Consider the following 1,127,940-nt stretch of genomic DNA (forward strand, 5'->3'; position numbering starts at 1 on the left):
GCAAACGTGGATGAATCTGAAAAGGGTGGTAACATTTTAGGATGGCCTGTTCAAAAGAGTTTGCGGATATTCCTAGATCCTAATGCATGTAATCAAAACCAAACACAAACGATCCAAGGAAACACACATTTTGTAAATTGATTTGCGAGATTGCGATGCCTCAAAACATATGTTCACAAGAAGTTAAGTCTAAAAGAGAGCACGTTCCCAGTGGTTTCCAAAGATCATATACTACCGGGAATGTGATTGATTCAGTAAAGAGTGAATTGGAAAGGTTTGCAAACATAATGTAATAGAACCAGTTGAAGCCACGGAATGGCGCGCATCCATTGTGGAAGCACGTAAGCTGCCAACAAGTCTTGTGAACCTCAGGGCACTTTATAAAGAGGTAGGTGTTGATAGATTTCCCTTACCCCACATTTTTTAAATGTTCACAGTATTTAAATGGACCAATATTTTTTCCACTTTAGGCTTAGCATCAGCCAATTACCAAGTGTGTCTGCAGCCCGAATCACAGGACCTCACTGCCTTTATCACACTCTTAGCTGCCTACAAATTCAAACGCATGCCCTTTGGCTTAGTAGCTGCTGCATCAGTGTTTCAAAGAGCCATGTCCTCCCTGTTAAACAACATTCCAGGAGTCTTCTTCTACCAGGACGATGCAGTGTTATGTGGTGGCACCAAAATGGAACATGATTGTCGTGTAGTTCCTATAAACCTATATAGGATCTGCGCGCTGAGACAACATACACTGTAGGACTGGTGTCCAGACTGATTCTAGATGCCCCTACAGAGTATGTTCACCTGTATACCAGCTAGCTCACAGTGCCACTGTAAACTCCTCTTACCAAGGACAGAATAGTTCTTGACAACTATTGAACATGACAACTCTGTGCCATCAGGGATCGTGGAAACAGTACAGTACTTTTCGCTCAGTCACTCGTGCTCACGTCATCTCAGAGAAATACACAGAATAAACGGTGGGGACGTTTGCCAATGAGCATTTATTGAACTAGCGTCACTCTAATGTAAAATAGGTGTGCTGAAACAACCATGAGACAGAAACCGATATAAATGACTGTAAGCACCAATAAAGTAAAAGGATGGTAGATTCCTACCATAGTGCAAAGACAATGAATACCGGCAAGTATACAAATGCATGACAGTAATAATGCGTACTCCCACGATGCAACCCTAACTAAATGTACCTAAGTGTACCTAGCTTGTATGTAGATAAAGAGCCAAGAATCCCTCTAGGATATAGTCAACCCCATTACCTGAAGGAAGAGACTGTGGGACCCCGTCTAGATCTCGGGATGGACACCCCGCGAGGGTTGTCAGACCACTGCGTATTGGAGTCTCTGCGTGCAGGAACCTCAGCGTCTCGTGTCAGTGTTTCAGCATGGAAGTCATTTTCTCCTCCACTGCCTCAGCAAAGATATGGTGTTTATATACCCAAAGTGGTACCCCCAGGGGATTTACCTTGCTGTGTCAAGTCAGACTAGGATGACGGATGGAATGACCCTTATACATATTTATTATGCAGGAGATGGTAGTCCTGCTGTGATTCCAAGAATCCTCATGCATAATGAATGAGACTCGTTTTGAGAGAAAACCCCATGTCATTTAGGCATTACCGTAACTATGTAAAAGGTCAGTACTAAGAACAGTTATGTAGTGTAATGTCAGAGGAATGTAGGTAAAAGGTCTGGTTGCTACCTGAGCCTATATCGGGCCCCTGTATGAAGCATAACACCCACTCCTCTTCCGACTGGACGACATATTAAAAATACTAAATGTACTTCTAAAATACGCAGTCAATTAATAAGTCCTCCAAAAAATGAGTAAAAATGCTAACATTCTAGTATAAGCTGTAGAAGTCTCTTAAAATGTGTTCAATTATATGGTCCGAACAACTATGAGTGCCTGAAAGCCATGCTGATCAGCAAGAGAAGCATAAAAAGTGGTTTGTTTTAAAATTCCAAGTTTTGGTTGTTTTGAAAAAGGCCATATTTTTTCCCAGCACACGATGAGCCGAATGTTTATGTGTTCTGTATGGGAGACACAACATCACTGTTGCTTGCCATTACAGACGACGATCCCTGCAACACCTCACAGATCAGGTCAATTGAGCACCGATGATCTTCTGCAGTGCCCACAGCCGATGCCGGGTATCCATGACTTGTGTGCCTGTAGAGGAGCCTGTCTCCATCCCAACAGGAGCTGAAGCGACCCGTGGTGGCTCTAAGAATGCCAACATCAACATGGGAATACGCTGAGGACACAGCAATAGATGGGCCTTTAATGGGTCCAGTAAAGCATCCACATCCGGTGGCACAAACCGATGGAAGTGTTAGACATAGATCCAACACGCATTCTTGTCCGCAGAATAGGCAGGGGAGGACAGGCAGAGCACAGTCAATCCAGACTGATCGAAATGATAGGAACAACGGGCCCGATTCACAAAAGTAATCCGAGACAAAATCCTAACTTTAGGACTTTAGGTATTCATAAAAGGCATTTTGGAGTAGTAAAGTTAGGATTCCTAACTTTACTACTCCTAAACTGAGACATAATCCTAACTTTATGACTTTCGGTATTCACCAAAGGCATTGAGGAGTAGTAAAGTTAGGATTCCTAACTTTACTACTCCTAAAATGAGAAAAATCCTAACTTTACGACTTTCAGTATTCACAAAAGGCATTTAGGAGTAGTAAAGTTAGGATTCTTAACTTTACTACTCCTAAACTGAGAAAAGTCCTAACTTTACAACTTTCGGTATTCACAAAATGCATTTAGGAGTAGTAAAGTTAGGAATCATAACTTTACTACACCTAAATGCCTTTTGTGAATACTGAAACTCATAAAGTTAGGATTTTTCTCAGTTTAGGAGTAGTGAAGTTAGGAATCCTAACTTTATAGTAAAGTTAGGAATCCTAACTTTACTACTCCTAAATGCCTTTTGTGAATACCGAAAGTCATAAAGTTAGGATTATGTCTCAGACTACTTTTGTGACTAAGGCCCCAAGACTCGCTCGGTTCCCACAGGCGAGGTGTGCCCAGATAGAGTACCATGTGATCACGGTATTGGCGCTCCAAGAGCGTTTTTTCCATCTCCTTGATGACAGGGACGTCCATTGCGTAGCAGAAAAATTACAGTCAGGATTCCTGCTATTAGGAACAGGATCAGCGGAATTCCTTCAAAAATGCTCCCGAATACGAAGTGCATTAAGGCTGGAATCACTCCAAAGACTGTCTGAAAGGTGCTTAACAGTTCAGAACCTATGGTCTTAAATAGGTGTACTATACCCTTCGTATCAGACATGTTAAAGATATATTGTACCATTTCTGTGAAATGGAAAGGGCAGTTTGTCCTTACTAGTGCCTGTTTCTCAGCTGAGGACCTTGAAACCTGAAGATCAAAGGTCTCTTGTGCGGAGGTTAAGGGCACTGTTTTCTGTAGAAGCATGGCTTTCATTCTGCTCAGAGTATCAAACGGTATAAAGGAAACATTCAATGAAGGCCATAACAGCGCCTCTCTGACTGTGTTGGTCAGGGGAAACAATACTTGCATACAGCCAGTAACCCCGGAGCCCACACTGACAAGATATGTGATGCCTGGAAGCATCCCAAAACAACCTTGATCATTCAGCATCAAGTAACTCCCATTCGAGAGCAACTTGAACACTGGATTAATCACAGCAGCTGGGCAACCTTTCAATTGACAGAATAAGTTTGCAACTGAACCATTACAGGCCCCGTGAAGCATAATTTCCTGTCAAATGAGTGATCCACTGAGGGAGTTTTCACAGTTCGTACCGCTTAGAAACACTTCCATGTCCCCACTCCTGCATCGAAATCTATACGGTAATTCCCAAGATTCCTTGATGAATTCCTTACCCATTTCTTCATATCTGCCTGTTGTTGTTCTAGGCAATACTGAAACTGGAAAATTGTGACCGGTAATGTTATATGGCCATGAATTAACCATTCCGTGGATGGTGACTGCCACAGTAAAAGGTAATTGATTACGTTTTTCAATACGCAGCATTGTATATTTTGCTCCTCTTTGTGCCATTGCTATCTGTTTTGAAGTCAGATTATATGCAGAGAACAGGGATGTACTATTGATAAATCGGCAAGGCACATAACCGGAACACAAGGATTGTAGCGTCCAGCTTAACAACATAATAGAATGTAACTGAGACTGTCCGTACTGTAATATGGACAAATCTTGTTCTAGTATATCTGTAGCAGAAGATACAATGTTGCCCAGTGAATAAATCCTGGTTGTCAATGTGGTCAAACCATTATCAACAACCACTAAGGCTTTTTCTAAGTTAATTCTGTCAATTTCACAAAGCCTCTCTGCACCTTCTTGTTGAGAGATTGTCCAAATTTCATTATAAATAACATATAAGAAACATTTCTGACGTGGCTTACGGGGACCCAATAAAAAATCCTTTAGATCCATGTCTTCTGACAGTAAGGATAAGTGCTGTTTCACCTGGGACAGTGTTGAGGTTTTTAGCCAATCGAGGCATAACTTCCCAACACTGTATGAAGTTACAACTCCCGGATGTTCTCGTGGTACATAGCATGGGTCTGGCCTATGGATACTAAACCCTTCGATGGTACCCTTGACATCTATTTGTGTCCATGGGCCAAACTAACCATCCCTTCCATTCGGGGTCTGATGAATTGTCTTAAACAGTATGTATTATGTAATCTACTGTGTCCCCACCATGTGTAAAGTTCTGCCACCCCTCAAAGTGTGATGGTGAGGGAATCCGAGGTGTGTTCAATTCCTGGTTCTTGGCTAGTTGAAGTCTGTTGCACAGTGTCATTCAGAAAGATGATATGCTGCGGAATGAGACACACTCGAAATAGTGCCCCTGTTCCCTGAACTTGCCATTCCTTTGAACCCCAGAAAGATTTTATGTCTATAGTGTCCTTCCATAAGTCGAAACCCTAGTCAGACAGTTAGGAAAAGAAGGATGCAGAGTGAATCAGTTTGGTGTTTGTTAGCATATTTTTCTGTACAGTTGTTGGTGCAACCTTATAGCAATATGAGGTCGGGTCCAAAGTGTTAAACCCTGCAAAATAGGAAAACTTCTGTGCAAATGTTCGTGAACTACCTTTTGGAGATGTTGGGTAATGTTCCCATAGGTGGTATGTAAAAACATTACGTGGGATACTGGAGTTATGTAAAAAGTGATGACCATAATGTTGGTAACAGTACATACTGTTGAAATCAGTTGTGTCCTCTAACATTTCAATGCTTGAAAATACAGCGGATTGTTCTAAATCAGACAACATGTTATTTACTGTTTCAAAATCCCAATCATCAGAAAATGTACTGGAGTTAATGATATCATTTAAAGAAATTTTAAATGCATGAGGTATTTTTAAGAGCTCTGTAGGACCAAATACATCATAATCAACCTTGTCCCAAACTATACCATCAGGAATTGGAACAGCTGTAATGTTCACGGAGGACAGGTCTCTTTATTGACGGTGAGATGACATATGAGGTTTTAGGACCAAGATCACATTTGAAACTGCAGAGCATTCTGGAGATAGTTTCCATTCATGAGTAAGCAAAAGACAATCACTAGACCAATCCAGAATAGTAAAAACAATATTCCAGTTATTATCCAAAGTTGTAGCCCTGGTGAAACTAGGTAAGTCTTTTTCAGAAAAATTTAGAATTCATGAAGTTGTTGTTTACGGGAAACTGGAGCTGGCAGTGATTCCGGTTCACTGGGATCATGAGAGAAGGTATCAAAATCGATGACGTAGCCAGATGCAGTTCGATCTATCTTTGGTAGCTCAGCAGGTTTTGATGAACTGGCAGATGTCTCTGATAGAGGCATATTGATATAGATAGCAGTGTTCGGTCGAATTGATATTTGTGTTTCATTTGTGTTTTGATGTTCAATTTGAACAGGAATGAGTTGCATTTCATTGTTGGAAAGTCCATTACCTTGTACAGGTGACTCTTCGAAGGTTATGAGTCCTTCTGTCTGAACTTCCTGTATGGTAACAAGAGGAGAGCGGGTGCTACCCAGGAGCCCACGCGGCCTGTTATTCAATATCAGCCACATAGTGTGGTTTGATCAGATCAATGGAGACAAATCTCTTTTCTTTTTTGCCCGCAAGAGGCGGAAGAAGTACTGTTCTTGTTCCTTCGACAGCCAGGACAGGTACAGGCTTTCTGTATGATGGCCCAATTCTTTCTTGTCCACAATCTTTTCTCTGACCAGAACCCTGACTTTTGGGATCCATGCAGGTCTTGCTGTGGCTGATTTGACTTCCCCAGTTGCGGTGCGTTTTACTTGCATGTTGCATTGTAGTGCTCAGAATTCATTGAGATCCTGTAAAACATCCAAACATTTGATCCAGCGGTGCACCAACAACAGATACTCCAACACCATATATTCACCTGGGCCCATCAATGACACATACACTCAAATTCATCTGGTTAGCCGCTGGGGGGTTTGTTTGTTTATTTATTTCGTGAATTGATCAGTACTGCAATAATTCGTATTTCTCCCTAATTATTATCACTGATCAATAAGTTCTTTCCATTTGGTCGATGAACCAAATTAGTTGGAACTAGTTGATGGTGACGATGCACATAACCTATCTTGCAAATAATTCATCTATAATAATAAACACAGACTCAGGAAGTTTTCAAAACCTTTATCTAAAGTTTAAATGTATGTGAACCATTTAAATACACCATGGACACCTTCAATCATTAGGGAGGAAGATTCAATCAATTCAAATACTCATACAAATTCAATGGATCGACGTTGCTCAGAAAGGATAGGATAGAGACAGCAGTACATAAGGAAATATACAAATTTATAGTTATCACAGATGGTGTGAAGACCAACCCCCTGGCCGAAGGGCTGGTAAGGGTCCCCGGGGAAAGATCAGGGACAAAGACTTCAGTACAGGAGTCAGGACAGGACAGTGAACCTCTCTAGACCGCGGAACACGTCGCACCCCTCTCTGACACTCTCTTCCTCCTCGAGATTCTTCCGCGATCTTCTTCTCATCAATTGCTTTAGAATAGGTAATTCTATAATTGAGTCTTCATCAGCATCTCACTCCGACAGCATCTTCCCTCTCAGCATTCTCTCAGGATCACGCACACCCAACTAACTAAACTACCTTAGTTAAACCTTCTGAGATTCATGTACCGCCCCCTAAAGTTGCAATATCGTAAAAATACGAATTCTGATTAGATAGGCAAGGGGCGTTTGGTCATCACATCATGATGGCATAGCACTTTTCTTTGTTCCCAAACCCATCCCCTTATTAATATGCATTTTATTTTATTCCCCTCCGAGTTTATTCACAGATGAAACAATTTTATCAATAATGTTCATATGATTTCAGCCACTGCACTTATGACATCCGAGTTTTCCAGGGATTAGCGGTCGATGGCCTTGGATGTGGTCCAATCATGGGATCATTCTTCCAGGGGAAGTAGCGGTCACACATGCGCAGAAGGCTTTCATTGAATCACTCAGGTTGTGGCAAGAAGGCCCAAAATACGAACTAATAAAAGGTCAAAAGAGAAAATATTAATTCAAGAAATAGATGATTTCAATGTACACCACCTACATCTACTATATTCCACTTTATTTATTTAACACTTTCCCTGCATTAGCTCTTAATAAATAAGGCGTTTTCTAAATAGCAAAGCAGGTGCCATGCATTGGGGTCTTGACGATGCCATGTTACTGCATTCTGCTCATGCGCAAGAAGTTCCCTCCAAAGCTGTTAAACATCACATTACGTAGATGCAATTGACGCATGCGCAGTAAAGCTTTTCCTGCTAGAACTGCGCTTTTAGTCCGCTATCCATATTAATGGTTAGAAAACACATAGGCAAGCTTCTCTGTCTTATATATGTAAATGTAATATGCAAGGATTAATCACAAACACAATTAATAATTCATGTTAATAAATTAAAACCAGTGAATTGAATCCGAGCAAGTCTCACATAAACGAGTACTTGCTCCATCACGTTTATTGATATCAAATGGTTTCTCATCCGCCACTGTGCTTTCATAATCGAGATCAGATACCCACATTCTCATCCCAAATAGGACTTTGTAAGGAGTGACACCTCCTAGGGAACTTATTGGCATATTTTTGAGAGACCTCTGGACCCCATATAAGTGTTTGACTCAACTACCACCCAAACCTAATACCCTCGCTGTTAAAGATTGGTTTAAGTCCCGGTTTTTACTCTCCATGACCAAATTTCCCTCTGGATGGTATGGAGAGGAGTATGCAGAGCTACACCCATACTTCCCATGGCTTCCTTGTAAGCCCTAGAGCTAAACATGGGGCCACGGTCAGAATGTAATGTGCCAACTGCGTATGTCCCTATGAAAACTCGCAAATCTTTTATAACAATTTGAGCGTCAGCCGAGCGCTGAGGCCATACCAATAGGAATCTAGAACATGAATCCACTGCTACCATGATATACTTGTAAGCCCCATCGGATTGTAGGGGGCGGCAGTGGTCCAAATAGACACAAGAGAGTGGTCTGTCTGATATCAAAAATGGTGTCTGCGCTGCACGTGCTATGGTGGAACCCTTCATCTACTGACAGATGTCGCACTTTAAGACAAAATTCTTCATCTGTTTCATTAACCCTGGCCACCAATAACGTTGTTTTAGTAAAGAAACTGTTGCGGTATCTCCTGTGTGTGCAGAACCCAGGCACTCGTGTGTAGCTAGTATTAAGCCTAATCTGCGATCCAGGTTTGGTATTACTCTATGCCCCACTCCTGGAATCTGAGCATACGGAATGTTATTTTCATCTAACTTGCAGGGGTACTTGAGTGGAAATGTCTTTGGTACTGCTGAATTATTGCATGTAGCAATGACAGCTACCATTATGTCTCCATCTATTCTCTTTTAGAACGAGTGATTAAAGCTATGGCAGCAGTTCTTACTGCCCCTTTTGCGGCTTCATCATCAAATGAATCACCTTCAACGTGGACGCCATCACGTTGATGACTCAGCATGTGTATTATGTGAGCTCTTGGTGGTTCGTTTTTCAACTCAGCTACCTTTTCCCATAGCATTTTATGCTTTATTGGGCTACCTTTTGAGTCTTTAAACCCATTCTGACCCCAGTAGTGAAGATATTTGTTGTATGACTGGACACAGTAAAATTAATCGAAAACAATCAGTGTGGAGAATTCTCGATCAGCATTTATTAGTGCCAGTAACAGGGCTTTTAATTCTGCTAGCTGTGCCGTGCAGTCTCCTAGAGACTGTGTCTTCATACTGCTAGGATGGAACTTGCCTTCCTGCATACGACCCTTCACAATCGCACATGCTGCGCTGTATTGTTGTTTACTACCTATGGCCGGCTGAGCAGATCCGTTAGTGTAAATAATATATTCATACTGATCTAGAGGCATTATTTCATGTGTGAGAGGATATTCTTGTTCGTATTGCAGAAATGCTTGCATTTTAAGTGTAGAGTCAAATTTGTAATCTGCATCTGTTGCAGTGAGAGAATTGGCTCATTGTATCCATCTTGGATGTAAAGCTTTAGCATTTGGAATGCAAGCTTTTGTGACAGCCTCTAAGGCTAGTACCGGAGTTAGGACAATTATTTGCTTCCCCTCAGCCAGTGCTCTTTGTCTCACTACAGCAGTCTGTACTGTTGTCAGAATTTTTTCTGCAGAAGCAAAACGCATTTCTGTGTTTGTGTATAGACGTGATTTATATGCTATAGGTACTGTTTTGCCTTCATTGAAGGTTATGTAAGTGTAGCCAGATTGACCCGCTATAACAGGGATCACCAAATTTGTGGTGTTTACATATGTCTGTAGGTGTTTGGAAGCTATCATGTCAGCTTGTAAGGAACAGAGGATATCTGTGTGTTCCTGTGTCCAATGCCTAACTGAAAAATCAGGTCTTATTAGATCGTAGAACGGTTTCACTTTCTCTGAGCAATACAAAATGTAGGTTCTGCCAAAATTTAGGAATCCCAAAATGGATTGTAAATTTTTTAAAGATTTAGGAGGTTGGAGGAGCGCACACCTTTCTAAAAAGATATCAGACAGGCTTTTACCTTCACTTGAAAGCTCGCATCCCAAAAATAGGACGTTGAGGTGGACTATTTTTAATTTTTTCAAGTTGAATTTGTAGTCTCAAAATGATGTTGCTCACCCTGGTCAAGTGATCCTTTAAGTCATCATCCGTCAGATACATTTCATCTACATAGGACAATGCCTCTTCATTCAAATTTTGAAGTAACTCTGTTACCCTAGCTGAGAACAGCCCAGGGCTATTCTTATACCCTTGGGGGAGTCTCAAAAATTGTCGCTAAGAACTTAACACTGAGAATGCTGTCAAATATCTGCTCTCAGATGCTATATTTTTGAAGAAAAATCAATTTGAGATATCTAATGTTGTTTTGTATTTTTTCTGCACAATGTTATTCATGAATGCAGCACTGTGGGCATTCTGTACTGCAAATGTTTTAGTGCAAGTGTTCAGATGTCTGTAGTCTAAAACTAGACGGTATGAATTATTGGGTTTCATCACAGGAAACAAAGGTTTGTTCATTCAAGAGGTGCACCTTTCAATTACACCCTCGTATTCAAGTTGATCTAAGATCTCCCTGACCTGTTTTTTTGCTTCTTGTTTTATTGGATACTGTCTCTGTGGAGTTGGAGTAGTTTGTACTGGGATTACATGGTGAGGTGACTCAGCATCCCACCCAACATGGTTGCGATATAATGCTGGAACGAGTGCTACTGCCCACTCCTGTGCGTATTTCTGTTTTAAGTATATGAGACCGAGGTCAGAAAAAGCCAGTAAAATTACTGTTTCTCCTTTTGGGCAATCCATAACAATTTGAGGTGGCCAATCTTTTTCAGCCAAAAGTATGCCATATCCATAAGTCAGGTTCTCCCAAAAGGGACCTTTAATTTTCCTGGGTTTGTCCCCCTCCATTTGGAGTGTTATTTCATGTAACCTGTGCGGGACACTTACCCTTGTATCAGGTGTCTCCACCGTGATATGTTCATTCAAGTCCGCTGTCACAAGAAATTTGATCAGGTTCTGGTGAGCTATTGTTACTTTTGCTGCACTGTCTAGAATCGTCAGAGCCCATCCCCGTTCAGAAATTGAGTCCTCAGAATTCTGGGCATGTCTAACTTTAAGACCTACTACTTTCTTCTTTTTAAATTGAGGTTTTGATTTTGGCTTTTCTTCTTTTCTCAAAGTATAGTCTGAAGTGCGTTGCGTGTCTCTGGACTTTGTATGCTCTTCTTGTCTGTGTACTGACTCTCCTTCCTTCTCTGAGTTTTTTGGTGAACCCTGAAAGGAACGAGAGGAAGGTGTATCAGTATCCTGATACATGTTAGGTTTTTTAATGTTATCTCTATTCCTAAGGTTGTATCTCCTTTCAGAGGGCTCCTGTTGAGGAGACCCACTCCTTCATTGAGATCTATTCTGCTTATTCTTTAGATTTGTTTTGTTATTATCCCATTATTCTTCGAAGAATCAGGCTGGTGTTATCTTTTTCAGGACCACCCGTCAGTTGAGGTTTTGTTGCTCTATCTCCCAAACTATCTCTACCTAATTCAGCATCGGTGTCTTCGATAATTTTAGGTAATTCACGTTCCTGTTGTACAGGAGTGAAATCCCTCAGGCGTTGGCGTATTGCACTTGCTGCTGCCTCCCCCTTTATATTTGCTAATATAATAGTTGATACCTGGGCAACATTTCCTAACAGTTTCATCCTTAAGTTCAAAGCAGGTTCTGCTCCATACTCATTCTGTATTTGTCTTAATACATCTGGTATTACTGCTATTGAAGGGATACCATGAGTTCTAATATATATGGCAGCAAAAACTGTACCTCAAGTGGTACAATCCTTTATCTGGGGAGCTATTCCCATTGGCAAGCAGATTGTTAGCATTCTGTGTTATTTTCTGAGCTATCCAGAATGGCTTTTGCTCACGTCTAGTGGGCATTTTACCTATAACTGCGTGTAGTGTTTGAGGAGTAATTTTAGTTGCAGATCCCTGAATTTGTCCTGCTGGTGTAGCCCTTGCTGGCTGAAGTGTGCATGTTCTCATCCCAAATTGTGTTAAGTTTCTGTAAAGTTTGATTATTTGTTTTATGTAGTCGACGTAAGTCTGCTACTGGCATTGTGTCAATGTCTGGATGCGGTATGTAAGCCGCTAGGACTGGCCAAGTGACTCCGTCTCTTCCGAGCGGACCGAGTCTTACTTTGTTCCTTGAATGTGGGAGGGCACCTTTAACCCAGTTTATATGCTCCTGGTAGGTGAGTGGAACTTCAATTTCCTCATCCGGACAGTATACTCTTCAAGAAAGGAACTAGGCCCAATAGACATACCTGCGGGGAGCATTGCAAGTCGGCCCCAATTATCGTAGACAATTTTCCAAACACATCGGCCCAAAATGCCAACACCCGCCTGCATTCCCAAGCTGGATGCTAGAAATCCGCACTCAGAGTCCCACACCGTTTGCAAGCATCAGAGTCCTGAAGTCCATACTTGAATAGTTTGTGTGGCATGTAATAAACCTGATGAAGGTATTTAAAATGTATGATACGCAGATTACCATTTGAGGAAAAGCAGAGGAATTTAGACTGACAGAGAAAGCTGACAAGTGCAAGTGTGCATGAAGAAATAACTTAACTGGGTCACAAAATCACCAGCAAAGGCATAGAACCAAGAGAAGAACTTGTAAATTCCACTTTGAACCTAGTATCTCCAAAGAACAAGGATGGCCTTAAGTCTGTCCTCGTGATGATAGAATTCTAAAGCAAATTCAGAAAGAATTTTGCAAGTAGAACATTTCAAGTGAGAACTCTAATAAAAACCAGAGCAGACTTTATCTGGAATGACAAGGGTGAGAAAGAGTTCCAGGATGTGAAACATAGCTTGAGACATGCTCCCAAGCTGAGTATTTTTGTGTCAGACAGAAAAGTGATAATAACCACGGGTGCAAGCAGAAAAGGTCTGGCCGCACAAAACACTGATGATGGGGAAGAAACTGTTGCTTTCTCTTCAAGGTCATTACGGAGAGGAAATGAACTACTCAGTGAGCGTAAAGGAAGCCCTAGCTGTGTTCTGGGCTCTACACAAGTTCAATAATTTCATTTAGGGAAATGTATTCAAGGTCAGATGTGACCACAAAACATTGAAAGAGATCTTTGAGAAAAAGGGGCTCCATGTCCAGCCGTATTAGAAGATGGATTGTCAATCTACAGGAGTATTTTCCGTGGAATACATTCCAGGAATAAAAAACAAAGCAGCCGACTGTCTATCCAGGCTAATTGTCAACTGTGAGGACTTAGGTGAAATACCAAGAGAAGAAGAGGATTTTCCTGCATCCAATGTGTGCACAAAACCTGCCGGTGTAATTGCGAAGAATGAATGGAATCAAAAATTGGAAGAGGATAAAATTCTAAGAAATGTGAGACATCATAGCAACAAGGGGTGGCCTTACAAGAACATGATACGGAGTGAAATCAAACCACATTGATGTGTAAATGATGAGCTGTCAGAAATGGATGGCTGTTTGTTTAGAGGCTCCAAATGATTCCCCCCATCGGAATACAAGAGAAACTCAGGAACATGCCTCATGAAGGTCAATTTGGTGTCTCCATGACAAAAGAAAGGCTGAGAAGGGACTTCTGGTGGCCAGGCACGGACATCCAAATAGAAAGGTCCATAAGAGAATGCATGTTGTGCAAAAAGAGTAACAAAATCCTAATCACAAGGAAGCCACCCATGCATTTGCACCAGCTCCCAGAGAAGCCATGGAATGATCAAGCAATGGACATAATAGGCCCTTTACTGGGAGACATATCCACTCCCTACTTAGTGGTTGTAACTGTTCTCTACTCAAGATGGCCCAGACTTAAGACTGCACCTGACACCAGCTCAAAAAACTTCTGAAAGTTCCTAACAGAAATCTTTGCAACAGAAGGATTACCCTGAACGATCCTGACATACAACGGAGTCCAATTCTATTAGAGAGAAATGCAAGTATTTCTGGAGGAAAGTAACATCACCCACCTACGCTCAGCAATGTCCAACCCAGAAACAAATGGAACTATAGAGTCTTTCAATAAACAAAAAACCTAAAAGAAGGGATCCAACTGGCAAAGGTTAACAATTAGTGCTGGAAAGAGGAAGTGTTTAAAAGAATTAAAGCTTTCCATCTTACACTACACCAAAGCATACTGAAAATTCCATTTGAACTTTCGAAAGGATGGAAATCTCACTCACAACTGGTCCCCGCCTGGATGAAGTGAAAAAAGGTTTGGTTTGGCCAAAGTGTCTGATGTACAAGTGGGAGATTTGGTGAAGATAAGAAGCCCAAGGAAGTGCTTCAAATGGTCGAAATTCTCCAAATCCTTGAGGGTAACAAAGATGCTCTGCAATGCATTTAAAACTGATGATGGCAGTTTTTCAAGAAGTACTTCCTCCAATTGGGTCCTCATTACACGGCGGTGGTGGAGGAGGCTCGAGACTGTGGATTGTTACCTCTGGACTGGAGGCACGCTGAAATCGTGGTGTTTCACAAACCAGGCAGACCCCCGGAGGAGCAAGCCTCGTATCGTCCGATCTCCCTCCTAAATGTGGAGGCAAAAATCCTGGCGAAAGCCCTGGCCAACCGCCTCTTACCATACATTACCTCGTTGGCTCACCCGGATCAGGCGGGGTTTATGCCATCCCGCGCTACGCGGCATAATATTCGGCGGGCCCATGTTGCGATTACTGAGGTACAGCGGTTGGGGGTTCCAGCAGCCCTGTTGTTGGCGGACATGGATCGGGCATTCAACTCCCTCAGCTGGCGATATCTGTTCCTGCTGCTGCAACGCTTGAACTTTGGTCCGCGGTTCATATACTACGTGCGGCTTCTATATACGGTGCTTACGGCCTCAGTCAGGGTAGCGGGGGCAACTGCCCCCTGTCCCCATATCTGTTTGCCCTGGCTATGGAGCCCTTGGCAGCCTGGGTGCGGATAGACACGCAAATCTCCGGTTTTGAGTGGGAGAATGGACTAGTCAATCGCATTGCTCTTAATGCGGACAACGTCCTTTTTTTCTGACGGACCTTGACCGCACGGGGCCCCGGATACTCCGTATCATGCAGATCTTCGGTGAGACTTCGGGTCTCTTCATGAATCCCCGGAAGTCTACTCTGTGGGTATTGGGGGGTCCGACCCAGTTGCGGGAGTGGGCTTCCACGGTGCGGATGTTGGCGAGGGGGACTCAAGTATCTAGGGGTGTTCTTATCAACTACCCCGGCGGTTTCTTGGGAGCGTAATGTGGTGCCCGTGTGGGAGCGCGTTTGCCAAGACATCAAATTGTGGGCCCGTATGCCGCTCACTATATTCGGTCGGTCTGCGATTTTTAAGATGGTGGTCCTTCCCCGTCTTCTGTACCAGCTGCAGAATCATCCGTATACGATTCCACCGGGCTGGTTCCGTCGGGTGAACTCGACCTTGGGTCAGTTCCTGTGGGAGGGTGGGGCAGCTCGGGTGGCCCTGCGGACGTGTTTCCTTTCAACGTATGAAGGGGGACTGGCTACGTCGGATATACTTTCCTACTATCAGGCCTCCCACCTGCTAGTTCTGAATGAGTGGTGGTATGGGGACAGAGGGGATCCGGCCTGCGCGGTGGAGCGGCGACTCATGGTTCCATACACGATACACACCCGGTTATACTCCGCCCGCTCCGGTCACGCTTGCCCTCGGCAACGCAGGTAGTTTTTCAGATTTGGCGCCAGGCGCTGACACGAATTGGGTGGTGGAACGTGCTCACGCGGGAAACCCCCTTGTGGAACAATGGGTGATTACCACAGATGGCGGTCCTGTCCGGGTTTGAGGGGTGGGATCGGATAGGCATCTCCACAATAGGCGATGTGGTACGGGACTGTGCCCTGAAGTCCTTCCAGGATCTACAACAAGAATTCAGCATGCCCCGGACACAGTTCTACAGGTACCTCCAATTCCGTCATGCACTATCCCCTAGCCTAGCGGGCTTGGATTCCATAGCTGAGTTTAGCCCAGTGGAAGCGAAGCTCTTTATGGGGGACCTCCTAGAGCGGAAAATTTCCAAGATATATAGAACACTCGTCATTCACAGTTCCCCCTCGCTCCAGCATCTAAAGGGGAAATGGGAGGGTGATGTTGGGCCCCTCGACGAGACGGACTGGATGGAGGCGCTGGCCTTGCCCCGGGGGACAGCAATAGCTATTTGACTACGCCTCATTCAATTTAAATACTTGCACAGGGCTTATTTTACCCGTAGGAGGCTGTGGCGGGCTGGACTGATCACGTCTCCGGAGTGTCTCCGATGTGGGCGGGAGGAGGGCTCCTTCTACCACACGGTATGGCTCTGTGTGTCATTGTCTCGTTTTTGGAGAGGGGTGTTGTCCTGCCTATCCGAGGTGCTGGGTTGGGATCTCCCCGCAGACCCTAAGTTGACACTTCTGCATGTCATGGACGATATTGGTGGAAACATATATAAGAGACACTTGCTACTGTTGGGCCTTACGCTGGCCAATAGGGATATCGCCCGAGCATGGAAGGCTCCGTTGGCTCCCTCTCTGAACGTGTGGAAGAGGGGTCTGGACTTTAGCGTCGGTTTGGAGCTCCCCATATTCGCTGCCAGGGGGTGTCCCCATAAACATTATAAGATATGGAAGCGTTGGGCAGACTACAGAGGTATCCTCCTGGAGCCAATCCCGGAGGAGCGGGAGGAGGAGTCCCTTTAGTTCCCATGGGGCAGGAGGGCTTACTCTGGGCCCGGGGTCGGAACTGTCTAGCTTATGCTCATACAGGATGCTGTTTATTGGTCATGGTTAGTGCGGTCGGGGGGGATCCGGGAGTTGGAGGGGGGGGTCGGGGTTTATTTTTCAAATGTAGTGCATCTTTAAGTATTCTACTAATGTAAAAGGTCAATGATATCATGGTTGCAATGCTTTGGCAGGTACCTCAGGGACTTCAGGGGCCTGCACTTTATGTGTTTGTTGACGAATAAAATCTATTTAAAAAAAAAAAAAACTGATGATGGCAGAATATGGAACCTAGGGAGAGTAGCAAAGCTCGACCATTCTGCAGTTAAGGATAATACGACCCCACCACTAGGTAATGCAGGCAATAGCAATAATATTAAGCTAAGAAGTCAGACCCACATATTGAACAGAGGAACAGACAAGCATCTCTTGAGTAAAACCCCTTACAGAGTGTGGGAACATCCCACCAGACCACCTGCGTACTTGAAAGACTATGTCATGGGGTGATGTGATAATATCTTTTCCAAAATGCCACACAGTCACTACTGCAAAGTTTTTCTTGTTTATATAACAGATGTGTGGGCATTGCTCATCTTTCCTTTTTTGAGGTTCAATCACGTTCTGTGAATTGGACTGTATGCTCATATGTACTTGTAGCATCGCGCTACAAAGGACCACAGACACTTCGTGTATATATATGTAACGGGAGCTTTATTCCTCACATTCAACCTCGACACTGTCCCTACTCTAACTGCCCCTTCTATTGTGACTCCTCCTCTTCCCCTCCACCCTACTCGCTCCGCCCCCCAACTGCTAGACTGCTAACTTCGTTACATCTCCCCTTTTCTTGATAAAACAAACAAACAAAGCTTCAGTCCATCTCTACAATGAGTCTCTTGGTGGCTGAATATCGCGACGCGGCCGCAACGACGTGTTCCCAGTGGACATGCTCAGCACGGACTCACTCTGCTGACCTCTGCCTCCTGTATCACTAGGATCAGGTTCTTCAAGTGCGGGAGTGTCAGTCAGGCTCACCCCCGGTCCTTTTATGTCTCGCGGACACCTCTAGAAGTGGGAGATGTTCCTGGTGATTCTGCATTGTTCAGATTCCGCCGTCAGCATCGTGCCCTTCTGCTGGATAGTTAATAATGGCTCGTCACAGAATCGGGAATCAGTCTTTCTCTGCGGCTCCTGTTTACTGAAGACATGATCCCCTTCATGCAAAGATGGAGACCTCGCCCTCCTCTTGGCATCGGCATACGATTTCGTTCTGTCCTTGTAATGCTCGTCAGTCACAGCTATTTCCTGGTGCATGTGATTTTGTGATACCGCCTGCAGAGCACCTTCCCCTGTCGGGATACAATTTCTCACTGGCCGCCCTAGCATGAGGATCGCAGGGCATTGTCCGGTGGTTGAGTGGGGAGTTGTCCTGTAGGCTCTTAGAAGCTCATTCAGAGCTGCCTGCAGTTCTCTCTTCTCAGCAGTGACTTGCTGAAATGTCTTTTTAATCGTAGCCATAAATCTCTCAATGGTGCCATTCACTTGTGGCCAGAGGGGTGTAACTTTTCTGTGCTCAAAGTCCATGTGTTTCGCAAAAGCACTGAATTCGTGTCCATTGAATGGGGGCCCATTGTCTGTTTTGACTTCCTTGGGGACACCCCATGTTGCGAATGTCTCATATAGCACTTTGAGAGTGCAGGAGGCGCTTGTAGACGATATTATTTGAGCGATGGGAAATCGTGAATATTCGTCAATTATGGCAACCACATAATTTCCAGACTGCAGTGGTCCATAGAAGTCCATGGCAACTTCTTGCCACGCTCCACTGGGTAGGGTGGTCATCCTGGGTAGGGTGGTCATTTGTAATGGTGCCGGTGGATTGCTTTTGCTGGTCAACTGACAGAGATACTCCTCAGCAATCGATGGTTTGGATTCTGACGACGGTAGAGAGTGGCAGGGCATGTAGTCAGCCGGGTTCTCCGCCTTCCCCGGTTTGGGAAGTAATTTGGGAAACTTGCTGACACAGTTCTTATTGTCGTTGACTGTGAATAAGACTTCCACCAGATGAAGACGCTCCGCAGTGGGGAGGCTAAGTAGGCAGTCGGCGTCAGGCCCCTTGATGACATGTATGACCGCCGGTACAGTGATGTCGTCATGGTTGAGAGTTGTGTGGAATTTACCCAGACAGGGGAGCGGTTTTTGGACATCCACGTAAAGACAGGGACTGGTGCAAAAGCTAGTGGGGGTTTCGGGACCATTTTCTCGTGTTCCGTAACTGAAATATAGTTCAGCGAGGCTCCGCTATCCCATATAAATTTGGTGTCGTGATTCCCCACTCTAATATCTAGACGTGGATACTTTTTTAGTTGATCAGGGTCCGCAATCAGGTTCAAGTGTTCCACAGTGTAGGTCGAGTCTTTGGAGGAAGATGATCTAGAGTCCCGAGATGGGGATCTGCGTCCCCAACGTGACCTGTGTGATTCCCGGCTGGAATGTGATGAACCTGGGGACCACCTGGGCTCTCCTTGAACAGCTCTAATGTGATGTTTTCTTGTGTCAGAACGGGACGATCTCGTTGTCCCACCTCGCCTTTCTTTGTGATAGTCCCCACACATGGCTTCGAAGTGATTGGATCGCCCACATTTCCTGCATCGCTGACCCATGGCCGGACAGGTGTCTGTATGGGGATAGTCATAACCACACCGATAACATCGGCCAGTCCTTTCCGGGTTCTGGTCCCTTCGCCCTGTTTCTCTTCTCCTGTACTCCGGGCGTCGTTGGTTAGACGACGGTCTCTGTCTCCATTTATTCTCCCGCGAATACTTCCTTCTGCTACGTGGTCGGTCTTGAACACGGTGCGCTTGCTCATGACTGACGTTGTGGCCTGTTTCAATGGTGGCAGCGTGTTCCTCCGCTTGGTCATATATGCGGGTCATTTCTTCAATCTCTTCTAATTCGTGGGGTTTCCTCAGTAGCCGTCTCCTGAGTGTTTCTGAATGGCAGCCGGTTATGATTTGCGATTTGATGGCAGCGTCAGGCGAGAAGGTTTCAAACTCGCAGTATCTCGACAGCCGTCGTAACCGGGTGATGAGTGCACTCATTGCTTCCGCTTTCCCTTGGCGTGCTTGGTGGAATGCATGGCGCTCATAATCTACGTTTCTTTTATGAAGGAACTTTTTGTTCAGTGCCTCACGCACTTTGTCATACGTCCCCGTTTCAGCAGGCGAAAGATCGTTGATGATTTTACTTATTTCCCTGTGTTAGATCTGGGAGTCTGTAGTTGGCAGGGTAGGTACCACTGTCCAAGTAGGGACCCTTGCTTCTAGTCAGGGAAGGGGGATACACTGTTAAGATAACCCCTGCTCACCCTCTAGGTAGCTTGGCCTGAGCAGTCTAGGCTATCAAAGGCAATGTGTAAAGTATTTGTACCAACACTCACAGTAACACAGTGAAAACACCACAGATTTACTCCACACCAGTTTTAGAAAAATAAGGTAAACTTCACAAGACCAAATACTTCAGAAAAACCAACATACAATTAAAAAGATTACTTTAAAGATAGTTCAAGAGTTTGCAGGAAGTACTCCAGGATGTAAAAGTCAGTGTCCTGCACAATGCGACTCTCAATGCACAAAATGCGACACTCTCGTGCCCAACAGTACCTGTAGTTGCGATAAGGTTCCCAAAAGCTATAACAAGGAAGATGGCAAAGGCGATGCGATACTCCTGAGATCTTGGGGAGGCTTTGCAGCAGCCCTGCTTCACGCAGCAGAGGTGGATGCGCCGGCTCCGATCTGTAGGGGGAGGATGCGATGACTTTGGCTTTCGTTGCGTAGGTTTCTTAGGGGGAAGCTTCACGCACAGGTGCGATGCGACGATCTTCGGAGTGGCGCGATACGTGGCGCGGTGTTGACTTCTGGCGCCGCAATCCTCGATGCGACGTGGTGCGCGGCGCAGCGTTGACTTCGGGTGCCGCAACCCTCGATGCGTCACGGGACGGGACTCTGCGTCGACACACGCAGCGACTGGATACTTTCACGCACCGGCAGTGGTGCGGCCCGCAAACTGGTTCCGCGACGACCCTCGCAGCGTCAGGAATCTTCTCGCACCGGGACGATGCTCGACGCACTCGGCGATGCGCGGACTCTGGGTGCTGCGATGACACCGCAATGAAATTATCCTCGCACTCCCGTTCTTGCGACATGCAATCGGATGATGCATTGGATACCAGTTACTCTTTTTCACGCTTCTGCTTCCCAGCTCCCAAACACAGCAAAACGACCTCCTGAGGCCCCAAGACTGGGCAAGCACTCCAAGGCCGGTCAGAACTCCTTCAGCAGAGTTCCAGGGGAGCTGGTGGTGAAGACCTTTTGTTCCTGGGACTTCTTAACAGGGAGCCAGCTCTCCTCAGGCCCTTGGAGATCAGAATCAAAATAAGGGGACACAGCAAAGTCCTTCCCCTCTCCTTGGCAGCAAAGCAAAACAGCAAGCAGGCAGTTTTCTCCTCTTCAGTTCTTTTCAGCTTTCTCCTTGGCAGAGGTTTCTTCTTAGTTCCAAAGTGATCTAAAGTTTAGGTGTCTGGGGTCCTCTTCTTATACCCCTCCAAGTCTTTGTCTCTCTGTGTTTCAGTGGGGGGATTCCCCTGCTCAAACCGGTTCCTGGATGTGCTCTGCCCTGGAGCACCTGGTTCCTTTCAGAGTGATGGGAAGGGTCGTTAGACGCTCAGCAGGAGGTGGAGCCTTCTTTGTGCCAGCAGAGGCAGAGTCCTCAGCCTGGCCAGCAGGAGGTGGAGCCAGCATTGTGCTGGCAGGGGCAGCCCTATTCAAACCCAGGGACTACTCCTCCCACCCATCTAAAGCAGATCTCCCTATTCACCCTGCTGCTGACTCATCCAGGCTCCTGGAGCCACCTAGCCCATCACATGACCCAGTCAGCCAACCAGCACACAGGCACACAGGAAGGTTAAACAGGAGAATAGCTACTTTCTAAAAAGTGCTATTCTCACACAGTGAATTTAAAAACCATCTTGCTAAAAAGATGTATAATTAAATTCTGAACACAAAGATACCAAACTTGGATTTTCTATCTTGTCCTTATGGGAAGATAGGCATGTAAACAGCCTCCCCATTCTGTCCTATGGGCAAGATAGCCTCTCAGCAGTGAAAAACGAAAATGGCTGTAATTCACTACCAGGGCATGTTACACACCTCAGTACATGCCCTACCTTTCAGATACACTGCACCCAGCCCAGGGGGGTACCTAGGGCCACCATTGGGATGCCTGACATGTACAGAAAGGCAAGGATAAGGCCTGGTCAGTGGGTGCACTGGCCAGGTCGACATGGCAGTCCTGGACTGCACATAGGCACTGCAAGCAGGCCTAAGACATCATTTTAGGGCTACTCCTGTGGGTGGCACAATCAGTGCTGCAGCCCACTAGTAGCATTTGAATCACCAGCCCTGGCACACTCAGTGCACTTTACTAGGGGCTAACAGGTGAAACAAATATACCAATCATGGATAACCAATCAATATAACAATTTATACAGAGAGCATATGCACTTTAGCACTGATCAGCAGTGGTAAAGTGCCCAGAGTCCTTTTGCCAACAACCACGGGTCAGAAAAAATAAAGGAGGAAGAAGCAAAAAGTTTGGGGCTAACCCTGCAAAAAGGGCCGTTTCCAACACAACCCCCTTCCAGCCTAAAGCCAGGGTAGACCAAGCGATACCTCGATGGGATTCCCTGCTTAGGGCGATAGAACACGGAAACTGGCCCAAACAGCAGGGCACTATTCCTGTTCTACGCCTTCCTGAACCCGGTTGGATCTCTCCATCCATACTCTCAGGGTCCACCAAGCCAACCCATGTGGAACCCTTCTCTTCACCTGTGGACACCACCTGTGCAGCACCTAGCCTTAACTTGCTCACAGGTGTGTCCCAACAGACAGACAGCAGGCCACAGTGACCAGTGACAGTGGTCAGGGATGAGACCCAGGCCTTATGCCTCTCAGGGCTCTCAAACCCCTGTGGCGTCAGAAGGAGGGGGGCAGTAGCCCCAGGTGCTCGGCACCCTTCGTCCACTTCCTTTCCTGTCAGGTCGGGTCTGACAAACTGGCATTGACCCACCAGCCCCGGGCCTGTATCCGGTGGCTGGACAGGAGGCTGGGGTAGGCTTTTCCATACCCGGTCCTCCTCTTGCTTGGGGCTCTGTACCCTCCCACCTGGAGCGGTACCCCCTTCTAGAATAGCCAGGGCACCTGTGGCAGGTGTCCTGCACCATTCGCCCACCAGTTCAGGGGTTCTATCCTGCAACCGGGATTCCAGGTCAGGGGGGACACCCCGGACCTGGCCCTCCAATCTAGGGTCTAAACCCTCCAGGTGAACCGGGGTCAGAGGCGAGGACTCCCTCCCTCTGCACCCCTTTCCAGAATTCTGCACCCTCCCACTCGGAGTGGTGCACCTCAAAGACAAACTGGTAGAGACACTGCTTACAGATGTCCCTCCCTCCAGGTCAGGCAACACCTGCACCTGGCTTCCCAACCCAGGGACCAAACCCTGCGGTTGCACACCTGCCTGGCATGCCAGGACTTCTGGGGACTCACACAGTATCTCCCCGAGGGTGACACATGACTCATGTGACTCGTGACAGTCTGCCTGGCGCAGATCTCCCGGCCCCTGTCCACCTGACAGTGTGCGAAGATCCCCCAGGACAGAAGTGGTGTTACCATGGTCACTCCTAGGGGACTCAGCCCATCTGGCTGGTCCCTGACTCACTGGTTCTCCCACTGGGGAACACATCCCCCTCTCACCCCTCAGTCTGGACTTCTGCACCCTCCCAACTGGAGCGGTACCGCCAGATACCAGAACCACTGGAGCTCTGTTTACAGAGGCTCCAGGTTCTCCTGACACTAGGAGATCCTCCTCAAATGGCCTACTAGTACGGTCTAGGCCCCCAACCTGGTGTTCCCTTAAGGAACCCACCAGGCCCTGAGACTGGGTTTTGGGCACCTTGGGACCCACAGTCCCACACTCACCCCTTCTCCACTGAGACAGGATGTGAGCCCCTACACCCCTCCTTCTACACTGAGACCTAACTGGGCTACACTGAACCTCTTCCACCTCACAGGTCTGGAAGATATCTGGGCCACTCCTTTTGGGATCACTCCCCAATGCCTCTCCAGACCTTCTGGCATCCAACCAAAGGTCTGCCTCCAACGCAAGCTCTCTGGAACCAGAGAACTCACACTCCACCGGGTGTTGGCATAGCTCTGGAAAACAGGGACTTAAAATATGCTCTCCAACAAATGAATCGCACAGCCCCCCACAGTTGTTAACCAAGCTACCGTTTGCCTCACCCTCCAGTGCCTCACACAAGTACCCCACACCACTCTCCTGAGATTGGCAAGACAGTACCTGACTGTCTCTGTCACACAACTCACACTCTTCAGGGCGGTCTTCACACTCACACACCAAGGATTCTACCATGGGGGAACCCCTCTCCCTGTACCTCTCATCTAGGGTCAGTAGAGTGTCCCTCCCACCACTAGGAATATGGTCCCCTGTGCCAGTTCCCCAATCCACTTCAGGGACACTGCACTCCACTGGAACTACATCATAAACCTGAACCCCCTGGTGTATGTCAACCCCCTCCTTCAAGTCAGGTGCCACATCTCTGGGTGTTTGTACCTTTCTCCCAGCACTAGAAACTACAATCTTGCTGCCACCATCTGAGCTGGACTCCACCTCCAACTCAGCAAAGCTCACTTCTTGAGCTACCCATTTTTCTTCTTCAGCTGAGACACTCATGGCCTCAAGCCTCTCGAGCTCCAAATCAAGCTCCCTCATCCTCAACTCATGAGCCAGAAGCAATTTCTTCTCTTCCAAGGCACGGGCATTCTTGCTCTCCTCCGCCGCCTTTTCTACTTCCAATTGCTTCATTTTCATTTTCATTATTTCCAATTCATGGTTTCTCACCCTTTGATTCTCCTCCAACTTCTCTGGAGTGAGCCCCCTACTGGAATGGGAGCTGCCAGCCCTTGAGACTGGTCTGCCCACGGGCAGATCTTGGGGAACAAAACCATTCTCTTCATCTGCATCACCTTCCTCTTGGGCCTCCCACCAGGCCTTCAAGACTCTTTGTAGCACATCCTTTCTAGATCCGCTTTTCACAGGGCAACCAAGGTCTTTGCAGAATTGCTTGAGCTCCTCAACTTTGTACAAATACAGATCCTCAATGGAAAACTCCAATTCTGCCCTCTCACATGTTGCCACCTGAGACATGATGCTCTTGAAGAGTTACTCAAAAATAGAATAAAAAATACAGTATGTGGTTGCGTATTGGTCTGCACTTAAACTAGTGATGTACACCAATTACTGTGGGTCAAGTCCAAATACAAGTTCAATCCTCACCGCTGACCACCAATGTTAGATCTGGGAGTCTCTAGTTGGCAGGGTAGGTACCACTGTCCAAGTAGGGACCCTTGCTTCTAGTCAGGGAAGGGGGATACACTGTTAAGATAACCCCTGCTCACCCTCTAGGTAGCTTGGCCTGAGCAGTCTAGGCTATCAAAGGCAATGTGTAAAGTATTTGTACCAACACTCACAGTAACACAGTGAAAACACCACAGATTTACTCCACACCAGTTTTAGAAAAATAAGGTATCTTTACTAAAAACTTCACAAGACCAAATACTTCAGAAAAACCAACATACAATTAAAAAGATTACTTTAAAGATAGTTCAAGAGTTTGCAGAAAGTACTCCAGGATGTAAAAGTCAGTGTCCTGCACAATGCGACTCTCAATGCACAAAATGCAACACTCTCGTGCCCAACAGTACCTGTAGTTGCGATAAGGTTCCCAAAAGCTATAACAAGGAAGATGGCAAAGGCGATGCGATACTCCTGAGATCTTGGGGAGGCTTTGCAGCAGCCCTGCTTCACGCAGCAGAGGTGGATGCGCCGGCTCCGATCTGTAGGGGGAGGATGCGATGACTTTGGCTTTCGTTGCGTAGGTTTCTTAGGGGGAAGCTTCACGCACAGGTGCGATGCGACGAACTTCGGTGCGGCGCGATGCGTGGCGTTGACTTCTGGTGCCGCAATCCTCGATGCGTCGTGGTGCGCGGCAGAGCGTTGACTTCGGGCGCCGCAACCCTCGATGCGTCACGGGACGGGACTCTGCGTCGACACACGCAGCGACTGGATACTTTCATGCACCGGCAGTGGTGCGGCCCGCAAACTGGTTCTGCGACGACCCTCGCAGCGTCAGGAATCTTCTCGCACCGGGACGATGCTCGACGCACTCGGCGATGCGCGGACTCCGGGTGCTGCGATGACACCGCGATGAAATTCTCCTCGCACTCTCGTTCTTGCGACACGCAATCGGATGATGCGTTGGGTACCAGTTACTCTTTTTCACGCTTCTGTTTCCCAGCTCCCAAACACAGCAAAACGACCTCCTGAGGCCCCAAGACTGGGCAAGCACTCCAAGGCAGGTCAGAACTCCTTCAGCAGAGTTCCAGGGGAGCTGGTGGTGAAGTCCTTTTGTTCCTGGGACTTCTTAACAGGGAGCCAGCTCTCCTCAGGCCCTTGGAGATCAGAATCAAAAGAAGGGGACACAGCAAAGTCCTTCCCCTCTCCTTGGCAGCAAAGCAAAACAGCAAGCAGGCAGTCTTCTCCTCTTCACTTCTTTTCAGCTTTCTCCTTCGCAGAGGTTTCTTCTTAGTTCCAAAGTGATCTAAAGTTTAGGTGTCTGGGGTCCTCTTCTTATACCCCTCCAAGTCTTTGTCTCTCTGTGTTTCAGTGGGGGGATTCCCCTGCTCAAACCGGTTCCTGGATGTGCTCTGCCCTGTAGCACCTGGTTCCTTTCAGAGTGAGGGGCAGGGTCGTTAGACGCTCAGCAGGAGGTGGAGCCTTCTTTGTGCCAGCAGAGGCAGAGTCCTCAGCCTGGCCATTAGGAGGTGGAGCCAGCATTGTGCTGGCAGGGGCAGCCCTATTCAAACCCAGGGACTACTCCTCCCACCCATCTAAAGCAGATCTCCCTATTCACCCTGCTGCTGACTCATCCAGGCTCCTGGAGCCACCTAGCCCATCACATGACACCAGTCAGCCAACCAGCACACAGGCACACAGGAAGGTTAAACAGGAGAATAGCTACTTTCTAAAAAGTGCTATTCCCACACAGTGAATTTAAAAACCATCTTGCTAAAAAGATGTATAATTAAATTCTGAACACAAAGATAACTTGGATTTTCTATCTTGTCCTTATGGGAAGATAGGCATGTAAACAGCCTCCCCATTCTGTCCTATGGGCAAGATAGCCTCTCAGCAGTGAAAAACGAAAATGGCTGTAATTCACTACCAGGGCATGTTACACACCTCAGTACATGCCCTACCTTTCAGATACACTGCACCCAGCCCAGGGGGGTACCTAGGGCCACCATAGGGATGCCTGACATGTACAGAAAGGGAAGGATAAGGCCTGGTCAGTGGGTGCACTGGCCAGGTCGACATGGCAGTCCTGGACTGCACATAGGCACTGCAAGCAGGCCTAAGACATCATTTTAGGGCTACTCCTGTGGGTGGCACAATCAGTGCTGCAGCCCACTAGTAGCATTTGAATCACCAGCCCTGGCACACTCAGTGCACTTTACTAGGGGCTAACAGGTGAAACAAATATACCAATCATGAATAACCAATCAATATAACAATTTATACAGAGAGCATATGCACTTTAGCACTGATCAGCAGTGGTAAAGTGCCCAGAGTCCTTTTGCCAACAACCACGGGTCAGAAAAAATAAAGGCGGAAGAAGCAAAAAGTTTGGGGATAACCCTGCAAAAAGGGCCGTTTCCAACACCCGGCCTGCCTGGTTGCGGAGGGCAATTAACTTCTCTTTGTCTTCCGTCACCTTGGATCCCTCAATATAATCTTCGAACTCCTCCAACCATTCTTGCCACTTGGGGCCCATGCTCCCTCCTGTGGTCACTGTCAGGGGTTCCGGGGCTCGCAGATGTGATCCTCCCACGACAGTAGGAGTCGCCATAATGTCGTTTGATTATTCTCACCCTTATGTAGGTGCCCGTGTCTTTATCTGTTCACGTCAATGCTTGCTTATTTGTACTTGACAATGCTTGTTTATTTGCACTCGACAATGCTTGTTTACTTCTTCTTGCCAATGCTTGTTTATTTGCGCTTTACAATTCTTGTTTGTTTGCACTTAACAATGCTTGTTTGCTTCTTCTGGCCAATGCTTGTTTATTTGCGCTTGACAATGCTTGTTTGTTTGCACTTAACAATGCTTGTTTGACGTCTCCCCGCCAATGCTTGTTTTATTTGCACTTGACAAGGCTTGCTTATTTGCTGGTGCCTGACTTAAAGATGGCCGCTCTGCAACACTCAAGGGGTCTGTCTTGAAAGCCGCCTGACTCCAAGATGGCCGCCATCACTACACACGCACGAGGCTTTCTCTCCTGGCTCATTCAGTCCTTTCCATGCTGGACTCACCGGCGGGCAGCTTCAAGGGTGGCACTCCTCAGGCCCTGCTTTTCCTCAGCGGCAACAGTTATCAGGTGAGGTCGGGGTGGGCTCCCGCCTTATTCTGCAGCTTCCCGCTTTTCCCTCGCGCCAGCATGCCAAAACTCACGCATCGGGCGTGAGATCTGCCGGCATCAACGAGCTTTCCAGCTCGACTTCAACGCGCTCAACGGCGCTCGCTGGTGGACCTTCGGGGACAGCGTCTCCGGGATTGGGGCACTTCTCTCCACTCTTGGGCGCACGGCAGGGTCGGGGTGGGCTCCCAACTTCTGCACTCACCAGCGTCCTCCAAAGCACACGCTTCCAGCGTGAGTCGCGTTTCAGCGAGATCGGCTTCCTCCCTTCAGGCAGGTCCACACTCGTTCCTGTGGCCGCGCTCAGCTCCTCCACAATCTCTGGAGCTCTGTGGTCAGTGGGGCTTGGTCATCCCACCCTCGTCGCCAGTTGTAGCATCGCGCTACAAAGGACCACAGACACTTTGTGTATATATATGTAACAGGAGCTTTATTCCTCACATTCAACCTCGACACTGTCCCTACTCTAACTGCCCCTTCTATCGTGACTCCTCCTCTTCCCCTCCACCCTACTCGCTCCGCCCCCCAACTGCTAGACTGCTAACTTCGTTACAGTACTTATGTTATTTTAATGTTAAATGTACTGTAATTACCATTTGCTGTTCATACTTATTGTCTGTTGAGCCTGGCTGTCAAGTGATCTTCCCCTTCTCCTTTTCCCTTACCTACGTAACCTTTCCCACTCGTCATTTCTGTTTTATGAGGAAAGGGCGGTGTGTGGTATCTTCCATTGTGTTGCCCATTATGCCTCCCCTCCTCCTCCCTATGGCATTGGAATGTTCCGCATCACCGTATTCCTTCAGCTGTCAACTGTCACCTGAGTTAGCCCTTCTGTCAGCTGCGAATGGGATGTTTGCAATAAAGCTTATGTTCCCCTCATGTTGGATTCCTGTGGTATTTGGTTTACTTGTTTTCACAAGGAAGTTATAAGCGTTTGAACACACCAGAGCAGTTGTTCAAACTTTAGTATTTTTCGCTACAATTTCTGATCTTGTATGAGACAGATGGTGTGGTATCTGAAGCCTGTCTTACTTCTGATGTCATGGTGCCTTGGTTATGTTTGATTCCATGTGAGGTCCTGGTATCTCAGGTGATAGAATGTGTTGATTCAAATGTGTTGGAGCTGTTACCTGTGACTGTCTGGGACCGGTATGGGTTTCTTCTTACCCTGAAATGAACTTGAAGTTCTACTCAACTACCTGCCTCCTGCGTGATCCTTTCAGCTGTTTCAAGGATCTTACACTGGCATTGTCGGCAGCTGTAAGGAAAGAAGAACCCAGCAAGCCTCACCTACAGTTTTAAACCTTCAACTCCTACTGGTAGTGAATGGGCACTCCTACCTCAGGTACTGTGCCTTTGTCTCACATGTTACCTTTTGCCAAGACCCTGTGTCGGCTTTAAGCTTAAAATCTCTGGGACTGGGAGCTATCGCCACACACCCTGAGACTGGGAGCTAGCGCCACACTTTTCACCTCTTTGTGCCCCTCAGGTGTTGGATGCCGGTGGTGATGGTCGACCCGGGCTCGTCCTCTGGGTTGTATTGTTCTTCTGACTCTTACTTAAAAGCTCCTTTTACTGTGTCAGTATCTTAAGACTTGTGGTATGTATGGCGCAACATGTGTACAGGCGTTTCAGCGTTTCAAGTTGTGATTTCACTTTGTGTTTCGAGGGCTGTGATTGCCGCTGCCCGCGTCCCACGCAGAGGGACATCAGCAGGGCAGCCTTCTAGTGGCCGCCCGTCGCAGCATCCCCCACCCCCCCCCTGCTCCGCCTCACTAGCGAGGCCGCGCCCAGGGAGGGGAGCTCCCAATAAGTTTGCCTTTAGGAGGCGTGTCGATCGGGGGGCGAGGCTAGACCCCCTTCTTAGGCGCCTCTCTCCCCCAGATCCTCCTCTGCTTCCTGCGCGCCGCTCCCACCTGGCCACGCGTATTGTGGGTCCATTGTCTGGTGTCGTTTTTTTCCGCTGTCGGGTCCTGGCGTCGGCATTTTCCGGTGAGTGCAGGGGTGTTGTTGCCCCCTCCCACGTAGTCTTTTGCCTGGCGGTGTGGGCTATGCGGGGGACGGTCGGGCGCCGTGGCAGTTGTCCCGGGCCCCATTTGGAGTGGGGGTCGGGTTTGTGCAGTGAGCGGTTCCCGGGTTGCCCGTGTGGGGTCCTTCTTCCGAATGCATCCAGGGTCGGCGGGGTTGGGCGTGGCAGCCGGAGCAGAGTTGCGTTGGGGAGTTGGGCAGCAGCGCTGAGGGAGGTTTGCCGGCGGCATCAGTCGAGCGGGTTGTCTGGGTTTGCCGTCGTGGGAGCGGTTGTGCGCGCGGGTGATGTGTGCGAGCACAGCGACCACGTGTGGTGCATGGTGAGAGCAGATGTTGCGGCCGTGTAAAGCGCTACACTGAATGGAGTTACAACTGGCTGTCGGTTTCCCACTTGGCTTTCTGGAACCGGTCGGTCTTCGTGGCTCGTGCTGTTGGCGGCCGTTGTACGACAGGTTTTGGACGACTCCGCTTCCGTTGACCATGGCACGTCCCGTGGTTTGCTCATGGTTTGTTTTCCGCCTGGCTGAGCCACCTTGTCGCTGATGGCCTAGTATACATGTGCGATGAGTACATTGTGTATTTCTGAACTTGCTTTTCATCTTTTCTTACATTGTACCTCATAATGTGGCCACGTGATGCTTTTGAAGCCGCAAGTTTAATAGTTGTTGTTTGTCATCTTGCGGGAGGGGGAGTTTCGCTTGGCAAGGAAGGGCTCGATGTGCAAAGCTGCCGCGGGTTCCGGTTGAGCAGTTGCAGATTTTCGAATTCGTGGCGGTTTCGTGTGCTAGTTTCACTGTTTCGCAGGGGTTTCTAGTGCGGGGTGGCTTCGAACAGAGGTGGCGCGTGTGCTTTTCTCGGGGAAGTGGCTCAACATCACACCCCTTTGCACATAGGGCGAAATGGTTTGATTTTTTGTTTGGGAGCCTGTGGGCTCAGTCAGGCGGTGCTCATATGTTGTATGCTCAGGGGTGTTGTACATGATGGCGGTTTGGGTGCGGCGGGTTGCTGGTACGGGGCGACAGTGGTCATTCTGGTGAGGACCATGGGCCCGCCGTGCGTTTTGGTGGCGACGGTGGTCGTTCCGGTGAGGACCATGGGCCCGCCGTGCGTTTTGATGGCGTAAGTGGTGCCCCCCTTTGTTGGCAGTGTCCTGATGCTGTGGCTGGTGTTTGCGGTGTGGTTGCTCTTCTGGGGTGCGTAGTGGTTACTAACGTTAGGGCGTTTGGTGCGTGCCGGGGCGGTTCGGCGGAGTCGCGCTCTATATATGGCGGTCGGGCCCGTGTATGAATCGGGGAGGGGATGTGGAGCTCCGGCTAGCCTGCCGACTTTGGGGGCTGGGTGCCGGAGTTCGAGTCTCGGGGTCGCTTCCGCTTCCTGTGACTCTGGGGCGGGTCGCCTGGTCTCTCCGTGCCTGCTGGTGTAGTGTGGATGCGGTGCTCGTGTGAGGCGCTCCGCTGCCTTCGGGTCGAGTTCACGCTGTATGGGTGCGCAGCGGTTTCGGCCGTTAAGGCCGATGATGCCTGCTTTCGCCGCGGGCCACTGGGCTTCGGTGTGGTTAGTGCGGAGAGTGGTGTGCCTGCTGCAAAGAACGTGTGCCGAGCGGATTGCAGAGTGCGTATGATGTTAATAGGTCAGCAGGTTCTTATGTTCAAAAGAGGCATCCTTTTGTTACTTGCAAAGTATATCTGAAAGCCCTAATAGTCAACAGTGCGCTCGAACGCTCATCCTAGAGCTGCATAATGAACACCATAATGTGTTGAATTGCTAAATACTTATGAGGTCCAAAGGCGAGACCGGTCGCATTGCAAATACTTGTTTTACTTCTGCCGCTATCCCTTTTCTGTAAGTGCGGTTTCCTCCCCGATGCTGCTCTTCTGCGCGCCTCTGGGTGCACGGTCTGCGCTTCGTCTGTGGGGCTCCTGCACTTGCACCTGCTGCTTTGGGGGAGGGGGCGGTTGCCACGGCTTCCAGAAAGCGCGCATGTGTGGGCGATGCAGTGATCATTCATCGGCGCAAAGTTCACCCGATTCCTAACATCTAATTGCTTCTGCAGCCGACTTAGTTAGTAAGGGCACAAAATAAATGTACTAATTCTCATAGCCGTTACAAGTGACCTTAGAGTGTAATGTTTTCCTTTGCGTGAACCACACGCAGTCCAACAAATCCGATACACAACACGGCTCCCATCATCTGTCGAGGTGGACAGTTGTATTAGGAAAGTAGCAGCGGGTAAAATGGGTGGGAACTGCTGTCAGGCTTCCTAGCTTTCCATACGAAGAGACGAGTGGCCAACAAAACAAACAAACAGGGACGGCAGGCATTTGGAGCCAAGCGGCCATCTTTGCATGATGCAGTTTTGTGCTACAGCAAGGGGTTCCTTGCAGGAAAGTTGAGACATATTACACGTTGCATGACATTTCAAAAAATAAATTACAGATCATGAATTTTTCTGTGGCAAGAGCAAAAAAAAAAAAAAAAAAAAAAAAAAAAAAGCGCATTGCTCGTGTAGCTTTCGATATACAAGAACGTATATTTATTTTCCTTATAATCATTATAAACATGATTAAGGTATGCTACTTTAGTAGTTCTTTTTATGCGTTTTTCTTTTACTTGCTGATGGTGCTTTTCTTAAGACTGTTGTCACTGATTGGCGCTTGTTTCGCACAATGGGTTTAGTTTTACTAATTTCTGGCCAATGGTAGCTTTCGTTAGCGAGTTTCGGAATAGCTGTTATTGCAGGACACTAGAAGCGGTTGTGTGTATGTCCAATTGGGGAAGGTTTTTCTTGTGATACAGGCAAGCTTGCATTGTGGCGCACCAGTGCCAATGGCCTTCGGTATCGGCCCGGCATCATCGTGCATAGGCACGCATTTAATAGGAATAAAAACCCACATTGCTTATGCCCTTATGCAGTGTCTTATGCAGACTCCTGCGCCGCTGGCAATACAGCAGCTTTTCCGTAGGTCCACATGTAGGGCTCCATCTTGTGTTGTCAGTTAAAATAAATTTCGAGGGCCAGCCGTACCTGCGCTACAAGGTCACAAAAGTCGTGAGGCCGCTTCACTCAGCCATGTCCCTGGAACCTTTCAACGCCGTGGCTCATTTTGTATATCCTTGGGCCGGCCACATATTCCTTCATCTCCAGCATGCTTTGCTGATTAATTGATTAAATGAATAAAGTTGCATGTTCTAGCTCGAACAGAGCAACAGTTACTAATCGCAATGACATGGGTTCACACGCACTGGAGAGCCCCCTTTGCATTTATTCCCTGGTATCTTTGTCCCAAAATGCAGCATTTATTAAGATTATCCGGTACTAGGGGGGAATCGCTTTGGCATTAGTTCCATGCCGGTAGGTACGAAGGGACGAAGTTGTGTCCCAAGTGGTGCAACAGGATAAGGGAAGGTATATATATTGATATATGTTCCCTTGGCAGCAGGAGTACAAATATGTCAAGGTCCAGCCTAAAACCCAGTCTCAACCATGATGCAATGGTCAGCTTGTGGAAAGGTGTAACACAGAAATTGAGCTACCAATGTTATTATTGTAAGTTCAACGCTTGAGTCAAGAGATGCTGCTGTCTTTCATCTTTGCCTTGCTATTAGAAAACAGCTGGGGTAAGGTTTCTCTCAAATCAGTCATAGTGGCAGCTTAGTGTATATAGAAAAGTCAGCAGCCTGAGCTGTGTTGAGGCAAGTTGTAGGCCTGGGTTTGTGTGTCATACATAACATCTTGAAGGTATTTTGTGAGTTCCACGCTTAAGTTAAGAGATGCGGCTGCCTTTCATCTTTAGCCTTGCTATTCGGAAACAGCTGGTGTGATATTTTCTGCAACTCAGTCATAGTGGCAGCTTAGTCTATACAGGAAAGGCAGCAGCCTGAGCTGTTTTGAGACATGCGGAAGGCCTGGGTTTGTCTATCAAACTTAACATCTTTGAGGTTATTCTCCCTGTTCCACAGGGAGGCCGGTGAAAGCACAGAGTGACATGGTTTACTGAGACTTAGCCTGGCTTGCCGCTCCTGCGACCTTGTGAGGTTTGTTTATGTATTGTATGAAGGTGACAGAGGCTGTCACTGTTGTTTGATAGGCACCAGGACCAGATGGCATTTAAGTGCATTGTGTGCTGGAAACTAAGGAGCGGGTCCATTTAGTAAGCACAAGGAGCACGGGGGGCGTTTCTAGCTCTAAAAGGAACGTTGAGACAACCCAGTTAAGTTTCAGTGCAAGGCCACATTTGGTGGGGCAATTCCAGGCGTAAAGCATTAAGCCAGACAGCCCTGGGAATTAGGCAGGCGTACGATTAGCTAAGATTTTGTTCAAACTGAGGGAGAGCATATCGACCACAATTAATTGTGGAACCAGAAAAAGCTTTACAAAGCAATGCTGTAGATTTCCGGTAGAATGCTGTATGGATAGGCTTCAGGGATAAGGCCATGACCTTTCTGGAAGGGGCATTCTTCTTTGACCTGTGTCGAACTGGGAAAGGAAGTAAGGCGGGCTGGATAACTACCTCTTGCCAGGAGTGATTGTCAAAGTTTTTTCCTTCAGCCAGCCTAGGTTAACACCCATCCACTCCAAGCTAATTGTTCATGGTGATATTGGGCCGCATTTACACAGCCCAGTAGTTGGCCCCTGGGGTTGTCAGTGTCGTGAATTACTAAATTTCACTGAACTGGAGGTGTGGCCGGGTTTTACACTAGCAGAAGTTTGGGAGTGCAAGCCTCCACCTAGGGGGTGGCTGGCTGAATTTGATGAACTACTTCAAACGTTTCACAGCACTGCACGTGGGAATTAGTGTCGATTACCTGTGCATACTTCAACCAGACACCCGTGAATGGCATGCCCTCATCTACATGGTAATAATTGAGAGAGCAGAGAGCGACCATACCTCTTGAATTTTGCACTTAAACTTTCTAGTAATGGAAAGGGCTTAACACCTTCTGAAATAAGCATGACCAGAGATGTGCTGCTCTCCACTGACATTTGACAGGTTAATGGGCAAGGCTAGCGGAAAAGCCAGATGTATTGTCATCATTTAAGGCGGACGTGACCCAGATATTGGCAAGATAGAGACACTGCCAACTATGAGGATATGAACGAAATCATAACTGGGGCTCACAACAAATTATTTGATAAAATAAGAAGTTTACTTTTCAAGCCACGATGTCGGTGCCACGAATTACCTATAGCACAGCAACACCGGTATAACAAGGACTGTAGGCAAACCTATTAACTCCTTTCAGCAGCAATAAAGTCCAAAAGCTAGCTTCTATTCAACAAGCAAGGAAATTGGATACGCTGTCCCAGTGGAGAGTAAGAAAAGATTGGGACAAACAGCGGGACTAGTATAAGACTATCGTCCAATTTAATGTAACATAATTTGCAAGTAGAAAGGCTAAAACGAGGAGATGTTGCTAAGATATGGGTCAGTTTGTAGTAAACAATAGGATAATACGATGTGAAAGGAAGCAAAGTTAGATACCCGTGATGTCAGCTTGTGTTTATATACGTAGGTAAAGTGGTTAACTCACACGTTACCTTCACCCTGCTTATTGTGCTGTAGCTGTTGGGAACACAATTCCAAGCCAGGTAGGCACCTAATTTGGCCAATTGAAAAATCTTAATAGGATTGCAGGTCCATAAGCGCCTATTTCACCAATGCCTTGTTACCCATGCCATATTTTCCAGCCTGAGAATCAGATTTAGGTGTTGCTCTTCTCGCTCAGCCTTTCCTTGGAGCCAGGGAGGTGGGAAACGTTCACAGATTTGGGTCCTCGAGCTGAGAGATGTATTCTTCGGCAGCTCAGTCAGTCATATTGGCTTTATCCGGAGTCATGATAAAAGAATGCGTCCATTTAGCAGTTACGTTAAAATGTTTTGTCCTGCTAAGAAATCATGCAATCCCCGCAGCAGCAGCAGCAATTCAGGAACCATGACGCTATCTATACATCACCTTTGTAGACAAAGTGGAAATTAAAACCTTTGTGCTAGGATATGAAGGGAATCGATGGATTGACGAATTCAGCTATGGTTCAGTTCTGGCTCCATATGTAGGTGCTAGATCTTCCCATAATTACGTTAGGAAGATCTGCAGTGGCATCGCTAAGAAAGCTAGGAACACCAGTCACGTCTAAGCTGAACGGCAGTGGGGCCAAAAGACATCCTTTGTTAGTCTGCCCTGGGCTTCTGAGTAATGTTGCAAATTAATGCCGTCATTTACGGGTTACAGAACAGGACCCATAATTTAGCCCACTAAAAGCTGGCTCGCAGGGGCAGGGCACCTATAACAGCGAAGGGAGGAAGGGGGGCTCTGGCAGCGACGGAAGCCTCCCCAGAGCTGTGGCGGAGTTACAGGGCGATCTGGAGGCAGAAGGGTACAGTAAGGGTACCTCTGCGACAGGCGGTACAGTAAGGGTACCCCTGTCCGGCACAGTAAGGGTGCCCGAGCCAAGGTCCGGGAGCCGAAGGAGGTTCTGGGAAGACCGCGACGGCGCCCCGTTAGTCCTTCGGGCGGTTGGGGGGCCTGACCAACCGGGGGTGTGCCATAACACGCTCCGCCCCTGTCAAAAGGGGCGGGAGTAGGAGACAGATCACGTGACCCAGTGGATGATCTGAAAATATGTGCCGCACTGCCGGGCATCGACCCACCGTGCGTGCTGGCTCACCAGGCGGGCGGAGCAGCGAGGGGCTGCTTGCCCTGGATCTCCCGTAAGATAACCCATTTATCGTCATACTTATGTTGTATGAAATAAACCTGCAGCAGTTCTTCACCCACAATGAAAGTGTCAGTGTAATCCTTGGGTGACGTCTGTGCATGCGTGTTGAGTGGAGCGGATGACGGTGTGGTCACTATTCACTTTTCCCTAATTTTGTTGCTCTCACCTACTTGGACTATTGAGGTGTTGGTTGCGTTCACAGGCCACGTTGCTGTCTTTTGGATCAAGACTGCGTGTTTGCAGGCCCTATTGTTATCTTTCAAATCTACACTGAAAATAATGCATCCTACCTCGCTTCCCCACCGCGAGCCACGGAAGCTTTGAAGATGACGCTTCGAATTCTGTCTTCTGGTTCGGCTCTCCAGCCTTCACGGAGCTCTTTCTTCACTTCGAACTCCTGGGCCATCCCTTACGTGTCAGGTCTGGAACGCACATCTTTAGCCTACGGCGGCACGCATTTTACGCTGCATAATTCATTGTGGCCGCCATTTTTGGTTTTTCACTGTTACAGTCTCCGCTCTTTTTCTGCGTGCCATGTCTGTGACACGCACACAATTACCTATCGAGTTTGGAGGGGAGTTTTATCTGTTATACTCCTACCCTGCGTGCCACGTCTGTGACACACACACATTAAAAAAAAAAGCGAAACAAGGCAACAAAGCTGCAATCTTTCTACTTTATACAACTGTGACACGCACACAACTCTTTATTCCTGCCTTATTGCTCTTTTCCCCACATCTGTGACACGCACACACATACATTGGATTAAAAGCAGAGTGCCACAATCCTCCTCTAATACTTTTACAGCTTTTAATTTTATGCTCTACTTTGTATTTCCTTTGTCTATTTTAAACAGGCTTTCTCTGTTGAAATTTTCAAGTTTACGTTACAAGTAGTCACTACCCCTCCCTTCTTTCTGATGTCTCCTGGGGAGCCACCCATCAAATGGCAGGAATGAAAAAAGGTTTTTGAACGTTATGCAAGAGTTTGTGGAGTAAGTCTGAGTGCGGAGCGTAGGTCTTCTCTCCTGCTTCACTGCTTAGGGTCAGAAGGGCAGGACGTTTTTGATCACCTTCCTGAACTCAGTGATGCAGAAGGAAGAGACTTAAATGAATTTGAAATCTGCATGAAAAACTTGACATGCACTACTTACCTAAAGTGAGCACTATATGAGAAAGATATCAATTTGCTAACAGGTTGCAAAATGAAGGGGAGACCGTTGAGGGATACATCACTCAACTTAGAAAGCTTGCTTCATCCTGCAAGTTTGCGGAATTGTTGGATGAAAGGATCAGAGACCAGTTTATGCTGTGCTGCAACATTGAAAGGATCCATGAAGAGCTTTGGTTGAGAGATGAACCCTCCTTAGATGAGGTAATCCAAGTAGCGAAAAGGGTCGAGCACTCGTTAAAGTGTATTGACACCATAAAGAAAGACAAGCAGGCAGCTGTTCTAGTTGTCAAAGAAGAAACAACAATTAAGGTGCCGATTCCAATCCTGGAGAAACCCGGTACGAATCGTCGGACGGAGCATTTTCTCCGTCCGACTCGTACCCGGGAAAAAGACCCTACAAACATGCAAGTACGATTCGTACGGAAACACCATTTCCGTACGAATCGGAAAAAACACCGACCGACTGAAAAATACATACGAATGTGATCCGGGACAGTGCATACGCGACATTCGTACGGAGTGAGACAGCCGTTTACGTACCAGCAAGTACGATTCGTACCGACAGCACTCCGGATGGCAATATTTTTACGGCACCCAAAAAGTGCCGGAAAAGCTAAGTACGCCGCGCAGCGTGAGGAAAAGGGGGCCCGGTACGCGCCGAACACCCCCTCCAGCCCCCCATGTACAGTGCATACCCCCACCCGTGTATGTACACCCGTGTATGTACGAGTCGAACCCCCACCCGTGTATGTACGAGTCGAACACCCACCCGTGTATGTACACCCGTGTATGTACGAGTCGAACCCCCACGTGTATGTACGAGTCTCCATGGTTGCTATTGCAGTTCGGTTCGTACGGTGTTTTTTCCTTACGGTTGTAACTTCGGACGCACCGTACGGATCGTACTTGCGCGCTCGGACTTGGGTTATCACATTTGTACGTAAAATCGTCCGGGGACGTGTCGGACACGTTTTCCGACCCGAGAACGTGTGGGGGAATTTTCCCACTGCGATTCATATGGACTTTTTCCCATACGAATCGTACTTGCCAGTTTGTACGGTACTTGTATGATTCGTACGGAAAAAAATCCGGATACGAGTCGTACGGGGAATTTTTTTAACGGATCGGAATCGGCACCTAAGTCTAGGCCTGAAAATGTGAGTAAAAGTAAAAATAAGCCTGTTGTTTGGAAATGCTACAGGTGTGACAAAATTGGTCAACTAGCTAATGACAAGAAATGTCCAGCTTTGAATGTTATTTGTTCTAAATGTAAAAAAAAGGGCCATCTTTCTATTGTTTGCAAAACCCAGGCAAGTTCCTCTTATGTTAAGTGTGTGGAAGCAGAGCTTCCCGAAGAGGATTTTGTCTGTGGCCAAATTGTAGTCCAAGTTAATTCTGGCGTGCAGCATACCATTCGATACCATTCAGGTGGAAGGTGAATCCACCAGTGTTCTCTTTGACTCGGGTGCTAAAATCACCATAGTTTCAAGGGTATTTTACCAAAACAAACTGGCCCACAAGACTTCACTTCTTAAACCCGATATACATCCTTTTGCCTATGATGGGGATACCATACAACTGCGTGGTTACTTCCCAGGACTCATTGAGTACAAAGGCCGTTACTCCTCTGGAAAGATTTATGTGTCGGAGAAAGGGGACAGTATAATCAGCTGGTTCCACCAAGGGGATTTGGGCGTCATACTTGACCCAGGTAGCACGTGTCCCATCAAATTAAAGAAAGAAGTCAATGCCATTCATGAAAACCCTGATTGTAGTATCGAAACTCGAATTAAGAAGAGTTTCCCCAACGTGTTTAAGGATGAACTTGGTTGTCTCAAAGGGTTCAAACTTGAAATACGTTTGCGTCCTGACTCACCACCCTCTAGCGGCAAAGTGAGCAGTGTACCCTTGGTTGTGAGGGAAGAAATGAGAAAAGAATTGGACAAACTATGTTGCTTTGTTGTTTGTAGGTTTTTGTTTCAGCCACCATGGAATGTCACATGGTGCCAGTGGGAGGAAGGGGGGGTCGCCCCGTAATTTCTGTACGCACACACCTCCGCGGGATCCCAAGCACGTTTGTAAACCTTCAACCCCACGCTCCGCGTCGCCATAGACACGCCTACCATGATCGATAACGCTTCCCCTATGGCTTCTCTCCACGTGTTGTCGTGGAATGTCAATGGTCTGCTGGACCGACACAAACGCACAGCGGTCTTACGGTATGCGCAGCGCCTCCATATTGATATCCTGATGCTTCAAGAAACGTACCTTTTGGGTAACTGTTGTCCCTTTTTAGCACGATACGGTTACAATAGGGTATGGCATTCTGGCTTCTCCAGGGGCTCACGAGGGGTTGCCATTCTCCTAAGGCGTACGCTGCCCTTTGTCCTTTCCCAAGTGGTACATGACCTCCAAGGCTCGTCGATGACAGTGTGCGGATCGTTGGCTGGTTCCCCCCTCACGCTCATGTCGGTGTATGCCCCCCCTTCCATGCTTGCGGCCACATTTGCACACACCGCTGCCCTGCTACACAACGTGCCCACCGCCAACATGGTCATTGCAGGAGACTTCAATGCGGTCTTAGCCCCGGCCCTTCACACAACGGGGCCGCTAGCTGCTGCCCGGAAGACAAGTGTGAATCAACTGCAAAACTAGTCTGAGTCCCTGGGGCTTTGTGACGCTTGGCGCATATGGCATCCCCGCAGCATCTAATTTACGCACACCTCCGCGGCTCACCGCACCCATGCGCGCATAGATGCGATCTTTGTCCCTGCGACGGATTGTTCCCTGATTGTTGATGTCCGCAGGAATCAGGAATCAGGAATCAGTTGATGTCAGAGGAATTTCCGATCACTCCCCGGTACTCCTTAGCTCAGGGGCCCCCCCGCTCGCGGCCCGTCAAACATGGAGGATGAACGCCTGGTTTCTTCAGGATAAAGATTTTAAGCAGGCGGTGGGGAAGGAACTCACGCGATACTTTGCCACCAACGAAGGCTCGGCAGCCTCTCCGGGTACCCTATGGGAGGCAGGAAAGGCGACCATACGGGGCTTCACCAAACGGCAGCTTAGGGTCCAGAGGCAGTCGCAACTGCAAGAGATTTCCTCCAAGGAAGTGCAGGCGCTTCGTCTGGAACAACTGTTATCCACGACGGAGGACGCAGCCCAGGCCCGACGCTTGGCACTCACCTGGGATGAGATCAAACAGCTATCTCTGGATGCAGCCAAGCTCCTCTGGAGGTCCTCAGTCGCGGGAGTCTATGGTTGGGGGGACAAGAATGGTGTGATCCTGCATAGGTTGGCCACGTATTGCAGGGCGAATCGTATCATTCCTGAGGTAGCGCACGAGATGGGAGTGGTGCAGCGTGCTCCCGTGGCGATGGCAAACACCTTTGTGGCATATTATCGGAGGCTGTATACAGCGCACACCCCTGAGCTGACCGTTGCAGCCCTCCTTGACCGGGAGGGGGTGCGTCTCCCTGTGCTGGACCCAGCGGCTCGGAAGGACCTGGAGCGTCCCATCTCCCGGAAAGAAATTGAGGATCACCCTGGTTTCTCAGGGTAAAACCCCGGGTCCGGATGGCCTCCCACAGGAATATTATGGGGCCTATCGGGGTACCTTGGCACCCCACCTAGCCAGCTTGTTTAACGAAACCGTGGAAAGAGGTGCCTTTCCACCTGAAACGGATATTGCCACCATTGTAGTTCTCCCGAAATCCGAGCCTCCCTCCCGACTCTGCACAGAGTACCGCCCCATATCCCTCCTTAATACTGAAATTAAACTTTATGCTGCCATCTTGGCCCAACGGCTAAAACCCTATTTGGCCCTATTGGTCCATCCGGATCAATGCGGGTTCATGCCTCAGCGTGGGACACGTCACTGCCTTAGGCGGCTGCAGATGGCCCTGGCACATCGGTATTTGCTTATCCCGTACTTGGCGCTCCTGTCCATAGACTTCGAGAAAGCCTTCGACTCGGTGGACTGGACGTACCTGCAGGACGTGCTGATTGAGATGGGGTTTGGGCCCTACTTCTGTTCCCTGGTCCGGGTCCTATACACTCACCGCAGAGCACGAGTACTGGTCAACGGGGTGTTGTCAGAGGCCTTCCCCATCGCCAGGGGCACTAGGCAGGGGTGTCCCCTCTCCCCATTATTATTCACCCTGGCGATGGAGCCCTTGGCATCCCTGGTGCGGGCATGAGGAGCATCTACATGGATGGGAGTGGCCCCATGCGGCCACGGACAAGATCGCATTGTATGTGGACGACGTCCTTGTCTTCCTGTCCGACCCAGCCTCTTCCGGACCACACTGCCTCCGGATTTTGCAAGCATTCGAGCAGGCCTCTGGGCTGCAGCTAAACCCCTGGAAGTCAGTACTGGTCCCCCTACATCTCTCTAGAGAATGCTTCGATTGGCAGTCTGCCATACCATTACGGAGCCAGTCTTTTAAATATCTGGGGATCTGGGTCGCCCTTCTTCCCCAGCTGGGCTGGCCCCTTAATGTGTCCCCGTTGGTCAAGAAGGCCAAGGTGGACCTTCTCAAATGGAAGACGTTGCCTCTGAACCCCCTGGGGAGGGTGGCCCTGTTTAAAATGATGATCCTTCCCAGGTTTCTTTACGTCCTACAGAACACCCCCTTTTGTTTTTCCAGGGCATGGTTCAGGGAACTGGACAGTCTAATCACCAAGTTTCTATGGAGCGGAGGGCGAGCCCGCGTGGCTCTGTCAACTTGTCAGATTTCCTCTTACGATGGAGGCATGGGGATGACGCACCTGTATTTGTATTTCCTGGCGGTGCGTCTATTGGTCATCCATGACTGGTTCAATGGGGGCTGGTCGGACCCAACATACAGGCTGGAACTGAGTGAACTGGGGTTTGCTGACTTCCTCCATATGGTCTGGTTGTGTCCCCGCTTGGGCCAGTTCTGGGGAGCCATTGAAGTGGAGCTGACGGAGGTATTGGGATGGGAGGTTCCTCATGATCCACGTCACTCCTTGCTGGGGATTACTGATGGGCTGGATGGGTCCAGGAATGATAAGTTGTTTTTTAATACAGCTGTGATGGTGGCCAAGCGGGACATTGCGGCGGCCTGGATAAGCCCTGACCCACCCACCCTGGAAAGGTGGCGATGAGGGGTCGACTGGTGTGTGACCCAAGAGAAAGCCCTTTCTAAAGCTAAGGGGTGCGTTAAGAAATACCGCAGAGTGTGGGGAAAGTGGTTGGGGAATGTGGAGGGTCCTGCTTAACCTGGTTCTAACTTCTGTCTATGTACTTTCATGGGGACAGTGAGCGGGGGATGCAATGAACGTGCGGATGAACTCAAACTTGTGATTTCCGTATATTGGCTGAATTGTTCCTATGTTTTTAAAAGCAATAAAAATGTGCTTATAAAAAAAATTAAGAATTGGACAAACTCAAGCTAGGTGGAATAATTGAAGAGGTCGAAGGGACTGATTGGTTGGCCCCGGTGGTCACAGCTCGCAAGGCCAACGGGTCCCTCCACCTACGTGTGGACTTGAGACAACTAAGCAAATGTATAATAGTTGATCGTTACCCACTCCCGAACATCTCAGAATTGCTGGTCTTGCTAGGGGGAGCCAAGGTGTTCAGCACTATTGACTTGGCTTCAGCCTATCACCAGATTGAGCTGGCTGAGGCTTCAAGGGACTACACAGCATTCATAACTCCATTTGACACACTCCGATTTGTAAGGACGTCTGTTTTTCAGCGTGCCATGGAGAAGACACTTATAGGCTGTAAAAGAGTCTGTGTCTACCAGGATGACATTCTTGTGTTTGGGAAAAATCATAAAGAACAAGAAGACCGTCTGAATGTTGTTTTGGGTAGACTTGAAGAGGACAATCTCACCATTAATTCCGAGGAATGTCAGTTTGGTACATCCTCCATCCACTACTTAGGGCACACTGAGTCAGGTGACGGAATTGCGTCTAAGTCTAATCTGGTGGATACCATATCTCGCATGTCTGCTCCCTGCAGAGAGAAAGGCCCATGAGTAAGGACCCCAACTTTAAGGCTGTAGCTTTCCTTTATCATGATATCAATCCTATGGCAGAACCTTTTTCAGTATATAGAAGGAAGACAATAGAACCCTTGTGTTGTAGGCTCAACTCGGCTCTCCAACACTGGAGCGACAAACCGCGCCACCGCTGCCGCCTTTTCCCTCCCTGGTGCCTCTCTCGCCACACCATCCGACTACTGCAGATAATCGCTGGGAAGTGTAAATCAAACTGGTGCACAGAATATTTGCAATGTTAAAAGTGCTCCATATTCTAATACTGCTCCAGTCTCCCTCTCCAGCTAAAGCCACAGTGTTCAACCTTCAACTCCTACAAATATGCCTTCGCTTTTTAGTCGCTTGAGGGTTTGCTGTTCGACCTGGAACTATGTAGTGGACTAGAGATTCCTGGCTGAGCGCTAACGGGGAAAAGATTTCGCATGAACCCCAGATGTTTTAACATACATTATGTGCTGCTCAAAGAACTTTAAACTTGATTGTTCTAATCCCTGCAAGCAATATAGTGCTTCAGTTCTAGCTCTATAGCACACTATAGCTGCAACCCCCATTTAGGAAACAAACAAGAACTGGCAAAGCCAATAGGTTCCACAGGCAAACCATGTTAGCTTTGCTTATCTAGTGCATGTGCCTCCTTCCACACGCTGTCTTTGGAATGTTTAGAGAGGGGATTTGAGAGAGGGGCGAGCTGTTAATGTTCTTCCGTATCTGTGGCGCTGCTGCATACATTCGATTTAATTGCACTCTCTTATGTGTCACATGGCTCGTGGTAATGAGTGTGGCTCAAAAGGTGATTTGGCAGTTTATTCTCCTAACATAGGGATTCAAGCTTCTGGCAAAACTTGAACATTTTGATAATTCTGCTGGAGCTCAGTCTTGGTAAGTGACCCAACCACTGATGTAGCTGTACCTGGCAAGTCTGTGTTGACTGAGTGGACTCTGTCCATGGAAACACCCAGCTTCACTTCTTCATGTGCAACTGGTATTTTACATACTGGGCTATGAAAGAGTGTGGTTTCAGCGCCTCTGATGGAGCACTCAATTCAAACTGGACACTCAAGCGTGGGAGTTGCTATAGACTGCAGTAGCGGATTAGGTCTGAGTATTTTCCTTAAGTCTGGTCAAGTCTAGGCTCCCACTCATATTGTACATAACAAAATTAGAAGAATCATACTCAAAAACAGCACCACAGCTTAGCAGAATCAAAAGTATAATTTGAATTGTTAAACTAAAGCTGATAGACTACTAAGCCTGCTCTGACAGTGAAGTCCTATCACAATAATAGTCTCGCTATGTAAGAAATACATGGACTATTTTAATTAGGTATCACAAAATGTAAAAAAATACATTCCTGATATTGTTTCATCAATTTGCCCAATTTGTCCCAAGGCTGCAACAATAGTTGAAAAGGTTCAAGAGTCAACTGATTTTGATGTGTGATTGATAGAACAAAGGAGGGATTGGTGCACAAAAAAAAGAGCAAGAGGTTTTGGCTGCCGAGAATGACATATCAGTAGTCAGAGCTATCACGTATTCACTGAATAGTGCTAAGTCTGCTGAAAAACGCTTACATTTTGCAGTCCACCGTGTTTCGGCCACAATCAAGTACTTTGGGAGGCCACCTTCAGAGCAAGTGGTCTGGGACAACCAAATGTAACAACTCTTGTAGTCAATCAAGGACACTATGGTAGGTATGAAGCTTACCTCAACCAAATGACTCTGGATGATCTGAAAATGTCAAGACAAGGATAAAGAAGAGTGGATCAGGTACACCTGTGTGGGTTAATGTAAAGCACCCAAAAATCCCATACCAGTTAGAGCAGCAATTGGTCAAAACAAAGCAATGCACAGCTGCTTACCAGAATGAATCTTGCAAATGTGGGCAGCTTAGTTACAGTGAAACAGAAGAATAAATCTAAGCCAACTAAAGTCAGTAAAAAAAAAATAGGCAAGTTGAATGAGGCTGACTTTTCTTTCAAAGTCACCCAATGTTAGTGTATTTGTATTTTTGATATATAGAGAACATCCATTCCCCGACACTGTCACCTGAAAGACTGACGTGACTGGAAGGTAAGAGAAAATTAGGGGAAAAGTAAGGCCAGAGCTTACATTTACAATCACATCTTGCACCTGTGCAAAAAATTATAACTATTGCATTTGATGTCGGCATCCAATGATGGGTGCTAAGACTAGTTAAACCAGAAAAACAATAGTAATATTGATCAACAAGGAATGGGGCAGATAAATGTAAGAAAAATAATTAAAGAAGTGAAAATGCAAGAGGAGGGTCGGCTACAAAGTTAGGAGCCATAGGCTGTCTGAATGAAAGAAGGGTTGAGTCTGGTATTACTCTCAGCACAGCAGGTGTCATCAGAGTGAAGAAGCAGCAGGATCTGCTGTGGAAAAGGGGAGGCCAAAAAGAAAAGATTGGCAATAGATTAGTCCTGATAGGAAGTGATACTAGAGAAAAGGTCAGATTTGTACACCATTAACCCGCCTAGCATGGGCACATACAAGGTCATGTGAATATAGACTAACAACAGTTTTGAAAAGACATCCACGGAGAATCAATCAGCTATAATAGCATATATTAAAACATTTTCATAGACAATTTCAATTCCATTTAGTTTATAAAAGGATACAAGTTGACAGATTGCACATAAAGTGCCAATTGGAGATACATACTAGTTGACTAGGCGTACACAAATAGGCAATTGAATGTCACTGTTCGGCTGATTAAGAACAGAGGGTCAGATTGCGATTAAGGCAGTCCATAAAATCAGCAAACCCGTGGTGGCGGTCCGACCACAGCCACATCGCGGGCCCACCCGCAATATTCTGAGTGTGGCAGTCGGACTGCCACAGGACCAATGCGACCGCCGGAGATCCAGGATCGCACTGCGGTCTCTCAGCAGTCAGAGGCAGTAATACGCTGGCGGTGCTGCAGTGGCATCAACATGAAAAGGGTGGTGGTGAGGCAACAGGCACCCTTGTGCCTCTGGGTGCATGCAGAGGGTCACATGTTGTGCCCCCTGTAAATATGCACCCCCAGTTTCTGCATGGTGTGGCATGTATGCCACACAGTCCAGGAAGGTGCAGTCGGTGCTCTGAGAGTGGCAGTCGGCCTGTTAGGCTCGTTTATGAGCCTTAAAGAACGCCGCTCTCAGACCACCCGCCAGACCAGAAAAACACTGCTGATCTTGGGGTGGTCTCACCATGGGTTTCGCGGTCCCACAGCGGACGGCGCGTTGGGCTGTTCGCTTATGGGACCACCAAACTCATAATCAGGCCCTAAATCTCCACCGTTGTGGTCATTCTTCATACTCATTCAACTGATGGTGTACTGCACCAAAGTGCTCTATTCATCTGTATTCATGAAGGGACAGTATTAATACTGTGTCCATGCAGATTGGGCATGATTTGTTCTTCCAGCTGCCATCGAATTATATTTGCCACATGTTCTACAAAATATTGTACTAGAGGAGTGTGGTATAGTCTCTCTGCTTCTGTCCATATGTTGCAATATTCGGGATTTAATTTTCAGTGCAGTGTGGCCTATATAAATTTGAATGAAAGTGCACCAAATAGCAGAGATGATTTGACGCCAGCTGCAATTAGTATGTTTAATGAGAGGTGTGAGAAAGGGCTTCGTTTGCATGTTCCCCCCCCTTTTTTGGCTGATGCTTTTGGTTTTGAACTCTGCGCACATCAGTACTGCTAATCACTCCCTTGTGCTTGTGCTCTGACCCCTACAACATGGAAAATTAGCTTATCCCCAATTGACATATTCAATTTTCCAGCATAGTTTATGGTGTAAGCAGAAATACCAATCACATAAATAATTAAATGTCTCCTGTGGACTGTAGCGCCTATTGTGCCACTCCCTAGGCTGACAAGGAAAGCATGACGTCATGCCTAAATGTGTAGCCTGACTCCTGCAACTTTTAAACATGCAGGCAGACCTGTCAAACTATCCCTTTTGTCAGGAGGAGAAACCCTGCTTTCAAATATTAAGTAAGTCACCCCTAAGTAGGCCTTGTAGCCCACGAGGTAGGATGCCTGCTATTTTAAAAGTGGAACGTTCAAGAGACTAATGTTTGCGTGTTCCCACAGTGACTAGCCCCCAGAAGCTATTTTCACTGTTAGGCCTGGAGCTTACTCTATGAAGAAAATCGCTATACAGTAAATGTTAATTTTATATTTTGGTTTGTAATTTGCTAAATAAATTATCTAACCAATATTCTTAATATTTATTAAATATCCAATTCAATGGTGAAGTAGAATTTTTGCTAAATACACAGGAAAGGTAACTTTTGAAAAATTATACTTTCCCTGACTGAAGCCCCATTAGGCTAATTAGCATTTGACTGCCTGCAGCTGGTCTGCAAGTGCTGCTTTGCTGAGGTGTTAAAAACTGCTCTCAGAGCGGAGATAATGGCTTGAGCCTCGCAGGATGGCTTGGGGGAGGAATGTGATCAAGCTTATCCCAAGCACCGAAGTTAGGAGTGTCCAAAAACTTCACTATCTTATAAAGGACTGGGGAGATCTGCACTTCTATGGTTTAGTGTTAATGGAAGCATAGAGGAGAAGGGTCTTTTGATCCCAAAACACACACAAGCTGTAATAGGCCTCTATCCTGGAGCGAAAAGTTACAACTGGACTGGACCTTGCTGATGGCATCTGCTTGAGTGTTTCCTTGGCCGTTAACTGATGTCCTTGTGGTCCTGGGAGCCTTAGAAGTGGATAAAAGGAAATACCCCAGACATTTTTTCAAGTTGGAATTTAGACAAAATCTGGACTTCCAACACCTCCAGAGCTTTTGTGGGACCACATGGCAAAGTGTCTAGTTTTGGAAGGACTTTGTCAGATGCAGTATCAGGCTTGCCTCGCTGGAAAATTCAGAGTTCCAGAACACAAACTAAGTCCAAAGGTAGAAATCTTGACTGGACAAACGCAGAAAAGGTAGCTGCCTGACGTGAGGACTTTGATGACCCAAAAGATGAATTTTCCTACTCAGAGCTTTTCACGCTAAAATCAAAGACTTCAGCAGGACTTCATTAAGCAGGTATCTGGATTCAAAGTGACTTTTTTGGAGACAGCCTTCAACCTTGACCTACTGGAGGATTTTGACTTTCATAAAAAAGACTAAGTCAGAAAGTAAATACTTTGACTAGGGTGGAAACAACAAGGGAACAGCTAACCCATACAAACACCCAAGGTTTGTGATGCCCCTCCCACTAAGTAAGAACAAATATAAGACCTCACAAAATATCCCTCCAAGTTCTAAACAAAAATAGAGCCTTATACTCACTCCATGTGCAACTCCACTGCCCCTACCGTTCCACTGGGGCGGTTAGACTAACCAACAAAACATTTTACCAACTGTAGGTGGCACCACCTAATTACAATGTCCAAACAAAATGATATAATGAATTTCCGTCCAGTATTGAAAGTACTCAAAATTCTTTATTCTTCACCAAATTTGAAAATGTACATCAAGCAGCCAACGCGTTTAGTTCTCTTAGAAGAACTTAGTCAGGGCTGTAAAACACATTTAAAAAACATATATACAATACAATTTAATACATATAAATAAATGTACAAACATTTAATTTAAATGCAAAGACAGGAGAACCGTACTAAAGGATTTTATTTTTGAAAAAAAAAAACAAAGTCCCCCTTGTTTCCTCCCAAGGTAAGGGGGGGGGGGTTTCCTCAGGTGCCAGGAATTGAAAAGAAATGGCTATATGTTTACTCATCTAAATTAGGTGGGAGAACACATAGCCAATTCTCCGAGGGCCCTTATTCCATTGGTCCACCAGGGAAGTTTGACCACGGTTGAGATGCAGTAGTCTCCGACGTCATACTATGGTCCGCCCCAAATCAAATTCGGGTAGGAGAACCATAATGTTTGTGGGGAGGGAACTTCATCCCTGCCAAAACTTAAATCAGGTCCTTAGTTTCTTTTTGGAGTTAGGATTCCTTCAGCAGGACAAGGCTGCAGCTGCATCCAATAATGAGTTACATGAAGATGGCTACCTTCTTGCTGAGGGTCCGCTAAATCAGACTTGCTGCTGCGGAGAAGCTCAGGGCAGGAGAAAGCTGTTTTCTTAGCACAGTTTCCTGGGGTGGCACTGGTCGGCTAGGCACTTCAGAGAAAAGCAGCTTGTTAAGGCCTTCTAGCTACACAGGAGGTCTGCCAACTGACCCACTGTCCTGGCTGCAAGACGGAGGACGTCCATTCCTTCAGGGCTCCTAGCAGGTCACAGACAACAGGCCCGATTCTCTTCTGCCACGGGTCCAGAAAGTATTCTGAAGAGGGTGCATTGAGGTGCCACATTAAGGCTTGCCACCTGCTAGGGAATGGGGTGATTCTTAGACAATAGGATAAAAGTTCCCACTTTTGCAGCAGTTCCTATCCGCCCTACTGTAAGCACTTCTATAATGTCTCACACTCCTAAAATCCAAGATAGGGAAACCCTTCCCCCCTTGTGCAGAGCCTGTGTGCCCACCCAGAGGTGTGGGCAGGATAACGAGCAGTCCCCTCCTTTGTGATCATTCCAAACTAGTTCTGGGAGCAGCTTCCTCCAGTGGGTTTGGTGTCACCCTAACTGGGAGGACAAAATCCGGGCCTTTACAGGTGTCACCTAACATTTGCATGTGACAGGGGAGGCCCCCTTTAAGTAAAATGAATTCCTTGGTACACCCCAGCTAGTCTTCCTGCCATGGGAGCAAAAAGTAAAAACACCTCCACACACCCAAGCCACTGTCTACTTTAGGAACAGTTCTAATACCTCATAAGGGCTAATCACTCACTGGGCCACTGATGGAAGGCTATATGAAATTAGACTCCAGGTGCTTCAGGCAGGTAAAAGTAAACTTTGTAAAAGTTAATTTTCCACAATACTTATGAAACATTCAACTTCAATAGTCTCTAACTAGAGATAGCAGAATATTTAACATTGTTACCCAGTATTTTTCAATAGACTAGCCAGAGCCTTCTTACAGTGAAAATAGCTGCTAGGCCTGTGCCACTGTTGGGACATGGTAGGATTAGTTTTCTAAATGTCTCACTTTTAAATTCCATGTACCCTGCCTTGTAGGCTACAGGGCCTACAAAGTGGTGACTTATCAATATTTAAAACAAAGGATTTCTCCTGTTGAAAAGGGTTATTTTGACAGGTTGCACTGCTGGTGATACCCTGCAACAGCCAGGCTACACAGTGTAAGCCGCCTGAAGTCATGTTAGCACTGCCACTATAGTGGATGACACAAAAGGGTGCTGAAGTCAACAAGTGACATTTAACTTCCAGGCCATGTGTGCAGTTTTCTATACCATAGACTAGTGGCTCATAGGTAAGTTACAGGTACCATCAGGGGTAAGTCAATGGAGCCATGATGTTTAAGGGGGAACAGGCACTGTACTACTGGTTAGTGTGGTAAATTGCACATAGTTTTTAAGCCAGCACAGCACATACGGCAAAGATTTGTGGGCATATCACAAAATATGGTAATTTCCTTCAAGTAGGTATTGAATACTAAGGGCCCATGAATAACTTAGCATCCAATATGCGCCTGGCTATTATTGATTACTATGGCAAGGGAATTAAGTTGAAGTTTTTGCCTAGACCAAAAGGAGTTATTCGCTTCCTAAAAATGTATTTATGTTTTTCTAACAGAGAGGTTCTTAGTCAATTGGCCACTGATATTGGAGTACAATTTGTATCTGCAGACACCACAAAAGTCAGGAAGAGTATAGCATTATGCACAAACTAGGTTCACTATACTATGTGAGTATAAGGAAAGTAAAACGAGCCAAAAGTTTAATCAAACAAACCATTCAATTAATACAGAAAAATTAGGCTTCTGTCAAAGCAGCCCTCAAGACAAGGTTATGGATATATTGTACCCTACATAGTTCCACATGCAAGACAACTTTACAGAGCATTGAGAAATGTGAAGTAAAGTATTATCTTATGAGATTGGATGGACAGTTTAGTGGTTGTTTTAGTGGGAGAGTGATGTTACTGGAGATAATAGTTATTCTAACAAAACATCTCATATGATATTGGGTGTTAGACCTATCAGCCTCAGGGAGGTCTTCCTCCCAACTTTTGCCTTCCTTCTCCATTTTTCTGACCTCGTTTTTGCTGCACTTAGGACTCTGAGCATTTGCCACTGCTAACCAGTGCTAAAATGCATGTGATCTCTCATATAAACATTGTAATATTGACTCATACCCAATTGGCATATTTCATTTACTTATAAGTCCCTAGTAAACTGCACTACCTGTGCCCAGGGACTGTAACTTAAATGCTACTAGTGGGCCTTCAGCATTGATTGTGCCACCTACTTAAGTACCACTTTAAGCATGTCTCAGGCCTGCCACTGCAGAGACTGCATGTACAATTTAAACTGCCATTTCGACCTGGCAAAATAAACCTTTCACCAGGCCCAAAACCTTCCTTTTTAATACATATAAATCACCCCTTGGGTAGGCCCTGGACAGCCCAGAGGGCAAACTGCAATGTATTCAAAACGCACGAAGTGTACTTTAAGGATTACATGTCCTGGTAGAGAAAAACTCTTATGTTCGTTTTTCACCACTGCAAGGACTACAGCTCCCATAGGATAACATTGGTATTACCTTATTATATTTTATAAGTGTCATTTCCACATGGGAAGATATGACTGGTTCAAGTTTGATGTTTCTGGAATCCTAATTTAAAATCCTAACTTATGGTGAAATCAGATTTTAAATGGCAATTCTGAAAAGGCCACTTTTAGAAAGGTAAATCAATAAAACTGGACAGGGTACGGCCCATAATCAGTCCGGCTAGGCGCTAATTATCAATGAAACAACACAAATGCTGATACTGATGTCCTTCCATACATCACTCACTCCTGAGATCTCACACACGTGTTATGATCAACAACAATTTATTACTTTTTCTGATTTTCTTTTTCTTTTGATCTACACTTTTTTTTAAAATATTCAAAAATCAATTTATCAACACAATTTGGACAAACTTAACAATACACACAAAAGAGGACATCGACTACATATAATTAAAAAGGAACACGTAAATCATTATTTTCTCCACAAAAAACTACAATTATACAGAAAAAACACTGATAGAACAGCCTAGGTTCTGTTTTTTTCAAACATAATTTTATACATTGCCCACAAAACTTCTTTTAATTGTATAAAACATACACATTTCTTAGTGGGTTAACACCAAACAGTGCTGATACTGGGCTCCCAGTGAAATCACAAGTCCTTCAAAAAAATAATTTGTTCAGAGCAACAGTATTATTGTACTTGTTTGGATAAAAAACTGTTGATGCGTTTCGGACCCCTTTATATTGATTATTTGGGTTCTCCTCAGGACTCAGAATGCTAGAACACTGAAAGAAATATTAACAAAACCATGTAAAACGTTTTATTAACCCAAGCATTCAACAATCAACCATCCCCACAGTATCATACACTCTTACGCTCTAAATTACCCTTATTATCCGCACTGCCTTAGCTGGTCACAAAACTAATTTATCACCAATGTGACAAACGCCAGACACCGACATTGAACAAAATGAATAGTCATGCTATGTTGAATAGCTGCCATTGGTTTATACCCAAAATGATGTAAAAAGGCACTGACATCTATCTTTTAAAAGGGGGCTTCCCATATTAGGGCCATATCATTCCTGTTTGCGTCTTCAATGACCTAAAACCAAGAACTCAAATTAGCACTAATCTCCAAGTGCCAGCATATTTCAGAGCTGCTTAATTCAATCCGACGGTTAAAGATCGCAAGACATGACCTCGTAAACTTGAACGATAAGTGTGCTTGTCCGAGATTCAGCATTTTACTAGAACAGAAAAATGGATTATACTGACATTTTCATGCTTACAAGTCGGCACTATGCATCGAGAACGAATGGCAAGTGTCTGAATCGTTGTCAGATACGTGCCCTCTCTGTAGCGGAAATCCTATTCTTCACATACCTCTGAGCAAGAGGGGAACAATACAGATTCTTTTTCTAAAAAAACTAAACCAACAATGGATTTCAAGTTAGAAAAGCACCCCGCTGTATATAATAAGCATTTAAATAAGTGGAAACGTAGGTAGACGCGAGTGAAAATAGATAAGACTTTCGATAAAACCATATTGGCACAATATTATTTTTTTTTCAGCACGTAAATTGTAGAATGGTGCCAAGGCTGGCCCATTGGTTTCCGGGAATTGAAGTCATTCAAATTATAAAGCGAGGCATAAGAGAAGATATGCCTTCCTTTATACAATAATATGAATTCTAGATTCAGGTCATCCTATGTTACTGAAATTCAGTCACAAATCTATTACAAATGTTGCAGTTCCGTCATTTCATTCAGCCCATCAATGGCGGTATTAAATTTGACAATTAAGAATGCTTCTTGTTGGATTCAGCGTGTTTCTTGGTCTCCTTGATATTCTGTCTGAATAACTGACAATACTGTCCATTTTAAATCTGATTCCAAGTATTTTGTATCTAGCCAGTGGTTGACTAAAGGGGCAGTAAGGACTTTCGTTCTAATCCTGGATTTATGCTGGGTTATACGTTGACGTACTTCTTTTTTTTTTTTTCATTTCTTTTTTTTTATTATTCTTTTTTTTCATGTTTTTTTCTTTTTTTTTTTTTGTCCTCATACATGCCACCAAATGATGTTTGCTCTAGATGAAACTCTCCGTGCCTTTCACACAAACAAGCTCGATTTCCGTCCCCGGGGTCCGTGTGCGGCAAACAGGGTTCACCCAGAGGTAGGCTGTCTCCTTGTCCAACTCCCATTCCCTTCGATAGACCATAGTAAGTACTAGGGAGGACCGGACCACAAACCTCTGGCATAATCATTGGACCGATATTATTATTTCTTCACCCAGGCCACTAGTGCGGACCAGATCTTATTGGAACTCGCTTCGTCACAGGCCATGTCTGACTGACTAATCATCATGATGTTTTTTAAACAGTCCACAAATCTTGGTGGGGCCTCTGACTTCCATTCTCTACAGATTTCTCTCCTGGCTATAACTACATAAAACACAAATTGTGAAGCGGCGTTCATCCTATACCCCGGTGGAAGACCAAAAAAACCCAGTCTAGGACAACATATGATCAGTGTTGATAGAACCTCCTCTAAAAAGCTACATATAGCCACCCAATAGCTAGAAATCTTTGGGCAGTCCATAAACATATGTTGATCGTCCGCTGCCGGATGTTTACACCTGGGGCAATGATAATTATCTGACGCTACCCTGGATAGTTTAGCCGGTGTCCAATAAACCCTATAGGCTGTAAACAGATGGTTCCTCCTCAGATTAGCAGGTTTAATTACTCTCGGAGACATTGAGAATGCATCCGTCCAAATTTTCTGTACCTCCTCCATGCTCCCCATTAAACGGTTGCCCCAAAGTTTCCCTACCTCAGAATCTAAGCAATCCTTTACCCCAATAAGTATCTTTTACCAGAAGGAGACCTCACGTTTCCAGCCTCCCCCCCCTGCAAATGGAATCTAAGATCGGGATGTCCGCTGAAGACCCCCATGATTGTCTTGCCCACCACGCAGACAGTTGGTAAAACTTAAATCTGGTTAGGGACATGTTGGTTAAATTTACAAGGGACTCCCAATCCATAAGCCTAGAGTCAAGACATAGGTCGCCCCATGTTTTAATCCCTGCTACTTTAAGTGGCTGAGACAATTGATTTAAAAGACATTCGGGAGTGCCAGGGGAGTCCCAGATCGGAGCATATAGGTTATAATAAGGTATCCCCAATGCTTTCCGAATGCATCCCAAATCTTTAAGCGCCGCCTGTAGGATCTTAAGGCGGATCTTTTAAAAGAATTTTTGGTCCCCAAATTTGAAGAGGAAAAACTCCAAACCCTGTGGCTGGTCATGTAACATTGCCTGGAAAAAGCGGCCCTGTGAAGAAAAGTCCAACTTATTGGCCAATATTCTGAAATTTTTAAAATGAAAGGCATGGCAGTATACAAATAAGTCGGGTAAGGCCAAGCCACCTACATTCAATCCTCTCCTCAGTTTCTTCCAGGCAATCCTAGGTGATTTTGTGGCCCATATAAACGATCCAATCTTCCCTTGAAAGCTAGCGATATATTTAGAATTAAATGATAGTGGGATAGAATTAAAAAGAAAAGTTATTTTGGGGAGGATAGTCATATTAACAAGATTTACTCTCCCGTAGATATTGAGTGAAAGGCTTTCCCATCTTGACATTAACTTACATGCTTCCTTCACAACTCTCTGCCTACTAGTTTTTGGGATATCAGCCAATTTTTGGGTTAGATGTATTCCGAGATATCCAATTTTTTGTTTAGCCCCCTCTAAAGGGGTTAAATTGTTCCAGCCCATTATGTCCGTTTTCTCCTTATTGATTTTATATCCAGATACTCTTCCAAATTCCTCTGCCAATTCAAAGATCCGCGGGATTGCCTCTACATGGTTAAAAGTGTACAAGAGGAGGTTGTCCGCATACAGGGCAGTTTTAAGCGCTAACTCTCCAATTTTAAAGGGTGTGATTGTACTATCCCTTCTAAGTGTACAGACAAAAGGCTCTATATAAACGTCGAACAATAAAGGGGACAGGGGGCATCCCTGCCTAGTACCTCTAGAAATGTTAAACCATTCTGATAGGCCACCATTCACTAAAACCTTTGCTCAAGGGTTCTGATATAAGGATTTAACGGCTTCGATAAAAATCGAAGGGAAGCCGAACCTCATCATGGTAGCCCAGAGATACCCCCAGTTAACCTGATCAAACGCTTTGGCTGCGTCGATTGCTATGATAGCAAGAGGCAGCCCCCTGTTGACGTACTTCTTGATTAGTTTTACCAATGTACAGTTTGTTGCATGGGCAGATAACTCCATAAATCATTTGGATTTGCAGTTCGAAAAAGTGTTGTGTTTCCAATGGATGTCTTTATGAGCAAAAAATGTCCCTGCAATGGTTAGGTGACAGATAATGCATGTGGCACACTTGTGATGTCCCTGTATTGGTGGAAGGTTTAAAAACTGTCACATTGTGTATTTTGCAGGTACTCTTGGAGTTGATGCTCTGACTAACAGGTCCCCTAAACTTTTTTCTTTTTTCAGAGCAAACAAAGGTTTCTTGACTGATGGATCCAAATGTACGATAAAATGTAACTTTGGTTGATGATTTTTTTCAACTGATTCGTCTTTGTTCAAAATGTTGATACAAACACTGGGCATTCTACCTTAGGCTGAGTTCTCTTTTGAAGCAATTCTTCATGTGGTTTCCACCATGCTCTTTTCATAGAGTGTTTTAACAATATTTTAGGGTAGCCTCGTTCAGTGACTTTTTCGATTAATTTTGTTCCATGGAAATGATAATCATTTTTGTTGGAGCAGTTTCTTCATATCCGTAAAAACTGCCCGAAGGGTAGATTATCTCTGAGATTGTGGGGGTGGTTACTTGTGTAATGTAAAGCTTTATTTCTATCAGTTGGCCTAGTGTGTAATGTTGTTTTTAGAAAACCATCTGATGCAACTACTTCAACAACAAGGAATGTGATTTTTGATGGATCATGCTGTAAACTGAATTTAATTTCTGGTGTCCTGTCATTCGACCAACTGTGAAATTGGTCGAGTGAATCTTCATGACCTGTCCATACAAAGAATACACCATCAATGTCTTGTACCCATTTTGAAACCTGATCTTGAAAAGGGTTGTAGTTAAAGATACGTTTTTCTTCAAACTATGCCATGTACAAAATCGCTAACTCCGGCACAAAGGGACAACCCATGGCCGTTCCCTTGAACTGAAAAAATAATTCTTCATTAAATCTGAAATAGTTTTTTTCAGTGCAAAACTAGCCAGTTCAATGATAAAGTCAGTTGGAACTTATTGTGGCCTGGGCCTGGTGTCTACAAAAAATTCTATGGCTTCTATGCCATCTTCTTGTGGTATCTGTGTGTATAATGAGACTACGTCAAAAGTGACTAGTCTCTGATTTGTCTCACAGAATTCAACATCTTAAATTTTGTTTATAAAGTCCGTAATACGTATATATGATGGAACTTCTTGCAAGAATGGTTTTAAGAAAAAATCAACATACTTTGATATTGGTTCTAAAACCGAGTCGCAACCGTACACAATTGGGCATCCAGGTGGTGATGTCTCATTTTTGTGCACTTTTGGCAACATATATATTATTGGTATTTGAGGATCTTTTTAGGAGAAAATCATATTCCTTTAAACCAATGAATCCTTAATATCCTTGCTTTTGTATATTTGACAATGCACCCTGAATTTCTCGTGTTGGATCTGCTGGTAGCTTTTTATAAAATTCTGTGTTGTAAATTTGTCTCTCCACTTCTATTTTTTTGTAACCTTCAATAGCCCAAATGACAATTGCCCCGCCCTTATCGGCTTGCTTGATGACATTTACCTGGTCTTCTTTAAGTGCGGTTATTACCTCTCTTTGTGTTTTAGAAATATTATGATGAACAAAGTTATTTTTCTTCTCCATATGTTGGATGGCTGATAACACCGTATGTTTAAAGACTGATATCTCTTTGGGTATTTTATGAGGTGAAGGACTGAAAGTTGATTTGTTTCTAAGTCCAGTGATTTCCTTAGTTAGTGTGTGTTCATTATGCAAACAAGGATTTCTGTGGTGTGTTTTCACTGGGCTACTGTTTGAAGTGCTGCACTTATATTTTATACATTGCCTCTGAATTAAGCCTGACTGCTGTGTGCCAAGCTACCAAGGGGTGAGCACAGGTTAATTTGGGGTTTGCTTTTTGCCCTCCCCTGACAAGGATTGGTTGCTGCTTGAGCAGGGCTTAAACCCCAGTCAACCAACAACCCAATTCCTTAAACTGGCGTTCAGTGGTGAGGACTGGATATGTGTTTGTGCAGTACCATTCCGTAATTTTGTGTAACACTACCACCCCACATAAAGAATTTAGGACCAATTCAGACCAATTCATTTTTTTCAATTCCCTTGATTCCCTTCTGTTGATTTTTCCAAATGTACACTTGTTCCTACTACTGGACTGTCTGAGGCCGTACCAGGAGCAATGGAGTTTGATCTGGCCACAGTGGCTGAGCCTTAACAGTTCTGCCAGGAAAGGTGACTAAAAATGAAGAAGGACACCAAAAGCTTGGAGCTTCAGAAAGCTCTGAGGGCCTGGACAGATGGCCACCAGTTGATGGCAGCCACACACGAGCAAGAGGATAAGGATGATATGGAGGAGCAGGATCAAGACCAGGACGACAGCCCAAGAATGCAGTCTTCAGGGGAGGAGGAAGACTCGCCCCCTGAAATGGATCCCTCTGCCAGAGAAGGAAGCAGTGTTTCATCGCATAGCCTGTCCCCAGAGGAACTGGAGGGCAGGAAGGTAGAGAGGGAGTTTCAGCTGCTAAATTGAAAATGAAAGAGAAGAAGGCTGAAAGGGTCTTGGGGGAGAAAAAGTTGTTACTGGCTCATGAGCTGAGTATTAAGAAGCTAGACCGCAAGGCCAGGCAGGGAGAGTCCATCAGTGATGGTGGCACCAATTCTACAGTGTCTGAAGGAGAAAGAAAGGTTTGCATCCCCAAGGATATGGTACCCTGTTATGTGGTGGGAGATGACATTGACAAATGTTTTTCAGTCTATGAGGTAGCCCTGAAGGTACACAGGATCGCAGGAGAGCATTGGGAAGGTGGTTTGTAGAAACACATGTCTACCGTGGGGTGGTACGCACTTCTTACACTAGAGGTTGCAGACCAAGCCATCTACGCTACACTAGAGGTTGCAGACCAAACCATGTACACTCTCATGAAAGCCATCTTGGTTGCTAAATTTGGACTAACCCCTGAAAAGTACTGCAAAAGGTTCAGGAACAGTCAGAAGCTCGCCAACTAGTCCTGGGTAGATTTTGTTGCTTACTCCAGCAAGACACTGAATGGTTGGGTCTGGGGCAGTAAAGTTAATGATTATAATGTGCCGTAATGTATGATTATAAGAGAGCACATGGTCAGTATTTGTTTTCCAGAGCTGCACCAGCATCCAGTTGAAAGCAAGCTGACTGACCCCAGGAAGCATGCTGAGGATGTGGACCTCTGGGCTAGCAATAGAGGTCTCACCAGAAGAAAGAGGGGGGGGAGAAAATCTTAAAAGTAAGGGGTGCTCTAAAGGCCTTCAAAATAATTCCCATGGGAGTAGTGGTAACCATTCTCAGTCTCAGGTGGGCAGGCACCTGGGCAGGTGAGTGTAGCGCTCGGGGAAGATGTAGTCCCAGTTAGCTTTTGGGAGCAGATAGAGGTGACCCTAGTTTCCGTGGGAGATAAGGAGATGGTGCCAAAAGCCCATATGCCTGCCAATACTTCTAAGTACAAGCAGTGAGTCACCATCAATGGGCAACAGGTGCAGGCTCTGAGAGACACAGGAGCCAGCATGACTACTGTAAAGTGTCAGCTGGTTTCCTCAGAGCAGGTCCTCCCTAACACATTTCACCAAGTCATAGTTGTTGAAAATTATGAGAGCCATCTACCGGTGGTTCTGGTTCCCTTTGAGTAGATGGGTCTCAGGTTCTCTAAAAGTAGCTGTGAGCCCTGCCATGCCTGCAGACTGACGGTTGGGCAACGACCTGGAGCACACTTCGCTCTGCCCAACTTGCCCTGGCCACTGTCCCATGGATCCATAAGACCAGAACCAGAGGAAGATCCTTCTCCTACCTCGCTGCCAAGACCTGGAACACCCTGTCCCTCCACCTCAGGCAATGCCTGTCGCTGACCCAATTCAGGAAAGATCTCAAGACCTGGCTCTTCAACTGAACCTCCATGCCCAGACAGATCAGCAGCCCCTCCTCCCCCTAACGCCATGAGACCCTCACAGGTGAGTAGCCACGCTATACAAACCCTAAATGATTGATTGGTTGACTAACTGGAGGGAGGTGGAGGTCAGGTTTCACTTAGTGATGTTGGGATTGCCTGAATGGGCCTGTATGACCAAAAGGTCAATATATGCCTGGGAAGGGCATCACAGGCACCTGGAGCCTGAAACAATGGCCCAGACAGCTGCCAAGGAGAGGGGCAAGGGGTGCTGCAAATCCCCAAACAGCTGCCAAGGAGAGGGGCAAGGGGTGCTGGAAACCCACGAGGGAAGAATCCTGCAAGGTGCAGTGTCCCACTCTAGAGGGCTTGAAGCTACAAGCTGAGGCCCAGGCAGCAGATGACACCTCTGAAGATCACCTGATCTATTGGGACAATGGCCTCCTATAGAGCGAGCCTATAGTTCCTGGATCTAGGGCAGCCCCTATGCTGGTGGTCCCCCAGTGTTACATGACCTTCCTACTGGATTTGGCTCATGACATACCCCTGGCAGGACATCTGGGCCAAGACAAGACATTTGCAAGGACTGTTGTCCACTTCTATTGCCCCCAGATAAAGATCCTCAGATGCATTCTGTGGGTCCTGTCCCACCTGCCAGGCCAGTGGGAAGTCAGGTAAAAGGCTCCAATAACCCCATTACTTGTTGCTTGCACTCCCTTTGAGAGAGTAGGCATCAACATTACTGGACCCTTAGACCCCAAGATAGCTTTAGGCAACATGTTAGTTCTGGTCTCGGTAGACCATGTCAGTCGCTACCAAGAGGCCATCCCTCTCAGGTTGGTGATTGCAATTGCACTTGCTAGGACCCTGATGAGCATTTTTACCTGTGTGGGTTCCCCAAAGAGGTAATGTCTGACAGAGGCACTAACTTCATGTCAGTGTACATGAGGTCTATGTGGGATGAGTGTGTGGTAACTAATAAATTGTCCACACCGTATTACCCCCAAACCAATGGTCTTGTGGAGACCTTGGAAGGCAAGATAATGGACCTACCTGGGCCCACAAAGCGTACGTGGGATGCCCTCCAACCCACTTTCTTACATCTGGTAACCAGTGCGAGGATGTAAATGACAGAATTGAATGTGGAGTTAAATGAGGCAGATGTAATTATTTTATTGGTTTTAGGACAATGTGCCAGCTGTTTGAATCTATTTTACAGTTCCATACAGTTCATTACAGAGTTTATTACAGCAAAAATATTTTTTTCATATATATATTTATATATATATATATATATCCTCCAATACTTCCGGCACAGACAGTCATCAAGCCAGACTCCAACGCTGCTGTTTCAGTGATAAAGTAAGCTTAATTTAGCAAATATTAGGGCTGTAATGCGTTTCGGCAGGATCCCCTGCCTTGTTCACACAGAGAGCTGATTATCTGCAGTGACTGATAAAGTAATTCTAAAAATGATCAATCACATGATCTAGTGGACGTTAAAAACATACTATCAAGATATGCAGGCTATGTTAAGCAAACATTGTATTTCATTATCGTGTTTTTAATATTCTGCACACCAATAATAAATCAAGAATAAATCATTTACCATCCATGGTCATACACTTAATTTCCAATTTTTTGCTTTTCTATTGTGTGATATTTTTACATTTTTATTTTTAAATGCATTAGTGTAACCAACGTGTAATCGTTTACGAAAATTAATTAAAAGGTGCCTATCCACACGTGTTCAAAGAAACCTCATGTGTGTAAACTATCTTATTAGCCTCACATCGAGATCTGTATTTATTTAAAGAAAGGGACGGTGCACCAGAGAGTGAACTAGTATAGACTGGCACGAAGAGGACGCCACCTGTGATACGGAAGGACGGCCATGATTTTGCCTGATTAATACACAGTTACTTGTTTTGCTGTACTACTATTACTAACTAATTATGGAGGATTGTGGATTGATATTTTATTGAAATTTAATACCATGGACTCATATGCATCAGTTTTTTAAATCATAACTACGTCATTGATTTGATTATTGTTCATCGTTAATGGAGGTCTGTGGACCGGTATTGGATGTTATTGGATACATATCGATTCTTTGGATGGTTGGAATTAGTACCCTTTGTGGATTCAATTTTTGATGAATTTTTTGCCCTGACGAAGTTCCATTGGAACGAAACGCGTTGGCTGTGGTTGGATTTTAAAGACTAAGAACAAGAATAAAGGATAATTTTGGATAAATTGGAAGCAATTTTTTTACTTCACTCTCTGGTGCACCGTCCCTTTCTTTAAAGAATTGTGTATCTGACTCTCAGTGGAGCAAAAGTGTGGCTAGCTCCGGACGCTGTTGCACAGACTAAGGACTGTTATATTTACTTTGAAGTTGAGGTGCTGAACATTGGTCAGCCGCACTGTTCGAGATCTGTATTTATGCTTGCAATACCCATGCTCACGGGTATAGACTGTGCTGGCCACGTTTCTTTGTCTTGGAATGCAAGTAGTCAAATAATCAGTAAAGTTAACAGCACCAACGTTAGCTCATGCTGTGCAAATGTGTCCAGGCTGCGTACTAGGTCGGCAGTGCCAAACACTCTCTCCACTAAGTAGAGGACTTGTTTGTTGCTGGAGTCGGAGCACAGTGTTTATACTATGCGAAGTGCTCTTATTTCATTATTGGCCTCTATAATAAAGTGCTTGTGCTTCCTTGCAATTTGCAAAATAAAGTGCAAGTGCTTTTGCAATGACCTCAATAAAAATGCACATGGACCAACTTATTCCTGCATAGAGCTATTTTTACAAGTGGTGGTCACGTGTGAGATTAAAGTGCCAGTGCTTCCATGCAACTTCACAAATTAAAGTGCAATATATGGGACCATAAGAGTACTGCTAAAACTTAATAAAATGCAAGTGCTTTAGACTAATTATGTAACACTGGGTACCAATCTTATGTACTTTTCATTTCAGTTTGGTGTTTGCATCCTCACACAGATGTTGTGATTGCTTAACTTGCTTGAGGCTAACAACATCGTATGTTCCTAGAGACAATGAGGGATAAAAAACGAGGTTCCACAATTTTACGTTGCCTGCATAAAAAAGATTTTGAGTTACTTACATAAAAGATTTCACATAAAAGATTTTTCCACCACTGTGATCAAATGATTAAAAGACATTAAAACGGGGCGTGGCCAAGATGGCGACCTGAAAGGACGCAGGACTCCGGGGCTCCTCGTACCGAACCCATCGCCGGACCAATTCTGAGCACATAGTTACCAATTGTGTCTCAGATTTGGGCAGAGGACAGGGCAGAGCCGAGGAGCCTGTCTGGAAGGCACTCTTGAGGAGCAGGGCGCTCCCAACCGACCTTGCAGCTACTTGCAGCTCGGGGCTGCGAAATGGTGGCCGGGCCGCTCGGGATCTGAGGAGGACCCTGCAAGGCTAAAACAGCGGGAGGACTCAGCGGTGCCTGCGCTTTGTTCGTCACCGCGCTGCGTAGGAGTGGTGGCGGCTGTGTGACAACGTGGCCGGGGTTCCGAGCGGAGCGCTGGCAGCACCGTGGGACGAACCACTCCCCGACGGGAGCACGAAAATTGAGGCTGAGGCTTCTGGGCCTACGGGGCAGTGCCCGGATGACATCCTCCCCGGCGCTGCTTTGAAGGGTTCGGCGCCGGTCCCCCGAGGATCCCCAGGACCTGTGGCAGCGCGGAGGTGGACCAGTCTCCCGGTGGAACGATCTACAGGTACAGCCGCGCATCTGCAGCGGAGGGGGGCGCGGGAACAAGCGGCAGCGAGACGGCGGAACGCGACCCCCTGCAGAACGAACCGAGGTACCAGAGCGGGAAGTGGACTTGGCGACCCGGGGCATTATTAAGCAGCCAGCCGAGCGTCAATCGTTCTAGGGTGCCCAGGGAGCGGAGGGAAGGAGACCCATTACACATCACCTCGAGGCATAGTGGCGGGGCCACTGAGGGCGCGGTGTCAGAGAGCGGCCCGGCAGCAGGATCTTCCCCTCCCCCTGCATACACACTCGGCGCCGAACACACCTGGGCCCCGACAGGCGCTGCTGAGAGTAGAAGCGCAGCACCAGACCCGACATTACCTGCAGCGCAGTGCTCATGGTGGGCCCAACACTTGGATGTCGACCAAGCGGGCAAAGGACCAGGCCGCCATTACAGGTGCTCGCGACGAGGAGGGCGAGTGCCCCCACCTACCTCAGGAGCAACAAAGGAGGTAGACTTGTGGCCCACGTAGGGGCGGCTGAAGGGGCAGGTTTCCGGTCCTGTTTATCAGAGGGCAAGCGGGGCCTGGCGACGGCAGACAGTAGCTCTTGTGGGTAGGCCTTGACATCAGCACATCTGTGACCTGAGCCCGAAACGCACACGGGGCCTTGCACTACACCAACCGGGGGGAGCCAGGATCAGTGGCTGAAGCCATACATTGACCCGTGCCCATCCAAGCAGCATTCGAAGCAGCGAGTAGGACAAATCTGCACCCCCACAGTAGCACGTCAGCCCCTAGCGATCTGGACACACGGTGGGGGCCCCGAAAGGCCTAAGCAAATAGGGGTCGAAGAGCTCCGGCGGACGATGCCACACTATGGCCAGCATGAGAAAGAAAGGAGAACGTACGCTCACGGACATGCTCCTTAAGGGCCCCCCTAAGGGAGGCAGAGGGCCTCCCTCCCTAACAACACCAATGCAGCAAATGGAACCGGGGGATCGGGAGATGCCTATCACCAGATCTTTCTTGGAAACTTTATTCAACTCCCTGCGTGAGGATTTCCACATGCTCAAACAAGAGGTGGCAGGGGAGGTGAGGGAGATACACCGTGATGTGGACGGCCTAGGCGAGCGTGTGACGTCCCTTGAAGACGCGGACCAAACCAGAAGCGAGGAAGTCGAACACCTTAGAGATCAACAAACGGACTTACAGGCACACGCGGAGGACTTGGAAAACAGGTCCAGACGCAATAACATCCGAGTCAGGGGAGTTCCATCTAAAGCAGAAGGAGCGGACATCACCCAGTATTTACAGGCCTTTTCCGGGAGATATTAGGGGAACCCACAGACTTTGCAATTCGTATTGACCGGGCACACAGTGTAGGTCTAGCGAGGTGCACACCTGCTACCCCCCCCGGATATTCTGGCCTTCCTACCGGACTTTCTGCTGAAAGAGAGGATCCTTCGAGAGGCGCGTCTGAAGCAACCTCTTCACTACCAAGGGCACTCGGTAGCGCTGTTCCAAGATTTGTTAACCATCACGCTCCAAAAAAGGAAAACGTTCAGGGAAGTCACGACGTTCCTGAGAGACAAGGGGATACCATACTCCTGGGGCCACCCTTTCCGCCTGATTTTCAAATGGAATGGAGCATTGCAACAACTGAGATCCCTTCAGGAAACCTGTGCTCTGCTGGGGCTCGAATACAACGAGATGAATACCTCTCCAGATCGCTCCCAGAAACCTTCGAGTGGAGGGTGGCAAAGAGTTAGCCACAGATGCTCACCCATTGCAGAACTGAAACCAGACCAAGCCACCAGGTCGCGGGAACGGGCCTCGGCCCTCACTGCGGTGTCAAGGGACACGTCGCCTACTGAATGATCTGTTTGTGAGAAGGGGACTCAATTGCATTACTACAAAGCTGGTCCAGGGAGGGGGGGGTCGGGGGGCTCGCTGAGGCTACACGCTCAACCAGTTGACTTCACAGCTGGCCTGTGACACGAGTATACAGGCTTGGGACTATGGTAACTTGTTGGGATTGTTTTGTTGGGGTTAGGGTCGCAGGAGGAGGGGTCTGGTTCAAGGGTTCAGCAAATGTTGGGGTTGGGGCCTGGAGACAAGGGGGGGGCTTGGGGCAAAGGAAGGGGGGAGGGAACCAGTGTTGCGAGGGGGAACAGGGCTCGAGTGAGACACCAGGCAGGGGTCTTCCCCCCTAGAACCAAGCTGTCTCCTACTCGACATGCAAAATGACAGGGGCCACCCTAAAAGTCCTCACTCTAAATGTGAAAGGGCTTAATAATCTCATTAATAGACGCACTGTCCTATCCTATCTAGAGAACTCTGGCGCATCCATATGCCTGCTACAGGAAACGCACCTCCTAACCAAAGACTGGCACCGGATGAGATCTTGGGCCTTCCCTCAGCAATTTTACTCCTCTACCACTGACAAGAAGACGGGGTTGGTAATTCTGTTTGCTAAGCACTTTCACGGGCAGGTGGGTGACAGAGTGGGGGAGATCAAGGGCAGGCTCCTAGCTTACAATATCCGAGTGGGCGACATTTCCTTGATGGTGGGGTCCCTGTATGTCCCTAACTCTGGTCAAGAACCTTTTCTTAAAGGGGTCCTCTCAGAGATCGTACGTTCCCAAGAACGATACCTACTCATCAGTGGGGACCTTAATCTGGTCATGGACAGGGAGGCGGATAGATCAGGCGATCGCTTGGGTAACACTGCAGCGCTTTCACCTGACGGAAAGGATTGGATGCATCAAAGGGGGCTGATAGACTTGTGGCGGGACACGCACCCTCGGAACATACACTACACATTCTACTCCCACGTGCACCATACATATGCCAGGCTAGACCATCTTCTAAGCTCCTCGGAGCTCCGCGCGATCGTGGAGGATGTAGATATTACCCCAGCCGCTATCTCGGATCACGACGCCGTGGTGGCAGCCATAGGGGTCCCACCCACCAAGGCGACAGGGCGCAGGTGGAGACTTCGAGAGGCCCTACTACAACGTAAGGAGATAGTCCAACAACTACACAAAAGCATCACTGACTACCTTACACTCAATGACCGTCCAGGTACGCCCGTGACCGTTATTTGGGGAGCCTTAAAGTCTGTAGTGAGGGGAGAACTGATAGCCATCTCAGCGGCGGAAGTCAAAGAGCGTAAAGACAAACGGGACTCTCTAACAGCCAAGGTGACTGAACTTGAGAGGGTACATAGCCGCACGGGGCCCCTAGGATTTGGAAACAGCTGAAGATTGCTAGGGCACAGTTGGCGGGACTGGATATAGATCGCCCCGAATACGCAGCACTAAAACTCCGCCATACATATTATGTGGGAGGCGATAAAACAGGACGGCTCCTCGCAAGTGCGCTTAGAGCCAAAGTCCAATGGTCCAAAATCACAACCTGTATAATGCCCGGGGCGAAAAGCTAGGCGATGACGAGCAAATAGCTGAGGCCTTTAGAGAATATTATGCATCCTTATACAGCGCAGATCATTTTCTTGACAAAAATGGGGAGGCCTACCTGAGCGGTGCAGCCATAACTGCTCTCAATGCAGAAGGCGCAGCCTCGCTAGACGCGCCTATCAGAATAGAAGAGGTGACCAGCGCAATATCCCGCCTTAAGCCCCTAAAATCACCTGGGCCAGACGGCTTCTCCTCTGGTTTTTACAAAGCTTTCTGCCCGTTAATAGCACCGATTCTTACTAGACTTTTCAACTCATTCCAGGGGCCTGGCTCGATCCCCACTGACATGTTAGAGGCTGATATCATTGTACTACCTAAACCGGGTAAGGACACTACTCATTGCGCTGCCTATAGACCAATCTCCCTATTCAACCTCGATCTTCACCGGGGTGCTAGCTTCCAGGCTAGGACCCCGACTCCCTGGCATTATAGAGCCAGACCAATCCGGATTCATCCCCGGCAGACAATGCAGTGATAATACTAAATGCATCCTTCACTTAATAGACAAAACCCACTATGTGTAGTCAGACTCCATGCTCCTGTCTATAAACGCTGAGAAGGCGTTTGACAGAGTGGACTGGGGTTTTTTGGAGAAGACCTTGGTACACTTTGGCATTGGGGAACGCTTTAAAGCATGGATTGCCAGCTGCTATGATACACCGCGAGCAAGGATCCGTGTCAACGGCCTGGGGTCACAACCCTTTGACATTCGGCGAGGCACAAAACAGGGGTGTCCGCTTTCACACCTCCTCTTTGCGCTTTATGTAGAACCACTAGCGCAGAGAATTCGGGACAACCCAAACATCCTTGGCACTACCTTCGGGGGGAACCCTGCCCAATCAGCTTATATGCCGACGATATCTTAGCTGCGCTAGACAATCCCACGCAGTCAGTGTCTGCCTTCCTGGAGGAGGTAGAGGCCTTTGGGAGGGTGTTGGCCTTAAAATGAACAGGGGGAAATCAATGCTCCTACAACTCGGCAGCAATTCACGCACCGCTCCTGAAGTGCCTCTGATTTTCGGGGGCCTGCAGGTCCAAATGGTGCTCCCATACCTAGGGATCGTCCTCACCCCCTCCACAGAGCAAACAGTCATACGGAACTATACCAACATCACCTCCCAGATTCAGGGGGACCTCAGGAGATGGCAGAAACAGCCTTTATCACTGCTGAGGCGCATCGCCGCTGTAAAAATGTCCGCATTCCCCAAACTTTTATTTGTTTTTCAGACCATTCCGGTGATTCCCCCCAGGGGCACCATTAAGAGACTGCAAGATGCATTGCAGCACTTTAAATGGGCTGGGAAAAAGCCAAGGATGCGAAGAAGTTTGTCCTATCGGGCACCAGATGAGGGGGGCCTGGGGATCCCCAACTTACAACAATATTTCCAAGCGACAAAATTGAGATATTTAGTGGAGTGGTACAGGCCCGAGTCAGAGAAGAGATGGCTCTTCCAAGACAGGGCGATGGCGCAAACCTCGCTTTGGAAGATACCTTTCTTAAAACGCGCTAGACCTACATACCTTCAGAAATCCCCCATAACGCGCACGGTGCTACGTGTGTGGGACTCAGTGGCAGCTAAAAGAGGACTCACTACTTTCCCATCGCACTTACGCCACTGTTCGATAACCCTCACTTCTCCCCAGGGATGGACGCGAACGCGTTCAGGCAGTGGTGGAGGTCAGAATGCAGATCTGCGGGTCATCTTTTCAATCTTGAGGGGTTCATACAGTTCACCGAGCTAACACAGTTCTACAACATCACCGCCCCACAACGGTTTCAATACTTTCAAGTCCGACATTGTCTAACACATCCTGAAATACGCCCCCTAGTCGGTAGGATAATGACTACATTTGGAAAATGGCTAGTTACTAAAGAGTCAGACCGCAAACTTATCACAGACTTATATAAGATGACCTGCCCGCCCCCAGATGAACACCGATCAGCAGGCCAGGGGCGCTGGGAGAGGAGCTGGGGAAAGCCCTCACCAACAAGGAATGGCAGACTATATATTACAGGGCCCACCACACAGCCAGGAATACAGCCAGTAGGGAATCAGCGGTGAAACTTGTGACATACTGGTACTTGACTCCGGTACGGTTACATAGAGGAAACCCGAACCGCAGTCCGGCCTGCTGGAGAGGGTGTGACAAAGAAGGCACACTAACGCATCTCCTTTTGGATTGCAGAGAGGTCGCAGCCTACTGGACAACAGTCCTTGACGACATTGACAGCCACTTCGACACCAAAATTCCCCGATTCCCCGCCTACACACTACTGGGGCTTCCTAACGCACTTACATTCCCACTGAAATCAGTCACAGGGTGACAAATGGGTCTGGTCATAAGCGCGGCTGTTCAGCACATCTTATCTCTCTAAGGTACACGTACTCGGCCCACTCACACAGGCTGGCTACATAGATTATGGTACACGCTGGGTATGGAACACATCCAAGCCACTCTTACGCAATCCACCACATCCTTTCATAAGGTTTGGCATCCTATTTTGTCAATCCTATCGATGGAATTTAACTAAATAACCTGCCCAAAGTATCTCCGCCTCTTGCGACTTACTGATGCACAGCCCCCTGAGGCTACTTCTGGAACACAGACACCTAACTGCTCTCACATGTAACCACACATGGACGTAAAGGCTTGGCACACTGGTTGGGGTGGGGGGAGTTTCAAGGGAGGGTTTTGTTCTTGTTGGGGGTTACAGGGAAGCAGGAGCTTCGATCCAGACAGCACCCAAGGATACCCGCTATATAAACAAACTTCTGCGGAATTGCGTTATCAAGCAGGGGACGAGCGGGTACCAAGTCTCCTATTCATTGTATTTCTTGGGGCATATATGGAATATGTATTGTGCTTGCCTGAAGCTAAAATCAATAAAACAAAGTTAAACAAAAAAGACATTAAAACAACAAATTCATGGCTCAGGCAAATTGGTATGAGTCATATAACTCTCATATCATTTGGGTTTCATTTTTTTAGCATTTGAATAATCATCTTTGTGAGGCACTCATTCGAGATGGACATGAAAGTCCTCGTCAGAGTTTAGGCCTCTAGGTATTTTGCAATCAAACATCAAAATATATTGTGATTCTAGCTGCCTAAGCTTGCCTTCACGGTTTCCACCTCTTCTACTTTTTGAGATTGAGTCTACTACAAAATATGTCAATTCTTCTATCCTCCCCGCATGGACATCATTAATGTGACGGGCTACAGAGTATGTTTTGTCACTGTTTTTCACTGCTTGCAAGTGCTGAAGAACCCTCACATGAACCATGTGAATCGTACTCCCGACATAGTATTTGGGGCAGGTGCATTGGAAGACATAAATAACATGATAACTTTTACAGTTATAAAAGTGAGGAATCTTCCATGCTTTGTTAAAAATACTCATATAAAAATATTCAATTTGCTCCTTCCTGACCCCATGCAAGCCCGTTGATAGGTGGTGCACTTCACCAGCGGAGCCCACCAGCTAAATGAATTTTTCCAAAGACCAAGTAGGCGCACACTCAGGATATCTGCAATACCATAGATTTATTGCCAGTTACACATTTCGACTGTCAACACTGGCGAGTTGGATCAGCGCCTGTTTTACATGCAAGTTCATGGACATAAACAGAGGACAATACATTTAATGCACTTTACAACAGTGTTAGAGTGGCATCCATTTTGTAATGGTAAATTTTCTACATGACATGGGTCCTAGCTATTTCTCAGATAAACTTGCAAGATACCTGCCTTACAGGTACCTTCGGTCAGGGTCAAAATCACTTCTTTGCTCTCCGCGATGTGATAAAACTCGTTTGGGCGGTAGAGCCTTTTCCCACCTTGCCCCCCTATACTGGAACAACTCCCCATTCATTTACGACAATGCCTGACTACCTGAAATTTAGAAAATTGCTAAAAACCTCTCTCTTCTGATGTGAGTCTTCTTGGTTGATGGTAGCAGTCACAGCGCGGAGATACCCCTGACGGGGTGATTCAGGCACTTTATAAGCTAATAAATTTCAAATATCATGGTGAGTTATTGTTACTGATGCATTGAACCCCCGTGTACTTGAGCCTTCTCTACAGTGATGGCTTGTTTTGAGATGTTTACTGATGGGCCATGGTTGTTCTGTAAAAAATAGCTTGCTCAATGCCCTCTTAAGCATTGACAGCAACCATTAACATTGGTTCCATGTACTGCATTGCATACATTTTTACATATATATAGAATCTTAGGTGAATCGAACCGCATTAAATTCCATGACTTTCTGCTTCTGTAAGATTAGCTGTCTTGAGTTCGCTAAACAGTGTATTCCCGCACGTTTGAGTTCTACAATGTGTATCGTGGAACGAGGTTGTTCATAATGTTGTGCACTCATTTGTCAATAAAGTTCTCTGTATGTGTAATGTTACGCCTTAGTGGCTACGTACGTGTTCCTTCTACCCTTGAGAAAGAAAGCACGGTATGAGTGTCTGGGTTATAATACACTGTGTATTCTGTTACATTGTTATTCGCCAAGACCTTATCTACTGCAATAGCAGATCGACAAGCTTCAAGGGAAGGTGCAACAAAGGGCCCAACAACTTTTTTAGATGAATAGCATCTCCTGAGAACGGGACGTCAAACACAGAGGACGACACCAGTACCAAAAGACACGAGGCAGAGGACGGGGACAGAGAGGAAGGGGTCAAGGAAGAGGCCAGGACGAAACAAGCGAAGAAGAAAGCGAGACAAACAGAGATACCAGAAGAGGCAAAGGACGTGGAAGAGGACCGTCGGGATACAGGTCGATGGGAAAGAAACAACAATAATGGATGATGAAACGGTACAAAAACCCATTGTTGATCTCTCAAAAAGAACACTCTGTCTAGAGCTCTCCTTCTGCCCTTCAGGCCACTTTAGCTACCCCGAATCCAGCATAGACATTTTTAAATTTATCAGAGAATTAAAGTTGAAAAAAATTGAACTTTCTGAAAAGTTCTAGAACCACTAATTGGAATTAGACAATGGGTAATCCTAGAGAAGAAACTGGTAACGCTGAACTTAGGGTCAAATACATTCCAGCATTGCTAGCTTAGCAAGAACTATTAGTAGAAACTGGAACAGAGGAGAGCACCTTGCTAGATGCCATTGATGTCAACCTTGACCATCCAGCTGCCACTAACTTTAAACCTAAATTCACTTTTATGCCCAACATCAGTCACGATAATATAGACACCTTTCATGATACAGTCATACATGACCTGATCCGAGCCAGGCAACACAGAACCAAAAGCACAATACGCAATAACGTATCCTATGCTCAAAGGCAAATCATAAAATCCTTATCGGAGGATAAAACATTGGTCATAAGCCCTGTATACAAGGACGGGAACATTGTTCTGTGGGACAAAGGGATGTATAGAAAGGAAGCTCTAAGGCAACTGGAAGACAAAAGATTCTACACTAGGATAGATACTCATGAATACAACATGAGTATTCTTAGTTTGTGGAATAACTTGGAACAATGGAAAGATAAAGGTATTCTACTTTGGGAAGAATACTGCTTTCTTAAGCAAGACAATCCTAAGCTGCCCATCTTTTACCTTTCACCTAATATTCACAAAGATGCACATACACCGCCTGGGAGACCAATCGTATCATCAATGGACTGTGTATCGGAGAAAATCTCCAAATATGTGGATCATTTCCTGCGACAATATGTCTGGTCTCTACCATCATACATCAAGGATACCAAAGACTTTCTGTGTAAACTGAACAATATTGTATGGGAAGAGAACTTCCTCCTTATCACTATGGATGGAAACTTATTGTACACAATCATCAACCATAAATCAGGCATTAGTGCCTACTTATGTTTCCTGGAAAACAGACCCATGAGATACCTCGAACATACTAATGTACTTGTGGAGATGACGAGATTCTACCTCCACAATAATATTTTTATGTTTGATGATACACTATACAAGCAAACACTAGGAACGGTAATAGGCACATGTTTTGCAAACCTGTTCCTGGGAGCATGGGAAGAGCAAATCAGAAAAGATTAGACACTTACACCCATGTTTGAAAAAGTGGCAGTATGGCTCTGTTACATAGATTACCTTTTTGTCATCTGGAAGGGTAGTGAGGAAAGTGCAAAGGAGTTAGTGAACAAACTGAACAACAATATGTGCAACCTCACACTTACTTACAACATGAGTAGAACATCCATTGAGTTCCTAGATGTGATGGTTGTAGTGGACAAAGAAGAAAAGAAGCTACAGACTAGGCTACATCGTAAAATTACAGCTGGCAACAGTTTACTCCATGCCCTCAGTAGTCACCCTGATACTCTCAAGTGGAGTATCTTCTTTGGGGTAATACTGAGGGTAAGGAGAAACTGTAGCACCGATGATCTGTATGAGGACGAACAAAGATGCATGATTGAAAGTTTCAAGGAAAGAGGCTATCCAATGTGGGTCTTAAACAAAGCTATCAGGGCAGTTAAAACCACCCAGAGGGAGGAAACACTACAAGAGAGTGACACCAATATTGTACCAGCTGAGGAACAAAACACTATGACGGCGATCCTCATGTATAACTCTGAATCAAATCAAATTCACAAGACTTGCCAAAAACTGGAATATCCTGACACGTTATCCCATTATAGGACGTAATCTACCCTCACGTCCAATGGTAACTTACAAGAGAGGGAGAAACTTGAAGGACCTCCTAGTAAAAGGGGACATAACCAATAGACCACAGGGCATACAACACACTTTGCAAGGCTTCTTCCCATTCGGACACTGCAAAGCCTGCAGCAACAGTCACACGTGGAATTCATACGAAACCCCTAGTGGCAAGAAAAACATAAAACAATTTCTCACATGCAGCACCAACTTTGTTTTTTATGCTCTTGAGTGCCCATGCAATCTGAAATACATAGGAAGCACCACCTTTGCTGCCAAAAAAGAGTGCTCAAGCACATGAGGGATATAAACCACAAGGATATACATTATCCAGTTGCCAGGCATTTTGAGGAATACCATCTCTCAATTAGCTCCCTCCAGAAATACTTTATACTGGAGCAGATCAAATAAAATCCTAGAGGAGGAAATAGAACGCTGCAACTCAGACAACGTGAATCATGGTACATATTAGACCTACAAACTAAGAGCCCTCTGGGCCATAGCCAAGATGAAGAGTTGGGGATCCATCTTCATGAGAACTAGGACATAATATCTCTCTATCTCTCTCTCTTTTTTAGTTCTATCTCAAATGTATTACTGTCTTTCTTACTACCGTCTCTTGGTTACGACTAGTATTACTATTAGTACTACTTTCCCTTTGAATCTTAATCCACAATACACTGCTAAGTGAGAGTCTAGATTTTTGCAAGAACATACTTATAACATCTAACCAACATATAACCTCTAGCTGGATATATGCTTGTTTTTACCCTACAATGAATTTTAAAGCACTATCCGTTTTTTTATTCTCACTGTCAGCTCACTGAGACACAAACACACATTTTCTCTCCTCGGCATCTTAATGAATACTTGCCCTCCAGTGGGCCTCCAGGTGAGTTTTGCCATTTGTGCCTTTTGGGAGTTGTAGTGCATGTTTGAATAATTCCTCACCTTTTGTAGGTTCTGTGACCTGTCAGAAATATATGTTGAATTATTTCCAGCCCTTCAGTGTGCCTCAGATTGCATGTCCGGTTCTTTAATTAATCCTTCTACTGTGCTTCACACCTACTAAAGAAAATAAAAAAAACTGCTAGCACAACTAATCCCAGCATGCTCTGTAATGTTTGAAGCTCACTTGGGATCCCACTAGAGGGCAGCACTGCTAATTAACATGTAGTAGGAGGTGCTGTTGGAATGTTTGTGCAAAGCTGTATTTCTGCCTGTGACCAAGGAAGGTCTGAAACGCGTACGGCTAAAGAAAGGAACTTCAGTGCCAAATGTTGTTTTTAAAAAAAAAATAACTTTTTATTAACAGCGAAATCCGCAGCATTACAGCAGTCATGACACTCAAGTAGCACCTACCTAAACAGAACACATGTGGGCATTAGAGACAATAAGCCGTACATCAAGGGCGTTTAGCACTGAAACAAAACAAGCATTGACACATTATGGAGGTAATTCCCGGAACAGGTTAGGACCAGGGGGGTCCCCACACACGCCCTTTAGGCTAGGTCACTCCAAGAGTTCAGGTCAGCGCACCTACTCCCAAATTGTCCAGTATAGCCTGTCTCTCTCGTCGGAGTTCTATTGTGGGAGAAATGCAGATGTCCCCCCGATATTTGTTCCACCGCCCCCATTTGTGATCCCATTTTTTAGGGCAGCCTCGACCCTTGTAGACCGTTTTCTCCGCCACCATCGACAAATCCATATCATTGGCCCATGCGCGCAACGATGGCACAGCGGCTACCCCTCACTTCTGGGCAATATTCCTTTTAGCTATAACCCAACCTAACGCCACCCACTCCTGCTCCGCTTGGGTGAGGTCCGTGGCATCCTACACATTTAGGAGGCACAGCTGAGGGGAGGGGGCGACTGCTTTACCGAGGGCCCGCGCCATCTGACGGGTGACTTCTATCCAGTAGTGCTGTATGGGGGGGGCAGGCCCACAAAATATGTGTAAATGTACCTACGTGATGACAATTCCGAAGGCAGAGCTCATCTGGACGCCTACCTAGTTTACACAACAGGGTTGCATCAAAATACACACGGTGCAGAACTTTGAGCTGAACCAGGCGGAGCCGCATTGGTATCGCCACTTCCCAAGGGGAGGCCAGCGCGTCCCTCCAGTCTTGGTCAGACAAGTCGCCCACATCCGTTTCCCACCTGGCCCGTACTTTCTGCATTGTGTCAGCGCGGTTATTAATTAACGTTTTATACGTTAAGGAGATAGCCCTGCGGTCCATTGGATCCAGCAGCAATCTGTCTTCCAAAGGCGAGTAATCTGGAAGGGGAGTATCAGCGGGCAGAGCGCGGTCGAAAGCATGGCTTATTTGAAGGTAGCGAAAGTGCTCAGAGGGTGCAAGCTGGTACTTCAGTTGAAGCTCAGTGAAGGACGCCTTCTTGCCGTTAACCCATACGTCCCCCACCGTAGAGATGCCAATAAGATCCCATTTATCGAATCCGGCGCAGGCACTCAGCCGGCCTAGACAATCAGGTTCCCAGAGTGGAGTGGCCTTAGTCAGTCGTCCGCACCACCCCATGCGCCTCTGGAGCAGGTGCCAAATTTCCACCGTTCTGGCCGTGGGGCCAGTCAAGCCTAATTTCTTCGGGTTTGAGTACAACGCTCGGTTATATCCTCCCTTCCCCATGAGCCAACAGTCCGTTCGGAAGCTAGGGTCGTCATGAGACGCGAACACCCATTGGTTGATTGCAATCAATTGCGTTGCTTGGTAATAAAGGCGTAGGTCCGGCAGTCCAATCCCACCGTCATACCAGCCCATCGTTAATTTTTGCATGGCGATGCACGGCGGCCCGGTATCCCACAACAACCCACGCAATGCTGCGTCAATCTTCAAGAAGTAGGACTCTGGGATCGGGATGGGTGTGTTCTGAAGGGCATAGAGAAAACGGGGGAGGGCCAGCATCTTAAAAAGGGCTGCCCTTCCCAGGAGGGTAAGGGGCAGCGTTTTCCAATGGATCACGTCGGATTTAAACCGCTGTAGTGGGCCCCCTAGATTTCGCTCATAGAATAAGGCTGAGTCCACTGTTATGAAAATGCCCAAATATTGGAAACCCTGTAGCGCTACCGGTATATTATAACCCCTAGTTCTAAGTGGCGGGTCACCCCAGAGGGGATACATCTGGGATTTGGACCAGTTGATCTGGTACCCAGAGTGGGCCCCAAATATATGAAAAATATGTAGTACTCGACGGATCAAACGCGCCAGGGAGGCCAGGTACAACAAAATGTCGTCCGCATATAGAGAGATGCGGTCTTCATGGTCCGCCGTCCATTTAAGGCCCCTGATTTCTGGGTCATTCCGAATCCAGACCGCAAGTGGCTCGAGTGCCAAGGCAAAAAGGAGCGGCGACAGGGGGCAGCCCTGTCGCGTGCCGTGGCCGAGGGAGAAGGAGGTCGAACGGTGGTTATTAACTGATACATGAGCCGTGGGCAAGGTATATAGTAGCCGAATCCATCCTATCAACCGAGGACCCAACCCCACACGGGCCAGGACAGCGAAGAGATATTCCCATGCCACCGTATCGAACACCATCTTAGCGTTGAGAGCGAGCAATAGCGTCTCCTCTTGGAGTGTGGCTGCCCGACCCAGGCCCCGTGTACCCTCCGCAGATTACGGGCGGTATTTCGGCCTCGCATAAAACCGGACTGATCCGGGTGGATCAAGGCCGCAAGATATGGAAGTAGTCGGTTGGCCAGCAGCTTAGCCAGGATTTTGGCCTCCACTGCGATCAACGAGATAGGCCTGTAAGATGCACATTCATCTGCTGGCTTGCCGGGTTTGCGTATCACCACTATTGTGGCATTACGGATTTCGTCCGGGAGAGTGCCGGTCTCATAGCATTCCTTATACAAGTTGAGCAGGTGGGGTGCCAGTTTCAGAGTCATAGATTTCATGAATTCTATCGGGATTCCATTAGGTCCCATGGCATTTCCGGAGCGAGTATCCCGGATAGCAGTCTGAAATTCCTCAAGCGAAATGTCTGCCTCCAGAGTCTCTCGGTCTTGCTGGGAGAGACACCGCATTTCTATGGTGGCCAGGAGGTCTGCCGCCCAACCCGCCTGCGAGTTCTGTGGCGGGGTGTAGATTTGCTCATAATACTTTGCAAATACTTCGGCAATGTTTTGAGGGTCCGCGATCAGCACCCCATCCGGCCCTTTGACCGCCCCCACCCATCGCGCAGCCAATTCTTTACACTTCAGCCAGGCCAACAATTTGCCAGTGCGTTCCCCCAGCTCATAAATTCTATGTCGGGTGGCAAGGGCTCAGCGGCTGGCCTCCTCATTGAGCAGTTGTTTATAGTCCCGTCTCTTAATTTCAAGTAAATGTTGGGCCCCGTGGGCTGGGGTGAGCGAAGTCTCTTGCGCGAGATGTAATATCTCCGCCTCCAGTTCTGTCACCCGTCGCCTACGTTCAGTTTTGTGTCCCACCATCAGGGACAAAGCACGTCCCTTGATAACCGCCACGTACGCGCCCCATAATGTTATCGCCGAAGCCACCGACCCCGCATTTTCCTCAAAGTAATAATCAGTGTCTCGTCGCAAGGAGTCTCTAATGTGTGGGATTTTCAGCAGCCACGGCTGAATCCGGATAGGACCAGGTTGACGCATGATACTGGCTCCAAAGAAAGATATTACCAGGGAGTGATCAGAAATCCCCCGTGCCAAGCTGGAGGAATCGGTAAAGCATTGGATATATTGCGCTTGTGTGAACAGATAGTCAAGCCGTGAGTGACTGCCGTGCACTCCCAATTGAAAAGTGTAAAACGTGTCTCGGGGGTGTGACCATCTCCAAATGTCTACCAAGCCGAATGCGTCCGCAAAATTACTCAGTTGCGAGCCCCGCGGGTCGCCCCTACGGGGTGGAGTGTGGTCTATCGTCTCATCCATAGTCAGGTTAAAATCGCCGCCCATAACCACAGCACCCTCCGGAAGGGACAATAGGATTGTCCCTACGTCCGTCAGGGTCTGGCGCTGAAGGCCAGGTGGCGCATATACCGAGATCAAATTGAGGACCCTCCCCTCCCAGCTACCTGAGCAAACCACATATCTACCCTGAGGCTCGGTGTGAGTGGTGTGAATCACGTAGGGGCAGCCCTTTCTCAGGAGGGTCCCCACCCCTCTGGATCCCGAGGTAAAGCCGGAGTGCACAATCATACGATACCCTTTCCGGTCTAGGGCCTGACAGGAGTTACCTATGAGAAGTGTTTCTTGGAGTAGCACCACGTCTAGACGATGTCGGTGTATATATTGTTGCACTATGCTCCGTTTAATTTCATCGCCCAGCCCATTAACGTTCCAGGTCATTAGACTAAGTCGCTGAGCCATAGCCATAAGATCTTGATAGCAACATGCAGAAACGGTCGGGGTGACCAGTGCATAGGGGCCCCATAGCCATCACACTCAATAACGTTACCCGCCGCCCATTGCCCTTCCCAAAGACGACGGAGAAGAGATCAGAGATCCGTAGGCAGCTAGTTCGTGCCCTGCAGTGACAAAAGGTGCCGTGGAGGACTGCTGCAAAAAAACAATAAATAACAACCCCCCCAACAAACTCAATCCAATGAAATACCCCACCCTCCCTGCTTCCCTGCAGAACGGGACTAAATCGCCCGCCTCCCCCAACATGCAGAGTGCCTGTCGCCACCCCATAAACATTGCGAGGAAACGTGCACTGCCCCACTCCCATCATAACAACTGACAACTTACAAAAACCTACCCCTCCCCCCCAACCCTATTCTCGACAAGCCAGAGAATTCCGCATAAGCATTGCCCAGATTGCCAGAGCCCCACTCCAACCCGTAGCTACGTGCTTGGGTTAAACTTCACCACAAAAATCCATCAAACAATTCTATCAACACCCGCCCCGTTAAGGGGAGGCCATCTATGTTTGTGTGGGCTCAGCGCACGCCCCTCCAATGCCTATAGTGGTGGACCCCGTTAGCAATGTAACAAAAGGTGCTATGCACTCCCCTCATGAGTTCCATCTATACAATGAGTAATGTCACCATGAGGATAGTAGTCCGCCTCTTGACATCTACAGGGGGGTTCGGTGCGGCCATGTTAGAGCATATACCTTCTTACCAGCGTCCAGAGTTAATGTTCACCCACAGGGCCAGGGGCCCCAGAATCCGAAAGTGCAGGAGAGCGGCTCCGCTGGCGCCAATCATCGGCCGCTTCCGCAGCCGAAGGTCCCTTTTTCTTCCGTTTGTCTACAGTGCGCCAACCCTCTAGCCAGTCCCAAGCATCCTCTGGGCGCGTGAAGAACCACGATTTGCCCTCAGCCTCCACTCGCAACTTGGCAGGGAACATCATTGCGTACTTGACGTCATGGTCGCGAAGGGCCTTTTTCACCTCCTGGAAGCTGCGTCTTTGTTTCTGGACCCGTAGGGTAAAGTCCAGACAAAACGTAATGTTGGTGTTTTCCACAGTGACGGGTGGAGCCGCCCTCGCCGTTTGAAGGATAATGTCTCGGAAGTTAAACACTCGGGCCAGAATTGGTCTGGGAGGGGCCCCCGGCCTAGGGCGACCCCCCCCCGGCACCCGATGGGCTCTTTCAATGGAAAAACACTTGGAGAGTCCCCTAGGCTGTAAGTGAGTGAGGACCAGGTCTTCAACAAAGAGGTCCACCGCCTGCCCCTCTGCCCGCTCCGGAACACCAATAATACGAACATTATTTTGGCGCATCCTGCCTTCATAGTCGTCCAGCTGCCGGGCAAGTACCTCGTGGGAGGCTCGCAGGTCAGTGACTTCACGCTTCAGGAGGCTGGTATCGTTTGACAGTTCTTTGGTGGCCGTTTCCACTGCCCCCACCCGGTCGGCGATCTTTCTCACATCCTCGCGAATCAGACCAACATCGGCGGCCACAGTGTCGATCCGATGTTCAAGGGACGTCTTGACGGCAGTGATGGCGTCCAGGAGGTCTTTGTTCGTCGGGTCGATCCTACCGGCCGAGGCCGGCGTCTCAGCCCGATCGCCGCCCAGTTGCTGGTGCCATGCGAACTTCTCTAGCTTGGCCTGTGTCGCAGTTTTGTTGTGCCGCCCGGTCGGCATGATCACCCTTCAGTGGGCACTCATCAGCTATGAGGCGCTGCCGCTAATCCCCGCCGCCTGTGGTGGAGACCTAAACCCGGCCTGTCGGTTTTCGCAGGCTGCACCCCAGTCACCAGGGCACCCCACTCGGCTTCAAGCTCCCGCAATGGACCGCGGTTAGGGCCGGTCTCCGTCCACCCCGTCACTGCGTCACCTCAGCAGGATAGTCGCCCTTCAGCCAGGCGCCCCTACCCAGGGAAACCCGGCGTCGAAGTTTGCAGAGCGGCCTCTGGGTCCAACCACTCAATAAGGCCGCACCCCAGCTCTCGCAGCCGGTCGTCGTATGTGAAGCACCAGCGGCCCAATCCCACTCTGCCGCAGAGGTGGGAAACCAATGGCTCCCCGTCCGGTCTCTCACCCCACTCTCCGTTAATTCTGTGTAGGTGGTGGGCGTCCCTCAATCGCTCTCGCCTCTGTCGGGTGTAATCCTTTCACCCCTAGCGGACTACCGGGGCTGGGGAGCACGGGAATCACCCCCTCCCCACGGAGGCAAGCACGTCATCTGCGCCCACACCGCCGTCCTCAGCCCCTCAGGGGGACATCCAACCTCCCGGGCGAGTCTTCACAACACCGTGGCCAGGTCGTTATCAGGTAGCAATCCAGCAGCCAAATCCTCCCCTGGGCCCACGCTGTTGCCACCAGAGTTTTAAGTCCAGGCCGGCGGTGCAGTCGTCCGCAGGCCGCAACACACCCCACGGCAGAAATGGAGGCTCTGAGCCCTCCTCCACTGCCCCTGCTAATGTCCGACCACCTCCACCACCGCCCTCCTGTCACTCCGTTGTGTGGGCGCACCTCTCACCAACAGCGCGGCGGTCCGGTCATCCGGTTCGGAACGCCGCCGATCCCCCGCCTCGATTGTGCCGCAAATCACACCTTGGCTCCTGCAGGGTTGCTGAGGTGCAGGGGGGGGCACTGAGGCACTCGGGACAAGCTGTCATCCCGCTGGAGGCGCCGCGCCCCCAGTTGCCTTTCTCCAGGTAGATTAGGCCACTACCGCGGCCTCGCGTATCCCCGCGCCCGCCTGGGTCACGCTTCTGTCGGACTGGTGATTTTCAGCACTCGGGGCTAGGAGTCAGCAGGCCCCCCGTTCCCACCTCTCAGCGCGGCAATCGTGCACCACAGTACCGCTTCAGTCACCTTCTCCGCCGGGGCTTAGCAACCACGGGCCGCGATCCGACCACACCACCAGGCCCAAAGCTCCGCTGGCTTCTTTCTTTATTTGAGCGCCATGCAGCCTCCACTGGGGCTTCTAATGAGTCAGGCAGATCAGAGGGCCCCTCCGAACCAGCCCTCGAGTCGCCTGGGGCGTCACGCTCCAGCACACTCCGCTCCGGAAGTCCCAGGCCGCAGCCGCGGCCTCACGTAACCGCCGCGACCGGCAGGGCAGCGCCCCTCGACCGCCTGGCAGCACACCAGCTCCCGGGGAGCGGAGCCCCGTCTCGGCCCCACCTCCGATCGCTCCCAAACTTCGCCACTCGGTCAGCGGGGGCTCCAGCACCACCAGCGTCAACTCTCCGCACGGGTCGGGACCTCAGGGCTCATATAATCAGGATAATTCGGGAGTGGCGCTGCAGAGCTTCGCTACTGCGCGGCCATTCCCGTCGGCAGCAAGCCACACCCCCCGTCGTTTTTTAGCCTCATTACACAAAACACCTGCCTGGGAGTGCGTCTTCAAACTTGTGGACAAACTTGGTTTGGATGTTTAAAGCGGCAGTCCTGTCGTGAAGACAGCACCACCACTGCAACTGAAAGGTGGGTCTACATTGACTCTGAATTCTTTGTAGTCAAGCTGCGGAACGGCAGGGTGAGCAAATTTTGTTCGACAAATGACACTGAAATACCCACTACAGGGCAGTGAATTAAGGAAATGATTTTATATGGCAATGCACAACTACTAAAGGAAATAAAAAAACTGCTAGCACTATGAATCCCAGCATGCTCTGTAAAGTATAAAGCTCACTTGGGAGCGCACTAGAGGGCAATACTGCTAATTAACATGCTAATAGGAGGTGTTCAAGGAGTGTTTGTGCAAAGCTGTATTTCTGCCTGTGACCAAGGACCAAAGAACGTCTGAAATGCGTAAGGCTAAAGAAAGGATCTTCAGTGCCAAATGTCGTTTTTTAGCCTCATTACACACAACACCTGCCTGGGAGTGCATATATATATATATATACATATATATATATATATATATATTGTATTTCAATCTTTTTCAATAAGTACGCTCTCAGGAATCACTAGAACCAAAAGGATTTACTATAAACTGCTGTTTCTAGTAAATCCTTTTGGTTCTAGTGATTCCTGAGAGCGTACTTATTGAAAAAGATTGAAATACAATTTATGGATGCCGGTTTTCTCCGCCGACGTGTACGCCACTCTCCGAGGGTCCATTCGAGTACGGAAGGAGGTGTTTGCAATTACGAATATATATATATATATATATATATATATATATATATAGCTTTCCAAACGACCAAGTTTCCAAAGTCTGTGGCCCATAGACAGGTGGCGAGTCAAACCGGGCAGGTCTCCCGGTATAATTATCACACGCTGCAGACTTCTTCAAAGAAGGACTCGCACTCAGGGAAAACCAAGATTTATTCACCACGGTAACGCGTTTCGACAGACAAGCTGTCTTGCTCACACAAAGTCGTGTACATTTCAAAGGAAACTTTATAGGTACAAACATGAAAGAAGGACTACTGTTTGTCAAATGGTCTCGACCTACGAATGTGGCGGCCATGTCTGAATGTCTAAAAAACGAATGATACGTTATGTTTTATACTCAATAGATCAATTGGAATAGACAAAACAGGTATACATTAAATGTAAAATATATACAATGGAATTTCGTTATTGTAGACCCATAATCCTCTAACTGTGATCATATTCTGTCAAAAAGTGAGTCTGGTCGAATCAGTATAATTACTTAAGACGGCCAATAGTGCTTGACAAAATTTAAGATAAACACACAGATCACATATAGTCAGGTGATCAAACTTATATCTAGAGCGGGGAAAAATCAGACTTGATACCTTTGTTTTTGCATCAATATACTGGCGGCTTAGTGCCCCTGATGTATTAGGATGATTACCCACTAAATAGAATATATTGTGCCTGACTTGATAATATATTACAGAGGACAGATCAAAATTGACAACTTGACTAGGGTTGTCAGCAAACATAAGTAGTACACAGTTCTAACCGTTTTAAAGATTCAAGAAATGCAAGGAAGAAACAATGGATATAGTGCACAACACAACAATTCAGAATAAGGAAAAAATAATATATATAGTAATCTTATCTGGGAAAGACCCATGGATTGCGGAAGAAAAGGGTAGGGTAACAGGAACGGAAGAAACAATCCACAACTGGAATAACCCTTCCTTTCTTCCTGTGTAAAAATAGCAAACATGAAAGAAAATATGTAAAATCACATATTAAAATATATCGGCACACACTATTACATCATAGTAAGTACTTCAATATAAAAGCAACAACAGAATGAATGCTAGCAGCTTTATACACAGACAGCTAAAGTGTAATATAGGTCTAATTATCCCGTAAGTGGGTGTTTAATTCTTCATCAAGATTATGCCCCTTAGGGTACTTAGTTTCCAGTTCAATGATCCATCTAGATTCTCTTTTCCGTAACAATAATGTTCTGTTACCTCCCCTGGGACCAGTATGTACTTGGTCGATCACAAAGTAGCTAAGTAATGAGCTATTAGATAGGTGGAACAATTCAAAGTGTCTGGCAATGGGATAGTGAGTATCTTTTTTGTTTATAGCCCGCATGTGTTCTAGCACACGTTTTTTAGCCATCAATGTAGTGCTTCCCACATACCACTTTTGACATGGACAGACCAAGACATAAACACAGTATGTAGAGCTACACGTTAGAAATTGTTTGATACTCTTGGGAGACCTGTGACCTGGAATTTGTATAGTTTTCTTCATGCTACTGTTACGACAGGCTTTGCAGTGCCCGCAAGGGAAAAAACCTTTAAGATTATGTTCACTTGAGGGTTTCCTAGATGTAATGTTGTTGTGTATTAAGATATCTCTGATGTTACGGCCTTTTCTGTAGGTAATTCTAGGTCTACGCTCCATTGTTTTCCCTATGATTGAGTCGCTGGTCAAAATATCCCATTTGTCAACCAGTATTTTGTGTATTTGGTTGGAGTTAGTATTGTAGGTAAGAATTACTCTACCTGTTTCTTGGATGTTGTCATTTTTGTCAGAGCTAGTTTGTGTCTGGGGATTTAATGTCTGGGTGCGATCAATTTCGTCTACTCTTTTGATGGCTCTTTGGATTACCCAGGCAGGGTAGCCTCTGTCTTTGAATCTTTGAATCATGATTTCTTTTTCTTTTTCAAAAGTGTCAACGGTACTACAATTTCTTCGTGCCCTGAGCAGCTCACCAAACGGGATACTCCACTTAAGGGTTTCAGGGTGGCTGCTAAGGGCATGAAGAAGAGTGTTACCGGCTGTAGTTTTGCGAAATAAACTGGTTTGCAGTGTGTTAGCCTGAGGTGTTATTACAAGGTCCAAAAACTCAACTGATTGTCTACTCATATTGCTTGTCAGGACAATATTCTTATTGTTGATATTCAGTTTGTCAATAAATTCGACAGCTTGTTGTTCGGTGTCTGACCAGATGACAAAAAGGTCATCAATATATCGAAGCCATAATTTGACCTTTGAGAGATATTGATGAAGTGTGGTATCTGATTTAATGTCCTCCTCCCATTTGCCCAGAAAAAGGTTGGCAAAACTAGGGGCAAAACATGTCCCCATCGCCGTACCTTTGATTTGTTTGTACATAATACCATTGAACATAAAAATATTACTGGTAAGACAGAGTGACATCATCTCCAGCAACATATTCGTATGTTCAAGGTATTGGATGGGTCTGGTCTTCAGAAAATGATGGCATGACTTAACCCCTTCAGTTTGATCTATGATAGTATAGAGTGAGTTAACGTCTAGCGTTATCATAAGATCATTGGGTTCCCAGACGACATGTCGAAGTTTGGTCAAAAAATCGGTGGTATCCTTAACATGGGAAGGGAGTTCAGTGACGTACTCACGTAAGAAGTGATCCACATACTTGGATACATTCTCAAAGGCACTTCCTATTGAAGAGACAATAGGTCTCCCTGGTGGTACTGTGGGGTTTTTGTGGATCTTAGGCAAAAGATATAGGATGGATAGTTTGGGATAGTCCCGTTTGAGAAAACAGTATTCCTCCCACGTTAGATAACCTTTTTCCTCCCATTCCTTTAGTTTTTCCCAAATATTGCAAATGCTGACATTGTACATTTCCATATTGGCCTTCATATAGAAGTGGTGATCATTCAGTTGCCTTTCCGCCTCCAATATATATTGGTCTTTCTGCCAGAGGACGATGTTGCCACCTTTGTCCGCTGGGCGGATAACAATATTAGTGTCGTTGGCTAGTTCAATAAAAAATTCTCTTTGTTTATTGGAAAGATTAGATTGGATACGGTTGTTTGTTTTGTGTTTCAGTTTCAATAAGGCTTGGGTAACAACCTCCTGAAAAGTGTCGATGTTATCGTGAGGGAGGTTGGGGTAAAAGATCGATTGAGGTTTAAATTTGGTAGAGGCGATAGAGTCAGTGGGAATATCAAGTTCCCATTCCTGGTTGTCCATAGGACATGGGGGGTCAAGTTCAGTTGCAAGATCCTGTATCATGTGCAACGTTTGGGCATCAGCAATAGTTAGATTGGAAAAGGGTTGATTCATAGTGGTGTCTTCGTCTCTGGATAGTGTATTGGAGCTATCCTTTTTGTACAAGGCATGCCATTTTTTTAGTTTATTGATGCAAAAACAAAGGTATCAAGTCTGATTTTTCCCCGCTCTAGATATAAGTTTGATCACCTGACTATATGTGATCTGTGTGTTTATCTTAAATTTTGTCAAGCACTATTGGCCGTCTTAAGTAATTATACTGATTCGACCAGACTCACTTTTTGACAGAATATGATCACAGTTAGAGGATTATGGGTCTACAATAACGAAATTCCATTGTATATATTTTACATTTAATGTATACCTGTTTTGTCTATTCCAATTGATCTATTGAGTATAAAACATAACGTATCATTCGTTTTTTAGACATTCAGACATGGCCGCCACATTCGTAGGTCGAGACCATTTGACAAACAGTAGTCCTTCTTTCATGTTTGTACCTATAAAGTTTCCTTTGAAATGTACACGACTTTGTGTGAGCAAGACAGCTTGTCTGTCGAAACGCGTTACCGTGGTGAATAAATCTTGGTTTTCCCTGAGTGCGAGTCCTTCTTTGAAGAAGTCTGCAGCGTGTGATAATTATACCGGGAGACCTGCCCGGTTTGACTCGCCACCTGTCTACGGGCCACAGACTTTGGAAACTTGGTCGTTTGGAAAGCTACAAAACGGAAAAGTCTACCGGCCGGCCGTCACTCAACACGAGAAGTAATACCTACGGATTTCTCAGGACCAACAGATCTACACACATATCTCACGGTGAGTGTCTCCTATGCCCGGGTTCTGGGGAGCGTGATACGGGGTAACTAACAGGAGGGGCGGGAGTACGTTTGGGAGCAGACGCGCCCGGTCCCCCGCCCGCCTTACTGCTTTTTTAGGAGACACGACCCCTGATTTATGCAGCAGAAAGAATAGGAACTGTGCGCCTATACTGATCGGCAACCTGAGAACTAGCAGAACTATCGGCAACAGGAACCTCCAAGTATGTGGAGGGGGGTCTAACCAAGTAAACAAAGGGAGAGTATCCCTTTATAGTTCACAACGATTTCTTTGGATTTCTCTTGGATCCTATATACGCACATATAAGGATTCATTGATAAACACAGAATGAATGCAGAAGCTGAACGGCGCGCAGCAGCAGCCACGCTGCTTGCACGGGCGCCGGGCACAGGAACCAGTACGAGACAAAACTCAACAGACGTCTCACTCAATGCTAAACTAAGGAGATTGGAAAAGCTTAAAAAATCAGAAACAGCAAAATGGTGGGAAGCAGTCTCACTACAGGACTATGTGGACAAACAAATGGTCCCTAGAGGCCTCCGTATTTATATCATGCCCTCATATGAATCCTTAAATCCTAGGATGTTGCATGATTGGCAAGAGAATTCAGCCAACAGCTCCCGAACCATGTTGAACATCCTGATAAAATATGCTTGGGAAGACAGAGAAACCATTCTGTCTGAAATAAAAACATTGGAAGACGAATTATCAAAAAACAAAGAACAAGACCTAATCAATAAATTCATGAAGGATCTAACAATTAAACTGCAACAACACGAGGAAGATATATATAAAAAACCGGAAGCAACGCAAATTGCACAGAGACTGTGTAGACTATGAGTCTGGTCGCACCTTAACATATAGTCATAAATATGACCATCTATATGAAAATCTACCACAACCAAAGGAAACAACGGAACCCCCATTAACAGAAGTGGAGAACTCCACTGTTGAAACAAGTGGATCAGACAATGACACCTCAATCTCCACAGTGAGCTCGATTTCTGAAAGACCGATCGCCTTAAAAACTGCCACTTTTTTAGACGAATTTCGGGTCTTGAGAAAAGGCCGTCAGACACCGAGAACAACCCCACAAACAACATCAAACAGAGGAAAACAACGTGGCAGAGGCCGGGGAAGAGGAAGAGGCAGAGGGAGGGGAGGAGCAAACAGAGACGGAAGCGACGAAAACAGAGACAAACAAAAGATCAATGCAAGAGAGCCCATGGGAAACGGAATACGTGGCTCCAAAGGCAAACAATAATGGATTACGATACGGTAAATAAAACCATTGTCAATCTGAGTAAGAGAAAATTAACATTCTCTGAAAAAAGTACATTGTGTCTGGGATTGACTTTCTGTCCCTCAGAAACTTTTAATTATGCAGATACACGGATTGATCTGTATAAATTCATTAGAAAAATGAAACTAAAAAAATGGCATGCCTTGTACAAAAAGGATAGCTCCAATACACTATCCAGAGACGAAGACACCACTATGAATCAACCCTTTTCCAATCTAACTATTGCTGATGCCCAAACGTTGCACATGATACAGGATCTTGCAACTGAACTTGACCCCCCATGTCCTATGGACAACCAGGAATGGGAACTTGATATTCCCACTGACTCTATCGCCTCTACCAAATTTAAACCTCGATCGATCTTTTACCCCAACCTCCCTCACGATAACATCGACACTTTTCAGGAGGTTGTTACCCAAGCCTTATTGAAACTGAAACACAAAACAAACAACCGTATCCAATCTAATCTTTCCAATAAACAAAGAGAATTTTTGATTGAACTAGCCAACGACACTAATATTGTTATCCGCCCAGCGGACAAAGGTGGCAACATCGTCCTCTGGCAGAAAGACCAATATATATTGGAGGCAGAAAGGCAACTGAATGATCACCACTTCTATATGAAGGCCAATATGGAAATGTACAATGTCAGCATTTGCAAAATTTGGGAAAAACTAAAGGAATGGGAGGAAAAAGGTTATCTAACGTGGGAGGAATACTGTTTTCTCAAACGGGACTATCCCAAACTATCCATCCTATATCTTTTGCCTAAGATCCACAAAAACCCCACAGTACCACCAGGGAGACCTATTGTCTCTTCAATAGGAAGTGCCTTTGAGAATGTATCCAAGTATGTGGATCACTTCTTACGTGAGTACGTCACTGAACTCCCTTCCCATGTTAAGGATACCACCGATTTTTTGACCAAACTTCGACATGTCGTCTGGGAACCCAATGATCTTATGATAACGCTAGACGTTAACTCACTCTATACTATCATAGATCAAACTGAAGGGGTTAAGTCATGCCATCATTTTCTGAAGACCAGACCCATCCAATACCTTGAACATACGAATATGTTGCTGGAGATGATGTCACTCTGTCTTACCAGTAATATTTTTAAGTTCAATGGTATTATGTACAAACAAATCAAAGGTACGGCGATGGGGACATGTTTTGCCCCTAGTTTTGCCAACCTTTTTCTGGGCAAATGGGAGGAGGACATTAAATCAGATACCACACTTCATCAATATCTCTCAAAGGTCAAATTATGGCTTCGATATATTGATGACCTTTTTGTCATCTGGTCAGACACCGAACAACAAGCTGTCGAATTTATTGACAAACTGAATATCAACAATGAGAATATTGTCCTGACAAGCAATATGAGTAGACAATCAGTTGAGTTTTTGGACCTTGTAATAACACCTCAGGCTAACACACTGCAAACCAGTTTATTTCGCAAAACTACAGCCGGTAACACTCTTCTTCATGCCCTTAGCAGCCACCCTGAAACCCTTAAGTGGAGTATCCCGTTTGGTGAGCTGCTCAGGGCACGAAGAAATTGTAGTACCGTTGCCACTTTTGAAAAAGAAAAAGAAATCATGATTCAAAGATTCAAAGACAGAGGCTACCCTGCCTGGGTAATCCAAAGAGCCATCAAAAGAGTAGACGAAATTGATCGCACCCAGACATTAAATCCCCAGACACAAACTAGCTCTGACAAAAATGACAACATCCAAGAAACAGGTACAGTAATTCTTACCTACAATACTAACTCCAACCAAATATACAAAATACTGGTTGACAAATGGGATATTTTGACCAGCGACTCAATCATAGGGAAAACAATGGAGCGTAGACCTAGAATTACCTACAGAAAAGGCCGTAACATCAGAGATATCTTAATACACAACGACATTACATCTAGGAAACCCTCAAGTGAACATAATCTTAAAGGTTTTTTCCCTTGCGGGCACTGCAAAGCCTGTCGTAACAGTAGCATGAAGAAAACTATACAAATTCTAGGTCACAGGTCTCCCAAGAGTATCAAACAATTTCTAACGTGTAGCTCTACATACTGTGTTTATGTCTTGGTCTGTCCATGTCAAAAGTGGTATGTGGGAAGCACTACATTGATGGCTAAAAAACGTGTGCTAGAACACATGCGGGCTATAAACAAAAAAGATACTCACTATCCCATTGCCAGACACTTTGAATTGTTCCACCTATCTAATAGCTCATTACTTAGCTACTTTGTGATCGACCAAGTACATACTGGTCCCAGGGGAGGTAACAGAACATTATTGTTACGGAAAAGAGAATCTAGATGGATCATTGAACTGGAAACTAAGTACCCTAAGGGGCATAATCTTGATGAAGAATTAAACACCCACTTACGGGATAATTAGACCTATATTACACTTTAGCTGTCTGTGTATAAAGCTGCTAGCATTCATTCTGTTGTTGCTTTTATATTGAAGTACTTACTATGATGTAATAGTGTGTGCCGATATATTTTAATATGTGATTTTACATATTTTCTTTCATGTTTGCTATTTTTACACAGGAAGAAAGGAAGGGTTATTCCAGTTGTGGATTGTTTCTTCCGTTCCTGTTACCCTACCCTTTTCTTCCGCAATCCATGGGTCTTTCCCAGATAAGATTACTATATATATTATTTTTTCCTTATTCTGAATCGTTGTGTTGTGCACTATATCCATTGTTTCTTCCTTGCATTTCTTGAATCTTTAAAACGGTTAGAACTGTGTACTACTTATGTTTGCTGACAACCTTAGTCAAGTTGTCAATTTTGATCTGTCCTCTGTAATATATTATCAAGTCAGGCACAATATATTCTATTTAGTGGGTAATCAGCCTAATACATCAGGGGCACTAAGCCGCCAGTATATTGATGCAAAAACAAAGGTATCAAGTCTGATTTTTCCCCGCTCTAGATATAAGTTTGATCACCTGACTATATGTGATCTGTGTGTTTATCTTAAATTTTGTCAAGCACTATTGGCCGTCTTAAGTAATTATACTGATTCGACCAGACTCACTTTTTGACAGAATATGATCACAGTTAGAGGATTATGGGTCTACAATAACGAAATTCCATTGTATATATTTTACATTTAATGTATACCTGTTTTGTCTATTCCAATTGATCTATTGAGTATAAAACATAACGTATCATTCGTTTTTTAGACATTCAGACATGGCCGCCACATTCGTAGGTCGAGACCATTTGACAAACAGTAGTCCTTCTTTCATGTTTGTACCTATAAATTTTCCTTTGAAATGTACACGACTTTGTGTGAGCAAGACAGCTTGTCTGTCGAAACGCGTTACCGTGGTGAATAAATCTTGGTTTTCCCTGAGTGCGAGTCCTTCTTTGAAGAAGTCTGCAGCGTGTGATATATATATATATATATATATATATATTCACTTAAAAAACCATAGGTTTCACACATGTTATAGTTAGCTGGACATTTCACTCGTGAAAAACCATTGAAATTCCCCCGTTATAGTTAGTGCAGGCAACTATAACTCACGCGACCGCAATCCTCTGCTGATGACGTCAGATATTACATCACTGTATTTAGACACCTATTTACCCATGTCTTCTTCCATTAATCTTTAGCTATACATATATTACAAATATTTTTTTTTCAGAAAGGCACATATGTCATCAGTAATGTAATATCTGACGTCATCAGCAGAGGATTGCGGTCGCGTGAGTTATAGTTGCCTGCACTAACTATAACGGGGGAATTTCCATGGTTTTTCACGAGTGAAATGTCCAGCTAACTATAACATGTGTGAAACCTATGGTTTTTTAAGTGAATTTGCAAGGTTTTTTAAATGCTAATTCCTAACTATAACATGTGTGAAACCTATGGTTTTTTCAGTGAATTTGTACGGTTTTTTAAATGCTAAGTTAGGTATTTTTTTTTTTTAAGGTTTTTCACCGTGCGCGTACCGTACGCGCACCGCGCGCCCACGTTACGAAGTTTGCGGAATTTTTCCGTTTCTACCGTACGCGTACACTACGCGCACTCCGCGATTTTTCGAAAAAAAATTAAAAGAAATTTTGGCCCTTGGTTTCAGGGGTGTTCTAGTTAGCTGGCCATTTCACTCGTACAAAGCCATAGAAATTTCTCCGTTATAGTTAGTTCTGCTAACTATAACTCGCGCGCCCGCAATGCACTGCTGTTGATGTCACATATTGCATCATTCATGACATGGTCAGTGACATCACTGATGACATCACTGATGACATCTCTGATGACATCACTGATGACATCATCCAGTGAATGTGGTTTAGTTTGAAATTTAAATATGTATTATATATATACCAATCTGTATTGAAGATTGAGTGGATATATAACTGTCTGGATGGAGGATTTAGTAGCTGTCTGACTGTCTGTTTAAGTGAGTAATTAAAAGTGTCTCACTTAATACATGGATTAGTAACTAAACTATGTGAATGTGTGCAGCACTGTCTCTGTTGTTGTATAACATGCTGCATCAGTTGGTCACTAACTACATGAGTGTGTATATTAGTTTTTGATTAGTTGGGTGAGTATTTGTATGGGACACTGAGGGCCCGATTCACAGAACTAACTTAAGACAAAATCCTAAACTTACTACCATTTTGGTATTCACAGAAGGCACTTACTCATTTTGGTATTCACAGAAGGCACTTACTCATTTCGGTATTCACAGAAGTTAGGAGTCCTAACTTTAGGACTCCTAAATGCCTTCTGTGAATACCGAAAGTCTTAAAATTAGGATTTTTCTCAGTTTAGTAGTAGTATAGTTAGGACTCCTAACTTTAGGACTACTAAATGCCTTCTGTGAATACCGAAAGTCTTAAAATTAGGATGTTTCTCAATTTAGTAGTCCTAAGTTTAGGACTCCTAACTTTAGGACTCCTAAATGCCTTCTGTGAATACCGAAAGCCTTAAAATTAGGATTTTTCTCAGTTTAGTAGTAGTATAGTTAGGACTCCTAACTTTAGGACTCCTAAATGCCTTCTGTGAATACCGAAAGTCTTAAAATTAGGACTACTAAATTGAGAAAAATCCTAATTTTAAGACTTTCGGTATTCACAGAAGGCATTTAGGAGTCCTAAAGTCAGGAGTCCTGACTATACTACTACTAAACTGAGAAAAATCCTAATTTTAAGACTTTCGGTATTCACAGAAGGCATTTAGGAGTCCTAAAGTTAGGACTCCTAACTTCTGTGAATACCGAAATGAGTAAGTGCCTTCTGTGAATACCAAAATGAGTAAGTGCCTTCTGTGAATACCAAAATGGTAGTAAGTTTAGGATTTTGTCTTAAGTTAGTTCTGTGAATCGGGCCCTGAGTTTGTGTGTGGTTGGATGGGGTGTGTGCAACTCTATGCATAGATGTGTGAATGGTTGATTGACTAGGTGTATAGGTTTAAGAGTGCATGTGGAAACAGTTGTTTGGGTGACTGAGTGTATTTATTTGTGTGTTGGTGAACGAAAATATATGTTTTAGTTGTACATCTTCAACAAAGTAAAAAAATAAAAGGCATTGTATGTGAGAGTTAGTGTATATAAATAAGTATGTGTAAGAGTCAGTGATTGTGAGAGTAACTATATGAATGAGTGTATAATTGTAATGGTGATTTTTGAACATATTAACTATGAGTTACTATGTGTTTGAATAAATTAGGTGCTGTTGAATAATTGTGTGAGTGAGTAAGTGTAAGTGTGATTAATGTTTTTCATGAGTGAATAGGATGACTGCATAACCGACTAAGATGACTGCGGATGTGTCAATGTCTATATATGTGTATAAGTGCATTTGATAGTGTTCTATTACTTAGTGACTGCATGTATAAATGATTCTGTTGTTGAATGGGTAGTTGTGTGTGCAGACTTAGGAATCAGTGAGTGAGTTTGTAGTAACTGGTATTGGTGTGTCAATGGTTTCAAATATGGTACTCTGTATTTTACAGTGAGTGATGAAAGGTTATACTAGTGTATGATGAGGTGTATCAGATTATCACGTGGCTGATGTCATCAGTGATGTCATCTGAGATGTCATCAGTGATGTCATCAGTGATGTCACTAACCATGTCATGAATGATGCAATTTGTGACATCATCAGCAGTGCATTGTGGGCGCGCAAGTTATAGTTAGCAGAACTAACTATAACGGAGGAATTTCTATGGTTTTGTACGAGTGCAATGGCCAGCTAACTATAACACCCCTGAAACCTATGGTTTTTTCTGTGGATTTCTAAGGTTTTTTAATTGCTAATTTCTAACTATAACGTCTCTGAAACCTATGGTTTTTTCAGTGAATTTTAAAGCTTTTTAAAATGCTAATTTCTAACTATAAGGTCTCTGAAACCCATGTTTTTTTCAGTGAATTTCAAAGCTTTTTTAAATGCTACTTTTTAAGTAGTTCTACCTATTTTTTTGTACTGATTTTCTACAGTTTTTTAACTGTTTATTTATAAATATTTTATTCATTAAATAACTATATATTTTTCTGAAAATTGCAAAAAAAAAAATTACAAGACAAATTCAAACTGAAATATTGATTAATTTTCTTGTTTTCATTTAATATATTTATAATATTTTCTTGAAAAAAAAATAAAAAAATTTTTCGGAGTCGCGCACCCAAAGCGTACACATCATGGTGGGTGCGCGCATTCTAGCTGCCATTTTAGAAAAGTCATAAAGGATCCGCGTACGGTGTGCGACGGCTGCGTGTTTTTCAGTTACATCATATACATTTAATATTACGTGATGTGCACGATTGGTATGCGACCAGTCCGCGACTCCTGCTCCCGCGCATTCATGACACATGCGCATTACGGTACGAGATGCTTGCGCGGTTGCGGGTCCCACGTGATGTCATATACGTGTTGGGGCGTGCTGGGTGTGCGATTCCCGCAAAAAAAAGGTATGTTCCAAAATGATATGTATGTGTCTTTAATATACATATTAGGGCAAGAGATTATCTAAGATATTCATAAAAATAATATATTTGTACTTATAATAAACTTATATTATTTTTAAATATATTTTCGCGAAGTCGGGTTCATGCATCACGAGTGCAGAGAACCAGGTCAGCAGAGCTGCTCTAGAGCCTAAGAAGAAGGTCAGCAGAGCTGCTCTAGAACCAGAGAACCAGGTCAGCAGAGCTGCTCTAGAGGCATAGAACCAGGTCAGCAGAGCTGCTCTAGAGGCAGACAACCAGGTCAGCAGAACTGCTTTAGAGCCATATAACCAGGTCAGCAGAGCTGCTTTAGAGCCAGAGAACCAGGTCAGCAGAGCTGCTTTAGAGCCAGAGTACCAGGTCAGCAGAGCTGCTCTAGAGCCAGAGAAACAGGTCAGCAGAGCTGCTTTGGAGCCATAGAACCAAGTCAGCAGAGCTGCTCTCAAGGCAGAGAACCAGGTCAGTAGAGCTGCTTGATAGGGAGAGAACCAGGTCAGCAGAGCTGCTTTAGAGCCAGAGAACCAGGTCAGCAGAGCTGCTCTAGAGCCAGAGAAACCAGGTCGGCAGAGATGCTTTAGAGGGAGAGAACCAAGTCAGCAGAGCTGCTTTAGAGCCAGAGAACCAGGTCAGCAGAGCTGCTCTAGAGCCAGAGAAACAGGTCAGCAGAGCTGCTTTGGAGCCATAGAACCAGGTCAGAAGAGCTGCTCTCAAGGCAGAGAACCAGGTCAGTAGAGCTGATTTAGAGGGAGAGAACCAGGTCAGCAGAGCTGCTTTAGATCCAGAGAACCAGGTCAGCAGAGCTGCTCTAGAGCCTAAGAACCAGGTCAGCAGAGCTGCTCTAGAGCCAGAGAACCAGGTCAGCAGAGCTGCTCTAGAGCCAGAGAAACAGGTCAGCAGAGCTGCTTTAGAGCCATAGAACCAGGTCAGCAGAGCTGCTCTAGAGGCAGACAACCAGGTCAGCAGAACTGCTTTAGAGCCATATAACCAGGTCAGCAGAGCTGCTTTAGAGCCAGAGAACCAGGTCAGCAGAGCTGCTCTAGAGGCAGAGAACCAGGTCAGCAGAGCTGCTTGAGAGGGAGAGAACCAAGTCAGCAGAGCTGCTTTAGAGCCATATAACGAGGTCAGCAGAGCTGCTTTAGAGCCAGAGAACCAGCCAGGTCAGCAGAGCTGCTCTAGAGGCAGAGAACCAGGTCAGCAGAGCTGCTTGAGAGGGAGATAACCAGGTCAGCAGAGCTGCTTTAGATCCAGAGAACCAGGTCAGCAGAGCTGCTCTAGAGCCAGAGAAACCAGGTCGGCAGAGATGCTTTAGAGGGAGAGAACCAAGTCAGCAGAGCTGCTTTAGAGCCAGAGAACTAGGTCAGCAGAGCTGCTCTAGAGCCAGAGAAACAGGCCAGCAGAGCTGCTTTGGAGCCATAGAACCAGGTCAGCAGAGCTGCTCTCGAGGCAGAGAACCAGGTCAGTAGAGCTGATTTAGAGGGAGAGAACCAAGTCAGCAGAGCTGCTTTAGAGCCAGAGAAGCAGGTCAGCAGAGCTGCTTTAGAGCTAGAGAACCAGGTCAGCAGAGCTGCTCTAGAGCCAGAGAACCAAGTCAGCAGAGCTGCTTTAGAGCCATAGAACCAGGTCAGCAGAGCTGCTTTAGAGCCGGAGAACCAGGTCAGCAGAGTTGCTTGGAGCCTAAGAACCAGGTCAGCAGAGCCGCTCTAGAGCCAGAGAAACAGGTCAGAAGAGCTGCTTTGGAGCCATAGAACCACGTCAGCAGAGCTGCTCTCGAGGCAGAGAACCAGGTCAGTAGAGCTGATTTAGAGGGAGAGAACCAGGTCAGCAAAGCTGCTGTAGAGCCAGAGAAACCAGGTCACTAGAGCTGCTTTAGAGGGAGAGAACCAGGTCAGCAGAGCTGCTCTAGAGGGAGAGAACCAGGTCAGCAGAGCTGCTCTAGAGCCAGAGAACCATGTCAGCAGAACTACTTTAGAGCCATAGAACCGGGTCAGCATAGCTGCTCTAGAGCCAGAGAACCAAGTCAGCAGAGCTGCTTTAGAGCCAGAGAACCAGGTCAGCAGAGCTGCTCTAGAGCCAGAGAAATCAGGTCAGCAGAGATGCTTTAGAGGGAGAGAACTAGGTCAGCAGAGCTGCTCTAGAGCCAGAGAACCAGGTCAGCAGAGCTGCTGTAGAGCCAGAGAAACCAGGTCAGCCGAGCTGCTTTAGAGGGAGAGAACCAGGTCAGCAGAGCTACTTTAGAGCCAGAGAACCAGGCCAGCAGAGCTGCTTTATAGACAGAGAACCAGGTCAGCAGAGCTGCTTGAGAGCCAGAGAACCAGGTCAGCAGAGCTGCTGTAGAGCCAGAGATACCAGGTCAGTAGAGCTGCTTTAGAGGGAGAGAACCAGGTCAGCAGAGCTGCTCTAGAGGGAGAGAACCAGGTCAGCAGAGCTGCTCTAGAGCCAGAGAACCATGTCAGCAGAACTACTTTAGAGCCATAGAACCGGGTCAGCAGAGCTGCTTTAGAGCCAGAAAACCAGGTCAGCAGAGCTGTTGTAGAGCCAGAGAACCAGCTCAGCAGAGCCGCTCTGTAGCCTAAGAACTAGGTCAGCAGAGCTGCTCTAGAGCCAGAGAACCATGTCAGCAGACCTGCTGTAGAGCCAGAGAAACCAGGTCAGCAGAGCTGCTTTAGAGAGAGAGAACCAGGTCAGCAGAGCTGCTCTAGCTGACACTGACTGACTGACTGACACTGACTGATTGACTATGACTGACACTGATTGACTGACACTGACACTGACTGACACTGACACTGACTGACACTGATTGACTGAAACTGACTGACTGACAATGACTGACACTGAATGACTGACTGACTGACTGACTGACTGACACTGACTGACACTGATTGACTGACACTGACTGACTGACACTGACTGACACTGATTGACTGACACTGACTGACAATGATTGACTGACACTAACAGACTGACTGACACTGACTGACTGACACTGACACTGACACTGACTGACACTGACTGACTACTCTCTAATACTCTACTACTCACTCTCTACTATTCTCTACTACTCGCTCTCTACTACTCACTCTCTACTACTCACTCTCTACTACTCACTCTCTACTACTTTACTACTCTCTGCTACTCACTCTCTACTACTCACTCTCTACTACTCTCTACTACTCACTCTCTACTGCTCACTCTCTACTACTCACTCTCTACTACTCACTCTCTACTACTCTCTTTCTACTACTCACTCTCTACTACTCTCTACTACTCACTTTACTACTCTCTACTACTCTCTACCACTCACTCTCTACTACTCTGCTACTCAATCTCTACCACTCTCTACTACTCTCTCTCTATTACTTACTCTCTACTACTCTACTACTCTCTACTACTCACTCTCTACTACTCACTACTACTCCCTCACTACTACTCTCTACTGCTCACTATTTACTACTCACTCTCTACTACTCACTCTCTACTACTCTCTCCCTACTACTCTCTACTACTCTCTACTATTCACTCTCTACTACTCACTCTCTACTACTCTCTACCACCCACTCTCTACTACTCTACGACTCACTCTCTACTACTCTCTCTACTACTCACTCTCTACTACTCTCTACTACTCACTCACTATTACTGTCTACTGCTCACTCTCTACTACTCACTCTCTACTACTCACTCTCTACTACTCTCTATTACTCATGCTACTACTCTCTACTACTCTCTACCACTCACTCTCTACTACTCTACTACTCACTCTACTACTCTCTACTACTCGCTCTCTACTGTTCTTTCTCTACTACTCACTCTCTACTATTCACTCTCTACTACTCACTCTCTACTACTCGCTCTCTACCACTCACTCTCCACTACTCACTCTCTACTACTCGCTCTCTACTACTCACTCTCTACTACTCATTCTCTACTACTCTACTAATCTCTACTACTCTCTCTACTACTCACTCTCTACTACTCACTCTCTACTACTCACTCTCTACTACTCTCTTTCTACTACTCACTCTCTACTACTCTCTACTATTCACTCTCTACTACTCACTCTCTACTACTCTCTACTACTCACTTTACTACTCTCTACTACTCTCTACCACTCACTCTCTACTACTCTACTACTCAATCTCTACCACTCTCTACTACTCTCTCTCTATTACTTACTCTCTACTACTCTACTACTCTCTACTACTCACTCTCTACTACTCACTCTCTACTAACCTCTACTACTCACTCACTACTACTCTCTACTGCTCACTATTTACTACTCACTCTCTACTACTCACTCTCTACTACTCTCTCCCTACTACTCTCTACTACTACTCTCTACTATTCACTCTCTACTACTCACTCTCTACCACCCACTCTCTACTACTCTACTACTCACTCTCTACTACTCTCTCTACTACTCACTCCCTACTACTCTACTTCTCTCTACTACTCACTCTCTACTACTCTCTACTACTCACTCACTATTACTGTCTACTGCTCACTCTCTACTACTCACTCTCTACTACTCACTCTCTACTACTCTCTATTACTCACGCTACTACTCTCTACTACTCTCTACCACTCACTCTCTACTACTCTACTACTCACTCTACTACTCTCTACTACTCGCTCTCTACTGTTCTTTCTCTACTACTCACTCTCTACTATTCACTCTCTACTACTCACTCTCTACTACTCGCTCTCTACCACTCACTCTCCACTACTCACTCTCTACTACTCGCTCTCTACTACTCATTCTCTACTACTCATTCTCTACTACTCTACTACTCTCTACTACTCTCTCTACTACTCACTCTCTACTACTCACTCTCTACTACTCTACTACTCTCTACTACTCACTCTCTACTACTCTCTACTACTCACTCTCTACTACACACTCTCCACTACTTGCTCTCTACTACTCGCTCTCTACTACTCTCTAGTACTCACTCTACTACTCACTCTCTACTACTTTCTACTACTCACTCTCCACTACTCCACTACTCTCTACTACTCACTCTCTACTACTCTACTACTCTCTACTACTCTCTCTCTACTACTCTCTCTCTACTACTCATGCTCTACCACTCACTCTCTACTACTCTCTACTACTCACTCTCTACTACTCTCTCTCAACTACTCACTCTCTACTACTCTCTACTACTCAATCTCTACTACTTACTCTACTACTCACTCTACTACTCACTCTCTACTACTCTCTACTTCTCTCTCTCTACTACTCACTCTCTACTACTCACTCTCTACTACTCACTCTACTACTCTCTACTACTCGCTCTCTACTACTCTCTCTCTACTACTCACTCTCTAATACTCTCTACTACTCACTCTCTACTACTCACTCTCTACTACTCTCTACTGCTCACTCTACACTACTCACTCTCTACTACTTGCTCTCAACTACTCTCTACTACTCTCTACTTCTCACTCTCTACTACTCTCTCTACTACTCACTCTCTACTACTCTCTACTACTCACTCTCTACTACACACTCTCCACTACTTGCTCTACACTACTCTCTAGTACTCACTCTAATACTCACTCTCTACTACTCTCTACTACTCACTCTCTACTACTCACTCTCTACTACTCCAAACTCTCTACTACTCACTCTCTACTACACTACTACTCTCTACTACTCTCCCTCTACTAAACTCTCTTTACTACTCACGCTCTACTACTCACTCTCTACTACTCACTCTCTACTACTCACTCTCTACTACTCACTCTCTACTACTCTCTACTACTCACTCTCCACTACTCACTCTCTACTACTCGCTCTCTACTACTCTCTACTACTCACTCTCTACTACTCATTCTCTACTTCTCTACTACTCTCTACTACTCTTTCTACTACACACTCTCTACTACTCACTCTCTACTACTCTCTTTCTACTACTCACTCTCTACTAATCTCTACTACTCACTCTCTACTGCTCACTCTCTACTACTCACTCTCTACTACTCACTATCTACTACTCTCTACTACTCACTTTACTACTCTCTACTACTCTCTACCACTCACTCTCTACTACTCTACTACTCAATCTCTACTACTCTCTCTCTATTACTTACTCTCTACTACTCTACTACTCTCTACTACTCACTCTCTACTACTCACTCTCTACTACTCTCTACTACTCACTCACTACTACTCTCTACTGCTCACTCTCTACTACTCACTCTCTACTACTCTCTCTCTACTACTCTCTACCACTACTCTCTACTATTCACTCTCTACTACTCACTCTCTACTACTCTCTACTACTCACTCTACTACTCTCTACCACTCACTCTCTACTACTCTACTACTCACTCTCTACTACTCTCTCTACTACTCACTCCCTACTACTCTACTTCTCTCTACTACTGACTCTCTACTACGCACTCTCTACTACTCACTCACTACTACTGTCTACTGCTCACTCTCTACTACTCACTCTCTACTACTCAATCTCTACTACTCTCTACTACTCTCTACTACTACTCTCTACTATTCACTCTCTACTACTCACTCTCTACTACTCTCTATTACTCACTCTACTCCTCTCTACTACTCTCTCTCTACTGTTCTTTCTCTACTACTCACTCTCTACTATTCACTCTCTACTACTCACTCTCTACTACTCGCTCTCTACCACTCACTCTCCACTACTCACTCTCGACTACTCGCTCTCTACTACTCTCTACTACTCACTCTCTACTACTCATTCTCTACTACTCTTCTACTCTCTACTACTCTCTCTACTACTCACTCTCTACTACTCACTCTCTACTACTCTACTAATCTCTACTACTCGCTCTCTACTACTCTCTAGTACTCACTCTACTACTCACTCTCTACTACTCTCTACTACTCACTCTCCACTGCTCCACTACTCTCTACTACTCACTCTCTACTACTCTACTACTCTCTCTCTACTACTCTCTCTCTACTACTCATGCTCTACCACTCACTCTCTACTACTCTCTACTACTCACTCTCTACTACTCTCTCTCTACTACTCACTCTCTACTACTCTCTACCACTCACTCTCTACTACTTACTCTACTACTCACTCTACTACTCACTCTCTACTACTCTCTACTACTCTCTCTCTACTACTCACTCTCTACTACTAACTCTCTACTACTCACTCTACTGCTCTCTACTACTCGCTTTCTACTACTCTCTCTCTACTACTCTCTACTGTTCACTCTCCACTACTCACTCTCTACTACTTGCTCTCAACTACTCTCTACTTCTCACTCTCTACTACTCTCTCTACTAGTCACTCTCTACTACTCTGTGCTACTCACTCTCTACTACACACTCTCCACTACTTGCTCTCTACTACTCTCTAGTACTCACTCTACTACTCACTCTCTACTACTCTCTACTACTCACTCTCTACTACTCTCTACTACTCACTCTCTACTACTCCACTACTCTCTACTACTCACTCTCTACTACACTACTACTCTCTACTACTCTCTCTCTACTAATCTCTCTCTACTACTCACGCTTTACTACTCACGCTTTACTACTCACTCTCTACTACTCACTCTCTACTACTCTCTCTACTACTCACTCTCTACTACTCTACTTCTCTCTACTAGTGACTCTCTACTACTCACTCTCTACTACTCTCTACCACTCACTCTCTACTACTCTACTACTCACTCTACTACTCTCTACTACTCGCTCTCTACTGTTCTTTCTCTACTACTCACGCTCTACTATTCACTCTCTACTACTCACTCTCTACTACTCGCTCTCTACTACTCATTCTCCACTACTCACTCTCTACTACTTGCTCTCTACTACTCTCTACTACTCACTCTCTACTACTCTCTACTACTCTACTACTCTCTACTACTCTCTCTACTACTCACTCTCTACTACTCACTCTCTGCTACTCTACTACTCTCTACTACTCACTCTCTACTACTCTCTACTACTCACTCTCTACTACACACTCTCCACTACTTGCTCTCTACTACTCGCTCTCTACTACTCTCTAGTACTCACTCTACCACTCACTCTCTACTACTCTCTACTACTCACTCTCCACTACTCCACTACTCTCTACTACTCACTCTCTACTACTCTACTACTCTCTTCTACTCTCTCTCTACTACTCTCTCTATACTACTCATGCTCTACCACTCACTCTCTACTACTCTCTACCACTCACTCTCTACTACTCTCTCTCTACTACTCACTCTCTACTACTCTCTACTACTCACTCTCTACTACTTACTCTACTACTCACTCTACTACTCACTCTCTACTACTCTCTACTACCAACTCTCTACTACTCACTCTACTACTCTCTACTACTCGCTCTCTACTACTCTCTCTCTACTACTCACTCTCTACTACTCTCTACTACTCACTCTCTACTACTCACTCTCTACTACTCTCTACTGTTCACTCTCCACTACTCACTCTCTACTACTTGCTCTCAACTACTCTCTACTACTCTCTACTTCTCACTCTCTACTACTCTCTCTACTAGTCACTCTCTACTACTCTCTACTACTCACTCTCTACTACACACTCTCCACTACTTGCTCTCTACTACTCTCTAGTACTCACTCTACTACTCACTCTCTACTACTCTCTACTACTCACTCTACTACTCACTCTCTACTACTCTCTACTACTCACTCTCTACTACACACTCTCCACTACTTGCTCTCTACTACTCGCTCTCTACTACTCTCTAGTACTCACTCTACCACTCACTCTCTACTACTCTCTACTACTCACTCTCCACTACTCCACTACTCTCTACTACTCACTCTCTACTACTCTACTACTCTCTTCTACTCTCTCTCTACTACTCTCTCTATACTACTCATGCTCTACCACTCACTCTCTACTACTCTCTACCACTCACTCTCTACTACTCTCTCTCTACTACTCACTCTCTACTACTCTCTACTACTCACTCTCTACTACTTACTCTACTACTCACTCTACTACTCACTCTCTACTACTCTCTACTACCAACTCTCTACTACTCACTCTACTACTCCTACTACTCGCTCTCTACTACTCTCTCTCTACTACTCACTCTCTACTACTCTCTACTACTCACTCTCTACTACTCACTCTCTACTACTCACTCTCTACTACTCACTCTCTACTACTCTCTTTCTACTACTCACTCTCTACTACTCTCTACTATTCACTCTCTACTACTCACTCTCTACTACTCTCTACTACTCACTTTACTACTCTCTACTACTCTCTACCACTCACTCTCTACTACTCTACTACTCAATCTCTACCACTCTCTACTACTCTCTCTCTTTACTTACTCTCTACTACTCTACTACTCTCTACTACTCACTCTCTACTACTCACTCTCTACTAACCTCTACTACTCACTCACTACTACTCTCTACTGCTCACTATTTACTACTCACTCTCTACTACTCACTCTCTACTACTCTCTCCCTACTACTCTCTACTACTACTCTCTACTATTCACTCTCTACTACTCACTCTCTACTACTCTCTACCACCCACTCTCTACTACTCTACTACTCACTCTCTACTACTCTCTCTACTACTCACTCCCTACTACTCTACTTCTCTCTACTACTCACTCTCTACTACTCTCTACTACTCACTCACTATTACTGTCTACTGCTCACTCTCTACTACTCACTCTCTACTACTCACTCTCTACTACTCTCTATTACTCACGCTACTACTCTCTACTACTCTCTACCACTCACTCTCTACTACTCTACTACTCACTCTACTACTCTCTACTACTCGCTCTCTACTGTTCTTTCTCTACTACTCACTCTCTACTATTCACTCTCTACTACTCACTCTCTACTACTCGCTCTCTACCACTCACTCTCCACTACTCACTCTCTACTACTCGCTCTCTACTACTCACTCTCTACTACTCATTCTCTACTACTCTACTACTCTCTACTACTCTCTCTACTACTCACTCTCTACTACTCACTCTCTACTACTCTACTACTCTCTACTACTCACTCTCTACTACTCTCTACTACTCACTCTCTACTACACACTCTCCACTACTTGCTCTCTACTACTCGCTCTCTACTACTCTCTAGTACTCACTCTACTACTCACTCTCTACTACTTTCTACTACTCACTCTCCACTACTCCACTACTCTCTACTACTCACTCTCTACTACTCTACTACTCTCTACTACTCTCTCTCTACTACTCTCTCTCTACTACTCATGCTCTACCACTCACTCTCTACTACTCTCTACTACTCACTCTCTACTACTCTCTCTCAACTACTCACTCTCTACTACTCTCTACTACTCACTCTCTACTACTTACTCTACTACTCACTCTACTACTCACTCTCTACTACTCTCTACTTCTCTCTCTCTACTACTCACTCTCTACTACGCACTCTCTACTACTCACTCTACTACTCTCTACTACTCGCTCTCTACTACTCTCTCTCTACTACTCACTCTCTAATACTCTCTACTACTCACTCTCTACTACTCACTCTCTACTACTCTCTACTGCTCACTCTACACTACTCACTCTCTACTACTTGCTCTCAACTACTCTCTACTACTCTCTACTTCTCACTCTCTACTACTCTCTCTACTACTCACTCTCTACTACTCTCTACTACTCACTCTCTACTACACACTCTCCACTACTTGCTCTACACTACTCTCTAGTACTCACTCTACTACTCACTCTCTACTACTCTCTACTACTCACTCTCTACTACTCACTCTCTACTACTCCACTACTCTCTACTACTCACTCTCTACTATACTACTACTCTCTACTACTCTCCCTCTACTAAACTCTCTTTACTACTCACGCTCTACTACTCACTCTCTACTACTCACTCTCTACTACTCACTCTCTACTACTCACTCTCTACTACTCTCTACTACTCACTCTCCACTACTCACTCTCTACTACTCGCTCTCTACTACTCTCTACTACTCACTCTCTACTACTCATTCTCTACTTCTCTACTACTCTCTACTACTCTTTCTACTACACACTCTCTACTACTCACTCTCTACTACTCTCTTTCTACTACTCACTCTCTACTAATCTCTACTACTCACTCTCTACTGCTCACTCTCTACTACTCACTCTCTACTACTCACTATCTACTACTCTCTACTACTCACTTTACTACTCTCTACTACTCTCTACCACTCACTCTCTACTACTCTACTACTCAATCTCTACTACTCTCTCTCTATTACTTACTCTCTACTACTCTACTACTCTCTACTACTCACTCTCTACTACTCACTCTCTACTACTCTCTACTACTCACTCACTACTACTCTCTACTGCTCACTCTCTACTACTCACTCTCTACTACTCTCTACCACTACTCTCTACTATTCACTCTCTACTACTCACTCTCTACTACTCTCTACTACTCACTCTACTACTCTCTACCACTCACTCTCTACTACTCTACTACTCACTCTCTACTACTCTCTCTACTACTCACTCCCTACTACTCTACTTCTCTCTACTACTGACTCTCTACTACGCACTCTCTACTACTCTCTACTACTCACTCACTACTACTGTCTACTGCTCACTCTCTACTACTCACTCTCTACTACTCAATCTCTACTACTCTCTACTACTCTCTACTACTACTCTCTACTATTCACTCTCTACTACTCACTCTCTACTACTCTCTATTACTCACTCTACTACTCTCTACTACTCTCTCTCTACTGTTCTTTCTCTACTACTCACTCTCTACTATTCACTCTCTACTACTCACTCTCTACTACTCGCTCTCTACCACTCACTCTCCACTACTCACTCTCGACTACTCGCTCTCTACTACTCTCTACTACTCACTCTCTACTACTCATTCTCTACTACTCTTCTACTCTCTACTACTCTCTCTACTACTCACTCTCTACTACTCACTCTCTACTACTCTACTACTCTCTACTACTCGCTCTCTACTACTCTCTAGTACTCACTCTACTACTCACTCTCTACTACTCTCTACTACTCACTCTCCACTGCTCCACTACTCTCTACTACTCACTCTCTACTACTCTACTACTCTCTCTCTACTACTCTCTCTCTACTACTCATGCTCTACCACTCACTCTCTACTACTCTCTACTACTCACTCTCTACTACTCTCTCTCTACTACTCACTCTCTACTACTCTCTACCACTCACTCTCTACTACTTACTCTACTACTCACTCTACTACTCACTCTCTACTACTCTCTACTACTCTCTCTCTACTACTCACTCTCTACTACTAACTCTCTACTACTCACTCTACTGCTCTCTACTACTCGCTTTCTACTACTCTCTCTCTACTACTCTCTACTGTTCACTCTCCACTACTCACTCTCTACTACTTGCTCTCAACTACTCTCTACTACTCTCTACTTCTCACTCTCTACTACTCTCTCTACTAGTCACTCTCTACTACTCTGTGCTACTCACTCTCTACTACACACTCTCCACTACTTGCTCTCTACAACTCTCTAGTACTCACTCTACTACTCACTCTCTACTACTCTCTACTACTCACTCTCTACTACTCTCTACTACTCACTCTCTACTACTCCACTACTCTCTACTACTCACTCTCTACTACACTACTACTCTCTACTACTCTCTCTCTACTAATCTCTCTCTACTACTCACGCTTTACTACTCACGCTTTACTACTCACTCTCTACTACTCACTCTCTACTACTCTCTCTACTACTCACTCTCTACTACTCTACTTCTCTCTACTAGTGACTCTCTACTACTCACTCTCTACTACTCTCTACCACTCACTCTCTACTACTCTACTACTCACTCTACTACTCTCTACTACTCGCTCTCTACTGTTCTTTCTCTACTACTCATGCTCTACTATTCACTCTCTACTACTCACTCTCTACTACTCGCTCTCTACTACTCATTCTCCACTACTCACTCTCTACTACTTGCTCTCTACTACTCTCTACTACTCACTCTCTACTACTCTCTACTACTCTACTACTCTCTACTACTCTCTCTACTACTCACTCTCTACTACTCACTCTCTGCTACTCTATTACTCTCTACTACTCACTCTCTACTACTCTCTACTACTCACTCTCTACTACACACTCTCCACTACTTGCTCTCTACTACTCGCTCTCTACTACTCTCTAGTACTCACTCTACCACTCACTCTCTACTACTCTCTACTACTCACTCTCCACTACTCCACTACTCTCTACTACTCACTCTCTACTACTCTACTACTCTCTTCTACTCTCTCTCTACTACTCTCTCTATACTACTCATGCTCTACCACTCACTCTCTACTACTCTCTACCACTCACTCTCTACTACTCTCTCTCTACTACTCACTCTCTACTACTCTCTACTACTCACTCTCTACTACTTACTCTACTACTCACTCTACTACTCACTCTCTACTACTCTCTACTACCAACTCTCTACTACTCACTCTACTACTCTCTACTACTCGCTCTCTACTACTCTCTCTCTACTACTCACTCTCTACTACTCTCTACTACTCACTCTCTACTACTCACTCTCTACTACTCTCTACTGTTCACTCTCCACTACTCACTCTCTACTACTTGCTCTCAACTACTCTCTACTACTCTCTACTTCTCACTCTCTACTACTCTCTCTACTAGTCACTCTCTACTACTCTCTACTACTCACTCTCTACTACACACTCTCCACTACTTGCTCTCTACTACTCTCTAGTACTCACTCTACTACTCACTCTCTACTACTCTCTACTACTCACTCTACTACTCACTCTCTACTACTCTCTACTACTCACTCTCTACTACACACTCTCCACTACTTGCTCTCTACTACTCGCTCTCTACTACTCTCTAGTACTCACTCTACCACTCACTCTCTACTACTCTCTACTACTCACTCTCCACTACTCCACTACTCTCTACTACTCACTCTCTACTACTCTACTACTCTCTTCTACTCTCTCTCTACTACTCTCTCTATACTACTCATGCTCTACCACTCACTCTCTACTACTCTCTACCACTCACTCTCTACTACTCTCTCTCTACTACTCACTCTCTACTACTCTCTACTACTCACTCTCTACTACTCTCTCTCTACTACTCACTCTCTACTACTCTCTACTACTCACTCTCTACTACTTACTCTACTACTCACTCTACTACTCACTCTCTACTACTCTCTACTACCAACTCTCTACTACTCACTCTACTACTCTCTACTACTCGCTCTCTACTACTCTCTCTCTACTACTCACTCTCTACTACTCTCTACTACTCACTCTCTACTACTCACTCTCTACTACTCTCTACTGTTCACTCTCCACTACTCACTCTCTACTACTTGCTCTCAACTACTCTCTACTACTCTCTACTTCTCACTCTCTACTACTCTCTCTACTAGTCACTCTCTACTACTCTCTACTACTCACTCTCTACTACACACTCTCCACTACTTGCTCTCTACTACTCTCTAGTACTCACTCTACTACTCACTCTCTACTACTCTCTACTACTCACTCTACTACTCACTCTCTACTACTCTCTACTACTCACTCTCTACTACTCCACTACTCTCTACTACTCACTCTCTACTACACTACTACTCTCTACTACTCTCTCTCTACTAATCTCTCTCTACTACTCACGCTCTACTACTCACTCTCTACTACTCACTCTCTACTACTCACTCTCTTCTACTCTCTCTCTACTACTCTCTACTACTCACTCTCCACTACTCACTCTCTACTACTCGCTCTCTACTACTCTCTACTGCTCACTCTCACATACTCATTCTCCACTATTCTACTACTCTCTACTACTCTCTCTACTACACACTCTCTAACTACTCACTCTCTACTACTCCACTACTCTCTACTACTCACTCTCTACTATTCTCTACTACTCACGCTATTACTCTCTACTACTCTCTATCCCTCACTCTCTACTACTCACTCTCTACTACTCGCTCTCAACTACTCTCTACTTCTCACTCTATACTACTCTCTCTACTACTCACTCTCTAATACTCTCTACTACTCATTCTTTACTACACACTCTCCACTACTTGCTCTCTACTACTCGCTCTCTACTACTCTCTATTACTCACTCTACTACTCACTCTCTACTACTCTCTACTACTCTCTCTACTACTTACTCTCTACTACTCTCTACTACTCACTCTCTACTACTCTCTACTACTCACTCTCTACTACTCTCTCTCTACTACTCTCTCTACTACTCTCTACTACTCACTCTATTCTACTTACTCTACTGCTCATTCTACTACTCACTCTCTACTTCTCACTCTACTACTCTCTACTACTCACTCTCTACTGCTCTCTCTCTACTACTCACTCTCTACTACTCACTCTCTACTACTCACTCTACTACTCTCTACTACTCGCTCTCTACTTCTCTCTCTCTACTACTCTCTCTCTACTACTCACTCTCTACTACTCTCTACTACTCTACTACTCTCTACTACTCGCTCTCTACTACTCTCTAGTACTCACTCTACTACTCACTCTCTACTACTCTCTACTACTCACTCTCCACTACTCCACTACTCTCTACTACTCACTCTCTACTACTCTACTACTCTCTCTCTACTACTCTCTCTCTACTACTCATGCTCTACCACTCACTCTCTACTACTCTCTACTACTCACTCTCTACTACTCTCTCTCTACTACTCACTCTCTACTACTCTCTACTACTCACTCTCTACTACTTACTCTACTACTCACTCTACTACTCACTCTCTACTACTCTCTACTACTCTCTCTCTACTACTCACTCTCTACTACTAACTCTCTACTACTCACTCTACTGCTCTCTACTACTCGCTTTCTACTACTCTCTCTCTACTACTCTCTACTGTTCACTCTCCACTACTCACTCTCTACTACTTGCTCTCAACTACTCTCTACTACTCTCTACTTCTCACTCTCTACTACTCTCTCTACTAGTCACTCTCTACTACTCTGTGCTACTCACTCTCTACTACACACTCTCCACTACTTGCTCTCTACTACTCTCTAGTACTCACTCTACTACTCACTCTCTACTACTCTCTACTACTCACTCTCTACTACTCTCTACTACTCACTCTCTACTACTCCACTACTCTCTACTACTCACTCTCTACTACACTACTACTCTCTACTACTCTCTCTCTACTAATCTCTCTCTACTACTCACGCTTTACTACTCACGCTTTACTACTCACTCTCTACTACTCACTCTCTACTACTCTCTCTACTACTCACTCTCTACTACTCTACTTCTCTCTACTAGTGACTCTCTACTACTCACTCTCTACTACTCTCTACCACTCACTCTCTACTACTCTACTACTCACTCTACTACTCTCTACTACTCGCTCTCTACTGTTCTTTCTCTACTACTCACGCTCTACTATTCACTCTCTACTACTCACTCTCTACTACTCGCTCTCTACCACTCATTCTCCACTACTCACTCTCTACTACTTGCTCTCTACTACTCTCTACTACTCACTCTCTACTACTCTCTACTACTCTACTACTCTCTACTACTCTCTCTACTACTCACTGTCTACTACTCACTCTCTGCTACTCTACTACTCTCTACTACTCACTCTCTACTACTCTCTACTACTCACTCTCTACTACACACTCTCCACTACTTGCTCTCTACTACTCGCTCTCTACTACTCTCTAGTACTCACTCTACCACTCACTCTCTACTACTCTCTACTACTCACTCTCCACTACTCCACTACTCTCTACTACTCACTCTCTACTACTCTACTACTCTCTTCTACTCTCTCTCTACTACTCTCTCTATACTACTCATGCTCTACCACTCACTCTCTACTACTCTCTACCACTCACTCTCTACTACTCTCTCTCTACTACTCACTCTCTACTACTCTCTACTACTCACTCTCTACTACTTACTCTACTACTCACTCTACTACTCACTCTCTACTACTCTCTACTACCAACTCTCTACTACTCACTCTACTACTCTCTACTACTCGCTCTCTACTACTCTCTCTCTCTACTACTCACTCTCTACTACTCTCTACTACTCACTCTCTACTACTCACTCTCTACTACTCTCTACTGTTCACTCTCCACTACTCACTCTCTACTACTTGCTCTCAACTACTCTCTACTACTCTCTACTTCTCACTCTCTACTACTCTCTCTACTAGTCACTCTCTACTACTCTCTACTACTCACTCTCTACTACACACTCTCCACTACTTGCTCTCTACTACCCTCTAGTACTCACTCTACTACTCACTCTCTACTACTCTCTACTACTCACTCTACTACTCACTCTCTACTACTCTCTACTACTCACTCTCTACTACTCCACTACTCTCTACTACTCACTCTCTACTACACTACTACTCTCTACTACTCTCTCTCTACTAATCTCTCTCTACTACTCACGCTCTACTACTCACTCTCTACTACTCACTCTCTACTACTCACTCTCTTCTACTCTCTCTCTACTACTCTCTACTACTCACTCTCCACTACTCACTCTCTACTACTCGCTCTCTACTACTCTCTACTGCTCACTCTCACATACTCATTCTCCACTACTCTACTACTCTCTACTACTCTCTCTACTACACACTCTCTAACTACTCACTCTCTACTACTCCACTACTCTCTACTACTCACTCTCTACTATTCTCTACTACTCACGCTATTACTCTCTACTACTCTCTATCCCTCACTCTCTACTACTCACTCTCTACTACTCGCTCTCAACTACTCTCTACTTCTCACTCTATACTACTCTCTCTACTACTCACTCTCTAATACTCTCTACTACTCATTCTTTACTACACACTCTCCACTACTTGCTCTCTACTACTCGCTCTCTACTACTCTCTATTACTCACTCTACTACTCACTCTCTACTACTCTCTACTACTCTCTCTACTACTTACTCTCTACTACTCTCTACTACTCACTCTCTACTACTCTCTACTACTCACTCTCTACTACTCTCTCTCTACTACTCTCTCTACTACTCTCTACTACTCACTCTATTCTACTTACTCTACTGCTCATTCTACTACTCACTCTCTACTTCTCACTCTACTACTCTCTACTACTCACTCTCTACTGCTCTCTCTCTACTACTCACTCTCTACTACTCACTCTCTACTACTCACTCTACTACTCTCTACTACTCGCTCTCTACTTCTCTCTCTCTACTACTCTCTCTCTACTACTCACTCTCTACTACTCTCTACTACTCTCTCTACTACTCTCTCTACTACTCTCTACTACTCACTCTCTTTTACTTACTCTACTACTCACCCTACTACTCACTCTCTACTACTCACTCTACTACTCTCTACTACTCACTCTCTACTAGCCTCTACTACTCTCTCTCTACTACTCACTCTCTACTACTCACTCTCTACTACTCAGTCTCTACTACTCTCTCTTACTTTCTCTACGTCTCACTCTCTACTACTCTCTCTACTACTCACTCTCTACTACTCTCTACTACTCACTCTCTACTGCTCTCTCTCTACTACTCACTCTCTACTACTCACTCTCTACTACTCACTCTACTACTCTCTACTACTCGCTCTCTACTTCTCTCTCTCTACTACTCTCTCTCTACTACTCACTCTCTACTACTCTCTACTACTCTCTCTACTACTCTCTCTACTACTCTCTACTACTCACTCTCTTTTACTTACTCTACTACTCACCCTACTACTCACTCTCTACTGCTCACTCTACTACTCTCTACTACTCACTCTCTACTAGCCTCTACTACTCTCTCTCTACTACTCACTCTCTACTACTCACTCTCTACTACTCAGTCTCTACTACTCTCTCTTACTTTCTCTACGTCTCACTCTCTACTACTCACTCTACTACTCACTCTCTACTACTCTGTACTACTCACTCTCTACTACTCCACTACTCTCTACTACTCAATCTCTACTACTCTACTACTCTCTCCCTACTACTCACTCTCTACTACTCACACTCTACTACTCACTCTCTACTACTCTCTACTACTCACTCTCTACTACTCTCTACTACTCACTCTCTACTACTCTCTCTCTACTACTGTCTACTACTCTCTACTACTCACTCTCTACTACTTACTCTACTACTCACTCTACTACTCACTCTCTACTACTCACTCTCTACTACTCTACTACTCTCTACTACTCACTCTACTACTCACACTCCACTACTCTCTAATACTCTCTCTCTGCTACTCACTCTCTACTACACTTTACTACTCACTCTCTACTACTCACTCTCTACTACTCTCTACTACTCACTACTACTCTCTACTACTCCCTGCTACTCACTCTCTACTACTCACTCTACTACTCAGTACTACTCACTCTCTGCTACTCTCTCTACTACTCTTTACTTCTCTCTCTACTACTCTCTACTACTCTCTACTACCGACTCTCTACTACTCACTCTCTACTACTCTCTACTACACACTCTCTGCTACTCACTCTCTACTACTCACTCTACTACTATCTACTACTCACTCTCTGCTGCTCTCTCTACTGTATGTATTTATTGCTTATTGAGCGCAGCTGTCACCCAAAGGGTATCCTGGCGCTGAGACCTAACCGTGCATCTATTAAACAGCTACATTACTCTGGGGAACAAGTAAGTTTTAAGGCTCTTTTTAAAAGTGAGCAGATCAAGGCAGCTCCTTAATGCTAAGGGGAGAGTGTTCCACAGCGTGGCAGCCGCAAAACTAAAAGCGCGACCACCCATTCTCGTTCTATTAATTTTAGGGACTTTTACCAAGAACGCCGAAGATGATCTTAAAGGTCTGGCTGCCTGATACCAGAGGAAGAGAGTCTGAATAGGTATTGGTCCCAGTCCATGCAGGGCCCTAAAAACAAGGCAGAGAGCCTTAAACGCAATTCTCTGCTGGACTGGGAGCCAGTGTAAATCGGCCAAAGCTGCCGATGAAGAGGCGGACCGTGGTCGAGACAAGGCCAGTTTAGCGGCCATATTCTGTATCCTTTGTAGCTTTAGGACCAGAGTCTTCGGGGCACCCAGAAGTAGTGCGTTGCAGTAGTCAATCCTGCTAAGAATGGAACTACGCACTACCTCAGCTCTGGAGCCCCGTGGGAGAAGTGGCAAGATTTTCCGTAGAGCACGGAGCAAACCCATACATGTTGCTGCCGTTTTGTTTACGGAGGCATCGAGCTGCAAATTGGGTTCGAATAGAACTCCCAGGTTGCGAGCTGAATCTGCCGCCTCCACCGAGCCCGGGATGGACACTGGCCAAAAATCGGCCGGTAGTGTACGGGGAGTTCGGTCCAAGGAGCAGTAGAGTACCTCCGTTTTTGACCCATTGAATTGCAACGCATTGGCTCGCAGCCATGCTGCTGTGGCTGCCATACAACGGTGAAAGGCATCCCTTGAAATGGACTCAGAACCCTCAAATGAAAAGATCAACTGAGTGTCATCGGCATAATTGACAACAGATATGCCGAATGACTTTATCAGTGCTATCAAGGGACGGAGATATATATTAAATAGGATCGGGCTAATTGCCGATCCTTGAGGGACTCCCTGTTTCACCCGCCTAGTGGCTGATCGAAAAGGTGGTAGTGCCACGGCTTGTTGTCGGTTGTCGAGCGGGCTTCCGGCTGCTCGAGCCTCTAACCCCAACCAATATGGCGCCTGAGAATCTCCCAGAGCGTCACTACCTACCCAAGATGGCGGACGAATCACCAGGACCAGGGACCCCACTAACTCAGTCTCGCAAACGCGGCTTGTGGGGGCACAATTTAAATGCAGGTAAGCCTATCTAATCCCCAGGTGACAGCAGTAACAGCGCTCAGAAATAAAACAGCAAAATACAGCTGCGCAATTACAGTGACGCAAATTTTTAAAATATCGAGCTGTGCAAGTTAAAAGCAAGAATCCGAGGTAATGCGCGTGATGGCAGGAAAAGGTCTGCTACTCTCTACTACTCTCTACTACTCACTCTATACTCTCTATTACTCAGTCTCTAGTCTCTACCTCTCTACCTCTCTCTACCTCTCTCTCTACTACTCTCTACCTCTCTACCTCTACCTCTCTACCTCTACCACTACACCTCTACACCTCTACGTCTACACCTCTACCCATCTACCTCTCTCTACCTCTCTCATTCTATTTGGAATAACTTTGGCGCCGATTGACGAATCCTCGCGAAATTTTCAAAATAGGTGGGGCGCTCCGCTCCGCTCCTTCCCTGAAAGTCTCGGGGGGATTCGTCAAGCGGGGGCTGAGAAAAAGGGGGGGGTCCCAAAACACGTTTTCCCCATGCATTTTTCCATAGGACCTTTAGTCCAAGCTACAGCGTGAACGGCTGAACAGAATTACTTGAAATTTGGCAGACAGGTAGTCCTCAGGTCAGGGATGTGCCTTTTGCAGGTCTGGTGTAAATCTGTTCAGTATTTCCTGAGAAAATAGCATTTAAATCAATATATCTATAGGCGCGCTCCGTGCGCGTACGGTAAAATGTACCGTACGCGCACGCTGCCATGCGCGAGCGCGATTCTGATTGGTTGCTAGATCTTAGTAAACATTCGAATCGGTCAAAACCAGGAAGTGTCGACCGCCATTTTGTCTCTCGCACTCTGAGGGGGTGAAAAACAAAGGTGGAGAACATGAAAAGGGGGCAGGGTGGACAGTTCCTGAACCCCTAGCCTTTGTCAGGGGGTCCCAGAAGGACCCCCAAGGGCCAAAATTTCTTTACATTTTTTTTCGAAAAATCGCGGAGTGCGCGTAGCGTGCGCGTACGGTAGAAACGGAAAAATTCCGCGAACTGTGTAACGTGTTCGCGCAGTGCGCGAAGCGCACCGCGCGCCCACAGCGTGCGCACGGTGTGCGAAACGCACCGTGCGTGTACGGTACGCGCATGGTGAAAAACCTTAAAAAAATAAATAAATACATAACTTAGTATTTAAAAAACCGTACAAATTCACTGAAAAAACCATAGGTTTCACACACGTTATAGTTAGGAATTAGCATTTAAAAAACCTTGCAAATTCACTTAAAAAACCATAGGTTTCACACATGTTATGGTTAGCTGGACATTTCACTCGTGAAAAACCATTGAAATTCACCCGTTATAGTTAGTGCAGGCAACTATAACTCACGCGATCGAAATCCTCTGCTGATGACGTCATATATTACATCACTGATGACATATGTGTCTTTCTGAAAAAAATTTTTTTTTAATATATGTATAGCTAAAGATTAATGGAAGAAGACATGGGTAAATAGGTGTCTAAATACAGTGATGTAATATCTGACATCATCAGCAGAGGATTGCGGTCATGTGAGTTATAGTTGCCTGCACTAACTATAACGGGGGAATTTCAATGGTTTTTCACGAGTGAAATGTCCAGCTAACTATAACATGTGTGAAACCTATGGTTTTTTAAGTGAATTTGCAAGGTTTTTAAAATGCTAATTCCTAACTATAACGTGTGTGAAACCTACGGTTTTTTCAGTGAATATATATATGTATATATGCATATGCATTTATATATATGTATGTGTGTGTATATATATATACATACATATATAAATATATATATAATCTGCATGTCTATATACATACAAATATAAATGCATGCATACATATACATATATGCATACATATGCATGTTAGGTACATGAAAGTTTGAAAAACACTAATACAAGCAAAGCTAAAAAGCCACCTATTTACAAACAGAATTGCTTTAACTTAAACGAGGGCGAGGCCTATTGCATTTTCAATGCTTGTTTACTTTGGTTCCATCAAGAAGGCATTCAGATGTGTCACACATTTGCCATAAATTCTGAATGGTAGCACTCTAGTTGCTCATTAGATCACTGTAGTAAAGCTACTGCTCACCAGGGAAGTCTGCTGCTGGTATTCAAATTGCATGTTTCAGTCTGCATGTCAGATTTAATAGAAGAGGATTTGAGAAGTCAAAATGTGCCCTAATTTTTCTTTCTTCAGCACTAATCATAATTTCTATGGCAAAATGAACCCCCTCATTTTGCTTCTTTGCAAAATAAATGTTTTAAGTGTTACCACTTTATTCCAATCAAGATGGCTTCAGGTGTGCCATACTTTTTTCATAAGTAATACTGTTAGCGCTCTAGTTGTTCTTTAAAACACTCTGAGGCATTCTGTCATTGTGCTATACTTGGGCTACATCTGGGTGATATTTGGGCTCTTTTGTCTCTGGTGGCCATCTTGGGAGACTTATTTGTTATGAAGTTTCCTAATTTCCTCATTTACTACAGTCTCCTCAGTAGGAAATACTTTCAGGTTTTTTACTTTGATTCCATCAAGAAGGCATTCAGATGTGTCACACATTTGCCATAAATTCGTAATGTTAGCACTCTAGTTGCTTATTAGATCACTGTAGTAAAGCTACTGCTCACCAGGGAAGTCTGCTGCTGGTATTGAAAGTGCATGTTTCAGTCTGCATGTCAGAATTTTTTAATGAAATAGAAGAGGATTTGAGAAATTACTCAAAATGTGCCCTCATTTTTCTTTTTTCAGCACTAATCATAATTTCTATGGCAAAATGAAACCCCTCATTGTGTTCCTTTTAAATTAATCTACTCACTCTCTACTACTCACTCGCTACTACTCTCTACTACTCACTCTCTACAACTCTCTACTACTCTCTACTACTCTCTACTACTACTCTCTGCTACTCACTCTATACTACATCAAATGGGTAATATCCCTCTACACCTCTATTTCTTTACATATGGCTTATGGTAAGCTCAGGCTTGGGGCGCAAGAAGACACTCAACTGCAAACAGAACTAATTCTTTCTGTTTTTCTCATTTTTATTTCATTTATATCATTTTTTTAATCATTCATGTAATATATTTCTTTTTTACAAATTGTATCATTTATAGCATTTGCAAATGATTACATATAGCATCATAAAAAATGGGCCAACTACAAAAATATACAAATCTTTTTTTTGGATAGACAGAATATATACAGCAATATTACTCAAAATAATGCTTTGTCAATAGAATACAACAAAGAAATATTCACAATAGATGCAAGCTCACCATCCCCAGTATTCATACACACCTCTTCTCATACCACATGTACATCTCTTACACTCAATACACGTATACCATACACCCCATACCCAGACTGCATACACAGTTGAAACCATCAGGGTGAGAAACTCAACCCTCAAATGCTGTGCTGTGTGATGCACACCGCGCGCCCACAGCGTGCGCACGGTGCGTGAAACGCACCGTGCGTGTACGGTACGCGCACGGTGAAAAACCTTAAAAAAATAAATAAATACATAACTTAGCATTTAAAAAACCGTACAAATTCACTGAAAAAACCATAGGTTTCACACACGTTATAGTTAGGAATTAGCATTTAAAAAAGCTTGCAAATTCACTTAAAAAACCATAAGTTTCACACATGTTATAGTTAGCTGGACATTTCACTCGTGAAAAACCATTGAAATTCACCCGTTATAGTTAGGGCAGGCAACTATAACTCACGCGAGCGAAATCCTCTGCTGATGACGTCATATATTACATCACTGATGACATATGTGTCTTTCTGAAAAAAAAATATTTGTAATATATGTATAGCTAAAGATTAATGGAAGAAGACATGGGTAAATAGGTGTCTAAATACAGTGATGTAATATTTGACGTCATCAGCAGAGGATTGCGGTCATGTGAGTTATAGTTGCCTGCACTAACTATAACGGGGGAATTTCAATGGTTTTTCACGAGTGAAATGTCCAGCTAACTATAACATGTGTGAAACCTATGGTTTTTTAAGTGAATATGCAAGGTTTTTAAAATGCTAATTCCTAACTATAACGTGTGTGAAACCTACGTTTTTTTCAGTGAATATATATATATGTATATATGCATATGCATTTATATATATGTATGTGTGTGTATATATATACATACATATATAAAAATATATATAATCTGCATGTCTATATACATACAAATATAAATGCATGCATACATATACATATACATATATGCATACATATGCATGTTAGGTACATGAAAGTTTGAAAAACACTAATACAAGCAAAGCTAAAAAGCCACCTAATTACAAACAGAATTGCTTTAACTTAAACGAGGGCGAGACCTATTGCATTTTCAATGCTTGTTTACTTTGGTTCCATCAAGAAGGCATTCAGATGTGTCACACATTTGTCATAAATTCTGAATGGTAGCACTCTAGTTGCTCATTAGATCACTGTAGTAAAGCTACTGCTCACCAGGGAAGTCTGCTGCTGGTATTCAAATTGCATGTTTCAGTCTGCATGTCAGATTTAATAGAAGAGGATTTGAGAAGTCAAAATGTGCCCTAATTTTTCTTTCTTCAGCACTAATCATAATTTCTATGGCAAAATGAACCCCCTCATTTTGCTTCTTTGCAAAATAAATGTTTTAAGTGTTACCACTTTATTCCAATCAAGATGGCTTCAGGTGTGCCATACTTTTTTCATAAGTAATACTGTTAGCGCTCTAGTTGTTCTTTAAAACACTCTGAGGCATTCTGTCATTGTGCTATACTTGGGCTACATCTGGGTGATATTTGGGCTCTTTTGTCTCTGGTGGCCATCTTGGGAGACTTATTTGTTATGAAGTTTCCTAATTTCCTCATTTACTACAGTCTCCTCAGTAGGAAATACTTTCAGGTTTTTTACTTTGATTCCATCAAGAAGGCATTCAGATGTGTCACACATTTGCCATAAATTCGTAATGTTAGCACTCTAGTTGCTTATTAGATCACTGTAGTAAAGCTACTGCTCACCAGGGAAGTCTGCTGCTGGTATTGAAAGTGCATGTTTCAGTCTGCATGTCAGAATTTTTTAATGAAATAGAAGAGGATTTGAGAAATCACTCAAAATGTGCCCTCATTTTTCTTTTTTCAGCACTAATCATAATTTCTATGGCAAAATGAAACCCCTCATTGTGTTCCTTTTAAATTAATCTACTCACTCTCTACTACTCACTCGCTACTACTCTCTACTACTCACTCTCTACTACTCTCTACTACTCTCTACTACTACTCTCTGCTACTCACTCTATACTACATCAAATGGGTAATATCCCTCTAGACCTCTATTTCTTTACATATGGCTTATGGTAAGCTCAGGCTTGGGGCGCAAGAAGACACTCAACTGCAAACAGAACTAATTCTTTCTGTTTTTCTCATTTTTATTTCATTTATATCATTTTTTGAATCATTCATGTAATATATTTCTTTTTTACAAATTGTATCATTTATAGCATTTGCAAATGATTACATATAGCATCATAAAAAATGGGCCAACTACAAAAATATACAAATCTTTTTTTTGGAGAAACAGAATATATACAGCAATATTACTCAAAATAATGCTTTGTCAATAGAATACAACAAAGAAATATTCACAATAGATGCAAGCTCACTGTTGGACCCGGCCTCGTGGCGTGGTCCTGACTTCCCTGGGGTTGGGCCCGTTCCCCGCCCTGGCCTCCACGGGCCACCCGTTCGAGCCGCACGAGGCCGCATACACCTCGGGGCTCCACCATTTTGTTGCCTGCCACGTGACCCTGCACACCAGTCCACCTGACTCCGCTCAACCCGGCCTCGGCCCCAGCGAGGCCCAGACATTGAGGCACCAAGAACTGGCCAGGGGGTATCACGTGAACACCTCATCGCCCTGGCGGAGGGCGGTATCGATGGGACCCCCAACCGTCCCCACACACCGAGGTGCGATCGGCCCCCATTCTCTCCTGGGCCCGGCGCCTCTCCTGCTGGGCGTCTGGCCGCTCCCACCCGGGCCTCTCCGCCCCTCCGGGCGCAAGGGTCCGGACTTCAAAGGGCTCCAGGCCTATATCTGGGGCGACCCCGCAACAGACCGGCAGTTGTATCCCGGAGTCGAGAGCCCTGCTGATTGAATCGCGGCCGACCCTACGGAGAAGAACTCTTGCTTGAAACCACCACGAGCCCTGCAGACTGCGTCGCGGCTCCTTCTTGCTGAAACCTTGAAGCCCCCCGGAACATCGGGGCCCTGCTGACGCTGTCGCGGCCCAACCTCGCTGAAACCTCCCTCGGAGCCCTGCTGACGACGTCGCGGCTCGAGCTGAGCAGAAACCATCTTGAGAGCCCAGCTGACCTGGTCGCGGCTCTCCACGAACTGAACGCCAGAGCCCTGCTGACGCCGTCGCGGCTCGACCCCTCCGAGGTCCGGAGGCCCTCCAGCTTGAGGATAAGAACTGGGCCCCAGGTACCCTCGTACCAAGCTCCTGCCATAGACTGTCCCGCTACCCCTTCCCTTCTAAAGAGACACTGAGACTTTTGTGGATCCCTTGATCCCTTTTCGTGTAAATATTGATCCCGTAACCTTTAAGTGCTGATAAAGAATTGCTCGTCTTGAGACAACCTCCTTGAGTCCTGTGTGGTGGTGTTACTGTGCTAGTACATAATAGGAGAAGGATCTCCCAGGAGGCTTCTCTGCAGCGCTCAGCTACTTCGTACAGTGTGGGGGCCCCTCTGGGTGGTCTCTCCGACTCCCCGAGGTCCGCCTTCCAACATTTGGTGGCCAGCGACGGGATCCGAGCCGAACGCAGTACGTACAAGCCAGTAACCCACTAGCTACCCATCCAAACAACCGGAAGTCATGAGCAACCAAGAGAACAACACGACCACGGAGTTCCAGCCCGAACGGTTGGAGGAATACACGCACAAAGAGTTGAAACAGTTCTGCAAAGACAAGGGCATTGCAACCACCGGCCTAGGTACCAAAGAAGAGATGCAGAAAGCCCTGAGGACCTGGCTGGAGGCCGGGGCAGGCCCCTCCCAGGACGAAGGTCCACTGCCCCTGACTGTGGCCACATCAACCGCACCGACTCCGGCAACCGGAGGAAGAAACAGCCTAGAAATCGGCCTCTCCGAAGAGGAGATACGAGAACGGGAGAAGGTCCGGAACCACGAACTAGAGCTCGCACGACTACGGCTGGACGGCGAACTCCAGCTAGCAGAAAAGAAACTGGCCCTAGAGCAGCTACGGCTACAAGAGGAGATAGAAGAGAAGAGACGGCACCGAGAGTTGGAGGAAAAAAGACTGACCCTTGAGCACGAGCGAAGTCTCAAAGAGCTCGAAATCAAGGCAAAGAACGGGGGGACCGACACCCCCAGTAATAGAGACACCCTACCGCCTGCTGAAAACAAGGTACATATCCCTAAAGATGTCGTCAAGGAGTACTACAAAAATGACGACATCCAACAATGGTTCAAAGCATACGAGGTGGCCATGACCTCCCATCGGGTGCCCCGAAAGGACTGGGGCGCCGGCCTGTGGGGTCGGTTCCTTAGTGAAGGTCAAGACACACTGCTCCAGCTGCTAGAGGAGGTGATGACCTCCTACGACCACATGAAGGAGGCCCTGCTCACCCGCTACGGGCTAACCGCGGAAATGTACCGCCAGTGGTTCAGAGACTGTAAGAAGATCCCGGGCACTACCTGGGTGGAATATGTGGACTTTTTCAGCCGGGCCCTAGAAGGATGGATCAAGGGTAGCAAGGTCACCACCTACGGGCAGCTGGTCGACCTCATTGTTTGGGAACATCTCTCCAACAATTGCTTCGTGGAGCTAAGGCAACACCTCCTCGACAGCAAGATGACCGACCCACGTAAACTCGCCGTCGAGGCCGATCGATGGGTCAACACCCGCGTCCCCCGGAACTCGATGGGGGAGTACCAGAGGAACCCCACCGGACCTCCACGCCAACGCGGTGGAGGGGGAGGGCCGAATCGGAATCGGGACCCCCCCGCCGGGGCCCCCAGGAGCCCGCCTCGAGGGCCGCCGCCGCAACACCTCTCCCCGAGCCTAGTCCCAAGAGGGGCGACCTCAGCCAGAACCGGACCACGGCCCCCAGTAACCTGCTACGGCTGTCAACAAACCGGACACTATGCCAGCGATCCGGTATGCCCCCTGAACCGAAGAAGCGGGGCCGGCGGGCCCCCGCCCCGACAGCTGGTGGCCGCCGCCCTGGGGGAAGGGGAGGAAGAAGAAGAAATCCTCGACCGAGGAACCACCGAATGGGAGCCGGCGGCCATGTCCCTGGTCTGCCTGGGCAGCCGAGAAATGGTGCCCCGCACACCAATCCCAAGCAACACCCAGAAATACCGGCAGCAGGTCACCATCAATGGCCGACGGACAGAAGCCCTTCGTGACACCGGCGCCAGTGTCACCGCTGTCCGCTGCCACCTGGTGACCCCCGAACAAATCCTACCCGATGTGCTGTGCCCCGTCCGGATGGTCGACAACAGCGAAAGCCTGTGCCAGATGGCCCTGGTCCCCTTCGAGTGGGGAGGAGTGTCAGGCCTACTGAAAGTGACTGTCCGGGACGACGCACCCGTGGACTGCCTCCTGGGGAACGACCTAGAGAGTTCCCCCTGGGCTCAAGTGGAGCGACGAGAGCACCTCCGAATGCTGGGACTATCCGAATGGGCCTGCGCCATCACCCGGTCCATGGCCGCCCAGGCCCCCCGCTCATCCCAGGCCCCCGGTACCGCCCAGCCCGAGGGGCTCGCACCAACCCCCGCCTGCAGCAAGGGGGAGGCGGACACCGACACTGGACCGACTGAACCCTCCAGCGAAGAGATTGCTTCCCTAGGCGCCCTACCAGAACTTACACAATGGCGCCACGAAGGGGGCCCCTCGCGAGAACAGTTCCAGCAAGAACAGCAGTCCTGTCCCTCTCTCGAAGGGGTCCGACGACAAGCGTCCGCCCAAGCCAACGGTGACCAGACCGGCACCCACTGGGTCTACTGGGCCGAGGGCCTATTGTACAGTGAACAGAAAGTGGCAGAACTCGGGGCCAGCCGCGTGTTGGTGGTCCCTCTCCGCTTCCGAGAGTTCCTTCTTAACCTGGCACATGACGTGCCCCTCGCCGGGCACCTGGGACAAGACAAAACTTACAGCCGTCTGGTGACCCACTTCGACTGGCCCCGGATGCGAAAAGACGTGGACAACCACTGCCGGTCCTGTCAGACCTGCCAAGCCAGCGGGAAGACCGGGGGTCGGGTCAAGGCCCCCCTCCAGCCCTTTCCAGCCGTCAGCACCCCGTTCGAACGAGTCGGGATCGACATTGTGGGGCCCCTGGACCCCCGGACCGCCCTGGGCCACCGCTTCATCCTGGTCCTCGTGGACCACGCCACCAGGTACCCGGAGGCTGTCCCGCTAAGAACTGTAACGGCCCCCGTGGTGGGCCGGGCCTTAATGGGAATCTTCTCCCGAGTGGGATTTCCCCGCGAAGTGGTGAGCGACCGGGGCACAAACTTAATTTCCAAATACATGCGGTCCCTGTGGCAGCAGTGCGGGGTCACGTACAAATTCACAACCCCCTATCTCCCCCAGGGGAACGGGCTGGTAGAGCGCTTTAACCGAACCCTAAAGGGGATGATCCAGGGCTTGGAAGAGCCCCTCCGGCGGAGATGGGATGTCCTATTGCCATGCCTCCTGTTCGCCTACCGGGAAGTCCCGCAGAAGTCCCTGGGGTTCAGCCCGTTTGAACTATTGTATGGACATCTGGTCCGCGGGCCCCTCAGCCTGGTCAAGGAGGGCTGGGAGACGAAGCTCCAGGGCGCCCCTCCTGACGTCTACCGATACCTCCTGACCCTACGTAACCAGACCCGCAAGTTCCGAGCCCTGGCCGAAGCCAACCTCGAAGCCAGCCAGGAGGACATGAAGCGGTGGTACGATCGGAACGCCTCGACAATCGAGTTCGAGCCAGGCCAGCGAGTCTGGGTCATGGCCCCTGTTGAGCCCTGCGCCCTCCAGGACAAGTGGACTGGGCCCTTCAAGGTGGTGGAAAAGAAGAGCCCCGTCACCTACCTAGTTGACCTAGAGTCCCCCCGGAACCCCCTCCGGGTTCTACATGCTAACAGGCTCAAACCCTACTTCGCCCGGACCGAACTGAGCCTGCTGCTGGCGACCGACGAGGGGGGCGAGGACGACTCCGAGCCCCTACCCGACCTCTTGCAGAACGACGTCCACGACGGATCCATCAAAGGTGTCCAGCTCGCCTCCTCCCTGACCCCGGAACAGCGCATCGACTGTCAAAAACTGCTGCAGGACTACGCAGCCCTCTTCTCCCTCACCCCGGGGGTGACCCACTGGTGCGTCCACGACGTCGACACCGGGGACAGCCCTCCCGTGCGACACCGAGCCTACAGGGTACCCGACCGAGTACGGGCATGCATCCAGGCCGAAGTAGCGAAGATGTTGGCCCTCAGGGTCATCGAGCCCTCTGACAGCCCGTGGGCCAGCCCTGTCGTCCTGGTACCAAAGGCCGCAGCCCCCGGCCATCCCCCGGAGCTGCGATTTTGTGTAGACTACCGGGCCCTGAATGCTGTGACCAAGACGGACGCCCATCCTATACCCCGGGCCGACGAACTCATCGATCGCTTGAGGTCCGCCCGCTACCTGAGCACGCTGGACCTCACCGCCGGGGACTGGCAGATTCAGCTTACCCCCGGCGCCCGAGAAAGATCCGCCTTTTCTACCCCTGATGGGCATTACCACTTTCGGGTGATGCCCTTCGGCATGAAGAATGCCCCGGCCACTTTTCAGAGACTCGTAAACAAGGTTCTGGCCGGGCTCGAGGCCTTCAGCATGGCCTATTTGGATGACATTGCTGTGTACAGCAACCACTGGGCTGAGCACCTAGTTCACCTCAAAGCCGTCCTGGCCGCCCTCCAAAGGGCTGGGCTCACGATTAAGGCCAGCAAATGCCAGGTCGGCCAAGGATCGGTGACCTACCTGGGCCATCAGGTGGGAAGCGGTCAGGTGGCCCCCCTCCAACCAAAAGTCGATGCCATCCAGGCATGGGAACCTCCCACTACCCAGACCGCTGTGCGGGCCTTCCTTGGCCTCACCGGATACTACCGGCGGTTCATCCGGGACTATGGGAGCATTGTGGGGCCTCTCACGGAGCTCACCTCGAAGAAACAGCCCAAGAAGGTGCACTGGACTCCCCGCTGCCAATCAGCTTTCGAGACTCTCAAGGCCGTGATGTGCACTGCCCCTGTGCTCCAGGCCCCTGACTACAGTAAAGAGTTTATCGTACAGACAGACGCCTCCGAATATGGGATCGGGGCCGTCCTGTCTCAGGTTGATGAGAAGGGACTCGACCGCCCGGTGGCCTTCATCAGCCGACGGCTGCTGCCCCGGGAGCAACGATGGAGCACCATCGAGCGCGAGGCCTTCGCTGTAGTGTGGGCCCTTAAGAAGCTCCGGCCCTATCTCTTCGGTACCCACTTTCGGGTCCAGACCGACCACCGGCCTTTGCGGTGGTTAATGCAAATGAGAGGCGAGAATCCCAAGCTGCTGCGATGGTCCATTGCCCTGCAAGGGATGGACTTTTCGGTTGAGCACCGACCCGGCAATGACCACGCCAACGCTGACGGCCTGTCCCGCTTCTTCCGCCTTGACGAGGAGAATCCCCAAGAAGATGGGTGACTCTCCCTGCCTTCGGCTGGGGGGGACGCCTGTTGGACCCGGCCTCGTGGCGTGGTCCTGACTTCCCTGGGGTTGGGCCCGTTCCCCGCCCTGGCCTCCACGGGCCACCCGTTCGAGCCGCACGAGGCCGCATACACCTCGGGGCTCCACCATTTTGTTGCCTGCCACGTGACCCTGCACACCAGTCCACCTGACTCCGCTCAACCCGGCCTCGGCCCCTGCGAGGCCCAGACATTGAGGCACCAAGAACTGGCCAGGGGGTATCCCGTGAACACCTCATCGCCCTGGCGGAGGGCGGTATCGATGGGACCCCCAACCGTCCCCACACACCGAGGTGCGATCGGCCCCCATTCTCTCCTGGGCCCGGCGCCTCTCCTGCTGGGCGTCTGGCCGCTCCCACCCGGGCCTCTCCGCCCCTCCGGGCGCAAGGGTCCGGACTTCAAAGGGCTCCAGGCCTATATCTGGGGCGACCCCGCAACAGACCGGCAGTTGTATCCCGGAGTCGAGAGCCCTGCTGATTGAATCGCGGCCGACCCTACGGAGAAGAACTCTTGCTTGAAACCACCACGAGCCCTGCAGACTGCGTCGCGGCTCCTTCTTGCTGAAACCTTGAAGCCCCCCGGAACATCGGGGCCCTGCTGACGCTGTCGCGGCCCAACCTCGCTGAAACCTCCCTCGGAGCCCTGCTGACGACGTCGCGGCTCGAGCTGAGCAGAAACCATCTTGAGAGCCCAGCTGACCTGGTCGCGGCTCTCCACGAACTGAACGCCAGAGCCCTGCTGACGCCGTCGCGGCTCGACCCCTCCGAGGTCCGGAGGCCCTCCAGCTTGAGGATAAGAACTGGGCCCCAGGTACCCTCGTACCAAGCTCCTGCCAAAGACTGTCCCGCTACCCCTTCCATTCTAAAGAGACACTGAGACTTTTGTGGATCCCTTGATCCCTTTTCGTGTAAATATTGATCCCGTAACCTTTAAGTGCTGATAAAGAATTGCTCGTCTTGAGACAACCTCCTTGAGTCCTGTGTGGTGGTGTTACTGGGCTAGTACATAATAGGAGAAGGATCTCCCAGGAGGCTTCTCTGCAGCGCTCGGCTACTTCGTACAGTGTGGGGGCCCCTCTGGGTGGTCTCTCCAACTCCCCGAGGTCCGCCTTCCAACACTCACCATCCCCAGTATTCATACACACCTCTTCTCATACCACATGTACATCTCTTACACTCAATACACGCATACCATACACCCCATACCCAGACTGCATACACAGTTGAAACCATCAGGGTGAGAAACTCAACCCTCAAATGCTGTGCTGTGTGATGGGGCGTCACACACAACCTTGATCAACGTACGTTTTGATGGCCTATTTTCCTTTTCTTGCCATCTTCTTCAGGACCTGCTACTTTGAAGATTTGTAACGGGCAGGATGAAGGGGGGGAAATAATTTTTTTCTACTCTTGTGCTTAGTATATATCAGCAACTGCTGCACCTACAATTATTGATGTGTTGCCACCATCTAATATCAGATGCAGTTTGTCCACTTTCAATATTACTGCGATAGTTCTCTTTCTCTTTTATTGTAATCATCCATAGTCTGGCTAGCATCCACTGTACAGCTTAAAGCGCTCCTATATGTTGTTTGTTTCCAATATAGTAAGCCCAATTGGCATATAATAAGTATTATTACTTCATCTCTAATAAGAGGGGTATTGCTGAAATGCACTTGTTTTCTTTAATACACTTGGAGAGCAGAAGTAGCCGTGAAGATGTCCGGTATATTCTTCTTTGGCTGAGATTTGAAGTCATGGAGTAGTGCCGAAGACGCTGCTTTACTGGCAGCGAGCCAGCCAAAGAAGTATATACCGCACATCTTCACGGCTACTTATGCTCTCAAAGTGTTCAAACGAAAAAACGTGCGTTGACCAAGGTTGTGTGTGACGCCCCATCACACAGCACAGCATTTGAGGGTTGAGTTTCTCACCCCGATGGTTTCAACTGTGTATGCAGTCTGGGTATGGGGTGTATGGTATACGTGTATTGACTGTAAGGGATGTACATGTGGTTTGAGAAGAGGTGTGTATGAATACGGGGGATGGTGAGCTTGTATTTCTCCGTGTAGGAAGGTGGATATCTGACTATGGTTACCCCCAAATTTTTGCCTAGTGTCTAGCTGGTCATTCGACTTAGTTGGCCTGAGATCCTGCTATTCAGGATCTCAGCCTGGCTGTTCTCTCTTTAAAATGGACTCCATGTACCCTAGGTACATACCCAATTGGTTGGATCACCCTGTCAGCCCCTGTACCAGTGTACACTAGGTACCCAGGGCATTGGTGTACCCAAGGCCTGCCAGGGGCTGAAGCATGTATTATGCCACCCCAGGCTTGGCCTAACAATTTGACACAACTGGCTGATCACTCAGCTGGGGTAAGTTGGTGTAATCACCTCTTACTAAGGTGTAGTATACCTATACCTAACCTTAAATGGGACACCTGGTAACCTATAAGTCACTCCTATGGCAGGCCTTAACAATCCTGAAGGCAGAGTGCTTGGTTCCATGTGAGATGGTGCTCTGGCATGAGCTGAGCCTGTCTGCAGTGGTCGGAACAACTTCCTTCTACTGTTTCCAGATATCGTCATACCATATACTCTTAAGTGCATTATGAACCTCGCGGTTAAATGCTATCTTTGGTTTGGCTTTATCAAAACATGTCGAGTAAGGTGTCATACGAATTGGAATACTAACCCCTCGCCAATTCTGGTGACGGGGTTAGCATTCCACCCTTCTAGAGGGACACGACATGTACAGTACCTGAAACCCGGGTAAAATCAGACATAGCCTCAGCTCCACAAAATGGATGCTGCCACCACAGACACAAGTCTGCCCTCCTGCTGCTGGGAGTCCTTCCAGCTTGGGAGGTGTGGACAAAGGGTTTCCTGCCAGGGGAGGTGCATGCACCACCCCAGACAGGATTTTGTGTATTGGTCAGGTAGGGCTTGAAAGAAACCAGACATGCCTGTGGCTCACAAGGAGCCTCGGTGCATATGCCAGTTCAAACCGGTCCTGGGGCACACCAGTCCCGGGCCTGGGGCGAGCTGGACAAAGGATTGGGGGTGTAACCACCCCCCTTCCTGGTCCCACCCATTGGGAGGGACCTAGCAGGTAGTCCGGCCCCTAGAATCCGCTTAAAGGTAGGAGCTGTGTCCTAAGACTTCAGACATCCTGGAATCAACTTGAAACTAAGAAGAAGACGGGAACTTCGACATTCTGCTGCACAGAAGACTGAAGGAAATCTCCCCTGTGGTCAGGGAGTGACCACCTTGCTAACGCAAGCACCATCCAGCGAATCAACGTCTGCTTTGCCGCCACCTCCCACCGGAGCCCGAGCCCAGAGACTGACAAGACCTGGACCTCCAGACCTCTCACCGCCCGATCCACAGTCCCTGAAAAGAAGAGACCCGTGGAGGCACCGAGACACGTGGAGCCAGCCATCTTGAAACGACCACGACAAGCTGACAAGTGCAACAACCAAGGCTCCCTCCAAGTTGTGCTTTGGGATCTGAGAAGCCCAACCCTCGAGCAGCATCTGCACCAAAGGTGAGCCCTCCAGCATCTCCACGATCTGCGTGGGGCCCTTCTGCATTTTGCCACTCGACGCGCCTAACCGGTTGCTGGCCCGCTGGCTAGTAGCCATCTTGGCGACGAACTTCACAAAATACACCGCTGGTCTGGTTGCTCCAGACTGGCCCTTGCTCCCCTCCAAAGGAGCAGTCCTTCTGACCTTGCTGGTCAGAACCATCAGCTTATTTCATCTCCTACAACAATTGCTTTTGCCAAGGCTTGTTTGCTTCGATCAAGTCGCCGAAACCGCCGACAGCGAGAACCTGCGTGGGACAGCTCGTGAACCGACTCCTGGACGTCGTCGACCTCCAGGGACCACGTGGCTGCAGAGACAAGCTACACCTTTCTTCCTGTTTGCACCCGACATTGCCTGGTACCCACCTGGTGCCACGCTGGTCACTGGCTAGTGACTGTGAACACTGTCCCCTCTGCTTACAGGTCCTCAACATCTCCGATCCACTCTTGGATCCACCGCATCTCTCCCGGACCGACCACCTGCAGCATCTTTGTCTTCAGGCTCCACGGAACAGATAGAAGAAACCCGACGCACTTCGAGGCCTATGCACCCGCTTCCTGTGGGTGAGGTAAAGCTGGCACACCTGTGCCCAAGTGTAGTATTACATCTCTAGTGCCTGTGTTCCAAATCTTGAGTTCCTAGTCCATCCGGAAGATCCTTTTTGCAGTAACTTTGTACTTTTTACGCACCCATTGAAACCTATGGGAGCACGCGTGTGACTATTTGCTCTGCACACGCCACCCGTGGACCTCCTGGTCACTAACTGAAGTTAGCTCCTTGTAGGCCCAGCGATTCTAGAGGCCCTAGGCCTTTTCCCTTTTCTGTTCGTGGTACTTATACCACTATTTTAGTATATGGTTCGAGCGGCCACCAGGGCCTATCCATATAAAGTGCAACTTCTGTGTATTCTACTGTAATCTTGTTTGACGATTTGTGCTCCTGTGCTCATAAAGAGACTAGGGGTTACTTTGAGAAATAAATACATATATATTTTGAATATATATCTGTGTGGTGTCCTTTCATTGGTATAAAAGGGGGTTGCATTTGGTAAAACAGCTGGCTTAACACACTTCACGAGTTTAGCCTCAAAGACTGCTTAGCCTACGCTACCACTAGGGCAGCTAGTCCGAAAAGGTTGACTTACAACCACACCATAAGGGTTGCTTGGCATGGTACAAGGTGATCACTTTAACTAGTGAGCATCATATACCAGGCCAACTTCTCACATTGGTGAGCAGCGGTGGGATTTGAGCTTGCTGTGTTTTACCATTGTATTCTCTTGGTTACCAATTGAAAGATCACATAGGTACCTGTAGGTACATATAAAACAAGATTAGATATACATAAGTTCTACTGAACTTAGTTGTTGTAGAGCAAAGGGAGTAGCACACCCTGACTACAACTACTAGATAGGTTTAGTAGGTAAACCCAAGTGTAGGTAGATTGCAACACATCCACCCACACTTAAGAGCAATGGCTGGGGCAGAGGGGTCCACTGTACCCATCTCTGTTGAGAGTGACCCCCAGAGGGCACCATCCATCTTTGCTACCCTTAATCAGAATGAGCTCAGGCATTTGGCAAGTCTTAGAGGCCTTAAACAGCCCAAGAACCCTATCTCTGCTGAGCTCAGAGAACTCTTGCAAAATGATGAGAATCAGAGAGAGCTCAAGAAAGCTTCCCAGTTAGCCCCCTTAGGGTCAGGAACAGGAGGCCCCCCTTCTGAAGATGCTACAGAGTTACCCAGTTCCAATAGTCACCCCTTAGATGGCAATAATACCACAGAGGATGAGAGTGATAAAGGTGCTGATACAGAAAGTAGTGATGATGAAGGGAGAACTAGCCCAGTGCCAAGTGTTATACTTGGCCCAGCTAAACTAAGGCTATTGGGGACTGACAATGGGTTTACCCCATTGGATCTCCCCAGTGGACTTAACACAGGGCTTGGGAGGCAAAGGAATCGCTCAGGTGACTCCAATGCTTCTCATGGCTCTAGAGGCTCTCAAGGTCACTCCAGGAAAAGGATGACCACCCCTCAGAGGAGGGAACACGAGGCCAGAATGCAGGAAGCCCAGCTGAGGATCAGGAAGCAGGAGCTAGAAGTAGCCCTGATGGAAGAAAAACTGAGGAAGGCTAGGCAACCTAGAGAGAGTGGGTCTATACCCACTGGTGGCAGCATTGTCCCTAAGGACAAAGATAGGGTCTTTGATAATAGGAACCTGTCTAAGGTTGTGCCCCTCTACAAAAGTGGGGATGACATCCACAAATGGATAACTGCTCTTGAGAGAGCCTGCAAAGTACAGCAGGTTCCTGAAGACCAGTGGGCAGCAATCCTCTGGCTCTCCTTTGAAGGAAGAGGCAGAGACAGACTCCTCACTGTTAGAGAAGAGGATGTCAGAAACTACAGAGTCCTGAAGAGTGTTCTGGTTGATGGGTTAGGCTTAACCACTGAACAGTACAGGTTAATGTTCAGAGACACCCAAAAGACACAGACTCAGGACTGGTCTGAATATGTTGAATGTGCCACTAAGGCTTTGGAGGGTTGGTTGCTGGGAAGTAAGGTATCTGATTATACAGGATTGTACAATTTGATGATGAGAGAACAGATTTTAAGTAACTGTCAAAACCAGCTCCTCCATCAACACCTGGTAGACTCAGATTTGACCTCTCCCCAAGAATTGGGAAAGAGGGCAGATAAATGGGTCAGGACCAGGATCAGGCCTAAGAATCAGGGTGGTGACCAAAAGAAAGATACCACCAAAGCTCAAGAGAAGGGAGGGGATAAGGCAAAAGAGAAATCTTCCTCAGGGCCCCAAAACTCCACACAGGGTGGTGGGTCCCAAGCTCCCTCCTCTACCACAGGTAAAAAGCCTTACTGCCATGAGTGTAAAACTCCTGGGCATTGGAAAACTGACAGCAGTTGCCCAAGGGCTACAAACAAAACTGTTCCTCCAATTACTCCTGTCACACCACCTATTACTGTCAGCAGTAATCCCCCAAGTGGTGGGAGTGCCCCCAAAAATGTGGGTGGGTTTACTTGGGGAACACAGGGGGACCCTGGCTTAGCCAATTCCCCTGCAGCAGATACTCTTGTCTGTGATGGTGGCATGGGGTTTGCCAACTTCACTGTCTGTCCCAACACTTTGGGTAGGTACAGACAGGAGCCCTACATCAATGGTACAAAAGCTGAGGCCTACAGAGACACTGGAGCTAGCATCACAATGGTGGCCCATTGGCTAGTTCCCTCTGAGCAGCTTTTGCCTGGTTTCTCCTACCAGGTGACCAACATTGATGGCAAACAGAACAGTCATCCCATGGCAGAGGTATGTCTCAGCTGGGGAGGTGTCACTGGCCCTAAAAGGGTGGCAGTGTCCCCAACCTTGCCTGTAGACTGCTTACTGGGGAATGACTTAGAACTCTCAGCTTGGGCTGGAGTTGAACAAGACACCCATTCTAAAATGGTAGGCCTTTCACAAAAGGGTAGTGGGGTTGTGCCATTCACAACCCCTGTCCAAATAGATTTCCTCCCTGGAAAGGTTGGAAGGGCAGTGGTAGCCACAGCCCAGGCACAGACAGACTTCCCTGTAGAGACTGGCAGAGCTGTGACAGTCACAGCTCAAACACAAACTGAGTGCCCCCCTGAAAAGGTTGGCAAGGCTGTAATGGTCTCAGCCTATACTCAGACTGACATAGGTGTAGTGAAGCCTGAAACTATGGATCACTCCACACAAACAGAGAGTAGTGGGGAGGAAGAAAAGTCTCCCTCTCCCCAGACATTAGGAAAAAGTCAGCCTCCTCAGGGAGCTGACCTCACCCCTTGTGAAGGAACTGCCCCAGAGGTAGCCAGGCCTGGCCTGGCAGATCCTCTGATGTCAGTGGCCCCTTCCAAGGTGGGACCCAGTCTGGTGCAGGTAGCCTGCCTCTCTCTACCCTGCCTCAGTTAGCCCAGGGCTGCAGAGGTCAGGGAGGCCAGTGGACCCCAAGAGGGCCCCTGTCCACAAGAACCCCCCCATCAAAAGAATGAGGATTGCCTGGCTAGTAGCCCTAGTCAGGTGATGGGTAAAAACATTCCCGAGGGATCTCCTTTACAGGTAGTTAGGGACCTCCCCCAGAGGGATTCTGTTGGGTACAGGCAAACATGGGACCTCAGGGCCCCAGACCTGACCTGTCCCTCCAGTAAGCCCACAAAAGGGACCCAGCCTCCAGCTTTAGGTAGCCAGAGGCTGACCCTGAGAGCACAGTGCAACTCAGTTAAGGAAAGAAAGGCATCCATGGTGGAGGGGGATTGGAGGAAGGTGAGGCCTCACTTTGAGGACACTCACTTCAATACTCCATCTCAACACCAGCCTTTTACTTTGCCAAGACACACCAAAGGTAGAGATTCCCTATGGTGGAGACCCTCTGATACCCTTAGGGTGAGGGATTGCTTAGTGGACCATGAGACAGGGGGTAACCATGCCAGTGCTGGTTCCTCCTTATATGGCCACTTGGGCAATATAGGCTTACCTGGTCAAGGTCAGCCTTATCTCCCTTCGTTTGGGGGGGGGGGTTGTGTAGGAAGGTGGATATCTGACTATGGTTACCCCCAAATTTTTGCCTAGTGTCTAGCTGGTTTTTCGACTTAGTTGGCCTGAGATCCTGCTATTCAGGATCTCAGCCTGGCTGTTCTCTCTTTAAAATGGACTCCATGTACCCTAGGTACATACCCAATTGGTTGGATCACCCTGTCAGCCCCTGTACCAGTGTACACTAGGTACCCAGGGCATTGGTGTACCCAAGGCCTGCCAGGGGCTGAAGCATGTATTATGCCACCCCAGGCTTGGCCTAACAATTTGACACAACTGGCTGATCACTCAGCTGGGGTAAGTTGGTGTAATCACCTCTTACTAAGGTGTAGTATACCTATACCTAACCTTAAATGGGACACCTGGTAACCTATAAGTCACTCCTATGGCAGACCTTAACAATCCTGAAGGCAGAGTGCTTGGTTCCATGTGAGATGGTGCTCTGGCATGAGCTGAGCCTGTCTGCAGTGGTCGGAACAACTTCCTTCTACTGTTTCCAGATATCGTCATACCATATACTCTTAAGTGCATTATGAACCTCGCGGTTAAATGCTATCTTTGGTTTGGCTTTATCAAAACATGTCGAGTAAGGTATGTACCCTAGGTACATACCCAATTGGTTGGATCACCCTGTCAGCCCCTGTACCAGTGTACACTAGGTACCCAGGGCATTGGTGTACCCAAGGCCTGCCAGGGGCTGAAGCATGTATTATGCCACCCCAGGCTTGGCCTAACAATTTGACACAACTGGCTGATCACTCAGCTGGGGTAAGTTGGTGTAATCACCTCTTACTAAGGTGTAGTATACCTATACCTAACCTTAAATGGGACACCTGGTAACCTATAAGTCACTCCTATGGCAGACCTTAACAATCCTGAAGGCAGAGTGCTTGGTTCCATGTGAGATGGTGCTCTGGCATGAGCTGAGCCTGTCTGCAGTGGTCGGAACAACTTCCTTCTACTGTTTCCAGATATCGTCATACCATATACTCTTAAGTGCATTATGAACCTCGCGGTTAAATGCTATCTTTGGTTTGGCTTTATCAAAACATGTCGAGTAAGGTGTCATACGAATTGGAATACTAACCCCTCGCCAATTCTGGCGACGGGGTTAGCATTCCACCCTTCTAGAGGGACACGACATGTACAGTACCTGAAACCCGGGTAAAATCAGACATAGCCTCAGCTCCACAAAATGGATGCTGCCACCACAGACACAAGTCTGCCCTCCTGCTGCTGGGAGTCCTTCCAGCTTGGGAGGTGTGGACAAAGGGTTTCCTGCCAGGGGAGGTGCATGCACCACCCCAGACAGGATTTTGTGTATTGGTCAGGTAGGGCTTGAAAGAAACCAGACATGCCTGTGGCTCACAAGGAGCCTCGGTGCATATGCCAGTTCAAACCGGTCCTGGGGCACACCAGTCCCGGGCCTGGGGCGAGCTGGACAAAGGATTGGGGGTGTAACCACCCCCCTTCCTGGTCCCACCCATAGGGAGGGACCTAGCAGGTAGTCCGGCCCCTAGAATCCGCTTAAAGGTAGGAGCTGTGTCCTAAGACTTCAGACATCCTGGAATCAACTTGAAACTAAGAAGAAGACGGGAACTTCGACATTCTGCTGCACAGAAGACTGAAGGAAATCTCCCCTGTGGTCAGGGAGTGACCACCTTGCTAACGCAAGCACCATCCAGTGAATCAACGTCTGCTTTGCCGCCACCTCCCGCCGGAGCCCGAGCCCAGAGACTGACAAGACCTGGACCTCCAGACCTCTCACCGCCCGATCCACAGTCCCTGAAAAGAGGAGACCCGTGGAGGCACCGAGACACGTGGAGCCAGCCATCTTGAAACGACCACAACAAGCTGACAAGTGCAACAACCGAGGCTCCTTCCAAGTTGTGCTTTGGGATCTGAGAAGCCCAACCCTCGAGCAGCATCTGCACCAAAGGTGAGCCCTCCAGCATTTCCACGATCTGCGTGGGGCCCTTCTGCATTTTGCCACTCGACGCGCCTAACCGGTTGCTGGCCCGCTGGCTAGTAGCCATCTTGGCGACGAACTTCACAAAATACACCGCTGGTCTGGTTGCTCCAGACTGGCCCTTGCTCCCCTCCAAAGGAGCAGTCCTTCTGACCTTGCTGGTCAGAACCATCAGCTTATTTCATCTCCTACAACAATTGCTTTTGCCAAGGCTTGTTTGCTTCGATCAAGTCGCCGACACCGCCGACAGCGAGAACCTGCGTGGGACAGCTCGTGAACCGACTCCTGGACGTCGTCGACCTCCAGGGACCACGTGGCTGCAGAGACAAGCTACACCTTTCTTCCTGTTTGCACCCGACATTGCCTGGTACCCACCTGGTGCCACGCTGGTCACTGGCTAGTGACTGTGAACACTGTCCCCTCTGCTTACAGGTCCTCAACATCTCCGATCCACTCTTGGATCCACCGCATCTCTCCCGGACCGACCACCTGCAGCATCTTTGTCTTCAGGCTCCACGGAACAGATAGAAGAAACCCGACGCACTTCGAGGCCTATGCACCCGCTTCCTGTGGGTGAGGTAAAGCTGGCACACCTGTGCCCAAGTGTAGTATTACATCTCTAGTGCCTGTGTTCCAAATCTTGAGTTCCTAGTCCATCCGGAAGATCCTTTTTGCAGTAACTTTGTACTTTTTACGCACCCATTGAAACCTATGGGAGCACGCGTGTGACTATTTGCTCTGCACACGCCACCCGTGGACCTCCTGGTCACTAACTGAAGTTAGCTCCTTGTAGGCCCAGCGATTCTAGAGGCCCTAGGCCTTTTCCCTTTTCTGTTCGTGGTACTTATACCACTATTTTAGTATATGGTTCGAGCGGCCACCAGGGCCTATCCATATAAAGTGCAACTTCTGTGTATTCTACTGTAATCTTGTTTGACGATTTGTGCTCCTGTGCTCATAAAGAGACTAGGGGTTACTTTGAGAAATAAATACATATATATTTTGAATATATATCTGTGTGGTGTCCTTTCATTGGTATAAAAGGGGGTTGCATTTGGTAAAACAGCTGGCTTAACACGCTTCACGAGTTTAGCCTCAAAGACTGCTTAGCCTACGCTACCACTAGGGCAGCTAGTCCGAAAAGGTTGACTTACAACCACACCATAAGGGTTGCTTGGCATGGTACAAGGTGATCACTTTAACTAGTGAGCATCATATACCAGGCCAACTTCTCACACTCCGTCTATTGTGAATATTTCTTTGTTGTATTCCATTGACAAAAATTTCTTTTGAGTAATATTGCTGTATATATTTGGTCTCTCCAAAAAAAAGATTTGTATATTTTTGTACAGTTGGTCCATTTTTTATGATGCTATATGTAATCATTTGCAAATGCTATAAATTATACCATTTGTAAAAAAGAAATATAGTACATGAATGATTCAAAAAATGATATAAATGAAACAAAAATGAGAAAAACAGAAAAAGTTAGTTCTGTTTGCAGTTGAGTGTCTTCTTGCGCCCCATGCCTGAGCTTACCATAAGCCAAATGTAAAGAAATAGAGGTCTAGAGGGATATTACCCATTTGCTGTTGTTTTTCCCCCTGTTCCCTGACCTTGTAGTTATTTGCTTCTTAGGGGGTTGCCTTTATTCTCCTAACTCACTCTCTACTACTCACTCTCTACTACTCTCTACTATTCACTCTACTACTCTATACTACTCTCTACCACTCACTCTCTACTACTCTACTACTCACTCTCTACTACTCTCTACTACTCTCTCTACTACTCACTCTCTACTACTCACTCTATTACTCTCTACTACTCACTCACTACTACTCTCTCTCTACTACTCACTCTCTACTACTCTCTACTACTCACTCTCTACTACTCTACTACTCTCTACTACTCTCTCTACTACTCACTCTCTACTACTCACTCTCTACTACTCACTCTCTACTACTCTACTACTCTCTCTACTACTCACTCTATGCTACTCTTTACTACTCACTCTACTACTCTCAACTACTCTCTACCACTCACTCTCTACTACTCTACTACTCACTCTCTACTACTCTACTACTCACTCTCTACTACTCTCTCTCTACTACTCTCTCTCTACTACTCTCTCTACTACTCTCTACTACTCACTCTATTCTACTTACTCTACTGCTCATTCTACTACTCACTCTCTACTTCTCACTCTACTACTCTCTACTACTCACTCTCTACTGCTCTCTCTCTACTACTCACTCTCTACTACTCACTCTCTACTACTCACTCTACTACTCTCTACTACTCGCTCTCTACTTCTCTCTCTCTACTACTCTCTCTCTACTACTCACTCTCTACTACTCTCTACTACTCTCTCTACTACTCTCTCTACTACTCTCTACTACTCAATCTCTTCTACTTACTCTACTACTCACCCTACTACTCACTCTCTACTACTCACTCTACTACTCTCTACTACTCACTCTCTACTAGCCTCTACTACTCTCTCTCTACTACTCACTCTCTACTACTCACTCTCTACTACTCACTCTCTACTACTCTCTCTTACTCTCTCTAAGTCTCACTCTCAACTACTCTCTCTACTACTCACTCTCTACTACTCTACTACTCACTCTCTACTACTCTACTACTCACTCTCTACTACTCTCTCTCTACTACTCTCTCTCTACTACTCTCTCTACTACTCTCTACTACTCACTCTATTCTACTTACTCTACTGCTCATTCTACTACTCACTCTCTACTTCTCACTCTACTACTCTCTACTACTCACTCTCTACTGCTCTCTCTCCACTACTCACTCTCTACTACTCACTCTCTACTACTCACTCTACTACACTCTACTACTCGCTCTCTACTTCTCTCTCTCTACTACTCTCTCTCTACTACTCACTCTCTACTACTCTCTACTACTCTATCTACTACTCTCTCTACTACTCTCTACTACTCACTCTCTTCTACTTACTCTACTACTCACCCTACTACTCACTCTCTACTATTCACTCTACTACTCTCTACTACTCACTCTCTACTAGCCTCTACTACTCTCTCTCTACTACTCACTCTCTACTACTCACTCTCTACTACTCACTCTCTACTACTCTCTCTTACTCTCTCTACGTCTCACTCTCTAGTACTCACTCCACTACTCACTCTACTACTCTCTACTACTCACTCTACTACTCACTCTCTACTACTCTCTACTACTCACTCTCTACTACTCCACTACTCTCTACTACTCAATCTCTACTACTCTACTACTCTCTCTCTACTACTCGCTCTCTACTACTCACACTCTACTACTCACTCTCTACTACTCTCTACTACTCACTCTCTACTACTCTCTACTACTCACTCTCTACTACTCTCTCTCTACTACTGTCTACTACTCTCTACTACTCACTCTCTACTACTTACTCTACTACACACTCTACTACTCACTCTCTACTACTCACTCTCTACTACTCTCTACTACTCACTCTCTACTACTCTACTACTCTCTACTACTCGCTCTCTACTACTCTCTAGTACTCACTCTACTACTCACTCTCTACTACTCTCTACTACTCACTCTCCACTACTCCACTACTCTCTACTACTCACTCTCTACTACTCTACTACTCTCTCTCTACTACTCTCTCTCTACTACTCATGCTCTACCACTCACTCTCTACTACTCTCTACTACTCACTCTCTACTACTCTCTCTTTACTACTCACTCTCTACTACTCTCTACTACTCACTCTCTACTACTTACTCTACTACTCACTCTACTACTCACTCTCTACTACTCTCTACTACTCTCTCTCTACTACTCACTCTCTACTACTAACTCTCTACTACTCACTCTACTGCTCTCTACTACTCGCTTTCTACTACTCTCTCTCTACTACTCTCTACTGTTCACTCTCCACTACTCACTCTCTACTACTTGCTCTCAACTACTCTCTACTACTCTCTACTTCTCACTCTCTACTACTCTCTCTACTAGTCACTCTCTACTACTCTGTGCTACTCACTCTCTACTACACACTCTCCACTACTTGCTCTCTACTACTCTCTAGTACTCACTCTACTACTCACTCTCTACTACTCTCTACTACTCACTCTCTACTACTCTCTACTACTCACTCTCTACTACTCCACTACTCTCTACTACTCACTCTCTACTACACTACTACTCTCTACTACTCTCTCTCTACTAATCTCTCTCTACTACTCACGCTTTACTACTCACGCTTTACTACTCACTCTCTACTACTCACTCTCTACTACTCTCTCTACTACTCACTCTCTACTACTCTACTTCTCTCTACTAGTGACTCTCTACTACTCACTCTCTACTACTCTCTACCACTCACTCTCTACTACTCTACTACTCACTCTACTACTCTCTACTACTCGCTCTCTACTGTTCTTTCTCTACTACTCACGCTCTACTATTCACTCTCTACTACTCACTCTCTACTACTCGCTCTCTACCACTCATTCTCCACTACTCACTCTCTACTACTTGCTCTCTACTACTCTCTACTACTCACTCTCTACTACTCTCTACTACTCTACTACTCTCTACTACTCTCTCTACTACTCACTGTCTACTACTCACTCTCTGCTACTCTTCTACTCTCTACTACTCACTCTCTACTACTCTCTACTACTCACTCTCTACTACACACTCTCCACTACTTGCTCTCTACTACTCGCTCTCTACTACTCTCTAGTACTCACTCTACCACTCACTCTCTACTACTCTCTACTACTCACTCTCCACTACTCCACTACTCTCTACTACTCACTCTCTACTACTCTACTACTCTCTTCTACTCTCTCTCTACTACTCTCTCTATACTACTCATGCTCTACCACTCACTCTCTACTACTCTCTACCACTCACTCTCTACTACTCTCTCTCTACTACTCACTCTCTACTACTCTCTACTACTCACTCTCTACTACTTACTCTACTACTCACTCTACTACTCACTCTCTACTACTCTCTACTACCAACTCTCTACTACTCACTCTACTACTCTCTACTACTCGCTCTCTACTACTCTCTCTCTCTACTACTCACTCTCTACTACTCTCTACTACTCACTCTCTACTACTCACTCTCTACTACTCTCTACTGTTCACTCTCCACTACTCACTCTCTACTACTTGCTCTCAACTACTCTCTACTACTCTCTACTTCTCACTCTCTACTACTCTCTCTACTAGTCACTCTCTACTACTCTCTACTACTCACTCTCTACTACACACTCTCCACTACTTGCTCTCTACTACCCTCTAGTACTCACTCTACTACTCACTCTCTACTACTCTCTACTACTCACTCTACTACTCACTCTCTACTACTCTCTACTACTCACTCTCTACTACTCCACTACTCTCTACTACTCACTCTCTACTACACTACTACTCTCTACTACTCTCTCTCTACTAATCTCTCTCTACTACTCACGCTCTACTACTCACTCTCTACTACTCACTCTCTACTACTCACTCTCTTCTACTCTCTCTCTACTACTCTCTACTACTCACTCTCCACTACTCACTCTCTACTACTCGCTCTCTACTACTCTCTACTGCTCACTCTCACATACTCATTCTCCACTACTCTACTACTCTCTACTACTCTCTCTACTACACACTCTCTAACTACTCACTCTCTACTACTCCACTACTCTCTACTACTCACTCTCTACTATTCTCTACTACTCACGCTATTACTCTCTACTACTCTCTATCCCTCACTCTCTACTACTCACTCTCTACTACTCGCTCTCAACTACTCTCTACCTCTCACTCTATACTACTCTCTCTACTACTCACTCTCTAATACTCTCTACTACTCATTCTTTACTACACACTCTCCACTACTTGCTCTCTACTACTCGCTCTCTACTACTCTCTATTACTCACTCTACTACTCACTCTCTACTACTCTCTACTACTCTCTCTACTACTTACTCTCTACTACTCTCTACTACTCACTCTCTACTACTCTCTACTACTCACTCTCTACTACTCTCTCTCTACTACTCTCTCTACTACTCTCTACTACTCACTCTATTCTACTTACTCTACTGCTCATTCTACTACTCACTCTCTACTTCTCACTCTACTACTCTCTACTACTCACTCTCTACTGCTCTCTCTCTACTACTCACTCTCTACTACTCACTCTCTACTACTCACTCTACTACTCTCTACTACTCGCTCTCTACTTCTCTCTCTCTACTACTCTCTCTCTACTACTCACTCTCTACTACTCTCTACTACTCTCTCTACTACTCTCTCTACTACTCTCTACTACTCACTCTCTTTTACTTACTCTACTACTCACCCTACTACTCACTCTCTACTACTCACTCTACTACTCTCTACTACTCACTCTCTACTAGCCTCTACTACTCTCTCTCTACTACTCACTCTCTACTACTCACTCTCTACTACTCAGTCTCTACTACTCTCTCTTACTTTCTCTACGTCTCACTCTCTACTACTCTCTCTACTACTCACTCTCTACTACTCTCTACTACTCACTCTCTACTGCTCTCTCTCTACTACTCACTCTCTACTACTCACTCTCTACTACTCACTCTACTACTCTCTACTACTCGCTCTCTACTTCTCTCTCTCTACTACTCTCTCTCTACTACTCACTCTCTACTACTCTCTACTACTCTCTCTACTACTCTCTCTACTACTCTCTACTACTCACTCTCTTTTACTTACTCTACTACTCACCCTACTACTCACTCTCTACTGCTCACTCTACTACTCTCTACTACTCACTCTCTACTAGCCTCTACTACTCTCTCTCTACTACTCACTCTCTACTACTCACTCTCTACTACTCAGTCTCTACTACTCTCTCTTACTTTCTCTACGTCTCACTCTCTACTACTCACTCTACTACTCACTCTCTACTACTCTGTACTACTCACTCTCTACTACTCCACTACTCTCTACTACTCAATCTCTACTACTCTACTACTCTCTCCCTACTACTCACTCTCTACTACTCACACTCTACTACTCACTCTCTACTACTCTCTACTACTCACTCTCTACTACTCTCTACTACTCACTCTCTACTACTCTCTCTCTACTACTGTCTACTACTCTCTACTACTCACTCTCTACTACTTACTCTACTACTCGCTCTACTACTCACTCTCTACTACTCACTCTCTACTACTCTACTACTCTCTACTACTCACTCTACTACTCACACTCCACTACTCTCTAATACTCTCTCTCTGCTACTCACTCTCTACTACACTTTACTACTCACTCTCTACTACTCACTCTCTACTACTCTCTACTACTCACTACTACTCTCTACTACTCCCTGCTACTCACTCTCTACTACTCACTCTACTACTCAGTACTACTCACTCTCTGCTACTCTCTCTACTACTCTTTACTTCTCTCTCTACTACTCTCTACTACTCTCTACTACCGACTCTCTACTACTCACTCTCTACTACTCTCTACTACACACTCTCTGCTACTCACTCTCTACTACTCACTCTACTACTATCTACTACTCACTCTCTGCTGCTCTCTCTACTGTATGTATTTATTGCTTATTGAGCGCAGCTGTCACCCAAAGGGTATCCTGGCGCTGAGACCTAACCGTGCATCTATTAAACAGCTACATTACTCTGGGGAACAAGTAAGTTTTAAGGCTCTTTTTAAAAGTGAGCAGATCAAGGCAGCTCCTTAATGCTAAGGGGAGAGTGTTCCACAGCGTGGCAGCCGCAAAACTAAAAGCGCGACCACCCATTCTCGTTCTATTAATTTTAGGGACTTTTACCAAGAACGCCGAAGATGATCTTAAAGGTCTGGCTGCCTGATACCAGAGGAAGAGAGTCTGAATAGGTATTGGTCCCAGTCCATGCAGGGCCCTAAAAACAAGGCAGAGAGCCTTAAACGCAATTCTCTGCTGGACTGGGAGCCAGTGTAAATCGGCCAAAGCTGCCGATGAAGAGGCGGACCGTGGTCGAGACAAGGCCAGTTTAGCGGCCATATTCTGTATCCTTTGTAGCTTTAGGACCAGAGTCTTCGGGGCACCCAGAAGTAGTGCGTTGCAGTAGTCAATCCTGCTAAGAATGGAACTACGCACTACCTCAGCTCTGGAGCCCCGTGGGAGAAGTGGCAAGATTTTCCGTAGAGCACGGAGCAAACCCATACATGTTGCTGCCGTTTTGTTTACGGAGGCATCGAGCTGCAAATTGGGTTCGAATAGAACTCCCAGGTTGCGAGCTGAATCTGCCGCCTCCACCGAGCCCGGGATGGACACTGGCCAAAAATCGGCCGGTAGTGTACGGGGAGTTCGGTCCAAGGAGCAGTAGAGTACCTCCGTTTTTGACCCATTGAATTGCAACGCATTGGCTCGCAGCCATGCTGCTGTGGCTGCCATACAACGGTGAAAGGCATCCCTTGAAATGGACTCAGAACCCTCAAATGAAAAGATCAACTGAGTGTCATCGGCATAATTGACAACAGATATGCCGAATGACTTTATCAGTGCTATCAAGGGACGGAGATATATATTAAATAGGATCGGGCTAATTGCCGATCCTTGAGGGACTCCCTGTTTCACCCGCCTAGTGGCTGATCGAAAAGGTGGTAGTGCCACGGCTTGTTGTCGGTTGTCGAGCGGGCTTCCGGCTGCTCGAGCCTCTAACCCCAACCAATATGGCGCCTGAGAATCTCCCAGAGCGTCACTACCTACCCAAGATGGCGGACGAATCACCAGGACCAGGGACCCCACTAACTCAGTCTCGCAAACGCGGCTTGTGGGGGCACAATTTAAATGCAGGTAAGCCTATCTAATCCCCAGGTGACAGCAGTAACAGCGCTCAGAAATAAAACAGCAAAATACAGCTGCGCAATTACAGTGACGCAAATTTTTAAAATATCGAGCTGTGCAAGTTAAAAGCAAGAATCCGAGGTAATGCGCGTGATGGCAGGAAAAGGTCTGCTACTCTCTACTACTCTCTACTACTCACTCTATACTCTCTATTACTCAGTCTCTAGTCTCTACCTCTCTACCTCTCTCTACCTCTCTCTCTACTACTCTCTACCTCTCTACCTCTACCTCTCTACCTCTACCACTACACCTCTACACCTCTACGTCTACACCTCTACCCATCTACCTCTCTCTACCTCTCTCATTCTATTTGGAATAACTTTGGCGCCGATTGACGAATCCTCGCGAAATTTTCAAAATAGGTGGGGCGCTCCGCTCCGCTCCTTCCCTGAAAGTCTCGGGGGGATTCGTCAAGCGGGGGCTGAGAAAAAGGGGGGGGTCCCAAAACACGTTTTCCCCATGCATTTTTCCATAGGACCTTTAGTCCAAGCTACAGCGTGAACGGCTGAACAGAATTACTTGAAATTTGGCAGACAGGTAGTCCTCAGGTCAGGGATGTGCCTTTTGCAGGTCTGGTGTAAATCTGTTCAGTATTTCCTGAGAAAATAGCATTTAAATCAATATATCTATAGGCGCGCTCCGTGCGCGTACGGTAAAATGTACCGTACGCGCACGCTGCCATGCGCGAGCGCGATTCTGATTGGTTGCTAGATCTTAGTAAACATTCGAATCGGTCAAAACCAGGAAGTGTCGACCGCCATTTTGTCTCTCGCACTCTGAGGGGGTGAAAAACAAAGGTGGAGAACATGAAAAGGGGGCAGGGTGGACAGTTCCTGAACCCCTAGCCTTTGTCAGGGGGTCCCAGAAGGACCCCCAAGGGCCAAAATTTCTTTACATTTTTTTTCGAAAAATCGCGGAGTGCGCGTAGCGTGCGCGTACGGTAGAAACGGAAAAATTCCGCGAACTGTGTAACGTGTTCGCGCAGTGCGCGAAGCGCACCGCGCGCCCACAGCGTGCGCACGGTGTGCGAAACGCACCGTGCGTGTACGGTACGCGCATGGTGAAAAACCTTAAAAAAATAAATAAATACATAACTTAGTATTTAAAAAACCGTACAAATTCACTGAAAAAACCATAGGTTTCACACACGTTATAGTTAGGAATTAGCATTTAAAAAACCTTGCAAATTCACTTAAAAAACCATAGGTTTCACACATGTTATGGTTAGCTGGACATTTCACTCGTGAAAAACCATTGAAATTCACCCGTTATAGTTAGTGCAGGCAACTATAACTCACGCGATCGAAATCCTCTGCTGATGACGTCATATATTACATCACTGATGACATATGTGTCTTTCTGAAAAAAATTTTTTTTTAATATATGTATAGCTAAAGATTAATGGAAGAAGACATGGGTAAATAGGTGTCTAAATACAGTGATGTAATATCTGACATCATCAGCAGAGGATTGCGGTCATGTGAGTTATAGTTGCCTGCACTAACTATAACGGGGGAATTTCAATGGTTTTTCACGAGTGAAATGTCCAGCTAACTATAACATGTGTGAAACCTATGGTTTTTTAAGTGAATTTGCAAGGTTTTTAAAATGCTAATTCCTAACTATAACGTGTGTGAAACCTACGGTTTTTTCAGTGAATATATATATGTATATATGCATATGCATTTATATATATGTATGTGTGTGTATATATATATACATACATATATAAATATATATATGATCTGCATGTCTATATACATACAAATATAAATGCATGCATACATATACATATATGCATACATATGCATGTTAGGTACATGAAAGTTTGAAAAACACTAATACAAGCAAAGCTAAAAAGCCACCTATTTACAAACAGAATTGCTTTAACTTAAACGAGGGCGAGGCCTATTGCATTTTCAATGCTTGTTTACTTTGGTTCCATCAAGAAGGCATTCAGATGTGTCACACATTTGCCATAAATTCTGAATGGTAGCACTCTAGTTGCTCATTAGATCACTGTAGTAAAGCTACTGCTCACCAGGGAAGTCTGCTGCTGGTATTCAAATTGCATGTTTCAGTCTGCATGTCAGATTTAATAGAAGAGGATTTGAGAAGTCAAAATGTGCCCTAATTTTTCTTTCTTCAGCACTAATCATAATTTCTATGGCAAAATGAACCCCCTCATTTTGCTTCTTTGCAAAATAAATGTTTTAAGTGTTACCACTTTATTCCAATCAAGATGGCTTCAGGTGTGCCATACTTTTTTCATAAGTAATACTGTTAGCGCTCTAGTTGTTCTTTAAAACACTCTGAGGCATTCTGTCATTGTGCTATACTTGGGCTACATCTGGGTGATATTTGGGCTCTTTTGTCTCTGGTGGCCATCTTGGGAGACTTATTTGTTATGAAGTTTCCTAATTTCCTCATTTACTACAGTCTCCTCAGTAGGAAATACTTTCAGGTTTTTTACTTTGATTCCATCAAGAAGGCATTCAGATGTGTCACACATTTGCCATAAATTCGTAATGTTAGCACTCTAGTTGCTTATTAGATCACTGTAGTAAAGCTACTGCTCACCAGGGAAGTCTGCTGCTGGTATTGAAAGTGCATGTTTCAGTCTGCATGTCAGAATTTTTTAATGAAATAGAAGAGGATTTGAGAAATTACTCAAAATGTGCCCTCATTTTTCTTTTTTCAGCACTAATCATAATTTCTATGGCAAAATGAAACCCCTCATTGTGTTCCTTTTAAATTAATCTACTCACTCTCTACTACTCACTCGCTACTACTCTCTACTACTCACTCTCTACAACTCTCTACTACTCTCTACTACTCTCTACTACTACTCTCTGCTACTCACTCTATACTACATCAAATGGGTAATATCCCTCTACACCTCTATTTCTTTACATATGGCTTATGGTAAGCTCAGGCTTGGGGCGCAAGAAGACACTCAACTGCAAACAGAACTAATTCTTTCTGTTTTTCTCATTTTTATTTCATTTATATCATTTTTTTAATCATTCATGTAATATATTTCTTTTTTACAAATTGTATCATTTATAGCATTTGCAAATGATTACATATAGCATCATAAAAAATGGGCCAACTACAAAAATATACAAATCTTTTTTTTGGATAGACAGAATATATACAGCAATATTACTCAAAATAATGCTTTGTCAATAGAATACAACAAAGAAATATTCACAATAGATGCAAGCTCACCATCCCCAGTATTCATACACACCTCTTCTCATACCACATGTACATCTCTTACACTCAATACACGTATACCATACACCCCATACCCAGACTGCATACACAGTTGAAACCATCAGGGTGAGAAACTCAACCCTCAAATGCTGTGCTGTGTGATGCACACCGCGCGCCCACAGCGTGCGCACGGTGCGTGAAACGCACCGTGCGTGTACGGTACGCGCACGGTGAAAAACCTTAAAAAAATAAATAAATACATAACTTAGCATTTAAAAAACCGTACAAATTCACTGAAAAAACCATAGGTTTCACACACGTTATAGTTAGGAATTAGCATTTAAAAAAGCTTGCAAATTCACTTAAAAAACCATAAGTTTCACACATGTTATAGTTAGCTGGACATTTCACTCGTGAAAAACCATTGAAATTCACCCGTTATAGTTAGGGCAGGCAACTATAACTCACGCGAGCGAAATCCTCTGCTGATGACGTCATATATTACATCACTGATGACATATGTGTCTTTCTGAAAAAAAAATATTTGTAATATATGTATAGCTAAAGATTAATGGAAGAAGACATGGGTAAATAGGTGTCTAAATACAGTGATGTAATATTTGACGTCATCAGCAGAGGATTGCGGTCATGTGAGTTATAGTTGCCTGCACTAACTATAACGGGGGAATTTCAATGGTTTTTCACGAGTGAAATGTCCAGCTAACTATAACATGTGTGAAACCTATGGTTTTTTAAGTGAATATGCAAGGTTTTTAAAATGCTAATTCCTAACTATAACGTGTGTGAAACCTACGTTTTTTTCAGTGAATATATATATATGTATATATGCATATGCATTTATATATATGTATGTGTGTGTATATATATACATACATATATAAAAATATATATAATCTGCATGTCTATATACATACAAATATAAATGCATGCATACATATACATATACATATATGCATACATATGCATGTTAGGTACATGAAAGTTTGAAAAACACTAATACAAGCAAAGCTAAAAAGCCACCTAATTACAAACAGAATTGCTTTAACTTAAACGAGGGCGAGACCTATTGCATTTTCAATGCTTGTTTACTTTGGTTCCATCAAGAAGGCATTCAGATGTGTCACACATTTGTCATAAATTCTGAATGGTAGCACTCTAGTTGCTCATTAGATCACTGTAGTAAAGCTACTGCTCACCAGGGAAGTCTGCTGCTGGTATTCAAATTGCATGTTTCAGTCTGCATGTCAGATTTAATAGAAGAGGATTTGAGAAGTCAAAATGTGCCCTAATTTTTCTTTCTTCAGCACTAATCATAATTTCTATGGCAAAATGAACCCCCTCATTTTGCTTCTTTGCAAAATAAATGTTTTAAGTGTTACCACTTTATTCCAATCAAGATGGCTTCAGGTGTGCCATACTTTTTTCATAAGTAATACTGTTAGCGCTCTAGTTGTTCTTTAAAACACTCTGAGGCATTCTGTCATTGTGCTATACTTGGGCTACATCTGGGTGATATTTGGGCTCTTTTGTCTCTGGTGGCCATCTTGGGAGACTTATTTGTTATGAAGTTTCCTAATTTCCTCATTTACTACAGTCTCCTCAGTAGGAAATACTTTCAGGTTTTTTACTTTGATTCCATCAAGAAGGCATTCAGATGTGTCACACATTTGCCATAAATTCGTAATGTTAGCACTCTAGTTGCTTATTAGATCACTGTAGTAAAGCTACTGCTCACCAGGGAAGTCTGCTGCTGGTATTGAAAGTGCATGTTTCAGTCTGCATGTCAGAATTTTTTAATGAAATAGAAGAGGATTTGAGAAATCACTCAAAATGTGCCCTCATTTTTCTTTTTTCAGCACTAATCATAATTTCTATGGCAAAATGAAACCCCTCATTGTGTTCCTTTTAAATTAATCTACTCACTCTCTACTACTCACTCGCTACTACTCTCTACTACTCACTCTCTACTACTCTCTACTACTCTCTACTACTACTCTCTGCTACTCACTCTATACTACATCAAATGGGTAATATCCCTCTAGACCTCTATTTCTTTACATATGGCTTATGGTAAGCTCAGGCTTGGGGCGCAAGAAGACACTCAACTGCAAACAGAACTAATTCTTTCTGTTTTTCTCATTTTTATTTCATTTATATCATTTTTTGAATCATTCATGTAATATATTTCTTTTTTACAAATTGTATCATTTATAGCATTTGCAAATGATTACATATAGCATCATAAAAAATGGGCCAACTACAAAAATATACAAATCTTTTTTTTGGAGAAACAGAATATATACAGCAATATTACTCAAAATAATGCTTTGTCAATAGAATACAACAAAGAAATATTCACAATAGATGCAAGCTCACTGTTGGACCCGGCCTCGTGGCGTGGTCCTGACTTCCCTGGGGTTGGGCCCGTTCCCCGCCCTGGCCTCCACGGGCCACCCGTTCGAGCCGCACGAGGCCGCATACACCTCGGGGCTCCACCATTTTGTTGCCTGCCACGTGACCCTGCACACCAGTCCACCTGACTCCGCTCAACCCGGCCTCGGCCCCAGCGAGGCCCAGACATTGAGGCACCAAGAACTGGCCAGGGGGTATCACGTGAACACCTCATCGCCCTGGCGGAGGGCGGTATCGATGGGACCCCCAACCGTCCCCACACACCGAGGTGCGATCGGCCCCCATTCTCTCCTGGGCCCGGCGCCTCTCCTGCTGGGCGTCTGGCCGCTCCCACCCGGGCCTCTCCGCCCCTCCGGGCGCAAGGGTCCGGACTTCAAAGGGCTCCAGGCCTATATCTGGGGCGACCCCGCAACAGACCGGCAGTTGTATCCCGGAGTCGAGAGCCCTGCTGATTGAATCGCGGCCGACCCTACGGAGAAGAACTCTTGCTTGAAACCACCACGAGCCCTGCAGACTGCGTCGCGGCTCCTTCTTGCTGAAACCTTGAAGCCCCCCGGAACATCGGGGCCCTGCTGACGCTGTCGCGGCCCAACCTCGCTGAAACCTCCCTCGGAGCCCTGCTGACGACGTCGCGGCTCGAGCTGAGCAGAAACCATCTTGAGAGCCCAGCTGACCTGGTCGCGGCTCTCCACGAACTGAACGCCAGAGCCCTGCTGACGCCGTCGCGGCTCGACCCCTCCGAGGTCCGGAGGCCCTCCAGCTTGAGGATAAGAACTGGGCCCCAGGTACCCTCGTACCAAGCTCCTGCCATAGACTGTCCCGCTACCCCTTCCCTTCTAAAGAGACACTGAGACTTTTGTGGATCCCTTGATCCCTTTTCGTGTAAATATTGATCCCGTAACCTTTAAGTGCTGATAAAGAATTGCTCGTCTTGAGACAACCTCCTTGAGTCCTGTGTGGTGGTGTTACTGTGCTAGTACATAATAGGAGAAGGATCTCCCAGGAGGCTTCTCTGCAGCGCTCAGCTACTTCGTACAGTGTGGGGGCCCCTCTGGGTGGTCTCTCCGACTCCCCGAGGTCCGCCTTCCAACATTTGGTGGCCAGCGACGGGATCCGAGCCGAACGCAGTACGTACAAGCCAGTAACCCACTAGCTACCCATCCAAACAACCGGAAGTCATGAGCAACCAAGAGAACAACACGACCACGGAGTTCCAGCCCGAACGGTTGGAGGAATACACGCACAAAGAGTTGAAACAGTTCTGCAAAGACAAGGGCATTGCAACCACCGGCCTAGGTACCAAAGAAGAGATGCAGAAAGCCCTGAGGACCTGGCTGGAGGCCGGGGCAGGCCCCTCCCAGGACGAAGGTCCACTGCCCCTGACTGTGGCCACATCAACCGCACCGACTCCGGCAACCGGAGGAAGAAACAGCCTAGAAATCGGCCTCTCCGAAGAGGAGATACGAGAACGGGAGAAGGTCCGGAACCACGAACTAGAGCTCGCACGACTACGGCTGGACGGCGAACTCCAGCTAGCAGAAAAGAAACTGGCCCTAGAGCAGCTACGGCTACAAGAGGAGATAGAAGAGAAGAGACGGCACCGAGAGTTGGAGGAAAAAAGACTGACCCTTGAGCACGAGCGAAGTCTCAAAGAGCTCGAAATCAAGGCAAAGAACGGGGGGACCGACACCCCCAGTAATAGAGACACCCTACCGCCTGCCGAAAACAAGGTACATATCCCTAAAGATGTCGTCAAGGAGTACTACAAAAATGACGACATCCAACAATGGTTCAAAGCATACGAGGTGGCCATGACCTCCCATCGGGTGCCCCGAAAGGACTGGGGCGCCGGCCTGTGGGGTCGGTTCCTTAGTGAAGGTCAAGACACACTGCTCCAGCTGCTAGAGGAGGTGATGACCTCCTACGACCACATGAAGGAGGCCCTGCTCACCCGCTACGGGCTAACCGCGGAAATGTACCGCCAGTGGTTCAGAGACTGTAAGAAGATCCCGGGCACTACCTGGGTGGAATATGTGGACTTTTTCAGCCGGGCCCTAGAAGGATGGATCAAGGGTAGCAAGGTCACCACCTACGGGCAGCTGGTCGACCTCATTGTTTGGGAACATCTCTCCAACAATTGCTTCGTGGAGCTAAGGCAACACCTCCTCGACAGCAAGATGACCGACCCACGTAAACTCGCCGTCGAGGCCGATCGATGGGTCAACACCCGCGTCCCCCGGAACTCGATGGGGGAGTACCAGAGGAACCCCACCGGACCTCCACGCCAACGCGGTGGAGGGGGAGGGCCGAATCGGAATCGGGACCCCCCCGCCGGGGCCCCCAGGAGCCCGCCTCGAGGGCCGCCGCCGCAACACCTCTCCCCGAGCCTAGTCCCAAGAGGGGCGACCTCAGCCAGAACCGGACCACGGCCCCCAGTAACCTGCTACGGCTGTCAACAAACCGGACACTATGCCAGCGATCCGGTATGCCCCCTGAACCGAAGAAGCGGGGCCGGCGGGCCCCCGCCCCGACAGCTGGTGGCCGCCGCCCTGGGGGAAGGGGAGGAAGAAGAAGAAATCCTCGACCGAGGAACCACCGAATGGGAGCCGGCGGCCATGTCCCTGGTCTGCCTGGGCAGCCGAGAAATGGTGCCCCGCACACCAATCCCAAGCAACACCCAGAAATACCGGCAGCAGGTCACCATCAATGGCCGACGGACAGAAGCCCTTCGTGACACCGGCGCCAGTGTCACCGCTGTCCGCTGCCACCTGGTGACCCCCGAACAAATCCTACCCGATGTGCTGTGCCCCGTCCGGATGGTCGACAACAGCGAAAGCCTGTGCCAGATGGCCCTGGTCCCCTTCGAGTGGGGAGGAGTGTCAGGCCTACTGAAAGTGACTGTCCGGGACGACGCACCCGTGGACTGCCTCCTGGGGAACGACCTAGAGAGTTCCCCCTGGGCTCAAGTGGAGCGACGAGAGCACCTCCGAATGCTGGGACTATCCGAATGGGCCTGCGCCATCACCCGGTCCATGGCCGCCCAGGCCCCCCGCTCATCCCAGGCCCCCGGTACCGCCCAGCCCGAGGGGCTCGCACCAACCCCCGCCTGCAGCAAGGGGGAGGCGGACACCGACACTGGACCGACTGAACCCTCCAGCGAAGAGATTGCTTCCCTAGGCGCCCTACCAGAACTTACACAATGGCGCCACGAAGGGGGCCCCTCGCGAGAACAGTTCCAGCAAGAACAGCAGTCCTGTCCCTCTCTCGAAGGGGTCCGACGACGAGCGTCCGCCCAAGCCAACGGTGACCAGACCGGCACCCACTGGGTCTACTGGGCCGAGGGCCTATTGTACAGTGAACAGAAAGTGGCAGAACTCGGGGCCAGCCGCGTGTTGGTGGTCCCTCTCCGCTTCCGAGAGTTCCTTCTCAACCTGGCACATGACGTGCCCCTCGCCGGGCACCTGGGACAAGACAAAACTTACAGCCGTCTGGTGACCCACTTCGACTGGCCCCGGATGCGAAAAGACGTGGACAACCACTGCCGGTCCTGTCAGACCTGCCAAGCCAGCGGGAAGACCGGGGGTCGGGTCAAGGCCCCCCTCCAGCCCTTTCCAGCCGTCAGCACCCCGTTCGAACGAGTCGGGATCGACATTGTGGGGCCCCTGGACCCCCGGACCGCCCTGGGCCACCGCTTCATCCTGGTCCTCGTGGACCACGCCACCAGGTACCCGGAGGCTGTCCCGCTAAGAACTGTAACGGCCCCCGTGGTGGGCCGGGCCTTAATGGGAATCTTCTCCCGAGTGGGATTTCCCCGCGAAGTGGTGAGCGACCGGGGCACAAACTTAATTTCCAAATACATGCGGTCCCTGTGGCAGCAGTGCGGGGTCACGTACAAATTCACAACCCCCTATCTCCCCCAGGGGAACGGGCTGGTAGAGCGCTTTAACCGAACCCTAAAGGGGATGATCCAGGGCTTGGAAGAGCCCCTCCGGCGGAGATGGGATGTCCTATTGCCATGCCTCCTGTTCGCCTACCGGGAAGTCCCGCAGAAGTCCCTGGGGTTCAGCCCGTTTGAACTATTGTATGGACATCTGGTCCGCGGGCCCCTCAGCCTGGTCAAGGAGGGCTGGGAGACGAAGCTCCAGGGCGCCCCTCCTGACGTCTACCGATACCTCCTGACCCTACGTAACCAGACCCGCAAGTTCCGAGCCCTGGCCGAAGCCAACCTCGAAGCCAGCCAGGAGGACATGAAGCGGTGGTACGATCGGAACGCCTCGACAATCGAGTTCGAGCCAGGCCAGCGAGTCTGGGTCATGGCCCCTGTTGAGCCCTGCGCCCTCCAGGACAAGTGGACTGGGCCCTTCAAGGTGGTGGAAAAGAAGAGCCCCGTCACCTACCTAGTTGACCTAGAGTCCCCCCGGAACCCCCTCCGGGTTCTACATGCTAACAGGCTCAAACCCTACTTCGCCCGGACCGAACTGAGCCTGCTGCTGGCGACCGACGAGGGGGGCGAGGACGACTCCGAGCCCCTACCCGACCTCTTGCAGAACGACGTCCACGACGGATCCATCAAAGGTGTCCAGCTCGCCTCCTCCCTGACCCCGGAACAGCGCATCGACTGTCAAAAACTGCTGCAGGACTACGCAGCCCTCTTCTCCCTCACCCCGGGGGTGACCCACTGGTGCGTCCACGACGTCGACACCGGGGACAGCCCTCCCGTGCGACACCGAGCCTACAGGGTACCCGACCGAGTACGGGCATGCATCCAGGCCGAAGTAGCGAAGATGTTGGCCCTCAGGGTCATCGAGCCCTCTGACAGCCCGTGGGCCAGCCCTGTCGTCCTGGTACCAAAGGCCGCAGCCCCCGGCCATCCCCCGGAGCTGCGATTTTGTGTAGACTACCGGGCCCTGAATGCTGTGACCAAGACGGACGCCCATCCTATACCCCGGGCCGACGAACTCATCGATCGCTTGAGGTCCGCCCGCTACCTGAGCACGCTGGACCTCACCGCCGGGGACTGGCAGATTCAGCTTACCCCCGGCGCCCGAGAAAGATCCGCCTTTTCTACCCCTGATGGGCATTACCACTTTCGGGTGATGCCCTTCGGCATGAAGAATGCCCCGGCCACTTTTCAGAGACTCGTAAACAAGGTTCTGGCCGGGCTCGAGGCCTTCAGCATGGCCTATTTGGATGACATTGCTGTGTACAGCAACCACTGGGCTGAGCACCTAGTTCACCTCAAAGCCGTCCTGGCCGCCCTCCAAAGGGCTGGGCTCACGATTAAGGCCAGCAAATGCCAGGTCGGCCAAGGATCGGTGACCTACCTGGGCCATCAGGTGGGAAGCGGTCAGGTGGCCCCCCTCCAACCAAAAGTCGATGCCATCCAGGCATGGGAACCTCCCACTACCCAGACCGCTGTGCGGGCCTTCCTTGGCCTCACCGGATACTACCGGCGGTTCATCCGGGACTATGGGAGCATTGTGGGGCCTCTCACGGAGCTCACCTCGAAGAAACAGCCCAAGAAGGTGCACTGGACTCCCCGCTGCCAATCAGCTTTCGAGACTCTCAAGGCCGTGATGTGCACTGCCCCTGTGCTCCAGGCCCCTGACTACAGTAAAGAGTTTATCGTACAGACAGACGCCTCCGAATATGGGATCGGGGCCGTCCTGTCTCAGGTTGATGAGAAGGGACTCGACCGCCCGGTGGCCTTCATCAGCCGACGGCTGCTGCCCCGGGAGCAACGATGGAGCACCATCGAGCGCGAGGCCTTCGCTGTAGTGTGGGCCCTTAAGAAGCTCCGGCCCTATCTCTTCGGTACCCACTTTCGGGTCCAGACCGACCACCGGCCTTTGCGGTGGTTAATGCAAATGAGAGGCGAGAATCCCAAGCTGCTGCGATGGTCCATTGCCCTGCAAGGGATGGACTTTTCGGTTGAGCACCGACCCGGCAATGACCACGCCAACGCTGACGGCCTGTCCCGCTTCTTCCGCCTTGACGAGGAGAATCCCCAAGAAGATGGGTGACTCTCCCTGCCTTCGGCTGGGGGGGACGCCTGTTGGACCCGGCCTCGTGGCGTGGTCCTGACTTCCCTGGGGTTGGGCCCGTTCCCCGCCCTGGCCTCCACGGGCCACCCGTTCGAGCCGCACGAGGCCGCATACACCTCGGGGCTCCACCATTTTGTTGCCTGCCACGTGACCCTGCACACCAGTCCACCTGACTCCGCTCAACCCGGCCTCGGCCCCTGCGAGGCCCAGACATTGAGGCACCAAGAACTGGCCAGGGGGTATCCCGTGAACACCTCATCGCCCTGGCGGAGGGCGGTATCGATGGGACCCCCAACCGTCCCCACACACCGAGGTGCGATCGGCCCCCATTCTCTCCTGGGCCCGGCGCCTCTCCTGCTGGGCGTCTGGCCGCTCCCACCCGGGCCTCTCCGCCCCTCCGGGCGCAAGGGTCCGGACTTCAAAGGGCTCCAGGCCTATATCTGGGGCGACCCCGCAACAGACCGGCAGTTGTATCCCGGAGTCGAGAGCCCTGCTGATTGAATCGCGGCCGACCCTACGGAGAAGAACTCTTGCTTGAAACCACCACGAGCCCTGCAGACTGCGTCGCAGCTCCTTCTTGCTGAAACCTTGAAGCCCCCCGGAACATCGGGGCCCTGCTGACGCTGTCGCGGCCCAACCTCGCTGAAACCTCCCTCGGAGCCCTGCTGACGACGTCGCGGCTCGAGCTGAGCAGAAACCATCTTGAGAGCCCAGCTGACCTGGTCGCGGCTCTCCACGAACTGAACGCCAGAGCCCTGCTGACGCCGTCGCGGCTCGACCCCTCCGAGGTCCGGAGGCCCTCCAGCTTGAGGATAAGAACTGGGCCCCAGGTACCCTCGTACCAAGCTCCTGCCAAAGACTGTCCCGCTACCCCTTCCATTCTAAAGAGACACTGAGACTTTTGTGGATCCCTTGATCCCTTTTCGTGTAAATATTGATCCCGTAACCTTTAAGTGCTGATAAAGAATTGCTCGTCTTGAGACAACCTCCTTGAGTCCTGTGTGGTGGTGTTACTGGGCTAGTACATAATAGGAGAAGGATCTCCCAGGAGGCTTCTCTGCAGCGCTCGGCTACTTCGTACAGTGTGGGGGCCCCTCTGGGTGGTCTCTCCAACTCCCCGAGGTCCGCCTTCCAACACTCACCATCCCCAGTATTCATACACACCTCTTCTCATACCACATGTACATCTCTTACACTCAATACACGCATACCATACACCCCATACCCAGACTGCATACACAGTTGAAACCATCAGGGTGAGAAACTCAACCCTCAAATGCTGTGCTGTGTGATGGGGCGTCACACACAACCTTGATCAACGTACGTTTTGATGGCCTATTTTCCTTTTCTTGCCATCTTCTTCAGGACCTGCTACTTTGAAGATTTGTAACGGGCAGGATGAAGGGGGGGAAATAATTTTTTTCTACTCTTGTGCTTAGTATATATCAGCAACTGCTGCACCTACAATTATTGATGTGTTGCCACCATCTAATATCAGATGCAGTTTGTCCACTTTCAATATTACTGCGATAGTTCTCTTTCTCTTTTATTGTAATCATCCATAGTCTGGCTAGCATCCACTGTACAGCTTAAAGCGCTCCTATATGTTGTTTGTTTCCAATATAGTAAGCCCAATTGGCATATAATAAGTATTATTACTTCATCTCTAATAAGAGGGGTATTGCTGAAATGCACTTGTTTTCTTTAATACACTTGGAGAGCAGAAGTAGCCGTGAAGATGTCCGGTATATTCTTCTTTGGCTGAGATTTGAAGTCATGGAGTAGTGCCGAAGACGCTGCTTTACTGGCAGCGAGCCAGCCAAAGAAGTATATACCGCACATCTTCACGGCTACTTATGCTCTCAAAGTGTTCAAACGAAAAAACGTGCGTTGACCAAGGTTGTGTGTGACGCCCCATCACACAGCACAGCATTTGAGGGTTGAGTTTCTCACCCCGATGGTTTCAACTGTGTATGCAGTCTGGGTATGGGGTGTATGGTATACGTGTATTGACTGTAAGGGATGTACATGTGGTTTGAGAAGAGGTGTGTATGAATACGGGGGATGGTGAGCTTGTATTTCTCCGTGTAGGAAGGTGGATATCTGACTATGGTTACCCCCAAATTTTTGCCTAGTGTCTAGCTGGTCATTCGACTTAGTTGGCCTGAGATCCTGCTATTCAGGATCTCAGCCTGGCTGTTCTCTCTTTAAAATGGACTCCATGTACCCTAGGTACATACCCAATTGGTTGGATCACCCTGTCAGCCCCTGTACCAGTGTACACTAGGTACCCAGGGCATTGGTGTACCCAAGGCCTGCCAGGGGCTGAAGCATGTATTATGCCACCCCAGGCTTGGCCTAACAATTTGACACAACTGGCTGATCACTCAGCTGGGGTAAGTTGGTGTAATCACCTCTTACTAAGGTGTAGTATACCTATACCTAACCTTAAATGGGACACCTGGTAACCTATAAGTCACTCCTATGGCAGGCCTTAACAATCCTGAAGGCAGAGTGCTTGGTTCCATGTGAGATGGTGCTCTGGCATGAGCTGAGCCTGTCTGCAGTGGTCGGAACAACTTCCTTCTACTGTTTCCAGATATCGTCATACCATATACTCTTAAGTGCATTATGAACCTCGCGGTTAAATGCTATCTTTGGTTTGGCTTTATCAAAACATGTCGAGTAAGGTGTCATACGAATTGGAATACTAACCCCTCGCCAATTCTGGTGACGGGGTTAGCATTCCACCCTTCTAGAGGGACACGACATGTACAGTACCTGAAACCCGGGTAAAATCAGACATAGCCTCAGCTCCACAAAATGGATGCTGCCACCACAGACACAAGTCTGCCCTCCTGCTGCTGGGAGTCCTTCCAGCTTGGGAGGTGTGGACAAAGGGTTTCCTGCCAGGGGAGGTGCATGCACCACCCCAGACAGGATTTTGTGTATTGGTCAGGTAGGGCTTGAAAGAAACCAGACATGCCTGTGGCTCACAAGGAGCCTCGGTGCATATGCCAGTTCAAACCGGTCCTGGGGCACACCAGTCCCGGGCCTGGGGCGAGCTGGACAAAGGATTGGGGGTGTAACCACCCCCCTTCCTGGTCCCACCCATTGGGAGGGACCTAGCAGGTAGTCCGGCCCCTAGAATCCGCTTAAAGGTAGGAGCTGTGTCCTAAGACTTCAGACATCCTGGAATCAACTTGAAACTAAGAAGAAGACGGGAACTTCGACATTCTGCTGCACAGAAGACTGAAGGAAATCTCCCCTGTGGTCAGGGAGTGACCACCTTGCTAACGCAAGCACCATCCAGCGAATCAACGTCTGCTTTGCCGCCACCTCCCACCGGAGCCCGAGCCCAGAGACTGACAAGACCTGGACCTCCAGACCTCTCACCGCCCGATCCACAGTCCCTGAAAAGAAGAGACCCGTGGAGGCACCGAGACACGTGGAGCCAGCCATCTTGAAACGACCACGACAAGCTGACAAGTGCAACAACCAAGGCTCCCTCCAAGTTGTGCTTTGGGATCTGAGAAGCCCAACCCTCGAGCAGCATCTGCACCAAAGGTGAGCCCTCCAGCATCTCCACGATCTGCGTGGGGCCCTTCTGCATTTTGCCACTCGACGCGCCTAACCGGTTGCTGGCCCGCTGGCTAGTAGCCATCTTGGCGACGAACTTCACAAAATACACCGCTGGTCTGGTTGCTCCAGACTGGCCCTTGCTCCCCTCCAAAGGAGCAGTCCTTCTGACCTTGCTGGTCAGAACCATCAGCTTATTTCATCTCCTACAACAATTGCTTTTGCCAAGGCTTGTTTGCTTCGATCAAGTCGCCGAAACCGCCGACAGCGAGAACCTGCGTGGGACAGCTCGTGAACCGACTCCTGGACGTCGTCGACCTCCAGGGACCACGTGGCTGCAGAGACAAGCTACACCTTTCTTCCTGTTTGCACCCGACATTGCCTGGTACCCACCTGGTGCCACGCTGGTCACTGGCTAGTGACTGTGAACACTGTCCCCTCTGCTTACAGGTCCTCAACATCTCCGATCCACTCTTGGATCCACCGCATCTCTCCCGGACCGACCACCTGCAGCATCTTTGTCTTCAGGCTCCACGGAACAGATAGAAGAAACCCGACGCACTTCGAGGCCTATGCACCCGCTTCCTGTGGGTGAGGTAAAGCTGGCACACCTGTGCCCAAGTGTAGTATTACATCTCTAGTGCCTGTGTTCCAAATCTTGAGTTCCTAGTCCATCCGGAAGATCCTTTTTGCAGTAACTTTGTACTTTTTACGCACCCATTGAAACCTATGGGAGCACGCGTGTGACTATTTGCTCTGCACACGCCACCCGTGGACCTCCTGGTCACTAACTGAAGTTAGCTCCTTGTAGGCCCAGCGATTCTAGAGGCCCTAGGCCTTTTCCCTTTTCTGTTCGTGGTACTTATACCACTATTTTAGTATATGGTTCGAGCGGCCACCAGGGCCTATCCATATAAAGTGCAACTTCTGTGTATTCTACTGTAATCTTGTTTGACGATTTGTGCTCCTGTGCTCATAAAGAGACTAGGGGTTACTTTGAGAAATAAATACATATATATTTTGAATATATATCTGTGTGGTGTCCTTTCATTGGTATAAAAGGGGGTTGCATTTGGTAAAACAGCTGGCTTAACACACTTCACGAGTTTAGCCTCAAAGACTGCTTAGCCTACGCTACCACTAGGGCAGCTAGTCCGAAAAGGTTGACTTACAACCACACCATAAGGGTTGCTTGGCATGGTACAAGGTGATCACTTTAACTAGTGAGCATCATATACCAGGCCAACTTCTCACATTGGTGAGCAGCGGTGGGATTTGAGCTTGCTGTGTTTTACCATTGTATTCTCTTGGTTACCAATTGAAAGATCACATAGGTACCTGTAGGTACATATAAAACAAGATTAGATATACATAAGTTCTACTGAACTTAGTTGTTGTAGAGCAAAGGGAGTAGCACACCCTGACTACAACTACTAGATAGGTTTAGTAGGTAAACCCAAGTGTAGGTAGATTGCAACACATCCACCCACACTTAAGAGCAATGGCTGGGGCAGAGGGGTCCACTGTACCCATCTCTGTTGAGAGTGACCCCCAGAGGGCACCATCCATCTTTGCTACCCTTAATCAGAATGAGCTCAGGCATTTGGCAAGTCTTAGAGGCCTTAAACAGCCCAAGAACCCTATCTCTGCTGAGCTCAGAGAACTCTTGCAAAATGATGAGAATCAGAGAGAGCTCAAGAAAGCTTCCCAGTTAGCCCCCTTAGGGTCAGGAACAGGAGGCCCCCCTTCTGAAGATGCTACAGAGTTACCCAGTTCCAATAGTCACCCCTTAGATGGCAATAATACCACAGAGGATGAGAGTGATAAAGGTGCTGATACAGAAAGTAGTGATGATGAAGGGAGAACTAGCCCAGTGCCAAGTGTTATACTTGGCCCAGCTAAACTAAGGCTATTGGGGACTGACAATGGGTTTACCCCATTGGATCTCCCCAGTGGACTTAACACAGGGCTTGGGAGGCAAAGGAATCGCTCAGGTGACTCCAATGCTTCTCATGGCTCTAGAGGCTCTCAAGGTCACTCCAGGAAAAGGATGACCACCCCTCAGAGGAGGGAACACGAGGCCAGAATGCAGGAAGCCCAGCTGAGGATCAGGAAGCAGGAGCTAGAAGTAGCCCTGATGGAAGAAAAACTGAGGAAGGCTAGGCAACCTAGAGAGAGTGGGTCTATACCCACTGGTGGCAGCATTGTCCCTAAGGACAAAGATAGGGTCTTTGATAATAGGAACCTGTCTAAGGTTGTGCCCCTCTACAAAAGTGGGGATGACATCCACAAATGGATAACTGCTCTTGAGAGAGCCTGCAAAGTACAGCAGGTTCCTGAAGACCAGTGGGCAGCAATCCTCTGGCTCTCCTTTGAAGGAAGAGGCAGAGACAGACTCCTCACTGTTAGAGAAGAGGATGTCAGAAACTACAGAGTCCTGAAGAGTGTTCTGGTTGATGGGTTAGGCTTAACCACTGAACAGTACAGGTTAATGTTCAGAGACACCCAAAAGACACAGACTCAGGACTGGTCTGAATATGTTGAATGTGCCACTAAGGCTTTGGAGGGTTGGTTGCTGGGAAGTAAGGTATCTGATTATACAGGATTGTACAATTTGATGATGAGAGAACAGATTTTAAGTAACTGTCAAAACCAGCTCCTCCATCAACACCTGGTAGACTCAGATTTGACCTCTCCCCAAGAATTGGGAAAGAGGGCAGATAAATGGGTCAGGACCAGGATCAGGCCTAAGAATCAGGGTGGTGACCAAAAGAAAGATACCACCAAAGCTCAAGAGAAGGGAGGGGATAAGGCAAAAGAGAAATCTTCCTCAGGGCCCCAAAACTCCACACAGGGTGGTGGGTCCCAAGCTCCCTCCTCTACCACAGGTAAAAAGCCTTACTGCCATGAGTGTAAAACTCCTGGGCATTGGAAAACTGACAGCAGTTGCCCAAGGGCTACAAACAAAACTGTTCCTCCAATTACTCCTGTCACACCACCTATTACTGTCAGCAGTAATCCCCCAAGTGGTGGGAGTGCCCCCAAAAATGTGGGTGGGTTTACTTGGGGAACACAGGGGGACCCTGGCTTAGCCAATTCCCCTGCAGCAGATACTCTTGTCTGTGATGGTGGCATGGGGTTTGCCAACTTCACTGTCTGTCCCAACACTTTGGGTAGGTACAGACAGGAGCCCTACATCAATGGTACAAAAGCTGAGGCCTACAGAGACACTGGAGCTAGCATCACAATGGTGGCCCATTGGCTAGTTCCCTCTGAGCAGCTTTTGCCTGGTTTCTCCTACCAGGTGACCAACATTGATGGCAAACAGAACAGTCATCCCATGGCAGAGGTATGTCTCAGCTGGGGAGGTGTCACTGGCCCTAAAAGGGTGGCAGTGTCCCCAACCTTGCCTGTAGACTGCTTACTGGGGAATGACTTAGAACTCTCAGCTTGGGCTGGAGTTGAACAAGACACCCATTCTAAAATGGTAGGCCTTTCACAAAAGGGTAGTGGGGTTGTGCCATTCACAACCCCTGTCCAAATAGATTTCCTCCCTGGAAAGGTTGGAAGGGCAGTGGTAGCCACAGCCCAGGCACAGACAGACTTCCCTGTAGAGACTGGCAGAGCTGTGACAGTCACAGCTCAAACACAAACTGAGTGCCCCCCTGAAAAGGTTGGCAAGGCTGTAATGGTCTCAGCCTATACTCAGACTGACATAGGTGTAGTGAAGCCTGAAACTATGGATCACTCCACACAAACAGAGAGTAGTGGGGAGGAAGAAAAGTCTCCCTCTCCCCAGACATTAGGAAAAAGTCAGCCTCCTCAGGGAGCTGACCTCACCCCTTGTGAAGGAACTGCCCCAGAGGTAGCCAGGCCTGGCCTGGCAGATCCTCTGATGTCAGTGGCCCCTTCCAAGGTGGGACCCAGTCTGGTGCAGGTAGCCTGCCTCTCTCTACCCTGCCTCAGTTAGCCCAGGGCTGCAGAGGTCAGGGAGGCCAGTGGACCCCAAGAGGGCCCCTGTCCACAAGAACCCCCCCATCAAAAGAATGAGGATTGCCTGGCTAGTAGCCCTAGTCAGGTGATGGGTAAAAACATTCCCGAGGGATCTCCTTTACAGGTAGTTAGGGACCTCCCCCAGAGGGATTCTGTTGGGTACAGGCAAACATGGGACCTCAGGGCCCCAGACCTGACCTGTCCCTCCAGTAAGCCCACAAAAGGGACCCAGCCTCCAGCTTTAGGTAGCCAGAGGCTGACCCTGAGAGCACAGTGCAACTCAGTTAAGGAAAGAAAGGCATCCATGGTGGAGGGGGATTGGAGGAAGGTGAGGCCTCACTTTGAGGACACTCACTTCAATACTCCATCTCAACACCAGCCTTTTACTTTGCCAAGACACACCAAAGGTAGAGATTCCCTATGGTGGAGACCCTCTGATACCCTTAGGGTGAGGGATTGCTTAGTGGACCATGAGACAGGGGGTAACCATGCCAGTGCTGGTTCCTCCTTATATGGCCACTTGGGCAATATAGGCTTACCTGGTCAAGGTCAGCCTTATCTCCCTTCGTTTGGGGGGGGGGTTGTGTAGGAAGGTGGATATCTGACTATGGTTACCCCCAAATTTTTGCCTAGTGTCTAGCTGGTTTTTCGACTTAGTTGGCCTGAGATCCTGCTATTCAGGATCTCAGCCTGGCTGTTCTCTCTTTAAAATGGACTCCATGTACCCTAGGTACATACCCAATTGGTTGGATCACCCTGTCAGCCCCTGTACCAGTGTACACTAGGTACCCAGGGCATTGGTGTACCCAAGGCCTGCCAGGGGCTGAAGCATGTATTATGCCACCCCAGGCTTGGCCTAACAATTTGACACAACTGGCTGATCACTCAGCTGGGGTAAGTTGGTGTAATCACCTCTTACTAAGGTGTAGTATACCTATACCTAACCTTAAATGGGACACCTGGTAACCTATAAGTCACTCCTATGGCAGACCTTAACAATCCTGAAGGCAGAGTGCTTGGTTCCATGTGAGATGGTGCTCTGGCATGAGCTGAGCCTGTCTGCAGTGGTCGGAACAACTTCCTTCTACTGTTTCCAGATATCGTCATACCATATACTCTTAAGTGCATTATGAACCTCGCGGTTAAATGCTATCTTTGGTTTGGCTTTATCAAAACATGTCGAGTAAGGTATGTACCCTAGGTACATACCCAATTGGTTGGATCACCCTGTCAGCCCCTGTACCAGTGTACACTAGGTACCCAGGGCATTGGTGTACCCAAGGCCTGCCAGGGGCTGAAGCATGTATTATGCCACCCCAGGCTTGGCCTAACAATTTGACACAACTGGCTGATCACTCAGCTGGGGTAAGTTGGTGTAATCACCTCTTACTAAGGTGTAGTATACCTATACCTAACCTTAAATGGGACACCTGGTAACCTATAAGTCACTCCTATGGCAGACCTTAACAATCCTGAAGGCAGAGTGCTTGGTTCCATGTGAGATGGTGCTCTGGCATGAGCTGAGCCTGTCTGCAGTGGTCGGAACAACTTCCTTCTACTGTTTCCAGATATCGTCATACCATATACTCTTAAGTGCATTATGAACCTCGCGGTTAAATGCTATCTTTGGTTTGGCTTTATCAAAACATGTCGAGTAAGGTGTCATACGAATTGGAATACTAACCCCTCGCCAATTCTGGCGACGGGGTTAGCATTCCACCCTTCTAGAGGGACACGACATGTACAGTACCTGAAACCCGGGTAAAATCAGACATAGCCTCAGCTCCACAAAATGGATGCTGCCACCACAGACACAAGTCTGCCCTCCTGCTGCTGGGAGTCCTTCCAGCTTGGGAGGTGTGGACAAAGGGTTTCCTGCCAGGGGAGGTGCATGCACCACCCCAGACAGGATTTTGTGTATTGGTCAGGTAGGGCTTGAAAGAAACCAGACATGCCTGTGGCTCACAAGGAGCCTCGGTGCATATGCCAGTTCAAACCGGTCCTGGGGCACACCAGTCCCGGGCCTGGGGCGAGCTGGACAAAGGATTGGGGGTGTAACCACCCCCCTTCCTGGTCCCACCCATAGGGAGGGACCTAGCAGGTAGTCCGGCCCCTAGAATCCGCTTAAAGGTAGGAGCTGTGTCCTAAGACTTCAGACATCCTGGAATCAACTTGAAACTAAGAAGAAGACGGGAACTTCGACATTCTGCTGCACAGAAGACTGAAGGAAATCTCCCCTGTGGTCAGGGAGTGACCACCTTGCTAACGCAAGCACCATCCAGTGAATCAACGTCTGCTTTGCCGCCACCTCCCGCCGGAGCCCGAGCCCAGAGACTGACAAGACCTGGACCTCCAGACCTCTCACCGCCCGATCCACAGTCCCTGAAAAGAGGAGACCCGTGGAGGCACCGAGACACGTGGAGCCAGCCATCTTGAAACGACCACAACAAGCTGACAAGTGCAACAACCGAGGCTCCTTCCAAGTTGTGCTTTGGGATCTGAGAAGCCCAACCCTCGAGCAGCATCTGCACCAAAGGTGAGCCCTCCAGCATTTCCACGATCTGCGTGGGGCCCTTCTGCATTTTGCCACTCGACGCGCCTAACCGGTTGCTGGCCCGCTGGCTAGTAGCCATCTTGGCGACGAACTTCACAAAATACACCGCTGGTCTGGTTGCTCCAGACTGGCCCTTGCTCCCCTCCAAAGGAGCAGTCCTTCTGACCTTGCTGGTCAGAACCATCAGCTTATTTCATCTCCTACAACAATTGCTTTTGCCAAGGCTTGTTTGCTTCGATCAAGTCGCCGACACCGCCGACAGCGAGAACCTGCGTGGGACAGCTCGTGAACCGACTCCTGGACGTCGTCGACCTCCAGGGACCACGTGGCTGCAGAGACAAGCTACACCTTTCTTCCTGTTTGCACCCGACATTGCCTGGTACCCACCTGGTGCCACGCTGGTCACTGGCTAGTGACTGTGAACACTGTCCCCTCTGCTTACAGGTCCTCAACATCTCCGATCCACTCTTGGATCCACCGCATCTCTCCCGGACCGACCACCTGCAGCATCTTTGTCTTCAGGCTCCACGGAACAGATAGAAGAAACCCGACGCACTTCGAGGCCTATGCACCCGCTTCCTGTGGGTGAGGTAAAGCTGGCACACCTGTGCCCAAGTGTAGTATTACATCTCTAGTGCCTGTGTTCCAAATCTTGAGTTCCTAGTCCATCCGGAAGATCCTTTTTGCAGTAACTTTGTACTTTTTACGCACCCATTGAAACCTATGGGAGCACGCGTGTGACTATTTGCTCTGCACACGCCACCCGTGGACCTCCTGGTCACTAACTGAAGTTAGCTCCTTGTAGGCCCAGCGATTCTAGAGGCCCTAGGCCTTTTCTCTTTTCTGTTCGTGGTACTTATACCACTATTTTAGTATATGGTTCGAGCGGCCACCAGGGCCTATCCATATAAAGTGCAACTTCTGTGTATTCTACTGTAATCTTGTTTGACGATTTGTGCTCCTGTGCTCATAAAGAGACTAGGGGTTACTTTGAGAAATAAATACATATATATTTTGAATATATATCTGTGTGGTGTCCTTTCATTGGTATAAAAGGGGGTTGCATTTGGTAAAACAGCTGGCTTAACACGCTTCACGAGTTTAGCCTCAAAGACTGCTTAGCCTACGCTACCACTAGGGCAGCTAGTCCGAAAAGGTTGACTTACAACCACACCATAAGGGTTGCTTGGCATGGTACAAGGTGATCACTTTAACTAGTGAGCATCATATACCAGGCCAACTTCTCACACTCCGTCTATTGTGAATATTTCTTTGTTGTATTCTATTGACTAAAATTTCTTTTGAGTAATATTGCTGTATATATTTGGTCTCTCCAAAAAAAAGATTTGTATATTTTTGTACAGTTGGTCCATTTTTTATGATGCTATATGTAATCATTTGCAAATGCTATAAATTATACCATTTGTAAAAAAGAAATATAGTACATGAATGATTCAAAAAATGATATAAATGAAACAAAAATGAGAAAAACAGAAAAAGTTAGTTCTGTTTGCAGTTGAGTGTCTTCTTGCGCCCCATGCCTGAGCTTACCATAAGCCAAATGTAAAGAAATAGAGGTCTAGAGGGATATTACCCATTTGCTGTTGTTTTTCCCCCTGTTCCCTGACCTTGTAGTTATTTGCTTCTTAGGGGGTTGCCTTTATTCTCCTAACTCACTCTCTACTACTCACTCTCTACTACTCTCTACTATTCACTCTACTACTCTATACTACTCTCTACCACTCACTCTCTACTACTCTACTACTCACTCTCTACTACTCTCTACTACTCTCTCTACTACTCACTCTCTACTACTCACTCTATTACTCTCTACTACTCACTCACTACTACTCTCTCTCTACTACTCACTCTCTACTACTCTCTACTACTCACTCTCTACTACTCTACTACTCTCTACTACTCTCTCTACTACTCACTCTCTACTACTCACTCTCTACTACTCACTCTCTACTACTCTACTACTCTCTCTACTACTCACTCTATGCTACTCTTTACTACTCACTCTACTACTCTCAACTACTCTCTACCACTCACTCTCTACTACTCTACTACTCACTCTCTACTACTCTACTACTCACTCTCTACTACTCTCTCTCTACTACTCTCTCTCTACTACTCTCTCTACTACTCTCTACTACTCACTCTATTCTACTTACTCTACTGCTCATTCTACTACTCACTCTCTACTTCTCACTCTACTACTCTCTACTACTCACTCTCTACTGCTCTCTCTCTACTACTCACTCTCTACTACTCACTCTCTACTACTCACTCTACTACTCTCTACTACTCGCTCTCTACTTCTCTCTCTCTACTACTCTCTCTCTACTACTCACTCTCTACTACTCTCTACTACTCTCTCTACTACTCTCTCTACTACTCTCTACTACTCAATCTCTTCTACTTACTCTACTACTCACCCTACTACTCACTCTCTACTACTCACTCTACTACTCTCTACTACTCACTCTCTACTAGCCTCTACTACTCTCTCTCTACTACTCACTCTCTACTACTCACTCTCTACTACTCACTCTCTACTACTCTCTCTTACTCTCTCTACGTCTCACTCTCTACTACTCTCTCTACTACTCACTCTCTACTACTCTACTACTCACTCTCTACTACTCTACTACTCACTCTCTACTACTCTCTCTCTACTACTCTCTCTCTACTACTCTCTCTACTACTCTCTACTACTCACTCTATTCTACTTACTCTACTGCTCATTCTACTACTCACTCTCTACTTCTCACTCTACTACTCTCTACTACTCACTCTCTACTGCTCTCTCTCCACTACTCACTCTCTACTACCCACTCTCTACTACTCACTCTACTACACTCTACTACTCGCTCTCTACTTCTCTCTCTCTACTACTCTCTCTCTACTACTCACTCTCTACTACTCTCTACTACTCTATCTACTACTCTCTCTACTACTCTCTACTACTCACTCTCTTCTACTTACTCTACTACTCACCCTACTACTCACTCTCTACTATTCACTCTACTACTCTCTACTACTCACTCTCTACTAGCCTCTACTACTCTCTCTCTACTACTCACTCTCTACTACTCACTCTCTACTACTCACTCTCTACTACTCTCTCTTACTCTCTCTACGTCTCACTCTCTAGTACTCACTCCACTACTCACTCTACTACTCTCTACTACTCACTCTACTACTCACTCTCTACTACTCTCTACTACTCACTCTCTACTACTCCACTACTCTCTACTACTCAATCTCTACTACTCTACTACTCTCTCTCTACTACTCGCTCTCTACTACTCACACTCTACTACTCACTCTCTACTACTCTCTACTACTCACTCTCTACTACTCTCTACTACTCACTCTCTACTACTCTCTCTCTACTACTGTCTACTACTCTCTACTACTCACTCTCTACTACTTACTCTACTACACACTCTACTACTCACTCTCTACTACTCACTCTCTACTACTCTCTACTACTCACTCTCTACTACTCTACTACTCTCTACTACTCACTCTACTACTCACACTCCACTACTCTCTAATACTCTCTCTCTGCTACTCACTCTCTCCTACAATTTACTACTCACTCTCTACTACTCACTCTCTACTACTCTCTACTACTCACTACTACTCTCTACTACTCCCTGTTACTCACTCTCTACTACTCACTCTACTACTCAGTACTACTCACTCTCTGCTACTCTCTCTACTACTCTTTACTTCTCTCTCTACTACTCTCTACTACTCTCTACTACCGACTCTCTACTACTCACTCTCTACTACTCTCTACTACACACTCTCTGCTACTCACTCTCTACTACTCACTCTACTACTATCTACTACTCACTCTCTGCTACTCTCTCTACTACTCTCTACTACTCTCTACTACTCACTCTATACTCTCTATTACTCAGTCTCTAGTCTCTACCTCTCTACCTCTCTCTACCTCTCTCTCTACTACTCTCTACCTCTCTACCTCTACCTCTCTACCTCTACCACTACACCTCTACACCTCTACCTCTACACCTCTACCCATCTACCTCTCTCTACCTCTCTCTACATGCACACATGGCGGTCGCCAGTAGATAGTTATAGTTAGGATCGTGTTTCCATAGGAAATCCGCAACATTCTATTTGGAATAACTTTGGCGCCGATTGACGAATCCTCGCGAAATTTTCAAAATAGGTGGGGCGCTCCGCTCCGCTCCTTCCCTGAAAGTCTCGGGGGGATTCGTCAAGCGGGGGCTGAGAAAAAGGGGGGGTCCCAAAACGCGTTTTCCCCATGCATTTTTCCATAGGACCTTTAGTCCAAGCTACAGCCTGAACGGCTGAACAGAATTACTTGAAATTTGGCAGACAGGTAGTCCTCAGGTCAGGGATGTGCCTTTTGCAGGTCTGGTGTAAATCTGTTCAGTATTTCCTGAGAAAATAGCATTTAAATCAATATATCTATAGGCGCGCTCCGTGCGCGTACGGTAAAATGTACCGTACGCGCACGCTGCCGTGCGCGAGCGCGATTCTGATTGGTTGTTAGATCTTAGTAAACATTCGAATCGGTCAAATCCAGGAAGTGTCGGCCGCCATTTTGTATCTCGCAGTCTGAGGGGGTGAAAAACAAAGGTGGAGAACGTGAAAAGGGGGCAGGGTGGACAGTTCCTGACCCCCTAGCCTTTGTCAGGGGGTCCCAGAAGGACCCCCAAGGGCCAAAATTTCTTTTAATTTTTTTTCAAAAAATCGCGGAGTGCGCGTAGCATGCGCGTACGGTAGAAACGGAATAATTCCGCAAACTGCGTAACGTGTGCGCGCGGTGCGCGAAGCACACCGCGCGCCCACAGCGTGCGCACGGTGCGCGAAACGCACCGTGCGTGTATGGTACGCGCACGGTGAAAAACCTTAAAAAAATAAATAAATACATAACTTAGCATTTAAAAAACCGTACAAATTCACTGAAAAAACCATAGGTTTCACACACGTTATAGTTAGGAATTAGCATTTAAAAAACCTTGCAAATTCACTTAAAAAACCATAGGTTTCACACATGTTATAGTTAGCTTGACATTTCACTCGTGAAAAACCATTGAAATTCACCCGTTATAGTTAGTGCAGGCAACTATAACTCACGCGACCGAAATCCTCTGCTGATGACGTCATATATTACATCACTGATGACATATGTGTCTTTCTGAAAAAAAAATATTTGTAATATATGTATAGCTAAAGATTAATGGAAGAAGACATGGGTAAATAGGTGTCTAAATACAGTGATGTAATATCTGACGTCATCAGCAGAGGATTGCGGTCATGTGAGTTATAGTTGCCTGCACTAACTATAACGGGGGAATTTCAATGGTTTTTCACGAGTGAAATGTCCAGCTAACTATAACATGTGTGAAACCTATGGTTTTTTAAGTGAATTTGCAAGGTTTTTAAAATGCTAATTCCTAACTATAACGTGTGTGAAACCTACGGTTTTTTCAGTGAATATATATATGTATATATGCATATGCATTTATATATATGTATGTGTGTGTATATATATATACATACATATATAAAAATATATATAATCTGCATGTCTATATACATACAAATATAAATGCATGCATACATATACATATACATATATGCATACATATGCATGTTAGGCACATGAAAGTTTGAAAAACACTAATACAAGCAAAGCTAAAAAGCCACCTAATTACAAACAGAATTGCTTTAACTTAAACGAGGGCGAGACCTATTGCATTTTCAATGCTTGTTTACTTTGGTTCCATCAAGAAGGCATTCAGATGTGTCACACATTTGCCATAAATTCTGAATGGTAGCACCCTAGTTGCTCATTAGAATACTGTAGTAAAGCTACTGCTCACCAGGGAAGTCTGCTGCTGGTATTCAAATTGCATGTTTCAGTCTGCATGTCAGATTTAATAGAAGAGGATTTGAGAAGTCAAAATGTGCCCTAATTTTTCTTTCTTCAGCACTAATCATAATTTCTATGGCAAAATGAACCCCCTCATTTTGCTTCTTTGCAAAATAAATGTTTTAAGTGTTACCACTTTATTCCAATCAAGATGGCTTCAGGTGTGCCATATTTTTTTCATAAGTAATACTGTTAGCGCTCTAGTTGTTCTTTAAAACACTCTGAGGCATTCTGTCATTGTGCTATACTTGGGCTACATCTGGGTGATATTTGGGCTCTTTTGTCTCTGGTGGCCATCTTGGGAGACTTATTTGTTATGAAGTTTCCTAATTTCCTCATTTACTACAGTCTCCTCAGTAGGAAATACTTTCAGGTTTTTTACTTTGATTCCATCAAGAAGGCATTCAGATGTGTCACACATTTGCCATAAATTCGTAATGTTAGCACTCTAGTTGCTTATTAGATCACTGTAGTAAAGCTACTGCTCACCAGGGAAGTCTGCTGCTGGTATTGAAAGTGCATGTTTCAGTCTGCATGTCAGAATTTTTTAATGAAATAGAAGAGGATTTGAGAAATCACTCAAAATGTGCCCTCATTTTTCTTTTTTCAGCACTAATCATAATTTCTATGGCAAAATGAAACCCCTCATTGTGTTCCTTTTAAATTAATCTACTCACTCTCTACTACTCACTCGCTACTACTCTCTACTACTCACTCTCTACAACTCTCTACTACTCTCTACTACTCTCTACTACTACTCTCTGCTACTCACTCTATACTACATCAAATGGGTAATATCCCTCTAGACCTCTATTTCTTTACATATGGCTTATGGTAAGCTCAGGCTTGGGGCGCAAGAAGACACTCAACTGCAAACAGAACTAATTCTTTCTGTTTTTCTCATTTTTATTTCATTTATATCATTTTTTGAATCATTCATGTAATATATTTCTTTTTTACAAATTGTATCATTTATAGCATTTGCAAATGATTACATATAGCATCATAAAAAATGGGCCAACTACAAAAATATACAAATCTTTTTTTTGGAGAGACAGAATATATACAGCAATATTACTCAAAATAATGCTTTGTCAATAGAATACAACAAAGAAATATTCACAATAGATGCAAGCTCACCATCCCCAGTATTCATACACACCTCTTCTCATACCACATGTACATCTCTTACACTCAATACACGCATACCATACACCCCATACCCAGACTGCATACACAGTTGAAACCATCAGGGTGAGAAACTCAACCCTCAAATGCTGTGCTGTGTGATGGGGCGTCACACACAACCTTGATCAACGTACGTTTCGATGGCCTATTTTCCTTTTCTTACCATCTTCTTCAGGACCTGCTACTTTGAAGATTTGTAACAGGCAGGATGAAGGGGGGGTGGAAATAATTTTTTTCTACTCTTGTGCTTAGTGTATATCAGCAACTGCTGCACCTACAATTATTGATGTGTTGCCACCATCTAATATCAGATGCAGTTTGTCCACTTTCAATATTACTGCGATAGTTCTCTTTCTCTTTTATTGTAATCATCCATAGTCTGGCTGGCATCCACTGTACAGCTTAAAGCGCTCATATATGTTGTTTGTTTCCAATATGGTAAGCCCAATTGGCATATAATAAGTATTATTACTTCATCTCTAATAAGAGGGGTATTGCTGAAATGCACTTGTTTTCTTTAATACACTTGGAGAGCAGAAGTAGCCGTGAAGATGTCCGGTATATTCTTCTTTGGCTGAGATTTGAAGTCATGGAGTAGTGCCGAAGACGCTGATTTACTGGCAGCGAGCCAGCCAAAGAAGAATATACCGCACATATTCACGGCTACTTCTGCTCTCAAAGTGTTCAAAGGAAAAAACGTGCGTTGACTAAGGTTGTGTGTGACGCCCCATCACACAGCACAGCATTTGAGGGTTGAGTTTCTCACCCCGATGGTTTCAACTGTGTATGCAGTCTGGGTATGGGGTGTATGGTATACGTGTATTGAGTGTAAGGGATGTACATGTGGTTTGAGAAGAGGTGTGTATGAATACGGGGGATGGTGAGCTTGTATTTCTCCGTCTATTGTGAATATTTCTTTGCTGTATTCTATTGACAAAAATTTCTTTTGAGTAATATTGCTGTATGTATTTGGTCTCTCCAAAAAAAAGATTTGTATATTTTTGTACAGTTGGTCCATTTTTTATGATGCTATATGTAATCATTTGCAAATGCTATAAATTATACCATTTGTAAAAAAGAAATATAGTACATGAATGATTCAAAAAATGATATAAATGAAATAAAAATGAGAAAAACAGAAAAAATTAGTTCTGTTTGCAGTTGAGTGTCTTCTTGCGCCCCATGTCTGAGCTTACCATAAGCCATATGTAAAGAAATAGAGGTCTAGAGGGATATTACCCATTTGCTGTTGTTTTTTCCCCCTGTTCCCTGACCTTGTAGTTATTTGCTTCTTAGGGGGTTGCCTTTATTCTCCTAACTCACTCTCTACTACTCACTCTCTACTACTCTCTTCTATTCACTCTACTACTCTATACTACTCTCTACCACTCACTCTCTACTACTCTACTACTCACTCTCTACTACTCTCCACTACTCTCTCTCTACTACTCACTCTCTACTACTCACTCTATTACTCTCTACTACTCACTCACTACTACTCTCTCTCTACTACTCACTCTCTACTACTCTCTCTACTACTCACTCTCTACTACTCACTCTCTACTACTCACTCTCTACTACTCTACTACTCTCTCTACTACTCACTCTATGCTACTCTTTACTACTCACTCTACTACTCTCTACTACTCTCTACCACTCACTCTCTACTACTCTACTACTCACTCTCTACTACTCTCTACTACTCTCTCTCTACTACTCACTCTACTACTCACTCTACTACTCTCTACTACTCACTCACTACTACTCTCTCTCTACTACTCACTCTCACTCTCTACTACTCTCTACTACTCACTCTCTACTACTCACTCTACTACTCACTCTCTAATACTCTACTACTCTCTACTACTCTCTCTACTACTACTCACTCTCTACTACTCACTCTCTACTACTCACTCTCTACTATTCACTCTCTACTACACACTCTCTACTACTTACTCGCTCTCTACTACTCTCTACTACTCACTCTACTACTCATTCTCTACTACTCCCTACTACTCACTCTACTACACACTCTCTACTACTCTCTACTACTCACTCTCTACTACTCCACTACTCTCTACTACTCACGCTCTGCTACTCCCCACTACTCTCTCTCTCTACTACTCACTCTCTACTACTCTCTCTCTACTACTCACTCTCTACTACTCACTCTCTACTACTCACTCTCTACTACTCACTCTCTACTACTCTCTTTCTACTACTCACTCTCTACTACTCTCTACTACTCACTCTCTACTACTCACTTTCTACTTCTCTCTACTACTCACTCTACTACTCACTCTACTACTCACTCTCTACTACTCTCTACTATACACTCTCTACTACTCCACTACTATCTACTACTCACTCTCTACTACTCACTCTCTACTACTCCCTACTACTCTCTCTCTTCTACTCACTCTCTACTACTCTCCCTCTACTACTCACTCTCTACTACTCTCTACTAGTCACTCTCTACTACTCTCTCTCTACTAATCTCTACTACTCACTCTACTACTCACTCTCTACTACCCACTCTCTACTAATCTCTACTACTCACTCTCTACTACTCACTCTCTACTACTCACTCTACTACTTTCTACTACTCACTCTTTGCTACTCTCTCTACTACTCTCTACTACTCTCTACTACTCTCTACTACTCAATCTCTACTCTCTACTCTCTATTACCCATCCTCTACTCTCTACCTCTCTCTACCTCTCTCTCTACTACTCTCTACCTCTCTACCTCAACCTCTCTACCTCTACACCTCTACCTCTCTACCTCTCTCTACCTCTCTCTACACGCACACATATGCACATATATATATGCATAGATCCAAAGACCACTGGTGCAACAGGAAGACGAAATGCATCGGAATCCAAATTCACAGGCGGACACGGACCTTTGTTAAAGTGCTGAGTTTATTCGGTTAGGTTGTCGTCATAACGTTTCGGCTCAGCAGAGCCTTGATCACATGACAACGTGAGTTTAAAATAAGATCCAATAAATAGCAGCCACCATGGGTTCAAAGTGCAAGATCATAGACACATGACTTCCGGTGTAGAAGACATAGAAAAAACACTGAATGTGTTATGACAGTAAATTGCAATGTAAACAACATGTCTTAAAAAATATATATATATATATACTGATGCCGGGACAATCCCAATACATGTGCAAAATTCGCTGTTTTATAGAAATGTAAAACAATAAATAAATAAATAAGTAAGTTAATAAAAACAAACCATCTATTTACAATATAAATCATTTATACATCAATTCATGGCTTAAATGCCTAGAAATATAATAGTATAGTCCATGGGACATAATTAAGTAAAAGGCCCTCATAGTTCAATATAGCTATTGCAACGAAATATACTAAAACTATATGTATATTAATAATGGCATAAATGCCTGTTGCACCTAACAATCAAACATAAAGATCATCATATTCACATACAAAACAGCAAAAAGTATTAAAAAGGCATGATCCTGGCTTCAATTAATTAAAGACATGTACATCACTTCTGAGGTTCCATGTGTCTGATATAGAATTTATGGTGTATATCTGTGCTAAAGTTGGATCAAAAGATATGTGCCAAATATGTGCAAAGAATAATAAATGAACAAGGAAAAAAGGGGGGAATAGAAACCAAAATGTCCTGCTGCGTCAAGCAACGAGACAAATCAGGACATCAATGGTCTACAGATCATGAAACTACATCATTATTGCCCTTGGAGAAAATAAAGGAGAAAAAACAGGTATAGAGGATGTGATATAACATCAGAAATGGACAAACATAAAAAATGGGATATGGAATCACATGAGGAAGGCAAAAAAAGGGGATACAAAGTGACCCACTGTAAATGAATCCCGGGGGGCAACTATACCTCACTTCTACAAAAAATGGGGAAGTCCATTATGACTAAAATTACAGTTAAGGGTTGGTATTTGCCTACAGCTATGGTAACCTTATACTAGTGTATTTCTAGATCATGGTACCCAATCTCATATCATGGTAAACATGTATACAAATCCTCCGTTAAATTCAAACCTTTCGGATGTTTAGTATCAAGACGTAGGATGTATTGTGTTTCCAGTTTGCGGAGTCTTGTCTCTCTATTGCCCCCTCTTCTACTGGCTAAGACAGCATCAATGACGAAGTAACTGAGTAATCGATTGTCTCTTTGATGGTACTCCCTGAAGTGTCTGGCCACATAGATATAGATATGCATATGCATTTATATATATGTATGTGTATTTATATATATATACATACATATATAAACATATATATAATCTGCATAGCTATATAAATACAAATATAAATGCATGCATACATATGCATATACATATACATATATGCATGCATATGCATGTTATGTACATGAAAGTTTGAAAAACACTAATAAAAGCAAAGCTAAGGAGCGGATGGCGGACGGACAGGACGTCTGAGCTCCCGGCTCCGCAGCCCGTCTGCTGTTTACATGACATCCTGATCTTTAATCCTGCCTACGGCGCGAGCAAATGTAACCACGAATGCGCTGATACTTTCCGCATTCCTCCGATGTTCCCGCCGGCTTTTTTGGTCGAGGATTCATAGAGTTTGCCGACTTTGGACTTTGCCCACGCATTCTGGCCCGACCACCACCGCCGGACACCGCTTATCACGTACGGGGAGACGACCTGGGGCTGGACCGGCGCCGGGGGAAATGTGACCGGACGTGGAGTGGGCGGCCTGGCGGAGCCTTCTTCGCGACGGAGAGAATTCCTGTACGATTGGGTCCGGGCTGGCGAATCTTCCTTTGTCCTCCTACCAGCGGTCAGAGCGGTGACCGTTTGAGAGCGCCCACCACCCGCATTGCAATACAGCCGAGGGCTCTCCCATCGTGTGAGGCCCGTATAGCGAGCAGCAGCTCCTCTTGCCCTCACTACTGTTCCTCCGTCCTATGGAGTCGCCCTCACCCCTCCGAGGTGGGCTGGCGGCGGAAATGGTGTCGGTGCCGGTCTACTTCGCCGGAGAGGCGGAGGCCGCCATGTCCCTGACGCAGGCTTCACTGCCTGCTGTCGAGCTGGAGGGTGTCCCGGTGGCGCCTTTACATACTGTCGGCATGCTGCAGCAGGGAGCAGACCTGACCTATGGTGATATCCTTCTAGCCCTGGGGGACTTGCGGGCGACATGGTGCCAACGCACTCGAGAACTGGAGTGGAAGATCGATGCTGCTATGCCATCCAGGGAACTGCTGCGGTTGTCTGACCCCCCAATGCCTCTCATTCCTTTCGAGGCGGATACAAATTGGCGACAGGGGGATACTGTGGATCGTCCTCTCCCTGGTTACAGTGTCGAGGGTTTTTCTAATGATCAAGTTGCAGATACAAAGCTCCCTTCCACTTCACAAGCTGAGACTCTGCCTCTGCGGGTGTTGCCGTGTCTGCCTCAACATCGCCGGAGTGTGTGCCGTTCGGTGGGGAAAACTGTGTTTGTCACTATCGATGTGGTGATGGTCTATGACTGGGAACTCTCGCTTCTTCTCCCTCTGCGTCTTCTTTGCCGTGAGCGGCCATCTTGCTCCTTTGTTCTGCCTGAGGTACACTCCCAGCGGCGGCCATGTTTGGTGGGGTCTCCGCGTTCAGGCCAGGGTTGATGTTGCCTCCCCTTGATGATCCTGCTTGACCGCCTGGCATGACCCGGACTAGAATATTTGCTTATGTATCGGTTGTGCCGCATGTGTGTAAATTGCTACTGTTTACCGCGGGGGTGGATCTGTGGGGCCGCTCAGGATCGGGCCGGGGCTGGGCGATTTTCTTTAGTTTGCTGTACGTATTGGCGGGCGGGGACTAGGATGCGGCTGCTAATTATCTGCTTTGCTCGCACATTTGGAATGGAGTCTCCCCACCTGCCGCTTTGCTTGCTTCTTCAGTTGTGCTGATGATTTTCAGGGTGGGGGATGCTTAATGGGCTGTGGTGACCGGGAGTATGTAACATTTCCTCCTCCTGCCTTCTCTGGGAGTCGGAGACTGGGAGGTTATTTCCCACTCTCCGGACTCTCTTTCCTACTTGGGGTTCATTTGGGGCGACAGGCATGCCTATTGGGGGGGGGTGGGCCATGGCCTTCCGCTGGTATGCAGGGTGGGGGGATGGGATGTGTTCTATGTCTTCTTCGTCTCTATGGCCCTCTCTCTCTTTCTTTCTCCCTTCCTCTTTGGTTTCTTTTTCTTTCATGTTTCTTTGTTTCTTCGGGGTCGGGGTTCAGTGTTAGTAAGGAGCTTATTGTGTTTTATCATTCTGTGGTATAGTGTATGCTCTTAGTCCCTGGATGGTGGCCACCTGTCTCCTTACCAATGCCTTCCTATATAACGCTTCCTTCTGGGTGCTCCGTGAACGGTGATGTCTCTCCTGGTCAGTGATTAGCTTCGACTCTTTTCGAAGTACACTATGTTGTACTCGACAAAACCATAAAATTAAACCTTTTCTTATCCTGACATTATTGTTCTATGTTCTCCAATGTCATAGCGGCCGGCCCCGAGGGGTTGTAGGCAGACGCTGTGTATTGTGCATCTACCGAAATAAAGGTTTTTATAAAAATAAAAAAAATAAAAATAAAAAAAAAAGCAAAGCTAAAAAGCCACCTAATTACAAACAGAATTGCTTTAACTTAAACGAGGGCGAGACCTATTGCATTTTCAATGCATTTGGGCTCTTTTGGCTCTGGTGGCCATCTTGGGAGATTTATTTGTTATGAAGTTTCCTAATTTCCTCATTTACTACAGTCTCCTCAGTAGGAAATGCTTTCAGTTGTTTACTTTGGTTCCATCAAGAAGGCATTCAGATGTGTCACACATTTGCCAAATATTCTGAATGGTAGCACTCTAGTTGTTCATTAGATCACTTTAGTAAAGCTACTGCTCACCAGGGAAGTCTGCTGCTGGTATTAAAAGTGCATGTTTCAGTCTGCAGGTCATAATTTTTAAATGAAATAGAAGAGGATTTGAGAAGTCAAAATGTGCCCTAATTTTTCTTTCTGCAGCACTAATCATAATTTCTATGGCAAAATGAACCCCCTCATTTTTTTCCATTGCAAATTAAATGTTTTAAGTGTTACCACTTTATTCCAATCAAGATGGCTTCAGGTGTGCCATACTTTTGTCATAAGTAAGACTGATAGTGCTCTAGTTGTTTTTTAGAACACTCTGGGATATTCTGTCATTGGGCTATACCTGGGCTACATCTGGGTGATATGTGTGCTACATTTGGGCTCTTTTGTCTCTGGTGGCCTTTATGGGAGACTTATTTGTTATGAAGTTTCCTAATTTCCTCATTTACTACAGTCTCCTCAGTAGGAATACTTTCAGTTTTTTTACTTTGATTTCATCAAAAAGGCATTCAGATGTGTCATACATTTGCCATAAATTCAGAATGTTAGCACTTTAGTTGCTCATTAGATCACTGTAGTAAAGCTACTGCTCACCAGGGAAGTCTGCTGCTGGTATTGAAAGTGCATGTTTCAGTCTGCATGTCAGAATTTTTTACTGAAATAGAAGAGGATTTGAGAAGTCACTCAAAATGTGCCCTAATTTTTCTTTCTGCAGCACTAATCATACTTTCTATGGCAAAATGAACCCCCTCATTTTGTTCCTTTTTAAATTAAATGTTTTAAGAGTTACCACTTTATTCCAATCAAGATGGCTTCAGTTGTGACATACGTTTGTCATAAGTAGGACTATTAGCGCTCTAGTTGTTCTTTGGAACACTCTGGGAAGCTGCAGTAGAACACAAAGGAATCAACTGACAGTCTCTGCCCTTGTTGGATGTACATGTTTTACTGAGAATGTCAGACTTCATTCTCACATGACTGAGAAAGATAATGTGAATCTACAGAAAGTATGCACTCAGTTTAGCTTATAGATCACCTTCCAAACCTCTGTGGGAAAAGCACGAGAAAATAGTTTTCTCTCAAACATGATTCATGATATCCCAGCAGAAGGCTTTTTCACATGGTAAAATCACCTTAGAACATACCACAATTCCTAAAATGAGTATGGTACCATCAACAAATGATTTATAATGTAACTAAAGTCTTAAAACCTTCTATTAACTACAATGCTTTTTAATGAGGTGCTATCATGTATATTGGTCCCAAGATGGTTGCCAACACTTCTTGGATGAAGTGCTGACAGCCAATCAGATCTCATGATGAGATGTGTGGTTAAACTCCGCCCAGATATATATGTGATTTTACTTTTGATTTTCTCAGGAACTACTGAACGGATTTACACCATTTAAGCAAAAGGCACGACTCTGAACCAAGGTCTACCTTTCTGCCAAATTTGGTGTAATTCCGTTCACCAGTTCGGGCTGTAGCTGCGACTAAAGGTCCCTATGGAAAATTGCATGGGGTAAACACGATTTGAGACCCCCCTTTTTTCTCCACCCCCGCTTGACAAATCACCCCAAGACTTTCAGGATAGGAGCGGACCAGAGCGGGCCACAAGTTTTGAACATTTTGCGAAGATTCGACAACTGGCGCCAAAGTTATTCTAAATAGAATGTTGCGGATTTCCTATGGATAATAGTTCCTATATATATATATATATATATATATATATATATATATATATATTCACTTAAAAAACCATAGGTTTCACACATGTTATTGTTAGGTGGATATTTCACTCGTAAAAAACAGTGAAATTCCCCCGTTATAGTTACTTCAGATAACTATAACTCGCGCGCCCGCAATCCTCTGCTCATGACGTCACATATTACATCACTCATGACATGGTCAGTTGCATCACTCTTGACATCACTGATGATATCATCCTTGTGATAGAGTGGTGGTCGCGCGAGTTATAGTTCCCTTTACTAACTATTATAGTTATCTGAAGTAACTATAACGGGGGAATTTCATTGGTTTTTTACGAGTGAAATATCCACCTAACTATAACATGTGTGAAACCTATGGTTTTTTAAGTGAATTTGCAAGGGTTTTTTTAAATGCTAATTCCTAACTATAACGTGTGTGAAACCTATGGTTTTTTCATTCAATATATATATATATATATATATATACAAAATCCATTGTTCCTATGCCACAAACAATGATCCACGGCACTCCAAAGCTGTAAGCAGACTTTATTTGGCAACAGCACAACTCAAAGCGTTTCGGAAACCGGGTTTCCTTGTTCACGAGTATTGAAGTTGTCTTTGACAATGTTTTAAATAAGCCACACGTGACTTGTGACAGAACAAAAGTAAGTGAAAACAGACTTTTATATAGTTTGCAAACGTTGCAACATCACGTAATAAAACACAGTATTTGAATCCTACTGATATTTACAGTTATTGATGTACTATTGCTATTTAGTGCTTTGGATAATCTACGAGAGGTAGGTACAGAGTAATTGTTTCATGTCACGCGGCAAGCGGGGCAGAGTCAGATCGGTGTTCTTTCATTCACAATATACAAAACTTTATTGTTCCCCAATATTCAAGCACATCTGGTTCAGAAAAAATTAATTAAAGAAATGTACTGGGGCATTTAATTTAATTAAATTGACCAGGTAGCAGCTTGCCCCACTCGGGATTCAGCTGGGGGTTTAATGCCTTAAATAGGGCATCCAAGCCCCAATGTTTCAACGTTATTGCGCAAGTGCGCTGAAACCCGCAATGTAACCTGGTTACAGGGTGTGCTTTGTTTGTCCCAGTGGGCAGCTATAATCGATCAAAATGAACCTTAGTGCAAAAACTCTATATGCAAAGGGGGAACACACATTTCAAAAAGTTAATCTACTCTCGTCCTTCCGCTGTCGTTTCACACCTTGACAACGCTGTTCCACCTTGTTTATCGAACTCCCCAAAGTAGAAAATGTGTAAAAATTACATTAAAAAAATATATCACAAACATGAATTATAGAACAACATTACAAACAACACAAGCGAAGCATCAAGTTAGATTAAAAAGCCTTAAGACCCATAAAAAAGGCATAATGCAGACCCTGACTCTATATTGCACTAGGGGGATTCTCCGATAGATCCCTGACCCAAATGAACTGAAAGTTCTTCATCAATATTGTGCCCTGACGGTTGTACTGTCTGGTTCTCAATTATCATTTTGGACTCAAGGCATCTTAATTCGAGGACTATATTCCCTCCCCTCTCTCTAACTGGAATGGTGTCTAATACACAGAAGGAAAGGAGGCTGGTGTTTTGTTTGTGTGACTGCTTAAAATCCCTTGCTATAGGGTATTGCTTGTCATCTTTGGTGATCGCCCTAAGGTGCTCCAAGACTCTCTTTTTGGTAGGATGGATGGTGCTGCCAATATAATGTTTTTCGCTTGGACATTTCAGGGGGTACATAGCAAAGTCAGTATTGCAAGAGACATGTTCAGTGATCATGAACGTTTTGCTTTTAGCTGACAGTTTAACCAGTTTGCAATTTTTACTATATTTGAAGGCCTTGCATTTATTGCAAGTATAGAATCCGCGCACTGGATCCACCCTGGGTTTGATGCTGGGTCTCACAGTGCTTTGACATATAATATCTTTTAATGCTTTTGCCTTGCGGTAAGTGACCTGTGGATAATGCTCTACCGCTTTTGATAGATCTTTATCTGTTGTGAGGATTCTCCAGAACTTATTGAGACATTCTCCGACTTCATGTGCCTGATAGGAGTAAGTAGTGATGAACCTAATTTTCTCAAGATCGTCATTGGTAGGCTCCACAATTTAAATTTTTGGAAGATCTCTTCTATCTCTTTTTTCTACTTCTACACATTCTTTTGTAATGTCACACTGGCTGTAGCCTCTTTCGAGGAAGCATTGGATCATTATTCTTCTCTCTAACTCATATCCATGGGCAGTACTGCAATTCCTCCTGGCTCGCAACAGCTCACCAAGGAGGATGCTGCATACCAAGTTCTTAGGATGGCAGCTTTCTGCGTGTAGCAGGCTGTTGCCCGCCATTTCCTTTCTGAATAGGTAACTTTCCAAACGCTTCCCTATGACAACCACTTTCAGGTCCAAAAATCCGATCATCTCTTTCTCGATCTTGCTACTGAACTTTAAATTGAAGGTGTTATCGTTAAGTGTGCCTACAAACTGATTCGCTTGTTCAACTGTGCCCTTACATACACAGAAAATGTCATCAATGTATCTTACCCATGTAACAACACACTCGTTGTACATGGGTAATGCGGTGGTTACCTGCTCCTCCCACCAGCCCAGGTACAGACCCGCAAAGCTGGGAGCGAAGCAGGTCCCCATTGCGGTTCCGAGAATTTGGCGACAAATCACTTTGTCAAAAATAAAGAAATTCTGCGTGAGACATTTGTACATCATATCAATGATAATTTCTGTGTGAAACAGATAGGAAACCGATTAACTTTTGAGGAAGTGACGACAAGCCTTGATCCCTGCCTCATGGGGGATACATGTTTAAAGGCTTGTGACTTCGAGGCACATCAATAAGAAATGGTCATCCCACTCAATCTGATCAATAATTCTTAGAAAATCACTAGTGTCCTTAACAAAGGATGGTAGTCTCTGGACTAGTGGTTGCAGGTAGTAGTCAACATATTGTGAGATGCTTTCAAGGCAACTACCTCTCGAGGACACAATAGGCCTGCCTGGGGTATTGACGTCGTCTTTATGCAATTTTGGTAATAGATAAAATGCAGGGAGTTTAGGGCACTCGCATCTCAGGAATTCGTACTCCTCCCTTTCTAAAAGCTCCCTTATGCCACAGAAGATTCTCACTGTCAGAAGAACCGGAGGGACACAACGGGGATTCCAGGTAAGTCGTTTATTTTCATAAGAGCATTGGCATGACGCGTTTCGACATAAAATGTCTTTATCAAATGCCTGCTGACAAATATGTTTCCCGCCAGTTCACTTGTACAATACCCCCATCAGTTCTGCCATTGGTTGCGTCTCCAGGTGGGCCGAATCAGAGTCCCAAGCAACACTGCAGCTGCATTGGCAAACTGCAGATCCCAGCATGCACCTCTCACGGCATGCTAGGTGAGTATCTCCCCTCGGCTCCATATATCCCTTCCTGGGTCCTGGATAGATTGAACGTGGGACAAGCATACTGGCAAACACACACACATGCACGCACACACACACACACACCAGTCATATTTTTGAATTTGCTAAAGTTTTATTGAGTCATAAAGTGAGATTATGACCCAATGCCCATTCACTATTTGGAATGGGCATGTTTTAGGTGTCCCTTTTAATTAGTAAATATGTATGAGATGTATCAATATTTAGTGACGGTAATTCAGTTGCAAAAATTATCAAAGGGAAGGGATACCAACTCTTTGTGAATTTCAGAAAAAAGGTTTTTAGGGAACTATGCACAATGGTCCAGGTGCCCACCACCGATTCTAAAACAAACTTTTACAAAAATATTAATTTTTAAACACAGTACCATCTCCTTTAAAGCCAGCTGCGCCCAATCATAATATGTCACAATTTGCAACCTACCTCATTTACTAAGCGGTCTATGAGTACACAGATGGGTTTGTAAAATTCTTTACTGGTCTGAACTTGCTGCCAGTTTTTTCCAATCAGTATTTCATACATCTGGCCCGATGTTCTAGTTTAACAACTTCATGGGGAAAAAAGTTACATTGATGCCATATTCCACTTTTTGTTAAATTCGTCTTCCCTACTGTTAGAAATGGCCCTTTTTGCAGGGTTATCCCCAAACCTTTTGCTTCTTCCTCCTATTTTTTCCTGACCTGTTGTTGTTGGCTATGGGACTCTGGGCACTCTACCACTGCTGATCAGTGCTAAAGTGCATATGCTCTCTGGGTAAATTATTATTGTGATTGGTTATCTATGATTGGCGTATTTGATTTACCAGTAGCTCCCTTTTAAAGTGCACTGAGTGTGTCAGGGCAGGTAAATCAAATGATACTAGTGGTCCTGCAGCGCTGATTGTGCCACCCACATGAGTAGCTCTGAAAAGGTAACTCAGACCTGCCACTGCAGTGCCTGTGCACAGTTTGTTAGCTGCCATGTCGACTTGGCAAGGGCACCCACTTGCTAGGCCCTAACCTTCCCTTTTCTTACCTATAGGGCACCCCTATGGTAGGCCCAAGGTACCCCCCTGGGCAGGGTGCAGTGTATGTGAAAGGTGGGACATGTACTGGTGTATGTAACATGCCCTGATAGTGAAATACTGCCAATTTCGTATTTCACTATTGAAAGGCTGTCTTGCCCCATAGGACAGAATGGAGAATACTTTGTAATATTTTACAAGCATATCCTCCCATAGGGATAAGATAGAAAATGGAGTTTGGGATCCCTGAACTCAAGATTTAATATCACGTCTTTTAGTAAAGATGGTTTTTAAATTGTGTTTGATAATAGCACTTTTAGAAAGTGGCTATTTTCTTGTTCAACCATCCTGTGTGCCTCTGCTTGTTTGTGACTGTCTGGCTTTGGAGTGACAGGGGCTGAGGTGCAGTGGCTCAAAGAGTCTGGATGAGTTAGCACTAGGCTAAATAGGCCTGATCTGCATTTGGAGTGGTGGGAGGAGTAGCACCTGTACCTGAATTGGGCTGTACCTCCTTCCACAATGCTGGCTCCTCCCCCCTGTGGTGTATCTGGAGCCAAGGCTCACACTGACGATGGATGTTGTGGTGCACTTGCAGCGTGCCCCCCAGAACTGGTTTGAACTGGGCTCAGAGCACCTTGCACAAAGAGAACAAAGACATTTTGGAGTATAAGTATTAGACCCAAAACTCCAGACTTTAGAGCATTCCTGGAATTCAAGAGGAACCTTTGCCAAGGAGAAGAGCAGGAGAGACTGAAGAGAAGTACTGCTCTTGCCGTGTGTCTGGGGTTGGCCTGCAGTAGCTATTTCTGCCAAGGAAAGGACAAGGGCCTGAAGTGAACTGGCCTCCTGTTCTGAAGTCTCAGGGACACAAAGACTTCACCCCCAGCTCCCCTGAACTCTGCTGCTGCGAGTTCTGACCTGCCAAGAGGGGCCTTTGCCAGTTTTGAGCCTCTGGAGGGTTTTGCTGCTGTTTGGGAGCTGGAAGAGACTCAAAGAACTACAGAAATAGACGCGTTGCTCTTCTTGCGGCTGTTTTCCAGAAGCATCTCCCAGGCGCGAGAAGAATTTCCATGCATCGCCGCGCCGCTGCGGAAACCGCCACAGCGCCTGTCGACGCTGCAAGAATTGACACATCGAGGGATCGCCGCTGAAGAGGACTGACGCAGCGCCGCTTGATGCATCCATAGTTTTCTTTGGTACAAGTTCTTGAAACCTTTTTGAAAGTCATATTTTTAACTGTGTATGTCGGATTTTTGTAGTTTTTGTCTTGTTCAGTTTAGATAAAGATATTTTATTTTTCTAAACTGGTGTGGTGTCCATTTGTGGTGTTTTCACTGTGTTACTGTGAGTGTTGGTACAAATACTTTACACATTGCCTTTGGGATAAGTTTGTCTGCTCATGCCAAGCTACCAAGGGGGTGAGCAGGGGTTATCTAAAGTGTGTATCCCCCTTACCCTGACTAGAAGCAAGGGTCCCTATTTAGACAAAGGTACCTACCTCTGCCAATTAGAGACACCCATTTCTAACACCTACTAATCCTTTCTTTTTGGCTCTCTCCACATCTCAGAGAGGAAGAGTGTTTAACAGCATTCAGTGGCACCACTCTGTTAATGTGGCATAGCAGCCAAAATTACTGACTATGGAACTGGAAGAACACGTTTGAGCCCAGGCCTTGGTGCACCGTGTGTGATTCGGGGCAAACCACTTAACCACACTGTGCCTACATTTGTTTTTAAAGGTAACTTCTGGTTTTTAGGTAAAGAGCTCAAATGTCAACTTAAGAGAAACAAACACAAAAGAATAATTAATACAAAGAAATGAAGATTCTAATGCTATACCCTCACTAATCCCTTTATGTATTAGTATTTTCCTAGCATATAGCGACATTTAAAGCGATAATATTCACCTTTAGTATCCAAACAGGAACGCAAACATCACAAAAGCAACATAAATCATGCGATATTTATTACCACATGTACTACTATTAATATGCGATTACCACTCAAAGGTGCATTACGCCACCGAAAGGAGAAACGGACAACTTTTCTTGTGCTGATACTGCCAGCCGCAGTAGCGATTTATTATTTCATCAGTCTGGTGCAAAACTCGAGTAGACGCGTTTCGGCCAACTCGGTGGCCTTGCTCACATGAGCGCGTCGCAAGGAAGTGACAAATATATACACAGTGACTAAAAGCCTCATGATTGGTTGCCCACTGGTAGCACAGAAATAGAAAAAATACTTAGTAACGTAGCACCATTATTGAAACATTAGATTGGTTCCTTAAAATAGTAAAGTAATTGCAAATGTATAATTAACCCACAATGCATTGGTATCATCAATAATAAACAGCAGATAAATAGCAGATAAAGGTAGTCAAGCTCTAGGGATATGCCGCTTTGACCCAATCTCAATGTTATCGGTCAAATAGGGACCCTTGGTGTGGCTTAAGTCATGATGCAAGCTTAATGCTAATCCAAACCTGAACATTATCGTCACCTCTACTAAATAGGGCGTTCAGTGACCTTTAACTCTGCGCGAATGCATCCTGCTGCCACAAGGCCTGAACTACAAAACATAAGAAGTCCGCTCGTCATAGAAAACATTCAATGCACATTAATTAATCCATTCGCATAAGATGTTTTCATATTAGTGCAAATACTATGTCTTGACATAATTGATCCATAACGCATTACTAAAACGAAGAAACTATATCATACAACCTGTGCTCGATCTCTTAAAAAAGATATGTCTAATGCGATCCAGAGGCTAAAAAGTGCATATAGTTACAATAAAGTGCTCAAAGTGCAATACAAAACAGTGTTTCTAATTATAAAATAAAGAAAATACCTATGAGTGAAGGCAGCGGACTTGTCTGTTAGAGGTTGAATATAACCATATAAACCAATCAAAAAAGAGCAAATGCCATAATCAGAGAACATATTGATCATAGTGCAGCATTGAGACATCACAATATAGCCCCTGTAGTGTGAAAAATGTATATATTGAATACATATTGGATACATTAATGAGTCAGCCTGTCTGACGGAATTGAGGGCTAAACAGGAACTACTGGGTTTTGTTCAAATAAATGCAGTTTAAAGATAATGGTGTAAGTCTTCACACAAATTAAGACCCCTAGGTGCCTTGGAGTCAAGCTCAACTATGTATCTTGTTTCCAGTTGCCTAAGAAGTCACAAGTTTTTCGCGGTTACCACCTCGTTTGTTTGCGAGAACATTGTCAATAACAAAGTATTGGAGAACACTTAGTTTGTTATCATGTTCCATCTTGATGTGTCGAGCCACGGGATATGTAGGATCAGAATTTACTGTTGCACGTAAATGTTGCAGGATTCGTACATATACCTGCAGCTTCGTGCTGCCTACATAGCGTAATCCGCAAATACATTGTAGGATATATACTACGTAGTCCGTGCGACAAGTATAATGCCCCCTAATGTTGATGGGGACATCAGAAAAGGGGGTACAGTATGTTTTAGTATTGACTCCAAACTTGCACGCCCGGCACGAACTGCATTTGTAAAAACACCTTTTGGGGGAAAGCCATATACTTTTGGTGTCTAATTAGGGACTAGTTTTAACTAAGTCACTGCGCATTGAATGTGCCTTGTGATAAGTAAAATTAGGCTTTATTGGCAGTGTTTGTGAAAGTACCGCATCAGTCAAGACTATAGGCCACTGGGAATTGATAATAGTTCGTATAGCATTTGCTTGCCTGCTATATGTGGAAACAAATCTACAGGTAGCTTTACCTGCATTGACGTCACTGTCGTCATTGGAAATATGACTCAAGGAAGATATGATATTTGTATTTGTTCCAGATTTTGCTTGTAATAATGCCTGTCTGCCTTTATTGTTAGCCTTCCTTAAGGCTATATCAAGTTTTTTTGCATTGTATCCTCTTTCTAGGAACGTAATCTTTGCTGATTCTTGTGCTATTGTCAATTTTTCACTGGTGCTACAGGGTCTACAAATTCTCAAAAACTCCCCATAGGGAAGACTAGAGATTGTGTGGTGAGGGTGGAAACTGGTGGCATGAAGTAAAGTGTTGCCCGCCGTGGACTTTCTAAAAAGGCATGTATCTATTGAATCATTGTGAATATATATTGTAAGATCTAAAAAATTCACTGTTGAGGGGTCAACATGTGAGGTAAAATTCAAATTTAAATCATTACAATTGATCACATTGATGAAATCATTGGCCTGAGAAGATGTACCGTTCCAGATAATAAATACATCATCCATATATCTCCACATTGTTACCACATGCCTGTCATACAGTTCCTTGTGGTTAACCTTTAGGACATGCTCCTCCCACCAGCCTACATGCAAGCATGCATAGCTGGGAGAGAAGCATGCCCCCATAGCCACGCCCTGCTTCTGTTTGTAGATCTGACCGTCAAACATAAACATGTTATTATAAAGACACCAGTGGATCATTTTCTCTAGAACTGCATTGTGTCGATATATTGAGATGCAACGTTTCTTTAAAAAATGATTGACTGCAGTGAGACCATCACTATGTCTTATGCTTGTATATAAAGACGTGATGTCTAGTGTTAACAACATATACTCACTGGACCACTGAATGGAATTCAATTTGAGCAGAAAGTCTTTAGTGTCTCTGATATATGAAGGTAGTCCAACAACATGTTCCTGTAGAAAATGATCCACATATCGTTATGTATTTTCGAAGATACTAACTTTCGCTGAGATAATGGGACGTCCAGGCACTGGATCAATTTGTTTGTGAACTTTGGGAATAAGATAGAATGTGGGCAAGACCGGAAATTCTTTATGTAAGAAGTTCAGTTTGTCTTTAGAGATCAGCCCTTCCCGTTTCCAACTGTTAAGATCCTCTTTGTATTCCCTATGAATTCTTCTGACATCTGCAGCGTTGGATAGTTCATAACAGTCCTGATCATTGATATGTCTGAAAGCTTCCTCTCTATACTATTCTTTACCCCAAAGGACAATGTTCCCTCCTTTGTCGGAGTTGTTAATCACAACAGAAGCATTAGATTTTAGTTTGTCCATAAGTTGAAAATATTCCTGATTATTCTTTGATTTTGGAATCACCTTAGTTTTTCTGGTTTTTTCAATTCGTCAGTGACACGCTCGTGAAAAATATCAAGCGCATCACGGGGCATAGTAGGAACAAATGAGGAGGGCGCCTTGAACGGACTGTTGCCTGGAGCCGCTATATTGATTCCTTCAGCATTGGCAACCGCTTGTGTACTTGGCGTGCACTCACTTCTCGTCGTCGATTCATTGTGCAGGGCATGTAGCGTAGACAGTAGTGGAAGCTCTTCAATGGTAAGGGCAGAATGAGCCGTACTAGATGGTTTGTCTTGGATAGTCTTGCCATGATTTTTAATTGTAAATAATTTGGTTAGCTTGAGTTTACGGATAAATTTATAAACATCAACCCTTGTTTCCACATAATTAAAATTGCTTTCAGGACAAAAGCTCAGTCCAAGTGCTAGGAGTTGTTTTTCAGCTAGTTAGATATCGGTAAGATTCACAATTGTTTGATCAATTGTTTCTGGGGTCATTACCAGTTTTTCTTTCTCCTCTGCTACCCTCTGCCTTTTGAGTTTGTTGCATTTGCGCCTTTGGCGCCTTTGGTGGTTTCTGTTCTTGCGAATTGTGGATTTGGATTTCTCGGTCGTAATGACATCTTTCTCTGTTCCCTGATAAAATCCATTTCCTCTGCAAAGGTTAGGGCCCCAAGTTGCCTCTGGAGTTTCCTTCCATAGTTCCACTAAGATCTGAATCAGTGTGACTGGGTATATTGCAGATTATCAGAGGTGGAAGACATGATGGTATCCGATGTACTGGGTGTCGCTTGTGTTTGTTTGAAGACTTGAAAAATCCCTTTTTGTTTTTTTACATAATCATACTTCCGAGCAAACGTGAACACTTGACCCTGCTCATAGTCGTTCTTATCTCTAGCGAACTTGAACGCTTTTCTAGCTTTAATCACTTCCTCCTGTTTTTTAATCTGATCAGACATATCCAACATACTTTTCTCAATAGATTCCTTGTTGCTCGGCGTCTTGAGCTTTTCTATTTCTTGTTTGATGCGGGAAATTTCAAGAATGTTAACGTCTCTATCAATTTTAGCATACTTGACTAATAAACATACACGACGCATTGAAGCTTCCAAATTGCTGTCTGCCCACTCTTTTAGAAGTAACGGGTTGGGACTTTCAAAGCTAGGTGCCAGCATAATTCTAAGGCCCCTTGGCACTCGTCCAACCTCATTATACTTTCCTAAAGATTTAATCTCCCACCACTTGGTGAGTTCGCTTCGATTATGTTTTTCCAATGCCTTTAGTAGACTTATCACATCTGAACCTTGTGTATTATCGTTCGTTCTCTGATTGTCATTGATGGTAATTTGGGGTAAATTACTAAACAGCTCATTCGCTGCCTTCTCTCTCGCTTGCAACGCCTCATCCGACATTGCACCAAACAGTTAATTGATGATGATTAAAGCAAAGACGGGGAAAATTTACAGTTCGTAAATATTTTAATTATTAGAGTAAATTTGCGATGCAAAGAGCAATAAGTTCCACGTGTACTGGGTGTATGTAAATGGTTGGTTTAGTATTAACACAGCAAACCGTTAGTAAATTTATAATAAGTAGGTTATGTAGTTAGTATTTTCATGCAAAATAGAGGAGGTATACAACATTTTGCTTTACCTGCTCCATCAATCCCCCCTTTGGTGATTTTTAACATCACCACACTAACCTAAAATTTTATAAAGTTTGTGAATAGAAATGAATTCAGTTCTCTTAATATTTGTTAGATCACATGGCTGTTTCTCCTGTTTCTTCTCTTGTTCTTTTATACATATTCTCTTTCCACTCTTCTAATTCTACTTCAAATTCTCTTTCTTTTCTTTCTTTTTCCCTTATCTTTACAGTTTCTCTTTTTATGTTATTTCGTATTTTCCTTCTTTTCCTATAAAGACATCCTAATCTCAGAATTAATACTAAAATAATCACACGTTACTGGAAATAATATCTTACCAATAAAGGTACTACCTAGTTTTAGTAAAAAGTTTTTAATAGTAGAAAACCTTTTTCCAATCTATTCCCAAATACCTTCAACCTCCAGTGGAACAATCTCCTCATGCAAATCAGTTATATTCTTTATGTATGTCTATAAATCTTGACTTTCGTCAGGAATGTAAGTACAACAATGTTGAACCTTCAGCATTCCACAGACTCCACCCTCTTTTGCCAAAATTATATCAAGGGCAAGTCGATTTTGCATTACCATAGCTCTCATGGCAATCATTTCAGTATTTACCAATAAAAATCCTCCAGCAGTGCTTGTTGACAAGCGATCCACTACTGTTGATAATTTTCTAATTTTATGCGCATTCAGAGATATTCCTACTGCTGGTATCAATGCTCCAAAAATGTCTCCTATAATTTCTGACCAAGACTCTCTTCTCCTACGTGTTAGTTGTCTACCCATCTCATGTGCACCATCTTTTCCTCTTCCCACATGAAATATCTTTGGGAAAACCAGGCCTAGATAACATGTGCTGTACCAATGGTCGGGTAAGCGATAATAAGCTTTGTTCCCACAGATAAAATATAATCCAGGAAAAACTGGATCATTACCTCCTTTAAATCCCCATCCACCAATGATTCTATAAGTATCATGGCAATCACTTGTACCCACAAAATAGTTATCATATGCAGTTAGGTTTCTTCTAATACACAACTTCCCTTTCTGAGGCCAATCTAGAGCCATTGTTGGACTAGCTTCTCCTTTCAAATGTTTTTCTTTTTCAACATCCCATACTGTCTTTTCTTCTTTTCCCTCAGGTACCTTCTTTTGCATTTTTAATCTCCTTTCTTCTACCATATCTAAGAAAGTCTTCTCCTCTCTTTTCAGACTACAAGTTAGATTATTTTTAAATATTGACTCTAATGTTAGTTCTTTAGTTTCTAAGCAGGTTTTACTTTATTCAGTTTATTGACTACAGGTACTTGTGAAAATATGTTATCTACATCTGGAAAATAACATTCTAGTCTCCCTATTTTGTAAATAAACTTGCTAATACACTACATGTTATTCCATATGTCACTGGGAGGTGATGGTACGTCACTCCCCCGGACACTGATGCAGGCAACTGCAATACAGACGTAGCAGTCTCTCACATCCATTGTTTTAACATATTCATACAATAATTTTGAGAAAACATTGTTAGAAAAATCAGTTATGGACCTATCTTTATGTAAATAATTTCTATCTATTTTAGTCGGATTAATCTTTTGAATCTTTTCTACATTAGTCTTATTCTCATTATGACCTTCTATTGTATCTAATGTAACCTTAAATGAGACCATTAAAGCTAACGCACTCCACAGAAGCATTAGTAATCCTGTACAACAACAACACATTTTGTACCATCTTCTAAGGAACACACATGTTGATTTTCTACTTTTGGTGTTTGCCATTTCGAAAAACGGTCAGTGTCTTTTGACTTAGCCTCTTCTACTTCACAACTAGTTTTGTCTAACCCAAGGCTCTAAGCACCTACTTGGTTCTTTTCTATTTATGTCTTTTCCGGTAATTTTCAAATTTCTCCGTCCGGAGCACTTTTGTCTCTTCAATTTGGCATTTGATCGTCTTTCACTTTTCTTTCACAATCTTGATTCAGAATTTCCTGAACATCCGTCTCTTCCCCGATGTCGGACAAGATAACTCTCAGGATTTCCGATTCTTCGTCTTCCTCAACCACTTCTGGTACAGTCATCTCTAGATCTCCTTGGGTGTCTGCCTCTTCTCGTATTCAGGTAGTGCCACATATGACCATTCCGGCGACTTATACTTCTGGTTGGGCTTTCTAGTCCTTTTGCATTCCTCTGAGGGTGTCTGTTCAATGTCTTTTGATTTCTCTTGGCTAGACACCTCATTCACTTGTTCAGCTCTGGATGAATTCACTCGTGTCAATCTGTATCTTAATCTTTTTATCTTGTTTGGCCAAATTTAATCTTTTGCTGGCCTTTTTAGCTTACTTCCTTTTTCATTTCTTTCAGTTCTCCATGCTCTTTTCCTCAGGACTCGACCCTCTGGTATTTCTTCATCACTGTCTTCCGATTCAGTTCCAACTTGACTTTTGCTTTCAGTAGTTTTTCTTTCCACCACTTCCTTTTTCTTACCTACTTCTGTCCCTCCTCGTGGTTCTACCACACAATCTTCCTGCTGACTAACTGTCCCTTCTTCTATCTGGATGTATGGTTTCCCTACATCTCCTCGGGGGTCTTCCGCAACAATTTTTCCCTCACTCTCTATATCTGGTACCTTACCATCTACTTCTGTTATTTCAGGTGGAATTTCTCTGGACTTTTCATACGGAACTTCTTTATCAAAGATTTCTTTAACAGTCTGTTCGCGGTTTTTATTTTCACTCTTATGTGCTTGTACTGGTTCAGTGTCTGATTCTGAGCTGGTGTCAGAAAGCTGCAATTTTCTTCTTAATGGAAGATTTTCTGGTGCTATAGCTGGACTTGGCTCTGACTCCCCCCTTTCAGGAGTTTGTCTTGCCCTTATTTCTTCAATATCTGATTCAGAACTTGTATCTGATTCTTCAAAGTATTCTCCTTCCTTGTTATCCACTGGATTTGGAATTCGCAAGGTGTGACTAGCATGAATCCAGTTCTTCACTCCTGCACTTTTCACAGCTGTCATGGTGGTCAGGATCACCTGACGTGGTTTACCCCACCTTGGGACCAAACAATTTCTTCTTCTATGCACTTTTATTCTTACCCAGTCACCTGGGCTTAGATCATGAGCTGGCTTCTTTTCAAGAGTGGTGGTGTCCGATCCAACCTGATGAAACACAGAATGAACGGAATCAGCCAACCCCTTGCAATAATCCAACACCAAGTCATCAGATATAGGCAAAAGCTTGTTGACTGGTATGAAAACATGTCACATTGCTCTCCCCATCACTATCTTGTGAGGACTCAAACCTGTATTCCTATCTGGAATTGATCTAATAGGCATGAGTACCTGAGGCAAGACATCAGGCCATTTTAATCCTGTGGCTAAACACATTTTTCCCAGTCTGTGTTTAATGGTGCCATTTACTTGTTCCACCACACCAGAAGCCTCTGGGCGATAGGCACAATGTAGTTTCTGTTATACATTCAATGCTTCACAAATTAATTTCATGATTTCATTATGGAAATGTTTTCCTCTATCTGATTCGATCGTATCTGGAAAACCAAATCTAGTTATGAACTCTGTCAACAGTAGCTTGGCTACTGTAATTCCATCACTCCTTCTAGTTGGGTATGCTTCCACCCATCGAGAGAACAGGAAAACCATCACTACAACATACGTCAACCTGTTGCAGGGGGGCATTTCAATGAAGTCAATCTGCATTCTCGTGAAAGGCCCTCCTTCTCGTCCTATCGTTCCCAGACTTACCACTGTTTTTCTTCCAGGATTGAATTGCTGACATATAAGGCATCTTTGGCAAAGGCTTTCAGCTACAAGTCTAAATTTTGCATCGTACCATGTCTGTTTGAAAAGTCTGATTATAGCATCTCTACCTACATGTGCTTGTCCATGGTACATCCATGCCATGGCAGAAACCATGCTATCAAGCATGACTGGTCTTCCATCCCCATAAACCGACACATTATCTGTTTCCCGTGGTGCACATCCTGCTTTTACCCACTGTCTCATTTCCTCATCTCCTGCTTCTTCCTGCAACTGCCTCACTTCTTCCCATGTATTCACAGTGTTAGTAAACAACAAGGGACATGAATTCATTTCTTTTTCTCTCCCACGATTCACGGAGTTCTGATTGCGTGCACAATACTGAGCCATATCGTTGGCAAACTGATTGCCCGCTGAAACATAATCGGCGGATTTAGAATGTGCAGCACACTTCACCACTGATAACTGTTTAGGCAGCTGTATCGCCTCAAGCTACTTTCCAACCACTTCAGCATTCCTTATAGGAGTTCCACTCGATGTCAAAAACCCTCTTTGGGACCAGATTTGCCCAAAGTCATGCACTAAACCGAAGCCGTATTGACTATCGGTTATCACAGTCACTCTCACATTCTTTCCCAACTTGCATGCTCTTGTTAACGCAAAAAGCTCAGCAACCTGGGCTGATTTTACTCCTTTCAGACAAGATGCTTCTAGTACAGCTGCTACCGTACATACTGCATATTCTGCACTCAGAATTCCCTCATCTGTTCTCAAGCATGATCCATCCACAAACATCACATAGTCACTTTTTGTCAAAGGTACGTCTTTTATATCAGGACGTGGTTTGGTACAGAAATCAAGTACTTCCAAACAGTCATGATCCACATCATCTCTAACTTCCACATTCTCAGCATCAGGCAAGAATGTTGATGGGTTCACATTCAGACATCTCACAAGACTCACATTGGTTGCACCTAAGATGACTTTCTCGTATTTAGTCAGACGACTATGCGTCATGAACTGAGTGCGGCTCCTTGTCAAAAGGATTGCCACATCATGGGGTACAAACACTCTCACAGGATATCCCATCACAATTCCTTCGCTCTGTTCCGGACTCTTACAGGTGGCCGCTACAGCTTTCAAACAGCCAGGCAATGCTACAGCTACAGGGTCTAGCATAGCTCAAAAATATGCAATTGGTTTCCTCAATTTTCCATGTTTCTGTATTAACACAGAAAGTGCACATCCATTTCTTTCGCTGCATTAGAGCTCAAATTCTTTCTCATAGTCAGGCATGCCAAGAGCTGGTGCTTCACACAACCCATCTCTCAATTGTTTAAAAGCCTTCAACTCTTCTTTATTTAATTCAGTGGGATCTTTTACATCACGCTTTGTCAAACGTACCAAAGGTTTTGCAATTAAAGAGAAGTTACTAATCCACTGACGACAATATCCAACCATTCCAAGAAACATTCTCACCTCTCTTTCAGTCATTGGGGCTCTCATTCCTTTTATTATCCTGATTCCATTTCAATCTTGTGGCCTAAATATTGTACTTCTTTCTGACAGAATTGCAATTTCGATGGGGATACTTTAAGTCCTTCATCTGCCAACTGATTCAACAATGCAATGGTATCCACTACACAAGCTTCTCGAGTTCTCGATGCCACAAGTAGGTCATCGATATACTGGACCAATACCGAGCTTTCAGGCATTTTTAAATCTTCTAGGGATCTTTTCAAAATCTGATTAAATATCAAGGGACTCTCTGCATACCCCTGTGGGATTCGGCAACATGCCAAAATACGTTCACCAAACCGGAACGCAAAAATCTGTTGGCTGTCAGGGCGCAACGTAATAGAAAAGAAAGCATGACACAAGTCAATGACTGTGTACCATTCTGCATCATGAGGAATCTGATATAAAATCACAGATGGATTTGGTACAATGGGACAACATGATACAACAATTTTATTTATTTTTCTCAGGTCTTGCACTATTCTAAAAGTTCCATTAGGCTTTTTCAGTCCCATAATTGGTGAATTACATGAACTGCTCATTATTTCCCTCAAAATACCTTGCTCAATCATTTTGTCTATTATAGGAGTGACTCCTGCAATTATCTTGGGTGTCAATTTGTACTGCGGAATATTTGGGTAACTTACTCCTTCCTTTACAAAATTTTTTACAGGGTCTACATTTTTCATTAATCCTCCATCTTCTTTTGTGAAATCCCATACCTCAGTTTTTACCGTTTTTTTCAATTCTTGAGGCAATTCTTTGGGGTCAAATACAGCAAATGCCTCAGTAATTTCAGGTTCCATATTAGCTATAGTCATTATGTACAATACATCCTCATCAGGAGTCTCAAAGGCTATGCCATCAGGAGTACAGAATATTGTGCAATTCATTTTGCACAGCAAATCTCTCCCTAACAAATTAACAGGGCTTGAATCACACACGACAAAACGGTGCATTTCAGAAAATTTCCCTATTTTAACTTTAACTGGTTCAGTGAGATATGTTTTTATCTGTCTGTTGGATACTCCAACTACTTGGATTGTTTCATCCGAGAGAGGAAGATTTTTGACATCAGCTGACCTAACAGTTGAACGAGTAGCACCAGTATCTACTAGGAAAGTAATGTTTTCGTAATTTACCTTTCCATCCACAAAAGGGCCTGTCTGGTCTACTTCTAGAGTTGCGCCAAGTACGCACTCCTCTTCCTCCCCTCGGCACCGTCAATAGCTTTCTTCTGATTCACTCTCATCGCGTTGTAGCCAATACTACGAAACAGCACTAGCGCGCGGCAGCTTAGTTACCTGTTCTTCGTTGTAGAATCCTGTCTCATTACTGTATTTCTGAGGATTTACGCTCTATGGAAAAGGCGGTTTTGGCACCTGACACTGTTGGGCAACAACCTGCTGCTGTCACGGTGGTTGACAACTCACCTCATTCTGCACCTGTGGATTCAATGATGCATTATCACCATTAGCACTTGGGGGAAATTTACACTTGGTTCTCCAATGCCCTTTTCTCCCGCAATTATGACATGGCCATTTCTTTTTGGCTTCTTCTAGATTAATCTGTCCTTTCCCTTTCCCAAAGTTGGGTTTTTGTTTCATACCCGTACCATTTGCTTGTTCAATTAATTGAGCTTCCTGTCTTTCTGCTACTTTTACTTGAGCTCACATGGCTTTTTCTTTTAATTTTCGCTGTTTTGCTTCAATTTCATCACTAAAATATTTTGCATGTCTCAGTACTTCGTCTATCTTTTTATTTTGCCAATCCACTGTATGCTGTTTAATCATTTCACTTACTTCAGGTCGCAACCCATATACAAATCGATATACAATATGACTCAAATCCTTCTTACTCAAATTTTCATCACCACTGTATTGTTTATGGTTTAAGTGTTTTTATTAATTTGCAATTCAAAAACATAACCACGTACATACATTTATCATCATATAGCACTGTAATGTTACCACTGGTCCCAGTGACTGTAAGGCGCAACCCCAACAGTGTGTGCCCAGTTGCGAAATAGCACGTACAGGAACTAACAATTAAATGAAGAGAAGAAAAAGAAAAAAAAAAGGGAAAACTCCCCGGATTCCCCCTCCCTTTCCTCCAACCCCTCCCCTTTTCGTGCTCCACGTCCCTCACTCAAGCCCCATCTACCCCATCAGCAGTCCACCCGTCCCGCCTCTGTAAGGCGCAACAACCGAAGATACCGGGGGCATGTGAGCTCTTGAAATTCAGCAGCTAATAGCGACAGAAATGGTTGCCACAACTCATCATATTTGGTTCCCTCTCCCGCCATGGTGAGTGCCAACTTCTCCATACCAAGGACATGCCACAGACGGTGCAGCCAACCCGTAATAGTTGGGGTGTTGGGGGTGCGCCAGTGTATAAGTATGTTTTGTGTCGCTGACCCTAGTGCAATAGCCATCTGTCTACCTCTGCGAGATTTTAGTGGGTATGTCAAAGAATTGGGGAGACCCAGTAGAACATAGGCCGGGAGGCGTGGTATCTCAGTCTCAAAGTGCTTATCCACCTCATCCAGCACCTGGGTCCAGTAAGGTTGAACGTGGTCGCACTCCCAAAGTAAATGTACTAGGTTGCCCACTTGGCCGCAGCCCCTCCAGCACTTCGCCTCTGGGGTGAGGTCCATTGCATGCAAGCGTTCTGGAGTATAGTACCAATATGTCACAATCTTCGTGAGTGTTTCCATGAGTCCCATGTGATAAGCGGAGTGCCTGGCCCTATAATATATTCCCTCCCACTCTTTGTGGTTGAGTGTCCTGCCCAACTCTCGCTCCCACCGCTCTCTACTGGGATTGTGCTTGTATGTGTGGTTAATCTGCAATCTCTTGTAAAGGTCGGAGATGAGTTTTTTATCTGACGTGCGGGTGATGAGCCATCTTTCGTAAGGGGAGAAGCGTCTGTCTGCCTCGGAGCGGACCTGTGGTTGAAGCGCCCAGTGCCTTACTTGTAGGAATCTTAGTCTCTCTGTCTCCGGGAGCCCAAATTCCTGCCTCAACTGAGTGGACGAGTTGACCCCATCAATGCCATAGATGTGGTACAGAAATCGGCAACCAGCCGACCTCCAACCTGCAAAAGCTGCTTTATCCATCCCAGAGTTAAAATCAGTGTTATCAGCCAACGGGGTGAGCGGAGATGGGAAGGTTGTGAGTGCGTGCTTGATGTTAGTTTCATCCCACACTTCCAGGGCGGTGGGGGCGGTCCGCCCCAGGCGGCACTATTTTGGGGGCGGACAAAGGCATTGAGATAAGGCTCGGCTTGCTTTCGTGGACGTTTGGAACGGGCAGGGAATAGGACTCGGGCAATGTCCTATTCTTTTTCGTGCTGGCCGCTGCCCCCCCCCCCCTCTCTTCTATTATTCCCTCTCTTTCGGTCTTGCTTCTCACTTACTGAAAATCGTAACGTTCACAACCTCTTTCCTTCTTTCATTTAGTTGCTTCCCTGTGAAATGGATCCAAAAAAGAAAAACACTCTTGCGGGACATGCCCTTTTTCTGACATTTTTCTATTCCAAAGTGCAGCGGGATGGAGAGAAATAGAAGGTTTTAAATATGAAAAATAAATACATCACTAAATAAAGCAAGTCAGAGTGGTTGCAAAGTGCCCATATTGGTTTTATTCACATCCAAACACATCAGCCTCACTTTACAGACTGTGCAGTGAAGCGCTACTTTTGTTTTCTCGTCTTTCTTTGAACAACATTGTTGTCCCCAGGTGGGGAAGTGCACCATTCCTGGAGGTACTGCAATACCTGGTTGATGGGTGGATTGGAAAACAAAATGTGTATCATGGCTCTGTTTAAGGATGTGGTCTTTTTAAACCATACTGCTTACGTTTATTAGGATATAAGCAATGGACATTGAAACGGTTCCCTCAAGGGCCCTCTAGTCATGTCCTTAACTTTTCAAGTAAAACCACTCGCTGATTTCTGAATAGTGAGAGATCGTTAAGGTAACCATGTTGTTTCTGCTTACATTTCACATGCTTTACTTAATCTTGCATTCCCTATGAGTGTTTGCCTTTACTTTTTTTTTTAGGCAGCATATTACTCTTATAAGTGCATAATTTGAATTGAGCCACATCCAAGTGTTTATAGCAGGCACAATTAGGTTGTAGCTGAAGGCAGTGCGAGTTTCTTTCAGTGGGGCAGTATGGTGTTCAGTGGGGGAGAGGATGTGGCACTATGGCCAGAGCTGTCGAATTTGGAACTGGGGAACTGGGTTCAGTCTTCATGACCAGTCCACCAGGCCACTCTACTGAGGGAGCATATTCCCATGCTAGACCTTACAAGGCCCCACTAGACCTTAGACGGCTTGATGTCTTAGCACAAGCAGGTGTACCCTAGTGGTGTCAGTTGTGAGTTAACCTTGAAGGCCTGTCCACCACAATCCATACTGAAGTTCATCTCCAGTCTTGCGGGCAGGCCTACGAAGCAGCACACCCTAGAGCAACAGTGATCCAGTCAATGTGACTGTCACTGAGGTCACATGAACCTTGAGCAGGTTAGGGCGGTGCGAACGGTGCGACCGCACTGGGTACCTATTTCAGGTGGGTGCGTAGTGTTTGCAAGTATATTACGGTTTAAAAGAAACTTGCTGCCTCCTTCCTGGCCTCCAGCAATTTTCAGAAACAATAAAAATGTCATGATAACTTTGGTGATTAATGTTCTTCCTAGAGAGGGATCCGAGTTTTGTCTAGTGGAAGGGTCGACTCCTAGAAAGGTAGCACAGAGGGTTAAGATGCCTGCTGCAAAGAACATGTACCATGCAGATCACAAAGTGCACTGCTTTAATGGGGGGACCATGATGAAGGGTCATTCAATGTCAGCTGTAGATGATGGATCCCTGAACAGTTTCATGTATGTGCATGTTTGCATTGTGCTGAGGGGATTACCAGGTTGTTCACGCAGCTCTCTAATGGATGTCACATGTGGTTTTTCTGAGTCCCCAGATAGATCATGCAGTCTGTGTGTTCTCTTTAGTACTTCCAGTCACTGCCAGTCACCGGTGTATTCAACTGTGTAGCCTTGGACCGTGTCATGTGTGTGCATGTAACTTGCATGATCGAGGTAATTATTAGCGGCGATACTACGTGTCTCTCTGTCCTCTTTCAAGTGCTTGCCGTCCTTTTTCCCCAGCAACCCCCCCCTAGGGGCGGCAATCTGAGGGATAGCCCCGGGCGCCGCAAGCTCTAGCTACGCCTCTGTTGCTGTGGGAAACTTATAGCAATTAAGTACATACGTGCGGAAACGATCCCCCATCCCCACTCTTTCTAGCACCTGTTCTAAATAGGGCCAGTGCACAAGGTCAAATGCTTTTTCAGCATCGATGGCTAACATCATGTATTCTCCCAGAACTCGGGTAGCTTTCTCGATAAGGTGTAAAATCCATTTAGTATTATCCGACGTTTGCCGTTCAGGGATGAACCCTGCTTGGTCCGGGTCAATGAGGCCAGGCATATGGGGGCCAAGTCGTGTAGCTAGAATCCCCGTGTACAGTTTAAAATCTGTGTTGAGGAGGGATATTGGGCGATATGCTCCGCAACGAGATCTATCCTTCCCGGGTTTGGGGATCACCGCTATAGAGGCCTCTAAGAGATCACTTGGTATCGCGCTCTGGTCAGCAAAGGAGTTAAACAACCGGGTGAGAATCGGGGCGAGCAAGGTGCAAAAGTTCTTGTAAAAAATAGCGGAGAAGCAGTCCGGACCGGGGGTTTCTCCAGCTTGAGACGAGATATAGCGGCTATGACCTCCTCCGTCTGAATGTCCCTGTCAAGGTGGTCTGCCTGGGCCCTAGTCAGAGCTGGCAGGGTAACAGAATCCAGGAAGGCCGTCCCCTTGGAATCCTCCAACGAGGCCCCCGCGTAAAGAGTGGCGCAAAAGTCGCAAAATGTTTCTGCTATAGCGCCGTCTTCAGACACGCAGGTGCCATCCGCTCGGGCAATCTCCTTGACCCTGTGTTGTTGACGGACCTCCCTTAATTTATGAGCGAGGAGGCGTCCGCATCTGTCCCCCCCGGCATAGTATGCATACTTCAATCGCAGCGCTGCAAATTCCGCCCTATCTTGATCAAGCGCTGCTAGCTGGTGGCGCACGGCTTTAAGCTGTCGCCACACCCTCGGAGCTCCCGTCCTCTGGTGCATCTGCTCCAGTTCTCGGGTCTGTTGTGTGAGCTCATCCCGTTTGCGTCCGCGCTCCATATTGTCAGCCACCGAGACGGCAATGAAATTCCCTCTAATGACAGCTTTCAAAGCCGCCCATTGCGTAGCAAGTGTGGTGTCCGGGTTTGCGTTATGTGAAAGGTAGTCGCCAATAGAGTGCTGTATGCGTTTAACATCGTCCTATCGGTGTAGAAGAGTGTCCCTAAGACGCCAAACTCTAGCCGGCCGCGATATGGGCGGAAGGGTGAGGGTGGCGAGCACTGGAGCGTGATCAGACAGAGAGGCCAACCCTATCTCGACAGCTGCCGTGAGCATTTGCACTGAATCAGATGCTAAGAAATGGTCCAGCCTTGCGTAAATCTTGTGTGCATTAGAGTAAAATTAGTATTCCCTGGCAAGAGGGTGAAAGCTACGCCAGAGGTCGCACAGCCACAGGTCATGTAAACATTTAAGCCCCTCGGTTGAGAGTGCCCCCGATTGGTGAGTGCGTTGGCTGGATCTGTCTTTACTGTTATCAAAGACCAGGTTCAGGTCGCCCCCTAGAATGATATTACAATCAGTTGTGGCAGTGGCTTCTACGAGAGCAGAGTGCAAGAACCATTCCTGGCCTTTATTCGGGGCATACAGGGAACCAATAGTGAATGTCAGTCCTCCCAAGGCGAAGTGGTATGACAAGATCCTCCCCTTAATCTCGGCCACTCTATGTAGGACCTCCCCCCAAGACACCAAGATCGCCACCCCAGCAGTCTTAGAAGGGCCAGAAGAGAAGAATTGAGTGGGAAATTTCCGGGACCGAAGACAATGGCAATCTCGGCAGAAGGTGAGTTTCCTGTAGTAGGCAGAGGTCTGCTTGTGAATTTTCTAGATAAGACAAAACTGCTCTGCGCTTCACTGGGTTATTGAGGCCCCGTACATTAAGGGTAAGGACCCTAAGTGTGGTGGGAGGCATGTTTGTGATCTGGTAGGATGTAGTGCGTCAAGGAGGTGCCACATGCGTGCGTGATGGTCAGCCGGCTAGGGTTCGCGCGGGCGCAAGGGGTCATTCTAATGCTAGAGGAAAAGTGGACGTGGAGCAGCGAAGTCCCCCCCAAAACAACTTCCAAAAAACTCAACATAAAAAACAATCCGCAACAATAACTAAGAACCCATAGTCCATCACTGGTCAGTGATCGGTGAGAAAGCATTGGGGTATGTTCACCAATGGTGAAGAGGAAGCCCCCTCCCGCCAATGATCTGGACATTAGTAAAACAGGCAATCAGCTACTGAATAGCAACGAAAGTCAGACGGGGTTGGAGCTAGATAGTTCCGCGGAGACAGCCTCCAGAGCCAACCTCTGGCCTTTCGTGATTTCTGCAGCTGGGGGCTTCCTGGGGCGACACCTGCATCTCTGTTGGCGCCAGCGGGGCCTCGAGTCCTCGGACCCTGCCTTGGGATCCTCCCCTCCACTCTGCTCCTCCGGGAGGTCCACACCCAGTAGCTTGCAACTTCGGACAAAGAGCGTAGTTGGTACAGTTTGTTATCTTTGTGAAACACCAACCGAAATGGATGGCCCCAGCTGTAGGGGATATTGTGTTGCTGGAGGTGCATAGTGATAGGCTTCGAGATTCGCCTTTTTTGCAGCGTGAGAGCGGATAAGTCCTGATACAGCACTGGCGTCTGGTCACTTCAGAGGATGCATTTGACGCGCTTTTTGGAGAATAGCTTCTTTAGTGCGATAGTCCTGGACACACACTGAAATGTCTGATGAGGGAGCCGTTGGTGCTCTAGGAAGCCCCACTCTATGCGCACGATCTACATGCAATTCCGCCTCCGGTGGCCTGCCCAGAATGTGATTAAAGAGCTCCTTCGTGTAGGTGAAAAGGTCTTTCGAGGCGTCATCCACTTTTACACCTCTGATCCTAATATTATGGCGACGGGAGCGGTTTTCCAAGTCTTCAAGGTGGGTTTGAAGGTCAACTTGCTGATCATGGAGCCGGAGAATCTCTTGCTGTAGCGCCGAAATCTCCACGTCCTTCCCGTCGCTCTTGTCCTCCAGGTCGGCGACCCGCTCTCCAATGCAGTCCATGTCATGCCGGACCTCTTTTATCACCGAGGTGAACTCCTGCTTGAGTGTGTGGATGTCTTCCCTCAGCGCGACAAACATAGATTCGAGGAATGCCTTAGTAATGGGCTCCGCGCCCCCGCCTCCCGCCGGTGCCCCCCCGGAGCCACCCGCATCCGCACCGGAAGCCATCTGTCCAGCCGGCGCCTGAGGCAAATAGGTCCTTAAGGGTCTGTCCTGTCATTTCCTGGAGGTGGACATAGCCCACTCCAGATGGGTCCAAGGAACAGTGCGCGGGTTGCGGAGTCGCCGTCTCCAGCTCCTTGACGGAGGATAGCGCCAGCCGGAGACCCCAGCTCAGGGTGAGGGTCGCAGGGCACCCGAGGGGGCCGGAAGGCTGTTTGAGCCACGCAACTCTCTCCACCGCCAGTGCCCCCCGAGGTGCACAACGCTGTCAATCAGCTACTTCGCCAGAGCAGTCGCCCCGGCACGCGGTATCAGTGCCAGCCACCTCCCTGCCTCAAAGTGTTAGGCCCAGCTCCCCATGTTGTGGAATTACTCCGAAGGCCCTGCCAACATACCAGTCCTGTCCTCTCAGGCGGGGCCTACCTCCAGCCTTGCTCAGAAATCCGGGCCAACCAGTCAGCCCCGTTGCTGAGTCCCTACGGGGACCGTCGCGTTGTGCTCCTGCACCGCCCTGCAGTTATTCACTGATCCGGTCCCCCCTCCAAGCAAAGCAGGCACCCCGTCGACAGTCACCCCTCCAGCAGCAGCAGGTCTCATGTGCCAGTTCGCTCCCTGTGCCTGGGGGCTATAAAGTTAAAACTCCTCGGAGCCTCCGCTGCCCCGCAAGCTTCGACTGGCCCAGCTCCTCCGTGTCCGGGCATCCAGCCGCTGCCTCCCCAGCACACCAGACCGTCCAACCCCCCCCCCGAGGCTAATGCTGGCTCCTCAACGAATGTCCTGGTGTGGGAGGAAGGAGGGGGCACGAGGCCCACTCACCGGACCAGCGGCCACCGCTAAAAAAGGCCCCAGCTCCGACACAGCACACTCCTAAGATGGCGGGTCACCTCCTTCCACTGCTCCGCGCCGGGCTTCTGTGGCCATCCGCTCACCCCTTCAGCGGCGGTCGCCATGCCGGCAGTTCTGGGCAGTTCAGGGTCTCGCTGCTTCGCTTGGCGCTCCGTCCCCTCAGCGCGGCACCGCCACTCCAGCGCGTCCGCCATGCACCGCACGGTCTGCAATCAAGCAGCGGCCTGCGCCGGCATCGCCTCCGCCCCAGACGGTCTCCGCTGACACCGGAACCTCTCCCGCTTCCTGAGGTGCACTGCTTATGCTTATATAATCCCACCACCGTGCCACCCGTGGGCCATCCGTGGATTGAGCACAACTGCTTACGCCTAGCGCCAGCACGACGACGCCTCGTACGCTACCACTATACTGAAGACGTATAATTCATACCAGGCAACTTTTGTAATTTATAGTCCTGAGGATGATCCCACTCTATTAGGAGCTAGGGATCGAAACGTCGACTTTCCATAACAGTACCACAATGTATCCACTGTAAAAATGTATTGTGGTTTCTGTTGGTCTGAGCTTACTTGAGTTCTTTATTGTATTGTAAGCCTCCATGGTTGCTCCCAAAGTTTTTGCCTGTTACTTTTCTCTACTTCTCATTTCCTTTTTTTGAAAATTCGGTACAGGATTGTGCCCTTGTTTCATTGCTTTCGTGCTTCTTTATCTTGTTTCAAACCTTGTAATTAAATTTCAAAATAAATGTTCCTTTGTCCGGCTGGACACAGGATGAATGCACATAGGTCTTATTTAAGTCTATGTTGAAATAGTTACATTATTTACGTTTAAGCTAGGGACCTTTGTTCTTTTAAAATACATAATTACCCGAGGTCCAAAAGCTACCTATACCGGGTCCCCTTGTTACTTATAGTGTGGCTTATGCTTATAACAGCCCGCACGCCGGTGCCTTGTCGATCGTGGGCGGGAGCTCAAGAGCAGTACGTCTGCTCACTCCGCCATCTTGGCTCCGCCCCGACCACTGTATTGTTTAAAAGCTAATATCAATCTCTCGTAATATGCGTGTACAGACTCTTTCACTTCTTGGTGAGTTCTATCAATTTTTACCCAATCAGTTTCTTTAGGAGGGACTTTATTTTTCAGAAAGGTAACTACTTGTTCATATTTTCTCATTACTTCTGGATCAGGGGCACCTGTTTTTGGATCTCTAGGGTATTCTTGAGTAGACCAACCTATTGTAATTTTAGGTCTGCTGGTACAATTATGTCAAATAAACTATTCAAATCAATCCACAGTACTTTTGACAATTTTACAAACCTGTCTACCTGCCGGTACCACTCAACCGGCTTCTCACGCAAGCGAGGAAAGTCATTGGTGAATGATAAAATGTCTTGTCTAGTCCAAGGGACATGCACATAGCCTCCCCCTGGGTTCTCCCTCATGGGACATTCAGTTATTACTTTTTCCTTTTCTCTTACCGGGAAAGCTGCAAACGCTTTGTCTGTTGCATTGTCTCGTTTCCGAAACCACCTACTTTTCCATTTATCTACATCGCCCCATTTTCTTAGTAAAATGATTAAATCTTTAATCTGAGTTGTTCATCCTGCAGTATTCAGATTTTCAATGTCCTTTTCAGAGAAGTCTACTCGGTATGGTTTTTGCTACTTCTTCTAATCTTTCATGTAAATTTCTTGCTCTCCATGGTATACTTTTGCATAGAAACAATAACTCTTCATCCTGATATGCTTTTAATTTTTCCGTGGGGATAGTCCCTACTATTAATTCTTCCAAGACAATTTTCAACTTTGCCACATCTAAAGGTTGGGGTTCTGCATCTTTTCGCTGTAAACTCCTCAACCATTCACTTAGTTCTTCTGAAGTAGGACCTACGGGATTTGGTTCATTTCTTGTTTGTTCTAAACTTTTTGGTGACCCTGGTACTGATTCTGTCGTCATTATTACTCTATCCACTAGACTCTGATTTACTGTCAAATTTTTAGGCGTACATTGTTCAGAAATACCTACCGCTTGTCTCCATGACTTCTCGTTTGAACCTTTTCTTTGCATTTCGGTTTGTTTATTACTATTATAAGGAATCGTCAGACAATGCTCACTATCCTTTTGTTTATCAAAAATAGGCATTACAGGTTCTATGGTTACAGGAACAGTTACAGCTTCCAAGTTTTTAGTTAATTCCCTAATCTTCTCTGTCAACTCTAAAGTTGTTTTTGCTAATTCAGCTGGATTTTCATTTGCCATTTTACCAGGTTGTGTATTTTCTGTTTCTCTAAAGGGATTATTTCTTCCTACCTCATGTGGTATTGATTCAAACTTTATATTTTGTGGTGTTTCTTTTACTGGGGCATTCGGTGTCAACAATGTGGAATTTGATTGATACGGGGGTGGATTTTTATAAAACATGTCATCAAGAACATCATCCTCTGACTCATGCACACCATACCCTCCTGATTCTATATTATTTCTTTTTTCCGTACATTTTCTACTACTAATCTCTTCAGCACCTCTCATAGGGAACATCCCATCAGTCATATTTGCGCTTCGCCATCTCCTCATTCTGTCATCATGATTTTCCTGCCCACACGATCTACCAAACATATACTTATACCTTCCGCCACTCCGCTGTCGTTCTCTAGCATACATTTCATCTTCCCATTCTGTTAATGCTTCAAACTGAATAGGTCTAGGTCTCGGTTCTAGTTTCATAATTTTTTCTCTTAAATTCCTCAATACCGCTAAAGTGAATGAGCCATGCTCTGGGAATGCTAAAACTCCATCATCTTTTGTGTACTTCACCCAATTGTCCAACCAAATACATATATGATACCCATATTTTGCAATCATAAAGGATGCGGGTGATTTCGGTGGAGGAAGCAACTGTCCCTCTCTAGTCACAATCGGTTTGTCCTTCTTAAATAAGCTCTTAATTATTCCAAACCAGGAGTTTTTCTCTTTTTCTGGTGTATCGTACTACATCATTTTCTCTATTCTGTGTATCGCTAGATTTCCCCTACGACTATTCTGTTGTCTTATCCAATCGTAGCGCGACTTACACCAACGCACCAATCCGGAGCGTCTATGTCACTTTTGCAATTCTCCAATCCCAGCGCGACTCACACTAATGCACCAATCCGGAGCGTTTACATCACCCTGTAATTCTCCACTCCTAGCGCGGCATACACTAACGCACCAATCCTGTGCGTCCACATCACTCTACAGCTGACCAGTCCCAGCGCGGTCTTTCTGATATCAGCTTTTCTCACTACTCCTGCTTCTGCTGACCCCTCCTTTACAAAATTTATCAGCAAACTTTCTTACATTCACTTTTTACTCAAATTCTGTTAGTAACGACATAAAAACACCACCATTGTCTGTTTCGCTAACAAAAGAGATAGTCTTGACCTTTCTCACATGAATTCCGTCTTTCCCGAGAACAGCGCTTACCTCTGCCCTACTACGGAATTATTACATTCGCCGATAAAGTAGCACTTCCCTCTACCTTACCCTTGTAGCAAGCATTAACTAACCGTTTCTCTGGAGATAAGACACCTGTTGGAGACGCTCTGCTCCTGAGAAATAAAACCAGAGTTTCACAATTGAGTCGAATGCTATTTCATTTACGCACATACATACGGAAAATGTAGTTCATTCACACAGAATCCTGTCTTTCCCGAGAGCAGCGCTACAATCTGCCCTACTACAGAATTATTACACTCGTTAATAAAGTAGCACTTCCCTCTACTTTATCCTTCTAGCAAGCTTAGGGAACAGCTATTACCTTTCCAGTGATAAGCGTAATCAGAGTTCACGTGGACTCCTGGTACTTAAGACCAAATTTTCACAGGTGGCCTTCGCTATCCATTCACCACTTTCACACAGAAACGTCCCTAACGGTAACGCACGACGATGTTACCAAATCGAACCCAGACAAGGCGTCGTGCGACTTCAATTGTCGCACGTTTTCCCCGTGTACCTACAGGGCACAATAATTCCGTCTTTCCCGAAAGCAGCGCTTACCTCTGCCCTACTACGGAATCATTACATGGCATCCGACTTCCTACATCCCAGAAGTCTTCAAAACAACATAGAACGCAAGGCGACTCAACATAGAATGTTAATACATAAATCAATACTCATCCAAACATCGAAAATCAATAACCAATTAATCAAATCTATAAGCAATAATCACCAAACCAATGCAATAAAACCATCATTCTGCTACCAAGAAAAACTGATCCAGCGCAAAACCAAGGGGGGCGAAATTTACAAATCCTCCCTGCGTCGCAGACCCGTCGTCACACTAACTCATTCGCACACACATTGGTGGGGCCCATAACACCAACACTCACACTTCTCTTTCACAGGTCTGCACTCAGGAGGAAGGATGCGCTGGACATGTGGGGGTACCTTATTACCTATAGGGAAGAAAGGTTATTTTACAAAATATACATTAGCATTCACCACCTATAGAATCCTAACCTTAAACATCACGGCACTCCACCACTTGGTCGACGGACCAATTAGTTGGATTAGTTGATGGTGATTTAGAACCAGCTAAAACACATTTAAGACTCAGAATCCTTTACTTTTTTTACATTGAAAAACCACAAACTCGTAATTTCTGTTAATCATTTTTGTTTATCTAAATATTATTTGCAATTAATATCAGCATTAATAATTTATCAATTTTAGAATTTTGTTCACAAAACGCATGACATTTATATTTACCTATTCTTGCTTTTTGGATTTTTCTCTAATTCATTTGGCTCTGCATAACCGATTTTAGCCGCTAATTGTCCAAATAAAGCAGGCCAAAGCTCAAAAGTTCGAAAGTTCTTTGCTCAGCACGTTACAGTCCCAAAGATCTCCAAAGGACCAGAAATCATGCAAGCATCTGTCATCGCCTGTGGAGTCAAAAAGGGTGTGTAGTCATCAAAACCGCAGAATGCCAGCCGCTCGTCAAGAAAAATGGGGAATGCGATGCCCCTCCCTATTCTACTACTCTTTTTATAATAAATGTCAGGATAACATGAAACATTTTTAAGCCAAGAAAAGCTGTGATTGGCTGATTGGAGACGTCCGATTTTACATCAGTGGATGTTCTCATGGATTCTGCCGGAGCATTTCCGAAGTTCATGTCTCCCTTATGCAACAATGTTAAGGTTTGCTTGCATGTCCCAATTGTTCATTTATACCACTTTTTACTGACTAATGTTTGGCAGTCTACCAAGTTCCTATCCTTGACCAGGAACACTGTGCCTTAGGTTATTCCGGAGGTCTTATGGAGCAATCCGAGTCTGCGCAGTAGGCATCGCGCTCACGAGACGGTGGCCACTTCTGAACTCCATTTCGAACGCCATTTTTAGGTAGGCCCAAATGTCAATTTAAGCGAAACAAACACAAATGAATAATTAATACAAAGAAATTAGGATTCTAATGTTATACCCTCACTAATCCCTTTATGTATTAGTATTTTCCTAGCATATAGCGACATTTAAAGCGATAATATTCACCTTTAGGATCCAAACAGGAACGCAAACATCACAAAAGCAACATAAATTATGCGATATTTATTATCACATGTACTACTATTAATATGCGTACATATTTTAATTATTAGAGTTAATTTGCATTGCAGACAGCAATAAGTCCCACGTGTTCTGGGTGTATGTAAATGGTTGGTTTAGTATTAACACAGCAAACCGTTAGTAAATTTATAATAAGTAGGTCATGTAGTTAGTATTTTCATGCAAAAAAGAGGAGGTATACAACATTTTGCTTTACCTGCTCCATCAATACAACACTAATTTGGCGACGAGCGGTTTCGGACACGGACCACAAGATTCATACCCACCGGAGAACACTTATGGTTTTAATTTTAAAGTCAACCAAAGCATCGAATGACATCAGAATCGGAACGCACTCAGCGTATTCAGTGTATTCAGTGATGTGCAGTGGACACGGCATATCCTTTGAGGTACATTTCATTATTTGCCCTCATCTTAAATATTCGTAAATTAACTTACGACAACTGTTGCTTGCTCGCGTGACTCTCTCCACCCTGCACTATCATAACGAACTTTGCATGTTTGCGATTGTCTCTTCACAGCGCGAGGAGCACATCTACTGTGTGCACACACCTCACCTAGTAATAAAAGACTAGAGCGCATCGCACAGTTCTTTCCCGTGTCGATTTTTGGCAAGCCTTGCATTTTAATTACTGCTGCTTTGTTTTCATCATTTTTTACATGTAATAAGGCAGCAAAAAACAGAAATGTTTTCATTTTAAGTTTATCTTAATAGAATATACATTTATTTTACAGCTAATACATTTATTTTACAGCAAATACTTTTATTCCACTTTATTCATGGCTTATCACATACAACTTTACCAAATAAACTAATTTCTACAAAATCCTGAAAGACCAGCAGTAAAATGGCAACAATGGTACAAATCTTTTGAAGGCTATATTATAGCCATTGATGGAAAAGCTTATTCTAATGAACACAAAAAAGCCGTTTTGCATGCATTATTAGGTGATTCTGGTAGAGAAATGTTTGATAATCTTCCAGAAACTGAACCACCACCAGGACAATTTATACCTTGGGATGTTTTCAAATAGTCAAGAAAAAGGTTGACAAAAATATTTATCGAGCAACCTAATATTATGGTAGAAAGACATGGATTTAATAAAAGAAAACAACTTGCTGAAGAAAGCATAGAAGATTACATCTCTAATTTGTGCATTTAATCGGCAAAATGCAAATTTGGGGATATGTTGGACATTTGCGTGATAACCTTGTGTTTAACTGCTATTCTAAAAAGGTCCAAGAATGTTTATTGGCTTGCAGAAGTCCAACATTAACTGAAGTTTTAGATATTGCTATAAGCATTGAGCGTTCATCTGTCTCAAGTAAAGTAATCACATGAACTGACAGTAATTCTGAATCTATCTGTGCAGTTTCCAGTAAATCTAAAATTTCTGAAACTACAAGAGGGAAACCTAATCCTGTTTAACAAAAGAAATGTGTATGCTACCGTTGTGGTTCTAAAACACACATTGGAAATAATCCTAGTTGTCCCTGCTATTGGTCGTAGATGTAATAAGTGTAAGAAGCAAGGGCATTTTGAGACTGTGTGTGTTGTATCCTAGCAACTGTCTACTCATTCTAGCCTTGGTTACCAGCTCCCAGAGGTTCTGGAAGCTGGGCAGGAGAAGAAGACAGTTGCTGCTGTGTGGACCTATCCAGGGGTCGTTCCTTGTATCTTAATAAAGTTCTCTCATCCAACACCCTGCCTGCGCCTCTTAAAAGTGTGCAAATCTAAGGTTAAGAACAGTAGTGCTGTTCCTATGAGGATGAATGCTGTTGAGGAGCTTCAAGATGACATGATTAACAATTTAATGTTAAACGTTAACGTCAATGATTCGGAGGTAGCCTTTAAAGCACCTTTAGGAGAAGCTTGCCTTGGAAATGTTTCACTTGAAGTAATGGCAGATTCAGGTTTGCCAATTACTATACTATCTGATGTTACTTATTATAAAAATGATTTTCCCAAAAATCTTTTTCTTTCAGATGTTAATCCTAAAGCGTTTGCGGACAGGACATAGAAATGGTAGGTTATTTTCATGAAACAAAGAATCTTTTAGGCAGATCAAAAGCTACTGAAGTTTAAGTAGCTAAAAAAAGGACGTGACATTGTTGGATGGCGTGATCTTGAATAGATGGGCATCATGCTCAAATCAGGAAGTGATACTCCCATAATTTTAGGAGATATACCTATTGCTTCGGTTGATGTGTGCGCAAATACCAAATTATATGAATTAGATGAAATTCTTAAGAAGTAAAAAGAAGTTTTTGAGGATAAGATTGGATGTGTCAAGGGAGTGTTACATGATATTAAGCTTAAAAAAGATGCCTTGCCTGTCAAACATAAAGTTAGGAGTGTGCCACTCAGTGTGAAAAAGGATTTAAAGGACCTTTTGGATTGTTTGTGCAAGGACAACATTATCAAGTTCAAGTTCAAAAACACTTTATTCGGATACCGTCATATTGAGAAAAGGACAATAAACATAACAGTTTTAAGATACACAAATAGGGAATCACAATAAAATCCATTGTCAGGTTTGTACAGAAACTCATGTATAGATAGTATAAGATCTCAGGGATTAGACATCATCTGGCATGCTCGCACAGCAATTCTCAAAAAAGTGCCAGTGCTGAAAACCAGCTCTCCGTCAGCCAGGGTAAGTAATCTCAAATAAGTGTTTTCCAGACTAATGAGAGTGAATTTTTTTTAAAACAGGGTTAAAAGCCACTTAGTGGGGGCGTGGCTTCGCGGCGATCCAGCATGGCCGCCTGCTAGAGTGTCTCCGTGACTCCCTCCTTACACCGCCAATCAGCCACGCTAATCCAATCCTCCGATGCCGGATCCACAGTCCGGCGGTATAGCGGTGCTCAACACTCTTGGTCCGGAGTCGAACTGACGTCTGGGGCCGAAGTTGTGGACACCGGCACTTGAGGCCCTCCTGGTCACGAAAGCCGGGGCCTCGCGTAGTGCCTGGACCGCCGTGGAGGCTGTGTTTGCCGGCATGACCCCCCTCCCTCACCTTGGGGGGGCCGAAATTTGCCGCGTCTGAGATCGCTGGTGCCAGGCAAATATCTTAGACTCCGTAGCCCTGACACATCTGCACCCTTCCTTGTATTGCGGACCCTGTACACCGGAGCTGTGCAGAGAGGGCCGTGGCGCAGGAGCAAAAGATCTTGGCTGGGACACCATTTCATGCTGCGGGAGGACTCAGGAAGGCGGATGACCGTGAGTTAAGAGCAAACGCTCTCGGATTGCCGCACTTCCATTATTCTTGACGCCGGGGGCTCCCTCTACCTCCCCTTCCCTCCTGTTGATTCACTCGCAATACTGCTGCCGGCCATTTATTGTGGACTGCTGCACCAGCTCTTGTGGCCCCACGCCCTGAGACAGCTTTACCTGACATTTTTCGCGCTTCGGAGATCGACGGGTGCCCTAGGGTGAAGTGGCCCAGGGTACTCACGGAAAGTGCGCGAAGCAACACAGGGGCTGGTGAACGCGGTAACAACAACATTTACCGATCTAAGCACTAAACTGCTAGCTCTGCCTGACGGGCACCTAGTGCTTGACGGAGACTTCAACTCAGTACTCTCTGGCTCGTTGGACAGACACCCCCCTCGCACGTTGCCTCACACTCCACACTCTTTTTCCGGCTTTCTAGAGGCCATGGGGCTAGTGGATGGATGGAGAACATATAACCCGGACAAAATCTAACACACCTTTCACTCCGGAGTGCATAACAGCCTTTCCCGTCTAGACTACATAATTGTCCCCGCCCCACAGGTCGCAAATTTCCATGAGATCCGCCATCTAGCCAGGGGCATTTCTGATCATTCTCCACTATGGCTTCACATAGTCCTAGACCAAACACAAGTAGGACGAGTTGGCCCTATCAACCCGTGGTATCTTAAAAATCCGAAAATACGCAAAGACCTAGTTAGGTCCATAGACAACTACTTCTCGGAGAACGACAACACCGTTAACTCTCCACAGACCCTGTGGGAAGCCTTCAAAACAGTGCTCCGGGGTCAGGCCCTCTCCCTGATAGCGGGATCCAAAAAAGATAAACTCAAAGGCATCTCCAACACGGAACAAGAGGTTTATCGTCTTGAACAAGGTATGGGTTCTGATATCACGCCTGAAGCCCTTCACACACTCCGTCTCCATCAGGACGAATACAGGGCGTTAGTGACTGACCGTGCGTCTGTTATATTGTCAACCTATGGCTCAAGTAGTCGTAAATAACAAAAAATCGGAGGCCTTTACACTCAGCCGAGGGACTCGACAGGGATGTCCCCTCTCTCCCTTATTATTCGCACTGGCCCTGGAGCCCCTTTCAGCATGGATCCGGAGAGACCCAGTAATTCGTGGAATGCAATGGTCTCCGGACTGGGAGGACCATTTCTCTCTATATGCTGATCATCCCCCAAGAAGTCTCTGATCGCTGTTCTCGATATCTTAGCCATTTTTGGCAGATATTCCGGGTTTGGTATCAATTGTCATAGATCTCTCCTCTATATCCTTTATGGGTGTCCTCCTCCGCTACCCTCAAATGCCTGATACAGGTAGTCACGGAAGGTTTCAAATACCTGGGAATATTCGTCTCCTTTGATCACTCCCTTCGATATGCCTGTAACCTTGTCCCCCCACTACAAAGGCTCAGACGAGACATCGCAAACTGGAAGTCACTCCCACTTTCCCTGTTGGGCAAGGCGGCCCTTTTTAAAATGATGTCCTTACCCCGCTTCTTGTACGCATTACAAAACTCGGCTGACCCTCTCCCAAATTCGTACTTCAAAGAAATAGAAGGGCTCCAACGGGAACTTGTATGGGACAGGAAACCACGTATTGCTTTACAAAAACTCACGCTCAATTGGTGTGATGGAGGGATCGGATTGCCAGACATTAAAAAATATTACTGGGCTGCGCACCTTGCAGCCATACACCACGGTACATACAGCCGCTTTGATGACCCGGGGTTCAATATGGATAGATGGCTTCTCCCCAACGGTGCTTACGGTCGAGCACTTTATTCCAAACCAGGCCGGTACCCCCTTACAGGTCCCACCGTACACGCAGTTGGAATCTGGCATTCAGCGAACAAATCACTCGGTTGGAGCCATAAGCTTACTCTAGCTACGCTCTTGTGGGATTCTTAGGACTTGGGAGACCTGGGGAACTCAAAGGGCTTTGACAAATGGGAATTAATAGGTATATCACATATTAAAGACCTCTGGGACACAGGTGACGTGAAGCCCTTCGACGTCCTCCAGCGTCAATACAAGTTGGCAGAGTCGGAACGTTTCCGATATCTGCAAGTCCGACACCCGTTGCGATCAGTCTTGCCCCGAAACTCCACTCCTCCAGACTCATCCCTACTAGAAGATAGAATACTCGATGGCCACTTGCCTGAAAAAGCCATTTCCCTTACTTATCGGAAGCTCATTAACAATATGGAAGATCCTTTGCGCTCACTACGAGAAAAATGGGCCAGAGATGGTATCGAGCTAGACGACGAAGATTGGCAAGTGGCAGTCTCTTCCCCCAAAACTGTTGCGATCCCTGCACGTCTTCGCTTAGTACAACTGAAGATCCTGCACAGAATCTACATTACGGGTCCCCAATTGTTACACATGGGTGGGCCAACGGATGGGTCATGCAGGCGGGGATGCACCCAACTGAGCACGTTCATGCACATAATATGGCACTGTGAGCCAATCCAAGAGTACTGGCTGAAGATACACAAGGTGATGGGTGAAACTCTGGGGGTTGTGCTTCGACCGGAAGCACGTAGATGCCTCCTTAACATCTGGGAGCCTACTGACCTTACCACTCACACTACACAATGGGTCACACTTGGTTACATGGTTGCCAAAAGGAACATTGCGCAGCTCTGGTGGGCCTCGCATGCACCCAAAGTCACAGGCTGGAAGAAGGACCTCGATTGGTGTATGTTGAGGGAAAAGACGGTGTACATGGCCCAAGGCTGCCCCCGGAAATGGTCCAAGATTTGAGACCCCTGGAATGTCTACCGTGGTAATCTTTGTGTTCCACCCCGTAATTTTGATTGTGATGATGCCCCTTCTCCGTGATTTCCAATTAATTATCCTACTGTATATGTATAGGTAATTGTTTCCACTGTAATTCCACCTGTCATATTTGCAGAACTGTACTTTTATGTCGATTTTTTTTAATAAAAAGATTTATTTAAAAAAAAAACCACTTAGTTTACTTTAAATAATATTTACAGAAAAACAAAAAATGTAAAATAGTTTGGCCACTCTGGCCATCGCAGGGACAAGGTAGGTAGTCAAGATTTGCGTGATGGCCAAGGAGAAAGCACAATGCGACTTTTACAGTACCTGCCCTAAGGCGAAAGTGGAGACTCCTCTCCCAATGACTCATAGGCAGGGTAAGATAGCTGGCCAGGGGATGCACGGTCTGTTCGATGGTCATATAACTAAGGACAGAGGGTTTCTTACATTCCCTTTCAATCCTTTCCGTGCCGCAAAGTGAATAAAATGCGTTCCTAAGGACATTTTTATGCAGGGTCTCAGCTGTAGTAGGACTTAAAAAAAGACTTCATTTTTTAACACTACATAAGCTTCGGTACACTCGTAACAGCCATGGGATATCCTTCCCTTTCTAACACCCAATACAGTCAACCATGATCTCTCTCATTAGAGATGCAGCCGGATTTTTCCATAGGGATAGCCAGAAAAGGGCAGGGCGAGCCCTGATAAAATCCTCTATGAAACTGAAATTAAGTTCCTTGTGGCAAATGTATTGAGCCGTGGAAATTGATAGGCCTAATAGCTTCCTGCAGAATCTATTCTCTTCTTATTGGATACAGTGGCTCTTGGCAATACCCCAGACCTCAGCGCCATACATGGCTGTTGGTACACACTGTGATTTAAAACATTTTAAACGGGATAAAATAGCACCTGTTCTCTTTGGGTGTGGGAGACTAAGAATCGAGTTAGTGGCCTTTGAGAACTTGCTCCTGGAGTGAACAATATGTTCAGTCCAGGAGCCGTTCGCAGCAAAGACCAACCCAAGGTAGGGAAAAGTACTAGTACTTATCAGTTTCTGGTCTCCCAGATATAAAATTAAGATGGCGTTTCCTAGGTCCACACGACATTATATAAGATTTTTTTTAATTAGTTCTTAAATCCACGCTATCCATATGGTCAATAAAACCCTGCACTAGAATGCGTAAAGAATTAGGAGTGCGGCCCATAAGGACCACATCATCCGCATAAAGTAGTGCAGAAAGTGTTGTGCCATTTATTTTAGGGACATCATAGGTCAATGATTTGAGTGTTTTATGCAGTCTGTTGATATAGATAATAAAGAGGAGGGGGGCTAGAACACAACCCTGTCTAACCCCCATGCTTGTTTTATGCAGTCCGTTGATATAGATAATTAAGAGGAGGGGGGCTAGAACACAACCCTGTCTAACCCCCCTGCCTACTTTAATTGCTTTGGTGACCTCACCCCCGCTGCTAATCCTGACCCGGGCCTTAAGATCTTTGTGGAGGTGCGCTAAAAAGTGCACCTATCCATAGGCCAGAAGGACAGACCAAAGTTTTGACCTATTGACAAGGTCAAAGGCAGGGGTCAAATCCATAAAGGCCAAATTAAATTAGTGAAGCCTATGCCTTGGTATATTTGCCCATAATTAGATTAAGATTTAGGCATTGTTCGTGGTGCTTATTTTACTTCGGAAGCCCAATTGACAGGGCTCCAAGATGCTGCTTTCTTCAGTCCACTCTAATATCTTATTGAATAGGACTCTGCCAAAAAGTTTTAGAGTGTTGTCTATTAAGGAGATAGGCCTATAGCAATTCGGTTGGGAGCAATCACCCTTTTTAAAAATCGGAACAATGATACTTGTGGACCAAGTACTAGGCAGCGGGGCATGCGTTAAGATTGTTAAAACATTTAAAAGAAGGGGCGCCCAGAAGTCTGGTTTATATTTAATAAGGTCAATGGGTAACCCATCTGGGCCCGAAGCTTTGTTGCCCACGCTCTGTTGAATGTTTTCCTCCACTTCAGACAGAGTTATCTGTATTCTAGTTAGTGACCCAGCCTCTTGTGCAGGGGCAGCATAAATCTTTGCAAAGTGGTTTTCCCATGACTCGCTCGTGATGGTGCAGCTAATGGGAGTTAGTAGCTGCCCTATGGCTCTCAGGTCCTTCACAGCTGTCCAAAATGTATTACCCTTTTTTATGCTAGTATCTTTGGATAGGGCTTCCCAACAATCTTCTAGGATTTCCCCTTTTCTGCTAGTAGTCGCAGTTTTGTACCTCTGCCTGGACAATTCCACATCTAAGTTACACCTTGGGTTGGATGACAAGGCTCTGCGCAATTGTCTATTTGCCTCAGAGCACTCGTGGTCAAACCATCTAGGTCCACGTTTCACAGGGGGGAATAGGCTTTGATAGTAGGGTTTTAATTGCTTGGCAAAGTTTGGTGAAATCATGAACAGCCTCAGGATGTGGATCCTGGGCTGATAAACATGGGTTTATGAGGTGCTGTTCTGCTCGATTTTCCCGGCCTTCTTGTGAGGCACCATGATGGAATGTGACTTCAGTCTCTTATCATTCAAGTCTAAGGGTTAGAGTAGTGAATGGAGCCTATTTACTAGGCACTTCGACATGATTCTGTGCTCTTCCCCATAGATCAGGGCTTGCACACATAGCCTAGGGGATAGATTCGTTAGTATTAGGGATAATCTGTCCTGTAGTGAGGGTATTTCATGGAGCTGTGTTGAATTCAGGCCTGGTAGGCCTCAAACGGGAGAGACTCCATCTTTCTTTCTGCTCCGGCAGCTTGGGATGCTTCTAGGTCAAATGTAATGTTTTAGTTATGAGGTGTTATTCGCTTGGAGAGAACCGGTTCAGGCCGGCCCTTATCGAAGGATTGTATTTTTCTTCATGCCGAAGACACTACATCAGGCCGGCCGGCTGGGAACGTGTCCTTGGTACGGGGAGGTACAAGAATTTGGTGGGCGGCAGGTTACGGGCCGGAATTTTCCATGAGGAAACGCACCTCTATATTAGTGAAAGTCTGAGGCAGTTACATGTTCAGTCCGTAGGCGGCATCTAGCCGTTAGCAGTAAAGCTACTACTTATTCCAGGGAAGACAGACGCCATCTTGAAGGCGGAGAAGAACCAAGAGACAGATGCTTTCCTAGCAGAATAGCCAGAGAGGAGAGAGTAGCCGATAAGGAAGAGGTCCCAGTGACTCGGAGAAGGGTGATTCCAGGCGAGCCGAGGCACAGACGAGAAGGGAACCTAGATGACTACTGAGTGCAGGCTACATACTACTAAGGTGATGTCGACCCTTTCTTATTAGAGTGTACAACTTAATCTTTCACTTTTCTTTGCAGGTTATGTGTTATATCGTAATGTTATGTGATTGTGTATGTAATGAGTAATAAAGTATCCAGTTTGTAGTGAACCAACATGTGCTGCGTGTTCTTGTATAAGAGGGTAGCCTATTCTTCTAGTCAGCTGCGGCTATATGAACAGATGTTAACCCTGATCAGGTAAGTGGTAACTGAATAAGGGAAAGAGGAGCCCCTCGAACCCTCGAACAGGCTATGCTCGAACTGGCAATCCTTGTGTGATCTGATGAATAGTGAGACTGATTCCCTTTTTGTATGTTATGGTAATCATAGGATGAACTGTCGTATGAGACTGCCGTCTAGGTAGAGAGGTCTGGATTCGTATAGGATCGCGAGGCCGCCACTTGTGATACTGTCGTATGGGCAGAGAGGTCTGGATTCGTAGGGGATCGCGAGGCCGCCGATTGTGCTGAGACTGCCGTCTGGGTAGAGAGGTCTGGGTTCGTATGGGACCGCGAGGCCGCCACTTGTGATACTGTCGTATGGGCAGAGAGGTCTGGATTCGTAGGGGATCGCGAGGCCGCCGATTGTGCTGAGACTGCCGTCTGGGTAGAGAGGTCTGGGTTCGTATGGGACCGCGAGGCCGCCACTTGTGATACTGTCGTATGGGCAGAGAGGTCTGGATCTGGGTGGGATCGCGAGGCCGCCACTTGTGATACTGTCGTATGGGCAGAGAGGTCTGGATCCGTATGGGATCGCGAGGCCGCCGATTGTGCTGAGACTGCCGTCTGGGTAGAGAGGTCTGGGTTCGTATGGGACCGCGAGGCCGCCACTTGTGATACTGTCGTATGGGCAGAGAGGTCTGGATCCGTATGGGATCGCGAGGCCGCCGATTGTGCTGAGACTGCCGTCTGGGTAGAGAGGTCTGGGTTCGTATGGGACCGCGAGGCCGCCACTTGTGATACTGTCGTATGGGCAGAGAGGTCTGGATCCGTATGGGATCGCGAGGCCGCCAATTGTAAGAGGTCTTGGTATGTATAGTAGGAATCCCCTGTCCTTAGGTGATAGATATATGTGGTTGCAGGATTGTAAATAGGTTCTAGGGAGGGGGTAACGTTCTGACTGGGTTAGTGAGGCTCTGATGAGCGGGTTCTATCTGATCCGAAAACCCAAGCAGAACATTTGGCGTCACGAACCGTTTACGAAACCTGTGTGCGTTGTGGTTGTATCGTGTTTGCTTTCGGCGCGTGCGTGGTTTCGTTTGTATATTATTTCTTTATATTTGTGAGTGTAGTTTTTTTTTCTTTTTCTTCTTTCTTCTTTCTCTTTTTCTCTTTTTCTTTCTTTTCCGAGATGTTTTCTAGAAAATCGAAATCTACTTTTAAGTTGCCCGTTGATATTCCCGGCTGGGATTCAACGCCTTATGAAGCCTTAGCCCGTGAGTGGGCTGATTCTACTGGTTTGAGTGAGAATTGGAATTCTTTTTTGGAGCTGGCGGAGCCGGCTAATGTGATTACTTGTTTACAGAAGGCGCCGGTATCTAAGGGTGATGAGCTTCCCGTTTTGGGGCGCAGAGGTTGGATTGTTCTGTCTGCGTACAGAATTCTGCATGAGAGGTTGTTGAAGTTACAGAACTTGCATAAGGATTTGGAAGCGAACTTTGTTGAGATTCAGAATGATCATACTTTGTTGCGGTGTCAAAATAAGTTGCTTGCTGACAAACTTGAGACGTACCAAACTATTGCCGAAAGGGCGGCTGTGCGAATTGCTCGTTATAAATACAAGAATCGGCGTGGTCGGGTTTCGACGCGAAAGGTGCATCTGGTCGTGGCGAAAGCCGGACTGGATTGGAATCCTGATGAATGGGATGGTAATATCTGGAACTCGAGTGATTCTCCTTCCTCGGGTGAGGAGTCTGCCAAGCGCGAGTCCTCTCGCTCCGGCCGTGATTGTAAGTCTGCTTCTTGCGCCTCTGATGGTGCACCCCGTGATTGCGCTCGTTCTTCGAGCGGGGTCGATGCTTCTTCCACTGATTGTTCCTCTACGTGTACTGGTCGAGCTCCTTGTGATGCTCGTCCCGCGGTCTCGGTGCATCCAGTTTTTCGGCGGAAGGTGCAGCAGGCTCCCGGTGCTCCGAATGGTATTGCTTTAGACTCTTTGGAGGATTTTACTCAACAAGAAATTAGTGATATTTTGCAGCGATTTCGGCAGCGAGCTGGTGAGACCTTACTCACATGGATGGTGCGCCTTTATGAACTGGGCGCTGCTGGCATTATGTTGGATGCTGGCGATTGTTTGAAGTTTTGTTCCTTGAGTTCGGATTCTACTGTACAGGATCATTTTCGTAACTTTAATGCTGGTGGTCAAATTTCTTTGCTTCAATTGGCGACTGAGGGTTGTAATCATAAATATCCTACTGAGTCTGACTGGCCTGTGAATGACAAACCGTGGTATACTTTGCGCGATGCTGCACAACGTCTCAAAGAGGAGGTGATGAAAACGGCGATTTTTCTGAATACTGCTGACAGGTTGCTTGATGGTTTCTTGACATCTTCTGTGCGGAATCGTATTATTCGTTCTTCCCCTGTTGATTATAAGCAGGTCATGATGACTTTATTGATTAATCAGACTGGTAACATGTTATCTGTGGTGCTGGAATCGGTACGCCAACTCGGTGAGTTGGGTGAGTGGTTTAAACCTGAACGGCAGTCCCGGCCTGACACTCGTACTCCTGGTGACAATAAACTTACTAGACGTGATATGTTTTTTGGTCTTATGGCCGATGGTGTGCGGAAGGAGGACATTGATGGTGAGACTACTTCTCGTTTGTGGGAAATGTTTCGCAAACGTGGCTTGGATCGAAAGGAGGGTGCCCGGCGTGTTCGGACGACTGAGTGTGATCGTGGTTTTTCTGACGGTAGCGGTGATGACGACCGCCGTGGGCGCTCTGATCGTCGTGATGATCGACGTTATGTACGTGATTTGTCCCCCCGTCGTGAGAGAGACAGGGAGAGAGAGGGGGAAAGAGAGAGGGGGAGAAATGATTATGTTAACAGCAGACGTAGAGATGATAGGGATCAATCCCCTGAGTTGAGAAGGAGAGAGGATCGACACATATTGGCCGATCGAAACCCGCAGTACAATGCAGAGAACAGGAATCCATTTCGTAATGGAGAGGGATATGAACAGGAGGTATCGATACCTGGGAAACGTGAGAGTCTTTATCCTGATTTATCCTGGTACACAGAACGCAGTAAAGATGACTAGGAAATAGGTCAAGCTCCAGTACACAGATGGGCTCACAGAGATAATAGACCCTATGTAGATATTGATATTTATTGGAAACATCGTAATATCCAAAGGGCCCGAGCATTGGTAGATACAGGAGCGGAGGCCACTCTTATTCATGGAAAATCAAAGAAGTTTAAAGGTCAGCCTTTTACAATTACCGGATTAGGTGGAAAGGAAACTCCCGCAGTTCAAACTTTACTTGAAATGAGAATAGGTAGAATTCCTAGAAAAGAATACTCTGTATTAGTGGTGCCACTCTTAGAATTCATAATTGGAATTGATATTTTGAAAGGAATGACTTTGCACTTAGATGATGGATGTTACCAATTTGGAACTAAACATTATATATCGTCCAGGCCTGTACGGGTTGGTCGTTTAAGAATGCCCCCATAAAAGTTCCCCAGGCGACAAAAGTGGTTTGTCAGAAACAGTATCGTATTCCAGGTGGTCATGAAGAGATTAGTACCACTATTCAGGAGTTGGTGGATGCAGGAGTTATAACTCCAGTTACTTCTGCTTGGAATAATCCTGTTTGGCCTGTACGTAAGAGTGATAATTCTTGGCGCATGACTGTTGATTATCGAGAATTGAATAGACACACACCCCCTTTGACTGTTGCAGTACCGGATATTATTACCCTAATTGAAAGAATCCAAAAACATCCAGGTACATGGTATGCGTCCATTGATATTGCTAATGCTTTCTTTTCGATTCCGATTGCCCCTGAGTGTCAGGAACAATTCAGTTTTACGTGGAACGGGCGTCAGATGACGTTTAGAAGTCTTCCCCAGGGCTATGTGCATAGTCCTACGATATGTCACCGGCTGGTGGCAGAGCATTTGACTGAGGTACCGGTTCATCCGCAAATTCAGATATGTCACTATATTGATGATATTTTGATCCAAGGCAAAACACAAGAGGAAGTTCAGACTCAATTGGATAGAGTCATTGAGTGCTTGCGTGAGAAAGGTTGGGAAATCAACCCGGATAAATTACAAGGTCCGTCCCAGGCTGTGAAATTTTTGGGTATTAATTGGCATGAAGGGCACCGAGAAGTGATCCCTCAGGTTAAACAGAAAATTCTTGATTTTGCAGTTCCGAGAAATAGGAAAGAAGCCCAAAGCTTCATTGGTTTATTTGGCTTTTGGCGCCAGCATATTCCTCATTTGAGTCAAATATTGGCCCCTTTGTACCAGGTCACTCGTAAAAAGAATGCATTTGAATGGGGTAAACCACAGCAAGATGCGTTCAGTCTGGCAAAAGAAGCAATTCAGCATGCTCTAGGTGGATTTGAATGTGTCTGTACAAGGCCTTTATGCGAATTGGAGTTTGTGGCAGAAACAAGGCAAGAGTAGAGTACCGTTAGGTTTCTGGACTAAAAAGTTACCTGATGCTGGTGAGCGTTATACACCTTTTGAGAAACAGTTACTTGCATGTTATTGGGCTCTGGTGGATACCGAGCAATTGACTTTGGGACATGATATAGTTTTGCGACCTGAAATTCCTATCATGCAGTGGTTTATGAGTTCGCCGAAAACTCAACGAATTGGACACGCTCAAGAGGCGAGTGTGATTAAATGGAAATGGTATATACAAGACAGGGCACGTGTGGGACAAAAAGGAGTTGCATCTTTGCATGAGCAGGTGGCACGGGCGCCATCAACTGAGACTGAGAGTGAATGTTCCGTACCTTTAGTACAGGAGTCTCCTATTAAGTGGGGTAGACCTTTTGATGATTTGTCCGCAGAGGACAGAAACCATGTCTGGTTTACGGATGGTTCAGCAAGGTTCATAGGGACGAAACGGCATTGGAAGGCGGTGTCCTATAATCCGATCACACAAAAATTGCTGAGTACAACTGGTGAGGGTAAGAGCAGTCAATTTGCTGAACTCTATGCTGTTTATCAAGTTCTGAAACAAGAGTTACCGGGCACATGTCATATTTTTACCGATTCTTGGTCTACTGCCAATGGACTGGCAGTTTGGTTACCGACTTGGCATTCCCATAGTTGGAAAATCCATTCAAAAGAACTGTGGGGAAAAGAATTATGGCAGGAGATTTGGGAAATGCTCCCACAGAGTACTGTTACAATCTTCCATGTGGATGCTCATACCCCGATAGACTCTCTTGACAAATTCTTTCATAATATTGCAGATGAGAAATCTAAAATTGCTGAGGCAGTGGTGGACACGCAAGATTCTGATATTGCGGGATTGGCGAAATGGGCCCACCAGAAAGCAGGACATTTTGGAGAGAAAGCCACTAGCAGGTGGGCTGCTGATCGAGGAATTTATATTCCCCTAGATTTAATCAAAAATGTTATTCTACATTGTCCCATTTGTCAGCATATCAGGCAGCGCAAAGTGCCCCAAATTGTTAAAGGTCATTTACATCGCGGGAAATTGCCCGCTCAAATTTGGCAGATTGATTACATTGGTCCACTTCCTATGAGTAGGAATTGTCAATATGTTTGCACCATTGTTGATACATACAGTGGCCTGTTGGTGGCCCTTCCCTGTAAGCAAGCTACCCAATTGAATACTATTAAAACATTGGAATTGATTATGATGTATTATGGTGTGCCATTCCAAATTCAATCTGATAATGCATCCCATTTTCGTGGAAGATTGGTACAGGAATTCTGTGTGGAAAACAATATTGAATGGGTGTTTCATATACCATATTATCCACAGGCCTCGGGTCTTGTGGAGAGGTTGAATGGCCTGCTGAAAGACCAATTGCGCAAATTAACAGATGACAAGTATAAGAATTGGCGAGACTTTTTGCCTCAAGCGTTATTGATTTTAAATAACCGTCCTTTTCTAAATGCTGAATCCCCACTTATGCGTTTGTTTCCTCCGAATGTTGATGCTAAGCCCAATGAAATCAGAGAGACTGTGATGTACTGGGAGATTACTCCCGGAGCATTGGCTCCATGTAGAGCGACCCCAGGGTCGGCAGGTTTAGACTTGCATGCCATGGATGACACCGTTATAAAAAGTAAGGATCGGGTCATCATTGAAACTGGTGTTGGTGTTCATATACCAAGTGGAAATTTCGGATTAATCGCCCCTAGATCGGGGCTGGCTGTACATTCAGGTGCTTGGAGGAATCATTGATAGTGATTATCAGGGAGAGATTAAGGTGCTCCTGCTGAATAGCAGTGAGGTTGACCTACTGATACATCAAACTGACCGAGTGGCTCAATTGTTAATAATGCCTGTTTTCAGTGGTGAGATGACAAAAGGCACTGCCCCAACGTTGCTAACTGTACGAGGCCAGAAAGGTTTTGGCTCCACAGATAATCCTGGGGCCAGAGTTTGGGTGCAGTCGCCTAAGAATCCCCCTGAACAAGCAGAAGTCATTGCAACCGGTCAAGACAACACCATTTTAGTTATGAGACCAGGGAAAGATAGCTGGGAAGCAGTCCCGGCTGACAAATGTTACTTACGAGAATGAATAATGCCTGTATTTGATTCTCTTTCAGATCACTCTTTGGACTGTTGCTGCAGGATGTGTCGGCGTTGGACTCCTTTTGGGCTGGTACGACGAGAGAGGAGGGATCCCATCAACCCGGGCTGAGTTGAGAACCCGAGTGTCGCGTTCCTTCGCTGCGTGGGATTCGTCGTCGAACTTTTGGATTACATTGGCCAAGAAAGTGACTAAAGCCCCTCATTTCTGCTTGACACCGATGAGATCGGTGACGGATATTCTAGCAACTTGTTTAGTTGCTGTCCCTGCTTCATTGGAGACTTTGACTCATATTTTTTAATGTATCAAATGCTCGCCCCAATGTTCTTCTGGGCGATTTCGCTGCCCATGAGTATTGCCCCTTGTGTACTGTACTGTCAGACCCGATACCCCCCATCCAGTCCCAAATAGTTACCTATAATATCACACAGGGTGATTTATGTTTTTTCCTTACTTGTGATCCTAGTGCGATTTCTGAATGTATGCGTTTAAAATTGAAAGGTGCCACTTCATTCACCGCTCATGAACGAACTTTGTGCCTTCAAAGGACACCGAAAACATGTACTTCTGTTCAGAATAACATGACTTGCAAGAGTATGGTAGTTACCCCCAGTCACTATCGCACGATGTTACTACCTGCCGGATGGCTTTTCTCATGTGGTAATACTTCCTGGCCATATATCCCCGCAAATATTTCTGGAGGCCCTTGTGCCATTACTAGACTGAGTTTGCTACTGTTTTCTCCACATCCGAATGCCAACTCTCGTGTGATTCGAGATACAGTGAGGTTACAGGAGGATTGTGACTCATCTTTGCATTTATATTCCAAGTCTGAATACCTTAGCCTGGCTATTTCAATTGTTGGTGTTCCTGCTTTGGCAGTTTATAATGCCAAATCTATTGGGAAAATGGCCTGCTGGATGGTAAAATCCATCAATCATACTTCTACAGTCCTGTCTGACATGCTATTAGACGCCCAGGGTGAACGTAAGGCTATCTTGCAAAATCGAGCGGCCATTGATTATCTTTTGCTTAAACATGGACACGATTGTTCTGATTTTGAGGGTCTTTGTTGTTTTAACTTGTCGGATCATACGAAATCCATTCAAGCTCACATTGATAAACTACATGACTTGACAGAAGAAGTTAGAAAACACATTGACCAGGGCTGGTTTGACTGGCTCTTTAATTGGTTACCTGATTTGTATATGTTACGTCAAATATTAGGAGGTATTCTGATTACTATCGGCATTTTGATTTCTATCTGTTGCTTTATTCAGTGTATTCCTTCACTACTTCAATTCTGCACACCTGGTACTAGACATAGATCAGTTAGTCTTGTTTCATATTATTCTTCCACAGATATTAGTTCTGTTTAATGAATGTATAATAGACTGAAGTCAAGGGTGAAATGTTCTGCTCGATTTTCACGGCCTTCTTGTGAGGCACCATGATGGAATGTGACTTCAGTCTCTTATCATTCAAGTCTAAGGGTTAGAGTAGTGAATGGAGCCTATTTACTAGGCACTTCGACATGATTCTGTGCTCTTCCCCATAGATCAGGGCTTGCACACATAGCCTAGGGGATAGATTCGTTAGTATTAGGGATAATCTGTCCTGTAGTGAGGGTATTTCATGGAGCTGTGTTGAATTCAGGCCTGGTAGGCCTCAAACGGGAGAGACTCCATCTTTCTTTCTGCTCCGGCAGCTTGGGATGCTTCTAGGTCAAATGTAATGTTTTAGTTATGAGGTGTTATTCGCTTGGAGAGAACCGGTTCAGGCCGGCCCTTATCGAAGGATTGTATTTTTCTTCATGCCGAAGACACTACATCAGGCCGGCCGGCTGGGAACGTGTCCTTGGTACGGGGAGGTACAAGAATTTGGTGGGCGGCAGGTTACGGGCCGGAATTTTCCATGAGGAAACGCACCTCTATATTAGTGAAAGTCTGAGGCAGTTACATGTTCAGTCCGTAGGCGGCATCTAGCCGTTAGCAGTAAAGCTACTACTTATTCCAGGGAAGACAGACGCCATCTTGAAGGCGGAGAAGAACCGAGAGACAGATGCTTTCCTAGCAGAATAGCCAGAGAGGAGAGAGTAGCCGATAAGGAAGAGGTCCCAGTGACTCGGAGAAGGGTGATTCCAGGCGAGCCGAGGCACAGACGAGAAGGGAACCTAGATGACTACTGAGTGCAGGCTACATACTACTAAGGTGATGTCGACCCTTTCTTATTAGAGTGTACAACTTAATCTTTCACTTTTCTTTGCAGGTTATGTGTTATATCGTAATGTTATGTGATTGTGTATGTAATGAGTAATAAAGTATCCAGTTTGTAGTGAACCAACATGTGCTGCGTGTTCTTGTATAAGAGGGTAGCCTATTCTTCTAGTCAGCTGCGGCTATATGAACAGATGTTAACCCTGATCAGGTAAGTGGTAACTGAATAAGGGAAAGAGGAGCCCCTCGAACCTGAGAACAGGCTATGCTCGAACTGGCAATCCTTGTGTGATCTGATGAATAGTGAGACTGATTCCCTTTTTGTATGTTATGGTAATCATAGGATGAACTGTCGTATGAGACTGCCGTCTAGGTAGAGAGGTCTGGATTCGTATAGGATCGCGAGGCCGCCACTTGTGGTACTGTCGTATGGGCAGAGAGGTCTGGATTCGTAGGGGATCGCGAGGCCGCCGATTGTGCTGAGACTGCCGTCTGGGTAGAGAGGTCTGGGTTCGTATGGGACCGCGAGGCCGCCACTTGTGATACTGTCGTATGGGCAGAGAGGTCTGGATCCGGGTGGGATCGCGAGGCCGCCACTTGTGATACTGTCGTATGGGCAGAGAGGTCTGGATCCGTATGGGATCGCGAGGCCGCCGATTGTGCTGAGACTGCCGTCTGGGTAGAGAGGTCTGGGTTCGTATGGGACCGCGAGGCCGCCACTTGTGATACTGTCGTATGGGCAGAGAGGTCTGGATCCGTATGGGATCGCGAGGCCGCCGATTGTGCTGAGACTGCCGTCTGGGTAGAGAGGTCTGGGTTCGTATGGGACCGCGAGGCCGCCACTTGTGATACTGTCGTATGGGCAGAGAGGTCTGGATCCGTATGGGATCGCGAGGCCGCCGATTGTAAGAGGTCTTGGTATGTATAGTAGGAATCCACTGTCCTTAGGTGATAGATATATGTGGTTGTAAATAGGTTCTAGGGAGGGGGTAACGTTCTGACTGGGTTAGTGAGGCTCTGATGAGCGGGTTCTATCTGATCCGAAAACCCAAGCAGAACAGGTGCATATTGGCCTTTGTCAATGACTGAAACAATTCATTATTGTTGATACCCCGCCAAGACAGTCTTAAATTATCGGTGGAGGGCATCAAATTCCTGGCCCCACATACAGAGATGAACGTAGGCCGGGGGGCTAATCTCTATGCTGTTTTAATTGGATTATGGTCCCCATGACTCGCAGCGATGACTTTTGCTTTCATTAAGTAGTCTATGAGAAGAGGGGAAGTGAAGACAAAATCTATGGTGGAAGAGCAGCCCCTCCCTCTGAATGTTGGCTCAGGGTGGTTGTTGGTGTGTGTTACTTCCACAGTTTCCATGACATTGGTGAGGTTGTGTGTGTTCAAAAATGCAGCCAGCTCTGCGCCCCTACAAGAAGTTGGGCCGGGTTTGCGGAGCCCTATGCTATGTGGGATGTCTATTAGTTTCGCATTAAAATCACCAACCAAAAAGCTACCAATGGTTTTAGCTGATTCTTGCTGACAGTCTAAGTTAGAAATAAAATCAAAAAGCTTAATAAAATTCCCATTGGGAATTGAATGAAAGTCATTATTATAAAAATTAATCAAGTAAAAAGAAGCTCTCCTTTTATAGAGTAAGGCTTGGAAGTTACAACTGTTGGTTGGTAGAACCTTAATACTGCCGCCAGAGGCTATATTAATCCAAATAGATAGGCCCCCTAAAGGGCGACCACACTTGGTGTAAGAGCTACAATATTAAAAGATTGGAACCCATTGGTGTGTAGTTCCTGAGTGGCCCAGGTCTCTTGGAACATGACTATGTCCTGTTCGTTTACTAGGCGTAGTCAGTCTGGATCCCCTAGCCTCGACTGAAGGCCTGCTACATTCCAACTCAGAATGCTCAACTCTGTGTCAGCCTGGGCCATGGTTAGTACTTGCTGATCGCCTAGCTTATCAACGATGGGGGGGGGGATACAGAGACCTGGGAATTATCCAGAGGGTGTGGTTGGTGATCCAATATAGATGGCTGTCAGTCCTGAATGTCTAATTCCAATAGGGCCTGAAACCTATTGGATAAAGAGGGGAGGGCAAACTCATTCACAATAGGCCTAAGTATTGGTTTGTAAAAATAACCCAGAGGTAGCGCACAGATGCTAGTGCTTTGGTTAGATGTTTGCTCACAAAGTCTCAATAGGCAACGTACCATGTGGGGCTTACGAAAATTAATCACGATACAGTCACCGTCTATATTCTTAGGGGATGGACCAACCCACCCGCCCAACCCACCCAACTCTACGGGGCATGCAGATCTCATTCATGTTGGATTGGTGAAACCTTTTATGCTTTTTTAGCCAATCCACACTTTCATTACGTAAGTCAACCCAAGACTCCCTCTGGTCCCCTGTAAGGGTAGGGACACCGGCCAAAACTAATACATATGGACAAGTGCCCGGGGGCAAGCTCACAACGTCTGTATTGGGTCTCGGATGGTTGTTCCTTAGGCTATCTGTTGTGCTCCTGCTTGGGTTACTTAGCATGGTACGGGTATGTAAGCGTTCGGGGTAAGTACTACATGATCCTGGGATCTCCGTGTTAGGCTCCTGGGATACGTCCCGTATATTTTCCTGCTCAGAGCTTGATTTTGGCAAAAAGAGTTCTTTTGCTTTATGGCATGATGCACATGAGTTATCAGAAAAAGACTCTCTATGCAGAGTGGGAGTTGGAATTGGTAGGTTGAGGCTCGGATTGGCATCTGTTAGAATTGGCAAGCCCTCCCCCACAGTAACATCAGGCTGTGAACTCACTTTCCTACCACTCAAATTATCCATTACAGTGTCCAGATGTTAAAACGTTCCCAGAGAAGGGTAAAGTTCTTATCTATCGACTCTTTGATACGTGCTAATGCAATTTCCAAAGCAGTCTCCACAGCAGCGACAAGAGCAGCGTCCCCTGTGATACCATCATTCAACATAGAAGATGCAGCATCAGGCTGTGTGCTGAGTTAGTTTGAGTTGCTCGGAGTTGGCAAATCGGGGCCCCTTTATAGCTTTAGTTTTTTGAGAGCCAGCATCCCTCCTTCGCTTCACTGGTGACTCTCTCACCTTATTCTCAGTTAGAGGTTTAGGGACCCGTGCCCTTGTGGCTGTACTTGGCCAATTTGAAACAACCATAGGAAGTGCGTCCGAGGTTGATGCAGGAGGGGTCAAAGACTAACTTTGGGGCATGGTAGACAGGCACGTTTGAGGGGCGTCACCCGGATTGGAGATACCTAGTGACGAGCGTCTCTGTAATATTAAAGGATCTAATGAGAGTCGCCGCTCCGTCATTTCAATCTTGTAGCTGAACAGTGATTCAGCCCTGACGATGAATGCATCCAAAGTGCCCGCTACTCCTTTGCGTTTATTCATTGTAGGACCAGATATCGAAAGCAATCAATAGCCCGGACACAGTGGTGCAATGCTAATGGACAGAGATAGGATTAGGCGCGATAGTACCTAAGAGCTGGGAAGCGTGATCAAAGTCCATTAGCCGGGTGTCAGAGGGGGGACCAGCCCAGCCATTCTGGGCTCCGACGAGTGTGGAAGGCCCGCCTGCGCGCGTCTCGCACTGCGGGAGTGCAGGAACTGCTTTGTGGGCGCCAGGAGGGGGACATCACCTCCCGCGCCGCGCTGACTGAGAAGCCTGCTGGGGGACTCAGTCCCACCACAGCAATGCCTTGTGCTCCCTCGGTGCTGCTGCCTGGGCCCCCCTGGGCAAAACAAGCAGTCGTTGGGGCTCCAAATGCCCTGATAACATTATCAAATCTACTGATTCTTCAGAGTGGGTTTCGGCTGTTGCTTTAGCTAAAAAAAAAAAATGAAATTTGCATCTATGTGCAGACTTACGCTCACTGAACAAAAACAATTTGTAGACTGACATCCTTTGCCACTTATTCAAGAAATGTTAATGTCAATTGGACGGGCAACTCATTTTTCACTTATCAACTTGAAATAAGCATACCATCAGGTTGCTTTGTCAGAAAAGTCACAAGACCTTACTACATTTGTCACTCCTTTTGGCGCTTTCAAATACATGAGGCTGCCCTTTGGATTAGCGTCGGCGGCTAACTTTTTTTCAGAAACTTATGGATGCATTATTTGGAAGCTTCAAAGGAGTGCAAGCGTTTCAAGATGACATCTTGATATTTGGCAAAAGGATTGATGGGCATAACATTGCTTTAGAAAAGGTATTAAAAATCTTACTTGAAAAAGGTGTGACTGGATCTAAGGAAAATGTTGTTTTCTTGTGAAAGAATTTGAGTATCTAGGTCATTCCGTTACCTATAAGGAATTAAGCCAAAACAAATGTATTTATGTTATTGTCAAACCACCAGCACCCGTGGATAAGGATTCACTGAGGTCTTTTTTGGGGCTCAGTGAAAATTATGCACGTTTTATGCATTGATATGCTTTATGTGTTGAGACCCTAAGATGTTTAACTCATAAGAAAGAAAAATTTGTATGGAAGCAGTGTCACGAAGATGCTTTCATTAATGTAAAGGACATGATTAAAAATGCCCCTGCATTACAGCTATTTAGTTGTGGCTTAAGATGTATAGTCACTGTGGATGCAAGTTCCATTGGATTGGGAGCTGTTCTTACTCAGTCACATAAAGGTAAAGAATATACCATTGCCTTTATTTCATGAAATTTGAGTAAAGCTGAATCTAATTACAGCACCATAGAGAGGGAAGCCCTTGATTGTACATGGGCTGCTGAAAAATATAAATGTTATCTCTGGGAAAATTCTTTTGATTTGTTGACGGATCACAAACCTTTCATTTATTTAATGAGTGGATAGTGGAAACGGTACTGGATTGAGATCATCAAGACTAGTTAGGCTCATTTCGAAATAATAAGAATACAATTTTGAGATTAAACATATATCTGGTGGGGCTAATTTTAGAGCAGATTGTTTGTCTCGTTTACCTTTGAAAAAAAGTTTGGATCATACTGAGAATTCTGATGATGAGTGTGTTGTTTCTGCCATTGAAGCACCTGAGTGCACTTTTGGAGCAATTACTGAGAAGGATTGGCTTCAACATTATGAAAAGGATGACCTTCTCAACAAGGTTATAAAATACATTGTCAATGGTTGGCCACCAGTTAGAAATTTAGAAAAGTGTTTAGTACCTTTTCAGCAAGTGTCTTCTGAGTTAAGTGTTGAGAACAACTTAATCACTAGACAAGGTTTGTTTGTACCACCATACAAATTAATTTAATCTTCGGTCAGTGCTGCACATGTTGGTCATCCAGGTATGTCTGGTACAAAGAAATTGTTGCATAAATTTTATTGGTGGCCAGGTATGGATACTTTTGTTGAACAGTTTATTAACAAATGTCCAGAGTGCTTATTATCTGATAAGCATTGGAAAACTAATAAAGTGCCAACTTGTGTTAATAATTTACCTTATGAGCCTTGGGAAAAATTAGCTATAGATTTTCAGGACCTTACAATGTGTTGTGCAATGATATGAAATATCTTATTGTGCTCACTCACTACTACTCAAAATGGGTTACGTATGATTGTTTCTTTTCCTACTACTGATTCTGTGATTGAATTCTTGGAAAAAAACTTTTGCACTGAAGGTTTTCCAAGAAAATTGGTGTCTGACAATGGTACACATTTTACTTCAAAGAAAATGGTAGATTTCTTGAACAAATATTGTATTAATCATGAGAAAACACCTTTGTATTTTCCAGCAGCAAATGGTTTTGTTGAAAGCTCTAACAAGAAGGTATTCAGACAACTTTGGCATCTGGTCTAGATGTACTTAAGTATTTAAGAGAGAAAGTCTAGAATTATCTTAATACTCCGCATACCATTACCGGTTTTTCACCTTTCTTTTTATGGAAAGTTAGAGATGCATAGTCTATTTTGGATTCCAGTTTTGATAACAAAACGGGTTTACGGTCTATGGACATTGGTTTAAAGAATCACAGAGGTGTGGATGAATGTGTTGGAGAGAATTTTGAACGTAGATATAAGTCACTTAATAAGTCTTCTAAAGAGCAGAGAGAATTTTTTGTTGGCGATTTGGTCATTGTCAAAAAAACACAAAAAAACAATAAAGGTGAATTTAAATTTTCTGGACCACAACAAATTGCTAGAGTAGCGTGCTCAGCTGTTTTATTGATTGGGTGGTGGAACAAAAGTGCTGTTGTTAAGATTGAGCCTTATCAAAAGGACATTATTGAAAAGAAAAGGATTGACAAAGGGAATGTTTTGGATTGTTCATCTTGGGGTTTTTGTAAAGATGTTTCTAATCAGAATCACATCATTGAACAACATAATTGTATTTCTGATAATACCATTTCTTCTCCAGTTCTAATTGTTCCAATGAGGAAGTGCTTGATGATTGTTTTGTTTGTGACAATTCTTCCATTTCACGTTCTTCTTCTGCTGTTGGAAAGAGAAATGTTGTTATACCTGCTAAATGTAATGATTATTATTTGTATTGATGTATTAGTTTATTTTCTTGTTTGTATTTTTGCATTTTTGTTGATTTGTTTCTCCATTGCATTTTATCTTCTATTTTGCATTAGAAAGGGAGATGTTGTATCCCTTTAATTACTTGTGTTCCAAGTTCTGTTATACGATTCTATCTCTATGGTGCTGCTGTGGTCCAGTGGGCATTTCTTGCTGGAGACTCGACTGGGCAACAGCTTCACCAAAGACTCCGTGGATTTCTTCTAATGCTGCTCTCCCTTAACCACCAATCCTGATGATTCTCCAACGAAAGCAGCAGAATTCGCTATTTTCGTTGATGAAAAAGTTAAATCACTGGTGGATCAGGTCATTCATCCTACCCCCTAGAGGAGCACAAATCCTTAGTCATTTGGCAGAACTTTGACATCATCTCTGAAGATGCCCTCCTCAAATGTATCCTTGAAACAAAACCCTCTAACCATTCATTTGACCCCATCCCTAGTGACATTGCCATTGATATCTACACCCATACTCTTTCATATTGGACCAGTCTGGCTAACCTCTTACTCAGCCAGGGCTCCCTTCCTGTTGCCCTTAAAACAGGACAGGTTACCCCACTTCTTAAAAAATCTTCTGCTGATGCGAACGACCTCAACAACTTCCGCCCCATCACTAACCTTCATTTTCTTGCGAAAATCACAGAAAGATGTGTAGCAAACAACTTTCCCTACATATTAAGGATCATAATCTTCTTGAAAATTTCCAGTCTGGTTTCATTCAAAACTGCAGCACCAAAACAGCCCTGCTGCAAGCGATCGACTATGCACTGCGTGTACTCGATGTGGGGGAGTCTTGTCTTCTGATTCTTCTAGAACTTTCTGCAACCTTTGACACTGTTAATCACAACATTCTCTTTAACACTCTTCAACAAAGAATGGGCTTGGAAGGCACAATGCTTAATTGGTTTGTCTCATTCTTCTCGGACAGATCCCAAATGATCAAATTAGCGAAGTCTTTCGTCTTCATTGGCAGTAGGTCAAGGCGTCCCTCAAGGTTCTATCCTTGCGCCCACTTTGTTTAATCTTTATTTAGAACCATTGGGAAATATCCTAAGTAAATCTGGGATCCTTTACCATCTCTATGCGGATGACACTCAAATCTACCTTAAGGTGTCTTCCGCACACGATATCTCAATCCTTAACTTTACTCTCAACTCTATTCAAAACTGGATGTTAGCTAATCAACTCATTCTGAATCCTTCCAAAGCTGAATCCCTCCTCCTCTCTACCTCACTCTCTCCTCCTCCTGTTCAATCTTGGATGGATCAGCTGAATTTACTCAACAATAAACCTATCGTTGTCGACAGCGCAAAATTGCGTGGTGTCATACTTGACAAAATGCTCAATCTACTCTCCCACATCAATTCCATTGCAAAGAATGCACAATACTAACTACGCCTTCTCTGGGGGATTCAACGTTTCTTTCCGGAGCAAGACCTATGTAGTAATCGACTCGAGGGTGAGTAGAGTTGAATTCGTGTTTATTCGATAAAGCTGCACAGCAGACGAGAGCAATGGTCAACAACCTCCCACACCAACCGCTCTCCTCGCTTGTCTCAACCCCACAGTTCTATTCTTGGTAGCTAGGCAACATAACATTCCACAGCATATAATACAGTCAATGGCAAACAGCTGTGAACAGGTAATGTGTACAAGTGTGGAGTATAACATATCCTCCTTTCTCAATAATGATAAAATATAACCTTGTACTTTAAAACAAACATTCAAAGTAAAAAGAATAATGTAAATGAAAAGAAAAGAAAACAGAAAAACAGAAACATAAAAATAAAAACAAATAGCATTTTTCCTCCTTCCTTATTAACAATAAAGATATAAACCTATCCATTGAAAGAAGAACAGAAAATTTCAAATCCATCACACAAAAAACAATTGAGTGAACTTCCTAAGAAAGTGATTAAAGGTAAAACATTACACATCAACACGGTATCTCATGGGAATAACTTTAGGCCTTGAACTTTTCCTGAGAACCAATGCAGAAGGAACAGCACTCCCACCATTACCCAACGCAGTAGGAGCAATACTCCCACCACTACTGCACAAATGTGCACCAGTGGTGGAAACATCATGAGCATTCCTAACCTTTACAATTTTGCTGACATTCCACCATTTACCTCCTTCGACTTGCACAGAGTTCCTACCCAACCTAGTGACAGAAATGGGAGAACCAAACTTGCTTTCACCCTTTCTTACGTGCACTGGTGACCTAACTCGAACCAGGTCTCCTACCTTTAGAGGTACAATCTTCACACCTCTTTTATTATCAAACCAAGATTTTTTCTTGGACTGAGAATTGGAAACATTCTCTTTGACTAACAGCATAAGCCTGTCAATATCCGGCACAGTTTTCAACCACTTGTTCATCCAAGCCGGCTTAAAACTTGTATTAGGCTTCCTTCCTCTTAGTAGGTCGAAAGGAGACACTTTAGTTGTGGAATGTGGAGTGGTCCTGTAGAACCACAACATACTATTAAGGGAGTTAACGATATCACAGTTACACGACTTAGCCCACTTGATGCAATCACCCACCACCCTGTTCATTCTCTCAACCAGACCATTCGACTGGGGATGATAAAGTGAGCTTTTGGCATGTTGAATATTACATGAACTAAGAAAAAAATCAAATTCACTGCTAGTAAACTGTGAACCAGATTGTATCAGGAAAACCCTCCCTCAAAAACAGATCTTTCAGAAACACAATAATGTTATTGGTAGAGGCTTCTTTAACAAGTTTTAATTCAGGCCATTTTGATGCATAATCAACAAGGACCAGAATAAAACGACATCCCCCAGGCAGAATCTCTAAAGGTCCCATGACGTCTAAGCCAACTTTGGACCATGGCTCTGATGGACATTCAACAGGCAGAAGAGGAGGAGTGAAAGTTTTTAAACCCTTGTCAGCAGATTTACAAATGTGACAGTGGCTGACAACATTATCAATATCGCTGCCCATAGCGGGCCACCAAAAGAATTCACGAACACGTCTTTTTGTGAGTGTGGAACCTAAATGTCCCTCATGAGCTTTAAGAATGATGTCATTCCTAAGACTTTGAGGAGTGATGAGCTTTTCCCCCCTTAACAAAACACCATCTTCTAGAGAGATTTCTGTTTCAATTTTCCAAAAAGGTTGCAGAGAATAAGGAAGAGCACGTTCCCTTGGCCAACCTGACCTAACAAAACCACACACACGTTGAAGAATGTCATCATCAGAAAGAGCATTAATCCAACATTCAGCAGACTGAAACCCATGTTCAACTAAATCAAGTGAAGCTACTAAACAATCATCGGAATCTTCTTCACCAATTTCGTTAGATGAATTCTCATATTTGTCATCCTTTACAGGAAAACGAGAAAGAAAATCTGCTCTGAGATTTCTTCCTCCAGCGATATGTACCACATCAAAATGGTACTGCATAAGGCGTGAGACCATACGAAGAATCCTAGGGGAACAACATTTGTTACTTCCACCCCCAAGAATAGAAATAAGAGGTTTGTGGTCAGTTTTCAATAAAAACCGCCTTCCCCAAATGTAGGGTCGAAATTTTTCGATTGCCCACAGACAAGCCAAAAGTTCTTTCTCTATGACTGAATACTGGAGCTCACCACCTCTCAACACCCTTGATGCAAAAGCAATTGTGTTCTCCCCTTTTGAACTATCTTGAGAGAGGACAGCGCCTAATCCTACCTGACTGGCGTCAACCGTGATACAAGAGGATAAAATAGGATCAAAAGGCTTTAAAGCGTTGCTCTTAACAAGAGAGTGCTTTACAAACTACAAAGCCATTTCACATTGAGACGACCACTCGAATGAAGAACCTTTGCAAAGTAAGGAACTGATTGGCCTAACAATGGTCGCATAATTTGGTATAAACTTGGAATAAAATTCTAATAAACCAAGAAGCGACTTTACACCACTTTTATCGCACGGCGTTGGAGCATTACTAATAGCCTCAAGTAATCCTTGTCTTGGTTTGATCCCATCATCTGAAATAAGGTGACCTAAATATTCAATTTCCTCAGTAAGGAACATGCATTTTTCTAGTTTAACAACAACACCATGATCTTGGAAAGTCAAGAGTACCTTCTCAAGAATAGAATTGTGAGTTGCACTGTCTTTAGAATGTATCAGAACGTCGTCCTGAAAAACGAGTACATCTGAAATCCCTCCCAACATATTTTTCATGACACGCTGAAAAACTGAAGCCGCAGAGGCGAGACCAAAAGGCATGCGTTTGTACTGAAAAGTACCTAAAGGAGATACAAACGCAGTGAGTGGACGAGATTCAGGTTCCAGTTCGATTTGGTGGTAAGCACTTGCTAGATCCAGTTTTGAAAAGATTCTAGACCCTCTAACACTTGCAAAAAGATCAGAAATCTTAGGTAATGGGTGGGAGTCGACCCAGATTTCCTTATTAAGAGATCTTAAGTCAATGCAAACGCGCAATTTCCCACATTTTTTGCGTGCGACGACCAAAGGTGAAAGCCAGAGAGAGGATTCAGTGGGCTCAATGATTCCTAGATCGCACAATGACTTAAGTTCTCTTTCTAGATCTTCTCGCACACTGAAAGGTACACCTCTCAATTTATGCTTGACAGGGAGTGCTCCATCTTTCACTAGAATCTTGTGTCTGAACCCTTTAATAGTACCTAATCCCTCACTAAAAACCGAAGGAAAACGTTTACTCCATTGACCCAATTGTAGATCATCAGACACCAGGAGCACCTGCACGGCAGTACCGGGTTTAAGCATCATCTTGAAAAGACCTTGATGGTACCACCCCAAAATACTGAGCCCTTTTACTGCCACATACACCTTCCCAGTAATTACCCTGTTTTTGAATTCCAGATCATCCTCAAAGAACCCCAGGAGGTCTATTTCCGTCCCTCATAAGAAACTGAAGAACGGTCTGGAGGTTGAAGGGGTCTTTCTCACCAAGTTTCGAAAAATAGATCTTGAGTAATCATGGTAATTTTTGCACCAGAATCGACTAAAAGATTGAGTGGTTTTCCCCCCACAATAATCTCAGCAATAGGATCAACACATTCACTTGATTCATCAATCGTGCCCACAAATTCATTCGTAACAGATACAACAGATACAACTTCAGGATCAGAGTCTTGATCTGACTCCATAACACAAGCAACAGATCTTCTGTTAAATTTACGCTTCATGCAAACTTTTGCAAAGTGTCCAATCTTCTTGCAATAATTGCAAGTTACATTAGCTCCAGGACACTTAGCACCTTTAATGTGGGGTGGATTTCCACAACGATAGCACATTTGCCTTGAATTTTGATATTCCACAGTACTTTTACCAGGGTTTGAATATTTATGTGCACTGCCCTTGGGCAAAGATAACTTGTTATCACTAGCTTTGACTTTAATATTAGAAGCGATCACATTTACAGTATCAGTGGGTTTATCCTCTAGCTCCTTTAAGGATACTTGTGACGTTTCAATGCTCTTTGCGATTTTCACAGTCTCATCCAGAGAAGGATTGGCTAACGACAGCAGTTTTTGACGGATTTGCTTGTCTCTACAGTGGCAGACAAATTGATCACGAATCAGTTGGTCAGTAAATGCTTCAAATTGGCAAAAAGAAGCAAGTCTATGTAATGCAGAAATGTAAGAGTCAACATCTTCGTTTTCAGATTGGTATCTTTTAAGAAATGTATGACGTAATACCATTAAACTGGGTTGTTTATCAAACCTGGTCTTCAGCTTTAGTATAGTGTCCTGATAAACATCCACTACATCATCAGGCAAATGAACAATTTCTGGCAAGTGTTTGAAAATGGAGCACCCCTCAAAAACAAGTGAATGTAGCAGTAGCCATTTTTTCCGTTCACTGTTGAATCTTGACGCACCTATTGCTCCCAAATACGTTTGAAACGCATCAAACCAAATCTCCCACCTTACAGGTGGTTCTCCTGGAGATTCAAGGAAAGAGGGAGGAGGAGCAACAGATTGCATCGTGAAAACTATGTGAATTTAGATATTGCGTCAACCACGGGAACAAGAGAAAAGTGAACTGGCGAAAAGTCAAAAAAAAAAAACTGTAAAGTTAAAAATTTCAAAATGACCTTGTCACTACTAGAAGAAACACATGGAGCCAATGTGTAAAAGCTCACTTGGAACAGCACGACCAAAATATATGAATAGATGTGGTAATACAAACGCTTACTGAAAAATGAAGTAAAATAGAGTCAGAGCACAATGGTGTGTGAATCACCGTAAATGGAATCACACTTCATGAAAAAAAAACGTAGACTGCAAGAGGCGAGTGTTTAGAACTATCCAGGAAGGTGTGTGAATCACCGTAGAATAAATCACACACAACGTAGTTGATTTAGGGCAGCTAGCAACCTTTCACAGAGAGATCTGAAACGGACTCGCAGCTGAGCGCAGCGTTACCGGGTTGCTAGGATGCAGTGCCCTGACGTAGGAGGTGTTTTCTTTTCCGTGCAGAAAGAACGTTGCCAAGCAACAGACGAGAGCTTTGCTGCGCATGCGCGTGTTGGAGAAACGCTTGAATTTTGACAAAAACGCCAAAAGAAAGAAACAAGAGAAGTCTTGAAATTACACCGAAAGGACTCTGGAGGTTTCCGAAAATCGAAGGGGCATTTTCAAAAGAAAATTGTAACGCCCTTTCGTCGAATAGTGAAACGCCCTTTCCGCCCTCTCGGCACCGTCTTCTCGAGTGCACAACGCGTGGAGCAGCCGATTTCAGATGATAAATTCCAAAATCGAGAAACTGGGACAGTCTTACCGCATGGCAGGGAGAAGACGAGAGTCCATGGCCATCAAAACTTGAAAGTAGTTGCACGCAGGGTAAAGCGTGTTGCTGTGCAGCTGGAAACGATCGTCGCCAAGAATAGAGTTGAATTTGTGTTTATTCGATAAAGCTGCACAGCAGACGAGAGCAATGGTCAACAACCTCCCACACCAACCGCTCTCCTCGCTTGTCTCAACCCCACAGTTCTATTCTTGGTAGCTAGGCAACATAACATTCCACAGCAAATAATACAGTCAATGGCAAACAGCTGTGAACAGGTAATGTGTACAAGTGTGGAGTATAACATAAAAACCTTGGTCCAATCTCTGGTTCTCTCTAGATTGGACTATTGCAATTCTCTTCTTGCTGGCCTCCCAAAATCCCACCTTTCCCCTCTTAAATCCGTTCTGCATTCAGCGGCTCGTTTTGTCTTTGGGCCAAAAGAAGTGACCACACCACACCCATTATGTCTTCTCTTCGATGGCTTCCCATCAAGGCAAAATCAATCTACAAGACTGCCTGTGTCACCCACAAAGCCTTGCACACTTCCTCCCCTCAATACCTGGCGATTAAACTTGAAATCTCTGGAGGCTCTAGACCTTCTCGTAATGCGGAAAATGTACTGCTTGACCCCCCACCTTCAAAAGGGAAAGATAGATGGTTCAATCCTTCTCGGGCAATGCGGTTAGAATCTGGAACTTGCTTCCTCCACTACTCCGTACCACCACCTCTACCCGGACCTTCAAAACTAACCTCAAATCTCTTCTCTTCCAAAGACACTTCCAGAACTAATACATCCCTTTTTCATGTCCCTCAAGGAAGTTCTTTAAATATTGTAAATTTGTAATCTATGCCTCTACGATCTTCATCCTAATGTGTTTTTTGTGTGACTGCCATCTATTGTTTTATGTTACTTTTTCTTCTCTCTCGTTTGTATCTGTAACGTGTAAATATGTAAAATTCTCCTCATGTAACGTACTTGGTTCTATTGTGAAGGGCTCCGACACCTTTGGGTAAAGTCCGCGCTATATAAAAATACATTAAATAAATAAAAATAACGAAATAAATAAATAATGGATTTGTAATAAACAACCTTCTTCAATTCATCTCCTAAGTTTTTATGTCTAATGTTGTCTAACGATACCACATACCCCCAGAGTACCAGTCCATTACTAAGAAGTGAGGGTACTCTTCTATTAAATGTATTGTACAAGTGCTGAGAAGTACAGGTACTCTCCCTTTCAAACTGAAGAAGTGCAGGTGCTCATTTAAAGCACTGTCCTGTGTTGTAATCCTAACTATGTAGATGCTCTCGTGGCATGGAGTGTGGAGCATTATGTGTAGTGCATTCCACGTTCCACCTGGAGCCTTGGGGATTCGGTATTAGACAGTTGGAGAATAGCTGGCTTAGGGTGAGCATCGCTTTATCCACGCAGGTTACTAACTCCAATAAATAAGTACCTAACCTCAACCTTGTGTTCCTCGGATCATTGGGTACCGCCATAACATTGGCGACGAGTTGGCCAGCGTTCCTGCTGTGGTAGCGGCTCAGAATCCACGCTACAAGCGTCCGTGAAGAAAGCAGACATCCAAGTTGAAGCAACGCGATCTCTGTCTGTCAGGACTCCGCCAGTTTCTCTCCGGATGTCGAGTTGGTGCCGGTAGGAGAGGTTTTGTGCTTTTGGAGCAGAGGACGACAGTTGGTCAGTGTTTGTGCTCGAGTCACGACTTGCGCGAGCACTGCAGCGCGTGAAGATTGGTGTGTCTCGAGCTGGATCCTTTGAGCCCAACTTCCTGGCGAAACAAGGACTGAAGATGCTGTAACAAGCTCTATCGCCCATAGAAACCACGTTCAAACGACGTCGGCGGCCATTTTAGTAAAGTACTTCTCGAAGGGTTTCTTCAATCGTTTTACCATCATCGCAATCGCTTTGCTTTTGTTTTTAACGGCGATCGCAAATCGAGATCTCTTCTCTATTTTTGAGGTACTTTTTAACTAAATTGTGTTTGGGTGAATATCTGTTCTTCACAAGTTTGGAAAATATATAGATCGCTTGTGCGTTTTTAGTGATTCTCATGTACTACTGCTGAATATTTTACTTACTAGTAGAGAAGATTCTGCTCATTTCAATTTGATTTTGAGAATCCTTGCTTCACAGTATTTCAGTAATGGAGTCACAGGGCTCAATTATTTCACCGCCTATTTTTCTGGCGTCTTCGGGACCATTACCCATTGAATGGGAAGACTGGTTACCCATGTTTGAGAACTACATTGATGCACTTGATGGGGCTAAGTTCAGTGCTGTAAGGAAGAAGGCACTTTTATTGAACAACCTTGGCAAGGAAGGTCAACGAATTTTTAAATACCTTCCCCTTGCTACCTTACCTAATGGGAATGCTATTGAAGACGTTTATGTTGAAGCAAAGAAACGTCTGGAGATCAGATTTGCTAAGGAAATCAACATAGTTATGAATAGGTATCATTTCTACACGCACAAGCAAGAAGAAAACCAATCTGTAGATGATTTTGTGTCTAAACTTCGTGAACTATCCTTGAAGTGCAACTTTGGTGCAATGACGGATGAGTTAGTCCGTGACCAATTGATTGTACAGTGCAAATGTAAGAAAACACAAGAGCGACTTTGGGCAGCAAAAAATCCGTCTTTAAAAGATGCAATAGATATTGCAAAGGTCCTTGAACAATCCCAATACTGTATGCGAGAATTAACCAAAAGACAAGAAAATATGTCAGACTGCGTATCTATTGTATCTAAAGATGAATCTGAGGTTGCTGCAGTATTTAGATCAGGTAGAGCTTCACAAAAGGGTAGACAACAAATTAGGCAGTGTTACAGATGTGGGAGCTCGTTTCACAATGCAGATTATACCAAATGTCCAGCAGTGGGTAAAATGTGCAAAAAATGTGGTCGTAAAGGGCATTTTTCTAATATGTGCAAACAGTCTTTCAAACAAAGAGTTGCCATTATAGAAGATAATACTATGGCAATGTCTTCTAACACTGATCCATCCTGCGTAGGTAATGTACCCATCCAACATATTGATAAGATCTTAAGTGTTGATGATCCAGCTGACAATATATTGAGCATCAACGAACAAGAAGGTAGAAGGAATAGACCCAAAGCGGATTTTCTTATTAATGGGAAACCGGTACAATTGATGGTGGACTGCGGGTCCATGTACACCATCATTCCAAAGGACACATACAATATGTCCTGGTCGGAAGTTTCTCTGTTACCCAAGGATATTAATCCTGGGGGCTATCAAGGAGAAACAATACACTTGTTAGGTTACATGAATTCTACCATAGAGTTTAGTGGCAGATCCGTACACGGCAAAGTATATGTTGCCACTGAGGGGCCACCCATTCTAGGATGGATGCACCAGTATGATCTCTCAATTGTAGTTGATCCCAGAGCTCCCACTCAAGTAATGGTAATTGAGAACCCATCATTGGAGAAAATCTTAGAAGAAGCGAAAGAGGTCTTCAGGGATGAACTAGGCTGTTTTAAAGGTTATGTACACAAGATAATTCTAAAGTTAAATGCTGTTCCTGTACAACATAAAGTGCGTAGAACACCCCTAGTTGCTAGAGAAGCGGTTAAAGACATGTTACAGGACATGATCACATCTGGTGTTATAGAACCAGTGGAGAGTTCTTTGTGGGTTTCTCCGGTAGTTATCACTGAAAAATCGGATGGAAAATTTAGATTTTGCATTGACCTGAGGTCGCTTAATCAAAATGTGGTAGTTGATACATTTCCTCTACCGAACATTAATGAGTTGATTCTGGCTTTAAGTGGTGGTAAATTCTTTTCCAAATTGGATTTAAAAAATGCGTATCATCAGATTAAGTTACATGATGAATCTAAGCCACTCACAGCCTTTATCACTATGGAAGGCATTTTTCAGTGTACCAGAATGCCATTTGGTCTTTGTTCTGCCGCTAGCATCTTCCAAAGAATGATGAATGTCTTGTTTAAAAATGTTAAAAACATAGTTTACTTTCAGGACGACATCTTAATCTTTGGTGACACTGTAGACCAACATAACTATGCACTTAGAGAAGCGCTATGCAGAATCAATGAATCTGGCTTAACCCTTAGACGTGAGAAATGTAAATTCTTCGTTGACAAAGTTGATTATCTAGGGTATGAGATATCGGATCTGGGTGTAAAACCCAAACAAAACCTATTAGATGCTATTCGCTTAGCTCCCATTCCCTTGGATAAAGACAAACTCAGGTCCTTCCTAGGACTCATTGAATATTATTCAAAGTTTGTCAAGGACTTTTCTACCAAGACAGCCAGTATGAGATCTTTGTTAAAGAAAGGAGTTGTCTTTGTTTGGGGTACAGATCAACAAATAAGCTTTGATGACATAAAGAAAAGGATTTGTGAGGCAGGTATCCTCACACCTTTTGATACTAAGCGTCAATCTGTACTGACAGTAGATGCCAGTGCCACTGGTTTGGGTGCAGTCTTAGCTCAACTGCACAATGGTCATGAGAAGACAGTAGCGTTTGCATCCAGAACACTGACTAATTCTGAGAAAAATTATTCAGTCATAGAACGTGAGACATTGGCAGCTGCTTGGGGCTGTGAGTATTTTAGAACCTATTTGTGGGGCTCCAAATTTACCCTTAAATCGGATCATAAACCTCTCATCAAGGTATTGCTACCGGGAGGTGCTGCCAAGTGCTCAGCGAGATTAGCCAGGTTAGCATCTCGATTACAAGAGTATTGCTACAATATAGAGTATATACAAGGGTGGAGAAATGTGCAAGCCGACTGTTTATCGAGATTGTCTCTTGACTGGGAGACAGTTGATAGAACTGCAGTTCTGAAGAGTCAGAGAGAAGGAGCTGTTGCGTCTGTTCAGGATGTGTTAAGTGTTTTCGATTCTCAAGCCTTAACCAAAGCTGATTGGATCAAGGAGATGTCTACTGATAGTTCCATGTTGGATCTTAAACGATTAATCCTATTAGGTAATAGAAGAGAAAGCTCAGTTTCCCCTTCCATCAGACCATACACCAAGGTTCTGGATGAGTTATCTGTTTGTGGCGATGTCATTATCATGCGAGGGGAGTTATTCATTCCACCTGTAGCTTTAAGACGCAATTTAATCGGTCTAGCGCATGAAGGACACTTAGGTCAAACCAGAACAAAGAAAAGGTTGAGGATGAATTGGTGGTGGCCTGGAATGGACTCTGACGTAGATTCTTGGGTTGTGAATTGTGAAATTTGCAAGGAAAGTGACAAGCGTCTGAAGGTAGGAGCTCAAGCTTCCATGGGCCACATAACTGATCCAGGTCAACCATGGCATACTATTTGCTTAGACTTCATTGGACCTATGAATGGTCTCAGAGAAAGTTTGCGCTTTGCCTTAGTAGTCATAGATGTCCATACTAAGTGGCTAATAGTTAAGTTCTTAAAAGATATTACTTCCTTGACTGCCATCAATGCCTTGAAAGAAATTTGTGGGGAGGAAGGTATACCATCAAAATTAGTTACGGATAATGGTACCCAATTGACATCTGATGAAATGCAAAAAATTTTGGGTTCTTTTGGTATTAAGCACATTTGTACCTCTCTGTATAATCCACAAGGCAATGGCATGGTTGAGAGGGCTAACCGTCTTATCAAAGGTGCCATCCAAATGGCTAGGTCCAGTAGGAGGGAGGTCAGTTGTTTGGTCTCTGAAATGCTATGGGCTTATCGCTCAAGTGTGCATGGAGTGACTGGTAAGACACCTTTTGAAATGATGCGTGGTAGGCTTCCCAAAACTAAATTGGTTCCCACTTGGATGAAGGATATTGTCTTGGGAGATTCTACTTCCATTGACATTCCTGCCCTTGACCTTCCACAAGGTGTGGGTACTGATAAGAAAGCAGAGAAACGTATTACTTCAGGCGATTGGGTGAAAGTACGTAGTGGTAGACTGGGTACACGTTGCTCAAAATTTTTGGGACCTTACAAAGTTAAACACACTTTACCTTATGGGGTCATTCTAGAGAATGGAGACAAATGGAATTATAGACGTGTTGCCCTGTACCAGAAAAGTTGTGCAGGTGCCAAGGTCAGGGATGAGGTACAAAATTCTAGTTCCAGCAATATTTTTTTATCGATGCCAGACAGTGATTTCATGAATAGCTCTTGTGCTAGTGGTTCCACTCTTTTGGGAAGGCAAGGGGGTGGTGGTGACGCTTCTGCCGTTCCATATGAGGTGGAACCAAATGTTCCTGCTGCTAGAGAAGTAAGACATGTTAGAGGTCGTTTTCCTCCAAGCTACTTGAAAGATTATATATGTACTTAACTTAATCTATTATTTGTTAATTCTTCAAGGAAAAAAAATTGTTAAATGTTAACATATGCTTGAAACATTATTTGTACTGTGTAGTTTGGAAAGTGTTGCACTATGTGTTTTATTAGTCTTCCTTTTTGTTTTTATCTCACCATAACTTAAGTACTTTTGCTCCTATTCATTGCTAGGTGTGTTCTTCTTTTCTTTTCATTTTTTGATTGTATAAGAGGGAGGATGTGTTGTAATCCTAACTATGTAGATGCTCTCGTGGCATGGAGTGTGGAGCATTATGTGTAGTGCATTCCACGTTCCACCTGGAGCCTTGGGGATTCGGTATTAGACAGTTGGAGAATAGCTGGCTTAGGGTGAGCATCGCTTTATCCACGCAGGTTACTAACTCCAATAAATAAGTACCTAACCTCAACCTTGTGTTCCTCGGATCATTGGGTACCGTCTTAACATCCTGCACCATTATCTTTGAATGGCGCTCTTGCCCCGAGCTACTACCTACCATCCAGGAAAAAACCCCTGCTGCATCCCTGCCTAGAGCAAGCATCCAAGAAGAGCACCTCCGGTGATGTCACCACCCATGTGACGTCATCGCGCATAACGTGGGGCGTTGCGTCAATGGACTAACAGTGAGCGAGAAGCCAGGCATCGCCCAGGCAGGAGAAACAGTGACGTCACGTCGCATCGTGCGGGGCGTTGCGTCAGCGAGCTGCCAGTGAGGGCGGAGGGGAGGCCCCGCCCAGGCGGGAGCGGAAGTGACGTCCCCAGCTCAGCCGCCTCCTGTCAGCTGCAGACGGTTGGGGCAGCGGCTGGTGTGTCTGCTGCGGATCCCTCAGTGCCCTGAGCCCCCGGGCCATCCGTTCCCTACGTTCCTTCAGTGCAAATCTCACGAGAGCCAGCAAGGCGCCCCGATCAGCACAGCTCGCTGGGTCTCCCTGCCCCCCGGCCCTGTGCGCGCCCCTGTCCGGCCTCGCCCCGCGCGTCCCCGCGCCTCCACCTGCACAGCCGGCGCCATGTCCTCCTCCGGCGGTGGGGAGTTCGGCAACCCGCTCAGGAAGTTCAAGCTGGTGTTCCTGGGGGAGCAGAGCGGTGAGTGTCCGTGGCCGGCCTGGTAGGGCCATTGCTGGGGGTGGAGGGCGGCAGTGGGGGAAGAAGACTATCGTTGGATGGAGATGAGACCAAACGAGCCCCACCTTTAAACGCCCCTCCCTTCATCCTAGTGTTACTGCTGCCTCTTCCCTGCTAACTGCGGCTCTCTGGTCAGCTGCCATCGCACATTGGCTGTCACTGCATCCTGCCTACCCCCTGGCTGTCACTGCACCCTGCCTCTCCTGGCTGTCAGTGCATCCTGCCTACCCCCTGGCTGTCACTGCACCCTGCCTCTCCTGGCTGTCAGTGCATCCTGCCTCCCCCTGGCTGTCAGTGCATCCTGCCTCCCCCTGGCTGTCAGTGCATCCTGCCTCCCCCTGGCTGTCAGTGTGCATCCGCCTTCCCCCTGGCTGTCAGTGTGCATCCTCCTTCCCCCTGGCTGTCAGTGTGCATCCTCCTTCCCCCTGGCTGTCAGTGTGCATCCTCCTGGCTGTCAGTGTGCATCCTCCTTCCCCCTGGCTGTCAGTGTGCATCCTCCTTCCCCCTGGCTGTCAGTGTGCATCCTGCCTCCCCCTGGCTGTCAGTGTGCATCCTGCCTCCCCCTGGCTGTCAGTGTGCATCCTGCCTCCCCCTGGCTGTCAGTGTGCATCCTCCTTCCCCCTGGCTGTCAGTGTGCATCCTCCTTCCCCCTGGCTGTCAGTGTGCATCGTCCCTCCCCCTGGCTGTCAGTGTGCATCGTCCCTCCCCCTGGCTTTCAGTGTGCATCGTCCCTCCCCCTGGCTGTCAGTGTGCATCGTCCCTCCCCCTGGCTGTCAGTGTGCATCGTCCCTCCCCCTGGCTGTCAGTGTGCATCGTCCCTCCCCCTGGCTGTCAGTGTGCATCGTCCCTCCCCCTGGCTGTCAGTGTGCATCGTCCCTCCCCCTGGCTGTCAGTGTGCATCGTCCCTCCCCCTGGCTGTCAATGTGCATCCTCCCTCCCCCTGGCTGTCAGTGTGCATCCTCCCTCCCTCCCCCTGGCTGTCAGTGTGCATCCTCCCTCCCCCTGGCTGTCAGTGTGCATCCTCCCTCCCCCTGGCTGTCAGTGCATCCTCCCGCTGTCACTGCACCCTGTCCCTCAGCAGTCACTGCTCCTCTTCCCGTGGCTGTCACTGTATACTTAATCATTATCCCTGGCTGCCTGCACCCTCCTGCTACCGCCCCGGCATCATTTATTGCTCCCGTGTCGCTGCCCCCACTACCCTTTTTCTTCTTTGCTCACATTATGACACTTTCCTCTTTTTCACACTGGGAGCTTTCCCCTCTGACTGCCTAAAATCCGCACTTGCTGGCTACTGCCCGCTGCAATTTTAGCGTTTCTCTTCTCTTTTTGTCAGCTCCCAGGCCTGGCACTGCTGCCTCTTTACACCACCGACCTGTAGGTGCTCTTGGTCTTCCTTGGCGAACTAGAATTTCCCAGGATAGATCAAGAAGACTAAGTCCTTCTGCTTGGCCCATTCTGGTAATCGGATCCTTCCCCTCCTGTACTGTCTCTCGCTTCGTGTCTGGGCGTAGTCTATTGATGCGCTGTGCCGCTGTCCAGTGCTGAACCAGTATCAAGGCGAAGGCCTGCTGCTCAAACCGCATGCTTGAGGGCGTGAAACGGGCCCTCGGTGACTACACATGTGAAGCTGCCCTTTTGACTAAGCAGTGAGGAGAAGAAACATAATTCATCCTTTCGGAAGCGATTGAGGAAACCCGGTAGTTGTAGGCCAGGGTGGGGCTGAGGCGCTACAAGAAGCGTGCGAGGTAATGCAGGGTGGGTTTGAGATGTTGTGAAGGTTAACCGAAGGTAGATCTGTAGTATTTTGTCAGATCAATACGTTTTTTTAGGTTAAACAAGACCAAAAATTCTTCAACCAAAAGTGGATATTGATTTTGGCCTGCGATTTCAGAGTAATTGATGTTAGCCACATTTTGAAGTTGTGCGGATGCCGTTGACCTGCAAGATTAGCATATATTTTTCCATGTAAATGACCTGCAATATACGTTTTTGTTAAACATTTTATATGGACTTGAGGAATGATTTCTCTCCTATAAGTTTGAAAATTGTAACTGTAACGTGTGTCTGTCAATTCATTTATTCTCCCTTTGTGCAGCAATGAGAGTGACTAGACACCTTTTGTGTCACTAAATGGGGCGTGGTAAGTCACAAATTATGGACAGTGACAGTGCGCCTAGACACATCTATTGTCATTTTAAAGTAAAAACCCTTGTTGGAGGCGTGTGCCCCTTTGCCGGATGGACTCTGAAAGAGCCCTTCGCCTATGCAGGGTCTGTCTGGTGCCAACACTGATTCTTGTCTAGTGCCAGACTTGCATGTGGAAAGCACAGCCTGGTATGATGAGTTTTATCTCATCTGTTATTTATTGAACATAATTAAAATGCGACACTTATTAAGAGTGTGTACGAGGGAGGAGAAGCTTGTAGTTTGAATTCGTGCAGACCGACAGTAGCATGATGCTCCATAGACCATGCCTATCACATCCTTCTTTTCAGACTGGTGTGTTTCCTTTCTGGGTGTTGGGCTTTTGCTAGTTTGTCCTCCGTTTGTGAGATTCTGCTTTTCTGCCCAGCGCCACCAACACCGGATGCACTGACGGTGGTACCCGCATCAGAGGGAAACTGATTCGATTTTTGTGCCCTTGACGTTTAAAAAAGATACAAGTCATCTGCTAGGTTCCATTCCGTTTACATTTTTAACTCCAGTTCAAGAGTATTTTGGTGACATTTGAATATTCCTCAAATAATGTAAAATGGCGATCAAATACCGTAACTGGTTCTTGTGGCCCAATACAATTCAAGCTGTTGCCGCTCCTTTGCACACTCGAAAGTACAAATCTGGCCATAGCTCTCCCGGCCGCCTGAGGCCTCTGCTACAGCTCCACTTCTCTCTAGGCAGGCATGCCTCTGTCCCTGACCTCGCGGTGCCCCCCCTTTTTTTTCGTGTGTGTAATTTCCTTGAGATCATCAAATTGTATTCAGCAGTACCTTCTCTCAAATGATCTCTGGATAGAAGTGCTATTTTTGAGGTACAAAAGGTTTTACTGAACGCTTGCTTCCCAGGACCCTTTTGGAGCTCTAGAAGCAGCGGCCATCTTGATGGATTCCTCCACCTTTCAACTTTATTTTATTATTGTCCAACAATACCAAAAGCATGACTTAAAACATCTTAACCAATGCTGCCCAGCCCGGGACTTCATATTTATATACATCTTCACTGTTACATGCAGTAAACCCTTCCAACGACATTCATGACTTGTGAGCTCTCCTTGCGACTAGAACTAGGGGTCATCCTAGTGTCGCTTATCCAACCACGGGCCCCATATTTTGAAATGCTCACTCGGACAGCCCCATGCCATATAGATTCTTTCTTCCGCCACTGCACAGAACTCCATGACCCTGAACCAGTCTTCCACGGCAGGGACAGCCAGTGTCCATCATGTACAGGCAATTTCCCTTTTAGCAGTTATTAAGCTCGCTGCAACTCATTTCTGTTTAGCCCATCTCACCAAGCCATCCCAAGCAGTGCCATCTTGAGGTCCCTCAGAATGTGGCCACTGGTCATTTGAGTGAGATTATGAATTCTGGGCCAATGTTTATGAAGCACCGGTGACTCTCCAATACTATGTGTAGGATTGCACCTATTTCTCTTTGCCATCTAACACATTTTGGTGTTTGGCTTTTATCCATTTCATGGACGCGTTCTGGTGTGCCTTAAACTCTATGAAAATATTTGAACTGGATGAGACTGCGCCTGGCCGGCATCACCAGCTAATAATAATAATAACTGGCAGATATGCTCGCCCCCACCCATTCCTCCTCCTTTAGGGGGCCCAGGTCTACTTCCCATTCTCCCTAAGGGTTTGCAGTGGATCCGGCGTTCCTGGTGATCTTGAGGTCTGTTTATTGTGTTTATCAGACAAGTTTAGCCTTAGCTGGTCCAGAGTTTTCTTCCGCATCGTGTACATACATGCATGCATACATTGTGGAGCCTTTTTCAAGCGACCCAAGGCAGACTGGATACTGGGTTCAAATATGAACAATTTAAGTCGTTTATCACAGGTGTTTTGGGGCTAATACTCTACTGGTGGATTTGAAACTGAGCACCACATACACCCCTTTAGCACTGGACCATCAGGGTAACAAAATCCAGCAGGTCAGGGTTTACTCAGAGAGGTTGTAGAAACTCCAAACTGAATGAGACACTTAATATCCAATAATAAATAATTGTCCAGCTTAGACTTTTACATGAAAGGAAAAGTACCTTACTTCTATGCAGTCAACACAGAAAGATCAAAACTGTACATCGAAGGTCACAGGGTAAAAACACAACTATCTAGGTAACGCTCACTGTTGAGGAGCTAGCTGGTGCTTAGCGGAAGCTGTTGCTCTTGTGATGGTAGTGTATAATAGTGATTGCAAACTTAGACCCATGTCTTTTTTGAAGAATTGGTGGGCGTGGTTCTTCTGGCCCTTGGGGATCCCATTCAAGCACTTCTCACAGGAAATATGGCTAGGTTCGTGGTAGTGCTTAGTAGTCCCTAGAGACTTATCATGCTGCTCCCTTGCACAGTAATTTGGCCATAGGCTACAATGCCCTTGTAATATGGTGGACCGGATATACACCATGTTTGTTACTGAGTATCCCATCCGCCAGACTCTATATAAGGTTTTTAGTCTGTTGTCTGTAGGTGTTGGGTCACCCCGCTTCTGCCAGCTAAGTGCAGGGCTGCTTTGCTGGTGGGACGTGGGTCTGGATGGTCTACGAGGAACTGTCATGCTAACTGAGTCACAGCTGATGGTACTGCTGTCTCTGGCTTTACTTCTTGTGGAAATGTGGTTTCTAGATAAGGATGTGGGGCAGTGCACACCTGTGAGGAGAAAGCTGTGATCCACCAGCGCCACTCGGGTTGGGGAGGATCTTCTCTTGAGTTTTTCTTGAACCAAAACCCACAACCCAAATAAAGTCAAGAACCCAAACTTGGTTGGGTTGCTGTGATAATACAATGGCGGTTGACATAATCGCCAGCTGAGATAGGTCATCTTGTTGACGCATCAGCCTTCTTGAGTTGCTATCACATGCGATTCGTCTCATTGGAAAACTGTTGGATGCCGTTGCATTTTTCCTGACCGTCAAGCTGTCGTAGTAGTATTTGCTTCTAGCCATGCCAGTGGCATACCAGAGCCTCAAGGCATTACTGCACTGACTGGCAGTGAAGATTCTTCCATGCGTTGCAGCTACCTCACAGAAGGCAGGTCAAAGACAGCTCTTCGTGGCAGACTGCAGAGATTCAAGGTTTGTGTTCCTAGACATGGCAATGGGCTGTTGACAGTCAGCGACTCATCGTTGGAACTCAAACAGCTTCTCAGTTTCTACTGGTGTGCGACCGTAAATTTTATGTATGCTTGCACTAATTGTATACTGCAAACCTAGACAAAAAGGCAGCAAAGTGAGGCAGTTCTTGCCTTTTGTGTCGTACTCCAGCTATAGTCTTTTTCTCACAGTTTTAGCAAGTAGAACGGGTGAAGTTAGGATCTCAAAACAAGGGCATAAAAGAGTAAGAGTTTCCACACTCAAGTATTATTGGGGATAATATGCCAAAGAAAAAAGGAGCAGGAAAGGCTAGGGTTTTTTTCACATCCTAGTCCAGTCCACCACAAAGGACCTCATGAATGCTCTGAAGAAGCCCTGTAATTCACAATGTCTCCAGTTTCCATCTATGTACCCCTCTAGTGCCAAAACTGAAGTAGATTCCTGTGTTTCTACAGTCATAGGAAGGATACTCGCTCTGCACAGATTCGACCCCGCATACGTGAACTACACATATGTCACCCATGTCCCATATGAATAGAACAAAGGACTTTCTTGCAGGGGACCGGCTGTCCAAATAAAATCAATCAATCAATCAAGGAATTTGTATCGCGCACTACTCACCCGGAAGGGTCTCAAGGCGCTTGGGGGAGGGGGTCTGCTACTGCTCGAACAGCCAGGTCTTGAGCTGTTTCCTGAAGGCGAGGTGGTCCTGGGTCAGCCGCAGGTGGACGGGCAGGGAGTTCCATGTCTTAGCCGCCAGGTAGGAGAAGGATCTTCCTCCGGCGGTGGCTCTCTGGATGCGAGGGACGACGGCGAGGGCGAGGTTCGCGGATCGTAGCTGTCGGGTGGGCGTGTAGAAGGTCAGGCGGTCGTTGAGGTACCTTGGGCCCAGGTCGTGGAGGGATTTGTGTGCGTGGGTGAGGAGTCTGAACGTGATCCTCTTGTTGACAGGGAGCCAGTGCAGGTCTCTCAGGTGGCTCGAGATGTGGCTGCGTCGGGGGGCGTCCAGGATGAGACAGGCGGAGGCGTTCTGGATACGCTGGAGTCTTTTCTGAAGCTTGGCTGTTGTACCGGCGTAGAGGGTGTTTCCGTAGTCTAGTCTGCTGGTGACGAGGGCCTGGGTGACAGTCTTCCTGGTCTCGGTCGGGATCCATCTGAAGATCTTGCGGAGCATGCGGAGGTTGTGGAAGCAAGATGAGGAGACGGCGTTGACTTGTCTGGTCATCGATAGGGAGGAGTCCAGGATGACGCCCCAGTTGCGTGCGTGGTCCGTTGGCTTGGGTGCAGTGCCCAGGGCCGGGGGCCACCAGGAGGAATAAAAAAACACACTGGAGAGGCCAGTAGGAAACGCTCCCTGACTGGCAAAACGTTAAACGTCCTGTTCTGCTTGTGTAAGCTGTTGCTGCCGCCTCTGTCCGGTGAGCTGATGGTACTCAGGCTTCTTAAAGGAGGGAACACAAGGTGTGCTCCTCAAGATCACAGAGCTCAGCTCTAGGTTTTACTTTGTGTTAAATGGAGCCCTTAGTGCACTCACCTTTGCTGTGCGCTGAGGCAAACATGAAAATAAAACTCGCTGTGGGGGGGCTCGAGGCAGGAGTCCTTGCTCTGGAGACCAGCAGAGGCCCTTTTCCATCCCTGCAGGCAGACATGCATACAAGCCTGGATCCAGAAAGTTTATTGTTGAACAGTTGAGAGTTGCAGGTCCTTCTGTGGTAGGCCTGCTTGTTTAACAGTGAGCCTGAGTTGATTATGTATATGTTGAACTGCGGTATATTGGTTAGGTAAATGATTCAGCTTTCAAGAATGGGAAGGTTCTTTGAAACCTGTCAAGTATGATTTTGTACCATGACTTGAAGAAGGTGGTGTGTATCTTCTCATTTTTATTAGGTCGAGCATTCGAGACCTCTTGTATACACTTATTATATACTTTTATGTGTATATACTTTGTGGGCTTTGGAGATCAGCCCTAGGACTTGAATGCTTCCGCTCAGGGACTTTTTTTCTGTTCAACTGCCTCTATTTTAACTGTCTTGATGGAAAACGACTAGCAGAGGTCAGTAAAATACCAGAAATGCTTTCTGCTGAGGGACCCTTTTTTTTTTTTTTTTTTTTTTTAATTTTTCTGGCATCTGCCGCTATTTAACTTTCTTGATACAAAGCGACCAGCAGAGGTCAGTAAAATACCAGAATCACTTTAGCATTCTCTAGATTCCAGTCCATAGAAATTGGCTTCCACGAGCACCCGTAGACAATAATATTTTTTTTCAAATCTTGTATTTTTAGTGATATGATTTTTTTAGATTGTAGAAAGTGAAAAAAAAAGTGATGGATAAAATGCTTGAATTAATCTTAGCCATTGGTAATTACATGGGCTGCGTCCCAGTCCATCATGTTTTTGCCCACAATGCTACCTCAGATTAGACCCAGCCATATGCAAATCAACTCTGATCCTGCTCCAGTACTGTCAAGAATTCCTGTCATACAAGGGAAACACGCCCTTATGTAAACAGGAGAGCTGTTATATAACTCAAGGGAAACACGCCCTTATGTAAACAGGAGAGCTGTTACATAACTCAAGGGAAACACGCCCTTATGTAAACAGGAGAGTTGTTACATAACTCAAGGGAAACACGCCCTTATGTAAACAGGAGAGCTGTTACATAACTCAAGGAAAACACGCCCTATAAAGGGAGGAACCGGGAGGTACAAGGCTGTCGGATATTGTGTCTACACCGACGTACCTGCTTCGTGAAGAGCAGTGTTCCGGAGTGGTGCTCCAGTAAGGCAAGAACGGAGGTAGGTCGAGTCGTTACTCCCTGGGCCGTGTCTTGCCCCATCGTCACCTGTGAAGGACCCGGAAGCTCTACCGGTCAACCATTGAGCTTCGCTTTTTGACTCGGCTGAGTCCAAGCGCAGTGGCGCTTTTGCTGGTTGGAGTCGTAACTCCCAGCCCGACCAGAGACACAGGGACTGCCAGCTGTAACGCACACCAGGAGGTGTTTGCCGCGTTACAGACTCGGAAGTCCACAGGATCGATCGAGCGGCTGCTCTCGGTTCAGTCTTCTTGCTTGTGATTGGGGTATCGGTGACGCATCACCAGGAGGTGACTCCGCGTCCCGGTGCAGTCTGAGGAAGAGGTTGAGCGGCTGCTCCCTTCAGGTAGAGACCCCGGCTGGGTGTTTCCCTGACTCCTCGATTCTCCCCAACACTCTTCGTGCCCCTCACAGCCTACCGATTGGCATTGTCGGCCATTTCATTTCTGCCCTCTGTTGGCATACGCCGGGATCGGCGTATATGCAGAGGACGGTTAGGACCATCCGTGCTGTGGGCTGGTAACGTACTTAGCCTGGAGGATTCCAGTGACTATAACTTTTGTTTGTTCTTTGTATTTAATTTGCCTTCATTAAAAGAACTAACCCTTCACAAGTGGTTGCGTCCTCATTGTCGTGTCTGTTAAACGATCCTGAGACGTTCAGGGCGTTACAAAATATCCGACCTTAATAACACTAACTGTCTCCCGGTCGATAACAGACATGGCAACACTTGATGATGTGCTGGCTGCTTTAGCGGCCATGCAAGTTGAAGTGGCTGCCTCTAGGCAAGAAACAGCCGATGTAAAAGCCAGACTGGATGCTATCCAATTGGACCCGCTCACGCCCAGCACCTCCCTCACGAACCAGACCCCTGCGGTAGTAGTGGAAATGCCGGTAGCCATCCCCTTGGCAACACCAGAGAGGTACAGTGGGGATCCTAACACAGTGCAGGTATTCCTCACACAAGTGGCGCTACATTTATCGTGCAAACCAAAGGCGTTCCCCACGAGTCAGGCTCGTGTGGCTTTCCTTATATCCTATTTGGCTGGAAACGCGGCACAATGGGCCGTACCTCTGGTGAGCAGGGACGACCCCCTCTTATGTGATTGGGGTGCTTTTCGCGAGGAATTCCTGAAGGTATTCGACAGAAGGGCTGACTCGTACACGGCGGACCGTGAAATGCTTGAGTTGAGACAGGGATCCAACGACCTGGTGCAGTATCTCAACGCGTTCCGAAGGTTGGTTGCGGAAACCAAGTGGCCTGTTGCTAAACAGACGGCGCTCTTCCATCAAGGGCTGTGCGATGAGCTCAAGGACGCCGTGGCTCATATTGACCCTCAACCCAAGACATGTGAGGGCCTTATCAACCTGGTATTACGGCTGGAACATAGGCTAAGTGAAAGAAAGGGGGATCATGGGAGAAAAGGAAAATCCCTTCCATCCTATGTGACGGTGGGAAGTCCTGAAACTTCCACCGCATCCAAGGGAGAACCCATGGACATCAGCGCAATACGAGCGAGCCTCACAGCCACGGAGAAAGAGTCACGCCGTAAACAAGGATTGTGCCTATATTGTGGCAAAAAAGGCCACTACGTACGTGAATGCCCTGCCAAACCGAAGACGTCACGTTATCGGGCCAACCGGTCGGTAACAGCCGTGGTGGACATACCGGCGGAAAACTAGAGGACTCCAAGACCAGAGAAGGGGCATCTCGGAGTCACTCATCCATCCCTTCACTTTCCAACTCGGTCACTAAGGGACAACGACACCTGTTTATCACGGTGCACGTGGGAGTGCATGACCAGTGGATACCCGTTGTGGCCATGGTGGATTCAGGGGCCACTGGCATGTTTATGGACCACAACGAGGCATGCAGGCTAGGGCTAGTGCTTCTTCCCAAAGCAGTACCCGAAGACGTCTATGCGGTAGACGGAAGGCGATTGGTGACGGGGCCCATCGGACAGCACACGGGGGTCCTTCCGATGAGATATGGGAGGAACCATTTGGAACAAATCGATTTTAACATCATCCGAGCGCCCCAATATGGCGTCATATTGGGATTGCCGTGGCTACAGAAACACAACCCCTTTGTGGATTGGCCAACACATCGCATCGAAATGACGTCACCGTATTGCATCCTGCATTGTGGAATAAGAACGGAATCCCTTGACGCAGATGAGAGCGGGAGTCAGACGGTGGCTACAGCGGCAGAAAAAGATGTGGATCTCCCCCAGGCTTATCACAGTTTTGAGGATGTATTTGATGAGGTGAAGGCGGAAGTGCTACCACCACATAGACAGTTTGACTGCCAGATCGACCTGGTGCCAGGGGCCAGCGTTCCCAGCGGCAGGCTGTATGCCCTGACGGAGCCTGAAAACGTGCATCTCCGGGGGTACCTGGATAAACTCCTCAAGCTAGGATTCATCCGCCCGTCCAAGTCTCCGGCCGCCTCGCCACTCTTCTTCATCCCGAAGGCTAATGGGGAGCTGAGAGCCTGTGTGGACTTTAGGGCATTGAATGCGATAACCATAAAAAATCGGTACCCCTTGCCTCTTATCAGTGTACTTCTGGAACAGGTCAAGAAAGCTCGTATCTACACCAAGTTGGATTTGAAAGGGGCATACCATCTGGTGCGCATGAGGGACGGAGACGAGTGGAAGACCGCCTTTAAGACCAGGTTCGGCCTTTTTGAGTACCTCGTCATGCCGTTCGGTCTGTGCAACGCCCCGGCAGCCTTTCAGTACTTTTTGAATGAGGTATTCAGAGAGGAGTTGGATATCTACGTGGTCGTATATATCGACGACATCCTCATCTATTCGTCCAGTGTGGAGGAGCACGTACACCACGTCAAAGCTGTGCTCCAAAAGCTGAGGGAAAACATGCTGTTTTGTAAACTCAGCAAGTGTGACTTCCACGTCACATCCGTGGAATTCCTCGGAGTGATGCTGAGTCCAGAGGGACAGGAGATGGCAGAACGAAAGATCAAGGCGGTGAAAGAATGGCCGGTGCCCCAAAGCGTGAAGGACGTCCAAAGTTTCATTGGCTTCGCCAACTTTTACAGGCGGTTTATAGATGGATTTTCAGGAGTGGTGGCCCCAATCACACAGCTACTGAGGAAGTCCAAGGAGTTTGTCTGGTCCCCTGAAGCGAACAAAGCCTTTGAGGCCCTGAAAAGCGCCTTTGGTAAGGCGCCGGTGTTGGCTCACCCCGATCCGGATCTACCCTACGTGGTGGAAGCGGACGCGTCGGATGTGGCGCTGGGGGCTATCTTGTCCCAACGCAACCACGACACAGGGGTGCTTCATCCCGTTGCGTACATGTCCCGCAAACTCAACGACGCCGAACGCAACTACCATATTGCGGAGAAGGAGCTTCTCGCAATCAAGGACGCCTTCACCGAATGGAGGCATTGGTTGATGGGGGCAAGACATGTGGTATCGGTGTACACGGACCATCGGAACCTACAGTTCATGACGGCCACTAGACACCTTTCTCCCAGACAGCTGCGGTGGATGATCTTCTTTGCGGGGTTCAACTTCCGCATCACATATCGGCCGGGGACGGAAAACCGGAAGGCGGACGCCCTGTCCCGTCAATCTGCAGTTAAGGAACCATTGCCTGCAACCGAGCGTTCCATCATTTCCCCGAGGATGGTATTGGGGGTTATCCAACCGGATACTTTCCTGAGGGGAATAAAGAGAGGGATCAGGTCATTCGCATGGCGGAGGTGGCTCCTCAGTCACAGAGAATGGCAGCTGAAGGACGGGATACCCCTGAAGGGCAGGTGCCTATTGATACCCACGCCTAGGCTAAGGAAACAAGCATTCATCTGGTGCCATGACTCTCCATGCGCAGGTCATTTGGGCTTTGAAAAAACGGTGGCTAGCATGGGGCGGCATTTCTGGTGGCCAACCATGAGAGTGGATGTCAGGAGGTGGGGACAGGAGTGTCCTACGTGTGCTACCATGAAGGCCGACCATGGCCGAACCCAAGGGCTCTTACATCCACTTCCGACCCCGGATAGACCATGGGATAGCATATCACTCGACTTCGTGGTGGGCCTACCGGTAGACCAGGGGATGACGGCAATACTGGTGGTGGTGGATTACTTGACGAAAATGGGGCACTTCATCCCCTGCAAGAGAGTCCCTACGGCCGGGGAATTGGCGTCACTACTCCTAAAGAATGTGGTACGACTGCATGGATTACCTGGGGTGATCGTGTCGGACCGGGGGTCGCAGTTTACTGCGCAATTCTGGAAGACTTGGTGCACTGCGCTGCATGTTAAGACCGCCCTGTCCACCAGCTATCACCCTCAAACGGACGGCCAAACCGAGCGCCTGAACCAAACGCTCAAACAGTATCTGCGATGTTTTGTGGACCAGGGCAGGGAAGAATGGGTCGACTTGCTATGGGTTGCAGAGATAGCCTATAACAACGCCACTCACAGCTCCACACAGTCATCTCCGTTCTATAGCAACTATGGCCAACATCCCAGGTTCTTGCCATTTCTACATCCGTTCAGAGAGGACAGGATTCCCGCCACAGCGGACAGGGTGGCACACATAAAAGACACGTTGATGCGCTCAAGGGCTGTCCTAATAGAGGCCAAGAGAAGATACAAGGCTGCGGCAGATAGGAAGAGAAGGCCCGGGCCACTGTACCGCACTGGAGACTACGTCTGGATATCCACAAGAAACATGAGGTTTCGAAAGAACAGTGTGTTCCATCCCAAGTACATGGGCCCCTATCGAATTACCAAGTGTATGGGTCCCGTGAACGTGAAGGTGTGCTTGCCCCAGTCATTGCGGATACACCCTGTCTTTCATGTATCATTGCTCAAACCAGCACCCTCCAAGCCGTCTGGGACACCTAGGCCGGTATGCGTGGAGTCGGAGGTGGAGTATGAAGTGTCGGGCATACGGGCGTCCAAATGGCGCAGGGGGAAGCTGTGGTACCTGGTTGCGTGGAAAGGCTATGGCCCGGAGGAGCATTCATGGGAACCGGCTGAAGGGGTTCATGCTCCGCGCTTGGTCTCCTTGTTCCATCGGCGTTTTCCTGCCAGCGCTGGACCCGTGGGGAGCCGCTGAGAGGGAGGATGTACTGTCAAGAATTCCTGTCATACAAGGGAAACACGCCCTTATGTAAACAGGAGAGCTGTTATATAACTCAAGGGAAACACGCCCTTATGTAAACAGGAGAGCTGTTACATAACTCAAGGGAAACACGCCCTTATGTAAACAGGAGAGTTGTTACATAACTCAAGGGAAACACGCCCTTATGTAAACAGGAGAGCTGTTACATAACTCAAGGAAAACACGCCCTATAAAGGGAGGAACCGGGAGGTACAAGGCTGTCGGATATTGTGTCTACACCGACGTACCTGCTTCGTGAAGAGCAGTGTTCCGGAGTGGTGCTCCAGTAAGGCAAGAACGGAGGTAGGTCGAGTCGTTACTCCCTGGGCCGTGTCTTGCCCCATCGTCACCTGTGAAGGACCCGGAAGCTCTACCGGTCAACCATTGAGCTTCGCTTTTTGACTCGGCTGAGTCCAAGCGCAGTGGCGCTTTTGCTGGTTGGAGTCGTAACTCCCAGCCCGACCAGAGACACAGGGACTGCCAGCTGTAACGCACTCCAGGAGGTGTTTGCCGCGTTACAGACTCGGAAGTCCACAGGATCGATCGAGCGGCTGCTCTCGGTTCAGTCTTCTTGCTTGTGATTGGGGTATCGGTGACGCATCACCAGGAGGTGACTCCGCGTCCCGGTGCAGTCTGAGGAAGAGGTTGAGCGGCTGCTCCCTTCAGGTAGAGACCCCGGCTGGGTGTTTCCCTGACTCCTCGATTCTCCCCAACACTCTTCGTGCCCCTCACAGCCTACCGATTGGCATTGTCGGCCATTTCATTTCTGCCCTCTGTTGGCATACGCCGGGATCGGCGTATATGCAGAGGACGGTTAGGACCATCCGTGCTGTGGGCTGGTAACGTACTTAGCCTGGAGGATTCCAGTGACTATAACTTTTGTTTGTTCTTTGTATTTAATTTGCCTTCATTAAAAGAACTAACCCTTCACAAGTGGTTGCGTCCTCATTGTCGTGTCTGTTAAACGATCCTGAGACGTTCAGGGCGTTACAAGTACAAACTGTCCCGCCCTAACAGCCAAGCTAGATCCTCTCAGAACTGGAACACAAGCAACCCAAGACAGAATTTGGCTTATTTGAGCCTCTTCAGTTGAGTGCAGCTTGGCTCCACTCGTACTATGAGCACAAAACCTAAGTCTGAGCATACCCTTTACACTTGGGGCCTAATTATGATGTCAGTCGGACTGTCGGTCCGGCTGACTGACAGTCCTTCGGTCCGACTGCTGCATTATGATGCAGGCAGTCGGGCCCTGTGTGGTCGGGGAAAAGACTGTCACCTCTGACATGATCTGAGATCCCGTCAGGGCTGCGGTCGAAATCATATCCCTTGAATGGCGGTGGTGCCGAGCAGGCACTGCAGTTGGGATTACGATACCCCTTTCTGATGGCTCTCTAATGTTGGATAGACAGCCATGAATGGGCTGTCTGAAAGGGACTTTGGGAGCCCCAAACAGGTACCCCGTCCATCGGGGGCCACTTTAAAGTGGCCCAGGGGACACATGTAGTGCCCCCACATACCTCCATGCACCTTGTGTCATGCACCACATGGTGCATGGCACACAGTGCATGGATGTGCACAAAGTGCTTATTTAAACTGCAGCCTGTGCTGTGGCTCTTTTCCTGGTTCGCAGCACAAGCCAGCGTGTAAATGCGCACTTTCTGGCTGCCAGCCAGCCAGCCAGGCACAACGAAATGCAGTTGTCGGACCACCGACTACTTGTCGGCCCGTCTCCTGACCTCCACGATAGCAGTCACCGGTCTGACCGTCTGCCATCATAATAAGCCCCACAGTGTGTCACAATGAATAATACAAAAAGTGATGAATGAAATACTTGAATTAATGTCCACCAATGGTATTTACTTTTGGCCGCATCCCAGGCCATTGTGTTTCTTGCTCACCCTTCCACTTTGTAGTCATCATTGTGAAGCCCATACAATGTAGATGGTCTCATTGTGCATAGCAATCTTGTGGAGGACTTGAGGGCCTGTTGATAGAGTATGTCAAGTTTGAAATAGTGGTCTGATGTTGTTTTCTCAATGAGATGTTGAAACAAAGAGACATTAGCTGCTGTAAGGCATAACAAGCATTGGCATAGCCAATAGGTCTCGCCTTTGGGACCTTTTAGGTGTTTAGCCATGCAACAGTTGTTGTTGCACCAAGAATATTGTGCTGGATAACTAAATACTTAGAAGGTCCCAAAAGCGAGACCTATTGGCTATGCCAATGCTTGTTTTCTAGTCACATCACACTGAAATGAAGATGCGCTACAAAGACTGGGAGATTTAATTGTAACATTTAAATAGCGGTTTCTACCCCTATGTGGGGAGCTAGAACACTTGTCCTACATATGTAGCACTCTACAACCACAGCCGGGAGAGCAGCAATGAGCAACAATCGACAAGAAACGCGAGTGGTGCGCGCGCGCAAGAAAAGTGAAAGTAGGCTGATGAAATAATAAAATAGAAAAAAACAAGAAACACGCTCGCGAAAAGTGAAAGTAGGCTGCGCGCGCGAAAGTGAGTGAACGCGGCTGTACATATTGCAAAGCTGCCGGCTGCGCGCGTGCAGGCTCGCGGGAACGCAAGCTTGTCGCCAGCCAGCAGCACTTTCAAAACTCACATACTAAATGTCTCTCCGAGCAGCGCATGCGCGCTGACTCAGCGAGACCTAAAAAGGGCCACAGCTCCTTCAGTTCTGGTTTTGGTTGGTGCATTGAATCCCATAAGTTTGAGTTTGGCTAAGGGTTTCCTTTTACTACCTGCGAGCCAGTTTTATGTGGTGGTCTGATAGTACAGATAATCTTATTGATGACAAGCCTCACATTATCAGACTAACATTAATTGCCTGGTGTTGTAATTGTAAGAAGAGCAAACTTCTGCTCTACCTGTCAAATGAGTTAAAGAGCAACAGTATAGGTTAAGCAGACAGATCTGTAACCCAGGGGGGCACTGATAAACAGACTTCGGAACAGTTTAAATCAGTAGTAAGACATTTTGGGTCAAGTTCCCATAATGCCCGGCACACAAATCCTGCCACGTATACCCTTTGTGAAAGGATTATACCATTGACAATTAAAGCTATGCCAAAACTGAAACAGTAGGATTACAACTGACTATATATGATTTCCATTTCATTGAGTCGGAGTGGGTATTCTGAAAATCTAGTGTGGATCTCTGCTGTCTTGGACCTATTATGGATGACCGGATTACATTAATTTCCACCCCTTTATCTCATTTGGAGCCCCTCACTCAAACTCCAGATTCCTTGATCAATATTACTCTTTTTTTCTGCCACTCTCAAAGGGATTTAAGTTGCTGGTGAGTGGCTCTTCGGCCTCTGGTCCATTGAAGCTTGGCATCTGGTTTGAATGATGGCCATGGGGGCTACTACCATATAGCTGGTCATTGCTTTTATTGTGACTTCTATAGAAGGGTTGTATGAGGATATCAATCCATTTAGACCAGGTCAGCCCTTATGCTCTATTTATCTGAGAATTCCCCCCAGTGGATGCATCCAAATGTATCCTTGCTGCTGCTAAGATGTACTGCAGAACCATAGAAGCTGCAGGCACACTGATGGTTTATTGGTGCTTCCAGTACCAAGCATTTACTTAGACAAGCCCTTAGGATTGACTCAGTAAGGATCACGTGGCTTGGTGTCTGTCCTTTGTTCATGCACATAGACATCTGCCTATTATCTTCGATTGGGGGAGTCTCTGTGTTGGAGGTTCTCAACCTTCTGACTTCTCTGAACTCCCTCTGAATCATTAGTGGAAGCCTGTGAACCCACCTTAAGTAATCTGTACAGTTTGAGCTTCAATAATTCACAAAAATACAGAGACAAGAGCATATCAAACACATTTATAGATACTGAAATATATTATTTATTCACAAACAGAAAATATCAAATATTTCCCTTAAATGGGAAGGTTGGCGATTCACACAAATTGGTTTTATTTCTAAATGACGAATTGATATACTGCAGTTTAGTGTCTCACTTTGTCTTTATGCTTCTAACGCTTGTGCTCTTTTTGTCAGTTCCTATCAGTGCTTCACAAAAATACAGAATGGGCAGAGAGCCCAATGAACAGCACCCCCCTTTGTCCCATTTTGCGCTCGCTATAAGCACCCACTGCTCAAGGGTGAGACCTGAGGCCACAGAAGTATGCATTTATTAAAAGTGATTTTTAAACATTATTTTAGAAACCGCCCTGATGACAGTGTAGTTGATGAACCAAGAGGCAACTGAGCTCTCGTGTATCTTATATGTTGCTAGATTTGTATTTTATATGGAGGAAAAGTTTAGTCTGTTAAATCAAACAAAAGTGTTTTTTGTACAGCAGACATGCTGAACTTATGTATTTGAAGGTGCTCTCATGTTCTCAAGAAGAAAATGGCATCTCAGTAACTTAAAATATTTGCCCACGATCCCATAATTTGAACCCAGTTTATGGGTCAAGAGCTCAAGAGCATTATAATTAGATCGAGTAGATTATTTAAGTCCCCAAACCTGCAAGTCTGGAAACTATTTTATGATTTTTCGAGGCCTGTGAAAGTACGGGGTGGCCTAGCCTGATATTAAAAGGATCAAGGGTGTGTAATATAATGGGACCCTGCACTTGTATGGTATATTTCCATATGGTGAACTACCGTTTCACAAGACGCGTATCATTGTATATTGGCTTTACTAAATAAGAACGCCCTGAAGAAGTTCACAGTGGTGAAAGAAACATGTTGGCTGTGTTGTTTTGCTGTAACAATTGAATCCATATCTACTGTACATGCACTATGGAACATTCTGCACTTTAATTTGGACTCTTTCCCATTATTGACTGTTGGTGCACCTCCTATATGTATTTTCCCTACCAGTGCTTCAGTTGGGGCTAATTCCCATCCATATTAGATTATGTTTGCTGTTCTTGTGCTCTTGTGCTCCTCCCATGAATTAATCAAAGGACACCAATTTTTTAGTTTATTTCGAATGCTTTCACAGTTATAAAGCATTTTAAAATTTCCAATTGTACATTCTGGGCCATATTCTCAAGGAACTATCGCTGAGTTAACGGCACTCTAGCGCAGCCAAATTTGCGATACATTTATCACCCCATTCACAAGCTGGTGTCAACAGCCCATAACACCAGTTTATCCGCGATAGCAGCCTCAAAAAACATCGCCACAGATGACCCCGGCAACTATCGCTAATGAGATGCAGAGTAGGCGTTCCCGTGCAAAAAGCCGCAACAACACCACTCCGCAACATTCTAAACGACCAGCCACATATGCGAAAAGACCACGAATCATGCAATAATGCGCAGCAGTAAACTAACACCTGCTCTGACCTGGTGTAAATTTGGACGGCAGCCGGCACCAGAAAAGGGAGCTCAGCCCACAGCCACACCTGAAGAACAGATGCCATGGAGCTACTCATCATGCAGCTCGGAGCTGCAACAGGCCCGCAACACCCACTGCCACCACCCCAGGCCTGCCACCACCCCCGGACCCGCCCCGGACTACCACAGAGGCAGCGCAGACACAGACCGCGGACCTTCTGAAAACGCACCAGCCTCAGCCATGACACCAGAGTATTTCATTGCCCACTACATCCTCTGCATCCTGAATATCATTGCCCACAGGCTGACAGTACCAACACAGCGGTTAACCAACATCCCACCTCAGACAAAGCTGCTGGCTGTGCTGCACCTGTTGGCCTCTGGTACCTTCCAACCAACAACCGCTAGAGTTGGAGGGGTCTCACAGCCAGCCCGATCATAGTTCCTCAAACCAGTCCTGGATGCCTTCATCAGCTTGGTACCCCAGTACCTACACTTCACACTGCACAGGAACATATGGAGACCAAGCAAGGCTTCTACGCCATAGCTGCATTCCCGCATGTGTTGGGGGCAATTGACTGCACACATGTCCTACTTGTACCTCCTGCCGACACTGCACACAACTACCGCAACAGAAAGCACACACATTCCATCAATGTGCAGGCAATAGTGGACCACCAGGGACTCTTCACCAATGTCGTCACCAACTACCCAGGTAGTGTGCATGATTCATACATCTTCCGACAGTCCATCATCAACCGGCGATGTCAGGATGGCACCTACGGAAATGCCCTGCTCGTTGGTAAGTACCAAATGAACACATCACACACCTCAACTCCACAATCATGCAACTCACAACACTGGGAATGCACACGTCACAAACTGACATACAACATGCCCACTTACCAGACACAACAGCACAACTTACTGTGGTAACCTTGGCTAGCCATGTACACAGGCCATCAACGGCATGGCACCAAAGCCACACAACAGCTGATTGTGGGGAGAGGTGGGAACCAGGCATGTGCGCAGGAGGCAAGTGACCCATTAATAAGCATGTACACAATGCCAAGTGTGGCGTGGTTGTGCTGGCCAGACTACAGTATGCAGATCACAGACATATCCATGTCGACACACACCGCTGGTGTATGGAGTGTAGTGGACAGTGGACGCAACCATGTCACCCCAGCCAGTGGGGAAGATCTGGGAAATGTAGCTTGTTACGTCCCCCCTGTAAGTGTGAGTGGAGTGGGCTGGGCCAGCGTACGCCAGGCCAGCGTAGGGGTGTGAATAAAAGGCCCGTAACTCTGGGCGTGGTCCTCTTCCAGAATGCCCAAAATCTCTGCCAGGGTGGCGCCTCTCGCCCCGCTATGAGGCCGATGCCGTCGCCATGAGCGGTGTTGCCTGCGATCCTGTGTGCCTGATGCACCCCAGGGGATCACACATGCCAACTGTTGTGTGTGTGTGCTGCTATTAGCGCAGCATGAGCCAAAGATGTACCCTCAACGGCATGTCGAGTTCAGCCAGGCAGGTGCTCTACATCTGTGTCAGCACTGTCCTTGCAATGGGCCGACACACACATGGCCGGCCATATTCTGCGCAGCATCATCACTGTGTCGGACTCTGGCTTGTAGACATGCGCAGACAGGCATGTCAATGGTGTGCCATAGGGGTGCATGTGATGTACTCGCGCGGCGCACAATAGTGAATGTGCCTGGGAGGGGGGGGGAGGGGCAGCAGGGAGTCTACGTAGTTCACAGTGATGCAGCTCATTTGCAACTCGCAGCACATGTCATACAGGAATCACTAAGTCACACATCACACATTAATGGACCAGTGAGCCTGCCAACACATCATGCAGTATGTAGTCGTGACTCATGTGTCTCTGCACTGTCACAGGTGACCAAGGATATGCACTCTGCGCTTGGATGATGACACCCCTCCGAGCCCCGAACACACAGGCCCAGAGGCAGTACAATTTGGCCCACAAACGCACCAGGGGCATCGTGGAACGAACATTTGGCGTGTTGAAGTCTCGTTTCAGGTGCCTGGACGTCACAGGTGACAGGACAGGTCACAGGTGGTAAGCTCCTGTACAGCCCAGACCTCGTGTGCAAGAAGATCGTTGCATGTTGTGTGTTGCACAACATATGTGTACGCAGCAAAGCCCCATGGATACGAGTGCCAGATGCACCGGAAGATGATGATCGAAGATGAGGCAGGTGGACCACACCCCACTGCAGCAGGAATAGTACGTAGGGACTACATCATTGACAGTTTCTTCTCTGGTTGACGTCACATTGTGTGGGTCCTTTGCAGTAATGGCACAGTACGTTGAGTTTCAAATCTCAAGGGGGGGAGGATGGATCACTTGTCCTGCGGTGCCATGGTCTTATTGGTTGTATCCACTATAAAAAGACCCTCATACATCTACACAGGTCAAAGGCGGTATATTTTCATTCTCCGCCATTTGTGTACTGTTTCAGCAACATCATTGGGTCAGTTTATTGTAAAATGCTGACCTCCACCTGGAGGAAGACCTGCTGGCACTGACAGTAGTGGTCAGAAATGAACGTGAATAAGTGCTCGTGGTGAGGTGAAAAATACTACATTAAAATCCCTATGTCACTTATAACCTCTATAATTTATTCGGGAGGCAGTGAATGGGAATTTAAAAGAAAGATATTGTGCGTATTGAATGAGTTACTAGTCATTCGCACTTCTTAATGGTCAACATGTTTCAGCCCTCTGCATATTCTCGGGGCTTTCGTCAGGACCGAATTTCAATGTGTAGGGCCAATGAGGTTCTACATAGAGTGGTTAATTAACCACTAAATACTAGATGGTCAGATCAGTTGTATCTGTACCTAAAAATAAAAGAAAGTAAAGCAAAAGGGTGGTGCTGTAAATTTAAGAAAACATAATCTTTCGACGTTTTCAAAACAAGAGCTTTCGAAACAGTATTATTTTTCATACACATCCGCAATGGGAGTTACATTTACGCAGCATTGTGCATTAGTCATCACAATTTGTGTGAACATGGAGATTCGGTTAAAGAACACTAAAGGAAAAGCAAAGCTATATCGGAGTGAGTATATAATATTTTGGGTTTGTAGCAGACATCGTATTTTGCGTGTCTTCTAACTCATTCATACATTGCATGCATCAAGGATACATTTTAGATTCTCACATACGCGCGCTTGTGTTTGGAAAAGTACTAGACATGAGAACTATCTTATTTGTGAAATCCAGATTACTCTTGGCAGTGTTCGTAGTGCCTAATAGAAAGCAGGATCTATAGTTGCTCAGAACATTTTTATCGACATAAAATCCAATGTGAGTCAGTCTACAAGATTTAATATTTACATAGGTTTGTGGGTGACATCGTATTGTGGGAAGTCCCTACCGCATCTCCGGTTTCAAGTAAGATACAATAACACTTCTCTTTTCCTCAGAATCAACCTTTTAAAGCCCGTCAGAGACTCCATGAAGCGGAAACTTAGCGCACATAAGGTAAAATTTACCCGCATGACTAACTATTGAGAATATTTACGCTCATTTGAATTTCATGCCGAAAAAATGATTCGAGCAACCACAGATTTTCCTTTTCCTTTTTAATAAGCACTACGAACATTGCCGAGAGCAATCTATTTTTCACAAAGGAGATAGTTTTCATGTTTATCTGCCCAAACAAAAGCGCGCGTATTCTAAGTTGCACCCTCGATTCATGCAACGTATGAATGAGCGAGAAAACGCGCACAATACGATGTCACCCACAAACCTATGTAAATATTAAATCTTGTAGACTGACTCACATTGGATTTTATGTCGATAAAAATGTTCTGAGCAACTATAGATCCTGCTTTCTATTAGGCACTACGAACACTGCCAAGAGTAATCTGGATTTCACAAATAAGATAGTTCTCATGTCTAGTACTTTTCCAAACACAAGCGCGCGTATGTGAGAATCTAAAATGTATCCTTGATTCATGCAATGTATGAATGAGTTAGAAGACACGCAAAATACGATGTCTGCTACAAACCCAAAATATTATATACTCACTCCGATATAGCTTTGCTTTTCCTTTAGTGTTCTTTAACCGAATCTCCATGTTCACACAAATTGTGATGACTAATGCACAATGCTGCGTAAATGTAACTCCCATTGCGGATGTGTATGAAAAATAATACTGTTTCGAAAGCTCTTGTTTTGAAAACGTCGAAAGATTATGTTTTCTTAAATTTACAGCACCACCCTTTTGCTTTACTTTCTTTTATTTTTAGGTACAGATACAACTGATCTGACCATCTAGTATTTAGTGGTTAATTAACCACTCTATGTAGAACCTCATTGGCCCTACACATTGAAATTCGGTCCTGACGAAAGCCCCGAGAATATGCAGAGGGCTGAAACATGTTGACCATTAAGAAGTGCGAATGACTAGTAACTCATTCAATACGCACAATATCTTTCTTTTAAATTCCCATTCACTGCCTCCCGAATAAATTATAGAGGTTATAAGTGACATAGGGATTTTAATGTAGTATTTTTCACCTCACCACGAGCACTTATTCACGTTCATTTCTGACCACTACTGTCAGTGCCAGCAGGTCTTCCTCCAGGTGGAGGTCAGCATTTTACAATAAACTGACCCAATGATGTTGCTGAAACAGTACACAAATGGCGGAGAATGAACATATACCGCCTTTGACCTGTGTAGATGTATGAGGGTCTATTTATAGTGGATACAACCAATAAGACCATGGCACCACAGGACAAGTGATCCATCCTCCCCCCCTTGTGATTTGAAACTAACTTTCGGAAGCTGGATGGACTTATAGCTTCTCTTTCCCCCACTTGATTACAACAGTACGTTGAGTGCCACAGGCACTGCATGTGCTAATAAAAGCATTCCGATACACATTCCCTGCGTGCATGTCACTCATCTGTACAGGCACTTCACTCAGACAAGTGTGGGTGCGACATGTGCTGTCAATTGAGGGATGTGTTGTTGGATGGTGGGTGTGTCACCTCTGTGCAGTGAGGCTGTTTATGGTGTCACGTGTTATAACTGCCAGTTATGTGTGTCACAGTTGTCCAACAGCATTCCATTTTGGCTGTCATTTGTGGCCTACAGGTGACAACAGGGATTTTTTTGTGCTCTGATATGTGCCGCCATGATGCAGGTATGCACACTGTGACTCAAGGCCCACAACATGGGCAACGTGTGTAAGGGGGAGTCAAGGCCCCTGCATTAGTCCGTGCTTTCATTCTTGTTTGGTCATGTACATGGCACGTCGGTGTGCAGGGGGTGTCGTTTGTCCCTCTGCAATGTGAGAGGGAGATGCGGTTTCTCAGTGTGTCCCATGTTTGTTTCCGCATTGGCGCAGGTTACATACTGGATGCATGTCAATGTGCATTGTGGCTGTTTGTGGGGAAATGCCTATCTGATTTGGACAATGGTCATTTGTTCTGCGTCACAGCTGTGGGTTTGTGCTCGCAGGTTGTCATCTCACCATTGTTTACCCTGCTTTTATGTTGCATTTTCCCGCCAGATGCGTGGGATTTGCACACCTGTGGCTGGTTTTCGCAGCTTTTTGCATCGCGCTTGGCCTCATCGCAGATTTTTTTGCCTTGGTGTTTCGCATTTTTGCGGCGTGGCGTTGATTTTATCGCGGCCATTTGACGCGTTATCTGGTGACTATCGCATGGTACCGCCGTGTTAACACGGCGTAATATTCCTGCGATGGACTGCGATGTTGAGGGTTGCGTCAAGTAACTGTTTGCGATGGTTTTCACATGTTCTTGAGAATATACCCCTCTGTGTGTTTATTCATATATCACCCCCACCCCTCAGTCCACCACGACTAGAGGTGTCTCAATTCATGTTTCTAATCGGATGCCACAAGGCGACCGTACATTATCAAGTTACAGAGATACATATCTTTGTGGCGGTCCCCAGTTTTTCCTGCCCCACTATATGATGCAATGGGTAAAAGATGAGAACAGGCTGGAATTAATAGTATAGGAGACATACTTGTTCGTTTTTTAAGTATGCTCAAATCAGGGAGACAATCGGACCCGTTGTGCCACAGATTATAAATAAGGGCAGAATACAGGTGTTAGAGTGTTTGGTATATAAGCAGCCTCTTATTAAGGATCTATATTCCATCTTGACTGCGGCCAGTGTGGATGACATACCTAGAGTCGAAATCGTATGGCCAGACAAACTGGGGAACCCGGATATTGATTTAAGTAGATCATTATTGTTGTCTAAAACGGTGTTTTATCTGCCAGCTTAAAAGCTCAACATTTTAAAACCGTCTTTAGTTTATATTTTGCTTGGGGGGGGAAAAAGGAAAATGACCACTGTCCAAGGTGTGCACAGGGTCCTGCTGATATGGTTCATATGTTCTCAGAGTGTATCAAACTTAATGAATTAAAACAGGGGATTGAAACTTTTCTGTATAAAACTTTATCGCGGTCTGCGCCACTATCTCCGACCATGATGTTACTAGGTTGTGATGAGACTTTACAGTTGGAATCAACGCAAGTTGGCTTTTGCTTTATGGTCACCCCAATAATTTGCATAATGATCGCATCAAAATGGAAGGATGTAGATCCTCTGACATATCAAGCGTGGTTCGCCAGATTGTTTTATGTATTTAACTTTGAGATGGGTTTGTACAAATGTAAAGGCCGTAGGGTGAAGAAAAGGGGCATCCAAGTTTGGAGTCCGCTTATGGAACAATAGAATAAGTGGTCTGTTGTGTACTATATTTATGAATGTCTGTATTACATATCTTCCGATTTCAATTCACTGTATTTACTGCTTTTCTCAGATGATAATATAAGTTTTTTTTTTTTTTTAAATCACCCCCACCCCAAAATAAGGTTGTGTGAAGCTGCACTATTGTTATTAAGGGATGTTGGTATTCTGCAGCCAGAAGAGTCACACCTTGAGGCTCTGCTTCACTGGGTTTCTTTGCAGTGGTCCAGTATGCTTCAAACCAGAGAGGAAGGCCAGAGGACGCCTGTGACTTTTAGCTGTTATTGAATATTTGTGTGGATAAAATATCAAACTACCCATCCCAAATCTTCCTATTTCAGTTGTTATTGCCTTTAAAGAAAGGTCCTGCTCTGCCCAGCATAGCACGTTACTGCAGTGCCCCAGTTTACTTTGATGCATGCTGAACATGTGTGTCAAACTGTGCAACCACAACAGCTCCATGTTTCTTTATTAGCTCGATACCTCGCTTTGTTCTTGAATGACTTGGTGCTTTCGCCCTCACTGCTTTCTATGGATTAATTGTCGACACTAAGGTCTTTCGTTATATTTCTACAGTTTGCTCATCGAACCTCTACCTTTTAATTCACTAGATCAAGATTTTTATCATCTTTCAAAATGTAATAAAAAAATTCAGTTAGTTAATACAATTCATTTGGACAAACAATATTGTGATCTGTATTCACAACATATAGAATTATAGATGAGTTACGGGGATGTTTTTCACCGAGGGGTTCTGAGTGACATGACATAGACCACAAGGGCAAAGCTCATGTTGTCCTGCAGTTCCCTTTTTACCCATCTATAATGTTATATTCTGTATGGCCCCCAAAATCATTTGCCCATGCTTTCAGTTGCTACACAGAGGCAAAGGAGTAGTGAGGGAGCCACGCATAACGACTCACTCATCCAGATGTGAAAAATAAATACCTTACCAAGAACTCAAAGACAAGCAGAGCGACACTGACAGGCTCTCAGAGAGTCCTGTCATCCTGAACTGGAAGGCCTTTAAGATGTAGCAGCAGTGAGTTAGGAGATCGGTAACCCACCGTTCCTACGTCACAGCCACCTTCCTTCCAGCAAAAGCATGCAACCAGTCATGTCAGAAGTGGAGAAAGCTTCCTAGTGCCAGCATGTCCTTTGGAGCCGCATAGTGGTCCTGGGACCCGGCTCCATCATCTGAGAAAAACCAATGAAAGAGCGAGCACTGATCCACAGACTGGTGGTAGACCCTCACCAGTGCACAAAAGGTACACAGGACCCGAGGGGGCTTATACTGGTAGTTATTACCTCCAAAGGACACATTCTGATTGGCTACGATTCAGGGTGCTAAATAAGAGCTATTCATTACCATTGATGGTGCTGCAGATCAGGTCACATAAAAAGGAGGGAGGGGTTTGTGGGGTGGATGCAATTAAAAGGCGTCATTATCCAGTAGGTAAAGACAGTATGTCTATGAACACCTTCTCTCCCGCCACCACAACACAGTATAGGGAGTGCTGCGTGAGTACGAGCAGTCTCTTGCCTTAAAACCAGCATAAAAGGGCTTTATTTTCTCATGGCATTCCCTGAGCCTCTTCAGAGTTAGATAGCTCCTGCTCCAGCAGCGCTTCCTGGGCCCACAGTACACCAGAGAGATGTTGGGATCTGGCAGCACGGAATGCTTCCTTTACGGCTCCGGAGCGTTAAATATAGCCAGCAAAGGAAGCCTTCGATTGGCTGGCCAGCACCCAACGTTCCACTCTGCTAATATGATTGATGTCCTCTGCAAAGCACACTAATGCCTTATGGTGCAGGAGTGCTCCATACCACCATTGTATAAGTACATTTAGCTACAAAATACAGTTGGTTCCTTACACAGCGGATACACAAGTGCTCAAATGGGATATACTGTAGATCATCTGTCCATGTGTAAAATACCTTCTCCACAGTCACCAGTACTCTTCAGTTTTTTTAATGTGAGGTCATTGCTGTGTGCCCTATCTTTCAATGCCAGCGTCGGATTTGTTCTACTAAACCATTGTACCTGTGCTGCTAATGTTGAAGAATGTGCTCTGCATAGAGATCCACATTTTCCACCGAAGCACGGGCAGATAATGAAAGGGAAGGCACATTGGGGTGACCAGAAATCAGTTATGTTCTGAAAGGTAGCCCTTGATCTCATATGACAAGCACGCCGAACCCCACTGCTGCTCCTGATAGCGTAGAGGCCCTATCCCACTGACGCAGTCCTCGAGCTCGCCTTGAACCCACTTTCCGGGTGACTGTTTTCCCTGCATTGTTGTTTTCTGTCATCGTTGACCATTTATTGTGCCCACATTGTGAGTACTGTAGTTTACTCCACATTGTCATTTTGTTGTTCATGCTACCCATATCTGCTGTCTGTGTTTTTTGCCGTTTCCCTCGCCTCTTCCTGCTCCCGCCCAGCGCCTCCCACCTTCCAGGACTACTTATGGAGGCTGCTGCACGGCTCCAGCGAGTAGCCCTTGACCTCCTAGGTCAAGCACGTCATTCCACTGCTGTTGCTCCTGATATCGTAGAGGTACTGTGACGTTGAAACAGTCCTTAAGCTCGCCTTGAACCCGCTGGTCGGGTGAGGGTGTTTCCTGTATTGTTGTTTTCCCACATTGTTGTCAATCTATGGTGCCCACATTGTAAGTTTTGTGATTTACTGTATTTTACTTTGCCCCGGGTTGTCATTTTGTTCTTTATTTTGCCCATATCTGCTCTCTGTGTTTTCACCGTGTCCCACGCTGTCGTGAAGGAATTCTCCAATCCCGCTACCTTTCCTCCCGCCTAGCTCCACCCACAACTACTTATGGAGGCTGCTTTGCGGCCAATCAATGCTGATGCACCAAAGGCACGCCTCTCTGCGCCTGGACTGCACCCAGTGGCAGGTACCCTGGCTCCCTCGCAACTACACCGCCGCTGACCTCCAAGCCCTGGATCCCAGACACCGCAACAACATCTGCTGCCACACATCCCCACAAACTACCAGAGGCCTGTTCTCCTGTCGACACTGCCATTTCACCTGTAGGACCGAAGCAGACAGCAACACCAGAGACTACTATGTTGATCCGAGACCACTTCAGTCAACCTCCAATGCATCGTACTCCATGCACGATCACTCGGCAAACTTGCCATGGAGGTTTAGGGCACAGTCTTATCCCTCACACCGGCCGTCATCTTTCTCACAGAGACCTGGCTGAACCCCATTTCTGCACCAGACATCACCATCGCTACCCCTAAAGGATAAAAATAATACACCGGTACAGAACCAACAAACACGGAGGTGGAATTGCCATCATCTACAAGGACACCATCCGATGCACTTTCTCAGTAGAATACCAAAACCTGATTATGGAACATCTCAACTTTCAACTACACATAGACAGAAAAAGCACCATCCAAGGCACTCTAGCCTACAGTCCACCAGGACCATGCTCCAGTTTCTGCGATGCCATCCTGGACCTCATCACCCCAATCGCCATGGACTGTGATCACCAAATCTTCCTAGCGGATCTCAACTTCCACCTCCGTGTCCCTAGCGACGCCAGAACAGCTGACCTCCTGGAGAGCATGAACAAAATCGGTCTCAAACAACTGGTCATTGACCCTACCCACATCGCAGGACATAAACTCAACCCCACGGCACACAGCTTACCTAGACGACCACTACAGCATCCACTTCGCCATCTCAAGAACCACCAATGGTGGCACCGTGCCCCCCCCCAGCTCCATTCGCAGAGAATGGAAAAGGATATCAGAAGACCAGTGGAACAATGCTCTCTGCTCCCACATCGCAAACTTAACACCCGACTCAGAACAAGCAGCAACAAAGTCTGCCAGTGGATCCCAGAATGCGCCAACACAATCGCCCCCACAAAGGAAGTCCATATCAAAAGACCAACCAAAAGAGACAGCTGGTTCACTGAGGAATTGAAATCCACAAAGTGCATCAGCTGGTAACTAGAAAGAAAGTGGCGCATCAGTCAAAAAACAGAAGACCGCACTGCTTGCAGGCCTGTTTTCAAACAGTACCACCACCGCCTGAAAGAAAGGAAGAACACCACCCTAGCTGACTGTATTGAAACCAGTTCAAACCGCTGCAAGGAACTCTTCGCCATCATGAAGGAATTCTCCAATCCCATTGCCGCCGAGAACAACATCACACCCTCTCAAGAACTGTGCAACACAATTGGAGGATTTCTACCAGTACAAGATTTCGGCCATCTCTAAACTTCTAATCCCCAACCCTTCGCTGCAGACATTATCAACCAGCTCACACATACAAACCCCAAACACACCCAGTAGGACCACCTCACCATGCTAGACACCATCTCCATCATTTACTCCGTGCACTCGGGAGAACCCACAGACCCTTACCCCCACTACGTCTTCAGTCTTGGAATGAACTCCGAAAGGTCCTGAACACCTCCATCACATCAGCATGCTTCCAGTCCTCTGGGAAGGGGGCCGAAGTGAGACCCCTCTTGAAAATACATCTGCAGACGCAGCCTAATTTAAGAATTACAGGCCCATCTCCCTGCTTCCATTTCCAGCAAAGGTCCTCAAGAAAACGATCAATTAACAACTTACCCATTGCCTGGAGCACCACAACCCCCTGTACCCCTCCCAATCCGGATTTCGAGCCAACCACAGTACAGAGATGCCCTGATCTCAGCTTTCGATGACTGACATCAGGGCCCTGCTAGACCGTGGCAAAACAGTGGCCCTCATCCTGTTTTTGACGCGTCTTCCATCAAACACTTATCAACAGACTCAACCGCATTGGAATCCAGGGACTCGCCCTCGAATGGATCGCATGATTCCTCTATGGAAAAACCCAGGGGATCAGTCTCCCACTGTTCACATCGGAGCCCAAGAAGATCTTCTGTGGAATTCCCCAAGGATCGTCCCTCAGCCCCATTACTCTTCAACATCTACATGACTCCCCTGGTACACACCGTCAGATCACACAGACTCAACATCCTCTCTTAAACATAAGACACCATGCTCATCATCTTGCTGACAGAAGACCTCTCCACCACCAGAGGCAACTTCCACACCTGCTTGTTGAACGTCACCGAATGGATGAAAGATAACTGTCTCAAATTCAACACAGACAAGATAGAAGTCCTCATCTTCAGGAACAACACTTCGCCCTGGAACAACGCATGGTGGCCTGCGAAGCTCGGCTCACCACCGGCACCTAAAGACCATGTCTGCAACCTCTGCATTCTGGTCAGCAACCTTTTGATGAATAAACAGGTCCACGCAGTCTCATCCGCATGCTCCACAAGATTTTCAGGTGGCTCCCAGTCAACACCAGTAAGACCGTCAGGCAAACCCTCGTCACCACCAGGCTGGACTACAGAAACACACTCTACGTATGACTCCTGGCACGCCTCCTAAAGAGACTTCAGACAATACAAAACACAGCAGCAAAACTCATCCTCTACCTCTCCAGAAGGACTCACACCACACCACACTCCACCTCGGGAAACTACACTGACTCCCAATACAGAAGAGATGCCAGGTCTAGATGCTGACCTACGCTTACAAAGCCCTACACAGTGAAGGACCAGCATAACTCAACAAACGCCTGACCTTCCATCAACTGACCAGACACCCCCGATCTGCCTCATTCTTCCTCACAGACACTTCCCGGGTCCGCCGAACCAACAGCAGAGGACGCTGTTATATGCACCTGGTGGCCAGGACATGGAACACCCTTCCCCTGCACCTCAGGACCGCCCCACTGCTCCAGCAATTCAGGAAAGGACTCCAAACCTGGATGTTCGATTAAAATCCATCAGGCAGCAGCCAACAACTTCAGCGTCTCGAGACCCTCACATTGGATTTACCACGCTTTTTGAATGATTGATTGCTTGAAAAACAAGAACCAGTTTGTGGATAATCCTATTATGGTCGCCTGTGGAGGTCTCGTAGAAAACTAAAGTTTAAAATATGGGGCGACTGTGGTCTGACATTCAAATCATTTCTTGCCGCTCATCTCCTTTCAAGGAAGGCATATGTGTTTTCTTACTTTCAAACTTTGGTGGAGTCACTGCAAAGGTACCTGATATGTTTTGGGTCAGCCTATTTTACTATTATAGATATTTGTGAAAGCAATTTCCCAGTAATTACTTTTAATTGAGCAGAAGTCCTTAAATGTTTGGTATTTAACTCTCTTGGCCTAACAGCCTTGCTAGAATTGGATTTGACTAAATTGAAGTAATTATGTGGCTTACTCTTAGATGTAGACGATTGAATGAATGCATCTATGAAAATATACTCTTAGAATGATGACAGTAAAGAATGCTTTAATTGATTAGATTGAAATGAAACCCAAAGGAGTTTGAAATGTAACATAAAAATGTTGAATGCAAGTGGGAGGTGGTGGTATTGGAAATCTGCCTCCCTCCAAGAAGGTTAAGTGGACAACAGTTTGTTCTTCGGGTCTGGCTTATTTCTGGGCATGTATTCTTTCGTAGACATTGGGAATCTCTCCCCTGGATGTACTACTGATTTTGAGCTGCTTTTCATGCAGTTTGTATTCTCTATCACCACACTTCCTAAATTCACAACAAACTCCGTTCCTTGTGTTTTGTCAGTGGTTTCCTTTATGTCCAACAAAACAAACGTAGCAGTGCCTCGTTATGAGAAAAACGGATTAGTCCAAAGAATGTATTATTTTTAAAAGTGGGAGATTCCAGACACCTTACGATGGTGATAGGAACCAGAAATGTGAAGCCTTACTAGGTAAAAATGGACTGTCACAGATGCAGGCCTATACCTGGGAACGAGTAGCAGCTCTTTCAGTTTGTGTTTGGGGTCTGAGTAGTGTGTATTCTACTGATAGTATGTCTTTAGATGAGGCTCTTGAAGTAGGGCTGGTTTGGCACAGAAGCATGCTGGTGATACACGTTTAATAAGGGGATGTGGTGAAGGCAATAAAGAATAAACAACACTGTATACAGTGGAAAGGAATGCGTCCATAATTTTGATGGCTTTCTAACTAGGTGCTTTGGATGATGGAATGAAGTTGGCAGGTGAGATAGAGCCCAGGTGAACAGTATAGGTCGTACTATTTGAACATTTCTGGTAACCATTTCAAGTCTGTTACAGAGGGTATGCATGCAGGTACTTGAGGTGAAATGTGTAGGGTTGCTGTGATCAATATTTATAGGTACAGTTTGAGAATTTTGGTGGATACATTGAGCTGGAGATGATATAATGCATTGAGGACTGATGTATTGTACTCCTCTGCTGCCTAGCTACCTGTTTGTTGGACTATCACGTGTTTTTAAGAGTACTACACCGGCCTAAACAAACATTAATTTGTTCATTTTGAGGGAGGTACCCAGAGGATTCCTCAGATCCCAGTGGAGAGTGTCTGGCAGTTGTAATTGCACTTGCTTCACGCTAGTCTGACCATAATCTAAATATGGTAGAAGACCCAATACACCAGATTGTATTGTGCAAATGTTTGTTGTGCTTCCTATTGAGCATCTCCTCCAAAAGATTTGTAGTAACCCAGAGTAGAACTACTATGGCAATGCATTGAAGGCTGCATTGCAGATGCGATGACTGTGCAGCGGTGAATCGTGGAGCTTTTTAGGTCTCGCCTAGGCAGCGCACCTGCGCTGCTCTAGGACAGGGCCTTTAGCAATCGGTCTTCACTTTTCAAGCACTCGTGCGTGTGGCGGCATCCACCTTGCGAGAGCGAGCAGCGGCGCGGCCAAGTTAATTACAAACAGATGGCCCCTGCGCGCTGCTGCTTGCTCCCGCAATGTGGATGCCGCTACAAGCAAGAGTGCTTGAAAAGTGCAGACCGCTTGGATTAAGGCTTTGTTCGTTAAGAGCACTCTGCACTTGCTCGCTCGCCTGTGCGGAGATGTCACTGCCGTATGTCTGCAGCGCATGCTAATGTGTCCAGATGGCTATTTGTGCCTTTTCGACACAACACAATGTTTGCTGGAAACACTTTTAATTGGAAATCTGCTGACTTGCTTTGCAGTTTGGTGTAACAAATATGCCACTTTGTAAAATGCTCTAGCATTCCCGCGTTCAAGCATAGTTACTGCCTCTCATCGCAGTCTTAGATAACACATACTGTCACCTTTCATAAATATGTGTATGTTAAATTAATTATACATGTATGATTGTGAACAGCTGCACTGTCATGACATCTTTTTGGGACAAGCGTCATTTAGTAATCAAGTTTGAATTTATTGTGCCTGACCTGGTTTTGTATAGTTTGTGCGAGTTGCTTCCACAAGTGTAGAAGTGGCAGCTGGATGTTCGCAAAACAACAGTAAAAAGTTGTATTTCGTGCTCCCATGCATTTTTATGGACTTTGCGGCTTGACAGTTTCCAAGGTTTGTCTGATATATATTTTAATTTAAGTATTGATTTAATTCTCATGCCGCATTTTCATTATTGGGCACATTTTGTATTCTTTCAGCTCCTCTGCTCTCAAGCTTCTTGTGAAACCGTACATGCACTGAATCACTTACTATATCAATAATACAATATAATCGGGTAATAGTTAATGTGACAGCAATAACAATACTTTTCTTCATAACCTGCCATGTCTCAAAAATACAGTGAGAAAACTCCATGGGTACTTGGGTCAGTTCCTTTTGTTGTGTAGAAAGGACCTCCCGTGTTGCTTCTTTTCAAAGAACAAAATATGCAGAGCAGCAATAGATTTTTGCCAAAAGCATTCCTGACCTATCGGTTTGGTGGACCACCTATCACACAATATATGAGGGCCACAAACTGGACATTTTACCAAGACATCAATTCCCCATGCACTATAATTACAAGCATTGGCATAGCTAATAGGTCTCGCCTTGGGGCCTTATAAGTGTTAACCCATGCAACAGATGATGTTGTTGCACCAAGGATATTGTGCTGCATAACTAAATACTTATAAGGTCCTAAAGGTGAGACCTATTGGCTATGCCAATGCTTGTTATCAACAGCTGCAGTGCAAAATCCTCCGAAGTATCCAGTCATCTGTAGGCAGCATCAGAATGCGTCTTGCTTTTGATTTGTGGCATCACTCGATCACCAGAAGAACTGTCGGGATCAATGCGAACAGATTCTTCTGATCACTAGTTGAAGACTCTCCCCATCACAGGGAGCCTGTAATGCTCAGAAATGGCCTCTTCAGGCCACTAGCAGTGGCCTCTCTTGACAAGAGAGACTTGTAATGATCATTAAATGACTTCAAATGAGCTGTGTGTCCTGATGTGATCAAGCTTTTCCTAATAAATAATAGCAGCTTCTTCTTTCAGTGGTCTCTCCTGACCAGTGGTAATGCATTTGTTAAACTAAGGACGGTTGCAGCAACAGATGGTGTTGTGGGTATCAACCAGCAAGTGAAAGAGAACCCAAATAGCATTATGTAGTGAGACCAGATGGGTGTATATTTAAAACGTCCCTTTTTGTGTCTTGGAGCAGTTCTTGCACCAAGACCCTAATTGTTTAAAGAAACATCATGGGGCTGTCCCCAGTGAGCACCACCAATTCAGTCTGTCAGAACACTTGAAAGGTTGAAAAAGATGTGCCAATTTCACATTAGGGAATCACTTTTCTGGTGACATGTTCCCAGTACGGCAAAACTGTACAAAACTGATGCAGCAACGTACAAAACAAATGCCTTGGTGTGGTTTGGCCAGGTTTTCTGATTTGGATGATAAGTTGACACAGAATGGTCCTTACCCACTGCATCATACACTCAATCTCTTCTGGTGGTGACATTTACCTATAAATGACCAAGTCCATAGTCCAGAAGATTCAACCATTCACCATGCATAAATCTACTTAATTTACTCCCCAGGCAGTTCTTCTGCTTAAGAATAAGGTATAGTGGGTATTAAGATACTTAAAAAAACTATTCCTGTCTGGTATCACAGGTTAATTGGCACTGTTGATATCTTGGTTGTCACCCATCTTTCCTCCCCACCCATGGCCTGTGCTTGCGGTTTGTGAAGGGCAACTGGGTGAACTCTTAGCGGTCCCTGATTTATCTTTGTAGTTGAAAATAAGTATTCCCTGGCTTGCTGGAGTTAGTCACATGCATTTCTCCCTCCCCCCCTTTCATAGATGTTTTACATGTGTGCATGGTTACTCACCAAGCACAGCTGGCTATTCCGCTTGTTCACCTCCCACTTCCATTTAATTCCATTCCCAAACAGTAAAACACCTGTGCCAAGAGGTGGTAACTTCTGCATTGTGATTATATAAATGACCACGCTCTCTCTCACTTGTGGTCCTGAACCTGTTTGCTTCGGCTCTTGCTTGTCCTACATGCTAGACTTTCTATTACGTTGTTCTTCAAGATTTCCATCATTACTTTGCACAAGAAATGGCCACTGGATTTCCCATCATCGATCTGCACAGGAAATTACTTCACTAGATTTCTAGTGACATTACTCCTCCTCCACCCCCACCCCCACCCCCCCGGCCTACTTAATGGCAGCCGAACTACTGGCATGCCAAGGGCAAGCCTATCTGTGCAATGTCCACGCCTAGACTGCACTCAATGCCAAGAAAGCAGATCCCCTCTCTATTCTGCCCTGCTGCGACCCTCTACCCAACCATGGCTCCACACGCTTCTGTCTCGCTGTACAACACAACACCTGACATCCCCACAGCCATCACCCCCGGCTACAAGATCATCAGGCAAGACAGACTTCACAAGCCCGAAGGCGGTATCGCCATTAGCTGCACCACTTTCACTGACACGTCATCCTTCAACATGGAACACCTGTTATTCAATCTCCACTTCACTGACACCATCATAGACTTTGCACCACTCGCCCTTAAAGCTAGCAGTTGCATCCTACTCACAGCCCTGAACTTCCACCTGAAAGACCACACTGACCCCTACTCAAAAGCATTCATCAAATACCTTGGAATCCTGGTCTTCGCCCAATGAGCATAGGATGCTGAACACCTCCTGGACCCTATTTTGACCACCTTCAACAACATCCGAGTCGATAAACCCACACCAGTCTCCTGGACAGACCACGCCCTCGTCAATGTCAGCATACCTGTCCTGGTCCAATGCATACGAACCACCGCCATACCAGCCTACCAAAACTGAAACAATATCACTGGCAAAGATTGGAACACCGCGTTCAACATCCACTGACCCAATCACAGCAACAGCCTCCCCACAGCCATCATGAATTTCAACAATTGTATCACCTCAAGCACAGACTCCCTGCCCACCTCAAACACAGAATTGCAACTAGATCTAGACCCAAGCCAGTTGGTACACAGAGAAACTCAGACGGATGAAAAGCCAATGCAAATAACTGGAGCGCAAATGGAGAATGAGCCAGGACAATGCAGGAGCATGTTCAAATCCACTCTGAAAACCTACCACCAAATGGTCCGGACGACTAAACATGCCACTCCATCGATGACGGCACAAGCAAAGAAATATTTGCTATTGTGAAGGATTTCACCTCATAAATGGCCGCCTCCTACTCGATCATCACTCCCATCAGAACCTCTGCACCAGTCCCTCTCAAATCTTCAGCTACAAAATCGTCACCATATAGAGCAACTGCAACCAGATCCAACTGATCTTATCCATTAAACCAATGATAACTGCTTGGCCTGTCCGCACCCCAGAAAAAACTGCCACCACCATTAAGTCCATTCACTGGGGGGCCCCAACGGACCTCTTCTCCACCATGCCTACTCTAGAGGAGTACAACCCATCTCAGTCCGGTGGAGAGCTGACAAGACGTACTGAACAACAGATCGCGTAAATGATGCGACTGGCTTAAAATCCCAAATTTATTGAAGACATCATCCTTTCACCTCAAAGATCCTTGAAATCTTCAAGGCCTCCTCCTGATTCACCAGGACTACAACTCTGACTGAGAAAACCTTCACGCCCGCAGATATTAACCAAAATCTGCACCTGGGCTGTATACCCATCTGCACTGTCCTGAGGAAGACTCGCCGTGACGCTTATTATATTTTGCGCAGTACATGGGGTCAAAAAGTCGACGCACCCTTATATGTCTACACAATGCTTCTGATCACAGATTAATTCACATAGGATCTTGTAGCATATGTGAAAAACCATAAAGACATTTCAAGAAATAATGTACCTTTCTATTTTACTTATTCACTTTTGCCGCATTTGAAATATATTGTATATACTATTTATCATCACATGTCACTTTATCACCACAAGTCACCAATATTTTGCTCTTTTGAACTTATGTATTACGACAGCCCATAATACTTTATTCCCTTAAATTACCAAATTGCAAACTTTTTATTGGTGTGTGCTTCTTTCCTCATTTATCTGATATCTGTTGCAGGTAATGACTATTTTTTGAACTTTCTAAAAGAAATTAGAAATTCCCGACAGAACCATAAATAATGGGGACACCGGGTCACCCCACTATTTTTGCTCAATGCTCTCATCGGTTAAGAAAAGAGCATCCGGGGCTTCATCCAGTATCATGTCACAAACATCAGCATGATGCTTAACTAGGGAGTGGCAATTTAAACTCAGCAGTTTTATTTTGGGGCTGGTGCTAAGGGCAGAACCTGGGGGTGCAGAAGCAAAGGACGCCCAGGAATTAAACCCACAATGCAAATTCAAAATGGCCCCTCTAGAGTAGTACATGGGGGATGTCTGCAGGAGCGAGCACCCCTCTGAATAGTGATGATCTACTCCTACCCTTCAGGCCCGCCCTACTCAGTGCCTGGATACCTTAATGGGCGATTAGCTATGCTTTACAAATTCACACAACATTCTTTCTGTCCTTTGCTTTTTTCTTGCCGCCGCCTTAATTTTTTCTTCCCTCTTTTTCTTCTTGCCTGCCTTTCTTTCTTGTCTCCCTCTTTCTTTCTTTGGTTTCTTTCCCTATGCTTTCTTTCTTCCTTTCTGCCCTTTCTTTCTTTGTTTCCGCCCTTTCTTTCTTCCCTCCCTCCCTTTCTTTCTTTCCTTCCCTTTCTTTCCCTTGTTTCCCTCTTTCTGTCTTTCTTTTCTTTCTTATTTCTTTTCTCCCTTCCTTCCTTCCTTTCTTTCTTTCTTTCTTTCCTCCCTCCCTTTCCCTCTTTCCTTCCCTTTCTTTCCTCCCTTCTTTCTTTTTTCCATTTCTTTCTTTCTTTTGCCCCCTTTCTTACTTTCCTTCCCTTTCTTCTATCCTTCCCTTTCTTTCTTACTATCCTCGCTCTTTTTGTCTATCCTTCCCTTTCTTTCCTCCCATTTCTTTCTCTTTCCTCCCATTTCTTCCCTTTTTTCTTTTCCTTTCCTCCCTTTTGTTTCTTTCTTTCCTCCCTTTTGTTCTTTTGTTCTTTTTCTCTTTCTTTTCTTTCTTCTTTTTCCTCCCTATCTTTTGTCTTTCTTTCCACCCCTTTTTAGGTCTCGCGACTAGCGTTGCAGTGCGCAGCACTGTTTGCGCAGCGAGAGACCTCTTGTAGGGGGTTTGAAAACTGACATAGGAATCCCACACGCTCATGTATGTGCTGTTCCTTTTGGGCCATGCTATTGGCCTTTGCGTGCGTCTTTTTTACAAAGACAGCACGAAATTGGCCAAAGGCGGGCGCATTGCTCCCGCCCATGACCTATTGGTGTCGGTTACCCGCACTGCCGCCGTGTGGTTTCAATTATTGTGCCCAGACACGGGCGCGATAATTGAAACCACATGTCTCGCTGTGGCGCGCTCGCGCTCCACTCCTTTCTTTTGTTTCGGCAGGCTGTATGGGGAGTCTCTCTGATCGCACAGCTGCTCCCCCTGTGCAATTAAAAACAGGCCAGTCCATGTTCCCTTCTCCTGTTGCAAGCTCTTCTCCTATCCAAAAATCCTTTTTTTAAATTATACCATCCCGCTTTTATCATTGTCTGCACACGGGGAAATGCGGTGCAACGGATCCCGCAGGTGGCTGAAAAACAACACCAAAACAAACCAGGGAGTGCCTTATCTGCTTCTCCCCAACCCCCACCTCCCCGAGCCTTGGGTCTCTTTCAGCTCTGCTCGTTATGTTTGGGGCGGGTGCTTGGATCCCAAGCAGCAGCTCTACGTTAAGGCCGTATTGCTGTTCCCTCCCCTGTTGTCAATTACCCCCTTTGTCCGTGTTGCCTTTAGCCTCTCCCTCCTGCATATTATGCCTCGTCCTGTCACACTGCTCACTTGTTGTAAATGCCTGCTGCATAGAATCAACAGCTGTGTGAAGGAGGCGGGCTCCGCTGTGACACGCAGCATGCAAGGGTGATTGATGTGATGTGTGATGAGCATACGGGTGGGGGGTTGAGGGTCACTGCCCCACCGCAGGACAGGTTTCATTGGGTGAGGTTTTTTGTCATTCTGGCTGAGGCCCAGCCAATAATGCCCTGGAAGTGTTGTTAATAGACAGGACCAGATGATGATGCCCGGATGAGCCTTCAATAGTCCGAAATTATGCAGTTGTTAATCATTTCACAAAATCCAGTACTGCTCATTGGGCGGCTTTTATGCCACCATGACAGTTAGAGCTTGCCCCGTTCAGATGTATGGGGGGATTTCACCTATTTTCATCACATAGTGGCAGCTACATGTTGCCTGCACTGGTGATACCGGGGTCAAAGATCATTATTTTAAGCACTCGTGTGTGATTTAAAAGAGAACCCTTGCTTCTGTGCGCTAGGCCGATGCACGGGGCGCGTGTCTACAAGTTGAACGTGGCACTTTACATACCTGGTACATTCCGTTTCTAATTTCAAGGGGAAGTAATTAAGTTATTCTGGTCATGGCTCCACACAAGTGTTAATATTAATGACTTCAGTCACGCACAGTTAGTTGGAAATGGGTCCGGAGCACAACAGCGAACATCTACGGTGTTTTTCACCATTGCTCATGTGGTAAAGATGTTAACACAGGCTTTGAATACGGCTGAATTCTGTAGATTTCTATGGGGGGAGAGGTAGATCTAAATTGCACAATAATTCCTCATGTGGACAACATGTTTTGGGTCAAACGCTGACCTTTTGGGTTCCTAATAAAATGACAAAGAAAAAAACGTAGGCGAAAAGTGGCTCCAACAGTTGCCACGAGGCAGTCCTGCGCAGCAGCATTTAAATGCTCTTGGAAGACAAACTAACTATTGTTTACTCCAGTACCTTCCCTCACTGAGGTAAAGTCTATGTCACGGGTACTCATAGTACGGCCCGCGGGCTGCCCACGGCCCGGCAAGCCTTTCTTGGCTGCCTGCGGACCTTGCAGACATCGTACACCGGACCAGCAAACACCGCCGGTTGCAGCAGCGCGGAGCTATGGGGGCCGGGCGATTCTTTTAAAGACCATTCACTTGTTAATGAGGCTTTGTTGTATTTCACCTCTTCTTGGCACCCCTGTATCTCCCCTCTGATTGAGTGGAGATGCAGGGGTGCTAAGAAGAGGTGAAATACATCAAAGCCTCATTAACAAGTGAATGGTCTTTTAAATACCTGTGAAGTACTCGGTGCGGCTGTGTGCGTGCCCGGGAAGCAGTCTCAGCCCAGGGTAACACACGCAGGGTGAGGTGACAGAGGGTGACTAGGACAGCAGGGTGTGAGGACAGCGGGTGAGGTGGGGGTGGAGTGAGGTGACGGAGGGCAGCAGGGAGTGAGAGCAGCGGGTGAGGTGACAGAGGGAGACAGACAGGGAGACTGATGGGGGGGGGGGGGGGGGGGGGGGGGGGGGGAGGGGGGAGAGAGAGAGAGAGAGAGAGAGAGAGAGAGAGAGAGAGAGAGAGAGAGAGAGAGAGAGAGAGAGAGAGAGAGAGAGAGAGAGAGAGAGAGAGAGAGAGAGAGAGAGAGAGAGAGAGAGAGAGAGAGAGAGAGAGAGAGAGAGAGAGAGAGAGAGAGAGAGAGAGAGAGAGAGAGAGAGAGAGACGGAGAGAGACGGAGAGAGACGGAGAGAGACGGAGAGAGACGGAGAGAGACGGAGAGAGAGAGACGGAGAGAGAGAGACGAGAGAGAGAGACGGAGAGAGAGAGACGGAGAGAGAGACGGAGAGAGAGAGACGGAGAGAGAGAGACGGAGAGAGAGACGGAGAGAGAGAGACGGAGAGAGAGAGACGGAGAGAGACGGAGAGAGAGAGACGGAGAGAGACGGAGAGAGAGAGACGGAGAGAGACGGAGAGAGAGAGACGGAGAGAGACGGAGAGAGAGAGACGGAGAGAGAGAGACGGAGAGAGAGAGACGGAGAGAGGGAGGGTGACGGAGGGAGGGAGAGGGAGAGAGAGACGGAGGGAGGGAGAGGGAGAGAGAGACGGAGGGAGGGAGAGGGAGAGAGAGACGGAGGGAGGGAGAGAGAGAGAGAGAGAGAGAGAGATGTGTGTATGTCGAGTCTGGTGGCTCAGTGGACGATGGCATCTGCTTCAGTGGCCTGTGTTCAACCTCAGTACCCATGGTCTATGTAGTAAAAGGTCTCTCACTTATCTCACAAGCACGTTCCATTACGTCCTCTTTCTATGTATTCTTTACCAGTATTTGTTTAACATTTCTGGCTGTTTTGAGGCATTTACATTTTTTTCTCATCTAAACACATGTCCGGTATTCTGTTATTTTTGTGTTTCCTAAACTTGTTTCAATAAAGAATGGAAAAAAAAGTTTTCCCCCTACGTCACTTGAGTTGTGTTAGTCCATCTTCTAGCTCTATGAGCGTCAGATGTTCCGGCTGTCGCTGCTCAGCAACCGATACAGAGAGAGTGGCTTGGTCCAAGGATGTGCTGCTGTATCTGTGCCTGGAGCGTTCCATTGTGCGCCATCGAGGAGGATAGGCTGTGACCCTTCAGCACCCCTCGCGCATAAATGCATGCTGAAGTCACGTAGACTGCAGCACTAGGTTAGGGGGATGCCTTAACTATGGACAAGTACAACCGGGTGGCCAAAAGGGGCTCCTTAGGCACTGCTATCCTATTGACCTCAAGGGAGGACGGGCGTCATGATGTCATCAAAGAGATGCAGCATCGTTCGAGTGAGTGCTGTCCAGTAGTCTATTTGTGCATGTTCTGTAGCTTCCGAGCTGCTTCTAATACACCCTGCACTGAAATTACATGTGGGCCAAGCATTGCTTTAAGAACACCAACTATTGCCATACTGCACCTAGCACAGTGCCCTCTGCACTCACACTGCAGTATTAGTTCTATTGTACTGCACCTGGCATTGCCTCGCTGTCCTCAGTGCGGCTCTTCCTTCACAGGGGCACTGTCCCCTACTTGACACTACTACAGCATCCAGTTTTCCACTCAGAATAGCCTTCATATGTTCACAGCATTATCCCTACTGCACAGCATCGCTTAACTCAGTTCTCTGCGTAACACGCCCAGCCCAAGCTCAGGTATAGGATAGAAATCTATTGGAATAAAATTCTTATGTTATAGAGCTGTCCATTTCGAGATCTGAGGTAATGTGCGTCAGTCAGCTGTTATTATCTTAACACCCAAGACAGGCTACTCAGGAAACGCTGAACTAGAAGATGTCTGAGTAAAATGCGACGAGACATAGTATAATGTAAAACTAACAAGAACATAACAAGCATTTGTAATGCAATAGATCTCACATTTACGCGAGTTTGAGCTATTGCCATTGTAAATGACAATGGCTTTTGATTTATGTTTTGTTTTTTAAAACAGAAATAAAAGGCATTGTTATTTACAATGCTAATAGCTTAAACTTTTGCAAATGGGAGACCTATTGCATTGCAAATGCTTGTTTATTTTCTTTCTTTTTACTCCCTTTCTTTCTTTCCTTTTCCCTCCCTTTTTTGTTTTTTCTCCCTCCCTTTCATTCTTCACATTTTGTTTTTTCTTCCCCTCCTCCCTTTCTTTCTGTCTCTTTCCGCCTGTCTTTCCCTTTCTGCCTGTCTTTCCCTTTCTGCCTGTCTGTCTTTCCCTATGTCTTTCTTCCCCTTTGTCTTTCTTCCCCTTTGTCTTTCTTCCCCTTTGTCTTTCTTCTCCTTTGTCTTTCTTCTCCTTTGTCTTTCTTCTCCTTTGTCTTTTTTCACCTTTCATACTTTCCTCCCTCCAGTTCTGTCTTCCCTCCCTCCAGTTCTGTCTGTCTGTCTGTCTGTCTGTCTTTCTTTCTCTTTCCTCCCTCCCTGTCTTTCTTTCCTCCCTCCCTGTCTTTCTTTCTTCCCTCCCTCCCTCTGTCTTTCTTTTTTCTTTCTTTCCTCTCCTTTCTTTCCTCTCCTTTCTTTCCTCCCATTTCTTTCTTTTTCTTCCTTCCCATTTTTCCTCCCATTTTTCTTTCTTTCCTCCCATTTCTTTTTCTTCTCCCCTTTCCTTCTTTTCTCTTTCTATCCTCCCTTTATTTCTATCCTCCCTTCTTTCTTGTCCCCTTTATTTCTTCCCTGTCTTTCTCTTTCCTCCCCTTTATTTCTATCCTCCCCTTTATTTCTTCTTTTTTCTTTCTATTCTTTCTCTGTCCTCGCTTTCTTTCTTTCCTCCCTTTCTTCCTCCCCTTTCTTTTCTCCCTTTCTTTTCTCCCTTTCTTTTTCCCCTCCTTTCTTCCTTCCCCTTCTTTTTTCTCCCCTCCTTCCTTCCCCTCCTTTCTTCCTTCCCCTTTCTTTCTTTCTTTCCTCCCTTCTTTCTTTCCTCCCCTCCTTTTTTCTTTCTTTCTTTCCTCCCTTTCCTCCCTTTTTTCCTCCCCTTTCTTTCCCCTCCCCTTTCTTCCTTCCCCTTCTTTCTCTTTCCTCCCTCCTTTCATCCCCTCCATTCTTCCCCTCCTTTCTTCGTTCCCCTTTCTTTCTTTCCTCCCTCCCCTCCTTTTTTCTTTCTTTCTTTCTTTCTTCCCTTTCTTTCTTTTTCTTTCCTCCCTTTTTTCCTCCCCTTTATTTTCCCCCTCCTTTCTTCCTTCCCCTTCTTTCTCTTTCCTCCCTCCTTTCTTCCCCTCCTTTGTTCCCCTCCTTTCTTCCTTCCCCTTTCTTTCTTCTCCTTTTTTCTTTCTTTCTTTCCTCCCTTTATTTCATACCTTTCTTTCTTTCTTTCTTTCTTTCTTTCTTTCTTTCTTTCTTTCTTTCTTTCTTTCTTTCTTTCTTCCCCTTTGTTAATAAGGATGAGATAAGATGATTATGTCGAATCACATTTTATGCAAAGTTTAGTCAGAACTACTCAAGCAAAAGTGAACCAATGCGAAAGTTAACAAAAAAAGATATTGATTTAGAATGGAATGATGAGTGTGAAAAGTGTATGCACTTGTGTGTCTTCCATTGTTGCAGAAAATGCAAGGGAAGTCGTGAGTAGTCAAGGAGCTAGTAGTGATCAGGGAGGGCAGCCAAGTGCTACACGTGTGTCTTCCATTGTTGCAGAAAATACAAGGGAAGCCGTGAATAGTGAAGGAGCTAGTAGTGATCAAGGAGCGCAGCCAAGTTTGCATGGTGGGTACTCAAAATGGATCTATTTGCAGACCTAAACGGAATGTAGTCCAAATTCAAGGATGTTGTGATGAAAGGGAGCTGATGCAGTGTCTGATATATGTATATTTATATTTTATGGTGTTCAATTTTAGTGGTCTATGGTTTCTTTCCACCATGTTGGTGAGCGCATGGAACCTCGCGCACCCCGTCGAATGTTGAGGGGAGTTGGGAAGGAAACAGCCATTTTTCATTGTTCAGGAAGCTGAGAGAGAGAATAAACTTGCTTACATCTTCCCCGTGTCCTGTGGTTACTACATCACGCTGCCCAGCCCCAGTGTCATGGTGTGTGCCCGCACCCACATGGGCATCTGAACGCTTCTTTCAATGTGGTCTTAGCAGACTGACAACATACAGTAGGATGGTGGAATCGATGGGAGTGACTGATTGAAATGGACAGGTGTACAATGTTAATGTGAGATCGTCAGCACGAGCTGAACTCTCGAATGGAAAATTCCAGCGGGTCCTCCCTTGGCTGGCATCCGAGATCGGTAGGTATGCCTCATACGGAGAAAGCGCGGGCTCTGACGTCAACACATACATGCATCCGTTTCTTGTGGCTTTTGATGGCCCGAGGAGCCTCGTCATTCAATCAATCAATCAATCACTGCATTTGTTAAACACGCTACATACCCGTGAGGGTCCCAAGTCGCTGGGGTGGGGGTTGGGGGGGCTGCTACTGATCGAAGAGCCAGGTCTTGAGAAGTCTTCTGAAGGCCAGCAGGTCCTGGGTCTGTCGTAGGGTGGTAGGGAGAGCGTTCCAGGTCTTGGCGGCGAGGTAGGAGAAGGATCTGCTGCCGGCTGTGGTTTTCCGGATGCAAGGGACTGTGGCGAGGGTGGCAGAGCTGAGGTTGCGGGAGGGGGTGTGGAAGCTGAGCCGGTTGTTGAGGTATGTTGGTCTGGTGTTGTGTAGTGCTTTGTGTGCGTGGGTGAGGAGTTTGAAGGTGATTCTCTTGTTGACGGGGAGCCAGTGTAGGCTTCTCAGGTAGGGTGTGATGTGGCTGCGTCGGGGGACGTCGAGGATCAGTCGTGCCAAGGCGTTCTGGATTCGTTGTAGTCGTCTCAGGAGCTTGGTTGTTGTTCCTGAGTAGAGGGCGTTCCCGTAGTCGAGTCTGCCGGTGATGACGGCCTGGGTGACGGTTTTTCTCGTGTCGGGAGGGATCATTTGAAGATCCCGCGGAGCATCCGGAGGGTGTTGAAAAAGGACGCGGAGACGGCGTTGACTTGCTTGGTCATGGAGAGGGTGGAGTCGAGGATGACGCCCAGGTTGCGCATGTGGTCGGTGGGTTCCGGAGCTGTGCCTAGCGATGTGGGCCACCAGGAGTTGTCCCAGGCTGATGGGGTGGGTCCGAGGATGAGGACCTCGGTCTTGTCTGAGTTCAGCTTTAGTCTGCTGTCCTTCATCCAGTCGGCGACAGCCTTCATTCCTCTGTGAAGGTTGGCTTTGGCGGTGTGGGGGTCTTCGGTGAGGGATATGATCAGCTGGTTGTCGTCGGCGTATGAGATGATGTTGAGGTTGTGCTGTCGTGCGACGTGGGCGAGAGGTGCCATGTAGATGTTGAACAGCGTCGGGCTAAGGGAGGATCCTTGTGGGACGCCGCAGATGATCTTGGTGATTTTGGAGCGGAAGGGTGGGAGGCGGACGCTTTGGGTTCTGCCGGAGAGGAAGGATGTGGTCCAGGCCAGGGCCTTCTCTTGGATTCCGGTGTCATGGAGGCGTGCTGATAGGGTGCGGTGACAGACCGTGTCGAAGGCAGCTGACAGGTCCAGGAGGATGAGGGTGGCTGTTTCTCCTTTGTCCATAAGGATCCTGATGTTGTCAGTGGCGGCGATGAGGGCGGTCTCGGTGCTGTGGTTGCTGCGGAAGCCGGATTGGGAGGGGTCCAAGATGTTGTTGTCTTCTAGGTAGCGGGTTAGCTGTTTGTTGACAATCTTTGTCACTTTTGCCGGGAACGGAAGCAGGGAGATGGGCCGGAAGTTCTTGAGGTCCTTGGGGTCCCCCTTGGGTTTTTTCAGCAGGGCGTTGATCTCGGCGTGCTTCCAGCTTTCCGGGAAGGAAGCTGACTTGAAGTAGATGTTGATTGTTTTCCGAAGGTGGGGTGCGATGGTTGTGCTGGCAATGTTGAAAATGTGGTGAGGCCACGGGTCGGAAGGGGATCCGCAGTGGATGGAGTTCATGGTTTTGATGGTGTCTTCATCGCTGACTCTGGACCAGGTGGTCAGGCGACTGGTGAGGGTGGAGGTCATGGGGATGGTGGTCTTGGTGGTGGGTGCGGGGGTGTCGCAGTTGAAGCTGTCGTGGATGTCGATGATCTTGCGGTGAAAGAAGGTGGCCAGGGAGTCGCACAATTCTTTTGATGGTGGGATGTCGTTGGTGTTGGAGCTGGGGTTGGAGAGTTCTTTCACGATGCTGAAGAGCTCTTTGGTGTTGTGTGCGTTGTTGTCTAGGTGGTCCTTGAAGGTGGTCCTTGAAGGCGGTCCGGATGAGTTGGTGGTGTCTGCGGGTGGCGTTCTTGTGGGCTGTGAGGCTGTCTGGGGATCGGTCGCGGAGCCATTTCTTCTCAAGCTTCCGACAGGTGTGCTTGGAGGTCCTGAGGTCCTCAGTGAACCATGCGGCTTTCTTGTTGGTGTGGTTGGTTGTGATCTTGAGAGGGGCGTGGGAGTTGGCGCAGTCACTGATCCACAGTTTGAGGTTGGTAGCGGCGGAGTCTGGGTCGCTGGGGTCGGCGGGTGGTCTCAGGGCAAGGGTGGTGGCCAGTTGATCTTTGGTGACCGTGCCCCAGCAGCGGCGTGGCAGCTGTTGGGTGCGGTGGTGTGTGGTGGGTTTCCTGAAGGTGAAGTGGACGCATCTGTGGTCGGTCCAGTGGGAAACGGTGGTGTGGTTGAAGGAGACGTGGGGGCTCTCGGAGAAGATGGGGTCCAGCGTGTGTCCAGCGGCGTGGGTGGGTGTAGTCATGAGCTGTTTGAGTCCGAGGTTGGCGAGGTTGTCGATCAGGGCGGTGGAGTTGGCGTCGTTATTGTTGTTCTCGAGGTGGAAGTTCAGGTCACCGAGGAGGATGTAGTCCGTGGAGGCGAGGGCGTGGGTGCTGACGAGGTCGGTGATGGTGTTGCTGAACTGTGGTTTTGGTGGTCTGTAGACGAGTGTTTCTCTGAGGGTCGTGTTGGGGTCGGTGTGGATCTGGAAGTGCATGTGCTCGGCCGTGGTGAGGGTTTCGACGGTGTTGTTTGAGACTCTGAGGGTGTCTTTGTGGACGATGGCGATTTCCCCTCCAACTCCGTTGGCGCGGTCTCTGCAGGAGATCTTGTAGCCCTGTGGGATGGCAATGGCGATGTCCGGTGCTGAGGTGGTGTTCAACCAGGTCTCCGTCAGGAAGGCCACGTCGGGGGCGATGGAATCTAGGAGGTCCCAGAGTTCGATGGCGTGCTTGCGAGCGGAGCGGGTGTTGAGGAGGATGCAGCGGAGGTGGTTGGGTTCTCAGTTTGGTGGTTTGGTGAGCTGGATGCTGGTGAATCTGCAGTCCTAGCAGGTGAAAGGCCCTTGGGTGTGCTTCGTGATGGCCTGGTAGCAGGGGTGGTATCGTCCGGGGTTGAATGCATGGAGGGTGCTGGAGTCGTAGTGCAGTCTGACGTTGCTGGGGGCGCGGGGGACAGGGGTTCTGGCGCTGGGCGCGGTCCAGGCGTAGACGGGCTTGCCTTTGGCGCGCCTTCTGCGTGCCGGCGGCACGCCCGCTGCGCTTCCGCGCGTCGACCTCCATAAGAGGCAAAGTGGGCGGGAGGAGCAGCTGGGAGGCGGGAGCGGGGCGGCCAATGGGCGAGGGCACGGTACACAGAAGGCAAAAGGGGGCGGGCCGCATGGGAGCAGCGGCGGGAAGCAGGGGGGGCACAGAGGGCACAAAGGAGCGCAAAGGAACGCCTGAGAACGGGAAAAACAAGATACAAATATAAAATGCCATGGTGGAAGGAAACACAAAATTAGCGGTACAGTGCAGAACGCAAAACGCACACAGTCACCAGGGGCGAGCTCCCGGCAGCGGCAGCATTGGTGCAGAGTCGTCACAGGCACCCAGGAGGAGCCATGCGGCGCGTGGAGCGACCTGAGGACAGGTCACAGTCCCTGCCGCACGTCGACCTCTATAAGAGGCCAAATGGGAGAGAGGAGCAGCTGAGAGGCGGGAGCGGGGCGGCCAATGGGCGAGGCCACGGGACACAGAAGGCAAAAGGGGTCGGGCCGCAGGGGAGCAGCGGGGGGTGGCACAGAGGGCAAAAGGAGCGCAAAGGAACGCCTGAGAATGGGGAAAAAACAAGATACAAAAATAATGTGTCATCCATAAGTGCGCGAGGGGCGCCGCGCGTCCAGCCGCACTCAGTGCTGCTTCCTTGTTGCAGGCAGTCGGCCCTCCCTTTGTGCAATCGGTGGGTGCACAGCTGCTGTCAGGCGCTTTGCTTTATAAACGTTCATTATCTTCCACCCTGAAGTGCAGCACATGCGCGGCAAGAGCAGTGCGCAGCAAACCGAAGGCTTTGATCCCTCCATCTCCACGCAGTCTTTTAGAGCATAATCAGCAGGCCACGTACATTTCAAAACCCCATGCGGCACTTTGATTTCCAACAGCAAGTGTTTACGGTCTCTGGAGCTTTGACTGTCCACTAGCCCCTTACTGTATGGTCGCCCTGATAGGTCTGTGCTTATGTTACATAGTTACTGTCCCTTTGGGACACCCTGTACATCCCCGTGTTCATGGGGTACACACGCAGTCCTAGCTAAGCTAGAGTGGACCATCTACTAACGAGTGGTTCTGCTTGGAGTTTTCAGATGGAAAAGAAGTGCAGCAGAGCAACGGGCGTTGTCTTTGGTACATGTGAAAGTGCCTCTTTATTGGCAGTTGTGAGGATGTGTAACAATGAGCCAGTGTTTGTATCACTTACAGTGGTCAGTCACTGTACATATGCATGAATGTTTGATAGAGTATATGGTTGAATGAGATACGTGGCTGGGAGGATGCAAAGGCGTGGATGCATGAATGGGTTAATGGGTAGATCGATGACTGAGTGGTGTGGCAATGCGTGGATGAATTTATTGGTGCGGTGATGTCTGAATGCATGGATGGATAAATTGAACTTGTTAGAACTGCTCCGTAGTCTGGGGATATCCTAATCGGGCAGCATATGAAAAATAAGTTAAACATGAAAGGTGTAGCATCCTGCTAGCCTAGGCCCTCGCCAATTAGTAAGCAAAGACATGGAAAATATTTTGACACGTCTTTATTCCGCTGCCTGTAAGTCAGAACCCGGCTTTCTAAGCCTGCCTTCAACTCCTCTCTCTGCTTGCACCACAGGCCTACGGTATACAGTGGGAACCAGAAGTGTTCTAGCGTTTTTTAGGTCTCGGCTAGCGAAGGCTGCGCTTGCGCAGTTTCGCTCGTGAGATTTAATGACTTGGAGAAGAGGGGCTTGAACCCGCTCCTCTTCTCTCCTCTTCTCCATTGGCTGGCCTCTTAAATGCTGGCCAGCCATTGGAGAAGAGGTTTGTCTCGCAAAACAGGCCCCGTCCTTTTCGGATTCGGGGGCGTTTTTTTTCGATACTTTTCGCTGGGTGTGTTTTTCTCTCCTCCAGCCAAAGGCAAGAGGAGAGAAAAAGAAAAACACGCCCCCGAATACGAAACCGCCGCTGCCTTTCTCCGAGGCATTTCTGCTTGACCTCGGAGAAAGGCAGTTGTCTCTCTCTCTCTCTCGTGTTTCTTTCTCTCCCCCATGGCGGGGGCCTGAGCAGAGTACCCCTTCGTGGCTTACCGAGCGCTTTCCACACGGCAGGCAGGAATCACCGTCAGAACTCCTTGGTTCTCATTGCTGCGTGACGTCAACTGTTGTATGATTTATAAAGAAAAGTGGACATTTTAGGGAAGTTTTGCCACGTTAAATACAAGTTCGAAGCGCATAATTTATCTTCCAATCTATATGTTAGTTTTGAGTTTCGTCTTACTGTTTACTCATCTTATTCAATTACAAGTTGCGCAATATAAAACTGCAAAATAAAAATTAGCGCTTAACTATTTTGTCCAATTTTCAGTCTACGCTTAGAAACAATTCTAAATGTAGGTTTAGTGTTAAACTGGAATTGAATCAGTCACCGCTCTCAGTTCACTACCACACCGCTGCCCGCTATGATTGAGACGTTGACATTCTAAGATGGCCGCCGCCGGATCGATGTCATATCCCCGGCCCGAGTCATTCTTCTGTGTTAACAGCGCCTCACCAGTGACGGCCGTGCCGCTGCTATCCGGGCCGTGCGTGCGGTTGCCAGGGGAGCCAGCTTCCCGCGCAGGAACCGGAAAAAGACCCGCACCGGGAGCGGCGGTACCAGGAAGAGTTGCCATCCCGGCCCCGGTGAGTGCGGGTCATTGGTGGGAGAAATGGTCAGCTTTCATCATTGGTTTCCCTCACACACGATTATACTACATGCACTGTCATTAATGCTGCATTTTAAACAAATAAAAATTAAATGCAAAGTCTTAAATGACTTAAGTCTGGGCTTTAAACATACATCGTGGGCTGCTGGGGAGAGATTTTCATCAAAATAATATTCCCTGAAGTCACTGGTCACAGCAGTCATTTCTCACAGCAGACAGCAAAACATGTATACTGACTGTTGAACACCGGACCCCCTCCCCACAAGACCCCTTCAGGAACTTTAAAACCCCTCAGTGCACAGATCAAACAATAGTAAAACAGAGCGGTTCCGTTCATAATGTGAAATATGCCCCACGCACGAGCTGTAATTTCGGGAGATGCACAATAGGAGTGTCGAGAAGGCACAGCTTTTTTTCACGTCACCTGTCCTGCCCCCCCTCCCGCTGGTCCCACCCCAGGCTCAGAACGAAGGCCCCTTTCAGAAAGCCCCGTCTTCACTTTAGTTTGACTTTTTCCCTGTTGGGATGGGTTCCTTGTCCTAACCCAGTTGTACAGACGCTCACCGTCACTTAGGTCCCGCACTGAAGTTTAGGAAATGCTCCTTCATAGAGCTCCTCCCTCCCAAGTTCAAAGACCCCCCTCCAGGCAGTCCTGCATGCAGAGTGCCCCCACCCTAAGCCAGAGTTCTACCGGGCACACCCGCTGATCACAGTTCAGTAAAACATAAACAAAAATAATGTCATGAGCAATGCCAATAGCTCTAACTTTAACAATGCCGAGACCATTGCATTGTAAATGCTTGTTTTTATTACAAAACACTACAACAGGTGGTCTATTCAGGGATAACTGCTACTAAACCTGAATCAGTCCATCTAACCAAGATGTTGTGACCTGGGACAGTGAATGCAAAGTTATGAGGCTGAGCTGTAGAGACAAAACATATCGCCTGGGATAAAGACACAACATTGTCAGAATTTTCCTCTTGACACCGGAAAATGGACATCTGGATTGAATGTAGCAATGGTCAGAGTCCTGTTACATATTTGATTTGCTGTGTCCTGCATTCTCTGATCACACCTTACTAGCTGGTTTGAGCTGCTCGTAATTATCGTGGGTACAGTCAGTACAGTTCACCAAGGGGCAAACACCGACAGACACCTGTCGCCAGTGTTTGCCACGTGGTGATTTACTTTTTTTTTTCTTAAGTGGGGTGTGACCCCGCTCCCTTCCCACAGACATTTCGCCACCTTCGACTGCACAATTGTGAAATTGAGCACTACAGTGCACACGGCGAAATGTCATCCAGCAAAACAAATAAACGCGGCACATAGTCCGCATACCCATCTAGTTCCAAAATTCAGCCCCATCGCAGCAGTGGCCATCCCCTGTTTACAAGTGCATTGGGTTGGGCAGGCAACTGGTCATGTTATGGGTCTTTATGTGCATGGTTCCTATCCACTTTTGGTCCTGCTGCTTGCTCATTGCTGGCTGCTGATCATCCAGCCCTACCAAACTTACATGAGCTGCAGCCTATCCCAACCTTCTTATCTCACAGGTACCGCACCCGTGTATCACCTGGCCTTCTCTCCACTTTGCTATTATTAGCATGTCTAGTCAGTGAGATTGGGTGGTTGTGAATCTCAAATGTCCAAATACAAAAGCAGTGGGCCTCAGGGTGAAGTGTTGATGTGCCCATGGTTTATGATGGACTGTTCCCTTGAGGAGCATGGTCAGTACTGATATGCATTAGCAGTGGTTCAGTGGGTTAAAACAGAAAGGGTTGAAATGCTACCCCAGGCCATTGTCTTTGGTTGGACTATTTGCCCCATCACCTTTTGGGTGTTTAATTAAGGTGTGCAAAATTTGTATAACTTTTGCATAGTTATGTGATATTTTGGATAAATTGTGCAAACTTGCGCATAATTATTTGAAATGCAAATTCGTCATCCTGCACTACTTTTTAGGGTAAAATGTGTCCCTGCGTAAATTTTTGACACAGAGGTCTTCATGCTGGAAAAATAGTACAAGTACACCAAAGAACAATAAACAACAGCCACTCGCATTTTTATTCGTGACATTTTTACAGCGAATTGCACGTTCTTGGTAAATTTTTACTGCAAATGGTGCGTAAGTGGCATAATTTCAGGAACTTCACTTAACAAGAGTAACACAATATTCCTGAAATTATGGTATTTATGCTGGCATGACCTCAAATTTTACCCACACTTAGTGTTTGATTGGCAGTAGTATGCCTGAATACCCGAGACTGCCACAGCTTTCCAAGACTACTAATAGCAGTGTTTGTAAGTTACAAAAGTAGTACATTTGCACCCATTCAGGTAGTACTTTTATGGGTGCAGATTTCCTACTTACTTGGTAGACTGATTATATGTCTATCTAAATCTAGAAAGATGATGGAGGGAATGCTGAAAATTATCAAACATTCATCCCCAGTCACAGATTAGGGTTAAATCCATAGTTTATTTTGCTCACCATGCTACCCCAGTTTAAACCCAGCCGTATACAAGACAGTCCAGCCTGAACTGCCAGGCCAGGTCCTCCCTGGACCGTAAAACAAGCATCGGAGTTTTCGGAATATCACCCCATATCAGCCACGCTAGTTTGAATCCAGTGGCATAGCGAGCACGGGACCACCGTCTGGGCATACCCTTCCCACTTACGGTAACAGCAAAACACAAAGATTCATGTCTGGGCATACCCTTTCCACTTAAGGTGACAATAGCAAAACACAAACATTCTCCCCCAGTCACAGATCTGGTTTACATCCATAGATTTTTTCCTCACCACGCCATTCCAGTTTGGACCCAGCCATATGCAAATCAATCTTGACCCTGCTCCCCATGGGTATAGTCCAGCCTGAACTGCCAAACCAGACCCTCGATGGACGGGAATACCAGCATCCTGGGACGTGTGTGTGTGTGTCTACGTGCGTGTGTCTGCATGTGTGTGTGTGTGTGTGTGTGTGTGTGTGTATGCGTCTGTATGCTTGTGTATGTGCGAATGTGTATGCTTGTGTATGTATGTGTGAGCGAGTTGTGAGCGACCTGCTGAGGTGTGTGTAAACGCTCGTGCACACAGTGTCTGTGTGTGCAAGCTGCAAAAGTGTGTGCAAGCACCATGTTTGTGCGCCAAGCTGCTGAGAGGTGTGCGAGTAACTGGTGTGTATGTGCAAGCTACATCTTTGTGCAAGCTACGTGTGTGTGTGTGTGTGTGTGTGTGTGTGTATAAAAGCTGCATGTCTGCAAGCTGCAGGTGTGCATGCGAGCTGCTGAGGTGTCTTCAAGCTGCCTTGTGAGTTGTCGTGGCATGTGCAAGCTGCAGGTGCATGTGTAAACTTATGTGTATGAACTGCGGATGTGTGTGCGATCTGCAGAAGTGTGCTCAAATTGCTGAACATGGTGTACATAAAATCGCTGGATTTTGTGTAAAGCTTGATGGAGGTTGTGTGCCACCTGCCAGGGTGTGTGAAATCTGCTGGACAATATACATAATTCTGGAGTCTCCAGGCCACCTGCTCCTGTCGGTGTGTGACCTGCTTCCGTCTATATGCTACATCCTAGGATGGGTGAGTTCCTCAGGTCTCAGTGCAGCCAGAAGGACTGTGTGCACCGCCTCCAGGAACCTGCAGGGGAGTGTGCAACCTGCTCAGGAACACATGCTTGTTTGTTTGGTTTTTTTGCAGTGAATTTGCGAATGTCGCAATTTTTGCCACCAAAAAAATGCTTTTTTTCTTCTTTTTTTGCTCTGGCGGGGTCCCTCTGTGACCCCAGCACTAAGGATATTCATATCCTGCCACCTTTTCCTTTTTATTTTTTACCTTTATTTTGGGACTTGTCCGAGTCCCAAGATGGCTGCCACTGGGTTGAAGTGTTGGCAACAATCAGATCTCTACAGGTTTTCTTTTAATAACCCTAAAACTACAGAACGTATTTACACCAAAGAATAAAAAGCACTCTTTCTGGACCATGAGCTAGTTTTTTTTTTTTTAACCCCCCTCTTTTTCTCAGCCCCCACAAGGCTGGTCACCCAGAAAATGTAAAAAACAAAAAAAAAAACACAGACAGCAGACCCAACTACCAAGCCAAGAATGCATTTATTTGGTGGGGGGATCACAACCCAAACACCCATCCCGAAGCTACAGCGTTGATGGTAGAATTTACAGCCTTCCCACCTGCACCTCACACAGCCCCTCTCAGTTGGCCTAGTATATAGGGGTGGGCTATGGTGGTGTCTGGAGGCTCCTTTACCATATGATGCGTGTGCCTCTCTAGGGCCTCTTGAATGAAATGACTGCATGTTTGTAAGACGGAAAAAAATTCCACACGTCATAACTGATAGTTACAACAACCAATGGCTGAGGGAGCTGGTCGTTTGGTATGTATGGTGTAAAATCTAGATATACCACAAAAGGTCACACTGTTCTTGTTCTAATTTTTTAAACTAGAGCTCCATGCCAGAATTAAGTGAGGAGGCAAACACATGTATGTGAAGACAAACATTATATAAAACTGATCCAATGGAAAGGAAAGTCATGCTTTGTGTAAGAATCAAGCTTATCACTATAACCGCTCTGGTTTGCGTGTCGGTCCATCAAAAAGGAAGATAGGCAGACCAAAAGATAAGTAGTGTACTCTGGCAAGATGGCGGTCCACAAAAAAAGGTTACAAATGCATGGATCCAATTGCAAATATACTTGGACAGAGCGTAAAATAATTAATAGAGTTCAAATCTAGGGATATAAATAACTGAGAATATTTTTTGTAATGAAAACTAGCAATTCAAACCAGGTCAATGGGCACAGACTCCGCCTATCTTCAGATCGAAAACCATGCATGAATCTAATCATAAATGATTTAGCACAAAGCAGATATTTCATCAAGCTCAACTTTATTCGATCGTTAATAAAGAAGATCATAAAATTACATAGTCGCACTAAATTTTAAAACTACATTCTCTTGGATAGCATACAACAATCAATCAATTTGATCAATTATAAAAGGTTATACAAAAAAGGTACATAATTCATTATGAGTTTGTGGATGCATACATAAATCTACCGGATCGAATATAAAAGATAAAATCTATTAAATGAGTAAAAAGAAGAAAACTTCAAAAGAGTTAAGTTCCCAGAGACTTTCTTTTTTTTTTTATACAGGCCCAAAGGAATAAAGCTAACGAATAGCACACTACATGGCCAGGTAATCATTTTAAGAAAAATAGTGCAGACCTACATTGCTCAAACTTGTATCGCCTTAAAATGGATACTAGGTATTTTTTCCTTTCCTTAATCAATGAAGATCTGATTGGGGAGAGATTATATCGCGGGGGCAATTAATCAAATCTGAATGGTTAAATGTTTGATGGGAATCCTAACATTAGTGGTATCAGGTTCAACCGAAACCACAATAATATGAATTTATGTTGCGATATTGAGACCTCCTCTAAGTAAGGATATCCACCTTCTAAGGTAGATAGAAGCTGTTGGTAGGCCAAGATTGACTGCTTTTTGTAGTTGTTTTCCCTATGAATATATTGGGCCTTCCGCATAAAAGTGTCTACCAATCTTTGCTTCGATATCAGCTTACAGGCCGTTGAATCCATGAACAGATCTTTTAACCCCAGCTCAGTCAGTTCTTGCTTGACATAATTTAGCCATCTAATTCTCTTGTAGTTTTCCAATCTAAGGCAGTCTTTTATTACACTCCGAGTTAGAGGAACAGTATTTCTACACCAGATGGAAAACCACAAGAGCAGGGGGGCGAGTCTGATTGAGTCCGTCTGTGATATGAGGTTAACTTAACTCCATATGGAGTAGATGATTAGATGTTGACTGCGGAAGAGAAACCGGGTATTTAAAAAACTTGTCCTCAGTGATTTGAAGAGGTTTTATGTTTGCCTAAAGCCTGCTCCATATGTGGCCGCGGACTTCGTTTGCGCATGGCAGATGTGCTTGACAGCCGCCAAGGGCTTCATGCCCATCCTAGACATAAATGCTCTTAGTGCTGTCAAGCCCCTTTCCATGGCCCTTGCGTGGACCAGAGGTGTCCAAGTTTGGTTCCTATCAAAAAGTACCCCAATATCAGGAAAAGACTCCACCACCTCCATTTTCCCTGTTTCGGTATAAAGATGGGATCTATTACCTCGAGCACCACCCCCAGCAATAATTACAAAAGATTTTGACTGATTGACCTTCATGTTTAGGGAATCCATGAAGGCTGCATAGGTGGTAACTAGACGTTGCAGCCCTATCCCTGTTCTGGCAATAAGGACTGCATCGTCTGCATATGCCAGGATTCGAAGCTGGATGGAGTCAGACACAGGAATATCGGGTGTTGCGCCCAATAGAGCCTTCCCCACTCCGTTCATGTAGATGGAAAATAGGAACTACGCGAGAACACAGCCCTGCCTTACCCCTCTCAAGATCCTAAAAGGGCGGGTGCATTCCCCGTTCTTTCTATATCTGACCGATGCTGAGGCATCCGTATATAATTGTCTATTAAACTCAATTATTGGAGGGTGAATCCCCATCCATTCCATAATATACCAGAGCTGTGGGTGGGAAACGCAGTCGAACGCTGCTGAAAGGTCCATGAAAGCAAGATAGATTTTCCCACCCTTAGCCCTGGTAAATTTATCAATAATCAAAGAGAGGTTCAGGCACTGGTCCACAGTTCCTTTGCCCCGTTGAAACCCATACTGGTACTGCATTAAAATATGATTATCTGCTACTCAAGCCTCTAATCTGGATAAAAGCAGACGACCCATGAGTTTCGCTGTGGTGTCTAAAAGAGAAATAGGTCGGTAGTTTTTTGGGCGACTCTTGTCCCCCTTTTTATGGATATGGACAATTATAAATGTTTTCCATGAGTAGGGAGGTCCTACTATTTCTATATTATTAAATACATTGATAAATAAAGGAACCCAAAAGTCCTAATTGGCCTGGAAGAAGTCGATTGGTCCCCCATCCGGGCCAGGGGCTCTTCCAGGACTATATACCTATAGGGCCTTCCTAACCTCGATGAGCGAGAGTGACAGAAATTCCCTCCTTCCCGACAGAAGAATGGCTGGAAAACCCGCAGGAGTGAGGGTGGGTGAGAAGATGTTACCAAAATACTCCACCCACTCCTCTTCACCAACATTGTTCTCTAACGTGGGATCCCTATGGATAAAATAAGGTGAATTAATTATACCCCAAAACTCTCTGCTGTTCCCTGATGAAGTTGCCTGGGCAAGCCGTTCCCAAATCGCCTCCCTCAGTGTCCTTTCCCTTTGTCTCCTTGCCAGTTTATACTGATTACAGGATAAGGCAATCTGTAACTGATCTTGTGGCCGAGTTTTAAGAGCTGTAGTAAGCGCTTTCCTGGCTTTAGCACAGGGAGAGTCAAACCATCCCTTTTGTTTAGAGCTCTTTCCATTACCTATGGAGGTAAGGGCCTCCTTTATGTGCTCTAAAAGATGCGTAAAGGATGAAACCAAGATGGTAGGTCCAAACACTTATCAATACTTGTTATGGTTATTTTTATTACGTCTGAAATGAATTTAAACCTGTCGATTTGAGCCCATATTCGTTGATAGCAATTTTTTCTGGCCAGTATGGGATGCTCAATAATCAAATGCGAAGTCTTCTCTCTATGATTCAAAGTTATTATACCAGTTAAAATGGCATGATCGCTAAAAGTATTGAATCTGTGTTACTGAGACTACCCTCCACGACGGTTGAGACTAGTATAAAATCAATCGTGGATTCATGAGTCTCTCGGGAAAACGTTTTCATGAGAGAATCCTCTGTTATTCCCAATATTGACAATGACCACGTTTCTAGTAAACAAGGTCCAGTTGAGGGTATTACCCTAATTGCTATAGGAAAAATAGGAGGCTGGTTCGCCCATCAAATCAACTAAACCACATGGTTCGTCTTTTTTTTTAATTTTATTTTTTATATGTTTTTATTGATTTTCTCCCAACCTTAAACATCTGGCAATGTACATTACAGACTTATGATTCAGTACAAAGCATTACAGACTTATGATTCAGTACAAAGCATTACATCGTCATTCGGTACGTCATCTAGCCATTTTATATATACATTCAATTTACCCTCCATTCTGCGCTCTCATGTCCGTCTCCTTTTTCCGTTCTCCATTGTGCATCCAATGTTCATTTCCAGATTTGCTTCCTGCACACCCTCAGCACATGTTTCAGTAATCTAACCAAGTAATGCAGCAATGTAGATATAAGCCAGTCTCTCCCCCTGTCCCTCCCCAACCCTTGCCACCGGCGTGTCCTCCTATAACATAATAATAAAGCAAACCACACTATATAGTAATTACGGTTAATGCAGCACTTCTTCCTCTGGTCAAGTCGGTCCGACCTAACCTGTTCCTAGTACTAAATCGGCGCCATTTGGAACTGTTAGGAGCCCGCTATGAACCACTCGCTCGGGGTGTATCCATCGGCGTTTCCAACACTGAACCTCCATCATACTCTGTGTCCGGCATCTGCAGTGACACCACCAATGCCTCCCACGCCTTTGCTGTTTATAGCGCCCTGTCATTGTTGGACCTCTTAGCATGCTGGAATCGAACCGTACTGTCACTAGTTGCCCATTTAATTAATTCTGCCTTCCAGCGCGGAATACTGGGCCCTCGCCTGGATTTCCAACGCATCGTTGGTGCTCTTTTGGCGAGCAACAACCAACACATGGTTTGTCTTGATTATAAATACATGGGTGTATGTTGAAATCTCCCATCCAAATTATAGTAGATTCCACGTCTCGCTTATTACCTTTTAAAACCTCCTTAATTGGGTTATAAACTTCGTCTACAACTGTGTGCATTTTTGGACCAAAATTATTATAATAAAAATTTAGCAGACTGCAAATGCCTATTTTAGGAAACTTCAAAAACGAGGCTTATCACAAAGTAGATAGTTAATTGTACACTCGGAGTGTAATTTTGAAAAGATTTATGAGATGAATGGTAACCGGTTAACCACGGGCAATAGAGACAGAAGAATTACCTCCATAATTCAGATGGAAGAGGATTACTAAACTCATGCCCTCTGACCATGACATAGAACAAAGTCACGGAGTCCACAATGATTATAATATATGTAATCAACATAGTTTACTAAAAACATTATTGTATGAGGTAGGAATTCGGTTTCAAGGGCAGTTGAATTAGTCGACCAAACACCTAGAGCAATGTAATTTTTAGGTCAATCCTGGGCAGTGCATTCGCTGGCTACTCTGCGAGTCATGCTGTATTGAGGTAGGTACTTGAAGCTCCGTCCACCTTTTTCATTGGCTTGTGTCATTGTCCACTGTAAACTGTGGCTGTTCATTGGCCAAAAGGCTTAGTAGTCCCTCCTTAGTACCGACTTGTCTCATTTTGTATTCTCTCATGGCGATGCGTTGTTGCTCGGTAGGCTTTAATTGCAGCCTCTGAGCACTATTTTTTCAACTATCAGTGTCCTGCCCGCTGTTGCAGGCAGGAAACGCTCTTTCCTAATGCTTTTTTTCTATTTTCATAGCACACATTTGCAATGCAATAGGTCTTGCATTTACGAGAGTTTAAGCTATTGACATTGTAAACAACAATGCCTTTTATTTGTTTAAAAAACAACACATAAAAGGCATTGTCATTTACAATGCCAATAGCTCAAACTCTCATAAATACGAGACCTATTGCATTGCATTGCAAATGCTTGTTTGTAGTTATGATAACTAGAGACTGCCAGTTGAAGATTAGATTCAGTCCAATACTTACAATGCCAAGATAGTAGGTCCCACGGTGCTCTTTAAATATCAGTAATTTGCCTATGTTAAGTTCTGTTTCTGGTATTTTAACCATTGCAACATTGGTAGAATCGCAGTTTGTCATGATTGGCAGGTATGGACTATATATTTGAAGATTTGATGTTATATTTATGTGCGCAGTCTGTGCGTAGAGCCAACTTCCTCTAGAGACAGAAGCGCTCTTATGTGGAAAAGCCCCTACTGTGCACACAGTCAGCGCTTAGTGCACAGACTGTTTGTACAGCCCACTCCCTCTAGAGACCTAAGCACCATCAGGTGGGAAGGCCCCACTATGCACAGTCAGGGCTCGGTGTGTAGAACCCACTCCTTCCAGACATGCAAGCACTATTAGGTGGGGAAGCCCTCTACTATGCACAGTTTGTGCGCAGCGTGCAGATTGTGCATAGAGCCCACTCCCTGCAGAGACTCAAGCCTCTGTTTCGCGCAGCCTATGGTGAGTGGTCAGTCTCAGCATAGAGCCTTCTATCTCCAGGCACACAACCGAGTTTATATGGGTAAGCTCGTACTACGCACAGTCTGCGGTCTCTGGGCTGCTCTTCATGGAGAGCCCTCTCCCTCCAGACACCCAGGCCTAATTCGGTGAGTGAGCCACTAGTTCAGAGAGGATGTGATCTCTGTGTAACTCTTCACAGAGAGATCACTCCCTCCACATACTCAAGCCTCCTTACACAGCGAAAGGGCCTACTACATACAGTTATATATACGTTAGTAATATTTTACTTTGCGTTAAAAAAACTAGAAATTCACTGATAAATATCATTGATGATATTTCAAATGACCGAATTGATAACATCACTGATGACATCATCCATCATACTGATGTTCAATTTACTCTGCAAACGGCCTTAGAAATATGCAAATAAGAACTATATGGCGCAGAATTGTGTTAGGTATAAATTGCATAATGATATGTTCTTATTTAATATAAAAAGACTGTAGTCTGCTTTATCTATGCACTCAAGCCTCATTAGGGGAACAAGCCCCTACTCCGTTCATCCTTTGAGTGTGCACAAATTTTCACTAAGAGTCCACTTACTCCAGACACTCAAGCCCCATTTGTTGTCAAGCCCCTACCGCACATAGCCTTCGTCCTGTGCACAGCTCTTCATAAAGAGCGCACTTCCTCCAGGCACCCAAGTACCCTTATGTGGCCAAGCTACTATTACGCCTAGCCTTTGCCCTGTGTGCAGCTCTTCATGGAGAGCTCACTCCCTCCAGACATCCCTCCCCCATTAGGTCTCTAAGCCCCTACTACACACAGCCTTTGCCCTGTGCACAACGTTTCTTGGAGAGCCCACTATCTACACAGTCTCAAACACTGTTAGGTGGGGAAGGCTCTACAACACACAGCCTTAGCCTGTGCACAAGGTTTCTTGGAGAGCCCACTATCTACACATTCTCAAACACTGTTAGGTGGGGATGGCTGTACTACACACAGCCTTTGCCCTGTGTACAACGTTTCTCGGAGAGCCCACTATCTACACATTCTCAAACACTGTTAAGTGGGGAAGGCTGTACTACACACAGCCTTTGCCCTGTGCACAACGTTTCTTGGAGAGCCCACTATCTACACAGTCTCAAACACTGTTAGGTGGGGAAGGCTCTACTCCACACAGCCTTAGCCTGTGCACAACGTTTCTTGGAGAGCCCACTATCTACACATTCTCAAACACTGTTAGGTGGGGAAGGCTCTACTACACACAGCCTTAGCCTGTGCACAACGTTTCTTGGAGAGCCCAATATCTACACATTCTCAAACACTGTTAGGTGGGAAGGCTCTACAACACACAGCCTTAGCCTGTGCACAACGTTTCTTGGAGAGCCCACTATCTACACATTCTCAAACACTGTTAGGTGGGAAGGCTCTACTACACACAGCCTTAGCCTGTGCACAACGTTTCTTGGAGAGCCCACTATCTACACATTATCAAACACTGCTAGGTGGGGAAGGCTCTACTACACACAGCCTTAGCCTGTGCACAACGTTTCTTGGAGAGCCCACTATCTACACATTATCAAACACTGCTAGGTGGGGAAGGCTCTACTACACACAGCCTTAGCCTGTGCACAACGTTTCTTGGAGAGCCCACTATCTTCACAGTCTCAAACACTGTTAGGTGGGGAAGGCTCTACTACACACAGCCTTAGCCTGTGCACAACGTTTTTGGAGAGCCCACTATCTACACATTCTCAAACACTGTTAAGTGGGGAAGGCTCTACTACACACAGCCTTTGTCCTGTGGACAACTCTTCCCAGAGAATGCTTACCCTCCACACACGCAAGCCTTCTTAGCAGGCTAAGCATTGTACAAAAGCTTACACCCATTAGCTGTCCGGAATCTATAGAAAATGTCCTCAAGATGTAGCTGACTAAATTCTTTCAGTGTCAAGTGTATAGCAAACTGTCGCACCCATTAAATGATGTCATCAGTGATATCATGAAGAATGTTATTTAAGATGTCATGCATGATGTTTTTAAACATTTCATGATTGATGTAATATGTGAGGTCCTACGCAGTGCGTGGCATGGGCACAAGTTATAGTTAGCTCAGTAAACTAGGACTAGTGAACTTCAGGGTGTGTTTTTTTTTTTAGTTTTGAATGGTATTTTTTTAACTGACATTTTCACCTAATTATAGCCTCACTTTTAGCCTTTGTGTTTTCAGTGAATTTTTAAGTATTAATTCACTAAATCTAACTACAGTCACTTTAAACTCTGTTTAGTCAGTGAATATCCATTGGTTTGTTGTGTCAATCGCATTTCTCTTTCAAGCACTGAAGCCTATATCATGGGTACGTGGCCAGCTCACGTCAGCCAGTGGCTTACCATACTGTGAGTGATGGTATCCTGCTCTCGCACAGTCTGCACATACCTAAATTAGATTCCCTTTTTTAGATTTGTTATGTACAGTGTTTGCACCATTCATTGTGAACATATTGTCTAAAGTTATTTTAAGGGCCTCAGACTCATCCTCAATCATCCATTAGATTTGTTTTACTCCGGAGCATTCAACCATTGGCTTGACACCCTGTCAGTCACATCTTTGGTAAGCTCATAAGAATAATCTAGTCTTGCTTTTCTTTCTATTTCCTACCTTGATGTATCGTTGTGGTTCTATTCGAAAGTACTGGGGAATGAGCACTACAGAAAGCAAAGTGAACAAGCATTGGCATAGCCAATAGGTCTCGCCTTTGGGACCTTTATAAGTGTTTAGCCATGCAACAGTTGCATAACTAAACACTTATAAGGTCCCAAAAGCGAGACCTATTGGCTATGCCAATGCTTGTGTTGTTAACTGCTGCAATCTATTGAAGCCTCACGGAGATCGCGATCAACCATCAAAGCGGCTGCACGGCCGCGAAAGTGAAAGTAATTGCGGTAAAGCGCGACGCCCGCGCACATGCACTGTAGCTCTAGGCTGGCCTGGTAGCACTTTTTGGAGCCCTAACAAAATGTCTCGCCAGACCAGCGCATGCGCTGGGTCAGGCGAGACCTAAAAACGGATGCTACAGAAAAGCAACAATATTTTTCAGTGGCATCCATTTTGTTTTTAGATTCTTGGTTTTTATTTTTAGTACAATAGGGTTAACGTTTATATGGTGTGTGGGTCCCCAATATGCACGCCATACAAATGCAAAACCTCTTTACTTTGCTGTTGATTGTTTCCCATTGTTTTGTTGTGTGATTAAACTGTTTGTATGAAGGATTGAAAAAAAACGTCTTGCACAAAAAAGTCTTTATTGAAGCCATTTATGGGGGTGTTCTCTGTTAAATAGTTTTGCCATTGTAAAGGCATTCACTGAATGTAACGCACTGTTTAGCATCTCTGACCATTCGTTGTGCAGATATTTCAACTCCTGCTTTTATTCAGCAGTCATCATCTTAATAATTTTTCCTTTTTTTAAATTCAACAGTTGGAAAGACATCGCTTATTACGAGGTTTATGTATGACAGTTTTGACAACACTTACCAGGTAAGATGTTCACTAAAAATCATACCAAAAGACTATGCTGACATGTAATTGTGATGTCTTGTTTAAAAATAGCTCTTCTCCCCGGGTTGTTGCAGGACCGCAAGGCGCGGCTGGAAATGTGTGCCTCCCTGGACAGGAGAGAAAGAAGGGAGTGAGCCTCAGCCATATCCATAATATTGAAGGTACTCACAGGGGCAATAGTGGTCTGAGGCGCGGAGGGAGAGCTGCAGCGCACCGGGGTCGTTGCAGGGACCAAGGTGATCGGCCGCTAGCGAGAGGCGCGGACTGTAAGTGTGGCAGGAAGATCGGTGGGCCTGGAGTGGCGGTGCGCCCGATGGTCTAGAGCCCTGGGACCAAAGTGGACCGTGCGCAGCCTCCCCTGAACGCCGGTCGGAGAGCGGCGCGGCGAGGGTTCACCCGAGTGTCCCGAAGCCGAGGGCCAACGGACTTGCTTCGGCCTACCGGCAGTACATTTGGAGCTTGAGGGCCCAGAATTAGTGAGTGGGAGACTACTCGGTGCAGAGCTGGTCTCTGGATCAATCCTGGCAGGGGAGGCCCGTTCCAATGGCGACGGGAGGCAGAGGGACCAAAGCACATGCTCAGAAACAACTGGCTCAGTTCGCCTGGTCCAAAGCAGGCGACGTGACTGAACCACTGCCAATGGAGAAGGACCTGTCGCAGACAAGCCCCAAGAAGGGGCCGGAGCCGACACTGCATGATGTTATGGCGGCGATAAATGGAATGCGTGCCTCATTGGACTCGGCAACAGTAGAGGTTTCCTTGATCAGGGCGGATCTTAGGAAGATGGATGAGAAGGTCCAAGAACTAAAGACAGTGACCGGCGCTTTACAAATGGACACATCAGAACTGCAAGCTCAAATGGTCGATATGCAACAGAAGCAGGACCGAATGGCTAGGCAGCTTAATGACTATGAAGGTCGCGCGCGTCGCAACAACATGCGGATCTTGGGGGTCCCGGAGCGGGAGGAGGGGCCGGCGGCGGACCTCTATGTGGAGAAACTAATCACCCAGAAACTTAAACCTAAAGCCCTGTCCAGCTACTTCTCAATTGAAAGAGCGCACACGTTATCCGGGGGCAGGCCCAAGCCTGGGGCTCCTCCGCGACCGATTATCGCCAGAGTATTCAACTTTAGAGATAGACAGTATCCTGCAGGCGGCCAGGGCTGCTCCTCCACTGAAAGTTGGCAACAGTGAAGTGGCCTTTTTCCCGGATTTCACCGCCAAGGTACAAGCCCAACGACGCAGCTTTCAGGCAGTAAAACGGGAACTGCGGGAACGGGAAATCAAGTACGCGATGCTGTTCCCGGTAAAACTGAGGGTGGAATCGGGCGGGACCACCTGGTTCTTTGAGTCCCCGGAGGAGACATGGGACTGGATGGAGGGTAAGGCCAGAACTAGCAACCAGAAACAAGATCGCACTGGCAAATCACAACGACCGACTGGGGGCTGCCCGAAACTGCCGGTGCCCGGGCCTCCGGAGGTGGGGGGCCAGCTGACTGACCCATAGCGACTACTCCAGGAGAGATATGAATGGGGAGGCACCCGCAAGCGAGATGGGGAAGGTAACCGGTGGAACAATACCCATTACGAGACACGATATGGAGATATAGATGCTAGGGGTGGGGGGCGGGGCCCTATGAAAGGGGACTAACCAGAAACTTGATAGTTATCATTCATGGATGGCAAAGCATAACTATTGTGATATGGTCATGCAGGGCTGGAACTGCTGACCTCGCAAATTTTTCGCAACCTAGGGGGGGAGAGAGGCACTCTGCCATGTTGGGAAGTGGGTAGTTTTAAATCCACGGGCAGGGGGGCAGGGAGGGTGGAGGGCAGGGGGGGGGGAGGGAACCAGGAGGGAGTTTGCCATGTTTTGGTTTTATTGATTTGCAAAGGGAAAAGTTTCCGAGCATGGACAGCTTTGGCCATAAGAATTGGCCATTGTACAGTACTGATTTGATAGACCCCGGCATTAGCGGGGGGGACATACCTACAAGCAGGCAGCCACTGTGGTTGGAGGGCTATAGCGGGCCTGACCAAAAAGGGGTTAGGGCTGCTGTCAGTCTACTGCAAAGAGTTGAGAATGAGCGCAGAAGTATAGCAGCACCAAGACACCAGATACCATTCAGGCCGCACACACTACTGTCAATCCGCCACATATTGCTTTACCACCTTTACGATGATTGGGGGGTGACAGGGATGTGTCGCTTTCCGTCCTTACCTGGAATGTCAATGGGATGGGGGACAAAATAAAGCGAGGGATAGTACAACAATATCTAAAGCGCCAATCTCCAGACGTAGTGTTACTACAAGAGATACATCTAGTTGAGAGTAAAAGCAAAGCTCTCACGCGCTGGGGATATAAACTTCTAGTACATGCAGACTACACCACAGGTTCCTGAGTAACAGGTATTCTAGTCAGGAAAAATTTAGCCCTGATCGTACACCGGACATGGACTGACCCTCGGGGTAGGTTTGCTGTTGTGGAGGCTCAATGGGAGGGGAGAGCACTGAATATAATTTCGATATACCTTCCACCGACACTGGGTAAAGACGCCCTAGCGGACTTGGGTAGGATACTAACCGACCTCCCTAGAGGCACCCTGATCCTGGGCGGGGATTATAACCTCACAATCGATGACACCACGGACAGACACCCACAGCGGCCAGGGGTTAAACCAAACGGGCTCAAGCTAGAATTTACAACGGCTATGGGCCTCATAGATATCGGACGCGAAACGCACCTAGCCACACCGCAGTATACTTACTATTCGAATGCACACAAGGGCTCATGCCGTATTCACTACTTCCTGACCTATGCGGCCACACTAGGGGGTTTCTCGCAATCTCGAGTCCTCCCGAGAGGGATTTCCGATCATTCCCCGGTATGGATCGAATACACACATTGGGAACGACATCCCCGAACCACGATCATAATGGACCCATGGTTGTTAAAAATACCTGATATCAAGGAGGACCTGTGCACCAATACCAAAAACTACTTTGACGAAAACTTGGGGTCGGTAGATTCGGCCCTTACTATCTGGGAGGCATTTAAGGTGGTATTGAAGGGGCGGGCCTTGGCATTAAAGACTGGTTATATTCGTAACAAACGCAAAGTGCTACTCCAGCTGGAGGCTGAGCTTCAATATTGGGAAGCTAAATATGCTGCCAGTCCCACGGATGATACTGTACACCGCCTCACGCTTAAGCGAGAGGAATACAAACTGAAGGCGAGGGAGCATATGATGACTAAACACCTAAATATGCAGCATAGACTATATGAGCTGGGAGATAAGGCGGGAAAGACATTAGCGTGGCTAGAGAAAAGGGATCAAGGGGAAAGGTGGGTGCAGAGACTAGCCTTGCCCAGCGGCGAGATGGTTACACACCCCAAGGACATAGCAGAAGCGTTCGTAGAGTACTTTGCGAAAGTGTACTCTCAGTCTACCACATACGACGCAGAAGACTCCTGCCAGCTCCTCGCTGACAGCGACCTGCCCACCCTTTCTGAACAAGAAAGACACACCCTCGATATTGACCTCTCTGATGAGGAAATCCAGAAAGCCATTGCCCAAATTCGCTCGGGCAAGGCGATTGGACATAATGGCACCCCTATCGAGTTTCTAAAAGTGACGAGCTCTCAGATAGCCCCACACCTTCGGGCCATGTACAACGAAAGCTATGAAACAGGTCGACTCCTGCCGGATCAACGTCTAGCTACTATAGTAGTAATTCGTAAACCCGGAAAGCCCGGGGACAAATGTGGGTCGTATAGACCAATTTCCCTGATCAGTGTAGAAGCTAAGATATTGGCGAAAGTACTAGCCGCAAGGTTGGTCACGGTCATCTCTTCCCTGGTACACCCGGACCAATCAGGCTTTATGCCAGGTAGGAATACGATGTTGAACATTCGTCGTCTCCAGAGCGCATTGGCTCGAAAAAACTACCTAGAGGAGGATGCGGCGATCCTATCATTAGATGCCTCCATGGCTTTTGACTCCATAGAATGGCCATATCTATTTGCGGTACTAGCGCGTTTCGGATTTGGTCCCAAGTTTTTTTAAAGTGGGTGCAGTTACTCTATGAGGATATATGGGGTCAAATACGGGTTAATAATCATACATCCCGGGCCTTCCAGCTAAGAAGGGGTACCCGGCAGGGCTGCCCATTGTCGCCACTAATATTCTCCCTTATGCTCGAACCACTGGCGGCATGGATACGGCGGTATGTAATGGTAAGGGGGTTGAAATGGACACTGGAAAAGGAGGATAAAATATCACTGTACGCAGATGATATCCTACTCTATCTTGCCTCCCCCTATCGGTTCATCCGGGCAGTTTTGGATATATTCACCAACTTTGGGAAGTACTCCGGATATGCCATTAACTGGACCAAATCTATACTGTATATGCTCCATGGGCAGGTCCCTCCCCTCCTTGCCACTTCTCCCGAAGCATCTCGAATGTGTCGGGGAGGTTGTTGCACAGCTTGTAATTGCCCGTCTAATAGTCTGTCCTCTAGAGGCGACGAGTCTGGAATGTCATGCAGGTTAGTAAATGCCGTCTGGAGGGCATGTCGAATCTGAAGGTAGCGAAATAGTTCACCTTGCGCCATGTGGTAAGTTCCCTTCAGTTCCTCAAAGCTAAGGATGGAACCTTTTTGTATCAAGTCTCCGACCTTTGAGATGCCAATCAGGTCCCATTTGTCAAACCCCGGCTAAAAACATAGGGTACCAAGTCTTTGGGTCTGCCATAGTGGTGTCGCCTTTGTGAGGGTGTTTGCCCACCCCAGTTGAGAATTTGCTCAACTGGGGTTATATTTCAGTGTCGGTAAAGAAGTTCTTATAATAAGTCTAGGGAGATGGCGGGCGTGAGTTTGTTGGCTAGTGATGTAGTTGTGGATGCTCTGCCTTATTTTGACTTGCGCGTCTCGCACTACATTATCAACCCGCTGCTGCCTTCAATGCGCTTCAAGATCGACGACTAGGAGTTCCACAGTCTGCCGGCGCTGCTCGAGTTCTATCAGATCCAGTGCCTGGAACCACAATACTGACCGCGTCGGCCACCAGGTAACGCCCAGGCTGGGATGAGGTGTGGGCAGGTAGCGTTTGGGTGCTGGAGAGAGCTGACAAAGGTGGTGGGTTCCGTATCATGTGCAGCCAGGGGTGATTGTAATGGTATTAAAATAGTGCTTACTACCGCTGACGAAGCGTTGTTGTTATCAGATGACCCCATGTCAAACCCTGAATGTTGGTTTATTTGGGTCAGTAGAATGAGAGCAGGACTGCTGCTTCTAGAATGCACTGTTGTAAAAAGAGTCCAGGCCAGAAGCAGTGTGTTCTTGGTGTCTCATCTCTTAGCCTTAGCTAAATGGTCGGTGTCAATGGTCTGCGGGGGTGTCACTTAACTGTGTACTTCTTTTAGGTGAAAGGGGGCGGTCTCGGGTACATGTCTGGCTGAAGCATGGCACTCTAATAGTTTGAAGTGGCTTTACTCTCAGCCTTTTAAGTTCGTAAAGAATCCGTCAACGTGTTATGAAGGGTGATCCCAATGATAGCAATTGAGGTAATTTTATCTTTTTTAGTATAATATAAACTTTAGTGTAACTGAATTGGGTGACATTTAGGAAACACTGGAGCTAAACCCAACAGCCAGATGTCAACCAGAACATTGGGAGGGCATTGTTGTCTGGTAAAAACAGAACATCCAGACGTAAACGTGATGCGTGCTAGGGGAGTGGGTCTTCCAATTGTCCTTGGCCCACCAATTAGCATGGCCATGTCAAGGAGAATCTTGCACCCTCATGCTTAAGAAACAGAGCATTCTCAAAAGAACTTGGTTTTAACAGTTCAGGGCAGCCTTGGAAACATAGCTGGATACCACACTTTTCAAGAGGTGCAATTTTTTTCAAAATTTGCTTCATAAAGCAAAAGTTGAGCTTTAGTTTGTGGATAACCGGGGCATAGCACGGGCTCTAGTGCTTTACATCTTTGCCCTTTATGAGATCCCTGATTTAGACTGTAGCCTTTGAATTTCTGTGAGTCGGGAATCTCTGGAAAAGTATCCCCCCCTCCCCTCCTTTCGCCACCGGTGAGGTTCACCCAGTCTCCGAGGTCTTTCGTGTCGCTTCCACTTTGACCCTGCACTACTAACATTTCTGGTTCTTTGCTCGAACCCAGTTGGTTCAGTGACACCATCACTCAATTTATTAGAACGTTGCAGGGCAGCGATGGCTGTTGTCTATGTGCAATCTGCAGGTTTCAAGTTCAGAACCAAAAAAGGCCTACTCAGCCTATCACCCTCTTGGGGATGACAACATGGCTACCATCAGTTGCGGTAACATTTACACTTGTTATCTAAAGTGCTTAGAAATGAGGGCAAAGATGTATGAGCGGCTGGATAAAAATAAAATGCAGTGAGAAGTTATCTATTTGTAGCAGTAGGGCTATCTCCAGCTTATGCCTCCACCAGAAGTTCACTGGTGTTGACGAATTGCCATGAATTAATAAATGACTATAGAGCGCATGGCTACTCTAGTGCCACCACCACGCCACTCACCGCCACGCCACTCACCGCCACGCCACTCCATCCAGGTGCACTCCACACAACTACACTACACTCCACACCACTCCACTCTATGCAAAGCCACTTCACTCTATCCAACTGCACTCCACTACACACCATGCCACTCTATTCAGTGCCACTCTATTCAGCACCACTCTATTCGGCAGCGCACTACGCAACGCCATTCTACGCAACGCCACTCTACGCAACTCCACTCTGCACAACCCCACGCTACACAACATCACGCAGCTCAACGCCACTCTATGCAGCACCTCTCCACAGAACGCCGTACCACGCCTCTCTGCGCCTGTATTCCACGCCCCTCCATTCTGCGCCACACCACACCATTCTACGCCACGCTACTCCAATCTGCACAACGCCACTCTACGCCACTCCACTCTCGCAATCTACTCCACTATAGGCCACTCTGTTCCACAACACTCTAATCTACACAACACTCTTTACGCCACTCAGCTCTGCTCTACACCACTCCACTACAGTATAGCACTCCACAACACTCTACTCCACTCAAATAATCTACTGTAATCAACTTTAGGGAGAGGATGTAGCATTACGGCTAGAGCTGCCGACCTCAGAGCTGGGGAAGTGGGTTTGAGTCTCGGCAACGACACTCAAAATCCTGTGATCCTGGGCAAATCACTTAATCTCCCTGAGCCTAACAAAAATGAATATGTCCTTCTGTAACGACACTTGTGCTAGTGTAAAGCGCTTTGATACCCGATATCTCGGGTCTATTTCATGCTATATTAACTCAAATTTTTTTTTTTTTAATACTCCCTTGCACTATACGACACTGTACATTACACCTCACAACACTACACAGCACTCGATAACGCACCATGCCACTCAACTCCTCTATATGCCTCCATAACACTACACTCTACTCAAGTTTAGAACGCTTCACTCCACGCCCCTTTACACCAATAACTTTTAGCCATACTAAATAGCAGCCACACTAGAGCACAACATGGCTAAAATATACTGGCTAAACCAATGCTTGTTTTTATTATTTCTAGCATTTTCTCCTTACTGTGACTGGTGCTCATTAGAAATTTTCTTTGCCTGCACCATCTACTCGAGGCCTTCCCTTACCTCATAATACAAAGTTGGATAAACATACATACGCAATATGCCTATTTACGTTGACATTCCACCATCATGCTCATGTATGTGCTCCCTACCTTATGTTATTTTCATTCTGTAACCTAGAAAACTTTTCGGCTTGAGCTCTTGTCCATCACCCTGTGTCTGCATGCTGACTAGATCAAGACTGTGTAGCAGTTATTTAGCAACCTTTCACAGACATCTGTTTGTAAGCTTTCCCGTTGCGATTCTAACATAATGCTGGAGTAGGGTTTCAAGATTGATGTTCTGACGTAGATACTAGTCGAAGTTGAAAATAAATCTGTGACATACTGTTCCAACTGCATAATTTCAATAGGCATGCGTAGTAGAATATTCAGAACACTCGTGGCCCCCTGAGCCCCTCTGGGCTCTACAACAAGAAATGCCCCCCTAGAGCCTCCGTGGCTCTGAACAACTCTGTGGGGCAAGGTGGAAGCGGCCCGCTGCCATCTGGGGCCGCTCTATCACTGAAGAAATGCCCCCGTATGTTGGAGCCTTCTCGGGGCTTTTTAACACCCACGGCGCCACGTGGGAGCATTGTGGGCTCACCACACAAAAGAAAATGCCCCTGGACGTTTAGGGCGCCGCGCGCTCTTAGCCGATAATGTCCCCCCACGTTGGAGTCCCTCAGGACTGTGGGCAAAGAAGAGTAATGCCCCCGACGTTGGAGTCCCTCTGGACTCTGGGCAAAGAAGAGTAATGCCCCCGACGTTGGAGCCGTCTCGGCTCTCGAACAATGTGCCCCGTTAAACGTTGGAGTCCCGCTCGGGGGACTCGGCAAAATATCCGGCACTAGCGTGGGAGCAACCCCTCCCCCCCTCCCTCACTCACCGGGGCTTTGTCGGGGCAACCTCCTGCAGGTTCTCTGCTCTGGTCCCTCGCAGCGGGGTGGCGGAGCTTCTTCTCTGCGGGGGAGGCTCCGGCGGCAGTACGTCTTTCCCAGCGGTGGGGGCAGGCACCGGCAATGTGCCTCGGGCCCCCTCCGCCTCTGCTAACCGGCTGGTGCACTTGCGGGGCTCTCCTCAGGGCATGGGAGCCCCGCGATCCCCTGCACGTCCGGAGTTGGCCCCGCCCACATCCGGGCCGGGTCCTTACTATTTCCGGGTTGCCGCGGGCAGCGGCGGTGATTTCTATACGGGGTGGGCACCTGTATTCATACAACAACACCTGCGGGGTGGGCACCCGCGGTTCCGCTATGTGGCGAGCGGGGTGGGCACCCGCATAGGAAATTAAATAATTAAGCGGGGTAGGCTCCTGCGTAGTATGCAGCAACACAAGCGGGGTGGGCTCCCGCTCGGAGGACACACAGCGGGGGAATCCCTACGTCTGGATTCCCTCGGTATCCAACGCAGTTCCGTGCTGCCGGGCCCAACGAAGGCGCTCCTCCGGACAGTCAGGAGCTCTTCAGTCCAGGTGCCGCACTTTCGCCCTTGGAACCACGGCGGTCCCCAGCAGGTAAAGAGACAGCGCTTCCCAGGCGCTTTGAGGGCAAGGTCCAGGAAATAAAGGTGGCAAGGGCTGGGCCCAGGGGCCAGCTCACAGGGCCCTCAAGGCAGGGAGGCAGTCCCTTGTGGCGGTCTCTCCTGGCGCGCAGCAGCAGCAGGCCCCCCCCCCTCCAATTAGGATCAGAAGGAGAACAAATTGTAAGGGGACACAGCCCTTTCTTATACACCTTTTCCCTTTGTTGTTGCTCAGGGTGAGAGGAAAAACCAGTCGCAGCTGGTTGGGGAGCACCCTTGATGTGCTCAGCCCCTCACTCTATTCACTGGCAGGGCTTGGATCATCAGTCGCACCACAGGGGGCGGAGCCAGCATTGTGTGGGGAAAGCCCTGCCCTATTCAGGTCCAAGGTGCACTCCTCCCCAGCCATCCGCATGCTAATCTCACACTCACCACTGGGGCAGACCCACCCAGACTCATGAAGCCAGGCTCACCAGCCAGCTCCAGCCAATCACACGCCAGACACCTTTTACACTAATATGCCAACTCCTAGAAGTGGCACTTCCGCACATGACATAATCACGCATTATACATCATTGCAAAGCATTCGATCACACGAGTCCGCACATACCAAACTCGAGCCTGCACACCCCACGCATCAGGAACTACCAGGGACACATACATTCCCCATGCATTCCTATGGGAGGGCAGGCCTATCTCACCACATGCACTCAGAGTGCGCACGCACTTTACTCTGGGACACAGGGAAAGTCCGCAGAAACCAAAAATCACTACCACCAGGTCACCAGTAAAAGCAAAAAGTTCAGGGGTGAACCTGTCAGAAGGGCCAAGTCCAACACAACCCCCTTCCAGCCAAAACGCAGGGCAGACCAATCACCACCGTGATGGACTTCCCTGCTTGGGGCGATAGAACACGGACGCGGGCCCGCAACTGCAGGGACACCCTCCTGTTCTACGCCACGGTGAACCCATGGGATTCTTCCTAAAACCACTGTCCAGACCAACTGGGCTACCCCACTGGTACTCCCAAGCTGTCCGTGGCCAAGACCAGGCCCTCGGCCACCCAGGTGCCACCGGTCCTTTCCTAACCACAGAGTGGGGGGTAGTAACCCATGGCACATAGCGGCCATTCTCCACTCTTCCTGTCTGCAAGACAGGACTAGACTGCCACTGGTTCTCCAGCCTAGGGTCTACAACCTCGGGCGGACCAGGAGTCTCAGGGAAGGCTCTCCTCCCCCTACCTCTTCTCCTAGGGTTCCTCCTCCTCTGGCGAGGGGTACACCAAGAACTCCATTCCAACCCAGGGTTTAACCCCTTAGGTTGCACCGGGGTCAGAGGTGGGCTCTCCCACCCTCTGCACCCCCTTCCAGAGTCCTGCTCCCTACCAACTGGGGCGGTACCTCTGGAAGAAGAACCGGTCAGGACACTGGTTACAGTCGTCCTACCCTTCAGGTCAGGCTGATCCTGAACCTGGCCTCCCAACCTCCGGTCTAGAACCTTTGGTGGAATAATCGCCTGGCACTCCAGGACTTCTGGAGATTTACACTCCATCCCCCTGAGGCTAACAAACGACACATACGTCGAGTGACTGTCTGTCTGGCGCGGATCTCCCGTCCCCTGTCCACCTGACAGTGCGCAGAGATCCCCCAGAACAGAAGTGGTGTCACCGTGGTCACTACACGGGATCCTAGCCCAACTGGGTAGTCCCTGACCCACTGGCTCTTCCACTGGGGAACTCATCCCCCAATCAGTCCTCACGCTGGACTCCTGTACCATCCCTACCGAAGCGGTACTGCCAGACTCTAGAACCACAGGAGCCCTGTTTACAGGCGCTCCAGGTCCTCTACTCACTAAGAGATCTTCCTCAAGTGGAGTAACAGGACAGCCTAGATCCCCAACTTGGTGTTCCCTCATGAAACCATCCAAGTCCTGAGGCAGGGTTTAGTGCGTCTGGGGACCCTCGGTCACCCTCTCACTCCTGCTCCACTGAGCCAGGCAGTGAGCCCCTACACCCTCCTCACTATCCTGGGACCTAGCTGGGCTACACTGAGCCTCTTCCACCACGCTGGCCTGGAAGATACCTGAACCACTACTTTTGGAGTCACTCCCTAATGACTCTAGAGAACCTCTAGCCCTTTCCCAGCGCTCTGCTTTATCCGCAAGCTCAAATGGCTCAGACAATCCACACCCCAACAGGTGTTGGCGCAACCCCGGCACACAACAACTGAGCAGGTGTTCTTTGAGAACCAGATTACACAGGTTATCAAAATCATTTTCTGTGGGAATCCAATCAAACAGTGCATCCTCACATTTATCCACAAACTCCTCCCAAGACTGGTGAGACAGTTTCCTACTGTCCCTGAATTTCAACCTTAACTCCTCCTCCTGGGAAACAGGTACCAGACTGGGGGAACTGGGACTGGGATTTCCTACACTGAAATCTATATAGCTGCCACCACTGGACTCAACCCTCCCTGGGGAATCCAGCAAATTAGAACTGTGTGCAGGGGATAGTCTACCCTCCAGAGCTACTTTGCCTCTGGTGGAGGCCCTCTCAGCCTCCTCTATCCTCTCCTGCGCCAAGACCCTCTCAGTCTCTAGCTGTTGCTTCTGGACCTCCAGCTGCGCCATAGCCTGGGCATGCTCTAACCTGAGTTTTTCTAACGCCAGCTGGTGCTCCCTTTCTTTCCTCCTATCTTCCCACTCCTCTGGGGACAGGGAAAGGGATGAGACGCTGCCTCCTACGCTGGACCCAGCAAGGGACTCCCTACCTATGGGGTCTTCACTCTCTACTGGCGTCCAGGTACTGTCATCTCCTTCCTCCTCTTCTGAATCTTCAGGGCTCCCCACAGACCCACCACCCTCCAGGTGTGAGGCCCAGGCCCTTTCCGTACTGCACCCAAGATCCCATGGACCCTTTTGCCATAGGACCAGGTGGCCTTGAAGTTCGTACAGAGTGTCTGACTCTCTCACCCTTATACCTCTCTCTCTACAGGACCTTTCCAACTCCTGCCTCTGATGCCAAGCTAGATCACAGGAATCAAAAGCAGGCTCCATTCTGGCGGACCTTTCTGGTGAAAGGATTACACAGGGAACCTAGGGGTCTGAGCTTAACAGGAGCACACAATTCACAAAAAGGGTTCATCAAGCTCTCTATCCCAAAGAACTCGCACTCACTTGCCTAGTGCCACACACCATTCATCCACACACAACCCTCCCCTCGGACTGGCAAGGCAGTTTCTACCACCCCTGATTCCTCAACCTGACCACAAGTGACACAGGTACCAACTCTGGGCGCAGGGCGGGGAACAAATGTACTGGACACTATTATGCTGCCACCACTGGATCCCACCCTTACTGGGGAATCCAGAAACACATTTCCACAGAAATGACACTTAAAAACAAACTTAGCACAATAATCCCTATACCATATGACTATCTAAATGCAGAGTTTTGTGGTGCAGCCAGTTGCTGCTGCGGTACAGCGCAAACGCAAGTCCAAATCCCACCGCTGCCACCAATGTTAGAAATGGGATTTCTGGTTGGCTAGGGCTTGCGCCAAAGCCAGGCAGAAACCACCACTCTAGTCAGGGCTGGGTAGTTACACGCCAAAGATAACCCCTGCTCACCCCCTTGGTAGCTTGGCACGAGCAGTCAGGCTTATCCCGGAGGCGATGTGTAAAGCGTTTGCGCGCGCACCCAGCAACAACACCCAAGGCCCACCACAAAAGAAACTCCACACAAGGTATTATATAAAAATAGCCTTTGTATTATACCAAAACACATTAGATAAAAACACACACTTTACAATGTGCCAACAGGCATGGGCAGAATTTACAAGGGATTATATGTACAGGGGACAGGGCCACATGGACCACTGTCAGGAATTAGCACTTTTAGAACTTAGCACTTAGAACATAGGATATAAAATTACTGTAGCACAAAATACCACATGTAACACACAACCAGTAACTACTGGTAACAGGTAAGTACCACCTACGCAACCCTAACCCCCTTAGGAAAATATTGCGCAGGGAACCAGGACCTCACTAGCACCACCTGTACTAGGAGAGAAACAACCACCTAAGTATTACACTACCTGTAGGGGTATAAGCACATTACACATGACGCATAAAAAAACATTCAGAGGTGTAAACACAAGGCACATGACGCATAAAACACATTCAGAGGTGCAGATTAGGAACAATAGCGCAAAACTTCACATTAGCCACCACCTGTGGCAGTCCCTAGGCCAACTGGCCTCGTAGGGGCTAGGACGCCCTGTGTCCCAGTGTCAGGGGGGGCCTAAACGTGGCAGCTGCCCACTAAGTGCTGGGCAGCTGGGAAGATGCTGGGGCCAACGTTGGAGCCTTCCAGGGCTCTGAATACCCAACACTCGTGGCCCCCTGAGCCCCTCTGGGCTCTACAACAAGAAATGCCCCCCCTAGAGCCTCCGTGGCTCTGAACAACTCTGTGGGGCAAGGTGGGAGCGGCCCGCTGCCATCTGGGGCCGCTCTATCACTGAAGAAATGCCCCCGTATGTTGGAGCCTTCTCAGGGCTTTTTAACACCCACGGCGGCGCGTGGGAGCCTCGTGGGCTCACCACACAAAAGAAAATGCCCATGGACGTTTAGAGCGCCGCGCGCTCTTAGCCGATAATGTCCCCCCACGTTGGAGTCCCTCTGGACTATGGGCAAAGAAGAGTAATGCCCCCGACGTTGGAGTCCCTCTGGACTCTGGGCAAAGAAGAGTAATGCCCCCGACGTTGGAGCCATCTCTGCTCTCGAACAATGTGCCCCGTTAAACGTTGGAGTCCCGCTCGGGGGACTCGGCAAGATATCGGGCACTAGCGTGGGAGCGACCCCCCCCCCCCCCTCACTCACCGGGGCTTTGTCGGGGCAACCTCCTGCAGGTTCTCTGCTCTGGTCCCTCGCAGCGGGGTGGCGGAGCTTCTTCTCTGCGGGGGAGGCTCCGGCGGCAGTACGTCTTTCCCAGCGGTGGGGGCAGGCACCGGCAATGTGCCTCGGGCCCCCTCCGCCTCTGCTAACCGGCTGGTGCACTTGCGGGGCTCTCCTCAGGGCATGGGAGCCCTCGATCCCCTGCATGTCCGGAGTTGGCCCCGCCCACATCCGGGCCGGGTCCTTACTATTTCCGGGTTGCCGCGGGCAGCGGCGGTGATTTCTATACGGGGTGGGCACCTGTATTCAGACAACAACACCTGCGGGGTGGGCACCCGCGGTTCCGCTATGTGGCGAGCGGGGTGGGCACCCGCATAGGAAATTAAATAATTAAGCGGGGTAGGCTCCCGCGTAGTATGCAGCAACACAAGCGGGGTGGGCTCCCGCTCGGAGGACACACAGCGGGGGAATCCTTACGTCGGGATTCCCTCGGTATCCAACGCAGTTCCGTGCTGCCGGGCCCAACGAAGGCGCTCCTCCGTACAGTCAGGCGCTCTTCAGTCCAGGTGCCGCACTTTCGCCCTTGGAACCACGGCGGTCCCCAGCAGGTAAAGAGACAGCGCTTCCCAGGCGCTTTGAGGGTAAGGTCCAGGAAATAAAGGTGGCGGGGGGGCAAGGGCTGGGCCCAGGGGCCAGCTCACAGGGCCCTCCAGGCAGGGAGGCAGTCCCTTGTGGCGGTCTCTCCTGGCGTCCAGCAGCAGGCCTCCCCCCCCCCCTCTCCAATTGGGATCAGAAGGAGAACAAATTGTAAGGGGACACAGCCCCTTCTTATACACCTTTTCCCTTTGTTGTTGCTCAGGGTGAGGGGAAAAACCAGTCGCAGCTGGTTGGGGAGCACCCTTGATGTGCTCAGCCCCTCACTCTATTCACTGGCAGGGCTAGGGTCATCAGTCGCACCACAGGGGGCGGAGCCAGCATTGTGTGGGGAAAGCCCTGCCCTATTCAGGTCCAAGGTGCACTCCTCCCGAGCCATCCGCATGCTAATCTCACACTCACCACTGGGGCAGACCCACCCAGACTCCTGGAGCCCGGCTCACCAGCCAGCTCCAGCCAATCACACGCCAGACACCTTTTACACTAATATGCCAACTCCTAGAAGTGGCACTTCCGCACATGACATAATCACGCATTATACATCATTGCGAAGCATTCGATCACACGAGTCCGCACATACCAAACTCGAGCCTGCAGATCCCACGCATCAGGAACTACCAGGGACACATACATTCCCCATGCATTCCTATGGGAGGGCAGGCCTATCTCACCACATGCACTCAGAGTGCGCACGCACTTTACTCTGGGACACAGAGAAAGTCCGCAGAAACCAAAAATCACTACCACCAGGTCACCAGTAAAAGCAAAAGTTCAGGGGTGAACCTGCCAGAAGGGCCAAGTCCAACAATGTCGAACAAATCTTATTGAGAAAAGGAAATTGTCACTTCTCATTCTCTTTCTTAGTACTGAAGGTCAAGCAGTTTTTGAGAGTTTACCCGAATCTAAAAACTCAGGAGGCAGAAATTCTTAGTGAATATGAAATTTGAATAAGGAAGATGGCTCTGCATTACTTACCAAGAGTCAGTCCTGCTCTAAAAGGATACCTGAAGATGTACTGCTACACATGATAAAGGTTAAGAGATCAATTCATGCTCAAATGCAAATTTGGTGAAGTTCAGTTAAAAGATGATCTTACATTAAGTAAGGTATTGCTACAGCTAAGTGTGTAACATACAGTTGCTTGTGTAATTGAACTAAAGAAAGATTAATTTTCTAAATGTTCTTTACAATTTGATGAAGCTAAAACAAAAGAATGAGCGTTGCAAAATTTAAAGGTTAATTTCTCCACATGTGGTTTGGGAGGTCATAGTGCCAGGTGTAAAAATTGTCCAGCTCTGAAACTAATTAGCATGAATTGCAAAAATAAATTTTGTAGAGTTCAGAAATGTCAGGTGCAAGATAGTGACGTCTCTAATATGAGTAATGAATATCAGGATATTGTTATTTTACAAGTAATGGCAACTGTGGCTTAAACGCCTTTAAAAAATGTATTCATAATAAATGGTGGGAAAGTAGATCTGGGTAATTCTGGAACATGATGAGCACTGATCTTAGATGAGGTTCATGAGGAAAAGATCAAACATTCTGTTCAGTTGGAAGAGCCTGACATTGGTACTGGTGCATGTGAGGGCAAGACTAATGAGTTAAGAGGATACTTTGATTCTTGAATAGTATTAAACCTCACAGCGGATGATAAAGCAGATAGTCCATTAAAGCGTAATCCTGTTTCAGGATGGCCTCATCAAAGGATTTTGAGGATCATTTTGGATCCTATTGCTGATTCTCAAGTGAGAATGATTTTATTAACATAAAATGAAATTGGAGCTTGAGGGGGCAATAAAAGGTACACTGAGCTATGGAGATTCATTTGTTAAAGAATTGACACAAGGTTTTGATAAGTTAGGGTGTTTAAAATCAATCAATCAATCAAAGACATTTATAGAGCGCACTACTTACCCGTAGGGTCTCAAGGCGCTGGGGGAAGGGGGGTGCCGTTACTGCTCGAACAGCCAGGTCTTCAGCTTCTTCCTGAAGGAGAGGTGGTCTTGGGTCAGGCGCAGGTCGGACGGGAGGGAGTTCCAGGTCTTGGCGGCCAGGTAGGAGAAGGACCTTCCTCCTGTCGTCGCTCTTTGGATGCGGGGGACGGCGGCGAGGGCGTGGTTGGCTGATCGGAGGTGGCGTTTGGGAGCGTAGAAGTTGATTCGGTTGTTGAGGTAGCTCGGGCCTTGGTCGTGTAGGGCTTTGTGTGCGTGGGTGAGGAGGCGGAAGGTGATTCTTTTGTTGACGGGGAGCCAATGCAGGTCTCTCAGATGTCCGGAGATGTGGCTGGTTCGTGGGATGTCGAGGATGAGTCTGGCTGAGGCGTTCTGGATCCGCTGGAGTCTCTTCTGCAGCTTGGCGGTGGTACCGGCGTAGAGGGCGTTGCCGTAGTCCAGTCGGCTGGTGACGAGGGCCTGGGTGACGGTCTTCCTGGTCTCGGTGGGGATCCACCAGAAGATCTTTCGTAGCATGCGTAGGATGTTGAAGCATGCCGAGGAGACGTTGTTGACTTGCCTGGTCATGGAGAGGGAGGAGTCCAGGATGAAGCCCAGGTTATGTGTACTAGATAAAACTGAAATCTGTTTGCGTAGCTATAGAGAGTAAAATGAGAAACATTCCAATAGCATTAAGAGGACTTGTCTGAATTAAACTGACAAAATCATGCAAAAAGTCAGTAGTTGGCCAGTAGGGAGGACAGAATGGGTTGCTTTCGTGATAATCATACAAAAGCCAGTAGTGACATCAGTTTGTTCATAGATTTAAGAGCCTTAAATAACTTTTGATCATTTACTTTACCTAATTGTTTCTCTGCTTGCTGGAGCTAATGAATAGACAACACTAAACTCTGCTTCATCATACCATGAAATTGAGTTACATGAAGAGTTGTTGGAGAATTCACTTAGATTCATGTTAGAAGGCTTAACCAGGAGCTTAAACTGCTGGCACCGTCAACACAGTTTCTCACTATATACTGCTAGAACGTCTGTAGGAAATCAGTTTATATGGTAAGCTCTCAAATGTTTTGTTATTTGTAACTTGATTTAGCACACAACTCCTCCCATTAGGGACATCTCTGTGCATAGACTGCAGGTAGCTGTACCAGAGGCATTATTTAGAACAACCAGGTCTTAAGATACTTTTTGAATTCAGCTAGGCTTGGGCACATGCGGATGGTCAGAGGAAGTTTGTTCCAATGGAGAGGTGAAAAGGCACGGCCTCCATATTTAGCTGTGCAGATCTGTCTGAGGCATAGAATAGATTAGCTGCTTGAGCACAGGTTCCTGCTTACAACATAAGGCATGAGCCTGTTTTGTAGATATTTTAGACCTGAGCCTGACAAAGATTTGTATGTTACGCAGAGCAGTTTAAACAGTGCTGTCTTGCGAATCAGGAGCCAATGTAAGGCTCTGGGTGTGGGAGCAGATGGAGTCCTTGGATGCAGATTGTTTACCATATGCGCAGCAGTGTTTTGAATGACTTGTATTTGGGAGAAAAGCGATTCGTTGGAGGCAAGGAACAAGGCATTGCCATAGTCGAGACGGCTAATGACTAGCATCAGGGTGAGTGTTTTGCGTGAGTTCAATGGAAGCCATTTAAAGATCTTTTCAGGAAGGTGCAACGTGCCAAAACAGGTGCCCCATGTGGTGGATATATGGTCTTGCATTGAAAGTTGATCATCTATGAGTATGCCTAGGTTTCTTGCGATTCTGTTGGGCAGAGGGGTGGGGCCCAGTTCTGCTGGCCACTAGTCCTCTGTCCAGGGGCTCTGGGCCTTGCCAAACATAAGATTTCGGTTTTGCTGTTTTGCTCCCATTGAGTTGAAGACAGTTACTGAACATCCAGGAGGAAATCTCCACCATGCTGGTGAAGAATCTCGGTTTGACATTCTCGATGTCATGCCCAAATGAGACGACCAACTGGGCGTAGTCTCCATATGATAACGTCTCAACCCCAAAGGATTAAATCAGTGGGGCCAAGGGGGCTAGGTAAACATTAAAGAGTGTTGGGCTCAGAGAGGATCCCTGGGGAACTCCTTTGTTCTGGGGAAGGGACCCAAATGGTTACAATCCTTCTTAGTGGGCCGGACACAATCTATTCACATCCCACCATTCAGAATAGAACCTTCACCAGTCATATGTAGGGTCCCTCTTGTGTCTTAGAGTGTGTATATATGTATATAATATCTCTGCCATTTATTGTTCGGTCTAAAGGCTTTGACTTTTTTTATGCAGATGGTAGCCAGCTAGTAGGGTCATATTTGCTGAAAAGGTCAAAACCACGAGAATTGACTGAGTGGAATGCCTTACAGAGGTGTCAGCGTGGATGCCAGATCACTGTCTGAAGTTGTACAGAGATAAGATAAGGTGTTTTTATTTTCCTGGAAAGACTCATTCCATCTGGTCTGGCTTGTGGTGGCCCCCAATTCTAGCACTGCTCCAACTCCTAAGTCTTCCGCTAGGAACCTAGGTATGAACATAAATAAGGATTTATCCACAAAAGTGCACGCTACTGTGTTATGTGGCATTTGATATGCTTCTCTGTCTTTTACGTAAGATCCTCAGCTAGCTGCTCATGCATTACCCCCGGACCAATGTCTAGGCTCTTATCAGTCGCCAGGACTATGGCAATGCTTTGTATGTAGGCATAATGAACTCTTATTTTTTTTGCAACTTCAGGTAATGCAGAACATAACAGACAAATTAGTTTGTAATTTGCCTAATAGGTCACTGGTGACTTAAATTAAAAGACGCTTCACTGGTTGCCAGGGCACAAGAGGGCAACCTATAGGCTGCTTTGTCTTGCTCATCGGGCCTACTGTAGGTCCAGATCTGCATATCAAAGCAATAGAATTGTAAGGTATCAGCCAAATGGCCCTAAGATCCTCGAACTACGCTCTCATGAAGGCCCCGCATCTGTACAGTGAGTATAGGAGACTGTTCCTTCTCTTACCTCGCTGCAAGGCTTTGGAATCATTTTCCTCTTAAGATATGTCTCCTTCCCGATCTTCTGTCATTCAGGAAAGCTTAAAAAACTTGGTTGTCCCGCTTCTAATTCCCTTCTCCCTGAGGGATATTGTTGCCTTTCTACCAAATTGTTAGACTGTGTTAGGATATCTCTTCAATGTGGATACGTTTGAGGCAGCAATTACTAACTGGCAATTAAAAGCAAGTAAGACACCTGCCCCTTACAAAGTAAAGCCAGTTGTGAGAGGTGGGATGAGGCATCTGAATGGTTCTCTGCAGAGCTGAAACTAGCAAAGTTTAAAACCCGTCAGGCTGAACGGAAATGGTGGGGAACCTATACACCAGAAACAAGGGAAACATATGTAAAAGCTCTGACAGACTATACAATAGCCATCATAGAGGTAAAAAAAGCATTATTTGCTAACAAAGTCCTTAGTTTGGAAAACAAAACTAAAGATATCTTTAATATAGTTAAAGAATTATCCAACCGTATAACACCTGTCATCACTCCATCTCAGGCTCTATGTGGTGACTTGAATGTTTTTTTTGTGAACAAAATCAAGATAATACAAGATTCCATTATCACGAGTTTACAGGACTGGTCATTACACCAGCAACATACCAATCCAGTTACATTATCCACCTTCCAGAACATAAATTTAGATCGACTCACAGAATTAACAAATAAAATCTGGCTCACCTAAAGACCCATGCCCCCCCTGCAATACAAAAATACATCTTCACCAGCTTCCCTGATACCACCCTTTCACTGCTCAATATGTCACTTGAGCAATGCGTTGTGCCGGGTGCTTTCAAAGAGGCAATCCTAATCCCGCTTCAAAAGAAAGCTGGTGTGGATGCCCGACAATTGAGTAACTACAGACTTATTTCCCTTCTCCTGTATCCAGCAAAAAATCTGGAGGCACATTTAGCCAAACTTCTCTGTGCCTTCATTGAAGATACTAAATTCCTGGACTCCCATCAATCAGGCTTCCGCCCATCTAACTCGATTGAATCAGTTATCCTAAGCGTGGTGGACGACCTGATGGTGGGATCAGACAGGGGGGTCACACAGATGCTGGTCCTACTCGACCTGCCGCAGCATTCGATACCGTAGACGATTGGATATTAACGGATAGAGTGGTGGCGGCAGGTCTGAGAGGAACAGCCGTGGCATGGATAAAATCCTTTCTGAGGGACCGCACTCAATTAATCAGGCTTGTACCCTACAGCTCTGTCAGTGTTACCACCACCTGTAGGTTACCACAGGGCTCATCCCTCTCAGCCCACTTGTTCAACCTCTATATCTGCCCCCTAATCCATTCCCTCCAAACAAAGGAAGGTTAGGATATATAATTATGCCGATGATATGCAGTTGATTTTTCAATTGATGAGGCAGAGGAATCCAAGGCATTCTTTCAAAACGACTGGATGAATCACAATCATCTCAAAATAAACTCTGATAAAACAGAGATAGTCATTTCCAACAATAGACTACATCATTGGACTTCAGCACACTGGCCAGATACACTGGGAACCCCTCCTATCCCTATGAATTCTGTAAAAAGTTTGGGCGTTCAAATCGACGCTTATTTATCGATGCAATCTCAGATTAACTTGGTTATGTCAGTCAAAGAACTTCAAAAAGATCAGGAGATTTTTCACTAGGGAAGCAAGCATAGTTATTATGATGGCTGTGATTCTGTCTAGGTTACACTATGCTAATGCTATCTATTTAGGCCTCCCCGCCAACAAAATCTATAAGCTCCAGCTGATACAGAACCAAGCTGCCAGACTTATTTTCCAACAACCGAGACACTGTCATATAAAGCCACTGATAGCAGCTTCATTGGCTGTCCGTGGCCCAGCGGTCGTTGTTTAAGACAGGCTGTATGATCTTCAAAGGAATACACAACCAGGCCCACAAATTTATCTCCATGAAGATTCACCCATACCTTCCCAAACAGAACCTCAGATTAGCACAAATTAATCTGTTGACAATTCCAAGATTTAAGCGTAAAAGAATGAGTGGCTCACATTTTTCGATGTTGGGCCCCCAATTCTGGAACTCCTTGCCGATTGAGATGAGGTGTATGATGTACTATATGAGCTTCTGAAAAAAAACTAAAAATTTGTCTCTTTACTCAGGCCTATTGCTAGACACCACTCTGGGGTGGCCGTTATCCTAGCGCTAAGAGACCTTTTGGTGTACGTGCGCTCAACAAATTCCTTATAACATATAACATAAATATAAATGATGCCCTGGAACTAACTGTCCATTGGCTAGTTAATAACCAGATCAAACTGAATGCCCAAAAGACGGAGTTTCTGTTCATCTCCACTCCCCAAAAATCTGCTGACATCCTTGAATGGACCAACTCCATCACAGCACTAAACTGCACTCCTACCATTGTGGTTTCCGCCAAATCTCTTGGGATTATTTTGGACCGCAACCTGAATATGATTGAACACATCAACGCGATGGCCAAAACTGCCATATTCCATCTGAGCTACTTGAGAAAGCTAAAACCCTTCCTTGGAACTGCCGACCTAAAAACTGCTGTGCAGGCGTTAGTTATCTCCAGAATCGAATATGGCTGCTCCACACTATCTGGCCTGCCTAAGACTTCGACTGCCCTCCTAAAAGCTTGCCTCAACGCAGCAGCCAGACTCTTATCCGGTTCAAAACAATTTGACCATATTGCTCCACACCTGAAGGCCTTGAACTGGCTTCCCCTTGAAGGCAGAATTCATCTCAAGCTGGCCTGCATCACTCACAAAGCCTTGTACACGAACACCCCGGCATATCTCGCCCAGAAACTCATGTTATCTGGGAGATCCAGATACTCCAGATCCGCCAGAGACCGTGTGCTCCAGCCACCCCGCTTCCGCAAGGCAAAAACATACAATCGAGCATTCTCCGGAGCTGCACCAAGAATCTGGAACTCGCTTCCTTCCTCCATCAGAAGAATACCTTCTCTGGCACTCTTCAAAAAAAGAAGCTAAAACCTTCTTAATGAGCAAATTCCTCCAATAACGCTCCCTTGGTGCACATTCATATGATATACTATTTGTATCAACTCACTCCTTCCAATGCTCCCTGTACCAGTTTTTGTACATATCTTTTTCTTCCTATTATCAAATTGCCCGCCGATCTTGGAACTGTATTGACACTTGTATATATCCATGGCTTTGCCCTACTTTTGTCATTTCCCCAACCCTCATCCCTGTATGCTGCCCACGCCATCCTGTACTTGGATCTGTACCATTTATTATACATATATATATATATATCTTCTCCTTGTGCCCTATGGTACTCAAGTCATCGCTGATTTTGGAACTGTATTGACTCTTGTATATAGCCACGGCTTTGTCCCACTATTTACTTTTTCATATCCCCCCATCCCTGTACTTTGCCCATGCCTCATGTATGTAACGTACCTTTCCTTGTAAAGCGCTCTGATACCCTAACGGGTCATGTTCGCGCTATATAAAACTTCAAATAAATAAAATAACATGAGTTATGCGCATCAATAAATCTGATTAACATAGCGAGGAGAAGGGAATGACACTTAAGTGAAGCAAATGCAAGTTTGCTACAGAAGAAATAAAAAACTTAGGATGTCACATATCAAAAGAAGGTATTGGTCCCAAGCAAAACTTAGTTTAAGCTATATAGTGACATGCTTAGTCCTATGAAGAAAATAGAAGTTATATCTTTCTTAGGAGTGGTGGAAGGTCATTCCAGATTAGTTGCCAACATGGCCAGCAAAAATATAAATACTTCTTTAATTAAAAGAGGTTAGTTAGGCTTTGAATGAAGAATGGACTGTGAAACAAAGTTTGATAATATAAAGTTTCAGTTAACATGTGCAATTAACTAAATTGTTGTGAGCCATTGCCAAATTGCTATATAGAGACAGATCAATGCCATTGTGAAAGTTTTATCTTTACAACAAGATAGTGGAAGTGGTAGATCCATAGCGTATGTGTCCAGATCTCTAAGAGGATCTGGACTCAATTATTCCGTGGTAGAAGGAGAAGCTTTGGCAGCCTTATGGCCAGTAGATGCGTTCCAATGTTTTTTGTGGGCCAAGAGATTTTCCTGATAGAAATGTTAATGAGAAACGGTCTTGTTGCCATTTGAAACATCATTAACAAGTGGATTGGAAGCTTACAAGATCTATGTTTTGAAGTACAGTATGTATCTACAGTAAGTGAAAGGTTGGCAGCTCTGTAACAGCACCTAAAGTATCCAAAATGTTTCCAGTGTCTTTTAGTAGCCCTAGAATGGATGCAATATATGGCCTTCATAACACGGTTGGGATGCAGTCATTTGAAAAATGAATTTCTCATTTTCAAATAATCAATCAAGGGTTTGTTAAGCGTGACTACTCACCCGTAAGGGTCTCAAGGCACTAGGGGTGGGGGGTTTGCAGGATCCGTTCCATCAAGGTGGGGGGTATGTCAAAGTCAGGTTTTGAGGTTCTTTGGGGAGCGATGTCTGTCTGAGGTGGAGCGGAAGGGCGTTCCAGGCTTTTGCTGTGAGGAAGGAGAACGAGCGTCCTCCCGATCTGGTCTTTCTGGTGCGGGGGACCATGGCGTAGGAGAACTGGGCTGATCGTAGGGTCCTTTTGGGGTGCATGGAAATTGAGTCTGCTGTTCAGGTATGCTGGTTCGGTGCAGTGGAGGGCCTTGTGTTTGTGGGTGAGTATCTTGAAGGTGATTCTCGCCTCGACGGGGAGCCAGTAGAGTGCATGCAGATGCTGGGAGATGTGGCAGTGTTTTGGTAGGTTGAGGACCAGTCTTGTGGCGGCGTTCTGGATGTCCTGTAGCTTGTGGGTGAAGTTTTTGTTTATTGCGGCGTAGAGTGTGCTGCCGTAGTCGAGTTTGCTGGTGACCAGGGCGTGGATGACGGTCTTTGTGTTCGAGGGGGATCCATTTGACGGTCTTACGAAAGAGGCGGAGGATGTGGAAGCAGGAGGACGAGACTGAGTTGATCTGGCGGTCTATTTTGAGCTCAGAGTCCAGGATGATTCCTAGGTTGCATGCATGGTCCGTGGGGGTTGGGGGCGGTTTCCGAGGGCGGGGGCCACCAGGTGTCGTTCCAGGCATCGGAGTTTGAGCCCATGATGAGTACTTCCGTCTTGTTGGTGTTTAGTTGTAGGCAGCTGTTTTTCATCCATTTGGTGACTGCTCCCATACCTTCTCGAAAGTGGTGTCTGGCGATGTTGGGTTCGTTGGATAGAGAGGATGAGTTGGGTCTCGTCTGCGTACAACAAACACAATGTTCAGTCCGTAGGTCCTCACGATGGAGGTGAGATGAGCCATGTAGATGTTGAAGAGTGTCGGGCTGAGGAAGGAGCCCTCAGGGACTCTGCAGGCGGTTGGTGTCGGGTCCGAGAGGAAAGGGGGAGGGGGGGGGGGGGGAGTCTGATCCGCATGCGTTCTGTCGGAGAGGAAGGAGCAGATCCAGTTGAGGGCCTTGTTCTGGATTCTTGCGTCGTGGAGTCTGCGTTTTAGGGTGCGGTGGGAGACTGTGTCAAACGCCGCTGAGAGATCGAGGAGGAGGAGGGCTACTGTTTTTCCTTTGTCCAGTAGGGTGCGGATGCCGTTTGTTGCAGCGAGGAGGGCGGTTTCTGTACTGTGGTTCTTTCTGAAGCCAGATTCCGTGGGGTGAAGATGTAGTGCTCTTCAATAAAAGTGGCGAGTTGACTGTTGATGGCTTTCTCGATGACTGTCGCTGGGAACAGGAGCAGTGAAATTGGTCTATAGTTTTTTAGGTCGTGGGGTCCACCGAGGGTTTCTTCAGTAGGGGGTTGACCTCGGCGTGTTTCCAGTCAGGGAACGTGGCGGTTGCCAGAGAGCGGTTGATGATGTGGCGGAGCATGAGTGCGATGGTGTCGGCGGCTCTGTTGAAGATGTGGTGGGGGCTGGGGTCCGTGGGGGCCCCTGAGTGTATTGACTGCATTGTCTTCAGTGTGTCTTCGGGGGTGAGGGCTGTCCACTTGTGAATTGCTGGTTTCCCGGTGTCGGGGGTGGTTGGTGGGGGTCCAGTGTGTTGGCTGTCTTCGTCGAAGTTGTCGTAGATGCTCTTGAGGTGGAAAAAGGTGCTGAGTTTGTCACAGAGGTCTTGTGAGGGCGCGATGTCAGTAGACTCGCTGGTGGGTTGGGCGAACTCCTCGGTGTGCACGTTTTCCACCTCTTGCATCTTAGCTCAGATATGTTTCATAACTTTTATTAATGCAAAGTGTAGAAATTTAATTTCTTGTCACATGTGGTGCAGGATGTGTACGCATTTCAGCAGTTTGTGCCAAGCTTTATTAAAAAGTGTACCACACAAGTATATTTCCAAGAAAACTAGTACGTATGTAAAACATCACATGCAGGGTATTTTGACATTTTTCTAAACCAGGTCTGAACCAGGGGACATCAGGGAGTTATAGGACAGGTTAATGAGAGCACGTTAAATGTTTGCCATTGAGAAAATGGAAAGAGAGGGCTCATCCATTAGAAACATTTCAGTGTAGTGCGATAAACCTTGGTGATTTTCAGTGGTGGTTCCAGCCCAAAGGTAAGGCTGGCATTGGCAGTGCTTAGTACTCTGAACAGTATTTGTTTATGGCTCCTGGCAAAGAGGGCTGACTAGGTACATGGAGCAGGGCTGGAGGAGTGCTGGAGGTAAGTTATTAGGAATCACTCCTGCATGCTTTTACAGGAACAAAGCAACAAAAGCCAACTGCCACAGTCCACAACCATGTCACACCAGCATGCCTAAAATGTTCCCATTCAGCCAGCTGCGCAGAGACAAAACTGGGGTCCAATAACTTGGATTTCCATTCCCCTTTAAGTGGTTGGGGGAGCCCTGCTGCCAATGACTGCACCAGTAGTTTATCGCCCTTGAACTGAGTTTTCCACAATCTCTGTGCGATGTAGGCAAAGACAGGTAGACAAAAAGGGAGAGTGAGCAGGAGCTGCAGTGACAGATTCCACAAAAGCATGATGTGACGCTCATCTGCCTAGAGTCAACTGCATCCAAATGTCAAGGGGACAACTCCCAGCATGCAATAGGAACATAGTGGCCCGCTGCCAGGCTGCGTCATTTTGCTGGCTTCAGTATTTCTGATGGAGATTTTTATTCACAGACTCCTCGCCTTGTCAATTTCCCCAGGCGCCAGACTACTACAATAGTTTCCCACAAAACCGGATAGTTTCAAACCTTGTGGCTCCTTTCACAGACATATGTATGGGATGGACCCACTCCTCGTCTGTCTTTGGTGCCTCAAGAAAGACCATGACTAGAAGGCCTGCAAAGATTGCTACTATATGCACCCTAGGTGCCGAGGGAGCAAGCGCTCCCACAAACATCTCGCTGCCCAACATCGGAACACCCCTCAAAGATCAAGATCAGTCACCTGGAATGTCCCAGGACAGCTTGCAGAGCCGCACCCAAGGGTCGAAGTTGTCATCCGGTTAGTCGCATAAAACAAGACGAGGGTGTGTCAGCACTTCAGGCCCTTGCCTCCATGGAGCCTCAACCAGGACTTGCTCTGCGCTTCCCCACTTTTGCAGAAACAACCTCTGTCCAACTATGTGAGTTCTAGAAGGCCAGGCACCTCAATTTTGGGCGGACTGACCCCTCTGGAGCGCCTTTGGGCCCATAGTTTTGGGAGGGGCCCCTACTGGATTCCCACTGGCAGATACACCCACAGTGCCAGTTGGGCCCCATGGATCCGATGCTGGATCTTTATTGGCACTGCCAGCAAGACAGACCTTTTCCTGCGCCCGCTCCTGTGCTGATGCTGTTGTCACCCATTGTACAACGCCACTCCATTGTCCTGGACTCTGACACGGAGCAGGACCAGCGTCACAGGACATTGATTCTGGCGCCATGCCCTCCAGGTCGGAACCAGGTCTTTTGTTTGAAAGACCTGATACAGGGGATGAACGGGAGGGGTATGTTGATCCTGATGAATAGTGCAAACCATTGGATGATACCGTGGACACCTGGTCTGAAGATCTGGCGATGCCAGTGGGTTACACACCTCACCTGACAATGGCTTGGTCTCCCCTCATAGTATGGCTACAGAGAAGGGGGCCGTCTTAAGCTATGGTTGTGCGTAGGGTGGCTGAGGTCTTGGGCTTGCAGCTGCCCTCAGTGGCAGTCAGGACCTAACATATTGATGGAGGGGCTTCAGCCAGGGACTGCCCCCTTGCTTCCCTTTAATGAAGCCCTCACAGATGTCCTCCTTGGGGCATGGTCCAAGCCCTGTACACGGCCTCCTGTGCAAAGATCGATTGCCCGCCACCACCATCCAGCACCAGGTAACCCACTCCAGATAATTTGGTAGTCCAGACCTCCACTTCCAGAATTAATCCTGCCGCATTCTCTTCAACTCCACAGGATACAGAATCCAAGTGTTTCTTTACCAATTTCGCTGCATCTTGGACTGTATGGATAATGTAGCTTACAAATCATGTATTCGATCATTACTTTGGTAATGGTAGTTTCAGAAATAGGGCTGTCAACTTTCTTAGTTTATTCTTTACACCAGCCTGGTCTGTCTTAATTGTCTTTTGACTGTCTTCAGTGTGTCAGGCTTATTCCAAGGTTTCCTCCTTGTCTTTTCTCTGTTTCCATATATAAAATGTTCCTCGTAGTCTTTCTCTTGATGCACTTTAAAAAAAAAAAACCTTGTAGTTGTTGGGTTGTTTTGTAAACAGCAATTCTTAGTGAGGCGGTGTAGGTGTTTCTACTTCTGGGCCCATAATGGTGCAGTGAAGGGGTCTAAAGCAACATTGATGAAGAAAAATATTCTTTATTCCAATACATAATCAGAGTGTGGTTATGCCTAGCCAACTAGTTCCAACTACCAAACCACTGAACCTCCACACCAATGACACACTTAAAACTTTCCCATTCAATTCTAACATGCTTTAAAAGCATAGCATATCTACTTTTTTACCCAATACACATTCTGTGCGCCCAAAATATAAGACATAACAAAAATATTACACCAAGAAAAACCGGGTACAAAGGCCAAAATATATTAACAGAAATAAAGAACAAGTTTGTAGAAAGACAATGAAGAATGCAAACTATAAAGCAGCCAGTGCAATGGTCCAGATGCAACAAAGATCCAGTAACAAAAGTGAAAAGTCCTATGTTCCATTTAAAGGGAAGCAAAAGACACACAATTGATGGACGGAATGCAGAACAAATCAAAACATTTACCCCCAGTCAAGAGATGGATTTAGGCCCAGATCTCTGTACTGGGGTGAACGGATGACATTTTTCTGCATTCTGTCCATCAATTTTTGTTTTTGCATTTGTCACCCCGAGTGGGACAGGTATGCCCAGACGCGGGTCCCGTGCTCTCCATGCCTCTGGAGTCAAGCTATCATGGCTGATGAGTGCTGAAAGCCTGAAACAGGTCCTAGGATGCTTGTTTCCAGTCCAGGGAAGATCTGGCCTGGCAGTTAGGGCTGGACTATTCCCATTGGGCGCAGAGTCAAGACTGATTTGCGTATGGCTGGTTCCAAACTGTAATGGCATGGTGAGCAAAAAAACGATGGATTTAGACCCAGATCTCTGTGCTGGGGTGAATAGATGACATTGTTCTGCATTCTGTCCATCAATTTTTGTTTTTCCATTTAAAGGGAAAACAGTGAGAACAGTTTCCAAACTCATCCCATGACATACATCTGCAGACCCTGACCATCATTCTTGATCTACCGTCCTTCTCCCTTCTTGCAGCCTCCTGCCCAGGACCACCCGTCTTTCCAGTAAAGTGTCACCATCTTCAGTATATGCTTCACTATCACCCACACTATTCCTTGTCGTCTTGTTAACCTTCATCAAATGAACCTGCGGCATCCTTCCTTCCACTTATCATTTACCAACTTGCTAAACACATTGGCTCTTTAGTATACCACCATTCTCTTTCAATTCTGCTTCTGTCCATTGTTCAAAGCTACACAGTTGTAATATGCCTCTTTGACTATATATGAGCTCCAGCATTTTGTGACACCTTCTCCCGCATGCCTCAACTTCACCTTCATCGAGCCTTCAACTGACACCCAGATTTGTAGCTTGCCTACTCACACATCTTTGTTTCCCACACTGAACAATCCCTCTCATTCTAGACGGCAATGATTTGGTTGTGGGTTCTAAACCTTTCATGATAACAAGCAGGATCTTCCCTGTAATACCATTGACTGTGGTGTGATGAGCCCGGACCAACTTGGACACCAATTCCATCACACATTGCCCACTGCTCAAAGCTAAAGAAATGGCCCTATTCACCTTTTTCACTAAACCAGTGTTTCTGGATTGTATAGATTTTTGCAGTGATGTTTGTTTAGCACCACTCTTATCCAATTATTAATGTTCGAAGCATATGAGCTGTAGAGTCCTATGCTTTTGCATAGATCGCCATCTAGTGTTGGGTCAGGATGTTTGCACTTAGTTTTTCTTCGAAGAAGTCTTTCCAGTCACGAGGTAGGTGACTCTCCTTTCGGTGATAGTGCGCATGGGCATCGACTCCATTGTTAGATTGTTTTTTCCGCCATCAGGTTAGGATGTGAATTGTTGCGCTCCGATCGGCACAGTTTCTTCGGGCCCCCTTCGATGCACAATCCACTACCCTCGACGTTATTGTTTATCGATTGCGTTCCCATTCTCCTCATATCATTTGCTCTTGAAAACCTTCGATCGGAACATTCGTGGAAGGCCGTTGGGCCTACCCGCGCCGGGATCGGTAGCAGCTGATGGAACGGACTCCGTTCAAGTTATGTCCAGGGTGTTGCGCAAAGTTACCGCGCACCGACTTGCACGAGGTGTGCAACCTTTGCCTATCCCCGGAACACGACGAGAAAGACTGCAAAGCGTGTTGGTCAATCCGGTCGAAGAAAACCCTCCGTGGTCGTCGGGCCCGACTTCACGAAATGTACCAACAAAGCGGCTCGGCACTGGACCTCCTCAACGAGTAGTCCGAACATGAAGAAATGCAAGCGCAGGAAGCTGAAATGGAAGAACACATCTCCGTGTCCAAAGCAGACTCCGATGCCGAAGACCTCACACCGGGAAAATGGATCGTGAGTAAAGAGACTTCCTTCCCCTACCATCTCCTTTATAAAAATTCTCCGGTCCCTCCTCTGCCTTCGGGCCAAGGTCAGCACCAAGAATAGGTTCGAGCGCCCCACCTTTGGGCTCGGGCTCTACCCGTCCCTATGCCGGTGCCAACCCGAAACCTTCAGCGTCCAAAACAAAACACATTTTGGTTTCGGTGCCACCCTTGCATAGACCTAAAACCTCGGAGCCGAAACCCTCTGAGCCGAAACAGTAGAGACCAAAACCGGCATCAAAAGAAAGTAATACAACTAAAGAGCCTTGGACCGATAATCCACCTTCGGATCCGAAACAGACAGCAGGTTATTAACCCAGAAACTGGACGTATATATACTAAACTTCCAGAGAAAAGGAAAACCGGCCTACCAGAGGACTACCACATTCCTCTGAAGAAGAAAAATGTGGGCACTAACCCTTCTCCACTATATATCCCACCTTCTTCACCCACTGATCCAAATGTACTGATTACACCTACACATTCACCTACACATCATCACCTGACCCACAAGAAACAGGGGATGAGGATGGGGGCATGGATGATTATGCACCACAGGATCCTGAACCATGGGGTCATTATAATGTCCCTCAACCAGATAATGACCCTGACCTATATCCACCGAGGCCTTCGCCCCCAGATGACAACATTGGGTATATTAAGCTTCTTAATAGGGCCACACACTATCATGGAGTAGAGCTTCATAAAGAAAGTTTAGAGGAGGATTTTTTGTGTGGAGACACTGAGTTCATCTTAAAAGGCTACACAAACATTGCCAATGTTAAAGGCAATGCACAAACATACTAAGGATATCTTTAAAGACCCTGTAAGAGCTAGGATCATCACTCCCAGGGTAGAGAAAAGATACAAAGCTGCACCTAATGACCAAATATCAAATAGTATATCAAATGCCAGTTACCCTTAGGCTCTGTAGTCTTTTCCAATTCTCGTAAAAGAGCTAACTCTCAAACAGGGGATGCTCCTCCTCCTGATAAAGAGTCCAAATTATAAGATGCTTCGGGGAAAAAGATTAGCCTCACAAGCAGCTAATAATTGGCGCATTGTTTCTTTCTATTTTTCTTTTTTCTTTTCACACAAGATGATTCTATTTAATAAACATGACCTGTTAATCAATTATAGCATTTTATCATACTAACATAACATGGCTCAATATTTAAGAACAGAGAGTGATAACAAAAAGACCTATACAAACTTTTTCCATATCCCAAAATAAATCACACATTAATAAACAAGATGACACAAATCAAAAATAGCACCAATCAGTGCTAAACCAGTCCAAAGTTATAAACCAGAGCGACCCCTTTTACGCTCTTGGTGTCGATACTGGGTTCCAAAATCATCAAATATCGAAAATGAAAGAAAAATAATTGCTTTTCATAGAAAGTCCTTAGTCGTCCTCCACATTAGTGTAGTTTGAACATGAAAACCCAAAATTAATAGTCAGTGCGTTTCGAACTATATATATATTAAAGGTTCTCTTCAGGACCAGGGCTGGATGATTTCTTAGGTGTTCAATTATTATTATTTTTTTAAAATTTGTTTATTGGTTTACTTACAGCCATACATATACAATTAGACGACATTTGCAAATTAAGGAAGATAGCATCTGAGCAAACATTAATGTAGATTACACATCACACATTGTCATCGTTTTCAGTACGCCTTCGCAGCTCCAGTTCCACCATAGGGGAAATACAAAGATCTCCACGATACTTATTCCACATTGACCATTTCCGATCCCATTTTTTCGGGCACCCCCTAGCTACAAAGACTTCGGTCTCTGCCAACATGCACCTGTCTAGCTCTTTTTCCCACCCGGTAATGGGTGGCGGGTTTGATCCCCCATCCTCTTGCCAGTTCCTGTTTAACTAACGTGTACCCCAGTGTTGTGAATTGCTGTTCGATTTCCGTGAGATCAGTCGCCTCCCATATGTTAGGCAGTCCCAGTTGTGGCGTCAAGATTACCTCCTTTCTCAAGGCCATCTGCATATGCTCTGAAGCTCCCTCCCAGAGGATACATTTTTTTGGGCAGCTCCACAGAATATGGTAAAAGTTGGCCTGCTGTCCGCATACCCTCAGACATAGATCGTCCAGTCTGGAACTTATTTTTGCCAAGGTCTTCTCTGTCATGTATGATCGGTGAAGTATCCTAAGCTGTATGAGCCTGAATTTAAGTGTGATGGCCGCTTCTGGAGGGGACATAAGAGCCGCCTGCCAGTCCTCGTCACTTATCGGGCCTAGGTCATCCTGCCACTGCTCCCTAAGCTTTGGAAAGGTGTCTGGTAGGTTATTACACAGCTTTTTGTATGTGAGAGATATCGCTTTGGAACTCAGAGGCCCATCTAACAGCCGGTCCTCCAATGGAGACGAGTCCGATATGTCTTTGAGGGACGGAAAAGCCGCCAGGATCGCGTGTCTAATTTGCAAATATCTGTACATTTCTCCCTGAGCCAGGTGATATTAGCTCTGAAGCTCCCCAAATGTAAGTACAGCCCCCTTCTTGACCAGGTCCTTCACTGCTGCGATACCTGCTATGAGGTCCCATTTATCAAACCCAGGCTGATAGCACAGCATGCCCAATTTCTGTATATACCACAGCGGCACTACCTTTGAGAGGACGCCCACCCAACCCAAGCGGGAATGTACTATACGCCAAATTTCTAGTGTATGTTGGGTTGGTCCACAGAATTTCTGTTTGTTCTTCCTATCACTAGTATACAGGGCCCCCAGATAACCGGAGCGATCAGTTTGGTAACGGTCGAGAGCATATGCTGGGTCGTCTGGGGGGTGATATAGCCAATGGTTAACAATCACCAGTTGCGCCGCCCAGTAGTCTAGTTGCAGGTCAGGCAACGCACTGCCTCCATCGTACCAGCCTTTCCTAAGTTTCTTCAGTGCCACCCATGGGGCCTTCCCATCCCACAGCAGCGTGCAGATTTCCCCCTCTACTGCTCTAAAATACAAGTCAGGGACTCTGTGGGCGATTGTGAAGAATGTAGAGGAAATGAGGGAGGTACAACATCTTAAAGACTGCAGCGCGACCCAACAGTGAGAGAGGTAGGGACCTCCAATGCTTCACATCCGTGCGAAGTTGAGCCAATGGGGGGGCTGAATTAGAGCTATAAAAATGAGCTGGATCCGAAGTGACAAAAATCCCCAAATATCGAAACCCCTCCTCTGCCACCGCTATGGTGCAACCAGCCGGAAGTCCGGGAACCTGACCTTGCAACATAAACAACACAGACTTGTGCCAGTTGATCGCATACCCAGAGTATTTACCAAAATTTGTGAAGATGTCGAGTACCACACTAATTGATTTGTACGGGGATGCTAAATGCAGCACTATGTCGTCCGCATATAAAGATATACGATCCTCCACATCGGCTGCCTAGCGCATCCCTCGCACCATCACGTCTCGGCGCACCCAGGCCGCGAGGGGCTCCAGTAAAAGGGAGAATAGCAGTGGGGATAGCGAGCATCCCTGTCTAGTGCCCCTGCGTAGCCCGAATGTCCGGGACGTGTAGCCGTTGACCCTCACCTGCCCCAAGACGTCACTGTATAGCAGCTTTACCCAGGCTACAAATTTAGGGCCCAATCTCACCCTTTCCAGGACTTCGAACAAGTAAGGCCATTCTATGGAATCGAAGGCCATTGAGGCATTTAGAGACAACACCGCAGCATCTTCCTCAATGTATTCCCTTAGAGCCATCACGTTGTGTAGGCGCCGAATAATGAGGGCCATGTTTCTCCCTGGCATAAACCCAGATTGGTCCGGGTGGATCAATGATATGATAACCGTCACTAACCTATTTGCCAGGACCTTTGCCAAAACCTTTGCCTCCATATTAATTAGCGAGATGGGGCTTTAGGAGCTGCAACTATCCACTGGTTTGCCCGGCTTGTGGATTACTAAAATGGTAGCTAACCGTTGATCCACTGGTAGCCGACCCGCCTCCAAGCTTTCCTCGTACATGGCCCATAGATGTAGCACAGTTAGAGAGGCAGTGGCTTTCAGAAACTCAACCGGTATGCCATTGGGCCCCATCGCTTTCCCAGGTTTAATCTGTCCTATGGCCTTGCTTATTTCTTCATTCGAGAAATCACCATCTCAAGTCTCCCTCTCCACGTCTGAGAGGGCAGGTATGTCACTGTCTCGGAGGAGCTGACGTGAATCCTCAGCCGTGTAGTGAGTAGAGGGGGAGTACACCCCTACGAGGTGGTTAGCAAATTCCTCCGCTATTCCCCGCGGATGTGTCACGATATTACCCCCCGGTGTTGTCAATTTATGTACTCATCTCGTTCCCTGTTCTCGCCTCTCCAACCACGCTAGTGTCCTGCCTGCCCTATCTCCCAACTCATATATTCTATGTTGGGTGTTGCGATACTTAGCCAACATGTGTTCCCTAGTTTTTATCTGATATTCGTCTTGCTTCAGTAAAAGCTTATGGCTAGTGTCTGAGGGATCCTGTGCATGCGCCCGCTCCGCTTCAAGGAGGTCCGCCTCCACCTGGACCAGAAGTTCACGCTTCTTGGCAATGTACCCCGTCTTCAAAGATAAAGCTTGTCCTTTCAGAACCACCTTATAAGCTTCCCAAATTGTGTGCGCAGATTCAACCGAGCCCACATTTTCAGTGAAATAGTTCTCTGTTTGTGTGCGGAGTTCCTCCCTAATGTCTGGTGTTGCAGGGATTCTGCTCATGCACAGAACTATGCGCAGGAAACCAGAACCTCAGTGAATTGTGGTGTACCAAAACTCACCTCAGAACCCCGAAGACCCGGAGGTCCCAATGTATGGACAACCCAGAACAAGCGACTTAGAGTACTCTCAGGAATGGTGGGAATCAGAAATACCTGTTCGTAATTATTCTCATATCAGTCCACAACAAGAGTAAACAGAGACACGGTAAAGTTTAAAAGGTTTATTTTATAAACTACGTGTCCTGAGATGCAGTACTTTGGCTAACATAAGCAGACAAATGATTAAAATCAAAACCATCAGCATTGTTACAATACCATAGAAAATGAAAGGAGAAATCATAATATAATGACAGTGCAATACAGCCACCTTCCATTCGCTAGTAAACTAATATTATTAGACTAGTAGAAGGTCTCTAGGCTTGAATGGGGAACCCCATACCGTAAAGATCAGCTTAGTGGAATCACCTCACAGGATCAGGTGTACTCTGCTCCTGGGAAAGCTCTTCTTCCGAATGTGTGTAAAGCATGCAGTCCGCAATATTAAAAGCACTCGACTTTCCGGTATTTGCAACTGCGTGCGTGTTATGGCTAAATAGTGGGCCGATCAACCTGAACTCAAAAACATGCATTGTCTGGCGACCCATACTGTTTCTTTACACAATGTTCAGACCAAGTTCGCAGCGCACGTCTAGGGATGTGAACAACAGACAGTTCTCATGTGAAGAAAAAGGCGAGCAAGCCGTTTTCAAATAATAACATGTATCTGCAGTGTCGTGCGCTTATGCCAACATAGCAATGTATGTATCTAAATCGCAGCCCTCACTACACCCCCCCCTTGATCGGACCACTAGCAAAATAGGGATATAATAAGGGACGCTGAGTTCAAGTTCGATAGAACAGAACTAAGGGCACGAATTGGAAATCCATATAAAAGGCAGTGAAGGTTTGAAGGAAAAAACAAGCATTTGCAATGCAATAGGTCTCGCATTTATAAGAGTTTGAGCTATTGGCATTGTAAAATTACGATGCCTTTTATTTATGTTTTGGTTTTAAAACAAATAAAAGGCATTGTCATTTACAATGTCAGTAGCATAAACTCGCATAAAAGCAGTGTGTGGAGTGCAGCAGTGTGCGGCGTGCAGCAGTGTGCGGCGTGCAGCAGTGTTTCGTGTAGCAGTGTGGGGCATGCAGCACTGTGGCATGCAGCGGCGTGCAGCAGTGTGCTGCGTGCAGCAGTGTGCTGCGTGCAGCAGTGTGCGGCGTGCAGCAGTGTTTCGTGTAGCAGTGTGAGGCATGCAGCACTGTGGCATGCAGCGGCGTGCAGCAGTGTGCTGCGTGCAGAAGTGTCGTGCAGCATGCAGCAGTGAGTAATGCAGCAGTGTGCAGCAGTGTGTGGCGTGCAGCAGTGTGCCGGTTGCATCAGTGTGTGCCGTGCAGCAGTGTGTGGCGTGCAGCAATGTTTCGTGTAGCAGTGTGTGGCGTGTAGCAGTGTGTGGCGTGTAGCAGTGTGTGGCGTGCAGCAGTGTGTGGCGTGCAGCAGTGTGTGGCGTGCAGCAGTGTGTGCGGCGTGCAGCAGTGTGTGCGGCGTGCAGCAGTGTGTGCGGCGTGCAGCAGTGTGCAGCGGCGTGCAGCAGTGTGAGGCGTGCAGCAGTGTGAGGCGTGCAGCAGTGTGAGGCGTGCAGCAGTGTGAGGCGTGCAGCAGTGTGAGGCGTGCAGCAGTGTGAGGCGTGCAGCAGTGTGAGGCGTGCAGCAGTGTGAGGCGTGCAGCAGTGTGAGGCGTGCAGCAGTGTGAGGCGTGCAGCAGTGTGTGGCGTGCAGCAGTGTGTGGCGTGCAGCAGTGTGTGGCGTGCAGCAGTGTGTGGCGTGCAGCAGAGACATGTGGAGGGTGAGGAGAGACATGTGGAGGGTGAGGAGAGACATGTGGAGGGTGAGGAGAGACACGTGGAGGGTGAGGAGAGACACGTGTGGAGGGTGAGGAGGAGACACCTGTGGAGGGTGAGGAGGAGACACCTGTGGAGGGTGAGGAGGAGACACCTGTGGAGGGTGAGGAGGAGACACCTGTGGAGGGTGAGGAGGAGACACCTGTGGAGGGTGAGGAGGAGACACCTGTGGAGGGTGAGGAGGAGACACCTGTGGAAGGTGAGGAGGAGACACCTGTGGAAGGTGAGGAGGAGACACCTGTGGAAGGTGAGGAGGAGACACCTGTGGAGGGTGAGGCGTATGGTGAGGAGACATGTGTGGAGGGTGAGGAGAGACGTGTGGAGGGTGAGGAGAGACGTGTGGAGGGTGAGGAGAGACGTGTGGAGGGTGAGGAGAGACGTGTGGAGGGTGAGGAGAGACACACGTGGAGGGTGAGGAGAGACACACGTGGAGGGTGAGGAGACACGTGGAAGGTGAGGAGGGTGAGGTGGAGGGTGAGGAGAGACACGTGGAGGGTGAGGTGGAGGGTGAGGAGAGACACGTGGAGGGTGAGGTGGAGGGTGAGGAGAGACGGAGGGTGAGGGTGAGGAGAGACGGAGGGTGAGGGTGAGGAGAGACGGAGGGTGAGGGTGAGGAGAGACGGAGGGTGAGGGTGAGGAGAGACGGAGGGTGAGGAGAGACCGAGGTGGAGGGTAAGGAGAGACCGAGGTGGAGGGTAAGGAGAGACCGAGGTGGAGGGTAAGGAGAGACCGAGGTGGAAGGGAATCAGAAGTGGAGGAGAGAGAGAGGTGGAGGGTGAGGTGAGACAGTGGTGGAGTGGGGGGGGAGGGGAGGATATCACTTTTACTTCCTCTCCTAGTGTAAGGTAACGCCCCCACCCCACAGGCCCTGCCGGGGCCGAGAGCAGATCACTGTTCGCATCAGCCGTCACACGAGACCACTCCGTACTTGTTGGTAAATAGAGGTTCACTATCTGTTGATAATGGGATTCACTTGGGGGGCTGACTTACCTCCTCCACCCCCAGGGCCAACACTGAGAAGGCATCGGAGACCTGGTGCTGCCTATGCTGCAGTACTGCGAGAGAGAGGGATGGGGGGGGCGGGCAGAGGAAGAGGAGTGGGGTTAGAGAAGGGACAGATGGGGAGGGAAAGAGGAGAGAAGGGACAGAGACAGAAAAGGAGCCAAAAAATAATTAGAGAGAGTAAAGAGAAGAGTTGGGGAAAATGAAAACATTACGAGAGAACATGTAGCAAAGAGGTGGAGAGAGAAGATGGGAGAGAGTAAGGACGCAGACAAGAGATAGGGCAGAGACAAAAAGAATCGAAACCATACAAAAGTATTTTCCAAACTCGTAAATAACCACGGGCCAAACAACTGATCTGCAATGAAGCATCCGAATCCGGTATATCATGACGTTAACCATGCAATAAAAAAAATGGTTTAAAAAAATTAAAAAGCACCCAAAAACACGTATACACCATGTTGACCCTTTTCCATGCAACGTATTCTAAAACGCCATTCTCATTCATACATTCACAGCAAACCTGTTCACAAGAGTGACAGAAAATGTGGTATTAGTGTTACATTTTTGTTTACATCCATACCCGCTCACTTATGCAATTAAAGGATTCATGACCACACGGTTAAACAAAATGTACTGATTGGCCTTGCCGTGAAGGAGAAACACGTGTTGACACACACTCCCGATCTGTGAAACGTTCACCCCACTTTCTCGAAATTGAAACCAGTGCATGTGTCCGCGAACTTCCTGCCGCTTATCTGAATACACCAGTGGCAGAAGATAGTCACCATCTTGCAACAACACAATTAAAGGGAGGCATGTCTGTCTCTCCCCACCGCCACATGTCTCTGAGTCTTACTGTCTCATGCGAGATCTCCCTCTAGGAGACAGCTGACACCGACTCTTCCCCTGAGACAGTACGGGAGATGCGTGTGTGTGCATAGTGGGTGTGTCTATATGTATATATCTGTGTGTGTATGCATGTGTGTGTGTGTTTGTATGTGTATATGTTTGTGTATGCATGTGTGTGTTGGTGTGCAAGTATGGGTGTGTCATTGTGTTCATTTGTCTTCATGGATGTGTACACATATGTTTGTGTGTATACCTATGTCTGTGTATGCATGTTTGTGTGTATGTATATGTGTTTGAGTATGTTGGTGTGCGTGCTTGTTTATATGTGTATGTGGGGTTGGTGTGTTGGTGTGCATGTATATGCATATGTTTATGCATGTCTGTGTGTGTTTGTATATGTTCATATGTGTGTGTAAATGCATGTGTGTGTTTGTATGTGTGCATAGTTGTGTATGCATGTGATCAGAGGGAAGAGTGCACTTGAGGGCAAAGAGGAAAACATACAGGTAAGAGTATGTGAGGGCAGAGAGAAAAATACAGAGGGAAAAGCACGTGAGGGCAGAGAGAAAAATACGGAGGGAAGAGTCCATGTGAGGGAGGAGACAAAAATAGAGAGGGAAGAGCTCATGTGAGAGCAAAGCGAAAAATACAGAGGGTAGGGCGCATGTTAGACCGGAGATAAAAACATAGAGGGAAGAGAGCATGTGAGAGCAGAGAGAAAAATATAGAGAGAAGAACACATGCGAGGGCAGCGAAAAAAATACAGAGCGAAGAGCACATGTGAGAGCATAGAGAAAAAATGCAGAGGGAAGAGTACATGTGAGGGAAGAGAGACAAATACAGAGGGAATAGCATGTGTGAGGAAAGAGAGAAAAATGGAGAGGGAAAAGCACATGTGAGGGCAGAGTGAAAATACAGAGGGAATAGCACATGTGAGACCAGAGAGAAAAACATAGAGGGAAGAGCATATGTGAGGACAAAGAGTACAGGCTATGCCAAGCGGAAGTGATCGCGTTTGCGATCAAACAACAAAGCGGCGAAAGTGAAAGTAATCGAGCAGAGCATCAAAGGGCTGGGTGAGAAGGGAGGGGGGAATGCAAGGGTCAAAGGAGCAGCTGTGCACGTGCACGCCATCGTGCACTCAAGCCCTAGGCCAGCAAAACCATGTGGGTAGCACTTTTGAAAGCCCACTTACAAAATGTCTCAAAGAGACAGCTTTCGCTGTCTCAGCGAGACCTAATCAAAGAGACAGCTTTCGCTGTCTCAGCGAGACCTAAAAAGTTTGCACTAGGTCCAGTATGATTGGGTATTACTAAAAATATAGCTTTATAAAGTATGTAGGGACAGAATTACTAACAATCTGAACCTGGTAACAAAAGTGATGCACGCCAGTGCAAACTGTTGAACTGGCTGACTATACATTGGAGATTTTTTTTTATTTCTTTAAACTTCTCCAACTTTCCATGTTTTGTGCTGCACTGTACAGCACATGTACAACGTGAGAAAAGTGTTGAATCTATATTTAAGCACAGTTTTATTGCACTGGAAAAATACCCTTCAAGTACAAAACATCAGATTGAACAGCACACACCTCCATGCCCTCTGACGAAAGGGTGTAGGAATTGGCATGTCAACCTAAAGTGTGCCACCTCAGGGAGACAACAGCACCATGTCTAGGCAGATGTGATGTTGTTCCGCTCTCTCCTATTCACTCAACCGAATACAGCAATTTTGGATGCTGGGCTGCCTTGTGTGAAAAGTTAGTAAATCCGACCCTAAGTCTCCTCGCACATTTCTGACCGCCTTTCTTTTACTGCATGTAATACAATTTTAAAAGATGACGTGCATATTCACAGTGCTTTCAGTCACAGGCTGGGACCTCGAGGAACTATAAGTGCACGCCACTATTCTACTGGTGACACAAGCAGAATTCAGTTCTGTGGCAAGTTGCATTCACATACATCTACAGTGACCAAACTGACCAACGAATCTTTCAGAACATAAAAGAGTGCATGTTTTACTCTACATATAGAATATAATGCGCTCACCTTAAATTAAAAAGAATTGTATTATTTTAAAATGTATTCTTCATTTAAAGTGTTTGCATTATATTTTATATGTTTGTACCTCTAGGCGAAAGTCAACAAACTAGTTTCAGAATATTGTGTTCTTTTTTTTAGTCACATCACCAAGACTCCTCTCAGGATCAGAGTTCCATAGGTCTGTTGTTATGCATCTCAACTTCTGGATGACGTAGGAAATACTTTGTAGGAGGCTGCCATTGAGGCCACATGTCCAGGCAGACCAACACACCTTGTATTGTAATTACACGTTTATACCGCTTACTACCTCAGGGGAGGCGTCAAAGCGCTTTTTCACTCCAGCTTCAGAACTGTGTGTGTCCTGGAAGCTACAACTGCCCGAGCTGAGGCACTCGAGGGAGGAGGGGTTGGTGGTGTAGGTGTGGGTACCGAAGCCCTTTCATACCAATGAGCGTTGTGTGCCTACCTCGGTCCACCTGTCTCAGACCAAGGCAACTCCCCTCCCCCCTCCACCTGCCACGCCCTGGCCTGGGAAGCCAACAGGTGGAGAGAGCCAGGTTGGGAGCAAGGCGCGGAGAGGCGAAGGGAGAAACAGGCGAGGGAGAGAGAAAAACCCACTGAGACAAATGAAATATGCAGGGGGAACGGACAACCGAACGCGATTCAAAATGAAAAGACAGTTGTGCCTTGTGAGGAGTGAAACAGTAGAAAAAGCTAAGTGTATTGAGAGCGAGAAGAGAAAAGTAAAGAGCGGAGATGGCGTAGAATAGAGAGAAGACAGACAAAATAGAATGAGCGAGGGAGCTAAAAAGAGGAAAGTCCGAGAAAAAAAAATTGTGAAGAAGTAACAGACATTATTTGAAGGAAGATAGGCAAAGGTAAAACAGCATCGGAGAAGAAGTGGGGACAGAAAGAGTGATAGTAGAGATACGGCAGACAAGTAAAGTTGTAAAGAAAGAGAGAATGGAGTCAAGGTGAGAAAGACGGCAAGAGTAAGAGATGAATTAGGTCAGCTATTGGAAAGAAGAAAATAATGAAGAGGGGAGTTTGAGAGAGATTCGTTTAAGAGAGTGAGGGCGAGAAAGAAACAACCAGACGTGGGTAGATACCGAAGAAACGAAGAGGGGAGAGACAGAAAGAGGGGGGAGGGAGGAGATAACGTAGAAAGGGGAAGAAAAAGGATATCGGAAAAAAGAACAAAACACAATTTAAGAACAGTGAAATAATGCAACAGGGGACGTAGGCTAGAGAGGAAGATACAGCACTAGAAAAAGACCAGCATTGGCCGCACGCGCGCCTCACGCTTGAAGTTAAAAAAAAAAAAGAAAAACAAGACAAGCCCGGCGGAGCGTGGCGCGCGTGCGCGCTTGGGGGCGGGGGAGCGGACCCTTTGAAGTGCTCCCAAAAGGCGGATTGCATGGCGGCACGATGCGCGTGATTGTGCGCGTGCTAGCCATGCAATCCGCTTTTTGGGAGCACTTTTCAAACCCGCTTTCTATAGTCTCGCTTTGCGATCGCTTACGCGATAGCAAAGTCGAGACCGAAAAAAACGAAAAAAGGAAAAAAAAATTGAATGGAAAAATTAACTGCAAGGCTCGGAGAGCCCGAATGTTGAATAAAAAAAACAAAAAGTTTGTGCAAAATAAAGTTGGACGACATCCAAGTTAATCCATCAATGTATAGGCACAGTAAAGTAGCAACAGCTTCCAAGAGGAAGTCATTGGAGTGTCCTGTAAAAGTGTCCGTCATCCAGTTTAGTAAAGCAAATGAACATACATGTTCTTCAACAACTGGGGCCTCTAGTACAATCAGAGGGCAACTGGTGTGTTCTTCAAGATAACTTTGTGCCAGGAAGTCATACGCAGCCGTAACGATGTCCCAATTCCCCAGGACTCCACTGTAGCAGCCGGGTCAGGCTATCGTGTGATACAAACTGTGCAGCCATTGCGTAGTAAGCAGACCAATAACAGCACCCCAGCCACAAGGGCGAGAATCAACGGGAGACCGCCAAAGACGCTGGAAAAAATGGAATGAAAAAATGCCGGTATCACACCAAAAATAGTTTGGAAGGAGGTCATGAGGCTGGAGCCCACAATTTTGAAAAAATGTGCCAAGCCCGTTGTTGACGAGGCATTAAAGATAGTTTGAATCAGGGCACCAAAATGAAGTGGGAGGTCAGTATTCAAAAGCGCTTGCACCTCGGTGCGCGTATTTGCTACATGAAGGACAAATGTTTCCGGGGAAGAAGTCAGTGCGACTTCTTTTTGAGACAATAGAGCCCTTATTCTGCTCATCTTGTTGAACTCCGCTTTCAAGGTTGGAATGGGAGGCCAGATGGATACATCTAGCCGACCATGCGGGGGTGGGAAAAGGACATTCTTACAGCAGACTACTCTCAGTGATACAGTCACTATGTAGGGAATTCCCACTAGCATCCCGCAGCAAGCCTCATTATTTAAAAGCAAATAACTACCGTTAGCTAGCAGCGTGAAAGAGGGTATAATAGCTGGCACTGGAATCCCTTTCAGGACGCAAGCTAAATTAGGAGCGTGCACATTGCATGCGCCATGCAATTGAATGTGCCTACAAACTACAGAGTGATCCGGTGTGGAAGTGCATTCCTCACCTTTCAAATAGACCTCATTACCGTCTCTCATGCGCCTGTATGTAAATGGGAGTGACGAAACTTCATGCAGGAAAGCAGTACCCAGTTGTTCATATCTACCTAGGGCATAATGTTTCCTGCATGAACTGAATTTAAATAAAGGAAACGGCAATGTGATTAACCCGTGGATAAGCCACACAGCAGAATTCAATTCGGCCACAGAGAAAGGCAAAGGTTCTAACTTTTCAATATACAGTAAGGAATATGTCGCATCTTTCATGGACATGAATTGTTGTTTTGCAGTGAGATTAAAGGGAAGGAACAAAGATGATGTATTCATGTAGTCCCAGGGAACTTTCCCAGCCTTTAATGTTTGCAATGTCCATGCAAATTGCATAATGGAACATAATTGATTTTGACCATGATACAAAACAGACATATCATTTTGCACAATATCAACAACAGAAGAAACAATATTATCTAAAGTGTAAATTCTGGAAGAAAGGGTGTTAATGCTATTATCTATAACAGCTAGCACTTTTTCCATATTGGCTTGATTAATAGCCCTCAATCTGGAAGCAGCTTCAATCTGTGACAACTTCCAAACTTCGTTATAAATAGCATACACCCATCTTTTGGACCTGCCACCTATAGGGCCCTTAACAAAATCATTCAAATCTATTTTGTCATGTAATTTAGATAAATAAAGTTTAACAGATGCCAAGGTGGAGTGTTGCAGCCAAGATTGGCATAACTTCCCCACAGAGTAGGTAGTTACAGTATAAGAAGATTCAAAACGAGGGTCCACGCGAACCTGCGTGTACCCAGGTGTTAAATCCAGAAAACGATGTTGACCGGAATCAGAACTTGTCTGCCAAGTCAACCATCCCTCAGAATGCAACTTGGAAATATTTAAGGATGTATTAGTAATGTATGACTGCAACGCATCAAGGGACAGATCTGTATGATTACCCCAATTTGGATAAGCACCCAGATCCGGAGTAGAGGGAGAATTTAGTTTTTTCGAAGTAGCCAATCCAAAGCAGGTGGTCTGGAAGATTGTTGAGTTTAAGAACATGTGGTTCGGGATGAGGCAGGCACGAAGCAAAGCTTTTGTTCCTTGTACCTGCCACGGTTTGGAACCCCAAACCGATTTAAGATCAATAGTAACCTTCCACAGATCATAACCGCTGACTGACAAATCATCCATAAATGACTTGGAATATAACAATTTAGGGTGTTTCAGCCTGACTTTTGAGGGAGACTCAGCCGCCACTTTAAAATAAAAGGAGGCAGGATTTGAAACACTAAAATCTGAAAAATGTGAATTTTTCCACCAACGTGGTGGAGCTACCTAGGATTGGCGTTGGACAATGTTCCCACTGGTTATAATTTACAAAATTTCGAAACTTAATTGCTTTGTGTAGAAAATGATTGACATAATGTTGATAGCAAAACTGTTCACCATAATTAGCAGTGTCTAAATACAAATCCTCAGCATCAAATGCGGCATAATATTTCAAATCAGAAAACAGTGCTTCTATGGCCTGAACGTCCCAATCATCAGAACGGATGTTTTGTTTAACTACATCACCCATAGAAACACGAAATACATTTGGTACATTGATAACCTCAATTGGACCATGAATCTGAAATTTAACAGCATCCCACGCAATCCCATCTAACACTGGCCAGGCAGTAATATTCACAAAAGTCTGGTCCCTTTTCATGATGTGTGATGAGTGGGGGGCCAAAGTTCCATCAATAAGTCTAATTGTAGATCTTTCTTTAAGGTAGTGTCCATTCACAAGACGAAAAAATACCACAACAAATCCAATGGACATGAACAGAAAATACATATGAGCATCAGCCAAATGTAAGTCCAAGGGGGAATTAAAAAATGTCGTTTGAACCAAACAGCAAAAATGGAAACCTTGGACGGGGCATTGGAAGTCATTGAGTTAGTGTCAAAGGAGAAACAGGACTGGGTAACTGTGGTTGATTGTAAAACGGGCAATGTTACATCTGCAGGATAAGCATACTCAGTGTCTTCAGGTGAACCACCAACCGGTGGTAGTAACAAAGGATCAGCAACCGTATGCATCTCGATGGCAATATCAGACAAGGTGGTAGATGCCGGAGCCAAAACAGAATTTATCAGCATCGCAGGGCAAGAAACCGCTGGAGTCATACTAAGAAGAATCGGCCACTCCCTGTAGTTTGACATTGTCAATGGAGATGTACCTGTTATCCTTGCGACGAGGAAGTGGAGCTAAAATGACTGTTCTTGTACCCTGCACGCCGAGCACTGGAACCGGGGCACGATAAGAGGGGCCGAACTCCTTCTTGTTCTCCACCTTCTCACGGACCAGGTCACCAACTCGAGGTAGCCAGCTGACTACCGGAATCTGAAGCCCAGCATCAGATGTGGAGGGCATATGTTCCTTCGCGAGACTGTCTCTGGCTTCTTGTAGAGTCTGCAATACAGCACAGTGATCATCTACGTCAAAGGGTGCGGCAGGCGCCGCCATGTCTAGACCGTCAAGGTCCGGGACAAACATGTTTATGCCAAAGAGCATCATGTATGGGGTCCGCCCACCCAGAGACCTTCTAGGGAGATTATTAAGTGCACGTTGGACGTCATACAAATGAGCTAACCAGTTCCTGCCAGTGCCTAAAACCCTAGCTGTCAAGGATTGCTTTAAGTCATGGTTCATTCGCTCCACCACACTATTACCCTCCGGTCGGTAGGGAGATGAAAATTTTTCATGGCTTCTTTGTACGCCTTAGAGGCGAACGCAGGGCCCTGATCAGAATGAAAGGTACCACACGCAAAACTTCCCACAAAGACACGCAAATCCCTGATGACAGTACGGGCATCAGCACTCCTTTGTGGCCATACCCACAGAAAACGTGTGCACGAATCCACTGCAACTAAGATATACTTGTACGCAGTATCAGAGGAGAAAGGACCGCAGTGATCCAAATAAACACACCCAAGTGGTTTATTGGATATGTACAACTGAGTTTGTGGTGGACGAGCAGCAGTTGAAGGTTTAATCTGCTGGCAAATGTCACAATCAAGAACATAAGTGCAAGCCTGTTTATATAACCCGCGCCACCAGTAACGTTGTTGTAACCGATTAACAGTAGCTGCCACGCCGGAGTGGGCAGAGGCCATACCCTTGTGAGCTGCTATTATCAAGGATAGTCTGCAGTTCGCGTTGGGAATCAATCTGTCACCAACATCGTTAATTCTCACTAATGGGACGTTATCAGGACTTAAGTGATAATGGTAGCGAGAAGGGGAAACCTCTCGGGTAATTACTTCCCTTCTCTGTAGCAGCAATAGCTGCCAAGATGTCATCATCGATCTTACTTTTGGATCTTGTAACTGCTGCTACTAGATATGTCGCCACTGCTGTTTTCGCTGCTTCGTCAGCAAAGCTGTTGCCTACAGCGTGGACACCAACACGTTGGTGCCCAAGAGTGTGAATTACATTCACGAGAGGCAGATGTTCTTTAAGTTCTGCCACTCTAACCCAAAGCATTTTATGCTTAATTGTGCTACCTTTGGAATCACGATATTCATTCTGAGACCAAAAGAATAGATTGTCGTTGAAGGATTGAACACAGTAAAACTAGTCACTGACTATAAGAGTAGTGACTCGAGGATCAGCAAACTCAACTGCAAGCACCAGAGCACGTAGCTCTGCTAACTGTGCGGTACAATCGCCCAATGACTGAGTATGCACGACATCAGATTGGAATTCACCATTTACGAAAGTACCTGCCACAATTGCGCAGGCCGCTGAATTGGCATGCTTCGATCCAGTCGCCGGTTGCGCCGAACCGTCAGTGTAAATGACACAATGGTAATCCTCGAGCGGGCGCAAAGACAGAGGAGCAGGATAAATGAATTCATACTGTAAATACTCCTGAGTCTGTAGTGAGGCATCAAAGATATAGGTGACATCGGGCGATGTCAAGGAAGTGGCCCATTGTATCCAACGTGGATGCAAAGCTTTAGAATTAGGTACACTTGCTTTCGTCACTGCCTCTAGGGCAGGATACGGTGTGACCACCAGCATGCGTTTTCCTTGCGACAGCGCTCGTTCTTTCAGAATTGCTATCTGTACCGCCGTCAAAACTTTCTCGACAGAGGAAAAGCGCAGTTCAGCCGAAGTGTAAAGGTGTGATTTGCATGCAATGGGGACGGTGTCGCCCTCATTGAACGTCAAGTACGTGAAACCCACTGTGCCTGGTACAATTCTTATTACCAGGTTAGTGCGGTTATCACGTACCAGTAAGTATTTTGAAGCAAGAAGATCAGCTTGCAAAGATTGCAAAATTGCTGAATGCTCTGGCAGCCAGCTCGTTTTGGAAAAAGTAGGTTGTACCAAGGCATAAAGCGGCTTGATACGCTGGGCATTATCAGGAATGTACGTATGACCGAAATTCAGAAAGCCCAGCAAAGACTGTAATTTTTTCAATGTTGTTGGAGCACGCAAACATGCGCAAAGTGAGGAGCCAATCCTCGACCTTCATTATTGAGCTCGAAGCCCAAATACAACACTGTATACTCTGCAATGTGAGGCTTCGCAAAGTTGAATTTGTAACCGAAGTCTGCAAACATTACAATAATGCGATCAACGCGACACAGATGCGGCCACAACTCGTCTTCTGTGAGATAGATATCATCAGCATACGAGTACGCATCAGGGTCTATGCTCTCTAGCAGAGAGACAACACGAGCGGCAAAGACGCCAGGGCTGTTTTTATAGCCCATGGCTAATCTTTCAAACTGTTTGTTTGCCGCCTGAAGTAAACGCTGTCCACTGACTACTAATAGAGGACAGGTTGTGGCTGTAAAAGCCATTGGATATGTCAAGTGTGGTTTAAATCGTTTACGCACAAGACTATCAACGAGGGCAGAACTGTGGGTATTCTGTACCGCGCACGTCCGGCAATGAGAGTTTTGGCTTCCAGGGAATCCAAAACTAGGCGGCACGACCCATCAGGCTTCGTTACAGTGAATAAAGGATTATTCATCGGTGACGCACATGTTTCAATAACACCCTGATATTCCAATTGATCAAGGATTTCTGCGACGTGGGGTCTAGCTTCACGACGCATGGGATATTGGGGCTGTGGCTGGGGCATAGACCGTAATGGAATCTCATGGCTGGGGGACAATTTATCCCAGCCTACCTGAGTGTGATACAAAGCCGGAGCAAGCACATGTGTCCACTCCTCAGCAAACTTTTTAGCGTGTTCCTTTGGCACCGTGTGCGCAAAGCAAGGGAGGATTACCTCCTCCCATCTCAGAGCATCTGAAATGAAAGCCGGGGGCAGTCTGCCTCCGCCAAAAGAATTGTCAGATTATCCCAAAAAATCCCTTGAATAGTACGTTGTTTTTCACCTTCAATTAAGAGGACTATATTGTATAGTCTGTCAGGGGGAGCCACTCTAGTGTCAGCAGTTTCTACAGTAATGAACGTGTCAGTTGCTGTCGCCTCCAGATATGGACGTAATGCTTGGCGCACTACTGTAACCTCCGCTGCGCTGTCGAGCAGCGTTAGCGCCCATGTCAGGTTCCAAAGCTGCGTCCGCACTATCTGTGGCATACCTCGCTGTTAGAACAGCAACTTTCTTCTTCTGAAATGGGGGACGTTGACGTGCAAACTCGTCTTGCTTGCCTTTACCGTCAGCCTGACGGGGTTGCTCACGTCCTTGTTGGGCACCCCGACCTTTGCCACGTTCTCCTCCACCGGACTGTGAGGACGATGTCTCCTGTGAAGAACGAGGAGAGCATTCAGTAACCTGAAATCTATCAGGTGACTTAATACTAGTGCGATCGCGCAAATCGTATGTGCGCTCACTAGTCGGCTGTGTGGGAGACGCAGGACGAGACCCCTGTTTCTGTTGCTGCTTTCCCTGTTTCTTTTGTCGCCAATTTTGCTTTGGAAAATTTGGACAATCGTCTTTGACAGACGAGCTCACCTTAGTTTGTTGTATCAAGTCAGGAATGATAATAGTTGGTTTAACCCCTAAACTACCGCGGCCTATAGTTCTATAAGCCTCCGCAATAATTTTAGGCAACTCTTTGGGCTTATCGAGTTCGTCGACGCGGGCCTAAGCCATTAGCCACTTGAAATTGTACCGCATCTCCCTTGAGATTACCAAGGACGAGAGAGGCAACTACGTCGAACACTCCGACAAGCCGCATTCCCAACTCCACAGCCACCTCCGGACCGTGGTTATCTTGAACACGTTTAATGACGGAGGGTAGCACAGCCATAGACGGAGTGCCAAAGCACTTCGAATTGACCGCGGAAAAAACCTTACCCCAGTTGTCACAATCGGACACTTCTGGGACTAAGTCTTTCGGCAAACTAATGGTGAGGATTCTGTGTTTCTCCACAGCGGTAGAGTGTGGAAAAACTGCCTCCAGTTGGTCAAATTTCTCGGCAAGCCAATAAGGTAAATCATCCTTATTCTGGGGGCGCTTGCCCATCACCGAATTAACTATGACGGGCTAATAACAACCGCAGGATGACCACCTGCACGTTGCGTGAGGCGTATTGCACCAAAGCCCTATATACTGAAATGAGGGTTGTATGGAGCATACGCAACTCATCCACCGCACGAGTCAAATATCGGGGGTGAGGCATAAATCTGGCCAGCACCGGCCACGTGGCCCCTGGAATTGACAAAGGGCGGAGTCTAGCCGGTGCAACCACATGGGGAAGGGCGCCATTAAACCAAATGCTATGCTGCCAGGCTGAAAGGGGAATCTCTAGCGTCCTGTATGGCGTATAATTTGCTGGGACCCTCGTGTGAGTAAACGAGTGAAACGTTTTATCATCTGCTTTCACTGCTGGCTGCGTCACCCAAGAGTAAAACAACTCATAAGGGTGGGATCCATCTGCACTCACCACAAAAATAACGGCCATCCCATCGTCCGGCACCCCATACTGCGTCAAATGACGTCGCAGAGGTGCACTGCTATGTGCTGCAATTTCGACGCCATAAAGACACCAAGAAAAACAACAACGGATTTTACAGTAGCACAAGAGTTCAGAAATATAAGAAATCTTTTTAATTAACAAGCTTGAAAGAACCTATTAGGCTACCAATAGGTAGGTAAAATCCGTCACTCCCATTATCCGGAAACAAGAGTGAGGGTGTGGTGAACTAATATAAGCACTACTAAGGCATTTCAAATCAAACGACCAAACGTTAGGGGCGCCATTTTGCAGGGATTCTGCTCATGCACAGAACTATGCGCAGGAAACCAGGACCTCAGTGAATTGTGGTGTACCAAAAACTGGCCTCAGAACCCAGAACCCCTATCCGACCAGCATCAGTGTCCCATTCGTTATCCGTATTATCTCTGAGGTCCCAATGTATAGACAACCCAGAACAAGCGACTTCGAGTACTCTCAGGAATGGTGGGAATCAGAAATACCTGTTCGTAATTATTCTCATATCAGTCCACAACAAGAGTAATCAGAGACACGGTAAAGTTTAAAAGGTTTATTTTATAAACTACGTGTCCTAAGATGCAGTACTTTGGCTAACATAAGCAGACAAATGATTAAAATCAAAACCATCAGCATTGTTACAATACCATAGAAAATGAAAGGCGAAATCTTAATATAATGACAGTGGAATACAGCCACCTTCCTTTCGCTAGTAAACTAATATTATTAGACTAGTAGAAGGTCTCTAGGCTTGAATGGGGAACCCCATACCTTAAAGTGTGTAAGAAAATAGTCAATGCGCGATAAACTTCGGTGCATATTAGAGAAGTATGTTATGTTATGTTATGTTATATAATAAGTTTCCGGTGGGTTGAAGCGCTCGGCCTATGTCAGTTAACCCCATTGCCTTCACAAAGTCATCCACTAGCCCATTAGATTTCGCTTTGGACCTCGGCGGATGACGATCAACTGTGTCATCTAAAGTCCTATTATAGTCCCCACCCATGATTAAAGTGCCTTCCCGGAGTCCCGTCAGCCTACTATCAAGGTCCTCCAACGCTGTTTTACCTAGAGCTGGCGGTAAATAAACTGAAAGTATATTTATATCCCTTCGATCCCATTGGGCTTCAACCCCTGCGAACCTGCCCCCCCGGATCCGCCCATGTCTTGTGAACTATAAGAGGTGTATTCTTCTTTAACAGGATTGCCGTCCCCCTTGATCCCGTGATGTAGTCTACATGTACCAGGATTTTATACCCCCATCTAGTGAGGGCCTTAGTCTTCTGTCCCACCAGGTGCGTTTCTTGCAGCAAAACCACATCAGGTGTGTGTCGTTTCAAATACTGTAGCACTATCCCTCTCTTGATCTTATTGCCCACCCCATTGACATTCCAAGTTAATACAGAAAGTACCTGATCTCTATTCCCCCCCACCCCCCATATCTGTTTGGAACCCCATTCTTCAATATACGGATCAATTCAAACAGAGAAGAAAGTTGCAATATCTCACTCATCTTTGTTCGTCTAAGCTTCAGTATGGCCACTTTGCTCAATAGAATCACAAAACCACATATTGTACCAATAAAACAATGAACAGTTAAACTCCCCCCTCCCTGCCCGTGGATTTAGAACTACCCACTGCCGAACATGGCAGAGTGCCTCTCTCCCCCCCCCTGAAATGCTGAAAATGCGCGGGGTTAGTCGACTCCCGTCCAAGCGTGTACACATCACAATCGTCTTGAATTTTTGCCATCCACTAATACCATTGTTCTAGTACCGTTCAGATCACATCAGTTAAACCCAACAGTCTCGGTCCATTCACTAGGTCCCATCTTGCATATCTCGCACTAATGGGTATCACAAACCATATTTCTCCCCCCCCCCCCATTCTTGCGCTTTCCGTGAGGCCCCATCTCTCTACAACTGTCTCCAAGGTTGTCACTCCCGCTCCTTCGTCTGAGTATCTTCCTCTGCTGAGCCATTGTTTGTGGCCTCTTTATAGGTGCCTTTGTGTAGGCCAGATCTGCCGGAACGTTCTCTTCTGTGGCCTCCCACAGTGCTCCAGTCTTACATCCAGTCCCAAACTGCCTCTGGTGACTCAAAGAACCACGTTTTACCATCCGATTCCACTCTCAGCTTCGCAGGAAAGAGCATTGCATATTTTACCTCACGGTCTAGCAGTTCCCTCTTCACCGCCTGAAAACTGCGACGCTGGGCCTGGACCTTGGCCGTAAAGTCAGGAAAGAAGGCCACCTCGTAGTTATCTATTTTCAGTGGTGGATTAGATATCGCGGTCTGCAGGATAATGTCTCTGTCTCGATAATTGAACACTCTGGCTATAAGGGGCCTCGGGGGTGCTCCCGGCTTCGGTCTCCCTCCTGGCACTCTGTGGGCCCTTTCAATGGAGAAATAGCTGGACAAAGTCTTAGGCTTGAGATGCTTGGTAATGAGATCTTCTACATAGAGGTCAGCCGCCGGCCCCTGAGCCCTTTCGGGAGCTGTTACGTCGTGCCCGGCCTTCATAGTCATCAAGCTGCTGCGACATCCGCTCCTGCTTCTTTTGCAATTTGAGCACCTGCGTTTGAAGTTCTGATGTATCTGTCTGCAGGGCCCTTGTGACTATCTTAAGCTCTTTAACTTTCTCATCCATCTTCCGGAAATCTGCCCTGATAAGAGAGACCTCCACGGTAACTGAGTCCAGCGAGACACACACCCCATTGATCGCCGCCAAAACATCATGCAAGGTTGGCTCCGTTCCTTGCTTGGAGGCAGCGGCCCCCGTCTTTCTCCATCTGCGGCGGTTCGACTTTGTCTCCTGCCTTGGACCAGGCAAATTTGGCTAGCTGCTTTTGAGCATTAGCCTTAGGACCTTTCCCGCCCGTTGCCATGTATGCGAGCCGGCAGGTATCTCGCTAGGTGAGGATACAGGTTAACACTAGGGGTACCTGCAACTCGTTGATAGGAGTGTCAAGACTTCTACGCAATCCCCCTTGAGCTGTCACCTGTCCGTTGCGTCCCTGGTTTCAGGTTCTTCAGGCTAGGCCCCTCCACTAATCGTAGTTCCCCGCTGTCTCAGGGCAGCTCTGATTACAACCCCTTTCAGGTGCCACTCTTGCACTCCGTTCTTGCCACCAAGATTTAGTGCCTCCTCCTGGGTTGGATTACACTTCACCTCCTTATTCACAAATCAGCCCAGGTCCAGTACGTCCTGCAGGCCCCAAATTCAGCTCCAGTTGCAGAAGCCAGACCGTGTCCATTCGCGGAAACCACAGGACTCACGAAGCCCCACTCTGCACTCAATGGATGGAGTCAAGGGTGTCAGCGCTCCGAACACGCGGGATACAGTTGTGACCCACGGAGCCACTCTACTTCACGTGCGTTAGGGTGAAACGCTCCAAGCCCAGATCGTCCCCCGCTGCCCCCGTTCGCTTTATTGCAGTTGAGTGCCTAATATCAACGCACTCACCGGGCCTGCTCACACTCGGCGCTTTCGGCCAGTACTAGACGCCAGGCCATCACTGTAGGGCCCAAACTAGAAGTGGTTGCTAGTCCCGTAACAACCATGTGTGGCCACAGTGCCCGGAGGAGGCCCGGGCTGTTCTCTCCCGTGCCGTGGCTGAGAGTAGAGATGCAGCTAGGTTCGCCATATGGTGTGGGCTGGACACCGCCGACTCGCTAGGCAGGATAATTTCAACGTTGGTAACCCTGAGACGCCAATGCTGGCTGAGGCCCACTGGCCTCTCGGGTGATGTCCAATCGATTCTTTTGGACATACCCTTTGATGGCTGTCGCTTGTTTTGTGACAAAGCGGACTATGTGCTCGAGCTCTTTAAGAATTCCAGAGCTACGTCCAGATCCTTGGGCCTTGCTACCACCTCTCGCCCCACGGAGTCTGATTTTCACCCCTTTCGTAGCTACGGAAGAGGTGCCCCACCACAAGCTACCCAGCCTCTGCGTGGCCGGGGACGTGGGACCCAGCGTCATGGGTCGGGGGCCAGCGGGCGGCCAGTCAAACGGCGCCCTCTCTGCAGCAGCCTCCAAACCTTCCTAGTCTAACTTTTCAGGGCAACCAATCGCCAGTGGGCGGGACGATTCTCCAACACCTCAACAACTGGCACAACAGCATGTCACAGGTGGGTTTTGCAGATAGTCCGAAGGGGCTACTCCCTCCCCTTCGAGACTGCCCCTCCCTCCATGCCACCTGTTTTCCATTGCATGTCGGAGGAATACTTGGCCCATCTCCATCAGGAAGTTGCGGCTCTTTCTCCGCCAAGGGATCCATCGAGCGAGTCCCTGTACCAGAAGTAGGTTGTGGTTGTTATTCCCACTACTTCCTGGTGAACAAGAAGGACAAAGGCCTGCGCCCTATCTTGGATCTCAGGGACGTCAACCGCTTCCTCCAGAAGGAGAAGTTCAAAATGTTGACATTGGCTCAGGTCCTGTCTGCCCTCGACCCCAGAGATGGTAACGTTGGACTTGCAGGACGCCTATTTTCATATCCTGTCCTGCCTGCCCATCGGCGTTACCTACGGTTCGTGGTAGGCCACAAGCTTTTTCAGGTCACCGTGCTACCCTTGGCCTTACCAGCGCCCCTCGGGTGTTCACCAAAGTGATGGTGGTCGTCGCAGCTCATCTGCGCAGATCAGGGGTTCCAGTCTTCCCCTATCTCGACGACTGGCTGTTGAAGGTGGGCTCGCCCCAGGCTGTAGTCTCCCACCTCCAGACTACGGCCGACCTCCTGCATTTGCTCAGGTTCTCCATCAATGTGCCGAAGTCACACCTGATTCCCCCTCAGAAGCTCCTCTTCATCGGAGCGGTTCTGGACACGACGCGGTTTCAGGTCTATTTTCCCGAACAGCGAATCTGAGATATTCAGGCTATGATTCCGATCTTTCAGCCTCTATCCCGGGTTTCAGTCAGAATGACACTGAGGCTGTTGGGCCTCATGGCCTCCTGCATCCTGCTGGTGGATCACGCCAGGTGGCATATGCAGGCTCTGCAGTGGGACCTGAAATTCCAGTGGGCACAGCATCAGGGGAATCTTACCGATTGCGCCCAGATCTCGGACGGCACTGCACACCAATTGCAGTGGGGCCTAATGAACCAGGATTGGGTCAACCGCAGGTCCCTCTACCTTCCCCAACCAGAGTTCACAGTGGTGACAGATGAATCACTTCTGGGGTGGGGTGGCCACATGGGGGGAGGTGGAGATCAGAGGCCTCTGTTCTCAGGCGGAGTCCGGACTCCACATCAACCTTCTGGAGCAGCGGCGATTCATTTTGCAATGAAGTCATGCCTTCCTTCTGTACAGGGAAGAGTAGTGCAGGTGTTCATGGACAACACCACCTCCATGTGGTATTGCAACAAACAGGGTGGGGTGAGGTTGTGGACCCTCTGTCAGGAGACCCTTTGTCTCTGGAAGTGGCTAGAACATCAGGGCATGTCCGTGGTGGTTCAACACCTGGCAGGTTCCCTGAACGCCAGGGCGGACAAACTCAGCCGCCAGTGCGTGATGGATCACAAATGGCGTCTTCACTCGGAGGTGGTGCAGTCTCTTTCGGCAGTGGGGAGAGCCTTGGTTAGATCTATTCGCCACCAAAGAGAACGCAGTGGCGTTATCTGTGTTGGAATTTTTCAAGGCGGCACTCACTAGGCGACACTTTTTGTCGAGAGTGGAGTTGTGGTCTTCTATATGCCTTTCCGCCTATACCACTTCTGCCCAGAGTGCTGAAGAAGATCAAGCGTGACCGGGCCCAAGTCATTCTTGTGGCTCCGGACTGGGCACAAAGAGTCTGGTATCCCGAGCTCTTGAACATGGCCATCGATCCTCAGACCAGATCGCCTCTTCGGGAGGATCTTCTGTCACAGCAGCAGGGGACGGTCCTTCACCCGAACCCGTCCAGCCTCCACCTCCTTGCGTGCAGATGGAGCAGCAACAGTTGACAGCTTTTTACCCTCCTCCTGAAGTCTGTAACGTTATCTTGACAGCCAAGTGTCCCTCCACCAAAACGGTATACGTCTGTAGATGGAACAAATTTGTGGCATGGTGCATTTCAAAGGCTGTGGATCCCCTTTCTACCCCTCTTTCAAAAGGTTCTCCTCTCTATTCATTCTTTGGCCCTGCAGGGCTCTGCTCTGGGCACTCTTAAAGGCTATCTTTCTGTCATTTCGGCCTTTCTTCGCCTTCCTGACCTACCTTCTCTTTTCAAGTTCCCTATTGTAAATAGTTTCCTTAAGGGCATTACTCACCTTTTTCCTCCTATTCCAGTGGGACTTGAACCTTGTTCTGACTTACCTCATGTGCGCTCCCTTCGAGCCGCTACATAATTGCCCTCTCAGACTCTTGACCTTGAAGACTGCTTTTCTGGTTGCCATCATCTCTGCTCGCAGGGTGAGTGAGCTTCAGGCCATTTCCTCTAAACCTCCTTTACTTGCTGTTTATCCGGACAAGGTTGTCCTTCGAACCTAGACCTTCTTTTCTTCCCAAAGTGGTTACCTCTTTCCACATAGGACAGACAATCGCTTTGCCCACCTTCTTCCCACCCGCTGCATCCTTTTAAAAAGGAGAAGAGGCTCCACCGGCTGGATCCAAAACGTGCGCCTTCATTTTATCTGGACCGCACAAAATAATTCCCGGTGGATGATCAGCTCTTTGTTGGCTATGTGGGTGCCAAGAATGGTCGGGCCGTGCAGAAACTAACCATTTCTCGATGGGTCATTCTTTGCATTAAAATTTGCTATTCCTTAGCGAAAAAGGAACCTTCAGTAGGGTTGCGCGCCCATTCCACCAGAACGACTGCAGCCACTACTGCTTTGTGACGTGGAGTCCCCCTTCATGACATCTGCCAGGCATCCACGTGGGCTTCCTTGCACACGTTCACTAAGCATTACTGCCTGGACAGCCAAGTCCGGAGAGACTACTTCTTTGGCCCTTCAGTTCTCTAGGACTTTCTGGTGTGAGCTTAGTTCGCAGACCCACCTCCGGGGTTGGTATTGCTGGGGAATCTTTTCTAAGGTAAGGAATCCATAACTAATGGTCTCTCTCAGATGAACAAGTTACTTACCTTCGGTAACGATATATCTGTAAGAGACATAAATTAGTTATGGATTCCTTACCACCCCACCCATCCTCCCCGTTCTGCGAACTGACTTCTAGGGTAAGGGACTCCTTTTCAGGGCCCTAGTTTTATGCACCAGTGGTCGATGTCTTGCATGGCTCTGCGCTTCTCGCGTGGAATGTTGTGTAAAAAACTGACGTCCCCGCGAAGGGGCGGCGTCTTAGTAGATACCGTGACGTCATTCCGGCGATCACAACGACATACGCGGAGTAGACCGACACCACCTACCAACACGCAGGGGTACTGCTGAGGAAAAAATTCTCCAGTTCCAGTCTGATGCCTGGGGGTAATTCTAAGATGAGGAATCCATAACTAATTTATGTCTCTTACAGATCTATCGATACCGAAGGTAAGTAACTTGTATTGTAAGTATATATACGTTATACTTGAATGTATCTGCTCTGTTTCTACCTCAAGTATTTGAAAACTCAGATTAAACAAAAAAAAAAGAAGGGGGGAACCCTTAAAGCTGAATGGCATGAATTAAGGAAAATTCACAAACCAGTTACTGGTATAACCACTCACTGAACTGCACACGCGTAGGCACGTGAGGCAGAAGGACAGCCGCATTAGTCAGAGTCCATGCATCTGACAGGGACGATCTGGATGTGTGCTAGGAGCTTGCTGACTGTCAGTATGGCGCAGTGCATTACGTGGGTGAGAAGATGAAAGAAATACTGACAATTGAGCCAGCGGGGGCTGCAGAAAGGGGAAAAAGCTGTGATCAAACTGAGGTCAGTAATAAAATTGGTGGAATAGCAAGAAGTAATAAAAAGTATATTTAAACGTTTTTTTCCCTTGGAAAAAAGGTAAATACGCAAGAGGTGATGAAGCGCAGCTTAGGAGAACACAGAGGCCCTGGCCAGCTTAGGAAACAAGTGCCCACTTATAGAGATTGAATAATTACATATATAAAGTGAGGTACCAAAAACAAACGGATGTGCAATTATTTAAAAGCAATCTGCCCGGAACAAACTTTGAATAAATGTAAAACCATAGTTACACACAAAGCAATAAGAGAATAATACAGCAGTAGAGCTCAGTGTCTTCTGTCAGCAATTAACTACACCGATGAATTACTCTTTAATGAAGCAGGCAAAGCATTCTTTGGGAGAATCCACTAAAGTTGTCCTTTGGCTGTGTTGGGAGTGCTGTCCCGGTTGCCTGTTCTTTTCCTGCTGCTAACTCACCGCCTCGCGGCCCCCGCTCCGCGGGTGCCGCTCGCAGGCTCAAGACTGTGTCAGGGTCCTGGTTTTTTTGGTCCCCTGTTGTGCATAGGAGCACCAACGCGTCTACTGCAACCACCTCGCAACACACAAGCTCAGAGGCGGGACTGCGAGGACCAGCCTGCTGAGCGGCGCTGATCGGCCGCAGCTGGTCCTCTTCCCGCCCCCTCCACCTGTTTAAAACCTCACGGAGACTGTGCTGCTTGGGTTTGTCCTTTGGCTGTGTTGGGAGTGCTGTCCCGGTTGCCTGTTCTTTTCCAGCTGCTAACTCACCGCCTCGCGGCCCCCGCTCCGCGGGAGCCGCTCGCAGGCTCAAGACTGTGTCAGGGTCCTGGTTTTTTTGGTCCCCTGTTGTGCATAGGAGCACCAACGCGTCTACTGCAACCACCTCGCAACACACAAGCTCAGAGGCGGGACTGCGAGGACCAGCCTGCTGAGCGGCGCTGATCGGCCGCAGCTGGTCCTCTTCCCGCCCCCTCCTGTCACTCCCCTTGATAATCTGCCAAAGCCACGCGCACGCGGGACGCGCGCGGGGCAAGGGCCGGGGCGAAGACTGGGCAAAGAGCGGGCCGTTTGAGGCCGTTCGAGGACATAGAGGACTGGCCTGGCCCACCCCCCTTGGTTCTTGTTATCTGACTCGTCCCTTTTCTACCAGTAAGTACATTGTGGGTACTGCAATTCAAATATATCATGAGTACACGGGGCAGTCGCAGTAAAACTGCAATGGGGCTGAGTAAGCCCAGCGGGACATTGGATGATTTCCTTGTTAAGACTAATCTAGCAATTGATGCTGAAATCACTAAAATGCAGAAGAGGGTGTCAGTTGAGCTTGACGCGGCACGTAGGCTTTCCCAGACCTTTGCTAACTCTAAAAAATCTTCCCTAGGGAAAATCGCGTCTGTTGCATCTCCACAACATGCTTCTTGCCCTCCCCCACTGATAATCCATGCCGATGTTCACCATGCTCCCCCACCTCTTTCCCTTCCATTAGAGTCTATACCTACCTTAACTACTGTGCCCCCCAAAACTTTCGAGGGAATCGCGCCCACTGGACCAGGAACTGCCATTGTCTTGTCGGATAGCCCTGACCCCCCTGACCTTTCTCCCCCAGTAGCAAAAAATAAAAACAAAGATGGCCCAACTCTAAAAAAGAAAAACAATGCAAGATCTGCTTATGCCCGCAAAAAAGAAAAAATTGCAAGGTTGCAGTTCTTTAATAATAGGCGAACACTACCCACCACTGGGGAGACCATACAAGCGCCAAATTTGGTTAACCATCAGGGAACACAGCAACCTTAACGTAGTCCTTGACCCTATTCAAGGGCCTCTCCCCACATACGGTGAGAAACCCAAAGAGGGAGGGCAAAGTGAGCCAGGGAGGGATAGAGACAAGGGGGGTGATGACGAAGATTTTCTTAAGATAGTCTGGGGTACATTAAAACAATTACTGTCACCTCTGGAACTCAGACTCTCTCGTATCGAGAATAATCTCCTCGAGATGGATAAGACCTTAGTCTCCCTGGCCACCCTTAGCCTAAAACAACTGGAAGCAACTTATCCTCATATTGCTGAGAGTACTCCTCAGGAGAATGACGATGGTATTCACCCGGCTCCAGAAACTAACGTTAGTTCCCTTGCCCCTGAAATGCTACCTCCGGTCTTGTCCCTACCCCCACCAAAGCCAACCCCAATACCCAAACCCCGCTCTAAGCCAATCGTTCCCTTTCCCCTAATACCAAAAATCCCAATACCAGTGGCAAAAGGCCCCGAGAACCAGACCTTACCCAACCCTATCCCTAAGGCCGCCCACAAGCCCAATAAGACTAATATCCCCCCTACTGCGCGCATAACCAACCAGTACCATGGCCGCCAGAACTTTCGTGGGGGCTACATTGATCTTCCTCCTGACGCCGGGCCCTACGTCGTCATACTGGCTGGTGTACCACCACTTGACCCGCTTTCTATGGAGACCCAGTGGTCCCTAAAGAATAAGGTGATTCACTGGCTCAACATCAATAGACAGCTCCCCAATACTGTTAGGACTAGGGTTCTAATGGTTAGGAGAGTGCCATGGGTGGGTCGTACCCATAAATCCATCCCTGGAGACTGCATAGTGGTCTCATTTGCAGACCCTCACACAGCCCAGCATATCACTATATGGGATTCACAGGATACTGACCAATCTATTGTCACCAGACCCCTCACCTTTTTCTATCCTCCAAAACAGACTGTTGAGCCACCTGGGGCTTGGTCAATAGCCCACAATCGCAGATGGAAAGGACATGGGGATGGTTGGCAACCCTTTAACAACTGGTGGGAAGGAGCACCCACTATGAACAGGTTTGAATGTCTGGATCAGGTGGATTGACTGGGAATTAGTGTCGCTCCAATCCTTACCAATGCCCAAAATCCCCTAACGGAAACTGTCCCGAGTGAAAAATTAATGCCCATACCCCAAGTTCCAAGCCACATTGGGATAGACCTAAACCCCCCTGAACAGCACCCTTTTATTGCACAGGTCAAACTACAGGCAGACCTTGCACACCTGCAAGTTCGGATAGGTACAACGGGGAATGCAGGGCATCATCCACAGGAAATTAGAAACCTAATGCACTCTCTCCTTTCTTGGAATGTTGCAGGCCTCGGTAGTAAGATCACCCACAAACCTTGGCTGGAGATTGTGCAGAAGTATGGCATCCTATGCCTACAAGAAACCTGGCTTATAGAGGAAGTGCACATGTTGGGCTACCGAACCTTCCATTCCCCAGCTGTGCCATCAGCCCAGGGTCGCAACAAGGGGGGCTTGTGCACATACATATCTAACGCAGGGGATGTAAAAGTTTGCGATTTCCAATCCAATCAGTACTTCCAAATCATACTACTTAAATGGGGCACTTCGCAAAAGGTGATTCTTGTGAATTTTTATAATAATTTGCCAATTAGTGAGGTGGAATCAAATTTGAATATTATGATCCATCATATTCACAAACTGAGAGATCAAGGTTCGGGGGATCACATAATGTTGTGGGTGGGTGACTTTAATTGTTCCGTCTGTCCGTCTTCTGAGCTAGGTTTGTGCGGCCTGTCAGATCTCGGGGAGGACGGTCCTCTGCACTTCTCCCACACCAACATGGGGTCTCTTCTTAACAATGTCATATTTACCTTTGACCTCACCTTTATTAACCAGGCATGCTCCCCCCCGGTTCCCTTTGCCCCAACGTACAATGGAAGAGGTTGTAAATCCACAATCGATTTTGCCTTGATATCACCCACCTATCCTGACTTTATAACCTTCTGGGAAACGGGGGATGACCCCATGAGCGATCATTATCCCATCACCTTCGGGGTAAATCTCATGGAGGGCAAAGTAAAGGAACCTAGTAGGGTTCTATATCCATTTGAGGTTACCCTATCTAAGACCAATGGGTATGTAATTAAATGGGAGAAAATGAACCCAACATCCTTCTTTCAAAACTTCCTATCCTCTTGCTCCACGGACATACTTGCCTGCTTAGAGGAAGATACTGACCCAAAGAGCATCATGGTTGCTTTTTCTAACATTCAGCGCCATATAAAAAATGCACTGACTAGGAACTGCAAAGACAAGGGGAGGCATACTCGTGGGTGGTTTGACTCTAGATGTACATCTATACTGAAAATCTTAAAGAAAGCTTTGTCTGCCGACCCAAAAGATAGAGTTCAAATTCGTCAAGCGAGATACGATTATAAGCTGGCAATTAAACAGCGGAGGGCGAAACTGAAGCAGGAGGCCTGGGAAGCTTTGGGGGAAGCCGCCAGGAATAAGGACAGCAATGCCTTCTGGAAAGTCATAAGATCTGTTTATAACTCAAAAGACAGAGATAATTCTGTAGAAGTGGCTATAACGGCTGAGCTCTGGGTAGAACATTATGGTAATCTTTATTCCAACAACACACAGGGTAATGCCCCGAACCCATGCAAGGTGAATTCACCCCCAGATAGCATAATTCAGGATAACCACCTAACTGTCTCCCCAGCACCTCCTTACCCTATTGAACTGGTATTTACCACACTAGAAGTGGAAGATGCCCTTAGAGAAAGTCCTTTAGGTAAAGCCCCCGGCCCTGACCACACTCCAGTGGATCTCTATAAATCAGAACCGGACTTCTGGGTTCCCTTGTTAACCAATGTATTAAATATGGGAAATAAATGCGGTTTTATTACCACCTGGTCGGACGCAATCGTAGTCCCCATATTTAAAAAAGGGAATAGGGACGACCCGGCTTGTTACCGTCCAATATCGCTATTGGACGGACTCATGAAAGTTGCTGGCAGGATTGTCCTTAAGAGGATACAACACTGGGAAGAAGAGAAGAAGGTTATCTCGGAGTTCCAATATGGGTTCCGAAAGGGACTAGGGACATTGGAGCAATCCCTAAACTTGTCCCTATTAGCCTCTAAATATACGCAGGCCAAAAAAGGGGACCTATTTGTTACCTTTGTCGACCTCAGCTCCGCATTCGATTGCGTGGACCAGGCGATGCTCTGGTCGACACTGGAAGACATCGGGGTGGACTCAGCTATCCTCACATTTATCAAAGAACTATATAGAGAAGCGGGGGCCAGAGTAAGATTTGGGACCCAGGGGCAATGTTCACAAAAATGTGCCATAAACAGAGGGGTGAGGCAAGGCTGCATACTTGCGCCCTTGCTTTTCACATTTTACATAAACTCTATCGCTGAAAGCTTAATAACTCTGTCAAGCGATTATCCGGCTGTTAATGGTAGGCCTGTACCCATTCTTTTATATGCCGATGACGCGGCAATTATGTCTAGGACAAAAGTAGGTTTGCAGAGAGCAGTAAATGAATTTTCATCCTACATGGGTAAAAGAAATTTAAAGGTGAACATTTCCAAAACTTTCTCCATGCCCTGCTCCCAAAAGAACAACAGACCATCATGCTCAATATATTTAGATCAGCAAAAGATTGCCATCACAGACACTTTTTGCTATTTGGGCATTGTGTTTGACAGGTGGGGAAGGTGGAAACACGCAGTGTCAGCTAGGAAACTCGCCTTTAGCCGTGCCATAGGTGCTTTAAGAACCTTTGCAGCCAAAATTGGGGGTAAACCCATTCAAGAAATGTTACAGATCTACCGGGCAAAGTGTATAGCTACGGCCACATATGGCGCAGGTCTCTGGGGTTTCGAGAATGTGTCCTCATTACAAACTTGCGAGAATATTTTCATCTGTTACTTACTAGGTGTGTCCAAAACCACGTCGACTTTTATGACTCACATTGAGACCGGCGTCAAATACCTTAGCGACATCATAAAAATATCACCTTGTTTGCTCTGGCATAAGATTTGGACCACAGAGGAGTGCAAATTGAATAGAAATCTCATAAAAGACTGCATGGCTTTGTACGGTGTAGCAAAAGTCAAGTGGCTGCGATACGTACAAACTATGTTTTCTAACATTGGACACTCTGAATTTTACGACGAACCAGAGACCCTACAAACCTTGACTAGACCGGCCCTTAAACTATTATCTATACACTTAGAGAGTGCTAGATGGGACACTGAGAAACTTAAAGGCACAACCCTGAGCTATCAGCAAATCACCCCTACTGAAGGCCTACAATCTTACCTTGGGATTGAAAAAGCACCCTATGCTCGCATGCTTTTAACTAGGCTGCGCCTAGGGATTTTCTTCCGCTTGGTCACTTTGCCGAAACAGAATGACTGGGCCTCATTGAAATTAATATGTCCATGCGACGACCATTCAACACAAAGTAACATTCACATCATGTTCTTTTGTAATCTGTATACCAGCCCGAGGAAATTATTTCTTCTACCCTTACTTAAACGCTGGGGGATAAGAACATGTAAACCTGCATATTTAAAATTTTTGCTTTTAGAAGATGTGGATGTCATCTTTGCTGTTTCTCGCTTCTTAATGTCAGTGATGAAATTTAGAAACTCAATGAGTTCACTAACACATGTTAATATTGACTGATTAGTGTAAAACGAGGCCCCTCATCCAAATGACTGCTGTAGATTTTAACTTTTGGAGAAATGTTTTATCCATTTTTGTCACTCTGTTCATATGAAAACTGTTCTTAAATTGTCTGCATAAATTGTATTTGTATGCTTTTATGATTTATTGATAAATTGAATAAAGCTTTAATGATCTGATCACTAAAGTTACAGGAAAAAAGGTCCAGCAGAGTGATGGGCAAAGAACACATCGAATTCAGGCCATTTTCAGTGCTATTGCATTTAAGAAACCAACGGTATTCAGCTTTGTTTAAAATGTCTTGCAAGTCACCACCACATTGTGGTATACCTACAGGTTCAATAACTTGCCAGTGTATGTCATTTTCATTGTGTAGTGTTTTTGCAATAAAATAGACTACCAATGGTGTTGTCAAACTCCACATCTAATCCTGCTGCTGTTATGACACAGGTGTGTTTTGATCTGTGTGGTCTGCCCAACATATATGAGGTTACCGGACACCAAAGCGCATAAACTACTGTTCTTGAGTTGCCGTTGGTAGAGGTTTTAAGGTTGTATTTGACATCCCCATGTTTCAATCATTTGGTATTTATCGTAGAACCTTACATAATGCAGTTATCGTATTTATAGTGGCCAACACTTTTACAGAGACAGAGCCTTGGTAGGCATGTAATTAAGATTATTGTTAGACTTCTCCATAACCGCATGGGCATTGTGATCCCTAAGATTGCATCCTCTGTTGAAGGAGATCAGGGATTCCTTAGTGAGGCAATCACTTGAATTAATGGCCACTGTTTATTGATGATTTTAGTAATCACATTGCTTTGTGTGCAAAGTGTGGCGACACAAAACATGCGGTTACATATTTCTAATTTTTAGGAGTGAGTAGATGTTCACATGGACCATACAAAACCCTTTTGAGAGACCTTTTGTTTGAAATCTCTTATTAATTTTCCCAATCAACAATAGCATAGAACGTTTAAAATGTTAATATAAGTGTTAAGCAAAGAGATTACAAACACTTCAGTCTATGTTGCTACAATAATGCTCATCCATCAGCTTAAGAAACCGCTAAGCACTGTTCAGTCTTGCCCATTAACAGGTAATGACATTATCTAAAAACAGAGAGTTAGACTAATAATACAGCAACATAGATAATATCATACATTTTCCTCCTTGTATATCCGTTCTATAAGTGATAAAAAAAACAATCCCATGTTTAGTCTGCTGTGAGGTATCACTTGGCCTCCGAACCCGCCCGGGGGGGTGGGGACGGGAACACTGTAGACCATTCTGGGCGAAAAGAGGTCCTAGGGCGGGTAGCCCCCGAGGCCAGACTGACGGGTTGGGATTCCGACTGAAGCTGGGATAGCTGCAGAACCTCCTTCCAGGATCTAATAAACCGACGTTTACCCTCCCCTGTAAAATTTAAAGAAAAGGGATGCCCCCACTGATACTTGATTTTAAGATGCCTCAGCTTGTCAGTTACTGATTTGAAGTCCCTGTGTCGTTGCAGAGTGACTGGGGCAGGTCCTGGAAAATTCTTATTGTATAAGAGATCCGCTTTCTCCCTGGACACACGAAGAATTGCCTCATCCTCCGTGAAGACATGCGCTTGAATCAAGATGTGAGGGATTAGATTTGAATTGGCACGAGGGGTAGGTACTCGATGTTTTCTATCTAGTGTATGGGGGAAGCGTCCTCATCAACTCGGATCTCCTAGAGAAGTTCTGCAGTGCAAGTCATTATGTCTTGGCCCTCCGCACCCCTAGGGAACCCTCTAATACGTAGATTATTCCTCCGGCTCCTATTTTCTAAATCCTCCTGTTTGATCTGCAGTTCTTTATGCTGTTCTTTGAGTGTTGCCATGCGGCACCAGAGTTTCTCCTGATTCTCCATCTGTTTATCTAGTGTCTGTTCTATGTCGCCAACTCTGGTTCCGATTTCCGACACCTCGCGCCGAATGTCTTGCAGGCAGGACTTAAACTCAGATTTGAGTGAACCAATTTCCGTCTTTATCTCCTGGAGGAAATTGGTCATGAAGGGTTGTGTGAGGGGGGTTTGCCTCAGTCCCTGCTGGGGCCGCTGCCATCTTGGGGTCTGTTGAGCCGCCGCAGTGGAAGGTGGTTTTGCCCAGAGTGAGGCAACTGTTTCTTTAGGGGCAGAAGGGACTGTGTCTTTTCACCCTTTGGTGCGGGGCATACTTCGACCAGGTTTCCCCTCAATCCTTATGATCCGCTCTCAGTGGGCAGTTCCTGAGGCCAGCAAAGTTCCACTTAAGGGGGAGAGTGCCCCAGCAATCAAGTCTGTCCCAGCTACCCCCTAAAGAAGGTGCAGGCCAAGTGGGGCGCAGAGGGGATGGCAACTATGGACAGGGACCAGTGCAAGGCCAGCAGGGTCCAAATCTGAGGCCCGATCCCGCCTGTGGATGAAGGGGGGGGAAAGATGTGTTCAGGCTGCAACTCGCTGCCCGATTGTGCAGCCGATTTCACCCAATGCTCACCCGAGGTCAAATCGCGGGAGGCTCCCCCATAAAGACGTAGGTCTAGATCTCCTTCGCACCACCAGCAAGTGTCAAAGGCCAGCGAAGGAGTGGAGGGGGACCAGTAAGCTGACCGAATGCACAGCTGATCCTCCACTCACCACAAAGCTCACAGATGCTCCCCCCCGCTCCAACCACGAGTGTCCTCCTCACCTCCATTTACGCCTCCTCGGTGTGAAACTCCCTGCCTCAGGAACGTGCAAATGAGCTCAAAGGTGGTGTCTGCTACCCTCTTCTGATCTGCCGCAGTGCCAAAGCCCTCCGGGGCAGGGGGAGGAATCACGTTGCCTCCATTCCAGGGGGCAGCAGGTCACCGCGGCACAACCCCAGCATCAACAGCGTGACAGGCTCTCCTCCCTTCACGAGGAGAGGGCCCACAAGATGGCGGCTTGATGCGGGGCTCGCCAGCAGCAAGTGCTAGTACTTGCAAGGGAGGAGCCCGGTCCCTAAGGGCTCCCTCCCCGATGTAGAAGAGTGCAAGGCGGCAAGAAAAAGGATCCGACTCACTATGGGTCCCAAACGCCAGTAAAGCAAGTTCTCCCCAGGTTGGCCGCAGGGCCAGAGAGCTGCCTTGATCGCCGCCCGGCACAGATCAATCAAGGGGGCTCACGTGACGGTCTGGGTCTGGTCCGTAACTCCGGTTCCTTAAGAGCGGCCCATAGGCAGTGAATATGCCGCCGGGTCCTGCCCGCTAAGTCCACAGGCCGCAACAATGTTTTCCGGCTCTGTCGTGGCCGGAGCCCAGATGAGGGATAGAGCCGCTCCCTCCGGGCGATCCCTCGCTGCAGCCCTTACACTTGATCGGGAACTTGCGCAGGCGGTCAAGGTGGCGCGGGGGCCTCAATCACCCCAGTACAGGGTCAGGCTGATTCCCAGAGATCTCGCGGCTGCTGCGTATGCTTGGCCGGCAACCGGGATGCGGAGCAGACTCAAAGAGCGTCATACTCCATCGGAGGCTTGGCCATGCCCCCATCGGAGTCTCTGCCACGCCCGAGAGACCTTTTAATGAGCTTGCATAGGTCACCCCTAACCAGTAGGCCTTGTTCCAATATCTCAGATTTCCTGAAGTAGTGATCCTTCCATTTGTAATTTCTGTGAATACACATAAGATGTCCAAACGGGAGGCAATTGCTCAGGCCTTGAGATTGCTGCTGGCATATTGTAGTAAGGTATTGCGATCGATTGGTTTCCAATACAAGTTAGTACCAAGTAGGCCATAATTAACTGACCTAACAAGATCCAGAAACTGAGAAATTAAGTGTAGGTACATGGCTAATTAATTGAGCCATGTAAGGAATTGGTTAAGGGAATCAACATTGCTGTTACTGATGAAGAAATATCAATGTATCTTTTCCATAGACTTATGTTGGAGAAAAACAAGTTTATGGCTGAATCATAGATTAGTTTACATTCAAAGTCATTGACGTCCAGTATTTCAAATTTGGGAGCAAGGCAAGCTCACATCGATGTACCTTTTACCTGTAGGTAATAGATGCTGTCAAATTGAAAGTAGTTGGTGAGGACACAGTAGAGTAAGCTTACGGTGGGTACTGGCATGGGTGCTGGTAGTTTGTGCAAGATTTTAGTAATGACTCTCAGGTCATCTTGTTGAGGGTATATTGATATAAAGAGACTCGATGTCAAGACAAACAAAATGTTTTTCACTGTTGGAGGTTGTGTCTTCAGTTTGATTTATCAAATCCCCACTGTCTCATACATAACTAAGTATAAGGGGTACACATTTCTTAATAAAATAGTCAATGTACTTGCCCAGTGGTTCAAGTACTGAGCCGCGACCAAAGATTATTGGTTATCCGGGTGGTGTAAAAGGATATTTGTGCATCTTGAGCAACATGTATTCGGCTGGTGTACAGGGAGATTTAATGTTAAGGAAATCAAATTCCTGTTTATTTAAAATAGAGGTATTGAGTTAACTCCCTAATGGTAGTCTGTATTTGTTTCGAAGAGTTATCTCTGAGGGTTATGTAATGGTCACAATTGCTTAATTGTCTGTTGATTTCATCAACATAGGCTGTGGTATCCAGCTCCATAATGCATCCACCTTTGTCCTGCGGCTTGATGACAATAGAGTGATTGTTTTTGAGGACCTTTCTTTCCTCAAAGGTAATAATTCATGTAGTGTTTTTAATGCATGTTTTTCAAAGGCCAAGGATTGGGTAAGCAATTTGGAACTGGGGGTATTAAAGGTAGATGGTGATCTCAATCGGTTGGGTAAAAAAATTCCAGGTATGTATTGTCTAGGGAAAAAAAGCTTTTAGGCGAAGTGTCCTAAATAACTGAAAGATTTCTAGTTTGTTGCTGACGGATATCACTCCTTTCTCTGGGGTCACAGGACAAATCACAGCTGAGAAGCTAGATAGCCGTGGCAGAGAGGGCCCGATTAGAGATATTAAAAATGGGAGCTAAACCTTTTCTCTTTTAATTGATTCTCCCCGAATTCCTTTGATTCATTAACAATATTTAATCCTTGTAGTTAACTGTTGACTGACAGTGGCCTCTATTGATGTACTATCCTCTTATTGCTTTGTGTGTAACTGTGGGTCTACATTTATTAAATATGTGTTGTGCGCTAAATTACTATTAATTAATTTTTCCATCTGTTTGTTTTTGGTACCTTTAGATTACTTCAGCTGTTACTTTATATTACTAATTGTTCATACTCTGTAACTGGTCTCTTGTTTCCTAAGCTGACCGGGTGTCTCTGTATGCTGCGCTTCATTTCCTCAGCTTATTTACTCTTCATTCAAAACCTTTTTTTAGTTAATAATTTCAAATAATTCTCGCTATTCCACCGATTGTTTGCCTATTAATGCATCACCGGTGTGGTCCAGTCTTTCTTCTCCCCTTTTTGCAGCTCCAGCTGGCACCATAGTCAGTATTTCTTTCATTTTCTCTCCATCATGACTCGTGGAGCCGTATAGACAGTCAGCGCGCTCCTAGCAGGCATCCAGATCATCAAATGCATTGATGAAGACTAGCGCAGCTGTCCTTCTGTCTTATGTGCTGACACGTGTGCAGCCCAGTAAGTATTTATCGGTCAGAACTTATTTGTGTGTATTTCCATATTTTCGCCTCATCACCAGCCGACTGGACTACGGCAATGCCCTCTACGTAGGAATGGTCGCACACCTTCTACAGACACTTCAGACCATACAGAAAGCCGCCGCCAGCCTCCTTCTCTGCCTTCCCCGCAAACCCATATCACACCCCACCTCCGGAAACTCCACTGGCTCCCCATACAGAAGAGATGCCAATCCAAGTTGCTGACCCACCCACAAGAGGCTCTACACAACCAAGGACCTGCCTACATTAACCACTGCCTGAACCTCTCCCCACCATCGAGAAGACCACCTCCCTTTCACTTGCCCTTACTCCCCGCATCTACCGAAGTAGAAGTGGAGGATGCTCCTTCTCCCACATCGCAGCAAAGACCTGGAACAACTTCCCCATGCACCTCCAGACCATCACGTCACTTCCGAAATTCCAAATGTCCTTCAAGACCTGGCTGTTCGAGGAAGACTCTGGGGCCTGCTAGCGCCTGGATAACCTATCGGGTGATAAGCTGCGCTTTATAACTCCTGATTGATTGATCATCTAATTTTTAAAACATTTCTGTAGTAACACACCCCATGCGTTGTGGCTTTGTCTTGTGTACAAATGTCTGCACAAACGTACCATATTACTCCAAGTCCTGTGAATTACCTCAGTTGGTTTGTGTCCTCTTCTTCCAAGAATTTATATCTTTTTTTCTTCAACGTCAATCCTGCCTCGCTCAAATCAACACTTATTTTAAGACATGGTTGTTCTCCTCCACAGTCTACCCAAAGTCCTGGAGAAATATTACATTATTTATTTATTTTTAAATATTTTTTTATTGTATTTTGACAATGAAAGAACATATAGAACATAATATGAGTACTTGATATGATTAGTTGTAGAGCAATTTCAGTCGGCCAGTGTTCATAATGCATATCCCCTACTGGGCTATACATTGAGGGACACGAGAGATCCAATTGTACATAGATCATGACATCAACCGCGCACATTCCTGCACAACGCCAAATGGGTCATAAGTTAACTCATGCTGAGTTTTTCCCTCCGCCTCCCAGATAATGAACCCTAATTCTCTGCTTCCCCCTCCAACTCTAAGCCATAATATTTCATCCATGGTGTCCATACTTTCTTAAATATCCGCGGGCAGCCCCAAGCTTTGTACGTCACCTGTTCTGCAACCATGTATAGGTCTAAACATGCCCTCCATTCCTTTAGTGTGGGCGTTAGTTGCACTCCCCAATATTTCGCTATGTCGCGCTTGGCCACTACTAATCCCAGGTTAACCAGTAGTAATTTTCATTGAGGGATATCTACCTCTGTGGAAATACCCAAAAGAAGGATCCTCGGCTCCATTTCTATATGGACCTCAAGGATACTATTAAGTTCATTCACAATCTTCCCCCAGTATGACTGAATTTGCCTACATTCCCATATGGTATGTATTAGTCCCATCTATCCCATGACATCTAAGGCAATTTGGACTATCTGCTTTTCCCATTTTGTGAAGGCGGGCTCTGTCAAAATATGTTCTATGTAAAATTTTATACTGAATGAGGCATAAGCGAAGCTTGATTGCCACCTCCCGAGGGTGCATGAGAGCGGCATCCCAATCTGTCTTCCAATGTTCCGGTAGTCTCCTCCCACTTGGTTCGGAGGGGACCAAGATTATCCGGCATATTATTGAGCAGGGTTTTATATGTATAGGAAACCGCTTTAGTCGGGATCTCCTCTTGTAATAGGCGACCCTCCAGTGGGGCATACTCTGGTAGTGCCTCCCCCTCTAACCCCTCCGCCATCCATGCATGTTTTAACCGAAGATATGCATACATTTGTGTAGCATGGAGTTGATATCTGTCTTTGAGTGTCTCAAACGAAGCAAACACCCCCCTTTCCAGAAGGTCCCCTATCTTGGAAATGCCAATTAGGTCCCATTTTTTAAAACCCCCAAGCTTCCCGATTTCGGACAGTCGATTCCCTTCCCATAGCGGGGTCTCCCTGGTGCATTTCTTGTCTCACTGCATTTGCCTCTCCGCGTGTTTAAAAGCTTCCAGTGTCCTCCAGGTTGCCTGAAGTAGTTGGCTACCTTGCCACCATATATATAGTGAAGATATGTACGATTTCTGAATTGTGATCTTTCCAGCCTAAATGTCGAATGGTCTCCTTGTATATGGATCCACTCATTAATAACAATAAGGTGGGATGCCCTGTAATATGTCCTGATGTCTGGAAGAGCCAGACCACCATTATATACACTTCTTTGCAAGGTTTGGAGTGCTACCCGTGGGTATGCCCCATCCCATAGAAGCAAGCGTACCTCACTATCTATTTGATTGAACAATGTGTCTGGTATTTTATGATAAATATTTTGCAGCACATAAAGCAGCTGTGGAAGCGTAATCATTTTATACATGGCGGCCCTGCCCATAGTAGTTAGGGGGAGTTTGCGCCACCTCTTAACGTCTTCTTGAAAATTGTGGATAACCCTCTTAACATTACGTGCCAGGCTTTCCGCGACATCATTGGTAATGTAAAGGCCAAGATATGTGAAGCCTTCCGTTGACCAACGTAAACAATCAGGGAGCCCCTGTGGTTCCACCGCCCCCCCCCCACCCTCCCCCCCCCAATTGGGTATAGTGTGGATTTACTCCAATTGATTTTGTATCCCGCATGCTTCCCGTATACCTCAACAATCGGCAAGATTCGGGGGAGGGTCACATTGGGGGTCGGTCACGTACAATAAAATATCATCCGCATATAAAGATATGCGTTCCTCTTTGAGTGTTGTGTTATCGTCTACGAACCCACCTAATCCAGGGGTAGTTCTGATAACACAGGCAAGAGGTTCCAAAATAAGAGCAAAAAGTAACGGGAAAAGAGGACATCCCTGTCTAGTTCCCCGTTATATTGGCAAGGTTCAGAAAGAGCCCCGTTGACCCGAGCCCTAGCCATGGGTTTCGTATAAAGTAGCGCTATCCAATCTCGGAAACTTGGCCCAAATCCAAATTTCTCCAGGACATACCTCATAAAGGGCCAATGAATGGTGTTGATTGCTTTTTCAGCGTCTAAGGATAGTAGTAAATGTGCAGTGTTCCGATCTCGAACGATGTCCATCCAATTGGCCACCCTGCGTAGATTATAACGAGTGGCACGTTTAGGCATAAAGCCAGATTGATCATCCTCAACCAGTGATGTAATTACCCGTATGAGGCGTGTAGCGAGGATGGTGGCTAGTATTTTAGTTTCAATGTTCAACAATGATATAGGACGGTAGGAGCCACAATCATCTGGGGGTTTCCCAGCCTTGTGAATCACCACTACAATCGCCTCTCTAAGATCAGTAGGGAGCAACCCTTCTTCTTTAGATTCCTGGAACATCTTAAGTAGGTGTGGCGCCTGAAGAGAGAGATGTTTTTTTAAAGAATTCTCCTGGAAGGTCGTTGGGACCCGGGGCTTTCCCCAGTTTCAACCTGTTCATTACTTCTACCACCTCCTCCAATGTGATTTCTAAATCTAGAGTCTCTTTTTCCTCTTCGAGAAATTTGCATAACTGTGCATCGCACACCTGTGTTCGGGCGGTATAAAGTGTGGCATAGAATCGGGCAAAGGCCCCAGCTATATCTTGTGGCGTCGTGTAGGATTTGTCTACCTCCCTAATAGAGGCAACCCACCTAGATTCTTGTTCTTTTCTTCCCAACCATGCCAGTAGTTTACCCGCTCTATCCCCATCTCATACAGTCGATGCTGTGTTGCAAGCTGGTGCGTACGCACTTCCCTGGTGGCCAACGCCTGGTACTCCCGCCAAGTGATGTCGATCTGGCAGAGGATGCATGAGTCTAATGTAGGGGCCCCTTTGCTTTCGAGTTCAAGTAGTTTTATGTTCTAAAGTCAGGAGAATTTGAGTTTCGCGTCTCTTCTGATGCTCAATGATATTTTGTGCTCTATCACGTAACACTGCTTTAAAAGCTTACCAGAGTGTGATATTCGATTGAACCGAGCCAACATTCTCCCGAAAGTAAAGTTCTATTTCTTCTCTGATTTCTTTGGCCACTTGTGGATCTTTCAGGGCCCATGCACTCAGCTTCCAGGAGGTCCTGTGCCCGCCCCTTTGTGTCCCCACCTTCATATAGAGCGGTGAGTGATCAGATATCCCTCTAGCCAAGTATTCCACTTCTTCTACATTGTAAAGTTTTCCAGATGGGGCAAATAAATAGTCCAACCGGGAGAACACCCGATGGGCTCCAGAGAAATATGAATATGCACGTCTACACGGGTGGCGACTTCTCCATAAGTCAGTTTGCCCTAGGGTCAGCTGAAATCTTGCAAGGGCAGTGGCCTCGCCAGACCCAGTCCGGGCCAGCAATCGGTCCAGGGAGAGATCGCTTACATCATTGAAATCACCCCCAATTATATGCGTTGCGGGGCCTGCCTGTAAAAGGATTGCAGTTACCTCATCCAGTGTGCGTTGCTGGAGACGTGGGGGAGCATATACGCTAACCAATAACCATGCAGTATGGTTCCAGACACCCTGAACTGCCACATATGTACCATCTAGGTCTTCCCATTTTCGTACAACCCTGAAGGGAGGTGACTTTCGTGCTAGGATCGCGACTCCTCTTGAACCTCGAGAGAAGCCCGCATGTGCCAGAGTAATGTATTGCCCCCTGTTTAAGAATGAACAGTGTGGACCCATAAGATGTGTTTCTTGTAACAGCACAAAGTTTGGCTTGAGCCTTTTGAGGTAATTCGCAACTAAACCCCGTTTAATCTTACTCCCCAACCCATTGACGTTCCACGTCAAGACTGTGTATTCTTCTGCGACCATAGTATTAGTAAATGTAGTGTGTGCAATCCCCACCGCCTTCCCCGTGGTGGTGTGCACCAATTGTAATACTCTTGATCTAATTGTACCTGCATGGGGTGTGCATTGTCCAACATTTAAGTATTTTCCTACAATGCATACCCTGAACATTACCCACAACCCATCATTTTCATTCCTGTCAGTACTCAAATCATAACACCAAAACAACTTGCCCCCCACCCTCTCCAGTAACCAATTTTCAAAACAGATTGCAGCAGTCTCTGTATCCCCCTCCCCACACTCTGCAGGCCCCCCCACCATCCCCAACTTCGTCAACATGACAATACTGGTGTAGGAAACCACTCCGAGGTCTGTGCCCCCCCCTCTTCCCCTTAATCACACAATTAGAACCACAATCTAAAAATAACAACAACACACTGTATACTTCCCTTCGGTATGGCTAGCCCTCAAAAAGTGCGCCAACTCTCAGGAGTCTTACAGTGTCTTTATGGAGGGCGCCCAGCCCCGAGTCATCCTTCCTCCTCACCACTTCGACAAAGTTGTTGCCTTTGTACGTCAGTCTCCACAAGGCTCAGTCCCGAGGCTTCCAGCCTTTGTATGCTTTCCAACAGAGGGTGATCAGCGTTGGTGTCCTCCACATCTTGTTTCTCCGAATGGTCCGAATCCATGATATCGTTTGATCTCCGGGGGGTACATGATTCACAATCTAGCGCCGTGTCTTCGTCAGGAAATATTACATTATTCAACCCTTTAAATACTGCTTAAATCATCCTTTGAAAGACTCTTGCCACTGACAACAGGCCAAACAGCATTCTAGTTAACTGGAATGCAGCCTTCATAGTAATGAAGGCAGTAAGTTGCGAATGTTGTTCCAATTTGATTTGGTAATGCACTTTCGTTAGATGTACGTTTGAAAAGTATCCCCCCACCTACCCTCTTTATCCCTTTTCAACAGGAGGTAGAATTTGTTGATAAAATGATCAACTATAATATTCTGGTTGAGGCAGCGCAGAACTGAACTTTAGTCTGTTTTCCTTGATGACCTCTGGGGTCATGCCAGCTCTAAGATCCCCTCTTTGACATTTCATTTAACTTAGTTTTCACCTTCTCCTCACAGTGACTGGGCTCTTGCCACTTTATGCTGGATGGCTACTGCATTCCTTATCAGCTCAATCTTCTGGATAGCTGCTGAGCTGTTCAAACGTCTTCTTGTGCATGTAACAAGAGGGAGAGAGAGGACTAGTTAGCTAGTCCGAGTCCCCAAGGGTTTATATGTGATTAAACAAAGAGGACTAGCTTAAGTTGACCAAAGTTTTACAGTACTCAAATTAGTTCTGTCACGGGCACCTTGTTGGTGTATTCATGAAGCCCTCACCCACCAACCTAGTTGGTGGCATGCTTCATCATCTGGCCCACCCAGTGACACCTAGTATGTCCCGGGTGTGCTACGACGCCTGATTACAGCGGAGCTGGTATATTGCTGAGAGTGCAGTGAGGTTGGGTGAGTTGTGATTTAAAACAGCTTGGTGGTGGTCCCAGTACCCGAGGGTAAATAAAATTTTAGGCTACAGGACGCGTGAGGGTGGCGAGTTACTGCCCCCTGCGTCCTTCAGATGGTCGACATGTTTCAGCCAGTGCCTTAGAGTGTTCTGGCTTTCCTCAGGACCGTTTTTTTAAAAAGGTGTGGTGAAATAAAACAGACTTAGTGTTGTGGTACAGACTATGTGATACACACACTAAGGCGTTTTTCTATATGTGAGAGGGGGATTTCCTTCTCATGCATATCTGTACAAACAAACATTAAGAACAAGGACAAAACATTTACAGAGAGAGTCAGTAGTCAATTTAGACATATAGTCAACAATGCTTAGGTGGCCGGATCTATAGTGCAAGGTGAGAGGACTATAGTCGGCTAGGTGTGATGGTACTGGTGGTGCCATCAGAGTGAAAATACGCGACTAATTAGGAGCGTGGTGTGGCTAAAACACGGAAATCACACTGAAAGGAGTTGACTTAGTGTGCCAGGGCGCAAGAAAATTGTTCTTACGCTTTGGGTTATTAGCCAAGGCTTCCTGGAGGGAAGCGGTAAGGGGATGACCCTATGGGAGAAAAAGAGAGAGGCTGTAGGGGTTAGGGACCTGTGAGGAAAGAAGCGCTTACCCAGTTTGTTGTTTGGAGGCTTGTCAGGTTTGTCATACTCACAGACTTTCTGGTCAGTGCCTGCCTTGTACCTGTTGTCCCGCCGTCGTCCTCCGGTAGAATGAGCCTGTCGGCGTGTGGGCTTTTTATACTATGGTTAACAAGGTAATGATGAGCACCTGTGGGTATAGTAAGGGTGGAAAGACTACCCCTTTGTGTTGTTGCTGCTCATGCTTGTGGTTTGCACACTAGTCTCTCGTGCATGCTCAGTATATCAGCGCGATTGCTATGTTGTTGCTCATGCTCATGATTTGCACACTAGTTTCTCGCACATGCTCAGTTTGAAAGCGTGATTATAATGCAGGTGATTTGTACTCTAGTCTTGCGCATATGCTCAGTATGATAGCGCGATTGCATTAAGGTACATGTAGCAACTAAAATATGCCGCCGTTGGTACGGGGAAAGGGGCAACACCCGTGTTAGGTGTGGCGTGGTCTTATCTGCGCAGGCGCGAAGGGATCAGCGTTGGCTATGTATGCGCTAATATTGGGGAAACATGCCTGTGGGACGCGCCGCCTCCCAGAGTGGTTCGGCCCGTTAATCACTGCTTAATGCGCATGCGCTGCTAGGCGCTGCGAGCTAAAGTTGACATGGCAGTATTAGGGGGGAAGCATGTGCCCATGATTATGGCAGCCTAGTGGTACCCACAAGGGGGAGCATGATCTATGTCTATGTACAGAGGGACTATGGCACGGGGGACTGACCACTGTACACAGGCGAGGTAATTGTGACTAGTGTAGGTCTAGGGTGTGACTGAATTCCACGGTATGGCGTCGTTGAGGCCATTGGTTTGGGTGGATAGGCGATATATCCAACGTTGTTCCTTGCTGAGTAATTTCTTCTCATTATCCACTGCCAGTTCCGGTAGTTGTTCGATGATGGTCCAGGTCAGGTCATTGGGAGAGTGTCCCTGGGTGATGAAATGACTGGTCAGTTTACTAATGTTCTTCTTGCACCTGATTGTGCTCCTGTGTTCTGTGACTCTAGTTCTTCTTGCTCACATGGTGAATTATTAGTGAGCAGTTGAGCCCTCCACAAACATAATTAGATTTGGCGCTCTGATTTATGATATGTAAATCGTACTTATGCAATTACCCCAAAATCCGAAGACCATTGTAAAGAACTGGGTCACGCAAGTATGTATTAAGAAATGAGGGTTTATCAAAATATCATCCTACTGACCAAAGAATCCACCGTGCATTCCACTTCCAGAATGGAATTCACTGCAACATTCCTGGCAGAACATACCAGGGTTTAACACTTCATCCTTCCTTAAAAGAAAATGCAATCAACAAATGTCCAATTATCATAAAAATATACAGAGTGCATTCTATAAGATCACAAATGCATACACGGAAATGGAGAAATGGTGATGTGTGTGTGTATATATATATATATATATGTGTGTGTATATATATATATATATATATATATATCTCCTGTTCAGGCACATTGACTAGCTAACATATACACAGTCTAATAAGGCTCATAATCCTCAAACTGTTAAGGAGTTTTAAGTGTTTGTCGGTCCCTAGACCTGTTTGCCTTCAAACTCGTGACCTCCTTCTTCCTGAGTGATTCAGTCAGGCCTTACAACTTTTTTCCAATTCCACATGTTCACATCACTGAATAAACATGTGTTCTTACCACAAGAGGTTGAGAAAACTTAGAAAAACCCTTGTCCACTGTTGGTCCCCTCAACACACACATCTAGTGTCTGATTTTGTAATCACCATCTACAACTCCACGCTTCATTACTTTATTCCTTCTCTGAACACACTTATGACAGCAGCGCTCTCGGCTTGCGACTTTAAATAGAAACTCGTTAGTCATGCAATGAGGTGTGGTATGATAAAACCCAAGACACCTTTTTACCACGTTCTTCATTTCAGCTCTACTACTCAAAGCCAACTGCAGCCTCTCTTTGAGGGTTTTGTTCCACCTTTCAACCAGTCCGTTACTTTGGGGAAAATATACAGATGGATGGATGTGCTCAATCGCATTATCCGCTAAGAACATTTTCATGATGCAAGACACAAACTGAACTCTATTGTCGATTAGAATGGTCTAAATTAGGTCTTCACTGTCCTACAATTCACATACAAAGTCGGTCAACACTCTGCCATGACGTGATCGGTGAATTTGACTTCAGACCAACGTGAAAAATAATTGACCACCACCACGACCTATTTAGGGTACTTTCCCAACACATAAAAAGGCTCATCGATCTCTAGAGCAATCTTTTCCAAGGGGAGACAGACTTTCCAGAAACAACCACGGAATACATCCTCCTCCTCTCAGATCTGTTGCTCCATCTCATGGTATGCAATCCCTGATTCTGCGTTCCACATCGTGGTCAAGACCAGGCAACCAATATTCTGCTTGAATGCGTCATTTTGGTACCAGTATGCCTTTCATAAGTCAACTTCGAAATATTCTCTTTCAATTTCAATTGCAAAAACAACAGTTGATGGACAGAATGCAGAACAATGTCATACATTCACCCCAGTACAGAGATCTGGGCCTAAATCCATCGTCTTTTTGCTCACCATCTCCTTCCAGTTTGAACCCAGCCATATGCAAATCAGTCTTGACCCTGTGACTCATGGGAACAGTCCAGCCCGAACTGCCAAGCCAGGTCCTCCCTGGACTGGAATCCAGCAACCTAGGACCGGTTTCGGGGTTTCACCCCTCATCAGCCTGGATAGCTTGATTCCAGTGGCATGGTGAGCACGGGACCCACATCTGGGCATACCCGTCCAACTCTGGGTGACAAATGCAAAAACAGTTGATGGATAGAATGCAGAACAATGTCATAAATCCACCCCAGTTTAGAGATCTGGGCCTAAATCCATCGTTTTTTCGCTCACCTTGCCATTCCAGAGTCAAGACTGATTTGCATATGGCTCGGTCTGAACTGGGGTGGCATGGTGAACAAAAGAACGATGGATTTAACCCAGATCTGTTGACTGGGGGGAATGTATGATTTATTCAGCATTCCTTCCATCATTTGTTTGCGTAGCACTTTTGACCCGAAGTGGGATGCTTATGCCCAGACGTGGGTCCCTTGCTCACTGTGCCACTGGATTCAAGCTAGCCTGGCTGATGAAGGGTAATACCCAGAAACCGGTCCTAGCATGCTTGTTTCCAGTCCAGGGAAGACCTGGCTTGGCAGTTCGGTCTGCACTGTTCCCATGAGGCACAGGGTCAAGACGGATTTGCATATGGCTCGGTCTGAACTGGGGTGGCATGGTGAGCAAAAGAACGATGGGTTTAGCCCAGATCTGTTGACTGGGGTGAATGTTTGATTTATTCAGCATTCTGTCCATAATTTGTTTGCGTACAACTTTCAACTTCAATGGCACCACCAACAATTTGCCTCTTCACATCACTTCACCCATAACAAGCAGTCCCACATGCACTTTGCAAAATAACTCTGCCACATCTGAAGCTCTGCCCCTCAATGGGCGACCTCCCAAAAGATAATGCCTCACTTCTTGTACCACCACATTTCCCTCATGGCAACTTCCCAAGCCTGAAGAGAAATTCTAACATCCATAATAACATTCAAACTGTCCACTAAAATCTCCTCTGCAATTTCCTTTCTGTTGCCATCACTCACCAGCAACAGAGACTAACAGTTGGCCAACAAATTTTTTTTCAGGAACATGCTCCATCTTCTAGCTTTACTCTAATATCCTCGGGACCAAACGTGTGATCCTAGCTGGTATTCTTTCAGTTCCATTAGTAAAAAAGCACACCCACCAAAAGACGATAATCTGTTCTAATGATAAATTCCATACCCCACATAAATGGTGCACACCCCACCAACACGCTAACACTTCTCTTTAGATTGTTGAGTAGTTTTCTCAGCATTTCTCGGAGACCTTGACCTACTTAATTTTTTTGCATGCTTTTAGCCTTGTCAACAAACATAGGAATAAAGCGTGAATAGTATTCAGAGAGGCCCAATAAGGGCTGTAGTTAATCCTTGAACCCTAGGTGGGGAGGAATGCTTTGTAGCTGTAACTAATTTCATTTTACGAGAAATATCTAGTGTCCGACTTAGTCCTCATCACTCATCCTAATCTTGTTCTTTGCCCTCTAAATAATTCAACCACTCCTGTGCAAAAATCTTTTTTTTTTTTTTTTTTTTTTACTTTGCTTATCATTTTCAATAAATTGTGCACATCACATAAGTTGACCAGTGGAACAGTAGCACTTGTACGTTTATACAATAGGACATAAAATCTTAAAATGCAACATGGTCCAGGTCCTTATATGCTGAGGGATGCCTGTGATTTGGTCTACATGAATCGTATATGAGGCGTCTGGGGGTGGCGTCGGCCACTGTGGGAGGGGGTTTATTACAGCGTAGAGTGTGCAATAGTGGCATTATCGACTATGCGGATACCCATGCCCCGTAGTTGAGTCACAGTCAGTCGTATTGGAGCAGATATGTATGTAAGGGCTGCCAAATGTCTTGAGCGGGATGTTGACGGTTGCATCTGGGCGTATAGTTTGCTGGTCGTATCACAAAAGACCAGACTCATGAGCCAGTCTGTTAGAGTAGGGTGTTGTGTACCTCTCCAATGTATGGCGAGCTCGAGCTTTTCAAATTGGAGTGAGATAGCAATCAATCTTTGGGGTCAGGGATCACCGTCGCGTCTACCATCTGGGAGATGTGTGCGAAAATGTGAGTCCAGTAACTGCCTACATGGGGGCACAGCCATGCCAGGGGCAGAAAATCCACATTGGCAGCATGAGATTTGGGACAGTTCGTGGAGTAGGCAGGATCAATCCTGGTAGGCGGGATCAATCCTGGAGTTTAGGTGCCGTGTATGCGTGCTGTAGGAATTTGAAATGCAGCAGTTTGTGTCTGTGGTTGTGGGAGACTAACTTGCGTGCAACAATAATACCAACTATCGTCTGGTATGGGGTACTGCAGGTCTTCTGACCAAACATCCTGTAGTAGGCAGTCTGCAGTGGGCAACAATTCTGGACGTACGATACAATTTGGAGACCAAATACTCGCCAGTGTCCTCCTCAGTGAGGACAGTAAAAGGAGTGAAGTCGCCAAGAGCCGTGAGGTAGGTTGGGACATGAGCCCTCAGGGCACTCTGTACACAATGCAGACTAAATCTGACCAACTGTGTGGCGCCAGTGAAACAAGTGTCCTCCAACCAAGAGATAGAGAGATCCTCGGCAACAGATCTCCATTGGTGTTCAACGTCTATCTACTGGGTGTGCGCTTGACAGTGGGGCCTACCATCGGAAGTGCAGACTAGTCTCCGCACTCCCCAGACCTTTTATTTTTTGCTCCACCTTGAGTCTCTCTCTGCCTCTATTGATCACCGCACTCGCCAGTCCTCTCTTTATTTTCTACTCTGCCTTGATTTTTTTGCTCAGTCTCTATAGATCACCTCCTTCAGCGGCCCTCCTTTTATTTTTCCCTCCTCCTTGAGTCTCTTGCTCAGTATCTATAGATCACTGCACTCCCCAGTCCTCCTTTTAATTTTTTCTCTGCCTTGAGTCTTTTGCTCAGTCTCTATAGCCCACCACACTCGCCAATCCTCTTTTTATTTTTTCTCTGCCTTAAGTCTTTTGCTCAGTCTCTATAGATCACTGCATTCACCGGTCCTCCTTTTATTTTTCCCTCCGCCTGGAGTCTTTTTCTCATTCCTGAGTCTTTACTTAGTCTCTATAGATCACTGCACTCGCCGGTCCTCCTTTTATTTTTCATTCCACCCTGATTCTTTAGATCAGTCTCTGTAGCTCCCTCACTCGCTGATCCTCCTTCTGTTTTTCACTCCGCCTTAAGTCTCTTGTTCAGTTTCTTAAGATCACCAGGTTTGCCAGTCCTTATGTTTCAGCCACCTCCTTGTCTCCCCAGGTTCCTTCTTCAGGGTTCATGTTTTGAAGACTGGTGACCTGATAGACTCATCCACTCGCAGGTTCTGGCAAGTAGAAGAGGCATTGCTTTCACATGGCGAACCACACTGAGGCTAAACAAATGTTTCACCACATGTAGTGCTTCCTGTTGTTGCCCTATTTGCTTCCCCTTTCAGGGCATTTTATGCTCAACAGCTGATCCCTCACGTGCTGCTTCTTATTTTAACAACAGGCCTCACTCAGTCCTACCACCTCATCAGTAAAGTGTACTGCCAACACTATGGTGAAGTAGCCCTGCACCCACTGAAATGCAGGACAAGTGGGCTCCCACATGGCTGTTGGCACCACTTGATATATTCAGTCCCAGAAGCACTCCAAGTGGGTTACACTGCACAGTGTCATGTGGAGCTAATCTTAACCACCAGAGTTACAGAGACAAGGAAGATACTTTTTTTCCAAGCTACAAACCAAGCATGGTTATCCCTGTTTAGCCCACTTCCAGCTGGAAAACCTCCGAGGCACCACACCAGTGAAGCACTTAAAACGTTCATGTGCAATGAGGCTTACATGCCTTAAATTGCATCCTGCAAAGAAAGATTTATGGCTTCTTTTCCTAAGTTCTTACTGGGTCCGTGACCGACTTGGTGGTCACTCTGGTGTTCAGTCGGGCAGGTGGATGCTGGAACCTGCAAAGTTACATCCATAATCTCACCAGTAAGGGTACCAGGGTGATGACACAGGTAACATGTCGTGTCCTAATGGCGGTAGTATGGAAGGGGAGTCAGAAAACGTAATATATCGCCTGCTCATTTAAAAATTACTTAAACTTATAGCCTTTAGTTCACTTCCTGATTGTCCTCATATCTTGCCTATAATGGTTCATAGTTCTTGTGGGCATTGTTGACTTTGTTAATTATAACTGCTGTCAATTTTGTTTTCTGAATGTCTTGATGGTATTTCAATTCCAAAAAATGTTTCCAAAAAATGAAAGATATCAAGAAAACAATTTAATTATCGAAAAATAAAAAATACATTTAATTGACTTCTAAATCATATTTTATTAATAGAGATACATGAATGTCCACCATCGAAACGAATTGTTCTGATTTTCTCTCTTTAAAAAATTATTAGTTTTCTAACCCCAACTTATTCGGTCTCTTTTCAGGCTACGATTGGAATAGATTTTCTGTCGAAAACAATGTACCTGGAAGATCGTACGGTGAGTGAACAATGCGCACCCTCTGACTGCAGTGGAAGCTGAAAGGGTGTGACAGCCGGGCCAGCATGCTTTACTTGACATCTTTGCCTGCCGTTTTCCTATAAAGAAAAATGAAAATATACCAGTCGTTCTAATCCAGGGGTCTCCATCCTTTTGTGTGTTGAGAGCTACTTTTGATCAGTGAAAATCATTGTGTGCTACTTAAGGCTTAACAACTTGTGCATTGTTTTCAGACAGCCCCATGCCCGCTTTATTGACTTTAAGTCTAATGTCAATAGTCAGATACTATGGTTTGAACAAAATACTTTGACTAGGGGCACTATGACAGGGCTCCCATGTGTCCGTGAGAGCGTGTTCTTTGGGGATGTATGAACATGTGTGCGTATGACTGGGATATATGTGAATGGGTGACTTAGAGCCTGTGTTTTATGTGCTTGTAGCACAGGATATCTTTCACACATCTTTCTGGCACAGTTACATGTATAACAACCTACAACCATTTTTTTAAATGAGAGAAATTCAAAGTGCTAATAAATGTTCTGCAGTAATTTTCAAAATATGGAACATTTTTCCGCACTCTAAAATCCTCCTATTTAAAAAAAAAAAAAAATTACTGTAGTTTTCAGTTATATGTATGGCACAGTGTCTACTGGACACTGGGAGCAAGAGGCCTGCTGTTTGTTAATGTAACACTTAGAACTGGGAGAAAATTAAAATGAAGAGTTCACTTAATCATTAAGATACCTTTTCATTTACCTTTTTTTTTTAATTTGTTGCCATGCTTCAATATTGAGTTGACAAGCACTTTTATTTAAGAGTTAAATACCTCAGTGCTTCAGTTCTTCCCCTCTGTGACCCAACCCCAGTCTGGGTCATAAACCTGACGAGCACTGGTCATTATCAGGCCCTCATATCTACAGCCTGATGATGATAATGTAAAATGGACACAACCTTCCCTTAACTTAAAAAAAAAATGTGACCCTTTGCTTATTTAAAAGTGAATTCAAGGCTTCGAGCTACTCTGAAGGAGTCTGGGAGCCACTGGTAGCTTGCGGTTGACTGGTTGGAAACACCTCTTTTAGGCAGACCGTCCTACTTCTACGGAAAGAACCCGGTGGTAAATGCCAATTTTTTCGATGTACATCTTTCTTCTTCGCCTGTAACTGTCTAAAATATGTGCAATTGCTTTTGGGCTAGTGAGTGATACCAGCTAACAATGGCTTCTCATTCCTTAGGATCCCAAAAATTGCAACACTCAAAATGGAGGTAAAACTATCAGTACGGTGTGTGGCCTCAATGCCCCCAAGTAGAGCAGCACAGTCTGATGTTGTGCTATCTTAAACGATGTCTCTCTACAGTCAACTTCAGCATTGTGCCATGTTGTTATCCCCATCAACACTGCAGTTTTTTGGATGAATAGAAGGGTGGGAGGGGAGTCGACTTAATGCCGAGCATGACCATTGATGTAATTACCTTTCAGAAGCTCAGCTCACTCAACAGCTATCTTATGTTTCTTTATTTTTACAGTGTCAGTACATTCACACTTACTTGGAGCTTAACCTTTTCATAGAATGTTCATCCCAACTTTCTCCTGTTCACTAGTTCTTTTTCCTTTTCAAACGGGTTGAATGGGAACGTTTTCAGTGTTGAAAACTGCATGTTTGTGATATTAAGGTTCTCTTATATATAGTAGCTTTTTATAGCATACGTATGGGAGCAGGTTGAAATTGACTTGTAATCTTTTATTTTGTTATAGGTCTGAAAATAAAGTTATCTTTTGTATTCAAAGTAATTTGATTTTAACATTGATCGTGTGAAAATCACTATTAGTTATTGTGTTGATGGAACTAACAGTTTTCTGTTCACCAAATAATTATTTTTTCTCATGCATCTAATAAAAAAAAAAGGTTTTATGTTTTAATCTTCAATTACGCACAGTAAAGTGTGGACCAACCATAGATAACATCCGAGTAGGACTAGAAAAATCAGATAGTGCCAAAACAAAAGAAAAAGAGAACAAATAGGTTGCAAAGACAGCAATGCAGTAAAGACACTGTATGTCATCCTCAAAACAGTATCCGTGTCCTTTCAGGCCTAGTCCAATCAATATTGCTCACCGGTATCCTGTTCTTGCCAGATCGTGCGTGGGCTCCCCGGGGTCGGGAGCATCCGAACCCTCATCAGAGTTATCCACAGCAGTCTGAGCTAGGTAATTGCGCATGGGGCCCTCTGTTTCTTGGTGTGGGAAGTGGGGGTTGTAGTTTTGCATAGACTTCAGTTTGCGTGTTGCAAAGGGTCATATCCGTAATCCACTCCTGTATACCGGATGAGTAGTGCTTTTCCAACATATGGCAATTCTCCTGCGAGCCAGTAGGAGTGCAAGAGCGGTCATCCTGCATATCCCCCGTGGTATGTCTTTGACATAACTTAGAAGGGCCATCAGAGGTGAGGTGATGGGCGATAATCTAGTATATCTGACAGTGTGTCTACCACCTACTTCTAGAAGGCCTGTATGGCCTGGCTTATCTAGGCTAGATGCATAAAATCTGCTTGGTCATGGCTCCCCCTAGGGCAATTGTGCTGTCGTGGGTTATCACACTTAGTCCGCTCAGCCGAAGTGGAATAGGCACATTGTAAATATTTGAAGTATAAACGTTTGCGACTAAAGTTAATGATACAATATTGGTGTGCATGTAGCAGTAGTGCCACTGTGTCTGTGTGATCATAGCACCAATGTCCCACTCTCAAGCTCACCTAGTCACCTCACTGCCCAGTAGGTCACGGCAAAAGACTTTAATTCCCTGCTGTTGACGGTATACCCTTGGGTAGGAGGGCCCTGAGTGGGACCCCATCCACCTGCGTGTGCTTGGGTTTCAGGAAAGAGGGGCACGTTCAGATTAAATCAGTGGCACTCGTATTGAAACTGTGCAGCCATATAGTATAATTTAAATTCTGGTAATTCCAGTCACCCCATCCCATATGGGAGCATGAGAATACCCCACGAGTCCTAGGCTGTTTGTCAGCCCAAACCTGTATGAGCAATGTACTCCAAATTGTGTGGGAAAAGTGTTGCGCAAGTGGGATTGGTATATTCAAAAACTATATAGAATGCGGAGCACCACCATTTTCAGGAACGCAATCCTCTCAAAGTGATAAGGTAAGTCTGATCCAGAAATCTGTCTGCGTCTCCCATCTCTTCACGAATGGGCTATAGTTAAAACTAAAATTTGTTTCCCTAACTTTCTGGAGCTCCACCCCCAGATATTTAACCGAGTTCATCATCCAACGGATGGGGAATTCGAGATCCACAGGGTAGGTGGACTCCATAAGAGAAAATTGCTCGGATTTGGATCAGCTGATAGATAATCCGGAGTATCCTCCAAATCAAACTATTTCATGGACTATGGGTGATATATATTCTCTGCTAGGTTTTTGACAAATTGTAGAATGTCTTTGGCATACATGGATAACAAAAGCCAGACAGTGAGAAAGTTGAGCCCTTGATGGAGGTGTCGCTTCAACAAAACCCTTGCCAATGGGTCTGCTGCTAGAATAAATAATAAGGGGGTCAGAGGGGCATCCCTGCCTTTTGTCACAATATATAGGGAAAGGGTCTGATGCAAGCCTATTGACCTGCACCTATTCATGGGCTGGGTGTATAACAGCTGGACTAATTTAATAAATCCCTGTGGCAGCCCAATTTTAGGCAGTACCTCCATGAGGAACGGCCATGCCAGCAAATCAAATGCTTTTTCGGCATCAAGTAGCACCGATGTGGATTCAAGTATAGGGTTAGCTGGTGCAGAACCACAAAATGTGTGCAAAGATTAGTGGCAGTCGATCGATGGGACACAAAACCAGACTGGGCCAGGGAAATCAGCTGTTTCATTAAGACGGATAATTTGGTGGCTATTACTTTTGCAAGTATTTTATTATCAACATTCATGAGCGACAACGGTCTGTAAACCGAGCTGGCAGTGGGCTCCTTGCCAGGTTTGGGCAGCAGCATGATTACTGCTTCCCGAAGGGACAGCGGTATGATCCTTTTCTCAAAATCCCCCGCCTACACTTCGTAATTGGGGGCCCAACACCCGTCGGTAGATTTTATAAATTCCTCAGTGAGGCCATTGCCACCCGGAGCTTTACAGCCTGGCAGGCTTTTGATGGCGACCGGAATCTCTTCTTTAAAAAATTGACCGTGGGCATCCTCGAGCCGCAACATTGCATTATCATTGAGATGTGTGCGATTAGCAGGTGCAGCCATCGTCAAACACGTAGTGTATAGCTGGCTATAGTTTCGAACGCATTCAAAGGGGATGTTCTCATTAGTAATCAGTATCTCACTGTCCAGTGTGTGTAGCTAGCAAGGGCAGCTCCTCCGCTGAGGCGGAGGAGCGTCGCCCCACTTCTGGGTTGCACCTCTTTGAACCTCCCTGAGCATATTCCATCATTAGCTGCATGAATACCCATTCGTATGGGTTGCCCTTGCCTCCCAAGGATGGGCTCCCAGGAATACACTATGACTGGTTGTATAGTGATTGCTTCTCTGTTACTTCACATTGCCCATCCTAATGTGTAATGAGGCTGACTGCATAATGTTCATTTGTATTGGTTGGTTTTCTTCCGCTCCCATATCGATTTCTGTGCATGTACTAAAGTCGATAGAAGATTGCACCTCCTATGGGAGCATCCCTCACCTTATGCACTTCCCAGGTTTAATATGCAGTGTGGTTCAAACTGTAAGTTGTTAACTATTCCATAGCAGACTTTTCTCTTACACCCATGTATATGTGCAGCTACACACCTAATGAAATGCAGTTTGAGCAGTGTCCGCCTCACTAGGATGACACCAGAACACTGCCCAAGTCAAACAAACTGCGCTCACACCCTGCACTTCCTCTTCATGGTGCCATAAGGTAGCATCTAATGCTTGAGCTCCCCATCTCTTACTCTTTTTCACTTCAATTTACACCTATGCACAGTGTCAAAACACGCACAACAGCAAAATATTTCCCATATAGGCCCCATTATAGCTGTATACTCTAAAGCATTCCAATCTAGAAGAGTGCTACCCACCTGCAAATGTACTTTGGCTTCTTTTCAGGAGTACGAGGCACTATGTAAAACTAACTGACGAATCTTCACAAAATTTTCAAAACTAGTTTGCCACTCACTTCTGCTGCTGTCTGAAAAGTTTTGCAGTGATTCGTCAAGCAGGGCCGAGAAAAAGGGGAGGGGTCCCAAAACATGTTTCCCCATGCAGTTTCCCATAGGGATTTTGAACACAACTACTGCCCGAACCACTGAACGGAATTACACCGAAATTTGGCCGAAAGCTAGATCTTGGTCCAGAAAGATCTCTTTTTGTAGTGTGTGTAAATCCTTTTAGTAGTTTTGGAGGTATTAAAGAAACAAGATTTATAGATATCTAGGGACTCAAATCCTCCGCAGATCCGACAAATCTCATGGTGAGATTTGATTAGCTGCCAATACTTCAACTAGAAAGTGTTGGCAGCCATCTTGGGGCTCGAGACTCAGCCGGAGTCCCAAAAAAACCCACAAAAAAACCCAAAAGGGGGCAGGGTAGGAATACCCTGAACCCTTAGTTCTGGTGTGTTTTTTTTATTTTTTGTTTGATCAATTTTGCTGCAAATTTGCAGAGGAACTAAAGAAAAAACATGTGCGGTCACCTGTGCTTGTTTTTTAATTCATACCCTGGGCCCTTATGTCTTTTCTTTAGTTTTTTTTTTAAAACCCACAACCGAGTCCTAAGATGGCTGCCACCTCTACCTGTTGAAGGTGATGGTAGCCAATTAGATCCCAGTTTGAGATCTGTCCAGATCCGCGGAGCCTCTGCGTCCCTGGATATACAAAGTTTTTGAGCATTAATTGCTCAAAAACTACTGAACAGATTCACACAAAAAACTCTTTGCGAACCTCGATCTAGCTTTCTGCCAAACTTGGTGTAAATCGTTCAGCAGTTTAGGCTGCACATGTCTAAAATCCTATTAGAAAATTAATGGAAAAATGTGTGTTTGGACCCCCCCTTTTTTCTCGAGCCCCGCATGACTGATCACCCTGAAACGTTCCATGCACAAACTAGGCAAAAAAGAGCACTTTTTTGGATAGTTTTGTGGAGGATAGTCAAATGGAGCCAAAGTTATTAGCAACGCAAAAAATGCATTTTCTATGGAAAAACAATCCTAACTACACCTACCCAGTGGCAACCGCCACTGGGTTATGTATTATAAATGCCAATTGAAAAAGGGCAACAGACAATTGTTCATCAGGCAATACGTGCCAGCAAATTGCAGGCTCTTGAAATTGAGGAAAAAGTTAAACATTGTTTGTGCTGCTGGACATCTTGGGGGGTGGGCTTTTTATAATGTCGCCCTTCAAATTTGTTTGTAATGTATGCAAGAGGTAGCACAGGTGTTCAGCACATTAATAAATTGACTTGTCTTTCATGACTGTAGATACAGTTGCATGGCTAAACACTTATAATGTCCCAAAGGCGAGACCTATTGGCTATGCAAAGAGGCTGCGAAAGTGAAAGTGATCGCGATCAAACATCAAAGCCGCGGCGAAAGTGAAAATAATTGCGGTAAAGCGCGGCGCCCGCACACATGCACTGTAGCTCTAGGCTGGCCTGGTAGCACTTTTTGGAGCCCTCTCAATAAGTCTCGCCAGACCAGCGCATGCGCTGGTTCAGGCGAGACCTAAAAGGGCAACAGACAATTGTTCATCAGGCAATACGTGCCAGCCAATTGCAGGCTCTTGAAATTGAGGAAAAAGTTAAACATTGTTTGTGGTGCTGGACATCTTGGGGGGGGCGCTTTTTATAATGTGGCCCTACAAATTTGTTTTGAATGTGTTCAGCACATTAATAAATTGACTTGTCTTTCATGACTGTAGATGATCCTAGATAATACTCAAATAGTTCAATCTACTTGAGGTTATCTTCACATATGGGTACCCCAAGAATAATTAGGTCTTAATGTAGAGTTAGTCTGTAGGGATAACTTAGTAAAATTAAGGGTCTGTGGTGATAAATGCGATGATGTGAAGGTGGAGTTTGAATCCCAACAGACTAATGCAATCTTCTTTCCTTCCAAGGACAATATATACCATATATTGAGAAATTACTGCTCTTGGAGACTCAGTAGTTGGTCATTTACTTAGATATGGCCATTTGACTCCGTCAGGTGTGTTTCACTTGCTCTTTTAACATTTCCAGATCTCCTAGTCTCTCCTTTTCTGATGAATATATCTTCCGACAGATTCTTCACAATATGGATGTACCTCCAGCTCAAAAGTGGCACCAAAACCACTTTAGCAAAAAAATGTTTGTCATCGCTAAACCGTGGTGCCATTAAGTTTGAACTACAGATCCACCCACCGGATATGATATCAGGTTAAATTAGGAGCCATCAATCATATTGGTATCAGTTCCTATTTTTCCGTGCCTCCTTGACATATACGGGTCTAGAACTGTGTTTGGTGCTTCAATAACAAAATTCCTTCGCGTTTTGACAGTGACTAGATTAAATGTATTCCGGGTTTAACCCCTCTCAGTGATGTTGGAAAAAAGATAAGTCCTTGTCCGATTCACATGACATCTACATGTTATGTCTGTCCTTGGACCATGCGACTGCAGCTTGAGAATCCCAAAGCCATCATGGGCAAGAAGCCAAGCTGGTTTTAGCCCAGGTCTGCAGAGATACGACGAAGTGTTCCCTTCTACCTTCTGGTATGTCTTTGCATAGGAAATTATCTCCCAAAAGCTCTTTCCACAAAAAAACACAAAACGTGCCACAGTAAGGAGAAATCTTATTCCTCAAGGAAACTGTCCCTCTTCTGTGACCTTTTAAAATTAGTGCCATTTCTTGCCACCACACTCTACATGACCTTCAGAGTAGATCTCCACATTGAAGAAGATCAACCCTATTTCATCAGCCGAGGCCATGTCATGTGCAGGTCGAGGCCCCTTGTTGTATTCCACTTTAGGTGTCTGTATATAGGTTTTCCTGAAACATGTCCTTATATAGGCACAGTTCGCATTGCCCTTATATAGGCATAAGATCCCAGTCCTTATTTAGGCATTAGCCATGCTACCCAAATACAGGCATGGTCACCTACATCCATCCACCCCAACATCACAACGAGTTCTTAGAAACCAGACCCTTAAGCTCTTGGGAGTTCCCCTAGCACAGAATTATTGATTTCTCATTTATTATGCATGAACCGCTATTCCTTAAGGGTTTATTCCTGACGTCTTCCTCTGCCCGACTTCACGTCAATGCTAACATTCCAAATCACCTACCAGGTATAAATATCCTTTGCAAAAACAACAGTTGATAGACAGAATGCAGAACAATGTCATACATTCACCCCAGTACAGAGATTTGGGCCTAAATCCATCGTTTTTTTGCTCACCATGCCGTTCCAGTTTGAACCCAGCCATATGCAAATCAGTCTTGACCCTGTGCCTCATGGGTACAGTCCAGCCCGAACTGCCAAGCCAGGTCCTCCCTGGACTGGAATCCAGCATCCTAGGACCGGTTTCGGGGTTTCACCCCTCTTCAGCCAGGCTAGCTTGAATCCAGTGGCATGGAGAGCACGGGACCCACGTCTGGGCATACCCTTCCCACTCGGGGTGACAAATGCAAAAACAACAGTTGATGGACAGAATGCAGAACAATGTCATACATTCACCCCAGTACAGAGATCTGGGCCTAAATCTATTGTACCTTCCCTTGCCCAAGCAAGTAGGAGGAGACCTCGACTTTAGAGGAGCCCGTGTCCCGGCCTGACGCACTGAGAAGAGACGCTGTCATCCCTGCTCACAGAGAATCCAGCTTCCAGTGTTCTGACTTCCTTTGCGGGGTGTTAGAGTTCGAGATCCGGAAAGAGATTCCCACCTCTCTCATTCTCAAGGTATGGAGCTGACTAGAACCTAGAGGGACTCTTGGCCTTCCATACTATAGAATACCATACTATAGAATACATCACCTACTTCTTACCTTGTACTACACTTAGGTTAGGTACACAGGGCTAGAACTAGTCCGACAAGCATCTTATGAGTACTCACATTTTTAGCCTATGTTATTTATGTATATGAATGTATGTTTCGTAGCTAAAAGATAATGCTAGCGCTGTATTATTTCTTCCTACTGCTTACGCTGTACATAATATATCTCGCATACTGTCTTACGATTGTAACAGCTCATATCTCTTACACGAGAAACAAGACTGTTCAATAAATCATTTTATTGAAACGCCCATCTATTCTTTCTGTGTAACTCTGAAGAAACTAAGCATGCACGATTAGCTGAGTGAAACTGTTATCTATTGTTTCCACGATTCTGAGAGTGTTCCGATTCTAAAGGGAAACAAAGTTGTCATGTTTATGCGGTTGCCAGAAACTACTCCCTTCTTGTTTACAAGGAGTTTCTAGTGGCCTCTGAGTTAGCTGGCACAAAGTAATTCAGTTTAATGTACTCAATAGGGGCATACTGACCTCAGTCTTATGCCAAATCTATAGGGTATAATATTCGAATGCGCATAGCCTATTAGGGAAATAGGAACTACACTACATGGCGCCCAACATTTGGTACGGAACTAATTTAACGCTAGATACTGAGTAACTCAGTCGTGCTTTTCTCAGAGATCCCTACTCACATACTCCATAAGACGTCTGGAGCGCGTAGGGTTAAGTATCCACCAAAGCTGAATAGGACAAAAATCCTATATATTAGCTGGTTGGTTTGTTCAACGTTGAAGGATACAGTGTTCCAAAATATTGTGCACCTTATCTTTGTTTCTTTGAAACTTGTTCTACATTCTTTCAAAAACAATGTCCCTTAATGGGAATACCAACACCGAGAACAGTGTAGCTGCGGCTGACCCAGTCTTAACAGCTTTCAATTTTACAGGTTTAAATGAAACCGATGAGGGTGTTATAAACATCCCTCCAAACTTAAGAAGAACCATCACTCTAAACCTTATAAAACATGGCCTAACACCAAGAGGTGGTAGATCAGTTTTCGTGATAGAGGCACACAAATCCTTTCAGACAGAGGTATTCTATTCATGGATTGCATTCCCAGAATCAAATACAGTAACAAAAGTATTTCACTTCTTTAAAGAAGATGAACCACCTTCGGAATCTTTTCCTTTCGAGGATATTGAAATTCCACTCACATACCAGGAGCATAATCTCTGGTTTAAAGGCGCCCTAAAACATCACAAAAACATTACCAGGCTCGCTCCACTAGGTAGACCAGGAGCAACATGGCTGATTTTAGCCGGCTACACACCTCATTCTGACATCGAAGAGATGTCAGACGAGGAATTACTTACTCAACTACAAGAGTTAATAAATATTTACAGACAATTAGTCCAATATGCCATGCGGACTTTCACAGTCCAACCATCAATAACCATTCCAAATCAAACCCCTCAACAAGGGTATACACTAAAAATTACTCCACAGACTTTACACGCAGTCTTGGGTTAAATGCCCACAAAACGTGAACAAATTCCATTCTGGCTAGCTCAAAAAAATTACTGAAATCGAAGCAGTATTTCCAAATACTAGCCCTTATGAGAAACACAGAACACTAACAATCTGGTTTGCTAATGGGGATCACACCACAACTGGAAGACTGCACCACTTGGGGCACAGTCTTTGCTGCCATCTATACTAAAACACATGGTGTTCTGTCAATTGCAGTAATACCAGATGTCCTGAAACAAATTCAAAATGAATACGGAGTAGAGCCTGCTCTGAATTTAGGTATGAAATTACTGAAAAACTTCAACCAGGTCTCAACAATAATATTATGTAATATTAAAGGGGAGGCAGCATCAGTGGCGATCCACCAACGCTTAAGGTAATTTGACATCGACATTCACTACCCAGAATAAAAGAAAAATCTTATGCAGAAGTAGGCAGAGACAGTTTCAGTGGAAAACCTTTGAAGCCAAAACTATCTGAAGGTCCTGAGAAGGACTCTAATAATCAAAATCCTACATCTTCTAAAAAGAAGTGGAAAACTATTAAACAAAATTCAAAAGAGAAACGTTCTCAATCCCAAGGTAGGTCTCCTCAAAAGGAGCCCTCTGAAAGGTGGTATGACCTCAGGAATAGGGATAATTTAAGAAAACCTGACAGGTATCCGGATACTGATACACGTTCCTCTCCTACCTTTCAGATATCGTCACAGACATCAGAAAGAAGAGGACGGTCAAATCACAAAGAAGAACGCGTGAAGGCCAAAGACGATCAACACGTTCAGAAAAATAAATAAAAACCTCAATTCACCAAAACGAAGGTAGCAGGTCTGAAGATCAGACATGCCGAAAATACTGAGACACAGCTCAAGAACGGAGAATGGGCTCAGATAATGCTGGACAGTGCAGCAAAAGTGACAATAGCTCGCGAGAACCTGAAGGAACTTCTGGAGATAGTGGACTTGAATGAGTACATCACAGTAGAGACTGTAGACACCAGGATAAGTACTCCACAAAAGTTATATGAAATAACACTCCGGATGGAGGGAGACATACCAAAAAAAGTGAAAGCACTCTTTTGGGAGAAACTTTCAAGGGGTTATGATATACTTCTAGCAGAGCAGGACTGGCCACCAAAAGTTGTCAGGGAGTGCCAACATGGCGAGGACATCATTATGCCAGCCTTCTCCAACCATATTCCAATTCACCTAAAATATACTTATGCCAGGAAATGGGCAGTTGCCGAGGCCCCAGCATTATACAAAAATCATGTAGGATGGGATGAGGACGCACCTCACCACAAAATACAGCTAAAAAAATCAACCTACTGCACAAAGGCAGTACCCAATAAAGCAAGAAGCTAAAAAACAGGTCAGGGAGATCTTAGATCAACTTGAATACCAAGGGGTGATTGAAACATGCACCTCCTGAATGAACAATCCTTTGTTTCCTGTATCCAAAACAGACAATACATATCGTCTAGTTTTGGATTACAGACACTTGAACAATTGTTCCAAAACATTTGCAGTGCAAAATGCACATAGTACAGCATTAATGAATAACATTGTGCGTAAAAAATGTAAAGCCACATTGGACATTTCAAATGGTTTCTTTTGTTAAAACATAGCACCTGAAAGCAAGTACTTAACAGCTTTCTCAATAATGGGGACTCGGCGTCAATTTTGTTGACTCCCACAAGGGTTCCAAAACAGCCCGGGGTTATTGTCCGCAAGGGTAACAGAGTTACTTCAAATTTATGATGACGAGGCATTGTCATATGTCAATGACATCTATCTGACAGACGATGACCTAGATAGGCACTTGAACAGGGTGAGTACCATTATGCTGGGCTTCGCCTCTGAGGGCTATAATTTCAACTTTAAAAAATCTAGAATTGCCCATTTCAATGTCCTTTTCCTAGGATATGAGCTTTCAAGTGAAGGAAAAAGTCTGGCAGCCAACTAAGTGTGCGCTGCTCCAACCTCCAAAAACACTGAAAAATTTACAATCAATCTTGGGTTTCCTCATATATTTTGGAAGAGCTTACATTCTAAATTACGCAGAAAGGGTTAAACCTCTCTACGAATTAATCAAACCTGGTTTTTCAACAAAACATTGGACACAGGAACACAGACATCCTGCGTTCACTCCAAGCTAACATGTTAGCAACAAATCACTTACAAACACGCATAAATAAACGCAATTTAGTGATCCGAATAATTTCGGGTCAATGCGGTTTCACCTATATAACATTTAATGAGGGTGAAAAAGTACCAATAGCATACAAATCTCATTTGTATACACAAGCAGAAATGCGCTTCACTTCAACAGAAAAGATACTGACAGCAGTTCAAACCTCTGTAGCAAAAGAAGGAGCTCTAGCTCAGGGGAAACAAATTATTGTCGTGACTCCAGTACCAGCCTTGGAGGCGGTTACAAAAGCGAGCATTCCAAATGCAAAAGCTTTACATCGTACATGGATACAATGGGTTAATTCTCTTGCTGCAACAGATGTTGAATATGTTTTTGATCCTGATTTAAAAACACAAGCGTTCCTGCAATATGAACATGAATGTCCTCTGCCCACTGAAATTCTGCCTCTCGATCAGTACGAATTTATAATTTATACTGACGGATCAGCACAACCTGCTACAGGGAGTAAGCAAGCTTACAGTGCAGCGTGTGCAATCGTTAAATGTCGCATGCGCGATGGTAATTTCCGACCAATGGTCACTAAAACTCAATCTCTAGGAGATTGTACAGCTCAGCGAGCTGAACTACAAGCATTCAAACTGGCACTTGAGAATACAAATCGCGAATTCCCCACAATTCTAGTGTGCGATTCCTTTTACTGTGTCCAGTCATATAATGAATATTTACAGAATTGCATCTTTGAATCCGTTTTGAAGCCAAAAGGTAGCACAATAAAGCATAAAACGCTTTGGGAGCAAGTAGTTCAGTTGAGAAACGAACTACCAAAAGCTCACGTGATATACACGCTGAGTCATCAACGTGATGGCGTTCACGTTGCGGGGAATTCATTGGCTGATGAAGCCGTAAAGGGGGCTGTCCAGACGACTTCCGTAGCTGCGATCACTCATTCAAAAACGAGAATAGACAGTGATATTTGTTGGCTGTCAATGCTTCAAGCAAAGGCAGTGGTGCAGCGTTACCAAAGAAATTTCCACTCAAGTACTCTTATGTAATTGATGCGAACAACGTTCCTTTTGCTCTAATTCCTGGAGTGACGGATAGGATAATTCCAAACATGGAACGTAGATTAGGACTGATCCTAGCAGCACATGAAGGGATAGCCTCTGCCCATGCAGGTGTTACTGATTATAGTAACAATGGGGTAACCCAGTATCCCTCAGAACCTGGGCAATCATGTATAAGATAAACAAGTGGTTCTGTCGGGTGTAGATTATCTCTTTAAACCATTAGGACAATCATCGGTTTACTTATATGGAAAACAATTTAATCATAAGCAACACACAAGGAGACCATAACGGGTATTGCAAAAGTTTTATAAATTACGTCATCTATAAATACCCACATTCATTTGCATGGCTGTCAAAATATAAACGGCGCTGTGATTCGTGACAAGGTGAATCTGGTGCTCAGTGCTGTGGTGAAGGTGCGCAATATATACAAAGTGAGATTTCATAAAATTGTCGTTTTTCAAAAGGCCAGTAAGGACCAGATGTTTGAGTAGCTCTGTAAAATAAATGAATTGGACTTTGACACAGAGTCTTTCAACTGGTCCAGCGAATATGTCGACGTTTCAACCCAGGGAGCATTACTATATTAGTCAATGCGGGTCTTCATCAGGACGGGAAAAGTAGGGACAGCCTACGGGATAATAAAGGTATAGGTCACGTGTGTTGTAATGTTATGGGCTAGAATTTATCATAGCTAGAAAGGCGGGAAACTCACCTAAGAAAGCCCATACAACTCAAAAGGGGCGTGTATCTCTTTGAGAATTCGGACAGTAACCAAAGTCTACTGTGCAGCCAGAGTTCTTCCAAACGGGGAACCCTATTAATAAATTAAGCATAATAAGGACCAGAAAGCTAACAAATAAATAACTGGGGGTACATAAGCGCTTAGTAAAACGCTAGACAGGACTCACCCCGTGAAGGAATTCAATTCTGATCATCCACGGTTTCAATCGGTAATGATTACCAGGGAAGTGGGGAACAGACAAACGTCCTGTATCCAGAAGTCGAGTGGATCTAAACGAGAAGTAAGTGAGACTTGGCGTTTTACGTAAAATGCATTGTTAGCTTTGATTAAAAAATTACCTAGTTTACATGCTCACCTCAAATGGAAAGAAAACCGGGAGGAAATAGTCAAGCGGAGCAGGCAAGCGTCCTGTCTCGTCCGTTGCGATCACGGGTATGCCGATTGACTGCCGGTTATGAAGTCAGGGCGCGTGTACGTTACGAAGCCGGTTGCTAGGAAACACGTAACGTGTGTGGCGTGCACCGTCATAGCGGCGTCCATGTGTCGTTGCTAAGCAACACATAGAGCGTCAATACACGAAGTAGACACGAATGCCTACAAACTTCAGCGTGGGACAAGCAAGTTCCCATGGGTCTGGAATAGTACCTGCTTTTGTCAAGATGGTGCAGGGAGCCGGGGGCATTAGGAAGCGGCTCTGATGCGTGATGTAGAGAGGAGATCAACGGGTCCTTTCTATCTAATTGGGTCGTGCATTACTAAATGGGATAATTGGAATTAGCATCACAACATTTGGAAATATTGGCCTTAGATAAGGATTCCGGGAATGAATTCGCATCAAATGAACATGTTGGAACATACAATTAAGGTGGGGAAACACAAATTTCACAAATACTTTACAATGTTAACATCAAAATGTATGAGAAACATATAAAGTATCTTAATACGTACAATCATCATAATATTAATTTAAATTTAAATTGGATGAGAGTAGGACCAGGATGGTTATTGGTGTCATGTTAGTCTAGACGTGAAGTAAGGAAATAACACTCAGAGGGCCCCAATTATCTCAATGGTTGTCAATGTGAGTGTAAAGTAGGCATGAGTGTCTTCCTAGGAAATGCTACAAGGATTAGGACCCAACTGGTAGAGTGTGGGGCCAAGGTCGCTGATGTCAAAATCGTATCATAGTTAAGGAACCCCATATATGAGCCCCAATGTTGTCTCAAGGTAGTAAATGTGAGTGGAAAGGTAGACCTGAGTGTCTAGAGTGGTTAAAGTTGCCCCATTTGCCTTGCAGTCTCTTCAATCTCGTTCAGCCCGTTCTGCACTGAGTTGAGCGAATTAATCCATCTGCATTCCTTATAGTTAAGGGCCACAGACATTGCGCCTCCCCTTGGATTGGGATTGATTTTTTCCATAATCCACCATCTTAAACTGTCCGGAGGGTGGTTATGTGTCTTGAAATGATCAACCATGGGTGCACCTTGTACTTTGCACCTTAATCTGCTCATATGCTGGAGGATTCTGACTTTGGCTTTCTGAGTTGTTTGCCCAACATATATCAAGTCACAGGGGCAGAGGATGGCATATATCACATGGGAGCTATTGCAATTGGTAAAGTGTGGTTGCTTGTACGTTTTGTTGTTATACGTAAAAGTGGCTCCTTCTCTGCTTCGGTCACAGGCTTTGCACTGTCCACATTTGTGATGTCCCCTCAGCGATGGTAGTCCAAAGTAATTTCTTAGGTCTGCTTGCTTGGGTGGTTCTAAGAATGCCCTGACAACAGTGTTCTTGATATTTTTGCCTCTCCTGAAGGCAAAGATCGGATCTTGTTTAGTCATGAGTTCACTCGCCACCAGATTCCAATATTTCTTCACGATTCTTTTAATGTCATTGCTCCTGGTGTTGAATGTCGTGACACAAACGATGTTATCTGATTTGGTATCTTTGGTCTTGACCTCCAACAATTGGTCGCGTGGGCAATACCAGGCGCGTTTTTTGGCTCGTTTCAAAAGTCCATTGGGGTATCCTCTTTCTCTCAGACGACTCACAAGGATATCTGCCTCTTTGAAGAAATCAGTTCGCCTGGTACAATTCCTTCTAAGTCTGAGGAATTGCCCATATGGCAAATTGTCCCTCAGATTGCGAGGATGGTGCGAATTGTACTTCAGCAACGTATTCCTTTCCATCGGTTTTCGGTAGAGGTCGCAGTAAAGGAGGCCATCTTCAACACGGAACGTGAGATCCAGGAAGTCTATGGATTCATTATTGCTTGTCATAGTAAATTGAATGTCACTAGATCTGGCGTTGAGCCAGACATGAAACGCATTCAGCTCCTCCACGTCACCAGTCCATACCATAATGACATCGTCGATGTAGCGTTTCCACACCGCAATTTGGTTTAGATATGGATTCTCAACACTGTACAAAAATTCCTCCTCATAGTGATCCATGAAGATATTGGCCAGACTCGGCGCGTAGGTAGCTCCCATCGCCACGCCCTTGCATTGAAAATAAAATTGTTTCTTAAAAACAAAGTAGTTCTTCTTCATTGCAATCTCCAGGAGCGAGATCAAGAAATCGGTCGGAATCCAGTGGGGTCTCTGTCGCTCATCAAGTGTGGTTCTGATGACTACCAAGGCCTTATCCTGAGGAATCGAGGTATAAAGGGAAGACACATCCAGTGTAACAAGAAGTTGTGTCTGCACATCAAACGCCTGTCCCTCCAGTAGCTGTATAATATGCATAGAGTCCCTGACATAGGATTTAGTTTTGGGGACCCATGGCTGTAAAAAATGATCAATGAACTGGTTTATTGGTTCAAGTATCGAGCCACACCCAGACACGATTGGTCTACCGGGTGGTTTGATTATCCGCTTGTGTACTTTTGGTAGTGTATAGATAGTTGGGATCCGAGGTTCTTTCTTATTAAGGAAATCATATTCATGTTGACTAAGGAATCCAGCGGACATACCTTCGCTCGTTATGTTTCCTATCATGGATTTCAGGCTGGATCAGAACCACACTTGATGAGCGACAGAGACCCCACTGGATTCCGACCGATTTCTTGATCTCGCTCCTGGAGATTGCAATGAAGAAGAACTACTTTGTTTTTAAGAAACAATTTTATTTTCAATGCAAGGGCGTGGCGATGGGAGCTACCTACGCGCCGAGTCTGGCCAATATCTTCATGGATCACTATGAGGAGGAATTTTTGTACAGTGTTGAGAATCCATATCTAAACCAAATTGCGGTGTGGAAACGCTACATCGACGATGTCATTATGGTATGGACTGGTGACGTGGAGGAGCTGATTGCGTTTCATGTCTGGCTCAACGCCAGATCTAGTGACATTCAATTTACTATGACAAGCAATAATGAATCCATAGACTTCCTGGATCTCACGTTCCGTGTTGAAGATGGCCTCCTTTACTGCGACCTCTACCGAAAACCGATGGAAAGGAATACGTTGCTGAAGTACAATTCGCACCATCCTCGCAATCTGAGGGACAATTTGCCATATGGGCAATTCCTCAGACTTAGAAGGAATTGTACCAGGCGAACTGATTTCTTCAAAGAGGCAGATATCCTTGTGAGTCGTCTGAGAGAAAAAGGATACCCCAATGGACTTTTGAAACGAGCCAAAAAACGCGCCTGGTATTGCCCACGCGACCAATTGTTGGAGGTCAAGACCAAAGATACCAAATCAGATAACATCGTTTGTGTCACGACATTCAACACCAGGAGCAATGACATTAAAAGAATCGTGAAGAAATATTGGAATCTGGTGGCGAGTGAACTCATGACTAAACAAGATCCGATCTTTGCCTTCAGGAGAGGCAAAAATATCAAGAACACTGTTGTCAGGGCATTCTTAGAACCACCCAAGCAAGCAGACCTAAGAAATTACTTTGGACTACCATCGCTGAGGGGACATCACAAATGTGGACAGTGCAAAGCCTGTGACCTATGCAGAGAAGGAGCCACTTTTACGTATAACAACAAAACGTACAAGCAACCACACTTTACCAATTGCAATAGCTCCCATGTGATATATGCCATCCTCTGCCCCTGTGACTTGATATATGTTGGGCAAACAACTCAGAAAGCCAAAGTCAGAATCCTCCAGCATATGAGCAGATTAAGGTGCAAAGTACAAGGTGCACCCATGGTTGATCATTTCACGACACATAACCACCCTCCGGACAGTTTAAGATGGTGGATTATGGAAAAAATCAATCCCAATCCAAGGGGAGGCGCAATGTCTGTGGCCCTTAACTATAAGGAATGCAGGTGGATTCATTCGCTCAACTCAGTGCAGAACGGGCTGAACGAGATTGAAGAGACTGCAAGGCAAATGGGGCAACTTTAACCACTCTAGACACTCAGGTCTACCTTTCCACTCACATTTACTACCTTGAGACAAAATTGGGGCTCATATATGGGGTTCCTTACTTAACTATGATACGATTTTGACATCAGCGACCTTGGCCCCACACTCTACCAGTTGGGTCCTAATCCTTGTAGCATTTCCTAGGAAGACACTCATGTCTACTTTACACTCACATTGACAACCATTGAGATAATTGGGGCCCTCTGAGTGTTATTTCCTTACTTCACGTCTAGACTAACATGACACCAATAACCATCCTGGTCCTACTCTCATCCAATTTAAATTTAAATTAATATTATGATGATTGTACGTATTAAGATACTTTATATGTTTCTCATACATTTTGATGTTAACATTGTAAAGTATTTGTGAAATTTGTGTTTCCCCACCTTAATTGTATGTTCCAACATGTTCATTTGATGCGAATTCATTCCCGGAATCCTTATCTAAGGCCAATATTTCCAAATGTTGTGATGCTAATTCCAATTATCCCATTTAGTAACGCACGACCCAATTAGATAGAAAGGACCCGTTGATCTCCTCTCTACATCACGCATCAGAGCCGCTTCCTAATTCCCCCCGGCTCCCTGCACCATCTTGACAAAAGCAGGTACTATTCCAGACCCATGGGAACTTGCTTGTCCCACGCTGAAGTTTGTAGGCATTCGTGTCTACTTCGTGTATTGACGCTCTATGTGTTGCTTAGCAACGACACATGGACGCCGCTATGACGGTGCACGCCACACACGTTACGTGTTTCCTAGCAACCGGCTTTGTAACGTACACGCGCCCTGACTTCATAACCGGCAGTCAATCGGCATACCCGTGATCGCAACGGACGAGACAGGACGCTTGCCTGCTCCGCTTGACTATTTCCTCCCGGTTTTCTTTCCATTTGAGGTGAGCATGTAAACTAGGTAATTTTTTAATCAAAGCTAACAATGCGTTTTACGTAAAACGCTAAGTCTCACTTACTTCTCGTTTAGATCCACTCGACTTCTGGATACAGGACGTTTGTCTGTTCCCCACTTCCCTGGTAATCATTACCGATTGAAACCGTGGATGATCAGAATTGAATTCCTTCACGGGGTGAGTCCTGTCTAGCGTTTTACTAAGCGCTTATGTACCCCCAGTTATTTATTTGTTAGCTTTCTGGTCCTTATTATGCTTAATTTATTAATAGGGTTCCCCGTTTGGAAGAACTCTGGCTGCACAGTAGACTTTGGTTACTGTCCGAATTCTCAAAGAGATACACGCCCCTTTTGAGTTGTATGGGCTTTCTTAGGTGAGTTTCCCGCCTTTCTAGCTATGATAAATTCTAGCCCATAACATTACAACACACGTGACCTATACCTTTATTATCCCGTAAGCTGTCACTACTTTTCCCGTCCTGATGAAGACCCGCATTGACTAATATAGTAATGCTCCCTGGGTTGAAACGTCGACATATTCGCTGGACCAGTTGAAAGACTCTGTGTCAAAGTCCAATTCATTTATTTTACAGAGCTACTCAAACATCTGTTCCTTACTGGCCTTTTGAAAAACGACAATTTTATGAAATCTCACTTTGTATATATTGCGCACCTTCACCACAGCACTGAGCACCAGATTCACCTTGTCACGAATCACAGCGCCGTTTATATTTTGACAGCCATGCAAATGAATGTGGGTATTTATAAATGACGTAATTTATAAAACTTTTGCAATACCCGTTATGGTCTCCTTGTGTGTTGCTTATGATTAAATTGTTTTCCATATAAGTAAACCGATGATTGTCCTAATGGTTTAAAGAGATAATCTACACCCGACAGAACCACTTGTTTATCTTATACATGCAGGTGTTACTGCAACAGTATCTTTACTAAAGCAAAGATATTGGTGGCGTGGCATTAGAAAACAGACCAAAAACTATGTTTTGTAATGTGAAATATGCCAACAGATGAAAGTCTCCACTGTGAAATGTCCTGTGCAGACACCCCTGTTGATTTCAGACAAACCATTAGCTTGTGTTTACCTAGACCACTGCGGTCCCTTGCAAAGGGACGGTAACAATAAAAATTGGTCGCAGTAGATTCGTGTCCAAGGTTCCTATGGATGTAACCTCAGCGCTCGGCTGACGCTCGAACTGTTATGAAAGATTTGCGAGTCCCTCGGCACATACGCAATTGGCACACTACATTCTGACCAGGGCCCTGCGTTTAGCTCTCGGGCTTACAAAGAAGCCATGGCCAGTTTGGGCGTAACATTGCGGTACTCCTCTCTGTTTCATCCTGAGGGAAATTCTGTTGTGGAAAGGAAAAACCGGGACATAAAACAGTCTATAACAGCTAGAGCATTAGGTTCGGGTGATGGGTGGGTCAGACATCTTTATGGGGTCCAACGCTCATTAAATAATTTGTCAAGAAGTTCTCTAGGGGGGGGTCACTTCATATGAGGTCCTATTTGGGACAAGAATGTGGGTTCCTGATCTCGAATGTACAGGCACAGTGGTGGAAAATAAACCCTTTGATATCAAAGATCGTTTGGCTGTTTACAGGATCTAATTGAACCAAGATCGAAACAAAGCAACCTGTTCCTGAAGCCAACCACCACTGGGGAAAAACCGGCAGTCCCAGCAAAGCCTGTCTGGATCCCAAAAGTTGGGGTTCTAGTCGGAAAGAAGATTGCGGACAAGAAGGAATTTGAACCTTCTTACAGAAAACCAATACCTGTCCTAGCCGTCCACAGAACAAGAACAGTTCTTCTGCCGCCCCTTGCTGGAAAAAAGGAGAAAAGACTTGTGTCAATCGACCTCATCAAGCCACACTATGTGGCCGATACTAAATAGTAGGCCTCGTAGCAGACGCCCTCCTCTCGCTACTATCCAAGAGGTTCAGACTGAAAGACTCATAACCATGGAGAATTCAGCAGTAAGAGATAAAGGACTAAGCAACAATTCTATGGAACTCATCCCTCTTGAAACTCAAGTAACAGTTCGTCCAGATACATCTGTCTACACCAACGTAACATGTGATCAACTGGTTCCAGCGATTTCGACGAATCCTGATGCAATTACAACAATTGACCGAACTGCTTCTGGTTACTTCATTAACTTTGATACGTTTTCTTAAGATTCCAAGTGAGCCTGAAACAAGTACAAGACTTTTTTCACTTTCTGAAATAGACTTATCTGGTTTCACCATGGATTGAACTATGGATTATTTTTGGAATATTTTTCTTTCTACTTTGGTTAGCTTTGATTATGACTCTTAGCGTGCTTATGAATGGCAGATACATTAGTTTGGACACTAAAAGTAAAAATATTAACTTACTGTTAAAGCCATACAAATCTTCCCATCGTGAAGCAAGAGACTTGTCAGCAGTGAACATCAGAGCCGTTCGTATACAGGATGGTATAGTTTGGGACAAAACAGATTTCAACATATTTGGACCGACAGAACTTTTGAAGATTCTACATTCATTTAAAATTTCATAAAGTGACTTTATTACCTCCAGTACCTATTCTGATGATTGGGTCTGTGAGACTGTTAATAACATGATGTCTGATCTAGAAAGGTCTACTGCGTTCTCTAACAATGAAAACTTCAAGGGTTCATCAGACTATGAACAGCTTTGTTATAACCACTATGGTCATAATTTCTTGCAAAAATCCGCAACACCTAGAAATGTGTTTGTTTAACCAATGGGAACATTGCCCTACACCACCAAAGGGTAGTTCAAGAACGCTTGCAAATAAGTTTCCATATTTTTCAGGGTACAATACATCTGATCCAGAAACATTTTTCTATAGAAATGTAAACAAAACAGGACAGAAAAATATGTTAACTAATACAAAACAGATTTATTCTGCAGCCTTTATTGCCCAACTGTCTAGACAAGGGTTTGACATTTGGAAAGACATAATCGACACAAAATCTGTCTGGGGATCTAAAGTTTGGCAAGTGCAGGGGATATAAGCTTTGTTTAGAGCCTGTATCATCCCACAGCAAATAATGTTTTTGAATGACACTGTGCAACAAACGTCTTGCCTTGGATTAGCCAAGACCAAAAACATGAACACACCTTCTGTACCAACACCTGCTAGTGATAGCACTACACAGGGAGCGGTCACAATAGACACAATACTACGAAACAACAGATCAGATCCTGATTGGAAGAAATGGTTGCTCTGACCAACAGACACAAACATCTGTCAAGAACAATTCCTGAATAGATTGCAGGGCTTCACTATCCATAGGCCAGACCCACGTTATGTTCTACGACAGAACGAACAGACAGTGTAGGAAAATTGTGCCTCGACTGGCTGCAAAGATCTACACTCGAGGATGTGAAACAACACTTATCTTTACTTAAAGAAGACGCAGACCTTGGGGATTTCTTGCTAGGATCAAGAAAACCGCGTCAAAAATGTTTCATATATCCCGGCATTTATGCTGCTTATAATGAAGTATGGAAGGTTTCACAGGCAGAGGCTGCACAAAGAATACGTGCGCTTGATCGTATTAACTTAGAGAAATCTCTCACTGTGGTCGACAATGGGTTAACAACTTTGTCATCCAGAATATATTCACTGGACAACATTGTATCCTCTGCTATTGACATACTGCAACAAGATTTAGCCATGTTACAGCAAGGCCAATCTCAGTTACGTTCTATTATGTTATTAGGCTGGATGCTGCAACACTTGCGTGCAGGCTATGTGCATTGGCGTTTTATCAACACGTCGTCTCTGTTTTCAGAATACAATCTCACGGATAAACAGATTGAACTGGCACACAGTGGAGCAAAGTATACAGTGCTGAGCATTGAAAAACTGGAAAAATTACCATTTACGGTAGCAGAAAAACGAGCTACAGAATGGCTTATCCATGGCAAAATAACTTTGTCTGTCACTATTTTTCATTTCCAGTATTGCCTCAAACAAATGCAAGCAGGCAAATATGAAAGGTTGGGTAAAGAATACATTAAGACATCCTGGGATTTACCTTACGAATACAGATGTTGGAGTGGGGGTCGTGAAGTGTTTCTAAACGGTACACACTGTGAAAATGCACTGTCCGGTTCACTCATATGTCAGGACATTTCTTTACACAGGGCTTGTAATGGTTCTGTGCCAAACTTGTCCTGCCACCTGCAGGGTACACCAGCCGCTGTGATTAATCAGTTTGGCCAACTTTCTAACAGGAGGTACCTCATGTTGAATGATCAAAGTTGCTGTGGCATGTCGCCGGGAATCCCATATCTGGTAACTGTTCGCTTCAGGGTTACTTGTCGTATGCAAGTATTGTTCCCCCAAATAGACACAGTCAGGGAGTCGCCTCTATGGCCTTCATTGAATGTTTCTGTTGTACTCTGTGATGCTTCAGCTTACTTAATGTACCTTACTGCAACCTATCTGGTGTTGTGATGATCTAGAATGTTTATGGTTGCCTAGTAATAACATGTTGTGGACATTCTTGCTGGAGCTGTTGGCAGAGCAAGACCTGTCTCTGCTGTCCATGTAGCTAATAAACTACCAACTTGCTCAATCTGCATCTGCTTCCTTACTACAAAATTATGGCGACGATTTAGCTACATGGAAGAACCCACGCAGCCACCTGGACCATCTCACTAAGAAAAAGAATCTTCAATCAAAATGTTTTTATACATCCTAATGAAGATTTCCTGTGGTCTACTGGTGCAAGGTATTTAGTTTTGTGCTGCGCTGCGCTGTTGTGACTTGGTATAGTCACATTATTGATTTAACTTTCAATTGACATTCTTGTTTTGGCACAACTCTCTTTCTAAAGAAAAGAACTCTCCAGCCCGTTTTAAACATTTATTGTGGCATCTGTTGACTCTCAAATTGCTTGTGGCCTCTGTTGTTTCTGTATGCCACTCGTAAATCAAGTCAACCTGTTGTTTGCCTAATCGTTCACAACCCTACGAACACTTCTAGTTTTTCTGCGCATGAAAGTTGTTTATCTTGGCAGACATCTACCGTTCCCGTTTTAGCGCTAATGCTATGGTTTACGATAATTTGATGTTTAAAAGAAATTCCTGCAATTTCTTCCACAAGTCAACTGCAATCATCAAATGACTGTTTAAAACACTGTTTTCGTTTAAACTCGCAGCACGCTCACCATTTAGCTCAAGCTGCCGTTTTCTCAAGACTCCGTGTTACGCGTCTCTCCATTGCTCTGTGTGACGTTGTCACGTACGAGAGACCGCATCCTATTGGCTGTCGGTGAAGTCATAGCAACGCATCAATGTTTCATAGCAACGCGTGTCGGTGACATGCACACCTTTCTCGGCGAAAGTTTCTCCTTCAATTGTAAAAACTTAAACCTTCTTAATTTAAAAGAGAAGCGAGCGTGTTTCCTGATCTCGGTGACAAAAACACCTTCACTACAGTTACAGTGCGCTCACCTCAAATTCGGTGACGCGCACACCAGTAGACAACTACACAATTGTTGCTCATCCCTAAAATAGAATTTGCATGTTTCCTGATCTCGGTGACACGCACACCTATTTTAAGTTAAAATGCGCTCAAATTGACCTCTGTGACGCGCACACCATTAAATTGGATCAGAGTGCATTCATTTTTTCCATATAAAGATCATTTTATCTAAAATACTATACCTTATATGTCTTTCAACATACATTTTTATTTGTGTTCACTGCATACTAAATTAGTTGAAACGTAGGTTCTGTACTGTTTAAAAAAAAAAAATGTTTCCTTGTATGGAATTTGGTAAAATTGACTACTAATAACTCAATACTATACAAATCGTTCCAGTTTTTTTTTATTATTGAAGTTCCACCATTGCTCTCTCAATCTTTCCAACTTTGGCAGAGCTGTGCACCATGCAAGCTGTAAATCCGCCACCTTCATTCCTTGAATCACCGGGTGATCCGCCAGTTAGATGGGAAATCTGGTATGATGCTTTCCAAACATATTTGGGAGCGATAGGTGCGTTACGTTTCAGTGCTGAAAGGAGGAAATTTTCCTTCTGCATTCCTTAGGGTTTAAAGGTAGGTCTATTCATAAGCATTTACCACCTCTATCACAAGAAGAGCTTCATGGAATCGACGAATACCAAGAGACTGTTGTCAAATTAAAAACTAGGTTCGACAAACAACCAAGCCTCATGGTTTTTAGGCACAAGTTCTTCAAAAGAAAACAATCAGAAGGAGAGGATGTCGATGCTTACATCTCTGTTTTGCGCAGACTAGCAGCTGAGTGCAAGTTTGAGAACTTTACAGATCAGTTGATCAGTTGATCAGAGATCAGTTTGTGTGTCAGTGCAAGGACAAAAACATTCGTCAAAAGTTGCTAACACTAGGTTATCCGTCACTAGATGAAATTATAAAAATTGCAAAAAGTATTGAGATTTCAATGGTGTCTCTTAAGGAACTTGACGACAAACCTCAAGATGCGATTAATGTTGTGACCACCAATAACAGTACTAATACCAAACAACGTAGCAAATCTGTACATTCAAGTAATCAAATATCTAAACCTAATTCTGATAGCAAGATGGGTCACTTTGCGAAAGTCTGTTTAAAAAAAAAAATATGTGAGCAAACCAGCAGTTTGCTGTGTGGAATCGGAGGGTGAATCAGTTTTAGAAGTGGTTTCTGTTATAAGGTGTGAAAATGAATCGGTGGCTGTTGAGTCTACAGCCTCTTCTGATGTTGCAACTGGAGATCCCTCCTCATGTATTGATCCGATTGTAGATATCAAGGTTGGAAACCACACTGTTAAACTCTTAGTTGACTCAGGAGCGAAGATCACTTTGATCACGCAAAAGTTATTTGAAGAAACTTGGAATGGTTCTCAATCCTTACTCTCCCTTGATCGTTCTCCAGTCTCATATGAGGGGCGTAGGATAGATCTCTAAGGTTGTTTTGAAGATGTGCTAGAATTCAAAGGGAGAAGAATTGAAGGGAAGATATATGTTGCAGTAAAAGGACTTAATATATTAGGTTGGTTTCATCAGGGCCTTTTTGGAATGAAACTCAAGCCTGACCAAAAAGAGCAAGTATTGGTGGTTGGGTGTGAAGATACTAGTTTACAATGGAAGGAGAAATATCCTGAAGTTTTCAGCAACAAGTGTTCCGACACAAAATAATTGTTAAGGAAGGTGCTCTCCCCATCAAACACAAACTCACAGGAGTCCCTTTCAGTGTGAGGGAGGATTTGGAAAAAGAGTTGAAAGAGTTGTGTAGCAGAGGGATCATTGAACCTACAAACTCTTCCTTGTGGCTTCTCCATTGGTCGTGGTGAGGAAAAGGGGGGAGATCTTCGCGTTTGTGTGGATTTGAGGTCCTTAAATAAGGAGATTTGGGTAGATTCCCATCCATTACCCAAAATTAATGACTTATTTTCTTCCACAAAAGGAGCATGCTATTTCTCAAAATTTAGATTTAGCGAGTGCGTATCATCAGGTAGAACTTGATCCGGAGTCACGTCATCTTACTGCATTCGTATCACCTCCGGGAACTTTTCGCTACTGTCGCATGCCTTTTGGACTTGCGTCTGCTGCGGCTGTTTTTCAGAGGATAATGAGTAGTATACTAAAAGATGTTGATGGTGTCCTCGTATTCCAAGATGACATGCTTATTTTTGGAAAGGATGTTACTTCCCATGATATTGCATTAGAAAAAGTCTTGACCATTTTCAAGAAACGTGGTATAGTCTTGAAAGAGGGAAAATGTAAATTTTTGTGCACTAGAGTGGAGTACTTGGGACATGTGATATCCAGAGAAGGGTTAAGTCCACGTCCAGGTCTAATTCAAGCTATAGCAGAATCACCAGGCCCTGTAGATAAAGCAGGAGTTAAGTCATTGCTGGGATTATGTGAGTATTATTCTCAGTTCATTCCTAATTTTGCCACAGTTGTCCGTCCCATCCGTAATTTACTAAAAAAGGCAGTCAGATTCGATTGGTGTCATGTTTGTGTAGTTGCCATTAATTCAGTGAGGTCCGCTTTGTGTGATGGACCTATACTCAAACCGTTTGACCCGAGTATGCCTTGTTGTGTGACTGTGGATGCAAGTCAAGTAGGAGTTGGTGCAACCTTGACGCAAATTGACCACAACAGTGAAAGCACCATATGTTTCGCGCCAAGAGTATTGAGGGCTCCTGAACTTCAGTATTCCGTCATAGAACGGGAATTGCGTGCATGTACGTGGGCCATCGAGAAATTTAGACCCTATATTTGGGGAAAACAGTTCAAACTTTTGACAGATCACAAGCCTTTAGTTAACATCCTCGGCGGTAATGTGAGTAAATGTTGTTCACCTCGGATCATGCGTATGGTTACCAAACTGTTACAATACCAGTTCTCGGTACAGCACATTGCTGGAGGAAAGAATGGGAGGGCAGATTTTTTATCCCGTTTCCCTATTAAGTCAAATGAAATTGATGATGTAAACCTTGAGGAATTTTCCTGCGAGGATTGTGATGATTGCTTAGTGGCAGTGCTTGACGTACCGGTTTTAAGTTTGGGTTCTGAGGATGATTGGAAAAAAGCTCTAGACTCTGACTCTGTGCTGTCTAAAGTAGCTCATTTTGTCAAAAGTGGGTGGCCAAGGGAAAAGATGCTCGCTGTTCCTTTGCAATCTTTCTGGAAAGTTGAGGATGAACTTTCCATCGAAGATGGACTGCTACTTAGGGGAGATATATTTGTTCCACCTCTCTTATTTCGGAAGACTATTATGGAGTGAGCTCATGAGGGTCATTTAGGTACCACGCTCACTAAGCGCCGCATCAGAGATGTCTATTGGTGGCCAGGAATGGATTCCGAGATTGATGCCATGGTATCTGGATGTTGTGTTTGTGGGCTTCTGACAAAAGCCTTAAGGTGTTTGTCCCACCTTTGATGCCCATTGAATGCCCTAAAAATCCATGGTCAAAACTCGGAATTGATGTGATGGGTCCATATGAAGTCCTTCCAGGGGGGGGGGCTCGTTTTATACTAGTTCTAATGGATTACACATCAAAGTGGGCAGAAATTAAGTTGGTGAAAGATGCCAGTTCTCATGCTCTTATTGATTTTCTCAAAAGTGTGTGGTCGAGAGAGGGTTTTCTGGAAACGTTGATTTCAGATAATTGCAGGCAGTTCGTCAGTGCAGAGTTTGAGTCATTTCTAGTAGATTCTGGTGTTAAACACCATACAAGCTCGCTTTATCATCCACAAAGTAATGGCTTACTTGAGAGGATGAATCGAGTTGTGGGTGAATGTATTAGATGGGCAAGAGCTGGTGGTCATGATGTCTGTAAAGTACTTAATGCCATGATATGGTTTTACAGAACTACGCCACATTCTGTTACCAAAATTTCACCTTTTGAATTATTGAGAGGGCGTAAACCCAACACTAGCTTCAGACCTGCTTGGATGAGCAGATGGGTAAGATCAGAGTCTGATGTGGCACATTTGATGTCACTTGTTAGTGGGAATGTCTCTGAATCACAATTTAAACAAAAAAGGTGGTTTGATTCCCGTAAAGGTGTTAAAATGACTCAATTAGAAGTGGGTGACACCGTTAAGATTAAAAGTGGTGTGCACTCTAAGAAAGGTGACAGCAAATTTAGTCCACCTGTTAAAGTTATCAAAATTGTGGGTAATGCTGTTATGGTTGATGGTGGGCACTGGTGGAATCTCAACAGAGTAGTTAAGGTTCGTGATTGTACTACTGTCTCTCTTTCAAGAAGGAGTTCGCCTCCTTGTCTTAATCATCTTCCTTCGAGGAAAAGCTCTGGAAATATTGTTAAACCTGCCAGGTACAGGTCATAAGAATGTTTTGTTCATTGCTCATTGTTTTTTATTTTAGTTATTTAGGTTTATTGTTTTTTTGTATTTTTATTTTATTTGTGAGAAGAGAAGATGTGTTGTACTCTATGTGATGCTTCAGCTTACTTAATGTACCTTACTGCAACCTATCTGGTGTTGTGATGATCTAGAATGTTTATGGTTGCCTAGTAATAACATGTTGTGGACATTCTTGCTGGAGCTGTTGGCAGAACAAGACCTGTCTCTGCTGTCCATGTAGCTAATAAACTACCAACTTACTCAATCTGCATCTGCTTCCTTACTACAGTTTCTTTTATACGTTTTGATACTTTAAGCAGGATGAAAGCCATGCTTTTGCAACAGACCGTGCCTTTGCCCTCAGACAAAGAAACCTATGATCTACAAATTGCAAGGACTTTGGCTGACATACAGGGTCCTATTCGCACAAACTGCCCTATACATTTCGTAGAAATGATGGGATGTATCTTAAACATGTCTGATACGAGCGGGATTGTACATGTATTTAAACCATATGTTCAGGACTGTTAACACCTTTTCAGGCAGTCCTCGCAATCATTCCAAACTTCGTGCATTCGGTGTTTGGTGGTCTGCCATTAATTCTAGCACTCGTTGCAGATATCCTGTTTCTATTCCTACTACTATGCTATGGCAAGCCTCTCCACCGGCGTCACTCCCAGCAACTTGGAGAAAGCTCTCCTAGAACGGGTGTTCCTGTATGCGCATAGTGCAACTTTTGGGCATACCTCGCCTACGGAAACTTAATACAACATGGTTTCTGTCATTTAGACCAATCTGGCAAGATTGCATCTTACCTGTTCTGCACTGCCTGCTTTGCGGTGAAGAATGAGTGCTAGACATCTGTCTACCACTCCTATCAGTCATGCCAACGGATATCGATACTCTACTGGACCCAATTACGGCCCATGCTCTGTGTTGTCCCCAGAGGCTACCGATCCTGATGACGGCATTCGTTGAGATCGCACAGTCGCTTCCTGCTGCTGCTGAGGTACGAGATGGATCAACAGGCACAGAGGTAAAAACGGACGCGAACATTGCTGCGGCATCCCATGCTGAAGGTGATGGTTCACATCTCTGTGCAGTTAAACTTCTAAGCGAGGTGTTCCAACTGTCACCGACCTCTGTAGACGATCTTTTGTCTACAGGAGTAGATGATTTCATGTTTTCACCAGACCCATACACTAACTTTGATTCAGCTCACAGTGTACCGGGGAAGCTATGATTTTGGCCTCCATATTTTCAAAACAGAACAAAACTTGGAACTCTTCCCAAAATTTACTTTTTTCTAAATTTGAAAATTCATGGCAATTCAATCTTCTTACAGTAGAATTATTTATATAGAACGGACTTCTTTGAATACTTCCAGGGACACATTATCACCTTATTTACCACTATTTCATTTAGTACCATGAAATGGCTTTGGTTTATTGAATGATTGTCAACCATTTCGTCATATGTATATATTTTTATTCATTCATATTGCATTTATTTCCGATAAATTCTTAGAATGAAAAACTGCTTTAAAATGTACAGTACCTTTGCATTACATGTTTAGCAAAAGGTTTTTAAACAAACTTCTTTTAGTATGCTTTTACAAACGTTTTTTTAGCAACATGTGGTACTCAGTTTAATGTTTAGCATTTAATGTTCAGCATTTAGTATTATCGTTCATTCGAAAGTGGAGTGGATGTTGTATTCCGCTTTAGGTGTCCGTATATAGTTTTCCTGAAACATGTCCTTATATAGGCACAATTCGCATTGCCCTTTTATATAGGCATAAGATCCCAGTACTTATTTAGGCATTAGCCATGCTACCCAAATACAGGCATGGTCACCTACATCCGTTCACCCCAACGTCACATCGAGTTCTTAGAAACCAGACCATTAAGCTCTTGGGAGTTCCCCTAGCACAGGATTATTGATTTCTCCAAGAACTTGTTTATTATGCATGAACCGCTATTCCTTAAGGGTTCATTCCTGACGTCTTCTTCTGCCTGACTTTACGTCAATGCAAACATTCCAAGGCACCTACCAGGTATAAATATACCTTCCCTTGCCCAGGCAAGTAGGAGGAGACCTCGACTTTAGAGGAGCCCGTGTCCCGGCCTGACGCACTGACAAGAGACACTATCATCCCTGCTCGCAGAGAATCCAGCTTCCAGTGTTCTGACTCCCTTCGTGGGGTGTTAGTTTGAGACCCGGAAAGAGATTCCCACCTCTCTCATTCTCAAGGTATGGAGCTGACTAGAACCTAGAGGGACTCTTGGCATACCAGACTTGGCATACCATCCTATAGAATACATCACCTACTTCTTACCTTGTACTCCACTTAGATTAGGTACACAGGGGTACAAGTAATCAGACAAGCATCTTATGAGTACTCACATTTTTAGCCTATGTTATTTATGTATATGAATATATGTTTCGTAGCTAACAGATAATGCTAGCGCAGTATTATTTCTTCCTATTGCTTACGCTGTACATAATATATCTCGCACACTGTCTTATGATTGTTACAGCTCATATCTCTTACACGAGAAACAAGATTGTTCGATAAATCCTTTTATTGAAACCCCCGTCTATTCTTTCTGTGTAACTCTGAAGAAACTTAGCATGCACGATTAGCTGACTGAAACTGTTATCTATTGTTTCCACGATTCTGAGAGTGTTCCGATTCTAAAGGGAAACAAAGTTGTCATGTTTATGCGGTTGCCAGAAACTGCTCCCTTCTTGTTTACAAGGAGTTTCTAGTGGCCTCTGAGTTATCTGGCACAAAGTAATAAAGGTTAATGTACTCGATAGGGGCATACTGACTTCAGTCCTATGCCAAATCTATAGGGTATATTATTCCAATGCGCATAGGCTATTAGGGAAATAGGAACTACACTACACCCCCACCTTACTTTGCTGTATTTCTTCAGGCTCCAGTACACTCTGGCCTCTCTGTCCTGTGTTTATCCAGACACCCAGCCTCCCCCCACGACTGGGTGCACACCATTGTTGGAACTATTACCCTTTGGAACCATTTTTTCCGGAAACCTATTTATCCTAAGTCATTTATGAATTGACATATGTTGATTATTGTTTTGTTGGATTCTCTGAGTATGTTGTGGGAATGAATGCTAGTATGAATGTTGAGTTAGTATGGGACCTTTGTAGTTTTAGCTGATGAAATAACTGTATCTTATTGATTATTTCCTTGACTTTTTGTACTCCAATAAATTGATATTTTGTACCTTATTCTTCCTTTGTATTATCTTCTCCTTGTTAGTCTCTGTGTGTGTCCACTCTTTGAATCCTGACCCAAACTTTTGGGCTTATCTATATCTGTACTATGTAGACAGGTGGTGTTTAGCTGGTACCAGTGTGTCTCCAGTACACTCTGGGCCACTCCCTAAAGGTGAATCCGATCATGTGTTTGGCAACTCCAGTGGTTTTGACCCTAACACCTCCAGACTACTACATTAGTTTCTACGAAGAAATCTACACCTGCCATGACAGCGGTTTAGTTTGCGCCACCTATGATTCTGCACAGAAGCTGCCCTCTGAGTCACTTTCAGCACCGTCTTTGAAGTTGACTGAAATCATCAGAATGGAAAAGAAAAGGTCAAAGCAAGTTTTATAATGCCCCCTCGGTAGAGCTCCTTCCTACTGCCCAGCAACTTGGATGGATGGAGGAACCATTTATGTCTCACTCCAAGGCCCTTGCCATGCATGATAAAGATCATCGCTCACAGAGAAAGATGACCTCCGAGTCAGATGACCTCCTTCCTGTTAGGGTACTGATGCTGGCTTAGATCTTGATTTAAAAAATGCAAGTGGCTTGGATGAATCAAAGGTAGGGGGTATCTCTTACCCCTCTGGTCCTCCTTTGGAAGCAGTTTCTTCATTTACTAAGGAGGTATGAAAAGCAGCACAAATGTTGTAAGTAACCTTGCTGTCTGCGGAAGCAGCATTTAACATTTTTATAGACCGCTTTCTATAATCCTCCACAGTGGCAGAGCCCTTACTTCACTACAATGAGGTTCAGGCTGTGTGGGAGAAAGGACATAGACTTGCCATCAGATGACGCAATGATTTTGTTCTTGCATCTTTTGCCAGAAAGTTTATTAGTCATAGCTTCCTCCTCACAATTAATTCCAAATGCTTCTTCCACTGTACCTCCAGGTATGGGCAGAAAAGTATTTGCCTCTGGCAACCTTGCCCCTTGTATGATGAAGTACCTGTCTTCTGCCATGCTACGTCCAAAGCCTGTGTAAACTGTCGAAACATAGTCATCGGCCCTTAAGACCAACCTTTTCCCAACTTAGACAATAACCGTTTAGACACATCCAAGCAGATCCTGAAGTATGATCTGGAATGTGGGGACAGTGTGACTCTGTCCATGAGCACAGCATTCATGCTTCTCCACCATGCTTAGTTATGTTCCTCTGGCTTCTTTGAACTTGTCCAGGCAATCCTAATGACATGTCCTTCAATGGCGAGTAGCTATCTTAGATAGAAGGCGGGCTCCTCCCTGAAATGGTTCAGAGACAGCAGAGCTACAGCTCTCTGTCGAGCCTAGCCTCAACAACTAGGCAATTTCACCAGCAATGTAGACGGTTTCAAGGTTACTCCAGTGTACAGCCCCCCCCGGCTGTGTTCACCCTCTCTACTACTCCAAACACTCCTACAGATATATTGTTCCTTTCAGGACATGAATGGGTCTTGAGGATACCATCTGCAGCGGCAACAAATCCAGTCATGGCCGGGCTCTGCGGCTTCAAAACCTCTCTGGCTTCATCCTTTCTCCCCCAGTTTGCACAACCATCTTCTGGTGGATGGGTGGGTGGAAGTCCCGCTTTTCCACTAGTTGGGAGAATATTGTGATGGAGGACTGGGTCATCCATCTAATCCTTACAGTCTAGGTCCTGCTCTTTCTTTCCTTTTCTGAACAACCCTCCCTTCAAGACCTCCTCTGTGGCACATACGTCAAATTTAGAGGTGAAAGGCCTTGCCCTACTGAACAAAAGGGTGCATAGATGTGATGCCTCTGGATGAAAGTGGTACAGGATTTGTGTCCCTTTAATTTCTGGTCTCCAAGAAGGACCGCAGTCTAAGACCCATCCTTAATGTTTGCCTCTTGAACCTGTTCATTTGGTAAGACAAGTTCAAAATGCTAAACCAAGTTCCTGTAAATACCATTTACCAATCCTTCTTGCCCACAGGTTTTTCATGCAATCCCAGTAGAGTTCTGGCATTATCACATCATGGTCTTACTATTTGGACTGACCAGCCACTCCATACGTCTTTATGAAACTGTCAGCAATTGTAGCAGTTTCACTGTGCCACTGGAATCAAGCTATCCTGGCTGAAGAGGGGTGAAACCCCAAAACCGGAACTAGGATGCTTGTTTCCGGTCCAGGGAGGACCTGGCTTGACAGTTCGGGCTCACTGTTCACATTAGGCACAGGGTCAAGACTGATTTGCATATGGCCAGGTCTAAACTGGGGTGGCATGGTGAGCAAAAGAATGATGGATTTAACCCAGATCTCTTGACTGGGGGTGAATGTTTTGATTTGTTCTGCATTCCGTCCATCAATTGTGTGTCTTTTGGTTTCACTGTGACAGTCAGGAATCCTTTTATTTATCTTGTTCGGATAACTGGCTGGTGACAGTGGAATCCCAAGTGGTGATCCAAGAACACCTTCAGTGCACTATCCCCCAAGACCTGGGCTTCACAGCCAACATTCCGAAATCTCATCTTATTCCCATGCACAGGCAAACCTTCATAAAGCAGTGCTGGGCAAGACCTGCATGAAATCTTTGCTTTTCTCAGAGCATCAAAGATATTCAGTAATATATTCAGATGCTCTGACTTTAACACAGATCCCAGTTCTGCGCATTTTGCGTCTGCTAGCCTCATGGCTTTGTGCAACGTGTTTCATGCCACTTAAGGGCCTTCCACTGCTTTCTGAGAAAACAGTTCCTTGCACATCAACGGAGTTGTGCTTTGGGTGTAGATTTTTGAGTCCGTCCACCCAGATCTACACTGTGAGTGGATCCCTCCAATCTTTTGAGGAGATCATCCCTTTAGTTGTGTCCAGGCTACAGTGGTCATGGGCACCTCATTGTGTTGGGTGACCTTTGGGGCCCAAGGTGGCACAAGGCCTTTGGTCTGTGTCAGTGGAGCATCAACAAAGAAACATGCTGGAGAAACAGGCCATCTGCCTTGCCCTGAAGATAGCCTTACCATCTTTCTTGGGAAGCAACATTTTAATTCTGTCACACATCCAACCACTATCCATTATATCAGCGTGTGAGCAGTTGTACTGAAGGACCAAAAGTGAAAATTCTCCAGTATTGAATCTTTCATAGATTCACATGCTTGTATTTTCCCCGTCATCAAGGTGGGAGTCACGGTAAAGGAAATAGATGGCAGTAAAAGAAAAAAACTGCCTAAGTACCATGGATACTATAGACTTTGGTATCCTAGTATCATCATTATGTGGACCAAATATCAGCCAATGAGAAGCCAGCCCTGAGATCACACTCCCCAGCAGAGCCATCCTACCTCGGATTTCTCCTAACCGCCGTCGTGTTAGAAGGAGTCTTCCTGAGCTCTGCTCAGTTTGTTTCTCTGGTTGAACTTTTGACCTGTGCTTTACAGCATTTCCTTCTGGATTTGAGGTATTGACTTTTCAACTTTTCTTCAAGAGTTCTGAGACCCCTAAAAAGAGACTTTTCAGACCATGCAGATCTTGTGGGAAGTCTCAGTTATTCTCTGAGGACCCCACAAGGATGGTTTGTACTGCCTCTGTCCTAAGCGTATCCCTAAAGAAGGCAAACATTGCAGGACATTTTCAGCAAAGACTCTTTAAGGATAGAGAGGCACGCCTTTTATTGTGGCTCCAAAAGAAAAAGGCCACTTCAGAATCTGAATCTAAAGATGATTCTAAGGCTCACTCTGCTTCAAAACGCAAGGGTGGCGCTGCTGAGGAAAAATCTGATTTAAAAAAAATCAGCAAATCTAAGGAAAAAGAGTCATCTCCTCATCTTTGCCTCATACTCCTGTCAAAAAGTCCTCAGAGACGAAGGCTCCGTCATCAGATCCGTCGACGAATAAGAGTTTCCGCGACCATTCCGTTGACGAAACCGCCAACGACAACATCGACGACCGTCACGACGACCTCGTCGACAGCGAATACGAAGACGACTCTGTCGACAATTGGTTCGTCGACGACAAGAACCGAGACGACACCATAGACGACTACTTTTATAACACCGTCGTCAATTTCGGCGACGATCGCTCCGTCGACGCCAACTTTTATGTCTCCAACGAGGAGATCTATGACGATGATTTCTATTAAAAGGTAACCACGTCGACGGTGAGATCTGGAAATTCTGAATTTACTTCTTTGACTAAAATTTCTCCTCTGCCTCCGTCAAATCTTCTGGAGATGCAGGAATCTGAAGAGTCCATATGGGGTTGCATATAGTCCTTCTCAACTGAAAATTAAAAGTCAGGATACTGATGAGGAAGAATATCAAGAGGTACGGGAGGAGTTCTCTTTTAAAGATCGACCTCTAACTTGTTCAGAAAGATATGAGTCTTTCGAACAATCCTATGACTATGAGGAGGAGGAGGAGGAGGATAACGCCTCTAGGGTCAGAGCTGAGTCCGTATCCATGCCATTATCATTGGTATCGGATCGATTACTATTGTCGCTTCCCTGAAGCTAATACCTATTCCGTTTCAGCTCCAAGTAAGCAACAACCAATCGCGCAGATTCCAGTTGTGCAACCTTCGCCTCAGGTGCAGAACGTGTTATCTCCAAGAGTCCTTACGATCAGAGATGACTTTCCTGACAGTGAGGTTGAAGATCAACCCGAGGAAGTCAAGACGGACCTGTGGGCGATGAATGGGATCAATACATTATTCCATCTTCTCCATCACCATCATCTTCTCCAGCAACATCTCCTCCAGAGAATATCATGGGATTCCATGAACTCATGGAAAAAGCTTCTAAGAGGTTTGATCTTCCTATTCCAGTTAAGGAAACAGAATGTTTCCTTATGATTTTAAAGAGTCCTCTAGAAAATCGATAAGGACAATTCCCATGGTAAAACATATATGGGAGGAGGGTTTGAAAATTATGAAGCACCCAGTTTCCGTCGCAGCCTCGGTTCTCACAATTGAGAATAAGTATCAGGCTCCTGAAACCTCTCCGGCAAGTCTAATTGGTCATCCCTGGTCAGACTCTGTGGTGATGCAAGCTGCACAAAGACGATCAAGGAACCCATCGGCTACATGTTCAGCTCCTCCTGACAAGGAAGGAAGGAAGGAAGGAAGGAAACTGGATGGAACAGGCAAACGCTTTGCAGTCATGGCAGCGGCGTCCATTAGAGTGTTAAATGCTCTCGCCATAGATAGCCGTTTCAACAGGCAAATGTGGTCGGCTATAGCTCCTCTTCTATCACATCTTCCAGAAGATAAGAAAGAAGTCACACTAATTCTACAAGACGGAGCTAGAGCAGCTTCAGAATCCATAGACATAGCCATGGAAATTTCAACGGTGGCGTTCAGACAAATGGCAGGAGCCGTAGCGCTTCGGAGAAAGGGATGGCTTAAGGCTACTTCTTTCAGACCGGAAGTGCAGACTAAAATAGTAGACATGCCCTTCGACGGAGAATATCTGTTTGGAAGCTACGTGGATGATGCCCTGCAAGGGATTAAGAAGGACACCGATACGGCGAGAGCATTGGGTTCACTGCAGCAAGTCAGATTTCAGTCCTTTCGTGGCAGAGGATCAAGAGGACACTTTCAGCAAAGATCGTCCTATCAATCCAATAGATACCAGCCGTACCATCAACCGGGGTACCGTCCGTTTACAAATTCTCAATAGTTTCGACCCTCAAATACATCTGCTCAACAACAATCCAGACGAAAGTCTTCGACAAGAGGAAAATTGCAGGACGCCAGTCGAAGGCAGTGACCATTCCAAGGCGCCAACCACCTCGTCATCTCTAAGCCGCCATCAGAATCATTACCTTTCTTCTTATTACCATCAATGGATGTCTATAACATCGGACAGATGGGTGCGGGACACAATTCATCAAGGTCACACCCTAGAGTTCCTCTGCAAACCACCAGATCATCCTCTCATTCACAGTAAACGACATCTCTCCGCCCTCAAGGTGGAAATTCTGTCTCTTTTGGTAAAAGGAGCAATATAGGAGGTCCCTATTCAATAGCAAGGGAAAGGATTCTACTCACATTTTTTCCTCATAAGAAAAAAGCAGTCAAACAAATGGAGACAGGTAATGGATCTCAGAGGATTAAACAAGTTCATCAGAAAACAATCTTTCCGTATGCTGTCTCTTCAAGAAATTCTGATGATGTTGAGACAAGGGGATTATTTGACATCTTTAGATCTATTAGATGCATACTTCCACATTCCAATCCACGTACAACACAGACAGTATCTCAGATTCGAGTTGGCGGGGCGTCACTACTAATTCAGAGTGTTACCCTTCGGTCTCTGATCCACGCCAAGAGTGTTCACAAAATGCATGGCGCCTTTTGCAGCATATCTGAAACAGCAAGGTCATCAGATATATCCATATCTGGACGATTGGTTGATAAAGGGTGCATCGTTTCAGGACGCTCAAGAGTCTTTGGATCGTTGCATAGATCTCGTCCAGTTTCTGGGGTTACGGATAAACATGGAAAAATCCTCTCTCATTCCGTCCCAGTCTCTTCAATTCCTAGGAGCTTTACTGCAAACCAGGGAAGCAAAAGCATACCTTTCAGAAGAACGCATTCAAAAGATTCTGAAGCTATCAACACATCTAAAGAAAAGAAAGTCCACTTCAGTAAGGATATTCAAATCCTTGTTGGGGATGATGTCATCCTGCATCCCCTTAGTGCCAAATTGCCGGCTTCACATGCGGCCTGTACAAGAACTTCTAGACCTGCAATGGGTGCAATATCAAGGTTCCTTCGAGGATCGGATCGTCATCAATCCTCAAATAAGGAAGGTGCTGTCATGGTGGGGAATAAGACAGAACTTAACAGAAGGGTTACTCTTCGAACCTCAATCTCCCAGCTTTATAATGACAACGGATGCTTCATTGCAAGGATGGGGAGCACATCTTCAGGACCTAGAAATACAAGGACACTGGAACAAACCAGAAGCTTAGTTGCTCATCAATTTATTGGAGCTGAAAGCGGTGGTCTTGGGTCTCCAAGCTTTTCTCCCCAGGATTCACAGTTCTCCAGTTCTAGTCAAGACAGACAGTACAACAACGATGTTTTATCTAATAAAATGGGGAAACAAGATCGAAGCCCCTATCCGTGCAAGCTCAGGAAATCAGGAAATGGCTTTTAATGCACAATATCTCTCTGCAAGTTCAACATGTCCCCGGAATACACCCCATAAGAGCAGATTCGCTAAGCAGATCAACAAGTGTTTGCCAAGAGTGGGAGCTCAATCAGGATCAGCTCAATCGAATATTTCGCCAATGGGGCACTCCAGCTCTGGACTTGTTTGCAACTCGAAAAAACAAAAAGTGCAAACAGTTTGTAAGCAGATTCCCTCAGCCAGGATCTTGGGGGAATGCTCTTCATCTACCCTGGACAGGGATGTTCGCTTATGCATTCCCCCCCATTTCTGCTTATCCCAAAGGTGCTCAGGAAAATGAGACGGGAACCGTGTCATTTAATTCTGATAGCCCCGGCATGGCCGAGAAAGTTCTGGTTCTCGGAGCTTCTTCACTTATTAGTGACTCCCAGAGTGCAGTTTCCTCTAATCCAAGATTTGATTTCCGTGAACAAGGGACAAGTTCTTCATCCGCAGTTGGCCTCGCTGAACTTGTCGGCATGGAACCTCATGAGCACGAGTTTCAGTCCTTAAACATTAATGATGAATGCCGAGATATACTCTCTCATTCTCGGGCAATTTCTACAAATAAAACCTATGTAGCTAAATGAAAAGGTTTTGCCAATGGTGTTTGACACAATCTATTCATCCCTTGCATTCTTCTCCGGAGCAGGTTCTCCCTTATTTGTTACATCTAGCCCAAGTCATGTCTTTCTCATGCATCAGTCAAAGTGCATCTTGCTGCCATTTCAAGATATCGCAGGAAACCAAATCATTTATGTCTTTGGTCACAGAGTAATAAAAGAATTCCTGAAAGGATTGTTCAGGGTTTTTCCTCCAATACGACGACCATCCGTTCCATGGCAACTTAACACGGTCTTGGCGCAACTAATGAAACCACCTTTCGAACCGATTCACAAAGCTGAGTTACAGTTCGTATCTTGGAAAATTACTCTCCTTCTGGCTCTGACATCAGCGAGAAGGGTCAGTGAAATTTAGGCTTTCTCCATCACAGAGCCTTTTCTTCAATTCAAATCGGACAAGGTGATATTGTAAACAAACCCTAAATTCATTCCGAAAGTTCCTTCAAACTTTCACCTCAATGAGCCTATTGTTCTACCAACATATTTTAAAGAACCGTTGTCGGCAGCAGAAAAATCTTTGCACACATTAGATGTCAAGAGATGTTTAAAATTTTATATCGACAAAACAAAGCCCTTTAGAAGAACAAGTCAGTTGCTAATAGCATTTGCTGGTCCCAGGAAAGGTTTGGCTTTATCAAGGTCTAGCATTTCCAGATGGATAACGTCAGCTATTACTTTGTGTCACAAGAATGCTGGAATTCCTTTACGCTCGATGATTCGAGCTCACTCAACAAGAAAAATGGCAACTTCAGCTGCTTTGTTTGCGGGAGTATCGCTTCCAGACATTTGTAGAGCAGCAATGTGGAAGAATGTCCACACGTTTAGCAAGCACTAGTGTTTGGACACAGCCTGGAAGGCAGACTCAGTAGTTGGGCAAGCAGTGCTACGTCACTTGTTTCATTAAGGTACTTCTCTTTCAATTCTTGTTGATTATATTTGCTTAAATATTACATTAAATTGCTCTCTCTTTATGTCTTTGATTTTTATCTTATATATTACATTGCGATGCATGCTGATTCAGACATTCTGTTTCTATCTTTTAGAATGTGTATATATTTTGGTTTCTTAAACAGGAAGCAGAGCCTGATGAAGAAGGGTGCTCCCCTGGAAACGCTTCCTTGTGAGAGTACTGCTTTCTATTCTGATACAAGCATGTGAATCTATGAAAGATTCAATACTGGAGAAAAAACAAGTTACCTGTACACTGTGGTTCTCCAGTATTCAGTCAGTCAGTCAAAAAGCTTTATTTCGATAAAAAGTTATCATAAAAGCATACACATACAGACATAAAAGAACAAACAATTCATCGAGAGAGCAGTATATGCAAGAAATCACAATAGTTGTAGGAATGCTCTCAATCTAATGGCTTAGTGACTGGTTGGGTAGAGTCAATATAAAATGTTAAAATTGTTTCAAATAAAGTTAAAAAGACAATAAAAAATGCTATATACAGAATCATCTACTGGAACTAGTGAATTTGCTTCTAATAATCCAGGACCAACCCAAGAATTTGGCCACGGCACAAACAAGCACCAAGCTTGTATCGGATCGTAAAATGCGTAAAGCGACGCGATAGTTTGAGATGCCCAGGAGACGGCAGGCGGGGCCTAACCATCTTCTTCTCGGATTTCTGTACGCTGGGCATTCAAACATAATATGGGCTATACTTTCGACCTTCTCCACACAATTCAGGCAAGTATCAGGTGTCTGGTAGGGAGGCTTCCATTTGTTGGTAAACTCTCGAGTTGGAAGAATCTCTAGTCTGAACTGGAGGTACAATGATCTATCCCTTGGTTTTTGTACAAACTCGAGATAAGGCTCGAAGCTAATAGACTGTTTGTGTATATAAAAAGCTTCGGTTAACCTGCCTACGTTGGAATTGCTGAGGTCCTGATTGTCAATCCAAGCCCAATATGCTCTTTTAAGATCCGCCTTGCTCACGGGCACTCCAAGCTCCCATACATCGTTTAGACCAAGCTGGTTAAGGGATTTTTTTATGTTACGGAGCCAGTTAATTTTATGGGAGCCTGCAGTGTTCATAATTTCTTTCAGGCCCTCAGTATATTTTGCTAACTCCGGGGTGCGCCATAGGCGGGCCCAGAATAACAAAGGGCGCAACCTTGCAATATCTTTAATCGAACGCCTGCCCAGATCACTAAAGAGTGGTTTCAGAGGGGTGCCCCTTGGCATTGAGAGTAATTCTCTCAAGAATTTGTTCTCGGACAACATGATATCTTCAAGATTGTCAAAACCCCATAATTCGGCTCCATATAGGGCCGAGCCAACTGCTTTAGCCTGATAGATCGTTAATACGGGAGTGATTGGCTTGCTCCTCGAGGAGCAATGTTCTTTTGCAATCACTCCCGTGGCTCGTTTGTAATTTAGCAGCATCTTGTTAATATGGGGTCTCCAGTTTAAGGTGTCGGAAATTCTAATTCCTAGATAGTCAAATAATTTGAAATATTCTAGGGGGATTCCGTCAGACGTAATAGATACGCTGGGTGATTTATGTGATTTGAAGGAGAGAAGCTTGGTTTTTGATGTATTAATAGCTAAACCTCTCAGTGAACAGAACAAATGAAATCTATCTAGGAGCTTCTGTAACCCTGCTGGTGTCTTAGAAATCAAAAGGGTGTCGTCCGCGAAGAGGAGGGTGGGGACCTTTTCGCCCGCCAGGGCGGGGACGTCAGCTGGAACATCTTGCAAAAATTTCACCACTCCATTCACAAACAGAGAGAAGAGGGTGGGCGCCAATACGCAGCCCTGGCGGACACCTCTGTTGACTGGGATCTTTTCAGTTCTCTGTGCCTGGGTTCCCCACCGCACCCTTGCAAAGTTGTCCTCCTGGAGCCGGACCAGAAGATCAAGAAGAGGAGACGGGGGACCCATTTCCTGGAGAACAGACCAAAGACGGTCACGAGGGACCAGATCGAAGGCGGACTTCAAATCTATAAAGGCTAAATGGAGGCTGCCCCTATCAATCAAGACAACCTTCCAATGCAACAGAAGCAGCCTGAAGACCTGGTCAATCGTGCTCATATTCGGTCTGAACCCAGCCTGGAAGTGCGACAAGACACTATACTCAGTGGCCCAAGACAGAATGCGCTCCAACAGGACCCTGCCAACCACCTTCTGGCCAACATCAATAAGACTTATTGGTCGGTAGTTGGCAGGGTCCTCTCTGGAACCCTTCTTGTATATCTGTACTACCTCCGCTCCTTTCCATGACTCGGGGATTGGCGACCCCTCAACGAGAGCGTTAAGTAAGATGGTGAAATACACAGCCCAAGATTTAGGATCGGAGCGGAACAGATCACCTGGCAGACCGTCAGGGCCTGGAGCTTTAGCTGGAACCAATCTGTTAATGGCAGTCACGACTTCTGCCTCTGTGAACGGATCGTAATTGGCCAAGGTGGAATCTGTTGGGGCAGTAGAGGGAGATGTACTCGGACTTTGGTTGTCCTCACCGGAGTAAAGATTCGAGAAGTGAACAAACCATTCATGGCTTGTGATGTGGTTAACAATTGCATCAGGGTCAGAGCCTCTTGAATATCTACACAGGTTCCAGAATGTGGTTCCATCCCTGGCTAGACTAGCGGTTGTTAAAGCCAGCCAATGAGATTCCTCCCAGGTACACTTTGCTTGGGTAACAGCCTTCCTGTAGGCAAACCTGGCATATTTGATTAGGGAACAATCCTTAGTTTTAATGGCAGTTGCAAGCTCTTTCCTGCTTGATCTGCACTCAGAATTGAACCAAGAGCCAGGTGATTTATATTTATTAGTTTTATTAGTGGAAGAGGATATGAAAAGTGCCCCGATCATCTCGGTTGTAGCTGCATATATAGATGTGGCCCTTAAACTCTGGTCAGAATCCTCACATGCTTCCCTAAGTTCTGCGGTTTTAGATAGCAATATTTCTTTTATAGAAGTGAGTTTTTGTTCATCTAAGGCGATTTTAGGTCATTTAAGAAACCTTTTGCAATTCGATGGAATAATATCTTTGGTAGGCAGTGTGAGACAGGGATCAGAAATTGGTTGATCTGATGGCCACGGATTCCTTAGTGTAAAGCACAGGGAGTTATGGTCACTATCGGTAGTTGGGACTATGACCAAGTCCTCTGCATAACGCCAGAGTCTGCGATCGATTAGGATATAATCGATTCGGGATGGGCTGGAAACTCTATTAAAAGTAAGTGCTGCTTGAAGATCGGAAGGAAGTCGACCGTTAGCAGCTCTCAGCCCAAATTCCAGAGCCAAGGCATTTAATTGAATTATCACCGGTGTCCATCTCTTCACTGGAGGAACAGTCAGGGAGGGTATCCCCCACCTGGCATCTTCCTCATCGACCTCTAGGATGTCTTCAGAGGCAAGGGGCTCATAAGTACAATTCAGGTCCCCTGCAACCAGGATAAGTGAACTAGATGGACAAGAGGAAAGCTCTTCTTCCAAAGTGGTGACAATAGATGACTTGGATCCTCCTTGGGTACCTCTGAGGTATATGTTAAAGAGCTCGATGATGGGCCCCCCTTTCGGCCCACTCAGAGTTAAATGCATCACATCCGGTGAGGGACTTTGTACTTCACGGACTCTACAGGGAAGGGCAAGTTTTGTCCATATTATGAGGCCTCCAGAGGGACGACCACGGCCAGTGGATAGGGCAGGAACACAATGGCAAGTGTAGCCAGATTTGTACAAAGGTGTTAAGCTCCAAGTCTCTTGGAATATACAAATATCAAAGGTGGCAATAAAATTATTCCAGTCCGGCAATGTGAGTTTGGCTTTCAGACCAGCGATGTTCCATGAGATGATTTTAAAATTCATTTGTGAAGCTGGAGATAGGGAAGCATCGGGGTCCATAGTGTATAGAATTCAAACTATAGGTTGTGTCCCACCTTCCCCCCTGGCCTCACTGGAATTTGCAGGAGGGAGTATTTGGGAAAACAATCTGCAATTGGCAGTCGGGGCTGCATAAGGCACTCCACCAACAATTTGTGGAGTATTTATCACCGGGATTAGTCAGTCAATTTGTTCCAGGGTAGATGCACCCTCAGAACCATGATTTAACAATTCACCCCACCTCCCCGCACAGTCTTGGCTTGATGTAAGAAAGCGTCTAAATTGAATAGAAGACGAGTCCGGGGAGGAGGATCTATACTCAAGTGCTATAAGGCCATCAGCCAAGAAATGATTAGCTAGGGTCAACTCTATTGTGTCTGTAGAGATGTTGTTAGATCTAAGTCTACGGGCCCTCAATAGGTCATCTCTTATGAGGGATCGACAGCCTCTGACATGGCGGATCCAGTGGATGACCTTGATTCTTCGTTCTCATGCCCAACAGTCCTGGGAACACCCACCATGTAAACAGTAGGCTGTGTAATAGCCCTCGGTCTTTGCACTGTGGGAGGTGGGAAGGACAGGGCGTGGGCTATATTTCTTTGGGCAGGATAAGGCTGACTAGTAATAGCATGGGAGTTCGGAATTGAACGAGACTTCATGTTGGTATTAGAAGAATTACTCCCAGCTCTAGTAGGTGATGAAGGGTTTGGTTTATCCTGCAGAAGTGAGGATGACGACTGAGACAATATGAGTACACTAGAATCGGTGTTTGGAATAGAAGGTGTTTGTGGCTTTGGGTAACAAGCAGTAACAGGTAAAGTGGTTGGTGGTTGCAATGGTTGAGTTGGACGTTTTTTGACTATTAGCAGTAATTCCATTACTAATGCTTTTAAGTCACTAATTTCAAGCTTCAGGGCCTTAATAGTTTCCATGATTAGACCTGTTTCTGGGGCGGTTCTTCCTAGTAACTCTTGGTGCAACCTATCCCCATCTGGCACTGACCCAGATCCAGAACCCCGATCTATACATGAGTTAGATATTACAGGTACATCAGAACTGGCAATACTACCAATAGGCTCAACATAGTCATTGACAATATCGGCTAATGGCTCAAAGCGATTTGAACAAACGATGACAGTGGGGTCAAGAGGGACTGGGTTAACAAGAGGGGCACAAGGGCTTGCTTCTTTGATGGCTAGTAAAGAATTGTCAATGTTACTCTGCAAAGCGTCCCGTGCTGTAGATTTTTTACTAAACATTTGGGGAATAACAACAGGGCTTGGGCGATGGTTGGATGGAAGCAGTGGGGGTGGGGGTGTGGCAGATAGATCTGATTCTAAAATGGAAGTGCAATCATCAACTAGAGAGTCAATGCGATCTAATGTAGTAGCAGGCATAGATTTTTTGCTCAGCTTTCTGGCCTTGTTCCTCTTAGCCATGTTGCCAGTAAGGCTAGCAGCAACCCCATTCACATCAGACATTTTTCTTTCGCCCATCGTAGCCCTCACTCAACCACGCGGTAGATGGTGAACTATTATACAGATTCCCCAAATCTGCAGTCAAGCAGGGAGCCCCAAAATAGCAACGCAGTACCTTATGGTAGGGTAGGCGTAGATGATGATGAGTGCCACGTCCGACACGGAGCAAAGACGTTAGGGAGGTAGCCCAGCCCGGCCTCGGCCGGCCCCGGACGGCCACAGACGGTCCCGCCCTTGTCCCGGGCTTCTCCCGGCGCTACCCACGCGCGTCCCGCGACGCGGAGGGAGCCTCTCTGTTTTCAACGCCTCCGGGCGCGACGACGGGCGGAAGTGCCCAGTGCCTCTCAGCAGGCTGGGAAGTGTAGTGCAGCGCTGCCGCTGCCGCCGTGGATGTCAGGTCGGTGGCAGGGCAAGAAAGAGCGTCGGTGGTCCTAGTGCTGCAGCGGGACCCCAGGTACCCCAGGTACGTGCTGGCTCGTGGCTCGCTCTTCACTGCCTGATGTCCGCAATATGACCCCCGCTCCACCGAGGGAGCCTCTCTGTTTTCAACGCCTCCGGGCGCGACGACGGGCGGAAGTGCCCCAGTGCCTCTCAGCAGGCTGGGAAGTGTAGTGCAGCGCTGCCGCCGTGGATGTCAGGTCGGTGGCAGGGCAAGAAAGAGCGTCGGTGGTCCTAGTGCTGCAGCGGGACCCCAGGTACCCCAGGTACGTGCTGGCTCGTGGCTCGCTCTTCACTGCCTGATGTCCGCAATATGCCCCCCAGTATTGATATCTTTCATAGATTCACATGCGACCCGCCCGTTTCTCAGGTAGACCATTTTTGTTTGTCGGATTACTTACTTGGCTCACACGTGGGGCTGTTGGAAATCTGAGGTTGGGTGGCTCTGCTGGGGAGTGTGATCTCAGGGCTGGTGTCTCATTGGTTGATATTTGGTCCACATAATGATGATACTGGGATACCAAAGTCTATAGTATCTATGGTACTAAGGCGTTTTTTTCTTTTACTGCTATCTATTTCCTTTACCGCGAGACTCCCACCATGACGACGGGGAAGATACAAGCATGTGAATTTATAAAAGATAACAATACCGGAGAACCACAGTGTACAGGTAAGTAACTTGTTTTTTATGTCCCTAAGTGATGGAAGTGATATTCCCCCAGTTGGGGTGTCTATGCGTGGATCTGTTTGCAACAGCTAAGAACAGGAAATATCTTTAATTTTGTGCCTTATGCTTTCGTTTGTATGGTTCCTTGGAGCATTCTTTCTGGTTAATTTGGTCTCAGGGCCTTCTGTTTGCATTTCTTCTGAGCACAGTCGATCCTGATGACCCCCGATTGAGCAAAGAGGCTCTGATGTGCAGATCTATTTGCTCTCTGCATTGGCATCCCTTCCTCTCTTACAACAGGATGTTTAATTCCTCCACGGCAGCATATGCTGCATGTGTGTAGATTAAGCAATGCCAGTTAGAGTTTGGTCTTTCTGCTGAAGATTCAGACATCATCTTATCTGCCAATAAACCCACTTAAAAATCCATTAATGCTCTCTGCTGGAAAAAAATGTGTCCACTGGTGCTGATACGATCTGCCTTACCCCCACTTTTCCTTCCCTAGAGCTCTAGAGGTTGGATTTCAAAGCCCTGGCACAAAGACTTACTACTTGCACCACTATGTATTAGAAATCCAATTGGACTGCTACCCATACACAGCCCACTGACCAATACTGTGCAAGAAGTGTTAACCCGTACATATCAATCCCACAAGATGAGTTCTGTGATAGTGTGGAACTCCAAAATCTTTAATAAATGAACACTTATCTTAGTTAAAATCGTAATTTAGTGCTTAAAATAAGAAAGATAACCACACAAAGAAAAAACGAATGCAACTAAGAATATTATGGTCAGCAAAAACAGTAGTAGCATCCTAGCACCCTCGGGCTATTTCAAAGTGCTACCCTAATTCTAGCTAACACAGTAAATTGCAAGTCTTTGTTCGAGTTTCTCAAAATGGATCTCGTAGCATACCAGTGTTTCGAAATGGAAGGCCAGCTATTCTGTCGTGTCCCCAGGAAAGACAAAGGACACAGGTAGGTGTTGTCTCGTTTCTTTATTGTTGGCTGTGGAAGAGCTCCTTGTGCCCACGTCCACCCTCGTTCTCTCTCATCCCCTTTCTGCGCCTCCCCACACCCTTGACCGGATGTGGTGTCCGGTTGCCCTCGGCTCCCCAGTGTCCAGCTGCAGGGTCCTAGTGCCCTGTCCCCAGGTTACTACATCCTCGATCACAGCCGGTGCAGGGCAGAACATTAAGAGCAGCTAGCTGGAGACCACTAATGCTCGCTGTCCCTGATGCCACCTCTGATTAAGGCTAGTTGGTGCTGGAAGCTGGCATGACCTGTAGCATGATGATCCATAGCATGATGATCCTCGCTCAAAGTACCTCTCGGACTAAGGTTACATTCCTGAGTTTTTATAGTATTTGCTTGCCGTTTTTTATAGTATTATATGAAAACAAATGTAGCACTCATAAACACTAAGGGCCTCATGTAGGTAGCCAAATACCGGTCGGTAACGGCCGATTTTCGGTAAATATGCCGTTACCGACCGGTATTCAGACAAGTGAGATGTAGGAGTCCAAAAACCACATTTCGGTAAATATGAGGCGGTAAATACCGATTCATATTTACCGAATTCCAAAATACCGAATCAGATTTACCGAATACATAATTAACGATTCGGTAAACATGAAGTGGTAAATATGAAGTGGTAAAATTTAAAATGACATGTAGGAGCACTCGGTAATTAAGAAATCCAGGAAAATCGGTAAATAAGAGTCGGTAATTAACACGGATTGAAAGCAGGTGGTAACCATCAACAATGCATATAGGCAAACCCAAAATGCAACAGCGTGGACAACATGGCCGCCATGTACGTCATTGCAAGGCGCCTACGTCTACAGGCAGCAGGACTGAGGGTGTGGCGACGGGAGGAACAAATCTACAGACAGCGCATCACACTATTCCAGCTGACTGATGCAGAGATACATGAGAGGTACAGGCTACACCCCGAAACCATCATGGACTTAATCAGGGACCTTCACCCACTCCTGGACCAGCCAATAAGAAGGGCGCACGCCATACCCCCACATGTGCAGGTGCTCTGCAGCCTACATCTGTGGGCATCCGGCAGTTATCAGGTGGTGATAGCTGCGGTGGGTGGGGTATCCCAGAGTTGCCTGTCACGTTTCTTCAGGAAGTTCCTGGATGCCATGATGCAGAGAATGCACCACTACATAAGCTTCCCAAACACACAGGCTGCACTGCAGAAAACAAAAACAGACTTTTATCACATGGCACAGTTCCCCCATGTCATCGGCTGTATTGATGGTACACACATCCCAATCTGTCCACCAGCTGATACAGAGCACATCTACAGGAACAGGAAGTCCACCCACTCCATCAATGTGCAGGTGATCTGTGATGCAGGGAACATCATCACAGATATTGTTGCAAAGTTTCCTGGGAGCACCCACGACTCTTACATCTTCCAGAATAGTGGGATCTACACACGACTGAGTGCCGGAGAATTCGGAGAGGGATACCTGCTAGGTAAGTAACAGTGACGCCCCTTGAAACCTGCAAATCATAGTGTATAGAGGCATGTTACTGATGGTTCCCTTTTACTCATCCAGGCGACAGTGCATATGCATGCCGGTCATTCATCCTCACTCCCTACCTACACCCAGCAACCCAGAGTGAGAGACGATACAACGTGGCACATAAAACAACACGCAATGTGGTGGAGCGCACGTTTGGACTACTGAAGAGCAGGTTCCGCTGCCTGCACAAGAGCGGAGGCGCACGCCAGTACAAACCCATCACCTGCTGCAAGATTATTGCCACTTGTGCAATGCTGCACAACCTTGCCACGAAAAAAGGTACAGATGTGGAACTAACATATTTTGAGGACAACGAGGATGAGTCAGGCCAGCCAGAGGGCAACGCAGCTAGAGTGCCAACTGCAATCGATGGGAGAGAGAGACGGGCAGAGATCACATGCAACTATTTCTGAGTAAGTGAGGGGACACAGCGAGTTGTGAGAAGTCCTGACGTAGTTTAATGTGGCACCACGCCATGAACACATGAACAGGCCAATCAGGCAATATACCATCTATACAAGGAGTATGTCCAGGGTTACGTCACCCAATGGGAAGTGGCTTAGCAGGGCTACATCAATGTTTGCGCATACGCGCTGCAGTGGTGGATTGCACGGCCTGTGCATCCTCACTAGAGCCAACCCCAAGCCGCCTGCTGCTCCTGCGTGCTTCTGGGACGGGGGGTGTGATGCTGCTGCTGGTGTCGATGCTCTCCGCAGCATCCCCTGCAGCAGTTGTCGACGCCTGACTAGTCAATAGCACCCCTAGTGCACTTGTCACCTGCACCATCCCCCGAGACAGGTCGCTGCAGCACTGTGTTAGGCCCTCCTGCATCGTCACAGAGCGCCGGCACAGTAGAGAAGTCGCAGTTGCCAGACGGTTGAGTGCCCTGCTGGTAGTGTCCCTTCTCTGGCGTTCCCGGCGCCGTGCTTCGATGTCAGCATCTAATTTGCTGCACAACTGCTGGATTGACTGGGACATGTCCCGAATGCCCGCAGCCATGCCGCTAATGTTACTGTCCATGTTGACTAATGTTGTCCTCATCACCCGCATGTGCCTCTGGACTGACATGACTGCCTTTGATTGCAGGCGCTGTTGCTTCAACATTTGGCCCTCGAGACCCAAGAAGACACCATGGCCGTCAGTGGGTGCTGGTGGACTCTGGACACGCAACCTGCGGCGCCCTCTTGCTCCCGTCTGTGCTGCCTGTGAGGTGTGGGGCACAGTGGCATGGCTCCCTTCCTGGGGCCCGGTGCGGTCTTCTGGGCCCATGCTGTCGTCTGACGAGGTGTCTAAGGCTCGTAGCCTGGCTGCTGGACGCCTCCTCATTCTCACACCTGCAAGCGGAGATGTGGCCGGTGATTTGAACATGAGTGGCGATGCTGGCTCTGGTTGTGGTGATGCTGGCTCTGGTTGTGGTGATGCTGGCTCTCGGTGAGGTGATGCTGGCTCTGGGTGCGGCGAGGCTGGCTGTGTTGGTGGTGCGGCTGCCAGTGGGCCTGCTCCCTGGTCTGAACTTGTGCTGGCTAGAGGTGATACTTGTGGCCGGTGTGCCGTCTCTCCTGCAGCATGCCCTGTCCTGCATGATGTCACATCTGTGGACAGAAATACAACATTGGCTCAGTGTCCCCGAAGGGCTGCATTGCAAGCGTCACAATAAAACATTTCACATTCCAATATGTCCTCTGTCTCCTTGTGCCTCGAGTGCGTGACATGCCTTGTTGCCCTGTAACATTTACGTCATGGTTAGTGTTGCCCTGACTACATCTCCCGGAATGCATTTCCTGTCTGCACTGACACGTGTGGACTGCAGTGTGATTCTCGTTTCACAATGGGGGATGTGGGATAGGGGTAGGGGGGGCTACATTGCTGTGCTTTCGTCTTACCTTGGTGTGTTGCGGCTCTGGCAGAGCTGTCGGCGTCCCCAAGACCCACGACGCTCTCCTGCTGGATTGTGGCCGCCACCAGCTCCTCCAGTTCGGTGAGGGCAGGTGCCCTGTTGGTTCCACCTCCGGTCTGGCTGGCCTCCTTCTGGATGTCGCCCATCTTCCTCTTGGTTACAATCCTCAGGTCATACCAGCGCTTTTTGAGGACCTCAATGTCCCTGTGGGTCACTCCCACAGCATTGACCTGCGCCTGGATGGCCAGCCATATGTTGCGCTTTTCCGCCTCAGGCACTTGCAGGGATTGCCTTCCAAACAGCTTCTGGTGCTGCTTCACCACCTCCTCCACCAGCACCTGGAGTTCCTTGGGGCTAAATTTCAGCTTCCTCCTCCTTTCCCCTCCGTCTTTCTGTGTTCTCTGGCTGGACATGCTGTTCGTTTACCCGCTCGCACATGCAACGGCTCCCTGCCTCTCCTCTGCACTCCAAGCCTCTCCAGGGTCGGCTAATTATGTACACCTGCCTGGGTGTGGCCACTTCGGCTAATTATGTACACCTGCCTGGGTGTGGGCACTTCCTGGTTGGGTGGGCTGTCGTTGCACAGGATTAGCTGTTTCGTCAAGTCATGTGATTTTATTTACCGAATCCGTACATACAGATTCGGTATTTTCCGATTCGGTAAATACCACCTCGGTATTTTCCGATTCGGTAAATACCACCTCGGTATTTTCCGATTCGGTAAATACCACCTCGGTATTTACCGATTCGGTGAATTCCGAATCGTGATTACCGAATGTTACCGAATCGGTAACTGTTACCGAATTTTTACCTACATATAACTTACCGATTCTAATTTACCGATTCGGTACGGCTCGGTATTTAAGAACCGGTAAAATCTATTTACCTACATGAGGCCCTAAAACATCAAGACTAAACCATCATGGCTACCAATGCGTCATCTCGATTATATCTAACCAGCATTAAAAACAACAAAACATCTCATTTTAGATAGAAGGTAGTTACTATACAAATATTTCCACGCATGTCTTTGAAACTTGACCCTTTCTATGAAGAATCTGAAAATTGGCCCAGTATAGAAACCGTCGAATCTGATGGTCCCAAAGGATGAAAATAGAAAAGCTGGAACGGGGACTGTCCCAGTGCTCACGATAGCACTAGTCTGAAGACCTGAAGCTGGTTCCTTTCCAACGTCCTGCGATTCGTTCTAATATCTGCCCTGCATTGTTTGGCAGTGACTACTGTAGGAAAGTAGGATTTTTCTGGCATAGTTACCACCACGTTTTGCCAGGTGCCAATGTATTTTGACTATAATACACTGGAACCCTGCTAATCAGGACCCCAATGTCTGTGTCCTCTCTCCTCAATTCATTGGCAAGTACTTTGTACACCCCACAGTTGGTATGCTAGTGTACCCCTGTAAGTCCCTAGTATATGGTACTAAGGTACCTGGGGCATTGGTGAGCTAGGGGTCTCCCATGGGCTGCAGCATGTATTGTGCCACCCATGGGAGTTCATGCAAAATGTCTGCAGGTCTTGCTTTGCAGCCTGCATAAAATGGTTTTGGACCTTTCACTTTAGATATAAGGTTTTCCTTATATCCCGGTGACTACACTTTAAACCTTAAAGCCACCCCTAAGGTAGGCCTAACAGCCCACACGCAGAGTGCATGATTCTAAGTGTGAGGGTGCTCCTGCATGAGTAGAAACACCCCTTCAACCCCCTGAGTCCATTCTCTGGCGTTGTAAGTGCGGTAAAGCCATTTTTAGGTATGTAGTGGACACTGACCAAGTCGAGATGTTCAACTACATAATGGCTTCTCCAAACCCTGTCATGTTTGGTGTCAAACATGTTGGAATCATGACACTACACCGATTGTGATGCTAGCTGCATGATCCCATGTACTGGGGGGCTCCTTTGAGGACCCCCCACCTCCCCCCCATGTCTACACTGATAGGAAGACTTCTACTGCAACTTTGTTTTTGTGCTCTTCCAAGTTCTGAAACTTTTGCGGCTGTGCATCCTCCTGAGTCTCCCATGACTCTGTCTGCATTAAGATAGCAAGAAGGAATCTCCTTTGGAGTGAAGGAGTCACTTCCCTGCATCCGCAAGCACCTCGACGGCGATGGCTGGCTTGTGTATCCCGCTGTACCATAGACACTTTCTGGCTCCACAACACAGATGGTGGTTTGTTGGCTCTCTAGAGGCCTGACCAGTCTTCCCTTCAACTTGGGAGACTGTGAACCCTGTATAGCTGACTGGAATCGCATCCCTGTGCGCTGCTTCTGTTTGCTGTTGCCAAGGCTTTCCCGACCAAAGACCTTCAAGTTCTAAGAAACCCCAGCCTCCAGCATCGCACAGCCCTCAGAGGGACGTCCTCCCCGATTCTCCAGCGACGTGGGCATCCACCTTCTGTGTGCTGCCGAGGGCTCCCTGCGACTCCATGTGCCTGCTGCCAGAGGGTCCTCCTGGGGTCTCCTGTCAATTTTTACTGGCTCTCCTGCTTGCTGAGGGCCGTTCCTGACTTACCCTTGCTTGATGATTTCCACAGACCTTGCAGGTCTGCAACTAAGCATTGTTTCCTGCAACTCGTCTGTTGCGTTTGCCAAGACTTGTTGGTGGTCCTGCCAGCCACTGCCCTTCCTGCAGTCTACAATCGGCGAGGGGCAGCTCGTGGACGGCTCTTGTTCTCCTGCATCGTCGCCTGAGTTTCACAGCTACATCTTCAAGATCTCTGTGCTACAGCAAAGTACCTCCGACAAGGGCTAGCATCGTGCTCCTGCTCCTCCTGGACACCTTCAGGTGCTTTGGACTCTGTTTCCTCTTTTTGCAGGTACTCTTCATCCAGAATCCACATCGGGGTTCCATCAATCTGGCCCACGAGACTCTGTAGCATCTAGACAATCAAGATCCTTCCATTGACTTCAACGGGCGGTTCCGACACCACTTCGCACCTATACACCCGGGCTCCCTGGTGTAGGTATCCTGGTTCTCTGGCTATCCACGGGTGGGGGTGTCCTCTAGTCTCCCTTGTTCCAACGGGTTTTCTTTGGGTCCTCTGAGAAGGGTCCTGATTCCGTAAAACTCCAACCACGACTTTGCCATGTTGTTCTATGGACGTTGACCCTGCGTATCACCTCTGCACCCGGGTGCCTTGGAAACCCTAGTACTTACCTTTGGGGTTTCTTGCTTTCCCTAGTCCACGGATTCTTGGGTGGGTTGTCTCATTTGGGTACTCGCTTTGCATTCCATTTTCTTAGTATAGGGTTGTCCTTCCACCACCCCATGGGGCCCACATGTTTTATGAGCTTTCCTTAACTGTTTTTAAGTATATTTCATTGTGTATTGATATCTCCACCAAAGTAGTTTTAGTGTTAGTGTGTAATATATATACAAGGTATTTTCTTACACTGGTGTATTTCTTTCTTATGTGTAAGCTTGACTGAGTAGAAATGTACCTGCTTTACACCCTCCTGAATAAGCCTTGGCTGCTCTCCACAGCTACCCCTTGAGAGCTGTGGTTATCAGGGACCACTACAACTATCACTAAGGGTTGCCTGGACTCAGTGCGGGGTACCTCACCTATACGTGTACACCATATACTGAGCCAAATTACTACATACTACAATTAAAGGTTACGTGATGGCCCTGCCCTGTCCACCTTAATGTTTGTTCATGACTAACCACCCATGTTTAGATCGCCCCCTAGTAGTGTATTTTTAAAAGGCTTTACTTTACTTACTCCCCACACTCCGTTAAGCATGATTTGAAGATTATGAAGACTTTCCTAATGGCAACTCTAGAAGATGGACCTTTCCCAGTTAGACTCCTTAATCTGTAGATGGTATTATTGGTGACAGGAGCTATGGCCCTCAGGTCAGAGAACTTGAAGCCCTCTCAGTTCGTCAACCATTCAGTTTTCTACCCGGATAAATTAGATTGTCATATGGGCCAATTTTTCTTCCCTTCTTTTCTTCCAACCAAGGATTAAGAGGAGTTGTGTAAATTGCATCCCAGGTGTGCTGTTTCTTCCTTCATCGAGCGGACTCAACATGACAGACTTGATAATAAGCTCTTTATGGGCTTCTCCAAAGCTAAGAAGGGTATGGCAGTGACCTAACGCAACACATCATGTTGGGGTCTTCTTCTGCACCAACTTCTGCTGCGCCTTTGCCAAGAATGACCCCTGCAATTTGGGCATGACTGGTTTCACAGCTGTTACCAGAGGCCTTTCAGAAGCTGATGTTTGCCATGTGGCTATGTGGTCAACTCTGCATACTTTTGCCATTACTGTCTCACAGCCTTTGCATGCTGTGAGTGATAGTTTGCTGTGTCACATGACTTCCTTAGTTAATTGGCACTACATTATCTGGAAACCACAAAATATTGATTGGTAAAAGAAAAGATTTTTTAAAATCCTATTCGCTAGCGTCTGACATCTTGGCTTTGCCAGTGATCGTTTGAAATCTGTTATGTATTGGATTCTCTTGCTGTATGTAATCTTCAGCTACTTTAAAGTAGCAGTGTTTTACCATTTCATTAAGAACAGTGTCCGGGTAACCCACCTGGAAGGGTCCGTGTCGGGGACGTGCTGGCAGAGAAGCCATAGGATGTGTGGGGGTACCTAATGAAGTCACAAGGATGACGACATTTAGCTCCTTATGTGTTGAGTGAGAAAATACAGCCTCAAGTGATATGCCTCCTTGAAATCAGTTTGGTGGAAGTATACTTCCTCACAGTATGTAGAAAACTTTGGATGTACTTGAGATTGCACGGCCCTCTTAAAGCAGCCTAAAGAACAAGCATTTGCAATGCAATAGGTCTCGCATTTATGAGAGTTTGAGCTATTGGCATTGCAAATTAAAATGCATTTTATTTATGTGTTGTTAATAAAACTGATAAATAAAAGGCAATGCCAATAGCTTAAACTCTCGCAATGCGAGACCTATTGCATTGCAAATACGTGCTATAATTTTTTTAAAAAGCGTTAGGAGAGAGCGTCTCCTGCCTGGAGCAGCAGACAGGACAACGCTATTTGAGAAAATAGTTCTTGGACGCTGTAATTAAAGCCTACCGAGCAACAACACATAACAGGGAGTGTCGCCATGGGAGGTTACAATATGAGACAAGGAGGTACTAAGGAGGGACTACTAAGCCTATTGACCAATGAACAGCCACAGTTTACAGTGGACATTGACACAAGCCAATGAAAAATGTGGGCAGAACTTCAAGTACCTACTGCCTTAATACAGCATGCCTCGCAGAGCAGCACATGCGCTGCCCAGTCTCGACCCCAAAAGGGAGCACTCCACCAGGGCAAATGTAATGCACCTGGTTTTCCAACATATTTTATAGCATTTAAATTTGGATATATGTAAAATGTTATGGTTCACTTATGTCATGGAGCGGTTGAAAATGTAACGTAAACACACCCATAAATTAAAATATTCCATTATGTTTGGGGAAATAGATTGCTGTTAAAGTTATTGTAAACATTAAACAAAATCCATGATGGTGGAGGAGGCAGGGGAGCGGGTCTTGGTGCAGTAATACATGGTTTAGAGAACTGTGTTGCTGATTTGGCTGCAAGACCACAAATGAATTTAAATGGAGCGCATCAATAGGGCAAGTGTATTTTACCTGCATTGCTAATATAACTTTTATCATTGTAAATGTGATTGATGTAGTGTGTTATGGTGCACTAACATCCTGGAGCGGGTGATAACTTATCTCACGCACGCAGAAAATAAATTCATCCATTATGTTTGTGGAAATAGGTTGCGGTCAAACTTACCGCAAATATAAATCCAAATCCATTATGGTTGGTGAAGCAGAAGAGTGTGTCTTATTGCAATTACACATGGAGATCCATCGCAAACGGGAAAGATCATTTATCACAGTTGGGGAAGTACGAGAGCGTGTTATCTTGCACTAAGACCAAGGCTGCAATCAAAACTTTACAGAAACCCAAAACAAAATGCCCAAGAGTCTGAAAAGCTGCAGAGCCTGTCACGGTGCACTTAGACTCTGTTGCTGATGAAAACATAACACAAAGACCACATAAAATGCATAACGGGGGGGGGAATTTAGATACATTTATGAATGGCACCGGTGGTGCGTGTGAAAACTTACAGGGAAAACAAAAGATAAAAATAGGTTGCTCTAAAACTCATTGAAAAAAAAAAATCAAAATCCATTAAAGTTGAGAGAGCAGGTCATGGTGCTCGAAGAACCTGGGTCAGAGCAAAAGTCAAGCACAACACAAAATTAAATGCATTACACACCCCAAAACAATCTTGTACATTATGTTCATGGAAATAGATTGCTGTAAAGTTTACAGCAAATTCCTTTACTGTTGTGGAAGCAGGAAAGCGGGTCAGTTAAAGATGGTTCAGGGATGTGTGTTGCTGTAATGGCTGCAAAACCACAAAAAATATACAGGGAGTGGCTTGCTAAAGGGAAGTGCCCCATGTGTGATTCATATATTGACTAGCACCGCACTGTTAAACAGTAGAAAGCACGGTAAATACATTGAAAATGTGTGCTCCAATCAGCTAAAAATATTGTGGGTACATTGGCAACATATTTTACACTTTGTTGAATTTAAGAGTCGCTTTGCAGGTAAAACTGCGCCTATAAAGTGCGCCAAAGAAAAGTACCCTACAACAGTGTTCCGCTAAAATACACCAAACAACTAGGATTCCTTTTTGCAGTAGGCAACTGTTTGTGTGTTTACAACTGTAAATTGGAAATAACCAACGTTTTCCAATGGAACTTATTTTGCTTTTTATTCTTTAAATTGTAAAGTGTTTGTATTTCCAACCTTAAAGTAAAAGAACCAGAGAAAGAAAGTAGACAACTGGCTGGGATTTCTCAAGGGAGTGTAAAGGTATGTGGTGAAAGGCTCGTATTGCTTAGTGTCTCGGTGCTGATCCCAGATTGACAAAAGATGGCGACGCAAATAATGATGAAAGGCCTTCCGACGAGAGAAATTCACTGCTTGAGGGGAGGTTATGCAAAGCAAATAATGGCTTGGTCTGCTGTTATCGGTTTTGCCTACCTGATGAACCATTCATAATCACATGTGCGTGTCTTGCTGGAGGAAGTTGCTTGTTGACATCAGGCACCATTTTCTGCAACTCTACCAATCTAACAACTGCCGAGTCATTGGCCTCTGACGGGAGATGCGAGACTAGCCTGATCAGCATCATCGGACTCCCGAGCCTCTGGTGGTAACGGTCTGAGAGCCCGACAGGCCTCTTTGCACATTAGTCTATCGTGAGGTTATGGTCATTTCACTCCAGACACTGGTGAGAACAGACTGGGAGCCCGGTCGACGTAATTGGACCCCTGTCTCCTGCGTCTCTGGTGGGAATTTTCAGGGAGACTGGCGGGCATCTCCGCGCTCATGACCATTTTCCGTCCACATTCGCTCACTGGCAGGAGCATTAATGACCTATGTGAGGGATGAGCTGTGTTGGGCTCAGCAATGATCAGGGAGGTGAAGATGTACAGAGCGAAAATAGTTCAGTGTGCACAGTGCATCATCTTCAACCAGTACAATTTATCATGAATCGTTCCCACACACACATTTTTAAATGTGAAGTGTGTCCCCTCAAAGGTTTCCTTCTCTAAAAACGACATAAATGAGGAATTTTAAATGTGAAAAATGTGTTTCCGGTCTCCTGTTGACAAGTTGGTGAACGCTACAGAACAGAAACACAAAATAAAATAAACAAACATTGCAGTCAGTAAAGCAGGCGTGCGTGTCACGAGGCACTTCGAGCCTATGACTGATCAAAGCCCAGGCTGCTTTGAAAGTGAAAGTGCGCATGGTGCGCTGCACTTAGTGCCTGCAGGACCAGAGACGAATTAAAGAAAATAATGCTTACAGATCAAAATAAACAAACATAGCATGTAACAGCCAAAGTAACCAGCACGGCGTGACCCGAAACAGATGGCACACTGAGCACCGCTGCTAATTAAACGAGGAATGCGAGGAATGCAGCTGGCACCTGGCCGCGCTGCTGCTCGCGCCCCAGCTCCCTATGCCAGGGGAGAGCGAAGATGGGACATGTACCCGCCTTTAGCCAATTGCGTGCTGTCTTTCTCAGAAAGACGCACGCAAAGGCCAATAGCGTGAGCAACAAAAAAAAGCACACGCACGAGCGTGTGCTCAGAGTTCAAAGACCTTACTAGAAGCCCCGCAGAGCAGCGCATGCGCGCTGGCTCAGGCGAGACCTAAAAACTGGGAGTGCTTATAATGTGCCCTTTGAGGGAGCACTGTGTGCCGGGGGTGTACTGCTGAGAACACAGTAATTCTTGGTTATACTGTTTAAAACCCGGTAATTCAGGCAGTATACTTCCTGGGAGAATTCTACATACTCTTCATATAGTGCTGAATACTGGAGTGAAGCCTGTTCAGGAGCACTCCCTGATTTGACAGTGAAAAGGACAGGGGCACTGGGTTATGGAGTGATTTGTTCAGAATTGCATAAATTCCTTAGGCGTGAAAGCCGATAAAAACCCCAGATGCTCAGTTTCCACAGACCATGATGTAGCTGCATCACCACAGCTCCTTAAGTGTGAGAAATATATGGGTGCCTCGGATTTTCTTTGTGAAACACGTTTAGCACCCAGGGCACTGTGCTTATTACTATGCACTGTCTAAGGAAGCACTTTGTGCCATGGGTACCTTTTACACACTGCAGTACATAACTGCCTTGTACCAACTGAGAAATCACTTTGGCTCTAGAAAGTGCAGTGTGTTACAGGAGATCGGCTTGTAATTTCATACATCCTATAATTTGCAGTGAGGGATCTATAGAGCATATACTAATTTGGAATTGTATTCCAATGTGTACTTTGTTTGCCTCACAACCTTTTCTTTAATGATTATGTTGCAGTAGATTTGTTTTTTGTTGCTTAGGTTTTTATTTATTATACATTTCCTTTCTCCCCCACTTCATCCTTTATCTTCCCTCTATTTTATCCAAAAATCTTCCATTTTCCCAGATTCGGCTGCAGCTGTGGGACATAGCTAGCCAGGAGCGCTTCCACAGCCTCCCTCCCAGTTACATCCGGGACTCAGCCTCTGCTATCGTTGCCTTTGACATTACAAGTAGGTATGCGATTTAGGAGGCTATGAAGTTGCTTTTAGTTGAGACTAAGGTAGAGAACATTTGAGGTTTAAAGTAGTTGCACTAGGGGTTCTTTTGCTCTTTACCATTTCTGTCAAATCAACCTTTGTCTTTTGCTTATTTTTGTAGACTAGAATCCTCAATCATTTTTGTACTGTTTGTTATGTTTTTCTTGATCATAAAAAGCATTCACTTCATTGAATGGTTAGCAGCACCTTGCCATATTTTGTGTGTCCTAATGCATCTCGACCAGGTTGATAGACTTATAACTTGGCTTCATCATCTTTTCACTTTGTGGTAGATCATACAAACCCACCCTAAATAAAGGGACTCTATGACAAGAGTCACTGAGGCAAACGTATCTAATAGAGACCTCCACAGAATCAACAAATTCCAGAACTCTGAATGCACGCCTCTTGCTATTGCCAAGCCAAGGATTCTGAAAACAAGCCACATCTCTAAAGCCATAGAAAACAACATCAAGATCACGTCCTTTGAAATATCCCAATGCCTCCGTCTTTCAAATACTCCTCACTTCAGATTGCCATGTAGAGTTTGCTCCTTCATCCGTAAATCCTACGAAGAACTTGCAGTGCTTCCCAAAGCTAGTGAATCTGTTGTCTCCAGGCCAGATTTGTGTTCTGCCTGCTCCTGCTATCACCTCTGCCACACTTAATGTACATTGTGCTCCCTGGTACACCAGCACTCCAGGTCAGAGATATCATAACATACTCTCTTTTCCTGCTTGTTTCCCAGCAATTTAAAGCCTTTCGATATCAAATGCACTCCTGACACAAGGTTTGATCCATCGGACTCCACAAACTTCAGACCGATCACTAAGGGACCTTTCTTAGTCACTCTCACTAGGTGCATGTCCTTCATTTACAGGTCACCAGACAAAATAACATACTTTGCGACTACCAAATTGGATTGGACCCTGATAGCAGCATGCACTTTTCTGTCATTGGCATCTGGGAGAGTCCTCAAATCATCTATTGCTCAGAATGGAGTTGTCATTCTGCCACTGGACAGGCCCAAGGCCATTTTACAGCACATCACTCCACCTTTCTAAAAAGACTGAGCAGCCATGGGTCGAAAGCGACTCAAATGATCTCCCTTTTTCTGCTTGCCCCCTTCGCTTACCCCCTGACGATTCCCTTGAGGGGTTCAGAAATAGTTTCATTAGACTTTAATTGGGATTAGCTTCCCCAGCCAAGCAGTTCCATCAAATTGTTGTCCCTCTATAGGTTAGTCCAGGGTATAATCGTCTCAACAGTGTCACCCCTTCTGGCTGGTTTACTACATATTGCAATAGATCTGCTACTTGTTTCACAGTAGAGGTGGCTTATGGGGTGCCAACACCAGTATGCCCATTTCACTCATCCCCACCCCCAAATCTTCAGCTGGCTCTGCCATTTCAAAACTTCTTTGATTCATCCTTCCACCACCCTCAGCTTTTGGGAAAGGGGGGAAAGGTCTCTGTCAATTGAGAGTCCATTACGAGAGATCGCTGTTTGCTCCAGCTCGTCTGCAAAAGTTGCAGTTTGTATTTCTGGATTTCTGTCCATTGCCCCAGAACACCCACCTTCTTCAAGAAAGTGCGCTTCAGCACATGCCTGAATTCTGGAGGCAGAAGTTCTTGCCCTGTTGAACTGGGGTAGGGGTCATAGAAGTGCTACCCTTGTAGGAAAGGGGCACAAGATTGTATTCCCTTTAACTCTGGACCTCAAACAAGAGAAAGACCTCATTCCCATTCTGGACTGTTGAATTTCGTTGTTTGAGAGAACAAAGTCAGATGGCCTTGACACTGCAGAAGTCCCTGGATTTCAAGGATGCCTATTTCCATCTTCGAATTCCCCTAGCTCACTGGCATTGCCTCCATGTCACAGTAGAGTCCCAGCACTACCATTCCCATTTCTGCTCTTTAGTCTTACGACTGCTCCGCAACTCTTCACCAGAAAGCTAGCGGTGCTGACGGTCTCACTCAAGAGGTCAAGAGTCCATGTTTTTCAGTACTTGGTTGATTGACTGGTAGGAGTGAGTCCCCCTAATTTATTCCCTGGGATTTTCCATCGAGCAGTAAAAATATGCCAAATCAGGGGTTGAGCTTTTTTGGAGCCATCCTGGGCACAATCTGAATTCGAGCCGGATGGATCTCTACATGCATGTTTACCACTTAAATGCAGAGGACTAGGCGTTCACGTCCTCCGCATTAATTCTGGAATGCAGAGGATGTGAACTTCTCGTTCCTTCAGATTTTGGCTCAGGGCATTGGGTGTTTCCAGGTGACTATAAGGGTTTGTTGGACGCAACAGTTTATTACTTTTGAAAAATAAATAACAGGTGAAAATGTTGTCTCCTATTTCTAATTTTTCCTACCTATTTAAATTTGTTTTTTTGTTTCAGCAGTTAGTTTCTTTGGGAAAACCATGAGTGATCTGCAGGGTTTCACATCCTGCCTTGAATACCTTTTGTGTGTATGTAATAGATAAATATACATAGGGAGAGAAGAAAGAGCGGGAGGGAAGGAGTGAGGGATGGATGCATTGCCCCAAACATTATAAAAGGTCTCAGCTGCTGAGGGTTTAAAGATTAACAGTATATATAAAATTCAGCACTTAAAGCAAGAGACCACTTTGTAAAGTCCCCAGACTAATTCAGTCAAAACTAAAAATATTTTATTATTAAAATAGGACTAAGGAGGCAAACGCTGAATCAGCATCCTAAGAGACAGAGTTTCAGAGTAATAGTTCCATTCCACTCTTCTTCTATATTCTACATGAACAGTCCATAAAAGCTCTTGCAAGTTACTCACGAGTGGCCACAGGCTTTCTGCCTCTCCAGGAGCACAGCAGCTCCAGTCTGCCTCTTGCCTTCAGTTAGACTAAAGGTAAAGTGTGGGAGTCGGTTGCCTTGTTCAGGCAGGCACAGTTCATAGTTTCCAAACTTTACAGAGTTCCATCAATGTTTCAGGCTCGAGTCCTAACTGCAGGCAGTCTTTTCTGGTCCTTCCGTGCCTTTGTCTTAGCTTCCCAGTTGCAGGTTCCGATATCCGAGTCCTTCTTTTCCACTGAAGAGTATTCCTTCCGTATACCAACTCCCAATAAATGGGCATAGGTTTTGTCCCTCTTTTCCAAGTTCGATCAAATACTCTGCACACATACAAGTGACAAGCCAGTTACAACTGGTCAACTGTTCCACTTCACAAGGAAAGTCTTTCCAGTTTTCTGTCACATCCCTGGGAAGTACCAGTAGATGTGCACACTGATCTTATTTTCTAATCATGCAGTTCTTGATGGGGGTGGTCACAACCCTTTGCTTCTGTTCAGCAGTCTCCCCTCTTCTTTAAGGTTTTGCTTCACGGGCATTCATGATATAGCTGTCTTCCTGATGTTCTCAGACTTCCAACGGTGTCAGTCTTTTGAGAGCACACACAGGTCATGGCTCAGTAAGACATATTCCTCACACAAACGTCAACTGCTTCTTTCTGGTTGAGATCTGTGCCAAGTCTTTGCCCTGCAGTCAACAAAACAGCTGTCTTCATAACATGAATTTGTCAATGTTATTCAAAACTTCGATTGAACACAATCAGATATAGTGAAACATAGCAGAGATGGGGTTATGCCCCTACTTGGATCTTCCACTCCTTAGTTTCTTCCAGCTAATACTGTACTAAGTGAATGGTTTGTTCAAAGCTTATCGAAATGTATACCCCTAGGAGATGCCAGTGGTGCTTGGTTTCATCTTCTGTGTACCCGACCTCTTTAGAAGACCAGGTCTACACTATGCATTCTTTCTCCTCAGTCAAGTATGATTACCCATTGTATGCTACAAGCAGATGCCAGTCCGTTCATGCCTCCACCCGCATGCTCATTCCTAGCTTGTCTCTGAATCTCAAACACCAGACACAACTCTGCCTTTCCAAATCTCTCTTAATATCAACCAAATACAGAGAATATTCTTGCAACGATAAGCACTCATATGACTCTTTCAGTCTCTCTTTGGAAACACATGCAGTAAGTACTTGAATATTACATTCTCAAAGTTTCAGAATTCCAACAGCCTTTCAAAAGAAGCAGGCAGGGGACCATGCCAACAGGGGTGCATTTTATCACAGGTACTGCATGGTCCTGCAGGTTCCTCCCCCATCTTTCTCCTCCCATTTCGATACAGTACTGACTATCATTAGGTTCCAAGGTTTTTCTCTGTTCTGCTGTTAAGCTCTCATCGGGTCTTCTCTACGTGACTCAGTTGCATTCAGAAAAATGTAAGGAACAGACCCCAGAGCGCCACATACAGCCAATGTGATAGCATCTTGGGCAGATGAAGCCAATTTGAAATTGTGAAATCTGATTTAGCGTAGATGGAAAGGAGATGCTAATGAAAAAGCTTGACAGATCCAGTCTGGCGCCTGGGTATATTCATACTGTTTTAGGTATATGGGGGAAGATAAAGTATCCCCCCGATATTACTGAAGGTAACTAACTGTTCGAGGCATGTGAGCTGTATATCACATGCTTTGCATCCTCCTGCCATCTAGTGTTGGGTCTGGATGTTTGCAAGCTGTTTTTCGCCAAGAAGTCTTTCCAGTCACGAGGTAAGGTGACTCCTTCTTTAGGTGATAGTGCGCATGGGCATCAACTCCAGGTTCGGACATGTATTTTTTTAAATTTATTTAAATAAAAAAAAAATTCAGTCTGACCTTTTTGAAGTATTTGGGGTCAGCGTATTTATGCGTGAAGCCACACTCTCCTCCTTTAACATCTTGGCAAGTAATCTACCTATTTCTGGATTCGCAGGTCTGTCTAGCAGCATTTTCCCGTTTTTCAACAAGAATGCCCAGGAGTAGAATAATAAGTCTGGTAACTCTAGGCCCCCTTTCTCTAACTTTCTTCTCCACTTCTTTCATGTTATACGAGGACCAGATAAAGCCACTAATCTGGCCTTGCAGCTTCCCAACCCACTCCTTCAAAGCTAGGGGGATGGAATCGAATAAGAAACTGAATTTTAGAACGATAATCATTTATTCCAAGTTAACTCTGCCAAATATGGTGAGTGGGAGATGTGCCAATTCCTCATCAAATTACACACTTCCTTCTTGGTTTTTTCATAGTTTTCCTTGGTTAACTCTGTGATCTCTTGGGTTATCTTGATCCCTAAATACCTAATCGCCCCTTTAACCTTTTCCTCACCTTCCTCCATGTTCCAGGCTATTATCTGTCTTTCCTCTATTATTCTCATATCCTGGGACCTTGCCAAAATCAGTTGTTAATGCCATAACCTGCCTCGTGGTCTTCTGTAGGTGAGTCGTATAAATCAAGAGATTATCTGCATTAAGAATTTATTTATTTTCCCAACCTTTAATTCGAAAGGGCATAATCTCCGGTTATTTCTGATTTTCTTGCTAGTGGTTCAATATAAAGATCAAATAATAATGGTGACAGAGGGCATCCTTGCCTCGTTCCTCTGGTTATTTTAATAGGGTTCGTCAAACAGCCATTTACCAATACGCTTGCTACTAGTGAGGCATACAGTCCAGCAAGTGTTTTACAAAACTTCGTTCCCAAATTAAGAGATTTCGTAACTGTTTGTAGGCAGACCCATTTTACCCAGTCACACACTTTTGTAGCGTCTAAAGCAGCTACCGCAAGGGAGAGTTCATATGTAGTCACCAGGTCTATGGAGCAGATGAGAGTATATGTCAACTCCTCTAAAGATCTACCCCATATAAACCCCTTTTGGTCCTTATGTACGAAATCTGCCATAACTCCTTTAAGCCTTTCGGCCAGAATCTTCGCAAAGAATTTATAGTCACAATTTAATTACGACACCGGTCTGTATGAGTTGCAATTATTGGCACATTTCCAAAACTAATGTGATAATGGCCTCCTTCCAAGACTCGGACATGCTAGCTTCTTCCATAGAAACCTCATTAAATCTCTCTGTTAAAATTGGTGTTAGGGTCCCTGCCAGTAGGGTTCGGATGTGTATTGCTGCGCTCCGTTTTGGAATCAGTCCTCGGGTTCCTCTTTGTACGCAATCCACTCTACCCTCAACGGTATTGTTTTCAAACGCGTTTCCTTTTCTCCGCGGTTCGGCTCGACCATCAAGAAATCTCCATTTCGATTGCGGTCTTCACAGGCGACCTTCCGGCTTATCCGCATCAGTCCGGCACCTTGTCGATGGAACGGCCGCCATTCAAATTCTGCCCCCTGTGCCACACGAAGTATCCGCATACGGACCTACATCAAGTGTGTAACTTGTGCTTGTCCCCTGAGCACAAAGAACAAGTCTGTGAAACGTGTTGATTCTTCAGATCAAAGAAAACTCTCTGTGATAATCGGGCTCTACGTCGAGAGCTGCAGCTGCAGCAGTTAGACAACACACCGGATCTCTTCGGCGAAGACTGCGAACAAGAGGAAGTCTCAGCGGCCGAAGAACACGCTTCAGCGGCATCGGACTTTGAGGCAGAGTTGCACATTGTCCTCAAAGACGGCAATGTGCCGTAGGGACAAGGGGACGCGAGTACAGAAGAAACCCACCCTCCCCGCCCCCGCTTCACCCGACCATAGAAAATCTAAGGCTTCGGCACCACCTCTGCCTTCAGGCCAAGGTCGGCACCGAGAAGAGGTTTCTAAAGCTATGCCTTCCAGCTCAGCATCGAAAGACTCTGACAAGCCTTCTGGCTCGGGACCGAGTCAGGCAAAACCCACTTCCGACCCGAAACCTTCGAGCTCTAAGCATAAAATGGGCTCGGATCCAAAACGTTCGACACCAAAACCAAAGAATCATTCCTCAGAGCTGAAACATTCAGCGTTGAAAGGAAATTCCAGCTCTGCAGTGAAAGCTTCAGTGCCGAAAATTAAACAGCTGCTAGTACCACAACCGGATCCAAGCACGGACATTGTCCCACCTAAATCGGATCCGAAACAGAAAAAAACTCTATATTAATCCAGATACTGGGCATATTCATGCTAAACCGCCATCCAAACACAAGCTTACGTACGACGACAGCTCTACAATTCCATTGAAGATAAAACATGTGGGGACTAGTCCTTCCCACACACTACCATCTCCTCGTCCTCCCTCTCCACCACAATTTGAACCCTTACACATTACACCTAGTCAGTATCCTCTACCTCTCCCTGATGCTGGTGACACATATGATGATGACACACATTACTAGAACAGTACACTACCATGGGGTAGAGCTCCATAAGGAGTCCTTAGAGGAGGATTTTCTATTTGAAACTCTAGCAACACATAAATCCTGTGAGACCGCCTATGCTTAAAGGTATGTTAAGGCACACAGACGGCACCTTTAAAGATCCTGTACGTGCTAGGGTCCTCACTCCTAGAGTGAATAAAAAATACAAACCTTCCTCAACAGAACCTACTTTTATTAAGGGTCAGTTACCACTGGACTCTGTAGTGGTATCCAATGCTCGAAAGCGGGTTAATTCTCAAGCGTCTGGGGAGGCTCCTCCCCCATCAGAAAAGCAGTCGAAACTGATTGATGCTTCTGCAAAACGTGTAGCTGCGCAAGCAGCTAATCATTGCCGTATTGCTAACACCCAAGGTCTCCTTGCAAGATATGATGGAGCCCACTGGGACGAAATAGAACAACTTCTACAGTTTCTCCCAGATGAGCATAAGGCCAAAGCACAAGATTTAGTTCTAGAAGGTAAACTAATTTCCAACACTTCCATCAGATGCGCTCTAGATGCGGCCGATACTGCAGCTAAAGGGCTAAATACTATCATCAATTTCTGCCTAAATTAGTTTCAGCCTTTCATATCAATCAGTTGAGTTACCTGTGATCTTTCTTCAACCTCATCCTGTAGCAGAGTGACCTTTACACACACTTGATGTTAGACGAGCTATACTAATATGTTGAAAGAACTAAAGAATTTCGGGGGGAGGGGGGGACTCTTTGTTGCTTTTTCTCAACCACACAAAGGCAATCCCATATCTAAGTCGGGTATTGCAGGATGGATTGTAAAATGTATCCAAACATGTTATGGTAAAGCAAAGAGAACTCTAATAATACCCCCTAGAGAACATTCCACTCGCAAAATAGGGGCTACTATGGCTTTCTTAGAAAATATTCCCCTAGCTAACATCTGTATGGCAGCAACATGGACTGCACCGCCCACATTCACCAAACACTATTGTGTAGATGTGTTTGCAAGACAACAAGCAAATGTAGGCCAAGGAGTACTTAAAACACTTTCAAACAACTACAACCACTACAGGATAGACACCGCTTTGGGAGTATACTGCTATATAGTCTATGCAAAGCATGTGATCTACAGCTCACATGCCTCGAACGGAAAATGTTACTTACCCAGTAAGCATCTGTTCTTGGCATGTAGAGCTGTAGATTCACATGCGCCCACCCGCCTCCCCTGTCTCCTGTGTTTGTTGTAGTTCGCAATTTACATTCATACGCATGGACATCTCTATTCTACACTCATTAACTCCATTCTCACCCTCTGTGGGAAAACAATCTAACAATGGAGTCGATGCCCATGCGCACTATCACCGAAAGGAGGAGTCACCTTACCTCGTGACTGGAAAGACTTCTTCGAGGAAAAACTACTTGTAAACATCCAGACCCAACACTAGATGGCAGGAGTATGCAAACATGTGAATTTACAGCTCTACATGCCGAGAACAGATGCTTACTGGGTATTTCCTTTTTGTAGACATCAAATAATTCAAGCTCCTGCTACCAAGTAATCCTCAAACCAGAAGATCCTTTTGACCTAGACTTGTGCATCCTATTCTCCTGCCTTCCGTGATGGAACACAAACACTTAAAGCTCAGCTTTTCAAACACAAGAGATTTTTGCCAGTGGAAACTGGTCCCTGCACTGCCCAATTAGTCCTGAATCTCTTATCTCCCGACTGCTACAAGCAAGATTAGGAACCTTTGGGTAATTATGGGTTGATTTAGCTCTTTTAACTCAGGTAAACTGTTATCAACTAAGAGTGGGCAGAACCCGTGGAATTTGACTCTGTTGAAATCTGCAGCGTTACATAAAAACTCAGCAGGATTCCGTCAATTCTGCCAATGGACCGGCCACCATTTACCGTAAGCTCATTAACAACATGCCCGACCCCTTGGTATCCTTGCGAGTGAAATGGGAGGGAGATATTGGCGGTCTGGAGGATGAGGACTGGCAGGAGGCCCTGCAGGGCCCCCCGCGAAATTGCCATCCGGATGCGGTTCCGCCTTATCCAACTTAATATCCTGCATAGGGTGTACTACCCGCGTACCCACTTATTCTCCTGGGGTAGAGCGCTGTCCCCCCTGTGTGTGAGGGATTGCCGGGAGGAGGGCACGTTCTTCCACATCCTGTGGGAATGCCCGTACATAGTGCCATACTGGACTAAGGTGACAAACACAATGGCGAAGGTGGTGGGAGCGCCGGTCCCATTAGAGCTCCGGTGGCTGCTTCTACTGATAAAGGGAGCGACGGACTGGTCCAGGTATCATGAGATCTGGCTTGCTACGGCGGCTGGGGTGGCATAACGGAATATTGCGAGCGCATGGGGGTGGCCGCGCCCCCGCAATGGGACTAGTGGCTCAGGGATCTGGACTGGTGTCAGAGGGCGGAGGAGACTGTCTATAAGTCCAGAGGTTGGGTGAAGAAATGGAAGCGGGTGTGGGGCCCATGGTGCAAGTATCGAGCCTCGAGAAGCGGGGTTGACAGTTGTAGCGGGCCCCCTTGGTAACTCCCCTGACCCTAAATGCTGTAACGTCTTACTGTTGATGTCCGAGCCTTTTGTTTACTGCTATGTCATGTCTATGATCTTGAGCGATGTTAATAAAAAAAAAGTTTAAAAAAATATATATATATTCTGTCAATGGACAAAAATGCGCATGTTGTGCTGCTCACACTGTGATTTAGCGCCTGTAGTGCATTCCATGGTGGAAAATCAGCGTGAATAACACCGCGCGGTGCGCCAAAAGATGCAGCTACTCAACTTGATTTTGCTGCTGCTCAAGTAGATTTTGTACTCGAGGGGAAGGCTTCCGACTGTGAAAGGTTTCAACTGCCCGCGTTAGAAAAATCTTGCCAGATGTCCCCCTCTAGTTACCGAAAATCGCTCTACGGAATGCCAAATCTCGCACGCGCTCACCAACTTAATGCGTGGGAGCCTTGCGTGAGATAAAATTCCACCATGCTGTAATTGATGGAATTTAGTAGGATCTGTGCGTTACCAGAGTAATGCGGAGTCGCCAAATTCCACTGAAATTCTTAAGCTAGGATCAAAACTTTGTAACCATGTGGAATATCAACGATACCGGTCTGTTTGCAGCCTACTGACTTAACGCCTCAATTCAAGATGCCTTGCAGAGCAAGCTCCTTTAGTAAGCTGACGAGCAGTAAACTACCAGAAGCCAAGCTGTAGAAGTAGCTCTGGCTTTCTTGAGTGAAGTGTCAGGTTGGTTGTGACTCAACAAGAGCCCTCTTCTGGACCATTATCATGATACTCCATCCCATGTTTATAACATCAAATCTACTATTTAGAGACTGTTCCAACAAAGGGAACCTACAGCCCTCTCAAATCTGCCTTGCTTTCATTCCTAAGTGGAGTGCCACGTCTGCAGTGGCATGGCTGGAGAATCGTGCTAGCCCTCTCATATGTTGCTTGGCCCTTGCTAAGTGAGTCTTACTGCAACCATAAATTCACAACAATGCTTAGCAAGCATGGTTTTCACAAACTTGACAAGTAACGGACAGTGCTTCAGATCTACACTAGTAGTATGAATGTGCTATTTAATGTTTGAAGCCTTTCCATCTTTACCAATCACCTGAGCGCAAAAGGGTGACAAATAGAAAAGGTGCAATAGAAAACCATTATCATGTTTTTTTGTTTGTTTTTTTCTTTCTTTTTTTAGAGTTTTATGTAGTGCAAACTAGACCCGAGACATCGGGTATCAGAGCGCTTTACATAAGCACCAGTTTCGTTACAGGACACTTTAATTTTTGTTAGGCATGGGGAGATTAAGTGATTTGCCCAGAATCACAGGATGTTCATCGTCATTGCCGAGACTCGAACCCAGTTCCCCAGCTTCGTGGTCGACCGCTCTAGTCGTAAGGCTACATCCTCTCCACCTGGTTAAATACAACAACCAAGAAAGCCTTCGAAGGTAGCGATTGAAAGGTGAAAATAAATATAGGCAAAAACATACTTTAAAACTGCACGCAAAAATCAGAGTGTAACGTTAAGAAGAAAATTGTGTAAGTTAAATATTGTATCTGAATTGTATCAAAAAATGGGCGATCATTTGTTTATGGACCCAGATTGTTACTAGTTATTCGAAAAGCAGTACCCAACATTTCAACATGTAATGGTTTCAGCTGGGATGAGAAAAGGCATTAAACTATGCAAAGTGATAATCTGATCTAATGATGTGTAAAATCTAAGTTGTAACAAGTCTGGAATTGAGCCCAATCACTGAAAATTAAGGGTAGATTTAACATGTCCTCCTGGTGTTTAAACACTGCTCTGAATACTTCATTCTGATGGAAGTTTCTAACTGCATATTACTTATATTTTAAATGTCCTGCAGGCTCAAGACTGGATTTGGAAACTTTTCCAGCAGTTGCTCCTGTGTGACTTGACAGGCGGTACCATCTACTCCATGACAGCTCCATCCCATCTCTGAAAATGACCTGGTGGAATTTTATATTAGCACCATACATTTGCGCTTACCTTGGGTTTTTTTCTGCTCCAGTTGAGGCGCATCCATAGCTCCGCTTCTAAACTTTGTTGAATCTTCACCGACTTCAAAAATGTTTTTCGTGTGCTAGGGATATCTCCTCTGAAGGCTAAGCTTTAAAACATGTCGTCCTTCAGGAAGCAGGTGTGAGTCACTGACCTGCGTGACCTCTATCTTGGGTATTTTGAATCCAAGCAAAATTTCCTTCATGTATCCATAAAAATCTCATTTTAGCTACATAGCTTTTTCCTGATTCTAAGGGTTCCCGCCAAAAAGCTTGCCACTCCAAAAGATATCAGTGGGCTAGAGAGCATTTCAGATATTTTAAGGCAGGTTTGGTTTGAACAAATTTGTCCTTTTTTAACGGAGGGACTAAGTACCATTGTCTTAAAATACAGTAGAGGCCACAAAACAGAATGAAGTGTAAACTGTCCTGTGGAAAGAAGTTGTCACACGAACACGGGCCCATCTCCTCTACTCTTAAGTGCCCATGTAACACAGCCAGAAGTCGATGTGTAAGGTTGGAACTAAACTTTGATAGCAAAAACCAATGTTACGAGTTGGTGACCATAACTAAATAGGGCTCTATTGGTATGCAGGTTTTTAACATCATCTAAGCCCGCACTGATGGTTTCACCCTTTTCACTCACTTCTTTCTCCACCAACTCGCTTCTCTCTCCGCCAACTTGTATTGAGGAAGTGTTTTGGGATTTTCAAACAGATCTGGATGTCCCATGGTACATGCTAAGTTCCTAATGTAATCAAACCAGGACCTACAGGTTGCACACTCTAAAGGCTGGCAGTCCTCAATCACTGCCTGGTTAAGCTCTAAATCTGAGCTCACCCATATCCTGATCCATCTCATTAAGGGGACCAAAGCCACAAGGTCAGAAATATGACCCACACCCATATCTTCATGTGACTTGCATGAGGGGACCCCCTGAGGGACACATAACATGTCTTATTTTCATCTATTTGTAGCTCACTAGTGTCCTTATAACCCCATATATATGACCCATATATCGCTATTGGGATACATTTGGCTTGGTATACCTTAATAAAGGCCTGTACTGTTTTAACCCTAGCCTCTTTGAAAAGTCAAAACAGCTCTGGTTAGTATGTTTTTCTTGGCTTTCCTTTGGGAGACCCAAGACCCCTGGTTGTCAAAAAAAGACTCCCAAGTAAGGAAAAGTGGCTACTCTGTTCAGTTCAATGTCACCCAAAGATTTTTTCTGGACTTTTTTCCCCTTGACCCACCACCATAGTGACTTGGAGTAATTAGTGCTTAAATGCCACCCCCTATAAAATCAGTACAGGAGCCTTCTACCCATTGCTCCCACTCCTGGGAGGGAGATCATAGTCTGCATTCAAAAGACTCAATGCCTGGTACGACGGGGGCATCGCGCTTCCCGACATTAGAAGGTACTATTGGGCCTCACAGCTATCGGCCATTAACCATGCCACGTATGCGCCTGGCTTGAACCCGGCGTATGAGATGGATAAATTCCTGCTTCCCGGCGGTGACTATAATAGGGCGCTTTACTCCCGCTCGGCTGGAAGGACCCTTACGGGCCCTACTAAGATTGCGGTAAGGATCTGGAAGGCGGCTAATGTAGCCATGGGCTGGAGTGAGCGCTTAACATGTGCCACTCCTTTATTTGCCTCCGACCGACTGGGAAGCCTCTGGAAAACGAAAGGCTTTGAGCGTTGGGACACGATCGGTATTAGCAGAGTGGGAGACCTATGGATCAAGGGCGCGGTTAAAACCTTCGCGGCGCTCCAGAGTGAATACGAGCTTACTGAAAGGGAGTTCTTCCGTTACGCCCAGGTTCGGCATGCCCTGCTCTCGGTCTTTGGGGTAGGGACCAAGGTCCCGGCTTCTTCGCCCCTCGAGGACCGCATACTCGATGGTCACGTGCCTGACAGCACTATCTCTCTAATTTATAAAAAACTTATTAATAATCGGGCTGACCTCTTGGTGCGTCTTCGGGAGGCATGGACGGGAGATGGGGTGGAGCTGGACGACGAGGACTGGCAGTCCGCACTGTCGTCCCCTAAGGAGGTGGCCATCCCGGCCCGTCTCCGTCTGGTCCAGCTGAAGATTCTCCACCGGGTTTACGTGACGGGTCCCCGTTTGGTTTCGATGGGATTTTCTGACGACGGGCTCTGTAAGCGGGGCTGTGGACTTAGTGCCACCTTTCTCCACATCCTTTGGGAGTGCCGCGAGGTGGCGGAATACTGGCGCCGGGTGCATGTGGTAATGGGACAAGTCACCGGGGTCGCTCTGTTGCCGGAGGTGCGTCGCTGTGTTCTGAATGTGTGGGAGCCCAATGATTATAACGCGGCCCAGGCTCGGTGGGCGGCCCTGGGGAACATGATTGCCAAGAGAGATATAGCGCAGCTTTGGGGTTCCCAGCGGCCGCCCACCGTGTCTGTATGGAAGGAGAACATGGACTGGTGCATGTTCAGGGAGAAGACTGTGTATGTGGCTCGTGGTAAACCGGGGGCATGGGGTAGAATCTGGGGGCAATGGAATCAGTATCGGGGAAATATCTGTGCCCCCCCCCTGGTGGACACTTCCGAGGTTGCCTTGTCCCCCTGACCCTTGATGGTTCCTTGCGTAGTTGGACTATCCGAGTGTAGACCTGGCTCTCCCGTGACCCCCCCCTGACCTCTTAGTCCTCCTTTCCCTTGACCGCCATCTGGTGGTCGGATGTAGGGTCCCCCTGCTGTAGTCTGACGCCCACTTTATGTCACTACGCCTCGCCTTTTGTTTTTAGTTGTTATTTATGGTAAATGTATGTATCCTGATTCCCTTAGGAGTATCCGGAGCTTCTGTAATGGGCTGGGGACCATGGGTCGGTTGATGACTTTAACACTGTGTGATCCGTTTTGATTCTAGCGGCCGGCCCTGGTGGTTGTAGGCCCATGCTTGTATCCTTTTTTCTGTTCAATAAAAACCTTTTAAAAAAAAAAAAAAAAGACTCAATGCCGACCCTACTCCACAGCTGGAATACGCCATGAATTTTCTGGGTCTTCCTAGACTCTGCAGAAGGTAGGCCTACAAGGAGTTGATGCTAGCTCCCTTGGGCCCCCTGGAGTCCCATGTCAGACTTCTGTTCTGCCTGTGGGACCTCCCCTGGTTTTTTACTGACCCCCATTAGGCCTCTTCCTAGTGCCCCTGCCAATTTTGTGACACTGCTTCATTCCCTTGCCAATAACCACGCCGATTCAGTCCGTTCTTGCCCCAGAGGAGTCTGTTCTGGATCCAGTGCCAATCTCTGATCCGGAGCAGAGTTCAGCTAGATTTCAGCCTATGTATTGATTCAAGATTACTAAAGCACAGCCAGTAGAGGGGGTCTACAGCTGTGACTCTGGCTCAACACCAATATCTTCGATGCCTTGAGTCCTTATTCGACTCAGACCGTCCGGTCACATACAGGACCTTCAGAACATTTCACATGACTAGGATAATGATGAGGAGTCACTCAATTTGTTGCTCGCACACTGCAGATGATGTACTGTATTTGGACATCCAAAATGCTAGCGGTCATGAAACCTCGCCAGAGACCGATTTCTCCTCTCCATTGGAGCCAGCCACCAAGAAAAACCCCTCCTTTGCCGTCGTAATACATAGGGCAGCTGAAGTTTTGAAAATGCAGTTGCGAAAACTAAAGCTTATATGCTTACAGAAATTTTGCAATCTAGCCCTTAAGCTTCAAATTCTTTGCTACGTTTCAATGAAGTCCTAGCAGGCTCTATCACTGCTGCTTGGTTGAAGCCTTGCTCTGTACCATAGGCCTGCTCCGCATGTCCCACCATTCTTTCTTCTGCACCCAACACCAAAAGGTCCAGTAGTACATGCTTCAACTAGCAAAGAAAACCTGCATGCCGTCTTTACTGCCTTGCCTGATAATCAGTTGTGGAAAATGTATGCATTTGTCAAGAGGGTGTTATCCTATGCCAGTTTGGCACTGTAATCTTTAAAAGCAGCTACCCTGTTGGACAGATACACTCTAACTTTCTGGGAAATATGGTGAAATCTAGCCTCCCCCACCCCCTCCCCCCTGAGAATTTAATAACCTTTTAGAACAAATAGATCACCCCAGACAGGGCCTGGCAAAATACATTTTGCCAACAGGGCTGTAAACCGCAGACCGTAGGCTATGCTGTGCTGGTTGCACTGGTGTGGTGATTTCCGGTCTTGCCTGGATGTGCTCAGAGTTTCTCCAGGGATGTTCCGGCCTCTCACGGAAATGTCTTTTCAATGTTCCAGGGTCTTTTGTGACAAAGCAGAGTCAGCTTTGTAGCAATTTAAAATTATCCGGGCTTGCACTCTGCCTTGCCAGTTCCATCAATAATACTGGAAGTTTCGTGGTTTCTCCCGGGGCCTTGATTACTGCCAGAGTCAGTTCAGCTGCTCTTCCAGCCCTTTCGAAGCTCAAAGGGAAGTGCTGAGGGCAGACATGGAGCCTTTAACCTGGCCAGTTCTCATCTTCCTCTTCTCCTGCTGCCTCTGCCGCCAAGACATTTGGATCCCTTCTTCAGGAGTCTCCTTGGCAAGTAGGGTAAGGAATATGCTCCTACTTTACCAACTAAAATGCAAGTTTCCTCGAATAGAGTGTCCTGAAGGTTGTCAATCATAGTTGCACCCTTCTCTTCCTGCAAACCCCCGTACAGTTCTGTTTTCACTCGGTATTTGGCAGTTCCATACTTGCAAAAGAGGTTCAGTCATTGTTGGCCCAAGAGGCAGTAGAGGAGGGGAGCATCAGGTGCTACTCCAAAAATCCCAAGAATAAACTGTTCACTGATTTTGAACCGTTGGTTCTTAAATTCCTTCCAGTGGAGAGCAAGTTCAAGATGCTGATTCAGGCCCAGGTTCTCTATAACCTAGATCCTGGGGTTTTGGCAGTGTCCTTGCACTTGCAGTGCATATACTTTTATGCACCACTCTTGCAGTTCCACTGGTGGTCCCTCCGCATCATTTTGGGGAAGGACTCCTTTTTTGGGATTTTTTTTTTTACGGTCCTGCCCTTTGGCCTCTCCTTGCCCCCCTGGATGTTTTTGAAGGTAAGGGCTGCATTGGGGCACATCTTTGCAGGACAAGAGTGCGCATATTCTCATACCTCCACGATTGGCTGTTGAATGCAGCTCATCATATTCAGTTGCGGGCCACCGGCGGCTGACCATTGCACTCCTATCTTACCTAGGGTTCTCCCTCATTGAGAACCCTACTTTGGTCAATGCAGAGGAATACCTTCATAGGGACGGTCTTGCCATGGTGCCATTCAAAGCTTTTCTGCTCCTGCAGCAAATTCTGGACATTCAGGATAGGATCCTGATGTTCCCGGATTGTTCCTGTAGTCTGGCCCGAGTGGTTCTAAGACTTTTTGGTCTCCTGGCCTTGTGGTGTCTGCTGGTGTCTTATGTCAGTTGGCAGGTGCTGTCTCTGCGGTGGAAGCTCAGCCTTCAATGGGCTCAGCACTAAGGTGCCCGATAGACAACATTCATTTGTCAGATGAGACCGCCGGCACGTTCAGTGGTGAATGAAGGATTCCAAACTGATGTCCGTAGGCTGTTCTCCCAATCCCATCCAGAGCTCAGTGTGATAAGGCATGGTTCTTGACCCAAACCTCCACAATCATCGCATTTATGTGTGGAGATTGAGCAGAACCAGCTGAGCGGGTTCGATCTACTCAAGGAAGTGCTGGATGTCAACTTGGCTGCTCAGTGCCCGTCCACTAAGTTAGTTTATTCCAGAAGTAGGGAAATGTAAGTGGCCTGGTGTGCAGACAGTCAGGTTGGTATCCTCTATTCTAAACTCTGGTGATGCACTGCTGTTTGACCAGTTTTCGTCCCAGCAAGGCCTTGTCATAGACTTCTTGATAGGTTGTCAGTTCTCTTCTCTTGGACTTTCTTTCCAGACAGGCTGGTGCTCGGACATCATTTCAGCCAAAGTTCTGTCTACATTCAGTGTTGGGCAGTCCATCACCCTCCCCCCTTTCTTCTCTGTGCCGCATCCCTCTAAGTGTTGAATCACAAGAAAGCCTTTAATTCTTATTTCGATTGGACTACAGAGCACCTGATGGATCACCAAATGTTTGCCGGGGTTTGCTGGTGCTAAGAAGGCAAAGACAGTCCAGAAACCGACCTTGCCCTGATAGATTGCTCTTTGTATAAGGGTGTGCTGTGCATTAGGACCTTCTGGCTCATTCTACTAGTGTTGAGGCTGTCCCCACAGAGTTGGCCAGGGCTTCCTATGGTTGGGTTTATGCCATGTCCTTACATGGGCTTCTGTCCACACCTTAACCAGGCATTACTACCTTTACTCAGTGGTCTGCAGGGAGGGTTCTTCTACTCGCTCAGTCCTGCAAGATTACCTGATGTGAATTCCACTCATACCATCCACCTTTTGGGAGGCACTGCTTTGGTGTATCTCAAAAGGTGAGGAACCTGTCAGAAGAACACGTTTCTGGTGCATACTCAACAGACTCATCACTGCCTGCTCTCTTTCGCATTCTGTGAAGTGTAGGTGTTACTAATGTACCATATTCAGTTCAATTAATCTTTATTCGATCATACATCATAATCAAAAAAGATAAACATATAATCTTTAAAAACCTTATTATACACAATGCAGTTCATTTGAATCCGGTTACACAATCTATAAACATTAAGATACAATTTAGAAATCGCGAAACAGCCTATCATACACAGCATTATATCTTTAGCACACATTATTTTATTCCAATGTACGGCTCCGTTTAAAAACCCAGTCACCTCCATCACCACCACCTGGTCAGGTAAAAGCTGTAAATGTAGAAAGGCAGGTCGAAATTGCATAAAACCCCTTTCTTTTAAAAGTGGTAATCGATCTCTTTTACACAGAAATTCATAACATTTACAAAATAAAACTAGGTTTGGGGGGACAACCATCACAAGAACAGGGTAAAAGGGCTTGGGGTTCAAACTGACCCAGAGGGAAACAGATCATTGTCCGGACAGAACCCAAACAACATTTTGTGAGCAATGATCTGTCTCTAGGCCGTTTTAACCTGTGAGATAAGGTTCAGTGCCAACTATGGATTTCAGGAGCAGATCGGATCTGTACGAGTGTTTCTCCAGCGCCCTAGTTTCCCTCTCATCTTTAAATCTATTTAAAATCAGCTCCTTAAAAAGCCCCTTTCCCCCTTTGTAAGAATATGTGGCCTGTTGAAAATATCTATACGTTCTAAAGCACGTGCAGTGGTTTTAATTTATCCACGGTATTTTTTGACCATAGGTGCACTCCAGACAGTCCTCAATCACGCTCCTGTTGAATCACAGTCTCTCATCAACCCAGACTGAAATCCATAGTAACAGTGGAACCAGTTTGACCTGATCTTACACGTAATCTAAGCCCAGTTCCTCGTGGGTAAAAAAAGAGGCACTATTTGGACCCAGCCCAAATACAGAATCGATCCTCTTCTTGCTGAATCACCCTGCACTTACGGTGCCCCCAAATGGCTACACTATATGTCCAGACTGGGCGACATTTCATTCTGTAGATCAGCAACAGGGGCAAAATAGGCTTGTTACCCTCCGACAGAGAAAATCTAAACCGGGCACAACATGCTTTGGTAAATTCACAACAACGATTGGGAATACAGGGAAGCCAGTTCTGTTGATCAAATAATACACCTAAATGTCCTATTGCATTAGAAAAAGAGGGCATCTTGTAAGTTCTTTTTGCCATTTTGGGGTGAGACGATCCTGGGTTGTCTCAATTCTTTCTTCCCTCCGTTCATTTAGTGTACTTCTCTGGATCAGTATGATTCAGAATACATCCTTGTTTGGGGAAATGCGGAGCCTTTTCTTTTGCTCTTCTATGATCTGTAGTTTATAAATCTTGTTTTTATTCTGTGTGCCTTGAAAAGTGGGATAATGGATATGAGAAGCATGGTGGCGACTCAGGCGCTACAAAGATTATTTTCCTGCCCCATGCACTACTTGGAGCAAAGGTATTTATTAATTTATCTATAACTGGACATAATGCACCTTTGACTGACAACTCTGGTTTTGAGGCAGTTTAGGTTCTACACATTGATGCTTTGGATTCACATGGAGATAGCAGGGTGTGCAGAGAACCATGCACTTACTATTCCTATCTTTCTTCTGAGATAGATTTGTTGCTCCTCCAGAATATGTGAGTAGCTGTCTGCTCCACGGATAAGGTGGAGATGCAATGGGGTAGTGATTTAACTATTCTTGTAACAATGTTATAGGTGTTTCAGTGAGGGTTGGGTTGTCTTAAGCTTGTGTAAAGAAGAGGTCCTGGAACTTGCAGTCTGCAAACTAACTTCTCAGTGGCTGAGAAGTGTTTGGGTTTATCCTTGTGGGTTGTCACAGTGGACATGTGGGTTTTATGCCCTGCTCCAAATTTGGGCCAGTTTTGTGATTGAATCCATAAGCCTGCAATCATGGTGGACCACATATTCTATGGGTTAGTTAGTAGGCTTTACTACATGTCTGTGGGGTGTTTGTGTGGGTTTGCAGGTTGAAACTTGGTTGGCTGATTGCTTGGTAAGCATACTTCTTATTGATCATTTCTTTTACTTGTATATTGATAAACAGCCTTGCGTGTGTCCCCTGTGAACTAGTTGCCCTTTTTCTGTTTTTCTATCTTGTCCCAAATACCAATAGTAGGTGGAGTTTCTGAGCTGTTTGGATTAGTGTAGAGTCGGTTGTTCATTTTTCTAATGTGGATGAAAAGGATCTCTTGTTTGTTCTGAGTTATGCCCTGTCTGTCTTGTTACTTGATTCTGTTAATACTGGCAAGGTGTGTTCCATGCAGAATGTGTGGCAGTTGAAAGTGTTGAATGATTTAGGAAGGACGTTTCCATCCTCGTAGTAAACATTGTTTATGGTGGTATGTTTAGCAGTTGGTATGAATGTGGGATGTAACAAGTAGTTGACTCATTCTGACTAGACCTGAGATAGAACTCTTGCTCCTCCTGTAATTGAGGTAGTGATGGCTGAGACCGGTCTGTGCCACTTCTGTCATTGTTGTGTTAGAATGGACAGGAGGTATGTTTATTCTGGTGGTGTTCAGGAGAGATGTGTTGTGCTTTGGTTCATGACGGCTTGAGTTGATTGTTATTGAGGTGAACCACATGTTGGGTAGTGGTTAATAGCTGTAGTGTTTTGTGGTTGGTGGGTATGGATTTGACGGTTGTAGATGTAAGGCATGTTTGTAAGTTAGCAAAAGAAGCGGATGCAGTAAGGGGTTGGTATAGTGTGGGACTGCAAAGGAAGGGAAGTTGTGGGATGAGTTGCCGTCCTGAGTATGTTTGGTGACTTGAAGAGGGAGGTAGTTGTCAGTAGATAGGTAAGTGAAATGGGATTTAGTTAGGGAGAGGTAAGGGCTGTGTTTTTTAGATGGCAAAGCGGAGTGTGGGTACACCAAAGGAGATCGCGATTTGGAGACAGTTTGATGAAGGTCTGAATGAACTGTGTTTGAGTGTGGAAGGGGGTTTAATATTCGAGGTGTCCAGTAAAGTTGTGGAGGGACAAAACATTGGTGAGGGGTGTGAATGGAGAAAATAGGTTGGGGAAGTATGGAGCTGGAGAGTGAAGGAGAAAGGGTGTGCAGAATGGTTGAGAAGAGAATACCTGCTATGAATGGAGTGTGTCATTGTGTTTAAGAAATGTATTTGTGTTGTGTTTGGAGAAGGGGACTCTCCTGGAGTGATTGCAGAGGAGATTGGGGAGGAGGAAAGGCTCTGAGTATTGCAAGATGCCATGTACATTTGTGTGATGTAAATTGTGCCTTTGATTGGAGGTGTAATGTTTGTGTTTGTGGTTCTACATGGATATGTTTGCTTTAAAGAGTGGTGCAAGGGCGGAATCTGATGTATTCAAAAGATATGGTGGTCTGGGATCAGAAAACTATATATTAGCTGCAATTGTTTTAGTTGTGAATAGTGTTGGTAAGTGGGAGTGTTTACAAAAAGTGAAGAAGTTAAAGGTACAGTTTTGTATTCATTTTCTTAAGGTCTGTTGGTCCTGTGGTAGTCTTAATCCAGTGAGTATGAAGTTCTGTAGGTTCAAAGCAGGTCAGTGGTGTCTGTGCCTCCTACTAGTTACTTATTGCTTGGTATTTTAGTGGTTAGGAGCATGTGCAGGTGATGAACAGCCATTAGTGCGCGGCTGTTTGTACGCATGCCATTACTTCGCAAGCGTTACTACGCATGCGATGTAGCAACGCACTGCCTTTAGTACGCGTGCTGTTACATTGCATGCGTAGTAACGCCGCATGCGTAGGGGGCGGGCGGCGCTCTTGCAGCTCGTCACGGCGGCCATTTGCTCCAGTGAGGGGTATGCTGCTGCTTTTCCAGGTGCCACTCTGCGCCTGCCCTCCAGCCCCCTATCAGCTTTATATCCTGCCTGCCCACGACGGAGGAAGCCGGAAGGGAGAGAAGAAGGGAACCACGCATGGTAAGAGGTAAGTGGGGCTGTGTAAGGTCGTGCAGGGGCTGTGTAGGGTCGTACTTGTGTTAGTGTAGAGTTGTGGGTTGTGTACTTGTTAGTGTAGGGCTAGGGGCAGGGTCGTGCTGGGGTAGTGTTTTAGGGTTAAGGTTTGTGTTGTGGGGTTAGTGTAGTGTAGGGTTTTAGGGTTTAGGGAAGTCAGGGGTTGTGCGGGGTAGTGTTTGGGAGTAGGGACAGGACTGGGGCTAGGGGCAGGGTCGTGCTGGGGGTAGTGTTTTAGGGTTTAGGGTAGTGTTAGTGTAGCATAGTTTACTGTTTAAGGGTTTAGTGTAGTGTCGGGGTTGTGATGGGTAGTGAATGAGTGTAGGGAGCGGAGTAGGGGAATGTGTATGTTAGTGCAGGGGGTAGTGATTTAGGGTAGTGTAGTGGTGTTTTAAGTAGGGTAGTGTAGTGTTTTAGTCTTTTAGATGTGTAGGGTAGTGTATTTTATATAGTGTTGTGTTTTAAACATCTTTTTTAAATATGACATGTTATTCTGCATACCATTTTTATTAATAGGCAAGTTTTTGCTTCGCATACATTAATGCTTTCAATGTAATGGTATGCGAAGTAAAAACATGCGTAGTAACGGTTATTGCTAAGTAATAACCACGTAGTAATAGCATGCGAAATAACATCTCATATTCTGTGCAGGTTGGTATTTGGGTAGTGTTGCTTGAAAGAAATTCTAGGGAATACAATGCAAGGCTGAAGTGTTTTATTCAAGTGTTTTGAACTTCACACGTTTTATTGATAGTCAGTGTGGTATGGAGTAGGTCTTGGAAACCTTGTTTATGATGTGTAGCAATAAACTGGTTCCTGCATTTTGTTCCTTTGCAGTCTTTGAGGTGTCGATGTAGACAATGAAGTGAGGCATTTTCATAATCGAGGCATGAGCAGCATTGCAGCCACGGTTTGTAGCTTTTGATGGTATGCCAAATGAGGAAGAATATGCCATTGTGTATGGGGATGGAAAAAGCCGGTTTGCCCCCCTCTGTTAGGGAGTTGTTCCAGACTGAAGTTACTACTATTGTGAGAAGTTGGCCTGGCATATGCTGTCCTCTAGTTATAGGGAACACCTTGTACCAGTCCAATTCGACTCTTATGGTGATAGGTTAAAGACAACCTTTAAATAAAGCTATCCTAGTGGTAGCTGTGGAGAGCAGCCTTCAGGCTAAGTCTTGAAGGAGTTTTACCATAGATAACCTCTTGAATAACCAAATGAAAGAGTAGTCCACACAGGTATATATATATATAAAATATATGTATTTATTCTAGGAATAACCCCACTAGTCTCTTTATGAGGCTAGAGGTGAAGATACAATTCAAACAAGCATTGATAGTTACAATAAATAGCACTGGAATCACAGGGCCCCAGGGGGGGATCAAACCATTTATCAAAAAAGTGGTATAAGAACCACGACAATTCTACAGACAATGCCTAGGGCATTTAGGGTCGCTGGCCCCTTGTGAAACCACCCAAGGTAGTGAGGAAGGGGACCCACGGGAGACGCGTGCTGTGGCTAAAGCTACTGTCGGGATCTCTATTAAAGCCTATGGAGAATGTCGCGGTTGAATTTTACAAGTTTAAAAACACTTCTAGCAGGAGTTCAAGTTCAATACTTTAGAGTTAAGCTTTTGAAGAGCCCACACCCACGAGAGTACCGAGGTACCACTGTTACCTGCCCCAGGGAAGCCGGGTGCATAGGTCGTTTTCGATGTCGGGTCGCGGGCTGATTTTCAATGGCAAAACGTGAAGAACTGCTGCTAGCAAGAAGCGTCGTCGTGAAGAATGAAAATGTAGATCTTCTAGAGAAGGACCTGAAAGCAGAGGGGACAGAGTCTGGGTCACGGCACAGTGACCAGGGGGCTCAAGAGAAGGAGCCCTTCAATGTCGGGTGCTTCCAGGTGGAAGAGGTGTAGATTGGATCGTCAGCCACGGGGTCCAGGAGGCGTCAAGGAAGGCCAGCTTCTGGAGGGCGACTGTCCCACGAAGGATGAGAGTCCCTGCGGTGTTAGTGTCCGGATTGGATCCACTAAGCCTTGGCAACCGCAACCCACGCAAGAAACACAAAACTGCTACTGGTGCAGACCCACGAGGTCTGAGAGAGGTCTCCAGCGAGGAGACTGAAGAGCAGGCCTGGAGCAACCAGGGGAACTCTTGGAATCGAAGATTGACCTCCGCTAGGGCCCACAAGTCGAGAGACAAGGGACCGCGGGAGGCAGCAATTTGGTGTGCGTAAAGATGCGCCCACGGGTCGCCGGAGCGGGCTAGGGCATCGATCTTTGGCACAGATGATGCTGAGAGTTTGGTTCAAAAATGGGCCAAAGCACAACTTCCCTACTGGTCGGGTGCTGTGCAAGAGGTGGCCGGTGTCCTGGGGTATTGGGGATCTCGGCACCCACGGGGTCCACGGTGCTGAGCTTTGCTGTGCACACTCACTGGCCTCTGAAATGCTTGGAAACCCACCTCAAGGTAGGAAAGAGTCGTCGATGTCCGTAGGAGCAGCGAGGTTCCAACCGGGTCACTTGCAGTGTTTCAGGTGCCTGCCAAGCAGGGGAGGTAACTCCTTTACCCCAAGGGAGATTTCTTCAGGTAGCTGTGCGGCAGCAAGTCGAAGTTCAAGTCTATGAAGTTCAAGAATAATCTGAGGCTCTGGGGACCTAGTATTCACCTTTATCCAAAGATTAGGGGAGTGTCCAGATCAGAGCCCACCAATGAGAGGTCAGGCGGTAAAGGGTGGCTACACCCTCTCCCCATTGTGTGTTTCCCGCCAGGGCAGGGGACAGAATGCCCCTGAACCGGTTCCAGGCGGTGTATGCAGAATGTAGGCACTGGAGAAGCCTACGTGCAACTCTGAAAGGCATCCTATGGTGCACCCACCCAGTTCCAATCCACATAGTCTGTCTGGGGAGGTGGGAACTCCTCCCTGCAACAGGATCCCTATTGTCCAGCTGCCGTGGCTGGAGTTCTGCCCAGCAACGGGCAGCCAGAGTCGTGTGGGTGGCGGTAGCATCCATTTTGTACTATGTGTGCACTTTTAAATTGGTGTCTAAATTCTGCCGCTTTTCCCATATCGCCCCTCTAGCAGGGGGGAATCATGCCCTCAGTCCCATGGCTGGATTGGGGGTATGATTCCTACATGTTTGACACCAAACACGATATGGTTCTGTGTAGCCATTCACAAGTTATCACGCTATCGCGATATACTTATAATGCGGTTAAGAGTATATGGTATGGCTACACTACAAGCAACTCAGCAATGATTTTACGAAGGTTGCAGAGGGGCCCTACTCAGGTAGGGGTCCCCCCTCACACATATCTCAGCACCCTGCCTTGTAGGATTAGCAAGGCCTGCTTTAGGGGGGACCTATGAGGATATATGTGTTGTATTAAGTGGGATACAGGATACCTATATCCCTGTAAGGAGTGCAAGCACCACCTTACCCAGACTACAGTAGTGGTCTGGTGGTGTCATTTGGTATGGCTGTCCCAGGGGTGGCACAATAAGTGCTGCAGCCCCTGGTAGGCCTCTGAGGGACCCATGCCCTGGGTACCTAGGGTACCATCTACAAGGGACTGATGGGGTGTCCTCGGTATCCAATTGGAAGGTACCTAGGGTACTCACATCAGTTTAGAGAAGAAGCAGATAGGCTGGGGTCCTGGATAGCAGGGCCACAGCCTGGCTAGTGTCAAAACATCAGCAAAAAGTTGGGGGCAACTAAATGCCACTCTCCTACAACTATGTTTTAAATTTGTTGTGAAAGCTATTGGCATAGAACCTTGTTAGTGGTGTTTGGGCCTTGCCCAGTCCGTCCAGGTTGAGTTCATGGGGATTTCTAATCTCCAGCTGTTAATCTTGTGGATGCAGTCTTGAAGTCTTGGGGTAGGTGGTTATTGGACAGTGGGGCTTATACATCTTTATAAAAAAAAGTGTGGACCGGGTGAAGTTAGTAAAATGACCTTCCAACGGATTGGATGATTAAATAGTAGGCATTGACCAGTAGTAGGTACAATGCAGAGCCACAATGGTCTCTACTTATTGTTGGTTGCATTTATAGCAGAAGGGCAGCATGGGTGGTGACATATTCTTCTTAAAAAATACACAATTAAACATTGGAACCCACCTTTAATAGGAAAATGTAGTAGGTGTATATGCAAATACAGTTGAATCCCACTTACAACATGCTTGCTGGCTGCTCGCTTCTGCTTGTGCTTAGGTAAGTTGGCTTTTAACCTGGAAATAAGCTTCTTTGACGATGTGGCACATTAACATGAGAAGCCTCTGTCCCTAAAAAAGCCATGTTTAGGTATCCTTAAAAATGAACGCTGTCAGAGTGGTACTGGGGATATCTACTGCTAGGTTCACATTAAGTAGTGAATTCCATTAAATATTGGAAATGCATATTCTTTCAAAGGAGAGCTTAGTCGCGATTCCTGGCACCAAGTGACTATCACTACACCTGTCCTTGACAGCTTAGCCAGCACTCTTATTGGAGCTAATAGTAGAGGAAGGATTGATGTGACTAACCCAGTCACACATAATTGTAATAGAACTGAAAAGTAAGTTTGACACTGAAGGAGTTTTAGGCACTTTTACTAGAGGATCATACAGAGATCAGACCAGCAAATACAGCAACAATATTTTATATCCTAAAACGCCAGGATGATCAAGCACATTCAGCCCAGTAATGGCAGGCGACTCTGAAGGAGAGATCACACTGGTCATGCAGCTTTTCAGATGGATTGCAAATAATAATTTAAAGTTCTGATGGATACATCTTCTCTCAGATTCTTCACCTTGTGCATAGTCCTTCCAGGCTTCAGACTGGTCTGGAAATTTTTTCTTTTTCCCTCGAAGTGGTCCTCCACCACTTCCAGGTGACGCTATGCAGCTACAGCCACAGCTCCACCTACAGTTGTGACCTCACCTGAGTTTATTAGATACCAACCAATGTGTTGCTGTCAGTTCATATTTTCTCATGCTTTAGTGCAGTCTAGATCGCTCTTGCTTGCTACCACACTGATACATTTTCAGCTTCCTAGAGAGACCAGTTGAAATGTCTCCTCAAAGAACCTCAGAATTCCAGCCTTTGCAGACAGGACCATAATATGTAACAAAACAAACAAAGCAGTTGGTGCACCACCTTATGAACAATGTCACAAACATATCAGATCTGTGTCCAAGGTTGTTCTTTAAGTCATCCTTTTTATTTAAATACAATTTAATTTTAACATATAAAAAAAAAAATCAATGTTGAGTAGACCAGCCTAAGCGTTTCGTCCAAAAGCATTGGACTTCTTCAGGGCTGTAGAATAACAGATATATACATTATATATAAATTAAGTGAGTATCACGCAATAGTTTAGATACTCCTATATGCCCTACATTTACATAAGCACATTTTTCAGGAGTATTGAGATATGCTATTCTTTTTCTCTGTTCAATTAGAACTTATACAGAGTGAACCAGTTGTCCAGTTTACAGCCTTTTCCATATGCTTACTATCCACATTTACCATGGAATCTCTGACGCCATATGTTAGAAGCGCCTCACATATGGTGGGTGATATTAATTGCCCCCCCCCCCTTTGTTTTTGGGGCCCCTGTTATTCTTAGGGTTTCCATTCTACTTGCATGTTTATTTGGGGATATGCATGGACAACGTCCATACTCATGCGGCCCCATCTACCTTAAGGACTCTCGCATGCCATAAACCTTTTCTTTGCATTGTTTGCTAATCCCTGTTATATTCTTTTGCTATTTTTGCTGATCCTTGGTGTATAGACGCCTTCCTTTCAAGTCTTAATCTTTTCGCTGTCTCTCTCCTCTCTATCCTTGTAGAATTGCTCACTTGCTCGGGGGCACCTCAACTGCCTCTCAGACTCCTATTCAAATAAACTTATCTGATGGGGAGTGCTATAGTGTCCCATACTCTATGGTAATGATATGTACTTGGATCTAAAGTTTATTGTATTTCATTATATCGGTTTTTTTTGTTGTTGCCTTGGTGGGTTATTTTATATGTTGCGTCATTCATGTATGTTTATATGGAAAAAGGACTCTGTGAAGTACTTTTTTCAACAATGTATATATGTATAGCCAGTCTTGTCACAATGTAATTGTCTATTGGTTATATTGTATAGGTTGTGTCTTTTAAATGTTTTCATTGTACTTGTTTGCGTATATATCTGTTATTCTACAGCCCTGAAGAAGTCCAATGCTTTTCAACGAAACACGTCGGCTGGTCTACTCAACATTGTGTTTTTTTGATATGTTTAAATTGTAATTAATTAAAAAGGATGACTTGAAGAACAACCTTGGACACAGATCTGATATTTTTGTGGCAGTTTTCATAAGGTGGTGCACCAACTGCTTTGTTTTGTTAAACTTTAAGTCCAGTTGTGGACTGCACTGTGACAGTGGGTGCTTACATTGTGTGCTCACGGTTTTTGGGTATTACCCATTGTTTATATAAAATTGGGGATAGCAGGTTAGGCCCTAGCTCCTGTAGGGTTCCACTGTCAACTACTGCATAGGACCATAAAATATCTCTTTTTGATCTCCATGGTGGCAGAAGGGTCGGGAAATGTTTCTTTTGGATAAGGCCTGTGGGGAAACTCCTAAGCATGCTCCCTCTCCCAAAGGTAAGTCACCTTCCCGGGAACGTTTTCCAAAGAGATCTTCCTACAAAAAACAATAACAAGGAAAGTCCTTTTCTTCCTTGAGGAATCAGGCCCTTCTTTTCCCGAAGCTAGATTCTTGCTCGACATTGGGCAAACACACACCACCTCTAAGAAATAGAGGTTCAGTTTCCCTATCCTTCAGCTAATCATGCGCAGGTCAAGGCCTTTCAGGTAGCGATGCCGAATCTTTTCAGAACAGTTCTGCAACTCTCTGAGCAACCCTCCCAGAGGGGGTATGTTCCTGCCGCCAGATAACTCTAGCCCTATAACTCCCAATGCCACGTCTCCGCAGGCTGTGGCACGTAAGGAAGTAGAGTCTAGAGTAGGTGCTGTCTCCTGTTCATTCTGCCCTTCTCAAAGTCTGTAACTCGGTCACCCACATAGCATACAATAGCGCAGGTCTGTAGTGAAAAGTGCAATCCTCGTGATAAGAGAAGGTAAAGATGAATTTTAATGATAAACAATATTGTGAGCACCTCCCGAGATCCAACTTGTCACCCTTTTGGAGATTTTCAGTTCAGGTTCAGATGCTTTGGCAATAGAGGATAAGGACAGGGGCATCATAGACCATCAGGACTCAGAAGCTGATTATCTCCTGTCACTTTACAACACTAATGCCTGCATTTGCTTAAACTTATAAATTGCCAGGTCCAAAAAGGAACATCTTCTACCCCTTTTGGTGCTGCCTTGGAGGAGGTCTCCTCCGAACAGTTGTTTGGAATGGAACAGAGACTTAGAAACTGACTTTGCCTTGTGTAGAAGTGAAGTCTAACATTCTGAAAGAAATCATACAATCTTCCTCCGTTTCTGCACAGCTCTTTATTCCATTCAGTGAGGCTCTCCTGAACCTATTGTGGCAGTCTGGTATAAACTTTTTTTTTGCCCCTAGCAGTCCACAGGCAGAACACCAAAGACATGCCCAGTGTGACCCACAATGATTGTCCTCCCATTGGTCTCACTAATTTGTGAGTTTGGCCACAAATGTTCTCATCAAACAGTTCTGCTCTTCACACGGCTAATATGTCCGTGCATTATAGGAACAGGGAAAACTTGAGTTGTCACTCTGCCAGATTATATGAAGAAATCATTCTCTGACCTAGTGATTAATGGTCTAGATTAATCATAAGAGATTCTGAAGTATGGCTTAGACTCCAAGGCCACAGGCCTGGGTATGGTTGTCATGCTACAAATTTTGGGAGAAGCCCATGCTACACTTACAAACATGTACTTGGACAGTGATCAGCTATTCAGAGAATACTCTGGACTCCTACTTGGAAGGTTTCAGGAACTGCAGGGCTACGGTCGTCATCAAGGCTTGGCACCCCCACCTGGCAACCCACGGATCGTATCAGAACTGTGCCTGATCTAGGGACCTGCAGCATACTTGACTGTAGTGTGTCTGTTGGGCAAAATTCCACAGTATTGTACTGCTGAGACGGGTCAGTTTAGGATTCGTCCCCAGCAGCCGCAGATCCTGTCCCTCGGAATTCCCCTCACATCAACATCTTCTGGTTTCATTTTATCTTTAAGTAGAAATTGATAATGATGACTGTCCACTGATTGAGCCAGCTGATCTGCCAGGACTATGCCTTTAATTTGCCCTCCACCACACCACCCCGTTCTTTCAAAGTGTGCTGACCAGGTGATGCCTTGATCCTGAAGTCCTTGCTTTACTTGAAAAAAGGGGCCATCGAAGTGGTGCCACCAGAATAGTGAGGCACAAGATTTTACTCCATTTGCTGCTTGTTCCCTAATGGCAGAGGTCTGAGGCCTACGCTGATCATTTAGCATGACATGTTCAATATGCTGTCTCTGCGCAAGTCCTGTTGGCCTTGAACTCAGGAGGTTGGTTGGTGTTTCAGAACCTTTAGGATGCCTACTTCAATCTTCCAAGTCTCCCTACCACAGGTCCTGCTTGAGGTTCACAGAGGGATCCTAAAACTTTCAGTGTGCAGTTCTTTTTGGACTGACGGCATCCCAGTGCGCGTTTATGAAGGTGCTCGCAATCTTGACGGCTTCACTGTGGAGGGCATGTATCCCTGTATTTCTGTACTTGGATGACTGTCTGGTGTAAACACAGTCCCCAGTCCAGGACCATCTCCGGTGGACAGTGACTCCATCAACATCCAAAGTCTCACCTCACTCCCACACAGAGACAGACTTCTATTGTAAGCTCTTATTTTTGAGGCAGTGCTCAGTACACCCTTTTTGTAAGCCTTGCCTCCTCAGAGGACGGAGGCTATTTGGGCAATGATTCAAATGTCTGTCTCAAGCTCCTATCCCAGTCCTGTGCCTTTTAGGCCTCATAACTTTGTGCTTCCTGTTGGTGCCTGTTGCCAGATGACAAATTAGAACCCTGCATTGGTGTCTGAGGCAGCAGTGGCTGCAACTCCAAGGAAGTTTCTCTACTCAGTTTCAGGGTTTTCAGTCAGTGAATTAGGATTTTCATTGGTAGATGGATCCATCCAAACTTTTGAGGGGTTGCCCATTCAGACCCCCTGCAGCCACAGATAGTGAACACCTACTCACTGGGATGTAGTGATCACGTGTGCAGTATCATAGCACAGAGTTTGTTGTCCATGTCAAAGCAGCGCCTGCACATACCTGTGCTTCAGCTATAGGCGATCCATCGTGCTTTGAAGTTTTTTCCTTTCCATCTCTGGTGGCAAAACCACCACCGTCCACACCACCATATATCAATTGACAGGGCGGTGTGGGGTTATGCTATTTGTCTGTGGAAGTGACTGCAGCAGCAACAAATGTTCCCAGCTGCTGCACACCCAGCATGTTCCCGCAATGTGAGGGTGTATGCTCTATCTCCTCTCGCTGAAGGACTACAAGTAGCAACTACACCCTGACTCGAGAAGGTAATCTACTCAAGATTGGGTTTTCCATTTGTGGATCCCTTTGCCTCAGCCCAGAACATGCAGTGTCCTCCATTATGTGCCATATACTTAACACTGAATGGTTCTCTGGAATATGCTTTCAGGTTCAGCTGGTCTCAGCCTTATGTACACATTTTCGCTGATCCTGCTTCTGTCCAGAGTATTAAAAGATGATCAGGCACAACTGATTCTGTTCATCATTGCCTGGACAAGGAAGATCTAGTACACCGATCCGCATTCGGACACACCTTCCTCTCCTGTGCAGAGCGGACCTGCTTTTGCATCAGGATGGTCATGACCTCCACCAGTATTATCCCCAAGCCCTACGACAGTTCAGGTGGAGATTGAGTAGTGCCAGTTAGAATCCTTTTGTCTTTCTGGCAAGGTTGTAAATGTCCTCTTGTCAGTCAGGAAGCTGCTACTAAATCAATCTAGAAACTACCTGCTTAGGTATGTTCAGTGGGGCAAGTTGGAAGGCATCAACCCTTTTAAAACTCACCTTCTCAAAGTCTTTGCGGTTTGTGTGGCCATTTGCTGATCAGGACCTGGCAGTGGCTACAATCAAGTACTGTCTAGCAGCCCTGTCTACAATTCATGTATCTGCCTGATCAACCTTCCCTGTTTAGATAACCTATAGTGGTGCATTTTCTGAAAGTTTACTTGTGCCCTTCCACTCAGTTTATTTTTTAACCTTGTTTTGACTTTCTTGATGGTCGCCATTCGACCTGATTCAATTGCCCAATTCTACGACTAACTCTAAATACAGTTCTATTGGTGACAATTACTTCATCCCACAGTCTCAGGAAAAAAAGGGCCCTTTTGTTCTACCCTTCACAAGTTTTCTACCCGGGGAAATTTGTTCTTGGCATCTGCCCTTCCTTTTTACCCAAAGATGGTCTCTCCATTCCATATGGACAAGGCTTTAAAGCTTCCACCTTTCTTCCCTCCATATCTGAAGGAGAAGCTTCTGCACAGATTGGACTCCAGACATGTTATGTCTTATACTTTAACCACACGCTGTAGGTCAGAGTGGATGATCAGCACTTGGTGACTAAGATCACTATTTCGTGATGGATCATTCTCTGTATAAAGATTTGCGATCCCCTGGCCAAGAAAGACATTCTACAGGGCATTCGTACCCAATTCAGTAGAACCCAGACTGTGCCCAAAACGTGCTCAGGTTTCTGATTTCTGACATGCATCTACAAGTGATAATGTTTGCATACTTTTGCCGAGCACTGCTGCCCTGCATCTTAGACACGCAGTGACAAGTACTTTGCCCTAGCTGAGTTGCATGATTTCCTTCATTAGTTGGCAGAGCTCATTTTCTCCTCCTTTGGCACCGACAGCTCAGTTGATGCCAACACCGAAATAGACTTCAAAGACCCCTTTGGGTCCAAAAGCCAGCTCAGCACTGACAAGCCGGAAGTCTCCCTTGATATCCATTCATTCGGCGCCGAAAGCTCTATCATCCGCACGATCCAAGGACGCGGAGCAACCAACACTGCAGCTTTTCCAGGGAAAGCTTGACACTCGGCAGAAGAGACTCTTTATCCACCCACAGACTGGAGTGATCTCTACAACACTGCCTCCTAAGGTTTGAGGAAGAACTCTCATTGGAACCCTTAACACCTCTCATGCACAGGAGACAACTGGAAAGGGGCACTAACTCATTACCAGTTCGTTCCCTTGCTCCTCCTCCCCTACCACCTCTAGTGCAACAACCATATAGGCCACTCTGCTGCCTTCTCCAGAGGGTTCTCCACACTCCTCTTATGCAGGGTCAGCCACTTATACCCTATAGATCCATACAAGGCCCTGTATGATCCAGAACCTAGAGACTACAATGGGGGGGGACTACAATGTCCATTCCCAGGGAGACACCAATCCTGATCTCTACCCAGCCAAATATTCCACTCCAGATGACACCATCCCTTCCTCGGAGGTTATTCATAGGGCCCCCAACTTCCACAAGGTTGACCTATACACCGTTGAAGAAGATGAAGACTTTCTAGTCAAGATGCTGTCCACTGCTCAGCGTAAGTTTCAGTTTCTGCATATGCTGAATGGCATGCTTAAAACTGCCTGACAGTTTCAGGAAGCCCTGAGGTAGTTACACCCAGGGTATGTATGTATGTATGTAAGGAATTTGTAAAGCGCAGGAATCACCCCCACTGGGGTATCTCCGCGCTAACATAGAAAACAGAGCGGACTGGCATAGATTATCCTGACCTAAATAATTCCGTCTTCAGGAGTTTTCTGAAACGTGCAAAGCTAGAGCATTTTCGGAGCTCCTCTGTTAGGGAATTCCAGTATTTTGGGGCCAGGAAAGCAACTGTTTTACCTCCAGTTCGAATTTTCTTAAAGCGCGGGACCACCAGCAGCCCTTTGCTTTCTGATCTAAGACACCGATTCGGGTGGTACAATTTAAACTTATCTGCCATATAACTCTGGCATTTGCCAAAAACCGCTCTATGGGCAAAGCAGCAGAGCTTAAATGTTATTCTTTGACGAATAGGAAGCCAATGAAGCGACTTCAGTAATGGCACTGAGGTGGTACGAGGTGGTTTACTAAGGACTAAGCGTACGGCCACATTTTCAACAATCTGTAATCTGCTAAGAAGGGCCTCATTTGCAGATGCCAGTAGGGCATTACAATAGTCAAGGCGACCAATTATCAGAGCCTGAACTAGGGTTCTACGTACTGCGAGAGGCAGCCAAATGAACACTACGCGGAAGGCTCAGGGTGCGATAGCAGATCCCAACGGTGGCCATTATTTGATCTTTCATTGATAGCTGTGCATCCAAATGACTCCTAGATTTTTTGCCTCCAAGGTAGGAGAGGGAGCGGGGCCTAACACCGTCTGCCACCATGCAGGCGACCAGGAGGTGCGTGCAGGGCCAAACAACAAGATTTCAGTTTTGGTTGCATTTAGCTGCAAGAAATGATCAGTCATCCAGGCCTATTTCCAGCCACAAAAAAAGTTTGTTTCTGAAAGCAGTTGATTGTGTTTCAGGAGTCGCGAGTTCCATCCAAGTGGATCTGGGTCTTGATCCTTCACCGGCGCTTCACCTTGTGATGGTGGCTTCTGTATCACAAGTTCTTTCCAGGAGCTCTTCCTGTGGCCCTTCGTGAGATGCTCTTTTATTTCAAGCACGTTCCAGGGCGCTCGTGTATTATTTTTCTTTGTTTTGACACTTTTTCTGTACGCTGTACAGTACTTAGTCTCCAGATTGCTATCATCTAACGTGGAATGATAAAATGTCTGAACTTCTGTCTTGGTCAGCGTGTTGGTGTTAGGACACATTTCTTTGACTTTAAAATAACTACTTGGTCACTCAAAGCCAACACAGAAATGCAAGGATGCTGCTGCTCCACTCACAGTACACATAAGCACACTGTTCACAATGATTGTTCTTCCCTCTGCATCCGAGGGCGTGGAAAGGCAGGCATGAGAAACTGATGTCTGCATGTAGGAGTGGTGTTTCTATGTGAATCCGCGACATCATTTCCATGGCGTTGGGCTGCAGTGCGGCGTTGCACAACATCAACTGCTGGCGCGTGGGAGCTCCGCTGTTGACGTTCTCTTTCCAGTCTGACGCTTTGAGATATTCTAAAGGTGAGTAATCTGCCATTAGATAGAGGATCCACCAGAAAGAATGTTACTGAAGGGAAGTAAATGCCACATCGTTTTCTGTCAGAAATCCACTGTAACTGTTGCAGGAAGGTTGGTTACCTGTTTGTTTCTTACAAAATTGCTGTTGTGATAAACTGTGCTTTGCAGCCTCCAACACCCTTTGTATCTGAGCTCATGTCTCCTTCCCTTTGCCAAACTACTCTTCTCAAGCGCAGTTCTATGCAGCACTCGTGGAACCTGGTGTGCTCAGCAGATCCAGGCCCTCTAAGACGAACACCAATGCAGTAGTCCTGCATGTGGTTCTCTCAGCTCCTCTGAATCCCCTGCTTGGTTCATACTTGCCTGGCTCTTGTATGTTGTTTTTTTCTTCCTCTATTCTTCTCTGAATCGCTCTGAACTAGTGCATCAACAATCGCTTTTAATCCTGCCCAAGGTTACACAAGATCACGTCATTCCTGCCAGATTAGAATGGGATTCAATTCCCCTTCTGAATATTCAGTGATGCTTGGAAAGCAGATAAGGATGTACTTAATGGAGGCTCTGATGCGAACCATTTCCGCATCACCCTCTATTGGATAAGTGTAACCATGATCAACTGCACCTAGCTGAGGGTACATTCTCATGAATAATCAATCCCACTCTTCTTTGAAACAACGGGTGAGAGCTGAAGGCTTCTCTGTATACGCCAACTGGAGCCCAAGCTAGGAGCCTCCATGGCTCATCAAGATGCAGTGCAGTAGTTTACCTACTTCCTGTATCTAGCGTGTGGCACCACTATTGGTTTCTTAAAATATCTTGCACATGGTATGAGTGCCAATAAAGTCATAGACAACAATTATTCTAACGGCCGGGCCCGCCGGACCGCGGTACACTCTGCTGTGATTTTGAAATGTAAAACCAGTCTAGCAGAAAGTGCCGGCATGCCAGAGGTGCCTTCCCACAGGTCTGGCGGCATTGCCCATCGCAGGGATACCAGCACATCCTCTCCCACAGGCCGCTGTTGACTGCCCCCGAATGCGCGCCTGCTTAATAAAGCAGCAGAGGAGGCTTGTAGTCTGCCTCCTTTCTGTATCTATTATGTGGCACTATTGTTGCTTTCTTTGAGCCCTTGCAATTAATTGTATTGAATACGCGTGTGAATCAGTGTATAGGAAATGTTACCTAAGCCAAAGGACTCAAAGTGTAGGAGTCTCATGTCATCCCTACTGGTAGGCAGTATAGTTTAAGGTTGCTTGGTGTGGAGAAGCACAAGCTCAAAGTCGATTTCTAGCCAAATTAACCCTTTTTGCAACATTAATCAATGTTCTAATAATGTATGCTTTGCGGTGTGCATGCAGTTCTAGATGAACGTTTGTAGCTCACTGTAGAATAGCAGGACTCCAAGTTATAAATTGCAAGTAACAAAAGGATGCCACTTGGAAAAACAGTAACCTGCTGACCTATTTACATCACACGCTCTCTGTAATCTACTTGGTGCACGTTCTTTGCAGCAGGCAAATTAACCCTCTGCACTAACTTCACCGAAGTCAAAACCTCAACTTTACAAAATGCTGATCTCTCTCCAGGAAGATAATTAATCACACGAGTTATCTTGACATTTATGTGAGGCCTGGAAATTGCAGCGGAAAGAAACGCAGCATCAGGTGCTTCAAAAGCATAATAAACTTCCAAACACGGCGTCCCCAAGAAGCCAGCACCCGGTGCTGTGGCCCCGGTCGTACCGCCCTAAATCCAGCCCTGCCGGGGCCTCCTGCACTCAATCCATGAGCTCTACCACTGAGCTACACCCCCTGGCATAATGACGACCGAGCTCCCTACCACATATGCCTTAATGAAAAGCACCGCACAGGGCCCTCCCGGCCACGCAACAACACCAAGCTCATCACCCCGCCGCTCCACAAAGACTCTCGCTCTCAACAACCACCAACACTCACCGGGATAACCGGGATCACGAAACAACCCGCCGCAAGACCCGGAGGAGCGAACGGCGTCAAGGCGAGACGTCGAGGGACAAGAGGGCGAGGATCGCACGGGGACAACCTAAATACCCTTGTCCCCTCCCCCTTTCCCGGAAGTGGGTCTGCTGGACCTCCTCCCTGGCCATGGCCCAGGGACTAGACCGGTGCCTCTAGCGCCTACATGTGGCACTAAGGCTGCCGCCCTTTTCCACGGGCAGCCTTGCAGTGCAGTAGTATACTGTACCTCGGAGTTGCACCATCCAGCAAAGCCAGAGAGACCGCGATAGAGACTGTCTGTTGACACCCAGCGGCAGTATAGTGCATTTTAGCAAAATGTCCTCCGCTGCAGTCGTTACTCACCAATACCTGCCTATGTGCTTGTCTTGCTGCATTCTCTCCATCACATTGTTTACTAGCTGTTCCCTTGTGTTTCTGTATATTGCATTGCGTGAATGAGTACCATTTGCCAACAACACCCTGTTTCTTTTGTTAGTATCTAGGGTGTCAAAGAGGCATATTCTGGGCTGTGACTGTAATAATTCATGGGGAAAATGTCTAAAATACACGAACGACACAAGACAAAATAGGTTTATGTTCTTTGGTTTGTATAATGCTTAGGAGTATTGATCAAATTCAGACGTAGCTGGGCTTATTTCGGATTGCAGCAAACCTACATACTAAGCAGAATCAGACGGCCGATAGCAGACAGTCCACAGTTCTACCAGTGTTCCATGAGCAATGCGTGGAGCATCCCTCTGTTGCTAAATGCAGACACAGTTTATAGGCAGGAGCACTACTAGTTGAGTTTATCTTTTTGAAGCTGTACATTTTATCAGAGCTGGCAGACACGGACTGGGAGTAGGTGTAGCGATTCTGTACCACAATGACTAGAAGGATAAGAAGACAAAGAGCCTTGCACCTTCTGTTCCAGAAAAAGCCTGGTATTAGCCATCTACACAGTGATGACAGACTAACAATGGGAGACACTTCTCCAGCAGGAACGACTAGGGAATGACTGGAACCAACGACCCCAGTAAGACCAAATGCGTTCAGCTGTTGCAAACAGAGCAGAGGATCAGAAGCCCACAACAACACTATCTGGTTCAATACAGAATGTAAAGTTGAAAATTACCTTAAGGAGAACAGCATGCAAGGTCAAGACCTTCAGGTCACATCCATTAGAAGAAAATAGCAAAACACAAAAATAAAGAAACACTCCGCAAACAATATGATGGAATATGATCAGACTTTAAAAGACAAAGACATCGAAGTAGTCTGGAAATTGGTCACGAAGGGCTCAGCGAGATACTCAAACCCAAGGAGTGGTAATACCACCTGAAAATGTCTGAATTACATCAAATAAATTATCAATAGAAACTTGTCAAATAATGCACTGGTGGAAGATGCAAGATTCTAAACAGAGAAGGCGGCTTTATCACTGCTGAATATAGTGTATTTTAATTTGGTTATCCTTAAAACAGATGGCTAAATAGTTTACAATTTTTTTCAAAATTACTGAGTCGCGTACAGCAGAATATAAGTTATTCTTTTGCTGATCTTCAGCATGTGACTTGTCAGCTAGTGAAGATAATCTGAAAGGCTGTTGAAATAGATGCTGAACTTGTGCGGGGTCAGGAGTCACCTGTTCAACCTATTTCTGAAAGACATTTTCCTAACTTATGTCAGTGACCAGGAGAGGGGGATACAAGGAAACTTCTGAAACAGAGCATCCAACTTAATATGCTGAGTGGCAGGAAGCACAGCCAGGTACTTAAGACATACTTTAACCTGGTACCTTCTAACCCAGCCTAGTAGTGCAAACATCTTTTCAGAGGTCTGATGTCTGTTCACTTTGGCCAAAGCCAATCTACTTAAAACAATGACCTGAGACAAGAAATGAGGGTGTGTCTACATTGACACCTTCTTCTGTTCGAATGGTAAAATAGTAACCCTCCGAGTTTCTGCCAGAGCCTCATGGTATAACGTGGAACAGCAAAAGACCGGAACAAATGTGATCATGATCTTGTCCTGCAGAGAATCCAGATTAGATGGCCAGACATCTTCTGGGAGAATAGTGCCCATGCCTGATTTCACAGGACTTGATGAGAAGTTTTCATCATCGAAGGCTCTCCTCTCCATAACATGGATGTATACTTTTCCTACAGGAATAGCCAGTCAAATTGCAACTGTGTTTGTGCTTTGACTTTGGGGTGGACATCCATCCCACGTAACCTTTTTAAAGCTGGAGTGCTTACACAAGCCTACTAATGATGGTGGTGCACCTAGTATCATTGAAGTCGTCAATTGTGAGAAGTTTAAGGTAGTAGTAGGAAGCTTGAAGCTCACACTTCTCCATGATTTAAAGAAAAAAATCTGCTTTTGATTGGTGTTACTTTTAGGACCAGTTGGGATGTGTGGGAGGTGGAAGCCAAGGCTTACCATCACCTTGAAATGGTCAAGAGTGAATCCTACCACACCAGCTATGCAATATGATGGTGGCACGTAGGATAAGCTTGGGCATTATGGATACCACAGCATAGGTGTTGTATTGTAACTACAATACTGACTGCAACATCATTAATAACTTCTTTTTTTCATAGTGCCGCATTCCACATGTCTGCCCTTTTTTAGGTCTCGCCTGAGCCAGCTCGCATGCGTTGCTCTGCACTCGGAGCACACACTTTTTTTTTGTTGCTCACACGCTATTGGTCTTTGCGTGCGTCTTTCTAAGAAAGACAGCACACAATTGGCTAAAGGCGGGTGCATGTTCTACCTTCTCTCTCCCCTGGCCTAGGGAGCGAGCAGCAGCGCGGCCGGGTGCCAGCTGCATACCTGCATTCCTTGCAGTGCGCATGCACCGCGCTTGTTCTTCCTGTCAGGAACATTACATCATTTTCCGTGCTCCAGGTAAAATAGTTTTTACTGTTTGAAGCACTCACAGTAACTTAATGTAGATTTTTTGTGTGCATCTTCTTGTAATTTTGCACCACCTAGTGGTGTAGTGATGCCGTTGTATTACTGTAGGTGACTTATGAAAGGGTTCAGTTGCCTCTATTGGCGCGTTTATTTAAATGCAAATAGCGCTGCATTTTGCTTTGTTACTGATTTTCAAGAGGAGTTGCTCTATGAAAACATCCCTAGCAAATTGTTTTAGGTGAGTGATGGAAGCATCACTTACAAAAACAGAGGAGTATTCACAGACATGTGCCAAGACAGCATTGCGCTGCGAACAGATCTAGATGGGGCAGGCATAATATAATAATGTAGAAAATATTTTTGTGTATCTTCTTGTAAATTTGCCCCACCTCGTGGTGGCATTTTTACTGCTTTACCTTGCATTATGGAAGGGTTCAATTAATGATGTATTTTCATTAAATGCAAATGGCGTTACATTTTGCTTTGTTCATTGGTTTTGAAGAGAGGTTGATCGATGAAAATTTCCCTAGCAAATTACCGGAAGTAAGTGATGGAAACCACTTAGAAACAAGTATTGGCATAGCCAATAGGTCTCGCCTTTGGGACCTTTTAAATGTTTAGCCATGCAACAGTTGATGTTGTTGAACCAAGGATATTGTGCTGGATAACTAAACACTTATAAGGTCCCAAAGGCGAGACCTACTGGCTATGCCAATGCTTGTTAAGCTCTGTGATTAACTTGATGGGATATTGTAGGTTGAGTGTAAACACTTTATTTAAACTTTGTTCTACCTTCAATACTTCTTTTCTGTTGGCTTGCCCTTTACATACCAATAATAAAATAAGAAATTTGAGATGCATTGTTAGCTTACGTTTAACATTGGAAGGACCTGTCATAGCCGTTGCTGGCATTAATCTGTATTATTTGGGCAACTTTTTTACTTCTGACTTAGATTTAATAAGTAAACAATTCAGTGGTTACAGCTAGTTCAGTAAATTTCTAAGAGCACTCAGTGGAACTGTCGGAATGTACCCTGCCACCTACAGAGGAAACGAGTGGGCGTTATCCCATGGCAGCCTCTGGCTTGGAAGACATTGAAGATGGCGACATCCTGTGCAAGCAGTAACTGGACGTGATGGGATGTTACGCTTGCCTTGAAGCAGTGGTTCACCTCAGTTCTGTTGTTTAGATAGACTTTCACCATACTTGTCCCTTCTAATCTCGTCTAGTTCTGCGTGCAGAAGCTCCTAATTTCGGATAGAACCTGAAGACAGTGGAGCAGGTGACTGAGCCTCGGCCTGGACCCCTGTAGCACCAGAGGAGAATAACCGGACAATACGGGGGTCCTAGAACCTTTTCCCTGCTAATCCAGAGGAAGACTACAAGCCTTTCTTGTAATCCTCACTAAGTGACAAAATAGGACATTCACAAAAATGTATCTGACTTCCTGCAGCCCAGTGTCAGCTTGAAGAGTCAAATGAGCCCACATGAGGACTTTAGGACAACCTGGCCATCTGGGGCACCGTTTAGTCCTATGGCATAAGTGACCAGATGGCAGGACTAAAAGCAACCAGGTGGCCAGGCTTGGAGTACGGAACGTATTGTGGTATTGATTATGAATCCGTTTTGGCTCGTCCTAGGAGGCGCAAGGGGCTCCCTGGGCCAGGTTATCTGAACCCAGGCTGGACCTTGATCATGGGGCTGTAGTGAGGCCTTATGGAGCTCTGACCCGGAGCCTGGACAGAGTTTTTCACCCAAGGGAAGTGCCGCCTGGGCCTGCAGGACACTGACCTGGGCTCGAAGTGATGTGGTTGGCCGGAGAATAAAGGCCCCCCCCCCCTGCGCCCCATACTTAATGGAGACCACCCCCCGCCCCTTGTGCCCCAGCTGAAGCTCTGACCCAGGGCCTGGACAGGGTGTTTTAGTCTGGGTGGGCAGCAGAGTCCTTCCCGGGCCAATGGGACCCTGTCCCAGGCTCCAAGTGATACAGTAGGCCAGAAAAGAGTGCCCAGGGCCACCAGGATCTTCCACTCAACGGCTCACCGTGGCTCCGACCTGGGACATGGTCAAAGGTTTTTTCGCCAAGCTGAGGAGGGGAGCCCTGCCTGGACCTAAGGGGCGCTGTCTTGTGCTCCAAGTGACATGGTGGGCTGGAGATTGGAGGCCAGGGCTGTGGGCTTCTTTGCCTGGGCAAGCTGTAACTCTGTCCTGGGGGCCCTGTCAGAGCTTCTTAATCTAGCTAAATAGGGGAGACCTACCTCGGCCTGCAGGACTCTGTCCCGGGCACTTTGGGGCATGGCAGCCTAGAGAATGGATCCTAGGGCTGAGGACTTTCGCTCCTGGCCAACTGAAGCATTTACCTAGTACCGGTTCAGAGCTTCTGGACCCAGGCAGGTAACGGAGACCTTCCTGGGCCTGCAGGACCCTATTCTGGGATCCAAGTGATACTGCGATTGGAGAATAGAGCCCATTGTTGGGGATACCATCCCTGAGGCTGCTGAAGCTTTGACCCATGGGCAAGTCAGAGCTTCTTTGCCGAAGCAGACAGGTGAGGTAATCCTGGGCCTGCAGGACCCTGTTCCAGACACTTTGTGACATGGCAGGTCAGTAAAGAGAGCTGAGTTCCTGGGGCTTCCCACCCCTGGGCCTGCCAGAGCTCTGATTCTGGTCCTTGTTAGAGCTTCTTAACCAAGGCTGGTAGGTAAGACCTTCCTGGGCCTGCGGGACCCCGTCACGGGGACTTGCAACATAGGCTGGTGCACAGATCTCATGTTCTGGACTCCTCACCCTTCACCCAGCAGATCACTACCAATTCTTGTAATTGGTGCAAACTGACTGAAGGAGACACTCGAGAGAATGTTTCTTGCCTACTGCACTCCTGAGTGGGCTTGAAGGTTCAAATGAACCCTTATTAGGACTTCCAGGGCAGCTCAGAATTCTGACTACTAAGTCATGTGAATGAAATGACGTGCTTTGTTTATTTTAAGTACAAAAAAATCGCCAGTGATGTTGACATGGCACATTTTGCACCACCCATGGAGGCGTGGTAAATGACCCCTAATTATAATTTTGCATAGCCCTAGTTAGCATGCCAAGTGACTAGTAAATCATTTATTTAACTCTGCCCTATGCCTGAAGCATGCAGGGCCCCGGATCTTGCATGGGTCATTGGAACTTCTCCTTTGGCCTGGATGGAGGATGATTTTGCTGCTGATTGTATATAGTTTACAGATTGATAGGTGGCTGAAATAATTGTGCTTTCAGATCAAATAAAAAGATGGATTCTGTTGAATAAGAGCAGAGGGAAGCCACGGATGGGCTGTCTGCCTGATGTGCAGTGATTGCAGAGTTTGTATCAGACAAGGTTGCAGGATGTTTGTAGTGCTGAAAGAGGGATATTTATTTACCAATGTTCAAGGTTTTGTTAGCAACCCCCGACCGAGCGATCGAGACTAGCCCTCAGGCCCTGCCTCACAACTCTTTAGTCCCCTCCTGCCTATAATGCACTTCTGTGGCCTGTACTTTTTATGGAGGAATTTCTTTACCAGCAACAAATGGCCCTTAACCATCAACCATGCACACTGCTCATGACGAGGAAGAGGGGAGAGAGCAAAGGAGAAAAACATGCTTAAAGCAAACAGATAAAAATGAACTTCATGAGATAACATGAGCAGAAAACTGGATATCGGAACACAAGATTACAGGGGAAGACGTGATAGAAGCACAATAGAAAAAAGACAAATGGGGAGATGGAGAGCAAAGAGGACAGAGCTATACAAATTCAACCCATACAAATGGAAAAAATAACTAAAGGGAAAAGAATAGAAAGAGCAATAAAATACAAATAAAAGGAAATAAATCAAAGGAGGTTCTGTAGACATAAAAGAACAAGAGCTTTTGTAGAGAGAGAGAAAATGGGATATGGGAAAAGGTTTATAAGCGAAACAAAACTGAGGAGAAATAAACCAGCTTGGTTAAGTTTTAAAATGTAAATCTCATATCGCATGGCATTGATTTACTGTGCAGTTGAGTGATGCTAATTTGTGATCAGTGGGTTAGTATACTGGGGGTCAAAGATTTTTGTGTAGCCTCTGGTCACAGGTTTTGCTCCCAGTTAGAAAACTCAGTTTGGTAAGTGGCCCTACTATAGAAGTTTTTGTGAATCCTGTAATTCGCATGCTCATAAGTCATATGAGAAAGCTCACTGTGTAAACATCCCTGCTTCAGGGATTTGTGTGTCATGTTTTAATCGCAAGCTCGATTGATTGTGAGATGGATCAGTGGGTGTTGAGACATGTATGTTGCCTGCATGATGTACAGTCATATTCCCCTGCCCTGAGTGCCCAATTGTTCGAATCTGGTATTGTGGTTTTTGACCTCGGCCCTAGCCTCACACTAATCTAGTATGAGTACCGAGGCCTAGGCCTGTGAAGTCCGGCACTGGTCCTGTGACCTTGAGGGGTGCACCAAGTATGCCCGCATTGCACAGACAGTGGACGGCTGTCCCTGTCACTGGTTTTACACATAGAGTGGTGATGGCAATGTACTGAGTTTTTTTAATCCACAGTTGTCACCATACCTTTTTCCTGTATCACTGGAGTGTAGGTCTGCTCACCCACTCCTGTTCCATTATGCAGATTTGTAGAGCGCTAGTGGGGCTATCCTGGCGCTGAGCAAGCGTCTGCTGATTGGGAGCCATTTGAAAATCTTTCTCAGCATCCTCAGGGTTTGGAAACATGAGGTGGTGACTGTGTTGACTTTGGTTGTCATGTCAAGTTTGGGATTCATGACAATCTGGAGGTTTTTAAACAAAAAAAAAAGAAAATTCTGTTTATCAGGTTTTATGCCACAAACAGGTAACATAACCTTAACTGAAAAAAACCACGTAGTCCCACGGCACTGGCAGCCCTTACATCATCATAGAACATTTCAATCCAGCATGTGTCTGCATAAATGTGAAAGTATCCGGTGAGAATTGGCAATAGGAATTCACTAGGCAACATGTAGGTCATTCAAAAATGGTTTCAGACCTCAATTTAAACATTGGTGAAGGTAAATTAAGAATGCTGCCGCTATAAATCTATGATCTCGTTCTCACACAATGTACATATAAATATCCACTTAAACGAATAAGACATCACAATAAATAGAGAACAATGCATACACTGGAGCAAATGACGGGCCAGGCAAATAAAAAAGAATACAGAAATTGGGTAAAATAGATTAATGTGGCACTGGTTCTTCCATGCGTCCCACGCCACCGCCAGCCCTTACATCATCATAGAACATTTCAATCCAGCATGTGTCTACATAAACATAAAAGTATCCGGTGAGGACACGAACCTCATTTATGGGTCACTCCAAAACATGACTTCCAGTCCCATACTATCAACGGGACCCGTCTCACTACAGGCCTTCTCTTGCATCCCGCCATGAACCCCACACTTTCTCAAATGTGCATCGGCAGCCGTGCACCTAATAAATCAGCTTTTCAGCCCTCATACAACAGTTCCTGTTTGTCTCCCAATCAGCCACTTTGGGGTTTGTGGAAGCCACCCAGTATCAGTTATGTGTCTTCAGGTCACCATCAACACCACATTACAGAATAGCAGGGCATATCTGAGTAAATTCCCTCCAGATACCCAGCATCAGAACTGGGGGCTTCAGATCCAAAGTATAGTCAAAAGCCCAGGAAATCCTGCCCCTTATCTTTCCCCAGTAATCCTTTATTGCTGGGCAGTCCCACAGTGTGTGTAGGAAGGACCCCTTCTGCCAACACCCCTCAAGCACAGGTCCTCATCAGACCTCCCTACCATAAACAGGTGTGTCCTTATGAAGTATGCCTTGTGAATTATTTTTAGCTGTATCAGCCGGAGCCCCGCCTGTATGGGCCACCTCTATGAGATAGCGGTTGGCCTCGCACAAAGCGTCATCATTCGAAACCTCCCTGGTCACGTTCCCTTTGCTGATTTGGAGGTTCTTGTGGTGGGTCCTAGCTCTGTTGGCCACCAGGTGGAGTCCCACAGTACAGTGTTCTTACAGAAGAGCACAATTTTGGTCTTGTAGATGTTGAGCTTCAAATAGTTAGTCTTCATCCAGTGGACGATTTCAAACATGCAGGCATTCAACTCGATCTGGGTACTGGGCATCTTGTCCGTGAGGTAGAGAAAGAGTTGTGTGTCATTGCATAGGAGAGGACGTTGATATTGTAAGAGTGGATGATACTGGCTAGAGAGATCATGTATGCATTAAGGAGGATCGGGCTCTGGGAGGATCCTGGCGGAACTCTACATATGAGGTTGTGGGCATCTGACTGATGAGACACTGTGCCAGACTGACTGGATCCTTCCAATCAAGAAGCAACCGATACATCGAAGTGCGTGTTTTTGGATTCCAGGGTCATGTTGGCTTTAGATGCGGTGGGAGACCTGGTCATATGCTGCAGAAGGGTCCAGGAGGAGGGCTGCCATGTCGTCTCCTTCTAGAGTCATGCTGATGCCATCCATGGCGGCCATTAGGGCAGATTCTATGCTGTAGTTAGGACTGAAACAAGACTGAGTGGTGTTGAGGATTTGTTGGTCATTGAATTATTCATTGACTTCTGCTTCTAAACCCACATCCCAAAGTCTAACATCCCTAATGTATGTTGTGCATGTTTGTGGGCTACATGGTACATTCATGGGTGTGTATAAATAAAGCAGAGTAATGGAGGCCAGTGGGATCTATTTTGGATACCCTAGCCCTGTGCACAAGATGGGGGTGAAGTTGTTTTCTCAGACAATATTGCTGACATTCCTGTAGCTGAATGGAAGTGACCTAAGACACTGAGCTGGGGCAAGAGGAAACCAGGCTCCTTTAGAAATGGTATAAGTGTTTTGCTGAGAGGGGATTCTGATTAGTCTTCCTGAAGCACTGCCATTTTGTAGATGAGGTTTCAAAGATGGGACTTCAGTATCTGCTCATTGTGAAAGCGAACCCCCTAGATGAGGAAGGCATCCGCTTTCTTCTGCTCACTCTTTATTGTGGCTGAAGACAGCCAGCAGCAGAAAGCTCACACCTCCTTGTGCCTCTATTGTTGGTGCACCCAGCTAGCGAATACCCTGCTGTGTGAAGCATCACTCCACACAATAGTTGTGTTTAAAGAGTAGCTTGGAGACCCACTCAAAATAAGATCTGAAATGCAGACAGTAGATCCCCATCCTTTCTCTGCTCTGATTGTATAAAAGTGGAACCATGGACCTAAATTTGTTATCTTACAGAGACTGCAGATTTCTTGCCTTTGAATTTCCCAGGCGTCCGGCTGGATCCAGAAACCTTTGCTGAGAAAATACCCCTTTCGCTCGGCATCGGGTGGCTCCATTTGGCTCCGCATGACGTCGGCAGCGTCGGTTATGACGTTGCGGTGCCTATATAGGTGCCCCTACTCAAGTCGTGCTCGGACTTCAGGGCCATGGCTCCAAAGGCCTTGAGGGGAGTAGGCAATGGAGCTCCTTGCGGCACGGCAGTCGACACTGTCCATCGAGACACCACCGAGGTCCCGGTCCCGATCGAAGAAGAGGAGGTCGCGCGACCGCACCCGGAGCCCTATGTCCTCTTCTTCCCCCTCGAGGTCCTCGGGACACTCAGGGAAGAGGCATAAGAACAAGAGAGTCCAAGCGGACTTCACCTTCACCTCGGCTGGCGTCCTTCGTCGAGAGACATAAGGAGCACGACGCTCTAGGCACAGTTCTGCGTAGCCAGAGTCTACTTTGCTCCTCCCTCCCTTTCCAGGAGCCGGAGCGACACCCGCTCAAATAAGAGTTTTGCGAGGCCATGTACGGTTTATTTGAGAAGAACAACCCTGCTGGTGAGCCCTTGGGCCCCGTGGATTTGGAAGGGGCCCCAGCGGGTTCAACGCCATCGACTCTGGCCACGGCACCGGTGGGGCCTCCAGGATCTGGTCCCAGATCCAGGTCGACGCTGGTCATGCCACTACAACCTCCTTCGGCGTCAGACCCGAAATCAGTGCCTGCGTTGCCACCAGCCCCATCCTCATCCCTGACGACATGGAGCCAGAATGACGTCGCTCGACGCCAGTTCCGACGTCAATTGAACCCAGGGGTTCTATGTTGTCACCTGACTACTTTGAAGATGTGCTTGGCCCATGGTAGTACAGAGGGCTGCTGAGGTCCTTGGACTAGAGCTGCCCTCAGTGCAGGTCAGGATTAATCTCTTGAAGGAGGTGCCTCAACCAGGAGCTTCCACTTCCGAACCCCTTTTTCCCTTTAATGAGGCACTTACAAACATCCTTCAAGGCATATGGTACAAGCCTAGCACAGGGGCTCCTGTGAATAGGATGATTGCATGCTGCCATCACCCAGCTCCAGGCCCCCCAAAGTTTCTCAGCCTACACCCCACCCCAGAGTTTGGTGGTGCAGGCCTCTACGTCCCAGGCCGCATTCCCTTCCGCCCCTCCGGATAGGGAATCCAAGAGGCTGGACTCGTTTGGGAAGAAGTTGTTTTCTTCCTCCAGCCTGGCATTTCGAATCGGTAAATACCGTATGCTTATTGGGCCGTTTCTCCCATTTCCATTGGGAGACGGTTGCACAAGTGCTGCCACAGGACCCGAAGGAGTCCCAGGCTGTGCTCTACCAAGCTGTCAAGGATGGGAGAGATGCAGCAAAATTCACAATACAATGTGGCCTAGATAGAACGCATTCGCTGGGCGGGTCAGTTTCAACAACAGTGGCCTTAAGATGCCACGCCTGGCTTAGAACAACTGGCTTCTCGGGCGATGTCCAAGCCAATCTGATGACATGCTCTTTGATGGAACCTATCTTTTTGGGGAAAAGGTTCAAGGACTCTCGAGCTACGGCCAGATCCCTGGCCATCTCCTCCACTCCTCGTGGCCAGTGTTCCTTTCGTGGCAACGGAAGGGGTTTCCAGCCATGTCACCCCTATACCGGCCACCGTCCTACACAGACTGCCCAAGCCATGCGAGGACGTGGACACAGTGTATTCTAAACCAGGAATGGAGGCCAGAAGACGTCGGCCACATTGCCCCCGGCAGCCACTGCCTCCAAGCACTCCTAGGCTGACTCTGCAGGACCACACTACTTCAGTTGGTGGGAGAATTCTTCATCATCTCCCCTACTAGAGATCCATAATCTCGTACAAGAGAGTTTTGCAGATCGTCCAGGAGGGCTATTCTCTGCCTTTCCTCCCTTTTCCTCCTCTCATTCTGCCAAATCAGGAACGGGTGACAGAGGATCATTTAAGGTTGCTCCAAGAGGAAGTTAAGGGTCCCTGTTTCAGAAGTAGATGGTGGCTGTTACTCCCGCTTCTTTCTGATTCTGAAGAAGAACAAAGGGTTGGGGCCCATTTTAGATCTTCAAACCATCTATCTCTTCCTCAATAAGGAGAAGTGCAAGAGGTCTTGTCTGTCCTCGACCTAGAAGGCTGGATGGTAGCATTGGACTTGCAGGACGCGTAATGTCACATCCCCATCCTGCCGGACCCCAGGCGTTACTTGCGGTTCAAGGTAGGCCGCAAGCACTTTCAGTTTATCATGCTCCCCTTCGGCCTTACCAGTGCCCCTCGGGTGTTCACTAAGGTGATGGGGGTGGTCACAGCTCATCTGCGCAGTTTAGGGGTGTCAGTCTTCCCCTACCTCGACGACTGGCATTTAAAGTCGTTCTCGCCCCAGGCAGTCGCCTGTCACTTTGAGACTACGGTGGACCGCCTTCATTTGCTGGGGTTCTCTGCCTAAGTTGCACCTGTCTCGTCAGATGCTCCCTTTCATTGGGGCAGTTCTGGAAACAGTGCAGTTTCGGGCCTATTCTCTCGAGCAGCAAGTCCAGAATATTCCGGTTATGATTCCAATGTTTCAGCCTCTATCCTCTATCCTGGATTTCAATTAGACTGACTCTGAGGCTGTTGTGCTTCATGGCCTCTTGCAAACTGTTGGTAAATTATGTCAGGTGGCGTATGTGAGCTTTGCATTGGGACTTGAAGTTCTATTGGGCACAGCATCGAGGAAATCTCACTGACTTGGTCCAGATCTCAGAAGGAGCTACGAGAGATCTGCAGTGGGGGTTGACAAACTGCGATAGGGTGAATGGCAGACCCCTCTCACTTCCCCAACCAGATTTCACAGTTGTGACATATGCGTCACATCTGGGATAGGGCGGCCATCTGGGAGAGGTGGAGAGCAAGGGACAATGGTCTCTGGCGGAGACGGGGCTCCACATAAACTTGTTGGAGCTCTGGGCGATTTGAATGGCATTGCAGGCATTTCTTCCCTCTCTCAAGGGGAAGCTGGTGCAAGTGTTCACGGACAACACCACCGCCATGTGGTACTGCAACAAACAGGGCGGAGTGCGGTCGTGGACCCTTTGTCGAGAGGCCTTGCATCTTTGTACATGGCTGGAACAGCAGGGCATAACCCTGCTGGTTCAACACCTGGCAGGTTTTCTGAACGCCAGGGCGAACAAACTCAGCCGTCGATGCCTAGTGGATCACAAATGGCGTCTCCAGTCGGAGGTGGCGCAAGGTCTTTTTAGGCATTGGGAAGAACCTTGGTTAGATTTGTTCGCCTCCGAAGAGAACGAGCAGTGTCAGCAGTTCTGCGCGTTGGACTTTCCACAGCGGCTATCACTCGGCGATGCCTTTCGTCACGAGTGGAGCTCAGGCCTGCTGTATGCTTTTCCGCCCACACCACTCCTGCCCAGGGTTCTGAAGAAGACCGGGAGCGACTGAGTCCAAGTCATACTTGTGGCTCTGGACTGGGCGAGGAGAGAGTGGTATCCAGAACTTCTGGGAATGAGCATTGGTCCTCCAATCAGGCTGCCCCTTCAGGAGGATCTTCTGTCGCAGCAGCAGGGGAGGGTTCTCCACCCGAACCTGTCAACTCTGCGCCTCCATGCGTTGAGATTGAGCGGCGACAGTTGATAGCTTTTGACCTCCCTCCGGAGGCATGTAATGTTCTTCTGGTAGCCAGGCGGCCCTCCCCTAAGACGTATACGCCTGCTGTTGGCAGAAATTTGTTTTATACTGTACATCAAGGTCTATTGACCCTCTTTCTGCTCCTCTTTCTGCTCTCCTTTTGTTCATTCTGATCCTTGCCCAGCAGAGCTCTGCCTTGGAAACTCTCAAGGGTTACCTTTCTGCTCTGTCTGTTTTTTTTGCGGCTGCCAGACCAGCCCTCTCTCTTCAAATCTCCCATTATACATAGATTTCTAAAATGGCTGGCTCACCTGTTTCCACCTACGTCCTTTTGTTATGGGGCAGTAGGACCTTAATTTGGTTCATACCTATCTGATGTGTGCTCCCTTTGAGCCTTTACACAATTGTCCCCTCCGGCTGTTGTCCATCAAAACAGACTTCTTGGTGGCGATTACTTCGGCCCGAAGGGTGAGTGAACTGCACGCATTATCTTGCTCGCCTCGTTATCTGATGTCCTTTCCGGACAAGGTGGTACTTTGCACCCGAGCATCCTTTTTACCAAAGGTTGTGACTCCTTTCCATCTGGGTCAGTTCATCACATTTCTCTCCTTTGCTCTCCCGCATCCTTCTAAGGAAGAGGTGCGTCTCCACCGTCTCGACCTAAAAATAGCGTTGTCATTCTACCTTGACCGCACAAAAGAGTTTCGGGTGGACGATCAACTCTTAGTGGGGTACGTGGGAGCGAAGAAGTGAAGGGTAGTGCAGAAAAGGACCATCACTCGCTGGGTCGTTCTCTCCATCAAGATCTGTTATGCCCTGGCAAAGAAGCAGTCCTCTGAGGGATTAAGGGCCCATTCCACGAGGGGAAAGGATGGGACTGCAGCCTTGGCTCGGGTTGTCTCAATCCAACACATCTGTCAGGCGGCAAAGAGGGCTTCATTACACAGGTTTGCAAAACACTACTGCCTGGATGGTCAGGTCCGCAGAGACAGGCACTTTGCCCTCTCGGTCCTACATGACTTCCTAGTTTAAGGTATTGGTCCGCACCCACCGCCGGGTTGGTATGGCTTGGGTATCTAATTCAAAGGTAAGGAATCTGCAGCTAGAAGTCTCTATCAAATGAACAATTTGCTTATCTTCAGTAATGCATTATCTGGTAGAAACTCTTATCTAGCTGCAGATTCCTTACAGCCCCACCCATCGCTCCCCGCTTTGCGGACTAATATTGTAGGGCTAGGGTTGTTCCGCATTCAGGGCCCTAGTTTTGCACATGACCACGTCAGTTACTTCGTGGCTCTGAGCTTATGGTGTGGAAAAAATGAAAAGTACTTACATCAGCGCATGTGGGAGGGGCCTATATAGGCACTGCAATGTTATAACTGATGATACCAACACAGATGTCACGCAGAGCCGAATGGAGCCACCAGCAAATAGGAATTGCTCAGCAAAAGTTCCAGAATCCAGCCCAACGCCTGGGAAATTAAAAGGTAAGCAATCTGCAGCTAGATAGTCTCTACCAGATAATGTGTTGCCAAAGGTAAGTAACTTGTTCTTCAACTCCAACTTCTCTAAGACGAAGGCAGTGCGCTGCAGAGTACTCGTAGGAATACTGTGCAACCGAAGCTGGTGTCTGCCTGACAGCCAGCTTCCTGGACGAGAGGGGACACCCATTGTGTCCACACATGCTGCAATAGGGAATTATCTGTCCTGAAGAACCTAAAAGCCAGCTTGCCTGCTAAAAGGGGGAAGTAGTCTGCCTACCCTTCAGGAGGAGTGACTATCAAGAAGTAGTAAGGTTTAGCGTGACCCTGGTGCAGTGGTCCTGCAGAACTTGAGGAATGTGGGGGGCTATCTGTGCACCCTGGTTTAGGTTGGTGCCAGACACTCCAGTATGATTTCTGGAGTGCATTGTGAAGCTGCAGCATGACTTGAGCCGCGAAGCCCAAGCTGTGAAGTTGTGTCTTGACCTCAGTGATGATCCCAACCTTTTAAACCATGATATGGCTAGGCTGCACCTAGTCGTAGCATGGACCAGTGCTACTGTCCAACCTGAGACCTGTGCGACCTGAGACCCTGCAGCCATACCCAACCATCGAGACCAGTGTGGAGCCTCACCATCTGCTCGTGGTCGGCTGTTCTTGATTGCATTGATCCAACTTGAACAGCCCAAGTGGGGCTGCTTAGAACACTCACCGGACCAGCCATGAGAAGATCAGTACTCACCTGAGCAGCCGTCCCTTAAAACAGCAGCATTACCCAGGTACAACCGCTGAGGAGGCCAAGAGTAACTGCAGACTCATTCTCAGCCCAGAAGAGGGTAATTGAATGAGTATTAGAGGACCTGTGCAACTTTCCAAGTGCTGGGCTGTTCACAGAACTGAAAGAGACTCATTGTGTGGGTTCCAGTGAACCAAGTAAAAAGAGAGCGGTGACACAAACGTATAGGGGTAACCTGCACCTGTGCCTACTCACACTAGCCCCAGGACACTAGATTACATTGTGCATATTTTCCTATGTGTACTATTTAGTTCTATTCTGCATTAAAGTACTTTTGTTCTTGAAAGAGAAGCACTAGGTTGGACTGACGTTTATTATACCAATGTGTGTTTGAATGCTGAGCTTGAGCCTTTGGCATTACCTCCTTAGGAAGCCTGTTACTGCTTTCCATTGCTAGCAATGAGAGTCAAGTGCTGAAGGGGTTGTACTTGTCCCAGTTTGCAGAGCCATAGAAGGACCAACTCGAGGACATCTGAGGTAAACAACCGCCACGGTTGGGGTGCAGTAGTCTTTGCTTGCCGCTTATCACCACCCGAAATGGACCTGACAGTGGGTCAGTTCATCTTCAACAATTAGATCTGTGTAAACCATGTGTCAAAGAATCCATTTCCATTGTGATAGCTGCCTCCCAGCATGGGAGTCTGTCCACAGAATACTGAAGTTAATAACCAGCTTTATCAAGACCAGCAGGTTGGACGTTTGTATGGAGTGTGGATCAGGGGTATGCGTGGTGCACAAACGCCAAACCTACTGGTAACCAAGCTAGTGCTTGTTTGCCTGGCTGCAATGGGGAGTGAGTCCAGATAAAAGCCTGTGCTACTCAACAGAAAGACTTACTAAAATAGACTATAAAAGAATAGTGAGATTAAAATGCATCTGTTTGCTGGTCGGAGATGTGATTCGCTTTTTCTCAAGGCAATGGCTGATGGTTTCAAAGCAACAGTAGCCAATGGCTGAATGAGGGTTATGCAAAGCCCCTTAATGTAAGTATAGAATACAACTTGCTCACTATAAAAAGCGCGAGATATATATAAACCTAAAAAGAGGTAACTGAAAACTCATGCATTGAAAGTATGTCTGAGAAGCACCAGCATCGCACCCAAGACAGCCTCAGGTTCTGGTTACCATAAGCTACCCTACACTATGTCCACCCTAGCTTCATGAGGGCACTCGTTGTTTTTACTTGGATTAACACTTGTTTGATGAGCAGCAAAAGGCAGGTTGGAGCCCTGATATGTGTGCCTAGAACCTTTCATGTCTTAGTGTGCTCAAGTATGAGAAGTGCTAGAAATGCATTAGTGGAATGACTTGGTAATGTATGCCGCAGCAGTATGAATTTTAGAGGTCAGCCATTTATAAATTTCTCTAAAGGTCACTTTCTTCCCTTTTTTTCTCTTTCCCATCCTGTTGCCTTTCTGTTTCTCTGCTTCCATCTGGGCCTGGTACCAGCAGGTTCGACTGCAGCTTTGGGACACAGCAGGTCAAGAACGCTTCCGCAGCCTTATTCCCAGCTACATCCGTGACTCCACCATCGCAGTGGTAGTCTATGACATCACAAGTGAGTGCTGCTTTCTTCATTTTCATAAACCAGTCACGTGGAAACAGACTGATGCCATGGTGGCTAACATTGGTCATGGAAGGATGTATCTGTCAAATTTATAGGTTATCCCATTACGATAAATTTGCATACTCTCAAACTAATTTACATAATTGGTTGTTATCTAGTAAACCTGGCATGGATCCAACACTCCATGGCTTACCCTAAAGACTCCTGTTTTACAATATCAACACAGTATTTGGCAGTTACAGCCATCATGCTGCCCTGATTGGTGATTTGGAAATCTGTTCTTCTGTAGCCATAAACCGGGCCATGAGCTAAAGAAACACGTCATATTCTTCTGAGATAAATTAATGCGGGTGTTAATATTCCCAGGCGTACACACTTGTGTGAAATACTGTAACTGTATGTGGATGTTACCAAAAGATTTGCGGTAACTATGGGTGTCCGTCAAGGGTGCGTTCTGGCCCCAACCCTGTTTTCACTTTTTATTAACAGGGTGGTCCACTATTTCATATCCCAGCCTACTGATGCTCCTATGCTGGCAGGAATGAAAATACCGCTGCTCATGTTCGCGGGTGATACCCTGTTGCTCTCCAGGACTCAAAAAGGCCTACAGGTTGCCCTGGAGCGCTTCGGGGTTTTCTGCCGCGATCATGAGCTTGAGGTATACGTGGACAAAACGAAGTTCATGGTGTTCCATAGGTCAAAGGCTGTGAGGGGGAGGGTACATGTGAATAATGTCCCCTTGGAACAGACTGACACCTTTACCTATTTGGGGTTAACACTGGGAAAGAAACTGAGTTGGAAATCCCAGATAGACCTGTTGACACTCAAACATTCCCAACTTTCTGGAGCATTGTTAAAAGAGCATAGGCTATCTAAGACTAAGCCCACAGCATCCGCACTTAAAATATACAACCTTAAAGTAGATTCAGCAGTGTTGTATGGGGCGGAACTTACGGGTTTTAACGATTTATCTTCCCTGGCTGCTGCTCAAAATAAGAGCATTGATGGGCCTTCCGCAGTCTACCCCACTGTGGCCTTTACATTTGGATTTGGGATGTAATAAAATTATGGACCAGGCACGGTTTAGACCGGTAGCTTTCTGGAGAAGTCTCTGGACCACTCCGGAGCTCACTCCGTATGCCCAAGCTTTTTCTGAAGTTAGGGCGTTGGGTTCCACAACCAAAATACCGTGGATAAGGAATTTAAAGCATACATTGATCAGAATGGGGATGAGTAAACTGTGGGTGGACCCAGAAGTCGCTGTTTTTCCTGCTAAAAATGATTTGAAGTCTGCCTATTGGAGTATGGTTAGATTGCAGCAATTTACACAGCACCATTGCAGCTCTTTGACCCGGGTCTTTATTGACCTTAAACACAAGCCTAAATTAGAATCCTACTGGGACATTATAACAAGACCAACTGATAGAAAGTTGTATCATCAGTTTAGGGTGGGTTCTCTTCCCATCAAAGTGTATACTAAAAGCTGGCACCCCCCTATGGATGATAATTGTTCTTTTTGTCCAGCCGAGACTGAGTCACTAGCTCACATGTTTTTTTATATGCCCTGCCTATAGGTCACCTAGGCTCAAATGGCTGTAACCCGTTTGTAAGAATATGGGCATTAGAGTTGCCTTGGAGGCTCTCAGGATTTTGAAAACTAACACTGATGACTCTATTGTCATAGCAGTGGCCAAATTTTTTAGCTGGTTGTGGGTTATTCGAACAAGAAAGTTTAGGGCTTGTTAACACAACCTTTCCCGCAATACATAGTCTCTGCCCCTTTTTGTAGCAGCTATTTTATCAAATTGTCATAATCGACAGTAATCCAAATGTATTATGTTCAAATTTGCTTACTGTCTTTTACGCCGGTTTATGATTTATAATCTGATTCTTCAGTTAATCTGAGATAATATATTGTATGCAACTTTTAATTTTGTTTTTTAGGTAATTTTAACGGTTTTTACTGTTTTTGTATACAGTGGTCATTGTGGTACTGTGCTAAGCTACATGTTCTATTGAAGCACGTTGTCTGTTATGATTCTTTGTTAATCGAAATAAAGACATAAATAAACTGAAACTGTATCTGTAATGGTACATGGGGCCATTGTTCTTTTTCTTTTCTTCAACATAAGTATAATTTGGTAATTCTCTGCTTGCTGAATCACTGCATAGCAATGTTTTGTTGTTTGCATTGGCTAGTGCCTGCTTCTCTTCGGTACAAATTTTAAAGGCACTATGCTAATTATTATGGATGCTTTTTTGTTTTTTATCTACTTTCGTTTGCTCATAGTTTACTCTAATCTCCTTCTTATTAAATTATTTGTGGTGTTAAGCACTGTTTAATGCGAGTAGTGTTATATGGTAAAATGTCCTGGCAGGAGTGCGTGTTTGGATCGTTTACAGGAGAATATAGAGAAACAGTTGTCTTTGTGACTCTTCCATGAGAGTGGCTGAACGAGTGTCAGGGGAGCTTTCAGGATTTCCAGTTGCAGGAATGAATACATCAATTACTATTGTATTTTGCGATTTGTAGTCCTGCTTGTTACGTTCTAAAATGATGACCAGATGCAAAGAAAAAATCTAATAGGTGACAATTTCACCGTGAGAACAACGTACTCACACGAATTGTAATAGTGACAACGTTGTTTATATGATCAAATGCCCGTGTCAATTGATGTACATTGGGATGACAAACAGGAAAATAAAGGATCACATTAGCGAGCATCGCAGCACCACAAGACGGTCGATAACAGCAACTAAACTTACCACTCATTACCTGGAGAAAGTCATAATGACAACGACATTAAATGGACCATCATTGAGAAAGTCAAAGGCAGTGGTAAGTTGACCAAGAGACTTCTAGAGCGTGAACAACGTTGGGTCTACCTGTTAAAAACCCACGAGATTGGGCTTAATGATTCCATCCTATGGAATCAACTACATCAGAGATGACTCATTATAGATGTAGTGCTGAATTGTTCAAGTACATTATAGAGTGGCCACCTTAGTAGCACCCAAGACCATCACTTCCAATTGAGATAGGCCGAACACATGATCATTTGATCCTTCAGGTATGAATAACAATACTGAACTAGTACCTGAGAATAGTATTCCAGCCTGAAACATTACCACAAATACATAGGCTTTTCACACAAAAAAAATTAAATTGCACCTCTTTACGTGGTATCTTCACCACGTAACACTCTTCGCAAAAGAACTTTGAATGGATTGACACCGTCTTAGTACAACAATACAGTTGCAGCAGTACAGCAAATCTCAGCGTGATATAACCAACACGCTTAATGCATAACACAAGTGCATGACCATGCCATTAATAAAGTTGCATTGGTTCAAAAGAAACTCTCAGCGCGGTAAATGCAATGATATTTAAACGTCGCGCTGTTCGCACATTAGAACTATATGAGAATGTCAAATAATAAGGATAGAGTACCACACTTGCAGGGACTTCCATTCTTAAAGTTTTTTCCCCCAGTTTATGAACCTTGTTTTAAATAAACATTGGTTCCGATACAAAGCACACACGGGACTACATTACCCATCATTCCTTAACGCATTAGACGTGTTGCTAACTTCGGCACTCATTTGTTATGACTCGCCCAAGTAGGCGTGCCAGAATCCTGTTTCTCCGCGAAAGCACCGGCAATTTAATCCGGCACATACCGCACATCGAGGCACAAGCCCGCGGACTCGGATACAATAGGTATGAACGCGGGGCAGGACCCTTGATGGTGTAAGTATACGGGACCGACAGACACAAATCCTACAATACAGGTACGGCTTGATTGAACCACATTACAAGATAATACATACATGGCATTTTTTGTGCCTCTTTGTTTATTTTTCTTTCTTGTCTATGCTGGTCTCTGTTGCCTACGGCGCATGTCTTGAATACCGACTGAGTTTGACTAAAGGGCTACCCCTTGATTCCTGAGTCCTCAGTGATGCATATGCTCTCCCAAAGAGGGATATGGGAGAAAGTTGCGAATTAATGGTATGAATGAATAACTGCAGCAAGTGACTTGAGCATGGTGTGGTTTGTTTGGAGTGACTTTTTAAGTGACCACACACACATAGAAGTGTGAGTACTGACAGATTGCGATCTTTATCGCCACATCACAATATGTACCACCTAGTTGCGTGTGGTATTGTTATAAATTACTGGCTACACATACTATTTAGGTATGTTGAGTGATGTCACTGGCACACCCAATCATCTTGACAGCATGGGTGTTACCACAAGCACATCACACATGGGAAGAGCCGAGTGTATACTACAGTGTTATACTATGACCATCTTTTTTCTTTTCTCTTACATATGGAGTAAAGAAATTTCTAAATAGGTCGGTTCGCTCTAAGGCGCAGCTTTCTGCCCTTGAGATTTTAATGTAGAATAGGGAATTCCCCTTTTTCACTCTTACCAGAGAGGACACCTCTCGTTTTCCCTGATGAAACTCCAGGACCTTTATGGGCCAATCAAGGACTGAAACATGTTGGCACTAGGGTCACAGGACTATTAAAATCCCATTGAACCCCCACCATATTTAACATTTTAATATCCCTGGCAGATCCAAGAATAAAGGGATACCAGGATCTGCTTGCGGATTTTTAATCTTTAACTCCCCCTGGCTATTTTTTAGCAAGAGCTCCCTGGAAAACGGCCGAGCCCACCCTGACTTATAGGGGTCAGGGTGACCCGATGATGAAGCATGGCACCACTAGGGTGTGTGAGGGTAATATAAACAAAAGGAAGTGTTTCCTTCCCCACTCCCTAGTGGTTAATTACTAATTGCTTCGTATAGGATCTTCCCATATCTATCCGTCCAGGGTTAAGTGTGAGAACTAGTGAACACCCTTCACTGGTTCGTGGGTTACTTTTTGTGTAACAGTAATTAACACGGGAGGACATACACTGGCACAGGTGAATGTCTAGTCCCTGGTTGCCATAGTTACTTCGTGGCTTACAGGTAAAGCCTTATAGGAAATTGCATACCTACGGAACTTGGATAAGGACTAGCGCATCGGAGCACAGAGTATAGATAGCGAAGAATGTGAAACCTAAAAAGTGATCAAAAAAGTGGCCAGGAGTAAGATCCAGGACTCAAGCATGCACAACGGTGATGTTGTACTTCAATGATTCATGAATAAATCTTGTTTTTGTATTGTAGATCCAAAACATTTATTTTGCATTTCAACATTTGATGCAACATTTTCTTCACAATCATGTTCGTACTGTATAGGATTACTTCATAACAGATATTGTACAATCAATTCATTCGAAAGCTTTTTTTTGCAGCAATGGGCATTGCCACAAGTTGACTTCTGGATAGGACACAGGGTCTTAAAAAAGCAAGGGTGAAATATTAAATACGCTGGTCAAATTTCAGGAATTGCACCCTTTCTCATAACATAATTTTGCACGACGTTTTTTAAGCAAGTGTGCACTTAGTCTCACAAGATACCACTGTGCGGCATTTTCTGCTCAAGCGAGTCTCTTTTTCAATGCAAAGAATACGCTGGCTTGAAGTTGCACAAAGTTGAAATTCCAAAGTGAAAGACCTTTTAGAAGATTGAAAAGACTCACACAACTCAGATATTAGTATCCATAAAGCCTTTATGAAAAGTGCACAGGTTTGAAGTGCACCTCTGCAATGCGCTTCTGTTATACGTTGTGTAATGCATCTCTGAAGCATGCTCCCTTGGCATCCTCATAAAACGTCATTAGACAACATCACATAAATGTCTGCTCTCCTTTCCAATGTGTGACCTACTTCATCTGACCTATATTCAAGTTGCATCTATTCTGACAAATGGTACAGTACTTCATTTCAACACCGGCACTCAGATTGTTCTACGGGGGGGGGGGGGGTGGGACTGCAGATCCCAGACTGCCCTGCTGCCTGTTGCGCCTGGAGGCACTGTCAACATCCTGTGCGCCGGAGGCACATAAATCCGGGCAAAGCCTGGGCCAAGGGCGGGCCCGTCATTGACCGGAAAAGGCCGGGCTGGGCCATCCTTCTGTCATCTGCCCCTTGGGCTTGGACTACACTGGCGATTCCCCTCCTGTTGTAGAGGTACTGTGTGTCCTTTTTTATTGTCCCCTCATTTGTTTCTGTGTGATGGACTGAGCTGGATCTTGATCGTAGAAATTCAACGCTATCCCTACGGTCTGCTAACTAACGTGTAGAACTCTGGGCGCATGGTTTGATTGTATCAAACACTGGTCAGCCTGTGGTGATAGACTTTGTCCTAGTCCTGGTGCCTGTTCCTATTTATTTATATATTTTTCTGTTTTTTCTTTGTCACACGTTTGAATCATGGGAAAAGAAAGTCCATGGAAGGCAGCGGTGGCGAAGAGGGCAATAGCGGTAGACAGCGCAAGGGAAGAAAAGTATCCAAAACAAGCTGGTAACAACTGTGTAATGGACAGGATTGACACGCTCATTGAGGAGTGTGAGGATATACTAACAGTTGATCCAAACGTGAGAGCAGGTAGGAAAAAGACCCCATCCAGATCTATACAAACTAATAGTGGAAGCCCAAACCAACACCTTGCTATCCCAGACATGTTCCTCAAAACACATAAAAAAGGGCTCGGTCCCAAAATTGGTGAGTTGGAACAGAATCAGGGAAAGATGGGTGGTCCCTCTTCCCGTAAATACCGCCCTAGCTCTTCTATTACTGCAGAAGATATTAATCTTTCCAGCCCTCCTGTCACAATAGAAGATAATATTCCCCAACATATTGATCCTCTAATCATATGTACAAATAGGTATATGGTGTTATCCAACGCCACAGAGGAAGTGACGCCCTAGGTACCTGAGGCACCCCTAGTAAAAACAGTAGGGACGGTAGAGATCCACACTGCAGACCCCCAGGAGGTAATTGAGTTGGTGCAATCGTTAAGGGCTGAAATAGGGGTTATGAAAGTGGTGATTGAGGATCTATCCACAATGGTTACACTTTTAATGAAACCGAATCCTTCTTGCCCTGAATGCACTAACATCGGACCTACTAACCCCTTACCACCTAGCCAAACGTCCGTTGCAGATAGAGAAAATGTTAATCCTCCAAATGGCGGCAATAACATAGGTGATCGCCTGTATTCTGAGGTGGCGAGGCCCAAAAAGTTGGCACCATTATTACCTATCCCTAAACGGGCGAACAATACTAACACAAACGCTACTGCCTACCACACTGCAAACCCGACTATCACAGAAAACCCCAAAAACCATCCTCTGGGTGGTAGAGGGATTTACCCCCTCCAGGTTCAAAAACTGCAGAGTAACACACACACGGGGTGGGGGGGGGGGGGTCAGAATGCAGATAAAGCATACAGCATGCATAGAATCTACATGGTAAACGTCCGCAAGCTAGATACCAGCAAAGGCATAGAACACGCGGATTCTCTAACAAACAAAGCCATTCACTGGATTAGGCATGTTAGGGGTTGCCGCTCTGTGGTTAGGGAGGATATTATTAGGGCGCGCAGACTTTCTTTTTCCACCCAACTGTCATACTGCATCGAAATCACCCTTAGTAGGAAGGATCTAGTCGACAATCTTTTTACCCTCGAGTTTCATACTTGTTCCCCCAACTCATCATTCATTCAGTTTGGACAGGCTCCGCTGAGTAGCCAGTCTAGGGACCCCATTGGACAGTCGCCAGCAATGCGGCTGGGTTGTTCCACATTGGAGAATATTGACTGACTAGGAGGCTCGTTCATAACAAATGTAGGTGATAAGGGAGACACACAAAATAAAAGGGGTAGTCCACCTACTACTTACCTTCTTGGTATTGATGACGATGGGCGCGCTGGGCTCTCAGGAAGGATTAACACACCTCCACTTTCAAAGGAGAGTTACAGGGAATCTAGCTGCACGCATCCTGCGGATTTATCGGGCCCATCGCCATCTTGCAATAATTCCAAATGGGGAACACTCTTATGGAATATAGCAGGGTTGGGTTCAAAACTTCCCCAGAATGGCATGCCTTTATTGAAGGTCACGACATTTGCCTTTTTCAAGAAACTTGGCTCATGGCTCCACAATTTCGTGTAGGATATCTAAACGATCACATTCCAGCCGTGAGAGGGAATAAAGGTCGCCCATCAGGGGGATTGACAATCTGGGTGCGACAAGAACTAGGCATCATCATAGAGGAGCTCCCGATTATGAATAATGGCATCCAGGCCTTACCCCTGAATTTTGACCCCCTGGAGCACGTAGATATTTACAATGTATATGCAAGAGGAACTAGAGGGAGGAAGTCGAAAGTTATAGCAGCGCTCAGCGACCTCCTTGATAAATAATCAGCAGATACGAATGTTATCATTGTGGGTGATTTTAATACCACTTTCGAGCCCCTTGATAACGAGGAAAGTAACCTGCTGGAGGAAGAAGATGCGCAGTGGGCCATACCGAAGTTGGAGCTGGCACCCATAAAAAAATGGACTGACGTGGCCATACAGATTAATTCCATCTGCCTAGGAAAGGGCTTTCGCGCTGCAAATGGCGGGACCCCACTAGATAGATTAGGGGCAAATACCTTTAGTATAAGGGATCAATGGCCAGTCGTATAGACTATATACTAATTTGTCTGAATCTATGGCACACACTTGGTGACAAGGTAGTTAAGGATCGGTTATAGAGTGACCACAACCCCTTGTGTGCAACCTTGGGTTTGTGGCGATAGCAGATATCCACACAGAATAGGAGTGACCTCTACCCTTGTGATGTAGTCCCCACCAACGACATGAGGCGCCTAAAGTGGACAAGATTAGTAGAAAAGCCAGAATCCATGGCTAACATTACCAAGGAAATAGATAATGCTTTGATAGAGTTAGTCTATTACGCCTATGAATGCAGCACTAGAGCTTACCACCCAGATTCACAATGAATTCTTCACTCACGCACACATTTTTCCAAGCGCTGCAAGCCTAATAAAACAGTAAAGAAGAAAGCCAGCTCCTGGTTCAACAAAGAATGTAGGCAGGCCAGAGAATCATTTGGGACAGCAATCAAAAAGGGGGAGCCCTCTACTGTGCGAGTAGCCATACAGGTTTATAAGAGCACCCAGAAAAAGGCCAGAAAATCATGGGATGAGAAAAGATGGCAGGGCCTCAGTGAGGCGTGCGCCTGGAGAGATAGTAAAACGTTTTGGAACATAGTAAAGTGGGATAGAGGAGGTCAGCCGGAATACCCACACAACCATGTAGCACAGGAAGATTGGGTCAAATTCTTCAAACCACAGTATGCCAGCATTGATAGTGAGCTAAATTCGGAGGATCCCATCCATGTGCTATGCCAAGAAGAGGCATTCAATAGTACCAATGTCAATGTAGCACTGGGAACTGTAGTAGGAGGGAGAGCGCCTGGCCCCAAATGGTGTGCCTGCAGATATGTTCCTATATGACAAACCAAGATGGAGCAGGTACATCTTGTTGCTGGCCAACTCCGTTGCGAAAGGAGCCCCTATACCAGATTCGTGGAAAGGGGCAGAAATAATCCTCATTTACAAGAAGGGAGAAAGAACACAACCAGGTAACTATAGGCCCATTAGCCTGATAGACTCCCTACAAAAGATAATGGGTAGGTTAATCCTTAACAAGATCCAGGAGTGGATTGATGAGAATAGCATTGTATGCAGGCAGGCTTTCAGGCATACACCAGCACCATTGACCAGGTGTTTCACTTCACTCTGCTGCATTGGAAGACGGTAGCCCTGGGCAAAGGCAGCCTCTATGCTGCCTTTGTTGACTTAAAATCAGCATTTGATCTTGTCCCCCGTTCTAAACTTTTGGCAATCTTGCGTGAAATGGGGATTCCTCCTAAATTACTCACACTAGTTGTGAGATTGCAGAAAGAAAACGATGCTAAAATTTGTTTGGGTTCCTAGGGCATGGTTACCAGCTCTTTCCCAGTAGAGAGAGGTGTACGACAGGGTTGTGTGTTGGCACCGACCCTATTCTCCCTTTTCATCAATGGTATTGTAAATCATATGGAAGTAAAGCCCACCGATGCCCCGTCACTTGCTGGCAATAAAATACAGATTTTAATGTTCGCGGACGACACGTTGATTATTTCAAAGACCCCGAGTGGTGTCCAGCGGGCCCTGATAAATTTTGAAGAATTTTGCACCACTCGCGGACTGGAATTCAACATGTCGAAGACAAAATTTATGTCTTTTAGCCCTCGTAGAGCTTTTAAAAGTAAAATAATAATGAACAACCGCCCATTGGAGCAAGTTAAAGCATTTACTTATCTGGGGGTTAACATCCAAAGTGACCTAAAATGGAAGCAGCAGATTGACCTGGCAACACTCAAGCATCGACCATTGTCTGGAGTGTTAAACCGGGAGTATAATACCTCACTGACTAAACCAATTTGCCGAGTGCTCCAAGTATATAACATGAAGGTGGTCAATTCTGCACTTTATGGAGCAGATCTTTGGGGGTATGAAACCCTGTCTAACCTTACCATCGCAGAAAATAGGTTTTTGCACAACATCACATCCCTCCCCCAAAGCACACCAGTGTGTCCTGTACTGTATGATCTAGGAAGAAAGCCTCTGGCTGAGGTCGCTAAACTACGCCCCTTACTATACTGGTGCAGACTTTGGACCACACCAGAACTGAATTATTATTCTGAGGGCTTCATGCACATAATAAGGGCTGACACATTTCACAAAATAAGATGGTTGAGAGAAATTAGAGATGCCTTAATAAACATAGGTATGATGACACTATGGGAAAAGCCAGACACAGCTTGCTTTTCTTCCAAAAAGATCCTGAAAGAAAAATATTGGGAGATGATCACGCACAAAACATTAAGAAACAGTGTGTCATCATCTCTCACAGGAAAGTTTTTGGATGCCAAACTGACTCATACTGGGACATAATAGCTAAACCACATGACAGAAAACTATATTTTCAGTTTAGGGTGGGTTAATTACCCACTAGAGTTTTTACAGCTAGGTGGTCTAAATCATGTGATAACATGTGCCCTCTATGCCAGACCCAAAAGGAGTCGGTGGCACATATGCTGTTTGTCTGCCCAGCTTATGCCGCTCCACGTCAGGCATGGCTTGTGCCAATTTGTAAATTACTCAGCACCAGAAGGAGCGAAGAAGCGGGAAGAATTTTACATACTATCCCAATCATTACAGCTGTAGCTAAATTTTTAGGTTGGTCATGGGCCATAAGGTCACACTCCCTTTCCATCTAACATATGCTATTTTGCACCTGTATTTGGAGATCTATAACTACACTTTGGCCAAATTGTACCTAATCTAGTAATGCTGGCCCTATACGTCAGGACCAAAGCTTAGTACCTCGTAGTAGAGAATTGTAATGGTACTTGGTTTTAGCGGTTGTTCTTAGTGATAGCTATTCATGCTTTTTAGGTCTCCGCTAGCGTTTCTGCGCACATGCGCAGCTCGCTTGGCTAGATTTAATGATTGAAGGAATTCTGTAAGGGCTTCAAGCCCCACCCCTCTTTCCCATTGGCTGGCGTCACCGTTTATGCTAAACGGTGGCCAGCCATTGGGAAAGAGCACTTTGTGACGTAGACTTTTCCATTTTTAAGACGGCCCACTTGGACGGGCTCGTCTGACTTCCTCCCGTCGTAAAAGGTTTCTTATCTTTTGGGGTCATGTGTTTGAAACACATGGCCCCATAAAGACAAGCTTCGCCGCATGTTTATTTTTGCATCTCGCTAAACCGTAGCTGCCTGGCGAACGCGCACTCCAGCCATCATAACCCCTCTCCTCCACTACCCGACACCCCCCTCGACCTCCACCGTCTCGGACAACGCAACTGACGATAGTAAATTTTGCTGCTGCAAAACCAGGATCGCAGGCAGCTCCGCCAGTGCACCTCACTCCACTGCGTATTGCTACTGTTCTACCAATATTTCTCACACGGAGTGTGGCACTCTCTTGCAATGTTCACTAGTGTTTTCTACTATTTATATAATGTGTAACGTAACTTGTGCTCATGTAAAGCGCTCTGCCTGGCGAGTGCTTGTTTCCCATAGACCCCGGGCAGCGCAACGGGGGGGAGGTGGGGGGTGAGAACTCTGCCCCAGGATCCCGCTGGGCTCACTGCTAGGAGCAGGGCGAGCCTGAGGATCCCAGCGCCCCCTCTGCGCGGACTGTAAATACGTGTGACGGGGAAGTTACAGGCCTGACCACCACCCCTGTGCAGGGCAGCGATGTCCAGGATGGGCTCGAGAGAGAGGCAGGCAGCTGTCTCCCAACACTCCAGCCATCATAACCCCTCTCCTCCAATACCCGAAAACGCCCCCCACAACCTCCCCCGGTCTCGGACAACGCAACCGACGATAGTACATTTTGCTGCTGCAAAACCGGGATCGCAGGCAGCTCCACCAATGCACCTCACTCCACTGCGTATTTCTACAGTTATACCAATATTTCTCACAGGGAGTGTGGCTCTCTCTTGCAATGCTCACTACTGTTTTATACTATTTATATAATGTGTAACGTAACTGGTGCTCATGTAAAACGCTCCAATACCTTCGGGTCGAGTTCGCGTTATATAAAAATACAAAAAAAATAAAGTGGTCATCCTAACACTGCTTTGTCAATGCACGTCACATAAATAATGCCTCGTTTCACTATAAGCATCACATAGGGCATAAAAAGGTCTTTTAGGGCGCTTCACTTCAGTAACTTCATTTATACGTATAATCAGTTCACTCAGAGCTCCCCCAAAGCACCTCAGTTTGCAACCTCAAAATTCTACCGTATAGAGAACACTCAGCTCCGCAAATGCGCCTTACTGTAATGCCTTCTGCTGTTAATATACTGTGACCACACACTGGTCATAGAAAGACCTTCACGTTTGTGCGTACACTCTACGCTCTGCGCGGTCTGGGACTTCCATTCTGGCTCCGGATAATCTATACTGCACTATAAGGATGAAACACTCATGGTGCGCCACGCCTCACTGCTGATCATTATGGCCGATCACACTTTACATGGGTACAGTTGGGTGTATACATCCGTGAAGAATTCCTTCTCTAAATTCGTGATCCAACCAAACTAACGCATCTTTTACACTCTCGATGTGATGTTGACGTGGGGATCTGCACTTAAAATTTCTTTCGGGGGTAGTGGTTTAGTGGCGACACCCTTCATACTCGCTCTTAAGTTCATGTGCGAGGGGGCTTTTCATCAGCCTGTCAAGCAGCATGAGGGGGTTATTTTCTTTCTACCCCGCAAGGCTGTTTACGTGTGTGGTATTTTACAACACGTGTGCCCTTTCGGTCATCTTGAAGCGAGCACGGGTACCTTCTTCTTCCCAATTTAAAGCAGTGATTGGGCATGATACTCCCAACACATAGACCGTGTAAAAGGCTTCCCTCTTACAACCTAACTCGAAGCAATGCTGGGTAACTTTCCTCTTATGTTTTACTCGAAGCAATTTGTTAGGGCCCATCTAAGTAATGCTTGGTGTAAGGAACCCCACTTCCCCAGGAGTGTGTGCATCTGAGGCTCCCTCTTCCAGCTCCCCAATTCTCCATTCCTCCCGGCAGTTTGGCTTGACGGCCGACTTTGAAGCAGGGAAACCAGGTTTGAGTTTTGGCGGGAGACCGGGAGACTCCACCATCTTGTGATTCTGGGTAAATCACAAAATTTCCCTGTTCCTAACAATGAATGAAAGTGTCCGTCTGCGATACAACTATACCCCAAGTTCGCATTATATAACACAGTACTGCAAAAAAAAAAACTACATTTACCACGCGCACTTTTTGAAAATCCGATCATGTCTCGTATTTTATTAAGTTAAAGCCATTTGCTTTGCTATACAATACCATTAGCAAAGCAAATGGCTTTAACTTAATCAAAGGCGAGACCTATTGCATTTTTAATGCTTGTTTAACATTATTTTATGTTTTTTTTAAAATGCTATGATGATCTAATTGCATTTTTTAAATAAGCCCTACAATCATGTTTTGCTCTTTTGTACAATGATATCGAATTATCTTTTTAGTAACATGTTTTGTATCTCGCTTTTATGACTGTCGAATAAAGTTTGTTTGACTGACTGATAATCAAAATGATATACTCTACTAAAGTGAAGCTGTTGTATTTGGATCGCAAAGAAAAAGATCCAAAAGAAGCTTTAAGCGAACTATAGTCTGACAAGTCAGTTACAGTTGCTATAAAACACTGCAGCTCGCCTCATCCTTGATATCCCTCGCTCTAAACATATTTCTTCCCATCTATAACCTCCTTTCTGGCTTTCCAAATGCAGACAATCAGGCATTTCACCACAACATCCCTCGATTTGTTAGTGCCTGGTAAGATATAGCCCAACATGCACCCTACGCTTTTCTGATACCAATTTCTGATGGATACATCTGCCTGTGGATTCCTCACCTTTTGACTTACCCCAGCACCAGCACCAGAATTCCACATAAACTCTTTTTCTAGCTCTCCCATGTCGACGAGGACGTCACAATGGAACGGCTCCGCACGTGAATCGAAGCCATAAGAAGACCTCGTTGGCGTGCTGACATAAGTTCCTTTTTTCCGTGCCGCCGACACTTAACAGTTTTCTGGGACTCTAAAATTGGTTTTGTATTACTTTTCTACTTCACTCTTGGTGTAGCAGTGTGATGGCTACTTTAAAGAAGTCTGGATTCAAGCCTTGCAGGGAGTGTGGGGGACATATGTCCATCATGGATCCCCATAATGACTGTCTCTGGTGCCTTTCGTCGGACCCGTACGACGAAGGATGTTCCAGCTGTCAGAAGATGAATATGAAGGCGCTGAAAGAGCGTGAGTCCAAGCTTTTCATGGCACAGGGTCAAAAAAGGAGGAGGGGTCGCAAGAGATCTAGATTGAAGTCGTTGACCTCACATACCGCGAAGTCGAGGAAACGCAAGAAAAAGCGAAGGCATGGATCTCAACATCGAACTTCGAAGGGTAGGGCTTCGAGGTCAACTTCTCCGGCTCTGCGACGTCATGCTAAGGATGTCGTCTCCCCTTCTTCAAAGGCGACTCCGACCCTTTCTCCAACGCCGAGGGGTTCACCGGCACCCAGAGTCTTCGCCTGTTCCTGAGACTTTGCCTGTACCGAATCCAATGTCCCCAGCGCCACAGCCCTCTATGCAGCCTCGATTTGGATCTAGACCAGGTGGTTCCAGATCCTTATCCACCCTTTCCAGGTCCAGGGTCGGATCCGTCGCATTCTCTCAATGCGATGTTTGGCATTTTTGCCAAGGCATCCTACCCTATCTGGTGTTGGGCCGACATCTTCTCGGCTTCGAGCGGCGCCGTTGCCCGCTTCCGAGGGTCCTCCTTTGACGCCGGCGCTGATGTCTCCCTCATGCCTGGCGGCACCACCGCCGATCCAAAAAATGCGCTCCAGGAGAGAAGCCCAAAGGCTTCTGGAGGAAAAAAGAGTACCCAGAGGATCAGGCAGAAGAAGGTGAAACCCTCAACTCCGTTGATGTATTCGAGGCCCTTCGGGAGGCCAGTGGCTTAGACACTTCCCCGTAGTGTGAGCTTTCATCCCGAAAGCCTTACCTTCACAGGATGTTGCACCATACCATGCTGTCATCAGAAGGTCTGTTGACCTTTTGGATCTTCAACTGCCCACGGCTGAGATCAGGTCAAATATACTTACTGAGGTGTTGCATTCTCCATCTTATCTTATAGAACCTCTGTTGCCTTTCAATGAGGCTTTGACAGAGCCAATTCTGGTGGTGTGGCAGAAACCCTTATCTGCCCCTGCTGTTTCAAGGACTGTGGCTAGACAATATAAGCATGCTCTCGATGATCCAGTTATCCTTACTGCCCATCCTTTGCCGGAAATCTTGTTAGTACAGGCTTCTTGTTCTAAGAAGTCGGCTGGGTCTTTCCCCACCACTCCGGTGGAGAGAGACTCAAAGATATTGGAGCAGTCTGCCAAGAACGTTTTCTCCTCAGCAAGTATGGCGTTAGTCATCTAAGGCCACATGCTTGTTGGGGAGGTATATCCATGCCTTAATGGACTTGGGTAAACAGTTAGGCACCTAAGTTACCAGAGGATGACCGTGGTTTCTTTTTGGAAGTTTTGGCAGACACGCAGGCCATCAGGTAATCCAGTCCGGACTGGATACTACGGGAGTCTGTAGCCAGGGTGATGGGTTCCTCCGTGGCTACCAGGAGGCATGCTTGGTTCAGGTCTTCGGGGTCCTCTCCGCATGTGCAGGCTACTCTTCTTGATCTGCTTTTTGATGGGTCCAGACTCTTTGGTGCAAAGGCGGATTCGGCTCTACAATGTTCCAAGGACAGTAGAGTTACTTCAAAATACTTAGGACTGCAGTCTGAACCTAGAGGTTATGGATATAGGAGGTGCAGAGGTTTTTGGAAGATGGCTTCCTTTCGAGGCCATCAGCACCCACAGCAGCAGCAGAACCCTCTGTACAAATTGTACAGAGGTAAGGGTAGAGGCCATCTGCGGAGGGCCTCCCGGCAACAGTCCTCCTCTTCTTCTCCCCCTCCATCCCCACCACTGGTACCACGGGAAAGCAGCTCCAGAATCTCCCATCTTGGAGCATGTTGGTCCTGTAGGGGGTCGGGTGTCATATTTTCTACAAGATTGGAAATCTATTACATCAGCCCCTTCGGTTTTGAATCTTGTAGAGAATGGGTACACTCTACTCTTCCAAGAGTTTCCACCTCCTTGCCCCCCTCGCCAGGGCTGGCGTTCAGAGGCCCATTTGCTGCTTCTGCAGCAGTAGGTTCCTGCCATACTGCAGAAAGGTGTAATAGAGGTGGTTCCGGAGCAGGAAAGGGGTCCGGGATGTTACTCCCGTTATTTCCTTATCCCCAAGAAGTACAGCAGGTTAAGACCGATCGATCCTAGACCTCAGGGTCTTGAATTTTTACCTCAAGCAGGAGAAATTCAAGATGTTGACCCTAGCTCAGGTTCTTCTGGCGCTGCAGCAAGAAGACTGGGTGGTGTCTATCGATTTACAGGATCCGTAATTTCACATTCCCATCCTGAAGTCGCATCGGAGGTATCTCCGTTTTACAGTAGGGTCTCAGCACTACCAGTTTGCGGTCCTCCTGTTCTGCCTTACTTCTGCACCTCGGCCTTCACAAAGGTGATGGCAGTGGTGGAAGCTCATCTCAGTAGGTCGGGCATTCCCGTATTCCCTTATCTGGAAGACTGATTGCTCAAAGCAAAGTCGCTAGATATGGTGCTGGATCATCTGCAGGTAACAACACAGCTGTTGTTTGACTTGGGCTTTTTGATAAATGTACTCAAATCTCACCTACTGCCCTCTCAGCACAGCCTGTTCATAGGGGCAGTACTGGACACTACTGTGTGTCGAGCTTTCCCGCCTTCACAGAGGATTCTCGACATTCAGTAGATGATTCCTTTGTTTCACGATGGAGCGGTTGTTCCAGTCCTGAAGGTCCTACGCCTGCTTGGTCTGTTCACTTCCTGCATACTGTTGGTCAACCATGCACAATAGCACTTGAAGGCCCTCCAGTGGTGCCTCCGCAGGCAGTGGTATCAACACAATGGAGATCTCAGGGAGATGGTCAGAATCTCCAGAAACAATGTAGCGGAGCGGTCTTGGTGGAGTGTGCAGGGCAACCGGTCTCAAGGGAAGCCTTTTCAACGTCCTCCACCGGTGATCACAGATGCCTCTACTCTAGGGTGCGGTGCTCATCTGGGGGGTCTGGTGATCAAGGGTCTTTGGTCTCCGGAGGAAAGTTTGCTCCACATCAACCTTCTGGAATTGCGGGCAATACGTTTGGCTCTCAAGGCCTTCCCTCCCTTCACGATCAGTCGGTTCAAGGCCTGACAGACAACACTACCACGATAGGGTACATAAACAAACTGAAAGGTGTAGGGTTGTATCGTCTCTGCAGAGAGGCTCTGCAACTCTGGTCCTGGGATTAGGCCATCAGATTTGTGTAACTGCAATTCTGGCCGGGGTGCTAAATGTGCATGCAGACAGTCTCAGTTCGCAATACTCGGCCGATCACGAGGGGCGGCATCCTCCGGAGGTGATCCATCACATCTTCGGCATGAGGGGGTTTCCTCGATTAGACCTTTTTGCCACTCAAGAGAACGCACACTGTTCGTCGTTCTGCAGTTTTCAGTATCCGATGCGGGGAGCGTTGGGGGATGCGTTTCAATTGGATTGGGGCTCACAACTCCTTTACGCATTTCCCCCCCCAACCCTTGATTCCTCGAGTTCTGAGGAAGATTCGCCAAGACCAGGCCCAAGTCACATTGATCGCCCCGGAATGCCCTAGAAGGGTGTGGTACACAGACCTTCTTCACCTCTCATCACACTCTCCGCTCCATCTCCCTCTCAGGGCAGACCTCCTCTCGCAGTCACATGGGCATACACCCCCACCCCCAGTGCATGCACCTTCAAGCCTGGAGATTGAACAGGGCAATCTGAGTTCTTTCTCTCTCCCACCAAATGTGGTGGATGTAATTTTATCATCCAGGAGACACTCCACCAAATCTAGTTATTCCTCTAGATGGTCCAAGTTTGTGAAGTGGTGTGGAGAGCGGTCCATTGATCCTTTGAAGGCCCATTTATATGATGTACTTGGTTTTTCACTTTCCTTGGCTCAGCAAGGTTGTGCTGTGGCTACAGTTAAGTGTTACTTGTTGACTTTCCTTTGTTTACCAGACCAGCCGTCTTTATTTAAGTCCCCCATTGTCATGAGGTTCATTAAAGGCCTCACCAATAGGTTCCCTCCCACTCCCTTTATTATGCCTCAGTGGGATTTGAATTTATTACTTACATTTCTGATGGGGTCTCCTTTTTAGCCTCTTCATCGTTGCCCTTTGAGGCTTCTTACTCTTAAGACAGTTTTTCTGGTTGCCATTTCCTCTGCTAGGAGGGTAAGTGAGCTTCAGGCTCTTAGTTTTAAACCCCCTTTTTTAACCATTCATGCAGATAAGATGGTTCTCATGACCAGGGCTGCTTTCCTGCCTAAGGTGGTTACTCCTTTTAATCTTGGACAGTCTATTACCTTACCTACTTTGTATCCTCTCCCTCAACCTTCCAAGGAGGAGGATGAGAGACTTCACCGCCTGGACCCTATAAGGGAAGTCAGCTTCTATCTGGACAGAACTAAGGACTTGAGGTTTGACATACCATTGGTATGTGGGAAGAATGAAGGGCAAAGCTGTCCACAAACGAACACTCTCCAGGTGGATCATCTTGTGCATCAGGTCTGCTACGCCTTGGCCAAGAAGGAGCTGCCTGAAGGTGTTAGAGCTCATTCCACCAGAGCGAAGTCATCTTCTTCTGCTTTGGCTAGAGGTGTCCTTGTTGTAGACATCTGCAAGGTGGCAACCTGGGCCTCCCTCCACTTTTGTGAAGAATTATTGCTTAGATTCGGAGGTTAGGAGGGATGGTCATTTTGCACATTCTGTGCTGCAGGATGTTTTGGTTTAGGTAGGTGGACACCCTCCTCTGGGAGAGGAACAGCTTGGGGATTCAATTCAAAAGGTGAGGAATCCACAGGCAGATGTATCCATCAGAAGAAAAAGTTACTTACCTTCAGTATCGCTTTTTCTGGTGTATACAGTATCTGCATATGGATTCCTCACTGCCCCACTGGCCTCCCCGTAGTCCACCTGCATATACCGGAAAATAGTTCTTATTGTTTGACACTGTTGTTTTTCATATGTCATTTGCTTGTTAGGAAATGCTTTGATTTGTAGCTTTTCCTCTTTACCTATATACTATATGTATTTGTGTGTATATATTACCTACTGCCGGTCGCCATTGGATATTTATAGTTAGGACCTTATATATATATATATATATATATCGCAACATTCTATTTGGAATAACTTTGGCGCCGGTTGACGAATCCTCGCAAAATTTTCAAAATAGGTGGGGCGCTCCGCTCCGACCCTGAAAGTCTTGGGGTGATTCGTCAAGCGGGGGCCGAGAAAAAAGGGGGGGTCCCAAAACTCGTTTTCCCCATGCATTTTTCCATAGGGACCTTTAGTCCAAGGTACAGCCCGAACGGCTGAACAGAATTACTTAAAATTTGGCAGAGAGGTAGTCCTCAGGTCAGGGAAGTGCCTTTTGCAGGTCTGGTGCCAATCTGTTCAGTAGTTCCTGAGAGAATCAAAAGTAAAATCATATATATATGTGGGCGGAGCCTAACCACACATCTCATCCTGAGATCTGATTGGCTGTCAGCACTTCATCCAAGAAGTGTTGGCAGCCATCTTGGGGCCAATATTTATGATAACACCTCATTAAAAAGCATTGCAGTTAATAGAAGGTTTTAAGACTTTAGTTACATTATAAATCATTTGTTGATGGTACCATACTCATTTTAGGAATTGTGGTATGTTCTAAGGTGATTTCACCATGTGAAAAAGCCTTCTGCTAGGATATCATGATTGAGAGAAAAATATTTTCTCATGCTTTTCCCACAGAGGTTTGGAAGGTGATCTATAAGCTAAACTGAGAGCTTATTTTCTGTAAATTCACATTATCTTTCTCAGTCATGTGAGAATGAAGTCTGACATTCTCAGTAAAACATGTACATCCAACAAGGGCAGAGACTGTCAGTTGATTCCTTTGTGTTCTACTGCAGCTTCCCAGAGTGTTCCAAAGAACAACTAGAGCGCTAACAGTCCTACTTATGATAAACGTATGGCACACCTGAAGCCATCTTGCTTGGATTAAAGTGGTAACTCTTAAAACATTTAACTTAAAAAGGAACAAAATGAGGGGGTTCATTTTTCCATAAAAAGTATGATTAGTGCTGCAGAAAGAAAAATTAGGGCACATTTTGAGTGACTTCTCAAATCCTCTTCTATTTCATTAAAAAATTCTGACATGCAGACTGAAACATGCACTTTCAATACCAGCAGCAGTTTTCCCTGGTGAGCAGTAGCTTTACTACAGTGATCTAATGAGCAAAAAGAGTGCTAACATTCTGAATTTATGGCAAATGTGTGACACATCTGAATGCCTTCTTGATGGAATCAAAGTAAAAAGCTGAAAGTATTTCCTACTGAGGAGACTACAGTAAATGAGGAAATTAGGAAACTTCATAACAAATAAGTCTCCCAAGATGGCCACCAGAGACAAAAGAGCCCAAATGTAGCCCAAGTATCACCCAGATGTAGCCCAAGTATAGCCCAATGACAGAATGTCCCAGAGTGTTCTTAAAAACAACTAGAGCGCTTACTGTCTTCATTATGACAAAAGTATGGCACACCTGAAGCCATCTTGATTGGAATAAACTGGTAACACTTAAAACATTTAATTTAAAAAGGAACACAATGAGGGGGTTCATTTTGCCATAGAAATTATGATTAATGCTGAAGAAAGAAAATGAGGGCACATTTTGAGTGACTTCTCAAATCCTCTTCTATTTCAATTCTGACATGCAGACTGAAACATGCACTTTTAATACCAGGAGCAGACTTCCATGGTGAACAGTAGTTTTACTACAGTGATCTAATGAGCAACTAGAGTGCTAACATTCAGAATTTATAGCAAATGTGTGACATATCTGAATACCTTCATGATGGAATCAAAGTAAAAAACTGAAAGCATTTCCTACTGAGGAGACTGCAGTACATGAGGAAATTAGGAAACTTCATAACAAATAAATCTCCCAAGATGGCCACCGGAGACAAAAGAGCCCAAATGTAGCCCAAAATCACCCAGATGTAGCCCAAATATAGCCCAATGACAGAAGTGTGCAAAACACTTATTATTTTGTGTTTTTGCAGTGTTATATAGTGCAGACTTGTCAGGTATTGGAGTGCTTTACATGAGCATTGGTTACATCACACAAGAACACATTCATTTTGGTTGTAGACATGGGGAGACTAAGTGATTTGACCAGAATCACAGAATGTCGAGCTGAAGCAGAAACTCCAACCTGGTTCCCCAGTTGCAAAGTCTGCAGTTCTGGAAGTAACACCACATCCTCTCCCCTAAGTGCAACATTTAATCAAGTGGTCAACTGGATAAAAAAACATAAAGATAACAAATAATTTAAAAGTGCTTTGTCGCTATTTGAAAACTCAGAAAATATGTCCTTATTTTAGTCTTTTAGAGCACTAACCATAATTTTGATGCCAATAAGACGCTCTCATATATGTAATTTCTAAAGGAAATGCTCTAGGTATTACAGTTTTGATTACATCGAGATGACGTCAGGCGTTCCATACTTTTGTAATAAATAAAGAATGTTAGCAATCTAGTTGTTCATTAGGATACTGTTGAGAGGCAGAGGCCAGGGGCACAGACTCTGAAAATTGAAGGCAGGTAGGAGGGTGCAAAGGCAACAATTTAACCACACTGAGCAGGCAGGAAGGGCTGTGGCAGCACAACAGACTATGGAGGGCAGTGGAAAGGGGGGCAGGGGCAACAAACCAACAATACAGGACTTGCAAGAGAGGCTGTGGCAATGTAATAGACCATTGTGGGCAGAAGGAAGAGGCAATGGTAGTACAACCATACATGCCAACAGACCCAATTCAGCCAGGAAATGTCCAATGTTTTTAAGCTCAAATGGGCTTTATTTGATCTGTCTCCTGTCTACAATCTCCTCTTTTTCAATGTAACTCAAAGGGGAAAATCAATACCCCAGTTTTTTTTCAAAATCTCCCTCTTACCAAGTTCAAAATGTTCGCAAGTATGGTATATTGGATCATGGAAGGAAATGGGGTAGGGACATGGACTTGGATAACAGAGGACAGGAGGGACATGGAGAGGTGCACCACACTGACCCCGCAGGGCAGGTATCCGGGTTTGCAGCAGCACAATACACCACACAGGGCATGCGGGACGGGAGTGCAGCACAACAATCCATAGAAAGCAAGAGGGAGGGGACAGGACCATGCTCATGGACAACAGAGAACAGAGGGGCAAGAGGCAATGGTAGCTAGCTGACCACAATGGACAGACAGGAGAGAAAGCTGCAGCATAACAGACCATAAAGGGCAGGAGGGACGGATCAGGGGCATTACAATGGAACAGACAAGCCGGGAGGGAGGGAGTAGGGGTCTGCACATGTAAACAGAGGGCTGGGGGCAAGGGGGCAAGGCAGGAGCAGCAAGATAGCCATGGAGGTCAGGCAGGATGGGCACTAGAAGCAAGACACACCATGAAAAGCAACAGTGAGACTGTGATGGAATACACACAGACCATGGAGGGAAGGTGGGAGGGGGTCAGGGGCAGCTAACTGACCACACAGGGAAGGTGGGAGGGGCCATGGCAGCACAGAAGACCATGCATGGCAAGTGGGAGGGTTAGTGGCAGCACAATGGCTATGATGGGCAAGAAGGAGGGTGCAGGGGCATGCACAAAGGACGATGGAGGATAGAAGGGAGGGTCAGGACCTGTGCACAGACAAAGTTCAGGGGAAGGGGCCTCACTACAGACCGCACGGGGCAGGCAGGAGGAGCAGTTGCAGCACAACAGACCAGGGAGGGCAGAAGGGTGTGGCAGTACAATGGACCATGTAGGTCAGGAGGAAGAGGATAGGGGCATGGCATGTGGACAGGCAGGGTGGAGGTGGCAGGGACAGGTTACAGTTATCTGACAATGCTAGGCAGGTGGGAGGGGAGTGGCAGCTCAACAGAACACTCAGAGTAGATAGGAGTGGCAGGTCCATGGAACATGGTGAGCAAAAAGGATGGAGCAGGGGCATGCACAAAGACATTGGAGGGCAGGGGGAAGGAGAATAGGGGCAGCAAGCTAAGCACAGAGGCTAAGCAGGAGGTCAATGATGGGCCATAGAATTGGGCAATGGAGGGCAGGAGGAGTGGACTGGTACATCATGCTAAATGGAGGGCAGTGGCAGCACATCAGACCATGCATGGCAGGAGGGAGGAGGCTAGTCCATGGATTCAGACAACAGAGGATAGGGAGGAGGTGGATGGGGCAGCAAGCTAACTGTTCAGAGAAGGTGGGTATTAGGAACTTTATTGTTTTTAAAATGTGTGTCTGTGCGAACTACTTAAAATATGAACAAGTATGCAGCATAATCTCACTTTTATTCAGGAAGAAGAGGACGTTTGTGACTGTGACTCTGGGCTCACTTGGCAGAAACACCCCCTGACCCTCCACCCCCCATCGCAAAATGTAATGCCCGTGAAAAGGGTAGGTGGACGCACTGTTATATAGAACATAGTCCTGAGAGCATGATTGAAAATGAAAACTAGATATAGTATATGGTATAAACTATGCACCAAAAAGTGTGATATAAGATGAACCGGGGTGTGCAATATAATATGCAATACATTGTGCGCAATGACAGATTCATTGGAGAGCGCGAGATAGCACAGGCACTAGCGCGTGCTATGCGATATGCGCCTTGGAGTGTAATATGCACAGGGCAGTGTTGTGTAACCTAACTAGTCTCTAAAGTTGTAATATAAAATATGTGCTGGGGAGTGTAACGTTGCATATGCACTGTGACAAAGATATGGATCCCAGATTGTAATATGTATGGCATAGCGCTGTGCGTTATAACATAGGCATCAAGGATGGCACGTTAGATGGGGTAATATAACCCGTGCGAAGGCAAGTGTGGCAGGACATATTCACAGGGTGGTGTTACAGTGCACATGGGCTAGAGAGTGTCATAGCATACGCACTAGCTGGTGGAATACAACACAGAGGTGTGTGGTACTCGGCAGGCACTGGTGGGTGTAACACAGCATTGGGCTCTGTCAGGAGCGCGCTGTGACTCTCAAGTGGGGTTCGTCTCCTTTCCAGAGAGTAAAATAAAAAGTATTACACATCCGGCGGTGGATGTGTGTTTTATTAACCGTGAGGGGGGTTTCTTGCATAGTTTGGTCGAATCCCCTTGGAATGGCTTGGTGTGCGTGTGTATTAAAGGTGCTCGTCAAGAGCTACCCATGTCTGTATAAATAAACGGCAAGGGTGTCTACTTGGAGAGTACCCACCGGCGGGGGCGCCGGGATTAGGCACGGTAGGGCGTCAGACATGTCAGAGCTTCACTAGTGGTGTAAATACATTCCACGTGGAATCATTGTATGCATAGTCGCCTTTTAATGAATATCACGCAAATCGTCATGGTGCTGGGTACATATTTTTTTTTTTTTTAAATAATAAAAAACAAGGGCCGGCCCCGGGGGATGGGGTCCCTGGGGCCATAAGTGGCCTGAGGAGGGGGGCAACGCAGCCCCCCTCTTAAAGAATAAAAAAAAAAAAGCCATGACCCGGGGGTTGGGGTCCCCGGGGCCGATTAAGGCCTTGGGAGGGGGGCCACGCGGCCCCCTTCCAAATTTATTTTTTCAACATAAAAGATTAGGGTGCAGGCCCTGGGAGATGGGGTCCCCAGGGCCAATAAATTAGAAACAGAAGGGGGGCCACACACCTCTCCTTCTTAAAAAAATAAAATAAATAAAAGACCGGCATTGCGCCGGAGGCCACGCCCCCTCCTTGCAGCACTCTGCAAACGCACCCCCTGGCCAGTTGTAAGTTGGGGAATTAATTCCCCTTCAATACTGAGGGTCCCTGAGAGCCAACTAGCCCAACAGGTATCTCCAGTATGCACCAGGGAGCTGCGTTGCAGACAGGTGTTCTGAGGCCACGCCCCTTTTTACACCTCTATGCAACGCAGCTCTGTGGCGCTTACTGGAGGTACCTAGTGGGCTAGTTTGACCCTAGGGACCCTTAGGATTCAAGGGGACTTAATCTCTCAACTTAGAACGGCCACAGGGCGCATTTACACAGTGGTGAAGGGAGGGGACGGGGCCTGAGGTGACGTGTGCAAACACGCCCTGTGGCGCGTTTTAAGTTGGGGAAGTAATTCCTTTTCAATTCTGAGGGACCCTGGGGGCCAACCAGCCCACCAGGTGCTTCCAGTAAGCGCCACTGCTCTGCGTTGCAGAGAGGTGGTGCAGGCCGTGCCCCTTTTTCACCTCTCTGCAATGGCGCTTACCGGCCGTACCTACTGGGCTATTTTGCCCCTAGGGACCCTCAGCATTCAAGGGGACTTAATCTCCCAACTTAAAACGGCCACAGGGCGTGTTTACACAGTAGGAAGGGGATGTGGCCTGAGGTGACGAGTGCCAACACGCCCTATGGCGCGTTTTAAGTTGGGGAAATAATTCCCCTTCAATCCTGAGGGCCCCTGGGGGCCAACTAGCCCACCAGTTGCTTCCAGTAAGCGCCACTGCGCTGCGTTGCAGAGAGGTGGTCTAGTCGGTGCCCCTTTTTACATCTCTCTGCAACGCAGCTCTGTGGCGCTTACTGGAGGTACCTAGTGGTCTAGTTGGACCCTAGGGACCCTCAGGATTCAAGGGGACTTAATCTCCCAACTTAAAACGGCCACAGGCTTCTTTCTGCTCTTCTGTTTGTTCTTTCTGCACGTTATCCTTCTTCCTGCACTTTTCTTCGTCTTTGAGGACTATTGTTGCTTTTTCTGCATTTCTATATTTTCTTTCTGTGCATTTTTTCTTCTTTCTTCACATGTCCTATCTCTGTAGGCATAGTTAGAAATTAGCATTTAAAAAACCTTTGAAATTCACTGAAAAAACCATAGGTTTCAGGCGCGTTATAGTTAGGAATTAGCATTTAAAAAACCTTAAAAATTCACTGAAAAAACCATAGGTTTCAGGGGCGTTATAGTTAGTTGGACTTTTCACTCGTACAAAACCATTGAAATTACCCCGTTATAGTTAGTTCGGCTAACTATAACTCGCGCGCCCGCAATGCACTGCTGATGACGTCACATATTACATCACTCATGACATGGTCAGTGACATCACTCATGACATCACTCATGGCATCACTGATGACATCTCAAATGACATCACTGATGACATCACTGATGACATCATCCTTGTGATAGAGTGGCAGACCTCCTCTCCCACTAATATAACCTTTGATACACACATTCAAAAATAGAAACTAAAATTTTCAAAACAATGGACATACCAATACCAGTTACAACAACCTATTCAGTAATTCTAAGATCCACATACACATCCACTCATTCACCAACAGTCCTATACAGTCACTTATACATGTACTCACTCATCATATGTACTCGTACACCTATACATCCTGTTACACAACGCCACTCATCCATAGAGTTACTCACACACATAGTCACTCATGCTAATAAAGAATCAAACATCCATTTACTTGCATATACAGTTATACACACACCACCACACTTACTTCTACAGAAACTTACACATACTTAGTCTTTTAAACAATCACTTATAGAAACACATACTTATTCATACAGGAACTCTTCCAATCTCTCACTCATACTCACTTATATACACCAATAGTCACATATACTAGTTTAAAACATATGTAGTTACTCATAAAGACACTATTGAGACAGTCATTCACTCACTAACACACCCATGCACACACTCATCCACCCATACAGTCCTGCACACATGCTGTCTTCAACACATACAAACAGTGAGTCACTCATTCATGCACCTATGCACTACGCAATACCCCCACTGAACCATACAGACACTCATACTGATACTCAAAAAACCAACTAATAACCTATATAGACACTCATGTAGCTACTCACCAACCCATGCAGCCACTTATACACAAAGTGAGAGACTGCTACAGATATTTACATATTTAAACATTACTCACTAAGCCATGTATTCACTATGATACACTTAATCAGTCAGTTATACAATCAATTTTTCAAAAACAAATCATCCATTTAGACACTTATATACCCATTTATTCTTCCACCGACCTTGAGATATACATATATAAAACATATATGTAATTTTCAGAAAAACACACATTCACTGGATGATGTCATCAGTGATGTCATTTGAGATGTCATGAGTGATGTCATGAGTGATGTCACTGACCATGTCATGAGTGATGTAATATGTGACGTCATCAGCAGTTGATTGCGGGCACGCGAGTTATAGTTAACTGAACTAACTATAACAGGGGAATTTCAATGGTTTTATACGAGTGAAAAGTCCAGCTAACTATAACGCCCCTGAAACCTATGGTTTTTTCAGTGAATATATATATATATATATATATATATATATATATATATATTGTCTACTGTGTATACTTATATTATGTTGTCGGTCCGCCTGTTTGCCTCGAGGGCACGGAATAAAAATGTGAAACTGAAGTCAGCACGCGCCGAGTTATTCTTATGGCTCCGATGACGTCACGCGGAGTCGCGTGCGGAGCCGTTCAATTGTGAAGCCCTCGTTGACGTGGGAGAGCTAGAAAAACAGTTTCTGTGGAATGCCGGCGTAGAGGTAATTCAGAAGGTGAGGAATCCACAGGCAGATACTATATGCACCAGAAAAAGCGTAAGTAACTTGTTCTTTTGGATCATTCCTCATATTAAAAGATAATGGTGTAGTGAAACATCCCTCATTTTTCTTGCTCCCATTATTTGGAATGATCTACTGCTTTGAATTGATTATCTTGCATTCAAGAAAGCTATTAAAACGGGGCTTTTCTCCTCTTCAATCATGTTGTGGTCATATGTACAATGTGTCATTAAATAAGCGCTGCAATACCTCTGCAAGGTCGCTACTGTGCTATATTAAGGTATATCATTCATTCATTCAATTGGGAGCTAGCCTTCCAGAATCTCAAATCAAGGAGAAATGTGAACTAGCAGTAAATATGGACCTATTGATGAATTAACTAAATGTAATGCGTGAGTTTGCTCTGAGAACTAAAGCCAGCACTGACCTAATGCAGGTGGAACTAACTAGAATGGGGTGATACTTCAAAGACCTTACTGTAGGAGTAACAGAAGACTCAAATCTTCAGCTCAGAAAAAGGCAGACTGCAACAGACTCCGAATGCTGGGCCTTGCAAAAAGAGGTTGTCTTATTGCTGTTGCTATTCGAAAGGGCTTCCTGTCCAGAAGGAAAAGACAAAAATACATGCATATTCCATTCTCTTTTACTTGTCCATCATGTATGCCTTTTATGCACATTGTGAAGAATATTGCTTTTATAACGCATACGGCTTGCGTATATTCCTGAATAAGATATTTGACTCGGATATGGACACTTCAAGGTTTGCTTTTCGATAATGTATATGTTGGGCGTGATGTTTTCACTCATCATTGCCTAACTCAAAAGTTGTAAAAACAACAATTGATGGACAGAATGCAGAACAATGTCATACATTCACCCCAGTTCAGAGATCTGGGCCTAAATCCATCGTTTTTTTGCTCACCATGCCGTTCCAGTTTGGACCCAGCCATATGCAAATCAGTCTTGACCCTGCGCCCAATGGGAACAGTTCAGCCCGAACTGCCAGGCCAGGTCCTCTCTGGACTGGAAACAAGCACCCTAGGACCGGTTTCGGGCTTTCAGCCCTCGTCAGCCAGGATAGCTTGACGCCAGTGGCATGGAGAGCACGGAACCCACGTCTGGGCCTACCCGTCCCACTCGGGGTGACCAATGCAAAAACAACAATTGATGGACAGAATGCAAAACAATGTCATACATTCACCCCAGTACAAAGATCTGGGTCTAAATCCATCATTGAGCAAAAGTTGAGCAAACGATGTACGTTTCTATATACTCTTGTTCATGTTTTTAGACATTTGAGGAAATGTGATCCATAATATAGTTTCTGAAAATGAGAAGTCACTTAATTTCCATCTAATACTTGATCCTAGAAGTTTTCTAAATCTATTTCTCTCCTTATGACAAGGTGATGTTGAGATGATTTCTCTAAAAGCACAGCCTGGCACAAAAATAACCCGGGACACCAGTTTTAGAGGTCCCCAGCTCATAGATGTATTTTTGAACTTAATGTATTTGTTAGTTATCTGTCGGAGTTCTTCAATTTACTGTTGTTCTTGTTAAACACCAAAGATTTAGTCCACTCTATCAAAAGGTGAAAATTAAGAGAAGACCGCGCTGGACCTTAGGGTGATGTGATCTTTCTATAGGAGTGCAAGATTGGGGTGAGGGTAGCTATTAATGGGTAGATGAAATCACTTGTCGTCCTCCTGTCCATAAAAAATGGGGTACTAACACACATACCTAAGAAAGCCAAGGTTGCAGTTTTATCAAAATAGATGGCTGACTAGGGCAAATGTCTCACAGTACTCTTAATGGATCTGCCATTTTTTCCCATTAACCCTAACTTATGGAAGAGACTCACGAAGGCTGTAGATCTGAGGTTCTCTGATGCAAATGTTATAATGGGTGGTGACTTCAGTCTCTCTGTAGGGATTTTAGTTAAACAGTTGAACTGTAGATTTTGCCTGACCAACACTCATAACTACATGATACAACTGTGTAAAACATACCAACTTAAGGACTCGTGGCACATACAACACCCTTCTGATAGTTGAGTTCATCCTTTTATTGTACCCTCACCAAAGTTAATCTAGGTTTACATCCTCATTGATAAATCCCACATTTATTTTGTAGACATAACATTTGTCAAATCTACATCATTCTCTGATCATCTGACATCCATAATTACATGATCAAATAATGCTACTAAATCTTGGAGAAAAATATGAAACCTGTCACTTTTTAGGAATCCCATTTTCTGAAAATGGGGGTACCTAATAGTCCACAAAGTTTTTCTGGAATGCTTTAAAGACCACCTAATAAAAGCAATCGGTTGTCATAATGGAGTTGGAGGAGCCCTAGGGCCTTATTTCAAGTTTGGACGATGAGGTGCTTTGTCACAAACAGGGTGGATAGACCATCCACCTTAATTCCAGTGCATTATAGCCTATTGAGGTTGTAATATGGTGGATGGGATATCTACCAGTTTTTAACGGAGTATCCCATCCTCCAGTCTTGAAATACCGTGCTTGGATTAAAGCAGAAAACAAACTGAATGTGTCAGCTATAAAAGATATAGATAATGTCTTCTGCAGTATCATTAGTTTTGGTGTGAACTTTATTATATGTATCTTTACGCTTCATCTTGCTCCCCATCATGAACAGTTGATGTGGTAAAAATGCACAATGTAAAAGTTGTATCTCCCAGTGGTCTCTGAAATACATAAAACGACTTGAAAAACCTATAGAAGAAATAGGAAATACTTACAGCTATTAAATCCTAAAGGGTGGACATATCATCAGCCCATTTGTACACTGTATGCAAAGAAGAGACCGTAAACTCCCTCATTTACTCATTCAGATATATATATGTTCAAGTCGGGAACATTTCTAGGATCAGGGAGAGATGTATTCCATTTTTCTAATGAACTCCCACCTGCATCAGCCCCTTCTCTTTGTGAGATTCGATACAATTTTGTGACGAGCTTAACCCAAGTCGAAGCGGTATATAGGAGCTGTAGCGCCGCCAGAGTAGGGGGTTCAACCGGAAATTGGGGATATAATGCACTTCTAGCCGAGCGCAACCTTGAGGAAAGGCATCCGCCATAATAGATAGACCCATTTCATGGAGAGTTTTCAGTGCACCAGGTTCCCCCGTCACCGAAAGTGCTGTATGATGGAGTGGCATACTTGGCGCATAGAGTGGTAGCTTACTCGCATGTTTCCCCAGGGACTGCCACGCTCTGGCTGTGGTTTCCACTGTGTCTATTTCTCCCTTGTCGAAGACAGTATGTCGGTTAACGATCATGGCCTTGAGCGGCAGCGGGTGTACCGCCTCGGCCTCGCCTGCTACGTGCGGTATGTACTCAGGAGCCTGCTGCCAGTAATAGGCATAGTGGGCCTGCGCGCAGAGATAATATAGCTGAAAGTCTGGGGCAGTAAAACCACCCATCTCGTAGAGAATAGTTCAGATTTCCCGTTTAACGCGCAGCTTTTTTCCACTCCATGCAAGTGAGATTAATAAGGAGCGAAGTGTATCAAAAAAGTGTTATGTACAGGAACATTTAAAAATAAATATAAAAAACGCGGGAGAAGCACCATTTTAATCAACGCAATCCTGTCCGTAAGGCTATCCAACAGGTCACTTATTCTTCGAGGCGCGTGACTGCTCTACCAAAATTTTGCTGCACGATGACCTGCTGATCCCGGTGAAACCAAATCCCCAAGTACTTCACAGGGTCACTACACCACTCTAAGGGGTAGTCCAAGGATATCCGTGGCGTGCTATCTGTGAGAGGCAGTATGATCGATTTAGCCCAGTTGATACCAAGGCCAGAGTACCGTTCGAATCGTATGTACTCCCGGATAAGTTGTGCTAAGTGGGTTTCTGGCTCACGCACATATAGCACCATGTCGTCTGCGTACATGGAAACTGCTAATGGTCGTTGATAAAAACGCAGCGCAGCTTGAACATACCGCTGCCAGAGAATACAGGCCAATGGCTCCAGAACTAGGGCAAATAATAAGGGCGATAATGGGCACCCCTGCTTTGTGCCTCGTTGCATTCGAAAGGAATCGGACATATGGCCATTAATTCTTACTCGTGCCACAGGGTCAGTATACAGCAGTTTAATCCAATTTGTGAAAATAAAAGGGACCCCCATGCGATGTAAAATCACGAACCTATATTTCTATGAGATTGAATCAAATGCCTTTGCGGCATCTAATAGCACCTCCACGGCTGGGAGAGACGGCTCCAGCACATGCAGCACACCAAACAATGTACGCAAATTATGCGATGTGGACCTGGTAGGGACAAAACCTGATTGATCAAGAAGTACCATAACTGGCACTAGTAATCGCAGCCGAGTGGCTAACACTTTCGCTAGTAGTTTTACATCAGTGTTTATCAAGGACAGGGGTCTGTATGAATCACACCTATCGGGTGCCTTGTCTCGCTTCAGTAGGGCGACTACCAGTCTTTCTCGCAGTGTGGGGGAAAGAATCTTGGAGTTGTATGCTTCCATGTACATTTCAAGGAGGACAGGGGCTAAAATATCAATATATTCTTTATAAAATTCGGCTGGGAGGCCGTCCGTGCCCGCCGCCTTTCCATTCGGAAGCGCAGTTATGGCCTCGCGAACTTCATGTTAGCGGGTGCATTAAAAATTCTTGTTGGTGACGCGAAAGCCACACCAGCGCTATGTCATCTAGGTATTGCGCTATGTCTGCCTCAGTCGCTGTCTGCCGTTTTTCATATATACCGCAATAGTAGTTCGCGAACGCGTGAAGAATATTGGGTATATCGTAGTGCGCAACGTCACCATCCGTGATCGCCTTCACTATATAATTCCTCCCATGCGAATCTATGATCCTGCTGGCTAATGTTTTACCAGGCCTTCTCCCTTCGCCGTAATATCTAGCTATGTGTCTGCGTGACATATGACGTATTTCTTTTTTTTTGGAAAATTTTTATTGTGCAGAAAGAAGGTTACAAGCACGGGCCTTCAACCACCAGGGCCGGCCGCTAGTAGGTAAAAGATCACACAGTGCAATCAAGATGACTGGCCCACCGGGGCTCCGCACAATACAGAAGAGCAGACTGCACATAGAGGAAATCAGGATACACCCTTTTAACATAAATAACAACTTAAAACAAAGGCGAGGCAAGAAAACATAAGATGGGCGTCGGGCCACAGCAGGGGTACGTCCATATCCGACCACCCGATGGCAGTCAAAAAACAGGGAAACAAAGAGGTAAGGGGGGGGGAGAGACGGGAATACAAATCTATACTCAGATGTGCCAAATAAGTAAGGAACCGTCAAGGATCAGGGGGACATGGCTACATCAGACGTTTCCACCAGGGGGGGAGCACAAATACTTACACGATACGCATTCCACTGCCCCCAAATTCTGTTCCAAGCCCCGGGTTTACCACGAGCCACATAAACAGTCTTTTCCCTGAACATGCACCAGTCCATGTTCTCCTTCCAGACAGACACGGTGGGGGGCCGCTGCGAACCCCAAAGCTGCGCTATGTCCCTCTTTGCTATCATGTTCCCCAGGGCCGCCCACCGAGTCTGGGCCGCGTTATAGTCATTGGGCTCCCACACATTCAGCACACAACGACGCACCTCCGGCAACAGCGTGACCCCGGTGACTCGCCTCATAACCTCATGCACCTGACGCCAGTATTCCACCACCTCGCGGCACTCCCACAGGATGTGGAGAAAGGTGGCACTGTGCCCACAGCCACGCTTGCAGAGCCCGTCCTCAGAAAACCCCATCGAGACCAAACGGGGGCCCGTCACGTAAACGCGATGGAGGATCTTAAGTTGGACCAAACGGAGACGGGCCGGGATGGCCACCTCCTTAGGAGATGACAGCGCGGACTGCCAGTCCTCGTCGTCCAACTCAACCCCATCCCCCGTCCATGCCTCCCGTAGACGCACCAAGAGGTCAGCCCGATTATTTATCAACTTTTTATAGATCAAGGAGATAGTACTATCGGGAACGTGACCGTCGAGTATGCGGTCCTCGAGGGGCGAAGAAACAGGGACCGTGGACCCTTCCCCAAAAACCGAGAGCAGGGCATGCCGAACCTGGGCGTAGCGAAAAAACTCCCTCTCACTAAGCTCATACTCGCTCCGGAGCGCCGCGAAGGTCTTGACCGCGCCTTTAACCCACAGATCCCCCACTCTGCTAATACCGATCGTGTCCCAGTGCTCAAAGCCTTTCGTCGTCCAAAGGCTCCCCAGGCGGTCTGAGGCAAACAAGGGAGTAGCACACGTTAAACGCTCACTCCAACCCATCGCAACATTCGCCGCCTTCCACACCCTTACCGCAATCTTGGTAGGGCCCGTGAGGGTACCACCAGCAGATCGGGAGTAAAGCGCTCTGTTATAGTTACCGCCGGGAAGCAGGAATTTATCCATCTCATACGCCGGGTTCAGACCAGGAGCATACGTGGCATGGTTAATTGCCGACAGTTGGGAGGCCCAGTAGTACCGTCTAATGTCAGGAAGCGCGATGCCCCCGTCGTACCAGGGGAGAGTAAGCTTTGCCAGAGCGATACGCGCCCGCCCATCCCAGACCAGTCTCCTCTGCAGGCTCTCCACCTCCCGAAAGTAGGCCACCGGAATGACATCAAATGAGTTCTGTAGTGCGTAAAGAAATCTGGGAAGGGACATCATTTTAAACAGGGCCGCGCGACCAAGCGGAGACAGGGGCAACCTACACCAACGCGCCGTATCCACCCTCAAACGTCGGAGTGGAGACAGGAGGTTCTGCTCATAGCGGACCGCCGGGTCCAACGAAACATACACCCCCAGGTACTTAAAGCCGGATGAGGACGTTTGGATAGGAAGTAGAGGCGGCAAGACGGGAGGGCCACCGGAGAGAGGGTACACGCAAGATTTGGACCAGTTAATTATCAAACCCGAGTTTTTCCCAAAGGAGGTGAGGACATCAAAGAGAACATTAAGTGACTGTCGCGGCGAGGTGAGGTACAGAAGAATATCATCCGCGTACAGCGAGACCCGATCCTCGAAGCCCGGGGCCCACCGGATCCCCCTGATAGAGGGCTCCCAGCGGAGCCAGGCGGCGAGCGGTTCTAAGGCCAGAGCAAAAAGCAGAGGGGACAACGGGCACCCCTGCCTAGTGCCCCTCCCGAGAGCAAAAGGCCGGGAAGCTCGCCCATTGACAACCACCTGAGCCATTGGTCCGGCATAAAGAAGCTTCACCCAGCTAAGAAATCCCTCCCCAAAGCCAAACTTCTCCAAGACCGCCCAGAGGAATGGCCACTCGATGGTATCAAAGGCCATGGTGGCGTCCAATGAAACCAATACGGCTGGTTCAGAAAAGTATTTCGCCCTAGCTAGGACACCGTGCAGACGCCGCAGATTAAGAGCGGTATTACGGTGGGGGATGAAGCCGCATTGATCCGGATGAATCAGATCACAGATAACGCTCAGCAAGCGGTTGGCGAGGACTTTAGCCAGGATTTTGGGTTCTGCGTTTAAGAGGGAGATAGGCCTATATGAAGCACAGCGGTCACGTGGTTTACCCTCCTTAGGAATCACGACTATAGTCGCCAGACGCTGGTCGGCGGGAAGGGAACCCCTCTCGTTCGACTCCTGAAACATACGACGAAGGAAGGGCGCGATTTTATCCGGGCTTAGTTTGTATAGTTCAATCGGCAGGCCATTAGGGCCCATAGCTTTGCCCGAGCGAAGGGAGCCAATCGCGGCAGCAATCTCATCGACGGCCAAGGGGGCATCCAACCGCTCACGGTCCTCGACGGATAAGCCGGGCAGGACAATATCCCGTAGTAGAAGACGAGAGTCGTCTTCATCTCTGTCAGACACCGGGGAATACACCGTCCGGAGGTGGTCAGCAAAGCACTCCACAATCTCGCCAGGCTCAGTCACACACACTCCATCCGCAACCCTGAGCTCTGGGACCACACGATTCACTCTCTCCTTCCTATCCAGCCAAGCAATCAATTTACCAGCCTTGTCTCCAGCATCACACAACCTACCCTGCTGCTCCCTATACATGGTCCGGGCAGCGTCAGTAACAAGGGACTTATACTCGAACTGTTTCAGGCTGAGGGCATGTAGCCCATCCGGAGAGACACCCGTCTCCAAGGCCGCCTCCAACCCCAAGATGTCGGTCTCCAGCTTCTCCACCTCCTCCGTCTTAACCTTCTTAGCCGCCACAATCTGGGATAGGGCCTGCCCACGGAGTACTGCCTTAAAAGCTTCCCACAGGGACACTGCGGACATCACCGACCCATCATTCTCAAGGAAGTATTGGTCAATCGACTTGACCAGACTATAGCGGATCGTGGGGTTCCGCAGGTACCAAGGGTTAATAGGAGCGATCCGCCCAGCAGACCGCGTCCCAGTGTCAAAAAGCAACCACAGTGGGGAATGATCAGAAATACCCCGGGCCAGATGCTTAACCTCTCGAATCCGGGCAGTCTGGGCCGCGGGCATAAGAAAGTAATCCAATCTGGAGAGACTCCCATGCGCCCCAGAATGAAAAGTGTACTGACACTGTGTAGGATGCATTAACCTCCAGCAATCGACCAGACCGAAGGTCTCCATGAATCCGCCAAGCCACGCCTGCGCAGCAGGGAGGGCCCTGGGCGGGTGGCGATCCCGGTCGCCCGAGACCACCGAATTGAAATCCCCACCCATAAGCAGAAGACTGTCAGGAAGCTCAAGCAGCATTCGACCCAAATCTGAAAAGGTGGAGTTCTGGAGGCCCGGGGGAACATAGACAGAGACCAGGGAAAGTGACTGCCCCTCCCACCGCCCAGTCAAAGCCACATGGCGCCCTCTGTCGTCCGGGACTACCCTGGTGATCTCCAGCGGAAGTGAAGAGCGCAGGAGAATGCCAACCCCTCTAGAGCCAGTGGTGAAACCAGAATGGGCAACGAGTCGGTACCCCCCCCTGTTCATGGCATGACAAACGTTACCCACCAGATGCGTCTCCTGTAAAAACACCACATCAGGAGACATACGTCGCAGATACTGCAGCACAACACCCCGTTTGATACGGTCCCCCAATCCATTGACGTTCCATGACATCAACCTGTCCCCCCCATCCCCCCCAATCGATCAAGGGTCCCCCAGCAGATAGCGCAACGCCCAAGACTAGAACAGAACAAAAACCTCGCATTAAAAACAAAACACACAAATCAAAGCCCCCCCAACCCCCCCCAACTACCAACTCCCCCCACCCTGCACCCCTGCGACCCAAAAAACCACCCCAACTTGCAGTGTGCCTGTCGCCCCATAAACCCCATTCTACGGAAAGACCCCGGAGGAGGAGAGGGACCCGTCCCCAGCCGCCCCCCACATAGATCATAATGAAACAAAATGCAAAAGAGAAGTTGAACCCAGCCGAACAGTACAAAATGGCAAAATCAAGGACCAAAGTCACTCCGAGGGAGACCCGCCACCCTCGGTACCAGTAGAGGGCCCAGGCCGGTCCCCGCGGCCCGGCAGCGAGTCAAGCCAGTCACTCACAGTCGCGGGAGAGTCAAAAAAGATTGTCCGATCTTCGTGCTCCACTCTGAGCCTAGCAGGAAAAAGCATGGAGTACTTGAGACCCAGGTCGCGGAGGCGACGCTTTACCCCCTGGAAGCCCATCCTTTGCTTCTGGACAAGTTGGGTGAAGTCCGGGAAAAAGTTAATAGACGCATTCTCATGGCGGACCGGGCCATGGGCCCGCGAGGCCTGCAAAATCACATCTCGGTCTCTGTAGTAGAAAAGTTTGGCAACAATGGGCCTCGGGGGGGGGGGCCCCGGCCGCGGTCGACCGCCCGGAACTCGATGGGCCCGCTCCACGGCAAAGAACTTACTCAGGCCGGCGGGGGCAAGATGCTTGAGGATGAGCTCTTCCACCAAGAGATCCACCGGGTGGTTGTCGGAGGACTCCGGGACGCCTACGACTCGGATGTTATTGCGGCGGGCCCGTCCCTCAAAGTCCTCCAGCCGCCGGGGCATCAGATCGTTGGCCGACTTGAGGTCGCCGAGAGTGGCCCGCTGGTCCGACACATCCGTAACCAGGGTGGACGTCCGCACATCAAGCGATTGAACCCTCTCGTTGGTCTTGGAGAGATCCGCCCGAATCAGTGCGACATCAATAGCCACCGTGTCGATTTTACGGGCCAAGGCCTCGTATTGCGTAGCTATAGTCTCCTTGATGCCGTTAATGGCGCCCATAATGTCCTGCAGGGACGGATCCGAGGGCATGGACGAGCCACCGCCAGCCTCGTCCGAGGGGGCTCCAGCCGCTCCAGGGGATCCTCTTCCTTGAGTATAGCGATCCATGTTGTTCGTCTGGACCGGACCCCCGCGGAGGGATGTCTTAGTCTTACGCCCCTCGGGGCCCCCCCTGCCACCCATGAGAACCACGCTCACCAACGGGGACCACCGGCCCAGCGTCAAGGGGGTGCCGGCCACTCAGTCAGAAGCCGCACCAGATACCGTGGTGCGGCCGGGCGAGGAAACCAAAATCAACGGACACACTGGTGGCAAGAGGAGACAAGGGCATCCAGCGGAGATAAACACCCAGCCGCTCCAATCAGTTACGATCTCCAGCCCCTCAGGGATCCAAAAGTGAAACCGAAAGTAATGGAGCGGCCACTGGCACAGATCCGCTGCCGCTGTTGTTCAATTACACCCCGGCTCCACAGGTCACCCTCGCACCGGGCACAGCCATCGATTGGGCCTCGAAAGTTCCAACCACCGTAGATCAGGACTCCCAGGTCCGATTCGGTTTCTGAAAGAAGGTCAACGCTCAGCCAGAATTCGCCTTCCAGATTCCGTCAGCCAAGTCAGGATAATTTCAGGATAAATTCCGAGGAGCAGCGAGGGTCCGGGGAGCCCTGTGCTCACGCGACCATCTTGGATGTGTGACGTATTTCTTGATCAGATACCTCATTATATTCAGTGATCTTTGTTTTAATGTTCGCTAATACAGCAGGATCCGCAGTGTTACTATATGCGTGTTCTAGCTCACTCAGCTCACGCTCCAGCCAGCTCATGGTGCCACGCAGGGATTTTAAGACGCCGGCCTGCAGTCCGATACATGCTCCCCGTATGGTCGCTTTGAACGCTTCCCAAAGTGTCCCTACACACGAAACTGACCCAGTGTTGTGAGAGAAATACTCCGTGATTGCTTCGCGAATGCCTTCACAGAAGACTTGGTCGAGCAGGGAGGAGGGTTGAAGTCTCCACTGGTACTGTAGAGTATTATGTGTTGATAAACACATAGTGAAAAGGACCGGCGAGTGATGGGACAAGGTCCGAGGTTAGTGCCGAATATGCAGGGTCCAGGACTCCACATCAGCAGTGACCAGCCAGTAGTCAAGGCGGGACCACGACTGGTGAACATAGGAATGACACGTGCCCTCTTGTGTATATGGATTTCACAGGCGCCAGAGATCAATTAGGTCTAGATTGTGCATACCAGTGAGCACCGAGGATGTTGCCTTTTTCACGGTATGCTCCGCCCTTGAGCAACGATCAATGGGGGGTGATAATACAACATTGAAATCCCCCCCACAGATAATGGTCGACGGAGAGAGTTTGTATATTTTACCCCATAACGTCTCATAAAAGGCAGGGTCGTCAGTGTTGGGCCCATAAACATTGACTATAAGTACTTGTGTACCACACAGCATACCCTGTACCAATATGTAACACCCTAACACATCCTCTTCGACATGTATGGGATCAAATGGGATGCCTTTTTTGACTAATAGCATAACGCCTCTCGAGTAAGAGGAGTAGGAAGCAGCCAGTCGTACCCCCACCCACACAGTTTGCTTAGTCAGATGCGTTTCTTGCAATAGAGCAAGTTGAATGTTGTGACGGTCCAAATAGCATAGCACCTGTCTAACCTTCCTAGGGTTATTAAGACCCCGAACATTCCAGGTCAGCAATGAAATACCTTTATCTTTAGCATTCGTCATTCCCTGCGAAGAATAATATAACTAATTGTTGTCTCTTGTAGCTCATTACAGTACTTGTTCATATCTGTTGATGTTGTGTGTCCTATGCAGTGTTAACAACAGATAAATCCCCAACATTCCAACCCTCCCACTCCAGCAGCAAAACTCTGCTGAGAATCCCTCCCCATACAAGCAAACAGCCACGCAATCGCATGGAACACAAAACGTCCCACCCCGTAAAAGTGTGAAGAGAACCGTAAACTGTGGTGGGGTACTCCCTATTTGAGGGTCACCAGTGGCCGTTTGCCCCCCCCCCAAGTGATATCAGGGGGGGGTTGAGGTGGAGAGTGAATGAACGGCCCATCCGCAGGCGTATAGTAACTTAAAGTAATTGAAAAAATAAACATAAGTAGCACCCAGGTATTTAGTGATCACGTTCTGGAGAGAGCTAGCAGGTTCACATACATCAGCAATTATATATAAAGAATATCATAGCGCGCATTTGGGTGCGGTGAACATGGCAGAACAATCAGAAAATTATAGAACCGTCGATGCTACAGCAGTGCTAAGTTCTTTACATCAGTAACCTGCATGTGCGCCATTATGTGCCACACAATAATACTCTCACGTGTTCAGTCCACAGCATCTGCATCAGCCTCTGTGGCTCTCGTCGATTCCGGACGTTCAATCTGGCGTACATACTGCAGGGCTTCCTTAAGCGATGTGAAAATTCGAGCTTTCCTTGCATGTTGGATGCGCAGCCGCGCAGGATAGAGCATAGCATAGGGAATATTGGGCGTTTGCAGTTCTTTTTTCACCGCCTGAAACTCACGACGTTGAGCAGCTACTGTGAAATCCGGGAAGAACTCTACTTTCATCCCCTGGTCGTCCGCAGACCCTTTTTTCCTGGCAAGACGCAGAGCTGTGTCTCGATCTCGATAGTTCAAGAGTCTTGCTGTGATGGGACGCGGTGAGGCTCCGAGCACCGGTTTAGGCGCTAACGAGCGGTGAGCTCTCTCCACAATTAATATTGCTGAAAAACGTTCCGTTCCGAACATATTTTTAAGCAAGGACTCGTCGTACGTCTCCATGGAACCCGTGTTGGTTGACTCCGGAATTCCGGTGATGCGCAGGTTGTTCCTGACGGAACGGGCCTCAAGGTCCTCGTTCCGCACTTGGATCACCGCTAGGAGCTTTTCCTTGCTGGAACACGAGGCACTAACGACCTCCATCTGGTCCTCCGCCGTCACAATGCGCTGCTCTGCCTCCGCTATGCGTGATTCATGCTTATCAATCTTAGCCGCCATACCGTCCATTCGTAATTTGAGGTGGTCTATCTTAGCATCAATGGACTGCAAGTTCTACTACATTTTTAACATCATACGTTCCAACTTGGTGCTAGCACCTGCCTCCAACTCCGGCTCAGTGTCTGATGTGGCTGGAATTTTTGATTTTCGTCAGCCTCCGGGACTCAAAGTTCAATTTTGCCTGATTCTTGTCCGTCCGACCCATGCTGCGAGTCTCCCCCGCCCACAGGACGCCACCACTTGCAGATTGTGAGAGTCTCGTTCCACGTACAATGTATTTAGGAGGATCTCGCAGTGTAGAGGATGTTGTGGCCTCCCTATGCGCGTAATCCCTCGTAGAATTAGCACGTTACTGCACAGGTGGTCAGTTCTAGGAGGTTGCAGCACTGGCCCCAGCCGGGGCCAGAAGGCAGCGCACGCCGCTCCACGTTCCACACACCGTGTGATGGTATATGACCTCAGAAAGATGTGAACGCGCAGGTACTGGAAGTGAAGTAGGGGCAGGACACTGACAGATAGCAGCTTCACAGGTGAACACTGCAATCCACCAAGTCAAGCACCCAAGCAAATCAGCCCCAACAGCAGTATCATGGAGGAGTCACAAGCTACTGGGCAGGGATCTGAGCTTTAGTGCTCACTAATGGACTCCCTTGGGTGTAATGGCGCTCACACAACTTCTGCCAACTGTCAGAGTTGAGGCAAGGGAGATAGCACCCTCAGTAATGGCAGCAACAGTAGGTGCAACTAATTCACAGCGCCTTGGAACCGCCTATATGGCCAGCGGGCAGCAAATTGATGAAAGAGGAATGCTGCTGTCAACAGGCATCCAGCATATTACTGTGCCATGAAGCAGGTAGCAGCATAGACAAAGATTTGGTTGCTGTTCAGTGCTTTATGTTCGTCAATTACCGCTATACAAAGCGGGCCGCACCAGACACCTCCAAGCAGTATAGGATCACAGGGCCCCCTGGCAGCAGCTCGCACCATGCAGCGGTAGCGCAGGCCGGAGCAGACGCAAGGGAGAAGCGCTTCACCGCACAACAGCTTTCAGACGGTCCGGAGCTCCGCGCGCGCCGCGGTCAATGCATGGGAGTTACGGGGGGTCGGCAGCAAGGCCCCAGCGTACCGCAACTCAAGCCGGGGAGCAGCACTAGCCGGGATTGGGGTCGTACCTCTAAGAAAGCGGAGCGCAACAAGCTCCTCGCCGCATTTCACAGTGCAGAGCTCCCAGCGGCATTGTCCGTCAGCGGAGGCGGGAGCAGGTCCGACACGAAGGCACTCAGCCACATAGCAGGGAACAGACAGAGCGCCAACCGGCTCACGGGAGACAGTAGCAGATAAATTGGAACTCGCAGCCTGCTCCACGAAGATATATCAGTGTCAAGTCACAGCACTGCAAGGGAGGCAGGAATCCGCACAGGATCGGCCTTATCAGCGGCGGTCAGCATCCAGCATACCTTACGGCCGCCATTTTGTCCGGGGGAGATATCTGCAGCTAGCGGCGAGCAGAAGCCCAGGGCATCGCCAGCAATGTAACCAAAGCGCTCCTGATGTGCTGAGGCGTCGGAAACTGTGAGTAGTGCCTGCGGATGGCGTCGTTCTTGCCAGATAATGTACGGATTGTTCCCTCAACCAGCAGAGCAGCACCAAGGTGCGGCAATTTTGCTCCGGGCTCTCTAGCGCCCCCATTAGGTTCTAAACTTGATACTAAGATCATCTTTATTGTCATAAGGAACAATAAACACAATAAAAGTCAAGGCAATCTGATCAAACATCACGTGGATAGAGAAAGGTATATTGTTGGTACAAGATTGGTACTAAAGTTACCCTGGTCAAATGCAGAGATTCAAGCCTTATATGGACTAGGTAACCTGGAATTTTCTAACTTTTTAGGCGTAAAGGTTGCTCGGCCAAAATTGGGATATTTAAGTTAGAACTCCCAGCGGTTCTGAGAAGTTTCAAGAGGGGGGTCATAAGGTTTCTACAATCTGTAATTTGATTTCTTCTAGTCGGACTAAATTGACTTTAAAAATATGAAGCATATGATTAAAAAAAAGACTAACCCAATAGGCCCACATCTCACTAACCATTACAAATGGTCAAAATATTGGCTCACCATTTCAAACTAAAATAAATCTACATGGAGACAAATTGTGCTTCTTTGCTTTTCATAGATCATTCTGGATGTCACTTAAGCTACATAAGGTATTATTCCAATGAATATATGTTAAAACTGCCAAAACCCAAACGTTTTCCATGTGCACATGCTTTTCCATTGCTAATGTCCTCAAATTCTAAGCTGAATCAACAAACACATTTGTGAGAGGTTTAATATTAATATAAACTGCTTGTATCGGTATTCAATAACCGTTACACCTGTTGAATAAACTAGATATTCTGCTATTAGTCCCATTACTGGCTCTAGGAACCAAGACATTCTCTCGGTGTGTGAAACAGTAAGTTGTTGATTCATACCTGTTGGGCTTGGTTGTGTTTCTAGTCTACTACTGATAATGACACTTCACCATTCAAAACTCCTCACCAGCATTAGACCCTTTGGAATAAACCTGTCTTCCTAAAAGTAAAAAGCAAACCTTGAATGCCTTGAGGTTTTGAACATCTAAACTCTTGAACAACATTTTTAAACTGTGTTCCCTTGCATCACATTTGCTCCTAATCCACCCTTCTGCCCCTTTCCCAGTCTACAACCGAAAGATAAACTGTAAGACCGCCTGACTATCAATGATACAAGCTCCCACTCATTTCTACTACAGAAAGTGGCCTTGCCTGTTCTTATAGAGAACAGTCTGTTTCATGCACTTTAGATACAATAGACTACCTTGCTTTTCATTATTAGACTAACCAATATTTTCTATTATGAAACTGATACCTTGCTATAATGCGCTCTCAACTAAGATTACAAAATAAACAACATTGCTCCCTTATTCACTGCGCTATGATTATTTGATTGCTGGAATAAAAATGTGATAGAAGTGGGCGTAATGAAGAAAGTACTTTTAGTTTTTCTTTATTTCTTGCTCTATCCCTTAACCCCCACCCCTTCCTCTCTCACTCTCTACATATATATGGTGGTTGGCTAGTCAAAGCGCATTCTCATTTCTGTAGAGGGGAGAGGCTTTGTGTAGGATGGAAGCTTGTTTAGTCTGGGATTTTCAGTAGTGCCATTCAATTCCAATGAACAGACTTAAGTTTATAGCCACAGTTATAGATGCCTTATGGGTCTGGCATTTCCTCCTCCAAAGAGAAACCTTTCACAATCTCAAATAACTCCTTATCTTTCATACCACTTGCCAATTCTGTGTGGTGGTTCCATGGGCTAAGTGGGTCGGATATTCGAGTTTTGAAGTCTCCTTTGGGATGCACTCATTTTTAAAGAGATTTCAAGTTGCCAGCACCTTATATTATGTTGGGTTAGATTCATTACCTAACTGTTTGTCCTTATTTTCTAAATGATCACATACATGGGCTCTAGGTGTTTCAGGATCAAGACTTGCTGATCAGACATCATGCTCTCAAGACTCTTTCCCTGCCTCTTGTTACACTGGGAAAACCATGTTTAATACCTTTATTAATATTGTAGCGTTATTCTATTTTAAGCAAGATAGTTGATGGTAAGGTCAAAATGGTGTTTGCCTCTTACAATCTGCCAAGAGAAGCTCTGGAACTAGCCCCTCAATTACATAATTTTTTCAATCGATCCGCTCTGAGAGCAATAATAATTTGGACGCTAATAACTCTGGGAGACTCTACATTGCTCTGCTCCAGGCCTAATCATAAAAATGTTACCAGACCTGCAGGTCTAGTGACTTTAAAAAATCTTCTTGGTCAAACTTTAAGGCTCTTGACCCATAAACATGTGTCAAATTGTGTAATCCTAGGCAAATATTTAATTCCACCAAGCCTCCTTTTTCTTAATTATCCCATAATGAGAGCACCTTCACGTATGTGCATTCAGCATGTGTTCTGTACTAAAGACATCTTTTGTTTGATTTAATTGATTACACTTGTCTGGGGAAGTGGCAAAGATGGAAGACAAGTGGGATGCCCTCCTGCGCGGCGCCAGACAGCACCCTCCAACTGGTTATCTGTGAGCCCTGAATTACCCTACTGATGGGTACCCTTCTGTGAGGTGCGGGGGTCTAACTATTGGTGATCCCCATCATCGCAAGCAACCCAGGATTAACTGATTCACCGGCTGAAAACCTATGACTCCCAGAACCTAACATATTGGCCAACCGGGAGTCATATCCTGCATATCAAGGGAAGCGGTGAGCCCGGTACAGGCATGTAATAGAAGACCGGGTTTAAAATTGGAGAGACTGCGGGTACTCTGGGTGATCAAAAAGCTTCAGCCCTGCAGAAGCCCCCTAGTCACAACAATTGCATTGGCGGTGATGGTCCGGCATGCCGCATGCAATGCCGCAACAAGGAAGAGCAGTGCCCCTGGAGGACAGCAATGGGACTCAAGACAAAGTGCCCTCTTTGACAGAGTACACTGCCGTGGTGAAGAGAATTGGGATGGCACTGTGGAACCCCCGGCTGCAGAAAGTGAACAGGCCTAGAGTCCTTACCATTAAAAGAAAAGTACCTGGGAGTGGCTTTGGGCCCCGGGTCGATCGAGAGTGCAGTAGGCCCCCCTGGGACATTGGCAACTTGAAATGAAACTAAACTGAAAAATGCAAATTAACCTGAGGCCTGGTTAGCAGTGTGAGGGTTCTTAAACCCAATTGTCGTTACCTCACCGCACCTGGGATATTCCTAGTGCAAAATGGTTAGGAGTGCGGCAGTATGTTATGGTCTCAGTGTGTGTGCGTGGACTCCAGGCCCATGCAGCAAATTGCGCAAACTTTAGGCATTTAGTGCATCAGGAGCTACAGCCTCCTTGGGGTGAAGCATGCTGTGAGGACACCAGAAGACCACCTAAAGCCACATCCACAGGGCCATAACGAAAAACATGGTGGTAGAGACCTAGCACCTTGAGGAGCGTAGCAGCCACTGACCCGCACCTGCTAGCAGAACTTGGGGGTGAAGGAGTGTTGTAATCTACTTCAGAATGTATTTCATTGGATTCTCATGATGTCATTGGAATGTTAAAGTGAGGGTGATTCATTCTATGATGTGCGAAGCTGAGCGAAGCAGCGGATGAGACCGTTGATGCTGGTTTGGATATTTTACCAATAAAGGTCTTCTACTACAACTCTTCAGACAAGGACTTATTATTACACTGGCGACTATGGACCAAGCTTGATTGGGGACAAGCACTGGATTCCAGCATCAACTCCCCTACGATTTTCGGAAATCAAACCCACGTAACGTAACGTTCAACGAGAAAATGTCTCGTTTTTGAAACCCCTTGGATCTTACGAAGATCGGAACGAACGGAATTTGCCTCTATTTTGTTTACATCGGAGGGGAGCTGGCATTAATTGGAGGACTTTCTTGGTTGAATTTAATCGACAATTTTTATTTTTTTTGTGGTGACTACAAGCTTCGGATGGCTTTTGTGAGATATCAGATGGCCCTGGTGAAAGGTCGGAGGTGAGACTATTTAGTTTTCTTATCAAGGTAATTTTGTCAAGAACATCGTTGGAAACCCGTGCACTGCATTCTTTGAATGTGATAGCGCTCGCACTCACTGTTTCAACGTTCTCTGCTTGCGCTCGCGCATGCCATCATCCGAATGCCGTTCCTGACTTCTTAGACGGAGTGGACGCGCATGCCATCATCCGAATGCCGTTCCTGACTTCTTAGACGGAGTGGATCTCTCTCGTCATTACGTTCGTTTATCCGACGTGAATCTACGTCAGCGCCATTTTGGATAAGTGTATTCTTCCGAATACACTTCCTGTCTTCCCAGACGGGTGAGGTTTTCGAAGCAACGTGAACCTACATCGGCGTTAGTTTGGATTATTTGGATTCTGTTACGTGTTTGAGGTGTTTTTGGACATCGCATTTTACTGCAAGAAATTCAAGACTCAATTTTGGTTTTCCTCAACGGAGACTACGGTGACTACTTTAGTTATTTTTGTTTATTTTGTTCAAAGTGACTAGATTGATTATCTATTATATTCTCTCGTGTTGCGTGTAGAAGAAAGAGAGAATATAATAGATAATCAATCTAGTCACTTTGAACAAAATAAACTAAAATAACTAAAGTAGTCACCGTAGTCTCCGTTGAGGAAAACCAAAATTGAATCTTGAATTTCTTGCAGTAAAATGCGATGTCCAAAAACACCTCAAACACGTAACAGAATCCAAATAATCCAAACTAACGCTGATGTAGGTTCACGTTGCTTCGAAAACCTCACCCGTCTGGGAAGACAGGAAGTGTATTCGGAAGAATACACTTATCCAAAATGGCGCTGACGTAGATTCACGTCGGATAAACGAACGTAATGACGAGAGAGATCCACTCCGTCTCGGAAAAAGGTGACCCTATACTTCCTTGGAAAAGGTGGAGGAATTTGTTTGATTCTTATATTGTTGCTATAGGAGGGGAAAAGTTTTCAGCCATCAGAAAGCAAGCCATTTTATTACATAACCTGGGAGTTGAGGGGCGAAATACATATGATAGCATGGATCTTATTCAAATTGGAACAGAGGAGGGGGAGCCTAATGATGTTTATGAAATGTCGATGACAATGTTGGAGAAGTATTTTGGCCTTAGGATAAATGTGGTTCTTGAGAGACATAAGTTTTTCACTAGAGTCCAGAGTAGCAATGAAAGAGTGAAAAGTTATATTGCTTCTCTTAAGACCCTGGCACGCACATGTGAATTTGGAGATCTCTCTGACTCATTAGTCAGGGACCAGTTGGTAAGGTGCACAAACAGTACCCGTGTGCAAGAGAAACTCTTATCTAAAAATCCTACACTAGTGGAAGCTGTCGCAATCGTAGAGGGCATGGAAAACACCTCTTCTTGGGTGAAAGAAATGAAAAGAAACCATGAAGACAAGAAGGAAGCTAGTGAGGTCCATGTTGTAACAGAAACAGAGTACTTGGAGAGTTCTGATAATGTGGCAAAGGTTTCTTCACAAGAGAAGTCCAAGGTGCCTGAGAAAGACTTACGCACGCATATTTCCCATAAGAGTTTACCAGCTAGGAGTGACAAGGAAATTCGTACTAACACTGGCGACAGTGAAAAGAAAGCCATGGACCAATCTAAAATGAAGTGTTTTAGGTGTGGCAGTTCCTCTCATTTTTCTAGCTATCCTCATTGTTATGCCAGAGAAGCCACTTGCATGAAGTGTGGGGTCAAGGGACACTATGCAAGGGTTTGCAGATCGACTCGCAATTCGAGCAAGAAGACTGAAATTGTACTCACAGTGCTCTTGCATATTGATGGTGGCGATGGTGGTGAAGGGGATGTTGATACTGGGAGAATAACAATGCCCGAATGCAAAATTGGGGTGGATGACTTTGATTTCATAGTCCTAGCAGATTCTGGTTCCCCTTTCACGATGTTAGGGAATAGACAGTGGGACGAAGTTGTGGGTTTTGACAATGTGGTGCTCATTCCACCGGACATTAGTCCGGTCAGCTATGGAGGTGCAAAAATAAATGTTCTAGGGTATATTGAAGCACGCATTACATTCAAGGACAGGGACACTCTAGGTAAGGTCTATGTAGCTGAAAGAGGGGACAACCTATTAGGATGGAGGCATCAGCGTGATTTGGGCATTATGCTTAATCCCAACGCCAAAGATCCTAAGGATCAGGTCATGCTGGTGGATCGTGAGGTTGACAAGGGGGCATCTGACCAAAATTGTGTGTATTTTGACAGGTTCCCTGAAGTTTTTTCTGATAAGTTAGGGTGCCTGAAGGAGTTTGAGCATCAAATCATTTTAAAAAATCGAGCCATACCATGTGTGCACAAAGTGAGAAAGGTGCCGAACATGATGATAGAACCACTGAAGTCTGAACTTGAGAGGTTGTTGAAACTGGGGGTTATAGAAGAGATCGAATCCTCGGAATGGTTGGCCCCGATTGTTTTGGCTCCAAAGGATGGTGGAGCAGGTATCAGAATGTGTGTTGACTTGAGAGGTTTGAATGAGTGGATTTGGGTAGATCGACAGCCTCTACCAAATATTGCAGAATCGCTCAGTACACTGAAAGGGGCCCGCATTTTCAGTGTACTAGATTTGTCGTCGGCTTATCACCAGGTTCTTTTGCATGAGGGTTCAAGGCACCTCACCTCGTTTGTGACACCTCTGGGGGCATTTCGCTTTCTGAGGATGCCGTTTGGCTTGGCATCAGCAGCGGCATGTTTTCAGAGGGTCATGAAAAAGGTCTTAGAGGGTGTTGATAACATCATGTTTTTTCAAGATGATATCTTGATATATGGGAAGAATGATGATGAGCATAGTCGAACGCTACTAGAAGTTTTGGGAAGGTTAAGAGAGAAAGGTCTAACAGTAAAAAAAGAAAAATGTCGCATTAGAGTAGAAACTGTTACTTATTTAGGTCACGTGATCTCTGGAGAGGGCATTCAACCAAAATTGGAATTGGCACAAAGTGTGGTGAATGCCCCCACGCCCAAGGACAAGGAGGAGGTAAGGTCGTTTTTAGGTCTTACTGAATTTTATGCCAAGTTTGTTCAAGGTTTTGCTTGTGTAACTGAGCCTATCAGAGCGTTGTTGAAGAAGGGTGCACATTTTCTGTGGTCTAGTGAGTGTCAGGAGGCTTTTGAGGCAATTAAAATGGAGATTGGGAAAATGCCTACTCTTGGGCATTTTGATGCTAATAAAAAAACAATATTGACTACTGATGCTAGTCTTAAGGGTTTGGGAGCGGTTCTTTCCCAAGTGATCGATGGAGAACACAAAACAGTGGCGTTTGCCTCCAGGGCTCTTAGGGGAGCTGAAGCAAATTACTCCTGTATTGAAAGGGAGGCCTTGAGTATCTTTTGGGCAGTGCAACATTTTAAGTTTTACTTGTGGGGGATTCCCTTTTTAGTGAGGACGGACCATCGTCCTCTCACCCAAATCTTTTCTTGTAGACACAGTGAACATATCACTCCTAGGATCAAACGCTGGAGTGAAGGATTGCAAGAATATAATTTTCAGGTGCAATATATACCCGGGTCTAGCAACAAGTCCGCAGACTGTCTCTCTCGGTTACCTTTGGCAGGAGAGGGTGATGACGATATTGGTGATAATGTGTGTTGGGTTGCTGAGTCCACATTGACGCTAGAAGCATGGACAGATGGGGTGAACAAGGATAAAGAATTGGAATTGTTGAGGCAGTGGATTATTCATGGTTGGCCGGATTATAAAACATTGGAGCAGGAGATGAGAGGTTATTGGCCTGTCAGGGATGAACTTTCGTATTTTGGTGGGAACCTGGTGAGGGGTGAAAGACTTGTTCCGCCTGTGGGATTCAGAAGTAAGATTATCAACACAGCACATGAAGGTCACCTAGGAAGGAGTCTCACCAAGGCTCGAGTCAGAGAAAGATATTGGTGGCCTGGCATGGATCGGATGATTGAAGATGTGGTCAGGGATTGTGTGTCTTGTGCCTCTAGTGACAAGTCTCATGTGGTCTGCCAAGCGCCTTTATCTCCTGTGGAGGTTCCTGAGGTTGTTTGGTCTAAATTAGGTTTGGATATAGTTGGACCATTTGAGCTATTGCCGTCAAGTGAACGATTTGTCATTCTTTTAGTCGATTACACTTCTAAGTGGGTAGTCACAAAATGTGTCTCTTCTGTGAGCACGAGAGTAGTTATTCACTTTTTGAGAGATGTTTTTGTTTCGGAAGGTGTGCCCAAGTTTTTGATAACGGATAATGGAGTGCAGTTTGTATCTCATGAGATGCGAGAGTTTCTTGAGGATCACAACATAGTACACCAGAAGACGGCGTTGTATGCACCTCAAGCTAATGGGTTGTCTGAGAGAATGAATCGCATAGTGAAGGATTGTGCTCAGCGTGCTCTTAGTTCCAGAGTTTCATTCAATAGTGTTTTGAGAGACACATGGTGGGCGCATCGTACGACGCCCAACGCACTCACTCAATTATCACCTTTTGAGGCTTTGAGAGGAAGAAAAGCTATTTCTAAGTTGAATCCATCTTGGCTGCCTGCGAGCTCGAGTATGGCACTTCCTGCAGAAGAGAGACATAGGAGGATTTTGAAGTATCAAAATAAGTATAAAGCTGATTTTGATTTGAGGATGAGAGTGAGGAACAAGAAATGGAATGTTGGTGATAAAGTGATGGTGAAGAACCCCAAGCATACACTGAAAGGAAAATCGTCTTTCATGGGTCCTTTCACGATTATTTCTATTAGGAAAAATGTTGTGAAAGTGAACACGGGTTGTATGTGGAGCATGTCCAGATTGGTGAAATGTTTGGGAAAACATACAGGCTTGAGTCATTCTGTGGTGGATGGGGGTAGAGTTGTGGATAGTTCCAAGGAATGTGCTGATACTTGTGGAAAAGAACAAGCCATGAGTAAGAGTTCTGTTTTCAGGAAAACTGTTCAAAGGAATAGGAATTTGCCTGTCAAATTCAAAGATTATGCCATGTAATGTGTTTTGCATGAAAGTTGAGTTACAAATTGGGAACAAAGTAATGTATTACCTTGTTTTAGATTGTGAACGTATATTAGTTATTTTTCCTTGTTATTATTTGTTTTATTCTGTTTTTATTGTTTTGTTTCTTGGTAAGGGAGATGTGTTGTAATCTACTTCAGAATGTATTTCATTGGATTCTCATGATGTCATTGGAATGTTAAAGTGAGGGTGATTCATTCTATGATGTGCGAAGCTGAGCGAAGCAGCGGATGAGACCGTTGATGCTGGTTTGGATATTTTACCAATAAAGGTCTTCTACTACAACTCTTCAGACAAGGACTTATTATTACAAGGAGCTTTTCCTTTAAACTAAGCAATGTGATGAGGATCAGATCTTGGGTCCGATGAGAGAACCCCCACAAGCATCAATACCAACTGAGCTCTCTGGACCTTACCAGCAATAGACAATGGCATCAAATAATATGAGAGCTACAAATGATAGTAATATGTTCACTCTTTCTGGGCAATCAAAGACCTGCAGCAGCAGCCAAAGAAGGAGCACTAGTAAACAATACATCATTTGAGCATCCACCAGGAGAAGCAGACTCCCTCACTAACTCCTTTATGGAATCACTATTCTCAACTCCTCAGGAGCATATCTAGGCTTTCCTGTTTTCAGTTTCTATTTTTGGTCAATTCTGGTGGGGTTTTTTCAGTTTTTTCAATACCTTAAAAAAACAGTGGTTATCAGTGGTTACACATTTTTGCGCCGGTAAAAACAACAGAAACAGACTACTAAGTCAATAGCATTCTTCATTAACTCTGAAGATTGTAAAGATGCTTTCAGCATACCATCTAGCAAGTGACAAGGATCTCTTACAGTGAAGCACTTCAGCTCAGGTATGGAGTTTGACAGGCCATCATACAACTTGTTCATATACGTAGCTGAATTACTGCACATAAAAACAATTCCAAGTGACACTGTGTTCCATGTTTACCAAAGGCCTGGTGTCATGTTTTCACCACTATCTCAGAAGCTTGGTGACAACATTCTTTTCACACATACCTGTCACTACATCTTGCATTGAATGTTTGAAAGCTGGGGTATTTGGCAATTCACTTACAATCAATACTGATTCACTAGAAAGGGGGGCAGATGTATCAAAGGATTTCACCCATTCTCTGTCTGGGGTAAATGTGATGCTACATATTAGAAAAGATTCTAATTAAACCAGCCATTTTACCTATCCGTGAAGTCAAATGTAGCCAAAATTTCAAATATGATTTTGATATTTCCCGATTCTCTACAGTTTATAAAATAACTAAATAAGATCTAGAAACTGCATCTTTAGTCCAAAGACCACAAACCTAAAACAAGCAGAAGGAAGAAGAGACCATGTTTCAGTGATATCCCTAAACAACAAAACTCAAGCAGAATAATGTTAGCCCAGTCTCTCTTGATACTACCTTGTATAACAAAGTTACATTGTATTGGCCCCTTAAGGACGAAATAAAAATGACTCGCTCATCTTTTCCTTTCTTTGAATGGCACTTCGTTTGTGGTTGCAAAGGTATTTTGTCAGTGTTTATATGATTACACCAGTGATGGCTATTTTCCTTCTGGTGGTGTTTTATCAGTTATTATAGGTTTAAACCTAAAACCAAATAGCCTAAGCATATCTAATCAGGAGAGCAGGACATTTAAAGGTTACAGGTTAAATGGGATAATACGGTTATTGACAAAGGAGCCTCGACTCTGGAAGACACAGGTGAGGCACAAGACGAAGAAATCAAAATGGTAAGGCAAGAGTTGCCCCTCCTAAAAGACCAGCAGTTGGATCTCAAAACCCATGCTGAGAACATGTCTGTGATAATCAGGACCAAAGAATCCACTGTCACTTAATACTGCCTAAGCGCCATCAGTGCAAGATGAAGTTGGTCAGCTGGGGCGAAGGAGCAGAGGATGACAGAATGGTCTCGAGACATATTCTTTCCCGACATTTACTCATCCGAGGAGGGGCCCCACTGGTTGAATCTGGGCTACAAGCCATGATTGGTTTTATGTCATTGTCTCCAGTTTTCAGGTTCCATGATTCCGTTTATCAGTTGTTATGGGAGGGTAGTTAAATTCAGAATGTGCACTGATTCATTATAGGGACATAACGCCTGGCCTTAAAAGTTCAAAACCATGCTGTACGCTCATACAACGGCCACACATAGCTTTTAATATTACCTTTCATGACAAGCATAAAAATAGTAAGCTTCAACGCTACAGGCTTAAATAGCCCTGGGAGAATCGTGGCGTGCTTTCGACACACCATGAGTCCACTTGCGACATTTGCTTGACACAGGAGACTTCTCTTCTATCAAAAGCCTGGTAAAGACTCAGTCCAAAGTATCTCTCATCAAGGCACACTAGGATGGAGGAAGTGGGAGTCCTGCTCTACAGCAGATTCCAGAGAGCGATGGGAGACACGGTAATCGAGGAAAAGGGCAGAATCTTAGTGCCTTATGATAGCTAACATCTACGTCTCGAATACGGGACAAAAAGCATATATAGCTCAAACGTGCAAAAATTTTACAGATGCCAGACAAATAAATGGTGATAGGGGGAGACCTCAATATAGTAATCGGACATAAGCTCCTGGATACTCAGACTCTAAAATACAAAATGAACACCATAGAATAGCTGTACACGAAGCCATCATCCAGATTAAGGAGGAAAATCAAATGAATGAGGTCAAACTAATGAAGTGTCCTGCAACACATTATAGGACTCTCTAACAGAGGTACTGAAGGGTCACTTGATCGCAATAAGTGCTAATGAAAAAAAAGCAGAGAGAGAAAGAAAAAAAGCAGAGCTCAAACGTGCACTTATGGAACCCAAGTTTAGAAATGTATGGGTGCCCCAAGAGTATGGCGGTCTCTGACTGCGGCAAAAGTACAACTTTGCTTATTAGACCAGGGTAGAGATTATTACTTTGATTGAAGCACAAATACTTTGTTGGAGGCAATAGTGCAGGCAGACGTTTAGCACAAAACTTAGGGGATGAGACCGAGTCGAACTTATAAGGGATAGAATGATCAAGGACATTATGGATGGTGACTCAATAGTGGCAGAATTTTGGTAATTTTACAAAATCCTCAACTCGTCATAAGAGCTGCCGCCCCTGATGGATGATGTGGCTATTCTTTTTACCAGCTTTTTCCTTTTTCTTCCGGTTAGATGAAGGGCTCAGGCTACGGTGTATTGCCATCCATCAAGGCTCTATATGTGTCCCTTCCTGCACCACCACCGTTGCGCACTAACTAGGACTCACCAGCGAGCTCATTATATTGGTCAATATTCCTCTGAAGTAAAGGTGTCTTTTGCAGTCAGGCTTTATGGGTCCTCCATTTCCTTTGAAGACTGTCAATAACCTGAAGCACACCCTTATGTATTTTAAGGTTCCTATCTTCATTTTTTTCCGTGATGTGCTCCGTTCCTTGTGCACATATCGTGAAACTTCAAAACATGGTGGCGCGCGGTTTGCGAATCATCGGCGAGTTGCACAGTCTGATACACATTGGTATTCCAATTAATACTCATAAACCATAGTACTCCATGTTCAATAATTTTTATTTCAAACTGTTTAGCTTTACTTGTCCATCACGTCAAAGGTACGGGATTCAATTATCTTGTACATTTTACTTGCTCCAGAATTGCCCATCCGGGCCTAATCATAGGTATTTAACGAACCTTGCATCCTCAAAATCATCCCAATGACATCTCACCCAATGCATTTCGATCTGTAACGACCTTCGTCAGGGGTATCTGTGAAATGCAAAGATATATGTCAGCCACATCTATATAATGTTCAAGAATGATAATTATTTAACACGTTTCTTGGATCAAAATGAAACAAAGTAAATATATATAAAATAAGCAAAATATACCCCAGGCCAATGTACCCCGATTTCTAATGATCATAATAAAATACATTGTTGTTGACACCCTTTGTGTAACACAACGCAATTGAACCCGTGTTATTCAAATTTGACGACATACGTTGATCTCTCTAGTGCGATAATAGTTCAAACTCCCCATATTTTGCCACTTCTAATTAGTTTTGAAATGTTCTATTTAGCTTAAAAGTGGCAAAATATGGGGAGTTTGAACTGTTATCGCACTAGAGAGATTAACGTATGATTTGAATAACACAGGCTCAATTGCCGCTGCCCGCGTCCCACGCAGGGGGACATCAGCAGGGCAGCCCTCTAGTGGCCACCCGTCGGAGCCTCCCCCCCCCCCCCCCCCCCTGCTCCGCCTCTCTCTCGGGAGGCCGCGCCTCGGGGAGGGGAGGCCCCAATGGGTTTGGCTTGAGGAGGCGTGCCGCGGGGCTGGGCGAGGCTAGATTCCCCATTTAAGCATCTCACCCCCACAGATCGCCCTCTGCTTCCTGCGCTCCTCCTGGCCACGCGAATTCTCAGCCGCAGACTCGGACTCCAGCGGTTGCCGTCCTTACCACGCGGTTGCGATCGGGGCCCCTACGTCGTCGTGCGATTTGCTACACCATCGAGCAACGGTGAGTCTTGCAAACCCCCTCCCACCCCGGCCCTGTCCCTGGGCAGTACCAGGTTGACGGGCCCTGTGGCTCCGATGGCCACGGGTGGGGGAGGCGCAAGTAGGGTCCTGCGCCTCTGGAGGACGCTGCTGCGGTGGTAGCAGGCCAGCTTCGTGGTGGGATGGGAGAGCCTTGGGGGGGCCTGCGGAAAGAAGCGCGATTTTGAGCGCTGCTAGGCCGCAGGGCGGCCAGGAATGAGGGGATGGGATGTTTGTTTTAGGGGGCAATGCCCCGGCAGCGCCTGCCGCGTGGAGTTGCTTGAGTCGCTCGACCGGGTTTTGCCCATCGGGTAGCCGTGCTCTTGGGATTGCGATTCGCGTCCCGCACCCTGCAAGCCCCCCGGCCATCGCATTTCCCCGCTGGAAAACAGCGGCAGTGGTTCCTGTCCCGCGCAATGGGACGATGACTTCGAACCGATACCGGTTCGCGTTTTGGGCGTTTTACTGAAGAGTTGGCCGTTCGGTTCCCAGGGACGGAGGGCGGGTACCTCCGACGGTGGGACTTCCGCTCCTCCCCGGCACCGTGCTACTATGGAAGGTGTTATATGGACAACACCGCCAGGGTTGGGGGGGGGGGGGGAGATACTCCGGCCCGGTTTCCGGTGTACGGGCTGTTCAAGCCCCTTTGTCGGAAGCGTATGGGCCGGTGCGGCTGTTGAGAGCTTCGCGCCCCGGCACCCCTTGACAGCTGCTGTCTCCGGCCAAAGTAATTAATCGCCCCATGCCCACAAAAAAGATTAAATCCCGATCAGGCCCGTGTGCTACGCGGCTGGCACACATGTAAATTGGCAATGCGGACGGACCGAGTCCCCGCCATCCCAAAACCTGACAACACAAGCTTCGGGCATGGTTCAATGTACGGCGTCAGGACGTAACTAATTGTCGGGTCCGCCATGGAGCTACCCCAGCAGTTGCACGATGGGAATCACTATGCGTGTATCACGGGCATCCACCCCCACCCCTCCGGCACTACAATTATGGCAGTGGCTTGGCTCGCGGGTGATGCGCTCCCGGTAGCATCGGGCTGCGGCCTCGTTATGAGGGGGTAATGATGGGAGCGGGGGCATAATTGTGGGAGAGGGGCAGATTCGTGGGCGGCACAACCTGCGAGCGGGACGCGGTCAAGGGTTATTAGGTTCGGGCCCGTAGGCGCGCCTCGGCATTTGTGAGCAGGGAGCGTTCGTGATCGGGACTTGTACCGGGGGGTTACAAAGGATCTCGCAGGATAAGGGTTCGAGCCCGGGAAAGCTAACAAAGGGTTATATCAAACTCTTCCCCAAGCCCGGGAAAAGGTGCGCATGAGATGTGGTAGCGAGCCCCCGTTTGCGTTCGGTGTGATCAAACTACGGTGCTCAGACAAAGCGCCCCGATGTCTCCTGGTCCAATTCGCGCGATCTAATTTCAGAAGGCCAAACCCCCCAGTGCCGCGATGTGGGTTTTCAAATTGCGGCGCGGCCCACGGAGAACGCTTCAATACCGTTGGGTCGAATGCGCGCTATATAATAGGTTGCATGCGAAGCCCCCCGGTGTCGGAATGTGGAATTTAAATACGGCGCACACGCTACGCGCTCAAAAACCTGCTTGTGTAGTGCACGCTATATAACTTGCAGCGTGCTAAGCCCCCAGTGTCGCGATGTGTACCTTAGATACGGCGCTGACGTTACGCGCTCTGAGACTTTCGGGTCAAATTTGCGCTATGGAAACATGCAGCATGTAGTGGTTGGCTGCCCTGTAGGCCGATGAATTTGGCAGGGATGGCACAGTTCACGTGCTTGCTGGGAAGGGTGGGTGCCGAGTACATTACAGAAGGCGCGTCATGCTCGTGGGTCAGCGGGTTGCTGCGTTTGACAGAGGCATCCTTTTGTTACTTGCAAAATTTCGATTTAAGGTCTTCAATTCCCAGACGGGGAGGATTTCAGCTAAATTTTGTTAGCGTGTGCAGCCCGTGCACCGTGCTAACGACGTTTCTCTCTCTCTCCCTACAGATCGCCGGGGGGACAGCCCACAAACGTTAGGAGCGAGGGACCGCGGGAAAAGCGCAAAGGGGGACGAGTGCAAGCTGTGACCGCTGGTCGAGCACCGCACACATGGAGGATATCGGGACACCGAGTCCACTTTTCTCCCAGGAGACGTCGATCGATGAGACGCAGCCGAGCGCACCGCAAGACGGAATGTGGGCGGAATTCATGGCGATCGCTCGTGAGAAGGGGCCGGCGTGGGTGCAGGGTTTTATCGAAGCTCGCAGGCAGGACGACTCAGGCGTGGTTGTCGCATCCCCCCCTGTCGAGGGCATCCCTGGCCCTTCGGGGGCGGAGCCCTGGAGGTCCACCCGGGTACGCAAGCCCACAACCAAAGACAAGCCTGTGGCCCCGCCAGCAAAGATACGGCAAGCGGCTGCACCACTTAACACCGTGCCGGCCGTTGTAACTCCGGTGGTGCATGACTCCGCCACTGGCATCTCGGACATGGCGCAAATGGGTAAGGCCATGGACCACATGCTGAGCCTCATGACTGTATTCCAGAGCCGTTTGGACGCTTTATCTGCCCCGCGGCAGCTCAAGCCCCTGTGCTCCAAGTTTGGGCAGGACAGAACGCAGCCGTGGAAACACGCACTGGTGAGCCTGGGGGGGTTTCCTGTGCTGTCATTCACAGGGAATGCTAGCCCCCTCGCAACTACTACAGCGGTTGCGCCCACGGGTGGTGCGCCGGTTACCTCACCCTCCCCACCTGCCAATGGTCCGGCCACCACCAACGTTGCTCTCGAGCCCAGCGCAGGGAGCGGGGCGGCACCGCCGGCATTGCCCGCCGTGGCCCCAGGGTCTGCCGTCCCAGTAGGGGAGGGCTCAGGGGAGGTTCCTAGACCCCTTGTCACCCAGGCACCATTGGCATCTGGCCGCTGTTCCCTGGCGTGGATGGTACCCCAGGCCGCTAAGGAGGGAATATGGAGGCGGGAGTACATAGATATCCCTACACTACTTATGCACGGTTCGGCAGGCATGGACACTAGAAAGATGGGTCGCAAGGAGGAGGAAAAAGTCAGACACCAGCGCTGGCCGGATAGGACAATTGAGAACTGGACGTCAGCATTTAACATCTTAGCGGCAGTGGTTGTCCAGAAATTCCCAGAACAGAGTGAGGCCCTCATGCAATATGCTAGCACAATTCAGGAGGAGGCGAGGCGCTCTGGGGGGTTGGGCTGGTTCTATTATGACCAAGACTTCCGGAAGAGAATGGCCATATGCCCGGACCTGGGGTGGGACCAGAAAGAGATCCAACTTTGGGTACAACACATGTGCCGGCCCACCCAGGATAGGAGGGGATCAGTCGTACAAAGGGCAAGGGGAGTCAGATGACAGGAGAAAGGATCAGTCTCCCAGGCGCCCCTTCAAGCAGTCATTTGGGGGGGGCAGGGGGCGAGGGCAGAGGCAGGGCTCCAAGCGCTTCAATTCAGGCACATGCTGGCTATACAACGGGGGCAATTGCACTTGGGGCAGGGCATGCAAATTTACACACAGCTGCAGCAAGTGCGGTGCACAACACCCTGCGAACACCTGCACCTCCAGCCAGGGCGCGCCCCAGCCTACCCCACCCAACAGAACAGATACGCAACGCCAATGAGACCACAAGGGGCGCCCCCCCCACCGCATTGGGACCCCACCATCACCCCCCCGCGCACCCGGGCCCCCCGCGCAGCGCCCCGGGCCTTCCAAGGGCCCATCCCCCATCATCATGGAGAATTTCATTCCGCTCATCAGGCGCTATCCATTAGTGCAAGACAGGGCCCTGCTAGCGGGAGGGTTCCTCGATGGTTTTAAGATTCCATACAAGGGGCCACTGGAGTCTAGGGACGCATTGAACTTAAAGTCAGCCAGGGACCTGCCCGGGGTGGTAGCCCAGAAAATACAAAAGGAGTTGTCAGCAGGGAGGGTGGCGGGGCCATTCAGCAGCCCTCCCCTTGAACATTTCTTGGTTTCACCGCTGGGGGTGGTACCGAAGAAACAGCAGGGCGCCTATCGCTTGATCCACCATCTATCGTACCCCGAGGGCAATTCAGTGAACCATTGGTTGGATGAAGGGACATGTTCTGTGTCATACTGCTCTCTGGACATGGCCATTGACATGATACGTAGAGCGGGTAAAGGGGCGTGGCTGGCCAAGGCGGACATTGAGTCCGCATTTCGCCTGCTGCCGGTGCACCCCGAAAGCCAGCACCTGCTGGGTTTCAAGTGGGCGGGGCAGTTCTTCTACGATTGCTGCATGCCAATGGGGTGCGCAGTCTCTTGTGCCTACTTCGAAGCCTTCAGCTCGTTCCTTCAGTGGGCCTTGGGGGACCTCCATGGGATCACGCAGGTGACCCACTACCTAGACGATTTTTTGTTTTTTGGCTCGGCTGGGTCAGGCGAGTGTGCGGCAGGACTGAGGAGGTGGCTGAGTTCCTAGGGGTTCCCCTTGACCCAGGTAAGACCGAGGGGCCGGCGCAGGTCCTGACCTTTTTGGGTGTGGAGCTTGACACGGTTAAAGGTGAATCGAGGCTTCCCGCTGAGAAGGTTCAGGGCTTGTTGCAGGACATCCAGGCGCTGCTGGGCAAGGACAAAGCGACCCTAGGGGCTGTCCAAAGCCTTGTGGGCAAGTTGAACTTTGCAGCTAGGGTGATACCAGCAGGCAGGGTATTCTCGCGGAGGCTGGCGGGGGCCACGGCCAATGTACTACAGAAGCACCATTTTGTTAGGTTGAGTTCAGGCTTGAAAGCGGATCTAGCGATGTGGGCGGAATTTCTCATCGATTTCAATGGTAAGGTGATTTGGAGGGCCCCGTGGATAGCCAGCCAGGAGCTTTGCCTGTTCTCAGACGCGTCTGGTAGGGAAGGTTTTAGCGTGATCCTGGGCGAAGAGTGGTGCGCAATGAGGTGGCCGAATGCATGGCGTAAAAAGAAAGTTACGAGCAATATTGCAGTGTTGGAACTCTTCCCCATCCTTGTAGCTCTGCACTTATGGCGGGCCACGCTAAGCGACAAGAAAGTAGTTTTCTGGTCTGACAATATGGCGGTGGTGCACGCCATAAACGGTCTTACCGCCTCTTGCCCGCTAGTTCTAAGCCTGCTAAGGGAGTTGGTGAAGGCAGGACTGCGCAACAACATTGAGTTCAGGGCGCGGCACATCGCGGGTGTCAAGAATGTGGCAGCTGACGCTCTTTCTCGCTTTCAGTGGCTCCGGTTCTGAGAGGCATGGCCGCGGGCAAGGGCGGAGATGACACCATTCCCAGCACCCCTTTGGCGCCTGCTTCGGTGGGGGAACGACTGAGGAAGATGGGGAGAGATCCCTGGCACCGGCGACACAGAAGTACAGCTCCCAGCTAGCGACTTTTAGATCAGTAGTGGAGGCGCAGGGTTGTCTAGCCTTGGGGAGCGAGGAACAGGTAGAGAGTTTCGTGGTGTGGGCCAAGGAGAACGGAAAAAGCCACTCATGGACATGTGGTCACCTGGCTGCCGTGCGCCACGATGCTAAGCTAGATGGGGGTGCCGACCCAACGGGGTCTTTCAAGATCAGGCCGGCCCTGAAGGGCTGGGCCAGGGAGGAGTTTAGACAACCGGACACCAGGGCGCCCATTGAATTCGTTGACCTACAGCACATTCTAGACGCAGTACCCTTGGTTACCCACTCCCCGTTCGAAGCGAGGCTCTTCGCAACGGCATTCTGCCTGGCCTTTTTCGGGGCCTTCAGGGTGAGCGAACTGGTGGCGAAATCCAAGGTTGACCTGTCTGGCACAGCGCTGGGAATAGCAGATGTCTGTCTCAATGTATCCCTGGAACTCCGCATCCGGAAATCCAAGACAGACCAGGCGGGGAGGGGAACGACAATAGTCCTACAAGCGCTGGGGGGCACCAGGTATTGCCCGGTCCATACAGTCAGAGAATACCTGGCCCTACGCCCAGCGGCCCCGGGGCCCTTCCTGATACATGCAGATGGGGCCCCCCTCACCAGGTTTCAGTTTGATCGCATTCTGGGGGCCGCCCTTGCCAAAGGGGGTTTATCAGGGAGTGGGCGCAGATTCTCCTCCCACTCTTTCCGAATTGGCGCCGTCACCTCTGCTGCCAAGGCCGGCATGGGCCCAGAGGGCGTCAAGGGTGTGGGGCGCTGGAACTCAGACTGTTTTAAAAGATATGTCCGACCTTGATGCTGCTGTATTTTGGCAGGTGTGGGCCTTGACATAGGTGCAAGCACATGTACATTTCTGAGTGTTCCGTACTCAGTGTTCTAGAACGTGTATACCCCATGAATTTTGTGTGCAAATAAATATACAACTGCCTAAAGCTGCTTCATAGTTTCATTTGGCAGGCCACCAGGTATGGTTGATGGGACACTCTTACATCACAAGGCTGGAACGCTGGGCAGCGTACAGGAACTGGTCGCAGAGTTTCGTTAACACACAGTTCGTATGGTTGGGCTCCCCGGGGATGAAATGGAGTGAAGCACAGGGCTCAATCGAACAGCGCTTGGCGGCCGGGGGGGCCCAGCCGTCGGTCCTCATCTTGCACCTTGGGGGGAATGACCTTGTTGCCAGGGGAAGGAGGGCCCTGCTGCAGTCCATGCAAGCGGATTTGGCAGCCATCAGTCAGGCACTGGGTTCATGCGAACTGTGGTGGTCCGAGATCGTCCCCCGCAGGATTTGGAGGGGAGCCAGGTCTCCGGCTGCGGTAGATCGGTCACGCAGGAGGGTCAATAGGTCCATGCAGAAATTCATGGAACGCAGGGGCATGGGTTTCATCAGACATGCTTTGATCCAAGAGAAGGTGGAGGGGTTCTATGAGCCTGATGGGGTACACTTGTCCAGGGTAGGGATGGACATGTTCTTGCTGGACGTGCAAGAGGCGCTCGCAGGGGCAGGGCATCAGTAACAGCAAAGGAGGGATGGGGGGGCTCTGGCAGCGACGGGAGCCTCCCCAGAGCTGTGGCGGAGTTACAGGGCGATCTGGAGGCAGAAGGGTACAGTAAGGGTACCTCTGCGACAGGCGGTACAGTAAGGGTACCCCTGTCCGGCACAGTAAGGGTGCCCGAGCCAAGGTCCGGGAGTCGAAGGAGGTTCTGGAAAGACCGCAACGGCGCCCTGTTAGTCCTTCGGGCGGTTGGGGGGCCTGACCAACCGGGGGTGTGCCATAACACGCTCCGCCCCGTTAAAGGGGCGGGAGTATTAGACAGATCACGTGATCCAAAGGAGGATCTAAAGAAAATGTGCCGCACTGCCGGGCATCGACCCACCGTGCGTGCTGGCTCGCAAGTAGGGCGGAGCAGCGAGGGGCTGCTTGCCCTGGATCGCCCGTAAGATAACCCACTTATCGTCATACTTATGTTGTATGAAATAAACCTGCAGCAGTTCTTCACCAATAACAAATGTGTCAGTATAATCTTTGGGTGATGTCTGTGCATGCGTGTTGAGTGGAGCGGATGACGGTGTGGTCACTATGCCGCTGCCCGCGTCCCACGCAGGGGGACATCAGCAGGGCAGCCCTCTAGTGGCCACCCGTCGGAGCCTCCCCCCCTCCCCCACCACCCCCTCCCCCCCCCCCCGCTCCGCCTCTCTCTTGTGAGGCCGCGCCTCGGGGAGGGGAGGCCCCAATGGGTTTGGCTTGAGGAGGCGTGCCGCGGGGCTGGGCGAGGCTAGATTCCCCTTTTAAGCATCTCACCCCCGCAGATCGCCCTCTGCTTCCTGCGCTCCTCCTGGCCACGCGAATTCCCACCCTTACCGCTTACCCTGCGCGGCGGAGGCAGCGCGCTATTGGAATGTTGTAATGTTTTTTCTTGCGTTGCAGGCGGAGTTACAGGGCGATCTGGAGGCAGAAGGGTACAGTAAGGGTACCTCTGCGACAGGTGGTACAGTAAGGGTACCCCTGTCCGGCACAGTAAGGGTGCCCGAGCCAAGGTCCGGGAGCCGAAGGAGGTTCTGGGAAGACCGCGACGGCGCCCCGTTAGTCCTTCGGGCGGTTGGGGGGCCTGACCAACCGGGGGTGTGCCATAACACGCTCCGCCCCATTAAAGGGGCGGGAGTATTAGACAGATCACGTGATCCAAAGGAGGATCTGAAGAAAATGTGCCGCACTGCCGGGCATCGACCCACCGTGCGTGCTGGCTCGCAAGGCAGGCGGAGCAGCGAGGGGCTGCTTGCCCTGGAACGTAAGATAACCCACTTATCGTCATACTTCTGTTGTATGAAATAAACCTGCAGCAGTTCTTCACCCATAACAAATGTGTCAGTATAATCTTTGGGTGAGTCTGTGCATGCGTGTTGAGTGGAGTGGAGCGGATGACGGTGTGGTCACTATGCGTTGTGTTACGAGTTGTATTACATGCGCATGCGCTCCTCACCTGCGAGAGCTATAGTCAACAAGGCAGTTTCAAGAAGAGAATGCTAAGCCCCACCCCTCCTTTTCATTGGGTAGCCCATTGAAAAGGAGGGTTTTCGGTTGCCGCCCTTTTGCCTTTTCCTCCGGCCCCTCCGGACTGGATGGCTTGGTTTCCGGCTGTCGTGACGATCTTTCTTATCTTAGTAGGCGTGTAATCACGGGTCATGTCTCCGAAGGGCGGTCTTTTTTTTTTTTTGGGCTAACATGTCCCTCGCTTCAATTGCAGCTACGCTCTGAGACCATCGGACGCTCAAGCGGATCACTCCCTTCCCCATAAGCACTTCACGCTGCTAACGTGACGGATCATGGGCTGATCTCTTTGGGGCATTTGAACCGAGTGCTCGCTTTGAAGCTGTAGACCGCTTCACCAGCTATTGTAACGGGGGTGGGTCGTTTCCGGACTGGTTTTATTTCCCTCTGCTGGTAGCACTCCGTGTTTTCACGGCCTTGAATAAAAGTGTAAATGGAGAACACAAAAAGAATTCCGTCTTTGTAATGCTTCCATCACGGCAGCTTTATATGAAAACGTTAGTGTCTCCTCAGTGTGTGTTGTTAAATTCATATTACAGTGAGATGATTTGTTGGGTTGCTGAGCTGCTCTTGGAGTCTCTGTTACGCTAAACAAGCGGCGCAGATAAATCTCCCGACAAATTGATTCTTTTTTTTTTTTTTTTACAAACTACCAGCTCAGTGGCTTGTATGAATACAATATGCCTGAATACCTCCACATTTATCAAAACACTTTCTTCTCACGCTGGCAACAGGCTCCGCCCCGGGGATGAATGGCGCTGCTGGCATGTGTTACAGAAGAGCGAGCGGCTCTCCGAGAGGATGCTGCCTGTGACATCACTTTATTTTATACAATAAAGAATGGTATAAAGGAAAAAATACACAATAAATTCTGAGTAGAGCTCATTTAATTACCCTCTCCACAGATGATTATTTCTTGTTGAATTAAATCAAAGACATTTTATATATAATCTACATTACATTAACAATGGCTCCCAATCCAGGAAAGGAAAAAGACATGAAAATGACATATCACAACATTTATATACAAAACCATAAAGACATAAATGTATAATACACTAACCCTACAAAAAATTATTTTTAATAGTGTCGTCCTTACAATTCTGGAAGGACCACTCAGAGGTAGTCCGGATGGCACACAAACAACTAATCAAATAGTACCACTCATTTTAGTATGACACCCTGAAGTTCTAAACAAACACTATAATTCCGTCGACTCCTCCATAACGGTGTCTGACGCACACTTTCGCCAGCCCTGCTGTGCATGCTGTGGTGCTAGTTTGCCACCTAACGCACCAAGGTGGCAGTTTATTGTATAACGTATTTATACCTCTATGCTTTGAGGCACACGGCCATTTTGATTGCCCTATAGTCTGAAAATTAAAGGACTGTCTCGCACTGAACATAATGATCAGTCTCCAGTCCATGGACATTTCCACTGTTCTCCTGGGAATTCTGAATTTGTGTAGAACATTAAGTACCTTTATCCACCTTTCAGGCAAACATTCAGCACTTTGAATAACTAATTCTTGGTTTTAAAAGTGAAGTATGCCAGGAAGGGACTAGAAATGTGACAGGAAAGCTACATTTTTGTCTAAATTGAGGTTTTTCACGCTAAAAGGCAGTGAAGTTATATTGTTCTGCTCCCTATTGACAATGATCTAGGCATCACATGCTGCATGGAGCACGTTTGAGAGCACTGGTGTGGAGAGGTGTGATTTGTACCAGTCTTCATCTATCAGGAATATCTTAGAATGGGTCACTCACGTAAAAGCAGGAGTTGGTGTGTGGCTAGGGTAGGCGACGCTGGTTCCCATTCTACGTGTGTGGCTCAAGGATGGCCACCATATAGTTACTCCTGTGTGAAGCCGTATGGTAAAAAACCACTACACATGGTGGTGCAGTGTCTAAAATGAACTATGAAAGCTTAATAAAGTACCCCTGGCAAAATGTAACGAATGAGCCGAAGAATCACCAAGAGGGCATGCACGGGCAGAACTTCGAATGAGGAACATAGTCATGAGGAGAACAGAAGGGATGAAAACACTGTCTAACATTTTTTCCATGCTCACCAACAGCCCCGAGCAGGGTGGGAGCAGGCGGGGACGCAGCGTGGTTAGTGGAGAGATGTGAGAAAGTGGCTCTGTATATACTGCACCAAAGTAAGGTTCAGTGTGTTCAGAGTCCAACAGTTCCCAGAGGTTTGGCAGAGGCTAAAGTTAGATATAACCTTACTCTCTAAAGTGGTAGCTTGGTCGAGCAGTAAGGCAGTATCAGTGGACAGTGCAAAGCATTTGATGTACACACTCAGTCAGCAAATGGTCTCACACACTCAAGAACTGAACTCTAGGCCAATTGGTTTGTATGTAAAAATATATTGTTGTTTTAGAACCACAAGTAGGTATAAAAATACTTTCTTAGAATGAGATGCTATAGTTGTATTCTTTCAATAAGCAATAGACTTTTCAATGCAATAGATACAGTTGTTGCAATATGCAACACAATCCTAACACAATAATAACATTGAGCTCAATGGGAATTTTAAGCAAACTGCAATAACAATTACTTTACGTATGTTTTTCTTACTCCGGGCTGGATCCTGGATTCAGCCCTGGTGCATCTCCTGTAAACACTTGAAAGAAATTGTTTATAGTAAACATGCGATTTTTAAGGAATATTTAGAAGTTTCAAAAATCGACACTTGGAAGAGTTTCTGGTGAAAACCAGGCAGTGGTATCCTATGGGAGAAAATCAGGTTATCTGAAAATCACAGTTGTAATTATTTTTAAGGGTCAGTGCTGGGATCTCTCCTGGTAACAGGTGAGTAATTTCATTTTCGTTGATCGGATGATTTTTTAGTGAATATTTCAAAGTTTCAAAACTCGACACTTAGAAGATTTTCCAAGTGAAACCAGTCAATGTTACCCTATGGAGAAAATGTAGGTTATCTGATTTCAGGTAAGTACTCGACTGGCAGAGTTAAGGTTCTGGGGTAAGACTCCGGGGTCTCCCAGGGTCAGGTAGGTACAGTATTTACACCCTCAGCGGCACAGGGGCAGCCGGGTGCAGAAAGAGTAGGCCCAATGTTAGCCTATGGCGGGCAGGGGGCCTTTGGTTGGTGGCTGCAGGAGCTGGGCTCCTGGTCACTTACACAGGGCAAGTGGGGAAGTAGAATAGAACAGATGCTGCACTTCCAGGGGCACTCGGACGGCTGGGTGCAGGGTGCTTTTGAGCCATCGGCGCTCAATGGGTTTCAATGGGAAAGCTGCGTGACGAACAAAGGCTGCAAGCTCAGGGACGGAGATTCTTCAGGTGCGACCTCCACTTCGAGAGGTAAGTTGTGAAGCTGTAGGTTGGGTAGGCACCCAGGAGTTGGGCACAGGGGGCCGCAGGGCGCCGGATGCAGGGTTGTCTTTTGGCATCTGGAAATCTTACCCTCTGCTGATCACAGTTGGGGGGGTCCCTGGTATTGAGGCTGCAGACGTCGTCAGGAGTGTCGAGGAGGGTCCTTGGGTGCTGGATTCTTGATCACAGTCGCCGGGGGGACGTCCTCGTGGTCTTAGTTCACTCAGGCACAGGCCGGGCTTGGCGGGTGCAGAGTGTGCGGGATTCGCGGTTCCTGGCTGGTACCAGGGATTGTTGCTGTTTGAGCAGAACCACTGCTCGTGGGAGTCCCAGTCTTTAGATGAGCAAAGCAGTCCGGTCCTCTGGGGTTTTTGAGGTTGCTGGCCACTGGAGACGTCTGGGTTTAGCAGGAGCAGGTTTGAGGGTCGACAGGCCGGTAGGGCTGGGGCCAAGTCAGTTGCTGTCATCTTCTTGTTAGCAGCTGCACAGCAGGTCTTCTTTCTTCTTGTTCTTCTTTGTAGTTTTGAAATCGGGATCTGAGGAAGGAAGGTTCAGGGTGCCCCTAAATACTCAATTTAGAGGTGTTACAGGTAGGGAAAGGTTGGGGACCAATGGGGCCCTTTCCTGGGGTGAGTACACCCCCTATCCTGCCACTCCAGTGGGAGGGGGGCAGGACCCTAGTCCTGATTGGATAGGGCTCCCCATCCTCAAGAAGGCGAGAGCCCGGATTTGTGCTTCACCTCGCCTCCCCCACCTGAGGGGTGGGGTTGGCAGAGGCTGGCACATCCCCTTTCCTCACTTGGGTTTTCCCGCCAGTCTTCCCGCCAGAGTGGGCGTCAGAACCGGTGGGGACCAGTTGCTGAGTACAGCAAGTGGTCTGGAGAGGTTCACAAAGGTGGCATGCCTTTGAAGCTTCCCCTGCCCATCCTGGGGAGGAGACCTAGCACCTCGCCCCAGGATGTGCATTGTTGCAGGCCCACGGGAGCGGATGGCTCTCTACCCAGGGGTCCAGCAACAGGTCTGCTGGGTGGCAGCCTAGGTAGCCTCTCAGTTAGGACGTGGGTTGTGGGTTAGTTTCAGGGGGCAACTCTAAGTTGCCCTCTGTCGTGCATTTTACATTCAATCCCACACTGGCATCAGTGTGGATTTAATGTGCTGAGAAGTTTGATACCAAACTTCTCAGTCTTCAGTGCAGCTATCATGGTGCTGTGGAGTTCGTGATGATGACTTCCCAGCACCATATACTCTTAATGGCAGCACTGCACTTACAGTGCCCAGGAATGGACCTGGGCACTGTAGGGGTACAGGGCTCATGCACCTGTAGCCACACCACTGGCATAGGGCACCCAGCTAGAGGGGTGACTGAGGTATGCCAGGGCAGTGTGTTGTGGGCATGGCACACAGGGATGTGAACCATGTCGACTCTTTCTTTTGTTCTGCACCAAGACACTCAGCCTGCAAAGGCAGTGTCTGTGTGTCAGGGTACAGGGCCTCTAAGAGTGGCTCAATAAGTGCTGCAGCCCTTAGGGGCCTTCTCTGGTCACAGTGCCCTGGGTACCTAGGGTACCATTTACCAGGGGCTGACATGTGGCCAGATATGCCAATTGGGTTTTAGTTTCAATACAGTTTTAGGGAAGGAACACAGGCCCTGGGCACCTGATTGGCAGGAGCCCAGGGCACACTCAAAGTACATCAGCAATTCAGCAAATAGTGGGGCCATACCATGCAAGAAAGATGGCACTTTCTCACAAGAGATCCTTGGAGTCTCCGCTGTCTAGGAATAGCGCTAGAGGGCTGCGCTCTACCAGAGCCGAGAGAAGTTGTGGGGGAGGGTGGCATGGGCAATTTGTGTGCAGGAATATCAGGGCTTAGGGGAAGTGAACCAGTACCTACTCCAGGGCAGCCAGCAGTGATCGCAGTCGGTGTGTGGTCACTCGGGCAAGCAGTGACTCCGGGTGTCTCCCGCGGACACAGTTCATATAACAGGAATAGCGCCTAATGCGGTGCTCACCGAAGCAGAGAGCAGGCGATGTGAGAGGCTGAGGTAGGGTAGGGTGGGTGAGTACTCTCCAGTAGAGCGAGGAGCCAGGAATGCAACCCTAGCATCCGAGGAGGCAGTACCCGATGCGTAGATAGCGCCCAGAGTAGTGGATGCTCAGGGAGAGCGGGTGCACAGCACTATTTAATCCCCTCCCCCCCGGAGATGTCGAGGAAGGCAGAGGATGTTAGAAGGACACATCTAACACCCGCCCCTCACCACAAGCATACCTAATCCACCCATAGCGCTGCATTTCCATGCCGGTGGGGGCCTCGCTGGCATGCTGCCCCCTACAAGAGAAGTCGGTAAATTCAGGGAATGTTAAGAGAGCGCTCCTCCATGGAGCCAACTAGCTCAATAACTCATAGAGACAGCAGGACCAACCAAAGTTGGCACGGGGGGGGGGGGGGACGTGAAAGTGAAACATGCAGGTATCTTTCCTGCAGTGTATTCGTTTTAAGGTATCAATGAAGCTTTAGTAGTCGAACTGTTTTGCCGAGGATCACACAATGTGGTGAAGCAGAAATTGTAACCTGGTAACTCCGGTCTCTCGCGCCCAGTCAGTAAATCAATCATTAGTGCCCCCTAGTTGGAGCATGCTTTCATTCTCTAACATAATCTGCACACAGCAGACTCTCGCCAGTGTCCGCATTCAAGGTGAGGTTTCCACACTAATTTGGAAACCCCATCACCCCCGCCTCTGAAGACCATTCCCCAAAACGGCTTTACTGACCAAGACGCCACCCAACAACTACTGCGAGGGATAGGTTACCTCCCACCACTCAGTGTACAAATGTAGGCACCATTTTAATCAGTATTGCTAAGTTCACAAAAAGAAATATCGCTTAATCCATCTGATTTAGGTGTACACACTGAAGACTGCTCAATACCCACGACTAACTCTTTTAAAACTTGTGCACGCTGAAACTAGACTTTCCCCTGCTTATGTCTTCCTGACTGAATTGGAACCAAACGGGTTAACCGCATGCACAGAGGCCTCAATAGTTCTTTATTTTGAAAAGAAATGTATCACATTATTTTTGTTTACACAGGGCTCAAAAGGTACTCCTTTTTCCAGAGACTCCATCCATCCACAAGCATGCCAGAGCTAACAAGGCCAAACGATCGGCAGTGAAAGCGTAACAGGATTAATTTAAAAAAACTTTATTGCAATTCAAAAAACCTTCTTGAAAAAAGGACCATAGCAGCTGCAGGTGCTGCCTCCCCCTACTTACTAACGGGCACCTTCTGATCTAGCAATATTCAGTTCCCCACAAGCATTGAAAATGCAATAGGTCTCGCTTTTGATTAAGTTAAAGCCCTTTGCTTTGCTATACAATACCATTAGCAAAGCAAATGGCTTTAACTTAATTAAAGGCAAGACCTATTGCATTTTTAATGCTTGTCTTAATTTGCTGTAACGTGCAGTGCGCTAATTTAATAGTAAACAAAGTTAAAGCAGACTTCGCCATGAGGCTCGATCTGCTTTTGCTTCGATTAGTGCTGTGGGGTGGGCATAACTCATGCCCCACCACCACCACCACCACCAATCTGTGCAGGAAAGGTACCCCTGGAAAAGGGACAGTGCCCTTTCCAGCTGCCCCATTTATGAATGGGGCCCCAGACACTTATATACCCATTTATTCTTCCATCGACCTTGAGATATACATATATAAAACATATTTAATTTTCAGAAAAACAGACATTCACTGGATGATGTAATCAGTGATGTCATCAGTGATGTCATTTGAGATGTCATCAGTGATGTCATGAGTGATGTCACTGACCATGTCATGAGTGATGTAATATGTGACGTCATCAGCAGTGCATTGCGGGCGCGCGAGTTATAGTTAGCTGAACTAACTATAACGGGGGAATTTCAATGGTTTTGTACAAGTGAAAAGTCCAGCTAACTATAACACCCCTGAAACCTATGGTTTTTTTAATGAATTTCTGAGGTTTTTTAAATGCTAATTCCTAACTATAACGTGCCTGAAACCTATGTTTTTTTTCTGTGAATTTCAAAGGTTTTTTAAATGCTAATTTCTAACTATGCCTACAGAGATAGGACATGTGAAGAAAGAAGAAAAAATGCACAGAAAGAAAAAAAAGAAGTGCAGAAAGACGCAACAGAAGTCCTCAAAGACGAAGAAAAGTGCAGGAAGAAGGATAACGTGCAGAAAGAACAAAAAGAAGAGCAGAAAGAATCCTTGTTGCAAAATCATCCTGTACCCTCAACTTTTTCAGACGGATACTGGTGGTAACTGAGTCTGACTAACCAGTCCTAGAGCCAGTGCTATGTTAAAAGACACTTAGAATACAGTGAAAACACCTACATACACTAGGAAACATTATGTGTTGGGGTCCCCCTGTGATTAGCATGACCTCCTCTGTAAGCCCCTAGTATATAATAGGGCAGGGGGATTAAAACAAACCTCTTAAAACAGGCCACAGGGCGTTTTTGCACACGTTAACTTAGGCCCCGTCCCCTCCCTTCACCACTGTGTAAACACGCCCTGTGTCCGTTTTTAGTTGGGAGATTAAGTTCATTTGAATCCTGAGGGTCCCTAGGGTCCAACTAGCCCACTAGGTACCTCCAGTAAGTGCCACAGAGCTGCGTTGCAGAGAGGTGTAAAAAGTGGCACAGCCTGGACCACCTCTCTGCAATGCAGCTCAGTGGCGCTTACTGGAAGCACTTGGTGGGCTAGTTAGCCCCCAGGGGCCCTCAGTATTGAAGGGAAATTATATCCCCAATTTAAAACGTGCCATAGTGCGTGTTTGCACACGTCACCTCAGGCCCCGTTCCCTCCCTTCACCACTGTGTAAACGCGCCCTGTGGCTGTTCTAAGTTGAGAGATTAAGTCCCCTTGAATCCTAAGGGTCCCTAGGGTCAAACTAGACCACTAGGTACCTCCAGTAAGTGCCACAGAGCTGCGTTGCAGAGAGGTGTAAAAAGGGGCTTGGCCTCAGAACACCTGTCTGCAGCGCAGCTCCCTGGTGCATACTGGAGATGCCTGTTGAGCTAGTTGGCCCTCAGGGACCCTCAGTATTGAAGAGGAATTAATTCCCCAACTTACAACTCGCCAGGGGGCGCGTTTGCAGAGTGCTGCAAGGAGGGGGCGTGGCCTCCGGCACGATGCCAGTCTTTTATTTTAATTTTTTAAGAAGGGGGGCTGTGTGGTTCCCCTTCTTATTCTAATTTATTGGCCCTGATGACCCCATCCCCCAGGGCCTGTCTCCTAATTATATTTTTTTACCCCAATCCCCAGGGCCGGCCACTGTTTTTTATTATTTTTTAAAAATATATATTTATATACACACCTAGGACATGCTGGACAAACCGTACGTACCTATCACCATGACGATTTGAGGGATATTCATTAAAAGGCGACTATGCATACAATGAATCCACGTGGAATGTATTTACACCACTAGTGAAGCTCTGACATGTCTGATGCCCTACCGTGCCTAATCCCGGTAGACACCCTTGTCGTTTATTTATACAAACATGGGTAGCTATTGACGGGCACATTTAATACACATGCACACCAAGCCATTCAAAGGGGATTCGACAAAAATTCGCCCAAAATTATGTAAGAAACCCCCCTCACGGTTAATAAAACACACATCCACTGCCGGATGTGTAATACTTTTTATTTTACTCTCTGGAAAGGGGACGAACATCACTTGAGAGTCACAGCACGCTCCTGGCAGAGCCCAATGCTGTGTTACACCCACCATTGCCTGCCGAGTGCCACACACCTCTGTGTTGTATTCCACCAGCTAGTGCTTATGCTATGACACTCTCTAGCCCATGTGCACTGTAACACCACCCCGTGAATATGTCATGCCACACTTATCTTCGCACGGGTTATATTGCCCCATCTAACGTGCCTTCCTCGATGCCTATGTTATAACGCACAGTGCTATGCCATACATATTACAATCTGGGATCCATATCCTTGTCACAGTGCATATGCAACGTTACACTCCCCAGAAGATATTTTATATTACAACTTTAGAGACTAGTTGGGTTGCCCTGTGCATATTACACTCCAAGGCGCACATCGCATAGCACGCGCTAGTGCCTGTGCTATCTCGCGCTCTCCAATGAATCTGTCATTGCGCACAATGTATTTCATATTATATTTCACGCCCGGTTCATCTTATATCACACTTTTTGGTGCATAGTTTATACCATACACTATATCTAGTTTTCATTTTCAATCGTGCTCTCAGGACTATGTTCTATATAACAGTGTGTTCACCTACCCTTTTCACGGGCATTACATTTTGCGATAGGGGGTGGAGGGTCAGGGGGTGTTTCTGCCAAGTGAGCCCGGAGTCTCAGTCACAAACGTCCTCTTCTTCCTGAATAAAAGTGAGATTATGCTGCATACTTGTTCATATTTTAAGTAGTTCGCACAGACACACGTTTTAAAAACAATAAAGTTCCTAATACCCGCCTTCTCTGAACAGTTAGCTTGCTGCCCCATCCCCCTCCTCCCTATCCTCTGTTGTGTGAATCCATGGACTAGCCTCCTCCCTCCTGCCATGCATGGTCTGATGTGCTGCCACTGCCCTCAATTTAGTATGATGTACCAGTCCCCTCCTCCTGCCCTCCATTGCCCAATTCTATGCCCCATCATTGACCTACTGCTTAAACTCTGTGCTTAGCTTGCTGCCCCTACTCTCCTTCCCCCTGCCCTCCGATGTCTTTGTGCATGCCCCTGCTCCATCCTTTTTGCCCACCATGTTCCATGGACCTGCCACTCCTATCTACTCTGAGTGTTCTGTTGAGCTGCCACTCCCCTCCCACCTGCCTAGCATTGTCAGATGACTGTAACCTGTCCCTGCCACCTCCACCCTGCCTGTCCACATGCCATGCCCCTATCCTCTTCCTCCTGTCCTACATGGTCCATTGTACTGCCACACCCTTCTGCCCTCCCTGGTCTGTTGTGCTGCAACTGCTCCTACTGCCTGCCCCGTGCGGTCTGTTGTGAGGCCCCTTCCCCTGAACTTTCTTGTCTGTGCACAGGTCCTGACCCTCCCTTCTATCCTCCATCGTCCTTTGTGCATGCCCCTGCACCCTCCTTCTTGCCCATCATAGCCATTGTGCTGCCACTAACCCTCCCACTTGCCATGCATGGTCTTCTGTGCTGCCATGGCCCCTCCCACCTTCCCTGTGTGGTCAGTTAGCTGCCCCTGACCCCCTCCCACCTTCCCTCCATGGTCTGTGTGTATGCCATCACAGTCTCACTATTGCTCTTCATGGTGTGTCTTGCTTCTAGTGCCCATCCTGCCTGACCTCCATGGCTATCTTTCTGCTCCTGCCCTGCCCCCTTGCCCCCAGCCCTCTGTTTACATGTGCAGACCCCTACTCTCTCCCTCCTGGCTTGTCTGTTCCATTGTAATGCCCCTGATCCGTCCCTCCTGCCCTTTATGGTCTGTTATGCTGCAGCTTTCTCTCCTGTCTGTCCATTATGGTCAGCTAGCTACCATTGCCTCTTGCCCCTCTGTTCTCTGTTGTCCATGTGCATGGTCCTGTCCCCTCCCTCTTGCTTTCTATGGATTGTTGTGCTGCACTCCCGTCCCGCATGCCCTATGTGGTGTATTGTGCTGCTGCAAACCCTGATGCCTGCCCTGCAGGGTCAGTTTGGTGCACCTCTCCATGTCCCTCCTGTCCTCTGTTATCCAAGTCCATGTCCCTACCCCAATTCCTCCTGCCTACCATGATTCAATGTACCATACTTGCGAACATTTTGAACTTGGTAAGAGGGAGATTTTGAAAAAAAACTGGGGTATTGATTTTCCCCTTTGAGTTACATTGAAAAAGAGGAGATTGTAGACCGGAGACAGATCAAATAAAGCCCATTTGAGCTTAAAAACATTGGACGTTTCCTGGCAGAATCGGGTCTGTTGGCATGTATGGTTGTACTACCATTGCCTCTTCCTTCTGCCCACAATGGTCTATTACTTTGCCACAGCCTCTCTTGCAAGTCCTGTATTGTTGGTTTGTTGCCCCTGCCCCCCTTTCCACTGCCCTCCATAGTCTGTTGTGCTGCCACGGCCCTTCCTGCCTGCTCAGTGTGGTTAAATTGTTGCCTTTGCACCCTCCTACCTGCCTTCAATTTTCAGAGTCCGTGCCCCTGGCCTCTGCCTCTCAACAGTATCCTACTGAACAACTAGATTGCTAACATTCTATATTTATTACAAAAGTGTGGAACGCCTGACGTCATCTTGATGTAATCAAAACTGTAATACCTAGAGCATTTCCTTTAGAAATTACATATATGAGAGGGTCTTATTGGCATCAAAATTATGGTTAGTGCTCTAAAAGACTAAAATAAGGACATATTTTCTGAGTTTTCAAATAGCGACAAAACACTTTTAAATTATTTGTTATCTTTATGTTTTTTTCTCCAGTTGACCACTTGATTAAATGTTGCACTTAGGGGAGAGGATGCGGTGTTACTTCCAGAACTGCAGACTTTGCAACTGGGGAACCAGGTTGGAGTTTCTGCTTCAGCTCGACATTCTGTGATTCTGGTCAAATCACTTAGTCTCCCCATGTCTACAACCAAAATGAATGTGTTCTTGTGTGATGTAACCAATGCTCATGTAAAGCACTCCAATACCTGACAAGTCTGCACTATATAACACTGCAAAAACACAAAATAATAAGTGTTTTGCACACTTCTGTCATTGGGCTATATTTGGGCTACATCTGGGTGATTTTGGGCTACATTTGGGCTCTTTTGTCTCCGGTGGCCATCTTGGGAGATTTATTTGTTATGAAGTTTCCTAATTTCCTCATGTACTGCAGTCTCCTCAGTAGGAAATGCTTTCAGTTTTTTACTTTGATTCCATCATGAAGGTATTCAGATATGTCACACATTTGCCATACATTCTGAAAGTTAGCACTCTAGTTGCTCATTAGATCACTGTAGTAAAACTACTGTTCACCATGGAAGTCTGCTCCTGGTATTAAAAGTGCATGTTTCAGTCTGCATGTCAGAATTTTTTAATGAAATAGAAGAGGATTTGAGAAGTCACTCAAAATGTGCCCTCATTTTCTTTCTTCAGCATTAATCATAATTTCTATTGCAAAATGAACCCCCTCATTGTGTTCCTTTTTAAATTAAATGTTTTAAGTGTTACCAGTTTATTCCAATCAAGATGGCTTCAGGTGTGCCATAATTTTGTCATAATGAAGACAGTAAGCGCTCTAGTTGTTTTTAAGAACACTCTGGGACATTCTGTCATTGGGCTATACTTGGGCTACATCTGGGTGATACTTGGGCTACATTTGGGCTCTTTTGTCTCTGGTGGCCATCTTGGGAGACTTATTTGTTATGAAGTTTCCTAATTTCCTCATTTACTGCAGTCTCCTCAGTAGGAAATACTTTCAGCTTTTTACTTTGATTCCATCAAGAAGGCATTCAGATGTGTCACACATTTGCCAGAAATTCAGAATGGTAGCACTCTTTTTGCTCATTAGATCACTGTAGTAAAGCTACTGCTCACCAGGGAAAACTGCTGCTGGTATTGAAAGTGCATGTTTCAGTCTGCATGTCAGAATTTTTTCATGAAATAAAAGAGGATTTCAGAAGTCAAAATGTGCCCTAGTTTTTCTTTCTGCAGCACTAATCATACTTGTTATGGAAAAATGAACCCCCTCATTTTGATCCTTTTTAAATTAAATGTTTTAAGAGTTACCACTTTAATCCAAGCAAGATGGCTTCAGGTGTGCCATACGTTTATCATAAGTAGGACTGTTAGCGCTCTAGTTGTTCTTTGGAACACTCTGGGAAGCTGCAGTAGAACACAAAGGAATCAACTGACAGTCTCTGCCCTTGTTGGATGTACATGTTTTACTGAGAATGTCAGACTTCATTCTCACATGACTGAGAAAGATAATGTGAATTTACAGAAAATAAGCTCTCAGTTTAGCTTATAGATCACCTTCCAAACCTCTGTGGGAAAAGCATGAGAAAATATTTTTCTCTCAATCATGATATCCCAGCAGAAGGCTTTTTCACATGGTGAAATCACCTTAGAACATACCACAATTCCTAAAATGAGTATGGTACCATCAACAAATGATTTATAATGTAACTAAAGTCTTAAAACCTTCTATTAACTGCAATGCTTTTTAATGAGGTGCTATCATGTATATTGGTCCCAAGATGGCTGCCAACACTTCTTGGATGAAGTGCTGACCGCCAATCAGATCTCAGGATGAGATGTGTGGTTAGGCTCCGCCCACATATATATATGATTTTACTTTTGATTTTCTCAGGAACTACTGAACAGATTGACACCAGACCTGCAAAAGGCACTTCCCTGAGCTGAGGACTACCTCTCTGCCAAATTTCAAGTAATTCTGTTCAGCCGTTCGGGCTGTACCTTGGACTAAAGGTCCCTATGTAAAATTGCGCGGGGAAAACGCGTTTTGGGACCCCCCTTTTTTCTCAGCCCCTGCTTGACGAATACCCCGAGACTTTCAGGGTAGGAGCGGAGCGCCCCACCTATTTCGCGAGGATTCGTCAACCGGCGCCAAAGTTATTCCAAATAGAATGTTGCGGATTTCCTATGGAAACACGGTCCTAAATATAACTATCTACTGGCGACCGCCAGTAGATAATATATATATATATATATATAACACACCACCCTGGAGTCTTTGGGCTGTCTAGTAGTTTTCCGAAAAGTCTGGGTGTTATAGGTTTCCCTGAGTTGCAGCCAAATACCACTGCTACCCACATCGTAAAATGGGTCAGTTTTGAAAGCCAAAATTTGATGTCTTCACATTGAGTTTTGAGGCCTTTTCTGTCTCTAACATAGGCCTATCACCACAAAAGGAGTGCTGTTTCTATTGGGAAAGTGTGGGAACCCCAAATAGTAGAACATTTTTTAATATCAATTGAATTTCTCCATTTTTGGTTTCTAGATGTAAGGCTGTGTGCAAGACAGAAGACATTTTGCATAATACCCTCTGAATAGCATAGATATCTTGTGTAGCCCCAAATTCAGAGTTGTACAAATCACCACTATTCCTAGCTTCAGTATCTTGGGCACATTTAAAAATGAATAGGTTTCCTTCATACCCATTTAGCCTTCATTAGATTTAACAGTATGAATTGAAGCATAGTCTGTACACCAAGAACATCCTTATAAGTTGCAGCTCAATGGATTGCTCTAGGTATCACATGTTTTTGGACAACCAAAAAAAACACAATATCTCCTGACAACCAGAAGGTTTGGTGGCTGATGACTTGTAAATCAGCTATCAGGACAACAAATCACAGATGAAAACATCAGCTATTTAAATGATTTCCTCTTTGTCTCATCTGACGACCTCATATAGGATATGATTTACTCTAAGGGGCTGGAGCCCGCCTATTGATTACCATTCGTTGGCTTCGTTGTCACTTTTATTTGCTGCCTCTTAATTGGCCAGCGCTTGTCGATGTCACTTCCTGTTCAACAGTTTTGAGCAGTGACCAGCTATCGATAGATATACATTTATTAGTGTCCTTCTGCTGTCCATACAATGCTCGCTGTGCTTCAGGTACTATTTTATTTACTGCTGAAAAGTTGGGCGGACCTATTTTATTTCCATGTTCACCCCAGTGTCATTGGATCATGGGTCAGGGAAGAAGTGAAAACTTACCTTAAAAGCATTGGATTGGAATTTGGTTTCTGATGTTTATCTTTAAAATATTACATGTTGTTTATACATTTTCTAAAATGATACCCCAAGCACTTTAAATGACAAACATCTCTATTTAAGATTCTCTGATGTGTGCAGAAATTCATGGAACAGATTTTCGAAATCGTACAGTTGAGCAAGATAGCTTACTTTTCCCGCAAGAAACAACCTATATCCATGTAAAATGTAATGAGAGAGAGAGAGAATTTGCTCCCCTCAAATGTCTTCTTTTCTATCAAAGTCTTTAGGCATAGGATGAGCACAGTGCCATCCACAACAAGATAGAAAGGGACAAAGTCTTTTGCTATTTCTACAGCAAAGTTTCTACTGAAGTGGTAAAAGGATATTGTCATTTTACAGATTAGGGTGGATGGCACTGTTCTAATTCGATGCTTAAACACTTTGCTGTACAAATGGTAAAAGACTTTGTCCCTTTCTATCTCGGCGTGGATGGCACTGTGCTAATCCTACGCTTAAAGACTTTGATAGAAAAGCAGACATTTGAGGTGAGCAGATCTAGAGTGTCGCTGGTGTTGAGGGTGCTCTATACAGGAGCTGCTCTCCACCTAAACTTGAGAACTACCCAGAGTATACCACACTTCTCCAGAACCCACGACCTCCAGAACACACCCCATTTGTCAGCGGCGAGTGTTAAGTTAACTTAATAACTATTCAGCACACGTGAAACAGATTGTAGCAAGTGTAACTGTAAAATGAGAACAAGTATTGACAAAGTCAATGTCTTCTAGCCATGTTGTACAACAGAGTGGCTGTGCAGCCGCACTCCACTACAACATGGCCAGACCTATTGGCTTTTACCAATGCTTGTGTTCATTTTTATTTATTTGTTTAATTTTTAAACATGATTTTTTTTATTAAAGACTTAGTTTATTTGAGTAACCTGTGAGCGATCTGCATAAATGACCCCTTGCTGAATTGAGAATGTTGCCTAGTTCGAAGTCGCCTTCGCCTGCCCCTTGACGTCACCGTAAGGACTTTGTATCTCCTTCGCCCTCTCGTGCGACTCCGGAGAAGTCTCCTTCGCCTAGAGGCACTCCGGCGCAGTCTCCGGCGCCGAGGGATTCACCAGCTTCCGACGCTGAGCCGGTTCAGGATGGTCCATCTTCTCCTGTGCCTGAGATTGAACCTGTGGATTCGGCAGTGGATCTGATCGTTCCGACGTCGGACACTCCCCGTTTGGATACTGGCTCGAATCCATATCCACAATTCCCGGCTCCAGGGGCGGATCCGTCGCATTTTTTAAATGCTATGTACGGAGTTTTTCAAAGGGCGTCTTTCCCATCCGGAGCACTTTCTGGTCCTGTGGGTCCGCTGGCATTCAACTTGGGCGTGCCCCAACACTATGCCCAGGCACCCTTCATGCTGATGGCGCCGTCATGGCAATTTCCTGTGCCGAGAGTCTCGACGCCGTTGATAAATTCTTCGGCACCGTCTGGAGAGCCTTCCTCTCGGCCTTGTGTGGATCTCGTGCGTCCATCGGAGCCTCCCTTGACGCCGACTCTGGAGCAGTCGGGGCCGCGTACGACGCGGCGTCCCTGGATTCATTCACGGGGAGAGGCTCAGAGGCTTTAAGAAGAGGAGCAGTATCGTAGAAAGGAAGTAGAGGAGGGCGAGTTGGAAGAGTCTCTGGATGAATTCGAGGGAATTCAGGAGGCGAGTGGTTTAGATACCTCTCCAGAGTGGTAACTCTCTTCTACAAGGGATTCACCTCCTCAAGAGGTAGCTCGCTACAATTTGGTGATAAGGAAAGCTGTGGAGCTTTTGGATTTGCAGTTACCTACTGCTGAATATAAACCGAATTTGTTGACAGAGGTTTTTCATTCACCTTCCTCCATAGTTGAAGCCTTGTTGAATCCTATCATCGAGGTTTGGCGTAAACCACTTTGTTCGCCTGCTGTTTCTAAGGCTGTGGCTAGAAGATATAGGACTGCACCAGGGGATCCAGATTTTCTCTCTTCTCGCCCATCTCCAGAGAGTTTGGTGGTGCAAGCATCCTGCTCCAAGCAATCTTCAGGTGCTTTTCCTCAGGCCCCAGCTGACAGGGACTCAAAGAAAATGGAACAGTCAGCTAAAAAGGTTTTCTCCTCTTCTAGCATGGCACTGAAATGGACCAATGCCACTTGTCTGTTGGGCCGTTACATACATGCTTTGATGGACTCGGCAAAACAATTAGCCCCCAAGTTGCCTGATGAAGAGAGGGGAAACTTTATGGAGGTTCTGTCAGACGCTCAAGCTGCGGCTAGACAGGTTATTCAATCAGGCCTGGATACGGCTGACTTAGTAGCCAGAGTTATGGGCTCCTCCATAGCTACAAGAAGGCAGGCTTGGCTTCGTTCTTCTGGATTTTCCCCGATGTCCAGGCCACTCTTGTTGATTTGCCCTTCGACAAGTCGAAGCTCTTTGGGGAAAAAGCAGATTCGGCCTTACAAAGGTTTAAAGACAGCAGAGCCACTGGGAAATCCTTGGGGTTGCAGACCCAGTCGAGAGGTTTCGGCTACAAGAAATATCAAGGCTTTGGAAGGTCTTCCTTTCGCAACTTCCGTCAACCTCAGCAGCAGCAGCAAAATACGCTCTATAAATATTATAGAGGAAGAGCCAAAGGTCGCCAACGTGGTTCTGCCCACAATCTCTCTTCCTCCTCTTCTGCCTCGCCCGCTCCCTCCGGTACCGCAGGATAGCAGCCCTAGATCCCCCATCCTGGATCATGTGGGTGCTGTAGGGGGTCGGCTGTATCACTGTCTGCAAGGTTGGAAATCGGTCACGACAGACCTTTTGGGTTTTAAACCTTGAGGAGAATGGTTACACCCTTCCCTTTCGAGAATTTCCTCCTCCTTACCCTCCTTGCCAAGGTTTTTGTTCAGAGGACCATTTGCTGCTTCTGCAGAAGGAGGTTCTTGCATTACTACAAAAATGTGCACTAGAGGTGGTTCCAGAGCAGGAAAGGGGTCAGGGATGCTACTCCCGGTATTTCCTGATCCCCCAAAAAGGACGGCAGGTTACGTCTGATCCTGGACCATCAGTGTCTTGAATTTTTACCTGAAGCTGGAGAAATTCAAGATGCTGACCCTTGCTCAGGTTCTTCTGGTGCTGCAGCAAGAGGGCTGGATGGTGTTGATCCACTTACAGGATGCGAATTTTCACATACCCATTCTGAAGTCGCACAGGAAGTATCTCCGTTTTACAGTTGGGTCGCAACACTACCAGTTTGCTGTCCTCCCGTTTGGTCTTACTACTGCACCTAAAGTCTTCACAAAGGTGATGGCAGTGGTGGCAGCTCATCTCAGAAGGTCGGGGATTCCTGTTTTCCCCTATCTGGACGACTGGCTGCTCAAAGCGGAGTCGCCAGAGATGGTGCTTCATCATCTGCGGGTAACTTCTCAACTGTTGTTCAACTTGGGTTTTTCAATCAATGTGCCCAACTCTGACCTGGTGCCCTCTCAGCGCAACCTGTTCATAGGGGCGATACTGGACACTACTGTGTGTCGAGCATTTCCTCCTCCACAAAGAATTCTCGACATTCAGGAGATGATCCCTTTATTCCACAGTGGAGCGGTTGTTCCAGTTCTGAAGGTCCTTCGCCTGCTCAGTCGTTCGCCTCCTGCATTCTGTTGATCAACCATGCACGTTGGCACATGAGGGCGCTCCGGTGGTGTCTCCGCAGGCAGTGGTATCCGCACAATCGAGATCTCAGGGCGTCAGTCAGGATCTCCAGAGAAGCTGCCGTGTGTCTGTCTTGGTGGAGTGTGGAGGGCAATCTGTCTCAAGAAAAGCCCTTTCAACTTCCTCCATCGGTGGCCACAGTGATAACGGATGCCTCTACCCTAGGGTGGGGTGCTCATCTGGGGGATCTGGAGATCAAGGGTCTTTGGTCTCCAGAGGAAAGATTGTGTCATATCAATCTTCTGGAATTGCGGGCAATACGTTTGGCACTCAAGGCCTTTCTCCCTTCCCGGTCAGTCGGTTCAATTCCTGACGGACAACACTACCGCAATGTGGTTTGTCAACAAGCAGGAAGGAGTAGGGTCGTACCGTCTCTGCAGAGATGCGTTGCGGCTTTGGTCCTGGGCTCAGGACCATCGGATTTGCTTGATGGCGAATCATTTGGCTGGGGAGTTGAGCGTGCGTGCGCGGACAGTCTCAGTCGGCAGTTCTCCGCCGACCACGAGTGGAGGCTTCATCCGGAGGTAGTTCGACGCGTCTTCCGGACGTGGGGGACTCCTCGGGTGGACCTGTTTGCCACTTTCGAGAACGCGCATTGCCCGTCATTCTGCAGTCTCCCGTTTCCGCTGCAGGGGGCGTTGGGGGATGCGTTTCAGTTGAGTTGGAGCTCTCAACTCCTTTACGCGTTTCCTCCCATACCCTTGATTCCTCGGGTTCTGAGGAAGATTCGCCAAGACCAGGCCCAAGTCCTATTGATCGCCCCGGATTGGCCAAGAAGGGTGTGGTACACAGATCTACTTGACCTCTCATCGCACCTCCGCTCCGTCTCCCTCTCAGTGCAGAGCTCCTCTCGCAGGGGCAGGTTCTACACCCCCACCTCCAGAGACTGCACCTTCATGCCTGTAGATTGAACGGGGCAACCTGAGTTCCTTCTCTCTCCTGCCTGAAGTGGTGGATGTTATTTTATCGGCCAGGCGACATTCCACCAAGTCCATTCACTCCTACAGATGGTCAAGATTTGTTAAATCGTGTGGAGAGAGATCCATTGACCCTTTAACGTCCCACTTGTCCAATGTTCTTCAGTTTGCTCTTTCCTTGGCTCAGCAGTGTTGTGCTGTGGCCACGGTTAAGGGCTATTTGTCGGCCTTATCGGCTTTTCTGTGTACCTGATCATCCATCTTTATTTAAGTCTCTTATCGTTTTGAGATTTGTCAAAGGCCTTACTAATAGGTTTCCGCCTACTCTCTTTGTTATGCCCCAATGGGATCTTAATCTTGTTTTGACATTTTTGATGGGTTCCCCGATTGAACCCCTTCATAGCTGCCCTTTGAGACTTTTGTCTTTTAAAACAGTTTTTCTGGTAGCAATTACCTCAGCAAGGAGGGTGAGTGAGCTTCAAGCTCTCAGTTGAAAACCCCCGTTTTTGACCATACATGCTGAAAGGATGATCCTCAGGACCAGGGCTGCTTTTCTGCCTAAGGTAGTTACTCCCTTTCATCTGGGGCAGTCCATAACTCTCCCTGTGTTTTATCCTCCCCATCACCCTACCAAGGAGGAGGTGAGACTTCACCGCCTGTACCCTAAAAGAGCGGTGAGCTTTTATTTGGACAGGACAAAGGACTTACGTTTGGACGATGAGCTCTTTGTGGGCTACGTTGGACGCTCAAAAGGCAAAGCTGTGCACAAGCGCACTCTATCCAGGTGGATCATCTTGTGCATCAAGATCTGCTATACCCTTGCTGGTAAGGAACCACCTGAGGGTATTGGAGCTCATTCTGCTAGGGCTAAGTCTTCCACCTCTGTTTTGGCCAGAGGTGTTCCTGTAGTGGACATTTGTAAGGATGGGACTTGGGCCTCCCTCCATACTTTTGTGAAGCATTATTGCTTGGATTCCGAAATGAGGAGGGAGGGCCATTTGCGCGCTCTGTCTTGCTGGACATTTTGGTATAGGAAAGGTGGACACCCTCCTCCGGGAGTGGGACTGCTGTGGGAATCTATTCATAAGGTGAGAAATCCGCAGGCAGATGTATCCATCAGAAGAACAAGTTACTTACCTTCGGTAACCCTTTTTCTGGTGGATATAGTATCTGCCTGTGGATTCCTCACTGACCCACCCTCCTCCCCGTTATCCACCTTTGTATACCTAAAAGGATGCCTTATTTGCCTTGTTGTTTTACATTGTATCTTCTTTCTATCTGGTACATTTATAGGAAATGCTGATGTTCTTTAGCTTTCCTTTTTGATTTTGTACTGTGTATATTGGTTCAATTGTTGTGTACTGTGTATACTTTGAATCTGTTGTCGGTCCACCTGTTTGCCACGGAGGCACGGAAAAAATGTGTGGAACTGACGTCATCACGCCGACGAGGCATCATGCATAGTCACGAGCAGAGCCGACGGCCTAGGAAAAAAATCAGCGGAATGCTGGCGCAGGGGATATTCATAGGGTGAGGAATCCACAGGCAGATACTGAATCCACCATAAAAAGTGTTACCAAAGGTTAGTAACTTGTTCTTTAGGCTGGGGACTCCTATAGGTGACATGATGGTGAACGGCTTTTGGTCTGCATCAAAACATCTGCACGTAAGTGTGGTGGTGTTATGCGCAGTCTGTCTTGCTCTCAAGACGTTTGTTCTTTTCATCTCTGGGACCACCAGTCAAGGTTCTGTCAGGCAGCACAACCACTGTCCATTCCGCTAGCAGACAGGGTGGTGTGTGTAAATTGGACCTTGGTTTGAGAGGCCATAGATTTGTGTCGGTGCGCACTGCAGTGCGGTGTGTTCCTAAATTCCCACCTTGTAAGTACCTTCTGTGTGCGGATGAATGCACTGTCACCACTTTCTGATCCACACAGGATACACCTGCATCTAATGCTTAGCTGCACATATGGAGATTGAGTGGTATCAATTAAAGAAGCGGCAGACCTCTTAGCTGCCCTAAACATCGTCAGTGTCAGTCTTCACGGGTTGTTGCAGGGATTCTGCTCATGCACAGGACTATGCGCAGGAAACCAGGACCTCAGTGAATTACGGTGTACCAAAAACTCGCCTCAGTACCCAGAAGCCCTATCCGACTAGCATCAGTGTCTCATTCGTTCTCCGTATCATCTCGAAGCCACCAATGATTAGACAACCCAGAACAAGCGTCTTAGAGTACTCTCAGGAATGGTGGGAATCAGAAACACCTTTTCGTTATTATTCTCATATCAGTCCACAATAAGAGTAATCAGAGACACGGTAAAGTTTAAAATGTTTATTTTTAACTACGTGCTCTAAGATGCAGTAGTTTGGCTAACATAAGCAGACAAATGATTAAAAACAAAACCATTAGCATTGTTACAATACCATAAAAAATGAAGGGAGAAATCATATTACAAATGATAGTGGAATACCACCGTCCCTTCGCTAGTAAGCTAGTTTTATTAAACTAATAGAAGGTCTCTAGGCTTGAATGGGGAATCCCCATACCGTCAATATCAGCTTAGGTGGATCACATCACGGGATCAGCTCTGCTCTGTGTCTGGAAAAGGTTTTCTCCAAGTGCCTCAATCATGCATGCAAAATGTAATATTAAAGGCATCCGAGTTTCAGATATTTGCAGCTGTGTGCCTGTTATGCTAGAGCGTGGGCCGATCGACATGAATTCAAAAGCATACATTGTTATTTGACCTTGACGGCTTCTGCACACAGTGTTCATACTAAGGTCGCGGTGCACGTCTAGGGATGGGAACAACAGACCGTTCTCATGTGAAGAAAAAGCAAGCAAGCAGTTTTTCTTATAATAACAGCTACCTGCAGTCGTGTGCAAAAGCAGCAAGATGGCGTTTTACATCTAAGGCGCTTATGCTAGCATAGCAATGTGTGTACATGGAACTCCGTCTCCACTACAGGGTTACTGTGCAAAATATGTTAACTGCTAATAGTCCGATGTTGAAATCCCTTCCTGGGTTTCCTATGTTCTATAACGTTGCCTCTGTCACGCAGAACCTGGAATTTGCCACTGTGAAACATCTGTATTCTTAGTGGGAATAACTTTGACCTTTTAGGATTGGGAAAATTACAGTCTCTCAGTGTGGCCACCGTTCACAAGCCAGGGGGGTGTTTTGCTCCTGTCCTTCTTTGTTCCAGAAAGGTGTGATCGTGTTCTGTGTAGATCAGTACATCACTCTTCCATCCTTCTTTCCTCCACGTCACCTCAACAAGCAAGAGAGCAATGACTGGACTACAGGCGTGCTGCATCCTACTACATAGACCGTGACCGACTGTTGACCTTGTGTGGCAGACGGAAGATCAACTCATTGTGGGTTTTGCTTGAGCAGTCACTCAATGGCCACTTCACCTTGATCCACAGAGCTCCTGTCTGTCTGTCACTTGTGCACACTTTACAAGGAGAACACTCGGGAACCACATTTCGACCCCCCTCCAGCTGCACAGCCTTTTTTAAACGAGTCCAATGAATTAAATTCATAATAAACACTTCTCCCTTGCCTGGTAACCTAATGATGCGAGAGCAATCTTGTCAGTTCTTTTGCAGGATGATGCAAAATTTTGTTTGGTACGTGGGATTCTAAAAGTGGAATGAAGCTATAATATTAGGTACTGTAACATATATTCTTGTGGTATGCAGAGAAAGATATAGTTGCATTACAGAATCCAGAAACCGTCTGCTTAGAAAATAAGCATTGGCAAAGCCAGTAGGTCTATCCAACTCGAGAGCAATTGGCTTTGTAATTTGTTTTTAGCCAAGTTGTACAGCAGTGCAGCATTGCTGAAAATAAAGTGCTATGAGGCGATCCGACCTGCATATTTCAAAGCAAATGATTGGTTGCATGAGTGCAAGAGTCGTGATGTAGGGATCACAGTCCTGAGGAAGGCCGCGGACTCATGTGGGCCCAGTGAAACACCTGAAACATGTTGACTTGGGGTATTTGGGAACAATCTCAATCCCGTACCATTCTTGTTTTTAATATCCTACAGCATTTGACCAAAGAATCAAATTTAAACTAACTTGTATCACTGCAGTGACTTTTGTTTACACGCTGAGCGGATCCCCGCTGCGATACAAAACATTCACCGCAGTGCCTCCAGCTAGGTCGGTCGAGCAAATCCGCCCCCAACAAACTGTTGGGCTGATGTGGACAGCTGCATGATATGTTATGTTAGTGCCATGTGTATAGATGGCGCAGTGTGAATCACCCCAAAAGGGTCTGTCAGTGCTGTGGTGAATAACCAGGTGGAAAGAATTACAGGAAGAGTCAGAAGAGGCAAGTTTTAAGAAGTTTTTTGAAGCAGGCTAGGTTGGGTCCGGACCAATTAAATAAGGGTTGTTTGTTCCAGTGGTGGGGAGGGAGATCAGAAAAAAATCCCCCACCGTATCTAGCAGTGCGTATGCAGCATGGGCGTAGCAGGGATTGCCCACTGGACCTAAGGTTACAAGTGGACAGTAGGGCTGCAGTTTCTTTTGTAGATGGAGGGGCCGTTTCCTGACAAAGATTTATGAACTAAGCAGAGAAGTAAGAAAAGGGTGCTTTTTTTGCCGGTGGCCAGTGCAAAGATCTCGGAGTGGGCTCAGGAGTGCGAGGTGAAAGTTTACAGACCAGGAGGACACCTGGGTTGGTGTGTGAGGGTTCGTCTACATTTTTTATGACTAACCAAGCATGCACTGGTTTCTTTTTGTGATGGTCCCCATACCAATTCACTTGTCCTAGGGATGCTACGCATCACGTCAGCCCCCCGAGACCTGAAAACTACCCGTCCAGAGCTTTAAATGGGATGAAAAAACTGAGGTCTCTCAAAGGGGTGTGGTCAACGTAATTATTGATGTGCCTTAAAATAACATAAGTTAAAAGTCTGTGCTTAGCTTAGTGTGCCGCCCGACTTGTATTTTGCTGTTTGTCATTGCTTCCAGATATGTAATACAACATGTAACATCATACCTACAAAAAGCTAGAACTATTGGCTTTGTCAATGGTTGATAGTTGCGTAAGATAAATAAGCAGCAACTGTGCCTTGTATATAATATTGAAAAAGCCTCCACTTAAAGCCCTGGTGACACCACGACAATGTTGCTGCTCCTGAGTTTCGAAAAGAGAAGGGAAATCCAGAGGAAAAATGATTCTCTTTAAAGGATTTCCTTTCCCCTACAACGCTCACCTGGCATGACGTCATGCCGTCACATCTCCACTAGTGAGAAGTGAGCAGTGTGAGCATGCGCACATCGATGTGCCTGCTGTCACTGCAGGACCGCTTGTGCCAGGGCACAAAACAGAGGCCGATAGAGACCTGTTTTGAGGTCCCTTTAAGAAACCGCCGGTGCTCAGCACCGGTGAGACCCAGCCCACTTAAAGCCCTGGTCCCATCTCCTCTCTAACTTTAAGGCAATTGTGTTGTTAAATCTGAATATTAGTTTACAGACCTTGTTCTTATGTCAAGGCACTAAACAGTTAATTGAAGATAAATGTACATTCTGTCAAGTTAGTTTTAAAAGGTTTAGATTTCAGTACGGAGTAATGAGTGCATTTTTTATTTGAATTCAATCTGTACAGGCTTTTCGTCTAATGTACACATTTTTACGTTGTCCTTACATGCCTCCCTTGCTCAGTTGGTTTTGAGTTCTACATGTTGACCATACATGATCAGTAAAGATTTTTTATTTAGTGTTTGTGGAAGTTTTTATGAGATTGTGATTATTTTGGAAGCCGTTGAAGCAATTCACTAAAATACCATCGTTGGCAGGTGCCCTTACTAGAAGGCTTTATGACAGACCCCAGCGTTTTACCCGTTGTTTTTAGATCGCTTGACTCACCTTTTTATTACTAGGCCCCAGGACCACTGCTTGCTGTGTCCAGGTCTTATACTGCAGACACGCCTGGCATCCTAACCCAGCGCTGCCCTCACAAAGACAGTTGTTACTAAGCGTGACTGTGCATTGAGTCTGGGAAATGAGGAGGAACCCGCACAAAGCTGCATGGAACACTGCCACGCCTTTCATCTGAACAAGCCTCTGATGTAAGATGTGCTTCTGCACTTTGGCGGTCTCTGCGTCATATAGTAACATGTTTGTGGTACCACTGTTGTTCCTGTGTGCGGCTGTTCTGTTAGAAAGGCCAGGGCGCTCAAGCAATGATAGATATGCAGATGAGCCGTCGGTGCCAGCTTCCAGTTCACATCCTCCACACCCGTTCCTGAGATCGGTTGTCTAATTTCAGTTGCGTTGTACGCATCACATAATAGACAATCGGTTGAACTGAGTAGTAAGCCAGTCCCCATTTCTGCTACATTGTTGCTGCCTGATAGTGCAGCGTGGACTCATTTGGCTTTGCAGCACTAGACGTTCAGACTAGATACAATCAATCAATCAATCAATCAATCAAGGGGAATTGTAAGCGCGCTACTCACCTGGAAGGGTCCCAAGGTGCTGGGGAGGGGACGGGGTGTGGTAAGCTGCTCCATTCAGTCGAAGAGCCAGGTCTTGAGCGTCTTCCTGAAGATGTTCAGGGAGGGGGTGGTGCAGATTGGGGTGTACAAATTCTCCCTACTTCCACGGATAGAGTAAATTCACAGATACACGCACATACACTCATCTTACACTTGGGCCCATTTCACTAACATATACTCAATTACTCTATCAGCACAGAACCTGTGGAGAGGAAACCTTCTAAACACCCTGCATCTACACTACGGTCGATAAGACCTAATTGACACTGTCTTGAGTCATGATTTAACCAATAATAATCAACAATAATCAAAATAGAGTACTCAATAATTGACAAGAAATAACCACCAACACAGTATTTCAAATAATGGTAATTTATCTAAAATTAGTTTAAAGAAAATCAATTCAAAAGCAAAATCATTATTCTCATAATTACCTATTCTAGCTAAATGTCATAAACGGGTCAGGACAGGTCTCTCGATAGAAGTCTCTCAAGTCACCGTCCTCACAGCATCGATCCTCACCAACGCAAGTTCGGAAAGAAGTGGCCTCAGAATCCAAAATGCAATGAACAAACCCTCTCTAAGCTAACAATATTTATAATAAATTTAACAAAAGAAGGCAACATAAAATGTTTTAGATATCCGCTGAACCGCTGAGCAGAGCGAGCAGGAAAGGATGTAGCATCGCTACATTTGGAAAATCTCCGCTCAGAAAAAATCACAAAAATAAAAAGACGGAAGACGAAACTAAATCTTGAAAATGTTTCTTTTTCATGTTCATATTTCCTCGGAACCAGCATGGTGATCACAAAGTTCATTGTGGCTCCTTTGTCTTCCAAGGACATTTGGATGTCCGCCCAGAGCTGCTGTCCTCACGGAAAACTTTTAACCAGGCGAAGACTGTGGTCAGATGACTCTCGACCATGTTCAGCAAGGCCTTCTCATCAAAATCTCAGCACTCGAATGTAGGCTTTAAACGGTAGCCATTTTTCACTAGGCCAAAACGTACCATCTTAATTAAAAGAGACAAAAACAACGTTACCACAGCATAGTGATTAAACAGTGTTAACCCCACTAATACCCTTATGTGTATGTAATTATCTAGCCTTTGCAACACAAGAAAAGCATTAGTACACGACATTTAAAAAGCATTTTTGTGCTTTAAAATAAACAGCACTTAGCAACATTTATTAATAAATCATGCACATTATTAGTAAACAACACAAATGCATCCCCACGTGTAGTTTTCTCTTGTTAGTTCGTATTGGTTAATTAGAACATTTACACAAAACAAATAATTAATAATTATGAATTAATAATTTTAATTTCTTTCGACAATAGACAAACCAGAGCTTAAAAACCCAATAGATTTTCAACAGAAAACTCTGCTCCAGCAATCCCCCCTTTGGTGATATTATCACCAAATAAACAACCCAAAAAAATAAAAATTAGTAAAATTTTAGTCCCATTTTAGGAGAAATTGGAAATGTCTTTTTCTCCTTACACAACACAACACTACACACCAGACTCCCTTTCATCATCCCTCTTTGTTTCCAAATAAACACTCTCCCTCAATTCTTCTAATTCTATTTCTTGTGGATCTCTTTTTCTTTTATTTCTCTTTTCAATATTTCTTTTAATTATTTTCTTTTTCCCTCCCCTGTTTTTACAACACAAACACACCAATCTTAGTATCAATAAAGCAACAATTATACAAGTCAAAGGAAACAATATCTTACCTATAATAGTACTACCTATTTTTGCAATAAAACTCTTAACAGCAACTATTTTATTAGCTATTTTAGTCCAAATACTCTCAACTTCCAGTGGTACTAATTCTTCATGCAAATCAGTAATATTTTTGATATAGACCTTCAGGTCTTTGCTTTCGTCTGGAATGTAAGTGCAACAATGTTGAACTTTCAATATTCCACAGACCCCACCCTCCTTCGCTAATAGAATATCAAGGGCAAGTCGATTTTGCATAGACATGGCACGTACGGCAATCAATTCCGTATTCACCAAAACAAACCCTCCAGCGGTATTTGTCGATAAGCGATCCACCACTGTTGACAGTTTTCGAATCCCATAAGCATTCAAAGAAATTCCCACTGCTGGAATTAAAGCTCCAAAAATGTCACCCACTATTTCTGACCAAGTTTCTCTCTTAAAACGTGTTAATAAATTAATATGTTCTACATCTTCTATTCTATCTATATGAAAAATCTTCGGAAAGACCAGGCCCACATAACATGTGCCATACCAATGGTCAGGCAACTTGTAATAAGCCTTGTTCCCACAAACATAATACACTCCTGGGAAAACTGGATCCTCTCCTCCTCTAAAACCCCATCCTGTTGCAATGAAGTATGTATCATGACACTCACTAGTCCCAACAAAGTATGTATCATATTGGGATTTCCTTCTTGTAATGCACAGCTTACCCTTCTGTGGTGCATCTAAAGCTAAAGTTGGACTAGCTCCATTTCTCAATTCTTTTCCCATCTCAATATCCCAAATTGTCTCACTCACTTTATATTTCCCTGCCTCTTCATGCATGCTCAATCTCCTTTCCTCCAACATGTTTAGGAAAGCTTTCTCCTCTTCTTTCAGACTGCAAGTTAAATTATTCTTAAAAATGTAATCTAATGTTAATTCTTCTTTTTCAATAAAAATCTCACCAAAAATGTTAGCTTCTTTAGCTGGATTCAGCTTTTTATTCATAGGCAATTGCCCAAAAATACTATCTTTGTTAGACATCTCATAATCTATTTTCCCTAGCAAATAAAAAACACTACTTAACACACTACAAGAAATTCCATACGTAGCTGGTAAATGGTGATAAGTAACACCCTCTGAAACGGATGCAGGTAATTGCATACAAACGTAACAATCCCTCACTTCCATTGTCTTCACATATTCATATAACAATTTCGAAAAAACATTGCTAGAAAAATCATTAATTGACCTATCTTTATGCATATAAGTATTACTAATTCTAGTTGGAACTACTTTTTGTGAACTTTTCTCTACATTAGTCTCATTCTCAGTATGTATTTCAAATGTACCTATTGTAACTCTAAATGTAACTAATAAAGCTAAAACACCCCATAGTAACATTAATAATCCAGTACAGCAACAGCACATTCTACACCATCTTTTCAAAAAGGCACATTTACTTTGGTTATTCTCTATGTTAGCCATTTTACTACTTTGACCGTGTCTTTTGACTTAGCCTCTTCTACTCCACTACTGCAATTCTTTATTTCTGGATTACTTCAGACAACTGAATTTCAGACTTTCTCCTTTTCACTTTTCTCCAAGTGATTTCTTCAGTTCTCAATTTGGATATTCATCACTTTTCACTCCTTCTTCAGCAACATCGAATTGTATCAGATCTTCAACAACATCCTGTGCATCCGACACTTCTCCAATGTCAGTCAGGATAACTTTTAAGATTCCAACAGATTTTTCTTCTTCCTCAACCACTTTTCTCAAGATCCCCTCCGGATTGTCTCGATTCACTGTTTCTTCTTCTTCTCCTTCAGACAGTGCCACATAAGACCATTCCGGTGATCTGTACTTTTGGTTGGGTCTTCTGATTCTCTTTATCTCCTCCGGTTCTTTTGACTCTTTTTGCTCCTTTTCCTTCTTCATTTTGACTCGACACCTCATTCACTTGTTCAGCTTTCGATGTATTTGCTCTTATCAGTCTGTATCTCAGCCTCTTTACTCTGTTGTTAGGCCAAAAATCTCCTCTTACAACCTTTTTCGGTCTTGTTTCTGTATTATTTCTTTCTCCAATCCAAGTTCTTTTTCTCAGAACTCGACCTTCTGATTTCTCATTCTCACTTTCATCCGATTCTGTTTCAAATGCCTCTTGTTCTTCAGCAGTTTTCTTTCGCTCCACAGTCTTTTTCACCACTGTTTGAGACTTCCCTACTTCTTTCCCTCCTCGAGTCTCCGACACGCAATCTTCTTGCTGTCTACTTGTCCCTTCACCTAGCTTATCAGGAATGTTCCCTACACCTCCTCGGGGGTCTTCCGCAATCTGTCCCTCTCTATCTTCTTCTGACCCTACTTCTTCAGATATAATCTCAAGTGGTTCTTCAATCTCCTCTTCTGATTCAGGAGTAGTCTCTGTGGAATTACTCTTTTCTCTTCTTTTTCCTCCACTGCTTTTTGGAACTTCAGGCTCTCTTACAGAATCTGATCTCCTTTCTGAGACTCTCAATGGTTCTCTTGAAGTCTTTTCTGCTTCTTTTCCTGAACTTTGATTTTTTCTCACTGGTTCTGGGTCTTCATCATCACTGGAATCTGACTCTTCAAAATACTCCTTGCCAGTCCCATCCTTTGGGTTTGGAACTCTCAGAGTATGACTTGCATGTACCCAGTTTTTCACACCAGCACACTTCACTGCAGTTGTCGTAGTCAAAATAACTTGTCTTGGTCTTCCCCACCTTGGAACCAAGCAATTTCTTCTTCTGTGTACTTTAATCCTCAGCCAGTCCCCTGGACTCAGATCATGAGCTTGCTTCTTCTCAAGTGTGGTAGCTTCTTCTCCAACCTGGTGAAACACAGAATGAACTGCGTCAGCCAGGCCTTTACAGTAATCCAAAATCATGTCATCAGTTATTGTCATCAACTTATTGACAGGTACAAATGCATGACGCATTGCACGTCCCATCAAAATCTCGTGCGGACTCAACCCAGTAGTTCTATCTGGAGTAGATCTAATAGTCATTAGCACTAGAGGCAAGACATCAGGCCATTTCATTCCAGTGGCTAAACACATCTTACCAATCCTGTTCTTGATTGTGCCATTTATCTGTTCCACAACACCAGAAGCCTCTGGTCTGTAAGCACAATGTAGCTTCTGCTGTATGCCCAATGCTTCACAAATCAAACTCATGAGCTCATTATAGAAGTGTCCACCTCTATCAGACTCAATCGTTACTGGAAACCCGTACCTAGGAATCAACTCTCTTAACAGTAACTTTGCCACTGTTATTCCATCATTTCTCCTAGTTGGATAGGCCTCCGCCCATCTTGAGAACAAACAGACTACCACTAGAATATATCTCCGTCTGTTCACTTGGGGCATTTCAATGAAATCTACCTGCATTCTCGTGAAAGGACCACCTTCTCTACCTATCGTTCCCAGACTCACCACTGTCTTTTTCCCAGTGTTAAATTGCTGGCAAATCAAACATCTCTGACAGATGCTCTCTGCAATTGTCCTGAACTTTGCATTGTACCAAGTCTGTTTAAAAGACCTGATCATCGCATCCCTTCCCAAATGTCCCTGGCCATGATACATCCTTGCCATTGTCGACAGCATTGAGTTTGGCATGACTGGTCTGCCATCTCTATAGACCCAAACATGGTCTGTTTCTCTTGGGGCACAACCTGCCTTGATCCAGTCTTTCTTTTCTTCCTTTCCTGCCTCATCCTGCAACTGTTTCACTTCATCCCACGTCTCTAGGACATTAGTAAACATCACAGAACAAAAAGACATTTCCCCTTCTCGTTCCCTATTAATCGAGTGATTGTTCCTAGCACAATATTGTGCAATGTCGTTGGCAAATCTGTTTCCAACTGTCACAAAATCATCTCCTTGTCCATGAGCAGCACATTTTACAACTGCTAATTCTTTAGGCAGCTGTATCGCCTCAAGCAATTTCCCAATCACTTCTGCATTCTTTATTGGAGTCCCACTCGACGTCAAGAAACCTCTCTGTAGCCAAAGTTGGCCAAAATCATGTACAACTCCAAATCCATACTGACTATCAGTCATCACAGTCACTCTCAAATCTTTCCCAATTTCACAAGCTTTCGTCAATGCCACCAATTCTGCAACTTGTGCAGATTTCACTCCTTTCAATGGTGATGCTTCCATAACTTCTGAAACCTTGCACACTGCATATGCTGCACTCAGCACACCCTCATCATTCCTCAGACATGATCCATCTACAAACAGCACATGATCACTCTCAAGCAAGGGAAGATCCCTTATGTCTGGTCTCGGTTTTGTACAGTAATCCAGCACATCCAAACAATTGTGATCATCTTCTGTCTTCACACCCACATTTTCAATATCCGGCAACAATGTCGCTGGATTTACATTCACACATCTCTCCAGAGTCACATTTGATGCTCCCACAATGACTTTCTCGTATTTAGTCAGCCGACTATGTGACATGTACTGAGTTCTGCTTCTTGTCAAAAGAATTGCCACATTATGAGGTACGAATACCCTTACAGGATATCCCATTATGATTCTCTCACTCTGTTCCAGACTTCTGCATGTTGCAGCCACAGATTTCAGACAACCTGGTAAACCCACAGCTACAGGGTCAAGTGTCGATGAGAAGTACGCAATAGGCCTTCTCAGTAATCCATGCTTCTGGATTAACACTGAAAGTGCACATCCATTCCTCTCACTACAGTATAATTCAAACTCTTTCTCATAGTCTGGCATACCCAAAGCAGGGGCTTCACACATTCTGCTCTTCAGCTCCTCAAATGCTGCCATTTGTTCTCCATCTAGTTCCAATGGATCTGTCATCTCACTTTTTGTTAGCTTAATCAGTGGCTTTGCTATCAGGGAGAAATTAATTATCCACTGACGACAATAACCCACCATTCCCAGGAACATTCTCACTTCCCTCTGGGTCTTTGGGGCTTTCATTTCTCTGATAATTCTGATCCTGTCATCAGTCACTTTTCTTAGACCTTTTTCAATATTGTGTCCAAGATAATGCACCTCTTTCTTGCAAAATTGCAATTTAGCTGGAGATACCTTTAACCCTCCATCTGCCAGATGATTCAGTAAAGCTATGGTATCTACTTCACAAGCTTCACGTGTCTTTGATGCCACAAGCAAATCATCAATATACTGCACTAGTACTGAATTTTCAGGCATAATCAAGCTCTCCAATGATTTTTTCAATAACTGATTAAATATCGAAGGGCTCTCTGTATACCCCTGTGGGATACGACACCATGCTAAAATACGCTGGCCAAACCTAAATGCAAAAATCGGATGGCTGTCATGATGCAATGGAATTGAAAAGAAAGCATGACACAAATCAATCACTGTGTACCACTCAGCATCATGTGGAATCTGATACAAAATCACTGACGGATTTGGCACAATGGGACAACATGCCACCACAATTTTGTTAACTTTTCTCAAATCCTGTACAATCCTGAACTTCCCATTAGGTTTCTTTAGCCCCATTATCGGTGAGTTACACGGACTACTCAGTATTTCTCTCAAAACTCCTTGCTGAATCATTTTCTCAATAATAGGAGTTATTCCCTCAATTATTTCTGGTGTCATTTTGTACTGAGGAATGTTAGGATAAGTAATTCCTTCTTTCACTGCAATTTTCACAGGATCTACATTATTCATCAATCCCACATCCTCTCCAGTAAAATCCCATACTGTCCTTTTCACTGTGTCTCTCAGCTCTTGAGGCAAATCCTCCGGATCAAACACAGCCTATGCACCAATTAACTCACTCTCTCCATTTTCTAGAGTCACTCGGTACAAAACATCCTCATCTGGTGTTTCAAAAGCTATTCCATCCGGTGTACAAAAAATCGTACAGTTCATCTTACAAAGCAGATCCCTGCCTAACAAGTTCACTGGACTAGTGTCACAAACAATAAATCTGTGCATGTCTGAAAATTTCCCTATTTGTACTCTTACTGGTTCAGTAAGACGTGTCTTGATTTGTGTATTGGCTACACCAACTACTTGGATTGCTTCATCCGAGAGAGGAAGATTTCTAATATCTGTTGACCTGACAGTTGATCTTGTCGCACCTGTGTCTATTAAAAAAGTAACACCTTCTTCATTTATTTTCCCATCTACAAATGGTCCTGCCTGGTCTATTTCTAGAGTTGCACCAAGTATGCACTATCCTCCTCTCTTCGGCACCGTCAATAATCACCTTCAGACTCACTCCCTTCATTCTTTAACAAGTACTGCTGTACCTGGTTAGAACGCCTTGGTTTGTTTACCTGCTCATCATTGTAGAATCCCGAATCCTGATTGTACTTTTGTGATCCTCTATTCTGCGGCAAGGGCGGTTTTGGCTCTTGACTCTGCTGTTTCACAACAGAAGGTTGTTGCTGCTGTCGATTATTCCCTTCGTTCTGCACCTGTTGATTTAAGGGTTTACTCTCATTATTCGCTAATGGTGGATTGGTACATTCAGATCTCCAATGTCCCAGTTGGCCACAGTTGTGACACGGGAACTTCTTTTTGGCTTCCTCAAGATTCCCCTTTCCTTTCCCTGCATATCTGGGCCTATTCCCTTGATTATTTCTTGCATTATTCGCTTGTTCCACCAACTGTGCTTCCTGTCTTTCCGCAACTTTCACTTGTGCCCACATTGCTTTCTCTTTCAGCTTTCTCTGTTTTGCTTCAATTTCATCACTGAAGTATTTTGCATGTCTCAAAATCTCATCTATTTTCTTACTCTGCCAGTCCACTGTATGCTCACGAATTCTCTCACTAATCTCAGGTCTCAGGCCATATACAAATCTGTATACAAAATGACTCAAATCCTTGTCACCCAGGTGTTCATCCCAACTGAATTGTTTAAAAGCCAGTATCAGCCTCTCATAAAAAGCATGAACTGATTCTTTTGCTTCCTGGTGTGTTCGATCTATCTTAACCCAGTCTGTCTCTTTCGGAGGTACTTTACTTTTCAGGTACACCATCACCTGATCATACTTTCTCATTACTTCTGGATCTGGTGCTCCTGTTCTCTGGTCTCTTGGATATTCCTCAGTAGGCCAACTTACAACTATTTTACACTCAGCCCACAAGTCTGCTGGAACAATTATATCAAACAGACTATTCAGGTCAATCCACAGCACTTTTGACAATTTCACAAACCTGTCTACCTGCCTATACCACTCGACGGGCTTTTCTCTCAGTCGAGGGAAATCATTCGTAAATGATAAAATATCCTGTCTGGTCCATGGAACATGTACATATCCTCCTCCAGGTATTTCTCTCATAGGATAAGCATCCACTGTTTTCTCTTTTTCTCTCACAGGAAATGCTGAATAAGTCCTATCCACTGATTCTTCCCTTTTCTTGTACCACCTATCCTTCCATTTCTCAACATCACCCCATTTTCGCAATAAAGCGATCATCTCTTTAATCTGTCCTGTTCTACCAGCACCATTCAGATTTTCAATGTCTTTGTCCGTGAAATCCATCCTGTAAGACTTCTGCAAAGCTTTCACCTTATCAATGTCAACTCCGTGCTCATTCGCTATTGCTCTTAATCTGTCATGTGTATTTTTAGCTCTCCAGGTGATATTTTTACACATAAATAACAGTTCACCATCATGATGATTTTTCAGAATTTCTGTAGGAACTGTCCCTGCAACAAGCTCTTCTAATTCTACACGTAACCTAGCCACATCAATTGCCTGTGAATCTTTATCCCTCTTTTGAAGAACTTTCATCCATTCATTCAAATCTTCAGCTGTTATTTCAGTAGATTTTCTCACTGGAACCACTTTCTTCTGCGGTTCTAAAATCGGCATCCCTGAACAACTAGCTTCACCAGCATCCAATCTTGAATTAGACTGTATCTCTAATCCTTCACTACATGTCTCATGTCTGGATTGTCTCAAATCATCATTTTCTGTCTTTTTTCCTGAATCTCCTGAAGGACCAGCCAAACTTGTCAATCTATTCCCAACATATGGAATCACCAAACTATTTTCACCCGTCCTCTGCTTATCAAAAACAGGCATAACCGGACCTATGGTTACAGGCACTGTAACAGCTTCTAGATTCTTTGTCAGCACTCTAATCTTTTCAGTCAACTCCGATGTAGTTCTGGCTAATTCTCTCGTATTTTCGCCACCGCTTCTACTCTCTCTTTCCCTGAAAGGATTACCACTTCTTAACTCAGGTGTCACATTTTCTGTCTCAATGATACGCAATGTATCTCTTATCGGAGAAACAACTGGTGTGCTCTCTTCTGGTTCTGGTCTATATGGAGGTGGTCTTTTGTAAATCATGTCATTCAAGACCTCATCCTCATACTCATTAATTCCATATCTTTTCACTTCTGCCTCAGGAACCCTTTCTGTACCCTTCTCTTCAACTGTTCTCATAGGGTATAATCCCTCTGACATACTAGCATCTCGCCATCTCTTCATTCGATCATGATGAGTTTCACGATCATGTCTCCTCCCAAACATGTATCTGTAATTTCCCCCAGACCTCTGTTTTTCTCGCTCATGTACTTCCTCTTCCCATTCCACTAAAGCCTCAAACTGGGTCGGCCTTGGTCTTGGGTCAAGACACAACATCTTTTCCCGCAAATTTTTCAACACGGCCAGATTAAATGAACCATGTTCTGGGAATGCTAGGACACCATCTTCTTTAGTATACCTAACCCAATTCTCCAACCATATACAGGTATGATACCCATATCTCGCAGCCATGAAGGATGCAGGCGTTTTCGATGGAGGTAACAATTCACCTTCTCTCGTTTTAACATCTTTATCTTTGTCAAACCAATTTTTAATCTTTCTGAACAAAGATTTTTTCTTTTTCTCTTCTTGGTAATACATTTTAGTTTTTACCAAACTTTCTAATCCTTTCCGTAATACAACTGAATAGTACGATGTTTTATCCAATAACAGCGCGACTCACACTAACGCACCAATCCTGGAGCGTCTACATCACCTAGAGTACCCCTTCCAATCCTTGCGCGGCTCACACTATCGCACCAATCCTAGCGCGAGCAATGTTCTGATTCAATATCCAATCAGAGCGCGGTCTATTTTACGTCAGCAGTCGCTGCAGTCGTTCCTGCTCCTGTCTCCTGTCAGTCGTCTACCCCTCCTTTACAAAACTTCTCAGTAGACTTCGTGTCAGATTCTACAAAATCTATTAGTTACAACATATAAACATCTCCATTGTCTGCTTCGCTAACCAAAGAATAGTAAAGAAAATCTATTTCACAAGAATACCGTTGACACAGAAGCACATCCCTCTACTCTGCCCTTCTAACATGCATTCATTAACTGTTTCCTCTAGGACTGCTCCAAAGAGTTTTATAATCAACTAAATGTATGAGCATTAACGCACATTCATACAAGAAAATGTAGTACATACACACAGAATCCTGCCTTTCCCGAGAACAGCGAACAATCTGCCCCACTACAGAATTATAACATACGTTAACCAAGCAGTGTTTTCTTCTGCCCAGTCCTTCAGACAACCTCAGAGAATACCTATTACTCCTCCCGCGATAAGCTTTAACGGTGAACCTTACGGATCCCTGGGACTTAAGACCAGAGTTTCACAGATAACCATCGCTACCATACACACTCCTTTTATACCAGAAATATTTCTAATAGTAACACACAACGATGTCACTAATTCCGAACACAGACAATGTGACGCGCAACTTCAATTGTCACACGTTTTTCCTGCATACGTACAGGACCAACAATCCCGTCTTTCCCGAGAGCAGCATATACTTCCCTCTGCCCTACTACGGAACTGCTATCAGCTCCCAAATTCCAGAAGCACTACATAAAACTCAACATGACGACTCCAACATATAGTATTAGTACATATACCATCATCAATCAATAATCAATAAATCAAAGCCAATGTACAAGCAATCTAATCAGATCAAGACAATCATCAATAACCATCAAATTCTGCTACCAGGAAATTGGTGCAGATTGGGGTGTACAAATTCTCCCTACTTCCACGGATAGAGTAAATTCACAGATACACGCACATACACTCATCATACACTTGGGCCCATTTCACTAACATATACTCAATTACTCTATCAGCACAGAACCTGTGGAGAGGAAACCTTCTAAACACCCTGCATCTACACTACGGTCGATAAGACCTAATTGACACTGTCTTGAGTCATGATTTAACCAATAATAATCAACAATAATCAAAATAGAGTACTCAATAATTGACAAGAAATAACCACCAACACAGTATTTCAAATAATGGTAATTTATCTAAAATTAGTTTAAAGAAAATCAATTCAAAAGCAAAATCATTATTCTCATAATTACCTATTCTAGCTAAATGTCATAAACGGGTCAGGACAGGTCTCTCGATAGAAGTCTCTCAAGTCACCGTCCTCACAGCATCGATCCTCACCAACGCAAGTTCGGAAAGAAGTGGCCTCAGAATCCAAAATGCAATGAACAAACCCTCTCTAAGCTAACAATATTTATAATAAATTTAACAAAAGAAGGCAACATAAAATGTTTTAGATATCCGCTGAACCGCTGAGCAGAGCGAGCAGGAAAGGATGTAGCATCGCTACATTTGGAAAATCTCCGCTCAGAAAAAATCACAAAAATAAAAAGATGGAAGACGGAACTAAATCTTGAAAATGTTTCTTTTTCATGTTCATATTTCCTCGGAACCAGCATGGTGATCACAAAGTTCATTGTGGCTCCTTTGTCTTCCAAGGACATTTGGATGTCCGCCCAGAGCTGCTGTCCTCACGGAAAACTTTTAACCAGGCGAAGACTGTGGTCAGATGACTCTCGACCATGTTCAGCAAGGCCTTCTCATCAAAATCTCAGCACTCGAATGTAGGCTTTAAACGGTAGCCATTTTTCACTAGGCCAAAACGTACCATCTTAATTAAAAGAGACAAAAACAACGTTACCACAGCATAGTGATTAAACAGTGTTAACCCCACTAATACCCTTATGTGTATGTAATTATCTAGCCTTTGCAACACAAGAAAAGCATTAGTACACGACATTTAAAAAGCGTTTTTGTGCTTTAAAATAAACAGCACTTAGCAACATTTATTAATAAAACATGCACATTATTAGTAAACAACACAAATGCATCCCCACGTGTAGTTTTCTCTTGTTAGTTCGTATTGGTTAATTAGAACATTTACACAAAACAAATAATTAATAATTATGAATTAATAATTTTAATTTCTTTCGACAATCGACAAACCAGAGCTTAAAAACCCAATAGATTTTCAACAGAAAACTCTGCTCCAGCAGGGGCACGTCTGATGTCGATCGGGAGCTCGTTCCAGGTCTTGGCCGCGATGTAGGAGAAGGCTCTACCACCTGTTCTGGCTCTGCGGTTGCGTGGGGTTTTGGCGAGGGCACGATCGGTGGATCGGAGGTTTCTCTTGGGTACGTGGAAGGAAATTCTCTAGTTGAGGTATTGAGGTCCGGTGTTGTGGAGGCATTTGTAGGTGTTGGTGACAGAGTCGGATGGGGAAGGCGGGCAGTCGGGCATTGGCCGATGGGCTGGTGCTTAAGTGACATTTGGGCCAGTTTTTGAAGGGCCTCAGCTTCATGCCTGCCTCCCAGGCCATCGCACTTCTGGCTATGGTGTGCGGGGCAAAGGTGTTCAGTGTGACAATCTGCCTTAATTGTGGCCAGGTGTTGCTCTATTTGTTGAGTCATTCTTACCTCTGCCCCCCACTGGGGCCGCAAAGCAGTGTCTTGCTCCTGACCCCTGCCAGGCAATGGTGGGAGTATGCAGGGGCGTCACTGAGGGAGCAGGATTTTTGGCTATGGGCCTTCGACACCTTAGCCTCCACTGGAGAAGCAGTAGCTGTGTCCTTTTTCTTGACCCCCTCCCTTGCAAGGCCAACCCCTCTGAGGATATGGATGGCTGGGGAGGGAGTGAACTAAGAGAAGCCTTACTGGACGTTGTGTGTGTATTTACATAGGTATCGCTGTGAGATAACGTTTGTTAGGCTTTTATTAATCTTGTGCATTGTAACTTTTACTCATATAAATCACCCCAATGCCCTAGCACCGAGTTCCCCATATGAAAACTATAAAACTCACGGACCGATCGTAAAAAGCCATTTTGACACAATTCCTGCTATTTTCATGCACACTAACTGCCTGATTGCCTCACACTGCAACGACGAGGGGTTTATTCCCCAAGCCATAGTTTCCACTTACCTTGAGCTTGCTTTGTGATCAATGTCTCAATGTATGTGTATAGCACAGTATGTAGATTTGCATATGCACCTGGCACATTGCACTAGGGTGACCAACCGTCTGTAAATTTCACGGACCATCCTTAATTTGGACTTCACGTCCGTTGTCCGTGAGGATCCTTTTTACGGATGCCTTTTGTCCATAATTTTGGGCATTACAGGGAACAGCACTGTTCCCTGCATGAAGCCTCACCTCCCTGATTGGGCCGCTTTGCACTCCTCCTCGGAGCACAAGAGTAGCCCCACCCCGCCCTTTGTCGTTCTGTATGCGGCTGATTGTCACATAGAGAATGACAATGGGCCAGTCTGGGCCGCAAAGCATGTGGCGGCCTCCTCCTGCTGTGGTCTTGGGACAGGGCATTCTGTAAGATGGAAGAAATGTGCAAAAACGCCAATGCTGCTACATGAGAACCCAGGTCAAGAAAAGAAGCTGGTGAAAGAGGTTAAAAAGAAGGGGCTAGAGTTCTTTCACAGTCTCGTCATTTTAGAACTGATGCATTTTCAATATTATATTCAAGGAAGCCATGATTGCTGCTGTTTGCAACTAACAACCATTGACAAAGCCGATAGTTCTGGCTTGTTGCAGGTGTAACGTTACTTGTTGTCCTATGTATCCGGATACAATGACAGAAGAAGCAAAATACCAGTCAGGCGGTACACTATACTAAGCACAGATTTTTAGCTTAAGTGTTTTAAGCCACGCCCTTAATTACATCAAACACCCACTTTAGGAGAGACCCCCCAGTTTTTTCATCCCACTTAAAGCCTTGGAAGCAACACCATGTCACAGTCCCCTCATGGCCTGGCACTGTGCTTCATGCATGACTCATGACTCAGATTGCCTATGTGCAAGGGCATAGTGAACCCTTCCCCGCCCCACCCCTTTCTTTAGGAACTAATAATAATTATAAGAGACATTTATAGAGTGCGCAGCTACCTCAAATGAGGTGTCCCGGCGCGAACGCGGATAACATCGTAGCCAAGCCCAACAGACCACTAGACTCTGCGGGTAAACAGTCAGGTTTTCAAGGCCTTTCTGTACTCCTGCTCAGAGTGCATCTTACGAAGATTCCAGCATTCCACCCTGAAAGTGCTGCCCCATCCCCCCCCCCCCACCCGTGCTCGCTTTGGCAAAACAGGGGACGCATAGGTAGCGCTTCAAGTTGGACCGCAGCGATCTGTCCTGAAGGTAAGGGCGACGGCTCAACCTCAGATACTTAGGGCCTCTTCCCTGGTAGGCTCGGAAGGCAAATGTGAGGGCCTTAATTTCAACTCTCTTGGCCACAGGGAGCCAATAAAGTTGTCTGAGGTGGGGGGAAATATGATGACGAAGAGGGACCTTTCAGACCAGCCTAGCCGCCACATTTTGTACTATCTGCAGCCTACGGATCAAACCACTGGGCAGACCCAGATCGAGTCCATTGGCGGAGTCAAGATGGGAGGTGAATAACGCATGCACCACAGTTTTACGCACTGACTCTGGCAAGATGTCGATGAATTTCCTAATCATCTTCATCTTACCAAAGTAGACCGCAGAAACATGCTGGATCTGTGTGGAAAGGGATAGGATATTATCTCAATGGACACCGAGGTTCTTGACCGAATCCTTCGGGGTGGTGGGCAGTTCCCAATTCGGCCGGCCACCACAAGGCCGCTGGGGGAGGGACCACTTTGTTAAAGAACCTCCGTCTTATCAGGTTTGAGCTTTAAGAAATTGCTACTCATCCAGACGGAGATATTTTTAAGGCACTCTCTGAAGGAGTCAAAGGCCGATGCCGACACTTCCCCAAAGTAAAACATCAGTTGGGTGTCGTCCGGGTAGGATATCACCTTGATCCCAGTGTTGGCGATCAGTTTAGCCAGAGGAGCCAGATAGATATTAAATAGGAGGGGGCTAAGGGCAGAGCCCAGGGGCACCCCATGTTAAAGGCTTGGACTCGGAGAAAAAGGGTGGAGAAAGACCTGCTGGTCTCGGCCGTGAAGATAAGAAGTGACCCAGTACAGCGCCCTCCCACGGAAGCCAAATTGCTTAAGCCGATCAAGCAGGATAGAATGAGACACCGTGTCAAATGCTGCCGGTAGGTCAAGCAGCACCAGCATGGACGCTGCACCCTCAGCCCACTGCCCATCGAATGGCATCAGCCATCTCAATCAAAGCCGACTCAGTACTATAGTCGGCACGAAAGCCGGACTGGGGATCATGCAGAAGCCTGTTAGATGCAATAAAGGCCGCCAGCTGCTGATGCACTCATTTTTCTAATATTTTAGCCAGGGCCGGGAGGAGAGAGATGGGCCTGAAGTTACTGGTGATCTCCGGATCAGCGTTTGGTTTCTTCAGTATGGCGAGAAGAAATGCATGTTTCAAAGCCGAAGGAAAGACACCTAGCCTGAAAGATGAATTCCAAATGGAATTAAGGTAGGGATTGAGCCATGCTGACAGCCCGCTATAATGTCGAGCTGGCCAAGGATCACTAGGTGACCCTGATTGCATTTCTGCAATTCAGCCATAGAGGCCTCAGCCGAAATAGTCGAGAACTCAGAAAATACTGAGCAAGGGTGACATTCTTGATGGGCCTCTTCTGTCTGAAACTCTGAAGACAAAGGCTCAGCTCATAATGAATATGAAAAGGTGGGTGAGTAAATAAATGAAGGAATGGGTGGGTGGCTGTATAGATTAGTGAAAGGGCGAATGGATGAATGAGAGTTTGAATGGATGAATAATGAGAGAAAGGATGGATGGATGAGTGATTGGATGGATGGATGAGAGAAAAGGTAAGATGGATGTATGAGTGGAAGGGGTATATAGATGGGTAAAAAGGGTAGATGGATGAGTAAAATGGTGGGCGAGTGAATGGGTGGATGGATGAGTGAAATGAAGGATGGATTGATGAATTAAGTAAATGGATGGACCGATGAGTGAAAGGGTGGATGTAAGGAGGGATGAGTGAGTGAAAGGGAGGGTAGATGGACAAAAGGATGGATAGATGACTGAAGGAGTGAAAGGGTGGATGGATGACTGATGGGGTCAGTGGATAGATTCATGAGTGGATGAGTAGATGGATGGGTGGAAGGAAGGATGGCTAAGTGAAAGGGTCGATGGAGAGAGAAAGGGAGGATGGCTGAAAGGGTGAATGGGTGGAAGGATGAGTGACTAGGTGGATGGATGAGTAAGTGAAAGGATGGCTGGTTGGGTAAAAGGCTGGATGGATGAGTAAATGGATGGATGAGTGGAAGAGTGGATGGATGAGTGTACCGATGGATAGGGTGAAAGGGTGGATGGATGGAAGGATACATGATGGATAGGTTTGCAAATGGCTGAAAATGTTTGGATATGGATGGGATTAATTATATACTATTGCGCGACCTCCTCTGATGCGTCTATAAAACTTACCTTTTGTCCCGAAGTTTTGTCCTGAATTTTGACCTCCTGTCCTGAATTTGTACCCATGCAAGTTGGTCACCCTACATAGCACTCCATGCATTATCCTCCCTGGCCATTGCTATTCCACAACTATGCATTTTAACAAAAATAAAACGCGAACAAAAGTCGGAATGCTTGTTCTTCACTTTGCGTGTTTGTTGCCTCTGAGTGAAATGAACTGCGGTTTTTGCACGAGACCGCGCAGGAACAGACACGGTCTATGAAGAGAATGCTGCACAGCGTTCAAGGCAATTAGAAAAGAAAACTGCAACTTATTTACGTTCTAAGGGTTCTGCAAAGGCCAGAGCATGATCATTAGAGAGCACTATTTATATATAAATATCCATATTATTTTTAACATGTCTTATCTGTCTTTGTTTAGTTTAACTATTGGTCACGGTTATGTAAAGCAGATTTAGAACATATTTTAAAGTGATTTCAGCTTAGGTTGACTGTTCACATACTGATCAGAGTAAAAAATAGAGACTTTCACATTTTCTTCATTTTCACACCGGCCAGGATATTAAAATACTGGTCATGTCAGTAAAAAATCAGCCAGGTGGCAACCCTAGCCTGATCAGGTATTGCGTCCTTTGTGCCATTTTATTTCACCTCGCCCGCCCGGCCAAAATGCAGCGCTTCTCGTTTTCCCCAATCGTACTAATTCTGTAGGCTTTAAAATGCTTAGGTTACCAAACATTTCTCTAAAAAAGAGTCCAATGAGACTAACCCAATGACGTTTTGTGAAAGCGCGCGACCTGCGACTGTGGGCCACTTTTTTGGGACTGCAATCCCAATCCGACCCTGGTGGGTGAGCATCTTGAAGGTGACTCTCTTCTCGACGGGGAGCCAGTGGAGGTTGCGCAGGTGATGTGTTCATGTCGTCGCAATGCATATTGCATGTTTCCCAGAAGTGATTGATGTGCTTGCTCTAACAACCTCATTGTCCTGAAGTTTGATTCATTCAACCAACCTTTTCCCCTTTTTGAACAGACTTGAACTCGTTCCAGCAAACATCGAAGTGGATTGACGATGTAAGAACAGAGCGAGGAAGTGATGTCATCATCATGTTGGTGGGAAATAAAACTGATCTAGCAGACAAGAGGTAATGAAGTTTCAGCCACATGATCTCACAGCAGCAAGCAAAAACTGCAGCTATTAGTGACATGTGTGTCGAAATGAAACATGTTCAAATTTGTAAATTATCAATACTTTTTATCACCTGTGTTTCACTGATCCCGGATTGGTTTTGTAGGTGGAATTCAATACCAGGCTCCAGAAATTGTAATGAATTTTGAAGTCCCATTTCAGAAATTAGTTGAATAGGGAGCTCTCGGACGGGTTGAGGGCCTCTACAGTGCGCTTCCTGTTCTGATGTGTAGTAGTTGAATGAGACATACAAATATGAGTCTTTCAGTTTCTGTCTTTAAAGTAGCTTGTCCAGTGTACAGTCAGCTTTTGAAGTAAACAGAGGACCGGGGAAGCTATAGCCAATGCTTAATTTGAGCCGGTGGTTTCTAGTGCTCGGCACCGGCACTAGATTCTCAACACCTGCCTTTGTGACAGTCTGCCACAAGGTGGCGCTGACTGGTTAATTTAGAGATGACCACAACAAAAGGTAATTATTAATTCAATATACATTAAAAATGACTATTTCTTGCCTCCCAGATTGAGCACGGGTCGAAGCACTGATGCAGATCAACAGAGTGTGGTCAGGGAAGGTCTCTTGCGGTCTGGGATGAGCTGCTTTTCCAGCAGTGAGATAGAGGACCGGTCTCCGCTTCCCCCCCAATGGAAGAGTACCTGCACGTCTCAGCACTTCTGCGATGCATTTAATGGGAGAGTACCTGCACGTCTCAGCACTGCTGCGATACATTTAATGGGAGAATACCGGCACATCTCCGCACTGCTGCGATACATTTAATGGGAGAGTATCTGCACGTCTCAGCACTGCTGCGATACATTTAAAGGAAGAGTGCCGGCACATCTCCGTACTGCTGCGAAGCATTTAATGAGAGTACCAGCACGTCTCACCGCTGCTGCGATACATTTAATGGGAGAGTACCTGCACGTCTCAGCACTGCTGCGATACATTTAATGGGAGAGTACCTGCACGTCTCAGCACTGCTGCGATACATTTAATGGGAGAATACCGGCACATCTCCGCACTGCTGCGATACATTTAAAGAAAGAGTACCGGCACGTCTCAGCACTGCTGCGATACATTTAATGGGAGAGTATCTGCACGTCTCAGCACTGCTGCTATACGTTTAATGGGAGAGTACCGGCACATCTCAGTACTGCTGCGAAGCATTTAATGAGAGTACCAGCACGTCTCACCGCTGCTGCGATACATTTAATGAGAGAGTACCTGCATATCTCAGCACTGCTGCGATACTTTCAAAGGGAGAGTACTGGCACGTCTCAGCACACCTGCGATACATTTAATGGGAGAGTATCGGCACATCTCAGCACTGCTGCTATACGTTTAAAGGGAGAGTACCGGCATGTCTCAGCACACTTGCAATACATTTAATGGGAGAGTATTGGCACGTCTCAGCACTGCTGCGATGCATTTAATGGCAGAGTACCTGCATGTCTCAGTACAATTGCAATACATTTAAAGGGAGAGTACCTGCAGGTCTCAGCACACCTGTGATACATTTAATAGGAGAGTACCTGCACGTCTCCGCACACCTGTGATACATTTAATAGGAGAGTACCTGCAGGTCTCAGCACACCTGTGATATATTTAATAGGAGAGTACCTGCAGGTCTCCGCACACCTGTGATGCATTTAATGGGAGAGCACTTGCACGACCTTGCAGCGCCGGCTTTAGCAGTGGTGGCGCCTGGTGCGCCAGTCTTTTTCATCCCCCGCTCCCTCCCCCTCAACTTGACCTCCTTCTCGGATTCCCTCACTACTACCTGGCAAAAGTGCCCCTCACCTCTCCATAGCCCCTCTCTCTGATAAATTTCATTTGTTTTAAAGCGCTGGTAAAGGCTGGCTTTACCAAATCGCACAGCTTTTCACATAAACTACAGATATGTTCTTTGCAGCAGGCATATTAACCCTGTGCGCTACTTTATGGCGAGGCAAAGCTGCCACTAGACAAAACTCCGATCTATCTTTCTAGCAGGACCAGTAATCACAAGAGTTACTTGACATTTTTATTGCTGCCTGGAAGCTGGACGCACAGGGAACTTTGCAGCAGGTGCTTTTAAATTGTAAGTTATTGTTAAACACAGCACCCTCCATAAGGTCATTCACTCCTCCCTCCGCCCCCCTCCCCTCCCCTTTCCAGGTCAGCGCCCAGTGGGGTCGCACCGGTTACACCACCCTAAAGCCGGCCCAGAACACAGGCTTTAGCCACTGTTTAACTGAAGACATTTGCTTTGAGTCTTTGAGTGCTACTGGAACAGAGGGCCTACTTCAAAACCATCGGTTTATTATCCTGCTTTTAGTGAACAGGATCTCTCATTCCTAATTTATACACTTATTCTGTGCCCTTTGATCTGTGGGTGCTTAGGTGTAGAGTGAGCACACTCTCCTATAGGCGTGGTCAAGATGCCCACATTAGGCAAAAGTTGTGCTTAAAAGATACCATAAGAGCATATCATCAAAACCTAACATAGACGCAATGATGAAGTATTTCCCTTCGTCATAAAGTCTGTGCCAGACACCGTTTCCAGATGCATTGCAGCGGTAGCAGTTCACATGAGGAGAAAGACAATACGTGTCCTGCTTAACCTTGAAGACTTTGAGGAAAGCAAAATCACAGTAGACTTGGAGGATTTTCAGGTGAGCCTCAACGTCCTACAAACTAGGAATCTAATATAGACAACAGTAAGGCTGTGTCCTCCACAAAAGAGGGTTAAGTACATAGGAAGATTATTGGGAACAGAGCTCCTAAAGGTCCTTGGGATACATGATCATCTGCGCATTAGAAATGCATTTCACCCCAAACAAATCTTGGTCCTGCTGCCACACATCTCTTTTTGCTGCTGTGCTATCTCAAGACCTCAGCGACCACTGGTGTCAAACGTCTGGAAGGAGAAGCCTATTCCAACCCCCATGGCGACTAGATCTCCTCCCTGGTAGTAAAGATCATGCTGGATAGAGTTCTTTCAGAAAGCCTCTTCCCATCCTAACAGACACTTCCTTTGTTGATATGTGAAGTCCACACGAACCATCTAATAGCCAATCATAAATCCATATTCCGTTACTAACAAGCCCTACAGTCGAATATGAGGGTGAGCATAAGTGCCATTTACTGGTTCTGCCAGCTCAGGTATCTAGGCTCTCCTTCCTAAAATTAAGGACACAAGATGGCTTTGGATGCTAGATCTCTTACCTCGAACGCTCGCGTGATCCCCTGCCGCCTAAATATCTAGTAAGACGGGCGTTTTAACCCATCACCAGACTATGAACATTCGAAAGATGCAAAGCTTCTGTCAACAAGATCTTTCATTGCGTTCAAATGAAAGCGTTTTGGTCGTTGGAGAAACCCATTAACCTGAGAATGTGGAGGTAGAAACTGTTCTAAAATACCTTAAATTGGCAAAATCTGCATTTTATTCGCAGCCATTATGCCTTGAAGCAAATGTCACTCCTGAATATCCTTTTTCATCAATTGATTAAAAAATGTTTTACAGAGTCCAAGTAAAGTCTTTCCCCAGTCTAGCCTCTTATTTGGGAACTAAATGTAGCCATTTCAGAATGGACAGACCACAATTGTGAAGGAACTGGGGTTAAATTGCTGAGAGTAGCCGTTATTCTGATGGGTAGTTGCCAGTTGTAATGTCTTGCTGTTATACCTCACACTTGCTGTGTTTTTCATCATCACCAGTTTCACCTACCAGCAGCTTCACTTGTTGGTCCCCCGCTGTTACTGATGCAATTTAGAAAAACGCTGAGGACTCCCCCTCAAGGATCACTTTATCTGTCTTTGAGCCTCTGAACGTCCTCTTCACAACCAGCCCCAACACCAGCATCTTCCCCCTTCCTCTCCAGTTTACAGTGTGGAGGCAATGCTGCCACCGCTTCTTTGAACGCTGGCCTTCATTCTGATTTAAGATGGTCTTCCAAATATCATACCATCCACTTATGTGCTCCATGACAGCTACTTACTTTTCGTAGTAAGTCTTCACCCCTCATACCTTAGCCTTTAGGCTCATTGGAGGTTTCCACATTCATTTGGAGGCATACTCAAACCAAGGAACAATTATTGATTGGCCAGATCAAAGGAAACCTTTCAGGTTTAATATATTTTCTCTTTGATCCTTTCACCGAGCAAACCAAAAAAGATCTCCAGCATTCTTATTGTAGATGAGCCCATCCTGCTGGGAATACTCTGTAGTTAAAAATCAGTGGTTTGGAGCGTCCATGAGAGATTTCCTACTTGTGCTTAAAGATACTAGTCATCGATGAGCTAACGTGTTACAATAGCTGGGTGCACTCATCGAATCTGTGTGTTTGTAGTCATTTTTGAATGAGGAAATTCCTTGCAAGCCTCAGATTTTTTCAGATGTCATTTTTGTCTTCTGAGAAAAAAGTTTTTCCTTTAGCTACTTTTAAATGATAGTGAATAACCCTTTCATTGAAGGTGCATGAACTTGTCCAAATCTAAGAGTAATGTTTAATGGTTTTTATGAAATCTGTCGTATCCTCACATCTGGGTAGTTTTTTTTCCTCCGATAAGTGTTGTAATCTGATGAGCTGAGCAAAGCAGGTTCCCTGTGTCGGAACTGCCCCAATATGTTTAAGAGAATTTGTTACTAGATGCCCCCTACCTTTAGCACAGGGTAGACATGGGTTGAAGAGGGCAGTAGTTCCAGAGCCCCTCGGGTAAGAGGCAATAGTAAGGCCACTCGGCTGTCACACACTAGCTCTCCATGAATAGTTAGTCTCTTTCCCATGCACATCTTGCCAGTTTGGAGGTAGGGTCCCCTAAATCAGTTGAGAGAGGAGTTGCCTACAGGTGCTGCAGCAATAATACTATGAAGAATAGATTGTAACATTTTATTCCATTTATGATTACATGATTTTGTTTTTTCTAAGCAGCCAGCGCAAATCATTGCTCTTTCCAGTTCATTGTCACTGTTTGGGATATCTGTTAACAAGCCATATTTTATACTCATCAGAGGCAAAGATCCGCTCTGATGTTCCTCAGATATTGAAACATTCAAGCACATGTTTTGACAAATTGCTTCAAAGGCATCGCCCTGCCTCTTCCATGGATTGCCTGACTTGGGAGAGAGCAGTCTAACCGAAGGAAGAAAAGAATCGTAACGCGCTCTTGGGATTCCATGTTCGTATTGACTGTACCCCACTGCTTTTCCTACCCATGCCAAGCATATAGAAATCTGCTCTCCCCAGTCAGTTATCCTTAGGCGGTCATGGTTGTATAGATATTTTTTACATTTTGCATGTCTTGCTTGATGTATGGCCATTACCAAATCTCATCACACCCCACCCTCAGTTTTTTTAATTTTATTATAAGGAACCCATTTTTAGAGAATTTGCGGGATGGACTATTTATCAATAGAAAAGGGTCCTTCTGATTGCTAATGAAATTCGTGATGGATACCACTGGTTCCGCACCGTACCCCCTCCAATCTGGATGAATAGGAGCTGTTTATTAAAAGATCCCAAGGCATGCAGATCTACTTCTGCTACTGTCGTCTCTGTCGGTCATGCTTTCTTGAGTTTTCTCTGCACACCTTCATTAGTGGTGGAATATCTAATAGAAACTGATGCAAGGACGCCTTATATAATCCGATGTTGTCATATCCGTGGTGGCTGGTGCCGAAGTTGGAGTAGAGTGGCAGCATCTCGTGGGAGTGGAGACCTGTTACTGTGGAAGTCTTTGAGCAGATCCTGTGTGGCTCCTGGAGGATGAGAGGCATGATAGTCCCTAGATACATGAGCATCAAAGGTAAGTAACTTTTTCTTCAGGAAATTGTTGGTATTTAGTTGTACAAGCGAGTTCCTGGGAAAGGTCTTGAGCTCATGAATAAAGTCTGTTACCCGTGACACGCGTTACCTGTAGGTCTGAGGGGATTGTCTTCTCTTCGGTGATAAGCGTACACTATACACACCCTCCCACAAAAGCCCTATGTTTTACATTTTTCTTAAGATTGATGCTTTGTGTGTCTTATGCACTCTGAACTAAAGGCCTCTAGATGCGTGACACCACAGAAGGGTTTGGGGAGTTTGAAGTGGAATGTCTGGAGTAGAATCACTACAAGTGTATGATTTTGTGGCAGAAACGCCCAAACGATCAGGTTGCAGGTGAGTAAATTTGCTTTCTCGTTCTTCATTCTCATAAGATGCTCACAGTTTAGTATTGGGTAGTACTGCACTACCCGCTAGGTATTTGTATGTATTGCGGCCTTACGCTGTCACCTGGCCCTGTGCAGACGCACTGGGAGAGGACAGATGCATGCCTGCCAGTGTATCTTACCACTGCAAGCTCATGCCTTACATGGAACATCCAGGACACCCCAAGCGAGAAGGGGGAGTTTTTATCGAGAGAAATCCTACCTCTGATCAAACAAATGACATGTCCGTTCGCTTGGATGTGGAGCAGGAGGATGCTAGACCGAAGTTCAGAAGTCACTTGGGAAACCCCTTGTTATCCTTAGCTTTTGAACATGGCTCTTATAACCTTACAAACGGTATTATATATTAATTCATTGGATATCCTTTGCTTTACTTTGCCAGTTATTTACTTTACTGTGTGATGTTTGCATGGTTTATGTCTTTCTGTGTTTGCATTTATTTCATTTAAAGGCAGGAGACGGTGAAGGAGGGGATGTATTTGAACGTCGTGTGAACACTTGGGTTTTATTAGTCTGTGTAAATTCTAATGACCGAATCTCAGAAGGGTCCCTTGATGGTCAAAGGTCAGATCGCACTCCTTGCCTTGAACACTGAATGTACTCTACAGTTTCAGGACTCCATTGCTTTGTGACTCCCACCTGATGCCTGCGAAGCTATTATCTGGGATTGTTCTTTGCCTCATAATATTACTAACCATTGAGTTTGCCATTTAGCTGTCAGATGGGAACATGTAGAGAGGAAACATTTCAGAGGAAAGGGCTCTGGAGTTCATTTTTCTTCATTTATTTTCACTTGCCATCTTGTTTTCATTTTAATTTGCTTTGTAACTTTCCTTTTGACTTGTTTTATGCGTTTGTTCGGTTTGATTTGTTCTCATCACTGTAGACAAGAACTCGATGTGATGTACATTGAAAGCGGTGCTAAAGCAGGATATGATGTGTACTCTGGGCTGGCCTGCTGTGGTCACAGTGTTCTAGTTAAGAGCCCCAGAGCTTGGGTCAGGAAGCACCGCTTATCAGAGCTCATGTGTTGGTTTGTGGATGTTAGGGTCCTTCATGTACAGCTGTTGTAGACCAGAGTCCCCGCGGGGCAAGCTATTGGTAAGTACAGCATAGTTATGTCCTGCTAGTTGGAAATAGCCAGCTTTGTTGTTGCTTTTCAGCAGCTTTTCATTTTTTTGTTTCTTTTTTAGAATGATGCAGTTTGGTTTCCATTTTATACCGTGAATCATCTTTTTCAAATCACATTGCACCAATAAATCATTAATGTTACCTTTACCGATCCACATTAAAGTCTGAAAAAAAGTGGGTTTCAACTCGCCATAATTGTTTTTGTTTTCTTGGTATGAACTGTGATTTGCAGAGCAGGAATCGAACTGCAAAGCAACACAGCACGTAGAGGAGCAGAGGGCTGTAGTGGAGTATTGTGCACACATAGACAGGCCTTAGAAAAGCAGGGGCGGTAGATGGGAGATAGTGGAGTGAGATTCGTTGTAATGAGTTGGGGAGCAACTAGTGCAAATGGTCGGTGTTCTTTTATAGTGTTTTTTAGGGGGGGAGATCACTAGTCCACCACAGTCTACACCAGAATCTCCAAACAATCTAGAATGCCACCGTGAAACTCAAACTCAGCCACCCACGCTGCACCCACATCAAACTGCACCCCAGGAAGCTTCACTGGCTCCCCATTCACAAGCACAGCCAGTTCAAACTTCTCAAACACATATACAAATCCTGCAAACAAGTCTACAAGCAAGACTCACTCACACACACTCCCTGCATCCACAAAAGCAGAGCAGCAGGTCGCTCTTTCTCCTAGATCGCACCCAAAACATGAAACAACGTCCCTCAACACATCAGAGACCGCTCCTCACATTCTCGAGTTCCACAAGAAGCCGAGGACTTGGTTTTTCAACTAAACCCTGAGGGAACCACACACCTATGCACCTGCCCAAGTGCCTGGATACCCTCAAGGGTGATTAATGCGCTACACAAATCGACATAACATAGCTGGTGAACTTTGACATCTTCAAGGAGAGCTGGGCGTGTGCTATTAGATATTGATGTTTTTGTCGGTCTGTATAATCAGAGGTGCAGCGCCAAATACTGATTTAGGTCATTAGTAAGAGGATGGAGTCTTTATGAACGGCTTTGGTTATGAAGTTGGGTTACCACTTGGGTAATTTTTCTTGTTGAATTAGGTGGTGTTCTTTGGGTATGATGTGAATAATTGCAAAACAGCACTGTTCAAATATAGCGGGGCAAGACTGCAAGGTAGCTGTTGGATCAGAAGTGCATCATCGAGTGGTTACCATCCATTGTGGCCGGAGTGTCCATGAATGACGGCTGGATGATTGGGACTATAGCCTGCAAGATGTTTATGGTCCATACATTTTTAAAGAAGCCTGGGAAAGCATGTTGGCAATCGCAGTAGCACGTCCTCAGAAACTGCCAGGTTTAGATACTCTCACATGAATAGATAAGACCTCAGAAGACTTGCTAACCTGCCTGGTCTTTGGTGTAGAGGGTGTGAGTGGCAAGCCATTTGAGTGTTGCAGGGTGGGATTGTTATGGGTTTTTAGTTGTAATTCTGTGTTCATGTGCTGTCAATATTTTTCTAATCATGTTTTTAAAGAAGTTATTAATATTTGTGCAAGATTTTTGAATGTTTGTATAGGTGTTCCCCAATGGGGGTTAGAAAGCATTTGATGGCCTTGAAGATTGCCCTGCTCCTGTTACAAGGTTTTTCTCCGGTCATTTTAAGTATTTGCCCTTTGTGAGTTCTGGGCTAATAGCATGGTGCACGGAACATGTGTTTTACGGAGCACGAGTTAAGGGTAGAAAGGGGTTTCAGATATCTAGGCTGCTCTCATAGAAATGTTTGCAAAGCTACGAGCTAGTTCGTTCTGCAGTGATGACACCAGACATCTTGAAGTTAAAGTCTGTGTTTTTACTGGGTGGGTGGTTGATGAGGGTGAAAGGAGACAGGCTTCCTTTTCTGTGTTGTTTATGAAGTGTACAATTTTCTCCAAACGTAATCTTAACCGAATTGTTGACTTACCTTATAGGTTTCTGGATTTAATGATGCTACCACAGCAGGGGAGCTATTTATGTGGTTTTGTAATAGTAGAAACCAGCCTCCTAGGCCAGTGGTTCTTAACCTTTTGACCTCTATGCCCCCTCCCCTCCCCAAATCAGTACTGGAACCCAGTGAGATTCTCCACCCCCTCCAAGCCTCCCCCACCACAACTAAATCATTATTGGAGTCCAGCGACTGGAAGCTCGGAACCCCGGCCTAACAATTTTTGATTATTTGAACCACAAATCAATTTACAGAAACAAGTAGATATCTACAAATTAGATAAATGATTCCTTATTTTATTTAACTCACAAATATAAAAAATATTTGAATTTCAATAGGGCAGCTGGAGCTGTTCTAAATCCATTTCAGACCTCAAATCATTCATACTGTATTCTCTTTGATACATTTGCATTGCTCCCACACATCAATTTGAGGATAATAATTTCTAGGCTCCAATTTCAGATTCATTTGCATTTACGGAATGATTTAAAATTTTCCGTTGTGGAGGAGCGCTAGGTGGCGCACTGCAAGATGGCCGCACTTACGTGAGGCTCCCGATGCTCGACCCCTCGCATCCGGACTTATCCGTGTTCCGCTGACCTAGCAGCGCCCCGGAGGTCCCTATCTGCTGCGGGACCGGGGCACTACAATCGGTGACATTCTGGGCCGTTTACCCGCTCCCTGGCCCGAGTTCTGCCGACGGTCGCTGAGCGGCCACAGGGGACGCGGCTGGCTGTCTCTGAGGCCGGCGCTGGGGGCTACGCGAGGCCGCAGCGCCCACGGGAGGCACGGGCCGTGTGGCTGGCGGCGGCCGGTCCTACAGTGCGGGACCCGCGGAGGAGGGTCCCGGTCCTGCCCGGAGCTGCCGAACCCTGATCCCGGTTTGGAGGGGTGCATGCTGTGCCCACGGGACGCCTGAGACCTGCGGGGACCCCGAGACACTGCCGATCTGCGGAGAGAGGCGCGCACTTGCGTGAGCGGCCCCGTGGGGCCAGGCCTGGATTCCTTCCTCGTGGCGGCCGTGAACTGGCACAGACAGCGCCCAGGCGGAGACCTTGTGGAGGGCTGTGAGAAGTTGGCCTGGTATATGATGCTCACTAGTTAAAGTGATCACCTTGTACCATGCCAAGCAACCCTTATGGTGTGGTTGTAAGTCAACCTTTTCGGACTAGCTGCCCTAGTGGTAGCGTAGGCTAAGCAGTCTTTGAGGCTAAACTCGTGAAGCGTGTTAAGCCAGCTGTTTTACCAAATGTAACCCCCCTTTATACCAATGAAAGGACACCACACAGATATATATTCAAAATATATATGTATTTATTTCTCAAAGTAACCCCTAGTCTCTTTATGAGCACAGGAGCACAAATCGTCAAACAAGATTACAGTAGAATACACAGAAGTTGCACTTTATATGGATAGGCCCTGGTGGCCGCTCAAACCATATACTAAAATAGTGGTATAAGTACCACGAACAGAAAAGGGAAAAGGCCTAGGGCCTCTAGAATCGCTGGGCCTACAAGGAGCTAACTTCAGTTAGTGACCAGGAGGTCCACGGGTGGCGTGTGCAGAGCAAATAGTCACACGCGTGCTCCCATAGGTTTCAATGGGTGCGTAAAAAGTACAAAGTTACTGAAAAGAGGATCTTCCGGATGGACTAGGAACTCAAGATTTGGAACACAGGCACTAGAGATGTAATACTACACTTGGGCACAGGTGTGCCAGCTTTACCTCACCCACAGGAAGCGGGTGCATAGGCCTCGAAGTGCGTCGGGTTTCTTCTATCTGTTCCGTGGAGCCTGGAGACAAAGATGCTGCAGGCGGTCGGCCCGGGAGAGATGCAGTGGATCCAAGAGTGGATCGGAGATGTTGAAGACCTGTAAGCAGAGGGGACAGTGTTCACAGTCACTAGCCAGTGACCCGCGTGGCACCAGGTGGGTACCAGGCAATGTCGGGTGCAAACAGGAAGAAAGGTGTAGCTTGTCTCTGCAGCCACGTGGTCCCTGGAGGTCGACGACGTCCAGGAGTCGGTTCACGAGCTGTCCCACGCAGGCTCTCGCTGTCGGCGGTGTCGGCGACTTGATCAAAGCAAACAAGCCTTGGCAAAAGCAATTATTGTAGGAGATGAAATAAGCTGATGGTTCTGACCAGCAAGGTCAGAAGGACTGCTCCTTTGGAGGGGAGCAAGGGCCAGTCTGGGGCAACCAGACCAGCGGTGTGTTTCGTAGAGTTCGTCGCCAAGATGGCTACTAGCCAGCGGGCCAGCAACCGGTTAGGCGCGTCGAGTGGCAAAATGCAGAAGGGCCCCACGCAGATCGTGGAGATGCTGGAGGGCTCACCTTTGGTGCAGATGCTGCTCGGGGGTTGGGCATCTCAGATCCCAAAGCACAACTTTGAGGGAGCCTCGGTTGTTGCACTTGTCAGCTTGTCGTGGTCGTTTCAAGATGGCTGGCTCCACGTGTCTCGGTGCCTCCACGGGTCTCCTCTTTTCAGGGACTGTGGATCGGACGGTGAGAGGTCTGGAGGTCCAGGTCTTGTCAGTCTCTGGGCTCGGGCTCCGGCGGGAGGCGGCGGCAAAGCAGACGTTGATTCGCTGGATGGTGCTTGCGTTAGCAAGGTGGTCACTCCCTTTCCACAGGGGAGATTTCCTTCAGTCTTCTGTGCAGCAGAATGTCGAAGTTCCCGTCTTCTTCTTAGTTTCAAGTTGATTCCAGGATGTCTGAAGTCTTAGGACACAGCTCCTACCTTTAAGCGGATTCTAGGGGCCGGACTACCTGCTAGGTCCCTCCCTATGGGTGGGACCAGGAAGGGGGGTGGTTACACCCCCAATCCTTTGTCCAGCTCGCCCCAGGCCCGGGACTGGTGTGCCCCAGGACCGGTTTGAACTGGCATATGCACCGAGGCTCCTTGTGAGCCACAGGCATGTCTGGTTTCTTTCAAGCCCTACCTGACCAATACACAAAATCCTGTCTGGGGTGGTGCACGCACCTCACCTGGCAGGAAACCCTTTGTCCACACCTCCCAAGCTGAAAGGACTCCCAGCAGCAGGAGGGCAGACTTGTGTCTGTGGTGGCAGCATCCATTTTGTGGAGCTGAGGCTATGTCTGATTTTACCCGGGTTTCAGGTACTGTACATGTCGTGTCCCTCTAGAAGGGTGGAATGCTAACCCCGTCGCCAGAATTGGCGAGGGGTTAGTATTCCAATTCGTATGACACCTTACTCGGCATGTTTTGATAAAGCCAAACCAAAGATAGCATTTAACCGCGAGGTTCATAATGCACTTAAGAGTATATGGTATGACGATATCTGGAAACAGTAGAAGGAAGTTGTTCCGACCACTGCAGACAGGCTCAGCTCATGCCAGAGCACCATCTCACATGGGACCAAGCACTCTGCCTTCAGGTTTGTTAAGGCCTGCCATAGGAGTGACTTATAGGTTACCAGGTGTCCCATTTAAGGTTAGGTATAGGTATACTACACCTTAGTAAGAGGTGATTACACCAACTTACCCCAGCTGAGTGATCAGCCAGTTGTGTCAAATTGTTAGGCCAAGCCTGGGGTGGCATAATACATGCTTCAGCCCTTGGCAGGCCTTGGGTACACCAATGCCCTAGGTACCTAGTGTACACTGGTACAGGGGCTGACAGGGTGATCCACTTCCAATTGGTTATGCACCTAGGGTGCATAGTTTTAATTTAGTAGAGAGAACAGCAGGCTGGGGGTCTGATTGGCAGGCCCACAGCCTCAATATGCCAAAAACCAGTGAAGCAAAAAGCAAAAATTTGGGGTGACCATAGGATAGCAGACCCTACTCTCCTACACAACCCCCCCCCCCCAAACGCTGGGACATTAAACTAGCCTTGACCAGTCTCGTCTTCATGTCCTAAGTGGAAGTACCTGGAGAGACCATCTGCATTCCCATGGTCAGTACCTGGCCGGTGCTCCACTGTAAAGTCCATCCCCTGTAGGGAAATGGACCACCTAAGCAGTTTGGGGTTTTCACCCTTCATCTGATTTAGCCACAAGAGGGGCTTATGGTCGGTCTGAATCTTGAAGTGAGTGCCAAACAAGTATGGCCTCAGCTTCTTCAGGGCCCACACCACAGCAAAGGCCTCCCTCTCAATAGCTGACCAATTCTTCTCTCTGGGGGTCAACCTTCTGCTAATAAAAGCAATGGGTTGGTCTTGACCATCTACATTAAGTTGTGACAGCACAGCTCCCACACCCAACTCAGAAGCATCTGTTTGGACAATAAACTCTTTGGAGTAGTCAGGACTTTTCAGGATAGGTGCAGAGCACATGGCCTCCTTCAGGTCATCAAATGCCTTTTGACAGCTTACTGTCCACTGAACCTTTTTGGGCATCTTCTTGGATGTCAGATCATTAAGAGGAGTCACAATGGACCCATAGTTCTTAACAAACTTCCTGTAGTACCCAGTCAAGCCCAAGAAAGCTCGAACTTGAGTCTGGGTGGTTGGAGGGGACCAGTCCTTGATGGATTGTATCTTACTCTCCAGTGGTTGAACTTGGCCTCCACCTACAAGGTGGCCCAAATATACAACCTTACTCTGCCCTATCTGGCACTTAGTAGCCTTAATAGTGAGGCCTGCCCTTTGCAGAGCCTCAAGAGCCTTCTTCAGGTGGATCAGGTGATCCTCCCAGGTGGAGCTAAAGACAGCAATGTCATCAAGATATGCTGCGCAAAAGTCATCCAACCCAGTAAGGACTTGGTTCACCAGCCTTTGGAAGGTGGCAGGTGCATTCTTCAGACCAAAGGGCATCACCACAAACTGGTAGTGCCCACCTGGGGTTGAGAATGCTGTTTTGGCCTTAGACTCCTCAGCTAATCTGATTTGCCAATAGCCAGCTGTTAAGTCAAATGTGCTCAAAAACTTTGCAGAAGCTAGTTTGTCTATGAGCTCATCTGCCCTTGGAATAGGGTGTGCATCTGTCCTAGTGACAGCATTGAGACCCCTGTAGTCCACACAGAACCTCATCTCTCTCTTGCCATCTTTGGTGTGAGGTTTGGGGACCAGAACCACTGGGCTAGCCCAGGGGCTCTCTGAGGGTTCAATGACACCTAATTCCAGCATTTTATGTACCTCAGCCTTTATACAGTCCCTGACGTGGTCAGGTTGTCTGTAAAGCTTGTTCTTTACAGGCAGACTGTCACCAGTGTCCACCACATGGGTACACCAGTCAGTTTGACTAGGTATCAAGGAAAACATATGTGAAAATGATTGTAGAACCTGTCTACATTCAGTCTGCTGATGGGCAGTGAGGTTGCCTCCAAGGGTCACTCCTTCAACTGAGCCATCTTCAGGGTTCTGAGACAACAGGTCTGGGAGAGGGTCACTCTCTTCCTCCTGTCCCTCATCTGTAGCCATGAGCAAGTCCATGTCTGCCCTGTCAACATATGCTTTAAGCCTGTTAACATGGAGTACCCTGTGGGGACTCCTGGGAGTTCCTAGGTCGACCAAGTAGGTGACCTCTCCCTTCTTTTCCAGGATTGTATGGGGTCCAGACCATTTGTCTTGGAGTGCTGCTGGGGCCACTGGCTCCAACACCCATACCTTCTGTCCTGGCTGAAACTCAACCAAGACAGCCTTTTGGTCATGCCAAGCTTTCTGTAAGGCCTGGCTTGCCTCAAGGTTTTTGGATGCCTTCTCCATATACTCAGCCATCCTGGAGCGGAGACCAAGTACATAGTCCACTATGTCTAGCTTAGGCTTTTTGAGAGGTAACTCCCATCCTTCCTTCACCAAACACAGTGGGCCTCTTACAGGGTGCCCAAACAACAATTCAAAGGGGCTGTAGCCAACTCCTTTTTGTGGGACCTCTCTGTAAGCAAACAGAAGGCAGGGTAGAAGGATGTCCCATCTTCGCCTGAGCTTTTCAGGTAATCCTTTGATCATACCCTTTAGGGTCTTGTTGAATCTCTCAACAAGCCCATTGCATTGTGGGTGATAAGGGGTGGTGAACTTGTAGTTGACACCACATTCCTTCCACATAGCTGTCAAGTACCCTGACATAAAGTTGGTACCTCTGTCAGATACTACCTCCTTAGGAAACCCCACTCTGGAGAATACTCCCAGCAGGGCCCTGGCCACAACAGGAGCTGTAGTGGTCCTAAGGGGAATTGCCTCTGGATACCTGGTGGTATGATCCACTACCACCAGTATAAATCTGTGCCCAGATGCAGTGGGAGGATCCATGGGACCCACTATATCTATTCCCACTCTTTCAAAGGGGACCCCCACCACAGGTAGTGGTATTAGGGGGGCCTTTGTTGTGCCACCTGATTTGCCACTGGCTTGGCAGGTCACACAGGAGTGACAAAACTCCTTTGTATCTTCATTCATGTGAGGCCAGTGAAAGTGAGGGACAAGCCTGTCCCAAGTCTTGTTCTGGCCTAAGTGTCCTGCTAAAGGAATATCATGGGCCAAGGTAAGAAGGAAGCCCCTAAATTGCAGAGGTATAACCAACCTCCTGGTAGCACCAGGCTTGGGGTCTCTAGCCTCTGAATAAAGGAGCCCTTCATCCCAATACACTTTATGGGTACCTTGAGCATTCCCAGCAGCCTCAGCAGCAGCCAGCTGTCTGAGGGGTTCAAGAGAGGGACAGGATAACTGAGCCTGCCTCAAGTCAGCCCTTGAAGGTCCCCCTGTCCCCAGAAACTCAACCTGATCAGGTTCAAGCTCTTCAGGGACAGTTCCTTCAGGGTCCTCTAGATCAGCTTCCTGGGAAAGCTGATCATCACTCTGAGGCAGGGGGGAAGGCACAGCCTTGACCCTCCTGTTCTTCTTCTTGGTAGGTGCTTGGTCCATTGTTTCAGGATCCAAGACCTGAGGTTCAGTGAGGCACTTTTTGGCCTGTGACCTGGTCACAGCAAGGACATGTGATGATATACCTAACATCTCTGCATGAGTCCTGTACTCCACTTCTGACCATAGAGAACTCTCTAGGTCATTGCCCAACAAACATTCTACTGGGAGGTCTGCACTAACCACAACCCTCTTGAGGCCAGTTACCCCTCCCCATGAGAAGTTAACAACTGCCACACTATGTGAAGTAGTGGCATTGCTGGCATTGGTCACCAGGTAGTTCTCACCTGGTATGTACTGTCCAGGGTCCACAAAGCCTGGTGTCACCATAGTGACACTGGCACATGTGTCCCTGTAGGCTTGAGCCACTTTGTCATTAATTAAAGGAGTCTGTCTGTACTTGCCCAGGTTACTGGGGCTCACAGTCAGGGACAAATCAATGTCCCCATCACAGATCAAGACTGCCTGTGTCAGGGTTCTGTCTAAGTCAGAATCTCCTTCAGTTCCCATAGTGATTCCCACTACACCCTTTGTCTGGGGACCAACACTGCTAACGGTAGTACTGGGAGCAGGTGCCTTAGGGGCAACAGTGTTGGGGGCTCCACCCTTTTTGCAATCACTAGTCCAGTGAGTTGTATTTTTGCAATGATTGCACCAGGGTTTCTTTTGACATTCTTTCTTCTTTTTGGACTGTTGTTGGGACCCACCCTCCTTAGCAGTAGTTTGGGGCCCTGTTGAAGACTTCTGGTCTTTAGATTTCTGATCTCCACCCTTTTGGTCTGTTTTCTTCTGATCACCCCCTTGGCCCTGGTTCTGGTTCTTTTGCTTAACCCTGGTTCTGACCCATTTGTCTGCCTTCTTTCCCAATTCTTGGGGAGAGGTAAGATCAGAGTCAACCAAGTGTTGATGCAGTTGCTGGTTTTGACAGTTATTTAAAATCTGTTCTCTCATCATCAAATTATACAATCCTGTAAAATCAGATACCTTACTTCCCAGCAACCAACCCTCCAAAGCCTTAGTGGCACATTCAACATATTCAGACCAGTCCTGAGTCTGTGTCTTTTGGGTGTCTCTGAACATTAACCTGTACTGTTCAGTGGTTAAGCCTAACCCATCTACCAGAACACTCTTCAGGACTCTGTAATTTCTGACATCCTCTTCTCTAACAGTGAGGAGTCTGTCTCTGCCTCTTCCTTCAAAGGAGAGCCAGAGGATTGCTGCCCACTGGTCTTCAGGAACCTGCTGTACTTTGCAGGCTCTCTCAAGAGCAGTTATCCATTTGTGGATGTCATCCCCACTTTTGTAGGGGGGCACAACCTTAGACAGGTTCCTATTATCGAAGACCCTATCTTTGTCCTTAGGGACAATGCTGCCACCAGTGGGTATAGACCCACTCTCTCTAGGTTGCCTAGCCTTGTTCAGTTTCTCTTCCATCAGGGCTACTTCTAGCTCCTGCTTCCTGATCCTCAGCTGGGCTTCCTGCATTCTGGCCACATGTTCCCTCCTCTGAGGGGTGGTCATCCTTTTCCTGGAGTGACCTTGAGAGCCTCTTGAGCCATGGGAAGCATTGGAGTCACCTGAGCGATTCCTTTGCCTCCCAAGCCCTGTGTTAAGTCCACTGGGGAGATCCAATGGGGTAAACCCACTGTCAATCCCCAATAGCCTTAGTTTAGCTGGGCCAAGTATAACACTTGGCACTGGGCTAGTTCTCCCTTCATCCTCACTACTTTCCGTATCCTCACCACTTTCCTCCCCTGTAGTATGATTCTCATCTAAGGGATGGCTATTGGAACTGGGTACCTCTGTAGCATCTTCAGAAGGGGGGCCTCCTGTTCCTGACCCTAAGGGGGCTAACTGGGAAGCTTTCCTGAGTTCTCTCTGATTCTCATCATTTTGTAAGAGTTCTCTGAGCTCAGCAGAGGTAGGGTTCTTGGGCTGTTTAAGGCCTCTAAGAGTTGCCAAATGCCTGAGCTCATTCTGGTTAAGGGTAGCAAAGCTGGATGGTGCCCTCTGGGGGTCACTCTCAACAGAGATGGGTACAGTGGACCCCTCTGCCCCGGCCATTGCTCTTAAGTGTGGGTGGATGTGTTGCAATCTACCTACACTTGGGTTTACCTACTAAACCTATCTAGTAGTTGTAGTCAGGGTGTGCTACTCCCTTTGCTCTACAACAACTAAGTTCAGTAGAACTTATGTATATCTAATCTTGTTTTATATGTACCTACAGGTACCTATGTGATCTTTCAATTGGTAACCAAGAGATTACAATGGTAAAACACAGCAAGCTCAAATCCAACCGCTGCTCACCAATGTGAGAAGTTGGCCTGGTATATGATGCTCACTAGTTAAAGTGATCACCTTGTACCATGCCAAGCAACCCTTATGGTGTGGTTGTAAGTCAACCTTTTCGGACTAGCTGCCCTAGTGGTAGCGTAGGCTAAGCAGTCTTTGAGGCTAAACTCGTGAAGCGTGTTAAGCCAGCTGTTTTACCAAATGTAACCCCCCTTTATACCAATGAAAGGACACCACACAGATATATATTCAAAATATATATGTATTTATTTCTCAAAGTAACCCCTAGTCTCTTTATGAGCACAGGAGCACAAATCGTCAAACAAGATTACAGTAGAATACACAGAAGTTGCACTTTATATGGATAGGCCCTGGTGGCCACTCAAACCATATACTAAAATAGTGGTATAAGTACCACGAACAGAAAAGGGAAAAGGCCTAGGGCCTCTAGAATCGCTGGGCCTACAAGGAGCTAACTTCAGTTAGTGACCAGGAGGTCCACGGGTGGCGTGTGCAGAGCAAATAGTCACACGCGTGCTCCCATAGGTTTCAATGGGTGCGTAAAAAGTACAAAGTTACTGCAAAGAGGATCTTCCGGATGGACTAGGAACTCAAGATTTGGAACACAGGCACTAGAGATGTAATACTACACTTGGGCACAGGTGTGCCAGCTTTACCTCACCCACAGGAAGCGGGTGCATAGGCCTCGAAGTGCGTCTGGTTTCTTCTATCTGTTCCGTGGAGCCTGGAGACAAAGATGCTGCAGGCGGTCGGCCCGGGAGAGATGCAGTGGATCCAAGAGTGGATCGGAGATGTTGAAGACCTGTAAGCAGAGGGGACAGTGTTCACAGTCACTAGCCAGTGACCCGCGTGGCACCAGGTGGGTACCAGGCAATGTCGGGTGCAAACAGGAAGAAAGGTGTAGCTTGTCTCTGCAGCCACGTGGTCCCTGGAGGTCGACGACGTCCAGGAGTCGGTTCACGAGCTGTCCCACGCAGGCTCTCCCTGTCGGCGGTGTCGGCGACTTGATCGAAGCAAACAAGCCTTGGCAAAAGCAATTGTTGTAGGAGATGAAATAAGCTGATGGTTCTGACCAGCAAGGTCAGAAGGACTGCTCCTTTGGAGGGGAGCAAGGGCCAGTCTGGGGCAACCAGACCAGCGGTGTGTTTCGTAGAGTTCGTCGCCAAGATGGCTACTAGCCAGCGGGCCAGCAACCGGTTAGGTGCGTCGAGTGGCAAAATGCAGAAGGGCCCCACGCAGATCGTGGAGATGCTGGAGGGCTCACCTTTGGTGCAGATGCTGCTCGGGGGTTGGGCTTCTCAGATCCCAAAGCACAACTTGGAGGGAGCCTCGGTTGTTGCACTTGTCAGCTTGTCGTGGTCGTTTCAAGATGGCTGGCTCCACGTGTCTCGGTGCCTCCACGGGTCTCCTCTTTTCAGGGACTGTGGATCGGGCGGTGAGAGGTCTGGAGGTCCAGGTCTTGTCAGTCTCTGGGCTCGGGCTCCGGCAGGAGGCGGCGGCAAAGCAGACGTTGATTCGCTGGATGGTGCTTGCGTTAGCAAGGTGGTCACTCCCTGACCACAGGGGAGATTTCCTTCAGTCTTCTGTGCAGCAGAATGTCGAAGTTCCCGTCTTCTTCTTAGTTTCAAGTTGATTCCAGGATGTCTGAAGTCTTAGGACACAGCTCCTACCTTTAAGCGGATTCTAGGGGCCGGACTACCTGCTAGGTCCCTCCCTATGGGTGGGACCAGGAAGGGGGGTGGTTACACCCCCAATCCTTTGTCCAGCTCGCCCCAGGCCCGGGACTGGTGTGCCCCAGGACCGGTTTGAACTGGCATATGCACCGAGGCTCCTTGTGAGCCACAGGCATGTCTGGTTTCTTTCAAGCCCTACCTGACCAATACACAAAATCCTGTCTGGGGTGGTCCACGCACCTCCCCTGGCAGGAAACCCTTTGTCCACACCTCCCAAGCTGGAAGGACTCCCAGCAGCAGGAGGGCAGACTTGTGTCTGTGGTGGCAGCATCCATTTTGTGGAGCTGAGGCTATGTCTGATTTTACCCGGGTTTCAGGTACTGTACATGTCGTGTCCCTCTAGAAGGGTGGAATGCTAACCCCGTCGCCAGAATTGGCGAGGGGTTAGTATTCCAATTCGTATGACACCTTACTCGACATGTTTTGATAAAGCCAAACCAAAGATAGCATTTAACCGCGAGGTTCATAATGCACTTAAGAGTATATGGTATGACGATATCTGGAAACAGTAGAAGGAAGTTGTTCCGACCACTGCAGACAGGCTCAGCTCATGCCAGAGCACCATCTCACATGGGACCAAGCACTCTGCATTCAGGATTGTTAAGGCCTGCCATAGGAGTGACTTATAGGTTACCAGGTGTCCCATTTAAGGTTAGGTATAGGTATACTACACCTTAGTAAGAGGTGATTACACCAACTTACCCCAGCTGAGTGATCAGCCAGTTGTGTCAAATTGTTAGGCCAAGCCTGGGGTGGCATAATACATGCTTCAGCCCTTGGCAGGCCTTGGGTACACCAATGCCCTGGGTACCTAGTGTACACTGGTACAGGGGCTGACAGGGTGATCCACTTCCAATTGGTTATGCACCTAGGGTGCATAGTTTTAATTTAGTAGAGAGAACAGCAGGCTGGGGGTCTGATTGGCAGGCCCACAGCCTCAATATGCCAAAAACCAGTGAAGCAAAAAGCAAAAATTTGGGGTGACCATAGGATAGCAGACCCTACTCTCCTACAAGGGCCCACAACAGGTACTGGCATAGGCGGTTGGCGGCGGGGGCCCATCGCCACACGAGGATCCCTGCGCTCCCCTCCCCCGTCACCGCCTGTGGAAGTCGGTCTCTGCGGGGCAGAGAGGGCCCATATTTCCTTCCCCCTCCTTGGGGGGGGTTTGGTTGACACTCGTGGCGGGGAGCGCCGCCGGAGTGTGCCCGGGAGCCCGCTGTGGGGGCTTGATTGGACACGGGCCCTACGTTTGAGACGACGGTGGGACTGGACCACGCTGGATCGCCCTTACACGGGGCTGCGGCACCCCCGGTGGTCTCTTGGCCCCTCGCAGCGGGGGGAGGGCATCACTCCTGCCCCTCGAATCCGCACCGGCTGGCTGTTGGGACATTGGGACGGCGAGCCACACAGCGCCTGGGTACCGACGCGCGCGCCCCGAGGGCAGTCATGGGCAAGGACAGGGGTGCCAAGTCGGCAGCCGCGCCCCACCAGACCAAGATTGATCGTTTCACGACCTCCGATCCCCCGGGTTTTGGGGGGGGAGGCGTTGCCGACTCCCGGCGCGGACCTTGCCACCATTCTGCAGGCCATCACCGCCTCCCGCACATCCTTGGAGGGGATGGTCGGGGAGGTGAAGGTGGACGTGGCGCTCCTACGACAGGATCTCCGCAACGCCACAGCCCGCATCACCGAGACGGAGTCCCGAATTTCGACTGCGGAGGACGACATCCGACAGCTCCAAGATCAGGTCCGGGAGCTCACGACCCATTCCAAGGAGCTGCACCGGCGGCCGGAGGATGCTGAAAACCGGGCCCGCCGCAACAACCTCCGCCTGGTGGGCTTTCCGGAGGGGGTCGAATCTGGCCGCACCGACGACTTTCTGGAGAAGTGGTTTAAGTCCTGGATGCCAGCGCCTGGGTACCGACGCGCGCGCCCCGAGGGCAGTCATGGGCAAGGACAGGGGTGCCAAGTCGGCAGCCGCGCCCCACCAGACCAAGATTGATCGTTTCACGACCTCCGATCCCCCGGGTGTTGGGGGGGGAGGCGGCGCCGACTCCCGGCGCGGACCTTGCCACCATTCTGCAGGCCATCACCGCCTCCCGCACATCCTTGGAGGGGATGGTCGGGGAGGTGAAGGTGGACGTGGCGCTCCTACGACAGGATCTCCGCAACGCCACAGCCCGCATCACCGAGACGGAGTCCCGAATTTCGACTGCGGAGGACGACATCCGACAGCTCCAAGATCAGGTCCGGGAGCTCACGACCCATTCCAAGGAGCTGCACCGGCGGCCGGAGGATGCTGAAAACCGGGCCCGCCGCAACAACCTCCGCCTGGTGGGCTTTCCGGAGGGGGTCGAATCTGGCCGCACCGACGACTTTCTGGAGAAGTGGTTTAAGTCCTGGATGCCAGCGGCCAGCTTGTCCAACTGGTTCGTAGTGGAAAGAGCGCACCGGTCGTTGGCCGCCAAGCCTCCGGTGGGGGCCCCGCCGCGCCCCTTCATCCTGCGGATCCTCAACTTCAGAGACAGACGCTATTCTGAAGGAGGCGCGGGTGCAGTCTCCTTTGTCCTTCAATAACCACACCATCATGGTTTTCCCCGACTACACCCGGGAAGTTCAGGAGCAACGCCGCTCATACCTGGAGGTGAAACACAAGTTGCGTTCCTTGGGTCTTCGCTACCAACTTCAATTCCCGGCCCGCCTCCGCGTGGTCTTTCAGGATAAGACCCTGTTTTTCGACACTCCCCGGGCGGCCTGGACTTGGCTCACTGAGGAACGACCCCTGCGCCAATCCGGGCGGGCGTCCCCAGCTCGGAGGCCTTCGGATCTGGACACAACCAGGCCCCCTCGCCCACGCCGCAGGAGGCGCACACAGTCCCGGCGGACCCGGGGGGGGTTGGCAGCTGGGCCTCGCTCCACGAGCATGTCGGGCAGGAGGCCGAGGGACTCGTCTGCCTCATCCGGGACATCCTCTCAGGCGGCTGGGGGCCTCCGGAGCCGGTCGCCGCGCCCGCCGGACCCGTCCCTGACCCCCCTCATCGCGCCTGTGGACCTTTCTGATCTTTCCCGCAGCCCGGCCATTTGACTTTGGGTGGTCGTCTGTATTAGCAGCAGCTCTGGCGGCCCGGTCCCGCGGCTGGGGCCTCCACCACGGACCTGGACTCAGCGGATCTCCGCTCATGTGTAGTAGTCTAGGCCGGAACACTTGCATCCGTACTCCACCACGCTCTTGACACCCGAGCGCTTCGCCTGGGGCTTTTGTAATAGTTGTTGAAGTTAGGGCGACAGATGCTTCAGTTCTCGAAGTGTAGGGTGGGGGGTTGGGGGTTGAGGGGTGGGTTTTGTTGGATGTTCCTCCTAGGGAGGGTGGTCCTTTTAGTTTGGCTCTGGTTCTTCCTGGGTGCGCCGCACCGCAGCTTCCTGCGAGCGTTACTGCACAGCTCCGCGCTGGCTCACACACACGATCTGCTGCCGCCCGCTCCCGTCTTGGCTCCCCTTAGCTGCCTCCCGCGGGCGTTACTGCAGCGCTCCACGCTGACTCACACACACGGTCTGTTGCCGCCCGCTCCCTGCCTGGCGCCCCTAGTCCCTCCCTTTTGCCTGTCTCCTGCCCCCCCCCATGGGACCTGGGCGCTCCTCCTTTCCCCCCTGCGCACCAGCGCGGCATGATGTCCTCCTGGCACCCCCGGGGTGGCTCCGATCCTGCGGCGTCCCAGTGCGCCCGTTGTATCCATGGCTGATGTAGCTCCCAGGGCGCAGCTGCGGATCCTGTCCTGGAATGTGAACGGCCTGCTGGATAGGCTTAAGCGCACGGCGGTCCTTAAGTATGCTCAACGCGTTGGGGCCGACGTCCTCCTCCTTCAGGAGACCCATCTCCTTGGGGAAAAAGGCCCATTCTTGGCGCGTTATGGGTACGACCAGGTGTGGCACTCGGGGTTTTCCCGTGGTTCCCGCGGGGTGGCGGTCCTGCTGCGTCGTTCCTTCCCCTTTGTCCTTCAGAGGGTGGCCCGTGCGCCCCATGGAATCGGGATTGTTATTTGTGGTACGCTGGAGGGTCGCCCGGTCAGCTTCCTTTCGCTCTATGTGCCTCCCTCGGGATTGTCGCAGGCTTTATCCCACGCCGCCTCGTTGTTGGAATCTCTCCCCGTGGGCGCTATTGTGCTTGGGGGAGACTTTAACGCGGTCTTGGCCCCACAGCTGGATTCGTCGGGACCGATTTCGGACTCCCGCGCTGCACGAGCGAGACAACTGGCGGGATGGGCTGAGGCCCAGGGCCTCTGTGACTCCTGGAGGCTTTGGCATCCTCACGATCGTCAATACACCCACACTTCAGCCGCTCACCACTCTCACGCCCGTATTGATGTGATTTTTGTCCCTCCCACCGAGTGCGGAGGCGTCCAGGATGTCCGCATCCTTCCCAGGGGCATTTCGGACCACTCGCCAGTCCTCCTGGGTCTGGGCCCCCCGCCTCACGCGGCTAGGCCGGTGTGGAGGTTCAGCGCCTGGTTCCTCCAGGACAAGACATTGCGTGAGGCGGTTAGCACTGAGATAACTCAGTATTATGGTGCCAACGAGGGCTCGGTTTCGTCGGCGGGCACCCTCTGGGAGGCTTGCAAGGCAACCATCAGGGGGGCGGCCAAGGCACATGTGGTGCGGCACCGCCAGACACAGCTGCGGCAGCTCACGGCTTGCGAAGCCCGGGCGTTGCGGCTGGAGCAGTCACTCTCCGAGCATGAAGACCCGGCGGTCGACCGACAGCTGCGGCTCCTTCGTCAGGAGATTTGTCAGCGGTCCCTCGAGGCGGCCAAGCTTCTTTGGCAGTCTTCGGTAGCGAGGGTGTATGGCTGGGGTGACAAGAACGGCGCACTGTTGCACCGACTGGCCACTTACCCCAGGGCGTTGCGCATCATTCCGGCGATTACCGACTCTTCGGGGGTGCTCCAGTCCTCCTCCGTGGCGATGGCGGCGGCATTTGCCCAGTTCTATTCTCAGCTCTACCGAGCGCGTGCAACAGACCTTTCTCTGGACGCCCTGCTCGCGGCCGGGAACGCCTGCCTGGCCCGGCTTCGGCCGGACGAAATGGAGAGCCTGGAAGCCCCCATCTCCGTCGCAGAAATCGGGGAGGCAATCGGGCGCACGTCAGCGGGGAAGACACCAGGACCGGACGGCTTTCCCCAGGAATTCTTTGCGGCCTATAGGGACACCCTTGTCCCGCGGCTGAGAGCTCACTACGCGGAGGCGCTTGAGAGGGGTTCCTTCCCCCTGGAGACTGACCTGGCCACGATTGTGGTTTTGCCCAAATCCACGCCGCCGTCCACCGATAGAGCTGCCTATCGCCCAATTTCGCTCATCAACACCGATGTGAAGCTCTATGCGGCGGTCCTGGCCCAACGGCTGAGGCCCATGTTGTCGACCTTGGTCCACCCGGATCAATGTGGCTTCATGCCCGCTCGGGGCACGCGCCACTGCCTGCGCCGTCTCCACGTGGCCTTGGCCCACCGCCATCGTCTGACCCCGTACCTCGCTCTACTCCTCGTAGACTTCGAAATGGCTTTCGATTCGGTGGGGTGGATCTACCTCTTCGACGTCCTGACCCGCATGGGCTTTGGCCCTCGGTTCGTGGGGATGGTGCGAGTCCTCTATGCCCAGCCCCGTGCCAGAGTTTTGGTTAACGGTGCGTTGTCAAGGCCCTTTCGGATCGGCCGGGGGACGAGGCAGGGTTGCCCACTGTCGCCCCTTCTCTTCGCTCTGGCGATGCAACCTCTGGCCGCCCTGATTAGATCTGACCCCCTCCTTCGGGGTTGGGAATGGCCTGGCCTGGAAGCCGACAAAATCGCCCTCTATGCGGATGATGTACTACTGTACCTTGGGGACCCAGCGCGCTCCGGGCCGCGTGCACTATCCATTCTGAGCCGTTTCGGCCGGGCGTCGGGTCTCTCCCTCAACCCGCGGAAGTCGGTCCTGGTTCCATTGCACCCTTCCAGGGAATGCTTTGACTGGCAGGAGACCATCCCTCTGCGCCGCTTATCATTTCAATATCTGGGCATCTGGGTCTCCCTCCTCCCGGAGCTGAGCTGGGCGCTCAACGTCGCCCCCCTGGTCAAGAGAGCCAAGGTAGACTTGGCGCGATGGCAACAGCTGCCCCTCAACCCGCTAGGGAGGGTCGCCCTCTACAAAATGATGATCCTTCCCCGGTTTTTATATGTGTTGCAAAACACCCCCCTCTCCTTTCCGCGACCGTGGTTCCGCGAACTGGACGGGATGGCGACGAGATTTCTCTGGGGCGAGGGGAGGCGGCGGCTGGCTCTGTCGACGTGCCGCATACCCACCTTTGACGGGGGCCTGGGCATGTCTGATCTCTACCTCTACTATATGGCCACCCGCCTTCTGGTCATTCACGACTGGTTTGGTGGGGGTTGGTCCGACCCGGCCTACAGGGTGGAACTTAACGGCTTGGGTTTCTCCGATATCCAAGATCGCCTGTACGGCGCCCCCATCCCTGCTTCTTGCCCGGACATCACCAGGGCTGTATTCCTGTCCTGGCGAGCGGCGCTCCGCCTCACCCGATGGACGGGACGGTTGACCCGGGTCACTCCCCTGTGGCACGGGACGTGGTTGCGGGAGGTCACAAAGCTGGAAGGCTTCAAATCATGGGACCTCATTGGCATTTCCCAGCTGGGGGACGTCTGGCGGGGAGGGCGGATGTGTTCCCTTTCAGAGCTGCAGGCGCGTTTTTCCCTCCACTCCTCTCAATTTTATAGGTACCTCCAGCTGCGCCACGCCATACGCACCTACACCCCGCTGGACGTCCGGCTGCCAGATCACAGCCCGCCGGAGGCTCAGGTCCTGCTGGGCAACCTGGGGAGGGGGGGCATTTCCAGGATTTACCGCTCCCTCGTCAACTGCACCCCTACATCCCTTGCGGGCCTTAAGGAGCGCTGGGAGGGGTGGGTGGGCCCCCTGGATGAGGCCGATTGGCGGGACGCCCTTATTGCCCCCCGCTTGGTGACGGCCTCCGCTAAGCTGCGACTCATCCAAATTTATTATCTCCACGCGGCTTACCTCACACCGGCTCGCCTTCACCGTGCGGGCCTCTCCGGGGACGCGGCCTGCCCCCGATGTGGTTCCGAGCCGGCAGACTTCCTGCATATGGTGTGGTCCTGCCCTGACCTGGAGGGGTTCTGGAGAGGCATTGAGACCGAGCTTACGGAGGTCCTGGGGTGGGAGGTGCCGCACGACCCCCGACACTCCCTGCTGGGCATCACAGATGGCTTGGATGGCACGCGTTCAGAGCAGCTGTTTCTCATGACGGCCTTGATGGTGGCCAAGCGCGACATTGCAGCGGCATGGAAACAACCGCTGCCGCCAAGTGTGGCTAAGTGGGGTGCTGGGGTGGACTGGTGCGCGGCGCAGGAGCGGACTCTATCGGGCACGAGGTTGCCCCAAGAAATACCGGAAAGTTTGGGGGAAATGGCTAGGCAACATACTTTAGTAGGGCGGTTAGGAGGGTGGGGGGGCTTCTGGGGGCGGGGGGGAGCGGGGTGTGCTTTCTAATGTATCGCTGTGTGCTACTGCTTCGGAATACCAGACTGTTTCTGTTGTTGTACTGTTCAAAACAATAAAAACTTGTTTATCAAAAAAAAAAAAATTCCGTTGGACATTCTTTTTTTTTTTTTTTTTTTGACAACAAACTTTATTGGCATTTTTAGGACACCGGGGAACTCGTCCCCATACATGGTACCAATACGGATAGAAGAACAATGAGAATTGGCGTCCCTGTTCAACCCCCCCTGGTCTGCAGAACATCAGACCCCCAAACCCTCCCCCCCCTCCCGCACAGCACACCATAGATATGCAACATTTCCTATCAGCGTTGGCTCCATACTCTGATTACTCTCCCTCAGTTCATAGGGCCCGGGGCCTCGGAGGGGAAAGCCACCAGGGCTCTGATTAGCCTCTCTATTGGGTCCAACGTCACTGCATCCTCCCGTACAGACAATACAATGCCCCGATATCGCGCCCATCTCTTCCAGACTTTACCATGCTTGTTCGGACAACCCCTTGCCAAGAATACCGCCTCTTCCGCGGACATGCAGCGGTCCAACGCCTTCTTCCAGGCCTGAACCGGGGGCGGGGCAGAGGACTTCCAATGCTGGGGAATATCTCGTTTGGCCAGCGTCAAACCCAGAAACAGGAGGTGTCGCTTATAGATATTGCCCCCTATCTCCTCGGTACAGTGCAATAGTGTTAAGCGGGGATCGGGGGAAGCTCCCAACCCAGCACCCCACCCAAGCAGGACAGAACCGCCTCCCAGAACGGACGCAGCCGCCCACAATCCCACACCGTGTGTAGGAATGTGCCGTCTCCGTCGCCGCATCGGAGACACGCGGGGGACTCAATTAAGTGCATGCGCCAAAGGCGGTGCCAAGTGTAATACGCCCTATGCAAGTATTTGGATTGTATAAATCGGTATTTGGTGGCCACCGCCGCATATCGCGGACCCGCGATAGCTTCCGCCCAGTCATCCTCCGTGAGTGTGGGGATATCTCACTGCCACGCCTCCTTGGTGTTATCTAGGGTGGTGGTCATGAATGTTGTCAGCGTCTGATAAATCTGTCGGATTTTGTTATCCCCGAGGTCCCCCATCAACAGTCTACCCTCTAGCGGGTGGAACTCTGGCAGAGTGTCTAGGTGTTGGATGCTAGGTGTGAGGGCATGCCTCAATTGAAGATATCTGTGAAACTGGGATTTATGCAGCGCAAATTCCGCCTGCAACATCTGGAATGATTTAAGCGACACCCCCTTCATTACATCCCCCAGCGTGGAGATCCCTATTAGGTCCCAATAACGAAAGCCCTCCAAACTTGCTGTTTCCTTGAGAAGGGTACCCTGCCACAACGGGGTGGCCCGCGTAAGCCTGCCGCGCCATCCGATGGAGTTGACCGATTGCCGCCAGATCCGGACCACCGTGGCACACGCAGGGGGCAACCATCCCAGCGAGGAGCGGCTATAGAGAAAATGCAGCAGAGGCTTCTCCGCCAATGCGGCCCGGTCCAATGCGTAGGCTGGATCCGTGGGAGAGGCGTACCACCAGTCATTTATAACTAGGAGATGCGCGGCCCTGTAATATGCCTGAACGTCCGCCACCGCTATGCCCCCGCAGTAGGTAGACTGCACACACGTCGCCAAGGCGACCCTCACCGGCCCACCATGCCATAAGAATCCATTCAAAAGCGCCCGTTGTACATTTTGCTTTTTTATTTCTATACACTTTATCTGTTAACAACATTTAATTTTCTCTTCAGTCACGGACCCCCTGAGTTGGCTTTGCTGACCCCCAGAGGACCCTGGACCACAGGTTAAGAACCACTGACCTAGAGTGTCTGGGCACTGATCCTAAATCAAGAGCAGTCCAAGTGACATGCGCAGTAGAGGGCATCAGAGAAACTATGGGTCCAACTATTATCTGAAAGAAACACGTTAGTTATAGATTCCTTACCTTAGAACTACCCGAGGCATCAGTCTGGATCCGGAAAGTTTTTTTCATCAGCAGTACCTCTGCGCGTTGGAAGGTGGCTTCAATCGGGTCCGCGTCCGTCGTTGGCATCATGGTCGCCGGGATGACGTCGCGGCAGCTACTTAGACACCGCCCTCGTGCGCTGACGTCAGTTCTTTCTTTTTCTGCTCCAGCCAGCGCAGATCCGGGGAGAGCGGTACCTCCAATCACTTTTTGACTTAATTTTTTTCGACTTTTGTCGACTTCTTTTCTGAGTCTTTCGACTCCTGGTGCACGTAGGGATGCCCGGCTTCAAGGCTTGCGGTTCCTGTACCCGACTGATGTCGGTTTAGGATCCGCACCACGTGTGCCTTTTTTGCCTGGAGTGCGACCACGACCCCAAGTCGTGCTCTGGCTGCCATTCGATGGCGCTGAAGGTTTTGCGGAAGCGGTCCCAAAAGTTGCAGGCACCGCGCTGTTTGAGGTCCCGGTCGCGAGGGAGGTCGAGGGACCGGTCGCGGAGCCATCACCACTCGTCTAAGTCATCAAAGTCTTCGCACTCAGGGTCGGGTAAGTCTGAGCACAAAAAGAAGTCGAAGAAGCATTGTCGCTTTTCGACTTCTCCCAGTCGGCTGGCGCGACGAGGGATGCGGGTGGTGCCCCTCCTGTGGCTCCGCCCGAGGAGTCTACTCCAAGCTTCCCTCCCTTCCTGGGGCCCGGAGTGACTCCCGCCCAACTTCGTACGTTCTACGAAGCGATGCATGCCATCTTCAAGCATCCCGAACCCGCCGGCATGCCTTCGGGCCCCGCGGACTCGGTTGGGGGACCTAGGCCTTCTCCGCCATCGGCTCCGGCCCCGCCAGGTCCTTGTGGATCCAGGCATGGATCCAGATCGGTGCCGGTTGACCTGATTACACCTCCACTGGCTCCTCTTCCTCCAGCACAGCAACCAACGCCGGTCATGTCCCCGGCCGGTGTCGACCCCGGCCTCCATCCCGAAGTGGACCCAGAGCCAGATCGGCGTCACCCGACGCCGATCCGGCGCCGAGTGGGGTTTTTGTGCCCCTGTTCACTCCTGGGGTTCCTTTTCGGCCAGATTGGCAACCTGATGAGGAGGACTGCGAGGGGTCAGGTGACCCTTTAACTGATCAGATGGAATCTGAGCAGGATTGGAGAGAGGAACTGGGGGATGCCAATGGTCTTGACACCTCTCCTGACCTTGGAATGTTGTCTCCTCCTACTGTGGCTACGGAGGAGGAGCGTCATACGCAGTGGTGTTGCATAGGGCGGCCGAGGCCCTCAACCTCGAGCTTTCTGTGGTGGCAGTCAGGACTAACCTCCTGACAGAGGTGCTTAAGCCTGGTACGAGTTCTTCAGAGCCCCTGTTGCCCCTTAATGAAGCCCTTACCGATGTCCTTTTGGGCATGTGGTCCAGGCCCAACACGGGGGCACCCGTGGATAGGATGATTGCCCGACTCCACCGCCTGGCTCCGGGCGGCCCCACTTTCCTCTACCAACACCCCACCCCTGAGAGCTTGGTGGTCCAAGCCTCTACTTCCAAGAGCGCATTCCCTACCGCTCCCCCGGAAAGGAAATCCAAGAAGCTGGACCACCTTGGGAAGAAGATTTTCTCTTCCACCAGCTTGGGACTGCGGTCGGTAAACACTGTATGTCTATTGGGCCGTTACTCCAACTCTGTGTGGGACTCTGTTGCGTAGGTGCTGCCTCAGTGTCCGGAGGAGGCCCGGACAGTTCTCTCCCAGGCTATTGCTGCCGGGAGATATGCAGCAAAGTTTACCATCTATTGTGGGCTGGATACCGCAGACTCTCTGGGCAGGACGATTTCCACGTCGGTAGCTCTTCGACGATATGCTTGGATGAGATCGACTGGCTTTTCTGGGGATGTCCAGAACACTTTGATAGACATGCCCTTGATGGGCATCGCCTTTTTGGCGACAAGGCGGACAATGCTTTAGAGCGTTTCAAGGACTCACGGGCTACGGACAAGTCCTTGGGCCTCTCCAGCCGCCCAGCACAGTATTGCCACGAAAGGGGCACCCCGCTCTGTCCCGCCCAGAGCCACAGACATCAGCAAGTTACCCAACCTTTGCGCGGTCAGGGACGTGGGAACAACTGTCGTGGTTCTGGGGACCAGCGGACAGGCCAGTCCGCCAACCGGCCCCCCCCCCCCTCTGCAGCAGCCTCCAAACCTTCCTAGTCTGACATTTAAGGCCCATCAAATGCCAGTAGGCAGCTGGATTTGCCATCACCTCCCCCACTGGCGCACCATCACATCGGACAGGTGGGTTTTGCAGATAGTCCAAAGGGGCTACTCCCTCCCCTTTGAGGATACCCCTCTAGCCATGCTACCCCAATACCACCGCATGTCGGGGGATCACCTGGCCCTTCTCCAGCAGGAAGTCACAGCTCTCTTGGCCAAGGGAGTCATCAAGCGCTTTCCTGTACCAGAAGAATGTTGTGGTTGTTACTCCCACTACTTTCTGGTCCCCAAGGAGGACAAGGGCTTGCGTCCTATCTTGGATCTCAGGAACTTCAACCGCTTCCTCCGGAAGGAGAAGTTCAAGATGTTGACACTTGCTCAGGTCTTGTCTGCCCTCTACTCGGAAGACTGGATGGTAGAGTTGGACTTGCAGGATGCTTATTTCCACATCCCCGTCCTGCCGGCCCACCGGCGTTACCTGCGGTTCACGGTAGGCCATGATCATTTTCATTTTACCGTGCTCCCCTTACGCCTTACCAGCGCCCTTCAGGTGTTATGGCGGTGTACGCAGCTGATCTGCGCAGATCAGGGGTTTCAGTCTTCCCCTATCTCGACGACTGGCTGTTGAAGGCGGGCTCGCCCCAGGCAGTAGTCTCCCACATCCAGACTACGGCCGATCTCCTGCATTTGCTGGGTTTCTCCATCAATGTGCCGAAGTCGCACCTGATTCCCCCCTTAGAAGCTCCTCTTCATTGGAGCGCTTCTGGACACGACGCGGTTTCAGGTCTATTCTCCCGAACAGCGAATCAGGGATATTCAGGCTATGATTCCGATCTTTCAGCCTCTATCCCGGGTTTCAGTCAGAATGTCCCTGAGGCTGCTGGGCCTCGTGGCCTCCTGCTGGTCAATCATGCCAGGTGGCATATGTGGGCTCTGCAGCGGGACCTGAAGTTCCAGTGGGCGCAGCATCAGGGGAATCTGTCCGATTGCGTCCAGATCTCGGAGGGCATTGCACGACAGTTGCAGTGGTGGCTCACAAACCAAGATTGTCAACGGCAGATCCCTTTCCCTTCCCCATCTGGAACACACAGTGGTGACTGACGCATCCCTTCTGGGTTGGGGCGGTCACATGGGGGAGGCGGAGATCAGAGGCCTCTGGTCTCCAGCGGAGTCCGGGCTCCACATCAACCTTCTGGAGCTGCGGTCAATTCGTCTTGCACTGAAAGCATTCCTTCCCTCTGTCCAGGGAAGGGTAGTGCAGGTGTTCACGGACAACACCACCGCCATGTGGTACTGCAACAAACAAGGCGCGGTGGGGTCGTGGACACTATGTCAGGAGGCCCTCCGCCTCTGGACATGGCTGGTACATCAGGGCATATCTCTGGTGGTTCAACACCCGGCAGGTTCACTGAACGCCAGGGCCGACGAACTCAGCCGCAGGTGCATAATTGATCACGAATGGCGTCTTCACTCTGAGGTGGTGCAAGGTCTCTTTCAATAGTGGGGTGAGCCTTGGTTAGATCTGTTCGCCACCGAAGAGAACGCGCGATGTCAGCAATTCTGCGCGTTGGAATTTCCAAGGCGGCACTTGCAAGGCGACACTTTTTGTTGTGAGTGGAGTTGCGGTCTGTTGTACGCCTTTCCGCCTATACCACTTTTGCCCAGAGTGCTGAAGATCAGGCGCGACTGGGCCGAAGTCATTCTTGTGGCTCCGGATTGGGCACAAAGAGTCTGGTATCCTGCCGGTGGAACAAATTTGTGGCATGGTGCACAGCAAAGGCTGTGGATCCCATCTCTGCCCCTCTTTCTGAGGTTCTTCTGTTTCTTCTTTCTTTGGCCCAGCAGGGCTCTGCTCTGGATACTATCAAGGCTATCTTTCAGCCATCTCTGCCTTCCTTCGGCTTCCAGATCATCCTTCCCTTTTCAAGTCCCCGGTTGTAAATCTTTTCTTGAAAGGCATAACTCATCTCTTTCATCCTATTCCTTTCGTTATGCCTCAGTGAGACTTGAACCTAGTTTTAACTTATTTAATGTGCGCTCCCTTTGAGCCGCTTAACAACTGTCCTTTGAGGCTCTTGACTCTCAAAGCTGCATTCCTGGTGGCCATCACCCCTGCCAGATGAGTGAGTGAGCTCCAGGCGCTTTCTTCTAAGCCTCCTTTTCTCTCTCTGCATCTGACAAAGTTGTCCTCAGGACTCGTCCATCCTTTCTGCCCAAGGATGTCACTGCCTTCCATGTCGTGCAGACCATCACTTTGCCCACCGTCTGGACTCAAAACGTGCGCTTTCCTTTTATTTGGATCGCACCAAACAGTTCCGGGTGGACGACCAGCTCTTTGTTGGGTACGTGGGCGCAAAGAAAGGTTGGGCCCGTACACAAGCAGACTATCTCCCGATAGGTCCTCTTGTGTATCAAAGCCTGTTATTCTCTGACAAAGAAGGAGCCTCCAGTGGGTCTGCGCGCCCATTCCACCGGTATGACGGCAGCAACTACTGCTTTGGGATGTGGAGTTCCTCTGAATGACATTTGTCAGGCAGCCACATGGGCTTCACACCTTAACCAAACACTACTGCCTTGACAGTCAAGTCGGGAAAGAGGGCTTCTTTGGCCGTTCTGTTCTCCAGGACTTTCTGGTGTGATCTTGGTTCGCAGACCCACCACCGGGGTTGGTATTGCTGGGGTATCTATTCTAAGTTAAGGAATCTATAACTAACGTGTTTCTTTCAGATGAACAAGTTACTTACCTTCGGTAACCATATATCTGTAAGAAACATTAGTTAGTTATAGATTCCTCACCGCCCGACCCATCCTCCCCATTCTGCGAACTGATTTCTAGGGTTAAGGCTATCCTTTCAGGGTCCTAGTTTTGTGCACCAGTGGTAAGTGTCTTGCATGGCTCTGCGTTTCTGACGCGGAAAGTCGTGTACAGAACTGATGTCAGCGCGCAAGAACGGCGTCTAAGTAGCTGCCGCAACGTCATCACGGTGACCACGACGGACGCGCTGCCGACCGATGCACCTTCCGACTCGCAGAGGTATTACTGACGATAAAAGCTTTTCAGATCCAGTCTGACTCTTGAGTGTAATTCTAAGGTAAGGAATCTATAACTAACTAATGTTTCTTACAGATATATCGCTACCGAAAGTAAGTAACATGTTCGTGAGAGTCCAGATTCTTCTCCAGGATACTTGAAAGCAAAGGGTAATATCAGGTTTCACATTTTAAATCATACTCTTAAAGATTCACATATTTTTATATTTTATTATTTCTTCATATTTAATTTAAATACTCATTTTCATTAGAGCAATTTTTGTCATGGGGCCAAACTCTCAGTAGTTGATATTTTCAACAAACATCCAGCCTTTTGTAAAAGTTTTTGTTTTAACAAGGCGATCAGCATGAAGATAAATAAACTGAAACACAAAGATAAACAAGATAAGCAGTAAATGTAAAGGGCATTTTCATCCACCTCAAAGTGCGTTACAGTCTCCGTGTTAATTACTTGAATCACGCTATTATCCTATCCTTGTGTGCACACAGCACGCCAATGACAACATATAATCTGAAAACCTCATATAGTGTAAAAGTAGGCGGTGATGTGTGAACCAGGGTGATTCTTCGTTTGTACCTATAAGCTCCCGATTGCTATACACAAGGGCTCATTTTATGTATAAAAATGTATCTTTTTCCTAAGAAACTGCTGCAGTAACAAGATATTCTAGTTTCAGACATTGCCATCTCTTTTAATTCTTTTTATATAATATTTGAAGATTTACAGTGTAATTACTAAATGTTAGTGATAGAAGGCCACGAATATAAGTTTTAAAATGATTTGCCCTTTGTTAAATTGAGGTTTAGACCAAGATAGTTCTTTTACTTACTTGTGGATGATTATTCAGATATTTTCTTAAAAACCTCTTTTACATTCAGTTATATCAAAGGGCAATGATAAGACCAACATCACCTAGCCTGCAGAGTAAAGTATGAAAAATTGCTAAGAATGTAACATGAGTGTAACATGGAAAACAGCCTTTACAATGCAGCCTTTACCGCGCACTACCTTTACCACGCATCCATTACAACGCATATGCCTTCACCACACAAAATTTTACCCCACACATGCCTTTACCACGCAGCGAAAATGTAAGTATTTTGCAGGTAAGTGCAGTATTTATTTTTATATATATTGTGTGCAAGGGCAATTTTACGGTTTAGCCCTGGGTGAGGTTATTGGGTGGCAAGAGTATTTTTATGTTTTAGGGTAGGGTTTAGGGGTTGGGGGTAGATAAGGTAATATGTGTGTGTATATGTATGTGTATATATATATATTCACTGAAAAAACCATAGGTTTCACACATGTTATAGTTAGGAATTAGCATTTAAAAAACCTTGCAAATTCAGTGAAAAAACCATAGGTTTCACACACGTTATAGTTAGCTGGACATTTCACTCGTAAAAAACCAATGAAATTTCCCCGTTATAGTTAGTTAAACTAACTATAACTCGCGCGCCCGCAATCCACTGCTGATGACATCACATATTACATCACTCATGACATGGTCAGTGACATCACTCATGACATCACTGATGACATCTCAAATGACATCACTGATGACATCATCCAGTGAATGTGTGTTTTTCTGAAAATTAAATATGTTTTATATATCTCAAGGTCGATGGAGGAATAAATGAGTAAATAAGTGTCTAAATGGATGATTTGTTTTTGAAAAATTGTTTGTATTACTGACTGGTTAAGTGTATCTTATTGAATACATGGCTAAGTGAGTAATGTTTAAATGTGTAAATACCTGTATCAGTCTCTCACTTTGTGTATAAAAGGCTGCATGGGTTGGTGAGCAGCAACATGAGTGTCTATATAGGTTATTAGTTGGTTTTTTGAGTATCAGTATGAGTGTCTGAGTGTCTGTATGGTTCAGTGGGGGGTATTACGTAGTGCATAAGTGCATGAATGAGTAACTCACTGTTTGTATGTGTTGAAGACCGCATATGTGCAGGACTGTATGGGTGGAAGAGTGTGTGTATGGGTGTGTTAGTGAGTGAATGGCTGTCTCAATAGTGTCTCTATGAGTAACTACATATGTTTTAAACTAGTATATGTGACTATTGGTGTATATAAGTGAGTGTATGTGAGAGTGAGAGATTGAAAGAGTTCCTGTATGAATAAGTATGTGTTTCAATAAGTGATTGTTTAAAAGACTAAGTATGTGTAAGTTTCCGTAGAAGTAAGTGTGGTGGTGTGTGTATAACTGTATATGCAAGTAAATGGATGTTTGATTCTTTATTAGCATGAGTAACTATGTGTGTGAGTAACTCTATGGATGAGTGGCATTGTGTTACAGGATGTTTAGGTGTATGAGTACATATGATGTGTGAGTACACAAATGAGTGACTGTACAGGACTGTTGGTGAATAAGTGGATGTTTATGTGGATCTTAGAATTATTGAAGAGGTTGTTGTAATTGGTATTGGTATGTCCATTTTTTTGAAAATGTCAGTCTCTATTTTTGAATGTGTGTATCAAAGGTTATATTAGGGTGAGAGGAGGTCTGCCACTCTATCACATGGATGATGTCATCAGTGATGTCATTTGAGATGTCATCAGTGATGTCATGAGTGATGTCACTGACCATGTCATGAGTGATGTAATATGTGATGTCATCAGCAGTGGATTGCGGGCGCGCGAGTTATAGTTAGCTTAACTAACTATAACGGGGTAATTTCATTGGTTTTTTACGAGTGAAATGTCCAGCTAACTATAACGTGTGTGAAACCTATGGTTTTTTCACTGAATTTGCAAGGTTTTTTAAATGCTAATTCCTAACTATAACATGTGTGAAACCTATGGTTTTTTCAGTGAATTTGCAAGGTTTTTTAAATGCTAATTTCTAACTATAACGTGTGTGAAACCCATGGTTTTTTCAGTGAATTTGTATGGTTTTTTAAATGCTAATTCTTAGCTATAACATATGTGATTCTCATATTTTTTTTATTGATTTTTTATGATTTTTTTTTTTATAAAGTCTTATATTAAATGTGTTTTTTTTTTTTTTAAAAACAAGTTTTTTTAAAACTTTTTATTCTCTTAAAACACTGTTTTTTTTCTTAAAAATCTGCAATATTTCAAGTTTTCTCTTTTTTTTTTTTTACCAAACAGGTAAGATATATTAGTATAACTTTGAAAATATTTTTTTTTTTTTTTTTTTTTTTAGTGCGCGTACGGTAAGCTTACGGTTTACGCAATGTCCGTAATTTATCTACGCTGTTTGCGTATAGTTACGCAATTTGCGTAGCCGCGCGTACTGCACGTGGGGCGTGTACGCTACACGCGCACGTTACGCGGAAGTGTTGGGGAGTGACTGTTATGCGCATGCGCGCGAGCGCGTGTCTTTTTTACGCGCATGCGTACTTTTGCCGTAAGCGTACCGTAAGCGCACCGTAAGCGTACGGTTGGTCATGTGATCATGAAACACAACTTTTGATTGGTTGAAACTACTTTCAGTTCTAGAACTCTCCTACACCACACCCATTCCCCTCATTTCTGCTTGTGATCCCTTAGGAGAAGGAGCTGGGTTGTCTTTGTGATACGATGGCAGAACAGCAGAGCTCTTCTGAGAATGAGGCTAGCAGCACTACCTTGAGGCAGAGAAGGAGGAAAGAAAAGACCTCTTTCATATGGGAGTATTTTACTTTTCCAGAGGACAAGAAAAAGGTAAATGCACCCTTAGTGACTTGTAAGCTGTGTGGCCGTGTACTTTCAAGAGGGAATCCCAACAAGAAGTATTCCTTCGGGAATCACACCATGTTGAGACACCTTAAAGATGTACACAGAAGGACACATGCTCGACATACTGAAGGTAACCCTTCAGTAAGTCAACCAAGCACATCCACAGCAGCTCAGCCTGGTCCATCATCTGCAGGGCCGAGTCCTTCTTCTGCAGGTCAGGTGAGCCCTTCATCTGTGGTGGGAGCATCTCCTTTTTCTTCTCCTCTGGAAACCAACCATCGTTTTTTGAGGGTTGAAATACGGTGCGCCACTTGTCATGATCTAATTTGTCATAGGGAGACCAGTGTTTCCCTAGTGAACAATAAAATAGATCAGCACATTTGTCGTAGAGACTAATATTCCCACTCTTTCTTTCCTCTGTCCCTGCATGAACACAACGGCTCTTTTAAGAGCCAACCTTACCTTTCATCTATTTTTTATATATGTTTTTGAAACTTTTTTTTTATTTTTTTTTTTTACCGTACGCGTACGGTACGCGTAATTTTTTTTTTTTTTTTTTAAAAACACTAAAAATCAATTATCACATTACAAGGTCCTTGAGAGACTACAATGAAAAACTGAAAATGTGATTGTGGAGAAGTGGAAAAAAGGGACCTTGAAATTTTTGACTTACCATACCCACTCAAAAAATTATTTATTAATTTAAATTTAATTTTAATTGCTTTAAAAATGGTTCTAGTTGTCGAAAATTGTCTATCTCAATCTGAAAAAAAAGAAAAAAGTATTAATATTTAATAAAACATTTCATAATACAGTACACATATTTACATATTTTTCAAAAAAAATGTTTGCCTTTTTTTTGTTGTTTTCAGAATATATTGCATTTCACTATAAATTGTGAAAGCAATTGCATTCATCATTTAACAGCGGGCAAAAAAAAAATTAACAATCTCAAAGATTGTTTTAAAAAAGCCCACAATCTCTTTTTGCATAAACATAACTTTATAGAAATGATTAATATTCTTAAAAAATATCATCTAATATCAATACTTATTTCTTTAAAATACCGTCTGACATTTTTGTTTCAGAAGTATAATCACAAAAATATATCTTCAATAACTCCACAATACATCTGATTCCATTTCCTTTAGGCCAAATAGTAATTTTAAAATTCTTTTTTGATTAAATTTCCAATGGTAATTCAATAAAAATCTAAAGTTTAAATTGTACAGATCTCACCGATTGTCTGTAACATTTTGGTTTCCGAAAGATTAATTAATAATTAAATAAGTCCACAATAGAATTGTTTACCTTTCCGCATGGCCAAATAGTAATTTTAAAAATCTTTTTGGAATAAATTTCCAATGGCAATCCAATAACATTCCAAAATTTAAATTGTGCAGATGTTACCGATTTTTTCTAAATTTTTGGTTTTCCAAAGTTTCATTAAAAATTGAAAAAGTCCACATTACAATTGGTTACCTTTCCATTAGGCCAAATGATAATTTGTAAAATAATTTTTTTTGAAAATTCCAATGGTAATCCAATAAAATGGTAAATTTGTTTTGTACAGTTCTTGCCAAGTCTCTCTAAAATTTTGGTTTCAGGAAGATTAGATAGGAATTTGCTAAATCAAAAGGCAAACGTTGCTTAAAAATCAATTGGGAATCATTACACAGTGTCCAGCCTTTTTCACATTTAAGATAAACTGTGTAATGACCAGAAGTTACAGTAGGTCCATCATGGAAAATTATTGCAACTGTTACAAAAGTTTTTCCTGAAATTGATAATTGCTGTCCTGTAAACTTCTTTATTAAAGTATCTAATTTTGAACCATCAGCTTTACAGCGTTGCATCATTAAAATTACATACTGTCCGTATTCTTTTAAAATTAACGTTGAAAACATGTCAGATTGACACTCACCGCATTCCATGCTATGATTAGCATCTTTAACTAATTTAGCAAAAGTGACTGTTTTACTTTCTGGCAATGTTAAATAAATAAACCTTTCAGAATCAACATTAGAGCCACATATATTATAACAGTTTTCACAACTATGTTCCCATTTATAAGAGAGACCAAATACATTTTCAATGGGAACCCCTTCTTCTTCCAGTACCTGAAGAAAAAACATCAAGAATTCCTGTGCGTCTTGCTGTACATTTTGAGAAAACTGTGTTCGTCCTGAACATACATCTAAAAGTTTTCTAATTTCAGTAGCACTTTCTATTTGAGTTTTATCATTACTCAGCTTTTGAAAAAGGAGACTCCACTCAGAACAGAATCTTTTTCCCTGATTTACTATTATCTGCTCTTGCACACTTTCCAGATAAAATGCAACATTCAGCACTACATTAGCGTAGCAGTTGACACCAGAGCTATTTTCAAAATGATATCCTACAACCTGTTCTTCATTTTCCTTTTTCTTTTTGCTTGCAATTACATCACTCCTCTTTTTTTTCCTCCTCTCTACATCTTCATTACAGATATTCTCATTTCTCCTTTTACGAGAAACTACACGTTTCTCCAACACAGGATACTGACCTAAATGAGGAGCATAGCTTCTTCTTAATCTATTATACTCCTTTACACAATTTGTATTAGCACTAACTTTTGAGTCATCAAAGTCTATCATGAATAAACCTGATAATGTTTTCACTCGTGACAAAGCAACATATGCCATACTTTCTTTGAACACAGTTGAACCAATGTTCACAAATGCACAATCTACAGTCAATCCTTGAGACTTGTGAATAGTTACAGCATATGCTAGAGAAAACGGAAACTGCTTCCTACGTACATATAAGTCTTTCACAAGCATGAAACGAACTGAACAACGACAAATGTCTTTAACTTCTTCTATCTGATCAAATTTTATTTTTAAACATTCAATTCCATCTTTTTTCTGATAATTAATAAAACCCACAACTCTTCCCATAGCTCCATTAACTAAACCTTTTTCAACATCCAAATTTCTCCTTAAAAATACTCTACAGTTCATGCAAACATATAGATTTTTTTCTAATCCAGCAGTTTTGGAAATGTTCTTCTCTAGTGAATCCAATTTATTTTTCAGTTTGCCTGTTAATGTGATAGTAATTCTTCCATCCTCAATTTTGTCCACTGCTTCCAATTTCCTGATATCTTCCTTTTCCAATTTCAAAAGCTCCTCATTGAATATTGAGCATTCACGTAGAGTTGGCATTAAGCAGATGACACTTTTCTTTTCTGCAATGTTCTTGTATATCTTCTCTGCAACTATTTCTTCCTTTGGAAATAAATTATGTAGCAACCAACTCTGTAATGCTTTTGTGCCAGCTTCAGTGAGTAGTCCAATTCTGATATCTTTCAGAATACTTCCATATTCTTCATCGTTTGCTTGTCTCATATTGGTAGCGAGTTCCTTGTACTCAAAGAAGGACCAAATATTTGCATTACCGATGCTTCCCAATGACTTCTTTGTGTCTTCATGTGTCACAGTATTAAACACTGGTTGTCCTTTAACTGGAGTAAGCTGTAGAAGATCCCCAAAAACTATGACATGTTTTCCACCAAATAACACGTCATAGTCTGTCCTTAGAATTTGCTGCATTCTTAAATGCACAAAGGCAAGCATTAAGTTTGATACCATGCTCACCTCATCAATAATGAGAACTTGCATCTTCTTCAATACTCTTGAAAATTCCAAGCATGCTTCTCCAGTTAGCTTGTTGTATTGTATTTTGTTCTCATGCTCCACTGGTAACATTAGCAAACGATGTAAGGTGATTCCTTTTATGTTATATGCTGCTAACCCAGTTGGAGCAGTAACCACACAAGACAAAGTAGAATCCGTTTTTTGCTGTAGGTAGCTTCTGATGACTTTTATTAAGAAACTTTTTCCAGTTCCAGCTTGTCCACTTACATACATCCTGATTGGATGAAATGATGTGCATGAGCACTCTTTTTTTTCATGTAGAAATCCGTGATCAATTTTGTTTCTGATCTCTTCATAAATTTGTTGCTGCTCTTCGTTCAGTTGTCTTTCCAAATTTTGTAAGTCTATAAATTCTTCTTGAGCTTGATTCATAGCCGTTTCCACTTTATTCATGGCTATTGATGCTTCATTTTCAACGATTGGTTGTCCTAGGGGATCTTGACTGAGTGTTCCTGAACTTAGGCTGTCCTGAGAACTGTCTCTAGCTACTTCTGCTGCAATTGTAGTTTCCTGTTCAATTTCTTCATTTAACATTTGCAGATAAGTTGAGAATGTACTGCATTGTATGCTGTCTTTGCAAGCATTAAAAGAATCTTCATAGCTTTGAAATTCTCCCAGTAGTTCATCCTCTGTACGCCATGGTTTAAACAGCTGTAAAAGAGCCAAGTAGTAAAATTCCTTTTTGTCAGTACTGTCGCAACTCAGCTTCCTGTGATTTATCAAACTTCCTTTTGTTTGCTTCACCAAACATCCTTCCTCACCAATGACTTTATATTTTCCATTGTTGATGTCTTCTGCGGCTTTCCGTGAATAAATGTAGTTCTGCAGCACTTCATAAAGACACATGTTCTCCAGATGATGACTTCTCTTTGTGTAATATGTGTCCAACATGTTTGATTTCAAAATATCTGTACTTTCTGGGTCATTCTCGGCCAAATATTCAATTTCTCCAACAGATTTCAATACCCGATTTCTCATTGCTGTAAGGCCTAAACTTGCCCAAATTATTCTTCTTGATTTCGAGTAGAGACTTGCAGAAGATAACCTATCTGAACATTCGTAGGATCCAATTTCTCGATGCGATAACATCTTTAAACTGAAACTGTACAGCTTTTTACTGACAGTCTTCTCGTGAGAAATCTCTTCCCACATTTCCTTCAATTCTGTTTTTTCTGATTTCGTAATGTAAGACGTTACATATCGAGCAACAGCAATGGAATTGTCAGCTACATACTGTATATCCATGTTAGCATTCCACATGGATAAAATGACTGGGTTGTAGTCATTTATATTTTTTGATTCTTCTTTTCTTTTAAGGTTGTAGGTATTCTTAGGTGATTTTCTTGTGATAGTATGTCTCACAGATGACATAAAACTGTTTACTCTTCCATTTGAAAGAACAGGTCTAGGAAATCCAAATCGACATTTAGTGTAGTATTTATCTTTGCTCTTGTATTTCCGTCGACAGTATTTTCCACACCGATGACTTTGGAAATGTAAAACTTGCTCCTTTAACTTTTTCTCTTCTGTGCTTTTTGGTATAGCACATGTTGCATATTCTTCAATGTAAAATAACTGCTTCATCAGCATCTGTTCCAAACTTTGGGCATCCTTGATCCACAACAGCATATGAATATGAGGAGCACCTCTTGCCTGGTACTCTTTTCTCCAAAAGAAATCCACTACTTCTCCTAGAGGTGGATTTTTTTTATTGCAGATGAAGGACATCATAGCCTCAAATCTATGATTGAAATATCTGCAAACATTAACCGGATCCAATGAGCACAGTTCTCCTGCTGTCTTGTATTCGATGTTTTTAATGTTTGAATTTGCCTCTCGTAGAAAATCCAGTAAATCATCCCAAGCGTACTCAGCACAGCTTAGGGTAACGAACCATGTTGGTGTTCCTAAATTCCGTAACATGCATTTTAATTCACCATGGCGTCGGTACCAATATTCATTAGTCCCACGCTGACAAGCCATCAGATTGATCAGTTATGTTTCCAAATGATCATCTCGGTGCTGAACTTTCTCCATAAAATCCTTAGCTGACACATTTTGTAAATGTACTCCACTTTTTAAAATGTGATTTACTGCATATGATAATGCAGACAAGTCGCTTTCAAATAAAAGATGGAACAAATAAGGAATACTTTGTCGAAATCTTGGATCTTCTGCATATAGTCTTGTAGTCCGATACTCAGAAGCTGGAATCTGTTCTGGACGTTCATCGTATCGTCCTCCTTTTCCTTAGGAAACAGCTGGGGAAAACATCGAGCTTCCAAGCTCTCCTCCCATACACTCACGGGAGTTCCTTTTGCTTTCTTCATCTGAAACAGATCAATATTGTCTCCCATAACTTCTTTTGAATGAAGAGGATGTATGCTAAAATGTTCATAAATTTCTTCTTCCTTTGACTTGTTCACTTTTTCAATTTGTCCAGTTGGTGTTTCTGTGTCTTCTTGTAAATCTTCTTCTTCTTCTTCTTCTATATAAATTGATTCATACCATTTGTTATTCCTTTTCAAATACAAATTTGCTCTTTGTACTTTCCGTACATCTACCAGCTCCTGCCAAATCTTCTTATTCTTTGTAGGTACACCATTAACCAGAATAACTAATGGTTCAGTTTCCAAAGTATCTGCATCAATAGTTTCCATATTTTTTTTCAAATCCAAGGGCAAATATACCACTCTACCTTTTAAACCTCTCAGTAAATCTGAAGGAGGTAATTTACCAGTTTTGGGCTCCATACGTACTATGGTCTGGAACGGATGAACACATTGAATAAGTATAGACTCATAAGTATTTAATTCAGAAAGTTCGGCAGGAATAACATCCAATTCTAAATTATTATGTACAGCTCTGGTCAGCATTCTATTTTCTTCTAATTTGTTGTAACAGTATTTACAAATACGCTGAACTTCACCCAATTCAAAACAATTTTCAAGAAATATATATGTGGCAAAATCCTTCCACTTATAATTATCTTCATTTTCACTTTTTCTATAGAGATCAACATACCTGGTTTGTTTTCTATAATGAGTTCTGCGGCAACAAATACAAGTAATATTTGGTCTTTCATTAGAGATTTTTTCAAATTTTGTTATGTGATCATTAAATGTCTTACTTAAAAATGGTTCTACATTCTCTTCCACTTCTTCCTCATTTACTGTGTCCTTTTCTGCACTGTTTTGTTCAGGACCAAAGTAACAAAACTGAATTTCATCAACAACCTTCTCTACATCTGATACTGACCCACGGAACAGAGCCCTATTCAATTCATCTAACTTTATTGCTGGACTTTTAGCAAAATACAACCGTCTCACAAACTTTCTCATTTCAGTATGATGAACAGCCAGCATTCTAAAATGATGGAAAACACTAATACACACTTTTCTAGATAGACAAGCCAGAGAATGACCCTGCAAACCAGTATTCTCTCTCACTCTGCATGGATCTAGACTTTGAAGCACCTTAATCTTCTGTTTTACACTTTTTTTACTATATTCTCTTAGAAACTCACGAAATTTATCAATAGATTCCTGACGCACAGTGCAAATACTACTACAATTCCAAGTGTACACTGGGGCTTTAGGACGTCTCCCCATAGCCTCATCCGCCATCACTTGTACCTCATCTCTTGGAACCATTATCTCCTTCTCCATTATGCAACCATTTTTCACTTCGTAAGCACGACCTCTGGTGTCAACTGCATGCAGCAAACTATTACTTTGAAAATAGCTCTCTTCATTAAAAAAAGGTTCACTACTTGAACTATGCATCCATTTTCCTAAAAACACTTTACAAAAGTTTGTTCTGTTCACTACTCTTTTCCTTTTGCTTTGTGATTTCAGTACATTAACCATTTTATCTAATGTACGCATCCTATTCAAAATTAAAATGAATAGTTTCCTTTTTAATTCTAATGCCTTTGCTGCAATGGCTTCAATTTCTTTTTTTCTCTTGTAAAATTTAGCCTTTTGCTTATATTTCTTCACATCCTTTATCAAATTGGACATAACTCTTCTCTGAAACATTTTTCTACGTATCTCTTTAAACGCTGTTTTTCTGTTTAAGTTAATCTTTTTAGTTGCAGGAGGTATATTTGCATTAACTAAATTCTCAATTTTTTCCTCTCCTTTTCTATTGAAAACATTCTTTCCAGTACAGACATTTTGTACATTTTTCCTTTTTTTGAATATGTTCTTTAAAAAATCTTTTGTTTGCTTACCAGAAGATTTTTTCTTTTTCCCAACATGAGCATCTCCAACTAACTTAGGTCCTCCAGTTGTCTTCAAATATAGGTTTTTTTTTGTGGTCTTTCTTTACTCTGGATTTTGTAGGCATCTTAAATTTTGTTCACTGCTCTTCAGCAATACCTGAAAAAAACTTAAAAAAAATTCCTTTATTTTATTTAAATATATTACTACATTTTTTATGTTCTTTAGAAATCTTAAAATACTATAAACCCCTTTCCTATAAATGAAAATCACAATAACACCTTCACAAATTAAATTTCCCAAAAATAATTCCTGTGTGCACACAAAGTCATGCTTTGAAATTAGACAGAAAACGAAATTTCTTTGCCAATTTGAAAGCACACTTACTACTCTTTTTTTTGGCAAGTGATAAACACTTTTACAGACTGACACATTTTGAATCCACTTTTTAGATTCTTAAAAAAGCACATGTCCAAACTGCTTTTTCAGACCAGCACCATGTGTAACCTGGGTGACTGACTACACTCCAGCAAGGGCAACCAGCCTTAGTGATGCTGAATGTATTTGCATTACTGACTGAAACCTCAAACCCCACTCGCTTGTCAATACTGTGCATGATTCCACAGGGTAAGCAGCTAGGTGTGTGCTAAGAGTCTGCTTCTGCACCAAAAAATGGCTCCCCCTTTCCATCTAATGCAACTGTGAAATCACCAGAGCAATACGCAATAAATCTCTGCCTGTAATTCCTTTTTGCACACAGAGTCATGTTTTCATATTAGTCACAAAACGAAATTTCTTTGCCAATTTGAAAGCACACTTACTACTCTTTTTTTTGGCAAGTGATAAACACTTTTACAGACTGACACATTTTGAATCCACTTTTCAGATTCTTAAAAAAGCACATGTCCAAACTGCTTTTTCAGACCAGCACCATGTGTAACCTGGGTGACTGACTACACTCCAGCAAGGGCAACCAGCCTTAGTGATGCTGAATGTATTTGCATTACTGACTGAAACCTCAAACCCCACTCGCTTGTCAATACTGTGCATGATTCCACAGGGTAAGCAACTAGGTGTGTGCTAAGAGTCTGCTTCTGCACCAAAAAATGGCTCCCCCTTTCCATCTAATGCAACTGTGAAATCACCAGAGCAATACGCAATAAATCTCTGCCTGTAATTCCTTTTTGCACACAGAGTCATGTTTTCATATTAGTCACAAAACGAAATTTCTTTGCCAATTTGAAAGCATACTTACTACTCTTTTTTTTGGCAAGTGATAAACACTTTTACAGACTGACACATTTTGAATCCACTTTTCAGATTCTTAAAAAAGCACATGTCCAAACTGCTTTTTCAGACCAGCACCATGTGTAACCTGGGTGACTGACTACACTCCAGCAAGGGCAACCAGCCTTAGTGATGCTGAATGTTTTTGCATTACTGACTGAAACCTCAAACCCCACTCGCTTGTGAATACTGTGCATGATTCCACAGGGTAAGCAGCTGGGTGTGTGCTAAGAGTCTGCTTCTGCACCAAAAAATGGCTCCCCCTTTCCATCTAATGCAACTGTGAAATCACCAGAGCAATACGCAATAAATCTCTGCCTGTAATTCCTTTTTGCACACAGAGTCATGTTTTCATATTAGTCACAAAACGAAATTTCTTTGCCAATTTGAAAGCACACTTACTACTCTTTTTTTTTGGCAAGTGATAAACACTTTTACAGACTGACATATTTTGAATCCACTTTTTAGATTCTTAAAAAAGCACATGTCCAAACTGCTTTTTCAGACCAGCACCATGTGTAACCTGGGTGACTGACTCCACTCCAGCAAGGGCAACCAGCCTTAGTGATGCTGAATGTATTTGCATTACTGACTGAAACCTCAAACCCCACTTGCTTGTCAATACTGTGCATGATTCCACAGGGTAAGCAGCTAGGTGTGTGCTAAGAGTCTGCTTCTGCACCAAAAAATGGCTCCCCCTTTCCATCTAATGCAACTGTGAAATCACCAGAGCAATACGCAATAAATCTCTGCCTGTAATTCCTTTTTTCACACAGAGTCATGTTTTCATATTAGTCACAAAACGAAATTTCTTTGCCAATTTGAAAGCACACTTACTACTCTTTTTTTTGGCAAGTGATAAACACTTTTACAGACTGACACATTTTGAATCCACTTTTTAGATTCTTAAAAAAGCACATGTCCAAACTGCTTTTTCAGACCAGCACCATGTGTAACCTGGGTGACTGACTACACTCCAGCAAGGGCAACCAGCCTTAGTGATGCTGAATGTATTTGCATTACTGACTGAAACCTCAAACCCCACTCGGTTGTGAATACTGTGCATGATTCCACAGGGTAAGCAGCTGGCTGTGTGCTAAGAGTCTGCTTCTGCATAAAAAAATACCTCCCCCTTTCCATCTAATGCAAATGTAAAATCACCAGAGCAATACCAAACAGCTTTCTGAGACCAACAACATGTGTAACCTGGGTGACTGACTACACTCCAGCAAGGGCAACCAGCCTTAGTAATGCTGAATGTATTTGCATTACTGAGTGCAACCTCAAACCCTAAAAGTATTCCTTATTTATACCAGTACACCTTAATTTATCGTGAAAACATAGTCCATATTATTTTACATGTTCCTCACATTATCATTTTCTGTTTTGGGAGAAATTTAAAACACAACTTCAACAAAAGGAATTCCATTTCTATTATTCATTTCTTAATTTACCATATACATCCCCTCTCAAACTCTAAACTCACCTTTAAAATTAGTTAGTTGTGAAAGAAATGTGGCACTCAAACAGCAGATTATCAGAGCCAGGATCTCTGTTCTTTACACCTCTCTCCTCTCAGCAGAACCAGATAATGGCAAACTTTCCCTCTCTTTTTCCACACATATACATGTTAATTTCAAATCTCAGTGCTTCCCCCTTTTTTTCAAATGTAATCACACATTTCTATTGGTTGAAAACCAACCCTTTTCCAAAAGTACCCTTCCCCCAACTTGACTTCTGCCTAGTACCCTTCCCCCAACTTGACTTCTGCCTGCTACCATAGCAACAGCTCATGGAACACTGCTGTGTGGAGTCAGGTCAGAAGTTCGCCAAACAATGTTTCATTTCCAAAGAGCAAGAGTGCTTGACTTTTCAAACCTAACAGCAAATCCATAGTACTGTTCTTTGGTAACACATTTTTCTGTACCAATACAAAACATGCTTCTATTAATTTAGACATACAGCCTAGTTTTTATTGTAGAATGGTATGAAACAGCCAATCAGTTCTTTTTTTTATAAAAAAAAATATGTATGCCCCCATTTCCAAACTGTCTTTCATTTCTTTTTACCATTCTACTGAATTACACCTCCTGAGTGCATCCAGTTCTCCTTTGAAGATGTTCACAGTGTGGATTGTAGGGCACAGCTATGTCTTCTGGAGTGAAAAGTATGCAGAGAAAACAGATATGGTGAGAGACCTTGCTTTGCCAAATGTAGACATTAAATGGATTGGTCAGAGAGGGTTAAAGTGGCACCAATTGATGCCATTGGTGAAATCCTTCATGCAAATCCAACACCCTGACCTCATAATAGTGCACTGTGGTGGCAATGACCTAGGCACTTTGACTGGGGTAGGTCTGGAAATGCTTATGAAGGACACCTTTGCACAACTGTTTTCACTTTTCTCTAAAACTGCCTTTGTGTTTTCTAACATATGCCAAAGGCAAAAATGGAACTGGTCCAATCATTTCTGTCCACAGATTGACAAAGCAAGAAAGCACGTCAACAAATCTGTTTCTGCTTTCCTCCGTGACTATGGTATGGGTTCCATTTACCACAACAACTTGCGTTACGACATGCAAGACATTTATAGAGGAGATGGTGTGCACTTCACTGATGAAGGGAACAGAGTCTTCCTCTTGAACCTTAGACTCTGCATCGGTACTTACTTGTAGGTACCACTAAAAAATCACTTCATAAACACAACGGCTCTTTTTAGAGCCCCCTAATATCTAAACTCTTAAATCTGCATTTCATTTCTTTTATTTTATTTTTTTCTACCGTACGCGTACGTTAAGCTTACCGTACGCGTACCCCGTGATTTTTTTAAAAATCAATAAATGTTTTCTTTGTACTTTTCTGTCCTTCTTTGACCCCCTTACAAATGTTAGGGGGTCTGTAACTCTCTCCCTTGCCCCCTTTTCAAGATATCACTCTTTTTTTTTCTGAGTGAAACACACGAAATGGCAGCCGCCGCTTCCTGGTTTCGACCGATTCGAATGTTTACTAAGATCTAACAACCAATCAGAATCGCGCTCGCGCACGCCACCGTACGCGTACGGTAAGCGCACCGTAAGCGCACCGTAAGCTGGCTCAGATATATATATTGATTTAAAGGCTATTTTCTCAGAATCTACTGAACAGATTTACACCAAACCTACCAAAGGCACTTCCTTGACCTGAGGACTACCTCTCTGCCAAATTTCAAGTCATTCTGTTCAGCCGTTCGGGCTGTAGCTGTGTCTAAAGGTCCTATGGAAAAATGCATGGGAAAAACGCGTTTTGGGACCCCCCTTTTATCTCAGCCCCCGCTTGACGAATCCCCCCGAGACTTTCAGGGTAGGAGCGGAGCGTAGCGCCCCACCTATTTTGAAAATTTCGCGAGGATTCGTCAACCGGCGCCAAAGTTATTCAAAATAGAATGTTGCGGATTTCCTATGGAAACAGGGTCCTAACTATAACTACCTACTGGCGACCGCCAGTAGGTAATGTATGTGTATGTATATATATATATATATATATGTGTTGTATCCGCTGAAGGATTCCTTGCTTTCCCCAAGGTAACGGACACTGACCCAAACTGGTGCTTAGTAAATTTTTATTCCAACGTCGCCATAACGCGTTTCAGCTCCGTAGAGCCTTGATCACGTGTGTGTGTGTGTATATATATATATACACACACACACACACACACACACACATATTCGAGGCATATGGGCTGCAGATCACACGCTGTGCATAGATCGCCATCTGGTGTTGGGCCCGGATGTTTGCACTTGTTTTTGTCTTGGAAAGTCTTTGGAAGTCACGAGGTAGGTGACTCCTCCCTTGGATCATACCGCGCATGGGCATTGACTCCATCCTCAGATTGTTTTTTTCCGCCATAGGGCTCGGATGTGTTCTCGCGCTCCAGTTCAGAACCGTTAACAGTTTTCTCTTTCGACGCGCAATCCTTCCTTTCTCAACGGTATTGTTTCGATCGCGTTTTCCCAATCCACGTGACTCTTCAACTTCGAAGTCTTCGATTCGGGTCGTCGACGAAGGCCTTCGGGCCTACCTGGGTCTCATCTCCGGCTCATGGAAAGGACGCCATTCAAAAAGTGTCCTCGATGTGGGTCGAAGTTTCCCCACATCAACCTGCATGAGGTGTGCAACCTCTGCCTCTCACCAGAGCACGAGGCCAGAGACTGTCCAGCTTGTGCCTCCTTCCGCTCCAAGAAGACCATCCGGGACCGACGTGCTAGAAGAACAATGGCTCGCTCGTCATCTTCGATCCCCGACGACATCTTCCAAGAAGGCGTCGATGTTCCAGAGCAAGGTCGGGTCGAAGAAGGCCTCATTAGCGCCTCCGAAGCAGATGACTCTGACGTCGAGGACATCACTCCAGCTCAGAGGGCCGTGAGTACGGACGTCGACCCCAACCCCCCCTCGACACTATCAAAAAAGGCTTCGTACCACCTTCACCTTCGGGCCCAGGTGCACACCGAGAGACTGCTTCCCATGCCCCGCCTTCGGGCCCGGTAAAGAAGCCTACTAAGCCTTTAGGTGACTCGGACTCGAGTCAGCCTACCCTCGGTGCCGAAAAACATACACAGGCACCGAAAAAAAGACGTCCTCTTTCTCATCCACGCAAACCGCTGCTTCGACATCTAAGCACTCGGCATCGAAGGCTAGCACCGGTTCGTCGGCACCGACAACACCATCGGAGCCGACCAAAAAACGACCACCAAAGGGCCCCGACTCCCATTCTTCGAAGCCGAAGACCTCGGAACCGAAAAAACAACAACAGGTTCCATCGGACAAAGATGCTGCAAAACTGCACGGTTCCAAACCCAGAACCGCTACCGAGTCGACGCCGAAAAAGCATACGGCACCAAAGCCATTGACTCCGAAGGATCTGCCTCCCACAGAAGAACTGTTTCGCCCAGATCCTACCCAAAAGACACTTGTGAAGGATCCTAAGACTGGTCACTTAATGCTTAGCATCAAGAAAAGACCCCTAGATACGCCTGCACCGGCTCCACCACCAAAAAATAGAGACTTTACTAACTCCCCATTAAGGATCCCTTCTCCTCCTCCTCCTCCTCCCCACCACACCGCTCTCCTACACCATCACCTACTCCAGTAGATGATGATGATGCCAACACCTCAGATGATGCAGGGGGAGGTGCGGATGATCAACCCTTAGGGGACCCTACCCCTACTGGCTCCACAGACCCCTGGGATGATTACAGTGTCCCAGACGTCCCTTACACCCCACAAGACGACCTCTATCCCTCCAGGCCTTCCCCTCCAGAGGACAATATCGGCTTCAACCAGCTCCTCCACAGAGCTGCCCAGTACCACGGGGTGGCCCTTCATACAGACCTCGTGGAGGAAGATTTTCTCATGGACACTTTTGACACCACACAAAGGTCCACCTCAATTTTACTCATGCTTAAAGGGGTCATTAAGCATGCACCAGAGGTCTTTAAAGACCCGGTTAGGGCTCGAGTCATCAACCCGAGAACAGAGAAAAAATATGAGGCTGCCCCTACTGATCCAGCGTACATCAAAGGCCCAGCACCTCTAGACTCCCTCGTAGTCTCCAATGCGAGGAAGAGAGCCAATTCCCAAACATCAGGTGACGCACCACCACCAGATAAGGAATCTAAACTCCTGGAAGCCTCTGGCAAGCGCACAACGTCAGAGGCAGCAAACATATGGCGCATTGCCAATACACAAGCGCTGCTAGCTAGGTATGACAGGGCACATTATGATGAGCTTGAGTCCATAATGCAACACCTCCCAGACAGGTATAAAAACAGGGCCAATGAACTCTTACCAGAAGGTAAAACCATCACTAACACCTCCATACGTTGTGCCTTAGATGTCGCAGATACTGCCTCAAGGGCAATAAACACCAGTGTCCTTCTGCGTAGGCATGCCTGGTTACTCATCTCAGGTTTTAAACCTGAAGTCCAGAGTACCATACTCAAATCAGCCATTCAATGAGCAACACCTATTTGGCCCTAATGTGGAGGTATCACTTGAAAAAATGAAAAAGGATACCGACACAGCCAAATCTATGGGGCCTTGCAGTCGCAAGCTCCCAGACGTTCCTTTCGTCGCTCATCCTTCAGAAGCACCCACGGAGGTTACTCCTCTGATAGCCCCTCCACTTCTTACAAAGCTCCCACCCAATCCACCTTTACTAGAGGTTACCAAAGAGGCGGTTACAAAGGGAATAACTACAAGGCAGAGGCAAAAACAACAACTCCCGCTCTGCCTCCACCTCCATCCCATGACTTCCCTCCACTTCCCCCAGACCATTCCACTCCAGTCGGGGGAAGACTCCACCAATTCCTCCCTGCCTGGGCAAACATCACTACAGACAGGTGGGTGCAACAGATAATTCAATCAGGCTACTGTCTCGAACTAACATCTACCCCCCCAAACATACCAACCAAACAGCGTCCAATGTCACAAGAACATTTGTCACTGCTAAAGCAGGAGGTAATCTCCCTTCTATAAAAAAGTGAAATAGAACCAGTTCCCCTGCACCAACAAAAAAAAGGAGTTTACTCCCTCTATTTTCTCATACCAAAAAAGGACGGCTCTCTAAGGCCTATTCTAGACCTCAGACCCCTAAACCTATACATCCACTAAGACCATTTCCAAATGGTCACACTTCAGCAGGTCCTTCCTCTGCTTTCACAGGCCGACTTCCACATTACCATTCACACCGCTCACAGAAAATATCTCAGATTCGTAGTAGACAGTCAGCACTATCAATTCAAAGTACTCCCATTCGGAGTCACCACAGCACCAAGAGTGTTTACCAAGTGCCTAGCGGTAGTGGCAGCACACCTAAGAAGATAACACATCCACGTCTTCCCATATCTAGACGACTGGCTCATAAAAGCCAGCCCATACAATCAGTGTGTACAACACACTCATGCCACGATTCAACAACTTCACGACCTGGGGTTCTCAGTAAACCACGCCAAGTCTCAGCTGCAACCGTCCCACATGCAACAATACCTCGGGGTCACAATAGACACCTCAAAGGCGCTAGCCTATCCCAGTCCCGACAGGATAGCAAGCATACAGGCTCTTCTCACCAAATTCTAACCGCAACACTCTCTTCCAGCTCAAGTGTTCATGCAACTCATAGGAATGATGGCCTCCTGCATATTCATAGTGCCTCATGCAAGACGCCAGATGTGTCCTCTCCAAGAGTGCTTAGCACGCCAATGGAACCAGTCTCAAGGTCAGCTAACAGATCTGGTGTTGGTAGACGGTCGTACCCATCGCTCTCTGCAGTGGTGGAACACCAAGAACCTTTCCAAAGGGCGACCGTTCCTAGAGCCGATTCCTCAAATAGTTATGACGGCGGACGCATCGTTCTCTGGCTGGGGAGCTCACCTACTACATCACACCATGCAGTGCAGGTGGACACCTCAACAAAAGTTACTCCACATCAATCACCTGGAGTTACTAGCCATATTCCTAGCTTTAAAACCATTTCAAAAACACATATAAGGCAAGACTTTCTTAGTCCGCATAGACAACATGACAGCCATGTATTATATGCAAAAACAAGGCGGAACACACTCTCTGCAGCTCTCTCAGCTGGCAAATAACATATGGAGGTGGGCTATACCGCAGAACATTTTTCTCCTAGCCCAACATGTCCCAGGAGTCCAAAACACCATAGCCGATCTGTTGAGCCGTCAAACACTAGATCCACGAGTGGGAACTTCATCCACAAGTTCTTCAACCGTTTTTACAAACATGGGGGCAACCACAGATAGGCCTTCGCCACCCAAGAAAACGCCAAATGCCCAAGCTTCGCCGCCGCGTATCCTCACCCATTATCCAAAGGCAATGCGATATGGATGAACTGATCAGGCAGATTTGCGTACGCTTTTCCGCCTCTCCCACTGATTCCACTAGTGGTGCGCAAACTACAGCAACACTCCTTAACGCTCATCCTAGTTGCTCCAACTTGGGCCAGACAGCCATGGCACACCATATTGCTGGAACTCTCTGTAGTTCCGCACCAAACATTACACCTCTCCACGCCTCTTAACCATGGAGAGATCCAACACCCAGACCCAGCTCAGCTCAACCTAGCGATCTGGCTCCTGAAGTCCTAGAGTTCGGTTACCTTAACCTTCCTACTGACTGTATGAACGTCATTAAAGAAGCTAGACGACCTACCACTAGAGCATGCTCTGCAGCCAAGTGGAAACGATTTGTAATATACTGTCATAACAACACCGATCCCCTAGATGTGTCTATCCAACACATCATAGGCTACTTACTACACCTCCAAAGATGCAACTTAGCCTACACGTCTCTTAGACTGCATCTTGCTGCCATTGCAGCATATCTACAAAATAGACAACATCTATCACTTTTCAGAGTACCTGCCATAAAGGCCTTTATGGAGGGACTCAAAAGAATAATTCCCCCCAGAGTACCACCTTCACCTGTGTGGAATTTAAACATCGTTCTCACAAGACTAATGGGGCCTCCATTTGAACCTCTACATAAATGTGAGCTACAATTCTTAACATGGAAAACTGCTTTCCTAGTAGCCATTACTTCTCTATGAAGAGTTAGCGAACTACAAGCACTAACCATTCAGGAACATTTTCCGCAGATGCATCGTGTAGGAGAGTAGGGTCTGCTATCCTATGGTCACCCCAAATTTTTGCTTTTTGATTCACTGGTTTTTGACATATTGAGGCTGTGGGCCTGCCAATCAGACCCCCAGCCTGCTGTTCTCTCTACTAAATTAAAACTATGCACCCTAGGTGCATAACCAATTGGAAGTGGATCACCCTGTCAGCCCCTGTACCAGTGTACACTAGGTACCCAGGGCATTGGTGTACCCAAGGCCTGCCAAGGGCTGAAGCATGTATTATGCCACCCCAGGCTTGGCCTAACAATTTGACACAACTGGCTGATCACTCAGCTGGGGTAAGTTGGTGTAATCACCTCTTACTTAGGTGTAGTATACCTATACCTAACCTTAAAATGGGACACCTGGTAACCTATAAGTCACTCCTCTGGCAGGCCTTAACAATCCTGAAGGCAGAGTGCTTGGTTCCATGTGAGATGGTGCTCTGGCATGAGCTGAGCCTGTCTGCAGTGGTCGGAACAACTTCCTTCTACTGTTTCCAGATATCGTCATACCATATACTCTTAAGTGCATTATGAACCTCGCGGTTAAATGCTATCTTTGGTTTGGCTTTATCAAAACATGTCGAGTAAGGTGTCATACGAATTGGAATACTAACCCCTCGCCAATTCTGGCGACGGGGTTAGCATTCCACCCTTCTAGAGGGACACGACATGTACAGTACCTGAAACCCGGGTAAAATCAGACATAGCCTCAGCTCCACAAAATGGATGCTGCCACCACAGACACAAGTCTGCCCTCCTGCTGCTGGGAGTCCTTCCAGCTTGGGAGGTGTGGACAAAGGGTTTCCTGCCAGGGGAGGTGCGTGCACCACCCCAGACAGGATTTTGTGTATTGGTCAGGTAGGGCTTGAAAGAAACCAGACATGCCTGTGGCTCACAAGGAGCCTCGGTGCATATGCCAGTTCAAACCGGTCCTGGGGCACACCAGTCCCGGGCCTGGGGCGAGCTGGACAAAGGATTGGGGGTGTAACCACCCCCCTTCCTGGTCCCACCCATAGGGAGGGACCTAGCAGGTAGTCCGGCCCCTAGAATCCGCTTAAAGGTAGGAGCTGTGTCCTAAGACTTCAGACATCCTGAAATCAACTTAACACTAAGAAGAAGACGGGAACTTCGACGCTCTGCTGCACAGAGGACTGAAGCCAATCTCCCCTGTGGTCAGGGAGTGACCACCTTGCTAACGCAAGCACCATCCAGCGAATCAACGTCTGCTTTGCCGCCGCCTCCCGCCGGAGCCCGAGCCCAGAGACTGACAAGACCTGGACCTCCAGACCTCTCACCGCCCGATCCACAGTCCCTGAAAAGAGGAGACCCGTGGAGGCACCGAGACACGTGGAGCCAGCCATCTTGGATCGACTACGACAAGCTGACAAGTGCAACAACCGAGGCTCCCTCCAAGTTGTGCTTTGGGATCTGAGAAGCCCAACTCTCGAGCAGCATTTGCACCAAAGGTGAGCCCTCCAGCATCTCCACGATCTGCGTGGGGCCCTTCTGCATTTTGCCACTCGACGCGCCTAACCGGTTGCTGGCCCGCTGGCTAGTGGCCATCTTGGCGACGAACTCTACGAAGAACACCGCTGGTCTGGTTGCTCCAGACTGGCCCTTGCTCCTCTCCAAAGGAGCAATCCCTCTGACCTTGCTGGTCAGAACCAACAGCTGATTTCCAAATCCTCCTACAATTGCTTTTGCCAAGGCTTGTTTGCTTCGACCAAGTCGCCGACACCGCCGACAGCGAGAGCCTGCGTGGGACAGCTCGTGAGCCGACTCCTGGACGTCGTCGACCTTCAGGGACCACGTGGCTGCGGAGACAAGCTACCCCTCATCACCTGTTTGCACCCGACATCGCCTGGTACCTACCTGGTGCCACGCCGGTCACTGGCTAGTGACTGTGAACACTGTCCCCTCTGCTTTCAGGTCTTCTGCAACTCCGATCCACCCTTGGATCCACCGCATCTCTCCCGGACCGACCGCCTGCAGCATCTTTGTCCCAGGCTCAACGGAACAGATAGAAGAAACCCGACGCACTTTGAGGCCTATGCACCCGCTTCCTGTGGGTGAGGTAAAGCTGGTACTCCGGTGCCCATGTGTAGTAATACATCTCTAGTGCCTGTGTTCCAAATCTTAAGTTCCTAGTCAACCCGGAAGATCTCCTTTGCAGTAACTTTGTACTTTTTACGCACCCATTGAAACCTATGGGAGCACGCGTGTGACTATTTGCTCTGCACACGCCACCCGTGGACCTCCTGGTCACTAACTGACGTTAGCTCCTTGTAGGCCCAGCGATTCTAGAGGCCCTAGGCCTTTTCCCTTTTCTGTTCGTGGTACTTATACCACTATTTTAGTATATGGTTCGAGTGGCCACCAGGGCCTATCCATATAAAGTGCAACTTCTGTGTATTCTGTGATAATCTTGTTTGACGATTTGTGCTCCTGTGCTCATAAAGAGACTAGGGGTTACTTTGAGAAATAAATACATATATATTTTGAATATATATCTGTGTGGTGTCCTTTCATTGGTATAAAAGGGGGTTGCATTTGATAAAACAGCTGGCTTAACACGCATCACGAGTTTAGCCTCAAAGACTGCTTAGCCTACGCTACCACTAGGGCAGCTAGTCCGAAAAGGTTGACTTACAACCACACCATAAGGGTTGCTTGGCATGGTACAGGGTGATCACTTTAACTAGTGAGCATCATATACCAGGCCAACTTCTCACATTGGTGAGCAGCGGTTGGATTTGAGCTTGCTGTGTTTTACCATTGTAATCTCTTGGTTACCAATTGAAAGATCACATAGGTACCTGTAGGTACATATACAACAAGATTAGATATACATAAGTTCTACTGAACTTAGTTGTTGTAGAGCAAAGGGAGTAGCACACCCTGACTACAACTACTAGATAGGTTTAGTAGGTAAACCCAAGTGTAGGTAGATTGCAACACATCCACCCACACTTAAGAGCAATGGCCGGGGCAGAGGGGTCCACTGTACCCATCTCTGTTGAGAGTGACCCCCAGAGGGCACCATCCAGCTTTGCTACCCTTAACCAGAATGAGCTCAGGCATTTGGCAACTCTTAGAGGCCTTAAACAGCCCAAGAACCCTACCTCTGCTGAGCTCAGAGAACTCTTACAGAATGATGAGAATCAGAGAGAACTCAGGAAAGCTTCCCAGTTAGCCCCCTTAGGGTCAGGAACAGGAGGCCCCCCTTCTGAAGATACTACAGAGGTACCCAGTTCCAATAGCCATCCCTTAGATGAGAATCATACTACAGGGGAGGAAAGTGGTGAGGATACAGAAAGTAGTGATGATGAAGGGAGAACTAGCCCAGTGCCAAGTATTATACTTGGCCCAGCTAAACTAAGGCTATTGGGGACTGACAATGGGTTTACCCCATTGGATCTCCCCAGTGGACTTAACACAGGGCTTGGGAGGCAAAGGAATCGCTCAGGTGACTCCAATGCTTCTCATGGCTCTAGAGGCTCTCAAGGTCACTCCAGGAAAAGGATGACCACCCCTCAGAGGAGGGAACATGAGGCCAGAATGCAGGAAGCCCAGCTGAGGATCAGGAAGCAGGAGCTAGAAGTAGCCCTGATGGAAGAAAAACTGAACAAGGCTAGGCAACCTAGAGAGAGTGGGTCTATACCCACTGGTGGCAGCATTGTCCCTAAGGACAAAGATAGGGTCTTCGATAATAGGAACCTGTCTAAGGTTGTGCCCCCCTACAAAAGTGGGGATGACATCCACAAATGGATAACTGCTCTTGAGAGAGCCTGCAAAGTACAGCAGGTTCCTGAAGACCAGTGGGCAGCAATCCTCTGGCTCTCCTTTGAAGGAAGAGGCAGAGACAGACTCCTCACTGTTAGAGAAGAGGATGTCAGAAATTACAGAGTCCTGAAGAGTGTTCTGGTAGATGGGTTAGGCTTAACCACTGAACAGTACAGGTTAATGTTCAGAGACACCCAAAAGACACAGACTCAGGACTGGTCTGGATATGTTGAATGTGCCACTAAGGCTTTGGAGGGTTGGTTGCTGGGAAGTAAGGTATCTGATTTTACAGGATTGTATAATTTGATGATGAGTGAACAGATTTTAAATAACTGTCAAAACCAGCAACTGCATCAACACTTGGTTGACTCTGATCTGACCTCTCCCCAAGAATTGGGAAAGAAGGCAGACAAATGGGTCAGAACCAGGGTTAAGCAAAAGAACCAGAACCAGGGCCAAGGGGGTGATCAGAAGAAAACAGACCAAAAGGGTGGAGATCAGAAACCTAAAGACCAGAAGTCTTCAACAGGGCCCCAAACTACTGCTAAGGAGGGTGGGTCCCAACAACAGTCCAAAAAGAAGAAAGAAGGTCAAAAGAAACCCTGGTGCAATCATTGCAAGAATACAACTCACTGGACTAGTGATTGCAAAAAGGGTGGAGCCCCCAACACTGTTGCCCCTAAGGCACCTGCTCCCAGTACTACTGTTAGCAGTGTTGGTCCCCAGACAAAGGGTGTAGTGGGAATCACTATGGGAACTGAAGGAGATTCTGACTTAGACAGAACCCTTACACAGGCAGTCTTGATCTGTGATGGGGACATTGATTTGTCCCTGACTGTGAGCCCCAGTAACCTGGGCAAGTACAGACAGACTCCTTTAATTAATGACAAAGTGGCTCAAGCCTACAGGGACACATGTGCCAGTGTCACTATGGTGACACCAGGCTTTGTGGACCCTGGACAGTACATACCAGGTGAGAACTACCTGGTGACCAATGCCAGCAATGCCACTACTTCACATAGTGTGGCAGTTGTTAACTTCTCATGGGGAGGGGTAACTGGCCTCAAAAGGGTTGTGGTTAGTGCAGACCTCCCAGTAGAATGTTTGTTGGGCAATGACCTAGAGAGTTCTCTATGGTCAGAAGTGGAGTACAGGACTCATGCAGAGATGTTAGGTATATCATCACATGTCCTTGCTGTGACCAGGTCACAGGCCAAAAAGTGCCTCACTGAACCTCAGGTCTTGGATCCTGGAACAATGGACCAAGCACCTACCAAGAAGAAGAACAGGAGGGTCAAGGCTGTGCCTTCCCCCCTGCCTCAGAGTGATGATCAGCCTTCCCAGGAAGCTGATCTAGAGGACCCTGAAGGAACTGTCCCTGAAGAGCTTGAACCTGATCAGGTTGAGTTTCTGGGGACAGGGGGACCTTCAAGGGCTGACTTGAGGCAGGCTCAGTTATCCTGTCCCTCTCTTGAACCCCTCAGACAGCTGGCTGCTGCTGAGGCTGCTGGGAATGCTCAAGGTACCCATAAAGTGTATTGGGATGAAGGGCTCCTTTATTCAGAGGCTAGAGACCCCAAGCCTGGTGCTACCAGGAGGTTGGTTATACCTCTGCAATTTAGGGGCTTCCTTCTTACCTTGGCCCATGACATTCCTTTAGCAGGACACTTAGGCCAGAACAAGACTTGGGACAGACTTGTCCCTCACTTTCACTGGCCTCACATGAATGAAGATACAAAGGAGTTTTGTCGCTCCTGTGTTACCTGCCAAGCCAGTGGCAAATCAGGTGGCACAACAAAGGCCCCCCTAATACCACTACCTGTGGTGGGGGTCCCCTTTGAAAGAGTGGGAATAGACATAGTGGGTCCCATGGATCCTCCCACTGCATCTGGGCACAGATTTATACTGGTGGTAGTGGATCATGCCACCAGGTATCCAGAGGCAATTCCCCTTAGGACCACTACAGCACCTGTTGTGGCCAGGGCCCTGCTGGGAGTATTCTCCAAAGTGGGGTTTCCTAAGGAGGTAGTATCTGACAGAGGTACCAACTTTATGTCAGGATACTTAACAGCTATGTGGAAGGAATGTGGTGTCAACTACAAGTTCACCACCCCTTATCACCCACAATGCAATGGGCTTGTTGAGAGATTCAACAAGACCCTAAAGGGTATGATCAAAGGATTACCTGAAAAGCTCAGGCGAAAATGGGACATCCTTCTACCCTGCCTTCTGTTTGCTTACAGAGAGGTCCCACAAAAAGGAGTTGGCTACAGCCCCTTTGAATTGTTGTTTGGGCACCCTGTGAGAGGCCCACTGTGTTTGGTGAAGGAAGGCTGGGAGTTACCTCTCAAAAAGCCTAAGCTAGACATAGTGGACTATGTACTTGGTCTCCGCTCCAGGATGGCTGAGTATATGGAGAAGGCATCCAAAAACCTTGAGGCAAGCCAGGCCTTACAGAAAGCTTGGCATGACCAAAAGGCTGTCTTGGTTGAGTTTCAGCCAGGACAGAAGGTATGGGTGTTGGAGCCAGTGGCCCCAGCAGCACTCCAAGACAAATGGTCGGGACCCCATACAATCCTGGAAAAGAAGGGAGAGGTCACCTACTTGGTCGACCTAGGAACTCCCAGGAGTCCCCACAGGGTACTCCATGTTAACAGGCTTAAAGCATATGTTGACAGGGCAGACATGGGCTTGCTCATGGCTACAGATGAGGGACAGGAGGAAGAGAGTGACCCTCTCCCAGACCTGTTGTCTCAGAACCCTGAAGATGGCTCAGTTGAAGGAGTGACCCTTGGAGGCAACCTCACTGCCCATCAGCAGACTGAATGTAGACAGGTTCTACAATCATTTTCACATATGTTTTCCTTGATACCTAGCCAAACTGACTGGTGTACCCATGTGGTGGACACTGGTGACAGTCTGCCTGTAAAGAACAAGCTTTACAGACAACCTGACCACGTCAGGGACTGTATAAAGGCTGAGGTACATAAAATGCTGGAATTAGGTGTCATTGAACCCTCAGAGAGCCCCTGGGCTAGCCCAGTGGTTCTGGTCCCCAAACCTCACACCAAAGATGGCAAGAGAGAGATGAGGTTCTGTGTGGATTACAGAGGACTCAATGCTGTCACCAGGACAGATGCACACCCTATTCCAAGGGCAGATGAGCTCATAGACAAACTAGCTTCTGCAAAGTTTTTGAGCACATTTGACTTAACAGCTGGCTATTGGCAAATCAGATTAGCTGAGGAGTCTAAGGCCAAAACAGCATTCTCAACCCCAGGTGGGCACTACCAGTTTGTGGTGATGCCCTTTGGTCTGAAGAATGCACCTGCCACCTTCCAAAGGCTGGTGAACCAAGTCCTTACTGGGTTGGATGACTTTTGCGCAGCATATCTTGATGACATTGCTGTCTTTAGCTCCACCTGGGAGGATCACCTGATCCACCTGAAGAAGGCTCTTGAGGCTCTGCAAAGGGCAGGCCTCACTATCAAGGCTACTAAGTGCCAGATAGGGCAGAGTAAGGTTGTATATTTGGGCCACCTTGTAGGTGGAGGCCAAGTTCAACCACTGGAGAGTAAGATACAATCCATCAAGGACTGGTCCCCTCCAACCACCCAGACTCAAGTTCGAGCTTTCTTGGGCTTGACTGGGTACTACAGGAAGTTTGTTAAGAACTATGGGTCCATTGTGACTCCTCTTAATGATCTGACATCCAAGAAGATGCCCAAAAAGGTTCAGTGGACAGTAAGCTGTCAAAAGGCATTTGATTACCTGAAGGAGGCCATGTGCTCTGCACCTATCCTGAAAAGTCCTGACTACTCCAAAGAGTTTATTGTCCAAACAGATGCTTCTGAGTTGGGTGTGGGAGCTGTGCTGTCACAACTTAATGTAGATGGTCAAGACCAACCCATTGCTTTTATTAGCAGAAGGTTGACCCCCAGAGAGAAGAATTGGTCAGCTATTGAGAGGGAGGCCTTTGCTGTGGTGTGGGCCCTGAAGAAGCTGAGGCCATACTTGTTTGGCACTCACTTCAAGATTCAGACCGACCATAAGCCCCTCTTGTGGCTAAATCAGATGAAGGGTGAAAACCCCAAACTGCTTAGGTGGTCCATTTCCCTACAGGGGATGGACTTTACAGTGGAGCACCGGCCAGGTACTGACCATGGGAATGCAGATGGTCTCTCCAGGTACTTCCACTTAGGACATGAAGACGAGACTGGTCAAGGCTAGTTTAATGTCCCAGCGTTTGGGGGGGGGGTTGTGTAGGAGAGTAGGGTCTGCTATCCTATGGTCACCCCAAATTTTTGCTTTTTGCTTCACTGGTTTTTGACATATTGAGGCTGTGGGCCTGCCAATCAGACCCCCAGCCTGCTGTTCTCTCTACTAAATTAAAACTATGCACCCTAGGTGCATAACCAATTGGAAGTGGATCACCCTGTCAGCCCCTGTACCAGTGTACACTAGGTACCCAGGGCATTGGTGTACCCAAGGCCTGCCAAGGGCTGAAGCATGTATTATGCCAGCCCAGGCTTGGCCTAACAATTTGACACAACTGGCTGATCACTCAGCTGGGGTAAGTTGGTGTAATCACCTCTTACTTAGGTGTAGTATACCTATACCTAACCTTAAAATGGGACACCTGGTAACCTATAAGTCACTCCTCTGGCAGGCCTTAACAATCCTGAAGGCAGAGTGCTTGGTTCCATGTGAGATGGTGCTCTGGCATGAGCTGAGCCTGTCTGCAGTGGTCGGAACAACTTCCTTCTACTGTTTCCAGATATCGTCATACCATATACTCTTAAGTGCATTATGAACCTCGCGGTTAAATGCTATCTTTGGTTTGGCTTTATCAAAACATGTCGAGTAAGGTGTCATACGAATTGGAATACTAACCCCTCGCCAATTCTGGCGACGGGGTTAGCATTCCACCCTTCTAGAGGGACACGACATGTACAGTACCTGAAACCCGGGTAAAATCAGACATAGCCTCAGCTCCACAAAATGGATGCTGCCACCACAGACACAAGTCTGCCCTCCTGCTGCTGGGAGTCCTTCCAGCTTGGGAGGTGTGGACAAAGGGTTTCCTGCCAGGGGAGGTGCGTGCACCACCCCAGACAGGATTTTGTGTATTGGTCAGGTAGGGCTTGAAAGAAACCAGACATGCCTGTGGCTCACAAGGAGCCTCGGTGCATATGCCAGTTCAAACCGGTCCTGGGGCACACCAGTCCCGGGCCTGGGGCGAGCTGGACAAAGGATTGGGGGTGTAACCACCCCCCTTCCTGGTCCCACCCATAGGGAGGGACCTAGCAGGTAGTCCGGCCCCTAGAATCCGCTTAAAGGTAGGAGCTGTGTCCTAAGACTTCAGACATCCTGAAATCAACTTAACACTAAGAAGAAGACGGGAACTTCGACGCTCTGCTGCACAGAGGACTGAAGCCAATCTCCCCTGTGGTCAGGGAGTGACCACCTTGCTAACGCAAGCACCATCCAGCGAATCAACGTCTGCTTTGCCGCCGCCTCCCGCCGGAGCCCGAGCCCAGAGACTGACAAGACCTGGACCTCCAGACCTCTCACCGCCCGATCCACAGTCCCTGAAAAGAGGAGACCCGTGGAGGCACCGAGACACGTGGAGCCAGCCATCTTGGATCGACTACGACAAGCTGACAAGTGCAACAACCGAGGCTCCCTCCAAGTTGTGCTTTGGGATCTGAGAAGCCCAACTCTCGAGCAGCATTTGCACCAAAGGTGAGCCCTCCAGCATCTCCACGATCTGCGTGGGGCCCTTCTGCATTTTTCCACTCGACGCGCCTAACCGGTTGCTGGCCCGCTGGCTAGTGGCCATCTTGGCGACGAACTCTACGAAGAACACCGCTGGTCTGGTTGCTCCAGACTGGCCCTTGCTCCTCTCCAAAGGAGCAATCCCTCTGACCTTGCTGGTCAGAACCAACAGCTGATTTCCGAATCCTCCTACAATTGCTTTTGCCAAGGCTTGTTTGCTTCGACCAAGTCGCCGACACCGCCGACAGCGAGAGCCTGCGTGGGACAGCTCGTGAGCCGACTCCTGGACGTCGTCGACCTTCAGGGACCACGTGGCTGCGGAGACAAGCTACCCCTCATCACCTGTTTGCACCCGACATCGCCTGGTACCTACCTGGTGCCACGCCGGTCACTGGCTAGTGACTGTGAACACTGTCCCCTCTGCTTTCAGGTCTTCTGCAACTCCGATCCACCCTTGGATCCACCGCATCTCTCCCGGACCGACCGCCTGCAGCATCTTTGTCCCAGGCTCAACGGAACAGATAGAAGAAACCCGACGCACTTTGAGGCCTATGCACCCGCTTCCTGTGGGTGAGGTAAAGCTGGTACTCCGGTGCCCATGTGTAGTAATACATCTCTAGTGCCTGTGTTCCAAATCTTAAGTTCCTAGTCAACCCGGAAGATCTCCTTTGCAGTAACTTTGTACTTTTTACGCACCCATTGAAACCTATGGGAGCACGCGTGTGACTATTTGCTCTGCACACGCCACCCGTGGACCTCCTGGTCACTAACTGACGTTAGCTCCTTGTAGGCCCAGCGATTCTAGAGGCCCTAGGCCTTTTCCCTTTTCTGTTCGTGGTACTTATACCACTATTTTAGTATATGGTTCGAGTGGCCACCAGGGCCTATCCATATAAAGTGCAACTTCTGTGTATTCTGTGATAATCTTGTTTGACGATTTGTGCTCCTGTGCTCATAAAGAGACTAGGGGTTACTTTGAGAAATAAATACATATATATTTTGAATATATATCTGTGTGGTGTCCTTTCATTGGTATAAAAGGGGGTTGCATTTGGTAAAACAGCTGGCTTAACACGCATCACGAGTTTAGCCTCAAAGACTGCTTAGCCTACGCTACCACTAGGGCAGCTAGTCCGAAAAGGTTGACTTACAACCACACCATAAGGGTTGCTTGGCATGGTACAGGGTGATCACTTTAACTAGTGAGCATCATATACCAGGCCAACTTCTCACACATCATAATAAGGTTGCTCTCTGAACTAATCCTAAATTCCTCCCTAAAGTCATTTCTCCCTTCCACCTCAATCAATCTGTGGAGCTGCCTGTATTCTTCTCGCAGCCACAAACAGTTGCATAAAGAGCTCTTCACACCTTAGATGTCAAAAGAGCACTCCTGGACTACATAGAGAGAACACAACCTTTTCGTAAGAGCAAACTACTATTCGTGTCTTTCTCACCACCACACAAAGGCAACCCCATATCAAAATCAGGGATAGCTAGGTGGATTGTCAGATGCATACAAATTTGCTACCTCAAAGCAAAATGTACATTATCTGTTCCCCCAAAAGCCCACTCTACATGCAAGATAGGGGCTTCCATGGCATTTTTAGGGAACATTCCCTTAGACGATATCTGCAAAGCAGCTACATGGTCTACACCGCCCACATTCACAAAACACTATTGTATCAATGTGCAAACTAAACAAACTAAACAACAGGTTAGTGTGGGCCAAGCTGTACTCAAAACACTATTTCAAACTATTGCAACAGATACTGGTGGTCGCCGCTAGGAGGGGATACTGCTATACAGTCTATGCATAGTGTGTGATCTGCTGCTCATACTCCTCGAACGGAAAATGCTACTTACCAGTATGCATCTGTTCTTTGCATGTAGAGCTGCAGATCTACACACGCCCACCCGCCTCCCCAGCTACCTTTATCTATTCCAGTATTATCTTATTTAGATACAACATACATATGCGTTGTAATGAACACGTTGTAAAGGCATGCGTTGTAATGACATGCAGGGTTCCATCATACAATGTTTAACATGCTTACCAGTATTACCTAAACATTGAGTGTACAACTTATTAGATGCTAATATAGATGTTGTAATTGAGAATTAAAACTATATATTTCTTTTGCCTAAACTCAAAACAGCTGGCAAATTTAACACAGTAGAAAGTTGTATAAACTTAAGGGAAACAGACTTTTCTTTTTACCAGTGTTGGGTCAGAGCCAAGGATTATATATTTCTCTGGATATAAATTTAACTTTCTTAATAATCAAATTTTTTTTTTTAAATAATAAATGATATTGGGTAGAAATAGTAAAAACTCGTCTTAGGACCACTTACTGCAATGCGATTGAGTTTCAGCCACAAGCAGCCCTGAAAAACTGCAGTCATGAGGGTTGATGACATCAGGGTCAATTTATATGCTTATCACCATATGTGTGACACGCCCTTCACATGCACCCATACTTGCCATATATACCGTATGCTACTGCAAGGTCCTGGGCATACGCCTAATAGTAGAACTTTATTTAAGTGGGCCAGTAGTCCTCACTCTGTGTGATAGAAAAATATGTCTGGTCACATTACTGATCTTCTCTAAAAACACAACAGACTGCCTTCTGGTGGATAATTCAGTATGGCAGGAACAAGCTCACTGTCTTCCTTAATCTCCTGCACCATAGCAATAATGTTAATTGTATAGTCCCTTCAGCGGTATGGCTTGACCCCGTTCACATGCAACTGTTTCTACGAAGGAGTTGACCTTTGAAATCTTCTGCACTACTTGTATGAACCATTAGACTTGTCCTCCAAAGCTCTGGACATATGGGCTTCAGCACCAACATTCCTGACCCTCTGGGTACACAGATTCTGGTCATACCATTCCATCAGCACTTGGCTTACCTGATGATTTTTCTTCAGCTGACGTGTATTGCACCATTTACTTCCTGAGGCCAATCACATAGCCCTCCACATTTTATTTTAAGTGGCCAGAAAATGGGTTCCTGCCTTTCTGTAACTAAAGTGAATGGGTCACACAAAGGGTGCCCAAACAGGTTCAGCGGAACTAAACCCTAGCCCCTTCTGTGGAGTTTATCTGTAGGTGAAAAAATAGACATGGCAAGAGAAGATCCCACTTCCTCCTGAGATTCTTCTGTAAAGTTCCCATCATGTTTCGAGTCTTGTTACATCATTCTATTAACCCATTGTTTTGTGGGTGGTAAGCCATGGAGAAGTGGTAGGTCAACCCAGCCTCGCTCCCACCTCTCTTATGTATGAGGAGACAAAATTTGTTGCCCAGTCGGAAATCACAGTCTTAAGAAATCAACCCTAGAAAAGATCCTTATGAGTGTCCTAGCTACACCTCCGGAGTACTGCTCTTCAGGGCGTCCTCCTCTAATGGTATGATCCATCACAGTCAAGATAAAATTGTTGCCTGAAGCTTGGGGCGGTGGAGGGTAGAATGGACCAACAATATCAACTCCCACCTGCTTAAACGGTATGCCCACAACTGGTAGTGGCTCTAATGGTGCCTAGGTATTACCTCTTGACTTGCCACTCAGTTGGCAGATAGAATAGGTCCTACTGAATCGCTCTGACTCTTTGTGAATTTGTGGCCAGTAGAACAAAGAGGCCAACCTATTCTGAGTCTTTCTGGGGCTCAGTTATCCGGCTACGGGCACTTCGTGGGACATTGACGACAGAATATTCCTGTGCTCTGGGGAATCCACTAACCTTTTGCTAGCTCCTGGCTCAAGATTCCCAGGCTCAATGTAAAGCAGTTCAGCCTCCCAGCCAATATAATGCCTGCACCGTGGCAGAATTAGTTGGGTAGATCTCTCTGTAGCTATCAACCTTGCTACTCTGGCAGTGACCCAGATTCCAACACCTGGACCACTTTGGCTGTCTCATCTTCCTCTCTGCAGGTGCAAATATTACCACAACCAGTGCTTCCTTAGATTCTGCCCTGATCCACTCACTTCCTTCTTTTGGTCTAGGCAAATCTTGGATGGTCCCAGTCTTTTACTGAGACTGATGTCTGTGCTCTGGTAAAAACAGCTGAGGTGGGCCAAGCAGTGTAGGCTTCTAGTCTTAGTACTAAAGCAGAGGCAATTATGTTGTTGCCTAAGAAGCATTCAGCATCTTGCTTCGCTCTTACCATTGCATCAGCCATGGCACACATGCTATTGATTTTCTCTTCAACTTGGGCAATTGGATACTCCAGGTCATCCCCACTGGCTATCAACCCCGATGCCATTACCACCATCAAAAATCTCCTCAACTGTAAGATTCTGTATCCCTCTGAGCAGAAACCTTCCACTGATTCTAGCTTCTAGCTCAAGTTCAATGTTGTTTGGATGGATGTCCCTAAGGGCATCTATCCCCTTTCCCAAATGTCCATTGCTACTAGGTTGAGTACACAAGGGTCTTCACAGGTCCCTTTGCCCACAATCAACAAACTTGCTGCCATGAGTGCAGCTGGTACAGGACCTTTCACTTGAGTGAAACATGAACCTTCACGTTACACTTACCAGAAGTTATCACCCGGGGCTTAAAGTAACCTCCCTTATCCATGACTTGGAACGCAGTTCTCTTCCTGCTTGTGTCTTCTCCTGGACTCATGGGAGTTACGCTGACCATTACCCTCTAGTTTGAAACCAGTCTGTTGAGCGTTTGTCTGTCCCTTTGGCTTCAAGTCATGGTGCTCCAGCCCTTTATTAACCTTGTTAGCTAGTGGAGGAGGAGGAATGTCTTGGGAAAGTACTAGAGAGCGAATTTGGAGATGTGTGTCTAGGGAAAACGTGTGCTAAGGAGCTGAGAGTGCCTCGCACTACTTTCTCCCTCCCTGGGTTGCTAAGGTGGTACCCTCCCCAAAGTTCATCAGTTTCTTTCCTAACGCCCAGTTTCTCTAACTGGTCTTTTATAAAAAGAATAACAAGGACCCTCCCTGTCCTTGTTGCTGGAACCCCTCCAACCCTTTCTATACTCAGATGCCTTAACTGATCTAAGGACATGATGTCAAAATCTACTCCCACCACCTTTGCTTCTGTCATACTGTGCCGGCACAAACTTATTGTTCTGTTCCAGAAACTTGGAACTGGAACTGACCCTGCTTTGCACCGATTTTCAGATACTGGGCCTTTACTATGCGGGTTGAGATGGCTTGCCATTGATGCCCATCCGTCCATCCTAATGTGGGTCTGCAAAGTGGGTCAAGTACAACCCCTTCCGTACTTGGCTCTCAAGGGAGGAAGGGCAAGCAGTCCCAGGCTTCTCAAGGAAGTAGTGTGGTGCTTTTACTCTAGTTACAAACAAATGGGGCCGCTCCTATTGGAATGACCTAAAAAGTACTGAGTAGTGTTATGTGAATGTGAGTGTGGACATCTCACAAAAAGTTACGGACTGGCCTCACACACCACCTGGTGTCATGCTTCATCACTGGCCAGTCCTCGCCCTCTAAAAACTCGGTTTGATAGAGGGTGGGCATACACCTGACGACAGGGATGCACTTCTACCTAAGTGGGGCCCAAAATAAATGAGTGAAGTTAAAAGCCATTATAGTAACCTCATTTCCTTTTTAATGATCTAGGAAACTATATGGTATATAAAAACAGGTGCACGGCGAAATTGGGAGAGTTATTACCCCCTCGCCGTATGAAATTGGGTCTGAAATTGGGTCGACATGTTTCTGCCTTATGTCAACAGAGGTACTCGGCATTCATCAGGACCTTAGTTCTTAAACAAATACAGGGCTCCACTCTTACCAACACTGTGGTTAGAGGAAACCAGCGGCGGAGTGACTATAGTCGCTCTCTGCTGTTTGTTTGGGTCAAAAGTACCCTGCAAGAAAGAAAAATAAACAACACATACTCAGCAACCGTTAGGTATGGGGGTCATTCATGAAAAAACAAACAAAAGCCACTACTCACAAATTTAAGTGCGCGTGGTGCAAGTGTATAACACGTGACTGACATACGTGAATACACAAGTGAATAAAACAAAGGGGGGAAATTACTTCCCACTTCTTACCTACAGCCTTAACCCTATGTACTCCATGGGAGGGGAAGTAAAAGAGAACCCCTGTAGTCAAACTCTGAAGAGGTAAGCATATAAAGACCAGTTTAGGCAGCATGATTGAGCCGAAATAAGCAAAAAAAGAAGAGACATACTGACGTGAACTGCATCCTACTATGCAAGCATCCAACATCCATTCATTCATAGCCCATCATCTTACTTCGTCAAGGTGCGTTCTCCGCAGGATCACCTAGCTGTGTACTGTACTCCTCCCCGGTGACGAGTGAGTATGGGTGGGGAATGTTGTTAAATAGCGCCCTTAATTGGTAAAGTGCCGGGAGGGGTCTGTTTACACCGTTGTCACGGAACCTCTGTGTGGAATCCGGTGTCCCAAATGCGCCCAGCACTTGTGTTGCCTGACTGAACCTGACTTCCGGGTGGTACGTCATTGCGGGTCCCATGGGAACCAATGTTCAATGACAACAAAGTAACGCTAGCAATATCAAGATACCGTACAACTTATTTGTGCGTTGCTCCCAATGGGCAGGACTGTTGTATCTGGTGTGCGTGCCAGCTGAAGCCGCGTCTAAAAAGAGAGCGGCGCCGGTGTTATCTGCGCGGTGGAAACACCCTTCTGTGATGCTAACACGTGGGAGGGGCCAAAACCGGAAGATTCCGTCCCACTGAGTAGAGGGATCGGAAGACAGGCAAATTGAGTCAAAGCAACCCTCGTAGAACACGCTGACCACCTCGCATGTCAAGGAGAGAATAATAATGTACAAAATATCCGATGCATAGTAGAAGAGGAGTTCCTCTATATATTATATTACACATTGAATATATACACAAAGAGACAATGTATCTCGATGTTAGGTGTATAGCAGTCCCATAATTAAACTGATAGTTCACGTATAGGTAAAGCGTAAGAAGCCCTGATCTAGGAATGTAAAAATTCTTTTAGGGGTATGCGGACCTTACGTAAAATTACCAGTTCAGTGAAGGAAATACATATAGTGTACCTTGTTCCCAGCTGGGTTTAAGCGGGTGGATTGAAAATCCCCTTTAGTCTTTGTCCCCATGGTTCCTATTCAGGTTACTGCCTTCCCACTTGGAGCCAAGGGATTTCATCATTTAAACCAACGTCCCACGTGCGTAAGCGGAACACCCAACGTTGTTCCCTTAGGAAGAGGGCTTGGCTTACGTCCGTTTTTCTTTTTTGCATAACCTCCAGAACCACCCATCTTATGTCAGTGTCTTTGTGGTTTGCCTCAAGGAAGTGTTTAGTCAGCTTGGTGTTGGATCTACCACACCGGATAGTGCTGCGGTGTTCATTAACTCTGGTTTTTATTTTTCTAGTGGTCATACCCACATATCTAAGGTTACATGGGCATGTCAGAAGGTAAACTACCCCCTCAGTGTTGCAGTTGCTAAAATTCTTTAGCCTCCAGGGATTTCCTGTCCCAATGTCAACTTCTTTGGTTGTGTATGTCTGGGGGCATGCTACGCAACTGCCACATGGGAAATGTCTGTATGGTTTTGACCGGCCCCAGAGTGTTCCTTGGTCTGTGGTTTCATTCTGGTATATTTGTGCCTGGACCAGATCATCACGTAGGCTTCTGCTGCGCTTAAATGCAAAGAGTGGGGTTTCCCACTGTTGGTTGACGCTATTCAAAATAGACCATTTCTTTCTGATGATATTTTGGATCCGATTTGATACAGGAGTATAGGTAGTCACACAGACTATCCTATTACTTTTTTCTTTATTGGTGGTTTCCAAGAGGCTTTCTCGATGGTTATTCCTGGCCCTCCTTTTCGCTTTCTTTACCATGGTCAACGGATAGTTCCGATCCAGAAGTTTCCTCTCCAGTTGATTCGCTTGTGCTTTGAAAGTGCTTATATCAGAACAGTTCCTTCGTATCCGGAGGAACTGGCCTACTGGAAGGTTCTGTCGTAGTGCCTTAGGGTGGAAGCTCTCATACAGCAATAAGCTGTTTTTGTCAGTGGGTTTGTTATGTACTTTGGTGTGAATCCCATCTGGACTCATAGAGATGACCAGATCCAAAAAGATGGCTTGATTACTACCAATGGAGTGTGTAAATTTCAGATGTTCATCCTTGGAATTAATCCATTGTGTAAATAAAGTAGCTTCTTCCATTGTGCCCCGCCAGATGATAAGAATATCATCTATGTAGCGTTTCTAGGTCTTAAGTTGTGCTGCATAGGGGTTATTCTGGTTGAAGATAAAATCCTCTTCAAATTGGTGTACATACAAACATGCCATGCTCGGCGCAAATGTGCTTCCCATGGAGGCACCGGAGATCTGGTGGTAAATGGTACCTTCGAAATCAAAGAAGTTCTCAGTTAAGGCAATTTCTGCACACTCTAAAATGAAAGGTATCGGGGTGGTGTAGATCCATTCCATATTCAACAGAATCTGTTCGATTACTGCCAGGGTACGTCTCTGCGGAATACTGGTGTAAAGCGCCTCAATATCCATAGTAATGAATATGTCTTCAGTGTTACTTATCTCAAGATCTCGTAGATGACATAGGACATCTTTTGTGTCACGTAAATATGATTTCGATTTTTGGACAATTGGTTTAAGAAACCAATTGCAAAACTGTGACAAAGGTTCAAGCAGTGAACCGATCCCGGACACAATTGGTCTACCTGTTGGTGGTGTTTTGCCTTTGTGAATTTTAGGCAGGATATAAAATCTTGCTTTTACTCTACACTCAACAATCAACCAACAGACAGAATAACTCCAAAGTCTAGTCCAAAAAAGAAAGCATTTTTAAACCGACAGTTGAACTAACCTTTACAATCTAGTTTGAGTTACAAGTCAATGGCCCTGGGTGTAATTCTTGTTGAGGCAATACACCCTCTCTGATCCCTTCTCTAATTCCTCAAATCCTCATACCTCCCCTCTACCCTCCAAATTGTCCCTCTAATCACCCCCCCCCCCCCCTTTTCTGGGAAATGAGGTCATATCTTAAATGAAGCATAGATACAGCCATTTATGCACTCTCTGCTCAATTCTCACCTCTTTGGTGTATTGGATGGACACAGTTGAGTCCTCGTTTGTCTCTTATGGTTCTGGCGGCCCTCCCACATGTCTCCTGTGGGTCCCGCATTGCGTAGCAAGGTTGCTAGACCTTGTGCCAACCCAGGTGCTGGTCGCCATCCATCTGCACAGCCTCTGAAGTGTGAGTGCGGAGCTGGCACAGGTGCACACCCAGCCACTGTAGTCTGTTTGCAGTGATTCAGCCCCACCTGGGCGGATGTCAATTGTGGACCGGGCCTACAATGGTCAAAGCAGTTGCGGTGCTGATTGGAACCTCATTTGGACCTATGACAATCACGGTGGTCACAGCCCCCTACCAGGCCTACATCGATTTGACAGCTGCGTTTCCCGCCTGGATCTAGAGTGAGAGACCAGGGGGACTCAACACATGGGTTCCTTATAGCTCGCTCTTGTGCCGTCAGCTGTTTCTGGATGCCCCTCAGCCACAAGAGACACACTGATCCTCTCTTCTCCTTGACAGGCTCTCCTTCTGTTGGGTCTGGCAGACTCCTTCCTTCTCCCAGATTGCAGGCAGGATGCCAGATGCTTCAGGTAGATCCACAACACCTCCAGCAGAAAGTGTGAGCTTTGGATGATGTCTCCTCACCTGTTGAGAGACTGGCTCAGACACACACTGCCCTGGTTTTCACACCTGTCCTTTGAGTAGTCTGTACAGTACACTATTTTCCTGGTCATAAAGGAGTTTAAACTGGAAAAAACGTGTGTTGGTTTGGGTGCCACGTTTATACACAGCTTCTGTACAGGGGATGTGGATCCCCTTTCTCAAGATGCTAAAGCAGAACCACTGTGGGGAGGTTCTTATTTCATGTGTCCTTCCCAGATTACTCTCCACAAACAGCTTGTGTGTAGAGTGAGTAATGCTTCCCCAGCAGGTAGCGCTGGGGCTGCCAACAACCTGGATCTCTGCATCAGAGGTACAGTAGGGTGTGAGGTTTCTGCACCTCACTGTCATCAGCCCAACTGAAGAAGTAATCTGGAGCAGACAAAAGGGCAGGACTCACTTTGAAACTTTCTCTCCTTACACAAGAAAATCTGCAAATCTGGCACATCATCCTTAATTACACAGATGCAATTGCAAATTACTGTAACCACTGTGACAGAGAGGACTATGAATATAGTATTACTAACTTGCTTAGCTATGTATTGTTTAATTTTTCATTCCGTTTCACTTTTAGGTGTTTTATATTAGTATAAATATTTATTAGTTTTAATATTGTGCATTTAGTGTGCAAGTTATGGTTTGAACAGTTGTTTTTAGATGAATCACCATGATGAATGTGTTAAGGTGTTAGAACAAAGACAACTATATCTTCACTTTAACCTTTTTTTTATAATTATATTCTATATCCAAGAGTTCCCTGTATGGTCAAGCCCTGTGTCCAACCCTCCCCAGATAACCAATCATCACTGCTCATACCATCGACCATTCACAGTGGAGTTGGGTAGAGGGCCTGCCCTGCACCCATTCTGCCACAGGTGTGCAACTGTTGCTGTGCACTGGTGTTCACCATGCAGAGTGAGTGTTGGTCTACGACCAACCCTTAAATGACCCAACCCCCCACAGGTAACCATTGTAGGCCTTCCGCCATGCGCAGCAGAGGTCAGCAGAGGACCTGACCGTCCTGCATCCACCCCTATAGTGTTTAGTCCGTCTTGTTGACAGTCTTTGATTGTGCGCACTGGCGGTTGTCCGCAGGGTCAGGCCTGGCCTCTGATCATGCGCCTCTGCTCCAACCGTCACAGGCAGCCAGCCCTCACTGCTCAGGCCTTCGCTGGCCCTTCCTCCCTACTGCCATCCCACCACAGGCATGCAGCCCCTGCTGCATATGGCCTTCAACCATGCGCAGCAGGCGTTGGCCGCGTGGTTTCTGCACGGTGCCAGTCCCCACTGTGCTGGATTTCAGCCGTGGCCATGGAGTTGGCCTTTGGCCTTGCCACAGGCATGCAAACACTGCTGCACATGGTCTTCGACCATGTGTGGGGAGGAGGGTGTTGGCCAGCCACTGTTCTGAGAAAGGAGTGTTTGGCTGCAAGATATAATCAACAACAAGACCGTTATTTTATTTTAATTATTTTTTGTTTGATATCAAATCCGAGGAGGGTCCACTGATCCATACGGAGGGTCTTGCCCCAATTGTGTTACATGCACTACACACACATATAAATTCAACATACACAGGATGCCAGCACACGGTTTTGGTATACATATACAATGGTTCCCTTACCAATGTAAGGAGTACTTTGTGTGAAAAGCTAAGGAGGCGTAAAGATTTAATCAAGTATTCCACTCCTGAGCCCATCTAAAACATTTCAAGGCGATGATATACTGCAGTCAGTTATTATATTTGATTTTCATCAATAAACTGTGGAAGAGTTGCATCTGTTCCAGTTGTGAGACCGTTACGATCACTTATGAAACTGGAGGATTCTAATGAACCACGGACTGATGCGTATGTCTATTCACTATACAGTGCTCTGACTCAATGGTTATCTACTTTGAGGATGATGTCATTTATTTGTTTTTAATCTTTATGGTTGAAATTTGATAGTCTATCATAACTTATTGGTTGGACTCTTAATGTACTATATTTCATACCAAAACTGAATATTGTAGTTTGTGTATCATTGTATTCACAACCAACCGTTTTCTTTGTCACATTTCAGCTGGGGACCTTTAACAGCCCTGTCGCTAATCACTAGCACTGCGTCATCACATGGAGTTCCCACTCAAACATTTTCTATCACTGTTTATTGATGAAAACAAAATGTAATATGATTATGATAGATCATCTCCTTGCAGTTTTCTGGAGGAGCTCAAGAATGAAATACAAATCGTTACCTCTGCTTAGTGTTTGTACAAGCAAAGTGGTTCTTGCATGGTTAATCCGAGGGAACCATTGGATATGTATACCAGTTTATCACCCAGGTTCCCAGCAATACTGGGTCCCCCCATGCTGTTTCTGTAGCGCAATGTTAGGGACATACAAATAGTGATACCCAAGTACACCAGTAGGCCCCAACCCCTGTGACACAGATAAAACAAAATCTGTCCTCACTGATGAGTTTCTCTGAAACATGGCAAGTTGCCTCCCCTTCATTCGCTACACCTAGGGTATGGACAGTAGTCCTCTGCCACCAATCGTGTGCCCATCCAGGTCACAGAGCATGTCCAGGATCTCAGTGTTGATTGTTAAAGGCGAGGCTACGTGCTGGGCTTCTTTTTGCTTGTTCTTCTCCACAATATCAGAAGGTAGCTTTGGTTCTGCCCTGGACACCACTCTGCTGGCCACAGTGTCTTTGCTCTGGACCTCCGAAAACGTGTTGTTACGGCTGCTAGAAATTAAAATGCCATTGACCACCTCTTAATCGGATGTTTTGCCTACAGTCATTCGACACATAGAAGGACAGCACGAGACTACCACCGTACAACTGGTATCTTATTGCTTTTAATAATACCAAAAGTTTCTAAAATGATATAGAACTGTAATTTCTCTCCATGTCCAACACCATGTGTAAAAATAAAATTATCCAGTATTGCCTGAATCATTCCCCGTCGTCGAGTTGGGAGTCCCACGGTATAATAATTAAGCAGTATTCAAATAATTCCATAGGCTATAATGGTCCTGAGCAATGCTAATATAGCCTATCTATCTCTTTTTTTTTTAAATGTTGAATGCAGCCAATCAGCTGTTCGTACCCTCTAGAACCTTCCCAGCAGAGGCAGTTTTCCTCAGATTTTCACAGCACGTCGTGTGTGAAGGGAGTCTCCCTGAGTTCTACTCAGTTTTTTCTAACCTTTCAAGTTTTTTCTTCAAAACATTTCTACTCATCATGTCTGTTAAGAAAGGCCTTTTTAGGCCCTGCAAGACCTGTTGCAAGAAAAGAGTTCATGTTGATGACCCTCACAAGAACTGCATCTACTGCCTCTATCCAACCCATGAGGAAAAACAGTGCAAAATCTGTCACACTTTATCTTCTAAGACCTTAAGATACAGAGAAGGGAGGTTGCTTCTGTGGTTGCAGTCCACTAAGCACCGCAAGTAGGAGGACAGTGAGGGTTCCCCTAGACCTCAAAAAAGAGCAAGGTCTGAGGAGAAAGGCTCTGGAGAGGGTCAGAAACACCTTAAACCCTCTCCAGAAAGCAAGAGCTCAAGAAAGGAGAAGCATTCTAAAGTCTCCTCTGAGCCTTCGTTTTCTCTTTCCTCTACCCCTTTGAGGAAAGAAAAGAAGCACCACAGAGCATCTTCATCTGATCCTGGAAAGAGCAGGATTGAAAAATCCCCATTGACGACGGCACCGTCGACGACATCCACTGGGTCATCGACGATGGCAAATTACACTGTTTTACGACGTCGGCCCCGTCGACATCACACACGATCATGGCCATCTCCGAACCCATACCATCGACTATGATATCGTCGACGCAGTCATCACTGATGTCTGCACCGTTGACGCAGTCGGTGAGAATTTCAGTGATGAAGCCTTAGAAGAATCCGTCGACGTCCACACCGTCGATGCCACTTCTGTCGCTGACGACAGCACCGTCGGTGGCAGTTTCGTCAACGACAATATCGACGAGACCATCGATGACACTACAGTCAACAACGATACAGTTGACGATGATTCCGTCGACAACAACATCGTCGACGACAGGATTTTCAGCTGCTCTAACCAGAAGCCCGTCGACGATGATTAGGGTGACGAAGAAATATTTTCATCCTGAAATGTTGGCTTATAGTAAAATCTCTGTTAGCTCCATCGCACCTTTTGGACCTTTTGAGAATCTGATGAGGATGAAGAATAGGATGATGGTATGTCCGGATCAGCACACAGCCCTTCTGAGCTGCACGTGAAGTGCCAGGGTTTTGAAGAGGACTACATTTCTGGCACCACCGCGTTATTATCAACACATCTCATCGTCCTAGAGAGATGGCTCATCTGCGGCCAACCTTAATTCAAGATCTTCAAGCTATGCTATCAGATTACAGGCAAAGATTTCCATCTCAAAACGTTCCCAAGGAATTTCCGGTGCAAACGCAGATCCATGACAAACCCAGTTCATCAGCAACATCTACAGTACCACGAAAGGCTGATCCAATAAACCCTTCCTCATCAGACAAAGAGCGAGAAGAAGGCGAAATCCCAGATCCAGCTGCCGATCCCTGGGAGGAGGACTACATTATTCCTACTCCTTGCCCTCCGTCCCACCATCCTGCGGATTCCCCCCCAAAAGACATAGGGGGTTTCCACAACTTAATGGAGAGGGCTTCTAATAGATTCCATCTCCCCATGGAAATTAAGCATACAGGCTGCTTCCTGTATGACTTTAAAGAGGAAGCTAGAAAGTCGATGCGCACAATTCCAATTATTGACTATGGCCAGAGGTTGTAAAGATAATGATGACCCCGCACAATGCCACCAGTGCTCTCTCGCATAGAGAAAAAGTACAGAGCCCCAGAAAATTCCCCTTCTTGTCTGACTGGCCATCCGAAACCAGATTCTGTTATTTCACAAGCAGCACAAAGGAGATCTAAGAACCCGCCCACCCCGATCTCCACTCCTCCGGACAAAGGAAGGCGTAAGCTTGACCTTATGAGAAAGCGATTCTCCGCCATTTCTGCTACTACTATTAAGGCAGCAGGCGCTTTGGCTATCATCGGACTTTTACAGACAAATGTGGTCTGATATGGCTTAGTTAGTAGACCTTATTCCAGAAAGATCCTCATAGAAGGATAACGGGCAGCCTCGGAAACAATCGATTGCACTATGGACCTAGCCAACACGGGGTTCTGCCAACTGGCAGGAGCGGCTGTATTAAGACGCCAGGGGTGGTTAAAGGCAACCACATTTAGACCAGAGGTCCAGTCTAAAGTTCTGGAAATGGCATTTGATGGGGATGCCTTATTCGGCAAACATATTGATGAGGCGCTTCTTTCCATCAAAAAGGACACAGATACTGCTAAATCCTTAGGTTCCCTCCAATACAGAAAGATACCGTTCAGAGGGGCAAAAGGACGTGGTTTTTCCACTTACAGAGGAAACTACCAAGGAGCGCAACAATACCAGCCCTACCAGACACAATATAGGCAATCCTATCAACCTGCTGCCTACCGTCACAGGCTACGGTTGGTTTCTCTCGCCAAGGGGGCTGAAAGAGAACATCGACCCAAGGCAAGGACAATGGAAGAAAACTTGTGATTTTACCCGGGTACCAGCTTCCCCCTCACCTTCCTCTCCCATGGGTGCACAGATATCCAGTTTCCTCCAGCAATAGGAAAGTAGAATATCGGACCGTTGGGTATTGGATTTGATCGCCTTTGGTCACATACTGGAGTATGTAAAACTCCAACTACACCACCCTGGGGAAACCCTTCCCCTCGTCTTCACTTATTGCAGAAGGAAACGAAGATTATGCTCGCAAAAGGAGCCATAGAGAAAGTTCCAGCTCTGCAAAGAGGGCAAGGTTTCTACTTCTGTTACTTCTTGATTATGAAAAAGTCAGGGGAATGGAGACCAATTTTGGATCTCAGAAAGTTAAACAAGTTCCTAAGGAAACAAACTTTCAGGATGGTAACTTTGACCGAGATCTTACAGCGTCTCAACAAAGGAGATTTCATAACCTCCCTCGACTTGGAAGACGCATATTTCCACATCTCCATTCATCGGAAACATAAACAATTCCTCAGAGTTGTATTGGCTGGTAACCACTTCCAATTCAGGGTTCTCCCTTTCCACCTCAAATCAGCACCCAGGATGTTTACGAAATGCCTGGCACCTGTAGCGGCAGTTGTACGTTCTCAAAGCCATCAAGTATTCCCATACTTGGATGACTGGCTTTTAAAGGCTTCTGCGGCAAAGCAAGTGCCCAGAACCATCAACGCTTTTTTACAACTGTTCAGCAAACTAGGGTTGACAGTCAACATCACAAAGTCATCTTTAATCAACATCACAACGTCCTCTTTCATTCCCAATCAAATATTACCATTCCTGGGAGCCAGATTGGACGCAATCCAATGCAAAGCATTCTTGTCGGAAGAACGTCAAACCCGACTATGTCTTTTGGCTACGGCCATATCAAGAAACAAGTCTGTTTCGGTAAGGAAATACAAGTCACTGCTAGGGGTGTGCTCTTCAGCGATCGACTTGGTCCAATTCTCAAAAACAAGGTCATATCAACAGCCTGGGGTTAAAGGCCATATTCCTCTCCTTACAGGCTTTCCTGCTGAGGATAGCAGGCGCCTCCGTACTGGTCCGTACAGACAACACGGCCAGTATGTTTTACATAAACAAACAGGGAGGAGCAAAATCTCTCACGCTTTCTCTAGAAGCGCAGGAACTGTGGAGCTGGGCAATAAAGCACAGGATCTCTTTCAAAGCCAAGCATGTTTCAGGTCTACACAACACGTTGTCCGATGCTGTCAGCAGAGCTACAGACAATTGCCACAAATGGAAACTCAAATCGAGTCCAGTTGAAAAGAGTATTTGCACTATGGGGGAAACTAGCTCTGGACTTGTTTGCCACGAACATCAACACCAAATGCCAGTCCTTTGCCAGCAGGTACCCCCTCCTGGGGTCTCGGGGCAATGCCCTTTCGATGCGATGGTCAGGGATATATGCCTACGCTTTTACCCCCATCACATTGATCCCCAGAGTACTGACCATAATGAAGCTGAAAGGATGTCTCCTGATTCTCACCGCACCCAGGTGGCCCAGGCAACATTGGTTTCCGGAACTTCTTCACTTCTCAGAAACAAGACCTATTTGTCTGCAGCTGCTTCCTCCTCTTTTGTCCAGGGACAATGGTCAAGTGCCTGAAAAGGTTCAGCACTCTGTCCATCATCTCCTTGTGTTTGCTTTGCTCGCCCGAAGTTTGCATGGTATGCCCAGACGTGGGTCCCTTGCTAACTTTGCCACTGGATTCAAGCTAGCCTGGCTGATGAAGGGTGTTACTCAGAAACCGGTCTCGGGGTGCTTGTTTCCGGTTCAGGGAAGACCTGGCTTGGCAGTTCGGGCTGGACTGTTCCCATGAGGCATAGGGTCAAGACTGATTTGCATATAGCTGGATCTGAACTGAGGTGGCTAAGTAAGCTAAAGAATGATGATGGATTCAACCCAGATCTGTGACTGGGGGTGAGTGTCTGAAAAGTTTCAGCGCTCCGTCCATCATCTAATTGTGTTTGCAATGGTCAAGTGCACCATCTGAATCCGGAGCCTCTGCATTTACACGCCTGGCTCCTGAATTCTTGGAATTTAAAGACATCGGCATTTCTCAGTGTAGAGCTATTCTCTCAAAATCTAGAGCAGAAGGCACCAACAAGACATACAAACTTAAATTGAAGAGATTCTGTGTCTTTTGCCAACGAAATGACCTGCATCCATTTCAAATATCCCCGCAATAGATTTTGCCATATCTTCTTTGTTTGGCAAAATCAGGTTTAGCCTTCTCTCCGGTTAAGGTGCATCTGGCTTCCATCTCTCACTATAGAAGAGCTTCCAGTGGCCCTTCTCTTTATGCCTCAAGCCTTCTCAAACAATTTATAAAGGGTCTGTTCCGTGCTTTCCCACTAGTGCGATCACCCCCACCCAAATGGAACTTAAATGTGGTTCTTGCTCAACTCATGAAAAGACCATTTAAACCCATTCATAAAGCTGAATAGAAATATCTTGCATAGAAAGTCGCCCTTCTTCTGGCCCTCACCTCAGCCAGGAGGATAAGCAAAATCCAGGCTTTCACTATTAGTAAACCCTTTTTAATTGTTTGATACTAAGGACTAAGCCCACGTTTATCCCTAAAGTGCCTTCTCAGTTCCACCTCAATGAGTCAGTTATACTCCGTCTCAGATTCTATCTTCAGAGAGTTAAGGACATTCGAAAAACTGATCAATTACTTGTTGCTTATGGCCAAGGCAGAGAAGGGACTGCAATAACAAAAGCCACTATCGCAAGATGGATATCGGCTGCAATCCAATTCTGTCATATCAAAGCCAACAAGAATTTGAAAAGGATAGCAAAGGCTCACTGTACCAGAGCGGTTGCAACTTCTGCGGCCTTCTTTGCAGCTGTTACGTTAGAGAAGATCTGTCATGCTGCAACCTGGAGTACCACTCATACCTTCATGCAGCACTATTGTCTGGAATCCGCACAAGATGCAGATGCGGCAGTGGGCCAGGCAGTACTTCGCCATTTTTTTCCATTAAGTTAAGCCTCTCTCTAACCCTTGGAAAGATTATTTTGTTTTTATGGTGGTTGCAAAAAATATATATATCAACACACCAAGTCGCCCAAGGAGAAGGAGCCACACATGAAGAGTTGAGCCGTTTATTCCTGGGCAAAATCAGAGGCAGTATGCCCCCCCCAACTTGAATACAAATTGCCAGCTCGACGTGTTTCGGACAGGTAAGTCCTTGATCACAGGCTTTCGGCAAAGAGACAGCAGCCTTGATGTGCAACTCGTGATTAAATGTCGTCCAGATCCCGCCCCAATGGGCGCCGGCAGTGAAGCCTGCTGGTCCTCGTAGTGCACCTAATATCAACAAATGGATGCCGCTGTAAAAAGTTCCATCAATAAATCCCCAGTGGGTAAGTGGGAAGGCACACTGCTCCCGATGTCCTTGTGCCCCCAACAATAATAGCCTCCTCATTCCTCACAGTGCCCGTGTTTAAGAGAGCTTCAGATCCGCCAGGTTATGGCAGCGGGGCTCCTTCGGCTCACCTCTTCGTGTGTGGCTCCTTCTCCTTGGGCGACTAGGTGTGTTGATGTTCTGCGGCTCGGGGCAACTAAATATATATATATATATATATATATATATATATATATATATATATATATATATATATATATATATATATATATTCACTTAAAAAACCATAGGTTTCACACATGTTATAGTTAGGTGGATATTTCACTTGTAAAAAACCAATGAAATTCCCCCGTTATAGTTAGTTCAGATAACTATAACTCGCGCGCCCGCAATCCTCTGCTCATGACGTCACAATATTACATCACTCATGACATGGTCAGTGGCATCACTCTTGACATCACTGATGACATCATCCTTGTGACAGAGTGGCGGTCGCGCGAGTTATAGTTATCTGAACTAACTATAACGGGGGAATTTCATTGGTTTTTTACGAGTGAAATATCCACCTAACTATAACGTGTATGAAACCTATGGTTTTTTCAGTGAATTTGTACGTTTTTTTAAATGCTAAGTTATGTATGTATTATTATTATTTTTTTATATTTATTTTACAATAAACTACGTATTAATTTTTTTTTTAAATGGTTTTTCACGGTGCGCGCACCCCGCGTTTAAAAAAAAAAAAAATTACATGTTTTTTTCTGCCTTCAGGGACCCACTGACAAAGGCTAGGGGGTCAGGAACTCTCTACCCTGCCCCCTTTTCACGTTTGCCACCTTTCTTTTCCACTCTCGCACTGAAAACAAACAAAATGGCGGCCGACACTTCCTGATTTCGACTGATTCGAACGTTGACTGACATGTAACCACCAATCAGAATTACGCTCGCGCACGTTCGGGTGCGCACACGGTGCGCGGCTATAGATATTTATGTGCTTTAACTGCTATTTTCTCAGAAACTACCGAACAGATTGACTCCATATATGCAAAAGGCACATCCCTGACCTGAGGACTACCTCTTTGCCAAATTTCAAGTAATTCTGTTCAGCCGTTCGGGCTGTACCTTCGACTAAAGGTCCTATGGGAAAATGCATGGGGAAAACGCGTTTTGGGACCCCCTTTTTTCTCGGCCCCCGCTTGACGAATCCCCCCCGAGACTGTGTTGACTTCTCCTTGGACCCATTACTTTGTAGATTGATTATGAGCTTTTATAAATAGTTTTACAAGCTTTTATGAATTCTCATGGATTTTTTTACGGGTTTTGGTAGATTTTTATAGGTATTTTAGTCACACCTCTGCTTTTCCAGCCCTCACTCCTCTACAATATCTTGAAGGGTTTTTTAACGGGCTCTATTTTGTCTTTTTTATCAGCACTATTACAGAACTCCAGCTGCTTTTGCACATTTGTGTTTTTTTTAGATTTTTTAGATTCTTTCAGGATCTTTTAGGGAATTTTCAAGGGTTGTATTTATTGTAGATTTTCCTTTTTTCAATAGAGATGAAAATAAACTTTCTAAAGGAAAAATCAGATCATGCTTTTGCACATAATTGTGGCACTTTATATTTATTTCTACCTCAGACTATGCATTAAGACATGTAACAACCACACTCAAGCCATATTCATATCATTCATTAGCATTCAGGCTGTTATGTATCACCTTCGCTGGGTCATTACTGGATTATGTGGCACTATTTTTTCTGTTTTATTAGTGATATTTTATCCTATTTATTAACAGTTTTTATATCGTGTTACATTCTTTTATCCATTACCAGTGTTGTTGTTGTAAATATATTTATATATGTATTTACATTATTTTTTTCACTTTGAATTTCACGAAGTGAACCAAGTGATATATATTTTACGATGATGCTGTTTTAATCTTATTTGTATTTATACAGATATATTGCATACATCATCTAGTAATTGTGTGATGCATTTAGGCATTTTATGGCGAGTGTATATTGAAATGTACCGAATCTGTCTTTCTTTGCAAGTCTTTTTCCTGTGTCTATGATCACCTGACACAGGAAGTGAATTCACCCTGCATGTTTAAAAGGCTTTGGCAAACTGTTACCTGTGTGTGATCAAGGGCACGGCTGTGCTCGAAACGCGTCACTTAGCAGAGGAGCAGAAATAAAATCTTCCTGCCAGCAATTGGGGTCCGTTTACTCTGTTCGCCGCTGCTGCTGCGTGTTTGTAGCGGAGGTTCGAGGAGTTCAAGGAGTTGCATATATATATATATATATATATATATATATATATATATATATATATATATTCAAAACATGTTAAAGTCTCCCACCATCTGCAACTGAAAGATAGGATGTCACTGATTGCTATGAAAGATACCCCAATACTGGATAAGAAAATAAGTTACTTACCTGTAACTACAGTTATCCAGTATTGGTATCTTTCATAGATTCACATGCACCCACCCACCTCCCCGTAGAGGCGGTTTCTGTTTATATATCAGGACAATCACTTCTCACTTGTGCTGGGAAAATCTGAGGGAAACTGCCTCTGCTGGGAAGGGTCTAGAGGGTGCTAACAGCTGCTTGGCTGAAGCCAACATTTGGTCCTTTTTTTTTTTTTTTAAAAAAGGACATAGGCTATATTAGCATGACTCAGGGCCATTATAGCCTATGGCATTATTTGAATGCTGCTTAATTATTATACCGTGGGACTCCCACCTCGACGACGGGGAATGATTCAGGCATGTGAATCTATGAAAGATAGCAATACTGGATAACTGTAGCTACAGGTAAGTAACTTATTTTCATATGACTACAGCAGGTGAGTAAAATAATTATTTAAATGGGACAAAGGGGAGACTGATGCATCCTGGTCGGAAGGAAGGCCCTTAACCGGTAAATCAGTACCTGCTGAATGCATTAAACCTACTTTCTCCAGCTGTGAGCAGTGTAATATATTATCTTTTTGAATCACAGTTCATTCAAGTTTTAATATCACAGTTAACAAAGTGCTCCGTACAGTGTGAATGTGTCCTATGGAACTCCACTAAAGTGTTGATAGGTTTTTCTCTCTCTCGCTCTGAGGCCTAAAGGAGCTGGCCTGTTGTACATCAACTGTTTTTAACCTGGGACATTCTCTCCTTCCCTCAGCCTAAAATCCCTTGTTCTTGTTTGTCATGCAAATCTAACTCCTGCCTTTTCTATCTCTGTCTTTCTCTCTATTGTGGTGTTTTTGTGTGCCTGTTTGCGCCACCCCTTCCCCCATGACTGTGCACTATCTGTCCAGGCAAATCACCACGGAGGAAGGTGAACAGAGAGCCAAAGAGCTGAGTGTGATGTTTATTGAGACCAGTGCAAAGACGGGATACAATGTCAAACAGGTAGACCCAATATAATATATAGCTCGTTATCTGTTTGTTATCAGATTTGTGTAGACTTATTTTTGTATGCATGTTTGTTTTTATCATTCTGCAAATGTCCTCTTTACAAAGGTTTCTCTCAAGGCTGTCACTGTTTTCACAGCTTGAATTTTCTCTATAATATCACTACAGAGCTTTTAACCTCTATAATAACCTCTCTCCCTCCATTTCCAAAGCTGGCATCACTTTTAAGTCTCCAATTTTAAGTCTCCAAAACAATTAGTTTCATGAAGTAGATTCAAGCAAGTGTACCTTATAGCTCACCCCTCCCTTAAATCTCTGATTATGTTAAGGTATCTAGAATAGAGGCTTGGTGAAGAATTCCTATTGGTGTAAGCACTTCTTTACCATAGTTCTGAATGGCTCCTTGAGGCGAAGAAAACGGATGTTTGCAGTTTTTAGGTCTCGCTGGCTATCGCGTAAGCGATCGCTCAGCGCGACTCTAGTAAAGGGGCTCCCAAAAGTGCTCCCAAAAGCGGATTGCATGGCAAGCACACGCACAATCACGTGCATCGTGCCGCCATGCAATCCGTTTGGCATCCTACTTCAAAGGGTCCGCTCCCCCGCCTGGAATGCGCTACCCCCGCCAAGCGTGCGCGCCACGCTTCATCGGGCTTGTCTTGTTGTTTGTGCTGCTGAAAACCCCAGAAGGAGGGAAAACACGTTATATATCCTTTAACAAGTTAATAATCAGATATATGCTCGTTGTTTCCATCCAGAGAAATGTTTAAAACTGTGCAATCTGATGTTTTATTTTGTTTAAAAGCAGCGACCTCGTGGATATTCACAACGGCACACGTAAGCTTCTGTTGCTGTTATCAAACACATGAAAGGGCTGTGCGTTGATTATTATTTTTATTTATTTATTAAACAAAGTTTCTATTTGCTAGGAGGAATGTTTAATTGAGTTACATAGAGGTAAAAAGTGATCCGAACACTGCGAGGGCCATTTAGGGTTTTGTAGGATGGACTGCGTTCCGCCGGGGCACCAGGGGCAGCAGAGGCATGTACTGGTGGTGTCCGGCCCCGCACACGTTTTAGCGAGCTCTTGCCTGACGGACATTTCTAGATCTTAAGATGAGCCGTTGCCATGGCGACCCCTTCAAGGCGTGGTGAGTTTCTTGAGTGGCTGCCATGTTTCCTGCAGATGTCCAGCTACATTTTGTTTTACAAAAGCGAACTCCAAAAGCAGGAGTTTGTTTTTGTAAAACAAAAAACGAAGGGCCAGGACACCCTGGGAGTTTTCTCTGTTCAAAGCCCGCCAGTCTTTCCCTATCAGTCCAGAAAAGGAAGAAACAAGATGTCAGGTCTGGTCTGAGGTACTTCGGCCAACGGCCCAATGAATGCAATAGAGCAGGTGGTCCGCCCGTGTGGAGTGTAATGTCCGGCGCGCGGCGAGGCGTTCTAGCCTTCCGCGCTGCCGGGGTGCGCTAGCGCTGACGCGAGACGCGCGCGTATATAAAATAAAGAGGCGTGGCCTCGGCGAGTCAGTCGGAGCCGCGTGTGATACGCAAATCACCGGCTCCTGTGGTTATTTAGCGCAAGCGCGCTGATATGCTAATCAGCATAAAGTCAAACGCTACACTGGCGACGAGGGAGTGTTTTGGACCCTGCTGAAGGTGCCCATGTCCCTGAAGGGCTGAATGTCTGTCCCATGCTGGTGGCCAGAGGTCAGTGCTCTTCCCCGTTAGGCCTGCAGAGGTGGTTGGTGCTGCACGGGGGACGAGAGGTGAGAGTCCCATCCATGTGCCCCCTGGGAGCTTTGCCCAACGAACACCTGGTGGCTGAGAGTGACCTCGGTGCTTACCAGCACATGCCTGTCCAATGCCCCGGAGCAGGCCCACGCCCTGTTGGAGTGTCCAGGCTCCGAGGACCCTGCAGCTGGATCCATGAGTGACGTGTCCCTGCATGGTGGAGGGGCGAGGGTGAGCCACACCAGAAGCGCGTAGGGCGTCGTCCCCATCTGCGTCCGCCAAGGGAAGTGAAGCAGACAGTCTCCGCAGCACGCTGAGCACGTGCCAAGATGGGGTCGATTCCCGCCCTGGAGCCGTTTGTCGTTGATGGTGCGCTGTCGTCCCTTGCCCCACGCTGGAGGGATTGGACAGACCGCCTACAAATTTATTTTGAGGGGGCAGGCATATCGAGGGAAAGACGCAGAGCATTGCTACTCCACCTGGGAGGCAAAGACATCCACCGCATCTACAAGACCATCGTGGAGGTGATGCCGAAGACTTACCTCACGCTGCTGAATGCTATAAATGCCCATTTCGAACCCATGGCGAACAGAGACTATGAAAGGTTTATCTTTCGTCAAGCCAAGCAGGAGGTGGAAGAGTCACTGGATGCGTTCCATGGCAGACTGAAGGAGCTAGCCAGCACGTGTGGGTTCCGAGATGAGCAGGAGGAGATCCGAGGACAGATCATACACGGGTGTTATTCATCCAAGCTCCGGGTCACCATCCTCCAGGAAGACGGCAAGCCCCTGGCGGACATCCTCACACTAGGACGGTCAAAGGAGCTGTCGCAAGCGAGGGCCTCGCACATGGAAGCAGCCCTGCATCGCCCCGTTAAGACGGAACAGGTTCTGGTGGCGGAAAAGGTGAATGTGGTACGGCCCAAGGTGAGACTTGCCGGAGGGAAAAGACAACCGGACACGAAAAAGAAAGAATGCGGGTACTGCGGAGGCCAGCCCCACCGCATGCAAGACTGCCCGGCAAGAGGGAAAAAATGCAGCGCATGCGGATGGATGAACCACTTCGCAGCGGTGTGCAGGTCCACCAGAGTCAAGAAAGAAACTGCACATGCGGTGCGGGAGGAGGCAGATAGCGAAGACATGGACGATGACACCGAAGAGTACCCAGTCCACTACGTGTTCGCGATTAGCCAGCCACAAAGGAAGAAGCGCAGGCTTCCAAAATGTCGCATCTTAATCCACCAACATGAAATTAAAGCGACCATCGATACAGGGGCGTCCATTGAGCTGATGGCCGCCAATGTCGATCACCAGCTACGCACCAAACCCCCGCTGCGAGAAGCAAAGATCCGAGTATTTGCATACGGCCAGAAGACGCCCATCCCTCTCGTTGGGTGTTTTAAGACGGAACTGCAACACGGGGAGAGGAAAATCGGCACCACCGTCTATGTCACAGAAGAAGGCAGCGGGATGCTGCTGAGCGGACAATCGGCCGAAGAGCTGAGACTGATATCGTTTGCCATGGCAGTCCTAGAGGAGGAGCTGGATACCATCATGGAGGAGTTTGGGGAAGTGTTCAAAGGGATCGGGTGCCTGAAAGGGAAGGAGGTGTCGTTACATATTGATCCATCTGTCCAACCGGTGGCGCTGAGGCACAGGCGAATTGCATTCCATCTGAGGCAAAAGGTCGAAGAGGAGCTGGAGGCTCTGGAAAAACAAGGCATCATAGAGAAGGTCAGCGGACCAACCCCATGGGTGTCCCCGATCGTCATCGCCAGGAAGCCAAAATAGCCCGGACAGGTCCGCATCTGCGTGGATATGCGCCTCCCCAACGCCGCCGTAAAAAGGGAACGACACCTGACGCCCACCATTGATGACATCCTAGGGGAGCTGAATGGGGCCAGGTGGTTCTCAAAAATGGACCTCCGATCAGGCTACCACCAGCTGCCACTCCATCCAGACTCGAGGTACATAACCACTTTCTCCACACATGTGGGCCTCAGACGGTATCGGCGCCTAAACTTCGGCATCTCGAGTGCCGCCGAGGTATTCCAAAATACCATTAGAGAAGTCCTCAGCGGGCTCCCTGGAGTGCTGAACGTAAGCGACGATCTGCTGATCTATGCGTCAACCATAGAGGAACACCACCAGAGGTTGAGGGGAGTTCTCAAGAGAATCCAGGAGTCAGGCCTGACCCTGCACCGGGAGAAATGCCAATTTTTGCAGAACAAGATTAGCTTCTTCGGGTACACGTTCTCGGATCAAGGAGTGGCCCCAGACCCGGACAAGGTGAAGGACGTTCAAGAAGCCCCAGCCCCAACCAACATCTCAGAAGCAAGAAGTTTCCTGGGCATGGTAAATTTCTGCGGACGCTTCATCCCCGACCTCTCCAACCTCACCAAACCTCTCAGGGAATTGACAAAATCTACGACCACATGGCAATGGGGCCCTGACCAGGAGCAAGCTTTTCAAGCAACGAAAGCAGCCCTTTCGGCGGACACCACCTTATCGTACTTCGACCCTGCGAAGCCCACCAACGTGGCGGTGGACGCAAGCCCCTATGGTCTGGGAGCGGTGTTGGCTCAGCTTCAGAGCAATGGAGAGTGGGCCCCCATCGCCTACGCTAGCCGGTCTTTGACCGAGACAGAACAACGATACTCGCAGATTGAGCGAGAGGCCATTGCCATCCACTGGGCCTGTAGACATTTTCACGTATACGTGTATAGCCACCACTTCACGGTGGCGACTGATCATAAGCCCCTCATACCTCTCTTCCAAGGGTCAGCATTGAAACCACCACCCAGAATCGAGAAATGGATACTCCAACTACAGGGGTACGATTACCGGGTGGAGTACAAACCGGGAGCCACGAACCCGGCGGATTATCTGTCGAGGCACCCGCGGAAAGCCACCAAGGAAGAAAGGGAAGAGGCGGAGGACACAGAGGAATATGTCCGGCTTGTGACGGAGCGGTCACGACCCCTTCCGATGAGTCTAGCTGCAATCATCGAAGCGTCTAGAGGAGACGAATGTCTGCGAGCAGCGGCGGATGCCGTCAAGTCAGGGGATTGGAAGGCCATCCAAGAATCGCTAAATCGGAGGACACCCCAAGCCAAGCTGACGCTGGAATCCATCCTGAGGATAAAGGGAGAACTGTCCATTGACTGCCAAGGATGTCTTCTACGAGGCCCCAGACTGGTCATGCCGGCCAGCCTCGCCCAGCAGGCGGTAGACCTAGCCCACAGGGGGCACCAAGGAATGGTGAAAACCAAGGGCAGGCTCAGAGCCAAGGTGTGGTTCCCTGGCATGGACGCTATGGTAGAGCAGACCGTGAGAACCTGCAATTGGTGCCAAGCGGCAGGACAGCTGGACTGCCCTCACCCAGTGGTGACCGAAGCAAACCCCCAGAGGCCGTGGGAGTGTGTGAGTGCCGACTTCGGACACCTCCCAGATGGACGTTATGTACTAGTCATCATCGATGATTTTACCAAATATCCAGAGGTCGAAATAGTGGGGAGCCAGACAGCCACAGAGGTGATTGCGAAGTTCGAGAAAACCATCGCCACTCATGGCATATTTGAAGTGGTCAAGACCGACAACGGACCCCCCTTCCAAGGGCAAGAGTTTGCAGAGTACCTCAAGAGTTGGGGGATCCATCATCGCATGGTGACACCACGCTGGCCCCAAGCCAACGGAGAGGTGGAGAGATTTATGCGAACCCTCAATAAGACAATACGTATAGCCATGGCGGACGGATCTCCGTTGGAAAGGGCAATTTATAGTTTCCTGAGGGAATACCGGATGACCCCCCACGTCACAACAGAGGCAGCGCCGGGAACGGCCACCATGGGAAGAATAGTGAGTGACACGCTCCCCCACCATCCGACCTGGGTTCCGGTACAGGCCAGTAATGAGAAGACTCTGGCCAATCGGACTCGCTCGAATGATCAAGCCAGCAGACGGAGAGGAGCCAAGGAGTCAATGATCCAAATGCAAGATCAGGTGTACGTCAAGGACCGATACCCTGGAAGCAAATTCAGACTCCCCTTCGAACCACGACCATGGACCGTCACCCGCCGGACAGGCACGATAGTGACCGCCCAGAGAGGAGCTGAAACTGTTAACCGGGATGTGTCCTTCAAGAAAGTCCATCCTGAGACACCTTCACATCCTGGGCTCGAGCCGGAGGGACGAAGCCCAAGCCAGCTGAGCGGAGACCAGGAGGGGGAGGAACGTCCGGATGAAGATGGTGATCCCAGAGATCGTGACTCCCAGTCCCTGCCAGCCACTCCTGGGGGTAACCTGCCCAGCTGCTCCCCGTCCCGGGAGGAGCACGGCACCCCAAAGCGCAGGACCCCAGAGGTGGCCCTATCCAGAGGCGGCCAATCCCGCTATGGCCTGCGGAGAAATCCCGCACCATCATCCCAGCTGACTAACTATCTGGTGTAACCCGCAAGGACTGGCAGACTGGTAACAGTTCCATCGTTCATTTGTTTTGTGTCAATTATTTGTTGTTTTGATAAAGGTTGGAAGGAGTGTAATGTCCGGCGCGCGGCGAGGCGTTCTAGCCTTCCGCGCTGCCGGGGTGCGCTAGCGCTGACGCGTGACGTCAGACGCGCGCGTATATAAAATAAAGAGGCGTGGCCTCGGTGAGTCAGTCGGAGCCGCGTGTGAAACGCAAATCAACGGCTCCTGTGGTTATTTAGCGTGAGCGCGCTGATATGCTAATCAGCATAAAGTAAAACGCTACATGGAGGACAGGGTATCCCATCGCGTCTGTTGTGGAGTGGCTGTCTAACAAATAGTAAATAACCCCCATCATGTACGATGGTTGCAGTATTATCAGCCCCGAAACATACTTACTATATAACCGTGAGAGAGCATGCATTTGAATGTTTGTTGTTTAAATATATAAGCAGTCATTCATGCAATCAAGAGTGTAAAGTACACACCAGTACAGCACCATGAAATACAAGCTGATGTTTCACACACTGCGTTGCAGTTAGAGCAGCTTTCAATAGAATGGAGGAGAGGAGGGCGGAGAGAGTTGGAGCAGAAACTAGGCAGGTTACGCTTGAGAAACGCTGTAGCAAGAATTCAAATCACCTGTGCTGTTCTGTTTTGTAAGTCACCCAACCATGCTGCGTGACCAAAACACCCCTAAGTGAGCAAGGATGCTTCTTCTATTAATGCACTCTTGTGATTCATACCTTTGTAGAAAGTCGTGCAAAAAGAGCTCCTGCAGACCCATTTATAAACATCACACCGTTTAGGATTGTTGATGTTTATATCTTGCATTTCATTCACAATTAAAAACAAGCATTGGCATAGCCAATAGGTCTCGCCTTTGGGACCTTATAAGTGTTTAGCCATGCAAGTGTTGATGTTGTTGCACAAAGGATATTGTGCTGCACGATTAAATACTTATAAGGTCCCAAAGACAAGTCCTATTGGCTATGCCAATGCTTGTCTTGGAATTAGTTTGCATTGGGGATGGGTTGTTCCCCTCAGACTGAATCTTCATGGCCAGTTCCTTTCACTCTGTTGTGTAGGGTGTCATATTGTTTCTAGCACTCTGGGGTTAGTTAATATGCTTCTGTATTATTATTGGGGTTCTTGTCTTCATAAGAGAATACCCCCTTCATACTGTGTCCTTTACTCCCTTCGAGAAGTGCCTTCGTTTTCTTCCTCCATATACATTGGTATAATGAAGGCTGCAGGTGTGCTTCCCCTTGGACTTTCCTGTATATTTGATTTCCTCTGTTTCCTGTGGGGATGTGTTTTTCATATGATCAACACTTGTTGCTCTTATATAGGTTCTTCCACTTTCATGGGTTGTTGTCCCTAGAGGACTATGTATTTTGTATTTAACTACCAGGTCCTGCTTTGTCTAATACAGCGTACCCTTGGTTGTTGCTGCTAACTACATGTTCTAGGCCTTCCGTGTGTTGGCTTCTGTTTCACCTTTACCTTCTCGTAGGTCCACTTGGTGGGCTTATTTTTTCTATGCTGGCGAGGATTTTCCACCAGCTCTTTTCTTTCAGGCTCCTGATATCAACAGCCTGATTGTGGGCTATTCAGTCAGTTAGTATTATTTTACATGACCTGGCAGTCATTCATTTTGCTGGAGCGTGTGATGTCCATCACTCTGTCCATCTTCTTATATTAGTACTATGTTGCTGGTTCCTCAGTTCGGTCCTGATATATGTTTCAGTCCTCATAGTTGTGATGGCTTCTGCCTATAGCCAATATATATATGGATATCTTTTTTCATTTTTAGGTCTCGCGACCTGCGTTGCACTGCGTAGCAGTGCTCATGCAGGCGAGAGTACTTTTGTCCGGGGTTCAGAAATGGACCCTGGAATCGCACACGCTTGTGCGTGTGCGATTCCTTTTGTGCTATCCTATTGGCCTTTGCGTGCGTCTTTTTATAAAAGACTGCACACAATTGGCCAAAGACGGGCGCGTTGCTCTGCCCACGGCCTATTGGTGTCTATTACGTGCTTGGTGCGCGTAATAGACACCAATAGGCCATGTGGTTTCAATTATCGTGCCCAGACACGGGCGCGATAATGAAAAATTGTCTAGCAAGCGCGACAAAGAATTTTCAATTCCATTAAGGACACGGAGGCGAGGATTATGCTTCTCTTTGCTTTACTGCAAACACACAGCAGCCAATAAAACAACTTTAAACATCAGCATACCCCGGAAGTACAACCCCCTCCAGTAGTATGCCCCAATCACTGTCCACACTATCATATATAAGGTCCGAATCACGACATCACTTCCTCTTTCTTTGCATGAAAAACTTTTCAACACAGTCCACCAACTTGACCGTCGAACACTGGACCACCGATTTCTCCATCGACGTGCGTCCAAACTTGAACCTTGAATATCCTCTCCGGAAAAGACGACATCTGTCCTCTGTCCAGATGAATTGTCTCCCTGATGAACCGAATCATCCCTGCCGATGCCAGACCTCCTGGACCTCAAGATTGCTTGGTCTGCTCTCCTGAAATGGAAACTGACATCGTAACACCCGTACAAAACAACCTTGAAGGCAATGTACAGGATTATCGGGTGGGTACAACATCATAATAATTACATAAGAATGCCAACATTCTAACTGCTTGGGTGGGATAATCCTCGCCTCCGTGTCCTTAATAGAATTGAAAATTCTTTGTCGCGTTTGCTAGACAATTTTTCATTCTATGGCAGTCCACGGAGGCTCTGATTATGCTAGTTTAAAGTTGATTTACCACCACCGAAGCTACATCTACAATAGGTTTATGATAAAACGTTTTGAATGTGGAATCAGCCGACCAGTCCGCCACAGTCATGATGTCTTGCAACCGGGAACCCGCCCCCAAAGACTTAGAGGCCATAGCTCCCCTAACAGAATGAGCTCCAAATATGGAAACATCCACCCCCGCAAGGCCCATTAACCAAGTGACCCACCTGGCCAGGGTTGCAGATGAGACCGGGCGAAAAGGTCGCTGAAGAGCAATTAACAATTGTCCTGAAACATCAGATCGAAATTCCCTAGTACAATCTTCATAAACCTTCAAACACTTGACTACACACAACTTGCTATGATGGGGAAATGCAGGATACGTAATACACTGAGAATGCGTCTTAGTACGTCTGGAAATCGTAAAGGAAACTCCCGAAGGAGTAAATACTCTACCTGCCAAATCCAATGCTCGCACATCCGACACCCGTCTACATGAAATTAAGCACAGTAGGACTGTTAATTTTGCCGATAATTGTTTTCTAGAAAGTGCCTCATTATTCGGCCAATTCCTCAAAAAACGCAAAACCACCGACACATCCCAAAGTGCGGTGTACCTAGGTTGAGGAGGATTCACCAATCGAATCCCTCGCACTACCTTGCAAACCAAGGGATGTTCCCCCACCGGTCTGCCCTCCACATGCGGATGGCCCGATGAAATAGCCGATCTAAAGTTATTTACCGTCCGGTACGCCAAACCGGACTTGGCTAATTCCGACAAGAAGTTCACGATTAGATGAATATCGGATCCCACGGGATCACTCTGTCGCTCACCACACCAACCAACCCACCGTCTCCAAGCCGATTCGTATCGCTTGTGTGTGGATGGAGCCCAAGCCTGGGACAAGAAGAAGAGAGTGTCTTGCGAAACTCCCGGCACCTGCCAGCGACGCCTGAAAGTCTCCAGGCCATGAGGCCCAGTTGGTTCTGCAACACTAACGGGTGGCGCAGTCCCTGAGGATCCGTGAGAATGTCCGGAAACGACCGAAGACGCACCGGAGGCGCACAAGTCAAGCTCAAGGCGGTTGGAAACCATGCTTGCGCTTTCCAACAAGGTGTAACCAGAACTAACTCTGCTTTCTGCCTGCGAACGTGAGCCAACACTCTCGGAATCATGGCAAATGGTGGAAAGGCATATAGAATGCCCGTCGTCCACGAGTGAAGAAAGGCGTCCGAGCCGACCGCTAGAGGGTCCGGCCGCCAACTGTAGAACCGCGGAAGTTGACTGTTGAGTCTGGACGCAAACAGGTCCAACACACAGGGTCCCCACTTTAGATTCAGCGCTTTGAAACTGTTGGGATGCAGTCTCCAGTCGCTGCTGTCCCGCAAATGCCGTGAATTCCAATCGGCAATCACGTTGGACGACCCGGGAATATACTCCGCCGTCACCACCAGACGATGGTCCAGGCAATAATGCCAGAAGTCCTTGGCTATCTCTGCCAAGAGGCGAGATCGGGTCCCTCCGAGTCGATTGATGTATCTCACCGCGGACACATTGTCCATACGTAGAAGAATGCAACAGGACACCTTCTGCGGGGCCAGAGTTCGAATCGCGAACGCTCCCGCCAGAAGCTCCAAGCAGTTGATATGCAACTTTAGTTCCTCCTGAGACCAACGACCCCCTGTCTCCATGGTCCCGCACCGCGCTCCCCAGCCCCAACGACTCGCATCTGACTCTATCACGACATCCGGGCTGGAGGAGAAAATGGCTCTGCCGTTCCAGGCCTCCATATGGTCTAACCACCAATTGATCTCCGTACGAGCCTCCGGTGAGAGGGCTATCTGTTGCGCAGACGAGAGACCCTTGCGTAGATGCAAAATTTTCAGTCTCTGCAGGGCCCTGTAATGCAAGGGCCCCGGAAAAATCGCCTGAATGGACGCCGCCAGCAAACCTACTAGGCGAGCTAATGTCCATAACGATATTGTCGGAGAGGCAAGCGCTCTCCTCAATTCCTTCCTGATAACTACTCTCTTCCTCAAAGGAAGGAGCAATTGGCACGTGAGGGAGTTGATCTGAAAGCCCAAAAATTCCATCGATTGCGATGGAATCAGGACCGACTTCTCCAGATTCACAAGGAAACCCAAATCCTGTAACAGTTGGAGAGTCCAAGTTAGATGTCTCATCAAGAGTTCCCGTGACTGTGCCATAATTAGAATGTCGTCGAGGTAAATGATCAGGCGGACCCCTCGTTCTCTCAACCATTGGACCACCGGTCTCATGAGTTTGGTGAAACACCAAGGGGCGGAAGACAGACCAAAGGGCATCGCGGAAAACTCGAACCATTGGTCGCGCCAGAGAAACTGGAGAAACCTCCTGTGTAGTGGGAAGATAGGAACCGCCAAATAGGCGTCCTTTAGATCTAAACGAACGAGCCAATCCTTCTCTAAGAGGATGTCCCTCAGCAAATGGATGCCCTCCATCTTGAAATGTCGATACACCACCCAAGCGTTGAACTCTCTGAGATTCAACACTAAACGGAACCCTTTGTCCTTTTTCGGGACTAGGAAAATCGTGCTCACAAAACCCCGAGGATGGGGAATAGCCCTCACTATTGCACCCTTCTGGAGTAGTGCCTCCACTTCCCTGTCGATGAAACTCTGTTCTTGTAGGGAAAAATGTAGGTCGCCGGGCACCCGACTCTGAGTCGGAGTGGTGTAGAATTCTATGTGGAAACCCTGGACTGTTTGTAACACCCAGGGATCGACCGTAATCTCCTGCCACCTGTGAAGGAACAACGCAATACGACCTCCCACCATGCATTCTGTGGCATTCAACATCGTTACCTGAATAGGAGTTATCTCCGGAGTTTTGCTGTCCTCGATAGGATCCTCTGTGGCCTCGACCTCGGCCACCTCTATTGCGGGAGGGGTAAAACTGCGACCTCTGACCGCCTCTGCCTCTTTGTTCCGCCCCTCGGGAGGTCTGGTTGTAGCCTCGGCCGGACCCTCGACCTCTAGCGCGTCCGGCCCTATCAAAAACACCAGTGTGGAACACTTTCTTGATGTTAGCCTGCGTCTTGTCTAAAGCTGAGAAAGTGGCCACGTATTTGCCCATCTCTTTGACGAATTTGTCGCCAAACAGCATACCATTGGCCAAAGAACCCGGTTCGGTCGTGGCCATCTCCGCTAATTGAGAATCTATTCTCATTAAGAATGAGCGCCTCCTTTCGGTTGACAGCGCCACATTGGCATTTCCTAGAAAACACAGGGCCCGCTGAGCCCACTCCATAATCTCAGAGGTGTCCAAAGGAACATTCTGGTTTTTCGCGTTGACCGCCGCGTCTAGAATTTTAGTGAGGGGTCCCGAAACATCCAACAACTTATCCTGGCACCCCCGCCAGGCTCTATCTAAACCCTTTTTCGGGTCTTTAGCGAACTTTCGCATAAATGTAGCCATATTAGGATCTAATTCTGGCGTGTCCGCCACCTTGCCAGTCAGGGATGGCCTTGGGCATTCTGATCGCAATGTGGCTCGCACTTCCTTCTCGAAACCCTGCCGTAAGTTTACCCCCACATAATGGGCCACCTCAGGACAGGGAACCCATTCCGAGGACCGCGGGTGAATAAGGCTCTGCGGGTCAAACAGTAGATTTTTAGGAGCCTGGCTGTCATCAGCCTTGTAAGCAGTATGCTTCACCTTATTTGTTTTCTTTTTGGGTCTCACTGACTCCACATCCGAGTCAGAAGTGGTAGTAGTAGCTGGCAACGAGTCATCCGTGTCATACGCAGCCATGGAACCATGGTCTTTCATTACATTTTTTGCCATACGCGCCAATACTTTGGCCGAGGACTGCGAATTGCCTGCATCGCTGTGCTTGGACTTCATTTTCCTCTTGCCATACTTAAGGAGGGGCTTAGTAAAAGGCTTGAGGGCTTTGATTAAGGCCATGTTAACCGAACCCTGGACGTGGGTATCCAGGGCTTCCACCAAATTCTCCTCCAAGTGTTCAGGTTCCTCATAGTCCTCATAGTTGTCACATTCCACCCACTGATCCTCCTCTTCGGCGTAGTACGCCATTGCTTTAAGCTCAGAGGGGTTGGAGGAGATTCACGGGGGGGAGCAGCCCAGGGGTCTGACAGAACCTGCTCCTCAACAGGAGCACAAAAGAACAACCTAAACTAAAGGTTCTGCGCTACAATCAAGGTGGAAGGAGCAACCCCAGTACACTCCCCTAGAGCAGTGCTCTATTCCGGTCACACGCTCCGGTAAGCGTTCAATAATTGAGGCCAGAGATGTGTGCAGTCATGCAGGTCTAAGCGCGAGGAGCCGTTCGTTCAAATTGAATGAAGAACGAGTTTGCGCGCACAGCCAGAGCGTCCTGATAACGACGCGACCGCTCTCTGCGCACGAGCGTGTCGCGTCTGCCTCCTCCTTCTCCACCGCCCCCTAACGCCCGCAGCAGGCTATCGACGCGCGTGCGCTGCGAGGCGCCACAACTTGAGCGAGAACGGAGCCGAGAACACACGCTTCGGAGCCGACTCGCCGCCACACAATCAAACCACAATATCCATGAAAACAACAGGTAATAGCGATAAATCCCACTAAAAGAACTATATCCCCACACTCTACCAAAGCTGATAAAAGTAAGGGAAAAGCACTTATCTGCTGCTGCAGCAGCAAAGAAAGAGGAAGTGATGTCGTGATTCGGACCTTATATATGATAGTGTGGACAGTGATTGGGGCATACTACTGGAGGGGGTTGTACTTCCGGGGTATGCTGATGTTTAAAGTTGTTTTATTGGCTGCTGTGTGTTTGCAGTAAAGCAAAGAGAAGCATAATCAGAGCCTCCGTGGACTGCCATAGAATTGAAGCACATCTCGCTGTGGCGCGCGTGCACCACTCGTTTATTTTGTGTGCTTCTATTGCTACATTTCCAGCTCTTCAGGGGCAGCGCCGCAAATTCAATGATGGTAACGCTTGCAGCGCTGTTGCAGGCAGCTGGCACCGGCCCGGGCCGTCACCGTGTAGCTTACTCAGCTGTATTAATTATACACATACGCCCTTTCCTTTATGTACTTTGCCTGACATGTTCGTCCCTTGGCCCACCGCATTCAGGATCAGTGTCGGTGCTTGCTCCGGCCCAGGCCGCCGCCGTGTAGCTCACTCAGCTGTCTTAATTTTACATGTGCGGCTCTTTCCTTTATCTACTTTGCCTGACGTGTTCGGCCCTTGGCCCGCTGCCACCAGGATCAGTGTCGGTGCTCGCACCGGGCCGCTGGTGTGCAGCTCACTGAGCTGTATTAATTTTACACACACTGCCCTTTTCTTTATCTACTTTGCCCGACATGTGTTCGGCCCGCCGTCCACCCCCTCCAGGATCAGTGTCGGTGCATTTAGGTAAGCAGGGATGGGGTTGTGGTTTTCGGCAGGGACAGAGGGTAGTTATCTTTGGGGGCCAGTTGTGGTGCATCCCCATCTTTGTGCCTCCCCGACATCAAAGGGAAGCTTAGAAATCCAGCTGCTCCACTTAGGTTTGTGCCTGCGCATCTGTCCAGGCCTCCTCGAAAGGAATGCGTTAAGAGGCACAGAAATACTGTTTTAGGCAATATGTTTAAATGTATTTTTATAGTATAACATGCAGATGTGAAAGGAACATTTTTGTTTTCATGAAATCTTTGGGTTTAAAGTATTATTAATATTTAGGCACATGAAGCTTTTTAGTTTGTTTGAATAATAACATATAATGATATATAATATGAGAGTCCAACGTATAGCAGTTGCTAACTTGTGTGGCTGCTAAAATTTGCTTAATTCTGAGCTGCTGTGCCCTTATATGTTTCACTCGTCTTCATTGCTTGATTTTGCTAGCAAGAAAGTGTCACTCATAGTCGTTAAAATGTCACTCCAAATTTCACTGAAATTACAAAAATGTCACACAGATCAATCCGAAACTTTGCAAGCTATGCAGGCCGCTAATAGCAACGGGAGTGACCAAGTTTTGTGTTTTCCAATACAAACACCCAAAGTGGGCAGCACGCACGCTCTGCTCTTCTTGTGTTTATTGATGCAGCAAATGATGATGCCCAACTGAGCAGGACAGCAGGTGAGGGCACAAAGGGTAAGAAGCTACCCAGAGCAAGGAGCTAAGGCAGCGCACCTCAGCGCACCGCAGATTACTGCCTGGCCAGCAGAAAACACCCGATGCCCTCTAGCAAAAGACGCAGCCTGATGAGTGAATAAAGTCCTACTCTCTTACCCAAACCACGTTCTTTTGTGGCAGATATCTTCCTTGTGAAGTTACTAAAGCTTCTATGGTGAAACCCACCTGTTTAATTTGTGGGCGTCTGCTCGTCTCTTAAACGGAGACGATCAAGAGATTTGTTTTAGTGGTTGGATGCTGATCATCTTGAAATAAGTACAAATATCGGCCTGGCCAACATCCTGTACTTTTGAACAAATCATGTAATCTTCCTGTGCCAAGCAACAAAACAAACAAGCATTGACATAGCCAATAGGTCTCGCCTTTGGGACCTTATAAGTGTTTAACCATGCAACCGTTGCATAACTAAACACTTATAAGGTCCCAAAAGTGAGACCTATTGGCTATGCCAGTGCTTGTTCTCTTTGGTTTTCTTCTCTCGCCATTTGTCCATTACAAACAGCATGCGCATGTCCGTGGGTCTGTGTGGACAGTCCCACGCCATTTTGTTGACATAGCAACAAAATGACGCTTCGCGTGTTTGTTTTTTATGACAGTCCCCCCGGGGCACAAGCAGGCATTCACTTCTGTCTTTTTGCACAGATCCGCCGTCCTCACAGAAGTGGATGCCTGCTTGTGCCCCGGGGGAACTGCAGGACAGCCGTTAGCATTTGCAATGCAATAGGTCTCGCATTTATGCGAGTTTGAGCTATTGACATTGCAAATGACAATGCCTTTTATTTATGTTTCAAAAACAAGAATAAAAGGCATTGCCATTTGCAATGTCAATAGCTCAAACTCGCGTAAATGCGATACCTATTGCATTGCAAATGCTTGTCACTTAGTGCCATGGTAATGTAGTACTACAGAAGTGTGCTCATCTTAATGCTTCTCACGGGTTAGTCCTCATAAGTTATGTTCTGGAATTGTAGTGTTGGAGTAGGCACAGGTGGACTTAGACCACTTGTACATCTTTCTATTTAACATAGTGGGTGATATTTCGACTAGGAACACCTACAGGTCTTTCCTAGTGCTGTATATAGCTGCGATATGAAGCCTTTAATGTAAATAACTGGATCAATGTCTAATTAATCCCTGCAGTGACGTTCCAGCAGTGGATGTCCAGATTGATTACCCACTGTTGTGAGGTTTGTAAAGGATGTGCTACCTTCTCCTTTGTTCCGCTGTCTTGCCCGTGTCCCCAGAGACCCAAGCAGGTCTATGAAATCGCAACTGGTGGAAGCGTAACAATGTGGATTAATGGTCAATCTTGGTTTTAGTAATCCTGTAGGTTAAAAAGAGCAGACATGTTGCACATGACATGGAACAACTGGGCCACACTCCATTCACTTATCTGAAAGGCGACCAATTTAGCATATGCCAGCAGTGACCGGCTGGCGCGAGTGGGGGGGGGGGGGGTGTTGATCAAGTCCCAGCATCCCCTAAAAAAGACAGTAGTGGTCTGTCGTGTGACCGATTTAATGTTAAAAGTCTGCAGTGCTTGTTCACATGCCTGAAAAGATTAGTTGTGCTGGACAGTTAATCACATGTCTGGATCATCGCAAACACCAGCTGTATTGGGTATAATCAGTTATAATATCGATCTTGCATTGAAAAGGGTTTCAGGCAGTCTGTTGCACCACATGCACCCACATGTCTGACTTAACTTGCCCCAACATTACTTCATCACTTGATGAAAAGTAAGAAAACATTAAAATACATAGTTGGTGTATTTGTAGAGTGCACATTAACCGCAAATAATTTTTAGGCGCTGTTGACAAATAATCGATGTCTGTTTCCTAATTCAGTTGTACTCATTTCATCAACTTCGAAAGAATGAGTGTACCTGGTACGATAAGAATCTGTGACTGTGAGGTCAGACAGATTCCCTCAATTGATCCATTTGTCCAGAAGACTGATTATATGCAAGAATGTTGGCACCTGTATCTAAAACAAATATTTTACTTCTATTTAAATAAGAGAAGGTTAAGGTAAATCCTGGTTAGTCTAGTAACTTTAATATGTGATTCACCGTGCAGGTCTGGTGATATATATATATTTTTATTTTTTATACTTATTACTACTTGAATAAAGATGGTTGGTTAGGACCACTGGCAGATTGTACTATCGGGGATTAATATTATTGGAGGAAAGCTTTCTGGTAAAACCATGTGCCGGGGGTCTCTACTATTACTGCTGTAGGCAGTGTTGCTTGTTAGGAAAACATACGTATCATTTGCATTGACAAATAGTAATAGTACCAATAATACAAAGACTACATGTGTTATCTTTAGATAAAGAATTAGACCAGTTTGTGGTCATCACATATAAAGGAATTTAATTCATTTTAAAAAAAAATATCTTTATTGAATTTTATCCATGCAGACATAAAACAATACATTGATCTTGTTTTGAAAAAGGAAACCACTATCAGTTGCAAACTTGCAGAGGTACTTGTACGGCTCCTTAGGAGACAGTGTAGCAAAAGCAATTACACCATATGCATTTTTTTGTGAACTGAAAGTCAGCGTCATGCGCCTACATTTGCTTCTTGTTGCCCCTAGTCACTAACATTGTTTTCACGTTTTATTATTGCGATCGACAGCTGCGATACTGCTTATCTCTTATTTAACTGGGGGATAATGCGACTCTTCAGGTGCTATAAAGCGATCCTGTAGGAATATTTGTGACAATATACTAATGGCAATTCTCAATCCAACAGAGATATTTCTTTATAAAAATCATGAACTAATAACAACTAATAAATAATAAATACCTAAAAAAAAAACCAACAAAAGGAAAACATATTACTAATAAAAAGGGGTTGATAAGAATGCCATTTAATAGTGACTGTGGTTGGATTGTAGTGTGTATATAACTATGAGTGCGCGTAGCTCAATAGTTTACTTAATGTGCTGCCAGAGAGGTGAGTGCAAAAAAGATCGCAGTAGCTATACCTGGACACTGTGCGAACTGACAGTAAAGGAGACATGTTAGAGTGAGTATGCTGGCCTAGGCTGTCAGATGTCGTACATAGTCCGCAATCAGGTGGCAGCTGCTTCATCGCCACTGGCCACTTGCGGGGATATGCCTTCCTCGAACTAATTTGCTGTGTAATTAAAATTCCCCAAAACAATGATTTTCCTAATTTGAATTTAAAAATGTGAGTGCCGGTGGAGGAGCCTAGCGCGCATCCATGATGGTCGCGTGAGCACAGGGCTCCCCGGACCCTCGCTGCTCCTCGGAACTTATCCTGACTTTATCCTGACTTGGTTGACGGATTCTGGAAGATGAACGTTGGCTGAACCCTAAACTCTTTTCAGAAACCAAATCGGACCTGGGAGATCTGATCTATGGTGGTTTGAACTTTTGAGGCCCAACTGATGGCTGTGCCCGGTGCGAAGGTGAACTGTGGAGCCGGGGCATAGTTGAACAACAACGGCATCGGGGCTGTGCCAGCGGCCGTCCCATCACTTTCGGTTTCACTTTTGGATCTCTGAGTGGCTGGACCGTGGAGTTGCTTTGTGCGGCTGGGTTTTCACTCGGCCTTCGCTTGGTGCCTTTGCCTCCGTCTGATACCAGTGTGCCCATTGACTTTGATCCTCTCGCACCGCCACATTGTGGTCTCTGGTACGGCTCGTGTCTGCTTCGCCTGTGCCCCTTCGACGCTCGCTCGGTGGTCCCCTTCGGTGAGCGTGGTTCAACATGGGTGGCAAGGGGGATCCCGAGAGGCGTAGGACCAAGACATCCCTACGTGGGGGACCGGTCCAGACTAACAACATGGACCGCTACACTCAGGGTAAAGGGTCCCCTGGGACGGCCAGTGTTCTCACGGATGACGCTGGTGGTGTTCCGTCCGTCCCTCCGGATTTGTCATTGCAGGACATCATGGGCGCCATTAACGGCATCAAGGAGACCATCGCTAAGCAGTACGAGGCCTTGGCCCGTAAAATCGACACGGTGGCCATCGATGTTACGCTAATTCGGGCGGATCTCTCTAAGACCAATGAGAGGGTTCAATCGCTGGATTTGCGGACGTCCACCCTTGGTACGGATGTGTCGGACCTGCAGACTGCTCTTGGCGACCTCAAGTCGGCCAACGACCTGATGGCCCGGCGGCTGGAGGACTTCGAGGGACGGGCTCGACGCAATAACATCCGCGTCATAGGTGTTCTAGAGACCTTCGACAATCGCCCGGTTGATCTTATGGTTGAAGATCTCATCCTCAACCAGCTTGCCCCCGCTGGCCTGAGTAAGTTCTTTGCCGTGGAGCGGGCCCATCGAGTCCCAGGCGGTCGGCCGCGACCGGGAGCTCCCCCGAGGCCTATTGTTGCAAAACTTTTTCACTACAGAGACCGAGATGCGATTCTGCAGGCCTCACGGGTACATGGCCCGGTCCGATATGAGAACTCATCCGTTAACTTTTTCCCGGACTTCACCCAACTTGTCCAGAAACAGCGGATGGGCTTCCAGGGGGTGAAGCGCCGTCTCCGGGACCTGGGTTTTAAGTACTCCATGCTTTTTCCTGCTAGGCTCCGAGTGGAATACGAAGACCGGACTACCTTTTTTGACTGTCCTGCGACTGTGAGTGACTGGTTGGATTCTCTGCCGGACCGGGGTGACCGGCCTGGGCCTTCTGGTGGTACCGAGGGTGGCGGGCCTCCTTTGGAGTGACTTTTGGTCCTTGACTTTGACATTTTGTTTTGTTCGGCGGGCTTCTACTTCTTTTGTACATTTTGTTTAATTATGATCTGTGTTGGGGGCGGGCAGGGACGGGTCCCTCTCCTCCTCCGGGGTCTTTTCGTAGAATGGGGTTTGTAGGGCGACAGGCACACTGCAAGTTGGGGTGGTTTTTTGGACCGCAGGGGTGCAGGGTGGGGGGAGTTGAATTTGGGGGGGGGTTGGTGGGTGGGAGGGGTTGTTTGGATTTGTGTTTTTTGTTTTCAAGGCGAGGTATTGGCTCTGTTTCAGTTTCAGGTGTCGCGCTATTTGCTGGGGGACCCTTGATCTACTGGGGGGGATGGGGGGGGACGGGTTGAGATTGATGTCTTGGAACGTCAACGGATTGGGGGATCGTATCAAACGGGGGGTTGTGCTGCAATATTTGCGTCGTTTGACTCCTGATGTGGTATTCTTACAGGAGACGCATTTGGTTGGTAATGTTTGTCATGCCATGAACAGGGGGGGCTACCGACTTGTGGCCCATTCCGGTTTCACCACCGGCTCTAGAGGGGTGGGCATTCTCCTACGATCTTCACTTCCGCTAGAGATCACCAGGGTTGTCCTAGACGATAGAGGGCGCTATGCGGCCCTGACTGGGAGGTGGGAGGGACAGTCCCTTTCCTTGGTTTCGGTTTATGTTCCCCCGGGCCTCCATAACTCCACTTTCTCAGACTTGGGTTGTATGCTGCTTGAGCTTCCTGACAGTCTTTTGCTTATGGGTGGGGATTTTAATTCGGTTGTTTCGGGTGATCTGGATCGCCACCCGCCCAGGGCCCTCCCTGCTGCCCAGGCGTGGCTCGGCGGGCTCTTGGATACCTTCGGTCTGGTGGATTGTTGGAGGTTAATGCATCCGAAACAGTGTCAGTACACATTTCATTCTGGGGCCCATGGGAGTCTCTACAGATTGGATTATTTTCTTATGCCCGCGGCCCAGACTGCCCGGATTCGAGAGGTTAAGCACCTGGCCCGGGGTATCTCTGATCATTCCCCACTGTGGTTGCTTTTCGACACCGGGACGCGGTCCGCTGGGCGGATCGCCCCTATTAACCCTTGGTACTTACGAGACCCCAAGATTCGTGATAGCCTGGTTAAGTCGATTGATCAGTATTTTCTCGAGAATGAGGGGTCGGTGTTGTCCTCAGTGTCCCTGTGGGAAGCCTTCAAAGCAGTGCTCCGCGGGCATGCCCTATCCCAGATAGTGGAGGCTAAGAAGGTCAAGAATGAGGCGGTGGTGAAGCTGGAGATCGAAATATCGGGGCTGGAGGCAGCTTTGGAGACGGGTGTCACTCAGGATGGGCTTCATGCCCTCAGCTTGAAGCAGTTTGAATATAAGTCTCTTGTTATGGACGCTGCCAAGACCATGTATAGGGAGCAGCAGGGTAGGTTGTATGATGCCGGGGACAAGGCGGGTAAACTGATTGCTTGGTTGGATAAGAAGGAGAGAGTGAATCGTGTGGTCCCGGAGCTTCGGAGTTTGGATGGAGTGTGTGTGACTGACCCTGGTGAGATTGTGGAGTGTTTTGCGGACCACCTCCGGGCGGTGTACTCCCCGGTGTCTGATAGAGATGAGGATGACTCTCGTCTCTTGCTGCGGGATATTGCCTTGCCCGGCTTATCCGTCGAGGACCGTGAGCAGATGGAGGCCTCACTGTCTGTCGACGAGATTGCTACCGCGATTCGTTCCCTTCGCTCGGGCAAGGCTATGGGCCCCAACGGACTGCCGATTGAACTGTATAAACTACGCCCAGATAAAATCGCGCCCTTCCTCCGTCGTATGTTTCTGGAGTCGCTCGAGCGGGGTTCCCTTCCCGACGACCAGCGTCTGGCTACTATTGTTGTGATTCCCAAGGACGGTAAGCCACGAGACCGCTGTGCCTCATATAGGCCTATTTCCCTACTAAATGCCGAACCGAAAATCCTCGCCAAGGTCCTCGCTAATCGCTTGCTGAGAGTTATATGTGATTTGATACATCCGGATCAATGCGGCTTTATCCCTCATCGGAATACCGCTCTCAACTTGCGGCGTCTACACGGCGTCCTCGCTAGGGCGGAGTACCTCTCTGAACCGGCCATATTGGTTTCCTTAGACGCCACGATGGCCTTTGATACCATCGAGTGGCCATTCCTTTGGGCCGTCTTGGCGAAGTTTGGCTTTGGGGAGGGATTTATTAGTTGGGTTAAGCTCCTCTATGCTGGACCAATGGCTCAGGCTGTTGTCAATGGGCGGGTTTCTCGGCCCTTCGCTCTCGGGAGGGGTACTAGGCAGGGGTGTCCGTTGTCCCCTCTGCTCTTTGCTCTCGCCTTGGAACCGCTCGCTGCCTGGCTCCGCTGGGAGCCCTCGATCAGAGGGATCCGGTGGGCCCCGGGCTTCAAGGATCGGGTCTCGTTGTACGCGGACGACATTCTTTTGTACCTCACCTCGCCGCGCAAGTCGCTCAATGTGCTTTTTGATGTCCTTACTTCCTTCGGGAGGAATTCGGGGTTGATAATTAACTGGTCCAAATCTTGCGTGTATCCTATCTCCGGTGGCCTTCCTCTCTTACCGCCTCGGCTTCCGATTCAAACATCTCAATCCGGCTTTAAATACTTGGGGGTGTACGTTTCGTTGGATCTGGCGGTCCGCTACGAGCAGAATCTCCTGTCTCCCCTCCGGCGTTTGAGGGTGGATACGGCTCGGTGGTGTAAGTTGCCCTTGTCTCCACTTGGTCGTGCAGCACTGTTTAAAATGATGTCCCTCCCCAGATTTCTTTACGCACTCCAGAACTCCTTCGATATCATTCCGGCGGCCTACTTTAGGGAAGTGGAGAGTTTGCAGAGGAGACTGGTTTGGGACGGTCGGGCGCGTATCGCTTTGGCAAAGCTGACTCTTCCCTGGTATGATGGGGGCATCGCGCTTCCTGACATTAGAAGGTACTATTGGGCCTCCCAGCTGTCTGCCATTAACCATGCTACGTACGCTCCTGGTTCGAACCCGGCATATGAGATGGATAAATTCCTGCTTCCCGGCGGTAACTATAACAGAGCGCTTTACTCTCGATCTGCCGGGAGGACCCTCACGGGCCCTACTGGGATTGCGGTACGTGTGTGGAAGGCGGCGAATGTAGCTGTGGGCTGGAGTGAGCGTTTAACGTGTGCTACTCCTTTGTTCGCCTCAGAGCGCTTGGGAAGCCTCTGGACAACGAAAGGCTTTGAGCACTGGGATACGATCGGCATTAGCAGAGTGGGGGACCTATGGGTTAAAGGCGCGGTTAAATCCTTCGCGGCGCTTCAGAGCGAGTACGAGCTTAGTGAAAGGGAGTTCTTCCGCTATGCCCAGGTTCGGCACGCCCTACTCTCTGTCTTTGGGGAGGGGACCACGGTCCCTGTTGCTTCGCCTCTCGAGGACCGTATACTCGACGGACACGTGCCCGACAGTACTATCTCTCTGATTTATAAAAAACTAATAAATAATCGGGCTGATCTCTTGGTGCGTCTTCGGGAGGCGTGGACGGGGGATGGGGTTGAGTTGGATGACGAGGACTGGCAGTCTGCGCTGTCATCCCCTAAGGAGGTTGCCATCCCGGCCCGTCTCCGTCTGGTCCAGCTTAAGATTCTCCATCGTGTCTATGTGACGGGTCCCCGTTTGGTCTCGATGGGGTTTTCTGACGACGGGCTCTGTAAGCGTGGCTGCGGGCTCAGTGCCACCTTTCTCCACATCCTCTGGGAGTGCCGCGAGGTGGCGGAATATTGGCGCCAGGTGCATGATGTTATGAAACGAGTCACTGGGGTCGCTCTGTTGCCGGAGGTGCGCCGATGTGTTCTGAATGTGTGGGAGCCCAATGACTATAATGCGGCCCAGGCTCGGTGGGCGGCCCTTGGGAACATGATCGCGAAGAGAGATATTGCGCAGCTTTGGGGTTCCCAACGGCCTCCCACCGTGTCCGTATGGAAGGAGAACATGGACTGGTGCATGTTCAGGGAGAAGACGGTGTATGTGGCTCGTGGTAAACCGGGGGCGTGGGGTAGAATCTGGGGTCAGTGGAATGTGTATCGAGGGACTATCTGTTCTCCCCCCCTGGTGGATACGTCTGAGGTTGCCTTGTCCCCCTGATCCTTGAGGGTTCCTTGCTTAATTTGTTCATCTGTGTATAGGTTTGGTTTTCCCGTGGCCCCCCCCTCCCTCTCAGACCCCCTTTTGATTGACCACCCTATGGTGGTCGGGTGTGGAGTTCCTCTGCTGTGGTTAGACGCCCTTTCAATGTTTCTCGCCTTGCTTTTCGGTTTTTTATTTAATTTTTTTTTTTTTTAAAAAGGGTGTATCCTGACGTCCCTTATGTGCAGTCTGATCTCCTGTAATTTAGCGGAGCCCCTGTGGGCCAGTCATTGTTTTTTGAACTGCTTGAACATCTCTGAATACTAGCGGCCGGCCCAGGAGGTTGTAGGCCCGTGCTTGTACCCTTTTTCTCTGCACAATAAAGCTTTTTTACCCCAAAAAAAAAAAAAAAAAATGAGTGCCATAAAACTCCTTAACGAGTTTGGCTCCCTCTTCATCAGGTGGAATCCCCACTGTACAACACTGTCCATACCTTGCATGTACGAGCTTGTTAATCCAAATTCTAATCTTAGAGCATGTAAAGTTACCATGGAATTTAAATTACATAGTGTAGGCAATGTTCGGTTTGCCTTTTTCTCTACAATATCCCACTTAATGATGTCAGTTGACTATGGCACTCAAAAGATTTTTGCCTGAGATGCAGAAAGTAAATCTATAAATTGTGTACTGCCCGCTGCATTGTAGAATACACTTAAACCATCAGCATGCAACATGGCCTAAGTGGAACTGTGACAAACGTGATCTTTCTCATTCAGACTGTTAAGTAGGGGTACAACCCTGATCTGGGGAGGTGGCCGCCATAGAGTGGTGTTGCCCACACTATACCTACCTACGAGGGGCGGAGGCCTGGGAGCTCCGTCCTTCGAATCATATTTCCTCGCGGCACAGCTCCAATGGTTGTCCCACTGGACGGCGGAGTGAAATACGGGAGAAACAATCACGGAGAGAGGCAGAATACCCCTTTCCGCGATCAGCCGACTACTATTACCAGGTACTACACCGACACGCACGCACCCACTGCAGGTGTCCATAGCTCGCAGATGCATGATGCGGATACACCGCATGTCTAAGGGCCAACCACTATATTCCCCCTTACTTCCCTTGGTGGGATTCCCCCAGGATGGCGGATACTACACCGCGGGAGCCCTTCGAGTGTGGACCGACCACGACATCACGGAGATGGAGGCGTTATTTCATGAGGGACAACTGAAGACATATGCTCAGCTGGTCGAATGGTACGACCTCCCTCACGGACAGTTCCTACGACATAGACAAATTTTAGAAAGCGGTGGTCAATTCTGGAACCTGCGGGATGGGGAACCCCCGACACATCCAGTGTTACACACGTTGTTACGCATGGGGGCCGGCAGTCACGTGGCACTACAAAGCGATCCTGGAATTGACGGACGTTTCCCTGGACGGGCTCCGGGGTGCGTGGGAGGATGATGCGGGTCGAGCGTTCCATGACACAGAGTGGCGCAAAGCTCTGGAATTCCCAAAAAAGGTGTCCAGAAACGCGCGATTCAAAAACATACAGTTCAACATCCTGCACCGAGCGTACCTTACACCGGACAAACTCCACCGGTTCTACCCCGATACGCAATTCCGATATTCCCGCTGCCAATTGTTAGAAGCAGACTTCAAACACATGTTTTGGACCTGCCCATCCATACAACGATTTTGGGGTAGGGTGCACCAAACGCTCCGAGTGACGACTGATCTCCCGATCGCCTCTACGTGGGAGGCGTGTGCATTGGGGATATCCCAGAAAAAGAAAACAGTAAAAAAAAGTACAATGGAAGTTCACTTCCCTGGCTATCCTCTTAGCGAAAAGGAACATAGCTATGCACTGGAGGGCCCCGGCGGGACCCTCGGAAGCAGCCTGGACGGGAGCGCTACTTAAATGGGGCGCGGAGACACTCAGATAGGAAGAGGCGAGGGGTACCCGTAAACATCCAATATCCATGGAGTGGGCGCAACTCCTAATACATTTCAAACAGCAATGCGCAGAAGGAGCAGCACAGGACTCGACACAGCCCATTTACTGCACTCCTCCCGCTCCCCCGCCACTCAAGACCCAGGAATAAGGGCAGAGGTACAATAGACAAGTAGGGAGCTTCACCAGGGGAGGCGAGCGGAGGCCCCAGCCTTTTTCGCGCACCCGCACACTGGCCCGCTTTCTCCCTGGCTTACCCCAGAACGTGTCCAACACACCTACTCTTAATCAGTGCACAGACCGCCGTGGCAGTCTTTCCAAGCCCGCCCTACACCTTCCCCCCCTCTCATGATTCTCTCATTAGTTTCCCTTCTCCCCTTTTTCGTTTCTTCTTCCTTTCCACTGTCTTTTCCTCCCCTTCCCACAGTTAGAAGTTGAACCCATCGGCAGTTCAAATACCGATGCACTCGTTAACGAAACAGTTGAGCACATTCGTCATAAGGGAGGAGCTACACAGACAGTAAAGGGGAGACCGAGCTGACCGTAGATGACATGTGACACATCAGTACAGTCGTGATGATACATGTGACGGTCACTTAGAACATATCAGTAGGAGACATGTGGATTTAGTAATATCAGGAGGTTCCAGGGACAAAATAACTATTGTAATCACCCTTGTAAACAGAAATGTTCAGTTACAATGATGCACAAAATTGGTTCGTATGTAATACAGTTGACATGCATTGTGGACAGTTGTACGCAAAACCCTAATAAAAAAATTTAAACAAAAAAAGTAGGGGTATGATTTCACTCCCTCCGGGTTCTCTGTGCCAAGAAATCTGCTATAGTTGTAAAACCTTTATATAAGACTCTGCTTTTTGACACATTAATTTTCAAGAAGTGGGGGTTAACAAACTGCTATAAGGAAGACAACCATTTACTGAAACCCTAGGGAGCTAAGTCAAAATAACAATATCATCTGCATACAACAGACATGAGAAAGGATGCCCCCCACCCCAATTCTAGGAGGGTCACCCTTCTATTGCCCAAATGTTCAGCGACATCCAGAATATAAAGTGAGAAGAATATAGGGGCCAGCCAGCGGCCTCGTTTTAAACCATTTTTGTATTGGAATTAAGGAAGCCCCAGTAACACCTGACACCAAATCATGTATGTATTCATAGTAAGGAGAAAATTATCAGGCATGCCTAATGGATACAGTTTTTTCCAAAGGGTTGGATGATCCACTCTGTTAAAGCTGTGGAACAGTATATGAAGGTATTTACACGGTGGTTCCAAATAAAAACATACTTTCCACAATTTATTTCAACATAAAAATGTTATCCAGCATGGAATGATTTTTCCCAAAAACCGCTTGTTTGCTGGAAAGAATCTTTTCCTCTTCCACCCTTACAAGTAAATGATGTTTTGGCAAATGTTTTCCCAACCGCTTCTAGCAGAGATGTATGATGGGATGAGGTAAGAATTTGAGGACCCTTATCATGTAAATGCACTATTAATGCTCCCAGACTAAAGCTGAGGAATAACGTCTGGACCCACGAGGCTCTCGTACCTCTTATATAAACATCAATTTGGTTTGAGAATTGAGGACCAAAGCTATGACGGGGTTGGACCAAAGCTATGACGGGGTTGGACCAAAGCTAGGACGGGGTTGGAACAAAGCTAGGATGGGGTTGGACCAAAGCTAGGACGGGTTGCACGGAAGCGGCTAGAAATGCAATAGGCAGCTCTTCAATTACATTTGGCACATAGAAATCGCCAATATAATTACTCCATTCCTCTTCCGTAATTGGGAGAATTTTAACTCTACTCCTGCTGCAGTCAGAGATAATCTCCCAAGATCTCTTTGTATCATTTCTGGAAGTCGCTTCTTTTAAATTGAACCATTTACAATCATATTGCTTCTTTTTTCAGACGGTTTTAAATCTTAACCTTTTTCTTTTCAGGAGACTGATTCATTTGCCTCTTTTAATGGAGAAGGAGATACATTGGCTTCTCACTAATCTATTTATCTCCTTATTTAGATGAGCCAGAGGTTGGAAACCTGACCTCCTTAGTGGGACCTTTTTCTTGAACTTCTGCTTAACCACAAGTACTTAGTATATGCTGACAATTGTCTGGGTAATAGTTTGGTTGAAGACCTGCATATTTTAGGCCTACTGTTCTTTGTGCACTCTTCAACTCATACTGCAGGACACATAGTCCGGGTTTCACTAATTTTGCTGCTCTCTTGTGGCAAATCCAGTACCTTTACAATGGTTGGACCACTATGCAGTTCCTATAATACTCCATATACAAGGTACGCTGCAGCTTGTATCTACCTGGACTAGGAGGTACAGACCATGGTCAAAACTGTTATAAAAATGCACAGTTCCTGCAAGAGGAATGTCGCTCTTTTACCTGTTTCCTGGAAAATGATGCTGTTGCTGATGACTCTTGGATACCTACATCGCTTGATAGTACCCTACCATTTAAGGTAGGAGTTGTGCACCTGTCCCTTGGTTTAATGACTCTTTGGTATTAGTAAGGAAAACATGCAATAAGCTAGAAAGTGCATGGCGAAATACCTATGGGTATACCGAAGTCGCCAGAGAGGAATATTCAAAAACCTGTTGTAAAGCACGGGCTGACTGCTATTCTAATAAACTCTCCAATGCTCGCAATTGTTCTAATGAACTTTCTAGGATAGTTTAATCATTGTTAGATCCACCACAAGCGTCCTCGGCCATATCTCCTTCTCAGTCCCATTGCGATGATATTGACAAGTTTTTTGCCATAGCAAGATTGCTGATATCGATTCTTTGCCGACCGTTCATGGAGACTCAGAACAGAGAGTTGTTCAGAACATATCTCAAATTTCTACTCTGTTGAATTTTAGCTTGCTTGATTTCTTTTACATTTGAGACCTTGCAAGATCCCTTTCCACCTGATGTGTTGAGGAAGATTAACACTGCTATGCCCCTACCTTCTGAATCGCCTTAGCTCTTCCTTAAGGGAAGGTAGAGTTCCCTCTATTTGCAAGCATGCAATGGTCATTCCTTTGGTTAAAAAGCCTACGCTAGATGCCAAGAAATGGTCGAACTTTACCCTATCTCACTCTGACCGATATGCGCAAAGATAGTAGGGGAAACCTATTAATAGCCAGCATACATTACATCTGGAGAATCAAGATTTGCGGCACCCCTCACAGTCTGGCTTTTGCTCCTGTTTTAATATGGAGACTGCACTCCTTGGAGTAGTAGAGAATCTCGGGAAACAATTAGGTCTTGGGAGCACTGCCGCTCTTGTTGTTCTCAATCTTAGTGCAGCCTTTAATATTATATTTTGTCCTGTCCTATGTCAGAGATTGTCAGATATTTATATTAAGGACTCTGCCATCGCCTGTGTTCTTTTTTTCTTTCCGCCATGATCGCACTTTACAGGTTTTCTCCAGCTCCCATGAATCCTCCGCATTTCATCAGCCATGTGGTGTGCCTCAGGGTTCCATAATGAAGACTACACTCTTTAATGCCTATGTTCTGCCTTTGGCCAACCTGGTTGGGAGTTTAGGCCGGTTTCTTTTTATAGACCTGATAACAACCAAATTGTTGTAACCGTGTGATGAGGATAGGGGTGGGGCGACTAACAGCCTATGCCTGACGGAAGTTACAGTATGGATGGTACACAATTACCTTAAGCTTAATGACGATAAGACTGAGATGGTGGTTGATAACCATTCCCAAATCTGGGGTCCTAAGTGGTGGTCCTCTGATCCTGGCCCTTTGCCAACGCCCTGCATGGTTGTCACAAACCTTGGCATCTAGTTGGATCTGAAGCGCTCTATGGGCTTTCAAATCTGAAAATATTGCGGCTTACTGCTTTCTGTTGCTCACATGCCCTTTGGCGTCTTCCTTTATCAGCTTAAAAAGTGATTGTTCAAGCTGTGATTGTTTCCAGGATAGACTATGGTAATGTGCTTTATTTAGGACATGAAACAAAAAAATGCTGAGGAGACTTCAGATGGTTCAAAACGCTGCAGCTTGTTTGCTGTGCCATGATCCTCGACATTCTTCAGTCGCCTTGCATCTTCTCTCCCTCCACTTGTTGCCTGTTGAGAAGTTCATTAATTTCAAAGCGTTATAGGCCTGATTACGATGTTGGTCGGAGTTGCCTCCGACAGACATCGTCGCGGAACCGACAGACTGTAGGTCAGCGGTCCCGACTCCGCAATTACAATGCGACCACAGATGGTGCGATTGCACGATCCCTTCTTTCTGTATGGGAGGTTGTGCTGGGGTCGAAAATCAGCCACAGCGCAAGCTCCCATAGAGAAATAGGTGGTTTTGTTAATCCCTGCTCAATGTGGCAGGCACCTCATGGTGCATTCCACGTGCTGCAGGGATTAACAGGAGGGCACCTATGGTGCCTCCCAACCGGAGGCCGCTGAGGCAAGGGGGCTTTGCTAGGGGCCTCCTAAGCTGGGAACAGAAACCGGCCCTGGCAAACTGCTCGGCCGGACCCCTGGGAGGGGAGGGCGGGGTGCGGCCGACCTGTTTGCTAGGGCCGGTTTCGGCCGATTGTGTTACAGGGGGCTGGTATTGCCGACCCCCAGTAACAAAAATGGCCCCACAGGGGCCGAAAACCGGCCCCACCCTGGCAGCCCACTGGGGAAACGCCCGGTGTCCGCTACGGCCAGTTCGGCCCTGCTCCTAAGTCGCTTTCCGACAGGCTTTTCATGCCAGAAAGCCAGACATGAAAAGCCTGTCGGAAACTGACATTGTAATCCCGGCGGCGGAAACGCTGTCCACAGGAGATTACGTGGCGTTTCAGACTGGCTGATGGGCTCGTTAAACGTGTTGGAATCCAGCCGGAACGAGCGGCCGGGTTGACTTCCGACCGCCTGCATTGTAATTAGGAGGTTGAAATTCAAACCAGGGATGACGGTCGGTAAGCCTTATGTTATGCATAAGGCCCTTTAGGTGGGGTCCTCCCTGTTTTAGGGCTTTGGTGATCTTTAGTCCCCTAAGCGTAATTTACATTCTGGGAATCCGTTTTTAGCGGTCATGCCTGGTTATAAACTCACTTGGTACATCTTTTTCTATCCTTGGTCCTACTTTATGGAATCCCTTCCTTTGGAAATGCGTACCTGTGCTTCTCTACTTGAGTTCCATAGACAGTTGAAAACATGGCTTTTTAAAGATTTCTGTTTTTTCTTTTCTGCAGCATTGGGAACCCCTATTTGGGTGGCTGTGCAATATATAAAAAGGCATTGATTAATTGATGGATGTGCCTTTATATCTGAATAAAACGACTGAGTGCATAAAATGTTGCTCTGCATATAAAGCAGTCAAAGGTCCTTTCATTCTAACAGTCCACTCAGAGTTCCAGTGTGTTCTACTATTAGATTTTTCAAACACCACCAAAGTTTCTTTGAGCTTCCTGGACCCTACCTCATTCAGAACAAAATAAATCAAAAAGAAAAACATTTTATGGTCACTAAGGGAATTATTAATGAGGTTCATTTCAAAGAGTAAACCATAAGTGGTGAAAGAGGCAATCAGATAGTCGATAACTGAGCACTCCGTGATAGATTTATGAGTAAATTTTTCTGGGGTATCCACCTCAATTCTGCCATTGACTATTATGAATTCCATATTAGCTTAATGCCTCCAAAACAAGGCGTCCTCTTTTATCTACTTTACTGTTGGCAAAACAAGAGTGGTGGGAATTGTTAGGAATGCTTTATCCACATTTGCAAATACCTTTAAGGCATAGTTTGTTCTTTGCATTGAGTTCCCCTTCCAATATTACATATTTGTATTCCTCTTGCTCCGTTATCTCTGGGGTAAAGGTAAATATTTTTGTGATCAAATGCCCGTACACTGGGTCCCCGGGTATATATGCATTCACCAACAGCAATCACCCTCCTTGTTCACCCTTCAAAAAAGATTTTTAAGGCTTGACTAAAATTTGAATCTGAAAGAGACAGTTGTAGATTCCTTACCTTAGAATTTCCCCCAGGTGTCCGGAGATTTTTCTCATCAGTACCCCTGCACGTCTGTAGGTGGCATCGGTTGACTCCGCGTCCAGGTCTGGATCCGATCGATACCGGTTGATCTCACTCGACCTTCTCCGGTGCCGAACACGACGACTATGCCCGCACCGCTAGTAATGCCCCCAACCGACGCCGTCCCCATCCTCATCCCTGAGTTAGACCTGGAGCCAGACCGATGTCGGAACTGACACTGGAGGATACTTTTGTTCCCCTGTTCATCCCTCCCTTTCCCTATCAACCGGAGGGTAGGGATGAGCACTGGGAAGGGTTGCTGGGCCCTTTAAGTGACCAGCTGAAAGAACCGGACTGAGCGAGGACCTGGTTAACGCTAGTGGTTTGGACACTTCTCCAGACACTAGCTTGATTTCTCCTCCTACCGTGGCTATGCTGTGGTGGTGAGAAGAGCAGCCAAGGTCTTGAGCCTTGAGCTCCCTTCGGTGGCGGTCAGGTCTAACCTGACAGGTGCTTCAACCTGCGGCATCCACTTCTGAACCCTTATTGCCTTTTAACGAAGCCCTCATTTTCATCATCCTGGGTACCTGGTCCAAGCCAAGCACAGGGGCTCCTGTGGAGAGGACGATTGCCCTCCACCATCGCCCGACCTGGGCAACCCAGTGTTCCTAACCCAAAACCCTTCCCCCGAGAGCTTGGTGGTCCAAGCCTATTCTTCAAAGGGTGTGTTCCCTTATGCACCTCCATACAGGGAATTCAGGAAGCTGGACCATCTTGGGAAGGGTATGTTCTCTTCCTCCAGCTTGACACTGTGGTCCGTGAATATAGCGTGCCTCTTGGGCCGAAACTCCCATACCATCTGGGATACGGTTGCGCAGGTGCTGCCTCAGTGCCCGGAGGAGGCCCGGGCCGTTCTCTCCCAGGCAGTGGCGGATGGGAGAATGGGAGAGACGCAGCCAAATTCACTATCGGATGTGGACTGGATACTACCGACTCACTAGGCAGAACGATTGCCACGTCGGTAGCCCTTAGGCGCTACACCTGGTTGAGGACATATGGCTTATCAGGGGGATGTCCACTCAACCTTGCTGGGCATGCCTTTTGATTGCCGCCGTCTTTTAAGTGACAAAGCAGACTGCGCTAGAGCGCTTTAAAGAATCTCTGGCTACGGCCAGATTTTTGGGCATCGCTGCACCTTCTCGCCCACTCCAGTCTACCTTTCGTCCCTTTCATGGCTACAGAAGGGGCACCCAATTATGTCCAGTCCAGTGTAGCCACCGGCTCATGCAAGCTACCAAGCTCTGCTTGGCCACGGAGGTGGGACCCAGCAACATCGCGGGTCTGGGAGCAAGCGGGCGGGCCGGTCCACCCTTTCGCCCCGGCCGCAGCCTCCAAATCTTCCTAGTCTGACATTTCAGGCCCATCAATGGCGAATGAGAGGCAGGATTTGCCATCACCTCCCCCCACTGGCAATCCATCACGTCCGACAAGTGGGTTTTGCAAATAGTCCGAAGGCGCTGCTTCCTCCCCTTCGAGAGTACCCCTCCCTTCATGCCACCTTCTTTCGATTCTATGTCGGAGGATCTTTTGGCGCTTCTCCGCCAGGAAGTTTCGACTCTCTTGGCCAAGAGGGCTATAGAGAGGGTCCCTGCACCAGAAGTAGGTTGTGGTTGCTATTCCCGCAACTTTTTGGTGCCGTTTGACTTTCAGGACACCTATTTCCATATTCCCCTCATGCCAGCCCACAGACACCATCTACTGTTCATAGTGTGCCACAAGCACTTTTAGTTCATTTTGCTCCCCTTTGACCTTATCAGTGCCCCTTGGGTGTTCACGAAGGTGATGGCGGTGGTTGCAGATCAGGGTTTCCAGTCTTCCCCTATCTCGACGACTGTCTGTTGAAGGCAAGTTCGCCCCAGGCTGTCGTCTCCCACCTCAAGACTACGGCGTACTTGCTGGGGTTCACTAGAAACGTGCCTAAGTCACACCTGACTCCCTCTCAGATGCTCCTTTTCATCGGAGCTGTTCTGGACACACAGCAGTTTTGGGCCTATCATCCCAAGCAGCAAGTCCGGGATATTCGGGCAATGATGTCGAAGTTTCAGCCTCTATCCCGGATTTCGGTGAGAATGACTCTCAGGCTGCTGGACCTCCTGGCCTGCTGGTGAATCATGCCAGGTGGCATATGCGGGCTCTGCAGTGGGACCTGAAGTACCAGTGGGCGCGGCACCAGGGAAATTTATGTTCAGATCTCAGAGGGAACTGCACATCAATTGCATGGTGGATAACGAACCAAGCTTGGGTCAGAGGCAGATCCCTTTCCTTTCACCAACCATTTCTAACAGTGGTGACTGATGCGTCACTCCTGGAATGGGGCGGCCACCTGGGAGAGGCTGAGCTCAGAGGCATCTGGTCTCCGGCACAGTCCGGGCTCCATATCAACCTGCTGGAGCTCCGGGCGATCCGACTGGCACTGAAGGCATTCCTTCCCTCTCTCAAATGGAAAGTGGTGCAGGTGTTCACAGACAACACCACTGCCATGTGGTACTGCAACAAACAGGGCGGAGTGGGGTCGTGGACCCTTTGTCGGGAGGCTCTTCGGCTCTGGACATGGCTGAAACATCAGGGCATGACCCTGGTGGTGCAACACCCGGAGGGTTCTATGAATTCCAGGGCGGACAAACTCGCCTTCAGTGCTTGGTCGATCACGAATGGCGTCTTCATTCGGTGGTGGTGGAAGGTCTCTTTCAGCGGTGGGGAGAGCCTTGGTTAGATAAGTTCGCCACCGAAGAGAACGCGCAATGTCAGCAGTATTGCGCATTGGAGTTTTCAAGGCGGCATTCGCTTGGCAATGCTTTTCGTCGCGAGTGGAACTACAGCCTCCTTGATGCCTTCCGCCTGTACCACTTCTGCCCGATTGTTCAAGAAAATCAAGCGCGACCGGGCCCAAGTTATTCTTGTGGCTCTGGACTGGGCACGAAGTGGCTGGTATCCCGAGCTCCTGAGTATGGCCATCGATTCTCCGTTCAGACTGTCCCTTTGGGAGGATCTTCTGTTGCAGCAGCAGGGGACAGATCTGCACCCAATCATGTCCACTCTCTACCTCCTTCAGTGGATATTGAGCAGCAACAGTTGACAGCTTTCGACCCTCCGCCCGCAGTCTGTAATGTCATCTTGGCAGCCAGGCGTCCCTCCACTTAATTGGTATACGCCTGTAGATGGAACAAGTTTGTGGCATGGTGCACAGCAAAGGCTTTGTATCTCCTTTCTGCCCCTCTTTCAGAGGCCCTCTTATACATACTTTCTTTGGTCCAGCAGGGCTCTGCTCTAGCACTCTTAAAGGCTATCTTGCTGCTATCTCTGCTTTTCATCGGCTGCCAGATCAGCCAAGCTTGTTCAAGTCCCCATTTGTATATAGATTCTTTAAGGGGATTGCTCATCTATTTCCTCCATCTCCTTTCATAATGCCCCAGTGGGACTTGAATCTTGGTCTAACATTTCTTATGTTTGCTCCCTTTGAGCCTCTTCAGAAGTGTCCTCTTAGGCTCCTCGCTAATGCTTAGCTGTCGAATGTGGGACGAGAGCAGCACACTCTCACCCCGCCCCTTCTGAAGATAATTGAGATGATACAAACCTATCGGACTTTTTCCCCATTTTCTGAGCCATGATTTTAAGTATAGCCAAAGGAGTCCAGGATATGGTCCGAATTATTACCTGATTTCTTCAAGAGAGACAAAATAGAGGACAGAATTCTCTCCAAACACTGCAATGATCATGAATACAGAGCCCTGGAAGATTACATGATGAATTTAGATTTACATTAAGCTCTGGCGTAGCAGACATTTTGGAAATTAAAGAGTTTCTCACTCGGGGTACTGTTGTTAAGCTGCATCCTGACAGGGTTGTATTGGGATTAAAAATCGACACGGGTACACTAAAAAAAGTGGCCTGCATTTGCATATTGCCTTTCCACAACGCACTGCTTCGGCGAAATTTTGTAACAAGAAGGGGACAAGGGTTGCTCTTAAAGAGGCATGTTTTCTTAACTTTATTTAGTTTTTTTTTTTTAAATGCACAGATTAGTTCACACTGGTGAAACACACCTGAAAAACAAGTGAGACCACTTATGCTCAGGCCCCCTGCCCCTGCTCAATATGCATACATTAATGGGCCGGCCCAGAGAGCGGAAGGGCACCTCTGCCTGTTGATAAACAAGAGGTAATTGATGCCAATCTGCATCCAGAAACACCACTCCGACACCTTCTGGGCCGCGGGTGTCACCTGAACAGCACAGACACTGCCCAAATCATCCCCCAGGTTGCCCAAATAAGCAGCCACAGCTGGAACTCGGATACCGGCCCCTCGGCCATTCCCCGAGTGCCCGCGTTACCAATCCGACCCTGAATACTGGATTTCTGGGTGTTACCTGCCTACGGGAGTGACTATGTCAGAAGGGCAGAGGCCTATTGGCACTTGATGGGGTAACTTAATGTCAATATCTATATCTGGGAGGGTAAAGTCTTTATTAAAAGGCGCTTTATCCGTGATCTTATGGGTCTCAGCGTACATACCCGCACACCCGCCTTCTGTAGAATTTGTGAGTGAAGTTTCTGGGGCTGAAACCTCAGAAACCAGTCCTCAATCTCCAACTTCCAATTTATGTAAAAAGGTTGAAATTGCATTTAAGCCCTTAGGTGAAATCAGATGCAAGAATTTATTTCTCATGGGGTTTTATTTTGTTTCCTTACAAGGTCTTACATAGACCTACCTATCAAAGCAGAGTTTCATAGCTGTCATGATTTGGTTTGAAGTTTTTTTTTTTTTTACAACGGGTCAGTAGTTGGGGGAGGCTCTCTCCCTTTTGGGGGATTTCTGCAGTCAGCTGCTTACCTCACCTACCCAACCAGGGACTTAAGACACACTGCCATACTCCACAACTTTCCAGAGACACCCCTCCACAGGGCATTCCTTGACTAGCAATGGAGAACCTCGGCCAAGGCTTCATGCGGCACAGTTGTGGCACTGTCAGGCACGGTTAGTTGAGGAAAGGAGAAGGGCTTAGTAGCAATGTGAGTCCTGAGAGTAAGCTATCCGAAGATGCCAAAGACCAGCCTGGCCAGGCGAAGCCAAGGGGTAGCAGGATGATTTTCTATGAGCACTCCTGCCCTGGTCCTCTTAAGTTAGGTGCCCTCCTACTCCTCATGCATTACACTTCATTGCATTGGAACTGATACTGCTACTTAGAGGTCAGTGGACTGCTGCCACATCAACAACCGCAGAGACAGCAGTAGCTCCAACAGCTCAGTAAGACAGAGGTTATCCTTATCTGGAATAATCCTTTCCTCTGGTCTCCATCCAATTAGGAACTCTGCCATCCCCAGTGACCGAGGCTAGGAATCTGGGGGTTGTAATGGGCTATAAACTTCAGTTGACCAGCAGGTGAATGCACTTATTTATTCATCCTTCTACACCTTGAGGGTGATTTAAAAAAAAAATCTCCTGGGGCACAAAAAACAGTGGTAATCGCTTTGGTTTAATCAAAGATGGACTATTGCAACAGCTAGCTTGTATTTAAATATGTAACAGCAACATCTGAATAGGTTACAGGTTCTGCAGAATGCAGCTGCCAGACTGCTGGCTAGTATCCCCGAGCATTATATCTACTTCACAAGCTATTGTTAGGTTACACTGGCTTCACACCAGGCAGTGAATTTGATGCATGGGTCCAGACTACTTGAAACATTGTTTCAAGTGGTATGACCCTGGCAGAAATTTGCTTTCCTCTGGTGCTAAGAAACTTGTCCCCAGGTTCAAAAGGATCAACTGGGGGACTAGCAGTTTTGTGATAAGCACCGCAAACGTTTGGAACGAGTTCCCTGTCACATCAGAGCTCTGTCTAACCTGCTTTCCTTCAGGAAAGATTTAAAGACGTGGCTGTTTACTAGACCCTGACCAACTTCAGCCTGCTGAACAGAGCTAGCGCCAGGACACCTCTGGGTATTCTCACTCTTAAAAGATTGCTTAACATAACATAGTAATGATCCGAGGTGATCTGTATAGATACACACTTGCCCATAAAATCCATTATCTTGTATCAAAATAAATGTGATTGCAGAACCAAATCCTATATATCCACTTTCTGACTTCTTCACATCTGTTTGCACCTTGTCTTGATGTGAATTGCCTACTTCACCTCTTCTTGTCTTCATCTTCCTCTATTGAGCAGTTGTATGTCTTTGAGGGACTGTGCAGGTCAGTGGGGCTGTCACCCCCTTAGACCCCATGTCGGGTATCACTCCCAGAGTGACTCTGAGGAGATAGCTCCACAATTTGGCAATAATACAAATCAAAACTTCCCACCCTACCCAAATTCTTTGTGTTCAGACTTGGTATTATCCGAAGGCTTTGTTGTTTATATTTCACCCTCCTTTAGGCCCCTTTTGTGCGCTTCTGAGCCACGATGTGCCATCTGGTCCTTCAACCCACAGCTCCTCGCTTCTTGTAACCAACAGTTTGACCTCAACTATCACGGTTCTGCTATTGGAAGCCTCATCAGTTTCTTTGGCTTCAACAACTACATTGGTGCTGAGGATGGTGTCACCCCAGACTCCACTTCCTTTTCTCCCCATTTCTCATGCCAGGAGACCGTTCTGAGTGAAGCTGACCCTTCACTCAAAATTTGTGTGGACGATGAGCCGCCTCTAACATAACAATTCATCTTGAAGGGTATCGTGGTAACAGAAGTTTGATTCCCAACTCAGTGATGCTCATTTTATCAACTTCGGAAGGATGAAAGGCAAAGTGAACATGCTGGGATCCAAACCATTGTCCATGAGGTAGGTCAGACAGATCCCTGGTTTGGACGCATTCGTTCACTGAGCCACCAGACCCCGCTTAGCTCTTTAGAGATGCTGCCACATTCCAGGACCTTAGGTGTTCTGTAGAATAGAGTACCAGCTTCAAAGCATTACCTACCCTTCATGGTGTAGCATACTGGCATCAGTGTTGTTCTTCTTCCTCTGACTCTGTGAAAAGGTTTGATTTGGCTTTCCGTTTTGCTAGAGGTTTGGTGACAGAGTTTAACCTAGATTGGTCTTCAAACCTCCTTTCACAGGATATGCTGTCCTTCCACTGTACCTTGAGGAAGGTGTCTTCAGTCTTCCAATTACCCTGTCTATGGTGGAGATAAAGACTGACTTGTCGAACAAAGTCCTACAGCTCCTCATGTTAGCCCTTGTTGCTTTTTCTTGAGGCACTCAGGCCCCCTTCTTGGCTGGTTTAGGCATTGGACTCAGTTGTAAGTGCTCGGATCGCACACTGGTATCGCCCAGCTGGAGAGTGGCCAGTCTAATGGATGACTTAGCATGATCTCCCTCTTTGGTCGACAGGGCCGGCAGCACTTTCTCTGCCCCTTCCTCCTCATTCTGCCTGAGGAGTGGCAGCATGAAAATGCATTGGGAAAGGAATGTGCCTTGGCGTGCAAGAGGGCACCTTTCCCTCTGTTCTTGTAATATGTGCTTATTGGCCCTTGCTCCCATACTATGGGATATGGCAGTGATTGTGGCTCCACTCCTTACAGATCATGTATGCTGCCCGTTTGTAGAGGGTGTGTGTGATATGTGGTGCTGCCAGACATCTTGCCCAGTCTGCTTGTGTCACAGAATCCATGGGTTTCTCTGTCTCCCTGTGAACCTTTGACCATATGTGCCGCTATGACCTCCCAGTGAGATTCAGGCTGCCCTATTGGATTTGTGCTTCAGTGGTTCCCATCACTTTAGCGCAAGGCTGCTTCATCCTTCTCATTCGATTCAGGAGGTGCCTTCAGCCATTCTGGGGGAGTAATCCCTGCTGCATGATGGCTGCTGAAGGAAACCAGGTTTAGGATGATTTCTTGAGGTCCAGGCCCACCAGAGGGCACTAATGCATGGGACCGGTTTAGCCTGGTTCAGGATCTATCGACGAACACTACTGTGGATGGCGAGGTCTTCCTTGTTGGATCTCCTAGAGCCCTGTCCCTCACTGATGCCTGTCTGGTGTTGCATTGGAGGTGAATCACCACAAGGCGAGTCCTTGTCGCGACTCCTTTCCATTTCCTCCTGAACAGGGATGTGTCCATGGTTCTTGGTACCTTTCCTACAGGGATCTTGATTTGTGCTAGTCTGTGTGCTCTGTGGAAGTGGTGTGGTTTCCCTTTTTAGATCTCGCCTACGCAGTGCGCATGCGCTGCATAGGCAAAAAGACCTTTTGCGATCACTTCGGCTTTTCAGCCAAAAACGTGCACGTGTTCCATTGCCTTCAATGACAATGCGTGCACGTCTGGAGATTCACTTGCGGGAACGAGCGGCGCCATATGGTAGCAATTATCGCTCCTGTCGCTGCTCGCTCTCGCATGTGAAACGCTTTCACTTTTGGCGACAGTTTTTTATCCAGCACTCGCCCCCTCCTCTCGCCCCTCCCCCTGCTGCCTCCTTTTAGCGCGAGGAACGCGCGTGTTTTTACTGTCTTTATTCATTTTGCACGCTTTTGCTTTTTTGGCCATGTGTTTAGACACAACGCGCTTTTGTTACTTCCATTTTTTTCTGTAAAGTGCTGAATTCTGTGGTAGTCCGGCTTCTAAGCACCCACTGTGCCCGCCTGCTCAGGAGGCACAAAACTCTCAGATAAGACGCTTTGCCTGTGTGCAGGAACCAAGATCTGAACTCGGGATTTGTGCCTTTGAAGCCAGAGGCCACATGTCCACCTCCTTTCGTTTCGTTACAGTGATTAACATCTGCGAACTGCTTTATTTTAGTGGCATAACACAGGTGCTAGAGGTGACGCACTGAAACGTTAAATCAAAATTAAAATTGTACACAGTAAATTCTTCGAATGCGGGATGTTTACTGTTTTAGTTCCAAACACTGAACGAGGTATGCTACAATGGATTTAAAATCCAGAACAGATGTTTCAGTCAGTTACAATCCTCATGAGAAAACACATGACTGGAGTGGACATTAAGAGCCTCAAAAGTAAAAAAAAAAAAAAAAAAACATACACAACGGCAACCACACACATATGCTCCTTATATCTTGCCTGCGGGAGAAGTGGACAAACCTAAAAAGATAACTTTAACTGTGCTAACTGGGCCTGTGCTTCAGAAAGGCTGGTTGGGCAGGAACAGAAACAGTTGCTCTTCCAGCTACGACGCTGCTCCTGCCCAAGAAGTCTTCCAGCGGTTACACTATATCAGGAAATCTTCACATTTCTATTTGTACCAGTCCGGCCCCTGCAGAGTCAACCACAGCAGCTTAAGTGGACATACCGTACTTCAGAGAACTTCTGGTTTTAAGGGTGCAGCCTGGATTTCAAAGGCTTTGAGTCAAACATACCGGTCTCCCAGTAGCAATGTGCAACAGGGAGCATCTGGTGTCTACGTGCATTCCATGATGCCCCCGGGCCACTGAGCAGTGATTGTGGGAAAGCAGGTTCTCTGAACACCGGAGCTTCCTTGAGGCTTGGCAAAGCTCCAGGCTTCTCTCTCCATGCTATAACTGGTTTTCACTTTCAGCTCCACCTCGGTCACTGATTCAGCATGTACCATGAAGGTGCCGTGCGCTGCACTAGACTCTGTTCATGATACATCTCAACATACACAAATCCTCACCACCTGATACATAAATTTACCCTCAGGTGGAGGAGTGTCCATCCGATTTTGTGACTTGGCCAGTTACTTTTTGCTGAAGAATACCACCTGCCTACTCGGTCTACGGGAGTCAATGTTGAGTTAAGAAAACAAGCAGTCTACTGGCCGCCTCAGACATCAGTTGCCTCAGCTTGACTCAAGTTAAAGCTATGTACATATTCTAATTGCTAACATCATATTACCAAGTACCAGCATGAGTGTATGGTGGCGCCTCAAGATTTCCTTGTCTTAGGGGGTCTCTCTGGAAAATGACAGGCTGTCCATTCTGATGTTGAGGCCTTTCAGTCAATAGGGCCTTAACCACCCCAACTACAATAACAGGACGGTGTAATGCAACTTTTCACTTTTCTAAGAGGGGCAATTTTATTTTACTAATCAATTCCGGTTTGGCTATAATGATGCTGCAATGGCATTCATGCAAAATCAATTATGGATGTAACGAGAAAACAGTTCTGGCTGGATTTAATAATTGTAGGGATTGAAACATTGGGTGGTGTGGGAATGCGAGGTCATGCATGGTATGTGGAGCCCAGCCATTAGTACAGAACTACCTCGTTTCATTAGCACGTAATAGTAAAGTAAACCTAGCCTTTGCAGGGTGCATGTTGTGAAAGGCCTTTACTGCTGCTGCCTGTGTGCATAGCACAGCAGACTAAGGAATAACTGAAATAAGCACATCGAAGTACAGCAGAAAGCTTCTTAATCTTACAAAGAAGATATTTATTCATAGTGATTTGTGTTTCTTTTCTCCTCCTTTATCACATTAAGAGATTTGTATTAAGAGGATATTCATGTCTGTAAGAAAAGACCAACACAGACAAGTAAACGGTCTGTGTGGTGATTAGTATAGAATCACATTTGTGATTTCATACAGAAAGAAGCAAAACATTAACAAGTCAAATGGTCAACACCATAAATACCAAATGATTAGAAAATGAAACATGGTGCGTGTTTACGGAAACTGTTGAAGCATTAAAATAGATACAAAAATCTACATAAAGATTTGGTTTAAAATAACTTAAAAGGAGAGGAGTCAGGTACACAGTGGAAAGATTTAAAAAAACAAAAACATTTTAGCAAAAAAAATAATAATAAAGCTACTGGAGGCAAATTCCTAGAAATTAAGCGAACAGGATGGCTTGGTGATGGAAATACTCACCGATGCCATCTGGCGTGGTGTTCGGAAAGTCTAACTCACTATTTGATAACTTAAGGACCAACTGAGGGTAACAATAATGATGAAAAATAATAATAAATATCATCGTAATCTTTTTGTATGCCACGTTTAATACTGTATTTGTTGTTTCTAAGTGGAATAATTTACTGTAGAGCTCATGAGAATGTGCACAGTAACGGGGTAGACATGGAAACGGTGTTCGGCCCAGAGGATGAGGGAACCTGCCAATGGGATTTCAGTCCAAACTCAGGGTGCCAAGGTACAAAGGCCCCGTCTCATGACTTGGCGGGCTCCTGAATTCACTGCAGGTGTCTGTTGGATTCCTAGGTCACAAGGGAGAGGCCCTGGGGGTCCACCCCAGTCTTTCTTCCATCCAAATAAAACGAGTAGGACTGAGTTGGGAAACAATAACTATCTGTTATGTAGTGCGTTTGCCGCATTGTAACATTTCAGCAGCGAGGGCTTTCCAGTTGGTTCCGAAACTTCCACTGCAGACTTGATTTTAAATAGGCCCCGGAAACTGGTGTAATGTCTTAGTGCCAATATCGGCCACACTCAACAGCCCTCCCGCAGCAACATACAGGTAGCATAAATAAGCAGGCAAGACAACTTTTTGGTGGAGAAAATTGCTACAGCTTCATTAGCATACCAAATATGCCAACATGGTGGGTTATCTTACAGGCGATCCAAAGACAAGCCACCCCTCGTGGCCTACCACCTGATGGGCCAACTTGCATCGTGGTCTTAGCCAATCGGTGCTTAGCGGTTGTGGTGAGGGGATAGCCCCTACCACTTCCGGTGTAACATTGGTCCACCATCCCTGCTGATTTCATACCACTGAAGTTCACCTGTCCCCAACTGGTTGCTAATTTGCACCGTGTGGTGGTCTTCTAGGGTGCATTACTTCGCCACATTGACCAGACAATTTCATAGTTCTTTTCGATTTATCCCTGGTGAACATAGTAATGGTGTCACAACAGGTTTGAGGGAATAAGTGTATGGTTCCCGTTATTAGACACTGCACCCTTTCGTGAAGTGACAACTTATGCAGCCTACCCTGCTTGATGAACCTTCGACCGGTCACAGATGCCCGGTGCCTGCTATCCACCTGTGACCCTTGATACTTACACCAGTAATGGTTTCGGACTACAAGATTTTGTGTCAAATGTTTCGCTGTAGTCCCTTTGGTGGATCCGCTGTGACCCTTCTGTATCCCTGCAACTGCTGTGACACGCACTATGGCCCTATAATGCCCTTGCCCGTCCTTCAAAGGCACCTGACAGCCTGATGCCCCCCCTCAGCTTTGGTGAGGGTTTTTGGGCCCAACACACCAAGTCTGCTTCTAACATTTATCTTCCCTAGAGGCGCCAGTTGGTGTGAGTGCCTGTCAATGGCCATTCCCCCTTTTGATGACTCTCCTGCCATGGGATATATGACATAAGCACGGGTGTCCCCGTGTACCTACCGTGTAAGAGGGGGAACAACATGAACGAATACTTGCCCCTTCTTGAGCAAATTATGTTCTGACCCCATGTTCCCCTCAGCTTATTGCACCGCAACCCAGTAGTTAGCTGGCAGCTTCTGCAAATGCCTGGCTCCCTGGCTATAGGGCGGGGTCTTTTTGTCTGTCCTGCATGGTCTTGAGGATCCATCTCCTGGTGTATGCTTACAACCCTTAAAATTATCACATTAGTTGGACAAGCCCACTGCCTGGCCGCAAGCTTAGCTAACATTGGCGTTATGCCGTCTATGGTGTTTGGCTTCCCTTTGCTCCAGGGTAGAGCAGCCCTGTCTGGGGGGGTGTGTACTGGAGGAGATGTGTCCTGGAAGTACCATTGGTACGAGCTCAAGTGTCACTACTTCGCAGTACTTGGTGTGTTTAATAAAACTAATAAGAGGTCTAATAAATCACTCGGCCATTCCCCGCTTACTTTAGGCATGTTGGATTGAGGGGATCCTGTGAAATATGTCAGATATCTCCCTTGGTATACCATCCCTTTAACACAAGGTTTACCTCTTTAGGCATGTCACTAATTGTCTCCATCAGGCGTTTAAGGCCAGTTTGTGACCTGCTTAGACAACATCCCTTCTAACACACCGTGTAGAGTAACTATTCATGTTTGTCTCTTGACAAGTCGCCCCGTTTGCCTGGCCCACGTTGCACCCAAGGCAGCTTTTAACAAGCGCCCTATCCAAATGTATAAATCATGTTGCACAACTTGTGACACTATTACTTTCTCACTACGTCGTTCAGTCATGGAAATACTGCCAAAGATATCCCCATCTTAGTACCTGTATAACCACTAAATAAAAACTGTCTAAGGTAAAAAGATTACCAGTGCACCTGGCCAAGGGCCCTTCACTGCGTGTCAACCCCTGTTGTTGAGTTTTCGACTGTTGATTTTGCCTGCCCACATCCGGACCCTTCCAGTAAACCAGCCACACCAATCGCCTGCCTGGCCAGTAACGTGCCAACATGTGTCCAATGAGATAAAACCAGTTAGAGGCTTTATTGACTCAGCCAGACCAGAGGTGGAGCCAGAGCTGAATGGTCATAGTGGGGTCAGACTGGAGTAGGTATGTGTGGCTAATGCAGGCCCAAAATCTGTGCAAATTGATAATGCATCACCATAGTGCCAATGGACAGGAGTATAAGAAACCGGCGATGCTGTGATACAACTTATGTTAATGTCTCCGCCTGGGCCAGAATGTAGGAGGTATATGTGTGGCTTGTGCAGGCCCAACTAATCTGCAGGGCTACCCAGCTCGCTCAGGCAATGTGCTGCATATTGCCTGGTATTTAGCCGCTATGTCATTGCCTCCCTATATTTACTACAAAAGGAGCACTACACCTACAACAAGCCCATCTGTTGGCTTAGTCAGTGCTTCTTAGTTGCATAAGATAAATAAGCCACAATCATAGCTTTCTTGCATAGCAAACCGAGAGCTAGCCGCCCCCACCCATGGCTGCCAAGGTTTCAACTGCTATGTGTGACATTACCGTCATTTCAGTGCACTAAGAGTGACATATAAAAGACTATGAATGACACTTTCTTGCTAGCAATCAAACCATCAAGATGAGGGAGACATACCAATATCAGTAATTACGCCCCTTTGACCAACAAGAAACTCTAAGAAGATCAAGGTAAGGGCTGCTTTTGTGAGATATTCCCGAGCTTGGAGTGTGCATGTGTGAGACAGTAACATATATACGATACTTTGGGAGTCAAAGTGCCTGGTATGGTTTGAGACTGACGTAGCCCAGATGGAGCAGAGTATAACAAATATACACAGTCAGTCTGAACAGCCTGGCACAGTAAGTATAGGAGATGGGCGCATGCAAACTACAAGCCTTGTGTGATGTACACACCTTTCGCTGAGGGGGGAACCGGCTCGTGCCTGCTTGGCCTCATACTGAGCACGCCACTCACTGACCCATGGTGCCATCATCAAGCTGCACCACAAAGGCCCCCCAAGCAGCAGCTGCATCTAGAGAGAGCACTGCCCTCCCCAACCCGGGGACGGGAGGCCCGAATCTGCCCCTCTCGAGCACAGGACACTAACCAGGCGAACAGCCCCAATATGGCTTTGGTGTCGTAGTATTCGGAAAATGCAACGATTCTGGACAGGTGGCACAAGTGCTTGCGGAGAACACAGTCTCTTATCAAATTGGCGCCAACCAAGTACAAGTCTCTTTATATACCACATGGTTTACTTGCAGATCCCCTTCGAGGATAGCGAAGAGTGAAGGGCGGGAAAAATCAGATACCGCAATATTAGACTGCATGATTAGCATGCACCTTTCAAATGACATAGATGGCGACATCTAATTGTAGAAGAATCATAACCTCGCACCACACCTTACAAGTCTTCTGGGAATAGTGTGCCACCGCCTGCAATTTGCGGCTTCAGACATTGACTCGAGATACGAACTACAACAGTAGTTGCATGAGTAAATAAGAAACAACCAAGGCTCCGCAAGCTGAAAATTGGTGCTTAGCTTAGCGTGGTGCCAACCGGTAATCTACAGCTTATTGATTGACCGGCGTTGCCTACCAGTAGTAACACTACACCTGTTACCCGACTCCAGAGGTGACAATTGCCTAAGTAAGCAACAACTATGGCTCCGATCTAAGAATAGTGAACATGCTTCAGATCTAAAATGATGGGGCTGAGCAAGCTATGATCAGTCACTAGAAGTTACATCACTGGCACAACGGTCACCAAATTACACATACTCGCCGCGCTACTCCAGTTCGTGTCCCTCAACGTGAGCCATCCTCGACGCACATAGCTAACCGCCACCACGCCTTCTGCTGCTACTCTTCTAACCCTCCTCCTTGGAGTGGCTGTACTGAAGAACCCGTCCAGCATTTATTCACCGGACATTCTAGAGTTGAAAACCATGTAACAATCGGGCCTGTTGAGAAACCAGTCGAGCAGTGCCACCTTGTGGGCTGACACTGTTAGCCATAGGGGGAATACAACCACTTCCTTTACAAATCTAGACGCAGGCTAAACTCAAACCAAACGACAACCTAACCCTGAATTCTATGGTGCACTAGTGCCTGCTGACCGGCCATAGTGTTGTGCCTCTGAAGGAGTCACCCTGGGAAATTGATTCAGGCCGTAACAATGCCGCTGTTAAAGCTACTTCATACCCCTGACAAGCTGCAGAGGCGTGGCACCCACTGAGGCCCGGTTCACACTGCCTGGCCATGTAGCCACATAATACCCCAAATGCAATTCTGCCCTTTACCTCCGAACTGCCAGCAGAAATCACCTTGGATCCAAGTGAAAAAACATACAAACTCGAGCCACTGACACTTCCACTTTTTAAAGTGTCAAGCTTTCTGCTAAACTTCCCTTTTTAACTTATCATCCCTTTCAAACCTTCCCCTTCACTTTTTTGCCTGGCGAAGCTGCATTCGACTCCAACCTCTAAAATACTTGGCAGTGCGTTCAACATGTCGGAAACATCACTCAACCACAGAGCTGCTCGAGAACAGCCAACACGCAGCATAGAATAAACCCACATCAGTGTTAAAAGTAGACTACAAGTCCCAGAATGCAGCAAACTTTATGCGAAAATTATTTTTAACGCTGTCACACGGGTCTAAGGGGTAGAGAGAGTCAACGGGCATCTTTCTTGTTTGCTGCCGCACTCTGCTTTCTGATCTCAGCCTTTCCATCCTCTGTTTGCTCTTCAGACTCAACATTCACCCTGTTTATTTCTCTAAGATGCTATGCCGTGTCTCAACTTGCAAATAATTCAATATGAACGCACTCTGGCGCGAGGCCCTGGCCTGACGAGAAACACACACATTATGGCACAATCGCAGTAAAATTTGTTTAACATCAGTCATCGTATCCTTTCTGTCAAACTCAGCTGTGTTGACCCACCCAAGACACTGAGCCTGCCATAGAACTGAAAGCCTGGAAACCACATCAGCTGTAACGAACTGCAGAGCAATCCTATCCCCTGGGCAGTGGTTTCCCCCCTCCACATACCGATAAGTCTTGCTGGAACAAAGATAGCTGCTCGCACTGGACCAAACTATTGACGTGCTGGAATCTACCTGGCCATCTGCATGCCTCTGCCCCCGGCACCCTACTCTCGGCTGAAAATAGGTTCGAAATATATACTAGGTCACGCATCGACCATACACCCCTGTCTACGGAGGCAAAAGAAAACTGACCCCCCCAAAAAAAAAAAATGAAGGGGCGGCAAACTCACCACAAGAAATCACTGTCGCCTGATGCTGCATACCAGCTCAGGGCACCACGCAACATGACAGTGGGGAAATAACAGGGAGAACCGGGGACCGCGACGCCAACCACGACATGACAGGACGGCGAGGCCAGGAGGACGGAAACCACTCTGAGGTCATGCCTGATCACTGCTCAGCGTGGGCACTCCTCTTGCGATGTTTTGATGCCAATGGTGGGCCTGTTGGTACTCCGACTTGGGAGCGGGGGAAATCTAGCTGAAGGGGGCCTGTGTGCCACCCCCACTTTACCGCGCTGCTGTGCAATTCGCAGCCCCAACCTGGGGCCAGGCAGGTCGGCCCAGCCATCTCACGACTGCCAAGCGGCCCGGTCTCTTCCAAAACACCGGTTCGACCTGGATGCCGCCCCAGCATTGCCAAATGGCTGGAGCAGTGAGCCACCGAAAACTAAGACTAGCAGTGCGAGCAGGAGTTCCCTGGGCCCCTCATGCGTGATCAGAGTGGACTGCCTGCCCCAGCATTGGGTGGGGCAGGGCTCAGCCCAAACCAAAGCAGACACCGTGGGCCTGAACCCTAGTGTGACATATCACGTCCACGACCCCTCCCCTGTCCGAGGCCCAACAATATATATGTGGGCTGGGGATGTAGCATGGGGAACACGGGGCTGGTGTTGGGGAGAACAGCCAGATGGTGCTGGGAACGACGGAACACCGGTGCAGGATCGCAGAAGGCCACACCCCCAAGGAGGGGAGTGCCAGGCCAAGAGCGGGAGGAAACGAGCCCTGGGCTGCATGAACCAACCCCCGGTGCCCCTAGCACGGCCCTGAGGCATTCCGCCAGAACACCGGGACTAGCACCGCCAAAAGCAAGGCTGACTTAAACGTCCACACCAACCGGCCGCCTGCAGACGGACTCGCTCCTCCACGGTGGTGAATTGAAGGTAGGACGGGCGGGCATAATGAGCAAGAGTCCGAATGCTCCCACTCTAACCCGAGCTACGAGAGCCCCTCTGTCCCACAGATACTTTGTGGCCATGTTGGGCGCAGGGCAGAGGCTTTGAACACTACATGCAACGTGCCGGCCTCTGCACCTCAATGACCACCGCTTGCAAGGAGGAATCGGATGTCCCTAAAACGGAGGTGACAACTGCGATGGGGGTGGGGGGGCCCTAGCCGCACGGGTCGAGGGCGAGCCCTGTCCCGGGTGGCCGCACTGCGTCCCTGTCCCAACCTCACCCCGGCATTAGTGCCACGAGTCCCGCCCGGCGATTCCTAAGTGCAGGGTCCCTGCACCCGGCCCTGTGCAGGTGGGAGCAAAAGCAGACCTCTGCGGGCAGAACTACTGAGACGGTCCTGCGGGAAGCCATCAGCGGGGGGGGTGGGCGCCTCTGTCTCTCCTGGTAGCCTGCCGAGCCCCCCCCCCCCCCTAACTCGCAAAGCTAGGGACTCCACATTGGAGACCCCCGGAAGGTGGAGGCCATGCGCGGGCGGAAAGCGAGCCACAGGGCACCCAAGAGGCACAGCCTGTTCTCCCTCCTTCCCAAGCTGGAGCAGCCCCCACCACAACTAGACACCCCCGGGGCCAAACACAATCAGCCCACAGGACTTGTGGGCCCACAATATTTTTATGTTTGCATCTTTTATATAGCGCGAACTCGACTGGAGCGCTGTACATGAGCACCGTATTTACATTACACATTCAGGCACGGGGAGATTAAGTGATTTGCCCAGAATCACAGGATGTGGGCGCGACCCAGAGGCTCGAAGCCTGGTTTCCTGCACCAAAGTCGGCAGCGTAGCCGACGGACCACATCCTCTCCCGTCGGACCGCACGCCCGAGCTGAGGAGCACACCGCATACCTCCACCTCTGTGCCCCCTACCCAGTGTCACGTTGGTTCAGCCCTCGGGATCGGATTGTTGCTAAGTTTGGTCCCCCTCTTGATCTACCCAAGCCTAGATAGCCGTAATGGCACAGGTCATTAGGAGGATCAAGTGACGGAAGGAAAGGATGGGGACAGCAGGGAGGGAGACCTGTAAGACATAAGGAACACAATTCGTACCCTACCTAGCTTCCCTATCGTTTTGTTGAGACCTCCATTTAGCTCAGACCCCTAAGCATACCTATTCCCTATAGACATATATATATATACCTGTAAAGAAAACAGAAAAATCGGCTTCTTTGGCGTAACTCCTATTTGGGTGGTCTTAACAGATGTTCTTGTTGGTTTGGCTACATAAATGGATACACAAATACAAGGGCATCATAGGATAATAATACAGCATCACCAATGAGCACAGGTTCTCCCCTAGACATACAACGCAATGCGTATTTCTCTCCCAGCACCTACCCCAATCAAGGCTCCACCTTGCTTCACAGGGAGAGCGCGAAACCGCTACCTTGTTTCGTTTCTGGCCACTTAGTTTCCGTTACTAACCTCCTAAAGGCATTTAGGTACGTGATTAAATCCTTATTGCCTTGCCTCAACTCTAATAATTCCCTATCGGCTGCGTATGACTCGGTTCTCCTATCAAACACCCTAAGGAACTCTGCCTTGAAATCTTCCCAATCATGCAGAAGGGGATCATCTCGTGTTACTAATGGAACAGCCCACTGAGCGGCATCGCCCGCCAAGTTTCAAATGAGAAATGCGACTCTCGCTTGGTTAGTAGGAAACGATTTTTGTTTACACGAGAAATGAAGCAGGACCTGCGTTAAAAACACCTGGAACTTGCTTGATTCCCCATGAAATCTCTCGGGTGTGGCTAGTGGTACCGATACTGGTAATTCCACTACTACAGCGCTTGTGGGAACTGCTGCTGCTGCCGACTTACCTCCCGCATTAAAGGGGTTACGTTGCATACTTTCTACCCTGGCTCTTAGGTCTGCGGTTTCTTGTCTTGATGCTGTTAGTTCTACCTGAACTCTAGCAAGAGCCGTCAATACATCCTCTAGCGTAGCCATCCTCACAATCTGACCAGGAGGACTCAATTCGTGGGTCGGAAATTCTGTCACGTTGGTTCAGCCCTCGGGATCGGATTGTTGCTAAGTTTGGTTCCCCTCTTGATCTACCCAAGCCTAGATAGCCGTAATGGCACAGGTCATTAGGAGGATCAAGTGAGGGAAGGAAAGGATGGGGACAGCAGGGAGGGAGACCTGTAAGACATAAGGAACACAATTAGTACCCTACCTAGCTTCCCTATCGTTTTGTTGAGACCTCCATTTAGCTCAGACCCCTAAGCATACCTATTCCCTATAGACATATATATATACCTATAAAGAAAACAGAAAAATCGGCTTCTTTGGCGTAACTCCTATTTGGGTGGTCTTAACAGATGTTCTCGTTGGTTTGGCTTCATAAATGGATACACAAATACAAGGGCATCATAGGATAATAATACAGCATCACCAATGAGCACAGGTTCTCCCCTAGACATACAATGCAATGCGTATTTCTCTCCCAGCACCTACCCCAATCAAGGCTCCACCTTGCTTCACAGGGAGAGCGCGAGACCGCTACCTTTGGAGGATTCCCTGTTAGAATGGAGTCAAGACACACAAACACAACGACTGACACATACGTGTTAACACATAGAGCTTATCGCCATTGTAGAGCCCAGCCTCTATCTGAGGACATTATTCGAGTAGTAGGTATTCCGTATTTAGATGCCAAAACAAAATGAAAACGTAGGATAACCAGTGTCGATACCAGAGGTCAAGTTTTACTCGGGTACCACTAGATACCAAGAGGTAATGTTTAGGCTAACCTCTATGCACTGAGTCTGTGAAACGGAAATGAGCCGGAAGCCTCCGGGCATGTTTTATCAAGGAGGTAACACTGTTTTAGCGGCAGCAATACCACTACACTAGGAGACGTTAACCCCCCCCCTACCTCCGCATGAGCTAGCTCCGAGCTCGCCAACGGAGTAGGGCTGGGGAATATAACAACGGGCTGTCACGGTCTTGGTGCCGTTACCAGACCTTCGGTTCACGTAGAGGCCCCTTTCTCAAAGGAGCAAACTTTGACACCAACTGCAACTCTGCACAACGGGACAAGTTCCACTGGAAGCGCGCGGCTCTGCTCCGGCCGTTGAATTGAATTTCCGACGCGTTGTGTGGCAGCGCTGGCGTCTATGTAGCAGACGCGCTCGGGAGACGTCAGTTGTAGCGTACGACGTGTTGCGCTCCTAGGGCTTCTGGGAAATGTAGTTTGTGGGGTGTCCGTGACCGTAATGATATCGAGCGCGCTCGAGTACGGTCCATAACAGTACATCCCTCCTTTCAGCGAGAGCGCGCAAGAGGACTCGGTTTATGTGGGTATTTCCTATGGAACGCGGTCACCAGCCGGTTAGCGTGGACGTTGCTGGCTGGTTTCCATGAGTCTTCTTCGGGTCCGTACCCCTTCCACGCAACTAGATACCACAATCTTCGTCCATAGATCTTGGAATCTTTAATTCCCTTTACCTCGTATTCAGGAACGTCGCCCACCATAACAGGGTGGGGGCGTACGGTGTTTGACGGGCTGGCCGGTTTCAATAGAGAGATGTGAAACACTGGATGGATCCGAAGGTGTGAGGGCAAGTGCAACTTCATCGTTACTGGACTGATAAATTTTTCTATTTTGTAAGGGCCAATATATTTAGGACTGAACACGCTATGCTTCTTGAAGCGAATGTTCCGTGTTGATAACCAGACGGCGTCTCCCTTCTGGTATATTGGCCCAGGTCTTCGGTGTTTATCCGCAACTATTTTATACTTGTGTTTTGCGGTTTGTAGATTCTTTTGTGTCTTCTCTAGGATTTCCCGAATGCGTTTCACTCTTCTGGAAACTTCAGGTATACTGGTAGTGTCGTTCGGGTGAATAAAGGGTAGGATCCTTGGATGGTGTCCATATGTGCAATAAAATGGTGATGTCTGTGTGGAACTATGAGTGTCGTTGTTGTAAGCGATTTCCGCTAGCCATAGGTGGTCTACCCACTTCTCCGTGCCCAGGTTCACATAACACCGCAGATATTGCTTGAGTGTCTGATTGAGGCGTTCAGTTTGCCCATCTGTTTGGGGATGATAACTCGTTGACATGGTGGTGTTAATATGGAGAGCGGAACACCATTGTTTCCAAAACCTTGCTGTAAACTGGGATCCTCTGTCTAACACAATAATTTTGGGTACTCCATGCAACCTTACAATGTTTTTCATTATCATTGTGGCTAGTTGTCCCGCCGTCGGCACAGCTTTGCAAGCCACAAAATGTCCCATCTTGGTTAAGAAGTCTATGACCTTGAGCGCTAGGTGGCGCTAGCCAAGATGGCCGCGCCGAGGTAGAGCTCTGCGATGCCTGACCCCTCGCATCCGTCCTGATCCTGTTGCTGCTGTCCTGGGCGCACTCCACTTCCCGATATCTGCTGCGGAGCCGTAACCCCACCCTCGCCGCAACTTTGGGCCGTGTCCGAGCCTTGGGGACTGAGTTCTGCCGCCTGAGAGCGGCACCGTTGCTGAGGCGCGCTTTCGGCCGGTTCTTCGGCCGGCGGCGCCTGCTACGAGCGCCCGCGGCGTCACACGTGGGACGTGGGCCGCTGTCTGCTGGCGACTGGACTGAGGCGGGTGACGCCCGCGGAGACGGACTTCGGCTTGGGGCGCGCTGCGGGTGAGTCGGGGGGGGGGCGACGGCTCCTAAGCGCCTCCCCGGACCACCCCGGCCGCGGGGCCCCGATCGGCGGGCAGGCCGGCCCGGGTGCTGAGAGCCTATGTGACCGGGCCCGGCTTGGTGATTGCCGCCTCCTTGCGCGTCGTAGCACCTTGGCCTGCGGGCCGGTGTGTCCCCCGGGGGACTGCCCTCCTCTGCCCCTCCTGCCCTCCGCTCTGCATGCCAGGTGGGGATTTGCTGCTGGCGGGGTGGAAGCTTGGCCCTTCCTGGATCTCCCGACGGGGAAGCTACGCTGGACTGTTCTGCCTGGTGCCATTTGTTCGACACTGTTGCTGAGGGGGCCCCCCCCCTCGCCCGGCGAGGCCGCCCACGGAGCTGTGTCAGGGCTGGAAAGGGGCGCCCTGCGACATCTGCGTCCCGGGAAGGATCGAGCTGTGGGCCCCGAGCTGGGGAATAGCGGAGCTCCGAGCTGCAGGACTGCCCCGACGGACTGAGGCCGTGGACGGCGCTGGTGTGGCCCGAGTGTCGCAGCTAGCCTGGGGGCCGTCTCCCGGACTTGCCCGCAGCGCGGGGCCAGTGGCGGGGCGGTGCTGGTCCGGACCCTGGTTCGGGGGGTGAGCCGTGTGGACCCACCATGGGCAAGGAAAAAGGCCCGAGGCAGCCGGCGGCATCCCACCAAACGAAGATTGACCGCTACGCGACCCCCGACCCCCCGGGAGCCGGCGGGGGGGAGGCGCCCGCCCCCAACAACGACTTGGCCACCATCCTCCACGCAATCGATGCATCTCGCACCTCTCTGGAAGGGATGGTTGGAGAGGTGAAGGTTGACGTCGCGCTTCTGCGGCAGGATCTCCGCAACGCCACGGCCCGCATCACGGAGGCAGAATCGCGGATCTCCACGACGGAGGACGACATCCATCAATTGCAGGACCAGGTCCGGGAGCTCACGACCCACTCCAAGGAACTGCACAGGCGGGCGGAGGATGCCGAAAATCGCGCCCGCCGCAACAACCTTCGCTTGGTGGGCTTTCCGGAGAGGATCGAGTCGGGCCGGGCCGACGACTTCCTAGAGGCCTGGTTTAAATCCTGGATGCCGGCGGGCAGCTTGTCTACCTGGTTCGTAGTGGAGAGGGCACATCGGTCGCTGGCGTCCAAGCCTCCGGTGGGGGCCCCTCCACGCCCCTTTATTCTTCGGATCCTTAACTTCCGGGACAGAGATGCCATTCTGCGGGAGGCTCGGGTGAGTGGCAAACTGGCGTATAACAACCACACCATTATGATTTTCCCAGATTACACCCGGGAGGTCCAGGAGCAACGCCGCTCATATACGGAGGTGAAGCAAAAGCTGCGCTCCCTGGGCCTTCAGTACCAGCTCCAGTTCCCGGCCCGCCTCCGACTTGTCTTTCAGGGTAAGACGCTGTTCTTCGACACCCCCAGGGCGGCCTGGACATGGCTTAACGAGGAGAGGCCCCTGCGACAGCTGGACGGGGGGCGGTCCGTTGCGGGCCACGGGTGCCCTGTGGTGGCTGGGTCCCAGCGGCCGCGGCGCGGGAAGCGCACACGCTCCCGGCAGCGGCGAGGCGCCGCGGTCACCAAGGTCCGGTCTGCGTGCGCTTCTGGCAGACCAATGAGAGACTCTTCCGCCTCTTCCGAGGCCTCCTCCCCGGAGGCCGGGGGATCCCGACGCCGAGCATCACCTGGGCCGGACGGGTCTCCGACCCCCCTCATCACGCGCATTGACTCATCGGACCTTTCCCGCAGTCCCGCTATATGACTTTCTCCTTGTCTCTTGCAGTTGCGGGGAAGGTGACTGCCTTGCCCGAGGGCGGGGGTGGGGGGCTCCACCATATTGTGCCTCCCAGTACCAGCCCAGGTCAGAACAATGTCATCCGTACTTCAGGAGGGGTCCACTACGCTCTTTATACCCGAGCACCTGAGCTTGGGGTCTTGTGACTGTTAGTTTGGTTCGGGCGACAGATGCTTCTGGTTTCGAAGTGTAGGGTGGGGGGTGGGGGGTTGGGGTTTGGTGTTTGCTTGGGGTCTCTCTTTATGAGACTGTTTTGTTTAGGTTTGAATTGTTATTTGCTGAGCCTCTCACACAGCGCTGCACGGCGCCCGGCGTCGTGTCCCTTCATCCCGCTCTTCCTGTGCACTCTACTGCCCTCACCTTTAGCCACCGTCCGACCACTTCCCCTGGTGGAGCCCAATGGTCCCTCCGGGGCATGCGCGCTCCGTGCCCCATCCCGCTGGCGCCCGGGTCCACGGGTGTCCCCCCGGCGCTCCCTGCCTGCCCCCTTCCCGGCGCGCTTCTTTCTCACTGCTGCCATGGCTGACTTAGCTCCCAAAGCCCAGGTGCGCATCCTGTCCTGGAATGTGAATGGCCTGCTGGACCGGCTTAAGCGCACTGTCGCTCTCAAATACGCCCAGCGCGTGGGTGCTGACGTGATCCTGCTTCAGGAAACCCACCTCCTTGGTGAGAACTGTCCCTTTCTGGCGCGCTTCGGATACGACCGGGTGTGGCACTCCGGGTTCTCGCGCGGGTCGCGTGGGGTTGCGGTCCTCCTGCGCCGTTCCTTTCCCTTTGTGTTGGCCCGGGTGGTCCACGACTCCCAGGGGAGGGGGGTTGCGGTTACCGGCACGCTTGAAGGCCGACCACTCAGCCTCTTGTCACTCTATGTGCCGCCTACGGGGCTGTCCTCGGCCTTAGCTCTGGCTGCGTCCTGGCTAGCGACTTTTCCGCCCGGCACTGTTGTCATTGGAGGGGATTTCAACGCCGTTTCGGCCCCGCACCTCGACTCTTCGGGCCCGGTCTCGAACTCCCGCGCGACGCGGGCGAGGCAGCTGGCCGGGTGGGCGGAAGCTCAGGGACTCTGCGACGCGTGGCGGCTCTGGCACCCACACACGCGACAATACACACACACCTCAGCCGCCCACCACTCTCAGGCACGCATCGACGCGATCTTTGTCCCCCCGGCCGACTGCCCGGGTATCCAAGACGTCCGTATCCTTCCCCGGGGGATCTCCGATCATTCTCCGCTTTTATTGGGCTTGGGCCCCCCGCCTCACGGGGCTCGCCAAGTGTGGCGCTTCAATGCATGGTTCCTGCAGGACAAAACGCTCCGTAAGGAAGTGGGATCCGCGCTGGCCCTCTATTTTGGCGACTATGACGGATCGGTCTCCTCGGCGGGCACCCTCTGGGAGGCATGTAAGGCCACGGTTAGGGGGGTTGCCAAGGCGCAGGTGGTGAAACATCGCCAGGCACGGCTGCAGCGGCTCACGGCCTGTGAGGCTCAGGCGCTGCGTCTGGAACAATCGGTTTCTGACTCCGGGGATCCGGCCGAGACCCGGCAGCTGCGGCTCCTACGCGAGGAGATTCGTCAGCGGTCGCTTGACGCGGCTAAACTTCTCTGGCAATCCTCGGTGGCGCGGGTATATGGCTGGGGCGACAAAAATGGGGCGCTCCTGCACCGGCTGGCCACTTATCCCAGGGCATCGCGCATCATCCCGGCGGTGACCGACTCGGGGGGCACGCTTCAGTCCTCGTCCGTGGCTATAGCAGACGCTTTCGCTCAGTACTACTCACAACTCTACCGGGCACGAGCATCGGATCTGCCTTTGGCGTCATTGCTCACCGCTGGTAATTTACGCCTTCCCCGGCTGCGGCCCAGTGATTGGGAGAGTCTGGAGGTTCCCATCTCTCCTGAAGAGATCGGAGACGCGATAGGGCGCACGTCCGCCGGGAAAACCCCTGGTCCGGACGGGTTCCCACAGGAATTTTATGCCACTTACAAGGAACACTTGGTTCCGCGGCTGGGTGCCCTATATGCGGAGGCGATTGAAAGAGGTTCCTTCCCCCCGGAGGCTGACATTGCCACGATTGTGGTCCTGCCTAAATCCACTCCACCGCCCAGGAAAAGGTCGGCCTACCGGCCCATCTCTCTGATCAATACCGATATCAAACTGTATGCGGCGGTTCTGGCCCAGCGGCTACGGCCCCTCCTGTCGTGCCTGGTGCACCCGGATCAATGCGGCTTTATGCCGGATCGGGGCACCCGCCACTGCCTCCGCCGCCTCCACGTGGCTCTGGCACACCGCCATCGCATATCTCCCTACCTCACTCTCCTGCTCGCCGACTTCGAGAAAGCCTTCGATTCGGTGGGATGGCCCTACCTGTTCGACGTATTAGCCCATATGGGCTTCGGTCCCAAGTTTGTTGGGATGGTGCGGGTTCTGTACGCGCGCCCTCGCGCTAGAGTGTTGGTTAATGGGGCGCTGTCGAGAGCGTTCCCGATCGGTCGGGGCACGCGGCAGGGGTGCCCACTCTCACCCCTTCTTTTTGCGCTCGCAATGGAGCCCCTTGCTGCCCTAATCAGAGCGGACTCTCTCATTCAGGGATGGGAATGGCCGGGCCTTGAGGCGGACAAGATCGCCCTTTATGCGGACGACGTTCTGCTGTACCTTGGTGACCCAGCGCGTTCGGGCCCTCGAGCTCTCCATATCTTGGGCCGCTTTGCCCGCGCCTCTGGCCTCCGCCTCAATTCGCACAAGTCGGTCCTCGTACCCCTTCACCCCTCCCGGGAATGCTTTGACTGGCAGACCACGATTCCCCTCCGCCGGCTGTCTTTCAAGTATCTGGGCATCTGGGTCTCCCTCCTCCCGGAATTGAGCTGGGCGCTCAACGTGGCCCCTTTGGTCAAGAGAGCCAAGGCAGACCTTACTCGGTGGCACTCTCTCCCGCTGAACCCGCTGGGGAGAGTGGCGCTCTACAAAATGATGATCCTCCCCCGGTTTCTGTATGTTTTGCAGAACACTCCGGTGTCCTTTCCGAGGTCGTGGTTTCGCGAGTTGGACGGGATGGCCACCAGGTTCCTCTGGGGTGGGAAGAGGCCACGGTTGGCCTTGCCGATCTGCCGCCTCCCCACCTTTGACGGGGGGCTGGGCATGACCAACCTCTACCTTTACTACCTGGCCACCCGGCTTCTGGTCATTCATGACTGGTTTGGGGGGGGGATGGTCCGATCCGGCCTACAGGGTGGAACTGGAGGCCTTGGGTCTCCCCAGTGTTCAGGACCACATGTACGGCGCCCCGATTCCCACCTCCTGCCCCGACATCACCAAGGCGGTCTTCCTGGCTTGGCGGGCAGCACTCCGCCACACCGGATGGACCGGGAAGCTGACGCGCGCCACCCCTCTCTGGCATGGGACATGGTTACGGGAGGTTGCGGGGTTGGAGGGTTTTGAGCCGTGGGACTTGCTCGGCATCTCCCAGTTGGGAGATGTATGGCGGGGGGGACGCATGTGCTCATATTCGGAACTGCAGGCGCGCTTTTCTCTCCACCCGTCCCAATTCTATAGGTACCTCCAATTGAGACACACCATACGGGCCCACACCCCGCTTGACATCCGGCTGCCGGATCATAGCCCCCCGGAGGCTCAGGTCCTGATGGGTAACCTAGGAAGGGGAGGCATATCCAGAATATATCGTTCCCTTGTTAACAATACCCCTGTGCCCCAGGAGGGTCTGAAGGAGCGATGGGAGGAATGGGTGGGTCCCCTGGACGAGATCGATTGGCGGGAAGCCCTTATGGCTCCCAGGCTAGTGACGGCATCCGCCAAACTGAGACTCATTCAAATCTACTATCTGCGCACGGCCTACCTTACACCAGCGCGCCTACGCCGCGCGGGCCTCTCCACCGACGCAGCTTGCCCTCGTTGTAGCTTTGACCCGGCTGACTTCCTCCACATGGTATGGTCCTGCCCGGAACTGGAGGGGTATTGGCGTGGTATAGAGACTGACTTAACGGAGGTCCTGGGGTGGGAGGTACCGCACGACCCCAAACACATCCTACTGGGTATCACTGACGGCCTGGACGGCACGCGCGCTGAAAAAGTGTTTCTCATGACAGCGTTAATGGTGGCAAAAAGGGACATTGCGGCAGCCTGGAAACAGCCGCAGCCGCCTAGTCTGACCAGATGGAGCGCGGGGGTGGACTGGTGTGCGGCGCAGGAGCGGACTCTTTATCAAGCTCGGTGCTGCCACAAAAAGTATCGCAGGGTTTGGGGGAAATGGTTAGGGAATGTATTGTGATTGGTAGGGTGGGGTGGGGCGGAAGGGGGAGGTGGTTCGGGGGTGGGGGGGCGGTAAAGGGGGTTGATTCCCAGATGGGATTAATGTATAAGGCTGGTCTGACAGGCTCACTGTTTTTTGTTGCACAAGAAAACAATAAAAACTTGTTTATCAAAAAGAAGTCTATGACCACCATGATCACGGTGTACCCGTCATCTGCGGGTAATCCCACTATAAAGTCCACTGATATGTTCTCCCACGGATGGCTAGGAGTGGGGAGAGGTTGTAATAGTCCTTGTGGGTGTTGATGGTCTGATTTCATGGTGGCACATGTGTCACATTCCTTGATCCATAATTTCACATCATACCTCATGGATGGCCACCAAAACTGTCTATTGAGAAGATTAATGGTTTTCTCTGTTCCAAGGTGCCCTGCACTTGGGGATTTGTGACACCAATGATATGCTTGTCTCCTGAGTTGTGGAGTAGGGAGCAACAGGCGACCTTGGTTCATCGGGAAACCTTTCTTGGTTTGCCATTCTTTGTGACTTTTTAACCATGTCCTCCAGACTCCTGTAGACACTCCCTTGAGTACTCCCTTAAGAAATACATCTGGTTGAATTACCCCTATTATTTTCGTGGGGTGAATGATGGACTGTTCCTGTGTTTTTTCTTCTAAGGAGGATGCCTGGCGGGTTAGCGCATCTGCTTTGCGGTTTTCCACACCTGGTCTGTATGTGATGATGAAATTATATTCCAAAAAGAACAGCATCCACCGCAGTTGCCTTGGGGTTAGGTGACGTGCTGCTGCCATGAACTGCAGGTTTCTGTGGCCGGTGTATACGGTGACTACATGCATAGCCCCCATCAGGAAGTGTCTCCATTCCATGAATGCGACTTTTATGGCCAACAGTTCCTTTTCTGAGATGTTGTAGTTCCTCTCAGCGTCATTCAGCTTCTTTGACATAAAAGCAACTGGGTGTAATTGTCCAGTGGTGGAATGTCTTTGGGATAATACCGCCCCTAAAGCGACGTCAGATGTGTCGGCCTCGACGATGTAGGGTTTCTCGGGGTCAGGATGGGCAAGGACCGGGGCTGTAATGAAGGCCGTTTTCAAGGCTTCAAAGGCGTCTTGTGCTTCTTTAGTCCACAGGAACTGGTAGTTTTTCCGTAGCAATTGTGTTATGGGCGCTACAAGGTTCGAAAACTGATGAATGAAGCGCCGGTAGAAATTGGCGAACCCTATAAAACATTGTACATCTCGTACATTCAAGGGGGTTGGCCAATCTTTAATGGCTGCTATCTTTCTTTCGGCCATCTCTTGTCCGTGCGGGGTGAGCATCACCCCTAAGAACTCCACCGTGGTCACGTGGAATTCGCATTTGGTCAACTTGCAGAATAGGTGGTGCTTTCTAAGGATCTGCAATACTTTTTTCACATGTTCCACGTGAATTTCTGGATTCTCGGAATAGATGAGGATGTCGTCTATGTATACAACCACATAGTGGTCCAGAATTTCTCGTAATACATCGTTCAGAAAATACTGAAACGCGGCAGGGGCGTTGCATAACCCAAACGGCATGACCAGATATTCGTAGAGGCCATAGCGTGTCTTGAATGCCGTTTTCCATTCGTCACCCTCCCTCATCCTCACAAGGTGATAGGCCCTCTTGAGGTCGAGCTTAGTGTAAATCTTGGCCTTTTTTACCTGTTCAAGTAATACCGGGATTAGAGGTAAAGGGTAACGATGTTTCACTGTGACTGCATTTAACGCCCTAAAGTCTATACAGGCGCGTAGCTCGCCATTGGGTATGAAGAAGAGCGGCGAAGCAGCTGGGGATTTGGATGGCCGAATGAAGCCTAAGTTCACATATTTATCCAAATATTGTCTGAGGTGCCTGTTCTCTGGTTCGGTTAAGGCGTAAATTCGTCCACTAGGCACAATCGCTCCTGGCACCAGGTCGATTTGACAGTCATACTGTCTGTGTGGGGGTAGTTCTTCCGCCTGCCCCTCGTTGAACACCTCTCGGTACTCGTGATAGTCCCTGGGTAACTGATCATTTGTCTCCGCTGCAGTGGCGATAAATAGTCTTGAGGCTAGAGCGGTAGGGGGACCTTCCCTGCTATTTTGGCAGAAGGCCTGGCAATAGGGCGAGTTCATGAGCTCTGTACGGGCTTCCCAATCGATAGCTGGGTTGTGGCGCCTTAGCCATGGTAGTCCTAAAATGATCCCATACTGCGGGGTGTGAATCAGGTTGAAAGATAAGTTTTCCCGGTGAGAGGTACCATATTGCACCTGGATGTCTTCTGTATTGTACCCGATGGGTCCTGTGATCAGCTCCCTTCCATCCACTGCATAGATAGGTTCATGACTGGTTTTTGGCACTAGCTGCATGTTTCGGCGCCTTGCTTCTTCGATGTCCATAAAGACCCCCGTTGCACCGGAGTCAATCATGGCCGCCATCTTAACCCATTCAGTCTTTATTAAGAGGAACAATGGTATGAACAAATGTCCTTGTTCCACAGTCATAGGACTGCACAATGAAGGGATATACTGTTTTCCCCAAGAAGCCCCTTCCTCCCTTCTTGGTTCCTTTAGTTTTCCGGGGCTATGTCCCCCACCGCCAATGCTGATCTACTCTTGAATAGAGTGGTCTTTGGTTTTACTGGGCATTCCTTAACGAAATGTCCCTTTTTGCCGCAATGAAGGCACAATCCTTGTTTGCGCCTGGTCTCTTTTTCCTCCATGGTGAGAGCTGCCCGGATTGAACCTATGTCCATCGGTTCTCCTGCATGTATCACACGAGCCTCTGTATATTTTGGCCGATCCAACTGAGGCACCTTTCTTTCTCTCCTCTTGTGGTCGCCTTGGGTTCATTTAAACGATGGTCTAGTCTTCAGACCAGATTTATCAGATCCTCACAAGTAACTGGCTGAGGGTCGATCTGCGCTATAATATCTTTCAGTTCTTCTCTCAGCCCTTGATGGAAGATGGCTGCTTGTTTCGTTTCTGGACACTTAGTTTCCGTTACTAACCTCCTAAAGGCATTTAGGTACGTGATTAAATCCTTATTGCCTTGCCTCAACTCTAATAATTCCCTATCGGCTGCGTATGACTCTGTTCTCCTATCAAACACCCTAAGGAACTCTGCCTTGAAATCTTCCCAATCATGTAGAAGGGGATCATCTCGTGTTACCAATGGAACAGCCCACTGAGCGGCATCGCCCGCCAAGTATGAAATGAGAAATGCGACTCTCGCTTGGTTAGTAGGAAACGATTTTTATTTACACGAGAAATGAAGCAGGACCTGCGTTAAAAACACCTGGACCTTGCTTGATTCCCCATGAAATCTCTCGGGTGTGGCTAGTGGTACCGATACTGGTAATTCCACTACTACAGCGCTTGTGGGAACTGCTGTTGCTGCCGACGTACCTCCCGCATTAAAGGGGTTACGTTGCATACTTTCTACCCTGGCTCTTAGGTCTGCGGTTTCTTGTCTTGATGCTGTTAGTTCTACCTGAACTCTAGCAAGAGCCGTCAATACATCCTCTAGCGTAGCCATCCTCACAATCTGACCAGGAGGACTCAATTCGTGGGTCGGAAATTCTGTCACGTTGGTTCAGACCTCGGGATCGGATTGTTGCTAAGTTTGGTTCCCCTCTTGATCTACCCAAGCCTAGATAGCCGTAATGGCACAGGTCATTAGGAGGATCAAGTGAGGGAAGGAAAGGATGGGGACAGCAGGGAGGGAGACCTGTAAGACATAAGGAACACAATTAGTACCCTACCTAGCTTCCCTATCGTTTTGTTGAGACCTCCATTTAGCTCAGACCCCTAAGCATACCTATTCCCTATCGACATATATATATACCTGTAAAGAAAACAGAAAAATCGGCTTCTTTGGCGTAACTCCTATTTGGGTGGTCTTAACAGATGTTCTCGTTGGTTTGGCTACATAAATGGATACACAAATACAAGGGCATCATAGGATAATAATACAGCATCACCAATGAGCACAGGTTCTCCCCTAGACATACAACGCAATGCGTATTTCTCTCCCAGCACCTACCCCAATCAAGGCTCCACCTTGCTTCACAGGGAGAGCACGAAACCGCTACCTTTGGAGGATTCCCTGTTAGAATGGAGTCAAGACACACAAACACAACGACTGACACGTACGTGTTAACACATAGAGCTTATCACCATTGTAGAGCCCAGCCTCTATCTGAGGACATTATTCGAGTAGTAGGTATTCCGTATTTAGATGCCAAAACAAAATGAAAACGTAGGATAACCAGTGTTGATACCAGAGGTCAAGTTTTACTCTGGTACCACTAGATACCAAGAGGTAATGTTTAGGCTAACCTCTATGCACTGAGTCTGTGAAACGGAAAGGAGCCGGAAGCCTCCGGGTATGTTTTATCAAGGATGTAACACTGTTTTAGCGGCAGCAATACCACTACACTAGGAGACGTTAACCCCCCCCCCCCCCCCCCCCCCCCTAATTCCGCATGAGCTAGCTCCGAGCTCGGCAACGGAGTAGGGCTGGGTAATATAACAACGGGCTGTCACGGTCTTGGTGCACCGCACCCTTACCAGACCTTCGGTTCACATAGAGGCCCCTTTCTCAAAGGAGCAAACTTTGACACCAACTGCAACTCTGCACAACTGGACAAGTTCCACTCAAGCGCGCGGCTCTGCTCCGGCCGTTGAATTGAATTTCCGACGCGTTGTGTGGCGGCGCTGGCGTCTATGTAGCAGACTCGCTCGGGAGATGTCCGTTGTAGCGTACGACGTGTTGCGCTCCTAGGGCTTCTGGGAAATGTAGTTTGTGGGGTGTCCGTGACCGTAATGATATCGCGTGCGCTCGAATACGGTCCATAACACCCAGTCAGGCCCTGAACGGAGGGGTGCCGCTGCCATAGCCCTCCAGGAGCTGTCCCTCCCCCCCTCACTGGCGGGCCGCCGCCACACCCGAAGCCGGGTTGAGCAACCCAGCCTCGGGGGGGGGGGGGGTGGGGGGGGGGAGATAATCACTCACCGCGATAGTAGGCAGCTCCTGGGGACAGGACCGAGTCGGCGTCAGGGCGAGGGGACTAAGAGGCCGCCAGGGGGGAGGGGGAGGACTATATACCTCTCCCTGCACACCCCTGGCCGGAAGTGACGCGCAGGGGACCCCAACAGGGGTCACAGGCCAAACACTAGGCTGCCCAGTGTGCCATCTTGTGGCACTAAAGGGGCCGCCCTCTTATGACTGTCGGTCAGCCCGCATTGCTGTGCTTGTGTTTGTCAAGTAACACGTCCCCCTGCACGGCTGCACCAGTCTGCGGTTATAGGCGTCTCCCATCATGCTCTGTGAAACCTCCTGCATCTGGAGACCCAGGGATACGCTGGAGTGTTGTTGTTCATGCCCAGGCCGTTGATGTGCATTACAGCATGGAGCCTCAGCTGCTTTCATCGCTCTGCAGCTCTGCACTCCCTTGCAGCGGAGGGTCAGCCCACCATCTGTTGCTGTAGGTTGCTAGGTTACTGAGCTGAGCATCAGTGGTGCAGACTGGCATCCGATGATGATCCCTGACAGAAAGCGCAAGGCCTGCCGAAGCACCGCAGGGCATTGAGAGGCACCCGCCTGCAAAAGCACCCTCAGCAGGCAGGGTGCCACAGGCCCCCCCCCCCGTGAAGGTGGGCACAGACTCTGCTGCAGCCTGCACCGTGCACATTCTGGACCTTGTACCACCCAAGCAGCCTTACAATATGTATCCTTTACACAATCAAGGTCTTATGGCTGGAGAGAAGGTGTCTGTGGGCATGAGAAAGATTGGGTCTCCCTTTGTCAGTCTGTCTTTCCTAAGGAAGTCAAGAGGCAGCAGCAGGCTCTCAAAATGATGTCCTCGGCTGCCCTTTTCACCTGAATAGAATGCACCATCACCACCTGCATCATCCTCTGCTGCCATACTCACCCCTTCTCCACCCCTCCCCCCCGCCCCAAGTACCGAGAGGAGCCTCTGCATGCTGCCTTTCCTCAGACAGTTGTCTTTGCCACAAAATAAATTAGCATTGGCATAGCCAATAGGTCTCGCTTTTGCGACCTCATAAGTATTTAGCTGTGCAGCACAATATCCTTGGTGCAACAACATTAACTGTTGCATGGCTAACAGTTATAAGGTCCCAAAGGCGAGACCTATTGGCTATGCCAATGCTTGTTCTGTGTGTTGCTAGTTGGGCTCTACAATTGGTTTGCCTTGCTGAGAGTTGTCTTACATTATTGCTGGACCCTGGTACTCTCTTCCACTGGGCTTTTTTGTTATTTCCTATGTCTGTTTTCCCTCTGGAGTTGGATGTCTTTTGGTCGAGAGGCTCTTCTCTAATTCTATTTGTTGGCTGTTGGGATGTCTCATGTTGGGTACACATGAGATGGACTACCAGGCTCGCCTTTTGCACTTTCTTTAGATGTGTTTTTGCTTCACTTGTGTTGTTCTAGACAACTGTATCTATAGCTTTGTCTTCAGTAGTGGGCATTTTGGCATTGCTTTTGTAACTCTGTGATTGTAGCTATTTATCTTGTTTTTTGGAAGCAGCAATGTGTCTGTTCCGTTTTCGCGAGGCAGCACTTTGTGGCGCTAATGTTAGTTTCCTTGTTTCACTCCCTCCCTGCCTTCGATGACACCTGAGCCTCTCGGTCCTGTTGCATCCTGTGTAGTGCTTCTGTCTAGAGGTGGATTCGATGGTTTGCTGGCAAGGCCCTCTGCATTGTTTCAGTGTAGCTGGTCTCTGGCTTGGGCTTTGTGTTTTTAGCATACTCCGCCTCTCAATGGAGACTGCGCAGTATCTGGTCTCTGGCTTGGCCTTTGTGTTTTAAGCATACTCCGCCTCTCAATGGAGACTGCGCAGTATCTGGCCTCTGGCTTGGCCTTTGTGTTTTAAGCATACTCTGCCTCTCAATGGAGACTGCGCAGTAACTGGTCTCTGGCTTGGCCTTTGTGTTTTAAGCATACTCCGCCTCTCAATGGAGAATGCGCAGTAGCTGGTCTCTGGCTTGGCCTTTGTGTTTTAAGCATACTCCGCCTCTCAATGGAGACTGCGCAGTATCTGGTCTCTGGCTTGGCCTTTGTGTTTTAAGCATACTCCGCCTCTCAATGGAGACTGCGCAGTATCTGGTATCTGGCTTGGCCTATGTGTTTTAAGCATACTCCGCCTCTCAATGGAGACTGCGCAGTATCTGGTCTCTGGTTTGGCCTTTATGTTTTAAGCATACTCCGCCTCTCAATGGAGACTGCGCAGTATCTGTACTCCGCCTCTCAATGGAGACTGCGCAGTATCTGGTCTCTGGCTTGGCCTTTGTGTTTTGAGCATACTCCACCTCTCAATGGAGACTGCGCAGTATCTGGTCCCTGGCTTGGCCTTTGTGTTTTGAGCATACTCCGCCTCTCAATGGAGACTGTGCAGTAGCTGGTCTCTGGCTTGACCTTTGTGTTTTAAGCATACTCCGCCTCTCAATGGAGACTGCGCAGTTTCTGGTCTCTGGTTTGGCCTTTGTGTTTTAAGCATACTCCGCCTCTCAATGGAGACTGCGTAGTATCTGGCCTCTGGCTTGGCCTTTGTGTTTTAAGCATACTCTGCCTCTCAATGGAGACTGCGCAGTATCTGGTCTCTGGCTTGGCCTTTGTGTTTTAAGCATACTCCGCCTCTCAATGGAGACTGCGCAGTATCTGGTCTCTGGCTTGGCCTTTGTGTTTTAAGCGTACTCCGGCTCTCAATGGAGACTGCGCAGTATCTGGCCTCTGGCTTGACCTTTGTGTTTTAAGCATACTCCGCCTCTCAATGGAGACTGCGCAGTATCTGGTCTCTGGCTTGGCCTTTGTGTTTTGAGCATACTCCGCCTCTCAATGGAGACTGCGCAGTATCTGGTCTCTGGCTTGGCCTTTGTGTTTTGAGCATACTCCGCCTCTCAGTGGAGACTGTGCAGTATCTGGTCTCTGGCTTGGCCTTTGTGTTTTGAGCATACTCCGCCTCTCAATGGAGACTGCACAGTATCTGGCCTCTGGCTTGGCCTTTGTGTTTTAAGCATACTCCGCCTCTCAATGGAGACTGCGCAGTATCTGGTCTCTGCCTTGGCCTTTGTGTTTAAGCATACTCCGCCTCTCAATGGGGACTGGTCTCTGGCTTGGCCTTTGTGTTTTAAGCATACTCCGCCTCTCAATGGAGATTGCGCAGTATCTGGTCTCTGGCTTGGCCTTTGTGTTTTAAGCATACTCTGCCTCTCAATGGAGATTGCGCAGTATCTGACCTGTCCTGTGGCATGATTCGTCTTCACATTCCCTCAGACCTGCTGCGGTGGGTACTACTTTGGTATTAATTCCTTGAGGGAGGAATCTGTAGATTGAAGCATCCAGCAGAAGAAAGCTGCTTATTTTTGGTTGCCTTCTTTCTGGTGTATCATTTGTCTGCCTGCAGATTCCGTACTGTCCCCTCCCAACTCTGAGGTGTGGTTGTTATGTAGTTATTTGGGTATGACTGATTTTCTCGCCTGTCTTGTTGTGTTTTTTCATCTGTTCCGTCTCTGCATGTCTTGGAAACAATGGCAACTGATGTTGGCACTCCAGGCGGCATCTTGTATTGCTTCATGATGTCATTTCCAGAGGATAAACCTGCATTGAGACAGAGCACCTTTTGGTGTGGAACTGCTAGTTCAACTTTGCATGTCTTATGTGGCACCTGGGAAGAAGCATGAAGTGAGGCCCCTGCAGGTCTAGTATCCACCAGAAATAGCATACCAAAGGTAAGTAACTTTTTCAACTGTACCTCAGCACCTTCTCATTTCGTATCTCCCAATGACTGTCAGACTGCATGCTCACGACAGACTAGGTTCCTGAAATTCTGAAATATGATGAACCAACCTGCTCCGAAAATGGACTTACAAATCAGATATTTTATTTCACTTTAAAAGCGTTCAGTTTTAGAAAGCCCTCTATAAACTGCACTGCTGTGCAAATCAAGGTTGCAATTGGAGTCATAAACTTGCTATTGCTAATTGTGCTTCACTTATTTTCTTCTAACATTCCAGCTGTTCCGCCGTGTGGCCGCTGCCTTACCTGGGATGGACAGCACTCCAGAGAAAAGCAAAGAAGACAGTATCCTTCATGACACGGTTCTTTACTAGTCATCCTCTTCGAGTATTAGACCACACTTTCCATTTCATATCTGCAATTCATGTTCTCATATTCAAGTCCCCGTAGGTTTTGGAGTGATAAAGGCCTAGCTGTAGACTCTCTTGTATCTTTATCAGTGTGATATAAAGTGTTGGCATCTCTTTCATCCTGTATTAACCTTTTTTCTGGCTACCCAAGCATTGATTGAGTGTACTGAAACAGACAGATGTTGTGTATTTGTTTCCTTTTCTAGAATTATTTTTCCGTTTCCTTTTTTTTTTTTTTTTTGTTTTTCTCTCTCAAATTGAAGGACAATTGTAAACCGTATCTGGTTAATAGCGAGTAGCCTTTTTATATTTCATCTTGCCAGTAATACTCAGTAGGCTCTTCCTTTAAAACATTGTTGTTTCACCTTATCGCAGTTGTAGGAAGCTGGCTCTGTATATACCATACCAAAGTGAGGTATTGTTAGAAGGCGACCTCAGAGGGGCCCGGAGGGGGCCCTGACTGTCCTGAGACCCACCCTCAAAGTATCGTAGCCGGGCACTGGCGGGAGACTCCTCAGGGGAGGAACCTCGTATCTAGGATCGTACACTCGGCACCACACGACAAAGAGACACCACACCGAGAGTTCTTAAGAATCAATCTTTATCAGATCGGAGTTGTAGGATCTTTATGATCGGCAAGGCAAATATATACAAGTGGAGCGCGGGCTCACAAAGTCTCGGAGGGGGGTTGGAGGTAGCGGGACAGTCTTTGGGGATATGGATCAAATGCAGGAGCGTACCCGGCGCACAGCTCACGATCCTCGAGCTGGGGGATACGCTTGTCGTCGTGGGGTCCGGCGGGACCAAGAGAGTCTGTGGGAGCCGGGAGTCACTCAGCAGGGCTCAGGTACAAGTTCGGAGGTCTTACGATCTTCGGGGAGCCGCGAGTCACTCAGCAGGGCTCAAGCACAAGTTCGGAGGTCTTACGATCTTCAGGGAGCCGCGAGTCACTCAGCAGGGCTCAAGCACAAGTTCGGAGGTCTTACGATCTTCAGGGAGCCGCGAGTCACTCAGCAGGGCTCAAGCACAAGTTCGGAGGTCTTACGATCTTCAGGGAGCCGCGAGTCACAACTGCAGGGCTCAGGTGTTTCCAAGGCGAATCTGCCGGACAGTCCCAGAGCACCCCTTGTTATAGGGCGACTCCTCTTTGATGTCCGGAGTCTGTGTAGGCAGGGGTCTTGTCACCTGGGGGTCGCTTGTTGGGGGCTTCCTGCCAATGTCCTTTGATCCTTTCAGGGCCGGGTCGGGAGGAATCCCAGACACCCAGCAGGCGTGGAGCCAGCCCTTCGGGGAGGCCGGCGGGTTGATCGAAACCCATCTTCCCAGGGAAGGGCAGAGGTGTGAGGGAAACTGCTCCTCCCTTTCTCATCGCGGTGTTCTCCAGCCGGAGCGGCGCCTCTAGGCCAGGGTCGCGCTGGGGCCGGGCGGCCATCTTGGTGCATGAAGTGGGCACGCAGGCCCGGTGTGGCCGAAAGGAGGGAGGCCACGGACGGGGAAGTCCGGGTAGGGTGCGTGTGTGTTCTGGTGGGAAGGATCGGCTAGGCCGTGGGTTTGGGGGCTGGTGTGAGGTGCAGGGGTCAGGTCTAGCTATGTTACGAGGGCCGGGTCTAACAGGTATACTATGCACAGAGTCCAGTGAAACCCCAAAGGTAGGCAGAGGTAAAAGTAGATAATACCTTACTCTCTATTTGTGGTAGTGTGGGCGTGCAGTAAGGCTTTATCAGAGGGTAGTGTTGAGCATTTGTTGTACACACTAAGGCAAGAAATGATGTCACACACTCAAAGACTAAACTCCGACTCATTTGTTTGTATAAAAATATTTAGTTGTATTTTATTTTCTAGAACCAAGCCAGGCCTGGTACCAGTAAGAATAATAACACTTTACAAGAATAATGCAGTTAAATCCAGTTTGAATGCAGTTGAATGCATTTGGATTGGTTATAGGTAAGTCATTTGTTTGTAAAACAATTGGAATTTCTTTTCAGATTACTTTTCAAGTTACATGTCAGATTATTTTTCAAGTTTCTACTCAGTGTGATATGCCTAGATATCACACTGGGACATTTCCTAGAGAAAAGGTAAGAAAAACAGTTTTTGTACATTTGCCGTTTCTTAGGGTTTCATACAAACCAACTCCACACTTAGAAGAATTTTCACAGAAATGCAGTCCCATGGGAGAATACAGTGTTATCGGTTTATCGGTAAATACTTGGGTTTTGGAGTTGGTACTCTAGGGTTAGAACCAGGGTTCGACCAGGGTCAAGGATGCACTCTCAAAGCACCCACTGCGGCACTAGGGCGGCCAGATGCAGAGTGCTGAGGCCTAATGTTATCCAAACGGGATAGGGGGCCTTTAGTTGGTGGCTGCTCACGAGCAGGCCAAAAGGTTGTGGGAGCAAAGCTCCTGGACTTAGGCTCAGGACAAAAGGGGATCCGGTTTAGCACACAAGGTGCACCCACAGCGGCGCAGGGACGGCAGGGTGCTGTTTTGGGGTTGGGTGCCCTGTTTTCAATGGGAGTTGCCGGATTTGGATTTTGGCTGCAGGCTCAGTCCTGGAAGTCTTCTGGGAGGAACCAAAAGCTGGGCAGGTAAGTTGGAGGGCTCGGAGACGTCGGTGCACCTCGGGTCCTCTTCTCTAGGGTGCAGCTCAGGTGGATGCAGGGGTGTCTTTTGAGGTTGGATTCCACCTTACCGGGCCACTCGCGGTTTGGGAGGAGGGTTCTCCGTGCAGTGGCAACAGGTGATGTCTGCGAGTCCTGAAGGGGTCAACCCACAGCGGACTTGGACTCTGGAGTGCTGAGGGACCTCGCTGGGACTCGAGCCATAGGAGTCCTGTGCAGTGTTGTTTCCAGGCATCGGGTTTCTTTGTCCTCAGTAGGCTAAAGTCTGTCTTGGGAGTTTCATTTGAACAGAGCTGCTGTTCACAAGAGATCCGGTCTTTATTGAAGGCAGTCAGTCCTCACGGGGGTTCTGGGGGTCGTTGGCTGCAGTACAAGGTGACTTTTTGGTGCAGGATCTCTGAAAACTGCAAATGGGCCAGTAGGGCTGGGGCCAAGTCGGTCAGCACCTTTCAGGCCAAACCAATATCTGGACTTCCTGGCACTTTTTAAAAAAAAATCTTTTTATTAGCATTTTCGTAACATGTACAACCATAACATAAAGTGCAGTGCACTACTCATAGACGAATCTGGCGAACAAATCAGAATACCAGTACATTTACCACAAGCTGTGGGTGCCATCTCAGTTCCTGTAGCACAAGGTGTCAATAAACAAGTACAGCGAGGAGTATGGTGTAGCGATATGCAGTTTAGGGACATCACTGTGCATCACTATCTCGAGGACACCTCCCACACAAAACATGCAATATAAACTTTTTCTTCCTTAGTCGTCTGCATCTGCAGAATTAAGCCAAATCACATAGGGTTCCCATATGTCTCTCGGACGGAATCTGGTCGGCAGAAGTTCCTAATAGTTTGTCAACTGTGCCCTACAATACATCACATTCATAACCCACTCCTTTGCCGTTGGAGGCCGGGCTGCCCCCCACTGTAGGGCCACCTGTCTTTTTGCCATTAAGAGTAGCATTTCCGGCAGTTTACGTGATTTAGGTGGTACTGTCTCAAGAACACTCAGTAGGGATGTCAATGGTGTGCAGGGTAGGTCCAACCCAGTGATTGCTTTTATGTGGCGCAGTATGGTGAGCCAGAAATTAGCTATTGGTCTGCACTGCCATGCCAGGTGTAGGAAGGTCGCACAGGGGGCACCACAGCGCCAGCAACAGTCATCTTCGTGGAGCCCCATCTTATGTAGTTGTATGGGAGTGCGGTAGAGGCGATGGAGATACTTAAAGTGTATAAGCCGGAGACAGTAATTGGGGGACAAGCACTCTAGCTGCTTACGACCAAGGCTCCATTGTTCATCCGTGAGATTGACCCCCAGCTCCTCCTCCCAGGCCCGGCGAGAAGTTGGAATAATGATAGGAGATGTCTTTAGTGTAATTCTGTAAATACATGAGATAAGCTTTCGCCCCGATTCCACTACAAACAGGTTTTCCAGTGCCAGCAGCATCGGTGGCGGATTTAAGAATGTGGGGAATATGCTCTAGCATGATGCACGGAGCTGATAATATAATAGCATATCTAGTGCTGTGGGCGCTGCGGGGTCACACATTTGCTGCAGCGTTAGAAAAGTATTGTCAGGGTAGAGGTCTCCACCCACCTTGATGTTTTGGTTGGCCGCGCGCTCCTGTGCCTTGCATTCCATAAGCGGGGGATACAACAGATTGCTAGGGAGTGGCATGGACGGGGCATATAGGATCTCTAAGTGTGCCCGCTTGCGAAGACCTTCCCATGCCCATCTCAAAACTTGGACCGTGTCTATTTCATCACAAGGGCGTTTGTAAGGGTGTAATAGGGCCGTGGTCAACAGGAGAGGTGCAGATCTGTCCACTTCTATGGACACGTGTGGCTGGAAGGGTGTAGGGTGCACCCAGAAATGTAAAAATTGTGCCTGTGCACTGTATGCGTAAAGGACAAAGTCCGGGGCCGCCATTCCGCACAGTGTTAGAATCTCCCAAGCAATCCTCGGCTGCCTCCCAGCCCACACCATTTCAACCATGAGTGACCTGAGTCAGTTAAAGAAGTGGACAGGAAGTGGAAAGGGGGTGTTAACAAAGAGATAGCGTAGTTTCGGAAGTATAATCATCTTGGCCACCGCTACTCGGCCCGCCAGAGAGAGGGGAAGGGTCTTCTACCTTTTCACCCTATCCTCAATCCAGACCACCACCTTGCCATAATTGGCCGTCCATAGTTCCTGCAGGTTGCTGCTGAACCATACGCCCAGATACCAGATCGGGCCCGACGCCCAGACTAGCGGATAGTTCGTTACGAAAGCATGAGTTCCAGGCGTTAGCGAGAGTAACACGGATTTGCTCCAGTTGATGTGTACTCCAGTGAGTTCCCCGTAGCGTACAACTTCGCGCGTCATTGGCGACAAGTTGTCTTTGGGATTCACCATATATAAAGTTATATCATCCGCATACATTGACACAGTAAGGGCTCTAGTTGTGAAACCAATCCCTCTATTGGTGTGGTACTGCCGCAGATGCGCCGCCAATGGTTCTGTCATGATCGTGAACAGTAACGGCGATAGAGGACAGCCCTGTCTGGTGCCTCGTGAGATAGCTAACGGCTCCGATATTAGCCCATTCACCCTGATCCGCACCATGGGTCTCATGTATAGAAGTTGGATTTGCTGGATGAATACTTGACTCAGGCCCATCCTACTGAGAAGTGGGAACAGGAATCCCCACTCAAGGGAATCGACCGCCGTGGTGGCGTCCAGAAGCACCGCAATTGCGGATACATGTGCGGCAAGGTCTTGCAGCAGCCCAAAAAGTGTTCTGAGATTGTGACGTCGACCGACCCGGCACAAAACCAGATTGGTCCAGCCGGACTATCGGGGCAACAGTGGTTGGAGTCTGGTGGCCAGCAGTTTGGTGAAAATCTTGGCGTCAAGATTTATCAGTGAGAGCTGGCGGTATGAATCACACTGCTGGAGATCCTCGTCTGGTTTAAGGAGAGTTAGTTCGAGGCATGTGGGCTGCTGAATTCATATCTGTGCATAGATCGCCGCCTAGTGTTGGGTCCGGATGATTGCACATTGTTGTCCTGGAAGAGTCTTCGAAGTATCACGAGATAGGTGGCTCCTCCCCTGGACTACAGTGCGCATGGGCATCCTCTCCATCCTTAGATTGTTTTTTTCCGCCATTGGGTTCGGATGTGCTATCTTAGCTCAACTTAGGAATATTCAGTTTTAGGCCAAAAGGCCTTTAGTTTTCGTCGGTACAGTTACCGTTCGGTGTCGACTACTAGCTTTAGTGCTCCGCACCTTCTTCCAACTTTCAGACCGGTTTGGTCCGAACATCGAATTTCGATCGACGATGGAATCGAGGACTCCATTCAAGAGGTGTCCGTTATGCCACGCGAAGTACCCTCATATCGACGTCCACCCAGTCTGCAATAAATGTCTCTCTCCGGATCACGACGAATCGAAATGCATGGCCTGTGCACGATTCCGATCTAAGAAGACTCTGCGGAATCGACGGGCAGCAGGGCTGGAGGCGCAGCAAGCAGCGCCTGCTCCCACCAACATATTCAGCACCGAGGACGAGGACGCCGAGAGCGTGGAAGAAGTAGTCTCTAGCCCCGCTTCAGAACATGATTCCCGATCGGACGACGACGATGAAGTGATCTTTCGACGTGAAGAAACCGTCGATGAGGTAGGAGACTTCGACGAGGCCTACGGGGCCGAAGAAGACAGCTCTCCTTAGGAGCTAGGCCAATCCGTCGAAACAGAGGCCGAAACAGTACGTCGTCATCAGGCTCTGGTCGAGGGATCGCCTTCAGGCCTTACCCAAGATCAAACACATGGTTCTTCGGCCCCGCCTTCCGGTCCGGCCTCGAACACTTTGCAAGAGCCAATATTACCGAAGACGACCGGGTTCTTAAACCCAAAACCATCCATCGCTCCAGTCCCTTCGAAAACGAAAGTGAAACTGGTGGTGGTCGGATCGAAGGCGGCGAAACCATTCACTGCTCCGACGCCGAAAAAAGTCGTCGGCTCCGACCGCGTGCAAAGAGACTTCGGTGCCGAGCTTACCGCAGCGGATGCGGTTGACACCCAGAAAAGGCAAGCCCTCGGGCACCGCAAGGCACCGAGACCTTCGGCGCCGACATCGAAGGCCATAACCTCCGCAGTTAAAATGGCCGCCCCAGCTACGTCAACGTCTAGCGCAACGGCGCCGACTAAGTCCTAGATTACGTTGAATGTCGATACATCCCTTCAGACCAGTGACCCCCTTCCTACAAAAAAGTCGGGGCTGGCCTCGACGCCTACTACTAAGGTGCCCATCAAACCACCATCTGCGTTCACTGTGCAGCAGGTCTCCGCATCTTTGCAACGCATCCGTGACCAGGCAACCCTCCACTCTATCTCGGGTCCCACACAACCAAACCCTGTAAAGTGCACTCGGAGCCAACCAACATTACGTTTGGGTTGCCACCGGCATCGGCACCGAAACTATTTCAAATTCGGACACGTGTCCTCCACACACAGTCCACCACCTCTGGCCTTACAGAACAAGACTCTTCGGGGCCACAATTTATCGACGCCGACAATGGCAGGTTAATGCTCCACAAGCGCAAAATAACGCCAGTTAGGGAATCAATCAATCAATCAATGACATTTATAGAGCGCACTACATACCTGTAGGGTCTCAAGGCGCTGGGGGTGGGGGGGGGTGCCGCTACTGCTCGAACAGCCAGGTCTTCAGCTTCTTCCTGAAGGAGAGGTGGTCTTGGGTCAGGCGCAGGTCGGTCGGGAGGGAGTTCCAGGTCTTGGCGGCCAGGTAGGAGAAGGATCTTCCTCCTGTAGTCGCTCTTCGGATGCGGGGGACGGCGGCGAGGGCGTGGTTGGCTGATCGGAGGTGGCGTTTGGGAGCGTAGAAGTTGATTCGGCTGTTGAGGTAGCTCGGGCCTTGGTCGTGTAGGGCTTTGTGTGCGTGGGTGAGGAGGCGGAAGGTGATTCTTTTGTTGACGGGGAGCCAGTGAAGGTCTCTCAGATGTCCGGAGATGTGGCTGGTTCGTGGGATGTCGAGGATGAGTCTGGCTGAGGCGTTCTGGATCCGCTGGAGTCTCTTCTGGAGCTTGGCGGTGGTACCGGCGTAGAGGGCGTTGCCGTAGTCCAGTCGGCTAGTGACGAGGGCCTGGGTGACGGTCTTCCTGGTCTCGGTGGGGATCCACCAGAAGATCTTCCGTAGCATGCGTAGGATGTTGAAGCACGCCGAGGAGACGTTGTTGACTTGCCTGGTCATGGAGAGGGAGGAGTCCAAGATAAAGCCCAGGTTGCGTGCATGGTCTGTCGGTTTGGGTGCGATGCCCAGGGCGGGAGGCCACCAGGAGTCGTCCCAGGCGGAGGGTGAAGAGCCCAGGATGAGGACCTCCGTCTTGTCCGAGTTCAGTTTCGGGCGGCTGGTCGTCATCCACTCGGCTACCTCTTTCATCCCTTCGTGCAGGTTAGCTCTGGCGGCGGCGGGGTCGTTGGTCAGGGAGAGGATCAGCTGGGTGTCGTCGGCGTAGGAGATTATGTTGAGGTTGTGTTGGCGTGCGATGGCCGCGAGGGGGCTCATGTAGACGTTGAAGAGGGTGGGGCTCAGTGAGGATCCTTGAGGGACGCCGCAGATGACTTCGGTGGCCTCTGACTTGTACGGTGGTAGGCGGACTCTCTGTGTTCTTCCGTCGAGGAAGGAGATGATCCATTCCAGCGCCTTGTCCAGGATTCCGACGTTGCTGAGGCGCTGTCCTAGGGTGCGGTGGCAGACAGTGTTGAATGCCGCGGAGAGGTCTAGGAGGATGAGGGCCGCTGTTTCTCCGTTGTCCATCAGGGCTCGGATGTCATCGGTGGCGGCGATGAGGGCGGTCTCGGTGCTGTGATTGGCTCGGAAGCCGGACTGTGAGGGGTCGAGGGATCCATTCGTCTCGAGGAAGGCGGCCATCTGCTTGTTGACGGTCTTCTCGAGGACTTTGGCAGGAAATGGGAGGAGCGAGATGGGGCGGTAATTCTTGAGTTCGGTAGGGTCCGCAGTGGGTTTCTTGAGTAGAGCGCTGAGTTCGGCGTGCTTCCAGCTCTCAGGGAAGGTGGCGGTGTTGAAGGATGTGTTGATGATGTCTCGCAGGTGGGGTGCGATGACAGCGTCGGCCTTGTTGAAGACGTGGTGAGGGCAGGGGTCGGTCGGTGATCCGGAGTGGATGGAGTTCATCGTGCGGATGGTGTCTTCGGTGCTGACCGGGGTCCAGGCGTGGAGGGTGGTGGTAGGGGGTGGTTGTTCGGTCTTGGTGTGCGTTGGTTGGTTGTTGAAGCTGTTGTGTATGTCCGCGATCTTGTTGTGGAAGTATGAAGCGAGGGAGTTGCAGAGGTCTTGCGATGGGGTGATGTCGTTGTTTCCTGCGCTGGGGTTGGATAGCTCTTTCACGATGTTGAAGAGTTCCTTGGAGTTGTGTGCGTTGTTGTCCAGCCGGTCCTTGAATGCAGTTTTCTTGGCGGCGCGGATCAGCTGGTGGTGCTTCCGGGTGGCCAGCTTGAAGGTGGTCCTGTTGTCCGGTGTAGGTTCCCTTCTCCAGACTTTCTCGAGGGCTCGGCAGTTCTTCTTGGAGCTCTTGAGTTTGTCGGTGAACCACAGGGCTTTCTTGCTGCCGGGTCTGCTGGGCGGGGTCCTCAGCGGGGCGAGTTCGTCCGCGCAGATGCTGATCCACTTCGTGAGGTTGTCGGCGGCCTGGCTGGGGTTTGCTGAGCTGGCAGGAGGGTGCTGGCTCAGGGAGGTGGCGAGCTGCTCTGCTGTGATCTTGTTCCAGCTTCTGCGGGCGGCCTGTTGCTGGTGGTGGTGGGTCGTCGTTCTCTTGAAGGTGAAGTGGACGCAGCTGTGGTCCGTCCATTGAAGCTCTGTGGCGTGGCTGAAGTCGATGTCTGTGCAGGAAGAGAAGACTGCGTCGAGTGTGAGTCCGGCGAGGTGGGTGGGGGTGGACACCAGCTGCTTGAGTCCAAGATTGGCGAGGTTGTCGAGCAGGGTGCTGGTGTTGCGGTCGTTGTTGTTCTCCAGGTGGAAGTTGAGGTCCCCCAGGAGGATGTAGTCAGCGGAGGGGAGGGCATGCGGGCTGACGAAGTCGGCGATGTCCTCGCTGAATTGGGTGCGTGGTCCCGGAGGTCGGTAGATCAGGGTGCCTCTGAGGGTGGTGTTCGGGTCGGTGTGGATCTGGAAATGCAGGTGTTCGGCGGTGGTCAGGGTGTTGTCGGTGCTGGTCGTGAGACGGATGGTGTTCCTGTGGATGATGGCGATGCCTCCTCCCATCTGGTTGGCGGTGCGGTCCCTCCGGACGATCTTGTAGCCCTCTGGGATAGCGATGGCGATGTCGGGAGCTGAAGAGGCGTTCATCCAGGTCTCTGTGAGGAAGGCAACGTCAGGGGCTGTGGCGTCTAGGAGGTTCCAGAGTTCGATGGCGTGTCTGTGGACGGAGCGGGTGTTGAGCAGGAGCAGAGCCCCCATTGATTTCGCAGTGTCAGTGTCTTTCTTTATTTTTTCTAGGGTAGTGTCAACGTCTGGGCCAAATAAGAATTCTGTGTTAACTGGTAAGTTCAGGATATTGTTTTGGATCTCGGGTTTGAAACCTGAGATTCGTAACCAGGCATGGCGTCGTAGCAGGACGCTTGTGTTTATTGCCCTAGCTGCTATGTCAGCTGCGTCAAGGGCGCATTTTATGGATGCATTAGTGAGGAGTTGTCCTTCTCTGATGAGTAGCTCCGCTGACTCTTTATACTCATCTGGTAGATGTTGGAGCAGTGACTCTAGCGTGTCGTAATGTGACCTGTCATAACGTGCCAGGAGTGCCTGTGTATTGGCAATGCGCAGGATGTTCGCTGCTTGCGCTGCAATGCGTTTGGCCGATGTTTCTAGTACTTTTGACTCCTTGTCTGGGGGAGGAGCATCACCAGTCATTTGTGAGTGGGCTCTCTTGCGAGCATTGGCAACCACCATGGAGTCTAATGGCAACTGACCCCTAATGTATTTAGGGTCACCGGGTGCAGGCTTGTACTTTTTTTCAATCCTGGGATTTAACACCCGTGCTCTTGGGGAAGAGGAGCCCTACAAAATTCCTCTTAAACGCAAACTGCCAGCGGAGCAAGAACCAGTGCTCCAGGAACACTTCCAACCCTTCCATCCAGATCCGCAGTCCTTTTCTCCTACCCCTTCCGAATCGGACGCAATGCAGGACTATGGCGGGGAGGATACCATCTACCCTGGGGACGTAGATCCTGATGAGCACCTACAAGACCCGGATCAGGCATGGGATGACCCCACAGACCAAAGTGTTGCGCCACATACCCAAGATGCACAACTCTATAACGTAAAAACATCTCCTACAGAGGACCCAGCTGCCGTTAATGCCCTCATCGAACGGGCTGCTGCTCATCATGGGGTGGAACTCCATTCTGATGCCATTGAGGAAGACTTCGTGCTTGACACTTTCGCATCTTCAGAAAGAACTGTCAAACCTCTGCCCATGTTAAAAGGGGTTCTCAAACCTGCCAAAGACATTTTCAAGGACACCACAAGAGCACGGGTGTTAAATCCCAGGATTGAAAAAAAGTACAAGCCTGCACCCGGTGACCCTAAATACATTAGGGGTCAGTTGCCATTAGACTCCATGGTGGTTGCCAATGCTCGCAAGAGAGCCCACTCACAAATGACTGGTGATGCTCCTCCCCCAGACAAGGAGTCAAAAGTACTAGAAACATCGGCCAAACGCATTGCAGCGCAAGCAGCGAACATCCTGCGCATTGCCAATACACAGGCACTCCTGGCACGTTATGACAGGTCACATTACGACACGCTAGAGTCACTGCTCCAACATCTACCAGATGAGTATAAAGAGTCAGCGGAGCTACTCATCAGAGAAGGACAACTCCTCACTAATGCATCCATAAAATGCGCCCTTGACGCAGCTGACATAGCAGCTAGGGCAATAAACACAAGCGTCCTGCTACGACTCCATGCCTGGTTACGAATCTCAGGTTTCAAACCCGAGATCCAAAACAATATCCTGAACTTACCAGTTAACACAGAATTCTTATTTGGCCCAGACGTTGACACTACCCTAGAAAAAATAAAGAAAGACACTGACACTGCGAAATCAATGGGGGCTCTGCAGACGCAGCAATTTTGTAGTGGCTCCTTTCGTCGCACCGGAAATAGGGGAGCAACAAGGGGTTAGGGGTCACAACAGCAGTATGCTAAAAGTGGCACACAAAGCACCTATGACAAAAACAACAGGGGTGGATATCGTGGATCCAGCACCAAAGGCAGGGGACGTGGCTATGGCAACACCAGGTCCTCTCCAAAAAACAAACAGTGACGCCCTCTCCTTACCCCCCGACCACATAACACCTGTCGGGGGACGACTCCAGCTGTTCCTGTCCGCGTGGAAGAACATCACCACGGACAGGTGGGTCAGGGACATCATCCAGCACGGCTACTGTCTAGAACTAACTTCCACTCCACCCAACATACCACCAAAGCACCGTCCTATGTCAGCCGAACACTTAGATTTACTCCAGCAAGAAGTGCTTGCTATGCCCGCAAAGGGGGCAATAGAAGTAGTGCCCATCAACCAGCAGGGAACAGGGGTGTACTCTCTGTACTTCTTAATCCCAAAAAAGGACGGCTCGCTCAGACCTATTCTAGACCTGCGACCCCTAAACCTATATATTCTGTCAGAGCATTTCCATATGCTCACCCTCCAGCAGGTTCTCCCACTACTCAGTCAGGGGGATTTCCTAGCCACGCTAGACCTGAAGGATGCATACTTCCACATACCCATACACCCTTCACACAGGAAATACCTCAGGTTCACTATTCAAGGGAATCACTATCAGTTCAAAGTTCTCCCCTTCGGAGTAACAACAGCACCCAGGGTCTTTACCAAGTGCCTGGCGACAGTGGCCGCACATCTGCGAAGACAAAACATTCATGTCTTCCCTTATCTGGACGACTGGCTAGTTCAAGCCAAGTCAGCACAACAATGTGCCGCCCACATGTCCCACACCATTCACCTGCTTCACGATCTGGGATTCTCACTAATTTACTCAAAATCACATCTCCAACCTGCCCACGTGCAACAATACTTAGGCGCCACAATCAACACTCTGGCTGCCACAGCTCAGCCTACTCTAGTGAGAATCAACAGCATGCAACTGCTGATCTCAAAATTCAAACCTCAACACTCCCTTCCTGCGCGAGGGTTCATGCAGTTGATAGGCATGATGGCCTCCTGCATTTTCATAGTCCCGCACGCGAGACTACATATGCGCCCGCTTCAGGAGTGCTTGGCACGTCAATGGAATCAGGCTCACGGGCAACTAAAAGACCTAGTGTTGGTGAGCGGTCGGGCATACAACTCTCTGCATTGGTGGAATACACAAAACCTTTGCAAGGGCCGACCGTTCCAAGAGCCTGTTCCACAAATCATACTGACAGTGGACGCGTCTCTCCAGGGATGGGGAGCGCATGTGCTCAATTACACAGTGCAGGGACTATGGACGACACAACAAAAGAAGATGCACATCAACCTTCTGGAACTGATGGCAATCTTCCTAGCCATGAAGGCATTCAAAGTACACTTGTGCAACAAGGTTGTGTTGATCCGGACGGACAACATGACTGCCATGTACTACATACAAAAGCAGGGAGGAACACACTCTCCACAGTTGTCTCATCTGGCTCAGAGCATGTGGAAGTGGGCCATTCAGAGGAACATGTTCCTCATGGCAGAACACCTCCCGGACAAGGACAACCAGATGGCGGATCTGCTCAGCAGACACAGCCACCAGATGCACGAGTGGGAGCTACACACGTCAGTTCTCCAACCGTACTTCCAACAATGGGGTCATCCAGAAATAGACCTATTCGCAACAAAAGAAAACACAAAATGCCAAAGCTCTGCCGCCAGGTTCCCACACCCACAGTCGCAGGGCAATGCGATATGGATGAACTGGTCCGGCAAATTTGCGTACGCTTTTCCCCCAGCACCATTAATACCGCTGGTGGCGCGCAAACTGAGGCAACACTCGCTCACCCTTATCCTAGTTGCTCCAACGTGGGCACGCCAGCCATGGTACACCACCTTTCTGGAACTCTCCGTGGTGCCTCATCAAAGACTGCGGATAAAACCAGCGCTTTTAACGCAGAACCATGGCGAGATTCAGCACCCAGATCCCCAACAGCTGAACCTGGCGATCTTGCTCCTGAGGTCTTAGAGTTTGGCTACCTAAACTTACCACCTGACTGTATGACTATCATCAAAGAAGCCAGGAGGCCCACTACTAGAGCCTGCTATGCGGCCAAATGGAAAAGGTTTGTCATTTACTGCACCAACAATCACATTAACCCACTGGACGCGTCTATTCAAAACATCATATGCTACCTCTTACACCTGTACCGCTGTAATCTAGCATACAACTCAATACGCATCCATTTGACCGCGATAGCAGCCTACCTCCAAAACAGGCAGCACCTCTCCTTATTCAAAGTACCTGCCGTTAAAGCGTTCTTAGAGGGACTCAAACGAGTAATTCCCCCAAGACACCCACCAGCACCGGTGTGGAACCTCAACTTGGTCCTCACCAGACTGATGGGTCCGCCCTTTGAACCTCTCCATTCATGTGAGATTCAATTCCTCACCTGGAAAGTGGCTTTCCTAGTGGCCATCACTTCCTTAAGGAGAGTTAATGAACTCCAGGCACTAACCATTCAGGAGCCATTCATTCAGGTCCACGCAAACAGGGTTGTCCTACGCAGCAACCCCAAGTTCATGCCCAAAGTCATATCACAGTTCCACATTAACCAAACTATCGAACTGCCCGTTTTCTTCCAAAATCCGCAAAATGTCGCGGAAAGAATGCTCCATACACTAGATGTAAAGCGGGCTCTCATGTACTATATTGACAGGACAAAGGATTTTAGAAAAACTAAACAACTCTTCGTTGCCTTCTCTCCACAACACAAGGGCAACGCCATTTCCAAAGCAGGAAGCAGGAATAGCCAGATGGATCGTTAAATGCATTCAAATTTGCTATCACAAAGCTAAACGCACATTAACTGTTCCCCCACGAGCCCACTCAACACGAAAGTTAGGGGCATCCATGGCTTTCCTAGGAAACATCCCTTTACACGAAATTTGTAGAGCAGCCACATGGTCCACTATACATACATTTACCAAACACTACTGCGTAGATGTACACTCAAGACAGCAGGCAGCTGTAGGACAGGCTGTTCTCAAAACTCTTTTCCAGACTGCTGCAGCTGGCACAGGTAGCCGCCGCTAGGGGAGGTACTGCTATATATTCTATGCACAGATATGAATTCAGCAGCCCACATGCCTCGAACTGATTATGCTACTTACCAGTATGCATCTGTTCTTGGCATGTAGGGCTGCTGACATTCATATCGCCCACCCTCTTCCCCGGCGCCTGTCGCGGCTGCAGCACTCAGAATTTCTGTATAGCATGGTCATCACTTCCTATATCTACTCCATCACTGCCACAATGGCGAAAAACAATCTAAGGATGGAGAGGATGCCCATGCGCACTGTAGTCCAGGGGAGGAGCCACCTATCTCGTGATACTTCGAAGACTCTTCCAGGACAGCAATGTGCAATCATCCGGACCCAACACTAGGCGGCGATCTATGCACAGATATGAATGTCAGCAGCCCTACATGCCAAGAACAGATGCATACTGGTAAGTAGCATAATCATTATGATAGCTTTGCGCATCGATCCGGGGAGGATCGCCTCCTGTAATGCCTCCCGATAGACTGCCAAGAGGTGAGGGGCGAGTAACTCAGAGTATTCTTTATAGAATTGCGCCGTGAGGCCGTCCGCGCCCGACGCCTTGTCCGCCAGCATGCTGCCAATGACCCTACGCACATCTTCGACGGTGAACGGTATGTCGAGGTACTCGCGGTGCGCTGTGCTGAACCATATGAGCTCTATGGATTCAGAGTAGTCCTCCAGAACCGAGGCCGGTGGGGATGTTTGAGACGTGTGTAGTTGAGAATAGAAATCGCGCATGGTAGCAAGAATCTCAGGTGGAGAGTGTACCAAATTGTTAGTGGGTGTATTGAGCGCTGTGATGAAGGTGTAGCCCATGGGGTGTCGCAGGAGATTCGCAAGTGTCTTTCCAGGCCGATCGCCCTCTCCAGATCTGCGCGCGGTCGCGTGTTTGTGCAGGAACTTTATCTCCCTATCGGCCTCTTCCTGATATTCGGTCAATTTGCTGTGAATATGCCCCAGTATTTCGGCTGACGGATTCGTAAAGTACTGTTTTTCCAGAGCGTGTAGGTCCGAGCCAAGTCGGACCAGACAGCCGCGGATATCCTGGAGCACCCTGGTTTGTCCCGCAATGCAGTGTCCACGGGCGAACACCATGAAGGCCTCCCACAGTGACCCAACTGTTTCTACAGACCCTGCGTTATGTTCAACGTGATCTGTGATCTGCGTGCGGAGCTCTTCCCTGAAAGCTGAGTCAAGTAGAGCGTTGGGTGGTAAATGCCACGTGAGAGGTTGTCTGTAGGGTTTGGGTATTTGAAGGGTTAGAGTGACAGGGGAATGGTCCGATAGGGTGCGGGCGTGATGTGTCACCTCGGACACCCAGGAGTGTAGGTCAGAGTATGTAAGCCAAAAATCCAGTCGTAACCATGCATTATGCTGCTGCGTGATGCAGGTGCCCTCCCGAGTGTTTGGGTGAAGGATCCTCGATGTATCGACTAACCTATAGTCCGCGATCAATCCCTTCAAAACTGGTGCTGCCTGTGGATGATGTGTGCGTGAAGTACCAACCCTATCTTCCCCAAGCGACAGCACCGTGTTGAAGTCATCACCCCAGACTAGCGCAGCATCACCCATGGATTGTATGTGATGCCACACCTGCTGGAAAAAAGCGGTATCATCTACATTGTGTCCATATACATTGGCGATTAAAACCCGTTGGTGAAATAATGTCCCAAGCACCAGCAGGTAGCGCCCTTCCGGGTCACTCACTACCTTCACGGTCTGCAAGAGGATGCCCCTTTTGAATAACGTTGCCACCCCTCTAGAGTAGTTGGAGTAACAAGAAGTATATACCTCACCCCATCTGTTGGACTACTTTAATCTATCACAGGTTGCTCCCCTTAGATGAGTCTCCTGTAGGTGACACATTGCGGCGGAGTGTCTCGTGAGGTATGAGTGTACCAGCTGTGTCTTCCTGTGGTCATTTAGACCGCATACATTCCAAGTGATGCACGTTATATTAGACATGCTTTTTGTATATGAAATGTATACCTGTGGCAGTCGAAATCCCTGCTTTTAAGTGCGTCATCAGTGACTCCGTGTGGTGTCCCTCCCACTCTGTGATGGCAAAGTCTGGACAATGATAGGTATTCCCATTGTGCATTGCTGCGGCCTGGTTTCCTCCCAGGCCGCAGGGTGGCCCCGGCGGTGCTCGGTTATCTCCCCGGTCAGGTGCAACATGTAGGGCAGAGAATCCTTAGTCCCCCGCTCCAGCGCTTTAAACTGCGGCACAGTCCTCTATCTCCAGTGGGGAGGGGAGCGCATCAGCGGCCCACCCCGCAGCAGGTGCCATCCGCCACTGCCGCGATCTTCTACAAGCCCTCGGCGCGGCACACAGTCTGGTCTCGCCGCAGCCGCGGGCCCGCCACTCACGCCGCGCCGGTGCAGACAAGCCCACTCGACGGTGCAGGCCCCGGGGTCTCCCCTCACCTGCTCCACTTATCTCTCACCGGTGTGCGCCGCTCAGCATCAGCCTCCTCGTGTGGGTAGTCAGGAAAGCCAGCATCCGGTCCCTTCGATCAGCGCTCTCGGCTCCAGGTGTCACCTTGGCCTGGAGGCACGCCTTACACCACCGGAACCAGGCCGCCAATTCTCTGCGGCGATCACAGTAGCTGGCGGCCGAGTAGCGGAGCACCAAGGATATCAAAATGTGCAGCCTGATCTTCTGTGTGTGTACTCCTTACTTTGGAGCCCGGATGAGGCAGTTGTTACAGGATAATTGGCGAATAATAAGCTCGGCCGGCAGAGCCCCTTTACCGAGCGGCCATCTTGCTGCTCGGCTCGGTCGTGCCCCTGAACTTCCTGGCACTTGATAACTCTTTACTCCTTGCTGGGGAGATGAGGAGGAAGGGTTTGGTCCTCTGAAGGAGAACCCTGATCCAGCTGAGAACAGGTGTAGAGTTGGGTAATGCCAATGAGCTGGGCACTTCCCCAGACTCTAGAATGATTTGCCTTGCGGGCCAGGGTTTGGAGAATGGTGCCTCCTTCACCACTGTGCTGCGCAGGGCAGCTGAAGTCCATGACCTGCAGTTGCCGGCCGTAGAAGTAGAGACCGAGATCTTGACCGAAGGGCTTCTCCTAGGAGCTGAAACAACAGTGCCCTTACTCCCTTTAAATGAAGCCCTCATCTGACATTCGCCTGGGGGTCTCTGCGAAACCTTGCATAATATCACCTGTGCACTACATTATTTTGCTTACCTCATTGACCCACCCCAAAGGATACAGCCTTCCTCTCCCAGCACCCCTCCACTGAGACCCTGGAGGTCAACGCCTCGACATCTACGGTCAACCCAAATGTGCTCCCATCTACTTCACCAGACAGGGAATACAAGAGGCTGCACACCTTTGGTAAACACATCTTTTCTTCCACCAGCCTAGCCTTGTGGTTGGTGAACACTGCTTGCCTCTTGAGCCAATACTCTAACACATTGTGGGAATCAGTAGCACAGTTGCTTCCCAAGGAGGATCACGCCATCCTCAACCAAACCCTCGAGGATGGACTGGATGCAACATAGTTTGCCATTAGGTGCGGGTTGGACACAACTGATTTCCTGGGCAGAGCCTTGGCCTCCACATTGGCACTGCGTTGCCATGTCTGGTTGAAGTCCACCCGGTTTTCGAGGGATGTCCTTGCTTCACTCATTGACATGCTCTTCAACGGCTCACGCCTATTTGGAGATTAGGCTGATCCTGCACTCAGGTGCTTTACAGAGAAAGTATGTCTTGGACTATCCTTATGCCTGGTCTCAGTAGCAGTCCTTTTGCCTTGGCACCTATGGGAGTCAGCTCTACCAGTCATACCTGCTGGTACAATAACCTGCCCAGTCCTTTTGTGGACGGTACCGGGATCCCAAAGAGGATGGTGGAGCCAGGCCCAGTGAGCTGTCTAGTCCCAGACCCCTCTGGGAGCCGAGTCTCTAAGCCCCGTTAGTATACCCTCTGTCCAACGCAGCCATCCCGTTTTTGGAGGGATCAGGCACCAACTGCCCCAGCGGTCTATCATTACAAAAGATCTGCAGTGGTGGCTGAAGAATCATGATTGGGTCTGCAGCAGACCCCCTTCTCCACCCAGAGCTGCCTGTGGTGATTGATTCATCGCTTCTGGGTTGGGGCGGCCACCTGGGAGAGGTGGAGATCAGAATTCTCTCAATTGTTTTGTAACTGTGTATGATTTGCATGCCATTGAAAGCCTTCCTTCCTTCCTTCCTTCCGTGGGCCCTCTGCAAGGAGGCACTGCGCCTTAGGACTTGTCTGTAGCACCAGGACATATTCCTGGTGCTACAACACCTGGCGGGATCTTTGAATGCTAGGGGGGACACACTCAGCTGTAGATGCCTTTTGGATCACGAATGGCAGCTGCTCCCAGAGGTGGTGCAAGGTCTCTTCCACGAATGGAGATAACCTTGGCTTGATCTGTTCACCTCCGCGAGAATGCCAATGTCAACGCTTCTGAGTTTTGGAGTTTCCAAAGAGGCTCTTGCTCAGATACATATTCCATTTAGAATGGAACTCGGGACGCCTTCCTGCCTATACGATTCCTGCCCCGCTGTAACGCCCTGAACGTCTCAGGATCGTTTAACAGACACGATAATGAGAACGCAACCACTTGTGAAGGTTTAGTTATTTTAATGAAGGCAAAAATAATACAAGGAATAAACAAAGGTTATAGTCACTGGAATCCTCCAGGCTAAGTACGTTACCAGCCCACAGCACGGATGGTCCTAACCGTCCTCTGCATATACGCCGATCCCGGCGTATGCCAACAGAGGGCAGAAATGAAATGGCCGACAATGCCAATCGATAGGCTGTGAGGGGCACGAAGAGTGTTGGGGAGAATCGAGGAGTCAGGGAAACACCCAGCCGGGGTCTCTACCTGAAGGGAGCAGCCGCTCAACCTCTTCCTCAGACTGCACCGGGACGCGGAGTCACCTCCTGGTGATGCGTCACCGATACCCCAATCACAAGCAAAGAAGACTGAACCGAGAGCAGCCGCTCGATCGATCCTGTGGACTTCCGAGTCTGTAACGTGGCAAACACCTCCTGGTGTGCGTTACAGCTGGCAGTCCCTGTATCTCTGGTCGGGCTGGGAGTTACGACTCCAACCAGCAAAAGCGCCACTGCGCTTTGACTCAGCCGAGTCAAAAAGCGAAGCTCAATGGTTATCCGGTAGAGCTTCCGGGTCCTTCACGGGTGACGATGGGGCAAGACACGGCCCAGGGAGTAACGACTCGACCTACCTCCGTTCTTGCCTTACTGGAGCACCACTCCGGAACACTGCTCTTCACTAAGCAGGTACGTCGGTTGTAAACACAATATCCGACAGCGTTGTACCTCCCGGTTCCTCCCTTTATAGGGCGTTGTTTTCCTTGAGTTATGTAACAGCTCTCCTGTTTTACATAAGGGCGTGTTTTCCTCCCCTCGCATGACAGGAATTCTTGACACCCGCATTCTCAAGAAAATCAGACGACAACCAGGTCCAAGTCGTCCTAGTGGCTCCGAATTTGGCACAGAGAGTGTGGTGTCCTAAACGGTCCTAAGTCATAAGGCTGCCCCTTCAGGAGGATCTCCTGTGACAGCAGCTGGCGAGGAACCTGTACACGCTCCATTTTCATGCATGGAGATTAAGCTGTGACAGCTGAGACTTCAATGTCCCTCCTGAGGTCTACCATGTCATCTTGACAGTTAGGCGCCCCTCCAACAAAACTGCATACACCTGCTGTTGAGATAAGTTTGCGATCTGGGCTCCTCATACCATGTGGACCGCCTTTCGCCACCACTGTCGGAGATGCTGCTGTTTATGTTATCTTTAGCCCAGCAAAACCTTGCCATGGGCACTGTAAATGGTTACTGGTCAGCCATTTCAGCCTTTTTGCGGTTGCCTGATTAAACTTATCTGTTCAAGTTACCTGTTGTGACTCATTTCCTGAAAGAATTCTCTTTGGGTCCAGGTGATGGAGTCTTTCCTCTTCCTCGGAAGATTGAGGCGGAGTGAAAAAAGAAAGCAGAGAGATGCTATAGTCCGCATGAAATGGGGTGACGACTGTTGGCAGCAAAGAAGCATGCAGGCTACTTTCTAAGACAATCAAGCACTGCGTCATCCCACTTCCTGGTACACCTATTCATCACTCAAAGTCAGAGGTACCCCTTGAAAAGTGATTTATGTGGTCTGGGAGAGAAGGGGAAATCAAAATGTAAAAATGTATAAAGAACCTCCCACTCGACCAACAATTATTTTCTCAGTGGCTAAATATAGCTCATGCGGGCAATCCCTTTGTTGTAGATATGACTAAGTACCACGTTAATTCATTCATTCATATATTTTCTTTTTCATCTTCTTTGATAATTTAATTGCGCTAGTTGTAAACCATTAGTTTCATTTGTTTTTTGTAATTTCAAAACCATAAACTTTCTGTGTTCTTATATACAGTGCAAATCATACATAATTGGACAAAAAAAACAAATTTTCATAAAATATGCAGGTAATTGTGCAATGTTGAACATACAAATTGTCATATTAAAGTTTATCCCCTTCCATCATCACAAGTGAACTAACCTCACATACAGTCTTCACATCCCAATCATACCCATTCACACATCGCATTCATATTATTCCAGCTTGAATGGCTTGCACAAAATTACTCGTGGTGAGATTCCTTATAGACAAAGATCTACGCTAGGTAATCTTGGAAAAGGTTAAACCGAATCTGGCAAAAACGAGACAGATGTCCGCAAACATAGAGAGACATATTGGATATACACTCTAAATACTCTAAAGGATGGCCTCAACGAGGAAATAATTTGGAAATTTAGCTGAACAAACATAGCAGGAACACAAAAAGTGGATCCCTTTCATCCCTAGAGAGAATTTCTTGTATCACTAAGCAACACCATATGCCCGTTTAATGGATTTTACCCTTTGCCAAGTAAATAAGACTACATTCTATTTATATCTGGCCTTAAACGTTTTCAGGTCAAATAAATAACAAGTAGTACCCTGTGTGTATTGCCCTGGGAGGCAGATATTAACACTGTTAAAGTAATGTACGAAAGGGCAGTCTTATAGACATCTACAGTTGATATTATTGTCACTAAGCCACCATGATGTCATCACCGACAAACATCATGTAAAAGCCAAATTAGTCAAGTAGCTTAATAGTCAGAGTTAATAGAACAGGGGGAAACCATTATCTCTTTTTTTCTGTTACACATAATTTATGCTATCTGTGTGCCCTTGGGCCATTTTTTATTCTTTCATTCTCCGATTTGAATAAAATGGGGAAAGGAGGGATTTAAACAGGAGCGAACTGTCTTTAGAGAGCCAATAAGTGACATCTGTTACATACTCCAAGATGGCGCTCGAGCCACATTGGTGTTCTTTACTATGATGACACGGGAGAAAACTTCCGGTATATACAGGGATTATGCAATTTATCGATAGTGAGTGTGGTGTCGGGCCTCAGGCCCACATGACAAGCAATGACAGACACGGACACCTGGGGATGTAGTGTAGTAACTGGTCTCGAGCACGTGCACCTGGGCCTTTTTATTAGCGGGGCCACGTCACTCGTGACACCCGTGATGGATGGGTGTGGGGTGCAGTGTGACCAGCCCTCAAGGGAGTGGCTGGAAGTACAGCTTCCTGCGGGACACTGGAACGTGTCTCGCAGGACACTACATTCCTCCCCAACTTTATTGAAGGACAAGCAAAGTGTCAGTCCAACCTGTGGGGAAGAAACAAACGGTTAACTAAATACCACAGGGTCCATCAGTCTCTCGAGTCAGGTGGCAGGACGACATCAGACATGGGCTGGTGAACTAGGCTAGCAGCAGGACCTTCTCGGCGGACACCCGTACTTTAACCTAAAGGACTCGGGACACGACTGCTGGCTTGGAAACGTCCGCTGCATACCATCCGTTCGCTGACAATGCCATGTCTTGCATGGCTTCCCCTTGGCTGACGTTGGTCATGGTCTGTGGTGAGTTCTAACAGTTCTCTTTTTTAGTGTGCTGCGTCGTGACCATGGATGGGGTCTCAAGTGAGATTTCATGGAGGTGTTGCTGGACCGACTGTCCCTGTTGAACTACTTGGCTGTGACCGGTAACCTGTCGGTGGGGCAATGTCTCTCCTCACTCTCCCGCCTGGGGAGGCCCGTCATCGGGGTTGCTGCGGGACTGTAGGAAGGCTGCGCTGGAGCCGCTGCTTGTGTGCCGTCTGGGGGCAGCTGCAGGACCGCCAAGGAGCCGTTGCTTGGTCGCCCGCACAACCCTCCCGGGTGGATGAGTCTTGGCCAAGACTTGCACTCGCTGCCGCGGTTCCGGTGTAGGCCAGGTTCACAGGTGGTTTCTGGTTCCATTTAGTCGGCTTGTGTAGCAACGGTTTCGGACTACAGTCCATCGGTACTCTGGGAGTGGTGTTTGACGCATGTGCTGATGGCTGGCGTGGTGATGGTTGCCAGCCATGTGGTGAGTCGGAATGACAGGTGGTGGTGACTTGCTGGGAGAGTTCGGATGTCAGGATGGACCTAGGCAGCCACGTGCCTCAGCCTTGCTGATGTTGAGTGTCTGTGGCGGCTTAACACGTAGAGTGTGTTGATCCTCTCTTGCCTGGTTTGGGGCCACTGCCGACTCCGTCTTGAGGCGGTGTGAGGACGGACACTCAGTGCTGATCTTCACCCGTGGCATCTGCGGACAGGAGCAGGGATGCCACTTGACTTAGACTGCCGACGCTTGGGGATGGACGGTCGCCTGGGGAAGCGTAGGGATGAGACGCGGCTTGCGCTTGCTGCGGCTTATGTTCGGTTCACCCGTGGAGCTGTATCCAGTGACGTCGGTCCGCCTCGGTGGCTGTCTGGTGTGTCAGGGTGTGCTCTGTGGCTTGCTGTGAGTCCTCGGTCTTCTTCCTTTGCTGGTCTGTTCAGCCCACCTGTGTTTATCCGGTTTTCAGGGTGACAGGGCTGTCACTCTCCTTTCATCGAGGGCGTTGTGCTTAGACCTCGAGGCGGCGCCGTCCTGGCGCCGGCTTCTGCCTTCGCTCCGGCGCGCTCCTTGCTTGCTGGGCGACGTGACGTCCAGTCGCGTGTCGCTGGCGTTGGAGCGTCTGTTGCTGTGGCAGCCTGCCACGTGGTGTGTGCGACTCCTCTCTTGCCTGTCGTAGGTCACCGCCGACTCCATCTTGAGGCAGTGTTGAGGAGGACACTGTTGCTTTCGGCCCACTGCGGGGCTTTGCTGTGGCGGTGGAGATGCTCTCTGTGCTGCGTTTAGCGGTGCGTCTCTCGGTGGAGATGTCTCTATCTCCTGGGCGTCTGCCTTGGCTGACCCGCTGTTGGGGTGCCTGCGTTGCTCACCTCGGACTTCATACGCTACGCCTTCTTCGTGTGCGCCCTCTTCTGGCACCTGGTGTGTCCGAACTGGATCCCGCGGTGGTGTCCGTTCACCACTGAGGGTGGGTGGCGCAATCTTCTTGCTTGCAGTGGCGCCGTTTCTTCGCTTGTAGTGGCACCAGACAGCCATTGGGGTTTACACGCCATGTGCACGGTCTTCACAGACTTCGTGTGGGGATAGCTGCATTCTCAGGGTTCTCTGCGTGGTTGAGCAGCTTTGGCTCTGCGGTGCTCCTGTGGCTACTCTCTGTTGAAGAGACAGAGCAGTACTTTGTCTCTCTGTACCTGTTTGCGAGCTTGGCAAGGGTAGTTGCAGGAGGTAGCGAAGTGTCTTGCGGCTTTCACCAGAGGGTGCTGTGTGCGCTTGCTCCGGTTCCGGCTGTTCACTTTGTCTTGCAGGTGAATCAAACAGCAGCTGTCTCGGTGTGGCTGGGTGTTTTCATTTCTCTAGTGTCCTGTACTTTCTCGGTGTAAGACAGAGGCTTGGGGGTTGCACATTGCTTTGTGGTGTTGTCACACGTGGTAACCCCTGCTCCTTGGTGGCTACCAACTCTCCACGCACCGGGCACTGCTGGCTCCTTTCCTCCCAGCGCCTGCCCCCCCTGTCATTGAGGAACTCTACTTGTGGGCTACCTGGGAGAGCCTCTGTGAGTGGTTCGATGTTGCTCCATGACCAGTCGGTGGCAGCGTGGTTCCACCTTTGCTGCTGAGGTCGGCGCTGGGTTTCTGCCCGAACCTGCGTCAGCTTAGTAGATATGAGGCTCCGAGCGGGTGGGGCTGCTTTCCCTCATCTCGCTGTACTGCGCGGTGCAAATCAGGGGAGCCAGGCAGGTCGCTTCTCCGTTGCGCTTCTTGGTGCTTAGGACGGCCACTGGAGGGTCTGATGCGGTGAAACGGCTTGGTTCTGGGCAAGGTCCGTGTCACGCAGCTCCCTCGCCTGGCTGGGTTGCGATGCTGTGTGGGACCAGCAGGTGGCGCTGCGCATGCTTCTCTTGAGCTGTTAGCGGGGAGAGCGACCTTAAACGTTGCTGTTCTGGCTGGTCGTCCACTCTTGGTGGTGGCTCTCCGTGTGTAGCTCTGAGTTTCTTGCAACTGCTTGCGGGGTTTGTCAGTCTCTCTCCATACTTTGCAGAGGTGGCAGGCAGTGCTCTTGCCTATATGATGCTGGTGCAGCTTGGGGCACCTTGGGGGCTCTTGAGTGTGGCAGCTACCTGGAGACTTTGCTGTCTTCGAAGTTGTCCTTGCTGCTCTCACTTGCAGGGTGCAGAGGGCTGCTCTCTGGGCATTCCTCTTTGAGGGCACGTCTTGCTGTGCAGTCTCTCAGCAGGCAGTGTTCTCTCCTAATGGTGGTGTGCACTCTTGGACCTGGTGACTGTGTTTACTTTAGTTAGCAGGGCTTTTCAGTGTTTCGGGCACCACTGTGTTGCCGGCTTGCGATGAAAAGGGAGTTCTGTTGTACTCTTGGCCTTCAGGTTGCACTGCAGCCACCCTCCTCCATGCTGTGCCTTAGACTGCAGATCGCTCTGGGCAGACATCGCGCTTCATTGTCCTGCGGGACGCAAGCCTTTATCTTCCTACCACTGTCAGTGTTCCTTTCTGCTGACTCTGCCCCTACAGGCAGCGTGCTGGTGCAGCTGGGCCTTCCGTACTGCCGGTATCCACAGTCTAGGGAGAATGGGCTGTGAGGGCCCTGCAGGCAATTTGCTCAGGCCGGGCAGTATGTCTATTCCTCAGCGTGTTGCTTTCGGGAGGCCACCAGGAGGTGCTGTGGTCGTCTTCTGGGATTCCCACTGACAGCATGCGGCGGATAGCCTGCAGGCACCCTTGATGGTAGAGGTCCTGTTGTGGTGCTGCGTTTGGCCACTAGATGGCGCAGATTATTTTCACCGGGGCGCTGGCAGTCTTTCACCGGTTGCAGCTGAGCTGCCCCCGCGAATGTCATGAAGGAGGGCTTGGCGGTACTTCGTGCGGGGATCTGCTGGTGGCAATGTAGGTGCTCCCTTTCTTTTCCTCCTGTAGTGGGCAGCCTGCTGGAGGGTTGCAGACAGAGAGGGAGATATTGGGGGAGGCAGCCGTTCGGTAGATTCTTGCAGTGCCTTGCAGATGGCCCGCTCTCTGTTTCATGCTGGACTGCAATGAGGCACCGGAATGCCAGTATGGGCCTATCCTCCACTGCGGCCGGGCGCTATTTCCTTACGCCGGGCTACAAGGTCTGCAGTCTCTGCTAGGGGTGCCGCTCCTGCTTCACGTGTGCAGCCGCAGGGAGGTTGTGAAGCAGAGCGCTCTCGTCCCTCCGGATCGCGGCGCCGTGTCATTTTTGACCCACCTACCGGGGAGGTGTCATCGGTGGGTATCGGTTGATACGCTGTCATCTGATCCTGGTTGCATGGACGCAGGGGGGTGAGACCAGGGTAGTGGGGTTGCCTGGAGGCGACGCTTCACTCTATGTGCTTCCTTTTTCCTTAGAGAATGGCGCTGCTTGCTCCGCTGCCTTGTCACAGCCCCCTCTCACAGTGTGCGACCGGTGCAGCCTGTCCTCTGACGGGTGCCATCTCTTCACCCACACGGGCCTCATATGCAGGAGAGGGGCCTCATTTAATGTCGGTGCGGCACGCTTCCAACATCGAGGGAGCCATGTGGCAGCCGCTGCACTCGCCCTTTCTGGACAGGTTAGCACTACCGCTGCAGGGGCCTTACCGGTGGACGCCGTCGGGCTCGCTGGGTGGCCAGGAAGGATTAGTTACTTACCTGTAATCCTAGTTCTCATCCAGGGGTATACTCATCAAAGTCATAATCTATGAATAATCCCCGCCCATGTGCGGGATCCCGGAGCATATAGAAAATACATATATATAAATATATATATATATACATATGTGAAAACATATAAATGCAGCCTAATAATGTTCAAAACATGGCAATGCTGTAAATTACATATTTTTGCATAGTAGTGCCCCCGTAACCCGTAAGGAAAAAAGGAAGCATCAGGCAAATTATAACACAGCACTGCTTTATTGCCATAAAGCAACATGTAATTGTAGGCATTCGCCAGTAGGCTGCAGTAGAGTATCAAGAATCCAAGAAAACTGACACCTTGCCTTTAAGGCATTAGAGTAGGGGGACCGTGCCTTTAAGGCCTGCCCGTGACCCCCTGCTCCCATGATGCACTACAGGTGACAGTTGGGCCAGTTCTTTTTGGCGGTGCCTCCGCACCTGAGTAGATCTGCCTTCCATACATCACTTATTTAAAGAGAAAACATTGCTCGTCCGGGGAGGTGGGTGGGTCGCTTATGACTTTGATGAGTATACCCCTGGATGAGAACTAGGATTACAGGTAAGTAACTAATCCTTCTCATCCAGGGGATACTCATCAATAGTCATAATCTATGAATAGAGTAGCAAGCCCATACCCAAAGTCTCGCGGACGAGCAACAAAACAGTTAAAACATACATTAAAAGACACATCTTGCATTACAGTTATGCAAATAGGTTCCTCAAAGAGGCCTGCCCCACCTGGGCGTCGGCCTGTGCGTCTGAATCTAGGCAATAATGGCGCGTGAAAGTATGGACTGAGCGCCATGTAGCCGCTTTACAGATCTCAGACATGGGAACGTTGCGAAGGAGTGCTACCGTAGAAGCCTTCCCCCGAGTAGAGTGTGCTCTAGGTTTGCCCTGCAGAACTTTGTGGGACAGTTGGTAAGCCAAAGCTATACAAGAGACAATCCATCTAGAGATAGATCTCTTGGCCGCAGCCAGCCCGGTATTAGTGGGTCCATAGTTAACAAAGAGCCTGTCTGACTTTCTAAGAGTAAGGGTCTTAGCTAGATAGAATTTCAAAACCCTCCGGAGGTCAAGAGAGTGTAGAGCTCTCTCCGGGGGTGTGGTCGGCTGAGGAAAGAAGGTGGGCAACGTGATCACCTGATTAATATGGAAGTCCGAAACCACCTTGGGCAGGAAGCTCGGATGAGTACGGAGCACCACCCTATTAGCATGAAACACCGTGTAAGGTTCCTTGCAGCAGAGGGCCTGAATTTCACTAACCCTACGGGCCGAAGTGATGGCTACTAAGAAGGCAGCCTTCCAGGTCAAATGTTGCAAGGAGGCCTTATGAATCGGCTCAAAAGGACCTCCCATCAGTTTAGAGAGAACGATGTTCAGTTCCCAGGAAGGGGAAGGAGACCTCACAGGTGGGTAAACTTTCTTAAGCCCTTCTAAGAAATCCTTTACCACTGGCATCTGAAAGAATGAGGTCTGGGTAGGAGACTTCCTATAGGCTGTAATAGCAGCTAAGTGTACTCTGATGGAAGAGTACTTTAACCCAGACTTCGCCAAGTACAGTAAGTAGGGGAGAATAACCTGTTCTTGACCCCGGATCGGATCAAGGGTGTTATCTCTACACCAGAAGCAGAATCTTTTCCATTTAAAGCCATACGACTTCCTCGTGGAGGGCCTCTTTGCCTCCCGAAGAATGCTCATACAGTCCGGTGGAAGATCTAGATGTCCGTACTGGATGAATTCAGGAGCCATGCCGTCAAGCGGAGGGAGGGGAGATTGGGGTGGAACACTCTCCCCTTGTCCTTGGTCAGCAAGTTCGGCAGGCATGGCAACCTCCTCTGTGGTACCTCCGACAGCTGGAGTAGATCCGGGTACCACCACTGCCGGGGCCATTCCGGTGCTATTAGGATCATCCGAGTTCTGGCCCTGTAGAACTTCTGAATCACAGCCGGGATGAGAGGGAGAGGAGGAAAAGCGTAAAGCAATGTCCTCGACCAGCTGATCAAAAGCGCGTTCCCCTGCGACCCCCGTTGAGGGAACCTGGAGGCGAAGACGGGGCATTTTTTGTTGTCCGCGTCTGCGAACAGATCGATGTCTGGTATGCCCCACAAGCGGAAGATGTCTTGAGCGACGCCTTCGTTGAGCACCCAGTCGTGCGCTTCGACGAAGTCTCTGCTGAGGCCGTCCGCCTGCACGTTCAGGGTCCCTGGCAGGTGAACAGCGACGATCGTCAGGTTTCTCGCCAGAAGCCATTTCCAGATTGACTGGGCCTCCAGAGACAGGACCCGTGATCTGGTCCCTCCTTGCTTGTTCAGATAGAACATAGTTGTGGTGTTGTCCGTCTGAACCTGAACATAGTCGGTCTGCAGGGATGGGTACAGGGACTTGAGAGCGAGATGGACTGCTCGTAGCTCCAAGAAGTTGATGTGATAGCTCTGCTCGGTAGCGGACCAGAGACCTTGTACTTGAAGCCGGCCCATATGAGCCCCCCAGCCCTGCATGGAGGCGTCTGTGACCACCGTCTGTGTCGGAGGCGCCTGATGGAATGGGACGCCGTGAAGCAGATGGGAGCGCTTCATCCACCACCGGATGGAATCTTTGGCGGCTTGATGAAGGGTAATGTGATCTTCCCAGCGGCCGGTCCTCTGCGACCACTGATCCTCTAGGTCTTGTTGCAGAGGACGCATGTGCAGACGTGCGTTGGGCACGATGTAGATGCACGAGGCCATGGATCCCAGGAGAGATGACACTTGTCTGGCTGTGGGATATTCCGTGCTGAGAAGCGTGCGGCTTTTTTGCAGCATGGAGGATAACCTCTCCTCCGAAGGACACACGCTTGCGCTTGAGGAGTCTAGAGAGGCGCCCAGGTAGTGGATCCGCTGAGTTGGATTGAGGATCGACTTCCGGTAGTTGACCTGAAGGCCCAACGAGTGTAGAAGGTTTAGGCAGAACGAGAGATGACTCTGGAGTTGAACCGGGGTGGAACTTTTTAAGAGCCAGTCGTCTAGATATGGGTAGACGAATATCTTCCGTTTGCGGAGAAATGCAGCCACCACCGCCATGCACTTTGAGAACGTTCGTGGCGCGGACTTGAGGCCGAATGGCAGGACCTTGTATTGATAATGTTGGTGAAAGATGCGAAATCTGAGAAACTTCCGATGTTTCGCTGAGACAGGAATGTGGAAGTATGCATCCTGTAAATCGATGGCACACATCCAGTCCCCTTGGTGTAGATGTGGGAAGATCTGGTGCAGTGCTAGCATCCTGAATTTTTCCCTTCTGAGAAATCTGTTGAGTAGGCGGAGATCGAGGATGGGTCTGTAGTCTCCGATCGCTCCTCTTTTCTGAACAAGAAAATACCGGGAGTACACTCCCCGATTTCTCTGCCTGTTTGGAACTTCCTCTATGGCGTTTTTGGAGAGGAGAGTGGCAACTTCGTCCTTTAAAAGCTTGTTCTGGCTGAGAGGGAGTGGCTGTTTCCGTGGGGGTACCTGCGGAGGGGGAGATTTGAACCTCAGCAAGTAGCCACGCTCTACAATACTCAGCACCCATTTGTCGTTTGTAATTGTATTCCACTCTGCCAGGTGAGCGGTAACACTTCCTCCCACCGGAGTGGCGAACGAGTGCGGAGGAAGTAAGTTTTCACTGCTTGGGAGGTTGCTTGTTAGAGGACTGCTGCTGTTTAGCATTTCCTCTTCCTCTGCCCCGGCCCCTTTGCTGAAACTGGGACCTCTGTTGGTTTTGAGAGGACCATTGGGGCGTTTGAACGCGCTGGTGAAAGGCACGTTTGTCGCCCTGGCGAAAGCGCTTGCGGAACTCTTTGCGTTTTTCCAGTCCCACAGCCTTTACAGTGTCCAATTCCGTTTTCATCTTGCTCATTTGGTCGTCCGCATGAGCTCCAAATAGCGATGATCCATTAAACGGCAGGTTAAGAATCCTTTTCTGCGCATCTGGTTTGAGGGCTGTTAATCTGAGCCAGGCCGAACGGCGGGAGCAGATGCCATGGGAGTAGCCATGCGCGGCTAGGTCTGATGCATCCGCCGCTGCGCTTATTACTTGGTTGGCCACCAGTCCGCCTTCATGTAGGATCTCCGTGAAGTCCTGCCTGTCCTCCCTAGGCAATTTCTCCACGAATCTGGCCAGGGAATCCCATAGGGAACGATCATACCTCCCTAGCAGGGCTGAAGCGCTAGCGACCTTCATGTGCGCGGCAGATGTGTTGCACATTCTCCTGCCGTAGGAGTCCATAAGCTTGCTGTCCTTCTCAGGGGGGACAGAAGCAGATATTGAGGCTGAGTGAGACTTCATGGCCGCCGCCACTATCACCGAATCCGCTGGCGGGTCCGCCCTCAAGAATAAAGGGTCCTCGGCCGGAGCCTTGTACTTCTTTGCTATTCTCGAGGGGACCGAGCCCGCTGTAGCCGGTGTAAGGAACGTGGCCATCGCTGGTTCTAACAATCCTGGCACCAACGGGAGCAGAGGTCTGGGAGCTGACCGATGGTGTAAAGTGTCAAAGATCACAGAAGTGGGTGCCTGAGGGGCGTGCAGTGCGATGTTCAACTTTTGCGCCCCTCTACCCAGGACGTCCGAGAACGTTATAATGTCATCCACCGGGGACACTCGCGATGGAGGCGTGGATGAAAAAGTAGGGGAGTAGTCCCGGACTGAGGATCTTGTGGATGCAGTCCCAGTGGACGACCTGGTGCGTCGCCTCTTGTGGGAGCGTTCGCTTTGGTGAGCCCTTGATCCTGATCTGCGCTTGGACGGAGATCTTGGACGTTTTGGCGCGGTGCGACGGTCCCTGGAACGAGACCGGCGTGGTGAAATTGGCCGTGGATCCCTCGGAGGCGATTTACTCCTGCGCGGTGGGGAATACATGCGGGAGTAGTCCGATCCCGGACTCCGACATGCGGCAGCGCCCACATCTCGTAACCAGCGCGGTGACAGTCCAAACCGCTCTGGAGCCTCGGGTGATCTTTCTGGAGATATTTGCACGATGTGCAGTCCCGGAGATGATGACTGTTCTCCTGGGGACCTCTCCGCGGGCGGTCCAGCCTTCGCCCTCGACGTCGAATCCCTTGACGTCGACGACGTCTGCGTCACCATCGGCAAGTGTGAGGTATGCCGTTCTGGTCTCGACGCCGGTCGTGGAGACCTCGATGTCGATCTCCTCTTCTCTGGCACCTGACGTCGGCTAGATGACCTCGACGTCGGCCGTGTCTTCGACGTCGACCTCTCTCGCCGTCGACTGGGCGACTTCGACGTCGACCTCTCTCGCCGTCGACTGGGCGACTTCGACGTCGACCTCTCTCGACGTCGACCGGGCGACTTCGACGTCGACCTCTCTCGACGTCGACTGGGCACCTTCGACGTCGACCTCTCTCGACGTCGACGTGGTGATCTTGACGGCGACCTCTCTCGACGTCGACTTCTTGACGTCGATGTTCCTCTCGACGTCGACCTTCTATGTCGCCGAGTGGGGGTAACCATCGACGGCGACCGGCCCACTCGCGGCGGAATGTACGTCGCCGCATCTCTCGACGTCGACCCCCTCGAGGGTGGCGGAGAGTGTCTCGACGTCGACGGAAGCCTCGACGTCGACGGAGACAGTTCAGATGTCACCAGACTAGCAGCCTTCGAGCCCGAAGGGCCGCCTCTCGACGCCGACTTACTTTTGCGCGGCGGAGACTCTTGATGGTGGGATGAATCCCTTGACGCCGAAGTTCTCTGCCTCTTCGCCGGCATCCTCGACGTCGACGGCGAACCTCTTGGACTCCTGGTCTTCTTGGAGCCCGGGGAGCTGGTATGTCGCCGTTTCTGTACTTGCGTAGCTGAAGAAGGTGGTCTTGATGAGGAATGCTCGCCTTCACGACGGCTTCGTTCCTTCTCCAGTCTTGCATGCAGTTTAATGCGCTCTCTGTCCCTCAGAGTGCGCTTTGAGAACTTCTGGCAGTGGGGACACTGGTCAGGATCGTGTTTTGATGGTAAACACACAATACACACCGAGTGTGGATCCAACAGTGCCATTTTATTACCACAAGAAGGGCATTTCCTAAATAAAGGAGACATTCTGACTGGAAAAAAATTGGAAAATTCACTGGAACCAGCAGAATTAGCCCTTATAAGCCAGAAAACGTCGAAAAAAGCTAGAAAAAGCTGTAATTCAAAATTTCAGTCAAAAAACTGAAGAGCTCAAGCTCCAGGATCCTCACAGAAGGAGCCGGAAAAAAGAACTGGCCCAACTGTCACCTGTAGTGCATCATGGGAGCAGGGGGTCACGGGCAGGCCTTAAAGGCACGGTCCCCCTACTCTAATGCCTTAAAGGCAAGGTGTCAGTTTTCTTGGATTCTTGATACTCTACTGCAGCCTACTGGCGAATGCCTACAATTACATGTTGCTTTATGGCAATAAAGCAGTGCTGTGTTATAATTTGCCTGATGCTTCCTTTTTTCCTTACGGGTTACGGGGGCACTACTATGCAAAAATATGTAATTTACAGCATTGCCATGTTTTGAACATTATTAGGCTGCATTTATATGTTTTCACATATGTATATATATATATATTTATATATATGTATTTTCTATATGCTCCGGGATCCCGCACATGGGCGGGGATTATTCATAGATTATGACTTTGATGAGTATCCCCTGGATGAGAATGTGCCCTGCCGGAATCTGTTGCTGTCGTGTTGGCAGCAGGTGCTGGGTGGCTTATGCTCTGGCCGTTACTCCCCCATGACAAGACAGGTGGACGACAGTTCACACGCAGAGATCGACCCCGCTCGTCGCCAATGTGGTGTCGGGCCTCAGGCCCACATGACAAGCAATGACAGACACGGACACCTGGGGATGTAGTGTAGTAACTGGCCTCGAGCACGTGCACCCGGGCCATTTTATTAGCGGGGCCACGTCACTCGTGACACCCGTGATGGATGGGTGTGGGGTGCAGTGTGACCAGCCCTCAAGGGAGTGGCTGGAAGTACAGCTTCCTGCGGGGCACTAGAACGCGTCTCGCAGGACACTACAGTGAGCATACTATGATGGCCATTCCGAGTTATTTCATAACATTAGTATGCTGCCAGTATAAAAAGAAGGTTCTGATTAATTCATGTCTCAGTCGACAGAGGAAATTGAGAAAATTAACCATATAACATCGTCTCATTTCTTCAGCTCGGTAATGGGAACGATATAATAGTTCAATTTAAGCAATAGTGAGACAGAGCCATAAAGTTGCAGCCAGACAAAGATGGCGCCGGTGAGAATCTGGTTATAGAACCCACATTACGATGACGTAACACGTCAGGTGATTCCAACAGATGCATAATGGCGCCGGTCTCTTTTGTTCGAGCAGGCGGGCCGGGAGCCACACGGAAATCAAGAAATCATGAAGATCACCATCAAGGTATATAGACGCATACTTCGTTTTCTTTCAGTTAAGTTCCACAGAATTGTCTAGTTTGCAAAGTTAGGGTGGCTGTCTCACAGCTCATCCCTCAGTTCACGTTTGCACTTTGCACCAAGTCTACGAGAGTAAGTACAGCACCTTTAGAATAAAGGATTAATAAAAAGAATATGAGACCTGCAATACGCTCGAGCCATTCTGCTTCGATTTACCCGTTAGCCAGTTGCTCGCTGTGACCCGAGAAATGACATCAGTAGCCTCCTAGGCGTGTGGCTCGTGCACAGTTCCTAACGAAGTTGCGGCGTTCTGACGAGCTTTTTAGGTTTGCGAAATGGTGATACAGCTTGACTAAACATCGAAGCACGTGTGTTTTTAGATCTATAAAGAGGCAACATTATTTGAGGACCTCATTACGGCCGGGGGCCATGTGTGCTTAAGTTTCCCCCGAGGGTAGAGATCTTAGTTTCCGGTCCATGCAATCACGTGTGGGACTCTGGGAGCAACTTTATGAGCTGGGTGAGCATGGACGTGTTCAGCGTATTGTAAGTTTATATAATTGTGAGGCCCTATGTTTCAGGTGTCTCGTCATCGAATACGTGCCATATTCAATTTAAAATTGCTGCATAAAAGAGTAGCAATGCCTAAATTCCAGGAGCAAATCGGGGGTAGCATGACCGCAACGGAGCATGACTTTTATGTAGAACCTTAATACACATGTCCTCTTACTCTTTCTTTTTAATCAGTGCAAAGAGGAGAGATAAAACCGGATTTACCACAGCAGCTACAAATTGAAATAATGGCCCATTAATTCTAGAGTGGGCAGTACCCAAAAAATAGGGAGCCTCACTATTACAAGAGTGGTGACATCTTAGAAGGTAAAAAAAATAATAGATCGGGACCTCCAAAAAATATGTCAGAAATAATGAATTAAAGGGTAACTTCTTATGTTGTTATAGAAAATATTCCAGTTAGAACTCATACAACTTATGTGAACACACTCAAAAATTGAAAATAACCCCAGAGTTGCCCACATTGAACATCTGGTCCCGCCTTGGCTAAACTAAATCGACTATATTCTACCCTACTGGTTAGTCATATTATTATAGCCACACGCCTATATGTTACAGACTATAAAGTGGGGTATAAGGTGTTCTCACAGTATAAACTCTGCGTTGGCAGGACATTACAAGACAATCAAAACTTACATAAGTAAGTGTATATCTGAAACCTTAGTACTGCTACCCTTTCAAACTTTTTGCCTTTTTTCATTTTGCACAGGGTGTTGGCATGCTCAGCATGATTTTGTTTTTCTCTATACCTTGAATTACCTTTCCAATAGAGCAGTAGCTGCTATTTACTATCTAAAAGAAATTGACTTTGATCCCTTTGTACTTTTAGATTCCCCTTCCATCTCCGCTGCATTAATTTAATGAAATTGAGCGGTCCTCATGAAGGTGAACTCAAGTTTAATAATCCACTGAAACGTGCGTCGACCTGATCACTTTCCAGCTGGCGCCATAACCGTGGAAAACAAAGAAGGAATCTCACCACGAGTTATCTTGTGCAAGCCGTTCAAGCTGGAATATCATGAATGCGATGTGTGAATGGGTATGATTGGGATGTGAAGACTGTATGTGAGGTTAGTTCACTTGTGATGATGGAACGGGATACACTTAAATATGACAATTTGTATGTTCAATATTGCACAAGTATGCTTTACCTGCATGTTTTTTGAAAATGTATTTTTTTTGCTGAATTATGTTGGATTTGCACTGTGTAAAAGAACACAGAAAGTTTATGGTTTTTAAATGACAAAAAACACTAATGAAAAAAATGGTTTACAACTAGTGCAATCAAATTATCAAAGAAGATTAAAAACAAAAATAAAATATTTGAATTAATGAATTAACGTGGTACTAAGTCATATCTACAACAAAGGGATTGCCCGCATGAGCTATATTTAGCCACTGAGAAAATAATTGTTGGTCGAGTGGGAGGTTCTTTATACATTTTTGCACCTATTCATCACTCTACAGGAAAGTGCAATGCCATCAATCTCTTATGTGGAAAAAATACAGATGTGAGTGACCTCATCCAGATGGATAGTCCTCTGTATTGAAATCTGCTAAGTGATGGCAGTGAAGCAGCCTCCGGAGGAGTTGAGGGCCCATTCCACCAGTGCCAAGGCTTCTACCAACAGGCTGGCACGAGGAGTACTTGAACTGGACAGCTGTGCGGCAGACATGTGGGAAATCAGTGCACATGTTTACCAAGCACCACTGTCTCGACAGCCAAGTATGAGAGGGGGATCTTGGCTGTTTGGTAGTGCAAGACATTTTGGTCTGAGCCATTACGCAGACACACCATATTGATAAGTACTTCTTTGGTATCTGTTCACAAGGTGAGGTATCTACAGTTAATAGTATCCATCGGAAGAAAATATTACTTACCATCAGAATTACTCTTCCTGGTGGATAACCGCAGATTCTTCCTCACCATCCCACTTCCCTGTTTTGTGGAATGAATACTTTTCCATCGAAAAGGGCCCTAATATTAGAGATCTACATACTAGCCTAATTGATTACTACTGCGCTCCACGTCCGAGGTCGCTGACAATATTTAGAAAGAAATTGACATCAGCACACAAGGGTGGTGCCTATATGTAGCACAAGTCGTCAGTTCCGAGGCAGAGTGGAGTCGATATGAAGACTCACGAAGCCACCTACCGGCATACATGGGTTATGCTAAAACATTTTCCGTACCAGTCTGGCGCCTGAAGATATTCACACGGTGAGTAATCTGGGGTTAGAGATAGTATCCACCAGAAACAACGTTAGTGAAGGGTCTTAACTTATTCAATTGATCCTCTAGGCCCGTGCAGCCTCTTGAATCCTTACAGTCTCAGAAGTTCTCTTGTGTTCAAGCTTTTTCAGTGGAGCACCATTCTGCACTTGTTTGTTCTTTCTGTTTTGTAATGCTTTTGGAATGGTGTGTTTCAATCACTATTTGGAGGAGACACATATAGAAGGTCCACTGATGACCTTTCCCCTTGACTGTGTCACTACAAGGGACTACTGTTGTCTCATCCTTCATGAAGCCTACCAGTTAATACCAGCGAGGAACTCTCCAGAGAATCTCAACGAATACAGCGAGTATTACATGTACTATGCACGAATGTGCAGATTTGCATGAATGGCTTCAGTAATTAGGGGTCCTGATCTTGCAGAATCTCTGGACCCGTCAGGGGGCCAAATCCTTCGGCTGTAACATGTCGACCAGCGGTATATGAGAACATCATTTATCCCCACTTTCTTTTTACTTTTAGTATTCCTCAATAAAATGCAATCACCAGTTGATCGAAAAGGACTTTTAATAATTTCTTTCAGGACCCCTCCTCTCAAAACCCATCAAGACACATCCACTTCCACTAAAAGCAATCCTGGAAGCCCATCGGGCCCCCTAACAAATTGGCTGACTGAGACAACATGACAATAAAGCAAGTCGCTTAAGTTGGTAAGTGAGGGTTCATCTTCATTTTTATTTAAATCCTGCAGAAAATTCTAGATGACAGACAGATGGTGAATAGTAGGGGGTCCCTTTGCATAGCCAATCAATATAAACTTTATTCGGCTTCAGAAATAAAAAACATAAAAGTGCAACAAATCATTATATATGCACACCAGTTAAAAAGCAGACCTCAAAATGTTACAATAAATGTTGTTTAAGAAATAGATAAAAACAAATATCAAAAACCAGTTTTAAAAACCACCAATACAATTATGAAGAGCATTACTAAAGAAGGCATTACAGAAACAGGGATTGACCTCTACACCTATATAGCATAGCCAATCCCTGGGTTGATGGCCCTACACCCAGATAACCTTTTGTTTGATATAGTGGTTCAATTAAATGCACTTTATGATGGCTGTTTTCTGTGTGTTCATAATAGTACTGGTTTAAAAGACAGTCTGTATCCGCCTATATTAGTTACAATACTATTTTCAAAAACCGAAATATTACTGTTGTATCTTCCCCTTTTCCTCCCCTCCTTGGTACCTTCCGTCCACCCCCTCCATCCCTCTTACCTTGGTATCTCCCGAAGCTCTCCTTAGAATGTTGACAACCTGCTCATGTCAGAGAGCAGATGACTTGAATAAAGTGACAGTTGAACTTCCTCTGGTCTCGTCACTTTTATTACTACACTGGCGACGATCCTGCGAGGGGGGCAGGACAAGTCATTTCCCCTTTTATGATTACGCTCTCAAACTGCGTGTGACCTCCTGGACTCCGCATATTCTAGGGTTCAAGGAAGACAGCCTACGTGCTGGCGTTGCTGTGCCAGCGACTCAGGCGAGTTGCTGTGGCTGTTCCGACTATCTGTGTGAGAAGATACTCCTTGTACCTACTAAGACTGTAGTCGGTTGGCGCCTGTGAAGGGTTCCCTCGTCAGTGACGCGAGTGTCATCGCCTCTACCGCCATCTGAGGGCACCGCTGGTGTTCCGGGGGCTCTGCGCAAAGTGAGCTGGTTGTCAGAACTCCTCTCCAGCGAGGTCTGTGGCTGCATGACGACTCCTTTCTGTGGAGGTACTCCTCGTACCACGACGGCTGCAGCTGTTTGGCGCCTGTGAAGGGTTTCCCTCAGCGTGTCCTCGTCTCTACTGATCATCGGAGGCGCATCGTTGGTGTTCCGGGGGCTCGGCGCGAGCCGGTTGGTTGGATTCTCTTCATCGAGGTCTGTGAGGAATTGGAGTTCCTCGTTTACTGGCAGTCGGAACTTAGGCGTTGCGCTGGTGTTCCGGGGGCTCGGCGCGAGTGCCGGTTGTTGGACGTCCTCCTCAGCGAGGTTTGTGGTGTAGGTGAAGTTCCTTGTGGCTGGCAGAAGGCGATCCCGGCACTCCAGCGGCACAAGCCTTCTGTGGGGCACCTCTTTTGGCCACATCACGCAGCTGTTTCTTGGTGGATTCCAGCGCTCCCTCAGCTGACGAGGGACTGGTGGTCGACGCGCCTCATCACGCCCACAAGTAGGCGGGAAGCAGAAGTGCTCTGCTGGGTCCTGCCGCCCCTTGCCATTTCGTCAGGATTCTTGGAAATTCCTCCGCGTCAGCTCCTTGAAGTCTCCTGCGCTCCCTCAGCTGACGGGGGGGGGGGTTGAAAGTGACGCGCCTCCTCACGCCCACAAGAGGGCGGGAAGCAGTAGGTTCCGCTGGGTCCTGTCGCTCGCTTCTGGGGAAGGCATGATCGACAGCAACATCAAACGACTGGATCACTGAGGTACGTCAAGTGGTGGTTCCAGCGAGTTCGTTTTTGGGGTTAAATCCAGCCAAGTAGAGGCAGCTATCAGGGACAGTGGCCACCTGGTTGACTTTTACCTCACGTTAACCCCTGCTCAATTAGGGCATACTGTGACTTCTTCCTCATGGGCCTATTGGTGTTGTACTCGGCGTCATTCTTACAGTACTTTGCGTCTGCCCTGTAGGTGCTCCAGCCTTGTAGGGCATTACTGTGCTTCGTGGGAACTGTACTTGGGGCGGAGTGTTTGCGTATACCCAGGATTTCAAGGTTACAGCCTTTCTACGTTATAGAGGTTCCTGGTCCTAGTAAGCTGAATTGAACTTTTGGGGACTACCAACCTCCCAGGCACCTTACCAGATTCTCTCCCTTAGTTCACCTCCTTTTGCGTTGGGGGGGGGCTAATACTCTTCATTATGGGTACCCCGGGAATATGTCAACCACCCTCATTTCTCAATGAATGTGGCGACCCTGACATCCATTGGAAGGAATGGACAAAGCTGTTTGAGTCATATTTGATAGCTATGGGGGGGGAGAGATTTTCTGCATTACGGAAACAGCATATTCTCCTTCACAACATGGGGGTACATGGTCGCAAGGTATATGAGACTCTCCCAGAACCGGAGTTGGAGGAAGAAGAGGACCTTGATGTGTATGAGGTTACCATGCTAAAATTAGGTAATCATTTTGGGGACAAAATAAATGTAGTTCTGGAACGTCATAAGTTTTTCAGTAGAGTACAAGGGAAGAACGAATCGGTAAAAAACTACATTGCCAATTTGAGAGGTCTTACCCAAAGGTGTGATTTTGGGGAGCTCAATGACTCCTTGATACGTGACCAGTTAGTCAGGTGCACAAGCAACAGTAAAATCCAAGAGAAGTTGTTATCCAAAAACCCGTCGTTGGAGGAAGCGGTGTCTATTGCCCAGTCTATTGAACATACGGCAAAGTGCATGAGACAAATAAAGGTATCAGAAGATGTGGTTGCGGCAGTTCAGGCAGAACCTTCCAATAAGAATATCTCCAAAGTCAGGAGTAAGGGTGAGTCATACAGTAAGTCTCAAAAAGATCACTTGGACCTCAAATGCTACAGATGTGGGAGCAGCAATCATTTGGCCAACAATCCCATTTGCACAGCTCGCAATGCCCACTGTAAGAAATGTAATAGAAGAGGACATTTAGCCAGAGTGTGCAGGGACAGTGACAGCACCCAAGTTAAAGCTGTCAATGAAACCAACATTGAGCAGCCAAGATTTACATTCCAAGTAAAAAGTACGTGTGGCAGTATTCCCTTTGAATACCCAAAATGCAGCATTACAATCAACGATACATGTATTGAAATGTTCGCAGACTCATGCTCTCCATTCACCCTACTAAACATGGAAGATTACAGGAAAATCAAAGGGGATTCAGGTATGCAAATCTCCAAACCTGACATCACACCCCAGGGGTACACCAAAGACCCCATTCCATTGGTAGGCATGGTGGAGACTGAAATAAATTTCAAAGGGAGATCCACGGTAGGCAAGATCTACCTGGTCAGCTCGGGTTCCAACCTCCTTGGGTGGCGTCACCAGAGAGAACTGGGGGTAATCCTAGATCCTAATGGTAAGGAACAAGTCAACGTAGTCAATGGCGCCACGGGGGAATCACCCCTATGTGACGAATTCCCCCACCTATTCTCCAATGAGCTGGGGATTTTGTAACATTTTCAGCATAAAATAAAGATCAGACAGGGGGCGAAACCTGTGGTACATAAGACTCGCCAAGTTCCCTTACTGTTAAGACAGCCTCTCAAAGAAGAACTCGATAAACTCTGCCAACTTGGAGTCATTATACCCATTGACGCTTCAGAGTGGGTATCCCCAATTGTGATAGCATCTAAGGCCAATGGTCAGGGCATTCGCCTTTGCATCGACTTACGCAGTCTCAACGAAAACATCTGGGTCGAACGGTTCCCGCTTCCCAACATCAATGAAATGTTGAGTACCATGGGGAAGGCCAAGTTCTTTTCAGTCATAGACCTTTCAATGGCATATTACCAAGTAGACCTTCACCCTGAGTCTAGACCTCTTACTGCATTTGCAACACCATTTGGCACCTATATGTTCCTAAGGATGCCTTTTGGCCTGGCATCGGCGGCTGCCGTCTTCCAAAAAATGATGCAAAAGGTATTGGAGGACATCCCTAACTGCATGTGTTTTCAAGACGATGTTCTAGTCTATGGTGCCGATGGGGAGGAGCATGACCTCATTTTCAGAAAAGTATGTTCCAGGTTATCTAATGCAGGCTTATCGGTTAAAAAGGAAAAATGCAGGATCAAAGTCATGGAGGTAGACTATCTGGGACACAATCTTTCCTTTGAAGGGATAAAACCCAAGATGAGCTTAGTTCAAGCAGTGGAAAACGCTACTCTTCTCTCTAACAAGGAGGAGCTCAAATCCTTTTTAGGGTTGGTGGAGTATATGGCCAAGTTCATACCAAAGTTTTCAGAAAAATGCGAGCCCCTGCGAGAACTATTAAAGAAAAAGAGTGAATTCATATGGAAAGAGATACATTCTCACTCTGTAAATGCCCTAAAAAAGGAGATTGTGGGTTCACGTGCATTGGGACCGTTTGACCATAGGAAGAGAACCATCCTATGCACGGATGCATCCAACAAAGGGCTTGGAGCCACCCTATCTCAAAAAGGGGAAGGTGAGGAGACTATCATTGCCTTCGCCTCCCGTACTTTGAGTCCACCTGAACGGAACTACTCCGTAATTGAGAGGGAGGCGTTGGCCTGCTACTGGGCCATCAACCATTTCAAATTTTTCTTGTGGGGCAGTAAATTTACAGTCCGCACGGACCACAAACCCCTAACACACATTTTTTCAGCCAAGAAATCCCTCTGTGAATCACCCAGGATAGCAAAATGGGTCTTGGGGCTGGAGAAATTCAGTTTCAGAATTGAATACTTGCCGGGGAAGGACAATGTCCTAGCAGACTATTTATCCAGGTCCCCGGTAGAAACAAACACCGAGGAAGACCTTTTGGATTCCCCCATTCTCGCGATTCATCTGCCTTCCTTTTCAAAAGAAGAATGGAATAACGAAATGAGCAAAGATCCTATAATGGAGGCACTAAAGAATTTAATCATAAAGGGGTGGCCAGATAAATGTGGGGATGTGGCAGAAGAGTTGAAGGAATTCTGGGAAGTCAGGAATGAGCTTACCATTCAGGAGGACAGAATCTACCGCAATGCTAAGGTTGTGCCACCCGAGACCTTGAGAGACAGAATAGTAGACCTTGCCCATGAAGGCCATTTGGGAAGAAGTATCACCAAAAGCAAAGTAAGGAACAACTTTTGGTTCCCAAGGATGGACTCTAGGGTGGAGTTAAAGGTAAAAGACTGTTTTAGCTGTGCTAAGAGTGATAAATCCAAGTCCTTACGTAAGGTTCCCCTTTCGCCGGTGGAGGTACCTGTTGTTCCATGGACCAAGTTGGCCATGGACATTATTGGCCCCATGGATGCACTAGGTCCACTGAGAAGGTTCATGTTTGTGTTGGTGGACTACACCTCCCATTGGGTCAATGTCAAGTTCACCCCTTCCACCACTACCAAGAACCTTGTGGCATTTTTGGAATCTGTATTCTCATTTGAAGGTATTCCATCTACTTTAGTAACTGACAATGGGGTGCAGTTTACATCAGATGAAATGGTGACCTTCCTAAAGGAACACAACATCAAGCATGAGAAAACGGCCCTCTACTGCCCTAAGGCCAATGGCTTAGTAGAAAGGATGAACCGTATGATTAAGGAACATATACAACTGGCAACGTCTAACGGATTCAACGTGAATGATTCGCTTAAAGACTGTTTGTGGGCCTACCACACTGCACCCAACCTTGTAACAGGAATCTCTCCCTTTGTAATGTTAAGAGGGAGAGAACCAGGCACTAAGTTAAACCCTCTCTGGCTAGAAGGGGGTAAGAAGGTTGTCTATGACAGGTCTGAAAGTCAGATTAAGGTGCAGCAACATCAATCCCGCTACAAAGGCTGGTACGATAAGAAACATGGGGTGAAGGAGTTGGAACCTTTGGCCAATGATGCTGTGCTGATAAAGAAACCCACTAGGGTTAAAGTGGGACAGAGTACATTTTTCCCTTCTCAGAACGTCAAAGGGAGGGGGAAGAATGTGGTGGAATTGGAGGATGGTCAAGTTTGGAGTGGAGATAGAGTAGCTAGGTAATTGCTCCCTCCATGTTCTTCGGTTATGTTGGGTAAGGAGATGTGTTGTATCTTCCCCTTTTCCTCCCCTCCTTGGTACCTTCCGTCCACCCCCTCCATCCCTCTTACCTTGGTATCTCCCGAAGCTCTCCTTAGAATGTTGACAACCTGCTCATGTCAGAGAGCAGATGACTTGAATAAAGTGACAGTTGAACTTCCTCTGGTCTCGTCACTTCTATTACTACAATTACATATTTAAATGTGTTTTGAAAAGTGTATTTGAGGCTGTGCTGGAAACTACCGCGAACCCCCAGATGCACCTCGACAGACTGCACGGAGTCTTCCAGCAGGGTAGCCCTCAGGATGCCCTCCAGATGTTGTAACCAGAGTCTTATTTTTTTTATGAGGACAAAGAAACAGTGATGACGCGGGCCCCGTAATGGAGGCCCCATCTCCTTTAATGGCTTGACTAACTTTCCAAGTTCTATCCCTAGTTATGTTGGCTAAACGTACATTTTTCGAGCCAGTCCTTGATTATCTGTGCTCCAAAGACCTACACTGAAGATGGAGTCACCTGTTCGGACTTCTTTTTTTGTTTTTGTTTCTTAAGTGTGAGGGTCTGCTGCTCTCCCTGGTGTCATTAGAAGAAATACGAAAAATAGTGGGTCTCTCAGCTGATGACTCTGAACTGACGTCACAACCTGCCAAGAGAAAACAGAGGAACAGAGGCTGTTGGACCGAGGTCACCCACTAGAGAAACCACCGAAGAAATAGTCACAGCAGAGAGGGTTCCCAAACTCATCTCCAACAAGCTCAAATGGGGTAGGGAGGCTCGGTCTCCGTAACATACATAAGTGATTTTGTTAGTTGTGCATAATCCTCCAGTCTAGGCTTGCCTGTGAAAAAGCCATTCAACTTATTCCACACTCACTGGTTGGGACGTAGACAATGACATTTTCTCCCCACCCCCTTTTTCCTTTTTATTCTCTACTGCCTGTGTGGAGACTGCGACAAAGGTGCCAACACAGTGGAATGGATATCCCTCGCCCATGGGGCTTTGGAGTCACTGCTGTATATAGTACCCTCTTAGTTAATATTTATTTGATGTTTATTGTTGGGGTGTTTGAGGTTTGGGGGAGTAACGGGTCACATAGTCTCACAGGACATGTACATGATTGCACTTGGGTCGCACTATGTGCTCACAGATTGTGGCGCTTATACGCTTTGCTACCTTTTCACAAAAAATGTCACCTCATTCGACAGTTTAAGTCCTCACGTATTATGTTCAGGGTCTGAATAACCCCTACCAAATGCTTCGGTCTGCTGGCAGAACTGCAGCGCTCCATGACTGATATTTTCCTTTTACAGAAGACACCTGTTAAAGCAGGAAGAGCGGCATTCTCCATTCTTCCTGGTCCAATATCATGCTTCAGCCCTTAGTAAGTTGGATGGTGCGGCTGTCTTGAAAAGAGATGCTGTCTGATTCAGCAAGCTTAAGGTGACAGCCGATAAACCGGGCAGGTGGATAATGGTGGCAGGCACTGGCAACAGAGCCCTGATCACTGTAGCATCTATCTACACTCCTAGTGTTGCCCAGGATAAATACATTACGCCTACTATTCAAGATATAGTCAGACTCTCTAAATCTCCTGCAATAATGGGGGCGGACTTCAACTGTGTGATGCACCACACATAAGATAAATCAGCGGTCAGGGGCACACCTACACTCACTCCCGCATCACAATCTCTTTTCCATTTCCTAGATTTGGTAGATGATGCCACAAACCTTCGCTTTCAGTAGAATACTCCTGTTTTTCTGCCGCCCACCAGACGTACGCAAAGATTGACTACATCCTGTTAGGCCATCGGCTGACCTCATGTGCAGGAGGTGGAACAACTTCCCCAGATAATTTCTGATCATGGGCCAGTTTTATTAGAGCTTGCTTGGCTTTCGGAGTCAGGGGTACCCACCTAAGACCTGAAGAGTGAATGACTCCTTACTGAGGGACCAGGTGGTGATTCATGAAATTAGGTAGGCCATCGACACATTCCTGCAGCTTAACAATAAGTGAAAACTTGACCCAAAAACTATTCGACACGCTGTAAAAATGGCTCTCTGAGGAAGATTTATCCAGGAGGCCTGCCGTTTGGGATACCTGAGGGAACTAGCCCTTTTAAACCTGCCTTTTGAACTGCTATCTTTGGAACAACAACAAAAAGCTCACCCATCCAATCAACTAGGTAGACAGCTGGCATCTGTGTTATACGGTTTCTACAAATATAGCAGGACTGTGTATTAAACCAACATGAACTTCATAGTATAGAGACCTATTCCACATATACCATCAGTGAGTGTTGATAGGTTTTCCAACTAGCTCAAAGTACCACATCTAACCTCTAAACCAAACAAGGTAACCTTGAACATGACACGGATTCCCAAGTAATCTGTGGAAACGGATCTAACCCTTTCATTTGGGTCAGTCTTGCACACTCAAGGTAAACACAAGAGATCTACAACAATGCATTTTCAAACATTTATTTGAAAGCTCTTAATCTTGCAAAAAAACATGAGCTGCAATTATTAGAAAGATGAGACATGTTACTGTAATCAGCATTGTTAGAGTGTTAAATAGGGTGAGCAATTCCACCATGTTAATTGTTGCCAATGTTTCCCTACTCACTCCTATCTGTGCCTGAACTATACCGAGAGAGCATAGCGCTAGCATTATTCTGCCTGATCAGTTGGGATAGCCTAACCCCCTCATACCTTGTTCTTAGGCGTCAAGAAGCCGGTCTCAGTGCATTGTTCCTCTCCCTTAGCAGAATGGAGGTCGTAGTCCGCAAGCCTGCATCTCAGTCACAGTCAGCAGCGGTTCCATGATATTTCCCAGCATGGACATGCTTCTCTCAAAGAGCCTTCGCAGGGAAGCTGTATAATAAAACGTTTGGTTTCGTCCAGCTAAAGCGTCTCCATGCGAGCATGAAAAGAAAACAATGACATTCTGTTCTACAAGTGCTACCCTGAAACTAACTGTACCGATTGCAGGGCACCAGTGCCTCTCACACATAGAACACATTCGAGCGTTAACAGATGTCAACTTAAAGAGTCTCATCTAAATTGGAGAATGCATGTGAGCCACACCACACTGTAAGAGACCAGGTGCGCACATTGGAGTACGAAAAGGCGAACTACGTTCTTGCACAAACTGGGGCTTGATATTGTGAAGGGGGAATAAAGCAGGTTCACTACTCGCTGATAAAATGAGGGGGAACAGAACAGAGCAGGTAACAGCAGAAATTAAAGACAACTCGGACTATTCAGATGTCTGCGGAAGCGAAAAAATCGGCCTTCATTGCCTTCTATGAATCCTTGTGTATAAGCACTCACATGGACTCACCACTGGCACCGAATTACCGACACATGGTCTCTCTCCCCCTCTCCCCCCCCCCCCCCCCCCCCCCCTGCTCCCCAACACTTGGAGGACCAAACTCTAGACAAACCCATCACGGTAGCTGAAGATCTTATGGTAACTGAACATCTTATTCTGGGGGAATCTCGGGCCCCAATGGCTACACTGATTCATTCTACAAACGCTTCTAACACCAGCGCCAGTGTTATGCGCCCTCTACAACACCTTCTCACCCCTGTGGTAAACATCTCAAGAAAAGTCTGAGTCTTCTATTGCAGTAATCCTAAAACCAATTAAAAACCTCAAGTGTTCATCGCACAGACCAATCTACTTACTGAACATTGATCTGCACGAAGATCTTGGCAAACCGTATGGAGACTGTGCTGCTTTGCTTGATACAAACAGATCAAGTTGGGTTTATACTAGCGCGCATCACTTCTGATAACACTAAATGTGCTTTCCATCTGATCAATATCGCTACACAGAGATGCTGAAAAGCATTCAACAGGGTGGACTGGGACTTGTTGAGGGTAACGCTTTGTAGGACAGGTTAAGGAGGTCTCTTCTGCAGTTAGGAAAATGCGTTAAATAGATCCACAAATGCATGAGGGGGATGGAGAGGAAATTGGGCGGTCCGGCACACATCTTCTCCACACTGACCAGTCATAAACAATTAAGATATGCCATTCCGTTGATCAACCAATTGTTTTCTCAGATAAACGAGTTCCCGGAGAACTGTCGCACATTCTCATACCCACTCCCATGGACTGTGGAGGTCACGCCCAGCCCGATATTCAAGCATGCCACTTTGGCGCGTGAGAGCCTGCGCGTCCTATAAAGGATGCCTTTTTTGACATCGTAAGATTCCTTTGACATCATTGTGGTATTGGTGGATCAACAGAAATGACACGCATTCATTGTTTGACTATGTTCTATACATCACCATGTGTCCGAGTGCAGATTAAGGGTTGGTGCATGCCTAGCATAGCAATAAATGGAGGCACACGGCAGGGCTGCTCCTTATCTCCCCTTCTCTTTGCCCTATATCTAGAGGCTTTGTTTCAAAAGATCTGACAATCTGAGGCAATTCAGGGTATGCTGTTTAGAGGCGCCACTTGCAAAGTTTCTGCCTTCACTGATGACATTTTGCTCTTGCTCACAACACCTCAGCGCTCCCTACAAGAACTTAAGGAATTGCTAGATGAATGCCACTCGGTGGCAGGGCTCAAAATTAAATCTAACCCTATCTGTGTGCCTTGTGCTTTCAGGTGGGCAAATCCCGACTGACCTTCTACTGAAAGATACCTGTTTCCATTTGTACCCCTTGGGGCTTACCTGGGAATTTATCTCACACCTAACCCTTATGAATGTGCCAGGAGTAATTTAAAATTCATTTATAAAACTACTAACTCTCTAATGATGTCATGGTGCACACATGCTCCCTCTTGGTTAAGTGGAATTACATCCTTTTAAAATGAGTATCCTCCCTAAAATCATTGGTGTCTTAAAATCTCTCACTTACACTCGGAAACCAAGAATTAACCGAGCTGCAGGCACCTTGTGTTGGCTTCAGCTTGGAGAGGAAGAATCCGAGGCTTCATAAAAATTTGTAGGTGAAACCCCAACAGGGTGGACTAGGGGTACCGAACATGCGCGATTGAATTGAGGTATTTGATAGAATGGCTCATGGAAACATCCTACTGTTCTTGTCATTGTTTTTCCTTTCTGGTGGGAATGCCCGCCAGTGCCTTGTAACTTTCAAAAGCAATAAAATATGATTGGAACATAAATGTGTTTTAGAATCCAGCACGTGACACGTATATATTCCGTTTCAGAATTGAAATAAAATGTCCTTGAACGAGAACCATGATTATGGGTAAGCATCTTTTCTTTCCTTTATCACACCCGAAGGTTGGCATGTAACAGGAGGTCCCTTCTGTGGTTCACCACTAGAGTGGCGCTCATGTATCCTTGCTCACGTCATTACCTGCATGTGGTTAGAGATCCAACTCCTGTGCTTCATTTGCAATATTCCATGGCTTTGCAGTGCTTTTCTTTAACTTTAATCTTCCAGTGATTGATATAAAACTAGAAAAGCCGCCTGAAGAACCAGTAACCGAGAGCGGCTGCTCTTGTTAATCTGCAAAGCATTCTCTGCGATGCCTTCCCCAATGGCCAAGTTCCACCCGAGAGCACCACTATCACTGGCCAGGAAAGAGAACTACTCTTCGTGGGCTGAATAACCAATTCCAAGAATAGAAAAATATTGAAAATTCTACATATATCTTATAAATAAGTCTGTGGATGCAGTATCCTTGTGGGGGAGAAATGCCAGGTGTAAAATGTCTGGTTTCATCTATTCCAACTGCATGGTATAGTCCTTAAGATTGCAGAGTGAGATTTGTATGTATAGTTTTAATTTATTGCACTTTGGGCGCACAACCGTGCCACAACTCTGCCAATGTTCCAAAGTTTGAAAGTGTGTGCAGAGACTTGTACCATTCATTACTTTGGGTTCTTTGTGAGTGTACCAGAAAGCTGCTATGATGCCGAAAGCATTTTTATTTCTGTTCCCTACGCTTTGAAACCTAGGGGTTTGTCTTGGGTTTGATTTGATTTTATTGTTTTTGTCTTTAGTGTTGGTAATAAAACTATGGCATTCCTTTAGCAAGTTCTAAGATCATGCGTTAAGTTTCCAGCACTGACATTCCTTGAAGTGCAGGGCTTGTCACCCTACCCCAAAAATGTGTTTTGGGGGTGGCCGGGTGGAAATGAAAGGGTTGCACAAGTTTAATACTGTATTCTAAGGCTTCACTGGGTGCTTTACCACAGCAGATCCTGGACCATGGCCCCATTACATGTGTGTTTTGTTGACAAGATATCTTTCTGCCTCTTAACGTTTAAACTGCACCTTCCTGTTAAATCTGGTTATTTGCACTTGGTTCTATGTATTTTTTACTCAAAAACTGAATTATTACACAGATACTTACATTTACCAACTTAGGTTCCTTTTCTCCTACCAGTTTCACGATCCTTTACCCTGGATTAATGTGGAGCCAACAGTAATTAGTTTGCTTGCTCAAGTGAAAGTTGGACACAGTGACTTTGAGAGATCTTAATGTTTTAATAGTATCTTGATGGGTAATTTTATGAATCGTATGTCCTGGCTTGGCTTCATTAATTCAGTCAAAGAGTTACTTACGCAGGAGTGTCTGTCATTGCCAATGGAGCCTCCATCCCTTGGCCACAGTGACGGGAGAACAAAGCCCATCAATCCTGTCCCTTGATCCACCGTGATAAATATGACTTATGTCTTGTTCACCAAAGGAAACCATGGATTCAACTGGTCACGCGCAACCATTGCCACCTCTATAGCTCTTTGTTTGGAAAGTCAAGGACCTTAATTATGAAATGAGCATTCACTCTTCCAACACCCTATAGTGCTGTGAAGGCAAGGTCCGCTTATTCTTAGTCTCTGTAAGATGTCCAGCACAGCCAAGCAAACATTTAAACCAAACATCTGTCTTAAATTGCATTTTTGTGTACACGTCCTTTCTTGCTGCAGCATGTGGTAAGATTTCTCTGTGAGTAAGTTGTTGAATTATCAATATTTGCTGCGTAAGCAGATGTGGCAAGAAGACCCAAAGAAATAGCGTGAAATCATGATGTGGCAATTCTGTTCCTAATGGGGAGAATACATTTCCCATTACAACATAATGTCTGGAAACCACCAGTGACCTTTCTGAGAGGGAATGCACAAGCCACATCTTTGTTGACTCTTTCCAAGCCTGTGAATCCCGAACCCTTGCTGCCACCCTTTAATGTGGAGAGGTTTGCTTGTTGTATATGTGCTTGGTGTTAGAGGTTGATGGTTTTTCAGGCCTTTTGTATTTCCCTACACGCTATTTTGTTTTGTTCTTCAGTCAGATACCTCTCAACGTTTGCCTTTAAAGGTAGCATGCACCACCCGCATCTCCATGGATATTCCAAAGTAATTGTTAGCTGAATGCGGAATTGCTTTGTGGTCCTTTAACGCTAGCGTTATCTAAATGAACAACATATTAGCCCTCTGTTCCACTCATAAATATAAAGCATTGGATGGAGGGCTAGAAAAACTGTTCCAGCAATGCCCTCGTTCGAAGGCCTCACTTGTTTTCTACTGCAAGAGCTTTTACTTTGTCTCTTGTACATGCTCCACAGTAAGTGGAACCTGATGTTATGTCAGTGTGTCTTTGTATACAGTAAAGCAGTCTCCACTCTCCCCTCACTGGAACATGTGCCCTAGGACCGTCTGTTGTATTGTTCATTAAATCACTGGTTCTTTCAAACAAAATAACGAAAATATTGGTAAAAAAATAGTGAATGAAACTTACTTTACACTGAATACTCTTTGGACGTGTCAAATATTGAGTGTCTGACCCCAATTCTGCTGTTCCCTTTAGCTGTTAGCCAAGTAAATGTGAATATTAATATGAATATTTACTGTATGAACACAACCGTGTATCACAAAATAAACCGATTTCACCAAATAAACATGGCTTTTATTTTTGGGGTTGGGTGATGGTGTCATTTGTTTCATATGCTGTGGTCTGCTTCTAGATAATCAATCTCTTTACAATACTTCTTTCCTCTATATCCAAGTTTCTTTAGATTATCAAACAGTTGTGACCTCTTTTACATCACAGCATTAATTGAATACTGATATGTGTGCGTGAGTGGTTCAATAAGGGAGCAATTGTATTTTATCTGCTTTACTTTGTAAATTGACAGGTCTTAAATCAAAGATAGTAGTGTCCTTTGACAAATGCTCATCCTTCTTCACAGTCACCCTCCTTTAAGTGCAGTTTGCCTCCTTTCCTGCGACAAAGTAGTTAACAAAAACATTTTATTTTTCCACCCACCTGGGTTTCTCGAGTAAAAGAATCACTAAACCCTGTGTGTTAATTTTCTTCCTGTCGCTGAAAGAAAAGCCCATTTGGCTACAACACTAAAATCCAGCTGTCACCAAACTGTGGACAGCCACAAAAGTTACTGGGCGCCATAGCAAATTCCTCCTTAAAAGCTTTAGTTATAATAGAATAGAGCCACAACAATTGTGTCTTAAGAATATTAATAAAGAACAGACTGCCCATGAGCAGACTTATTTTTCAGTGAGGCGCATATACTTTTTATATACAAAATACTACTTAAATACAGTTATGACTTATTTTATTACATGTATGGGATTTCTAAGTTTTTCACAGCCTATGATGTGTTGGGCCAAAAATCACTTTGCAGAGTTTTAAATGTATACCCTGTAAAATAATTCAGATTTCACCATAGAAAGCAAATGGGGCATGAGATGCAATGTGGGGGCCAAGTGGAAGAAAATCAAAGAGATGTGGGAAATGGAGGTGAGAGAACAAACCAATAAAGATCAGAGTAAAGCAGAATGAATCGGAAACTTTTTTCGTGTCGCTGACATGTAACATGCGTTTAGAGGAACAATGGTTCTAATGTGGCCAAGAAAAGGTCCAATTATAAAGGGAGAGCACTATGACTAGAGAGTTGAAAATTAATTTTCTTTAAGGGAGCAAAAACATTGTACATCTGGACAAGACACAGTTCATGTGAAACATTTATTTCCACAATAGTATTATTCAGGTGCTCACACAGTAAGTGAAAGAAGCGTGACGTGCAAAGTGATAGTGCAGTTTAAAATTACGGCATCGCATTGACAACAATTGCAGAAAACTCTTCCAAAAACTTTTTTGCAATAGGAAGAGTTTATGTTGTAAGGGGTCAACGGCGTTTCGATCTCAGTTCGAGATCATCATCAGGACATATGTGGTGAGCAAGCTGAATTGGTACAATATTCTGTGAGGCGAATTGCTGGCAGAGGAAATCAATTAGCGGCTGCGGGTGGACAATTTCGCTCGGTTTTTAGAGCATAACTGAATCGCTCATGAGACTGTCAAAGTGTTCGTGATTTAGAGTTACCGGGGCAGCTGTGTTTAATTAAACGTTTGACTCGCTCCCGGAATTGATAGTTATATTCAGGCCCAGTTCATTGATCAGGGACGAAGGGAACAGCGCGTCTCGCTGCTCTGGCTGCCTGCGATTAGTGCGATCGCACGCATAGTTTCTGTCCTGCTTCACCCCACAGTAAGCTTACTCATTGGTTTACAACAATCTACTAGTACCCAGTCACCCGCTGACCCCCCTGTGCCTTTTCCTGTTATCACAGTACAGGTGGTCCCTACTACTTACTCCCCATTATTCTACCCAGTAAATTTTGTTTTTCCTCCAGTACCTTATTATTTCAGCCCATTACCCTCACTTTCATTAAACTTGTGTGCCTCTCTGCCCCCACCGTGAACATGTTCTCCATCATTGGATCTTTGCTGATATCTATGAAAAATGAATAGCTTTACCTACAGAACGTTTATCTTAAAGACTGCACATAATATTCCTTTTCAAGTCCAAGAGCATGGCTTCCCTTAATTTCTAATGCAATTTTTTTAAAGGTAACAATTCAAAGAGTATGCTGACAGCTATTGCAACCCTAAATAGCAAAAGATTGTTCTCTGACTGTAAGGTCCCAGGGGTTCTCGCAATAAAAATCAGCATAGCATATTTTTCTTTGTAGGTGTATTTATTCACAGTGCACTTTTCATATACCACTGCACTTGTTGCATTTGAAAATGTATTGTTGATATAAATAACTTACCCTGTAATGTTGATTTGCACCGATTAATTTTAAATTCTCATTTTGAATAAAACGTTTTCAAAGACCATATTCTTATAAAAGTTCCACACAAGTCTGACATCTTATTTCTTAAATAATATTTTTTACAGTTTGAGAATACGTGTATGTTATTTATAAAATACATCTTTTGAATGTGCCCATTTTATTGGGGCACTGTGGATGAGATAGAAACACTGCACATACAACCTTTGTATGTTGACTTCAAATAATTCTTATCTTTGTAGCATATGTTGACCATAGATGCATACAATTAGCATTATCCTGCCATCTAGTATTTGGCTTGGACGATTACAATTTGTTTTTTTTCAAAGAAGTCTTTGAGTCACGTGGTACAGTGACTCCTCCTCCGGTGTACACATTGCACATGTTGCTTGGCTCCTTTGTTAGATTGTATTTTTTTCGCCTTCGGGTGTGGATGTCGATTTTGCAGCTGCGGGACCAAAGCTTAATTCCTCACAAGGCCTTTATGGCGCTGGGTTTTTGTGAGAAGCTGGCTTGGTATATGATGCACACTATTTAAGTGGGCACCCTGCATCAATTCAGACAACCCGTATGGTGATTTTAGTGGCCTTAGACAACCTTAGAAAGCTCTTCAATTGGTACCTGTGGAGAGCAGCCTTCAGTCTTAGCCCAGGAGGAGTGTTAAGCAGCTTGTTTTACCAGAACATAATCTTATTGGTATAGATTAAGTGAAAAAGAACCCCACAGTGCATTTATAAAAATAGGTATTTATTATAAGACACTCATAGATATCTCCTAACCCGAGATATAGACAATGCACACAATACTTTTCAATAGAAACAGGTAAGTAGCACGAATACAGTGGTTGGCAGGGGGTGACCAAACCATATACTAAAAGACTATACCCAGAAGATGTAGAAGTGCCAGGGAACCACCTGAGGTAAGTAACCAGGAACCCCACGGAGGCCGTGTGCAAAGTAATAACACGACCACTGGCTCAAATTCGGTCAATGGGTAAGTCGCAGTTTTAAAGAAAAAGGACACTTCTAGTGGACCCTGAAGAAACCACGTCAAAGTGTGGTAAATTTAAATTACCTAGACTTAATTTATGCGGTAAAATTAAATAAGAATAACTCAGTAAAAATAAGAGGCAGAATCCGTGGTATTTGAGGTTATAAAAGGGAATTTATTCCTTACAAAGGAATTGGTTCGAACCAGGCAATCGGGTTCCGTCACCACGAAGGTTCAGGAAGGGATCGGCAATACATTATTGACAGGTTATTATATATATAGTAAATGCATTACAGTAAAGACAGATGCAGGAGGCGTAACAGCTGATAGGAAAGATAAGAATACACATACGTAATAAAAAAGGCGTTACAATAGGCGTGCATAAAGGCGTATACTAGAAACGTCATTAAGAGGATGTCACAGGTGGGTGGATCCATAAGAGAATCCTGCAATGTCAGCAGAAATACATGGCAGAGATGCGCGCGCAGCCGCATGACGTGTGATTGACGTGTAACTAGAGGGTGAAGGGGACTTGACATTTAGCCCTACATGAGGAGACAGAAGTCTGGGATGTCAGAACAACCTAATCCCAAATCGTATCTAATATCTTGTGTTTAAGGAACTATATTATCTGGAAGGGAAGGTCTCTCGGACAGAGTCTATTCTATACTGACTGCTAGTGCGTGTACAAGCGTCTAAGTGTCTACATGAGATGCGAGGGGGCATGGGCCTACCATGGTAACGAAAGCTATGAATTACTTGCACGGAGACAGTGAGGCCGGGCCCTTTGCTCTGCAGCTGGAAGGATGTTTACCTAAACTACTAGACAGGAATGCATTTCTCGAGGAGCGGAGCAGATAACTTGAAGGCTGAATACAGTCTTGGCAGGCAACAGGCCGGGCCAGGCACCGTTAGCCGCGCAGGAAGTAAGACAAAGGTCATGGATACAGATACAGGTCCAGGCTGGAGCATTCAGAGGCAGAAGCAGGAAAAGGCTTGATGGCAGAATTCAGGGCCTACTTGCCTGAGCTGTAAAACGTGAAAAGTGCACCATATAAAGTCGGTGGCCAAGCATACTTAGGAACGGAAAGAGGACATGTTAACGTTGGACACAATGGTATTTGCGTCTTCATAGCTTGAAGTGGAGGGAACATACATGTACTTGTAGCATGTACATGGAGCCGTTGGGGTCTAAGATAGGGGACACAATTGACCATAAAAATTCATATTTCCTCATTCCCTCCTTGTCCCCTACGGACCCTTCATGAAATATCGATCCTCAGGAATCCATCAATCTGTTCATGTAACATCATTTGCTCTTCTTTCTTCTTCCGGGATTTCGAATGAGAACTTGAACGTGGAATACATGATGTGGCACACAGGCCACAAATCGCTGGTCCACATTGTAGACACAGGCAACAACTGAATATTATGAGAAGGCCAATACCTAGGAAGGATAAGATCCTCCATCCCCAGGCTGACAACACGCTCCAGAGCCAACCGGACCAAGTCCAGGTGCCTGGATTCTGGTGTATCTGGCTTACAATCTTATGAAGACGAGTTATGGCTTTGTATACTGATGGCGCGTTTTCTGGAATGAAAACACAGCAACTCGATCCGATGACCCTACAGGCTCCGCCCCTATCGGCTAGGATGACGTCAAGGACAAGACGATTTTGAAGAACAACAATCCGCATCGCAGACTGCTCCTCTGTTAAGTTGCCTAGGGCGGAAGTAGTTTCATTCACTACTGCTTCAAGGGTTCTGGTTAATCTACGTATCAGTTTACTATTAGTGACAACACCTATGTAGGGAAAGAAACCTTTATTGAAATCTGTGTATTGCTCCCATGCCGTTTCAGTGTAGTCGACAATCGGGAGATCTCTCTGGGGTCTATTGTGTACTAAATGGGTATTTCTGTGGTAGTCAGGAGGGGCTAGGAAAACAGGTGGCAGAAGGAATGCAATGTAACAGGTACCATCCCAATCTAGAGGTAAACGTATATATGCGGTATGACCACATATGAAGTAGGAATGACGGGAAGCTCTAAATGTAGACTTGCCTTGATCACTGAATTCGATCACAGTGGTACATTTACTATGACCCATGTGTACTGAACCATTCTTTCTTACACATAATTCACCTTTAACTGGAAATACTGACATAGCGGGCAAGACTGGTGCAGCTTCGGATTCAACATTCAGAATCATGAGGTTAAGTGTAAAATTAGCTAATCCATATACTTCATTTTCTAGGTCAGTTCCTGTCTTTTTGGGAAGTCCCTCCTTGTTAGGGTAACAGGCTTTAAGCAAAACTAAGTTCAGGTTTCCCCATACCCAGTTGCTCTGGTAAACTACAGTATTTGAATCTAAAGAATTAATCAAACTAAACCATGCTCCACAGGAGCCATTGTGTGTGAACGGGTACGGAAAGAGGGGCAGAACTTCCTTTGTATTTCTGATAGGGAGGGAGTCGGCCACATATCCAACAATTTGTAGCATTGCTGGTCTGATGGGAATGATGTAACATACTAATGAATGTGTTGTTGCGCAGCGCAAATCTATAGGGCAACTCATGTGAAGGTAGTTCGCTAAAAGAATGTTCGGCAGTAACATTGTAGGCAGAATGAGCACGCTTGAAAATAGGATAATACATGTGCAACAGTATACTTGCAGCAATAATCAAAAGACTTAGAAAAAACATAATCAATAATGTCACTACACAGTGACTACGAAGTGATTTACAGTATGCATGTTTCTTGAGCTGTTTCTGTCTATTTCTCTCTCTAATTCGGTCTAGAGGATACATGTCAGAGACTAATTTAACCGATTCACCTAGGAGAGGACTTAAACAATCAAATTGTCTGACTTGCTAGACCTTAGTTTCAGTTTGTATTCTTGTGATTCAGTTTTTTCAACCAGGGGGAGTTTTGAGTCAGTCTGTGGGGGAAGGCAAGGCTGAGAGTTCAAATCAGAAGGTAGTCCATGAAATTTCTTGATATGGCTCGAGTGTAGCCAACCCTTGCGACCCTCGACCTTCACTGCTGTCCTCGTGGTCAGGAGTACTAATCTTGGCGTTTGCCAGCGAGGCTCCAACGGACTCCTCCTGTCGAAATTTCTTATGAATACAAAGTCTCCGGGAACCACTTCATGGGGCTTCACCTCGGTGTTGTCGGGAAAGGCTGCAGCTACCTGTGAACGGCAAGATTGTAGTGCAGACATCAAGGAAGCAAGGTAATCTGTCAGCATGTTACAATCGACATCAGTTATTTTTCGAGGTATAGGCGTCCCCCACATATTTGGTGGCCTACCGAAGACCACCTTGTACAGGGATAGCCCTGTTCGAGAATGTGCTACCATTCTCATGTAAAAGAGGGCAACTGGTAAGGCTACTATCCAGTCGACGCCTTTCTCTCTACAGATTTTAGAAAGTCGAATTTTCAGAGTCTGATTATGACGCTCCACGAGACCTGCTGCCTCGGGATGTCGGACACAGTGGAATTTCCATTGATAGCCTAACAAGAGTGAAATGTGTTTCATTAGCTCGGATGAGAACGGCTGGCCGTTATCTGAGTACACGATACGGGGCAAACCATACCGTGGGAAGAATTCACGAACTAACTGTTTGGCAGTAGTCGGGGCAGTGTAATCTGAGACGGGATATGCCTCTGTCCAACGGGAAAAAGCACATACAACTACGAGGACATATTTGAATCCTCGACAACGTTCCATCTGGATATAATCCATCTGGAGGACTTCAATCGGGAGGTTGAAATCCACCTTGCTCTACAGGAATGCTTTTACCGGGGTTAAACTGACAACAAATCATGCAAGTACGCACTTTCTGTTTGGCTGCTGCTCGTAAGTGTTTGTTGAACCAAATGTGTTGAATACTATCTAGCATAGCTTTTTCTCCCAGGTGCGCTGGACTATGTATTGTATTAATGATAACTTGAACCATGGAGTCGGGGAGAAACCATATAGATTTTCCCTTCGTCATCCATCCCTGATCTGTTTGGATCCCTCCTAATTCAGTCCATTTCTTTATTTCTTCTGGTGTAGCATGTGTCTGTATGTCAATTACATCAAGGGCGGGATCCTTAACTGTCATGCAGTGTGTTGATGTCGGAACTATTGTCTTTGTCACGTCAGTTGCGTGATTCCGATTCTGAGCTGTCTGCTTAGCTGTTCGGTCTGCTAGGTCGTTACCCTGGGAAATAAGGTCGGTGACTTTTGTATGGGCCTTGCACTTCATGATAGATATCGCAGTAGGTAGATGTATTGCATCTAATAGAGCTTGAATGAGGGGACCGTGTTGAATGTTGGCACCATGAGAAGTCAAATAACCTCTCTCTCGCCAAAGGACTCCGAAGTCATGGACAACTCCGAATGCATAACGTGAATCTGTATATATGTTAACTTTTTTATTTTTGGCTTGAATACAGGCTTGTGTCAGAGCGATGAGCTCTGCTGCTTGAGCTGACAAAGTGTTAATACAATTCGTTTCAATGACTTCAGTGTCTGTTGTGACTGCATAAGCGGCCACTAACTCTCCTGTACTTGTTCTCATGCATGAACCATCTACATAAAATGTCAGGTCTGGATCTGATAATGGAATGTCTGTCAAGTCTTGTCTGGGTTTCGTCGTAATAGTAATGACTTCAATACAATCATGTGCCAATGGGTCTGTTTCACTTAATGGCAAAAGTGTGGCAGGATTTAATGTACTGCAGCGTCTGATTTCTATGTGTGGCTGAAACAATGTTAGTTCATAACCCGTCAGTCGTGCTATAGTCAAGTGTTGTGTTTGTGTCCGGTTCAAGAGAACCTCTACTGCGTGTGGTACTTGTACTGTCAATTGATGTCCTAATACTATGGAATCGCTTTGTCTGATCGCTAAAGCTGTCGCTGCGACTGATTTCAGGCACGCAGGAAGAGCCTGAGCTACGGGATCTAATGTGCTAGAAAAGTAAGCACATGGTTTGTGTGAACCTGCTTGTTCCTGAGTGAGTACTGACAAGGCAGTACCTTCGCGTTCTGTAACGAAAAGTGTAAAAGGCTTACTGTAACATGGTGTCGCTAAAACAGGTGCTTGGCATAAGGCTTTCTTTAAGTCTTCAAAAGCTTGTGTATGTTCCTGAGTCCAAGGGAGGACAGTCGATGTCGCTGCCTCCTGGGTTGTCAACTGAATGAGTGGTTTTGCTAGAAATGCATATTGGGGAATCCACTGCCTACAGTACGAAGTGAGGCCTATGAAGGCCCGTACCTCCTTTTGTGTCTTGGGTGGTGGCATGTTTACAATTAACTGGATGCGGTCAGGTGTGAGCTGTCTCCCCCCCTTGGACAGCAAGTGCCCAAGGTACACAACTTGCTGGGCACAGAATTATAGCTTCGAAGGGGACACCTTGTGCCCCTTGTCGGCCAGAAAATGTAAAACCGTCAGTGATGCTTTTTCACATTCGGGTTCGCTTCGGGCGGTGATCAGCAGATCATCGACATACTGAAGTAGTGCAGTGTTAACAGGCATGTGGATACTGTCAAGTTGTCTTTTCAGTGCTTGGCTGTAGATGCTGGGGCTTTCTGTGAATCCTTGAGGTGCGCGTGCAAATTTAAAGCTTCGTCCATTTAAACAGAATCCGAACAAATATTGGCTTTCCGGATCGATTGGGACGCTAAAGAAGGCGTTCTTGAGGTCAATTACAGTGAAGAACGTTGCTTCTGAATCAATAGCTGTCAGTAACGAAGAGATATCTGGGACCACGGGATATTGTGGTACAATGCATTTATTCAATTCGCGCAGATCAATAACTAATCGATATACAGGGGGTGCTTTTGGATCATTTCGTTTAAGAATCGGAATGATCGGAGAATTACATACATTGGAGTCGGTTTCCACAACCACTCCTTGTGCAATGAGCTCGTCAATGATTTGCAGTAAAGCCACTACAGCATCTAGAGGTAACTTGTATTGTCGCATTCGTGGTAATACCACTCCTGCTTTGAGTGTGACTCGATATGGTGTAATGTGCATACAACCTACATCAGTGGGGCCTTGTGCCCATAAATGTGCAGGTAGATTCTGTAACCGGTGATCCATGTCTCTTGACACGTAGTGACCTTTAAAGTCACGCAAAAATAGTCGTACTCCGTCCGGAGAACAACATATTATAGCTCCTAGAGCTTTCAATGTCTTTATACCTAACAAGTTTTCTGGACATGATTTAGTAAGCAATAGATCTGTAGTCCGTGTCAATGGACCAACTGTAAGTGGAAGCGGTTGCGATACTTCGTTAATAGTAGGCTTTCCTGAAAAACCAAGGGAAATATTCTGTGAGCCTGAGAGGGGCGCCCCTGGAACCTCGTCGTGACTTATAGTTGTTCTGCTTGCCCCTGTATCAACTAAAAACTTTCTGTCCTTCCCTAATACTTGACTCTGTACATAAGGACCCTCTTGATCTACGGGAACCTCAATAAGGGGTAAGCCAACTTCCCTCTCTAGGCTATTTCATGTGTATCGCTGATAATCGGGATACTCATTTTGTGCATACTGGTACATCTGTTGTGTCGTGTTTTGTGTTGCGGCAATAGGCTGTGACTGTGGTACCGCTACGGTCTGTTGTGCAGCTTGCATAGGCTGTACATTCTGAGGTGTTTGTTGTTGGATCTGATCCTGTCTAGGCGGACGTGGTCTCTCCTTTGTTTTACCCGTAGAGATATTATGTTTCAGAACCGCACAATCGTTTATATAATGACCTGGCTGTTTACAATAGTTGCATGTCCCTTTAACGGGAACCGCTGAATTACTGGACTGTGTCGCACCCTTTTTATGACCGTCAGCTGGAACTGACTGAGCAACAAGCATTTTCATTTTTGTGTCTTTCATACGTCTCTGTTCGTGTTCTTGTTCTTCTCTAATTCTATTCTGGTGATACTGTAACATTTGTAACATCTGTGAAGGAGTGTTAGCTTGCCAAGTGCTCTCAACTTTCAATACTCTGTTTTTAACCTGGGGCAGGGAATTCTCGACTAGTTTTGTTACAAAAAGATGTGGATATGACTCGCTATTTGCTTTTAGGCCGCTATTAATACCAAAACATTTTTCAAATCGGGAATAGAAATCACTAGTGTCTTCATCGGGTTTCTGTTTACAGGCTGAGATTGCACCCCAGTCTTCCTTTTTTGTAGTTAATAAACGTGGCAATACTTGTACTAATAATCCTGGTAATGCTTTAATTTTGTCCCCAAGCCCTCGGCCTGCTGTTCGGGCTTTTTCTTCGTTTTCTAATGCGGTCCAATCAATCTTTTGGTCTCCCACCTCCCATTCCTTTTCTTTGAGTTTCTCGTAAATACCGGCAGGCAATAATACTTTCAATATTTTCATAATGTCAGGATAGGTATAATCACCCATGAGTAACATGTCCTTTAGTTCACGGTGAAAACCTGCTGGATCTTTGTCATGGCTGGGCACTAATTTTTTCATTTCCAATAGTTCTATTTTAGTTATGGGCGTGTACACAAACACGCGCGAAAAGGAATCATCCACATTTTTAACTGGGTGCACTTCGCGTAAGGGATTCTGTCTGCCTATGTAATACATTTTTCTTTCCATGGAGGGAGCTGAATCATGCTCTGGACATAGGAAGGCACTGTATCGATGCCGATGTTCTAGAATTTCTTTAATTAGATCGGTACCCATACCTCTCCATTTATTCGTGAGTAGTTCTATCAGTATATCAGGTAGGGGACCAGGATCGGAGTGTTCGTTTTTATACAATATAAGGAGGTGTTGTATCATGTATATACCAGCTAAACGCTGTTCGTCTGGTGTGAGATTCAGAAACGTGTGTGCTAGCGCATCATCACTGTATTTTTCAGAACTGTCAGCCCATTGTACTGCTGACCTGGCTAATTCTTGTTCATTCATAGAATCGAGCACATGGTACCCCCTTCGTTCTCGAAGTAATTTATCAGTAGCCTGGAATAAGTGTTCAGGGGTCCTTGGATTTGAGATAGCTGCTTGAAAAATTCTGTTACATTCTGGACGTATCGGACGCATTGTATTATTAAAAGATCTTCCCTTACCTACATAAGCTATCATTTCTCTAGCTGGTAATTCTAATTGTCCTGTGGTCATTTCTGACTGTTCCTCCTCCTCTCCCTCTGATTCAGTTTTATCTGCCTCTAATCTTCTTTCATGTATTCGTTCTACTTCTTTTCTGATCTTTCGGTGCATAACTTCTATACTCTTCTGTTTATCATGTTTTCCGTCTGCTATATTCTGACCCCATCTGGTAAGTACTTGCATTTCCTCCGGATCTACCTCAGGCCTATCTCTGTTTCTGATCAAGCAGTTTATGAAGAAGCGTAACAATAATTTTTGCATGTCCACTTTCTGGTATTCCATGGCCTCGCCAATACTTTCAGGACCTTGCCCTGTTTGGATAAAGTGATATATTTTGTCTAGATGACCAATCATTCCTGGTAGCGTCATTAGATAGGTCGAAACTCGTCGTAAACGTACTGATGATAGCAACATTCTGTCATGTTTACCGGGCACTGGATCATATCTACAATCTGTAAGAGGCTCATTAAATATATTGTGATTAGCTGTTTGGGGTGTACGTTGGTGTGCTAAATCCCTATAAGTCAACCTAGGTGCTGGCGGTGGCGTGGAAAAACCTCCTGTCGCACCTCCTGTCGCACCTCCTGAGGTGCCAAGTCCAAAAGGATTTGTAGGATGTAGGGTAGAGAGTGTAGATGCAGGAAGGACTGTAGAAACAGGTGGAACGTTTAGAACGTGAGGAGGAGTTTGTTGCTGCGGAGGTGGGGGCAGATGATCTTGGTGTTGAGCGTCGTCAACAGGTGGTGCGCGTGGCTGCGCACCATTAGCATATTCAGGGGCGGCATCATCTAAATAGGAAGAAAGGAAAATGTCCTTTGCGGTCTTGGGATGTACTTTAATCGGGAGTAATGGAGGTGGCAGATCTTTTGGTACCTCCAGGGTGGCCTTAGGCAAACCCTCGGCCAGAAGAGGATACATACCATTCATAAGAGTGTTTCGTTGTCTGTCTACTTGTTCTGTTTTTACTCGGATACCTTCGTCAATTAATATGTTTTCCCGGGCTTTGTCTGAATTCTCTCTACTTTTCTCTTCTTTTCTGAACGCTTTCTCTGCGCGTCTATGCGATTCTTTACGCCATAATTCAATGGCATCTTTCTGTGACTGTCTGGCTTTCTTTTTCCATAATACTTCTTCTACTCTCATGATGCAATCTGCATCCCATGTCCCAGCAGCGGGCCATCTCTGACTCTCTGCTAAATCCTTGGTGTAGTCCACCCATAAATCAAGATATAATACGGCATCTAGGCCATGTTTATGGTACATAAAGTACCCTGGAGTGTCCCTAGGTGGAATGGGAACGGCTTCTTCGAGTATCCCTTTTCTAGTTTTTATCTGTCTTAATTTTGAAAAGAACGGCATCTTTGAACCTTGCTACTTGATTCTTACTTGAATTTTAACACTTGGACTTTGTTGGAAAACCACTCTCACACTAGAAAGGGTGGTGGTGGTCTTCCGGACACACTGTGGTAGCTTGGCTCGAGTGGTCAGGAAACAGGCGCAGTGCTAAGCATACAATATACCCATACAAGAACCATGCGTGCATCCGTTCCAAAAACGACTCTACACCGTAAAAATTATGAAAATATTCTTTCTTTATCTTTTTCTCCTAGTTGCTGATTGGAAAAATAAATAAGTCAATCACAATATACAAGTTTCAATTAGTGCAGGTCAAATAAATATTGGCTGTTTGATGAAATAAATAGGGGTGATCATAAATAACAGGGCATAAATACAAGTGCAATATATACAGACAATTAAATACTTTGAGGCAATAAATACTGTACCAATAAATATTGTACACCATCAAGTCCTGTGGACCTATAAATATAGTGCAGCAATAAATAGGTAAAAACTCAATAAATACAGTATCCCCAATAAATAATTAACAGTATACAGCAACACTCATATAATCAGATGACACTTCAATTCTTATGGGCTGATTTGGCCCAGGCACAGCTTGTAGGGTTGTGGAAGGCTTGAGGGGGGCTACTCCCTGGCTGGGACAAGGCTGAGGCCTAAACTGAGGTAGATCAAAGGGGGGAATACCAGTGCCCTGGCTTTCTCTCTCCACACAACCTCTCTAGGTTAGTCCCAGTTCACCCCAGGCACAGTCAGGTTGGTTTCAGCACCTCCCTAGCCCCTTAGAGAAGTCTCTCAGGTCTCCACCGGGCCTTAGGCGCCCTCTACTCCACTTACTGCCCTTTTTCTGATGTTCCGACGCCGCTGGAGTCGTGTCGATGCCGTGAGGCGGTTCCGGTTCGGTCTCGGCGGCCTCGGCACAATGTCAGTTCTTTGACGACGCCGGCAGGCGGTTCCGGTCCGATGTCGGTGGCCTCGGTTCGATCTCGACCTCCGATTCGACGGCGTCGGGCAGTCTCTTCACGATGTCGACTTCGGGCGGCTCCGGTCCGATGGCGCCCTCGGCTCCGATGACGTCAGCCGGCCTGGCCTCGATGTCGACTTCCGGCGACTCCGGGGTGCGATCCTCACCCCCGACCTCCGGTGCTCCTCCACACAGGTCCCGGGCGACTCCGGAGTGCGATCCTCACTCCCGACCTCCGGTGCTCCTCTACCTCGGTCTCCGACGACTCCGGAGGGCGGACTTCACTCCTCCGATGACGCCGCTCGCTCGACCTCGGTTCACTTCCTCCTCGACCTCTGGTATTCCTCACGACCTCCGTCGGCGCCCTCTCACGACCTCAGGCGGCTCCGGGTACGACGTCTGCTACTTCAGTCAGCGCCGCTTCTCCACCTCGGGCTCCAGGTCTTCAGGCTACTCGACGCCGGACTCCAGGGAAACCAGTTCTCAGGTCAGAATCTTGCTGTTTTCTTGGTTCTAAGGCCTGTTCCTGCTGCCCAGGTCCTTAGGATAAGTTTCTTCTGTCTCCTTCCCACACAGGGCTATAGGCTGGGATCCATCAGTAGGGACAAGTATCAAGGGTGGGTTTATGGACCCCACTCCAGGCACAAGTTTCCACCCCTGCTGCTTCACTCCTTCCTCCTTCACTGTTGTGCTCCTCTCTCTTCACCAGTCAGGTGCCAACTGCCAGCTCCAACTGCCAACTGCCTCTCTTATCCTCCCAACATTCTAAACCGCCTCCAACGGTCACAGGGATCTGGAAGCTCCTGGAATGTTCTGGAAGGTGCTGGTAGGTTCCAGTGGATGCTGGTGATGTCACAGGTGGCCACCATTTTGTGCTCCAGGCCCTCAGACAGAAGTTTCAGGGGTAGCTAAAATGGTTCCCTGAATCTGTAGCAACACGAAAAAGTCTGGTGGTTCCCAAAAAGGAAAAATTCACACAGGGTTTGAGGCAAAAGTGGGACAAAATAAATAATGATGAGGAGGGACCACCCAAAGGGCTGACAGGTCTAACACGCGTCCCCCCCAGCTGAAAGTGGGGAGAGCTACCCAACCCCTTGGGAGTTCTCATCACTAAGGCGGAAATACCTTGAGAGACCGTCTGCATTGGCGTGGTCCACTCCAGGCCGATGTTCCACCTGAAAGTCCATCCCCTGTAGGGAAATAGACCACCTCAACAACTTGGGATTCTCCCCCTTCATTTGCATCAGCCAACGAAGGGGTCGGTGGTCGGTCTGAACTAGGAAGTGCGAGCCAAACAGGTATGGCCGCAACTTCTTCAGAGCCCATACCACTGCAAAGGCTTCACGCTCTATTGCACTCCACTTCTGTTCCCTGGGAAGTAGTCTCCTGGATAGGAAGACCACGGGTTGATCCAGACCCTCTTCGTTGAGTTGCGATAACACTGCCCCAATGCCATGTTCTGATGCATCTGTCTGGACAATGAACTCCTTGGAAAAGTCTGGGGCCCTTAAGACCGGGGCCTCGCACATGGCTTTCTTCAATCTCTCAAAGGCTTGCTGACAAGCCTCCGTCCAGACTACCCGTCGAGGTTGTTTCTTGGACGTGAGCTCCGTGAGAGGGGCTACGATGGTACCGTACCCCTTCACGAAGCGGCGATAGTATCCCGTGAGGCCCAAAAATGCTCGGACCTCAGTCTGTGTCTTGGGGGGTTCCCAGGCCATGATGGCCTCGATCTTCGCCTGGAGGGGTTGCACCGTTCCCCTACCCACCAAGTGTCCAAGGTACACTACCGACCCCTGCCCGATCTGGCACTTGCTGGCCTTGATCGTCAATCCAGCTTGTCTCAGGGCCTGGAGAACAGCTTGCAGGTGACGCAAGTGATCCTCCCAGCTGTTACTGAAGACGGCTATGTCATCCAGATAAGCAGCAGAGAAACTCTCCATTCCGGTGAGGATCTGGTTTACCAGGCGCTGAAACGTGGCAGGTGCGTTCTTGAGCCCAAAGGGCATCACACAGAACTGGTAGTGGCCATTGGGCGTGGAGAAGGCTGACCTTTCCCTTGCTCCATCAGTCAAAGAGATCTGCCAGTACCCCGAAGTAAGGTCAAAGGTACTTAGATATTGGGCAGCTCCCAGCCGGTCAATCAATTCATCCGCCCTAGGGATCGGATGAGCATCAGTTTTTGTCACTGAATTCAGTCCCCGGTAGTCCACACAGAACCTCAGTTCTGGTTGGGCACCCGGTGGTGCAGCTTTCGGTACTAACACCACCGGACTGGACCAGGGGCTGCTAGAAGGTTCAATCACTCCTAGCTCCAGCATCTTAGTGACTTCACTATGAATGCTGGCCTTCACCTTGTCTGACATCCGGTAGATCTTGGACTTCACAGGTGGGCTGTCTCCTGTGTCCACGTCATGGACGCACAGGTGAGTCCTACCCGGGACAAGGGAGAACAACGAAGAGTACTGCCCCAGGACCTGGCGACAGTCCTCCTGCTGTTCAGGAGTTAGAGATGGGGAGAGAATCACTCCCTCCACCGACCCATCCTTTTCTTGAGACGCAAACAGATCAGGGAGAGGCTCGCTTTCCACGTCCTCTCCTCCGTCAGTCACCATCATCAAGATGACTTCGGGCCTCTCGTGGTGGGGTTTGAGGCGGTTGGCATGCAGCACCCGCAGGGGCTGACGAGGGGTCTTCAGGTCCACCAAGTAGGTAGCCTTACCCTTCTTCTCCAACACCTCAAAGGGTCCTGACCAGCGATCCTGGAGGGCACTAAGCTCTCCTGGTTCGATCACCCACACCTTCTGGCCAGGCTCCAACTCCACCGGGTGAGCGTTGTGGTCATACCACGCCTTCATCACTGCTTGGCTGGCTTCCAAGTTGTCAGAAGCTTGCTTCCACAACTTAGCCATTTGGCTCCGGAAGGCCAGCATGTAGCTCACCACATCCTGGGGGAGCTTTCTGGGAGTTCTTTCCCATCCGTCTCTCACCAGGTTAAGAGGTCCACGTACAGGGTGCCCATACAGAAGCTCGAAGGGGCTGAAGCCCACTCCCTTCTGTGGCACTTCCCTGTATGAAAAAAGTAAACAGGGTAGGAGGACGTCCCATTTCCTCCGCAGGCTTTCAGGCAGACTTCTGATCATGCCTTTTAAGGTTTTGTTAAACCTTTCCACTAGACCATTGGTCTGGGGGTGGTAAGGAGTTGTGAACCGGTAGGTCACTCCACACTCCTTCCACATTGCCCGCATATATGCTGACATGAAGTTGGTCCCCCTGTCGGACACAACTTCCTTGGGAAAACCCACTCGGGTAAAGATTCCCATCAGGGCCCTAGCCACAACAGGTGCTGTTATGGTCCTCAGAGGTATTGCCTCTGGGTACCGTGTGGCATGATCCACCAGAACCAGGATAAACCTGTGACCAGCTGTAGTTGGTGGATCTAATGGACCCACAATGTCGATGCCCACCCTTTCAAAGGGGGTGCTAACGACAGGAAGTGGTTCCAGGGGAGCTTTCAGCTTCACCCCTGTTTTCCCACTGGCTTGGCAAGACACACATGTCCGGCAGTAGGTATCGGACGTCACTTTCATCTGAGGCCAATAAAAGTGTGGGACAAGACGGGCGAAGGTCTTGTCTTGCCCCAGGTGTCCTGCCAATGGTATCTCGTGAGCCAACTCCAAAAGGAAGGCTCGATAACGTTGAGGAACTACCAAGGCTCGTGACGATCCATGTAGGGGTGCCTTGGGTTCACTGTAGAGGAGGCCATCCTCCCAGTAAACACTGTAGTTCCCTTCAACGTTCCCTGCTGCCTGGGCTTCGGCCTGTCGCCTCAGCCCCTCAAGGGTAGGGCACTCCCTCTGGCCCTGGCAGAATTCCTCCCTGGACGGCCCTCCCTCCACGTGCCACTCGGCCGGGATGGGTAAGTCCTCCAGGTTGGTAACGTCCCCCTCCGCAGACTCCTGGCCCACCACCTCCGGTGGCCTATCCGTCCTACGGGGTGGAGACGCCGAGGCAGGCTCCTCCTGTCCTCGGTTCTTCCCTTGACTGGCAGCTGGCTGGGCCTTTGTTCCAGGCTCCAGCCGGAATGAACTCCCTCTTCGGGTAGTCTCGGACCTTGTGCTAACACAGGCCCAGTCAGGTGTACCCAGCATCTCGGTGTGAGTCCGGTATTCCACCTCCTTCCAAGCGTTGTGCTCCATGTCATTGCCCAGCAGACAATCGACTGGCACGGCAGGGCTTACGGCAACTCGAAGTGAACCTGCAACCCCCCCCCATTCAAAGGGAACCTCGGCCACTGGATAGTGACCTGTTCTGCCGTCAGCCATCGCGGCTGGGTGGAGTACATCGGGAATTACCTGCTCTGGAGACACCAGCTGGCTACGCACCATAGTCATACTGGCTCCTGTGTCTCTCAGAGCCTCCCCTCTTTGGCCGTTGATGGTGATCCACTGCCCATACTTTGCGGTATTTGCGGGCACCTGGATCTTGGGAACCATCTCCCGTTCTCCCAGGGACACTAAAGTGACACCCGCCCACTCCCTTCCCTTAGTTAAGGGCATCTCCTCCCCGAGCACTACACTAGCTACTCCGGGAGTCTTTCCTCCAGTGGGAGGGGGTGATCGTTTCTGACACTTCGGATCTCCTTTATAGTGTCCAACGCCACCGCACTCGTAGCAATGGACAACCCTTGGCTGCTGACTCTGGCCAGGATTAGGGTTTCTGGGTGGGTTAGCCTTAGAGGTGAATCCTGTTCCCTTCCCTTGGAAGTTATTTTGGGGGCTTTTGGAGAACTCCTTTTTCTTTTCCCCTCCCTCTTTCTTCTGGGGGGCGCCCTGTCCGGCCTTTTGAGTATCCCCTCCAGTCCCCCTTGTGGACACCCGGGTACTGGCCCAAATGTCCGCCTCCTCAGCAAGCTTCCGGGGGCTGGTCAGCTTGCTATCCACCAGGTGTTGCCGCAGTTCAGGGAAACATTTCTCGAGTAGGTGTTCCTTCAGTACCAGGTCAAACAGCTCCTCGTAGTTCCTTACTTCACTGCCCTGAATCCAACCTTCCAGTGCCTTCTTTGCATAGTCCAGGAAGTCCACCCAATTCTGTGTGCCCAGTTTGTGACTACCCCTGAACTTCTGTCTGTACTTTTCAGGTGTTAGTCCAAACTTTCTGATGAGCGCCAGTTTCATGGTGGGGTAGTGGGTCTGCTCATCCTCTTCGAGGGCCAATAAAGCATCCCTACCAGCTGGAGGCATGTACCTATACAATCCTCCTCCCCAATACTTCACTGGAACCCCATGGGCCCTCAACGAGACCTCATAGGCTGCTAGCCACTTGGCGATGTCGTCACCCGCCCCATAGCTAGCTACTATGTCCTTTGGCAGGTAAGGTTTGGATTCCCTGGTGATTTCTTGGTCTTTGCTGCCACCATTAGGAACAGTTGGTGCCCCAATTCTTAAGATCTGAAGCTCTATCTCTTTCAGTCTTATCTCATGAGCCATCCTCTCTTTCTCCGTCTCATGAGCCAACCTCTGTTCCTCCTTCTCCTTCTCCAGCTTTGCTAGATCCCATGTGAGCTGTCTTTTCTCTCTCCGATCTGCTAACTCCACGCTGGATAAGCCCCCACTAGAGACAGTGCTGCCCTTCCTAGAAAGTGTCCTGGGCCCTGCTGACAGGTTCCCCACCTCAGGTTGGTACATCTCAGCCCCCTCGGGGTCAGGCTCTCCATCCCTGTCTTCCTCCTCAGCCTTGCTTTCTCGGCGTGCCTCCCCCCAAGCCCTTAAGCTGGTTTGGAGTGCACCCTTCTTTGCTCCTGGGGGACAGTACACCCCCTCCCGCTGGCAAAACTCCCTGAGTTGGGCCACAGTGTACGTGTCTAAGTCTTCCAGTACAAATTCCATCTTGCCCACTCAGGTTAGAGGACAGGTTTTGTGCAGTAACAATGTAGGGTGGTACCTTTAGTAATACCTCCTCCCACCACCAGAGTAAATTTGGAAAAAACAAAAACCCACAATTAGGAAGGCCGCTGTGAGAAAACTCCCGGTGTAGGCCTATGGACTACCCACAGTTATTGTTGAGTATATGTGGGCACAGCTCGATCCCACCGCTGAACACCAATTTATGTTGGAAAACCACTCTCACACTAGAAAGGGTGGTGGTGGTCTTCCGGACACACTGTGGTAGCTTGGCTCGAGTGGTCAGGAAACAGGCGCAGTGCTAAGCATACAATATACCCATACAAGAACCATGCGTGCATCCGTTCCAAAAACGACTCTACACCGTAAAAATTATGAAAATATTCTTTCTTTATCTTTTTCTCCTAGTTGCTGATTGGAAAAATAAATAAGTCAATCACAATATACAAGTTTCAATTAGTGCAGGTCAAATAAATATTGGCTGTTTGATGAAATAAATAGGGGTGATCATAAATAACAGGGCATAAATACAAGTGCAATATATACAGACAATTAAATACTTTGAGGCAATAAATACTGTACCAATAAATATTGTACACCATCAAGTCCTGTGGACCTATAAATATAGTGCAGCAATAAATAGGTAAAAACTCAATAAATACAGTATCCCCAATAAATAATTAACAGTATACAGCAACACTCATATAATCAGATGACACTTCAATTCTTATGGGCTGATTTGGCCCAGGCACAGCTTGTAGGGTTGTGGAAGGCTTGAGGGGGGCTACTCCCTGGCTGGGACAAGGCTGAGGCCTAAACTGAGGTAGATCAAAGGGGGGAATACCAGTGACCTGGCTTTCTCTCTCCACACAACCTCTCTAGGTTAGTCCCAGTTCACCCCAGGCACAGTCAGGTTGGTTTCAGCACCTCCCTAGCCCCTTAGAGAAGTCTCTCAGGTCTCCACCGGGCCTTAGGCGCCCTCTACTCCACTTACTGCCCTTTTTCTGATGTTCCGACGCCGCTGGAGTCGTGTCGATGCCGTGAGGCGGTTCCGGTTCGGTCTCGGCGGCCTCGGCACAATGTCAGTTCTTTGACGACGCCGGCAGGCGGTTCCGGTCCGATGTCGGTGGCCTCGGTTCGATCTCGACCTCCGATTCGACGGCGTCGGGCAGTCTCTTCACGATGTCGACTTCGGGCGGCTCCGGTCCGATGGCGCCCTCGGCTCCGATGACGTCAGCCGGCCTGGCCTCGATGTCGACTTCCGGCGACTCCGGGGTGCGATCCTCACCCCCGACCTCCGGTGCTCCTCCACACAGGTCCCGGGCGACTCCGGAGTGCGATCCTCACTCCCGACCTCCGGTGCTCCTCTACCTCGGTCTCCGACGACTCCGGAGGGCGGACTTCACTCCTCCGATGACGCCGCTCGCTCGACCTCGGTTCACTTCCTCCTCGACCTCTGGTATTCCTCACGACCTCCGTCGGCGCCCTCTCACGACCTCAGGCGGCTCCGGGTACGACGTCTGCTACTTCAGTCAGCGCCGCTTCTCCACCTCGGGCTCCAGGTCTTCAGGCTACTCGACGCCGGACTCCAGGGAAACCAGTTCTCAGGTCAGAATCTTGCTGTTTTCTTGGTTCTAAGGCCTGTTCCTGCTGCCCAGGTCCTTAGGATAAGTTTCTTCTGTCTCCTTCCCACACAGGGCTATAGGCTGGGATCCATCAGTAGGGACAAGTATCAAGGGTGGGTTTATGGACCCCACTCCAGGCACAAGTTTCCACCCCTGCTGCTTCACTCCTTCCTCCTTCACTGTTGTGCTCCTCTCTCTTCACCAGTCAGGTGCCAACTGCCAGCTCCAACTGCCAACTGCCTCTCTTATCCTCCCAACATTCTAAACCGCCTCCAACGGTCACAGGGATCTGGAAGCTCCTGGAATGTTCTGGAAGGTGCTGGTAGGTTCCAGTGGATGCTGGTGATGTCACAGGTGGCCACCATTTTGTGCTCCAGGCCCTCAGACAGAAGTTTCAGGGGTAGCTAAAATGGTTCCCTGAATCTGTAGCAACACGAAAAAGTCTGGTGGTTCCCAAAAAGGAAAAATTCACACAGGGTTTGAGGCAAAAGTGGGACAAAATAAATAATGATGAGGAGGGACCACCCAAAGGGCTGACAGGTCTAACAGACTTGAACACAATTAATACAATAAACACAATAATGAAAATCGAACAATCACTCATACCACGACATTTAAAAACATATCAAAACATTTTAGAACGAACAATAATAATTAGAATAAAACTAGTTAACTGCATAATACTAGATATACTGGATGTACTGCTAAACAGTACAGATACACTGCTGAAACAGTGCAGACCGGATCTGTGTACCCAAACCCGTCTTGACCGGCACAAACTAATGTGCACGTCTAAATGCGTCCCCAGCAACGGTACTCTCCGGGAAGCACGGAACGGAAGGCCTCGGAAACTGGACTGGACTGGATCGGACTGGACTCGACTCGACTCGTGACATAGATACTTCGGAACTTCGGAATCTGGTGGGCCTCTGTATACCTCGGATCTTGCTCTCTCAGCTAGGCTCTGGTCGGGATTCTCCGCACTCCTCACCGCCTCGTCTGGGTGTTGATCGCAGCCTCAGTCACCCCCGTTGGCCTGAGGGAGATACAGGAAATCCTGCGGGTACGCGTAGTTGTCCGTCCGGCTGTGGCAGGAGACCGGGTCTGCAACGCACCTCCGGCGCGTGGGGTGTGAGAGGTGTCCCTATTCGGGCGCCAATTATGTGGTAAATTTAAATTACCTAGACTTAATTTATGCGGTAAAATTAAATAAGAATAACTCAGTAAAAATAAGAGGCAGAATCCGTGGTATTTGAGGTTATAAAAGGGAATTTATTCCTTACAAAGGAATTGGTTCGAACCAGGCAATCGGGTTCCGTCACCACGAAGGTTCAGGAAGGGATCGGCAATACATTATTGACAGGTTATTATATATATAGTAAATGCATTACAGTAAAGACAGATGCAGGAGGCGTAACAGCTGATAGGAAAGATAAGAATACACATACGTAATAAAAAAGGCGTTACAATAGGCGTGCATAAAGGCGTATACTAGAAACGTCATTAAGAGGATGTCACAGGTGGGTGGATCCATAAGAGAATCCTGCAATGTCAGCAGAAATACATGGCAGAGATGCGCGCGCAGCCGCATGACGTGTGATTGACGTGTAACTAGAGGGTGAAGGGGACTTGACATTTAGCCCTACATGAGGAGACAGAAGTCTGGGATGTCAGAACAACCTAATCCCAAATCGTATCTAATATCTTGTGTTTAAGGAACTATATTATCTGGAAGGGAAGGTCTCTCGGACAGAGTCTATTCTATACTGACTGCTAGTGCGTGTACAAGCGTCTAAGTGTCTACATGAGATGCGAGGGGGCATGGGCCTACCATGGTAACGAAAGCTATGAATTACTTGCACGGAGACAGTGAGGCCGGGCCCTTTGCTCTGCAGCTGGAAGGATGTTTACCTAAACTACTAGACAGGAATGCATTTCTCGAGGAGCGGAGCAGATAACTTGAAGGCTGAATACAGTCTTGGCAGGCAACAGGCCGGGCCAGGCACCGTTAGCCGCGCAGGAAGTAAGACAAAGGTCATGGATACAGATACAGGTCCAGGCTGGAGCATTCAGAGGCAGAAGCAGGAAAAGGCTCGATGGCAGAATTCAGGGCCTACTTGCCTGAGCTGTAAAACGTGAAAAGTGCACCATATAAAGTCGGTGGCCAAGCATACTTAGGAACGGAATATCCAACCCATTCATGGTGGATCTGAAAGAGGACATATTAACGTTGGACACAATGGTATTTGCGTCTTCATAGCTTGAAGTGGAGGGAACATACATGTACTTGTAGCATGTACATGGAGCCGTTGGGGTCCTAGATAGGGGACACAATTGACCATAAAAATTCATATTTCCTCAAAAGACAGAAGGTTGAGCCACGCCACCCATGGATACCCTAGGAACCAGGATACCTACACCATGGAAGCTGGATACATAGGTGTGAAGTGGTATCAGAAACTGCCGTCAAACTCAATGGGAGACTTCAGGAAGATGCCACTGCTAGAGAAGGGGAAAGTGTCTGGTGGAACCCAAAGGTGGATTTGAGGTGAGAAGTCCCTCTAAGCAGAGGAGACACGGTCTATGCCGCTTAGGAGTGACCAGGAGGCACAGAAGATGAGTGCCCACTGAAGTTGAGTGTTGCGGGAGAGGTTACAGTGGCCTTGGAGCTGTGTCTGTACAAACAAACAAGCCTTGGCAACTGCTAACAACGTGGAAAGCGAAGAAGGTGCAGTTTCGGTACTGGCAAGGTCAAGGTGACACACCACAAGCAGGGGAGTCAGGGCAGGCCCTGAGAAATCGGGAGAGCCTGCAGAAACCAAAGAAGGCCCTCAAGAAGCCCCACCGGCCGGCGACACTGGAGTCACAAAAGGACCTCAAGCAGCTCTCCAAAGATGCAGGCCCCTGATGCAAGCGTTGCAGTGAGGACTAAGGTCTTGGTCACTGGAGATGCTTGAGGTTGGGGGCCACTTGGAGCCCAGCGATCTTGGAGGAAGGAAGCCAACAAGCCTGTGCAACAGCAAGTCGACGCAGTGCACAAGGGTTTGGTTTCTGCAGCTCCGAAGAGGAATACTGGCCACAAACCTAATGAGAGGATGGGCAGGCCTCGAGGGATGTGAAGAACCACCACGTGTGAGCCTTTCGGAGTCCGTGGGAGCTTGGGATCAGCAGACCAGTCAGCTTTGTTGCGGTGCCTGAGGTTCCGGACTTTTCTAGAGTCCAGAGGTGTCAGGGAAACAACACCTAAAAGACCCCTGAGTTCCTTCCTGCCTTGGTGCACAAATAAACAGAGACACAGGCTTCTCGATGGTGGCGTCAGAGAACAAGGTTTATTTACTGCAGTGACACAGAAGTCGTAGGAACCACACAAAGGCAGAATCTAGGAGACTGTTCAAATTGTATAAAGTGGGTCGCTCCTTAAATACACCAAATGTGTCCTCAGGCAGCATTGCAAAAATATCTTTCATGCCTAGCCCGGTATCCCAAACAAACAATAAACATATACCAAACGATAATTATTTGTAAGTTTTCAGTGTTCGATCAAGTCTTCATGTCAGTTTTCCATTCTTCGACCGATCCTCCCCATCATAAAAATTGTATCCTCCCCATAGTAAAAGCCCAGAAGGAGAGGAGCGGAGCCAGGTGGGAGAGATTGATAAGTAGGATAAGAGATGCTTGTGGGTCATAAACGGGCATGGTTACTGGCTTCGGCCTCCTAATCTTGATCAGGCCAACGAACACAAGAACCAGTATAGCACGATTGGCCTCAGGCAAGGGAGGTAGCTTCTGCCTAGTCACGCAGCATCAGCTTCCTTGGACTAACGCTTGCGTGTCCTTAACAAGGTGATTCAGCCAGGGTCATTGCTTGTCCATTGACTGTGAGGGCAAGAAACAAGATGGATGCCGTATCTAAGATGGATGCCATGAATTTACAACGAAATGCCCTATTTCTCAGTGAATCCATGCTCGTAGCACAGCGAAAACACTGTCACATACTAAATGGATCATTTACGGTTCACTGGTACCAAGATCGTGTCAGTACTATGCTACCGAACACACGGGTTCGGATCGAGACAGAACCTCAGACCGTCCTTTTGCCCTTACATAGGCAATAACTTACTCTAGTCAGAATCCATCTCTATATTCATCAGGTCACTGATATGTTGTTGGAGCATTATTCTATCCCGTGGCGTATCTCCTAAAACCGGTGGTCTTCTTACGCAGGTCGCAGCACAAAGGCCACATAAGGCAGGACCACACTGAACGATGAGACAGCATGAGAATAAAAATACCAACAAAACACCAATGACTATCAGAACCTTCCATCCCCACGCAGATAACAGATTCCAGAACCATCCCATCAGTGACCAATCACCTTTGTCTACATGAATAGAGTCAGTGATCTTGTGTAACTTAGAAATTGCCTCATATACTGTTGGCGCATTATTTGGGATAAAGACACAGCAACTCGATTGGATCATCTTACATACTCCACCTTGATCTGCAAGTAATACGTCAAGGACCATACGATTCTGCAACGTCATGAGGCGATCCGCTTGAAGCTCAGCTGTCAGGTTACTAAGGGCACCAGCAGTTTCAGTAATGGTGGATTCAACTACCCGTGTTAGTTGACGCAAGTTCCTACTATTGGCCATGGGCCCCCAGAACGGAAGGAAACCTTTGAAAAAGTCTCCTGCTTCTTGGCCAGCTGTATCTTCCTTGTCGAAGACACCTCTCACAACTCTAGTCTTGTGATAATCCGGTGCAGCAGTGTATGTCGGAGGTAATAGTCGGGCAATATAACATGAGCCTGAAAAGTCAGCAGGCAGCCATGTATATGCTCTGTCTTTGCAGACAAAATAGGTACCCTTAGCAGCTAAGAATGCAGGGGAAGACTGTGATGGAAAAACGTACGTTTCAGTACAGTCACTCTTCCCTAGTCGAGCTCTCGGATTCCTCCCATTCCCTTGTAAACAGACCTGACCTTGGTGAGGCACGACCCAAATCGGAGTCGAGCTTTTACGCTTGTTTTCACCCAAACTAATGCCGTACTCCGTAGCATTCCAACCCATATAAACTCGTAACTCATCCTTGGGAATAAACGGAGTGTCATTGACATCTCTAATCATGTCAGTAATTCCCTTTACCAAGGCTCTATTAGCAGAGTTATACCTAGTGGAACGCGGAGGTCGCGGGGGATAGGTCTCTAGAGCATAGGCGAACATGGTCTGAAATGCCCAAAATGATCCATTATAACTAAAGGGCAGAACCAGATAGGGGATACCCTTGTTCATGGTATGTGGTATCAGACCACACACCCAGCAGTTCGTTGTATTTACTACTAGTTGGTGTTGGTGCAAGAGCTGAATGAAAGTTATTTATAAACTCAGAGCGTCGAGCTTGCTCGTGTGCAGGAAAAGGGTGAAAAGAATGAAGAGAAACAACAGTCGGAGAAACAGAAACATGGGGAGGCACTGTAGATGTAACAGGTGCAAAAATCAATTGGATACCAAAAACGATTCCGCCTACCAAAGTTATTAAAACAATCAGAAAGGTCAGAGCGCATTGCATCATGAAACATTTGCTATGCAAAATTTCATACAGTTTTGTCTTACGAGCATTTATGACGTTAGCTCGTCGCAGTTCAGGAAGCTCCATCTTCTACAACCGTTCGCAACGGATGGTTTGTACCTGGTGAAAAATTGCCTCTGTTTACCCTGGGAGTTCCCAAAATAAACAGAAGAGACCGACCGACCCTACGGCAACCCAGATGGCAAGGCGAGAGAACAACAAAAACAAAAGGACAAAGAATTATAGAGCAAACTTCCTGACTGAATGCAATGTGATAAGATCAAAACAGTTTTCAAACGGAAAGGTGATTATGCAATGTTATTGGTTCATGGAATGAGAACGTAGGTTATATCTGTACTTTCCGGGTCTTGTCTGATCTTGAAACAGCTGATCCGCAGGTGCAGTAATGTTCAAATCCGCAGGTGGCAAATGTTCACTTTGTACAACACTCTGTTCAGGGTTCAACGGAACAGTTCCCGGTGCAGTATCAGAGTTCTGTGTTTCAGATCGTTTGTCCGTCATGTACTCTGCATCACTGAACGGGATAAGCCTAGGAACAGGTTCTGTTTCGGATACACCAAATCCCTGTCTAACCCAGTTGTCGTAGGGGAGTGGGAGAGGCACACGCTTCGTATGGGTAGCGTGCACCCAATTTTTCCTGCCAGCCAGGCGTACAGCAGTTCTTGTGGCCAGGAGCACCTGAAACGGACCCACGAATCTTGGCTGGAGGTTCCGGGTCCGTCCAAAGTTCCGCACCACAACCAGATCACCGGGTTTCAATGTGTGACCTGGACTCTCTGGCAGCTTAGGCAAGGATTCAAATACCTGTTGGTGAATAAGACTCAATTTAGCAGTCAGGTCAAAAAGGTAATCAATCAACATTGGATATTCGATCTGTTTGAACTCCTTGGGCCTAGGGACTCCCCAGACATTAGCAGGGCGACCAAACACAATCTCATATGGGCTAAGCCCTACTCGAGAGTGTACAGTCGCTCTGGTGGACAATAAAGCCAAAGGCAGTGCGTCTGGCCAAGATAAACCAGTGGAAGCTTGGATTTTAGCAAGTTTCAGCTTCAAGGTACCATTGTACCCCTCAACCAAACCTGCTGCCTGTGGGTGATTCGCGCTATGGAATTTTTGCTTAATTCCCAAACCCGCACACACACTCTGCATAACTTTCCCTACGAACTCACTTCCATTGTCCGACCATACAATCCGTGGCATACCATACCTGGGGAAGTACTCTTTGAGGAGGATTTTGGCAGTGGACATAGCAGTGTTATCCATTAACGGATACGCTTCAATCCATCTTGAAAAAGCACAGACTACCACTAGGACATATTTGAGATTATTACATCTGTCCATGTGGATAAAGTCCAACTGAATCACTTCAAAGGGACAAGAAGGGGGAGCAAAGTGACCAGCTGGGGTTGGGGTTCCCTTGCCAGGATTATGCATCAGGCATACCATGCAATTTTTCACCACTCTCTCCGCGCACTTAGTAATTCCATCGTTCTTCCATACTGGAGCTAACATCTTACAGATCCCTTTCGAACTGATGTGCGCCGCTCCATGCGCCATAGTGACTACCGCAAGTACATACGCATCAGGTAGCATCCAACGCTGATGCTCAGACAAATCAACCCAACATCCACTCGAATCCATTTTACCCGTTTTCTCCCTCCATGCATTCTTCTCATTTTCAGTTGCTTCATTCTGGATTGCCTTCACACTTTCAATCGTATTCTCACACATTCCTGATTCAGCAATCCATCTTGCAGACGTTGCAACGTACATTCGGCTCATCGTGTTCTTGGCCGTCTCTTTGGCGACCTCATCAGCAAACGCATTCCCACGGCCAACATCATCCGTAATCTTCCGGTGTGCACTGCATTTCACAATCGCAACTTCATTCGGTAAGGTCAGAGATTCCAACAGGTCATTGACTAACTGTCCATGTTGGATCTTAGTCCCATGGGACGTGAGAAAACCTCTTTCTTTCCACAAGCGACCAAAACTATGTGCTACGCCGAAGGCATACTGGCTGTCAGTAAACACATTCACTCTCTTTCCCTCAGCTAGAATACACGCTCTTGTCAATGCAATTAATTCTGCAGCTTGGGCAGAATTCTGACTCACTCTTGCAGTCTCGACAACCGTACTCAAAGTCGTAACTGCATACGCAGCCGTCACATCACCAGTCTGTAGCTTGAAACACGATCCATCGACATACAAAGTACCATCTGGATCTTGTAACGGAGTATCTTTTAAATCAATCCTACCTTTTGTCTCTTCCTCAGTTCTAAAACAACAGTCATGGGGCTCTGAATCACTCGACTCCTGAGTAGTCGGCAACAGCGTTGCTGGATTCAATATGCTGCATCGCTTGATCTGAATGTGACTTGCCAAAAGTGTCAGCTCATAGCCTGATAGTCTAGCACTGGTGAGGTGCTGAGTTTTCGTTTGATTCATGAGTGTATCCACAGCATGTGGGACCATGACTACTAACATGTTGTTCATGACCAATCCAGCAGACTGTCGAATAGACACTGCAGCTGCTGCTGTAGCTCTCAAACAACTTGGCAACGCTCTGGCTACCAGATCTAATGTGGAAGAGAAATAAGCACAAGGTCGCTGTTTGCCACCAAATTGTTGCGTCAAGACACTCAACGCACAACCCTCTCTTTCATGGACATATAGTGTAAACGGCTTACTGTAGTCAGGAGTACCTAACACAGGAGCTGAGCACAACGCATCACGCAATTCCGAGAAGCTCTGTTGACATTCATCAGACCATGGCAAAGGACTCGGAACACCTTTTCCAGTCAGAGCCACCAATCGTTTTGCCATGAGAGAAAAATTTGGGATCCATTGTCTGCAATATGACGTAATACCCAAAAACGCACGCACTTCTCTCTGTGTGCTTGGTATAGTCATCTGTGAAATTGCTTTGATTCTCTCTGGGGTCAACCTTCTTCCCTCCTTTGACAAAAGATGACCTAAGTAGGTCACTTCTTGGCAACAATATTGTAGTTTAGAAGGTGAAACCTTGTGATACAAGTCTGATAAATGACGCAGCAAAGAAATTGTAGCTGTTTTGCAAGTTTCCTTGTCGTCAGCAGCCACTAAAAGATCATCTACATATTGGATCAGAGCAACACCAGGTGGAAGTACAAAAGCATCTAATTGACTTTTTAATGCTTGGCTGTAAATTGAAGGGCTTTCACAATAACCTTGTGGGGCGCGCTTGAATCTGAAACTATGACCACCTAAGGAGAAACCAAAAATATCCCTACTTTCCTCGGCTATCGGAATGCTGAAAAAGGCATTCTTCAAGTCGATCACTGTAAACCATGTAGCTGAGGCAGGAATCAACGTCAATAATGCAGTGATATCTGGGACCACAGGAAACTGTGGAACCACTATTTTATTAACCTCTCTGAGGTCAATCACAAATCTGTAGATTGGAGGTTTGGAAGGGTCAGTGCGTTTCAAAATCGGCAGAACAGGACTATTGCAGACGTTTCCTCTAGTTTCTTCTATCACATCTTTCTGTATCAAATCTTGCACGATCAGTAAAAGCGCACGTTCACCTTCATTTGAAATCCGATACTGTGGGAATCTAACATTTGCCTTCAGACTCACTACATAAGGGGGGATTTCCAGAAGACCTACATCATTAGGACCAGTCGCCCAAAGGTTATCAGGGAGAGAACGCAGCTCCGGTGGGAGCTTATCCATCGACAAGTACATTGGAGAGATGACTCTCTTACCCAACGTGAGCTGTACTCCCGAAGGAGAACAGTACAATGTCGCATGCAGGCGTTTCAACAGATCTAAACCAAGCAGATTCTCATTACAACCGGTCATCAGAATAAGGGGTGCTTCTAGTTGACATGGCCCAACAGAAATTGACAAAGGACCAGAAACAGGGTTGTGAACAGGGGCGCCTGAGAAACCTACTGAAATGTTCGTTGAGCCAGACAAAGGTGTGCCAGGGAGTTTCGCGTGCATAATTGAACTTTTTGCTGCACCAGTATCCAACAGAAACGGTTCAATCACGCCTGATGTAGCTACTGCGACATAAGGTCCACTCTGATCAACTGGAACTGATACTACTCCCTCTCTCTGCCTGTGGCTGTCCTAGTACTCACTTTGCTGAACTTCTTCACTACCTTCATAATAATCCTCAACATGGTATTGGGGAGATCTACCTGATTGTGTAGATTGTACATTTCGCTGATCGAAATAATTAGATGGGTGATCAGTCTGTGGAGGCATAGTACCACGTCCTCTACCTCTAAGAGCTTGCATAAACCCACCACGACCTCTCTGAGCTGGGACACCACTAGTTTGTGAGTGCAGAACTGGACACTCATTCTTATAGTGACCCTCCTTTTTACAATAGGCACACTGATTCCATGCTAACTGTTGTCGGGGAAAACCATAGTCAGATCTTTGGGACATCCCTTGCTGGAATTGTGGCTGTTGCTGAAACTGGGGTCGTTGCTGTGAATCTGACTGATTCGAGCGAGACGGATACGCCTGTTGCAAAAGAACTTTAGTTTTCAAGTCTTTTGTCTTCTTTTCTGACTTTTCCTTCTCTTCTTTTTCTCTATTTTCGTAATACTGAGCAGTTGCAAGTATCTGTGCTGTCGTCGATACCGCCCATGCACTCTCAGAATCCTTCAACTTGTTACTAAGCTCAGGCAATAAATTAAACACAAACTTGTCGACAAACAACCTCTGACCTCCCTCAGTACTCATATCTTGCCCACTGTGGTCTACGAAGGTCTCTTCAAATCTAGTGAAGAAATCAGAGACGCTTTCGTCCTTTTGCTTGCATGCTGATAATTTATCCCAGTTAACCCGTAACGCTGGCATCAGCGTTTTCATCAAATTGATTATTCTGCCAGGCAAAGCAGCAATCAGAGGCTCAGGTTTAGCACCACCAACTTGTTGTGCATCTGCCGCTACAATAGCTGGCCAATCACCTCCTAAAGCAACTTGGTGATTCTCATGGCGAATTTTGGCCCATATAGGCTGTGGCACTACATTGCCAAATAGCATTTCGATGTCTGCCAAATTCATGACGCATGCTTGAACTGTCTGGGTTAACTCTTTATAATACCCAGCAGGATTCTTACGCGGGTCCGGCAACGCCTGTTTTACTGCTAATACTTCGGCCCGCTTCCAAGGGATGTGTATCCACACTCTATGGAAATGTGCTGGAGCAGCTAAAATATTATTAGCCGCATCAGCTTGAACTGCATCGCGCCATATCGGCGGAACTTCCCTCATCGGATACTGACCTCGCTTCTTCCTAGTAATCGGAGAACCATCAGAGTCCCTTGGTGCTCGAAGAGGAGAATCAGACCTGTATGCTAGAATCAGTTCTATCGCTTCCTTTACTTCCGAACCTATTACCATTCCTGCAGCGAACCTTCTCTGAATATGTATCAAGTCAGCGGGAACGGAATCTAAGTCATCATCATCCCATTCCTCACGCAAAAGGGAACACATCACGTCAAAGACATAACGCTGAGTTGGTTCATTCCATTGCATAAATTTATCCAACACTCTTCGTGCATCATACTTCACAGCTTTCGACATCCGCCTAAGAGCTGTCGAATCTAATATTCCTCGTTCCTGGGGACCAGGAAGCTGACTACGTCTCTGTGTAGAGTCAGAAACGGGTGTCTTAATTAAAGACCTGTAGAGAGGAGTTAAGATATTAGTTACAGAGTCGGTTATTTTCCGACGAAGAGAAAGCGGAGTCAGAATGTTTACAGAGTTCGGGGACAAGGAAGCTGGAGCAGATGAAATTGTAAGGGTAGAAGTAGTAGGTAAAGCAGTTTGCGAAACGTCAGGTAAAGGCGGAATAGGCAACCCAGGTAGAGGGGGTGCCAAAGGAACATTAACCACAGGAAGAATAGGAGCTTGAATCAAAGGAAAAGGAACAACTATTCCAGGCTGACCAGCAGCCGGTTGCACAACAGGTGGTAACTGTGGTGCTGTAATACCCTGTGCATACGGTGGAGGTGATCTCAATAGGTAAGACAACAGGGGATACTTTTCACAGTCCTCTATTGGCTTAGCAGGACACGATGGCAAGGCAGGGTAGCACTTGTCAATCGCCAAATTATGTTCTCTATTTGCTACCTCTATTGCTTTTTCAGTTTCGTTGACATGCATCTGCCTAGCAGACTGCATTAAAGTCAACCCTTCTTCTTTCTGTTCCTTCTTTATTTTTCTAATTTCTCTCTGTCTAGCTTCTTTACGCCAAAAGCGAAAAGAATCGAACATTGCCGGCCGGGCTTTCTTTTTAAACAACTTCACTTCTAGATTGTCTAGAATTTTAGTTTCAAAGCTACCATGTGGTGGCCAACTAAGGACACCATCTTTCCTGGTGTAACGGACCCACACTCCATTATAAGTGATAGGACCCACACCATGTTTACAATAGAGCTCATATATAGGAGTTCCGATTGGAGGAACCGGACACGAGTCCTCCAACCGGGAATCCCTGTTGCAACTTAACCAGGACAAGAAACAATTACTACGGTTAGCCATTACGAACTGAAGACAAATTCTAACCAAAATGCGCAAAGAACTTAGGCCTACCAAATGAACCAATACCAAACCAAAGATTATCTTAAAAAGAGCAACCAGTGATAATCTACAAATCCAAAACAAACGTACCCAGAGAGCAAAAGGATTATCCGAACAAGAGCAACTAAGAGCAATCAAACTGGGCGCGACCCACTTAATACTTAACTGAAATGTCGAAGACGTCACCAAGGAGAACCCGCCTACGTCTCGCCGTACTTAGGTCTGCACCTCGGGTCCAAGACAGGGCGACAGTCAGGGCAGCGGTCCTCTGTAGCCGTCTGGGAGCGGGAACCCTCGTGGAAGAGATCGTCGGGCCACTTTTACGACATACAGGGATCGATGAAGTGGGGTACCCCCCTCCGGAATCTTCACACGAAGCTCCTCGAAATCTTCAGGCTTTGGACCGGTACCGGTTGACGTCGCCCAACGTTGGGCGCCAAATGAGGTTCCGGACTTTTCTAGAGTCCAGAGGTGTCAGGGAAACAACACCCAAAAGACCCCTGAGTTCCTTCCTGCCTTGGTGCACAAATAAACAGAGACACGGGCTTCTCGATGGTGGCGTCAGAGAACAAGGTTTATTTACTGCAGGGACACAGAAGTCGTAGGAACCACACAAAGGCAGAATCTAGGAGACTGTTCAAATTGTATAAAGTGGGTCGCTCCTTAAATACACCAAATGTGTCCTCAGGCAGCATTGCAAAAATATCTTTCATGCCGAGCCCGGTATCCCAAACAAACAATAAACATATACCAAACGATAATTATTTGTAAGTTTTCAGTGTTCGATCAAGTCTTCATGTCAGTTTTCCATTCTTCGACCGATCCTCCCCATCATAAAAATTGTATCCTCCCCATAGTAAAAGCCCAGAAGGAGAGGAGCGGAGCCAGGTGGGAGGGATTGATAAGTAGGATAAGAGATGCTTGTGGGTCATAAACGGGCATGGCTACTGGCTTCGGCCTCCTAATCGTGATCAGGCCAACGAACACAAGAACCAGTATAGCACGATTGGCCTCAGGCAAGGGAGGTAGCTTCTGCCTAGTCACGCAGCATCAGCTTCCTTGGACTAACGCTTACGTGTCCTTAACAAGGTGATTCAGCCAGGGTCATTGCTTGTCCATTGACTATGTGAGGGCAAGAAACAAGATGGATGCCGTATCTAAGATGGATGCCATGAATTTACAACGAAATGCCCTATTTCTCAGTGAATCCATGCTCGTAGCACAGCGAAAACACTGTCACATACTAAATGGATCATTTACGGTTCACTGGTACCAAGATCGTGTCAGTACTATGCTACCGAACACACGGGTTCGGAGCGAGACAGAACCTCATGCCTGCAGATGCAGGGAAGTGACTCCTTCACATATAGGGAGACTCCTTCAGGTGTCTAGGCTGTCCACAGGCCTCGGAAGGTTCCTCTATGGAGCACAGGCACGGACGTTGCAGCAGATGAGCAGGGCGACGAGACCAGGAGCAGCAGAAGTCTTCCCAGTTGCAGTTGTGTTACCCAGAGCGAAGTCCAGAGTGCCCAGATGGTCGAAGTAGAAGTGGTGTATTGAAATGAATATTGTTGCACAGTGAACCTAGGGACCCACCTACTGGTAAGCTCTTAAGTACCATAAGGAAAGGGTTGGGACGAATTAGAGTTCCCTCCCAGTGGAGTGGTCAGACAGTGGGAAGGATACTCCCATGTCCTTTGTCCAGTTTCGTGCCAGAGCAGGAGCCAATGGCTCCCTGAGCTGGTTTGAACTGGACTATGCAAGGAGGGCACCAAATGTGCCCTTCAAGCAGGCCGAGTGGCGCAGGCAAGGGCTCCCACCGACTCCAATACACTAAACCCTGTCTGGCAGGTCGTCGCACCTCCTTGTGACAGGATGCGTATTGTTCTGCCATCCACTGCTTGAGCTTGGCTCAGCAGCAGGAGGTCAGAAGTGTGTCTCTGGTTGGCAGCAGCCATGTTGTTGCTGTCTAGGTCTAGAAGACTGGTACCGGGAGCACTGAGGGCTTTACAATGCATGGAATCATACCTTCCGACATGTTTGATACGAAACATGATCGGGTTTGTTACAGCCAGTTTAGAGATGGTCATCGCGTAATGACGCATGGCCACTATATATATTGTAATGGCTGATGCACTTACAGCCCGGGAGAATGGACTCTGAAGGTTGTAGGGGTGTCCTGCTCATGCAGGGGCGCCAGAGCACCCTGCCTTCAGGATTGAAAGGCCTGCTTTAGGGGTGACTTATAAGTTTTAAGTGCAGTGACCTCAGATATAGGGAGGCCTATATCTGTTGTAAGTGGTTCTAGCATCTGCTTACACAGGCTGCAATGGTAGGCCTGTAGTTACAGTTTGTCTGATCCCCCATGGGTGGCATAATGCATGTTGTAGCCCATGGGGGACCCCTGGTGTACCTATGCCCTGGGTACCTCAGTACCATATACTAGAGACTGGTACACCAGTGTCCAATCTGGGATGTACCGAAGTACTTACCATACCATTATAGGGGAGAAAGCAAAGAGACTGGGGTCCTGAGTAGCAGGATCACAGTCAAACTAGTCAAAAACAGCATAGCTCCAGGTAAAAAGTGGGAGTAACCATAAAAGCAGATCCTACTTTCCTACAGCTGTTTCTCCAGTCCAACAGATGTCCCATCCAAACATCAGCTGGTGTTGATTGATCACATTTTACAGTGCCCGCCTGGGCACATGACAGGCTTTCCAGAACTTCTTTGCATCCATTTTATAGGACAACATCCATGAGGGATGGAAAACACGCCCTTTAGCTTTTGCCCCAGTTGCCAGGCACAGTACTCCTGGCAAGATCAACATGATGTGCAATGTGTTTGTGACCGGAACACGAGGAGACTTCCCGTGAGGCGTACTTGGCGTTCCAGACGAAGAAAACACTTCGGCAGCAAATGGAGCGTCATTGGGCCCACACCACCATTGTATTGCTCCGCCTTTCAGGTAATACTGATTCTCCCACACGATGGCTCAAACACGGTGAAGCAAAACATAAAACACAACAACACCTAGAAAGGGGTTTATCTTACAAAATGCTAAAGACTCTCTTTTTAGAAAAAGGCTTGGGTTTTTATTTATGCAATGCTCTCTAACCGAAAGGCTTTCCCAGATGTCAAATGAACCACATTCAAATGTGTATAGAGATATATATTTATATGCAAGCAATTATAACACACTTGGTAAAAGCAACAGGTAAATGCATGAATAATACTAATGAATAAACAAGCAGCAAATAGTACTGGACGTCCTGCAAGAAATATTCAGAAAGATGTATACATCAAATGATTACTTTGGATGTGCACTGACTCATTCACATATCACAAAGAAAACACCTCAAATGACCACAGCCAATGGAACCACTTATCACAATGGCAATAATCAAAACCCAACACTTCACCTGGTGCAAACACTGCATCTTAGCCCACTCCTGACCGGGGGATTTAACAGCCGGGGATAAGAGCCTCAGCAACCAGGGTTCCGCTGTACCGAAGTAGACGCGTCCATCCCCATTCGGATTCCAAAATCCCAGTTTTTAAGTCAACAACCCTCAGCTTTATAATTTCAAAACACACACTAGAAGGTTTGAGAGTCTTCCCCTCTGCACCATGGAAATGTATTGGAACTGGCCAGCTTTCAGGCAAGCATTCCACGGAAGGAAGGAGTTCCCACATTCATGCTACTTTCTCACATGTTCCAGCCTTTATCTTGACGAAGCTTATGAAAGCCTTCCAGGGTACATTAAACAATCTCTCACAAAACAATCTGCGAACGTGATTAACCCAAACAACTTGCAAGCCTGTCTGTACGTGCAAAAAAGCTCGAGCAAGGCAGAATCAGAATTCAGGATGACATGAGGCCATGTCAAAGCCAATAGTAAGAAGTTAATAATACTTGCCAATGTACAACACAGTGCACATTTGTGCACCACTGCTCATAACACTGCACTTCGAGACCAAAAAGTACATTCCACACCTCTCTCTCTCATGCTTTCAAATGCACATCCCACACGTTCTGTTCTGAGCAAGCTGTTTTACTGTGACAGCTCCCACCTCAAAACTACGAGAAGAGAAACAAGGCATATGCAGGACGTCATACATTCAGGCTAGGATACAATAACACACCAAAGTCAATTAAAATGATGGTAGTCAAAGGTCATCACGTGTTGTCAGACCACAAGAGTGTCTCTAGCACTACAACCATGTAGCAAAGCAAGGAAGACGCACCGGATATCTTCGAGGAACAGTCACCAGACCCAGAACAACAAACGGAAGACACAGAGGCACAGACTTCACCACCAGATGTGCAGATACTAATGGCTATCAGTGGGGACAGCTCAGACTCCGACCCAGATTCCTCACAGGGGCACATGAGTATCTTGGCGAAAGCCTCCCAAAACCTTACTAAACCACTCAAACTGACTTTGGAAGCCCCACTGCCCTCGGGCCATGGAGGTCTTAATCAACGGACGCCCAAACACAAATCCACTCCACCTGGAAAGCCTTCGACTAGCATCAAAAAATATAAAGCATTAAAGTTTGTTTCGACGCCCGCTCAAAACAGACCACATCGGCACACCCAAAGCCAGGGAAGGACTCTGAGCTGAAGCAGCGCACATTGGATCCAAAAAAATCCTTGGAACTGAAAGATGGTTCATCCTCAAACTTCTCTGCATCAAAACGGGCACCTAAGCTGTCTGTATCGAAAACACATCTGCAAAAACTGCAACCAGCACAAAAGGCTCTTCAACGTCTTCCACATCTTCAATGCAGAGAAACACCAAAAGTAGCACAGAGCCACGACAAAAACAATTGCAGCCCATTCTTGAGCACTTGCAAGACAAACTAGACAAGGGTCAAAAGATCTTTTGCACACCCGGACACTAGGAAACTAGGCACTAAACCACCAGCACCTGTTTCCCTTATGCTTTCCAAAAGCAAAAACATATTTGAGGAGAACATTGCTGGGCCTGAACCAACCCATCAACCAAAGAACGAAGACCGAGGAGAAAGCCCTATTTGTTTCCCCCTGTCTCCTCTTCTTCCTAATTCTTCACCTCCTATTCCATCTTCACCTGCTCTAGATTTACCATCATTGAGGCCAGTGCAGATAACCTCTCCAGAACACTTGCCTATCGAGCAATCACTTTTTTCACCAGAGCAGTCACCTACTGGTGATGTTCAACCTGAGGAATACAACATCCCTTTTTTCACAGACCCACAGGGAGATCACAATACTGACCCATGGGATATTTATGATACTGATCCACTGCATGATACAGATCCTAACATCTACCCATCCAAACTTTCAATGCCAGATGATACAACATCTTACCACGATCATATCTGTAGGGCTGCTGCATACCACAAAGTAACCCTACACACTATCCCACAAGAGGATGACTTCCTGGTTGGAGCACTTAATAAATCACAAAAACCAGCTTAGTCGCTCCCTATGCACATGTAATTTGTCTTCCACACACAACATATGTAAACAGACAGTTAAATCTAGGTAGTCCCCCCTCAAATTGAAAAATATAAAGCATGTCCATTGACCCTGGCTATTACAAGGGCCAAATCACACTGGATTCATTAGTGGTACACACAGCCAGGAAAAAAGCAAATTCACAAGGTACAGGGGATGCGCCTCCTACAGATAACAAGAGTAGGAGATATGATGCCGCAGGTAAATGCGTTGCAGCGCAAGCAGCCAACCACATGTGTATTGCAAATTCTGTGAGACTACTCTCCAGATATAATCATGACATATGGAATGAAATGCAAGAATTACTGCAACACCTCCCTGATCAAGTGGTCATTTGAGGTGTTTTCTTTGTGATATGTGCCCTTGACTCCGCAGATACACGCACCCACGAAGTTAATACCAGTGTCCTTATCAGACGCCACACTTGGCTATGAGTCTCCGACTTCAAACCGGATGTACACCAGCACCTGCTCAATTTACCATTTCATGGACAAAATCTGTTTGGGCCACAGGTGGATAATATGCTAGAAAAGTTTTAAAAAGGACACTGAAAATAACCTGCGATTGGTTGGGTTCCCCGAGGACTGCGAGGGTGACTCAATGGAGGAATTTATATCACAATGGTTGCGCTCCATCATGCCCAAAGAATCTTTATCCACATGCTTTGTGGTGGAGCAAACCCATTGAGCTTTGGTGAAGAGACCACCCCACCCTCCCGTGCCACGCTGCGGCCAGTGATCGCCAAATTACCGATCTACCTGGATCGCGATGCTATCCTCGGACACGCCAGGGGCCAAGAGAAATTGACATACCAGTAACATATGATCATGATCTTCTCGGACTACACCTGGCTAGTATAGCAGCACCACCAGTCCTAAACGTGTGATTGCTTTTTGCAAGCCAAAACAACATACCTGAAAGATCAAAACCAACTCAACAGCCATGAAGGAACAACCAAAGCTCTGTTTCTTCTACCCTGTCTCTCCTTTCACAGACTAATAGTGACACAACCACACAGCCACCCGTCCTGATCTCTGTACCTCAATTGACCTAGACATAACCATCTTCCAGACTTGTGCCGAACCCTCGTTCCCACCCAGTTTCCACAGATTTCCTCATATTTACGCATACAACCCAGGCTCTCATATGTCATTCTTTCCCTGACCCTGCACAATTCCATCCTCTCTTGCTACTCTGATAGCCTGGAGCAATGTGGACTGCTCCAATCCCTTGTAATATCTCTTATAGAAGATATAGCCCAACTTGATCAGGAGCTTTGTGTATGAATTAACCTCTGAGTACGTTCAGACCCCAGCAAAGAAGAAGTTGCGTGAATGGAACATTCAGTACATGCTTCTGTACCCAGTGCAAATGAGGGTCATATTCAAAGCCAAGTCCTTATTCTTTGGCACTCTCGAAGCGGTCTTCCAGTAGACGGATGAAACAGTTTGCCTGCGCCCACACACGCCGCCCCCACTGGAATCAGACTCTTTCCAAGGAGATCGCCACAGTCGTCTAAATAAATCCACGTCGAAACAGCAGCATCGCACTTGGTCCAGCTAGCGAACCCAACCACAAGGATAAGGTGCACACACTGGATGAGGCCGCAGTGGATTGAACTGATACTGTGGTCCGAAGTCGGGGCAGCGAATGGGCCACAACTTGTGTATGCTTTAGCCCAAGGGGCGTTTCTTTTCTGTGACCTATCTGCCCCCCACTGGAAGAGGGTATCTTGGACTTCCAGAGACTTACGTTTAGGGGAGTTTTAGGTTTGGGGCACCATTGGTGGGTGGCCCTCTTGGCCCCTGTTTGCGTACTGGGGGGTCCCACTGCCGCGACACATACTTCCTATTTGGCGAGGTATTGGGGTGGGGGATGGAAGGGAGGGAGCTTGTTTTCATTTGGGGACTGTTGTTTGTTTCCCTCGACACCGACACCCACACCACAACCCGTAGATGCCCTGGCACCACAGTATCTACTCCCAGTTCACACGGCTGCATACACACGTGGTGGGGTTGTGGGGGGGTCCGGGTCATGGAACGTGCGGGCCTCTTTGATAAAGTCAAACGGGGTGCAGTCCTAAAGCAGGCTAAAATGTTAGAAATGGGTATATTGCTGCTCCAAGAGACCCACATGATGGGCTTGAGGGTGCCATGCTTGGCACGCTTGGGGTTCGAGCAAACCTTTTACTCTGGATTTGTTTGAGGCTCCCGGGGCAAAAGCAGTACTCATTCACCGCATGGTGCCCCTTAGACCTACAAAGGTGTAAAAAGACCCGGGTGGGAGATAAGCTATAGTAGTGGGGAACACTGCATGAGGAGCCCCTTACATTAGGTAGCGTATATGCACCCCCTCCCCTTAGCTTAACATTTGTAGAACTAATCACACACCTCGGGGGGGCGGAGTTCCTGGCAGGACCATATGTGATGGGGGAGGAGTTGGAAAGAAGAAATGGTGCCAAAGGAGGATAGATGGCACGCGAATGGCCTGGTCCAGCCTAGAGGGGACTCCAAGCTATGCCTACTGGCGTTGTCTTTGGGCTGGCCAGACTAATGGAGCGCTGACCACCAGAGAGAGCCCGGCTTCACATTTTACTTGACAGTCCACTGGGCCTTCTCTGGATTGGACTACCTGTTCCTCCCCTACCCCTACATTCATGGTGTCTGAGACCACGATCCTCCGTGGGGGGGGAAACAGCGGTTTCAACGCGGGTGTTACCACGCAGGTAGGTAACAAAGCGGTCATTACAACGACCATGTTGTTACCATGCGTGACTTTACATAGCAAGTCGTTTCTACAACTTGCGCTAGGTGGCATGCAACACCAGGGAATGTGTTGGATTTTAAATCCAACACATTCCCTGCTGTTGCGCTAACTGGAGTAGGAATAGTAATTTATACTATTCCTAAGTCCAGAGCGCCATCTAGCGCAAGTTGTAGAAATGACTTGCGATGTAAAGCCATGCGTGGTAACAACGCGGTCGTTGTAATGACCGCTTTGTTACCTACCGCGTGGTAACACCACGAGTTGTAAAGAGACATATTCTCCCTGGGGGCCTGTCGGATCACTCCATCATAGCACTCATGTTCCACATTGGTCCCCACCGGTCACTGTTCCGATGGTGCATGTCACCATGCACCTGAAAAACCCGAAGTATAGGCTAGTGCAACAGCGTTCCCTCCGAGTACCTTTCCCTAAATATAGATACAGTGGTCCTATGGGAGGCTATGAAACCCAGGATGTGCCAGGAGGACATCAGTTTCTGGGCTGGCGAGCAACACCGCCGACTAGCGGAGGTAGTGGAATTGGAGGCCCAGCTCCAGGCCCTTGAGGGTGAAATCCAGGGAGTAGGGGGAGCACAGGCTAGGCGTGGACTGCATTTCACTCAGACACAACTAAAGCAGTTAGATGAGGCTCAGAAGGCCTCGCTGGCCGCGTAAAACCGAATGTACACCTGAGGTGATCAATGTAGCAAAATGCTACATGGTCTCTGCCAGATCGCCCAGCGCCCAGAAACAGTGCTAGTGTTCCGGGACTCGATGGGGCGCTGCGCTCTGGGCCACGAGAGGTGGTACAAACATTCACTAGGTATTGAGACCCTTTATGCCTGGATGGATGTCGTGACCCATTATCAAGTAGAAGACTTCATGAGTATTATGCCACCCAAACCGGTGATGGACGCAGCGCGCAAGCAAATAGAGGAGCCGATCACTGTGGCGGAGCGGTCTGGGGCTTTGGCTAGTCTTCGCCCGGGCCAAGCACCAAGGCCTAATGGGTTCTCTTGCGAGTGCTTTAAAACATACATGACCCAACTAGGGACGCACATGCTCATGGCCCTTCAAGAGGCCGGTGACATATTGATCCTTCCATCAGATTGGAGGCATGCCGAAATTGTGGTCTTTCATAATCCCAGACGCCCCCCTGAGGACCCCGTCTAGTACAGACCACGATCATTACTGGTCTTGGTGGACCGCCTCCTACAACACATAACAGACTTGGTAATTCCGGATCAAGCCGGCTTTATGCCGCGGCAGTCTACACGGCATATCAGGCGCGTACATGATGCACTGGCTAAGGTGCCAAACCTGGGAAGGCACGTGGCTCTTCTGCTTGCCCATAGGGACAAAGCTTTCGATTAGATCAGTTGGGACTACCTATTTACCCTTCTACAAGCCCTTAACTTAGGCCCACGCTTTCTTGCCTGTATTCGTCTCATATATAGACTTGTCTGCGTCCGTCTTGGTGGCAGGCACGGTATCCAACTCATTCCCAGTATGTTGGGGCTCCAGGTAAAGTTGCTCACTGTCCCCTTTGCTATTTGTGCTAGCAATTAAGCTGCTTTGGTGCAACGAGATCCTCTAATGCGCGGGCTTGACTGGAGGACAGAGACATCGGACAGAATTGCCCTGTATACAGACAACCTCCTGTTTTTCCTCACAGACTCAGCGTTTTCTAGCCCACAGAGATTGCAGATCCTGCAGGTCTTTGGGGAAACCTCTGGGCTGTACATGAACCCAGAAAAATCTATTATTCCCGGTATGCTGGACTCTGGGAGAATGGCTTGGGCGGAGCAATTGACTCCAATTCTAATATCTGGGGGTCCATGCCTCCCCAGACCCACCCATCTCTTGGCAGCTTAACATCAACCCCTAATTGCCTTGTGTCCCCAAAAAGTAAATGCACAGTCCCCCCCTGCCTTTATCTCTGCTGGGCCGCTCCGCTATTTTCAAAATGGTATCTTTGCCCCACTGCTGTAAAGGTTACAAAACTACCCTACCAACATATGAGGCTCATGGTTCCAGCAGGTAAACGCAGCGCTCAGTCCCTTCCTATTGGGGGGAGGGGGTAGGTGGGGGGGAAGAGACATGCAGTTAGGGTGGACCTTCGCACGTGCATTCAGTCCACTTATTGTGGAGGGATCGTGGCCGCAGATGTGCAGTCCTATTCTATCGCCTCTCACCTCCTCACTGTTAATGACTGGTGGTATATTGATCAGTCCGATCCTGCATATGCTGTTGAGAAGTGTGCAATGGGAGACAAATCAGTCCTAGAATATTTATACAGCCGAGACAGTGAAGACCACCTGCCTCCGGCCACCAGAGTGGTTATCCAATTATGGCTGCAGGCATCCCGACGAATGAGGGGGGGGAGGATGGGGGGGAACGTAGACTAACAAGAGGCCCCATTGTGGCACAAGACGGCCCTGCGCCAGGTTGTAGGACTACGGGTGCTCAAAGGATGGGACCTCATAGGCTTGTCCACACTGGGAGATTTAATGCAGGGCACGGCCTCGAAGTCTTTCCAACAGCTGCAGGATGAATATTACTTCCAATAGAGCCAGTTCTACAAATACCTACAGTTCTCTTCTAGGGGATCCTCATTAATAGTCATAAACACTGAATATTCCCGCCCATGGGCAGGGACCCCAGAAAACTATAAAAAATGATATATGAAAACAGATATACACACACGCACACACACACACACACACACACACACACACACACACACACACATATATATATATATACATACATAATTTTCCACACATCAATGCAGCCTCAATAAGACAAAAAGGCTAATCAATGCACTGAAAAAACTGTTTTTGCCACCATTTAATACAGAACAGACAACAGGAGGAAAAGTATCACTTGAACACTCTTTAATGAGTAGAATCCAAAAAACGCCATCTGCAAAACAGCAGTCATTATTAGCCCATAGGCTGCATTGAAAAAACACTAGCATAGAAAATGAAAGCAACTGTAAACATTTTGTATCTGGTGCCTAAGATCTGAGAACCACCCCTTGGCCTGCAGCTGTTGCTCCTGAAGGCACCAAAAGGCCATTGGGGAGCTGGCGAGAAAACGATTTTTGGCAGGGCCGGGCAAAGGGGCTTCATGACCACAGTGGTTACTTTGTAGCGACATACCTGAATGTGTTCCACATGCTTTTCAGGAAATGTCCAGTTGATTTTAATGGGCATGTCCTTCCATGGGGAGCAGCTCTTAAGGGATAAGGCCAACTCCTCCTTGGAACTTTTCAAAATAGTCCCGCCACTGCTCGTTTGCCGGGACTGGCCTCCACTGAGAAGTAGTAGACCAGCTGTCACTTCCATGGCTTCTCCAGAGAACAACCCTCACAGCAACAATCTAAGCTGTTCCAGACCCCACAGCAGCTTTATCACCCCTTTTGGGGCAGGAGTTGGACCTCATCAATACCAATCAGTCCTTCAGCTGCAGTCTGCCAAACTTCTGTATTTGCTGGCTTGTTGGGCTGGGGTGCTCATCTTTATGGCATGGTCATGTGTCCGCTTTGAAGGAACACATGCACATAAATGTTAAGGACCTGCGGGCAATATGCCTTTCGCTGAAGATATTTCTTCATTCTATCTCAAGAAGCACCATCGTGATGCTGTCAATTTTTGGACCCTGTCTCGTGCGACTCCCTACCATTGGCCCTGGGCCCGTCAGAGGGGGGTTTGAGGGCAGATGGACCCCTATTGGGAACTTCATCCCTAAGTGGCAGTAATGGGTTTCTCCATTTTGGGTTGTGCATGACTGGATTACCATGGCCATGAACTAGAAGTGCCCTCTGTTTTGTGCCATACATTTCTCTCTAAATGATTCTTGGGATCCTTCAGGTTCAGCTGGTCACAATGTATGCTTTAGAGATTCCTTACAATCCCAATCTTTTCGAAAGTCACAAAGAAGGTGCAGTAGTATCAAACACTGCTCTTCTCCCCCTCCCACACCCAAATTGAGAGGGATTTGTTATGCCAATCTGTTGGAACTTAGAATTCAGCCTTCTTGTCACACATGGTTGTCCTGCTTTCAAAGCAGAATGGTCATGTCCTCCTCACTGAATCTCTAAACCTGCAGTACCACGTGTGGCATTTGAGCTGTGCCAACTCGAGACCTTCTATTCATATCACCTTGATTGCCTGAAAAAAGTACTGCAAAACAGTTTATGCTGCAAGCAGATCAAAACTTGTCACTTGGTGCGAGTTTGATTATTTGATTTATTTCCAGTCTCTTCCCCTGCTCTGCGTTTTGCTGTTTCCCTTGCCCAGTAGGGCTTGGCAGTCACCACTACAAAAGGTTTCAGCCTGCTTTGTCCACCTGTATGTCTCCATGTGATCAGCCTTCTTTGTTTTGGTCACCCTTGGTGGTGCATTTTCTAAACATTTCTTTGCAGTAGAGATTTCTAACCTTGGGCTCCTCACCTTGTGAATTTCCCAAGCTGCCTGAAACTTTTGAAGCAGGTCCCCTGCAAGTCAGTTCGTGGAGTCGTATGGCTCTGCATGTTATCTGTCCAACCCCGGATGTGACTTTGGACCCCTATATCTACTCTACATCTTTGCGCTGATTTCAGTTCCTTTCTTTCCACACCTTCCAACGTTGATCCAGAACTCTTCGAATTGTCAGTCTGACAGATTTTTCCCCCAAAATTCTTCTGTGTGGAAGCTGTCTCCCTCTAAAACAACAGGTTTTAAGCTGTGTTGAAAGTGTCAGCAACAGAAGTCTGTGACAGACACTCGTGAAATCTGCCTCCAGGGTCTCGCCTCCAAACCCAAGTTGTCGGACTACTGTGTGAAGATGAATTGCTAGGCCATTTGCAACCATAAAACTCTCAGCCGATGAACTTCAAAAGGAGTCCAGAAAAGCTTCAAATTTGAGGGCGTGGACGCCCTCTCCCTCTAGTGGTGGATCTCTTGACTGGTCATCATCAAAGTTGTAGGGGTCAGCTAAGTCAAAGAAAGCAAAAAACACTAAAATAATGTTTCTGATGTTCCACCATTCAGAGTTGTGTAACTTAATTCCCCCACATCGGAACTGATTTCACTTCTGCGCCCGTTCTGTCCCTCCTGATGAGATTGGCGATGCCCAAACAGCTCTGTGAGTTTAGACCGCTCCGGATTCTTCTGGAATGCCTTCTAACCCTGAGAATTCGAGGAGACTTCCAGTGGGGTGACTGCCAGCTGATCTATTCCTGAAGCTGACTGCGCCATTCGACCCAGGGCAAGCTTGACTCCACTGACACCAGCCCTGGCGCAACTTCAGATGGCACCCTTGGTGTCGCAACCGACTGCGCCAGCACGAGTCTCGACACCAGCACTGAGGTCTGAAACAGTCGATACTGTTATCCGACTCGGAGACTCATCCTCAGCCAATACCAGGATCCCAAACATTGCCCCCTATTCGGATGCAGAGACATATACTACATATGATGACAATGCCTCTTATAGAGAAGGCAGTTATTTGGTGGCTTACAGGATACCAGTGGCCTGGAGAGCTCTCCACGCATTGGTCTGTCATCCCTAAACCCAGCTATGGCAACAGACGAGGATGCCTCCTTCGCTACAGTGATCAAAAGGGTGGCAGAAGTTTTGACTCTTACTCTGCCCACAGCAGAAGTTAAAATGAATATCCACATTGAGGTGATCAACTCTTGACAAACCAACCAATACCTCTACATTCAGTAAGGCGTTGACTGATGTACTGGTGGGCACCTAGGCAAAGCCATGATCTTGCTTCCCAGTTAATAGGCAAGTGGCTATTTCTAGTGCTGCTCCCCATTCTGGAGAACTTGGTGGTACATACGCCCATGAGTTGCCTCAACCTTAAATCCGTTCCCTACCACCCCTCCTGGCAGACCATCTAAATGAATGAAGACAAGAAATGTTTTCTTGTGCCAGCCTTGCCCTAAGATCTGTTACCAAGTAATGCCTCTTGAGCAGGTACTCTTGTTGTGGGGCAGGGTGGCAGATATCTTGCCCGCAATCCCACATGACATCTGACCAACCGTACAGTGCCATATCACGAAAGGTCAGGATGGATTAAAGTACTCCACTTGGCCAGGCATGGACACAACTGACTGTCTGGGTAAGGAAGTCTGGACCAGCATCCACACATGGATTTGCTCCATGAGTTTCTCTTTGGACATTCAACAATGCTTGATGGCTATGCCCTTTGACGGGAGCTGTTCAGAGCGACGGCAGACTCGGCCCTAGTATGGTACAAAGAGAACAAGGCCACTGCTGGCTCTCTAGGCCTAGCTCTGCCGTTTCAACAGAACCCCCTAAAAACGTTCCCACTTTCCAGGGTTTGGCATGGGATAGCAGAGGCAGTGCCAATACGAGCCTCAGCAGCAACAGGCCTCCCACTCCTTTTTGGGGTAGAGGCTAGGGTCAGGCCACAGCATCCAGGCCCTAAAGGGCAATTATCTACCCAAAATCCCAGTTTCCCCCTCGTGAGCTGCTGCAAAACTACTTCAGTTCACCCTCTGCAGCCCACGATCGCTCGGTGGGAGGACACATCACCTTCTACCTCCCAATATGTAGGGGTATCATTTCCATCCAACAGAGGTGCACCAGATCGTGGAACACTGTTAATACCTACCCTTCCTGTCATATATACCCTGGACATGCCACCAACACCACAACACCGCCTAGAGGAGCACTTGCATTTGTCCATACTCCGCTGCAAAGTTCAGGCTCTCAGTAGATAGAGAGGGTATCCGCATCAGAGATCGGGACTGGATGTTACTCCCATTATTTCCTGGTGCCATAAAAGGACGGAGCCCTTCAGCCCAATCTAGATCTGCACCAGCTTAATTTCTTCCTCTTGAAAGAAAAGTTCAAAATGTTCATCCGTGCCCAAGCTCTCTGCTCTGTACCCACTTGGCTGGATGGTAGCAAAGTATTTTTAGACACCTGTTTTCACATTCCCATTCTGGAATCCCACTGGCATTAACTGTGGCTCCAGGTAGGCCAGATGCATTTTCTATTCTCTGTGCTCCCCTTTGGTTTTACTAGCGCACCTCAGTGTTCACAAAGGTGATGGCTGTGGTTGCAGCACATCTGTGGAAGTTGGTAATACCAATCTCATTATACCTCAACGACTGACCACTGAAGGCGGGCATGCCTCAAGCAGTCATAAGCCACCTCCAGACGAAGGCTGACCTTTGACTTTTCATCAAAGCGCTAAAGTCACACCTGACTCCTTCACAACAGCTTCCCTTTAAAGGAGCCATCCTTTACATGCGTTGCAGAGTGTTTCCTCCGCCTTAATGAGTCTGGGACATTCAGGATATGATCCTGATGTTTCAACCCTTGACCAGGTCTCAGTGAGAGCAGCTCTAAGGATTCTGGGCCTCTTGGCCTCCCGCATCCTATTTATGGACCACACTAGGTGGCACATGCTGGCTCTGCAGTGGGATCCGAAGTCTCAGTTGGCTGGAGATGAGGACTCTGGTCTTCAGCAGGTGAATTTCCACTGAAGTTGTGAGTGGTTCACTTTGTACTGAAGGCATCTCTCACAACCATCAAGGGGGAATGGGTGCAGGTTCTCATGGACAATACTAACGCCATGTGGTACTGGAACAAACAGGGCAGAGTGGGGTTGTGGGCCCTACACCTTAGGAAGTGGCTGAACGCTCATGGCATTTTCCTTATTGCCCAACATCTGAATGAATCGTTAAACGCCAGGGAAAAGGAAATCAGCCGCCTTTTCCTAGCGGTTCACTGATAGCACTCAGAAGTGGCAAAAGACATCTTGCTGCAATGCAGAGAACCCTGTCTCTATTGATTCGCCACTGCAGAGAACACATAGTGTGCAGAATTTTGTGTGTTGGAGTTCCCAAGGCAGTACTCCCGTGAAGCTGCCTTCCCTCTCAACTGAAGCTTAGGACTTCTGTATGCATTTTGGCACCAACCTCTCCTGCCCAGAGTGCTGAAAAAGATTTTTAAAAAGACTGGGCCAAAGTTGTCCTTGTGGCCCCGGACTGGGCAATGAGACATTGGAACGTCTGCCTATGAGCTTTTGTCCTCCGATCAGGTTGTCCCCTTAGGTCATAGTAGCTGGGCCAGGTTCAACACCTGAGCCCACACAACCTACACCTCCATGCTTGGAGATTAAGCAGCTGCAGTTGACCTTCCTCATGAAGAGGTAGGTGTTCTCTTTGCAGCCAGGTATCCAGCCAATAAAATGTTTTACGCAAGACGTTGGGAGAAGTTTGTTTGCCATTCCTCCCAGACATTCATTGTCTGATGTTCTCTTATTTAGTCTAATAAGCCATCCCTTTTCAAATCACCTGTTGTGATGCGTTTCTTGAAGGTATTGATCTACATGTTCCCTCCAACTCCTTTCATGATGCTGCAGTGGGACCATATCCTGGTCCACACCTACCTGATGTGCATTCCCATTGGATCGACGCACAGCTGTCCCCTCTGTCTCTTCACCATCAAGACAAGGTTCCTCATTGTCATAAGATCAGCCAGTCAAGTGAGTTTAACTTCAAACCTTGTTTGAACACTGGTCCTCTGCATGAAAGCTGCATTTTTGCCAAAGGTAGTCAGCCACTTTCTCATAGAGCAATCCATCATCTTGCCAGGTTTCTACATCCTGCCTCATCCCTCAAAGGAGGAATAACTGCTCCACCTTCTGGACCATAAAAGGGCTCTGGGTTTCTATATAGATCAGACCGGGGATTACTGGCTCAATGACCTACTTTTAGTCACTTTCTCAGGAACCAACAAGGCCAAAGCTTGTAAAAGAGAACCATCTCTTAATGGATTGTATAATGCATTAAAAGTTAATACATGCAAGAAGCAGCTCCGTAAAGTTTAAGCACTTATTCCACCAGAGCAAACGTTGCCTCCACAACACTAGTGTGTGGTGTGGCTGTTTTGGACATCTGCCAGGTTGCCACATGGGTGTCCCCCCAATACGTTCACAGAGTGCGACTGCCAGGACAGCTAGGTTCAGCAGGACAGGTACTTCATCCAATCTGTTGTGTAGAAGTTCCTGCTCTGAGTCATTCCAAAGAACCCACCACCTGGGAAGGTTCTGCTTTGGTATCTAGTCACAAGGTGAAGAATATGAGGTTAGAAGTCTCCTATCAGAAGAATAAGTTACCTCTAGTAATTCTTTTTTTCCGGTATAGACCCTGGCTAACCACAGATTGGTCGCCAACACCCTCCTACCCATTCTGTGAAACGGACCCTTCCAGGCTGTTAATAAATTCCCAAGTCCCAGAAGCACAGACTGCTATTCCACTTTCTACTGACTTCGAGTTTGATGGCATGGATTGAGATCAGAAAGAAACTCTTGTCAACGAGCCCATATATAGGGGCCCGGACGTCACATCAGTAGCGGGCTGGATCTGATGCCGACTGACACGCAGGTGAATTACTCCAAATGTTTCCGGATCCAGTCTGGTACCTGGGGAAATTCACAAGGTAAGGAATCTGTGGTTAGATAGATTTTCTGTCAGGAGGGGCCTTACCAAAGGTAAGTAGCTTGTTCACTATACTTATTTCCAATACTTATTTCCTCTCACTTCTTCTATTGTACACCTTCCGTATGTCTTTGCTGTAAAAAGCCAAGTACAGTTGCTCACTTTGTTTGCTTTTCTTTTGTGAAGACTGCATTTTTAAAGGTTATACCTTTGATCCATAGGTTTGGCCAATTACATGCCCTTTTGGTTCATCCACTTTTTGCTCTTTTCTATCCAGTCAAGCAGGTACTTCACACCTGCCCTTCCTTCTTACTGAAGGTTGTGTCTGCCTTTTATATGGGCCTTTCCATCACTCTTCAGTCTTATGTTTCCCCTCACCCCACCAAGGAGGAGAAGAGATTGCATACACTGCACCCCACTAACGAACCACCCATGGCTGGGAATAACCAGCTCTTCATGGGGTTTGCCGGAGCCAAGAAACACAAGTTTGTCATCAGACATACAATTTCATATTCAATCGTGTGTATGAAAAGTTGTATGTCTTGGCCAAAATATATTCTCTGTGTGGCATGCACGCACACACACTCCACAAGGGCCTAACATCTTTTCCTGCCACCACTAGGGCCATCCCTGTGGCTGATGTCCGCCAATGTGGCCACTTGTGACACACCTTTGTAAAACACCGCTGACTCATAGCTAGGCTTTCCTGTTTTCAGTTTCTATTTTTGGTAAATTCTGGTGTTTTTTTTTCCAGTGTTTTCAATATCTTTAAAAAAACAGTGCTTATCAATGGTTACACATATTTACGCCATTAAAAATAACAGAAACAGTGTCTTTCCAGTGTGTATGGAATGTTTTGCTTTTATTATTGCTTGCTTTCTACACTGATAGTGTATGTCTAAAGACAGTGTATGTACAGGGTACATGAGGTCCAAATAAATTTTTACAAATTAAAAATATTGTAGTACACCATTCAATACTTCTTTAGTGAGTCTTTGGTCATGCGCACTCTTTCTTTCCCATGTTATCGTTAATCTGTGAAAAGGCCCTGTCAACATTGGCACTTGAGACGGGCAACGCTGAAACAGCCAGTACACAATTTGCTAACTCTGGCCACTGACACAGCTTTCCATGCAAATACTGGTGCATCTGAACATTGCGATTCTCTGGGACAGGTTCTGCAACATATGCATTAAATTAGGTGCATATTCCCTCTGTTATCAAAGCAGTCAAAAATAAGCAGTACTTCAAAGTCTGGAGAAAATTCCCCTTTATGGAAGGGATCTAGAACTTGTGCAGAGTACTTCAGTGAGGCTTCAATGACTCCAAATACCATGGTTGGTGAAGGGACATTTCTATGCATCATTGCAAGCCATTTTTCATGCACTTTAAAATAAAATGTCCTGAATTGCTCCTCAACATTTCTTTACTTATCAAGTGGCAAGAATTCTAACATGGAACATGTTAAATTTTTTGATACTTGTATAGCGCACTACTCACCCGCAAGGGTCTCAAGGCGCTTGTACAAATACCGCTGTGGAACCCATCCTGGCTTTCCCTGTGAGGCGTCCACTCCTGGGCACCCCCAAGGTGGAGGCCAGGCATCCTTAGCGTTGTGGGGGCCGTTGTGGAGATTAAGCAAGCTATTGCCCAGAGTTGCAGAGTGGGACTCCATGATTGGAATAGGCACCGAGGCGAGAATTATCAGGTCCGTGGAATTTTTGAGCCCAAGACCCACCGAGGCGAGACCTCTGCATCAGGGTCTGCCGCTCTAATCATTGAGCCACACTTCTCCACAGTGCTAAAGTCACTAAAGGTATTGCCCAACCTTCTCTCAAGGAGATGTTTCACATCTATACCAATTGCGCTGAACACTTGGTAGACAATGGTGTTTACAGACTCTCGTTTTTTGATGATCATTACAGCAGTCATGTTTTCCTGTAAAGCTTTAGGAATGCAGTAGAGTGTACTTTTTTCACATCACTATCAATATGCGACCAAAGATTGTCACATTTCTTGCCTTTGCCATCATCACTAAGCATGCATTCTGTAAACGATCATCACATGGATAATGTAGCATTCAAGGCCTCTAGGACTGAGAAAAACCGGCTAAATGACACGGTTGGGATGACTCTTTGATGCCACACAAAGCAAATAAATGAGAAATATTTACATTTTAGTTCCTGCGCATAATGAAACATTGCACCAGAATGGATTACAAAGTCAATAGCATTCTTCTTTTTAAATTTTCTGTTTTTATTTGCAAAAAGAAAAAGACAAAGGAACAGTATGGTCAATCATCAGGCAATAGAGTCACTATAGCACCGGTCACATATATGGACAGCATAGATCAGTAAAGCGTGCACATTATTTGACATTAGAGTCCGTTCAGTCCACGTTTCCCAAGCCGGACCGGCGGGCCCGTGGAGGCTCACATATGTCCCCTCTGTATTCGTTCCACCTTGACTACACCTCCCCCCACTTTCGGGGGCATCCCTGCGCAGTGTACACAGTCTTCTCTTGCAGCATACACCAGTCTATGTCCCTTTGACATTCGGCCAGTTTCGGCGGGGCGGATGCACCCCAGAGGCGGGCTATGTTTCGTTTTGCTACCACTTGCCCAAGTGTGACCCACAGTTTCCCTCTCGCAGGTAAGTCCGTGGGTTCCCAGATGTTCAGGAGGCATCTTTTGGCCTCTGGGCGTAAATTCACCTCCCATACCTCTTGCATGCAAGACACCACACGCCTCCAATACCTCTGCACCCTCGGGCACTCCCACAGTATATGAAAGAAAGAGCCAGCTACATCGCATTCCCATCTGCAGAGTCCCTCCCCCCCCCGTCCCATCGCCTGCAGTCTAGTGCAAGAGATATACACTCTATGCAGTATTTTGAGTTGTATGAGCCGAAGTCTTGCCGAAATTGCCACCTCCCTCGGGGAAGTCAGCGCTATCACCCACTCCTCCTCATCGATCTCCAGTCCATCCGCCACCCATTTCTCTCTAAGGGATCCGAGGGGATCAGGAGGATTATTGATAAGCTTCTTATATGTGAGTGAAATGGTGTGCTCGGGCAAGTATCCGTTGAGCAACCTGTCTTCAAGAGGGGAGGCCTGGGGGGGCTTCGTCCCCGGTGGTATGTTGGCTTGAAGGGAGTGCCTAATCTGCAGATATCGGAAATATTCCGTGTGCGCTAAGTCATAAGTTTCCTGCAGGTAAGCAAAGGATCTGACCCCCTTTGGCCCCCACAAGTCTTTGACCTGGGAGATACCAATAAGGTCCCAACTACAAAACCCCCTCGTGTGACCCAGGCTGCCCAGTCTCTCCGACGCCAACAGTGGAGTGGCCATCGTCAGAGTGTTGGACCAACCGAGCTGTCGGTGGGCCGCGTGCCATATTTGCACCGAGTGTTTAGTCGGCCCAGTGAGCTGATGTTTCCCAGGTTTAGAGTAGAGTGCGACTTCGTAGTTCCCACCTGGGAGCAACCACCTATCCATCCCGTAACCTGGGTCATTACCGTCCCTATACGTCCCCTGGTTGATTGCCGCCAAGTGGGCGGCCCAATAGTATTTGCGGATATCAGGGAGGGCAATCCCTCCGTCATACCATCCCAGTGTGAGCTTGTGCAGCGCTATCCGAGGTGTACCTGCCCATAGGAGGGATCGCTGCGCCGCCTCTATCGCCACAAAATAAGAATTCGGCACTAAGTCCGGGTAGTTTTGCAGGGCATAGAGAAACCGGGGAAGGGCCATCATTTTGAAGAGGGCTGCGCGGCTCAGCAGGGATAATGGAAGTTTCTGCCAAGTGGTGGAGTCCCGTTGGAGCCGTCTCAAGGGCGGGAGTAGATTGTGTTCATAGGTAAGCGTCTTGTCCATCGAGACAAAGACTCCGAGGTATCGAAATCCGCCCTCTGCAATTGTGAGTGGGCAGTCGCTGGGAAGGCTAGGAGGGCTGCCATGGAGGACATAGATTAGGGACTTGCCCCAGTTGATGCGGAACCCCGAGTTTTTCCCGAAACTCCCAAAAATATCCATGGCTGCTACAATAGACCTCCGTGATCGAGACAGATAAAGGAGGATGTCATCGGCATAGAGGGAGATTTTGTCCTCCCAACCGTCCGCCCATTGTAGTCCCGTGAGATGGATGTCTTGCCTAATCCACGCCGCCAGAGGCTCAAGGGAGAGCGCAAATAGGAGGGGTGAGAGCGGGCACCCCTGTCTGGTGCCCCTCTCAAGGGCGAAGACCTCCGAAACCCTATTGTTAACCACCACCTGGGCCAGGGGCTCCGAATAGAGACGAACCCACGCTATAAAGTGAGGGCCAAAGCCCAATTTACGGAGCACCGCCATCATGTAGGGCCATTCAAGGGTGTCAAACGCCATGGTGGCGTCCAGCGACACCACCACCGCGTCCTCTCGTATCGTGTGGCATCTCCCTAGCACACCATTCAGGCGTCATATGTTAAGAGCCGTATTACGATGTGGCATGAATCCGGACTGGTCCGGGTGGACCAATGCGGGCAGAACGGAGTGGAGCCTATTGGCGAGAGTTTTCGCCAATATTTTGGGTTCCGCATTAAGCAGAGAGATGGGTCGGTAGGAGGAACATAAGTCCCTCGGTTTCCCCTCCTTTGGCATAGCCACTATTGTCGCTATGCGCTGGTCGCGCGGCAGTAGTCCTGTGGCTTTGCTCTCTACGAACATTCGCTGAAGGTGTGAACTAAGGGCGTCCGGTTTTAGCTTGTAAAGCTCAATCGGGAGACCATTGGGTCCAAGAGCCTTCCCCGGGCGAAGGTCGACTATCGCATGCTCTAGTTCCGCTACGGCAAGTGGAGCCTCAAGGGCCTCCCTGTCGACCTCCGAAAGGCACGGCATACGGATATCTGTCAGCAGGGCAGTCGAGTCCTCCTCAGGCCGGTCCGACCCCCTACTGTACACCTGTCGGAAGTGCCGCGCAAATTCCGCGGTGATCTCCCGGGGCTCTGTCACCACTACCCCCGAGGCAGTTTGTATTTCTGGTACCACTTTATGGGCCCTCTGTTTTTTCTCAAGCCAGGCTATAAGTTTGCCTGCCTTGTCGCCTTGATCATAGATCCTGCCCGCCTTGTGCATAGCCACTGTTTGGGCAGTCTGCGTGACCAGCTCCCTATATTCCGCAGTTTTGATTCGCAACCTATGCTGCCCCTCCGGTTCCTGATTCACGACCGCCGCCTCCTCAAGTGCCCGGAGGTCCGATTCAACAGAGTTTATCTGTGCCGCCCGTTCTTTACGGCTGCCCGAAATGGCTGATAGGGCCCCTGAGCACTGTTATAAAGGCTTCCCACAGAGTTACGGAGAAGCCCACCGATCCGACATTTCGTTCGAAGTACTGAGTAATGGAACGGGTCAGTTTTTCTCTGAGGTCCTCATTTTTTAAATACCAGGCATTGATTGGCAGCACACATCCCTCTCGCCCATTACCCAGCGTAATGTGCGTCTAGACCGGCGAATGATCGGAGATTCCGCGCGCCAGGTGTGAGGCCTCCCGTATTACCATGTCGTGCTGTAATGGAGTAAGTATATAGTCGAGGCGGGAGAAGGAATGATGTGACCCAGAGTAGAATGTGAAGTGCCTGCCCGTGGGGTGCATCAGCCGCCATAAGTCCCTGAGCCCAAAGGCCTCGAGGAAATCAGCCAGCCACCTCTGCCCCGGAGGTATGTCCCTGGGGGGATGCCTATCCTGGGTGCCCGAAACTACAGTGTTAAAGTCTCCCCCAATGATCAACAGACCATCTTCGAGGGAGAGTAAGAGTTTGCCCAGGTCGGTATAGGATTGAGTTTGTAGGTTAGGGGGGACATATGCAGAGAGGAGGTTTAATCTACGGCCCTCCCACCTCCCCGACAGCACCGCGAAGCGGCCCAAAGGGTTCGTCTCCGAGCGATCAATGTGGAGGGGCAGGGAGCGGCGCAGTAGGATCCCCACTCCTCTGGAGCCAGAGGTGAATCTGGAGTGAACCGCCAAGGTATAGCCCCATCTATTTAGGGCCTGACAGGTATTTCCCAGTAGGTGCGTTTCCTGCAATAACACTACATCAGGGAGGTGTTGTTTAACAAACTGTAGGACAATAGTACGCTTGAGCCCATCACCCAGCCCATTGACATTCCAGCTGAGGACCTTCAGACTTCTCTCCCATTTACTAGCCATATCCGCTACTGTGTGAACCGAACTGTCCATGCGCACCGGCGCTTCCGTTGACTCAAATCATAATGCCAATATATGACCATAAAACCTTCCCAACTCCCCCCCCTCCCACCCGCCCCCCCAACATTCCAAAACCCGACATAGAGTGCATTGGACCCCGAACCACGGGCCCGTTATCGCCTGTAGTACTAATTGTACGCGGAATTTCCCTCCCACCCCTTTGACCGAGAACTCCCCCCCCCCCCCCCCCGCCCCCTGAAACCTCTGTTAGGGGGAGACGTGAGCCGGCCCCAACTCCAGCCACCAAACCTGTGTTACCCCCAAACTTTAAGTCCCCGGGGTTTGTGATGCGATCGAGAGTTAGTCACAGCGCCACAAGAAGAGTGGCGGTTGAGTCCTCCTCCCGCAATAGCATTCTTCTTTAACTCTGAAGATTGTGGCAAGGATCTCTTAAAGGGAAGCACTTCAGCTCCGTTATCGATTTTGACAGGTCATCACACAACTTTTTCATATACATAGCTGAATTACTGCAAATACAAACAATATCATTCTAATCTTTGTAGAACTTGGTAAGAACTTTTTGCAACAGCATTCCAAGTGACACTGTATTCCATGTTTTCCAAATGTCAGGTGTCATGTTTTCACCACTATCTCAGATGCTTGGTAACAGTACTCTTTTCACACATACCTGTTATTACACCTTGCATTGAATGTTTAAAGCCTGGGATGTTTGACAATTCACCTTCTATCAATACTGACTCGCTAGTAAAGGGGGTGATGTATCGAAGGGTTTCACCCATTCTCTGTCTGTGGGTAAATGTAATGATACATATTGGGAAAGATTCTTATAAAACCAGGTATTTTACCTATCAGTTAACGAATCAAACGAAGCCAAAATATCAAATATGATGTTGATATTTATGGATTCTCTACGGTTTACATTAAATAAAACCTAAAACATGTTTCGAAACCCTGCATCTTTAGACCAAACACCACAAACCTGAAAAAAGCCAAAGTGCAAAGAAACAATATATTTTTTTTAACAACAAATTTTACTGAGTTTATAACAGCCAGTGGGCGAACCCCAGTAAGCAGCATATAGGCAAATGACAAAATGCAACAACATGAGATACTGAAGAGGGCCTCACCAGAAGATCAGCGAAACATTCGATCCAACATCCCACCCCTCCTCCCTCCCCCAAACCCTGCACCACACTTCCCATGAGGAACAATAAATACATGTACAATCACAAGAATAGGTCCACAGCTACAACCAATGAGCACATTAGATTGGGGAGTCATTGATAACCAGTCGTTCAATAGGGTCTGGGTTAGCTGACTGTAAACGGAAGGACAGGTCGATACCCCTGTGTGAGAAGTTGGTCTGGCATATGCTGGTCACTAGTTATAGTGGCCACCTTGCACCAGTCCAAATCGACTCTTATGGTAGATAGGTTAAGACAACCTTTTAAAGAAAGCTATCCTAGTGGTAGCTGTGGAGAGCAGCCTTCAGGCTAAGTCTCTGAGAAATGTAAAGCAGCTTGTTTTACCTTATAATCTCTTGAATTACTAAATTAAAGGACACCACACAGGTATATATATCAAATATATATGTATTTATTTCTAGACACACTCTACTAATCTCTTTATGAGATTAGAGGCCAGGAACATATTCAAATATTAACGTTTCACAATAAGTTAAGCACAAATATGGCTGGGGCCCTAGGGGCGTACCAGACCATATACTAAAAAAGAGCTTTATGAAAGTCGACTTGCAGAATGACAAGGCCTAGGGCCTGTAGAATCGCTGGGGCTTCACTACTGCAGTGAAAACAGGTAAGTAACAGACCCACGGGAGACGCATGCAGTGTGATTACAATGGAGCAAGTCGCGGTTTGATTTTTAAAGTTTTAGGGTACCTCGAGGAAGTCTACAAGCAAGCCACTTACAAGGTAAGTAATTCAAGGGCCAACACACACTAGGGCACCGGAGTGCACGAGTTACCTCACCCAGGGAAGCCGGGTGCATAGGTGTCTTTTGGTGTCGGGTCGCGTCGCTGTTTTCTATGGAGACCAAAGAAGATTAGCTGCTTGCGAAGTCTGAAGAAGTGTCTGGTGGAATCCAAGGCTGGATTCAAGATGTAGAAGCCCTGAAAATTGAAGGAACAGTGTTCACAGTCACTTGCCAGTGACCCGGGGCCAGGAAGATGGATGCCCACGGATGTCGGGTGATTTCGGGTGATCAAGGGTGTTTTGACTCTTCGATCACGAGGTCCAGGAGAGATAGACGATGACCAGCAGTTGGATTCGGAGTGTCCCACGACGTCTGCAGCTGATGGCGGTGTCGGCAACCGGATTGGAGCCAACAAGCCTTGGCAGCAGCAAGTCTCGTGTAGAGTGAAGAAAGTCGATGGTGCAGACCAGCAAGGTCTGAGGGACTCACCCAGCGAGGGTGAGTGAGGGCAGGCCTGGATCAACCAGGGGAGCCCTTTTAGTCGATAAAGTCTTCGGGGGACCCACATGCCAACGGGCAAGGGATCGCGAAGGCGCCTCTTGAGAGAATACTTCACAGGAGCCCACGGTCACTCGGGACGGGGTAGGCCTCTGATTTTCGCTGCAAAACCTGCTGGAGGCTTGGGCCACAAGTGGTCCAAAGCACAAGTTCGTAGAATGTCGTGAAGGGGTTGCACTCGACAATAGTGCACGGTACCCGGGTATTGCTGTTCCTCGTCACTCGTAGGTCCATTCGCCTCAGCTCTGCTGGGGACTCACAATGGCCGTCGAGAAGTCAGGAAATCCGCTTCCGGGGCTGCAGGGACTTCGGACTCCGGCGGGAGCGGGAACATTTGCGACAGTTGATTCAAGTTTTGGTGCCTGCCAAGTCACTCCTTGACTCCAAGGGAGATTCTTCCGTCTTCCAAAGGTAGTGGAACGTCGAAGGACCAGGATTCTTCTTGTAAAGTGTCGTCCAGGGTTATCTACTGTGCAATGGCAAGGTTTCCTATCTTATGCTGAAGATAGGGGTGGGACTAGCTCTATGACCACTCCTCTGGGAGGGTCAGGGTATGGGGTGCTTACACCCACTTCCCTTTGTCCAGTTTCGCGCCAGAGCAGGGACAGGTAGCCCCTGAACCGGTTTGAGCTGGCATATGCACAGAGGAGCCTACTGCTCCCCCAGTGCAGGACTTAAAAGCACTCTAGGAGTGCACCCACCCAGCTCCAATACACTAAATTCTGTCTGGAAGGTGGTGACACCTCCCTGTGACAGGATGCCTATTGTTGGGCCTCCTCCACTGCAAGTTTCAGTCAGCAGCAGGAGGGCAGCCCAGTGTCTGTGCTGGTGGCATACATTTTGTGATGCCAGGGCTCATTCAGATTTCTACCGTGTTACCACAGTAGGTACATGTCGTCCCCTCTAGAAGGGTGGGATCATACTCCAAGTTGTTTAACACCAAACACGACATGTTTTGATAGTCATTCCAAAGTTAGCATTAACCGGGAGGTTATAATGCACTTAAGAGTATATGGTTTAACCACATCCACAAACAGCCGCAGGGAATAGACCCTGCTAGCTGCAGAGGGGCCCTGCTCAGGCAGAGGCACCCCCTCACATTGTAAACCAAGCACCCTGCCCTCAGGATTGATAGGGCCTGCCTTAGGGGTGACTGATAGGTTTATATGTGTGTGTATGGTGAGATATAGGAACCTATACCTCTGTGAGGAGTGCTAACTACCTTACCCAGGCTGCAGTAGCAGGCCTGTGGTGTCAGATTTAGTCTGCTTCCCAGGGGTGGCATAATACATGCTTCAGCCCCTGGTAGGCCTGTGAAGTGCCTATGCCCTTGGTACCTAGGGTACCATATACTAGGGGCTCATAAGGTACCACAGTATCCAATCACTAGTGCATCTAGTACGCAATCAAAGTTGTTTAAAGAGAACAGAGAGACTGGGGCCCTGATTAGCAGGGACCCAGCCAGACTATAGCCAGAAACCAGTGTATACATCAGAAAATAAGTGGGGGCAACATAAGTGCAGATCCTACTCTCCTACACAATTCCCCCCCCCCCGACGCAGGGACATTAAACTAACCTTGACCAGTTGAGTCTTCATGTTCTGAGTGGAAATACCTTGAGAGTCCATCTGCATTGGCATGTTGGGTCCCAGGTCTATGTTCCAATGTATAGTGCATCCCCTGTAGGGAAATGGACCCCCTGAGCAGTTTAGGATTTTCACCTTTCATCTGTTTGAGCCATAGGAGGGGCTTGTGGTCAGTCTGAACTATGAAGTGAGTGCCCAACGAGTATGGCCTCAGCTTCTTCAGTGCCCACACCACAGCAAAGGCCTCCCTCTCTATAGCTGACCAACATTTCTCTCTAGGGGTCAGCCTTCTGCTTATAAAAGCTACTGGTTGGTCTTGACCTTCATCATTTAGTTGGGACAGTACAGCTCCCACACCCAGCTCTGAAGCATCTGCTTGGACAATGAACTTCTTTTTGTAGTCTGGACTCTGCAAGATGGGGGCAGTGCACATTGCCTGCTTTAGGTCATCAAATGCCTTTTGACAGCTAGCTGTCCACTGAACCTTTTTTGGCATTTTCTTAGAGGTAAGATCATTTAAGGGGGTCACTATAGATCCATATCCCTTAACAAACCTCCTATAGTACCCAGTCTGGCCTAAAAAGGCTCTAACCTGTGTCTGGGTGGTTGGAGCTACCCATTCCATTATGGTCTGGATTTTGCTCTGCAATGGTTGAACCTGGCCTTCACCTACAAGGTGCCCCAGGTACACAACCTGACTCTGCCCTATCTGGCACTTAGTGGCCTTGAAAGTGAGGCCTGCCTTTTGCAGGGTCTCCAATACGTTTCTGAGGTGGACCAGGTGATCCTGCCAGGTGAAACTAAAGACAGCAATATCATCTAGATAAGCTGAGCAATAACTTTCCATACCAGTCAGAACTTTATTCACCAACCCCTGAAAAGTGGCAGGTGCATTTTTCAAACCAAAGGGCATCACCATAAAGCGATAGTGCCCGCCAGGGGTTGAAAATGCTGTTTTGGCCTTGGCATCATCAGCTAACTTGATTTGCCAGTAGCCAGCTGTTAGGTCAAATGTACTGAGGTACTTGGCTGAGGCCAAAGTATCTATCAGTTCATCTTCCATGGGTATTGGATAGGCATCAGTCCTGGTGACAGCATTGAGGCCTCTGTAGTCAACACAAAACCTAATTTCTTTCTTACCACTCTGGGTATGAGGTTTAGGCACAAGGACTACTGGACTAGCCAAAGGGCTATCTGAAGGCTCAATCACACCTAGTTCCAACATTTTCTGGACTTCAGTCCTGATACAGTCCCTGACATGGTCAGGTTGCCTGTAGATTTTATTCTTGACAGGCAGACTGTCTCCAGTGCCCACCTCATGCGTGCACCAGGAAGTCTGACTAGGGGTCAGGCTAAACATATGTCTGAACTGTTGCAGAACGTGTCTGCATTCAGTTTGCTGATGTTCAGTGGGCTGCTTGCCAAAGCAACACCATCAACTGACCCATCATCAGGGTTGTGTGAGAGCAGGTCAGGGAGAGGGTCACTCTCCTCCTCCTGGTCCTCATCAGTTGCCATGAGCAAGCCCATGTCAGCCCTGTCCACATATGGCTTTAATCTGTTGACATTGAGCACCCTAAGGGGGCTCCTGGGAGTTCCAAGATCCACCAAGTAGGTGACTTCTCCCTTTTTCTCAGCAATTGTATGGGGGCCACGCCATTTGTCCTGGAGAGCTACTGGGGCCACAGGCTCCAACACCCACACTTTCTGGCTTGGCTGATAAACAGTCAGGACAGCCTTTTGGTCATGCCAAGCTTTTTGTAATTCTTGGCTAGCCTCAAGGGTTTTGGTTGCCTTCTTCATGTACTCTGCCATCCGGGAGCGGAGACAAAGTACATAGTCCATCACATCCTGTTTGAGAGGTTTGAGAGGTAACTCCCAGCCCTCCTTCACCAAACATAATGGGCCTCTGACAGGGTTGTCAAACGGAAGTTCAAAAGGGCTGTAGCCAACCCCCTTCTGTGGGACCTCCCTGTATGCAAACAGAAGGCAGGGAAGTAAAAGGTCCCATTTTCGCCTAAACTTTTCTGGGAGGCCTTTAATCATTCCTTTTAGGGTTTCGTTGAACCTTTCAACTAACCCATTGCATTGTGGGTGATAGGGAGTAGTAAATTTGTAGTTGACACCACACTCCTTCCACATTGCTTTTAGATACCCTGACATAAAGTTTGTACCTCCTTAGGGCAACCCACTCTGGAGAAGACTCCAATGAGGGCTCTTGCCACTACAGGGACTGTAGTGGTCCTGAGGGGAATTGCTTCTGGGTACCTGGTGGCATGATCCACTACCACCAAGATAAACCTGTGCCCAGATGCTGTTGGAGGGTCAAGGGGACCAACCATGTCAATCCCAACCCTTTCAAATGGAACCCCCACCACAGGTAGTGGTATCAGGGGGGCCTTTGTTGTGCCACCTGACTTGCCACTGGCTTGGCAAGTGACACAGGAGCGACAAAACTCCTTGGTGTCCTCTGACATGTGTGGCCAACGAAAATGTGGAACAAGCCTATCCCAGGTCTTGTTCTGGCCCAAGTGTCCTGCCAATGGGATATCGTGCTACGGTAAAGAGGAACCCCCTAAACTTCTGAGGTATTACCAACCTCCTGGTGGCTCCAGGGGTAGGATCTCTAGCCTCAGAATATAGGAGTCCCTCATCCCAATAAACATTATGGGACCCACTAGCACTCCCAGCAGCCTCAGCAGCAGCTTGCTGTCTGAGGGGTTCAAGAGAGGGGCGGCACTGTTGCTCCTTACTCAGATCTTCCCTGGAAGGTCCCCCTGCCCCCAAGAACTCAAACTGATCAGGCTCAAGTCCCTCTGGGGCAGTTCCTTCTTCAGGATCTGCTTCTCCTCCCTCGGGAGGGGAATTTGAGACAGAGGGGAAGGCACTGCCTTAACCCTACTGCTCCTCCTCTTGGGTAGCATCTGGTCCATAGTTTCAGGATCCAGAGCTGGTTCAGCATTATGCATTTTGGCCTGTGACCTGGTCACAGCAAATACCTCTACAGGTATGCCCAACATCTCAGCAAGAGTCCATAACTCCACTTCAGACCAGGCTGAAGTCTCCAGATCATTGCCCAACAAACATTCGACAGGGAGGTCTGCACTGACTACTACTTTCTTAAGGCCAGTTACCCCTCCCCAGGAGAAATTCACAACTGCCAAACTATGGTTGGTCCTGACATTGCTTGCATTGGTTACCTGGTACATTTCACCCAGGATGATCTGTGCAGAGTCCACTAGATCCTCTGCCACCATGGTGATACTAGCACCTGTGTCCCTGAATGCCAAAGCCTGTTTGCCATTTATTATAGGCTGCTGTTTGTACTTGCCCAGATTACTGGGGCTCACGAGGAAGGAAATATCAAGGTCTCCCTCACAAACTAGCAATGCCTGTGTTGGTACTCTGACTAGGCCAGAGTCCACATCAGAACCCAGGGTCAACCCTACTATACCCTTATTCTGATTACCACCTCCACCAATGACTGCACTAGAGGGAACAGCTGCCTTAGGGGCTGGAGTGGTGGTGGTTTGGTCTTTGGACTTGGTACAATCAGGAGTCCAGTGCCCTTTCTGTTTACAGAATTTGCACCAGGGCTTCTTTGGGCCTTTTCCCTTTGTAGACTGTGAATCCCCACCAGATGCAGATTTTTTGGGCCCTTGAGAAGACTTCTGGTCTTTTGCCTTATCCCCACCTTTATCTGAGCCTTTAGGATCCTGCTTCTTAGTGTCACCCCCTTGGTTCTGGGTTTTCTGCCTCATCCTGGTTCTGACCCATTTGTCTGCCTTCTTTCCAAATTCTTGGGGAGAGGTCAGATCAGAGTCCACCAGGTACTGATGCAACATCTGGTTTTGGCAATTATTAAGGATCTGTTCTCTCATGATAAGATTATACAATCCCTTACAATCAGTAACTCTACTACCAACCAGCCAACCGTCTAGAGCCTTGGTTGCACAATCAACAAAGTCAGTCCAATCCTGAGTCTGTGCTTTCTGGGTATCTCTGAACTTCAACCTGTATTGTTCAGTGGTTAAGCCAAACCCATCTATTAATGCACTCTTCAGGGCTTCATAGTCATTAGCATCCTCTTCTCTAATTGAGGAGCTTGTCTCTACCTTTATCAGAAAAGGAGAGCCACAAGATTGCTGCCCACTGTTTCTGGGGGACCTGTTGAACTTTACAGGCCCTCTCCATAGCAGTTATACCTTTGTGGATATCATCCCCACTCTGGTAGGGAGGAACAACCTTAGACAGGTTCCTATGGTCTGGAATATAATCTCTGCCTCTAGGGACACTGTTGCTGCCACCAGGGGTATCTAACCCCTCTTTTCTAGAAGCTCTCTGGAGCTCAAAGGCTTCTCTATCTAAGGCCAATTGCTTGGTTCTGAGGGCAAGCCTAGCTTCCTCATACTGGAGCATCTTGTACCTTCTTTCAGAGGAGGTCTCCCTATGGAAGTAGGAGTTCCTCTGATGGACAGAATCCTCGTCAGAGTGATATGAGTGGTTAGATTCCCTTGAAAGGGACCTAGGCCTCTCTTCCGCTCTGTCAACTCTCTTAGGGAGAATTCCTCTGTCCTGTTCAGACCTTTCTGGGCCTGGCCCTTCAATCACAGACTCCAGGTCATCTTGATTTTCATCTTCAGACCCAGAGACGATGGCTGACCCACCCCCTGATCCAGATCCACCAGCTTCTAGAGCCAGCCTAAGATCATCTGCTGTAAGTAGGTGTTGTGTGGAGGGACTCTGTCTTAACCCCAGGTGTCTTGCAACACACATGGCCTTCAGGTCAAAGAAGGTCATGTCCTTATACTGAGGTTGGGTGGATCCACTTGGTCCATCCCTTGAGGACATTCTAGTGTTATGCAGTGTTGTACTACCTACACTAGTTTGTGGCCTACTGATCCTAGCTTGAGCTGTAGCAAAGGTGTGCTATCCCTTCACAAACAACTCTAAGAACTTATTGATACTAAGCTTGACTTTATATGTACCTTGACTACCTTAAGTGGTTTTCAGTTAGTAATTCAAATAGAGATTTTCTGGTAAAACAATGGCATGCTGGAATCCCACACGCTGCCCACCAATGTGAGAAGTTGGCCTGGCATATGCTAGTCACTAGTTATAGTGGCCACCTTGCACCAGCCCAAATCGACTCTTATGGTAGATAGGTTTAAGACAACCTTTTAAAGAAAGCTATCCTAGTGGTAGCTGTGGAGAGCAGCCTTCAGGCTAAGTCTGTGAGGAATGTAAAGCAGCTTGTTTTACCTTATAATCTCTTGAATTACCAAATGAAAGGACACCACACAGGTATATATATCAAATATATGTATTTATTTCTAGATACACTCTACTAATCTCTATGACATTAGAAGCCAGGAACACATTCAAATATCAACGTTTCACAACAAGTTAAGCACAAATATGGCTGGGGCCCTAGGGCCATACTAGACCATATACTAAAAAAGAGGTTTAGGAAAGTCGACTTGCAGAATGACAAGGCCTAGGGCCTGTAGAATCGCTGGGGCTTCATCGCTGGGGCTTCACTACTGCAGTGAAAGCAGGTAAGTAACAGACCCACGGGAGACACATGCAGTGTGTGAACACAGCCACGAGTTCCCTATTGATTACAATGGAGCAAAGTCGCGGTTTGATTTTTAAAGTTTTAGGGTACTTCGAGGAAGTCTACAAGCAAGCCACTTACAAGGTAAGTAATTTGAGGGCCAACACACACTAGGGCACCAGAGTGCACGAGTTACCTCACCCAGGGAAGCCGGGTGCATAGGTGTCTTTTGGTGTATGGTTGCGTCGCTGTTTTCTATGGAGACCAAAGAAGATTTGTTGCCTGCGAAGACTGAAGAAGTGTCCGGTGGAATCCAAGGCTGGATTCAAGATGTAGAAGACCTGAAAATTGAAGGGACAGTGTTCACAGTCACTTGCCAGTGACCCGGGGCCAGGAAAATGGATGCCCACGGATGTCGGGTGATTTCAGGTGATCAAGGGTGTTTTGACTCTTCGATCACGAGGTCCAGGAGGGATCGACGATGACCAGCAGCTGGATTCGGAGTGTCCCACAACGTCTGCAGCTGATGGCGGTGTCGGCAACCGGATTGGAGCCAACAAGCCTTGGCAACAGCAAGTCTCGTGTAGAGTGAAGAACGTCGATGGTGCAGACCAGCAAGGTCTGAGGGACTCACCCAGCGAGGGTGAATGAGGGCAGGCCTGGAGCAACCAGGGGAGCCCTTTTAGTTGATAAAGTCTTCAGGGGACCCACAAGCCAACGGGCAAAGGATCGCGAAGGCGCCTCTTGAGGGAATGCTTCACAGGAGCCCACGGTCACTTGGGACGGGGTAGGCCTCTGATTTTCACTGCAAAACCTGCTGGAGGCTTGGGCCACAAGTGGTCCAAAGCACAAGTTCGTAGAATGACGTGAAGGGGTTGCACTCGACAATAGTGCACGGTACCCGGGTATTGCTGTTCCTCGTCACTCATGGGGTCCACTCGCCTCAGCTCTGCTGGGGACTCACAATGGCCGTCAAGAAGTCAGGAAATCCGCTTCCGGGGCTGCAGGGACTTCGGACTCTGGCGGGAGCGGGAAAGTTTGCGACCGTTGATTCAAGTTTTGGTGCCTGCCAAGCAGGGGAGTCACTCCTTGACGCCAAGGGAGATTCTTCCGTCTTCCAAAGGTAGTGGAACGTCGAAGGACCAGGATTCTTCTTGTAAAGCGTCGTCCAGGGTTATCTACTTTGCAATGGCAAGGTTTCCTATCTTATACTGAAGATAGGGGTGGGACTAGCTCTATGACCACTCCTCTGGGAGGGTCAGGGTAGGGGGTGGTTACACCCACTTCCCTTTGTCCAGTTTCGCGCCAGAGCAGGGACAGTTAGCCCCTGAACCGGTTTGAGCTGGCATATGCACAGAGGAGCCTACTGCTCCCCCAGTGCAGGACTTCAAAGCACTCTAGGAGTGCACCCACCCAGCCCCATTACACTAAATCCTGTCTGGAAGGTGGTGACACACCACACCCAACCAAAAAAGTTGTAATGCACCGCAACCCCAGACTGTGTGGAGAAACGACCCATCATCAGAGTTACAGCGGAGGCATGTAGGGGACTGAATAGCCCCCATCTTCCAAAGGCGAAGGCGAGTGTAATATATTCTGTGATGGTATTTGAACTGTATCAACCTGTACCTAGAGGAGACGGCAGCATACCGGGGGCTGGCAAGGGCATCAGTCCGATCATAGTCTGTCAGGGCCGGTAGATCTGCCTCCCACGCCGCCCTAGTCATATGTATGTTAGTCTTGGAGTGTGTGGTCAAAGTTTGATAAATTTGGCAGATTTTGTGTCCTCCTAGATCCCCCATTAACAGTCTGCCCTCCAGTGGGTGGAATTCGGGTAAGGACTTGAGGTGTTTTATCAGGGGAGACAGGGCATGACGATACTTACGAAACTGAGACTTATGTAGGTCAAACTCCTCCTGCAGCCTCTGAAAGAATTTAAGTGTGGGCCCACGCATCACATCTCCTAGTGTAGATATTCCTATAGTATCCCATCTGTGAAATCCGGTTAGAGTGGAGACAGGCCAGAGGTGCGTGCCCCGCCAAATGGGAGTTGTGCCTGTCAGCATGCCCCACCAGCCCATGGACCGGGACACACATCTCCAGAACTGAATTACTGTACGGCAGGCCCGGGAAAGAGCTCCAAGGATGAGTTACTGTATAGGAGACCAAGTAATGGGTATTCCGCCAGGAAGAGCCGTTCCACTGCATAGGCCGGATCGGCTTGAGGGTTGTACCACCATTCAATGATTATTAGGAGCTGAGACGCCCAATAATATGCCCGCACGTCCGCTGCTGCAATACCGCCACAGTAGGTGGATTGGATACAGGTCGCCAGGGCTACCCGAATCGCCCCTTCCTCCCAGAGGAATCTGTTTAGGAGCGCATTGATTTGAAGAAACCACGACGGGGGATAGGATAAGGGAAATTCTGCAGCCTATAAAGCAAGCGCGGTAGGGACACCATTTTGAAAATAGCAGACCAGCCGTATAATGAAAAGGGTAGGTGGGACCATACAGTCGTTTCCTCACGTACCGCTGGGAGCAAGGGGGCTATGTTGTGCGACCACGCCACGGTGGGACATCTGGTGATATGGACACGGAGGTATTTAAACCCCTTGTCAGCAATGACTAGCTGTGTGGCCCAAGTTTGACTCCCCTGTTCGCCGCATATGGGGAAAAGGACCGATTTGGACGGGTTGGCATTTAGTCCGGTTGTTTCACTGAATACCCGCAGAATCTCAAGCACCCTCGGACCAGTAACCCAAGGGTCGGAAAAGAAGAATAACACGTCGTCTGCGTACAGTGCTATCCTATCCGAGCACTCAGGTGACCAGTCCAATCCCCGATAAACCGCATCCAAGCGCACCCACACAGCCAATGGCTCTATTGCTAAGGCAAAGAGGAGCGGAGAGAGGGGGCAACCCTGCCTGGTCCCTCTGCGGATGGGGAAGGAAGGAGAATGGTAGCCGGCCACACAAACTGAGGCTGTAAGATCTGTATACAACAATTTTACATATGCCTGAAACCGGGGCCACAGGTTCACCGTTTCTATTAGTTTAAAAAGATAGGTCCAACTCAAGGAGTCAAACGCCTTGTCGATGTCAGCGAGCAGGACTGCCGCAGGGCGTCCCAGACGGTGGGCCTCAGCTACAGCAGTGTGCGCGTGCCTGATGTTATGCCTGGTAGAGCGTTGAGGCATAAAGCCAGATTGGTCCGGGTGCACGAGATCTAGAATGCAGGTGCGAAGGCGATCCACCAACACCTTCCCCAGTAATTTCGGCTCAAAGTTTAGTAAGGATATAGGGCGGTACGAGCCTGGGGCCTCCGGAGAACGTCCCGGTTTGAGGAAGACAACTATTTCGTCATGGCGCCAGTCTGGGGGCAAGATCTCCTGTTCTGATGCTTGGTGCATCGCGCTGAGGAGGTGGAGACCAATGGTCCTTATATGAGGGTGCAAAAAATCGCAGGGGAACCCGTTTGGGACCAGTGCGCGGACTGGTTGTGTAGCGGTGAGGGCCGCCTGCAGCTCATCTAGAGAGATGGGCTCATCAAGAGCATTCCGCTGCTCATCGGAGAGGCGCCTGGGGGGGATATCCAAAAGAAAAGCTTCGATAAGCGATTCGGCGAGTCCCTCGCGGTCGCTGTATAGGGCAGCATAAAAATCGGCAAAGGCCTGCACCACTGCCCCCGGGGAGGCGGACATGTCGCCAGCAGGAGATCTCAAGAGGGGGACTTGCGTCGGGGAGGTCCTCGCTTGACATAGTCTGTGGAGCATCTGACTAGATTTATCACCCCATTGATAGATCCTATATTGAGTCGCCAGCCAGGCTTCTTTGGCGTTGTCAGTGAGTAACTGGTGCAGCTGCTGTTCGACATGGAGCAGGTTACGGCGAGTACCGGCGTCGGAGCCTTCCACTAACGAGGTTTGAAGGGCAAGGTTACGGCGAGTACCAGCGTTGGAGCCTTCCTCTAACGAGGTTTGAAGGGCAAGCTGTTTATCTTCTAGGTCTTGAACCTGTGCCATACTGCACCGCTTTTCCCCAGTATGATAGCTAATATCGGCCCCCCGAATTGTAGGTTTAAAGGCTTCCCACAAAATTATCGGGGATTGAGTGGACCCGGTGTTGAAATTGAAATAATCGGCCGTGGCCCGATGGAGCATCTCCTGATACCCAGTATCTCTAAGCAACCAAGGGGACATGCGCCAACGATATGGGGCACAACTGGTCTGCAAGTGGAGCTCGAGCTGGATTGGTGAGTGATCGGACAAGCCTCGTGGTAGAATAGAGGTATGTGACACCCTATGAATATAGCTACATGGGAGGAACAAGTAATCTAAGCGTTAGAGGGTGGGGTGTACGGAGGATGCATATGTAAACCCAGCCTCAGAGGGATGGAAGGCCCGCCAGGTGTCCACCCAACCCAATGTATGTGTCAAGATGTTGAGCTTAGACCTAGGAGGAGGGGTGGCTGGAGGTCGTGCTCGCCACCTATCCGAGGGAGCCATTATGTCATTCCAGTCCCCACCGAGGATAGTCAGACCGTCAGGGAGATCCCCCCCAGAGTTGCGTCAGTCTGTCTATGAATGTCTGATTGAGAGGAGGTGGGGTGTGTATGCTCCCAATTGAGATCTGTTCCCCAGCCAGAGTACCAGAAACGACCGTAAAGCGGCCACCCCGGTCAGATCAATGCTGAGTAACTTGGAATGTGATTCTGCGATGTATAAGTATGGCTGTACCGCGTGCATCCCTGGAGAAGCTGGAGTGGTACACTGTAGCATATCCATAGCGAGAAAGACATGGGGCCTTGTTGCCTAGCATATGAGTTTCTTGCAGCAGTAAGACATCGGCTGAGTATCGTTTTGCCAGGTGCAATACCGCCCCTCGTTTGATCTTATTCAATAAGCCCCGTACATTCCAGGAAACAATGTTGAGATCTCCTAGAGTGTCAGTTGCTGTGGGTGTCATGACCCGGCTTTAAGGTGTAGTGTGCAGGACGATGTGGACATATGGGACACTGTGGTGCGTGCCTCCCCCCAAACCCCTATACATCCTAAAACATGGAGTACCTGTTGCGGAGGAATCTCGTCCTGGCCCCCGAACGTGAAGAACGTGGCTGAACCCCCAATGGATCTCCTCCCTCCCAACATACCCATAAGAACTCAACACAGGGAAGGCGTGTAAGGTCTCACCCCATCCAGGGAAATAGCATAAACCCCCAATTCACAGAGGCGGGATATCCCGGCATGTGACCGCAACCAGCAGACCCTTCAGTCAAATGAGAAAGGAGTTAGGGTCAATATACCAAAGTATCTCCCAACACCCAGGGCTACCTCAGTCTTCAGTATCTTTCCGATTCTGGAAACGCCAGTTGGAACGGGATTGATGTCGTCGATGAGTCGCGTCTCCACCTTGTCGGCCGTTCCGATGCGAGCCCTGGAGTCAGAGTCGAAAGGGTGTGGAGAGTGCGGCTTGAGGTGGCGTTGCTCATCCGTCCACGCAAATACCTCCTCCGGGGTATCGAAGAAGTACGTTTTTGAATTGTAGATGACCTTCAGGCGGGCCGGGAACATGAGCACATAGGATAGGTTCAGGTCACGCAGCCGCCGCTTGGCCACAACCAAAGATTGACGCTGCTGCTGGACAGTCCGGGTGTAGTCCGGGAAGGCCATGATGGGATGGGACTCAAAAAACAATTTTTTTGTGTCCTGGCAAAACGAAGAATGGCATCGCGGTCAGCGTAGTTAAGAAGGCGGGCAATAATTGGTCAGAGCGCGGTGAGCCCCCTCGATCATGAAGCAGGAAGAGATGTCTTCAGCGGGTAGCAGCGTCTTGAGCCAGTCTGAAAGGAAGCCTTCCATCGAGGATCCCTCGCAACCCTCCGGAAAGCCCACCAGTCGGATGTTGTACCGGCAGGCCCGTCCTTCCGCATCCTCGGCCCATGCAGCCAGTTCCTTAGAAACCTTGGCCAACTTGTCTACTTTCTTCTGGAGGGCGGAGACGGTATCCTCTACCGTGGAAACTCTCATCTCAGCCTCAGTGATTCGATTGACTGCCTTCCGAAGGTCCTGGCGGAGGAACGACACCTCGGACCCCACCGCCCAAATCTGGGCCTCAAGGGCGGTTCTCGATTGATTGATGGCCTCCAGGAGTGTCACCCAGTCCGAGGAGACGCCCTCCGTGGCTCCCTTACCCGCCGGGGTGACCGTAGTATAATTGTCCATGGTAGGTTGTTTGGGTGCCGCCGCACCGGGGTTGCCCTTGCCCATGATGATGTGGGTCGCCCCTCTGAGGGTCCACTCAGGATCAAGCCATGCCACAGCCAGAAGTGAGGATAAAGGAGGGGCAGTGGGGTACACCTCCCACCGCAGGGCCAGGCGGGGCACTGCGACCGTGTCCCCAGCCCGGGAACCCAATCCCAGTTGATTTGAACAGGTAGCCACTCAGAGAGCCCCCGAGGCCTCCAGTGAAACGGGAAAGTCATAACGATAGATGTGGCCTCCTTGGGCAGACATCAGTCTGGGGGGAAGAGGCAGTCCAGTTCCACTGCCAAAAGGGCCCCCGACCTGTGGAACCCTCTCTCCTCCACTGGGGGTCCAGCGTGTGAGGCAGCAGTAAATGGGCGCGATGGGTGCCAAAGATGAGACCAACCCAGAGAGCCCCATGCCCAGCTCACTGCAATGATGGAGTCCACAGGCAAAGTGACAGTCCACGGCAGTCAGAAGGCCCTCAAGACCTCACCGGCAATATCCAGGCCCAGGGTAGGCCTCACCCGGCCGAAGCCCTCCAGCGCGGGATCCGATGCAGGCACAGCTGGGGGAGGGGCGCCGTAATGGTAGCGTCGAGGAGATGCAGTCTCTGCCGGCAGATCGCACTACCCGCCGCACCCAGGGACCGTGACACGATCCACCCCTCGAGGGGGCTCCTGGGCAGGGCGGTGTCAGGCCTGGCCTTGCAGCCTGTGACGCTCGGCTGCAGCCGCCCACCGGTGCGTGCGTGGTCTCCTCCGGTCTGACGGACCGCAAGCGAAGCGGCCGAATCGGGCTCCCTGCCGCCTCTGGATCACCTCAGCAGGATCGCTGCATGCTCGTAGGTAAGCCGCTGGACGAGTGTTGGGGACCAGGATTATGGTGGATGATGACCCTGGAAGGTAGCGAACAGCGGAGCTCTACGGAGATGCGTCCGCCATGTTCGGTTCCTAGGCCACGCCCCCAAGAAACAGTATTTTAGTGACATCCCTAAACAACAAAACTCGAGCAGAATAATGTTAGCCCAGTGTTTTTTGCTACTGCCTTGTATAACATTGTATTGGCTCCTTCAGGAAGAAATTAAAATGACTCTTTCACTCACCTTTTCCTTTTTTTGAATGGCACTTAGTTTGTGGTTGAAAAGGTGTGTTTTTGTTTTTTGTGTTTATATATTCACACTGGTGATGGCTACTTTCCTTTCGTTGGGGTTTTATCAGTTAATAAAGGTTTAAACCCAAAACAGGATAGCCTACTCATAGCTTAGGCAGGCAGTCATGGATACTTTGACAGGGCTGTTTTGTGTGTAACAGTTCTTTACTCACAATCAATAACAAACCTATATATATTTATTGATAAGTATTCCAGTATAAGGGGGGGCGTGGCTTGGCGCAAGGCAAGATGGCCACATTGTAATGCGGCTCTGCCAGCCACCGAAATAATCCTGCAATAATCCTTATCTCCCGGAGCCATCCGTATCGCCAGTGCTGCGGCGCTTCCTAAATAGCTGGCCCAGAAGGAGGTTAACAACGATCTTACCGGAGCTGCACCCAGGCCAAATTGGCAGCCTCCTAGGACTGTGATGAGGTGAGCCGAGACGCGGAGACCGGAGCACAGCTGTGTCGCCCCAGTGCCTCCTGTTCATTGCTCCTGGTGCTTCGCGCCGAGCCAGTCTGTGCCGGTGGCCGTTCCCAGAAATCGGCGGCCTTGCCGGGGCCTGGGAGGAGGACCCGGTGATTGGAGGGGCAGCGCTCCCGGAGCACGCAGCACAGAAGGGCGCGGGCCGCTGCGGTGACCCGGGCTATCTGAGACTGGCGGCACCGGTGGAGGCGCGCTCCGATGAGGTCCCGCCATAAGAGCTGGAGTGTGCACAGCGGCAACGATCAATAGCACCATCATGGCAAAGGTTCCCCCCACCCTTAGCATAGATGCCCGCAAATAAATGCACACCACACAAGTTTAGACTTGGGAAAAACTGCTGCAGGTTTATTACATACAACGTTATGTAATCTGGTGGGTTAGCTTACGGGCCATCCAAGGGCAGGCAGCATTCTCGCCACCTGCCCGCCTGATGAGCCAAGCAGCACCGTGGCGAACCACCTTTGTACTGCACCTTCTGGTGATCCCCTTCCCAGATCAAATGACCATTGATCCCTTATACTCATGCCCCTTTCAGGGCGGAGCGTAGCTAGGCAAGCCCCCGGTTGCTCAGGCCCATAACCGCCCGAAGGACTAATGGGGCGCCAACACAGATTCCAGGAAACTCCCATGAGGCTCCTGGGGTTAGGCTCTGGCACCCCTATGTTCCACGCAGAGGTATCCTTCTGTACCCATTTGCTTCCAGATCGCCCTGTAACTCCGTCTGCAACGAAAAAGTACAAAATTACAAAGTTCTTGCCATGCTTCCGTCCGCCAACACGCCGGGTAAGCGGTAGGGTGGGAGACAGCGTGTCCAGCTCGCTGGCGTCCGTGGCGTGTCCGGTGCAGCAAGAGGCAGTAAACCTGGTGAGGGGGACTTATGTACCCATCACCCTGCCTGGCGCACCAGACATGACACGGCACGCCCGCGACCCTGAAGGGGACTCCTCCCCAGGCCAACCCCCCCCCCCCAAGAGGGGGGGAAGCCCGATGCTACTAGATGGCCGCCCTCCTGAGTGGCCCCCTGCGGTGGCCTCGGGCAGCCGCATAGCACCATCATGGCAAAGGTTCCCCCCACCCTTAGCATAGATGCCTGCAAATAAATACACACCACACAAGTTTAGACTTGGGAAAAACTGCTGCAGGTTTATTACATACAACGTTATGTAATCTGGTGGGTTAGCTTATAGGCGATCCAAGGGCAGGCAGCATTCTCGCCACCTGCCCGCCTGATGAGCCAAGCAGCACCGTGGCGAACCACCTTTGTACTGCACCTTCTGGTGATCCCCTTCCCGGATAACACATGACCATTGGTCCCTTATACTCCCGCCCCTTTCAGGGCGTAGCGTAGCTAGGCAAGCCCCCGGTTGCTCAGGCCCACAACCGCCCAAAGGACTAACGGGGCGCCGACACAGATTCCAGGAACCTCCCATGAGGCTCCTGGGGTTAGGCTCAGGCACCCCTATGTGCCACGCAGAGGTATCCTTCTGTACCCATTTGCTTCCCGATCGCCCTGTAACTCTGCCACAGCTCTGGAGGTAGCCACCGTCTCCGCCAGAGCCCCCCACCAAAACCGCTATAGTCTTACCCGCAACCTCTCCTGTCTAGAGCCTCCTGCAATTCTAGAGGAAAGTACACCATCCCTACTGTTTATAAATGACCCCGTCTATATCCCAATAGCCCTTGATGTGAGCCTGGTTCAGCTAGTGTCTGATGAAACAAAAGGCGATTTTGGCCTGTGAAGTTGTGCCGAGCACTATTCACCCTCTTCGGGTAAGTCTCACAGCGTCACATGACTCAGCCCCGCGCCACTCTGAGCGGGATGATTTCAGACACTCTGGCTCGCACTGCCCCATCTATTTGCTGCTCTTACCTAGCTGCCGTCCTTCTAGCACGGAGTGTACCTGAACACATGTGTCCAACACCTATGGGACTGCAGCCCACTTGCTGGATGACCACTCCCATATCCTGCCCACCTACCTTGGCTATTAGGGCGAGAAGGGTTGTCCTTAACATTTGAACAGTCCTGTAGCTTTCGAAATCATGACGCACAGGAAAGTTCATAACTAGCAGTATGTGCAATGAGCAAGGCTGCCCTCCAGCACTTACCCTGCAACCCTTATTCCTTTTGGAATTTCGCCTGCTCAGCTCCCTCTGTGGTGAAACCCCCTAGGAATCACCGCTTAGAGAATCTGTCTGATTTGAACAATGCGCGCTGTCTGCAATAGTAGCCCATTGTGCTTGACACCTTATTATCCCATTTATTGGGATGGCAGCACACTATGTTGGCTGACCGCGTCCACACCAAGCATGGCTAATCTAGCTGACCGTGCGGGGCTTTTGAGCTAGCCGCAGAATAGGTCACCTGCCCGAAGTTCTGGGGTGCACTTCCCCCGTTGACCAGACAATTGCACAGACCCCTTTGGGTGCTACCCTGGTGAACACATTGTTGTGAAATCAGGTTTGACCCTGTATGTACTATGCCCGCTATTGGCTACACCTTCCCCTTTCATGCCGTGACAACTTCTGCAGTGCACCTCGCTTAACTGCCGTTGGATCACAGATGCCAATACCTGCTAACCATCTCTGATCCTGGATGCTTAAACTCATAAAAGTGTCGGAATCCCAGATTCTCAGTCTCATGTTAGCTGCAGTACACTTTCAGTGGATCCGCTGGGAGATACCACAAACCGCATTGGTCATGAGAACATTAAGAAGCACCCAATTTTAACCTGGGCGTCTTCTAAATGATACTGGCTTCGCACAGCTATAAGGCCAGAGACACATATTAAACCTGTTTGCTGGTTTACCACTTGACACCCTTCTGGTTGCAGCTCTATGTTTGTGAAGCGCGCGTGCCCCCAGGGTACGATGTCCGCTGAACAGCCGGTGTCTGTAACCCACTCGCTGTTACTTCTCTATCGCCAACTGCCCTTACTTGCAAAGAAGGAATGCTGGATGCTTCCTACAGACTGTAGAATTAGTGCTCCAACCTAGTTTGACCCCAAAACGTAGGGAAAACCCCAAGTAGTAATCCTGCCCTTCATGGCACATCTACCCTAGCGTTGACTATAAACGTATTTGGGACACCGGTAACAGAAGATGCCCCTTCCAATGTCAGGTTCTAGCCCATAGAAGGATAGCCCACGGGGCAGGCAAGTCTGTGGGAACCAGAACGAAACATTCTGTGCTCCTACCTGCCCTTTTCCTGAATGCAGGTAGTAGCAAGGTTAATGATACCCTAGCCCTTGGTTCCTCCCTTTTTGGAAGCATTTACGTACGGCGGCTCAGCCGTGGAACCTCAGCCCGTGTTGGCTAGCGGAAATTTACCGCTCTTTTTACCTTTTTCCCTTCACCCCACCCCCCAAAGCCCCCCCCCCCCCCGCCTCCTCTCTTGGACATCCACGACCATGGAACAATATCAGGGACTATCCTTTAATGATGACTTTGTGTCTGAAATTCTAAGAACACCGTCCCTACTAGATGCAGACGGAGCTATAGCCACCGCTAGCATGGGCAACGACTGGAACAGCATCACCAACATGAAACGTCAAATGATGAAGATCATCATGCACGGGGCAATCATGACCGAGTATCTACATGCCAATATAGCCCCCAATGGGCTTATTGTCTCGAATATGCCAAGAATTTTTCTTGAGGATAAGCAATTCAAGGAGGAATGGTCCCTAGTTGCCTGGAAGTGCACTAGGGACTGGTTGATACTGATTATCAAGACAGCAAAACGCCTGGCTGACGATTTAATCATCCAGATTACCGTTGCCGAAGGAGCACTGAAAGCTACTATAACTATCGCGGCCTTTAAGGCCAAGCTATCTGAAATCAACAGTGAAATCGCTGAAAATAAGGATTTCCTAATGCGACAAAAAATTACCAAACTTCAGAAAGACATTGGGCGTTTTAATAAAGAAAAAATCTACCCATATTTAAAAGATGATTTCCAACAAGCACAAAGTGATTACTCGTCAGATGACAGCACCAGTTCCCGTCGAAGAACTACTTCCAACAGTAGCAATTCCAGCACCGACAGTTGGAGAGGCCAACAACATTACCAACAACATGGCCCGCCTAACCCACAGTACACCTACACTATGCCCCCTTTTCCAGGTCCAAACATGTGGCAACCACCTGGTTTCCAACAGGGACCATTACCTTTCAACCCCTTTATGCCACAACCTTTTTTAGGCAGAGGCTGGGGCAGGGGCAGAGGAAGAAGAAGAGGCGGCTACAATCAGCAAAAACAGGTCCACTGGCAGGACCAAACAGACAAAGGCCCGATGGAACTCAGGAGTCACAGAGGCAAGAAAAATTGATAGTGAATCTATTAGATCGGCAACTAAACCAGACAGAAGAAAAGGTCCTTACTAAGGGGCTTGGATTCGTGCCCACACCACGACGCGATGAATTCAGGACTCACTGCGAAATACATGATCTTTTTCGGAAAATTCGTCTGAGAAATTTCTTCAAAGGCCAAAATTTCTCTTCCCAATCGGATTCAGGCATGCGAAAACCCTCCACCTTCACGCCCTCCTCTGCAATGGTGCCACCGGAAATTCTGGCTTTCGAAAAAGCAGTCATCAAGGACATCAGTGCCATGACAGAGAAAAAAACCTTCCATAACAATTCCCGCCTGGAAAACTTGGCGATAACTGCTCTCAGCAAAGACACGATGATCACTATCAAAGAGGCAGACAAGGGGGGAGCTATAGTTATTATGTCTACCCCTGACTACAGAACAGAATGCCTAAGACAACTGAGTGACACACGGTATTACGTCCAAATCAAAGAGGATCCTACTAAAAAACTGATCATTACAATAAGAACATTAGTCACCAGTGCATTAACACAAGGCTGGATATCGAAAAACGAGTCAGAGTTCTTAATGAACAATGATCCCCGTATACCGTACTTTTACACATTACCAAAAATCCACAAAGGTGTTCTACCTCCACCTGGGAGGCCCATTGTGTCAGGAATCAACTCTGCTCTGGAACCTCTTTCACGGTTCTGTGACCACGTTCTACGCCCCCTGGTACAAAAGACCCCAACCTTTCTACTCGATACAAGGGATGTCCTTAACATCATTAAACAAGCCAATGAAACTGGTACCAGTGTGGATGCACTTATTACCTTGGATGTAGAGGCCCTCTACACTAACATTCCTCAGAGGGCCACCCTGGATGTTGTGGAAGAAGTACTTCGAGCACAAACATGGGATTCGCCCACACCAATTTCTTTCATCATGGAGTGTGCAGAGATTGCCCTAACAAAAAACTACTTCCAATTCGAAGACCTCATGTACCATCAGTCCAGGGCACTTCGATGGGGAGCACATTCGCTCCCAGCCTGGCATGCCTCTACATGGCACATTTTGAAGCTAATCACATCTTAACTGAGGCTAACACCTATAAGGAGAACGTCACCCTTTGGCGACGGTATATCGATGACATTCTCATTTTCTGGAAAGGGGATTTGAACTCCATCCCCCTGTTTGTAGCTTGGGTCAACAGCCTGAACCCCTATCTACGCTTCACGGCCAATTCATCAGTCCATAAGCTTCCTTTCTTGGATTTGCTCATTTTCAAAACTCCGTTAGGTTTGAACACAAAAACCTACAAAACACCCACCGACAGCCATAGCCCACTACTTTTTAGTAGTTTCCATCCCAAGGCTTTACGTAATGACTTGCCATATGGACAATATCTTAGACTCCGACGCAACTGCAGTACATTGGAGGACTTCAAAACACAGGCACATGACCTTACAGGCCGTTTGGCTCGAAGAGAATATCCGAGGGCAATCACGCAAACGGCCTACAAAAGAGCACGTAATACTAACAGGGACGCCTTGCTTACCTCCACAGAAAAAATCAAAACTGATCTAATTACGTGTGTAAGCACTTTCACGCCTGAATCAAACGCCATCCAAAGAATAATCAAAAAACATTGGAATCTGCTGTCGGTAGGAGACTGGCAAGTCCCCAAGCCCCGATTTGCTTTCAAAAGGACCGACAATTTGAAAAGCCTGCTTATTAGCACTAGACCCAAACTATCCCCACCGTCCCACCAGCGACTGTGGGGCCTACCACCTGTTACAGGCCATCACCCATGTGGACAATGTACCGCTTGCGCTCTAACAAAAACAAGCAGGTACATTAATTTTTCGGAAACCTTAACTTGGCAACAAAAATCCCATACCAATTGCAATACCCGCAATTGTATCTATTTAATTCAGTGCCCATGTGACCTTATGTACGTCGGCATGACGACACGCCCAGCCAAGATCAGAATTTCCGAACACCGAAGTAACATTAGGTGCAAAAAGACTAACACCAAAATGTGCACCCATTTTGTGGAGAAGAACCACACGGCCAATGACCTAACGTGGACAATTCTGCAGGCCTTTCCAGTGATCAGCAAGGAGGCCCTTTTCCGAAAGGAACAGCAGTGGATCTTTAAAATTTCTAGCCATACAGTCGGCCTCAATGATGATATACCATGGGCCACCCTTAACAATACATGATTCACCTCACATACATGAGATGATCAGATGGAGTCAATATCATTATCTCCCCAGCTTGCCTACATGTGATTTTCTGATGACACCATACAAATAACAACAATAGTTTTTTAGATCTCATGTGGCAAGACCCACCGGCTTAAATCACCGATTTTTCACCTTCAATAAGATTCTGAGGCTGCTTTACACCACCCACGCGTCACTGTATCAGATACTTGCTTGCAATCTTCATTGCAATATATAGCCCGCAGAATCACTCCCCAGTGCGTGTTCTCACACCGTTTTGTATTGCATGCTCAACTACCCCTTTCTGTGGGACATTATCTATCCTTGTCCCTTCCGCGCATTGACCGCGCAATAAAGTTTTATTCATTCTCAAGATGGCCGCACAAGTTCGCGGTCTAGTCGTCTGCTCTCGTATGTGTGAGCACTTCCTTTATCTTGTACACACCCCTGCCGGCTTGCTACGGAAGCCTGAGCCTCGATAGGATCTCGGCTGTGGGCCCGCCCCAATTCTGTAAGTACAGTGCGTTTCTATGTCGGTAATTGTGTACGGCAGTCTGCAGGTTACTCACCGCTCTCCTTAACTTTTTCAGGGCGAGCCCTCTACGGCCTCCAGGCGAACCCGTACAGCATTTTCTGTCCCCCAGGGGGTGAGTCTCCCCGCATGGGTCTCGTAGCCATCGGCACTTGCCTTTTTAAACTCCTTCGTTTATCTCCTTCAAAATCACCCGCTACTCTATTTTTGAGGGCAGCGATGTTACACGTATTTCGGCCTTCCCCCCTCGTTTACCACGCTTACAATTGAGCTCATAGACCTGGGGACGACAGTGCACTGTAGCTATAACTTGCCCGGCCACACAATGCGATCCCATGCCATATAGCACTTCGTGAAGCAACTCATAGCATTTGGCACATATGGTGGTTGCACAGTATTATGTAGTTGGTAACACTTATGCGATTCAGCACGAACTCCACCTGATTAGTTTTTAAATGGACAGTTGTGTGAGCACCCATTTAAACTTGCTAATATGAATCACACTAGGTGCACGGTTACCCACGGGAGCCAGACAGCACCCAATTCAAATGCTGAAATTGTTGTGTGTTTGTGTTGTCCTTCTCTTTCTCTCTTTCTTTTAGGTACCGCAACAGTGGGTCCACTCCCCTTAGGGACCCAATGGACTCGCTTGGTGATGTACTTATAATTTTTCAATCACCCATTATGTAGTAGAGTTTATATTTTTGGAGCACTTTCTCACTTGGTCCTGAAGAATTGCCACCGACCCGTTCTGGGCATAGGGCAAGAAACATGTCGACCTTTCTACTTCCCTGGGGAGCATTATAATCCCTCGGGGGTCACCGATTTTAATTAGGCTGGTATACCACCAGAATAAAATGGTTCATTGATTGGCAATACCATACCTATTTTAACCCACCTCACTACCACTCACTACACTTGTTGCACCTACCCCCACGCACCCATACGGCTGTCTCTAAAAAGATCTCCGATAAAGAGTCCCTCTGCGGAAGCCCGTCGGGCATTGCAGCGCCGGCCCGACGAGGAGCACAGCCCTATGATGAAGCATGACACCTAGCTAGGTGTGTGAGGGCATTCTATAGAGACTAATCGCTCTCCTCCTTCCTTTATCCCCCCCTCTCCCAGAGGAACTGCACTCCTGGTTTTGTTCACTATACCTTGGAGCACTGTGCAGGACCTCATTACAAAAGCTCTTGGTTCCTCCCTTTTTGAAGCAGTAATGATACCCTATCGCCATTTGGCTCTAACGCAGTGTTACCAAACTTTTTATGCACCGCAGCACACTTGTTAGATGACCACTACCACCACCCGCTTGCTGCCCTGGCTAAAGCGCGGGTGAATACGTCTTACTGAAGTGACCTGAAACCTGCCCATGGTTGCAGAGGGATGCCTACCCAGAGTACATGGTACCTGTCTCTATATGGTGCCAGCAGGTGTTCCTCAAAAAGGCCCTCTTGCCCAATGCAGTGTCAGCATTTCGCAGTACCCAAAGGAGTGCTGGCTTCCTAGGTGAGGTGATACAGCCTGACATACTAAGTTAACAGTAGAGTGCACATGCTCTGAAACCCCCTGGCTGCTTGTGTGGCCTTCCTAAATGCCCAGGGATACCTAAGGCCATGCTTCAATTCTGAACTGGTTTGACTGTGCAAGAAGTGTAGTGCGCCTTCACGTGCACGAGTCGCCCAACAGACAAGTTGGCCCTGACTAACCTTGTGTTCTGGTGCCAGATTTGGGAAGGCGTTTCCCCTGTTCTATTAACTATTGAGCCGTTGGAATGCTGGATGCAAGGTGGGAATGCTAACCTGCCCCACACTCTGCGGACACCACAGCCGACGCAAGCTTGCGTGATACTAGAACCTGTTAGACGTTCGGTAAATGTGGCACATTGAACTTGTCACTCAAACTTAGGTCCGGCACCTCTAGATGAGGTCTGGCTCACCCAAACTTCTGCTTATCTGTATCAGGGGGGCAGATCATTCAGTGGGAACAGGGGTGAACAGTACGTCCCGCTACCTGCCCTTTCTAGGTTCTGGGGATGTCTTGTGTTCCTTACAACGTTATTGCCCCTTGTGTTTCCCCAACTTTCTAAACCCCGCGCACTTGTAAGGGGACAAATCCCCACACCCGCCAGGCTGCCATGGCTAAAGGGCGGGTGATTATAGCTTACTTAAGCAACATGCCCATCGTTAGTTGCATCGACCAGACACCAGCGCAAGCCAATTCGGTGATACTACTCTGGCCTGCGATGTATGTCTATGGTGCATCAGACCCAGAGTGCCCTGCTTTGTTTCAGCTGGGTGAAAACTTGCCTGCGCCACCGGTCTGGCATATGGCAATTGTGCAGAACTCCCGATTCCAGCGGTCGTTGCATCTATCAACCACGCAACATTCACTTTTATATCATGAACATGGCGCAATCCACAACCTTGACTCGCAGCAAAAGACGTGCTTATCTTAGGACTATTTTGTGCTCATGTTATGCAGCGTAAAGATAAAATTATTGAACCTGCATTGCGAATGGCTGGCCGGAGTTGCCAATCCTTAATAAGACGTGTAACAGTACCTGTGGCCAGACTCTGCATTTAATCTTGGGCCCCTATGGTAAATAAGCTGTGGCCTAGATGTAAGAATATTGATCAGAAATATACTACCAAGAGGGCACTACACTTCCAAGCCAGTACTCTTAGCTTTCTCAATGCTTGCCGGATGCTTCAGCTCACTAACCCCCAATATGGCTTCGGTGGAGTAGTATACTAAAAGTGATACCCTCCTGAAACGGTGAGACTGAGAAAGAAGTACATTGACTGACCCCGAAAGAGGGACTCCTCTCTTCTAACTGAAAGAAAGTATTCATGAAGCAAGCAGGTTCATCTATTGTACCAATCATCCCCCTTAACTGCGCGCACCTGCGCAACATGCGTGCCGTCGCTTGATTGGTCAGCCTTCCAACCTTCACTTGCCTACGGACACCGGATGGCCCAATCCACCACCTAACTCGCCAGTAGAAACACTGCCTCAGCTTGGCACGATTCTAGAGCTCATGATGAGCCATTTGAGCAACGCAAAACCTCTAAGACCAAGATTTAAGGGTGATGTTGCGTGACATTTCCAGGCTAGGAGTGCGCCTATGGGTGCATTAACATACCTGTGCCACTTCGGTAGGTTAAGTGCCTGGTATAGTGCAAAATTGACAACGCTCGGGGAGAACAGAGTCAGCTCCAGGCCAACCTTATTACCCAAGGCCTCCTGGAGTCTCCCCCAGATTGCAACCCGCTCTGCAGCATCAAATCAAGCGGTCATTCACAGTCCCCGAATGGGATTCAGGCCTTAACTCCTTCACAACCCCTCCTATACTCCCGCAAATCCGTAGACGACCCTGTCTCCCTGCGCCCCGTGTATGTCATCTCGCAATCACGTCTCCTGCTGGGTAGATCTGTGCTTGACACTATTAGGCTTACAGAAGGGCGTCAGAGGGCGATGTTCCTTGGCCTTTGCTCATCGCTGCCACAGTTTCTCTCGCTCTGAGTGCCACTTATGTGATTCCACTAACGTTGGGGAAGGCCGTTTTACATTTGCCCCACAATCCACTATCACATTATTATTATTAGTCCAGCATATCCACATCCTAGTGATTAGTTCTGGCATCAACCAGGTATTTCGTTTTCCACTCAGGACACCAGCTTGAAAGTGCCCAGCTTGCTCTGCCAGCAACTTGGGAATCTGGGCGCCTTGCATGAACACCACCAGGGAATAAGGGTGCTATCTGAACACCAATAGCGTAAAAGACATGTACCTAGGTCTTGCGTTGCCGGGGACTACTGATTTAGTGTTATAAATACATCACTTACTCTGCAGGACTGCAGTACAGCAAATCATGATCACCCCGCGAATACATCAGTGAGGTTGGACTCTGCACGTTTTACAGGACCACCAATTGCCTTACAGATGGGCACATACCTTCATTTCGTTGGGCCCAGGGAGATTAAGTGATTTGCCCAGTCTCACGGATGTAGTGCCGTCATGCCGAGACTTGAACCCTGTTCCCAAACTTAGTGTTGACCGCTCCAGCCCTGCTATTCCACTGTGTAGTGCGCGCCAAAGTAATCAAAATTGGGGGCACGCCATCCCCTCGGGGAATGTCGCAAGGCCCAGGGCCTGCCCGATCTGCCCTGCAGGCCACAATTGCCACAGGCACTCGAGGCCTGTTAGCTGCATGCACCACCGTGCAACGGGAGCACCTCCACCTGAGGAATCTAACCGACCCGCAGGCGGAGCACTCTTGTGGGCCCCCCGGGAGGAGGGAGGGCCGTGCAGGCATATAGCGTGCAAGCGGGAGGTGGGGCGCCCCCTACGTACGGCCCACTTCAAGCAGGAGTGCCCCATCGCCGCTAGTTACCCCGGCCCACGGCACACGGCCCCACCACAAGAACCCGCAGAACCCTCTGCGCTCCATTGCAGGCCGGCACACCCAGGCGATAGCCTCCAGCTGCGTGCCCTCCCCCTATCCGCACCGTGCTGCCCTAGGTCAAGGAAGGCTGCCGCTGTTGTTGCCCCCCTGAAGTTTGCCTTCCCCCCCCACTCGTGGGCGGCTGCCCAACCGGGGGCGGTCACGCAACCTGGCCTCCCGAGGTGGAGGGAGGGGGGGGACGTGGTTGCATCACAACACTTAGCGTGTCTCTCAGCAGCCCCTAGATAGTCCGAAGGGCGACCACAGGCAACACACGACAGTCCCAAACGAAGACGACAACCAAAGGGCACGATCCTAAACTGTGTCCCCCATGCATGGGCCCACCCAACACTGGCCTCACTACCCCCGTGTGAGAGAGCCGGGCCTTAGCAAGCCCCGACCTAAAAATTACGGCTCGACGGTAGCGGGAGGGGGGGGGAAGATCGTGGTCGGTCGTAAGATTGGGAAGGCTACCCCGGATTTTATACACGGGGCAAGTCACTGCCGATCGCCCCCTTTCACCCACTCCCCAGTTCGGCACAAGCTGTACCGAAGCATTCCCGGCATCGTGGGCCTTCGCTGGGCCTGGAATCCATGGATCCCTCAACCCCATAGGCCGCGAGGAACCCCACGCAAGTGGATTACCCGGAGAGGGGGGGGGGCGACTCACCTCAAACTGCTCGAGGTCTACCAGGAAGCGAAGGCGACCACAACTAAAATGATCACCAACGATGGGACGAACCTAAGACCGCGTGTCACAGTCTTGTGCCAACGTTTATTCATTTTGAATTCAGCAACTCACCTACCTAATGTGCACATGGCCACCACAGCCCGCCATCCCCCTCGGAGTCCGCGGTGACCCATGCCGCCCCCACGCAGTTTTGCGACAAATGAGGCGCTTTACATGAGAGTCCGTTACATCACAGAAGTGACAGGGAGATCGGGTGATTTACCCATACTCTTGAGCCAATGTTCATTCATTTTTGAAAGACTCGGCTCGCCCCAGACCCAGGTTACCTTTGCACTCCACCCGACTTGCGTCCAGAGTCGATCGGGCAGCGCGCAACGAATCACACGTAGACCTTCGGACATTCAACAGGGTGAAAACACACTTCTCGTTACTGGGCATATACGTTTGGAAGGGCCGCTAAAGAATATTCCGAGCATACGTGCATGCCGGCTGCCTGAAGGCCGCATCCATCTCCATCCGCGCTCGTGCAGCATGCAAGAAGGAACCGGATGCACCCACAAGCCCTAGCACACGCCCTGTCACATGGTCGAGACACCATCCCAATTGGAGCCTCGTGCACCCCTCCCAGCTACCCCCCACTCCCTTACGGTCCTGGGCCGCACACTCCGAGACTCTGGAGCGAGGAGGGGGGTTTGCCGTCTTTGCTCTGCACATGCCGTCCTGCAACCCCCACCCCCCGACACAGGACAAACCACAAAAGCGAATGCTCTTCTGCCTGCCGCTGGCCGTGCAGGCCTGCGCGGCTACTGCTTGGGACATGGACACCCCAACCCTGTCCTGCCCCCTGGCCCAACCCACACGGGTACCGGCATAAGCGGACCGGGTCTGGGCACACTTAGCAGGATGGTGCTCCCCTCCAGTCCTACTCAGGTGAGGGATCCGATTGGTAGCGTGGGCTCTCCTCCCCTTCCCAAGGCGCTGCCCTAACCGCCTACACATGGCACGGCAACCGGGGCACAGGAGTTGAACCCGTTTGAGGGAGGGGGTGAGTCCTGCACTGGTAGGAGCAGGCTGGAGGCACCGAGGCCTCGCCCGCCTGCCAGTGCTCCTGCCAGCAGCTCCGGCAGAGAGGAACCCGTAAGAACACCACGGAAAATGTGGCCCGGCTGAGCAGCCGACCCTTCCCTGACCTTTGCCCCGTGGTCCAACCAGTGGGCCTCAGCACACAGGCGCCACTCCTGTGCACCCGCCCCACCCACCGGCGATGGCGCCGGACACGGCAAACAGCAGACCTGGCCCCGGAGCGCTGACGGAGGCCAGTCAGGCAGCAGAGGCCGGTAAACAGCTACACAGACCACCTTTATCGGGCTGTAAGCTGCTGGGCCTGGCTGCATTATTTTGTCCTGGCATCTCAAGCTGTGCCACCAGGGACTACCACACCACCGGGACCTCCCCTTAAGGTAGCGGTCCCGAACCGATGGTAGTGGAGCTGGTCGCCCTTTTAATAGGACTGCTGGCTAATAATTGTGGTCGTCTGATGCGACGAGAGGCCGCTGTGAATGAATCCCCGGTACCCTGTGCCCGTCCCAAACCCCTACCACAACCCCCCTGCCAGGACCGGAACCACATCGGCGGACCTCCTGCGGGTGCTGGAGCAGGGAATAAGCATCTGAGACAGGCTCCCACACAGGCGTAGCCATGAGGAGGGACCGGGGCAAGGGGGGGTTTTGTATACACTCACCAGCTACAACGCAGCCGATCGCCCCCAACCAACGCATCCCACCGACCACAGCACGACCCCTAAACAGCGTGTCCAGCTCGCTGGCGTCCGTGGCGTGTCCGGTGCAGCAAGAGGCAGAAAACCTGGTGAGGGGGACTTGTGTACCCCTCACCCTGCCTGGCGCACCGGACATGACGCGGCACGCCCGCGACCCAGAAGGGGACTCCTCCCCAGGACAACCCCCAGCATGATGCTACTAGAGGGCCGCCATCCTCAGTGGTCCCATGCGGTGGCCTCGGGCAGCCGCAATGACTGAGCTGCCTTCTACGGAGTGCGATGCTTGCCTCCTGCACATCAGCATATTGAGCAGTTTTTGAGACATTTGGGCTGCGGGGTGAGTAACAAGACAGCGCTGCCCAGTATGAACGTGAAACGGGAGAACCAGGTGATTGTGGGCTGAGATGGCGGGGTTGCCTGTGGCAGTGAATGCAAAATGCGATGTTATTGCCTGCGGGTTCCCCACACCGAACTGAGAGCGGCTGATCTGATCTACCCATAGTGCAGCTGGGGGACTCAGGACACTAAGCGCTTTACGGAGCAAAGCCGCAAAGCGAATATAAAGTACATTTGGTTAGGCAAGGTGTTGGTAAACAGCGAGCTGTGGAGTCCCATATCTGCCAATAAATCCTGATTGGTACAGTGCGCACTCTGAACTGCGGAGAGAGCTGTGAGGTGGGTCTGCTGAATTGCTGGGGCCTGCGCTATGGACGGCTGATCAAGGGGGTTTAAATGTACCAGAAAGCACTGCAGAACTCGTTGCTGGTTTGCGACTGAACCCCCCTAGTCCCCTTGTAAGCTGCCGATTTAACATAACCCCCAAACAATTTCGGGCTGAACACCTATACTGTTGGCACTGGTGCTGCAGGACCTGAAGAGGATCGACCCGGCGCGGACCTCTCACTGCTCCTGCCTATACACTGATACGACGGCAATACCCGGGGCGAAACTCATCAATTTAATATTCCCATTGCTCATGGTGCTTCTGACAGGGTGACTGGTCCATTGGGACAGTTGTTAACGCGGCAAACAGAGTAGTGCAAATAAGCCACCCCAGCCTCATACTGGATCGTGGTGTAGAGAGGATCTGAAATACTGAAACAACCACCTACGCCTTGAATATCCGGACCTGGGCGCTTGCACCAGATACGCACATACTAACCAACATGGGCAAACCGGATAGGAATCAGCCACGCCTGAACTTTGAACTGCGCAAGTCAGGCAAATACCAACAAACAGCAGCTTCGGACTCTGAGTTGGACAGTGCTACGGCTGCCCCGACTCCTCTGGAGAAAACCCTTGCTGCTATCCAAAATAGCTTTCAATCGATTAACGACAATATGGAGGCCCTTAATGCACGCATGGACAGCATATCGGCCAAATTAGACAGGCAGGGGATCCGAATGGGCAAAACAGAACAGCACATATCAAACACGGAAGATGGTCTGCAGTGGGTCGAGACGAAAACGTCCGACATGGAGAAGCTTCTTGCGGTGATCCAAGCTCAAAATGAGGACCTTGAAGCGCACTCAAGGCGCTATAACATACGTATTATTGGCCCTCCAGAATCCACAAATGTAGGGCGTCTGGAGACCTATGTACAGAATTTGCTTCGCGAAATGTGTGGAGACGACAACCTCTCCGGGATGTTCATTGTAGAACGAGCTCATCGTTCCCTCGCCATGCGCCCGTTGCCGGGTGCTCCGCCCAGGCCGATCATCGCTCGCCTGCTCAATTACAGGGATAGGGATACAGTACTCTGCATCTTCAGGCAAAAGGGCAACATCAACTATCAGGGCAACACATTATCCTTCTATCCTGACTTTATGGCAACAGTGCAAGCAGCTCGGAAGGAATTTAAATAAACAAAAAAGATTTTACTTGCCGAAAATATCCAATACGCCATGCTCTAGCCAGCTAGTCTGCTAATAGGTACAGATGACAAAGCCAGGACCTTCACCAATCCCAAGCAGGCCATGGAATTTGCCAAATCTCTCCGTCGCAAAAAGAAGACGTCTCCCGAGGCATCGGACGCCGAAGAATGAAAATCTCAACTATCTACTTGTGGGCTATTGCTCTACCGCAGAATTGACAGACACTGTGCTATCAGGGCTACACTGCAAGATCAAGATTAGAAGCACTGTAGAATTAAACTTTACATATGCACCACTGAACTGCGACATCCAACCAAGATGGCCCGTGGCCTCTATATCCTTATCTGGGTGTTATATTTACGACCATCAATACAAAGAAAAAGTAAAAAATAAAAGGAAGGAGAAATTCAAAAACATAAGTATACACTCTGTGGTGCCAAGATGTGCACAATATACTATATCAGGTATGAAACTGTAGGTTAGGAGAGCACACTCTCGCTATTCGGTGGCCACCTCCCTTGTCCACCAGGGAGTTGACTGTGCCACGATGTCCCCCAAATGGGTAATCCCTACATTGATGACTTTAGTTTGTTATATCTGTTGGGATTTTGGTTGTGTAATGGGTATGGCTTTGGCAGTTTGGGGTTGCTGAAGTGGGTGGGGGGTTCTTATGTCGTTGTTAGGGGATTTGTTCTATGTGATTGCATCAAAACACGGAACATAGATTACAACTACTATGCAATGTATAGTGACTATGGGCCTACCAAGCCCTCGCTGGTAATAATGTACACAAATATTAATGAGTGAAAGTTGCAGATGCTTACTTCGAATATCCGTGGGCTGAATTTCCCCAGAAAAATCTGCCGAGTCTTTGCATATTTAGATAGACATGCCATTCAGATGGCTCTACTGCAGCAGTCGCATTTGACCAAAGATTCCGAAGCTCAAATTGCACTAAAATGGGCTGGTTTCAAGCTTGCATCATCATACTCTTCCTACGCCAGTTGGTTCTTATCCTGATTAAACAAGGTATCCCATTTACACCAATCAAAACCTATACAGACGATGGGGACGCTGTGCCATGGTTCAGGGTAAGCTTGGCAACTCTTTGATTACATTCATATATATGTATGGGCCCATAGCAGATGAACCCGAGGTATTTCAACGCATGTATGGAGTGCTGAGACATTGGCCGGAGACAGTCCCCATGTGGGGAGGAGACCTGAATACATACCTAGACCCCAACTTAGATAAATCCAGTCCGCAAGGCATCCGTACACCAAACGTTGCTAATAGCGTCAACACCGCGTTAATGGAATTTGGGCTGGTTGCTGTTTGGAGAATGCGTAACGGGACAGCAAGGGAGGGTACACACGCCAAACCAGTGCATAACAGTTGGTCGAGATTATACTACTGGCTTGTGAGTAAGGAGGCAACTGAATGGGTTACTGATGTCACCATACTTCCACGCACACTTTCGGACCACAATCCGATACAACTGGTTGTCAATATTCCAGATACAGGTCATCGCCCTTTTACATGGCGGTTTCACTCAGAGGATTTACTTGATCCCCTCTATACTGATACCATCAGAAAAGCTATAGTACAATACTTTGAAGTTAATACTGGCACAGCTGACAGTGCCTCCACCTTATGGGGGGCCTTTAAGGTGACAATACGTGGGGTTTGCATTAGTACCACAGCCGGAATATTAAAAGATATCAGAGGCCAACTCACCAAGATAGAAACCAAGCTCTCGGCCCTAGAGAGGGAATACACCATGAAGCTTAGCCAATCAACGCTTACTCATATACACAAGCTGATTTTAGAATACGACACACCGGCAGAAATGGAGGTCCGTTATTTATCATGCAGACATATAGCCAGGGCATACGGTGAAGGCGGAAGACCGAGCAGCAATTTGGCCGCAAAACTCAGAACTAGATCCGAACAACATCACATAGACAAAATAACTGACTCTCAAGGAGCGGAACATTATTCACCCTCTGACGTAGTGGAACAATTTTGGGACTACTGTACCACCATGTACACATTACACGTGACCACGCCTGATTTAGATATAACAGAAAACCTAGCGGACATTGCTTGCACGTGGCTGGCAGATGGCCACCGTGACTATTTAAATCAACCAATTGAGGACACAGATATAAAAGCGGCTGGGGGTCTCTGGTTGGCTGCGGATGGCCACTGTCCAAGCAGGGACCCTTCTTTCTAAGTCAGAGTGAAGGGCTGCACCCCCTTGACAACCCCTGCTCCACCCTGTGGTAACGTAGCACGAGCAGTTAGGCTAATCTCAGAGGCAGTGTGTAAAGCGTTGCTGATCAGACACAGTAAATACAGTAAGGAACACCACAAAGGGACACAACACAGGTAGTTATCAAAGAAAATAGTTATATTTATAGAGACTTATCACAAGACCAAATAACGAGGAAACCACAATACTGTACAAAAATAGTTCTCTCTGGATGCTGCAAAAATAGTTCCAATGGGTAAGGTAAAGTTCAGTTTAGGACAGTGGTCTCTGCGACCCCTCTTACTCACAAGTTCTGAGATGTTGGCAAATAATCCACAAGAAATGTCGCTCCGGCCGCTCGCTAATGGGGGTTAGCGGCGATTTTTCGGACGCTCAGCCACTGTAGAGATGATTTTCGAGCCGCAAACATGCGAGGCGATGATTAGGCCAGCGAGCCTTCAGCGGCAGTGATGCGACTATTTTCTTTACGCTCAGCAGCTGTAGCGATGATTTTCTGGCCGCAAACGTGCGGGGCGATGATCAGGCCAGCGAGCCTTCAGCGGCAGTGATGCGACGATTTTCCTTACGCTCAGCAGCTGTAGCGATGATTTTCTGGCCGCAAACGTGCGGGGCGATGATTTTTAGGCTTTAGCGATAATTTTGAGGCTTTAGTGACGAAATGAGGTCTACTGGTCCTGAGACTTCAGTCAGGGGGCTAGCTCTCTCTCTAGCCCTTAGGTGATTGCAGGTTCAAGATTAAAAAGTTCTCTTACAGCTCCTTTTCCCTCCTTTTTCCAGTCCAATGAAAACTACTGCAGGCCAATCCAGGGAACAGCACACAACACCAGGACAGTCCTCTCCTGCAGCTTTCTTCAGTTCCACGGACAGAAGTTGGTCTTGAGATCCAGGGGCAATACAAATATGTAGGGGTTTCAGCACAGATATTTATACCCCAAAAGTCTTTGTTCTAAAGAGTCACAAGTCACTGAACCCAGCCAGAACCAGTCCTGCTCAGTCCTAGAGCACTTTGTTGACCAGGCTGCTTCTTTCCTTTCAGGGTGCAGGGCAGAGAAATTAGACGCACCATAGGATGTGGAGCCAGCATTGTGAAGGGAAGGCACAGCCCTATTCAGGTCCCAGGTGCAACTCCTCCCACCCATCTAGATGCAGATCTCTCCATTCACCACTGGGACACCTCACCCTGTCTCCTGGAATTCCCCAGCCCTGTCACTCCAAACCCAGACAGTCAATACACATAACAGCAGAGCACACCGGAAGGCTTAGGCAAGAAAATACCTACTTTCTAAAAGTGGTATTTTCAAACACAGACTATAAAAATAACCTTCACTAAAAGATGTATTTTAATATTCTGAGCTCAGGCATACTAAACTTGTTTTTCTACCATGTTCCTGGGGTCAGTTAGGACTATAGAGTGTAATAGTCAAACTGCCCATTCTGGCCTATGGAGAACAGGTAGCCTTACAGTAGTGAAAAACGAAATTGGGTGTAATTCACTACCAGGACATGCTACACAGATCAGAGCATGTCCTACCTTACACATACAATGCACCCTACCATAGGGGTGGCTTACATGATGCCAAGGGAAGGTTCAGGGGCTGGGAAGTGGGTGCACTTCACAGCCAAGATGGCAGTTCTAGACTGCACACAGACACTGCAGTGGCAGGTCTGAGATACACTTTACAAGCTGCTTCTGTGGGTGGCGCAAACCAGCGCTGCAGGCCCACCAGCAGCATTTGGTTTACCAGCCCTGGGCACACACAGGCCACGCTACTAGGGACTAACAGGTAAACCAAATAAGCAAATCATGGATATACCAATTCACATATCATATTTACAAAGGAAGAGCATATGCACTTTAGCACTGATCAGCAGTGGTAAAGTGCCCAGAGTCATAAAATCAACACAAACAGGTCAGAAAAAATACAGGAGGAAGGCAAAAGGTTTAGGGATGACCCTGCAAAAAGGGCCATTTCCAACAGAGGCAATACGTGACTTACCTAACAAAAAGGCGCCAGGGCCCGACAGCATTATGGCCAGATTCGATAAAGAATTAACGGATATAATCACACCACACTTATTAGCAATGTACGCTGAAGCACGAGTCTGGTATTCTACCATCGTCTCTTCGACAGGCGTTAATCATTACTTTCCTAAAAAAGGATAAACCATCGGATAAATGAGAATCATATAGGCCCTTATCCCTGATCAACATAGATGCCAAAATACTCGCAAAAATTCTAGCCAGCAAGCTTCAACCTCTGATGCCGTTATTGGCCCTCCCGGACCAATCTGGTTTTATTCCGGAAAGGTCAACATCCCACAATCTTAGAACCATTTTTGCAATGATGCACGTGCTCGACCCAAGCATACACGCTGCAGCTGTGCTGATGGACTCAGCTAAAGCGTTCGACTCCATAGAATGGAGCTACATGTTTAAAATCCTACAGAGGATGGGTTTCCCTCCGTTATATCTGGGCTGGATACGTCTGCTCTATAATGATCCATCAGCACGAGTCCGAGTGGGGGGGTTTAACATCGGAGCCATTCGCAATTAGTCGTGGTACCAAGCAGGGTTGCCCTTTATCGCCCCTGCTGTTCGCGCTGGCACTCGAACCTCTGGCTTGTGTGATTCGGCTGAGGCACAGAGAAACAGCACTTAATTTTTTACATCACCCTGTGGGCATTTCCCTCTATGCTGATGATATGGTCCTATTCATCAAGGAACCAGGGGCCATATGTAGGTAGGCTGTGTTTTGCGATTCTCTAATTGCAATTTTTAGGGAATCGCAATTAGAGAATAGCAAAACGCTATGTAGGTAGGATTAGCAATTTTTTTTGCGAATCCCACCTATTCCTTATTTGCGATTCTCTAATTGAGAATCGCAAATAAGGAATACCTTGCCATTCATTCCTATGGGCTAAAAGGCCCATAGGAATGAATAGGAAGACATTCTCAATTTGCGATTCTCAATTAGAGAATCGCAAATTGAGAATGCAATTTCAAGGTTGCAAGGGTGTCAATAGGACACCCTGTTGCACCCCTGTAATGAGCATGGGTGCACATGTGGCGCACATACATGCCCTAAGGGCATGTATGTGTGCCACATGGCACTTTGAATAATGCAAAAAACTGCATTATTAAAAGAAATCGCAAATTACCATCAACCTGAAGTTGGTGGTAATTTGCGATTCCTTAAGCCAAAATAGCACAAATTGGGTGCTTTCTACATTGCACTTAAGGAATCGCTATTTGGGATTCCTTAAATGCATTTGCAAAATAAGGAATCGCAAATTCTGCGATTCCTTATTTTGCATGTGGGTTGTTGTTCCCTACATAGCATACTGCCCAAATTGCGATCGCAAACGCCGAAATTCCCCGAATTTCGGCGTTTGCGATCGCAATTTTGCTTTCTACATATGGCCCCAGGTCACTATTTGACACAGGTGCTAAGAGAATATATTAGATTTGGATGGTTCTCTGGGCTCAACATTAATTGGGACAAATCAGAAATTATACCATTGACAGCTATCACTCCCTGCCATCACTGGAGTACCCACTGGTATGGTCCTCGGATCCGGTTAAATGCCTAGGGACCTGGATCCATCAAGACCCTGAAATTGTCGTGCGAGAATATTACAGACCAGCATGCACCATACTCAGTCAGCAGATTCAGAAGTGGAACGCGTTGCCACTATCCCTAGCCGACCGCATTGCAATTATCAAAATGGTCATTCTACCGAGATTTTTATTTCTATTCTCTAACATTCCGATAAAACTGACGCAACATTGCTTTACAACTATGCGCACAGCCTTACTCAGGTTAATTTGGAGAGGCAAACAGGCTCGTGTGTGATGGGCAACCCTCACACTTGACTATATCAAGGGAGGATTCAGCGCACCAGACCCATATACATATTATTTAAGTGCTCAAGCACAGTATGCATATTACTGGATTAACTCGCACGCTTACACTCCACATGTAGCAGTGAAAGATGGTGACGCCCACCCTACCCCCTATCGGGTATTATCACCCACACACGGCGAGATACCCCAAAAACGGAAATCAATACAATAGATACAATGGTTGCAGCATGGCAATCCATAGGCCAACTTGCCTCGAAACTTCCTATATATGCCCCCGCATTACCCCAGGCACATCATGCTGCTTTATCAGTGACACAAGAAGATGGCCCAGTAAGATAGTTAAGGGAGGTAGGCTTGGTAACCATGCAAGATATCTACCCCGATGGCAAGTTCATTACTTTTGAGAATCTCCAATACATAACTAACACTACGCCGCTATTTCAGTTCACTAACCATAGGCTCAGACAGGCTGTCAAGTCACACTACACTATGTATCCAGACAAACTGCCTATTTTACAATCCCTACAATTATTATTAACCACTTCCACACGAAGAAAGTTAGTCACTAAGCTATATAGGGCAATCCGTGCCGAAAAAGCAAGCGAGCTGGACAAGAGTCTTGCCCGCTGGAACGACCAGCTGCCTTCACCTCTAACTCTGTCAGAGTGGGAACATATTTGCAATCTCAATAGTAAACTTACGCCCAATGGCAATTTACGAATTATTCATTTTAAATATCTTTGTCAGGTGTATCACACGCCCCACAGGTTGCATAAATGTGGTGTGCGCAAATCTAGTAGATGCAAGCGCTGTAACCAACTGGATGCTGACTTCTGGCATCTCGCATGGGAGTGTGGACTGGTGGCAAACTTGTGGGAGCAGGTGGTGCAGCATGTACACAAAATGTCTGGGATAGAATTGCACTGCACACCGTTGATATGCTTAATGTGTTATGTTCCACATGTGAAAGGGACGTTGGGCAAATTTATACACATCGCACTGCTAATGGCCAAACGCCGGGTTGCTGTAACATGGGAGGGCACTCATGCACCGAAAGTTCAACATTGGCTTACAGACTTGGTGTATTGTAAGGAAAAATTGGAACTATACGCGGAGGAACTACCAACATCCTCCAAACCAAAGGACATCTGGGAACAACTGCATCAATTTCTTCAGCAGCAGGCTTTATCTGAACCCCTGGGCACAGTGGATTGATACAATGCATACCCTTAAAATGTCACTATAATGCCAACGAGGGTAACTGTTCCGCTCTATGTCACTTATGGACCCCAGTACTGATCAATCACATGTTTGTGTTGGTTTTGTTTTTGAGCTGCCTTGTACGGTAGCACTGCTGTTTTTCGTTGTATTGAAAATGTAATAAAAAGAGTTAAAAAAAAAAAAGTATTCCAGTATAAATTTCTAAATAAAAGAGGCAGTCTAATCAACTGTTGTGTTTTTGTGCACGCCCACTAGTAGTATCCCATCATGAAATTAATCTCTTTATAAAGGAGACTTATTAGAAAAGAATATATTTAAAAAACGAAATAAAATCTGGTAGTCAGGCATGTTTGGCATGAGTTTATTGATCAAGAGGCTCTACTTGTTCTCACCTCTAAACGGGTATTATTTTGGTATTTTATTCATAAAATGAGGAATCTAGGGGAAGACATATCTTTTAGAAGAAAGTTACTTTCTTTCAGTAATGATATTTTTGGTGCATACTCACTCTTCCTACAGATTCCTCACCACCCTTTCTTGTCTGCTCATTGGTCAGTGCTATTCATAGTAAGATCAACGGGTAAATGTGCCTACAAGGGATTCTTTTTTCTACTTATTCTCGTTTTTTATTTAGGAATCATCTGTAATAAGCTCTACACAGTAGCTTACATTAGGTTATTTTGAAAGCTCAATTACTTATTTCAACATGAACAGATCTACAAAAATGTTTGTAAAGGAACAAAACACAGGCGGGTGTATACTTCTTGAAACACAAATTTATGTTGAAACAATATTAAAGGGTACACAAAATGTTACGTATATGAACATATATAAATACACAGTGACCGAGATTTAGAAGTTTTTTGTTGCTATAGTTATCTCATTGTCACTAATGAGGTCACCCATTCCAAACAATATGTACGTAGGGAAATTGTATCTGATTATACAGAAAACAAATACTTTAGTGAGAAAAATCACAAAGACAATAGGTGTAATTGTCAACGTTTCGGTCTATGTAGTGAAGGCATCTGTTAGACCATCTTCAGGATGGTAGTTTCATATGTTGAATGACCCTAGGAAGACTACATTGGTGGCTTATAATGGTTGAAGTAGTCTGATCTGTTAAGATCGTGTTTGAAGTCGAGATCACAACTATTAGATGGCCGGCGACGATAAAGTAATTGTCAAGAGGGTCTCAGGAATGTGAAAAGCTTACGGGGGCAATCGCTCCTCCAGCGGTCCGCTAGATCAAAATATTTCAAGTATCGACGTGGCCGATTACTTCATTTAGTGTTAGAAGACGGGCACTGCTCCATATAATGAGCTGCTGCATCCACGGTCATCTGTTCATGTTGAAATATGTAATTAAGCTTTCGAAATAACCTAATGTAAGCTACTGTGTAGAGCTTATTGCTGATGATTCCTAAAATACATGAGAATAAGTAGAAAAAGAATCCCTTGTAGGCACATTTTTTGCCCAAGCCTCCAAGGGTCTATTGGGTTCCCCACTCCTCTTTTACACGTTCATAATAAGATGGCAACGTATGTAAAAGTGTTCCTGTTTTGTTGCAGTCATAAAAGCGTTTTTTCTGTGCATGCAAAGCATGCAGAAACTGGCGGCAGAGCACCAGACAGCACCATATGTAGCAAGACGTTGTTGCATTTGTGGAATTCAGAGCCCTGATTGCAGATATGGGATGCCACCTGACTGTGCTGGAGAGTTGTTGCTCTAGAAAAAAGCTTATGGATTCAGACTGGTGCCTGGAGGATATTTAGCAGGAATCTGCAGGAAGTTAGTACCCACCAGAAATTTTGTTATTGAAGGTCAGTTACATTTTCTGTAGGTTCTTACACAATGTTTAGAGCATACTTTATCCAGTACCTTTTCAAGACTATGTTGTTCGTAGGTCAGGCTTTATACTTGCCTTATTGTAATCCGCTATTGAGTGTTTGATCGAAGGGGATTAATGCTTCAGTTTAGTGATTTTAAAACAGCTAACATAGGGCACTGAGAAAGCCTTGGATGCTGCAACTGCCTGACTGCAATGAGACAGCCAGTGGCATTTTCCGAATGTTTTCTAATGTCTGCCAAGACACCCCTGACTCATCTATTGCATCAACAGTAAGGAAGAGCTCCACAGGATCTCCAGCTTCTTTGGCTCCCCAAGTTTTGAAAGCTGCAGAAAAACATGTGTCCTAAAGCTGTGCTAAGAAAGAAGCTAGGGCAACGACTGTTCAACAGATACAACTGTTCATGATCAAAAAATGAACAAAGAATTGCAGGTAACCGGACAACAAGGCATGAGCTGAATAAATGATCATCAGAGACTGGCTCTTTTAATTATGCCCTAATTACAGGTCTGCTGAGCAGCATTAGGATCACCCGGTGATCGGATTTACTGACCGAATTCCTCACTGTAACAACCCCACAAAGGACTTGATACAACTCTGTCTGCGACTATTACTCTCTACGAGTAGGAGGTGCCTTCAGGGCTGTCAACAGCTAAGAAAAGACACATGGGTGCTTCTAAAATTGTGACTAATAACCTTCTGAGGCCGAAGTCATTTCCTCCAGAAGTAGATTCCATAGACTGCAAGAATACTTATTTCCTGAGTGAAGAGCATCTACTTGTACTGGTGATAAGTCTGTGTAGGGCTCATTAATCAGAGGTTTAGCATTTGTGGACAACTTGGCAGACAGATCAGATTCATCCAAACCACAGGTTGTCAAGGTCCTCCTCTCTCTATCGCTGCAACTACAGGGTTTGCCTCCATGCTACTCAGACCAGACTCGTTCCTGATGATCAGATCACAAAATTGAGATGCCACCCTGGAACCCCCGCTTCACATTCTGGTGCGATTCATAGAGACTCATGTCAATCTCATAAGGCCAAAGGATCAATTCAAAGCCACAGTCCCCTTTCCCAACAGGCATTGACACTTCTGATCAACTAACCTCTTTTCCAGATGCTCTAATTAGGTGATTCGGGATATACAATTCTCTCCATGCATTTGTCTCTCATATCACCTTCTTGCCAGAGAGATCAGTTGAGAGCCAGTCACCCATTTGGACACTGTTCTGAAGACAGCAGTGCCCTGTATCCAGCCTGATGCTGCCATGGCTAGGACTTTTGAGGTGCTCTCAAGTGCTTTTTATGCCAGAAAATGAGGGCATCTGTGTACCCACAATGCTCCTCAACAATGCGGGCATTGCCGTAAAGCCGCAAGTCCTTCAACATTGGAGTTTTCCCCAAGCCAGCCATTTAAAAAAATGTTAGATCCCAATTATCAAGCCTCCAAGAAGTGTCAAGTGTTTGTGTTTGTGAATCTCTAAACTAAATCTGCACTGGTGATGGAGGCGTACTAGAAGAGTAAAGCATTGTTCTCCAACATGAACAAGGACACCAGATAAATCTGTTTGTTACCTTGTTAGAGGTGGCGTTCCAGCAGTACCAAACCTGTAACTCTCAAATAGCTGAGTGAAATCCTAGCAGGACCAACACATCTATCTTCCCTCTCAAGTCAGGGAAAGCCTTCCGGTCTTACAAGCTGAAAGTCCCTTTGGCTCTAGGCCCATGTCTGGAGCCTTTTTGTGAATTGGAAATGCAGGAGTCACAAAGGAGATGCATTACAGAGGAAAAAAGCAGGCTCACCCAGCTGAAACAAAGGCCAAGACATCCCAGTGATGACATCCTCCTTTGCACTAACTCAAGGGAACCCACTCCTCTTCATTGAAAGAAGGTTTTCTATCTGATATCACCATTGGCCACCCAATCAATACAGAGGTCCACATAGATTCTTTCAGTGGTAAAGAATGGATATATCCTAAAGCTTCCAAGACCACTTCCTTCCGGTCCACCTCTACCCCAGCTGGCATCTCAAGAATGTCTGCAATAGGTAGTTTCATCCTTTTTGGGGCAATCAAGCTAGCTCTGTCCTCAGATAAGAGGCATGGATAGTATTTTGCCTATTTCTTTATAAGAGAAGGAGGATGTGCATCCAAATCTTGTACCTCTGTTCTTAAGCATGCTGTAGTTGCAAATCCTGTATCTGTTATCCCAAATCACAAGGGTATCAGACTAGCCACTGCCTGGTTCAGTAGATTATATTCCGGGTGCGTTCTTTAACAGCAAACAGTGGTGGATACTATGCTGTAAAAGTAGGAGACCTAATGTAAGCAACCGAGATCGTGGTTCTGGATAGTCTCAAGCTGAACACCAATAAGACAGAAGTAGTGATCTTCTGCAAGAACACCTCACCATGGGACTCAAACTGGAGGCAGGACGAACTTGGGACTTCCACCCAAAACCAAATCCACGAACCTACGAATAATGGACAGCAAACTCGACATGACCACACAGTCAATATTGGTTTGGGAAAAATGCAACCAATCCACTTGCTAGCTGTAGGGAAAACAATATGAAGGGGAAAAGAAACAAGCTAGATTCAAGTATGCAACATTTAGAAAACTACAAATCTAACAGGACACCATATATTCAATCATAGAACATTGTGCATAAATATTATCAAAAATCTTTTTATTTTCATAATGTTTTGTCGTTTTTTTGGTATAAAAAATATTTCTAATTTTTCATAAAATCTTCAATAAGTCAAACAGTGTATCAAATATACGACATAATTATACATTTGAAAATATTTATGCACAATGTTCTATGATTGAATATATGGTGTCCTGTGAGATTAGTAGTCTTATAAATGTTGCATACTTGAATCTAGCTTGTTTCTTTTCCCCTTCACACAGTCAATATTGCCACTGCATCCTGCTTCCTTACCCTAAAGATGCTGAGGAAGATCGTCAAATACCACCCAAGCAACACTAGAAAAACTGTCACTCATGCCAAGTCATCAGCAAGTTGGATTATGGGAACATCCTCTATGCTGGGATCACCAAGTACCTCATTCGAAGACTACATGCCATCCAGAGTATGGCAGCCGGACTCAACCTCCCACAAAGAACCCACATCACATGATACCACACCTCAGAGAACTGCACTGGCTCCTGATACACAAATGCACTTATTTCAAACTCCTCACACACATTCAGGGCACGATGCTACTCAAGCCCCACCTACCTGAACAGTTGCATCTCCAGCCGCCAACCACCCAGACCCCTATACTCCTCAGGACTCGGACTCGCTCATATCCCAGCATATACAGAATCAGCTCAGGAGGGCGGGTATTCTCTTGCATTGCTCTTAAAACATGGAACAAGCTCCCATTCCTTATCAGAGCCTTCTCCTCTCTTCTTGAATTCTGCAAGAACTGAAGACACAGCATTTCAATTAACCAGCCTTCCATTAGCAGGGCTAGGGTCACACATCACTCGACACCAGGATACCCTCGCTGGAGATGGTGTGCATTACAAATACTCTAACATAAGATGCATGTCACCACCTGTTAGTTACGCCTTGCCAATATGTTTCATTGCCTTATTTCCTGTTCCAATTTCTTCACAGCAAGACGACCATTTAGTAATCCATGATAAAATGGAAACCTGCATAAAATCAAAATAAGCAGAGGTGGTGTCAAAACACATATCAGCCACGAGCGCCTCCCCATGGCAGCAAATAAACGTTTTATAGTTACCATCTGACCACAGTAATGAAAGCCTACCTACGGACAATGTACTCATTGGAAGCAGCCACCTGTTAACATAGAATCTCAATTATCATTAATTCATAGCCATACTGCATATATGAACATGTGTGGATGACTAGGAGCTATTCTACCTTTCCAACAACCCGCTTACTGCGTAAAAACCTTTAAGAGCTCTCCACTTCTTATACCACCACATAATGTCAAAAAGTACAGGTGATAAAACGAAGCAACCCATAATTGTAGCCATAAAATAGAAACCATTGAAAGAAAGGCCCCTGTTCTTGCCAAATGCGAAAAATTATTTTTGCACTATAGGGTGTAGGAGCCACAAACGCATTGCATTAATATTCCACATTGCCATAGTGAACCTCAAAGATCAGCTTGCACATTCAGTTAATAAACTAGAGGGGGGCTAATAACCAAATATAACAATCTATAGTTAAAGGCCACTACCCCTGCGAGGGGTTTAATTTACGTAAATTAACCAGTCAATCAATCAAATGGGGTTTTTAGAGTGTGACTTATCACCCGTGAAGGTATCCAGGCGCTGGGAGGAGGGGGAATTTTTTTGCTGCTGAGATGGTCTGGTTGAAATGCCAGGTTTTAAGGCTTCTCCTCAATTCCTGCAGGAAAGGGGGTTGTGCAGAGGAGGCGGGGGAGGCTGTTAAAGAATTTGATTGCCAGATAGGAGAAGGCACGGCCACCACTCCTGCTTCTGTTAATGCTGCAGAGTGTGGGCAACAAGTCGGGATGAGGAGCGAAGTTTCCAGTTGGGTTAGTGAAAGTTCACCCTGTGGTTGAGGTATGTTGGGCCCTTGTTGTGTACGGCTTTGTAGGCGTGGGTGAGTAGTTTGGACTGGTATTGTTTTCTGATGGGGAGCCAGTGCAGCACCTTGAGGTAGGGTGATGTGGGTTCTCCTCTGGAGGTTGAGGGTGAGCCTGGCTGCTGCATATTGAATGTTCTGGAGTCTGTTTAGTAGTTGTGCTGTGATTCCCACATAGAGGGAGTTGCCAATGTCCAGGCGACTGGTGATGAGGGCCTGGCCTACGTCGGATGTTGGTGGGGAGCCATTTGAAAATGTTCCTGAGCATGCGCAGGGTGATGACGCTGGAGGATGAGAAGGCATTTATCTGTTTCCTCATCGAGAGTTTGCTGTTGAGTATGATTCAGAGGTTCCGTGCTTGTTCTGAGGGTGTGTGGCCAAGCTCCGATGGCCACCAGGAGTCGTCCCACAGGGAGTTGCTGTTACTGAAGATTATTATTTCTGTTTTGTCTGTATTGAGTTTAAGGCATCTACTTTGCATCCAGCTGGCAACGCTGGTCATGCACCTGTGAAAGTTAGTTTTGGTGTGGGATGGGTCTGAGTAGAGCAAGAGGATAAGCTGAGTTTCATCCGCTTAGGAAATTATGTTCATGTCATGAGATGTGACCATGGTGGCCAGAGGGCCATGCGGGTGGGAAACAGGGTCGGGCTTGAGGATCACTGTGGGACTCCGCAGATGATGTTGAAGGGTGGGAGGCGGACACTTTGGGTACTTCCGGACAAAAAGGACTCAATCCATTTGAGGGCTTGACCTTGGATTCTCATTTTGTGGAGAAAACAAAGTAAGTTAAGGGGGATCCTGAAAAACAAACCAAGTTGGGGAGGGAGCCTGAAAAAACAAAGCAAGTTAAGGGGGAGCCTGAAAAACAAAGTAATATGAGTATGTTAGGAAGAAGGAAAAATGGGAGCGAGGCTGCAGAAGTAACAGGCTTGCGAGGTGCTACTGGAGAGGAGAGCAGCGGGGAGAGCTGGCGCAGGGACTAGAACAACAAAACGTGCCCCTCTAAAGGATGGCCATACTTGGTTCCATAAGATACTCACAAATTGCAATACCATATCTGTAATTTACAGACTCTAATGCCCTTGTGATTTATTCTACATTTGACTTGCAACAAGAAAGGTAAAGATACACATTAAGGAATACATTAGCACTATCAAGGCTGGCAGGCTCACCACAAAATTGGTTTCACACTTCAAAGACATGAATCAGGATCCCACTTATTTTGGATGGACAATCTTGGACTGTCTTGATCCCCATCTCAATGGAGCTGAAAGGAGTCTGCTTAGGAAACAGGTGAAATACATCTTCTCAGAGGAAACAGACTGGCTTGGTCTAAATGACGTGGTGAAGTGGCATCTAATCTTACGCCAATTTCTCTTCCTTGCAGGAGGAGATAAGTTTGCTAATTTAGGCTCATGAGCTGTCCACAAATTCTGGTTGTGCTCAGCCAAAGTTCCTGATGTCTACCTCCATGTACCAGTGGCAATAATATCTCTGTTTTCCAAAAGGAAACCAATGTCAAGGTGTAGTGCTTTCGACGCTACCCCTTGACATTAAGACTAGTTCAAACAGTTGTTGGCGGATATCTCGTAAAGTAGCATGCTGAAGGTTTATTTATCCTCATTTATTGCCTTGTATTTTGGGGTATCTTTTGGAAGCAAATGCATACTGCTATGATGTTCCGTTTATATCTTTATTCACTTGTTATTCACTTGATGTTCACTACATCAACATCTGCGGGCATAAATAAAGTATAGCAAAAAGAAATTTTGAAGTAATCGAAAACTAAGAAGCAGATATGTTCTATAACACATAACGTTCTCGAATATATAACGTGCAGTAAGATAAGGCCACTAGCATAGAATGCTGCACAGGGAGGATCTAATTAGCAAAGGCTTTGCCCACACTTTATTTTGTTTATGCGCTGTTAGACCTGGCACCTTGGCGTGAGTCTCCCATCCACTTTTTTGTCGCTGTGCCTCATGTGTTTTGCTGGTGTTAGCTGCTCAGAGCACTGTGCCACTGCCAACCAGTGCCACAGTGCAAGTGCTCCCTATTTAAAAATGTATATGTTGGTTGGATTCCATGATTGTCTTATTTGGATTACTGTCAGACCCCGGTAAAGTGCACCAGGAGTGCCAGGGCTTGTAAATACAAATGCTGCTGGTGGACTTGCAGCACTGGTTGTGCCACCCACAGAAGCGGCCTGGTAAAATGTATCCAAGGTCTGCCATTGCAGAGCCTGCGTGCAGTCTGGTACTGTCATGCTGACTGGGTAAGTGCACACACTTGCCAGTCCCTAAACCTTCCCTTAACTTCATATCAGTCACCCCTATGGTAGGCCCAAGGGCAGGGTGCATTGTAAGCATAAGGTAGGACAAGCCCTGATGTGTGTGGCATGTCCTAATAGTGAATTACAGCCATTTTCGTTTTTTCACTATTGTAAGGCTACCTGTTCTCCATATGCCAGAATGGGCTGTTAGAATTGTTACATTCTATGATCCTAACAGACCCAGGGAACATGGTAGAAATTCGTGTTTAGTATGCCTTAACTCAGAATAATAAAATACATCTTTTAGTAAAGTTTATTTTAATATTCTGTGTTTGCAAATACCACTTTTAGAAAGTTGGTATTTGCTTGCTTGACCATTTCAGCACGCCTCTGCTAAGATGTGTATCTGCCTGTCTGGTTGTGTGAGTGACAGGGCTGGGGAAACCCAGAGGGGCAGGGCTAGGTAGCCTGGTGGTGAATAGGAAAATTGGCAGTCAGATGGGTGGGAGGAGTACACCTGGGCTCTGAATAGGGTTGTGCTCTGCTACCACAATGCTGGCTCCACCTCCTGCGGAGCGGCTGATGTCTCTGCCCTGCACCCTGGATAGAAAGGCAGAGTCATGTCAACAGAGTGCTCAAGAACTGGTTTGGACTGGGCAAAGGCCCCTCAACCCCAGAGGAACAAAGGAATTAGGGGTATAAGTGTTGGGACCCTGCTCCCAAGAAATTAGATCCTGCTGAAACAAGAAGAACCTCTGCCAGAGGAGAAGGAACTGGGAAAGCTGTAGGAGGAGTACTGTCCCTGACCTGGGGGATTGGCCTGCAGTGGTTGCCTTGCTGCTGAAGGAGAGGAGAAAGACTACTAAAGACTTTGCTTCAACTTGTGCTTTAAAAAGATCTCCAAGGGCTTGAACTGAGCTTGCCCCCTGAACGAAGTCCCAGGACCAGTGGACTTCACCCCCAGCTCCCCAGAGTCTTTTGGAAGTGCCTGCTGCTGTTGTTGGGCCTTCTGAGGGACTGCGTGTCGCAAGGAGATGGAAGCGCGAGGCAAGGAAGAGAAGCGTGCCGCCGTCGGAGCGGTTGCCGTCGCATCTCGCAGAGAGTGTCGCCGCTGCAGCATCGCATCGAGCGGAAGCGTCTCGCATCATTCCGGAAGTGTCTCGCAACGCCGAAGAAGCGTGTCGCCATCACAGCCATCGTAGCTGTCGCATTGCACCACATCGAGAGAAGAGTCTCGCATCGAGGAGGAAGCGTGTCGCCATCGCAGCCATCGTAGTTGTCGCATTGCACCGCAACCAGAAAAGCGCCTCGCATCCACGTGGAAGCGTGCTGCCGTCGGAGCCGCTGTCGTCGCATCTCGCAGAAGTGGTGTCGCCGCTGCAGCATCGCATCGAGCGGAAGCGTCTCGCAACGTCGGAGAAGAGTGCCGCTGCCAAGGCCGCTGTCGTCGCATCTCGTCAAGGGTGACGCCGCTGTAGCTGACGCATCGAGTCGAGTCTTCTCGCAACATCGGAGAAGCGTAACGCATCTGGAAGATCCCGTCTTTATTTCTTTTGCACCAAGAACTTCAACGCATCTGCATCGCTGCAACACTTTCGTTGCCCTGCATGTCGCATCTAAGGTACATTTACTTAAAGTGTCGCATTTAAGAACTTAAGAGAAACTAAGCAATCTTCTACCAACTAAGCAACCGTATTGTGTATTTTTAATCGTTTAATGGTCTTGTGTTAATCCTATATAAAGAATCCTTATTTTTAATATAAATACCTGTGTGGTGTCCATTTGTAGTGTTGTCACTTGGTTACTGTATGTACTGTATGTGTTCTTGAACTTGAATCTGTGAAGCCTGCTTACGTGCTGGGGGACTCACTCGCTGTTCTGCCTTGCTGTCCTGCGCCGCCATTGCCGCTACTGGGCTCTTTCCTGCCGTGTGTCTCCCCCCCCCGCCGCTACTGCATTCCGCGGCCTAGAGCGGGGGAGACTACATGTCAGGAATCCCCTCCCGCACATGGATTCCCTCCCACGATGCCACTTCCGTGAACCTGGTGCGCTTGGAGGAGAGCGGACTACAACTCCCAGAATGCCCTACGGCAACAATTGCCTTATGCAACTCAAGAGTTCTGGTTACATAACACCAAGGGTAACGCCTAGTTTTCATGTTATGCAACTCAAGAGTTCTGGTTGCATAACACCAAGGGGAACGCCTAGTTTTCATGTTATGCAACTCAAGAGTTCTGGTTACATAACACCAAGGGTAACGCCTAGTTTTCATGTTATGCAACTCAAGAGTCATGGTTATACAACGCCGAGAGTACTACTTAAGGAGAAGATCACTGGGACTCGGCGTCGGATATTCTGATCTTTGCAGGAGTACCTGGTTGAGGTACACGGACCCGTTGGTGAGTTGAGCGGCGGAAGGAACATTCTAAGGAGCGGAGGAGAGGTGCTGGTGTGTACTTCCTGCCCGTGTCCTGTCCCGTTCTGAGAGCCGTATTCAACGTCATTGGGCACAAGTCCCGTTGGTAGAGCCGAAGCTCCCAACGGCCTGACAATTTGGAGAAAACGAGGTTGGTGCGAGCCGAAGCTCCCAACCCTCGTTCCTTGGGTAAACACACGCTTATAGCTAAGACGCTATCCAGGAGGTGTTTCCGCATCTTAGCCATCGACACTCGTAGGAGAACTGGGATAGGTAGAGCGGCTGCTCCCATCCATTCTCTGCGCCACCTTGGGTATCATCACTTAAACCCGGATACAAGAGACGCACACTAGGAGGTGTTCCCAGCGTCTTTGTGTTGTGACAGTACTCTGGGGGATACTGGTAGAGCGGCTGTTCCCAGGTGGTAGAGAGCCCGGCCGGGTGACTCCCACGTGCCCCCCCGTAGATTCCACAACCTTGGAACTACCCTTCACAGCGGTCGAGTGGCATTGTCGGCCACTGCTTAGCACTGTGCCCTCCGTTGGAGCATACCGTGTCCGGTGTGCATGCGGAGGACGGTTAGACGAGCTGTGAATGGGTATCGTACTTTAACTGGTGATTCCAGTACCGGTATTCTTTGTTGTCTGTAGTTGTTTATCTGTGTATTAAATCATCCTTAAACCTCCATTTCTCTGGTCCGTCGTCTGTTTGTCCCAACCCCGAGAAAGCCAGGACGTTACATAATATCCGACCTCTTCCATAACTATCTCCTGGTTGGGCGAACGACATGGCCACGATTGAGGATGTGTTGGCCGTCGTAGCCGGGATGCAAATCGAGCTCACCACTTCCAGACAGGAAACAGCAGACGTTAAGGCTAGAATGGACGCTCTGCAGAATGATCCGCTACAGGCGGGTGCCTCTCACACGGCCACGGCTCCTGCGGTTGTGGTAGAGATGCCCGTAGCCATTCCTTTGGCGACACCAGAGAGGTACAGCGGAGACCCCAACACAGTGCAGGTTTTCCTCACTCAAGTAGCACTGCATCTGTCCTGCAAACCAAAGGCCTTTCCTACCAGCCAAGCCAGAGTGGCCTTTCTGATCTCGTATCTTGCTGGGAACGCGGCGCAATGGGCAGTCCCACTGGTGAGCAGGGACGACCCTATCCTATGTGATTGGGGAGCCTTCCGCGAGGAATTCTTGAAGGTGTTTGATCGAAGGGCGGACTCGTATACTGCCGATCGAGAGATGTTGGAGCTGAGGCAAGGCAACAATGATCTGGTGCAGTACCTTAATGCTTTTCGAAGGTTAGTGGCCGAAACCAAGTGGCCCATAGCCAAACAAACCGCGCTGTTTCACCAGGGCTTGAGCGAAGAGCTCAAAGATGTGGTAGCACAAATCGACCCCCAACCCAAGACATGTGAAGGCTTGATCAACCTGGTGCTACGGCTGGACCATAGATTGAACGAAAGAAAGGGCGATCACAAGAGGAAAGGGAAAGCGCTGCCATCGTATGTTTCGATGGGTGGCCCTGAGACAAACTCCTCCACCAGGACGGAACCCATGGACATAGGAGCTATAAGGGTGAGCCTTACAGCCACTGAAAAAGAATCACGCCGCAAGCAAGGCCTTTGCCTTTACTGCGGGAAAAAGGGGCACTATGTACGCGAGTGTCCAGCCAAGCCAAAAACCTCACGATACCGAGCAAACAAAACGGTGACAGCAGTGGTGGACGCACCGGCGGAAAACTGAGGGACTCCGGGTCTAGGGAAGGGGCATCTTGGAGTCACACCCACATCCCTTCCATGTTGAGCCCGAATCAAAAAGGGCGAAGACATTTGTTTATTACCTTACACGTAGGAGTGCAGGACCAGTGGATACCTGTGGTAGCCATGATTGATTCAGGAGCCACGGGCATGTTCATGGACTACAATGAAGCACGGAGACTGGGTCTCACTCTCCTTCCCAAACAGATACCAGAGGAGGTGTATGCAGTGGATGAGAGAAGTCTGGTGACCGGACCTATCGGACAGCACACAGGAGAAATACCGGTGAGGTTCGGAAAACTGCATAACGAACGTATAGATTTTAGCATAATCAGAGCCCCACAGTACGGGGTCATATTGGGTCTACCCTGGCTCCAAAAACATAACCCAACGGTGGATTGGCCTACGCATCACATTGAGATGACTTCCCCGTTTTGTGAACAATGGTGCGGCATGCGGCAGGACCCCCACGAAGGTGAGGTAGGCGAAGGTCACACGGTCGCCACGGCAGCAGAAAAGGACGTAAAGCTGCCCAGAGTGTATCACAGTTTCAGGGACGTCTTCGATGAAATCCGAGCGGAGGTGCTCCCTCCACATAGACCGTTCGACTGCCAAATCGACCTGGTTCCGGGGCTAGCGTTCCCAGCGGCAGACTGTATGCGCTCACAGAACCCGAAAACGTACATCTACGGGGATATTTGGATAAGTTACTAGGGCTGGGGTTCATCAGGCCGTCGAAATCCCCTGCCGCATCGCCTCTCTTTTTCATTCCGAAAGCGAATGGCGAATTGAGGGCCTGCGTGGACTTTAGGGCCTTGAACGCGATAACCATAAAAAACCGGTACCCCCTGCCTCTCATAAGCGTTCTCCTGGAACAGGTAAAAAAGGCCCAAATATACACGAAGCTTGATCTCAAGGGGGCATACCATCTTGTGCGCATGAGGGACGGCGACGAATGGAAAACCGCCTTTAAGACCAGGTTCGGGCTCTTTGAGTACCTCGTCATGCCGTTCGGACTATGCAATGCCCCTGCCGCCTTCCAATACTTCCTCAATGAGGTGTTCCGGGAGGTATTGGATATCTACGTGGTCGTTTATATAGACGACATACTCATCTACTCCAACTCAGAGGAAGAACACGTACAGCACGTATCCGCGGTTCTCACAAAACTGCGGGAAAACATGCTATACTGCAAACTCAGCAAGTGTGATTTCCACGTCACATCAGTGGAATTTCTTGGGGTGATGCTGAGCCCCAACGGACAGGAGATGGCGGAACGCAAGATCAGAGCGGTGGAGGAGTGGCCGGTGCCCCGAGGAGTAAAGGAAGTGCAGAGCTTCATTGGCTTTGCCAACTTTTATAGGCGTTTTATTGAGGGGTTTTCTGGCTTGGTAGCCCCGATCACGCAACTACTAAGGAAGTCTCAGGAGTTTGTGTGGGGACCGGAAGCACAAACAGCATTTGTGGCCCTCAAGAAGGCCTTCAGCACCGCCCCGGTGCTAGCTCACTCGAATCCGGAATTACCCTATGTGGTAGAAGCGGACGCCTCAGATGTGGCGCTGGGTGCCATTCTATCTCAGAGGAATGAGGTGTCGGGTTTGCTCCATCCTGTGGCGTACATGTCTCGTAAATTGAATGACGCGGAACGCAATTACCATATTGCGGAGAAGGAACTACTCGCGATAAAGGACGCATTTGCTGAGTGGAGGCATTTGTTAATGGGGGCAAGACACGTGGTTACAGTGTATACGGACCACAGGAACCTCCAGTTTCTGACGGCGGCACGGCATTTGTCTCCCCGTCAAATGAGGTGGATGATCTTTTTCTCCGGTTTCAATTTCCACATCACATACCGACCCGGTACGGAGAACAGGAAAGCGGACGCGCTTTCGAGGCAATCGAATGCCAGGGATCCGCAGCCGGTTGCCGAACATTCCATCATCCCTCCAGGAGTTGTGATAGGGGTGATTCAACCACAGACGTTCCTCAGGGGGGTCCAGAAGGGGACCCATACCTTCATGTGGCGGAGGTGGCTTCACAGTCACAAGGAGTGGCAAATGAAGGACGGGATTCCGGTGAAAGGACGATGTATGTTGTTACCCACGCCTAGGCTTCGAAAACAGGCCTTCACCTGGTGCCACGTGTCTCCCTGTGCCGGCCATCTGGGTGTCGACAAGACGGTAGCGAGCCTAGGACGGCAGTTCTGGTGGCCTGCCATGAGAACAGACGTCCGGAATTGGTGTTCATCATGTACCGTTTGCGCATCCATGAAATCGGACCACAGAAGATCGCAAGGACTCCTCCAACCCCTTCCTACACCGACCAAACCCTGGGAAAACATATCCTTAGACTTCATTGTCGGGCTACCAAAGGATCAAGGAAAGACGGCCATACTGGTGGTGGTGGACTATCTCACGAAGATGGGGCACTTCCTCGCTTGCAAACAGGTACCTTCGGCAGGAGAGCTGGCGTCGTTGTTATTGAAGAATGTAGTGAGAATACATGGCCTACCCAACGTGATCGTGTCGGACAGGGGGTCTCAGTTCACGTCGCACTTCTGGAAAACTTGGTGTTCGGCGTTACACGTCAAGTCTGCCATGTCCACGAGTTATCACCCGCAGACGGACGGCCAGACGGAGCGCCTGAACCAGTCGCTCAAACAATATCTACGTTGTTTTGTAGAGCAAGGGAAGGATGAGTGGGTGGACCTACATTGGATCGCGGAAATCGCGTACAACGCCACACATTGTTCCACCAAGGCCTCCCCTTTTTATGGTAACTACGGCCATCATCCCCGGTTCTTGCCGTTTCTGCACCCGGTCAGGGAAGACAGATTGCCGACAACAGCCAAGAGGGTGGCCCGCATCAAGGAGGCCTTGATGAGTTCTCGAGTTGCCCTGGAGGGGGCTAAAGCCGCGTATAAAGCCTTTTCTGATAGGAGGAGAAGGCCTGGACCAGTCTACAAACCTGGAGATTACGTCTGGGTCTCTACACGGCACATGAGATTCAAGAAAAGTAGCGTATTCCATCCCCGCTTCATGGGCCCATATAGGATCCTTCGATGCATCAGCCCGGTGAACGTGAAAGTGTGCCTGCCCCAGTCCCTGCGGATCCATCCCGTGTTCCACGTTTCCCTCTTGAAACCCGCGAACGCGGTGAGGCCTCGTACGCCGGTGTCGGTGACTGTGGATTCGGAGGTGGAGTACGAGGTGGCTGGTATCTTGGATTCCAAGTGGCGCAGGGGCAAACTATGGTATCTGGTGGCATGGAAGGGGTACGGACCCGAGGAGCAGTCATGGGAACCTGCGGCGGGGGTTCAAGCTCCTCGTCTGGTATCGTCGTTCCATCGTCGATATCCTTCCTGTGCTGGTCCTGATGGGGGGCGCTGATGGGAGGGGGATGTACTGTCAGGAATCCCCTCCCGCACATGGATTCCCTCCCACGATGCCACTTCCGTGAACCTGGTGCGCTTGGAGGAGAGCGGACTACAACTCCCAGAATGCCCTCCGGCAACAATTGCCTTATGCAACTCAAGAGTTCTGGTTACATAACACCAAGGGTAACGCCTAGTTTTCATGTTATGCAACTCAAGAGTTCTGGTTGCATAACACCAAGGGGAACGCCTAGTTTTCATGTTATGCAACTCAAGAGTTCTGGTTACATAACACCAAGGGTAACGCCTAGTTTTCATGTTATGCAACTCAAGAGTCATGGTTATACAACGCCGAGAGTACTACTTAAGGAGAAGATCACTGGGACTCGGCGTCGGATATTCTGATCTTTGCAGGAGTACCTGGTTGAGGTACACGGACCCGTTGGTGAGTTGAGCGGCGGGAGGAACATTCTAAGGAGCGGAGGAGAGGTGCTGGTGTGTACTTCCTGCCCGTGTCCTGTCCCGTTCTGAGAGCCGTATTCACCGTCATTGGGCACAAGTCCCGTTGGTAGAGCCGAAGCTCCCAACGGCCTGACAATTTGGAGAAAACGAGGTTGGTGCGAGCCGAAGCTCCCAACCCTCGTTCCTTGGGTAAACACACGCTTATAGCTAAGACGCTATCCAGGAGGTGTTTCCGCATCTTAGCCATCGACACTCGTAGGAGAACTGGGATAGGTAGAGCGGCTGCTCCCATCCATTCTCTGCGCCACCTTGGGTATCATCACTTAAACCCGGATACAAGAGACGCACACTAGGAGGTGTTCCCAGCGTCTTTGTGTTGTGACAGTACTCTGGGGGATACTGGTAGAGCGGCTGTTCCCAGGTGGTAGAGAGCCCGGCCGGGTGACTCCCACGTGCCCCCCCGTAGATTCCACAACCTTGGAACTACCCTTCACAGTGGTCGAGTGGCATTGTCGGCCACTGCTTAGCACTGTGCCCTCCGTTGGAGCATACCGGGTCCGGTGTGCATGCGGAGGACGGTTAGACGAGCTGTGAATGGGTATCGTACTTTAACTGGTGATTCCAGTACCGGTATTCTTTGTTGTCTGTAGTTGTTTATCTGTGTATTAAATCATCCTTAAACCTCCATTTCTCTGGTCCGTCGTCTGTTTGTCCCAACCCCGAGAAAGCCAGGACGTTACACTACAATACCCAGACCTCTTTGCGGGCCCTGACGCCACCTACGCGCCCGGAGGCGCCCAAAAGACCGCGACTCCCTCCGCGTCGCGGGACGCGTGCGGGCGGCGCCAGGCTAAGCCCGGGCAAAGGGCGGGCCGTCTGTGGCCGTCCGGGGCCATAGGAGGCCGGGTCGGGCCTCCCCCCCTTTTGCTGTGTTGTACAGACTTGCTGCCAAAGTATCCTGGACTTGTGGGATTAACCTCATTACCGTTGCATCGTACAACACGGACTGGGCGAAGGTATCAGACGGTAAAGACTTACTCTCTTCCCAATATTACTGTGATTTGCATTGTATAACTTGTCCACTCTGTTCAGTAGTCCCTATTTCATTGCATCAATATGGAATCATGCAAAAGTACAGCGGGCACCTTAGACGCGTATTTACTGAGAGCAGAATCCTTAATCATCCAGGAAATTCAATCTACTGAAAGGAGACTTTCATTAGAACCCTCCTTAAGATCAACCAGAACTGCTGACGCCTCTAGCCTACCTTCTCCGACCAAATCACCCATCAAGATAACGGCCACCGATTTTTTGGTTCACCCCCCTCAACCTCACCGGCCCAAAAAGGAACACTGCAGAAAGTTACCCCTCCACAATCAAAAGGACCCTTAACACGAGGGAAAGCTAAAACTAAACCGAGTACCGGGAGGGGGGCTCACAGAAACGGCCAACCAGCCAAAATGGGGAAGAACTTAACCCATTTAGCTACTTGTGACACAGGCACACAAACAGAGGAACAAAATCTAATTCCCCAGGTTCAACTAGATACCCTTGAAGAAATGATTAAGCTGACAGCACAAAACAGTACACAAACAATCCAACTAGCAGTAAGCCATGATATTGAAGAAAAACTGGGCGAAATGATTTCCTTACTTTCTTCGGTTTTCGAAGATAAATTTGCCCAACTCACAAAAACGTTACTCGAGGGTATTACACGATTAAATCCTCTTAACACACTGCCTGTAACAAGCCAATCCAATTCCCAACAGGAACAGAATATATCATCCTTAACAGAACACTCAAACAATCTCACTACAATTACTCCCACTACCATCCCAACATTAAGATCACTGAACAACCGGGGCATAAAGGGAGCTCCTATATCAAACACAGCAGTGGAACAACCTGCCAGATCTCTCGCAAGTCCAAACTATAACAATAGGGAAGGCCCTATAACCCTTCCAATTCCAAATAAAGAAAGCTTAAACTTACCACCAGCCGCTCGGCCATATATTCTGGTCCTAACAAACGTTCCGCCCCTACAAAAAGACTCCATAGAAACATGGGCCTCACTAAGGAATAAGGTTACCAACTGGCTCACTAAAAACACCTACTTTCACCCAAGGCACATAAATCAGATCCTGATGGTGCGAAGAGTGGGCTGCATCGGAGACTTTAAAAACAAAAGTCCCGGAGACTGTATAGTCATAAACTTTAGGTCTCCAGGCCTAGTCCGCTCCCTTCTCAGGATCAACAGGGGAACAATACACGAAACCACAAACATCAACCTGGTGTCACTCGACTTTTTCTACCGTATTGAGCAAACAAACGCCTATAGAGGGAATGGGTGTATTCTTACCCAAAATAGATTTGAACAACTTACTACACTAGAGGAGGTGGATTGACAGCCAATACCATTGGATACCCCCGTCTCTTCAATTGCTACCCCGCCTCCGTCCATACTAATCGGACATTCTGATTTACACCTTGTTAAAGGCAAGACCCCGATCCCTTCTTTTTCCACTTATCCACTATTTACAGCTCAAATAGGGATTCCTTCAAACCCTGATTACATCGGCACTTCCGAAAATACCTCCCCCCGATAGTCAGATCCCGAAGGAAGGATGACATCAGTCCTATAGAGCACACCCTCCTGGCCAAACAATTTATCCCTAGGTCCTCAACCAGATGTAAAGGAAAAACCCCAGTTCTAAACATAACATTTTGGAACATTTCGGGCCTTCGTTCAAAGATCTATAACGAAGAATGGACCAAATTCATCAAAGAAAGCAAAATTCTCGCTTTCCAGGAGACATGGGTAACCACTCCTATTCATATAAACGGTTTTAAGACTTTCTTTAGCCCAGCACTTTCTTCAACATCCGGCAGAGCAAAGGGTGGACTAATCATTTATGTTTCAAATCTAATAACAACTTTAGAAGCCCACCCTCTTAAAAATGAGTCACAGTATCAGATCATTCGTGTAACCATAAGTAGAATGCCACCAATCCTAATTGTTAACATCTATAACAACCTCTCAGACCCAAGCTTTATGGAGGTCGTAAAAGAAATCCGTGACTCTTTACAAAAACAACTTATCCTTAGTAAAGGAAAAGAACCAATAATAATCTGGGGGGGGGGATTTTAACCTGACATTATGTAAGAGCACCCTAAGCGGAAATTGCGGCTACATGGACCAACACCAAAATAACATCCCTCATTTTTTGCATTCATACAAGGGGTCACTTTTGAATGAGACTATGATCCTCCTGCAACTAGCTTTTGCAAATGAACATACTGTCCCTTCAACTCCCTTTGCCCCAACCTTTAACGGTAGAGGTTTATCCTCGTGTATCGACTATATTCTAGTAGGGAACGTTCGCCCAAATCTGATTATCGATGTCATTACCCATGATTGTGTATTCAGTGACCATTTTCCACTGTCTGTTACCATCCAAACTACTGCTCCACGAATAAACGCTCAAACAATATATCATGATGACCATATTTCTATGTCTCGCCTATATGGTTATGCACTTAAATGGTCAAACATCGATCCTGCCGCCATCCTAAAAACTGTAATTAATGCAGCCCGTCCAGCCTTTGAAGCCTGCCTAACGGAGACTTCATCCCCCGCCGAGATAGTAGCTAACTATGAAAAAATAACCTTAGAGGTAAAAAATGCCTTGACAGTCCATTCCAGGGGGCAAAAATCTTTAAAGGATAAACCTAAGTTTAGGTGGTTCAACCCAGCTTGTTCTAGAGCCTACAAAAACCTCAAAAAACGCTCAAAAAACCCCCAAGAAACACTCCTGAGGTCTCAATAGCTAGGCAAACTTACAACAAAGCAATAGCATCCAGGAAAAAGGAACTAAAAGAGGAACACTGGATTGCTTTACATGATAGCTGCAAAAGTAAAGACTCGATTACTTTCTGGGAGATTGTAAATTCCTCCTTCCTTACGAGCCCTAGAGGTAGCGGTATACTTGAAACGACCATCTCCGAACAAGAATGGGTTACCCACTTCTCAAAAATATTTTCAATTCCAGCAGATCAATCTCCACAGACACTAAGCTTACCATTGGCCCGAACCAACTTAGAAGCGATGAATTTCAACCTCGCCGAGGTGGGGCTGGCCCTGAACGTTAGCAGATCAGGAAAGGCCCCGGGACCAGATGCGGTTCCTATGGATCTCTACAAATCAAATATCGATCTCTGGGCTCCCCTGCTACTAAACGTTTTAGAGGCGTTGGGACAGGTAGGACTACCAACATCATGGTCAGATTCGATCCTAGTCCCCATTTTTAAAAAGGGAAACAGGAATAGCCCTGCGTGCTATAGACCCATATCCTTACTGGACTCCTTTGGCAAAGCAGTAGGCAGAATTCTCCTAGCACGCCTACAAAATTGGGCAGAGGTAAACAACATTCTATCTGACCTACAGTTCGGTTTCAGAGAAGGAAGAGGCACTATAGAGCAGGTCCTCAACCTCACCCTTCTGAGAGGGAAGTATGTCCATGCAAAGGGTGGCAGCCTTTACATGGCATACGTTGACCTATCCGCAGCCTTCGACTGCGTAGATCATAATAAGCTCTGGGCTGTAATGATACAACTGGGAATCGATACTAACTTGGTTAAATATATCAGAGAAATTTACTCAAATACCACCACCAGAGTCAGATATGGCACAGGGGGACAGTTAACGACATCTTTTGGAATTGAGCGGGGAGTCAGGCAAGGCTGTGTCCTGGCTCCCTTTCTTTTCAATATTTACACCAACGGCTTAGAAGCAGCCTTGTTAAAGGGTAGCCAGGACCAACCACATATTCAATCACGCCCAATCGCCGCCCTTCTTTATGCGGACGACGCAGTCATAATCGCCCGCACCCCCCTGGAGCTACAAAGGGCCCTGGACAGATATACAAACTTCATGCACCTCCTGGACTTAAACATCAACGCCAAAAAGACCTTCATAATGGCATCAGGTAAACAACTATGTAAAAGGAAAAATATCTATTCAAACCACACCAAGATAGAATACACCACCACCTATCCCTATTTGGGAGTCGTAATAGACAACAAAACTACTTGGAAAAGTGCCATAGAGAATAGAAATCTCCAATTCCTAAAAGCAACAACGGCCCTGAGAGCGTTCGCTCGGAGACTGGGCAAAAGAGCATCTAAAGAAATGTTAGATATATACAATTCAAAATGCCTCAGTACGGCGATTTACGGGGCCGGGATTTGGGGTAGCGCACGTGTCACTTCAATCCAAAAGACGGAGAACTCTTTTTTAAAATTCCTGCTGGCAGCCCCGTCGTCTACCTCGACTTTTAATATCCACAGCGAATTGGGCCTCCCATATATCACAGACGTGATACGAATGCAGCCTATTCTCTTATGGCACCGCATTTGGTCTACACCGGAACTAAAATTAACACAGGCACTTATATCCGACTGTATGAAACTGGAGCACGGATCACACATCACCTGGCTCGCTTATGTTAAAAACTTTCTAACCGATTTAGGACTTGATCATCTTTTTATCAATCCCCAAAAGATTAAGCAAATCCCTAGAAGGAAAATACGCGATATGTGCACAAGCCATTTAATAGACCTGCGCCTGGCACTTGAATCAAATAAGAACTCAGTGCAACTGTTTCTTCCCATTCAGACAACAGACCAAATAGAGCCTTACCTGAACTCCGCCTTAAGTAACTATGAGAAATTCCTATTGACTAGATTGCGCCTGAACATATTTCACCACTTAATTACCTTCCCTGTGACAAACGATTGGACACCCCAACTAACGTTATGCCCCTGTGACGACCTCTCCGCCCAATCGACCTTGCACATAATTATGTTCTGTAAATTTTACACCGAGGCAAGAAAGCTTTACTTGATCCCTCTTCTGAAACATCTGGGCCTAACTCAATGTCGGCCAGCTCTCATGGCCCTCCAAATGTTAGTAACAGAAACATTGGCAATTAACATGGCGAAGTTCCTAAAATTCTGTGTGCGACACAGAACAAACCTTTAAATGGAAATTTGCCCTTCTTTGTTCTTAAACACAGACGGCCCTTATGAGTCACTCAAACAAACCCTACGATGAACTGGGATTAGCCCCCCTGCGCACCTTAAAATTGCAATTGGGGGGGTTTTGTTTTTAGGTCCTGTCTGTATAATTTTTACACTTTTACTCCATTTTTTATCATAGTAACTGTCAAATTTTCATGGAAGTTATATGAACACTATTATGTAATATGTATACCTGTAAAAACCTTTTAAATGTATATGCTTTTATGGTATGTAATTGCCTTACCGAATAAAGCTTTTTCAAGTCAAGTCAAGTGTTCACAAATGCTTAACCTATAACGCTCTGAGATAAGCCTTGTCTGCTCGCGCCAAGCTACCTAGAGGGTGAGCAGGGTTATTTTAGGAGTGCAACCCCTTACCCTGACTAGAGGAAAGGTTCCCTGCTTGTCACAAGTACATACCTGTGCCAACCAGAGAGCCCGGAATCTAACATGCGCTTTATATGATATTTGCAAAGATTATTGGAATTTTTATTTTAAACCCAAAATTATTTGTGACTTGTATGTTTATGTGGTACACCATTACAATTAGGACTTCCGAGAAGTGGTATATGCTCATACCAAGTCTGCTGATGTGTTTTGTTTGTTGTTCATGAATAGTGGAGTATGTATTTTTTGTACTCAAAATAACTTGTGGCAAGTTATTGGTGTGTCGGGCTTTGCAGTCCGCGCTGCCCGCAGCTGCGCTCCTGGCCCCGCCTGCGAACTCAGAGGCGAGCCCCGCCAGCCGATTTCTATCAGCTGGTGAAGGCAGCGCCTGAGGCATACAAAAAGGAGGGATCCATGGGGAAACGCGCTTCGCATTCCATTCCGGACCCCGCAAGGCCTTCGGTGCATTTCCCTGCTACGTTACTTCCGTACCTGTATTTCTATGCCGGGGAGTTCTTGAAGTCCTTGTGTTCCTCTCCGGCCGTCTGTTTGGTTCTTTCCGTTTCCGGGTAGCACAGTATCCTTCCTGGCTCAGATTAACCCCGGAGTTCCCTCGTCGACTGGCAACGTTGTTTCTCTCAGATTTTGCTGCTCGGTTTAACTCTTTCTTTCCCGATATTCACCCCCTGTTTGGAAAGGGAAAGAAGGCATTTAAAGAACCTTTGTTTAGAGTGCTGGTAGGATACGTTGTTCCTTGGTATCCTGTAGCACTCTCATAATTATCTGAATGCTGTGCTCCTTTGATTGTTGAGGAGTGTGTTTCCAGTTTGGTACTTGTTTTGTTTTCATGATTGCTTCACGTCTCTCCTTACTAAAATATAAAGAGACTGTTTCAAAACTACATCTTGCTCACATTATTTTCTTAGTTGACCCTGCACCGCGCACAGCTGTGAGAGCTGATATCCTTTCCTTTTTTTACAATACTGTAAGAAGCACGCTAACACACTATGGCTGAGAACCCAGTCCTAGGGTTCACTCTGGACGATATTAACAACATCTAGGACAACCCTCCCCTACTGGCAGATTTTCAATATGGCATCCTCCATTGCACAAACTGCCGATTGGGAGAGCCTCAATGAAAAGAAGCAAAATCGTATTAGAACTATACTTCATGGGGTCATCCTAACCGAATATCTACGAAACAACACTGCACCCAGGGGGCTAATCGTCACCAATGCCCCAGGGATCTTCCCAGAGGACTGGGAAGGACCAATGCCCCCACCTTCCGAAAAGACTGGGCCCAAATTGCATGGCGATGCACACGCGACTGGATGATTCTCATCATCCAGACAGCCAAACGCCTCCCTGAAGTATTCCTCATCGAGATCCAGGCAACAGAAACCCATTTCAAAGCCACACTCTCCCCATACAAAAAACGACTTGACGAAACGAACAAAGAAATAAACGAATATAAGGAGGGCCTCACCCAAACCAAGATAAACAAATTCCAGAAGGATCTGAAGAGATTCTCCTACACTAAGACCTACCCATACGCAGAAGCCGACTATCAACCTGAGACTAGAGCAGACACATCAGGCGCATCGTCAGAAGATGATTCATCAGGGAGCAGAGGCTCCAGCACTGGCAGCTATCGTAGGCGACAACAAGGAAGGGGAGGGCACATGGGCTGACAACAACCATTGGCCCAAGGACCACCAGGACCCAATATACAGTACCCTCCCATGTACCCATCAATGCATCCACATTTTGGATATGGTTGGAACACGCCTTTTGGACCGCCACTGCCATACATGAATCAAAATCAACAGCAACCTTTTTTAGGAAGAGGCGGACGTGGAAGGAGACGCAGAGGAAACCAGGTACCCTGGGAAGACGACCCGCAACAAGGAGCAAAACGAGAGACCAACAACCGGGCCCGAGCACACGCTGAGCCTTGTTACTAATCTCTCCACACATGCCCTCACGCCAGCAGAACAAGCAGTCCTAGAGAAAGGGCTTGGCTACGCACCTACGGCGAGACTTGATAAATTCATGCTACATTGCGAATTAACTGAGTTCTTCCGCAAACTCAAGCTAAAAGCTTTTTTTGAGAACTCTTCTATTCAATCTGAAACGGAACTACAGGGGGAAACTCCCTTTAGAGTCAAGTCCACAGTCATCCCACCACCAAGTGCAGTACCACCATAGATACTCGTGTATGAACAAACTTTGTTCAAAGAGATTGAGGCTTTGGAAGAACCCAACACTTTCCAAAACACAAGCCGATCAGAACACCTGGCTCTACAATCACTCAAATGTAACCCCAAACTCATAATAAAACCAGACGACAAAGGTGGAGGAACTGTCATACTCAACAAAGAGGACTACCATCGGGAATGTGACCGGTTACTCAATGATACTAAGAACCACAAGAGACTCACCCACAACCCCAGCACAGCTCTAAAAACACGCATCCACACTCTTGTGGAAGATGCTGAGAACACAGGATTGATCACCAAAAGTGAGGCCAAATTCCTGACTACTACGCCAGACAAAATACCATAGTTTTATATTGTTCTCAAAGCTCACAAGAATGTGATGCCACCGCCTGAACGTCCAATAGTTTCAGGAATTGGATCATTATTAGAACACCTCTCGCGCTACTGCAACCATTTCTTGCAACCCCTTATACAATCGACCAGTACTCACATAAAAGACACCAAAGACCTACTAGGCGTCATGATGTCCCTGCCCTATGACCCCAACACTTCATTTCTGGTCAGCCTCGACCTGGAGAGCTTATACACCAGTCTCCCACAAGAAGACACACTCCTAGTAGTAGAAACTGCCCTTAACAACTCTAACTGGCTACACTGAACTTCTACATCTTTCGTTCTTGAGTTTGCAACTCTCGCACTTAAAGAAAATTTCTTTGAGTACGAAGGCCGGCCCTACCTCCAGAAGTACGGGACCTCCATGGGGAGTGTTTTCGCCCCCAGTGTGGCAAACATTTATGTATATGACTTTGAGACCAAACATCTACTTGACAACAACCAACCACGCTTTCCCCAATTCAAATTTTATAAACGTTACATTGACGACATTTTATTGATTTGGGAAGGAACCAGCGAATCCCTTGTCACATTCTGTGAATGGCTCAACACGTGTGGGCCCCATCTTCGCTTCACACATAGTTTCTACAAACAAAAAAAAACATTTCTGGACATTGAAGCGGCAGGAGGAGGATCCAAGAGCAAAACCCATTTCAAAACCACCACTCGGAACTCCCTACTTCATTCCACGAGTTTCCATCCAAGACCACTCCGCGAAAATCTCCCCTACGGTCAATACCTCCGGCTAAGCAGAAACTGTAGCAAAATAAGAGACTACAAAACCCAAGCAACAGATCTGAGCAACAAACTACACTAACGGGGATACCGCAGGTGCATTACGAACAAAGCCAACAAGAGAGCCAGAAACCAGAACCATGAAGGATTAACCGAAACACACGTGCCAGAACCTACCCAGCCACCACTTAAATATGTGACAACATACAATGCCGTCTCGCAGAAAGTCTCACAGATCATCCGGAAGAGCTGGAAAATATTTAAGACAGGCAACCTAAATTGGGCACCACCCCTTCTCGCAAACAAAAGAGCCAGTTCCATAAAAGACGCCATAGTGTCCACTAGACTGACACCACCACAAAGACCTGCCAGCACTGTCCTTAATGCCTGGGGGCTCCCCGGCATTATAGGCCATTTTCCGTGCGGTAACTGCAGTGTATGCCAAATCACCGAGACCGTGAAAAGCCTCAACCTAGAACCAAGAAAGACATGGGAACTGAAAAGACATACTAACTGTAACACTGAACATGTCATATAGCGGATCATTTGCCCCTGTAACCTAACATACATTGGCATGATGAATCGCAAGATCAAAACAAGGATTTGCAAACACTGCAGCACCATACGGTGCAAGAAAAATACAACCAGGATGACAAACCACTTCCTTGAGACTGGACACACGACTAATGACATGCGGTGGGTGGTCATAGAAGCACTAGACCCCAATTTACCGAATATCCAGAGCCGCCTACTTCAGAAAGAACAGCGATGGATAGATCGTCTGTCCAGCCACATCACAGGCTTGAATGATAACATCCCCTGGAATAGTCTTAGAAGAACATAGTTACCCCGTGGATATACCCAGACTTACGCATCACAGACTTACGTATCAGAGCCAACCTGCGGCCATCACACACCTTTCTGATTGGCCTCTTTATAAACTATGTCAACACTGCCATTCTGTGAGGCCAATATCTTCATTATGACAAGGTACCTTGCCTTAACAGGCACCACGTGTTTGGCCTCTCAGTCATTGGAGCTACCACCCTTCACACCCCATAATGAGCCGCAACCATCGTCATACTCACGTAGCCAATTTCCCTTTACTTGTTGCTACACAGCCAATATAAGTATGCTCTACCATCTAGCAGAGTTGATTTGCCATCTATTTTTCACCAAGCATCCTTCCCATAGCACGAGCACCGCAAATCGCACCATTCGAATATGGCCGATTTCATCACATCGCGCTATGGACACATCCGCGCACGCGTGCCCGATGACAAAGCATCAACATAATGGAAACATCCGTGAATGCGCGCGTAATGACCTAGCATTCTACAATAACGCAGACGCACTGAGCCCTGCCCCTCTACGCCCATACCGGCACGTAATATATCGATCTCACCGGTACTTAAACTGAGCCTCCACCAGGCCCATTACCAGCCGGGACAACAGGAGACCGCATCAGGTTTGAAGGCGGGTTACGTTCTAAGATCAAGTAAGGTTGCGCTGCTGATACCACTTAGAGACACGCGCGAGCATTTACGATCCTCCTGCTCACATGCCTCTCACTCCGATATTTCTTTCCCCAGAGTCTGACATAGGAGCGAACTCCTCCCGAGCCCCGATCAGCTGCCTAAACGCGACCATAGTGTAATTATAACTCTCTCCAACAGCATTGCCAATGGAAACGATCGCCGCTTCCTTTTTTTTAATAGCTCTCATTATTTAACCTGCGCGCTCCGCATGACTGTTTAGTGCCAGCTTTTTCACGTGTGCGTTCACTGTCTTAACGCCCACGCACGGCACAGTCACCACTGTGGACAGCCTCCACATTAGCGCGCTCCAGCACTGTAGATCATGGTGGCCACAGCCAATATTGTGACAACCGAAGGTTGCCAATCACCTAGTCTCCTCACCACGAGAAGCCTCACAGCTTCATAGCAATGCTAAGACTGGGTGTAATAATACAAGCTGCTGTACACTTCCGCATGCAGCATGCCCGCCTTGTAAGATTCAGTGTACAAATCACCAGGTTGGTCAGTTTGCATGACCATAGCACTTAAGATTGCATTTTATGTTGCTTAATAATACAGTAAATATGCTGCTAATTTGTTATGTGTATATATATGCTTTGTGCTGTTTCCTTTCCCACAGGTCCTTTTAAAGTGTCCGTAAGTACGTAGACACTTAGTCCACACACCTTGGCACGTGTGTAGGTAGTTTTTTTCACTTTCCATGTGGCACTACACACTTTGCCACTCACCACTTTCACGGTCCTGAAGAAAGCCCCTTTAACATTTCCCTGCGGGCTGAAACATGTAGACCTATCACATAGACAACTAATAGATAATAAATTATTTTTGAGTTGCACCACACATAATTTTTAATCATATCCTGAGCCGCCGCAAATAAAAGTTCATGGGCAAGGATTCCCAGAGGTATTTTTAATTCACATCACATCACACACCTGCAACACACCAGCTCTGCTGTAATCAGGCCTCGTAGCACAACCGGGGGGGCATTCAGCCACTCGGTTGGGACCCCAATGATGAAGCATGACACCAACCAGGTTAGTGTGTGAGGGGTCTTTTAAACAAACCTAGTGGGTCCAAAACACTGCCCAACTAGTGATTGTACCACACACATATTGGGTTCGTCCATCGTTGTTTAACATGTTTCATATTTATTCTTGTTGTGGTTAAACTCTTGCAGTCCTTAGGCATAATAATTGTGGGTGTATTCTTTAGATACCCTGTGTGGGTTCTACATTCTAGTTGTGTATATCCTCTACATATGACAAGTGGAATCTTTCAACAGGTAAATAAGTCTAGTTGTATATCGATACAACAGGCCACTATTATAATAAGAACATACTTACCTTGTTTCTGTACCATTAGGAGCCTTGGTGATACTTAATCGGACGATCCAGTGGATTCAACCCCTTCTCCCTTTCCTTGTTTTGTCTCCCCTTCTTCCCCACCTTCCCTCTTTTGCTTTGACCTTGTTGGGCGAAGGAGGTGGGTGAGGGAAGTTGGGACCTAGCACCTGTTCCGTCCATTTCACCCCTGAAGAAAACGCAGGTGAGCCTCACAGGTGTTAGGTAAAAGTGACTGTTTACGCCAATAGTCTGTGAGCCAAAGTTTGTTCTCCACAGCTGTGTTTGCTGTTGCAGTTAGTGTGCTGTGGCAACTGTCCCAGCCTTCTACACCTTTATTTTTTTGAGGGTGAAGGCGGCCAGGAACAGTAGACAGCTGATTTGGAACATGGTGAGTCCAGTTCAGCTATCATTGTCTCAGGCAACGTTGGACTGCAAAATGGTGTAGGCCAAAGATGACCAGGGCAGATAACACAGGTAATACTAAGTAATTTTTTTTGTGATGGATTCTTCTAACCACAGATTCCTCGCCTTTAGAATATTTTGCAGGTGCCAGACTGGATCTGGAAGTTTTCACAGCAATGTTCCTGCATGCTGCTAGGTGGTGTTGTGGAGCTGCGCCTTAACCTTGTTATTCCCAGGAAGTGATAGAGCAGCGACGCATATAGGTGCCACCCCTGTGTGCTGACGTCCATTCTTTTTTTTCACACCTTCAAGCGCAGATCTAAAGCTGAGCTCCCTTTTTCATCTGTTTGCAAATCCTTTAAAATTCTCTTTTGCCAGTGTACAGCAGAACGATGTCCACACCGAAGACTACAGGGTTTAAACTCTGCTGCGACTGTCACAAACAGATGTCAGTGAATGATCCAGGGGCATAACACAGGCCCCTGCAGCCCCCAAGCTCCAGGTGGGCCCCTCAGCACAGCACAGCACAGCACTTCGGCTAGAGAGCTCCTGATAGAGTCTTGCAGGGGGGCCCCTCAATTTTCATTACGTCACTGCAACGATCCGCATGAGGTCTGCCTCCAGTGTTTGGGGATGGGGGACGATTCTGAGGTGTGAAAAATAATTTGCTCTTATACACCCAGAGGTGATCCAGGACCGCGAAGCGCAGCTGTAGACTGCCAACCAATAAATGAAGTCACAGACCTTGCATAATTCTTGCTCCAAGTTGACGGTGCAACCCATTCCTGATCTCCAGGCAGTTCCCACAACAGGTCTTCCTCTCGGTTGAGGCTGTCTGGGAAGTCTAGGTCAAAATGAAAAATTAAGAAGAAGCATAAGAAGTCAAAGTAGGGCTCTAAGCCATCCGACGACTCTATGTCCAAACAAAAGTCAGGAGGGAGTCAAGGTGCCAATTGATCTCACTCTCAATCTCTGATCAAGGAGCTGATTCTACAACTAGTCCTGCTATGACCCAAATTTCTCTGGCCATAGGCAAGATAGCAGCAGTTCGAGGTCTTTAAGGAGGCCATTGTGTATGTTTTTGTCACTATTCCGGGTCTCTCAGTTATGTTATGCAGATTTGCAGCACACACTATCACCTGGGAGGGTATCATGCTGCTGAGCAGGTATGAGTCTAGGCACAACTAGGGCCTAGAGGGACTACTCAAAAAGCCAGGTCTTTAGCTTCCTGTGGAATAAAAGTGAGTAGGTTCTTATGTGTAGCAGCAGGTTGTTCCATGCTTTAAGAGTGATGTAGGAGAAAGCTTGACTGCCAGGTCTGGCTTTCCGAATGTGTGGTATTTTTGAAAGTAGGAGTCAGGGTGAGCGGAGGTGTCTGGAAGGCTTGTGAAAGCAGGTGCAATTGTTGAGGTATACTAGGCCAGTGTTATGTGGTGCCTTGAAAGTGTGGGTGAGGCGTTTGAATTGTGCTTGTTGGTCAATGGGGAACCAGTGGAGCTCCTTCCGGTGTGGCGTGATGCGAGTGCGGCGTGGGAGGTTGAGGGTGAATCTGACTGTTGAGTTCTAAATGGTCTGCAGTCTTTTGGTAAGTTTGTTGTTGTTCCCGGCACAGAGGGTGTTCCCATAGTACAGCTTGTTTGTGACCAGGGAGTGCATGACAGTTTACCATTGTGGAAATGTGCCTAAAAGTGGGCACTGGTGCAGGGTCACCCTCTTGTCCACGGGTCCAGAGACCAACAAAATAGAGATCAGCACTGGAGTTGGAATAAATAACAAGTTTATTAATCACTCATGAGTGAGACCACATCCACACAACACTCTCAAGTGCTGCAAGGAGTTAGTACACTGAATTCACAAACTGTGTCCCTTTTATACCGGTTTTCTGCAATGTAAGCATGTGAACAGAAATAGGACGAACAAGTTTTAGAAATCGTTATCAGCAAACAAGGGCAGATGAATAACCACTTGGTCAGCTAAGTGGGAGGGGGAGCAGAAATGCTTATGGCATCAGTAAATGGTCGACAGTTAACATCTATGACCAGGTGCACTGGCAGCTACAAACCCTCAGCACATAGATTGCTTTAGCTGAGTCAGGAAGTCAACTAAAATAGATAACACAAACAGATTGAAAAGACGAGCAGAAGAGGATGAAAGAATTACGAAGGAAACTAAATGGACACTACAGCCAAAATGGCAGTAGCTTATGCTAAGTAAAATTACACGTTTTCCACAGACGGCCCTTTTAGCATGAGCAAAGACATTTTCTTATGCTTTGAAAGGGGTACGATAAATATCATGTATATCAATTAGCATCATGTCGCTGACTTCTTGATCAATTGCTAAACGGGCATTTACATTTTGGACATTCGTTTTAGATGGTAGACAAGTAGAACAAGTGGAAATACAGAGGGAACAAAGCATTGGCCCGCATTGGATACATAAACAACAAGAGAAGAGAATTGCAATAATGATGAACAAGGTCGATAATATTTTTAAACCCCATACAGAAAATACGCTCCAGAACCATCCAGCCCAAGTCCATGTTCCTGAATCTTGAGGTATCTCAGTGGCTATTTTAGGCATTTTGGAAATCGCATCATAAACAAAAGGGACTTGGTCGTGGATAAATACACAACAACTACTACCGATAATGCAACATGCTCCACCACAATCAGCTAGAATGACATCTAGCACCATTCTATTTTGTAATGTTACAATTCTCGTAATTTGGAGTCCTTCCGTAACATATCCAAGCGCCATTGCTGTCTGATTAGTCACAGCCTCTACTACACGGGTTAAGCGTCTAATTTTCCTGCTATTCAAAGCCGCACCAACAAAGAAAAAGAGTCCCAAATCAAAATGTCAACATATTGCTGGAATGCAGTGTCAGTTTAATCCACTTCATCATTATTTATAGTTCTTTTGAATCGATTCAAGGAAATGTCATTTAACAGTTTTTGTTCTTTATGATAAGATGCAGGTGCTAGGAATACAGGAGGAAGCAAGGACACATAACATGTTCCAGACCATCTGATTGGTAGATGATAGTAGCCTTTACTCCCACAAATGAAATAAGTGTTGTGTGAGAATAGAAAACTTTATATTGTTCGTTCCAGTTATGGTTAATACTGTGGTACAGTCACTTTTTCACACTGGGATACTACCAAAACTGCTCACACAAAGATTTGCTCAGGCTCTAGTAACAGCAATAACAAAAGGCCTGTTACTCTTGGTCGTTCGGGTGTTAGGGAAAACATAACGTGTGGAGGAATTTCCTTTGCGATACTCCTCCATTTCCCATACAGTTCCTTTGGCTTGTGGGTCTCCTTCCTAATCGGGGTAACAAACTTTATTAAGTTTTGCATTAAGTCCTTCTACATCAGCTAGAGTAACATTAGCAATTTCAGAGGCCCACAACAGTGCAAACCAGGCTCTGCAGGAGCCATTATACGAGAATGGCAAGGGAGTGAAAGGCGTTTCTCCCTTCTTCTGATGGGCTGGCATCATTCCACATACCCAGTAGTTGGTAGTGTTCGTAGCATTACGAGTATGATGCAACATTTGTATGAAAGTGTTATTGAGATACGTCATACAGTGTTTTTTCTCATGATAGGGAAGAGTAAAATGATAATGTTCGGTGGGGACAGGAGTAGTAGCAGTCAGTAAGTTTCGAGCCGGAGCTACTTCCCCCCAACCTACATAACAGCAATGATGACAACAGTCAAAGTTAGTCCAATAGCGAGCATCATATTTTTACTACAGACTTTTGCAGCATTCGATTTCTTCTCCTCCGGCATGTTCATTTCGTCAGTGAACAACAAAAGAGATGGTGCCCTAAGGTCCTGGGCGGCAGCTGTTGGTTTCCTCACTAATGTTGAGACAAGTAGTCACTAAAAGGCTACCCCCCTTTGTAGTCAGTCTTTAACCACCCAGGGCAGTGGCTCAAACAGTCTCTTTCTGCGATGAAATGTCTTTCTTTCTAGATCGAAGAAGATATCTAGATGTACCAGGGATCGTGTAGTGGGGGAAGACTTCCTCAGGTCTTTCAGGTGACACAGCTCGTCCTTTCTCGGTGACCAGGATGTCGCGGTGATCTGTCAACGCAGCTGGGCTCATGAGGGCATGCAGAACTTTACGACAGTGGGTGGCGTGCACCCAATTCTTCCGGTTGGTCACTCGTACCGCAGTTCTGGTAGCCAAGAGGACTTGCTCCGGTCCACGCCAACGGGGTGCCAAAGAATTGGTCCGCTCGAAGGACTTCGTCAAGACAAAGTTGCCAGGCCACAGATCATGGCCATCACCCTGCGACATGTCTGGAAGGGCTTCCCGTACCTGCTGATAAATAGAAGACAAGCTGTCAGTTAACTAGGACAAAGTCGCTCATCAACACATAGGGTACATCATATATAGGGCGAGGTTTAGGGATTCTCCAAATATTCATGGGCCTGCCAAACACAACCTTGTATGGCATAAGGCCAGATCGTGTATGAGGTATTGCTCTGATAGAAAGTAGTGCTAGGGTCAGGGCGTCAGGCCATTTCAAAGACGTGGAAGCCTGTATTTTAGCCAATTTCAGTTTCAGAGTGGATTTGTAACGCTCCACCAAGCCTGCTGATTGTGGGTGAAACGCGGCATGAAATTTCTACTTAATCCCTAACCCTTTCATGACATATTCGACAACTTGCCCAATGAAATGAGGTCCGTTGTCACTCCATAAGACCCGGCAAATGCTGAATAGAGGACTGAACTCCTTTACGAGAACTTTCACTGTCGTGAGAGCTGTATTATCCTTCGTAGCATACGCCTCCACCCATTTACTGAAGGCACAAACCACCACCAGGACATATTTCAAGTTATTACAGCGCTCAAACTGAATGTAGTCCATTTGCAGGACCTCAAAAGGTGCAGTTGGTGTCACAAATCCTCCTGTTGGAGTTCGCGTTCCCTTTTCAGGATTATACTGAAGACAAACCAAACAAGACTGGACCATCTTTTTAGCAGTGCCGTCAATATCAGGATGATCCCAAACTTGCATAAGTTTGCGAGTGAATGGATCAAGAACAGCTAAGAAATAGGCACAAGGACGTTGCTTATCACCGTGTGTCTGTGTTAAAACTGAGAGGGCACAATATTCCCTCTTGTGTACATAGAGTGTGATGGTCTTAGTGTAGTCTGGAGTTCCTAATACTGGTGCAGAGCAAAGAGCTTGGCGTAACTGTTGGAAGGCATTCTGACATTCAGTAGTCCATGGGAGGGGAACCGGAGTGTCTTTAATCAAAAGGGCCAATAAAGGTTTAATAATGTGCGAGAAACTGGGGGTCCACTGCCTACAGAAAGAAGTGAGGCCAATCAGTGCACGAACATCCTTTTGAGTACGGGGCACAGGAGTATCTAAAATGCTCTGAATGCGATCTGGTGTAAGTGCACATCCCTCCTTAGACAGGAGGTGACCTAAATAGGCAACCTGCTGTCTACAAAATTGCAACTTCTTTCGCAAGACTTTGTGATGGTGAGAGGCAAGAAATGATAACAATAACAGTGTTCCTTCTTCACACTGCTCAGGCGTATCTGCAGCCAACAAGATGTCATCGAGGTTTTGGATAAGGGCCACCCCTTTGGGTACAGGAAAGGAATAAAGCTGCCTTTTTAATACCCGACTGTAAATGCTGGGACTCTCTGTATAGCCCTGTGGAGCTCTACAGAACCGATATGATCTATTTTTCAGGGTGAACCCAAACAAATAACTGCTGTCAGGGTGAATGGGTATCGAGAAGAAAGCATTCTTCAAATTGATCACCGAAAATGTAGTGGCAGTAGGAGGGACCATAGTGAGAAGTGCAGTAATATCAGGAACTACCGGATATTGGGGCAATTTTATTAACTTCTCGCAAATCAATAATGAATCTGTAAATTTTAGCGTTGGTGTCTTTTTTCAAAATAGGAAGGATAGGGCTATTGCAAGTGTTACAGGGGACCTCTTCCACTACCCCCCCTTTAATCAAATCCTGAACAAACCCTCATCCTGAAAGCCTCCCAGTCGGAATTCCACAGCACCGAGACCGCTCTCCTTGCCACCACCGACGACATCCGCATGCTACTCGACCAGGGAGACACTGCGGCCCTCATCCTTCTAGACCTCTCCGCAGCCTTTGACACCATTTCACATCGCACTCTAGCATCCAGACTGCACGACACAGTAATCCAAGGAGCCGCCCTCGGATGGATACAATCCTTCCTCTGAGGCAGAACCCAGAGGATCCGACTCCCTCCCTTCCTCTCCGAACCAACTGAAATCAACTGCGGAGTACCCCAGGGATCTTCACTCAGCCCCACGCTCTTCAACATCTACCTGGCCCCTCTTGCCGCCATCGTCAGACAGCATGGGCTCAGCATCGTATCCTACGCTGACGACACCCGGCTCATTCTCTCGTTCATGAAAAATCCTGAAGACACCAGACTCTGTTTCCAGGAAGGCATGAAGAACGTGGCAGCCTGGATGAAGAACAGCTGCCTGAAGCTAAACTCAGAGAAGACCGAGGTCCTCATCCTCGGTCCCTGCACCTCCGCCTGGGACAACACCTAGTGGCCCGCCGCCCTCGGGTGCGCCAGATCAACGCAGCCGCCTCCACCAGTTTCAACTGCCTTCGCATCCTCCGTAAGACCTTCAAGTGGATCCCCTCTGACTGCAGACGGACCGTCACCCACGTACTCATCACCAGCAGACTAGACTACGGCAACGCCCTTTACGCTGGAATCAACAAAACCCTCCTGCGTAGACTCCAGACCATCCAGAACGCCGCAGCCAGACTCGTCCTTGGGACATCGTTTCAGGAGCACATGACCCAACACCTACGAGACCTCCACTGGCTCCCCATCGAGAAGAGGGCCACCTTCAAACTCCTCACCCATGCCTACAAATCCCTACACAACACTGGACCCAAATACCTCAACGAGAGAATACCCTTCCACGTACCCAAGAGGATCCTCCGCTCAGCCGACCTCGCCATGGCAGAAGTCCCCCGCATCCACAGAACAGGGGGGATAGATTTCTCCTACATCACAGCCAGGACTTGGAATGAGCTCCCTGGGAACATCAGACGCTCCCCGACCCTGCACACGCTCAAGAAGGACCTCAAGACCTGGCTTTTCAACTGATTCTGGAGCCGCACCCCCCCCCTTCCAGCGCCTTGAGACGCTATATAAGCCCCTGATTGATCAGTATCTGATTTAACCCACAAAGTACTAGGTAAGGATACCAGGGCGACGTCCTCGTGGATAAGGCAAAATCTCTCAACCATTGGATAATTGTCATTTAAAATAACACACACACCTTCCGGAGAACAACGTATTGTGGCACAAAAATATTTAAGCATATCGATACCCACAATATTGTCAGGTGTGGTAGGGGAAAGCAAAAATTGACATGCTGCAGTGAATTTATCAAGTCTGAATTCAAGTGGCTGTGAAAGTGCGCTAGGTGTAGGTGTCCCATCGAATCCTATCGACGTTATCATTGTGCCAGACAGGGGAGCCCTAGGAACCAGTTTTTTTAGACAGAGTACTATGAGTAGCCCCTGTATCAACCAGAAACCTATCAGTAGATCCCAAGACATTTGCGTCAACATAAGGACCCATTTGATCTACTGGCACCTCAACCGGTTCCTTACCCCGTCCTATGCATCCCTATGCGTAATCAGAATCTGCAAGGACCTCATCAGAATAATCAGACTTTTGATACTGATTTTGTCTATCAAAAGTATTAGACCTGGGACGAGCTCCCATACCTCCCCCTGTTTCCTGAATTCCCTGGGCGTCCTCTCATACTGCCCCTTCCCCGCTGATACTGCTGACCTCGCATAAGAGGGCACTCAGAACGCCAATGCCCAGTCTCTTTACAATAAGCACACTGATCAGGGGACAAATTTGCTCGAGGGAGAGGGGGTGCTCCAGGTGTATACATTGCACGTCCGCCTCTTACACCTCTCCTAAATGGTGGACCATATATTTGAGCCAACATACCTTTTGTCTTTAAGGCTTTATCCTTCTTATCCTCCCTGCCTTTTGCTTCCTCTTCCTGTCGCTCATAATATTGGGCCATAGTCAAAAGAGAAACTGGGGAAAACGTAGTCCAAGAACTCTCACTGGCCTTTAAATGACTAGCTATTTCCGGTAACATATTAGCGACAAATTTATCGACAAACAAATGCTTATCCTTATCATCAGCCAATGAATGACCACTAAAATCATGGAATTGTCTCCTCAAACCTTGAAAAGAAATCAGAAACTGACTCATCCGTTTTCTGTTTACAGGACGCTAACGTAGTCCAATCTATTTTCTGAGGGGGTATGAGAGTTTTTAACTTAGTCACAATAGCTTTAGGAAGATCTAATATCCCCTTCTGAAGTATCTGCGCAGGCTCCCTTTCCGCATCTATTTGTTCTAAATGTTCTCAGGTATCACCATATGCTACATTGTCATCTATTTTACGTATCGTTCTCCACATATCAGGGGACAAAATAAGCCCAAAGAACATATCAATATCTGGCAAGGTCATAGTGCAGGAGCTAATGGCTCCTTCCACCTCCTCATAGAAGGAAGCAGGTTTTTCTGGGGGTCGGGCAAAGCAGCTTTAAGAGCTATCACATCAGCTCTACTCCAAGGAGTGTAAACCCAATTATATATAAAATATCCCTTTGCCTCATCCGAAGTTTTATCATCATTGGTTCCCGCACCCTTCGGGGGAACATACAGGGGTGCAGCTTCACGCATGGGTTTCACAGTAACTGTAGTACTACTGGGTGCAGCCTTTTCCAGCGGAGCATTTACATTCTGTGCTTGAGTTTGAACTGCTTCTATACCTCTATGTTTTCTAGCTAATTCTTCCTCCTTTCGTAAACGCAATGTTGCATCTCATATTTTAACCACTCGTCTAATCATATCAGATAGGTTTGAAAAAGGAAAAGTCCCCTCTGTTAATCGTTTATGATCAGTATTTATATCAGCTGGCTCTAGTTCCTGAGAAATTTGTCTATAATCAAATATTACCTCCCAAACGAATTTTAATACAAAATAAAATTGCTCTGCACTGTTCCACTGTTGAACCATAGTTACAATGAGCGATGCCGCGTGAGACCGACGAGCCTCCTCCCTAGCAGCAGTTTTTAATTGACTTTTTCTGCTTTAGTCAAAATAGAGCGAGTCTGTCGCCCATCTTGTTTATCTTGTTCTTTGTCGCCTGAAGACAAATGCTCGTCGTCAGAAGCCTCATCAGGGGCACTCGGAGTGGGAAATTTATACGGGGGTGGGGGGTGTTCTAATAGGATGCAATCATCCTTAGTTGTATCAAGTAGGGAATAGAGAGGGCGCCTAATAGGATACTGGCCATTTATCTCTAATCGACGTTCTCCATCTTCTTTTTCTGTTTTTTCCTTCTTTTCTAATTCTGGCGCTTTTTGATATATCGTTTTACGTTGTACTTTTTCTGCAATAGCTTCTGCTCTCTTCGCTCTCTCTCGCACTTCTTTCTCCCACATACGCACACAATCAAACATATCCTGTCGACTTCTTCTTTTAAACAAACACTGCTCTACATATTGAACCTTTTTAAGATCAAATGACCCATTCACTGGCCATTGCAGATCGGAATCATTCTTTGTGTATTTGTTCCACAGTGGACCGTACATTATGAAAGAAATATCATATTTGACATACATATCTCTATTAGGCGTCCCTTCTGGGGGAGCCGGCTGACTTTTTTTCTAAATTTACTTTGGTACCACCAGAGCAGCAACACCACCTACGGAGTGTGCTGAGAACAGGCATGTTTTACCAAATTATGTGTAAAATATTACTACTACAAACAAATAATAAAAAAGGAGAAAAATCTCCACATTACCTGCCTTCAAACTTTGCAACGATTGAATAACAAATTCAAACAAAAAGCCCAGGCTTAACAAATCAAGAGTGCTGCTTTAGCAACCTTACCAAACAGAAGACTCCAACTCCCACCTGCCGATCTCTGGTCGACCTAATGGTCACTACAGATTTGCGCCAAAGAAAACCCCAGTGGAGACAGGCCACCACCTGGAGGGTCAAATCGGGGAAACCGGAAAAGTCACGTCGGCATGCAAAGGCAAAGGTCTCCTTGTGCAGTGCGCTTTCTTAGCAATATTTCGATCCTCCGTCAAGACCACTCCCTCGGACGGCCGCATCTCCGATGGGGCCCCACGTGTCGGGCGCCAACTGTGGAAATGTGCCTAAAAGGGTCACCCTCTCGTCCACGGTTCCAGAGACCAACAAAATAGAGATCAGCACTGGAGGTTGAATAAATAAGTTTATTAATCACTCATGAGTGGGACAATATCCACACAACACTCTCAAGTGCTGCAAGGGGGTAGTGCACTGAAGTCACAGAACACAGGTCTTTTTTGCAAGTTTTCTGCAATGTAAGCATGTGAACAGAAATAGGAAGAACACGTTTTAGGAATAACTATCAGCAAACAAGGGCAGATGAATAACCATGTGGTCAGCAAAGTGGGAGGGGGAGCAGGAATGCTTATGGCAGCAGTAAATGGTTGACAGTTAACATCTGAGACCAGGTGCACTCATAAACCTTCAGCACGCACATTGCTTTAGCTGTCAGGAAGTCAACAAAAATAGATAACACAAGCAGTGTGAAAAGACGAAAGAATAATGAAGGAAACTTAAATGGACACCATAGCTAAAATGGCTGTTGCTTATGCTAAATAAAATATTACACGTTTTCCACAACGTGACTTCAGGAGACCGGGAATATGGTGAGGCATCGGCAGGAGACACGGATGATTATTCCATTGAAGTCCGGATCGGACGTTGGCCTTTGCTGCAGTTGTCCTGGTCGGATAAGGGTGCCAGCGGGCACCGCTTGTTTCCTATAATTCTTTTGGAGTACACGGAGGGCTTCCGGTACTCGTTCATGGCACCGCTTGTGTTGGTGCTCTCTATACATATTTCCCTACGTTGGGGAGTCCTCGATTCTGGGTCAGCTGACCATTGGATTCTTGCAAGGGAAGTAGTAGTGAATTGGTGACTGTAACCATTGCGCATTATTCTCCTCGCAAACACCTCTTCGTGGGGGGCTCTCGTTTTAGTCTTCCCTGTTGGCGAGTCCAGGACAGGGGGCTCATGCAGGGAAGAATCCAATAGCCTACTATAGGTTTTGGCTAGAGTTATTTAGAGAGTGACTTGAACTCTCGACATTGTTCATTTGTTGATACCTGAAATGTTTCTTGGATAATGTTATTTGGATTGCGTGACATCGCAGGTCACAGTTTGCAGATTGAGCTCATGAGTTTTCTTGCACCTTAAGTTCATAATCTTCGAGACTCAAAGTATTTGCACCTTCTACTTTTTACCTCCACAGGGGTGGTCTAGGGCAGGTGATCCTTCTGAGCTAGAATCCCTTCTTACACTTATCAGGGGTGGGTGTTGCATATAGAGAGGGAAGGTTATACGTTACACGGGTCTGGAGGTTAGACAAGTCTGCTGGAGTGGTAGTCTCATATATTTTTGTGTCTTACAGTATATGGTGTGAGGAATTGTGATTACCTGCTCGGCATGGCAGCCTTTTCTTTCTTTACAGGTCAGTGGAAGTACGGGTCCATTTTGAGCCTAGATGGAGTAGGAATGTATCTGAGGTGCCTAGATGTTAATCTGTTCTCTTGAATTCACAGGTCTCCCTCCTTGCTGTCCCCATCCCATCCTTCCCTTCCCCTGCTTGACCATCCTAAAGTCTGCGTGTATATCCATATCCAGACTTGGGGCTGGGAACAAATGAAGGAAAATAGAGGAAAGAGCTGTTTCTTGATGTCACGGTTTTCATTCAGCAAGTGAGGAGCGCGACAGAGACAGAAAGAGAGGGAATAAGAGGAAGAAAGAGAGGGGGGCAGCTGACAGCGGCAGAGCATGAAAAGGGGGTACTGTCCTTGTCTTCTCTGCCCGGCCAGCCCGCCCCAAAACGGCAGAGCCTTATCTCTAGGCCTTGGCTAGTTCTGCCATCCTGGGACGCATTTTTAAAATAAGAAAGAAGGGAATCGGATTATATTACATTAAAAAAGTAGGGGGGACGCCGTGCCAATCCCACCCACTTCGAACACTGTGGGGAAGGGATATTAAAGGGGGCAGCAGCATACTTGGAGAAGAGAGCAATAAAACATGTTCAGGCTCCTGGAGGACTGTAAGGAATGGGAAGTAGTTGTTCCCTGAGGTGAGCTGCAGAAGGATACAAGTAATTCGATTTGATGACTTGTATAGCGCACGTATGCCCGAAGGCGTCTTGGCGCTGGATTTGGCAGGACATATGAGGTGGCGGGACTGAGTGATGCTTTTTATGGGTTTCATGAGTTCAGTTGGAAAAGAGCCAAGTTTTCAGTAATCTTCTTAAGGACATGAGTGAGTGTCAAGAATTCCTGTCATGCGAGGGGAGGAAAACGGTAACCAGCGAAAACGGACTACATCTCCCAGGATGCTTAGCGGTTGAGAGGTTATGTAAACAGGAGAGCTGTTACATAACTCAAGGAAAACACGCCCTTATGTAAACAGGAGAGCTGTTACATAACTCAAGGCAAACACGCCCTTATGTAAACAGGAGAGCTGTTACATAACTCAAGGAAAACACGCCCTTATGTAAACAGGAGAGCTGTTACATAACTCAAGGCAAACACGCCCTTATGTAAACAGGAGAGCTGTTACATAACTCAAGGAAAACACGCCCTATAAAGGGAGGAACCGGGAGGTACAACGCTGTCGGATATTGTGTTTACACCGACGTACCTGCTTAGTGAAGAGCAGTGTTCCGGAGTGGTGCTCCAGTAAGGCAAGAACGGAGGTAGGTCGAGTCGTTACTCCCTGGGCCGTGTCTTGCCCCATCGTCACCTGTGAAGGACCCGGAAGCTCTACCGGATAACCATTGAGCTTCGCTTTTTGACTCGGCTGAGTCAAAGCGCAGTGGCGCTTTTGCTGGTTGGAGTCGTAACTCCCAGCCCGACCAGAGATACAGGGACTGCCAGCTGTAACGCACACCAGGAGGTGTTTGCCGCGTTACAGACTCGGAAGTCCACAGGATCGATCGAGCGGCTGCTCTCGGTTCAGTCTTCTTTGCTTGTGATTGGGGTATCGGTGACGCATCACCAGGAGGTGACTCCGCGCCCGGTGCAGTCTGAGGAAGAGGTTGAGCGGCTGCTCCCTTCAGGTAGAGACCCCGGCTGGGTGTTTCCCTGACTCCTCGATTCTCCCCAACACTCTTCGTGCCCCTCACAGCCTACCGATTGGCATTGTCGGCCATTTCATTTCTGCCCTCTGTTGGCATACGCCGGGATCGACGTATATGCAGAGGACGGTTAGGACCATCCGTGCTGTGGGCTGGTAACGTACTTAGCCTGGAGGATTCCAGTGACTATAACCCTTGTTTATTCCTTGTATTATTTTTGCCTTCATTAAACTAACTAAAACTTCACAAGTGGTTGCGTTCTCATTATCATGTCTGTTAAACGATCCTGAGACGTTCAGGGCGTTACAGTGAGGTACTGTTTTTTATCGACATTGGCAGACGGTTCCAGGTTTTTGCTGTTCCCAATACGAAACTTTTTCCTCCCCAGCGAACCTGCCTATACTTGGGTAGTTGTAGCAGTTTTGAGTGAGATGATCTGAGATTTCTGGCTGGTACGTACCATTTCAAGTGCGATCTCAGATATAGTGGTCCTTTACCCTGAAGTGCCTTATAGGCAAGACACTGTGATTTGAAAATGATTCTTTTCTCCACTGGGAGCCAGTGAAGGGCTCTCAGTCCATGGGAGATTGATTCATATTTGGGGATACCCAGTATCCATCTGGCGGCAGCATTCTGCAGTCGCTGCAGTTTTTGTAGATACTGGGATTGTATCCCTACATATAGGGTGTTGCCGTAGTCCAGTCTGGAAAGGGCCAAGGTTGTCACCAGTGTCTTTAATACTTCCGGGGGTATGAAAGAACGAATCTTTCTGATCATCTTTAGTTAAGTCAAGTCAAAAAATACTTTTATTGATTCTTTAAAAATCGTAAAAGGATGGCAAACCATCATAAAATACTGATTCTGAACATTAAATGAGCATATGTATATTAAAAACGATTATTACTTTAAAATTCTCTTTTTTTTTTTTAAGACATTTATCAGGAAGAAAACCGTAGAAAACCATGATCACAGTAAAAAGTCAGTCAACGGGTTGTATAATTGCTACTTGGCTTGAGGAAATTTTGTCCAATTCTTTTGCAGCTGTTTTCCAGAATTTTATGGCGCTACAGGAGAGTGGAGTAGAAAGCCCTCCAAGACATCTAATGACAGCAGCTCTACATGTTCTGATCTGTTCTTTCCTTAAAGCCTTCCGAAGAATGGATTTGCGTTTTTTCAATAAAAAAGGGCATATGCATAATAAATGTAATAGTGACTCCTCCCCTTGACAGCAAATGCGACATTCCTTCGATGGCCATACGAATTTCCATTGCGGAGTTAAATCTTTTGAGGGGAAAGATCCCAGTCGTAGCAACATCAGGTAATGCTTTTTATGGTAAGAGATATGTTCGGTCAGGTACCGTTGCGGTTTTAGCCTCTGATATGTCTGTATCACAGCCCAAGCATGGTATTTTTTTGAAAAAGTATTTTTATCAGATAGTAGGGAGTTCCTCTTTATTGCGGAATTCACCGCATTTTTAAATCCAGAATACATAACTGGTGTTGACCAGGCCTCCTCTAACTGTAATGCCGACAAGGATTCCTGTAGGATTCTCGTCGTCGAGTTAGCTTGTCGAGCTTGACTTTCCATCTCCACCCAACAACGATGGGCTAGAGTATTATCTTCTGCCTCCCTCATTCTCCAGTAGTACTTCACTAAAGCACCTTGTCTGGCCAAAATCTGGTTTTTTATCCAAATTCTAAACGGATTTGGTCTTGTGAGATATGTGGCGGGATTGAAAACAGTCTTTTGAAAAATACAGATTGTGCTGTATTTAAGGTGATTGCATCTTTGATATTCAGGATTTCTGAGCCATACGAAATGGAGGGTAAACATTTTGCGGCTATCACATGTAGCAGATGACTGATAGAACAACCTGTGAGCTTTTTTTTCAAGACTTTGAAGGCGAACAACAGTTGTTTTGCTTTTATACTTCCTTGTTCCATGTGTTGTTTAAAGTTTAGCTTGCTATCTAGCAAGAAACCTATATATTTATAGGAGGTAACGTAGGCCAATGGTTGTTCGCCCAGTTTCCAGGAGAAAGTATGCCTGGACGATATTTTATTATGTTTTGAAAAACGTATTACTTTAGTCTTTTGGTGATTGATCGTAAGTTGGTTTGAGGTGGTGTAGGCTCGTAATCCCGTAATCAGTTTCTGCAGGCCAGCTGGTGTTTGCGCTAGCAGTACTATGTCATCTGAATACTGAAGGCATGGTGTTGGTATTTTGCCCTGTTTTGGGGGGTCTGCTGGGATTGACTGGAGGCATTTGTCAAGGTCTGACGTATAAATGTTAAACAGACAAGGCGCTAATACGCAACCTTGTTTTAGCCCGTTTAGAGTTGGGATCTTGCCGGTGACCCTTGACCCATCTCCTATCTTGATTTGCACCCAGGTATTAGAGTACAGATTGATAATGGCCTCTAAGAGTCTAGCCGGGACCCCCCAGGCCTGCATCTTAGCCCATAGGGAGGCTCTCGAAACTTTGTCAAAGGCCGCCCTAAGGTCCACGAAGCAGGCATACAGGGCCCTTGATTTTGCGAAGGCCTGATTAGCTAAGAGGGTGACCGCAGAGATGTTCGTTAGGGTGCCCATCCCCGCCCGAAATCCGGTTTGCGTGGGAGGTATTTGTTTTTTTAGGCTAACCCAGGCCTCTAGTTCTACTAGGAGGTTAGATGCGTAGATTTTCGCCTCTACATCGATCAACGCGATCAGTCTGTAGTTGGAGGGGTCCGAACGGGGACCCGACTTGTAGATTGGATTAAGGATACTTCCTCTCCAGGACTCAGGGATCAGACAATCTGCTGTGGCTTTGGAAAAAAGAGGAGTCAGGGCTTGGGACCAGAATGCAGGATCATGTCGAAACAGGGCATTTGGTAGGCCGTTCGGACCTGGGGCACCCTCCGATTTTAAGTGCTTAATCATTTTTAGAACTTGAATTTCTGTGAACTGCACTGAATCCCCGGAGCGTTCAAGGTTATTGATACCATTAACTTGGTCTCGGCCTCCTGCCTCCTTCACTGTTAGTGCTTCACAGTTTGAAGCCGATCGAGGTGCAGCTCCATTGTATAGGAGTTCGATGTGGGCTCTCCACGTGGCCTCCAGTATATCTGAATGATAATGTTGATTCCGGCCATTGGTTAGATGGTTTATTTGTTCCCAAAAAAGCCTGGAATCCCCCAATTTGCAGGCGTGATGGAGTTTGGCCCAAATATGTTCTTGATGCTCTTTTTTGAGACTGTTATGTCATTTTTTAACTGTTTTCTGGTTTTTGCGATTAACGGCAGAAGTTCCTGGTGGCATTCTGGTCCCCGAGATCATAATTGTCTGAGGTATTTGTTTAGTTGTTGTTTTTGTTTCCTCAGATTATTGTTGAACCAGACAGCCCCTTTTGAGTTTCCGGCTTTGTGGACGTGGGTATTTTTTGAAAATGTGTTGTTAATTTCGAAAATAAAAAACTCCCAAGCTTTTATAGTTAGTGTTTCGGGTTTGGATTTTTCCAAAAGACTGGTGTAGGTGTTTGCGATGGCCTTGATGTTGTTCTTATTCCAGCGAAGGCGTTTTAAATTATAGCATTGTATTAAAGATGATAGCGCCTTTACTTTCGCTGAGATTTTGAAAGCTATTAATAATGTAAAAGATTGTGGCTGATGATCACTTTACGCCCTATCTTTTATCTGAAAATTCGTGATGTGTGGAAAAAGGTCGTTATCTGTAAAGGTATAGTCTATAGTAGAGCGTGTTTTTTGTGTAACCCTGGTGTATGCTACAGGCCGGTCTGCTGGACCTTGGCCATTGAGTATGCACATTGAAAGGTCTTTCAAACGAAATGCGCATTTCTTGCCAGAAGTATCCTGTCGGTTGGGGGCTTGTATGGGCCCCTTTTTTCCCTTACTCCTATCGTGTAGCAAATTCATGTTAAAGTCACCCGACATAATAATTTTAGCATCTGAATAGATCCCCCAGAAAGTGGATGAGAGCTTGTTGATTTGAGCGTCAAATGTCAGTTTGTCATCGAAGACCACACCTAGGTTCTTAACCTTGGAGACTGGCGTCGGGCACTCGCCAACTAATTCGGTTAAAAGGCTCAGATACAAGTCATCCAGTAAAGGGATGGTAACTGTTGAATGCCCTATGGGAGGGACAAACGCCAGAAGAGGAAGGCAAGCTATCAACAACAAGAAGCAAACAATTGAGAGCGACAATAAAGCATACCAATTTCAATGAACTGGCGGCCTCCAAGCCCACTGCAACTTTTCGGTAAGCGGCACAAGACTTTTTCGCAAACAGACCATCGCTGTCTAGTAAGGGAGACCTGGGGGCACGCGCTGCAGGTCCACGCACGGTGGGCGGAGCCTTGCTAGTGATTCTACTAATCGTCCCACGTAAAACAAGGAAGTGCAACGTCATTGGACGCATTTTATTCAAACAACGCCCTTCTACTGCCTGCGTGCCACTGATCACTAAGACAGTTGGACATCGCTTCAACCAGCGCGCTTGTCTATCTAACATCTACCAATCACAATGAATCGAAATGAGGTTCCTTGACAATGTATTCAGCCAATCAGGTATGCTGGCTCCGCCCTCTTCCTGTCTGTGTCAACGGTGGTTGCTGTGCTACCTGAGTTGGGCTTGGGTGGAGCCGTGTCGTGATTGGCTGAGCTGTTCCGGAATAGTTTTAGCCAATCGCCGGTTCGCGCAGGTGTTGGAGGCGTGGCTCCAACAGGGTGTGGACCACCGTAGACAGAGAAGCTGTGCCAAGCAACCTCGCGCGGGCCCGAGACCAGCAAGCTCCCAAGTGCGCGCGCCCGGCGCTGCAGTGACGCACCCGGGGCGTGGTTACCTGCCCGGGCTGCACCTGCTGCAGTACCCGGATGTTCATCCCACTAGGAGACAACGAGCGTTGGCTTTTGAGACACACCTGTCCGGGGACGCTCCTTCCAGGGACACTCACTGCCCTGCCTGGGACTCCCTTGTCCAGCACCGGCCCTCCGGAGACTTACCCACCAAGGGACAGCCCTGCCAGTGACTCACCTGTCCGGAAACTTCCCTTCCAGGCATCCACCTGTCCGCAAACTGCCCTGCAGGAGACCCACTGTCCGGGGCTCACCTGTCTCGAGTTATCTTGCCCTGGGTCACCAGCTGCGGACTCGTCTCTGAGTGCTCACCTGTCCGGTTCTTGCACTCCGTGGACTCACCTGTCCGTGACTGACCTGTCCACGAGCCGGAACTGATCTGCCCTGCACTTGAGCGCCTGGTGGACCCGGGGCCCCAGCAGCGTCCCGCTCCCCCGTCAGATCTCCTGCGTGCAAGGGTCACCGGTCTGCCCACCCTCCTTGTCTCAGCGTTCACCTGCCCGGCCCTCCTCCTCGGACTCACCTGCCCGGCCCTCCTCCCAGCACTCACCTGTGCGGCCCTCTTCCCAGCACTCACCTGTCTGACCCTCACCTGCCCGGCCCTCCTCCTCGGACTCACCTGCCCGGCCCTCCTCCCAGCACTCACCTGTGCGGCCCTCTTCCCAGCACTCACCTGTCTGACCCTCACCTGCCCGGCCCTCCTCCTCGGACTCACCTGCCCGGCCCTCCTCCCAGCACTCACCTGTGCGGCCCTCTTCCCAGCACTCACCTGTCTGACCCTCACCTGCCCGGCCCTCTTCCCAGCACTCACCTGTCTGACCGTCACCTGCCCGAGTGAGACTCCGCATTCCCTGCCTCCCACCCACCCCAGGGCTCCCCAAGGGACCCCCCCCCCCCCTCTCCTGCCCCAGCCCAGGTGTCCGCTCTCCTCCCCGATGGCCCAGACCCCGGTCGAGGTCCCCGATGACACCGCCTTCCTGGACTTCCAGCGGCAGTGCGAGTCGGAGCAGGGCTGGATCCCCAAGTACTCCAAGCGAGGGATCGTGGTCTGCGTGCAGCCCCCGTGCCCGGAGACGAGGACCGAGGCCGTGCACAAGGTCAAGGTAAGCAGGGGCGCCGGGATTCACCCGGGCTCGGGGGAGGGGTGCGACGGCGTGGGCTACCACTGAAAGGAGTGATCGGAGAGGCACCGCTAAGAACTGAAGAGAGGGCCACTGCAGGAAATGCAACTGCAGCTCTTAGGGATTTAAAGCTTAAACCCTTGTGAAAGGAGGCTGTCTCATCCCAGCGCGGGGGATCTGAGGAACCAGATGTTCATACCACTGTTTGCCGAGATAGGTAGAAGATCTGATTAGAACATGTAGAATCAGACTCGAAACCCGGCCTCCAGCCAGCATCCTGTGATTCCGGGCAAATACCTTAATCTTCCTGTCCCAGAAAATATCCGTGTAAGAAAGTCCCGTTTTTTGTTGTCAAGCTCCCCAACTCACTCGTCCTATTAAACGCAGCTGCAAAACCGCAGGAGGGTGCAATTTTTTTAATATCATCCGGTATATTCCCTCACCAGAGGGCTGAGGAACAATACACAACGTCAGATACCGCGTGCCCCAGAATTAAACGGGTCAATGCTAATCGTGGTCATGGTTCACCTGGGGGCAGTTTGGATCTGGTTTGTGTTCCTTGTTGTAAGCCAGCTGCTGCAAATCTCCACCCTTGGCTACCCCGGTTTGCGTAGAGGCTATTCAGAAATTGCACATTGAAAAGTATTTATTTTTTCAGAAGTTGTTGGAACTTGCCTCTGGAGGGTTTCCTGTATCGCAAAGGAACCAGATTGTTGGTGAATTTAGTGCAGCCTGTCGCTCCTGTTGCTTTAGGTGTGTGCTTTGTGACGGAGAGGTCAGTGTTTGGGAAGACTGAAGTGTACAGTCTTAATCATTTTTGATCCGATAGCCACTTCCCTGTCTGTACCACTACAGTTTTTTTTTTTTGCAGAATTTTATATAGCGCGAACTTGACCCGAATCCAATCCGTTATCAGAGCGCTTTACATAGTGTCAGTTACGTTACATGAGGAGACACATTCGTTTTTTTGTTTGGCACGGGGAGATTAGGTGATTTGTCCCAGAATCACAGGATGTTCAGCGTCATTACCGAGGTCGAGCGCCCAAGGTTAGGCCAACTCCTCTCCCCCCAAGTTTTGTTTGCATTTCCTAAAGACTCCTTCAACACGCGCTAGTGTGATTGCCTTTTGCGGACTATTTTTCTTGTATATGTCAGAGGCAGCAACGGACTGACTTAAATTAACAAACGGAAATATTGAAATTTTTTCCTGTGAATATTGTTTGCAAAGTAGAGACAGTCCGGGTCAGGAGTTAATCTCAGGAGTTCTTATAGTTTAAAACTTCACTCGGTAGTATAATTGAAGGTTGGGAGGAAATGACAGTAGGTAAAGCCATGAGTAAATCAAGATGGATGACAAACGTGAGGCCTGTATGTCACTCAGGATCGGGTAATCAAAGCAAGGACATTTTAAGGATTTTGGGGGCCCTGGGTCTGACGTATTCTAGGGCCCCCTGTTCGGAAGAGCCTTGAGTTTACAATCAAGTTTCCGTTCTTTCATCCCTCTTTGGCCAGATCACTGACCGCCCACAGCCACACTCATTCAAATTCAAAATGTGTTTACATCTGTTCTTCAGGGATACTGGTGTGTGCTTTCAACATTGTAAAGCAGCCTCAGCTCACTAATATTAGTGCAAATACTCCGTGACCCTCGCCCATTTCTCATATGTGAGGTCCTATCTTGATCTAAAAGAAAGTTTTTGTATCCATGTTGCATGAAACATACACATTTGTCTGCAAAATATCTTCATATAGACTCTAACATTATCCACATTTAAAACAAATGAAAGGAAAACGTTATTTAAAACAATCTGTTTCAAAATTATTGAAGGTCATCCGGATAAGACTGCAGGACAGAGCTGGATCTATCAGAGGGCCCCCCTGAAAGGCAGGGGCCCTGAGCCAGGGCGCAATCTGCTCATGCCGAAACGTCTCTGAATCACAGCAAGACCTGGCTGGTCAGGAGTGGCCGGCAAATGCTAACAAGGGGACAGCAAGATAGGGATGCCACCATGCAGGGGCAAATTCTCCAGTTGGGCTCTGGGGCTGCGCCCCCCTTAAATTATTTCTTTCACATTCCTGCACAGATACTAGATCGATTTTTATTTAGAGATAGAATCGTCTCGCTAAAGAAATCAATATATTGAAGTTTGGGCTGTGTGTTCCAGGCTGCCTGCCCCGCTCTAAAGCAAGAGACGGAAGTCAGGCAGTGAATCTACTTTCTGAACTGGGAGGCACTATGCAGGGCTTACTATTATAAAGCCCTTCATAATTAATCATTGCCATTGTAGTCTATGGCAGTATTTTCTGTGGGCCATTGACGCTGTCAGCGGCATGGTTTGGGGCGTTGGAGTCTCTTTCCCAGCATAAGAGCAGGCGCCCGTCATTCACGGGCATAGATCCCACACTTCACCATTTGTTACACGTAGGAGTGCATACAAGCATCGTGCACGTTACTTTGGTGCCTTGACCAGCTCGACTGGTCCTTAATGCCCCTCCAAGAACAGCTTCAAAACCTCTTTTAGAAAAGTTACATTGGCTGTCAATCCGTCAACGGACTAAGTTTAAAATATGCTGCCTGATTCACAAAAGCATAAATGGGCAAGGTCCCCTATACCTGGAAAATAAATTTATTCCTTACACTCCTACCAGGACCCTTAGATCCAGCAATGGACATTTGTTGGTAGTGCCTCGTGCCAAGAAGGCTAGACATGGTGGCAAAGCATTATCAGTGGTGGGACCTACATTGTGGAACAGTCTCCCGCTAACTTTAAGACTATGTCCCGAACATTTGAAATTCAGGAAACAACTTAAAACTTTGCTGTTTAAAAATGACATTTAGGCCAGCCCTCCCTGTTTGCTACTGATCAGCTGAAAACCCGACCCAAAGCGCAGAGATACTCCATTGGAGTCGATTCCAGCGCTATATAAACCCATAAATAAATAATGGTAAGTGTTTGAATGCTAATCTATTATTTATTTTGTTCTTAGACTGTAAGAAAGTGGGTTTCTGTTGCAGTAACCCCCCCCCTTTTTTTGCCTGATAGCTGATGCACCTTTCCTTGTTGTGCCCTGGGCTTCTGACAATCAGGTGCCCAGGGCCTGTGTTCCTTCCCTAAAAACTGCCTAACAGCCAAAACCCAATTTGGCAAACCCTGGCCGCATGTCAGCACCTGGTAAATGGTACCCTAGTTACCCAGGGCCTTGTGACCAGGGAAGGCCTCTGAGGGCTGCAGCACTCATTGTGCCACCCTTAGAGACCCTGTAACCTAACACACACATACTGCTCTTGCAGGCTGAGTGTCTGGGTACAAGACAAAACAGAGTCGACATGGCACACATCCCTGTGTGCCATGCCCACCACCTACACTGCCCTGACATACATCAGCCACCCCTCTAGCTGGGTGCCCTATGCCAGTGGTGTGGGCACAGGAGCATGAGCCCTGTGCCCCTACAGTACCCAGGTCCATTCCTGAGCACTGTAAGTGCAGTGCTGCCATTTAAGAGTACATGGTGCTGAGAGCTCGTCAAACACGAACTCCACAGCACCATAATGGCAACACTGAAGACTGAGAAGTTTGATATCAAACTTCTCACCACATTAAACCCGCACTGATGCCAGTGTGGGATTTAATGTACCAAGCACCCCAGAGGGCATCTTAGAGATGCCCCCTGAAACCTACCCTACAATCCACGTCTGGTCTTCTTTGTTGGACTTGGCCCTTTTTGCAGGGTCATCCCTACACTTTTTGCCTTCCTCCTGTATTTTTCCTGACCTGTTGTTGGCTGTTTTATGACTCTGGGCACCTTACCACTGCTGATCAGTGCTAAGGTGCATATGCTTTCCCTATGGTAAAATGTATACATTGATTGGTGTCCATGTTTGGCTTATTTGGTTTACTATCAGCCCCTAGTAAAGTACACCAGGAGTGCCAGGGCTTGTAAATACAAATGCTGCTGGTGGGCTTGCAGCACTGGTTGTGCCACCCACAGAAGCGGCCTAGCAAAATGTGTCTTAAGGTCTGCCACTGCAGAACCTGCGCGCGGTCTGGTACTGTCGCGCTGACTACGCAAGTGCACCCACTTGCCAGTCCCTAAACCTTCCCTTAACTACATATTAGTCACCCCTCTGGTAGGCCCAAGGGCAGGGTGCATTGTAGGCATAAGGTAGGACATGCCCTGATGTGTGTGGCATGTCTTAATCGTGAATTACAGCCATTTTCGTTTTTCACTATTGAAGGCTACCTGCTCTCCATAGGCCAGAATGGGCTGCTGGAATTACTACACGCTGTAATCCCAGTGAACTCATAGAGCATGGTAGAAAGTTATATTTAGTATGCCTGAACTCAGAATAATAAAATACTTCTTTTAGTAAAGTTATTTTAATATCCTGTGTTTGTAAATACTACTTTTAGAAAGTTAGTATTTACTGACCTGGCCATTTCAGTCCGCCTCTGCTGTGTGTGTGTGTGTTCTGCCTAGTAACAGGGAAGAGCAGGGCTGGGGAATTCCAGGAGACAGGCTGGCTGCCAGGTGGTGGGTAGAGAGATTACACCAGGATGGGTGGGAGGAGTACACCTTTGACTATGAATAGACCTGTGCTCTGCCACCACAATGCCGGCTCCGCCCCCTGTGGAGTGGCTGATGTCTCTGCCCTGCTGCTGAAAGGAAAGAGCAGAGTCACCACAACAAAGTGCTCCATAACTGGACTGGCCCAGGCCCCCTGGCGACAAAGAACAAAAGAATTGTGCTATAAAAGAAGGAGCCCTGCTCCTAAGAAATCGGATCCTGTTTGCGCCAAGAAGAAACTCTGCCTGAAGGAGAAGGACCTGGAAAAGCTGCATGGAGGAGTACTGTCTCTATGCCTGAGAGACTGGCCTGCGGTGGGTGCCTGACTGCTGGAAGGAGAGGAAAAGACTAAAGGAAAAGACTTTTGAATCAACTTGTGCTTTGAACAATCTCCAAGGGCTTGCTGGTGAACTTGCCCCCTGAACTGCGCCCCAGGAACAGTGGGCGCTACCTTTCCCCCAGAAGAAGAGAAGCTGCTGGAGGCGATCCTGTGACGCTGACCCCTGAGGACCTTGTGCCCCTCAACTGAGCACTGCGACATCTGCCACCGGGGCTACTGCGAGCACCGCGAAGACCTGTCTGCCTGGTCCAAGCACCGCAAGCAACTGCCCCCCCCCCCCTTCCGAGCCATAGCTCGCAACGCAAAGAAGAGACTGAGTAGGCTCCAAGATCCGGGCCTCAGCGACCCCCTGGCCGTGGAAGCCCCTGCAAAGACCTGCGATGCACTTCGTGTCCTCCCTGTGAAGCCGGCAGCGCGACACGCTGAAGAGATTGCCCCTCCTGCTTCTGCCCTCTGGTACGTGTCTGGAAGTCTAGAAGTGCCCCACGAAGAATCGCCATCCACTGACCTCAAGGGACAGCAACGTGACGTGGGACACCCCTCACAGCCTTCTGGAGCCGCCAGGACCTTTGCCCAACAAGAATTTGAGGTACTGTTCGCAGCGTGCTTGAATGCGACCCGTCCGTGGCTTTGTTTGATCCGTACTGGCTTTGGAGACCCGCTACGCTGTACACGCATGAAGCGTGAGCTTTAGCAACCTCCGAAGTAGCTGTGCGAGACGAACCGGAAAGGTACGAACCGTCCCCCATTCAAAGTATAGTACGTTGCTCACGCGAGAAGCGTGAGGTTTGGCAAGAGGCGTACCGGACGTGTACGACGCGTACCAACGAGGGTACGGTCCGTACGGTTCACGTCCAGCGTACGCGTGCTCACGCGAGAAGCGTTAGAAACGGCAAGCGTACGCGTGCTCACGCGAGAAGCGTGAGAAACGGCAAGACACGTCTAAAACCTTGTAAGAAGCGTACCGAAGGCGCTACGAAGCGCACAGGCACCCAAAGAAGCCTATTTTAAGTAGAAAAGTGCCATTTTAAGAACTGTGGACTGTCTAAAAGCATTTAAAGTAACTGGAACCTTATTTAATTGAAGAACTGTATTTTAACAAGCCTGCGTAAAGAAATTTTATATATAAAGAACTTTATTTTGATATAAATACAGCCTTGTGTCTTTGTGTGGTGGGGTGGTGATTATTGTGTGGGACAACTTGAACGCTTAACCTAATGCCCTCTGGAATCTAGCCTGACTGCTCGCGCCACGTTACCTAGAGGGTGAGCAGGGGTTATTTTTAAAGAGGTAATCCTACGCCCTGACTTAGAGGAAAGGGTCCCTGCTTGTCGTAAGTACATACCTGCTGCGCCAACCAGAGACCCCGGATTCTAACATTCTTTAAAAATCGTATAAATTGTGAAAACGTAATTACTTACCTGTTTTGGGTAAAGGTCCCAGTACTGATTCTAGGCACCTAGTACTGGATTACAAAAGTAACGAGAACATACTATACCTGCAACTTGAATTTTCTTCCATAGGGAATCATTGACTGTTTTATATGAAATATTTTCTGTCAACTTTTAAAATAGCAAAGTATTGTCTAAAAATCATAACAGCAACTAAGTCGACTTTTATCACTTGTTTCTAAGTACTGACCCAGGACTGAATCTAGGATCCAGTCTTGGAATTCCAAAAGTAATCTATTGCAAATAACTTGAAACGTCCATTGAACTCGATGCATTATTGTGTTTAAAATTGTGTTGCCTATTGCAACCACTTTTAACTTTCTACAAAAGCCAATTGCATGTTGCAAAAGTATTTATATAAAGCATCTCATTCTGAGAAAGTATATTTTAATAACTATTGTTGGTTCTAAAATAAAACAAGCATATATTTTTTTATATATAAACCATTGGCCTAGCGTTCAGTTATTGAGTGTGTGAGACCATTTGCTGACTGAGTGTGTACAATAAATGCTTTACACTGTCCTCTGGTACTGCCTTACTGCTCGACCAGGCTACCACTTTAGAGAGTAAGGTTATATCTAACTTTAGCCTCTGCCAAACCTCTGGGGACTGTGGACTCTGTACACACTGTACCTATTGGGGAACAGTATATACAGAGCCCCTTTCTCACAGAGACCCCTTGCCACACTAAGCTCCCCCCCCCCGTTACATCCCAGGCCCTGGCTGCTTGTCACTTGCTTCATTTGAAGTGGAGCTGCAGCATTTGTTCCCCCATGAAATAGATGCAAAGGACAAGCAGGCCAGTGTTCTTATTCCCTTGTGAAGTTGATTGAAATATCCCAGTTAAGTACAACGGCAAGATAAGTGCTTATCTGCTGTATCAACAGTGAATAAATGCATGCACACCAATGTATCCCATATTCAACACGATAAATGCTCCAGGCAAAAAGTTATGCCTGCTCGCTTGCTGCGTGCCCTGTCCCAGTGGGCACCTGTTTAAAGTTCAAAAATAGGCTGGGGCAGTATTTTACTCCAGTCGCAAGCTGCACAGCATGGCTTACTTTAATAAAAACTTGCATCCAATTTTTCTTCATGTCAATTTATGTTCTTCAGTTTTTCAAATCTTTTTTTCAATACTTTTTTAAATTCACAATGGAGGCAACTTACTTCTAAGCTTTTAAAAGCTGCAAGCATGTCTGTCCAGGTCTTAACATGTAGCACGCTGGAATCAATAGTACATCCTGGTTAAATATGCAGATAGTCTCTCTGCATTTTCGTGGGGTATTCCAGTGTTTTTTTTGGTTGAGCGTGCATGTATTATATGGTACAGTTGGGTAGAGGGAGGTATGCTTTTGTATATGTAGGTCTTGTACTGCTTGTTTTGAAGTTTTGTTTGTGATTCTGTTGTTTAGGATCCTCTATAATGCTAATTGGCCGCTTTATTTTTTTAAAAAAATTTTGCAGTTAGCCCATAAGAAGGGCTTTCAGACGAAATGCATTGGGACTATATCTTACTTAATCTTGCCTCTCTCTCTTGAGTTTGCTATTTAATTATGATGTTTCTTTCTGTATTTTATTCATTGCGTTCTTTGAGCTGTGCATATGGTAATGAGGGGCTTTGATTGAGAGCTCCGACGCTGACCCATAAGCCAAAGCAAAGTGCCTGTCCGTGGGTTGGTCTCTCTGAAGAGGACACAGAACAGTGGTCATGTATTCTGGTTGTAATAGCAATTTTGTGAAATTTGTGTGAAGGGGGTGCACAGATGGCAAAATATTTACAGGGCAAAAGTAAAATAAATTGCTCAAATGTGAGTGAGTGCAGTGTATGTTTGGACGTGGTGAAGTCAGGGAGAAGCAAGGAAGTGCATTAGGGCAAGAGTGAAAAGAAGGTGCTGAAGAAGAGGTGGTTGAAGATGTGCAGGTCTTTTTTTCCCAATTTTCTTCTTCTGGAGGAGGATCCAGCCTGGACCCCACATTTGTCCATTAAGCTTGCCTGCATCGCTCACTACATAAGTCATAAGAAACTTTAATGCCCTACCACTTTCAAAGATCACCAGCCGCCACGCTGAGACAGGGTGGTGACAGCTATGAGATGGATTCAAGAGACACCTTCCATTTGTTCTGGAATTTCCCTTTGCATCTTCCCTCCTATTTTTGAATTTCACTTCTGTTTTTTTGTTTCACTTTTCAACAGAGTCGTAATGCTGGAAGAAATAATCAACTTTTCTTTCTCTAAAGTTATAGCAAGCGTGTGGAATTTGAGCCTACGCCTACCTGGTGCAGTTAACACTTACTCCCCGCCCTACAATTTGTAACAAAAGAAGAGGGTGTGAAGGTCTGTGTCTTTTAAAGTTCTTAGCCCCAGTTTCTTGCAGTTTTCTGTTTTAGGTGCTTTGGATATGAGCGAGCTTGGGCCCACTTAAAATTCCCTACTCAACCAGTCTTTTTAGCTGCTTGATGGGTAAGAGGGAGAGAGTAATCACAATTCAATCCCATAATAGTATAACCAATTTGGTTATGCAATAACTACTCCACAACTAGGATTGGTATTAGTAAGCTTTTAATTATAAATTCAGAAAGGCATTTATATAAATCAGCCTTAGCATTATCATATAGAAATACAGGACAACCCGAATGAGTCCAAATTTCCAAAAGAGATTTACCCTATATACTTAGATCACTGTTGATAGATTACTTTAACACAACTTGTTTTACTCCTGGTCGCTTGTGGAAATCGTCCATTGTGGGATATTGACAGCCATCTCCTGGGTGTCTGCTGTTCTTCTTGTTTCTTTGATTCTGCTCAGCAGACAAAGTTAGCCTGGACTAGGTGCACCAGTGAAGGCAGTAAACATGTATGGCGTTTCACCCACGTCTGTGCTCATTGGAATTTGCCTCGCTACACACTCCTCTCTGTGGTATGTGAATTGCTGGTGTCAAGGGTGGACTTGTTTTTTTTGTTTGTTTTTTAGGGCATTGATCCTATATTAGTAGTTCATCATGTTATTGTTTGCACATAATTTTATCAGCCGCCATGGGCAGAGTTTTCGTTTTCATATGTTTTATAGTGCGTTTGACCTCCTGAGAGGCAAGATGCTCTGAATGTTGGGGTGATGGAAGATAGATGGTCGGGCCCCTTGGAATGGATGTCATGGGTTGAGCCTTCTGCTAGAATTCCATGTGTGGATACGGGCTCAGTCCGTATCTGTATCGGCTCAGAGCCTGCTCCATGAGTGGTTATGGACTCTGAGTTTGAGCCCATTTGGAAGTTTTGCTTCGACCTGGCAGGTGAGTCTGTGTGGGAATATGGATTCCGGGCCAGGAGGATGACCCCATTGCAGGGGAGGGGGAAGGGTTAAGAGCCCCGGGGTTTTGCCCAGAAGCAGGTAGCACTTGGAGTTCTCTTTAGGGGAGGACAATGTTGATGAAACTCTGGCTTCCAATGAAGGCATGGGTGGAGGGTGAAATTCTGGAGTTGCAGTGCTGCACAAGGACTTGGGGGTGAGACCTAGAGTGAAGACTCCAAGATGGCAGTGAAGGTGACCTGGAGGCCAATTTGATGGAGTAGGCTGTGTCTGGCTGGCTGTCATGCTGAACGGTCACTAACTGGCCTGGTGTCTCCTAGTAGAGGTGAGGCCGGTTGTATAGTACTCGGGCGTGAAGTTTTTAGTTTAGGAACAGTGCGGGTGTCACTGGGCAGTTTGAAGATTGATGGTGACCACAGTGAACTCAGAAGGGTGAAAGAAGTGGAACTCTCCTACCAGCAGATGGGAGATGCATGGAGCGGCTGAGGAGCTCAAGGGGTCAGGGTTGGGATATAATGGTGGGCGAGACTAAAGGAAGCAGAGTCCGGCAGAGTTCTATCAATAACCATCACGAGGGACCTGCGGCTGCTCACGCCGGGGGGGTGGGCGGTAGATACAAGCATGGTCGAAGTACTCTCGATATTGGGATTAGGGGCTAGCTCTCTATGCTTTACAAGTTTAATTTTACTTTTTTAAATTTAATGCCACCATGTTTCATTTTCACTTGAGCAAAATACTTTGTTTCGTCTAAGCCCAGTGCAAAGGATTACAATATTCCAAGGAAGTCCTAGAGTAAAAGATGTCGCCGAAATTGAGTAGTGTGTCTCACACTCTACTCTCGGGGAGTCCTGCATTAGCAGATGATGGAAATTCCCTCATGAGCTCACCTCCCCTTGTATCTAGCCCGGAAAAGACGTCAGACCAGGACAGTGGCCCCACTGCATGCTGCTGTTGATGGCCAGGGACACAGTTGTTTCGTGAAGTGAACCTTGTTCGTGCTGAGGAGGAGTAAGAAAGCTGGGTATAGTCGTAGACGTCGGTGCAAAAAGTAGTACAGAGTTTATTGATTGACTGCCCTTTCTAGGATACATGATTCACGTGCCACTTTAACTGCACAGCAAAACAATTTGATTACCGAGAGTGTGCAGTGGGGCATCGTCTGCACACAGTTTGAAACGGACCTTGACCATGCAAATAGGTGTTGCTTAAGAATGAAAGTGCCGTTTTTTGTCATTTTGTTGATTTAGGCACTCAGTAAGTGCTCGTATATGCAGTCAGTCGCTCATCTTTTCATTCATGCATTGACTAACTCATTCGTGCATTTACCCTGTGACACAACCACAATAAAAGCCTACAAATTCAACAACCTATTCAAGACAAAAGCACACATATAAAAAAAGAAAGCATGCTGCTGTCTACGGCAGGCTGGTGCTTATAATAATGACATTGAACATATCAGTGGGTGTCCGCCTCGCAGAGGTCTTATAAATAGTTTATTATTGTTTTAAAGTCCATGGCCAACTAATTTAGTACCAAGATGTGGGGCATCTTGGTAGCAGAAAAACAAGGAGAAAGTATGGACAGCAGCATTCCATAATGGTCGAACAATGGATGCTGAGCAACTTCTTTATTGATGACCCTTTAAACAAGCATTGGCAATGTCAGTCTGGCTTATGAATGAAAGTACCTTTTGTCATTGATGGGTTTAGGCACATAATCATTCATCGTACATGCACTCATCTTTGCATTCATTCATTCATGCATCCATCTATCCATCCACATACTCATTTCTGCATTCACCCTCTGACACAACTGAAATAGTACACACACAAACATGCAAGATACTGCTGTCTAAACATGGTGTGCACATGCTTGCAATAACACAACCTAGCAGCAGGTGTCCCTCTTGAAGAAATATTATAAATAGTTCATTGTGATATTAAAGTTCCAGCATGGCCCCCACATTTAGAACCAAAGTGTTGGCCATCTTAGAACGGTAAAACAATGAGGAACTATGGACCATTCCATAAAGGTCTCCTGGTGCAAAGGATGTGGCCATGTGGGATGCAGCGCACTGCAGATGAAATGAGCAGCAAGTAGCCACCCTATTGGCGTTGACTGGAGAAGTGTAGTATCCTCTTAACAAACATTAATATAAAAAGAGGAGAACGAAAGAAATGCAAGGGGGGACTATAAAAGGAGAACATTGAAAAGTAAAGGACTGGCCAACCAGCACGGACACTGAAGCACACTCCTGTTCAGGTGGCAGTGCTCATGTGATCAGAGAATGCCTTCATTCACTGAGCAAGAGTACCAGTGACTGATGCGGACTGAACCATTACCCCATACAGTATGCTGTCATGGATCGAATCTGAGTGTAAATGGCACTCAGACAGATCAGTGGTAGGAACAGAGCGGACGTGAAAGCCCTCTTTGTATCTGTATGGATATATATTTATAACTATATATAGATGTATGTATTTTTTTTTTTTTTTTTTGCATCATCCTAGCAGACAACTAAAAATATATTTATTTTATTTGAGTTTTATATAGTGCTTTCTGGACCCGAGGGTATCAGAAAGCTTTACTGGTTCTACAAATACATAAATACTTTTACAAGAGGTACAGAAGGAAATCTTATTGTGAAAGTCACTAGACAGTACAGCACTCAATGGTTATAGAGTCAAAAAGTAAAAATACAGGCCATCTAGAGGAGAAAGGTATCAGGGACAAAAAGGCGAATGAGCAAGTCACGTTCATGGAATGCCCCATGATTTTGAATGCTTCTCATGCTCACAGGGAGGGAGTTCAGACTTTTGGGGCAAGAACATGAAAGGAGCACCCTCCTGCCCTGGCTCTCTTAACCTGAGGAACAGACGCCAGGTGCTGACCAGAAGAGCGCAGCTGGCGGGTGGGTGTGTAGGGCGCAAGAATATCAGCTAAAATATCGGGGGATGGGTATTCAGGATTCTATGGGAGATACAGAGGGCTTTGAAGTTGATTCGTTCCTTAACCAGAAGCTAGTGTAATCTGCTGATAAAGTTAGAAATGGAGCAGGTTCTGGGCAGGCCAAAGAGCATCGGATGGCCGCGTTTTGTGCCCTTGAAGGTCAATACAGAGCCAACCCAAACGCCCAGATTTTTAACAGTCTGTTTGGGGGTAGGTGGGAGGCTTAGGGTGGACGGCCACCAGAGCTCACTCCACGGATGAGTGTTTTTGCCCACCAACAGGATCTCAGATTTGCTGGCGTTCAATTGAAGACAGTTAGATGTCATCCAGTCCGCAATGGCTGTTAAATCATCTTTAAATTTGAATGCGTCCTGTGTGGAGTTGTCAGATAACGTGACCACTAACTGTGTGTCTTCTGCATAGGAGACCACAGTTAGGCCCCTGTCCTTAGCGACTGCTGCTAGGGGTTGAAGGTAGATATTAAATAGAGTGGGGCTCCGAGCAGAGCCTTGAGAAACCCCTTGGTGCACAGCGTGCGTCTGAGAACAGAAAGGGTTGTGCAATCACTTGGAAGGATCTCTCAGCTAAAAAGGAGGAGAGACAACCCAGGGCCGAGCCACCGATGCCAATATCCTCTAATTGCTGTAGAAGGATCTAATGCGACACCGTATCCAATGCAGCGCTCGGGTCCAGAAGCATCAGCGCTGAGGGTTGTCCTTCATCCAGTGAGCTCTGTATAGTTCCGTAATGGCCAAAAGGGCAGTTTCAGTGCTGTCATGGACGGAAGCCGTTTTAAGAGGGGTCTAGCAGATTGTTGGCTTCAATGAAGGTGGTGAGCATGGAATTGATATAAGCTTCAGTGACCTTGGACATCAGAGGGAGGAGAGAGAGAGAGAGAGAGAGAGAGTGGACGATTCCAAGCCGGAGAATTTTCAAAGTGGTTTTTTTTGAGTAGTGGAATCACCTTTGCGTCTTTCCAGGTGAAAGGAACTACAGCAGAGGATATAGACAGATTTATGAGATTACAAAAAGGGGGATGGAGCTGAGGTAGGAATTTCTGAAACTGATCTTGTTTGAGAGGATCCTCTCGGGATCCAGATTTAAGGTATTGCAAATGGTGGACATGACTTCTTGAGAGAGCGCGGGAAAAGCGGAGAGTGAAGAGGCGGCGCTAGACTGAGATGGGGGGCTGCTTTAATCGCAGTGTCTGGAAAAGTTTTGTTAACGTCCTCAACCTTCTTAATTAAGAATGCGGCCTGTGCCGCACATGGTGGGTGGGGGGGGGGAGTTGGTAGGTTGCCCTGAAGATTTGAGGTCCTTAAGTAAGCACAAGATACATTTTGCAGGATTGCTGCTATTTTTAAATTTATCTGCAAAATAATCAGCTCTTTCTATCTGAATGGACTTGTGGTATTTTCTGATGCCCACCCGATATTGTACTTTCAGGGCTGGGTCATATTGCTGTCTCCAAGCCCATTCCAGGGCCAGATTATCGTTGAACCGCGGGCTCGACTGAGTTCTGCGACTGTGGGACAGCTTGGCGGGGATAGGAGTGTCAAGGGAATGCGTGAGCCAGTCAGACAGGATGCTATCGGTCCTGTCAGGGTTATCTGAAAGATTAGGTGCTTGATTAAGGAGAAAGTCGCGAAAGTGGTCAGCATCCAATTTATGCCAGGGGCGCTTTTGAACGGGTTTCCGTGGTACATCCTGAGGATGACCTATTCCTTGTTGTGTCATGGATACCAGATAGTGGTCAGACCAGCTCATAGGGAGGGGTTGGCTAATTATGAGGGCAGGTAGATTGGAAAAAATAGAGTCCAACAAATGCCCTGCTGAGTGTGTACTATTCTGGACACGTTGCGGTAGTTGGAAGGATGCAAGGACCTCTAGGAAATTGCTAATCTCACTGTCTTGGCTCGCTTCAAAGTGCAGTTTGAGGTCCCCAATATTGTTGAAATTACCCGACCTGGTAGCTCATAGGCCCGACGCGGTGATTAGGGCTTCTGTAAAATCCTTTGAGGGCCCTGGGGGCGGTAGATCAAGAGGCCAGACAGAGTGAAGTTAGTGTTGAGGAAAATTTTGAAAAGTGCACATTCACAGTCCACAATGACTTCCGTAGTCATGGTGCAGGTGTAGCCCTTAATTGCAAGATAGCATTGTTTTTGGGCTGATGGCGGTCCCATGGGGTTTCAGGGGCGACTGAAGGGTCAGTGACACAGTTGGATAGAGATGACAGATTGATATCAAGGATAAAAGTTTGCAGAATTTGTGCAACTTTGTCAGTGATGTAGTTACTGTTTTTTCTCTTTCTTTCCCCACAATGTTTAATGCTGACTGGTGTATTTGATTGTGAGGCAGTGGTTGTTTGATTATGTTAAAGAGCTCTCTGGGTCTGTTTTTCGCACGATCCAGTTGAAAGTGAAAGAAAGTGGCCTTTTCTCTTAAGATGTGTTTCTTGTATGCGAGCCGTTCAGATCTTAAGTGAGAGGTGAGCCAGAGAGGGGTTTTGTCTCCAGCATCGTTCAATTTGTCTGGCAACAAATATTACATCGCAAGTAACCCCCCTCACCCCCTTCTAGGGTATGTCAGAGGCAGTAATTGACACCAGAAGAATTCACTACAAAGGTAATCTGACATTTCATGTAGCAACATACCAATTTTTAGGCTGTATTAGAGTAATAACAATCTGTCCGTACTTGCCTTGCGACTTTAACATATGTTTTTCACAATTGGTATGTCAGGCCTGTTACAATAAAAGTAACTTTTCATTATAAACAATCTGGCCTTTTACATTGGTCTGTCACCGTAACCAACCCAGACATACTGTGTTGGCCATAAACCTCCCCACTAGGCAACCATCAGGTATACTGTAATAAAATTATTTATATGTATAAAATACAATTGTTAAAACAATATAAAATCTAGTAGGAAAGAGGCCACCTCCTGCTAGATGTCACACTAAGTAAATAAAATAAACCTGTACTCAGTCCCTGGTCAGATGACACAAAGCAGTCCGGCTTAAATCAAAGGCAATGTGGAAAGTATTTGAGCAGTTCAAAAAGCCACATTAATCCACCTTTCGGAGTAGCATGCTACTTCTGAATAGTGCTTCAATGCCTCATCGGGGCTAGTAAGCGATATATAATTACACAATACCATTGCACAATCACCTTTTAAAATAATGAGAAATATTTTATTAGTGGAATAAGAACAAAACAAAAAAAAATCCAATCAGGGGAAACTGGAGATATCAATTTTTAAATCTGTTATAGAAGCGGCAGACTGGAAGCTCGGTGCGATTGGAGGCCAGCCGCAATGAAGCCCTGGTCAGATAAAGCAAGAGCATTGGTCCTAGTGAAAGTCCGGAAGTTAAAAAGTTTGGAAGTCATAATCCCAAAATAGACTTTGTATTATTTATTTATTTTGTCGAAAGAAAAATCTGTCTCCCCCGCAGGACAAATGTGAAATTGTAGCTGCCTCCATGGAACTGCTGTTCGGGTACCTGTCACAGGTTTGTTCTGATATGGCCCTGGTGCTTTCGAGGTATTTGTTTGAAATAGTTTCAAAGTCCCAAAACAGAGACTTTCTTTTTTTTTTAAAGATATCGCATCCTTTCAGGGGAATGAATCTGAAATTCAGCCCAACGCCTTGGAAACTGCTGGTTACATACTTTTCACGTGGATTCCCTTGGCTCTGGAGCAAAAGTTTAAAAAAGATTCTAAACTTCTTCCTGGTGTCCCAAGCAATCGTAGGAGTACATGTTTTAAGTCCCCCAGGGCCTCCGCTGGGTTCACGGGGCAGCTTGAGACTATCTAGAGCCATGAAGATGCTGCCAACAAAGTCATAGTCCAAATTCCAATTGCCGCTGCTTATCTGAGAATTGTAGGGACTCGCAAGTAGTCAGCCAACTGACTCTTGGACTCCTCTTCTTCATCCTGGGTACGAGGGTGAGCAGGTCCAGTCCTTCGGGATGCTCACAGGTCAGACAGCAGGTATAGTCCTCTTCTATTCCTCTGTAGGGTCAAAGTGTTCTGAATGTGGTTCCTATGAATGCCACATTTAATCTTAATGACCCCAGCTAGTGTGTGGGGGTGATTCCTTGGCACTCCCTAGCCAAACCAATGGTTTAAAAGGTTTTGAGTCCGCCATACTCACTTTTTCAGTAGTTCCTGTTTGCCCTACTGCAGACAGGCCCAAAATGCTATGTGCTGGGGCCTTTTCAAGACGCGGAAAGCCTTCAGATACACTAATCCTGGACTCTGAAGATTGAAGATGTGTAGGGGAGTGCATTGTGGTAATCCCCACTGTCCTCCCACATCTGACACTAAAATCCAGTTTGAAGCAGGCCCAGTAACAACAGCAAACCAGGAGGTAGACATCTGATAGACAAAGGCAGGGTCCTACAGAACGTAGATGGAATTCGCAAGAATCCTTGTTGCTTCTTTTTCTCTCTCATTCAAGTGTGCCAAAGGGCGTTACATATGGTTCAAACTGACCTGTCAGACTGGATTTGACACTGTGGTGTCAAAAGAATATCCACACTGTATATTCTGCTGAGCTCAGGGGAGTCATCCCTGACTTCTCACATCAACCTATTGTGTAGCTCCTGTGTGGACTTCCACACCTATTCAGGCCAAGTATTAAGCTTTGCAGTTGCTGGAGACCTCATGCAAATTTGCCTCTAGCAGCTTCAGGCAGGGTAAAGGTAACTTTCTAAAAGTTGCATTTCCTGTCTGTTTAACGAAAATCTGACTTTACCATTAGATTACATTTTTATTAAATATAAAAATTAGTCAGGTCAAAAGTTATTGATTAAAATGTGTAATCTATAGTTTGACTTTTCCTATGTGCCAGCTGTAGCCTGACTAGTGAAAATGCCATTTTGGGCCTCGTTTTCTATCGAACTTGCCATTTCTTTACCCCCTTGTAAAGCAATGGCAAACGTGTATATTCGTATTTCTGCCGTGCAACATGTGTGATTATTAGGAGTTATGAAGAAACTCGCCAATTCTGTACTGGCCACTATTTCTTTCACATTTTTCACAAATAATATAAAAACTAGTATGTTATGTAGAAAATCCTCCGCCGAGCCCGCATCATTTGAAAGTAATTTTATTGTTCAAAAAGTAAGGAGCCACGTCTGGCAGGCCCATCTCCTGTGAGGTCCAGCTCTGACTGCAGGCAGCTGAGAGTGATGCTAGAACATGGACTGCATTCAAGGGAAAACATGTGAATGAGAAGGTGTAAGTAAGATTGATTCATAAACACAAAGGTAGGACATGATGGTAGTATTCCAATGAACCTGTAAATGCAGTATGGCGTAAGCAAGATGTAGGGTGGGAGACTCGCTGCATCTGATGGTTGAGACTGAGCGTCGCGTTGTAGTAGGAGGCGGTCTACCATCACTCCTTGCAGGTCACACCAGGTTTTACACCTCTCTGCTTGCAAAGGTCACCAGCCACCACTCATTTGGTGTGCTGGAGTTTGACCAGAGCTTGTTTGTACCATTTTGGTTGAATAAACTAAAAGTTGAAGCACCCCATGAAACACGCTCTTGGGGCGCCCCTAACACCAACAGAAAAACAGCTGTGGTGTACCGTGTGAGCACCAAAGTCCAGAGTGTTCCCGTTTGATCCCACGCCTGTGGTGGGCATCCCTGAACTTGAGGTCAGTCTAATAACATGGTGCAGGTGGTTCATGGACAGAAGACTGCGCAATCAAGGACCCTCTCCTGGGGACCCCTTCCCTCCTCCGTGACTCCCCTTGGAATCCAGCAGAGCCTTGATGGTCCACGCTAGGCCTGTGAGCTCTGTGACTTGTATTCACTTTCAGCCCTGTCTGTCACATTACCTTGCTGCCCTCAGTGCTCTGATGCGGCCTCCACAGCTGTGGGCACTTTACAAATCCTCTCAAAAAGGCGATGGAAGCCTTGAAAGGCAGACTCTGAGGGGTCCAGGCTCTGGGATCGATCCTGCACTCTTCAGTCACAGCTTTCATGGAGGGGTGGAGATTGCTGGGTGGGAGAGACTGGAGGTTCAACTAAGGGGTACGGCTTCTTGCGGCCCAAGCAGGACTGGAACCTGCTGAAGGACACTTGCAAAGGTAGTGAATTAAGCCGAAAAACTGCAAATGGTTCCGCGCTCCCACACGACCACCACCCCACAAGAGGCAGCAAAAATCAAATATAGGCCACATCATCATTGGACTCGTCCTTCCTTAAAGCTTGTGGTAACTTTTGATGTATTTATTGTGAGGTGAAGAATTAAAGAACAATAATAAACTGCGGCCTCCTTACTCCTGCGAGCGCTCTGCAGGTTGGGGGTTGGGCTGGATGGACGAATGCCTGGGGTCAGGCCTCATGCACTGTGGCACCAATACTGTAAAATGAGATGACTGAGTGGGTGGCAATCTAATGTAGCTCCTTAACCGTATCTAGTGTCTCAAGGCGCTGGACTAAGGCGACTTGGGTCACTTTATATCCGATAAGGTTTTAATTAATTTGACGTAATCCCCTTTTTAAAGGGACGAGCGCAGCTGAACACTGCTTTCTTGTTTTAAGTAATACTACTGACTGTAGTGAAAGTAAACATTCATGAAAAACATCCTCCGACTCCAGTCACCACCCCCTCCTGATAGACCGCACGCCGAATATTCCAGAGTTGAGATATCTCAGGTGACAAAACAGTAATCCGTGCACCGACGGCGGATGAGCCGGAGACCGCTTCTGTGGCCTCAACGACCAGGGCTGAAGCCGCCCTACAGGGGATGGTAGCAGGGAGTAGGGACCTTACCCCTTGCCTGCATCCGCTGAAGGCCGGCTTCAGCCCTGCCCTCCGGCTCATCCACCATCGGAGTTGTGCAGCCCTGGGTGTGTGTCTTGAGGTGTGAACCCGCTTCACGCCCATAGTCTGGTTCTGTAGTGTGGCCGACACCCTATAACGCCTCTGATGGACCCGCAGCATTTCACGAGGTTGCAGGGCTGCCCCGGGCCCACGCAGGGGGCCCTCCTAAGAGGGCGGCCCCCCCTTATTGCCACAGGATGGCACACGAGTCCATCTCCCAGTGTTTGGGACCCTCGCGGGTCCCCAATGCCCACGTCCCTTCCGGGCAGGAGGGGGCGGGGGGGAGAGGTACATATACACGGGACCTTGTCGCGTGTACAGATGCCCCGGCCCCTGCGAGGTCCGCTATCTGCCGGCACCAGTGTGGCAGGGGTCAGGGGTGCGACGGGGGTTTGGGTGATGGGGTGTTTGGCATAGGAGGCGGCAGCCGGGAAGGCCTGCTGGCATCCGCTGTTGCTTGGCCTCAGATGCGGGGGTAATAGTTCCTGGCTACTAGGCACCAATTAGCTTCAGACGTGATTTAAGGTGTATGGGAGCCCCCAGCGGGTAGCCCATGGGGGAAGAGAGAGGCCGACTCCGGCATCAGCGCCGAGGGTCCGGGAATTTCCTTTTCGGAGCCAGGCCAGGGGGACAGTCGGCGAGCTGTGGGGGGGGGGGGGGCAGAGAGCTGCGTTGCTCCCCACTTTGTGTACAGACGAGCCCCCGGCATCTGGGGCGGGGAGTGCAACTTTGCAGGGGAGGGGGCAAGATCGACGAGCCTCGCTTGTCCGCCTCCCCTTGAGACTGCCTATCCTTGATCGCGTTGGGCCAGGACTCCGCCATGCAGGGCCCTGTGAGCGGGTAGACCCAGGGCTCGATCCCAACTACTAGACGCATGGAGCGCAATGGCAGGCAGAGTAAGAGGGGATGCAAGAGTTGTGCACTTCCCTGGCAGGTTGCGGTCAGTGCATACCCCCCCCCCCCTCCCCGTCAGCCCGGGCACACACACAGCCGCCGCCACCCCCCCACCCACCCCAGTACTTCACAGACCTTAGTGCCAATATCGGCAACAGTTATCACAAAGCACATAAGTACATAAGTACATAAATAAAACACACGACACTGAATGTAAGTGGAGAAATATTGCTGCAGGTTTATTAGCATAACCAATATGCAAACAAGGTGGGTTATCTTACGGGCGATCCCAGGGCAGGCCAGCCCTATGCCGCCTGCCCGTCTGATAAGCCTAGAGTCATCATGGCAACGCCAACTGGTGTATACCAAATATTGGGAGGGGTCCACCCCTCCCATCCGTGGACCACCAGTCCACATGCTTCACACGCCCCCCCGTGATCGGTGGGCGGAGCATACATGGCAGCCCCCGGTTGCTCAGACCCACAACCGCCTTTCGGTTAACGGGGCGCCGTCGTTCTTCCAGGGGACACGCTAAACATCCCTGGGTATCCTGGCTTAGCACCCCGCGGTGCTGCTGCATGCTGTACCCCTTGGTATGTGCAGACCCTGGATCGCCCTGTAACTCCTCCACAGCCTTGGGAGTGGCCACCGTCACTACCAGGGCCCCCCACCAAAGTCCCCTATTATTTGCAACCCGCAGCTGCCAGTGCTTCCCCTAGATCCAGTAAAATTAAATCCATGCCTAGATCCGAGAGGTGAACCCCATCGCCCATCAGGCATCCCGTTGATTTGGCGTGCAGAAGGCCATGCCTGATGAAGCTAAAGCCTCTTTGCTCAGTGAACTTGCGCATGGCGCTGTTAACTTTTCTTCTAGACACCTCCATGGCGTCGCCTGAGCGAGCGAGCTCCATGCCAAATAGCGCGTGGTGTCATCTCAGACCACCACAGTGCCAGTGCGGGAGGAGGTAAGCGTTGCAAGGCCCCTTACTTCCTCTTTCACTCAGTTGGAGTACGCCCAACGTATTCCCTCAGTCACCACCAACTGTGAAGCCTTGCCCTCCCAAAATTCTGCTGGTATACCAGGGAGAGACAGGACAGAGTGACCACAGAGGAGAACCAACGTGTAAATTTCTTCTCTATTTTGAAGCTTGGGAAAGCCAATTAGTCTCCTGCTAACTTGTCGCTATAAAAGTGTTACCCCGGGGGTTCCCTTAATCATCTAGACTATATCGCCCCCGTTGGAAGGCCACTTCCACAACCTGCATAGCTGCCAGCCAGTGCTGGAGGGCGGGAGAAGTTACCCGGTACCGATACTCGCATCAAAGGTACCTGTTTCGTCGAAATCAGGGGCGGGCTACTAAGTGAGCAACCACGCTCCTCCCTAGTATCCAGAGGTCAAACTCGGGCCCCTCCAGGTTCTGCTGCTTCACCTGCCTGTTAACACGAATCCCAGGGCAGACCACCGGCCTATAACCCATGCTTGGCCATGCCTGAGCTAAAATACCTCCGAACAGCATGACAACAGGCTAACCACCAGCATTGCGTTCTGAATGTTTCAGACACTGCCAAGAAACATGCGCATAACTAAAGCAACTGGCACCAAGCCATAAAAGCATCAATTCAGCCTTCTATGAATGCAAAATGTGGCCTCGTGGTGATCCGAGTAGTGCTCCCTCCAAGCCAGCAGCCCTACCCAGGCAACCCGCACCCTCTTGGCACTAGCCCACCCCCGCTGCCCTAGAGTGCCTGGTCGTGTGTAGCCACAACCTACGTTTCATCACGGACGTTATATCGGGGTATGATGAGACATCTAACTCTACTGCTAAGTGCCTGTTGCACCATCGCACGTATGCCTTTGCCTGCCTAGAGTCTGGCTGCAAAGTTGGAAGACATTGACACCCCAGCCCAGGGCGAAAATGGCAGCTCTACAGTTTCTGGTGCTATAGACGGTCCCCGTACCCTGATGGAACAGAATGCAATTCCCTTGCTCCTGATGAGCACGAACCCAAAACCAATTGCTCACATGGTTCAATACCGTCCTGCTGCTACTCAATTCCTAGCCGAATGTTGAAAATCTATGTTCTGCAAAGGCACTACTTCACAGCCTGCACCATTCTGCCAGTGCCGAAAAGACCTTTGTCATGCTAACTGGCCTAATCAATCTTGCCCTGTTCTAGAAGCGCCCGCTTCAGCTGTAGAGCAAACAATACGCTAGTAACCCCAAGCTGGCCCTGAGGCGAGACAAACCGAGCCAAAGCACAACAGTGAGTGTACTAACTAATAGCAGGTCTAACCGCGTCAACCGGCCCTCAGCTCACAATAGGCATGATTGAGTAAGGGTATCCAGTGAGAATCAAGATGACAGCTTCCCATCTGACCGACCGTGGTGGGAACCACTCCTGAGTATTCTAGTACACATGGTCCCAGTTCACCTGTCACTGCCTGATGTACGTGACCTAGGTACATGGTCCCCCTGCATGGCGGCATGCCATTGGAAGCAAGCCGTTGCTGGTTACCCTCCGATCCTAGCCGTGCACGCCTAACCCCGGGGGTTCCCTTACTAACGAAGCATTAGTCCTAATGCAAGCCAGCTCGCCGCTCAGTGTCCCAGGACATGAAATTCTAAATCCGCCACATAATCTACGTCCTCCGACCGCAAGTGAAAGGATAATGTGTTCACAAAACCACTGTAAAACTAAAATTGCAAGCAGCACTTGTCTGGAGACATTCAACATCTGTCATGAAGCGCAGCAACGTGGCAATCAAGCTTGGGGAGCTGACACGCCTCTATTTCCCTTGAACTCCAAGAGGCCAAAAGAGGCAACCCCCCCCCCCTCAAGGCTAGGAGGATAGCTTGGGCAGGAGGAAAGCTGAATGTAACCGACGCCAGATCCCACCACAGGGGAGCGTACAGTTACTGCGGAAATGGGTACTCCTATCTTCAACAGGATCCAAGAAGACCGCCATGATAGCCCCAGATACATGCCATACCGAGCACATTTCATGCATCCCTATATTCTCCACAAAAGAAGCACTACCTCCAACAGGCCCATCTATTGGCTACCGGCTGAACCAACAGGAGCGGATTAAAACAGGGTCATATGCGCACGTGCCGTGGGCCCACTGGAAAGCAACAGCCATTATGACGCCTGGCTGGTGAAGTACAATCCTTGCGCTGGTGGTGAGGCCGACCACATTCTAGCCGGCTGCCGCTCAGAGCCCCCTTCATTGCTTATGAGACCCTGAAGCACGGACCTTCCTTACACCTTTCAGGTCTTGGAGCCCTGGCCATTACTGCACAGCCGAGAAGTGCGTACAGCGGCTTCGTTGACAGGGTTGAACGGTTACCAGCCCCTCCCCCTGCAGTCTTCCATATCTAAAGCCGGAAACCGGAGAAGGCTGGAAATGAGCCAAGGGAACCTGGGCGACGCAACAGCAACTTAATTATGCCTGATCGTTTCTGTAGCGCGGACACGGGCTTCAAGCTCATTAGAAAGGTAAATCATATAGCAGTGAGCCCACATCTTTGCTGACACTGAAATATGTCAAATTCCCCCAAGGCGGGTGCTGACCCAAGCAGATTAAACCTCTCGCCACACCTATGAAGACTGCACAGCCAGTCTAATCCCGCTGTGCTGCCCAGAGGACACGGGTGACAATCTCAGCAATGGCACCCTGCACATTATGAAACGCACACCCCATCGCATTAATCTGGGATTGGCAACCAGATGACAGGCATAACATCAACACCATATAATATGGTCGAATTAACCGCCGACTGTGGAGAGAAACGCATGCGGCCTCCCAAGGGACAAAGCACCCTCAAGTCAATCCAAACCGCAAAACATCACCGGGGTGCAGGGTAGGAGCATATTGCACCCGCTACCCCTGCACAAAATTTGGGGAATCGGGAACACAAAATTAATGACCAGTGTTCCCCGAGTGGGTAACTGCCAAAAGCACCCAGCCTCCCCTAGGACAAAGCTGATCCTCTTACCAGGAAACGTGCCTTGCTTTGCAGGCCGAGACACCTCAAGTGTGCTTGCACACCGTGACCACACACGAGTGACGCACCCGGTGTCCCTCTTGTGTTGCTGCAACCATAAAACCTTGTGTACACCTGCCCCTGGTGACCCCCCCCCCCCCCTGAGTACTTGCACCCAGGGCCCCTGTGCTTGAGAGAGCTGTTCTGTGCCTAGGTGATGTGCCTCCAGACTGGTATTTTGCTGTTTGTCCTCGCCTGCGGATATATGATCCAGCAAGAGCTTCATACCCGACCCGTAGGGTTGTTGGCTTTGTCAATGGTTGTTAGTTGCATAAGATAATCAGCAGCAACTGAGCTTGAAATAATATTGCAAAGTTTCCCTTGGGCGTGCTGACAGACAATATTGCTTATGATGCAGCATGTACATCATACCTGCCAAGAGCATTGTTTTTACCCGTTACCTTGTAAGCTGCACTGCTGCATTTGCCTTTGGCTACTGGGGGGGAAGCACCGACTTCCCGATTGTAATTGTTGGTTGCTATTGCTGTTGGTTGCTATTGCTGCTGAATTAGCAGTGTGCAGCACTCCACTGTCCAGCAGTACTGACGGGAATGACAGCACCAAATTTAAAGAAGAACAATTTAACGTAAACACACCATTCCTACCCCCAAGTAAACTAGCAGTAATGTCAAATGATTATCCCTTTCCCCGAAATAACAATCGTTTGTCGTTCCCAAGACGTGGCCCACAAGCCTGCTGCTAGTGCCGTTAAAAGTCCGCATCAGTCTACCATGTCTGAGTAGAATTGAAAATACTTCGTGCCTCTTCCATTCACAAATGGACACACTCTAGCCCTGATATCTCTATTGCAAGACCGGCCCGAGTTAACCCACCAGCCACGCGCCAGGGGTCGATGTAGAGCGCCTGGGTGTAGCACGGAGGTACAGGTGAGCTACTCAAGGATATGAAGATAATTTTGTTTTTTTTTGACGGAATGAGGATAATTAAAATTGTCGGGCGATCTATGCTGGGGCACTATACTGAAGACAAGGCAAAAGTTGCGTTCTGAACAGCAAAAGATACGGTACCCACCCCTAAATGGCTGCTAAAATGAAACTTTTTTTTTTTTTTTAAACGTTTTCCAGGCGCTTCCCATCTGACTTCGATAATGATTTGCCGCTTCCTCTCTCTTTTCACTGCGATGTTAGTTTGACCTGTCAGTTACTAAAGCCAATGCTGACCAGTGAAAAGCGTGATTTACATCCTATGATACTAAAGCGCCTACTTCCCGCGCAAATCTTGTTCTCTACACAAAAGGGGAGTCGAACTCCATAAGGCCTGCCTGTAAGAGCTGCTGTACATTGAAACCGGTAGCAACCCCTGCTTTTAAACAATGGCAGACCCGCCACTCACATTCTACATAACACGCCAATGCACAAACCACGGGTCTTTCGCCATTACTGCAGGCAGTGCGACGATATTCGGAAAGTTCTCGGGTGATGTAGCCGAAGAGCACCAGTTGCACTCCGGTGAACACATTCATTTTTTTTTTTTTTTGGTTAAACACGTGGAGATAAGAGATTTGCCCAGATTCACAAGGTGTTCCGCGCCCCAGCAGCGGCGTGACCCGAATCCCCAGCTGCGAGGTCGGTCGCCCCCGCCGTTAGGCCGCAAATTCTTTTTCTTAACACAATGGGCGCGTTCAGGCTCTCAGCCAATCAAAGCGTGCGCTACTCGCGGACACATCTGTTATCCGTGAGTTCGCATTGTGTGGGCTTGTTACCTTTCGATCCTTTCTCTACGCATAGTTGGGCTACTGTCTATACTACACTTTTTGCTGCTGGCTCCGCCCCGGAGAGACACCGGAGTTGTTGTTTAGTGTTTTGGGGACGGCAGGTCCCACGTGCGGCACCATGCTGCTGCCTGTGTCTCTACTGCCAAAGGCATCTGAGAGTGGAAGCCCGCGGTTTCGGACCGATTTCTCCTGCGAGCGTTGGGAGATCGTGAAGCCGTCCGTTACCGCCTTGACACGAGAGGAGCGAAGCAACATCCTCTGCACCGAGCGGGGCTGCGTGAAGTGCTTTCTGACCCGCCGGCTCTCAATATGCATCTCGTAAAGAGTCAAGATGTACAGGTGTGCTGCCTCCTAATTACTAGTTTGTGTGTATCGTCTCAATGATCTCCAGTTCTGCCTCCCTCTTACTACATTTCTCAAGCTCACCGCCTGTGTCCTGACCTAGCCGGGCCGTGTTATCCACCGCAGTGGATATAATGATAAACGAGGTTGTAAAATTGCCTCGTGTTACAGATGCAGTAGCATGACTGTCATAGTTTAATTAATGCTTAGATATCGGCCCGTTTTATTAAGTATCTATGGTGAGTCTTATTAAATTTTTAATAGCGCAAACTCGACCGCAGGTACTGTACCTAGCGCCGTAGTTACATTACACAGGCATGGGGGTTGCCCAGGCTCACCGGAAGTGGACACGACCTCGAGGCTCGAACCTTCGTTTCCTGCACTAGAGGCGGCCGCGCAACCGGCGGACCTCATTCCCTCTCCGGTATTGGAGACGGACGACCCCGGATTAATTTAATGCCGGCGCGGAGGGGGTGAGCGGATGTGCCCCGGTTCCCAGGATGTGGACGCGACCACGGAGCTCGAACCCTGCATCCTGCCACTAAGGCTGCAGCGCAGTCGATGGACCACCGGAGCGCAGAGCAAACGGTCCGAGCAACGCTGGAGATAACCCGAGGGCGCAGCGAGAGAAACTAACTCACACGACAGTGCCACGCGGGGAAGTGGGCACCCGCAATCGCGTGGGGCCTTCAACTGGTTCGGCCTCTGTGCCGCACCTCGCCTACCCCCAGCGAGGTCGCCATGCCGGAACTAGCAACCAGGTGCACGCAGGGAGAGCGGTGACCCCCCCCCCCCCCCCCCCCCTCCCACCTGATAGTATCACCAGCATCGCGAAAGGTAAGGAGTCGATGCTAAAACCGCGGAGGCACCAGCTGCCGGGAACGGGGAGTGGGGTTGGCGGTCAGCATTCCCAGGAGGCTACGCTAGCTACAACAATGCCGACTCTCACACCCTGGTCCCCCGCTCCGAGGCGAAGATACTGACGGAATCGAACCCCGGGGCCTCAGGCATTCCCTCTGCCATATGGCTACAGCCCCACAGCAAACAAAGCCGACTCTCGCACTCTAGTCCCCCGCTCCGAGGTCAGCAGCACTGTGCACGAAGCGGGGATGCCGGGGGAATCGAACACGGGGCCTCGGCATGCACCGCATGCGCTCTACCATTGAGCTACAGCCTTACAGCGGACTACCCATTCTTGAAACACTTGCGCCCCCCACCACACACGCAACCGTAAGGCCGACGCCTAGCTCCGAGCACGGTCCCCCCCCCCCTGCCCGTGGTACTCCGACCACAGGGCCCCGTCGCCTGGAAATGCCCTGGGACAGGGCCGGGGCGAGAGGAAGGTCACCGGCAAACTCACCGAGCAGGAGTGCTGAAAGCTGGGCGCACGACGGACAACTTGCGACGGCGAGACGATCAAGCAGCGACCTGCTCGGTGAAAGGCGAACGAGCGGACAAGAGGACGAGGAGGGGGCGGAGACAGTATATGTACCCCTGTCTCCTGCCCGCCCTCGCCGGAAACGGCTATCTGTTGGGGTCTCCCCCGGACTAGCCCAGGGACTCGACCTCCCACCCCTGTGCCTTCCTGTGGCACTAAGGCGGCCGCCCTCCAAGGGGTGGGCCGCTGCGCAACCGCCCCCCCCGGGCAGCCTTACATTCGCTTGTTAATGAGGCTTTGTCGGTTTTTCCCCTCTTCTAGAGCCCCTGCATCGCCACTCTGACTATTGCGGGAAGAATTAGCACGTTACACAATACCAAGCCCTGTCTGCTGAAACCCGAGGAATCGGGTTTTTGCTGGCAGGAATCGGGAGGCGGGAGACTAGCCTTGAAATCGGCAGTCTCCCACCTGAATCGGGATGGTCGGCATGTCTCCCTACTATCTGTTAATTGCATTGTGTCTCCACTTTGAAATTTAAAATGTTAGTTATGCCCTTACCTGAGTTAGCGACCGCTCTGGTGTCCCTCAGGCGCGCTGCTGTGCCCTCTATCTGTGCAACATTATTTACAGCAAGTTCGGGCAGTTTCTCTTCTGAGAGCCTACACAGCTCGCTGCAACTTTCTGGCCGGTCCCCGTGACCTCCGCTACGGAGTCAGTCTTCGCCGCACTTTCTGCTGGCACTTGAAGCACTCCCTCATCCCAGCGGCACGGGTGCAGGTTGCAGTGGGTCCGAGCCGGTCGGCCAGTGGTCCATGGGATCTCATACTGCCGCGATACAGGCAGCGACCTCCACACGGGGAGTAGGGGGGTGTTGCGTCGGGAGCCACGCTGCATGCGTCGCTTTTGTAGTAGCCAGTGGGCATTTGGCGGCGAGTCACCCCCCCCCCTTAGGGTGCCACGGTGCCTGCCGCTCTACCTGGAATGCCGCCCATTGTCTACCCCGTGGATTTCGGTGCGGCCAAGTGTTTGCGCTGGCTGGCGATCTGGTATTGGGGGTGAGAGGATTGTTTCAGGTTTCCCTTGTTAGTGATTACACAGTGTTAGGCAGGCGGCGCTGTGCGGTGGGAATTACCTCTTTGTGCCTGCCCAGGCTTAAACAGCCGACCTGTTCTCCATGTCCGCTCTTCCCCCAACTTATAGTTTTGACCCTCCGGGTCACAGTGGAGGGTTGCTCACCTTAGGCGCCGGGCATGCTTTCACCCGCCTGTGGGCATTAATTTGGACTCTGGGTGGGCGGGGCTTTTAAGAGAGAGGGGCCTTCTCACACACACCGGCACGGCCCCTCCCCTGCCCCCAGGACAGTATCTTTCCCGGTCTAGGGTGACGCGTAGCGGACGGTGAATACGGGGGGGCAGGAGTAGTATTAGTATCGTGCTGCCGCGGGGCCCCTCGTATGCATAATTGCTCCCTACCCAGAGAACTATACTACAGTTTCCCGCTTGGGCAGCATTGCCCTACTCGGGCGGGTGGTTGGCGTTGTTGTGGTCTCCCTTGCATCCATGGTACACGCTGAGTTGGCAGCGCGCCTCGGGTGTTGTGTACCTGGTACCAGACGGGCGTCGTGCACGGTGAGTCCCACGGGCAAGGAGGTCGTTGGGGGGGGGGGGGGGGGCCTTTTTCATTCTGATTTCTCTTGCACATTTCAATATTACATAAGGCAAATTTGGAATAGGGAGGCAGTAGTATACACTGGTAATTGTCTGATCACTCTGCTGGATCCTAAACATCCCCAATATACCCCTTTCATTGCGCTGTTGGTATTGGCCTCTGTTTGGACCAAGATGAACTATGATATTGAGTGGCTCGTGTCCACATCCCTAGGGAGCCCTAGGAGTGGTCACGATTGGCTGCAGGTGAGGCCACCCTGCCTTGTGGAACCTCCACCGTACTGCGGGGTAGGTGGCCAGGCGGGAGTGGTCACGGGCGGCTTGGTGCTCCGTAGGTTAGGCCACCTCTCACATGATGTCTTTTAGGCGTAATATTGTGGCGCTTGGGGGAAGGATCGAACATAAGCAAAGGGTTATGATGTCCGGGCGCAGATTTTATTGATAGCACCAAATTTGTGCCCTATATTCCAGTAGTTATGTTCCATGTTTTCTTTTATCCTTCAACGGATGTGCTCGTTCACAGTAAAGGTGCTCGCCTCGCACGGGAGGTTCATTTATGGGGATTAGGACGCGGCGCTCTGCGGCAACCCAAGCAAAGGTATATGGCGCCGCGGTTGATAGTTTAATAGGAACGCAGCAATTTTACAGCTCATCTGTGTGCGGGGGTGATCAGCTCGGCGCGTCTGTCTTTTCCAAACTGCAACACAGCATCAATAAGGGCCCTTCCGTTTCTGGTACTTCGCATCAGGGTTACGATCTTTTTGGGTTTTGTTGCTCGAACTGGTGCAATTTCTTATATTTATGTCTCCTTGGCTTGATTATGCTCGCGATAAGTGTCACTCATAGTTGGGTAACTATCACTGTTTGCGAAAACGTCACATAGCCATCTAAACCTTCGGCAGTATTGTTCAATGTGTTTTGTCCCCAGTCTGGTGCCATCCATATTCAAACCAGATCCTCTATGGGTGTGTTGAAAAACGTCAGTCACATCAGGCAGCGAGTCTGATGATTTGGGTCTCGGCCGCGTGCATGCGGTTATCCCATAGGGCCTAATCTTCGCCTACTGGTCAGACAGCTGTGTATTTGTCCACTTAGCAGCGGTCTGTTGGGAATGTCTGAGAATCTTTCAAACATGGTGAGGGAGGCCAGGTTCGGGAACTGAACCCCTGGATATGGTCTTGAGCCTTATTGCATCAACGTGTTCTTATTTCCGGGTATATTTCTACCTTGGGTACTGTCGCTATACGTGTCTCTGCGTTACAGCTCATTTATTAAAGCACAATTATTATGTGGTGTGCAGTTGATAGTCTGGATACATTAGTGTTATAAGGAAAGGTTGTTTCTGATGTCCCCTTCCCTTCATAAGAGCTTGGCTGTGTGTGTGACATATCGTCCAATTTCCGTGACTGTATAAGTATTTTCCAATCAAGAGTAGAATTATAGAGCAGGGATGAGCGTGCAGATGGATTTTTGGGACGTTATTTGGTCACCTGCATGCTAGCGTCATATCAAATTACATCCATGAATCGTGAGGTGTTGCTAGTTTTGATGACATCAGTAGGATTGATGAAAGGGAAGCCTGGCAAGTAAATAAAATGTAAGAAGAGGGCCCGTCAGCGCTGGAATGCCAGGGGCGGTGTTGGAACTGGGCAGGCGATGCAGCGCGATTATTGGAGGGTGCAGGGACGATCACGCCGTCAACCAGGTCCCGGGGTCACCACGTCGCAGTGCTGAACGCGCAACAGGGGTGATGAGGGAGGCTCGCCAGTCATTGTTTTCTTTTGAGCGGTAGCTGACTTCACGTTATCGGGGCATTATGTTATACAAATTGCAGGAACAATCGTAGTTTGCTTGATTTTCTTGTCCCCTACATGTCTGCAAGAGGCGCACCGCGGCAACATGGCTCAAGAAAGGTTGAGGACTGGTGCCAACTGGCATAGTGGTTGTGTTCTGTGACAGTATGGTAACTAGGTGAGAGGTGTATGCAGTCGCTGCTGTGGGGTGCCTAGTTGGCTACTATGGGTGTGCGGTTTGAATAGTATATTTACACTGCCTCTGGGATAAGCCCTGAGGCTCTGGCTAGCGACCTAGGGGGTGAGTAGGAGTTAGCTGTAAGGTGTACTCTCTTTTCCTGACTTGTGGGGGGTTCGGCCAGGCTCAGGTGCAGACCTTAGCCAACCAGAACTCCACTTTCTACATTGGTAGAGAATGCCTAGGAGTTGTTCGCAGTCCATTTGCAACCGCCCCACAGGGTGAATGTTTTAGGCCACATGGCTTGTGAAGGGCTCTTGTGGTGGAGCCTGGTTCTAGAGTTAACGTCGTACTAGTGGGTCTTGTGCTCTCATCGCACGGTTAAGTCCCGGTCATGAGCTGATTTATCAGGGTTAGCTGGCTGGGGGCGCCGATGCATCAGAAGCACGGAGCAGCTTTCAGCCAAGAGGGTATGGTTGATATCGGATGCAAGGGGCATCCGTTAGATCAGAGCTGTACACCATTGTACCGCCTCCGGTGCTTTGAGGTCTGTTGCCACCACCGTTTCAATGGAAGCCGTTGGCTAGCGGGTTGCTTTGAGTGGAGTATTGCAGGCTTTATCAGCGCTATCCGCTACCAGTTCAAACGTGCATCTTTTACTAATTTATACAATGCAGAGCACAAGCACCAATTCCCAGGCTCCTGCAGGCGGTGCGTAATAAGGTCGTAGCAACCTGGGAAGGGGACTGTGCCACTTGTGGTGGGTATCTTGTTTGGTTTGGGCAAGAGCAGGGCCTGTCATTTCTCCGAGGGGCGGCGAAGTTGGTGGCCTGTGCTCCCAGCAGTACTGTTTTTCTGAATTCGGGTTAACTATCTTGCCAATTTTTAGGTGTTTGTGGCAGGTCACCTTATTTGGGGGTTAGAGGTCCGCTGGTCTATGGGCCGGCCAGTGTGTCTTCCTGCACTCAGGTCGGTGAGCGATAACTTTGGGTGTTGTGGTGTCTATGGTAAGTTCTGGGCAGGGAGACTCGGTCTGTCCACACCCTTTGGTCGACCAGGACAGCCCGCACAAACTCCTTCAGCTAGGATCTTTTCAGGTGTGGGTCATAGGATTAAAAACGTGTCAGCAGGGACAATGCGTTATGATATAGAATGTATCATTAAGAGGGGCCCAGTGCGGGCACGCCATGGTCTATTATTCCGTGGCTGTAATTTTGGCCACGTCGGGGTGGGCTAGTGCATAACCGCTACATGTAATATGTAAGTCTCTGTGGCGGGGCGAATAAAGGATGCTTGGTCTGCACGCAGGGGCAGGCGATTCCTTTGGGGGCTTAGCCCTGCAGGCTACCTGGCACCCTGTTTTTTTGACAGATTACGATACACAGTGGTATGTGTGGCAGGCATGCGCCTAAAGATGGGTCTTCCGAGACATCTATACCTGGTTTCGTTCCGAGCTACTGAGTGGTGGTGTAACACTATGGAGTTGGAGGTGGTCAGCCAGTTGGCAGGCCTTCTAGATGTAGGTTTTTAGCTCGGGCATGTCCAAGTAAGGGTTAGGTGCCAGAAGTCGGCCCAGGGCTACAATTTCAGGCCTGTGGAGCAGCAGAAAAGTAAGGAGCTTGGGTTCGACCTCTTGTTTAGAAAGGGTAGGCGGCACCCACCAGTGCCTTGTTTTGGGTGCCGAGGTCTGCCCTTAGAGTGAGAAGTGGTTTAGGGCCATGGAAGTGATCTTGAGGGCCCGCACCTAAGCCCGTGCAGCATGCGTTAGGTTCGGAAACAGACATGGCCACTGATTATCAGAAAGTGGCAGGGCTACTAGGAACCAAGGTAAAGGGACTCAGAATTCTGGCAGGACTTCTTGTCTGGGTTATGCAGGTGGATCTGCTAACAGCTTGGGCTTTACATGTGTTCAGGCATTGTCTGTGCACACCCATAAGTTTTCCAGCTAGGGGACGCACCTCACATTTCCAGGTAATAGGAGCAGTGAGTACCGGTGCATCTAAGCTCAAGAATGATTTGGCTTTTATCTCTGTATTGGACTTGCTGCGCTTCTATGACGGGGGTTTTGAATGTGAGGCTATGTCCCCGGAACAGTCTGCTTGCATTTTAGTTTTAACAATGTGATTGGTCTTCCAATCTCTGGACGTTTAGCAGTTAAGTCCACTGGGAGTTTCTAGAGGATGCAACAGCGAGGTGAAGAGGCCTACCTTGGTGGGGGCCCTGGCTGTGACGGTGGCCACACCCAGAGCTGTGGCGGAGTTACAGGGCGATCCAGAGGCTGTAAGGTACAGAAGGGTACCCTCTGCACGAGCACAGTAAGGGTGCTAAAGCCAAATATCCCCAGGGAGGTCCTTGCGTTGGACCCTGGAGGAGCGACGGCGCCCCGTTAGTCCTACGGGCGGTTGTGGACCTAAGCAACCGGGGGTTGCCTCAACGCTCCTTCCCTCTTAGGGGGGGGCGTGAGTAAGAGGGTGGGCTGGTGGTCCACCGGTGGGAGGGGCTATCCCCTCCCCCAAATCTAACAAACACCAGTTGGCTAGGGCCACGGTGAATTTGGCTCATCAGGTTGGCAGGCGGCGAGGGGCTGCCTGCCCTGGGATCGCCCGTAATATAACCCACCATGTTGGCATATTTGTTATGCAAATAAACCTGCAGCAATTTTCTCCACTAAGAATGTGTCTTGTCTGATTATTTCTCTAAGATATTGCTGTGGGAGGGATGGGGAGTGTTGCCGATATTGGCACTATGGGTATAGGAGGGCCAGACGGATAATATACTGTTCAGGGCGACTTGCTTCGGAATTGTCGTCTAGTAAAGGCATTGGCCGAGACCCGTCTCTTCAACCTGCAACCATGCCTTTTAGGGCGCCGTTTTTTCTGAAAAACACGTACACTGGTGTAGCAGGTACAGTGGCACCGGAGCCCAGAGGCCTGACGGCCCACCGAACCCTGATTATCGCTGTATTTAATAATACAAACAGTAGACTGGGGGGCATTTTTCTTCCTTGCACCAGGGCCCGTGACACACTGGTTCTCTGATGCACATAGAGGCGCAACTGGAGCCAAATTTCGGGGGAGGTCGGGTTGCACAGAAACATTTTCGGGGGTAGTGGGGGGGGGGCTGTTTCTTCAAGCAAAAGGCAGAGTGGATCTGCAGGGGCTTTAAGAAGGGGTGAAAAACATCAAAGCCTCATTAACAAGCAGAAGGTCTTTTAAAGACCTGTGAAGGACTCTGGTGCGGCTGTGTGTGCGCCCGGGAAGCTGTCTCGGCCCCGGCTGACACACACGACGGGGGGGGGGGGGGGGGCTGAAGCCCTTTGAGCCCAATGGGCGTTGCGCCCTGTGCACATACATGTGTAAGGGAGCGCCCTCCCTTTCTCCCACCAAGGATGTGTGATCTCTGTTTACACCGAGCCCCGCCGTCTCCTGCCCCCTGACTTTATTTAGATCACAGCTGAATAATGGGCTTGTGAAGGTGATTTAAAATTATATATATATTTTCAGTCCCAGCACTGCATGTTGTATGTCCTTCATTAAAGTTCATCTGTTCGTTCTTTCTTTGATCGATTCTTTGGACTAATGCTGGACGCAGGAACATTTTAGGATCTTTCAAACAAATCTGCCTCGAGGAAAGGCGGTTACCTTAAGCTGCCCCCGTTCCGCAGGGGCCTACAGGCCGCTGCCGCCCGCTCTGCTCCGGGTGAAGCTCATGGTAGGGCCTCTGCCCGCCCATCGCGCCCACCCAGGGGTGGAGAGCTGGTGATGGCCTCTGCCCGCCCTTCGCGCCCACCCAGGAGTGGAGAGCTGGTGATGGCATCTGCCCGCCCTTCGCGCCCACCCAGGAGTGGAGAGCTGGTGATGGCCTCTGCCCGCCCTTCGTGCCCACCCAGGGTGGAGAGCTGGTGATGGCCTCTGCCCGCCCATCGCGCCCACCCAGGGGTGGAGAGCTGGTGATGGCATCTGCCCGCCCTTCGCGCCCACCCAGGGTGGAGAGCTGGTGATGGCCTCTGCCCGCCCATCGCGCCCACCCAGGGGTGGAGAGCTGGTGATGGCATCTGCCCGCCCTTCGCGCCCACCCAGGGTGGAGAGCTGGTGATGGCCTCTGCCCGCCCTTCGTGCCCACCCAGGGTGGAGAGCTGGTGATGGCCTCTGCCCGCCCATCGCGCCCACCCAGGGTGGAGAGCTGGTGATCTGTGTTTATTTCCCTCCGCCCGAGATGGCTGCTCCTGGCTGGTGAGTGCTTCCGGCCTGGCGCCCACTGCTGCGAGTGACCTCTCTAGCAGCAGGTACAGACAGTTCCCCAGCAGACCGTTGTTTCCCAGCCCCGAGGCTGCTGATGGCGGGGGCTGTCACTGTGCATTCATGAGTAACCGGGCCCCATAGACGGCTGTCCATTCGTTTGTCCCCTCAGATCTGGGACCATGTTCGTAGACTGCGGGTCCAACTGGAGGCCTTCAGAGGATGGCCGGCCGGGCCGCTTACCCTTGTCGCTGTGGTGCTCGTGGGTTTAAAAGGAAACGGCCGGAGTTTGTAGAACATTCGGTTATAACAAATGCTTGCTGTCCACCCCTCCACAGACAGATGCTGAACGGAAGTCCCGAATCAATCATTCACCCCCAGTCACAAGGATCTGGTTGTAATCTATCGTTTTTTTGCTCACCACGTCACCCTAGTTTGGACCCAGCCATATGCAAATCAGTCTTGACCCTGTGCCTCGTGGGAACAGTCCAGACTGAGCTGCCAAAACCAGGTCATCCCTGGACCAGAAACAAGCTTCCTGGGACTGGTTTCAGGGTATCGCCCCTCATCAGTCAGGCTAGCTTCAATGCAGTGGCACAGCAAGCAAGGCACCCGGGTCTGGGCATACCCAGCGCACTTAGGGAGGCAAACGTAAAAGAAAAAAATGATAGACTGAATGCTAAACAATGTAAACATCCACCCCCATGCAACAGATCCGGGTTTAATCCATTGTTCTTTTGGCCACTACGCCACCCCAGTATGGACCCAGTCATAAGGAAATCAGTCTTGACCCTGTGCCTCATGGGAACAGTCCAGCTCAAGCAGCCAGGCCAGGTCCTCCCTGAACCGGAAACCACCATCCTAGGGCCGGTTTCGGGGTATCACCCCTCATCAGCCAGGATAGCTTGATTCCAGTGGCAAAGTGAGCAAAGGACCCACGTCTGGGCATACCCGGCGCACTTAGGGCGACTTTAGCAACGGAATGCTGTACATTGTCAATCATCCACCCTTTCAGCCTAGATCTGCAGCTGCTAAGAGATTGCCTGACAACCCCCGGCCCTCATTCCACCAGTCCTCGGTATAACCATCCACAGTAACCTGTGCACCAGTGGCGGCTCCTCCATAGGGGCGTTTGGGCGCCTCCCCCTGCTTTCTCGCAATGCGAGAAGGCAGAAACATAAATGGTAATAACTACCATTTATGTTTTTGCCTTCTCGCACTGCGAGAAAGCCGAAGTGCCTGGTTGGGGGTGGGCGGACCTGCTTAAGGGCAGGGGGGGGGGGGGGGGAGTGGCTTGCCCACTGTTGTGCATAGGGACTGTTTGGTCGGCCCTGGGGTATCAGTATTTACCGATTACAATGAAAGTCACTGTATGAAGGTTAGTAATATGTTTAGATCGGTTTCAGTTACATTGTTAGAGTCCTGGGAAATGGACTTTGGCCTTGGAGCATGAGCGGTTAGGCTTTTAGTCAGCACCAACGTCAGCCGCGGTGGAAGCAAGCAGCTCCCGCTTTGCGCCTGAGCCTTTGGATTTGGGAACACCAGGATACCAGATGGTGCTCCCCTACTGCGGTGGCAGCCCTGTGTGGAGGAGACCTAGTGCAGCTTGTGGGTTATGGGAGTGCCTGTTACGGTGCTCTGTTCTCGGGTGGCGAGGAGGTGATTTCCCTGACTAACCTTGACTTTCGCCACAGCCCGTAATCCCGGAGGTGCGTGACTCAGAAGGACCCAGAGGCCTACCCTGGTGAGGAGGGAGAGACTGGGCTGTGGGGTGATTTGGTTTGGTTTTTCGCCTTAGAGGTTTTCGCCACCAAATCTTTGGCCCCAATGGAGACCTGAGGTGACATATAGCTCATCTTTCTTTGGCAATAAGGTCAGGCGGCTAACGCCAATGTCTAATATCGATAGTAAAATAAGTTTTTTTTCTCTAAGTCTATGTTCCCGACTCTAAGGGAAATCTAATCATCGGGAGGGGCACAAGAAGTCCGGGCCCATTTTCATTCAAACAGCTTAGGAGTTTTTAAAAACCTCCTGGATAACCCTAACATCAGTAAAACACCCGTTAACTGTCTGGCAGTGTGAGCCATGTGGCTGTGGGACCATGAGATCCGGTCGCCTGCGTGGAGTAGTGCTTCACCAGTATATCGAGCCACGAAAAAAGAGAATGGACAAAGATGACTCTGAGGCATTAGCTGGAGGGCCAGCAACACAAATTGGAGGAAGGACTCACTCATGAACAATAATTGTGGCCTGTCCCCCAAACGGTTGTCATTCAAATGTTTCTGAGGAGAATCGTACAAAGAATTACAATGAGGCTGTCCAGCCAACTATCACTGATTACATTTCCACGGGGAAATTAAGGAAAGGAAAATGTCTCCGGAAATGCAAAAAAAATATGGCCTAAGAGACAATAACAACAGAAATCGGCAGCATAAAATCGGACCCAATATCATCTAATTGCATGCACATCTCAGGGGAAGAATCCGTGAATAAGTTTACAGCAGCCGCCGGCATTAGCCCTCAAAAACCGAAATAGTGCTGCGTGCGACTGAAGTTAGCTCGCAAAACTCTCCGTCTGAGGTGAGTCGTCCATAGCTCCAACCCAGCCCTCCTCTTGCCCTGTGGCACGCTGCTCCCGGCACTGCAAAGAATAATTCAAGCACCAAATGCACTGTGCAACAGTAATAATTTAGAAAGAATGACGGTATCATCATGTGAATGGAAATTAAATCTCTGACCTTCGTTTGTGGTTGTCTATGGTTTGATGCAAGGAAAACAAGGATTTGATTTCTGCTGAACTGTGAAGCGCCCAATGGGGGTTTCTTCTAGTCCAAGGTAGGCCTGTTTAAATTGTTGGCAATTGGTTTGTCTGCAGGGAGTGCCAATGACATTCGCGAGCTACTTATCTTTAACTTGCATTTTCAAGAGCAGCCTATGTGCTGTTAAATGAAGTGTGATACAAAAGGGGGTGGTAATGGACGGAGCATCAGAACCAATCAAACACTCACACCCAGTCAACAGATCTGGGTTTGATCCATCACCGTTCTATTCCCATGAGGCACAGGGTCAGACTGATTTGCATATGGCCATGTCTGAACTGGGGTGGCAGAGTGGGCTAAAGAACGGTGATGGATCAAACCCAGATCTGTTGACTGGGGGTGAGTGTTGGATTGGTTCTGATGCTCCGTCCATCACCAACCCCTTTTGTACCGTTAAATGAAGTGTAACATGTGCATCTGGCGATTATTTTCAACCCTATTGTTTTAAAATAATGCAGTCAGGCTAAATGGATGGCACGGGTGGAAGCAGGAATGAAGCACGATATGGGACAGTTTTAAATGTGTTTAATTATTTCAAGTCTACATATCCTACCTACTTTTATAAATATTCTTGCTTTCTGAAATGTGGTTTAACCTCTGCACCATTTGGTCCTTTATTATTATTATTTTTTTTTGTTCTTCAAAATTTGGGTCCTGCAGTTCCCCTTTAGTCAATCAGGCTTGCTACGACACAAAACACATTTAGACCCTTTTTTTTTTTTTTACGCCTCACCACTTTCAAATGTCACCAGCCACCACTGCTGTGCACCATCACACCATGGACAGTTTATAGAAGTACAAAATGGATGAAGCGCCACAAATGAAATTGGCAGCAGATGAATAAACCCGGTGGTCTGATCAGCCGTAACCCAAGCAGCAGGACTGCCTTGTAAGCAAAGCAGCCGTTTGTGCAGTTCCTTTTAACAAAGGTGTCTCCGTGTTGGTTTTTCTTATGTACCTTGTAGCTGCTATTTACATGGTAGCTCCGGGAAGCCTCCTGGTGGCTTCTGTTTGCTTACAACAATATTAATATTCAATCTTTCTTGAGAATTCATGCATGCTTGGCGCATATTCTAATGCGTTGGGTGTTACATCAAGTAGGAATCCATGCTGGTGGCTGCCAGGCACTGTAAAAGCTGAAGTGTGCGCACGCCTCTGAACACAAGCACGTCGGGTGCAGGCATGGAAGGCCCTTGGACTCTAAAGAGTGTCTGAGGCTCCCTTCGTGTCACTGTGGGCTGGTTGGAAGCCATGATGAGTGAGCTGATGGCAGGAGCACAAGCAGCTGCAGCAGAGGTTGCAGAGAGCTTCTGGCAGGCTGCTGCCGGGGCCTACTAAGGTACAGAGGTGGGTAGGAAAGGAGACTCTTGCTGGATGTTGGCACGCGCAGCCCAGAGCACTGAACTTGTTGAGCTTTGATGTACTTACCGGTCTTCCCTTTCTCGCTCATGGATGTACGCCACAGACTGTCCTCCAAGCGCCATGTAGTAATCCTCGGGTTACCCTTCCGCCACAGCGCTATAGGCCCTGTGCTGAGTTGGCTCTGAATTCTGCTGCTTGCACGCTCACAGCTTGTGGGTGGGGCACCATAGGCACTTCACCGAGGGTCCTGTGGAGTCTGGGTGCCCATAGTTTTCTGTAAATTGTGGACTTCTTCGATCCTCTGCTGCAACACTGGTGGTTTTCCATGGGTCTTATGCTCAATCCTCCTTGATTGACTCCCTCAGTGTCAAGATGGGCTTTGGACCAGAGCACCCCTGATTCTTGACTTGACACATCTGTTTGTCTAGATGGCTGCTCAGCTGACTGTGGCCGTGGGGACCGGCCTTCCTGTAACCAGGGCATGCCTGTGGGCTCCCCCTCTATCACTCCTGGATACCTTCTTGAGGGCATACTCTTTGGCTGCATGTCTGTAGCGTAGCTTTCCACGCTCCTGGATAGGACATTTATCCTTTTTGCCTGTACCTTGCACTTGTCTTGGACTATACACGTCACTCCTGGTTGGAGCGTTCAGGGGACTTACCACGGTTACATGGAACCAGTGCATTACTGAGGGTCACTCTTGTGCAGCCCATAAAGAGCTGCATTTCTGCAGTGCCCTCATGTGGGTCACTCCTCGCCGCTTATGGACTGATCCGAGTCCATTCCATCCACTCTCATCAAAGATACCAAGAAAATGACCAACCATAGAGACGAGGCCAAAAAATCGAAGTGCTGTAGTGTGATGCCTACAGGTGGAAGTGTACTCTAGAAATAAATAGATAAACACTGAATATAACAGCAACCCAGGACCTTCGTACAGAATCTGTCGAATCAGATGCAGCCATGAGGGCTTGGACAGCCTGAAACTGCACCATGGTGGTCCCTAGTCTGAACACGTGCAGTGTCCATGAACCCATCACGTGTGGCATCGCCATGTCCTTGCTTGGGTAATCGCGGGGCTGCAAGGACATTGTGTCTATGCTCAGTTGGAAGTCTGCTCTTTCATGGTCAGAGCCGGTGATGGTGCAATCCTTGTCCCTTCAAGAGATGTCCTTTGAAGAAGCGACGGAAGCAGGGTTCTCCATGTTAACACAGCACTGGCGTTCCAACAAGACCATTCTCAAACCTCTCGGAAAGCCGGTGTCTGCCTTGCTACCAAGGGTCCTAGAGTAACTCCTTGCGCTTGCAGTGCACTCCGTGACTTGCTGTAACAGAAATGAATGCTCATTCGTCCAGGCTCCGGTCATTGGTAGGAAGTGAACCTGCTGCAGACTTGACCGTAACCCCCATCTGCAAGCAGTGCGCAAGGGAGTCACTCAAAAATACTGTAGTAATGAATCCAGTGAGCTCAGTGACTGGCGCATGCGGCCTGAAGTCGGATAGTTGCTCCACAGGAAGTGTGTGGTGGTCACAAGGCCAGGGTGACGCTCAGCATAAGTCAAGGAGCAGTGCTCATCGCCCATTGGAGACTCTTGTCCTAAACCCAAGCAGACTCTATCTCCTGCACCCTGTCGGGCTGCTAGGACCAGCAGCATCTACTGTTTTTAGAAAGCCCACGTCTAGTCTGATGCTGCTTAGAGCGAGCCCAGCTGGAAACCACGCGAGTTGCGTAGACTCGCACCCTAGCCTTAGGATGGCTACTGAGCCTGGGATTTGCCCATATTGTGCCCGGCCCTAGTGGGGTGCCATGGTAGTCAGTCACAGGCTCGTCTCATGCTGAGTTGTTGCCGCTCTGTGTGTTACACGTCACCTATGCTGGTTGGGAACGCCATAGTGGCTGGAGGTTTCTCGAAGTGTCAACCATGGAGTCCATCACTCTGCAGCTTTTGTTCAATTGACATTTGTCATTCTCTCTTAAGGTGTCCTTTCTGTGAGTGGTTCTCGTCCACTAGGATCTGGATGGTGACTTCCGTCTCCATGTCTTTGTGTAAGAAGTAGTTAGATGTCCATGTCTCTGGGACGATCGCTCCTCGTAGCCTGGGTGAGTCTATTCCCTATCATGACCTCTCCGGTCTGTTGGCGATACTAGGGTCTAGGGAGTAGACGCCTCTCTGGCCTTTGGACGACAGTAGAGTGGAGGTAGATGCCTCTCTGGTCTGTGGATGACAGGAGGGTGTAGGGAGTAGACTCCTCTCCCGCCTGTGGACGACAGTAGGGTGTTGGGGGTAGATGCCTCTCCGTTCTGTGGATGAAGGTAGGGTCTAGGGAGTAGACGCCTATCCGGCCTGTGGACGACAGTAGGGTGTTGGGGGTAGATGCTTCCGTTCTGTGGATGAAGGTAGGGTCTAGGGAGTAGACTCCTATCCGGCCTGTGGACGACGGTAGGGTCTAGGGAGTAGACGCCTATCCGGCCTGTGGACGACAGTAGGGTCTAGGGAGTAGACGCCTATCCGGCCTGTGGACGACAGTAGGGTCTAGGGAGTAGACGCCTATCCGGCCTGTGGACGACAGTAGGGTCTAGGGAGTAGACGCCTATCCGGCCTGTGGACGACAGTAGGGTCTAGGGAGTAGACGCCTATCCGGCCTATGGACGACAGTAGGGTCTAGGGAGTAGACGCCTATCCGGCCTGTGGACGACAGTAGGGTATGATGAGTAGACGCCTCTATGGTCTGTGGATGACCCTAGTGTGTGAGGAGGAGATTCGTCTCCGGTTTGTGGACCACAGTAGGGTACGTGGAGCAGAGTATCCTGGTCTGTGGACGACACTAGGGTGTGGGGAGTAAACTCCTCTCCAGCCTGTGAACGGCAGTAGGGTGTTAGGGGTAGATGCCTCTGGTATGTGAATAAGACTAACGTGTGAGGAGTAAACACCTCTCTGGTCTGTGTATGACAGCAGGGTATGGGTAGTACACGCCTCTCTGGTCTGTGTATGACAGCAGGGTATGGGTAGTAGACGCCTCTCTGGTCTGTGTATGGCAACAGGGTATGGGTAGTAGACGCCTCTCTGGTATGTGTATGACCGCAGGGTATGGGTAGTAGACGCCTCTCTGGTCTGTGTATGACAGCAGGGTATGGGTAGTAATATGACAGCAGGGTATGGGTAGTAGACGCCTCTCTGGTCTGTGTATGACAGCAGGGTATGGGTAGTAGACGCCTCTCTGGTCTGTGTATGACAGCAGGGTATGGGTAGTAGACGCCTCTCTGGTCTGTGTATGACCGCAGGGTATGGGTAGTAGATGCCTCTCTGGTATGTGGATGACAGTAGGGTGTTGCGGGTAGATGCCACTCTGGTCTGTGTATGACAGCAGGGTATGGGTAGTAGACGCCACTCTGGTCTGTGTATGACAGCAGGGTATGGGTAGTAGACGCCTCTCTTCCTTCTGTGGACTACAGTAGGGAGTGAGGAGTAGGTTCTCCTGGTCCGTGGACGACACTAGGAGTGAGGAGACTTTTCCCATCCATGTCGCTAGGAGCATCCCTCCTGGAACCCTCGAGGACTGTTTCTCATCCAGCCTGTGGGTGGTATGAGGATGAGAGGCAGGGTTGAGTCTTGCGGGTTGCTCTCCTCAGTACCATGTTTGTCAGCTGTACACCCCTGCCTGCTCTAGAGTCCTCTGGAGTTGATGATTGTGTATAATGTGTAACACAGTCTAGCTATTATTAAACTGTCACCTCACATTGGCTCTGGAGACAACCTTCTCCATTGCGTATCAGCACCGCAGAGTCCTCGTACTGCTGCGTGGCTGGCATGGTGGCATGGCCTCACTTCGGGTGTGCACACACTGTACAGTCTCGAGGTCCGTGCGCCACTGGATGGGCTGCGCTGTGATTCTTAACACCAGAACCTACAGATGGCCACACCCTGGACCTGCTGTGGGCGGGGCTCGACCTGCCCTGGAGTACTCTATGCAGGCTGCCCACCACTCATGGGCACCATGAATCCAAGGGCCTGCTGTGGGCGGGGCTCTCCCTGCCCTGGATTACTCCATGCAGGCTGCTCACCACTCATGGGCACCATGAATCCAAGGGCCTGCTGTGGGCGGGGCTCTCCCTGCCCTGGAGTACTCCATGCAGGCTGCTCACCACTCATGGGCACCATGAAACCAAGGGCCTGCTGTGGGCGGGGCTCTCCCTGCCCTGGAGTACTCCATGCAGGCTGCTCACCACTCATGGGCACCATGAAACCAAGGGCCTGCTGTGGGCGGGGCTCTCCCTGCCCTGGAGTACTCCATGCAGGCTGCTCACCACTCATGGGCACCATGAAACCAAGGGCCTGCTGTGGGCGGGGCTCTCCCTGCCCTGGAGTACTCCATGCAGGCTGCTCACCACTCATGGGCACCATGAAACCAAGGGCCTGCTGTGGGCGGGGCTCTCCCTGTCCTGGAGTACTCTATGCAGGCTGCTCACCACTCATGGGCACCATGAAACCAAGGGCCTGCTGTGGGCGGGGCTCTCCCTGCCCTGGAGTACTCCATGCAGGCTGCCCACACTCATGGGCACCATGAAACCAAGGGCCTGCTGTTGAGCTGCACCCTGCTTTCAGGAGGGAGTTTGATATTTAGGGCACTCTAAAATTATATAAGAAGCAAACTAGGAAGCAGCCATCCAAAGAGCGAGGTGTCAGTCCTTTCTAAAAGAAAGGTAATTGCCAGACTTCCTCGGGTCGTAAGGAATGAAATTCCAAAGCTTGGGCACAAGTTATCAGAGTCCAACGAGCGAGCCTTTCTCACGGCCATGGAAAGCCCCTGGGCCTGATTAAGCAGTTTGGACCGGGGTCTCCAAGTTTGTTTAATCAGAGCTACTTATTTCGATGAAAATCAGCACGAGCTATTATTATTGGTTTTGTAATAGTGACCGCCTCAGACAAGATCACATTTGAGCCCCCCCCCCCCCCCACCCCCCTATGCAAGAATGCCCGATGCACCGAGGTGATCACTGCTGGCATCTCTGCCCGATGCACCGAGGTGATCACTGCTGGCATCTCTGCCCGATGCACCGAGGTGATCACTGCTGGCATCTCTGCCCGATGCACCGAGGTGATCACTGCTGGCATCTCTGCCTGATGCACCGAGGTGATTACTGCTGGCATCTCTGCCTGATGCACCGAGGTGATCACTGCTGGCATCTCTGCCTGATGCACCGAGGTGATTACTGCTGGCATCTCTGCCTGATGCACCGAGGTGATCACTGCTGGCATCTCTGCCTGATGCACCGAGGTGATCACTGCTGGCATCTCTGCCTGATGCACCGAGGTGATCACTGCTGGCATCTCTGCCTGATGCACCGAGGTGATCACTGCTGGCATCTCTGCCTGATGCACCGAGGTGATCACTGCTGGCATCTCTGCCTGATGCACCGAGGTGATCACTGCTGGCATCTCTGCCTGATGCACCGAGGTGATCACTGCTGGCATCTCTGCCTGATGCACCGAGGTGATCACTGCTGGCATCTCTGCCTGATGCACCGAGGTGATCACTGCTGGCATCTCTGCCTGATGCACCGAGGTGATCACTGCTGGCATCTCTGCCTGATGCACCGAGGTGATCACTGCTGGCATCTCTGCCTGATGCACCGAGGTGATCACTGCTGGCATCTCTGCCTGATGCACCGAGGTGATTACTGCTGGCATCTCTGCCTGATGCACCGAGGTGATCACTGCTGGCATCTCTGCCTGATGCACCGAGGTGATCACTGCTGGCATCTCTGCCTGATGCACCGAGGTGATCACCGCTGGCATCTCTGCCCGATGCACCGAGGTGATCACCGCTGGCATCTCTGCCTGACGCACCGAGATGATCACTGCTGGCATCTCTTAGGTGATCACTGCTGGCATCTCTTAGGTGATCACTGCTGGCATCTCTTAGGTGATCACTGCTGGCATCTCTTAGGTGATCACTGCTGGCATCTCTTAGGTGATCACTGCTGTCATCTCTTAGGTGATCACTGCTGGCATCTCTCAGGTGATCACTGCTGGCATCTCTGCCCGATGCACCGAGGCGATCACTGCTGGCATCTCTGTGGTGATAACTGCTGGTACACACTTTTCGATTTTGGTATAAATATATTCGTTTACCTAAGCAGCAGCTTCTCATTTATTGGGCCTGGCTGCACCCAGGACAGCTCCTTGCAGGTAGTGCGAGAGTTACCAGTACTCGGAGAAGCCTGGTTTAGGAGTATGACCAGCAGTACTACAGGGAGTACCACTACTTGCAGTCCTTCTTGAGTAGGCCACACTGCGAGCAACGCAGAGGCATTTAAAGTGCGCCATTGGCTTAGGTCAGTTGACAGCGAGGGCAGGTTTCTTAGCGCAATGGAGAGATGGGCAGATCTGTAACTTTGCTGAATCACTACCTGCAAAGTCTTGAGTTCTCTTACTCCCAATACCAAGAGTTCCTAACAGCACCTATTAGATACCAGTATTTGTTAAGCACAATGCCTCTCTTCTGTACTGGACAATTGCACTGTGCTTTGATGAATTGTTATGAAATAAATAAAAAGTAAAACAAAAATAGCAAGAATATGTACCAGAAAACTACTGTTGCAGTTTTTGATAAAATGTAAGTATCCACCCATCCATGTTTCTCCACGGTCCGTTTTCCGGTAGAGGTGGCATGGAGGGTTTTTCGGTGCTCGTGGCCTTTTTTGGGTAAAGCGCGTCCTAGTATAGTGGTGTTCTTTCACTCGTTCCGTAAGGGCTTGCTGGTGTTTGTATGGCTGGTAAGTGACTAGTCGCAGCTCTGTAGATCTCCTGCCTACGGTCCCTTCATGCTGATCCTCTTTGACACAGTCGAGCTTGCCACCATTTTCTTTGAGCTCTTTGACTTTTATCTGAGAATGCTGTACACAGAACCCCTCTGGAGCTATGGCTATGAATCTCGGATGGTTCCCCCTCTGTGGTAGCCCCCCTCGATCATTGGTCTTGGGTCATTGCTTCGGGCCACCTGATTTGGGTTTGTTGGAGATTTACTGGAGCTTCCCCGACCTGTAAGCGAGGAGTTACCTTACTCCACACCCGGGCAGGTCTGCACCTCTTTGGGGCACTGTGTTTCTGGCCTGTGCACGAGTTTACCTCATCTGTAGGGTGCGGAGTCATCTCACTGTGGTAAACTCCACTGGCCTGTACCTCTCTTTTGGGCACTGTTTCTGGTCTGTGTGGGGATTTACCTCATCTGTTGGTGATGGGGGTTTACTTGCTGTGGTAACCCCTGCAAGCCTGCACCTCTCTTTGGGAAACTGTTTCTGTTCAGTGTACCAGGACTACCTCATCTGTAGGTGAGGGGTTTTATCGCTGTGGTAACCCTGCAGGCCTTCACTTCACTTTGGGGCACTGTTTCTGGTCTGCGTGGGGCTTTACCTCACCTGTAGGTGAGAGGTTTTCTCGCTGTGGTAAGCTTACAGGCCTTCACCTCTCTTTGGGGCACTGTTTCTGGTCTGTGTGGGGCTTTACCTCATCTGTAGGTGAGGGGTTTATTTGCTGTGGTAACCCCTGCAGGCCTGCACATCTCTTTGTGGAACTGTTTCTGGTCTGCGTGGGGCTTTACCTCATCTGTAGGTGAGGGGTTTTATCGCTGTGGTAAGCCTGCAGGCCTTCACTTCACTTTGGGGCACTGTTTCTGGTCTGCGTGGGGCTTTACCTCACCTGTAGGTGAGAGGTTTTATCGCTGTGGTAACCCTGCAGGCCTGCACATCTTTGGGTCACTGTTTCTGGTCTGTGTGGGGCTTTACCTCATCTGTAGGTGAGGGGTTTTCTCGCTGTGGTAACCCTGCAGGCCTGCACATCTCTTTGGGGCACTGTTTCTGGTCTGCGTGGGGCTTTACCTCATCTGTAGGTGAGGGGTTTTATCGCTGTGGTAAGCCTGCAGGCCTGCAAATCTCTTTGGGGCACTGTTTCTGGTCTGTGTAGGGCTTTACCTCACCGGTAGGTGAGGGGTTTTCTCGCTGTGGTAACCCTGCAGGCCTGCACCTCTCTGTGATGCACCTGGTACCTGGTGCGTTTATGGGTTTCACTGTTCTGTAGCTGAGGAGCCGCCTGGGTGCTAACCCCGTGAACCTCTTCCTCTGCGTGGTGTACCCGGTTTCTGGTGTGCCTGGGTGCTCCCTTGATCTGTACCCGAGGAGTCACCATGCTGTGGTGAGGCCCTTCTGTATCCACCTCTTCTTGGGGCCCCTGCTTCTTGTTTATATCTGGGGTGTCTGGGTAAACATGCATTCACGTCCCTATGGTAACTGGCATGCCCAGTTGAGTTGGCTCTTCTGTAGTCTAAGCACCTTCCCTTTGGTCTGCTCATCGTGGTGGGTTTATAGATGTAACCTGTGGATGCCATGATCCTGTAGTTGACAACTGCTAAATGTCATGTTACATGCATTCTAGTTTGGACTGAGGCCTCTTTTGGTTCTTCGTTTCGTTCTGTTCTTGGTGTCTGTGTGAAGGTCGCCTGTGGTTCCATGCTTCTGGAAGTCAGCAGTCTCCTTGTTGTGTGATCCTCCAGCCTCTTGGACTCAGACCCCCTCTTGTTCTTGTTTCGGTTCTGTTCTTGGTGTCTGTGTGGAGATCGCCTGTGGTTTCATGCCTGTGGGGGTCAGCAGTCTCCTTGTTGTGTAATCCTCCAGCCTCTTGGACTCAGACCCCCACTGGTTCTTCTCTCTGTTCTTTTCTTGGTGTCTGTGTGGAGGTCGCCTGTGGTTTCATGCCTCTGAGGGTCTGCAGTCTCCTTGTTGTGAGGCTCATCAGTCCCCTGGACTCGGGCCCCCGCTGGTTCTTCTTTTTGTTCTGTTCTGTTCTGTTCTTGGTGTCTGTGGAGGTCGCCTGTGGTTTCCTGCTTGTGGGGGTCTACAGTCTCCTTGTTGTGAGATCTTCCAGTCCCTTGGGCTAAGTCCCCCTCTGGTTCTTTCTTCTGTTTATGGTGTCTGTGTGAAGGTCGCCTGTGGTTTCATGCCTCTGGAGGTCAGCAGCCTCCTTGTTGTGAGATCCTCCAGTCCCTTGGATTCAGACCCCCTCTGGTTCTTCTCTGTTCTTTTCTTGGTGTCTGTGTGGAGGTCGCCTGTGGTTTCATGCCTGTGGGGGTCAGCAGTCTCCTTGTTGTGAGATCCTCCAGCCTCTTGGACTCAGACCCCCACTGGTTCTTCTCTCTGTTCTTTTCTTGGTGTCTGTGTGGAGGTCGCCTGTGGTTTCATGCCTCTGAGGGTCTGCAGTCTCCTTGTTGTGAGGCTCATCAGTCCCCTGGACTCGGGCCCCCGCTGGTTCTTCTTTTTGTTCTGTTCTGTTCTGTTCTTGGTGTCTGTGGAGGTCGCCTGTGGTTTCCTGCTTGTGGGGGTCTACAGTCTCCTTGTTGTGAGATCTTCCAGTCCCTTGGGCTAAGTCCCCCTCTGGTTCTTTCTTCTGTTTATGGTGTCTGTGTGAAGGTCGCCTGTGGTTTCATGCCTCTGGAGGTCAGCAGCCTCCTTGTTGTGAGATCCTCCAGTCCCTTGGATTCAGACCCCCTCTGGTTCTTTTTGTTCTGTTCTTGGTTTCTGTGTTGAAGTAGCCTGTGGTTTCATGCCTCTGTGTGTCAGCAGTCTCCTTGTTGTGACATCCTTCAATCTCTTGGACTCGTGCTCCCCTCTTATTCTTGTTTCGGTTCTGTTGTTGGTGCCTCTGTGGACATAGCCTGTGGATTCATGCCTCTGGAGGTCAGCAGTCTCCTTGTTGTAAGGCCCATCAGTCCCCTTGTTGTAAGGCCCATCAGTCCCTTGGATTCAGACCCTCTCTGGTTCTTCTTTTTGTTCTGTTCTTTGTGTCTGTGTGGAGGTTGCCTGTGGTTTCTTGCCGCTTTGGGTCAGCAGTCTCCTTGTTGTGATATCCTCCAGTCCTTTTGATTCAGGGCCCCTGTGGTTCTTCTTTCTGTTCTTCTTTCTGTTCTATTCTTGGTGACTGTGTAGACATAGCCTGTGGTTTCATTATGTGTGTGTGTCAGCAGTCTCCTTGTTGTGAGGCCCATCAGTCCCTTGGACTTAGGCCCTGTAGGAGAGTAGGGTCTGCTATCCTATGGTCACCCCAAATTTTTGCTTTTTGCTTCACTGGTTTTTGACATATTAAGGCTGTGGGCCTGCTAATCAGACCCCCAGCCTGCTGTTCTCTCTAACTAAATTGACACTATGCACCCTAGGTGCATAACCAATTGGAAGTGGATCACCCTGTAAGCCCCTGTACCAGTGTACACTAGGTACCCAGGGCATTGGTGTATCTAAGGCCTGCCAGGGGCTGAAGCATGTATTATGCCACCCCAGGCTTGGCCTAACAAATTTGACACAACTGGCTGATCACTCAGCTGGGGTAAGTTGGTGTAACCACCTCTTACTTAGGTGTAGTATACCTATACCTAACCTTAAATGGGACACATGTTAACCTATAAGTCACTCCTATGGCAGGCCTTGACAATCCTGAAGGCAGAGTGCTTGGTTCCATGTGAGATGGTGCTCTGGCATGAGCTGAGCCTGTCTGCAGTGGTCGGAACAACTTCCTTCTACCGTTTCCAGATATTGTCATACCATATACTCAAGTGCATTATGAACCTCGCGGTTAAATGCTATCTTTGGTTTGGCTTTATCAAAACATGTCGAGTAAGGTGTCATACGAATAGCATTCCACCCTTCTAGAGGGACACGACATGTACAGTACCTGAAACCCGGGTAAAATCGACATAGCCTCAGCTCCACAAAATGGATGCTGCCACCACAGACACAAGTCTGCCCTCCTGCTGCTGGGAGTCCTTCCAGCTTGGGAGACGTGGACAAAGGGTTTCCTGCCAGGGGAGGTGCGAGCACCACCCCAGACAGGATTTTGTGTATTGGTCAGGTAGGGCTTGAAAGAAACCAGACATGCCTGAGGCTCACAAGGAGCCTCGGTGCATATGCCAGTTCAATCCGGTCCTGGGGCACACCAGCCCCGGGCCTGGGGCGAGCTGGACAAAGGATTGGGGGGTGTAACCACCCCCCTTCCTGGTCCCACCCTTAGGGAGGGACCTAGCAGGTAGTCCGGCCCCTAGAATCCGCTTAAAGGTAGGAGCTGTGTCCTAAGACTTCAGACATCCTGGAATCAATTTAACCACAAGAAGAAGACGGGAACTTAGACGCTCTGCTGCACAGAGGACTGAAGGAAATCTCCCCTATGGTCAGGGAGTGACCACCTTGCTAACGCAAGCACCAACCAGCTATCCAACGTCTGCTTTGCCGCCGCCTCCCGCCCGAGCCAAGTGGCCGACAAGACCTGGACCTCCAGACCTCTCACCGCCCGATCCACAGTCCCTGCAAAGAAGGAACCCGTGGAGGCACCGAGACATGTGGAGCCAGCCATCTTGGAAGACCGACGACAAGCTACAAGCGCAACGACAGAGGCTCCCTCCAAGTTGTGCTTTGGGTCCTGAGAAGCCCAACCACCGAGCAGCATCTGCACCAAAGGTGAGCCCTCCAGCATCTCCACGATCTGCGTGGGGCCCCTCTGCACTTTGCATCTCGACGCGCCTGCCCGGTCCCTGGCCCGTTGGCTAGTGGCCATTTTGGCGACCTATTTTGAAATCAACGACGCTGGTCTGGTTGCTCCAGACTGGCCCTAGCTGCTCTCCAAAAGAGCAGCCCCTCTGACCTTGCTGGTCAGAACAATCCGCTTTCTTGAACTTCCACGACTCCTGCCTTTGCCAAGCCTTGTTTGCTTCTTTCGAGTCGCCGACACCGCCAACAGTGAAAGCCTGCGTGGGACAGCTCGTGACTCGACTCCTGGACGTCGTCGACCTTCAGGGACCACGTGGCTGCGGAGACAAGCTACACCTAACCACCTGTTTGCACCCGACATCGCCTGGTACCTACCTGGTGCCACGCCGGTCACTGGCTAGTGACTGTGAACACTGTCCCCTCTGCTTTCAGGTCTTCTACAACTCCGATCCACCCTTGGATCCAACGCAGCTCTTCTGGACCGACCGCCTGCAGCATCTTTGTCATCAGGCTCCATTGAATCGATAGAAGAAACCCGACGCACTTCGAGACCTATGCACCCGCTTCCTGTGGGTGAGGTAAAGCTGGCACTCCGGTGCCCAAGTGTAGAGAAACATCTCTAGTGTCTGTGTTTTGAATCTTAAGATCGTAGTCCATTCAGAAGACCCTTTCTGCAGTAACTTTTAAACTTTTACGCACCCATTGAAAACCTATGGGAGCACGCGTGTAACTTTCCTCACTGCACACACGACCCGTGGACCTCCTGGTCACTAACTGAAGTTAGCTCCTTGTAGGCCCAGCGATTCTAGAGGCCCTAGGCCTTTTCCCTTTCCTGTTCGTGGTACTTATACCACTATTTTAGTATATGGTTTGAGTGGCCACCAGGGCCCATCCATATAAAGTGCAACTTCTGTATATTATAACGTTGTCTTGTTTAACGATTTGTGCTCCTGTGCTCATAAAGAGTCTAGAGGATACTTTGAGAAATAAATACATATATATTTTGAATATATATCTGTGTGGTGTCCTTTCATTGGTATAAAGGGGGGTTACATTTGGTAAAACAGCCTGCTTAACACGCTTTAACGAGTTTAGCCTCAAAGACTGCTTAGCCTACGCTACCACTAGGGCAGCTAGTCCAAAAAGGTTGACTTACAACCACACCATAAGGGTTGCTTGGCATGGTACAAGGTGATCACTTTAACTAGTGAGCATCATACACCAGGCCAACTTCTCACAGTATCACAGCTGGCTTCACATGCCCACACAACCATTCAGACCCATGCAAGTACTCACACACTCGCTCACTCATCAGTATAGCCACTCATACAGCTACCCACACAACCACACGCTCACTGATACAGTAACCCACTTATTTATACACACACACCCCTCAACACAGCCACTTAACCATACAAGCACATGTGCACTCACACAACCACTTGCATACCTAGTCATACAATCACTCACTTCAGCTCACTCACCCATTCACGCACACCTACTCTCCAATATAACCTCTAATACACCAACTCACTTAACCACTCACTGGAGGGTTAAAAACATGCAGAACTAACTACATGCCCCAGCATGCATTGTGAGAACTATGTAACTGAAACGGCACACCGGAGGCCAATATAAGTGATTGAAGAGCATGCAGAGGGGACATGTAGGCAATGAATCCTGGTTCCTGACGTTGGCCTCTGAAGAGAAGCAAAAGGCTTTGAAACGCGTAAGGCTGAGGGATTCCATGACGAGATGGAAAGCTGCATGCTTTACAAATAAAGTGGTTATGCGACCAACCTGACAGCTGAGTGCGGCCTCGTATCTGAGCACCCTTGGAATCCATGTTATCACGGCGGCTCCGGCCGTGGGGGCTACGCACCGCCTCTAAAGCAACTTAAGGTCCGTATGAGGGTTAAAAATCCTTTCTGTATCGGCGCTGCAGGGAAAAGAATTTCAAGCATGCAGAGTTTCATCTGGGACCCACTGGAGGGCTGAAAAATATATCCCGGATTAAACACGCAAGAATCAAACCCACTGGAGGGTTAAAAACATGCAGAACGAACTACATGCCCCAGCATGCATTGTGAGAACTATGTAACTGAAACGGCACACCGGAGGCCAATATAAGTGATTGAAGAGCATGCAGAGGGGACATGTAGGCAATGAATCCTGGTTCCTGACGTTGGCCTCTGAAGAGAAGCAAAAGGCTTCGAAACGCGTAAGGCTGAGGGATTCCATGACGAGATGGAAAGCTGCATGCTTTACAAATAAAGTGGTTATGCGACCAACCTGACAGCTGAGTGCGGCCTCGTATCTGAGCACCCTTGGAATCATATATACTCTGAAAAAACCAAAGGTTACAGGGATGTTATGGTTAGGCTCAGATTTCACTCTTACAAAACCTGAGAAATTCAGCAGTATAAATTACCTGAGCTAACTATATTTTACACCCCTGCAATCCACTGCTTCTGACCTCCCATATTACATCACTCATGACATGGTTATTGACATCACTCATGACATCAAGTGTAAGTGTTTTCTAAAAGTTTGTGTATGTTTATATATATTTTATAATTTTAAACTAATACATTACTTAAATTAGTATAGGTTGTGTCCTAGTAATGAGTGATACTATTTCTAACATATTATACGAGTGGTGTGTGAGTGGGTGTAGGAGTGTGTGGTGGGTGTGTGACTAGCTGTATGGGTGAGTGAGTGACTGTGATTGGCTGTATAAGTGAGTGAGTGGATGGTGTATGGGTGAGAGAGTGGTTATGTGAGAGGCATGTAAAGGTTAGTGAAGGGGTTTGTGATTGGCTGCATTGGTGAGTGACTAGGTGCAAAAGTGTTGTATTGGTGAGTGAGTAGGTGTGAGTGCCTGTGTGGGTGAGTGTGCTTGTGTCAATGACTGTATGTTAGTATCTGTATGAGTAAGTGCGTGGGTGGCATAAAAGAAAGAGGTCTATGAATAACGCAGCGAGCGCATCAATCCAAAATGGCTGCCGAGGATCACATCTGCCGTTCATCGCGAAGGCAGGAATTTTCTTCATTACCTCACTCGTTTAATGCAACGGATGCAGATATTTTGTGTGAGGCCAGAGAGAACTAAGTCCTGCTCTGTGCACTGGGAACTAGTGACTTCTGTATTATAGTTCTGCAAGGTCCCAGCCTGTGACTAGAAGCACTATGAATACTCGCATTGTTTGAAATTGTATTACACACAATATAAGACAGTCTGCCAAAAACCATGTAGACATTTAGTGTTGCATTAAAAGCTAGTATTGCCTCGAATTTTAGGGGTTTTGCAGCAGTTTCAATATCTTTTTGTAACTTCTCATTGCTCAAAAGGGTGTCATTTCTAGCAATGCTATTCTCATAAGCACATTGAAACCATGGAAATGTCACACATAAGCCATCTGATAACGTGGCAGCTATGAGCTGCTGAGGCTTCAGAGCTTGGCTATGGGGCTGCTGAGATCACGATTCGCGCTGGGGCCCCTCATCCTGTAGTCGGCCGGGTCCCATGTGGCAGACGGCCTGGACAGACTCGGTCAAGTAATGTCCTGGTTACACAGTTGTTCAACAGTACGGTCAGGGTAGTGCCCTTGCATTGCTGGTGCTTTGCAGCAGTTTGAAGATCTTTTTGGAGTTTCTCTTCGCTCAAATGGGTGTCATTTCTGATCTCTATATGGTTTCCTTATCTTCATTGCTTGATTTTGCTTGCCAGAAAGTGTCCCTCAGTCTTTGAATGTCACTCTTAATCACACTGAAATTATGAAAATATCACACGTAAGCAGTCTGAAACCTCGGTTTCTATGGGAGGTAGAAGAGCCGGGCCTCGTGCCCAAGGGTAGGGGGTAGGGTGCTGCTCTCCCTCATCTCCCCCTTACTTCCTTCCTTCTCTCGGGTCTGGCCCAGCCCCTTCCCTCCCCGCTCTTTTGCTTCATGCTGTTCATACCGGTGTGATCATGCTGGTAAGGTAGCTCAGCGGTCTAACCTGCAGATCACAGGCTGAAGCCGACTCAGCCCTTCATCTTCAAGGGGCGGATGAACTGCATATATAAACAGCAACTTACATCTGTTTCACACCGGTACAAGTACAGAAACGGCTTCCGTGTCAGCTGTCCATCCCTCCAGCCACTGGTCTGTCTCGTAGCACTCTCTCCCTTCTCTTTCCCACGCTCGCCTTCCTGGCCGCCTCTCGTTCCCATGACCTGTTTCTTCACCTTCGCCTCCTGTGTACGCTTTCCACTGGAGTTTATAATTAGTCACTGTTCTTCCAGTTGTCTGGCAGGTGGTGGTGGTGGTGGTGGGGTGGTGTATGAGGTATTAAGTGCCTTTAGCAGTTCCTCTTCTGGAAGTGGCCCGTGTTTGTGATTCACACACCAGCTCTGGTCGGGGATGGGCTGCAGATCAATGGTTCCTCCTCTTTTTCCTGGTAAGTCATGTCCGCCCCTCCCCCCAGCACTCGCCAGTAAGTCCTGGCTGGCCCTGTGTATTGCAGGAGGGGTATACGTCCCCTCGGCTCTCACCGGTAAGGCCTGGCTACTTCCATGTATAGCAAGGGGGGGCGGGGGATCTATGTCCCCTCGGCTCTCACCGGTAAGGCCTGGCTGGCTCTGCATACTGCTAGAGGGGTTTAGCCCCTCAACCCCCCGGGTCCTTTGTTCTCACTGGTGAGTCCTGGCCGCCTCTGTAAATAAGCGGAGCCCCCCCCTGCTCTCCAGGTCTTTTTTTTTCTCACTGGTAAGCCAGGGCTGCCTCTGTATATCGCCCCCATTCTTAAATCGTCCTGGGATATCCACCTCAGCTGACTGGTGCATCTCGGCTGTCCCTGCGCTGTCTAGTGGACACCTCTCCCTGCTAGATTCTGGCTCCCCTTGAGGCCCCCCACATCCAGATACTGGTGTGTCCTGGCTGTCTATATCTGGGCAGCCCCCCCTCGAGGCCCTCCTCTTCCTGGTACTGGTGTGCCTTGTACGTCTCTATGTGGGCAAGCTACCCACCCCCCTTGAGGCGCTCCTCTTCCAAGTACTGATGTGTCCTGGCTATCTATATCTGGGCAGCCCCCCCCCCCCTCTTCCAGGTACTGGTGTGTCCTGGTTCTCTGTGGGCAGCCCCGCCCTCTTCCAGGTACTGGTGTGTCCTGGTTGTCTCTGTGGGCAGCCCCCCCTCTTCCAGGTACTGGCGTGTCCTTGTGGTAAATATTCTTTTTACCGAAACTGAATTTCATACGGAATCTTTAAAAATAAAGTAAAATAGCTCAGAATAACAAGAGGCAGAATCCGTGGTATAAGAGGTTTCTAAATGGGCTTTATTCCATCCAAAATGGCCGACTCGAGTCGCGGCCTTCAGGTTCCGTCACCACGAGGGTTCAGGAAGTGAAGTACAATACTTTATTGACAAGAAGTAACTTTTATAGGTCATACATTTACAATGAAACAAGTGCAGAAAGGCGTAACAATTGATAAGATAAATTAACATAGTGATACGTAATTGAAACTAGGCGTAATAAGGAGCAAAAAGAAACATGATTGGCTCTCATTATCTTACATAGGTGGATCTATACGATAATACTTAACATGGATGCGTGCGCAGCAGCATGACGTGTGATTGACGTGCAACTAGGGGGTGAAGGGGACTTGACATTTAGCTCTACATGTGGAGACGAGAAGTCTAGGGGGTCATGTCAACCTAATCCCAAATCATATCTAACATCCTATGTTTAGAGAACTATGTTATCCACAAGGAAGGACTCTCGGACAGAATCTATTCTATACTAACTGTATGTGCGTGTACAAGCGTCTAAGTGTCTATATGAGAAGCGAGGGGCAGAAAACTTTCCATGGCAACAGGGCTATGAATCACTTGCAGGAGGACGGAAAGGCTGAGTCCTTTGCCTGTGAGCTAAAGGAAATGTTTACCTAAATCACTAGACAGGAATGCATCGGCTGAAGAGCAAAATAGATAATTCGAAGGTGAAATACAGCTTCTTGGCAGGCAGGCGAAAACTGGCCGAGGCAGGCACCGTTAGCTGCACAGGGAGTAGGACAAAGTTCATGGATACAGATGCGAGCTCAAGCCGAAACTGTCAGAGACAGAGAGCAGGGAAAGGCTTTGAGGAAAGAATCGGGCCTACTTGCCTGAACTGTAAAAATGGAGTACCTTAGCCATATAAAGTCGGTGGCTTTTCATACTTAGGAATTGAATATCCAGCCCATTGATGGCGGATCTGACAGAGAACATGTCGACGGTAGACACACATATGTTTGCGTCTTGGAAACTGGAACTGGAGGGAACACACATGTACTTGTGACATGCACATAGAATCGTTGGGGTCCAAGATAGGGGACATAACTGATCAGGAAAATCCACATTTCCACATTCCCTCCTTGTCCCCTACTTGCCCTTCAAGAGATATCAATCTTCATTATTCCATCGATTTGCTCATGGAGCATCATTTCTTCTTCCTTCTTTTTCCGGCATTTTGAACGAGAACTTTGATATGGAATGCATGATGTGGCACACAGACCACAAATCGCTGGTCCACATTGCAGGCATAAACAACAACTGAAGAGCATAAGAAGGCCAATACCTAGGAAGGATAGAACTCTCCATCCCCAGGCTGATATCACACTCCAAAACCACCCGGACCACGTCCAAGTGCCTGGATTCTCGTGTATCTGGCTTACAATCTTATGAAGGCGTGTTATAGCTTTATATACAGATGGCGAATTTTCTGGTATGAATATGCAGCAGCTGGATCCGATGACCCTGCAAGCTCCGCCCCTATCGGCCAGGATGACGTCAAGGACAAGACGATTCTGGAGAACAACAATTCTCATCACTTATTGTTCCTCTGTCAGATTGCCTAGGGCGGCTATAGTCTCGTTTACTACAGCTTCAAGAGTCTTGGTGAGTCTGCGTATCAGCTTACTATTTGATATTGTACCTATATAGGGAAAGATACCTTTATTGAAATCTACATACTTGTCCCATGCCGTCTCAGTATAATCGACAACTGGGAGATCTCTACGCTCTCTTTTGTGTACTAAATGAACATTTCGATAATAATCAGGGGGAGCTAGGAAAACAGGTGGCAAAAGGAATGCTATGTAACAGGTACCATCCCAATCTAGAGGCAGACGCATATATGCCGTCTGACCACATATAAAGTAAGAATGGCGAGAAGCTCTAAATGAAGATTTCCCTTGATCACTATATTCTACTGTAGTAACGCATTTGCTATGGCCCATGTGTATGGAACCAACTTTTCTCACACATAATTCACCCTTAACTGGAAATACTGACATAGTGGGCAGAATTAATTCAACTTCGGATTTGACGTTCAAAATCATGAGGTTAGGCGTAAAATTACCTAATTTATACACTTCATTTTCTAAATCAGTTCCTGTTCTACTGGGGTGACCCTCCTTATTAGGGTGACAGACTTTGAATAAAACTAGATTCAGATTTCCCCATATCCAATGTTGTTGATAAACTGCTGTGTCTGGGTCTATGGAATTTAGTAAACTAAACCATGCTCCACAGGAGCCATTGTGTGTGAACGGATGTGGAAAGAAAGGCAGAACTCCTTTGTTATTCTGATAGGGAGGGAGTCGGCCACACACCCAACAATTGGTGGCATTACTAGTCTGATGGGAATGATGTAACATACTAATGAAGGTGTTATTGCGCAGCGCAAGTCTATAAGATAATTCATGTGGCGGTAGGTCACTAAAAGAATGTTCAGCAGTAATATTATAAACATGTCTAGAAATAGGATGATATATGTGCAAAATCACACTCGTAATGATTATTAAAACACTCAATAAAAACAGAATTAATAACGTCCTCACACAGTAGCTACGCAGTGATTTACAATACGCCTGTCGTTTCAACATTTCTCTGGTATTTTCTCTACTCAGGTCCAAGGGATACATGTCAGAGACAATTCAACCGCTTCACCTTGGAGAGGACTTAAACAATCAAATTGCTCGACTGTTTGGGCCTAAGTTTTAATTTATAGTTCTGAGAGTCATTCCTTTCAACAAAGGGAAGTTTTGAATCAGTCTGTGAGGGAGTGCAGGGCACAGTGTCTATATCCGAGGATAGTCCATGAAATTTCTTAACGTGACTGGAATGTATCCATCCTTTGCGGCCCTCCACTTTCACGGCTGTTCTTGTGGTCAGCAGGACTAGCTTCGGTGTTTTCCACCTGGGCTCCAATTGGGTTTTCCGATCGAAATTCCTCACAAACACCAGATCCCCCGGAGCAACGTCATGGGGTTTCACCTCAGTGTTGTCAGGAAAAGCTGCAGCTACCTGTGAACGACAAGATTGTAGTGCAGACATCAAGGAAGCCAGGTAATCTGTCAGCATATTACAATTAACATCAGTTATTTTACGTGGTACAGGCGTCCCCCACATATTTGGTGGCCTTCCGAAGATCACCTCATACGGGGATAGCCCTGTTCGAGAGTGTGCTACCATTCTTATGTAAAATAGTGCAACTGGTAAGGCTACTATCCAGTCAACACCTTTCTCCTTACATATTTTAGACAATCTGATTTTCAAAATTTGATTATGTCGTTCCACGAGACCTGCTGCCTCGGGGTGTCGGACACAGTGGAACTTCCACTGATATCCCAACAAAAGTGAGACATGTTTCATTAATTCGGATGAGAAAGGCTGGCCGTTATCTGAATATACAACACGTGGTAGCCCGTACCGTGGGAAGAATTCTCGAACTAACTGTTTGGCAGTAGTCGGGGCCGTGTAATCTGATACTGGGTACGCCTCAGTCCATCGGGAGAGAGCGCAGACAACTACAAGAACATATTTGAATCCGCGACATCGTTCCATCTGGATATAATCCATTTGGAGCACTTCAAAAGGATGATCAGGAGTCTGGAATCCACCCTGTTCTACGGGAACACTTTTTCCCGGGTTGAACTGACAACATATCATACAGGTACGGACCTTTTGTTTAGCTGCTGCTCGTAAATGTTTATTGAACCAAATGTGTTGAATGCTATCTAGCATAGCTTTTTCTCCTAAATGCGCCGGGCTGTGAATTGTAGCTATAATGGCTTGGACCATAGAGTCAGGAAGAAACCATACAGATTTCTCCTTCGTCATCCATCCCTGATCTGTCTGGATCCCTCCTAGTTCAGTCCATTTCTTTAATTCTTCTGCAGTAGCATGTGTCTGTATGTCAATTACGTCAAGTGCGGGATCCTTAATTGTCATACACTGTGTTGGTGTCTGAACTATTGGCTTTGTCATGTCTAATGTGCGATTCTGAGCAGTCTGTTTAGCTGTTCTGTCAGCTAAATCATTGCCTTGAGAAATGATATCAGTAACCTTCGTGTGTGCTTTACATTTCATAATCGATATAGCAGTGGGTAGATGTATTGCGTCTAACAAGGCATGAATGAGGGGTCCGTGCTGAATGTGGGCACCATGGGAGGTTAAATAACCTCTCTCTCGCCACAGTACGCCGAAGTCGTGTACAACTCCGAATGCATAACGTGAGTCAGTGTATACATTAACTTTCTTATTTGTGGCTTGAATACAGGCTTGTGTTAGAGCAATAAGTTCTGCTGCTTGGGCTGACAAAGTATCTATACAATTTGTCTCAATAACTTCAGTGTCTGTTGTGACTGCATACGCGGCCACTAAATCTCCTGTACTTGTTCTCATGCACGATCCGTCTACATACAACGTCCGGTCTGGATCTAACAATGGAACGTCTGTCAAGTCTTGTCTAGGTTTCGTCTTTATTTCAATGATTTCAACACAATCATGAGCTAGTGGGTCTGTTCCAATTACAGGTAATAGTGTAGCAGGATTCAATGTATTACACCGTCGGATCTCTATGTGTGGTTGAAACAATGTCAGTTCATAACCGGTAAGTCTTGCTATGGTCAAGTGTTGTGTTTGTGTTCGGTTCACAAGAACCTCTACTGCATGTGGTACTTGTACTGTCAATGGATGTCCTAATACTATGGCATCGCTTTGTCTGATTGCTAAAGCTGTCGCCGCCACTGATTTCAGGCATGCAGGCAAAGCCTGAGCTACGGGATCTAATGTACTGGAAAAATAAGCACATGGCTTGCGTGATCCTGCTTGATCCTGAGTGAGTACTGACAAGGCAGTACCTTCACGTTCTGTAACAAAAAGTGTAAAATGTTTGCTATAACATGGTGTTGCTAAAACAGGTGCTTGACATAAAGCTTCCTTTAGGCTTTCAAAAGCTTGTGTATGTTCCTGAGTCCAAGGGAGAACAGTCGATGTGGCTGCCTCCTGTGTGGTTAGCTGAATGAGTGGTTTTGCTAGAAATGCGTACTGAGGGATCCACTGCCTACAATATGAAGTGAGGCCTATAAAAGCCCGCACTTCCTTTTGTGTCTGGGGTATTGACATGTTAGCAATTAACTGGATGCGATCTGGTGTAAGCTGCCTTCCCTCCTTGGACAGCGAGTGACCAAGATAAATAACTCGCTGGACACAGAATTGCAGCTTAGAAGGAGACACCTTGTGCCCCTTGTCGGCTAGAAAATGTAAAACTGTCAGAGAAGCCTTTTCACATTCAGGTTCGCTTCTCGCGGTGATCAGCAGATCATCGACATATTGAAGCAGTGCAGTATTGACTGGCATGTGGATACTGTCAAGTTCTCGTTTCAGTGCTTGGCTGTAGATGCTGGGGCTTTCTGTGAATCCTTGGGGAGCGCGTGAGAATTTAAAGCTGCGCCCATTTAAACTGAATCCGAACAAATATTGGCTTTCCGGATCTATTGGGACGCTGAAAAAGGCATTCTTGAGATCAATTACAGTAAAGAATGTTGCTTCGGAATCAATTGCTGTCAATAATGATGATATATCAGGGACCACAGGAAATTGTGGTACAATGCACTTGTTTAGTTCACGCAAATCAATAACCAATCGGTATACTGGTGGGGCAGTAGGATCAGTTCGTTTAAGAATCGGAATTATCGGTGAATTACATACATTGGAGTCTGTTTCTACAACTACTCCCTGGGCAATTAGCTCATCAATGATTTTCAGCAAAGCCACTACAGCATCATGTGGTAACTTGTATTGTCGCATTCGTGGTAGTACCACTCCTGCTTTCAATGTGACTCGGTATGGTGTAATGTTCATGCAGCCAACATCCGTAGGGCCTTGTGCCCATAGATGTACTGGTAAAGTCTGTAGTCGGGGATCCATGTCCCTAGACACATAGTGACCTTTAAAATCACGTAGAAACAACCTTACTCCTTCCGGAGAACAACATATTATGGCTCCTAGTGCTTTCAGAGTTTTAATTCCTAACAGATTTTCTGGGCATGATTTAGTAAGCAATAAATCTGTAGTTCGTGTCAAAGGTCCTATCGTAAGTGGGAGAGGCTGTGATACTTCATTAACAATAGGTTTTCCTGAAAAACCAAGGGAAACATTTTGAGAGCCTGAGAGGGGTGCCCCTGGAACTTCACTACGTTTTATAGTTGTTCGACTTGCCCCTGTATCGAGTAAGAATTTTCTATCTTGACCTAACAATTCACTATGTACATACGGTCCTTCTTGATCTACAGGAATCTCGATGAGCGGTAAGTCAACTTCCCTCTCTAGGCTTGTTCATGCGTAACGCTGATACTCAGGATATTCATATTGTGCAGTCTGATACATTTGTCGTGTTGTGGTTTGTGTGGCAGTAGCAGGCAACGGTGGTGCAGCTGGCACAAACTGTATGGGCTGCTGTGAGGCTGGCATGGACTGTTGCTGAACTGGCATGGACTGTTGCTGAACTGGCATGGACTGTCCATGCTGCATAGCTCCTTGTTCATTCTGATCTTGTCTAACTAATCGTGGTCTCTCTTTTGCAATACCTGTAGCTATATTACGTTTCAGGACTGGACAATCGTGTACATAATGGCCTAGTTGTTTACAGTAATTGCAGGTTCCTCTTACAGGAGCTGTAGAATCACCAGAATGTGTCACACCCTTTTTGTGACCCTCTGCTGGTACTGTCTGAGAAACTAGCATTTTCATTTTTGTATCCTTCATGCGTCTATGCTCGTGTTCTTGTTCATCCCTAATTCTATTGTGATGATACTGTAACATTTGTAGCATTTGTGACGGAGTGTTACTTTGCCAGGTACTCTCGAATTTCAATATTCTATTCTTCACTGGAGGCAATGCATTTTCCACTAATTTTGTCACAAATAAATGTGGATATGAGTCACTACTTGCTTTTATACCACTGTTTATACCAAAACATTTTTCAAATCGAGCATAATAATCGCTTGTGTCTTCATCTTGCTTTTGTTTGCAGGCTGTGATTGCACCCCAATCTTCCTTTTTTGTAGTTAATAGACGTGGCAGTACCTGTACTAGTAAACCTGGTAACAGTTTAACTTTATCCCCGAGCCCTGAACCTGCAGTTCGGGCCCTTTCTTCCTCTGCTAATGCTGTCCAGTCTATCTTTTGGTCTCCCACTTCCCACTCTTTTTCTTTCAGTTTTTCATAGATGCCAGCAGGCAAAAGCACCTTTAATATCGTCATAATATCAGGAAAGGTGTACTCTCCCATTAGTAACATGTCTTTAATTTCTCGGTGGAAACCCGCTGGGTCTTTGTCATGACTAGGTACTACTTTCTTCATTTCTAATAATTCCATTTTTGATATGGGTGTGTAAACAAATACACGGTGAAACTCATTGTCTTCGCCTTTTATTGGGTGCACTTCTCGTAAAGGATTTTGTCTATCCATATAGTACGGCGTTCTTTCTCTGTGGGGCAGCGAGAGAGAATCCGGATTTACAAAAAGGACATACTGTTTACGTGACACTAATATCTCTTTAATTAGCTTGTTACTAGAACCTCTCCATCTGTTCGTGAGTAGTTCCGTTAATATATCAGGTAAAGGACCAGGGTCAGCATGTTGGCTCTTATATAATATAAGGAGTTGCTGAATCATATAGATTCCAGCTAAACGTTGTTCATCTGCACTGAGATTAAAAAACGTGTGTGCTACGGTCTCATCACCGTATATTTCAGGACTGTCAATCCAGTGAACAGCTGATCTGGCTAATTCTTGCTCATCCATGGAATCGAGGAGGTGGTAACCCCTTCGTTCTCGTAGTATTTTATCTGCGGCTTGAAACAAATGTTCAGGAGACTTCAGATTTATTACAGGCGTCGGATACGTTCTGCTATTATTTGGGCATACAGAGTGTATGGGATCAGAAAAACATCTAGCATTATCACAGGATCTTCCTCTGCCTACATAGGCTATGGTCTCTGACTGTCTTGCGGAATTCCCTGATTCGGACACTTCATCTTGCTCGAACTCGTCTGTTCCCAATCTTTCTTCATGAATACGCTCTATTTCTCTACGGATTTTTCGGCACATGGCTATTATACAATTTTGCTTATCGTGTCTCCCTTCTGATATATTCTGGCTCCATCTTGTAAGAATAAGCATTGCATTCGGGTCTACCCCCGGACGGTCTTGATTTCTGATCACACAGTTTATGAGGAAACGTAACAGTTCCCCCTGTATCTCTACTTTCTGGAATTCCATAGCTCTGTTAATACATCCTGGATCTCGTCCTGTTTGAACAAAATGGTATATGTTATCTAGATGCGTAGTCATTCCTGGTAACCTTGCTAAATACTCTGCGGCTCGCCTGATGCGTAATGATGCCAGGACCATTTCGTCCTCTTTACCAACCACCGGGTCATATCTACAATTTACAAGGAGTTCCTTAAGCGTACGTTCACTTACGAATTTAGGTGTACGTGAATGCGCTGATTCTTGAAAGACAAGTTTATTTATTCTGGGTGGTGTAAAGGTATTGCTAGCACCTCCCGTGGCCCCATCTGGGGCGTCGGGTGTGAATGGGTTCGTTGAACGTGACACAGCAACTATGGGTGTCGATACCACTGTAGAATCGACTGCGGGGACAGATGTGCTTGCCGAAGCTTGTATCGGGACTTGCTGTTGCACGGGGTCGGATACCTGATCCTGACGTTGAACCCCTCCGCCAGACGGTCTATGTAGTGTGGCGTTAGCATACTCGGGAGCTGTGTCGTCTAGATATGAGGAAAGAAAAACATCTTCTGCGGTTCTGGGATGCCCTTTTTGATGTACCTTAATTGGAAATAACGGGGGTGGCAAGTCTTTTGGCATCCCTGGAACAGCCTTTGGTAGTCCTTCGGCTAGAAGGGGATACATACCATTCATAAGAGCATTTCTTTGTCTATTTACTTGTTCTGACTTCACTCGGATACCTTCCTCAATTAATAGATTTTCTTGAACTTTATTTGAACTTTCTTTACTCCTCTCTTCTTGTCTACGTGCTTTTTCTGTACGTCTATGAGATTCTTTACGCCATAACTCAACAGCGTCTTTCTGTGACTGTCTGACCTTTCTTTTCCATAACTCTTCCTCCACTTTCATGATGCACTCTGCATCCCAGGTTCCCGCTGCGGGCCACCTTTGACTTTCCGGCAATCCCTTGGTATAATCTACCCATAGATCAAGAAACAATATGGCATCTAAGCCATGCTTGTGGTACATAAAATGCCCTGGAGTGTCCCTAGGAGGAATAGGAACTGCTTCTTCAAGCACCCCTTTTCTGGTAGTAATCTGTCTTAACTTCGAGAAGAGCGGCATATTGACAACTGATCTGATACTTACTCTTGAATTCACTTAATACGAAAAACACAATAATGAACAGTGAACAAAGAACAATCATTCATACCACAATATGCAAGACATTTGAACACTTTAAACATTGAACATTAAACATTTTAACAATAACCGACAATGATGACAGTCTGCCTAACTAATCACCACGCTGAATTCTTGACAATAACTGAATACTTCGGAATACTTGATATACTGCTAAACAGTACATATACACTGCTAAACAGTGCAGACCGGATTTGTGTACCCAAATCCGTCTTGACCGGCACAACCTATGTGCGCGTCAACACGCCTCCTCGGCGATGGTACTCACCGAGTAGCTCCTTGAAACGGAAGGCCTCAGAGAATGGACAGGACTCGATGACTGCGGATAGCGGACCCTCTGGACATCGGGATTTCGAAAAACCTGGTGGGCTTCTGTATACCTCGGATCTTGCTCTCTCAGCTAGGCTCTGGTCGGGATACTTCGCACTTCTCACCGCCTCGTCTGGGTTGATCGCAGCCTCAGTCGCCCCCGCTTGACCGGAGGGAGCTTACAGGAAATCCTGCTGGTACGCGTTTATGGTCCGTCCAGCTGTGGCAGGAGACCGGGCCTGCAACGCACCGCCGGCGCGTGAGATGAGAAAAGTGTCCCTGTTCGGGCGCCATTATGTGGTAAATATTCTTTTTACCGAAACTGAATTTCATACGGAATCTTTAAAAATAAAGTAAAATAGCTCAGAATAACAAGAGGCAGAATCCGTGGTATAAGAGGTTTCTAAATGGGCTTTATTCCATCCAAAATGGCCGACTCGAGTCGCGGCCTTCAGGTTCCGTCACCACGAGGGTTCAGGAAGTGAAGTACAATACTTTATTGACAAGAAGTAACTTTTATAGGTCATACATTTACAATGAAACAAGTGCAGAAAGGCGTAACAATTGATAAGATAAATTAACATAGTGATACGTAATTGAAACTAGGCGTAATAAGGAGCAAAAAGAAACATGATTGGCTCTCATTATCTTACATAGGTGGATCTATACGATAATACTTAACATGGATGCGTGCGCAGCAGCATGACGTGTGATTGACGTGCAACTAGGGGGTGAAGGGGACTTGACATTTAGCTCTACATGTGGAGACGAGAAGTCTAGGGGGTCATGTCAACCTAATCCCAAATCATATCTAACATCCTATGTTTAGAGAACTATGTTATCCACAAGGAAGGACTCTCGGACAGAATCTATTCTATACTAACTGTATGTGCGTGTACAAGCGTCTAAGTGTCTATATGAGAAGCGAGGGGCAGAAAACTTTCCATGGCAACAGGGCTATGAATCACTTGCAGGAGGACGGAAAGGCTGAGTCCTTTGCCTGTGAGCTAAAGGAAATGTTTACCTAAATCACTAGACAGGAATGCATCGGCTGAAGAGCAAAATAGATAATTCGAAGGTGAAATACAGCTTCTTGGCAGGCAGGCGAAAACTGGCCGAGGCAGGCACCGTTAGCTGCACAGGGAGTAGGACAAAGTTCATGGATACAGATGCGAGCTCAAGCCGAAACTGTCAGAGACAGAGAGCAGGGAAAGGCTTTGAGGAAAGAATCGGGCCTACTTGCCTGAACTGTAAAAATGGAGTACCTTAGCCATATAAAGTCGGTGGCTTTTCATACTTAGGAATTGAATATCCAGCCCATTGATGGCGGATCTGACAGAGAACATGTCGACGGTAGACACACATATGTTTGCGTCTTGGAAACTGGAACTGGAGGGAACACACATGTACTTGTGACATGCACATAGAATCGTTGGGGTCCAAGATAGGGGACATAACTGATCAGGAAAATCCACATTTCCACATCCTGGCTATCTATATCTGGGCAGCCCCCCCCCCCCCTCTTCCAGGTACTGGCGTGTCCTGGCTGTCTCTGTGGGCAGCCCCCCCTCTTCCAGGTACTGGCGTGTCCTGGCTATCTATATCTGGGCAGCCCCCCCCCCCTCTTCCAGGTACTGGTGTGTCCTGGTTGTCTCTGTGGGCAGCCCCCCCTCTTCCAGGTACTGGCGTGTCCTGGCTGTCTTGTGGTGCATCGTGAGAAGCTTCTGACGGGAGCAGATCTGACGCAAGTCTGAGGGAGCCAGGCCGGTATTTACACAGAGGAGAAGCGTCTCCCCGTGTCCTCCTTGAAGCCAAGCGCTGTCTGCAGACAATGCTGCAAGGGCTGTGGCTCCGGGGTTCCCACGCCTGGGATCCTCGGGGCCTGATGGGAGTAGCACGTGACTCGAGATAGAATTCCGGGTCGGGGAGATTACCCCCCGGGTACAGGCAGAGCCAGTGGTTTCTGGTGCTAGGCACCGGCACTTATGACAGATGCCACTTTGCGGCACTTTTTTTTGTGATTTAGAGAACAATTGTTAATAATTCAATATACATTAAAAACTATTGCCTGCTGTCCAAGCCATTCTTCCAGCTTCGAGGGCCTCGAACAGTCTGAATTGTGATGGTCAGTAGCTGTGTTGGCAGCGCTGACCAGGGCGAAGGGTGGTGCACGCTGCATTGGCTGGCCTCCTGACGGGGGCCCTTACACTTATTATTTTTTGTGTACAAATTAAGCACTGGTTTTCCTTGCAGTGTGGGGGGGGGGGTACGAGGGTGTTCCCTGGGGAAGGAGCTTCCCTCTGGGGGAGAGGTGGTAACGCTGGTAGGCAGGAAGGCCTTCTCTGAGTGAGGCACGGCCTTTTGGAGGGAGGAGGCATCCCCCGTGGTGAGGCATGCCATCTAGGGGAGGAGGCATGACCTCTAGTGGACATCAGTGACCACCAGCGGGTATCAGTGACCAGCAACCAACCAGCGGGTATCAGTGACCAGCAACCTACCAGCGGGTATCGGTGACACCCAACCAGCGGGTATCGGTGACACCCAACCAGCGGGTATCGGTGACACCCAACCAGCGGGTATCCTTGACAACCACCCACCCAACAAACGGGCATTAGTGACAACCAATGAGCATTAGTGACAACCAGCGGCCAATCGCTGACACGTAACCAGCGGCCAATCGCTGACACCCAGGAGGCCTCAGTGACAACCAGCGGGTGGCTGTGACAACCATAGTACCCCCAGGGGCACCCCGCTTTCCCCCCTCCCCCAAATTAGGTTACCCAATGAAAACACAAGAAACAGTTGTAAGTGGGTAACAAATGCTGCAGGTTTTATTACATAATTCCAGGGTATGTAATAGGTGGGTTATCTTACGGGCGATCCAAGGGCAGGCGGCCATCTACTTCACCTGCCCGCCTGATGAGCCGGGCAGCACGGGAACGACCCGCAAGTGCTGCCCCCCAAGTGATTCTTTTTTCGATCACGTGCCGTTGAAATTCTACTCACACCCCCCCTCTCGGGGCGGAGCGTCGCATAGCAAGCCCCCGGTTGTTCAGGCCCACAACCGCCCGCAGGCCTAGCGGGGCGCCGACCGGCTTCCGGGACCTCTCTGGAGGCTCCTCGTTTTGGCTCAGGCACCACGTGGTGCCGCGCAGAGGTACCCTTTGTACCGGCCTGCTTCCAGATCGCCCTGTAACTCCGCCACAGCCCTGGAGGCGGCTAACCGTCGCAGCCAGGGCCCCCCACCAACCTAGCTCTTTACCTGCACCCTCTGTTCACCAATGCTTCGCTTAAATCCAATAAAAACAGGTCCATGCCTATTTGGGAGAGGTGTACTCCATCTAAGTCGAAGTACCCCTTTACATTCCCCCGAATCATCTCATGGCGAAGAAAGCCCAAACCCCTTTGGGACGTGAACTTACGCATTGCTCCATTAATGCGCCTCCTGGAGTGCTCTACCGCTTCTAAGGATTTAGCCCCCCGCCAGGACCTGCGGGGGATGATCTCCGACCACACGATCTCACACTCGCCCAGACGCTTGCAGATTTCCCCTAAGTCTCTTTTCATGGCTAATAACAGCAATCGTCTCCCTAGGGTAACAAGGTCGTTCCCACCCAGGTGTATCACCAACAGGTGGGGCAAGGTGGATCCGTGTGCTCTTAGTCTCTGCTCGATCTTATTCCTGAGTTCGAACCATCTCATCCCCGGCACCCCCATCCATTCCACTTCAGTCTGAGAGAAGTGTCGCATCCAATTCCGGTGCGATGCCCATTGGGCCGCCCGGGCGACAAATGAATGCCCGATCACCCACACCACTCGTCCTAATAAAGAGGAGACATGGTGTACACACAAGTTATTTAATCAGAAAGGGTGATTTCAACGATACACACTATAAAATCACAAAACACATTAACTAAAGGCTGCCTCACGGGCGAACATATATCTTATAACAATCAGATTCCCAACGCCCCAATTTCTTCACCTGTGCGGCCTCTAATCCCGCCAGGTGAGCGGCGGTGGCAGCGCCAATGCGGAAGGAGTGGCTGGAATACCTTCTGTCCGGCCGGGCGAGCCCCGCCCTGGCTAAACTGGCCCTGATTACCTGCTCGAACTGGTATCTAGTTACGGGGGTACCATTTGAATGCAACAGAAGATAACCAGGGCCGGGCGGTCTGTACTCCAAAAACGCCTTTACCCATTGTACTGGGCAGAACCTGGGGTCACCTAGGGGCTGAAGAACCACCCTGATCCCCCGCCCCGCCTGATCAGTCTTGGACTTGCGTAAATGAATGGTCAGTGACCCGGAAATAGACACATCTGAAATTGCCAGCGCATCCCCTGAACAGTCGACCTTGGACCTAGCCACTAACTCGCTGACTCTGAATGCCCCCAAAAATGCTAAGCAGAATGTGGCTGAAAACAGCGTGGCCTCGTAATGAGAGTAGGTGACTAGCTCGAGAGCCCCTAGCATGCCTTTCAGGATTTCGAAATCAATGGGGGCCCGATTATCAGGGGCCCTGGGCTCCTCCCTAGCCCAGCCCTTCAAGGCGGCCCGGATGGGATAGGAGTTAGTGGGATCCGCCCCGCCAGACAACCTGGTGTCGTGGCTTACGGCCGCCAAGTGACTGCCTACCCATGAACGGCTTTTCCCCTGTCCCCTAGCCCACACCAGAAATGCTCGGACCTGGGACACCAACGCAGCCCCTGAAGTACCCAGCGCTACAGAAGTTGCTCTGAATGTTGCCATGTGGGCGCTGTAACGCTTTCTGGTACCTGGGGCCAGAGCTCTTTCTCCCATCGCCTTCAGGCTCAGTCCCACTGCAGGATCCTCCATAGATGGTCCGGGAATGGGGTCATCTGCGCTCTCGCCCGCGGCCAGGCCTCCCTGAATCGGAGCCACTGAAAACGAGAGAGCGTCAGCTGCCACATTTTGAATACCCTCAATGTGCCTGGCTTTAAACTCGACATTGATGCGCAGGCATGCCCGGACCAACTCCCTTAGTAAGCACAGCACCAGCCGGCACCTAGCGGACTGGTTGTTAATTGCCTGAACAACCGCCATGTTGTCAGACCAAAATACCACCTTCCTGTCTGACAACGCCGCCGGCCATAGGTGTAGTGCAACAACAATCGGGAAGAGCTCCAGAACAGTCACATTTTTGGTGATCCTACGCCTGCGCCAAACATTGGGCCATCCCTGAGCGCACCATTCCTCGCCCAAGATAGCCCCGAAACCTTCCCTGCCTGAGGCATCTGTGAAAAGACAAAGTTCCTGACTATCGATCCAGGGCTGCTTCCAAATTACCGTCCCATTAAAGCGGGCTAGGAATTCGCTCCACACGACCAGATCCTGTTTCAAACCTGTCCCCAGCTTGACCCAGTGATGTTTCTTTTTTACACCAGCGGTTGCCCTTGCTAACCTGCGGGCAAAGACCCTCCCCATGGGTATGACCTTTACCGCAAAATTCAGAGTCCCTAGCAGGCATTGGATTTCACCCAGAGTAGCCTTGTCCCTACCCAGTAGATCGCAGATCTCCTGACGCAAGGCCTGTACCTTATCCGCAGGGAGTCGGGACACGCCCTTTACCGTGTCCAATTCGATGCCCAAGAATACCAAAACCTGCGCCGGACCCTCGGTCTTACCAGGAGCTAAAGGTACGCCCAAGTGTCCTGCCAATTCCTTGAAACATTGCAGCGCCCGCGCGCATTCTTGCGAGTCAGCTCCCCCGATGAACAGGAAATCATCCAGGTAGTGGGTCACTCCCTCAATGCCATACCTGTTTGTTAAGGCCCACTGTAGGAAGGAGCTGAACGCCTCAAAGTACGCACAAGACACCGAGCAACCCATGGGCATACACCTATCATAAAAGACCTGGTCCCCCCACTTGAAGCCCAGAAGGTGTTGGCTGTCCGGGTGTACTGGCAGCAGCCTGAAAGCCGATTCGATATCAGACTTGGCCAACCAGGCTCCCTTCCCTGCCCTCCTGATCATGTCGACTGCCAGGTCTAGGGAGCAGTAAGACACTGAGCATCTACCTTCGTCAAGCCAGGAATTCACGGAGTCCCCTTCTGGATGTGATAGGTTGTGAATAAGTCGGAAAGCCCCTGGCTCCTTTTTTGGTACCACCCCCAGGGGAGAAATCACAAAGTGGGGCATAGGGGGTGAGGAAAATGGGCCCGCCACCCTGCCCAAAGACACCTCCTTCGCTATTTTATCCCGCACTACCTCCGGGTGCTCCCTAGCTGATTTCTGATTCTCCGCATCCCTGCTCACTAAGGGGCCTTGATAAGGAATGCGGAAACCGTCTAAGAAGCCCTCAGAAATGAGGGACCCTTCCCTGCTAGTGTACCCGCGGAGGGCGCTGAGGAGGTTCTTTACGCTGATGGGAGAGGGCCCTTTCACATGGTCGTGTGGGGCAAGGTCATGCGCGCTGGCAGATGTGTTCGCGGGGGGGCCAAAGCGCAGGAGGGGGAACCCCCCCTGGGCTACTTGCTCGAGGAAGGCTTGTCGGGAGTGTCGCGCTTGGAGCATACGGTGGCGGCATGGGGTGCCCCGCACACACTGCAATTGTGTGAGAAACGGCATGTTTTGTCAGCGGCAAATATTCAGAGTAAAAGGGCGCTTGGGCTTATTCGGTGTTTCTGCCCACGCCCTCTGGTACATTGATAGTGTTACCCTTTCTCCTCTCCTCCTGACCACTGACCATCGGTCAGGGGGGGAATTGGGGTGTTCAGAGGACTAAAAAAAACAGAAAGGAAACCGTTTCAGTTCCATCAGGCTGCACAGCCCCAACATAATTTGAATCAATTTCACATGCTTTTTTATCCTATTTTCTTCATTGTTTTCACCATGCATTTTATATCCATTTCTCTGGACTCGTATTCAATTCATTTTATCCAATCATAACTTGACGTCGATGTTCACAAAAACACAGGAGTGTAGAGTGGGTTTCACGTGCCATGATTTTAATCCAATAACCCAATGCATTTCGGGAAATACATTCCCTTCGTCAGGGTAATCTACAAATACAAATGTGTTTTATGTTTTAACTTACTTCATTAACTTAAAAGAACATTTGCTTGATAAGACACTTTCACAAGATTTAAAAAAAAAAACAAGATTCATCGGTTCTGGACTGTAATCTTATTTACTAAAGCATTTGTGAATTAATTTCACCGGAGCCACGAACATATTGCATCCAAACTATTAGAACCCATCCTTGATGACACGAATATAACCCAGCGCATTATCTCCCAATTATTTTAACCCCTCGGTATGCCGAAAAAACGGTATAACTATTACCATGAATGTGAATACTAATGTTTACTCGTATGAGCTTACCATAGCCTGCTGGTCAACCTGTCCTCTTAAAATAATTAATTTCGTCCTTTCATTTCCCAGCGTGCGAAGACACTTAAATCACGTTCGTGTAGGAGCTCAATCCATTAGTACTGCAACATCCTTTGTTGCCTCCGCTTCCTTATTTCACATCACCTAGTGATTAACTACACGTGTGTACACCCGAAATCTAAACCGGTCATGACAAAGGGCTAACTGAACTGCGCTTCAACGGTTATTTAAAACAGACTCACTACATCTCCCAGAATGCCATATGTTTTAACCCCCCTCCATACACAAATTCACATTACTCCATTTCATCAAACAAATCCTTTCACAGTCCTTTCATAAAATAGTTCCTTCTTATCGGAATCTTCGTGATGATTTCTTCTGTAAAATGCTTCCCTCTTCGTAATGGTATGACACGGAAGGAGACCCGAACTCCTGAGCTATTAACCATCTGTACCGCTGCTTTAATCACAATTTTACTTCCTGCTTCTGGTGACTTCCTATGTTCTCCTTGTAATCCTGGGTGCAATCTCATTTGAGACGAAAGAATTCATGCAATGAGAGATATGGGGTGAGATGCACACCTTGTAATCCATATTTTAAACTTTCTTTCATTGAAATTTTCTTTGGCCATGGAGGGTGCCTGCTGGCATGTGTCTCTAGACCTTTCCTGGCCTGCTTACCCTCAACGGGACCCAAGCTGGGGTTTTGGGGGTAATTTTAGTCTGGGGAAAATGGTTGTAATTGGTTCTGAATAAAGATATTGGCACACAGTTCTAATCACTCGTGAATCACTTACGTACATTATATATTTTTTAAATAAAATGTCTGTTTTTTCGTTGTTAATTGGCCCTTCCGTCAAAGTTGACGTCAGCACATCTACAGTTTATCAACTCGAAGTAATGTCATTTAAGAATTTCTCGGGATTGCCCTTTTTCTGCTGCCCAACCCACCTTAACCGGTGATCCTGTGCACTTGTCGGTAGTCGGCCGCCCTGATATGTGAGACTCGTGGGTGGGTTTCTCGAGGGCAGTTTCTAGGGGCCCTGTAACTGGTGTGGCCAGCTTCCGCGAGCCCAGGAACCGGTTTTGTGTGTTCCGCATTCCAGTTTACTGCCAGGTAACCAGTCTCCCTAGTTCCACGTCACCCACTAATGGATAGTGTCAACTGACGTCACGCGTGGCATGACGGGTAATATCCCCTCTGGCCCACACGCTGTAAAGCTGCGGTTTTTAACCGTTTAACTATTTCGGAACCCCGCTGACTGATGACTGGAATCCGGGGACCCCCACTGACTCCTTGTTGGAGTTGGGGACCCCCGGCCATTACCATTTCTAAGATTTGAACCTCCAAACAATACACAACAAGCATTTACAATGCAATGGTCTCGGCATTGGTAAAGTTAGAGCTATTGGCATTGCTCATGACATTATTTTTGTTTATGTTTTTGTTTTTAAAACATTTAAAGAAACGGCATTGTCATGAACAATGCCAATAGCTCTAACTTTAACAATGCCGAGACCGTTGCATTGTAAAGTCCAGTCAGCCCTCCATCCTTCCCAAATGGTAAAATGAGTGCAGTTACACTGGGCAACAGTATAACAGACTACTTACAGTGCTTAGAAACAGCTGAAATACTGTCTAAAGCCATACATAATAAACGACTTTTAGTTATTTGGTCGAAATTGACTCTCAAACTTCGGCCCCGTTCTACTGGCCACATTCACAAACCAAAGCAGCAAGTTTACACACACACACACACATACAAAGTCAACAGGTCAGGCGTTGATTTAGAGCCCTTTAGCTTTCTCAATTACTGTTTTGTCATGATTTTTGCAAACGTTTATTGTTGATAAAGATGCTGGGCCCTTGCAATCAGCAAAAAAAAAAAATGAGAATACTGCCAAAACTAAAAACATTTTTGGTGGTCTCAAAAAGCATACACTGCCATAGTGGTCCCTGGCACTTTAGGGAACTAAGGGGCATATTATCAAGAAACGGAGTTAAAAATTATCGCCGTTTTAGCGGCAGAAAACTGCCGCTAAAGCGGCGATAATGGGCTTGATAATATGCCCTTGTGAATTTCCATAGAAGCCCATGTTGTGGTGTCAACATGGGCTTCTATTGGAATTCTCCAGGGCATATTATCAGGCCCATAATTGCCGCTTTAGCGTCAGTTTTCTGCCGCTAAAGCGGCGATAATTTTAACTCCATGCTTGATAATATGCCCCTAACTGATTTGTGCGTTGCTGTAAAAGTTAAGTTAGCCAATGGCTGGAGTGGGCTGATCCCGAGACCAAAGTTGTGTACTGTAGCGGAAGAAAAATGGGAATGTAAAACAGACCGATGGATGTAGTGGGCCGGCAGAAAAAATAATTTTACACTAACCCTCACCACTTCTTCTATTCCCGCATCTCGAAGCCATCGCTCTTTTCCTATTCCCTTTCCCGGTGCTCTCGTTGCTCCTTCCTCTTCCAACTCCCACCTCTCACACCCTTCCTACTCAACAATTGTGAAACACTTACTTTTGTTTGTTTCTCCTCATGCCCCTGCTAGCCCATTCAACGCCTGACATGTCGGAACTACGTGAGCTACTTTTTAAATGTTTTATTCCTCTTCTTTCCTTCAACCATGATCTCACTACTCCTACAACACCCCGCCTATCCTTACTGCTCTCTCCCACCTCCACTTATTTTATTCCTCACCCCCAGGAGCCTTGCTCTTCTTCTTCTTCTTCCTCTTCTTCTTCTTGCCAGGCTCTTCTGACGTATCGGCTTCATCCTTGTCCTCTAGTTCCAACTCTCCATTGAGGTGCGGAGGTTCTTCAAGCAGCGATTGCTGCTGTTTCACTGCCGCCATGTTCAAGAGAGAGCCTAGATCTGACCGGAACACTGTGGTTCCTAAAACAACTCTATGATTCAGGGGACCCGGGTTTCCGCTCTAATATCGCTCTATGATTCGGCCATCACCAGTCAAGGGGGATGCCGGGACTGCTGCTCACAACATTCCGGAGTACTCATCTATAAACTTAGAAAACGGACTCGACCACTTTTTTCCACCGAGGGCTCCGTATAGAGACACATTAAAAATACCCAATTAAATACAAATGACAGCATATTTTTAACTGCAGCTTTTGAGAACCCATTTCAAAATGAGCATTAAGTTTTCGCGAATACCATTTTTGATATGACAATTACATTGGATTATAGAGGTAAAGTAGCTCAGATCGTAATAACCATTCACGTATTCTGAAGCTTTTAGCTAGTTAAAAACATATTTCCACAAACACTTCGTAAGCTCATAGCATTCGGTTCTCACAAACTCATTCGGTTCAATTTTGAAAATGGCCGACAGACTGGAAGACAGTATTGTCAGGAAGGCTGGTTATTACTGTGCCTGAATAATAGATCATCCATCAAGCCAAACTGCTGCAGCAGCATTGCAAGTCGAACATCACCGAGGGAGCCCTCGTCCTGATTACAGCACTGATAAGGAGAGAAACAAGAAGACCCTTGGAGAGGTGAGCAGACCAGAGCAGCAACCGGACGAAGGGGGAGCGGACGAGCACACGACCGCCTTTCTCCGAGGCAGAAATGCCTCGGAGAAAGGCAGCGTCCTTTTCGGATTCGGGGGCGTGTTTTGCTGTTGTCTCCTCCCTGAGACTTTTCGCAAAAAACACGCCCCCCGATCCGAAAAAGACAGGGCTTCAACGGAGTGACTGACCTGTTCTCCAGTGGCTGGCCAGCATTCAAGAGGCCAGCCAATGGAGAACAGAGGAGAAGAGGGGCGGGTGCAAGCCCCTCTTCTCCAAGACATTAAATCTCCGGACTTCCGGTCTGCCGACCGGATGGTCCCGAGACCTAAAAAATGAAGAAACAAAATATACGCCAAGCAAATGCTCAAATGTTTCCTATGTGTCTCCCTTATCTGTGTATAGTTTATCCATTTCAATGTATTCATTTTAATATTCTTTAATTTTGTAAGATAGTCACGGGCCTCCTGAGTAGCCCTCGGACCACAGATTAAAAACCACTGTTGTAATGGATAAAAGTGAGCCTAGAACCCTCGACAAGGTGGGGGAACTGGGGTCAGTTGGAACTAGTGTACGAGCAGGTGTGCCACCTTTGCCCGGCCCCGTTTCCGTGGCTGGCACCGGAGTCGCCGGCTCTGTGGACTTCAGCCTTTCAGGGTGCTGCCTGGAGACTTGGACCCGACTTTCAGACAGTTTGTGGGGCTGCAGCACGGCTCCAGCCCATGTTTCTATTCAGTGGCTGCAGCACGGCTCTCCGGCCCCTGTTTATTATGTTCAGTGGCTGCAGCACGGCTCCAGCCCCTGTTTGTGTTCAGTGGCTGCAGCACGGCTCTCCAGCCCCTGTTTGTGTTCAGTGGCTGCAGCACGGCTCCAGCCCATGTTTGTGTTCAGTGGCTGCAGCACGGCTCTCCAGCCCCTGTTTGTGTTCAGTGGCTGCAGCACGGCTCTCCAGCCCCTGTTTGTGTTCAGTGGCTGCAGCACGGCTCTCCAGCCCCTGTTTGTGTTCAGTGGCTGCAGCACGGCTCTCCAGCCCCTGTTTGTGTTCAGTGGCTGCAGCACGGCTTTCCAGCCCCTGTTTGTGTTCATTGGCTGCAGCACGGCTTTCCAGCCCCTGTTTGTGTTCATTGGCTGCAGCACGGCTCTCCAGCCCCTGTTTGTGTTCAGTGGCTGCAGCACGGCTCTCCAGCCACTGTTTGTGTTCAGTGGCTGCAGCACGGCTCACCAGCCCCTGTTTGTGTTCAGTGGCTGCTGCACGGCTCACCAGCCCATGTTTGTGTTCAGTGGCTGCAGCACGGCTCTCCAGCCCCTGTTTGTGTTCAGTGGCTGCAGCACGGCTCTCCAGCCCCTGTTTGTGTTCAGTGGCTGCAGCACGGCTCTCCAGCCCCTGTTTGTGTTCAGTGGCTGCAGCACGGCTCTCCAGCCCCTGTTTGTGTTCAGTGGCTGCAGCACGGCTCACCAGCCCCTGTTTATGTTCAGTGGCTGCAGCACGGCTCACCAGCCCCTGTTTGTGTTCAGTGGCTGCAGCACGGCTCACCAGCCCCTGTTTGTGTTCAGTGGCTGCAGCACGGCTCTCCAGCCCCTGTTTGTGTTCAGTGGCTGCAGCACGGCTCTCCAGCCCCTGTTTATTATGTTCAGTGGCTGCAGCACGGCTCTCCAGCCCCTGTTTGTGTCCAGTGGCTGAAGCACGGCTCTCCAGCCCCGGTTTATTATGTTCAGTGGCTGCAGCACGGCTCTCCAGCCCCTTTTTGTGTTCAGTGGCTGCAGCACGGCTCTCCGGCCCCTGTTTATGTTCAGTGGCTGCAGCACGGCTCTCCGGCCCCTGTTTATTATGTTCAGTGGCTGCAGCACGGCTCTCCGGCCCCTGTTTATTATGTTCAGTGGCTGCAGCACGGCTCTCCGGCCCCTGTTTATTATGTTCAGTGGCTGCTGCACGGCTCTCCGGCCCCTGTTTGTGTTCAGTGGCTGCTGCACGGCTCTCCGGCCCCTGTTTGTGTTCAGTGGCTGCTGCACGGCTCTCCGGCCCCTGTTTATGTTCAGTGGCTGTAGCACGGCTCTCCGGCCCCTGTTTATTATGTTCAGTGGCTGCAGCACGGCTCTCCGGCCCCTGTTTATTATGTTCAGTGGCTGCAGCACGGCTCTCCAGCCCCTGTTTGTGTTCAGTGGCTGCTGCACGGCTCTCCAGCCCCTTTTTGTGTTCAGTGGCTGCTGCACGGCTCTCCAGCCCCTGTTTGTGTTCAGTGGCTGCTGCACGGCTCTCCAGCCCCTGTTTGTGTTCAGTGGCTGCAGCACGGCTCTCCAGCCCCTGTTTGTGTTCAGTGGCTGCAGCACGGCTCTCCAGCCCCTGTTTGTGTTCAGTGGCTGCAGCACGGCTCTCCAGCCCCTGTTTGTGTTCAGTGGCTGCAGCACGGCTCTCCAGCCCCTGTTTGTGTTCAGTGGCTGCTGCACGGCTCTCCAGTCCCGGTTTGTGTTCAGTGGCTGCAGCACGCCTCTCCAGTCCCTGTTTATTATGTTCAGTGAGTGGCACCAGGTTCTGGCACCCTGTGTGTTGCCAGTGGCTGGCACCAGGGCCATGGGCTGCTGACTTAGGTTGGTGTCGATGAGGTCTCTGGCATCTTTTTGTAGTTGGCACCGGGTGTGTTTATAATCTGATGCCATTCTCCAGAGGTGTGTATTTCGATGTGTTATTTCTTCAGGTGTCCCATGCCAGGTTCTCTGGTACACTACTACTGGTTGGACGGCATAAGCCCTCTTCATTTATTGGTCTGCTCAGCCCCCATCGTGGGTCAGCTCACTTCCTCCAGCGCCTCTCTTGCGCAGCGAGCCGCAGCATTTCCTCTTATGTCATGTGCACGTCTGCCTCAAAAGAGGTGCATTTCAGCATTGTGGCTGACGCGCCAATACTTTTATGCTTTGTTTTTTAATTTTTGTGTGTGGCTGGTTCTAGGATCATGAGTTGCTGTACTCAGTAGCTGGTAACTGTGGGATTCTGGTGGCTGGTTCCAGGATCATGGGTTGCTGTATTATTCAGTGGCTGGGTCCAAGAATGAAGATTTATGTATTCAGTATTCAAGTGGCTGATGGTGTCTTGTACCCTTTGTGTTTCTGATGGCTGCTTCCAGAATCACGGGTTGCTGTATTATTCAGTGGCTGGTTCGAAGAATGAGGATTTCTGTATTCAGTTTTCAAGTGGCTGATAGTGTCTTGTACCCTATGTGTTTCTCGTGGCTGGTTCCAGGATCATGAGTTCCTGTACTCAGTACCTGGTACTCCCTGTGTGTTTCTGGTGGCTGGTTCCAGGGTCATGGGTTGCTGTACTCAGTACCTGGTACTCCCCGTGTGTTTCTGGTGGCTGGTTCCAAGGTCATGGGTTGCTGTGCTCGGTGGCTGGTACTCCCTGTGTGCTTCTGGTGGCTGGTTCCAGGGTCATGGGTTGCTGTACTCAGTACCTGGTACTCCCCGTGTGTTTCTGGTGGCTGGTTCCAAGGTCATGGGTTGCTGTGCTCGGTGGCTGGTACTCCCTGTGTGCTTCTGGTGGCTGGTTCCAGGGTCATGGGTTGCTGTACTCAGTACCTGGTACTCCCCGTGTGTTTCTGGTGGCTGGTTCCAAGGTCATGGGTTGCTGTGCTCGGTGGCTGGTACTCCCTGTGTGCTTCTGGTGGCTGGTTCCAGGGTCATGGGTTGCTGTACTCAGTACCTGGTACTCCCCGTGTGTTTCTGGTGGCTGGTTCCAGGGTCATGGGTTGCTGTACTTTGTACCTGGTACTCCCTGTGTGCTTCTGGTGGCTGGTTCCAGGGTCATGGGTTGCTGTGCTCTGTAGCTGCATGATCAAAACACGATGAAATGTCCTAGTATGTCGCCCCTCGGTTGATGGCTCTGGGCATCGTATGTTTGACCACCGATGAACACTGTATGCAGAGGAGTGTGTGACAGATGTAAGGTTTATTGTGTTTGGAGTCGGCCTTCGGTGCAAAACGTTACAGATGAAAACATTGTCACCCTTTTGTTTTAACAGTTGGTTTCTTTGAGAAAACCACGAGCGTCCTACGTACATGACCCCTTTCTGGATTCTAAATGTCGTCTTTTCAGAAACACGACGCTGTCGGGCTCACCCAGGAGCCCCGCGCCCACGAATGAACACTCCACGGCAAGCAGTTCGAAACCGCAAGAATAGGAAGCATTCCCCACGCTTTGAAGATTGCAAAAGACAGAAAGTGTCTTTGTGTTTAATTCACATTCCACCTGTTCTGTAAGGTGGGAAGCGCACCCTCTTCCAGCTTCCAGAAGCCGGCAGCACGGCAAACCTTCGGATGAAGCCATTTTTATATTATAAAAAACACACTTTTTTACACAGCACTTTATTGACGTATCTGAAAGGAGGCCCATCTTTCTAAAATGTTCTCGGTTCCTTCCTGGGGAACCGAAAATCACGAGTACCTAGAATCCTCAATGTGGAGAATGTTGACTTGGATATATATATCTCTTATGGAAACATATGTTATGACGCCTTCAACGGAAGTGCTGTTAACAGAGAAAGTTCTCCTCTTGGTTGCGTCACAGGCGTCGGTGGTCGCTCACCCTAGAGCCCGGCTAAGTGTCGGGGCTCCTTGACGCTGTTCCTTGTGAGTCTTTGCTCCCCTCCCACCTTCCTCTAACTCGTGCTCGATGTTTCTATATTTAGCCGAGGCCTGCCGGCAGCCCCGCTGCTGCCACAGGAGCCTTTGTGCTTTGAGAGGCCCCTCAGGTGAGCTGTGGGGTTGGATCACGGCCACTGCCGGGGGTGGGCAGCGCATCATAACCAGTTCAGGGACCGGCCGGGCTTCACGCAGAGGAGAGCGGCGTTCACGACCAACAGTAGGAAAATAAGCAGGTTTTGCCAATAGCCTCCCTGCAGTGCTTTCTGCCGATGCCGTTCAGCATTGGCAGAATCAAGATCACGTTATTATTGCAATGATGCACACATATGCATGTGTTATGATGCTGAGGTACACATGCCACCACAGATGTGTGTGCATGCAACACATGCATGTCTGATGATGCAGGGGCCATCTTGCCTATCTTGCAATGGTGAGGGAGACTCCGAGCAGGGGTGGAGGCACCAGAGCAAGAGGATCTAGAAGGGGGATTAAAAAACATTTTTGGAAATTCAGATGGGTGGGAGAAGCATGGGGTGGGATTTGAGTAGAACGCAGCACATGAGGGAGCGAGCAAGTAAATCTAAAGTAAGAGTGCTAAAATAAAAATGTCATCCGAATGTAAGCAGAGGGAGGATGGAAGTCCGCAATCAATCAAAAATATGGTAAAGATGCTCTGCTGTACAAAAGGGGGTGGTGATGGACTAAGCATCAGAATCAATCCAACACTCGCACCCAGTCAACTGATCTGGGTTTGATCCATCACCGTTCTTTAGCCCACTCTGCCACCCCAGTTCAGACATGGCCATATGCAAATCAGTCTGACCCTGTGCCTCATGGGAACAGTCCAGCCCGAACTGCCAAGCCATGCCTTCCCTGGACCGGAAACAAGCTTCCTAGGACCGGTTTCTGGCATTTCAGCCATCTTCAGCCAGGCTTGCTTGAATCCAGTGGCAAAGTGAGCAAGGGACTCACGTCTGAGCATACCCTGCCAACTTATGCTCTGCTCCAAGGGAGGGACAAACACAATAAAAGGAAGTGAGATCATCAAATTAGAGGCAAATGAATGAAATCTCGAGCAATGGGTGGACACAAAGACCGCTGTAAGTATTGGTTTTGTCCACAATATCTTCAACAACCAACTAAGAGCTGTCTGCAGATGATATCTAAAAATAATCATCGTGACATATTTACCAGAAATCTGTTTGCGAAGTTATTGAATATTTGATAAACGTCATAGTGCCATAAAAATAAATCTTGGCCTTACCCAAGGTATTTTTGGGGATAATCCAGTTCTGTAGTAGGGGATCTCTGTGTATAGTCATAATCTATGAATAGTCCCGCCCATGTGCGGGGACCCCGGAGCAATCAAAATATCTCTTAAGCTGTCCTGCATTTGCAATGCTCCCGGGTCCTGCTAGCAGGAGCCGGGAAAAAAAACGGAGAGTAACTTGCTTTGGCTGTGCATCCTGGGATACCGGGGGTCTCTGGAGAGTTCCTTAAAGGCACGGTATCCTTTTAGCAGACACATAATGGCAGCCTATAGGGCTTGTCTGTCCACCCCTTCCTCTCTATTGTTTAAAGGGATTTTGGTGAAGGGAGTGTGATACAATAAAGGAACATGTCAGATGTGAATAAAAATGACATTTAAACTTTATTTTGGCTTTTGTGTTCACTTCAGATGAAGTGCTGGCCAGTGCAGCCATATTGTTATTAGGCTGTATTATTTTGTCTGTCTCTTAAGTGTCTTTGCAGGTTTGCAAATGCATGACCGCTTAAGAGATATTTTGATTGCTCCGGGGTCCCCGCACATGGGCGGGACTATTCATAGATTATGACTATAACAGAGATACCCCTACTACAGAACTGGAGTTACGGGTAAGAAACTACTCCTTTTCACACTCAACACAGCCCCCACACCAAGAGGAAGGCTGCTGCAGCCTATTGCAATAAAATTACCCTAGATTTATGTTAACGCTGAAACGTGTTGCGTTCTTTTCTGGTATGTCTTCCTTTTCAGCACTGTGCACCCTACCCTTAAGGGCTCCAAGGAGCTACATGCAGGTGACTAAGCTTATGTAAAATGAAGGCTTTTAAACATATCAAAAGGGTTGACTTTGGCATGTCTGCTGCAGCACCTGCGTACAGCAGCTCCAGCTGCATGGCCGCCCTGAGGCCCTGTCCTTCGTCACTGGTGTGGTTTGTATACAGCCGCGTCGCAATCCCCATGTAGCATCTGACCTCAATGCCCCTGCCTCCCTTTCTGTGCCATGTTAGTTTGACCTGATCTAAAAGTTAAGTTTTTCCAACTGGGCTAGCCTATTATTTACCAAACTCGTGTGTCGAGTCCACGCCCGTGGGAGGAGTTGAGCAGCCTCACGGTGAACAGAGTCAAATATGCACTTTTATTTTTCCATTTTTAGACAGGTTTACCCTTAACATGTGTCTTTTCTTAGTACCAAAAAGCTGTGTGCTTTAAAAAAAAAACAACAAAAAAACATCCAGTCAAAAATGAGAGAACCAGGCTAAAAGAAGTGCATTCACTGTAAACGATCCACAAATGCAGATATGGGTTGAACAGAACAACCTCCCCTTCCACACCAACAAGAAACCCCTGGGACTGGTTCTCGTCCCAGGTCGCATCCTGGGGGAGCTTGGTTGTGTCCTATATTTCATATGCGGCTATATGTTTCAACAGGCAACAGATGTGTGGGTTTTTCTGATGCCTGGCGCCAGGCTGCCTGCTAGATGGTACGCTTCTGATGTCTGGCGCGACCAGCCTCTCTGGTGTTGGATGTTGGTACCAGGCTCGCTTTCCTTAGTGTGGGGACGACCATGCGGCCTTCAGTCATCTGCTGTTTTTCTGGAGCCCAGGTGATGTAGCCCCTGAAATAAGGACTGCATGAGGCCGCCCTGCACCCTGTAGTCTGATGCTGGGGGTGCTAAGTTTGTGGCAGTTGGAAGGCTCTTGGAAGCCCCCAGCATGTTTCTGGCTCCAGGAGCCCCAGCTCTTCAGCAGTCTGTATGTTGCTGGCTCCAGGCTCATTGGCACCCTGTTTATGCCAGTGGCTTTCACCGGGGTTATTTGACCCTGGTATATTTCTGATGGCTGGCCCCAGGGTATCTGACCCTGGTATATGTTCAGTGGCTGGCCCGGGGTTTCTGACCCTCGTATATGTTAGATAGCTGGTCCCAGGGTATCCGACCCTGGTATATGTTCAGTGGCCGGCCGCAGGTTATCCGACCCTGGTATATGTTCAGTGGCCGGCCGCAGGTTATCCGACCCTGGTATATGTTCAGTGGCTGTCCGCAGGTTATCCGACCCTGGTATATGTTCAGTGGCTGGCCCCAGGGTATCTGACCCTGGTTTATGTTCAGTGGCTGGCCCGGGGTATCTGACCCTGGTGTATGTTCAGTTTGCGGCTGAGACGAAGCTCGGGACGTGAGTGTTTTGCGAATGCCCAAAGTACAAGAGGGCTTGTGAAATACAGGATCACTGCAAAATTCACAGTGCCTGTTTGACACGCTGTCGAGCTGGTATGAAAAACCTTGGCTGACAACGGTCACAAATAGTTCATTGCAAGTGTGCTGATAAGGTGAATGAAGTCCTGTTGCCCTGAAGAAATTGCCGTAAGAGTAAGGCAATGAAACATGTTGGCTTACTGGCTTTTTGTCTGTTAAAATACAGCACTTTTTATCTTTGAATTGACCCATGAGCTAAGAATAAAATGATGGCGGCCATGGCTCTCTATCATTTTTAATTCGGGACTATGGTGTGTGATGTTCACATATTTTCACCTTTTTGATTATTATTCTTTTTTTCTGGTAGATTTACCCAGTTTTTTTGAGCAAGGTAGTAACCTGTGATGAGAAACGTGGCAGTACTGGTGATGATCTAACCAGTGTCAGCCCACTGTGGTGTTGCGCACGTGAGGTGCTACTTTGCTCTGCACATATTTTCTCACTGATATTCACGGTGTGGGTTGTGTATCCCTGTGATTAAACTGTTTTTTTCACATATTGATTTTTTTTAACAGAGTGACTGCTACATTGGTCCAGGGTTCTTGCAGTTTTTAAATCAGTACAGACTCTGGTAAATTGGGAACCCACGTCACAAGTCTAGATGGTGGGGGGTGGTTTGGAAGAAGTTAATTTGATACTTCTCAATTCCTTCTTTACACAGAGTAAAAAGTAGTTACTCTCCCCTGAGGCGGAAGCTGGGGGTTCTACTCTATCCCTTTGCGATATTACTGGGCTATTTTTAACATTTGTAAATATCTTAATTGTTGTGTTTTAATCAGTATACTACCGCGCTTAGTGAGGACAAGATTTGTCAAGCACCGAGGCGCGCTCCTCTCACCTTTCCTCCCGCCGTGGCCGATCAGGGGCTGACGACGCGGGGTAAAGGCGCCATCTTGGAGGGAGAAAGGGTTGGCGGTCCAGTGGCAGGACGCCTCCCACCCTCCTCGGCACAGTATAAAAATATGGGGTCTTTCCGTCCGCGCAGCGGGCGGGCGCAGCGGGCGCGCCGAAGGCGCGCCAAAGGCAACAGGTAACACAAAATTTTATAACTGCCCTCATCAACGTCCGCTCGCTGGCTAAACACAGGCAAGAAATTGCTGATTTGCTTCTGGACAGGAACATCGATATAATGTTCCTGACAGAGACCTGGATGGATAAAACATCGGACCCAGATCTTGTTATAGCCGTCCCAAAGGGATTTAAAGTATATAGGCTGGACAGAATTAATAAAAGAGGAGGTGGGATAGCAATCTTTGCACGAGACACCCTCAAAATTCACATCAAGGCAATACCTACTACTACATGTGAGGCGCTTCACTTTGATATCTATTTGTCACCCTCTTATAACTTCAGAGGCATACTATTATATAGACGACCAGAAACCCGGTTGGGATTTCTCACAGAAATTGCCACTATTTAGAAACATCTGCAATTGAGAAATCCATAACACTGCTAGGAGATTTTAATTTCCATCTGGACTGCAATGGAGACAAAGACACTATATCCCTACAGTCGGCAATGGAGGTCTTTGGCCTGTCACAATTGGTGACAGGACCTACCCACAATGCTGGGCATACATTAGATGGAATATATACCAATTTAGATAATCTCCTAATCACTGACGTCCTCCCAATGACTTGGACTGACCATCACCTGGTACTAAGTACTATAGAAATTAGTGATACCTCCACTGTTAAAATACCCACTCCCAGACAGGAAACTTTTAAGGTATGGAAAGACATCAATATTCCGAACCTTAAGGTAGCATTAGATAATTCTAAGCCCATCCTGTCTACTGATCCAGAAATAGCCACAAACCAATATCAAGTTTGGCTGGACCAGGCTACTAATAAATTAGTACCAGTCAAACGAATGTCCAGTAACAGAAGCTCCCCTTCAGCACCCTGGTACACAAAAGAACTTAGAAAACACAAACAGCTATGTAGAAACAAAGAAAGACACTGGAGGAAAAGCTATGACGATGAAAGCAAACATATGTATAAAAAGCTCCAAACTCAGTATAAACTCCTGATCATAGAGGCCAAAAAAAAGTACTACAGCGAACAAATTGAAAATGCTAAAAACTCTAATAAAAAGCTCGAACGTAACTAAACAGCTTGTAGGAGGTGTTCCTGATTTAAACCCCCCTTGTTCACAAAGTGTCTGTGACTCACTAGCATCCTTCTTTTTCACTAAAGTGAATGATATCTTCTCAGTATTCAACTCTACTGATACTCAAAACACAGATAACATACTAACACCACATATTGAAAACACCCTTCCACAGTTTGCGGAAATCACAGAAAAACAAATTGAAGGCATCATCAAATCCATTAAGTCCGGCTCAGCTCTAGATCCTTGTCCCGTGAAAACTCTTCTCCCATTAATGGACACAGTGGTGCCAGTTATAACTCAAATCTGTAATCTGTTGTTCCGCACAGGTATCTTCCCTTCCCCTTTAAAAAAGACCTTGCTAAAGCCACTTTTGAAAAAAGCTGGCCTGAATAAAACAGAGTTAAAAAATTACAGGCCTATAGCCAACCTCCCGTTTCTAGCCAAAATAGTAGAAAAGGCTATGAATGCTCAACTTGCGGAATTTATCGAGCAATACCATCGGCTCGATGATACCCAATTTGGATTCCGCAAGTTTCATGGAACAGAAACGGCTCTGATCAAAGTAGCGGATGATATTCGTCTAATACGAGATCAAGGAGGCTCAGCATTGCTAGTGCTTTTAGATTTATCGGCCGCCTTCGACACGGTCGACCATAAGATCTTGATCGATCGTGTTGAAGGCATGGGCGTGCGAGGCCTAGCGAAGAAACTACTAACATCATTCCTGACGGATAGATCACAGGCAGTCATCCTGGGACAATTCACGTCAGCAGAGTTGTCCTTGCCATGTGGGGTACCTCAAGGATCATCCCTCAGTCCGACACTATTTAACATCTATGTGTCGGACCTTGCTAAGACGATCAAAGCACATGGGATGAACCTTACCTCATATGCGGATGACACCCAGTTGATCCTGTCCGTCGGGGGACGATGGGGAAACAGTAGCGGAGAGTTTTAGAACAGGTATGCAGGCCATCGGACAGTGGATGTCAGCAAACTGTTTGAAACTGAACTCCGACAAAACCGAGGTGGTAACCTTTGGTCATCTTAATCCTAACTGGTCCTCGATATGGTGGCCGGTATCTTTTGGAGCCTTGCCTAAACCGACCACGAAGGTGAGAAATTTAGGCGTCATTTTTGACGATAAATTGAATTTTATGACTCATGCAAACCAGACGGCCTCTACAGCGTTCTATAAATTACGCCTGGTAAAAAAGATCCTTCCATTTCTTCCCAAGAGTGTAGGCAAGACTTTAGTAAGTGCCCTAGTCCTGTCTGCATTGGACTACTGCAATGGCCTGTTCATCAATGCTCAAACCAGGGTCATTAAGAAAATGCAGACAGTACAGAATGCGGCGGCCAGACTCCTCTTGGGTATCCCTAAGTTTGAACCCATAACTGATACCTTGAGAAGCCTCCATTGGCTCCCTATCAGGAATAGAATCAAATTTAAAACATTATGTATAGTTTACAAATCGCTACACTCGCAAGCCCCTCAATTCCTGAAAGATCAGCTTATTCCGTATTGTCCTCCTCGACCACTTCGTTCAGCCAAACTGAACGATATAGTGATACCTCGGACCAGATTAGTCAACCTGGGAGACAGACGTTTCCTGGTGGCTGCCCCGAAACTATGGAACACACTGCCACAATCCATTAGATCTAGCCCAAATCTCTTGTTATTTAGAAAAATGCTGAAAACATGGTTGTTTAACCTCTAAGAGCTAGAAGCCAAGCAAAGGAGAGTTCACATAGTACAGCGCCGAGACGCCTGCGGGCATTTGTTCGCGCTTTATGAAATGTTAAAAAATAAATAAATAGTTCTGTACTAAATAGATTGGGTCTTATTTGTTGGAAAACCCAGGGTATCCGACCCTGGTATATGTTCAGTGGCTGGCCCCAGGGTATCTGACACTGGTATATGTTCAGTGGCTGGCCCCAGGGTATCCGACCCTGGTATGTTCGGTGGCTGGCCGCAGGGTATCCGACCCTGGTATATGTTCAGTGGCTGGCCCCAGGGTATTTGACACTGGTATATGTTCGGTGGCTGGCCCCAGGGTATTTGACACTGGTATATGTTCAGTGGCTGGCCGCAGGGTATCTGACCCTGGTATATGTTCGGTGGCTGGCCCCAGGGTATCCGACCCTGGTATATGTTCAGTGGCTGGCCCCAGGGTATCCGTCCCTGGTATATGTTCAGTGGCTGGCCCCCGCGTATCTGACACTGGTATATGTTCAGTGGCTGGCCCCAGGGTATCCGACCCTGGTATGTTCGGTGGCTGGCCGCAGGGTATCTGACTCTGGTATATGTTCAGTGGCTGGCCCCAGGGTATCTGACACTGGTATATGTTCAGTGGCTGGCCGCAGGTTATCTGACCCTGGTATGTTCGGTGGCTGGCCACAGGGTATCTGACCCTGGTATATGTTCAGTGGCTGGCCGTAGGGGCGCTGGCACATTGTCTAATGTTGAGTGCCATCCCAGGGTGTCTGGCACACTGTATAGAAGATGGCTGGCCCCAGAGTCCGTGGTATGTTGTATCTCAGTTCGATGGCTGGCCCGGGTGTCACTGTCACACTGTATATGTTCGATAGCAATCCCAGGGTCACTGTCACACTGTATATGTTCGATAGCTATCCCCAGGGTCACTGTCACACTGTATATGTTCGATAGCTACCCCAGGGTCACTGTCACACTGTATATGTTCGATAGCTATCCCCAGGGTCACTGTCACACTGTATATGTTCGATAGCTATCCCCAGGGTCACTGTCACACTGTATATGTTCGATAGCTATCCCAGGGTCACTGTCACACTGTATATGTTCGATAGCTATCCCCAGGGTCACTGTCACACTGTATATGTTCGATAGCTACCCCAGGGTCACTGTCACACTGTATATGTTCGATAGCTATCCCCAGGGTCACTGTCACACTGTATATGTTCGATAGCTATCCCCAGGGTCACTGTCACACTGTATATGTTCGATAGCTATCCCCAGGGTCACTGTCACACTGTATATGTTCGATAGCTATCCCCAGGGTCACTGTCACACTGTATATGTTCGATAGCTATCCCAGGGTCACTGTCACACTGTATATGTTCGATAGCTATCCCCAGGGTCACTGTCACACTGTATATGTTCGATAGCTACCCCAGGGTCACTGTCACACTGTATATGTTCGATAGCTATCCCCAGGGTCACTGTCACACTGTATATGTTCGATAGCTATCCCCAGGGTCACTGTCACACTGTATATGTTCGATAGCTATCCCCAGGGTCACTGTCACACTGTATATGTTCGATAGCTATCCCCAGGGTCACTGTCACACTGTATATGTTCGATAGCTATCCCCAGGGTCACTGTCACACTGTATATGTTCGATAGCTATCCCCAGGGTCACTGTCACACTGTATATGTTCGATAGCTATCCCCAGGGTCACTGTCACACTGTATATGTTCGATAGCTATCCCCAGGGTCACTGTCACACTGTATATGTTCGATAGCTATCCCAGGGTCACTGTCACACTGTATATGTTCGATAGCTATCCCCAGGGTCACTGTCACACTGTATATGTTCGATAGCTACCCCAGGGTCACTGTCACACTGTATATGTTCGATAGCTATCCCCAGGGTCACTGTCACACTGTATATGTTCGATAGCTATCCCCAGGGTCACTGTCACACTGTATATGTTCGATAGCTATCCCCAGGGTCACTGTCACACTGTATATGTTCGATAGCTATCCCCAGGGTCACTGTCACACTGTATATGTTCGATAGCTATCCCAGGGTCACTGTCACACTGTATATGTTCGATAGCTATCCCCAGGGTCACTGTCACACTGTATATGTTCGATAGCTATCCCCAGGGTCACTGTCACACTGTATATGTTCGATAGCTATCCCCAGGGTCACTGTCACACTGTATATGTTCGATAGCTATCCCCAGGGTCACTGTCACACTGTATATGTTCGATAGCTATCCCCAGGGTCACTGTCACACTGTATATGTTCGATAGCTATCCCCAGGGTCACTGTCACACTGTATATGTTCGATAGCTATCCCCAGGGTCACTGTCACACTGTATATGTTCGATAGCTATCCCCAGGGTCACTGTCACACTGTATATGTTCGATAGCTATCCCAGGGTCACTGTCACACTGTATATGTTCGATAGCTATCCCCAGGGTCACTGTCACACTGTATATGTTCGATAGCTATCCCCAGGGTCACTGTCACACTGTATATGTTCGATAGCTATCCCCAGGGTCACTGTCACACTGTATATGTTCGATAGCTATCCCCAGGGTCACTGTCACACTGTATATGTTCGATAGCTATCCCCAGGGTCACTGTCACACTGTATATGTTCGATAGCTATCCCAGGGTCACTGTCACACTGTATATGTTCGATAGCTATCCCCAGGGTCACTGTCACACTGTATATGTTCGATAGCTACCCCAGGGTCACTGTCACACTGTATATGTTCGATAGCTATCCCCAGGGTCACTGTCACACTGTATATGTTCGATAGCTATCCCCAGGGTCACTGTCACACTGTATATGTTCGATAGCTATCCCCAGGGTCACTGTCACACTGTATATGTTCGATAGCTACCCCAGGGTCACTGTCACACTGTATATGTTCGATAGCTATCCCCAGGGTCACTGTCACACTGTATATGTTCGATAGCTATCCCCAGGGTCACTGTCACACTGTATATCCCTGGGTCACTGGTGCATTGTATCTCCGTCTGATGGCAGTCCCCGGGGGTCACTGGCACACTGATGCTCAGTGCCATCCCAGGGTGGCTGGCACACTGTATATTAAATGGCTGCCCCCGAGTCCTCGCCACCCTGCATGAGTTCAGTGACTGGCACCAGGAGAGTAGTCCAGCTGTGTCCAGCTGTTCCTGCTGACAGACGCCTCAGAGCAGTGTCACGAGGGAGAGGGGCCCAGGGTTGCATTCGACCTGAGCGGCTGCAGGCTCCAAGGCCGGCCTGTTCTTGTGTACACTGCGGGCTGATCTTATCTGCTGGCACAGAGCGGGCTGCGTTTCTCTCATGGCTTTTTCCAGGTGCCCTTTCCCGTGTAATGTGTCCCAAGGCTAAGAACAGCCCCACCCCCGCCCCGGACACTAAATGCACAGCTCCCAGACACTGCAAAATCCACTTCGTGCCCCATTTGTCACAACTAACGTCTGTAAACAAAAGGGCCGGTCTCATCTTCCTCCTACCTCTACCGCCCCAACCCTATGTACACACGCAGTACTGACCCCGAGCACACGGCGGTGGGTAAGGCCACACTGGAATACACGAAACCTGGTTCTTTATCACCCCGACCCTGCGCGCAACCGACCAGGGCCCTCCGCGCAGCGGACCAGCCCGCTGCGGACCTGTGCCCTGCCCGCTGCGGTCCTGGGCCCTGCGCACTTCGGACCTGGCCCCTTCACACTTCGAGCTGCGGACCTGGGCTCTGCCCGTTGCGGACCTGGGCTCTGCCCGCGCAGCAGACCTGGGCACTGCGGGCCTGGGCCCGGGGCCCTGCGCGCTGCGGAACCTGGGCCCGGGGCCCTGCGCGCTGCGGACCGGGGCCCTGCCCGCTTCGGTCCTGGGCCCTGCGCACTTCGGTCCTGCGCACTTCGGACCTAGCCCCTTCACACTTCGAGCTGCGGACCTGGGCTCTGCCCGTTGCGGACCTGGGCTCTGCCCGCGCAGCAGACCTGGGCACTGCGGGCCTGGGCCCGGGGCCCGGAGCAATGCGGAACCTGGGCCCGGGGCCCTGCGCGCTGCGGAACCTGGGCCCGGGGCCCTGCGCGCTGCGGACCGGGGCCCTGCGCGCTGCGGGCCTGGGCCCGGGGCCCTGCGCCCTTGGGACCTGGGCCCCCTGGCTGGCACTAGTAGCCTTTCCGAGTCCGCTGATGAGGCCAAATTGTCACGAACCTACAAGACCTGCTATACCATATAAACACTGCCAGTGTACTGTCTAGGGAAACTCGTGTAATTTGCTGTCGCGTAATTATCGAGATTACCACAGAATTACGCACAATTATGCCTAAACATGTGCATTGCATCTCGCACTCAAAAAATGACCCGCATGGTCTGTTTCAGTAAAAATGTAACGGATGTGTAATTTCAAGTTTTATCTCTGGTCGCCCGCATTCAAATCACTGCTGCTCGCATTTGAATTTGTAGTTATAACTCAAAAATAATTTGAACGGTCTAGTGCGGTTAAAAATCTATCTGAAATGCCGCTTATGTCGAGAAATTACCCCATCAGTACACCTCATGGTTACATTCCTCCCAAAAATAACGCGATGTTGGCTGCACCATCTCGGTAATTTCGTGTACATTTTGCGGTCCAAAATCCCTCCAATTATGCCGGCGTGATTTACGTTTCGCTCAGGCCTGGTGCTGTCCGGGTCTGCTGCAGGCCGCCTCCCCCTCTCGGTGCCTTTAGCACGGGGGGACTCGAGTGACGGGGCCGCCATGTCCTGCCTATAGTGATGGAAGTGCGGAGGGGCTGAGCCCCTGCCCTGAATGCGGGGCTTCGAAACATGGACCGCGCCCACGCCCACGCAGACGCGGCAGTACCGTGGGGTGCTCGGGTGCTGACTCGGCGCAGGAGGTGGGTGCGAGGCCTGGTCCGTCCAGATGCGTGTCCTGCCCTGCAGTCTCCACCGCTAGCCCCCGTTACAACCGCCTCCTTCCGCCTTTTTGGGAGCAGTGTGTGTACCGCGTTACAGCTCCTCTCCTGCTGCCCTCGCAGAGGCGCTACACGACGGCCCTTGTAATTTGGCATGTGGTCCGTCGGCCACGCTGCCGACTTTGGTGCCGGAAACCAGAGTTCAGCCTTGGGGTCGCGTCCACATCCTGTGATTCTGGGCAAATCACTTAATCTCCCCGTGCCTGAATGTGTAATGTAAATACGGTGCTCATGTAAAGCGCTCCAATACCTTCGGGTCGAGTTCGCGATATATATATATATATATATAACATTTATTACTGGTGGTCAAAGCTGAGGGCTCCTTCATGGGAAACATCCATTACCACGCGGGCATTGCATCGCAATGCCTTTACATCGCGGGTAATACAACGCAAGTCGTTACAACGACTTGCGCTGGGTGGCGCTCTAACCTTAGGAATACTATGATTTACTATTCCAACACCTTCCCTAATGCACGTAGGCTGGGGTTGGAATAGTACATCATACTATTCCTAAGTCCAGCGCCCTCCAACGCAAGTCGTTGTAACGACTTGTGTTGTAAAAACTGCGATGTAACATTTGATCGCGTTGTAACGTCGCATATTCCTCTTTCATTCAACTTGGGTCGCAGAGTTCGTGTTCTAATCCGGTCTCTCGAAAGGGGAAATGCTGATCACGAAAGGTTCACTCAGGAGGAGGTGGGAAAAGCATCCGAGCTCGGTGCCCGGTCGAGTTCTATCTTTTAATATGGTGTTCTTTAGAAGAGGGGGTTTAGAATCAACCCCCCAAAAATGTCCTACATAGCTCCTAGACCCTTTCCATCTCCAACAAACCCCTTCTGATGACGCACAAGAAAAGTGACTGCACGTGGCCTGGCCCTCCTGGGGGATGTGGGTGTTTCCAGTCAGTGCCCATCTGGGTAAGACCGGAAGTAGGCTGTATCCGGAATTCTGAGGGTGTTCAAGGTGGGCACGGCAGATATAAGACTCTTAAATAAATAAATCTGCTGTCCATCACCATAGCTACGGCCAGGCTGCAAGCCACAGTGAGTGGGGGCACCTTTGCGCGGCTGCAGGTGTTTGAGCACTGACACATTAATTCAATCAATCAATCAATCAGGGGAATTGTAAGCGCGTTACTCACCCGTGAGGGTCTCAAGGCCCTAAGAGGGGGTGGGGGGGATTACGCAGATCTGTTTAGCCGAAGAGCTAGGTCTTGAGGGTCTTCCTGAAGGTGTTCAGGGTGGGGGCGCGTCTGATGTCTGCTGGTAGCTCGTTCCAGGTCTTGGCAGCATTGTGAGAAGGATCTTCCGCCTCCTCTGGCTCTGTGGATGCGTGGGTTTCGGCCAGTGCGAGGCTGGAAGATTGGAGGTTTCTTTTTGGAACGTGGAAGTTGATTCGGTCGTTGAGGTATTTGGGTCCGTTGTTGTGTAGGCTTGGGTGAGGATCTTGAAAGTGACTCTTTTCTCCACAGGGAGCCAGTGGAGACTTTGTAGGTGTTGGCTGATATGTTCGTGCCGGGGGGTGCCGAGGACGAGTCTGGCGGCGGTGTTCTGCATCGTCTGGAGTTTGCGGAGTAGGGACTAGTTGATGCCGGCGTAGAGTGCGTTTCCATAGTCCAGTCTGCTGGTGATGTGTTAGGGTGACTGTCTTCCTTGAATGAGGGGGGATCCACTTGAAGGTCTTGCAGAGGATGCCGAGGGTGTTTAAGCAGCTGGATGCGACAGCGTTGACCTGTCGGTTCATGGTGAGTGAGGAGTCTAGTATGATGCCCAGGTTCTTGGCGTGGTCTGAGGAGGTAGGTGGGCTTCCGAGGGCGATCGGCCACCAGGTGCTGTCCCATGCTGAAGGAGTGGTTCCAAGGACGAGGACTTCTGTCTTCTCGGCGTTGAGTTTCAGGCAGCAGTTGGTCAACCAGACTGCGACGTCTTGCATCCCTTTCTGGAAGTTGAGTTTGGCAGTGGTGGGGTCTCGGGTGAGGGAGAGGATGAGTTGGGTGTCGTCAGCGTAGGATACAATGTTGAGGCCGGGTTGTCGGACGATGGCTGCGACAGGGGCCATGTAGATGTTGAAGAGGGTTCGGCCCAGTGTTGACCCCTGTGGGACTCCGCAGGTGGTTCTCGTGGGGTGGGGTCGGAGAGGAAGGGTGGTAGTCTGATTGTCTGGCTTCTTCCAGTGAGTAATGATCGTGTGCGGTGGGAGACTGTGTCGAAGCAGCTGACAGGTCGAGTAGGATGAGAGCTGCGGACTGGCCTTTGTCAAGGAGGGTGTGGATGTCGTCTGTGACGGCAAGTAGGGCGGTCTCGGTGCTGTGGTTGCTTCGGAATCTGGATTGGGATGGGTCGAGGATGGCATTCTATTCAATGAATCGTGTCCGTTCTCTGTTGACTGTTTTCTCTGCAACTTTGGCCGTGAAGAGGAGGAGTGAGATGGGATGATAGTTCTTGAGGTTGGTGGGGTCTGGTGTGGGCTTCTTGAGCAGGGGCCTGACTTCTGTGCGCTTCCAGTCGTCTGGAAAGGTGCCTGTTTTGAAGGTGGTGTTGATGGTGCGTTGCAGTTCGGGTATGATGGCGGCCACGGCTCCGTGGTAGATGTGAGGAGGGCAGGGGTCGGTGGATGCCTTTCATGGTCGAGGTGGTGTCTTTGGGGACCGAGAGGGGTCCTCGGCAAAGGGTGGCACTAATTGTTGGGGTCTGTAGAGCGCATGCGAGTGTCGGGCGCCAGGCAGGCAAGGCTACATGCAGGATTACTGAGTGTTTCACGCACACATTTGGCTGTAGAGTAGTTTACGGTGCCACCCGTGGTTGGCATGGATGGATGGTGCATGCAGTAGGCTTCTGTCCAGTACTGGCATGTCAGTGAGCACCCACCAAGAGCGAAGGGGGCACTAACGTTCTGGGGGCACGGACAGCCTTAAGAAGAGACCAAGCACTAGCCGAACCATCCAGAGAAGCAAATCGGAAAACAAATGTCTTAAATATGATGATGAATAAACAATGAAAACTGGTGTTTCAATAAAGTTCATACAATCGCATCACTACACTGAGTGACATTTATTCACAGTAATGCTACTTTAAACATTTAGGATTACCTCATGCCCTGATGACGCTGCCACAAGCTAGTAACATGTCAGCCTGTCATGTCCTTTATCTATGTTGCCTATAATATTGTTAAATGTGCAGCAAGATTATTTTATATGAACCATATGGAGGTGAGGCTTTGTAGAGCACAGATCCTGCTCTGAGGAACTTCAGTGTGCTCTTAAACTGGAGGAGTTCGGACAATGATAGAGTGAAGGAAAGCAATGGATTGGTCACGAATCACACCGTTTGGACACGTGGGGAAGCCGGGATTAGAATCCAGGATTGCATTTTGAGCAGTTTAGACACTGAAGGGTTACATCCTTCTCTCTTCCATTTAACACTATAACAGGGCCAGTTTTTAGCATGTGCCAGCTAAGCCCATGCCCAGGGCGCCGCCCTCCAGCCGGGCGCAGGAGGTCCCAGAGGCATTCTCCCTCCGACGTAGTTCCAGAGAAGTGTTTAAATATTGTCTGTCTGTCTCCTATGCTAACCAAATTTGCAACTCGTAGAGAGAATGGAAGAGGCCAAGTGGGAGGGGTGTGTATGTGGTTTTGCCCAGGGCGCTCTCCGAGCAGGGGCCGGCTCTGCTCCACCGGCCCAGGTCCCGGCTTTGTGTTCAGTTTTTCAATTAGTGTTACAACATGGAGTTGAAGACGAGGTGATCACACCTTAAATCAGGTACACAATATCTCTCTCTCCCATACAAATGTGTAATTTTCCTTTTTAGAATGTGTCCGCAGACGCTGCAGATCACACCTAGCAACAGGACAGGTGTCCTGAAAAAAAAGTAACATTATCCTGGAAAAAGCAAACACTCCTAGGGAAGGGCAGATCAAGTAGATCACGTGAAACAAAGGCAGGAACGACATGGAGCGCCGCCACTATTTTTGCACCCAATATTCTGAAAAAGATCCGTATTTCCTCATGAACAGTTAAGGACATGGATACAGGGCCCGAAACGGACCCGGTTCAATGTCCGTTTTAAATTACAGCCGGGTCTGAGACCCGGAGGGACCCGGCCCGCTTAAAGCCCCGAGTCAGCCATAACACACAGGTGTCAGTCACTCTAGCCTTTACTCACAGGATCCAACAGAGGGTTCAACCAATCTACCCTCGCCAGAAGGAGGGCCGCGCATCCAGCAGAGGGTTCAACCAATCTACCCTCGCCAGAAGGAGGGGCGTACATAACAATATGGGGGTCAGCCGTTCTCCACTGAGGTATAGTTCTTGTGGGGGGAGGCCTCAAGTTGCAGATGATGTTGGTCCTGGGGGGGGGGGGGTGACGAAGTGCAGATTTTGGCGTTCCTGCCAGTAAGGCAGTCTCCTTTGAGAGGGCGGGGTTGCTGCTCCAGGTGGGGAGGGAGTCTCCTTTGAGGTGTAGTGTTTGGAATTCTTCTTTGAGGTATTGCGGTTTCTGGAGGTGAGGGAGTATCCGTTGAGGTGTAGAGGTTGCTTTTCTGCGGGTAAGGGAGTCTCCACTGAGGTGTACGCCTCCTGGATGAGGGAGAGTTTAATATGTAGATGTTGTTGTTGTTACTGGAGATGAGGGAGACTTCCTTCAGGTGTAGATGTTGTTGGTCCTGGAGGTACAGTAGTCTCCTTTTGTGTGTAGTGATTGCTGGTCCAGGAGGGTAGGGAGTCTCTATTGATATGTAGAGGCTGCAGTTTCTGAGGTGCAGAAACTGCAGATGTTGGCGTTCCTAGAGATGAGGGAGTCTTTGTTTTTTTTTTTTTTTTTTTTTTTTTTAAAACCTTTATTCGTGCATCTTAAAAGAACAAATACGGGCCTACAACCGTCAGGCCGGCCACGATACAGTAAAGCACTGATACCCACATTACAGCCCCCGTGCATCAACGGTCAGGATTAACAACAGGTTATGAGTCACATACTGGAGATATCTTTGAAACCCGGGGAAGGAGAGGTGAAGGTTAATTTTAAGTTTTTGATGATTTTATCAGAGAAAAAAGTCAATGAAGGATAAGAGCAAAGGAGATTCGAGTCCGCAAGATAGCTTCACCACACGGGCGAGCAGCAACATCAGTAAGAACAACAATGGGAGTAAAATCTCAATCAGTGAGGCGGTGCAGAGATATATCAGGATAGTCACATGAGCAAGTACGCGCCCCTCCAGAGCCGCCCCCACTCGATCCACCCCACACCCGGACCCCGAATCGAAGAAAGTAGAGCACAGAGACATAAAAGAAAAAAGGCCCATAGAACTAATTGAGAACAGAGTATTACCCCCCCACCCTACACCAATGCGGAGGCTACGGCCTACCCCCCCCCCAGCATAGTGCCTGTCGCCCAATGAACCCGAAATATAGAGAAGAGAGAAAGTAGGAACAGAGTAAAGAAGGGAAGAAAACAGAAAAGAAGGTGGGGAGGAGCCCACTGGACACCAGAGCGCCCCGAACCATCAGCCAGTTATGGCCCCCACACACTGAGAGCCCTCTACTCCAAAAAACGGCATGCAAAGATACCATGGCACCACAGTTTAAGCGAAGGGATACAAGTCGCGACGAGTGCGCGCAAAACATACATACAGTTCCAGTCCCAGGCCAGCCCGTCCATAAACCATAGCGATAGAAGTCAGTCTAGCCCTGGCCCGATCGCGGGCTTGGGATTAAACCAGCTCCTGCGTGAAGGCCCCGTGTCCCGAGCAGACAAAGACAAGATGGCCGCTTGTGAGAGGATGGTGAAGTAGGATCACGAAATGGCCGCCGACCATCGATTGAGGTCCCTCGTTGCACCACATAAAATCCAAACCTGGCAAGTAAGGTACAGGAGTTCCACAAAAAGGCAGCAGTGGGCCACCGCGGACGGTCCCTCGAAGCCGTCAGGTATCGCTCAGCAGGATAGCCTCGCGAACGCGGTGAGGCAGGGAACAATGAAGCAGGCAGCCATGACCAGGGGGACAGTGTCCGCAGTTGAGGTGGAGAGCGGTGGACCCTGGGCGCCGGGAGCGCTAGACGAAGGCACCAGTGTAGCACAATCATACACCGCCGTTGCGTCCCCGCAAGAGGACAAGAGCACCGGGAGACCCACGCCCCGTGGATGACAAACAGTGCGCTCACGACCCGCAGCCGACAGTATGGGGTCAAACCGCTCACTCAGCGCCTGCAGGCCAGCGCACATCTGTAGTTGAAAGTCCCGCAGGACAGCCAGAACGGAGCCGCATGTCAGCGGAAGCTGGGCCCCAACATCGGCAGCAATCCGGGACGGCACTGTGGAGGTGGTGTCCGGAAGAGGGAGGGCGAAGTGGGCAGCGGGCGAGACCGGAGTATCACCCCCCAGCCGCGAGCAGGCACTCAGCGCCATGTTTTGCCGCTATACGTTGCAATGGCCAGGGGGGGGGGGTCGTGGCAAGGGGTCAATTCCCCTCAGGTCTACGCCGCAACAGGAAAGGCCGACAGTCGCTTCTCTTCTCGCCGGTCCCCCTCGCCGCTGGCTAGGCAATAGGCAAAGGGGGCAGCAGCCTCCCACAGCTCGGTCCTCAGAGCGGGGCAGGAGACCCACCGCACCGGGGCCCACCCCACAGCTCCAGCCCGTCAGGCACAGGGTGCAGAAGGTGTCCGGCCGTCTCTCCCCGGGCTCATCCGGCAACGATCCATGGTGCGAGGCGAGATCGGGACCGCGGGGCTCAGGTTAGCGCTAGCTGGTCCGGTAACTGCGGAGCTTCCAGGAGGCCGGCAAAGGCCATAAGGGCGCAGGGTTTCAGTGCCGAGGACAAAAGCACCCAGAACTCGGGCATCCGGGCGGGTTGAGACTCCGGGAAAGCAGCAGCGCGGTCAGCGCGTCTTCGCACACGGTGCACCTCGAGAATCGGCGAGGATGGGCATCAGGATAGTAGTCCGAGGCCACGGACCGACGGAGCCGGGCGCTCAAGCGTCTGCTCCGGTCGCCATCTTGGCTCCTCCCCCCCGAGGGAGTCTTTGTTGATATGTAGAGGCTGCAAGTCCTGGATGGGAGGGAGTTGTCACTGAAGTGCAGATATTTGAGTTCTGAGAGATGAGCGAGTCTTTGTTGATATCTAGAGGCTGCCGTGAGGCTGCAGTTCCTGAATGAGGGTGTCTTGCTTGCGGGGCATAGGTTGCTTTTTCAGGAAGTAGTCTTTACAGTTTCGAGGATGAGGGAGTCTCCAATGAGACCGTGGCTTCTTTAGTTAACATTTCTTCATGTAGGTGCTTTAAGGTTTAGAGGTGGGTGTTGCTATAGATAAGATGTTGGGTATTGAGCTGTAGAGGTAGCACACACTTCACATACATGTTGAGGTTGGTGTTGTAGAAGGTGAGCGTTATCTTGGTGCCCTCATGGGTCATTTGATAGCCTTATCTCTTCAGGGGTACCCTATGAGACTGGTTCCCATTCTTCGCTGTGAGTGGCCTCTGAGAGGTGACTGGAAATGTGCTGTTTGAGGTGTCTTCAGGATCCCAATATCACACAGATCAAGTCGTTCTTGGACATTCACGGACAGTCCCACTGCCTGACCTTAGAAGTGGAGTGTGAAGAGCTGCGCTCAGCCTGATGAGAATGAGCAGAAGTGTTGGCCGCGGAGGGCGGGTCAAAATGTGCCCAATCTCTTGGCTTTAAGGAGGATTTTATTTCTTGAGTCTACATGGTGTGCGTGCTCCAGGTACTCCACTTTTGACCACAGTTTAAATGTGTAGCTTCAGATGTCTGGTTACTAAATGAAGGTTGATAGTGATGTGCCGGCACCCTGCTCCGCCATCTTCCCAGTTTTACTCTAGTATTCCAGAGGAAGGTACTCTGCAGATTCTCCCTGCCTTGCCACCCGTGTCCACACAAGTTTTCTTTCTTCATATGTGGAGCAGTAAGGATTGCAGTCTTCTCGCCCACTCTTCAGTTTTGGGCTTCTTTTCCTGGAGTGGTGTTTCCCGGGCCCATTGATGCTCACATTTGAAATCTTGATTAGGTAATACAAACCTCCTCCCTGTGCTGTCCTGTTATCTGTGCACTTGTTGAATACTACAAGGCCCAGTGCTTGGAACTTTTCCATGGTCCTAGGCGGATTCTGTGGTTAGTGCTGAACATGGTTGATCTAATGCTGGTCTTCCATAAACAGTTTAAGGTAGTCACCATGACCTATGAGGATCAACTCTCAAAACCAAATAATGGGCACAATATCACCCCTCCCGGCGATATCTGACCAGGCTTTAAAGTGCCTGCCTAGAGATGATGGTTTGTTTTGGAAGTAGAAAGAATGAGGGCACGAGCTCATTACTTAATCCATTCTCTCCGTATAATCTCTACTTGACATGGACAGCTCTTCATGACTCCAGAATTCAGAGGGAGATGGTTCTCAAGACCTGCTGGCACTCCCCAACTCTCAAACTCCTACCATTAAGTTTATGGATACACTGTGGGGTCTTTAGAAGACTTCAGTTTGCAATTTGTCTGATGAACTGCAACGCCTTTACCAGATTTTTGGGATTCACATCTCCAGCGATTCACAAACCTGGGACAAGACTCAATAGCATTTGCAGTTTCATTGTTCATTAGAGACCTGCTGTTTGATCTTACGATGATGAGTACTGTTGTCTGAGTGTACTTAAGATGTCACATGCTTTGCTGACTGCATTGAGCTGATGCTCCACGTAGAGCTTGCTGCCGAAGGGAACACCCGGCTCCCTGACAGACGTTACTGTACCTGACGGGCGCCAAGAGGTGATTGCCCCCAGCGTGGTAGGTCTGCCGACTCTGCGGAGCTCAAGAGCAGGGTTTCTGTTTGATCTGACATTGAGTGGAGACAGTCGTAGTAATATCCCTGCCTTGTGTAATAGCAGCGGTTACTCTGCTTGGCTGTGTGAATGTGAGAGGCAGGAGTGTAATGAGGTGATGTCCTCATGGAGTCAGTTGATTAATGATCCTGACCAGCGGCGCATATAGGTGTTTTCCTGCGAGTACTGCGTGCGCCGAGCCTTGAAGGGATCCCACATGGTCCGAGGCAGTAATGATGACCCTTAAGTTTACTTTGCAGATGAACAACTTTGGCCTTCATAATTCTTTTCAGATTGAATTTAGGTGCTTCAATCTAGCACCTTGCACAGGTAGTCCCATTCTGTTCTGTGGAATGCTTATTAAGCATTAAGAGACGAGCACACCAGCAGGTACTTTAGAATGCTGGTGCCGGTGTTGACCATTAAGTTTCGGTGCCCAGCGCCACAAACCTCTGGTTTAAATTAAGCACTGGGCTGCTCATACGATGGACATGCAGGATTCAATAAGAGGAGTCTCCACAACTGTTGAAATGTGCAAGGGATCTGATAGGTCAACTCTGAGCACAAATACTGGTCAGCTTGACCTCTACTTGGTTCTAGGATCTCTCGTGGCCATGAAAGACCCTGTGTACTCCTACAGAGGAGCAGAAGACTAAGTCCCGGCTGTGCCGCAGCAGGCAAGGATGGAGTCTGGACCAGCCTGCTCTGCTGCTAGAAGCGCTGTACACTGTGCCCTTCAGGGAGAGCTCCGCGTACCTTAAGAGGGGACAATGGGCTGCACTCTACAGAGCAAAGGAGCCAAAGACCTCGCTGCCTGTGGGACTTGTGAGATCTGCGCTGCTCTAGAAGCGAGCGGTTGCCCAGCTTCTATAGGGGATGTAAAGTTGCACCGTCTCTGTACATCGCTCTGGGGAAGAGTGGTCTCTTTCAGTATTTATTATCGAGCCTATTTAGGTCATTGTGCACCACTTTTTGCTGAGCTTGTGGTCTGCACGGTTGGTCACCCCCTTCACTCCCCTTTTGTGACCATTTTCTTTACCAGACTTTGGGTGGGCTCTTCTGTCCACTTTGGGAGGGTTTATGGGGATCACACTAGACCAGAGCGGTTTCATGATAGGTGCACCCTACTTTGAACAGCAGCGCACATCTATACAAGCCAAGGATGCCTGGATGGGTGGCGTCTGAAACATACTACGATTGTGCATGTTTGCAAACACGTAAAACTAGCCCCACGGAAGTCCTTGCTTCTCATTTACCAATCTGGGCTCCAGGCTCACGAAGTCAGTCTGGTTCAGTAATCGCAAAGTTGAGAACTGATCGTGAATCGCTCCATAGGCCACCATTGGCCATAGACTGAACTTTAGAAAGAAATCTAGCACCTTGTACGTAGTCCTTACAATAAACAAGGGCTCTGCTCACTGGCTAGTAAGGAACTGGTGAGTTTTGGTTTTCCATTGAAGTGTAGACAGCGGTGCCCTTCGTTCACACGCAAGGGGCGGGATCACTGGAAGTAGTGAGTGCTGTTGTAAAGGGTGTCGCAGCTTTTGGCGTGTGACGCTGTATAGAAGTGCGGAGTGTGATGGTTGTTGCAGTTAGCTCTACTCCATGAATGTGCAGCTGGAGCAGCAGATGAGGGGCTCCGACAGAGTGAAAAGTAGAGTGTTGCCAACTGTAGGTGTCCTAAATATTTAAGAAAATATTAATTTGCATTTAAGACTGCAGTACAGGTAGAGATCAACTCTTATCAGACATGCAGTTTTCATATGAAATGTTATGAGGATACTTGTGTACATTTCATAGCTCACTACAGTGCCCAGTGGCAAAGGAGGAAAGGGCAGTCCTGAAGAATGAAACGCCTTTAGATAGCTGGATAGAGGTCTGCGTTGCATTCTTTGGAGCAGCGGTTCTTAACCCTTTGACTGCTGTGGATCTCTGCTGAATCATTACTGGCATCCAGTGACCCCCCCTTCAGTTACTATTAGAAACAAGGTACCCCAAAGGCTGTGCAATTTAGATGATTTGACTCTCAAAACAATACACAAAAATACAAGAACACATCAAGCAAGTGCTCAAATATTGAAATATTGTGTTTTAATTCACTATGAAATAAATGTAAAACGTTTGCACATTTTCAATTTTGCTTATTTTTTGTAATGTATCAATTTTAATATTTAATTTTATAAACCAGTCACGGGCTCTCTGAATAGTCCTTGTGGACCCCCAGGGATCTTCAGACCACAAGTTAAGAGTCACTGGTTTCTCTTCACTCAAGTGTTGAGCATGGCATCGCTGCAAGAGGGAGTCTCTGAAGTGCAGGGTTCATCGGTGATGAAGAACAGCCCTGCTGGGGGTGTCTTTGGTTCTAATGGAGTGGAGTGTTGCAGCAGCTGATGTGAATTTGCAGTAGGGGTTGCATATGAGATTCAGGAGCTGGGAACTCTCCAGTGGGGATAGGTGTAGAACACCATAGTGGTGCACATGACTTACTGTCCTGCTCCTTCAATCTGCAGTGCCAGTTTGCGATAAAGGATGTACCTGCGGAGACCTTGTACGACGTTCTGCACGACATCGAGTATCGCAAGAAGTGGGACATCAGCATGATAGAGACCAGCGACATTGCCCGCATCAGCGCCAACGCAGACGTTGGCTACTACTCCTGTGAGTACCATTGAGGGCAGTGGCAGCTCTGCTCAATGCCAGGACTCTCAAAAGCTCAGCAAAGCTCTCTTTCCCCTCTCCCAACCCCAGTGCTTGCCTCAGATCTCAAGACCATTATATTTAAAAGTGTGCGGCTCCTCATGGGAATGTTGTGATTCAATTTCAGTTCTCCTTTTGAATTGATTTTTTTTCTGTTTAGGGAAATGTCCGAAGCCCTTGAAGAATCGAGATGTGGTGACCCTGCGGTCCTGGCTGGTCCTGGACAAGCACTACATGATAATCAACTTCTCGGTCAAGCACCCAGTGAGTATCTATCAGCCGAGGGAAGGGACGGCATGGTGAGAGTAAGGGAAAGATAGACTGGAGAGACTGGTACTGTCCACATGAAGAGCAGTGGTTTAAACCAACATTTACACTAGCCTTTGCGACTTAAGTGACTCTGGCGTAGATGCTCCACCCAGCGTGTTTTCTCCACTCATTGGCCACAGGTCTGGAAACCATCGGAGAAGGTCCCCAAAGATTTAGTAGCTGTTTAGAGAACCAACTTGATTAGGTGTGTCTTCAAGACTGCTGAGTCCTCCTCTGTTACTTTCTTAACTTCTATTTCATTCTCAAACATATCCAAGATTAAACCGAAATGTGTCTCGGTATTCCGGCCCCACCATGGTGGTCCTACCTTGGATCATTTTACCGCTTCCGGTAGACATCGTCAATATTTCCCTTAACCGCTAAGCTTTGTAATCCGTGAGATGAATCCTTTTAAGTTTTATTTTTTTTGTGCTACAAATCGGCAAGATGTTAGATGGGCAGAAATCTAGCAATGCAGAAGTTTGCAAAAGAAGGAAGAATTGTCCATGTAGCTCGCAGGGCCACGTGCTCTCCTCCGGGTTAGGCTTTCATTGAAACTCTAAAAGAAATGCTGCGAAGTTCAGTCTTCACCTCTTAAAAACTAAAGTCTTCTGCTGCAACCTCAAGTGAGTCGCTCAACCTCCTGGATGGAAGCGGGTCGCTTCTGCCTGATGCGCACAGAGCTATGCTATGGTTTGTGCACTTGGTCTTCAGCTGTGGCATTATGCCTCCCACCACCTCTCGCCTCCTTCCTCCCCTTCAGGCCACGTCACACTTCCTGCGGACGGTGGGGGGCGTCATCCTTCACTGGCATTGGCTAAGACCCAGTGGGGAGGCCATATCCTACTGCAGACATGAGGCTGTCGACAGCCAGGAACTCTCAAGCGCCAAGACAGCTAGTGACTGTGAGGAATAGGGTGTTACAGGGTTCAGCACCTTTTTGTAACCTCTCCTGTGAGAGAAGGGACCACCATGCAGGTGCACAGAACGGGCCAAGACCCAAGTTTGATGACGTAAAGGGGGCAAGGCACGGGACAGATTAGCAAGGAAAACGGATCCAGCTAACTCTGATTGAGATACGTCTGAGGCACGAGAAAAGTGAAACTGAGGATGGGAGGTGGTGACTTTAGCACACAGCAGATGAGGGAGGTGGTGATCTTAGCATAAATGCAGATGAGGGAGGTGGTGATCTTAGAACAGAGAAGATGGGGGGGGGGGGGGGAGGCTGTGACACCTGGAACGCAACAACCTCCTGGACCCCTCTCAATCTGGATTCAAAGCAACCACAGCAGAGCGTGCGCCCTGATCACAGCCTCCGATGACATCAGAGCCCTCCTGAACCATTGCGAAATGTTAGCCCTCATCCTCCTGGATCCAACAGCTGCCTTCGACACTGTCTGTCATCACATCTTGATCAACAGACTTCACTACATCGAAATCCAGGGAGACGCCCCCAAATGGATCGCATCATACCTCGCTGGAAGAACCTCGGGAATCAGTCTCCCACCGTTCAACTCGGAACCCAAGAAGATCATCTGCGGCATCCCCCAAGCATTCTCCCTCAGCCCCACACTCTTCAACATGACCCCCCCGGCCAGCACTGTCAGAACACACGATTCAACATCATCTCCTACGCTGATGACACCCGGCTCATTATCATCGCTGTCAGAAGAACCCCCCAGACCTAACTTCCACAGATGTATGAGGAACGTCGCTGACTGAAAGAAGGACAACTGTCTCAATCTCTACACAGCCAAGATAGAAGTCCTCCTCATTGGGAACAGCACCTCCATGGAATGACGCATGGTGGCCTGCTGAACTCAGCCCGTCCCCCGCCCACAACCTCCGCATCATTTTGGACAACATGCTTTTCCTGAAGAAACAGGTAAACGCATTCACATCTGCCTGCTTCCACACCCTGAACATGCTCCGCAAGATCTTCAGGTGGTTCCCAGTCAACACCAGAAGGCCCGTCACGCAGGCTACGGGAACACTCTTTACGTAGGAATAAATGCACGCTTCTTGAAGATCCTACAGACCATACAAAACACAGCGGCCACTCAACATCAACCTTCTTAGACGTATCCCATCACACTCCTCCTCCGAAGGTACACTGGCTCCCGAGCCAGAAAAGATGCCAGGTCAAGATGTTGACCCACGCTTACAAAGCCCTGCACTACTAAGGACCCGCTTACATCAACAAACAATTGACCTTCCATCAACCAACCAGACACCTGTGATCGCCTCCCTCTTGCTCATAGAGATCCCCCGGAGCTGCCGAAGCAACAGCGGAGGATGCTCATTCTCACACCTGGCAGCCAAAGCCTGCAATGGCCTTCATCTCCACCTCAGGACCACCCCTTTGCCCCAGCAGTTCAGGGAAGGAGTCAAGACCTGGCTGTTTGAATGACTAGATCGCAACGAAGAAAGCAGCTACTCAAGCGCCTTGAACCCTGATGGGTGATTTGGCCTGCTTTACAAATCCTTGATTGATTAATTGGCCTTAGCACATAGAAGATGAGGGAGACTGTGATCTTAGCACATAGCTAATGGGGGACGTGATTTTAGCACATAGCTGATGGAGGAGGCGGTGACCTTAGCATATAGCTGATGGGGGAGGCGGTGACCTTAGCATATAGCTGATGGGGGAGGCGGTGACCTTAGCATATAGCTGATGGGGGAGGCGGTGACCTTAGCATATAGCTGATGGGGGAGGCGGTGACCTTAGCATATAGCTGATGGGGGAGGCGGTGACCTTAGCATATAGCTGATGGGGGAGGCGGTGACCTTAGCATATAGCTGATGGGGGAGGCGGTGACCTAAGCATATAGCTGATGGGGGAGGCGGTGACCTAAGCATATAGCTGATGGGGGAGGCGGTGACCTTAGCATATAGCTGATGGGGGAGGCGGTGACCTTAGCATATAGCTGATGGGGGAGGCGGTGACCTTGGCCTATAGCTGATGAGGAAGGCAGCGACCTTAGCCTATAGCTGATGAGGAAGGCAGCGACCTTAGCCTATAGCTGATGAGGAAAGCGAGGAATACGGCGTGAAGGGACAGTTATACTTCGAGAATTTTACATAGAATTACGCTTGGATACAAGCTAGTGGATCCAGCGTTAAATACTTTGTGGGTGTGAAAGGCGATATGGCGCTTCAAACAAGATTCCACCAAAAATTATTTAGTATGATTAGAAATCACCAGCGGTGCTATCAATATAGGGAACAACACCCAAATCCCCAAAAGCTCAATCATAGATTGATGTAAACAATATTATTGATGCACGCGCTAAAAATTAGACCATGTATTAACAATAGGAAGAAATTATCCAATAGAGACTTCTGTTCTTCTTGTTTATTCACAAGAGTCTTCCACTCCCAACGCGTTTCGTCGTTTGAAGGGATTAACCCATACGACTTCCTCAGGGCTGGAAGCAACACAAATGTCAATTGTTGAAAATTATAATAATTCATATCATACAGATACATGCCCCAAAATTGTGGACTGGTGCAGAGGAATCAAAGGTGCTAAATAATACTGGTCATGTACAAACAAGTGCTCCGTGAGTATACATGTGTATGAAAGTTAACTGCTAGCAATGTCCTCCGAAAATTGAAAAAGGTGCGTAACCCTAAAAGTGATATTCACAAATTAAGTATAGAGAACTAAATTAAAGCTGACCACAAACACACAGGTTGATAAATGTCTATTCTTACCTTAATTTTGATTTCCAATAGTAATATTTATTCTGTTACGTTGGCAATTCAAAGGAATATAGTTATGAGCAAACCAAGGGATATCTGGCCTGAATTCACGACCACCTGAAAGAACGTTTTATACCAAATTATATCAATAAACTAGTCACAAAACCGCCAATTTAACAACGAGCTAATACGCATTCCCCATTTGCCAACGTAACAGAATAAATATTACTATTGGATATCAAAATTAAGGTAGCAGTTATACAAGACATTGGAAGGTATTGATATTTGTCTCCAGTAATTTTAATAGCGCATTGATTTGCTTTGCCTCATGTGTGACGCAGTTAGTAATTGCGCATAATTTGTACTGTTACAGGTTTTCATTTTTTCAGGAAGAGAGGTACAGATTTACTTATCTGTATGTTCGTTTGACGCACAGAGCATGTTACTCACTAGGGTTGGCGAGTGAATCAATATTTGGTAATAATTCATGTTGTCACAGGAATATAATTTTGATTATAGAGTTTTTTTAGACAGTGATCCTTACCATATATGTTGATTAGTTAATAACTTTCATACACATGTATACTCACGGAGCACTTGTTTGTACATGCCCAGTATTATCTAGTGGATCCAGCGCACTGAAAATTACTACTGTATTCGACAGCATATACCCACGCCGAAGTTTCGTGTGGGTCGGAATTCTCACCACACGCGAACGGTATAAAGAGAAGCTATTAAGCCTTGAGAAAGTCGCATGTCTATAGAACAAGAAGCGACGAAACACGTGTTGGCTTTGGGATTTCATACAGTCACAAGATTAAATGACCTAAAGGACTCATCAAAAGAATTAAAGACAGAAGATTCCAAGAAATGTGCCTTGTGCTTTGAATTTTGTTTTGTTACACTTATTCGGTTACGATTCTAAAACTTTGTTAATCAACGTTGAAATGTATGTGTGCTAAGGAATTGTGCTAGACCTTCGCCTGTAGCTGATGAGGCAGTGACCTTCGCCTGTAGCTGATGAGGCAGTGACCTTCGCCTGTAGCTGATGAGGCAGTGACCTTCGCCTGTAGCTGATGAGGCAGTGACCTTCGCCTGTAGCTGATGAGGCAGTGACCTTCGCCTGTAGCTGATGAGGCAGTGACCTTCGCCTGTAGCTGATGAGGCAGGCTACGACTTTAGCATGTAGTTGGAGAGAGGCTGCGACTTTAGCATATAGCTGATGAGGGAGGCTGCGACTTTAGCATATAGCTGATGAGGGAGGCAGAGATCTTATCCTATAGTTGATGAGGGAGGCGGTGACCTTAGCCTGTAGCTGATGGGGGAGGCAGTGACCTTCGCCTGTAGCTGATGAGGCAGGCTACGACTTTAGCATGTAGTTGGAGAGAGGCTGCGACTTTAGCATATAGCTGATGAGGGAGGCTGCGACTTTAGCATATAGCTGATGAGGGAGGCAGAGATCTTATCCTATAGTTGATGAGGGAGGCGGTGACCTTAGCCTGTAGCTGATGGGGGAGGCAGTGACCTTAGCCTATAGCTGACGAGGGAGGCGTGACATTATCCTATAGCTGATGAGCGGCATCCTTGAAACCGGATTGGTGTGGGGTTCGGCCACAAGATGAATTTGAAAGAGTGACAAGAGGCACAGGATGAGTGAGGCGAGCCCCTGGCAAACGGAGGAGGAGACGGGGTTTGGGTACAATACAGATGAAAAGAAAGCGAGACACCAGGAGAATGAGTGGGGAACGACAGACACCAGGTGATAGTGGAGAGAGGAGCACAAGACTGAGGAGAGAGGTGCAGAGGAGGCATTAAGGGGCTGAGTCATTGAGGAGTGGAGAAAGCGGCGTACAGGTGAGTGTGTGGGGGGGGGGTGAAACCGGGTGGATGAGAGAGGGGACCGGGGCGTGGAGTGGACGCGGTGAGGGTGGAAAGGACTGCTGCTCGGGGTGGATGAGAGAGGGGTACCAGGGCGCAGAGTGGACGCGGTGAGGGTGGAGGGTGGAGAGGACTGCTGGGGAGGGTGAATGAGAGAGGGGACCGGGGGGCGTAGTGGACGTGGTGAGGGTGGAGAGAACCGCTGCTCAGGGTGGATGAGAGGGAACCAGGGTGCAGAGTGGATGCGGTGAGTGTGGAGAGGATCGCTGTTCAGGGTGGATTAAAGAGGGGACCGGGATGCGACAGATGAGAGGGAAGGCTGAAGCCCAGACGGAGGTGGGAGACCACCGGGTCATGCTTGTTGAAAGGAGTCCAGGGACATCTCTAGGATTCTGGGGGCCCAGAGCCCCGAAAAAGTCTCGTTTGCGATCCAGTTTCTGCTCTTTCATCCATCTTTGGCCAGATCACTGACCGCCCACAGCCACACTCACCCAAATTCAAAATGTGTTTACATCTGTTCTTCAGGGATACTAGTGTGTGTTTTCTACACTGTAAAACTGCCTCAGCTCACTAATATTACTGCAAATAATCCGCATTTGTAGGGTTGTTTGGTAACCAACCTCTCTACCCTTTGAAGCACTACCCAATTTTAGTGTTTGTTAACTTTGCCTAAATATTTAGTAGTGCGCCCAAGTCTAGACCTGGTTACCAATAGTGTTTGTTGAGGACAATTCTTAATTGGGATGGCCACGATGGTGCCAAAAAGAGACATTGCCTGTAAATTGAAGCTGACAAATACACCGATGATAACCGAATGGAGGAAAGAGATGGACTGGTGTGCCGCTAACGAGGAACCCATTTATGCTGCAAGGAGTTCCCCTCGTGAGCACTAACAAATATGGGGGAAAAGGCTGGGTTGTTATGGACCGCGGGCTTGTGCATTAATCACTCAGCGAGTATTCCTGGGTGAGTTGTCGGCTAGGGGTGAGAATTTGGCAGTGCCATAGTTTATGTTGTATTTCATGCATTTCTTGTAATCTGTACAATTGGTCATGTATGTTCTGACGAAGAGGTCCAAGGTCATGGCTTGGCGGGTGGGATGAGCAGCGCCCATTGAGGTCAGGCTCACATTGTGCATTGAGTGCAGATGACCTTGACTTTCGGCTGTGAGGAGGGTACAACAGCTTAACTCAATGTGTGCTTTATTGACTCCATAGGACTACCCTCCCCGAAGGGATCGTGTTCGTGCCGTTTCCCTCCTGGCCGGCTATCTCGTCACCTCAACCGGTCCCAACAGCTGTATTCTGACATACTTGGCTCAGGTGGACCCCAAAGGTAAGGCATGGAAAGTGTTTGTCTGCATCCAGGGATTTGCCTTTCTAGTAGTTTGTTTTTGGGGTTTAGGAGGGTGATTAATGTATCTGGTGATTGTTCTTGCCCTCCAGCATCTTAGTACCACACATAACCCCTTCACATTGAACATCAAGCAGGCACCTTTGTGGTAAGGACTGCTCATCAGGGTTGACCTGGGTGAAGGTTCATCTTGCTCATCAAAGACCTGACAAAGGAGCACGGTCTTCAGCATCCTCAGCTTCGCCGTTGTCATTCTGAATTCAAGGACTGAGGGAGTGCGGTGCCTCCAATCCCTCACATAGGAGTACTAAACCCTGGTGCAGTTGGTAGTAATACTTTTTCATGCGGTTGGCATCTGATCTCCTGTGGTGGGTGAGCGATATGCTTTGTGTACTTAGCGGAGTCCCCAATGGCACCATTTGCTAAAGGGTGTGTGCCCCATATTGGTGTGTAGTGAGAAGGCAACTCCAACTTTGAAATGCTACGAATCTGCATCGTGTGTAGAGCAAGTTGTTTTAAGAAGGTTCCCCAAGCCTTAGAACATCACGGATCACGTGCCAGGGAGTGTGCTGTATAAGCAAGTGCTTCCATGAAATCAATACAACTTTAGAGATGTGGAGACCTTTCAAGTGGGTTCCTGCTTCAGCCCAAGTCATCGGCAAGCCCTTTGGGCTCTATAGCGTTGATGTTGGTTCATCAGGGCTCCGTGGATATGTTTTAAGAGGCCAACGTCCACTGAAGCACACCTCGGACCCTCTTTCGACAGCAAGCCATTGCCGGGTTCACTACAACCAGGTTGGTTGAAAAGCCTGCTGCGGGGCCTCAGGACACATCGAAGGGGGCTCAGACATGTACCGGCAGTCTAGGACCTCTTCTCATTGGTGATCTGGGGGGCTCAGACATGTACCGGCAGTCTAGGACCTCTTCTCATTGGTGATCTGGGGGGCTCAGACATGTACCAGCAATCTAGGACCTCTTCTCATTGGTGATCTGGGGGCTCAGACATGTACCGGCAATCTAGGACCTCTTCTCGCTGGTGATCTGGGGGGGCTCAGACATGTACCAGCAATCTAGGACCTCTTCTCATTGGTGATCTGGGGGGCTCAGACATGTACCGGCAATCTAGGACCTCTTCTCATTGGTGATCTGGGGGCTCAGACATGTACCGGCAATCTAGGACCTCTTCTCGCTGGTGATCTAGGGGGCTCAGACATGTACCAGCAATCTAGGACCTCTTCTCATTGGTGATCTGGGGGGCTCAGACATGTACCAGCAATCTAGGACCTCTTCTCACTGGTGATCTAGGGGGCTCAGACATGTACCAGCAATCTAGGACCTCTTCTCATTGGTGATCTGGGGGGCTCAGACATGTACCAGCAATCTAGGACCTCTTCTCACTGGTGATCTGGGGGGGGCTCAGACATGTACCGGCAATCTAGGACCTCTTCTCATTGGTGATCTGGGGGCTCAGACATGTACCGGCAATCTAGGACCTCTTCTCATTGGTGATCTGGGGGCTCAGACATGTACCGGCAATCTAGGACCTCTTCTCATTGGTGATCTGGGGGACTCAGACATGTACCGGCAATCTAGGACCTCTTCTCATTGGTGATCTTGGGGGCTCAGACATGTACCGGCAATCTAGGACCTCTTCTCATTGGTGATCTGGGGGCCTCAGACATGTACCGGCAATATAGGACCCCTTCTCATTGGTGATCTGGGGGCCTCATGACCCATCGAAGGGGGCTCAGACATGTACCGGCAATCTAGGACCTCTTCTCATTGGTGATCTGGGGGCTCAGACATGTAGCGGCAATCTAGGACCTCTTCTCCAGGTAATTCAGTTGCTAATGCAATGTTGGAGGGGAGCGGAGCAGAACGCACCTATCCCTAAGAGAGGACCTCCTGTCACCTGCTGTACCCCTGACTCTCACCAAAGCCGAGGAGAGCTCCTGTCCTACCAGATGGCAAGGGGACAAAGCAATCTTGTCACCAAGGTTTGGTCAATGCGCTTTGTTCAACATGCAGGCGCTTTATCAGCACCATTGTCACTTGAATCAAGTTTGAAGCACCCGCCACTAGCGGTGCTCCCAAGGCTGGGTGGAAGGGGTGGGAGTCTACTCTTTTGTGATCAAATGTTGAACCTGGGCAGATGATTTGTGAAGTGATGCAGTCAGTGCTTTATTAAAGGGGTTGTTGCAGCGCTTTCCTTCCTGGTACGGATGCTGGTAAGGCTCAAATATCAGCTTATTTATCACAGAGCGACTGACGGGCATCTTTGTTTCAGAAAAGTACAACTATCGAGGAGCTGATGCTGGGCAGAGCTGCAATTAGCCATAATTGGGGCTCTCTGTGGGGCCTTTGTACTCCGATGCTCCAGTTTGTGAGAAACTAAATACAGGGCCCGCAAGCGCTGTATTGTATGTCTGTGTTATCGGGATGCTGCAGGATGTCCTCTTCAGAACCTCTCATCCATGGCAGTGGTAGTGGATGTGTCACTTGTGTGTCCAGGGAGGGTGCAGAGTCTTGGTTGGACGGGTCACTTGTGTGTCCAGGGAGGGTGCAGAGTCTTGGTTGGACGGGTCACTTGTGTGTCCAGGGAGGGTGCAGAGTCTTGGTTGGATGGGTCACTTGTGTGTCCAGGGAGGGTGCAGAGTCTTGGTTGGATGGGTCACTTGTGTGTCCAGGGAGGGTGCAGAGTCTTGGTTGGATGGGTCACTTGTGTGTCCAGGGAGGGTGCAGAGTCTTGGTTGGATGGGTCACTTGTGTGTCCAGGGAGGGTGCAGAGTCTTGGTTGGATGGGTCACTTGTGTGTCCAGGGAGGGTGCAGAGTCTTGGTTGGATGGGTCCCTTGTGTGTCCAGGGAGGGTGCAGAGTCTGGAGACCTCTTGGAAAAGACCAGCAGCGCCACTCGATCCTGGAGTCCTCCTTTCAGTGATGTGCTTCAGAGTAAATTTAGCACTTCGATTTGAATCCTGCAGCACTGTACGCCTGGCCTGGCTCTTGCGCCGCTTACTTCACCGCGTACAGGCTGCCGCGGCCTCTGTCGTCTTACCAAGGACATTGTCAAGTATATCACTGAAGACAAACTCTGAATACTCTCCTACGAAAGAGTGTACAAGGATCACACCGAGGAACAAGGGTGATCCAATGTGCTTTTTGAAACTTGGGTGATTGGATCAGTGCAAACAATGGTCCACAAAGGACTCCTTTCAAACGTGACCTGTTCTACAGGTTCTACAGGTTATACTCCATGGGCGGCTCCTAGAATAAATAAGGCAACAATGGAAACGGAGTTTCTGAAAGGTGTATTCCTGTTGAGTTGGGCTAGGTGCCACTGAGCACAATATCGATTCAGCGACTCGCGGCATCTTCATTTCTCAGCAGAGTGACCGACACTGTCCAAAGCGGAGTCATTAGTGACTCGGAGAGGGACAGTCAGTGGAGTCTCAATCAATAGGACTAAACCTTTAAGCCAATTAATTTTTAATCGCTGCCCAATTAATTACAGTCCGCCGCCAATAAAGTATTACGATGCAAGCCCTCCTTCTCTTGCTTCAGAAGAGACCTGAAACTCCTCCTCCTCAACAAATACTTTAACTCTTAAGCATACTGAACTCTAATTATCTCTAGTTACAGGACTAGACCCTCTGTCATAGCCGGTTGTTGGTTTGCTTCTGCTGTCTATTAGATTCACTCTCCCTTAACACTTGGTATTCTTTTGACCTCTTTCGGTTCCCACGCTCATTGCCTAACACATTTTCTTTGTTTTCCTTTGGTGTGTACTAGAATCTATCGAGTCTCGCTTCATATAGTTTTGCGTTCTTGATTTCCAGTATTCTGCACGTTCATGTAAAGCGCTGTGATGCCTTTGGGTCTAGCTAGCGCTATATACAACTTATAAATAAATAGTCGCTGTAAATGCCCCTAAGGAGCAAATGGAGTAGTGTTTTCTGCTCCACGTTAAGTGCGATTCTTTTGTTCCGTACACAGATCAGTGCCTGCCCTCCCGTGCTTCCAACATTACCCGTCATGGTGTTCACCTGTACACGACTCGGAGAGCCGAACCATAGTTCACAAAAATGTCTGCTCTAGTGGCCCGATTGTTGATCATTATAGAGACCATGTGGCTCCTAAATGTTGGCCCACTTGGTATGATTATGACCCAGGGTCAGTTGCTCGCCTTGTACATTCACATTGTTGCCTTCTTCTTACACTGTGGGATCGCTGCAGGCCCGGAGCATGATGTATTCAATTTACGCTGATTTCCAAATATTCTGGGGTGTAATAACGGATTGAAGGGCACATTGCACGCTACGATTTCCACAAAATATATTTACCAGTGAATGCTGCTAACATAAACAAGTGGCCTAAGAATATTAATTGTAAGAAGGACCGTGTCCAAGTGGCCCTCTGTGATGGCTGCTAGTAGCCCCGTTGCCATGCGTGCCTCTTTGGCCCATCTCGCTTACTGTAGGTAGAGGGACGCCCATTGGTCCGTTCCTGTCTTCTGTCTTTGCTGTTCCCATCTATCCAAGTCTTTTCTGTGAAGGCCAAGTGTCTGTCCCCCCCTCGCCCCTAGCTTGGCAAACCTGGTTCGATGTTACCCGCTGCTTATGGACAGACGCTTCTATAGGAAGGAGTAACCTGACTGAGCTCCCCAGATAATCACTCCCTCTCTTACATATGTACAATCACAGACGCGGTCCACGTATGACGGTGCCAGGTCTTTACTACCCAGCAGTGCAGCAGCTGCTTTCCCAAGGGTTCTGCCTGACGAGTACCCAGGGTGCTTTGCAGCGGGCCCATGGAAAAGGTATGGTGGACGGTCTTCCTCCAGGCAAGCGTGGTTTACCCAGGATGGATATGGACAGGGAGCAACTGTGAGTTGCTAAATTTACATTTGGCCTTTTTAATGCTTTTTACTAATTCTGCTGGAAGGAGCATGCTTTTTGTCGGACTTCTAGAGTACAGAAGATGGTTTGTGAGGACTGGGAATTTAACTGTGCCACTGGCACAGCACAGCTCCAACTGGTAACACAAGTTCATGTGTGTATGCAAGAGCTAGCTTTGTACCCTGGACAGACTCTTGTCAGACTGGCCTAGCTTGCTGTCAGACTGGCCTAGCTTGCTGTCAGACTGGCCTAGCTTGCTGTCAGACTGGCCTAGCTTGCTGTCAGACTGGCCTAGCTTGCTGTCAGACTGGCCTAGCTTGCTGTCAGACTGGCCTAGCTTGCTGTCAGACTGGCCTAGCTTGCTGTCAGACTGGCCTAGCTTGCTGTCAGACTGGCCTAGCTTGCTGTCAGACTGGCCTAGCTTGCTGTCAGACTGGCCTAGCTTGCTGTCAGACTGGCCTAGCTTGCTGTCAGACTGGCCTAGCTTGCTGTCAGACTGGCCTAGCTTGCTGTCAGACTGGCCTAGCTTGCTGTCAGACTGGCCTAGCTTGCTGTCAGACTGGCCTAGCTTGCTGTCAGACTGGCCTAGCTTCTTGTCAGACTGGCCTAGCTTCTTGTCAGACTGGCCTAGCTTCTTGTCAGACTGGCCTAGCTTCTTGTCAGACTGGCCTAGCTTCTTGTCAGACTGGCCTAGCTTCTTGTCAGACTGGCCTAGCTTCTTGTCAGACTGGCCTAGCTTCTTGTCAGACTGGCCTAGCTTCTTGTCAGACTGGCCTAGCTTCTTGTCAGACTGGCCTAGCTTCTTGTCAGACTGGCCTAGCTTCTTGTCAGACTGGCCTAGCTTCTTGTCAGACTGGCCTAGCTTCTTGTCAGACTGGCCTAGCTTCTTGTCAGACTGGCCTAGCTTCTTGTCAGACTGGCCTAGCTTCTTGTCTGGCCCTGGCCTAGCTTCTTGTCTGGCCCTGGCCTAGCTTCTTGTCTGGCCCTGGCCTAGCTTCTTGTCTGGCCCTGGCCTAGCTTCTTGTCTGGCCCTGGCCTAGCTTCTTGTCTGGCCCTGGCCTAGCTTCTTGTCTGGCCCTGGCCTAGCTTCTTGTCTGGCCCTGGCCTAGCTTCTTGTCAGGCCCTGGCCTAGCTTCTTGTCTGGCCCTGGCCTAGCTTCTTGTCTGGCCCTGGCCTAGCTTCTTGTCTGGCCCTGGCCTAGCTTCTTGTCTGGCCCTGGCCTAGCTTCTTGTCTGGCCCTGGCCTAGCTTCTTGTCTGGCCCTGGCCTAGCTTCTTGTCTGGCCCTGGCCTAGCTTCTTGGCTGGCCCTGGCCTAGCTTCTTGTCTGGCCCTGGCCTAGCTTCTTGTCTGGCCCTGGCCTAGCTTCTTGTCTGGCCCTGGCCTAGCTTCTTGTCTGGCCCTGGCCTAGCTTCTTGGCTGGCCCTGGCCTAGCTTCTTGGCTGGCCCTGGCCTAGCTTCTTGTCAGGCTGGCCCTGGCCTAGCTTCTTGTCAGGCTGGCCCTGGCCTAGCTTCTTGTCAGACTGGCCCTGGCCTAGCTTCTTGTCAGGCTGGCCCTGGCCTAGCTTGCTGTCAGACTGGCCCTGGCCTAGCTTGCTGTCAGACTGGCCCTGGCCTAGCTTGCTGTCAGACTGGCCCTGGCCTAGCTTGCTGTCAGACTGGCTCTGGCCTAGCTTGCTGTCAGACTGGCCTAAAGCGTTAAAACAAACAAATGATGGACGGAATGCTGACCATGCAGACATTCTCCCCCAGTCAAGAGATCTGGGTTAAATCCATCGTTCTTTTGCTCACTACGCCACCACAGTTCAGACATGGCCATATGCAAATCAGTCTTGACCCTGTGCCTCATGGGAACAGTCCAGCCCGAACTGCCAAGCCATGTCTTCCCTGGACTAGAATCAAGCATCCTAGGACCGGTTTCTGGCTATCAGCCGTCATCAGCCAGGATAGTGGCGTAGTGAGCACGGGTCCCACGTCTGGGAATACCCATCCCACCTAGGGCGAAAAGCGTTAAAACAAACAAATGATGGACGGAATGCTGACAATGCAGACATTCTCCCCCAGTCAAGAGATCTTGCTGTCAGACTGGCCCTGGCCTAGCTTGCTGTCAGACTGGCCCTGGCCTAGCTTGCTGTCAGACTGGCCCTGGCCTAGCTTGCTGTCAGACTGGCCCTGGCCTAGCTTGCTGTCAGACTGGCCCTGGCCTAGCTTGCTGTCAGACTGGCCCTGGCCTAGCTTGCTGTCAGACTGGCCCTGGCCTAGCTTGCTGTCAGACTGGCCCTGGCCTAGCTTGCTGTCAGACTGGCCCAGCTTGCTGTCAGACTGGCCCAGCTTGCTGTCAGACTGGCCCAGCTTGTTGTCAGACTGGCCCAGCTTGCTGTCAGACTGGCCCAGCTTGCTGTCAGACTGGCCCAGCTTGCTGTCAGACTGGCCCAGCTTGCTGTCAGACTGGCCCAGCTTGCTGTCAGACTGGCCCAGCTTGCTGTCAGACTGGCCCAGCTTGCTGTCAGACTGGCCCAGCTTGCTGTCAGACTGGCCCAGCTTGCTGTCAGACTGGCCCAGCTTGCTGTCAGACTGGCCCAGCTTGCTGTCAGACTGGCCCAGCTTGCTGTCAGACTGGCCCAGCTTGCTGTCAGACTGGCCCAGCTTGCTGTCAGACTGGCCTAGCTTCTTGTATTTTGAGATTCGTGCAACCTCTTGCCTAGGGGCGGAGGACTGAATCCCCACATCTATGTAGTAAGCTCACCTGTCTGAATGCGTTAGGTGAGTGCTCTATGCTGTTTGACCTGTCTGAAATGTATTGGCTTTATACAGCCGGTAGTTAGGACTTCACCTTGTTCTGGGGAGGAAAGCTCGACAATCACATGCAATTCTGTAAAGTACTGCACCACTGAATGGAAGTTTGTGTAATGTTCTGTTTCCAGGTGTCTAACTTTGCTTCTCTTCCTCTTCCTTTTGTATTTGTTCTGATATTTTTTTTCTTGTTTTTGTTTTTTCAGGGTCCTTACCGAAGTGGGTCGTCAATAAGTCCTCTCAGTTCTTGGCTCCCAAGGTGAGTGATGGCGCTGCGGCAGTTGTCAGTGGCGGGCCAGTGAACATAGGGAGGGATGGCACAATGAGCAATGTTATTGACCAGTTCTGTGGTCACTCGAGTGTGCCAGCTCTGTCACTGCCCATATTCTCCTGTCCTTCTAAATGGGTTTAGCTGTCTGTGGTCAGTGTGGCATCTGGGGTCTGTACTGGTCGTTATGGACTCTACTCTGTCTGATCTTATAGGATGGTCAACTCTCAGCCGTCCAACGAAGGCGATGAGATCTATCATGTTTTTTCCAACATAAAAGTACAACGAATACCAAGCGTTGTCTTTCATGGTGCACTTTACCAAGCATTGTATTGGGATTGAACAACTTACAACCATCAATAGTCGTGACGTGCCTCTGTTCTGTTTGTACCAGCCTCAGTGAGGCATTCCTAGAGGTCTCGCAAGATAGATCTGTTCTTTCTTGAAACCCATCAGCTGTCACACTGATGAGACCTCCGCAGAGCTCTCCAGGCCCTCTGTTCCGCCCTGAGGCAAGCACTGACGCTTCAATACTGATCGTTCACATGGCGCTCGTGATGTACCTCTGCCACCTTGCATCGGTCACAACCGTCCCACTGATGAGACATCCACAGAGCGCTCGATGGGCTCTGCCATCTTGAATCATACACTGGCAGCGCTGTCATGAACGCAGAGCTCTCCTAGCGCTCTGTTCACATGGCGCTCGTGATGTGCATCTGTCACCTTGCATCATTCACAACCGTCCCACTGATGAGACATCCACAGAGCGCTCAATGGGCACTGTCATCGCGGTCATGAACGCAGAGCTCTCTCAGCGCTCTGTTCACATGGCGCTCGTGATGTATCTCTGTCACCTTGCATCATTCACAATCGTCCCACTGATGAGACATCCACAGAGCGCTCGATGGGCTCCGCCATCTTGAGTCATACACTCGCAGCGCGGTCATGAACGCAGAGCTCTCTCAGCGCTCTGTTCACAAGAACAATGTGGCGATGGCAGGCGTCTGACGGCATGTGTTTGGGGTTGTACTTTACAGTACACTGATGGTCTTTACATTACATACTTGTTTTACGTAACTCTTGTTTACAAACTGAGCTAGAGGGAGATGCAGGCGTTTGCCACCATCGCACAGTTTCTGGTCCGATTCCACTGCCAGAATTCGGGTCCAGGTCTGCAGGTTTCAAGGCAAGACTAGTATGTTAAATATGACGATAGGCAAAGTTGTTTGTCAGATTAGAAGGTAGGACGCAGGACTGGGGAGGGGGGGCAATTTAACATGCTGTTTGTTCCGCCGCTGCACTCGCCAACAGTGACATATGGGCTCCCCAGCCTTCTGCAGCATTGGGTTCTTAAGAAGGAAAATTACTTTCCCCCTGAACCATGTGCAAAGTTTTTCAGGGTGTCCCGAATTCAAACTTTTCCCCCATAGACATTAAGAATCTGGAAATAGTTTAGCATCCCGTCACCCAACCTGATGTCTGCGTCGTGATGCAGACCTGGGTCGTCGCCAAAACTGACTAAGCAGTGCCAAATGGAAGGACTCTCGGAGATCCTTTCAAATGTAGTCTCCTTTCCTCCACCCAGTTAGTGGTAGCCAGATGAGGCTTGGGTGCCTCCATGCACTCGAAGCCCAACCATCCTAAGACGCATTTACCTCTGCCACTGACTGTAGCGGGGGCGTTCTCATGAGCACAGCAGGAGCAGCAGCCTGGTGGGGCGAGGGGCCTTCCGCACTCCATCCATGGCGAGATGAAGGCCAGTTCTCTGCCATGAGATTCTCTCGGATATCCGTAATCATCAATGTCCGCATACGTGTGCGATGCCCTTGGACTCCATTTCTAAGAAGCGTTTTTAGTTAAAACCTGCCTATAAGAAGCACCGTTTTCTACTTATTCAATTTTTGCCAGGGGCAGAGGTCTGAAAAGTAAATCCAGTTTGCAAAATTAACGTAAATACATTTGGCTGAAAACATCACTGAACGACCTTTTGTAAATCCCCACAATCTACTATGCTGCCCCTTTAAGGAACTCCAGAGTCCTCCAGGCTATCCCCCACGCAGGGAAGGGTCCGTGAGGCATTTTGTTTTTCTGTCAGGAGGATCCACAAAGTGCTGCCTTCTAGGTTTTTTTTTTTTTGCTAAAACATGTGTTTTTTGGCGGGGCGGCTTTTTGGCTTCATTCCAAGTCCTACACATTCTTGCATTATTTTGCAGGAAGGTCCTTTTCCTCCTGATTTTTCAACTGAGGTGCCTCTTTTCTTTCAGCAACTTGACCGGTGCTCCTTGTGTGGAGGTAAGAACTCTTGGAATGATCCCTACTCCATCAGAAGGTGTAAAATCTGTCCGGAGATGCCTTACAAGTGCCTCAGGGATAGTGAAGGAGTTTGTAAAGCAGGAGGAAGATGGCCAGCCTCGTCCCACCGGTGCTAGAGTGGCAAGGGAGTTCTTCACCTACTCTTCAGTCCCTGGTGCGACCAGATCTGATTCCCTTTCGGGGCCCTCGGGCCACCCCTAGAGTCGTTGGTGCTCCCGGTCAACATCCAGTCTTTTTTTCCATCAGCGTCTGATGGTTCCTCTTCAGTGAGATCTGTCTCCGCAGTGGGGCCACAAGGGATCCTCCCTTCCCTCAAGAAGCACCGAGCTAGTAGTCGGTGGCCAATGTCCAGCAAGAAGTTGAGTTCCGGAGGAGGAGCCTAGCGCGCAACCAAGATGGCCGCGTAGGTGCGAGGCTCCCGAGGACCTCCGCGACCTCCTGCATAAATCCTGACAGAATCCTGTCCCAGATGAGGGGACTGTATTTGTGAGCCCGAGCAGAGGTGACGCCCGTTTTCCGTTTTTAAATCGGACCTCGGACACCGGCAGGAGCATCGATTGAGGTTTGCGGCCTTCTCCACACCGGCCCCCCGTACTGGAGTTGTGGGGCGATCCGGACACAAAGTGAACAACAGCGGCGGGCAAGGCTGGGTGACTCGCGTACCCCGCACTTTCACTTTCGCTTTTGCGCCCTCCTTGCTGCCAGGCGAGGTTGGGTTGCGGGGCGGTGTGCGGTGGTGTGGTCTCGCTGGGGTGCCCTGCCGGTCCGCCAGCTACGGTCCGTCCTGCGGAGCGGTGGTCGCTCCCCCCTGGACCCCTTGAACTGGATTGTCGGCCCCCCCCTTTCTTGAGGAGACTGACTCGTCTTGGGGATCGAAACCATGGCCACAAAACAAGATGGCGATCGGGCTAAGATAAAATCGACCCGCCGTGGCGCGGCCCAGCAATCCAACAGTATGGACCGCTACACCCTCCAGAAGGGATCCCCAGAGGCGCCGCGTAGGTCCCCTACGGGCCCGACTGATGCTTCCGCTCTGCCCACGGACCTGACCCTCCGAGACGTCATGGGCGCCATCGCCGAGATGAAGGCCTCGGTGGACCAGCGCTTCGACACTCTGGCGCAGAAGATTGACTCGGTCCTCGTGGACGTGGGCCTCGTGAGGGCTGATTTGTCTAAAACCAACGACCGGGTCGATTCTTTGGCCCACTCTACCACGGGCCTCACAACGGACGTGGCGGCCCTCCAACAGGAGGTGCGCAGGCTTGGCCAGGCGAGCGCCCTGATGAATCGTCGGCTGGAGGATTCCGAGGGTCGGGCCCGGAGGAACAACGTTCGCATTATCGGGCTGCCGGAGGGACGCGAGGCGGAGGCGGCGGATCTATTTGTTGAGGACCTGGTTCTCACCCATCTCCAGCCTCGGGGGCTGAGTAAATTCTTTGCGGTGGAGCGTGCCCACAGGGTCCCCGGGGGTAGGCCTAAAGTTGGAGCCCCTCCGAGGCCTCTCATCGCCCGGATCTTCAATTTTCGGGACAGAGACGCTATCCTACAGACTTCCAGGCTACAAGGGCCGGTCAAACTTGACAATATGGACATCAATTTCTATCCTGACTTCACTCCGGCAGTCCAAAAGCAGAGACTGAGCTTTCTTGGTGTTAAACGTCGCCTAAGGGACCTGAATCTCAAATATGCGATGCTTTTTCCAGCTAAGCTGAGAGTGGAGGTGGATGGCCACACGCACTTTTTTGATCGACCCGAGGTGGCCGGGGACTGGCTAGACACTTTGCCCGGAGATCGGGGCCGGGGGGGTGGGGGGGGGTGCGGTTGGTGGGGAGGGCCCGCCGGATCAGGACTGAGGGACTAATGGTAGGCCTTGCTCTGGACTGCGTTGTTGTCACTATTGACTGTTAGGGTAAGTTCCCCTCCTGTGGAGGCCGTGTGGGGTCTCTTGGGGGATCTCCCTCCTCCTCTGGGGGACTAGTTAGTTTTCTTATCAATGGGGCGACAGGCACACTGCACTTTGGGGGGGGCTGTTTGGGCTCATGCAGGGTGGGGGGAGTTCTGTTGGGTTGGGTGGGTTGGGGTGGGGTGTGGTTCGTTTCTACCGCAAGGCAAACCCGTTATTGTATTGTTGTTTTTGAGACGCTCTGGGGGGGACAAATGATGGCTTCGTTATGTGATGGGGGGTAGGGATTTGACTTTGTTGTCCTGGAATGTTAACGGACTGGGTGATAGGATCAAGCGGGGTGTGGTCCTGCAGTATCTGAAACGGATTTCGCCTGATGTGGTCTTTCTGCAGGAGACACACCTTATTGGTAACTCCTTTTGTGCCATGAATCGCCGTGGCTTTCGCTTGGTGGCCCACTCGGGCTTCACATCAGGCTCACGGGGGGTGGGCATCATGGTCAAGACCTCGCTCCCGCTAGAAATAGACGAGGTGCGCCATGATGAGAGGGGACGCTACACTGTCTTGGTGGGGAGGATGGAGGGCAAGGTAGTTGTCTTTGTCTCTGTGTACGTCCCACCGGGGCTACAGTCCACCACCTTTGCAGATCTGGGACGCCTCCTCCTTGACCTCCCGGGGGGGCTTCTGGTGGTTGGGGGGGATTTCAATGCGGTGGCTTCTGGGACTATGGATCGTCATCCCCCTAGGGACCTCCCCCGGGCACAGGCGTGGTTAGCGGGCCTTTTAGACACACTGGGATTGGTGGACTGCTGGCGTTTAAAGCATCCCACCCAGCTGCAGTACACCTTCCATTCGGGTGCCCATGGTAGCCTCTCGCGGCTTGATTATGTCCTTGTCCCTGCGGCCTATGCTGGGAGGGTGGGAGAGGTGCGCCATCTGGCGCGGGGTATTTCAGATCATTCCCCGCTCCTATTGCACTTGGGTGTCTTCCCGAGGGGAGAGGGCAGGGTAGCCCCAATCAATGCTTGGTACCTGCGTGACCCCACTATTCGTGCTGACCTGATTAAATCATTGCAACGGTATTTTGAGGAGAATGTGGGGTCCGTTCCGTCGGCTATCTCCCTGTGGGAAGCCTTCAAAACAGTTCTCAGAGGGGAGGCCCTCTCCTTTATCTCCCATGCCCGCAGACGCGCACAGGAGGAGGTGACCCGGGTGGAGGCTGAAATTACTGAATTGGAGGGTGGTCTGGGGAGTGGGGTGACTGACGCGGCGCTGCATGTTCTACACCTTAAACAGGCGGCCTATAGGGCCCTCGTCACGGAGGCGGCCAGGGGCCTTAGCAGAGAGCAACAGGGGCGACTGTACGATGTGGGTGATAAGGCTGGCAAACTCATTGCGTGGTTGGATAAGAAGGAGAGAGCTAGTCGTGTGGTCCCGCTGATTGAGAGGATGGATGGTGTACGAATTACTGAGCCGGAAGGCATTGTTTCCTGCTTCGCGGATTATTTCCGCGAGGTATATTCTCCGGTCTCTCCCTGCTCAGAGGAAGATTCCCATGCCCTGCTGCGGGACATCGCGCTGCCCTCGCTTTCAGTGGAGGACAGGGATTCGTTGGATGCCGCTCCCACCTCGGATGAAATCGCCCTCGCCATACGCTCGGTCGCCTCGGGCAAGGCCATGGGCCCGAATGGCCTTCCTATCGAATTGTATAAGCTGCGACCGGATGTACTGGCACCTCACCTCCGCGCGATGTTCCTTGCGGCCCACTCGCGGGGCTCCCTCCCGCCGGACCAGCGTCTAGCTACCATCGTGGTTATCCACAAGGAGGGGAGACCGCGAGACCGGGTTACATCCTATCGGCCGATCTCGCTCTTGAATGCGGAGCCTAAAATCCTCGCCAAGGTGCTTGCCAACCGGCTGGTCGGCGTGGTGGGCGATCTGGTCCACCAAGACCAGTCCGGCTTTATTCCCCATCGCAACACGGCCCTTAACCTGCGGCGCTTGCACGGGGTGCTCGCGCGTGTTCCATTCGTGCGGGAGCCGGCCATCTTGGCGTCCTTGGACGCCACCATGGCGTTTGACACGCTCGAGTGGCCGTACATCTGGGCGATGTTGGCGAAATTTGGATTTGGCCCGGGATTCATCAGCTGGGTCAAATTGTTGTACTCTGACCCATTGGCGCAGATGGTGGTGAATGGTCGAGTCTCGGCCCCATTCGTGCTGGGACGGGGCACGCGACAGGGTTGCCCCCTGTCGCCGCTCCTGTTTGCACTGGCCTTGGAACCCCTGGCGGAGTGGCTGCGGTGGCACCCTTCTATCCGTGGTCTCCGTTGGACCCCTGAGTATGAGGACCGCGTGTCCCTCTACGCCGACGACATCCTGTTGTACTTAGCCTCCCCGCGTAAATCACTGATTGTCCTGGTCGATGTTCTGCGCTCCTTCGGCCGTAACTCAGGTCTTGTCATCAACTGGGCTAAATCCTGTGTCTATGTGCTTTCCGGGGAGGCTCCTGTTCTCCCGCGGGGCTGCTCGATACAGATTGCCTCGCAGGGGTTTCGTTACCTGGGCGTCTATATTACGCTGGACCCGGTGGCCCGCTACGAGCGGAATTTGCTTCCCCCCCTCCAGCGCTTGAAGGAGGACGTCGCGCGCTGGCGGCGCTTGCCGCTTTCGCCGCTCGGCCGGGCGGCATTGTTCAAGATGATGTCATTACCGCGCTTTCTGTACGCTCTCCAGAACTCGATGGACCTGGTCCCGGCGCGTTACTTCCGTGAGGTGGAGAGTTTGCAGCGCCGCCTGTTCTGGGACGGGAGGCCGCGTATAGCCCTGGCAAAGTTGACGCTCCCGTGGTATGACGGAGGGATTGCCCTCCCGGATATTAAGCGGTATTACTGGGCCTCCCAACTAGCTGCAATTAATCACGGCCTTTACGGGCCCGCCTTAAACCCGGCATTTGAAATGGACAAGATGCTCCTGCCCGGTGGCGATTACAATCGAGCGCTCTACACTAGCGTGCCCGATTCCCGCCTGACGGGACCCACGCGTGTCATGGTGCGAGTATGGCACGCGGCCAATGCAGCTATGGGATGGAAGGACCGTTTGACCCGGGCGTCACCGTTGTATGCGTCTGAGAGGTTGGGCTCCCTATGGACCTCGAAGGGCTTCGATAGGTGGGACACGATAGGCATTAGTACAGTGGGGGACCTCTGGACGAGGGGAGGATTCAAAACATTCGAGACACTGCAGGCGGAGTTTCAGCTGCAGGGCAGTGAATACTTTCGATACCTGCAGGTCCGTCACGCACTGGGTTCTGTCTTCCCAGACGTGGCCGCCATCCCGGAGTCCTCCCCACTGGAGGATAGAGTGCTAGATGGCCACGTTCCGGACAGCACGATCTCCCTCATCTACAAGAAGTTGATTAATGACCGCTCGGGCTTACTGACTGGGCTCCGCGAGGCTTGGGTTGCCGATGGGTTGGAGCTGGACGACGAGGACTGGATTTCCGCGGTGGCCTCCCCGAAGGAGGTGGCCATCCCGGCTCGCCTTCGCTTCGTCCAGCTTAAGATACTTCACCGGGTGTACATGACGGGGCCAGGGCTTCTGCGTATGGGCTATGCCGAGGATGGACTGTGTAAGCGTGGGTGCGGTGCATTGGCGACTTTTTTACATATTCTGTGGGAATGTCCGAGGGTGGAGCGATTCTGGCGTGGTGTGCATGAGGTCCTGCGAGCGGTTACGCATGTCGTGCTGGTGCCTGAAGCGAGGAGATGCCTGCTGAATGTGTGGGAACCGACCGACTACTCGGTTCCGCAGACGCGATGGGTGACGCTGGGTTATATGATTGCTAAACGTGACATCGCTCAACTGTGGGGATCCCAGAGGCCCCCGGCAGTGTCGGCCTGGAAAGAACACATGGATTGGTGCATGTTCCGAGAGAAGGTGGTGTATGTGGCGCGGGGTAAGCCTGGGGCGTGGCTGAAGGTGTGGGGCCCCTGGAACGCCTACCGCGGGGGTATTTGCGAGCCGCCATTGTTGCCTCCCGCTTCACCAGCTCCGTCCCCCTAGATGACCCCCTCCCTCCATCCCGGGCACAGTGTTTCCCAGTCCCGGACCTATTCCCCTTCCCCTCCTTCGATTTTAGTGTATGGTTGGGGTCCCCCCATTTGAGGAGCATATGTTGTCACTTTCGCTCTCGGGTTGCCTTGCGGGTGTGATTTTATGTTGTTGTGTTGTATAAAACGAAACCGTATTGTGGGCTCAGAGTCATGTGGCCCACGTGGTTGATACCTCCTGCTTTAGCGTCTCTGTAACGCCAAGTGCCTTATTGTATATATGTCATTTATTTCTGTCACTTTAGCGGCCGGCCGGAAGGTTGTAGGCCCATACCTGTATATATTTGAGATTGTAATAAACGGTTTCAAAAAAAAAAAAAAAAAGTTGAGTTCCTCGAAGCATCTTGGATGTCCCATCCTGTCCAGACCCTACACCAAAATACAAAGACCGACCCCTACACCCAGACCAGAACCTGGGTCAATATATGCAAAACAAGAACAAAGCTCTTTGATGAAGTGCTGCCCACGGGACCAGTCACACCAATGACACCAACTCCACAGTAGGTACAATGGTATACCACTAAATGGGACCTTGGGCGCAAAATATCATGTCAACGTCGGGGCTTTAAGTGGGTCGGGTCTCTCCGGTGCACCGGCAGTTTTTTAAAGGGGGCCTCCAACGGGGCTCTATTGGACTCTGGTGCCCCGGCACTGGCGGTCTGTTTCTTTTCCAGATGGCAGTGACCTCGGGAATATCAATGTGCGCTGCTCACACTGCTCACTTTTCACTAGTGGAGAGAAGTTACGGCATGACGTCATGCCAGGTGAGCGGTGTAGGGGAAGGGAAATCCTTGAAAGAGTCCTTTTCTCTCTGGATTTCCCATCTGTTTTTGAAACTCTGGAGCAGCAACATTGTGGTGGCGTCACCAGGGATTTAAGTGGAAGCTTTTTCAACATTCTATACAAGCCATAGATGCTGCTTATTATCTTATACAACTTACAACCATTGACAAAGCCAATAGCCCTGACTTGTTTTTGGTATGATGTTCCGTTTGGTATCATCTCTGGATGCAATGACAAACCGCAAAATACAAGACGGGCGGCGCACTATGCTAAGCATGGATTTTCAGCTTATGTGTTTTTAAGGCACGCCCTTAACTACATTGGCCACGCCCCTTTGAGAGACCCCCCCCCCTCCCCCCCACACCATTATTTAATCCCACTTAAAGCCCTGGTCAACGTGATACGTAATCCCACAGCATCGTGATATCAGAGTCGACCAATCGCATTAATTGCACCTTCTGCTGTCCATACTCATGGCTCTACTCTGATTTCATGATGTTGTGGGATCACGTGTCACGCTGACGTGATATTTTGGGCCCGTTATATTCCGTCCTCTCCAGAGCACAGCATTCTACAGAAGCTCTCGCACTCCAGTCCGTGGCGGGTGACTCTGAGCCGCATATATACCCAGTGGGTCGGTCTGCGCCTTCCCCGCTGGCTCCTGCGGGTGGCCACCCTCCAATGCCACCTCCGTCAGCCCTGCAAGAGTTGGAGGCAGGGCCCATGGTGCATCATTCGAAGATCCAGCAAAGAACAGGGGGAAGAAGCCGAGCTTTGGCATTCTAGCTGCTCACGAGGCTCTGAACAGGGAAACTTGGAAAGCTGAATATTAAAGCATCCAGACCTGCTTATGTGATGGTTTTTTTTTTTTGATACACTCCACTCTATTGTCGTCTTGCAACAAATGCTTGCGTCTTCTGATCAACATCGCCCTCTGAGCTTCAAGAAGAAAGAATAAGCACGGACTCTGTCGGCCATCGATAGGCGGGTCGCAGGTTCCACCACACTGGGGGGGGGGGGGGGGGGGGGGCTTTACAACAGAGAGCTGTGAAACGCCACGGTCCGTTCCTTTGACCGTGTTCCTGAGAAGGATGTTCAAAATGACTATCGAGAGGGCTTGATCACAGAGGCCCCGGCCACGAGCCAGCCAAGGATTCTGCTGATGTCACGGCTCGTGAGATCTGTCGTGGTGTCTCGGAGACTTATTTACATCGGAGACTCTTGAGACTCGTGAACCTGCCTTTTTCTGGATCGACTCTTTTTGATTCTCGTGCTAGTGACAAACTCCTGTACACGAGAACAAAATCAGGAACCTTAATGTGTGTTGGTTTAGAAGAAAGGAGTTTCCCACGGTTTGATTTAAGGGCTATGGGCGAGGCCGGTAACGTGCCCGCAGCCCCTTTTGGAAGAGACAACAACAGTTTCTATGATGTGTATGAGTCGCAAAAGCAGCACTTTACCAAAAGACAAAATCTCAGAACAGGAGTTGTCGGACCCTAATCTTGGTTTCTGTTTTGGAGGGGTGCGCAGGGCGGGGCGTGTGGGTAAGGGGAGGGATCATCCGTGCTGGCGGCAGCAGGGCCCCCCCTGTGGTGGTGAGGTCGAGGGCCGCCGCTGGCCCCGTACAGCTCTCTGAAAGGCTCGCCTCTGACAGCAGTGAGCGCAGCAGACCGACTCTCAGGGAGGCGGCGCGGGGGACAAGAGCTCAAAGCTCAGACACAATACCCTCCCTGATGCCGGCTGAGCCCCGGGTATTCATTACGTGGCGCCATTCTAGCAGTACAGGCTGTGGCGGACGTGGCCTCGGTTCCCTCACGGGAGGGGCTCCTTCGGGGTGGGGTTGCTGGTGCTTGAATCCTCTCTTAAGATGAAATGTACGAGCGTGATCCGTCTCCAAGCAGGAGTAGCTAAATTAGACCAGAATAAAGTGTGAGAAACGTCCTCCCCTTGCCGCACCAGCCATCATCCCTACCATCAATCAAGTGGCAGTGCCCAGGAACGACTGATCAGCAGCCCTTTGCTAGCAAGGTCTCCTTTGAATTTCTGAAGGGAGCCCGGTCTTCCGCCTGCTTTCCGTCAGTGTCGGGGTCTCCACCATCCAGCTACAGGAATGCACACTACGCACTTCCGCTCTGGGAGGAGCTGTGCCCCTTCTCCGTCTTGTGCCCCTTCTCAGTCTTGTGCCCCTGCTCTGCTAAGCCCAGGGGCATCCAAAATGGAGCCCCTTGCCCCAGTACTGAGACTCCTTAAACACAGAGGTCTACTCCCATACATGTGGTATGCACTATTAGCACGCACATGCGCACTGGATGGAAGCACAAGGTTCTGGGTTTCACAGAGCAGCCGCAGAGGAGCAGCTGGTAGGCTTGGATCTCCTTAAGACAGCGGATAGGGTCTGGCCACAGTTTAGATTCAAAGACCTGGCACGCTGCCACCGCTGCTTTGTGGTACTCCCAGGGAGCGGGCAGGCGTCCAGCGCCCACTGTAGGGGTTCGGTGCACCCTCCAGGTCACACAGGCTCTTGACCTCTCCGCATCGGGGACTGGCGTAGGTCTCTTCACACATGCGTGATTCACATGACCAAGTCGAGCACTGATGCAGGCCTGGTTTGCCATGCACGGGACAGTCCCATCCCCACATCGAGGCCCTCAACAGCCCCCTGTGGCTGCAAGCGAGGCTCTTCCAGCTGCACAGTGACTGTCCTCGCCGTCCAGCACCCCAGTGGGAGTGAAGGTTTGCAGCCATGTCTCCTCAAGGCAGATGACGGCAAAGGACATTTAGAAAGCCATCATGGCCACCACCCTCACTTATCTTGCAGACAAACTCCCCATCTTTGATGGGGTCTCTCGGCATAGCTGCAGCCCAGCCTGTACCAGACTGGAGCCATAAGTGTTTAAAGAAAAAAGGCAACTCGACTTTCCGATTTATGCAGCCACCCCCCTATTCATAAGGATAGCCTTATTTTAAATAACACTACATCACAATGCCGCAACAATTCAATAGCCCGCTTTCTCTTCCATCACTCATTGATTGTGCTTGACTTGACACTGCGCAGCATTTCACTGCCTTTTTAAACTAGATTTATTTTATAAAATACCACGTACATGCAAAAGAAAGTTGGGTGCTAAATATTGTGAAATCTAGTTACAAACTCTGATTCTGTTATTGCCTTCCCGGCATATTCTACCTATAGGTTCTATAGAGAGAGTCCCCAAGTTGCAGAAGAACAATGGAATTTACTCTGGTTATTTGAAGGATTAGAAGAAAAGCCAGAATTTTGAGTCTCGTCCCACCTTGGACCACAAATACACCAGCAAATGCGTGAAACGGGACACATTTCAAGTGCTCGCTCCATCATCTTTTCTCATCTTCGAAGAAGCGATTGGATGTCATCAATAGACCTACAGGATGCTTTGTTCTAAAGCCCAATTTACAAGGCACGTTGGAAATATTTCTGCTTTAGAGGGGGGCATTCTCAATATCACTTTCGTGTCCACCCTTTTGGCTTGAAGTCCGCCCCACGGGTCTTGTACGGCAGTGGCAGCAGCCGCACTGTGAGGCAAAGGGAACATTGGCCGATCCCCTCTTGGACGATTGTCTAATAAAAGCCAGTTCAGCACCAAAACTTCATCAAGGCACAAGGAATATCCTGGCACTGATCTGCGGCCAGGTTCTTCAGAGCAACTCTGAAATCTTCTTTTCAAGCAGTGCAAATACTGTACCAGGAGGCCACCGTAGACCCGCTCCAAGCTAGAGGGCCTCCTTCAGAGGAGAAACGAATCTTCATTGATGAATCTGATTTTGCTTTCAGAAAACAATCTTTCTGTCAGACGGGTAGCATCCCTCTTGGACAGCGTAGCTTCATGCCAGACTGCATAAGAATGCCAAGAATACCGGTGAAGACAGAGTACTGGGTAGAGACAATAACTTTGAACATCTCTGCCGCCCAGTTGCTCGTGTAGTGGTGCTAAAGTGAGACCATTCCAGAAGTCTCCCTCTTCCATCTCATTAGTCGCATGAGATATTTCAGCTTAAGGGAGATGGTGTCCTGTGGAGAAATTATCACATCATCATACTTGAGAGCTATGATTCCGAAGCATATTCTTCCTGCTCCTATGGGCAGTGAACACCCAATCAAACCAACAAAACCCCCACCATGCACTATATTAACAAGGGATGGGGGTGGAGTCCGCATCAAAAGTCTTATCCATCGCACAGCTGATCTGGCACTGGGCACTAGCGAGTGACCTCTCCGATGGCGATACACCTGCCAGGTGCGCAGAGCATGAAAGCAGGCGAGCTCACCAGCAACAACAAATGGGTACTAGACGACAACCTCAAAACATCTTTTGTGATCTGGGCACTACAAACAAAATATATGTGTTTGCCACTGGAATAGATGTACAATTCTGCATCTCCTGGTCCAGGGTCCTGGAGCCTTCCTATTCAGAATGTTGGGCAGGGTTGTCCATCCCAGTCTGCACTTGTTGAACTTGACGCCTTCTCTTAAACCAGTCTCCCTTATGAATTTTCCCATCTTTTCTGCCTAGGGCATTTCATACTTCCTTGTCAATCATACGCTCTCTCTTCATATGTTCTTTCCAGACCGATCTCTGGCTGAAAAAGTTCTTCATACGCTGGATGTAAAGAGTTTTGAATTATTAATTTCGACAAGACCAAACCCATTCAACAGCTCAAACATGTATTCATTAATCGTGGTGCAGGCCACATTGGCTTGGCCGCCTCAAAGCAAGCCATGGCTAGGTGGATTGTTCCTTGCAGAATTACTTGCTACCAACAGGCGAATTAGCCTCTTCCGGGTCAGCCTGACGCTCCTTCTACTCCAGGTAAAAGCTGCGACTGCTGGTTCTGTACAGAATGTGCCTATTGTAGATATTGGTAAAGCAGGAACTTGGACTGTTGCATTCTTTGGTAAGCATTACCGCATGGACTCGGAGTCCAGAACCGATACCCTGGCCTTGTTGAGCAGTTTAGTTGTACCCTCCTCACCATCGTCTTTGCCACCCTCCACCGGTGCTGAGCATTAATTAGCTCGCTCCTCCATTCTAATAATTATAGATATCGTAGAGAATCCTGTGATGAGAAGGAAAAAACCTGTAATCCTAGTTCTCTCTCATGGGGGTTTCTCTGAAACCACAGCCACCCACCGCCTCCCTGTTTCCAAAGACTTTGGTGACTAGTCTGTGTGGGCAGCAGTCACTCCCTGTACTTCCTTCACTGACCCTGCATTGCATGATGGGAAGGCTGGCTGCCTCTGGACGTTCCTAAAGGTGTAGTGTCGAATGGGCACAGTGTGCGCTCACCCTATTAGAAGCTAGATTTGGGATTTTATATAGGGGTAGTTGAGTGCTGTTTTCAGCTAAACGTATTGTACGTTAATTTGGCTAACTTGAGTTTCTTTTTAAAACCTAAAAATATAGCAAGTAGAAAATGTTGTAACTTAGTAGTATTTCATTGTAAAAATGTTCTTTAAACTGGTCTTCCGGCGATCCCACGTGTGCGTGGAAATACTGTGCTGTTCATGGCTTCAGCGATACCTACGATGGAGAACTGGGGTCACCGGTAAGTAACTCTTCCTTTCTTACCATTGCATTGTAGTACTTATCACCCTTGCTGTGCCAATGCAGTAAAGCTAACCTGCCTCACCCAGACTCTCATCCCTGGGGACCACCACACGGAGCCGGTCTGTTCTCCAGTACAGATCCCAGAGTTCCATAGAGCCACCACTGCTCATTCTCTGCCACCACCTCTGCATCTAAAACTGCCACCTTGGCACCCTTTCTGACTGCTGAAAACTGCACTTCAGTCATCACCTTCTAGCAGTCTCTACCCACCCACCCCCCTCTTTGAGTCTCTTTCCTGTTCCACCTGTCTCCTGGTGGCTAAACCGGATTGTGTAGATGTTGTGCATTTCCGTTGTGTGGTGATTTGCTTTTCCTGCTCAGAGCTCACACTGGACCGTACAATAAACACTTTAATTAAGCGATATTGCCCCTCTTCCGTGATGCGGTGACGTCTCTGGGGCGAATCTGATGTGCCTGGTGTCACTGAGATGGAGGAGGGCAGTCCAGCAGCTTGTAGAATGAAGACTGCCAGCAGAAGGGTGGACCTAGAGATGTGCGATGGTTGTTTGAATGCCTCAGGCACTTGTCTCTTTGGGGGGTGTCACGGCCTCTTGGGTACTGTGAGGGCTGGGATACTTCTAGAGCTGGGATGTCATCTCTGATACCCTCAAAATGAAAGAGTGATTAATATAAGGTTCCATTAGGTAAAATCACAGACCAGCATCTCTGGTGCTTTAGGACACAGGGACACCTGAGGCACCTTGAGTCACATAGAGCATCTGCGGCTCTGAAAGGTGCCACCTAGGTTTAGAAATAACTAGGCTGTGATGTCCGTTTGCAATGAAAAATGTTGACTAATATTTTGCAGTCTCCTATGGAGGGCGTCGGTCCATGAAACAAAGCCATGTGATTGGTGGTGGTCTTGGGTCTCATTTTCAATTAAGTGATGACGTGTTTCCTCCCCCGGCAGGTCCTGAAGATGATCTACAAAGCCTGCGTCAATTACCCGGCCTGGAAGAAGTCCCACAACCCTGACTTCAAACCATGGCTCAACCCTGAGCAGAACGCGCTCCCCAGCATCTCGCTCACGCGGCTCGCCATGCAGCACGCGGACTCGCTGGAGAACATCGACGAGAGTGGCCTGTGTGATGCCAGCGAGGACCGAGGTGGGAACAGCGATGAGGACGAGTGCAGGAATTGAAGGCTTGCGCCGAGAAGATCTGGATTAGGGACACAACTCCAGTTTTATCTTCTAAATGTGGATCCACCACTTTTTAATAACTCACCGTCCAGCGAAGAGCAAAGGATCTATTTTTGTGTACGTGGAGGGATGTTTTGCTATCATGCATCAAACTGTGATTGTCCCAGGGTTGTGCAACCGAATGTTAGGGTGGGGGAGATTGGATTGTGTTATGTCACACAGGCCTCCCTTCATTGAACTTGTTGAATTTTCTAGATTATATGACGGTAACATGCCATGGTAAGTAAAATCAGGGCAGACGCCTGGCAGGCTGGACCACGAAGCGGTGCCCATTTCCCAAGTGCCAAATGTGAACTGAGCTTACTGTGACTGGGCGCCACTTGCACCCTCGCCCGCTGTGGCACAGTTCTAAGCCTTCACTGTAGAGTTTGCGGAAGAACAGATGATCTTAAAATGTGATGGGCGAGGTATAATTTAAGCCTTTAATTTATTAAAAGCGTTGGACCAAGTGCAGTCTGGTACTGGTGTCTTTTCGTGCCGGTGTGGTGTGTGTGTGTGTTGAAGGTTGCTTCAGAATATGTGTGTGTGTGTGCTGATCTGTCTGAACATCGGGAGAGAATTCCCTCCCCTAACTGGCATCTGTCTTTTGTGAATGCATTTAAAGTTTTTATCGAAATGAACATATAAAGACTTCGAAACAGAGGGTCATATTTACTAGGAAACTGTCGAGCACGGTGTTAAGCGAAGAAGGCGGACGCCGCACTGACAATTTCCAAATGCA

General features: G+C 47.4%; 2 protein-coding genes across 4 annotated transcripts; both read left to right on the top strand.

The window, feature by feature from the left end:
* Window positions 1-256,230: 256,230 nt before the first annotated feature.
* On the top strand, window positions 256,231-843,158 carry RAB41 (RAB41, member RAS oncogene family). Of its 2 annotated transcripts, none has more exons than XM_085608359.1 (8): window positions 256,231-256,710; window positions 321,712-321,770; window positions 406,785-406,838; window positions 523,512-523,620; window positions 633,443-633,554; window positions 721,662-721,755; window positions 791,040-791,106; window positions 840,655-843,158. In XM_085608359.1, the coding sequence occupies exons 1-8, from the start codon at window positions 256,635-256,637 to the stop codon at window positions 840,717-840,719; spliced, it is 636 nt and encodes a 211-aa protein (XP_085464485.1). In that variant the 5' UTR covers window positions 256,231-256,634; the 3' UTR covers window positions 840,720-843,158. The 2 variants fall into 2 exon arrangements, with proteins under 2 accessions (XP_085464485.1, XP_085464486.1); XM_085608360.1 differs by having other exon boundaries at window positions 523,515-523,620.
* Window positions 843,159-988,786: 145,628 nt separating this feature from the next.
* Window positions 988,787-1,127,668, top strand: LOC146829681 (START domain-containing protein 10-like). 2 transcript variants are annotated; one of them, XM_085608362.1, is made up of 7 exons: window positions 989,037-989,564; window positions 989,824-990,164; window positions 1,095,878-1,096,025; window positions 1,096,225-1,096,328; window positions 1,103,174-1,103,291; window positions 1,111,201-1,111,253; window positions 1,126,929-1,127,668. In XM_085608362.1, the coding sequence occupies exons 2-7, from the start codon at window positions 989,997-989,999 to the stop codon at window positions 1,127,157-1,127,159; spliced, it is 822 nt and encodes a 273-aa protein (XP_085464488.1). In that variant the 5' UTR covers window positions 989,037-989,564; window positions 989,824-989,996; the 3' UTR covers window positions 1,127,160-1,127,668. The 2 variants fall into 2 exon arrangements, with proteins under 2 accessions (XP_085464487.1, XP_085464488.1); XM_085608361.1 differs by having other exon boundaries at window positions 988,787-990,164.
* Window positions 1,127,669-1,127,940: the final 272 nt, after the last annotated feature.

This window comes from Triturus cristatus, chromosome 5_2 (genome assembly GCF_964204655.1).
Source record: "Triturus cristatus chromosome 5_2, aTriCri1.1, whole genome shotgun sequence".
NCBI classification, from domain to species: Eukaryota; Metazoa; Chordata; class Amphibia; order Caudata; family Salamandridae; genus Triturus; species Triturus cristatus.

What these genes read in the sequence shown, in the direction of transcription:
- RAB41 (XM_085608359.1), top strand. Translation starts at nt 256,635, where the DNA reads ATGTCCTCCTCCGGCGGTGGGGAGTTCGGCAACCCGCTCAGGAAGTTC. An exon ending in GTTCCTGGGGGAGCAGAGCG is followed by an intron (nt 256,711 to 321,711) that starts GTGAGTGTCCGT and finishes TAAATTCAACAG; the next exon opens with TTGGAAAGACATCGCTTATT. An exon ending in ACTGATCTAGCAGACAAGAG is followed by an intron (nt 633,555 to 721,661) that starts GTAATGAAGTTT and finishes CTATCTGTCCAG; the next exon opens with GCAAATCACCACGGAGGAAG.
- LOC146829681 (XM_085608361.1), top strand. Translation starts at nt 989,997, where the DNA reads ATGGCCCAGACCCCGGTCGAGGTCCCCGATGACACCGCCTTCCTGGAC. An exon ending in GGCTCAGGTGGACCCCAAAG is followed by an intron (nt 1,103,292 to 1,111,200) that starts GTAAGGCATGGA and finishes TTGTTTTTTCAG; the next exon opens with GGTCCTTACCGAAGTGGGTC. An exon ending in CTCAGTTCTTGGCTCCCAAG is followed by an intron (nt 1,111,254 to 1,126,928) that starts GTGAGTGATGGC and finishes CTCCCCCGGCAG; the next exon opens with GTCCTGAAGATGATCTACAA.